Source organism: Anser cygnoides, chromosome 16 (assembly GCF_040182565.1).
Source record: "Anser cygnoides isolate HZ-2024a breed goose chromosome 16, Taihu_goose_T2T_genome, whole genome shotgun sequence".
In the NCBI taxonomy this organism is placed as follows: Eukaryota; Metazoa; Chordata; class Aves; order Anseriformes; family Anatidae; genus Anser; species Anser cygnoides.
Window position 1 is genome coordinate 8,964,830 of NC_089888.1, and position 1,122,520 is coordinate 10,087,349.

General features: G+C 40.5%; 11 protein-coding genes, 8 long non-coding RNA genes and 4 other non-coding genes across 98 annotated transcripts; 9 read left to right on the plus strand and 14 right to left on the minus strand.

Moving 5' to 3' along the window:
* Positions 1-2,267: 2,267 nt before the first annotated feature.
* LOC125183808 (uncharacterized) lies at positions 2,268-6,546 on the plus strand. 2 transcript variants are annotated; one of them, XR_010825208.1, is made up of 3 exons: positions 2,268-3,725; positions 5,208-5,472; positions 5,724-6,546. It is a non-coding gene; the product is annotated as an uncharacterized lncRNA (long non-coding RNA). The 2 variants fall into 2 exon arrangements; XR_010825207.1 differs by lacking the exon at positions 2,268-3,725 and adding an exon at positions 3,734-5,120.
* A 5,947-nt stretch (positions 6,547-12,493) lies between these two features.
* On the plus strand, positions 12,494-125,992 carry KCNB1 (potassium voltage-gated channel subfamily B member 1). The gene is made up of 3 exons (XM_013189816.3): positions 12,494-12,885; positions 13,946-14,632; positions 122,301-125,992. Exons 2-3 carry the CDS (start codon positions 14,066-14,068, stop codon positions 124,320-124,322), a joined length of 2,589 nt encoding a protein of 862 aa, XP_013045270.1. The 5' UTR covers positions 12,494-12,885; positions 13,946-14,065; the 3' UTR covers positions 124,323-125,992.
* LOC106041409 (uncharacterized) lies at positions 112,862-126,126 on the minus strand. 3 transcript variants are annotated; one of them, XR_010825201.1, is made up of 4 exons: positions 126,000-126,126; positions 116,649-116,841; positions 115,664-115,795; positions 112,862-115,220 (listed from the first exon to the last, which is right to left on the minus strand). It is a non-coding gene; the product is annotated as an uncharacterized lncRNA (long non-coding RNA). The 3 variants fall into 3 exon arrangements; XR_001210458.3 differs by having other exon boundaries at positions 125,986-126,112; XR_001210459.3 differs by having other exon boundaries at positions 115,664-116,205; positions 125,986-126,112.
* A 28,533-nt stretch (positions 126,127-154,659) lies between these two features.
* LOC106040595 (somatomedin-B and thrombospondin type-1 domain-containing protein-like) lies at positions 154,660-168,390 on the minus strand. 2 transcript variants are annotated; one of them, XM_013188600.3, is made up of 5 exons: positions 167,769-168,369; positions 163,993-164,187; positions 162,978-163,056; positions 160,545-160,721; positions 154,660-155,613 (listed from the first exon to the last, which is right to left on the minus strand). In XM_013188600.3, exons 1-5 carry the CDS (start codon positions 167,983-167,985, stop codon positions 155,496-155,498), a joined length of 786 nt encoding a protein of 261 aa, XP_013044054.2. In that variant the 5' UTR covers positions 167,986-168,369; the 3' UTR covers positions 154,660-155,495. The 2 variants fall into 2 exon arrangements, with proteins under 2 accessions (XP_013044054.2, XP_047928462.1); XM_048072505.2 differs by lacking the exon at positions 154,660-155,613 and adding an exon at positions 155,620-159,203 and having other exon boundaries at positions 167,769-168,390.
* A 17,794-nt stretch (positions 168,391-186,184) lies between these two features.
* On the minus strand, positions 186,185-186,278 carry LOC125183817 (small nucleolar SNORD12/SNORD106). The gene has a single exon (XR_007166462.1). It is a non-coding gene; the product is annotated as a small nucleolar SNORD12/SNORD106 (small nucleolar RNA).
* A 575-nt stretch (positions 186,279-186,853) lies between these two features.
* On the minus strand, positions 186,854-186,945 carry LOC125183814 (small nucleolar SNORD12/SNORD106). The gene has a single exon (XR_007166459.1). It is a non-coding gene; the product is annotated as a small nucleolar SNORD12/SNORD106 (small nucleolar RNA).
* Positions 186,946-187,492: 547 nt separating this feature from the next.
* LOC125183816 (small nucleolar SNORD12/SNORD106) lies at positions 187,493-187,584 on the minus strand. Its single transcript, XR_007166461.1, has one exon. It is a non-coding gene; the product is annotated as a small nucleolar SNORD12/SNORD106 (small nucleolar RNA).
* An 862-nt stretch (positions 187,585-188,446) lies between these two features.
* On the minus strand, positions 188,447-188,538 carry LOC125183815 (small nucleolar SNORD12/SNORD106). The gene has a single exon (XR_007166460.1). It is a non-coding gene; the product is annotated as a small nucleolar SNORD12/SNORD106 (small nucleolar RNA).
* A 9,434-nt stretch (positions 188,539-197,972) lies between these two features.
* STAU1 (staufen double-stranded RNA binding protein 1) lies at positions 197,973-228,559 on the minus strand. Of its 12 annotated transcripts, none has more exons than XM_048072496.2 (17): positions 228,393-228,559; positions 223,574-223,640; positions 218,176-218,452; positions 217,839-217,963; positions 215,929-216,085; positions 214,371-214,509; positions 213,480-213,645; positions 208,074-208,172; positions 206,523-206,735; positions 205,813-205,956; positions 204,990-205,136; positions 204,153-204,225; positions 202,080-202,399; positions 201,199-201,321; positions 199,595-199,680; positions 199,448-199,495; positions 197,973-198,961 (listed from the first exon to the last, which is right to left on the minus strand). In XM_048072496.2, exons 3-17 carry the CDS (start codon positions 218,366-218,368, stop codon positions 198,874-198,876), a joined length of 2,121 nt encoding a protein of 706 aa, XP_047928453.1. In that variant the 5' UTR covers positions 218,369-218,452; positions 223,574-223,640; positions 228,393-228,559; the 3' UTR covers positions 197,973-198,873. The 12 variants fall into 12 exon arrangements, with proteins under 12 accessions (XP_047928453.1, XP_047928449.1, XP_013045214.1 ...); XM_048072492.2 differs by having other exon boundaries at positions 206,523-206,753; XM_013189760.3 differs by lacking the exon at positions 228,393-228,559 and adding an exon at positions 228,057-228,316 and having other exon boundaries at positions 206,523-206,753.
* A 130-nt stretch (positions 228,560-228,689) lies between these two features.
* On the plus strand, positions 228,690-237,173 carry LOC106041384 (uncharacterized). 5 transcript variants are annotated; one of them, XR_007166409.2, is made up of 3 exons: positions 228,690-229,375; positions 229,455-229,572; positions 230,981-237,173. It is a non-coding gene; the product is annotated as an uncharacterized lncRNA (long non-coding RNA). The 5 variants fall into 5 exon arrangements; XR_001210455.3 differs by having other exon boundaries at positions 228,697-229,375; positions 229,451-229,572; XR_007166407.2 differs by having other exon boundaries at positions 228,697-229,217; positions 229,451-229,572.
* Positions 235,165-257,494, minus strand: CSE1L (chromosome segregation 1 like). Of its 2 annotated transcripts, none has more exons than XM_066978048.1 (25): positions 257,363-257,494; positions 254,823-254,918; positions 254,133-254,275; positions 251,829-251,930; positions 251,264-251,409; positions 250,853-250,943; positions 250,467-250,574; positions 249,601-249,693; positions 248,183-248,350; positions 247,954-248,083; positions 247,203-247,268; positions 245,171-245,373; positions 244,189-244,273; positions 243,414-243,475; positions 242,726-242,862; positions 242,461-242,564; positions 241,899-241,996; positions 240,905-241,055; positions 240,176-240,384; positions 239,360-239,457; positions 239,066-239,151; positions 237,943-238,024; positions 237,364-237,510; positions 236,319-236,550; positions 235,165-235,623 (listed from the first exon to the last, which is right to left on the minus strand). In XM_066978048.1, exons 2-25 carry the CDS (start codon positions 254,905-254,907, stop codon positions 235,534-235,536), a joined length of 2,916 nt encoding a protein of 971 aa, XP_066834149.1. In that variant the 5' UTR covers positions 254,908-254,918; positions 257,363-257,494; the 3' UTR covers positions 235,165-235,533. The 2 variants fall into 2 exon arrangements, with proteins under 2 accessions (XP_066834149.1, XP_013045201.3); XM_013189747.3 differs by lacking the exon at positions 257,363-257,494 and adding an exon at positions 256,614-257,008.
* A 359-nt stretch (positions 257,495-257,853) lies between these two features.
* ARFGEF2 (ADP ribosylation factor guanine nucleotide exchange factor 2) lies at positions 257,854-319,131 on the minus strand. Of its 2 annotated transcripts, none has more exons than XM_013188587.3 (39): positions 319,112-319,131; positions 286,929-286,959; positions 285,949-286,072; positions 285,051-285,197; positions 283,985-284,164; positions 283,302-283,521; positions 282,568-282,639; positions 282,128-282,276; positions 281,578-281,708; positions 280,808-281,042; positions 280,453-280,552; positions 280,086-280,225; positions 279,123-279,231; positions 278,426-278,627; positions 277,582-277,693; positions 276,787-276,992; positions 275,782-275,866; positions 275,514-275,685; positions 274,306-274,457; positions 273,991-274,119; positions 273,445-273,603; positions 272,147-272,294; positions 271,336-271,435; positions 270,258-270,298; positions 270,006-270,175; positions 269,191-269,342; positions 268,908-269,080; positions 267,447-267,607; positions 266,500-266,630; positions 266,281-266,410; positions 265,681-265,816; positions 264,735-264,873; positions 264,596-264,650; positions 264,242-264,356; positions 263,828-263,958; positions 263,227-263,395; positions 262,681-262,819; positions 262,142-262,259; positions 257,854-261,350 (listed from the first exon to the last, which is right to left on the minus strand). In XM_013188587.3, exons 5-39 carry the CDS (start codon positions 284,021-284,023, stop codon positions 261,174-261,176), a joined length of 4,797 nt encoding a protein of 1,598 aa, XP_013044041.3. In that variant the 5' UTR covers positions 284,024-284,164; positions 285,051-285,197; positions 285,949-286,072; positions 286,929-286,959; positions 319,112-319,131; the 3' UTR covers positions 257,854-261,173. The 2 variants fall into 2 exon arrangements, with proteins under 2 accessions (XP_013044041.3, XP_047928524.2); XM_048072567.2 differs by lacking the exon at positions 319,112-319,131 and adding an exon at positions 293,564-293,805.
* Positions 319,132-321,258: 2,127 nt separating this feature from the next.
* Positions 321,259-493,632, plus strand: PREX1 (phosphatidylinositol-3,4,5-trisphosphate dependent Rac exchange factor 1). 2 transcript variants are annotated; one of them, XM_048072456.2, is made up of 40 exons: positions 321,259-321,704; positions 389,801-389,872; positions 394,230-394,352; positions 401,079-401,183; positions 404,519-404,620; positions 418,139-418,300; positions 423,619-423,752; positions 427,044-427,159; positions 428,378-428,527; positions 432,314-432,461; positions 435,930-436,030; positions 439,689-439,792; positions 440,510-440,559; positions 444,832-444,907; positions 449,693-449,765; positions 451,106-451,248; positions 458,190-458,282; positions 461,614-461,762; positions 462,376-462,461; positions 463,696-463,832; positions 464,253-464,424; positions 466,591-466,778; positions 467,575-467,736; positions 468,298-468,508; positions 469,694-469,952; positions 470,980-471,186; positions 474,314-474,402; positions 474,760-474,842; positions 475,330-475,420; positions 477,198-477,326; positions 477,779-477,820; positions 479,608-479,825; positions 480,853-480,952; positions 481,599-481,742; positions 482,404-482,518; positions 482,969-483,035; positions 483,774-483,961; positions 484,638-484,740; positions 485,295-485,362; positions 487,400-493,632. In XM_048072456.2, the coding sequence occupies exons 1-40, from the start codon at positions 321,534-321,536 to the stop codon at positions 487,440-487,442; spliced, it is 4,974 nt and encodes a 1,657-aa protein (XP_047928413.2). In that variant the 5' UTR covers positions 321,259-321,533; the 3' UTR covers positions 487,443-493,632. The 2 variants fall into 2 exon arrangements, with proteins under 2 accessions (XP_047928413.2, XP_047928412.2); XM_048072455.2 differs by having other exon boundaries at positions 321,260-321,704; positions 469,691-469,952.
* On the minus strand, positions 477,325-656,349 carry LOC106041348 (uncharacterized). 5 transcript variants are annotated; one of them, XR_010825203.1, is made up of 12 exons: positions 656,041-656,349; positions 655,348-655,500; positions 654,153-654,333; positions 544,976-545,074; positions 543,887-543,964; positions 541,933-543,378; positions 537,695-537,848; positions 533,854-533,919; positions 531,982-532,053; positions 530,461-530,549; positions 496,620-496,728; positions 477,325-479,300 (listed from the first exon to the last, which is right to left on the minus strand). It is a non-coding gene; the product is annotated as an uncharacterized lncRNA (long non-coding RNA). The 5 variants fall into 5 exon arrangements; XR_010825204.1 differs by having other exon boundaries at positions 541,933-542,113; positions 543,131-543,964; XR_010825206.1 differs by having other exon boundaries at positions 543,131-543,964.
* Positions 554,270-556,119, minus strand: LOC125183796 (uncharacterized). Its single transcript, XR_007166401.2, has 2 exons — positions 555,636-556,119; positions 554,270-555,106 (listed from the first exon to the last, which is right to left on the minus strand). It is a non-coding gene; the product is annotated as an uncharacterized lncRNA (long non-coding RNA).
* Positions 595,494-612,894, plus strand: LOC106041344 (uncharacterized). The gene is made up of 4 exons (XR_001210440.3): positions 595,494-595,712; positions 597,658-597,857; positions 605,415-605,511; positions 610,057-612,894. It is a non-coding gene; the product is annotated as an uncharacterized lncRNA (long non-coding RNA).
* On the plus strand, positions 656,341-815,593 carry SULF2 (sulfatase 2). Of its 8 annotated transcripts, XM_048072465.2 has the most exons (24): positions 656,341-656,600; positions 657,111-657,195; positions 707,614-707,680; positions 750,470-750,651; positions 752,335-752,582; positions 758,784-759,023; positions 771,822-771,973; positions 775,445-775,614; positions 780,010-780,160; positions 782,010-782,185; positions 785,913-786,041; positions 786,978-787,034; positions 787,736-787,865; positions 797,722-797,929; positions 804,051-804,294; positions 806,136-806,232; positions 807,353-807,447; positions 810,035-810,094; positions 810,516-810,685; positions 811,208-811,350; positions 811,568-811,691; positions 813,138-813,168; positions 813,474-813,530; positions 814,631-815,593. In XM_048072465.2, exons 5-24 carry the CDS (start codon positions 752,408-752,410, stop codon positions 814,659-814,661), a joined length of 2,640 nt encoding a protein of 879 aa, XP_047928422.2. In that variant the 5' UTR covers positions 656,341-656,600; positions 657,111-657,195; positions 707,614-707,680; positions 750,470-750,651; positions 752,335-752,407; the 3' UTR covers positions 814,662-815,593. The 8 variants fall into 8 exon arrangements, with proteins under 8 accessions (XP_047928422.2, XP_047928426.2, XP_047928424.2 ...); XM_048072469.2 differs by lacking the exon at positions 813,474-813,530; XM_048072467.2 differs by lacking the exon at positions 657,111-657,195.
* A 1,094-nt stretch (positions 815,594-816,687) lies between these two features.
* NCOA3 (nuclear receptor coactivator 3) lies at positions 816,688-902,304 on the minus strand. Of its 9 annotated transcripts, none has more exons than XM_048072464.2 (24): positions 902,162-902,304; positions 883,046-883,087; positions 846,632-846,707; positions 841,063-841,170; positions 838,325-838,497; positions 837,117-837,217; positions 836,024-836,198; positions 835,255-835,443; positions 834,898-834,999; positions 833,958-834,098; positions 832,599-832,746; positions 831,335-831,723; positions 830,171-831,051; positions 828,362-828,497; positions 827,059-827,247; positions 826,266-826,505; positions 825,394-825,520; positions 824,719-824,890; positions 823,877-824,173; positions 822,691-822,795; positions 821,994-822,219; positions 821,598-821,772; positions 820,897-821,038; positions 816,688-819,961 (listed from the first exon to the last, which is right to left on the minus strand). In XM_048072464.2, exons 4-24 carry the CDS (start codon positions 841,158-841,160, stop codon positions 819,950-819,952), a joined length of 4,218 nt encoding a protein of 1,405 aa, XP_047928421.2. In that variant the 5' UTR covers positions 841,161-841,170; positions 846,632-846,707; positions 883,046-883,087; positions 902,162-902,304; the 3' UTR covers positions 816,688-819,949. The 9 variants fall into 9 exon arrangements, with proteins under 9 accessions (XP_047928421.2, XP_047928416.2, XP_047928414.2 ...); XM_048072459.2 differs by adding an exon at positions 870,091-870,217 and having other exon boundaries at positions 816,688-821,038; XM_048072457.2 differs by having other exon boundaries at positions 816,688-821,038.
* A 2,202-nt stretch (positions 902,305-904,506) lies between these two features.
* LOC106041315 (translocating chain-associated membrane protein 1-like) lies at positions 904,507-922,985 on the minus strand. Of its 6 annotated transcripts, none has more exons than XM_013189707.3 (12): positions 922,741-922,869; positions 920,244-920,384; positions 917,208-917,268; positions 915,577-915,695; positions 915,027-915,143; positions 914,867-914,925; positions 914,011-914,095; positions 913,639-913,709; positions 913,448-913,552; positions 911,829-911,972; positions 910,918-911,078; positions 904,507-909,224 (listed from the first exon to the last, which is right to left on the minus strand). In XM_013189707.3, the coding sequence occupies exons 2-12, from the start codon at positions 920,244-920,246 to the stop codon at positions 909,151-909,153; spliced, it is 999 nt and encodes a 332-aa protein (XP_013045161.1). In that variant the 5' UTR covers positions 920,247-920,384; positions 922,741-922,869; the 3' UTR covers positions 904,507-909,150. The 6 variants fall into 6 exon arrangements, with proteins under 6 accessions (XP_013045161.1, XP_013045151.1, XP_013045132.1 ...); XM_013189697.3 differs by lacking the exon at positions 922,741-922,869 and adding an exon at positions 922,507-922,640; XM_013189678.3 differs by lacking the exons at positions 920,244-920,384; positions 922,741-922,869 and adding an exon at positions 922,887-922,985.
* A 20,194-nt stretch (positions 922,986-943,179) lies between these two features.
* On the plus strand, positions 943,180-1,002,413 carry ZMYND8 (zinc finger MYND-type containing 8). Of its 5 annotated transcripts, none has more exons than XR_010825196.1 (22): positions 943,180-943,338; positions 953,956-954,026; positions 966,441-966,589; positions 970,145-970,363; positions 971,258-971,371; positions 972,637-972,729; positions 973,891-973,978; positions 974,547-974,602; positions 975,722-975,799; positions 976,199-976,314; positions 977,390-977,871; positions 981,360-981,500; positions 986,698-986,850; positions 987,656-988,159; positions 990,413-990,787; positions 992,886-993,076; positions 993,971-994,051; positions 995,092-995,170; positions 995,605-995,844; positions 996,010-996,167; positions 996,492-996,656; positions 997,599-997,688. XR_010825196.1 is itself a non-coding variant. In XM_048072620.2 (22 exons), the coding sequence occupies exons 1-22, from the start codon at positions 943,325-943,327 to the stop codon at positions 1,000,949-1,000,951; spliced, it is 3,594 nt and encodes a 1,197-aa protein (XP_047928577.1). In that variant the 5' UTR covers positions 943,180-943,324; the 3' UTR covers positions 1,000,952-1,002,413. The 5 variants fall into 5 exon arrangements, 4 of the variants coding, with proteins under 4 accessions (XP_047928577.1, XP_047928582.1, XP_047928583.1 ...); XM_048072620.2 differs by lacking the exon at positions 996,492-996,656 and adding an exon at positions 1,000,850-1,002,413; XM_048072625.2 differs by lacking the exon at positions 996,492-996,656 and adding an exon at positions 1,000,850-1,002,413 and having other exon boundaries at positions 970,220-970,363.
* EYA2 (EYA transcriptional coactivator and phosphatase 2) lies at positions 996,929-1,108,297 on the minus strand. 26 transcript variants are annotated; one of them, XM_066978053.1, is made up of 17 exons: positions 1,108,137-1,108,297; positions 1,068,621-1,068,739; positions 1,066,725-1,066,769; positions 1,063,938-1,063,986; positions 1,063,168-1,063,310; positions 1,060,176-1,060,292; positions 1,043,262-1,043,329; positions 1,041,264-1,041,441; positions 1,039,513-1,039,640; positions 1,038,911-1,038,994; positions 1,025,343-1,025,432; positions 1,019,451-1,019,509; positions 1,016,889-1,017,049; positions 1,015,745-1,015,859; positions 1,015,018-1,015,139; positions 1,014,099-1,014,199; positions 1,010,829-1,010,993 (listed from the first exon to the last, which is right to left on the minus strand). In XM_066978053.1, exons 2-17 carry the CDS (start codon positions 1,068,727-1,068,729, stop codon positions 1,010,829-1,010,831), a joined length of 1,734 nt encoding a protein of 577 aa, XP_066834154.1. In that variant the 5' UTR covers positions 1,068,730-1,068,739; positions 1,108,137-1,108,297. The 26 variants fall into 26 exon arrangements, with proteins under 26 accessions (XP_066834169.1, XP_066834159.1, XP_047928593.1 ...); XM_066978050.1 differs by lacking the exon at positions 1,108,137-1,108,297 and adding an exon at positions 1,107,695-1,107,714 and having other exon boundaries at positions 1,039,573-1,039,640; XM_066978056.1 differs by lacking the exon at positions 1,108,137-1,108,297 and adding an exon at positions 1,107,484-1,107,510.
* LOC125183810 (uncharacterized) lies at positions 1,017,045-1,041,388 on the plus strand. Its single transcript, XR_010825209.1, has 4 exons — positions 1,017,045-1,019,538; positions 1,020,337-1,020,461; positions 1,035,592-1,035,687; positions 1,037,219-1,041,388. It is a non-coding gene; the product is annotated as an uncharacterized lncRNA (long non-coding RNA).
* LOC106041261 (uncharacterized) lies at positions 1,095,756-1,106,466 on the plus strand. The gene is made up of 3 exons (XR_001210408.3): positions 1,095,756-1,095,879; positions 1,097,076-1,097,233; positions 1,105,200-1,106,466. It is a non-coding gene; the product is annotated as an uncharacterized lncRNA (long non-coding RNA).
* Positions 1,108,298-1,122,520: the final 14,223 nt, after the last annotated feature.

Below are 1,122,520 nucleotides of genomic sequence, written 5' to 3' on the forward strand. Positions count from 1 at the left end.
CACGTGTGGCTGGTCTTGCTGGTGGCTGCCAACCCCTTGGGGCCTCCGAGCAGCCCACGAGCTGAGAGGGTCTGAGACTTCCTGCTGCTTGGCTCGGCTTTCAGTGCCTGCACCTGTGGGCATGCTGATTCAGGCTGTTCTTCTCAGTTGGTTCCCACCTCTGGAGGGAAAAGCTTTCTGTGAAAAGATGACTTGTGTTTTTTGTCTCCCCTTCAGCCCAAGTGTCAGGCAAGAGGCCGGTAACTTATGCAGAGTTGGGCTCTGCAGAGGAGACGGCAGGAGGCGAGCGGAGCATCCTGGTGGTGGCTGGAATCCCTGTCACCATAGCGACTGCAGGCAGTCCTTAAATATAGATGGGGTTCTTCCCCGAACCCTCGCTGTCCTTTCATCTGTAACAGAGCAACAAATGGGCTCAGCTTCCTTCTGCATCCAACTCGATGGAGTCCCGAAGGTCAGAAGTGTGCCAGCTTTATGGTTTTACAAGCCCTGCTACGTGCAACGTTTGAGGCAGAGACCCACTGATAGTGGGTTTGGTCCTGCTCCATTCACAGCTCCGTGTGTGGGCTCCAAGTACTGGTTGAATTTGGTGAAAATCCTCAGACGGGTTTGACTGAAATAAAGAATCCACTAGCAAGGCTGGAAATCACTTAATTCCTGCAGCTCCTGAAGGACCTGCCCCATTTCATGGCAAAGGCTAGGGATGGAGCGAGCATTCTGGCTGCTGCGTGGCCCCGGCCAGCCTCCCTGTCCTGGCACGGGTAACACAGCCGCGCAGGAAGGTCGTGCTCGTGCTTTCCAGGCTGTTCCTGTGGGGCAGAGATGTCTCTTACCAGGGCTGCCAGCTGCTGCTGCCCTCAGTGTTGAGGTCTGTGACTTCCTTCTGTGGCTGTGAACCAGAGCTCCTGACTCTCCCAGCACGAAATGGGTTCTCTCCTGATGATGCTGTGCTGATGAGAAATGTTTTAGGGGCTTTGTGGTCTTTCACAGGCTCTAAGTACACACCCGAAGAGGTTTCTGGGAGGAGATGGCACTGTATTTAGCGGTAAGGAGGGACTGAGATCCAGCTCCTGGAAGCTGAAGCTAGACAAAATGAGACCAGCACCAAATGTCCATTGTTAACAGCCTCGTTAACCACTTGATTGGTGAACTGAGAACACTGGTGTTACTGTGAAGTCCAAGTTATTACAGGGGATAGAAAGGACAGCAGCTGCTCCCTGCTACCAGGCTGCTCCCTGCAGCAGCTCTGCTTGTGCCCCGGGTCCCACTCTGCTGCTGGGAGAGCTCCACCTGCTCTTTGCTGGGGCACATCCCCATTGTTTTTACTGGTTTCCAGCTTTTTTTTTCCCTTTGTAAATGCTCCGTGGAGGACTGTCCCCTCTGGGCTTTTCCTCCCTGTGACACCCTGCTGCTGTCCCATCTCCCTGAGCACCAGCAGAGTGCAAAGGGTCAACGAACGCACGCTGTGTGCTGGAGCTGGCTGCACCAGCACCGGACCGAACAGCTGGGCCAGGACATCGCTGGCAGTCAGGAATTTAAACCCGACAGATTCCTCGGTGCGAACAGTGCAGGGAAAGCAGACTTCTGGGTGAGAGGAGCGGCTCAGTACCGCAGCGTGCCGTGGGAAGCAGGAGCGAGCGTGCGTGCTGCAGAGGCGCAGGCAGGCAGGAGCACCCCGCAGTGTGCGGCGAGCCTGCGGAGCGCTGCCCTCACCCTGCTGCAATTTGTGCGCTCCCAGCCCAGGGACGACTCCTGTGCGCCCACCCGAAGCCCCTTAGCCCTCCCCGCAGTGCTGAAACCCCTTAGCCTGGGAAAAATCACTGCGTATAAAACTCACCGAATGCCTTTGGTATCTCCAGTGTGTGACTACGCACCAAACCCGCCTGTTCAGGTTGTTCATTCCTCGGTGATCTGCACAGGTTCTTTTAGAAATTCCCACTTAACTTCTTAATTAATATTGGGGTTTTACACCATAGATTAGGAAGAGTCCCCAAACTACAGGAATTATTTACTGGTGCAATATAGTGGGAAAGCTCCCAGGTTCCTGACTTCACTGTAGCATAGTTTCATTCTGTTAGCTAAATTGTTGTGATTTCATTGTTAGCTTATTATATTAGAAGGTTATTCGGACTGCAAAACCAAACAACTGATTGATCTGATTTGCCGAATTTAAGGTTTTCCCATAAAATCCTAGTTCTTCTCCCTTGTTCCTCTGTGGAAAAGTGCAATCTGGATCAAGTTTCTTTTTTTTTTTTCCCCTCCCTCTTAGTAACAGTCCTGTCTCTGTTAATATTGGGTACTTTGCTCTTGATCTAGTCACTGAAAATGGCTAATTTTCCTGAGATTGTCTTTGATTCCTACTAGAGCCCAATAATCAGCACGGAAAATTCCAACCTGAGCAGTGTTAATTTTGGCAAAACCTGAATACAAAAGAACTCTGGTGCATCAAGCACCAGATGCACCTGTTAAATGCAGCCATAGGATGCTGCTCTTACGAACCAGATGTTGTCTGGTTTCAGATTTATTTTCCTCCTGTTGACCTCTTTTGATTTGGAGCTGAAAGATTTGAGGTTACAAATCCTAGGTTTTAACAAGGAAAGATTTGGCTTTGGGATGTTACAGCCAGAAAAGTGTGTCGTGGCTCAACATGAATTGAAAGCTCAGTTGAACAGCAAGGACTTGTCTTCCATTAGCTGGTCGTCTTCTGCTTCTCTGTAAGGGTGCTCAGGATTGCTACAGGGCTGGCTTTAAACCCAGCAAGTGATCAACCCATTGGGGTGGAGAACAGTCCAAGATCTGTCCATTGGGGTGGAGAACTGGCAGCAGAAAATGGCACTCAAAATACCGTAGCTGTGAGGCTGCAGCTTTAGTGCTGCGTGGCAGCGGGTGCCTGGGGGCTCCAGGATCCTTTTCAGTAACTGAACACCGGGTGTGCCAAAGTGAGCTGCATCACGGAGACACATTTCGGGGGAAAATGGAGCTGTCAGGTAGGTTTGCACGCTCACCCAGGCAGGGGGGTGGTGTTCCTCGATGGCAACGTCACAAGGGGGACTGGGGGCAAGATGCTCTGGGGTGACTCAGCATCACCACTGTGCGTATGAATATTGTTGCAGTATTTACCTGCTGGAAAAATTGTCCTGTTGGACTTTGAGCTCCCAGCCCATGCAGTGCTGGACCTGCACATCTCTGGGCTGCAGCATTCCTGCTGGCACCTTGCTCTTTTGGGGCGCTCCTTCAGGGTCTGGAAAGGCTGCGTTTAACCATGGAAACTGTGAGCACCATAGCATAAAGCAGGCCGACGGATTTGCTTGTGTCTACAAAGTCAGTCCCTGTGGCTGGATGAAAAATGTGCTTATGTCCATTATTAATGCTGGAGCACCACATTTCCCAGATCAAGGAGATGGCTGGGAGACCGCACTGCACAGACTTGTAAAGCTCTGTACTGAAGTTCCTGGGATGGTTCCCTAGATGTTGCTGCTTGTTTGTGCTTGTTCCTACCCTAATTATTTTTTTCCCACCAGGAACACTTTTTTTAGCTGTTTTCTTACAAAATTTAACCGGTCTGTCTTGGTTTACTAAATTAAAATCCAGGAAGATTGATGCTTGAAGAACAGACAGCAAGAGCTGCTATTCACAGTGCTGATTCTGATTCTGCAGCCAGAAGTCTGGTGCACACCGAAAAACGCAGCACCCCCTCTGGGCACGCACAGGTGCAAGTGGCAGGCTTGGTAAGTGACCCCATGGGCAGTGTCCCCAGTGTCACCTGCTCAGTCTGGAACTGTCAGGACGTATCGTCCCCATGCAACCTTACTTGGGTTCTTGGCACGGCTGCAGAGGGACCCACATCCCAGGGGTACCTTCACATGGCTTTTTGGGGACGTTGTGGTGGCCAAGGGGAGCCAGAGACAGGGGAGAGCTGCCAGCAGCCAGCGCTGGGGCAGCAGGAGAGCCGAGCTATCTGCAAGCCATCGTTACGCAAGTTTTAAGCTAATTTAGTTTTTATTACCGAGTACAACAGTTGCATACTTCCTTCTGGGTAACAAATGCAGTTTTGAAAATCGTGCTTTTTATGAGGCATCTTTATTTGAATCCCTTGTCTGCAGCGCTCCTGGGGGCTATTAGGTTCTCTAAGTGGGACAGCAGCTGCTGGCAGCCTGGGCATTTCCTCTCAGAGGCAGCACAAGCCCTGGGGACTCACTCAGCTCCCGGAGCTGCTGCCATCCGTGGCTGTCAGGACATGGCAGTGAAGCACGGGGCAGGGGAGGACTGTGCAACCACACGTGGCACCCCAAAAACCAGTGCACTTTTAACCAGAGACAGGTCTGGGCAAGGCAAGCAAAGATCGCACGCGCACACAGGGACGGGGGAGGAGGTTGCGGTGTGCTGCTGAGCAGAGGAATTTAATTAACTTCCTCTATCGATTTGGATGGAGAACCACCTTCTTTTTTCATAAGTGAGTGGAAAAAAGACTATCTGAAGAGCAGCCATCTGCAAGATGGCCAAGCGAGCACCAGGGCGGGCTCGGTGCGCTCCCCCCTGGTTTCCCAGGGCAGGATGGGGGCTGACCTCTGTGAGCACGCCAGGGAACTGAGGCAGGGCGAAGGAGCCCAAGGAAACTGGTGAGAGTATCTCCACCTTCCTGGCATCCCCCAGCACGCAGGGTGATACAGAAGGTGAGCGAGGGCTGCAGAAACTTCCAGCAAGCACCCACGGGCAATGGCTGCTCGCTCTTCAAACCTGACAGTGGGTGAGAAGCTTGGGAGTTTGCTGGGAATTTCTGATTTATTGGGGCATAACGGCTTGAACTCAGGGCCTTTTCAGTTTTGCATTACACAGGCTGGATGTTTAATATTTAATGTACAGAAAAAGACAAAGGCGGGTAGCTGACACCTCTCTTGAAACAGAAATCTCTGTTATGGTAATCTCGAAGCAGGTCTGTTATTGTTACCACTTCACTTGCTGCAGTGGCCTACCATAAATGCAAGGAGCAGGGAGGGCAGCCTCATTTGCCAGCTGCCAGAGGAAGGGGAGGGTCAGAAGCTTGCAGTCTAAAAGGAGGAGAAGGAGGAGGATGAAGGACGTGGGGGCAGGAGTGGCCCTGGTGCAGAAGTGCTCCGAGCATGGTGACTGTCCCCAGCTGGTGACGGCTGTGACCTAGGTCAAACAGGGCATCATCTTACAGACAGGTGACGTTAGTTTGTCCTCCACAGGTGCAGCTGAGTCCTGCTGAATGTCCCTCCAGGCCTGGTGAGAATACAGGTGGTGACTTCCAGCCGGATCCTCTCCCTCCTCGCAGAAGGAAGTTAATGGGTTTTGTGGGAAGGCTGCACTGCGATTGCTTTTTGCAGAAAATAAAGCATTCACCAGAACTCTTAATTCTGCGTTATGGACAGCAAAATGCTTTTCACAGCACTCCATTGCTAGGAGTTCAGAGATGACAGTAAATCTCCATTTCTAAGTCATTGCACCTTTTAGGTATTTAATCACCCTGGAAAATGACTGTCTCAAAAGAGCAGGGATGTTGTATTACAGGTTTTGTTGCAAGGCTTTGGGGAGTGCTGGTGCCTAAATTTGAAGCAGCTGTGGGTAGAAGGGGAGGGTGGATCAGAGCCTCTTCATGCTGAAGGTGTTGAGCAGGGGTCTCTCTCTCTGGACAAATTGTCATTGCTGGGGTATTTAAAAAATAAAATCAATACGAATCTGCTTTTCTCTCTCTTTTTTTCCAGCTGAAAAACAACTTGAACAGTGAACAAAGCACCAAGAGAAACAGCACAAGAATTGCCTTTAAGAAAGGGCCTGAGGCTGCAAACCCCAAGGAGGAGGAGAAAGGTCCCTGCACCCTCAGTGAGGGCCATGCGAGCATCAGGAAAGGTGATCTTAAGAGCTCCATCCTCAGCATTTTCTCCTTGTCAGCTCTGGATAATGCCTTGCTCCACTGCTGGCACTTCCCCGGCCTGTGGCCAGCACCAAAACGTGGACCTGCAGTACCCTCCATCGAGCACCACGGCGATACCAGCTCTGCTCAGCACCCTCCTCTCCAGCTGAGTCCCAGGGAGCAGAGCTGCGCTTTCGGCATGTTATCGCAGTGTTTTCGTTTTGTAAGCTTACATCCGATTTGTTCTGTTTGGTAGGGAGCGTTGGGTGTTATTCCCCTGCAGCACTCGTGCCTACAGCAGAAGGGAAGGTTTAGAAGAGCTCATTGAAATTCACGGGGAGTGGTGCAGTCCCATGTGAAGAAGTTTAATCCAAGCCAGCCTTCGAGAATGGCTTATTGCAGCCTTCTGCATCACCCACAAACACTGTAGGGAAAAACAGGGAAGGAGAACAGTGTTAGATAAGCTGCTTTTAAATGATCTTCGTAATCCTGAGAATTAAAATGTATTTTATTAAATATGTGTTACAGACGCCAAATAACCCAAGAAAGGCTGGAAGTGACCCTCCCCACAGGCAATTCATGGTACTCCTGCAGCTGCAACTGGCTGTCACTGAAACGACAGCTCTCGGCCCTCCAGGGAGCCAGCCCTCGGTGGCAGGAGATGCCCAGCCTTGCCTGGGGGACGTGCCCAGGGCAGCCTGTCCCCCCCGGCACAAGCCATAACATTAAATACTTGCTTGAAATCAGATGTGAGGGCTGCCCCTTGTGTTACTTTGCAGCCACTGACATGGGGCTTTCCGACCCCCTTGCAGCTCCAGCATTTATTGCTGTCGGGTGGCACAACAGGAAGGAAGAGGACAAATGAGAGCAGGGAATGTCCAGGAAGGGCTGGCATCATGCAGGGTTTTCAAAAGTTGCCCATTTGCTGCAAGTTCCTCGTAAAAGATGAGCAAGAAAAAGCTTAAAATGTTGGGTAATACCATCAGCTTTATTCTCACTGAGGTGCCCGAGTCTCACAAAAGCTCTGCCAAGAAGTGTGCCCCCCCCCCGTCAGCTGCAAGTGGCAGCGAGGAGGCAAAGCATCTTTTCCACGATCACTGAGGGATCTCTCCTAGGATTTAGAGTACATTTAGCTGCTCATTCATCCCCCACCCCACGCAGCTTTTGGCAGGTTGCTTTAATTCTCCTCTGTCTCAATTTCCCTCGGTACAAAAGGGGGTATTGTGGTATTTGCCTCCCAGGAACCATCCGAAACTGCTGGCTGGCTGCAGAGTCCTTTCAGGCTCACCGATTGAAGAGCAGAGCTGTTCTTACTCTCATTATCCTGAGAAAACCAGCCACACTTCAGGATGGCTTTATTCCAGCATTAGACCCCAAAGGAGATTGTAGCTGTGGGCTGAGCTGTGTGTATGGATGGAAACTGGGCAGCGATGAGGGCACGGGGAAGGGGCAGGTGAATCCCGGCAGGAGCATGTTTTGGGTCTGCAATATCTGTGCCCACCCTGATCTGCTGCTGGAAGGGCAATGGTTGGAAAGCACAGACCCAGAGGCCCCCCCTTGCTGACCCACAAAGCCCCCCCGAGCATGCAGGGAGCCCCCAAGGGACCCGTCTGGAGCTCCCTTGCAGCGCTGTCTGTGTTTGCTTTGACCACGCGGGGAAGATGCTGCCAGGGACTGGAACAGGGAGCTCGTGAGCAGCCCCGGCTGCTAGCTGTGCTGCCGAGCCTCTTGTTGCCAAAAGCCTTTCCTGAAGCAGCCGTGCCAGCACAGTCTCTTGTAGCGGAGCTGGGCTCCCCGTTCCCCCTACTGCTCTTTCCCAGCACCGCTGCCCCCGGAGCAGGCGAGGGCTCCCCGCTGCCTGCTGGCAGGCTGCTTCTCCAAACTGCCTGGAGCACTCAGGCTGCCTCCAAGCCGGAGTGAGGAGCATCACCCGTGACCTCTGGTGACAAACACTGCTGTGTTTGCAATGTTTATCTAGTCCCAGTCCCCCCCAGCTGTGTCTTCTGCTCAGCGCTGGAGCTCCGCAGAGCTGCCTGGCCTCAGCAGCAGCCTCGCTGCCTCGGAGCCCTGGCTCTGCCTGCAGACAGCGTGGGCTGGCACAGCTCAGCCCCAGGTCTGTAAGCGTGCACTGCTCAGGGGTGTAAATAGCCACAGGGCCACGTGTACTCCCCAGCAGCTGGGTGCTGAGTGCCTGGGAGGGACTGGTGCTTGATCACCCCTCCAAGGGGTCACTGCTCCACCACGGCAAGGACCGGCCAAAGGCCCTGGCTCCGCTGCCCTCCCTCCTGACGGGTGCTGGGTTGACAAATAGGAGCCTCCAGCCCCCCAGGGCCTAATAAATCCCCAGCTGCTGAATAATACAGCAGGTCAAATTGCCTTACAGAATTCGGTGCTTAAAGCTGAGTGTTAGGTAACTTATTACAGGCGGCTGCTTTCCTTCTGCACCAGCCCTGCCTGCACAGCACAAGCAGGGAGGATAAAGGGTCCCCCCCGGCCCCAACATGGGGTGCAGGGGACAGCAGCACCCCTGTGCCACCTGCCCCAGGACTGAGCACTGCTGCAGGGCCCCAGGATTCAGTCCGTGGTGCTGACAGCTATGAGAAAATTGCTTTCTCAGATCATTTTGCAAAGTCCCTAGCAGAGAGGTGACAGGGACAAATTGCCCCGCTGGGGGCGTTTATTCCTCAACCAGCAGAAAAGCCTGGGCATTTTTCCTCCCTGAAATAATTGTCTTTGGCACAGAGGGGGTCTGCTGGAGCCATCCTTGGGGAGAGGAGCAGTGCTGTGTGCTCGTGGTCAGAGAGCACAGAGAGCCTGGGGTCTGTGCGGTGACTTTGGGCACCCCTGGGACTTCACACTGTGTCTGAGTTTAGCTGACCACATCACATCCTTGCAGGACAGGGTCCCCATGTGGCTACTGCTTTCCCAGATATGAGCGGTCTGCTCTCACCTCTCTTTTCCATATCTGAGTCTGCAGAGACTTTGCCTTCTGCCAAGAAGTGTTTTCCCTCTGCTCCTGGTCCCTGCTGAGACCTGTCTGCCCTTCTTCCCTCCACCTCCAGCTTTTACAGACACCCAGCCCAGCAGCTCAGCCCTCCCAGACCCTTCAGTGCTTCTCTGAGGACCCCAGGGAGCTGGCAGAGCTGAGACCCTGCTTTTTGGACCTACTGCTGTGGACTTACAAATATAAACAATTCGGGAAAGCCTTCCTTGTACCATGGTGCGAGGAGAAGCTGGGGTGGTAGAAGGCAAGGTGAAGCGTGCTGGGGGGACAGGAGAACCTTGCTACCAAACCTTCCTGGAGCAGGCAGAGCCTGCTCCCCCCGCAGCACCGCGGGCTTGCAGCTACAGCCAAAACCCTCCTAAAAGGGCTTTCAGCAGCGGAGAATGTAATGGTGATAGAGCCCAGCTGTTCCTGACGCTGCCGTCCAAGCTCTGCTTGGGTTTTCCAGGGAGGGCATGGCTCTTTAAGGTTCTTTTTTGGACCGCGTTTTGCTGTCTGCTTCCAGCATTTTTCCCTGGTATTCCAATATTTTCATGCTCCTGGGCTCTCGGTAGCACAAGCACTCTGCACCACGCATCTCAGTTCTTTCTGCGCTTTTCAGCACTTGTTACAGACCTCTGCCAAGAAACCTGATAATTTTTTTTCCCCTTTTAAGGGAAAGGATCTGAGACTATAAAAGAAAATGTCCATTATATCCAACGTGGCTGGAAAGAAAATCCCTGAAAACTAAGGGAATCCTTAAAGGGACATAATAGGAAACACGCCGTAACGGAGACAGCTCACTGTGCGGCTGTCGTTCCCGCTCACGAGTACAAGTACAGGGCCCCGGGGCTGCGAGAACAATATGGGTTATTGTGACAGCTTCTAGCTCCTTTTAGAACATGAAAACCAGCATCCCCTCAGCATCGGGAACCAGCCAAAACTCGTGGGCCACCAGAGCTGCCGTGCCGCTCTCTGCTGGAAACCCATTGTTCTGAATGCCATTGCTGTGACGGGGCCGCAGGCCTGTTTGTGTGCGAGGATCCTCTCTTCCTCCCAGCCGTTTGTTTGCTGTGACCAGTAAAGCGATGTAAATCAGCCTCCCCTCTTGCTTCGCAGGACGGACGGAAGATGCCAGACTGTTGTACGGGCGTGGGCGTTTGTGAAGCCGTGATACTTTTCCTTATGCAGGCAGAGGAGTCACTGCGGACCAGCAGAGGGATAGTTCCACATCCAGGCTCAGCCCGTTACGCTCTCATGCTGCAGCCCGACAAATGCTGCCTTCCACACCTTTTCTGGCTGGCAGGTGAAATCCAGATCGGTGTATACCACTGACTGCAGGCCCGGGAGAACACATTTATGCCATACTCTGTGCATTTCCTCTTAAGTGCTTGAGGTTGAAGGTATTTCCTTGTCAATAAGTGCTGTAATAGCTGGGAAGGAAGAGGGTTTGCAACAGACTGCATTCAGGCATTTGGCTGGCTCCATAGGCTGTGGAAATAACAAACCACAAATTAAGTATGCAGAAGCTCAGGGTACAAAAAATATCAATCAAAAGGAATATCCAAAGCAAGAGCGGGTTAGATAACCTTGGGGAAGAGAGAGCAAGCTGCACATTCCTGCATCCTCAGGCCTGCACTGCCCCTTGCTGACAAACTCGTCAGCTGTGGAACAAGAAGTGCTGCACAGAACAGACACCCAGGGGGGAAACATCCTCCCCTCCCGCACAGGCTGCTGGATCACCCCAGGCACAGCCAGCTGGAGGGGCTGTAGAGCTCCCTCCTGCTGCTTCCACCTGAGGCTTGAGTATGATTTTTCATCCCCAGCTTTTGTGGAAGGGTGAACATGCAGCAGTGCAGGAGCCTGCGCCTCCATGCTGCCCCTTGGTGTCCCCTCACCCACGGCTGGATCTCTGGTCTCTTGCCAGACCATGTGCATGACATGGGCAGTGTATCAAGAGCGATGTAGAAAGATACAAACGCCCTGCTAATAAAACTGAGTTGCTTCTCTCCCAGTGATTTAACTGTACTGAATCTGATGCATGTCCCTGTATTACGCTACTTGTCATTTTCCCTCCCACCATTCTCTTTCCGCAGAAGAGCGTCCTGCATTTGTCACAACAGGAGATAATGTGCCCTGGATGCCAGTGCTAACAAACAAATAACCTGCTCTCATGCAGCGCCTGCCAGCTGGAAGTTTCAAGGCTCTTTGTAATCATTAACAGATTTAGCTTCGCAGCCCTGATCAGGAATTTTCATCTCTATTGTCAGAGGGGTAGAGGAGGGTCTGGAGGTGAAATGATGGGAAGGCAAGAGGAGAATTGAATTGCTCTGAGTACTGACTGTAGGTTCTCGTGATGTGGGGGAGCTACTTCAGTGGAAGAGCACGGGGCTGGGATTAAGCTGGTCAACAATCTTTGCTCCCAACTCTTCCTCCCACCTCCCTACTGAGGAGTGCTGCTCCATGCCTTTACTTCCCCATCTGCAGAAGGAAGGTAGTGACCCACTTCTTGTAAGAACTTCTGAAATATACAGATGATATGTGCTGTTATGGGAGGTACTGGAGCATAGGGCCCTACCAGAAAAATACTGTTTGGGATTTCAGAAGGTCATCTCTTAAGAAGACATGGACATTCAAATGCCAAAGATAGCAGCGTAACATCGATACTGTGTACACTAGGAAATGGGAGCTGCGTAAAGGGAGAAGCACGGAAAGCAAGGAGGAGCAGCACTGGGAGTCTTTCCCAAGTTAATCACACAAAGCCAGACACCAGGCTCCTGTTTTAGAAACCCTGAAGTGGGAATTGTCACTAAGGAGCCCAGGAGCCATGGTCAATCAATGTAAAGAGGAGAAAGGGCTAACGAGCACAGCTGTGCACCTCTGCTACCCCAGCCTAAGCAGGTGAGCTGCGTTAAGTGGTGCTAATGTAGCCATTAAACAACGTTAATGGAGCTACGGGCTCCTGGTGAGGTCCATTTTCTCCTGTCAGGAGGGAAGGAGGAAAGTGGTAGAGGGATACGTTGAAGGTTGCAGTGTTGCCTTTTCTTTGTTTTTGCTATGTTATCCGGTTAGAAGATGCTCTTTTTTATTACATATAGATCCCTAATCAACAACAGAGATCCATTATTATTCCTCCCATCTGTATCTGCAAATGCATGCAACAATTCTGAGAACAGGCTCTTGCCTTCGACGAGAGACTGCTGGGGCGAGGACGAGGACCCAGCTCACCCCCGACACCCGGATTGATGCGTGACCTCGTTGAGCTCAGCTGCTCCTAGCTCAGCAAGCAGGGCCTAGAAAGCACTGAGGGCCCTGCAGGGCTCATCAGCACTCTGCTCATCCTTCTTCTCCTGGCTCCCATCCCTGCTCCCGCTTTCACGGATGGTACCATCGGGAGCCTGAGCACGGCGGGGATAACCCCGACTGCTGCGGAGGGATGCTGTGGCTCTCCCCTCGGTGCTAGCTCTGCTCCGGGAGCCTTCCCCCGCTGCAAATCGGCCCCGGGGCGGCGGGGCCAGGCCAGGAAAGCGTTAACCTTCCCTGCAATGCTGCATCCCAGCTCACGGTGGAGCTGCCTTCCTCTCTTCCACCCCCAACTTCCAATTCACTCCAAACAACTCCGGGACAGAATTGCAGGGAAAAGCTGGAGGTTCAGCCTCGACTTGTTGATCTCCGTTTACGAGGCAGCAGAAGGAAGCACCGGAGCTTTCCTTTGTGTCCTCGCCGGGAGAGGGGCGGGGGAAAGGGGGCAGATGCGGCTTCGGCGTTGACGGCGGGCAGGAGCGAGGAGCCGCAGCCGAGGGAAGGCCTCGGAAAAGCTTCCTGCCGAGGGATCCGATTTACCTCCTTTCGCTTCCCCTCCCCCTGGGCTCCGCGGACAGACGGGAGCGCGGCCGCCATCCCTGCGCCTCGAGGCTGCCCGCGGGGGGATGCGAGCGGGGCCGCCCCGGCTGCCCGCCCCGCCGCACCATGTAGCCGCCCTCGGCCCCGCACAGCCCCGCACCGCCTCGCTGGGAGCCCGCAGGAGGAGGTAGGTGCGGGCCGGGCTCGGCCCGGAGGAGGGGAGCCTTCCCCCGGCCGGGGAGCAGCGGCCGCATTTCGCTGCCGGGGTGGGGGGCACTTAGCTCGGCGGGGAGAGGGGCCGAGCCCCCCCGGAGCTGCGCGGCTGGGCAGGGAGAAGCCGTTCCTTCCTGCGCCGGGGTTTCTCTTCGTGCCATCTTGTGTAAGCAACAGTGCTCGGGGCTGTTCTAAGCCGCCCGGCTTTGCGAGGAAGGCTCGGGGGTGGTTCTTATTCCCGTTTTCGTTGGTTTCCCTCTTATGCAGAGGGCTGCGTGGGGTGGGGGGTGGGCGTCCCTGGGTAGCCCGGAGAGGTAGAGTGGCTGGAAATACTCCCCCGTTCCCTTCCCCGGCGCTTTCCTCGGGGAAATCTGCGGGGCTGGAGTTATAAAAAGCCTCTGCTTCTCCCTGGCTCCTACGCGGAGGGGAGTTGCCTCGGGAGGGTCGCAGGGGCGGCCGGGGGCCAGCGGTGGCGGGGCCGCTTCTCTCCGGGATGGGGGCCAAGGCGGCAGTACCTCCGGTGGCTGTCGGCCCGGCTCCTTTCGGGCCGCTTCCCCTCGCAGCACCGCGCAGAGCCCTTTAATCCACCAATTCCCAGCCATTCTTCCAGAAGCAAAAAAAAAAAAAAACAAAAAAAAACCCGCACCGGGGCTGTGCCCAACCTCCTCTCCCCCAGCACCGCGCGTGCAGCCGACCCTAGAGGGGACCCTAGGCACAGCTCCTAGATCCCAAGGCGGTGGGTGGTGTGTGGGGGGGTCAGAGCCACCGATTTCGGGGGGGGGGGGCATCACCCATCCGCCACCCGGGGGAGCTCAGCGGCGGCTCCTCCGGCGGCCACGTGGGCGCGGGCGCCGCGTTCAGCACCAGGGGCGCGGACAGCGCCTGCCCGCGGCCGCCCGCCGGGGCGCCGAGCGCGGTTCAGCACCACGGGGGCGGACAGCGCCCGCCGCGCCCCCTGAGCTGATTAACGGGGCCGGGCGCTGCCCCGCGGGGATAAGGCCGGCCTCGGGCCCCATGGTTGGCTTCTCTTACAGCTCCGGGGCATGGAGGGGAAGGAGAGGTGAGGAGAAGCCGGCCCCCCCCTCCCCTTCCCTCCCCCGCCAGCCCTCGCCCCGCGCCGCGCCTTGGAGCAGCCAGCCTGAGGGGGACCAGAGATGCCTCTGGGGATGAATAAGCATGGATCTCGCTCTACTACCTCTTTGCCTCCGGACCCCACGGAGATCGTCAGGAGCAAGGCCTGCTCCCGCAGGGTCAAGCTCAACGTGGGGGGGTTGGCCCACGAGGTTCTCTGGCGGACCTTGGACAGGTTGCCGCGGACCAGGCTGGGTAAGCTCAGAGACTGCAACACGCACGACTCCCTCATGGAGATCTGCGATGACTACAACCTGGAGGAGAACGAGTACTTCTTCGACAGGCATCCCGGGGCATTCACCTCAATCTTGAACTTCTACCGTACTGGCAAGCTGCACATGATGGAGGAGATGTGCGCCTTGTCCTTCAGCCAAGAGCTGGACTACTGGGGGGTGGACGAGATCTACCTGGAGTCCTGCTGCCAGGCCCGCTACCACCAGAAGAAGGAACAGATGAATGAGGAGCTGAAGAGAGAAGCCGAGACACTGAGGGAAAGGGAAGGGGAGGAATTTGATAACACTTGCTGCGCTGACAAAAGGAAAAAGCTCTGGGACCTCCTGGAGAAGCCCAACTCCTCCGTAGCGGCCAAGGTAAGATCTCCACGTCTTCTCAAGTCTTGTGTATGTTGGCTTATGACTGCAGAGATGGTTACATGAGGTGTTGCCCTCCTGCTCTTGCTTTAGTGTCTGGGCAATTGTGGCTCAGTAGATGCTGTGAGAGAAGGGGAGAAAGACCTCCCAGATGTGAACGAGGCTTAACGTATGTTTTTTGGGTAGTTTGGAAGGTATCTGGTTTGTGCTTCTCTGAGGGCCACCTAGGCTGGTCAGTGTGGGAGCAGCTCCACGGAGCCCTGGGTCAGCATATGCTGATTGCTGGGGCTGGAGATTAGTAGGTTTGTTATTCTGTGGTCTGTCTTGATGCATTGTGTAACAGAGATTGCTTTGGGCCCAAAACATGTGTGTATCCTACTGCTTAGCTGAACTGTTTTCTTTAAAAGAGGAAATCTACTTGAATTCCCAGACCCAGGTCCAGTTCAGAAATAATGCATTCCCTTTTCGGATGACTTCAAAATTTTGTGAAATGCATCTCCTAGATATGTGTATCACGTACTCCTAGGCTGCAGGTCTGCTAAAGCTAGCATCTGAATTTCTTCCTTTACCTGATTCTAGACTATTTTAAGTCTCCCTGTACAAAGCTGCTGCAGCTCTGTCCCTGTCAATAGCTGAAGTGCTGCAACTCTGAAGTTGGTGCCAGTGCAACAGATCTATTTGAAAGCGTTTGGAAGATAAGATCCTCGTTAGGAGAAACCAATGTCAGAGTTGGCTCTGATAATTTAGCTGTCTCATGTTAGTCACATATTCTTCACTGAGGAAAATCTCTGTGAACACAGTGATTCTGTAACCATGGGGACAAAAGTAAGGGGGGAGAGGTTGAAAACTGTAGGATGGATAACTGGAAAGCATGAGAGACTGAGCAGCAGGGACCAAAACTTGCATTTTCTATGTACCGGCATCCTCACAGTATGGCAAAGAAGTAGAAAGCAACATTACAGAGGTGGCTGAGGCCTATCTCTTTTGTACATGCATTTGCAACTACAAACCCTAGCTCCATCCCTCAGGAAGCCTGGCTTTGGAGGGCTACTTAAGAAAAAAAGCTTTTCCATTCCCTGTCTCATCTCCCAGAAATTTTGCACACCACGAATGGAGAGCATGTGTGAAGTTTTGGGAAGGGATTTTATTAGGTGTGGAGCTAAATGGCTCATTCTGGCAGGGGAAGGGAAAGGCATGGTCTGCTACTGAACCGATTATCACTTTTTTTTAATGACAAACGGAGCCCCAGAACGTCTTTTTCTCTCCAATGGCACAGATGACACTGAATGCATTAATCATTTATAAGGCTCCTTTGGCACAGTCCTGGAATCCTGAAACACAGGCCCCGGGCTTCGCTGTCTGTGGCACTGACTCAAAATCCATTAGAGACTGTTGATGTTCATGATTTATTGTATATGAGCAGGGGGTCATCCTTGCCAAATAAATGTCTTTTGTGATTTATAAATGAAATACACTCTAGCTTCATTTTCTGAGAAAATTCACGGAGTAAGTGCATTCGGCATTGCAGGCTCTGGATTAATTGAGAGTGAACTGTAATGCATTATTATCCTTCCCATTTAAAGCTCCCATTCCATGGCTTCGTTACTGCAATGAAAATGGTTGCTGTATGTTCTCAGACCTCAAATATTTCAGCAGTTCTCAAGCACTGATTTCGACTCGCTTCGAATGTAGCAAGAAAAATGGGCATGATGAACAATTAGCTTACCAGGCAGGGACAGGAGAGCTGGTAAGCCTATTCTTTATCCGTTCTTCTCCCTGCTGGTGGATAGCTTTTCTCTCCTGCCAGAGTGTGCCCTTTGCTTTGATCGCCTTCATGAGAATTCATTCTACATATTGAATAGGCTGGGCCCAATCTTCATCTTCTGATAGACGGGTGTGGGGATAGGGACTTGGCAGCCTGACCCGTTATCTGACCTAACCAGCTGTGCCCAGGCTCCACTTCAGGCTGCGTTCTCTAAATCTGAGCCTGATAGCTGAGAAAAGCTGGCCAGAAGCTGTCTGTTCAGTGGAGCACTTTTGCTGAGACTACAGGTCTCCAGGAACTTCTGTCATCTTTCCTAAAGCCAGATTCGACCTGCTTTGCCAGGTCTGGGCGCTCCAACTGTTCCTATAGAATAGCGTGCTTTGTCCCCTTTCTGAGGTCTAATGACTGTCACTGAATGACCTAGTATCAATTTTCCCCCAAATTATTTTCCTTTCATTTATTCTTTTTCTTCAGACTTGTACAACTCAATGCAAAAGTTTTTTTTTGTTGTTGTTGTTTTTTTTTCCTTCTCTGTTTAAATATAACATGTACAGGCCCCCTTCATGTTCTCTGTAAGGAATTTAGAAAATGGCCACAAATGCATATTCTCCCTAAACCCAACACAGTGTCCTAGTAAGCCATGCGCCATCATCTAACTCCTGCTCTGATGAGGTGGGTTTTCTTGCTGGCTGTTGACGTTGTTTGTATTTTAACACTTTCTGCACAACACCTAACCAGATTCCTCCATAATAGCTTGCTGCAGAGCTCCTTGTGATACTGGGATGAAATAAATCCTGAGAGGGTGAGTCGTCTTCTTGTTTGTTTTAAAAAGGAATTATAGGTGATGTACCTCAGGGTGGAAAACAGCCTTAAAATAAGAGAAGAAGAAGAATCTTTGTTTTTATTGCTCTGTTATCCAGTGGGGATTTGCGCGTATCTTTTGACTAATCTGTCTGGCTTTTAAACTAACCACCTCATGGCAAGCACTGGCTTATTATGTCCGATGCTACACCCTGTACGTGACCAGAAAGAACACTGTTAGATCCTGTATTACCCACTCCTTAAGAGCCTCCAGATCTCCCAGATGAGGAATCAGATGGCTGTTGAAGCCCCAGGGTTACTGCCTTGTCACCACCCAGTGCTAGCACAGGGGTGTTTGCTCCTTCCCTATAACACTTCGGTCCCTCGTGGCCGTAACCAAAGCTGCACTGTTCTCGTGAGAGGGGCTGAAGGTCTGCGTGGCAGTACTCTGGCTGATCATCCCTGCACGTGGAGCGCCCTTCCCTGGCATCAGGCAGTGCAACAGGCACACGAGCCCTCTAACCCGCCGGGCTGCTTGACTCAGGCTCTGCTGCACTGCTGGGTTCACTTCTCCCAGTGGCAAAACTCATATGCACAAAACTCAGCACTAGGAGGGACACTCAGTACCAAATGAAAAAGTATTGAGTAGACAATTATTTAATAGTAGTATTTAATGGTAGACATTTATTTAATTAAACTTCTCATCTCTCCCTTTCTAACCTCACAAGACAAAGGATCAGTTTCTCTTGCTTCCTGTGACTTTACTTGCTGTATATCCCTGCGAAATACCCACTGCAATCTTTGTGGATGCTTCCTTCCCTACTCTTCCTGTGATCACTGTGTGTTCCTGCTTATTTCTATCATTCTCCCAGTCTGCCTTAGTATGTTTGTTTTTAATAGCACTTCTCCTGTACTTTGTACTCACAAAATCCATTTTTGACCATGAGGGACTCTGATGCTCACTTCTGTCTGGATTTACTCCAGAAGAAGACGAGTATGGATATTTTCTGGGATAGTTATTGCACTTTGTTGTGTGGTGGTTTTCCCTTGTAGTTCCCTTAGGGAAGAAACCCAGCTCTCCAGAAGCCAAACTGCTGCTGCTTTTCCTCGGGACTTGGTGTAAGCACGAGGGCAGCAGTGGCTAGCAGTTCTCCAGCACTCTGGTTTGGGGGATTTATCTGAATTGGCCTTTCCCTCACCAAGGCTAAGCCTGAGCAGCTTGTTTCTGCCAGCTGCAACCCAGTTAGCAGCCCTGGATTTCCAGAGCACACGTCCCTCCCATAGCTGTTGTTTTTACTAATGAAACTAGTTAGGATTTGTGGGTCTGTCCGCCTGGAGAGGCATTCATGTCCCTTGGGGCAGCCAGCCTAGCTGTAAATCCAAGTAGACTTCAGAGCATCCTGAAAAATCACAGGCTGCAGTTTTTTCCTGCTTTCCAGTATAAACACACAACAAATCAGAGCCACTCAACACCTTAATTAGCTTATATGGTATTGGAAATCCTCTGATCACTTGCAGAACTGCTGGAAAGATCCAGCATCACCCTTTTTGCATCTTAGGGAGAAAAGAAATCCTCCCTACTTTGAGTTCTTACAAATTATTTTCCTGATCAATATCTGAGCAATTAGTGTTGCACAGTGGGGGACAGGAGGGGAAAAGCCTGCTTGTCTTACAGACTCCTGTGCGTGTGCTGGGTTCATCTATTTTTCTCTTGCTGTCCTGAAGGCTGAGAAAAACAGGATGACATCACCCACTTTGCAAAAAGCTGCTCTGCATATCTGCATGTCAAGTAGGCTATGCACTTCCTCTCTGCTCACGGAGGGCTGATTCCACTTCTCGCTTGTTCCTGTCTCATTGGGAGCTCAGCTGCAGCAGTCCCTCTGTTCTGGCAGGCTACTTCTCATCTTTTTGCCTCGTTCCTACGATGCCTTTGCCAGTGCAATAATATCACATTTATCCTTGAAAACATGCAACTCCAATTCAGTAATCTTATTATGCATGCCTCTACATTTGTTGAACAGCTTTTCTCGAGCTGCCCGCTGCTCTCTGCTGCTAATCTCTGGGTGCATTGCTTAGGGATTGAAGAGGTTGCTCTGTAAGCTCTCTCCTTATTATTATTGATAGTAGGGACAAAATAAGAATGGTAAAGCCTCTTGGAGATGCATTTGCTACATCTAGAGCATTCTTCCCCCACATGGGCTTTCTATTCCTGTCCCTCCCTTATGGTGTGCCGTTTTCATTCATCTCCAAGGCAGTGCCTGCATTCAGCAGAGGAAACCCCTCTCCCTAATTGTCGGGGTCTCATCTCAGCTGTGTCTTCTGTCTCTCAGGCTTCCACCTCCGGGCAGGTGTTGACTTTGACAGTTACAGCTAGATTGCCCACATTTTGCTGGCAGCTGTGTCTTTTTTTTTTTTTTTTTTCTGATGCAACTACTGCCTTGGCTTTCCTGCTATATATAGGAGAATATTCCCCTTCACCCAAAGTAAACTTCTGCCTTTGGAGAACATCAAAAGCAGAGCCTCATTCCAAAGCCTTTCCCATGGGCTCAGGGATTTGCCACTTTGGTTTATAGCTTATCGCTGGGTTTCTAGCACAGCACTGTCCTGTGGATACACAAACAATTGCTGTTCTGTATCAGTCTCATTTCATCCTACAGCTCCTTTCTGGGTGCCTATCCTTCCAGTGAGTTTACAATTCCTTTTGCCTGGGGAGCCCTAATTCCTCCAGCCATTCCCTGCAGCGTGTCCTTTGCTTCTGTCTCGCTGATGACCTTTCTGCAATGTATTGCTGTGCCACCAGTTCCCAAAACTCCCCCGCACGACAGCCTCCCTAAGCCCCCAGTTTAGGGCAAAAAAACAATAGTGCTGCCAGGTCAGTAGCTGTGTCCTGTGATTCTTTGTTGGCTTTAAAGGATCTTGCCAGTGATCCCTCTAGCACAGGAGGCGCCACGGCATCGGCTTCTCAGCCTCCCGCATCCCTAATGCAACATCTCCTGTTATTTTCTGGTGCACATCTGCCAACAGCAAGCTTATTGCGAGCTCTCCAGGTGGGATCCTCGCCCGTCAAAGGTGATCCTTTCTCTAGACCTGTTACTGCATCACTGAGCACCCCCGGGATCCAGGCAGACAGCTGCCTGGCATTTGCTGCCATAATGTTTTGGGTTCAGCAGCTTACAACACAAACCTGCGGGCATGCAGTCTCTTAAAGCATTTTTAAAAAAGGAAAGTTAAAATTGTTAAGCTTAGTAGTCCTCTTGATGTACATACTATGCTTCATGGACCGTATGGTGTGCATAAACATGTATGCAGGCATACCCCTGCATTTTTAACTTATCTGTAACTTTGCTAGGAGGGCCTGGACCACGTTTGTGGTCTTCCTTGAGGGCAGGTATCCACATCTGTATGAGAGCGCCTGCCTCAGGAGGGAAGCAACAAGCTACCGTGCTCGGGATGAGTTCCATGGAGGACGTGTGCTATAGAAGTACAGTCAATGCTATTTTTAAAGCACCAGCTCTCATTTGTACCTTTGAAAAATCTGTCTGAGATTCATTCCCCTTGCTGCTCAGTGTTCTCCCCTCCTCTCTGTTAGCTCAGCCTGTGAACAGATATGATTTAAGGTGCCAACATCACCAGTCAAAAATATAGGAAATGGTGCAAGAACGGAAAATCCCTGTGTTTTTTTTTTTGTCAGCTGTAACTGCAGAAGCTTAGGAATAATGATTCAGAAGACAAGTGCTGGGCCTGATCCATGCAGGAAATGCAGGCATGGTGCGATGCTCGCAAAGCGTGAGTGCAGCTTCAGCTGGTACAAAGCCAGCATCAGGCACGTTGTCCCCAACTGGGGTGCGCCAACTGCAGCAGCAGCCAGAGCTAGCTACGCAGAGGTGCTCCAGAGCCTTGTGAAAAATCAATTCTTTCATTTTTTTAATACTTTCTTCATTTAACTGTTTTTATACAGTGGGATAAGTGTCCTGGCCATCAACCTGTGGGAGGGAACCGGGTGTTTAGCTCTTGGTTCCTCCTTCTGTCTGTTCCCCTTGATCCTGCAGTTCACAATTTCCTTCTGATTTCTTTCAACGTGAAGCCCCCATGGAGAGAAATAATCCAATGCTACTTTTACAACACTAGCGTTGCTATTTTTCACTACTAATGGCAAAATATTTATGTCAAAGAAAGTTCACAGCCGATCACTTAGTTCTTATAATAAACACAGTCAATATGATTTACTCCATGGAGATATCTGGCAGCAAGAGAAAAGACGGTGGGGCCAGTGAATGTGAGCAAGGCACTAATATTAGCTTTCCCTGAAGAAGCTATACGTTGTCCCTGCTTCTACTACACGGAGGCAGACAGGGATCAGAGAGATCGTGTTCCCACGAGAGTTGCCCACGTTGCTCCCTGCACGGGTTGGGTTGGCTTCCCGGGAGCAGCAGCACGGAGCTCGCTGGCCTGATGGTGCTGAGCTGCTTCAAGGGCAGAGCGGCTTCACCTTGCTCTGGGTCGTGCACCTACAAGCTGGCAACAGCCCCGGGATCCCTGCCCCATCGCTTAGGGCTGGGGACCTGAGCTGCTTTAGCTCTGGCACCCGTTATCCTTAGGATGACCTTGCCCTAAGGTTAGTCCCTGGGGAGATATCTGTACGCACCTCCTGACTCGCCCACTTGGTATAGCAGGGGCAAACCTTGGAGGTAAGCTTCCCCTCTGGGTTTGACTGGTTTCTGATTTCTCTCTGCTGTCCTAGCCTGTCCTAGCTCTTCTTGGCCTCTCCTGTCTCCTTTATCTGACACGAGCTGAGCGTGTTTACCAGCAGGAGTCAGTGAGGTCTCCTGATTTTTAATGGAAAAAATCTACTCACTCTACAGCAAATCCTGAATATTTTCAAACATCCCTACACAGGCGCTGTGACTTTATACCTGCTTTAGCCCCCTACCAAAACGCTAGCACTCAAATATCCCAAGCACATTTGTTTTCTACGTCCCACAATAACGCTGGCAGCCCCAGCCCTGCCTCTGTGGAGGGCAAAACTCCCGTGGAATGTAATGGGAACAGACGAGTATTATAATGTCTGTACTCATCAAGCAAAGCTCTCAAAGTGCTTTGAAAAGATGGATTACTTAAGGCCGGGACAAACCTGCGGTATATGTATTATCCCCATCTTAAAGTGAAGAGGTGATAATTGCCCAAGGTCGGTGAGGGAGGCCAGGGCAGAGCTGGGGGGGACGACCCTGGCTTGTCCAAGTCACCGCTGTGTTCCCGTGCTGGAGGTGAGCTTCCAGCTGCCCTCACTGCTCCCCTGTAACATCCCATCGCAGAGGGAAGGGGGCTGGCAGCTCTTTGGCAGTTTGTTGAGGTGGTTGGGGTGAGAGACCAAACCTCTTTGTTTCAGCAGGGGTACTCCTGTCTGATGACCCCTGTCTGCGTGGGAAGGTCCTAGAGAGCTCTGTTGTGTTAGAGGAATGCGTGGTTACAGAAAAGTGGAAAGGTTTTCTCTGTAAGGTCTAAAAGCACAAAGTCTGTCCTGGGGCAATTTCTGATGCAGTTCTGACTGTGGGAAGGGGATTCTGGTAAACTGTACTGAAAAGCAAGAGTGAACATACTAGGCAATACATATAATTATACTGTGAAATGATATCCTCATACCAAATATCCAATGCATTATGTATCTATATGTATGTACATATAAGTATGGAAATTCCTTTGTAGCAAAATTACCCCATAGAAGGAAGGTATGTGTTTGCAGCTAAGAACTCCTAGTCCTAACAACCAGCTCCTCTCTTCAACAAACACAGCAAACGTAGTGAGCTACTCAAACATTACTCAACAGGAATAATATCTCCTCAGACAAAGCAAGTGCTGCCTTTTACGTTAACAATATTCACATAAACACAAGGGGCAGACATGCTGGTCAGAGCATGGGCTTTTTGTTGCTTTGGGAGCTTCCTTCAACATATTTTAGGCAGCAGCAGGAAAGCTCTTGTGTGGTTTGCAAGGACTGGGGTCTTCAGGGGAACAGCAGCCACTTTCCCCGCTGAAACTCAAAGTCTGCCCTGATTGTGTCTTCCAAACCCAGGGCTCCAGCCCCTGCAGCTTCATGTGGATTTTCGGAGAGGGGAGGCCCCGTGGTTTGCTCCTCGCTGGGAGCACAAAGTTGCATCACTGCCCCCTCCCTGCCCTGCCACTCATCCCGTGCATCCAGCCCTCCCCTGGCATTCAGCCTCTGCCCAGCCTCAAGGACTCACCAGCACCGTTACGAATGTTGCCCCTTTTCCCATTCACAAGTCTCCCCCAGACATTTCGTAACCTCTGTGAGTGTTTCTGCTGCCTGCTGAAGTTTGCAGCCAGTCTGGTCTAATAACTTTCCATCTGTGACCGTTTTGTGACTTTTCCCCCGAGGGTCGGCATGGGGAAGGTTCCTTAGGTCATCACCCTGCTTCTCGACTGCATCTCAGACCTGGGTTTGGACAAGAGAGATCAGTAGCAAAGAATACAAACCAAAGTGCTTGTCTGTGCCTGGATATCCTGCTGATGAAACACAACATCCATTGGGCATCCACCTAATGCAACCAGAAATTTGTGTCAATAAAGTAGGGTGAACAGTCACGAAAAAAACACAGAAAAAAAATATTTTAAAATTCATTTTTCCTGTGGTACACCATCATTTCCAGTTATGAGTTCAACTTATTCAGACCTGTTTGGACTAGGATTCATGCAGAGTCTCTAGCCAAAAGCTCAGATTAGTTTTAAGTCCATTTGCTCTTGCTCATTTTTGAACAAAATGAAGCTTTAAATCTCATTTGCATTACATAAATAGCATTAAAGCCAGAAATACTCTCTGATTGGTACTGATGGATGAAACGTTTCTACGATATGATTATCCTTACCAAACTCTATTACAGACCTAAGATTCCTTGTGGGTATTTGTTAAAAAAAATACTCGTGTTGTTAAAAGAACAAATTGAAGATGTGAGCAGCGAGGTACGTCTCGCAGTCTCAGACTTAAAATCTTGTGTAGTATTATCTATAGTAAGCATATTTTCCGTGACACGTGAATTCTTCTCCACATGCTGTATATGCTTTCTTTGGCTGGCTTCAGTGATACCTGATGCTCTTCCCTTCCCTTCCCTTCCCTTCCCTTCCCTTCTCTTCTCTTCCTTGATCTTTTTCTTTTTCTTGATTTTTTTCCTGCTCTGGCCGTATCCAGCACACTCAGTTCTAGTCAGGCTCTCACGTTTCCTCTGCTAGCAATGCTCTGTTCCCCAAATTGCTGAGGAATGGCCATAAGCACGACCAAGCCCCTCGTACCCACCTGCAGCCAGCATGCTGCTGTTGCACTGGGTGCTCGCGGGAAGCGCCGTCCTTGGCTGCTTTACAGAGGAGGTGCTGGACACGTGCTCCACGTCCTGCTGGGTTTACTCTCTGGCTGTCGCTAGTGTAAAGCGGGACTGGGAATGTGTTGTTGCACAAAGCACCGGGAGCAGCTCCTTGGCTCTCTGAGGAGCCTCTTTAATGGGACTGCGTCCTTATCTACAGCAATTCGTCAGCTGTCGGTCCCCAGCTTTCTCTGCCATGGCATCCGAGTGCCTCGCAATGTGTTTGTCCTCCCGGTTGTGCTGTGAAGGAGAGCAGTGCGATTCTCCCGAGTTACACGGGGAGGTACAGAGGGGCTGCCTGGCTCCTCAGGGTCTGCGATGCATCAAAGACCGGACCCCTAAGCCAGCCCTAATCCCGGCACCGCTTTTTTCTCTGGTGCGGCTGGATCCCAGCCAAGAGTGTCCAGGAGGCAGCTGTGGTGCATACGAGGGTTTAACAATTCTGTGAAAATGCCTGGGAGCCCATCTCAGATCAGGGCTTTATTCAGGTTTCTGGGAATCTCATTTGTATCTGGCCCATTCTCAGATCTGAAAAAGTTTATTCGTACAGCTGTAATGTTCGTTTCCAAATGTCCTTCGATTGCTCTGCATGCATAATTTCTTTTGTATCCTGTTCCTTTACTAATTGTAGTGATCATGCTCTAAACTCTCTCCTGTTCCTCATTCCTGGTGCATCTGAGCACTTCCACTATCTGAAATTGCTGTAATGTCTGTACTTCTCCATATCTGGCCATTCGCAAAGCTCCACGTGGCTGGATGGAGGAGCGTAGCTCACTTTCAGAGGCTCTTTGCCCTCTGCCATCAGAAGAACCCAGCCTTGGTGGTGGAATAGGGAGCTGTCGCTCCTTGTTTACATATTTGTGATTTTTTTGGTAAACCTGTCTTTTGTAGCATAAAAGTTAAGTCTTTTTAGAAAAGAAAAAAAAAAGTGTTGTCTCCTTTCCTGTCAATGTGCCAGAAGTTTATTAATAATACATAATAATTATACTTTGCATTTCTTACCTTCTTTCATCTGAGGATCTTAAAGTGCTTCACAAACATTAATTAAGTAATCCTCAAGACTGCCTGGTGCAGTAACTATTATTATCAATCTACACTTAAATATAACAATGCAGAAGAAATTGTAAACAAGAAAATCCCCAAGATACAGCCAAGAGCAAGCCTGGCCTAGCAAGGTAAGGCAAGCTGGAGCAGAGATCATAATTCTGCAGCGCTATTTTGTGCAAGGGAAGCCAGCTGCCTGCCTGTCAACATGTAGGTGCTGTTATATTTGGGGTTGACTGGTGCTGGGCACAGAGCAAGGACAGTGGGTAGGCGATTTTCTAGACCAGAGTGGTATTATCTGTGCTGGCAGGAGCAAGGCTGAGGTTGGCAGCAGAGCTCACATCCCTGGTTGAAAGCAGAGGAGCTGACAGCAGGGAGCTTGCTCTGAAATATTCTCAGGGACGGAATTTAGTGATCCTTGCTTCGAGAGAGCCTTCGTCTGTTTTTGGTTAGGAGGCAATCCCCAAGGTGCAGGCCATGAAGCTTACTTAGTGTCCCAGGAAGTCTTTCCAGCCCTCAGCACACCCCGCTGGCTGTCCCAGCTCTCACAGTGATGGGGTCTCCTCCGATGCCTGCCCCAGGCAGGTGCAGGGGGCCCAGCGTTGCCAGCACGGCACAGCCAGTCCCACCGGGGTGCCACCGTGCGGGGACCTTTCTTCTCTGCTGGCTCCCCTGCTCTCCTCTTCCACAGCAAGCCTCTGCAGAGCTGCCCTCAGGCTGGGGAAGGGGATTTTGTGGTGTCCCCACCTAGAGCAGCCCTTGCCCATCCAAACATCGCTCCATGCACAAGGCTTTAGGAAGTCCTGGGCAGGGTGGACGGCAAAGCTCACCTTAGTTCTTCCCTCTCAGCCCTTGGACCAAGTGTTGCACGAGCATCTGTGTCTTATCATCTTGACTGGCTTCACTCAGGAATGAGTTTGTTCTCAGAAAGAATAGCTTTTGTTAGGGTAGGATGGAGATTAGAAATAAATAAATGCCAAAGTTGTGGCAGCAAACATCCCCTGCCTTTACAGCTGTACCTCGCACTTGTTGCCAGCGAGCAGAATTAAACTCAGTCAACGTGCAGTTATTCTTAGCCTCTAATCCTCCTCAGGTAAAAGTCTGATTGATCTCAGCAGGTTTTGCAGCATTCAGCCGAGAAAAGCCAAGTCTTTTGAACGTGTTACCCGTTACTACGAGGACGGAAGGCTCACACAGCTGCAGTCTGGGGGTTTGCTGTTGAGCACCTGCCGGTGTTGGCAGTGCATTAGGACAGGTTATGCCGGTGTCGGGAGGTGCCCTATGAAGGCGGTGCGGTCCCGCTTTCCCAGCAGTGCTGACACCCCTCCGGCACCATGAGAGCTCCCAGATGGGTCAGCCCCCAGTCGTGCCTTCAGCAGGAGACACCCAAGGGCATGACTGGCACTTTTGGTTCATTTTGTTGTGGGCTTGGAAGCTGTCTCCAGGTATATTGGGTCCTATTTATTGCTATTTTATTTCTTCAAGCTAAATTTAAAGTAGATGAGGCGTAGCATGTGTGGTTAATTCCCAGTGCCCTGGGCCTGCTAGACCTGCCTCGACTGAAGCAGATCTCAATGGGAGCACTTCAGGATCAAGACCTTCACGCTTCCCAAGGCACGAGCAGACCCAACCCTCTCTGTGTGTACTTTGACCCCTTCCTGACTCCAGGGTCCTGTGTGTAGTTCAGCAGGACACCACAGGGAGCTTTTCTGCTGTCCTGGTACGGAGATGTTTCCACCAAACACGAGCTGTTCTGCGTTCTAGATCACATCGGGTATCAGAGTTCATTTTGCTAATTGAGACGTTAGTGCTTTCTGCCTGTGTTTGCACACAATGTTATTCTATAGGAGTAACTGTAGAGCTCCTGCAACCCCAGGGAATGATCTCATTCGACACCTGCAGCCCTGGCCAAAGCCAGCTTCGGCATATGAAATCTGCCTGCTGAAATATGAGACTTTCATCGTGCCAGACAAATGCATAAGGGCTCACTCGAGTGATGCCTGGCCTCTCTTTTGTCTCTGCTCAACACAGGGGCAGGTGTAATTCCATTATTTTTGCATGCCTGTTAAGCTACAGAACAAACTTGTTAAAATTTCTGGCTATGAATGGCTGTGAATGAAACCCTCTTGACTTAGTGGTTATTTTTAAAGATGCTCTTAAGAGCTTCTTGTAAAGTGGCTGTGAAATACTTCTTCGTTTGCACTAACTTCTGGGAAACTTGCTCCATGGTCCAGAAAACTTGGGCATGGAGAATGCCACTTCCAGGAGTTATAGGTGTAATTTATTGAATTCATAAACTCTTTGTAGGAAGTTCCATCTTTTTGTTGTGTGTTTATATACCACTAAGTGCAATACTGCCCTGACTCACGGCTCATGTATGCTGCCCCAAAACAAGCCATAAATACGTTTCACAGAGAACACAAAAACTGCTCTTGAAAGGTGTGGGGTTTAGTTTCCATAACTGTTAATCACTTTCCCAGAGTGGCCTTTTTCTTGATGGGTCAGTGCAAATCAGTATGACCAAGCATCCCTCTGAGCAGAGTATCCTGTCTGTCTCTGACGGTAAGCGGCAATGGATGCTTAGGGAAAGAGTGAGAAACCGGACACGTTTCTCTCCCTTTGGCAAGGAAACGTCGTTATTGGTTTGGGTCAACCTGGATTCACGATACTTGGTCTAGGTGCAAGCTAGGTTGCTCAGTAAAGCAGAGTGAAGCAAGCACAAGTGCTTTTGCCTGCTCTGCTGCTGCTCTGCTCACCTCCCCAGCGCTCCCTGGGATCCCAGTCTGCGGCAGGGCTGCAGGCAGTGAGGAGCAGCGGGGATCTGACGCCCAGCCTGCTCGTCCCTCCCCGCAGAGGCAGCACTCTCCAAAGCAGTAAGCGGAGCAGGCATGGAGAGAAAGTTATTGCTTTGGCTGCCCCTGTTTGATTTACCTAAGCTGGTTGCATCATGGGTTTTGTTGCTATAAACTAATCCTAAAGCAACTCGGACCCAAGCCCCCGGGTGCCCTGTGCCAGTTTCAGTACGTGAGTTTGTTGCTGATACTTTCCACATGGACGTAATCCGTGGGTTTGGTTTGAGCAGACTCAGGCAGACGTGTGTGCACAGAGCAGGGCGAGCAGTTCAATTTTGTGCACGCATTTGCTGCAATTTAGCATGCAAAGCAGGCAGATGGAATATGCAAATGGATCTTGCAGTTGATACAAGCAATTACTCAATCTGCGTGTGGAAAAACAGGATAATCGTGTGCAAATTAGATGTGTCATCACAAGTGGCGTGGCTGTGTGTCTACATGGTCAGCAGGTCAGATTCTTTCTATTGGTAATTAATGAATTTATATCCTAAAGGAAATGAAATACTGAGTCTCCTCCTAATTTTATTTTTTCATTTTCCACCAAGTCCTTAGACAGTTGAGCTCAATTTAAATCTCTGCTGTCATTTCATCCCTTGTTCCCCACATTATCACCTACCTGCTGGGATTTTTCTTTTCCTTATCATTTTTTGGGGGAATGAGCCATAACCATGGTAATGGGCTCCGCCTTCCTGCCCACAGAATGATCTTTTACACCAAAAGGACACTACAAACCCCTCTTTAAAAGACCAGTTCTTTCAGTAAACATCCTTCACTACTGACCTCCTCAATGCAGTCTTTCCAAAAGTGTTTCTGGTGCGTCTGATGAGCCTGAATTTAGCTTGATTTTCCTGAATTCAGCCCGGTGGCATTGTCCCGCTCTGGTGTGTGTGCTCCCACCCCCAAAACTGGGCAGGAAAACACCAAGCTGAGAGCTGGCAGTCTGTTGGCGGTGACGTGGGTGGTATCGGCACGTCGGGGGCATGGCTTTGCCCCCAGATTTCTGCGCAGACTCATGAAGGTCATTTTCTCTCCTGTGCCTCTGGCCCACATCTGCAAAAGGCAGAAAATCTTTATTTGCTTTGCCCATGCTGGTCTTGGCAGGACATAAATCCTTCAGGCACCACTTTTTTGCTCTGTACTTGTACATTGAAGCCCTAATTCAAGGGGCAAAACAAACACAATCTGCCTTTTTACCGCTCTGCTGCTGCACCGTCACTGGAGCTTGTGTTCTTCAGAAGGAACACAGATAAAGCTCAGTTTGGCCAGCTGTCTTCTTTTTGATTTAGTGTCTTAGGTGGTCAACAGCTAATGATTAATGTTAAATGTCACCTCTTTCCCTTTCATACTGATGCCTTAAACTGTTGGGATGTTTCAATACATTTTAAGTAAAATAATGATGCGCCATGCCAAAGAACAGAGAGCGAATATGGCAAAGCTCCAGCCTTTGCACCTGTTCTGATTTGCCTTTTTTTTTTTTTTCTGAAGTGCTGTATAATTGTCTTCTTCATTAGCAGCCCGCTGAATTCTGGCATGTGAGGGACTAAAAACTCTAATGAATATGGATTATTTCAAACATTTTCCTCTGGGACCAAGTAGAGGATGGAGATTAGGGGAGCTATATGTCGGTGCATGAACGAGGAACGGGAGGTGCCTTCCCCTGCCTTTTTAAAAATTTCTCTCTTAAGGGTGAGTATCAAAACAGGCAGCTGATCCTCCCTCGCTGCCTTGGGGCTTACACGGTGCTCACATCCAGCCAGAGCCTCCCGCTGGGTCTGGCTAGAGGCAAGGGGAAAACCTGCTGCGGGTGGAAGGCTTCAGCACGTGCTCGCTTCCAGCACGCGAGCAGTCTCACTCAAGTCAACAAGCCATAAGCATCTGCTTAACACGAAGCTCATAGCAAAGAGGGAGTGAGTTGTTGTGCAATTAAAAGCCCCATTTCACCAAGAAGGCCGGGAGCACCTGCTAGCTACGTTTCCATGAAAATAAGGACATTTTCCTCCTTTGGTTGGAATTCCTCGGTGCTTAAGGTTAATGTGTCATCTGCAGCATCCGAGAGGCCTGGAGAGATTGTTTCTGTGGAACAGATGTTCAACAATCTGCATTTTATTTCGCTGTCAGTTTGGACTCTTTCTCCCTTCTACTCTCAGAAATCAGCTCCTTCAGACCTACAGGAAGCCAGCCCACTGCTCTGATCGGGCTCCTCCTGAGGGCATCACAGAGCACTCCGCGAGGTTCCCCTCCAGCCCTCCTCACCCACAGGGAAACTGAGGCATGCCGAGACAATAACAGCTTTCCAGGCCAGGTCTGAAGCACAGGCAGATGTTTCCCAAACCACACTGGCCATGCAGGCAGTGCCCAGCCCCCCCCACGGAGCTGGTGCTGGGGGCACACACCTCCAGGCCACGCAGAGCGGGGCGCGCAGACAGCAGCCAGGTCTTCGTCACCAGCTAATAAATCTCCCTCGTTAACTGGCTGCACAGCGACACTATTCCTCTCCAGGTGAAGAATCACATGGCCATAAAACTCTGTAACATAAACACGGCAGATGTAGTCAGAATCCTATTTGGACAGATTTATGGCTTGACTATGGAGCAGCAACCTTGCCTGGGCTTTATGCCACCAGTAATTAATATGCATCCTGGGCTCTGTTTTCTTTCTGGACAGTGTACTCTTGCACACTTATGTTTTAAGCTGCAAGCATGAAAGTCTGCCATCCTCTGAGGGAAGAGACTGTCCTGGGGAGGCTGTGCTGGAAAGCTAATGCCCTGCAGATTGCATGGAAGTGGTGGTGAATGGCCAAATTTGGGAGAGCAGCACTTCCCCAGCACGCTTAAAGCCTCCAGGTAGCTGGCAATGAGTCTTTGGGCAGTGGTTATCACAAGGACAGTCAGTGTTTGCCGTATTTTCTGCCTACACTGAGATTAAGAGGTCGCTGGAGAGACCTCGTGCTGCCTGCTGACACTGGAAGGTGCTCTCCAGTTCCCTGCCCCATTCTGGGAGTTTTAGACACGACAGCTGTTTCCCATAGGTACAAATACCTACACCAAACCTCTCAGTGCAATTTCTCTACTGCTAATTTATTCTAGTCTCATTCAGCAAAGCATCTAAATGTAGGCTCTGCTTTCAGCATGTGCTTTCATAACTTGCTTGCGTCCCACCAAAGCTGGCTGCGGGTGTGCTCGGGCTCTCTTGAAGCAGATCGGTGCCATGGGACAGCCAGGTGTCTATTTAGGCAATCCGGAGTGCTGTGGTGACACAGAGGGGCGAGGACATGAGATTTATTACCAGAAAAGCCTCCTAGGAACAGGGCAGGCAGCAGGATCCTGTTGTGCCCTGGAGAAGCAAGGGACCAGATGGGGATAAATCGTGCTGCCTCCACTCGCCTTCTGTCCTCAAGCGCTGGCTAAAGCCCCCGTTTTATTTCCTCCTCTTGAGGACTTTTCTTGGAAGGACACTGGTGTCCTTCGTTGTCCTCCTCCAGGTGTTTGCACCCAGAGGTGAGCACAGGAGTTGCCGCCCCCTGGAGCTGCTGCCCACACACTCAGACTTGTCTTTGTTGTTCACACTCAGGTCTTCTTTTTGCAACAGCTCTGCACGTTTCTTTACAACTCTGCACTTGAAAAGTTTGAGAAATAATTAATAAATTAAAGAGAAAAAACAGAAATGGGAGAGAAACTTACTTTTCATTGTACTGGGGGCTGTGATCCTGGCGTTGGGCACAGGCTTTCAAACTGGGCATCCCCCCACCTAGGAAATCCCCGCTCAGCATCATCCAGCTCTAGCAGCTGTTCCCTCTTCACTGTCCTCCCCCTTTCTGTGCATTCGGTCACAGCGTTCATTTACAGAGGAGTTTTGGTGTTGTGAGCCCCCTCCCTCTGCTGTAGGGGAAGGTTACATTATGAAGGATTTATCTGATTAATGCCCAGTGACCTACTGCCATATGAAACTACCCGTCATCAAGCAGAAGGCAAGATACTGAGCACATTAAAACCTCTCACTTTTAGGATTTGAATGTGAAATGAGGACTGTTGCTTGGCTGGGTTATTTGTTATGTCATTAATGGGATTTCTCTGCACTTTTCTGTCTCTGTACCACTCGGAAAACACATCTTGGTAGCCCAGCAATCCTAGAAACATAGGCTTTAACAACAAAATCAATACGGTTTCATTAGGCTTAGTGCTTGGCATGCAATTATGTTATTTTCTCAACAGCAAGCGGCTGTATTAGCTCGGGCACAGGGAAGGCTTAGCCGGGAGCTTGCTGCTGCTTGCCTGGGTGCGGACGTTGGGTTGCTGCAAGCCAGGGCTCGAGTTTAACAAACACCAGCTTTGCACTAACTCCCCACCGTGGTGCTTTCGTGGGCACTACGCGTAAGCGAGTTTACTCCTTGATTTGTGTGTTTGAAGCCATGGAGACTGCAGATGGCAAAGGCTGCCTCGTGTTTGTCATTGGGGTTAGTCACCGGGGGCTGGAGGAAAGGATTTTGTAGCTAATGAGTGCATCACCGGTGCTTTCTGACCCTCCTGCACAATATCCCCAAATAACTTGGCCGTGTGGCAGTTCCGCAGCATATATAGGGCCCAAATTATTTCTTTTTAAAGAAATAGATTAGGCTACAGGACCTGGTTTTCTGATTGGTGCCTTCATCTGTATCAGCCAAATGACAGCCAGGAAGGCTGGTTGCTGTGGGATTGGTACCTCCAAAAGGGATTTATGGGGAGAGGAGAAAGGGTGTTCAGAAGTCAAGGATACACCAGCATAAGGCTAAGGTGTGTGATTTGGCCTTGTTTGTATTCTTACTGCCATTTACAGAGCTCTCTGGCGGTTTGTGTGGTTTCATGTGAGGTGGTAAGAGGGGTAAGAGCAAATTCTGTCCATGCAGGACCCACAGCTAGCTCCCCACCCCAGGACTGTCAGAGCAGCAGGGGTTCGTTTTATGGCAGCACGCAGGCAGCTGGACCATCTGTGTATTTCTAGTCCTTCGTGAAGGTGCACAAGGTGTGGGTGGGGAGGCAGGTTATTTGTCACTGGAGGCGAGTAGCGCACACTACGCTCAGAATGACCTAACTGCTCTAATTATAGAGCTGACAGCTGCGTTATAATTGCGATTTCCAGGTGAATGCTTCCCCCCACTGCTGAGGAAGGGTTTAAAAGTGCAGACAGATCAAATTTGCTCCTTTTTAATTTGTTCAGTGATAAAAGATTTGCATGGAGTAAGGCGTTTGTATTAGCAGCACTACGAATGGTGAAGCTGACAGGTAACCTGGAGTTGTAACTCATGAGACTCATCTTAAATGTAGACCAACCACCTTCTAAATCTCTTCTCACAGCCCGGGCCTCCCCTTCCCACTGTTGACATTTCAGGGCAGCTCCAGGGAAAGGAGCATTCTTAAAATTTCATGCTCATAGAGGTGCAGATCATGCCTGTTGCTCACACCATTAAAGAGATATTTGCAGTCATCAAGATGATGGATGGTAAAGGCTCCTGAGCTTTCCTGAGCAGAGCTAGTCATTGACTGCAGAATAAGGGGGGATGCAGAAGGATTGCCAGCAGATAAATCCATCACAGGAGCACCGAGATATTATCACTGGGGTTTGGAATATCCTGAGATAGCTCAACGTCCTGGCAATTTTGCATCCTTTATACTCTCAGCTAGCTAATATGACTTTCTAGAAATGCATCAGATAAACTGAGCTGTTTTAAGAGGGTCTGTCTCTATTATTCACATATTTCTAAGCTTTGCATGCCAGCAGAAATAATAATTTTCCCCAGGGGCACCATTCATTCATACACCCAAAATGCAGCCACAAACGCAAACACCAACAAAACTCAGTGTTGTTAATTAGCAGCCTCAGAAGCACCAGGTCAGGCAGGTAGATGCTATCACCACTTTAGAACAAAGTCAACTTAGAAACAGATGCAGCTATTTACCAAAAGCTTCCCGAAAGCCAGCAGTAAAAGTGTTTGTTTTTCCAGCATACGCCATGCACTCGTCGCCATCCCTCTGTTTGGAGGAAGCAATCTAGGAGAAGCTAAAAAAAATACACGACTTAGATCATCAGAGCTGTAAAACAACACTGAAAAAAAAAAGTAATCCAAGGAAATCTTCCTAGTTTACAGCTGTGTCCTAGGTGTGAGGGAGAAAAGGTTGTAGGGAAGGACTTTATTTGAGGGTGTGTGCTGGGCAGCGTTGCACAAGCTTCGAATCTCTCTTTGCAGCCAGGACACCAAACGCAGGCCAGGTGGGAACACACCCAGGCAGCTCCTGGTGAAAGCCTGACTTTTTTTTTCCTCTGATTTTGCTTTTCTCACCGACCTTTGAGCAGGAAGCTATGCACGACACAGTGATGGGTCTGGAGGTCCTACAGAAAGAGCCAGGCATCACCTCTTGGCTCTGCAGGTTCGAGGCTGCTCTGTTTGCCTCCATGGCTCTGTGTTGTGGGATGGGAGCACAGAAATCTGTCCTCTGTAGGAGCTCAGCTCTTGTGGAAACCAGCAAGGAGGTTCAGTTTGTATCTTCCCTTCTGCAGCAACGTGCAGGGCAGAAAGGAGAGCAGGAAGGAGACATCTGAGCCCAGGAAGAGGTTTTTAACTTCTGAAAGCGCCAGTGCCGGATGCCAGCTGAGGCAGGCAGGCAAAGAGGGTGGCTGGTGGGGACATCGACAGGGGCTGCCAGTGTGCGGGACAGGCACGGGGAGCCAGGGGCAGAACCCACAGGGCACAGGGCTGGGGATGGACAGGGCAGGGCTTGCAGCCGGGGCACTGCAGGGCTTCAGGTGCCCCGAGACACAGTCTGTGGTCGTGTGTGAAACTGCAGCTCCAAAGCAGCAGACCCAGGGACAAAACCACATTTTCTAAAATAATAGGCATGTCAGAACGTATATTTTATTTATTGACCTTTCCAAGACTCCATAAAAAATCCTTTGCAGGAGAGCCAAGCTTCGCACCTGACTCTGGGGGCTCAGGCAGCGCGGGGACACAGCGCGGCCACCGCTCTGTCCCCGGGAGCCGGGCACGAGATCCCAGCCCTCGGGTGTGCATTCGTACATAATTCATTAGCGTGTTGTTGTTTTTTAAGATGACATTTGCTCTGTCTTATGTCAGCCACGCACTTCTGACTGCTGAACTGCTTATTCTTTCACTTAAGCCCTGCCCTTGTTCTGACAAAGGGTTTCTAGTAGTTTATTTTTGATTGCTCACAGCCTGGTAGAAAGTTATACATGCAGATGTTATTTTCCTGGTAACACAATTCAGCTGTGGTGGTGTTGTTTCTTTTTTTCTCCTTGCAGCCTGTCTATCAGATAGATAAAACGGGCTCTTTTTTCCTCCACTGTCAGAGTTTTCAAAGGCTTCTTCAAAGCAGGTGCATAAATTATAGCAAAAGTGAAGTCAGAGAGAGGAAAACTCTTAAGTCTGAAACCTACTGAGAGGGATTATGGGGACTGGAAAGTATGAGTCACGCCACGGCTCCTTCTTTTAGACATGGCTAATGCTGCTCCGGAGCAGGGCAGAGTCCTCTGGAGGGGCAGCCTGTTCTCTGCTTGGAAACACATTTCCACCCTGGCAAATCTGATCAGAATTTCAAAAAAATGAAAAGGAAACAGGTTGCTGAGATGTACTTATCCTTTGATCTTTCCCTAAAGTCCACTTTCTTGGCTTGTTCTCCAGTATTTTGGTATTAACAGTGTGGCAGTGTTTAGCTGTTTTGGCCGCTCAGCCGCTGTGCCCAGAGGTTTATCCCGCCTGCCATCTCGTTATGCCAATGTACTTGTACACAGAGCCCAAATTAAATGCCCGGGGCTGAAATTTTGCCTCCTGTGCTCTCAGCATGTGTGTTTATGGGGGCAGCCCCATGGGTGCCCTGCTGCACCTGGGGAAAGAGCTGCCCCCTGCCCGCCGCTCCCTCTGGACCTGGTGCTTATTTGTCCTCCCCTTGTGCAGAACTGAGTACAGATATTGAGCCACACAAATGTTAAAGGAGCTTTAAGGAGCCGTGAGGCTTGAAGTCAGCTCCCATATAGCTCCTAGAGTATGGAAACATTGGGTCTGTGGTTGTGCCTGCCTCCATCACGTCGTAGGGCTGCCTGGCACACCGCGCACATGCATGTGGTGAGCTACACGGCCGGGAAATCAGAAACACTCACCACGGAACTGGGCTCTTCCTGCTCTGCCCCCTGCAATCCTATTCTTCAGTCCCTGCGAGTAAGCCAACTGTTTTCCCACAGGCGATTTGTGGCATCCCGGCACACAAAGCCCTGGGATTTGGAGCTCCTTTTCAATGGGGAAGGGAGGACGTGACAGTGCTCACCCGGATCCGAGGGCTCTGGGGGTTCTTCTCCTGCCCCTTCAGACTGAGCTGAAACCTGGCTCCCCAGTGCCGAGCAGATTTGGTTTCCTGCATGCGATGGCCAGAAGAGACCAACAGCCCCAGGATGAATGTTAGAAAGGTGCTGAAGTGAACAGGGCCTGCAGCGATGCAAGGAGTGTGTTGGTCACGAGCCTCAGGTGAGTGGGGATTTATGGCACCAGCTTTGTGGCATCAGTCTGGACCTTGCACCCCTTCCAAGAGAGCTCTTTGAGGAGGCAGAGAAAAAAGATCCACAGCCAGACTGTGCTTCTGAAAGTTTCTAAGGGAGCAAGGTTAACAAGGGCTGTCTTATTTTCAGCTTCCAGAAAGGCAAGTTACCTGGAAATGAGAAGAAGAGGCTTGTAGGGTTTGTTTTTTTCCCCAGGCAAACACAGGAGATGGCTTAAACTGCAGAATGCCTTGTTCTTCAGTTTATTCTCCAAATATAACACATATCCAGAGGGATATAATTTTTCTGTTAAGTTTGCGACACTATCTTTGTTAGCTTCGTTCCCGATGATTCACTTGTCACAATAGGAACCTCGGCGGAGACACGAAGCGCAGCGGCTTCCCCCCGGCACTGCACCCTGCCTCGCGCGGGCACGGCCCCGCGGGGTTTCCCAGCAGAGGTGTCTGTACTGACAGCTGTGATTCCAGCACATCCACCCTGAAGGGGGATCCCCTTGAGATCCCTGTTTGAAACCCTTAGGGTTGGAAATCGGCCGCAGTTAGCCCGAGCCTCGAGCCTGGTGCTGTGTCGCATCCCCTCTGCCAACTCCTCTATCTGTGCTCTCCTTTATTTCCCCTTGGCTCTCCTCACCACCCTCCCACACTGGTATCTCCTTCATCTTGGCGTGCCCAAGCCCAGGCCACGGTCACCTCCCCCTGGTGAGGGGTTTCTCCTGGCTCACACGTCGGCTGCTCTCCCGTAACCCCATCTGGTGCCACCTCCTTTCAGTGACACCCGCACGGGGCTGTTCAAAATAGCGTTGCTAAAACTGTGCCGTGCTTTCCCCAGTTACCGGCTCCTAAACCCCCTCCCTCCCTCCTTTCCCATTGATATATATAGTAGGGAGAAATGCATATATTTCTTTCCTTCTTGCTGTATAAAATGTAGGCAACGCAAATTTACAGAGAGCTTCCCTCCCCTCATCTTGTGGGGCCTGGGTAAGGGAGAAGGCTCCCTCTACTACCTTGTGCTGAGCTGGTTGGGTTTTGGTATCTTTTAGGAATGTAAGTACAGGCGGATTGTGTTCAAGGTTGAGGTGGATTGCTGTAAGGTGAGAGAAGCCTGACCAAAGCACTTTGCACAGTTCTGGTTGCAAGATGAGAGTTGTTTCCTTTTCATGCTGCGAGTTGAGCTTTCTGCCCTGGGTGTAATTTCTCCCCTTTTTTTGCTCCTCTGCCCTCAAGACGCCCGTTGCCAGCAGCACAGGTCCCTGCCATTGCCCGTCCCGGCTCCTCTGGGAGCAGCAAATCCCCCTGAGCCTCCCGCATGAGGCTGCTTTGCTCTGCGAAGGGCACTCCACAGTGGTACGTCTGCTTTGGTTTTGCAAAAGCGAGGAACAAGGGAGATTTGGGTACTTTTGCCTGAAGGAAATGAGGACGTGGATCTCAAGGAATGTAAGGAGCATGGTACCAGAGGAGACCCGGGGGTGTTTCTGATGTTGGCTAGGAGCGAGTGTCCCTGCAGATATCTGTGGCATCCCAAGCCCTACGTGAGCCCTGGGACAGGAGGGAGGGCTGGCAGGGTCTGGGATGAGGCCAAGCCCCACACTTCCCAAATTTGTGCTCCTGGGGAGATGGCCTGCAGACCATGCCAAAGAGGGGGGTTGATGAGCTTTTTTTTTCAGCTTTTCAGCGATGGCAGGGCTGGGCTGCAGGGGGAGGAAGGCTGAGAGCAGAGCACCAGGCAGCCTCACGGGCAGAGCCAGCCCAGCCATGGCTGTGCTCGTACCTGACCAGCCACGCTCCCCTTGGGTCCATGGGCAGCGCTGCCCACCGGGTGCCAAATATCCAGGGATGGCTGCGTTCGTATGCTTACGTTACAGCTATTAACAGCAATACGTAACATGCTAACCATGATTTTAACCCAAACGGGTAGGCTACCGCAAAAGCCACGCTTACTTTATCACTTTTTCTAATTCTGGCCTGCGAGGTGTTGGAGATGCTGACGTTTGGCCCTGCTGGGCTCGTCCTCGTGCGCCTGTGGCACAGCCTCCCAGCGGGCAGGGGTTTCTGCAGCCCTCTTGCGCTGGGTGGATCTGTGCTGATCGGTGCCAGCTCAGGATCTGGCACCGGGGTAGCTGAAAACAAACGTTCTTCGGTATCATTTTCAATGAGAAGGTCGAACGGTTCAAGCCTATGATGAAAATAATTTTCTGCCAACGCTGAGATCAGCAGCGCTGAATTCACACGTCGGAGCGAGCGACACGATTCCCTCCGTACTGACTAATGCAGCCATGCAGGCTGCGGCTGCTCACACCTCTTCAGGGCTTTACTCACCAGCTTGGCTCGGAGGATCAGTTGCCAAACTTAAAGTTAGAGCTTATGAATCACGTTTATTTACACTGCAGCAGTGCTTGGGAGGTCTTGTCCTGTGCCAGGAGCTGCTGTGCTGGGTGCTGCGCAGACACCCTGACCACGGACTTTCCTATCTCTTTCGGGACAAAGAGAAGGGAAGGGGTGAGGGCAGGGGCCATAGCCAACAATTGGAGAGCACGAGTGGTCTTGCTCTTACGAGGTCTTTGTAGATGATGCTGGAAAGGAGAGAAGCATTTTTGCTTTCCTGGGCAGGGGGGTGGGATACAGAAAATGTTGCCTCTCAAGGTGCCCTAACCTGCTGTTAGCATGGGATGGGCACCAGGGCCTGTTTTCCTCAGCATAGAGTAAAACTTTAACAGCAAAAATTCTTTGGGAGGAAAAGATAAATGCTTTCAGCATTGGAAAATTAGTGCATTATCTCCTAGATTAATTACTGTAAAGTGAAATAAGGTGCTCGTTATTTATTCAAACTTTCACTAGAAATCCTCGGTGGATACTGAGCTCATAGGCCTGACGGGATGGAGGAAGTGACAAAGCCGTCAGAGAGGCACATAGATAGAGCCACGCTGCTTTAGTGCCGAGCTTGAGGGAAAGGGACCACAGCAGCTTCCCTGCACGGAGGGAGGGTCGGACGTGGGACAGATGGACGCGGGACAGATGGACGCTCCCCGCGTGGGAAGTGCCAGGTCTTGCTCTCACGCAGGGAATCACTGCAGGTTCCCGTGCTCCAACTGCTGACACCGCTTTTACACTTGTCATGCTGGTGGCGTCTACGTAAGCTGCAGGCAGCTCCTGCTTTTTCACCTTCATGGCAGCGAATGCGGATCGCTCCTTAACCAGTTAACGGGACGGGGCCCTGTTGAGTTGTGGCTGTGTTCCTCCCATGCACTGCGAGGCTGCCCAGCCAGGCAGTGCCAGATAACCGACCTCTTCCCGCGACAAAGCAAATACAGAGCTCAAACCACAGGACATGTGCGAAGGCACTGACTGCAGCGGTGGCCGAGCAGCGGAGGACGGCCGAGGCGCTTGCTTCCGCGGCTCGCGCAGCCCTTGGCACAGATCAGCTGGGTGACGGACAGGGGCACCTTCCTCCCAGCACCTTTTTGAAATGCCGATTGCAAACTTTGCGTGGTCTTGGCAATTTGAGTGATTTTGATGTGTTTTTGACGCGCTCTTTGCCTTCACAATACAACAGGCTTGTGCAGGGAGGCAAGCGATGCTGCGGCAGAGGCGATGGCTGGCGGCAGGGCAGGAAGCAGGCTCCAGGGTTCACAGCAGAGGCCAACAGCCGAGGAGCCCTCACATGGAGCAGCCGCCTCCAGGACTGGCAGGAGCTTTGGGATCAGTGCAGAGCTGGAGAGGGGGGTCTCCATCCCCGGCAGGCGGTGTGTTGCACGGTAGTGCCCTTCTCTGCTGGTCTTTGTGTGCGAGGGAGCTGAAATCCTGGTCCTGCGGTCACACGGGGGAACTGGCTGTTGTCCCCTTCTGTCCCCCCCATGGGACCCCCCTCTTGTGCCCGCTGCCTGGCGGGCAGAGCTCAGCCGTGCGAGGCGGTGAGCGCGCAGGGAGCCCTCGGGCTCTTTGGAGTATTTTAGGCGCTGGTGTAAGACAAATGAGAAGTGCCGTTCCTTCAGTGGGCTAGGGAAACTGGGTTGTATTGAAAAGAAATGTTATATAAGGGGCTAAAATTAGCAGGGTGGAAAAAAAAGAAGTCTGCTAAATAATCCCGTCTCTCTGTTGACACAAGCAGACTTCCACCAGAAGGGAAGGGCTCCTTAATTATACTTCTGCAACGGGCTCCAGCGACGAGCCACCGAGGAGGGCTGGGAACTTGGGGTGCTCGTGGGAGGATGGCCTGGGCAGCACCGGCTGAATCCCCCTCCCCATGTAGGGTCTGACCCCCCCGGAGCAACAACTCGGTGCGATGGGAGCCCTGCCACCACGGCAGTAGGTGTCCAACAGGAAAAAGGAGCTGGTGTCGGTGGAGGCAGATTTTTGGAGACAGCAGGGTGGGAGCTGAACCCCCCCCCCCCCCCCGAGACCTGTTGAGCATCCCCATGGGAGGAAAGTGCAGCCTGTGGCTGGTGGGCAGTGGTCCCAGCACCTGAACAAACTGATCTTTCCTCCCAGCACCTTTTTGATCCCAGCACCTCCCTTCTGAGCCCGTTTTATGGCACAGCCAAGGTTCGTTCTTCCTGCGTCGGCACTGCCCACTCTGCTGACAGGCTCTGGTTTATTTGCTTTTCATCCTTTATCCCCTAAGCTGTAACCTTAGAGACCTCGCTTGCCCTGTCAGTACCAGCTGTCCTTTTGCTCTTTACCCAGAAAAATGGCCTGGTGAGCCCGGCTGGGTGCTGGGGAGCTGCGTGTGCACCTAGGGGTGCTGCTTCGTGCTGCCCAGGGAGCCCCGGGCTGTGCACACCCACGCTCCCTTGCCCCCTGGCAGGGCACGGCGCAAGTTTGGTCATTTCACAGCTCTTGCCTCTCTGCACGAAGGAGGGGATTAGAGCAGTGAAAGGACAGCGGAAAGTAAATCCTCTCCCCAGAAGGGCGGCATGGGCAGACGCACCTCGCGTGGCCGGGGCCTGGCTGCGGTGCTCCCCTGGTGCTGCCACCCCCGCAGCACACTGCCCGTTCACTGCCACCCCTGCAGCACACTGCCAGGTCTCCAACACCGGTGTGCTCAGCATGACGGGACACAGGAGCCGTGGTACGTAGGTGGGAAGCACTCCAAGCCGCCCCGGAGCAGAGGGATGCTTCACATGGGAGGAACCGAGGGTTCCTCGCTCCAGCTCCCTAAATCGGGGCAGCGTGAAGCATTTGGGTGTTACCGGTGGGTGAGAGAAGTCAGCCTGTCCAAACAACCCATGTTCCTACCTCCGGCCCCACAGAGAGCAGGACTCCATGTGCGAGAGTTCCCCAGTTTGTGCCCCAGGAGGGCACGGGGGCTGATGCCTGCAGTGCCCGCGCTTCGTGTCATGCTGGCATCAGATCAGTGCACAGGCTGCTCCTGTGCTCTCCTCCCCCAGGGCCCATGGACACATCGCCCTTCAGCTACGGCGAGAGAGCTGGAAACATTTCCAGCAAAGCCATTTTCTGACTGAAAACTGTGTTTCAGCAAAATGATTTTCTTTTCTGCCAGCATTTGGTTTTGATTTTCCCACAGGCCATTTGGAATTTGTATTTGCCTTTTTTTTTTTTTTTTTTTCACTGAAATGTTTTGGAAATGTTTTGCAACGATTCCTGGGAGTTGTAGTCTAGTTATTCCCATCCCTGCCCTTCCCTCTGCTCTGAGCTCCCAGGACAGAAAACCCCTCTGTGACTCCCCGTGTGGGCTTATCAGGAGAGGAAACCATGCATTGGTTTGGAAGCTGTGATCCAGAAATGAAGATTAAAGCAGGAGGCATTTGTGACAAACCCAGTGGTAGCTGGTGTTACCAGTACGCACTGGTTTATACCGTGCTAGACATAGTCTTTAATTCTGGCGCTCTCTCATCCATTGCTTTGCTGGGATACTGGTGCCCAGCAAAAGGGGAGATTCGCTGACAAGAGCAGGCTGAGCTATTTTGAGCAGAGCCGATCCTGAGGCACATAAATCACCCAATAACTGCAAATTTTGTTTTGAACTTTAAATTCAGACAATGGAAAATAGGATTCCCAGATCACGTAAACATTCTCTTTCCATTGATGGAAAAATAAACACAAGCTGCTTAAATATCTGTAGCACATAATTTATTAATCGCATGAGGATGAAAAACACAAGCCCACTGTGATCTCGATAGAAGAATCTGGGGAGTGCACAAAAGGCTGGGAGAGGTCAAGACTGGAAAATGAAGCAGTTGTGGTTCCCAGTTAGGACATGGCACACACAAGTTTCAGTGTCTCCGACAGCACTGGATAGGACGGAGCGGGGATGCAAACCTCACCCGTGTCCTCAGCAAGATTTCCAAACTCCTGTTTTTGCACCAAAATGGCCAGCTGTAGCTGTTCTTTTTTGTTTGTTTGTTTGTTTGTTTTTGTATCATTTTGCTGAGCTAGCAGCTCTGTTCCAAAGCTGCCTGGAGGTAGCAGGGCAGGATCCCGAGGCAGCCACGGGTGCCCTTAATGGTTTACCCCCTCTTGGTCACTTGTATGACAGCAAACCCCTCTCCTCTAGGTCCTGCTGCCCTGGGGCTGCAGGCTATGAAGCATCATGACCGAAGAAGAAATTGCTTACACATTCCCTTTCATGCAACCCAACCATCCTTGAAATTCTGTCCATGTGAATTTGGGTGTCTTGGTCATCTCCTAAGCTTCTTACAACGGGGCTTGCTTTGAGGTGGTTCTTCACGTAGGAACAAAATAGCACATGTAGTGCATGTATAATGCCCCTATCCGTAGGCACCAAATGCCTGCCGACCAGCCATGGCACACGGGCTCTCTTCACCCCCTAGACCTACCTGCTAGGTGCAAGCTCTTCCTACAGTGCCTGCACAGAGCTGCTTGGAGCTGCAAGCACAGATCGTTGCGTAGAGGGATATTTGACCAGGCATAGGTGAAAGCTGGGTCCAAAACTGCAAATGGTATTTGGCAAGAGAACGCAGCACTATTTCCAGTTTGGAATCATTTTGATTTCTCCTGAAAACATATGCAACACCTCTGAAAGACTTGATGGCTCCAAAACTTTTAATTATCCCTCTCCTTCACCCTCCCATGGCTAGGAACCTCTCACGTGTCTTCTCTGCCTTTGACTGGTGTGCGCGGTGTAGCACTTGTGCGCTGTGAGGACTGCTCATGTCTTTCCCAATGAAAATCAGCACAGGCAGAACGATGCTTATAAAAGCAGAGCAAAAAGGTCTCAGAACAAAGGCGGTGTTTTTGGAGGTGCCCCAGGGCTCGGCCATGGGGCCGGGAGCACCACAGGAGCACGCTGCCCGTGGGTGGGGTGTCCCCAGGGGTGGGAATCTCATCTGGGCACTGAGCCGCCTGTTTGCTTCATGCCAGCTGTCAGGAGATTTTGTTTCTGCATCATGGAAAAGCAGGATGGAAAAGGTATTTTATCCCCAGAGCAGACTCCAAGAAGTGACTAAACCCTGGTCAGCTGAGCATGTGGTCACAAGTCGATGAATACACGTTGGAAGGAGCTTGAGAAAAAATGTTGTGTTCTTACAAACCAGACTTTTCTGTTTCCCATGGTATTGACTTCAATCAATTTCTGTTGTATTGGACCATGTGAAAAATATCACACAATCCCAGAGAAAACAAAAGCAGAATTAAACCCCAAGCACTGTGCTTTTGCTCTTCAGCAAAGTCTCTGCAGACCGAGCTTTCTTTTGGCTTCAGAGAGAAGCAATTTAGAAAATAGTTGGGAGGTGGTTTCAAGTGGCCATGAATCTCAAGAGTTTTGACAGTTTTGTTTTTTCTGTTATATTATAAGCCTTCTCTGTGGTTGTGCTTACGATCAAGATTTGAATTTCAAAGCTGTCCCCAGGCACCTCCTCGTTCTGACACTTCAGGTGAAGTGCCTTCAAATAAAACAGCTTCAACTTCTCTGCCAGGTGACTGCTCCAACTTTGCTCCCTCCTGCCACGGAGATGCCAGCTTTGTAGATGTGGCACTTCTACGGACCTTCAAAAGCCTCTTGCATCAAACGGGATCTGAGATGCAGTTTGGAGCTGCTAGCAAAGGAGCTGACAGTGCTCGGTGCCATGAGCAAACCAGGACAGGCTCTATCCATCCGCTATCCATCCATCTATCCATCGTTTGGATGCCAGCCCCCCCGTGCCCCAGGCAGCCAGCTCTGCCCATGGCACCACTGTCAGAGACCCCACATCCCTGCACAGGTACAGGAGGAGGGCACAGCATGCAGGGATGCCGTGGTTTCCCCAGGCTCAGGTGAACCATGGGCTCACAAGAACAGTGTGTCCCTGGCTGCCCGCTGATCCTTGGCTGCTCGGGAACACCTCTGAGGGACGTAGCACATCCTGGCCACACCGCAGCCACAGCCGTAACAGCAATGGCAGTGCCCAGCCCCCCTGTCACTGAATGGAACCGGGACAATATGCTCTGGTACTTAGGAAATGCAGTTTCAATCCTCCTTTATCAGAAGATAGAGGATGATATTTTTTTCTGGAACTAGAAGAGACCGTGGAGTCCTCTGGCTGTCTCAGATTTGCTCCTGCTGGGAGGGAGCGCTGACCTTTCCAGGCTGCCCAGCTCTGTGCTCTCTCACAGAGAGTTTCTGCTTTTCTTCAGACTCCAGCATCTTCCCCAGTCCTCCTTTGCCCTCCCACTATCAGGAGGAGTCACTTGCGCATGCTGTCCTCCTTCATCTTGTGAGCGATTTCAGATGCAGGATTTGGGAGAAAAAAAAATAGTTCTCTCTAGCTGGACATCTCTGTGACCTCAGCTTAGTTTAAATAAACAGTTGGTTTTTAAGGTCTTACCAACAGTGAAAACTTCTCTTTCTGTCTGCCAACGCAATTCTTATTCCCACTGGTTTTGCTTCCAAAAGATGACAGGCAGAAAAACCAAGCTCCTGCCTCCCCTCTTCCTAAGCTCCCGCAGCAGCGGAGTGGCTGGGCTCACCCTGCAACCCCTTCCAGCTCAAAAAGGGCAGCGGGCAAAGGCAGCCGGGAATGTTTTCAGGAGATTCTGGGTTTGGAAGCAATGTGGAGCTCCTCAGAGCAGTGGGAGCGATGTGTGCTCACGCGGGGCTCTGCCGGGGCTGCCGTGCCAGGCATGGTGTGTCCGTACCGAGGCTGTGATTTCCATCCGAGCCGGGGCAAAATTTTTCTTGATGGCTTTGTCATGCCCTCATTTTAGAAATGGGACAACGTGATTCAAAGAGAACAAACGACAGCCCCGGCTGTGCCAGCAGCAGCCGCGGGGTCAACAGGAGCCGAGCCCTCTGTTTCTGCCTCTGGAACACGCTCTTCTCCTCCCATTGCTCTTCTCTGCTGCAGTCTGGGGAAGGGACCTCCCGGCAGCCCTGTGATGAATTTCCATCTCTCTGTGTGCAAGAGGGGAGCAAAGGCTGGAGAAACAGGGCCAGGGAGGGGAGGAGAGCAGGAGGGGTGTCCTGGCCCAGGACAGGGGATCCCAGAGAAGTGCAAAAGGGCAGCAGGGGGCTAAATCCTGGCTGGTGCGTGCTGGGAGCTGTGTGAAAGGAAACTTCCCTCCTGTTTCAGGGAGCCAGGGCTGCTCAGTATGCATAAATAAGTAGTAGGATTTCATCAGAGAAATGCCTAAGTCCTTCTGTCAGTTTTTCCTATTAACTGGGCTGTGTAGCTGTGCCCCAGACTTTGATCCAGATCACTCAGGGACAAGTCGGGATGTCGGGAGCAGGACCCAGCCTCAGAGGAACAAGCTCTGCACTGGTATCGCTGCCGAGTCCGACAGCAAATAACCCAGCTGTGCACCCAGCCCAGGACCTTAGGCCGAAAGACTTTAAATGAAGGCTTAGAACAAAAGGTGGAGAACTTGCAAAAGGAATTAAAGCAGATCTAAAGCAGCTAGAGTCTTTGCAAAAGGAATTAAAATGTGATTAGAGCAAATTCTAATAAAGACCATAGGCTCAAAAAAAATAAAAAAAAAAAAAAAGAGTTAAAGGAACATCTGGAAGTTTCCATAGAGGCTGAAAGATGTCCCCTGGGCAGAGGTGAAACTTGTGCTGGGCAGAGAAGCACGGAGCACCCCAGCTGGTGGCACCATGAGGTGCCTGGGCAGGAGGGGAGTCGGCAGGCCAAGGGGAGCCGCAGCGAGAATGAAGGGGCTGAAAATCCACCTCCAAAAGAGAAACAAAGCAGGCAGAGATCAGTCCCTGGCTGAAACGGAGCCTGGAGGAGCTCCAGGCTGGGAATTTGTTGCACTTTTCTTTCTGCCAAGCCACAGAGGCCTCGAGGGCAAGGTCAGGCCATCTCCGCTCGAGCAGGCCCGGGCTGGAGAGCTGCACTGACTGGGACGCAGACGTGGGACTTGAAGGTTAGAAAGGGGGTGAACTCCTGAATTCCTGACTTTTCCAGGGGGTCTTTCCCAAGTGACGTGGACCAGGGGATGCTTGCTGGGTTGGGGTTTGTGATGGGGAGGCCAGCGAGGTTTGCAGCAGAGCCCGACCCTCCCTCTGCAGGCAGTGCCTGGAGCTGGCTGGGGCACTGCTGCCCGCACGTCCTGCTTCAGCTCCGTGTGGGACAGGCTGCAGAGAAAAGGGGTAGAGCTGGGGAAATGCAGGCATGTGCTCTGGTCTGAGAAAGCACTGAGAGCTTTGGGGTGAGGGCTGGCTGCGGGAGGCGGCAGGGACAGTGATGGTTTTTCTCAGGTACTGGGTGGGAAATGTCTCCTTGCAGCTGAGCTGGTGTCCAGGACGTGCAGACTTGGGCTGTAATGTAGTAATGTGGTGAAATGCCAGGGGGCACTAAGCCGTGGTTATTCTGGATGTCAAACGGTACTTTGATAGAGATATTAGCATATTTTTTTTCTGGTAATTAAATGCGAGTCTTGTATGAGGTCTGTCTTTCTGTACAGTGAAATTAAGAGATGCTATCTTACAACAAGGCACCGTCTCTGACTGGCAGCACCAGAGCTTTGCAGCAAGAAAAACTAGTAGGAGCCTGGCAATTAGAGCCTATAAATGGCATCTCACTCAAATGCCAGATAACAGGAAGAGAGTAAAGATGGATTAGCCAAGCACAGCAAGTGAACAAAGCCCTCTCCTCTCCCTTCCAGCCCCCTTGGCTCTCCCCATGATGCTCTCAGGCAGCACTGAAGTGTTTTTGGTCAAAATCTTGTCTAGCGCCTCGTGACACCCTCCCTCCTCTCATCGGGAAGCAGGCAAGTCAAATGGCCTGGATATCAAGCAGAGGAAGCCTAAAGCTGAGCTGGGCAGGGAATGACCTGTACAGGGCTTGTAGCCACTGCACCTTCTCCACCTCCGTCCCTGCTTTTGCTGTCTGGCATTCCCTGGATGTGGCACGCTGTCATCTGGGAGCATCCTGCAGCTCTGGAGACTTCTCTCCCAGGGGCTGGTGCTGTTGCTTAATCTTTAATGTCTGATAGTTCTCATTGCAAGAATTGCATTTAGTTGCTTATCGGTTTGTCAAAATTCCCCTTAATGGCTGTTTAAGTTAACTTGCAGAGATCTTATCTGCCATTCTTCCTTCATTCCCCTGTGAAACTTATTAAAACAACAAATAGCGGGATGGAAAATTCAACTTTGGAGTCAGCATGGCTGGTGTAAGAACTCAGCTCTGGCAGCAGGGATGCCATCAGGAGGCTTCCAGGATGAGGTAAACGTTTCGGCGTTTGCATTTCTGGGTTCCCTTCCACCCCTCGAGGGAGCACTTTTGTGCCCAGAGCAGGAGATGGGCATCTAGGCTGGCCGCTGTGCCACCGGTAGCCTCCTGTCACGCCAAGCCCCTAACTCTAGGCCAGAGTCCAAACAGCTTCTGGGCACCAAAGCCTCAGGCATCAGGTTAAAATAAATGATTTTTCTTAAATAACATTCCCAGGCCGGTGGCTTTCAAGCTGCATCATTACCACTTAAATTTTGAGCGAGTCAGGGCAGTGTGTGGGGTTTCTGTTGTGCTCATGTTCCGGGGTGCTCACAAACTCTTTCAAGCCCACGCTGGCACCAGCACCACAGGAGCTGTAGGCTCTGCGGCTCCTGCCTCCCACCGCCTCGCTGCCGCTCAGCCCTGCCGAGCACAGCTTCGTGCCTCCGTCCGCTCACCCAGCTGGGCTTCTGGTGGGTTATTGGAGGTGCGATGCCCTAATGAAAGAGACGTGGGTGGGAGACGGTCTGAGCTGTGGTCTACCTGCCGGAGACGGAACTGTTTCTTTCCTTGCAAGCCTCACAGCGCCAGGAAATACCCTTTGTGGCGGCGGATGCCATCGACAGAATCTCATTAGCACAGGATGAGGCTGAATTGTAGCAGCGCATTTCTGAATCCCTTTGAGTTTCTGGCTTTTGTGCCCAGCCACATTTGCAGTGCATTTGCTCCACGACAGCTTTCCAAACCATTTATCTTAACGTTGCAGGTGCCCAGAGGATCCCATAAGGGCTAGCAGGGGCATTTTCAGCGTTGCGATCCTGGGGAGGGGGAACGCTCTTCAGCCGTGCTTTAGGCAGTCGCTGTTCGAAAAGGGCATCTGCAAGGTTTCCATGGCAGCTGATTCCCACTGCTGGAGCCGCAAGCTGCGGCTGGGGATGCTCTAAAAGCACAAGAAGGAAAACCCGGGCACCCCCCTCATTTGCAGCCTCCGGAGCTGCCTGCAGCAGGGGAGCAGGAAGGACCAGCAACGCGGGCACTGTGGGGCCAGCATTTCCTTAGAAGAGGCTGGGGAAAGCCCTGTCTGCGTGGGGTGGAAAGGGGCCCCGAGCATCCCTCCCCTCCTGCGTCTCTGAGTTATTCCCCATCCATTGCACGGGCAGCATACGATCACGTGCGATTCGCACGGGAAGCAAAGCAGTCTGTCAGTGCCAGCAGCATCCAGCGAGAGCAGAGATTGCGATGAAAAAAAGGAAGCACTGAGCATGAAGCAGATTTACTGGGTTTGCTGGAGCCTTTTTATCCACTTGTTATTTATTAAACTGGGCCCTCCAGCAAATATTTTTCCACCTGCAGTGACTAGACTTCAGATTTCTTCCTCTGTGCAGCTCCGTAAGCCCTTGGTGGGTAGGGAGAGGCTCAGCGCAGGCAGGGGGAATTGGCACTTCACCGCATGCTGCCAGGCAGGAGGTGGGAAAAGCTCTCTCAGGGCCTTTTACAGGGAATGGGCCACGTTTTTAGGATCGAAGCAACCTTTTGGGCACCTGTCAGCGCACACGGTGCTGTCTGACCAAACAAGCAAGCCCAGTGGCTGGGGCGGGTTGTGTTTACAGGCCGGTGTGAGTAGCAGCGTGGGGATGAATTTAGCAGCATTGCATAAGCGTGGCATTTGCAGACACAGGCGAGTTCTCGCGCTGATGTCAAAGAGCAGAGCTCAGCTGGAGTCCGTGCAAATCCCCTCCTACCAAGGGTCGGCCTCCGGTGCCAAAACTCCGGAGTGTTTTGTTTTCAGGGCACCGGGAGAATTTTTCAGCCTTTTAAATTTTTATTTATTTATTTATTCTAATTTCAGCTGGAGAGCTGAAGTAACTACTGGCGTAAAGCAGCTCTCTTGGTGCTGAGGACTCTGCGGGGCAGGCTGTTTGTCAGCTGATGAAATAAATCCCAAAGTGTTTCAAGGGGGCAGGGTGTTTCTCGGTAGGAGACGGGCTCGCAGGCTGGGTTTATTGACCCTGCTCAGATATTTAGCTCGAGACCTTTCTGACACAGGATGAGCTCTAACACCAGCGCCGGTTTCCACAGGGGGAGCACAGCCCCACCGGGCAGATGACCCCCGCGGTGGGGAGAGGGCCTCCTGCCCAACCTGGCCTCTGCCAGGGCCTCCGCTCCTCCTCCTCAGGGCTGACACCTCGTCCTGAGCCCTGCAGCGGTGGTTCTGTCCGGCCTGCAGGGCTCCTCTTTGGGTGGTGGTGTCAGCAGCCTCGGAAAGCGGGAATGCAGCTCCCAAACTCTGAGGAGCCCGGCAGCACTTTTGAATATCGCTGTGAGACTCAGCCCCGTTGTAATGTGCCTGAGAAACGGTTGTTTCCCTGCTAAGTGGGTCTTAACAATAAGGCTGCCTGTGATCTGTGGGCTCTTGGCTGGCAGCAGCAGGGAGGGGGAAGCTGAGGACCAAAAGGATGGCAGCATCCAGGTACAGAACGCTTGCTGTAGGGGGGAATTTCCCAGTGAGCAGCCAAGGGGCGATGCAGCACCTCTGCAGCCTGGGCAGAGCGCAGGAGACAAGCAGGCAGCTCGGGAGCTCCTGTCCTGCCCCGCAGGATGCTGCTCTGCTCAGGACCACCCCAACCACACCTTCGCCTGGGTTTTCTGTAAGGAATGAACAGGTCTGATTGTGTATTTTATTGCTGCTGGGCTGAGTCCCCAGCTCACTGCTGCTTGCAGAGCGCCGTGGGCTGCCCCAGGCTCCATCCGCCTCCATATAAAACAGGCTGGCAGCAGGGAGGAGGGCACAGTTACCCCAAAACCCGAGCTGGAAGCTCCTCGGGGCAAGGAACATTTGCAATCCGGTGCCTGCTGAGCCCTTGGATCAGCACTCTGCTCCCCCTGCACTCCTTGCAATAAGTAGCACTAAAAACCCGTCCTGCCTCGCACCCTGAGGGCTGCCACCAGATCTCTGTTTTCCTCTCCTTCCCATCACCCACGAAAAGGGGGCCTAATCCCCGTTTTGGGGGGAGCAGGGTGCTGTGGCTGTCCTGCAGCAGGGGGACGTGCACCAGCCCCTCTCCAGCCGGCGCAGGCGCACCCCAGCCCGCGGCGTGCTGCTGGCAGGGCTCGGCGCTGCATCCCCTCGGCCAGCTTCTAAAAAGGAATTATTTATGTCTCGTGCATATTTCTGGGCTCGACTGCCAAAAATGGCAAGCAGCACTGGGGCGTGCTGATAGCACGGTCTGCAGAGGAGCAGCAGTGCCCGGTGCTGGGCACACGAGCACTGGGGCAGCCCGCGGGCAGCCCCGCTGAGCACGGAAAGGGGCTGGGGGCAGCCAGGGGGCCAAGCTGCTGGGGGATACTGCAGGATTCAGGGCAGATCCTCTGTTTCCCTGAAGTACTTTTTGAGGGAAAATATATATATATATATATATCTTTTTTTAGATCTCTGTAATGGGTAAAAATAGCTGATATGTTACAAGAGAGACGGAGCCGTGCCTGCCCAAAGAATTGGTGTCCTGGTTTGTGTCCTGCTCCTTCCGAGAGCAGTGCCTCTGACAGACGGCTGCTGAGGGGAGGAAGATTCGGCTCTTTAAAGGAGGGCTTCAAAACGTGGAAGTGATTAGTGGTGCCAGTCCCTTGAGAGGAGAGCAGAAGAGATTCTGGAGAGGAACTGGAGAATGTTTGCTTGAAGATGGTGGTTTGCTGAGTGTCTGCAAGCTCAGCGAGCACCCAGGAGGCTGCAGGGCAGCAAAACGGCAGCAGGGGCCATGCCCTCACCAGCCGGGAACAGCCCCAGGCTTTGGAGATGTTCACATCTCATCAGGGTTTTTGCTAGGGCAGGGCTGTGCCCCGGGAAAAGGGGTTTTACCATCAAAGCCACTTCACAAAGCTAAAAACTTGGGTTTTGTTCAGAAACCTCCCAGCAGAACCACAACATTTCAGTTATGCTCGAATTAAAATGCTTTGTGGGCCGTGTTAATTTTGTCTGAATCCCCCACAGGAACAGCCCAAATGAATGCATGGTCTTGTTTTGTTTAACTTTGTTAAATACAGATATTATATTTAGCTATAATTTCTCTATTATAGTTAATATTCCTATCAAGCGTACTGATCTTGTTAAAGCACAGCATTTCAGTGAGTCGCTTTTCCTTGAATTCCATTCCATAGCACATTTCAAGATTTGAGGCTTTTTTCTTGCAAGGCAGAAGGATTGTGTTGCAAAAACCTATAATAACTGGGATTTCCTGCAGATGGAAATTCTGGTTCCTGCCCACATGGCTCAGTAGAAAACTGGTGCAGCCATGCCCCGGGTGCTATTTCTGCAGCAACAGCACTGCTGGAGCCACCCAGGGCAGCAGAGTGGGGCAAATAGGACCTGGTCCTGAATGTGTAGGGTTCATGCCCTACCACACCATTTCCTACAGTAAGAGCATTATCACCTGTGGCTCAGTGGGTTCACACAGAGCTGTGCATCCCATGTGGACACAGTAGTAGTTTATTTCCTGGAAATGCAGGCACGTGATTCAGTCCCACCCCCATACTAGGGACGTGCCTCTTGATAAAGCCATGCCATTGGATGCCCATGAAACCTAGATTAAAGGACTGTGGAAAAATGTATGGAAGAATCCTTCTCTGCCAAAAACCACAGGTTGCATTTGTGATCATGAGCTTTTCCTTTTTCCCATAAATTCAAGCAGTAAATACCCTCCCCTGAAATACCGCTGAGTGTCAGGGTGTCGTGCATGGTACAGCCCTGTAAGTGGGACAACTAATAAGCTCCTAATGTGGGAAAATTAAATTAGACAGCATTTGGATGGTGCTTCCTTTGGATAATATAATCCAACTGTGCAGCCTGTCAGCCCGCAGTCTATCCCCACTGTCACGAATGGAGAGATTCATCTGATATATTGGCATTTATCTCATAATAAAATGGATCAACATCCAGGGTTTCTGAGGGCTCATATGGCAGAGCTGAAAGCTGCTGTGGTGCGAGGGACGTTGACCCTGTGTCAGGAGCAACAGGCATGGCACTGATCCTGCACCTGGGCAGGGAGCGCCCTGCTGGGGATGCTTCTGCTTCTAAAATAAAAAAATACCATTAATTTCCTCAGCCCCAGAGTGTGGACAAAAGTGAAAGCTTCTAAAGTGCGTTGATAATAGTAATAAAGGAGAAGATCCCCGAAGCAAGGTGAGCGGGACGGCAGGCGGCCCAGCCACCACTAACAGCAGCTCAGGGGAGGGAGGAGAGGCCCGAGGTTCCTCAGCCCTTGGCCAGCAGCGTGCTTACTGCGTGCTGTCCGTGACTGAACTGATTTCCCTGCGGGAACACCACGATCCCACCTCGGGGGGGACCACGGTCCCCACGCCTGCTTTGCGAGGCTGCCGGAGGCAACCGGCAAGGGGCCGGAGGTTTCCCCTCTGCCTCCTGCCTGGTGGCAAGGGAGGCGTTTTAAACACACAGCGAAAGTGTTCTCAGAATAGTCCTCCATCTGAAGGCACAGCTTTGTTGAATTAATGCCGTGAGACATCAATTCAATTAATTTTTCGCGCTCCTCCTGTTCGCGTGCTGACGAAACGCGTCCGGGAGGCGGGAGGCTCGGTGTGCAGGTGCTGGCAGCATGGTGCTGCGGCGCGCTGGTTCCTCGGCTGCTTCAGCACAGCGAAACAAACCCACGTGGCATTGCTCTAGCAAAACTTATCTTGATTTCTGGTCTGTGGCGAACTTCAAAAATGTCTTTTTCTCATTTTTCTCAGGTTGCTGGCCAGCCTTGCTCCCCTGATGGCTGTCCGCAGGCCTAGTTCCAGGGGCCCATCACCGGAGACAGGCCTGTCTTAGACAATGGTGCTCAGTTTTAGTTATTCTCCTTGTCTGCCACGAATGACCAAATGTACTTGCAGTGCTCCGGGACTGTTAGAAGATCAAAATCTGAATATCGGTAGAACCGCTCCTGTCTGATGGCAGCCTGGGGAGATCAGAGGGGCACACCGCTTTGTCAGGGCCGAGCCTTCCACGCCCGAGATCTGAACGGGCGTTTTGGCCTCAGACAAGCCGCCTGTGTTCCCTGTGCTCATTACGTGCAACAGAGACAGGTTTTCATCTTGAGAAGCATAGGGAACATCCTATGAGCAGCCTCGTGTCATGGCAAAACTCTGGTCTGGTCTGCTCAGGGGAAGGCAAAGCAATCCTCCTTCGATTGCTGCCTGCACTCTGGGGAAAGCAGGGCTTCTCCTGGCAGAGGGCAACCTTGTCCCTCATGCTGGGGACATGGTGTGACACCGTCAGTTCAGTGCAGGGCTGGGCCTGGTGGCTCTGTGCTGCGGGAGGTGTGTAGAATCATAGAATCATAGATTCTGAGCATCCCCAGAGCAGCCCTGGGATGTTGGTGCCCTGAGGAAAGCACCAGATCTATAATCCGTAAATACGTACAGGCACACCTGTGCTCTTGCACACGTGGACATGTAGGCACCCAGGCTTTTGTGCACATCACCTTATATATATGGGCCTACATATGTGCCCCCATCCTTCACCTGGCAGCTCTTTGGTTAGCTGTGCAAGGGGATTTCTGTGTTTATTTAAGCCCTGTTTTGATGGTAGTGATTTATCTGGTGATCAATTTTAGCTTGCAGTCTGTTACTTTGTATTGTGAATTTCTGCCACTTTCATTTATTGGGATGATGCCTCCTGTTAGCGTGTTACTGCAGCACATCTTTCATTGTCAGAACCCAGTCCTGTAGCTGTTACCTTTAGCACAAAATTCTGCAGATTTATCTCTCCTTGCTAGAGTGACTGAAAACAGCCCCCTCTTGTTAAGTGACAGGGGAGTGGTAGAATTTATTTGGACCTGGGATGTGTTTGTTTGGTTCTGTGGAACACAAATTTAACCATTACTTGAACCGTTCAATCTGGAGCCTCTCCATCTGCGACTCCTGCTCTGTTCCTGGAGCTGTGCGCAGTTACGTGGCCCAGGCTTCAGTGGAGCGTGCTGGAATTCTTTCTTTCTCCCATAAGCTGTCCAGATCTGCTTTGCTTGAAAAAATTAGATGAGATTATACAGATATTTGCTGCTCCCTGATGAGGAGGGAGATGCAGAATGGGTTTGATGCGATCCCAGTCCTGCCACCATGTCAGGAGCAAGTACCATGTGCTCAGGATGCAGTCCTTCATTCTTCGATGGGGACTTCTGCTCCGAATCAAGGCTGAGCAGCCCCAGAGAAAAGCAGTGGGATCCTGCGTGGCAGTGTAAGGGAAGGCATGGCCAGAAGCCATCGCGTGTCCCCAGTGTGAGCTGGGCATGACCTGCTGGAGCACAGCGCTCACCAGCCTTTTGCTGGGACACCAGGAGAACAGGAGTGGCTGAGCTGGGGTCCAGCTGTTTTCCAGGCTGTTCCCACACCAGCTGCTGCACACGGATAGTACCAAACCAGCTTCATGGCTAGTAGGCAAGAAACAATACTGGTTTTTGTGGTTTTGTGGGCTGAAAGCTGAGGTCTATCTTTGTGTAAGACATTTCCTCAGTCACTCCTTGCTTCCTGAGACCAGCGTGGTTAGATATATCTGTACGTGCCTCCTGCCTCTGTGGTGCCTAGGTGTCCATAGGCACCTGGGTAAAACACCCCAAGGGCTTTAGCATCCTTCTAGGTGATTCCCAGACTTGGCCATGTCCTGGAGTTCTCCATTTCATATGCACTTGTCTTGGCTTGGCCGATCCCTGCTCATTCCCCACCAAACCGGTAAAGGCTGATGTGGGGAAGTCTGAGCACCACCGTGCCTTTGGTGCTGCTCATGGCCCAGTGGGAATGGGCTGTGGATCTTCCTCCGACGGCATCGCAAACCCCCGGAGCTCCCGGGGGCCTGAGCCCTCCAAACACGTGGGCTCCGAAACACAGCAAGAAAGCAGCAGATGTAAATAGGAAAGACAGAAATCCCATCAAAACATAACCATGACAGACAAGCCAGGAGCAGCAACGAGGCTTTATTTACATGCTAATCAAATCAATCCTGCTTCGTCAGCCACGTTATCTGCATTGAAAGGGGCTATAAATACAGAGGAGAAGAAAGAAGCCACGGAGAGGAACACATCTAATTCTGGTAGGTTATTGCCATTAATAGAAGGATATGCACTCTGTACAAGACCTGATTAAGAGTTTTTGCCCCTGCGATACCTAAACAGCTATGCCTCCAAACGTCAGTCCAGACATCTGCAAAGCGTCTCTTGGTATTTCCTTTCCCCAGCTTTTTGATGTAGCACTCTTGTGACAACCTGTGTCATCCTGTGTCAGATACAACAGCTTGCTTTGTGTTACTGCTTCTTGTTGTGGGAGTTTATCGCTTGGTATACCATGGCGTGACTCTGTGCAGCAGTCCGAGTGAATGGGAGCACTGGGCTTTGTTGGAAAAAAAATGGACAGGAGCTTTTTTCAGTGGACGATGTTTGGGTAAAATTTTACCTTCTTTAACATTTTTTGTATTTGAAAAGGCTTATTTCCCATCAGGATAGTTCCTGGCATAACATATCCTCCCTTCTCTTGTATTGTATCTGCTCCTATCACATTGGCAGACGAAGTAAAAAGGATGTAATGCCAGCCTTTGAAATGGGAATTTTGTCTTGACTTCAATGGGATTAAGATCGTCTTTGATCTTGAGGAAAGCCAAGCTAAAAGGCAGCAGTGGATGCTGGTGAATAACAGGGCAATTTTAAGGTATTTTACAAACCTTCATTTAGATTCCATATTAGTCTGAGTAACAGGAGAAAGGGAGAAAATTGCTGCTTTCTTTGAGAACATATATTGTGATTCATTGTGTAGATGTCCTTTAGGGACAGAACAGTATGTGGTTGCTTAAGATAAAAACTTAAAACATGCACGGATATCCCTGGCAGATAACTCCAGAATGTATTTCAGCTCTCTTCTCTCTGCATATTGGCAGCAAGAAGGTGGGCACTTTGCAGCTAAGGAACAACCTGTCAAACTGCAGCAAGCCAAACACATCATAGTGACTGTATAAACAGACTGAGGACTTCAGTGCATGTTGTCCGGTGGCTTGGTTGTGCTCTTGTTAAAGCTTCCCCTGCCAAAACTGGGAGTATATGGAGGTCTCAGCTTTGTTTAAAAGAAGAAAAGAAGGTCTCAGGTCTTCATGAATGATGAAAAAGGCCTAAAGATATAAAATCTAAAGGTTAAAAAAACAGGCAGCGAATAAAAAGCGTGAAACAGCCGTATTCATGCCAATCTCGTGAGCTGAATGTTTAACATGAGCAGCATCTCCCTCCACCCCTGGTTCACCTGGGTTTGGCGTGCTGCAGGCACTCACAAGTGCCCATCCTCATCCTCCTGAGAACGAAGGCCACCTCTGTCCCTGAGGCACAGACCGGCCGTTGTTTTCCTTGCAGCTCTTCTTCAAAAGCCCCTCCTCCCCCAGCTGATCTGCAGACACTTTTTGTCTGCTTGCTCTAAATAAAAATAGGTCAGTTGTAAGTAATTTATTATGCAATGATTTTACTCTATTTTGCCAGACAAAAAATCATATGGTTGTAGCAAACTGTAGTTTTGGACAAGTAATGGTTCCCCTCCAGCTGTTACAGCTCTTCAGATAAGTTGCTCTTGAACACTTCTCAGAGATCTCAAATATTGTTCTTTCTGCAATGAATGAGCAAGTCAGTGAAGTGGCTCTTTTTCCGTAGAAGAACTGAAAAGACAGAGAATGACAAAAATATTAAGTGGTAATGGAGATTTACATCCTCAAACTGTCTTTCAATTAAAAACCAACCAAACCTGCACCTTCCATTTGGGTTGGGTGAACATTAGAATTACCTTGAAAATTAAGTTTTAAGAACTGTAGGTTTGAGATACGTACACCTTAAATACCAGATTTCTGAGCACTTAGGGCTGCAGCTGGACAGTAAATTCGGTGGTGCTGGTGGCCTGCATTTCAGCCCACCGTCCTCACCTTTCCCAGCCCCTCTGGCCGAGGACATAGGTCCTGTGGTGCCAGTCTGTGCCGTGGTGTTGCTGGTTCAGGGATCGGAGAGGACGGGAGGCAAAGCCTCCTCCTCCTCCACATGTGTACAAACGCCACATCGCCCCTGGCTCCGTGCTCACTTTCTCCAGGACCCAGTGCCCAGAGCGAGAGGAAAGGGCGAAGGATTGCGGCCACCCAGACGGCGAGAAGTCCGACTGAGTCACATTTGTGAGCGCGTGGGAAACCTCAGCAGAGCTCTTCTCCATTTTTTTCATATGTGCAGAATGTAAGTGCAAACAAAAGGGATTGTTTTCAAATTTTCTTCTAGCTATTTTCCCGTTAGCCTCTAGGTTTCAATCACTGGTCAATGCAATTTGGAAAATCCCATGGGCTTCATCTGCAATGTGCCTGGAAGAATCTGTGTGCAAGTGCCTGCTCTTTTCTCTCTCTGTCAGTGTGACATGGTAGGACAGGTTAGGAGACATTTCTGCTTTCTTGTATGAATGTGAATCCCTGTCACTGCCAGGCTCCATTCTCCGCTCTGAGTACAAGTCGTGCACTCTGTGAATACGATCGGTTTCCTTACTGGACTGATTAATGAACACGGGCAGATGAGACAGCCTCAAATCCAGCCCCGGGAACCAAAATGTGTCTGTCTTTTCTCTCCTCATCTTTTGCTTCACTTGTATGAACCACCTCCGCACCCAGAAACATATTTGCAAAATCTATTTTCAGCCTCACAAGGCAACATGATACATATCAGTTAACATTTGTCAACCGAAAAGGCGCTGATTGGATAAAAATTACAGACCAATCCCTGCTGGAAGTAAACTGTGACAGCTTTGTAGCCATTCATTTATGCCATCTCCAGATCTGACACTATTTTTAACCACTAAATATTAAGATGCTCCTTAAAGCATAGATTATGCTAATGTTCAAATGCAATTACCCTGCCTGCACAGGCAAGGGCTATTTTGTTCTGCAATTGCAGTAATTAAATGCACATAAATTAGGTACATTTTTGTGAAACAGGTGTATTTGAAATGAAAGTTTTTCACCTCCTTATTAGTAAAAGCTCAGATGGCTTATTAGGGCTGGACAATTAACGTGAGAGAAATTCATTTTTACCATGGGCTTTAGGGGGAAAAAGTGGTTGGTTTGGGTTCTGCAAATTTCTTTTGTCTTGCAGTGCTGCAGATGAACATTTTTAATTGAGACACTCGGCGGGGATCCCCTAACGCTGCTCACCTGTCACCCCGTGGCCATTAGGTATGTGGGAAGATCTCTTTCCACCTTGCCCCACAAAGCTCATGGGAATGTCAGGGGACGGACCTCCTGGTGGGGCTGAAGGACACCCTGGGTGATGAAGGGGAGCAGGAGAGCAGCAGCACTCCTGGTGTGCCAGGGGCTCTCTCAGCTGGTTAAGAGCAGCGGGTGCAATTGTGCAGGTCTGCCATCACACATGGCAGCTGGGGAGAGCTGGTGTTTGCAGAGGATGCATCCTATTTTCCATGGAAAGCGAGTTTTCTGTTCCCTCAGACAATATACATTCAAGCAGCAGATTGTCAGGCGCTCATTAAGCATTTATGTCTTGTTGACATTGTTTAGCAAAGATCCCTGGCAAAAGAGGTCGTAGTCTTTGTTGGTCCAGCGGTGAATTCTTTACTCTGCCTTAAGCATTTTGCTGCGTGTACCTCTCTCTGGAGGACTTGGGTGCCTTCTGGTTAGCTGGTGGCTTGCTGGAAAACAGAATTGCTTTTTTCATACATAGGCAATAATGCTTCAGGGTATAAATTATAGTCAATAAAAACATGGCTGTAAAATATGCATCATGCTCCTCCAGAGTCAGAGGAGTGCTGTTGTATGCTTTAATGTTATGGACAAGATTGCTAAAATTACAGCTGGCTTTTTATCTCCTGCTCTTATCCTGTAACATACCCTCTTGTAATATCATCTGGTTTTAATGCAACGTTTTATGGCCAGTTGTTGTAGACAGTCCTACAAAGCTGAAATCCCTGGAGCACTAAAAATCAGCTTTGTTTTTTTTATTGTTTTGCATGTTATTTCCTCCTTATTCTTAATGTAACAAATGGAGTCCTGGGGACAATATGGCAAATAAGTTGAATGTCATTGAACGGGTCATGCAGTGCAAGCTGATGGTCCATCTGCCTGCAACAGAGGCTGGCCAGCTGTTTGGGGACACAGGCTGCCCATCTCTAGCAGACAGATGTATCAGGCACGATTTGGGTTTAATGGGAGGGTAATGGAGCAGGAGAAATTAAGGCCGTGGTGTCACAGAGCCTTTGCTTTGATGTGCTTGGTGTCTTCTGGTTTGCTCTGGGGGTCGGGTCTGTCCCGTCCAACGCTGTGGCTGCGAAGTTGGAGGGCGTCCATGTCCCCCTCGGCAGCACTGCTGCTTTGTGTGTCTGCAGCTCGCGGATCCCTTTGTGGCTGCTGGCAGCAATGGAAATATCCCGTGTGCCCTGGTGGTTGGCTCACCTCCATGAACACATAGAGGTTTCCTGGTGCTCCTTGGTTGTATTATGAACTTTTGCCTTGCTCAAAGTCAAGTAAGTAAATCTAGGAGGAGATACTGTGCAAGGAATGGGGAAAGTCAGGGAAGATGTCATCTGAGATGTTGGACTAAGGAATTAGATCACAATTTAGGTAATTTTACACAAAAGCTTCTTTGCCCTGTGCATCAATTCCTTCATCTGTAAAACTCAGACACTGGCTCTGTATTACTGCCTAACCCCAAAGTTCCAGTCTGTGTTTCCTTAAGGCAAGGCAGGCTAATGATACACGTAGTTTTTTTGGAGGGGCTCTTGACACAGGCAGGAATAACAATTAGAGTGCTCTAAAGAAGAGAAAGTTCTCCAGGAACAGAAAAGTGAGATTCACCTCCAAGAGATTCTGGGCCGTTAATCAGGTTCTTTCTGGCACTCTCTGGATCATTATGATAATAATATAGTAATAATAGTAATAAACTGTGACCATCCGCAGGGGAACATTAACCATTTGTCCAGTGCCTGTATTAGTTCATCTATGAATTCATCATTGTAGCAAGAAAAGTTTAAAACATTCTCAGGTCACGTTGAGATCATCATTTACTGCTGTCTGTTCTTTAAGACAGGAGATTTTTGCCCAAAGTGATTTTCTGTGTGTGTTTTCCCATGAATTTTCAAAGTTGTTAGTGCCCAAGGGACAGGGCAGCGATGTGGAAAATGGCCAGCTCCCGTGTGATTTGTTCTCATGATGAGGCTACGTGCCTCCTGGTCCATTAAGGGTAAAACGAAATTCAATTAAGCCCAGTTTCAAAAAACTCCAAGGCTCCTAACGCATATGCAAATGCCTAACAGCCCATATCTATTAGCCCAACTGGAATTACTAATCTGAGTATTTTAATGTTTCTTGGCCTACCTGTTCGATTTTGGCTGCCTGCAGAGGGTGGTGAGGCAGGACCAGAGCACCTTAATTCTGGCCGAGACAGGCACTCATGTAGCATTTTCTTTCTATGGAAAACTTCATAAGCCTCAGAAAGGCTAAAGCGTACCAGGAAAGATCTGGCTATCTGACCTCCAGTTATTTCAGCTGCTGTCTCTGAGGACTAACCCCTGTATTTTGCTGTGACTGTGCTGAAGCTGCAGTGAAAAGCTGGAGCCTGGCTGAAGTCAGGAGTCATTTGCAAAGAGGCCGTGCCGCTGAGACAGGGCATCCCGAAAGCCCCTTGGGCGCTGTGATTTCCATCTCCTCTCCCTCTCCCCAGCCTTTTTTCTTCTGCGAGGAAGGAACGAGGTCAGAAGGACCCTGGATGTTTTCATTTTTCAGCATGTCAGGAGGTCATTGCCCTTTCCATGCAAAGAAGGTTATGGGAGTTGCTGGCACAAAGTTACTCTGTGAAGCTTTTGACTAGAAATAGAAAATTCACACAGACCTGTTCTGACCCTGGTCTTTGCACACTCACAAAACTGCCCAGGTTTCCATTTCTAGCCCACGAGATGATGGTAGGACTTTTCCTTTCTTTGTAAAAAGGCCTCTAACTCAGAGTTTTTCTAGAAACGGTGCTAAATAAAGTCACTCGTTGGAGGTCAGAAAGTTTGTTTGCGTTTGGTTGGAGGATAGATCCAGGAATTGCGTGTGTCTTCTGAGCAGGCATTTCTGAACCCAAGTGAGGGAACATCCTTGGCATTAATTGATATTTTCCCTTTGAGTCTCCCGTCACAGTCTTATTTTCAGTGTCACTGATTAAAAAATAGCTAATGGCTCAGAGAAGGCATTCTGGCAGCTGGGAAGACTTTGGAGAGAAGTCTTAGGGATTAAAGTCCCCGTCCTGTTCTTTGTGTGACCTCGCAGTCGCTGATGGTCCTGGGCCGCCGTGGCTGCACCCCTTGGTGGCCGTGGGCAGGTGGGTGCAGCTCTCTCCAGTGCCGCCCCAAGATCCTGAATCTTCCAAAGCAGAAGGAAAGAAAAAAGGAGAAAAAAGGCTTTCTTTAATGCAAATCGAAAAAGGAAACTTCTAGTACATAATTGCAGCTCTATTTGTATTGTTTGCTTTAAGCGTTTAAAGCTTGCTAAACTCCCAGGAGAGGGATGTGATCAGTGACTTTGCCATCTTGTAATATTTTGGCTGTCCCCAGAGCCACAAAAGAAATGGACTGTGAGCTAACAATGAGATCCCACCAAGTTTCCGATGGATTCAATGCCCCCTCCTGCTGCCACAGCAGAGAGCACGCAGCGCAGCTTTGGGGACAACAAACAGCATTTTGACCGCAGCCCCGGCCACTGGTTTCTTCTGCTGATGTCCTGGGTCTGAGTGCAAAAGCTTTCCTGCCCTGCAACTCCCAGGACTCTTAACCATGTTTGGTGTAGATGTGCTCTAATTGCATATTTCTGTGGCAGCCTGTATATATGGTTTGTGGCATCTCATGAACAAAACCGATTGTAGATAGTCACGAAAGAGACAGGGAAGAAATTTATCTTATCACCCCTCAGGGCATGCTTTGTGTGAGAAAATACATGGGGCAAGGGAGAAGGAAAATGTACTGCTTTCATTTTTAGAAAGGGCAGGTTGGAGAGGCCATATAGTTCCCTGGCTCACAAGCATTGAACGGATGACAAGTGCCCGCCTCGGGGAACCAGGGGTTTCAGTGCTAGGAGGCCCAAAAAAGAAGCTGTGCTCTACCAAGATGTAATTGGGCAGAAATGGCAAAGAGCTTCCAGCTGCGCTGGTGGTGGTTCCTACCATCCTCAGTTCCCAGCGTGGAGAACCTCCCGTAGCGCAGAGGCGAGGTGGCGAGCGGGGCCAGCTGGGAAGCGGCAGGGCTCCCAGCGCCCCTGGTTGGCCATGCCCGTTGGGGAAGGTGGAGCTCGAGGTTTCCCAGGGTGCCTGTGTTTGCTCAAGGAGTCTTAGAAGCAGCTGAGAAGCGGGAGCAGCAGTGACAGCTAAAGACGCAGACACAACCAGCCTCACGTGTGTGTGTCTGCAGGTCTGATGGGTAGAATTCAAAGACACTAAAAGACTGTCGATGCCAAAGGCAGACCATTTTCTCCTCCTGAATGTGCTGCAGCGAGTCTGAGGGTGTCTTCAGGGAAATGATTCACCCCTGCTTGCAAACACTTTATCATCTCAAATGCCAGCCCTGGAAATGCCACTGCTGGCCTCCAAGCACCAAGGAGACAAAGCGTGACTTCATGTCTCTAAGCGGTCTCTTTGCGGCACATCATGGGGTAGCAGGGTAGGGACTCGCTGCAGACTCAGGCAGGTTTCCTCCTCTCCATCCTCTGTAGGAAAAGGAAGCAAAATCCCCCACCAGCCCCAGGCTGAACCCTCCTGGGCACGTCCAGCTGCAAGTCCCTCTGCTCCAGGGACCCCCAGTGGCAGCCCTTTCCTCGGGACCTTTGCCGGAGGAAGGGTGTTTGGATACCTTGATTAATAATCAACCGAAGCTCTTTGCACCTGTTTCCATGGGGACCGCAGCGTGGCTTAGGCTTATCTCCGAAGTAGTTAGTGCAGATAATAAAAGCAAGGAAGATACCGCAGAGCAGACTTCCAGTGAATCCAAACCTTGCCTCCGTGGGTGGGAGCACCGTGCCAGGGCTGTTTCCCTCCCTGCTGCTGGCACCTATGCGAAGGGTGAGGCTGGGGCTGGAGGCTATAGCTCTGAGCCTGTACGTCCAAAGCCACAGCGGGGCCAGCACAGGAACAAACAAGGGAAGAGTGATCAATGAAAGGATGCAATGAACAGACAGAAGTGGCGAAAGGTCACAGGGGAGAGAAGTTTTTCAGCTGCTGCTGCTGGGCTGTGGTTGCTCTCACCCCAAATCTGGACCAAGAGACTCCAGGCTCTGTCGTAACTCTCTGGATGCTTCTGCGATGCATTAGCCGAGGTGTTTAGGGTTGCAGTGTTAGCCAGCTCATGATGAAAAAATAGGAGAACAGACAGATAGTCAGGAAATCTCACCTAAAACCTCTGTTAAGCCCCTATATCCTACTTAATGCCTTAAATTGTGTTCCGAGATGAAGATGTCTGGCACGGCTGAAAACCCATTAAATGAGCAGAAGTATCCTTCCACAGAGGTGAGAAGGGATGAGCACAATTACCAGTGGTCACTGCAGATGCTCTTGGTTTTAATGCTAGATCTGTGTGTCCCAGCTGTGCTTTTGTATACAGAATGGGAAACCCAGGCCTCACCTCTGTCTGTCTATCATCTATACATCAGCTTCCATTCATTTCGAGGAACAGTTCAGGGTTTAGCATCTGGCTTGTGACTGATTTATGATCTTATAGTACCTCTTTTAGTCTGAACAGCAGGGAGCTGAAATAGTCAAGATTTAGTCCCCTTGTTTCATTGCCTGCTTGAAGAGGTGAGCTAGTGCTACAGAACAAATTTCATTTCCTTGCCCTGCCCCAGGATCTTTTGAATATCCAGTAGATGTCACATCTGAACAGTGTTGTGCATGCACCCAGGGAACTACCTCCAGGCATTCTGAAGTGAGACAAATAAATCAAAAATCAAAAATTCTTGCTTTTCAAGCTTCTAACTGGCAATCTGCATGATGAACACGTGGAGAGTGCATTAAGCAGCAGGTGTGAGAGACATCCTATGCTTTGCAAAAGAGCATCGCTGCAGCAGAGAGAGGCAGGCAGACTGAAAGGATGCCAGAATGTTCCTCTCCCTCTTTTGATGAATTTAATTTCTCAGCACCCGGTGCAAATGCTGTTGGAGCTCCGCAAGCCTCCCAAACCACGTGTGCTCTGGGTGTAGCAGGGGGAGCGTTTCATGCTGACTGGTCAGACAGGGAGGACTTTTTGGCGGACTTTGCTCAGGCACCATGTTCATTTTCCATTCCTGCCCAGCAGAGCCACTTCGTTAGGCCCACTCTTCACAAGTCACAACCACTTGCCCTCGCTGGTCGTGTTGCCTTTGTGGTGTGAGCAGATACCCCCGCAGATTCTTCTCAGGGAGGCAGGCAGCACAGCACTGCCATGGGTGCCAACCAGCCTGACTGCGGCCTGTCACCCGGAGCGTGTTCCGTGAGGCCCTTCACTAAAAAACAAAATGCCCACAAATAGCTTGAGGGCCGCTTGACAGCTCTGCAAAGCCCCATCTGGCATTTCCTCAGGGTGGAGGCACTGCAGGACTTCCCTGCACTTCTCCAGAAGTTCTCCTCCTCCTCCTCCAGCCTCTCCTTCCAAGCCTGCAGGCTGTTTTCCTGCAGCAGCGCTGGAGCTTAGCTCAGCTCACAGCTCCCAGTTTCTAATCCTGTTATCCAGGACCCTGTTGTTTTGTGAACAGTGGTCATGTGTGAAAAGCAGGCAAAGCTTAGCAGGTGAAAAAATGTCATGGAAAGGAGTTTGCTTTGTAGAGTCATGTATTTTCCACTCTCTGCACCATGTTATTTCCACATCTCTTTTGCAAGGTGCATGAAATATTTAGATGCTATATGCAACATATATTGTACCGGAGATCTTTGGATAAGACCCAAACCTTCTAAGGAGGTAAATCTCATCGTCTCACCTTCTGTCTCGAGGGTGAATTGATCATGCAGCAGCTAACAAGATAATAAGAAGCATCCTATTTCAGGCAGTGGGGCTCTTATCGTCCTTTTCAAGATCAAGTAATTCCTCAAGGTCTGAGTAGCATCACACGTTGTATTCATGCCCCCGGCTTCATAGGAGCGCCCACATAAATGGAATAAACAAGAGAGAAAACAAAACAGGCTTGTTTTGAGGATGCTGCAAGGATTACACGTTGTACAGCCCCGAGCACAACTGGAGCACATATTGGATTGAGGGGCTGGGAGAGTTATGGAAACAGACAACACGACAGCAATAAATTCCTTCATACAAGCCCCAAGCTTACACCTCTACAAGCTACTCCTGCTTTCTCCAGTGTGTGAGGGGAGACCCAAAGCTGGAAGAAACAATGTGTTTCCTTTGAAAAGGGATGCTAAGCATGAAGAGCAGCTGGCTTTGGCAGTCAAGATAATAATAAGTTTGAGTGCTAGATTATTTACAGCATTTGGCTCTGAAACAGGGATGAATACAATGAGAGTACTTAGGGTAGGCTCTGCTGAAGCACTGAAACTGGCTGCTGCTTGTTAGGAGAGGAGCATACAATGTGCAACAAGTAAACAAGGAAAATCACTACACTGCATGGGATAAAATGTTCTCATCCTACTCTAGGGATGAAAGCAGAATAAGTGTATTTTTCTGTTTAGGATTAATGGCATTATTTAGGCTAATTATTCTGGATATTTCCCTCTTCTTTTTTTAGCTTTCTCAAAGAAAGGAAAGGAATCTTTATCTGTGTGAAATGTTTTCATTTGAATCTTGGCTTTTTCAGATATTCATTTTCTACTCCCACACCTCCATAGTTCATGTTTCATTAAATGAACTAACAAAGCCAGCATGGCTCGTTATCTAACAACGGTTTAAGGTCTGACTCTGACCTCACTGTTGCACCCATTCTGCTCTACCCTTTTCCTGTTAACTGCAGCACAGTCAGTCCTGCTTGGTTTCATGGAAATGATAAGAGAATCGCTTCAGACCTTATCCCAAGCTGATATCAAGTTGCCTTCAGCGACCCTGAATGGCCAAGCCCTTAGCCAGTTCCAGCATCCAAATGTTGCTTTTAGAAAGCTGTCCAATGGATCACTATCTTGCTCTTGCAAACTTGCCCAAAGCAATCTTCAAATTTGGAATAGCATTTTTCCCATAAGACTCCCAGCATGCCTCTTTTTCAAACATGGCTCTGAAAAGCTTTGAGAACATCTACTAACTGTGGTGATTCAACTCAGATCAGCCAGATCTACAGGAAAAAGACATCTAAAATATGTCATCCCCCACCCCTCCTTAGTGAACTTTTGCCAAACGTCAGCAAGTTTTTGATTTAGTTAGGAGGGACCAAGCTATTGTTTGGTTTATTGCTTGATCCACAGACAAGGGATATGGGACAGTGCCAAAGGCCCTAGGATTCAAGATGTGAAAGCTGTTTTTTTCCTGTGTCCAAATTACCATGTAACTCTATCCTACAGGAGGATAAAGTTCTCTTTTCTGTCAAACTGGGATTTTGCTAGTCCTTTTTTTCTGCAGTGTTTTGGGGTCAGAAATGAAAAGTGCTGAATAAGTCATTGGTTGTTGTCTAACTAGGAGCACGGTGCCAGCCTGTGCTTCCAACTTTGATAAGTAAGTTTGGGGGCAAGGACTGAGGATCCCAAAGTGCTAAATCTGTCGGTGTTGCTAGTCCAGCACATGCAGCCTCTAGGGGATCCCATCAGGCTCTCAGGCAGGATGACCATTGAAATGTATAGATATGAAAAAATAAAGGCTTGAAAAATATGTGTATAATAAGTTACTCTGGACCTGTGAATATATTCACAATGCAAGTCATGCTCTCCGAGAAAGGAGGAGGCAGAAACATCGCCGTTCAGTCAGCTTCCTTGGCAGGAGTCTCATGGGAGAAATCACCATACCACGAAGGTCCCATAGCACGCCAAACCCCGACAAGCCCGAGCAGCATTTTATCTGCAGTCTCACGGATGTCTGCTCCTAAGACAAGTCACAAATGTGAAGATTTTCCTCGAGCTGTTTAGCTGAGGGGAGAGAATTGCCTGGGCAGCTCTCACTCGCAGGGCTAACTGGAGTGGAAAAGGGCCTGGGGAAGGATGGGACCCTCTTCAGTTCCTTCCAAGGCTGTCTCAGACCCCAGAATGATGCCCTAAGGAAGCAATTAGCTCCGGATGTGTTTTATGTTTGTAGGACCTTTTTCTGTTAGTGTGTTTCCAGCTGTATAACTCAACCCTTTGCTCTGAGTTTATCCTGCAAAATGTCTGAAGTAAAAATTCCAATGGATCTGCCAGACACAAAATGCCCTGCTCTCTTCAAAGCAGTAAATGTAGGTAAAACTGAGTTGCAACCCATTGAGGTGCTTCCAAAAGAAGTCAGACCTCAGGATCCCACAAGGCGAGATGCATCTCATCATAAAAGTTGGGAGGGACAGTTAATATAAAGGGTCAGGCTTTGGTGGGAGCAAAAGGGGTAAATAACTATTGCTAAACAGTGAGATTTGGGACCCCCTGGCAAGGAGCTGGCAGTGAGGCAGCAATCTGACCAAGCACAACAGAAATGAGCACACTAAGCTGGAGGTTGTTCCTTCGAGTCTGAGTTCCAAATAGATCTGCTGTAAATATTTGGTATTTTGGGGTCAGGTCTCCTCACCATGGTCTATCAGATGGGGTTATATGGAGACTGCTGATAAGTTTTTGTCTCTCCCTCAATATTTTTAGTGAACTCAAGTTGAATGATACTCTTCTGCAGAGAAGAGCCTGTTTCCTACTCCTTGAACTCAACACCTGGTGCGTCCAGTTTAACATGGGGGTGATGGACAGGTTCTTTTCAGAAGGCTGATGGCATGTGGGAGAGGCCAAGGAGGTACAAAAATTTCACTTGTACTTAAGGAACTCAGTGTGGGTGGTTTGTCCTGTAGTTCTCCAGCAGCTGAGACTTTCCGTGCAGAAACTGCATGTCTGGGGGAAACCATAATCCTACCATTCAAAACTTTGCTTGTTTTCATAAAGTTCTTCTATTTTATTTTAAGGCATTCTTTGTCATGTGTTCCATAGCTTCAGGTTAGCACCTCTTACCAGTTACAGTAATTATATTGTCTAATTTATCATCAAATAAACAGCGTTGTAATACTGATGTATCATTACCACGTCCATGCAGTACTCTGAACACCAATTTTTTTAGCATACAACAGGATAGGTGCTTTTTTAACATGTCATGGCTGCTTCAGTGTTGTCCAAGGTTTCATTAGACCTCTTTGAAACTGCTGGAACAAAAAGAAAAATTCCTCCCTGCCTCTTCTCTACATCTGTCCCCCATGAAGCCAGGGATACGCGAGCACAGGTCAGGACCTGGCAGTGGAGATTTTGCCTGCTCCCATCAGGAATTCATTTTGTTCTGGGTCTTTTCAAAGTTTGTCCCTGCCTGGGTGTAAAACCCCACCATAGCACAAACACGCAGCTCTGGTTCAGGCAGGGGGAGGCTCCTCCGACTGCCTGCAGCGAGGCAGCTGACTTCCCTGCCCTTCCTGCATCAGGCCTTCCCAGCCTCGTTTAAAAAGCACCCAAATTTTCCCTTCTCATGCCATCCCTGCTTCACTTCCCATGCTGCTAGAGTTGCCATCCCTTGTTTCTGACCCTTGCTATGTAAACAAGCTCTCTGCAAGTGGTGCGCCCAGCAGTTAAGGCCCTGTGGTTTTAGCTGATTTAAATGCTTTGAGGTCAGTGAGATGAGAGCGCTGAGAAACCTGGAAGCTGCCGGCCACGTTCATCCAGGCTGCACACTCGGCTGGGTGACATTTCTGGGTCTGTCTGCTTCTATGTATGGAACGAGATTAATTTTTGATGCTGTTTCCTGTCCAAGAAGAGGACGAAGATAGGCGATCTTGTCATCTGTGAGGAGGAGAGCGGTGCCCTCCGTCGCTCAGCCTCTGGGCACTGCAGGGAGGGAAACTGGGAGGTGGTGGGTTGGGGTCAAAGGGAGGAGAGACAGAGGTTCCTCCAGGAGCATCTCCCCACCCCAGCGGGGAAGGATGGGAAGGAAAAAGGAAAAATGAGGAACGTGTGGAGGAAGTTGTTGGGGAAGCCTGGGCATGGGAGAAGGGAGGGGAAAGGCACAGAGACAGACACGAGGACATTTCCTCCTGTAGCGAGATGCTGTGGGTGAGCGATGCGCTGTCGGTAGGCTCAGGGCCAGCTTTGGGGATTCTTGGTCCAAGCGGACCCCGAGCACTCAGCCCCTGTTGTCTCCCACCAGGATGCACAGGTTGCCGCGGGCTATCACTGTGGTGGTTTTGGCCACTGGTGTTGTTCTCCAGCACCAGGCACAGCCACGGCTGGACCGTGTGCTGGTCCCAGCCAGGTGCCTTCAGCTGCTTGAAAGGATCACCCGTAAATGAGTTTTCCTCTCCTCTCCTGTGGGCGAGTTGGCTGGAAGGGACACAGAGAATTACTTTGGGCTAGGCTCTTTCTCTAGCGACTGGATAGAGAGAGAAAGACCCCCAGAGCTAGAGGGAGACGTCTCGGGTTGCAAAGGTACAGAAACAGCTTAATTGAGTCACAGATGATGTCTCTGTTTTGATATTTAAATAATTGGCTGGCTCAGATACCGCTCCATAAACAGGTGGTAAACACACATTCCCTGAAGTCAAAACACAAAAATCAGGGTTTAAGGTTTCTTCTCCCTGGAATATTAAAGGGCAGACCTAGAAATATCAAAGGTTTTGGAGTAAAATCACTTTCTAAGTGACCTTTATAATTAATTTCTCTTTTTATTCCACCTGTACTGGGAAAGCCATGCACTGAGTGGTGTTTAGGATATTCCACAATGGACTATATTGTTTTCTAGTTTTCTTTATTGAAATATTTCCTAGGTACTGAATGAATCAGAATATGGAGATCCTGTTTCTTTTCTTAACAGTCTCTCATAAAAACTGTTGTAGGATTTTACAAAGGATAATGTCCTGTCTTAAACCAGAATATAAAATGATACAGATGAAGTATAATTCTCAATTTAATCCTATAAGTTCCTGCATAAAATTATGCATAAACTTTTTATTGAGGCCTGCAGGTTCTTAAGATAACACGCACAGAAACTGAACTGACTTTGGACTGCTTTGTCCCTGTGTACTTCTAAGAGACTTTTGTAGAGGGAGGGACGGGACAGAGTGCCACAGGAAGGGATTCACGTGAAATTGGGAAGCGCTGAGGCTCGTGCTTCTCTTCAATGACTGTTCACACCGGCAGAAAGAGCAGAGAAGCGCACAGAGATGTTCTGCTCCTCTAGGAGCCTACGTGGCCTCTGGGATTGGTCCTGGCTGGGAAACCTGCATCATTTTTCACTGGCATAACATGTTTCCAACAAGTTGGTACAGACCCTGCACGCTGGGGAGGGAGCAAGAAGCAGGAGTGCTGGTGCTGGAGGGATGCGATGTTGGGGGCCTCCCCAAACCCTCCTCATATTAGAAATCTTTCACAGAGCTGCATCAGTTCCAGTGAAGTGTTTCATGGGGAACGTCAAATCATTTTGACTTCCTTGTTTAGTTTCAATAACATCAAAGGTGCTTCATTTTGCTCAGGTAAAAATGTTTCCCTTTGATTTGATCATTTCAATTTGTGTCATTTAGGCTTTTGAGTCAGATAGAAATACATCCTTTAAAATGTGAATTTGTAAGAGTACAAGGTACAAGTGCTGTTCAGTATTTTATAGTGGCTTATGACTTTGCAGTTTTAGCAAAGTTTGATTGTAACTCATCAAAGTGAAACAATTCCACATTATCAAAGCACGTTACTTCACGTTCGCTTTTCTGTTACTCCAGAGAAAACACGAAAATGACAGCTCTAGATTACCAAAGTTTCCACAAAACATTTCTTTCTGATTAGCTTTGCTAAAGTAGAGATAAATCTAACATCATACCCAGTGAGTCTGGAGAACTGCAAGCTCTGTTGCGCGTGAAATGACAGCTTCAGAAGTATCAGTGGAGTATTTGCAGCCTGTTGCTCTTCCTCTTTCCCCATCAGAGCAGGTGGGCCCTTTGGGGGAAGTGCTGGTGAGGTTTACCGGCATGTTCTGGGGTTTTTCCTTTACTGTGCATAGAAAAACCGAATGATCTTGGACAAGTATTTAAATCCTGCCATTGGCTGGCTCTTGGTTCCAGCTGAACTTGTATGTGCTGTTATTTCCAGCCTTCGTGCTCCGTGGTTCTCTGCTAGCAGCTTCCCCAACTACTGTCTTCTCCTTACAGCTCTGTTGCTATTGAGTAGTTTTACAAAGGAAAGCAGCCTGATTCGTGGGACCAAAGGCCATCCCACCGTGACTGCTCCATCCAGCTGCAGTTTGGGAAGAAATGGGGACATTCAATTGCACATGCTGTGTTTTATTGGAGCCCGGGACGGCACAGCCCCTGCCACGCCAGGCAGGCGTTGTTCTCGCAGCCTCCTCCACCACCTGGCCATCCTTGCAGTCGATCCTGTGTGTGTCTCAGGCAGGGAATAGTTTCATGGCATCAAGCAAATGCCACGTAGGAAAATGGCAGCAGTTCCCGTGGAGTTCTGCAGCTGTGAGGTAAATGCAGGTCCCTGTAGGAGCTTTTGAACAAAAATCACTAAAATTAGCACGAACAGTGGCCTGTCTCTCTTGCGCTACCAGGGTGGGACTCTGCCTGCAGTGAGTTTTCCCCAGGTTTTGCCTCTCTGCAAGACCCAGAAGTTCTCTCGGGCTCCACCAGTGAAAACTGGGACTTCTGGAGGTTCCTGGGATGTACAAACTGGTAGCTGGAACCAGGAGGGTCTGAGCGCACGCGGCGCTGAGGGCCTGTACATCTTCTCGCAGACATACAGAGCATTGTTAATGAAGGCAGAGTAAATTTACTTGTTCATGTGATTAGCAATTAATAATTAGATATCCCTCCCAGTTGCAGCTGTAATGTAATCATTGCGCGTGTTTACCACTTGGTTTCAGCTCATTGCTAACTGATGATTCTCAGGTTAATTCTCCAGAGTGCCAACCTTATCTCCTGTCTGAAGGAAATTATTAATAAATTCTTATATAGCTCAGGGAAGCCGTTCCAGATTTGCATTTTTTTAGAGTGTACGTATTCTTTCATTCTCCCCTCAAGGCCTTTCAGCCTTATCTAAACAAAACATCCCTGTTGTCATACCAACCCTGTAAATTTGTTTTCGGATATCTTTCCGGTTTTCTCCGTACTTTGTAACTCAACTCGTATCACTTCAGAACATAAATTCCTGCAAAGCAGGACAATGTTATCCTGCCACCTATCAAAATGATTCCTTTCATAAGTTGTTTTTTGAGGAAAAGGATAATTCTTGAGCTGCCAGGGCTCAGGCTATTGAAGGCCTTGGAAAAGTCATGAGAGTTTTGACTTTTGGTGACAGTGAGGACCATGTGGGAGGCCCCTGGATCATTTTCCTCCAGAGCACCCCTGGCCTCTGGTCTGCCATTCCCAAGGGGTCAGTGGGAGAAATCAGTTACACAGCCTGTGCATACACAGCCCAGAAATAAATAAAATCAGAGGGATTTAAACAACAACAACAAACACACACACCAAAGAAAAACCAGACACACTGAGCATTTGGGATTTAGCCATGACTGTCTTTTGTAGTCATCAATGCAGGCCACTAAAGCAACACAGTAAAAGGATATTGTTGATATCATTAATCTCTTCTGTTAAATTACCTGATGCCTGCTCTAATGGGAAGCCAGGGGGTCCTCGGTGCTTGCCCAGGCAGCTGAGCATTGAGGACATGGGGGCTCTGCTCTCAGCCAAGGCAGAAATAAAGGTTTCAGGATACCCGAAAGGAAGCAGGCAATCAGGAGTAATGGCTCCTTTATTAATAGGACATTGATAAAGCCATTTAACCCCTGGAAGACATGGTGCCATCAGCAGAACTGGGGCAGTGGCCAATTTATCTCTGCCACAGCTGCCGCTTGGTGATGCAAAATGCGAGGGATGAGAGGTAGGGCATGGACGTGGGGCATGAACAGGGTGGCAGCTCTCAGAGGGAAACTCGCCTCTTCAGAACGGTGTTACCAGAATGGCATATTCAGTTTGCTTATCTGAACAGGATGAAATTCAGTACTCGGTATTAGGGCTGTGTTTTCAGAAAACATATTTTTAACCTCCGCTGTGTGGCTTGCCTGCCTGTACACTGCAGATTCACCAACGGCACAAATACAAAAAGAACACAGCACTGAAAATAGCATCGCAGGTCCCCATCCTGCATCACGATGTGCTTTGCAGTCTCCTTAAAGTCAGTAAGATCTCTTTTTATTGGTGATACCAGCTGTACTAGCCAACCTTATGGCAGACTGAGGCTTCAGAAAGTCTGTATCTCTCTTTCCCTCCCCAAGAAGTCTCTGTTCATTCTACCATATGTGGTAGAGATTCATTCATCACGTTCCTATTATGTATATGTGGGTCTGACCCTACCTCCGCAGAAAAGGACTGACATTGTAGGGGGGGACAGTGACGTTTTTTTGCTCCATATGAATTTATGTCTCCTGGCCTGCTTTATTCAGCAAGATTTAATTTTGCTTCCAAAAAGTCTGTAAAATGGTTCTTGGCAGATGTGGGTAAGGAAAATGTGTCCTTTTGGACATGACTGCCATTGCACGTTAGCAGGGTGCTAATTACAGGCAGTGCTTTGCAGATCCTGTTGCTAATTAGAGTGATTTCAGTGTATCTGTTGGTCATTAGCATAACCAAGCCCAGCTGACAAGCATAGTCCAGCTGAGGCTGCAGGAAATGTGCAGAGAGAAAATGGACAAAAAACAGGCTACAGTGAAATCAAGAAGGGTGAAGCTTCTTTGTCAGCCAGACTTCTTGAGCTGTCTGTGGAAGGGAGTGACCGAGCTTTTATTGATAGCACTTGGGTACAAGCAGAGAGATGGAGACAGCCAAGTGTTACTGGAAGGAGGAGGAGGAGCCCACAGCTGCCCAGTTCTTGGGAGGGAGCCTCTGAGCCTCTCTGCAGTGGGTCTGGAGGCTGCAGGTTCCTCGGCCAACACACAGTACCGGGGGGTCCAGCTACGTCGGCTTGGTCCCATATTGCTGCTCTTGGACACTGAGATACGGACGGGCCCGACGTGAGGGCTGTGTTAAGGTATGGGGTGAGCTGGACAGTCACAGCGTGGTTTTCTAGGTGATGTCCTCTTCATTCAGTGTGAAAGCACGAAGCTCTTACCTGGACTTACCTGGGCATATGGGCTGCGGGTCGTTGTCACTCTGCTCTGTCACCCACTGGTCCCAGTTGGACCAGAGTGGTCTTGCCTGAAAGCAGAATGCTGAGGGTCAGCATGTCTGGGCTCTAACCCTGGCATTGCCACGTCACTTTAATTACGTCCAGAATATGTCATTTGTAAGAGGGCCTGGGAAAGCTAGAAATCTTGGTTCTGCCATTGTCCAGGCCTAGAGTGTGGACAGAGCACGCTGTAGCCCCTTTATGGCCTGCATGATCAACCTTCTGTTCTTCTGAAACCAGAATATACATATTTACATGTATATAAATGTCTTCCAGCCTTCCTCAAACACAAGCTTGTGCAGCTACTCATGTCCTACAGTAATGTTAAATATTGCAGACTCACATGGCAGGGTCTGGCCCCAGGTTTTCCGTGTTAGCAACTGAGGAAGCATCACCCAGGGTAGCCTAAAAAATTAACATTCTCTCCCCTCTCTAGATGGACACTGCAAGTCTAGGCATTGCAGAAAACCAACCAGGAGCCATTCCCTGGCTTAGCTGCCATGGGTAGTCATGGGATGGATGCATCTGTGTCTCCCAGTACATCTCCGAACACCAGTTTCTGCCATTTTACACTCTTCAGATTACAGTCAGCCTCTCTGTGGTACCTCTGGGTAACTGTCTCCATAATCATGGTGCAGTAGGATTGGTAGTGGCTGCCGACAGAAAGAGTTTCTCAGCTTCGAGTACTTGCAGTCCATTCAGCCCTCCAGGCCCAGCAGGCTCTGCCACCTGTGCCAGGCTCAGCACCAGAATTTGTACGTAACTTGAATCCTAGCCAGGGCAGAAGCACCTTGGAAAACAATGAAAAAGTCAACCATTGATTTACAATTAAGGTTGATCCAGCAGAAAATTAGAATTTGTTCACATTTGTTCCTCATCGCCGTACTGTCTGCTCCTGGCCGAGGCAGGGGCACTGCTGCTGACAACGTGCGCTGGCTCATGAGCTCCGAGCCTGTTCCAAGACACAACGCTTTTGGCTAGAAATTAGTAGGAGGATTAATATGATAATGGATGCATCCTTAAATTTACTTCCCCGAACTGGGTTTGGGTGTGTTTTCGGATACATCCCAGCATCCTGGAAGTTCTCCAAGTGGCAGAAGGACCGGTCCTCCTGAGCACCGCTTGCAGCCAACTGGCCTGGGGCCACTGGGTGGGAGAGGAGCTGGGCTCCATGACAGGGGCTGGGCACAGCAGCACGCAGGATGCTGAAGTTTTGGAGAGGAAAAACACTGCAAAAATGATAAATATTTGGTTTTAATTTTTTTAAAAGACTAAAAAATCTCAGGTTGGCAGAAGCTGAACTGTTTCTCTTCCTACCTTTCCCCTATCCAATTTTCTCCCTCTCTTCTCTTCTCTTTACCATTTTTCATCCTTTCAACCCTTTTGCCTTTGCTTTCTCCTTATTTTTTTATGGGGAAATATAAAAGATATGTTCAGTGAAATTAGAAAACATATTAAGAACTGCATGTGCTTTATAGATGTTATCATAAAGACACCATCGTTGTGACAGTGTGCCGGAGAGATGAAAACATGAGTGCCATTTCAGCATCTTCCTTAGCATGAGTCAGAGAGATTGATAGTTATCCTCTTGCAATTAGAATTTTTATTAGCACTGCCGGTGGCCCTTGGCATGCTGTGAATGGATGCCATTTTCTTGGAGTGTTTAGTCTTTCATAATGCTTTAGAGAAAATAAAGATGGGCTGGATTCACTCACCACATAATGCTGAGGGGAAAATCACATTTTATGCTGCCTGAGGCTGGGTTTTCGAGCTCCAGACAGCAGGCACAAAGCACGTTAGCTGTCTGCCCGGAGCAGAGCTCAGCAGAGCTCACGTCCCAGCACCCCCTCGCCCTGGAAGCAGGCTGTGGCTCAGCACCTGGGCCAGGCACTCCAGCCTCGCTGCTCTCCCCACTGCTGATCATCCCTGCTCTCATCTCACGGGAGGCATCTCCAGCTCAGCCCACTGCTGCCCAGCCATCTGTGTCAAAACAGCCATTTCATTCCTTAAGGGAATTTGCCCTTCTCTACCTTTTCTTTTGTTGACACAGAACCCAGAGTGACCTGATGAGGGTTAAACAAGCCGCGGCACTCTTTTGTAGGATGCTTTTCTTAGTCAACTTCATGAAAATCCTGCTATCATAAAAAACGATTCTACTTTTTTACCTTTCAATAATATTCATATTACTGAACCTGTGAGAGTAAAACCTGTGCTAGAGCCAAAGGGCAAACTGGAAAGTATGTTCTCCTTTGAGACTTTCAACACAGCTTTATGGTCTTCAGAATTCAGCTCCCAAGTAAGGCAGGCGCGAGGCTGCTCAGTACAACCCCACATCCATTTCTGGGAGACAGGGGCAGTGGTTTTGCAAAAATCATCCTCCCAGAGCTGGCGTTGCCCTGGGGAGCACCACAGGCTGTTCTCCAAGCCTGTCAAAAAGTGTGTTCTGGGGATCAAGCTCTCTTGGTGAGGCAGGTGCTTCCTGCTCTCTCCCCAAGTACTGGAGGCTCTGGAGCACCCACTGGAAGCAGCTTTGATCACATCACGAGCATTTCAGCCACTCCCAAATCACCGGCGGGCAGACACACTGCACCCATGGTGAGATCTGTGCTGCAGCTTCATCAGCACCCTCAGGGTGGGCTTCAGATCCGTTCTCCAGCTCGGCTGCCTGTAGCCATACAAAGATCTGCCCTGCAGTGCCTACGCCTGTCTTGAGAGTGGGCTGCAGGTTTCTAAATCAGGCTTGTGAGCATCGCGGCCGACTGCGCGCCCGTGCGGGCACCCGTGGGCCTCCACACCCAGCGGCTGCTGCAGGATGGACCCTGCCTGGGGGGGACGGATCGCCTCCCCGGGCACTGGCACCACTGAAGGTCTCATGATATGCCTACCAAGCCACTTGTCATTTGAAACAGGCCCAGTTTTTCCTCTGAAAAACCCCATAATATGCGGGTTTATTTTCTGCAACTCTTCCAGGCCGGTTACCCCAACTGTTGGCAAATGGCTGGGTTGGGGTTGCCATGGATACGCGCTGCACTGATTCACATGAAATACATCATTGCATTATCCCCGGAGTGGTGAAAGCCTTTCACAGCTGATAATTTTTTAAGAGAATGATTCATCGTTAAATATATCATGGCAGCTCGGCATTGTTTGCTCTTCCTTGGAAGCATGATCTGGAAATAGGCAGCTCTTGGGATGCTCCTGAAGTTGAAAGCAAGGCTGTGAGCAAGACGCCCACAGCAGTGCGCTGTGGTGCTTAGATTTCCTTCTTCCTCCCTCCTGGGGAAGCAAACCCTGTGGTTGAGAGCCCTGTCCCCCCTCTGGCTTTGTGCCCCCCGTCCTCACCACGTGTGCTCCTATGCGTGGTGCTGGTGGCCCTCTCAGTCCTGGTGAACTGTGGTGGCAGGTCAGACCCCAGCCCTGCCACCACCTGGCCCACATCCCACTGCCCTCCAGACCAGCACAGGGACTGGTGAGGAGAAAGGGGGTGGCCAGCAGTGGGTAGGAGAGGCAAGAGCACTTGAAGAAGGAGGAGAAAAGGAGGAGGAGGGGAGCACGGACACGTCCAGCGGAGCTGGGCTCTCCATATCCAAGGAAGGGTTGCAAGCCGCTCTACGCCGTGCTGGGTGGCCGTTTAAAAACCACTTAGATGCCCAACGGAGAGGATTCATGGCTGGATTTTCAGATGTGGAGGGACGGGCTGCAGCTCAGGACCAGTTGTGTGTCCTCTGGAGTCCCCTGAGAGCCAAGGGACAGCAGTGCTGGGGCTGGGGGGGGGCACGGCACTGACTGCTCTGGTTGTGAAATGGTGCATTGAGAGAATTTGCCGAGAACACAAAAACTTTTCTTTTCTGTATGAAAGGGGCCCTCGTCAAACAGCTGCCTGCACTTAGAAAGTAACCCAAAACCAAGTGAAAAGAACAAAAAATGGGCTGTGTGTTCTTGACTCCAGGCCAAAATAATCCTCAGTTATTCCCAAGACAAAACTGTTTCCTCTGTCCCTAAAAGCCAAAGACGTGCATTTCATGTATAATTAAAGTGGGATTTTAGCATACATCAGAGCCTGGGGTTGCATGAGGCACAAATGGGGCTTTCCAAACAGGGCTTTTGATTACCAGTCGTTTTAAGCGAAGGAAATAATGGCACTGCAGAGCTCTCCAAGCCCTCAGAGAGGAATTTCTGCCATGACTGATGGTTCCCAGTGCATTAGGGCTTCGTCCCCTTTAGCAGCCTGGAAGGGGACACTGGGGGAGACCAAAATCCCCCAGACCCTGACCCAGGAATGGAGACCCCTGCCAGGCTCTGCGCTGCCCTACGCCGACCGCTCTCACCTAGCCTCCCCAAACCAACATGCACTGTAAGTATTTTTGTAGCTCTAATACCCAGTGAGTTTTCAATCCTTTAATCCCCCTTTCCATGCTTCTCTGAGAGCAGCCGCTAAGGGGTGAGGGACGAGGAGAGCAATTCCCATTTGTGCCCTACTAACACTGCTGCTAAAGCCCTCTTCCGTGGGTCAGGCACAGCACGGCTCCTCCTGGGAGACTTTGAAAGGGCAAGCTGGGCTCTCAGGGAGGTTATTAACAACTGCTGGTGTTGCGGGGGTGGTAGGCAAAAACCTGAGTGCATGGTACTGGGCACAAACCTCAACCCAGCGTCTTCTCCTGGGGTGGTTTTGGTCCAGGGTCTGGTATCCTGCAGGGTGGCCTGCAAACGTCCCATGGCCCTGCTCCCACCCAGGCAGTGTTTGTAAGAGAAACCCTTGGCTAATGGAGGTGTCTTCTGAGAGGACCGGCAGGGTGAGAACGGGGGGTCCTGGCAAGGAGAGAAGGGAGGTGTCAGAGGAGTGCTGCTGCTTCTCGCCCTTGTCTTTGGGTTTGGGGTTCATTGCAACCCTTTCCCACCCTCTCCCAGCCCCGCTTGCCCACAGAAGGGACGACTCCTGGCAATACTGGTCACCGTCAGCCGGGCGAACTACCCACCCTTTCCTACAAGGCCAAGAGGCAGCGGGCAGCACTGCCTGCCCCACAGCACGCACCTGTGAGCGGAGGCAGGGGGCTGCGTGCCAGCACTGCCCCGCGAGGTGAGCCCCGCGCCCCCTGCCTGCCCCCGGCCTCTCACCATGTCGCAGCAGCCCTCCTTCTATCCGGGCTCATCCCAATCCTTATTAAGGGTTTGCTTCAGATAAGAGCATTGAGAAAACATGATCTCCTTTCCCCTTTCTTGCTCCCTCTCAATGACACGGTCCCCTTCCCGGCGAGAACAGGCTGCCTGCAAATCCAAATCCTGCGCTCGGCCTCCCCCAGCCCCAGCATTGTGCTGGCCACATGCTGCCTCTGTCCTCCCTCCTCAGTTGTGGCACAGACCCCCGGACCCCTCACAGACCCCCGAACCCCTCCGGACCCCTCTGGATGTGGCCAGGCTTGGAGGGCACCTCGTGGAGCTAAGCATATGGCGGGCACCTCGTGGGGCAGCGTGGGGGAGTTCCCATCTCAGCTCTGTAACAGGGTGCCTGAGGCCTCATCAGCCCTGTGCTGGCAATTGGTTTATGCAAGGGGATGTTGACACACACAATGCTGAGAATAAAAGTCATCTGTAGGGCACGGGCAGCGCAGAACAAAATGGAAAAGATGGGTTCCCTTCTCCTGCGCGGAGCCATTTAGCATAGTGGATTTCAAAGGCCTTTCAAAAAACTTCCACAGGCCAGGGCCTAAAATGTAGGTCACAATTAAGCTCTCGGTTACAAAAGGAACCCGCGTGGAATGATGCACGGTGTGTGTAATTATACCCAGGATCGCAGGAACTGCAGGGCCACTGGCTTGGCCAGGCCGGGCCTGCAGCCGGCTGGGAGCAGGGCAGGCCCCAGCCCTCCTCAGCGGCACCTCCAGCCCCTGCCGGGCAGTGGTGCTGAGCAGGGGGCTCCAACCACCCCGTCCCAGCCTCCCTGCCCACTACAGGCTCATGCGAACTGGTCAGAGCCATGGCATCTGGAAGTGCTGGCTGAGTATTTCCGAACCAGCAGCCCGTGCAGCCCACGTGCACTCTGGTTCTGCTGTGGAGCTGTTGTTTGGCTGGGGTCTCTTATGCGCTTGATTTCTCTCGTTATCTGCAGTTGTTATTGAAGTGGTGCACCCAATGATCCCAACACATCTGCAAAAACACGTCCCAGTATCTTGCCGGCTTGCCCAAGGAGGCCTGGGTGACTTTTCCCTGCCTGGCACATTCTCTACATTGTAACTCTCTCCTCTGTGGGACGAAGCACTGTGTGTCTGGTTGTTTGTTTGCTGTCTGCTCAGAGCAGGGCAGGCGAGAAACACAAGCACAGGACCCTGAGATGCTCCATCACGCTCTGTCCTGTAAAGGAGGGATTCCCAGGCAGGGCAGGTTTTGGGTCCTGTGCAGAACGGTGTAAACTGCAGGTTGGCAAGGCATGGCTCCAGGCTCAGCAGCCCAGGGAAGCTCTCCTTGGAGGCATCTCCTTGGGATTCCACCAGCCACAAACCTCTGAACCAAGACCTGCTGGGTCTCTCAGAGCTCCTGGTGCAGCCTTCGTGCCTGCAGCAAGGGGGAAGTGGAGAGGAATTTGCTCCTTCTTCACTTCTGAAGTTGCAGCTTTGCACATAGGTGTCCTACACGAGCTAGGGTGCATGTTGAAGTGGCTGCATGTTAAATAGGTATCATCCTGCTTGTGAATTAGGCTGTTCATTGAGTGCCTGCATTGCACTTTATGCCTGCACTTGCCTGGATGTGGGTGAGCAGTGGGTTTTCAGGGGTCAGGGTGGGTGTGCAGTGAGGAGCACAGTACTTACCTTCATTATAACCAAAACCAATTCTGTGGTTCTTCTACCTCATTTAAGGGACCTGAGGGAATCCCTCAATTAGGACAATTGCTGGTACACTTATAATACCCCAGGTTCTCCTTTTGCAACCCCTAACTTGACATTTGCAAGCATTCACAAAATCAGACCATGGGTCAGTTAACTTTCCGTTGAGTCCTGAGATGCATTATCTATTGAATTCTTTAATGTCATACTGTCTTTCCGTTGGCAGATTCAGTAAATGGCATTTTGACCTGTTTGCTAATGCATCTCACTGCAGACTAGAAATGTTCCTGGACAATACAAGCACAGCTCTGAAGTACTCCTAAGCCGGCAGTATGATAACACACTTCAGAGACGGAGCTGAAGTGCAGGGGCTGTTGGCTGATCCTTGGGTTTGGGTGAAGGAGTTACAGAGCTCTGGAGGAGTTACAGAGCTCTGGAAACCTCTGCTCAGTCCTGTTGAGTTCATGTTAAAGACAAGGTTTGCACTGTTTTTCTGAAGTCCCCATGTGGGGGTCAGTTTGGGCTGCTCTCTCTCATGAAGAAGCAGGTATTGGGTTGACCGAAACTGAGCCCATGCGGCCGTGGCTTTGCTCTCACTGCCTCTCTGTGCTCGGGCTGCTGCACATCACACCCCATACAGCAGCTCCCCAGGGGTCCCTGCAGTGGGATCACACAGGGAAAGGTGGGTTTAGCCACGCTGACTGCTACCCGCCAGGAAATTAGCAGTTCCACGGCAGTATTTAATGTCTCAGAGTTGCCCAGGTAGTTTCCAGTAAAGCGCTTTGCCTCTAGAAGCTCACGTTTTGTTAAAATACTTGGATTTCTGTGTGCTGGCTGTGTGCTATCCTGATTAAGTTTGGTTAGCTCTGCTGGGGGACAGGACCCATGCTGGGGTCTGCTTCCTGTGCAAGCACTGGGACTACGGGGAGGTGTTTCACCCACCTGTTCTGGAGGGGGAATGTCTGTGGGGACGTGTTTTCAGAATAAAGCAGGAAGGGAGATGCTGTTCTTGATGAAGTTGAGGTAATACAACTTTGATTCAGCTTTCAAATGGCTTTTCTTTCCAAGATGCATCACATTTTCTGTCACCCATGGTAACATGGCATTTCTTAAGGTTATGGCTGGAACAAATTTTTTTCAGTATTCTCAAAATGCTTTTATTTATCTGAAACATATTATATTTTCAGCAATGTTGTTAGGTAGTAAATGTCAAAATGTCCTTATTTCCTGTGGGAAATGAAAAAACCTGCCTCTCGACAAGCTCTAGTTTTAGCGTGGAGCTGCTTGGTTAATGGCAAAGACCTGAAGTGGCATACTGGAAACCTTCAGCTCACTTCACTGCACACCAGAAAATTATATATACTTATACAGCGCTATTGTATGGAGTGACCCTTAGTCATATTGTCTAAGCCGCTTATCGCAACAGAAATAAGATGTATATGGTAATCTTCTTATACTTACTGACAAACCTGAACAAGGCCAGCACTGTGGTGGGGTCACTTATCTCTGCCTATAATAAGGTTACTATACAAGGAGATATTAATGTTGTAAAAGGCGTCCTGGAGATTTCGTGTTTAAGTCAGTGTAATTATTTCTGTCTTAAATAAGCAAACATACGTTTCTTCGGTGATTCAGGAGTGGTTCATGCTCCAGAAAGGCAAAGGAATGTGTAGGACATCCCCATGGACATACCAGTCTGTGCTTTGTGCAGTCAGGTGATACTGTTCTCTCTGTCTTCCCCAAGCAAGTCTTGTAAAACCAATTGCTCGCAGTAGCATTAAGGATCATGCCGCTCAGCACAGGGGTGTGTGTGGCAAATGTCTCAGAGTTGGAGTAATGGCAAACACTGATTTTCAGTAAAATTAAGTGCAAAGGTACAAGCTAGGAATCATAGGCTGACATTGCACCCACATCCCCCTTCCTTTCCAGAAGTGGCCAAAAAGGCCAGCAAAGGCCTCAGCATGCTCCTGCTGTCTCTAAGAGCTCCTTGCCAAGGCTCCCTCTTGCGCATCTCCCTGGTCCCCCGGGGGCTGTGCTGGGCTCCTAGGCTGAGCAGGGGGAGCCACATCCAGCTACAGCTCTCGAGGCACGCCGTGAGAGCATCTCCGAATCCAGATGGTGTGAGCCAAGGGTTCCCTTTCTTACAGTGGCTGGGTTGTTAAGAAACAGTTGGAAAAGTAAGAAGAGCCACGGAGCAGTTGACGGCACGAAGGAAAGATTTACACCTTGTCTTTGAAACTCAAGTTGCGGAGCATTTTTCTGTAAGGAGAAAAAATGGTTTAGCAAAAAAGCCTCTGTTTTTTCCCTGGGGAGAATATCTCCTAGTTACTCCAGTAATTCCCAGAGAGGGATCTGCTGAGGGTCTCTGCTCAGTGGAACATTTTTGGAGTTGCTCCTTGGAGGGCAGAAGTGGTCAGCGAGGGAAATTTTTTTACAGTTCTCTGCAGGGAAAAATGGGAGTCATGAGTTCACATGAGAGGGGTCGCTTTCAGGGTTCAGCATACATGTACGCTCCCCGCCAGCAAAGCCTTTCACAGGCACAGCAGTGCCAGTGAAGCGAGTGAAGGAAAGGGTTGGGGCTTTTCTTCATCCCATACCGAGGACAGGAACGACCTCTTGGCCTCTGTCCCCCAGCTGGCACCAACAGAGATTTACATTGGCAGCACTGACCGTGCAGTGCAAAATGGTTTTTAAAAATAAATTTGGAACCAGTCACTGGCCAAGTTCACCAGTGCTCGACACGATGGTCATGGAAACAGCCACAAGAATGGAGAGCGGCGATGCAGGGAGGGAACATCGCAGAGATCCCATTAATGCAGAAATCCTTTTCCAGAAGCACAAAACTGAGACTGAGCAATGCATATTTGGGATAAAACCAAGGCCATTAATCTTGCAGCTCCTATTCAAAAAATGTTTTGAAGAAAAAATCCCCAAAACAATGCTTCAAAGATGAGGGAGAGCCTCTGGTGTGTTTTCTTGCTTGCTTGCTTACATGTGGTATAAGGGGAAGATTTCTCCCTGGTGCTGGTTGATAACAGGGCTATTGCTGCCAGCACTGAATAGCAGATCAGCCCTGATGTAATCAGGGTCATTAAGCTCATTAGGTGTGTGTCTGGAGACAGGGGCTGTGTAAGGAAGGCAAGGGAAACCCAGTCCCAGCGGTACCTGCGTTCGGCTGCTACCTGAGCTGGCAGAAGACCTCCACTTGCTGGGAAGGGCTTGTCGAACTAAATCCCAAATGGTTGCTCCTTAGACTTCAAAAACAGGATTACCAAGGCAAAGACAGCATCCAGGCCTCAGGATACAGCTGTGCTGTGCACCAGGCAGAGCAATAATTCTGAGTGTTCATGTTCTGTTTTGCTTTTGGAAGGTGTAGGATTTGATAAAGCACACACGTATACACACACACACACACAAAAAAACCAACAAACACACTTAGCCCCAACATTCATTTTGCAGTTCCTTTACCTCTTAAGGATGAGCAACCAAGGATGCAAGAGGCCAGTTCTCCCAGCACAAAGTCTCAGCAGCCCCCTGACTTCTTGCAGCACTCCCTTTCTGTCTTTCCATGGGATGCTGAAAAGCAAAAGGCAGCTAACTGCAAACGAAAGGCAGAAGTGTAGAGGCCTCAGCTGATCTTGTCTTTTCCTGATTGTTCCAGGAGATGACGATGAACGCAGCCTCTCAGACGATCCATTGTGTAACCGATCCATGCTGGCATGGACCACGGCTGACCCCTGGGAAGGGGAATGTCTGTGCCCGTGTCCGTGCTTACGCGCTGGCTCTCGCTGCAGTAGATGAGTCATTGTTCACCGTTCATTCATGAAAGTCAAAAATGGCACTTGGGAACTTTCCAAATCTTTTAGGAAAATGAGGCCCTGGACTACTGACTGGTTTTGCAGCAGACGTGGGGACAGGACAGACGTACGGCATGCACTGCAGTGAGCTGCAGATAGTCGAAGAGCTGTGATGGATGACACGGTGCTGCCTCTGCTCTGTCACTGGCACACGTGTCTTGCATGCTCTCCCGTGGAGCTGACACCTCAGAGGCTGGTTTCTTTCCAAAGGCACGGTGATGAAATATCTATTGTGATTAGGATTTTTTTTTTTTTCAAGAAAGAAAACACATCTATCCAGCCCTTTGCCCTTTGGCAGCTGACTTGAGCTCTTCTTCACCTGCTTAACCCAGGAGATCCGTTTTGTGAGCAGGGTGTCACTTCTCATTTACCTAAAAGCTCACAATACTCCTAGTGCTTGCAGATACTGCTGTTGTCATGGCAACAAGGTTATTGATGCATAATAGATATGTACTTTTTTTTTTCCAATGTTGTTAAGTGGAGAAAGGGCCAGAGGGGCCATAAAATTGAGTGGGAAACCCCCAGACCCACACACATGTTAATAAGCCTTTGAGACCTCTTTCCTCTTCTCTGCTACCAGGCTGAGCTGGTTCAAGTCCCCACAACTGCCCTCAGAGCAGCCCTACATATGTCAGGGACAAGTGACAGCAGAAGGGCGTGTGGAAATACACCCAGAAGATGCCAGCATCCCTTTCAATGCAGGCTGAGTTACGCTGATCTCCATGCAGACCAGAGCCTGTAGCTAACCAAAGTGACATTTGCCAAGCTGCCTTCATTCATCTGACCCTTTACTTAAGTCAATTAGTAATGTATGCTTTATCAATACCACTGTTCAATTATTAATAGTGAGGCCAGCAAAGAAAAGTCAGCATCCCTAGTGTCAAACCCAGGCTGACGAACAGGTTCTATAGCTAAAATTTCAATTTAGCTAAGTAAGTTCTCCTTTAAATTTTCTGGGTTTCATCTGCCCATTTTCTATGGCAACCAGCAAGGTCAGAGAGAGAAGGTGATGAAGTCATTTCAGTTACATTAGATGGGGCTCCATTAGCCACCAGAAAGCCTTGCATGTGAAGGATTTTTCCATGAAAAGGGCCCCTTGCTCAAGGACAGATGTGGCATGAGTCCTGGCAAATCTCCCTCTGCAGAGCTCTGTTGTTCTCCTTCGCTGGAGGAACGTCTTCTCAGGAGCTAAATCAATTCTATTTACATACGGTATTGAGTCCAAAGAGCAGAAAAGCCCTCCACAGAAAGATGAGAGTAAGTGGCTGCTCGGAATTCATTGTCAGATAATGATCCAATCTCCCAACAAATAAAAAGCTTCTCTTTACAGCTCATGCACTCCACTTAACTTGGCCCTGCAGATGCTTGCAGCAGCCTGCCTTTAATAAAATCTTCACTTTGCCAGGGCTCAAGTACCCAAGATGCGAAGAGTGACGCCGGGAGTCTCCGTGTGGCCAGCACTACAGGCGTGCAGTGTCCTGGGCATCACGGCAAGAAGTGGGGAAGAGGCTGGGGGGAGAACAGCTCTCTGAAATCAGGTTAATCTTTCCCATGTCAGTGCCTGAGGCTGTTCCTGCAGTGCATACCCATCCCCTCCCTGAGCCCTGGTGAGCAGAAGTCAAGATATTTTTGCCAGGGGAGGCTCAGGTTGGAAATGAGGAGACATTTCTTCTCAGAAAGAGCGGTCAGGCACTGGGACGGGTTGCCCAGGGAGGTGGTGGAGTCACTGTCCTTGGGGGTGTTCAAGGAGAGGCTGGACGTGGTGCTTAGGGACATGTTTTAGTGGGTAATATAGGTTGTAGGGGCACGGTTGGACGAGATGATCTTGGAGGTCTTTTCCAATCCTAATGATTCTGTGATTCTATGATCTGCCTACGACTGCAGCGCTGCGCACCCGGGAGCGAGGAGCACCGTCCCGGGGAAAAGCAGGGCACGTGAAGGAATAACAATACTTTGCTCTTATGTAACTCTTGCCTAAAATACTTCAAAGTGGGCTTGCAGATAAATAATTAAAGATAATATGGAATTAGCTGTCATTTTGGATGTCAGAAAGTAAAATTCTCCGTCGCTTTTGTGGCAGTTAGGTATCGAAATCCCCGTCTGTGGGCTGAAATGAGGCCGTGTGGCTCCTGAAGCTGACCAACTGAACACAAAATGTTTTCATTCAGGTTACAGACAGTCAATTTTGGGGCCAAAAATTATTTACTGACAAAAATTCATGAATAGCTCTGAATAATGAACAACTGAGAAATTTCGGATTCGCCCACAGGCTGTTTGCAGGGGTGGGGAGGGGGGACAGGGGAAGCAACATTTGTCATATAAATTATTTGTGAATTAATCACTCTGATGCTCTCTGAAGCCGATGGGGTACTTGCATAAATAAGAGTATTCATGGAGAAGACCAAGTCTTTAATGGCTCTTTGAGAATGGGAAATTCATTAGCTGAAAGCACTGATTATGAATCAAAAGGATAGGGAGGGGAGAAAATCAAGTCATAATTAGTCACTTAAATTGCATCAAGTAGAAAGCAACTGATTTTAAACAAGTCCAAACAAAGGGGAAATGATTCGTTCTGATTAAGTCAGTCTCTCTTGCCCTTTTAAAGATTTATGAATTAATGTCAATAAATTATGGCTCTTGGGACTCAACCTATAAAAACTGCATAGAAATGCAGGATAATACAACATCAGAGAAGTGAATTAGACACAGTGGAACAGAAATTAAATGCATGTTTATTAAGGAGGTATATAATGAGCCTCACGTCACCCAAATATTGACCAACTGTCTCTAGTCTAAACTCTCCCTCCTCTTTGCTCCTGTTGTTACTGATTCTCTCTCTGGCTGCTCTTCTAATGCTGAAGTCAGAGCCAATTTGATCACTGATAAGCTTAATTACACTGCTGAAGGACTTCTTGTAAAACTAAGTGATCTGAATTAATTATGGTGCTGGTGAATTATGTAGCTTGCACATAGAGACCCATTCGGAGTTTCTTGTCTTTTCCACTGCAGCGTGTAATCTGGATTTCCTGGAATCTGCTTTTCAGCTGCCCCCAAAGGGATGCTGCGGGGAACGGCTGTGGCTGAGGGGTCTTTTTTCAAAGAAATGTGTTGAAAGGAAGGCATAGGAAAAGCAAACAGTGTTTTCTACAAAATGGGAAATGCAGGCATGCCACTTGTGGTGCCAGTGTGGTGGTGGTGGTATTACCATCGTTGTTGTCATTACTTCTCCTAAGCGAACACCAATAACATGCTCAGTGCTCTCCCTAGCAGACATGTTCATCAGAACTGTATCACGGTGGGGGACAGAAATGATGCGAAAGGTCCTGCTTTACCAAACTGATCCATTCACCCCGTCCTGCTCTGGTCTATTTTGGGTCCCTATAAATCTCCTGCAGACATCACCTCTGTCACAGCCTGTTCTCCAGCCCCTAACTCTGTAGACACTTCTCTGTTCCAAATGTAATTGCTCTTCATCCCTTTTCTTCCTTTTTTTCCTGCTGTCCAGAACCATAGCTCATCATCCTACACTTCTCATTATCTTAATTAAACTAGGGCAAATCAGTGGCCTGTTTCATAACCTGACATTACCCTGTACAATTTCTGAGCTCCAAAGATGTGAATTAGTGTTGAGATACCTCCTCGGAGAAAGCTGGCACCTCGGTTCCCTCAGCTCTCGGTAACATGTCTGAGGAGGGCTGAGCTCCAAACCGAGCAGAGCTCTCAGGCATGCCCATCACACCAGACAAAACCAGTCTTCTCCACAGCAGCCCAGTTCCTTCCCAGTGTCTCTGACTGCTTTGGGTAACTGTCCTCCATACTAACAGATCTATCTCCTAACCTGCTCACAGCCCACTGGCCCGGTTAATGGTTGTTTTGTTAAATTTAACCACATTTCTGCATCCTAAGATGCCGCCTGGTAGTGAAACTCAGCACCCAGGCGTGGGGTGAGGGAGCGGGGAACGTCCCTGGGGAGAAGCAGGGGGTGCAGCGGGCTGCCCGCACCGCGTCCTCCGGCCTTTGGAGTGGTTTTGGACAGCGCCTGGGCACAGCTCATGCCCTGCTCAAGTGCTTTCTAGAATCTGGCTTCTGGGACGATCAGAAGGGGAAAAAAGGGAGAAAAGATTTAAAAAAAACAAGTGTTTGGATCACTTGTTTAGGTGTCTCAGCTTGTCACGGAGAAAGTCCTTGGGTAATACTACAGATTTCAGAATGGGGAATTAAGAAGAAGAGCACACGGGGCTGGGTGCGACCCGGAGGGGGTGCTGGAGTCAGGAGCTGTCCCCACCATCCCCACAGACACGCACCCGTGTTTACAGACAGCACCGAGCAGATACGGGGCAGCCGTTACCTCCCGACTCTGTGTCTGCACCTGTTGATGGTAATAGCACTATTCGGTTCTTCCAGGAGAATTACCTGCTGTTTAATTAAGCAATGTTTGTGCAGTATCTAGGAAGGCCCTGCTGCAAACATATGGCGAGCAGCCCCAAGCTGCATCAGTGGGGCAGCTGCTGTTTGCTTTGCACAGCAGCAACCGACCGCACGGCGCGCTCCGCCTGTTTCAGGATGAGTTATGGGAGAAGGGACGGAGTAGCATTAGCACATCCATTTTTCACAGAAATCATCGAATTTACCCAGCCACAGAGAGCCCCTGTGGCCACCCCAAGAAGGAGGCTTGTGTCGCCTGCATCCCAGCCCCTCCTTCATTCCGTAACGAGTGGTGAGATTTTGTGGTGGCAGGATGGCTGCTCCGGTGTGATAATGGAGTCTCAAGGACACGTTACTGGGAGAGTTTACAGCCTGGTTGTTTTTATTCGCCAGGCCCAGGGCTTATTTTGCAGCCTTGTTCTTTCTTTACCTGAGGTACTCTCGGGGCAACAACAATCGGGGTCTGAAGGGAACTCCAGACGGCGAGAGGGGCCGGGAGCCAAACCTGCAGGAACATTAGCGTGGAATTAGACATGAGTCACCAAACACCTTCCCCTAATGAGCTTCGAAAGTGGAGCACCATCTGGCCTCACCTTCAGCCTGGGTTATGTCAGCACCCTGCGGTGCTCGGGCACACCGGGGGGGCTTCCTCGTGTAAGCGGCCCGGCCCTCCACACGGCTCGGCCCTCTGCGATGGGGAGGAAAGCCTTCTACCGGGTGGCTTCTGCTTTGGGGAGAGCAGCTGGGGGAGCGGGACCACCAGTCCCCAGAGAAACCTGGTAATTCACTGCCAAACGTGGGCTGGAGAGAGGAGGGCAGTGCAGCCAGGCCGTGGTGACAGTGCCGGGGCCTGCGGCGTAGCAAAGCCGCTGGGGACTGAGAGGGGCACAAACCCACCGCAGGGAGATCTTCCTGCAATGCAATTACACCTTTCGTACCTCGTGTAAAGGAGATGTTAGTTCCCAGAGCGAGCAAACAGCTGCCTGCTCTGGTTGTACAGGGAAACGCGGTTCAGATGGTGGCCGACATTATTTCTTTTCAAAACACTGCCAGAAATTTTTCCATTTTTACTCCGAAGTGAAAATACATTTTTAAAACATGCCATCCCCCCTGCTGTCTGGCCACTGCAAGACACTCAGCAATATTAGCAAAGCTGATGGCTGCTAAATGGCCTTCTTTCCAACAGTAATGAGCTGCATTTAATAATGAATTAAACATCATTAACCGGGGAAGTTTTTGGTGAATGCTTCTTTAATATCATTGTGCAGCAATTATCACTGGAGTGAATAGCTCAGCTCTGTCCAGCTGCACCATTTGTCATTATTTGGAGGAGCAGTAAAATCACTCTGGTCCAGGAGGGCTAATAACGTTAAGTGACACTGAGTAAAGTTTAACAAGTGTTTCTGTTCATCATGCAGCCCAGAATAACAAAGATGCTTTCTTCTGCTCCACCTTGCTTCTGTATCCAGATGACCCAGCTAGCCCGGAGATGTTTCTGCAATCAATAAAGGCCCCTCTCAGTATGGTCTAATTCATAGGCACATGAAGTTTCTTTATTAAAAATTGATACACACAATTAAACAATGATAAAAGATGATAATGGGCGTAATGAGGCTGTTTGGTATTTGCAGTCTGTATTATACAGTGCCATTCCACAGTAATGAGACCTTCCATACTTATTTGTCATGTGTAGTTAGAAGGTCAGATTCATGAAAACATGCTTGGTGCTCTTCCAGAAATCCTTCCCTCTAATACAATAGTCTCTAGAAAAATAAAATAAAAATAAAAAATCAAAGTAAAAAATCACTGGTATTTGTTTGGTGTTCCCTTACTGCTATAGCCAAGTGACATTTTTTAGCAAATTGTGTATTTGCCAAAACACTCCAGTTCAGGAGGAGCTGGGGGCATCGCCCAGTTTGCAGCCACGGGGAGTTGTTCAGGTTGCAGCAATGAGATGTGTGATTCAAGGGTGTCTACACATTTTGTCTGGACAGTTGTAAAAGGAAGTGGTTTGTTCTGATATTTTCTGAGTGAAATGATTCCTCCCTCTTTTTGAAACAGTGCTAAAATAACTTTTCTTAAAAATGAATAATAATAATAACAATAACAATAATAATAATAATGTTCATTTCAGTAACCCAGAACAAAACAATTTTTTTTCTTTAGGCAAAGCAAAATATTTTGAGTTAAGCCAAAATGCTGTTTTTCAGTACATTCATTGAGCTGAACAATCCGTTATTCAGCAGCACTGCTCCTGTCATCCCCACCTCTCAGCTGGAGCGAAGGCTCAGCCTCCCCTGCTGCCTTTTCTGTTGGGAAGGGTGAAATGCAAGGAAGAAACTCTAACGTGGGGGGCACTCCTAAGGGTTTTTCTTCTCATAAGCTCTGCGGTGTCATAGCTGTGTGCCATGTATAATGACAGAGTGATAAGGCATTTCAAACAAGAGCAGTTTCTTGGGTCTGTACCTGTGCGCAACATTCAGCAGTGATCGCTCTGCAACAAACAAATCCAACCGTAAAGTACCTATGGCAACAGCAATGCATAGTAAACATGTAGGCACCGAAATGTTTAGGGACAGAAATGGATACTTGTGATTTAATTAATTTTTAGGCATCCTGGGCAACTGGAGCTCCAGGCTGGACACAGCCATGAGCAAACTATAGCTGCTAAAGATTACAAGAGGGCAAAAATATTGCATGAATTATTTGCCAGACGTCCTACTTGCTGGTTTCCAGGAGGGGAGGTGATGTGCTGCTTATCCCATTCGTGGGACCTGTTGGAAAGTGGGGGCTGTGGGGCTGGGAGGTCTGCCCCAGGGCAGCGGGGTTCCTCAGTTCCCACCCTGCGCAGTGTTCAGTTTACGTGAATATTTGTGTTCCTGGCTGCAGTGCAGTTAAAACCCAGGAGGGGTTTCTTCCTATCTCCCCGTGCACCCATTTGCAGCCTCAGCAGAAACCCAGTCTCTGTAGCACAGCTACCAGCCCAGGCAGAGGGGCACAGGAGCTCCACTCACTGCTGGGATGCTCCTGCCAAGGCTGCAGGTGCTGAGCCACTCGGGGCTCTGTGCAAACACCCGTTTACTTCCTGCTGGTATCGGGCGTGAGCGCAGGCTGATCAGCTCCGCTTTCTTCCTGTTCAATGATCAAAATATTTACAGCTCAGTGAGTGGGGCTGGCAGCAGCCCCAAAACTTTGTTCTTGATAGTAAATGTCACATTTAATATTGATGATGTGGGCTACTCAAGTCATACTCGTATGAGTTATTAACCATTGGGAATGACATCTATAATAGGAAACTCCTAAAATGTGAGCTGCCTTATATGTGCACATCGCTTCTCTTTTGTAAAAGATAGAGAAATCCAAGCAATTCACTAAAATTATATGGATGCTGTTCATTGTTATATGGCCAGGAGAACCGATCTGCTGTCCAGGCTGGTTTATTGTTCACCTTAGCAGTGCATAAAACTGTGCCCTGCGGGGGAACAGAGCAGTTATTTTATCGTCTGAGCAAACGGAGCAGGGAGCAACGCTGCGCCGTGCCACGGGAGCCAGGTCCCTGCTGCCACCGGCCCCCAGCCAGCCCAGCTGCCTCCCGTGCGATTTTGCTTCTGCTGGTGGAAGGGAGCATGCCAGAGGCTGGCACCTTGCTGAATTTTCCTGAATTGTGCAATTCTTGAATTTTCTTTCGATTGTGCACTGAAATTAAAATAAGCTGTTTCACAGGGATTCAGGCCAGCACTAATATAGTATGAATGAGTTGGGTGCTGTATTTTAACACCACTAAGAAATAGTTGGGTACATAGTAAAACTAATTTGTAGTTGATGTTCTACTGGGACTTACCATGAGAGAGGCTCTGTACTTTACCGATATTATAGAAACCAAGAAGCGAATATAAAGTTACACAGAATGTGAACATTTATAGCTTGTCATAAAAGGGTTTCTTATAATTTTTAGATTAAATTCTCTTCTCGGGTATGTTGGTGCAAATGATGAGTATTCACAGAAATACAGTGATTTGATCAAACCATACTACCAGCTTCATCAACCACGGTGTTAATCAACTCAATTTGATATGAATATTCCACGTCTTACTGCATGATTCACACGCTACTGAGATGAGTAGATGCTCTGGAGTGGATGGTTATTCATTGATCCTACAAATCCATTTAAGCCACCAGTTTTGCAAGGCTCTAAAACACGAACAAAGTTCTGTAAGGACATGTGTTGCCCAGACTGGGGAGGAGTGTTGTATGGCAGCTTCAGCAGAAAAGGGATTGAGAGTACGGACAGGCCAAAGCTGCTGCATTTGACGTGTTTTTGCTTCGCCCTCAGCCAGCTAGCAAGTTTCCAAGGTGAACACATCTACTGTGCCCTATAGCTGGCTGAAAAAAAAACCTCAACGTACAACATTGCATTATGCTTCACCTTCCAAAATAGCAGTATGGGTTTCAAGGTAAAGGGTGGAAGTGAAAGTGGTCATAGAGGAGGCTGCAGCACAATGCGAGAAACAGTTATTCCTCTCATGGTGCTTCTAAAGCTGTCAGAGTCCACTTTGCTTCACTTTATGTTGCTTCTCTGGTAAAGAATAATGGAAAAGCCACAGCAGAGGCTGGTCCAAGCACACCCCGGTGCGACCTGGAGCCCCCTGGCAGCTCCTTGCTGCAGCCCTTCTGGTCAGCCTCGCGCCGCTGGTCCAGCAGGGTCTTGCAGCTACCTCGGGTAAAAGAGGCAGTAATTACCTGCTCTTCTCACTTCTGTGGTCTCTCTTAGCACGTCACAGGCTTGCTGTGTGCCAAAGTCTGCCCTGACTCATTCCTTAGCCCAAGCCAAGAAAAGCCAACCTATTTGAGCAGCAGCTATTAACCTTATTTTACAGATGGGGAAACTGTGCACAAAGAGAATAAATTATTTACCCAAGGTCACAGAACAAATCCAAAATGCCATAATTAGGAAAAGGACCCAGATTGCCTAATTCTCCTTCCTGTGCTTTAGCAGCAAGTGCTATTTTTCCTCCTGGCTGTGACTTTCTCTCCCTCGGGCACACTGTCATCCACGTGCGCCCCTCCCTGGTCCCCTTCTCATTTCGTACCCATCCCACTTCTGCCTTCCTGACTCAGCAGTGCTCCGGTACACGCCAAACCAGTCAGCTGGATGTAGCATTGTGTCTGGCAAAGTAAGATTTGCATTTGACTCTTAGTAGTCTAAATGCAAATTACACGGTTGTGTTGAGGCGCCAATTTATACTAATTTGTGCTCTGTTTGGCTTTGGTAAGAGCTACCTGAGAGACTACAGCTTTTTTTAACCTTTAATAACGACAGGGCTTTAAAAGCTTGTTCTGTAAAGTGGTGGAACTGATTGTTTCATCAGCCTAAATTGCCAGAGAGATAAGCGCAGTCTACGGACACACTCAGGTCTTTCAATCCTGTGCACTTCCAGCCGCCTGGGCGAAGTGGGAGATAACTCAGGTTGTCCTGGCAGCCCTGCCAAGGGCCCTTTTGCCTGTAATCAAGTGTGAAAGCGTCAAGAGCAGATAATACATCCAAATGATCATCAGCAGTATGTTAGTCAATTTTAACTCCTTGGTGCTCTATCTGGGTGAGGCTTTTCACAGGACCCGACACACGGTATACTGCCAGAGTCTGCAGGTGAATGTGCCACATTCCTGTGAGGCACTGTCCATCAGGAAGGAAAATACATTATCAAACCATAAAAACACTTTGGCATGACTTTTGCAGAATCAAATCAGAAGTGAATTTAATGTGCAAGACAGGGAGCAGCCAAATGACATCCTGGATGTCGTGAAGGTCTTAGGGAAAGCAGAAAGGTCCGTCAGATGAAGGAGCAATCACCAGGGTTAGAAGTTAACTTCCTGCAAAAGAAAATAAATGTAAATAAAAAGATCACAGGCACAGGGTATAATTTTGCAAGATGCAGTTACTAAAGGGCAATCGGCATGAACCAGGTGTGCTGTGAGACCTTCCAGAGCCCACATGCACGTTCAACCTGGAAGCAAAGAGCTGTATTTCCAGCATCTCAGTTAACACAATTTCCCAGAAATTCAAAGGCTTCCAATGAGAAACTTTAGGATGATTAAATGTTAAAGAAGAAAAAGAAAAAAATAAAAAAGAAAAAAAAAAAGAAAAAAAGAAAGTACTATTTCTCCCTGGCTTTGCAGCTCGCATTCAGGGAGAGGAGCTTCGTGACCTGGAGACCTTTCATGCCCCAAGACACAGCAAAGCAGGGTTTCCCTTTAGCAGACACAAAGGGGTGTGCAAGACCCTCTGAACCTCACAGGAGCGTGCAGACGTGCTTGGCTGCCTTTCCTTGGTCTTCTGAGAGCCATCTTGAGATATGTTGGGAATGACAATGACGTCCTGAGAGCTGCCAAAATATCACAAGGAGCAGCTGGCAAAAAATGTTCCAACCTCCCAGTGCCCTTAATATGCCGTAAACAAATCTGCTTCGTTTAAGCTACACACAAGGTGGGTAGGAGACTCGCTCCCAGATTTATGGGGTTTAATGGTTATAATTGCCCTTACCAAGCATAAGAAATGTAAAGTACTTTAGGAACAAATATCACGGGGACCAAAATACTTGAAGCCTTCTCAGGTTGTTGCTAATGTTTCAAAAAGACCTAGAGCTTTTCTGGAAGCCTGTAAAGGAAAATGGGTCACAAAACGGCTTTCTTTTCTCTTTCTGGCCAGTCAGAGCAGCAAGAGACTGTGCCATCGGTGCATTTGCCACAGACCACAGGTAGAAGAATGAAATATTCACACCTTTTGGCTTAAGGTTTCAGGTACCTACCTTCTGCCAGCCACTCCATTTAAGTAACAATGACCGAAGCCCAGCTCATTTCTTAAAAATTAACAACTCCTGGGAATATTTGAGCATCTGGAAACTAAACCAAAGGACGTTGCAGCAAGTCCCTCGCTCCCAGGGAAGCCTCGAGGTCAGGGTTGGTGCCCTCATTTACAGGATTAAAATCCCAGAGTGTCCCAGTGCGGAGGTGGCTGAATTCCAGTGGGGAGGAGAGCAGTCCAAAGGCAAGGACACATGGCCTTGCCAGCACTGGGGAAGCTGTCTGGCTTGGAGCTGCTCTGAAATCTCCATGAGTTATTACTACAGGACCCTGACACCTCACAGCGAAGCAGCACTGAATTATTTTGCAGTGCTCTTATTTGCAAGTTCCTGTTGCACAAGCGCAGGTTACAGAAAAGGTCTAGCCCCGGTTTGTGGCTTTGCTTGGGCGTTACAGCTTGGTAGGGGAGTGCTTTATCACACCAGGGGTAATCAGTGCTTATGTAAATGTAAAAGACCCTTACACCATTTTCCTGCTCTTTATCTTCATGGAAATTTAATCTTGCATTCAGGGCATTACGGCTAGCAGTAGAAACCTCTCTCATCTGCGTCCTTGCTCCTTTCATCCTCACATTTCTGTTTGCTAATGCACCAAGTGGACATTTCCAAATTGCATCTGCAGCTGCCTTTTCTGAAGAGCCGCCCTGCTCCTCGCAGCCTCCTGTACCCCAGGACTGCAGCCTGACAGTGGCCATCACCTCTCTTGCTGCAAGGCTCGCTCCAGCCTGGCAGGGCAGGGATTAGAGCTTGGGCTGGCTCTTCTGGTCCTAAACATGTGCTGCAGCCCTCAGGGCAAGGCAGCACCTCCTCTTTCTCCCTTCTTTTTTCTGTAGGAAAGGACTGCCCTGGTGTAGGTGTCCATCTCCTGAAAGTTCCAGCTGCCTTTCACAGTGACGTTTAGCCCTGACCCAGACCAGGGTCATTTGCTCATTTTGCTGATGCCTGGTCAAACCCGTGACCCCATTTCTTACGTGTTTAACCCTGTGCCTGTATAACACAGGAAATTGGAAGGCACAGCCTGGCATGACCGGGCAGCCAGGTGTGACACCCAGATATGAGCACAGGGTCCCAGGGGGTTAGGATCTAGGAGCTGTTGACTTCACCAAGAGGTAGGAGCAAGGGCAGGCGTAGAGCCTGACTACCTGTGTGGAGCTGGCCCTTGGCCTTGCTGCACCTCTTTAATTCAAGTGGTGACTCATGGCCTGGAACTATTAGGTAGATGGCATATGCAGTTACCGAGTAGTGTTTTTCAGCGCTCATTTTACTTATTGCATTATATTTTGATTTATAATTATATACTCAGAGCATTCCTCTCCTGGGCTCCGTGCGTCCTTGCCAAAATTAAAAACTACAGTTAGCAAAACTAAAGCCAGCAGATGCTCAGAGCTCTCGGTCAAAAATAACCAGCCAGAGCTGACTCTTTTTTCCACCAGTTCTTCATACATTTCCTGTTCTCCCTACGTTTTCTTTCCCATGGATCTCAGGACAAGGAGAGCAGCCCCCATACCAATCGCCTGGTCCCCCAACAGCAATGCAGAGAGCAAGAAAACAGCTCCAAATCCTTCCCCAGATAAGGAGCAGCATTTGCTGGTAGTCCCAAGCCTTCCAAATTCATCTACTTTGCACTCCTGGGAGTTGTTAGTGCTGGGAGAGAGGTTTGTGTAATTGCTGGGTGGGATTTGCAGGTGCCTTTGGGAGGTGATGCAGTGCGGCGATTCGGTACCTGCCTTTCTTGTTCACGTACATTCAGCGTCCTGCGAGGACGATCTGGGGACTTAGGGTGGGGTTTCTGGAAAGACGACGAGGAACAAACTGTATAGCTGGTGTCTTACACCGGGGTATGTGTACAAACACGACAAGTCAGACTAGCTCCGGAACCAGTGCCCTCTCCTTTCCCGGGGCAGTGGCTGGTAGGTGCTACCAGAAGAGATGAAGCCAGGAACTCAGAAGCTGCCTTTACAGTCCTCTGTTAAGGAGTCAGCTCAAAGGGCTCTGCTGGAAAGGGCTGTGCAACCAGCATCAACAAATTATCCGCTAAAAAATCCTCCGTGGGGTCTTTAGACAAGGTGAGGCAATATTCACAGGTTTGCCTCTACCAAGTATGAGTGACAGCTGGCAGGACGGCATCCAAAGAGGCAGTTGGAGGGTTATTAAACCTGCCAGCAAAGAAAGCACAATTTCATAATTATTTCAGGCTTCCCTTGGAGATCAAAGAGCAAAGCTGACACGGGGCTGGTAGGGAATTGTCTAGATTTAGTGCGAGGCAAGAAGAGGCTAACGCTGCGATTACTGCTGGAAATGACTGATGGGGGAACACCTATGGAGCCAGGAGCTGATTAAGGATAAAAAAGCCTTGCCTTTTGCTATTAGTGAAGTAAAAAGGAGGCACAGTCTGGCTGTGGCAGCAGGCTTTCATGGGAATGCTGCAGCAGGGAGCAGTGCAGTGCTCCAGCGTGGTCCCAGCAGGTCTGCCCCAGCGCGACATCGCACGTTGGCTGAAGAGGCTGCTGGGAGAGATGCTAATTGGGGTGAAACCTGCCAATTTCTGTGAAAATTCTGCATCTTCTTGAAAGCTGCCCGTAGAAATTTAACTTCCCCAAAATGTAAAATGTAATTTCACATTACATTAAAATTTTCATCACTTAAAATGTAGCTTTTCAAACACAGTAAGAAAAGCCAATACACACCGTGTGTCACCCAGGAGCTACATTTCTAGGTACGTGCGTGACTGGGTCTTGTCCTGTTGGGAAGGGCACCAAGCCACCCAAAGGCAGAGCAGTCCATGCGAGGAATGGAGCAATATCCTTACGGCACGGGTGTTAAGAGTGGGGAGGTGCAGGAAATCCTTTTCTAGTCTGAAATAATTTATAGAAGGATTTGAAAATTTTCCTTTCCCAAATTGGGCAATGATTTTTTCCCACAGACCCTATGTTTTGAGTCTGAGTACTCAAGACATTTTATTTCAGTATTTTCAGACCATTATATCTCAAAAAAATCCTGATTTATTTAAAATTAATAAATAAAACTAGGAAAAGAAGGTATTTTGAGCTCAAAGGGGAACTTTTCATTAAACATTGTTGAACAGGAGAATTCTGGGCATTCAAAAATATGCATGTATGTTTTAACCAGACCTTGAGAAGCCAGCTCTTGTTCCCAGAATGTTCCTGCTTTGATAAATGAGCGCATTGTGACAGACATTGCTGTAATATTTCCGGCCTGGTCACGTTCAGAGCAATCCCACTGATGGGTCAGGGAGAAAGAGATGAGTTTGGTGAGGTGGGGAGGCACAGCAAGAACTGGAGTCTTTAAAAGTCAGCCTAGAGCTAAAGGCTGAACTGAGCACGTGCTTTTTTATAACTGTGTGAAAAATCCCACAGGTTAAGGGGGCATGGTGTGCTCCCGAGGGCCCTTAGCAGGCTGTGGCACCGTCCCCCCGCTGCTCCTGGAGCACAGAGGCACGCGGTGGGGCAGCAGGGGAGCGCTGCCTGATTCCGCCTCTTCTCTGCACGGCCCCAGGTGGGCCAAGGCCTGGCAGCACCTCACCACCAACAAATGCCCCCAGAGACAGCCACGGCCTCTCGCTGTGTGATTTTGTAGCTGGGGAATCTTTATACAGAAACCAGCCCAGGCTGCCTGAGGAATAAGGTCAGTACACAGGCCAGACAGCATGCAGCAACGCTGAGTAGAGCGGGGCTTTCCCCTCTGCTTCTAAAGGTTTTGCAGCCACCATTCCTCTTCCTGCCAGTATCGTGGGCTGCTGGCAGGTCCAGGGAGCATCCACATACTCAGTCCTAGGGAGAGCTTTCCGTTTTCTGGGACGGATTTTGACTTTTGTTGAACGAGCACAACTATAGCTGCAGTTTTTGTGTGTTGCTGAAGCTTCCAGACGGCTACTTGTGCTTCCTGAAGGCAGAGGGAAACCCAGCAGCAGTTGGTATCCAAATCCAGCAGAGAACTGTACCGCTGGCTCCAGGACAGCCTGATTCCTGGAGATCTGCTTTTGTTAGGTCGCTTTAAAAAATAGCTGTTGCCTTTGTTGTGATAGACTTGCTTAAGAATTTATCCATGTAACAACCGAGACAGGAATGTAAGAGGATTATAATAATGTTTTCTCTGGCCCGTGTGGGAGGATGTCATTTCTGCTTTGGTCAGTTCGCTGATAATTGGGCTCTGCAGCCAGCAAGCAACTGCATCTCTCTGGTGCAGATCTTTGGAACAGGGGGTGATCTCGCTGATAGAGACAGTGAAAGGATAAACTGTCTGGTTCTGATGACTGAGGGGGTCCAGGCGATGTTCACTGCAGGGTGGCACTGCAGTGGGAACTCCTGAGCTCTTACCACCCTACAGACCCTTTCCCACAAAGGCAGCTCCATTTGGCAACACCAGAATCTGACCTGACTTCCTTACCTGTCTGGAGAAGCTTTTGCGGTGCCCTCAAAGTTCACTCTGCTGTTTATGCTGTTCTAAAATGAGTTTCAGCACCCTGGGCATTAACAGGGTTGTTGCCCAGTAAAGTCAGTCTGTGAAAAACTTGTAGTTTTTTGAGCAGACTGGAAAAAAATAAAATCATACAATTTCTACGGATAAGAAACAGCATTTCTAAGAATTCTGTTGATAAAAAGCATCCTGCCAGAAGTTACTTAAATAACACCTCGCTGAGATTTCTGTTACTCCGAAATTTGTATTGCCTCAGTTCCTATAAAATGAAAACCCAGGGCTGGCTTTTTTTCCAGGACGGTTGGCTCCTGACCACAGGGGCTTTTGGAAAAGGGGCAGAACGTGGCAGGGATGTGGCACCCGCTCGTGGTGTTAGTGGCCTCAGGCACAAAGCCACCAGGAGATGCAGCAGCTGACAGCCCCAGCTCCTCCTTACAGCAGCAGGCTCCAAGCTGGAGGCAGGGGCCTGGCACATCTGCAGGAGGAGACCCAGAGGGTGAGGCTGCAGCTCCTACAGAGATGTAGGAAGCTCTGCTTGCGCCTGCCCCGGCCCCTTTACCAGGACTGCCCCACTGTACGCTGCTTACGTGCTGCTGCATGAGCCCTGGCAGTGATCGCTCAGCTAGATGGACACCAAGACGCTTCCCAGCCAGTTCCTTCAGCACTCCTCTTGGATGCAAAGATGTTATTCTTCCCAAATGCTGTGTGCCCAGGCTCATGCCCGTCTGGCTGCGCTCACACCGATCCCTCTGAGCACCAACACCGCAGCCCGTCGCTGTCTGATATAACGGGACCTGCAGGGTATTCCCAGACACTGACCTCTGTGAGAGCCACAGGGACCTGTGGAAAGAGGCACGGCTTCACATGGCTGAAGCTTCCGTAATTGCTGAGCTGGAATGTTAATTAATTCCTTAATTATATTGAAACAGTGATCAGAGGTTTAAAAACTAACCTCTTCTACCTGATGCCTCCAGTGCAGCCCCTGCCCTGGCACAGCTCTGGTGAAGTGCAGGGAGGTGCTGGGGGGAGGACCTGGGCTCCAAGGGCAGGGCACCAGTGCTGGCAGGTGCCCTGGGGGCTACAGGGCAGCCTTAGCCCTGGTGTGACAGCAGCACCCAGAGCCACGGAGCAGCCATCAAGAACAGTTTCAGCTTGAACCTTGAGGCAGACCTGCCAGGTCCACATCTTGGAGAAGCACAAATCTCCACCCAGAACACATGAAGGTAGCTTAGGAAACATGAGAGTTCCCTTTTAGAAATCAGTATCCACCTCTGTCCTCCCTGCTCAGCCCGAAGGACACAGGCAGTTCGTGTCTTGCACACAGCAGCACGCGGGATGGTGCTCACGGGGCTCACCTGGCGCTCGGGTCTCTGGAACATCAGGCTCCTTCCATCCTGTTATTTCTAAAACACTTTGGGTTAGGACAATACAGAATACCAGCAGACGTCATTAGGCCGTGCTACTGGCCCATGTGAGCTGGGATGAGCTGCTGCCCTCACCCTGCACTTCCCAGACCATTCCCTGGGCTTTTGTCCCCCTTGGCCTTGTGCTCCTGCGGGCTCTGCCTGGCCTCGTGGTCCTGAGGAGCCAGCCTCGTTGATCTAGCTATTTTCCTACTCGTGTCAACATGAATAAACCATATCCCCTTTAAGCTACCTACAACTTTTGACAGCTATAGTGATGTAAATAAAGCAGCTAACGCAGATGCTAATATTAATTCGCATGACCCAGTTGTGCTTCACTAATAGTATCTGGGTTACCAGGCAGGCGAGGCAAGAACACAAAATATTTAGCCTGTCTCTGTCTGTTACACCAAAAAGCAAGCGTCTGAAGATATTCATTTCTACAGCTAAACCTCAGAGGCGCCCTCCATTAGGAAAAGGCAGGGGAAAGGCCTGAGAAGGTCACAGGCACCCACACTCGGTGAGGGTCAGTAGCTAAGCCCTGCTGGCCGCACACCGGCTGGTACAGCACCCTTGGTGCGCTCTGAACGTGCTGCAACGTAACGGGTCGGGGCTTATCCTGTCCGGGGCTGGGCGTGCATTGCACGGACTGCTGTGGCACTCGGAGGTGAGCTGCTTGCAGGACCGAGCCCTGTGAGTTGTGTTGTAGTTTGTTATAGTGGTATTTATGCTGTTAGTTAGCAACAGCGAGTCTCTTCTGTGACTGCAGGACGATCAGCCCCGCAGCCTGTGCGCTCCTGCACATCCCTTGGCTCCTGCCCAGGAGCTCCGCTGGCGCTTGGCTTTTGGGAGAGCAATTCAAAGGCTGTCAAGGCTTCTGTGTGCAGAAAGGGAGAGGTGAGAAACATGGATTTTGTCACCTAGCTGTACGCAGCTGAAACGAAGTGGCTGGGACATTCAAATCCGCCCTGACGTCCCTCGTACAGCCGGACACGGCTGCTCAGCTCTCCGGCGTGCGTGGGCGCTCACAAGCCTCGCGCTGATGTTCAGCACAAGCGGTCCACGGGAGCACCGGGGCTGCTGCAACCCAGCTAGTTTTTACTAGCATTGTGCTTCTCACAGCAGGCTTGGAGGCTTAATTAAGCTTCTAGTGTTCTGTAAAGTTCATTTCACTGTTCGGTGGAGGACAGTTTAGGATAAGCATAATAGGATTGCCGCTGCTATATACAGCCACATAAGCCAGGAAGTCCTCATAATGGGCCTTTACCCTGTAGGAAAATCTTTTCAGAGGATGCTTTTTATAAACTGTGCAGTTACGCACGCTATGAGTGTTTGGGGGAAAGGCATCCTTCCGTACGCAGGTCTGCCAGTACCAGCCCAGGTGAACGCTCTGCAGTAACACGGGCCTCACAAAGCCCACTAAGGGTGCTAGTCGTGTTTGCTGCCCTGTGGTGTGGGCTTTCCTTTTAGTCACCTCCCCTGCTGCTGATCCTGGGGCTGGAGCTCCAGTGAACGTTGACGGGGGAGGCGATGGCTGCATTCCTGCGGGGAGTTGCAGGATTGACCATGTCACAAGGCAGGAGCAGGGCTGCGTTCATTTGGGAATGGCTAACGCATCAGCACGTCCCACTAGGAGCAGAGACGGCTTCTGGGCTACTGCCTGCAAGAGCCAGAGCCCTGCTGGGCCCTCAGGCACGGAGCCCTGCTGGCTGTGCTCTTTGAGAGCAGCACAAACCTGGGAGTTGTCCCCGGGGCACGAAGGAGCACGCTGCACTTAAAACAAGGCGTGTTTTTAAAAGCAGCCGGTGCTGACCTCTCACTTGGGCTGTCCCTATGGTTCTTAAAAGAGCTGCCAGCTCAGAAAAGCCTGCACCAAAACACCCTGGCAGATCAGGATGCAGCACCGAACTGATGAGGAGGTGCCAGAAGGCATCCGTAGCACCCACGGAAAGCAGGAGACCTCTTCCCACTGGCTCTGGTCACCTCAACATTCAGCCCGCTCCTTAGCATCCTTTTTTACTGTTGGGTTGATTGGCGCTTCAGTGAGCTCTTAGAGGAGGAGGCTGAAAGCAGGTGGCAGAAATGTGGGGGTGCCTTGATCCCCTGGGGCATCAGCTGGGCTCAACGCAGTGCCTCGGGGCAGGGGCACGGAGAGATGCCAGCAGGTGGAGGGGCAGGGGGGGCTTCTGGGGAGCAGCGCCATGCTGCAAGGCATTCACATCGCCCCGAAGCACAGGGACAGAGCTCAGCAACGGGCAAATCATCCCGCTAATGCTGCTCCCAGCCGGGCCGATGCGGGGCGGTTTCCTTATCTGTGCCGTTTCTGCAGAGCGGCAGGTAATTCACAGATAAAACAATCAGTGCTTATACACACATGCAGACACTTAGGAGCTATTCCTAAGCTTTCCAAATCCCTTAATATACCTTATGTATACAGTTTGGAGTTTGTAGATTCAGCATGATAGATTGATTTCACACGCTATCTCGATGTGAAATGACATTAATAACTAAATTCTTATGTTTTTAGCCCTGGCTAAGCTACTGCAGAGCACTGAGCTGTGTAAACGCACCCAGGGTGCAGCGGCAGTGCAGGCAGACCACGCTGCCTGCTTGTAGCTGGTGTTACTGCCTGGATGATACAAAGCCCAAGTTGCGCTGCAGCCATCGGAGAATTTGACCAAATAATTGCAGTTTGAGTATATGCCATAAACTATCATCTGGAATTATTGTTTTTATTTTCTGTGGCTACTCCAAAATGGAGAAAAGGCATGAGAACCGAGTGGCTCGTGCAGGCTGGCAGGGGGAGTTGCTACGGCCGTTTGAACCAGGTGACTCCAGCTTTTGCTTGGTGGGTTTTTTTGCAGACACCCCCAGGAATTTCCAAGGGGTTTCTCCAGTAAAAGCAAGCAGGCAAAACTCCTGGCTTTTCTCTTCACCCAGCTCACAGTGAAAGGGGAAACACATGGTCCCCTTGCCCGGCGGGCACAGATGCTGACCTACCTGCCGAGCCCTGGCACACTTGTTACACTGGGGGTTGTGTGACAGGCACACAGCACAGCCTCTGGAGCTGCTCTGCTTGTGCCCCGGCGTTTTGCATCTCCCATGGCGATGCCGTGGCTGTACTACCAAGAATGGAGCTTTCGAGGAGCCTTCGGTGCTTCTCCCTTTTGCCTTCAGAGGAAAAAATATTTCCACTGCGTAAACCAGGCTGTGGCCAACCACGGCTATTGTTTTGTCTACGTTTTTATGTCCCTTTCAATATACTTGTCAGCTCTACCACGTTCTGTCTGTTAGAAAGCGCTAGGGTTTACACATTACCTCATTAGTCTTACTGTCTACCCAGCATTTTTTCCGTCCTACATGTTCCTCACTCCTTTTACATCACTGTGATTAAATCGTTTGCCCGGGCCATTAGCAACGAGCCTCGGTGTTTTTACACTCCTGGCTCCGTAGGAGATGGTGTGGGAGAGGGCCGGGGAGGGGGAATACGTCGACTTTTAAGTCACAAGCTGGGGATGTCAGCACAGAGCAGCGCACGGAGCGCGCATTTTGCAGTGCTGCTGTCGCAAAGCAACACAGCAGAGCGGTGGCTCTGTGTCAAGAAACATTGAGCAGAGCAGTTTCTGTGTTTATTTTTTGGAGCAGCCTGAACTAGGAGAAGGAAAAAAAACACACAGTAGCCTACCCAAGTGAGCAGACGGACACCTTAGGTTCCTCTGAAGCCGTTTCTCTCGAAAATGAGGTTGGAGCCCGGCGACCAGCCCCAGCAGCACGGCTGCGAGGCAGAGGTGTGCGAGGCACGCAGGGTTAACCGGTGGCCTCCCAGCAGAGGTTTTCCACTTGATTGTTCTGCTGCTGGATCGCCCACCGGGGCTGCCGTAATTAAGGCCCTGTCAACTTCCAGCAGCCGCCTTTACACGCTGGGATTTTCGTGGGGGTATAATTTAACCCAAAGCTCTTGCCTGGCAGCACATTATTTCGCAGGGTTGCTTAAAAACATGTTTAAACCTTTCCAAATTACAGATTGGCCCCCAAAAATGCTTTCTCAAACTAGGGTCACCTTTTTAAATATAGGCATGGAAACCTGGCTTGTAAATTATCCGGGTACCTGTGGGGCGTGGGGCTTTCAGGGGGCAATTAAGGCGCGCTCAGAGGCAGGCGCCTGGAACACCGCCGGTCTGTGCTGCAACAGCGGGCAGCTAACGAGGGCTTAAAGGAGAGACACTGCAAGGGAGGAGATGTGCGTGGCTCCCCATCAGGCTCTTACGGAGCCTGTTCTCTGGATAGTCCCATCTGCTGCGGGGACGTGCTCGCACCGTGCAGAGCCGCGCGGTTTCTGCTCCTGCGAGCAGCTGCAGTGCCCTGTGCAGGTGGGAGGCAAGGGAGAGGCTCAGCAGCACTGTGCACGTACATGGAGGGACCCTGAGATGCGACACAGGGTCTGTTTTGGGGGGAAATCTAGGTCTTGTGAAGGATGGCCAGCCATGAGGGGTGGGGGGATGGCTGGGACGTGCACCCAGGCACCTGCTCCTGTGCACCTTCCCTCTCCCTGGGGCCACATCCAGGCTGCACAACCTGCCGGCAGGATTTGGCCACAGGACTGGAGCTCAGCGCAGGTGCTTAACGCGGGGATATACCCGGAGAGCCCATAAAGCCCTGTGCTGCGGGAGGGAAATCCCCGTGACATTGCACCTGACTGGAGCAGCGGGAAGCAACTGATGCGTTGAGCCACTGTGCCACCTGGAGTCTGTCCACTCGGTGCTCACACAGCCGTTCGTCTGCCAAAAAAAGAACGCCCTAATAGACTTATTTTCTTCAGAATAATAAAACAGAGAAACAGCAACAAAGCCAAGAACGTTGAGATGGTGACAGCAAGAGTCTGGCTTAAATCCCCAAAAATAACATCAGCTAGAGCCTGATTTTGAACCAGCAGATAATGTGCTGCAAACACAGGGAGCTGGGGATTGTTATTTTTTTCTTCAAAAGATTCGTTTTTAGCAATCATACTTGTCATTTCTCTTTGAGTATAGTTCCTTCTGAATTCCCCATTTCTTCTACATTTTTGCACCATCTTCACATAAAAGTAAATTGGCTGCCAAATTGGCTTTCTGTGAACAGCAATTTTGGAAGGATACAGGGTCCGACCTGGCTTCCTCTGGGCATCCAAACCTGCAGGGAGAACTGCTGGAAGAGATGGGTGAACCCTACAACAGGCCCTCCAGAGCCCTTTTTCCAGGCTGCCTTTCACTGGGGGCATGCTCCCACACCAGTTTTAAGCTCATTAAGCTTTCAGAGTTATTTTTTGGTGCCGAGAGAGGAGGTTTTGCAAAAGACCGAACTGAGAGGTGGAGGTCTGGTGCACCACATACGACAATCTTTGAAAAATCCTGTGTTTAACCCGGTTTTGCTCAGGCTGTGGCATGCTCAGTGTGGGAGCCAGGCTGACCATCTCCCACCCACAGGGGTGCAGTGGCACGGGGGGGGGACTCTGCCCTCTGCCCCCAGCAAAACCCTCCTGGCGCGGCCGTCAGACACCGCTGCTGGCAGCGAGCAGGGACACGGCCCCTGCCGTCAGTTTGACAAAGCGACCCTGCTGGCATGCTGCTGGTGCTGTTGATAGTATTTTAGGAATTTTCAAGAGTTGTTTTATTCGAGGGATTTGAAAGGTAAACTGTCAGCCTTTCAGTGCTCCTCCGCAGAGCAGTGAAATAATCCAGAGGCATGGGTTTGCTGGCTCGTTTTCTTCTCTCTTTGCTAACTGGGGTCTTTGTTAGCCGAGTGGTTTAAGTGGGTTTTGAAGCAAAATCTAGAGGTGTAGACAGGATGGGATTTGATTAAGGCATCTTTAAATAGAAGCCATTCCTTCCCCTCCCAAACTGCCCAGGGTAAAAGCAAGCAGCTGCTGCTTACCAAGTACTTGTGATTTTTTATTTGGTTTTCAATAGCATCGTATCTTACATGCAGGTTTAACACAGCCTGAGCTGCTCTTCGTGTTTTCAGGAGCACGTTTTCAGCCAGAATGCCCTAATTCTGTCTGGTTTGGCATCCAACATGCCCAAAGGCAGAATTTAAACAGAAAGTTTCCCCTGGTCTTGTGGGCCAGGGTGGTGGGGCAGGGCAGTGGCAAACGCAGAACCCAGTGTTTAAATCTTTTTTGGTAAAAAATAAAAGGCTTCCCAGGTGAACAGTCTCTCTCATGACTTTAGTTCTTCAGCCTTGTTCTTGAGCTGACATCTGCAGTCTGTGGGGAGGGGGATGTTGAAGTCCCACTGTTCACAGAGCGCATATCACACCTCCATCTTCCATGGGAGCACACGCCCGACCCGTCTGGGTCTCCTTTTAACAGCCTCCAACTGGGATCCTGCCTGGCACATCTGCGGTGGCACAGGATGAGACCATCCAGAGCAGAGCATTATTTATTCTTTCTACAAAGGTACAAAGCATTAGAGGAAATGAGCTAACAGTGACAAACCCAAACCACGCATCCTTGGCCAAGCATAGCTGCAGTGGTAGCAATTCTGCAGCCATTTTATTCCCCCTGAAGTGAGGGGCAGGGCCCTCCTCCTCCCCATCCGCCTTGCGATGGACCTGTCCTTGCCGAGGTAACCTGTCATCCCGTGGCGATTCCCTTCTCTTTTCTCTTACTTTTCTTTGAGGCTCTGTCAATATTTCGTACCTGCTTGTCATCTCCCTCATTCTGATGTAGCTCTGCGTAGCCAGCAAGGCTGCTAACCAATGGAGAAACGGAGAAATTTTTTCCCCTGTGCTTTCAATAGAAGCTCACTGAAAGCTACAGTTTGGGAATTTGGGAATTTCCAACCCAGGTGGAAATCCTTCCCCAGAGGCCTGTATCAGGACAGGCTGTGGTTTCCATGCAAACTGCCGAGCTGCATCTTGCAACCAGTGAATTAACCCACAGCAAAAGCTGGGACCAGATCATAAGTGCTGCTGATTTACAGAATTGAATCACATTTTCCACATGTGCTGGGACATCGGGGTGCTCTCAGAGCCTCCCAACTCTGCAGCAAGCTGAGCTGCGTGCTGTGCACAAGTGCTCCCCAGACATTGGCATTTCTGAAACCTGCCTTGCAGGGGTGTGCTTCCAGCTTATTTCTACCTACCACTGAAATAATCAAATAATCTCTGGTCATTGGATTATTTTTTTGCTTTAAGGTGTGTGTTTGAAGTGATCAAAGTGGCTTTTCAAAGGTTTTCTTCATGTGATGGGGTGAACTTAGGAAGCTCTCAAGGTAAAACCCAAACAGCCTAATGACTCCGGGACTCGGATCTCACCTCCAACAGCAGCAATGAGCCAGGAGAAGATGAGCAGTTCAGGAAACAGAAAATGAACCTTTTGAAGCCAATAATACCCTCTGGCAGCGAGCAATCAACTGACAGAGAAATGAGAGAGAAGGGTAAAAAAAAAAAAAAAAGAAAAGAAAGGCCGTTCAGCCAGGCGGCAGGAAGGGCAGCGCCATAAAGCAGAACTATCTCGTAAATAGAGCAGCACCTTCCTTCCTTCCTCTCCTTCCCAGGGGACAGTGGCCATGGGAACAGACACGCTTCATGCCCTCTGAAGGGGATGCAGGAGAGAGCAGATTGACCCTACCTGCAGCAGGTTAATGGGGACACACGGCTCCAGTACAGCTACTGTTGGGATGGTTTTTCCTCTCTAAGAAGTAAAGGAAAACAATAAGGCAACGTTAGCTTCCCTGATGAGGCAGGCTGGCCGGGACTGCCTTGGGAATTGCCAGCTCACTCCACGGAGAGCCTCAGCTGCTGGGGACTTTCATTCACAGCTGTTCTGTGCCTGATTTCAACCATTTAAAGGTTATTCCTAGATCCCCTTGGTTGTTCTTGTAAACATATGTACCTGGCATACTGAGGAGGTTTTTTTCCTCGGTATTTTGTCCTCTGTAAATGTTTCTCAGTGTAGGTTGGGTTTGTTTTTCCCACTCTGCACTGTGTGTCTCCCTGGGCTGGGTTTCTTCCACGTATCATTTCCAAACACGCTGAATTCTCTTAGGAGCAAGCTGGGATGTCTGTCAAACCTTGCCCCGTAGGGGATTCTTGGCATTTTGTGCTGCAGCCATCAAGAGGCCAAACAGAAGAGTAGGAGGTGCCCATTTCTGCAGATGTGCTGAGCTCTGGCTGACCCCAGGAACGCTTCCTGCAGCAACCAGACCGTGGCTCACACTTGTCCGTGGGGTAAATCCCCCAGCTCAGCAGTCAGCTTTGTTGCTCTGGCATTTTGGCATAAGCCACCTGGGTGCTTTGTTCAGGACCCACCTAACATCTGGGCTTCCCCATGGACCAGCAAGCGTACGTGGAAAGAGTTAAGCGCTGCCCTGGGGAAGGTAGGTCTTACCGCTCTGTCTCCCTGCAAGAGCAGAGTGCTGAAGTGTCTGCCAGAGCTCGTTAGGGATAATGCAACCTGATCGGAAACAGAGCTTTATCCAGTGGCTAAATGAGCCCACGGGGTGGCTTTCATCTGACCTTGCACTGGATCGCAGGGTCTCCCTCGGAGGCACGGCTCCGCACAGCAGCTCTCAGCCGCTCGCGCTCTCTTGCCGAGGAGCGTTATCAGGGAGAGGCAGGACAGATGTCCCTGCTGCAGGAACCAGCACGGTTAGACAAGTCACAGGCCGTGTGTGCACACGGACAGCTTGTTTTCAGCTGGCCAAGTGCAGTCCTAATGGAAACATCCAAACAATGCCAGGGCTGCAGCCCGGCAGCGAGCGGGGAGCTGGCGCAGCTGAGGCGAGCGGAGAGATGAAAACAGCGGGCTGAGGCGGGGACGGCTCAGCTCAACTGCAACCAAACTTCAGAACTGGGCAAAAAAAAAACACAAAGTGACCTGGCCCTCGTCCACACGTGGTATGTGTTTTGCAAACCCCAGCTGTCACGCTCACAGTCCAGTCGAAGTGTGAGATAAAGGCACCGCGTCCCTGACAGAAAAGCCCAAGTTTCCCAGGACATCGAAAGCGAGCGTTTCCCTGGAATGCCAAGTTCTATCTTTGGCGAACAGAAATCAGGCTCCTTCGTACGCCGCTCCCCCAGCGCACCATGTTAGCTTGCGTTTGTTTAGCAAACAGTTACTAGGAGGCCTCAGTAGCATTACAAAAAAAAAAAAAGTGATACTGGTATTATTATTCATGGCCGGAGGTGGGGAGGAGAAGGGAAAACAGTGCTCTTGTAGCCAACAAGTTCAAGTAAGGTTCAACTTTGCTATTCCAAAATCTGCTGCTATGATAATGAGACAGTCAAATCAGCTCTAATTAAGAGCTCAGGAAGGCTCAGCCTTTCAAAGAAGTACACTCATGACAAGATTAATTCCTGCCAGCCAGTATGTAGTGTGGTATCATCCTATATTAACATAGAAACCCTGAACAGAAACAGGCAACTGAAAACGTGCTAAAAACCAGTGAAGTGCATCATTCCCCTTAATCTTCAGTGCTGGGCTTTGCTATTCTGCAAGTGGATTAAAATAGGATGGACCACCTGGCACCGTTCAGCTGCCATTTACAGCAAACCTTGCCTCTTCCTCCCACCCACCCCTCTCCAATAAACGCTCACGAAGAGGCAGCACACCTGCATTTGTCAAACAGTTTCAGGTGACTTTTATTAGTGTGAAGGGCAAAATATCAATAAAACAGACATTAAAAAAAAATTCCTAAGGAACAGTATGAAAAACAGCTGTGCTCCTTATCCAAAAAGGATACAGTGCTCTGTGCTGCTGGACTGCCTCTGCAGCCTCTGCTGGGGGTATGTCGGGATGCAGCAGCACAGGAAAGGCTATGAATAGAGATTTTGAAACTATCAGAAAGCCTAGGGCTATCCAAACTGGAAGATGTTTATTTCGTCTGGTTCGGAAAGGCTTACTGTTGTGTAAGTGTCATGTCCGGTGCTCCCAGAAGTCAGTGAGCATAGAAGTAATGAGAGCCTCCAGATTGCCAGCTGACACTTCAAAGAGCTCGAGCTTTTTCTTGAGCTCAAAAGAGAATTTTAAATATATATATACATCTCCGCACCTCGGTTCCATTTCCTATATTTGTAACTTGAATGCATGAAAACTGTCTCACTGAGCTGAGATCAAACTCTCTTGTTGAAATGCTGATGTGCAGCTGCCTTGTCTTTTCTCTTGCATTCAAACAGATTCTGTATCTACTCTCTCTATTTACTACTTAATCTTAGATTGATGTGAATGAATAATTGCCAAGGATTAGTTTTTAGCTGCTTTGATTTGTATACAGTTGTTGCTATTTATTAAATATGTGATATCTAATCCAGTGTTTAGCGCTTACAAAGGGAAGAACCATCTGTGCTGGAGACTGCAAACACAACGTGAATGAAGTGTTTGAAAGGGCTGTGTGCTCTGCTGCAGCCCGAGGGAAGCCTCGGGAGCCCTGGCTTGGGAGGGATGAACCCACATGCGGATGTGTCCGCAGCAAAGCCCTGCTCTCTGCAAACACAAAGTGGGGGTGGGCGTGAGGCAGAGCAGAGAAGCTGATCAGGAAAACAAGAGAATAAAGGACTGAGAACGGGGAAGGTGCTGCGAGCTTGGAGGAACCCCTGCAGTGATATTTCCCATCACCTGGGGCCTTCATATGCCCCTCTTGCAAAAATAAGGGCACTAATATTCAACTTATTTGCAGGCTACTTGCAGGGAATAGACGCTTATCATCTGTAATCCCTTGTGTGAGCACAAAGCTTACTCATCGAGGCAGGAGATGCAACTAAAGCTCCTCTTACATCAGGCTGTAAGCGTGTGGGCAGCTCTGGGCAGCCTGGGCAGGGGCTGCAGCCCTCGTACAGGAGGCTTTGTCTCGCTGAAGAAGTCTATCTTCCCCAGCTTGTAAGGCAGCAGAAGTGCCTCAGCCTGAATGTCATGTCCTTGTTCCAAGTCTGAATGGGAAAAGGCTGATACCTGATGGAGAAGTCTCCCATGTGCTGCAGGAGGAGCCCAGTGCTGTGGTTTAATCTAGCAGAAGGCGAAACACTGCACAGCCATTTGCTCACTTTGTCCCCTCCCCAAAGTGGGATAGGGGAGAAAATTGAAAAGTACAAGAGCTCATGGGTTGAGATAAGGGCAGTTTAATAACAAAGGGGAGGAAAGAAAATGGAAAGAAAATGAGTAAAAAATAAATAAAAAGAATAAACAAAGCAAGTGATGCAGATTACAGCTGCTCACCACCTGCTGACCAATGCAGAGGATATTTCCACTGGCTTTCTATGCACAGGGATTTGCTGTTCATTGAAGGGTACTCTGTTTATTCATGTTATTAGCATGGCTGATGCTGGAAAACAGATTTGCTGCTTCTCCTAATGCATTTCTGGAAAAATTGTTAAACAGGTCGCCGTTTTTGCAGACAAAACAGCACTTGAGCACTGCTCCAATTTCCTCGCTAGGTGATAACCCAGTGTGGTATCAGTGACGAGGTGTATCGCCCTGCAGCACAACTAATTATACCTTTCGGTGAGGAAGTGGCAGTGGAACAGGTTTAGTCTTCCAAAAAACTCCACACTCTGGTATGTGTCAGAGATCTGAAAAGAATTAATATCAATTATTCTCATGCATATTCACGAGAGGAAGACTAGTTTAGCAATCAAGCTAATAGTTTTTGCTTAATTACATTCAGTTGATTCCGTGCTATCTTGGCACATTCCTGATTGAATTCAGCCATTAAAATAAAATAAAAACCACCTCCCACAAGTACACCAGTGAACGCAAACAATTTAAGTTCAGCACAGCCTGTAAATAGTTCCTGAGGCTGAGCGGACTGCTTGGGACACTGGGAGTCGTTCATGAGCATTCACTTTCCCTAGTGCAGGGTTAAATCACAAAAGGACCTTGAGGAGCGGTTCCCAGGTGTTCACTGCTGCTCAGGGTTAAGGCATTGGGTTTTTTTTATTATTATTATTATTTTTTCTGAATTCAAACCCTTGGCAACTGAATACAAGATAGAAAGCAGGAATGGGAGAGGTACCTGAAAGGGGAGCACGAAGCTGCAGGGATGGCTGTGTCTGGGGAGGAGGTCTGGATGTGCAAACAGTTTGGGTCTGCGCGGTGCTGTCTGGGGCTGGGCATCTTGCACAAGCGCTGCTTGCTGGGTTGCAGTCTTCCCGGACAAAAGGCAAGGCCAGGAAAAAAAGGGGAACATTGAGCTTATGTGTGTTTTTTTCCTATTTAACTTTCCCCAGCAGCAGAAATAGGACAGATGCTCCCCTCTCATCCTTTCTTGAGCACTATCACTGTGCTGATGTCTCAAGGCAGTGTATGTCTTTGAAGTTTGCCTTTTCAGTGTTTTCATTCATTTATCATTTTCTTCTCCTGTGCACCATTTGCATCTGGGCTTTGCTCAGGAGGAAGACTGACACCATTTATCATTTAACGGGGCTTGATAGCTCTCTGACAACTGAACATGTTCTTTACAGCATCAAGGAATTTACAGGCAGCCATGCCTGAAGGCTACTTTTCTGCCCACTTTAGCTTAGTCAGCAGCAGTTGCAGCAGCAGCTTTCTGGGTGCCTGTAGGTAAACAAGGTATCAGCATATAATCAGCAGAAGTATTATATTCCCTTTTAGACCGAATAGACTTATCCTCCCAACAGATAAAATTATTACAGCTATAACTAAAATCAAATAATTAACCAATATTCAATCTGGGCTCTGCCAGGCAATGACAAAATTGAGATCTCAGGCATTACAAGGCAAAATAGACATGGTTTTGGTTTTATGGATTTCCTGCTATGCAGTGATGCTTACAGAGGAGCACAGGAGTCTGAACTCTCCCAGCCTGTGGATGCAGTCACTGGGGGCACTGCAGGGATGTGGGGGAGCTGGTGTGTGCAGGGTCCTGCCCCTCCACAGGGCAGACCTGGTACAAATGGGTCTCAGGGGGCTCCTCGAGACAGGGTGCAGAAGTGGTACGGAAAGTGCCGGATCAGGGGAACTCTTGCACATGGCCTTACCTTCCACAGAAATTAGAGGAACTTGGCATTTGGTTTGGGGTTGTGGAGATTCAAGGTCTTTGACTGCGTCTTAGCATCCTTCCCCATAAAAAAGCAGACTAAAGGTTCTGTGTGCATCCCGTGCCTCTTTATCCCCAAGTTAGGTCTCATCTGCTTGCCATGATCCAAGAAGTGCTACCTGTCATTATGGCCTCTAGAAAAACAAAACAAAACAAAACAAACAAACAACAAAAAAAAAAAACAAGCCAAATGGTCAGAATCATGGCATCAGAAGTGACCACTTTCTGCAAACTGCTTCGGTTTATGAATAGATAGGCATTCTCTAGTGAAGAGGTGTTTCCTAAAGCCAGTCCCTGTCAATAAATACCTGCCGTGAGTGGGAGCCGTTACCCCACGCGCAGAGATTAAGGAACCCTCCATCTGTTTCTGCACCGCACAGCACGTGGGATAGTGCTCAAAATACACTGTGCTCTGTTCCTCGGGGCCTGGGGAGACATGGGCTGGCACAGGCATGGCGGGAGGGAGCTGGACAGTCTGACTCAAAGTGTATTGCTCGCTCGGGGAAATAGGAAGGCTGCAGGAAAAATCCCTCAGTAAATGGAGCATATGAATGAAGCCTGGTCCTGATGCCAAGTTTAATCTGCAGGCCCTGATGGAGCTAAAAAAGTGCATTAGACAAAACCATTATTGAACTTCTTGATTACATAACAATTTCCTCATCGTATTTCCAAGAATATTGAATCTATATTCAAACACCCTCCCACTCTCTCCCACACACCACCCCTTCTCCTTGCTATATCAGCTTCATTACTGAGCATGAAGACAGAAAAAGTATAGGGCATGTTGCCATCAGCAGAGAGATCTCAGATGCTTACACTGGGATTTTAGAGCCATCTATGGGATTTGGTCAGCCTATTCTTATTAGTTTTAATGGCTTTGAAAATCTCCAGTCTTATGCCTTGACCTCAGTTAGGGTCTTTAGCGGTGCAAAGAACAGAAAATGAAGTAATGTTTATTACCAGCCCTAAACGCTGCCTTAAACTTACCCCACCCTGAGCTCTCTGGGAGGTAGCATGCGCAGTTTTGCTGCCCACAAAATTCTGCTATCACATGCTGAAGAGAGGCAGGAGATTCCTGAGCATCCTGGCTCCTTTGTGGAGCCCTCTCCTTTCTACAGGCGAGCAAAGACCTTGCTGACACCAAGGATGAATCCCAGGGCCTCTGTCATCTACCAAGCAGGATCAGGCCAGCGCAGGAGCATAGCTCCTGCAAGGTGGTTGTTACCTGCCAAATCTGGGGGGGGATTTTGGAGAAGGTGGGGGTTAGTGGCTTGCAAGCCTGGCACATCCATCCTGCCTCAGGAAGCAGCAGTTGCACACAAACTGGCTACACTTACTCACATAATCAGCTTGCTTGTCTCATTTGCATGTGTAATAACCAGCCTGTATGTACAATCATGCTAATCACTTTGAGGCAATGCTTTAAATTCATTCAAAACCTTGCCCTGCCTGCCCTTGGGTTATTCAGCTTCCACAAAGGAACCATACCAGCAACCCAGATTCGCTCAATACAAATCTTTGCGAATCAGTCGATTTGGTGGAAGAGAAGTTTTTTCTGGAATCCTGCCTATCCATACTGAGGTGTGCACTCCAAGCCAGGGCTGTCATTAGGAGCCAGTCCAATATCCTCTGCAAGGCACCTAGAAAAGCACCTGAGGGGGAATTTCACAATTCATGGTGTGTTGATGCAGGTGAAACGTGATAGCAAATGCAGAAACAGAGAAAGGGAACTTACCCAGCTTCTTTCATGCAATCTGTTAGAAGAAATGGTCTGAAAGTTGGGCAGGAGATAACTAGTCTTAAACCTTATGAGCTTTATGGTGGTTTAGAGAGCGTGTGTGACGCTCAGCTGTGGATACCTGCCCAGTAAGGCCTGGCCTGCCAGGGCTCCTGTCCGTAGCTCTGATGGATCCCTGCGTGAGGACAGCAGGGATCGGCTCTCAGGACCGTGGCACCAGAAGCACACAGGTCACAAGTGAGCCTGGAAGAGCAAAGGAAGGAGGAAGGGCTGGGAATCGAATGGAAAGGTTGCCCACTGCACCCAGCATCTCTGGAGGTGCTCTTGGTAGTCTGAGTCGTTCCTGCAGCTTCCTGTCCCTCATTACCGCCAGTGGAAAACACAAAAGCTGCCAAGGCAGAGAATCAGTATGGCTCTGATAGGAAACCGTATTAGAAGGACAGACGGTGATTTCTGTAATCTGAAATCCAAGACTGTAAATACATCGGGGTAGAGCCCTGTGCCACTGAATGCACTGCTAGTGCCCAGCAACAACAGCAGCTGGTTGCAGTTTGCTGCAAAGAACTGCTGCTCAGGTGGCTTTTTTGGGTGGTAGATGCTACCAGGATAAGACATACCTTAGAGAAGGACCCTCTAAACACCCTATGGGGATGTTTTTACCTCCATCATCTGGGTACTTTCCAACTGAAAAGTGCTTTGAGTACTTGAGGGCAGTCAGCCCACCTTTAGAAGTTTTTCTTAACCTGACAAGCTTCTAAAGATGTATGATTGCAGTAGATCAATAAGGGGGAAAATCTGTACCTCAGGTGCACTGGGGACATCTTGCTGCAACTTGCAGGAGAAGTGATAAATGTCTCTCTCTGTTTATTGCTTAGCTTCATGGCTAGATCTGGTAAACCAAAAAACAAATCTTACACTCAGATCTACTAGTTTTCAAATTTATGTTCACCTGGCATTGCCTTCATCTTCAAAGCAGGAAAGTATATCAAAGGAAACAGAAGGTTTGACACCAATTACTGCTGCTGGATGACATCCACTGAATAAAGATGGAGTGTTAATATTTACACTGAAATTGAAGGAGATAAAACACACTAGGTACATCTAAGTCTACAAATAAGCCCTTCTGTGTATAGCGGGCAGAGATAAAAACCAGCAAGAAATTGAAAATCACTATTGAAAACATCCCAAACACCTTCGGAAATCTTGGGTTGTAAACAAAGCCACAGCAAAAAACACTGAAAGAGCCTTCTAGGAAATCAAATAGGACTCCCTGCTTCTGGGGATATTTTATTGTTTTCAGGAGATGATCTTCTAAAACAACCAACTGTGCTGAAATAGTTAACAGCTAAATTTCTCCCCCCACTTCAGCATGAGACACTTGACTTTCATTTTATTCTCTTGAGTTTGAAACCATTAGTTCGTGCAGGGGGTGACAGGGAAAAGAAACAGCTTCTCTATCAGTAGGGGTCCATTTCCTGATCGCTGCGCAAGCCAAGGGGGTTTGGTCCCATATCAAAATATCTCGGTGAGTTTTGCCTCATTTTTCACCTTTCCCTTCAGCCAAATAAATACAGAATCCATGAATAAGCTTAAATGGTTGTTTCTTCTGATTGCTCATGAGTCAGATTGTATTTCTGATGACCTCTTTCTAACACTCAATTCACTTAAATGTAGGGATTCATTTTGAGGTTGTTTGTTTCCTATCAGTGGATTGTCTTCTGTGAATGCATCTTTATACTGTTAACAATAAACTTTCTTTTAAGTAATCTGTTTAAAAATGAAAGGGAATCTTCTCAGCATTTCTCCTAGTAAAAATTAAATAACTGAAAGTGAGGATATTCTAAAAATCCCAGTATTAGAGAATTGCACAGGAGGCCATTTACACCATTCACTTTTTCTATTTAATCCAATTTAAGCAATGAAACCAGACTGTTTAATGGAGCTAATGTTTGTTTCTAGTCAGATTTCATTCTTCAGATTAAATTGCTACATCTGCAGTGTCATGTACAAATCAAAGTTATGTAGTACACTTTTAGTGAGTTAAAAGGTAAATGTTTTTATTACATTGATTTGCAAGGTTGTTTTAAACTGCAAGTAGATTTTAAAACACTTTTGGAAATCAAAATGTCAATGTTGAAACTCTTACATTACATTTGGATTTTTTGAAGGCGTATGAGCCAGCTTCTCTCCTAAAACCACAGCTTAGGCTTACTATATGAATTCAAGTGCAGCTTCCAACCTTTGCAGAACACTTCTGCCTTTCAGCTTTTTCGGAGCTGAGACTCTTCCAGAGAAGACCGGGCTGTTTCCAAACCATATTGGATATTTACGTTTCTCACAAGCAAGGCTTGTGCCACTGTAGGGACTATCCCTTCAGACGTCTGTTATTTCCTGACAGTTAGGATATGTGTGCTGGGCTTGGCTGAAGAGAAGTCCTGCAAGAATTTCTTTCTGCAGTGCCCCAGGTGGTAACTGTGAATATTCTGGTATTGCGAGGCTGGCTGAGAAACATGACGGTGAGGAAAGCTAAAATCTAGTTACATGGGCAAGGAAGGACATGGACTCAGAGCATGTCAGATTTGCAATTCATGATGCAGAACTCTTGTCATACATTTTATAATCCGTTGCTGCATATTGTGTATTTAGTCATCACACACACATGTTGCAATTGATTTTATGCTTCTTTTCAATCAAGCAGAAGAAAAGCAAGCATAAGGGACCAGCTTACACTGCAATGAATACATAAAACATTAGTCACATATACGTGTGTTTTGAAATCATTCCTGTATTTTGGCAGTAACCTAAGAAACTAGATATATTCCTACCCAATTAACAAGCTAGAGAAAGAATCCATGCGTAGAAAAAAAAATCCTCAAATTGTCTGTCAGCTCCAAAACCTCCCTCAAATTACTTTAAAAGAAAATGTAATTAGGGAAGCTGGAAAGTATAGAATTAATGTCTATATAAAACAGATATGGAAGGACAGTCTGCCTACAGCATCTGAACACTGCAAATACACTAATCTAGCACTTTATTCTTTCCGGCTCTGCATAAAGTCAGTGGCCCAGGATCAGATTTTATGTGTTTAAATTTTTAGAGACTGCTCACTGCAGATCCTTCTTGTCTCATTGCACTCTTGATCGCAAGAGTCTTGTCTGTCTCACTACTGTGCAATTTGGTTTGTTTTTTTCTCCTGGCTGTGTTGAGTAGCTGGGGTGGCCAGCTGGTCACATGCAGAATAGCTCAGAGCTCAAAATGTTTTAGAAAGTCTAGGAAGGTTTTCATGTCTTTCACAGCTGTCAAGTTTCAAATTAGAGGTGAGTCATTCAAAAAGAGTGTGTTACTTGTATGCTTATATGTAGTAGAGTTGTACACATCTATCTGTAATTAGCCATAGGCACCCCATTTTATAGATATAGCCATACATTAAATGGTCTACATTGCTGTGACTGAATCTTGCATTCACAATTGCTCTCCTTCTTGCTTAGATTTTAGAGCTTGTTGTCCAGATGGGCTTTGTTGGGCACCTAATTAGCAGCTAATCAAAAGCTCCTGCTGTGAACTGCTTCACAGTCCTCCTGGCGTCCTAGCTGCTTGGTACATGTTCCTTGAATACACTGAGAGGAATGGACAGGAGCTGAAGTAAATGTTTTATCTGCTCTATACATCTGATAAAACTAAGAGTAGCTTCCAAAATAAAATCACTTCAGGATGCATTGGTCATCTGATTTCCAGGTACTAAGAGCAGAGTTACTCTTGAAAAGTATAAGTGGAAATAAAGCCATGTGTTAATGACGATGGTAGATAGTGTAATATATTCTGAGCCAAACTCACTGTCTTCTCTTTCCTTTCCAGATTTTGGCAATCATTTCCATCATGTTTATTGTACTATCTACAATTGCCTTGTCCCTTAACACACTTCCTGAACTACAAGGCGTGGATGAATTTGGGCAGACAACAGATAATCCCCAACTTGCCCATGTGGAAGCAGTGTGCATTGCATGGTTTACAATGGAATACCTCTTGCGGTTCCTATCCTCGCCTAAGAAATGGAAGTTTTTCAAAGGCCCACTGAATGCTATTGATTTGCTAGCTATTTTACCATACTATGTCACTATCTTCCTCACAGAATCCAATAAAAGTGTACTTCAGTTCCAAAATGTACGACGAGTGGTCCAAATATTTCGGATTATGAGGATACTCCGGATTCTAAAGCTTGCCCGGCACTCAACAGGTTTACAGTCCTTGGGGTTTACACTGAGGAGGAGTTACAATGAGCTTGGCTTGCTCATCTTGTTTTTGGCCATGGGCATTATGATCTTTTCCAGTTTAGTATTTTTTGCAGAAAAGGATGAGGACGATACGAAATTCAAGAGCATCCCAGCTTCTTTCTGGTGGGCAACAATCACCATGACAACAGTAGGCTATGGAGACATCTACCCCAAAACACTTTTAGGTAAAATAGTAGGAGGACTGTGCTGCATTGCTGGAGTGCTGGTGATTGCTCTTCCTATCCCAATTATTGTCAATAACTTCTCTGAGTTCTACAAAGAGCAGAAGAGGCAGGAGAAAGCCATTAAGCGCAGAGAAGCTCTTGAAAGAGCAAAAAGGAATGGTAGTATTGTCTCCATGAACATGAAGGACGCATTTGCCCGTAGTATAGAACTCATGGACATTGTGGTTGAAAAGAATGGAGAAAGCATAGCCAAAAAGGATAAAGTTCAGGACAATCATTTATCTCCCAGCAAATGGAAATGGACCAAGAGAACACTCTCTGAAACTAGCTCTAGTAAATCTTTTGAAACCAAGGAACAAGGATCTCCAGAAAAAGCCAGGTCGTCCTCAAGTCCCCAGCACCTGAATGTCCAACAGCTAGAGGACATGTATAACAAAATGGCAAAGACTCAGTCACAGCCAAACCTTAACACTAAAGAGTCGAGTCAGCCTGGAAAGCAAAAGGAAGAGCTAGAAATGGAGACCCTTCCCGGCCCTATGGTGCCCTTGCTGACGACTCGTGCCGATGGGATCATTGACATGAGGAGCATGTCCAGCATCGACAGCTTCATAAGTTGTGCTGCTGAGTTCCCTGACTCTGGGAGATTTTCCCACAGCCCACTCGCTACCCTTCCCTGCAAAGGTGGCATTAATGTGATTCAGGAGCAGAGCAGAGGGGAGGGGAGTAGTGCCCGATTTGTGGAAATAAACCCAAGCTCTGAAGGCAGCCACCGTTCTGCTTTTTTCATAGAAAGTCCCAAAAGCTCCATAAAGGCCAGTAACCCTTTAAAACTAAGATCTCTGAAAGTCAACTTCATGGAAGAGGACACCAGCACATTAGTACCAGCATCAAATGTCCTGAGAATATATCCAGACCCTCTCAAGGGCAGGGGAGCTGCTGCTGCTGCCACAGATACTTCCTTACTCTCTGACAGATCTCTCATGAGCCCAGAAACCTCGATCTACACAACTGCGAGTGCGAGAACACCCCCAAAGTCACCAGAGACACAGACAGCCATAGCTTTCAACTTCCACGATGCTGGTATTCACAAATACATAGATGCTGACACTGACGATGAAGGTCAGCTGCTTTACGATTCGAGTCCTCCCGGAAATGTGAGTCCTAAGTACAATGTTACAAACAGTGGTTATCTAAAGCAAAAGGACAATGTTTATAGAACAGAGAAGAACCATTTAGAAGCTGCTGCTTTACCCACCTCCCCTAAGCTGATAGGGCAAAACTGCATTTACTCTATGGAAGGTATCACTGGAAGAACCCAGGGCCATCAGGAGACTGTCAGACTAGAAAATCACATTTCTCCAGAAGTCCATGTATTACCAGGCAGTGGAGGACATGCTAACACACATGATCAAAGCATCTGAGACAGGCTCCAAAAGAACTTACTGAAAGTTTAAAGGAATGTCTTTACAGTCAACACAAAAAAAAGAGCTTCTGCATGGCATGAACTTGGCTGAAATAAGCCACATGTTTCTAAAAGTCTGAGGGGAGGTCCAGTGTGGGTTTGTGAAAATGTCCTTCTCTGAAACAACTTTAAAGACATTGCCCACATCAGTCAAAAATAAGGATTGCAAATCATGATCACACATTGATCTCCTTTCATGTTGTCCAGTGAAGCCAATGTGACCAAATATCCATCCATTCCCCTTGAACGCTAGAGCTCCTTTTGGAAATACTAACACCTGATTTGCATTAGTTCCATAAAGGATGCCGAGGCAGCCAGATTTGAACTCTGGAATAAATTGCTGGGGTTGGTATAAAGCTATCAAAAACACAATGCTCTCTGCTTCAGGGCAGCTGTTCCCCATCTACAGCTTTCTCTGATGGATATTATGTCTAAAGGTAACAGGGAACACTTGCATTATTGGAAAATCCAAGTGAAAACCATTTAAAACAAATAGCGGTCTAGAGAAACCAATTATTAAAATGCTCTGTGTGTGTTTAACAATACAATATCCTGTAGGACCTGACATTTTCTTTTGAAACATCAGCAGGGTGAGTTGCACCACTTGTATCTAATTCCAAACACCCCCTAGGATGTAGTGAAACTCGCACTTACCCTCTGCTAAAATCAAAACCTGCCCCTGGGCCAGCGTGTGGCCCTCGGGGCACCCACAGCCCACGCTGGGAAGGTGTGAAGGAGCCATGCAGAAGCAGGGATCTCCGGCGGCATCGCAGGCCCCTTCCCGCAGCCGGGGAGCGCGGGGCTGGAAGGGGAGCTCGGCTCCTCTCCGTGCCCCCATCCGCGCCGTGGCGGCTCCCTGCCCCATGGGGATGGCCCAGCGCGGCGGCCGGCCCTGAGGCCTGCTCCTCGGGCCTCCCCTTCCCGCCCGCGCCCCGACTTCAGGCCTCGGCCGAAGTCTCGCCCTTGGCGTAGGAGAGGAACCAGTCGGTCTGAAGCTTTTCGCGCCCACGCGGTGCGGTGAAAGATATGCAAGCGTTACATAAATATGCAAAAAGAGGGATTCTTTAGCTACCCGCCCCGGGCCTGGTCGTGCTCTCTCTTGCGAGGAGGTCGGGCGGGAGCAGCTCCTGCCATGCTGGCGCGTCGTGGCAGCACAGGGCGGCTGCCAGAGACAGCAGGATCAGGCCTGATGTTTTAATAGCATCCACTCATTTTTAAGCGAAACGAGAAAAAAAAAAAAAAAAAAAGATTTGACCATTTTAAATGAACAGAACTAGCAGCCACCAGCCTAGGTTTTTAAAATATTATTGTTTCAATAAAGTTATGTCAAATTGTGTAGGAAATAATTTGTCTTTGGTTTTTAATATTGGGGGGGAAAAGCACTTTACGTTGACTTTTTGTTGTTGTTGCGATGCTGGAGTAGGATAGCAGAGTGTAACAATCAAGCACTTTAACAAAGCACTATTTTAATTTGTGCCTCCTGTCGTGACTGTGATTTGTTACACGCCGGTAGCAAGTCACAACCTGTCCTGTGATAACTGTGATGGTAATCTTTTATGTTGTTATCCGTTTCTACTGTAAAACTCAGTTGTAAATAACTCTGTCAATAAGCGTTTCCTGACCTATTTCGGAGTACCTGCCGGGGCGTGTAGCTATCTGCATGCAACAGGTCTTGGGGCGTGCAGAGGCACGGGACTCGGGAGCGGAGGCGCACGCTGGAGGAAGACCGTAACCACACGAGTCCGCTGCGTTTTGTTCCTTCCCCCTGTGAAAAAGCCGTTGGTTAGTCCTGAATGTAACTGTCTCTCCGTCCACGCTGTACAGTACTTCTGTCTGTAATCCGTAATAGTGAATGCAGCATGTACGGACAAAAGCAATAAGCACATATCTGTTTTAGGAACTGTTAAGGGTTACGATGATAGCTTTGTTAGGTCTCTCCTTGGCACAAGCCTGCACACATGCTGAAGCAGTGGCCCCCGCTGGCCCCTGGCGGTGGGACACAGCCCAAGGCACCTGCTCAGAAGTCCTCCTTGCCTCCTGCAAGGCCAGGCCCTGGGGAAGGCGCGAGTGAGACCTGAGCCACCACCTCACGAATTCGCCCGCTGGCAGCAGAAGAGACCTCGTGTCATGCAGAGAGCTATGCGGGAGATACTCAAAATCAGTAAGAGGTATCCGTGCGAGCAAACTGTATTCTCCAGAGTATTTACGCAGGGCCAATTCCTGAGGTTCCTCAGCTTTTACTCTGTCTTCACTCAGCCAAAACCACCGTTCGTCCAAATGGGCCCTTTGCCTGGCGAAGGACTTTAGGATTTGGCCATAGTAAATACAAGTGTACTTAGAGGAACTGATGTATTGCTGAGATGCTAGTTAAGATTGAGTCATTAAGAAGAAGTAAAGTGACTTTCCAGCAGATAAGCTTTAAATACTGATTTATTCTATGGCTTCCCAAGGCCATAGAGCGGCAATGAGAAATTTTAAAGAGAACAGTCTTAACATAATCTCTATGTTTCGGTGATCATTCATGTCTGCCATCAGCACAAATGTAAAAAGAAAAAAAAATCAGGGAAATTTTTTTTGATAAAGTAAGTAATAGTGATTTCCAAGTTAAATATTTTTAAAGCTGATGCTTTCATGTGGAAAAAAAGTCATATTTTACATATCGCAAAAGTGAGCATATTTAAATATAGCCATATAGTGTAGTACTTACCACACTTTTTCATCCAAATTGATGTATTTGGTTTATAGATGGCACTGACAAAAATGTATAGATCAACAATTCTATCATTTTTTTAACTGATAATCAACTGGTGCAACTCTCCTTGTAACCAAAGGCCCTCTGTCTGCCTTGTGTGATCATTTACAACACACATCTTATATCATCTATTTAGTCCTACCTTTAAAGTAGCATTTTATTGAGTCACTTTTGAAAGCCAAATTCAAAAGTATCATTAAGAATCTACCTTTTAAGTATGAATAGCCAAAGTCCTATAGATTTCTTATAGAAAGCAAATAATTTAAAATTAAGCATATAATATGCTTGAAGAGCATTTCTTTCTTATTTGTGTATGAAGATGTAGCTCTCATTTTGTGCCCAGTTAAAAAGGAAGTATGTTTAATTTATTTTAATGAAATAAAGTCTGAATATGAAGTATGTATCTATATATGTGTGTGTGTGCACAATACACATATATATAATGTAAGCACTGGGAAATCTACTCTAAAAATAAAGCTATGGTAGACTAAATCTGTACTCATTACAAAAGGAAAGGCAGTGCTTTGAAAACATAATGCTCACCAAATCCTATAGATACTAGAAGACAATTTCATTTTATAGTTCGTTTGGTACATGTTTCCCAAAGCTCATAAAAGTAGGGGAAAATATGCAATATCTCTTGCATCAAGCTAAAGTGTGCAGTTTAATCACTGATATTTGGCATTCAGGTCTGTGAACTTACTGTGTATCGTGTATCGAGCAAGCTGACAGTTCCACCTGCTGCTGCAGAAGACATCGTATCTGAAAGGACTATGTACGTGTGATGTCTGCTCTTGCTTGTATCTTACGCCATCAACACCATTTTTAATATATATATAAATATATATATATAGAATATATATATTTGCGGAAGGAATGGGTGCAGTTTTCTTAACCAGGAGGCAAAGATACTTTGAATTTTAGCCTTGAACAAAGGAAAACAGCAGTCACTTAATGCAGTAGATTTCTCAGTGCCTTTTCTTAGAAACTTCACCTAAGCACACTTACGGAAAAATGAAACAAAACAAAACAGTCTCCTGTGAAATCCACATTTTCTGAAAGGTTCAAGAGTCTATAAAGGTAGAAGAAGAAAAAACAAGGAAAAGAAAACCCGTGGAACGCACATTCCCTTTCTGAACATGCCGTGTGTCAAATGCCGGGGAATATATGTCTGTGCAAGGCATGCAGGAACGAATCCAAGGCGGTTGGTTTCTTTGGCAACTATGGCTGTGATAAACTGTAGCCTTTTCTTCCCTTGCAGCTAATAAGATACACATTTCTAAGGAAAACAATTCTGTAAAATTGTAATGTATTGTTAATATTTGTACCTATTGTATATTTATGTCTTGACAGAATTATGACTGGTACAGTTTATAGTAAATAACAAGGGTATTTAAAACTCATTACAAAGACAAGGTTTCTAAAGCCAAGTTCTCTCTCTGTTGGTAAGCTCCACATAACATGATCTCCAATAGTTTTTAACACCTCATTTTAAAGCAAATAGTAGAATTACTGAGTAAAGCAGCAGAGCGATGGAGACCGTGTGGCCCTGGCGCCCTTCCGTGCAGCTCAGTGGGGAGGGAGATGGGGAGGTGGGCTTCCCGGGCAACTCCAAATTAGCTCCAACTTCTTCGGCAAAGCGCTCATGTTTGGTCAGTCACTTCTGCTTATGGCAATCGAACTGAACAACTGTTACCTTAGATTGTTTTAGGATCACCCACTTGGGGAGAATATGGCTTTAAATAGTTCTTGAATAAAGTACAGATGTTTTAGTTACCTCTGTACCTTCTGTTTGCCATTGTGTTGGCTTTATAAGTATCTGATGTATGGAAAAGTCATGTGACTTTCATGCATTCCAGAGTAGTCTATTTTTCTGTTCAGATAAAAAAAAAAATTATATATATATACAAATATAAATATATATCTGTATTTTTAGCAAATTTATAATAGGGCAATCAAGTCAGATTTCTTCTTTTTGTATTACAGAATAATATATTAGATGCTTTCTTGTTATTCATTTACATAGATGATCCCCTAACTTTTTTGTTGTCATTATTTTCCTTCATTCTGAAAACACCCGCAACATCCCTCCTGGAAGTGTGTCTGCGAAAGGTCACTGAGTTTGTCTGATGTTGTCACGTTTTTGTATTTTCCTGTTTGTGGTACTTAAAAATAACCAGGGATTGGTTATGGAAACTAAGATGTTCTTTCTGAGAAACAAAGAAGTGGGCCACACTCTGACCTTGGTTATGGCAGTGTAAATGCCAGCCAGTGCCACTGGCTTCAGCATTAACCATAGCCTGGACTTCAGCGGAGTTTTTCCAGATTTACATCAATTAAGCTGAGAGCATAAAGAGACGGGATTTGAATCTGACTGTCCTAATAATTATTTGGAGTTGGGATAAACATCAAAACTGAAAAGACAGACTCTTATTTTAAGGGCAGTGACCTAGCAATGCTCAGGCAAAGCTCCCTCCAAAGCTCCCACATCCAGGGGAGGTTTCCCTGGGTTAAAACAGAAAGGTCGAGACTTCTATTTCTACTTTCAGTCCCAGATAAAATCAGGAAATGAGAAAAAAAGTATAGGGGAATAAAATAATAATAATTTTAAAAAGTACCCATTCAGAAAGGGACTGGATTTGGATTTGGCTAAGGTAAATACTACCCATGTACCTTCTTATTAGTGATCTCTCTTGCTCCTTCGTAACTGTGCCGTCACATAAATTGAATAAAACATCCATGAGACAAACGTGCATCCTGAAGCTATCTCATGGACTGTTGAAGTCTAGCATGACCAAGAGATTCAGACTGTCCTGTGACTCTATATCAGATTTGCAGCTTGATTCAGCCCAGCAGTCCGGTCAGTGACAAGGTGTTTTTTTTTCCAAAGATGGAATTTTGGACCCACTTCCTTTTCTTAGCGCAAAACAATCTCCTTGTGTGATTTTCTTACATGCTCACAACACTAGCCAGTAAATCTGAAATGGAATTAATTTGGGAACACATGTATTTCAGAAAGTCTGGATAACACCCAAATGAGCAGTGTAAGCAGCAGACATTGGTATGCATGTGATTATGTGTCAGCAATAGCCATTTACACACAAGGTTATTAACTGGGTGGGATTTTTTGTTCTTTATTTTCTTATTTTTAACACAATTACTGCAATAGCCCATGATATATATCATCAAAGATCCCATAAATCTCTTCAAAAGGCACCTTCCACATCAGTAAGTTTGTCTGAGCATATTCAACAATACCACAGAAACCTTCTGATCACGTTAGTCTTAAATTTGGCCCTGTAGGTAGCCCTCCTACCACAACAGAAATGCCCCAAATACAAACCAGCTGAAATGATTATTTTTCAGAATGTGTTTTGCACCCCATGCTGATCAGAGGTAGGCTCTTGCACTGAAACTTTGTCTTGGCCAGACAAAGGAAACCTTAGGGAAACTGAACGTTTGCATTCAGGATGTGTATTCCCTTCGTTGCTGGTGTTACCCAAGCCACAAATAAGTGTCCTTTGACACCAATGGTAGGGTGCCACAGGTGTTCGTATCTGTAAATACTACTCAGAATTTTGCTTTGCTTGATTCTGGTTTCATCGCACAAGAAGTCTTCAGTCTAGAGGCTTAGGAAATAAAGCTTCATTTTTCTTTTTAAACAGAAATAATACTATTGCTATTCAGTAGGACTGAGCAAGTATTAACCTTTAACATTTTTAAAGGGGTCTTTTCAAGACTGTAGTGATGCTACCTTCAAAAAATAATAATCAGCCTGGGCTCAATACAAAGATCTGCCCAAACTAGAGCATTGAGAGAAGCCACGGAGCTAAATTTGCAAAAAAAAATGCCAAATTCTTTGCTGCTATAAAAAATGCCCATTGAGGTCAATGGAGCTGTGCCCAATTTAGCCCAGTAAAGAATTTGGACCCCTATCTTTAAAAGCTAATGGAAAACCACAGGCTCTGCATGACCTCAGGGACGGAGGTGTCTGTCCACAGCACCTAAGAGGAAACCAGTGGGGTGAGGGAATGGGAAACAGAGACAGGTCAATGAAAGTCTGTGAAAGGAGAAAATCCTTCATGCAAGAGGACAATAACCATCCCCACCATCCCGGCCTTGACTGAGCAGCCTTCTGTGTCAGCTTGCTCTTTGTGGGCTTGATACCGCAAGCAGTGCCCCAGGTTCACAAATGACTGTCCCTACAGCAAGACCACAAGCTCAGCCACGGTTCAACCCTGGCAGCCCTCAGTCCAGGGACCTGCTGATGCTGGGAGGACAATACTGGCCGACGGACCATCCTTCAACTGTGTCACAACCTCTGGTCTTACTGGCAATCTGCAGTTAAGGCCATTTTAGGATCCATCGGTTCTGCTCTACTCACCGCGTTTCGTTTAGGATCTCTGCCCATTTTGCCTCCTCATCCTTTTATTTTTCACTACTCCCAAGTACCATTAGCCACACTTTGGTTCATGCTGTCACCGGGATTTGTTTATACCAATTTTGTTGGCTTGTGAGCAAGACAGAGGACTTTTTTTTTTCCCCATTCTTTCTGGGGCTTTGGTGATGGGTGCACAAAACTATTTTTGCATTGAAACATTCCCCACTGGTGAGTTTGGGGGGGGGGGGGGGGGGGGGGGGGGGGGGGGCAGCATCTCCATCTTCCTTTGAACTCTGAAGCCATGATACTGCACTCAGAAAGGCCAGCCACAGCTACCAACCAAACTCGCTTTCCAACTAGATTAGCATTAAAAAAAAGCCCCGACTAATGCAGAAAAAGTCTGCTTTTTCATCAGGCCAGTGAAACAGTTCTTAATTGGGGAGAAAACACTGCCTGAGGCAGTGCTGCGTGTGCTGCTCCAGGACACCTCCGTACCCGCCGACGGGTGACAGGCGGGCTGTCTGTGTGCTGCACATCGCGGCTGCTCGGCGTTTCACGGCGCTGGGGAGCAGCCTCAGCTCTTCCTTCTCCAAAAGCACAGGACGGCCGCTTGACTTGCGTTGCCCCGCCAGCCGCCAGCCCTCAAACCCCGGCCAGTGCTTCCCGGTGAAAGCTCCGAAGGGCAGTGCTGAGCGCCCGTAGTCGCTAAAGGGTAAGAAAGCTGTGGGGTTCCTCTCAAAGAGAAATGTGATATTCAGCAACAAATAGAAAACTGGAAAATGCAGGTTTCCTGTGACTCTCCTAGTACGTGTGGATCAAATTGCTTTTGTATCTGGAAGCTGAAACCAACTGTGACCCAGCTTGAAAAAGGGCAGAATACATGACAGCTTTCTCCATTGCCTCACACTTCACTTATGTTTTACCCTGCGCACTGGGGAAGCAATGGGGAACCCAGTTCAGCTTGTATATAATGATGGGCAGAGCCTCCTGCCTCTGCCTACAGCCCAGCAGATCCTGCACATCTTGCACAATCTCGTCTTTGGGTTATATTGGATCGACCCAAGGGGCAATGCATCGGCAGATGTTTTCTCCCCATTTAAGCACTTTTCCAATCCCCTGGCATTTTGGGGTGATTACAGCAACATTAGCCATATACTAGTGTACCTAGAGTCTTACATTTTTTGTAACTTTGATTTAGTCATTCTTTGTTAAAGTTTATTGACCTCTCCAGTTGTTTCCGTAAACAAATTATTAAAAAAAAAAAAAAAATCAATGTCTTTATATGCATGTAGTAGTATGAAACTGTGATCAATGTGTGACATTCAGAAACTGTACTGTCTTGTAAAATATGTCCAAATGTCTGAGGATTTTAAAGCAATGGTCCCTTACTACAGACTACAGAAATAAATAAAAAGGTATGGATAAAACCAAAGCCTTTATTTGCTCTGTTTCATGGTCATATTTGCTGGCCAAAAATATAACTACCATCAGCTGGCACCGAGCTTCTGCTTTAGCTCATTGCAGCTGACAGCAGGTTTAGACATATGTTATTTGCTCACGGATAAAGCCGTGATTCAGGAAAGCAGTGCCGAGCTAGACACCTCCTGTTTTAAGTCTGACGGATTCAGTGCCCAAACCTGTGTGCTTCAGCCCTCACCCTGCACGGACGAGATCCACCCTCACCTCCTGTGGCTGCGGCTGGGCTAGGGGACAGGGGAATTTGCCAGCCCCCCGTGCGCTGCCCTGTGCCGTGCAGCCTGCGGCGAGGTGCCCGGCACCTCCAGGTGCCTTTGCCTCGGCATCTCAGTCACGAGAACGTGCAGATGCAGAACCAGACACAGATGGGAGAACAGCCGAGGTTTGGAGGCAAAGAGCTTTGGGTGTGAAAAGTAGATAAACAGGCTGCTTTTGCTGCTGCTTGAGGCAAAAACTTGGAGTTTCCGCTAGAGCCACTGCGGTTTTCTTCTCTATTAGATTAAGTAGCGGGCTGGTTAAATTATGAAAATCATCAGAGCAAAAGTAATTTGAACTGCTCAGGAATATTTTCTTTGAGTTGATTACATCATTTTTTTTTATTATTTTTTTTTATACTAGAATTCAGTTTATGTAAGAGTCCTCAAAGCTTTAATCTGAACCCCCTGATTTATGGAGACATTCTGAGTTAACTCAAACACTTTAATTTATGGCCACTTAAAAATGTAGAAAGAACAAGCAAGCACATGTTTCTACATGGACTGGCCATTTGTTTGCATGGTTCTGCAAGCTGCACAACCTCGCAGAGTAACTGCATGTACAAGGCAAATGGAAAAGACTAAGAAATGCAGTTATACATCTTATTTTATATAGCCACCACGGTTGCAAATGGAGACCGGAAAGTTAAGTACACAAGTGGACAAACCTCACAGAAATACGTGCATAGCCTCTTAACAGCATGTTTCTGCATTTACTTGTGTTCATTTTCAGTTTAGTAAGATCTTTTTCAGAAAATCTAAATGATCAGCTGAGTGTTTCATAACAAGCAGTGACAATGACATCTAATAAGATTAAGGCACTGAACTTGAAGGGAAGTTTACAAATGAAGAACTAGAAAGTGGAGAAATTCCTACAACATATGTCTTCCTCTTCCACTTTCTACTAATGAGATTTTTTTTTGTTATTTGCCTGCCAGACTGAGCATGCAAGCTCCTGAATTATAACCCAGTATCTGTAATTATACTGTCCAAGGAGGTTTTCTCTATGAAGTGATTTACTTTATCAAGTAAATTAAAATAATGCCTATCTCCTCAGGCGTGCTGCTTCATTATTGTATGCCATTCAGATATTAAATATTTTTGTCCTAGTTAAAGTATACTACAGAAATTATTCTTTGCTTTCCTAGACCCCCAGCCCACACCACTCCCAGCCATTACTTGCATGTACTTTATGCCCCAGCAATGTGCTGGCAGCTCGAACCAAACCCCAAGGCAGAAGCACCGCATGGAAAGCAGGGTCCCTCCCTGCGAGGTGACTGGTGGTGGCACTTTGGTGGCCGCAGAGCGGTCGCTGCCTGCTCAGCGTTACTTCAGGCACCAGCAACCCAAAGTTACCATGGCTAGCAGCAGCAGATTTACCGGTCTAACAACAACAGAAAGTGCCAGACTTTACACAGATTAATTAAATGCTGCAGCTTTGTCACGTTTCAGATCTCCTCCATCGCCTCCAGCCCGCTTCCTCCATGGCTGCAGCGGCACTAACCTCACTCTCTCTTTCTCCCCACCTGGGGTTTTTCCTGTGATTTTTCTTATATATGCTAAACTAAGCAGGTTTTTTTGTTTGTTTCTTTCTTTCTTTCCATGTTACACACCAACCTCTGATCCTATTAAAGAAACAACAACACCATATCTGTTTAATGAAGGCTGTTCCTCTAAACACCCAGAGCAAGCCTGCACCCTCCCGCACCGAGTCAGCCAATAAACCTGAAGGTTAATCAAACAAAACCATCTGGTGAAGGAGCACGCACCCCGAGTCAGGGCCCCAGGGCGCCAGCAACCCCCCAAGCACCCGTGGGGCTTGTCCAGCTCTTCCCACCGAGGACAGAGGGGTGCAGGACAGCCCAGCTGCTGGGGACCCTGTGCCGCTGGCACCCTCCTTGTGGCACCTTGCTGTATACACCATCTGTCCCCAAGGCCTGTATCATGGGCTGTGGGGTGCTCTATATCAACCATTGGCACAAATATTAAATGTATACTATGGAAAGTTCTGGTAAGTACATGTGGAGCTTTGGCCACAGGCTCTTTTGTGTGTTATTTTTAATTCTCTCCTTAATAAAGCCAGTGGAGTTTTTCCAGAGTTTAACTTGGCCAGCAGTGCTGGAAGCTGGGCTGCTGAAAATATAGCTGAAGCAGCATGGACCTCTCTCCTAGGGATCATAGAATAACAGACTCATTAAGGCTGGAAAAGAGCTCCAAGATCATCTGGTCCAACCATCACCCTACCACCATCATCCACTAAACCATGTCCCTAAGCAGATGTCACTGCCTTCTCCGGGGACACTTCTGTTCCCGTGTAACACCACCTTGTGTCACCGAAACCAAGGAGGACACTTAGGCATTTCAGCATGGATGAACACAAGGAAAGGTTCAGGTTTTCAATATTTTCATCATTTCAGAAAAGTCAGTAACAATTTAAATAATTTACAAGGTTTTTTGTAGGAAAATCTCTGCTTATAAAATATGGAGTAGATTCTTCCATACTATCTCGTTCTGCTTACTTACCTTCCTTCCTACCTTCCATACAGAAATTGAGCTACTGAGAAATGCAACATCATTATTATTCAGCAAGCAAGAGCATTTAGAGGTAACTTTGCCCTAGAGTATCATCTGCAACCATCCAAGCAGAAGCTGAGACTAATGTGTCACAGCAATGAAAGTTTGTGGTTTCTGGTTAGAAACACAAGCACCGAGCATTAACCTTAGCTTTGGAAAAGAAGAGCACATTTGCATCACGCAATTTAATCCCTATATAACTGAACAAAGAACCCGCATCTCTAATCTAAATGTAGGCTTACACTTTGCTATACCCAGTGGCATTTTGTAGTGTTGGCAGATATGTGGTTAACAATAATAGAAGCTAAAATGAATTGGTCTATGTGCTGAACAGAAAAAATATGTGATGTAAAATGCTGTTTTCATGCCTTGATGATAATTAGTCTAAAAATGAACTGCTCAGTGATGAGGTAGCTTCTAGCATTCTCTGGAATGGCGGAGAGGCAAACACTAGGGGACGTTCAGATGAGATTGATCCAGGCATGAGAAAGTGTAAGTTTAAATTATTTAACAAAAATGAATTCCCATAGATGTTCATGGTCTAGTTTTATTCCTCTTTACAGGGAGATTTAATAGCCAGATGATACAATAAATTGGAGACATTATTTTCTGATTCATAAGAGACTGACAAGGCCAAAAAAAATAATTTAAGTCCCCAAAGTGCACGATTGTAAGGCAGAGCTTGTCAAAACACTTACAATGCTACAGAAAAGCGCACTTACCTTCCAAACCTTTGGAAACACTCAGAGCTCGTGTGGCTACATGGAAACAGCTGCCTTGCATTGCTCCGACCCCTGTGCAGCCAACATGATGTGGGTGACGCCGGGTGTTCAGCTGAGCCATCGAGGAAGGTGATCGCAGCTGAGGCAAGGAGAAGAGTGGGTCACTGGGTTTGCCACCCCAGCTGGCAGCCCAGGGACCCCCCCCCCTGCCAGCACCGTGCCTTGGGCATGCAGGAAGCAAGGCCCAAGAGAGCGCCTCCTGCTCAAGGCTTGGGAAGACGAGTTAGATGATCTTTAAGGTCCCTTCCAACCCAAGCCTCTTCCCCAACCTTCATGGCTGATTTCCAGTGTTGTACGATGGCAACAAGGGTCTGGGACAGACATGCCACTGCTGCTGTGGTCAGATAGCTCATTTACATTGTTATGGGCCCAAATCCATCGTTATGAACTCGAGGGACCTGATCCACGCTGATGGGAGCTCTGGGGTCCATGTGCTGCTCACCCCACTATTGGCAGGTCTGGGTGTCCCCCAGCTCTGAAGGGCTTAAAGAGACAACTAAATGGAGAAGCAAATCACAGTACAGGACAATAAATTAGAATGTATATAACCCTTTGCTATAAAGCAAAAATGATTCATTCCCCACGAATAAATTAGCCTGTAAGCTCTCCAGTGTAGCCTTCCTTATACATCATCCCCAAAGAGCTAGTGCTGACCAGCTGGGCAAGATAAGGAGAAGAAAACTTGGCCTGATATGCTACAGCAGCTACACCCAAGCTCCTAAACACAAGCTCATGCCAAATAATGTGACCATAGCTCTAACTCTCTTTTTTTTTTTAAAATGATTAGTCATCAAAAGCCATGAGGCTTTTTGTTGGAAGATAGCTATTAAGAGCTGTCTAATTGCATACAAAAGATTAGACCATTTTCCAAAGGTCTAATTGACCAGAAGAATCTGTGGTTTTCTCCATGTGCTTGTTTTTCACATCAGCAATATTGGTTTCCACTAAAATTTTCTAGCAAACAAATATTTTTGAGGCATTTCAGCACGCAGTAGGAAGACCGGCACGAAAAAAAGCAGACCACCAGCTGTTCCCCTGGGAATCCAGCAGAAAGGAACAGTTGATTTCCTATTATCATAAATGAGCTCGTTAGCTGGGTTGACTTCAGACTGAGTTCAGCAGTTCAGAGCCTCTGTTCCAGGATATATAGAACTTATATAACAAAAATTAAGAAAGTGAAGGAAGGATATTGCAAGTGCCTGTTTCCTCACTAAATGATTTCAGTATTCTGGTGCCAGGGTAGATGAATGGAAGCTGAGCTAGGATGCTGTGCTGACTGGATCATACCCAGAGCTGTAAGAAGACTTTATAGATGTACTGGGCACTTAAAGAGGATTTCCAGGACAGCAAGGATCCTGTCCTGTATTGCAGTTTTCTTAATATATGTCTATATCACGAGTAATCTGTGCAATTGGTGCTCTCATAGAGTTCCAGAATAAACTTGCAGAATAGCATTTCTTGGACTTTATGTAAAGCAAAAAAGCTTTAAGCGTGGACATTCATTTCCACTATTGCTGCTGTTATGAGCATCTAGGATGACTTGATGGCCTTAGCATAATGGTGAAGCCTGAGCTCCAGTCCTATATTTAACTCTGACCCTTTGTTCCTGAGCACTCTTCAGTAGGAAGGAAACCCATATCTATTTCATTAGAGTATTACAAGGAGTTATTTGCTAACATTAGTTATTGATCTGATAAGAAAAAATGCATAATGTATTCAGCAAGATAATTAAGAGTGCAATACCAAGTAGGAATATAGTTTCATGGGAGAAAAAGCAATTATCACAGTGATAAAGAATAAACAAAAGTATGAGACTTTTGCTGTATCTTGTGCTTTTTGGGAATTATTTCTCTGACTTTATTCCCTAGCCCTTTTGGCAGAGTTTCTCTCTCTTTCTCACCCAATCTCTCCTTCGCAGCCTGCTCGCAGAACATTTACCCCTTTCCTCAGACAGACACCCTTCCCTCCAGCAGCCGTGCCTCCCCCTGCCCGGCCGCTCGGCACAGCTGGAGGCAGGGAGCAGCGGCAGTGCTCCGTCCTAACGCGTGAGCAAGGCGATGACAAGGCAAGAATTGCACACAAGGCACAGGCTGGATGTTTTCTCAAATGCCAGGTTTGGATTTTGCAGTTTAAATCACACAGAGATGCACAAATGGGTAGGGCTGGGGTTTTGTTTCCCCTCCAGGTACACATACCTCCTCATGAGCCCGTCTTCAAAACAGTTTCCCTTACACAGCCACCGTCCCAGCTGGTTTTGAGTCCAGCTTCCCCCAGTGCGTGCTGAGAGCACAAATTGTGCTTTCTTTAGCCTCTTCACAGCCCGTGCACTCTGAGCGGCTGAGCGTTTGCTGTGCCACCTCTCCCGGGAGGAGCGTTACCTGCATACCAGCAGCACCCTGTGGGCTCCCCACCACGGGCAGTCCGCGGGGCTCGCCTGGTCACAACCCATGTTGGAGGCTGTGAACCGCACCACAGCAACCTCCTGGCTCGTGCCTGGCACCTGGGCACTGCAAAAACTGTCACAGATGGGTTATTTTACAGAAACTGAGGCCTAGAGGTGCTGGCTGCCTGCCTCCAGCTCAGGCTAAAGCTCACTGCTTCTTAAAATGAACTGCCTGGTGGCCAAACCAGAGCAAGGGACCCCAGAGACACAGGGTGTTCATGTCAGAAGGGGCTGGGAATACAGACTTCCAGCTCCCAAGCTGCTGTCTCAAATATTAAGCATCCTTCCAGGGGGGAAAGAAAAGGGGGGGGGGTAAAACCAACCTGTGTTGGAATACTGAGCCTGCATTCCGGACCTAAGTCTGTCATCTTCTGTATTGTATTGCCCATATTCTCTCTCTCTGTGGAGAAGAATATCTCAAAAAGCTTTGCAAATGTTTCTTTTCTTCAGTATCAACCTCTGCCTGGAACAAGAATTTTCTCCGCCATGGGTGAAAAAGCTGGGTGCCACTCTTTTCCTGGCTGTTACTCAAGGTATAAGATCCATATCCCTACCACAAACCATGCTGGGACTTCTAATTGGGTTTTCCTCCCACTGTAACTCCCTCTACCATCTGTTTCCCTTTTTCTCTCGGATGACACATCCCTCAGTCACTGAGCAGTGCCACTGAGATGCCAACCGAACCCTGGAGAACCAGCCGGAGCAGCTCCTTCTCTCTTCCCCGTGCCCCCGATCACCTCCAGCTCAGCTCCAGGTGTGAGGTGGGATTTCAAATGACCACAGCCCCATCTGGGGACAGCGAGGGGATCAGACACCGATGGCCTGGTGTACTCCAGTCCATGGTCCTGGCTGGGTTTTAACTCCAGCTCAGCAGTGGGGCTTTTTTGAAGACAAGGCAGGAACCCCATGTCTGTGAAGTCATGAGCAAAACTTCCGCTGCTCTCAGCAGGGCTGGGGTCCCACACTGGGTTTTAAATAGCACCAGAGCTGTTTAACCTATGACACAACTGATTTTTTTTTAAATTTTATTTTGCATAGCTCAAAAACATCGCTGTGCTTGCAGCAACTTCCCATGTCCCCAGTGCTAACGAAGGGCTCAGGAACCTCTCTGCTGAGATAATTGGTTGCCCCAGGCTTCAACAGGATCTGGACACTGCTGCATCTAAGGAGATTACCAAATTGTCAGCAGTGTGGCTACTTCTTCTGGCCTCTGTCCAGAGCCCCAGCCGTGTTGGAGTTGAGCTACTGCAAATGAAAATACATTAGAATTTTAAATCTGTTCATAAATGATGCTTGCTCATTGGGAATCGTGAAGTTAATGTTGCCTGCAGCTATTACTAGTGTTTTCAGAAATAATTCATTAGCTGCAAAAATCTTCCTTCACGTCTTGGGAGACGAAACAACAAAAAAAAAATTAGCTATTTTAATTTTCTTGTTGTTTTCCTCCTTTCAGTCACTGCCTTCTCCAGCACCACCCCCACCCCTTTTTCAGGTTGCAAAGTCATGACATGACATCTGAGAGTCCTCGGAGACACATTTCAGAGGAGTTCTGGCCACGTACCATCAGCTGGTACCTTCCACCAGTTCCCATAGCAATACTTTACTCAAGTATGGGCATTTTTTCTGACACTTCTTGAAACGCCAGTCCCTGCCTAACAGAGGAGCAGAAGGTAAACTGTAGCGGTGGCCTCTGGCTGCCAGAGGCGTGCTCCCCACATCTCAGCGGCTGCCCACGAAAAGGGTTTTGGCAGAAATACCTTCTGTAAAAGCCGACATAGAGCCCCCTGATACTCAGCCCAGTGCTAAGCCACAGGGCACTGGCTTAGACTCCTTTTACCTGCAGTAACTCTAATAACTTAATTTTTCATGGAGTGAGGAAGACCAGGGAAAATTATTTTCTCTCTGCACTTCAGCTGCTCTGCTTTTGGTCCCGAAAGAAAAGAATCACATGTAAGTAAATGGTAGGAGAGAGGAGCCTGTAGATTGTCTTTCATAGAAAATACACCCAGGGTTGAAGTCAAGTTCTATTGGTTATTCTACCAAAAATGTTTTGTTCGACCTCATGAGCCTGAGGAATACGGAACTAAATTTCTTGCAATTTCAGGGCTCTTGCAGCTCTTTCTGCAAGCCTTGAGAAGCACCAAAGAGCAGCAACTGTACTGGGCTGACTGCAGCTACCCTGCCTGCTTGCTGCGAGCCTGGATGACCCCCTGTTTCTGCACAGAAGGGACACAGCCGAAGCCAGCCCTCTCCTAGCAGGAGAGGGAAACCACCGGGTTAAAACAGCACAGAGCGTGTGCTCCCACCCAGCTGCCTCTCTCACGAGTGTCTCAGCTTTGCTGGTAAATTCAAGGAACGGCCTTTCTCCCAGGACACGGAGTTGCTTTAACATCTACGAAAAGCAAGACAAAGACCCGAGTGATTTTAGTTCATTGTGCTGGAGAGCACGTGGCGAAGCCGCTCGTCCCCAGCGAAAACAGCACAATGGATGCCATCTGCAGACAGCAGCGTGTGCTGCTCTGCCTGCCCGCTGTGCCAGCTCCATCTCGGGGCCAGGCGGCACCAGGGCAGGGGAACCGACCCGGCAGAGACGAGGGGCTCTGCTCGTCGGTGGGTGCCCACCACGTGCTGGGGGCTTGTCTTGTCTTGGGGTCTTGCCCACCCCGTTCCCAGCCCGGCTCTGCGCCCTGCCTCTTCTCCCGTTCCTCCCTCCGGACCCGGCGGCGGTGCCGGGTGGCATCAGGAAGGGAACTCGTTTTTTCCCCTTAGCGATTTGACACTGAAATTAGATTGGGTTCAATTGCTGGGCCATTACCACCTGTGCTAATGGCTGAAATTGCTTTCAAAGATAGACTGCGGTGTTTTGAATTTGGAGAAAGATTGCTGTCCCTTTTAATTACATTTTCTGTCCATAATGAGACAATTATAAGCATTTAATAGCTCCCAGTCATCAGCTTCCACTGTATGAGAGTGCAGTAGAAAGAGGCCGCTCCACCTCCCCGCTTCTCTTTCCCCTCCCACCCGCTAATTTCCTCGAACAATTCACAAGTGTGGCACGTACATTCGCCTCTCTTCTGGCAGCGATCCGAGCAGCGCTCAAACTGCCCAAAGCTTTCCCGTGCACCCATTGCACTGCTCCAGCTGCGGCACTTGAGGACCAAACTCAGCTCCGGTCACCTTCAGAGGGCAGCACATGCGTAAGGAAGAGCAGCAGCCCACCCACTCACCCCCCTTTTCACTTAAACCATATGGATTTACCAATCAGGAGTATTTGGGGGCTTTTGAAATCAAAGGTTTCATTCATGTGTATAGAGTGAGAGAGGAAAAACATGGTCTGGGAAGTAACACAGAAGGTGCTGTGCCAGCCCAACGCCAGGCAAAACACCCCGATGCTCTTCTCACAAAGGTCAGCAGCTCCAGCGTTAGCATCATATACGCACCCTCAGCTCAGCACCCTTGGTGCTCTGGTATCTGAGCACTGGCGGGTTGATTCCTGCCAGCTAGGAATCCTTTCGGCTCTTGAAACCTGAGCTTCTCAATCTTAAGCAGCATCGGATCTTATTATTGTAAGACTGAATAGTGCAGCCAATAAATACTGCATTTAACATACCAATGGAATGAAGTACAGGGCTCTGGTCAAGAATAAAAATTTATTTACAGCAATATAAAAATATTACCATTAATCTAGGGTCTGGTACCCTAAAAAACAGAAATCTGGAGAGCAGCCATTACTGGCAGGATAAACTTAAAAGCCTCCCCAAATATTGGCTGCCTGTATGCGCTAGCTCCGTGCAGTCAGAAGGCATCTTAAATGTCCAGTGAAAATACTCCCAACTCCCACGGGCCTACCTTAAAGATCACAGTTACTCAGGCCCAGCTGAACACACGGGGATGTGTGTGTTTTCCATATGTTCATTCACAAAGCCTTTGCAGAAAGATAGAGAAATTCAAAGGAGGGAGAGAGTTTCAGGTGCAAGTCCGTAGTAAGAAGCACTATTAACCTGGGGAGATGTAAAAACCTCAAAGAGCAAGAGCTGACCATGGTCTTCCCTGTGTCAGCCCGAAGGCTAAACACCTTTCCTCAGCCCTAGGGTCTCCAAAGGGTCAGCAAGCCCTTGTGGTGTCTTAGCAGCACCGCGACTTGTCCCCAGCTGCCCCAGGATCTTACAGCAGCTCCCTAATGGTGGGGACAGGACTTTACCCCTCCTAGAGTACAAAAGGGAAAATAAATACTTCTCAGTATTTATTTATCTCAGTAGGATACTACCAGCTGCTTTGGAGCTAGAATGCATTGAAGTATTAAGGACTGCAGCTGTCTGGTTACAGCCCTACATTTAGGCATGGAGGAAAGAGAAACCCCTCTAGGAAAGCAGCCACACTGAGCAGCAGGACCTGCAAAGGAGGACAAGACTGGAGCAGGAAACAGAGGTAAACATGGTACACATAAATATGTATATTACAGTATCTCCAGCCATGTGGGCTGGTGCTAGGGGAGCACACAGCAGGGAAAGTGAGAAGAGAAAGAGACCAGGCACCAAGCACGGGAACGACAGCACAGCCCTCACGGGAGAGGCAGGGTTGCTGTGGCCATAAACATCGCCAGTGCTTGGGACTTCACTGGGACGCTCTGGATGAGCATGCCTGGCTGTGTGACACAGAGACTCCGGGGAGCAAAGGGCTGGGACTCCCAAAAACAATGGATTTCCAACCGACTGACATGGTTTGGCACTGGGAGTTGCAAACCAAAATCACCTCTTTACATTTCTTTTTTCCGTACAGCTTCTAGAAAATAAGTCTGAAAAGATTTGCTAGGGTTCACAACTCCCCAGCTACAGCGCTGACATGCTGACAGAAACTGCGTATTAAAGAGTTTCCATCAAAAAGCCCAAGTGGTGGGGCCTCAGCAGTTGTGCAAAACTTCTAACACCCCCCTGTCCTCGGGGAAACTTCACTCTGAGCCAGCCAGCCACAGGACTTACCATCCACCCCGCTCAACGTGAATCACTGTTGTCTGATTAAAGACGATCCTCCCGGCACTTCTCTGCCTCAACCATGCTGTTTTGACGTCCTAGTTCAAGAGCTGTCACTTTAATTATAAGAATGAGCACTGATGCAGAGCACCGGCAGTAGCAGCAACAACAACAAAAAAAAATTGCAAATCTCCAACTCATAGAAACAGAGTTTTAATGAGATTAGTGGAGATGGCTGGAAGGGACTGCATGTTGTATACATGGGATGAAATGAGCATGCTGCCTGCATCCAGGGCGCCTTGCTGAGGGACTCTGACCCCTTCACAAAAATGGCAAAGTTCGTAACCCCTCTTATAACCCCTGGATGAAAAGCTGAAGCAGGGAGAAGAGCTGCAGCAGGAGCCAGGAGCTGAACTAGGACTCGGGGTCCAGCTCCCAGCCCTGCCATAGCTGGGAACATTCAAGAGACATCAAAGTGCTGAGGCAGCTGTCAAATTATTGCTATTTCCAGCAAAGGTAACAGATAATCAAGATTTGCTACTCAAAATCTGGGGGGGCAGGAGTTGTTCTTTTCAATGAAAATGTGTTTTTTTTTGCTAGGAATAAGCTTTAAATCTCTATTTAGCCTTCAAATTGTTCACACTTTTAATAAAGACTTTGCAGACACCAAAGCTACCCAGTTTGTGTAATACCTTTCAAGTTGACCCAAATTTGTGCATTCAGGTTGAAGAAAAAACAAAAAGAAACAAACAAACAAGAAAGCCATGGTTTTGAGAACTGCATTTAGCAGGAAATGAAAAACATTAATTCTCACCAACCATTCTCACTTAGAAATGTGTCCTCAACTGCTTCTATCCAGTCCCACTTCCTAAAAAAGAGGTGAGAAACAGAAATGCTCCGTTTCCCCCCACAAAGCCCTGGGTTTTCGTAGCCCACCTCTCATTAGGACCATGACTTGTTTTTTTGTGATTCCTGCGACTTCAGGCAGTGAGCACCCAACCAAAACTGCTGCCCAGGGAATCCACAGCGAAACCACTGCCCAAGTGAGTGAACTGGAGAAAAAACAGCGGGGGGGCTGGCAGCAGTAGGGCAGCAATGGGTTTGTGATGATGGGGACAGGAGCAGAAGCTCAATAATGGGGCTTTCAAACCCTCTGCACTTTTAGGATAAATCCCAAGGCACTTTACAATCCAGACATCCTATTCTCCCAATCTTATTTACTAAAGCAATAAGAAATTGCACTTCCCATGGCACCCGGGGCACGTTATTATACTGTGTAATTTCCTTCTGCAAAAACCCAATTAACTGTACATGTCTGCACCCATTCTGCCAACTATCTCGTTTCATAATTTTAGAACAACAGTGCAAACTGCCGGGGAGTTATCAGTAAGAACTGCTCCGCAATAATTAATAGACTCAAAGATTAAAAAAAGGAGCAAAATAGGCACACAGATTAACAGAGTCAATTATAACGTAGCTATCTACAGGCCCAGGATCTTGTCTAAAAGTAATTTGCCCCAGAGGGCAAGATGGAGACTGAACGTGCATTGCTTCGAGAACTGTTTTGGATTCCCATCCCTTTGTTCTTAAGGGACTGGGATCGGAGTGCAAGCAGACGTCACTGCAGTTAGGGAATCCTAAATCACCTCTGAGCCCTTTCTCATTCACTTCTGATCAACAGGCGATGGAGTCACATCGACAAAACCATTCCCTAAGTGACATTTCTCTCTTATCCTAGCACGTACAGCTTTGTTGTGGATCTAGCCATGTTATATCCCTCCAGACCCCTTGTGAATCCAGGGTGGACAGCGCTGACCCTGCTGTGCAGCTGTCTCCACGTCCAGGAGGTGACAACCTTTGCAATTCAGCCCATGGCCAGGCGCAGCCCCCGGGGAGAGCAGTGCCTCCCTCTGGGGTCCTGTCTGCACAACCCTGGGCTGCTCAAAGCACGAACACAACGAAATGCTCGGCTTTGACTGATCTGCCTCAAAGCCTTTGGGCAGCTGTGGAAAATCCACTCCCAAGCAATTGCTCCAAGCAATTTGGGTTCTTCTGAGAACGGTGGGATGTGGTCTAAAATGGAAAAACACAGCAGAACACAGAGCACAAAAGAAGAAACTGCTCCATTCTAGAAACCTCTGCAGCTAATGAGGAGTTTGAACATCTACTTGTCAATTGCACACAAGACATTTTTCCTCCCTGATTTCAGGTAAAAACTGCTTTTCCTAATTGTCTCCCTTCAAGCTTCCCTCAGAGCCCCTAAACACACTGAAGCTTTTTCATCAAATCCTGAAGACAGCAAATGAGAAGAGCCCAAGAGACAGACAAACAAGGGGCCTCTTCTGCAGCAGTCTCTGTCTCGCCCGTGTTTCCCCTTCCAGCACCACAGAAGCTGCTGAGCCTGTGCACTGCCCTGCAGTCTGGCCCCAGCATGTGCATTTGTGAAGAGGGTCAAAAGATTTGGGTGGTTTTAAAGAAACCTAAACCTATCACACATCTTTGCATATAAGTGAGGTTATTTTCTGGGCTGAAGACAGGGAAAACTGCTTTTGCATATCCATGAGCTAGAAGAAGAATGCTGTATTTACGCTGCATCTATTCACTTCTTAGCAAAGGTACACAGGAGTGAATGAATCCATTGCAGGCATACTGAGCATATAGAAGAAAAAAAGAAAAAAAAAGAAAAAAAAAAGATCATAATCCTGGAAAATGCATTTGCTTAATTGCATGGCTTCCACATTTCCCAGTGAAGGACTTTAATCCACTCATTAAGCCATTTTTACTGCAATGTGCTACCATAAAGCAAACATATTTGCCATTGCATTTGCACAATTACAGCCGTTTAATAAACCATTCCAAACACATACATGTAGCAACCAACCTGCATTGTTGTTTTGGAAGCCATTTCTGGCGGTTAGAAATGCCGGATGGAAATGCATTTGGAAATACACCATATTCTAGTGCAGTTCTCATTGTCCCTATTAGCAGAGCACTTCCTGCCCTCACCCTTCCCTGCCTGCCTGTTCCAGCAGGCATCCTCCCTGGCTGGCCACCCAGCAGGCACAGGATAGTGCCCAAATCTCACGGGGGCACTACAGCACCCTGCTGAGTTCAGGGCTCCCGTGGCTGTTCCGTGGTGAGGAACCCTGAACCCTGCTTCTCCCCTCATTGTGCTCCCTTCTCTTCTGAGGAGGCAGGTGACATGCAGGTGACATGCAGGTCTGCTGGCACTGTGTTGCTTTCTGCAAACTCCAGCTGAGGGCAGCTGCAGTGCGCCACGACATGTCAGTTGCCATCGTTTTTACACGAGGACCATCAATTACTGACTCCAGTTATGGTAAATGCTCCCCGTCCTCTGACACCCACAACCATATCCATTTTATTGTACTGTGGTGTTTAACTGTCATCTCCGTTCCCAGGAAACCTCCGTGATCCACCATTGATATTGCAGGTCTGAATGTAAAAAAAAATAATCTTAATGGAGCTGACTGAATTCTCAGCTCCAAAGCTCCCATCTGCCACCAGGCAATTGCTGTGTCATAACACAAACAGAGCCACACAGCTGGCACGCTGGAGAAATATCCAAACCTGCCCTGTGAGCCTGCACCCAAGATCTGGTTACAATTTTATACAGGTAGGTCCATCGTTCATGAGGAATAGTATCAAACCATTTGAAGAAAATGCATTTTAAGGAGAAAAAAAAAAAAAAAGCCCACCTATGTGAGCCCACCCAGGGCTCACACGCAGCCTTTCCTCTGCCACTTGCAGCATCTCAACCAGGGGGACACTTTTCCTGGATCCATCTTTCAGTAAGTCTGCTACTGACTTGCAGGCTACCTGTGAGATGAGAAGCACTCAGTAAGTTCTGCCCATACACTGTGGATTTAGGGTAATATGAATATTGAACAACCGCTGGTGATTGCAGATCACCCAACCTGACCTTTGAGCACATCCACCTCCTGTCCCTGCTGCTACCCTGACACACAGTCAGCTTTACCAACATGGGCTGTCCTGTTAAAGGCATGGGGACTGCTTTTAAGAATAACTAGAAATTCCTTACAGTTATGAGGCCCTGCTCATTTGCACTGAGACCTTCAAAAATGAAGAATGAGGAAAGAGCTATTGCATTGTTAAAGCGAGGAGTGGAGCAGCAATGCAAGGGCGAGCATTGTTTTATAGGACACAGAACTGATCTCCTGCTTGTTCTCCAAGTACATTGTATTTTCAAAGAAAATGATCATATAAGGAAAGAGTGTAAGTGGGTAACAAAGACACAGTGACGCACACAGGGGCACTGCGAGGGCTGCCTGCGCTACCATATACACTTACTTCTCTGCTTTGACGTTTTCTGTTTGATGGCAGAAGATCAACCAGTTTTTGGAAGCAGAGATGTTTACGTTCACCGAGTCCTGCAGCTCCCACTACACTCTGTGGCTGAAGGTGGAAATTTTGCAGATTCTTTTCCATGCCATTTTTCTGCCTTTTTTTTCTTCAAACCATGCCTCACAGCAGGGGCCTGCTGGGGAGGTTTGCTCTGTCTGGCCAGGAGCTCCGCACCCCTGGCAGGGCACAGGGGCGGTTTCACATGTCCTCCCAGCAACCCGGCACCTCCGAACACAACAAGAAACAGTGACTGACACCAGCAGTGTGATTACTTCACAGCCCCTTGCTGGCAGCAGCCGTGCGGCTATAAGGGGTCATTCTGTGCCAGCAGTCTGACAGACACTCAAGCAGCATGGAAATCTGCAACTCGGTTTGGCAACCCCCCAGACAGTTACAACTTCATTTCCAGGGGAACCTATTCCTGCATCAAACCCTGATATTCCCCCCCGGTGCCCAGAGAGCTTTCCCTTTCTCACAACAAGGTTTGTTTCCTTGATAAAGGTAAGAAGAGGCAGCTTTACGCTGCACTTGTCCCCCGCCATACAAGTATGTCACCCTGGGCAGTGGCAGTGCTCCACGGGCTCATGTCCACGTGCTTACGTCCTTTTGGGTTGTCTGTTGGTCCTCAGGACGCTGTGTAGCTAAAACTTTCCCTTCTACCCAGCATAATAAACAGTGGTGCTTTTCTTGGAAATACTTAAGCTTTTTTTCTGGTTTTGGAAAATGAATGCCTTATGACTTTGTTCCTAAATTGAGCAGATAACATTAGTATTGGGAGGGCAGCATGCAGAGAGCACACATACCCACATACCTGTCGGGATTCACCCTTAGACAGATAGAGGAGGAAAAGGCAGGCAGGACACAAGCTCCATGGCTTTTACAACTCCACGTGACCAGCTCTTCCACCTGTGCTTACAGGCTGAGTTTTCACACTGCTGTGCCCAAATGAGCCCAGTCAATGCCCGCAGCAGGGAGCTGCGTGGGAGAAGTAACTCACGGGCCTCAGAACTGTGCCTGAGCACCATTTGTGAAACTACTCACTCATTTATCCCCTTGAATTGCAACTGAGCCTTAAGCCACGCTTCTTGTTAAAGCACTTCAGAGATCTGTTTCCATATTGCATCCAGCTGCTAGACAGTGTTAAAACAGAGAGGCAAAAAAAATCACAAACAATAACAGCATCCTGTTGACACCCCAGAGAAACCCAGTTTCTCCAGCTAGCATCCTCCTAACACAATCAGTGATTGTTCCTGGAAATGCTCTCCCCCACCAGACCGCTCATCCCAGCACCCACAATGCAGAAATGGGTCACAGGCTGTTTCAGGGCGGCCCACAACAGCTGCAGACACACCTGCACCCCGAGGGGAGGATGTCCAGCTGTGCTCTGTGCTCTCCAACATGAGCTTTGATGCTCACAGATCAGCCTGAGCTCACGGACGAGCAGAAAATCAGGGGATTAGAGGAGCCGGAGCAGCATCGGCTTTCCCCGCCAGCAGGAGGGGCTGAGCAATTCCTGGTTTTCAGACAGGTTCTGCTCCGTCTGTAAAGGGTTAGTGGGTGAAGCACGGCACAAGGAATAACCCACGAGTTGGTTCATTAGTCTGGGGAGTGGTATGAAGCAGAGGAAGGTTAAAGCCCATAGCACTGGCACCTCCCTACATCCTTCCAGCAATTCAGGAGCACAGGGCCGTTGGCACAGAGGGGCCGGGACAGGCTTCACGTAAAGTGAGCCCAGAGCATGCCCAGGAACAACAAGAAAACAACGCACGGAAACAGGGCCGTGCCTGGGGGCTTGCTTCAGCCTGAGGATGAGGGAAGGGGGATAAAAAGAAACCTCGTGCCCCATTTCCAGCCCAGGCCAAGGTGTGGAAGTCAGGGCTTAGGGAGAGCGCGGGGTCAGATGCTGTGTGTGAGCTTACAAAAAAAGGGCAATACTGTGACATTTACCAGCAGATGTGCACAAATTGCACCATGGTTCCGGCTTTCTCCCCTTTCAATATCCATCTAACACATTTACAAGATGAGGCCATGCACATCCCGCCCTAAACACGTGTCTGGGTCCCACTAACAGCACGGTGACCGAGTGCGGCCCTCACAGGAGGGCACAACGGGGGTACCACAGACTGGCGGCCGGAGGCCCCTGGGGACCAGAAAGGTGGGGAACAACCTGTATAAGTGAATGCTTTTCACCCAGCCTGAAATGGGAGAACCAGTGTTTAAAATGACTAACACAACCCAGAAAGCACCCTCTTGCTAATACTTTGTTTTTGTGGTTTGAAGCTGCAGCAGGCGTATTTACGGAACAGAATCACCTCTGCTGGTTCAGAACCTGCTCTCCTTTCTCACCTCTCCTCCTCCGCTTGCAGTATCACACTGTCACCAAGTAAATAATGTATCTGGAAAGGACTCTGGGGAAGCTTCCTCCAAAATAATTAAAAATAAGAACAAAAATAAATAAGTAAAACGGAGAAGTCAGTGATCTTAATATTTAACTACTCAAAATATTCAAAATGAAGGACAAAAAAAAAAGCTCTGAAAAGCTAAAGCTAACAAACTCATTTATGGAAAAGCATTGCTAACTCCTACCATTCAAGCAGAACATACTCCACTACTCTGGCCACTGAGAAAAATTAAAAAACCAACTTTATCTTTAGAGCAAAAAGGATATTTTAGAAAATTAATATTTTTATTGGTGGTGGCGCTCTTTATCTTGGACTCCTAAGCTTTCTGGGCACATTTTATATCTTTTTTTCCAATTGCACAAGGACATTTTCCTTAAAAAAGGAAGCAGATCCTCATACATTCGGATAACTGCAGAAGCTGGGCCCCACATATCACTACATTCAGGGAGCTGACAAGCCCACTGAACATGCCATGGTGAAAAATGGTCTTTTACCATCTTCTGCATCTTCTGTTTCAAATGCAGAAAACGGGCTGAGTCACAGGCTAGACACTATAGGATTAGGGTGAAGAAAAGCAGAATTCTCCCAGGGCGTTCCTCCCTCTCCAACCCAAGACAATGAGAGATTTCCCTGCAAGTGAGAAAAATCACGTGGCTTCTTCAAAGGTCTTCTTAAATGATTTGTAAAATGTCCTGGATTTTTTGCTTGGTTTTTCATCATTAAAATTGAAATCCCTCAGCTGGAGAGCAGAGGGACCTCTAGTAACATCAGTAAAACTTAATTTTCCTTTTACAGAAATGCAGCTCACTGGTGCTTTGAATGTGTTTGCTCTTCCTTTCATCCGACGCCAGGCTGGAGCCTGGAAGGTGAGCTGCACGTGCACAACCGGCAGATCCTAACCCGTGGTGTCCAGCAGGATGATTTGAGAGACGAGGACTGAGCTCCTGGCTTCATGTACTTGCCGTGGGAGATGTTCTCCTGCTGATGCCCGATGGTGAGAGGTTTTTGGCGTTGTCATGGGAACAGCTGTCATCCGCAGGGAACAGCCTCAGTGCGAGGCTGCCTTTCTGGTTTGCTGTACAAAGCCATTTTCAGGAGTATTTTGCCTTGGGTTTCCATTAGTCTTATCTTTCCCAAAACCCAGGCTGTAGAAATTACAGAGATTATAATGATGGATGGTGATAAAGTCCCTACAGGGAACCAGGCAGTGCTCAGTATTTGTCTACGCCATGAGCTAATTTTCACTTGCCTGGAAAGTGACCTGATAGCTTCATTACCTTCTTCTACTTAAAAGGCTCACTCTTGCTCTCTCTCTCACACTCTTGCATCTTTCCTTCCTTCCCCCAATAATTCAGTAATAGGATTTGTTTGCAGTTACCCGAGGTGCGGAGGGGAAGCCAGCACACTGCACTGCCCTTTTTAGGATGTGCTGATGCACCGAGACATCTGCAATGTCTTGTTTCATCAAGCGAGGTAGAAATAGAGCTGCTACAAGGGTCTCTCACAGGCTAAGTCTTTCGTGATCCTGCATGCCTAGGCTACAGTGACATTTGCAGAAGACTGGAAGCTCCACCATGCCACCATCAACGGCTCTTGTTAGGTCCTCCTGTTCCCAGCTCTCGGGGATGAGGCAAGGAAAACCCTGACCAACAAGTCACTGATCATAGCAACAGACAATTTTATGCTTACCGATTTAGTATCGTGGGTGTATCACAAGCAGTACACACACAAAAAACTACTATTGATTCTCTTCATAATGGTAGGAATAGCTTTCAGATATTTCAGACTTAGCCACATACGAGCCCAGTTATCCAAATAACTCACCTTTGATTTAAGAATAAAATGGGTGGTCAATTCAAAATGATTTTTTTCCTCCAGTATTTTCCCTGAAACAATAACTTGAAAATAATGAAGGGGGAGATTGAATGAATTATTTTGACTCAGATTGTTTCAACACAGAAACAGAAATCCAAAATCAGAAATCAATACATTTCACTTAGGAAGTACAAAACATTTTACCACTCTAAATCCCCCTCTTTTCTCTGTGTCCACCTATGAAGACAAATCAGCAAAATGCATGTATTCAAAGCAACTTCAGTCAAGTTAAAATGCATTTTAGCAAACCAACTCTGAACGTCAAAAAAAATAACCAAGCTCAGATCCTGTAGCAATCTGACCCAGAACATTATTTCTGAGCAGCCTATCCTCAAACTTCTCAACTCTCCATACCTTGCTCCACTCTCTTAAGAGACTGATTCTGCAAACTTTTTACACATCAAATTTATACTGAAACCAGCTAGTTTCCTACAGCTTCTACTGCAATAGAAAAAAGCATTACAAAAAACAAACAAACAAACAAACAAACACCTCTTTTAAAGCTCACATTCTCAAGACACTGAAGCAGGAGCATAATCTTCTATTTCAGCAAGGGTTGGGGTCAGGGAGGCTGTTTCATACCATTTACACATGGCAGGTGCCAACCACCATTTCCTAAAAGATCCACAACAGAATGGTTTAATGTCAGTACTAAACATTTGACATCAAATGCTATGACAAAAGTCTTATGCACAAATATAGTGCTGTATCTCTTAAGTACTCAATAGATGAAAGGGATTGCAATTAAAGTGCTTTAAGGTACCACATCATTTCATTGACTGGAATAAAAGCTTCTCCGACTTGACAATATCATGTGTAACTTTCCAATACAGACTCTTCCTACCTGGTTGGTTCTGATATTACAGGAGAGTGGCACCAGGGTGAACACTACATTTGGAAGACTGATTTTTTTAAGCCTTACTAAGCAGAAATTACATCCTTTAGAGATTCATTACTCAGTTCTGAAAGCATCTGATATGAGAAGGGATTCACGTTGTCAAAAGTTGAGTTGATTTTGAAAGTGAAAAATGTTTCCAATAGCAGACTCCATTCTGTTGCTGAAATGAGTGGCTGCCTCTTTCGGTTCTTGTGGCCCAATACGGAGCTTCTGCAGAAGAAAGCCTTCCAGTGACTAAATACTACTATGATTGTGTATCTCCAGCAAGAAAAAGAACTTGACTTCCAGCTTGATCGACATTCCTCACTGCAAAAACCAAAATGCTGCACTCTATTTATTTATTCATAAGCCATTCCTCAGCAGATCACATCCCTCTGTTCACAAGCCAGCGAGTTTTCCTGAGCAGGCCACAAAGGCAGATTATGTCAGACAGCGAAGCACAAGCCTTTTTTTTTTTGTTAATCCTGTTACTCTGGGATGAGATCACCCCACCGTGAGTCATTAATTCACAGAGACAGCTTGTAACACACAATAAAAAGCGGAGCCTTGTTCTAGAATCCCTACTGCACTGCCCAGGAGGCATCGAGAGCTTTTAGGCCTCTCAGTACCATACTACACATCTATCTATCTGTCTGAAGCACTTATCCTCAGTGCCCTGTAAGATTTTCACAAAAGCCAACGTAGACTCTAGACGGGTTTCAAGACCCAAACCACAGGCCTAGGCTACAGATGGACTTGAGCATTAAAACTTTCTTCTGAACCCGTCCCCAGCCACTCAGCTGGGTTTTGACAAATATAATTACCTAGATGCTTGCCACTGCAGTGCTCTGCCACAAGTCTTTTCTGTGCCTGGCCTTCAAGTTATAATTCTTTTAAGGAGATTCAGTTATGTGCACATTAAAAGAAATATATCCACTTCTGCATACTGGTAGGTCATGGTGCTCAACTTCCTTCTGTAAATCCTGAGTAGTTCTGGAATTGGACAGCAGCGACTTCTCTCACCTGCTGGAGCGCAGGAGTGGACAGCAAGATTGGCTGGAACAAATTAAGCAGGCTCAGAAACTAAAGAGATAGCACTACACAGGTTAATCAATCTCACACTGGGAGAACGTCTCCAGTCTCTTTTATTTCCATTTATAGAGATGCGTGAACATAAATCATCAGAATATAAAGAAAATATTTTCCAGTTAAAAATACAAGGCTACAGCTGGCCCCTCCAGGTACAGCTGAGATGATTTGCTATTTAGAGTTCCAGGACAGCACTGCATTTTGGGGCAACTCCAAGATGCTCCTTGAAACCTGAAGTCAAGGACCCATTTATCCCTGGTACCTTCTATTCTCACAGATTTGAACAGGCTCATTTCTAAGTTTTTTCATTATCTCAGCAGCACAAGATCAACCCTCTGTAAGAGTGAGGATCAATATGGAATGAGGATCGATATGAAATGATGAGACCGGGGGCAGGAGGAGGGAGGCGAACAAAAGGGAAAGATATATAAGCACAAGCATCCATGAAGAAATACTACTGCCATGAAAAGAAGGCACTTGAGTTAAATCATTCTGCCGTTGATTTTTTCAGTAGGACTTTAGAAAATAATCATTAAACTTGGGTTTATGTGGGCTTTTTTGTCTGCTTTCTTATGTGAGGATGGGAGGGTTAATTTGAAAGAAGACAGCAGGGTCAGAAAGGCCTCTCTCAGTCAGAAGAGCCTACAGGAATGGATATACAGAAAGAGGCTGGCACTTCACTGCCAGCCTGATTTCTCTGGAAATTGAGGAGTACACATGGACAGAGATGACCCAGTGCAGACAGCAACCTCTTGAACATAAGCAGCATAGCCTCTGACATGGAGAAGTCATTGTTTTGGCTGTGATTGCTCTTGCTGCTCCGTGCTTGTGCCAGACAACTGTCACACCACTTGCTTGCTGAGACCGTCACAGGTTAGATGAACAAGAAGCTGTGAACAGAAGGACAGGAGCAAGTGTCCAGCTGGCGAATTCTCTTCCAGGTTCCCCTGCATCGAGGGTTCCCTACTGCTTGCCAGTGCAACAGCTGATTCCTGAAACACAAGCATAAGAGGGAGAAAGTCACCACACTGCACTCCTGCTGCAGGAAGCCACTTATACAAGCAGGACTTAAATCACTGAGTCAGTGCCATTCAGTTTGCTAACATCAGTTTTCACTCCATAGACCCAATTCTCCCTTTCTGCTGCTGTAAAGCGGCAGCAGGCAGTGATCCCCACAGGATTACAATAGTGTGAAGCAGTCCTCACAGGAACACTGGACTGAAAGAAGCCAGAGCAGCACATATTGCAGATGCTAAGTCCAAAATGATTCACAGAAACATTCCTTTCAAGGTGTCCATCTTTGCATGCAACAACTCATGAAATGCTCCCACAGTCCTGTAACTCCTGTACTGAAACACTTGACAGGCTGCACAGTGAGCAAAATCTCTTTGTGTTTTCCTTTCTGTGCTCCCCTCAGCAGGCAGAGCTCTGTTGCCATCGAAGGCCACTGAGATGCTGAGTGAGTACCCAGCACACATAATCCACAGCACATATCCATGTGAGTAGGTGCAGGGACGTGAGCATCTCTGTATAACCACGTCAGTGGACCATCTGCTAAAGTCCTTCTACCTTGCTAAGAGCTGCACGCCAACACGCCTTCTTGATTGCAGCTGGCTGGAGGTACCAGACCTTCCTTCGTTGGAACAAGGCTACTGACAGGTCTCTTAAGAAGATGAAAAACAAACGAACAAAAAAACCCACAACGCTGTTCCCTCAGGCAGTCCATCAATACATTGACCAGAACTGAATAGACAAATATCCTATTAAAACAACCAAGCAGATCTATGGGCTGTTTTTCACAATCAGTGGCTGCAGAAGAAATGCTGGCCAAAGAGCCACAGAAACTAAAAATCTGCTATAGCAAAGGATCACTGCAGGCAGTAGCAGCACAGGCTTTGATACAGATACTCCCTCATGAGCACATAGACCGGGGCTTGAACAGGAGACTTGTAAAACCCATCTCCACAAGCAGCTGGAGTACAAGGAACAAGACACGCAGTGTGTTCCTTCCCATAAATCATCACTTACTAATTTAAGGGAATTCCTCACATCAGTGTGTCTCAGACCTGTCCTTCGGAGAAGCACAGATACCACGATCTCCAGATATCCTCTTGCCCTATGCAGAGGGCTGTCAGCAGAACAGTCCAACAGATCCCTAACTTCTGCTTGTTTTATAGTTCCGTGGAAACTGGAATTAGTGCTGTAGCTCCATGAAGATAACTCTGCCCTTGGCTTAATGAGATGTCATGCTCCAGAGCAGGGTTTTATGCATCACACATGGTTGGAAGAAGACTCACTGTATTTTTCTTCTGGCTTCAGGTCATTTCAAAATACCAGAATCTACACAGGGAGGATTAAGATCCCAGATAAAGCAGGCTGCACAGAGCAATCCCATCCCCTTCAAAACTTGGGCTGCAGCTTTACCTTTAAAAGGCTTTACTCCTTAAACACATAAGCTAAACTTGCCAACTCCAGCCTTGCTGGTGGGGAAGGCAAATACTGCCTTTGCTATAAATCAAGTCCATCCATTCTCTTTCTTTCCCCCCCTCGCCACGAGCATGGGCATAAACTACTGCAGTCTGGACATTTATGTGCTACAACCGCTACAGCTTGCTCCAGATGATGAAGAGCAGCTGATCCTCCTAGACGCAGGCTGAGTAACAGTTTCACAGATGTCAAGTTTGCTGCATTGTGCTTTATTTGTAGATCTTTCAGAAGATGATCCAAAATTAACAGATCAATTTCCTGGCTCAATGCTCTGCATTGTTTATCTCTTAACCTTCTAGAAGGAGGAAGCCGATCCAAGCAATTGAATTACCCCTGATGGCCACAGAGATCTGGAAATAAATCAAATATTTTGGGAAACCTCCTGAGCTTGCACACATTTCACAACGGGGGTTAAAATGAACTAGCATCTTCTACAGAGTGGGAGACAGGTGGAAGGCATAGATAACAAGCATCTCTCTTCAACTTGACGCATTTATAAGCCAGACTCCACTTAGACATTAGACGATAATTAGGAAATACTCATCAAAATATACCAGCATTGCTGAGTTTATTTTAAACTCTGTCAGATGTTTTCCTTCCTGAGAGTCACTCTTGGAACAATATCTCAGGGAGCTAAATGCTGGCACAAGCTGCCGAACTGACAGCGCGAGAGAAGCAAAGCGCAGGCACGGCGTGGGTGTGACGGAGCAGCAGCTGTGCATGCTTCCCCGCACAGCCTCAGCCAGGAGCCCAGCAGACCCAGGGCAGTGTGATGGCACAGGGCAGCTGGTGTAACCACTGCTCTGAGGTCACCAGCAAACCACCAACAGCTCCCCAGCAGGGTGGCTGGCAGAGTTACATAGGTGAAAATTCGAAATGAGAGGGAACTGAGTATACAGCCAGACTCATGAGCGGATCTAGGTGTACTCACACATGCTGCATCCTAGGCTCTGGCATCAGCTTTGGCCTCCCACCATCCCTTTTCTCAGGGCAGCAGTTGCCTTCCCATCTTCTTCCACTGTTCTTTCTAAGCATCACATTTATGCTCTCCACATCTGGCCAGCAAATCCCAGCCTGAACAGCTTGCCACACGTTCCTCTCACAGCACTGCTCCATTCCAACACTGCACGCTCAGATACGTCCACTGACTCTGACAGAAGGCAGAAGCCTTTTCACAGACATTTTCCTCACCCTACTCAACGGTTGTCCCCACCAAGAGTCCTTTCCTCCACATAACCTGGTTTAAAAAAAGTATATTATTTCTGGAAACTCTAATTAGTTATAGTTAGGTAATAGCTCTGTTCATATAAAGAATACCTGTATTAAATATTTAGGATGTTGATATCATGTAAATCAAGCAAGGTGTCCAGCCCTAGACAAGAATCAACTTGATCCACCACTGCAAGGTCACAGTGTTGAGCACCAGACCATGCCATGAAGGTTCTCTAGTGGATGTGTGGGGGTCATCTACAAATCCATGTGAAACGTAAGGGAGGCTTCACACACACACACAAGAGGAGGAAGCTGCAGACCAGACATCATTCATGTTCCGCCAGCCATTTGCCTGCTCATCTCTGCCAAAGCTGCCCAGCACTGCCAGTCCAAGGAGGCGTGAAGTGCGTCTCCATCGTCCTGCAGACATGAGCTTTGCCCACTGCTCAGGCCAGCCCGCGCCAGCACTGCAAGCCTACATTGCTACCCTGGTAATGAACTCAAGTGAACACACACAGTACTTCAGCTTGGCACACATAGAACTCATACCTGCCCAGAAAAATGCCACAGGCATGACTTCATTTGATATTATAGGCAGTAACACTGGAGGGGTGAAAGTTTACTGTGTTAAAAGTTGCTTTCCCTGCTGGTTCTCACATGCCTGTAATGAAACGGACCCACCAATTTATCTTCCAGACCTACAGCAAGTCTCTGGGAACAATTCCTAGGCTCTGCTCAGTTCCAGTGGATCCAAACCAGCTGCTAAGACATGGGCCGAGTCCTAGTTCACTGAAGTCTGTGAACCAGTCACCATCCACTCCAATTCCATTATCACTTCCCATGTTGGCAGGCTGAAGGCTGGAGATGGATCAGGTCATCATTCCTGAGGGACACAATCATATTGAATTTGCACAACTATTCCACATACAGTGTTGTTCACCCAATAGCTAGGCAAATGAAAATGCCCTCCTCCTCTTTTTGCAGGCCTGTGAGGAAACAAGTTTCTGAATATACTTTTTATTTTGCTTAATCTGACGTTCCTGTCAGGCTCCAATGTTTTTGTAAAATAACATTAATGTAAGCTTTTAAAATTATTTACATATTGAATGCAAGAAAGAGTTTTTCCTGGCCACACCAGTTAGACTTTTTCCTCTTTATATAAAAGCCTTTTGGAACCTTTGTACATAACAAGCTGAGGCAAGGAAGGAAAAGAACCTTACATGATTTCCTCTTACTAAAAGCCTGAGACAAACCCTGATAAAAGGACCGCTATTGGCAGTCCTGCTAGTGCAATACTTTGTGTGCTTAAAGCCTAATAAACCTAGTTTAGAGTTCCTAAGTCAAATGAGCACGCTTATTTCAACCTTTATACATGTTTTTAAAATATCACTCCCCACCACTGACAGACAATGACTTTCTCAGTCAAGGCTGTTCTGCAGTTTCATAGGATGCCTTTAATAAACCAACCAGAGGGTTAAATTCCAAGAGTATCAGGATAAAAGCAAGGCAGAAGCTGTGCCTCCAATGACTACAGCAGAGGCTTGGGAGCCAGGACTCCTCTGTTGCTGGCTCTGCCACAGATGCGTTTCACAGCTTCAAGCCATTCCCTTCATCTTCCATCTTCGCTAGAGTCTACCCAACCTGTACAACTTGGGTGGTCTCCATCAATCACCCCAAAGCATTTTCAGCTTTCCAGGGAAAGGATGGTGAAAGTGCAAGGAGTTAACAGTATTTCCATCCAACCTCAGGTGCCAGCCCTTACCCCAAGTCCCTAAGCCAGCTACCACTTGCCAGGAATATTCATAAAAGGTCACTTGTAGGGAAAAAAAATTCTCAGTGCTTAACAATTTGTTTTATTTGACATCTGACAGAATCGTTAACTTTGGAGGTATGGTTGAAGTGTCTTTAAAACACCAGCAAAAAAACCCACACAACTGTTCCACTTAAAAGTCAGAGAGATTTAGCAGACTAAGAGCAGGGACTCCCACAGTCTAGACCTCTCTCTGCCACTGGTTTAATACACTACCTTCACCAGGATATTTCATCTCTGCAAGAAAGTGATTAGAGCATTTCCAGCATAACTCACAGTATGCAACGAGGATCACCACTTAATACATGTACAGCGCTTCAGCGAGCTGAGTGCAGCACATTATGAAACTGGAACAAGCAGATCAAGGGAGAAAAACACAAATTCCAACATGAAAAAAGAACCCAAAACTCTTACTTTTTGCTTCCGCTGCCATCCCCGTAGCAATGTAGACTCTTGGAATCTAAAGCTGGGTGCTGACACTCCACGCAGACGGTGTGGCCCTCCCTGAGATACTGCATCCAGTGAGTGTACGAGTGGTGACTGTGCAAGCAGGCCGGTGTGATGGCCACAAGCTGGAATTCGACACAGTATCTGCAAGCAAAATAACCAACTAGGTTAGTGCCTTCCACGGGACAGTAAGAGCAAGATGAAATTCAGTGACTACAGATTACTAATTAGAAACAAACAAACAAAATCCAGCACCCAAGGCTATGAAAAACAGAACATGTGAAGTAGCTGTATTCTGACAAGCTTAAACGGGGAGTAAAGCCACTCTGTGATGCTTTCAACTCACATATCAAATAATAGCAGGTATTACCAACACCTCTTTTTTAAATGGAGATGCAAACAGGTCAAGCATTTGACTAAAGCCAAAAACCAACAGGGCCAGATCTTCTGATTCCATGCCTGGTATCTATTTGCTCAGCCACACTTCTCCATCATCTGCTCTCAATTACTTACAATGAATTTTGTAGAGTGATTTGTGATGGGAGCTAAGATTTGGTCCGTAAAGGATTTCCTTGCAATGATCTCCCTCCTAAGAGACAGTGAGGTTGTCATGTCTCATTACAAAGACTACCAGACTGACATGGCACTTCTGCTCTGCTCAGACTGCTCTGTGCTTCTGCTTCTAACCAAACCTGGCAGGAAAGCTGAAAAGACCTGGCCTTGTTTGAAGGGGAAAACCAAGGAAGTTTGGTAACTGTCTACAAACACAGCAAAGAATTGGGTTCCAGTCTAGACTGGTTGTATATCAGTTATCACGGGGATTTCCAAACACCTTCAAGTGAACTGTGCGAGCAGCTTGCTTCCCTGCCTTATCTGAAAGGGAGCAGGAACAAACGCGTGCAGTAGACCTGTGCTGACATTTCAGAATTTTACAGGGAGAAGACTCAACTAACTATGAGTGCAAGGGAGGCACACTATGGAAATGCTTACATGTGCAACAGCATGTGGGGAAATAAATCAACAAGTGTTTGGTTACTTCGCACTGCAAGAGCAGTTCTGGGAAACTACACACCATTCACAGGAATGGCAGCTCTCCACAAGAACCAAGTGAATCATCAGGGACTACAATAAAATTCCGTGGAGAATAACCACCCTACAAAGCTGTGTGCAAGGGCTAATAGGATGAAAGACAACCTTTCATACCAGCACTGTGTTGCTGCAACTAATGACCCCAACTGGGAAAGATGAGGACTGGGAAGGTCGATGCCAGCCCTCTGTATTTGGGGCACCAGCCTGGAGGCAGTTCAGCATGCACAGAGCAGCTGTGTCTCAGTGGGTAAAACGCAACAGATGGTTTTCTGCACAACCCCGTCTGTACCTGTGCTGTGCAACAGTACCACAGAAGAGAACGGGCAGCATTACAGCCAAAAGGAGCTGAAATGGGAGGAGGAAGGGTTTCCCATGCAACAAGATAGCAGATTCTGTCCCCTTAGAATTTATTCTATTTACATAGAACAGTGCAAACAGCACCTGTTTCCACTTCTGACACCAAGGCATCATCCCTCAGGTTAGCAGCTCTCACCAATGCTACTGGGGGCTCAGCATTAACCCTCAGCAGCCAACAATAGCTATAACATATTTCTATTCCATGACGCTTGTCTCCATTATACAATTAAAGACTGAACCTCAATGACATATAGATAGAAAAGAAACCCTGGATTAGGAACACTCTTCTCTCTCATGGCAACTAGTAAGGACCAAGGCTCCTGTAAGGCTGGTGTTAACAAGTTTTCCAGTCAGTGAGTATCTTAAGGAGAGACATGCTCGACTTACGCTGGTTAAAGAAGTAGCACAAGTGTCATCTGTCAGGATTGCTGAGCAGGTGCATCACACTCCAGTGCCCACAGTCTGACAGCATTAGCTCTTGTAGAGTATATATACAATGTATGCTTATAGTAAAGATGCGTGTATAAATATTAAATATGGTCTCTGGTTAGGAATCTTTTCAAGAAGCAGTCTAATTAAGAACAGCCACAAAACTTTCAATGGTTCCTTGCCAGACATCCTGCCATGAAGACAAGCACTGAGCACTCCAACTGGACATTGAGAAGAGCCAAAGTGACTGGTCTTTGGCTTACTGACCACCCGATCTCAGCTCATGACATCACTGCTGTTTAAGATCTGAATTTCAGCCTTGCACTGGCCTTACATCAAGGCAGTCCAACAACTTTCAGGTTCACTGCAGATATTGCTGTTGCTTAGGGGAGAGCAGCACCCTGCTCTAATGAAGTGCTCTTGTCCTGATGGTCCTTATCAGCAGGATGCTGGGCCCTGAACTGCTACCAGAAAGATGTTCAAGGTGGAGTGTGACTGTGTCCCTGTGCAGAGCCTCCAACTTACCCCACTCTTTCATTGCCGTCATCTGCAGCTCTTTTTTTCCTTGCTTTTCCAAAACCTCCTGTTGTTATTAACGCGGGGACTGCATATATCAAAGAGAAAAAGTACACTGAGTAAGTGATAACACCGCACTGAGGCTGTCAATGTCTGCAAAACAGTGAAGCTGGACCTTTAATTTCATATGGTTTTATCTTTGGCAGGACAGAAAAACAAATATAACCTTGTATTTTCGTATTATCAGTGACCACCAAACATTTCACTGAGAAGAGAATCTGTATACCTACTATATTTTTGCCTGAGTAGAGCAAGCCTTTGCATCTCTGAAGTAGAGTAAGGCACTCCCAAAAGACCGAGCGGGAGGCAATATTCACTTAATGCCGACCCTGAAGAGGTTTGGAAAAGCCAGTTGTAGCTAGAATTCAGACTGGACAGATTTTGACCCAAAAATAACAGTAAAAAAATCATGAGCAGTTCTTCTAAAAATCAGCAAAGGTATGTCATAAAAACTTAACCAGAACAAACTCAGATCAGGCATTTCTCCACAAACCAGCAGGAGGTTTCCTCTGCATGCACACTGCTTCAGTGCAGAGAAGTCATACCTTGCCTTTGATGGGTATTGCTCCTTCATGACTTCTTACAGATGACTCATTAAAAGAAAAAAAAAGTGCTCAACACTCACTTCCAGAAGTTTTAAACTAGCATTAATCTACCAACACTATCAAAAGTGCCAGAGATTTACAGTTGTATAAGTGAGAACACAACAGGTCTGTAATATTTCACTTTTGAAACACACCAGACCACAGCAAACGGCAGGCGCTATTTTTAAATATTGTCCCAGGAAGGATATCTCTAAACCCCTGCGTGAAGAGCTCAGTTCTCAGTTACACCAGACAGGCCCAGAGCTAATCTGCTGGTGTCTGAAAACAACACTTTTCAAATACAATAAAGACCAAGCCTGCTGGCCTAAACAAGAGTCGTCCCCCTATTACCAAGACACTTACATTTTCAGTGGACTTACTCAGGGACTGCTTGCACTCTGTTCCTTGCTGAGTCCAGTACTCCACGCAGCCAGCCCTCTCCTCCAGAGGAGGGCATACCTCTCCTCCGTTCCTGGGCTCCTGGATGACATGCCTCCTCCGAACACGGTATGTTGTCTTGCAAGGCTCTGCACAGCCGCTCCAGACGCTCCACTGAGATACAACACAGGGGATAACTGGAAGAAGAGTAAGAAACAGGAGTGTGAAACATTACAGAAATGAGGCAAGCAACGCGCCTTCTCCAGAAAACGCTTTTTGACACAGTTCTGTACCACCTTCCTTTTTTCACACCTGTCCCAAAGTTGTGCCGGGCAGTTTCCAGTAGCTCTGTTCCCAAGAGTCATCTGGCCAGAAGTTCCAGCCAGCCAAGCCAAATCAAACTACATGGGGCCACTCACCTCCCTCTAGCTACGCTGCTGCAAGCCTCCAATGCAAACTGGCACCTGCACTGAATGAACTGGAAACTTCTAAATTAGACTAGGTCAAACTGAGTTGTAAGAAAAGAGGAGGATAAAGAGGACAAGGAAAGGAAACCCTTCACCCATGTAAGGCCTAAAAATCTTACTGATTTCTCTTGTCAGGTGTCACACATCAAATGACAACCAGCCATGGAGTCTGAACCACTGCATGGCTGGCTGGAGTTGGTGGCAGTGTTCAACAAGTGAAATACAATACAATAGCTTCTACCTTGTACATGTTGCAACCAATTTCAAGACATTTATCCAGGACTTCAAATTTTGGGAATCTTTAGTAAGTAATGCATCAAAAATCTTCATGTCCTTGAGCATCCCTACCTGCTCTCACACGGTATCCTTGGTACCAAACTCCAAAGCTTCAGCTTGCAAGCAGCTACAAAAACGTCTTCCCTTAGCATTTACTATCCCATCCACTCACTCTAAAACACACCGGTATCATTCCCTATGTCGCATATCCCCTTTTGTGATCTCTTCCCCATGAGCGTGCCCATAGTTGAGCTTCGTCTGGAGAGAACTATCCAAATCAACAGAGGACATACTCAAGAGCACAACAGCATTCACCTGCTGGCCTCTCTCAAAGGCAACCTGGTACAATAGCCCAGTAATATACTTAATCAATTGTACTTAACCAACACAACCTAAACATCAAAAACAACACATCCAGAAAAAAAACACTTGCAGGTAAGCCCAGTCTTCTACATTGTTTGGATCTATATAAGAAATACAACTTGAGAAAATCATGCCTTGCTCAGATATGCCACCAGCAGGATTATTCACTCAGCTCACTTCCCATCACATTCTGCCTATTTCTTTATAGCCAAAAAGACTGGACAGAGAACTGTACTTTTTCTTGGTATTGTCCACAGAAGCATTTTAGATTTTAAATCTGGCAGTAAAAAGAAAAAAAAGGAAATTTGTATCATTATGCCCAGGTCAGTGTTGCTGATGCGGTAGGTCTGACACAGCCACACAGAGTATCAGAGGTGGGTTTAGCATGTGTGTATTCACATTTTCCACTGACTCCAGTAACTACTGCTTTTGCAAATATTTAGGCAGAAGAAGTGCGATTCCTGTCCTCCCTGAGCCTTTCATCTTCTTGGGTGGCGCTTCCAACCAGCAAACAAAATTTGGACTGAGCACAAAACTCTTAGGAGGACCAAGTGAATGCAGCGAGCCTTCCACTGGCCAAGGGAGAGCAGGGGCACATCAGGGAGCACCGCCTAGCTTCACTGTCCCTGCAACGCTCCTGAGAAACAATTCTGTGGACGCTAAACCGTACATTTATTATCACGGCATAGGAAGACTACCTGCCAGAGAACTGCCAAAACATTTCACTGCTTCTGTGTCCACACTTCATCTGTGAACCACACCATCTGACCTGACTTAGCAGAAGGCAAAAGGACACCAGAATTCCAGCCTTGGCTGCTCTGGCATCTCTCTTTCTCCCGGCAGGACACTGGCTGGCCTCCACTGTAATTGTGTCTGGCCAGCCCTTCTGCTCAGGAACTCCTGGCGGGTATCAGTGGGAACAGAGCCTCACATGCCTTTTGTAATTAACTGTGCCTCACAATTCAATCTTCCCTGCCTGGCTGAAACAGTAACAGGAGCACACGGGTGCAGAGAAGCTGGGATGTCACTGTTTTGATTACATCCCTTCTTCCCTAATGTTTTCAGAAACTTTAGGAAGATTTTTCATATGCTTTTCTTTTTTGTCCAAAGGCACCACAAACAGTTTTTAAACCTATTCAGAGATTTATCAATTATCTAACAGATTGAGACATTTCATAGATGCAGCGATGTACCACAAGAAAAGCCTGTGCATCAGCTTGTATGCTGCACAATGTTACGATCCTTTTGTGCATCATATTTTGAATCTTCTGCCCTTTTCGGTTTCATTTGGCCTCAGATAGTAACGTCTTTGCCTTCGTATTTTGCTTTAAAGTTACTTTGATAAAGGAGCTCTGTAGCGATTGGACAAAAAGAAAACTGCAGAAGAAAGGCCAGGCTACAAAGACAACACAAATCAAAGCAGAGCTGGGTCCCTTCCATGCAGCACAGAGGGACCACAAGAAGAGGGCAGCGGTATCGTGCCACGCACAGAGCCAGTCCCCAGGACCCATGCAAGCCAGCAGGATGCTGCCGTACCGCCGGAGAGCCACGGGACGGCACCGCCGAGCACGGTGCGACACCAGGGACACCACGGGACTGGAGCCGTGATCGCCCTTTGCCATTTCCTCATGAGGTGTAAGCACCTGCAAACACATTTCTCTTACCGCCCTGCTGTAACACGAACGGGGTGCATGAGGGGTTCCTACCGACGCCGGCTATCCCGGAGGACTGCCGAAAGCAGCGGGAGCAGAGGAGGACAGCCAGCAGGGCTGGGGCACTGCTGTGACAGCCTGGGGCCAGGCCAGCATGCTGCAGGGGGGGGTCCCATCGCTGTCCTGCTCACCGCTGCCTGCTGTGCCCAGGGGCTGGTGGGGGTCTCCTTGTTCACAATTTGTCTAAAGTGCATCGGGATGATCTTATTTCCTTCCAACTTCAGGATGAACTTATTTCCTACCTGCCTTCCTGCTCTCTCTTGAAAGGAAAAAGGCAATTGAATCACAGGAACGTCAGCCTGAAGCAAAACTGCGCAAAGGCACAGCTATGCAGGTTGGAAAATAAAAAAAAAGCCATTACGTGAGGGGATAAGTCTCCTCGAGGATGCTATTTGTGGGAAAGGGATATGGGATTGCACCACTCACTAAAATAACTGATCTCCTTAATACACACCTGTACTTTACCAGCAGACGTTTACGGAGGGCATGCTGCCCGCCGCCCCCGAGGCTCAGCAGCACGGGCACTGCGGGGCTGCAAAGATCAGCATGAGCAGTGGGTTTGATCCCACCCATCGTTACCAGCCCCCACAGGCACAGGGACGGGGGCTTCTGAGTCAGGAAACGTCCCATTTCACATGTGTAAACCCGTCAAGTCGCTCAACCTCCCATTCACCACTCAGAACAGCGGAGCGAACTCCCCCCTTCAGGGTTATTTTGGGGCTCGGCTCCCACTCCAGCTCGCCGAGGCAGGCACGGCCGTACCTTCCACCATCCCCACACACACCCTGACGCCCCCTGCCCATGGCACCTGGGCACCTCCAAGCCTTGGTGTGGAGCAAAGCTCCCCAGTTCGGCCACCCCACGCCCCCTCTCGCCATCCCCACACCCGTACCTCAGCCCTGCCCGGTGCGGGACACCTCCGAGGAGGACGGGCAGCGGGGCACCGGGAGCCACACTCACCTGGGCAGGCCTGGGCATAGTCGTGGCAGCAGTCGAGGGTGTGCTCGCACGCCTGGTCGCAGTAGCAGGGCCCGTAGGAGCCGTCGGGCCGCCAGCCGGTGCCCAGGCACGACGGGTCGCGGCCGGGGCAGCACAGCCCGAGGGCGGCACAGCCGGCGGCGGCGCGGCGGGGCAGGGCCAGCAGCGCCAGCACCAGCGCGGCGGCACGGCCCGGCATGGCGGCCCGGCACGGCCTGAGGGGCCCGAGGGGAGGCTCTGCCCGGCCCCGGCTCCTTTCGTTACTCCTGGGCTGCTGCGGGGGGAAGGAGCCGGCCCGCCTCCCCCGCGCCCCGGCCCCGCCGCTGTGAGGGGAAGGCACCGGGCAGGGCCCGCCCGGCCTCCCGCGGGGTGCCCCGGGGCCGGGGCGCGGCGGAGCCCGGGGGCGGCTCCCGGCCCGGGGCCGTGGGTTCAGAGCCGGCTTCGAGAGCCCTCGGGCGGCTCTTGGTGCTCCTGCCGGGGCCCGGGTGCCTCCCGGCCGTCGTGGCAGCTCCCCGAAGGTGCTGCAGGGTTTTGAAGGGGGTCGTTTCTGCACTGACTGCTAGCGCTCGCCAGCCGAATTATCGTGAGGAGTGTCAGCAAAACCAACCAAAAGAGACCTTTTTGTTTTTTTTTTTTTCCCCAGATTTGACTCCAGCATACCTCAGGAGGCATTAAAAACCTGAAACTACTCCTCTCCCGGTACAGTACAGCAGCTTACAAGAAAGACGACCCAGCCGGCTATAGTGCCTCTCTACAGAGCTACTCTGAATTTTCTGCTTACTTTCAAATGCAAGAAGCTTAAAGTGATTAGAGCCACTCCTGTGAATTATTTAGCTATTCAGTGGGATGCTAAAGGCTTTACTGTAACTTCTTATCAAACAGACGTGCTTTAAAATATTGATCACAACAGATGTTCTACCTTGCCGAATACTGTACTGGGATTTATAAAACCCACCCACTGATTTTTTGCGACTGATTATGCTGTTGTACTAATGGTGGGTACGGGCAGAGTGTTCCCACTTCAGGGAGATTGCAGCAAAGATGCTTCTAGAAAAAAAAATAATAGAAAAATAAAAACACGAATATTGCTGGACAGGCTAACACTTTCATCATGCACAGTGCTGGAGGCATGGGAGCAGAGAAGACCTGGCATCGCACCAAACCAGGCATAACATGGTAAAATCTTCCAAAAAGATAAGGATTGAAAGGAACTTTAGCTTCTTTGTGCTTCCCTAGATACCTGTATCAAGGAAATGATGTCTCATTTTCTTGGCAGTGGTCAGATATTGCCTCCTTGGAAATCATACACGTAACAAATCCTACAGTGGGTAAGAGACAAAAAGCCCATGAGAGGAAAGAGAAGAGCACTAAAAATTAGAGGCCATAGGGTCTAGGAAGAAATTTAAAGATACCAGGTGTTAATTCCTGCCTCTGCCAATGAGTCACTCGCTATGTGACCACAAGTCATTTAATCAATGTATGTCTCATTCTTGATCTAGAACAGGAAGAACATTCAAAAGGAGTCTGCATTACTCAACTAATTAGTCAACACAAACAGAGGACTGTACGGCTTTTGCACAATTAACCGAGGGCCAGTAATAAAGAACACTTCCCAGGTGTTTCTGTTTCCAGCACTGACGCTGCCGTGCTCCAAGTTGGGGTAGGAGGAATACAACCATATTATTCTGAGACACACAAAACTGACTGAAAAAAAATTACTTTCAGAAAACAGTGTTCTCATATTAAGACTGCAATTTTGACTGTTCCTGTACTATTAGGAAAATCAGATCTGGGTCCGGATGAACCTGGGGGTTTACATTCAATACACCCCCCTTGGGGGCTCTTGGGAGAAAACTTTGTTGCTTATCTCATGTTCCTAGTCTGAAAGCAAAAGTTCCTCCTTGTGGTTTGACGTAATCCTAGGGGATTTTTTTTTTAAAGGCTTGGATCTTTTTTCCCCTGACATGCTCCAAAGATAATAATGTTAAAGAAGCCAGGGAAAACATGGCCCAAGCCCTGGACCATAGCAGCCCTGCTATGGGCTGTTGCAAAAGAATTGCCGAGTCTAAAAGTGGGACTGTTGGCCCTATGAGGTATATTGGAGCCAAGCAAGCGTGCTTTATAGAAACTAACTGTGGCTAGCCCATGTTACAAGGAGAGTTCAGCAGCAGAACAGCTTGCAGGGCTGTCCTTGGCAGTGGAAATTGTCTTCCAGCTTACAGGGAACATCAAGCAGCAGCTCACCAGGGCAGGTGGAAAAGCAGCTTTATCTGCTTGTTCAAACACAGCTGCTTTCCCTGCTGGCCATGAGGGGCTCCTTCCCTCTTGCTCATTTTCCCTTGCTTAATTAAGTTGCACCGTGATGGAGCTGCTGCTGACCCAGTTCCCAGAGGCCCTCCTGCTCCCTTCGTTAACGCTGATGGACAGAGGATGTCAGCAGATGCAACGTCCGCCCCAAGTGACAAAGGGAAGGAAGCTTATTCTCATTTCTGTTCTGGATGGTGTCTGGGATAGTTCATCACTGTCCATTACCATCTCTGACACAGGCTGAGCCACCCATCTGTGGCATGGGGAATTCTGTCCAATACCAGCTCCTTCTTAAACTTCATTTTGCTATAAGCCCCCTCCTCCTGACAAAATAAAATAAAATAAAATAAAATAAAATAAAATAAAATAAAATAAAATAAAATAAATCATTATGTAGCCTGGATAGTATTTTCCACATTTTCAAACAGGATTTACCCTATTCCCTATATGTATCCATCTCTGTATCTGTCTGTCACCTGATGATTTACATGTACACTGTAAATGCATTAGGAGAGAGGTATTTTCTTTGTTCTGTGTTTGTACAGCCCCTTGCACATTACATCCCTTGTGCAGGACCTGAATTCTTGTGCATTGCAGCAATAAGGACATCAGCAGAGCTATCAGTACACAGGCCAAAAAAAAAAAAAGGTTCTGGTTTAGAGCATCTGATTTTAGCCTCCATTGTGACAGCCAAGTCTGTAAAAGCATAAAAGGAAAGTAGCCAACCAAGTGATCTGATTTCTTGGAGCTGATTTCTACAGATATGTGAAGGCCACGAGAGAGCTGGCTGCCAACTCATTCAAACCCTTCTTAGAAGCTATCTCATGAGATGCTCTGCTTGTTTTGTTCTGTCTCAGCAAGTATCACCAGTTCACTTGAGCCTTCCGGAGTATGACACAAATCAACAGACATGACAACAATGCTTGTCCAAAACAAAGCAAAGGTCAGTATTTCCACCTATGCTTTTGCTGCGACGAGCAGGTACCAACTTGAGTAATTCCAGGTGTACATATCAGCTTTGTTCTCAGCTTTTAAATACCAGCAGAGAAACCCTCAGAAACTTTAATGTTTTCAAAAAAAAAAAAAAAAAGCTGGGACAAATAATCAAGCTTCCTACTACTATTAAATCCAATAGATGCAGCAAAACACCAAGACCAAGAAACCCAACGAGAGGTTGAGGCCTTTTGGGATAGGTGATAATCAGATTCTCCTCTGCTGCTCTAAGCACAGATGGTATTTAAACAAACCAAATCTTTGTGCCAACTCCTGTCACCCCTTCACCCTTTGGAAGCTGAGCTCTCAACTAGTAGCTACATTAAAATCTTTCAACCCTTTCTTCCTATCTGATCACCCTGTTTCTGGGGATACCCCCCTTCATGAAATGGTGCTGTAGCATCCTTTGAAACAGGGTGTTTAATTTTCAGTAGTAGTTATATTCAGGTGCAAGCCCTACATTTCCTCGCTCTCAGGTTGCTGCTCTGGCAGGGCAGTAGCACTTGCTCCTAAGCCCTGCGGGCCTGACCCAGACACAGTGCAGCAGAGGAGAGGAGGGCCAACATGAAACCAAAGAGACCAAACTGCCCCATGCTATTCTTAACTAACTCTCCCTTTCAAACTGTCCATTATGCTTGTGCCTCACTGATCAGGCAGAATAGGGGCAAGCTGGCCACATGCCAAGGCCAAAGCAACTGCTGCGGTTTTGTGTTCAGGGCACTTAGCTGATCCTGTAGTTTGCTGAGTGTTTTCCCATCCCAGATCCTTCCCTCTGTGTGGCAGATAGGAAAAAAAAAAGCCTCCAACACAAGAAAAGCAGGGAACACATGCAAGAAAAACCTGGCAATCTCTGATGATTTACCCTACCTGGATATTCCACTGAAGCCATTCAGTGGAGCCTGAGAAGAATTTATTTCTTGTTTCATTCAGTTGTTTAACTCCCTTCCCCTTGTGCTGGCAGTAGGAGATCTCTGAAGCATCTCAGCCCTTCATCACACCCGAGGCCCCGAGGATGCAGCTTTCCCAGCCCTGACGTTAAAATTGCTCAGTACACACAGGTCTTCCCTTACATGGGTCAAAGACATCCTTTGCACAAGCTGGTTAGTGTCCTCCTTCTCAGAGCTGCTCTAACCAGAGCAGAGACTAGGATCTGATCTCAGACTGCTGCTGATAAAAAGCTGAGCACTCATTTATCCACTAGAAAAGCTGCATTAGGTCAAAACAAAGACCTATCTCCCCTCGTATCTGTGTTCAATAGTGGCCAATACCCGATGCCCAGGAGGGAGTAAAAGTTGTAGGATGGTATTTCCCCAGAATGCTTTCAGACCTTCCGGTAAATCACTTCCAGGATTTCCTAATAGCTGGTGCCCATGCCTCAGCCAATATGTTTTATACAAATCCTCTGCCATCCCACTTCAGACCAATGTAAGCTTTTAGCCCCCGCAGCCTCTCACAGAAGAATGCCGTGCTGCATGGGGCACAAAGTTATTCTCAACCTGACATCAGTTGATTTAATTGGAATTCCTGGTTCTTGTATTGGCAGAGACAGGGAACAATCAATTCTCATTTACTTTCTCAAGGCCACTTAGGATTCTATAGATCGCCATTGAGTTCTCCCTTAATCACCTCTCTTGCAGGCTGAAGAAGGAGCTGAAGGGGCTGCCTTGGCAGTGGTTTGATTTAGGAGAGAGGTGCCACGAGCCCAGGCTCTGCCTCAGCAGCTCCACCACCATGGTTTCCCTGCCACTAGTTGTGTTTCCAGCATCCAGTTCCTTCCCTGCTCACCTCACAGGTCCTGGCCCTCTCGAGTCTTTCTTTAGGTTAGCTGGACCTTAATGACAAAAGAAATCACTGCTGCAGATGTGGTCTTGCTTTCCCATGCACCCACTCACAATACGAATTCACACAGTTAAGGTCAAGATGAAAACAAACTGACACAGACATGCTAAGGGCTTAGGAAAAAAAAAGAAAAGAAAAAGAAAAGAAAATCTGATGTGTGAAAATATCCTAATGCAAGAATTAAGGTGTTTTTTTTTCTTCTTTCTTTCAGAAACTCAAAACAACAATTGTAAAATCTAGAGGAGCTAGGTGATTTACTTTCACACCTGCTCCTGCTTTCTTAAAATGCCTGTCTGCCTGCTTATCCCAGGCACCCCATACAGAAAGCTGCAATTAAAAAAGTGTTGGGGGGTCAGGAAAGGGAGGAAGACTAGGCACTGAGTCTTAAAAAAGACTTATTTGGGAAAAGATTCAGGTGGAATTTTCTTTTATCAAGACCAGTAAGCAAAGAATACATCTGCAGGGATCCTAACGCCACTTTACTTGGAGGAGATTCAAGCTCTGCGCTGCAATTCTCTCCTTTGCAGCGTCCTTTGAGATCTCAGAATAGAAGTGAAAAGACCTTTGAATGGCATTCTCCTTCTCCCTTTCTGTATGCATCTGCTATTTTTTAGCACGCAGACATGGGTTAAGAGTTGCTACCAAGCACAATTCAGAGATATTGCTGATTGCCATCTGAAGAAAGCAGACTATAGACCCGTGAGACCTGAGATACTAGCTCTTGCTGTAGTAGAGAAGAACATCAGACCAAACAGTCCTAAACTCCACCTGCAAACAAAGCCCAGCCAGCAGCAGTCCTATATCCTGACAAAGGGGTAGGATCTCATTAGGACTGAAGGGCATTTTGGTCAGCACACCTGAACTGGGCTGCTGACCCAGAACCATCTCAACCAGAAAAAAATCCTTTCTTGTTAGGCCTGGACTTTCCTGTGTGCTTAGGAGGCAAGGAACAGCTGCACACCCCTTCAGACATGCCTTTGCCACCCTCGTAAAGCTCACGGTCACCTGCAGAGAGGAAAACCACATCCAGACGGAGTGTGCAGAGGGCACTAGCAGAGGGCAGCAGTCTTCCCCAGTCTTCCCCATATGACCACGTAGGTCCACAGTCTCCATTTTTCAGGTCACGGATTTTGTCCCCAAGACCCAGACTCCCAAGGTACTGCCGAGAGAGTCCCCATCACGGCAGAGCAGTTATGGCTGGGCCTCTGTCACAGCAGCAAACACCTTCTTGGGTTTAAACCTCAAGGGCATTTGCCCTTGATAAAGGCAGCATCTCAGCACAGTCCCACAGCTCAGACTGCAGCCCAGGGGAGGTGTGATCTGCTCATTCCGCCTTCTCCTCTCTCGTACGCAATGCTGCGTTATAAGACCATGGGGGGAAATCAGGATGGAAGAGAAGTAGAGTTGTCACTCCTCACTCAGGTGTGGCTGTGGGCACAGAGACCAGGGGTGGAAGCCATGCCCTCTCCTCTGCCCAGACCCATTCCACAACCCCATCACATACAGAGCGGGGCTATGACTCACCCAGGGCATAAAGGAAACAAACTCGTTGTCATTAAAAAGCTATTATCTTTAATGAAAGCTGGAGGAGGTTCAAAGTGGCCAGGACTCTTATTTAGAAAACAGAAAAGATAAATACTTTAATAAAAAGCTTTTAGTGGTTTTCTCTCTAGTTCTTCTGCTTCCCCGAAGAAAAAGAAAGGAAACCAGCCAACTTTTCTGAATCCAGTACTTTGTATTTGGATGGTCTTTCTTTTCCTAAGAGAAAGTGAAGGAACAACTTGAGAGTCTGAGCCATGACGGACAACCCTATGAACAAGGCAAGCCATACTTCTAAGCAGAAGAAAAGCCCTGAATAGGTTTGCATTCAAGTCAAAGCTGGAATTTTTCCCTAGTCTGTAGAACCTGACTCCACAAAGCATCACTGGGAATCTTTTAAATCCAGAATAACCCTATAGCAAGACACACTCTCTAGAAGGAACACAATGCCTAAAATCCTCCATCAATTCCCCAAGCTACGTGACCCTTCTCCCACATCAAGTCGAAAGCAGTGCCTGGCTTTTCAGATTCCTCCGAAACTAGTTCCACTCTCCTACTTTCACCAGCTGCCTCCACACACACAGCCACCTCCTCCTTCGGCCCCTGCACCTCTGCATCCTCCTCCAGCACTGCTTCTCTGGCAGCCCCACCACGCTGGGGGATCCCTCCAGGCAGGAGCAGCCTTACCCTCCTCCCCTGACTCGCGCTATGGCTTGGTGCTACAGAAATAGCCTGTGGGATTTTGTTGCTGGTGTTTAAGGAGGAACCAGATCAACACCAGATCACCCCCATCACACGCAAGTTAACTTTAGCTGATGTTCTGAACATAAGAGCCTAGGACTCCAGGCCCCCATTTCTCCTTCTCTGTGCACACAGTTGCCAAGCTGCAACTTGGCATAGCCCAGAACACAGGTCCCTTTGCTTCTCACAAGTGGATGTCTGTTAGATTAAGACAAAGCAAGCTAACATCTTCCTTTTCTGAAACTGATAAATCTAAGACAAATATCAGTGCTTTTGTATGTGTGGTTTTATTTCAATGATTTTCTCAAAAGTGACAATAAAAAATGGATATGGGATTTACAGTGGTACCCTTCTGTATCTAAGGTTAAATGAATCCACCCACAGCTAAAAAAAACACAAAACAAAAAACATTTAGGTATAACTTGAAATGTCAAGTCAGTTGAGCTGGCTTGGGCGGCAGCAAGTACAAAAGTACAAATGGGCGATGTGCAAGTTGCAGGATCAGGCTCCAGTGCGCCACAGCACTGCTTGTCCCCTGGGACCCTGTACGATACAGGATCACTTAGGGATAGTCTACAGTACAGTTTCTTCACAGCAGTTGTCACACAGGCCCTGGATTTCACTCTTCTAAATCTCTCCCCAGATGTTCAGAAGAAAAGCAAAGCAAACAAAACAAATCCTGAAGTGATACAGATGCTGCTTTAATAGAACATGGAGGTTTCTTTTATACTGAAAAGCGTACTTAAATACTATATTTGAAATATTACACTGCACACAGACATAGCTGTTCCAACTAACCAGGCTCTGTAATGAGGTATAAAAGCTACAGAAGAAAACAAATATACTTAAATACAACTAGTCCTGCTTTTAAGTTGCCATTTGATTGCACATCCAGAAAAACCTTGGTTTTAAATAAATCTCTCTAGTAAGCAGCAGATATGTTAGCATTTAACTGAGATAAGTGAAGTTTCAAAGACAGATGGTCTCATATCTCTGTAAGGTTCAGAAATTTAAAATGCCCAGTTCAAAAGTGGGTTGAGCATTGCCAATATTAGTCAAGCTTTTAGCTGACATTTGTGACTACCTTAACAAAAATGAATTGATTTCTGATCGTAGTGTCAGGATTAAACTTATCTGAACACACCCTGGATCTCTGCAGTCCAGGTGTTGCCCATGTCACAGTCACACTGCCTTTGTTTCATACGTCATGCTGTCAGGAAGCCAAAGAGGTCAGAGAACAGGACCCAGCTTAATCTCTGCCATGCGGAGTTCCTGGAGGAGTCCACAGATGAAAGAGTCCTGGTCTGATCCTGCTTGCCTGCCAAAGATAATCTGAGTGCCTCTCATGCATGCGGTGAGTCAGACACATCTGGTGCAATCTGCCAACCAAGTGGAAATTACTGCTCCAATGTTGTAAACAAAGCCTGATGCTGCTGGGTCCTGTCGACCAAACGGGCCTCATTCATGCTGGCAGTTCCTTGTCTGCGCTGCATCTTTTTCACTTCACCAAGCATTTGTAGAACAAGACCTAGAACAGATGAGTCCACATTTCTAGACCTGTCATTGGCCTTGGAGCCATACTGCCTCGTGAAATGTATCCATTTCCCTTTGAGTGAAAAACAAACAAAAACCACAGCAAGTCGGCCCTTGTAAATTAATAAAGTTACAGCTAACCTACAAAGCAGCAGATACTCATTTGCAGTAAGGTGTCACTTAGGTGATGAAACCAGAGGCCTTATCTTCAAGAAATATATTTCCACAGGAGGTTCAAGGACACTTCTCTGCACAAATTCAGTCTCTGCAGATGATAGCTAAACACTTCACAAAACATTATGAAGCCAGAAAGAAATATGATGTGAATTAGAGCTAAAAACCAAAGCACTGACCCCAACTCACAGAAGTCTGTTACTGGCATTTCTGAGTACAACTGTGGAAGATCATACTGTAGTACCTGTATTAAAATAAACGAAACTTCCAATACTAGCTCACCTATTCAATAGTTTTATTCAATTGATACAATTTACATGGCAGAAATGGTCACTTATTTTCTAAAATGAGAGCAAAAGCTGTCATGGGCATGGGAAGGCACTGATCAGTCAAGTCTGCATGTTCCTCAGGCAAAATCAAGTCCCCAAGGCACAGGGCTTTCTGCACTTTGCAATTTAGTAAATAGAAAGCGAAAGAGGTTTTGTGTTGTTTTACCTGGAACAGGGTGCACTGTGTTTTTTTTTTCCTCTCCTGTGTTTTTTTTTTTTGTTTTGTTTTTTGTTTTAATTTCACACTATTTCAGCTATACCCAGATTTGAATTCTAGAACTCTGGGAGGAACTTATTAATTCACCTCCTCCAAGAACATTCTTCTTTTCAATGCCCAGGCTCCTCCTCTGATCCATGAAAAGCAATGCCATAAATTACCACATGAAAGAAATATCCTTAATCATTAAATTAATGACATTTTAAAAAGGACTTTTAAATAATACTCCTAATGAGTCAAAAAAAATGGCATTATAAACCCAAATCACCTTTACTCCCAGTAAAAGGAAACCAAAGATGAAGACGCCCTGCGAGATCCTCCTAACACTTCCATCACTACAATTCTCTCCACAGAGCTAACCCCACCATCTCTCAAGGACCCTGTACAGGTTTATGGTTCAGGTATGGTACAGGAAACGACAGCTCACTGACAAGCCTGTCGCCCGCAGCTGAAGCCGGTGTCGCATTCATGAAGACCTGAGAGCTCCTGTCTTCTCCTACCCTCAGAGATCCCCCCCATACAGCTTTACATCTCCCCCCTCCCGAGCAAGAATAGAGGGAACAATGCTGTCATGGATATAACTCCATCAGGCAGTGGGAATATCTGACAACAGCCAGATATTGGTGAGCTTTCCTCTTCAGTGTGAGGGAAAATCGTTCGTCTCTTCCCTGGATAGGTGCCTCTGTCAGATTCTCTGTCACAATTCAGACAGGCAGGAGGCAGCTCTTGGGAAGCTGCAACCTTTCCATCTGTGGGGTTTGGTTTTTTGTTTTTAAAAGGGGCATTGGGGGCAGCAGGGAGAACCCACTGATGTGACTTCCAGCAACAGAGCAAGGGAGGCACCCAACTGGAAGGAAAAGGCAGCGTCACATCTCTCAGGCAAGAGGCGATGACATCCTTTGTGCCCGTCATGTCCAGTTCATGTAGCACGGTGAACCCTGCACCCAGCATTTGTCGTGCAGGCCTGGCAGTCAGAGCCCTGATTCTGCCTGCTTTCCTTCACTGAGGAAATCCATCTGTGCTTTCCCTCTGCTCTGCTTTATTCTTGCAAGTACTTTTCTCCAGAGGAATAAAAAAAAATAGAGCCAGGAAAAGAACAGTAAGGGGCAGATTTCTATCTGTTTAAACTAACAAGATGACTCAGAAGCTGACCCCTCCTCACCAAGCCTTCTACTTGTCAAAAGGCTACATAACAAGAGGTCTGCCTGGTCAGCTCTGCTAGAGGAAAAAACAAACAGGTATGTGTGCACAGAGACATTCACCAGGTCACTGTAACTTATTCTGAGACATGAGACCTCATCAGCCTCCCCCTCATCCCCACCGGTGTTGCTACTTGCCTTTACAGCTAGCTGTCTGATGTTCAAGGACTTGGACACTGCTTTGGTCCCCAGCGTACCATCCCCGATCAGAGGAGAGTCTGGCAGGGGGAATGTCAGAGTTCAGAGGAGTGACAGAGAGGGTTTGCAGCAGGAAACCATGACCAGCAGCACAAAACGTGGGTCACCCTCAGGATACAACAGCAGCCGTGAAGCATGAGCCCACTGTACAGGTAGGTAAGCTAGGAACCCAACAAGAGATGCAAACTGCTGTTAGCACTTTTGGCAGCCACCATTTTCTCCAGGCAGTTTTCCCAAGCTCTAAGGCGTTTCCACAGCAACATAAATTGCTGACTAACAAAACTTCTCAGACACTTCCAGTCCTCCTCTGCAGATTTCCAAGAAAATTGCACCTACAGCTATCCTGCTGTAAAACACTGACAGTGAATACTCAAAGGGAAAGTCTGCTCTGAACTGCTGGTGTCAAGGGCCTGATCCACAACTGTTAGAAAATGGATTTCCTCAAGACAGATCTTCCCTCATGAATACTTTATCTCAGGGGAATAAAATATTTTTCTCTCTTGGTAGACAAAATTCTTGCAAACATGAATGGAGACTAAGCCTGTGTAACAATTACAGCAACACTCCTGTGAGCCTGCAGATGGTTTGCAACGAGCAACAGGAGATAGCAATCTACTTTCCTTATCTGTGGGCCATTAAGTTCCCCAGCTAGATTTGGGAAAATTGCTGGGGCTAATGTAATGTCTACAATTAATCCAGTAGCACAGCACAGAGAGTGCACATCCTTGCAGCTACTAAACAAGGGCAGAGGTATATATATTTCTTCCGACAAATGGTATCCAGAAGTCAGCTGCTGCCTAAGGGCCTGGCTCTATCATGGACCGATGCACAAGCATTCCACTATCTGTGGGAGGATCAAAAGCAAAAGCCTCACCCTTTCTATTAAAGAGCAGTTCTGAACCAGAAGCAGTAGGCTCTTGAAGACGTTGCGGCCACCCACAGCAGGAAATGTGAGCATGTGTGGAGAGGAAAGTGTGTGTCCTACTACAGGCCAGCCCCTGGGTGCTGACATACCGCCCCACCTTCAGAGAGCAACCATCAGGAATGGGCTTCAGGGAATCCATCTGGGCAAGCAGCACCATGTGGGGCTGCATCTGCTTACCTACCCCCCGCTGGAGGGATACCTTCCACCTGATGAACAACGTGCCTTGCTTCTTTGTGTAGTCATGCTGAGATCACATCTGCCAAAGTCTCGCTGGCCCTGGACATCCTCGCTGAGGAAGGTTACAAGAACCCAAGGGAGTCTGTGTGAAGTGGAGAAATGAGGACAACCCCTAGCTTTAATATCTGGTTTGAGAAAAGGTTACAGAAGCCAAATGCATTCTCAGCAATAGATGGAAGACTTCAAGGTGACCCAGCCAGAGCATTCAAAAACAAACAGAGCAAGTGACAGGCACCAGTGAAATGCACTCTCCAGTGGATGGATGCTTTCTAAAAGCAACAGGCAAAAAGGGTAGAAGAAGAATAGGAAAGTCTATAGCTGCAGAACATTTAAAAAGATGCTGTAAGAGAAAGAAACACTCTGCTTAAAAAATAATTAAAAAGTCTTCCCCTTACTGCCTGTGGGACAGTTTGAATGTCCTGAAAACTGAATCTTATCAGAGCAATCACAAAACCAAGTTGTGCTTCATTGCTCTCCATGATAGCATCTAGCCTACCAACACAGATGATAATTTAATAATTTTATCTATCACTGAGCAGAGGTGAAGGCAGAGGCATCAATACAAGCAGCAAATAGTACAAGCAGCAATGAGGAAATTGACTGTGCTATCCCATAAGCTGATGCAGCCACTTAACAGATGGGTCTAAAAAGAGTATAATAATCAACAAGGAGTCAAGTCACAAAGATGCCTGGGTCTTAGGGAATATAAATGTTAAACCTCTCACTGTGTATGAAAACACATCTATTAAAAGCAGCAGCCAGAGAAATAATCTGTGCTATTTTCCTCTCAAATGCTCATGGCACCAAGAAACAGAGCTGTTTGAGAAAAGTAAACATTTGCTTAAACATACCAGCCTAGTGAGTGACTCCAGAATTCAGTTTTAGAAAGTTACCCGAGTATATACAACATTGTCTGTTTCTGCTGTAACTGATGGAGCTGACAAATCTGTCTTTGTCCTTATTGCCCTGTTCAGCCGCTTCACAGCAGCAGAGTAAGAGCTCTGGACGTGCTGTGATTTTCCTTTGCCCGTCTGAGAGCTAGTCGGGAGCACTGTGCAGAGATACAATCGGAACAAGCTGTAAGTCAGCCTTGGTCCAAAACATGCCTCTTTGCCTTCATCACTTCATTCAAAAAACCCGGCAGCCACAGTCAGGGGCTGACCAGTGCCTGCAGAAGTGAGGCAAGAAACACTAGGTGCAAACTGCTTTAAATCCAGTGGTAACACCACCCCCATCTTTCATCAAAGGCCTATATTAAGTGATTTTCAAACAGGGTGATCTTACCTGCATTGGTACAGCCAATAAAGTCCATTTGATGGTTTCTCTGTTATCTGGGAAACCTACTGCACTACACAGCTGTACGCTGAAGTACTACAAAGTCCACTGCAGCTCGAATTTATGAATAGCTTATGGTTACACATAGCACAATTACCTGAGCTCAGAACATACCAAGCTGCTGAGAGCCCATAGCAGGCCACAGCCAAGCTCAGCCAGTTCTCCACTACCAGAGGGGTTGAGAACACCTACAGGAGAAGGTAGGGTATCATGTGTAACAGGGAAAAGACGTTATCGTACTCATGAATGTGACCCCTGGACTGTAGTATTTACCAGCTAGGCCTTCCACATATTCTCATTTTCCTGAAGCCATGTCCAGGCAGACTTTTGGTAAAGGCAGCCACGCTCCCATTTTTGAGCAGCCTTGGGTAGGTTTAAATTAGAATAGCTCAGTTGGAAGGGACCTACAAATATCAATCACAACTGCCTGACCATATAAGAGCTAACCAAAAGTTAGAACATATTATTAAGGACATTATCTAAATGTCTCTTGAACACTGACAGGCATGGGGCACCCACTGCCTCTAGGAAGCCTGTTCCCGTGTTTGACCACCCTCATGGTAAAGACATTTTTCCTGATGTCCAGTTCAAGCCTCCTAGTGCCGCTTTGTGCCATCGCCTCATTTTATCAATTACCAGAGTGCAGAGACCAGCACCTCCCTCCCCGCTTCCCCTCCTCAGGAAGCTGTTGAGCTCACCTCTTAGGCTTCTTTTCTCCAGCCTAGACAACCCAAGTGCCCTCAGGCTCTCCTCACAGGTGCACGGAAATTTGGAGCACAGGTCTGGAAGGAGCACGAGGGGATGCCCTCTAGTTCCAGAAGGATCATGGCAGATGTAAAATGAAGGCATTCCTAAGGCACCCTGCTGTTTACAGATGTATCAGAAACCCCAGAAGAAAGCTTTGAAACAGAAGCCTGTCAGTGCAGAAGACCTCTTCCACCTCTGCTCCTCTAAACACAACCTGGGACAAGTTCAGGCTTACTCACACCTTACTTTCAGGGTTTCTCTCTGCTGTCATTCTTTGTGTTTTTACAGAATAATCTCAAACACTGGCCCACTGTTATTACAGCAAACTGCTACAGTGACAAAGGGAAAGCATCCTGACTATAAACACACACAAATGGACAGTTGATGCAGAAAACGCATCTGGCTCTTAGCTAAGCTTTGAGAAACACATGCACACAGCACCCTCTACAGCTGCCGGTCAGAGACCTCCAGGCTCAGCTCAGCGCATGCATTCAGCTCCTCCATCTCGCTACCCTGCATCCAGAGTGCTCCAGAGCCGCTTACAGCACATCAGTTATCTTCAGACAGTTTTGTCATCCACCCCTACACATACGAACAGTAGCACCAGTGCTTGAATCCTGACCTGGTCTCCTGGTGAGAGATAAAACTTGCAACGTAACTCAGGTACTCACAGCTCCCACTGGACAACCAGCAGTCTCTCCTCCCTAATTTAAAGTATGCTTGCTGTCAGATATGCTCACTAAATTATTAAAGTAATTATATAGGCAGTTCTAATTCCTCATCAATATGTTGTTTCAAGAGATTATGCTGCTTACAGTAATTGAGGAAAAATCTCTGCCCAGTTTAATGGAAGACTGATTTACATGCTGATTAATAGCTAATTTTCCATCATTGCAGCTTCCTATTAAACATACATGCCAAAGCCCACTTATCAGCTCAGATACCAAATCCCCTCCCATAAACACTGAAACTTATTTATGGTTTTTAGTAGCAGAAATGTCCTCTAAAAATCATAGGTGCTGTAAATAACTACCAAGCCATTATGGTATCAATTAAGCTGTTGCTATCAGGTAGTAAAAAACACACTGCAATACTGAAAATGCTGCAGGAAATCTTTCCTTAAAGCCTTCCTTAGCCTGTTATCCAGTCCTTACTCTTGCCCTTCATCTACTTCAAGCAGAATTGTGGCTGCTAGCTCACTGCAGCCCTGCACATAAGTACCCAGCTGCTTTTCTCACTTGGCATTTAGCATGTATGACCCATCAAAATTAGGCCAGGACTAGCAATACATGCTGCCAGGTGGCCTTGCTCCTCAGGAATCTAATGAGGCTGTAGGATTGGTTTTAAACCCCATTCCTAATGCACATACCGGCTGTGCTCACAGGGAACAGCTACTTCCATCATTAGGCCTGGGGTTTGAATCTGAACCTGCTGTTTGAGATGCTGCAAGGTAATATAGATCCCAGGTCTTCACATCAGCTTGAATTGAAGAGACTATTTACCTCGTTTGTATTGCCAGCAGGGTGTACAAATGCTACCAGACCAGGACCTGCATGAGACATCTGCCAAAGCCTTTTTGAACATGCACCATGCAGATACCACTTGATTGCCAGGCTAATGGGCACAACAGATGGAGAATGCCTTCTCCTTCCATGCAGACGACTCACCACTAATTCAACCCCTCTGAGAGGACACTGCACAGTACAGGTGCATTTATACAGGTTCTAGCTCCCACTGAGCCCAATGGTACATATTCTGCAAAGCTGTTATATGGAAGTCTGGAGGTGCAGGAAGCAATACATACTAGCACTCCAACTACTTTTCTCTGGATTAGGGAAGCCTTTAGCTTCAACTTGTGGAGTGTTTCCCTACCTCAGCACATATGTAGATGCAGAATTCATATTTAATTCTCTTGCTCTGCAGACTGGGAAGATTGCCAAACAGCTTCCAGGGGAAGGCTACAGGATCTGTATCAACATCTGCCACTAGTATCTCTAGCCAGAAGCAGTCCATTCCTGCTAGCTGAACACATTGCCCATGAGGGAAACATCCAAATCCTTACAGAAGCTGACATCAGCTATCTTCCGTCCTGGACTGCTGTCACCTCTCTAAAGGACTCATGTATGAAAGAATTTGCAAAGCCACTGCAACTTACCTGGAACATGATTGCCTACATCTTTCACCAGGCCAGCTAAAACCCCCCAGTGCCCTTCTGTTGTTTCTGGGGAGTATCAGCAGCTACAAGTCTCAGCTAAACACCTTTTGCTTCAGGATATGTGAAGAGTAGCTATACTGCCATGAGATTGAGACCCCTTCTCCTCACCTGAGGCAGCAGGCAGCTCCACACAATGACCACACAGAAGCACTGCTGCAATCCAACTCCAAAACCAACAATTAGGAGGACCCAGGAATTGGCTGTTAAAAGGTATGGAAGACAACTCACTCAGCTGAGTTCACAGAGTACTCAAGGTTTTTATTAAAAATAGGCTCTAAAGATTACAGAAACAGACTGCACTGCAACATCCAAATGTACCTTCCCCGCTTTACATGCGGATGATACTTTACTAAAGCTTTCAGAGTGACAGGGGAGAACCAAGACTTGAATCCCCTCTCCTTACACGCAAGGCCATCATCCCATACATGAGAATAGCTCTTTAAGGCTTCTATACTTTGCATGATACTGACAAGGTAACATTAGTTGACAAGGTAACATGAGTTGCCAGGTAAACACAGACAGCCCTTGCAGACAAAAGCACCAAATTATGTTAAACATACAAGTTCCAGAATCCATTCTGATTAAATGTCTCATACGAAGGAAAAAAATGTAACACCCTCCATCTGTGAGTTGGCAAGACACCAATTTATCATTCCCTGCTAGCTCTGACAAAAGACCAAAGAGCTGTTGCAGGATGATGTGGATGCTGTAGCTTGGACAAGGGATCACAGGCAGCAGCATGGAGAGGGACATCATTAGCAGGAGACAGCTTTCACCTAGAACACTGAAATCACAGCAGGTCCTGGGACAACTTCTGACAGATCTCAACCTGCCAAGAAAACACCCGACATGTTGTCAGTTGACTCTACATCAAGCAGCAAAACACAGCTTTCAAATTCCAACCACCCCCCTCCCCCCCAAAAATTATTAGACAAGGGCTATTCTGCAAACAACCAAAAGAACCCCTGCACTGTAAGGCACTCCAAATAGGATGCACTGGTAGAACTGCATTTTGGGGGCTTTCAGAGTTGTTCTTGATAAAAGTCTGGGGGAACTCACTGAGAAGAGGGTGCCAGTGTAACATATTTGGTCAGCTCTACCAGCTTCACCATCTGACACAGACCAATCATACTGCTTTTCAATTTGAGTGTGCCATATAGAATGGTCACATCTGTGCTCTCCACAAATACATACTGACGAGACTTCAGCATCCTTAAAACTATGAACAGCTGAACACCAAGTACCTAAAGAGCAAGACCAAGCTGTAACTGAATGAAGCCAGTAACAATAGCTGCTTATTCAATGAAGCAAGATTGTTAAGCACATTTTCTAGAGCATTAGTGAAATCCTAATCAAATAGCAAAGTTTTCAGAAGAGACACTTGATCCTTTGTAGAAAGTGAAGAAAAATACCAAAAGCAATCCCCCTCCCCCATCCACTTTTGCTGAAAACTCACTTATCAACACCTCCAAGGCATGGAGAACCTCTCACTGACAGAGAAAAGTCTAGGAGAACAAAGGTTCCCTGACTTTATATGAAGCACTTAATTTTATCCCTGCTAAAGTAGGGCAAAACAACAACAAAAAAAGCAATGTTTATGTCATTTATGTTAAATTGAAACCTGTAGAGATCTCAGCCATTTTTGTTACTGAAGATCTTCTGAAAGCAAGAATTCTTTCACTTTTGATCTTCAAGTCTTTTATGCATGTCGGGTAGTGTTATACAATCAGTGTTACTAAGGTACGTGCAGACAGCACCCTCCAGTGCTGCCTGCCCTAAAAGCATGCAGCATACACGAGGATTCCCCGCCCACAGGGGTGCAAGGGCAGGTAGCCTCAATACAGGGCCAGGTGACAAACTGAATTTTGCATCTGTGGCATCAGACAAACTGGCTAAAATAGAAGTTTGAATCAGCATTGCCGATCTGATGGGGAAAAAAGTTTGAAGTCATCATATACCACAGATTGACAGAGATACTCTTCAATTTATTATCGAGGCACTTCATTACATTCAGAAAAAAATTCAGGCCCATAAAAACTGACAAGGCATATTACTCTCTGCAGGCAAGATGGTAAAAGAAACAATATTTTAACAGATGTAATTCTCAGGTCAATAACTAAGAAGTATTTTCTATTCTCCTGAGCAATTGTCTTTAAGAGATCACATCACCACAGGTTCCAGGCTGCTGTTGACTCACAGTGCTAGATCAGCTCATTATCCTCACTTGCCACCTCACACATGCTGTAAAGCGACAAACATGAGGCACAAAGGGCTCCTGCTACAATGCTCAGATCTATGTATCAGTCAAAGTTCCAGGGAAACAACTTACCATTCTCTTCTGCCAGAGGAGAAAGTAAACAGTGAAGCAAACCAGGCCAACTCGCCGCACTGCACAGCTGATCCACTACCAGCTCCAGCCATCACTTCAGGTCTGCAGCAGGCCCAGCAGCCCCCTGCCCTTGCACAGGCCTAGGAGTGAAACCAAAGATCCAGTCAGCACCCAGCCCCACGAGGCCAGCACACACAACACCTCTTCTCTGCTGGTGCATCAGACAAGGTCTGGCTAGAACAGTGAGAAATCAACACTGTCGCTCTGACGGGGAAAAAAGTTCCGTCATCACCTACACCAGCAAGTCCCTGGGGTGTGACACGGCCGCACTTCCACCCCCCCCACACACAGCCATGGGGAACAGTAAGCTAATGGCAGCAGAAGTGGCAAAGCCACACACATACACAGCCCCCAGAGAACACTCCAGCAGTGACACAGGGCACAAAGGGCCCTGGTACAATGCTTCTGCAAGAGGAAACCCTCTGTGCTCTCAGCTCTGCAATGCCCAGGCTAACGCTTCAATTAGACGTGGCAAAGTCTCCAACCACACAAACTATGCCGAAGCACTTCAGAAGCAGCTCCCTGGCAGAAAGGAGTTTGGTTTTTCTAAATTTAAACCAATGATCAACAAGAAGGACTTAAACACTCTCACCTGCTTAAAGCTCAGGCTCTGTGAAGCAAGCCAGGCAACTGCCCTCATCACATGGCTGATCCCAGCCAGCTCCAGCCATCGCTTCAGGTCTGCAGCAGGCCCAGCAGCCCCCTGCCCTTGCACAGGCCTAGGAGTGAAACCAAAGATCCAGTCAGCACCCAGCCCCACGAGGCCAGCACACACAACACCTCTTCCCTGCTGGTGCATCAGACAAGGCCTGGCTAGAGCAGTGACAAATCAACACTGTCGCTCTGACGGGGAAAAAAGTTCCATCATCACCTACACCAGCAAGTCCCTGGGGTGTGACACAGCCACACTCCCACCTCCCCACACACGTGGGGTAACTCATGCAAATGCCTCCCCACAAAGAACTGCCTGGCTGGCCTGCTCAACAGGCACAGCGATTAACACTGAGAGCCCAGGGAAAAACACAGATGAACGGGGCTTCTGCAGCACAGCAGGAGACTGCTAAATGCAGACCGAACAGAAAAGGGAGGAGGCAGGGATAACAGCTCATACGCTTTTGCACATCCAACCTTTAAGGCCAAATCAAGTTTCCTGCCTTCATACTGCAGAGGCAGGAGGTTGTGTGTGCAAGACTAAGTGCCACGCAGTCGCCAAACCCCAGGCAGAAGAACTAGCCCAGGCACGACCACAGCATGCCCCATCCTGTGAGCACTGCTGCATACCTACCAGCAAGGGGCAGAGCAGAATGGCAGCAGCAGCCTGCTCCTTTCACCAGGCAACATTCACTACTTTAAGTCACACGCAGTCATATCATTTTCCATAAAGCTCATCCCCTTTCCCTGAAATCACTAATATATACATGAGCAAGCCAAACATTTGCAGGACATTTGAGGAAGAGTCTATCTGAGTAATTCAGGAACTCCCTTAAATACATATTTTTTTAAACCAGTAACGAATATGGTTAACTTCAGGACTTACCATTCACACCCATCAGGGGTTCAGGCACAGTGGAGCAAACCAGGCAACTGCCCTCATCACATGGCTGATCCCAGCCAGCTCCAGCCATCGCTTCAGGTCTGCAGCAGGCCCAGCAGCCCCCTGCCCTTGCACAGGCCTAGGAGTGAAACCAAAGAAGCAGTCAGCACCCAGCCCCACGAGGCCAGCACACACAACACCTCTTCCCTGCTGGTGCATCAGACAAGGCCTGGCTAGAGCAGTGAGAAATCAACACTGTCGCTCTGACGGGGAAAAAAGTTCCATCATCACCTACACCAGCAAGTCCCTGGGGTGTGACACGGCCGCACTCCCACCTCCCCAGGGAGCTCGACGGGGACCAGCGAGCGCAGGCCGGGACCCCCAGCACAGAGACGGGGACACCAGACGGGGAAGCGATCCGAGAGTAAAACCCTCGGGGACAGAGCCGGGAAGGGGCGGCCATGCCGCCACCTCGGCCGCTCCCTCATCGAGGGACAGCGAGGCGGCACGGGCTGGAGCCCGACCGAGCGGGGAGAACACGGCCGAGCGCGAAATCCCCCCTCACCGCTCCCCCTCACCCCTCAGGATCCAAACACCCCTCTCACCTCAACCACGCCGGAGCAAGAGGGCGGCTGGTCCCGCGCACCCGGCTTTATGGGGCCGCCGGGGCCCGCCCCGGGCCCGCCCGCACGGAGGCGGGAAGGCGGGAAGGGGGGAAGGGGGAGCCGCCGCCATGTCGGGAGGTGTTGCCCGGCCCTGCTGCTTTCCCGGCCGTGCCTCTCCTTCCGCAAGTCGTCTCGGCTTTGCCGTGGGTCCTGCTTGCTGCCCGGCGAGGCGCTGGGGAAGCGATCGGTTGCTCCCCGCTCCCGGGTGCTCAGAGGCCGAGGATGGAGGTGGCGTGAGGTGTGAGGGGGCCTGGCCGCCATTTCGCGGTGCAGCCAGCGCCGAGTTTTCAAAGACTTGCCCTTAGGTATGTGCAAGTGGAGAGGCAACGTCCAGCCTGTGGGCAAATCTGAATTCGGAACAGGAGCTCCCAAACTGTTAAATCCAAGTACTGTGCTTACACCACCTCAGGCTGCTTGCCTGCTCTGCCAGGTTCCTGCTCAGCAGTGGCACTGAGAGGATGCGTACCACAGCTTGGGGAACGGGTGGCATAGCAGTGAGTTTGCTTTTAGGTGGCTGTAGGTAGACAAGTTACTTTCCATGAAATATTTTGCTACTGAATAATGTATGGAAAGGGAAAAAAAAAAAAAAAAAAAGATGTTTCCTGAATAAGAGCAGCCTGGCTTTGTAACCCAGGCACTGCTGTGTATATTGATCTTAAAGCTATAAATTTACCTTGGTAATGAGCGGTGAATCCAGTCATCTATATCTAGTGGGGATGTGCCACATGGCATCCCTGAATACACATTAAAGGTATTTTTTAGCGACCTACACTCTTGCAGAGTGTATGCGTCTATTTGTGGTCAGAAGGTTCATCCAAGCACTGCGTTTTGTCCCCGGCCAATGGTCACTGTATAGCAGGGGGTGCCACCAGATCACTCCAAAATGTTCCACAACCACCACCTGCCTCGCAGCACCTCCTGGGGAAGATGGGAACTTTTGTTGCGAAAATGAGAGCAACTAAAGAGAGGAGGTTGAAATGGAGTCAAAAGTTTGAGGCAGAGGGGACAGGCAGGGGGAGGCACAAAGCCATATGCTTTTTATATCTGCAGGGTGGCCTTTTGAGCTAAATATGAGAGTTGAACAATCAGTTCTGCAATACTGAGCTCTTGGCAAGACTAGCTCTAAATCATGCTTCAAAACCTTTTTTTTCTGTTTGTAAAATACACATTGGTTATGACAAGATACCAGGTAGCACTGCTCAGTCACGCACTCTTAAGTTGTATTTAGGGTTAATCCTGTGTGACTTCTCATATCATTGCTTAAGCAAACTAGCTGTTAATTTGATATCAAACTTCTGCTAACTAAAAAGGGATTCTGTGGCAAGGGAACCAGATCAAACTTATTGCATGATAAATACATCCTCTGGGATCAGTGGAAGGGGTAGTTTAAGGATGTTGCTTGAAACGTGATGAAAACAAGAAAAGACACGTGGTAAATTGGTCAGCTACTTTGCAAGCACGTCCAGGACTCTGCAATTCTGCTTCAAAAAGCCATGTGAGATATTTTAAACACTCTGAAACAAGTAAGCCTGTCTTGTTTTATTAATCTTGTCTAGTAGTATCTACAGGCATCTGTACTGTGTGTGTACATATGTAGGTATTGTAGAGCACATTTGGCGTAACAATGCATAATTCAGCCGCCACAAAAATGCTCTTTCCAAATGAAACGTGTTCATAGACAACTAATTCCAGAAAGCAGCTTATCAAACAGGACTTGTGGAATAAATTTCAATCCCATTAATCCAAGTTCCAGAACACCAGGAGATGAAAAGACAATCATGGGGTGGATATTTTAAGAAGATTACCGGGAAAACTAATCTTGTTATAGTGCAAGTCCACGTCACATGTAAAATTCAAAAGGAACTGTAAATGTGATTTGTGTTCCCTAGCTTGGCAGGAAAGGAAAAGTGGGAAGGTCTGGGCTGTTAAGCAGCTGAAGTCAAGCTTAGTGTCAAATTTATTTGATGTCACTGTTTTTTATTCTTTTTGGCAGAAAAATGTTGAAAAACTCATTAGCTAGATGAATTCTTTAACTCAGGGCTCGTTGTATCCAAGACTCATGAAACACAGTAAAGTTCCTCAACTGGTGGCAAAAAAAAATAATAATCATAATATAAATCACAATTCTCCTTGTGTTTTACCTGCGGAGGAATCGCTTCCATAGCTCATTGCTGGCCAGAGCAGCCAGCCTGTGGAAGCTTTGCTTCACAGACTTTGGCCAACGAGACACATCTCCCGAAGGACAGCACGCACTGCTGTCACGCAGGGTGCTTGTTCATTGCATCCAAAGGCAACAGTTATGCTGGGGTAGGCCTCCATAGTCTTGTGTCCTGTTTGCCTTTCGATTATTTCATCTCCACCAGTAAGACTCATGCAGGAACAATTGCATTGTCAAACCTTACTAGGAGTGGTCAAAACTAAAGTGATGGTTAAAAGGCAGTTAGTTGCATGCTTTTTTTCCTTTTATTTTTAAACAGTACTCAACTTCTGAAGAATGCTTTTATATTATATGACAGCCTTCACAGGCATATTTTTGACTTCTACATGGGAACACTGAGTAATGGCACGCACACAGTCGTCATTTTCTTTAGTGTCCAGAGGAGGGGAAAATTGATGAAAGAAAAAATGCTTCTTAATTGCTAAAAAAGACTTCATTAATCTCATGGAATTATTTAATATTTCACATGCCAGTATCTGCTACGTTATGTTCTGCTTTTTAAATCTGAACTGGATATGAAAAAATATAAATTTTAATTGGGATGCAACCTCTGACTTCGCAACCTAATAACCTACACTAAAACCCTAGCACCAGATGCCTTTGATAGTCACAAAATTTCTAATAGATTATAATTTTCCAGCATGAAATTTTGTGGTAGAAAAAAATAGAAAAAATGCATCAAGAATTTTATGAAAACTCCATTGGGTCAGCAACTTCCCTGTTCAGCACTGTGATAATCAAAATATAACAGTCAGCACACTGACAGGGTATTGAAAAAAAATCTGAGCATCTGCCAAATCATACACATTGGCCTTTTGGAAATATGAAAAAATCCAAACACACGAAATTCACAGAACGTATAAAGGGGCCGTATGAAAGAAACCACCATAGTTTTGATTGTGGAGCCAGATATTTTCTAGCCTGTAGCTAAAACTAGAAATAAATGAAGACCATGAGTAGCCCAACTGAATTTCAGCAAGAGACCCAACAAGGAGACATACTGAGATTTGCCAGTTTAATAGAAATCTTTTGCACATAAATTAAGATTATTTATTCTTCTTTCTATAGACTGTCAACAGTTTCCTTCCCAAAATGACAGAAATAGATCACAACCCCATTGTGACTGTAGCAGGAACCTCAGACCTGTTTGTGGTAGCAGATTAAAAGGTCAGTAGCTATTGATCACCAGGGACACAAAACACTTACATGGAGAAATGCCAACCTTGATTTTCTGATGACCACAAATCTTCCCAAAGATGCTGTGGTATTTTAGGGTATAACTGTTGCAGCAAGTCTTAGAGTAAGCCTGAGCACTCCACCTTGCAGGACTGGGTTTAACGCTGATTTAATTCATTTCTTCAGGTTCAGCCTTAAAATTGATCAAAACATTTTAATTTTTCCAAGCTCAGAGAAACCATTTAAAGAGTGGAAACAGTACATGCCTGTTAGATGAGCAGCTGCCTTGTTAACAGCTTTGCACTGAGGACATAGCAATTTCTAATGATACTAGTAATATTTTTGGCTAAAGGAAATTTTTTTTTTTTTAGGAAGAATGTAGCTTTGATGGCTTACAGATTACTCTCTTTTATTATTAGCAAATGAATTTTACATAGGCATTGATGAAAGAGACTGCTCTGTCAAAGAGATGGAGCAAAAAGACAAAGGCAATTATGGACCAATATGGTGTTAACTTGGAAGTGACTTTAGAGAAGGGTGTGAACACTTTTATCTTGCAAAAATTGAACTGAGTGTCCATTTACATGGGACAAGTTTTTCAGCTGCAACGTTGAAAGAGTGTACAGGAACACATTACAAGACTTTTCAACTTACACAGTACAAGAGAAAGCACAACACAGTTATTGCTAATAATGCTTAGAAGAGGCAATTATTTAAATGTATTTAGCCTTTGTGAAATTGTAGTCGTACATTTTTAAATTTTTATCCACTTAGTAATTAAAATAACTTTGTGACTCAACATTTTAATACATAAGCTCTTCAGTATCTACTTAGAAAGCTTTAAAAGGACTAGACAAACATTTTATGCAAATACAGTGTGTAGGACTGTTTCACTGAATCCCCTTTACCAAAAACTACTGATTTTTTTTTTTTCAATGATGCCTTTGTTTCCCAACTGTTTTTTCTTGGCAAGAGCTAAATAGTCTTCTCTCCATTAAAACCAAGCTGCTGTGTGAAAGCAACAATGAGCACTAATTAGCAGTATATCCTTACTGTGATGTACTTTGTTGCAATTTTAAGTACAGCAACTTGGGAGATTGCACCCATGATAAAATGTGGAGTAGGAGCTGGTGTCTGCAGAGATGCCCAGTTGTACCCAAATGGCTTTTGCATTTGGACTTGGACATGAAAAATACCAGAGGTTTTGTCCCTTTAACATAGGGCTAGGATTGCCTCTTTAAGGAGCATTTGACCTACCTTCTCTTAAAAAAAATAAAAGAGAAGGAGGAAAAAAGGCATTTAAACATTGAAGACTATTTTATGGTTAGAAATAGCGAAGAATTAAAGAATGGTAGTTTAGAATGGTACTGTTGAAAGCATACTCTGTTGAGGGTATTCTTTGTATCGTTAACATTGGATATTGAAAAATGTAAACACCTTATAGCAGGTTGCTAAAACATTGAAATTCAAAATGGGAGAAGGAATACAGTTTAAAAGCACTATATTTTTTTCATTTCTAGTTGAATACAATTTATTACATTAGAATACTGCTAGTGGTACACAAAATCATTTGTCTGAGAATAAAATAAACTCTTGGATAAGTATTCACCATCTGTATGATTTTATTCAGTTCTAATCCAGAGATTAAATTAATATCCTAGAGATTTTAATTTGCTTTAACAACTTATTTTCCCCAGCCTCCTTCCATGGGATGTTCAGGTTCTTGCTCAGAAGTTCCTGGGTATTAAAAAAGTATATGAATCTGATCAGCAGATAAAGGGTAGCAATACAGCATGTCACAACCACAGAGATGAAGTTGAGTATTTCCAGATTGGTAACTACCTCTGGAGCAGTATTTCTTCATCTGAACTTAAACAGAGGAATCATCTACATAAAACTACTTAAACAGAGAAGCCCTTAAGGAAGCTATTACATTGATTCACGCTTGTTCTGTTGGTTTTTATCTGCAGACAAACCAAACAATTATGTGGTTGCTTCACAAAACAAGAAGATTATGTGAAGTGATATATACGCGTCGTATCCCTTCCTGCAGTTAGGCACTTCTGGAACCTCGACAATTTGTCTTTATACATGAAATCAGAATAAAAATCCTATTTTAAACTTTGGCCAGTAGGTTAGAACACTATTTTGATTTGATCCTCAGGTAATGAATAATTGCAGTAGAATTCTACATACGGCTACATTTAACCCTGATGTATGTTAGTAAAATTAACGTTCTCAATTCTCTGGCCAAACAGCTACCTTGCTAACTGCAGATTCCCCAACTGAGTCCTTTCAGATAGGATTTATCTCAAGGAAATACCAGCTGTCTAATCAAAAAAAAAAAAAAAGTCTATTTGACACAAGGTGAGCCAGTATAAGAGCTTCAGCAATATCGTTATCGTTACATTTAGAACTGACTGCAAAACAAAATTCCATTTTAAATGCAATTCAAGGTATGGGAATGTATTGTAATATCATGGAACAAACATGTATCACAGTGAATCCGGGCTGCTGCTCATTCTGTAGGCACATTTTAGTTATCCTACAGGTCAGCATTCCCAAAAATAAATTTTGCACAGATCCTTGTTCAAGATCCATCACTCTAGTTCCAGGATGGAGATCATGAAAAATCATGTTTCTTCCTTTGGGAAGTCAGGATTTCCTACTAACAAAATATTTTGCTTAAAATATTCCCTGACCAATTTTCATTATTCCCCTTTAAGTGTTGCAGTTTTTCATCTCAAGCATAACAAACTGACCCATTCAATAAAGCAGATAAAACTCCAAAATCCTTGGATAAACCCAACTACCCTTCTTCTTATACATCATCTTTAGCGTGCAATCTGTTACTTAAAATAGAAAACTTATGCAGCAGTTGTTAAACTTGATAACACAGCACTGGAAAAGGTTTCATTTGTTAAGTTTCATATGCAGTACATCTACAAAGCCACTTCTTGGGTTCTTATACAGGGCATTGAAACGGGACATTTGACTGCACCCCTTCAAAAAAATAGTGGCACAGTATCACTCTTTTGACAAGAGCCATTAATAAGTGCAGCTGTATGTATACTTGTAATAATAAGAAAAGACTTTAAGGAAAGCAATGCAAAAGCTGCTAGAATTTAGACATTGGCTTAAGGCTTTGAAATTTTAGAAAAAAGTAATGAATGCTTTCCTTTCTATACCAGAGAATACCAACCTAATGACCGGAGTCTATCAGAGTGAGGGAGTACAGGCAGAAAGGACATTTTCTTTGGTGAAGGAAAATATACTGCCTACACTCTCTTTGCTGATTTTATTTACAAGCTGAACTACTGGAAAATTAACAAAAATATTTCCAGGATCTGTTTTCCAACATTCTGAGCTGCTACTTTGGAGCTTGGTATGCTCTGCATGTTTTTGGAAGTAGGATGGATAGGCATTGAAAAAGGTCCAAATGAACTAGACTGAAATGGACTGAAATTCAGTGGCTTATTCTGCTATGTGACATCTCCTATCATCCAGTAGTCTGTCTCCTCAGGAATCACCCTCAATTATAAAAGTTATTAAAGCAGTAGTGGAAACCCCTCAGGATCAAACCTCCTTCCTCTGCACTTGAAGGCAGTGGCTTAGGGGCCGCTCTATTTGCAGAACACTGGCTATATGATTTAAAAGACTGAAATGATGTGGTAAATTCTGAAAAGAAACAAGGTCACTATCTCAATCATTAGTGTAACAGTTACAAGACTGATGTATGCTACTAAATACTTGGTTGTCCTTATTCCCATTTAAACGTAGTAATTTTAAAGGGATGTTCTCTGTAGCTGAACTGAACAGTATTATGAATGCAAAATTTCACAATTTACTAAATATACAGTAGATTCAGGAACAGCCAGATTAGTAGTGTCATATTGCCAAATGTTTTCAGAGAAACATAAGGGGAAATGAATTCATTTACTAAAGTTTGTGGCAACTTAAGCAGAATCAAATAGGATAACGGGAAATCCACTGAAGGGACCAAAGGAAAACAACCCTAACCAGTGAAAATCTGAATATTACAAAGTCATTTTAGAACAAGCCTTATACTTTTTGTTTTTATAACGGGATCATTTCTGAACAGTAAGACTGCAAGCGCATTCATAGAAGCCAAGCTAATGTACACATTCAGAAGCTCCAGCTCATTCTGTTGCAGTCAAAAGGTTTCTTAAAGATCCCAAAGTGAAAGTAAAATGTTCAAAGAAATAATCCAAAAAAGGTGAGGTGTCTTGCAGACAGCACTTTGCTAGTACTCAGAAATGTAAGCTTTATACCAGTACTAGCCTGCTAGATTACTGCAGTGAGGGTTTTTCACATTTGCCTCAGTTTTCTCATACTCCTCTTCTTTGTGGAACACTCTAGTATCAGTTGAACTAAAGCATAATACAAAGCCTTTAGGTGATTACGTACATTAGTATGTAATCATTCTTCCAAGCACAGAAGAGCCAATAGAAAAAAAAAAAAAGGAGATTGTAGTGCTCTAGAGAAAACACACTTATCTAGAACTCACTTTGGGTTACCTAGAATCCACAGAGACCTGAAGTCTTCCATGATGTGGCTCTTATTTCAAGGTCTTTGACAAAAGAGCCTTCTCTTACATAGCACCTCGAAGATGAAGGATGCATTTAAGAGCATTGAAACAGAAACATCTATTGCAAAGTACCTTAATGTTCACATGAAACATAGCATTATCAGCAAATTAATGCGGTAAAAAAGCTAGAAGTTCCATCCAAAGAGAAAACTCTTAAGTTGCAGCAGCTAAACATAGGCAGACCACTACTACCAATGTGATAGCTGTTTTCCAATATTAATTGTTTGGTGAGTAGTTTCTAAGTTGTAAGAATTTGCAATACAAAGCCTCAGCCTAGCAAGTTTGTTTTAATTTTTAAATGTACAGCATTTTAGTTCTACAAATGTAAAAAAAAGAACTTTACAATGTTTTTTGCACTTAAAATGAGCAAAACCAACTTGATTCAATAAAATTTGGTATGCAGTTAGTGTGGCCCAATTGCTTTTGATAATGCAAATAAAATGGCCAAGACATTTAGCTTTGAGACATAGCATGTGCAGTAACAGCTTTTTATGACAAGAGTTACTACACGCACTGCAAATAAGTGTTTAGGAAGTGTTGCTACAGATTACCAGTTAAGTACACACTGAATGTAGTTCACATCCAAATGACACACTGCCATGGGTCAGTCTACGGTGCCAGTTTTTGTTGCTAGAAGGAAAGTTCCTCCCAAAATTTACTAAGTTACCTCCCAAAAATTACTAGGTGCAAGGCAAGGTTATGACTCAAGTTACAAGCAAACAAGGAAACTTAAAAGTAGAGACTTAAACTTTGAAATCACTCCAGCCTGTTGTGCCAGGTTTCTTTTCATAATCATAACGTTAGTTTAAGCTCCCATTAATACAGTTGCACTAACACACTGTGGCACAAATAACAAAATGTACCCACATTACTTTTGAATTTCCTTGACCTTGCCAATTTTTCACATTCTCCACATTACTAAATAGCAGTTATTTATATGTAGTTGATAACCATTGTACAGTTACTCCATAGCTTTACAATACTGCCCGTACTATATCACAAGCATTACAAATCCTATAAAAAAGCAGCCCCTGTAGTGGCATACAAGAATAAATTAACCAAAAAAATTTAGTATTACCATTTATTGGTGACAAACACTACGTTTTACTTACATTCCATGGGGAGAAAAAATTCCAGCGTAAACAATGAACTGAAGCAGTACTTAACTTGCAAGGCTATCGTGCTTTACCTGGACCATATGCAAAAACTTTATTGCGCACAGTTCAGTGCGCAATAACACAACATCAAAAGCAACACAGTTTATATATAAACATAGGTAATTTTTTTCAGCCCTACATGGAGATGTAATTAAACAGTATAAAGCACTCAAGGAAAATCAATCTGCAGTTTTATATGCACTACATTGAGATCATATCCTGTAATGTCGTGAGCTGTGTGCGGTCTATACACACAATCTTTAAAACATAGATCAGAGATCATTTAAAGTCATGTTGCATTCAAGTTCCCATACCCCCACTCAAGAAAACTAGAAAGTAACCAAAAATGATCAAAGTTTAAAATTCCTAAAGTGTTTTAATTCACTCAACCGTTGGATAATTAAGCTAGGTTTGCGAAAACATTGGACTTTTAAAAAATGGTGGGCACGCAATTTGTTTCCAGTGAAACTTGCTATTTCAATAAAAACAAAATAACCACATACATGGATATGATCTTCCCAAGTTAGTTCACAGATAACATGTCAGTCTCAGAAGACAAAGTTTCTAAACTGTGCTATTGTTCTAGATACAATTAAGAAACTTTTAAATGAAAAATTTATAGTGTCATTTCAATCAAAACAACATAATGAAACTAAAAATTTATCACTGTTTGAAGAAAAAGCAACGGTTATGATTTAGACACTACAGTAGGTTTTAAAGACTGTAGCACTCTAAAACAGTTAGGTTACATTAATAGGAAGCATTTGATTTTCTCTGGTGCTTTCAGGTTTGGGTCCAGTCAAAAGCCTTTTTAGGCAGTGCTGTCCAGTGTTTGTCCCAAAGTGTTTGAGTTAGCTGGTTTGAGAAGAGGGTCACTTTCCATTTCTTGTTTCACACATCTACAAATGAGGAAACACCTGTTACATGTGGGATAAAACACCACTTCCACAAACAAGACACTTCTAAATCTATTACAAAGTATTTTGCTGTTCAGATGTCAGTCTGTTTACATGTAACTGACCTCTATTTTTAATCAATTAGCAGTTCGCTAATTCCACCATTTTGGTTATCTAAATGATGAAACAATTTATTTTTTTTTCTGGTCAAAAATAATAATTTGCAACCCCCCACATTTCCTCTGACAGCAAGCTGTGAAACCTATACATTGTTTACAGTTTACATGCAGGAGACTTCTAGAGGCTACTGTAACACTCAAACACACTGAAAAATGTTATTTATAAATACATGTAACTCTTATAAGCAGAGGAATCAAAGTCAGAATTCCTCTGTGTCACAGCCATTACATTTTATCTACTTGCTCTTGCATTAAGTTTAGTAACTTGCATTTGACACATGAAAATTATAAGCTTGATCATAAAACCTACCCTCTCATCCTTCTGAGGAAGGTAACAGCCCTTGGCATTTTAACTTCTCTGGCAAAGAAAAAAACCCTCATATTTTATTTGTTTATAATACATCTTAGGGTTACATGTTTCCATTAATGCAAGGGTAAGTCAATGGGTCACACTCACACAGACATTGGTCCATTTCCTGTTCTTGGCATCTCTGTGGTTTGTTGGTCCAACTCAGACAGCAACTTCAAAATGTTCAATGCAGCCTAAACGAAAGAAACAGCATTCGAACATTCAACTTGAGTCCATTTCATTTACTGAGTGAAACCAAGAGTGGGACTCACTTGAAACAAAATAAGCATTCTAACTTTGGTAATATATACTTTTTAAGATGTGTAATTATGGTGGAAAAAATTCAGTGGTGATCTTGCCAATAAAAAGCAAAATGGTACTGTGACCAGGGGATTCCCATAGCATTTGTTTTAGCAATGGGGAAAAACTAATTAAGTGATACTATCATGGAGAAAGAAACTAAATTAGTAATGGCTCCAACTGTACAGAGCTTAGGTAAAGAACATTAAAATACACAGAACCAAAAAGTCCTTTGCAGAAAAAGAAAAAAAGAAAAAAAAATCAAAAATGCAGCACAGATAGGGCACATGTAAATGCTTAAAGAAAATATATTTTCTCAATGCGGCATTGCTAATGTAAAAGTCACCTCCTTTGAGAACTGAAGAGACTTTTCAGTTTTATTCAGATCAATTTCAGGTGTACGTCTTCAAAATATCCCTGATTAGTTATTCAGCTTTCACTAATGCATGCACCATATCTGAACACAGGAAGGTTTCTCACATCAGCTGAATAACAATGTTTAAACTCCGCAGAGGCTGTCCTTTTCCCTTCATCTACCACACTGACTTGTGTGTGTATTCTTCCAGGAGCTCTTTACAGCAGGGTGTAGAGATAGGTATGAAAACGTCAGAATTAAGTGATGAAGATCAAAGAATCGAAGAAATCTCAATCAAAACATAGCCATTATAAAATTACTGCAAAATTTGTAAAAATCAGTAAAAACCAGTTTTTAAGCGTATGTATTACAAACTCTTTAGTGTGTTGTCAGTACACTGGTCACCAGTGTTATAACTCTTTCCAAGTTATAGTAGTCTGTGTACTAGGAATGTGCTAGGAATACCTAATGCCTTTTATAGACAGAGCAGAAGACAAGGTCCCTTACAGTTTACAGACTAGAAGACTCATTCTTTCACAAAGAAATATTTCAGCTACCGTGAATAAAAAGATCTTATTTATAAGGGAGCTTAACAGATTTAGACTTCTATTTAATGGTTTATTGCATTTCTTCCCCTTTGGATTCCACTCCAGCAGAAAATCTGGTAATGTGAACCCAAGTATTGCAGTTCCCAATGAGATATCAACCCATTCCATTAAAGAGAAAAAAAAGTGATGTGCTCTTGTGTTTTAGAAGTTCCTTTTTACACGTTTTCTTTAATATGTGTTCAGACACATAATATCAAGATAAAACAAATACACTTTTTGTAGATGCAAAATCGTGAGCATATATTAAGCATGTTAAAGGTTATTTAGATTATATTCTGATACTATTCCTCAGTTATTTCAGTAACCCGTGATACCTTTGACAAAACAGTCAGGGAATTATACAGCACTTAATTGTTATCCAGCAGTAATATGAAATCTTGGTCTATTTGCTGCACCTCTTAGAGCTCACTGAAGACAAAAAGAAAGCATTTCAGCAATATTCATCATACCATATCATGGCAAGATTCTACGTCCTTTCCAATTCCATGGCTGATCAGTGGTGGCTGAGAGGAACAGTTTATAAGAGATACAAACTCATTCTTGTTATTTTTTGGAAAGTCTTTATATTCAACCTAAAGGAAACAGAATGATTTAGTTCTTTTCAGTTAACCAGGTACAGGAAATACATCACGATTGCTAAAGATTAGTTCCCCATACACATAGCCAAACCCTACTTTTATTGATTCTCTGACAGCCAGTAAGAACCATTTACTTCGAAGTTTGAATTCAGTTGCAATTGTTTTGAGTAATCACAAGAACTCTGCAAGCTTTCTGAATAACAGTTGCTACATAGTAATGACTGTTGCTGAGATCTTCATTCTGATCACAGCTACCTGCATTTATTTTTTTCCTATTTTACTTCTTAATCCATAGAGTTCTTATTGAGTAATATTCATAATGTATCAATATAGAAAATTAAATGCAATTCTAACTAAAGGGACCAAACACAAGAAAATGTAGAGCTTACAGCAAATGTTAAGGTATCAAGGATTTTTCAAAAAAAACAATTTCAGATCAACCAAATACAAGTTCACATTATGTTCCCACATCATGACAATTTGCAGAAAATACTACTTTCAATTTCATTCTTCAATAAGACCTAGAGATTAGCGCTGAATTAAGTCTGAACACGTAGTGCATAAATGCATATTTGAAAACCAAATAAAAGAGCTGTAAAATTCAGTACATTTCGTAGGTAAAATAATATGTTTACATGAACTTCAGCTTAACAAACAGCTTCAGAGTACATCAGTGCTAAAAGAAATTTAAACGAACAAGACATACTAGTTTGGATAGCTTTGGAAGAACTATTGCAATATTGAACATTTACCTGGATTCCTTGAACGTTGGAAAGATAGTCCAGCTGCTCAGAGGGCCTAGCAAGTGGTCCGTGGGGTACGTGGCCTGATGAGTTGTTATTTTTTAATATGGTCTCAGCAGTAGGAGAAGTACCACCATACAATAGCTCTCTAGCAATCATTGCTGTTACGGTAGCCTTGGCGGGATTTGGGGCTGCCCTATTGAATTCTTTGGTGTGGTGTCCTTGATTGGCTCCTACAGCTTGTGCAACCTCAGGGACCATGGGAAGAATTCCAGCGGGAAGCTGCTGATGACTGAGATAAGGCATCCTAAACTCATCTTCTTTATTACCTGCGGAACGGAGAGGTACCATCAATATAGAGCTTGCTTACTGAGTAAATGATTCAGTGCAAGACCTGCTTCTGCCAAAAGGAGCACATTTACCTCCAGGAGCAATTTCTCCACATTAGTCAAGCTTACAGACATCTCAGACACTTGCAACCACATTCTAGATGTATCTTTTGGTTTCAGAATCATTTATTTCATGATTTAAACTGCAGGAGTGAATAATGACACCATAGAATGGCTAGAACCATTAAATATTAAATCACCATTAAATATTGTAAAGACAGTAACAATGTAGCCTGCAAAGTTTATACCATGTATAATGAAAACGTAAACAGGTAGGTAAGATTAAATGTAAAATTAGCACAGCATGAAGCAGCAAGAATCACTGTTTGCAACAACTATCCAACCACCATCAACTGATAGCAATTTATTGACCTTACAGCCTAAGTTAGTTTTAAGAGGTATAACAGCAACTTTGTATGGGGAACTCATACACAGAACTGTGGCAAAAAGTTCGAGGTGTGCTCAAGAAAGATGGGGAAGACAATGCCACCAAAATAAACAGAGGAGTCAGTATTAGGGCTGAATAGATAAGTGAAGTTCAACAGGACTGAGCTGCTGCAAGACTAAGAATGAAAGCCAAAACTGGTAGATGGAAGAAAGCAGGAATAACAGAGCAGTGATAGCAAAGTTTGAGTAAGGACTCAGGAATTTTACCTAAGATTTTATGAATGCATGAAAACATTACTAACATCCAAGTCAGTCAATCCCATTTGTTTATAACTTAAACAACAAAATTATACTTAAAGAAACAAATCATCTGAAATGTACTATCCAGAACAGAATTATTTAGTCATTAACAAATATTCTATAATGACTGCTCCCAAGTTTACATTAGAGAAATCAAACTCCTCTATGCTTGGTGGCCAGGATTTTTTATTTGTTTTGACACCCTTTCCCATTTTCATCCCAGGAACAGTCTTCGACATAGTGCAGTTATTCCCTCAACACCTTTAAGGTGATGCAGCCAAATTTAACACAGTTAACTACCAAATTCAGCAACATCCTCCCTCCATTGCTACTCTTCTTCAGACAGGGAGTAGCATTTCTGGGGCATTCTTCCAACCCGCAACCGTTCTTCCAAACCTGGAAGGCTGTTCCGAGATGGCAGAAACACCAACCCTTTTCCATGGAATCTGCTTCCATCCTCATTTAGGCCCTACACCAGAGAAACTTTCTCTTGAGTCAAAGAGGCTGATCTCTCCTCCTCCCCTTACCTTTGCCTCAAACAGGAATTGCCTCAACTTCATTTCTGCTTTTAATAGTAGGAGCACCTTCCCTGGACCAGTGCAGTGCTTGATTCTGAACATTTATTCTTGCACTAGAAAGCCCTAGACATCAATTAAAGCTTGCCCCAAGACTCCCCCGCTAGCGGTGAGAGAAGCCTTGACACCATAGGTTGGAGCAGCTGCACTGCCACCAACTGCTTGACTGACACATTAGCGCACACATGCTTTTGGATCAGCCAAAAGCTGAGCAGGAGGCCAAGCAAGCCAAATACTGTACAACTCGGGAGAAATAAGCACTTTGGTATTTCAGCTAAACCCTGGCATGGTATAGATTTAGTTTGCAGGCCAGCAGTTGCACACCTCTGCTCATTATAGCATGTTAAATGACACTACTGAAGGGACTGGGAAATGTGTCTTACATACGTACATGCCAACAGGGCCATGCTTCTTTCAGGAAGGTTACTTACTAGTTGAAGTCTCTTCAGAGCCTGGCTCAAAGAAGGTTACTTTTCTTCCATCACCTGGTTTCTTCACTGGTGTCTTTAAAAAAAAAAAAAAAGACCAAACAACATCCCTTAAAAACTTTTTTCCCCAAGATTTCAAGATATAGATGATCTATCAAAATTTTACTTAAGAATTTACTATTCAAAAACCTCAACTATTACATATCCATCAAAAAGACAAGTTCAGTGATTCTTATTTGTTGAATGAGTAAAACTAGCTACAGACTATTGTAGTGTTATTAGGAACGCAGATGTTGAGAACTTGAAAAAGTTAGTTAAGCTAACTTTAATATTGCTGATAACAACATGCATTGGACACAAGTGAACACATACATGAAAAGGAGAAAATTAAACCAGACTTGCTATTTTAACTCCACAGTAATATCTGCTGAACCAACAGATGAAGAATGCAAGGCTTTTTCATGCTACGGACCCACCAAAGACAGAGACCTCTAACAAGCTTTTGTCTGCAAATATTCATAAGGCCATCTGAAACTACTGCTACCACAAAATCCTATACAGCTTACATGTTTGCAAGTTTCTAAGACCAAATACATCAGTTATTCACAGGTTGAGCCATTCTGTGAAGAATACATTCATTTAGCCTTCTGATGTGACTGATTTTTTCTTGCAAAGTTGAAATTCTTGATGTATCCAAAATGTACTGTTATTTAGAGAACAGCCACCTCAATACAACAGTCTTCTGACTAGTGCAGACAGCATGAATTTAGGATACTGTTACTGTCTTCAAAGCTGCTATTTAAACTCATCAAACAGTGACTGATACTTGAAGAACATTACCTTCTCTTCTGTCTTTAATGCTGGCTTTGGAGGCTGAGGTTGAGGGATTTTGAAACCTAAAATTTCCAACATATTTTCAGCTGCATTGCGTTTAGCAACTTTTTTGTTCGTGCCCATTCCTTCAGCTGTGTGTACACCAACTTTCACCTGGACAAAAGAGGAAGAAAAAGCAAATAAAATCTTAAGCAGTAGTATTAGGATTCACTCATCAATCACCTGCATCTCAAGTACAGCATGAGTCACAAAATAGCTCAAGTAATTATTCTAAACAAGAATTATCCTGACATTTATTATCCATGATCATTGGCCTCTAAGCACAAAACCAAACAGACATAGCATAATCAGCTGTATTTCATCATCACATCTTGGCACCAGCCTAAATGCTCAAAAGTGGTATCACAGTCGATATCCTTTTCCAGACTGAAGTTACATGTTTAGCAGATTTCCTAATGCACTGGAAGGGAACTAATTTTTCTGCTTTGTCCAGGATACAAAAGAGAGCTGGAGAACATTAATTATTAGAGGCTAATAGATACTCAATGTCAAAAATACGACTATGCTCCTAGCAGAATGTTATTATTCCTGTAAATTAAATACAGTAGGAAGTTACAAGTAGACTTCTGGTGTCCTACGCTATTTTGTTTTTCTAATCATGACTCAGATCACTTTTCTTGAACCTTTATCTTCCTTGGATGGAATCTACTACATAATTTCTTAATAAATTTCTTAATAAATTTAATGGAAATGTGGCCACAATCCTGTTATTTTGTGTATCATCATGACACTGATTACAATAAGCCAAAAAAAAAAAAACCATACAAACCTGCATAACAAATTCCCTGCGTCTTGGAAGACCACGTTCTGTGATAAGCATGTACTCTGGTTCCTTTTCTTTCTTGGCCTGCTGTATCTGGGCAAGTCTGCTAATGGGATTCATGCCTTGACCATATTCTGGACTTGTTTGCAGCTACACAGAATAACGTTTAGGAAATAAGCCAAAATTTGTGAATATTTGGTTCAACAGACAAAATGCAGCGTGCCACTGAGCTCATTCATCTCTAGAATTTAAAAACACTAAAGCAAGAGTTACTTAATGAAACACCTTTACGGCCAAGGAGAAACACTCTATTTATTTGTCTCTGCTGTCATGGTTGACCACATACGACCTACCACTGGAAACACCTTCAGAGGGATCGTCGTATGTTAGAAGGGACGTCGTTATGTTAGAAGGGACGTCATTATGTTAGAAGGGACAGGTTTGCAGGAGAATTTGCAGAGGTGAAAATCAGGCAAAACCCTAAACCGTAAAATCTAAGGCTTGAAAGTCAGAGCTTGATTTTTAGGTACCACCCATTCTTTTATCTCATTTCTCTTTCATTCTGAATTTACTGTTAACCATTGTAATAATGGTGAACCCCACTTAGAGCGGGAGCAAAATATTTGTAGCACCAAACTACATTTGAGTTCAAAATTGACTCAAACATCTCCCATCTGATGATTATTTACAACAGTTGGATTTTCAGTTTGTCTTACCTTCACTATTGATTTTGTTTTCTTTTTGATTCGCGGCTTCATTTTCTCAACTGTAGGAAGGGGCGGCAGTTTTTTCAGTTCTTCTAGGACTGCTATTGCAGCATTTTTCTTTGAGATCTTCTTGCTCTTTCCTTCACCTTCACCCATGAATTCTCCAACTGACACCTTGGTTACAAAGCTCTTCATATGGGGAGGACCACTTTCCTTAGTCACCTGTTTCAGAGGGAAAAACTGAGTGAAAGCGTGATAAACACTTAGTAAAAATGGTAGGGCACATTGTTTATAGCAAAATTCTCTCAAACACTATGGGTAAAAAGATTTCAGATTTTCATACAATTCAGAAAATGACTATGTAAATCATACCCTAATAACATATTCCCACCCAAATAAAAATGTATTTTTAAAAGATCAGATGCAGCAAGCAGTAAACAGCATTAACATATTATAGTCATTAACCCATCTTATTTATTGATTTACTCCTTCAATATAAAAATGATTGGTCTATTTCATCAACATGTACTTCCACACAAATAAATTCACCTCACAAAATACATCATGTTACAGCAATAGAACGTTACTGAGAAAGCAATTATTTGGGATCCAGCAATTTAGTTTAGAAATCAAGAATTCTGGACACATCTAAGGGTTAGCTACTTGCTACAAATTTAGTCTTAACTCCATTCATAACAAATCGTACTTCAAAATATTCAGAGTCAAAAACTGAAAATGAGTTAAGAACTTCCACCCACAACTGGCTTTGTGTGACTATATTTTTACCAGTGATGCTCATGCCAATCTGTTACAATTGTAATATTCATATAAAAATTCATAAAACAGTTTTAAAAGCAATTTAGTTACACAAAATTGCATTTTCTTACTGTAATCATTCATGTAGTTGACTGAAATGTTACTCTGCCAGCTCAAGAAGGCAACATGATACATTAAGATTTTAATGCAACAAAGATGGTCCTATGGAAGCTATTGATTTAAGGTAACTAAAATGATCAAAGAGGGGCAAAGAGGCAGCAAGCAGCCAGGCCAAAGGGAAAGGAAAGTAAGACGCACATGAGGTCAACTCATGGCAAGAAAAGAAACCTGTCTATGAGATTCTGCAACTTGCGGGTAGTCCACATCAGTGCTTAAGTAAGCAAATACTTCCATAAATAAATTCTTTTAGAGTGAGTTATACTTTTCTGCCTGGACTTCACACCTCAATGTTCTAATCTTTAATGTGGGTTTGTGTTTTGTTTCTTTACTATAATACTGTTGTTTCAAAAAACTTGGAAAAGATTGCACAGATAACCACAGCATAGCTGTTCACTCATGCTATGATTTTAGTGCATGAATCTGTGAACAGGTGGATTTCTTTCTTTCTTTACTTAACCATGTAAATTCTGAGACAATCAGAGCGACTGTCAAAGGTAAATGTGTATTCACAACTAACAAGGCATGTTAAAAGTCAGTTGTTTGGCTTATCTAGAAAGACTCTACTTAATGTGTACCCTTGATATTCTAATAAAAACAAATCTAGAGCTTGGAAAATAAACATACCTCAAAATTCACAGGCAAGTTCCTTTTAAGTGCAATCTCAAAAACTTGGCTTATTTCAGATTTATTGAGATTTTCATCATCTGGTTCTTTTCCGTTAACCTAAAAGAAGCATACTCTATTTAAAATAATGATCCTATTAAATTGAATTTTATTAATCCAACCAGTTTATTGAATTCTCAAATTTGTAAGTAGTTTAACTTTTACTGCCATTTTACGTGAATGTGTATAAGTGCAGCACACATACTACAGAACTAAAATTTAGGAAGCTCATTTAAGGTGTATGTGTAAAAGCTAGCAAACCTCCATATTTTCATGTGCTCATCACAGGAAAAAACAAATAGAATAAGGGCCAATGGGTTTAAAATCTATTTATAGAAAACCAAACTGAAGTGTTGAATGAACTGCTTTCCAAATGGAAGTACCTTTATGAAATACAGTTTTCATATGCTGATTGGACATTTGTACCAAAAGCACTAAGACAGTAACAGATAAGAGAAAGGGCAGGAAAAATAAAGATTCTGAGAATGGGACCAATGTCAATAAAGGATGGATCATTACACCCTGGCATAGTCCTGTCTTTCAACACGCTCCCTTGTAAGTTCTTCATCTACGGATTTTTCTCATCATTTGAAAAACATACTATCAGGAACTTGCCTTAAATCAAATAGTGTATATTTCTGACATCTTACACCTGCTAGAAGGACAGCAGTGCCAGGTGGAGCTTACCTACAGGCACTTCTACGTATCTCCAGGTAAAATTTTGATTGTGATTCCAAAAATGTCTTCACTGATGTTGGTATCAACATGAACTAAGAGGCACGGTAACAGCAACAGAGAAATTTTAACACTAAGTGTCCAGCAGTGATATAGGAAAGATTATGATAAAGATGAATAGCAACAATTACACCAATTATATTACACCATAAAACTGGTTAAACAACCAGGTAACAAAAATGATTTAAATATTTTATTGGAGCAGCAGAAATATGCTAGAGAGCTCTTATCAATTAAAGCTAGTTTTGGTAGCAAACATCCCCAATCTCTGTTACTAGCAAGTTAGATCAGAACATGAAGGACATTTGGTTTCCACTACTCAAAGCAGCCTCTTCCAAGCTCAGAACAAAATATGGGTAAAATTAATCTGTGATTTTCACGCCTTCCTACTGTCCCATCAGATTTTACACTGTTCTTATGGACTGACCATGTATTTCAGGTTTGAGTCACAACGTTTCAGAACACATACACCCCAACATCCTGTCCTACAAAAATAACGTCTGATACTTCTGCTAACACTACTACATCTAGTCTTCAACCTCTGAGCCAGATGTGTACATTGAGCAACCTTCAGGTCTGCAAAAACCAAGACCACATGATGGCACCACTCCCAAAGGAGTGAAGTGCACCACAGTGCACAAGAAATGTCAAGGCGATACCTACTCTACAGGAACCCCACACTACATCTCAGCAGGAGGCACAATGCAGGTAAAATTTGGCAAAACTAAGACTGAAGCTAGGAATCAAAAATCTTGATCACCATATTCTAAAACCTATTTCAAATGCAGGTGGTAGGTTGAAAATGAACAGCATCATATTCCAGGAAAAGTATTTGAACTTCGGGGCTTATTTTATTATGGTCTAAGTGTTACAGCAAGTTTACTGCCAGCAACTATAGGAATGATCTTTACTGTCTTTAACTCTACTGTCAACATATTAGCACAATCACTTTAATTACAAATATTTTTCCAGTCCTTGTAATTTTAGATATATTCCAGCTTCTCAAATTCCCACATTTTTTCTTTTTAAGATGACAGGGCAGGGCTTCTCTTTATAGGATTAGACTTTTTGCATTTAAAATCCTTTCAAAATAACAAATAGTTTGCAATTACCCACTACATTATGGTGTATATTCTTGACATATTATTTCAGGTCCGTTCATATGGTTTAAAACACAGGTACTTTTTCTTTCCCCAATGTTTTTATTAAAAATGAGTAAATTAGGTACTGTTTTCTTTTCAGAGTTTATATTAGAAACAAGTAAATTAATAACAAAATATTACACTATAGTTATTCTACTATTTTGTCTCTATTTGAGTCCTAGACCAGTTTATTTTATAAATCAAAGATAACCACCCCCTCCCCCTTGCTGCATACCTCAAGGCAGATAATCTATAAAGTCTGCTTTTAAAGTAGTTTGCACGTGTGCATTCCTCTCCAAGGAATCTATGCCTCTAAATCAGAATGAGACCACAAACAAGCATTTACTACACTTAGCTTACATCAAATTGTTCAATCCATCTCTATCAAATGAAAAGTCACACAAAGAAACAAAAGCGATACATTAAAAAGCTCCTGGATAAATTGCAAAAGCAATGTACACATTTACGAGGGGTCTCCTCTATTCTAGGAAGTCTTTCAACAAGTACTTCCTCAAAGACTGCTTATAAGCAAATTATGAAAACCGGCAGAATTGCTGATGAGAACCACATTGATTTCAACATAGCTGTCTAGTTTCTTCCATGTTACGGGGTATAAAGTGCAGCTGATATTGAACAGATAAATTAGGAAAAAGAGCATAGAAGCAGTTCTGGTTTTGCTGTTTTCATGCAAAAAGTTAGAAGTTCTGTCTAAGCATTGTGCTAGAAACCATTGCTTTCTAAGCTTTAAATCTGTGCTTTATCATCTCTGTCTCTGAATACACAAATAACCTTGTACTGCCTCCTTGCAGGGTGTCTTAACTCCAATCATAGACCTAATTTAGGGTGGAACAGTCCTTTGGAGATTTCCTACTACAGCCTCCAGCTCAAAGTAGAGATGACTTAAAATTAGATCAGTTGCTCAGACAGGAATTTGTATAGTTGAGGGCAAATGTTATTAATTTTTTTTCCCTGCCACTTGCTTCCAGATTTGTGCTAAGAAGGTATGGGAAATGGTTATTCTTACCCTTAAAGGCTAGTCATTTTATTCAATGATTTCTTCTTAAGCATTGATTATTTTCTGGCTAAAAGTACAAGAGTTCAAGATTGTACAATTTATTTATACATGCGCACACTAATGGGATACACAAAAATGCGTTTAAAAGGAAAATTACTGGCAACATCAAATGACAGGAAGTATCAGGATTACGTCTGCTTGTGAAATCTCCATTTGTCTCCATTGTATACACGCTATGACAGAATCTCTTACATCTTACACTGTCGTATCCCTCAAGGACCTTGCCTCACTGAATGCAAAAACTAAGAGTGCTCACTTAGTGGTAAAATCTTCCTTATTTCATCTTCATCTTGTCTAGTGCAAAAAACTGTTACAAAGACAGTAATTCCCGCAGACACTCCTAAAACCATAATAGTTCAGAACCACAAATATTAATGAACCTAGTATTTGATTACCACATTTGAAATTAAGACCTAATTGGAGTGTTTGCTATAATCCAGCACTCTGTGTTCAAAGGATTGCTCTCCTTAAGCATAGCTGTATTTCTCACTGTTCACTTTGTAGACAAGTCAAGCATAAATTAAGAAAATGACAAATGCATGTTTCTTGTGAAAGTTCACCTAAACTGACTTGTCCAGCATATGTACAGAAGGGCCAAAACAGAAGGGAGGTTACAACTGGTTTATTCACAAAACAGTTCTCCCTTCTTGCAATCTTTTGCATCGCTGACAACAGCATTTCCCTTGTCATGTCCTTAAAACCAATAAAAAGAAGAGATACCCTCTAGGTTTACTTTCCTAACCTCTTGATTCACACCATTTACAATGAATGAGACATCCTATAGAAAAGGATACACAGTCATATAAAGACAATTACAGCGTTTGCTCTGATGACCTCACATTACTCAACTTTAAACACAACTCTACAAATATTCAAAAGCCACTTGCACATAGGCATTTCTGAAGTGAACAGAAAAGAACTCAAGTTATGTGTGATCCTATGATTTTCTCTAGAGTTGGACTCCTCTGGTCCAGTACACAGACTTCGACTAGCTAAGGTGGAAAAGCAGCTGATGACAGTAGGACAATCTTTCAGGACAATGAACACAAAAAGAGGCTATTATGCATCAGTGACATAGGATGACAATAGCCAGAAATTTAGGGCTTCCCTGCATTGAAAGGAAATATCCCCCTGCCCTGTATGATCTCTTCTGCTTGAAGACCTCCTGCTTGTCCCTGACCACACTCTACCTATTACCATTTTTGATTTCAGTGCAAAAACGATCTCAACTCTGTCAGCTTCTGTTCCCAGAGTCGCTGTCTTCCCTGATTACAAGCTTTTGTAATCCCTTGACTCCCTTGTTAGTAGCCTCCATTATTCACTAATTTACATTCTTCTAGAACTCTCTTACCTGAAACACTACCATCAGTGCCTCCTAGGCCTCTTCCCTGAACTATCAAACGCGGTATTTTTCCCTAATTATCTGGGCAATGCTCTCTCTAACACTAATTTTTAACTCAATGTCCGTTTGCTTCCCCACACGTTTCCTTAGCTCTCTTGCTCTGTCATTCCTGGTAGTTCCCATTTTTATTTTTTTTCCTTTTGCCAAATTCTTTGTTTTACTTCTTTTTCAGCACATAGCCAGACTATGTAACTAAAAGTTCTTACACTCCCCAGACTCTAAGTTATTAGTCCTAGCCTCTACTCCCTGGTTTTAAAACCAAGGCCTTGTAACTCAGGCAAGACTAAATACACACTTTGTAGGAGTCTGTAGTAGGAGTAGTCAGTCAGCACATATAAAGGGGGTGCATGCAGTCAACTCAACCCCAGGAGCTCATGTGCACACAATGAGACTTCCTGCCTAAGCAACTTAAAAAAAATAAATAAATAAATAAATAAATAAAATAAAAAAAAACAAGGGTCTTTGGAATGGGAAGTGCTGGGCAACCATAAACATATGGAGGGATACAAGTTTGTTTCTTATTATTCACGTTTACATATTATTCATATAAAAAAGTGTGCATGAGTTTACTACTTCCATGAACTTTCTGCCCTGCTGTTCTTTCCAAGATCACAGGGGAATTTTGCCCAGGAAGCAAACCCTGATCTTTGCCTGTGCTGGAATGTAAGTACCCTGTTTAGACACTTCTTCAGAAGTTTGCATATTATCTGTACCTGATAAGACATTAGTTCCTATCTATGTTTCCAGTGCTCATATCTGACAGAAGTCTATAGCATTGCTGTGGAAATATACGACAGCAAAAGAATTAATATAACTTCATTTGGGAAAATTCTAGTTCCACAGAAAATTATTATTTAAATTGTTTCTAGTGACACAAGTAGATCAACACTACCACATAGAATTAAATTTCACAACTATCATCTTCCTCTCAATTTGGAAAAAAAATAAAATCTACAACAATATCTCAGTTTATCTTAGCAATTTATGCTTAGAACACTCAGATTAATTCCCACCTCTGGTTTCTCAGGTAAGGGCTCATTCTGCAGAACTTTCAGTGCTTTAGCAGCTGCATCATGCTTAGCAGCTTGTCTTGTTCTTCCTTTCCCATGAAACTGCTGCCCTCCGATTGAAAGCTCAACTTGATAAAGCAAAGGCCCAACAGGAAATGGGTAAAAGTACCTACGAAGAGAGAGATTTAAATAAGTAAATAATTTTGCTTGCAAAAGTAAACAATCAGAAACGTAAGTTATGCATGGATGAAGCTCTTGGGTATCAGGAAATACCACTCAGCATGAAGCAATAGTATTAAAAAGACAGATTTTCATTCAAGGTCTAAAAGATCTTAGGGAAATCTCTCTGAAACAGAGTATCAGCATTTCTTGTTTTTAAAATATGAAAACATTTCTAACCAACTGGAACAGTGAAAGACAATATATGCTTTGACAAACTTGGCAGTCCAGCAAGTTTGGAATTCTTGATTCCAATGCTGATAACTTTGTTTAAACTGAAGCTGAAATTTAAATAGTCAGTTTTAGAAAAAGCATCAAGCTGTTTTCCTCACTATTTGTTTTTACACAGAAAGGAAACACAAGAAATATTTAGCTGTTCACTTTGTGAAGCTGGATATATCCAGCCTTTTTCCAGGTTTTGAAGTGCCCTTCAAAACACTTCATCATTGGGTTCAATTCCTTCTTCTCCTTCCTCTTCCCCCAGAAGAACCACCATAAAAAAAAAATGCAGCTATGCATGGGGTGTACTGATCAAAACCTTTTTGCCCCAAACTAGCTGAACTTCAAGCTTAAGGGACGTTGCATTTTTGGTAGTTTTCAGAAGATAGCATCAAAAAAGAAAGTGGAATTTCAAAGATTTGGGGCTGTAAAACCAAACCATTAAACAATACGTACCGTGGAGGATAAGTACCACCTCTCATAGTATAGTTGTAAGTGGATCTCATCCCTGTATAAGGATCAATAGGTTTGTACATAGGTTTCTTTCCCAGCTTCATGCAAAGTGCATTCAACTCCACTGTGGGGGTTACACTGTCTAAATGAAAAGGAACAAAGAGTTGTCCGGCTGTCACACGAGACTGAAGCAATATAAACTCTCATCCTGTCTCCAAGCACTGAAAAAGGAGGCTACATTTTGCCATGTGCAATACTCTTAAACAAATGTGTTCTGAATATGAATACCAATGAAAACGAAGAAATTAAGTGTGTGAGATGCATATTAAGTTGGCAGCCTACAACAATTTTGTAACAGGATTTGTCACAAAAGTGTAACTTTTTTTAATAGTATGTTTGTAACTATTTTTCTGGTAAACCTTTGTGAAGGTACTGTTTTATTTATTTTTACAGCGTATTTCACAATGTGGTGTGCAGAACGAATGTATTTTTCTTAAAAAAATCCTTTTAAATTAACAGACATGCTACATATCTTCTGCTTCTGTTGTTTACTGATAATGATCAAATGTTTCTCTCTGTACTCAATGACTAAAAGGGATCTTTATGACTTCACTTTCAAATTGCAGTTTGCCTTATGACAAGGAAGGTATATTGCTGCTGAGGGCTCTAAACATTTTTCTCAATGTAGACTTCACGTAGATGAGAAATTGACTCACTGACTATTCTCATTTGATAAAGAACAGTCACATAAATGGTCATTTTTTTCCTATCACAAGCCTCACTAGCTCAAAAATCAGCGTGTACTCTAGTACAATAGTGTTTTGATATAAGGCAATTGCCAAAATAAAGTGAAATTACGGAGCATATTCACAGGAAAAAAATAGGTAATTGCTAGTTTCTAATATTTCCCCCGTTCACTGTACAGAACGTTTCTAAAGAATGAATTCAAGTGATATCAGAATACAACTGGTATTAAAGATAGGTTTTACCCTTTGCTGAATGAAATAATGGTATCCTAATAGCTCTCAATTCAGGTGACACAGGGAACATGCAAAACTATCGCATGTGCAGCTGAGATGTGAAGCTACTTCATACTTAATTTTACATTTTAAATACATTCTAAAAGCAATCTTACTAAACTAAGAAGTTGCCTAAAAATAACCACAACTTAAATGCTTTTATACAACTCAACTTCTACTTCTCTTTAAAGAAGTGCAATGATGCACCTTCCAAAGTTCAGATCCAATTGCTCAACACAAATTTAGTTTTTGGTTTTTTAACCTAAATTTCCAAAGAAATCTTTATCGTAAAAATTCTGAATTACTCTGTAAGAATCACTGAACATATTCATCTGCCTATGCAAAAAATTATGATCAAAGATTAACACCAGATGACTTTCTACAAAACCCAGATATTGTTATTTTTAAATAAGCAAAAGATAATTTCAGTATCACGATTTTTATTCATCCTTATGAAACTTTAACATACATGCCGAAAGAAAGGTGTATTGCATACGTGCTTTTTGTGTTGTTTTTTAAAATCAGCTTGTTGAGGTATATACCTGGATTCTTGCCTTCGCTACGAGATGGACGAGCTGTAGGTTTAGGGAATTTTGTCCCTTCCAATGCTTTGGCAGCTGCCGCATGTTGCGCTTTTTTAATACTAGTTCCTTCAGCTTCCCAGTGCTGGTCCCCGAGAGTCAGCTGCACTGTAAACACCTCAAAATAGAGAAATACAAAACAAATTTTTTATTACAAGTGGGTTCAGAATTCACATTATTTATTAGAGCATGTCATTGAACAGTGAGTCTTTAGTGATGCAAAACTCAAAAAGATAGTAACCAACACTTTTCTTAACTACTATGTCAACTCCAGATTTTAAACACTTGGGACATCTACAGGATACTCCTGATTAGTCAACTACGAATTTCTCAAAAATTGTAGCCAGCACTATCCTGCATGTTGCAGGAGATCATATAGGCTATAAAACAGAAGAGGCAACGTGCACAGAGGTGACCACTGCATGGATAGCTGGTATGCCAACATTACTCTGAACAGCTGCCTTGAAAATCGGACTGTTATTCCATAACAGCTTGTTGCTTTAGCACTTTTTTAAACTATATTTTCCAGTAGTTTAAAGAAAGGTAAGCTCACACTGCACCATAAAACCGCCTACATGCCCCCAGGTGAGTGCAAGCCTGTCCGATTATAGAGCAAAGCTCCATGGCGCTTCTTTTTAAGTATGTGGGATAAGGAAGGATATATATTGCCCTAAATTTTCACAAATTAATCAGACAACAGAAAGCTAAAGTCTCCCTGGTAATTAAATGAAGTTTAATTTCAATCAGAATGAAAATGCAAGTGAACAGATGCTCTGAATATTATTCCAATACCTTTTGTAAATGCAGACCTTGCCAGCTTTGCACATTGAAGCTGCCATTACACACATTACGGATAAAACATTTTAGTTCTTAGTATTATTCATTTCGAAGGCAATTCCTCTAACATACAACACTCGCACTGTTCCAGGAAACACTTTAAGGAGAGGATGTCAAATTAGGATATCCCAGGCTGTTTTTCCTTATATGCCTTGACCTCAGTACTCATACAACAGAGACCTCCAATGAGTATTAAAAAGGTAAATAATGCTAAAGCTCACATTTTCAGTATTTTTTGAAATAACACAAATTGCTTATATATTTGCCGTATTCCTGAGAAGTTATCTCTCTGCACACAAACAGAACACTACACAAATTATATATTACTGAGATTTTAGCAAACTATAAGAGATACACAACGCTATGTGATGAACAACACATGGTGGTTTATCTTAGGCATTTTGATGATTCCCACCGTGAAGGACTAAAGATCTGTTCGCTAAATTACATAACTACATAGACACAAAAGCACTACAACTCATTATATAGTATTTTTCCTGCAGAAAACTAGTTGCCATAAAACTTCCTGCAACTCAAAGGATAATTTGGACTAAGAAACTATTTTGATCTTTTAAAATTTGTGGGATTTACTTCCAAATATTAAAATGCACTACAGGAAGAACACAGAAAATTTGAAGGCAAGATGCAGAACACAGGTTTAACTTCATACCAGAAACAGATCATGAAAGCTCATACTTACTACAAAATTTCTGAGCAAAGGCTGCAAGGGGCAAACCTTGCTTGACTCAACGGAAATCAAACCCAAGCACCTCATAATGGAGCCATCAAATAACTCTTCAAAAAAACTAAGTAGTTTTAGGTAAGAGATAAGTTCAGCCATAATATACTTTGGGAAACCAACCTTTTAGCACATATTACAGCTTCACACTCCCTTATCACTGGCATTTTGATGAGCTTCCCATTCCTCTCTATTATTCTGTATTATCTTGCACCAAAAGCACATACTTTGCCTTTCCACTAAAAAAGTGAAAGAGCGTGAACAATAGAAACAACAAACTTATATGAATGTTTACCTTAGAATGAGCTGGACCTTGCTCACTCAGAAGCTTATATTCAGGCTGAATCTTGTTGAAACGGGCTAACTCATTCACAAGACACATTGGGGTTTTCTCTTTGGGGTTTGCCATGTTAGAAGGAGCTGAAAGATTACAGAAAACAGACAAATGAAGAGGTAACAATGAACACTACTACCATTTTAAATAAAAATCCCACATTGTCCTAACATCTAGGTGTCTGCAATACAGAGTTCACATTACAAGCTACTATAGCTGGATATATACTACTTTTAAAATATTTATAGGCCCAAGACATCTAGAATACATACATTTATTAACAGACGCTCAATCTTACCTGCAGCTGCATTGGTGGATGTAACAGATGCAGAGGGTAAAGCAGAATTTTGGATAGGTCTACCTGCATTTTCAGAGGGCAAAGAACTAGTAGTAGAAGGAATACTCAATGGCTGTGAAAGAGACGGGTTCTTATTCAATATTTGGCTCCCTGCAAGGGCAGTAGAAGGATTCTGAATTTGAACTTGAGACATGTTCACTTCCAACCAGAGAAAATTACTGTAGGTAAACAGCTTTGAATGCAGGCGAACTCAGTATGATGGAACCGAATTGCTGACCTAAAATGTAAAGATGAAAAAAAGATTACATTGAATGTTTAGCATTCTTTAAGTAACAATCTATTAAAAATTATTTCTCAATTAGCAAAAAAGGGGAAAAGGGGAAAAAGCATTCAATTACGCAGGCCTTGTTTCCATTTTCTATGCAGTGAGTCACTTAGACATACAGTTTTAATAGCACATTTCAATCTCTAAGCTCTGTCATTTCAGTTCCATGTTGTTTTAGTTTGTGAAAGAGTAGCATAAAAGCCTTAATTATGCTTGCTCACTTAAGATGAGCTACCTGTCTGCTCTATCACTGAGTCAACTTACAAAGCAATCCTGTTACTGAAACTGATAGTCACTGCTTATACACTAACTGTAGAGCAACTTTCCTGACCAGCTTACACTTCACGCATTTTACCATTTCAGGTTCTTAACTTGGAAAGGCAAGCAACAAATGTATTATTTACAGAGCAATTCTTCAGAGCATGCACCCTATTATAATCACTTTTTTTTCCCCCTCCAGGCTCACTAAAGAGAACATCTAACCATTTAAGAGGAGAACACAACTGGTGTCTAGCAGAGAGTGCCAAAGTCGCTACTGAAGGAAAAAAGAAGGTATAAGAGTTTATAAACTTGTTAAGTGACATGCATTTTGAAGGGTACTTCTACTTGAGTCATAAGGTGTCTCAGTGATACTTCAGGCCATCAGTTGAGAGCTATTTGGCCTTACAGTCCCGTAAACAAGGGTTGAAAGTGTTCGTAGGCAACGATGTTAATTTAAGAAAAAACACCTCCAAGCAATGAACTGGCAGCAGGCGTGGTGAAGTATTGTGATAGGTCCTTCCTCCACTGACAAATTAGTGTTAGATTTTTTCTTACACATGGATGCAACATTATCTTCATGCTCAGACAGTTAAACCTAAATATACACTAACAGGTTGCCAGTTTGAAGGATATCATTGCTGCCAGAGCTCAGCTGTCCGTATCTGCTTACGACCCACATATCAAGTCTGTTTGTTCAAAGTAAATTTTACAGCCAAGTACATAGGTTTTACACACAAACACACACACATGTATGCACCCATTGGTCCCACCATTGAATTATTAGGGCACCAAAGTTTTATTCTGTCCTAATTTACAGATGAAGGTTACAAGTGAAATCATCACTCCAGATACCACCAGGGAGCTATTAGTAGCAACACAACTCCGCAAGTGCTCCGTAAGCTTCAAATTCTGAACCTGTGAATGGACTTCCAAATGTAAGAGGAGTGCCAATGAGTCAGAGCGAAGCTTTTAGCTAGCTACTGACAGAACAGTTCCAAGAGGAGAACTTAGGGTAACACACTCACGGATACAAAGATTTCATGTGATAAGAGGAAAAAAGCTACTGGAAAACAACACGCACACCCATCTACTATCTGGAATATTTTGACTTTGAAGAACTATCATAAACACATCAGGCTTACCATACTACTGGTTGGATAGCTTTGTTTTTCACTGGAGAGGGAAATTAGTTCAGAAGAGCTCATTAGTTCACCAGATCTATATGTTGATTACACGCAAAGCGAATTTTATATTTGACTATTAAATTTGCAGAAGTCATGCATTAGGTACATTGTAACTGTAGAATGCCTATTAGGGACTCCTGTCTGAAGGAGCTCCAGAAAGCTCAAAGAGAAAGATGAAAAGTATGTAGACTAAGGCTCCAGGATAATAATTTTGCAATAGCAAAGTTTCATTCCCAGGAGCATAACTAGAAACACTGAAATTTTTCAGATATATAACAATAATTAACAAGAAAAGAATATGCAGTCTTGTAGTGCAATAAAAAAAAAAAAAGCCAGTTCTCCCTTCCTATGGAAGTTCAAAGCCCTTCAAAGGCAATCAAGTCCAACAATTTGTAATCCACACATTTTGAGAAGAGGACACCAAAACTTTTGGTTTTGAAGTCAGTAATGTTAGGATCTTTCAGATCACGCTGGAATGGAAGTCTAAAATTATTCAAAGAGAACTCTGCCTAGAAGTGCTTCATTTTTAAAGCAATGCACTATTCTGCCCTTATTTGCAATCAACTGGTTATAGGGAACATGGAATTTCAACACCAAGATACATACATTAAAGTGGTTTGCTAGTTAACCGTCATACAATGCAGAGAAGGACAGTATACCTTCAATAGCAAAGCTCCACTGAAGAAGCATCTCATCAAATCCATTCCTGTCTAGAAATATGCAAAGGTCTCCTGAATTCAAGCAGAGCATCACTGGATATTTAAAATCTACAGCCATTTTACTCTTATTGAGTACTTTCTATTTACAATTTGCATTTCAATTTTCATTGTCACCATTACAAATTAGTTTCTTTCTATATTGTATTCAATTTTCCAATATTTTTGAGGTGTACTAAAAAGCCCACCCCTTATTTTTCCTTTTCTCAAAACTCACTCTGTAGTTTCATACAGCAATTGTATAAGCCCTAGATAGTGGTTAAAAATTGCATAAAACCATAACTCCTCATTCCAAAACCAGCTCAGTACAGGATACTTTACATCACCATTCTGCTACAAGCCAGCCTCCTGGACACAATGGAAACTACTACTACTGCAGAGCACAAACTGAATTTTATCTGTATATCCCCAGAACAACCAAGACATTTTATAGCCACCAATGTCTACTCACAGCAACTGTTTCAAGGATGTCAATAAGGGCTTCAGAGCAAAATCCAAATTACTCAATATAATGAGTGGTTCAGCTTTTAAAACATTAGTAACGAAGTATTTTAAGTTGACTTATATGTATTATTCTTGCCTTCATCCTCTTTTACTCCCATGATACTAGTCAAACCGTTACACTGATCCCTATTTTTTGTATTCCAAGAAAGTCCCTGTCAAGGATATTATTAGTTCACTTTCTATATTTACTGCAGAATACTACAGAACCTCAGCTGAGGACACCTCAGACTGTTTTCTACTCCGATCTCACTCCATCAAGAGTTATAATCATCAGAGTTCAGTCTGAAAAAGCTTTTCTTCAAACAGCTCTGGTCAGAATAACATTAAGGACAGAAAATTCAGCTGTTACTCGCAAAATCTACGGAGACTTGAACTCACGTCCTAGCGCTTGAAACAGTAAGGTTTTGGAAACCCATCCAATTGCGAATAGACTTCAGCTGTTCACATTCCATAACCAGGCAAAAAAAATCACTGCAGACATGTCCGTAGTGCCCAACATGCTTATTATTCTCCGCGTGGAAACCAATTGCCCAGCTTCTTTGACAGTCTGGCTGCTCAGTCACATTTAAATGGACTGTTGAAGGCCTAGGAAAGCCTTTGAAGCACACCTCGGTGGAATTCACCACACACCCTCTTCCAGCCTTTTAAGTCAAGAAACTGGAAGAGTTCAGCCTTCACATACCTTCTGGGAATCCAAAAGGATTCCAACCTCACAAGAAGTCAAGTGCCATGAGTTTAAGCACAGCTTACCTTATGCACCCATAAGATGGCAGCAGTCCCACCCGCCCTTCTTTGCCAAATGCTTTGCAATCACAAGCGTAACCATGATTTGATGACCAAAATTACTGTACAAATACTTGGCCTCTGGAACTATTCATTTAACAATGAAGAAAAAATTATACCCAGCAGTATCACGTGAGCGCTCCTTGCCATGACTGTTTCTAAAGGTGAAGGAACAAAGCAATGCCTAACAGAAAAGCAATTTTAAGGAATCAAAAAATCTAAATCTTTACTTGGAATAGAAATCTGAAACCTGCAGAGCACACCAGGATTCAGGGTTTATCCCCATGACATTCAATTAGTTGGATAGCTCAGCGTGCCACTCGTTTTCCACAGCTGAACAGAAATTTACTATCAGGGAGACAGCTAAATTGCAAATAACAATAAAACTGTTTCCAATTAACGTATCATTCTTAACTTATCCGTATTAAGTGAATGTTTCTACAACAATTGGTACATCATCATCACATCATGATTCTACGGACACGTTTCTTCCTCAGTCACCCCTATACCAACCTCATGTTTTTATATCCTGATCAGAAGTTGAATTTACATCCAGCAAGTTATCACCAATTCAGAACTATTTCAGAGCTCATTAGACTGAATTTTGGCAGAACCAAACTATTGCTTCATAAATTCACCTTCATCACGAGGCAGTTAAAACATCTTGTGGATTGTTAAAATTCCACTTCGTAAACTTCTGACAATTTTAGACACTAGGTGGTAATTTACACAATCACATTACAAGTTTGCATATACAAACAGCAATTCTGATTTCTTTTTAAAAACATTTATTTGCTACTTTGACAAGTAACTGTTTGCTACTGTTTGACAAGAATATTCTCACAAAGCAAACTAGGATTTTGTTTATAGTTTCTCAGCTACTTGTGTAGCGTACCATGCTGTTGTTGATTTGTATGAAATATTTCACTAGTGTATAAGAACCTACTGCCCCTCATTGTACGTTCAATTATATGTTGTTTGTGGATAATGAGAGGGTTTACAACACTTTTTCAATGTAATACGCTCTCTACCCTATAATGGATTTACAAACTCATAACTCTTGAAGAAAAACACACCATAATCTAGAAAGTTGAGCCTAACAATTTATAAAGGCTGTCTCAGTGGATGGAGAAACAAAAAGCTGCTAGTATTTCAGCTGATTTTTCCATGTAACCTGGGGTTAACTACTTCAAACTTCTCAAGACCAATGCTGCTACAAATTAACAGACCCCTATACCGTACTGGAGGCGCTGCTGCAACTTACAGACTAACAGAGATTGAAAGACAGATAGGTGAAGGAACAAGTGTTTTACTCACACCCTCTTAGCATAACTTGATAATCACGTACCTTGCTCAACCCTTCCATGTTTACTTTTTGCTAATTCGGTTATTAACATTTTAAATTTTATTGAGACAGTGCTGTGCTACAATATTGTCAAGTTGTCTTGGGGCTTTTTTCGTTTTGTACCATAATTGCCAAAGGTGTTGCAGATAGAAGCTGGAGGGTCAAACAGCAAACAGACACTTCCCGGGGATAATCAAGTTTTTACCACAACTTGTGGTTTCTTCAATATAATGCAAATAAAAGGTAAGAAACTTCAATGTTTTAAGTAAGTTTCCTGTACCTTTAGGAGATCCAGACAGTGAAGATTTGGGTTTAGTTCTGAATAGGATATTTATGATGGAGAATGCCTAGAAGGAAAAACAGAGAGTTAGCATTTTGCTTCCTAAAGCTACAAAAAGATCTGTAGTAAATGTCTTACCACAGTATTAGTTTTACCTCATCCTTTTGGATGACAGGAATTTGTATGACCATTAAATTCTTACTGACGGACTGCTCAACACAGCTATGACCTCCCAAGCAGGAATTCCAACCTGATCCCACAATTGTCTTTCACCACTCTTGCCTCAAACTTATGTGAGCTTTCTTACACAGAGTAGAATCTCACAGCACGCTTTGCAGGACTAAGAATTACTTGCAGTTCGTTTTTCTGCAGTAAGGCTTCCAGTGTTGCAGAAGTTCACTGTCTAAAAGCCCTCAAGATCAGCTACCGATATTAGACCTTGAGCTTAATTCACTAAAACACACCAAAACCAAGGCACCAACCTGAGAAACTTCAGCAGCTATTACCAGCAGAAAGTGGCTATCAATGTTACCTTCTGCCTACACGTCTGGTCTAACGGTTATTTCCCTCAGACATCTAAAAATCAATCTAGCTAAAAACATTTTAGAATAAAAACATTTCAGTACTAAATATGAAACCTGTCACTTGCACGGACTGTTCTAAATAGAAATCAATGTATTTTATTTTGCTTACAAATATAGCACAAAGCATTTAATCTTCCTTTTCCATGACTGAAGCCAACTGCATGCAGATGGCTAACAACATTGCTACCAGCAACAAAACGGGTAAGATCTCAACCTTGGTTAAGGTTAGAAGAGGAGTTAAATAAACATGGTCTTGAATTTACTTCAGTCATTTCAAAGTCTTACAGTGAATCTTAGAACTGTAACCAGTTATCAGCAGTCCCTGAGAACACGGGAGGACACAGAAGCCTGAAAAAGGCAAACCCCATGCCTATTTTTTAACTGGAAACTGAAGGTGGGAGACAAAAGGATTACAGTCCTATTAGTTTGACTTCTCTTCTAGAAGTGTTTCTGGAGGTTTCATTTATTAAAGCATCTGGAAAACAACGAAATGAATAACATTCCAGGCAGGATCAAAACCAAGTTGTATATAGACAACTAAACTTTCTCCTGCCATCCCTGGTGGTCAAACCAGGCTTAAAATGAATCACACAACCTCAGCAGGAACGAACACAAAGTTCTAGGCAGGCACTGCCTGCTGATCAGACACAGGACAGAAAAACCACCAAGTGACACCAGCAAACTGAGAAAGGAGTCACAACCAACATAACAGTGCATTACCTAAAACAAGCCAAAGCTGACAGGCTGTTTTAGAAAAAAGTCATCATCCTGAGATCCAGAAACTGAAAAACAGTAGGAGGAGTTCTCTGTGCTCAGTGTTAGGGAGACCTCAGCCAGAGCACTGCAGCTGTACTGTACTGGTGACAGGCTTCGAGCCCGTTGTGGACCCAGTTAGCGAAATAAAAAAAAAAAAAGGCAAGAAAAGTGGGAATATTTTTTTTTTTCAGAAAACATACACCCTGTAAAAGAAACCTTAAAGGTTTGGGCTTCTATATGCTGAAGAGGAGATGGCTGAATGGGGCCCGACAACCAGCAGTCCTCAAGTACATAAAAGGGTTTTGGGTGGAAAAGATAACCTGTTCTCCATGCTTACAGGGACTGAACGAGACGTGCATCGAGAAAGTGCATTGAGAAAAAGCTTTCTGATGGTAATGATTGCAATGCACTGCACCACGTTGGGTGACAGAGGTGGCTTAGCTGTTGGTACGCTGTGATTGATAAACGTTCAGTTAGAATGAGGTTGGCATAACTGCCACCGCAGAGGGATGGACTACCACGCTTCTGGAAGTCCCTTCCAGCCCTGGATTCCCAGGACTACGCATATGCCTCTGTCTACCTGACTGCAACAGAACGCTTCCTTCTCCCATCACTGAAGGGCATCTGCCCCACAGTTAAACAGCAGGTTTGGCAGAATGGGGGAGATCTCACGCCGGTTCTGCCACGGACTCTGATTGCTGACAGGCCAGCTGAAAGCACAACAGAGACCAGATTCTCAAAGAAATTTGTTTTATTGATGGTCAGAACCAGATGGTCAGGACCAGAATATGGAAACATGTCCCAATCTCTCAGATGTGCACATTTGGAGGACCAAAAGTGACTATGTTCTCATTATGCTACCTATTACAAACTTGCACGTGCCTCCCATTAAAACATTCTTTGCATTTGTTCATGAACTACTGGCACCAGAGAGGGAGGGCTTTTTGTGGAATGGGAACAGAGTAGGATGAGAAACAGAACAGATACCTCATAAAATCGTCAAGACTCAGATTTGCAATTTCTTCTTCTCAAGCACTTCTTGAGATCACCGACTACAAATCACGTCATAGACAACATTCAAGGAAGTTTTACCTACCAAAAACGAGGTTTTAAACTAAACATTTTTTTTTCTGAAACTAGATGTTTAATAATGTATTGCATCTTTACAGTTGCTGCCCCTGCAGTTGCATAGCAAGGATGTTTAGGTTTTCCTCATCAATACCAAACCGTTCACAAAGCAGGAACGTTCGTTTACCCATTTCACAGATGGGGAACCAAAAAGTCAAGTCCTATCCCTGCAACAGGATGCAAGGGTCTGAGGTGGGGCCTAGGCACAACTGAACCAAGTAAGCGAACTGCGGAACAGCACAAGACTTACTACCTAGCCCCTTGCCACCTGCATTTTACACGCCCGGATCTCTATTGCCACCCAACGTCAGCCAACCCTCATTGGGTAAAAGCGAGGCAGCGCAGCAGCGCTCAGCTGCTGCTCAGGAGCTGTCCCTGTAGAGCAGGCGTGACAGGTGAGCCAGATCCGCCCATGAGAAATCAGAAGTTACGGCCACATCACCAAGATAGACCGACTACTGGCCAGCACACCTAAACCTTCACCTGCTCTTCGCAGGCTGAGGGGGATAGCTGTGCATTTATTACCTAGACAAAACAGGGGTTAGAAAGGCTCCCTCCCTTTTCTTAAAAGAACTTAAAGTAGCTCCAATACGGTGGCTGAGCCTCTTTCTTTTGTTGCACACTCATTCTGGAGCATGAAGAATAAATTGCTACAAGTTCTAGCAGGTTTGTTGAGATGGCTCATTTCCTAACATAGATTTGAAAACCCCACATCACCAGTATCTTTGTAATATGTAGCAAAAATGTTAAAGCATTTGACTTCTGCAACAGTATTAAGAACAATACCTAACTATTTACAACTGAGAAATTCAAATAAATATGCGCTGCCAATCAAGATAAAAGAAACCTACATATTTTACAGACTTGAGGCTATTTACACAAAATATAAATCACTAGCTGAACAATGCTGCTTCTTAGACAAATCTTTTTCTATAGCGTTTGGGCAGGATATGGTACACCTCAAAGACAGCACTCACTGAAGAAAAGGATGATGTTCTTTCTGAGCACAGACAAGAAAAATCTTCAAGGACAGAAAACACTAAATATTAAGCAAAACAGCTCAGGAGCTAAGACACGGATTATTAATTAGAGAAGAGGTGACAAAAAGCTACAATTTGAAAGTAAAATTCAAAGGAAAAGAGGGAACTAGCAGATGTACACATAACCCAGTCAGTCCAAACATAACTCGAAAGAATAAAGCAGAAAGTAGAACGGCAATCACGAATAAATGCTTAGACACTCACTTCTAGCCAAAAGATATTTCACTTCTACTGTCAAAAGATATCTCACAGAATTTAATTATATATATATATTTTCTCCTGAAGTCGAACAGGTCAAAAAACCACAGCCACTAATTACAGTTAACACGGTAATCAATGCACAGATCTCCTCCATTGTTCCTGCTTCATCTTCAGGAACTTTAATAAAACAATCAACCCCCTGGCAAGGATTCCAGACAACGCAATTAAAAAACATTTTTCTGAAAGTTCATATGCCCTCAGAATAAAGTTGCTGTTTTTCAGTGAGCTCTGGAACACAAAGAGCAGCTTTCAGTTCTGCTCTGACTCCACACAATTACAGTTACATTACCCAGATTAGCTTCAACCTATGAATACTTCAGTTTTGCCCCAATATGCCCAATGCTTTGACTTGTACCGATGGTGGAAATGTGATTAACGATAAATATTGTGAAATTGTCAAGGAAAGAAAGAATGGCTGCTGAAAGCAATAATGAAGAATTGTAGCTCGCATGTGTCCTTTACGAAGCTTTGGAATGAAATTCTGATCTAACACCAGAGAACGGAACACGGAGTAAAAGAGCTCGGCCACCTACTCTGAAAACTTCCATCAGGATGTGACAGACCTCCAGTTACCTAACGACACGTAACGCCTCGGTGGTGAGCTAAACGCACACACTGCCGCGTGCCTCAGAGGATGCACGGGCACGTCCGAGCCCCCTTTCCCAGGCGACAGCCGCGGCCCCGGGAGGTGTCCGGAAGACCCCGGGCGCTTACCGAGCAAGGAGCCAAACCACAACGCTCCGGCGGTGCGGGCAGGGGCGCTCGGCGGTACGGCTGAGCGCGGGAGGTGAGGCTTTTACAGCGTCCCAGGGCAGGCAGGGGGCTTGCGCTCGGCTTCTGTTAGCGCCACACGCGCACACACTCGCACGCACACCCCCGGCCCTTCCCGCTCCGCACGCCGCCCGCAGGCCCCTCGGCACCCCCCGGCCCCGGCAGCAGGCGGCTCCCAGCCCCCGGCCCCGGCCCCCCGGCGCCGGCACCGAGCCGAGCCCCGCGCCGAGGCCGGGCCGAGCCCCCCGCGGGGCTGCCGGGGGCGGTGGCGGCGCTCACCTGGCGGCCTGGGCTGCGGCTCCCGGCCGAGGGGCGCGGGCTGCGGGCGGCTCAGTCCATGGGCCGGCGGCGGGGGGCGCGGCGGGAGGCGGCGGGCACAGGGCAAACACTAAAGAGAATGAGCGGGGCCAGCTCCGGCCGGGGAGGAAGTGACGGCACGGCCGCCCGCGGGACGGAGGGGGGCGCAGCCAATCGGGGGAAGGCGAGCCCCCGTCCGGAGACGCCTCCCCGCGAGGGTCCCGCCAATAGGCTGCGGGCAACGCCGTTCGGCTCGGGGACTACGAGGCCCGGCGTGCCTCGCGGCGGAGCCGCGGGCGGCTTTGGGGAGGGAGGGGGCGGGGCGGGACTACAACTCCCGGCGTGCTCCGCGCCCCTCACGGGCCTCGGCGGCCGGGCAACATGGCGGCGGCGGGGAGGGAGCGGGGCAGGGCCCGTTACCCGTTACCTGCTGGGCTACCCGCCGGTGCGGGGCGCGGGGAGAGCCCCAGCGTGCTTAAAGAGCTCCCGTTTCAAAGCACAGGCGGGTGTGAGGGGGTGAAACCGTGCTGAGCCCGGGAAGAGGCGCGAGTAAACCCGTGACAGGAGGGGGAAAACCTGAGGGGTACGGAGCCGGCGCCGCCCGGCAAAAGGCACCGGCTGCACCAAACCGCCCCTGCTGGGCGCTGCAGCCCGGGACACGCTCACGTTCCGCCTCTCCGTCCGAATCCGACTGTGTTCGTCCTGAGGTGCGCGGGTAACGCCACCCGTGGTGGTTGCGCCCAGCCCAACCGGCCCCGCTGCTCGCTGACTGCGCACGGCTCAGCCGCAAGCCCCAGCCCGGTGTCGGTGAGTAACGGCCGCCACCTGCACCTCGGCCCCGGGTAGCTGGGGAGTGCTGCTGCCGGACTCCTGACATCACCTGGAGCAGAACCACGTACATCAAGTGAAGTCAAAAACCAGATACGAATGCACTTGTTTTGCATTAGGAAAGCAAAAGTTCCAAGGTGCTACTGCTGAAGTCTGTAATTTCAGATTTGTCATACAAATCGAGCCTTCAGCTATTGTTTTTTTTAATCCAGATAGCCTCGCCCTTCAGAGTGAAAACCACACAAGCAGCAGCACGCAGCTGACCGCTTCGCTTCTAAGGTGGCAGATGTTTCCCTTCCTGAGTCACTGGAGCAAAGTGCTCTGCAGGATTTAAGTAAGTGCTATCATTATGTTTAACTATTTTAACAATGCTTTCCTTGTCTTTATGAGTTCTTAAAGCAGCACAACTGCTTTTTGTAACAAATCAGCACTAGCCAAACAGCAAGAAAAACCACAGTACAATATTAAATAGTCCCCACTTGTGCTAGAACAGGTCAATCCCTTCTGTTATTAAAAGATACTACGAGAACTTTTTGATTTAGAAATATTTTATCTTTCTTAATAGGTAAAAATACATTTTAAATTACAAGGTTGCACTTAAACCCCATGGCATCATTAAATTGCAAGTCAGTAATTTCTGCCATTGTTCAGCCAAAAAAAAAAAAGAAAAAAGAAGTGGCATCCGGCCCACATTTACTAACCAAATACATGTAACTTAAATTCTACAGTAAATGCAAAGTCTTCATATTTAGAGGGTAGAATCACAACTACAACACTGCAGCAAAACCAAACAAGAAATAAAAACCAATATATCTAAAGCTCCATATCCATTTCTGTATTTAACACTGGTATGGATACCAAAGATACCATGAAGAAAATACATCATACACATAAAATCAATTGACAATATAGCATTTAAAAGACATTCTCCAGTATGTAAGTATATAGATATATATCCCATATCACATTTAAACACCTATTCATATGCTCTTGTGGTCTGTTGCATAATGATACGTGCTGTTAGATCCTTTAATTATCCCAAGCCAGCAACAGTTACATTTCAGGAGGAAATGAAATTTCAACTGTTGTGCAATTGTTACTGCAAAGGCTCAATGTTGTCTGTAACAGAAACATTTGTACAGTTATTTTTGTAGAAAGTTAGGTGGAGATAGGGAAATACAAAGCTAACTTTTTTTCCATACTGAATTTCATTAAAAATTCTGGTTTATGTTCTCTCAACCCCCCCTCCATTGCCCCTTCCCCAGTCCCTCAGAAAATTGTGAATGTCTGGATAAGTGTAAAATCGCTATGATTGGGACAAAAAGCATCTGCAGCCAAATTACAAACTTGAATATAATTTTAATCAAATACGTATGTAATTCAAAAGTCTGAGAAACCCTTGGTGCAATACCTCAAATATCCACTGTTCTTGTCCTCTCATTTGAAGGATATGTACTCCTCTATTATGTGCATGATTATTACTTGTTGAAAAATGTTACAAAAGACTTTTCTGTTCTTTTTTATGCAACAGTTTAAACAGAACAAGGACAGAGACCTATTTCTAGCCAACAATCTGTAAAATATTTGAGCCTTTCATTTTCTTGTATGAAAGCAGTACTGTAATTAGTTATTTTCAGATGTTCACCTAGAAATCTGATATTTATTATTAATATATTTTGTTACTTACTTTGAAATATCTCTTACATCAGACACAAAACCAGAGTGTGAATTTCTCTTCACAGCTTTTGGAAAAGAAAACTTTTTACAAGGAAGCTAAATATATGAACTAGCTGTGCTAAAACCCCTTTCATTCTGCTTTTCTGACTCATTTGTAACAAAATATTTTTTTCACTTTCTATTCCTTTAAGATTCATTTCTTCACAACAATAAAGCATTTACTTCTATTTTCATCTTGAATACAATATATTAAGTCCAGCATAAGCTTTGACCTTGCATGAATTAGATTATTCTGAGAGAAAATGTTTAGGCCTGTAGTCACGTTGCAACTAGCTGTCAACAGAAGTCACGAAGCTTTTTACGTACTAGCTGGTACCTACTATTATAGCCAGTATTCCCTAGGAATACCTCAGATCGCTCCTAAATTATGTGAAAGGAAATAATTGCTTCATTTAAATAAGTAAGGGTAGAAAGCCAAGGGAAAATAAAGTATCTATTCTGCTTTTCAAGTTTTTTTTTCCCTCTCACCTACTTTTTGGCTGATAGAATCAACAAAGCACTTAACAGTTATTAAAAAAAAACACAGTTATTTCTATGAAGGAAAGATTAAGGTGTTTTAAGACAACAATCAAGGTTTGACATCGGGAGCTTTGGGACAAGAAAACTGACATGCTGTTTTGGAGCATGGTGTATAGCTGCACCCACACCAGCACTCCACTAGTAGTGTGTGCTGCCTGGCAGAGGCAGCATGGTTTGTCAGGTGAAACACTTTACTCCAACAGATACAGCTGGATGCCTGGACCTCCATACTGCTACAGACTGTTTTTATTATCCAAGCTAGTGCAGGTATATACATATATATATATATATGCCGCACTGCAGGAAACGCACCTTTATTCTTCTAAAGTTTTTTCAAAATGTTTTCAAATTGATTCACCAGCATTTTAGCAGCACTTTTGACAGCATGAAGCATGCAGTCTCAGGACAGATACAGACCACTCTTCTTTTACAAGAATGAGCGAACTTCAGGGAAGGGGGAAGAACTGTAAACAAATAGATTGCTGTGAACAGCTGAGCTGGAATCTCACACAATGCCTTGTGGTTATTTTGTCCTCGTGAAAGACAGTATAAAGACATGCTCTGACAGCTTTAGTCTGGCCCGTCCTTCTTGACAATATTACAGGAAAGCTGTTCTTGATGAAAGCTCATGGAATGAGTACAGAAGTACATTTAACAGTCAAAGAAGTACAGCTTGATGGAAGGCACCTTCAAACAAGCTACTGAGAGCCTAAAGAAAACCAAGTTTTCTGAAAGCATAAGTCAAAATAACTGAAAGAATATGCTCTGGCCTCGTCACTTAATTTTTAGAATAAAATGTCTGGCTTGCTGAAAGGATGACTCCTATATTAGCACACGTTTATATGAAGAGACAAAGAAATAGGACTTTGCTTTAGTACATGCTGCCACCATTGCAGGAATGCTGGTAACATCATGGTCCATTCATGACCCATGAAAACAACATGTGTTGGTCTTGAAGGTTGTTTGTTGTTTAAACCAAGAATAACTTTTTTTTTCCCATTACAGAAGACTCAGAATATTATTTAGAGATAGATCACCACAGGTCAGTAGGATCAAAATAAGGACAGTAGGTGAGAATCCTGTGGTTCCAAAAGGTCCTGAAACAGATGTCCCTTTACACATTTCATGTTCAAAAAGGAGCAAGTAATCCCTTTTCCTTTGAATATGAATAAACTTCTACCGTTATCAATTGCAAGGGAGAAGTGTCTGTTTACTTTCAGAAGAGGATCTCAGGTGATGTGCAGGAGTTAATTGTCTGAAACTGAATTAGATGCTCACAGGTCCTTGCAAGATCGAGGTGACAGCAGGTGTTTCCAGTCTGAGCTTTCTAAAGGAAGAACTGGTCCAACTGTGTAACAAAGAATACACTGAAGGGTGGCTTAAAGAAGTTCAGCCATCTCGTGGAAACTGTTACCACATTGCTTGCATCGGTTTTCATTAAAATTAGCAGATAAATCTGGTTAGATAAATTCAGGAACATAACCGTCTCCTGAAGATTGAGGATTGGAGGTGTCAGAAGCAGCAATAAGGTCTCCACCTGAATAAAGATGAGGGCACTGCCAATAACATTCGCCTGTACTCTGAAGCACAAATGCATTTTCTTGCCGGCACTACACTTGAAATTTTCATTTCCCTGAAAGGGTAAGTGCTCTATACAAACACTCACATGCCTTATGGAATCTGCCAAATACATCAGGACTAAATAACATCACTAACAGTGCCATGGCCACAGCCGTGTCTACAAAGTCTAAGATAATAAACTGTGAGTGAACTGAAGGACAGTTATGCCACTAATAGTTGTTGATCTGAAGTAACTTAGGCACTTATTCACACGCAATATCTGTCCAACAACAAAGAGTCACGCCTTGCAAGAAGTGCAAGATAGTGAATGTAAGATTCACTGATAAACTTCTACTCAAAAGAGCCCATTTCCTTGGCTGCCTCTCAAAAAGGTTTTGGCTTGGTGCAGTAAATCTTGTCCAGGTCCATCTACAGTCTGTACTGGTAAGAAACATCTGTTCACTCACTTCACATACCTCAGCAATCTGTCCCCTAAAGAAATCTTGCTTAGGACTACAGAACTACGACGATCTAATACAATGAGCCCCTTAGTACTGCATTGCATTGAGCCCCATTCTAACACAAGGTTATCTAGCACACATACGTCGGCTGTCTACTTGACTAGATGCAAAGGTAGCATGTCAAATTACTGTTACATGAACACCACTACCGATTTAATTTTGATCCTCTGATGTTGACATCAAAAAAATAACTGTCCTCCCTCTTATCCAAGAAAAAGACAAAGTTGTAGAGCAGGCAGTTATCTGAGTAGCGTTTTGGCTTGCAGGTTATGAATGACCACAGCTCAGTTAACATTGACATTCGAGGTAGGCATTCAGTTCCTTGCAGACATCACACACATCTCCCCTGTGGTTTCAGCCTGTCTAGTGAAATCTACTCTACAAGGTGCTTCTGCAAACTTGCAACACTCACAGTCTTACCAGCATTAAGGCAAACGCTTTTCACGATCACCACCGTATTATTTCACTCTTGAGAACTGCTTTCACTTTACACCTATGAACAAAGAGGGTCTGACACTGCACCAGAGTCAAGAAAACATGTTGATGCTGACTTATTTAATACATTTTTAGGCACTTAAGCAGTTTCCATTGTCTGACAAGTAACTCATTTCTTCACACATTAAAAGATACAGCCAGCATGCATTTATGCATGGCAGCCACAGATAAAGTTCTTAAAGAAGAACTGAAAAAAAAGACAGCTGATTCTGCCTTGTGTTTTACCTTCAGTAAAATCAGTAACTTTCTTGATGCAATGCTCAGCTTCAACAAGCATTGTAACTGTAAAACCCCAAAACTGATTCAAGTAATCTGCAGAATCTCTGTGGTCAAGTAACTTAAAACAAAACAAAACCAACATCTGCCATGTATAACATTGCTTAGTATCATGTAAGTCTGACACATTGCTCTTACTCGGAGTTTTTCAGTCTCTACAACTAAATTTATCTATATCCCTGCAGTACTCGTGCTCTAACAGCCTACAGTTTAGCAGTTCGGTGTCCAGGCCATCTGAGAACTCAGTAAGGCTCAGGCACTTATCCAGTCTCTTTTACGCAACCATAACTGTAACGTAAACTGATGCACTTAGAATTCAAGGCTACCACACCTAATCAGCATATTCATTAAGACAGGGAGAACATCCTAGTTAAACAGAAGAAAAAAAGTCACTGCTTCACTTGTAATAATACATCACTAAAAATCCACTTGGGAAACTGATGTCTACTCTAAGAGGGTACCATTACATGCTTTTACTGCATGACTCGGACATGTCTTGTCCGAAGAGAATGGCTGCACCTGTTGATGAATATCAGAAGAGTAATAGCAGCTTTGGATCTTCTGCCAAAGTTTTAGATTTGCTCTGCATGATCCTACAACGTATTTAAGCTATTACTTAAGGTAAAGAAAAATCCGTACAGTCCTGCTATCTTATATTCTATCCTAAGTTTAAAACACTACCTTTATTTTTTTTTAAACCAGCTACATTCTTCTAAAACAGTAAGCGCACAGTGACAGGCATTTTAAACAAGTACTTCTTATTTATTCACAATTTAGATAAAGTTTAAGGAAAGACAAAAGAAATACAAAGGACAACATCAAAATGAAAAGGAATTTTAGTGACTGAAGGGAGTTTCTACAGCCAGTGCTCTCCATACATTTCCAAATGTTATCCAAATACTGCCGATGCAGATTTCAAATAAACCCCCATAACAAACCGCTACAACTATTCCCTTTGCAATTAAACTGGGAATGGAAGTTAGCCACCGTTTATCTATGATTACACACACCACCAAATTCTTTCAATTTCTGCTTAAAGCCACATTTATCTGTTACAAGATGGATTCTGCAATACATTTTCAAGTAGCATTTTTCATTTTCTCTGAGCTCCGCTATAAAAAAAAAGTCAATGTCAACCTTCTGTATAACAAAACAGCTTTTGATCTTGCTTGTGAAATTTATGCAATTCAGAGCAGTGTCACACTTGCAGCTTGGAGGTATCCTTGGAGATACTGCAACGCTTCTGCATTCAGACTAGTACTCAGCATTGATGGAACCTTAAAATACGATAGAGCAGAAGTGTCAGTGTGCGTATACATTAAGCTACTGCTACATCCTGTTAATTGCCGTGTCAACACACTGTACAAAGTCAAATGACATCCTGACAGCAGCAGTTTTTCACTGTAAATGCAGTTGCTGGAATTACAATTCCTGATACTGACAATATTAAGTTTTATGTAGTACTTATCCGAATTAAACATGAAAGAGGAGGTTAGCAAACCATCAGTTATTAAAGCAGATATCTGGATACAGCAAACAGCGGATCTCCCAAGCAATCTTACTTACCAAAATCCTGAAAACAAATACACTATGGGTTAAAAGTCGACTTAAATTTAACTTGTTTAATTTAATGTGAGTTGCCTGAGGTTTCCTGAATACATACAATTGAACTGGAGACAAGTGTTAAGCTGTATACCTTCATGTGGATAGATTTTCATGTAAGAAATGGCATATTAATCTTATCACTATAATAAGAAGGGCTAATATTTTTCACATTATTTAGGTTAGTAGGAAAAAAAACTTACAGAAGCTATATTTAACGATAGCAAAATAGAAAGCAACACCTAGCATTCTGCTTATGATATATTTCATCTTGCTGAATATCAAACACTATCAGAAGAGACCCACTGTCATATAAGCGTTTTTTCTCTGTAGAATTACGTTTAATGTGCCATGTATGAAAGTCACCTACCCTGCCAGGGCACGCAGTAGACAGTTTGTGAAGAGACTGTGCCAGATGGATTCTAGGATTGTTCACCATTTGACCTACAGGATCGTGCTCTTTTTTCCCAGCAAAGGCTAGCTGAGAGAACGCAGTCTGATATCCTGGAGTATCTTCTATGTCAATGAAGTGTTCTTCGTCAGGGATAGTGTCATCCTCAGGCAGCTCAAAGAGCCCAATGAGGGCCTGCAGCAAAGGAGTCCTATATAGAAAGATGGGGGAGGAGTGTAGAAAAATACGTTAGGGCAGGGTGTTTTTTTTTTTTTACAGGAATGTTCAAATTATTCAGAACCCTTTCAACTATTTAGTCCTTGCAGGTACTAGCTCAGCTATTGAAAGTTGATAGTGCCCAACCTGAGCTGAACTCAAAGAGCTGTGGATGTGTGTATTTTACAAGGGTAATGTGGGTGTTCACAGTACAAACAGGAACAATGTATCTATTTTTGATCAGGTTAAATTCTCATGAAACTTACCTATGAAAAGTAATTCTTTTATAGATTACACCTTTCCTCTAATATTTTTCTTCTAAATTCTCTGTAACAGTTACTGTTACTGAGTTCAGGCTACCTGACAACCTGGACTGCTAGACTGGCTCACAATCTTACCAGATAGCTTTCCCCAAAAAGCTACTGTCACACTAAGATCTTACAGTGTCTTGCTCAGGTAGTAAGTATCTGTTTGCTATAAGGTTTCCTGACTAGCAGAACAGCTACAAACAAAAATGGGTCCTAGCTTTTCAAAAACAATACAAGCTAAAAGAAAGGTAGTCTATTTTCTTAAATGCAACTCTAGCTAGCCCAGTCAGTGTTATCTTCATCACAAAAATCTCAAACCAGTTCTGGCACCTGCTTTGAAAATGTTTTACTTCTTGAGAAGAAAAAGTGGTGTGAAAAGCCTTAAACTCAGCCTCATAACAGTAGCAGGCCTGAAGAAATCACAATAGAGTATTTTGATGAGTAGTTCACATTTTCATAATCAAGTAGCTTCACCAACAGAACTTGAACTTTCTACATACCACAGTTTGGTGTACTCAGTGTCCATCATAGGAGGACATTCTGTTAGTATTTTTGTAATGCCAACAGCACAGATTTTCTTTTCAACTTGTCCAGACACTTTCTGTATTTCAGGAATTATAATTTTCTCCAAAACCATTCCAAACATCCTATTACGACATTAAAAGAAGAAGTATTAGAAAGCCTTTTCAGCCTTTTAGTGACAACAATCAGAAACAGTATGAATCACGAGAAGAGAGAGAAAAACAGAGAATTTGTTACAGTGCTGCCCTGTCATAGTGGATGCCTGGTAGAAATTAGATAGTAGAAATTTTTCATGAAGGGAGAAAAATAAAAACATCACTCTTCCATTTTTATGAGCTGCTCATGAGATTAATGGTCTTGAACAATCAGGGAGGAACTATGGGCAGCATACCAGAGAAAGAAAAATTGCTAGTCTAAGAAGTTAACCACAGTAGAAGAAACGTCTGGCTAGTCAAATTAGTGACAAATGCAGTTTGCAATTTTAGCTAAAGGAGACAACCATTTCTACTTTAAAAGATAAAAATTACACAACAGTCTTAAATAAAAATCATACTAACTTTGGCTGTATGCTGTCAAATATTTCTTGAAGAGCTAATGCCCCATATTTTATGCAGTACAAGTTAATGAAGACTAGGAAACCTATAATGAGAAAAAGGATAGTCAGCAACAAAATACATTATAACAAATTTGTCAAGGGGATAAAAATGGTAATCTTTGCAAGTGTTCAGTTTTAGTGAAGTACATTAACTTGTTATCTTGAACCCTGTCTAAAAAGCTACAGACCTTTTCACACACCCTAACATGGCAATAACACAACTAGGACAAGATTCAGTCCTTTCCCCCTTATATCATTTTCAAAGCATTAGAAAAGCTATTCCCAAACTTTTCAGATTAAGGATCACAAGAACACTTCAATGCTTTCACCTGAAAACTTCACGCAATGCAGTTTTTCAGATCAGGTGTGAACACCTTTGCATGATCTTTGTACCAGAGCACAGATATAATGCATTAAAAGCATCACTTAATTGGTTGTGAAAGGCCACTAAGTCATTCCTACTCCTATCAGTAGGAGGCATTAACCAGATTTCACAGGGTTAAATAATAGATACTGCTTAATTTGTGCAACGGTAAAATCATTAAAACAATTTAAGCAGTATGACAATAATCTTCCAGTTACAACAGCAATAACCAGAATACCTACCTCAGTAATTTGTCACAGTTTTCCTCGTTTAACACAAAACCTTATCAATAATTTATAATATTAAGGCAGAATGACATGGATCCATAGACTATTTAACAGTAATAAAAAGTATAAATAAGAAAAAGGAAATGTGGCCCGTATTATTGTGTTGTGCAAGATTAAATTGTGTGTTGGAGATTAAATAGAAACACTTTCAGATAACAATACACAGAATAAGAAAGCGGAAGGGAATACAGACTTCTTTCCCTTCATTTCCCACTCCTTCAGTTTCAATAAGGTTAAGTGTGATCTGTTGTGTAAACTTCCCCACATACCACCCTTGATTACACAAACAATTTGAAGCAAGTCCCTGATGTTAGCAGCTCAGCACCCTCCCTTTGTCTGCATAATCACAGGACATGACTGCATACTTATTCAGTACAGCCGCACATTCTAAACTGTAGACATCACTGAAGCTTTTCATATAGCAAGAAACTTACTTTTAATAAATTTTGTTGTTTTGGAATTTTGAAGTCTTTGGAACAGTAGAATGAAGATCTGTTTCCTGTACTGGTCAACTGATTCACTAGAAATTTAAAAGATTAGTTATTCAAGCCATACTAGCATTTTACTCATGTCATTTTACAGAAAACATGTATAGAACTGTTCAAATCTAATTTACTGACAAATGTGGCGTTTTTCAGTTGTTAAACATTAACTACAAAGTGTACAAACATACCAAGTATTAAAGTCTACGGAAATTATTTTTGAATGTAATATCAACTCATACTCACGGAGGCATGTGCTCTATAATACTGTTTAGAAGGTAGAATCCTTGATGGTCATTAGCTTTAGAGGCAATCAACTTCTGAAACACACCTAACAATCCAGGCTGTAAGTAAAACAAATATATAACACTATACAACGGTTCTTCATCCATGACCTACCAGCAAGCTGGCCCTTACCATTTAAAAACATACAACATGGCAAAAGCTTTCACAACCTAAAAACAGGATTCTTTCTGTAGGAAGACAGATTTCTCTTGGGACCAAATGATCCTTCTTTGAGCCTCAAAATTAGCCTTGATCAAATGAACAGCAAAGCTAATTTGAAAATGCATGTCTGCTTCATTATTGGCATTGTCTAATCAAGTCTGACTACAGCAGATCATGCAGCAGAAGTAACAGAAGCTAAGTATGCAGAGTAAATATCCCCATGAATTCACTAATCCTCAGATTTTCCAGCATTTTGACTCATCCTCACTCACAATTCTGGAGACGGTTCCAAGCAGAACCTCCAAATTTTCCCGATCCAGTGTGTTCCACATAAGGCAGGTAAGAAAGTTAAACCACAGAGGCTTAACTGCTTCACTGTATTAAGTGCAGGAATTTTGCATCTTTATCAATAAAAGCAAAAGGATTCCTCTTTTCCCCCATAATGGAAAACCATTCCAAAAGCCTGCATTCACGTTATTTTTTTTTAAATTTAAAGTACAAACATATATTCTGCACAAACCCAGGTATCCACTAAAGAAAAAAAAAACTTATAATTTTTAATCTTAAATCAGTATGCCTAGAGGCAAACACTGCTACTAAACCAGTCCAACTTACGATTTTGTCAGCAGCAGCACTTGCTATTGTATTGGCACCCCGCTCTAAATAAGCCTGCAGGAGTCGGACCAAAGGCGGAATATTTCCTGTCCTTTCCCATAACACTGGCTGAAGTAGATGAGGAAATAACGCCATATAGGATGATGGGATTTCATTTTTATGCATTTCCAGAAGTAGTGACATCACTTGAAACACATATGGAATGAACTCTGGAAAAGAAATAATGACACTTAAATTCAGCAAAAATGGTCACTTGTCAAGATTGTCATAAGAACCACGTATCTATCGATTGAACCTACAGTTGTAAGATATTAACAGAAATATTCCAACAAATAAAACTTTGGAGAAAGTATACTGCTTCTCAAATTTAATTATTCCAAACATTTGCAAGCACTGTATCTATGTATACATACACACTTTCTATTTTCTCTTTTGGTGTTTCAGAAGATGGAATACAAACTACTAGAAACAGGGCAATGTAGCTAAGAAGAGGATTTGGGGGTAGTGATTGTCAGATACTTCTAAAGATGGAGTTTGTTTAAAAAAATAATACAGTTGATGTATCCGATGGAACAGCTCAGATTCTTCCTAGAAGCGTTTATTAGGACTGTGAACATCCTGTGTTCTCACTTGAGTTTCCTGTGCTACAGAAAAAAAACCTGCCACAACATAAACCATGACAATCAATTACAGCAGAGAGAGCACAAGCACTTACTGATTTGAATTTACCTTGCACATCATTCTGTAGTATCTCAGTGAACACCATAAACAAAGCCTCTTCAAAGCTGCCAACTGCATCAGGGTTTGCTTTGCACGTTATCCTTATTGACAAGCATATTGATTCAAACATGTAATGGTTAAAGTGAGGTTTGCTTGGATTCTAAAAACAAGTTATGAACAAATAAATCAACTTAAACTTGCTGCCAAGTCACTTACTTAGCAAAATGTATTTTTAGATTCAACTGAATTCTAAAAGAGCAATTGGAAGTAAGAATACTATGCCTTATTAATATGCTGATGAAATTAAATCTATAGATTAAAGCAAATATTGAAAACCTTTAAAACAAAAATGAGTTTGTTTTTCCAAGTATTTCGAATACAGGTGTTTTTCAGAATCCCTACATGAACTAACAAGCAGTTATAATATGATGTAACAAAAACTCTGCAGCTGAGTTTAAACTACACATAGTAGTAGTTCTTTGGATAGTTGATGAAGGTATTCTAAAGCATTCCCTAAATTAACATTCAAGAATATTGAACATGGAAGAATATTAGTCCAACTTGAACGAGGGAGACTAAGAGAATTTTACCCACCAAAAGCAGGTGGGTAATTTAATTTAATCCCGCATTTCAGTGTCTAAATTTAATATTAGTCTCAGAAGTTTCCTGGACAAAGAATAAACGAGTTGCAACAGAAACAGATTATTGTAATGGTGGCGTCTGAACAAGCAAACATTTATAGTAGAACCAATTAATATTATAAAAAGATTTTACATGCTGTTCTCAAATTTCAGATGAAAGTAGGGGAAAATGATTTGGAAGGACGCCCTAACAGGAATAAAGTACTTACTGGGAGGCTATTTTTACTTATTTTAGTCAAAGTATTGAAGAATTTGCGATATATTAACAGAACACAAACAACAAAGTATACATAAATCTTTAAAAAAGATTGCTCTAAGAAAAAAGAAGTGTGAACACTTGGCCCAGATAGCCTGTTCTTTACCTTACTGACAGCCAGCAGTTTCTGTGTAAGCTGTGTGATGACAGAAGGGATGTAGGGAATTATGGATTCCTGCAGCAGAGAAAAACTCCTCATGATTGCTGCAAATAAATTGAAAGTTATTAACTTCTTGAGAGAGATAGATGGCAGAAGTATGTGTCTAAATCCTTTTACCATTAAATCAGATCCCAAGGAATTAGGTACAATAAGGGCGAGCACCTGTTGGAAGTGCAATCAATCTATAATCATGACACAGGATAAAGCAAAGCTTCGTTATTCCCACTCCGTAGACTGAGCACAGACGATTAAGCAACTCACCCAAAGTAAAAAGATGTTCTTCACAAGTCACAATACCGTTATGTGTAGTATTTCTCTTTGGTTCCATAAATTTACTGAAAAATGACTTAATACTGGCTGGTAAATAACTGTAGACTGTACAGACCGCTTTAGCATTTTTGCACAAAATTAGGCTTTTCAAATAAAAAATTCAGTAGCCTATAACTATAAGCCTTTACCCCAAATTAACCAAGTTACTCTTACAGTGCAGGACTCACACAGCACTTACCTTTCATTATGTATTCATTTTCAGATGAGCCAGGAAGCGTTAGTGCTTTAAACAGGTTTGTTAGCAGCACTTCTACAAATGGTGCCATTTCCGCAGCTGTAATGCTGTAAGGAAATCACAGGGCTTTAATGATGAAATACATTCACAAACTTCAAGCATCTTACAGTACCGTAACAGCAATAAATGAAAGATCCCCTACCAGTATTTCATCCGTAATGTACTAAAACTAGATAGCAATGAATTTAATTTCTGCTTGGAAACTTACAGAATAGTATTATTTGTCCCTCTCACGGTAAACAGTCTTTCAAGAGCATGGGCTGCATAAGTATGGACCACAATACTTTCTGCTTGAAGATGATTGATTAAGAGAGGAATAGACAACAACAGTTGTTCCTTAGGTACCTAAAAAAAAAAATATAGCAACAAATTATATAAATTACAGAAAAATAGAGATGGTTCAACACTAGAACATAATCACTGAACTCATCAACTGTAAATTGAAAGCGTGGCAGAAAGAAGAAGTCTCAGAAGGCTCCTCCAGTTGCTAAAACACACCTTGACAACTGAGAGGTACCTATTTCTGTCATCTCTTGAGTATTTCCCCTACAATATCAATGTGTGATTTTAAATGCATATATTCCTAATGTTTATTTCTTTTTCCACTTTACTTTGTCTTAATGGGTAATTAAATCTGAGTGGGTCACAGGACTAAGCATGCTAAGATACGCAGTGTCCAATAGCGTATGGACAGAATATAGGCTACATGTCCATTTGATATTTATAGCAGCAGTATCATTTACTTTCAAAACTCAAAATTCAGCAGGAAATGTTATGTATGGCTGTCTAAACACCTGCTGAGTTAACATATGGCCAAGTAAGATAAATTAGGCTTGGCAAGTGTAAAGTAACAGACCACAGTATGTTTTTACTGTAAGAGTAGAAGAAAAACTTACTTGGCTCCTAAAAATCATGATATATTTGATACCATCAGCTTTTAGCACAGGGAATTCATTCACTGCAATAAAAAAAATACACATTACTGAACATATTCTACATATTAGAAGTGATATTAACTCCTGAATCCCCATCCCAGGTAATACACAAAACATTTTTCTGTTTTGCTTAGTTTATGCATCTCTGTCTGGGCACTCTGCAATAACATTAAACATATTGTGCAACTGTTCAACGTAAAAGTTCCCCTTCTGGCTCTGATTCTAGCAGACTGCAATGGCATGTTCCAAGACTACCCACTACCCTCTGAATGTCATAAGATAATTGCTAAAGTATAAATACATCATGTTGCTTAAACCTAGACACCTGTAGTCTCATTAATACACACTAGTACAGGCTGCAACCTGGACTTCAGTACTTTAACTTCTCCGAGTTTTGTTTAACGTAGATGTTTGTTGTAAGGTCTCAATTACAGATGTCAAATTACATTGATTCAACAAGTTAAAGCATGTCAGCGGATAGCAACCATGTGTGTACGTGCCCTGATCTTGCAGACAGCATGCGGTAATCCACCTTTGTTTAAAAACTCATTCATCGCTGGTCAAACTAACTTGAATTACTTCCTATGTGCCAGGTGTAAACAGGCTTCTGGCTCAGAGATAATGCTGATACATGAGCACTTTTTAACTTCTACTTGAGCCTTAAGAAACAATGGTCACAATCAAGGTTCTAGACATATCACAAAAGATAATGCATGAAAACTAACATTAAACTTACCACTAGGAGACTTTAAGTCAGGTAGAATGTGATTCACAAAGAATTCCGTCAGATTAACAAGTTCATTGGCTTTGGTTATTCCATGCTAAAAAAAATAAAATAAAAAAAAACCCTGTTTTTATATATGCTCTCACTGAGCTATTTTTCCCACTGATTTTTGTATCTTTTTAATAAAAGCATTCTAAAGTGTGTATGCCCATAAAAAGATGCAATTTCAATAATCCCAAGCAGAGGACCACCCCATTTCTTAACTTTTTCAGTGTCTAGGTTTCAGCTGTAACACTACTGGGGTTCAAAATTCATTAGTCCTGAGTTGAGGAATAATAGCATATAACAGTAATAACAAACCAGAGTTTTAGACAGAAAAACATTAGCAGCTTATTAACTTGATACTTTTTTTTTTTTTAATGACAAGCCTTTTGAAAATGAAGAGTTTAAGAGTCACACTCCAATTCCGAATGAGAACAGAAAAATTATATAAATACTTCAGTTTTACCTGATTGCCATTTCTAAGACAATAAACACTAACACAACAAGAGACATTATGGAATATAATGACAAAAACCGTGTCGCTCGGATTCCTTCTAGCCTGCTCAACACCACTGATCATCTTCTGTGAAGCTGGATTTGGCCTTCCATGGCTTATAAACTCTGGCTCAGTAACACGTGAAAGCTCACAGATGCTGGACTCAAGCCAATTTTGTTTCTTTATGTCACTGTTTCACACATACTAATAAGACCTGCCAAATGGTCACAAGTGCTTGTTGACTTTGCCCAATCTATCTGAAGATGACATACCATCACATTTCCATCAGCTGTGAAAGTATTATATTACAGATGACTTTTAGTCTCATCAACATTAAACTACTACAAATCTAGTTATTCCCATTTAGAAGCAGAATAAAAGGAATTGCATCAATCCTCTAGTCCTCATAGACATTGTAATTTTTGAATACTTATAGATTAAAACAAATAGCAGTACCTTCTGTGTCTGAGCTTTGGATGCCAAAGACGTGACAAGGTAAATAGCTGCATCTTTGTGCTTCCAGTTAACAGATGGATTCTTTGCATATTCCTGCAGCATGGAATTAACGTATCCAGAAAAAATCCCTGTCACAGGCCCCTCAAAAAACTTGCACAGGCCTCTGACCAGATCACAAGCTGCTCTGCGTCTGGTGTCAATATCTGCACAAGAACAAAAGGTTCTTTGGATATGAGAAAATACATAGCTTTTCATGTTACTAAGCACAATAATTAAAATGTATCAGAAATGCACAGCTTTTCAAGCTACAGCCACACTCCACATTGATGCCTAAGAACACATTTAACTCTTCTTACTTAATTTAATACCAAGGGCTATTTGCACAGCAAAATGAGGAATGGACACCTAACAGTAATGCACGTGTTTTCACTGTTTTCAATGTACCCTACAGAAAGTTTCAGCAAGGATTCAGGGGGAGGCTTTTTACTATCTTGATAATTACACACAGAAACGTACTGAGTCTGGCAGTTATGAGTTAAATTTTTCTCTACAACAGCCTGTATGATGATGTGTTTTTAGACTGGTGACTAAAACTGCCTTAATAACACACCAGTGTTTTGGCTCTTGCTGAGCAGTACTTACATGGTGTCAATGCTTTCTTTTTCCTTCTCTGCCTTCCTAGCAAGGAAGCTTGAGGTGGGCAAGAAACTAGGAAGGGACACAACCTGGACAGCTGATCCAAAGGGACCACAGTGCTATTATCCCATGCCATGTAACATCATGCTTGGCAATAAAAACTGAGGGTAGAGTGTTTTTGAAAAGGCAACCATTGCTTGGGGACAGGTTGGGCATCAGTGTACTTGTGGGAAATGGTAAGCAATTGGCTTTTCCTTCTGTTTTCTTCCTCTTTCTTTCACTTATTAAACTATCTCAACCCATGAGTCTTCTCAGTTTTGCACTGCCTAGTCTCTTCCCCCATCCCATCACAGCAGGGTGGGGAGTACGCAAACTGCTGTGTGGTGCTTAGCCACTGGTTAAAAACAAACAGTATTTTTTTCTAGTAAAAAATCTGTAAAAATTGTCTCAAGAAAAAAAGAAAAAAAAGGTCAGCTGGTCTTTAACACTATATACTAATAGAAGGGACAAAAGGAAAATAAAGCAAGTGAATTTAAATGCAACAGAGTGCATTTCTAAAGACATCTCAGAAGAACACAAATACTTCTTGTCTAAATTCTCTTAAAAGCAGAAATAGCTAACAAGCTTTTATAAGCTTCACTAATACCTATAATCCTGGATAAGAATGATAAAATATTTGCTTGAAAAAAAATCAAAACTTTTTCCTCTACTTCCAATGTACAGGAATTTCTCAAACCTATTATGAAGTTCCATTCATCTAAAAGTGTCAGTCAGCGCTATGTCGGCGGCACAGAACAGCCCATACAGAGTTATCACACAGATCTAGATTTGGTTCATTTGTGCGCTGACCTGGCTGGAGACAGACAATCAGAAAATCAAGCAGCTCTGTTAGCACAGCGCTGTGTTTTCAGGACAGTTATTACAGTGGTTGGAACACAGTGCCAGCATACGAAGGCAGGCTGCCGTCCAGCTGGCTTCATCACAGATTTGTATGCAGAACTGGTCAGAGTTTCAGTTTAAACACAACAGACTACCAAATAGAGGCAGAGAGTCTATCCACGTTATTTAAAACTCCACGCACAGGAACTAAATACACAACTATGGCCACTACTCAGCATTGACTTACAGGCTATATTTGCTGATACGAGAACACGTGTAGCGCAGGAGACATACCGATCCAATTAAGAAAAGAAACTATAAAAACATTGTTCAAAACAAAAAGACACTGGGACAGGCACATCCTGACAGTAAACTTGACCAAAAAACTGGATAAAATATCTTAAGGAAAAAAGCTTCCCAAGTTCAAAAATAAGTTTTAAAAGCCTCAGTATATTGCTTCAGCTCTTCAGAGCTATATTTAAAGACCAAGTATTCTTAGTATAAATCTGTGGATTACCAGATCCTTCCAAATCCCTTCTTATATATTCTTCAGAATTATCTTCAAATGCTTCTTCATCAGCAGCTGAAAATATAAAATACATAAGAGTTTTAATACTGAGATGTTTTTTATGCTAAAAAGGGGTATCATTATCAACTTATTTTTTCAAGTACTTCTCTGTAACACTCATAGACATTAATCAGAAATATCCAGTCAGACTAGCCTGTTTAGCTTGCTGCCCCACAAATTGCAATCTTTCATACTCATGAGCTAATGCATTCCTGATTTAAAAGACATATTCAATACTAAGTGTATTTAAAAGAGTTTTCCGGAGTCATAAACTTAGAGATACTTCTTATTGCTGTAACACATTTGGAACACAATGCATTTTAGATACTAGGATTAACATAAATCCATCTTGGAGAAACAGACATTACAATTCAGTAGGCCGTATATCCATGCCTATTTAGGCTCCTTCGATTATTCTGGTGTTCACTTCAAGCATGAAAACATATTGATGGCACATGACTTAGACATTCTATATTTTTCAATTTGAGATCACAGTAGGACAGAAGAATTATTAGATACATTCATACAACAATTTTACAAAGCCCATAGCACAGCAATTTGCTGTAGAAACTTGGTTTTGAATCTAGTACTAAAGTACACGGGATGTGATCCTCAATTCTTAGTCCTGTAAAGCAAAACATTATTATAATTACAGTTATATTTTACTGTGTCTTTGAAAATTCATATCTTGAAAAGGTACCTCTAAATTCCATATTGGGAACAATAACTTTTTCACAGATGCTTGTCAATGTATTCTGGTCTTCAAAGAGATGCTTGTAATGTGGTCTTTCACAAACTGAGGCCAGAAACTGGATTGCATTGCTAACCAACTAGAATAGAAGCACACACAAAACACATACAACTTTAGCATGAATGAATAATTTATAATTCATTATTGAACTTGACAAGATCACTTTTTAACAGCTTACCAAGTCATATTTCACTTCTTGGCCTGTTGTGACTAACAGATTCCAGATTGCCGTTACAAAACGTGGCAGGTAGGGCTGGAATTCTTCATCATATTTTTGAGCATATAAAGCAGCATTATCACAAATTTGTGATTTCAAGAGCTCCAGTAACCCAGCTTCTTCTTCATCCTCACATAAAACAAAAGTAGGAACTTAAGCATCCACATTTCAACACTACTTAAGTATTAAAAGTATCAACATATTTCAAGGAAATACAGTATTATTTTACCATGTTCTAAGTAGGTCAGAGAAACCCATCCCACTTTCCTGGAACTACTGTATTTTGCTGATTTGTACTGGAAGTGCACTACAGTTCATACATTTGTGCTATTATATTCACAATTCAAATAACGGTACTACACACTTTAAGTGATTTAGACCCGGAAAGATTCAGTGCAGAATTAATTTTCCTATTAAATTTGTAAAAGGTAACACAAAGCACTGAAAGTACACATTCAGGAGGCATTCTATCTTGCTACTTTAAATTGATACAGTTGCTAGAAGTGTGTTTTTTTTTCCCGCCTTCTCCATATCAGCACAGATGTTTGTGGAACTGCAAAGCGAATTGGAAAAATGTGTTGGAATAATATTAATAATTAAAAAACACCACACAAAGAACACCCTCCCTCTTTTTTTTTTTAATCCCAACTTTCAATTTTAATGCATGTCAGCATGCAACTGCATGGATGTCTGTGCTTGGATGTCAGTTCAGCCCACAAACAAAAGAGAAGAGCAAGAAAAAAGATAAGCAAGGCTTCTTTTGCACCATCGCTAGCCTAAAATGACCATGAAACTATAGCACAAGATGCACTTAATGTGCCCCCGATATATTTTAAAGGCATTTATAGTTTCATTGGCTCCACCACGTGGCAAGCTACTGTACTGCATCTGGAAGACAACAGCGTTTAAAATAAGGAAAGCATTGCACAAAATGAATTTGAGCTTTGATGACTTGGTATCGCTTTTCACATGTGAAACTACTAATTATTATAATTAAGCAAAGACAGCAAATGGCAAACTAAACTACTTAAAGATGTCATGCCTTATATGTTCACATGTTTCAAGTTCTTTAAGATACCCTGTGTTCTAAAGGTTACTTTCGCAGATCCCCTCAAAAGAAGATATTCACTGACAAGTATTGGTAATTTGACTTCTGCACACAGCTACCTATACCTGTAACTAATATGTAACTTCAAGAACTGGAAACCAAATTTTTAGACAATGGAGCTACTTCTCTTAAATTGCATTTCCTTATAGTCATTCTATTTCTTTGTTTACCCAACAAAGGAAACATTACATCACTCAGAATTAGACCTCGGTTCTCTTATCAGCCCTCTCCACCATACAGAGGCAAAACAGGAGGTTTATGCAGTACTTACATCAGTCTGCAAAAGTTTATTATCTAAAGTTAAAAGAGTATGAAAATTTGTCATCCATGTTTCCATGTTATCTTCAAAAAACTCAGGAAGATCCTGTGAAGGAAAAGCATAAATCGACATTTTAATTTGTGACTGCACTGCTCAGATAATATATCTTTGTTTTAAGTAATATGTATCCACCTTATAATCTACTAAGGGACAATGAATTGTGGAAAATACATCTACGAAACAAAACACTACCACCTTGCCCTGCCCTACTACAAAAGCAACCCCATAAATGAAAACCCGACAGACAGAGGCTTTGAAGCACATTTCCAAAAATACTAGTTGCTTATACCCTATATAGCCTACAGCTTTATATGGAAAGAACTTTATTTCCCCTGTCTCTTAGAATAAGAAAGCACAGACCTTCCTTTTAGCTCCAACTTGTTCTTTTGCCCAATATAGAAAGAGCAGCCCAGCAATCAAGTCATGATCATCACACTTCACAGGGTTATGCTCACGGTGAAACACTATACATCACCTCAGCAGAGTCTATTTTTACCATTTTTCATACAGTGCATTTGTTTAATGCTAGAAATTTAGATCTCATTAAAAAAATAAAACTCCACTAGAATTGCTTGCTACTATAGTGCTATAGTTACTAGTTTAAACTAATTGACTTTCATCTACTTGACTGAATTCGTATCGGTACAGATGCATTAATAAAAGAGCACAGCGGGTATAAACTCAAGCATTTGACTTTTGTCTTTCATGGCTCATACTCAGAGATGGCCTTAAAGGCTGCCTCAAATGGATCCTATAAATAAGAGCGTAACAGCTTTGTGAAATCAAAGCAAAACTATTAGAAAAACAAGGAGACTCACCTGAAAATTTAAACTGTAGAACAGCTTCGCAATTAGAACGAGAGAAGAAAATAGAACCTTCAAAGCACTAGCATCATTTGCATGTGTGCTGCAAAGTTCAATAGTTGCCTAGAAAAAGACATAAGATTCAGTGAAGTAACACACACACAAACCAGATCAACAAGAGATATTGACAAGTATCACGTGACATGGTATTTTTCACTTTTTTTTTTAAAACCAGAAAATACAGTTCCTTTTCTTCCTCTTACTGATCCCATCTCATTCCTCACTCTAGCTGGAACATCATTAACAGTTCCAACTGTTTCTAAGTTTTCCTTTTGTAGACATTCACGACAAGCAATTCAGAACGCTAGACTTGTTTTTAGAAATTATTCAACAATAAATACCTTAAAGAGGTTTGTCAAGGGCAATGCAAAGGCATCAAGTACAAGTTTGATCTCTGTCCATAATTCATTTGACTTAAATTCATGGCGGTACCTGATAAGTGAGAAAAAAAAATACACAAAAAATAGAATAGTCTTCAGTTGACACAAGTTAATTTAGGAAGAAATGTGATTTTTCACACTGGACCTTGAAACAAATCTGGTCAAGTAAACACAAGAACTAAACAGCATAGTTAAAGACTATGAAAGGTGTAAAATTTGATAACCACTTCAAGTCTTACTAAAAAGTCAATCAGCATAATTAGAGCCACAGAGGTAAACTTTGTAAATACAAAAAAATTAAGTCCAACAGTAAAAAGTCTGAGTCAAACAAAAATGTTTTGACCCATATATTAATTCCCTTATTTCCAATACCTTTTAAATAAAGAGTGAGCAGTACGAAGGACCCCGTTAATGACATGGAAATCTCCACTTTGAAAACGATTCACCATTTCTGTCAGCAAGTCTGGCCATTTCTGAGGGAAGTCTTCCCGACCAATAATACTAATAGCATCACTTAACTGGAAAGGAAATATAACCATTACATGATATAATAGCAGACTACTTACAAAAAGAATGCAGCTGTCATGCCAGATGTTACAAATATTTAAGAATGCTTATTGTTCTTGTCAGATTCAAAAATCATCGGGTTAAGCATCTACTATTTTTCATCACAAGAAATCTCACTTTAAATCCAATGTATCTGCACGTGCAGTTTCACTTTCTACAATTATTATACTTAACCACCTAGTGCTGGAACTTAGATATAAGATATTTTTTTAAAGTGGGCAGAAGTACCTTCAACAATATACTCCAAGTTATTTGGATAGAGGTGATGTCACTGGAAGGCCAAGGGAGCGCTGCCAGTAACCAGAGCCTCTTAGACACACTTGCAATATTCTAAAAGTCTCATGGACACAACCAGAAATTGCCTTATTACCTGCTTTTGTATTTGTTCTGGGCTGCTAAGCATCAAGGGCACGATGTTGGCTTTAATGGCTATCCTGTCTGATTCACAGATTTTGTTCGGTTCATCCTCCACCTACAATTAGAACAATAATTAAGTCATAGGCATATTAGTACACTTCAGGCACTGTGCAAATACCAGTACTTCGAAGCCAAGACATTTATGCAACTATTACGTTGTTGAAGAAGCTAAGAGATCTGTCAAAGCCTACAATGAATCTCACAGTGGTATCTGAAAAAAGCTGAAAGAAATTACACCTTTCTACAAAACCTTGAACTAATTTTCTCCTCTAACACCAACTTTACAAAACAATTCAGCAGCAACAAGGGTGGGTGCACGTGCCAGTAACATACATAAATTTAACCAACAGTCTCCTTTTTCAGCACACCAAACCATGTCTGTCCTCATTTCTGCTAACCTCAAAACTTACTGTGTGCGAGCTGCCTCGAGCCTTGTTTTCTAGAAACTGTACAGGAAGATGGGTGCAGGTGACACACACACACAAATGTTAACATGGGCTTTAAGAATTAGCCAACCAGTTCAAAACCTTGTCAGTCAGTAGTACTAAGTGGTAGTAAATTATGGCATCTCTATTAAAGAAATAAAATTCTAAGGCTTGTCACCAACCAGTGACAGTCACATTATCTGTGATGACAGCACTGAAGTTTAGAAACCTAGAAGTCATCCAGCACTGCAGAGAGTAATTCAACAATCTTAAGATGCCTTTAAGCAGATGGCACTACTAAACTTGTACTTAGATAGATGAAGAGGAGAGAGGTGGTAGTGAAATGAGAAACAGCAAATCCTACTTGTTTGAGGTTATTTATGAGATTTTTTCCAAGGAAATTAGGCTTTTTTTTTTTTTTTTTAAACAAGACATGGAAAGCAGCATGGGTGACCATCTTACAAATACTTGAAATAAAACCAAATCCAAGAAAAAAAATAAAAAGCACACTCTTCCCTCTCTCCAGAAATGCCCTACACAGCTGGCTTTCCAGGGTCTACCAAATCAAAGTGCTTAAGTAAGCAAAACCCTTTTCCTTCCTCTGAGCTTTGTATCAGTCCAAGTTCAATGCTATTAAATTATACCATTTGATCTAAGTAAGGCAGCCTTGAGGCTGTTCATGTTCACACAGCTTCTGAAATGAAAGCTTCAATTTTGAAAAAAGCAATGTGCTTGAAGTCACACAGCAATCCTACCAGTCCCCTGGATGCACTTACTGCAGGGCATCTCCTCCTACTCCAACACAAAACCTCATGCTGAAGAACTTCAGTAACCCATACCAACGAAGACACAAATTTTTCTGTAACTGAGTGCTATTTCTACTGTAAATACTCTACAGATAAAGATGGAAATTTGGAGAAATGACTGAAAATGCAGTGTTACCAACACAAAGTTCTAGAAATTTCATGCCAGAGTGAGTGTGCTGATTTTAACAAACGTAACCAGATCTAGGACTGCAATAGCTTCTTAATATTTGCATGACAGGCAGGGGAAGAAAAGGCACATGCAAATTTTTAAATAGGCACTGAGACATAAAACAAGAGTACACATTTGGTACTCTTTCAGATATACAAACAGTTCTTTCTGGGAGACAAAATACAAATACTAGCAATTAATATCTTTCATCACTGAAGGATTTGAGCTCTTGAACGTAATACTTTACATCATTAATTAAATTCCACTAATGAGGAAAGTTCTAAATGATTTTTTTTTCTGACATCTTCAAAATAAAGGATAAAATGAAGTTAAATGGCAATATTTCTATCTTACGTCTACAAATACTTCTACACGTTAGACCGTCAAGGCTTCTATGCCCCAGAAGCACTAACATGAAATAGAAACCAGCATCATCACTTCCAGCTGCAGTGCTGGCTAGAAATGGCGCTAACACTACGCCAATAGATACAGGCCAACCTGGGCAGCTCACAAATATAGAAACTTCGCAATCATTTTGGTGTAAAAACATTACAGTTAGTTAAATGGGCTGTAAATATTGTACGCATATTTCTAAAGAAGTACGATCACAGGAAGAATTCTTCCTTCACCATTTTATCCCCCAGCTCTATTTCTTTTTTAATAGAATGGATTCCAACAGAGGAGGTTTTAGTCCCTTATCCCTAAGTTACGCTTGGTGTTTGTTTCCTATATGATCTATCTTCTCTCGCAAAGTGAAAACATACAAGCATTCTTCAGTTCAAGGTTACTACAGACTACAGTATTGGATCTTAAAAGGATTACTAGATCTTAGCAGAACTACTCACTAGAATACCTACAATTCTCCAGTTCCTTTTAATGTAGTTCTTGAATGTTACAGATGCACAAACTTTGATGACATTTTCCTGTGATTTCTCCAGCAGCGTTAAGAGTAACAATGGATAATTCTGGCTTCCTTCAACTGACTCAAGAAACTTTTCCGCTGTGAGAGAATACAGTAAGGTTAGCAAAGGTTGAACTGATTTTCTAACTGGAGTCCTACGATTTCTCAAAGGTCCATTTAAAATAATCAACACATGAACACATCTCCAGAGCCTCACAACAACAGATACACTGGGCAAGTACCAAAAGGTACTGTAGCTTCTTCATTACTAAGCTCTTTAATGCTTCTGCTATTAACAAAAGCTCTCAATTCAAAGCAGGCTGTGGAAATATAGCCTCTTCAGCATTTTTAAAAGCCATGTCCTGACAGAAGCCAGCCCCTGTTCATCATAAACAGCATCCCTGTTTTAAATAACAACAGTACAAAAAAAGTCAGGAAAAAAATATGAAAAGCAAACAGAAAATAAGTTTATATTTACATCCACCCTTCACTAGGTGTCAAGTTTTTGTTTTCTTGTTGTTTTTTAAAGGAGACAGAGAATTTCTGTAAAATAAGTTTTGCATAAACTTCAGCTGAAGTTTGTTATATACAGACTGAAGAGCTAAAATGAAACCAAACTTCTTGGTCTCACACGACAATCACTTACCAGGACGCCTTATAGCAGGATCTGGATCCAGTGTTTTCTTTAGATACTCAGTTAAGGTCTGTAAATTGGCATCGCTCAGCTCCATTTTGGCAGAACCTATGACCCACAAGTAGTTTTGTTAAAAACACAAATTAGAAAATCCAACCTATAAGCTACGCATACGTAAAACTTGATTCCGCAGAAGACACCCATCTGCTCTTTTTGACTACGTTTCATAAAGCATGGTCTCATCTTATATGGCTGGTGCAATAAAACAACAGCTAGCATGCACTAAACACAAAAGAAAAAACATTCAATTTTTTCAACTCCACATAGCTGTTACTGAACGGTTTATTGAAACCAAGCTCCTAAAACAGGACCACACATCCAGTGAACCATTACTCAGGTACAGCGCAAAGATGATCACTTACTCTTTCATGACAGCATGAGTTGGGTTTTGCTTTTGAGAACTACTGTCAGCCACAGAAACCTACTCCTGGTTGAAAAGCTGAATAGCCCTGCCTTAGATAATTGGAAATGGAGCAATTCAAAGTGCATTGGAGAGTAAAGGTTTGCTTAAAATAAATACTCATTATCTACAGAAAACTCTGAACAGAAAATGAATTTCTATAAAGATGAAAGACTGCACACTGCCAAAGGGGTTGTCCACTCTGCAAAATTAACTCAGACTAGGGTAGGCATTCATTTAAACAGCAATACTTATTTCAGAATAACTTTGTGCAAATAAATCAAATTAGTCCTCCCTAGTCATCCTCCCACAGATACCCTCATACTCACCACAGTGATAGATTAACTTCACAGCTTTAAATGGAATACTTAAAATCACAGTAACACTAAAACAGTATCAAGAAATGCTGTAATAGATGTGTTGTGTAGGGTATCACCACCTATTATAGAATCATTTAGGTTAGAAAGGACCCTTAATATCACTGAGCCCATCACCTAACACTACCAAGTCCACCGCAGAACCCCATCCCTAACTGCTGCACGCAGCCATCTTCCTCACCAACAGCACGGCTCATTTGCTAGAGAAATAATGAGGAACCAAAGGCTATTTTTCCCCTGGAGTTTCTAAGTGTTAAGATAGGCTGAAATTTACCCACCCCACTTTGCATTTGTTCTATGTTGACAGTGAGTGCAATAAATACAGTTTCTATTTAAGCACGTTTGCCAAGGAAGTGAGTTTTAATTACTCCGTTTTTATTTTACGCTACCTATATCACTGGAAGAGGGGGAGCAGTGTCCCTCCCTTCTGGGGGTTTACTTGCCTGTAGCCTTATTCACCTGTACACATCAACCAACAAAACCCTAACAGAGTACAGGGTAAGCAAACAGCTCCAGCAACAGTCACCTCATCTGTTCTCCTACAAAACGACCTCATGTATCAGTGGTGTGATGCTGAAACAAATACTGAAACCTTTCAGAAAGAGAGGAAAAAAAAATATCTGCTTTGGAAAAGTCGGCAAGACTGAGGTACAAACCCATGTGGAAATCATTTCATAAAAGCCTGAACCTGACCCAACATGGAAGCCAAACTCAGAGCGCGCTGCTCGGTTTGGTGGGGATCCTGCCTGGCCTTCTCCAAATGCCTCATACCCACACAGCACACAGGGGTCCCACGCCTCGAGCCGGCTTCGGGCTTATTTTGAAGGCCAAAGGTGATGACCTGAGGCCGCTGTTCCATGCCGCCCACAGAGCAGTGATGTTCACCTGCCGGCTCTCGGCTCCTCACCCCCTCCTCCAGCTGTTCCTTCCCTGCTGCCTCCCACGAGGGACACGAGCGGCTCTCACCACAGCAGCCCAAGGCTTTTCGCTGCGCGCCGCTCTGCGTCCCCTCAGCAGGCCAGGCAAGACGAGAAAGTTTCGAACTCCCTCTGCAGAACCCCCCAAAGGCGCCGAACGCTTCCCTGCGGTACTCCGGCCAGCAGCAGACAGCTCAAAGGGGAAATTAAAAATAAACCCCAAAAGCGCGGCCGGCCTCGCGCTGCGAGGCGCCTCAGCGAGCTGCTCCGGCACCGCTGCCGGGCACGGCCCGCCTGAGGGGGCGCGGGGGCGGGCTGGGGGCAGACCGCCGGGTCACGGCCGCACCGCATCGCCATGGGACCACCGCAGGGATCACCTCCGCGGCTCCCTCCCGCCGCAGCAGGAGGCCGAGGGGAGGCCGGCGGCGGGGACGGAGCGCGGAGGGGAGCCCTGGGCAGCCCGGTCCCGATCGCGGCGCGGTCCCGGCCCCGGCCCCGGCGCCTCAGCCCGGGATGGCGCCCAGGGGTGGGGGCGCAGGGCCCCGCCGCCCTCACACTAACTTGCTCCCCGCCGCCTCCCCGACTGACAACCACGAACGCCAATGAGCGGAGCCGCCTGCCAGCCGCCGGCCAATCGTGGCGCGCGGGAGGCGGGCCGAGGCGCCCCAGCATGGTGAGCTGCGCCTCTCGCTGCGCCGCGGGCCCAGCGGGCCGAGCGCGGAGCGGAGCGCTGCGGCGCGGTGCCGAGAGCCGGGCGGCGGGGCTGCGTTAGGGCCGGGCGGCGCGGGCGAAGCTCACCTGGCGGCTGCCCCGGGGCGGCGGCGGCGGCGGCGGGGCGGGCTGGGCCGTGCGGGCCGGGGCTGCGCCTCACATTCAAACCGCGCCGAGAGGGCGCGGCGGCGGCACCGTGACGGCAGCGCGCGGGGCGGGGGCGGGGCCTGGCCGCAGGGCCAATGGGCGGCCTCTCCTTCCGCGCGGCGAGCCAATCGCGGACCCGCTCCCCACACGGGGCTGGCGGCCAATGGGCGGCCGCGGCCCGCGGGGCGCTGCGGCGGGGCCGGGCCGGGCCTGCGGCTGAGGGGGGAGGTGGCTGCTGTGAGGGAGAGGAGGAGGAGGAGGAGGAAGGCGGGACGGGGCTGAGGGCTGCCACCAGCCGAGCCCCAGGGGGCCTCTGTGCCTCACACCACGTAATAAGGCCCCGAGGGACCGGGTTAGTCAGTATCCTGCTGACCAGAGGCACCCCCATCCCCGTAAAGTCCAAAAAAAAAAAAAAGCACAAAAGACACACACCGCTTCTTAAAACTTTATTGATTTACCACTTAATTAAAGCATGGAATATTATAACAGTACTATACAGAGTATTTTCATGTAGAAAACTTTACATAGTTTTTTCATATTTTATAATTTCGCTATTCTCTCAAAAATGTATACATCCGTTGGGCAAAGTACTGCTCTTTAAATTATTGGTAGTAAATGCACTTAATACGGAGGTCCTCAAAAACATAGGCATTTTAAATAGGTGAAAACATACATTTTACACAGAAATAACAGTAAAGGTGCTGAACAAACAATTTACATACTAAAGGGAGCCGCACTTTTGACAGGAAAAGCTCAGTTTTAAAAGGTTCTGTATTTAATCCTTCAATAGACAGCAAAAAGTTGGGGGCTGGTTGCTTGCATTAGTGAAAGCTGTTCTGGATTGTTCTGGTTACAGCTCAGAAAGTGACATGAAACACAGGTAATAAACCTCTGAAAATAACTTCCTTGTAAGATGGTAGAATCAACGTGGAAGGGAGGTTTTAGGATTCTCGTTACTGTCCCTCCACTGCTTACCTGTTTCCTACAAGGTTCGAAAATAAGTAGCAATAAATACCATGCAGTCTCCATATTAATACCGTTATAGTTAAAATCACTTTATACTTTAATTTGTTGCATAACACTACTTCAAAAGTCTAACCTTGTTTTTATTACTCCATGTATTGCACAGATGTTGATCTCTACCAGGCCATGCTGACACAGAACCCTGCTCTCGTTCATAGTTCCACTGCAGCCTAGGAAACTACTACAGGCAAAGTCTTATCGTCAGCAGAGTCAGGACAAGATCAGAACCAGCAGTGATTACTGCAGGAGTTTTGGCTCAGCATTTTTAGCTTCCCGGAGATGTCTGTGGGTTATGATCTTTCTGACTGTATAGGGGAAAACAAAAAGCTGATGCAAATACAATTGTTTCAGGTATTACACTTAGCAAACCACTCTTATTGCTTTAACATCTACAATCAATTCAGAGAACTGAGACAGGATTAAGGCTGTGTCAATCCCACTGCATTCCAGTCCCCTCTTCTCCTTCATGAACTGCAGTAAGTCTAAAACGTTTCTAATGTCACGTGCCTAATTTCAGCAGTTTATAAATGGCATAAATACAATACAAGCTCTAATAAAAGGAGTCTCTCAGGACTAAGGCTGAAGGAAAGGAATGATTAAAGGCCCTAACTGTATATGTAGAGATAGTACAAATGTTGCACGTTAAAGAAAGCCCATGATGCAGTTGTAACTTCAGATTTGAAAATTATGAGACAGGAGTTGTAAGGCTTTCAGAACAATAAAATAAAGAATAATTATGCAACTCTTTACAGTTTTTGTTTTGATAGGTGATAAGGGTATACATTCAATGAGGCAGTGACATTCAAAAATCTGAAATATATATATTTTAAGGACTATCTAGGGCAGGAAGAAAAAAGAAGGACCTATTCTTACATATTTAAATATAATTAAAATAAATACATTTTTTTACTGTAGTTAAGAGACATTACCAGGGAACAAGCAACTATACTAAATGCAACACAAAAGGACATCTGAAATGCAGCAAGTTAAATATTAGCATTGCTTATTTTTCAGTCTTTTCCTATGGCAAAATGCAGCCCTATATTTCCTCCTACAAAATATTAGTGTATAGATTTATCTACAGGATGTTTAAAAGTTAGAGAGCTGCAATCATGGTTTACTTTTCTTTGGTTGAAAATAAAATCATGAAAGCCTTACTGGTATTATTGCCTGCAAAACAATTGCCAAACAATGCTTACATTGAACAAGCCAATTTACTGAAGAACGCTGTAAGAATCCTTTCGAAATAGCTCAAAAGAAAAAAATATTATATCCCAATGCTATGACAACTATGGCTGCCCTACCAGGAAATTCAACTTATAATGCAAAAGAATAGTTTGAACACAATACCATTTTTTCATTGTTGTTGTTAAATACTCTTATATTTGAGGTTTGCTGATATGAGTAGCACAATGATTAACATAACACTTTTGTTTACATATATTTTAGGAAGTGGAACTTCTCCATACTTTTCCATTTCAGAAAGTCCAAAACTTGAAATTAAAATTAGTTCAAAGGACAAAATTCAGTCCTGCAGTACTGCACTTGCAAATTGGTGTTACATCACAGAAACCTGATGCATTTGGAGGAAAGGAACATCTCCAGGGTAAGCAAACCTGTAGTGTTAAGTCACATTTGGTTCATATATACTTGGAAAGCAAAGAAATATATTGGTTACTGTTATAGTACATGAATGATCTTAAGTTTAATTTTGCTAGAGCTGTCATGAGAATTCAATTTTTACATCACAATAGGAACTAACAGCTGAAAACAGAAGTGATTTGCACAAAGACAAATCACAAGCTGCAAATCTGCAGTAAAAAGACAGAACTGGCTAGGTATTAAGGATAAGACTTATTGCTAAACAGACAATTGTTACTGAATACATTATGGTCATGGGTAAACAAGTTTTTTTTTTTTTTTAATTGCTTTGAACCCTGTTTTAAATATTACTGTAGATGCTTTCTGTCCATGATTTGGCAATGTACAAAAGTCAATGGAAAGTTTAAAAGTCTTTTCTTTTTTTAATACCTTTAACTCAAAACTGACAAGCTAAATGGGGTAGATACTACTGTGTACTCCTGATGTAAAACCTTCCATAACAATAAAAATGAATCTTGGTAGGTGAAACACTGATAATAAAAGAAAATAGTTTTAAAGTGACTTGCTAAACAACAGGAAAACCGCTTCCTCAAATATCCTATGGGCTGTCCACTATGACACTCTGCTGGGTCTAGCCATGTGCACACAAAGAAAAACCCAGAATGATCTTGGGTGGTCATTAGCCACTGCAGTATAGTTTATTATGAACACACGCTAACATCACAAGGCTATACAACTATATTCATTATTTCCAAGGGGCATAATTTCCATCAAGGAATTCAGCTGATTTATAAGATTTAGTTGGGCTGCAAGACTGAACAATTGATAAAAGACTAGAAGAGACAGACTCAATCGTAAGGATGACGAGCATTGAAACAAATAGACTTTACATCCACTGTATTAACTTTGTAAGCAACAATTTAAATAAAAACTGCTGATAGTCTCATAGGATGGACAGGAGTTTTTTTTCCCCACCCACCCCCCAATCCCTCCCCAAATGCCACTGTGGTAAGAGTAACTCGCTGCTCTGTTGCTAGACCAGGGTTCCATTTTTTCCCCATCCACTTCAATCCATCTCTGGAACACAGCTTTATGTACAAGCAGAAGTAATCAACTCTACTTAGGGCTACCACGAAGGTAAGTGTGTCCCAGTTGTCCGTATTTGCTCCTCTGTTATGCAGATTTTGAACACAACACCTATACGCAGGAAGAACTTCCGTAGCACAGCTCGAAGCTCAGGAATCAGGTCAAATTGCATGATTTCACACAAGTACGGATAATAGGTTGAAGCATGTGCCCTAAACTATCAGAGGAGATAAGAAAAGAGAAAGTTATTCTCTATTCCAGTAGGAAAGCGCAGAGTTTCTCTCATAACACCGTAGCAACATGGACATCACTGAATTGCTGCTAAATGGTGAAAAAACAAATCACTACTACCTCCAGTTTCTTCAAATATTGATAAACTGCAACAAAACATTCAAGACTATGCAGGAGTGAACTGGAATTACAAAATTAACAATACAAGGAAGAAAAAAAACACCAAAAACAAACACCACACTTTTAAATTTTCCAATACAGTTGGAAAAAATACTTCTGGAATACTCCTGGAGAAAAAAAGCCACCCACAGCCTTAAGCAGAAGTTTTTCTTCATGTGATACTCCAGGGAATATTTGCATTCACCTTTTCCTCAAAAGGGCTGAGATCCCAAAGGTTGTTTTTCACCATTACTGTAAAGGAACTAGAATTCCAATTTTATAACGATGAAGTTTACCTCTGTAATTCTATGCACCTATAATACAGCCTAAGCACATCCTTTACTGCACACTCATGGTGCTTTTGTGTGAAAGCTCTGCAGTAACTGTATCAAGGTTTCTATACAACCCAATTTCATGGATGAAGTCCAATTCTCACTATGTGGAATGCTTGCTAAAAGATGGAAGTGTAATGATTACTGTATTTCAAAGACAGTACACACTACATGCATCAGCAAAACAGCCATCTTGTGATATGTACAACAATAGAGACTGAATTCAATGAAAGCCAAGATGAAAACACCTGAATGCAAACAGAGATGGCATCCAGCCTGTTCTTACCTTTTCGTCATTGATTTTTAGTGTTTTTGTTAAAAGCAACAGCAGGAGATTGGTCCAAGCTTCTCTGTGGCTTTCCGAGTTCACGGTAATAAAATATGCCAGGGCTTCAGTGCATACACTAAAGAGATGTCACAGTTCAAACAGGCCATAAAGAAAACCCACAAGATGCATTTCTAACATGCACTGTTTGTCCTCTCATAGTGTATTTTGTTTTCATGTAAGATGAAACATACGTTCTGTTTAGATTATTTTATCACATTATACCTCTGAATCTTGTTCTGTACTCTGATGTGAAAAGTATTCCTTCACTACCACTTTTTTAAAAAGAAGTCAGTCAAGCAGGAAGGTGTTTCATTTATTTCAAATTAATTGTTTCCTTTTTGCTAGATTTGCTTTTAATAAAGAGCAGTCCTTTATATATCTTCGTATGCTTTGCATGCTCTGCTCAGCAACTTAAAAATGGAACATTTGTATCCAACGATACACCATGCATATTTCACTGAAAACAGAACACACCTGAACCAACTTAATATTCTTACCTAAGCAGTCGTCGTTGTATAGCATCCCAGGAATCTCGGTGGTTTTCATCCACATACATTCGAAAGAGTATTCTCAAGCAACAAGCCAAGCTGCTCGTCTCTTGTTTTAAGAGATTGGGTTTTGATTTACCCTTGAACCCTAGAAATCACACATAGGGAAAAGAGAACATTCACAGTTGTAGTTATCAGCCAAAATGTGAAGTTTATCAAGTACATCTCCATTAATGAACAGCAGCAGGTTATCTTTGTTTTTTTTTTTTGCAGAAAGTATTTCTTCCTCCTTTATGTTGACTGACACCTAATCTATTTTTATAAATATATTTAAATGCAGCAGTAACAACTATACAGTGCTGCTGCAATCAAAAAATAAGTAATTTAGAAGACAGAATTAACCTCAAGTCATCAGAAAAGAGACAAGGAATAAAACCATACGCTATCACATAAAATGTAGAGATTATTGCAGTAGCATACTTTTTGCACCTTGATAGGTACAAGCCCTAACAGAGCTCAGTATATTTTTTTAACCAAACTAAACAAAAGCCTCACCTGCTCGCCACAACACAGTTCGTTGTTCGTAATTTGAATTAAAGGATTTTGAAAATGAATGAGACTCTTGCAAACAATCTAGTAACTTGAAGAGGTGATGCGAAGACATGTATTTATACATTCCTTGGTCCTCTGTGTCGATGTGGATATCTGCATCCAACGCATCTCGCTAAACCAAAGAGATCAAGACAGAAAGAACAGTGTCAGTAATATGTGAAGCATCAAAGTCTCTTAAGATTATATAAGAAGAGCATACCATACACCACTAACTCGAAATTCCATTTTTAGGTACAAGTGAAGTATTAGTTCAATACACCACAGCAAAACGTTCTGTCAAAGCTGTGGGTTCTTTTGTTGGAATATTTCAAAGAGAAGTTACGGTATATCCTGGTTATTGATAAGAAAAACTAATAATCTGATTGTCAGACTGCCAGGGAACACTGGAGATGGTCAAAAATCACTGCATAAGAGTAATAACACATATTCAGGGCAGTACAGAGAGCTAGAAAAACAAAGACTACATACTGTATTTTGTAAACACTGTGAAACATTCAGTAATGTACTTTACTGCTCAACAGGTTATTTACGTGTCTGATGGTACCTGAGCTGCAGCCATGTGCTCAGCATCTTCCTTCTTGCTTGTTGCTGGATAGAACACTATATTATCAATTGTCTGTATCAATTCCAGCTGTACCACACACTTTATGAGGAGGCCAGCAAACAGTTTCTGGTCTAATGAAACAAAACAACAAAAGTTTCAGAAGCAACTTATGACAATCCACATATGATAAATTAGCAAAACATTATATTACCATTAGCGTTTTTATATTTAATGATGCTGTGAATTACCTTATAAAAATAAAATTTGCCTAAAAGGAATAAATGCAAGTTTTAAAGACAAATTAATTTTTTCAAGTTCACTATCAAGTACCCTAAAGCTTTCTCTAAAAGACTACAGAAGGAGACTTAGAGTGGCTATAAAAGTTGATGTAATCAACTTGCATGTTTTCCTTACTTGTATAAGGACCACCTTTCCAGCTTTCATCCGTTGGATTTGAAAATTGACTGTGTCCTCTTTCTGAAGCATTTTTATCCACACTGCTTAAAGATTGGCGATCTAGGTCCAAATCCTAGAATAAAATTTAGAGCAATTTTTACAACCCAAAGTGCTAACTACCAACCAGCTATTAGAATCTTAGATTCAAAAAATTCCCGTATTGACTCTTTTATCTTAATTGGCATCACTGTCGAATACAAGTTAATGTCAATTTCAGTATTTGTTGTCAACAAATACTACAATGCAATATTTCAAAAGCTAACTTAACACACAACCTTTCAGCTTCCTTTGTTGCACTGGATTAACTCTTACCAGATGTTTTTCGGCTGAATCTTCCTCCATTCCTACAGGCTTCCAAGTAAGCAAGCTTCATAACAGAGGGAGGGGAAAAAAATAAAGTAAATATTGTTGCTCTGAAATCAGGTATAACAACTATGCTCTATGAACTTACACATGAGGAATAGTAGTTTTGAAGATTTCTAGCATACAATTGCATGTCTGGCCCCAGACTTCCGGGCTGAATTTCTGTCCATTTAGTATCACCAGGTTTTCTAGGCAGTTTGTACCTGATCGAGCCAACTGCTCATTATCTGTGGAAGACATGTTCCATATTTATCAACTTTTACAATATCAGTGTAAAATTAAGCACTCTACTATTGCTCCATTAACTTTTTTTTTTCCAATGTTGTGAAAGGCGTGCTACTTCAGCTCAAAGCCTACTACATAAAACTACATTACAGTAAAATCAAGCTCAGGACTCTACAGAATAGAAAAACAGTGTTTGAAAATAGACTTCATGAGACTGAAATCCAAACAGGAAAGACAAAGGTCAAGAAAGAAGCAGAAAGGGAGCATACACTGGGATGAAGGAAGGAAAGCATGAATTTGAAAGTTATGATTTCCTCCAAGCTAGTCCCCCCCATTCCATACTAGTAATATGCAAGATTTCAGGCATAAGAGTCTGGGGGCCCAAATGAAAAAATATTTAGAAAGACATATCTACAAGCACTAGATGGTTGATAGAGAGAGAAAGAGGGGAAAAACAGTTAAAAAAATCAGAATGCATACATGCATATATATATATATATATATATATATATATATATATAAATGAGATATTTAATCCACACAGCCAAATGAAGAAAGGCTGTTGCCAAAAGATTAAAGAGCTGTACGAAAATCTTTTGCTTGGTCCCAGTAGCACCATAAACACATTAATAGAAAAGCTGCCTACCTGATTAAATAGAACAACCCTGGAATATTTAAGATACTGTACACATCTATTAAATCACACATTGCCCTAAAGGTAGTTTTTATTCTTCCAAAATTCAGCTTACTTCCCCCTTCTTAAGTAATAAGTATTTCAAAAATGTATTAATCAAAATTAAATAAGCTACCTTGTTTTACACACCAGTGTAACTGTGCAAGTATGTCAGGAAGAAGGATCTCATTTAAAGCTTCATAGAATTGCGTAAAGACATCACAGATTGCATAAAGTGCGTGGTTGCATGTAGTGGTCATCCATTCAGATTTCTGTGACAAAAAATTAGAAGCTTTTACTTGTGTGTGGTTTCTACTGTCATGATAGCACTTGGCTTATGACTGGCTATTCAAAAAAGGAGGTAGTCTATGACAAGAAGTGAATTTAGATAAAACTGGAAGAGCCCCCAATACCTACTACTGATGATATCTTTTCAGAAGCATTTACTTGGCCATACGATAACTATTCAGATGACTATGCAGTTTCACAGAGCGTGAATATTCTCCTTGAACATATTCAGTCAGGCAGAACAGACAGGTCACTGGATACTATGAGAAGTTTTCCACATGGAAGCTATCTGCATTTGTCATGTTATAGATACCATTACAAATGGAGTTTGGGGCAGCATGAGCTGGAAATATACTGACATGACCAATGATACAAGCTGCAGCCTGGATTGTTTGAGTTCTTAAGAAAAAAATACTCTAGAGTTTGCTTGCTTATTTGTTTGTTTTACCTCTGTTTGTTGTTCAGGGAGTTTCATATTATCAAAAATCCGAAACACAATTCTGAACAGATCTTGCCACCAGTGCTTTTCAAATGTATGGCCATAACTCTTCATTATTTCAAACATCACCGTTAAGCCTCTGTAAACAAACAAAGATGATGTTAAAATGTGTACCTGTGATCCCTTCACTAAATGAAGGCAAACCAAAAACCAGAAAAGCCTTATTACCTTGTTCGAACATCTAATTTGCAACGATTGATGATACAAGAAAGTTCAAATAAAATGGGGAACCATCCTCTGACCCATACTCTGTCCCCAGGAGCAACGTTCATGTCATCACTTGTGTATTCTCTTAATACCTTGGAGATGAGCAGGAAAAAAAGATTAAAGAAAATCTCGAAAGTCTTTAATTATAACAGATTTAGATACCATTCATGCCACACAGACAGAATTGAAAATTTAGCTTAGTTTCTACTCTAACACTCAACTCCTGTCAAATATAAATCTGAGGCATACCTATTTGTGAAGATAGCTGGAAAAAATATATAGAAAACAAATATTTCAAGCCAATCAGTTTTACTTAAATTCTGCTAGAGACTTTAAAAATTGCAGAGGTTTGTACTTCAGGAAGCAAGTTTAACAATGATAGGTAACAATTATACAAATTAGGCAATAAGAGAATCTTAATTCAGCTGTTGCACATAAACCCATTCTGCACTTTCCTGTCATATCAACTAGAGTACGCACATCTTGCAATGCTAACATAAAACTGTTATCTAACTCCAGGCTCTTTTCAACAATGTGATTATTATATTAATTATATTAAATAGTCACACAACAGACTGATGTACAAAACCATGTATGTTTATAACCAGTTTAACCAGCTATAATTAGGATTATGGAACCAAGATGTTTTGTTTTCCAGGTCCTAGCATAGAAGTAAAAGGACTACTACTATCAGTTATTTCCATTTTCACTTTTAGCATTTTAACGATTCCTAGTTTATTGGTTACAGAACACCAAAATTACTCCTATTTCTGAATACACTTTTAATACAAACTCTTCCTGCTAGAAGACTGAAGTTCAAGTCTGAAAGCTCTTTCTTAGTTGTAAGAATAATCTCAATTAAACAGTAGAGGACAGTGAAAGAAAACACAAGGATTAAAAAAAGATACCTGTGGTCTTTCTGAAACATATTTTGCACAATATCGGATAAGTCTAATTGCTTCCATGCTGGTGTCTGGGAATGCAACATTACAGGCAAACTCAGAAAGACATTTTACTGCATCTTGGAATGAATCAATTGCTGCTGGAAAGTGCTGTTGAAAAATATTTGCTGTCAAGAACAAACAAAAATCTTATTAAAACTTACTGGTATTAACATACAGATATGAACTGGCATTGATTTACTGAAGCCAGACATGGCATACCAGTACTGAACAGACAAACATAGAAGGAACAGATCTTCTGGATTAGGTAGTTCCATTTCTTTCCTTGTGCTCTTCCCCATCCTGTCCTCCTAGCCCCAGTACCACATGTTCTCAGGCTGGGCAATTTCTAATTTATATTCTAAGATTCTTTCATATTTTCTCATCTGGTTCAATTTCCTTTCACAGCGTACACCACCCAAAAATATTTTAAAATCTCTCTTAAAATATCTTAGAGAATAATAAGAGTAAAAATAAATAAATAAATAAATAATAGGAGTAAAGCTTAATGGTAGCTTCCCTGCTGTACATGAAGTTACATAAATTTACCTAAGCCACCCAAGCCTGAAGTTATTCAGATTCTGTATAAATAAAGGAAAAAGCATTTGATTTCATGCTTAATGGACAGACTGCATAGAAAACAAATTCACTGTATACAAGCTTTTGAACAAACTACAATTCCCAAGATCGACGTACTTCAAATTGGACTCAATCTTTGTAGGTACATTCCAACTGAACTATTCTAATTTTAGTTCAAGTTGGCTAAAGAAGTTTTGCTACTTTTTGCATTTATTAATGCTGTCCATCACTCTTCTCCTCCCATGCTTATTAAATATTCCAATATTTAATGGGAATAGGGCAGTTTCAGGACACTTAAGAAAGCTCCCATCAATACTGAAAGTCTACTTCAAGAATATTCAAGTCAGTTGTCTTCCTTTGAAAGTGGCAGCAGTGTGTTGTTCAAACACAGTTTTAGAGCAGGTAGCCTGTATGAAATAAACTCTACAAGTTATCACCTATCAGTGTCACAAGAATCGTGATCCCCACCATATGAAATTGAAACAGCATGGAAGTTTGTGAAATCTATTAATACAGTTTTCCTAATCCAAATTAATTTATTGCAACAGAGATGGGCAACATAGGAACTTACTGAATTTATTCATGATTTGAAGAGTTCTGTAGCAAGGAATTATTTTTTTCCTACCCACAGGAAAAAATTCCTATCCCATTCCTATCTATTTTTTTCCTGTCCATAAAAATCAGTAGACTTAACAGATAAGACCTAGCTGCAGAGTTTAAAGAGTTTACTTGCAAGACATTGTATTTATTTACTAGGGAATACAAAGCTGATATGCAGATGGGCCTTTTAAACCAGAGTCACAGCAGCTAAGCTAATTTGGGTACTTGCATCGGTTCGGAACTACTTACTAACTATATGTGCTGTAGTTTGAAAGGCCAGCTCCACAATATTCCCATCATGGTCTGATGCTGCTTGGTGAAAGACTGCAAAGATATTTTTCCAGCCTGAGCGAATATTGCCAGCTTGGGAGTTCACCATCTGAGCAATACAGCGTATTACCATGTCCCGAATAGTTGGAGATCTTAAAAAGATGGAAACCAACACTATGTCAACTACCATGTCCACTTACAAGACAATTCAACCCACACAAAGTAGAAATAAAGCAAGCTAACAAATACCAGTCCATCACACCTGTTTTTCTTCATAATATGCTCAAAAGGCCTTAAGAAGTCTTTCTGGAAACGGAAGTTGGCTAACTCTCCCTTCTCAAGAAACTTCATGGACAACTGCCTTAATGAGTCTACTGCAAAGATGGCAACATCTTCATTAGGGTTACATCCAACCTAGAAGAAATACAAGTTTTCAAGCACTTATATAAGTAATACATTAGCCAGTAATGTACCTATCATTCAAGTTTCATGGTCAGTCCACTGAGAATTTCAAGCACATTCTAGTTTTCAGATATTTAGAAAATAGGGAGCTGTCTCAGTCATTTGAGACATCTAAGCAGCTCCATGCATTTTGTATGCAACAATAGCATAAGAAAAAACAACTAGACACTCAAAAAACAAACCACAGAAAATCAGTTAGAAAAACACATGGTACAACTTCCTAAGAAAAATAACTTCGTTGTTTCAGGATTATCCGTACGTATCTTAGAGGAAAACTAACTTGGAATTTGATCAGGAGGATAAGACAGTGGCGTATATGAAGAAGTATAAACATCAAATCATATAATAAAGTGATTAAAGATCATTCTCAAACATTTTCATGCCTGTTTATACCCTTTAAATGTTGATGTCTTTTTCACTTTTTTTGCTAGAATCTGGTTGTCTAATTAAACATTGTTAGGACTACTCCAAATCAACTGCTGAGAAGTTTGCGCCTTTTATGTATTTTTTTTTTTACACCACAACCTACACCACTCAAGAACATTAGAAGAAAAAGATGATTAAACAAGTCCTGCCACATTCATACATGTTCTTTAACTTGATTTTTAAAAATACCTTGTTGAAGTGATCTCCAATCACTTGCCAAATCCTCGACCACTGCAACCTAATGCGATTCATGTTGTAATAGGATATCTCCACTATCTTCTGCAGACTGAACATGCGTGGATGGTGTGGGGAAGCCAGCTCATCCATAGAAACAGCACACAGCCATCTGACAAAGTCAACTGAACATTAAAACACTACTGTAAATTCAGGATGTTACACTGAAAAAATTCCTGTAACCCACCACACAGTCAGCATACATACCTATCGCGTTTCCATCCAGTCTAGTCGATCCTGTAAATATCCTGTGGAGGAAATAAATGTGTTGCAGATTTAGCTGCTCAAGAGTCAATCACACATCAGTGCTGTAGGCAATTGTCAGCATCTGTCCTGGAGGTACTTCACAACCCTCAACACCATAACCTCTGCAACTGTTTTAATCTTTGGTAGCAGCTCATGTTCCTTTCCTAAGTCTAAGCAGACTCTTCCCTGCTGCAAGTCACAGTCTGCTATGCTTCTTCCAGGAAGAAGCATTCCACAGCAGGAAACAGGTACAGGCTCATATTTTTGTTCAGTACAAGTAGCTCTGGAACTCTCATTTGGTTGATAACATGTTAAATAGCATTGAGGGAGTGAAGAGACATTAAGAGAACTTTGCTGCAAGACTCTGCTGGGCCAGCCACTCGCTTGTTCTTTACATGGTTCGAGAGTACTCTAAGTTGTGGCTGTCAAAACAGCCACAGAACTAGGGATCCTTATGACTATTGTCCCTTCCTCCCCTTCAGCTGTTCACAGTCTTGACAGAAGTTAAAATCACTGACTGTGATCCACATAAAACCACTGGTAAGTGTAGAATACTCCCAAATCTATGACGTAGTACATACACATCATGTTACAATAAATACTACAAGCTTGAATATGTGATTAATTCTGCTTCCAACATACAGCTTATGATAGAAGCATCTCTTTATCCAACATTTTAGAGACGGATGAACAAGATAATGTTTTGGACAAGAATACAGTTATTAATGAATGAAAAGCTGCAGAAGAGCAACTAAAGAAATGCTGAAACACTGAGGTTCACAAGACCAAAGAAAACTGCATGATTTAATAGAATTAGGACATATCTTCATTTCAGATACCAGTCCACTTTAGGCTAAATCTGGCAGGGGAAATCCACATACACAGGATGCACGCAACACAAATTACACAGTATCAGCCTCTTTCTCAGACCAGAAATAGGCTTCAAGAACAAAGGTCCCTGATAGTCTGCAAATAACATGAGGATGGTCAGTAACTTCAAGCCACGTTTTCCCCAGAACAAGTATTGTATTCTAAGTACCTGTCTACTGCTACCACTACACTCTGTGAACTGGTCTCTCCCACTGACTCTTGAATGCTTGCCATATGCCGTTTATCAGCTCCACTTCCAACAAGGTTACCTGCAATAACAGCCAATAGATATCAGTACTTAGCATTATGAAATCATGACCTTATAGTAACCTTAACTTTATACAAGTAAACAAAGATAAGCAACTACTGCATCCAATTACCTTGTGAATTTACATGGAGTACACAGTGCCTTTGCCTGATCTGCGTCAGATTATGACAAAATTCAAAAGCAGTAAGAGGCACTTTTTTTTTTTTATGAGGGCATTGTGTCTTGGCCATCATGTTAATTAAGATGAAATGCTGTTAATAAGATTGGAACTGATAAAACAGCAAGCCCAAAATGCAGAGATAAGGAATTTCTTTGGAGAAAACAATTATCAGTCATTGTAATGTTCCTAAAGATAAACAATTTATGTTTTTACTTCTAAACAGAGCATGAAAAGGAAGAACAGATAACACTGGTATGAAAACAATGACTTCGTTTGTATATCAAAACAGCTTTGACAACATCACATTCCAACAACTAAATCTTGAGTTTTGTTAAATAGCTTAACACAACTGAAGTAATTAAAATAGGAATGTATTTGGTAATTATTAAAACATCTTTAAGTATAAATTGTTTTTTGTTTAAGTTCCATTAATCCTAATACAGTTTCCACTGGAAGCAAGTAAAAACATTTTTGTATCTTATAACATTGAACTTTCTCAGCCATCATACTTCACTTATGCATCTTCATGAAGTCCATGATTAATCATCTTACCTAATCCCAGGCCCATAAACTCTTCCCCTCCAGACGCATAGCCTTTAATGCTTCCTTCCCTTTCACGCCCAGCACCAGATAAATACCGAGTTTTCACTCCAGTTCCTATAAGTTGTGCTAGTTCCAGCTGGCTAATACATTTCAAGATCTGAAAACAAAGATATTTAAACACTGTTTCTGAATATCATACATTTATTCCTAACACTCTCCAGATTATCTAACCTCTAAAACAACTTGGACAACTATAACAGTTCTGATGTAACTGAAACAACATTACTAATACAACTGGAAATAAAGTTGCATTGAATGATTCATTCCCTACCACCAGCTGCCATGAATCATTCCCATACTAGAGGAACAAATAAACAGTACTAAGAAATCTAACTTGGATCTCTAACTATCAGAAGAGACCATTTTATTACTTCTACAGCACCAACTTTCAAAACTATGAACAGCTTCACCATTCCAGAGATGAAAAGATTGCATCATTCCAGCTGCCACTGTGCCATGATGTTCAGTGCACATAGTGAAAAATGCCACTGCTGTGCCTTGCTATAGGCACAGAAGGGACCTTCTCTTCTTTCCTTACACCCCCACTGAAACATCCCTTTTACTGGCACAAGCATTTGTAGGGGTGTACTTTAAACCACGTCCAAGTGACTTGTCAGCTAGAGTCCCTTTTGGCTCCTATCACCATGCAGCCAAAGACTAGTGCCAGAGAAATTAACGCAGCAGGAATGACCCTTTCAGCAGCATCACAGATTTGTATCTGATTGAAGAGTTTCTGGAAAACATGCTTTATGAAAATATACATGATCCTGATAGATTATCCTTGTCTGTCCCGCACTAAATTATTCTGGCCACGATTCTTCACTCTGTTGTGGTGTAGAAGTACCCAACCACTGCACAGAGAAGTCTGGAGCTGTGAGCTGGAGTGTTTTTGTTTATATGAATAAGAAGGTAATAGTTTCTGTGCAAGATTCCCTGAAGTCAAATGCAGTTTCAGTATGGTTTTAATTCCATATCAAATGTACCTATCAACATTATAATACTGGTTACACAGTGTGTAGAGAGCCTACCAAAAAAAATTAGCGTCCTCCCCTCTCCCGCCTTTTTTTTTTTTTTTAAATAAACAAAATAACGCACTTGCATTGATATTTCAAGCAGAGTTCTGATACATCCTGGGAGGTAGATGCAGTTACTAAAGACTGAAAGTAGTGAGCAAATCAAAACAGCAAAATCCTGCAAGTTTTCAAAGGACAATGCAGTTGCACTACTTAAGCTATTCAAATTTTTACCTCATGCCAAGAGTTCCCGAGATAGTTGCCATCTGTGTGAGCGACTGTAATAAGTGTCTTAATTGTATCTATGTTCTTCTGTTTCATTTCTGTAATACTGGAACTGGCGGTCAACAAGGAAAACCGAGCAAGGGCCTGTACATAAGCATCTCGTTCAAGCTATGAGACAGAGAAACAAGTCATTGTAATCAAGTCTCTGAAGAGCTACAGAAGGATACTTCTCCAGCATGCCTATGCAATTTTCTTCTACGTAGTCAGTGACTATATTAGAACACTTTTCAGCACAATGAAAACAGTAAGCAAGCTGGCAAATGCTCTTAACAGGACTTGGCAATAAAAGGCAAGCAGAATTTGAGAAAAGCTTTAACATTTAAAGATCTTCAACTAAAAAGAGATGGCACTGTTTTATTTGACCATTTCAACAACGTATGTAAGCTTTGTTTTCTCTTTGCAAGTTATTTGCAATTCCCCATTCCATTCCTCCATCTCCCTCCCAGAATCTACACTGCCTACATTAGCAATCCCCATGCTCAGTATCACACAAACCTGCATTCCGAAGATACAGGCTATTCGAATTGCACATCGTATTCCTTCCAAACAAAGGGATGCAACTTCTGTGTCATCACAGTTCTGCAAACCAACACTGTAAGCTGCCAACAATGGTGTCCATACAAGCTAAAGAAAGGAAGAAACAAAGTTCAGGAATTTGCTAAGATTTTAGCCCAAAACACTGCACAACATGGACCAAATATATCCAAAATAAAACCCTTGTGTTACATTCTCTCAAAGTCATTTCCCCACTTTTTTTCAATGCTTGAAACTCTTAGCAATGAAAACACTTGGTTAATTTCACACACTCACTTTGAACATGGGCCTGACATGGTCCAGATGAGTGGCACTAGTAAAAGGAGCCTTTGCATGGCTTACTGCCTCCATGAGAGCTTTAGCAGTTTTAGCCATTTGTTCCATCTCCAAGTTGTACAACAGCCTCCGCTGCTTCTCATTAGCTACACCTAAGGGAAACACCACACAGATGCATTGGTTTGTTTTCGTAACAGCACAATCCACATCTTCTTATTGGGTATCACAAAAGTTATATGAAGGTGTTCCAAACAGAATCCAAATGTGTCTTCCACAAGTGTTAGAATTCAGGAAGCTGTCACAGGTCACAAGCAAGGTGCTCTACTACTAAAAACCACACGCCAACTTAAGACTTTATTCTACACAATGCAATTAATTCAGCAATTTATTATATGCCATGTGTTGTGACCTAATCATTGGAAATCAGAGAGGCATACTCTATCAAGTCAAGTCACTCCGCTTATAAAAATGGATGGAAAATGCTTCATTGCTTAGGCTGACATGCTCAGTACAAAACCGGCTATCACCAATTTGAAGAACAAATTACTAACTGTGTTTCTTTACCCTTACACTAAAGATTGCGACTTCACTTTTTAAGAAGATAAATTCTATTCCTGTTCTGATCTAGGAAACTTGCAAGTGGCACAAAAACACCAGAAAAGCGCTATGCTGAAGATTCAGAATTCGCTAAATAGAATTAAATGAATAGCCACTATCCTGAGGAAGCAGAGTACAACCAGAGATAATGGTTTCTACAAATACACTACATGCATAAGTCTCTTTCAAACATTATCATAATGTGACATAACGAGACTGTAACATTTATCAGCCTTTGAACTATGCCATGCTACTGATAAGGAAACAAAAGCATACCTGCTGTCTAACATTTTGCTAATTAGCAAAGCAAGCGCTACCACCTTATTTTACCACTTCCCTCACACTTCCATTAAAAAAAACATTACAGTTTCTAGTGCCTCTCTGCAATGGTGCTGGATGCACTCACACAGTTATGTTTCCATCATGGAAGAAGCTGCATTAATCAATAACTGAGACAGTTTCATTCCAGATATGGATATTAGCATTCTAAATTTAATTTATTTATTGCACAAAGTTTTTTCAAAAGGGATCTGAACTGCACTATGCCATCCTGAAAGTTAATGCAATAGTTCAGAATACTGTGGTCATTCCAGTTTCTAGTTCCTTCTTACTTGGTTTACTACTCTTGGTTGTAATTGCGTATTCTTTTGTCTCTTTCATAGCAATTTTCTTTCCTTCTATTTCTTCATAGATCGTGGATAAATACTCTACTGGAAGGTCTTTACTGTCATTGATTCCTCGATTCATTTTAATATATTGTTCCTTTGTCATTTTATTCTTTACCTGTAAAAAAAGAATCAAGGTATCAGACTTTGCATGCCAAGTTCCAAGGAAGTCTGAACTTTTACAAGTCTGTTTTTGTTTGTTTTTGATTTCTACCTGTGGACTGTGCAAGTCTGTAGTCAGCATTATAATAGAGTATGCCAAAACATAAGCAGTGTCAGCACTAGCAAAAAGTGTTTGCCTATGAGAGGAAAGAGGGAAAAACAAATCAGGTTATTAATAGGCTTAATTCCTCTATCCATTAGCTCTATTTCAACATGCAAGAAAAATACCCAGAAGCAATATGTATTTAAATAGATCATAGACTCAAGTTAGTCTTCAGAAACGCATGAAGCCCCAAATTTTTTTTTGTTTTTATTTGTACCTTAAAACCTAAAAGCAACATCTTTGCAAAGCTGGATACAAATGATGACTAGGGGATTTTCAAAGGCACTCCCAAAAGATTATATTTTATCCTTCTTTGGTTCACCATATAAAAGCTGAGCAACAGCCTATTTTTCACTCCCAGGGATTCATCAAGAATTATACAAAACCAGACCCTGTGATACACCAACAGGACTACAGAATGGGAATCAATTAACCATGAACACCTAGCAAAACATCAGTGCTAGTTTGTTTATTGCATTAGAAACAAAAACACTGTCTCCTTGATGTCAACTAACATACATGCATCTTTGTTCAGCATGTAATTGCAAGCAAAAAACATATGTAATATCTTATCAGTTATTTAAGCCATGTATTTTTAGTTTAGCAGTTACTATTGCTCATTGCTGTTGTTTACTCTTGACTAACCCACATTTATCAAAAACCAGAATAGCTAACACACAGACAATTTAACATACTTAGGGCTTCCCTCTTCCAGTAATTCCTTCTAGGAAGTGTTTGGAAAATAATGAAATGCTGCCATCCATACGCTTTCTATATGTTTTACCTAGCTGATGAAGATGTCCTGCAGCAATATAAGTAACAAGAACTGCTCTCCCACACAGACCTGTAGAAATACCCGACCCGGTAAGAGTGGGAGTTATACCTTATGGCTAAGGGCCATGAACAAAACAGCCATTTTTCAGGTACTTATCCAATACAAAGGTTTTGATTTACCGTTGGTTGCACTCAATATATCTAGCAGCAAACTTCTCCATTAATCTATCAATCTTCTGGGCTTCACCTGGCAGCCGGAAGCCTTCCAGAAATATACGTAGAGCAGAGACAAAGTCTTTCCCACAGAAATCAAGCTGGTCTACATAGGCATACATCACTTCCTTGTTAAACTTGTTGCTTTCCCCAAGAAATTCCCCTACTTGAGTCTAAAAAACACAAGAGACAGTTATTACTGTGTAATCCAACTGCCAGCTTCGCAATAAAGTTCAGAGTACAAGAGTTGCACACCAGTGAGTTTTGTAAGACTTCACTAAGCAGGCAGAGCAACCGTTACAAGGATGCCAAGAAACCAGTCTCAGTAGAAAATGGATTTAGCTTGCATATTCTTGCTTCCCTCATTCCCCATGGTGAATTCTGCATTACTGGAGGGCCAAGGAAAGGTGAATTGCACCCAATTTCACATGCAGTGGAGAATGCTTTGCCACTGCGGCACATGATATTCCTTTGCTAGCAAGATATTGCTAATGTAGATATATATATAAAGCCATGTGTTCCTGTTTATGGGGACCCCTTCAGCACTTTATAGTAAACACAATTACTTTACTAAAAAGCCTGGGACAGCAAGTAAAGAGAAAGCAGCATTGGAATTAAGTATATTCATTAGAGCCCTTAGTTTCTAGTTATCTTTTAATTAAATATGAACTCTGAGTGCATACACAAATATCAGACGATGACAGGGGCAAGAGTATTCTTGTTAAAACATTATGAATTATCTTATGTTGCCCATAGTCTTACAGAACAGAGACGTTCTTCTTGGTGCAGAAACTGTGCAATGTCCTCTGCTGTAGTACCAAGCATTCCCTGCTCCTGCAGATATTGTATTCCTCTCTTTGGTTTTTTGTTAAACCTATTCACAAAAACAGGGAGAAAGGTGATAGATATAATTGAAAACATCCCCGCCAATAATGTTTTAGTTTTAAAGAGCTGTTATAAACCAAACACTGACTTGCAGTTTTGTCTTTTTCAAAGTTAGGAAAAGGACAAAGAACATGCAATAAATACAAGAGCTGTATCACGCAACAGGCTATATCTCATAAGGTACATTCAGTTGCTAATAAGGTTATAAGTTACTGCTACCATTAAAAACTGACTATTTGAAATACCTGAAATTGGAGAATTTCCATGAAACATTAAAAATGTCGCTGTTCGTAACATTTATAGGCAAAGATCTCCAAATAAATGAAACAGAAATAAACTATTGCTGAAAAAATCATTTAATTACAACTGTTTCAATAATAGACAACAAATGGTTTAAGAGCTAGAAGACAACTTTAAGCCTGTCCGCTCAGATCAGTTTCTATCTAGGTGTATACATACACACTTTCCTCTCTTGTGTGGCTGAACCAGCACAAAGGAAAGCTATGAAACCACACCCCACTCCACCCAAGATTTCACTGGATTCCTTTTTAACCATGACAGCCTCCAGTGTTAGTTTTGACAGCAGTAGGCAAGAGCCTTCCAGATTAAAATCAACTTGTGTCCCTGCACGTGTGACTGTCTAAGACCAGAAGAAACAATATGGTTGTATGTATCATTTCTTTACTAGCAAGTTTTTATTTTCTTCTCATACTGAACTTACAGCTCTATCCCATGTTCAATTATTTCCTTTTGTTGTTTGATGACTTCAAATTGCTCAGGGTCATCTGGGACAGAGGTCTGGGTACCAACACTTCCAACTCCTGATGACACCGTGGAGTCCAAGGAACTGACACTACTCCGTCTCCCTCCACTCTCAAGGCATTTCCCTTCAGCCATTTCCTGTTCAGATGGTTTGTACGAACCTATTTATAAACACGGAGAGACTTAAGTCATCCTGTTCAGCAAAAAAAACATTTAGTCAGAAAAACTTCTACTAGATGTTTATGAGCCAAAATTCTTATTTGAGTAGGTTTACTTTTTGACAGTCTACACTACATGAATAAGCTATATGGATGCAATTCTAAAACAGTTCAGCAAAAGGAAAAAGAGCATTAGCTCTGGATGGAGAAAACTTGCACTTCAACCTCGCAACTGTAAGATTTGTCACATTTCTTGCTCTACATAAATCAGCTTTTCTAGTGTTGACAATGGCCTGGCTAATAGTCTTAAAACAGAATCTGGTTATTTGAGCCAGACGTTCAAAGAATCAGTTACTGCAACATCACTAATAACCATCTGTAAAAATATTTTACTTTTATAAACAATTTGTCACGCAAAAACATAGCATCTACACTGCTGAATGACTTTCAAACCATAAGGAAACACAGGGACAAACTTACTTAAACAAACCATCTTACCCAAGCTAGCCTGATGATTGGGGTTCACATAAAGGTCTTTGCTCCATTCTACCATACACTTTAAAATAGAAACCAAACATTCAAGTCCTTTTTTCCTCAGGCTTAGTTCCTAAAAATATCCAACAACAACAAAAAACAAAAAGCAATACACATTATATATACACAATATATTATAGTTTTAGGATGCATTACATCACACCATTCACATCTTAATAAGTTTATCAGTTAGCGGAAGACCTATTGATTACAGAAAGTAAATTTCTGTCCCTTGACTATTTAGGCTGGATACATCCAGGTCAAAAACAACCATAACCAGACTGACGCCACATTCCTGCTGCTTCTGCAGATGGTCTACTGCCAACTAGTAAGTACAACCAGAGGATGATATACACCAATTCTATATGCAGCTCTGTTGTTGTATGAATCATTAAGAACATACAGCAAGTATATAGCATCAGATCTCTCCACAAACAAGACAAGTGTCTCACTACCTTAGCTGTTCAGTGAACAGTCTTATTCAAACACTGAAGCAAAAGTCTCTTGGTATTGCTTCCACTTTCTGGTTAAATGAACGCAGAAAAAAAAATAATCCAGCAAGTACTGATGCAATTCTAATCAAAGGAATGAGGTGCACTCAAGATGAAGGTACTGCTGAGGCATAAATCTCAGGAGAAAAGTCATTGGGTAAAACAGAAGGTGGCTCATTTGATTCTCTCTCCCTTGGCAGGCCAACAAAAGAGCCCAGAACAAGTTCAGTATCACAATGAAAACACACACAGTCAATCCAAGTAAATCCATCATATTGCTTCATCATCCAGTTGTAACTTATCTAACGCAGCTAACTAATAAGTAACATCAGTAGATTATGAACCATGCAAACCACTGGAAGTATCAATAATGTAGAGATATCATCATTTACAGAAAACAAAATCTGTACCTTGTCTTCAGAAGTGTTATTCTTACCTGCAAAGGTGTCATTCCCAATTCATGCCCACTTCGTCCCTGTGCGATTTTGGACAAATCATTTACAAGGCGTTCAAATATATTAGCAGCGTTTAAATCACAGTCATAGTTAACATAAATATCCACTACACACTGGGCATCTAGAAAATAGATGAAAGTGCAAGAATTAGAGTTCAGCATAACAGCGTTTTTAAAAGGAAACACAGTTTGAGCAGGCAGCGAGGGTTAACACAGACATTTAACCCAAGCACTATGGGATCAAATTAATTTTTTCACAAAATTTCTTAAACATTATATGTAGCATTTGTCTTCAAAATAATTTTCCTCTGCTGCCAGAGGAAGTATCTGCTTTTCACAATAGAAATACCTGCACAAATTCTAGTTAAAGTCTGAATCACCATCCATTTGTGTTCAAATGAGCTTGAGGAAGTCTCTAGAATATTCAAGAAGATCTCTTTGAAGAACACCTGCAAAATAAATGCAGTAAAGGACTTGATCTGAAACTTTTTGGAACTATATCAAGTGTGCAAATTCATTTCTACTCAGTAATTTCTCTTGAAAAGCGTTCTCTTGCATACTAGAATTCAAATTTAGCAGTAATTTATCAGTTTACTAAGCCAACAAAACTAAAACATTTACTCCTAAGATCCAACTGGATTTTTATCATGGCAGTATCCTTATTTAAGAACTAGAGCATCATTAAAATGATAAAAGTTTCTCACCTCGATCTGCATTTTTAAATGGGTCTTAAAATTTGAGAGAAGCGTGAGAAAGATGGCAAGAGAGAGCTCAAATACATCAGGAACAGATGAGACTCCATTCTTAGATAACGCTACACAAAGGTATTGCTTTATTGCATTGATGAACATTTCATGTGTCCTGAAAACTGGACCAGCATTCTGCAGTACTGAGAGAAGAAGCTGAAGAGACACTATCTTAGAACGCAATTCATGGGATCTAGAAAAAATTCAACATTAAAGAGTTATTGTATCTCTGAATAAATACTTGTGTACTTCTTCCACATCAAGAAAAAAACACTGCTATTTCAAGCCATTTCAAGAGGGGGAAAAAAAACCATCCTGCAAGTGATGCTGGACAACAGCTACGATCTTCATTTAGAAATTTGCCAGGAATATTAACAACTTGGACTTGGATAGTAGATACTTGCAATTCAATCCTACTAAAAAGGATTCCTGCCCTAACACCACTGCCCTCAAAAAAATGAAACCCTTCACAAACACTATAGTTAAGGCCACTTCAACTGATATGGTTAATAAACCTATAACACACACACAAAAAATAATCCCTCAAGTATTACATTTCTAGTAGCATGAAGGAAGTTTCAATCTTAGATTCATCAAGCTAACTGAAACAAGGGCCTGACAGGTGAATTCTGAATACCTGCTTTAGTATACAGCAACTACTTCACTGCACTCCCTCTGTCTCCAAAAGCTATCTAGAGAGGAGAATGTAATGAATACAATCTCATTACTTGGGATCTGGTGGTCCATCACCAAGTGGTTTCATGGAGAGCTTGCACAGCGACCTGAAGACAAGGAAGGCATCCTTTTGTAGAACATGGGAAAATTTGGCAGCAGCTTGATGTCCAGATACATCTGTTTCCTAAAGAGCAAGAAATAAAACATTAGATCCTCAATGAAACAAATGAACAAAGCAATTGGGAAGATTCTACAGCTCTTCTGAGAAATAGCTACTGATTAAAAAAAAGATACATTTGTGAAGGCATAAATGAAACCCTAAATGGGAATACAAGTGATCTGATCTTTTTTTTTTTTTAAACACATGTTGACTGCCTTTCCCTCTTTCCTCCACTATTAAAATACAATTAACAATAAATTTTAGAACAGTTATTTTCAACATCTACCTAAGCTGGAGTTGCTGCTTCCCCTTTTAAACCAAAGAAGGACACACACATTAAAGCTTCTGTTCCTTCCCTCCCCCAAATTCCACTGTATTAGTTGGTGTGAAAAAAAATATTTCTCATTTCTATCCATACACAGGCATCCGGTGAAGTTATTTACCAGGTTATCAGTGGAGGAAACAGATTGTCCATCATCTGGAATCCCGTTTGTTTGTACATTTTCGTTACTAGAGACAGAAAGAGCAGTATCTGCAGTTTCTACCGCAGGTAGAGCCTTAACCATTTCTGTTACCTGTTTCTCTTCAGCCGCTAAAGGAGAAAAAGAAAAATACAATTGAAATCACCCACTGAGCTTGTCCCACGACATTTGTGAAGCTCTACAATTGACTGAGACAGAAGGAGCACTAATAAACTAGAAGAATTTTTCAGTTATGAGCAAAAAAGGAATCCTGTAAGACAACGAAAGACTGTTCTTACTGCTTTAGTAGGTGTTCTTTACAAGATACTTACTAGTAATAATAAAAAAGTATGCTTTTATAATGAGGAATAAAATATTTTGCAATATGCATGCATCTATTTTACTTCAGAAGATTTCACTACCTTTCACAGCTGACTCGACTACATCTTCCAAGATGCCTTTAACCATTTCCTTTCCTCCATCAGTTGTTTCATCTGATAAAACAGAGATAATTTTTGAATTTTGTACTTTTGTTTAGGAAGAAGATAAAGAAGAAAGGGGACAGAGGCAGAAGGGTTAAAAGTTGTAGATTTTCTTCACTACCTCTCATTTAAAACCATTTCCAAGAGGCCACATAAAAATACTCACTTATTTTATTTCCTTAATTTAAATCAAAGCACTGATATTTTTAATGCAGCAGTTTTGTCATTTGTATTTATCAATTCTCAGGAATTTTTTATTCTTTCATATACTTTCCTAAACTGGATACAGTATAAGGATATGATAACGTCTTCATAATATACATTATTTTTTACCATGACACTTCAATTATCTCAAAGTAATTCTGTCACCTTAGGTGTACCACGATTATCCTCTCTCCTTTCCTTCGCTTTTATCTAACTAATCAAGTCAAATTCCAGTATAATTCTATATACATAAACTATATATAGTTTTACTAGAATTCTAGGGCAAACATAGACCTTTTCTTCAATGATTATAATGTTGTAGATAATATGTAATGATGGCCTGTATACTCTCAATAGCTACCAAGAAGATGCAAATATGATTTCAGCCAATAACCCCAATCATTTCTCCCAAAAATAACGTAAGAGAACAATTTCCAACAGAAACGTAACCAAAAGCAGTACTTGTTCACCTGATGCTGAAGGAATCAGATCCTGCCCTGACTTCAAGTTTCCATATTCTGTTCTCTCAGGCTCACCGTTAGTTAATTCTACACTTAGAGGAGCAGCACATTTGCCTTCCTGATGGTTGCGCTTTAACTGACCAATCTTTGGAGACCTGGTCACCACTTGAGTTGCAGGAGACTGGGATTTTTGCTGATTTGTTTTTTCTATTTCTCTGGATTCTTGTACCTTAAGAAAGCATTACGATAAAGTTAACGTAAGGCAGAAAACATGATAAGGAAAAATAAATGCCTATGTTAGCCAATATTCCTGTGAGAATTCATGTGCTAATGAGGAAAAAAAACAACAATGAAGATACCATCACTCGGCCGCTCCAGTCAGAAACACTTGCTTTAGCTTAGCCACTCTGGTATCTAGTTCATTTTAAAAGCAATTCATCATTTGTTTGTAGAAAGCTGTTCAGCAAAAACTACAATGTGAAACGTTGTTATCAGCAGTAAGTTTCATGTGTTATTTTTAACCAATTGGTTGAATTCCTTAACTTCGATATGCTTCACTGCAGGATTTAACAGTTGTTTTAAATTTCAAATCAATAGATATCTAACTACAATGACAGACCTATACAAAAAAAAAATTCTATTCATTTGTCAAGCCTAGATGTTTGATAGAAGCAAAAGTAATAGGTACATACAGATTGATTTTCCATCCGTGTAAAAATGACATTTAGCATCTGTGTAAGTGTAGCTTTGGCAGTCGTCTGATTAATAAGATTTTTACTGGCCAGATAGATGTTGTAACAGGTTCTAACTGTTTGAAGAACTGTTCCTTCGTGAATTTCTATATACGGAGATGTTACTGCAGTGAGGAGAGCCTGAAAAATTCCATAAAACAACAGAACTGAGGCAATATACTTCATGCAGGTCTTCCATAAAAATCTGTGGTTTTGTTACGAAACATAGATCTTTTTATAAGACTTCCTTATAAAGAAATACAAGTTTTCTGAAACCACATTTCAAGTAAAAGAAAATTTAACAGAACTTAGATATATCTTTGTTCTCTCCTAACCTGTTAAAGTGTTTTTATCAGAATTAGTTTTCCAGTGAGAAATTCCTCCTCTAACCTAAACAGTTACTATTATGGTTTATAGCTTCATTTCTGTAAAAGGGACAGTTGGCCTAAAATGTTATCAAATTAGGTTATTAAAAAGTTCACCAATTTCTAATCTCAGCTACATCAGCTCACATAGATACCAGAATCAGATCACACTACTGGTGCTCCTATGACTTGTTGAGAAGATGAGCTGCAGCTCTCTGGAAAAATGGACAAGAGAACAGACTAGAACAGCAGTCCATGATACTGCATTACATTTGCAGTGCCTTCAATTGGAAGTTCCGCAGCGTGATAGTATAAGGGTGATAGGAATTCAGTGACCTAATGAACGTGGGCATTACTAACCTAGAAGATGAACACCAAGCTGTCCTATTTCTACAAGATAAAGTTTCCAGTCCAGGGGTCATTCCAGAAAGTAGGACCAAAGTTTATACACTACTCCATTATATTCTGCTTCACCAAAAGAAAATTTCACATATCAATTCTGATGCTATGATAGCCTCCCTAAATTCAGTAACATAGGACCCAGTTTCTCCATTTCTTATGACATTAGCTAAGCAGCATTTCACTTTTATTTTTTTTCAGTTACAAAATCCGAGATAAAAATAGCAAATCAAAATCATGCCAAAATGTGCCAAATAAAATACCTTAATTATCTGCAGTTGTACCCCTTCATCTGTTTGAGGACCCTGAAAGCAATTGCAAATTGTATCAACTATTCGGTCAATCAGTCGTTTTCCAGGAGCTCCGCTATCTGGGGCATTGCCAGTGATATGTCCATATGCAATGAGTTTCTAGGTAAAAAGAACACAAGCTAGTTCTATGACTCAGACAATCACATACTGTTTAGTAAAATAAAGTTAAGTACAGCATAAGAAGGGCGACAGGGGGGTAAACAGCATACCTCACTTAACCAACTTTATCATAAAAATTATCACCTTCAGTAGTCTGGGTCCTAAATACTTGTCTTGTTCACACACGTGGACAAAACAGGACTTAATAAGCAATACACACTCCTCTGCCACTCAGAATATTTCTTTCTACTACAACCAGACAAAACTTTTTTTTGTCAGTCTTTGTACCTATTCACGATAGAAAAGTTATGCCCAAGAAGTTAGCTAAGGTCAAGTTGCCCTTTTTTTTTTTTTTTTTTTTAAGTATCTAAGGAGGAACAAGGTAGAACAATCCCAAAGTCCGACCTCCCATCACATCAGCATTACAAGGGACACCATGGGAAACAGACCTTTCAAAGCAAGGCAGATGAAGTGTCTTTACAGAATAACGTGAGCATCCATGAGCTTCAATGAACGTTTGTTTCACTACAGAACAACACGTGCATTTCCTGCTTTCACAAGATTCACTTTGAGCCAAGTGTGATGATAACCTGTTTTGCATGGTTTATGCATCCAAACACCCATAGCAGATATCTGCATAGCTGCATGTTCTCAGGATAATATTCCTTCTGCGCTCAAAGAATGCCAACAGCATGCAAGGTTTTTGTAACTGCATGTTACTCCATTTCACTCTGTCCGAATTGAAGCTTACCTGTAAACAATCCAGGGAAGTACTGACAATGCGCGGTGACTTTGACTGGCAGGCCAGCTCAAACGGAAGGAAGTACTTATCTGCTTCAATGAAGTTTGCTTTTGGTGGAGCAACAGTGCCTTCTCTAGGTCAGAGGAGAAGAACTGTTAATTTTTCTAAATACATATATCACAGCAAGCTATCCATCCTCTCTTTTCTGATTAAAGCTGAATAGTATACAGAAGCATAAAAGCGTAACGTATTCTCTTATGCATGCTTTCTTTAGAAAGTTCAATTTTCTTTAAAATAACATTAAAACAGCTTTACATTTTCATATATTGCATCTGACCTCTTCCATTTATCCTTCAGCTTACCTCTTACCCCACTACACTCCAGTACTGTCCCTCTACCCGTAATACTGGAGAATAATTTAATGATAAAATTTCCAAAGTTACTCTGAATTACTTAAACAGAACCTGTATGAAAAACAGTAAGGAAAAAAATAAACATTTTGGGGGCTCATTTCCTAGCACTGTGCCATGATTTTTAAAAGTGTTGTTCTAAAACATTTTTTAAAAAGTTTAAGGAATTTGATTACATAAATCTAAATTAAAAATTTATTTAAATATAAGTAATACTGAAATTGGTACTCTTGATGTATGTAATTAGGATCATATACCACCAAACACAGCAAATCATTAGGAACAGTAGGTATTCTATCAGACTCTATTAAGCACAGTAACAGGAAGTGAAAAATTAGCACCTTTTAGAAGTTTTGCAATTATTTCATAGTGAAATTCAGAAGGCAGTTATGGCTTGAGCACGCAGAGCCACAGACATTGTGTAATTGGGACACATGGGCCAGATCATGTTTATGGCAGAAAGGTAAGTAGCTGGATATTCACAAGTACATCGCACTAACTTGTATGTACTCTTACATTTCCACTCCCAAATTATTCAACTTGATGCTTTCCTGCAAATTACAGCAATTAATAATTTACCTTTGCTTTTCCAGCTCTGTTTTTATTTCATCTGGAAGAAAGAAAAATTCAGACGTTAACACCTAAGATGTTTTTGATAACATCACCACAAATATGGAAAGCGTAATAAAGCAAAGCTGTTTCAAACCATTATACTTCATTATTAGCTACTCCTTTCCTGTAACTTCTTCAGCATCCCAAGCCAGAGACCATAGACAATTGCAAAATTTACGGGAAGGCATAGCTCTCAACTTCTACAGGAAAAAGCTATCTTTTTTTCCTAAATATTCTTAATAAAAAGGTATATTTAGAAAAAAACTAACAACCCAAGTATAATTTTTCTTTTAGGGTAAGCCTACATCACAGAGAGCTCAGGTTTAAGGAAGTCTTTAAGCCGCTGCAGGAACCATTAGTTCAATGCATCAGAGCTTCCTGTTAACTACAATGCTGGTTAGTTCGCTTCTGACAAACCTTACAATATGACATCAGCTGAATAAACAAACTCTTACTCAGAGATAAGGAATATTAAATGGATGCTGGCACCTTGCCAGCAGCTTTTTTTTTTCCTCTCCTCCTTCTTCTTTTTGAAATTATACTTTTGGGGAGCTTTCTATAAGAGTAAATACGGGAAAAATGCATCCCTCATTTCTATTACAAACACCAGCAAATCCTTAAGATCCTAGCACGTTTTTTTTTGAGGATTTCTAATGCATCACCATGATGCACAATACAGACTGCACTACACCAGACACAAACTGAACATGGACACAGAGCAAATACAGCACATGCCGTAAGGGTGCACAGCTACGCACATTTTTAATACCACCTGGAATCCTGTCCCTCCCATCCAACTTCATGCCCCTGCAAGTTACCATACCTACGAAACTTGTTTAAACTGCAAGGTTATTGGAAACTGATCAATCACTCAGTGCTGGCTCTTCATAGTCCTGGCAAGAAACCAATGTTTTGGACTGTACTGAGTTAGGTGACTTCAGTGCTGCCTGTGACTTCTTTCATCTCAAAAGCATCAATACGCAAAACATATTAACGAACAAGAACTGCAACAGATACATATTATAGGGTTTTGCACAGTCCTTTTGTTCAAGGAGCATTACAAGAATCAATCCTTGCAGAGTATGCCAGTTTTGTAGCACTACTATTCCTGTTTTACAGAGAAAATGGAAGCAAAATGCCAAGGAAACCCATACAACTACAAACCGTAGTACAAGCCACTACATCTAGGACTTGGACTTTCTACTCTGTCTGCCATATTCTCTCATTAACGAAGGCCAACAGGGTCAGGAAAGAAGCAGAATGACACCCATTAGTAATAAAAGATGCAAGTAGAGCCAAATGAACAATATCACCCCAAATTTGATGGAAGAATAGACAACAGCAAAACTGAAGAGTCAGAGACCCACCATGGGTCATGGCTCTGTTTAGAAGTCCACTGTTTTCTAATTAAGTTAATCATGCAAACAAGCATGCCTAAAATAAGCTATTCACTTTTACAAAAAAAAAAAAAGTCACCACTTCTGCCTATCCCTCCCCATTTCTCAGCTCCTGAGCAATAACCATTGCAGCTGCTTAAGCCAGATTTGCTCCTGCTCACCTCTGCCACTAAATTGGGCTCTAAAAAGTGCAAGCTATCTCCCAAACTTTGGGTCAGTTGGGGTTTAGCATCCTTCCTTCTATAAGCACTCAGCTGCTGGAAGGAGAGCTGAAGGCGACAGGCACTACCTTCACTCTGCCGTGCTGTCCTGGGGGAGGCACAGGGCAAGCTTGTTGGGAGGGCAGCTTGGGGTGGGGTTGAGATGACTGCATTTTCTCCAAAGTAAAAATTCCTCAACTAGAGATTAAGTTGTTTGTATAAAAAAAAAATCAAACTACACTAAAAACATGGAGCAATGAGCCCACCCAAGAAAATAAAAGGTTGTTTTGTAAAATTTAATACTGCACAAGCAAACAGGTTTCATTATTGGCATCTATAGCTGAGAATAATCTAAGTGCCCAATTCTATGTTTATAGAGTAACCAAGTGATGTGTTTTCCCCCACCAGCACCGCCAAAAAATTCTCTATACACAACTGAAAGACTTTTTTTTCTTTCACACAAATCACCCTCCCCCTCATATTGTTAACTAGCAAATCAACATAGCAAAAACTGTTTTAAACTCAAGTTTAATGAAGCTTTTAGCCTTAAGGACACATGATCCAGGCCCATCTTAGGTTTAACATTTCAATAATACCTTCACTGAGATAGGTATATTAGATCTTGCACTAGAAAAAATACAAGAATAGTATCCCATATTAAAGCAATGATGATTTTACTTTCCAAAACCTTCCATAAATTAAATAACAAAACAAAAAAAAAATCTAACCAAATTCTGGTGAAGTTCCCCACAATTTTGTTATATAAAGGGTTTTCCAAAGCAGCATAAAAGTGTCTGCATAACAACAGCATTTTACCAAATAACGCTGGCAGAAAAGAGTAAGTGAAAAGACAAAAACAAGTTACAGGCATGCCCCTGCTACTGATTGCATCAAAATCGTTTGGAAATCTCTACATTCAAAGAGCTCATTTGGTGGTCTGACCACCAAAAGCGAGTGAAACAAACTGTTGCCTAACTGAAGTCTGTTACCGTGAGGCAGTCGCCAAGCCCAGCCCAGGCAGAGCCAGCCTGCAGCAGCCCTCTGCCACCGCCACGCTTCTTGTCTGTGGCTGCGCCCCTTCCTCCTGCAAGCGGAGCGATCCCAACACAGGTCAGCTTCTGGCCCTCACAGGGCACTGCTGACCCTGCACTTGGTGCTTGTGGTACTAGAGCTACCTGGTACTTTCAAGGGCAGACCGCAGAAGCATGCCTCCATCTGCTTCAACCAGCAGCATCTTCAGCTCCACGCACCACGCGTGCTGCCCACTCAGTGCAAGCCTTTCGGCGCTCCCACCAGCCAGCACAGCTGGAGCAGCCAGCGAGGCCTTGCAGCCATTTCTTCCAGAGCTTCTTTGCCACAATGAAAGCATTTGGCATGAAGCACATGCCAAAAGTAACTCCTGTTCTGTGTTAGACAGTTTAAGTTTGCATATATTGAAACCTACGTATTAAAAGGAAGGACAATTGCTGGCTTGCAGCTGGATGCACCCCGTGCTAATGAATGGTCAGGTTCATCCCAGTGGAAGCAAACCAGTTCCTGTGCAGAGAGCGGCAGTTTGTTAGCACAAGGACATGAGCAATGTCGTTCCAGAGCTTGTCAGAACACTGGAAAGCAATGCCAATGCAAACACACAGCAGAAACAGCCTTTTTTTTTTTTTTTTTGGTACAGTCCACTGCATTGCCTAATTCCAGGCTGCCTTAAATTTAAAACAAAAAGCAAACATGCAGAAAGACATCCTATGTTTATTGATTCTATCCCTCTGTAGAGAGAGCCCTTTACAGGAGGCTGCCACAGTGAAGCAAGACCTTGCCTTGTGCCAGCACTCCCCAAGCACGCCAGCCAAGAGGCTTTACTAAACCAAGAAACAAACTCACTTTAGCCATTTGTCATTTCTATCACGAGACAAACACATATATAGATTCCTAAGCGAAGGCATGGCTGAAGAGATTTTTTTAAAAATTAATTAACAAACTAAACAAATTCTGTTGCTTACAAAGCTCAAAGATATGTACGTGGAAGTGCCTAGGCAATCAAATGTCACAGAACCAGGCTGGCTGCATAGTATGTCATTAAAACCAGTCCTAGTAGGGGAAGATTAATAGTTCTGAGAGTCTTTCTTTGAGAGACCCGGGTACACAATTAGCATTTCACCCATACGAACTGCTGTGATACACGCTGCCTGTACTCCACTGGAAATTCTTCAGGATACAGACTGTTTCAGTAGGCTTGCTAAGAACTGTGTATGCCCAGAGCTCCACAGAGGGGCTTATTAGGCAACTATTTATATACAATACACTGGCTGTCTGTTTAAAACCAGTTTTCTTAAAAATCGCAGTTTTCTAAGGCAGAACAGAACAGCTTCTCTGTTTAAAAACTTTATTTCTCCTCGCCTCTCCTGGGGTTTACTGGCACTAAGAGCACTGGATACAACTATTACACCTACTGATGAAGCAAGAGGCTGAATGAAGGAATCCATTCAACTCTGCTTACTCAACATTTACCCTGTATATTTCAAGAGGGGATGGACAGAGCAAAAAAAAATTTTTTTTTTAAATAACTGAGAAATGGTTTTGTTACCAAACCCATTTCCAAGGACACATCTATCATTGCTTTGGGCCAACAGTACAAGCTAACAAGCCCTGTACAGTTCAGGAGTGAATAAGCACTCCTTTCACCCTTCCCATGTTTATACCCTATTTGAGCCTACAACACTTCTCATTTCTACGAAGTCATGAAGATATTTTGCAGTCCAAAACTGCAGACTTACTGCTCCAGTAAAACACACATTGGGAATGGAAGAAGAGGGCAACAGCAGTTTAGAATTAAATACCACCTGTATTTCCTAGATAAGAATGACAGCAATTTTCACTGGTAACTTACTTAAGATCTCAGCAGTGAAACACATTATAAACTAATAAAAGGGAAAACAGGAGCATGATTCCCATAGTTAGAAATACATTCCTCTGTCTCACCAAACAAAAATTTAAAGCATGTGTAATTAACAGAAACACTACTCCAGTAACACCACAGCAGAAGCTATAGAAATAGCAGCAGGCTAGGTAGATTAGGTAGTTCCAGAATACACCAGTTCCTCTCTATTTAGAACAAGAATTTACTTGTGACACGTGCCATGCTGACTGCTTTATAAAAGATATGATAGCTCAAGGCTCCATTAAAGAGACCATTGTATAAAGAAGACAGCATAGCAAATGGAATTTAGTCATAGGTAGAGGGGCATTACTTGAAATACGGCATGGAAAAATAAAAGACAACATCTGTCACAGTTACTAGGTCCATAAAGCTGACTTTACATTTCTCTCACATTGAATTAATTGTACTCAGACTTAATTATCAAAGGATAACTGGACTTTACTATTATTGAAAACACTGCAGCTTCTTTCTTGCAAAACTATTTGTGTAGATTAAGAAGTCTGGCCTGAATTCTTTAGACTGCAAGTAATGTTCTTCCCACATTCCCTACCATATTTACTACAGCACAGGACTTGATAATTAACCTAACACTTTTGAAATTAAACTCAGTTTTATTTAACAAAGTATAAGCTTAATTAAGCTTACATAAAGTAAAACTGGTTTTCTATTTGAGTAGAAAAGAGCTTATTCTACACAGAATAAAGTTTAAAAATAAAAAGCACACATGAATGTAAGGAACTATCTTCATGTTGTCAACCTGAAATGATGTAACATTTACCAAATGTAACTGTAATCAAGGCCCTACTAGTGTAGGAGGGTTGGGTAACAGAAGGTTATCTATTCATGCTGACCTCTGCTTTAGTCCAGTCAAGTCGTACATAGACTTTTTTTTCAGCATGATTAACAACGTTTATATCTATCGTCACAAGCATTAACCGACATCAAACGTAGTGTACCTTAAAAAACTGAGAGGTAAAACAGCTATAATCCAAAAGACAAATGCCAATAAGTGGCTATTGCATAGTACTTCTCCCCTCGAATCACAGTCTCTGATGTGCTAATAAACGAAGACCTTCCTACTAAACTTTCAAGAAAGTTCCCTTTCTCAAAAAGTATTTATGTAGCAGACAAGCAGGTTTCCAGTCCTGTAAATGGGTTGGGTGGATGTTGGTGGGGAAGTCCGGAAAGGGAAGTAGGAAAAGTAATCTCTATTGCTCACAATGTCAACTTTAAATAGTAATAAAAAATACACTTCTATGTAGTTACCACTAGGTAGTTAGCACCTTCAGATTTCTTCAAGGTAAGGACTGTGGGCAGGAAGGTAAAAACAATGGCTATTTTTCAAGTTTGCTTTCATAATACATTCGACAAGACTTGCCTCTGCTCAGCGTCCTTACTCACTCAGCCAGTCTCTCCTGTTTCAATTTTCTACATACAGTAAATACACCCAAGTTAAAGGAAAAATGTTGGTGCGAACCAGGTGAAACTGTAAGAGATATCTGTGCCGTAGAATAAGAAAGGCCACAGAGAACTCTACCTGTAAGAGCCGTACTGCTTTACCTAGTTTTTCCCCTGCATGTCATGCCACCTGCTTTCACAACTTTAACGCCTAGTCCTGTACTATGAAAGGACCGATTTGCAGTTGCAGGTTTGAAGACCAGCCTACGAATTTTACAGAAAGCGCCTCAGTTGTGCAAGACACCACACCGTATGCGGCCGCCCCAAGTTTTTAGCCAGTCCATGAGTCAGACAGAAGGTGTCGGAGAACTACCAGGCCCGGGACAGCAGAAGAGCCCCCTCCGACACCCCGTGTCCCAGCCAAAACGCTCGGAACTGATTTCCCCCAGCTGAGTCCCGGCGGGGCAGCGCCGCGCCCCTCCTGCTTCACAGACCCCGAATGCAGGCGGCGCCTGGGCTGCCCGCCTCGCACCGGCGCTGCCCGCCCCTCCCGAGCCCCGGGCCGGGGCCGCGGGGCTGTTCCCCGCCGGGACGTGCCGTGACAGCCCGAGCAGGGCCGGGTAGGACCGGGCCGGGCAGCGGCGGCGGCTCCCGGCCCGGCGGGGGCGGACTCACCCAGCGCCACCTGGCAGGCTCTCCGCAGCTGCCCGTGCGGGGGCCGCTTGGCCTCCTTCTCCGCCAGGATCTTCTCGAGGGCCCGCGACACGAACATGCTCTTGGTGCGGGCGTCCTGCTCGCGGCCCGGGGGCTGCATGGCGACGGGGCCGGCGGGGCCGGGGCCGCCCGGGAGCTGCGCCGTGCCTCCGCCCTCAGCGGCCGCCGCCGCGCCGCAGCCACGGCGCCGCCATCTTGGCGCCGTCACGTGACCCCGCCGCTCTGCCCGCCGCCCCGTCGCGACCTGCGACCCCGCGGCGGCAGGCGGGGCCCGGCCCGGGGAGGCCGCTGCCCGGGGGTCAGAGAGTCGTTAGGGTGGGAAAGGGGATCCGAGATCGTCTGGTCCAGCTGTGCCCCTACCACCACTATCACCCACTAACCCATGTGCCTAAGCACCACGTCCAACCTTTCCTTGAACACCCCCAGGGACGGTGACTCCCAACACCTCCGTGGGCAACCCGTCCCAGTGCTTGACTGCTCTTTCTGAGAAGAAATGTTTCCTCATTTCCAACCTGAACCTCCCCTGGCGCAACTTGAGGCCATTCCCTCTAGTCCTATCACTAGTTACCTGTGAGAAGAGGCCGACCCCCAGCTCCCCACACCTTTTCAGGCAGTTGCAGAGAGCAGTAAGTTCTCCCCTGAGCCTCCTTCTGACCAAACACCCCCAGCTCCCTCAGCCGCTCCTCACAGGACTTTTGTTCAAGGCCCTTCACCACAATAAGCGGAGCTGGCAGCCACTCCCGCCCCTTCAGTTCCAGCAGGCTGGGTTGGCCCTGCCTAAACCAGGCTTGGTGCCCATCCACGCTTTTTTAAAACCCAGCCCCTTTGCATGTCCCCGGGGTGTTGTGTCCCCCAAATGGTGGCTGCATGCGTGCTGAAACCGCAGTGGCAAGGGGAAAACAATGTGTTGGGCGTCGGGTGATTTCACTAGCAGGACATGCCAACTGCAAGCACTGTTATTGCTGCAATTAGTTGCATTGATTGGGTTGGAATTACTGAAAAGGAGGTCACGTTAATATAATACTCCTCATTTTTATAAGGCTTTTAACCTGAGCATTCCAGCGTTTCCACTATCACTGCTAACTTCCACAGAACAAGGCCTGTGAAGAGACACTAAGAAAACAGACATTTCAAAGACCCAAAGTCATGTTAAAGAAGAATTGTTAAAAAATAAATTTCACGTCCCAGAAACTTGGTATCCATTTATAACCTGATGCCCAATTGTTTCTTCTCCTTTTATCCATCGCCCTATGTGGTAGGGTGTCTTATTCCCCAAATCAAATTCTGGACTCTTTGAGAGACAGTATAATCTATGGAAATCATCTGCAGAGATAAATTACTCATTTGATGCCCTCCTTTAGAAACTTGTAACCATCACTAACATGCAGTCACCTCTTCCACATCTCTCCACAACGGGCTTAATCAAATTAAGACAGCAATATCTAACTAAGAATACAGGGACCTATTAGATTGTCTATACTGTAATTTTATTTCTCAAACACTGGCATTCTTATCTTTTAAAATGTCATTAATAGACACTTAGTATTGTCAAGTTCTGCAATTTTTGTCTAAAAAGCACTAACAAAGGGTTCAACCACAAACGCCTGTGTGCAGCATTAGTTTAGTATTACTTCATGTGGAAAACGGGCAGGCGCTATGTGACCACCTCTACTGTCCAGAGGTTTGTGTGAACTGGTTACATGGAGCTGAGGATTCTACTTACATGGAAAACTATGAGTTAGAGTACAGTAAATCAGATACGATGAGGGTGGACAAGAACAGGGGGAAGTGCCTCTATCTGGAAACAGTTTTTAAAGTTACTGTCTAAAGACTTGGGTTTTCCCAGGAAATCAGCAGTTCCAGTGTGGCTGTGATAAGAGTGCAATTTTGTGGTTCGTCATTAAGTCACAAATTGTCAGGGTGTAACTGCCTCAAAAACCTGCTAGTTATATCTGTTCTCTTGGCAATAATAGTGTGTTCAGCCTCTTCTAGTATGAGCAAATGCACCATGTAATAAATGTGGGACAATGTTGGAAGGTTAAAGTCCTTCTGAGCGTTTATCAGCTGAAGCTGTCATTAGGCAACCGACTTGAACTTTCCTCCACATTAAGTGATTAATACAAGTTTAGAATGGATCGCTATTCCAAGTCAGAATCACAGAAATGCAGGGCTGGGAAGGTCTTCAACAGATCATTTAGTACATCTCCAAGCACTAAGGCAGAACGCTGCCTCTTACTGAAAAGCGAGATTCAACAAGCACTGTAAAGGAGATTCAACAGCATTTCAGTTTGTTGCCTCCAGTGTTTCACTAATTATGCAGTTAGGAAATTCCTAACATCTGGTCTGGATGTTAACTGCTATCCATTAGCAGATGGAAGGACTCTATATCATAGAGATATGAATGACAGAAAAATAGAGACAAATAACATAGAAATCAGAGTATCAAATGATTATTATTATTTTTTTAAATTAACATTATTTCCAGATTGTGACTAGAGTTTGGATTTTGTTTTCTACTGAAAGTCTGGTTGTTCCTGCATTTTGTTTTAATTTCTGGTCTCTTATACAGAAGATGTTCATCCCTGTAATCATATAGGTATGCTGACTTCACTCTTGTAGCCTCAGTAACATAATTGTTTTTACACTGAGGACATTTCATCCATTTCATCCTTACACTGCATGCTGATACTCTGTGTATTAATTTCATTGCACAATATAGTGAAACTACCTAGCCTATGCTTCTTTAGTAACAACTAACTCCAATAAAAAATTTGAAAAATGCAACTAATTTCAGAATGCTGAGATAGACCATATTTTTCCTGGCATTTTCCTATCAGGATTCAGTATGGTATTATTTTAAAATAGAATAAACTGTGTAATCATTGTCTATATTTGCTATTTATTTTTCAAAGTATGTTGCAGATGTAAAGGTGCAGGGTTTTAAGTCATTACATGGTCTAGTATTTGGTATGGAGTATCTAGTTCCATAAAATATGTCATAATATCCTTTGGGCTTGTAAACATCTTAAAGTTTTAAACCGTATTTGTATATCTTTGTATGTCTGTGTTCACTTAAGTGTTACATTTCCGAGCTTATCACCTTGGGCATCAAGTGGTTGAGACAGTTTACATGCCAGGTCGATGAATTCATTTGCATTAAAGACCTAAATACAGATAGCATTATGGGTTTTAATTGTAATTTTCAGACCTTGTTCCCAAAATGCAAAGTCTGAGAAATATGCTTTTTAGGTTTATACTCATTCAGTGTGTCACTGGGATGGAATTAGGGAGATGTCTTGCTGTGCACCTCATGACTCAGCTGCCTTCTTTAATCCTACTCTTGGCTCCATCGTAGCTCTGCTATACCTCAGGCTTTCAGATCCTCTCCACAGGATATCTCACTGACTATCTTAACAACCAGGCAACATCTAATTTAATTTGCTCTGTTCTGAAAGATAAAAAATTCAATACGAACCTTGAGAGCCTCATTACTGACAAAAAAAAAAAAAAAAAAGAGGTACAATTTCAAATTTCTTCTGGCTACTTTAATTTAGCACATCCAAAATAAGAAAAGGTTTAATAAGTCTCCCTAATAATGTCTTTCTAATAGAAAGGGAGAGATGAAGAAATAGTACACACAAAAAAGTGAGAACAGGATCACCTGTCACAGAGTCAAGTACTGACAGTGAGAGAAGTCAAAAGACAAACTGATTGTTCTTGGACTCAAGAGTCACTTCATTTCAGTGCTGAAATCTGCAGTCTCAGTGTAGAATATGCCTCGGAGAACATGATGGCCTTGTGTTAGGGACAAGTCAGAAAGGAAGATTTGGGTGATGAAAGCTGACCAGTAGTCAGACTTGGATGAAAAATTGTCATATTGGGGACAGTGACAGAGAACATTGTAGCCTCCATTAATTTGTAATCCTAAGGAGCAATGGTAATGCAAATAAGCCCTGTCTCTTGAAAAGCTATCAGCTTAGCAATAACAAGATAAAATGTGTAGTTTTCTTGTACTGATATATTACACCTCCACATGCTAGCATTTTTAAATGCGTAATTTTGAAATATGCTCACAATCCAAGAAAAGAGGATCCAAAACCAGTCCCCCAAGAATTGCCCACATTTGTTATTGCTGTCTATGCATCTGATTCTTCTTTCACTTATATTAGTTTAAATCAAGGGTAATTCTACTGTTATCAGTGAAATTACAGTGATGCAGAAGTGACATAACTAAAAGGCAAATAAGGCCCTCAATCTTTTTTGAGGGATGCTGACTTAGTTATTGACACAAAGAAGACTGTAATTACTGTCAGCAGCATTTGCAGAACTAATTAAGCAGCAGAAGCTCTTCATGTATTGTCAGCCAAATTATCAGTTCTGATTTTAGGACCTTTATTGTGGGACAAGATTAGTTTTCACTGGAGAAGCAAAATGGATATGGTCTTGATTTTAGGGGATAGATTGAGGAGGCAGTTTTACAGAAATCTTTTTTTAGTTATATGTCAAGCAAAAAACTTGCCTTTCAAATCTTACAGCAGTATTTGAATTCCTAGGTGTACGATTACAACTGAGGTTATGGTTTGGACTTAAAAGATACAGAAGTGAATACCAGGTTTCAGCTACAATTAGCTTTTTGAGTGTCAGTGGCACATGAAGAATACGAAGCTGGTGAATGCGAGGCTCTACTATTTAAGGTTTGAGTTATAGGTAGGCTCAAGTCTGAGACTCACTGAGGTTAAGGAAGTTGGTTGTGGGACTGCACTAAGTAACACGTGCTCATACTGAGAGAGAGTTGGAGCCTATTTAGTTTTCAGACAACTTTCGTTTCCCCTTATGATTTACAACAGAATTCCTGCTATGAGTAGGATTAGAATTTTCAATAGTTAGGATTGAAACTCACTGGAGCTGTTGTTAGGCCTAATTTACATGGACTAATTTGCATGAATTAGGGGAGGCATCATCAGAGACTATGGATATGTAAGGCTGAAAGTGACTGCTTACTTCAAGTTGACAGGAGAATCAAGAATAGGTGGAGAGTTAGGAAGCAGGCTGAGCTTTGGGTTGTGAATCCTGTAGGTTGTGGCTTTGGGTTGTGACTCTGTAGGTTAGGCTAGAGTTTATATTAGGTTTCTGGGTTCACAGTACCGCTCATAACATCAAGTTTGCCAATTGTGTTCATCTTTTGAGATAATAAAGATCTATTTTCAGTCTTAAAATTATGGCTATGGTAGAATTAGGGTTAGAGTTTGGATTCTACCAGGGGAGGTGAATTAAGTTCAGGCCTGAGTCTGATAGGGTGGTCACATTAAGTTTACAACAGAATCTATTGGGGTAATGGAGACTGTGCTCTGTTTTAGAGAGGAGTGGAGATGGATTTCCTCCTTAGGATCAACATAACAGTCAAAGTGAGGACTGAGGTTAATTTTTAGGGTAGGGTTCTTGAGTATACAAGCCATTGTTCAGAAAGGTGTTCAAAAAGCAGACAAGATAAATTTACTGTTGATGCCATCAGGCACTGATGAACAATTGTGCTTTGGACTGCTGTAAACCACAAGCTCAGAGCTAACAGGTTAAACTTATGGCTAGAATTAGGCTTTGATAATAAATTTGCTAGGGAAGATGAGCCAAGATCAGTCCTTCATTTACTGGAGTAAAATAAGAGATGTTTGGAAAAATAGTGTTAGTTTTTGGGAGATGAAGAACTGCTTGCTTAGAGCTATCAGCAAGGAGGATGGAGCTTATTTTGAATATCAGTAAGATGTCCTAGTGTCTAGGAAACTGCATTTAGTTCAGGAGCTAGATGATGAAGACAGACTTTTTGCTTAAAGTTTTCCATACAGTTTATGTTAGGGCTAAAGTTAGATGTGAACTTATACGGGACAGCTGAGTTTAGTCCTAAGTTTAGGTTGCTACTGTTACAAGTCAGCAAACCATGATTAGTTTGGTGACTCACATCCTTTTAGCAATTGCTATTATGCATGGCATCAACACCATCATTATTTTAAACCAAAAGAGACAGTCAGTTATCCATGCCAAATGGAGCATCTTTCAGGAAACAGTTTCACACATGCAGGATAATCTGGAAAAAAAATGATGTATGTCACTCCCCAGTAGATACCACGTGCCGTAAATATCACCATATAGAAAATTTAGGTATCTCAAACAGGTTTGCAAATTTCTTTTCTAGAAACAGGCTTAAAAATTATAAATGTCCTTTTGTCCCTAGAAAATTCTTTGAATTTGCCTCAGGAGAAGAGTACAAAAGATCCTGCATGTTGCATACAGTGTGTTTATGGGATGCATTCTTTCTGCTTGACTTCTCTTCAGTCTGTTCCATTTCTCACCAGTTTGCCTTTGTGTGACCTTTGATGCCCTAAGAAAACTTGTTATTGCTGTTTACTCCCCAAAACAGCATATGTGGTAAAAATCTATAGCTTATTCTTACAAATATAATAAAACAGGAAATGTGAAGAATGGAAATGTGTTCTGTAGCAGTGTTCAAAAACTGATTAAATCCTTTCAGCCATTCCGTAGTTTACAAAATTGAGAAGACAACATAACTCTCCAGCAGAGGCCTTTCCTCAGCCACAATAAAAACAACTCAGAAATACTAGTATTTATGCCATATAGCAAGGCATTCACCCTCATGATGATATTCTGCCTAGGCTGGGGTTCATGACAGAGAATATCAGGGCTGTTAATTATGCTTTCCTGTTTTATTACTGACCTGTCTCTCACTTGTTTGGGCTATTATATTTCTGCCACTGTGCACACATGACAAGGATCATGTGCTAGGATTTCCCACCCACAACCCAGAACCACTCTCATTTCTGTTTTCTTGAAATAGAACTCTCTTCCTCTTTGTTCTTTTCTTTCTCTTTCATAGAAATTTGAGTATATTTAACATACAGGCATGTTTCTTGCTTGTTGGTAATGAGGAGAGAGCATGCAACTGGATATAGAGGCCAAGGATCCGTGAATCATTTGTACCAGACCAATGAGTTGATTTGATCGAAGACTGCTTGATTATACAAGAAAAAATGTGGAAGAGGTGGAGAATAGTTCCTTTAAAAATCAGAATTCAAGCTGGTGGATGCAGCTTTTACATGATATTGTTACCTTTCCCCATTACTTCCATGCCAAAAAGATTACACTGGATAACTGGATATTATTCTGAGGTGTTCCCTGTGGTGATCTCTGCTCTGACTGGGTAATACTTGGGGCACTTTTAACTGGAGACAAGTTATTCCCACAGAGCATTTTCCATGCTAATTTATATAAGGACAACAGCTGCAGAAAGATGGGTCAGTTTTGGGTTGGACCTGGTTGGAATGCCAGAAATGTAAGGCTATGAACCCACAGCCAGGCTGTTACTGAATAAAAAATGCTGTCTGCATTTAACATTGGCCTTCAAAAGGCTTAGATCTTTCAGCTTACCCCTGCCTGTTTGGAGCACCACCTACTGCTAAACAAACTAGTCCTTGCTCACATATCTAGATAGTTTTACTTTGCCTAAGTGGAAACCATGGGTATCTCTAATTTGTGTTTTATGGGCCACTACATGTCTTCTTTCAAAACAGTTCAAGCAAGTCAGCAGGACTGATCCCAAATTCAACCGGAGGATATGGTGCAGATTACGCAGTCACCCCATATGCTCGGGCAGACTAAGTGTAATGTGTCTGTAAATAATCTATGATCAGGCTTTGTAAGGCAGCCATATAAATGGGAGGCCACAGCCAGTCTTGTGGCTGCTCATCAGAGGACACATAGATTCTTTATCAATATTCATACTGGTAATAGTATATATTTTACTGGAGAAAAAGTGGCTTTACACAGCTCACAGAAAGTATCGCTACAGCTTCATGACTAGAAGGTTTCAAGAGAGGCAAGTCAGTGGGACAGAGAGGGATCTGGCTGCACCTTTGCAAACAACGCTGCAAAACTGCAATGAACCACGGAGTATGAAATGAGAGTACGTTCCATCCAACACTGTGACAAGCCAACAATCCACAGCATGGCCTAATTCTCTAGGGTCTGCAATGATTGCACAGTGAAAAAAGGGAACACTTTCACATTTTCTGAAACACTTTTTTATTTGTTATTTTTGCCTGAACTGCCCTTATGGGTTTTCAAACCACTTCTGCTGTGTGCAATCTATCCATCCAGCTAGGGAACAGAAACGTTTCTGGGTAATTTACATAACCAACTAACATGAACAGCTTGAATTTCAAACACCAGTTGTCAGATGGAGACAATCATGGTAAGTTTGAGATAGAAAATGATCCATAGACAGAATATTTATGTTCTTTCCCCTCACCAGTGTATCATCATGAAAATCATGCTTCGCTTATAAATCCCAATTCTCCATACACCATAGGGAAAAAAATATGTTATGGAATCAATATGTGGAGTGAAAATCAAGATCCCAAACCTGCAAAAGACAAATAGAAAAAATTGAGAGGCCGCCTAAAACCATATCTACTTGGGAGCAGCCTGTCAATATTATTTGAATTTATCCTGATGTTAGACATAGCACTTGAGATATTGTTCATAGCTGAGAGCATGTCTGCACTAGGCTTATAATCTGAAAAAAAAAGTAAGAGAGCTAGATGCCCACGCTGAGTAAGATGCACAGTTTCCAATCGTACCGTCATGTTCTTGTTAGGCTGGTTTTAGCTTTTTCCGATCTTACCACTTGTTCAAACTAGTTTTCTTCACTTGAGGGCGCCAAAGGTCTAGTTCCATAAAGGGAATGCACTTGAGTTTGCCAGCACTACTGCTGAGAAGTGTCACACAGCAAAAACAAAACAAAACCAAACCCGCCATTCTTTGACCTCTAAAGTGCAAATAAGGACTTTAGTTACACATGTTAACATGATGAGATCTTCGGTTCTAGAGGTGGAAAGAGGTTATCATCCTAGAGATCATAACAGAAGACCACGTGCCACTGTCTGACTTGGATCAGATGTCCAGAAGCTTGTAGAAGAGAGGAAGGTCATGAGTACTCCTCTGTGACCAATACCACTTCCACACAAGTGAGTAGACAGACACATGACAGAGTTAACCCATTAGGCTAAACAGAGACCTGAAGATTTTGCTTTTATTTGCCTCCCTTGCATTTGTTCCTAGTCCCTCCCAATCCATATATGTCTGAATTCATAGCTACCATTTAGCTCGTTTTAGTTCTACAACTTAATATTTAATTCAGAAGTAGATCTGGTTCTCTCACAGTCTTAAAGAGTTTACTTCATATTATCTTTCTCTTCCCTCTAGCTTCTCCTTTTCAAAGAGCTTTTTATGGCATTAATCTACACAGTAGTCATTAATATTTTTTAAGATCTATAAGCAGAATATCTACTTTCTGTCACTTCCTCACAATTGAATTGTCATTCAAGCTGTAAAATACTTGCTAAACCCAAGATGTAACAAAAGCAATATTCCACTGATGTCACACGCAAAGCCACCTTTCATAGCTAAATCACATATGACTAATATATTGGTCATGCTAATGTGCTGGGTTGTATTTTAAATGTTTCTAATGACGTTCTGTAACTATTTATATGACTACTGTTTCAGAATAATCTGGCAATTCAGTTGAAACATTTACGGTCTGTTTGAGCTACAAGCCCACTTCCCACCATGGTTTCAGATATTTTAAACACCCCTGTCCTCTTGGAATTTTTCAACTTTTCAATTATTTTGTTGACAGTGCTATATAAATGAGAAGGCAACAAGACAAGATGCGTTAATTTTTATACATGCAAAATCAGAGGCTGAATCAAGGGTCACTGAGGGTCCTCTAGATGCTGATTGCTACCATTTTTCTGCTACTATGCATAGTTTCGTATACTACCCACACCTCCTTCCTGAGCTAAAGGCAGGTGTACGTCCCAGAAAACCCTCCCTCAACTACTTTATGCTATTAAAAACCAGATGGCTCAATTTGCCATCTAGTCAAGGACAAGCACAGAGGTCAGCATGTGGAAGAGCAGTCTCCCCCCCTCCTTGTGGGGCTTGCTCAGTAGCCCGTCCTGCTATAGAAACGCAATCTGGCTAAGACAGCCTACTTTCCTACCCACTAGCTGAGACACTGAGCACAGTCACCTGAATTCCCAGGTCTCACTGAGGTGGACACAGAAAGCTTGCAGGGGATTATGAGCATAAAACCTGTCAAAATTGAGAGGCATGAAGGCCCCTTGTAAATGTGCTTATATGCCCTTTGACAGGTGGGAGGGTTGTCTGCATTCTTGACTAAGCAAGGCATCCTGTGCATGTCTGTGCTCATGGACAATGAAGAAAAATATGTGAAGAAAACTGACAAGAGAGGGAATGAGCTAAATCATTGGAAAATCCTGAACTGTCTTGGGCCTCCTGGAAGGAGAAAAGCGAAATACTGAATGAACATGTCCTCCCATATTGCACGCAGGGCAATTAGGACGGCACTGTCAACAGATACTGATCACAGGGGACAACATGAGCAGCAGCACAACCTTGTCCCTATTACATGACATGGAAACCACAATGCAGTAAATGAGGCCAGAGGGAAAGCTATGAGGCCTTAAATCTGCATATACTTTGTCTGCAGCCTGTTGTTCCAATCGACATTTCCTTTAACTCCAGTATTGATCAGTGACTTGTACCCACCCAGTAATTTAAAACCAAGTTGTTTTCAGTGACACTCATGTCAGGATGTATGAAGAAAGACAAGATTATCCAAAGGGTGTATTTCTGATTTTCATGCACAGCTATGGAGGTGGCACATGTAAATCATCAAAATTTGCTGTCCCTGGGTACTTGTGACACATTTGCTAACCAAAGGGCATGGGACAGTCAAACCTGAACCAAATGCCTATCTCTTGCTTGGAGAACAGTATAAAGACTGTAACTTGGAAAAAATAAAAAGTTGTAACTATTTACCCAAAATACTCTGTAATCCACACCAGGCACTAGAGAAACACACAACAACAACAACAACAACAACAACAACAACAACAACAACAACAACAACAGATTCTGCTTCTAATTACAGACGTAATAAAAATTGTGATCCTTTAACCTGTGTAACACATCTGCTTTCTTACAGTAAATTGCATAAACACCTGCATGGTAAGTACTGCTTTATTCTTAGCATACAGTACGATAGATCTTCTTGTTTCTTAAAGTTTTAACAATTCCTAGATAAAGTGATATTTGATCTGATAGTAAAAGACAGACACTTAACTTCTGTTCTTTTTCAGATCAATAAGTATTGACGGTGTTTTACGTGTTATCTTTAAAGGAAATTTCAAATGCTTGCACTGGCTTCATGTGTTTGTTATATTAAAATGCAGCCCTATGAATTTAGAAATATATTTCATATAGGCATATGGTTAAGTAACATTTTACTAAAAATAATAAAAAGCAGAAGGAGAAAGAGATTTAAAAAAAAAATCAGAATAGAGGTATTAATTCCTTTCTGCACCAGCAAATTCAAACAAAGCCAAAACACAACCAAATAATATGGAGGCAAAAAACTTTATTGCATTCTGCACTTCAGTATGGTCAGTCTGATGGGAAAGACTTTGAATAACCTGACTTTCAGAAGCGATGGGTGCATTAACTCTGTGTAGAGGCCATAAGTCAGGTCATGGTGTTACTTACTCACAGAACTGTAAGGTCAGAGGAGAAAGAGATCCGTATTTACAAGAAAATATTGTGCACACTGGTTTCATAAGCAGTGAAATCCCCTGTAATTTTACGGCTTGCATTCAGAAGCTGAGAAAGCAGAAGTTTTCTGGGGATCTCACAAGCGTTCCCACAAATTTATTTTGTCTCTGATATTTTGCTAGCAATCCAGCTAGCCAAAGAGAACTACAGCTAGCAGTACAGCTGCTCTTGAGGCAATAAGAAGCCGCTGATATGTAATGTGAGTTTGCCTCAGCCCAATATGACCATTTCTAGGCTCGACTGGAACAGAACGCACTCTGTAGTGCTATTCAACCACGGAGAGAGTTCAGAATGAGGCAGAATGTGAGAGTGGTTTGTGCCAAACAATTTTATTGGCTCGGCTGGTTTACATCTGGCTTATATTTTAGCTGAAACCTCAAAAATTGTTGATAACATGGCTTGGATGACTGGTTATGGCTCATCCCTATAGGTAAATGCCCAACCTATAAGATTATCCATTTCAGCCCTTAGTGGCTTGGGTGTGTTTTCCATTTACCACAACCCCACACTGATGTGTTGAGTCCACAGAGTTCTTTACTCTAGATTAAGGAAGGCAACAAAGAACAGATAAGGTCTCTTGTGTGACCCCTCCTCTGACACATACCTGTAATTTATGTGCAGAACAACCCACAGCTCCAGTCGGATGATGGCAAGTTGGTTCATTTGAAGATACAGAAAGCAGAAAATGGGATCAGAATTTCTTTCCTATTCTCATATTGTAATATATACCAAATTTTAGCATGATATACAAAGACAAATATTAAATATGTCCCAGGCTTTTGCTTTCTGTGCTAAAGTGAGGTTGAGTCAACAAGTCCAGTAAGATTACTATAGTAGCTGAAGAAGGTACTCTTCTAGGATGAGATCAAACCTGGCAGCCTTGTGAACTTTGTACAGTGTGAAATCCAAGCATTTGTGAGGCAAGAATACATATCCCCAAAACATCAGATTGCCTTAAAAGGCACAAGATTTTACAGAATTTAAAATAGGTATGTTCTCTACTAGCCTTCTGATCATAATGATTCACGTTTTGAAGATTTTCTCTGCAATTCCCAAATCTATGCTTCCACTTAAAAATGAAAGAAATGCTCTCACTGATCATGGTTATTTTCCTGAAGCAGCAGTGGCATGTCATCCATGACAGGATATGTGAAACTGAGCATAGAAATTGCTTTTTTTTTTTTCTAACCAGAATGTCACTCAAAATAGCCCTGACTAGTAAGATTGAATTAGAATGATCTCATCCAGAGATCTCATAAAAAAGTGATCACACACTCTTTTTCCACCATTCTACAAACATCTCCGTACTTTGATGAGAAAACAGGAAACACATGTCTTCTATAAATGACCAGGACAGATAGGACAATGCCATGATTCCCACAGTTAACATGTACCAAACTTCAGAACAAGTAGGGAAAGCAGCACATCAGTCTTCTTCACAAATAAATATTTAGGAACCCCCAAAAGGGAAGAAATAACATGCATTCTCAAACTTAACAGCTACCAAGCAGATAATTAAGCTGCTAGTAAGAGCACTGCGAATATGATAGATATACAAAAATGTGCACATGAATGCAGTATCTCTGTTTTACAGTCTCAAAAATTAAAAGCTAAAATGTCAAAATGGAGCCGTGGAGTTGGCCTGTCAAAGAAAGAATTGCCACCAATTTGATAACAGTGGTAGAGACTAAGAGCTCTGCCCTTTACATGTTTAGGGATGCTTTTGTTGATGATTTTGCATTGTATTAATGAATCCCTTTTACCCTCCTGATAAGTCTCTAACTGCTCAATGTATCACACACATACAAAATAGTCTACATGAAATACAAACACTGCCTCACTGCGGGCTCCTTTCCCCTGAGCACCTAATGCACCTGGGCTTTCTGACACATGCCCGTGATTTAAATATAATGTCTTAATCTCCCAAGACACATAGTCCTGATGTCAAGTTAGATACACTTGGCAAACAGTGCTCTCATCGTACTGCTGTGAAGAATAATGCGTTTGGCATCATTCTCAGAACTGCTTTAAAAATATTTTAAGACCACATTAGCTGATTTTCTGAGGGGAAAATTAGAGTTCCTTGGCTAGTTTAAAAGAAACACAGACTAGTTCAACGTTACTACTGAATATGGCACTGTGCTGCGTACATAACTGGATGATGTGTTCTTATGGTTAGAGGCATACAAGAAAAGGAAGCCTTTCAAACAGAGCAGAAGGCAGATAAATAGGCAAGGAATACATGTATCTGCATGTATGTGTGAATCAGTGCCAATTACTAGAATTACCACTGAACTGATGTAAAGAGCTAGTTGTAGCAAATATGTCTGTAGTACAAGACATAAATCAAGTGCATACAATGCCTAACAGGTGGACACAGTTCACAGTTTGTATAAGCTACTTCCTTGGCAAGAAGCGTCTCTGGATGTCTGCCCAGGGGCCAGGTGCTACTCACTGATTGACAGGGCTAACCTCACAGCACTTCCCCCACTGGCATATTGCTATATATTTTACATTAGGACGGAAACCTCACCCTAAGAAAGATGCAGAATGGACAGAAAATTTCTTGTGAAAACAGCACTGCCTGTACAGTAGCTCAGTTCCCAGTCCAGCATTAGCAGAAACTCCCTATAGATCTTTCCCCTTCTGCTGCCCATTTTTAATCATTTCCAGAGGGAATGATTCTATTTATTCTGCTTGGCTTCTAGCTGTTCTCTCTGCTGTCCAGTAATGTACTAGTGGATCTCCCAAGGGACTCCACATTTGATTCACTGTCTCAGCCCTCTACATTTTTTTCCAACACTGCATGCCCTAAAATCAATAAATCCAGTCTGGTAAAGAGTTCTCCTATTGCTAACAGTACAATTGAGGTAACTGGAGGATTAATAAAACAAATTATTGAGTGGTTATTTATATGAGAATTCAGGTGGTATTAGCAAGGTACTTCATCATGAGGTTTAAATACAATTCTCTCTCTCTTATGCCCACAGTTTCCTTCAAATCCAGATCTCAGACCTTCTGCATCTTTCAGGCCAACCTCCTGCCACGCGCCTTACACTGAACTCCCATTCCTACCCAGGGCAGATCTGTAATTTGAGGAAAGGACTCTGACAAAATATCTGAACAGCACCGGGTAATGTCATGATAAGAAAATACAATCATTTGACAGAAGGAGCGATATAGCTGTATGTACACAGTGCTGTGCCAGACAAATTAGATCAGCTTTTTCTGTAATTAGTCCACATATAGTGCTTCACTAATGCAATGATGCTCTTCCAGCAATAAAGACCTATGAAACTAACATCGGTATTACTGCGTGGTGCTGATAGTTTACCTTTTACCTTGGTATTTAACCCTGAATTAATTTACAAAGGATAATAGTCATATATAGAATATGCGAGATTTATACAATTCTAAGTCAATGGAAATTAAATTCTGCTTTCCTTGTAAAGCCAACAGGACACATCAGATTTTCAGCTGCCGCTTTCACAGGAGAACTTGGACTTTCTTGTAAAAAAAAACTGTAAAACTAACACATTGGCTAAACTCCCAAATTTGCATTTTTCATGTTTTCAGCATTTCAAAGGAACAGCAACACGTCCAAAGAAAGCAGACACTTCTCACACAGAATAATTTTGTTAAAATCCCACATTTCTATAACAAAACATATTAAAGAGAGGTTTTTTTGGTGTGTGTGTGTGTTTTTTAATTTTTTTTTTCAGTTGTCCTGGCAAAAGGGGCTGCTTTGTGAAATCAGTAGTCATCTGCTACCTGCAAGGTACAATATGAGACTCACATGACTCCGTACTGTAAACTCTATCTTCAGATGTGCAATACAGAAACAGCTAGAGACACCAGACAACTTTAGACACTTTAGACAACCAGAGGTGTAACAGAATCTGAAGATCAGATTTTAAGTGTTTGTCTATCCAGATATGATTATCTTCATGAACATGGCTTATTTTACCTGTACTGTACACTCAGTGCTCCCTGTGACTGACATTAGTGTGCTTCTGGTGTGTAGCAGCCCTAAAAACGATCATTTTAAGAAGCTTAACATACTCAGGCTTGAAAATCTGAGACTATTGTCCTTTTCAAGTATTTAAAACCATGCCTAGGTCAGAAAAGCTTACAATTACTAAAATAAAGAGAAACATTAGAAACAACTTGTCTTTAAAAAAAAAAAAGTGTATTTACTAAATATATATATATATAGCAGACAGTGAGAGAGCAGATGGGGAAAATATTTTTGCCAATCACTGTTTTTGACTGCAGAGTGAGAAGTCTAATTGAGTGGAAAGATGCAAATGAAACTGAATAGCTCCCAAGCCCTGAAGTGTCAGAGAGGTGGAAGACCCAGGGCTGGATAATCACTCACTTGCAATTTTTTCCTGTCTGAGAGGTGATAATGAGACTTTATTTGCCATGCAAGCACTAGTTAGATTTGCATGTATCTAAATTCTATAGGACTGACTTGTTATACGATCTATCTTGCACACAAAAAAAACTATTTTGCGTTTTATTTTGATTTTCATTTAGATAATAGCGTAACTGTTCAGATATTGTTGACAGAAACGTATTCAGTAAATAGGAAAGAAACAACACTATGCAGGAATTGGGAAGAACCTGGTTATAATGCAACAAAAGTTTGTCAGAATGTCTTACACTGAAAGGAGTTAACAATGTTTGCAGACTCACAGGATTTTAGCAATTGCTCCTCTAATACACATCTGTATAACAGCCATGATTTTCCTTACTAGTGAGATGAATTCAGCCACAAGGAGAGCTATTAGTAGCATCTGGAACTAAGCTGCTAAATGACATTCTCTCTGACCTTTCTGCTGATCTTTATATCGCATAATTTCTTGCAAGAAACTTAACAGAATCATCAAGAAATGTCCCTGGTTTTTACCATACAGTACAGATTTTACTCATGTGCATTCAGAACTGTTCATGTTTTTCATAAGCCCAGTTCAAGACAGTTCCTTCGCTCCTTGATTCAGATTTAAGAAAACTTGTTTCCTTTCCTCCCAGCAGGAAAGGCTTCCTCTCTCTGCTCATTACTATAGTAATTAATTCTTTATTTGCTGTTAGGTATTCATTAGAAGAATCTTCATTTTTAACAAAAGGAGCTTTATTCTGGTTTCACCTCTTGTATCTTCTGCTTTCTGGGCCAGAATTAACATGAGCAACACAACAGAAGTTCTAGTGAACTCTCCAGTCACACTTACTTTACTTAACCTTCATTTTCTTTATTCTTTCAGTGTTTCCCAAATACTTTATGAGGCTAAATACTATGGAACAGAAGAAACACTATTGTTTCTGAGAAAACTGAAGGAAATGTGTGGGGAGAAATTGGGAGAATGGGACCATTTCTTTCTGTCTCCCCTGGACTGGTTCAGTTTATAAAGTGCAAAATGATTTTTCCATGTTGTTGCCACTGCAAACCTTTCCACTGCTCATCCTTCTTGAACACCTCTGTATCATCATCATGTTGGCTCTTATGACTTTCTTTTAAAAAAAAAAAAAGTATTTTAGTGCTGTAGTTTTATCCTATACTTTGTTACTTAGATCCCTGCTACCATTTTAAGGAAACTTCCTATGCAAAATTGTAGCTGCAGTATGTTGTACTGACACAGAAGAGGGAAGCTGTAAATTTCTGATCTGGTGTTATTAGGAAGCATGCTCAATTTGAAACCGAAATCATTCTGTAATTTGTTCAGCTAGTGGAATGGAAAAATAATTAACATATCACAGGTCATTCAAATGAAATATGGAGACTCGGATTTACTGAAGCCAGCCCTCGCCACCCTTATGCACATGGGTAATGTCAATGAATTCAGTGTGACTATCTATGTAATTACCTTGCCCAAGCTTAGTTTGTTGCTGTGACCTGATGCATACCAAACAGGAATCTGGCCTAAGCCTAAACTTCATGTACAGAAAACTGACTTCTGCCCCAGGATTTTGGTCCTTGAGGAATGGAAATACAGCTCCAGTGCAAGTCATCACCAAAGTACCAGCCATTCAGAAGAGAGAGCTTTGTCTACAAACTACTTAAGAGGCACTGTCTCCTCGTGCCTGGGAGAAAGCAAGGAAAAGAGGCATTTTTCTCCTTCTCCAGGGACTATCAGGGCTCAGGGCTGCTGTCTGAACTTTGCAAAGACTTTCAGAAAAGTCTGAATTGTGGAGGTCTTTCTCATGGCTTGGAACTATTTGCATAGTAAGACATTATGAAGATCAACAGTGGGTGTAAATGTGTAAAAAGGGCTGCATAATCTAGTTCAAGTCAACATCCTCAGAACAGGAAAGAAAATCCTGTTTAGAATTTATATTTTACAGTCACCCAACACCAGGGTGCCTCTAAGATCTATAAAATCTCAATCTCGTACATGCCAAAGACAAATACCTTACACTTTGGTAAGTATTTTTTTTCTTAAAAAAAAAAAAAAAAGTATTCTGCAGCATGTTATGTACATCTAATTCAAAGAAACTAATTTTTTTCCTTTTTTCCTTTCCATAGAGCTGTGTCTATGTGTCTACATGGCAACATTTTTCTTCAGTTCTGAAAAAGAAAGAGCATTTTTTTCACTTCTACTCCAGCTGGACATTCTGAAAAAAAAAAGCTTCAGATTTTTTTACTTTTTGACTTAATTGGCCAAATTTTTATCCAAGATGAAGATTTCTCGAAAGTGCTGAACTTCTGAAAGCAAAGGGGCCCAAACTGACTGACATCTTTGCTATTGTTAATGCAATTTGGTTGTTAAGAGAGGCTTCAAGAAAAACACATCTGCCCTGTTCCCTTCCATCTTCAGTCTAAGACATTCTGCGTGCTGTGTTCTGGGCCATTAGTGTTTACATCGTTTCATCTTCTGTGGCAAAGCATATTGGCCTCCTCCTAACTTTAATCTGCTGTCACTGGCTTCCTGTTATGTATGATGTTACAGCATCCACACTGTAATTCAAATTAAAGTGTTTTGTGATTTCACGAGTGATACTGTCGGTTTAATGGCATTTTTATTGCTACTCTTATTTTTAATGTTTCTGTACAAAATCAGCAAGTGGAAAAAAAAGCCCTTTTTGATAATATCAATAAGGCAAAAAAAAAAAAAAAAAAAAAAGTCTGATTCCCATTCTCCGAAGGGTCTGCTGTAGTCAATTAGTATTCTGTTAGAGCTTGGTGATGTTTTCCCAGAATGTCTTTCTACGCCTACGCTGTGAGCTCACAGCCCATGCACTGACCTTATAGAAGTGGTTATAATTTCATGGACCGCATCCAGCATTGATGCATGTAGCAGTGTAAGGCTATAGTTTCACAAATGGCTTTCAACTGATCTGCATATTAGTTGCTGCCAAAGGAGGCAGTCCCATCCTTCTCTCAGCCTTGCCCTTACCACAAGACCTTAGGTCTCCTCTCATGCCAGCGGCGGCTCTTAGGGGTTGCACACTGAGCCAGTCAGGGAAAAAATCTGTCTGAAAAAAGGAGCTTTTGTTTGTTTGCCTTCCGGTTAATTTTCAGCTGGATCAGCTGATCCTGATCCTGTTCACCACAGTGTCACAAAAGAGGTGGTGAAAACACGCAGCAACGGAGGAAGGGGAAAAAGGGTAGCCCACACTTAGATGGGCTTACATCCAATAATGAAACCACAGCCTGAGCTGCATATAGGAGTAAATTTCTCCTGATTACATGAATTCAGCCCTGTAGGTATAAAATACATGCACTACGATAACTATAGAGAGAGTTTTACCATTAATACAAGAAGTCCAGGGAGACCACAAATGCAAACTTAGGTATTATGAAAAAGCTATCTATTTTGTGCTAATCTGATATCTAACTGGTTGAGTCCACCCTTAGACAAAGATCTTTGGTTTATCAAGTGCGGACTTCCTTTGCTCTCAATATTTAGTGGTGAAGGGTTCACATATTATTTCACAAATGCTTATTACTGAAATCACTCCATATTTAAAAAAAAAATATTATTACTGCACTAAATTGCAGGTGTAGACAAAAAATAGAAATTACAGCTCTGCTTAAATACACTTGAAGCACTGAATATCAAAGCAGCAGCTGATGCAGCACCACATTACATGAGGTTTTGCTCCTTTCCCTTACACCAACACTGGAAATAGGCCCCAGTTTAGTCAATCACTTATGTGTGATCTGAACATAAACATGTGAATGATCCATTCATTCTCAACAAGCATCTTAAGCACTTGTCGCAGCTGAAAGCCAGTGGACCACAGATTGCTGAGCTATTGCCAATCCCTAGCCCCCAAAAGTCGGGATCTGCATCTTCAAAAGCACTGAGGCACATGGGAAAAAGCAGAGACTGGAATGGGAGAAAAGAATAAATGGATGGATAACTTGTATTTTGTTTATCTAATAAAACATTTTTTCTTTTGTCTTGAAATCTCTGTTGCATGAGAGACTTTTTTCCTGCCTTTAATTATGAAAACCATACAAGTTCAGAAGTGGCTGCATAATTCTAGTCTCCACCTCTTAATTTTTTTAAATTCACATTGGTTGTGCTGTCCAAAAGGTAGGTGGCTTTTCCTGTAGGATATACTGGTGGCTGATAACAACAAGACACAAATGTGTTTAGGAAGAAGCAATTCATAAACAAAAACAAGCACCACCATTCATGTTATTATTATTATTTTTTTTGCTTCATGTACTTACAGTGAATAAAATACAAAAAGTGCCTTTTAGTTGGTTATGTTAGCTCAGGGCAAATACTTATTTGCAATACTATCTGCAAAACGTCCAGCAGCCTCTCTTAGTACTGCTCAAAACAACAAATTTAATAAGAATATTAATTTGACAAGAAAGAAAAAAAAAAAAGCAAATTTATTTTCATGGTTTCTTATAGGAAAAAAGTTCACGTGGAACAACCCCAATTTAATTGACCATTTAATCATCTGGCAAACTTCCAGTTAGTAAAACACAAAAATTATCCTAGCTCAATCACAGCGAAGTTTGATGCACCTCTGTTCCTGGTTCCTAATTCTAGTGCTTTACCTAAGAAGAACTAAGCTTGATGTCAAGACAATGTTTCTATATTGTTGACTTTAGAGGGTAAAGAGCATATCACATAACATCCTATAAGTGAGGAAAAATAAAAATGCTTTTTGTACATTAGTTAAAAACTAAACTGCTTAAAAATACCCTGATTTGAGCAAGACCTTTTGATTAATTAAACCAAAATCTTCTCTCGGTTCAAGAGCCCAATAAGAACCCTTAATTACATAATCAAAAATTATGTCAGGAAGGAGCATCATGAAAATCTCATTATGCACTTTTTAGTACGTGATTATTTTTAACTAGGTGGGTATGATTGAGGAAGAGCCAAAGAGGGGAAATATGATAAAAGAAGTGAATCAGACAGTGGAAAGAAAAGAGCATCAGAGAAGTGAATAATGACAAATAAAACTCCCTTCCAGAATGTCTTCAAAAATTGGATTTCTTGACTTGATTATAGAATTACAGAATTCTACACTGATTACAGCATGTTTGAAATAAGACATGCTTCTCAATGCTATGCATTTAGGATTTGACACAAAGCTCACTGATGCCAATGAAAAGGCAATAGGCTGTATTTCCAATTAACTAGTGAGTTCAATACCAGGAATATGTTCCAAAAATTTTGTCCATGTCACCTGACCTTATGATGGAAACAACTGTCCGTTCTCATTGTACCGTCTCTCTGCTAAATGTAATGGTAATACAACATTTTACAAAATAGGACATAATACAAAAATTCTGTATAGATTCTATGAGATAGCTTAAGTATATCCTTCCTTCTTCCCAAATCCCGAATCCTTTTTGTCATTAAGTTGTTGACCTTTGGTTTTCTCTGGGATATTAGTTATGAAATAATAAGGTACATGAGGACTCTAAGGAGAAGCACAGGCTTCAGGCACTGCTGTCTCGTCACACACTGATGCGACCTGAACAACAGCATGGTTAAAATGTAAATAGCTGACTGGAAACTCGTGTGACATTGTGGGGGCCCCCTTGAGTGTGTTCTGTAAGTCAAAGACAGGAACTGCAAACTCCTGCATTCTGGGTTTGCACATATTGACACTGTGTTCTTGGGCAAGCCACTTCAGCTGTCTATATCTCAGTTACTCCATTTTCAAATGGACATAATAATACTTAACTTCTTCTGCCACACACTGTGAGTCTAATTAAGTGCTTTCAGAGTTTGACTGAATGTGTACAATATTATCCTCTAATCAAAGAGAATTCCACCCGGCCCTGCCTAGCAATTCAGTTCCTTTGTTCTCCAAGCTCACTCTAAGCCTCTCTATATTTGTCCTACGCCATTCTGCAGACAAGTTACCTGAGCGTTTTTCTTCCAAAAATTATTTTTATGCTGATTGTAAAAAAGGAAATACAAATGCTCCACTGGCAGTTTAGGCTCCTGGAGAGTGAGAACCTGAGAAATTATTTCTGCAAAGCTCACTGCAAACTACGTCTATATATCTTGCTTGAAGATAAATCATTTGTAGAAATCAAAGGGATTAATTCTTAGCTAGAATAAATCAGCAGTGGCTTTAGTGAAACCAGTAAGCTGCAATGAAATATATAGGGGTAGGTGAAAGGTGATTCACATCCACTATACACAGGCCAGGATCTGATTTCAATTACACTGGTGGAAATCTCCATTCACTACATTATTTTGACTGAAGTTTCTAGAATTACTCTGCATATCTACAGATACAATGACAGGTTTTAAATTAGCTACTTCCATTCAGTAAACAGTGCCTGGAGTTAGGGCTTGTTCCCTGCTCAGCAGCAGCCATAAAAGCAAGCAGCATTTTAGAACCTATATAGAAACAATACGCTGAACATCATGGTACCACCGAACGAATCCCTGGTGCACACACGTCTTTAAAGCATTGCAGAAATCCATTACTACCACCTCTAAAAGGGTATAGTAGGACTACTATAAGTACAGAGGAGGGCAGTAAAGGTGATCAAACACATGAAGTGGCTTCCATATGATGAGAGACTAACAGAACAGGGTATTTTAACTTGATGTAGAAACCACTGAAGGCAAATATCCTAAAGGTCTACAAAATCTTAAATGGACAGTAGAAGGAGCAAGGACAGTGATTAAGCTCTATTTCTCACAATATTAAAGTTAAGGCGTACACGTAAATTGCCAGGTCTGAAGCAAAAGGGATTTTTTAATTATTTTTTATAGAACACATCATGAAATGTGGAACCGATTGAATCCTGGAAATCGCCAACTAAAGAATCCTGGAAAAGCCAAGAGTTCAAATGTGTGTGAAAGGCTTTAGGAGAACTCATTGTGAAATAGGTCCACGAGCGACTATTAAAAGCAATGGTCCAGGTACAACCTCTAGGCTCAGGAAATCCTCATGCTACCTTAAGCCAGGTAGGTCATATACAGCACCTGAGTGCCAAAATTGTTTGGGGGAACAAAACTTCTACTGACCTGTGGACTTCACATGTACACCTTTGATATTTCTATACTGCTCATTGAAAGGGGCTGTGGCTGAGTTAATGCTGAACTGGGCTGGTAAATTTAGGGTGCCCTGCAGACTGACATCATGTAACAGATCTGGAAACAGTATAACTGCGATCATGTGAGCTAAGGCTCTGTGACGCCTGCCTTTATGCAGTCCATACCCGCTCATACACAGTTCCACACAAAGCTCACTTCTAGCTTTAAGCTTCTCTTAAAGTTAGCTTGCCATACGTGGACTGTTTGAGACCCATTTTCACCAAGAGGTCCATACAACCAACTTGTACAGCAGCATACAGGAGCCTATAATCCAGTAGCTCTTTTAACACGACAATAAGAACACACACAAAAAGACCCAGTGGAGATCCATACAAGAAAGTAATGTTCATATGTATTGTCCCCTAGATGTACACTGTACCCTAGACTCTGTCATCCAGATACTGTTCACCACAGAAAGGCTCAATAACGTGTGAAAGTGTGGTGTACCAAATTCTACTGAAAAGCAGTATAAACATTTTCAAAACTCAAAGCATGTGAGGCTGGAGTTTATTTAGCACCATGATTAATTAATTAATTAATTAATTAATGGGATCAATTCATACAAATCACATATACAATGTGTACACATATACAATGCAGAACGTGTAATGCACTGAACATCTGCCTTTGTCATCAAGCCACTTTGAAACTAAGCATGAGTGGCTATTCTTTGTTAAGCCAAAAATGGGGATTGGATGCAAAATTTCCTAATGTTAGCAGAAAGAACACTTGTTAACTCCAGCAAACTTCAAATACGCTTTTGGGAAGACTAATAGAGAGATATGCCTTTCAGAATGGAATAACAATGGTTAAAGGAGAAGAAGAAGGAAAAAAAAAACCAAAACAGTGGGGAAGAGGCAGGTAGGTACATTACTGGATCTTCCTTGCTAAAGAGTATAATCTCAGTTTAAATTAACAAATTCTACAATCACTCTGGATTTCTAAATCTTATTCTACAGCAGCCTTCCCAGAACCTTCAGCATGGCCTTCACAAGGCTGATAGTGAATAATATTTTCTCCTACAACAGGGAACACAATCAGTACAGAGACAAACACATAGTTGATAATTTTTTTTTTGGTATTGTAATACCATGTAGAGACCTTAACACCTTGATGTTACTGTGGTAGACAATGTACAAACATAACAGCTCCAAACAACTTACAAGCACATGTAAATTAATTACATCTTCATGAAAGATGGTGAATTTCATGGTAATTGATATGTCAGTCTCCTGATAATTGACTCCCTGACTGTTTTACAAAGTAGCAGCATTTTTTTTGTTTGCTTTTGAAGTGCTCACTTGAAAAAATATTGGTAGTAAAATTTATCTTCAAAACTGAACAGTAGTTGTAAGCTACCTCCTTTTTAAAAATAATTTAAAAAAAAGAAGGAGAAAAAAAAACAAACTAGGAGGCACAAATTCAGCTTAAGCTTTGTTCAGTTAATACACAACATCCCTTTAAAAATAAAAGAGCTGGCTGGCTAGTTACAGATTTTTGTCTTTAAAATTAAAAGCCATGCTAGCAACTAATAAATCATCCAGTCTGAAGTAAGGATTCTCTGTGTATATCTGAGATAATTTGGAAAGAAATAAAGTAAACAGTAACTAACAAAACTCTTTACAGTACCAAAAATATTTTTTTCTACAGCTAAAATAAAACTATTTCAAAAAAGAGTGAAAATTCTCTCTTTAATTTTAATGTAAACTTCTTTCATAACATTTTAATCTTTCCAGTCAGAAGTAGCACCCTTTTAAAATACCTTATATAATAATGCTTTTAAAGTTAACAATAAAGTTAGAAATTGTGTATGTATCTCACACACAACGTAAACAAAAGGGCATGCACACTACACAGTAGTTCAAGCATTGCTCAGAGAGCATCCCACAGATTATCTACGATGGTCTCCTGTCTCAGCATTTGCTGAGGAAATGAAACTATTATGAGACTTCTGAGGCAAAAACAGGATCTAGAGTTAACAAATCAAAACTTTCAAACTGTCAGCTTTCTCATTCAGCCACAGGGTGGGGGCGTAGCTTTGGGGATGCTGATTTTTCCAAACAGAGAATACTGTTATTTAAACCATTAGGATGTTTTAAATGAGAGTCTTGTCACTTGTCCCACACAGAAATATCATTTGATTTTTAAAAAGACAGCAACTAGAAACACAGTAACTAAATAAATGAAAATGTTCTAGTAACTCTCAGAAGAAAACAAATGGTAATAATTAACTTGAAGGAAAAACAGTGAATTTAGAGTCTAATCTGACCTGTCCTGAAGTCTTGCTTCTTTGTCCTTGTCTCAGGCCTATGCTGTGGCGCTATTCCATCTCCTGTAGTGCCCCTCCACGCAGCTCAGATCTGTGCAAAACCCAGAATTATCTCCTGCTATCCCCTTTCCCTCAGTGCTTTTCCCTCTGATTTCCTACAATTATGGATGTATGAGCTTTCCCACATTTTTCTTTCCATTTTGAGCAATCATGTTTCTGACTGACTTGGAGTGAAGGCAACATTTCTCATTGATAAGGTTGCAGAAATGGAGTGAGATTACAATGTATCATGAGAATCATGTTTGCAAAGGTGTGAATTCTGTACCTTGACCCAAAGCTACATCATAAGGAGATCTGGCAAGCTAACATATCAATATTACTTGATTCAGACAATTTCAACATCTAGGTCTAAAAACATCTTCGATATTTCTTTATGAAGCAGACATACAGCCTGCTGCCACTATACCTTGACTGAAGAGTTGTTTTTTCATGTCATGTAATATGATATCCATGAAGCTTAAATCAGAATTAAAGATGACAATTGTGTGTTGGACTGCTGTCATTTTCTCCTAAATAGAAAACTTAATACTTAGGATAAAAGAGACCTACCAAGACAGAAAAATGTCACTTTTAAGTTGAAACACCAAAAGAGGTATTTTGTTTTAGCCTGAGGAAAATGTTTTATTACATTACTTGTTTTCATGTCTAAGGTAATAGATGAGATCTGTCCCTGCAGTTATGCTACTTAAAAGTTCACATTATTAACTTTTTTTAATTTTCTCTTGAAATATTTTTCTCCTTAATTCAAAGGAAATAAATATTTATTTTTACCATGAAGAAAGCCTGGCAGCTTTCCTATGGTGCATTGAAGATATTTGAGTGAATCTCCACTGGTATGAATCACATTAGCTTTCTGGAAGTCAGTGGGACCAGCGGTGACTTACAGGGCTCCGTTTACTGCTGTGTGCAATTTACTCATTTCACCTTGTACCCACTTTGCATAAGCAGTTAGAGCCAACTAAAACCACAACATTTCTGATTCACACCAGAGAAACACTTACATTTCTTGTATATGTTCTCCATTGGCGTAGAAGTGTGTGATCTCTTATTTCTGCATAGCTGTGTACTTTCTGTGTATGCATTCCTGAATGCATTTCTACGCACCAGAGCTTTGTGTTTGTGTGCTTGCCTCTCAGTACATCTCAGAGGAGGGAGATATGGAGATTTGGGTGCATTTCTCTGTGCATGCAAGTGCCTGTTGTGCATTTCTGTCCCAGTGAAGCTGTGTGTACGTCTCCACTTTCAGAGGCGCATGCATTTGTGCCTATTTCTGTGCGTATATGAGTTTGTGTGTGAGTGTGCCTGTCCTGGTGTGCATCTGCTCGCAGCAGGCCATGGGCTGTGAGGGGTCTGTGTGTGAGTGTCCGCGGCATGTGGTGGTGTGTTGCGTTACTGCGGTGTGGAGTGCCTAAGTTCAGTTTCTGCATGTGTTATGTGAATGTAGTGTTTGTGGGGTCCGTGTGTTGGGTGTGAGGGCTGCGTGTGTGAGGGGCAAACGGACTGAGGGAGAGCAGGTCGTGTGGCGTGTGAGGGAGTGTGGGTGTGAGGGGTGAGTGGATTGAGGGAGCGTGGGGCATTTGGCATGTGAGGAAGCTCGGGTGTGAGCGAACTGAGGGGTGAGTGGATGGAGGAAGCATAGGGCATGTGGTGTGTGAGGGGTGAGTGGATTGAAGGAGTGTGGGGCATTAGGTGTGTGAGGGAGCTCGGGTGTGATGGGTGTCTGTGTGAGGAGTGAGTGAACTGAGGGTTAAGTGGACTGAGGGAGTATGGGTGTGCGGGGTGAGTTGTGTCTGAGGGGTAAGTGGTCTGAGGGAGCACAAGGCATGTGGTATGTGAGGGAGTTCGGGTGTGAGTGAACTGAAGGCTGAGTGGACTGAGGGAGCGCGGTGAGGCCGCGTTCCCGCCGCGCGCTACCCGTGACGGCCGTCCCGTCCCTCCCACCCTCGCCCCCCGCCGCTCTCCCCTCAGCCACCCCCGGCCGGCCGCTGCCCGCCGTTACCCGGGCCGGGCCTCCAGGGGCCGGGCTCCGCCGCCTCCTCCCGCCCCGTCCCGCCTTCCTCGCCCGCCTCCCGCTCCCCCACACCCCCCCGCCGCCGGGGCTTCCCTTCCTCTCCTCATTCAGCGCCGCCTCGGCCGCCGAGCGCCCGCCGCGCCGCCGTTCCCCCGGCATGTCCCGCAGCCGGGCTCCCCTCAGCGCCCGGCTCCTGTAGCGCCTCCGCCCGCGGGCGAGGCAGGGCCGAGGGGGGCGGCCAGAGGGGTGCCGTTCCCGGGGCTCTCCGGACACCGCGGGGCTATGGGGGGCTCCTGAGGCGAGCAGCGGGGAAGCGGAACGCCTCGCCCCGCCGCCAGCACTACCACCACCATGGAGCCGCCTTCTCCTCCTCCTCCTCCTCCTCCTCCTCACCCCGGCGCGGCGGAGCCCGCCGGCTGCCCCAAGGACACCGACCGCCAGCTGCGCCTTCGTCTCTGCGTCCTCAACGAGATCCTCAGCACCGAGCGGGACTACGTGGGGACCCTCCGGTTCCTGCAGTCGGTGAGCAGCGGGGGGACAAAGCCCCCCTCAGGGGCTCGGCTCCTCCCCGGGCGGGCCGGGGGCTGCGAGCCGCGTCCCGGCGGCGGGGCAAAGTGTGAGGGGGGCAGGCTCGCTCCGGCCGGGGAAATTTCTGCTCTTCGAGCCGCAGAGGGCGGGGGATGCCCCCGCTGCGTGAGGGGGCCGCCAACGGCGGCGTTTGGGCCTCCGGCGAGGAAAAAAAAAGCATAGCCGGGGCGGTGGAGGGCCGGCTGTGCCGCCCCTGCAGCCCCGGGGAAGCACGCGGGTGCCCTGTCGTGTTGTGAGGTGACAGGGACCGCTCCAGGAATGAATGTGCCTCGCCGAGTGCCTCCCCCTTTTGTTGTTGTTCAGAAGTTGCTGTTCCGCCCAGCCGCGAGCTCTATCCTTGCCTGTTGGCTGTTATTTGTAAATAAATACTATATATATATATATATTGCTTTACGGGTAAACACAAACATGGGATTGGGCAGGGTGTGTCTGTGCATGTGGAGACAATTATACCCGCCCTCCAAACAGAGTGGTTCAGAAGTAAAACTCCATCTGGATGTTTCCTTTTTCCTACGTAGGCTCTAGATGTGGAATTCATCAGCATACCACCACAGTCCTGCAAATAACTCGAAGAGCCTGCAGTAAAAGTTACTAGATAACAGATATGCCATAAAAAAGAAGAAGAATAAACTATTTGATCACACAGAGATCAGGAATCAAAGCAAGGGAAGTCTCTGCAGAGATTTCCAAAAGATTGGTCAGGGCAAAAATTCTTTCTGGTGTTTTGCTAGATAAGTACTAAACCCTGATTTCATCTAAATGGCTTAGACCCTGGACCCTTTTTGACTCATCTTCCCAGCAAAGTTTTTGTTTGTTTGTTGTTTAAATTCGGTTTGTCTTCAGCGTTGTTCAGAGTCACCCAAGTGGCAAACTGTCTAGCGTAAAGATAAATGAAAAGGAAGTGGTTGCTTTAAGAACTAGTCTCTACTTAAATCCTCCTTTTCTCTCTCAAATAGTTGAACACAAAGTCTGTAATTTCAGAAAGCTTCCAATTAAAGTGTCAGTTAGCTTCATTTGAAATGAGGATTCTGTCTCACTGTAAGGAGATTCCTAAAATAGCTGCAAGTTGCAAAATGCCCCACCCTATAGGCAAAACAAAATAATAATCATAATAAAACTCAGAAAATTCCTCTGTCCTAAGTACTGAATTTGCGATTTTGTGAGCTGCAGGCTGGAATGCAGATTCAGGCTGCATGTGTTTTTTAGCTTCAGTTCCTACAGCTAAATGCATTCGCATTATTAACTAATGGGATTCTCATATATTAAACAGAACAAAACAGTCTTTTATTTATTTATATTTGTTAACTTGGCAGTTTTTGTGGGAACAGCGGTGAGTAATGTGCCTTAGGTAATGGCAGGAGAAGATACCGATGGAGTATGCTTGGCTGCCTTCTCAGGATGGCTCGCTGCAGCCGGAGCCTTTCACAGTCACTTTGTTAGTAGCTACTCGCCGGAGATTGGCGGTAGAATTATCTTGGGGGCCGGTTCTGATAGTGTAGCTTTACTCCCCTGTGGAGTTTCTGTTTCGGTAATTATGTTTGAATAAAGCACTGAGGGATGGGATCTTTCCTATCTCTAGGCCTTGGTTTAGAGCAGTGTTCGCACATAGGCTTAACTTGAAGCACGTATTGAATGTTCCTCTGCTGTCCTAAATAACAACAAGTTCCTTCAATCATTGACCTAGTTCTTACGGGCTGAGTCTCTATACAACTGCATTCAGGCAGCTGAATGGTTTTAGCACCAAGGAAAGGAGAATGAGGGCCTACTGCAGTGCGTGAGGGTGAATGGAGCAGTAGTGGGAAGATATTTTTAAAAACAAAATTTGGAGTGAAATATTTTCTGCATGAATTTGGTGGAAGGCCCTCACTTAGTACCTTCTAACAAGTAGCTCTGGGATTCGGTATTCTCAAATCTACGTGGGCCTCACGAATTAAGTCCACTTTACTCCCATTAGCTTTTTTCTGAGTGCTCAGATGTGACTGTGTAGGAACTGTTGCTTTTGCCCCATGGGTCTCGTTCTTACTGTCTCGTGTTCCATGTGAGCAGCACTTACCCAGTGCAAAATAAACATAAACTCTTCTACTTTCTGGGGTATGGTACCCAGTTAACACTCAAACGTGGTTGTGTGATACTAATGTGTTTTTTTTTTTCAGTGTGAATTGTACTGAAATTGATTATTTTTCCATAAGTTATAGAAAGAATTTCTTGGCAGCAGTAGAAAAAAGGCTGCAGTTCCCAGATCCTATGGAAACTAGTTCCTGTTGAACATGAGCTGAGACAGGAGGGGTGCAGGTTCCTTTGCTTCAGTAACTTTAATCACTTTGATAAATAAAGGAAGGCTAAATCTTGCATCTTTCAGTTATCAAAATGAGTTTTCCATAAGTAAGATGGGACAGTTGTGCTTTAGAAAAAGGTTAGGTGAGGGAGTTTGTGCTCCTCGTTAAATATTTGCTGTTGAAGCTGCAGTTCTCATTAAGTATTCTCAATAAACAATGTTTTAAAAAGCAAACAACTGAATTCTATGGGTTTATTCACAGCCCTGAGGTTGCTTGCTAACAGAAGCTTCCATGTGTTCCCTAGTAATGTAAAAGAATCTCTTAAGTATTTGATACTATGGATTTGCAAAACAACTAAGAGTATTTTTGTCCTTTTTAGAAGACTAGCATGTGACCATGTTAAAGGAAAGGTTTCCTTTTATCTTTTTCTTATTCTTAGAAATCTTCCCCTCCCCCAACCCCCCTCCAAGCTATAGGGAAAGTAGTTTCCCCGGAAACAAAGGGACTCAATCTTTATTTTATTTGCCTTGTGTAGAAGATTGTCTTTATTTTTGCTTCTATGGATTCGTGAAGCAGGTATCATGAAAGTTATGGCACGTCAAGTTCTCTTTTTCATGGTAACTAACAGTTTTTGTTGTTAGAAAACATCTTGCTATTGGTTTTGTGCTCAGAAGTAAAAACATTAATAAAAATGCTCTACGTATTTACCTATTTAAATAATGTAGTGTCTAGAAGCTGTTATTTCATACCTCTAGTAATTCTCACAAAAGTTGTATCTGCAATGTTAACTTAGCTGTCTCGCTACAGCTTAACTGTTTTATTCAATCCAATAGGTTTGATTTGGGGGCACAAGAAGGCAGTTCTGGTCAGTTTGTTCCTGGGCAGTTTCTGTTACACCTGTGAGAAGTCCCATTGCAGTATTATGAACCAGAAGTTTGGAGAGAATGAAACCTCATCGCTTTTTACTGTGGTTTGCTCCAGATCTTGCAAGATGAGGTGATCAGTTCCAAGGGTTATAGCTATTTTATTAGAGTGCCTAGATTCCATATTAAATATTAGTATGGTACAGATATGATACTCATGCATATCATAGGATTTTGATAGACTTACTTTTCCTAGATTGAACCTCAAAATAAGGAGTTACCATACTGAGAAAGGGCAAACTGTTTTCTACCAGCTCTCAGCTAATGATCTGAAGTTACTCAATTATGAATATGCACAGGCTGTATTGTGCCCTATCTTACCTGCCATTGTACTAGGCAGGTGTGATGTTGAAAAATACAGAATCCTGCTTGAAGAAATACTGTGGAAATCATGAATATTAATAGATAATGTAGTTATGTGGATATGTGCTAAATTTCTTTGTAAAGCCCCATTATACAGACCAATTTTTAAAGCAGCAGGGAGAACTACAGGGAATGGATGAAAACATACTGCTGCCAACGTCATTAAAGAACTACTGATCAAATGAGAAACAAAGTGGAAAATTGTCTGAAGCTAATGGAACTTGACTAAAAGTTACTGATGGAGTAAGATAAACTTCAAAGAGAACAGGGCAAATAGTTCTGTTGTAAGTCTCTGCTGAGATCATAAGCCATAAGCATTTTCAGTCTCCAGACTTCAAGATTCAATTAATCCTTTGCCGCCCCACAGCCTCTTTTAACAGTGCGATTTATGCAGAAATGTTTATGCGTTATATGCGATCTTGTAAATATTTCACTTTTATGTGACAGAACTAAAACAGGCGATGATTCACTTTGATGACCAGTCTGATAAATGTTAAAGCATCTGTCTGGTGACATACAATTTTGCTAGCATACCAAGGTTGACATGAATTTGTGGCTGACAGTAGAGCCTTTGGGTACTGAGGCATAACATTGGCACGCTGCAGCCCCTAAGCTTACCTGTTCTCTAGGTATCTGTTCTTGCCTGTGCTGTAGAAAAAAGTCCCTGCAAAATTCCTTGAGAAAAGAAAGGTTGTGGTTTGTTTGAATGCTATATAGTCGTTCCACAGAATTACGGTCAAATCTGTGATATTGGTATTGTGGTGATCAAAGACCGTTTTTCAAGTGAGGAGGTGCAGAAGCCCTGAGTAATTTCATGCACATTCACTGACCATTGTTCTAAAGATAGATTGAATAGTGGTATGCAACAATTAGATGTCAGCATTTAGAGGTTTGGCTTAGCAGTTTATAGATGTAATCATATTAATTGCATGTGAAAGTGTAGTAACAGTAATTATTCAATATACTAGATTGCAATGGTAGGTATTTTGTTATATACACACATCTTTTTTCCGCAGTCCTTTAATTTCACTGAACACTTGGCTGTAACCTGCACATGCAGCTCCCACAACTTGGTCAGGTAATTGCAAGTATATACAACCAAATTATGCTCTGCATCATATACAGATATGGCTCTTTCATCTCTCCAAAGACAAACCACCAACGTGTAAATTTTAATATCAGGATGCCAGGATGTAGTTTTAGCTTAAGCAGTTGCTGCGTGCTCAGTGCAGGCATGAGAACATGAAAGTTGAGCTGTCCTTATCAGACAGGTATCAGGCTGGATAACTAATTGTACCAGGACTATTTTTAGGTTTGAATATTATGGCATCCTTTATTTTTATATGAAGATTAGAAGTCTTCTTCCATCTTATCTATTGTATAAATATTACGTTAGGACACGTGCCATCAGATAAATTAACCCACATCCTACAGTCTCAAAATATTTGTTATGCTCCCTTTTCTTGTTTGCTTTGTGGCTGTAATTGATCTAGTATCTCTGGATTTTGCACTCCACCCATCTCGAAATATGATAAGCATCACAGGCCTCTTATTTTTTTCTTCATATTTCACAATCGTGTTTGCATCCAAGATTAGGGCGCTGGTACTCAGAGCAGCAAACAAGCCATTTGCCTCATCTGTGAGGTGTGGTTTCCTGTCCTGCTCTGTTCTCTGCGAGTTTCATCCTCAGTAGACCCAGATAAACTCTGATTCTGGAAGGTGAACCATATGGTTTGGGTGATGCCGTTCCTCTGCTATGAGACAGCTAAAAGAGCAGTTGGGGAGAGGAAGGAGATGGAAATTTGTTTGGAAGAGATCTAAATCAGCTTTGCTGTTTGGTAGTTCCAGTTACTCAGATGTGCTCACCTAAATCCAATTGTTATGATTGCCTATGATCAAGACTTTCTGCTGTTGAGTCTTAACAACATGGGATGTTTTTCTTAAAAGCCTGGTTCCTGACACTTGTAAATTGAGGAAGATTGTGGCTTTCATTTTAAAGGGCAAGTTTTGTAGCCCTTGTGGTTGTAGAGTATGAAGAACACCAGCAAAGCATAAATGTTCATTAGTTTTTAGGAGTTTGCATTATGACTCTTGAATTGAGCTGGCAGTTCTGTTGGTAGTAGTTCGCTTTTCAGATAGTGCTCTGCAAAAACAGCTACTAAAGGCTGAAATGCAAGCAGGTGAGGAAGTTCTTTTGTGCTGAATACTAAGAGAATGTGAAGAAAATGGTCTGGAGGTAGAAAGTGAAACAAAATGGAAAACGGAAAAGCAAAAGAAAGCACTGAAAATATTTATTCATCTTTAGGCTTAGAAGGAAGAAAGCCTCATCTGGTGTACAGCAGCGAAACTTCAGGGATATCAATGGCATTGTCAGTTTTCTGCAGCAAAGGATTTTTTTTCCATACATTTTGTTTCTCTTGCATCCTGTAGCTGTCACATTTCACAGGTCAGGGTATACTAAATGATGTTAATTCCTACTTGCATGTGTCAGAGGGATATGACATAAAGACAGAGGGATCTTAGTAGTTTTTACTTGTTTCTGAAATGCCAGCAAGTGATAACCTTTTCTTCTTCCAGTGTACGGATGGGAATGCAATAGGGAGTACGGTCCAAGGCTACTTGGAGCAGAGAACTAAAAACAGTCTCAGATTTTCTTGCAGACCTGCATGTTTACTTTCCGTCAGACTTTTCACTGAGACACCGTGTTGTGTATTTCTGTGGACCTCAGGTGGACTGCTTGCTGGGTCCATGTGGACCACTTGTGGTCTGGAGAGCCAGCCGTGGGTCTAAGAGCAGGGACTGAGGATACAGAATTCAGGGGTTCTCTTCTACTTGGAGACATATGTCTGAGCTCAATTTTCTTCACTTGGATAGTTGCGTGACCAACCCATGTCTTTTGCGGTGAGGCTTTACAAACCAAAGGCCTGTAGGAGCACAGCAGATTTTTCACATGAATTAAGTTGTTTAGTTATTTTTGGTCTCTCACAGAAGAGCCGCAAGGAGAAAATACCTGTAAATCCCCCATGTGTTTTGACCACTTTGCTGCCACACAAGTGAGAAATAAACCTCCTTTTTCTTTGCTTCCTGTAGCTTGCTCTGGCTTGGTGTGCAGCTGACCCTTGTTAACTGTTCTCTCTCTTCTTTGGTCTTGTTCCATCCTTCAGAATGCAGTGTTTGCCCCAACTCTCCCTCCTCTATTGCAGTGATACCATCAATCAGCCCTTTTGCCATTTGTCCCTCCCTCTCACGTCGGGGATGCCAGTTGTCTGAACATGTGTCGTGCTCTCTGGGGGGCAGGGAGAGCCTGGCTGCCCTGTGCTTTCCCAGCGCCGTGCTGATGCCTCTGCAACAAAACTCTTTTGCAATAGCAGTCTGGGGCTGAGTAAGTGCACAGAAGGGACGAAGACCCTGGGCTTTGGTAGGAATGGGCCTGTGGATTGAAAATGAAACAAACTTTGCAGATAGCAGGACTGATAGGAATAAAGTGCTCCATACGTAGCTGAATGCATGGCCAGCTTTATAGTTTTTTGTCTGACTTTAGCAGGAGGCAGACTGACACACATTAAAGGAGCTTGTTTGTACCTAAATATAGGGAGAAAAAGTTGGACAGTTCTGTTATTTTTCCAGTTCCCAGGTCATGTAGCATTTGCGCCATGGGAAGGCGTGCTGCCTGGCGGTGTTGGGAAGCGTGGTTCCACAGTTTACAGCATATCAAAAAATCATCAGGAGTGCTGTAGATGATCTTGACAGATCATGTTCTGATCTGAAAGGAGGGTCGTTTCTGATGGTTTATCCTGGTGTTTAGGTGTCCTTACTGTTGGAAACATTTTCCTAATGCCTACTGTAATGTCTAATCTCTTTTTTTGCAGTGAGCACAGAGGTGATCTTTTTCTCTTGCATCAATTTCTCAAGTATATTGTGGCTGTTACCACATTTTGTTTCAGTCTAGACTAAATTGTCAAATTATTCAACTCTTTTCTCACAAGCTATTTAATTTTACCTCTGATAATTTGTGCTATTATTTGGATTCTCCACTTACTGTGTTTCTTGAACTCTAGTGCTTAAACTGTGGGCACAAAGCACTTAAAAGTCTTTAGCAGTGCAGGGTTCTTATGCGTTATACAGGAGGAGTATTGTAGCACAGCATCCATAAACAGTTTGCCTGAATTTGTACCTGTCTTGAGGACAACTCATTGATCATACCAGTGACAGCGACTGTTTGCATACAGGCTTTATGGGAGCAGTGTAATGTTTACAATTCTGGGAAGTGTCCTGGAAGGACAGCGCTGAGCTCAAGGGGCAGAGAGTGACGTGTCTTCAAGTAAGCTTTTCTGGTCAGACCTGGTGGCCCAAGAGGCATCCTGCTCTGCGGGGTATCTGAGGCTTGAAAAGCCTTCTCCCAAGTGCCCTGTCTGCCTGCAGGTATGCAGATGAGTCCCTGGCAGATGAAGCTTTCAACAAATTACCTATTTCTGTTGCCTGCCTATTGTTTCCTTCAGGCGCTTGCAAGAAAATACAAGGGACTGTGTGAGAATTTCCTTTTTATTTCCAGCTGTAAAATCCATTTTCTTTTTTTCTTTTTTCTTTCTAGTCTCAGCTGGATTCTCAATCTGCAACGCATGCCTTCTTGGTAAAGGTCTTGCAGAGTTGTAGTGGGTTTTTAAGGTGTAAATTGTAAGGTATGCTTTCACATTGGTAATGCTCGGAGTCACTGTGCAGTGGCAGTCTGTAGTGGTGGCCAACAGAAAGAGTACTGCTGACCCGCATGCACGTGTATCTGCTTATCTGCTAGGCCTTTCATTATCTGCAAAGGTTACCGTTAGTTTTCTTGCACTAAATTAGGATTTAGTGACACAGCTTTGCAGAACCCTAATTTGGCCCCTCAGATCTTGTTGGACCAGGCCTTACCTGTGGCAAAGGCTTTCACATCTCCTTGTTTGACACTCTCGAAATTAGGAAATTGAAAGATATCTTCTGGACTCCTGTATTTTGTGAAGATTTTTCATTTGCAAATAGCAATTGTCACAATTGCAGATATGTTTTGTGGATCAAACCTTTGAAATGGTACTGAATGGCTGTCTCTGCCAGTTCCTTGTCTTCACGGCAAGGTTCCTTTGCAGCCATCTTTCAGACAGGCCCTTTTGTTTCGTGCTTTAGATGACATGCAAGAATGCATAGTTCGTTTGTAGTTAATGCTGCTGCGTGTTCCCGTCCTTGTAGTGTGATGGGATGCTTAATCCACGTTTACACAGCAGTATTTCCATTAATGCCCTGCACTGACAGATGATTTCTTGATTAATGCAATCAGTAAAGCAGTGCTGTTTCAGAGTGTACGAAGGCTGTTTGCATAAAGGACCTAAACAGTAGGGGTTGTACTTGTGGCATAGGAAGGCTGCTATTTCTTCTTCTGGGGTGACTTCAATCCATTTTCCACGCCTCCTTTCTGTCTCTTAATTTCTATCTCAGTGTTTTACGTTCTGTTTTCTACTTGCATTGAAGCAACTGCTCCTACCTTTTTGAAGGACGGAATGGAAGTGTCACTCTCTAATCTATTTGGAAGAGTTCCTGTTTAGCAGAGGGAATGACTGCAGCGTTCTCAGCCTTTAACAGCCAGAGGCAAGAAAAAGATTTGAAATATGCAACAATGTCATTTTTTAGTCAGCTACAGAGACTTCATTGTGGAGTAATGCAATTCCTACAGAGCTATCTCATGCAGAGACTGAATGGCACCTTTTACTTTTCATTCCGTTCTGAGTCACAAACTGAGGCTTGGGCTGGGGATGCACCACCAGGATGCCAAAGATCTGAGCAAAACCTTGGACTTGAATGTTGTTGCAGGTGAAGACTGCTGGTTGATTGCCCAGCCTAGGCAAGACTGGTCGAAGCTTTAACTCTGCCTTCTGCCCAGCTGATTGAGGCAAGCTGCAATGGGCACTCAGAGCTGCAGCAGGACCTGTACTGGGGGAGAACCTCAGGGTGGTTACTCTGGCTAAAATGGCTGACTCCCTTCTTCCCCCTTGTGTAGGAGCCACTCGTATGAAGCAACCTCAGCGCCCTTTGAACTGCAGATCTCAAGACCAGAGTGGGAGAAAACAGTTCTGTGGGGAGAAAACAGTTCCTTCGCTCTTCCTAACGAGCCCTGCTCCTTGGAAGAATAACCCACTGCTTACACAGCTGAGAGCCATATGTCAGGCCACAAGATAGTAATTGCGCAAAACTGAATGGGAGCTGTGACAGGCCCTTGAAAACCTAAGGAAAGGGGGACACACTGACCATTCCAAGCATCATGATGCCCATGTATGAAAACCTACCTGCTTTCTCATCCAGTGCTGCTAGCACAAGGACTTGTCGCTAACTGGATGGCAATGCGACTTGAGCAGTTCAGAGAACAACAGGCAATTTTGTGTCGTATATTGCTGAGCTGCAGAGAAGGCAATAGATTTCTACACCTTGATTATTTAAAAATTGGGTTGTTTACTTGCATTATGGGACTGTGGAACTCAGATAAAGAAGCTTGTATGTTCATGTAAGAATGTTGAGTCAATCTCATTGCTATCACTAATTTTATGGAGGAATATCAGCCATACAAATAACACCTGGCTGCAACCCAGCTGACATCTCGTGATTCATGGAGTAAATTTTTGAATGCTTTCAATGCAACCTTCAGTTTTTACTTCTGTCTTTGCTTGCGGTCAGCTCTTGTGTGCCAACAGGTTAATTTGTTGGTTCCCAAACTACTTAGCCTATGTAAAATGAGGCTGTTTCAATGTTTTTTTATGAGCACTGTCTTTTAGTCATTAAAAGCATTCATGGACTAGTCATCATTCAGTTGGCACAGAAATACACTTTCAGTTAAATAAAAGGAGCAAACAATCTAACATGCAGGGTGCTGATAGCATGTTGCCTGTGGATTTGTTAGTTATTTAGTTGCTGGTGTTTAAGAGTTAGGGCTAACATTTCCAGGGCTCCTTGGAGCATGTGTTGGGAAGTACTTGGCTGTATGTTTTGGATGTGAAGCTTGATGTGGTTGGGCTGGGAGTTTGACTGGTACAAACCAGGTTGCTGGTTTAGATGTGAACTAGTGTCACTGCCAGTGCTGCCAACCACGGGTTCTTTCTGCTAACGTCTCTGTCTGTTCTGACACATGAGGGGAAAATATTGATTGCTGGGGGGTCGTGCTGCTCATCCCTCCCCTGAGCGGGCTGCTTAGAGAGAGACTGGCAGAGTCCTTTACAGTGGTGACCCTGACTGCAGAGGCTGCCATCAAGGAGCGATGCTTGACTTTGTGATCCAAATGATTTATTAAATGATTTATTAAGAAACAGCTTTGAACTTGAGACTCACTTTACACTGGAAGTGCTGGATGGCTGTCAGATGTTAAGTACTTTTGTACATGTTTAATGAGCTTAGATTGGAAAAAAAAAGGCATAATGACACTATCCACATTTCCTTATACATTTGCTTATCCATAGTAAATCACTTGGTGATAACACTTCTGTCTTGCAAGTTTTGCTTGCTCCTGTGCCTATCATCCTAGCGTGGTTTGAGTAACTTGGAACAACCCGTCATAGGATACATACGGGAAATGTGTGTCAAGAAAGAGGAAAAAACCATAAAAGGTTGCATTTGGGGTTATTTTGGAGGCTGAGGAAACTGACAATGAGAGGAGCTCCCTGACATTCAAAGTGTGGTGTGTAAGTGGCGGATGGCCCTGGTCTGGGGACAGATTCCTGATAAGAACTCACTAAAATGCAAATTCTTATCTCAGAGAGGTGGGTGGGTTTTAGCTACATGGCAAAGTCTCTGGTCTCATGGGACTTTGTCTAATCTGACAACTGCTTTGAATTCACAGGGAGCCATTTGCTGCTAACATTGTCACTAGGAGGCTCGAGAACCCCCTTTCATTTTGTTTGAAGGGGCAGGAACAGAAGGCTGTAAACCTTTCGAGCTGGTAAAATGCTTCAGACTCTGAAACCCAATTCTTATGCACAATCCAGGTGGTTGTGGGAACAATGGACAAGCCTGCTGCAGATAAATATCAGTGGGCTGTGGATTATTTAATATGTGGGTCACAGGGGGTGGGGAGATACTGCGGCAGAAGTTTATCTGATGTTGTCAGAACTGATCAGTGGTTAATGCCCTATATTGTTAAGCAAGAGACTCAGGCTACGGACGTAGTAAACAAAACAGTGTCGGGCTTTATCCTCTGGCCCTGAGGCCAAGTGTCACGATCTGGTCTTGCCTTGTCCCCCCCCTTCTGTCCTAGTCTCAAAGTCGGGTGGCCGCATCCAGCCTGCCTCCTGGCAATGGTCCCTGCCCTGTCCTAACGCTGCCACCCTGCCTGGGATGTGGTTAGGGCAGCGTGAGGACGCCTGGGTCACAAGGGTGCCAGGTGCTTTTCCAGCACTTCTCCAGCAGTATTCCCAGGCTCAGGCCAGTGTCCTGCCGCTGTTAGCCTTCTAGGATGGGCATCCCCCCCCCCCCCCCCCCCCCCACCCTCTGGGGCACATGTCCCTGAAATAGGGCTGGGGTAGAGCAGAAATGCCTGTGGCAGAGGTAATGCCCAGCCCCAGTGCGGGGCTATCTGGGGGTGGCTGGGGATGGGTTTCCTTCTGATGCTCTGTGCTTAGGTGAAAGTTGTAGGTGCCAGGCCACAAGTGGTGGCAATTCATTTGGCCAGCCTTCCTTAACTGATTTCTGTCACTGCTGACTCTGTCATTGTCCCAATGTCTTCCGTTCTCTTGGTCTGTGCAGGAGGGAAGGGAGAGGAAATGCCGTCTGAGCGGGTGGGGGCTACTTTAGGACATCGTGAAAGGGAAGCAGACTGCAGTTACCTAATTCTGACTGTCACTGCTAACAGTTGGGAGCTGAGATACAGTCGACTGAAAGCATGTTGGTCCTTCACGTGAAGTGCTGCTTGCTCATTTCTGTTTTATTTACTGCCCTTTTTACTGTGGAAAATCCAAGGCTTCAGATGATACTTGCTGGACACTTGGATATTATTGTGATTTTTTTTTTTTTAACCTTATATCCCTCTGGATGCTGGCACTTCTGTCTCTGTTATGTTACCGGTGCTGTGCTCAGAAATCATCTCAGATGGGAAACAGCTGTTTGTGAGGAGAGGGTTTTGACAAGATGCAGAAAAGGGAAGAACAGCGGGGGGAGGTTTCCAAAGAGAGCTGCAGAAGTACGTTTTTTAGGAGCATTCAGTTGTCAGAGGCACGATCCCTCAACAGGAAAAGATGGATGTTGGAGAGGGGCTTTTCCCAGAACGTGGTTCCTTTGTCAGCTCTTATACCAGAGCATGTGCAAATAGCCCTGTTACAAAGAAACGCCTCCTTCTTTGCATCGGCACAAGTGTTTTGTTCACATGCATGGAGAGCAAGTTCTGGAAGCTTGTCAGTAAGCAAATGATGATTTGGGGGCTCTTTGGGCTAAAGATAATTTCTTTGGGAAATAATTGAAAGGTGAGATTTGCTGATTACGTTATTTATAGAAGACAAAAGTGCCACTGGAGTTCTTAACTTAGTCGTTTAATGGTATGAGGCACACAAAATCCAGTGTATTTAGTGGTGCAGTATCTATATTTTTGCTGGGCTTTCTATTGAGCCAGGCCTCCAGCTTTGCCACGGCTGACTTACTAGCTTACTAGTATTCTGCTGGATCCTGTCCTCTGGCCTTCACGTTCCACCCAGATTCTCGGTTTATGTTGCCTTGTTTTACCAGGGTTTGCAAAGCGTTTGCACAAGGACCGATAGTCTGCCTCCTCTGCTCAGAGTAACTCCACTTAGGAGTTAGGGAACAAGAGAAGAAAGCATTTAGAAACAAAAATGAACCAATAAAGTTAAAATGTATTGACAACTTTTGAGCTAAACACAACTGGAAAGAGTATTGGTTTTGAGTGAATGGAAGAAGTCAAACAGGACAGAGTGGTACTTCTGGAGTTAGAACGGGTCAATGCAGACATAGTACCTCATTTCATAGCCTTTCACTGTTCGCCAGCCATGATGGCTCTGTGAAAAACTCAGTTCTGGGCAGTTCCTGCTATAAAATTAAAAATTTGTATACAGGTTTCTTTATTACTTCAGTTTCTGTTGTTGGTTGGGCTTGTATTTTTTGTATGTTTGCCAAATGAGGCACGACTTTCTTACTCTTTCTTTATTTAGTGAACAAAACATTCCCTGAAGTAATGCATGTTTTCATCTCTTATTTGACTATTAAGTTTCTCTTGCCTTAAATATTTAATGTACTCGATTGCATTCTGACATGGTGAACAGGTCAAGCTGATGAAACTTTGCCTAGTAGATGGATATTTTTTTCTGGTGAAGGGTGCTGGAAATTTTCTTCAGTTACACTGAGTAGCAGAGGAAAAAGAAAAAAGGTAGGATACTTAGGATGATATTCTGCTTTGCATTATGTTTGGCAGAGCATCTTTTTGGGGCTTCTGCTATCTCCATGGACTTTATCTTGCAGGATGCTGAAGCCAGGAGGAGCTGGTGAAGCTCAGCCTGCTCTAGCAGGTGCTATCACCTTGCAGTATCAGCCTTTTGTATATAAATATGAACATCGTCAACAGCAAGCACATCTGGGAATTTCACTCTGGCCTGTTTCCTTCCACATCTAAAACCAGCTTAGTATGCATCTTGACATCAGATAAGTTAGAAAGTATGGCTAGTCTTTTGGTTTTGTCTGTTACACTGTGTATGCAGCATATATGTCACAGGAGATCCTTTTGCACAATAGACGCCAATGAGCAGTTGCACAAGAAAAAGCCACAATATTTGGAAAGTAAAGTATGAATCAAATTTTTACAGCACACAACCAGAGGAACTGAAATTTGCAATCGGCAAGCAAGAATTAAATTGCAGTGGCAGCAGTTGCTGTGTCCAGGTGGTGTGTGTTTGGAAGCAAGGCTGCATGACATAAGTTCTCTTTTAATGTGGTTCTGGGTGAGCTGCTGGGGCAGCATGGTATCAAAAAAACAGCTTAACCCAGTGGAAAGAAAAGTCTCAGGCTGTTTTTTTTCTCAGGCTTTGGAGAAGAAAATTTTTGCTTTGAAGTGCATTAAGAATAAAGATACTGGTCTGTGTTTATGCGGCACTTTTTCAGCTTTATTCTCTCAAAGTAGAAAACCAGCATTTAGCAGATGGAGAAACTGAGGTCCAGAAAAGCATGATGACTTGCCTGAAGGTTGCAGAGGAAGTAACTAAGAGAGCTGGCAGCTGAAGCTAAATATCCTATCTTGATCCTTCATTTCCCTTAGGAGAAAAACCAGAGTAAAAGATGTCACACAGGCTATACATCCTGGTGGAAAAAAAGCAGCAAGAATAATACTCCTTTAATTCAGTCTTCTGGCAACCAGCTGACAAATCCTTGGCAGTTAATGCTCAATGAACTGGTGGTCGTAGCTCTGTTCCAAGGGGACTGTTAGGCATAACCAGAAGCAGTGTTGGCAATCTCTGTGCACAGACCAAGAGTCAATGACGATGTGGGATGCCGGTACTCTCAGAACTGGAAAATTATTAATGCTGGATGCAAGAGACTGTCCTCGGAGAGTTTTCCTGCTGTAGTCTGCTGATGTGAACATGAAGTGTTGAACATAAGTCTCAGCTCTTCAGGAATTGCCAGTCATCAGCTTCCCATTGCTCTCAGTGAGTAATAAAAATGTAAATAAAGAAGTTACTTTATGTCTTAGAATTACTTAGTGGCAGTTGTCTGAACAGTTGTGCTTATGCTAGAATCTCAACAAGTGCAAGTGCAAACACTCAGACATCTGGTTGTTTCACGCTTGCCTAGTCTGCTTGTGTGTATGTTAGCTGCTCTTCTCAGCACTATGCAAAAATACTTTATTAAGCAGTTAGTGCAAGCCTGAGTTCTGCAATCAAGCCTCTGCTGAGCACAAAGGGTCTAAAAGACAGAAGTGAAGTGAAATTGTCAGTGGTTTGAATGTACTGCTTGTGCTGCCCTTATGTTCATTAGGAAATGCCAGCCTGTTCCAGGAAAGTGAAACTGTCAGAGACCAAACAAAATCCGAGCGGACATTTGGAAAAAGCTTAGTTAGAGCTGTCAGTATATACAACACTTCACTTGTGTGGCTCCCCTCTACTTCTTGATTTTGGTGAGGAGCCGGAACTTTGGAGATGCCACAGACGGGAAGCTTCTTCTCAGGCAATTTTTAGTTCCAGTGTTCAGATTTTGAAATCGAAAGAGAATTGAATAAGCCATTGAATCCTGAAGTTCACTGCGCAAACCCATTTTTCACAGCAGGAGGGTGTATGTTTTGGGCCTCTATGCACACTTCTGATCTTCCAAGGCTTCAGCTGCCTCCCCTTCATTTGCTTTGAAGATTTATCTTCAGTCAATGCTCTTGTTGGGTGTTGTCCTAGTTCATATTTTTGCATAAGAGGACTTTTGTTCATCAGATGCATCCAAGGGGAAGGAGAGAACACTGTATTTTCAGCCTCCTCATCCCTACTGTTGGAGCATGCAGGTGATGCTGTTGTATGGCCCAAGGGAGATGGACACACAAAGGCCCACTAGGGTTGGGTTGATGCACACAATGTTGTGGATACTTGAGGGTTATAATCTTGGTACTTCCTAGTCATTGCAAACAATTGGAAATGCTAGGGAACGCAATATACCAGTACTCTGGAATCCCTATTTCATTCACACTGTTAGTTTAGACTACAGTAGACTGAACCAGAAAGTATTCCCATTCATTTTACTCTGTTTCACTGCTTCTAACTTATATTCGCAAGCACATTTAGATGGGTCTACATGATGGTTAACATGGCAGTTATTGCCTTGTGCCATTCCTAGAACCTGAAGTCCTAGGAAAGCATGACTGGGGGTTCTGTTTTAGCTCCCGTAGTTCCCAGGTCAGTGTATAAAGGCAGGCTTTTATGTTGAATTGTAGCAGGCAGTGCTTTAGCAACAGATGTGTGTTCTGTACACCTTTCTCTGAGGCAGGTGTGACCTTCAGGAGAGGAAGGACCAGAGCAGAGGACAAAAATTGCTTCAGCCATCTCATTTAAATTGGTTTGTAAATGTGAGTCACAGTCCTTAGCCCAAATACATGCTAATTAATAGTTTATGGCTATCAGCAGAACCAGTGGCTGAGGGTTAGGTATTTGTCTGTTTTGCCACATAAACATGGAAAACACTGGAAAAGTAGTGGGGAATATACCTAGGGGCTTTGAAACTCGCCATGTGCCAGAGCTCCTCTGCTGGAGCCCTGAGCCAGAGCTGTAAGCCCAGCTGGCGCATGGTGCCCTGGGGGTGGTGTTTATTTGGGCTGTGAGGGCGGAAGAGCTCAGATGTGGTCTTGCTTTACAGCTGCTTGTGTCTAGACCGAGCTCGGATGGCTGTCCAGCCTTGTGCTCATCACCTGAGTCATATACAGTGAGCCCCCAGCCATCAGAATAGAACCTGATTTTTGGAAGAAGTGTTAAATACAGATGATGTCTGAGTGACAGTCTCAAAGGAGGAAGAGAAACGTGCTGTCTTATTCTGCTTCTGTTTTCTAGGCTTATGTTTTTTTGTATTTGCTGTGTAAGCAAGTTTCAGTGGAGCTGGTGTAATTGTTCAGAAGGATTGAGACTTTGGGTGAAGTGGAAACAAATTCCCTAGGTTCTTTTTGTTAGCTTGTTCTGTATGGGGGAATAATTTGCACTTTGGTGTCTTTTTTTCTGACTAACTATACACCAGGTGTGGCACTAGTGACATTTCATAATCTTCATGGCGAAGCTTCTTATTTACATATTACCTGTCCGTTCTAATGTGTGTTTAAGTCAAATTTGGCTAAATGGATCATTTCTGTTTTCATTCATCATTATATAAATCTTTTTTACACTTTTAAGGCATCTTACAGAATCAAAAAGTTTTTCCCAGCAGTGTAAACACGAGGCAGTGACCCACCCAGGTACAAATCTCCCTTGGTAACGTGGTACTTCGTTCTCAAACTTCCTTGTCTTTCTGGGGCAGCTCTGATGCTGCCTTTAGAAACTTTTGGGCAGGGTGCACAATGCCATCCACTGGGAATTTTCCTCAATTCAGAGAGACACAGCATCTTTGCCAGCATGTATTTCATATGAGACTCTGTGATATTGGGGTTCTGGGATGCCTCTCCAAAAGGGTAATCTGCTTTGGCGTACCTGGAAGAAAAAGGCTTGATGTGCCACAATATGTACATCTCCTTAACAGCATTCTTCGGAAAATTGAGGGCTTCTGTTTATTTTTCCCTGGTGAGGTGGGCCTTATCCTTTGTACTTGTTAGTGGGGTTTTCCTGTTTGTAGAAAGGGGTATTTATCAATTTCAGATGTGAAGTTCTGACATGCACTGAAACCCTGCAGCATTTTCTCTCCCCACATCTTTGTTTAATCTTCATTGAAGGGAGATCTACCTGAGGTGTGCAGTGTTGGGCATACCAGAATTTCATACCCAGTGAAGAAGTTCTCATTGGTTTTAGGTTTTAGGCAGAATATATCTTGGGAGAGAGATGGAGAATAACTGAAATGCCACTTCTCTACGTGTTCTGTCTTTTCTTGTAGAGATATAGGGGCAGGATTTTTGTGAGGTAGAAACATATAAAAGTTTTTCAGCTCAGAGACCTAGAGAAGTTTTCATGGATCCAGAACTTGAGCAAAGTAATTATGTGAAGGTCTCCTGTTCCAGGAAAACGCTGAAAAACTGTTAATTTATAGCAATATCTTTAGAGCTATTAGATGCGAATTTTCTGCCTCAGTGTTTTTCCTTGAGTTTAGTGTTAGTTGCATAAAACCCTGCATTTTTCCTGCATATATCTACCCTTACTGTTTATTCACCAGCTCTGATTGGAGCTACCCTATAGCTATTCTAGTATAAAATCACTTTTTTCAAAGTGACTCTCGGACTGATTTTAACCATCAAGGTGTGATAAACAGAAGGATGTGAAATAAAGTAACTTATTTCGTTTGTGTGAAGGTTTCAGTATTTATAAAGGAATTATGTACCAAGGATGTAAGGAAAATGGTAACAGAACAGATTAGAAAAATCAGGTTTTTATATATTTCAGAGTCAAGTGAACTGTGGCTGTGTGTATGTGTACAAACTGAATTTTGCAGGCAATTTTACAAAGCAGGAGTGGTAAGATTTTAAAAACATTTCTGAAATTAGTTTTCTGTGCAGTAAGTGGTGAACACACAACAGCCAAGGGAAGGGATTCTCTTATGCTCATGCCAGTATAAAAAGGGGTGGCATGTGCAGGTCCCTGCCTGGCTGGCTCCTGGGGCCCGCGTGCTCTGCAGCAGGAAGGTTCTGCACCCCAAAGGAGTCACAGATGCAGCCTAGCAAGAACATCACCCCCTTCCTACGAAAACATCTTGTTTGAAAGTAAATTGCTGCTAGTTTGGAGCAATTTCCATTTACTGCCACAAAACAACCTTAATGTTTGTTTTCAGTTTCTTAAACTTGTGTTGGAATAGTTCCTCCCCCCCACGTACCTGCTTTCCCCATTTATTACTGTGGAGTACCTTCCTGACTGGGGGGGAATTAAGGGGTTCGTGCTTCTTGGGAGTGAATTCTTGGCTGTTACTCATTCAAGTGGAATCTTGATGAGTTTACATAGCAGTCATATCTCCAAATTCATAACTTATTGATGCATGGTACCAACCATTAAAGCATGCATGAGCTGGAAATGTTTGCGGAGTGAAGTGCGTTATGGAGGACATTCATGCATAAAGAGTGTGGTGCTAAATATTAGATGATGCTCCTCCTCTGGAGCTCATCGCTGCTTTCCAGGTCTCCAGTTCTCCAGCTGCAGTGGCTGTTCCTTCAACAAAATAATCATCATAAAACAAAAGCGGCAGAAGACTTACTGTTTTTCTTTTTCCCCTCATATACAGCTAGGTAAACGTTTCCTTAGATGAAACGTCGGGGAGGTATAGGTTCTCTTCAGTGCTGGGAACGCAGACATTTCAATCTCTGCTGATGTTAGTCTTATGAAGAAAAAATTAAGTCTGCAATTGAGTAGAATAAATTGAGCAGCAGTTTTTTCAGAGGCAGACATAAATTGAGCAGAACAGTATGACCAGTCCATAAGCTTGGTATGATAGTGACAAGAAAGCATCTCATTTCAGTTCTGGGTGGTAGCGCTTTGTTGGAGAGCGCATTCGCTCACAGCAGAGCTGAGAGAAGGCACAGCACGCCCTGGAAAAGAATGAGAAGGAATTGTTGAGGAGAGAAGACAGGCCAATTTTCAATCCCATCAGAAGACTTGGGAACTGAGATTTACTTTTTCTTTTAAAAAGCAATTGGAGAGCTGTTAGCATGGGAAGAAACTGAAATGCCGTTTGTCTGTCTGACTTCTTTCTGCCCTTTCCTACATGCACACCCTAAGTGTTTGTATACAAGAGCATGGTCAATACAAGTTTCTTCGTCTGGATCTGCCACCTGGAATGTACTGGGTGGATGCCATGCTCCTCGGCGTAGCTCCGGTTAGCCCTAAGTGCCCTTTTGGTGCCTTGAACCAAGCTGGCTGACGCTGCTGAAGCCAAGGAGTAGCCCTCACAAACTTGCTTCCAGCACAGAAATGGTTCCAATTAGTAGGATCTGTTCTCTCCTGCCTCTTCCATTTTTCTTCCTCCCTCATTTGTTCCAAAGCTACCATTCCCCAGGTTGCTACCAGCACAGTTCTGTTAAAGCAGAGGTGGCTCGTGATGCCAGTGATTTGCAACTAGTGTTTAGCCGAGCGGTGTTCCTTCTGCTCAACAGCAAAATTATTTGATCATATTTTGTTCCCACAGTGTTGAGGAGGCTAGCGCTATGGCTATTTACATGTAGCTACCAGTGCGCCTAAAAAAGAAAATTACTTTCGCACCTAGCAGTTTTCATAGCACTTAGTCATTCCAAGGCAGGCTATGCAAGCACCTTGCAAGTGTTCTCATTTAAAACATGGAAAGAGCCCTGAGAAAAAGTACAAAGAGGTTTTAAGTCAAGTGCTGTGACAGCAAGATGTCCATCTCTGGTTGTTTGATTCCTGATGTATTCATGGAAATGGGATTTTGCATGTTTTTGTAGAAAAGCAAAATCACCTAACTCCATTAAGAATTGTCTCCTCCTAATTGGGACAACGTGCGAATTTCTGGCTAGTCACTTGGGTAAAAATAATAACAGCATGTTTTGTCTGCCTGGGTTCTCAAAGGTATAAATCACTGGACCGCTTTCAGTTGTACAAATTCTCATTCCAAATCCTCCTGGGGGAACTAGATGCTGCTGTCGGCTTTCCCTGTGCGCCTGGTTCTGCTGTCCGCGCACAGGAGCACCCTACTAGGATGGAGGTTTGCTGTGTGAACAGGAGAATTTTGCCCATTGTTCCTAAGTCACAGTTCGGCTCCAGAACCTGGCTGGTCTCACCTTTTTTGAATGTTTTTGGCATCTATCTGTCTCATTTCCAGTCATCTTTGTCCTGGCTGGTTTCATTTTGCTGTGAAGTGGCTTCCTCACACCACTTCCTTAGTTGTGCAGCTGCGTTTTTTGCTCTTGTAGACAGCATTTTCCCCTTAGCACTCTTGCCTCTCAGCCTGATATTCCCACACTTTATAAATATGCTTGCAGTGGTGCCATAAGCTGTCCCTTCTTATTTATGGATAGAGTTGCAAATTTGATCCAGATGGTGCTGTTTTCCAAAGTCTGCTTCTGAAATCTGCTTGCAAGATATGATCTGCCTGAGCATATGCCCTATCGGCTGTTTTCAGGAGATCTCCTTTCAGGAACCCTGGCTATTTTTGCTGTATCGAAGTTGTGCTTTCCTAAGTGCTGTGAGTCCGTGGGCTTGCACCCTTTTTGTTTGCCACAGCAGCACAGGCAGTCTCTAAAAGCTGCTTAGACTTAATTGTTATTTTGACATAATCATTTCCAAGAGACTTTGTGCTCTTTTAGCTTAATGAGGACAAAATATTATTTTATGATACATAGTAAAATGACAATTAATGATACCATTAGTAATAATTACTAGCTTTGTACCAAGAGACATTTGACAGTAGCTCTGTCTGTAATAAGGATGTGGTTTCTCAGAGCACATAACCGAGTGCCAACCACATTTAATGGCAATGTGCTGGCTGGGTGTGTCCGTGCTACCCAAGACCACTCGGTTTGCACACTCTCCTTCTCTTGAGTTTCATCTCATATCATTCACACTGCTTTTCTTTTGTTTCTCCCCCTTTTTCTCTCTTTATGTGCTTATATTCCTTTCTGCTAAAATCTGAAAGAATATCACCTTTGGGGTGTGCCGTAGCAAATTTTCTCAAACAAGCAAATTGTCACAGAATGCCTTGAGGAGGTCTCTGACAGCTTCAGTTTTACGAGGTTGTATCTGAGCAGAGCAGAGTACGAAAACACAGCTGGATGTCAGAGGTATGTAGTGAAGTCTGTGCTTCAGTCATGCTCAGCCCAGCTTGTGGAATGAGTGTACAAGCACTGAAAAAGCCCAGAAACCTACAAGGTAATTAAAATTAAAACAAACAAAAAAACCCAACCCTCTCTTGACTTTAAAGTGTTGGTAGGCCTCTGCTCTGTATCGCTTGCCATGTAGCTCCTGGGTTGGTCCTTAATCATTGATTTACACGTTCAGCTGCATGTTGTTCCAGGTAGAGATCATAGTGGCAGTTTGGCAGGAGGAGCACAGGTGACATTGTCGTCTTCCATGGGAAGCCTGACATGTGCCTCTTCATGGGACAGAGCTTTGGTTTGTCCATACATTGAAGTCCAGTAGCAGCTGGCTTTGAGGAGACTGTGAATAATTAGTGACTGGGGCAGGGCCTTGTCCTGAGCTTTCGGAATCGCACTGATTGCATTGCAAAGACTTGCAGAACTGAGATCTCTTACCGTTGCTTTCCGCACATTCAGGGTTGGGGGATCTTCGCAAAGCATTCTTCTGAATGTTGTGCTACCCTGCACCAAACATGTAGGACAGAGACGTAAATCCTCCTGCAGGTGATCTCCAGCTGCTGTTGACAACTACTGAACAGATAGGTGCTTTGATGTGTACAACTGAGGCAATTTAACTTCTCTGTTCCAATGGAGGTACAAAATCTCAACAGTGTGTTAAGTGCTCTGTAAAAGAGAGGCCAGAGCACTCTCCTGCTACAGAAGAGCAGACGTTCTGTTCCCTCGCGTTGGCATTGCGTCTTTTATAGTCGTTTCTGTAACTTTCTAACTCCTTGAAGGAGTTTGGCTGTCCTGTAGTCGCAGCCCCTCTGTGTGCACCTCTGGGAGTGCTGGCCCAGCTGTGCTCTGCTGGAGGCAGCCACTCTGCGGGTTCACTCAAACGGGAGAAGGATGCAGAGGTTAAGCTGAGAAATTGCTCAGACGTTGTGAATGATCCCAGTCAAAAGATACATAGCGTGAACGTATAGCACAGAACACACAAACGGATTAAGCTGCCTTCGTGTTACCCTGTTGTTCTTACAGCTCTGCAAAGAGAGGGACTCTATTCTAAATCATTTTCATGTTAGCGGAGTGCTGAGGCAGATGACTTAAAATATAGACTTGTCCTTTTTTGTATCTTGTGCAGTGTACTGCTGAGCAAACTTTGTAAATGTTTGTCTTAAATCTCATAGATGCCCCAAATCGGGGAGGGTTTTCCACTTTCATGTCACTGTTGGCTCGAGCAGCCCCATGAAAAAAAGGGACAGCTCTGTTTTCTCACAGCAGAACATTCGGTGTTGTGCTGACCCTTGCTGAGAAGGCCTCCTCCCTTCTGTACTGCTTTATAATAAATCAGAAAAAAAAAACGTAAAAATAAAAGCTTTTTTTGGTTCCGTCCTCAAATCAGATAGCTCTAAGCAAGTCTGGTTAGCATTTATTATTTTTGTTGCTGTTACCAGGGAAGTCAGAAGTAATTTCCACATGTGGTACCTTCTCTTACCGAGCTGCTGGGGGAAGGGCTGACTTGCTCAGGTCTTAGGGATGTGAAAGGCGGACAGAAGGGATTCAGCAAGAGGTGCCAGGTTTGCCAGGGATTCAACTGATTTGAAAGAATAAGTTGCCTTGATTCCATTATTTTTGCAAAAGTTTGTCTGAAGACCTTCAGAAACTAGGGATTAATTCCCCTCCCCACCCATACAAACGTCCTTTTGGGTGAATAGATTCCTCAGTTTCTTCTAAGTGAAGTATTTGAAAAGAAATATTGTCATCAGATGTATGGCTTAGTTGAAAACTGTTTCCTGAATTATCTGTTTTTCTGCCAGTCAAAACGTCTGTTTCCATAAATGAACTTTTTCAACCAAAACCCAGAAATTATCTATAACACAGTTAGTTCAGTTTCAAGCTTCTGGTTTAAAGCTTTTTTTTATGTAAGTGTATATATATATATATATTTTATGGTTATGAAGTGTTCTTAGTTATTATCTGTAACACATTTTAATACATTCGGATGTTCTGCAGGAAGGTAAGTTTCAACATCAGTGTTGTGAATTTTTGTGAGCCAGAGATGTAGTGAATGAGCATCATCCTGTGCAGGATGAGAGTGGGAAAGAGCAGTGTAATGCTAAGATGTATGTACACTGTCAAATTGCCTTTTTTCATGTTTTAGATGGATCCTTTGATAAGGGTTTCCATTCCCGCATAAAATCATGGTATTGTAATTGTTTGGAGAGCTTGGAAAAGAAGGGACATGGAAGAAAAGTGAAATTATGGTAAACATATGGCGCAATTAACTAATTAAGTCTGTGGATTTGTGTCCCAGGTTGCGCTAGACATTGGTGGTTGTTTTACTATAGCTTTTGCTTCTGACACCCCACTTTCTCTGTTTGACATAGCAAGTGAAACGTGTGGAGTCCATCGTGGACTCCAGGTCCTTTCAAGCCGCCACCTGTTGCAGCGTTCAGTTCCTCTTTTGTTTTAACACTGCAGAGTGTTATTAAATCAGCTTTATGCAGCGAGCAAGAATTACATCACTAAAAATTCAGACTGCAATGAGGAAATAGGAGTGCTCTGTTAATCTCTTAATTTTTTTTACCCTCTTCAGTGACTCAGTGCACATAAAATATATGCATATAGGGAACATGTTTGTAGCCTTTCCTCCTGCTTCTCCGTAGCTTGGTATTACAGAAGTTGCAGCTTAGGCTTGCACGTTTTCCTCTGAACCTTTTCGTGCAATACCAAGGGTATCTCACCTTTGCAGAGCTGTAGTTCTCCCTGAGCTGCCGCTGAGGTGCATTACCATAGAGCAGTCTGCCCACACGCTTAGCGTGCGGAATAGCAGTGGGCGGTTTTGTTGTGTTCTGCCACAGCCTTTGATGCAGACAAGAAATTCCCCTGGAAGCCTGGGAGCCATTTTGAGAACAGGTGCCAGTGCTTGAGAGCTTTGCCTTCCCTTCTTCGCACGCACCGACCTCTGAGGAGTGTGAATTTGATTTATGGGGAAAGACAGAGAAAGGTGGGTTGGGGAATAAGGAATAGGAAGGAGAAAAATTGGGGAGGAGGCAGGGAGAGGGGAGAAGTGGCCAAGTGAAAGGGAAATGGAGAGAGACAGACAAGACAGAGAAAGAACTGTTTCCCCTTTTATGCGGAAAGGGAGCCTTCAAATCAAGATGACTTCGTTCAGCTGTGCAGGCCTCTTAATACCCATGAACTTGCAATTAAATGCGGAAGTGGCAGACAAGAGACGAGCTAAAAGGAGATATTGTTAAATACTCAGCATTGGAGGATGCAGGGGGAAACTCAGTAAAAGGACAGAGCCCGAGCCATGAATAAGCACTCAGTTTGTTGGGATTTTGCTGCTGGTGGGAGGGGTGCTGGAGGTGCTGGAGGCCTCAGTCATTCAGAAACGCTGCAGTGGCAGAGGCCCTTTGTCCTTCTCCCCTGGATGCTGCCACAAAGAAGTTTTATTCAATTTCATGGTGCTGAGTCGACAGGCCTCTTTCTGCTAAACGAAGGGTGTCTTCCCCGGGCCAGGCTCTCGGAGAGCTTTGCAGAGAGTCTGTGAACCTCGGTTGTTGTTTGGCTTGGAAGTACATTGTTTGCTGCTTGAATTTCTCTTGATCTCTTGCCTAGATAACCCCAACTGGTTCCCATTCTGCTTTGGAAAATAATATGCGCCCAGTCAGTTTTTCCTGGATTATTTTACAGTACCAAGACACCCAAGAGGAATCGGGACTGTTGCTTTGTTGGGTGGCCAGAAAGTTTGGAAGTGTTTCTTGTTTTCTTTTGGGTCACAGGGTAAAAGCTCACCTACCCTCCTAGTGACAGATAGTTTGCACGTGATTGTGCGTGTTTTGAGTAACATCTGCTGCCTGGTGAGAGGTAATCCCCACTTATTCCTGTAAATTCATTTTACCCTTTGCTTCTGGCCAGAAGATAAACTCTGGTAGTGGAGAGATCAGCTAAAGCTTGCGAAGCATTCTGGAATTCTTTAGGTTGGAAGATGGGAAGATGCTGTGTCTGTGTGAGGTTCCTGGGAACCAGGGGCCGGGAGGGATTTCACGGGGATCCCGGAGTGCTCTGTTACTGTGAAGCAAATACAAAATGCCTAAAAATTCATTTATGGCTTAAGTACTGTCACTTTGAAGCAAGAATGTTTGGTAACCACTTCTTCCGCATTGTTTCCTGCCATATTAGTACACCCTGTTCAAATTAACTGGAGAGGACCATGCCAAAACCCAAGCCTTAAGTAAGACTACTTAGTCTCACAGTTACTGGATTTATGTGTAACATTATGTCAGCAACATGAATTTGCTCATTTGCCCAGGTAACTCTAGAATCAGTTTTAATACAGCCTTATGCTAAAGGATGTGGTATGATCCATTAGTCGGAGTACAGGCAACAGAGACCCATTTGTAGCTTTGCCATTAAGTAGATGTGCAGTTTCCAGCATTTCATTTATCTGCAACTGTACTTTGCAGTGTGATTGTAACTGTACTGGTAGGAACCTAATCCCGACGTGTTTTTATCCAGAACTTGTCCACATAAGTTAAATTTAAGAAGTGATTCTGATGGAAAGAACATGCGTTGTGTTACTCAGGCTTAGTCAGGAGCGCAGTGATCACAGGCATCTCTGTTCCCCCCTGTTGCTTGTGGGATATATTTGGTGCACGGTACGAATCCTGGTGGGTCTGTAGGTCAAACACTTGAAGCTCTCTCTGAGGTAGACCCAAATGCACAGCTTGTGTTCATAATATTTCAGGATGTATTTACTAGTCACGATGACTAGGAGGACCTGGTTGTTTTTTTAAAGACTGTTATGATGAGCCATGACCTCCACCTTCAGGACATGAGGCCGTGTTCTAGGAATCCGATGCTGAGTTACCTGGTAAGCAGCAGCGCAAGGCTGGAATCTGCCCTTGAGCTAAAGAAGCAAGTGATTTGCAATTTGTAAGACTTTAACCCCAGCTTAGTGCCTGCCATGGAGGCACATGTAAGTATAGAGGAGGTCCCACTGAGGGAGGTTGTTAGTGAGGTCTGAAGGAAAACCCGGTGTTGTTCTGAATGGGATGTCTGCTTCATGTCTTCAGGAAACTGATGGATTCTCGAAAGTTTGATTTCCTGTACTATGACAGAGAAGTAGATAGGATAAAGCTGCCACACTTATTTCAGTGTCGCGTACTTCTGAGCGTTGGAGTGGGAAGAGGTTTTCTGAATGTTAGTGAAGGCTTTAGTGGAACATGAGGGATGCTTTGACCTTAACAACATCTGGTCTACACGATCCATAACCTGTGAGAGCAGGGTGGGATTTCTCACTCCATAATCTGCCAAACTCACTGAAGTAAAGGAGACATAACTGGAATTAAGATTGAACAGAAAGGGAACGTTTTGGGGGGATCAAACCTTATTTCATGAGTCTGTGGCAAGCGTCTGAAATGCTCATGTATTAAAGATGTTTCTGTAAACTAGGTTTTTGGGTTTTTTATTACTCTAAGGACCGAAGCAGTATTCAGATTATAGCACGTGACTGGAACTGAAGTGTGTCTATTATTAATAGCGACTAGGATGTGCCCCAGCTCGTAGAGGCTGAAAGTAGGTCACCGTTCTGGCTCCTCGGTAACGCTCCAACTCAACCCCAGTTTGTCTGAGCACATGGACTTGTGCTGAGGGAAGCCCCTGAATGGGGTGATTATTTTGGTAGCCTCTTTGACTGGTACCGTGCTAACATTCTGCCAGTTTCTTTTTGCTTAGTTTGCCAAAAGTCGTCTTATTTTGTTTGAAATTATGTAGGTGGTTATTTTATTTCCATCACTCTGTACAGGACTGGATTCAAGAGGCTGACCTGTGGCGGTGCTGCTGTGGAAGGGACAACAAGCAGTTTGCACTGCTGTCGTTTTGCAGGGAAGAGATCCTGAGAACCAGTGCCCAGGGAAGTGGTTGAGTCACCATCCCTTGGAGGTCTTTAAAAGATGTTTAGATGTTGAGCTTAGTGATATGGTTTAGTGGAGGACTTGTTAGTGTTAGGGCAGAGGCTGGACTCAGTGACCTTGGAGGTCTCTTCCAACCTAGATGATTCTGTGATTCTGTGAAAACTAGTAGTTCTCTTTGTTACTGCAGCGCTCTGTGGATTAGGCTTTGTTGTAAAAGAGACATTTGGCTGCCTGATACCAATTGTCTGCAAATTATCTCTGCAACGTAAATGTGTCTGTTAAATAACTCTGTTGCATTTCTAACTTCTCAGTCAAGTATACTGGCTCTGGGTAGCGCGTATTGCACTACCCAGCATCAAATATAGACTCCTGGTAATTACAGACATCTGGTGGGACCAGCTTTGGATTTGATTCTGTGCCCAGCACACTTGGCCATCCACATAATGTGCTCTCTCTCACCAATGGCGTTCACCCAGAGATTTTTGCAGGCACGGAAAAAAAAAATACTGAAAATTTGGCCTCTTTCATCAATATAAGCAACTGCTTTGATCACAAACTAGAAAATAGTTGGAAGTCTGAGAATGCCGTTCAGTCTTAAGCACAAGTACCCTAAACTGTTAGGTATTTACTCGTGTCAGACCACTACAGTCTGCTCTCTCTCCGTAGTTGCCACCGTCAGGATTTATCATGAGTTTTGTAAGATCTGGTTGTACATATAACATTGGCAGCTGTACTTATGTGATCAGAAGAGAATCCTAGCTTACAGTTTTGACATAGTACCTTTCCAATTCTCTTGGCCATAACCGAAAGCTTGAAAACTTAAATTCTAAAGACTTTTTTTTTGTGAGCAGAGCGCAATCTGCGGTAACATTGAAAACTTCAGATTTTTCTAACCAGATTATGTTTTATCAGTTAGGGTGTATCCCACAACCACACTTTGTGTAGATCAGTAGAACTAAGAGTGAATTCCTGCTAGAGTCTTTGCAAGGCATTGCTTTCTGCTTCATAATCTCATTTTTATGGGAGGCTTAAAGTTTTGTTAAAGGTGGGAATGATTTAGAGGTAAATGGATAGTGCAGGTTAAAACAGTTCTGCTGATCTGAGACTGCTTAAAACCTTTGACGTGCAAGACTTGGGGACTTTGGACCCTTCTCATCTCTGCAGCATTTTCAATTGCTCTTTCACAATGAAGCTGCTGTCCCTGGGTACTTGAGAGGGAGTAATCCGAAGGCACACAACAGAAGGGCAAGTTCCCCTCCCCTCCACTGCTGTTCCAACAGGACAGGGGGATAATCTGGGAGTTGATGAGAATCGCCTTTCTTCAGGGACACGTGGCCTGTTGGGTTGGTGTGTGCAGTTTGTGCCCCTCAAGTGTGGGGTGCAGTGGTCAGGAATGGGCTGCTTTTCTCTAAATCAGCGTCGAGCATCCTGCCCTTTGTTCTCCTTCTCATCTGGAGGTGTTTGGCCCTGCACTAACAGGCCAGCTTCAGCGCCCTCCCAGTACAGCTTCAGCAGCTGAGGGCAGGGTTCAACCACAAACAGGTCAGGATTTGCACTGGGCGAGCAATGGAAGGCCTGGTGGAGCCCCTTAAATACTTTTTGGTGTATCTCAGGTCTGTGAAAGAACTGGGTCAGTAATCAGAGAACAGGATGTGTCCCAAATACACGCTATCAGTGTATGCCTACTGCTTGTAATCAACACTGTCAAACTTGGAGGGGATGTAAAATAAAGCAACCCCCCAAACTGAGCCTGCTTGTGTCTCCCAAGCTTTTGTTTGTGGTTAGGGAAAGCATTGCTGGGAATTTGACTCAGAGCAGTTCATCTCTCCCATCTCTTCCAGCTCTCAGTACTTCTGGCTAATATGGTGACTTGGCTCTTGTGCAAAGATTCCTGTCGAAGGAAAGAAGTGTCTGTTTATAATTTTTATTTCTTTCCTCTCTGTTTTCAAGCATATGGAAAATATGTGGAATAAACAATGTTGAATGCATTTGTTCTCCTCTGTCATCTCCATGATTTAATCACTACTGGGGCTGCGTTGTGCTTTGCCGGCATGAACGCTTTGTCTCATGAGGCCTTTCGAGCTGCTGCATGAGTTGTTTGCTGCCTAAACCAAATCCCTGGAAAGGATTATTGCCCTGTGGCCAGCAGCCATCTGACTATTTCTTGAAATGCCCAATTCCAGTGGCTAGTTCTTGTTCTGTTGCTGTGACTTTGCAGTGTGCATGGGAAGGGCTGCCTATTATTTGCTGAAGAGATTTCAAGTGCAGTTGCTGCGATGAATAGCACAGCTCTTATTAAAGCCAGACTGTAGCTGGCTTACGCATGACAAACCAAGAGGCAGTGAAAAGGCACCAAGAGCTTCCCAGTCCTTGTGCAGGGCCTGGGCACAGTCCGTTCCCCTAAACCCTAGGGACTGGCAGTACGAGTTCAAAGTACTTGATGGAGATGGCATGAACGAAGCTGCTGGCTCGCAGATAGAAAGGAGATATTCTGCCTGTAGGTAAAGGGCAGTTCCCTTCTCTTACTGCAGTGGTTGCCAGTACCTTTTATAGGTTCACATCTTCCAGTGCTGCTTCTGTGATGGCAGGGCTCATCTTCCCTCCCTCAGCATGCAAGCTGTGACATTGCTGGATATGTGGCACCTTCAGCTCTGCAGCAGGTTCTTCTTCAGATCTGTTCAGCTCATTCCCTTTGTTTTGATTGCTTGCTCTATGCAGCTCTTTGGTCCACTGTTTTTTATCTTCTATGGCCATCCTGAATAGAAACCTTGGTTTGGTTTCAGGAACCGAAGAAGTGTGAGAATCAGGGTTTGTTCCTTTCTTGTCCAGTCATCTCAAAAGCCAACTGTCCACGTGCTTTTTTAGTCCATGCGCCATGCTTTCAGTATGCCGATTCAAACCCTGGTATAGCAGTGATCTGCGCCTCCCGGGGGTCCACTCCTGGCTGTACTGGAAAAACACCCTATCTCCAAATAATGTGAGAGTGTTCTCATGCAGAATATTAACATTTTACTTCAGAAAAATGCTTTTACCACTTAGCCAGGCTAAGTTCAGCCGTTGTACCCCTCTATGTGAAGATAACCCAGTTATGCTAGGGATGAATTAGCTCCTTTTGGTTTGGCAGTGACAGGTGCTGTGAGACCTGAGAATACATTTTTAATGAATATTTCTTAATTCCTGGCTTCTTGTCTAGGACTTGCTACTCAAGTGTCACATCAAGCGCTTGGTGAAGTGGTGGTTTGAATGCTTTGGGACAGGCTCCTGTGTGCAGTCAGCATGCTCACTCAGATGAAAAGGCAGTGATCATAACTCGTTGAGAGCTGTTCTCCATGGGCTGGTCTCTCGTCACCAAGGGCAGTGATGTTTCTCTTAGTTCCTCTGACAAAGGCAACTGAGTCAAACAGAGAATTGTTCTGTGTAGCTTTTAGATGCATTTGTTGTTTGGTAAGATACCTTCTCCACTCCTGACTCCCTGGAAGATTCAAGTTGTCTGGGGAGTGAAAAATCTATTTCCTTGCCAAATTCTGAGACTGTTTTCTTTAATAACAAAAAAAAGTTGATTCCCCCACCCCACCCCAGTAATTATGCTAGGAGAATTCTTGGTGCCCAGCATGCAGTCTGTGACTCTGCTGGAGCAGAAACAGGCTGGTGGAAATGGGCGGTGGATTCATGGGAGGAGAGCAGATGAACAACTGAAAAAAGGACAAGGGCTTAGATGCAGGTGGGAAGCAAGGGCAAGTAGAGGAAATAATCATTTTTCTTCCTAGCAGGATTGATTACAAGTCAGCAGCTGGAATTGACATGTTGAAGATCTCTTTTGTTGCAGTCATGCGCCGATAGCCATATGGCAGCACTGTAAAGGGGCAGCACATCAGGCAAACTCCAGTTGGCCCTGCCTTCAGTTAAACTGGCATACTCTTTTGCCCTGATGTAAACAGATGCCCTCTTCACTCTTACTCATTTTTCATTGGGATTTCAAAATTAAGGGACGGTAATTATTTTCTTGGTTTGGGTACTATTATTATGTTTGTTTTTTTTTTTTTCCTATAGACCATAATGCTGGTAAGACCTCAGTGTAAAGAAATAGTGTCACGGTAATGGCTTGCATTATGTTAGCAGGACTCTGCAAAGGTTTTTGTTTTTTTTGAGTAACACAGGAAACAGATACAGCAGCTAACAAAATGCCCCTGGTAAAAATCCCAGCACTCTAAAACAAATGCATGTGTGCAACCGATGTTTATAATGGGAAGGAAGAAGAGATGGCTGGGAAAGCTGATGAATATCAGCCAGCATCTTGGAAGAGATGAAGGAAGGGCGAGCTTCCAGAGCTGAGCTGGGTGAAGTGACACAGTGGAGACAGACTGTCCTCTGCTGTACGCTGGCTGGGGGCTCTGGTGGATTTGGCAGAGACAGCTGACCCTGGCCCATGGTTTTCAGGAAGCAACGAGGTCTGTCAGAGGCCAGAGCGCTGCCATACAGTGTGCAAAGAGAGAACCAGCACTGCAAATCAGCATGACTGAGGGTCCTGTAGCTGGGATGGGCAATGATGGAGGAAATGCTGGGTGTTCCTAGAACGCTGAGTAAGGGACACATCTGCATCTAGCTGAGTGTATGTGAGGTGGAATGAGTTACACCATGGGCTCTGTGTAGCTCAAGTGCGGAGTCAGTGGAGCTTGGTAGTATCGTACCACGGCACATGTTATCTTTCCAGTCTGCGCTATTTGTGTTTCATGAGTGCTGTGACTCCCGCATTTTGTACTGGGTGTTTGCATTGTCCGTGTATGTACACCTGACCTATGCAGGATTTGTTAATAGTCTTCCAGATGAAATATCTTAGTCCAATTCTCTCTAGAAAGGTGTTCCCCTCCAGTGATTACTCATAATGATCCCGACTGGTGGTCCTGGTGGCACTTGTACTCTGCCATGGGATAAACCCATTTATCTCTCTCCCTGAAGAATGCAGGGCTGCTGCACATTGACTGAGTAGTCTTGACATCTAAGTGCAAGTGGAATGAATCTTGCGTTTACCATTTGATGAGTTTAACTTTCTTAGGGTGTGAATCCAGCTTTTTATATAAATACTTGAATCCTTTCCAATGATGACTTTTTTAATTTAAAGAAAACTCTGGTAACAGATTTCATAAATACGAAGTAACTGAGGGAGATAGTGGGATATAAGGGCTCAAAAAAATTATTTCACTTTGTAATGTCTGATGCAGGTTCTGGAGTTAATGGGATATTAGCTGGGAAAAGTGTTAGCAGAATGTGATCTGGTGATTTTCTTTTAGTCCTGAGTGAGCTGTCTGCTGCTCTTTGGTTTTGTGGCACATGTATTTTTTAAGTGATCTGGATCTTTCTTAACTAAATCTGTTGTTCTGATACCCCCAGACTGCTTTTGAAAGCTGAAGCACAGCAATGGGCTCACTTAGCTGCTGTCGGATGGAGCTCCCCTGGCACCCACTGTCGTTCATCTGTTGTTGTACATTATTCAGAGGCAGTCGAGTGGAGATGGTTTTATACAAGTTCAGAGGAAGAAAATGGGGGCACATCTCCAGGAGATGGTTCTGGCTGATAGTAAGTTCTCCCAGATGAGACCACTGCAGAGAGGAGCTGCTCAAAATGATTGCATTTCCTTCACTTACGTTAGTTGTTATGGACATCAAATCAAAGTGAGCTCAGGAATAAACCAGGAGTTCTTAAATCCTCATATATTCCATGCATCCTGAAGATCTTCTGTAGTTGCTGAATGCAGAATTTATAAGGTTTAAAGCTGTGTTTGCAAAGATTATGCAAAACCAAAAAACAACAAACAAACAAACAAACTCAGCAAGACCCTGGAGTTTGGAACTGAATCACTGCTGCTCACAGCAATTATCTCTGGTAATTCTAGAAAGGGTAAACTAAAGAATTAACCCGGATTACAGCCTGAGAAAACCAGGAAACTTTGCCACTGATCTTAAGGGGCAGCCATATGAGGTCTGAAAGGGGTGTGTACACTACAGTGCAGGTCTGAAAACATGGCAGGTGATTTGTGACTGCTTATGAATTGTTGTTTCAGGTTTTTTTATATATAGTTTTTGGTAATACATGTGTTTGGGGGGTGAGGTACCCCACTAGCCTTGCCCTACAGAAACTGTTTTGGTGAAAAACATGTCATTTGGGCTTAGTAATCTTCCTAAAGAAGCTTTGCCAAATATTGAATTAAATATAATTTCATAATTAGCCCTTAATGTGAAAGGAGCATGGCCTCTGAGTGCAGTCAGTAAGCTAAAGATCTCGTCTAAGAGCCATCAATACAGAGGAGGGTTTTTTGTATAATAGAGTGGCTCCGACCTTCAACTGACATTCTCAGGTATGCTTTTTCTTGTACAGTCACTCGGGCCAGAGGATGTGCTCATATCTGCAGCCTTGTTCTGCATCCAGCACAGTGTAGGTTCTAAATATTTACTGTAGTGGTAACATCGGCAGATGCAAGCAGAGCTAACGTATCGTTGTATAGAGGCCGCATAATGAAGTGACAATTTTATTGCTTGCAATCGCATTGATTCCAGCGAGCATCCTTTCATCAAGTCAAATGAAATCAGACAAACAGGATGCTACCCACAGGAACTTTGGAGCCTTCTTCATCTTCCCTCATCCATATTCCTGCAATCACGTATCTTACTCTAATTATCTGTGGATAAGCGTGCATTTCTACAGGCAGAATTAAAAAAAGGTGTTTTGAATTCTAAATCATATCGTGGCCTGCAGGCTGCTTTTGTAGTTAGCTTGGATTTCACGTGTGGTGATGTTCAGCACTAAGTTTGAGTACTGTATGTTGCTGTTAGAAATGGGTAAGATGTATTTTTGTACCCTAGTAGCCAGGAGAGAGGGAGGAAGAAAAAGACAGATCCTCTCATCTGTGATCTTTAGTACAGAGCTACTGATAAGGGGAGGTGGTCTCGTGGTTGCTTGAATTGGGTTCAGGTGGCAAGCTCTTGGTAGTGGGGGGCTGCAGGGGTGGCTGCTGTGAGCAGAGACCAGAAACTACCCCGTGTCCGATCAGAGCCGGCTCCAGGTGGCTCCAAAGGGACCTGCTGCTGGCCAGAGCTGAGCCAGGGAGCGATGCTGGTTGGGCCTCTGGGAGAGCACATTTAAGAAAAGGGAAAATAAACTGCCGCATAACAGCAGCTGGGAGACAGGAGTGACAAAATATAGAGAGAAGCAGCCCTGCAGCCTCCAAGGTCAATGCAGGAGGTGCTCCAGGCACGCAGCAGCAGTTCTCCTGCGGCCTGTGGAGAGGCCCCTGGTGGAGCAGGCTGTCCCCCTGCACCCATGGGTCCCACACGGAGCAGATCTCCACACTGCAGCCCGTGGAGGAGCCCCCAGTGGAGCAGGTGGATGTGGCCTGGAGGAGGCTGCGGCCCATGGAGAGCCCCCGCAGGAGCAGGCCCGGGCCGGAGCTGCAGCCCGTGGAGAGGAGCCCATGCAAGAGCAGGGGGTCTGGGGGGAGCTGCTGCCCGTGGGGGACCCGTGCTGGAGCAGTTTGCTCCTGGGGATGGACCCTGTGGTACGGAGCCATGTGGGAGCAGTTCTTGAAGAGCTGCTGCCTGTGGGCAGCCCACATGGGATCAGTTGGGAAGGACGGCATCCCGTGGGAGGGACCCCGCGTGGAGCAGGGGCATGGAAGGACCGAGAAGGAGCGGTGCAGGCAAAGCGTTAGGGACTGGTCCCCCATTTCCCTGTGTTGCTTGGGGGGAGGAGGTAGAGGAGGGTGGATGGAGAGAAGGTGGTTTTAGTTTGTTTTTAGTTTCTCACTGCTCTAGTCCGTTAGTAATAGGCAATAAATTACAGCAATCTCCCTACGTTGAGTCTGTTTTTCCCATGCTGGTAATTGGTGAGCAATCTCCTTGTCCTTAGCTCGAACTTTGAGCTCTTTTTCGTCGTATTTTTCCCGCTCTTTGAGGAGAGGGAGCGAGAGTGGTGTGGAGTTCAGCTGCCCATCAGTGTGAAACCAGTGTATTACTACAACAAAAGAAGAAATGGGACTTCTTGGTCTCCATATTTCGGCAAGAGAATCACGCTGTAGTCTGGGTCACTGAGCAGAAAAGATTATTTTGCACTTCTTGGGATTTCATCATTTCTGGTTAAAAGCTTGTTTTCTTCTTTTTTTTTCTTTATTTTTTCCTCTGTATTCCTCTTTCATTGGACCAGACTAGGTTCCCAGGAAGACTTCAAATAATTCCTTCATGTGACAGTCTTAAAGCAAAATTCAGCACACCGTATGTAACCAAACGACCTACTTCTTAGTACTGACTGGCCTGCAGTGCTCCCCTCTGCAGGGCAGATGCATGCTTGCAAGTGTTGGAATGGCAGAGAAACTGCACAGGGGCATTAGAAGGAAGGAGCAAGTTGGGAGTGAAGCAATGGAGGAGGTGAACCAGCGGTGAAATGGACAGGGAGTGCTCTTCTGTTTTCATACCTGCCATTAGGAATAGTGGAAGTGAGAGAAAAGAAATGGATCTGAGGGGAATAGTACCTGTACTCAGTCTCCCATGGGTTTTGCTTATGGCTTATCTGTTTTTGCCTTGTTTTCCTGAACCAGCTGTCCATAACACGCGAGTGAAGGAATGTGACTACCCAGAAGCATCAGGTTTGCTGTTCACAAGCAGCTTAGCCAGTATTTCCCAGGAAGCGCTGGGTCCTTCATAGGCAAAACTGGAGTCCCTTGAAAAGGGAAATGCTATGCCTCCTAGACCAGAAAGAAGAACGATAGCCTTCCTGGCCACCAATTTGGAAACCTCTGGCTTAGAGCATCAAACAGGACAAGGCCCTTGCAGGCAGTCTCCTCAGGAGCTGCTCACCCTGGTGCTGGCCAGCCGGAGGTTTTTGTTGCCACAAGCTTTGGAAATGGTTTTCCTGCACCCTTCCTTCCTATTTTGGGTGACTAATTACTGCGGCAAACCGAAGTCCTTGAACCTTGAAGGGTTAAAAATGATTTCTCAGGAACTGCTTTTCACAGCATCCGAGCATTGGGGAGGCTTTCTTTGTGATTTCTTGCAGCGAGTAATTCAATTCAGACGAAAACAGGCCTGAAACCCGGAGCCCTGTGCCTATCTGGTAGGTGCTGTGATCTCCCCTGTGGAGCTCTGTGCTTGAGATTATTCACAGCTTGGCCAGACTCAGCATGCAGGGAACAATGCCATCTCTGAATTGGTGTCGAGGCAGTGTCTGGCAGTCTCGCTCTCCCTGTGTCACCTCTGCTGATAAATCCAGATGTCCTTGTAGATACTCAGCACTTCATTGGCATTGCAGATTTGCTGCTGAGGGCTCTGCTTCAGCGGTGGGTGCAGTACGTCGGGGTGGGGGTTAGGACACGGGCTGCCTGTGAGGCAGCTCAGTACCTTTGCCTTGCTTTCTTTCTGTCATCCTCTAAGAGAGATCACAGCGCCTAATCGCTGAAGCAGGCGGCTGGGTGGAACCGGCCTCAGAGTGCAAGCACTTTAGACCTACATGCATATATTTAGTGCCACATCAGAGACTGTGGTATAAATAGAAGAGTTGGGATGCTGGAGTGGCCTGGGAAGCTAACCCGAAATTAGAGGTGTGGTTCCAAAGTACTCCAAAACTGTTCCCATGGGTGGAAAGAATGGGGAAAGGAGAGACCTCCACAACACATACTGCACTGTTTAACCCCAGCAGTACTGCTTAATGCATTACACGGGTGGAAATGAAATGCAGAGTGAAGTAATTGAGCAGTTTAAAGGAGGAGGGAGAGAGAACGAGTCAGATGGCATTGATCAGTGGGCTATAGATCTCAGGTAACTGAGCTCTGGTTTTAGAAAGCAATAATTGAGAGTGAAAGGAAGAGCCCTGCGCTGAGTGCTGGGGCAGACAGCTGACTGCAGAGCTTGGGCATCTCTGAAAGTCGTCGTACTCAAGCAAGCTGTAGCCTTTTGCAAAAGAAGCTGAACTCTAATGGCTCAGATCAATTCCTCTAGTGTGTCACGGAAGAATCCAAAGTATTTCTGCTGGCCGGATAGAAACTATCCTCTGGGAAGTCAAGCTGAAGTTAGCTCAGAGTGTTTTGTGCAGAGAGTTTTGATCTTTTTGGGCAGAAGCAAAGCTGCCATGGCTGCTATTTGTATGTGAGTGTGCCAGCTGATGGCCACGCAGTGGGGAACACAGACCACGACTTCCTCCTGCGTAACTCTCCTGGGGTCCTTGAAGACCCCATGAGCAGATGGGACTGATGTAGAGAGGAATCAGGCCTAGTGATTTTCTGAATATAATGTGAGAGCTGAAATACTCCCTCCTTTGCTTGGTTCAGAGGAATGGTTGTGGCTGCAGTGAGGCAAGCTGAGGCGTGATGCGGTAACTGTGTGGATGTTACTCATCCTGGAAGGCCTTTGGACTCACTGTTCCCCGCTAATGCATTTAGGGCGGTGATGCATTAAAAGCTGAACATCTGGCTTGGTTTTAATAGGCATCAGTAGCGTGTCATCTTCTCCTGAAGTGTTAAATTCCACAAAATACTGTAATTCTAGCCAAGCCTAGAAATTGACCTCTGCAGCATTGTTGAAGCTTGAGCTTCACATGGCTGCTTGCGTAAGACTGGAAAGAAACACAGCATTAACTGTGATGCCATTAGAAATTGGACAGAACTTAACAAGCCAGGCAGCTGGTAACTCTCCTTCTCTTCCCACCGTAATAATGTTCTAGGTGTGTCTGAAAAATATATCCCGTCAGACGTTGTTGGTATCTTCCCTGTGTTCAGTTCCTTGCAGTTCTGGTGAAGGTGATGGACTGACAGCTCTGGAGATGGGGCCTTCTGTTGCAGCAGAGCAAATGCAGGCAGTAGCAGCACACTTCAACCTTTGCTACCTACAGCAGTATTGTTTTGGAAGAACTCATTTGTGATCCACACTGACCTTTAAAGAGTTGCCAAATGATGAAGAAAATAGGGTATTACTAGAGTGAGCTAAACTCAACTTGATGAAGAATTTAAAAATTATTTTGTATCATTATATAGATGAATATTATATTTATTCTTTACCACCTCCAAGCCCCTGATGTACTTCTTCCTCTCTTTCCTGTGTTGAAATTGATTAGCAGCTATACAGCAGCAGGCTGTATTAGCTTGTGTCTTCTGTTTATACACGGGTGTATTGCCTTAGGTGAGAATTGCAACTGCCTTGCTGCTGAGACAGTCAATAACCAAACTGCAGAAGAGTCCATATTCCTAAAGGAGCGGAGAGATCAAAGTAAAATGTTGGGTAAATGATGCTACAAACATCACTGAGTATTCGCTGTGTTTGGATAATGCCAAGGTAGTCAGCTGAAGGTTCTGGTACAAAACAAATTCTCCTGGCTGCCAGGATATTGCCGACTCAGTAACAAAAGACTGCACCACTCAAGTGTGAGTACCACAAGCTTTATAGGAAAATAATCAGTTTTATATGGAAACTTACTGTGATCGTGGTGTCCAAGGAATTTTAATCCTCATTGAGGCAACTCAGTTAACTTACATTTCTGTAGGTAACCTTGATTCTTCTATTTTTTTTCTCCTGGGTAAAGAAAAAGAAAGTCTAACGTTCTTAGGAGTATGAAGTTGAGCTGAGCAGTTCTGTATGTGCAGCCCTTGCAAATACATGCCTATGCAAACAATAGGATGAGGGCGAATTCATTTTGCGGATCTTTGGGCCTCTCTGATTTCCTCTGGAAGTGATTTCCCATGAGCTGAGATGGGCTTTAGCAAAGCAGAGAGAATGCGAACAACAGGGAGCCACTTGAATGGGAGCTTTTGTACAGGCACAATGTGAACAAAGCAACACGATAAACTGACACAAGCATCTCTGGCATCCTCAAAGGATGATTTGCTGTCATATTTATGAACGGATTCTGAGGCCAGTTCTCAGCTAGAAACAGTGGGTCTCTTGCTCAAAAGATACTTTTATAAAAACAATTTAACACCTAGAAAAAACAGCAATATATATATATGTGTGTGTGTGTATATATATATGTATACAAGTTCAATATATTTGTCAGCAACTTAAGAAACCTAAAATAGCTCAGCAAAAACACATGGGACCTTGCCTTGTATGTCAGAGAGGCCTTCTGAACAGAAAGGACAAGCAAAGCAAGAAGTCTTGTCCAGTTAGGCAGACCCCAGGGACCTTTAGAGAGCTAAAGTAGCGCTGGGTGACGTATTAATGTATCAGCACTGGATGTGAGAGCTTGGATCTCGCCACGGCCCTCTCTTCCTGTCCCATCCTGCACAGCATCAGCTTCTATTCTGTTTAAAAAATAAGCCACATTTTATCCTCTGCATGAGTAAAAAGGAAAACAAGCAAAACTAATAAACAGAAAAATGGCAGCAAGTAATTTAGAGCTGCCTATGTGAGAGTCTGCCTGCGGCAGGCTCACCTTCACCAAACAGCAGGAGAGGTAGTTACAAGCTGTGGTGGCTGGAGCACCGTTAGCTGCACTAACCCTGGTGACGCTGTTAGTAATGGCAACAACATGAATGTTTTTTCAGGTATGTGACAGAAGGGGGGTACCTGACCTGCATGGTTTGCTGGGAGCAGTATCTCCTCAGCTGTTCAGGAGGCAGTGGCTAACAAGGATAACTCACGTAACCCAGCTCCCTGGAAGTGGAATCATACAAAGTGTTCCATATTAGAAAGGAAAAACAACCCAAGATGTAAGTAGCTACCTGATTTTCAGAGCAACTCAGTGTCCAGCATCTATCTGTGGTGTCACTGAACAAGTGCATGCTCAGGATGCTGGAAAATTAGGTAGAAACAAGAGCTTAGACCAGCAGTTTCTAAACCAGAAAGCTAACTTTCATTTGCTTCAGACATCTATGTTGTTATTTAGTTCTCTACTAGTACTACTTCAAGAGTATTAAAGAAAATTTATGGATCATCGTTAATACTGACTGACTTTCAATGTTTTTCTTACCATGGAAACAAGCTTTGCATCTCAAAAATAGTCCTGGCAGTTTTACTTTCACTTGGTGGTACATAGTGAATATATAAACAAATAGAAGAGCGAGGTCTCAGCACTGCTCAGTGAAGACAGTTTTCTGGTGAAAAAATACGTAATGGAAAAGTTCATACTGGTTTCATACTTTCTTGTGAAATATGTACTTCAAGGCCTGACAATGTCTGTTAACTCTGAAAGCTTTCTGTAGCATTTGCAGAGATGAGAAAGAGACTGAATGTGCTTTCATGCAGATCCTCTGCGAAACATTGTGTCCTCCACCGCTTGTTTTACAGAATTCAGGCTTCGTTCTACACTAACCTCATTAATGTCATTACGCAATCCTCACCCCTTCCCAAGAGACTTGTCCATTGTCAAGGGCAGCTGCATTTGCTTATTACAAGAACCTCAGTCACTAGTAGCATCAATACAGAGCAAAGCTCTTGATAGAGCCTCCGATTATAATTATAAATCAATCCAAATTTCTTTTTAAGTGCATTAGCAATATACAGCTTTGGATGCACTCACCCTGGGGATACTACTTCTATATATTTGTGTTTTTCCCAAAAGCTCGTCTTTTCTGCTAGGTAGAAGAATGAGTAGAGTTTCATACCTTGATAAGTCAGATCTTAATTATTTTCAGGTTGAATGAATGAAATGAGAATCCCACATCTGTGGAAATACTGGCTAGTTCTAGCTGTGAGGAATGGGCTCTGACATGAGGGATGAATGAACGTGCCTTCTTCTCGCTCTGGAGATGAGGTACAAGTCGGGCCTGTCAGGGAGTTACAGCTCTTAAGGTCACATTTGCTTTTGCAACTTGCTTCAATGTCTGGTTAGGCCATAGTTTCTTTTTTAATCCTTGTATTTTGCAAAATCAGTGTTATTGCTACAGACAAGTGATGCACAGAACAAATACATTGTAGTGCTCGTGTGGTAACTAGGACAGCAGAGTGTGAGAAGCAAGCCGTGCAGCGCAGGCAGTTGGTCGCAGTCCAGGACAGTGAATTGTTGTGTTAAGGGGAAAACCTAAAGTGTCTCGCTATTACACCATCCTTCTGGGTCAAAGGAACTTTGCTTCTTGCCTGCTGTGGAAGAGGTGATAAAATTTCTCTGATTCTCTCCTTCTGGTATCTTACACTAACAGGGTAAGGGAATTTATTCTATAAAAGCAAATGTAAAATCTCTGGGGGAAGGAGACCCCTCACATCAGGACTGGATTCAACTTTCTAGGCATGTTTCCAAGGTTCAAGTGTTGCTGAATGCTTTGGGAAGAACTTGGAGCTGACATTTCTCTGGGAGATGTTAATGAAAGGAAGGGGGTGAGAGGCGGCCGGTTTCCTTAGGAACACAAAGACCTTAATCATTCCAGTTCTGCCTTCTTGTAGGGGTTGCATGTAACGTTTAATACTGATTTCAGGATTCTTTTACATTCACTGTACTCGATCATGAAAATACTGGTGAGCATTTGACTGCATTTAACATTCTGTCAGCTGTTGTGCATTATGACTAAAATCCCTGCATTATTTTGTACGTCCCAGTTTTATTATCAGAAGAACTTAATCCTGTTTCTTGAAAGCAGAATCCATTTTTCTAGGGACATCTGTACCAATCGCTTGCTCATCTTATTTATAACAATTGAAACAGCAGGTACGCTTCTCCTTTTAAGTGCTGTGAGCACTGTTAATTTTGCTTGCATTTAGTAGTCAGATTTCCTGTGGCTTTGTTTTGTGGGTACTGAAGATGCAAGCATATTTTTGTTGATAAGACTTAAGTGAAGAGAAACACAAGCCATCAGTGCAAACGTTTGTGTGCAGCAGCACTGCTAGGAATATCGCTTGCAGTGGGAGACTTAACTCCATCTCTTGTAGTTACAGCAATGTAAAATTGATGCTTCTGGGTCAGTGACAGCTTATGTTGCTATGTGACACTTGGGTAACAGAGCTTAGTTTGCTTTGTGCGGGAGACTTGCAGCTCCTCGTGTTTCCTCTTAGTGGGTGCCTACAGAAGAGAGTGCTGGGGAAGTTGGTTCTCACAGCGCTGTTAAATGTGGCAACAAGTCTGCAGGCTCTCAGGAATCCTGGCCTTACAGCCCGATCATGCCATCATTCCTCTAGGTCAGGGAAGGCAGAGTTGCTGAATTACCAGGCACACTGACAAGACCTAAGCCTTGGCACAGACGGAGATCCTGCTTTCAGATAAGTGTCCAAAGCCCAACCAGGCGCTTGTGATGCTTTCGTTTTGTTAGTTAAATACCCTAAATCCTGGGAATGCTGGAGATTCAGCAGTGAGAGCTTCATGAATCCTCAGATGTTAGAGCTACACCCTTTTTCACCAACTGATGAATGTGTAGTCCTTAATGAATAACAAAAGACCTTTGAAACAATGAGGAAACATGTATTCTTGTCAGAGGGTTTGTAGGTAGTGTCAAATATAATGGTTGCTATGAGTGAGGGCGGGATCCATCCCTGTGTTGCTATGTGACAGCAGTGTCACACTTGATACCTGAGCAGCAAAACTGCATCTCCTGTTTAAATGTCTTCCCAGGCTTTACCCTGTGAGTTGAACCTTTCACACTCAGAGCTCCTGAGGAGTCAGCATCGTTGCAATCAGCACACATGGACAGGTTCATTCAAGCTCTGAAGCTGGGTCTGGAGCAGGATCTCGGATCCAAGGAACCTGGCAATGTTGTATAAATGTCAGTCTGACAAAGCCTCACACCTTTTGGTGCTTTCATTGTGGCTTGAAGCAGAATTCGAAAGGGTGCGTAGAGCTCAACTGTGACTCTCCTTTATTTCACGTAGCCCTGTATGAAACAGTACTAATGTCTTCCTTGACTTGCTTCCTCCCAGCCTCTGGCTGCCACTCGCTCTGCGCAGAGCCTCACTTTAGTCCTTGTTTACGCCAACAGATGTGCTTGTGTAACCTGAGAAGTGATTTTAAAACGAATTGCTGCTCTTATGCAAACATCTTTGTAGCAGTGGCTGTTTGCAGTTTAGTTTAGATCAACTGGGAACAGTTTAGAACCTGACATAGGATACTTCCAGAAAAATCAAAGCATCTCCGCAGAGGTCTGCACCTGCTTAACTAAATGTCTGTAAATCAGCAATGTGGAAATACCGTCCTCTTCCCCTACATTTGAAAAATCTGATACTTCTTCATTGTGCCTTTAAGTCTAGATAGGAGTGATTGCTTCCCCTGGGTTATTGTAACAGAGTCACGGCCTCAGCACTGACGATGTTCTTGCCCGCCTGTTGCTCAGTGTTTGCCAAAGTCCGAGCAGCGCATCAGTCAACTTAAACATTTGCAAAGCATTAGCCGTAGTTTCCTCCGTAACCCAGGCAGTGAAACTCTAGTTTGGCTTGGTGAAAGACTTAATCATCTTATTAAACTAGTGTAGACCTGAGTACAGATAATTCTTTAAATTTACAGGATGAGCTGAAGAAACTTAAGATCCTAATAATCACTCAAAGATCCAATGGCTTCTAGCTAAAGCCTTTGAACTTTCTCAGTTGCCAAATTTGACTAGCACTTGCTTGAACTCTTAAGTGGCTTTGTTGTGGTGTTGCTATATTTCTGGAGTTACGTCTGCAGCACTGAAGCTTAGAGATAAGTGAACTTGCAGCAAGTTAAAAACCACGACCCTTGTGGAGAGCCATGAAGGTGTAAAACCAGAAGTTGTAGACCAGCAGATCTGATTGTCCTGTGTCAATGAATAAAATGTTTTGCAGCTAATCAGAATAGAGGGTCTCAGTTATTAAAAAGGAAAATTTCCCTGATTTTCTGCACAGGGACAGATATGTTATATATCATGTGCTAGGAAGAGATTGCTTTTACTCCTCTTTCTTGTTTTGTAGTTGTCAGGCTGATAGGGTCCATGCGAGCGACTTAACTGTTCATTTTGGCAAACGGGTTTAACTTTCTATACCATATTTCAAGAACAGCACGTACTTATTATTGTTATTTTTGTTATCATGTTTCTATTTTAAAACCCTTTTGCAGAGGGCTGGGAGCTGTAAGAGCATGATCACTGCTTTTATAAAATGACTTGAGTACTGATGATGAAATACCCAAAGCATACAGAATTTTTTTCCATTATAATGGAGTTCAAGTAATTCCCTAAGTGTCAGTATAAAGTAGGGAGTCATTCCAGTAGCTGATGTTACCTCTGAGTAAGGATACGTGTTTTTATCTCTTCTCTGCCTAGATCATAAATAAGGTATTTCTTCATTATAGTGGAGCAAGATGCTCATGGAGTTCTGTACTGCTTTATCCTGCTACCCTTCCCTTTATCCTGGTACCCTTCCTGGAGAAAATAATGCAGTTGGTTCATGCTTTTAGCAGCTAGCTAGCGTGGTGATGGTATCAAGAAGAGCACAGGGTGATGCAGAACCAGTGATTTTAAGAGCATCTGCTTTACACAGGGAAGCTGTAAATCTCAGCAAGGCCTGTCATTTCTTGTGTGCTTTGTATACTGGGGTTTAGGTTTTTCACAGAAAATATTGCCACTTCCCTGTCTATGCAGCCAATTCAGAAGCGATCTCTAAGATGATTTACAAGAGCCAATGGTAAGTGCGTGTTGTACAAACCCCATCAAAACCAGAACGTGATAGAACACGGGAAATGGAAAGACTAACTTGTGAGATATTCATCCAGTCACAGAACTGTCTCTGGAGCATATTTAGATAGGGCAAAAGATTGTACAACAATTGAAATCTTATCTGGTGAGCCTGGGCATTTCAAACATCCTTGCATGGCTCACTGGTGTTACCTGGCATAAGCATTCCCAGAGTTACTGGTCACCATGGTGAGTCTTTGGAGAGGAGTGTGTCTTTGAACCATTTATTCCATGCCTTGTGCAGTGGAGGCTAGCTGACATCAGTATGTGTGAATGATTTTTTTTTTTTTTAATCTGTTAACATGAAGTTTGTTTAAAGGAAAACAATTAAAGTGTTGATCCTCTCTCACTGCTTTATTGCTGAATTTGAAGACTGCCAGCAAATGGTGCGTTGACTCAAAGTGGTACATAGTGGAGGTTCTTTTTCCTAAAGTGTGCTCCTAGTTCTTCAATGGCAGGTGAGAGTCAGCACTGAAAGCTCCCCTGGAGGAAAGCCGTGTTTCCCCGTGCATCTCAGGCAGGTAGCTTCTGTTGCCTTGCAGTTCAGCCATCTTTTCTCTCTGAGAGCTTTGCTTTCCAGCCTGAAGCTACTAAAATGGAAAAATAAAAATGCCAGTTAGACTTAGAATTATTCTTGGTGATTGGGATAGCAAGGAGGAGGCATTTAAGGAAGACTTTGTGTATTTGTTAGTAGCTGTAGATGCTTCTCTGGTATATCGTAGGATGTATGCTGATTGATTTAATCTTTTGCTGATTACAGAACGGTTTTGAGGAGCTTGACTTCCACATTGTCATCAAGCAGCTTTCTGAGAGGCATCTCTTTCCTAAGGACTGTTTGCTTAAATAGCCATGAAAAATCCATGGTGACTGTCAGGAATAGAAGGCTCTTCGTGTGCAAGTCGGGTTCATTACTAGGAGACGGACTTGTGTGTTCATTGGTGAAGCTAAAAGGAGCTCTGTGTTTTCCTTGGTTTGGTTCCCTTCTGTTGTCCTGGAGGCACATTTATTGACACCCCCTTCCCCAGCTAGACACTGAGGTTTTATCCATTGCTGTGATGTGTTTTCTGTTCTCAGATCCTTGTTTTCATGTTCCCTTACTGGGTTTCTTTTTCTCTTGCCAGAAGAAATGAAAACCGGAGGGCCTTTTATTTGTACCTTCTCCAAAATCTGTATCTTAAACCAGTCCCTTAAGAATATAAGTGAAAACAGAAACTACTCCCTGGAGTCTGGAAAAGCTCGATGATTACAATGGTTGGGGCCGAATTCTAGCTCTGCTGCTGCTTTGCAGTTAGGGGGGCTACAGTTAGTGACAAATTTGTTCCTGTTTTTGCTTGTCCAGCTTATACAGCCACAACCCAGTTCTCCAGGTGGTCGCTGTCCTGCCTTGTGCTCCAGTCAGCATGAATTCTGCCAGAACAAGGGTAACAAGGCTGGTGTCTCTTCTGCACTGTTCGCGTTTCTGTTGGTCGGACGTTAGAGGCAGCTCTGCAGCAGGACAGTTCTTGTTGGGTGATGGTTTCTCTCAAAGGTTTAGATTGTAAAAGATTTAGCTTATTCCTATCCTGTTTCTCTAATGAGCCTCTGCTCACCAGCTAGGATGGTTCATACTGCTTTAATGTAATTTAAAAGCATTTTCTAAATGTATCTGAGGATGTGTTCTTTTACTATTATGTATACCAAATGGGTCAAATGTGGAAAAACAAGATGGTTATGCAGTAAGTGGAAAACTGTTCATGGAAAACTGGTATTTTCACTAGAAGAGAAAGCACATAAAAACCCCAGTGGGGAATAGCTCATAGATGCACTGAGTAAAGGAAACAGAATAATAGAGTCTGAATTTAGATTTTCTCAGAGGTGAGATTTTCACCCCCATGGCATACTTAGTGTCCCTTTGGCTTGACAGAATTTCACCCATGCTTCAAAGGTGGAAGCAACTGACCTGCTCACCAAACCTGGCTGCCAAGTAAATGGAGAAGAGGTGCCCTGGTGGTTATTAAATGTTATGATGTGAGTGTCATCTCTGTAAATGATCGGAGACTTGGAGAGTGTGCTGGTCCAATAAGCAGTCTGTGCTTGCTCTTTCTTCTACCTGTTCCTTAAGCAACTGCTCCTTGTTGGTGTAGGAGACAGGGCAGATAGGGTCTGTCTAAATCCACCTAGTGTTTACGTTCTCACAGGGAGGATGCACAGAAAAATTATGATGCTTCCATTTTTACAAACGAGGAAATGTAAATGGAAAAGTTAAGTGATTTACTGCAGGTTGTAGTTTATTCCCGGTGATAGGTAGCAACAGTTCATTGGTGGGTTTTAAATTAACATATTGCTAGTTTGTAGTTCTGTGTTTAAATTTAACAACATTATAAACAGATTGTGACTGGAGAACAATAAAAATTAACCCTTGACACTGAAAGACAATGACTTTCTAATCAATGCCAAAGTACTTTTCTCTAAACAATCCTGTGTATTCTGGCAGGGAGTGAGTAATTCCTTTCTGGTGGGCTAGTCATGTTGATTTAAGAAGCGCAAGTCTCTAGAAACAATACACAAGAAACACAAAGGGTAAGAATAAGCAGGACTCTCAGGAGAGAAACAAATGAGAAAAATCTCTCAATGCTTCCTGTGAAATTCTTTACCCAAACAAAAGTCTTGGACAACTGAAGAGAGGCTCAGAGGAAGTGAAGATGTATACATGTTTGTATATATGCATACATAGTTGTTCATACAGAAATACAAGCCATGGTATAATTTGTAGATATTTTGTTTTCTCTAAAATCAAAATCCTTTTGAACCAGTTGTAAGTTGCATTGGTGGTCTAACGTGCAAGCCGTGCTCCAGTGTCTTCCTGACAGTGAGGTCCCATTGTAAATGGCTTTCAGAAAAGAAGCAAGAGGTGAGTGTTTGACATGAAATTTAGAGATCTAAAAGCAAAGAGACACCAAAGTCAAGAGAAGAGAGCATACGGACCCTGCCAGACCTTAAAACTGAGAGCATATCTTGAAGTAAAGCGAGTTACAAGAGTCAGAGCAGTAAAGTGTTTCTGCTGTCTTTAGAGACCTCCTTGGACTGACCCCATGGAGCCAGCCTGTGTTGTGATTCTTGTCCTCGTGGGGCCTGGCAAGAGGCTGTCACAGCAGGAGGGTAACTTCCTTCTGATACGGCAGTGATGCATACGCTTTCCTCTTCATTAAGCTAGAGTCATCATATCCCATATTGTAACCCCAACGCAAGGACATTATAACGGGGTTTATGAAAGAGCGAGAAAAAGAAACAATGGACTGTAGAAATCTTGGCTTGGTGTGTGATTACATTCCTGGGCAGTGCTCTTATTGCCTTCATTACTTTTCTTTATCATGTCAAACACAGCATTTAGTTCTGGCCTAAGCCAGAATTACTTTCTGGGAAAGTATTTAGCCATGGACTAAATGTTAAGCAAGGGTTGACTTAAATCATCCCACTGAGATGTGGGCTAGTTTGTACACCAGGCAGTGCGTGAACCTTTGTAAGGCCAAGCTGACCTTCTCGTCACCTCCCTTGTTTCTTTCCAGCTCTGCATTTCTCCACCAATATTCTCTATTGTTCCCTCTGCTGGGTCTGGAAAAGGCTGAAGGAAAGAAGTTTGAATTCTGGGAAGGAAATTGTCACCCGTGCTGTGCCTCCTTTAATAGACCATTTTTGAGGATTGTGATTTCAAAGTGAAAGACACATTATAGATATCAGGAAGCTATTTTGATGAGAACAGTGGACTTTAGTATCTATAGCATGTCTTTGTCTGTGCCTGACTATTTGTTTTGCCAGAGGGTTTGAAATATTCTAATGTTTTGCATAGGGTTTTCTTGAACCATACTGCTCCTTCCTTGCAAATGAATGGTGATTTATTAAGCTTTTGCAGGAAAGATAAAACCAAGAAGCACTTAAACCAGATTTTTCTTTAATAACCTGTGGGTATTTTGTGGCTTCAGCACTCAGATCTCAAAAGTGAATTATTTGAATTAAATTGGAATTATTATTAAATAAAACACTTAAAAAAATCAGCATCACCCACGATGAAGAAATGCATCTCAGAAATTGCTGTGTTTAATTTAGGGAATAAAGCTTAATGTTATTGGTTATAGTAGTAAAATTTTGAATGTTATTTAATTAAAAGCAATGAATTTTGAAGGGAATGCCTGAATAATGGGAAGGCTTTATAAGTATGGGACTAATTAATCATCTAGCTTCTGAACAGCCATTGCCATTATCTCCCTGCCTGCTGCATAAAGTGCCAGGAGCGCTATAATGTGCAGGAGGACCTTGGACCAAGGACCGTGGGTTACATCTCAGAAGATTTCTGGCATCCCTGCGTGCACGGGTCATTCTTTTAAGAGTTGTGCCCTGCAGATGAAGTTCGCTTTGTGACTGTTCCTCTGTAATTAGAAGCGCTGCTGGCAGCTCCGGGGCAAGGGATAAGATAAAGATGAGGTATCAGCCTGCCTCTACAGCCAGTAATTGACAAGGCATCAGGAAGGATGTGATGAAAGCTATGTAAATTAGCACTATGATAATGAGCCAGAAATCCCATCAATAGGAAAGGAGCTGTCACCTTTAAGGCTGGAGTCAATACTTGTTAATTCTTTAGAATGAGTCCGATTTAATCAACATGTGCATTTAAAACAGAGATTGATCCTTTATTACGTGGAGCCGAGGAGGGAAGAGCAACAGATTGACTCAGTCAATGCAGACAGCGAGAGCAGCGTAATTCCTGTTGGCTGAAGTGTCTGTGCAGCTGCACTGATGGTGGCCCTTAGTATCCTCCCATCTGACCAAGGTGGCTTTTCAAACTAACACCTTCCGTGTATTTTGGTGACACCTCCGCATGCCAAAACGGCCTGCCAGACTTGTGTTTGTATGCTGCTGGCATGCAGACACCAGAGTCGGAAAAACACCTTTATCAGGGCAGGGAGAGAAAGTAATCCACAGGGGGGAGGAGAGGAGGGAACAAGCAGGAAGACTTTTAAGAGACACTTGTCAGGATCTCTCTAATCTGTACCTCACAGACTGAGCCTTATTTTTATGCTGTTGGGGAGAAATCCCCATGCAGGAGGTTATACATTGCCCTCTCTGTACTGCTGGAGGAAACAAGCACCATGCCTGAGCTGCAGTGCTGGCACGCTGAGGGCTTTGCAGACTGGCTCTTTGAAAGAGAGTGCCTGCTTTTGATCCATACGTGGGTGGCATCTACTTGTTCTTCTTCCAAGAAGTTGTCTCATTCTGAGGGAGTTCAGCAGAAGTAAGTGGTGTCTTGTCACCCAGCTTTCTTACCTGTAGCTCACCCAGGCTTGTGGAATGGATACTTGAAGATCTCCCCATGCAACCAGCCCAACCTGACAGCAGCACAAAGATTTCCTGCGCCATAGCATGTGTGCTGCTTCCTGCTGTGGTTTCTCAGTGTTTGCACAGGTATTTTGTATCGCCCACTTTCTGGCTTTGGTGGGTGGCTGACAAGAAGAGCAAGCCTCTGTTCTTTGGCACGACTGTTCCTGTGTCATCGGGAATGTTGGTGTCGAGGCTCTGACCAGCAGAGCCACGTATCGCTTGTCCCAGGTTCGGTTAAGTGTCTTGAAGGTAAAGGGTTCCCCCCTTTATGAATGAATGCAGGTGGCACTGTATCAAATGAGATGGGGATGTCTTAGTAAGTAGAGGGAAGGTCCTTAGATTGCTGAGAGTCAGATACCATGGTTATTTTGTAGCTTCATCACTAGTAAACTGCCTGTTACTTGGTTCAGGACAAGAAGGCCATCATTTTAACATGGGGAAAAAAACAGAGTATTGAATTGAAAGCAGCTCTCTGTACACTTGAGTGGATGGAGAAGGCTGGAATTTAAGGCCACAAGTCTTTGCTTTTGAACGTTTTTGGGACAAAGCCCGTTCCCTCCCCCTCCCTGACTGTCAACCATGTACTTGTACCAGGTACTTGCTGCTCGGTTAACACTTCCCATGTGCAGCCAGCGGGGTGTTAGCCACAGGATGTAACAGCAAACCCCTTCAGTCGCTGTTATGTACTTCACAGTCTAAAAGTGTACACAATACGAGACTGGGGTATAGGGCCCAGTGTATGCAGAGCAGCCAGCTCTTCCCTACTGAACCATGCAAGGCTTTAAAGTCAGGACACAAATCTAATAGACCAAGCGTTGCAGCCCTGTCCTTGCTGTCTCCCTGGTTTAACCTGACCAGTGTGGTTCTAGCGCAGGAGTGGGGCTATCCAGGGCAAGTTTTAGAAAGACCAAAGAGAAATGTGAGTTTCGTAGCTGAAACTAATTTGTTTCTACCTTGCTTATGAGTACCACCAATAGCGCTCAGGTGAGTGGGTTATGAGGCAGTTCAGGAAGCTAAGGTGGCTGTAAGGGAATGACTTAATTTTTGTGTGGTTAGTGTTTGGCTGTTGGAGTTACCCCCGCTGCCTGCAATCAGGCTGCAATTGCGTAAGCAGTAATGCAGAGGGGGAGTTTGGTTGGTGTGATTGCCTGTGGAATTACACCTCACTGCCAGCTTGTATTCCTTCTGAAATACCTGGGTTGGAGAAAACTACAGACAGCTTCCAGGAATTGAAATAGATAGAAACAGGAAAACGGGAAGAGTGATTCCCTGGAGTACAGAGAGCAGGCACATCTACTTGGGCAGCAGCAGAGGAGGAATGCTCTTACTTCCCTCTCTGCTTTACCAGTCATCTGTAGTGCCCTTAAAGACAGTTTAGATGATCAAATAAAGGTTTTAATAAAGGATATTTTGTTGGGATGATAGTTGGTGGAGCGTTCAGAATTCTGTCCTTGGGCTTCTCACTGCACAAGAGGTACGAAACAAACTTTAAAGAAGTTATTGCCTTTTTTTTTCTAATTCTATAAGCTTTCAGTGTAACTTTTAGGAACACTTATTCCCCCAAAATATATTTTTTTTGTTTTTATCTCTGTTGTGTTTTCTATGAGGATGGCCAACACTTTGAATGCCACACGTCGAAGTGTAATTTTGTAAGCATATTTTGCCTTTAAGTTGCTTTATGGAGTTGTTGTGCTTAGGTATGCAAATTGGGTGTCGCTTCCCCCCCTTCCGCTTGTGAACAGTCAGCTATTTAGGGAAAGTAACTGAAAATACATCCACAAATGGGGCCTATTTACAATCCAGGACCTCACATTTATTTTGTGCAAGTAAAATTGATCACTGTTTTAATACAAAACTCAGTTAAAACAGGCATTTATTTAATTGGCAGAACTTGAAAGCCTCACTTTATTTATGTAGGGAATTCCGAGCATCTGAATAGATACACCACAAGTCACTGGCAATCTGAGACTGTTGCTTTTATTAAATTCTGGGGTGTTTTTCCACTCTAAATATTTTATTACAAATAAAAGCCCTGCTATGTGCGAGCACTCAGTAACTGGCAATCAGCTGAGTTCACAGATGCGGTTGGGACTCTTGCAAAGGCTAAATTCAATCCAGTGTGTAAACGGGGGGGGGGATGAAGTGTTAAATAAGCTATTTGCTTTGGCCCGGCGCGTGGTGGCAGGGGGAGCTGGGCTTTGGCCGAATATTTGGAGGTTTGTTCTTTGGGCTGGTAGGGATGGGTCATTGGGGAAGGCAGTGCCAGCAGCATCTGAGGTGACTGATGATGGACTTGGATGCAGAGCCCCGGCACTGACAGAGCCTGAATGGCAGGAGCATCGTTCCAAAGGGAACTCCTTGTGTGAATTTCTTGGCTAGACAGTAGGTGCTACTATTCAGCCTCTAATGAAAAGGCAGCTGAGGGGAAAATATTTGCGAGGAGAAGATGGCAGCCTGAATGAATGGCCTGCTAAATGCCCCAGGCAGTGCGCTGGCACGTTGGCTGTGCGTCAATGTCCTCTTCTTGCAGGGGCAATACTCGGGGCTGGATGTGGCAGAGGGTATGAAACCGTGCACAATTCTAGCTCCAGGTCTACAGGCACTGACTACCTGCACTGAACACAGCTTTCAGAGGGCTGTCCTGGTGGTAAGCCCTGAGCTGCTAGGAGTTGTAGTGCAAGGGACAAACCTGTGGCATTACTGAGAAAAGGGAAGGCTGCAGAAAGCTAAGCTGGGTTGCATTTGGAAAGGTGTGCAAGGGGAGATCTTTTGTTGAACAAGCAGGGCCTGCCTCACAACTCCTGCAAGGTAACTTGGTTAACTTCAGACGAAGGGAACTCAACATTTCAGCTGTTTTTCATTTAAAAACATCAGGGTACTTTGAACAAACTGTTTTGATCACACAGCTGCTTTTGGTAAAATTAAAATATTGGATGGAAAAACTCAGGAGGAGTTCCTATTTGCACCTCTCTAAAGAAAGAGCAAGTAGGTACCAAAGCTATGTCTTTAGCTTTGCACTGGGGTGCACACAGTCTAAAAGCATAACTATCATCCCATTTTCAACCTGGCCTTCCTAGCACAGCACAAAACGAAGTAGCTCTGAGTGAAGATGACATCTGAAGCGGCCTGTATGCCACGCAGAGCACTGTCCATCCTTGGAGGCGCCGAGGTAGTGCTGGTACGTCCTCCCCAGACCTTCCCAGCGCTCAGACCAAGTCGGAGGCTACGGGGTTCAGGGAGGGCAGCTTGCTTGCTGCAACCATTCAGCTGAGGGCATGCCAGCAAGCTTCTCTCAGTCTCTCAACTTCCCCTTTATGTTTCAAATATAATGGTCTAATTCTTTGCTCTGATTCAGAGGAAGCTGGGGTTTTAGACCGTGTGTGATATGATTGTGTTCTGCAAGAACATGTGTGCAGAGAAGAAATGCTACAGTGAGAGGGAGCTTTTCTAGAGGCTGTCACAACAAAATAAATGTAGTTAAGGGGAACTACGAAACCCAGCCCTTTGGCTGGGGTGGGGCAGTAGGACAGGAGGTATTTTTAGACTGTTCTGTCTAGCTCTTTGACCTGGCAAAATGGCATAGTTTTCCACTTGTCTGCGAAGGAATGGGACAGGTTGCTGCTCAGTACTGGATGTGGTGCAGAATTTAGGTCTGGCTAGGCACCACAGACTGGTGCTTTTTAGAGCAGCCCAAGTATTTCCAGTCTGTAAAACTGGGCAGGAGCCCTAACATACGAATAAGCTTCCTTTGGGTGTTTCTGAGGTGGTGTGTGGATGGAGGGCAGCACCAGACCACCCTGCGGTGGGCTTGGGCTTCTTGGCAGAGCATAGGGATGTAGTGGTGTTTGTTTAAAAAACTAACAATAATCCAAGCCCCATAAATTATGCTGTCGATCCCTAGGAAGATTTTTGGTTTGGTTAAAATTTTGGTGTCATGTTTCATAATTACTTGAGGATTCTGTCCTGCATGCTTGTCCAGTTCAATCTTTGACTCTCTTATTCCAGTAGGGGAAAGATGGCTGGAAAATATCGCATACATCCCCACAAACAGCAGGACCCCAATGGTGAGCACTTTAAAAACAGTGCAGAGGCTGTTGGATTGGGCTCGGTTAGGAAAACTAGCTCAGATCAGCTGCTATACTTTCAGCAAGCAGCTCTTCATCAGCTAAACTGTTTGTTCCTGGTCAGGGCTGGTGACGAAAAATGTGCTTGTGAGGTTAATTTTTCTAATTCCTCTTTTAAACCAACATGTGAAAGACGCTTGCTCTTTTTTCCTCTTTTTTATTTTTTTTGTGTGTAAATAATTGCAAATGCAGCCGGGCAGCCTTTGCAAGGTGCAGCTGTGTGCAGCCTGGCTTTCTCAACATGTAAGCATAACCGGCGGCTGTGTATATGTGAGCGCTGTCTGGGGTAATGCATGCAAAGCAGAGCTCCAAAGCTGTGTTCTTCTCTTTGCTGGGGTAGGAAGGTTTTTGAAGCATTGTGCAGCTTGGGAAAAAAAAAGAAAAAAAAAAAAAGCTTTAAGCTAGGTTTAATCAAATTTTGAAATATTTACTGACATGTTGCCCTGAAACAGAAATGCTCCCTGTTTTTTTTGGAAGTCAAAGCTGAGTGAAAAATCCTGTGTGCTTGGAGAAAAAAGGCACATCAAGTGCTAGGTAGTTTTTGCAAGTTTATTCCCTGTACTCCTTACAGAGATGGGAGGGATCTGATCAGAGGCCATGGAATCAGAAGCTTCCTTCCCAGACTCCGTGGGCTACCTTGGATAAGCTGTAACCTCCTCTGCTCCTCAGTGCCCCACCACAAAGCGAGGCTGGGAATAGTTTCCTTATGAAGTAGTCTTACTAAAGTCAGTATTTGTGAAACTTTCCAGTTAGTGTACTTGTCCTCAGACCATACAGGTTTTGAGTATTTGAGTGGCTTGTTTATCACATACACTGACTGATTTATGGTTTGGGTTCCTTAATTGTAAAATACCTTGTAATGGCCCTATGTTGGGACAAGAGAGGTCTTGAATATTAAAACATAAAGATTAAAAAAAATAAATTGTAACTGCAGATATGACAAGATGAACAGAGAAAAGGGGCAGGAGGCATTAGGTAATGATTTAGTGTACTTCATTGCTACACTCTTCAGTGAAATGAGACAGTACTAGAGCTGGCCTTAAACAAGATTGCTTGAATATCAAAAACAGTCCTTCAATACGGAGAGGTCAGTTTGGGCTAACTTGTGCTGTGGAGATGCTTGAGGGACTGCTTGCAGGACCAAAGTAAGCTTAAACTAAACTGATTTCAGGATCAGTATTGCAGCTCAAATATACTCTAAGGCTAGCAGTAGTCCGTGCTGTGGAAATAAGAGCAACTGCGCATCAGGGTGGGGAGCCAGGGAGCATGCCAGAGGGACTAGCAGTTTGCAAAATAAATACTAAAAAGCAAATAAACAAGAAATATTTTTACTGAACATTAAAAAAAAAAAAAGTCTGCTGTTTGACTTGGCCTGAATTACTCCCCAGAACTCTATTTGTAACCCTTTCACTCTTACCAGCATTATTCTTTAGTGAACTGTGAAATAATTGTAATACAGATATTTACTATGTAGTCAAAATATAGAAGTGTACATCTCTGATGTACAAATGATATTTTTTTCCCCAGAAGACATAGAGCACAGCATAACCAGCAGTTTCAGTGAAGACAATAAATTGGAGACTTAACTTTTAACTCATTCATTTCAGAGGGATGATGTGTCGCAATCTTGTGGCTTTTGCTTGGGGAAGACAAAAATCAGTGTCCTTGAGAATCATTTTCCTTCCAGTTATCTGTAGGTTAATCCTCTAGCTCACAAATAAGCACAGCCTTACTGACAACTTTGAGGTGGGGAATTCATAACCTTTATGTTCTGTTAGCTTCTCGAAAGCTGCCCAAGGTGCATGAGGCATGTGTTATCTGCGACCCTTTAGCAGAAAAGGCTCTAGGCAGTGGGAGTTCCCTCCTCTTACCCCTCCTCCCCCCCTTTCTCCTTCTGGGATTCCTCTACTTCTCACCAAACCCTGTTTTTCTGTACATTTGGAGTTCTTGCAAACCTTTCACAGGCTACAGAGAGACAGCTATTCCTTTTCTGCTCCAGTGGTGCGAGTCCCAGAACGCCAGGGGCTTGTGTGCAGTTTGCTCCTCTGCTGAAAGCTGCGTCCTCACCCTCACACCACACGCACTTGAGCCCGTTTCTCCCAGCAGGAAATTTCAATCACTAAGGACCAGGAATCCTGACACTGTGTGCTGTACCAGAGCCCCAGTTGCTAGTCATGAAGGAGCACAAGTTCCCAAAGTATTTACAGCCCTGGCCAAGCCAGCACAGGCACCGCTGCAGCTGGGAGCTGACTGCCGGCACTGTCTGCAGCTGCTGCATGGGCAGATACCGGGATATCTCCTCAACAAGAAATGACAACTTGGAAACCCTCACCCACGGCTGCACCTGTGTCTAGTGTGCTTGCATGGAGACTGTCAAACACAGTCATTACTGCTCGCCTGAAGTCTGTTGGCCAGTACACCTGAAATCAGGATGGTTTCACTGGGATTTCTGGCCAAGGCGCCTACAGGACTCAGTGCTTCCCGTTCTACTTCAGCTGTAAAGACAGAGTAATAGGAAACCTTTAAGTGCATAAACAGATCCCAGGCAAATACTTCTGAGGACCTCAATAAGATGAAATGTCTGTAGTTATGAAATTCTACTTGATAGTTTTTCAGCTCTGAACTTTAGCAGTTAGCAAGGTACTGGTCAGTCAGTTTGTAGTCTTGGGTTTTCTTAAAGTTAGGAATCAAGTTAGAGAAATGGTGCCCTAATGCTTCTGTGCTGTGGTGGAAATGCACCACTTAGAACACTGGAATGTTTGCATACGTAAAGGAGATGCTCAAATATGAATACATTATACATGCATTTTGGAGTTTGATACACAACCTGATTCAAACTGAGGATGTGCAAGTCGCAGTGCACCAAGGATCACCAGTCCTGCTTGTCAGCCACATGCATATACATAAGTTAAGATCAGAAAGACATCTCCTTGAGAATATACCCATAGAAGCCATCTCAAGATTTAGGTCCAAAGCCTGATGCTGAACTGACGTATGAGGCTATTTAAGTACGTCAGCCAGATGTGGACACAATGTTCCTAATGAAACGGGATTCTGGGATCTTGTTACGTTTGCAATGTAGACAGAGTTTGTGGGTCACCCGAGATCATGATACTTGGGCCCTGTGTAGATGCACAGTGTGATTTGGAACAATGGTCAGTGAACCTGGTGGCAGTAAGCTGAACTGGTGTGGTGGTTAGCTTAGAGGTTCAATCTAAGCTTGAAAATTGATATTATTCAGTATCACCCCATGGGACCTGGTTGCAAGATTGAGGGCTGGGCTGTCAGCTGGGTCCAACAACGTGCCGGTCAGCGAGGTTGCCTGGATTCACACACCTGCAGGTTTTGGCAGTTCTGTTTGCTTGACCATCCACTTGAAGTAAAATCTCAGAGCCACAAGATTAACAATGATCAACTCATTACACTTACGCAGAAAACAAGTGTGCAAGAAAAGACTCACCGTTTTTTGTAAGCTTTTATCTGCTCTCTATGACCCTTACCTTCTTGAGGGGATAGCACAGGGGAAGTTGTAGCCTATATTGCAATTAATGTAATAAATTCCATGGACTTTAATGATACCAGGTCTCATTTTAAAAATTTCAACTTTGTCTATTAAGTGTTTAATGTGTTATGACACTGTGACTGAAAAGAGAGAGCAGAAAAGGGAGAGGATGCTCTTTCTGATATCTAAGTTCTTTATCTTAGATCAGAAGCTTGAACCACTCGCTGAAGATGCTCCAGTCTTTGCTACAATTACATTCAATGCCTGAACTTAGCTATCTCTGTTGGGGACCACTTGATATTTCCAGTCACTCTGATGCTTTTACCTTCTTCTTGAAAAAGGAATAGCTGTGCAGAGCCCGAGACGATGAAATGTTCCCTGTGCTGCTCACATCTTTGCAGTTGGAGTTATCAGTAGTCAGAAACTGGCTGCAGTCTGCAGGCTTTTTTCAGCCATGGGCATTATGAATACAAGTTCTATGGGTCAGACACCGAAGCCTTTTTACAGTGTTTACGTCCTCCTGAAGCAAACTTCTGTTAGGTAAAGGCTAAGCAGACACAGACTTGTCAGGATTTGTTCCTCTACGTAAAAGAGAAATGAAATAAAACACTCCATTCAAACAAACTACACGCTAAAAGCTTTTTGAAGAGTTCCATGGTGCAGTCAGATGATGAAAATCGTGATTGTAGAAAAAAAGAAAGTCATGAAGAGGCTGAGAAAAGGGAAGGTATTTCAAAGGCTTACAGGACTTAGGCACATATCTTTCTTAAGCTCCTTTGAAAATCTAAACAAATAATTTTTGATGACATTGAAAATGGATTGGAGTCATCCAAGGTTAGATCCTCACAGAAGGGCTTCCTTAGGCTCTGGGTTTGCAAAGAAGACAATTTTTATTTTAATCTACAGTAATTGAAGGGATTTGTGGTCACGCTGGGGAGGAGGGAGAGCATGAAGAGGAGGTGAGAGAGCCAGAGTGCAGGCGATGCAAAGAAATGAGTCCTGAAGGATTTCAAAGGTGAAAAAGGTAGCTTTTGTTGGACTCTGAAGACTCTGAAGTGAACTGGGATCTTCAGACCTGCCTGCGGATGCAAATATTAGTGACGGCAGGGGAGGAGGGCATAGGAGAGGTCAGCGCAATGGTAGAAGGCAGACAATGGGCTCCTTTGCAGCACCAGTCTGGCTTTCACATCGCAAAAAAGGTTTTTGTAATTCAAATGAGAGCGAGCCCTCCTTGAGAAAGGGATCTGTCTTTGGAGAGAGAAACACTGAGACATATTTCACTCTCACTTCCCTTTGGTTTCACCTTCCTTCATCAGTCAATGCATGAATGAATTCGGGCTGACCTTTTTTTGTTGCTGCAGTATTCTGGTGTAAACATCAGTACACCAGCAGTACTGATACAGCCTGGCGTATTTTTGGAGCTTTCTTTGTACTTTATTTTTCCTGGGAAGTGCAGTTAGATCAGTTCTGTTGTGCTGAGTCCCAGAACACTGCCATGCTGAGAGTATCTGTGCACATGAATTTTGCAGGTATTCACTTGCAATGCACCCACAGTGTTCCTGTGCACCCGTGCTGAGACATGCAGTCACTGGTTCGCTTTTAGACGTGATTCATTTGCACTTTTTGCCCTGGAACTTTGCATTTGCAGATGCTGTGAGACTGGTACAGGCGAGGAAGGTGGTCTGATCTCAACTTGTCACACGGGTTCTCTTGTTGGAAAGAGAAGGCATTTGTGGAGGGTAATTCAGCCTTTCTTCCTAGACATCACTCCTAGAGTGCAGTGACTCATTCTCTGAAGTTGCCTGCCTGTTGTTTTCTGTTGTGGAGAGAAGCCGTATCACCAGCTTAGGGTAGGATTCAGCTTCTAGGGGGTGCAAGCGGATGAGATGAATCCTAGCCACGGCAACTTGTTGACAGAAACCTTCTTGTAGTGGACCCTTGTCAAGAGAGTCCAATTAAATAACAAGTGATAGGAATGTCTGACTGCCTCGAGAACCACTGAAACTCCCAGTGCTATGCAATGCCAGCATTTTGCAACTGTTTTTCATTAACTTCGATGTTATAGACAGTAAATCACTCGATGGCAAGACAGATGCAAGATAAATCAGCCAGGCATGGACATAACTGCATGGGCTTTCAAATGTAAGATTGGTTAAGGACAAATCAGTTTGGGTTTTGGAAATCTGAAGCAATATAGTTTACATAAGCAGGGGGAACTTCTCTTATGTAGTCTATAAAGAAATAATCCAGATTGTTTATTCGAGCATTTTATTTATACATATACTTCTATGATTTTAAACAGCTGAGTTTCTGAATGCTTCCCTGTATTTCATTTGGTATTTATCAGGATTCACTGAATGTCAGGCTAAGAAGTGGGAAAGACGAGGTTTCAGATTGCCAGGATCAGTGCTTAATTCATGATTATTAAGTTGTCATTGTTAGTGGAGGTTTTGTAATATATATAGACGTATTTATTGCTTATGTATCTATACCATTAAAAATAAAATCTGTTGAAAACATGCCTCAGACAAAACATCTCTCCCCATGTTACATCTGGATTTTGCAACTTAAGCTGCTTTTTTTGTGATGGTCTTTGCAGTTTCTTCTGGGATAGAGTCTACTTCTTCTGCAAGTGGTCATGCAGTCTTTTGTAGGAGGAGATGATTCACACTGTAACATCCATGTGTTTGTGTGTGAACTAATTGTTATTGTCAATGACAATGCTTGAATGAAGTCTCCTTAAAGGAAGGAAGCGTGGATGTGGGCCACGGAGCTGGGGCAGGGGAGCTCATGTCCTCCCCAAGGAAGGTGTCCTCAGGAATATGAGAGTAAGAGTTATGAAGACAGAGATATTCATATTTCCTTTCAAAAGGCAGTGACGTGAGTGTCACAGAACATAAGCGATGAGTACAAGTAGTCCACCTCATTTCTTGTGTAACATAGCCCAAGATTGTGCAAGGGCAGTAACCTTTGGAAAAGAAGTGCCATTTGAAAAACTGTACTCTAGAGTCTGATCTTCTGCTTAGCAATAGGCAATGCTGCAAGCTCACGGCTCAGGCTGCCTGAACCGTTTGCAGAGAATATGTTCAATATTCCATAATGCGCATAACTTTCTTTTCTCTTGAAATCTTTTTGATTAGTTAATAGTTTAGTTCCTCGTCAGGGGATAGATCAAAAAATAAATATGTACCAATGAGCTTTGAGGTTTTAAAGCCAATTTGATACACAGGAAGCCTGAAATTAGGGCAATAAAGGATATTTCTGATGCTATTTCCTCTTGCTAAACACCTCTGCCTTGTAGGCAAGTCCCTGTTCAGCTGTTTGCTGATGAATTCATTTTGCAGTAGATCTGAGCTCCTTTTCGCAGAGTGCTTTTTCACAGCTGTGGCTTCTCATTGTTTCTGAAGAAAAATGTTCTCCATAAGTGAAATATCCTTTGCAAGAATTTCATTATAATGCGCTCATCTGATGCTTAAGTTCTTTCTTCCTTTACCAGATACCGATAACTTAAAATGTGTTCTTAGAGAAATCTCAATAGAGCAATGAGTGAATCCCAGACTACCAATTTACAGTGTAAGGTACAGTAATTCATTCTCTAAAAGTAGGAGAATCGCTTCAGTCTCGCTCCGCTTTACATGTGTAACACTGGTGATGTCAAAGGAGTTCCTTCTGACTGAAGTTATTCTAACAGAAACTGAGGCTACTGAAAAACCCGAATCAGATCCAGAGTTCTCCATACGTGTGCTGGCTTTTGTCCAGGAATGCAAGAGATCTTTGAAAACTAATTGTCTGAATTTATACAAAAATTACTTCATCGGTCATTAAAATTGAACTGTCTCTAGGATGGAAGTCAGATTTTGGTTAATAGTGTGCAGGACTGCGGGATGCTCCAGGAACAGCAGAGCTGAAGAAGGTCCACCCCTAGCTGAAATGACTTGATTCCCAGTTGGTTAATAACCCGGAGCTGTGCTAGCATGCAGTGAAAGATCTGCGTTCAGGTAGTTGCAACATACTTAAGAGGAAGTGCTGAAAGACTGAATTTTCTATAGAAATGCAGGCTTACTTGTTCTGAATAATAACAATGATTAAGATGCGATGGGGTTTATTTTGTATAAGTAGTCCTGTGCAGTCATTGTTACGTTATTTTGAGGTTATCTATTGCATTGTCTCTCAGACTTGAGTGCAGGTGAGAACTCCAGTTCACATGTAGGATGCAGGATATTTGTGTTTCCTGTCGTTTGGGTAGAGCTTTAGCTTAGAAGCTGCACATCTGATAGAAAGCAAAAGAACACGACCAGGATGGCAAGGTTCAAAGCTAACAATTGAGTAGCATGAACAAGGATGCACCTGCTCTTAAAACACAAGCTTCGGCAAACACTCATTTTAAATCATTGGACTATTTTAGTAGAGCCACGTTTCCACAGGACTGCCAAGCTGCTTTGCTAAAGACAAAGGAGTTTTTTGGGGCATGATCAGTACTGCAGTGGAGTCAAAAGCGTATCTGACAGCCACATTCAGTCGCAATATTTACTCAAGTGATTAAAAAAAGAAGGTGAAATTACACTTGCAAGTTCTTGTTCAAATCTCTGACAGATTTTACTATGTGTTGTCAGAGACGGATTAGTGTATATCCCCTTTGTTGGGGCTGCATGGTTAGCAATGTCCGATGGTGAAATTCATTGTTCACGTCACTTCTGTGGTTTTTCACTGGGGGCACATTTTCTTGGAATCAAAATGTCTGCACTTGCAAGGAGCATTCAACAATTGTTTGCACAAGTGTAAAGGTGTAAAGAAATGTATTTGTTTTAACACCGAACGTACTAGGTACGTATGGATCCCTGTGTTGTTTTCAGTGCTGATCACTAATGGGTCTAACGAAGTTGTCTGTCACTTTTCTATCAAGGACAAGATGCAATTGCAGCCCCCTGTTCAGAACACAAGTTTCACAGGATTGTGCTTTCGGCTCTGGCTGAAATCCTTTTGGATATGCTCGCCATTGCCTCATCGCTGTTTCTGTTCTCCTTTCGTTTCCCTCTGGGTTATGCACAGTATGCCTGCCTTGCTGTTCGATGAGAAATCTCCCAGCCTGTCCGAATGTTTGAGGAAGTGCCCCTTTGAGAAGAGGCCCGAGCAAATTCTCGCTGCCTTGTCCCCGGGATTTGCCATGCGTTACTTATGCTAGATGGAAGGTGCTAAACACTCATTTTCTGTAATGAAGTTAAGACTGCAAGTCAAAGTTTAACAAGGGCCACTTGAAAAGCATTTGAGACAAATCCCAGCTGATTCAGGCTTCCATGTGAGAACAACTCCCAGTTAGCAGACTTTTTCCTGGAATTGTGCTTCATGGTTTTTTGGTTCAGAGATGGAGCAAAGAGACCCCAAGCAACAAGGTTTCATTGCAACCATGGGTTTTAAGGATAAAGAACTGGAGAATGAAACCTCTTTAAGAAGAAGGGGCCGTTAGAAATGCTTGTTTGGTGAAATGAAGTTTTGTGCCTAAATCGCATTCTAGACTTGTAATGTGTCTCCTACTCTTTGTTGGAAGAAGAATGCTATTTTTCAGTCATTATGAACTCACCCGATACACCATAGCACAGAAAGGAAGCTCTTCGTCCTGCTCCTTCTAATTTGTTATAGATTTCCTTGAATTCCGCAAGGCATTGTGCTGTAAGACAAACTCTGAGCTGTGTTTATGCATGACATGAGGGGCCATCAGACATGGCCTGCTGAGTTTGGAAGCGGCAGATCTCTAGGGCAACAAGTCACAGTGCACAAATAAATGTTATGTTGATGCAGCAGCAGAATTTTAAACAAAAACAAATCCTCTGTGGGCTGTTTTCCTAATGATTAGCATGCACACATGGAAGATGAGACCTTCGCAGGGCTTTGTCAGGAGAATGAAAATCTACCGGCCTGCTTTCCCATTTTTTCCCTGCGTGTTTTTGTTCTGGAGCCATGGGCCGTACTGGTCCCTTCTGTGCGGAAGCAGTAGCCCTCCATACAGCTTGGGTAGCTCAGAGACCTGGGTCTGCCCAGCGTGAGCACAGCAAAACACTACAAATGGCAAGACAGCAAAATCAACAACTGCAGGGATTAAAAAAAAAAAGTCTATTTTTTTCTGCCATCCTATCTGTTGGGTTTTTTGGTGAAGTTTTTAACCTTATATCAGTCATGACCAGCGTACGGGCAGGTAGAAGGCTGACTTCTGTTACTTATTCATCTCTAGCTCTTCAACAGCGTATTACCCATCCGATACATCATAGCTGTTTCAGTGAAGTTTGTATTATAAGCTGCTATCCTTCCCTGAATTCATGCTAATTTGTAAATGTAGGAAATGTAGGAAAATAGCATGTTGTGGTAGAGGGTTTTGATTTTGGTTGTGGAGGAAAGATGCTCATGGTCATTCTGCTGTATCCTAGGAGGGAGCAGGCAGCATTTGACTCTGCAACATTATAAATAGCCAGAAAAGCTCCTATCCCTTCAAGTATTTACTCTTTAATTAGACAGTATGTTTTGGAATATAAACGAGATAATGGGCATGGCAAGTTGCTAAAGTTCCTCCTCCTCCCCTTTGTCACGTCCTGCCCTAAATACCTGTCTGATTTTCCAGATAAATCACTTGGTCTAATAAAAGTTTATACCACTCCCTGTAGCTGTGTTCCCCAAAGAGAGCTGCGCTCTGCTTGTGTAGCGGTCCTTAGAGGCTCTCACCAGGTGGAGGGAGGGATGGTTTTGATACAGAAGAGTCTGGGGCCCGGTATAAAACCAGTAGCACCAAAATAGCTTGACGTTTGGAAAACACTGACCTAAATGTCTGAACAACATCTCTGGGAAAAGGGCTGCTTTTTCCAAGCTCGAAGCAGTTTGGAAGGGAAGTGGTGTTGTCATGTGAACAGGGCACACAACATTAGCTCCACGAGCTGCTGTTTAGTAGGCTGCATTTATCATGCTTTTAATTTGAGTGACCGTGCTGCAAAAGACTCTGTTTGCAGATGAAAAGGTATTGAAAGCTGGGGAACAAATAGTGCTGCGTCCAGTAAGCTTAGATTTTTTGGGGCTGCATTTTGGAAAGTATACTGCTAAATTTCTGGGGCAAAAATCTCGTGTAGTTCTTTTGTTTTTAATGTTACTGGAGAGATTGCTGCTTGTGCACGTCAAGACAAATCAGAGGCTTGTAGAAGATCTGACAAACTAACTAGTAAGTTGACTGCCTCTTTCCCTGTTAAGTATTTCATACTTTGTATTCTCTCTTCTGTGCCTTTCTCGTTTTTTTTCTTGCTCTCCCTTTCTCCATTTCTCACGCTCCTGTTAAATGATCTTTTCAGACAAGCATCACAGCAAAGCTGTTTTTTAGATTAACACAGACTCTGCTTTTTTATTGACTGGCCTGTAACAGTTAATGTGATTTGCACTTCTGTTTACCATCTTTCTATTATTAGACCCAACATACTGAGACTCATATGCAGGTAAATATTAGTCACCAGTGGAACTGCTAATTGTCTAGATTAATTAATCGTTCCAGTTGGATTTGTTGTCTCCAAACAGATGTGATTAAAGCAAGGAAGAGTCACTGATTGGCTTATCTTTTGCGAATAAGGGACTTCAGTATGACGTGCTACCTCACATCAATCAGATGCCTGACTCTTAATGCTCAGGTATTGCACCCAGCAGTGAAGTGGGAGGGCAACAGCTATTCCTGTCAACCCTCCTGTCATTAGTCATCCCGCTGAACACTTTATTTCAGACACTTCCTGAGTTTTCCAAGATGCTGGGCAGCGCATTCGCATAGCAGCAGTTCCTGGCCAGGTTAGTGACAAGGTGTCTGGGCTGGCTGTTATCAAATGGCCGTTCTGCCACTGGCACAAGTCCTGTTCCTTTACTGCAGGAATCTGGTTTTCAGACTTTAGTCCACCCAATCTGCTCCAAATTCTCCATATCTAGCTGGAATCCAGCCAGGATCCCCTTCCTGTTTAGTAATACAAGGGGAGGAATGTGCTTGTGGGCCTGGAAATTTGGTCACAAAAAAGCAGGTTGAGAACCCAGGGCCCCAAACAATTGTAGGGGCTGTGTGTCTCGTTAACTCATCTTTTATTATTATTATTGGTGCCTGTTCTGTAGGGTGACATGATATAGAGCCATGGCTTATCAGAAACAGGGATGTGCCCTTTTGGGGGCTGAAAGTGAGACGGAGGCACATGCTTGCTGTCTTCCAACCAGACTAACAGAGGCAGAGGCCTTCTGTAAGCTCTGAGTTTGTTTCGATGACATTGGTTCTTATCAGGTTGTAAGCTGCTGGCAATCCCAACAGGCAAAAGAGGAGAAGGAAAAAAGAAAAAGCTGAGTGTGCATCAGCTGACGTGACCATTGCTCAGGAGTGGTCAACTTTTAAAAGCCTTTTATTATTATCAAGCTGTAACAAAGCTGCTTTGTACCATAAATACAAAGAATTGACCCGTTTCTCCTCTGTCTCAGGTGGGTAAGACAAGTTCCTTCCTTCTTTGCTCACAGTACTCCCCAGGGCTCACCCTTTGTGTGGGAGGCAAGTTAGAAGCCATGGACAGAGGCAGGGAGGAAAGCCCTCTCCCCTCCCGTGCATGGCTGTTGTAGTTTATCAGAGCAGGTTCTGCCTGCACTGCTTTCCCTTCAGTCTCACCTGCAGGTAGTTGCATCTCTTTGCTGATCCTGCTCTCACTTAAGAAGAGCCTTTTAGCCAGTGGTTGCTGAAAAAGAGGAGATTTGAAGTAGAAATCCCCCAAAGCAGGCTTTGATAAATCCTTCCCGCTGGATCAAATGTGCTGTGGGCATATTCGGTGCAAATGCAAGTAGCTCCTCACTTCTAGTGGCCAGAATTAAGCTTTTAAAGGCTGGTATTGGAATCATTGTCCATTTATGTCTGGCCTGGGGCTTATTGTTGATCGCCACTTGAAATCAAGCTTTTGCAGAGCTGAGGAAAGGAGTAGCCTGGCCTAGGTGTAAAGTTCTAGCATTGTTCTGCCTGTTTATAAACAAATGAAACAGCAAACAGGGTAATGTGTCCCAGGTATTGTCTGGAGATTTTCATTTCCCTTCCCCAAGTATCGAGTCTGTTGAAAGTGTCCATAACCCTAGTCCATAGCTCTGACATACCTCAGCTCTAGCAGCATGAATGTACTTCTGTTAGTTCTTTTTTTTTTTTTCCCCCCGGTCCTTTTCACTGACACGCATCTTGATGTACATCAGGCACTCTGCCTCCCAGAGTCAAAACAGCTGCATCTTAGAGAGAGGGGAAACCCTCAAAGGAAAAATAAACAGAGCCTTGCTGTGGTCTGTTGGTAGTAACAGATAACTAAGTCTAAAAATCTCATCAGAGGTAAGACATTCATCACCAGGCAAAACCCAGTGTTGTAGGAAATGTCTTTTGTGTTATCCTGAATGCAAGTCTGAGTCTAAGAACTGTGGTGGTGATTTGGTAGATGGTTACATTCATTCAATCTTAAAGGTAATCAGCCACACTGTGTTGATGGGAAACTAGAGGATAATATAAAGGAGTGGAAAAAAACTATATCAAGACGTTTGAACATCATTTTTTTTTCTCTGCAGGCATTTCTTCACCGGATCCGCCAGAATGCTGTGGACAAAGCCGAGAAATACATAACAGAGGAGAATGTTAAGGTATTTATTCCATATTCCTCTTTGATAGGGATTTCATACATAGTGAAAGGCTAGATTCTGGGATATAGATATCAAACATCCTCATGTCTTATTGATGCTTATTATTAAACTGGTTTCCAAAGGAAAAGAGGCTCACGCTGACAGTTTCTCAGTCTGCCCATTTGTTTAGCTGTCATCTTCCAACATTTTTTCATCCCACCAGCTAATTTCAGTAGAATTTGATGACAGTGTACTGTTGTCAGAAACACTAACTTCTGGCAAGATTTGTGAAATGGTGTACAGAGGACAGAGAGACCTTTTTAGCCCCCTTAAGGGGAAAGGCATGGAATGAAGTGGCTGTGTCTATCTATTTTGCTTGACAGTAATCAGTGAGCCAGTTTACATCTGTTGTCTCTTCCAAATCTATAAATGAAATGTGTTATAAGAAGGAGGCAGGAATATTCCTTTGGATTGTAGTAGGAAGGAATTTGGGCTCCTGTGGGAGGACTGAGGAATGGGAGACCCTAGCATGAGGACATTGCTGAATGAATTTTGCACTGGAAAGGCATATGGGACACAGAGCTGTGAGGTACTAGCTTCTCTACTGCGTACTGTCACAGGAGGCCTTGTTGTGGTTTATATTCATAAAAATAAGTAACACTTTCTTTTAGCAATTTGGCTTAAAAACCCTCTTTGTTACACACATACTTGTGAAACCAAAAACTTCTTTGTACATATACACAAATGAAACCTCAGCATCAGTGGGAAAGGATTCAGCGTCTGCCATCAGAGTCTTGCTTACTGGACGTGCATTTCATCCTGTAGCTTCTACATCAGCAGTCTTTGCTTTATACATTAATGGAAGCAGAGTGCAGCAACAATAGGTACATCATACTGGCCAGCACTACTACAGCTGATGTGTTTCCATTTTACATAGCAGTATCACCTGGAAGTATAGAGGTCCTAGCAGGGATCCAGCCTCCATTATGCAATTCTTTCTGTGGGCTAGCAATACGCTATTATTGATTGACTGGCATCAGCATGGGGTGGTAGCAAGAAGGTTTGGCAGATTTGTAGAGCTAAGCCTCTTGCTGTCTTCAAATTTGGAAGTCCCTGCTCCCTGGAAGCTCACCATCTACAGTCTGAAGTAAGTTTGGGGACGGCTGAGAGAAAAGTAGACAAGTGATTAGTGATAACAGATCCTGTGAGTAGAGAAGTGTGCAAGAAACCTCTGCAGGAGAAGTAAATGTACGCAACCATTTGCCAATTTGACAAACAACTGCAGAGGTTGGTGAAAGTTGCTGTTAATTTTCTCTTTCTTCAGATACCATTATGACTGCTATACACTCAGATGCAGTGCCCACATAGCCCATGCAAAAAAGCCCTTATTTTCTCTGCTGATTAAATGTATTTGTATTCTAAGGTCCATCACATTCCTCTGGGGAAGTACTACTTCATTTTTGTGTCATTCCTCAACTGCCTGCGGGTGCCTTTGTGAGGCCACTGTGAGGCCTCATTAATTCTTATTATTACAATACCCAGCTTTCAATAACAGAGCTACTCTTTGGTAATAAAGGACCTATGCCTGCTGCTGGTGAAATAGAATCACAAAGGCACAGTTTTTCTGACCAGAGTCAATGTTATCTCTCTCCCTTCCTCCTCCCGTCCTAAACAATGCAGTTGTCTTTCCTGCAGTTGAAAGATGGTTGTTCTTTCCTTCTGCCGATCCTTGCTGGTAGAGGCAGGACAAGCGAGGCTGTGTTGGGACTTCTGATAGCTCTGCCTGCTCAGACTATATATCTTGGGTCATCAGGGAGCTGTGAGGTGGGTGGCAGCAGAAAAGGTGGTAGCAGAGAGTACATAAATGTTTTGGTAGCTTATGTAAAGAGATCCCTGTCTTTTCCTCTCTTTCTTCATGCAGCAGAAATGTCTAGAGGAAAATCCAGGGTATTCTGGCAGTCACCTACCTCTAAACAAAAGGAAAAAGTACTTTTTAGGCTAAAGTGGGTTATGGCTCCCAATACTGTTTTTACGGGTTTCTCCTACAGCTGGCACTGAGCAGTGAAGTTTTCAGTAATCTTTGGCCACTGTATCCTCTTCCAGAGAGGCCATGCTGAATCCTGCGCAAGGCCCAGTACTCCAGTGACTAACAGCTGCAGCAACATCATCAATGTTGTTTCAGTTTATTTGCTGCCTTATGTGGGAATAACTATTGATATTTTAGCATCATGCTGCATTTGCAGTAGGACAATGATATCATTTTACTGATACAGCACAGTGAAGGCAGCACAACTTGATGGTGTACGCAAGCTGTCAGGCATAGATCCTTCACATGAAATTTATCAAGGGTAATTGTGTATCAGATATAAAAGCAAATGCAGCCAAAGTCTCTCTGCTGCCTTGATTTTTCAAGTGAATCCTATTACCTGTGAAATCTGCTGCAAGCAGAGCTCTCCTGACCATCACATAATTTATTAGATTACACAGATATTCCTTGGATCACAAAATACCCTCCTGAAGACTGCTCCTGAAGGAGAAAATCATCCTTGACAGGTGTTTTCCTCTTCCTTGTTCATCCTCTTTTGGCACAGCTTCTGGCACAGCCATGCAGACAGGCTAATGTGTCATCACATCACTTTCACTCATGCGATAGAACCATCATATGCTCTGCTTGAATGTGCACTGGAAGTTTTCTGGAAGCAATGAAACATTCCAAGCTCCCTGTCGTTTCTTTTCTGATGGGTTCAGAGCCCCTCAGTGCAAGTAGTGTACTGGAATCTTCAGTTTATTCAGGGCCAGAAAGGAGCAATGTGACACAAGTATACATACATGGTAGTGTAGACTACCATACTTTGATATTCCTGAAGTCAGAGGTGAGCAAAGAAAAGGAAAACGCAACACGATGTGCTCTGTGCATGCAGCCAGCTTGCAGGAGTTTGAGAAAAATGCTCTCCCTATCCTTGAATAACACAAGATACAGAGGTGTATCTGAGTACATGCACAGAAGGCTCCTTGAATTCCTTGTCATGTCTATCCCCGCAAAACCAGAGGGAGACTGGTTTTAAACCAAGAATCTGTTTTCATTCCTGTCCTTAATGATTATACTTAATTTAGAGATTATTTTTTTTTAATTACTACTGTATCACCATCCACCAGGCTGAATTAGTGTCACATCTGCTGAATAAGTTCCACTGCATAATAAAGCTCATAAAGCTGAAAAGGTTAATGTTACTGTAAGGTGCTTCGGGAACTGTTAGAAGATCTTAGGCTCCTCAGTTCCCCCACTAACTGCCAGGAAGCTGAAGGCTGGTTCTGCCAGGCTGTTGTCTTTGGGGTTCGTAGGAGTGACACCCACTCACTGTGCAAGACCTGGGAGGCAGCTTCCAATATGAAAGCTGGTTTGACTGCACAGCAAATCTTCTTTTTGCAACCGGCATGGTTAAAGCAGAGTGATGGAGAATGCTGTCGGCAATGTGTATGTTACTGCAGGCTCCAGGTTTTGGTCTGCCCAGTCAGGCTTTCCTCCAGTGGCTGTCAGTACTGATAGCAGTGTCACCATGCACCAGGGTTTCTCCTCCTGTGCAGGTAATCTCCCATCTTCTATAAATGTATTCACACTTTCTTTTCATATTTCCTGTGAAGATGATAGCCTAATAAAATTCTATATGTTTATAGCAGCTTTTTTCCTGGCAGTTTATTTCCCTTAGCATACACGTATTCAAATTCCTAGGGATCATTTAGCTGTGAGATTGCACAATCTCTTTTTAGTGCACATCTAAACTAAGGGCCCCTCTGCCACTACAAATGTCTTTTACAGTCACTGATAGTGGTGAAAGGGAACTCTAAAACTCTGCTCTTGTGGTTTGGAAATATTTTACACTATTCTGTGCTCCTATCAGTGAAATGCTAGCTCACATGTTGCAGAGATTTGGTCTCTGATGTACAGGTACATCTTTGTGAGTGCTAGCTTCATGACCCTTTCTTCTAGGAAATGCTTTATGATGTGTGGGAAGGAAAGGCAAATGACTTCCTGCTTCTATCTCTTGCAAAGTCACTTTGGTTCTTGCGATTCCATTCACCTGTTTGGTCTCATAGGAGACTTTCTGTAGACTTGAAAGGGATTGTTCACATTTATCATGCTCAGGTGCCTGGAAAGATAACCTTCATTTACAGCAGGTACATCAGTAGCAATAAAGATTTCCATAGGAGGCCAGGAATGGGGCAAATACAATGTAATTCCTTCGTTACCAGTTACTATCTGTGCTTTAGATCTTTTCACCAGTAGGTCTAGAACCACAGTATTTTGGTGCTATTAGTCTAATATACCTGAGAGTGTTTTATTAACAGCTAGCATCGGATTTCTCTTTATGTATTTCAGATCTTATTTTCTAACATCGAAGACATTCTTGGCGTTCACAAGGAGTTCCTGGCTGCTCTGGAATTTTGTTTACAACCAGAACCTCAGTCTCAGCATGAACTGGGAAATGTTTTCTTAAAATTTGTAAGTACAATGACTTAACACTATCTGAAAATGCAGTTTCCTGTCATAAGCTCCCATGCCCCTTAACTAGCCCTAATCTCTTATGGCTTGTAGCAATACTGTGACAATGTGTGTCTTGTATGAAAGTTGAAGTTAGGGTGGGAAAAAACTTGTGAATGAGGTTAGAACAATGGAAGCCACATCAAACTCAGCTAAACAACAAGGTATTTTTAGAAACTCTTTCTTTTCCCATTGAATATTTTTTTTCCTTTTTTCTCCCCCTCACACAGCTGATCACACTTATTGTTGAGAATTTATCTACTTTGGTTCCAAATATTTCAGAAAAGCAGCATGATGTCAAGTAAAAGAATATTTTTGTACTTAAATAACACTGGAAACCCATGAAGACATAAACTGAAAACAAAAGACTGTACCTCATCTACAGTAGTTAGTGTCTGCATACATGTATCATTCAGTAAATGAAATGTAACATGAGATAGCTTATCTTGCACTTGCTGAAATACAGTACGAGTTACCATATGCTACCTTTTACTATGGAATAAATGAATTCCTGATTTCTGTAGCTCAAAAATATAGAAAATTTGGCTTTTAGACTCAACAATAGCTTAAGAATGCCACAGCCACAAAATGCAAAGTAGTTGTGGTACACTCTGACAGTTCCAGGTTGTTCAAAACATTTTGACAGGTTACTTTTGTGTCATCTGACTTTATGCCTGATTGTTTTATTATTTGTTCTCTTAATACATTCATAATACAATTATGCGCGCCAGTCACATTGGTACTGCTAGGTGACCTGGAAAGCACAAACCTATAAATAGGGACCATGGAACTATGGAATTGGAAGTGAGAGAATCATGGAAGTCAGAGAACGCTGCTTCTCTCATTATAATTTGCTTCTTATTATTGCAAACTAATATGAACTTAGAGTATGCACTGATTGTGTATGCAAGATCAATTATTGCATATACCCAGTCACAAGCTGGACTCATTTAAATGCTGATTTACTGATTTACAAGTATAATAATTCAAAGCTATGGATTTTTTTGCATGCAGCTGCCCTCCTGAGATGTCTGAAAAATTAGAAAGTATATACGTAATAGCCATTTCTTCAAATTCTTATTAACTGCATTAAGCCACAGGCCAACTTCCCATCAAAATATGTTGTATTACACTTCCATAATTATAATTCATGCTTTCACAGTTCATTGGGCTTGAGTGGACAGAGGTTATACAGCCATTCTTGACTTATAGAGCTTTACCAATTATAAATTTTATTTACGTTGTGACAATTAAAATAATAGTAGAATATGTATTGAAACAGTGCTCCAAAATTGTGTCATCTGTAAGGACTGACTGTATGACTTAACTGATGTACTCAGTTAAAGACTTGAATACCTGCTAGAATCATTGCCCACCAACAAGATGTCCTGTACTAACATATTAGTACTCATTAGCAAGGGTGTCTTGAGTGATGCTGTCAGATTGTCCACTGTGTTTTGGGGTGGCACTGACTAGCCAGAAATGTTAATATCTTGTAGTTTGACTGAATTCAAGCCTGGTACGTATAGTCATTGGCAATATCTTCTTGTACATGAACATAGCATTTTGTAACTTTATTCCTGCAGAATTTAATAATTATGTAATTGAATATTCCTTATTTCTCAAACATGCAACAAAGCAGGAATTATGAAACGATAATGCATAGAGATGAGTGCTGGTAAGAATTTGTCTTGTAACAGAGGCCATTTCACTGAGATCAGTTTACGCTGTAGTCTGTGGACTGCATTGCAAATAACGTGTACATCAACCATTTCACAGTCCCTTAGGGAAGAAAACCTGTAGCTCATGCAGGTGGAAGTCAAACATCTTTCAATTCAGAATATATGGAAGAAGCTGGTCTCATCAATAATGACCCTAAGGAAGTGTAGGAATAACGTTAGAAGCTTTGTGGCACCTCAGGACTGAGCAGGGAAGAGTCAACAGCAGGTTATCGAGAAAGGAGGAAATGATCTGTCCTTGTGTTCAGACTGTGCCTAGGTTTTAGAATAGCCTCGCTGCAGGTATGTGGGAGTGAGGGATGTGGAATTTGTCCCCTCTCACAGTGCAGGCTTCCATAGTGAGTCTCCAGCAGGAGATGCTAGCAGCAATTTTGGTTCAGAGTTAGTCTTGAGTTCCTCTCTGATCAGGTTTCCAAAGCTCCATTTCCCTTATTGGGGTTGTTCTGGTGAAGCAGAAGCATTCACAGAAAAAAACAACCAAACAAACAAAACCCTCAAAACTGCACCTCAGAAACAGTTATTCCTGAAGGCATTTCCATGATGCTGAAACCATTTTTTTGAAATTGTGTACGGTATTTTGCTACCACAAGAAGCCCTTGCAGTACACTTGAGGTTTCCTGGAGAAAAAGCCAGCTGTTCTCTTCTAGTGATGCACTCCTGCAACATGGCTGAAGAATGTGTTGTGTTGTTTTGTTTTTGAGAGAGACAGAACATGTCATTATCCTGTTTACCCAAGGAAAATGTGGGTGATACTTCTTTACTTTCTTTTTTTTTCATTTTGCCTAAGGTTCTTGTATTGTAATGTGCTTTAAAAAAAAGAAGTGCTGAAAAAAATGCCCTCAGTGCTTTTTTTCCCCATTATCATCAAATCACAGTGTATCCTCAGGGAGTTTGCAGCGAGGAAATGACATAAGGCCTGTGAATCTTGAACATATCAGTGTATCTTCTATCATGATCACCTGGCAAGGTCATTCCCAGTTCAGCTTATAAAACCCATCCTTGTCAGCAGCCAGATGTTAGCATAGGTACTCTTCTCCAGAAGCTCAATGTTAAAAGTGCTCATAAATTTAGAGAAGAGTTTGAGAATGTTTGAAGCACAATTTTTTTTTTCAGACACAGAGTTTCTCAGAGGGCATTTCTTCTCTAGTTTCCTTGTATTACACACCTCTGACAGACGTTTCCAGATTCCCCATGGTGAGATCCACCAGAATAGTGTTTGGGTCCTGTTGATGAGATCTGTGTATCCTAAATTTCTTCTAATATCTATAGACTTGACTATTTTCATGGTTTACCTTGGCCTAGAATAGCCTAGCTCAACAGCAGTCCACCCATGCTCAAAAAAGGATGCCACTTTTAGTCGTAATTAAGCCTCTAGGATCATGATTGATCCATTTAGATTAATGCTAGGACATCCTCCCTGATCTCCGGCTTGGAAGGATTCAGATCTTGGGTAACACCTGAAACAAGCCAATATTGCAGTGGCTCCAAAAGAGCTATACTTTTTCACTGCAACTAATGCACATTGACTTTTGGAAGTATTTTAACAAATGATGAAATATGCTTGCTCTGTTATTCAGCTGTGAAAAGCACTTTTGTTCTGGAAGACAGACCTTGTTTGCCCTGGTGTATTCTATTTGATCAGAAGATCATGAAAAGTCCATTGTCTGATGCTAGGTACTGGAATTTTTTAAAGAGTTGTTGTTCTTTACTTTCTGTTATGGTCATATCAAACTCACTTAAATGTTAATTCAAAATTAAATCTGCTGACTGAAAAAAAAAATGTAGAACAGATCTTTAACATCAAAGAGAACGTATACACTGAACTTTGAATAATCACACCTCGTCAATATAGGCTTTCTTCTACTGGTGATGAAAACATAAGACTGCATAGCAGAAGGGCAGAGGATTGACCGGTGCTTGATTTCTTTCACTGTCATACTGGTAGAGCTTTGGTAACCTCGTAGCTATAAAATAAGCTTGTTCAAGTGAAATGTTGTCATCTCATTTTTAGGAGCAATGCTGCATGAGTGATCAGTTTTACTGTTTAAGTCATCAGGGATTTTGTTTTGTTCAGAATGAAATCTCTTTTGTTTAGGCTTTTCATGTTGACAAAACTGATTTTAGCTTGCTTTGAAAGAAGAAAATGTCATGCCTCATTAAAAATACATCCAAATAACATGATTGCAGTTTACCAAATGTCTTCCATAAATTTTCTAGCCAAAAGTATTTTCAAATTTGCACTAATTTGTGGGCTGTTCTACCAGACCCAAAATAACATATATGAAAAATAAACTATTTGTTTAAATATTTAACCAAACTAAGAATGTTATAGACTTATTTTTGTCACCAAAACCAGAAGGTCTATCTGTGTATCCAGCAGATTTGCTGAATAAGAAGGTGCCATTTTTGTGTGGTCACTTCTCTGACCATAATTGCACTTTAATATAGAGTAACTGTAGGTTCCCAATTCCTGGGCTAACATCTGTAATTATGTAACTGATAATTTCCTCACCAGGGGATGGGAGAGTCCAGGACTGAATGTCACCCAGAGAGGAAATTAAACACTTCAGACACTGAGTAATTTAAAACATAGTTGTCATATTTGTGGGTCTCATGCATGAGGGACAGATGGGAAAGACTTGATGAAAGCACTCTGGTGTGTGTATAATTATTGTACTGTTTTGAGTTCAGCAAAGGGATTTTGTCATGATCTAAATATAACCTCCCAAAACTCCAGACATTTGGAGCTGTAGTCAGAAACCTAAGCAATGACATTTTGTGTGCATTGATGCACTGGATGCTGTTGTGTTAATGGTTGCTATTTTTAGTTTCACGCATGCTGCTTGTGTGCATCCAGGGAGCTGAGGGGAGGGGAGGAAATGTAGGGGAAACTCATAAATCTGTCCTCTCTCTCTGCAACTCTCCACGTTAAGGATAAAAACAATTCTGGGTCTGTCTGCCTCTTTTCTATTGTGCTATGGATTCAATCCTGCCTTTTCCTGCGTCTGGTGGTCAGAAGCCTTTGTTTCTTTCTAGCTTCCCAGTATTAGAGCAATATGAACAGCTGTAGATGAAGGATGTCTTGAACAACTGTGTTCCAGCTCTTTGCACCGCACTTCGTGGCTGTTGTTTTATTTGCTTTGTACCATTGTTGCTGTGTTTGGAAATGCATCTTTTTATTGTCAGTTCTTCCTTTGGAGGCATGAGGAAGGGAAAATAAAAGTCACCACATTGTTAGTTAAAACAAATAAATCTAAAAGTGCTTTTCAGTGTCTGAGCATGTACATCTAACCATTGAGCATCTGACCAGAATGTCAAATGCTTCTCCTAAACTAATGTAAACACAATTTCTTTTCCATGTGACAATAGTGAAGGGAATGCCCGATGAGTGCAGCTGTGTTCCCAGGGCTTTGTGTTACTTAACTCCTTCAGCTGGCAGTAGTTTTTGGTTCGATCACTGTAAGCTCTCTTAGAGGTAGCCAGACTGCAGGTATCTCATCAGGAGCTAGCACAGGGCGCTCCACGTCTTCTGAAGAGTGCCAGGAGGCCGATCAAAACTCAGAAAATTAACTTCCAAGTTCTGGAGAGATGAGTTAGTTCAGGGAGAATATTTTCATGCTAGGATCCTAAATAGAAAGTTGATGTGAACACCACAACAAACTCCACAGGGCATTGTCTACATGGCATGATGCCCCGAGATGCTAGCTCTGCAAGGTCTTGTGCATTATCCCTAACCCAGCTAAATTGCTTTTAATATGCAAAGTAGCTTTTCTGTGTACCTCTGCATGGTACTTCACTGTGGCTTAGCTGAACCAGGAGAGAAGCTACTATTATGAGAGGCACGCGATAAATGTTGGGTGCTTTTAGCTTCTGAACCATTTAACCTGACTGAAGCCTAATGCAGCCTCTTGACCTCCTTTTATTCCAGTGAACACAATGCTGAGATCTCGTAGCATAGCTGCTAAAAGTTCAGCCCTTCCCAGCAGCCTTGAAAGGATCGACTCACCTCCTTGCCTGGTCCACTAAGGCATGGAAATAGTTGTTTCTGCTTCTTTTGTGAATCACTTCATAGTGTTTGCAGATGTTTGCTGTGGACTCTGGTAATGTTCATTATAAGAAGATGCACTGTTTTTGGCTCCGAAGATCAGTAAAGCAGAACTGGGTGCTGCCAGTTTTCCCTTGGTTCTTGACCAGGGATTTCATTCCACTACAGGTGGTGGTGGGTATGACATGATCCACTCCAATTAACTCAATCTAGTCGTAAAGCTACCTTTCTCCTCCTTTCATTTCCATGGTCGGTTGGATATTTTGTATATGTTCAATGAAATGCTTCCATTCAGAAGAGCTGTTGTGGGCAGCTGATGCATCACTTCGTGTTTCAGAACACGAAGTGAATTTGTCAATTCACTGGTGTTTTCCCCCTTGGCCCGGCAAGGCAGGGGATTTCCAGCTGGTTGCTCTACGTGCCATAGTTCCCCTCTGACATGTTCCAGTCCTTGGTTCTTCCCAGCCATCTCTGTTTCCTCTTCCTGTAGCAGTAATCAGCACAGCTCCGAAATGTCAGTCCCGCTTATGTCCCCCTTGCTCCCGCCTTTACTTTGCTCCTGTCTACTCTGCTGTAATATCTTAACACATACGTGAGTGTCCCTGAGATAGCAAAATCCATTCTTTCAGCAAAGGATAGATTATTTCAGCCATGCATTAAAAGGAAAAGTGCTGGAGAGATCTGTGCTCAAAAGCTGATGCTAATTTACAAGAGTAAGTTTGGAATTAGTGGAACACCTTTATACATTATTCACATTTGGGGAATATCATTCACTCCGTGTAAAATGCAACCCTAACGCCACTTGTGTGCACACTCCTTTGTAAAGAATTTGGTATCAGACTGAGACAATATTGTCACTTCAGTTTTATCCAAGTTAATAACTTAATATGCTTTTCCTTGCAGAAAGACAAATTCTTTGTGTACGAGGAGTACTGTAGCAACCACGAGAAAGCACTCAGACTGCTAATGGAATTGAACAAGATCCCAACAGTGAGAGCATTCCTCCTGGTAAGCACCTTCTCTAGCACTCTTGACTTACTGATCTGACTTTGTACTGTACTCATAATACCCCCTTAGTATCCCAGGAATGCGAAGCATTTTGCAGACATTATTCATTCCAGCTATGAAGCACTCAAGAAGGATGGGTATTGAAATCACTGGTGAGTTCAAGTACAGAACTAAGCACAGCTATGGTATGAGTAATTCCATTAGAAACAGGGAATATTTTTTTTAAAGAATCAACAGAAAAGTTGAGTAAAGATTGTGAAAGGACTAACGTAATAAGTCATCAGTGGGGCTGTGACTAGCTCCCAGTGGATCTGGTTCCATGCTCAGTTCTCTGACCAATTTGCCATCTGCAGACCCACCAGAAACACGTGGCCTGCTTCTGACACTATTTTCCCTGGGAGCCCAGTTGTGGGCAAGAAACGTAGGCTGGATGAATTCTTTTGGTGGTGTCATTGCTGCTTGTTTAAAAAATGGCCCAATTCCTCATCCAACCCATGATGTGTTAGTATCTATGTTGGGAAGGGAGTGTGGCCTACAGCCTTCTTTGGAGGCTGGGCTGGGAGGAGAAACAACCTGCAGACAGAGCCTTCTGCCTGAGGTTTCTTATTTCTTTTCTTTTTTTTTTTTTTAATTCCTTCCGTATTTCTCCTCCCAGCATCCACCCCAATTCTCCTTGATTTTATGTGTCTTGTTTTCCTACTCATGGATGGGAAGGCATTTGGAATGGGGATGATGCGTAGGTGAGGGACCAATTCAGCACGCTAGTTTACTGCCTTAGTGAATGCTGTGAAGAAAAAGAAAGGCTTTGCAATGGACCCTGTCTGCTCTTCTTTCTGCTCTTGTTTTTTCCTTTCTGCCAAAGGCTTGCCCTTTCCTAATAGAGTAGAGCAGAAGGAAACTCCTGCATAAATGCCTGTCACAAGCAGAGCATTCTTTTAGCCACAAAATATAGGCCTTGGAGGGAGGGGCAGGAACATGCATGCTATTGGGTACTCGGAATCTCTTTATCACGTCTGAGTTTAATGAACACCATTAAACCATTAGTTTGAGTCTCCAAATGAGCCATTCCTGTTCATGGACTCCCCTGGATGCTTCTGTTGAGGGAAAATAACGAGAAATAGGAGCAATGAAAATGAATATAAACACCATCCTTCCCAACATCCAGAGTGTTCTCTGCATTTCCACTGGATTGGCGAAAACCTCCCGTCTCTGTTGCCGGCAGCAGCTGGCAAACTAATTATGAAGCACATTAAAGATATCACACTGTCTGCTGTGGCTTGCAGCAGCACCTGAATCCAAGAGAATTTTAAAATAACAGTAACTATGGGAGGAGAGGCTGTGCTGAAGTCTTTTCTTTGTTGTGGCTGTTGTAATTTCTTCCAGGCCTTCAGTCTCCTATCCACTCCCTCCTAAAGCCGATGCTATAATGCCACCATGCAGAGAAAGCTGCATTAAAATACAAAGCTTTGCTTGTGAGTATGGATTTGGCCCGATTGCCCCCTCGCAGCTGCTGAAATGCAGAATGTGGGAATGTGTTTGAAAAATCAGTAAGTGTTAAAGGGCAGTTTTGAGCCCAGAGCTAGAGGGAGGGCTGAAAGGAGAGACGGGAAGGACTGAATCACCCGAGACTTGGAAAATTGGACAGGGAGCATTGTGAGCTGGTAGCCAACGCCACAGATCTAGAATAGCCCTGGGGAAGGGTTATTTTACAGACAAGTGTCTGTAAAAATACCACTTAGGAATAATGAGATTTATGTAGGATGTCTATGAACACTTCTTGAAGAAGAGAATTATTGAACTACAGCCAAAAACCCACTATGTTTGAGTGTGTCTGAGCCACAGCACACATTTCACAGGGGAAAATGTCATCAGTGATGCCCCAAAGCAAGCGCATCTTGGCTGAAATTGATTTAAACTTCAGCTTCTGTTGACAAGGCAGGTTTGCAACTGGGATGATTTTTGGAGCAAAGTTGTCCAGATTCATGGCCAAACATAGAAATGTAGGGCTAGGTTATCTCAGATGGATTTGAAGTCCATCTGAGTCAACTGCCTACCTCTGGCATCATGCAAAACCAGCATCTTCAGGGAAGTACGTAAAAAGCTTACAATAAGTCAATGATTGTTTATCACACAGAGATTACAAATTACTGTGAAGAAATAAAGACAGGTCAGGGACTGTAGGTTTTTCTATGCCATACTCAGTTCTTAAATTCCCCTTCCATGTCAGCCCTGAGAATTTCCATAATGTACTAAGAAATTAAACATTTCTTGTAGTGTACACAAATTTATCTGTGAAATGATTCTCCCAGAATGCCCCTCCAAAGGTGTGAGAACTTTTATGTGAGTATTGCAAGGGTTGATCAGTCACTGCATCTGTTTCTTAACCTAAAATCTGTTTGGACTTCTGTTTCTTTGGTGTATTGGTCCAATATTTCTCAAGGGTTTATATTGTCACCTTTCTTACTATGTTCAAGCAACACTGGAAGAGTAGTCACTGTCCTGGGTACAGAAATGCCCTTCACCTTTGTCTGGAAACCACAGGGCTCCAAGAATAGTTAATGTTGAAACAGTGGATTTTTTTTTTTTTGAGCATTAGAATTACTGAAATCTGGTTTCCTTAAATGTCATCGCCTCTTGCATCAGCGTTCTCCTTTTCCTTTGCCTGCACGTCCTGTAACTGCTTTGCTGGGCAAGCAGCATCATGCGCTGTGACTGGTTCAGAGCTACATTTGCAGTGTTTAGCCAGCCAGAGCGCCCATGCTGTTTGTCCAGCTGGGCTTAGACATAATGTTTTGCCAGAGAATTGGTGGATGTGATGCAGATGACTCACTTATTTCAGAGCTATATTTGATTTCCTTCAGACGCAGAGACTGGCCTAGAGTTAGTTACATGACTGCTAGTTAGTATGTTTTATTTTAGCCTTTGAGTTTTCTGGAGCAATAGTGCAAACTTTGCATAGTGGATGAAGACAAATGGCCATGTTGATTGTGGGGGTAGGTTGGATTCCTTTAGGTAACGGTGCATCTAGGTTTTGCTGATTGTCATGGTATTATGACATTTTCTTTGAGTCACCAGCTATATAATATTCCTTTGAGAAGAGACCTTTCTATACAGCCACTGTAATCCCCAGTGATTTTTCTTCTGCTGATTCGCAGAGAGTCAGGCTTAACTTGATGGCCATATTTCAGTGGTGAATGAAGTCTCATTTCCTTTATCTTAGGAGTGGCAAAGTTCTTTGTGACCATAATATGTATTATAGAAACAGAAAATCGTGTCAAAGAGCATGTGAAAGTGTTGTGTCTGGGTTAACATTTGTTTCCTTTTTTTGATTATAGAGTTGCATGCTTTTGGGAGGCAGAAAGACAACAGACATTCCACTGGAGGGTTATCTGCTGACGCCAATTCAGCGAATTTGCAAATATCCACTTCTGCTTAAGGTAAACCAACAAAAGAATTTCTCTAGCTAGTTGTTTTACTGTTGGAGTGATTTTTGCAACTTTTTAGCCATGGCTTTTGCTGTCACTACTACCTGCCTGGCATGTACTTCCAAAAGCTGAATCCTCTCTGCAAAACATGGCTTTTTGTGGGTACAGTCAAAAAGCTGGCTGATACTGCCAGGCTGTTAAAGTTGTAATGGTGTGAGTAGAGCAGAGAGGGTGACTTACTGTCTAGCTAATGTCTTTTGACTTCAGATCTCTTCTGATGTTTGTTAAGACTTGAGTGCTGTTTTAGCCACTTCCTGGAAAGCTGTGTTCAAACAGAATTGTATCAGTATTCTGAGGAACTCTACGGCTCTGGGGACTGGAAACAGGAGACATCTTTCATTGCTAGGTCTCTAGTTTGAGTGTGTTCAGGTCAGTAATGATCAAAATTCTTTATCATCTGACAGCTGTTTGGCGGCTTGTTTGAGACCTGTTTGGTTGTCTCAGACAAGTTCCCAATGGACAGGTGTCGTTGCAGAAATGACTACTGCAATTGGCACTAATTGGCCCCCTTGCTAGCAGTCTTAGTGTAGGAGCTGAAGAGTGGGAGACCTACAGAGAACTAATTTGCCTCTCACCCTCCAGGTCAGGGCTGGGTCACGCGCCTGGTGGGGAAAAGGAAAAGGAGAAAGCAGTTTCTGGGAGAGCTTGCAACACCAGTGGCCTTGCAGTTACTCTGTGGCTAAAAGCCATGAATTTTCAGGGGTGTCATTCTTAGAGTGACATTATATTTACTAAGATAAACTTAATTAATAAAAAAATATAAGAAGCAACTACCTTTTATCTCAGAAGAAAGGTCCCTTAATTGTGGAAGAAAATAATTCTGTGATGAGCTAGTGTTCTTTGTCACAGGCTGACCATGTGAATCAAGTGTATGTTGTGTAAAATTATTGCAGTGCTGTGTCTGTAAATTCAGATTGAATAAGGGCTTTCATAGGTACAAGTTGGTTAGCTCAATACTGATGTATTTCCTTTTATTAGAGTTCTGTTTCACCTTCTGAATATTTAAATTATTTCTCTCCATCCAACTGGAGCTTTCAAGAGGTAGATTTTCAAAATATGTCCTTCCTACAGGTGGAATCAATTTTTTGGTCTATACAGCACAAACCCATCTTACAGCAGGTGTTCATGCACCATGTCTTGTGGACCTGTTACTGGGATTTACTTGTATATGGCCAGTTTATCAGTCCAGTCAATCCATTGGAGTGCAGATTCCTCTTATGGTTTTAAATAACCGGATGTGCTTTCTTTGTTTCCTTTCCCCTACTGTTAGGCACATAGAAGAAGCTGATGTGTGGGACTGCTACAGGCATTTCTGCCAGAGTATTAATAATAATCAAGACGGGGCAAAGGTGTCTAGATCAAGGAAGCACATGAGTGGCTCCAGCTCTGATTTATCTTCAGAGAAGTCTGGTTATATAGGGATAATTGACAACGTAATGATGCCTCAGCTTAAGACCAGTGTATTTGTTTATTTGGGGTTAGTATGGAGAGAATTTGGTAGCTGTTCAGTCTGTGGATCTGTTCGATGACTGTGAGCAACATTGTGCACAAAAAGAGAGCTCCTGCAGCATCTGATACGGTGACTGGAAGGGGGGATGTGCAGACCTTGAGATGTGCATTCCTGACCTAGTATTTTGGTAGTGTGTTTTCTCATTTTCAATATGAGGTGTGTTCAGTGATTGTTATCTACCGGTGTGTTCAAGATGTGAAAATATGAGATTGTCTTGGTTCCTTACAGAGATCCCTTTCTTATTTTCTAAGAATCTTCAGTCAGAGGAAACAGCGTCTGTATTCTTACTTTTGAACCGATCTCTGCATTTGTGCTGCTACTGAAAGACGAAGTGTTAACTTCCTGCAGATTTCCTGTCACAGTTACCCTTTGTATGAATGGAGTTGTTAGGTACAGAGCCGGTGGGCCAGGTTCCTTCATCTCGTTACTGATTCCATGCTGGAGATATCTTCATCAAGCCAGAATGGTCAAAATCTGCTGTACCTTTGCTACATTCATCTTTAGTGATCTTTAAGCAGTTTTATCTCAGTACTTCTCAATCTTTTTGAACCAGAATATCACTGTTAACATGCTGCGTTTCTCATGTTCTGCTCTGTGACCTTTTTGATAAGCTGAAGCCAATGCGGTTTGCTGCACTGGCTCTGACCACCAGTCATCTCCGAAGCACAGCTTGGGGATCTCAGCTCTGAGCCATGCACATAGCTGGTTTAGGGAACTCCCTACATCCCCAACTGAGTGCCTCTTTTTCTCTTTTTAATATGAAATTGTTGCTGAATCACCTGTTGCTAACGAGACTTGCTTAATTTCTAAGCTTTTTTGGAAAATGTGTTTGAGTCGTAGATCTCTATCAGTTTGGATAATCTGACTTTTTATCTACAGACAGAAGCTTGACTTGCAAATCAAAATCTCTATTCTGTTTTAAAAGCCCATCAAAATATTAGAATGTCAGAAACTGCCAATATTACAGAAATTCCTGAAATTTCAGGGATTTTACTCAGAAATGAATGAGAGATGCTCTGTCACTCAAATGCCAGAGGAGATGCACACTTTTGATTACAAGGTAGTATTATTGTTGCAGTGACTTTTTGGTATTCTTCAACTTAAACTTTCCTATTCCTCTGTACCATTATAGGACAAATCTTTCAGAAAGTGTGAGGTTCTGTGTCAGTGATTGGAAGAGCTATCAATGAAACGGTTTCTCTTGCTCTTTAAGAATTTGCTTTGCAAAGAGGGAGTGATCAAAAGCCTAAAATAAGTTTCTCTGAACTGTGGTGTTTCCAAGTACAATGGCAACTGAAGGCATTGTGCTCTGGGGAACAAATGTTGGCCTGTGGAAATAAGGTGTGTTGTTTTTACTTTCTCACATGTACACAGTTGCGTATGTCAAAAAGCCAGCGAGTACAAACCTCATTTCTTTGAAAGCCAAAAATACCACCAGGAAGGCTAAGACTCAGCAGCGTTTCTTCACTTCCAGCCACAGTAGGGTAGAATGAAGGTAAATTTGTCTTTGATGCCAACACTGTGCCTGCCTTGTGGGATGGGGGCACGAGTGTTTGGATCTGTTGCTGTTCTCTCAGAACCACACACATGTGTAGAGCAAAGAGCCACGAAGGGAGTGAACAGGGAGAGCTGCAATGATGGGTCTTGTAATCTGCATTCCATTTTTCTAGGGATTTCTTTGTGTATACAGGCTGATATAAATCACACAGTTTGCTACTTGAAATTTCCTGGACAGGACATAAAAATTTCAAGTAAAAGCTGAAGGGAATTTAGTTTCTGTTAAGCAACAAATCTGCCTCAGTCAGTGAGGCTATGCCATTACTAGGGGGTGTTCAGCTCTGGCAATGTGTGTGATCATTAGAAATCTAACTGATGCTGATTCTCAAACTAGTGAGTTCATGGTCAATGAACTGTGTCCCATTCCACACTTGTCTGATGCTTGCTGGCACAAAATTACCACCGTGGACACAAATGTTTCAGACATCAAGAAAGCTAAGAGAAGGGGAGGGCTGATTTCTGTTAGTGCTGACCAAGAAAATGCAACTTGCCAATCAAAAAAAAAAATTAGATTTAAAAATAACACAACCCTCAAATTAAGCATTTGTTCTCCCCTTGCCACTGAACTGCAGTTATTGCTCCTGAAATAGCAGTTTTGTATTCATGGGAATTGGATCTTATTTTATCTAATTCCCAGGGCAAACAGATACTCTGTATTCCAGCTGATTAGAAAAATCATAGTGTTATCCTACTTTTCTATTTTTGTTTTTAATAAGAATTTGTGAACATGCAGATTTTCTGATAACTTTGAAATGACCTTCTTATAGTATAATCATTTAGGATAGCTAAGTAGTTAGGTTTGATAAAGATAATATGAACATAGTAACTCAGACTTATATGTTTGAAAGCCAGCCATAAATAGTAGGGAAAGGCACTTTTAAAACGTGATAACTATTTTTGCTTAATTCCATATGTGAGTGTTGTTATTCCAGAATAATAGCATCTCACATTAAGTTGATTTGGGTTACTTAATTAGGAATAGCATACTGGAATATCTCTAAGTGCAGATACACCTTAAAAAAATCTTATCAGTAATTTCCAGTGTAAAGTATGACATCCTGTAATTGATCTTACATTTTCTCATCCTGTGACCAAACTTTTTTTTTAACAAAAAAATTAAGGAGACAGAATGATCATTCAGGTGATGGTGATTGATAAAGCTCATTTTTTTTGCAGTTTCTTTTTCTGTGCACCAAACATAGCAACTTTGGAGTGTCTGACTAAACAGTTTTTAAATTTTGGTTGCTTTCCTTGGAAGTCTAGTTTGCAAGCCTTATGTTTGGTTTGAAGCGTGGGACTCAGACCTCACCATGGTGTTTCACAATCTCTGTGCAAACAGCAGAAATGATAATATTTTTTCCCTAGTACACTTTTTGTCTGCTTCAGGCAGCATGAGAAGAGAATTAGCACAAACTTTTTGGTCAGTAAGTTAGTTTTATCCCCAGTCCAAACCCTCCCTGATGTATCTATCTCCCACTTCTTTCCCTTGCTGTCACACTTCAGCAGAGGATTTGAAGTCCATTTGGGTGTGTTGGAGCTCTGAATGTTTGTTAGTGATGAGATGCATTATAAATTTTCCTTAAAAGCGAGAAAAGAGTCTTTGAGTAGGTTTGAACAAAATGGAGCTGTGCTTGCTGTGATGGGCCTTATGAGTTGGTAAGCAGCAAAGACAAACAGATGGACAGAACTTGAGAGCATATACAGTGCGAGTGACTTAAAACTTCATTTTGGATGTGTACACTGGAGAGCTTGCTGAGTAAATATTTCTAGCAGAACGTCTTGGATTAAGGCAGCTCTGTCTCACTGATAATAATTGTATGACTCTGTATTAATTAGCGGTAACTATACGTCTTAGGAGTAGAAGCAGCTGTTGTGTAAACCAATCTCTGAACAAAAATAGCCTTTTCCCCCTAATAAAGAGCATTTATGTCAGCAAGAAGAAAACCCTAGGGGAAGAGTGATCATGAGTTAATCACACCACTGGGGGTAGGGATTAGGAACAGTCATTTCTGTCTCCTTCCTCCCAACACGCGAGGAATGTGAAGCACATGATGGCCGCACCCCTACAGGCTCCTGATAGCCCAGTGCATGTCACAGAGGTTGTTTCTTACTTGATGTCTGTTCTCTTAAGGAATTGCTAAGTCTCCAGCCAGAAATGCACATTACACCTCTGATACTTTAAAAATATCTCATAATACATGCAACTCTATGGAGGATTTAGGGCAGTAATTATGTATTGCTTCATGTGACGGAAGACTCATTGGCCCTAAGAGGAAAAGAAAATCCTGGAGGAGAAAGCCGAGCATCCGGGCTCAGAGCCCTCTTGTAGGGGAGAGCCCAGCAGTGAGGTGTACACAGGTCTGAACAAATGCAGTGAAAGGCAGGGATGGGAAGCCAGTGCTGGGGACACAGAACAGAATGAAGAAAACTCCCTCATTCCCCTCTTCTCCTTCTGCATTCCTCTCAGTGATGTTTAAGGAACAAAACCTTCTAATTAGCCCTAATTGAGTACATTTAATCTTCGGGGCTTTGCTCCCCCCTCAATCCTCAGAAGAGTGATGTTGCTCTTAGATTCATAATATTGCCTGGTTAAAATCCAACTCTTCGTAGCATAATGTTACAGCATTAAAAATTATATATACACCCTACAGAGTTGTAAGGAATTCTACCAATTTATAAATCATACTCTGTCTTCAATGCTTTCTATATATAATCACAAATAACTGCTAATATATATAAAACACGTTTTTGTTTCACTTTAATTTTTAAGCGTATGTTGAAGATTTGATGGCACATCTAATGTAATCAGTTTTAGTGATTTATTGCTGTCTAGTCTTTACCTTGCAGAGGCAGTGACATAAATTATAAATTTAAAAAACATACAGGATAAAAACTGCTGTGATTGATGGGTACACAGAGCCTGGTGTAGCATCTATTTTCTGGTTAGTTATAGTAGAAAATTTATTTTAATGCATGTAAACTGAAAAACACAAATATAAAACTTCTAGCTACATTTATCTTTGCAGAAAGGTGTTGTGTTTTTATGCATGTTGTGTTTTTGTTGTTGTTATTGGTGGTGTTTTTTTACCCTTTAAAACACAATTTGGAACTGAACTGTTTATTACCGTGACTTTTTGAAATGATAAGAAATATGGTGTCTTTATCTCTGTAATCCTGAGATGTTCACTAAATTACCAACGGATGTATCTCTGAAACCATGTTTTATGCATGCACTGGTTTGTAGTGCAGAGTGACACAGCCTGGCGAGCAATGATTTGCAGTGTTAACAGTCATTGCACAAAATTCGTGTTAAAGCCATGCGTGAGTGTCCTCAAAAGTATGAAGACAGAAAGAGTTTTTTAAAATATAGAGACTTACAGAGATTAAATTTCAACTGCTAAACATGTTCAGGTGCCATTTTTAAGCACACCATCATCTTTGTGTGGCAGGGAGGACATGTGAAAGGATGACACAGGCTTCTTTTTAAAAAAAAGATCAGTTAAGCAGAATAACATCCTTTCTGCTAGGAAGTATTAAAAGTGTGTTTACATTTGAAAAACCTCTAGTTTCCTCTGCCTGCCTGCATCGTTCGCTCAGCATCCCTCCTGCTACCTTTTTGCATTTGCCTGTGCAATGTTCATGTTGCTGAGGTCTCTCCTCAGAGTTTTTTTGTTTCTTTTTTTGGGCGTCAAGCACAATTAGTAAATAGACAAATGCATGAACAGCTGATGTGTCTTATTTCTTATGTGATTTAGTTTTTATATTTAGATTCTATCATGTTTGGAACTCTTTTAGCCTTCAGCTATTTAAAGCTGTATCTGATACTGAAATGCTTCAGTTGGAAATCCTTTCACTACATTGCATAATTGAAGATTGACATTTCTTTGTAGAGTGCTCTCTCTCTTTTTGGTACAGTTAATAAGTGAAGTAAGGCAACATTTAAGTCTCTAGCAGGGCCTTTTCCTTCATAGTTATTTCGTGATTGTTAGACTATTTGGATGGAACTAAAAAGCCAAATAATCTCTTAGAATCCAAATGCAAGAGCTTTACCTATGTATCTGTTACTTTTACACTGTTTCTTCTAAGGATAAGTTGACGAATTGTAGCTTCCAATTTCACCTTTGTGAATTTCCCAAATACACCTTTGTGAATCAGTTTCAAAGTGCAATTTGTTATCCAGGGATCCGATCCTGCTCATGTGGAAGCATGTGAAATTGTTGCATAGGTTCATCTACGCATAGGGGCTGAAGTAAGCTGGTTAATACTCAAGGATCACCTCGTCCAAGCTGAAGAGCGATGCATCCCTACAAAGAGGAAATCATGCAAAAGTGCAAGGATGCCTGCATGGATGAACAAGGAGCTCCTGGCCAAACTCAGGCACAAAAAAGAAACACAGGATGGAAGCAGGGACAGGTAACCTGAGAGGAATATGAAGACACTGTCTGAGCAGCCAGGGATCAAGTTAGGAAAGCTAAAGCCCAGATACATCAAGGGCAACAAGAAGGGTTTCTACAACGATGTCAGTGATAAAAGGAAGACTAGGAAAAATGTGAGCCCTCTCCTAAAGGAAACAGGAGACCTGGTTACCCAGGATATGGAGAAGGCTGAGGTACTCAGTGACTTTTTTGCTTCAGCCCTTACCAGCAAGTGCTCTAACCGTATCACCCAGGAGGCAGAAGGCAAAGACAGGGACTGGGAGAATGAAGAAGGAGATCAGGTGCAAGAGCATCTAAGGAACCTGAAGGAACACAAGTTCATGGATCCTGATGAGATGCATCCAAAGGTCCTGAGGGAACTGGTAGATGAACTTTCTAAGACACTATCCATCACATTTGGGAAGTCATGGCAGTCTGAAGTTCACACTTGCTGGAAAAGAGGAAACACCACCCCAATTTTTAAAAAGGGAAGAAAAGAAGACTCAGGGAACTACAGGCCAGTCATTCTCACCTCTGTGCCTGGCAAGATCCTCGAGCAGATCCTCCTGGAAACTATCAGGTCAGGGGAGATGATTTTCCCCCTCTGCTCTCGTGAAATCCCACCTGCAGTGCTGCATTCAGCTCTGGAGCCACCAGCATAAGAGCATGTAGATCTGTTGGAGTGGGTCCAGAGGAGGGCCACAAGGGTGATCAGGGGGCTGGAGCACCTCTGCTGTGAAGAGAGGCTGAGAGACCTGGGGAAGTTCAGCCTGGAGAACAGAAGGCTTCAGGGAGACCTTATAGGAGCTTTCCAGAACTTAAAGGGGGCCTACAGGAAAGATGAGGAGGGACTCTATGAGGGGCTGTGGTGACAGGACTGAAGTTTTAAATGAAAATAGGGTAGGTTTGGGTAGATAGGTAGATTACCTATCCTTCCTTTCTGCATGCTGTTTAGAGGGACACTACAGCTGGCTGTGGATGTCTGAGTGCTGTTACTCCCCTCGTAAAATCAGTTGGGCTCTGTGTATAGGTGCTGTGAGTGGCACAACCTCAAACCTGGCAGCTATGAAAAAGCTGTGCAATAAAAGGAGAATGCTGTGCTGAGAGGAGACAGTTCCCATTTTGATCTGTGTTCATTAAAGAACAGTTCTTTTTTTCAAGCTTATAATACAGAATATGTTTGCAACTTTTTTTTTTTCGAGAGGAAGAGAGAAGTCAGAGGATAACGCTGAAGATTAGAAAGGCTGTGAAAAATACCAGCTTTTCTGTTCTCAACTGCTGGTTAGTCTGAAGGATTAACAACTTTGTAGCTAGAAAGTAGATATTTTATGAATTAGTTTAAGACAGTCTTCGCAAGGAATAGATTTCTGCAAGTGGTGGCAACCTCATGTCCTAGGCCTAGTGGTGCATAAGTTGCAATACATGAAGTCCTTCCAGACAGCAGTATAGACGAGCTGTATGGAAGACAGGGCCGTCATACCCAAGGTTTGCCATCTGGTCTCTCTCTCAGCTGCCTTTCAACATGTTGGCAAATGCTCTCATAGTTTACACATCATAAATCTGTCACTAAAGTAAATAAGCACCCAGAGCTCCCTGGCCGTGTTTCAGAAGTGCCAGGCTCTGCTCTTTCAGGGGCTGTCAGTGGCAGAGCAGCAGGGCTCTTCCTTGCCTGGCTTACGACTGAGTCGTGGTGGGACAAGCGAGGCACCTGCCCCAACGGAGTGCCACTGCTCTGACTGTTTCAGCTGCTGCTGCTGTTGAGGCAGATGAGTGCCCAGCCAGCACTCCTCTCCCTGCCTTTTCCAGCCTCCTCTCCTGCTCCTTGGTCAGCACTGCAGGCAGCTAGCTGGGGGCGGGGGGGAAGGTGCTGTGGTGCCATTTTCTGCCCTTCCTTCTTTGGCAAGACAGAGCATCACCCAAAGTCAGGAGACTGGGGGGTAGGTATAGGGGAAAGGGAGAATGAGAAAAGACTCAGGAGTGTCAAAGAGCTTCATTTTCCTCACAATAGCAGCCACTGCAGAAAATGCTGGGGGCCAGAAAGTAGGCACCTGCTCCCATATCTTCCCTGCTTTCAGGCAGGAGGAGGCACAGAGCAGCTGGGGGGTATTCTGCAGAGTATGAGGACACAATAGGGGAGGGGGGTGTCTGGGGCATCAAAGCAGGCTACTGTGCTGCTGGAGCCAGGGAGATGGATGTGTGCCACAGGCTGTCTCCCTTTGCTTACAAGCAAAGATTTTAACGACAGTCATGTAGCAAAAATTGTTCTCTGTTTTGGAAACAGAGGCTGGTGTCACCAAGGTGCAACCCCTCTCTTCTCCTTACTTGCCCTGGCTGTGCTTTGAACAAAAGTGGGGTGAGAAATTCCCCAGGGAATTAAATTTGTGATAGTGACTGACAGTTGTAGCAGGCAGCTTCCCTTTCTTCTTCATGTGTTGCTCTGTAAATCATCCAGGAGTTACAATCATTAACTCCTCTCTTAGTGGGATTCCCAGTTGTCAGCACATGACCATCTCCTCCATCGTCATTCAGCAATTGTCAATCACTGTCGGTAATTTTGAGGAAGGAGAAACTGCAGCTGTGAATAAATTCTCAAAATACCAAGTCTATCCAAAGAATTGAATAGTCGCATTTTACTGGACAAACACAGACATTCCCCCCCATTCATTTGGACCTTTCTGTGTCCAGGATCTGTCTGGGTAGGAATGAGGGTACCTCCCATTGTGTTGTCTGGATTCTCACGAGACCTGTCTTTTTTGTTATTTAAAGGTGTCTGAGTAGCCGAGTAGTTTCATCTCAAGGTGCAGACTTGAGTTTAGAACATTCTGCAAACTGAGAAGTTAATATAGACAATATTCTGCACCTCACAGTCCCAATTATTTATTCTGCAGACATTCATGCTAGTAGAAAAGTACAGCGAGGTATGCACAAACCTGTCACCCACTAAATGAGACTTCTGTCTGGAGAACTTTGTAGAGCTGATGTATGAATCAACACTAGGACAGAGAAAGCTCCTTGATTTAGCAGCCCAGTGTCTGGATTGGCTAAGTGGTTGGATTAGCAGCTATTGGAGTTACCATAAAGTAATGCAAGCTTCAGCAGGACTTAAGCTTCAGCTCACATCCCTCCCCTGTCTCACAGGCTATGTACCTTCACCCTAGAAGAGCCAGTTAAGTTGATCTAGAGGGCGTGTGAGGACACAAGCCAGTTTAGGAGCAGAGTTTGTATTGCAGTTGCGCTACCAATTTAGGGGAGGTGAGCCCCAGCCATACTCAGGATCATACCTGCAATCAGAGTATGTCAGTGTCAAGCAAGACAGCATGGCACAAAGATCTTTAGTGCCAATATGGCAAAAAACAGTGGGGTGAGGAGACGCTTGCTTAGGTTAACATGACAACATGGAGAAGCCAAAGACAAATCAGACCATAGAATAAACTTTGTCGGAGCCCATGACAAGCATTTGGGAATTGTAATCTCTAATCTTGGCTGAATACCACCTGGAACAGTTCGGCTGTCTTTGCCCTTAGCTGTGGGAGCTCTGGGCTGAGGCAGTTCAGCTCTGTTCAGACCACACTGCTGTGCAGGCACCATTTCAAACTCTTTTTTCTCTCTCATGCAAAATGATGCAATTCAGCAGCAGTTTGCCATTTAGTCATGGGACTTTAAAACAACCAAATAACATGTTGAGGCAAAACATAACATAGGGAGAAAGAGAAATATTCCCGGCAACCTAAAAATGTGGGTGTTAAACACGGTATTATGTATCAAGAGGGAACTACTAGCCTTAGTTAAGGTTTCGTTAATGCATTTTTATCCAATTGTGGCTGACTATAAAATAGCATTGGTCTAAAAAAATGATTAATACTGAGTTGACAGTGGTTGCCCCTTTTGCCAAACTCTGGTAAATGTTGTCAGGTCCCAAGTTTTCCTCCTGTTGTTCTTCAGTGGGCAGTGTTTATGGGATATTGTGTATTGAATCAAGTGAAGCAGTCTCTTATGAACTCCTTCAGAGCAGGCAAGCTGTTCATCTCTGTTACTCTCTCCAGTCAAAATACATGCCCCAGCCTCCTAGAGGTGAGGAGGAGTCCTTGCTAAACTCCTGCTGCTCTCTTGGCACCTCTCTTTCTCATGCCATCATGTTTGCCTTTGGGGGAGCCCTCTCTACTTGCGACGTGCCTGTCTTGGAGGTAAAAGCACTGAGAACTAGAAAGTCTTGGTTCTGCAAGTGGCTTGCTCTTGGACAATTTACTCTTGTGTTTGTTTTCTCCTTGATAAAATGAGCATTGTACATCCCTGACGCACATACACACAAAAACAAACATGGGACTCCTGTGGTTAGTGAATTTCCCTGTGATTTCTGGACATGCAGACTGACTGCCCAGAGCTGTAGGCACTTAACTGAGTGTGGTGATTGATCTTGGCTGGCTTCTGTCTGTCCATCCAGCAGCTCCCTAACTCCCCTCCTCAACATGACTGGGGGAAGGGGGTTTGCCCTTTCTTAAGCATGTTTAGAATAAAATAGAATAGTTCAGTTGGAAAGGGTATTCAAAAAACTTCTAGTCCAACTGCCTGACCTCTTCAGGGCTAGCTAAAAACTGAAGCATGTTATTAAAGGCATTATCCAAACACCTCTTGAACACTGACAGGCATGGGGCAACAACCACCTCGCTAGGAAGCCTGTTCCAGTGTTTGACCACCCTCATGGTAAAGAAATGCTTTCTAATACCTAGTCTGAGCCACCCCAGGTGCAGCTTTGTGCCGTTTCCACATGTCCTATCATTGGTGACCAGGGAGCAGAGACCAGCACCCCTTGGCTTCCCCTCCTCAAGAAGTTGCAGAGAGCAGTGAGCTCACCTCTCAGTTTCTTTTCTCCAGGTTAGACAACTCAAGTGCCCTCAGGCTCTCTCACAGGACATGCCTTCCAGCTCTGTTACCCAGCTCTGGGTGCTTTCAAGGATCTTAACATCCTTTTTATACTGTGGAGCCCAGAACTGCGCACAATATCGAAGCGAGGCCGTGCTGACAAGAAATAGGGCGGGAAAACCTCCCTGGCTGGCCGTGCTGTGTTTAACACACCCCAAAATGTGGTTTGCCCTCTTGGCTGCCAGGGTAGGCCTCTGGCTTGATCGCTGCTGACCCTCATGGGACAGAGCTGTGAGTGGGACCGGCGGTGCCGGGCCGGAGGCAGCCCCTCGCCTCCGCTCATGGAAGACACCTGTACTCTGAGGAATCTAGGTTAGGGGTGGCATCACATTGGGATCCTGCCATAGTCAGGGGAAAGAGGCTTGTCATGAGGGCCGTTCCGGCTTTAGGTGAATCTGCCTTGCACACTGGTAGCATTTCTCTGCTGTTTGTAGATCTAAACAACCTAGGTCCTGAAGCTTGACGTGCGTTGGGATTAGCCTACGCCTGACCATCTGTGTAAGTACTGTGTATGGCATATACAGCCTTAGCATTGTTCCCGTAAGGCCATTCCTTACACAAAACCCAGCTTCCATAGCTCTGGTTGTTCTTAAAGAGACCTGCCATGGGCAGAGTCTTCATCAGATCGTGATGGAGCCCAGCGCAGCTTCAGTGAAACGTTGGATGTGTATCACTGGGAATGGTATAGGATGAAGACCACGGCTAAGTCAACAGGCCAGTGGATGTCTTTGACGTGGACGGTGTTTTTTTATGTAATAATTTATTTTAATTTATTTGGCCTTGGGTCATGCTAGAAGCAAATGTACTTGATACAGCAAAACGTGTGGCTTGAACTCTTTTAATTTGATACATTTAACATAAGTAATTCCTTAACTTATTTAACAGCATTCATATGAAGCAGCAACCCTGTACACATGAAGAGCAGGGAACAGTATCTACAGTAACATACCCGCAAATTTCCTTTAGTTCTGCTGCATTATTGTCATTTTCCTACAGGACTGCACTTTCACTGCTGTTTGCTTTCCACATGCAACTTCTAGATTTTTTATTTTTTATTTTTTTCTGAAGGAATTGGCTAAGAGGACTCCCTCCAAGCATCCTGATCACCCAGCTGTCCAGAATGCATTGCAGGCAATGAAGACGGTCTGCACAAATATCAACGAGACCAAGAGACAGATGGAGAAACTGGAAGCCCTTGAACAGTTGCAGTCCCACATTGAAGGATGGGAGGTATGGTGCAGGATTAGCAAGCCCTCTGGAGACAATTCTCTGCATGGTTTTGTGGGCTGAAGTTTGGTGGTTCATAATGTGTACAGGGATTTCTGATGTATAAATGTACTAAAAGGTGTGGGTGGCATCACTTTGACAGGTTTAGAATTCAGTGTTTATTTTGGGGAGTGCAGGCTACTGCTAAATTGTAGCAGAAGAAACAGATCATGAAATAAAGAAAGGTACTAGAGCTGGAAAGGACTAAAATTTCAAATGGTCAGGTTTCATTTGAAGGACAAAACTAGAAGATGAAATCAGGAGTGGTTTAAATAACACAAGCTTCTGTTTTCGTTCCTACGAGCCTTTCGTTTTTGTGGGAGCTTTGAAAGTTGGCTTCCTACAGATTTCCTGTATAAAAGATAAAGGTTCAGTTAGAAAGCAACTAGTATATTTGTATTTACTCCAGTTAAGTTTTTCATAGATGTGTTCATAGGGATGTGTTTATCAGTAGGTGTATCTGTATAGGTGGAAGCACGTACTCTGGAAGAGAGAAAAATAAGAGAGGAAGGTAGCTGAGATGTGAAGCTTGGGGACAGAGGAAATCTGAAAGAAGAGCCACCCGGGAGAAATACTGGGAAGTTGGGATGGTGCACAAAAGGGTTGGCAGCTTATCTTGTGATGACTTTAGTTGAGGCCCTTGAGTCAGTGCAGTTGGAAGCCTCTGGGAGGTGCACCACAGGGAGTCAGCGGTGTTAAATGGTCTCATAAAGACATTGGTGTCGGCATGTAGCAAGACTGACTTTTAAAATATTGATGCTGATCATTGCCAGCTGAGGACATCTTTTTAGAGGTCATATAAACTTCCTCATGTTTGGAGTCTTGGGTGCTCTCCACAAATCTTTTTTGGGTTGTTTTTTCTGTCTTTCGTGTATATTTTAAACCTTGCTCATTTTTTCCCCTCAAGGATGTTCTTGGCATCCAGCTAAAGACACGAGAGTAACCCAGATATCCAGCTGTGTATTTATTTTTTGGATAGCAAGCTCAACAAACAAAAAAGGTCATGTAATATTCTATATAGCAGGATTTCCAGAAGCAGTTAAAACCATTTCAGGTTCAGTGCAACTCATGGGTCCTCCAGGCAAGAGGTATGGTTTGAACTCTAGAGCTTGAAACATGACTCTGAAAGTGTCCACGATGTCATTAATGAAGTGGTATCAAACTTATTGCAGTGTTGGGGGTGGGAGATGGGGTACTAATCCACAGCAACATTCTGGGCCTAAAAATCTGTTTAGATTTGTTTATATGTAACAAAGTCACTTATGTCACTCACCCCAAAAGTTCAAAAAGGGAGAAGTGTTTTTGACTATCAGTAAGCTGTGGAAAGTTACTGAATCTCCTTGTGGCATATTGAGAGGAGGAAAGCTAGCTTTATAAATCACAGATGCAGACTAATACTAAACATGATCACATTTTTTCTTCTGTGCCCATAAAGAAATCTGAAACTGAATGACAGTTTCTTATCTTTTGGTTGCCACAGTGCCATAGTCTTGCAACTTAGGACTTTTTTGCAAAGTGCTATGTTAGTGAATAACTGTTTTCAGTTCTTTCAGATGGATTTCACAGTTTGTTCCTAATGAGAAGGGTTCCTAACTCCTATCCTGTGGAATGTTGCAACTGATGAATTAAAAACATTTTTAACTTAACCATACAGGGATGCAAACCGCAGAGCTGTCTGTAAGAGAAAGTGTGTAAGGCAAATGTCACATTCAGATTTTCTGTTCATCTGATGGTAATCTCTCCTAGAAAATAGAAAATCTCTTTCTCTATTATCATGGTTTTAGATTCTGAAACGTTTATGTCCTGTATGTGTGGTTATTTACCATATGTACTAATCTGATAAGGCCCATAGCTTCCAGCAGTTTTAGTACAAGCCATTGAAATTGTCAAAAAGAAGTAAACATCAGCTTACTTATGACCAAGTTCTTTATGACTACCTGAGAGGTATCCTGACTCTGTGGAATATGCAAGCGGCCCAACATGAAGCTTGGGAGTAATTTTTTCACTTAATTTGGAACAGGCTCCACCTTACCTAGAGTTTCTGTTTAACCAAACCAGCACAGTTTCACTGGTTTCTATGATCACGTGCTTCCTTACAACTGTCCCAGTGGGACCATCCCTGACCTATCTCTATCTCATTGCCATCAGCGCCACCCTCAACATTTCCAACATGAGGAACAACATAACATCGTTCGACTTCTGCCATGTCTCTTCTTGCTCCCAAGGGTCATCTCTAGCTTCACTAAGAGCAGTAGTTATTTTCTTGAGCATTTGCCTCAGTTCCACATTTTTTCTTCAAAATCTCTGCCTACCAGTCTGTCTCTCCGTCTAATACAACCATTCTCACTATCATGCGCTGGCATCATCCTATCAGTCTCTTTCTGAAACATGTTATAATGATGGGTCATGTTGAAGTAAGCCAAGCCTGGGGAGCCTTTGAAGATCCGCAGCTTGATCAGAGTTTTATTCATCTAAGTGAACTCTGCTCAGATTCATCCTTCTGGAATGCACAGATTCCTTGTAGTTGTGTTTTATGGAGTAGTCTCAGGCAGGCCAATTTGATTCTGGTTAATCCTTTGGGGAAACAAATTAGTTTTAAAAAGGGCGGGGAAAGTAGAGGATGCATGAGAAGTCCAGCTTTTGTGTAAAATGTTTTTGTTTGGTTAGTGAAGAACCAGTTAATTACATATTGATTATTCTATGGGGTCAGCTCCTCCTCATGAGTCCTTGTGAATTATTTTCACTAAAGAATTGCTACGTGAAGAATCCACACATTCTCCCAGTCTGAAATGTTTAGGGAAGCAAAACCCCCATCACAGAACAGCATGAGTTGTAAGATGTGTTAGCGCTCAGGCAGATCAAGTGTTTTGTAATTGGCTGTAATTTGCAATTCCACCAGCTATGATGTTTTCTTTTTTTGCCTGCAGCTTGGTCCCACTTAGAAAGGTGAGAAATCCTGTCTTGTCTCTGAAAACATCAAATAAATCTTACTGCTCTGTTTCTTACTATTGAAAAAACTCTCAGATTGGTATAAATGGGAAGTAGCTAGGCCAACAGCAAACAGAAATGCATCAACGATGTTCAGATACCATAATGATGGGTCTGATGGAAAAATAAAGATTCTTAGATTTTAAGGTGAGGACCAACTTGTATGCTTTGACTTCCTATACAAAATAGGCCAGAGAATTTTACCTGGTAATTCTTGTGTCAGTAAAAGATTAAGTCCAATTACTGATGTCACTGTGCTCCTTGCTTTTGCTTCCTCTGTGTGTCTTTTAGGGAATTAAGTACTTGATGCTGAGGTGCTCTAACGCCTTGATTTCTACGTGGGCAAACCGTGTGGGGAACATGCTTCTATGTTATACAGTTGGTTGGTTTCTGTTCCTATTTGTGTGTGTGTTACTAGGCTTTGGGGTCATATTTCTGATATATAGTGAATTCCCATGTAGATAGTCATGGTCAGCAGGTCATTTTCAAATTAACGAGTGTTCACTTCTGGACATGTATTTCTATAGGTGGATTTAAAAAAGTAAAAACATATCAGGGCAGCAGATGGAAATATTGCATCGAGCTAGCTCCTGCATGACTAAATCCACAAAGTACAGAAACACATATGTGGAATACACAAAACTGATGTCCATACTTGGCAGCCTTTAAAGAATAGCAGACTCCTTGTTAACTAAAAGCAAGACACAGCACAGCTTGCAAGGTTTGATTTAGAAAACAATGTCATTAAAACTTTATTCACACCTTTAGGGTGACTGCATTGCATTTAGAAAGGCTGATTTCAATTCAGTGATTTTCCCTGAATAGCTTAATGGTAGCAGACTGCACCTTCCTGAAAAATATTCACTCATACAATCTCTAAAATCATTCAAACAAATCCTTTTGAGGTGACTTTCTAGATAGAACTGGATTTCATGCCTGTTCAGAGAGATGTCTTCAGTTTCTGTAAGTGGGGTGAATTACGTTTTACGAGTCTTTTGTGGTATTTGTGAATATTAGAGTTATTGGACCTTTGCAAATCAAGCGGTTTTGTTGATAATGAATGTCATGCACTACAAAGTCAGTTCTCTTTTCCAGTAAGACTCAAGACAGTGGGTCACATTATCTGGTTGACTCCCTTATCTGCATGCCAACCATGGGAGGAACCCACACTGTTACCCTAAGTTATTCTTCCTTCCAACTCAAAAAGAAATGCAAAAAATATTAAGTGTTCCAGGACTGGGTGGTAAATGTTTCTTATGTCTCCATGTGTTTTCCTGAAAAGAAACCTTTTTGTTGATGATCTTGTACCTTTGAAGTAATAGTAGACCAAGGAACCAGTGCCTAGGGTTTAGCCAAACCTATCTTGTTTGGTCAGTGGTGCAACTGAAGAGCAGATTCTCAACTGTGCTCATTCAGAATGAGCAGACACTTGGAATTTGCCTGTTCTGAGAGTGATCCAGCACAGTCCCATGGTTGATTTTCATTTGTGCCCAACTGCATTGGCCCTAAAACTCCCATTTCAAAGACTATGTGATTACTTTTCCTAGGAATAATCTGAGTAACAATTTGGGGATTGAATGGTTTAGAGTAATCTACTTTGGTTTTCAGCTTCCAGGGATCCTCATGTGATTGAATGGCTTGAGCATCAAGCTCAGTTATCTGCATATCTGCAGTTCAGTGCATATGATGGCTTGCACCTAGCACAGTGTCCAGGACCCGACCTGTGGTTTTCATGGCTACGTTTCTGACTTGCATGTGTTCATTAGAGGTCCAGAAAGGAGAGCAGCTGCATATACTTCTAACAGAAGAGCTGGAGAGAGAGATCACCACTGAGATGATTTTCCATTGGGATGGTTAATAGTGACTCGTGCCACAATCAGATCTACAATGTTAGAGAAATATCACTTTTTTTTTTTTTTTTTTTATTATAAAGCTTTCCTAAAGCCATCGCTTGTCATATTTTGAGTGAATACTTAGGATACGATGGGAAGACTAATGGTCTTGAGAGACTCACAAAACAACTGCTTTGAGAATGAAAGATTTTTCTAAGGAAAAATCTCTTGGATCTAAGGAATATTTATCACAGAGTATGAGGATTTGTATAAAAGTATTTGTAACACAGAAAAGGCATGATGTGTTTAGCTGCAATAAGAAATTGAGGACTTCCTCCTCCTAAGTGCATCAATCATTTGGCAGTTTAATGAAGTGCAGATAAAATAACAGAGCTTTAGTAAAAGTGCTTCGTTGTGTGCACACAAAAAAGTGAAAAATAAAAGATCTCTTTTCTGTTTCAGGGGTCGAATCTTACAGATATCTGCACGCAGCTCTTGCTCCAAGGGACTTTGTTAAAAATCTCAGCAGGGAACATCCAAGAGAGAATGTTCTTTCTGTTTGATAATCTACTAGTCTATTGCAAGAGGAAATCCAGGTGAGTCCCTCTGCTTTTATAATGGGACTGTTCGGAGGTTTTGCAAATGGGAAGTATGGTCAATTACTAATCACTCACTGTATTCCCTGTTGCTATGTAAGGCTGAGTCACAGGTGTGACTTTCCTCTGTTTTTGACTGCTGCTATTGCTTAGACTACGTGAGAAGGAAATTACTACATGGTAAGATAAATATGCCAGAGATTAATGGGGTCCCCACTCTGAGAAGCACACAATCCAAAGAAAGAAGTTGATACAGTGCAAAAAAAAATCACTAAGTGAGTTCTTACAGCTGGAAAGCTTCCCAGAGCAGATGGATCTCCAGGAGTGATGTGCAGAAGCAGGCCTTGCCAACTTTCTTTGTGAGGTTGTTCTAAGCAGACAAGGGTGACATGAAAAATGATATAAAGCCAAGAAAGGGGAAAATAGAAGACTAGGAGAACATTAGGTGGATGCAGGGCACAGAGGAAAGAGGAAGAGATGATCAGTAAGTTGCTGTTCAGCATTTGCAGCCCACGTGCTTTGTGCATTGTCTTCCTTTCTTATACTAGTGGCAATTTTTGTATCATTTTACCTTATAAAACATAAGCATTGTTAACACCTACTACTTATTATTAAAATAGCGTTGGCAGTGAAGAAGGCAATTTTCTTCTGCAGCAATTATAACGTATTTCATTTCTAAAGCTTTTCACCTCCACACTTCTAGTCTCATTCCCATGTCTTGGTCTTTTCTGGATTTATCATACATCCTCTACTATTCAGATTCTCCTCTTCCTTTCCTTCCTGTAATATCCTCCCTCTTCTTCAGTTTATACCTCTTTACTGGCGATGACCGAGCGGAATGGCCAAACCAATTAGAACTTCTCAAAAACTAGAGTGTTTTATCCAAAGAAAATTCTTCTGTTTCAAAAAGTGGGTTAAATTTCCATTTTTTTGTTCATGGAAATTTTGGAACCATTAAGCTGGGAAAAAAATCATGACACTAGTGTTCATACTTCCTGTGTGAATAACGGTGAAACTCTAACGTAAAATACAATTTTTAGGTGAAATCTACATTAGAAATTATTACAATGTAATATAAATATTTAAATTAAAAGAAAAAATGGCAATTTGATCTTAAATGGCTTCTAATCTTATCTAATTGAAGCATTCTGACGTTGCTGAAATGAAGCAAGAAAGAGAAAACATTTTATTTTGACACTTTACCAATTTGTCAAAATTCATTCTTTCATATGAAACAGAGTTCAGAAACTGGAGTTGTCTAACAGAAAACTATTCCTTTAAAAAATCAACTTGCTATCTAATCTTTTAATTCTTCAGAGCTCTTAAAAACTGTCTTTCTAGTCCTGTTTGTAGTTCAGGTTAGCCTAGCCCCTCCCGCTGTCCAGGCATTTTTCCCAGAATACTAAGATTTAGAAAACAAAATGTTCTGCTGCCTTTTAAGCAACCCTCTGTTTTTGTACAGTGATGTTACTGAGCTACGCTGTAGTTTGGCTTGATTTTGGAGGAGGCTGCTGTAGCACTTTGATTTTCCCAAAGGATCGATATTGTTTATCTTTGTCTAATAATGTAGCTTAGACTGATGAAATGCCCAGAATCTGATTTCCATTAAAAAATGGAATATTTTTTTAAGTCTGCTTGTAATTGCCAAATGAAAAATATATATTTAGGGATTGCTGAGTGACTTTAGTTTTGGATATTTCCCCTGTCTAGCTGCTATTTATAATTAGTCCAGGATGGAAATGAATGTCTATCCAGTTGTGTTGCTGTGATCATTTGACCAGCTGCTTGACAAACAACCAACATGTTAGTGGAACACAGATTTTGGAAGAAAAACAAACAAACAAACCAAAAAAAAAAACCACCCTTCCTTTGTCAGTTTGCAATTTGAAATTGAGTGACTTGGTTCTTATCCCATTTATACCATGCTTGTAGAAATCACTGGAGTTTTCCTTGATCAAAAAGTGCAGTCAAAATTCTGCCCTTGATCTTCAGTAAATAGTCAACCATGCAGCCATTTGAATTTGGGCATCATCTCTTCACAACAGCTTAAATTAGAGGTAGCTTTGTTGAGACCGTTTCAAAACGAGTTTAACATCAGAATTAGAACTGTGATTTTAGATCTAAGACTGCAGTCTCATCCTTTGCAGAAGCGTTGGGAAGCCTGACAAACTGATGACATAGATTTTTTCAGAGCTGAGTATTGTTTTGTGTTTTTAGTGGTATCATAGACTGCTGTTTAAATTGAATCCTGATGTTAGGAACAATATGTTTCATGTGGGGAAGTGGGCTGAGTATTTAAAGAGTTTTATAAGGCTGCCAGTACAGCTCTTTTTTTTTTTTCCTGACTCTAACAGACGTCTTTAGGAAATGATCTAATAGCTCCAAGCTCTCAGTCCCTGTCAGTCTGATTGTATGTAAATATATGGTCATCACCAAAGGTATATTTGTCACTTAAACTAGTTGTAAAAGGAAAAATTGTTCAGAAAAAAGCATGGTGATTCTCATCGCACCTCAGTTTATCACAAATATTTCACTTTGACAGAAATTTTCTTCCCAGCTGTTTTTTATTGCAGTGCTCTTTGGATCTTATGAGCACCTGGCAAGTTGCCACAGCAATTCCCTCACTGTACAGAGTTTGGACACCTGCCATCTCAAATGGTGATCATTTGACCAGTCATGTTTTGGTTCACATAGCAGGGTTGTTCTTAGATATTAAAGCTCAGCAGGTGTCAGTCGGATAGTTTTAAACCTATTGTAGACATAAAAATCAGATGCCACATGCAGAGATGTTGAACACATGTGACAGACCATGTGATACTAGCCTCTTTGCATGTTTCATTTCATATTCGGAACTTTATATACCTACCACAAATTTCCCAAAGCTGTAGGCAAAAAGGAGGCAAATGTAACCTTTTTTCAGGTGATATTGCAGTTCTTATCCCAAACCCACATAAAGTTCAGTCGTACTGTCATTTCAGTCAGTTAAGTCCTCAAGAATGTAAAGCTTAAATACATCCCAGTCTTCACATAGTCTAGCAAAATAAGCCCTTTCCTGCTGTACTGATACTGTTGCACACGTATATTTGTGAACTGACTTGAGTATTCAAGTTACTTCCAATCTGAGAGTAGCCATATATCATAGCACTCTATATTCAAATCCTTTTTAATAGTCATATCTTGGATTGATTTGTGCTGTTGTTTCCTGTGTCCATTGAATCCAAAACAAGCTGTGTTGTATATACGTTATGCTATTTGCTCATGTGTATCTAACAGTCTAAATCCTAATTGCAGAGTTGCTGGGAAAAAAGCATCTAAACGGACAAAGTCAATCAATGGGTCCCTTTATATCTTCAGAGGCCGAATAAACACAGAAGTCATGGAGGTGGAGAATGTGGAGGATGGAACAGGTAAGACAATAAATACTGTCTTTTAACCACACAAAGTCCAAATCTTGTGTGGGAAGTTGGCACAAAAGTATTCATCCTTCTCCTTTAATGAAGTCTTAGCTAGTTGTGTAACATCCGATGTCTTCATTCTTAGACCAACTCACACAGTTGAAAGACTGGTCATACTTTCAGGCATTAGTCCTTCATTCTGAAATGACCTTACGAAGAGTTTATGTATCCAGAAGCTTGTCTATTTTTTCTCCTAATCCAAGTTAATTTAGTAAAAGATTTTTTAACTTCTTTCCATCCTTTCTTTTCTTACATCTTAAGCTATTACAGCTAAAATAACAGAACTTCTAGATCTTCTTCTAATTTAGAATACTACCAAATATTAGTCTTAGCATCAAATCAGTAGCATGGAATGTGGCCGAGAATGAAATATGGGAATAGCTGTTGCACTATTGTTCTCGTGTCCTGACACAAGCTGGAAGAATTGATGGGTTTATTATTTCATCTACAAAAGTTGCACCAGGCCCTGCTCCTACTGTATTAAGTCAGCAATTAGTATTATTTCCTTTCACAGATAACATTTAAAGAGTTCCTATGTCCAGTGGACAAAAACCGTGACATACAACAAGCTAGTGTATCTCTAGAAAGTTCAGCACAAGTAATCCAAACAAGCATCATGGCCTTTTTCAACGATGCCATTGTATTTAAAATATTTTCGTTCTTCTGAGGTGAAATTACAAAACATCACTCTTAGGACTGAAGCTGTAGAGAAGACAGCTTTGTGGGCAAAGTATTGTGCTAGGAATAGGAATATGCTGATCTATTTGAATGGAACTTCAGTCATTAGTGTGCCCACTGTAGATTTTCATCTCTGGCCTGTCTCTAGTCATGAGAAAAGTTGTCAGGGCTCTTCCAAATATGAGGTTTCACTGCCCTGGAGTCACAGGGCACAGGGCACACTTGATCACAGACCTTTTTTACATAATTTGTGCAGGGGACAGATTTTTCAGGTTGAACAGCGTAGCCATGGATACTCCTATTAATGTTTGTACTTCCAGGGTGGTAAGTAACAGTCGGCCACATGGACAGTCAGTAAGACTGATGCATAAGGAACACCTCAAAAATCAAGCTCTCCAAATAAGAATATTTTAATAAAGGTTTCGCACACTGATCTGATTCAAGAAGCAGGCCTTCTGTTCACAGTGTGTGTTGTGCTTTGGGATTTTACAGCAGATTACCACAGCAACGGCTACACAGTGACAAATGGCTGGAAGATACACAACACAGCCAAAAACAAATGGTTTGTCTGTATGGCCAAGACTGCAGAGGACAAGCAGAAATGGCTGGATGCTATAATCAAGGAAAGAGAGCAGAGAGAGAGTAAGTGGATAATTTATTTCTTAATGCATTGAATGAATTGGTGTAAAAAGGAGAAATGAATTGACATGTAGAAATATGTCTGAGGGAAAAAGAAAAGATAGCAGTTTTTCCTCCATGTTTTGAGAAAGACTTAAAATCTATCCTTAATGACAAGGAAACTCAAGTGATTGAAAACAAACATTTCTGAATATGTGCAATTTTTATGTTTTTAAATTTTTTTTACGGGCTTGTGTTAATAATATTTATGAAATTGTTTTCACTTACCAAAGGGTCAGTTTCTTTGATGCATTAAGTTACTGAAAAAAATTAAACAATTTTTTGTCTTTAATTCATAAATAAGACAAAAATGTTTTGTGTGAAAAAGTAAAATAAATACATCAGTAAAATAAACGCATGATTTTGAAATAAGCAGAACAGCTCATGGAGAAAAAAAGAGAAATACTTAAATTTAGACTGAGCAGTGACAAATGTGTGCAGGTGCTTGTCACTTTTATCTTTTCTTGTGGAATGAAACAAAAACTAAGCTTATCTTAAAATGATGTTGTACAATAAATAGGAGCAGGGTTGGAAAGCTGTGAATCAGTGGGTGGTAAAAGTTCTGAGTTCCTTTCTAAATCAGAAGTAGCTTTCACAAGTGAACCTATTTCCCTGTTTGCTCAATGGGAACAATAGTAGCTCACTGTCAGAGGAAATGACATTTCTTTTAAAATGTTCTGTGCCTGACTTTTAGAAGGGGTTCCCCTCTCTGCAGATACCACTCTATTAAAGATCTAATTGCTCATCCATGCTAGTATTGAAAGAGGTCAGTCTGAAACCCGTTATTAGTAGTATGTTTTCAGGACTTGTACTTGCTATGCTATAATGCTTTAAATTTTTAAAGAACTTTTAAAAGTTTATTTAAGACACTTACAGATCTGTTACTGAAGTTCAATGAAAGCGGAGAATATAAAGCCTTTAATGTCCTTTGCAATCCAAACCTTATTTTTTATGTTACAATATTTTGCAGCAGGAAAACATCTAATCTGCTAAACACAAATCACATTGCAGTGTTACGTTATCACAGAATGTAAAATATTTCTAACATAGCTTATCATGTATGAACCCCAATGCACCTTTTGATAATAGCAAGGATACTACCCTACAAATGTAGATCAAGCATAGTGTGATTTCAAAAGAACTACCTCGATGCAACAGAGAGAATCAGTTTTGATTTTTTTAAAGGAAATGTTTTAACATTCTGAGCTGCTGATCCGTACTCATTGACCAATGCTGCAGTTTTGCATGTTTTCAGTAAAATACATTTCTTGGCTCTTAGTTTTACCCTCAGAGTGCTAAATCATATCTCCAAAAGATCCAGTGAGTCTTCATTTCAGAGTGAGTTTTTTCTTTATGAGGTCACTAGCACTCTGTGGAATTTCCTACGTCTCAAGTAAAATGTGTGAGGAGAGAGAATTTCGATAAGAAGTAAAAAGACTGAACTAGGAAAACAAACCAAATACTAGCAGGGAGCTTGAGAATATAGTTAGGTGACTGAAATATCAGGAAGGGAAAGGAATTGTTCCTTAATAGAAAGTTTGTCAAAGTTTTCCATGCAGTGTTGGCTACTCCAAGTGTTTTTTTCTGACTTTTTTGTCATGTGGCTTTATGATGTGGCAGCTGATGACAGGAGCATGGATAAGCATGGATATTCTGGCAGACATTCCAGACTTTATTGGAAAATCTCCTTTGGATCCGAGTAATTGAGAAGTCATAAGCTATCTGTGTTTGGATTAGAAGGTGTGGTGGGATTCCCAATTCTGTAGGATGAGTTGGGTAGAATGTGCTTTTCAGCCTGCCATTTACATCAGAGCCTGGGGAATTTGGTGATGTAAGACCAGCATGAGAAGTGTACTGTTACACAGGCTGGTTTCTATCACAAGTTCATGTTGCAAATTAGCCTCGGCTACATGTGTCAGCATTTGCACTGAATTGGATCAAATCATTAGGGGAAGATGATGGAAGAATAACAGCAATAAACCAGGTGATTTGCAGAGCCAAAACCTGTAGCCACATATCAGACACATGCAAGAAATGCTGTATTTGAAAGACAGAGTGCTGCACAAGGCTAATTCCTGGAACATGCATGTGAAGCCTCTAAGACAAATGCATTAAGCATTTTGAGAAAGCTAGAAAGCAGCTCTGATGTGACACAGAAGACTGTTCATTTGTTAATTTGACAAGTTCAGTATCTTACCATAAAGTAACAGAATGTAAATGCAGTTAGGGTGACCTGCTATTCCCAACGAATATAGTTTTCATTTTCTAGCCTTACACCGATCACTTAAACTCTACCTAATGTCAATCTCTGTAAAAGTTAGGCAAGTAAATCCAAGGCCAATTCAGACTTCAAATTGATCTTAGAGATGGCCAAACTCTGGGGCTCTGCTTCGGACTCCAGAGTTCCCTAGGTCTGCAAGTGAATTTGTGCTGCCTGTATTCAGAAGAGTCCTGGTCATGATTCAGAAACATGATTAGGAGAACAAATGTCTGCCGAGTCTTGCTTCCTGCTCTGTTGGTTAGTTATCCTAATGCACTTAGAGATTTGTATTTTCAACACTCTGTCAGGCAATTTTTTGGTGAGATACAGGAAAGAGGAGTGAGAAAAAAAAAAAAAAGCATGAGCATAACAGCATTCAGAGCACTTGTTTGAAACTCAAGAGGTTTAGATCTAGGCTTTTCTCTCTGAAAAGTTCAAATGTGCAGTTTCAGGTCCCCAGCTGAGTCTGATTCAATTTTGGACTTGCACTAGACTATCTAATCCATAATTTACATACATGCACATATATGCCTAGGAAAGGTTGTAGAAAAGCAGAGCCAGAAAGCAAAATGGTTAGTTCAGGCTAGAAGAGACAAAGTGTTCTCTGCAGCAAAGCAACTTTTTTGATGTGCTGTCCTCTTACAGCAATTAGCACTTTATTTCTAGGCAAAACTCAATTTCCAGGCTTTTTTGACAAATTTAAAGAATGTCAGAAAATGTGAGTTATGAGGACAGTTATTGCAACATAGAAAGCTATTCTTTTCAGAGATCTTCCTCCTGACTATACCACTTTGAAAGTTAACATGTGCTATGTGGTAACTCATACAAAGTGGAGGTGAAATTTTCTCTGTATCCAATTATCTATCATTCCTTAAATCATTCAGTATTTCTTTCAATGACTGGATAATAGGATTTTCAAACTGAATTTTAGCCTAGGGGTATTAGTAAATAGGCTAATTAAGAAAGGATGAGAAAATAATGTTCCCATCTACCTTTGATTTATTTGAGGATGTGAATTTGATGTCAGCAGTTTTGTATTTTTGGCTTCAAGTAATAGAACGCTCAAAAAGTCATCTGCTCTGTCAAGCATAGAGGTGCCTTGAACAAGCCTTATGAAGGCAGTTATTTCAGGGTCAAAAGTGAAATTGCAACAGGAATTCAGTTTCAAAAGGTATATATTTCCTCTCTCTTTATTTGGAACTTCTCCATGTTCTGTAAACCGTTCTACTTTTGTGCTGTGATGGGCCCATAAGTTTAAAGCTACTTTTAAAAATTGGGAAGAAAAGCTGTGAACCTCTCTGAGGTGCTACACGCACCAATGACAGCTTTGCACTCAGATCAATAAGTGATCCAATTTCCCTTTTATTTGGAAAATAAACCTCTTCATTTTTGTGTTTCTATCACTGTCTGCTTGGCCTCAGCTTTTGACTTTGAGGAGCCACTTTTTTCTAATGCTAAGGGTCTGAAGGAATTCCTGCTTTGTATTCCAGGTTTGAAACTGGGAATGGAGAGGGATGCATACGTCATGATTGCAGAGAAAGGAGAGAAGCTGTACCAAATGATGATGAGCAAGAAAGTGAACCTTATCAAAGACAGGAGAAGAAAATTAAGTACTGTTCCCAAGTGCTTTCTTGGCAAGTAAGTGGCATTTGAATTGAAAAGCCCTTTTTGATGGCAATTGAAAGAGCGGACTCTGAATTTTCTGCGAATGGCATTGTGAGGTCAGATTAGATGTGCTTTGATGGAGCTTAATTGGAAAGGCCTACCCCCCATTACAATTTTTATTAAAATTAATCACCAATTTCTATTTTATGCTGTACAGTGACAGCTTCTTCTATTGTACAGTAACACATAACAGCTGTTTCAAATCTGCCAAAGGAGTAGTAAGAAAAAATACCTTAACTCCCACAAGCTCTGGGCTGTTAGTGGCCTAACCTGTATCCTCTCTTGTATGCAAGTAGATGCTGACCAAATGATGTTTAAATCCAACAGAACTGTCCTGCTCTCAGGACTGAATATCCTGTTTGCCAGTGCAGCAGACAAAAACAAAAGGTTATCCATTAATTGCCCTTCCTTCCCTGTGGTCTCTGTAATGGCATTTTGCAGGCAGCACTCCTTGTTTACAGGGTGCCGAAATGATGTGTTGGCTTTCAGCATGACGGAAGACAGTCTAGTAGCATAGGTTGGTAATATTGCTATATCAAAACCTCTTGTGGAGATTTGGCCAGGCTGAGGTGCCTACAGGTATCCCTATCTCTGACAAAAGCATTATTTTGTCTAATTTTCCAGCATCCGCCATTAAAAACAAAACAAAAACAAACAAAAAAAACCACCTCTGCTAATGTCTTTTAAGTTGCTTGTTAATGCAGTCCTGGGCAACTCAGTTGAGTGCAACTCAGTGCAATGCAGTCATGACTCACAGACTCTTCATATCATTCCTGGGGCTTCCCTGAACAATGTTTTTTGGCTGTGACCTATTCATTTTTTTCAGATATTCCTGCCTAAGGGAGAAACTAAGGAGTGTGCTGGGATGTACTTAGTGGTTTTCTGGTAAATGCAGCTGAGAGTAACACTAAGGCCGCAAAAGTAATTTTTCTCTTGGCCTTTGGATATTAGATAGCATCTAATAATTCAAGAAATAAAATGTGGTTGTAGTGGAAAAAAAAGCATGAACTACTTCTAACAACCTTAGAAATATCACGTGTTTATTTATAAGGCTGTTTATGGCACTAGTCTGCAAATCCTTTTTCCTAACCACTCTTCGGGTGTACTGGCGTTGAGGCATGTGAACGGTGATACAATCTGCAGTCTGGGAGTTGAAGCCAATATATGTAAATGATCTGCTTGCCATGCTTCTTTTCAGCACTGCACCAAATGGATTGCAAAGCCTTGACCTGTACTGAGCTTGTGATAGAGAGGATCTGTTAACCTCAGGAGATTCCAGACATATCTGATCATATTGCACAACCCTGGATCGGCTGGATTTTCCTTTGTATTTTCTGAGTAGAAACCTAGCTGTTCTCAGTCCCTTACTTTCAGGGGAAGAGCTGGGAATAGTGTCTTGACTGGCACGCTAGCTGAGAACTCAGCATGGCAGTATGAGAAATGGGGATGCTCTCAGTTATACTGAGAACTGCTTAGAACAAGATGAGGAAACAAATCAAGTTTTGCCATTCACTTTGTGAGTTGATGCTTTTTTAGCAAGTCTAGCATATGCCAAAAAAACCCACCTCTGAATATTTCTGGATCACACACTTTACAGTGTTTATAAAACTTCTGGAGCAAATGATGATTGATTTTACTTATGAATCAAATACCACGGAAGTCTTAAAGTAGCTTTTAAGAAAACCATCCCATAGTGCTGAAACTTCAGAGCTGTGAGAGTACATCCGGTTCTTTTGTTTTTCCAGTGCTCAGTTTCAAACTTTAAGATGACTGCCTTACATTTAGAATCCTAATAAGCTTCAGGGACACAGGTCCAAATGAAAGACGCAGGAAAGCTAAGAGGTCAGCAATGTTCTGCTGCAGTTTAGGGCAGTTGTTTAAGTGCTATAAACTGTCATAGACCTATTGCACTTGATGGAAGATGTACAGCGACTGGGCATCAGCCTGGGCACCTAACGCGATTATGGTCAGTGGCCAGCAGGTCTGGGATGGGGCACTCCACAGGGTGTATGTCTTGTATTCCCAGTAATTGATGTGGAGGACTATTCTCCTCCTTCTGCAGTTTGTACTCTGTGTTTCAGCTTCTAAAAGCTTTTAGAAACAGTTCAGAATCACTGAGAAATTAAGAATGAGCTTTCCTTCTGAGATACAGGGCCTGACTCATCACTACAGTAGTCTGGCTTTAGGAGTTTTACTAAAATCTGCTGGTTTCCATGGGATTCCCCTGGCACAGCTGAATAGATTCTGTTGCTTTTTCTACATTATGACAGTTACAGAGTAGCCCCTCAGCAAACCGAAGTTTTTGTTATTGAAGTTGTTGTTGTTATTCTAAAGGCATGATGTAAATACTACCTACAGCTTAGATGAGTCACTTCTGATAAACATGAAGAGACTAAAAATACTTCATTTAGAGCCCACAGTTGGAGGCATGGATGCTGGTTTTGATAAGCAGCAATCCTCCGCAGATTGGCAAGCACCCAAGTGGTTTATTAAACTCAGATTTCCCATATGTTGTGCTACTTTTTATATTCCTTTTGTTCTTTTTTTATGAATTTAACACATTTCTAGTGTAATTAATAATTAACCTGGCAAACAACTCTGATCCCCCTAGGGCTTTGGCAGTAATTGCAATGTCCATTTTTCTGTACTTACTGTTTCTAATTGAGTAACATCCTACATATTTATCCATTTCTGGCTTCTATTCTGCCCATGTGTGCAACTCTGCCCCTCACCAGAGGGAGGTTTTATTTCATGCTGCTTATGCAGACAGACCTAGCACCTTTTGTCTGTAAATTAGAAGCATCATTTATGTATCTCACCAGCAGCAGCTCCAGGAAATGGCCTTAAATTAACCTGTTAGGGGGACTTGTGCTGTTCTGTGCTTGAATTCAGTGAGTTTGAATCTTCTGTCCTAAGTCTTACTGTGATTCCATTTAAAGCCAACACACTTAAAACACTGAGGGGGAAAAGAATCAGGGCCAGTGAAGAAAGGTGAGCGTATGTAATGAAGTCAGACCATGAACTCTGCTTGGATGGATAGCCTGGACTGAAGTAGCTGTTTTCTCTTCTGTGCATAAGGTTTTTAAGGTCATTAGTTAATCTTGCTTTCCTGCTCCCCTTCAGATGTCTGCATAAAGTAAGGATCTGCAGCAGCTTTATAGATTCAGCAAGGTCTTCTTTCCTTTTGTGTATCTGTTAATTATGATGACCTAAGGGGAGTGTTGGGAAAAGTCATGAACAGGAGATCTGGATATTCTGCAGAACATTTCTGCCAGAAATGTACGAAATTGAGCTGCACAGAAGAGGAATCACTCCTCACAACAGTTTTCACACATGCTTCAAGGACGGTGTCACCTGTGGTTGGCTGGGGGCTTGCAGATATATGTCTGCTTATATTCAGAGAGAAGAAGACAATTGTTTCTGTTCTGCCTTCCTTCGCAGTGAGTTTGTATCGTGGCTCACAGAGATTGGGGAGATAAGCAAACCTGAGGAAGGGGTCAACCTGGGACAGGCACTGTTGGAAAATGGAATTATTCATCATGGTGAGTGCTCCATGCCATAAAGAGATGCCAGATTTCAATAATGCCTTGGAAATGAGGGTGGAAAACTGACTGCAGCTGTTCATATGATGTTCGAGTGCTTTTCTGTACTATACCCATCAAATGCTCAGTTGTTAGTGACTTTTGGGATTAATGGCAGTGGGCAAATTTATGTCATGAAAACAAGACTCACTGGGTATCCTAAAAGCATTTATGTCTGCAGTTGCTTGATTTCTCTGCAGTATCTTTGTTGTCGTGTACACAGACTATATCAGGTATACATTCATTTATGTTTTGTGTGGTTGAAAATCTTTAGTGACCATTAATACAGCTTTCCATGTGGGACATCAACAATACAAATAAAAGTTCAGCAGTACTCTTTTAGAATGGAGCACAGGTAAAAAAGAGTGAGGGGCTCCAGATGCTGGGTCATTCTTTCTAGTGAGACTGCTTGTCTGAGAGAGAAGAGATGATGGAAGGTTTCTGTGGGATTTGTTATTTTCAGCTCATTTTGCAAAAGTCTCTCTCTTTAACATAGCAATGCATTATATTTCTTCATTGTACCTAGCAGATGACCTTGAAGTCATGTAGCGGTGGGTAGCACAGGACACTTGTTTGAAACTTTTCTGTGCTATCTGCCTTTCTACTAAACAAGGACTTTCTCCAGATTATGTCCTTTAACTTCAGGTATCTCCTGCTCTTTCCTGCTATTTTCACGTTTCAGTATGCAGACAGAGCAACACGTTTATATTTTATTTAAGCAGCAAATGTCCCAATTTCAATTTTCAGGTGAGTTTAGCTGCAAAATGTACTTCAAAGGGATAAGGCATATAGGTCTCAAATCACCAATGGTCTGTATTTCCATACAATCTCTTGGAAACCAATTTAAATAGGGGAACCATTTAATTAGGCTAGTATTGCTTTAATCTCTTGGTATCACATCTCCATAAACTCGTCTTTCAGGTGAGAACAACACTATTAAGAAATAATGTCTATTATCTTCTTTTAATTAACACAGAGAAATCTAATATTAGCAGCATGATAATCCTTCATACACATACACTTTTACTCCCAGTTACCTAGACATACTTTCTGGCACATTCAGACTGCGAAATGCCAAAGACTGGAAGGAACTTGATGCTTACTTAGGTAACAAAATAATTTTTTTTCAAAAATATGTAGGGAGAAGCCTATCATGTCACATTCAACTGAGATTTTATACGCACGAGGTCACAAGCATTGAATGCTTTTAAATACTTGGCCCTAACTCTGGCTCTGGAGAACTGGAACGCTCTGGCTTCAATGCGTAGGAATCCCCCTTTGAATGAAGGCTACTCTTTTGCACTCACACCCTTACTTGCCTAAATTCTGAATATGTACAGTTGCACCGTCAGTGCAAAAAGCTCTCCTGAGACTTGCTATTTCATGAGTGTTTACCCTGCTGTAACTTCATACTCTGACCCTTTCGGCAGTGTCCTCTTTATCTAAACACAAATTTACAGCTCAGAGGAAGTTGTGCTGTTATATTCGCTGCTTCCCTCATTCAAACACACTGAGCAAGGCACATCTGATTGGTTTTAATGTTACCTTTACTTGGAGGTCCTGATGTTACTGTCCATAATGAGAGTTATTGCTAGACATTAGAAAGTATTTGCAATGCTGCATTTAGTTAAGGAAATACCCCTTGAAATCTCGATAAATCATTATAAAAGAAAGTTTCCCATTCTGTGTCTCCTCATGTATCAAGAACTTAAAACTTAAGCACCATCATGAAGCCCTTACCCCTCCTCTATATTAAGCAATATCTTTTATCTTTTGATTTCACTTGGCATAACATTACTGTCAGGTGAAAACTGCTGATCTTTCAGCCTGCCTGAGAAGCAGGGCCATAGAAGATTGCTGAGTGGCAGAGTGCTGAGCTCTGTGCATTTTATCACTCCATTTCCTCTATCTCCTTTTATTCTGTCTTTTTTATCTGGGACTGCTGATGTGCAAGTTCTGGTACCTGCCACAGACAGTACAAGTGATCAGAGCCTCATCTACTGTGTGCTGGCCACAAAAGACCAAAAGACACTTTCTGCAGACCTGGTTCTCAATGGGTTTCAGAACACAAAATCCAGAGCAGACAGACTCTCTAAGAAGTCAGTAGCTAACACAGGCTAGAGATTGAACATATAGAAAAGTATATACACCTGATCCAGCAAATCTTGTTTTACTCTGAAAAATATCACCACAAGTAGGAATCTTCATGACATATTCACAGACCGGCGTGTTGAACATAATGAGGAAAAGTCTTCGGAATTTCTGGTTTTTGCCTTCTAAGCAGTCGCTCTACCCACTCTGCAAGGGGCAGACTAAGTCTCAAACTGAATCCTGGTACTTCTGAGTTGGTCTAACCCAGTGCAATCCCTTGTCTCAGGTTAATCGAACTCAGTCTAAGGTGCACCTTAAATAGTATAAATCCATATTGTCTCTCAGTTCATCAAACACTATGCCTATGCTGTGAAATACTCCATCCAAAATGTTAAAGGGTGCTCCAGCACAAAGGTGTAGCCATGGTTTTGTTCCATTGGCAAAGGCAGAAAAGATAATTGTGACTAAGGTATCCTACCTTCATCTGCTCTCTGCTTGGGTTACTGTTCTCTAGATCTCCCCCTTCTTTACGTAGTTGTAACTGGTCTCCATTAAGTTAAGTTGTGAACAATGGCATTTCTACACAGGGTATTGTAAAATCTGGAAGATACTTTATTGCTTATTTTGAATTCGAATATTCTTTGGAACCTTACAGTTTTCACTTATTTATTAATCCGTGAAACAAATAGTTTCTACCACAAATTACTATCTCCACTATGAGGTTTTCACTTTAGAAATAGCTTATCTTAGAATGGAGCCAGGATAAACCTATGTCCAATTGGATATGGACTTCAACCTTCTTCTGATTTGGTCCATTGGATAAAAGTGTTTGAAACTGGGTATGTTTTTTTAACACTTCTGATTTCGGCCAATGCTCCTTTTGAAATGGTTGCTTATCACACTGCAATGTCTTCTGTGTGCTTGTCTTTATAGCCTGTTAGTATATAGCATGACCCAATGAATTTTAAGCTAGTCTACTGTAGAATAGCTATTCTGGATGAAAAAGCAGTCTTTCAAAGTGCTATTTAATTTTTAGAAGGAACTCGGTACTAAATACAAGGACCTTGGTAGAAGAATACTTCTAACAGCTGTAGTTCCTCCCACCAGAATACTCTCTGCTTTTGGAAGTGCAGAACTTCAGGCAGCTGCAGAAATGGCTTTACTGCTGTGATAACTGTTGTGGGAATTTGCAGGCACTTTATTCAAAACTCAACAAAAAAAATCAGACAACCTCAATTGCCTTCACTAGGGTCATTTCCAAAGCTTTACATAAATTGAATCTGATGCAAAGGGAAGAAATTTCAACTTTACTGGAGCCATGGTATTATAGGAAACTGCTTTTGTTAGTGAAACTATTCAGAAGTGCACAGAAGCATATAAATCCACAAGGAGAGATATGAAAAGTTGAGTCTTCTCTTCAAAAAGCGACTGATACCAGTTAATCTCTAGGTACAAAAGTACCAGCTGGCCTATGAACAACATAGCAGGGGAGAAAAGACTGATTTTAATTATCATGCTGATGTTTTAGTTTCAGATAAGCACCAGTTTAAGAATGAGCAGGTGATGTACAGATTTCGCTATGATGATGGAACGTATAAGCCAAGAAGTGAATTGGAAGACATCATGTCCAAGGTTTGTTACCATTCTTGTGATTTGTGTAAGAACCCTCAAATGAGTTTCATCTGCCTCTAAATGCTGGTGAACTGTTGGATAGGAGATCCCTAATGCTGTTTACCTTTGTTGTATTCAGCTCTCCATACTAATGCCATAAGAGGCATTCAGTCTAGAGAGAGGAAGCAGAGCTTAGCCGTAAATAACAGTACACTTGTGACTGCACCCAAGACTACTTTTTAAAATCCTAATATAGTAAAAAAAAAAAAAAAAGGGGGGGGGGGGTCTGAAAAAAAGGATAGGCCATAATGCAGAATGTCTGTTGAAAATGTAGGCATTATGGTTCAGGGAGATAGAAGACATCAATATTTAACTGCCGCTCCCGATAAGCGTATGTCAAATGAGTTCTGCTGACCCATATATGCCCATATATTATTTAATAAATTGGATTTCTTCTTATGGACATCAGTTCATGGGTTAATTGCTAGGAAGGATTAATGGAGAAAATGTTGGAATGGATTTGATTAGAGATAAAAGTGTATTTTTCAGTTTCTGGAGGCAGGGAAATAAGAAAGAATTGTTTGACAGAGGATAAAGGATTTGTTTTGGAAAACAGTTAATCAATAGATAATTCTGGCTGAGTAGAGACATCAGTGTACAGGTTTTGCTAGCTGTAGCTAAACAGCATTTTTTGGACAAAGAAAAAACTGATAATATCATCTATTTTTCCTTCTTCAGGGCGTGAGGCTCTACTGCAGACTACACTGCCTGTATACTCCAGTGGTAAAGTAAGTTCACCTTCGTGATCCCCTCACATACAGTATCTGGCTTTGTTAAAGGGACAACATGCTGCTATTTAAATCTTGCTTCTTTCTCATTATAAACTGTAATAAACATTTTTGTGGCTCTTTTACTTTCCTCCTATCTCCACAATTCAGCTCTGTAGTTGGACTTCTGTTGGAGGATGTTTGAACTGGATTTTGGGAGAGTGAAAGGCTGGCGTTGCATTCTTCCTGGGATGTGCTTCCTCTTTCAGTTCACGAGAGCTATTAGCATGCCACAAGTTTATTTGTTTACTCTGGCATTTTCTGTGAGATATAAAGCAGGTGTGATTAATGAGTGACTACTGATTCAGGGCAGATTGTGTAGTGTAGATGATGTATTATTTGGTTATAGAAAATGTAAACAGATGCTGAAGTGATGTGAGCAGATGCCAACGTGATGCTAGGATGCTTTCATTCAAAGAGCCCTAAACAAACAACAACCAATCAAAAGTGAAATAAAACATGAAATTGTAATATGAAAAAAAAAATGAAAATCTTGAATGGAGTCTTCAGAACTTGGCTTTATATAAATGAATTCTAAAGAATAGAGGGAACTTACCTCTATTCTTTTATTACATTATTTTATTTTATTACTTATTACAGTTACTTGCAGGTAGTTAACCCTCCCAGCCCACAGGAGATGATTTGCAATCATCGTTGCCTTACTGTGGACATCAGATGAGCATTTCTGGCCTGTAATGGAACCCACCTTGAACCATTCAGGTGTTCTGTTTAGGCACCTATGACTGAGAATTGGGCATTTTTACTGAAGAGAATTTCATTTTTGCATAGAAAAAATGGATGAGGAAGAAGTCCCAAATTCAGCACAGCTTCCCTCTTGTCCCTGAGTTGAGCAGCTGCAAAGATAGTTACAGTTCATAAGCCATATCAATCATAAATTGTTTTTGTTGTTGTTGTTGTTTGGTTTTGTTTTTGCCAGAATAGCCATTCTAAAATAGTATAGATTTCAGTCAGCCTGAAGGGTAACGAGAGCAGGAAAGTGTGATGCAGCCCTGGTAGACAAAGTAGTGATGTATATGGATGTATGTGTATTTGCACACACACACATTTCACTCCTTAAGATGGTAATTCACATGCAAATTAGGAATAATGGTAAGCAAACCTGAAGAAATGTCTCTGGCCTCAAGTTACCCACAAAGTGAGAGGGATGTAGTCTTAAGCTTTAGGGAATCAGCAAAGGGAAAATTACTACCACAGGCCTGTCTTGTGGTGTTTTATCAATGTGCTGCTTTTGTGATAAATCTCAGCTGGAGAATCTTCTTATATCAGGAGTAATCTGTATTGTACATGTAGCAGTATGTAACTAAACTGTGTGTGACCAGTGAAAAATTGCACACTCTCAGAATTTTTAGGATCCTTCTGGACAGACTGAACATTTTCAGTATGTTTGGGCTCTTCTTCCAGCCATTTGCTTTCCTACTCACCCTTCCTTTATTTCCTTGTTAGACATCTTTTCATGTCTTCTGTTCGTATCTTTTTGCCTCTGACAAGCCTAACGTTTCAGGAGGTAGCTTTTTGCCAAAAGTTATTTGTGCAAACCCTTTGACTTTCTGCTCTGCCTTTGGACCACTGCTATATTTGGAATCTTCAGACTGCTGATGCCTGCAATCACGCTAACAGGGTGGGAAAGATCTTTTCACAGTGCAACGTTCCTTCTAGAAAATCAGGAAAACTGCTTGTAGTGGCTGGTGCAAGTGCCAAGATAATCTGGAGGAATCAAAGTTCACCATTCAATCATTTTGTGGACAGCCATGGAATATGTTTTTGCTTAGTTGTCCTCCCTTGTGGCTTGAGAGAGTGTATGCAACTTTTATCTTTATGTTTTTCTAAGTAGAGTCTGACATTAATGTACTTTGAGGACAAGGTATTGTATCCCACTTGCAAAAAAGCATGCTACTTTGAGGGATGATACGTGAAGAATGTTAGATATAGAAGAGGTTCTGAATATGTCTCTGATCTAATTCAGGGCAATTTGTGAGGGCAGGAGAACTTGCTCACTGTTTACATGTTTGATGGACAATATTTCAGTGTATAGATGAAATACAGCCTGTGGGGAACATTATATTTCTCTAGTTTCTGTGAGGCAGCAATGTTCTGCCAAAATTTCTATGGTTCCCACTTCTATATTTGACTGTTCACCTGCAGATCCTGGTTCTGGATAACATTCTGTGATGCGTACTCCTCTCTTGTTCGGGCTAAATTGAAATGAGGGAAAAGTCAGTGAACTAATGTTGAAATATTCATCCTGGATAAGCATTTAAGAACAAGCAGTGAAAAACTGGCCTCGGACCAAGATCCTAATGCCAGTTTATTCAAAGCTCTATGCCAGCATCTCTATTAAAACATAGGGAGTTGCTTCTCACAATCTGGAAACCCCTACTCATTAGTACTCAATATTTTAATGCTTTCCTTTATTGTTCTGACATTTCAAAAGCACATTTTCTCAAGATAAGAGTGTAAGAGGGGAAAACTGCCCAGAAAACTCCCACAGTTTTGTGCTGGGCTTAGCACATTACTGGAAGACAAGGTAAAAAATATGTCTAAGCACTATGAGGAAAGCTTTTGTTCCGAGGATATATTTCTGAAAATGCTGTCATTTTTTTTTCCAAGTTTTGAAAGTTCTGTTTCCCTTTCTAATTTCTCACACCCTGCATTCTGCTTTTCTGCTGCATTTAATTACAAAAGAAAGTCACAGCATATTTTTATCTGTAGATGATTAGTGAAAGGGAAGCATAGGTAGTACGAAGTTTAGATGGTGCTTTGATTTTAGATTTTTAGAAAAGAAGGAAGTATCAGATGGTGTGGTGCTGATGAAGGAGGTCGATCTGACAGAACAAAAGACTAAGGTCTTCTCTCAAGATGCCGCTACAGATATATCCAGACTGTAAAACAGTCACAGTGGCTGTGAAAGTTTCCTTGCACAGTCATGCCAGGGGACCTCAGGCTTGAAATGGAAGGACCACCTCTGAGGGTGAGAGAGGAATTAATTCTCCATGGCCCATTCAGGATTTGGCCTCTCTACTGAGGATCTTAAAAAGAGAGAGCCAATTAATGCAAATTAATTGTGGTAGAGGCTTTTGTGATGTGGAACTAGGAACTGGATCAAGACCACCAACCCTTTTTCAGGTCAGCCAATAAATAGCCTTAAAATGGAAAGATCTTTTCACTCCCTCACGAGCTAGATTCAATTCAGTGACCTGGAGGAGGAAGGTGTTAGAGCCCAATGTTCTGAGCCACACACTACTCTTATATTTGTATCAAAATTCTTCAGAAGTATTTTATGAAAGACTAAAAACATCAGCTATCTCCATGGCTCTGAGGAGATGAATGGAAGGAAACTGCAAAATGCAGCAACTTACAATAGGGTTTCATTGCCTGATTTCAGGACCAGTGCTGCTCTCTACAAGGGCTGAGTGTGAGATGGTAAAACTTGTGTTACAAGATCTAAACGCAACACTTCTGTTTTATTTGCAGTGGTTGAAATTAGGTAATGCCACAGAGGAACACTCTACTCTATTTGTATCTGGCTGCTCAGGCATTTTGCTCAAGGAAGTAAAATCCTAACAGGTGCAGAGAATCATGAGAATCTCTCTTGACAGAGTCGGCTAAAAGGTCCTTAATTCAGGGAGCCTAGCAAAAGGGGTCACAGAGGGAATATGCAGGGTGACTGCCTATGAATATGTCGGTGGGTAAACACTGAAAAAGCAGAACTGTTAAACCTAACAGATGGGCCTGGCACAGACCCAGTAAATGTAAACTGGGTACGAATGCAGTTAGGATGGGAACAATATGACTTCCTGCTAGAAGAATGCGATTTTCAACAGGCGCGATGGTGGCAATATACTAACCTGAGTTAAAGAAGAAGCTCAGTGCGTTTGTGGAAAGAATGTCCTGGCAGGAATATGAACTCATTGAAGATGGCTTGAAAAACCATCAAGAGAAATTTAAAATATTACTGCTCTGTATTGATTTCAAATATCTTCTTAATTCAAGTTTTTAGAAAAGTTTAAAAACTCCATGCTTCTAAAGAAAGGAAGGTATCTGCTTCCTATTGCATGTCTTATTTATTTGTGGCTGGGAGTCTCATAGTTTTTTCCATCTATAATTCTTTCCTCAACTTCTTAACAGTGGATTGTAATAGTATATTTAGGTTTAGAGTGTGAAGAAATATTTACCTTTTGTCCTGATTTTCCCCAAATTCTCTTTCTTAATTAGAGATCGTGACTATCACCTGAAGACCTACAAATCAGTAATCCCTGCAAGTAAACTAGTGGATTGGCTTATTGCACAGGTAAGAAATTTTTAAGATATTGCTGTCTTTGACAAGTAGCTTATTTTTTCAGTTTCATTTAAAAGTAAATAAAATGCATTTATCTAAAGAACATTACAACATAATTTAACATATTCAATGTCTTTGAACTTTCAGTCATTTGCTTTGTGTTATTTTTTATTTGGAGAAACTTGTTATTTGGCAGCATAAAGAGAAGGGAAGTATTATGTTAGCCCAAGGAGTGGTGAACTGGATGTTCTTGGAGATCTTTTCTATTTCTTGCGATTTTTTCTGAAGATGTTCAAAGCAATGTTCATCTGGTACAATCTAGTGTTGGTGTGATACAACTGAAGAATGAATAAAATCTGAATCACTGTCTTTAGAAGTTGGAGTTGCCCAATATTTACTGTGTAATTACAGAGAAGAGCCTGTAGATTGGGGAATTAAAAATTTAGCTTTGTCAGTCTAAAGCAGTCTAAAAGGAGAGGGTATCCTATTGCTCACCACCATAGAGTCTACTGCACATTCTGGCTTTGTCTTAAATGATGGTCAGATTCACAGTCACATCAAGTCCAGTACTGACAAAATGACATAAAAGAAGGATAGTTTGAGTTAGAATCAGACCTCTTAACTATCAGGTATGTTGTCCTTCAGAGATGTTTCCTGCAATTGCACTTGACATCCTTCTACATTAATAAGATTGCTATGATTTAAGGTTATTCTGTGCCAAATAACTGAGTGAGAAAGGAGTAGTTGATTGCTTTCCTATTAAGAGCCTGGAAGAGAGTAAGCATATTATTACTGAAATTGTTGTATCAGTTACTTGTAATTTAACAGGGTCTTTTCATGGAAAGCTGAGGAAAAAAAGTCTGCTTTGGCCAAAGAAGAGAGATGTAATCAGGCTAATCTCACCATTATAATAGCTAATCGTAGTGCCATAGGCAGTAGAAAGACTCAAAGAGTGATGTATAAGAGCAGCTCTTGGTCTGGAAAAATGTAGCTCATTACCTTCCCCATTATTCTTCCTTCTGGTAGGTTAATCTGGCTGTTCTCCTGTTTGCTGAACTTTACATTAAGATTGAACCAGATTGTACTAAAACCAGAAATGGAGATACAGAAGATGATGTAATTTATATAGTGTACGTGTGCATGCATACATGTACACAGATGCATTGATGAAGGAAAATTCTTCTGTGCTCAGTTAAAGGGGAGCACTGTTAAATATTTAAATCACTGCCTGGAACTTAGATGAATTTCAGTCTTTGTAGCTAAATCAATCTTTGCTGGTAGATCCTTACAAACAGTAATTTTCAAGGCAATTTGCTTGGAGTTTTCATACCAGATTGAATCGTTTTCTAGCAACCATTCATACTTTGGCCATACCAGCTAACAATAGGTTTTAGTAGGAGCTATTGAATGTTCAGCATTTTGCAAAGCAGTGCATTTACTTAACTGCTCAAATATCTGCTTGTCAGTTTAATGTTAGGAATCTGTTCTTGAAAATATTGTTGATATTGTCTGATTTGATAACTACCTGTTAAACAAAAATGCTGGGACATTTATTTCTTCTTCTGACAATCAATTTGCATCATGATTTAAGTGTAGAAATGGTGCACAAAAACAGCGTGGCTTGTTGTTCTGTTAGATTAGGTGGGATAGAGATGCTTGTCTTCAAAGATAGTCCTCTCTTGTTTCTGTTTGCAATTTAGACTGTAAATGCCAGGAGGAGCCTTTCCTAATAAGAAAGCTGTTTTTCATTTCCTTGACCTTTGCAAATATTCATAAGACTGAACGCCGTAAAATAGTAGGAACTTTTTTTCTAATCAAAGAAATTGAGTCAACTGTATTTCAGGTGCTTAGAAGCAATTCTTGAAGGGAAGGATCTCATTGTTTCATTGATTCTGCACCCTCTTGGCTTTATTTTGCAACCTAATCTTTCTCCCACTGCCAGTAGACTGAGAACAAAGATGAACACAGACCTCACATAAACATGAGAGCACTTGTAGATCACAGAATCTCATGTGCAACTGAGGGTTCATTAAAGGGCACTATCACAAAAACTGTGCTTTTCTCATCTGCCCAAAGATTTACATCAAGACCTCCAGAAATAGTCTGTGATAAAACATTGCTAGTTGATCCCCAGTCCTGAGTCTCAGAAACTTCAAATGGCAATTTATGAAAGCTAGAATGAATGTAAAAGGAAAAATGTGAAGTAGAAACCTACTGGTAAGATAGATCCTTTAGGCCTCTTGCTCCTGTCATTCTCTTGTCTTCCCATCCTTCCACTCCTTCTTACCATTGCAGCACATACTGCACCTCTGCATTTTGCCACTTGAAAGGAGCAAGCACCTCTTCTGATTGGGAAGAAACATTTGATAATTGTCTGCAAACCTGATACACTCATAATCTTAAAACTCTCCTTTTCCGTGATATTAACAAAATATTTAAAAGTGGTTTGTTTTTTCTTTTTGACACATCTGTGTTTATCTGCTTTCCTTTCTCCTACATGTAGCTGTAAACAATTTGGGACACAGACCATCTTCATCGCTGATCTTATACATCTCAAAACAACCAGCCATCATCCATGATTAGGACTTTAGACATCATATTGCCACCAGAACTAGACAACATGAATAAACTAATGGTGGCAGTAGCAATAGTAGTATATAGTAGTAGTAATAGTAGTAATAGTAGCAATAGTAGTAATAATAATGTCTACTGCGCATGATTCTTCTCTGTCTGTAAACTGTTTCTGTAATTCTGCTGACTTGAATTCCGTGATTGCATTTGAATAAACCTTAATTACTATGTCAAAACTAGTGCATTTAGTTTCACGTGCAATTTCCGTATGAAAAAAATTTCTGAGACTCATTCTGTCAAGATTGCTACTTTTAGGTGGTTCTTTTTCCTTAAGGTTTTTGTTACTGCTTTCATTGTATTTGGACAAATCACTACATAACATTTAGAAGGACTTACAGATGAGCTGACATAATCTATTTTTAGTTACCTTTTCTAATTAGAGAAGGCTGTTTTGCTGGGGGAGTGATTTGAGGCCAAGTGGTCATCATCAGGAGTAGCCTGATGTAGTAAAAGTAGTAGAAGTTCTAGAGCCTTCCTATACAGATCTTGTTGCCTCAAACAAAAGCAGATTCCTAAAGGTTAAAAAAATAATAGTAGAAGGCATTTTTCTTCAGTTTATTTACGGTTGAAGGACTAAATTAGATTTTTAAGTCCCAGCCTCTGTAAAATAAACTACCCATTTATCCCATAAATTAACACAAAATGAGTACTGAGGATTGTCGCATGGCAGGATGTTGAAAATGAGAAAAGACCTACAGAGATTGAAATTAGTTTATAGTGAAAGTTAAACTTCAGGTTTATCAAAGCCCTTTGCTTGGCTCTCCTTGTGTGATTACATAATCACGCAGCTCCTCCAGAATGGCCTCAGCCTTCTTCCTACCAAGACAACATTATTTACTTCTTGATTTGTAAATGTCATGGCTTTTTCGTGCTCTCAGAAGGTCTGTTCATCAAAAGCTAGTAGTGCATCCGAGTCACAAGAACTGATCCTGTGTTTAAGTACTATCTTTACACCATAGTGGTGTTCTTTGCCAGCATTTGCCTGGCACATAGCCACCGCTCTATTTAGTTGGATGTGAAGCATACATTGATGTTCCACTGGCTCTCAATCTGCAAGTTGGTTTGTTTCAAACAAAGTCAGTGTACTGCTCTGCCATTGCTGCTAGAGCTTCAGGGTAGCTTGTTCTCCAGATGGGAGGGGAAAAAAGAAACCGTAATATTTCTGTTGGATACAGCTTCCAGTTTACTATAACTGGAAGTATGATGCTAAAATAGTCCCTTTGCAAAGCTGCAGATCCCCCACTACCTGCTGGAATGAGCTGAACAGCTGCTTTTAGCAAGACGGGAGATCCTGGGTTCTTTTGTGTCCCTTAGGGAATTGGGAAGCAGACAGTCTTGCATTACAGCCCATGACCAATGTTAAAAATGTTTTTTATCTGGGTAAGACCAATAGTTCCTCTTGATTTTTATCTGCACTATTCAGAAATTGTTTCTCTAAAAATACAATCAGCATGCTTGCAGAAGTATTCACTTGTGGCTGCAAGTTAGCAGATGCATAGAGAAAACTGAGTATATTTTGTATTTAGCTGAACTGTAGACACAAAATTTAATGTTGTTTTTTCAGATATATTTGTAAATTTGTAAGTCACCTTTGGTACCTATTTTGAAATACTATGCTGAAGGCTGCCAGTTAGTGAGCAACTGAATCCTTTGTCAGTCTGCTGGGTGAGGAAGGAGAGTGCTACTGCAGGTTTAACCAGTACGACCTTTGGAGTTCACATACAATGCACTGGGTTTACGCAGTTTTGTTTTGTTGTTTTGTTTTGTTTTGTTCGCTTGTTTGTTTTCCTTGGGTTTTAAGTATAGATAAGATCTCTTAACCTCTCTGTCTGAGTTTTGTCGTCTGTGGCTAATGGGCCCCGAAGTCTGACACTGTGATTGCAAGTAAAAAGTCTTTACATTAACATAGTATTATACTCCTTTGTAGGTTAAACAACTGCTTTCCAGAGTTTTGGTCTTTGTCCTCCTAGTTCCTGTCAGAGGGAAAAGATGCTATATATAGGAATGAATGGGATTTGGGCAAGGTGGGGGTAGTTATATTAATTGCTTTCTATTGTTCCCTCCCTACAAAGAGCACCCTGCTAATTGCAAAGCTACGAGCCATGTGGTGGGGAGGGGAATTAGTTTAGGAAGTTGTCTGAGGTGTAACATTTATTCTGTTTCTAGGGAGACTGTCAGACTCGTGAGGAAGCTGTCGCGCTGGGTGTCGGACTCTGCAATAATGGCTTCATGCATCATGGTAATGCATCAGTACCTCTTCCCACAGCCAATTAAAGCAGCTCTGCAGTCATATTAGCTGACAGTGTCTGAAAATCCCTTTTCTATATACTGTGCCATATATGCTGACATGCGAACAGCTGCAGGCATCCCAGCAGATCCATCCAAAAAGCAGCCTTTGAGCTTACAAAAAATGTCTGAACCCAGTACCTTCATAAGTGAATCCCCTTGCTAGTGGTTATGATGGGCCCTGCAGTGATTAGACAAGCTAGAAGGGGAATATTTTTTCACTGCATCTCTTTCAAAGCCATCAGACCAATGCACAAAGTACTGTACTGAAATGTCACCCAAGAAAGGTCAGGTGCAAAGTAAAATTGCCTAGTTCCTGCTGCTTGGACAGCAAGTACAGTCCTTGAAGCTGAACCTCTGAAGCTTCTAAATCTGAAGTGCCAAATTGCCAAGTGAGACATCATCCATCGTCAGTGACGCTGCTTCTGAACTGGGGAAGTAAACAAACTACATCTGTATCAGTATCAAGTAGCACATACAAAGTACCCAGAGTGTAACAGCATTTGTGCAATGAATCATCCAGTTCACATCATAAATAACACTTGCAAAAACAGTGTTTTTGAGAGCAGATTATTTTAAGTAACTAGTAGAAAATTTGCTTAGTGTTTGATAAGAATGTAAAAAAAATTGATTTGCTTTAAAGAATTTGATCTCTTCTGAGTCCATGTAAACATTGGTATTCACAGCACCCTTTGGCAAGGAGTTCCTCAGTGTAAGTACATGGTAAACAAAGAAGTAGTTCTTCAAGTTTCAAAATTGTCACTTGCTGCTTTTATTTTGCAGCCCCAGGTCTGGTATTTGAAAATGCATTAAAGAACTTTATCACGCCTTTCAGAATTTTGTAGATCTTATTTCCCTCTCCAATCCTTTTTAGGTTGAAAAGTCTTAGCCTGTTCAGCCATATGCCTTACCTTTAAACCGCCATTTTACCTCTCTTTCTTCCTTTTGTATTTTTACCATATTCTTTTTGATATGGGAGAGGAGCACAAGATATTGTGTAGCATCTTTCTTCCAAGGGGATCTTGTGCGTTTTATATGCAATCTACTTGACAAGGAGGTCAAACATCATATCATGAGCTACTATGTACTGTAAAGAAAAGCATGGCCCTAAAATACATGGCCCATAGTAGCTTAAAAAATACAGAGCTGAATAGCTGACTGACGGGGATGCATCTGGTCTTTGCTCTGTAAAGACAAGTGAAATATTTAAGATTTCCTTTAACTTTATTTTTTGTTTTTCTGTTTCTTTCTCTGTGCAAATGCATGTATGTGTTTCATGCATATTGTTTCCAGTCCTGGAGAAAAGTGAATTTAAGGATGAATCCTTATATTTCCGCTTTTATGCTGATGAAGAGATGGAAGGAACCAGTTCCAAGAGCAAACAGTTACGTAATGACTTCAAGCTTGTGGAAAACATCCTGGGAAAGCGTCTTCTGGTAAGAAATGTGTTAATGCAAACCTTTACCTTTCTATGAAACCGGTATTGTTTCAGGCTAGAGAATGTGAAGGAAAATTATGATAGAGTAGAATAAAAATTAGAATTACAGGTGTAGCTAGACTTGCCTTAACGGTAAAAATACTAATTCTTGAGCTATTTTGCTGTAGAGCCCCAGTTTTTGCAGCTCCAACTTTTCTAGCTGGGCAGACTACACAGCTTATTTTAGAAGCAAGGGATGTGTAAGGTGCAGGCCCCCTTCTCAAGCATGCGACCAGGCCTACTGTACTACCTGGAAGATTTGGTGTACAGCTTACAAACACGTATGCAAATGCAAGTAAGTTTCTGCCTACTTCTGACAGGTCTTATGAAAAGAGAAGGCTCAGAGATAAGACTATTTCATCCAGTTCACAGCCCAATCCCTTTCTTTTCCCATGAAGCCCTTGAGAGAGGCAGTCTGGAATTGAGCTGGCAGCTGGATGTTGTCTTAACAGGCAGCAAATGTCTCTGAGTTCACTGAGTGTGTACCACAGGGTTGGTGTGGTGGAGGAGGAAGTAGTGGGCACTACAATCTTGGGAGATGTCTGCCATCAAGGTCAAACACAGTATAAATACCTTTATATAGAGAGTAGATTCAGATGAGAGTGAAGTGACTGATCAAAATACGAGATTTGAAGACATCATTGAGTGATGTGAATATGCCCTGCATTACTGGATCAAGTAGCAGCCTTATTTTGTTTATAGAAACCAGTATTTAAAAAAATCTGTTCATTTTTTTGCAACACTACTGTTATCTCCAGATTCCCACCTCACCAAACGCCACCACAGTCCTTAATGCACTGGGATTATTCTAATGCTGCTTTGGACTTGGTAGCTGGATTGCGTGTGCTCTTTGTTTTGAGATCCTTGTTTCCTGCCAGTAACTCCAGGCCCATCTTTTTCTCCCAATGAGCACCAACAGAATGCAGGAGCAGGATAAAAGCTTGGGTCAGAAACTACAAAAGCGGAATTGCTGGAAAAGATCCAGAGGTCCATAACATGGGAAAATTTTCCCTGTGGTTCACACAAACTTCACTGTCTCACTATTGCCTTGTCTCCCAGGAGACCAATCTGTGTTTGTCTCAATGGCCAGAAGTAATATTTAAAGCACCATGGGACCTCAGAATTGTTCCTCTATGCATCCAGTGCCAGAGACAGGAGTGTCGTGGTAATATGATTACCCTCCTGGAGAACCGTTGGATAAAGGGAAGCGGTTAAAAGGTGCTACACTTGTGCTTTTTTTTTTTTTTTTTTTTTCCCTTCTGTGATTTGCAAAGCACTCAGAGATCAGTTTTGTTCAAATTGATGGGAACTGTCATTGTTCAGGTATTTTTAATTTTCTTCTTCATCAGGATAAGATAGCATGAAGCATTCTATAAGAATAGAATGCTTATTCCACTTTTTTCTAGCAGTTCAAGGTTTTCTGTTACAAAGAAAATGCCAAAGCCCAGCAATAGTATGTTAGCCCTGAAAAGAGGGATTTAAAGTTGATTCTGTTTTAATGTAACGTAATTGTTTATTAGTATTCACTAAAGGGGCAGAACAAACTGAAGCCTCTTCAGCAAACTGCAAATCTTCCACACACAAACTATTTACTAGTGATTAACTGTAATCCCTAATTGGTCCTTTAAGTCACTCCTTTTTTTAAAAAACTTAAATATTTACAACAGGAATATTTTTAACATTACTGTTATTGTAGTTCTGAAGTGCATCAGTCAACCTGTCAAAATACAATCCTGTCTCAAAAAGTAACCAATCTGAAATGGACTGCACGCGCTGAGTAAGAAATCTACCACTCAGAGGGAGCAGCTTTTTTTTGAAATAAGTAGTAGCCATGCTAAAGGTCTGAACTGCATTCATTTGCACAAATAAATTAGCAGCCCCCTGAATGCTTAAGAAGCACATCCCACAAATAGTGCCACAGGAAACGCATTACATTTATACACAGAAACATTTGTGCCTGACTTGTATTTCATTGCGTGTTTAGCAATTACGAGCAGCTGGAATCTTGAGGTTTTGGTGCCTGTGGAACATCACTGCTGCCTCTTCACATGACAGAGTATTGATTTTTCCTTTCCCCCAAGCCCACCATAGAAAGTTTAATGGAATTTCCTCAGCACTGGCTTTTGAAACATGCTTCTCTTCCATGAAATCCTTGTTGGTTAGTGCGACAAATCCCACCCATTCATCTAAGTTTGCTCTATCACAGTAGAGCTTGCCCTTGAAAACCGAAGACAACAAACAAAAGCTTTGACCAATATATTGTTGGAAATACCAAAGAAAAAAAGTGCTTTCAGTTTGAAAAAATGCACTTCAAGCAACATTTAATATTCGTTTGTGCAATTTTTTTTCCTATTGAAGGCCATAAATCTTGATACACTGAAAAAATATACAACATTCTTTGCATATTTGAAGAGAATTTGGATTTTGGATTGATTCCAAACATTGTAACTTGGTAACTGCAGTATGCTAGTAACTTGTTAGCCCAAGCACAAATTAAAGCTGCTAACTTGGAGCTTAATATCAGGCAAGGATAGTTGCCTGTAGAGGTGGGCTGTCCTTGAAGTTGCCTAAGAAGATAATTACACAGACATTGCTAGAATCTCCAGAAGACCCTAGTGTATCATTTATCTGATCTCACAAGAAAAGCATGTCGACCGATCCCTGATGATGATGCCTGTGTACATTTTTTATAGCATTCTGAAACCTGTCACGCTGGATTGGAGATCTGGACTTTAAGTCTAAACCTCAACTTTCCAGACCCGTAATATCTCATACATTCTTCCAGGGCACCCAGTATGTTTTACTACTTGCCAGCAGTGTGTCACAGTAGCTGTAGGAGTAGTTGCAGTCTCCCTGCAGTTCTCAGCCCAGGCTGGGGCATGTCCTGCAATTCAGCTCACACAGGTGCCTGAGTACTGTGGTGTATTCAGTCAAAGCTAATGGGTTGAGCACAGAAGTCAGAGCTACCTGGGTTTTAGTTTAACTTCACGCTTGAACTCACTGTGTGGCCTGAGCAAGACCTCAAGTCTCTCCTTGCCTCATTTTACCATCTGAAAATGAGGATGCTAAATCTCATCTATTTGTAGGGCTTTCCTGCTACCCTTACGTCTAGAACCAGCTTTGAAGATGAAAACATCTTTCTAATTCAGTACTTCAGACCTCAAGTTTTAGATACTAAGTAGAATTATCATATGAATTCATGTCTTTTCAGTTTTAAATCAGCTAATTCAAGAAACATAGCATTCACCTTAAAATTCATATACAACTATAGAACACAGTTCTCATTCCAATCACAAATAAATAATAGTAATTGCTATTACTCAAAGCCGTACTTACTCCATAATAAAAATCTCTCCCATATTTAATGATTTTGGGAGAACTATCTTTGTGCTTGTGCTAATATAAAGTGACCTAATTCTGCAATATTTCAGCAAGGACAGCAAGAATTGCACTCCTCCTTTGCTCTTCATTACACTAGTGTACAAAGGTGTATTCAAATTATTGATTTAAAACACCCCTGGGAACAGGGCCACTAATGACAGCCCATCCTCTGGGGATTTCTGATCTCCCAAGGAGGCAGGCTGGCAAGTCAGTAACAAGAGGCATCCATCAACTAGATGAATGTGGCCAGATAAGGGCTTTTAGTGGATTTGGATACTAAATATTCCAGTGAACTCTGAAAAGCATCCTTTAGGCTGTAAATCTTTCACTGTTCAGAATGAACAGTCCAATTTCAGTTCAGTTTCACCGTTCAATTTCAAAGATCATAAACCAGAAGGAACTTGGAGATGTTTTGTACATATAACATCTGTTTTGCTAATGTGACAAAAGATACTTTTAAAGATACTAGCAGTAGGGCTGGCCTAGGTTCTGGAGCTTCTCATTGAAAAGAAATTTTGTTCTAGTGCCCCAGAGCTGTGGACTTTTGAAAGTCTGGGGAGACTGGAGCAACCTGGGAGGTGAGGTGGTAGGAAAGTAAGTCTGTTCAAACCAAGGCTGCTGAGGGCCACAGGGACTTCAGCAGTTTTGTGAAGCATTCAGACTTGACATCATCTCATAAATCACTGCTCCTTATGAAATTCTTAATCAAATCAAACTGTTGAAGAGTGTCCAACAGAGGGGTTTATGCTGGAGAGCTGTGAAAGCCAAGAGAGAAGGATGTACGTCCTGGACCCTGGTTTGGGAAATGATGGGCCATCTGCTATGCTGCCTCTTCTGCTGCTGATGTCCTCAAGAGGTTCTTTAGGCTGAGAGTTCCCGCTTCTCTCTATTTAGCCTCTTCCTGAACAGTAAGAGCAGCCTGGGGAGGCTGCCAAGAGAGAATTTGATCCTTCACCTCCTTCACTGAAGGAAGAATCTTGGTGCCCGGCCCAAGGCCCTTTGTGTGTATGCAGTGGGAGGGTTCAGCAAGTATAGTGGATAAACAAGTATAGTGGATAAACCAGACACTATACCTTGTACATTGAAGTGTCACGCCCCAGGCATTTTCTGACTCCATGATCCTCCTTGTACAGGAAAGGGGAGCAGTGAAGAGGTACCACATTGGCATCATGACCCACATACCCAAAATGCTTTGTGTATGTAACAGATACAGGTGTAATAGACCATTCTTTTCACACCTTTTCTTCTCCCCACTTTTCCTCCCTACCTCTGCCAAAATTCTCTTTGAATAAGTTCTGACTACATTTGTCCTCTGGTTTTGATTAAACATGCTTATATCTCATATGGTTTCATTTTTTAATATGGTTGTTCTTCAAGATTAAACAGCTGCTTCCTTATGTTCAAAAGAACTGATTGGATTTCGGGGGCATGGAAATAATTCTTGTAGATGGCAAGTTAGTTAATTGGTTTGGGTTCCTCAGGGATAAATGGTGTTCAGATGGGGAATTGCGAGGTATTACTATTTTATAATAGAGAATGAATCATAGCCCTCTCCAAGTATTGCATATTGAATATTTTCCATAGTTTACCTTTTCATAAGAGAGTGTTCCCACTACAGAAACATCGCTATACAGAATGTGAGATTTCTTCCTTTACAACATGGTGATGAAGTTCCTAGTGATGATGCACTTGGGAATTCTTAAATGTATTTTGGTTCTTTGATTTCAAACACTACATTTTGCAGATGCAAAGAGCAAGAGAGGTTATTAAAAATGACAGCCTATAACAGATTTTCATGCCTGGTAATGGTAGCTGCACCCAAACAGTCATGTAAATTTGTGTAGCTGATGGCTTCTTAAGTTTTGCAAATCAAAGCCTTCACATTTTTAACTATCTTTTTTTGCATGTGCTTTCAAAGTCCAAGAAATGAAACTGAACATTTCTTCAAATGTAAAACGAGAATTGCATGGGAGAGCTATCCTAGAAATTTTCTATTTAACCCAAATTGTGAAGTGGTAGAAGTACATGTTTGGTTGGGTTGAAACCCATTACACTTGCAATACTAAAAATCTAACTGGTGGTATACCCAATTTCATAAGCTGGCCTTGTATTAAACATGCTTAAATAGCATTGTTTCTGCAAACATTTTGTTAGGAATATCCAAGAATGGCAAATGTATTTTTTACTCTCCTATCTGTCATTTAATCAGAACATCATCTGAGGAGGACTTTTTCTCTGCAGGTGTATTTTGTCATACGTTACTTTAACATAGCTGTATGGCTCTTGCAGGATTCGATTTCTTTAATTTTTTTCTAAGATGAATTCCTGTAAAAGGACAAAGTTTTTAAGCTGGTGGCATTGGCTACAATAGAAAAAGGGCAGTATTTTAAAATAGCAGGAATAATTAGAATCAAGGACATAATTCTCAGTAATGTTTTTCCTAGTAGCATGCTAGATTATAGATAGCTTTATTTTTCCTTTCAACTTGATTCTGATTTATCAGATGGTTCTTAAATGTGTAGTGTTAGCTCAAAAACAAGATGTTTATCTACTACAATTTCTATTTGTCCACTTATCAGAAGCCAGGCTTACTTTTATTTTTTAAAATGGTTAGTGAGTTGTTAAGCTTTTTTTTGTTGTTGTTAATAAACCACTAGAAAAGGAGGAGTGAAATATATATTTACTGTGATTGATATGATTTTAAAAAATATTTATAAGGCTGGTCTGTGTGACCTCATTGCAAATAGAAGTAAGCAGATTCCCAGAAGCAAGAACAGCCATCTTCTACCAACCATTAAAACTACAAACTGAGCATATTACATGGTCTTGTTATCTTCCCTCTTTGTTCTCTCTCACCAACCCCATCTAGGGTTTTATCCAGCAGACCAACTGTTGTAATGTAGATTTATGTAGTATGTGTTGTTGTCTATACAAAATAAGTGTGAGATCCCCAATTTTTCTGAAATTGATAGCTAAAAAGGAGTCCTATTACGTTCATTATTGGGTATATAGGAAGCATTCAAAAATAAATAAATAAATAACTTCATTTTGATCTGTAAGTTCACCTACCAATGGGAAATACTGAATATTAATCACTTCTTTAATCTACAAGTGAAAGATATTACAAAGAATGAAGGGCTAGAAGTTAAGACCAAACGGAAATGAGAAATGAAACACCCATTTTTAATAGAGGAGTTGGTTAACCATTCAAACAAACTCTCAAGGGAGGGAATAAATTCTTCACTTCTTAAAGACCGCAGATCATAATTGGATAACTGTCTGGAAACTCTGCTTTAGTATAGTAAGGGCTCAATGCAGAAATAACTAGATTAAATTTTATGGCTCACGTTCTGTAGGAGATCAGACCAAATGATCTAATAATCCCTTTGGCCTAAAGATCTACAAGTCTATGTCAATCATGACTTGCAATGAAAAGTCCAGTTTCTCAACTCCATCCTTCAGCCTTTCAGCTAACTCTGTATTCGTGAATAATTGCCTAGTGCTCTTTTCGTTTTTAAGATTTTACCAGAAGAGGATGACTATGGATTTGACATAGAAGAAAAGAACAAAGCAATTGTGGTGAAGTCAGTTCGAAAAGGGTCTTCTGCAGAGGTAAGGACTTATATTTGTAAATATTTTGTGTTTGATAGCTAAGAATGTTTCAATGTTTTGAAAATGTATAAAACTATCTTCTTAAAGTCTGTTTCTTTCCAAAGGCAGCTAATAGAAAACTGGGAGTCTTCTACAATTCCCATACTGATTTTAGTAAGTTGAGAATGTCAAACAGAAAGGACTTTTGAACTGGGGTTTAATACTTACTTTTTTTTTTTTTTTAGTTTAATAATTAAGTGATCTGAGTATTCTTGATTCTCATTTGTTTTACAGTCAGCAGAGAAAGCATTCCCATGCTCAAAATCAACACAGGTTGGCCAAAAATTGTATTAATCTAAACCTCTGCTGTAAACCATTGCCTGATAGATAATCCTGCTGTCCTTGCTTTGGCTAGCTGCCTGTGGAATATCCTGCAAATCTGTTTGCATTTTAAAACAACAGAAGCACACAATTTTCTGAGGAATCTTTTTCTTGATCTTCCAAGACAAACTGTTTGTGACCATAAGCCCATCTTTTCAACTCCATCATAAAATATTGCTCAAGGAAAGAACTAAATCTGCATGTCGGAGGGCTCTCAGCTCATTCTGGAAAGACCTGAAGTCCAACAGAAATGTATTTCATTACATTCCTGGGCTTTTTAATTGCTTTGTGATACTAAGGATATCCAGCATGTAATTCTGTGTGGCTCAGCAGCTGTAGGCCATTTAGAGACCCTACGCCTGCTGTCTCACTCCTCAGGGACAAAAATGAAGACATACAGCTTTGCTTCACAGTGCCCATCACAGCACATTGCATTCATTAGGACTGTCAGACTTCAGGGCACAGGAAGATTCCAGATTCACCGACTGAAGTGGGAACAATTCCATTGCTTGCATGGATTTATTCAAGATTAACACGTTGGTTTTGACTTTAGGATTGTGATTTCTTGTTCCTACTATACCAGGATCAAAATTGTCACGCACAGGTTGTGGTGGCACACAGCACTGAACGTCTTTCATGTGCAACACATGGCTTTTAGGGTTTTATTTAAAATCAGAACTGCCAAACATTATTCTTTTTAGTATTAGTGTCTTTTTTTCTTCTCAAGAGTTTTTAGAAACTTTTATGAGCCTATGGCAGAAGCAGTTACCAAACTGTGTTTAAAAGTTGTTAACCGAACAATTGCGGGAACATCAAATTCCTGTCCGGACAGGACACTTGAACTGCAGTTTGGGAACTCTTCACCTGAGGTTCAGCTTCTCAGTTTTGGCCCTAACATTGAAGGTTCATTAGAGCTGGGTTTACCCCACCAGTTTTAAGCCTGAAGATGGTTTATGAATGATGGTCTTACTCTATCAGGAGGAAACAACAGTAAAAAAGATTATCCTTCTGGGAGGTGTGGTTGCCGTCCTGCTCTGAACAGCCAACTGAAGAGCAGATGTCTGGTGCTTGAGCAGAGTGTGTTCAACAAGCAGCCAGTTGGCCAATGGCCACGCAGATGAACAGCAAATAGCATGCTGCTGGTGTTGGGGAAAAACAGTGGCCTGGATCCAGACAACTGCATTGAGTTGTCATAAGGAGCATCCATTAGTCAGAGAATTCAAATGCCGTGACGCTGCAGGTCTTTACCCGTTCAGAGATATGTTGTCAGTTGTTTATTAGCCTGGTTAGTTATATCCCAGGAGAGTAACAGGTTTTGTTTCTGACAGTTACTAGTTTGTAGGGTTTAATGTGGGACTGTGTACCTCATATATTCATGGATTTACTATGATTATGCATGCAGGTATGTTTCCCATATGCACAATCCACAGGTAGAATGATTGCAGATATGCAAAGATTTTAGCTAACTGCACATACATTAAGTGCATGAGCTACTTTGAGAAAGTCACGCCTAAAACATAATGACTTTAGAAATATATATAATAATTATTACTTTATAATAAACCCACCGGTGTAAGTAAATGGTTGGATTTGATGATCCTCAAGGTTGTTTCCAACCTAAATGATTCCATGATTCTAATTGCAAATAGCATGAACATTTCCAGTAAATTATAAATCAAAGTTTGTAAAATTCTACTCTTAAGTTAAAATGCATCTCTACTGTTATTTATACATATTATCAATTTTATAGATTATTATTTACAAAAGAAGAAAGGGGAAAAATGTTATATACAGGTACACAAGAGGATGTTGTGAACTGTATAAGCTTGAGAATTAAACCCAGGAGAGAACTTCGTAGTTTCTCCTTTTAATAGCTTAGATTTTGAGCAAAAAAGTATAGGTTTTTGTAGGTAAGCTTATTTCTGACATTAAGACTGCAAAATATTTATAAGAAAAGCCAAGCCATGAATAGGCATAGTCAAGGGTTTTTTCCAGTTGTATGCTTCCAGATTTGTTTTTGCTACAGGATAAAGTTTCATATCTGGGAGATTTATGTAGTACTCTTTAAACTTCCTTTTTCCCAGTCAAGAAATTTGTCAATGGATTCCAGGCAGAACAGGAAAAGGGCTTGTCACATTTAGAAGAAAGCCCAACTAATGGACCTTGATGTAACGGGAAATAATACTAACCCAGAAAGGATTAATAATTGGGTCCACAGATTCATCTTTATTTATTAATTTTTACTCCATTAAACTGAGTTTGATATTTTCGCAATAACCTAGTACCCAGTCTAAGTGCTGCTATGTCACATTTTAACTGATATAGATCATTGAGAAGTAAGTTTAAGGTTATTGTCCAGTGTGCAGAACAGGGGATTTGTCTCTGTCTAAAGTTAGATGGACAAGTTAGGAATTAAAATAAAAATGTTGTGGCTTTTTAGGTTGATAAACAGCCAGTGCTTCACTTAAAGCACAGGCAGGGTTTTACCAGCACTTAAAATGAGGTTACGTTTACTTATGTGACTAGTAGTAGACAGTTTTTGCATGGCTAGAGGTCAAAAACTATGCTCTTGGTTCCTTGTCCCTGACCTGTAGGTTGTAGGGAGTCACTTCTGTATCTCATTGAGTAACACAGCCTAGTCTCAAGTCCCCTGTTTAAAAAAAAAAAAAAAAAAAAAAAAAAAAAAAAAAAAAGGCAGAAAGGTACAAAGGAAGATATATTGGTGGCATGGAATGTTTATGCAAGTGAAATCTCTATTTTTTTTTTTTTTTTTTTTGGTAAATGCAGCCAACCATTAAGCGTGATTGACAAAGGATTTGATGAGCCTACACTGTATGTATACAGTATTTGTAATCCTAGGAACCGGCATAGGAGAGAGTAGTTGAGCCTCTCAAAGCACACCTTGGAGCCTTAACTTTCAGAAATGATGTGAATGATTCAAAGTTTTCTGTGGCGTTGGTTTCATTTGCAGATGGCTGGCCTGCAGACAGGAAGGAAAATCTATTCCATCAATGAGGACTTAGTCTTCCTACGCCCGTTTTTGGAAGTTGAAACCATCTTAAACCAGTCCTTCTGCTCACGAAGGCCACTTCGGCTTCTGGTAGCCACCAAATCAAAAGAGTAAGTGCAGGTTAACTTTTGGCCTCCATGTACACAAACAAAACTGAGCCATAAGGATTGTCATTTTGACTCAGGTGTGGAGCTTCTCGGACTCTAGTGTATGTCCAAGCGAGAGCTATTTCCACCCTGTTAAAGCTTGGTTTATTTTTGGATGTCTGTAACTATATAAGCCCATACATTTTTTTCAATCCATTATGATATCTTATAATGAGGCTTGACCCTGCTAATGCCTTGTGCATTATTAGATTATGTAATCCCAAAATTTCCCATAGAATTGAACCTTTCAATTATCACCTGATGCTGAATTCTAGTCCAAGATGTTTTTCTAGTAGTTTCAGTAGAAAAGATCCTCAGCTGGTGTTAAGTCAGTTAAATAAAAATAAATAAAATTTAACAAAGAAAATCTCTCATCTGCCTTGAAGAATGGAGAGGGAGTGGATGATATTTTCATGCCCCTTTATTTCTTACTTATTTCTAAACTATTTGGGTGCTTTTCTGTATATGTTTTGCTCAAAACATGGTTGTGAATGCCAGAGAAAGATGATAGAATTGCCTAGAGCTCTACCAGCCTAACTTAAAATGCTTCTTTCTCCTCCTCTTGATTTACCTGCAGGATTATTAAAATCCCAGATAGTCCTGAAGCTCTTTGCTTTCAGATACGGGGAGCAGCACCACCATATGTTCATGCAGTAGGAAGAGGTAAGTAGGAAGACTGGTACAATTAAGCTGGAGTGCATACACACATCTATATAAGGGTATGTGTAGATACACTAAACAAAATACAGGTTTCTCTGTGAAACTAATTCTGAACAGGTCCTGACAATTTATTGGGTCACTAATCCCATAAACACAAAACAAGGAATAATTTAATTCCACGATGCATTTGCATAGTGACCCTAACCTGCTTTCTTGTAAGACCACTAAGAAATGTCTTTACAGTCACAGGGAGTAAACATTTAGAACTGAGGTGGCTGAGAAAAAGTCAAGGTGTGATACTGCCTGTTGCTTTCTCAATATTTTTGTCTGGTCAGCTATTGCTTTCTCTACTGGTTTGGATCACTGTAGTTGTGAATGTGCTATGGGATCAGCTCTTTGACAGACAGACAAAGACAAATTTTCTGATGTCGATTAAGTTATAAGGCTTGAAGGCTAAATCTCTCCTTACATTGGTTTATACTGCTATAAATTATCAATATATGACAGAGGCAAACTGTCTTCCACGGTCCTTTTAAAAGGAGAAAACACAGTTTGACAGAGGTATTTACTACTTCCATAACTGAGCTAGCTAGAAAGATTCTTCTTTTTTAGGATTTTGCTAACAAAAGACAAATCACATTTGGAATAAAACTGTAGGAATTTTAACCTATGGTGCCTTAAAAAAAGTTAGTCACCTTAACTGTAGATTTCTAGAAGCTGGCTTTGTTATCTGAGTCTTGTTCACATGAACCTGTAATAAATCCACTGAAATTGTTACTGCACTCTAGACTTAATCTAGCTTTAAATACATCGCAGTCTTTTTCTTAGACCCTGACAAACTCCATAACATGTAAATATTCTGTATCTTTCAAGTGCAACAAGCTGAAACATATATAACTGTTCGCATTTAAGAACTCGCCTACTGTAAGCATAAAGCTAGCAGGGCCATCTAAGAACCCCAAATGATTTCCCACAGGGTTTTCAATTTCTAGCATGAATGCATTTAGGTTGGGGGAGTCTATGTTTCCCAGCACTACAGAAAATGTGAAGGATAGACACACAATGTTTTTCTCACACGACAAAGCTTTCCTGCAATAAGTACCTAGCAAAAGCATGATAGCACTCACCTGGCTTTTATTCCTACTCTTCTTAACCAGAAACCCTTTTCAACCTTCTCAGCTTTCTGTTCCATAGACAGATGGCTTTACTGTCTAACTTCCTGCTGTCACTTTTTCAGGGTCTGAGGCTGCAGCTGTAGGCCTTCATCCAGGGCAGTGTATTTTAAAAGTCAATGGAAATAATGCATCCCATGGAAATTATATGGAAGTTCTGGAGCACTTCACAGCATACAGGACGAGACAACAGGAAGTACTGGTATGAATACAAAACCTCAAAGGAAGTACATTAATTCCTCCCCTTCTGTGTTTTTATTCTCTCTAAATATTCATAAAAGCAACTTCCACAAGTCTCTTTCAACTTGCTCCCATGCCAAGGTCCTAGTGTAACCGAGGGAGCTGATTACAGTCAACCCCAGTTGCAAAAACATCTGCAAATAGTATGTGTGTCAGTTCATACTCTATTAAATATTATTAACTATTTGCTAAGACTAGAAATGCATCCAAATAATGATCCAGACTTTATACTCTCTGAAATTCAGAGGAACACTGGGACAATGTTGATATTTCAGCCAACATAGAAGATAAAAACTGTAAGCTAGATTCACTTTTGTAGTCCAAGCTTATACAGATCAAGCATTTTTTTGAGGTCAGAGCTGAAGCCTGTATCTCTTGAAAGGGATTGTACCAGTGGGTGTACAGAACACATGAAGATGCTGAGGAGGACAGAGTTCAGCAAGCAGCATCCAGTGCGTATCTGAATGGCAGCCATCCTGGGTCTAGCAAAGAAGACTCTTCACTGGAAGGAGGTGAAGAAGTTGATCCCCTTCAAAATAGCCAGCAGGAATCAGGTAAAGATTCCTATGGGGGAAAGAAACCTAGGGAAGATTTGGGGGCTTCAGGAAGAAAAACGTCAGTAGAAATATAAAGTGTAACGATTATTATAGAATATTTCTTGTGTTGGTAAAGCTTTGTAATAAAATGAGGTCTGCCAAAAGAAGTATTCTATGCTGCAGTTTATTTGGGAGAAGAAAAAAATTGAGATACGCGTAGAAATTATACCCCTGCTACTCTCTAAAGGCATGTACTCTGTCCTGAACAGAGAACAGGATTTTAGAATTACTAAGTGGATTCTTAGATTTCTGTTTCCTGCCCATGTCCTAGAGAACCCTTAAAAGTATCAATCCAATTCATTATTTAGATAGAGGAAAAAATCTACTGCTCTACCTGCTTTTTATTTGCTGTTACAGCCCTGGTCCCACTGTAAATGACTAAGGTCTTGCATGCTTAGGTAGGAACGAACTGGAGTTACTTAGCTGATAACTTTGATATCAAGCCATGGACCAGTATAATTACAGAGTGTAGCAGAGCTGGGTCAGCATATACTCCACTGGAAAAACAATTTCATGGAACAAGGCCCTCTCTTTGCCACATGTAGTAATTGATATGCCACTACATGTTAAGCTACTCAATAAGGCCTGCAGGAGACTCTTACCTAGAGCTGCGTATCGTTAACTGGCCTTCACAGAGCTAGGTAGGGTACAAAACCAGGTTAACGTGATGGTAAAGCAGGTTCCTCAATTTGACGTGGTAGCTGCGTGGTTTCTGCTATAGGCTATCCCAAACAAGCGTAATGCTTATTCTTACCAGAACCTATAAACAAAGCAGGCAAAGCTGTGAGCACATCTCGGGGCTTGCACAATTTAGCTTGTGAGATGCAGATGTAGATAACCTATGTAACATATACTAATGCTCTAATCTTCATTTGCTGTAGTGACTTTATTTGCCTGAAGCAGAAGTGTTTATACACTGGCAAAACGAGGATCCTAGCAAGGTTCAGGCTCGATCCCAGAAGCACTGTTGATGTTTTTTAGTTTGTTGTGCCCCATACAAAAGGAAACAGCTCCTGTCCCTTCTGGTCTTTACAAGAGAGACAGTTTCTGGGATGGAAAGGCAGAGCAGTTTTAGAACCATTTGCTCAGGCACAGCAGTTTCAGAACCATTTGCTAGCCCTGGCAAACCAGGAATTTATGGACATTGGGAGCTAAAGGGAGAAAGTCTGGAATTAACTCCATTTAACTCCATTTAAATGATTCTGATCTGGAGGAAGTTTTCAGAGCACATTAACCGCTGCGTCAGCAAAAGGTGGGAGTGTATGTCTTCCAACTTGGAAAAGTGTAATTCATACAAAATACTATTCTACCTTCACGCTGTGAGCTTATTTGGAAATGTAGCTGTTAGGGGAGAACACTGAAGCCAGATTCACTCTGAAGGACTGAGCCTGGACTCTCTGTATGCCATTGGCAACTTCCCTAAGAACAGCTGCACACCTGTGCAAATACCAGGTACGGCCTGGTGAGCCTGCGAGTCTGATGGCCATCAGTGCAGCTCTTCAGTGGAAAAGCTGGAGCAGTGCCCTGGTAAAAGCATGTCAGCAGTCGTCTGGCAAATCTCAGTCTGACTAGAATTTAAGCCTGTTCTCTGGTGACAACAGCATTGCCTGTGTTTAAAAATGCTATCTCCTCACCCCCGCCCTGCCCTGCCATCTGAGTCTTACAATTGCACAGAAAATGCATCTGGAGCACTTCCCAACACTTGGACAGAAAAGTGGCCTTCTTCCAGAGGGTTGTTACAGACAACAAGACTCCAAGATTAACGTACTTCACTTCCCTTTGAAAGCTTCGGCTGGGGACTGTGTGTCCGAATGCTGAGCAGAACTAAAAGGGGAGTGTCCTGTGCATGGATGTGCGCATGCACACGTAGAAGAACATCCGAACACGGACTGGACATGTTATTGTCTAAACCTCTACTACAGTCCCCAATAGTGGCCAACAGCAAATGTCTTCCACAGAATACCCTCCCAGCCTCTAGCAGTCTGTGGTTCAGAGACTCCTTGAGCCAACAGTTGTGTCTTTGAGCCTTTGCATTTAATAGCTCTCACCAGACTTCTCTTCCCCACGCATGTCTGTATTCATGTGTGCTGCCAAACACCTCTTATGACTTAATTTTGTTTCCAGCCCAGATACAACAGACCATCAGCTCTCCACTGATCACTGGTGAAGAAACACCTCTCATTAGCCTTACTGTGGATAACACCCACCTGGAGCACGGGGTGGTATATGAGTACGTCAGCAGCGCAGGAATCAAATCCTTTGTCCTAGAGAAAATTGTGGAACCAAAAGGTTGCTTCAGTCTCACCGCAAAGGTACCTGACCATGTACATAGTCATCTCTGCTCCTAAACAGAACAGGGAAGCTAATAATACAGGCATTTCTCTGGTACTTGGGTTGGCACTTTGGATGAGGCAGCACGTAGTCTCCTCAAACCTGCCTGGAGCTTTCCTCATTAGAGTGCTCCAGCTCCTACTAGCTCGTTTGGTATGGACAAGTTAGCAAATGTTTCCTGGGTTTCAGCTGTTGAGGTAGAGAGAGGGAAGGAAGCCTCTCTGTGGAACTAAAGGCTTTGGAACTCTTGCTGTTTTCTGTCTGGTAATGTACTCTTTGTTGATACTGAAGTTTAATCCTTTCAGGCAAGAATTTCCTTTGCTTCAGAAAAAAAAAATCAAGCAGCTTTTTCCTATCTGATGGACCGGATGGATTGCTAAAGGAAGGAGACAGAAGTGCTGCTGTTGGAAATCAGCAGTGTATAGTATCTTGATCCATTTATATACAATAATAAGATAATAGTAAATGTTTCTGCCACATGCCAGTAACATTATAGTTATGCTCCATGAAAATGAAAGTATGCCTGAGTCAGGTTACTCTGACAGTGCCCAGTGGATATTTTGAGCAATTAGTTGTTCTGAAATTTTCAGAGGTGTTTTATGTGTCTGAGGATTAGACACGAAAATGGTTCTTGGGTGATGATAAAGGCAACTTGTTCTGAAGGCATCTTTACTCAGCCATGAGTAGGCTGCCTACTCCATACAGGATCTACCATTTATTTAGTGGAATTTCCCCTCGCTGTCAAATCTCGTATAATTGACATTCTATCTTTTTTAGATTTTAGAGGCCTTTGCTGCAGAAGACAATCACTTCGTAAGGAATTGCAAAAGGCTTATATCCCTAAGCAGTGCGGTGGCCACCATGCCCCAGTATGAATTCCGGCAGATCTGTGACACTAAGCTGGAAAGCATTAGCAGAAGGCTTGCAAACTACCAAGAGGTACAACCGTACTAGTTATTGGTGAAGTCTCAAGACAATACTCTGATAACTGGATGTGGTATTCTTTATTAGTGAATCCAAATTGCTTTACAGATAGGTGTCCTTGTGGCATGAAAACAGCTCTGTACGTTAATCAAATTGCAAGTTCCTAGGAAAATGGACTTAATCTGTAAACCACTCCTTTCAACTTGTCAGAGCTGTGAGCTGGAAAATATTCTTGCAGGTTTATCTCCACCACATCAGTGTATAAATGTGGCCACAACAGAACGATCAGTGTCTGATTTGTAGAATTAATATGAACATAAGTACAGTGGGTCAAAGTGTGAACAAAGTGTGGTCATTTGTGCACTAGCTACCTGTGCTGTTTGAAAAGAGGGCCCTAGAAAGTGCTGCTAATTATTTTCATTTGCTGTTTAATAGGCATTTTATGGGGAATGTGATATTCCAGCTGCAGCACAAATCATATGATCTGAATAGGAGGCAGGAAGAGAAAGAGATTGTCTGTGTTGCAACCTAATTTTTTGCAAGTGAGTAAGCACATGCTTGCTTTATCTCTCCCAGTTTGCAGATGGATTGAAAACAAAGGTGAGCCCAGCCTTCAAACAAGCCATCATGGAACCACATTCCCTCAACAGCATGGATTTCTGCCCCACCAACTGCCATATTAACCTCATGGAGGTATCATACCCCAAAAACACTACCTCAGCAGGGAGGTCGTTCAGTATTCGCATTGGACGGAAACCCTCTATTATTGGTCTTGATCCAGAACAAGGTGATATTAATTTTCAAATCACACTGATTTTATTTGCATAGAAAGTTGTGTCTTTCCACTGCTCAGCAAAGTCAAAATTAGTTCCAAAGGAACAGTCTCACCAGTATGTTTTTTTTCTTCCCTAAAATATTATAGTAAAATGACAACCTGCTTGTGTAGTAAAATAGTAATGCCTTTATGCATACAAAGGCTTCAGGTCAAATGTTCTACTAGCTAAGCAGTGTGATCACATCATGATAATTAAGTGTCTGGGGATTTAGCAGAACTGACTGAAAAAGTAAATGAGGGCTAATAGTGCTAGAAAAGGTAGTTCCATACTGTGAAGAGAGGCTACATTCAGGTGGAAAATATCAGGTCAATCAGATTGTAATACCATTTCCTTTTGTCATTACTAAATAAATTCCATATATTAGAGCTGGAAGTCTACTCTGTCAAGGGGATCTACTTCTGATAAACAGCTGCTTCATAGCACTTATCCTGCAACCTGAATATTAGCGTTCCAACATTTCCTCATCATGGTCTCTCATAATGTGCTTCTGATTCATTGTCTGACAAGGTCAGAGAGCAGGAATGTTTGGAAGAGACACAGGGAAGTGCAAACTAACCAATCTACTGAAGAAATGGCATTGACTCTATTCAAAATGAGTCAATAAAGAAGCCCTGCTTGCTTGAGGATATTAAAATTCTATAGTATTTTAAATATGACCATACCACAACTGTCAGCATTTTAAAATGAAAAAGTATTTTATTTATATTCTGTAATGACATCATCCTATTTCTTTATATGTGTGTGCGTGTGTATGTAAACGTCTGTAATGCTGGAATATAATACAGACCAACTCCTGAGAGCTTGAATTCATGAACATTTCAACAAATGCTTTTGGATATTCAAATAGACAATGGGGATAGGATAGGGGTGCACACTTGCTGTCATTACTCCCAGAATTTAACTTGTTTCTGGACTCCAGTGAATTCAAAATATCTAGTTGGCATGCCAGGAAAAACAAAAAAGTAAAAAATAATAAAAAATAAAAATAAATGTTTTTGTCATGAAATATAATTATATTAAATAATTATGTGATTTTTTTTCCTATTAAAATTCCATGTACCCTAAACTAGCATTACTATGATGGATTGCAGAAATTCATGAGAGCCATACTAACTAGACCCTTTAATGTTTAGTAGGTACCATAAATCCAGTCTCATATACTCAACATTGCATCACCACTATGGCTGCACCATCCTGGAGATGTCTGACCCCAGAAGATGGAGATCTTGATGGTAGCTTTGGCCAGCAGAATGGAGGAACAAGTCAGGAAGAAAGGGGACTCAGTTTTCTACTCAGACAGGAAGATCGGGAGATACAGGACTCATACTTGCACCTTTTTAACAAACTTGACATTGCAGTGAAGGAAATGAAGCAATATGTCATTCAGATAAATAAGTGAGTAAAGAATCCAGTATGCTCTGCACTACTATCAAGCACTACTATCAAAACGGAGGCATTAACCCCAGAAACCTCATTATGCCTATTGGCCCTGACTGTTCTACTGTTATTATACTTGCTTATTCACATGCCACTTGCATTACAGCTCGCTGCTAGTTATGAAGTGTCAAACCTACCCAACGGAGATCCACCAATGTGTATATATATATGTATATATATAGTATACATATTATTGCTCCTATAACAGCCACTGTTTTGCTTGATATATGTTATATTCTCAGATAAGAGTGTCTTAGTTTCCAACAGTGGTTTTGGAACTCTGAATGGACAGAGTGTCTAGCCTGGAGGTTTTGTCTGTCCTAAGGTAGACTAAACAAAACTCGTGATCTCTAGCAGCTTTCTCTTTGGCACCTATGTTTTCCTTTCCCCTTTTCATCTTTTTCTTTTCCTCATCATGGGTCTTCTGGAAGTAGTAATGAAGGATTTGAGTCTGTGTATTGGGCATAACTGGAAGGGTTTTGCTAGCAGGTGTTGCAGGGGTAATCAATGTGGGATGAGGCCACAGCTCTTTCCAGCCTTCTCACTGACAAAAGAGAAAAAGCCCATTGTGCACCAAAACTTCAACTGACTGGAAAGCATGTGGTGGTGCTTTGGCTCAAACATACTTCAAAAGAACAATAGCTGCTGGGGAGAGTCTGTGAGCTGAGGCAGCGCCCCAGAGGAGAAACCCAGTGCCTGGGATGGGAAAATGTAGACTGTTGAATATGAAATAGAGCCCTTGCCATTGTTAGAATAATTAAATTGTACCTTATGGAGGTACAGTTATCTGCAGAAACTGGAGCTTTTGTGAACTGAGATTAACAGATTTCAACAAACCCCTCTCAGATCTCACACTTTTACATAGCTGTAGTCCAGGTACAAATACTGGCAAGGTTGCCTCTGATTTCACATAGCTGAATTCCAGGATTAGTCATTTGTGAGGCTGTTTACCAGTCCCTGAGAACCAAATGTTTTCCTTCTGCAGACTTTTGTCCACCATAACGGAACCTACAGAAGGTGGTGCCTGTGAGCCACCATCCACTGAGGAGACATCTCCACCTTCCCTGGGAACAGAAGAGAGTGATCCTGATAAAGCTGAACATGGTGGCATCAAGAAGGTCTGTTTCAAAGTTTCAGAGGAGGACCAGGAAGACTCAGGACATGACACAATGAGTTTCAGAGACTCCTACAGGTTAGTCTGAAGAAAGATGTGTCACTTTTACCATGCTAAAATAATGTTTTGAAGTTCTAATCCACGTCTGGATTCAACAAGCAGGAGGGCTGTCTGTGGTTTTCTACCCAAACCAACACACTTGTAACATGAACTCTTGCTAAAGTTATGCTGTACTACTTGCGGTTCTTTTCCTCGTCTCTGTTTGTCTTGTTTTCTCTCAATGTTGGAGTAGTAAATGACAAATTGATAGATCAGGATTATTTTCCTAGAGCGTATTATCCACTGTTTACACCAGCAGGTACATCTTGCATGAATAAAACAGGCAGGTATCAATCTGAAGTTTCCAAAGTGTGGTACACGTGCACGAATGTGGTGCCTTTCTCAATGGTTCTCTAGCAAGACATCGTGTGATCTTAATCTGAACAGTGTGTGCAGGTTACATCTGTGGAAGGGAAGCAACTGAAGAGTACAGGAATCTAAGTCTTGTCTCAAGTGTGCATCCCTTGTTGTGCCATGAGGTTAAACCTCTCTTCAGGGGACTCCGTGATGAGGATTGATGAATTGCCATGTGATTCCTCCTAGCAGAGAGGAGGTCCAGACTTCAGCAAGCTGTATCTTCCTTCCTGTTACAAATATTTTCTCAGAGCTTTCTAGGAATTTTATATTCTTGGAGTTACGTAAACAGAGATGCACATCAAGTAAGAGGCTGCTGCACTTGATTTCTTTAACTACAACATCTAACATTCTCTCTCTGAGCTGAGTTTTGCCTGGTGCTGAAATGCGCTGCTCACGTAAGGCTTGAAATCACAGTGAGCAGCAGAGAGAAAGCACCAAAACCCAGAAGACCTGACATCTTCAGCAGATGCTAGATTTTCGCTGATCTGATGACCCTCAGAACAAGCTTTAATATATCCTGATTGGCTTTTCACAGATCTTGGAACTCTTGGTTGAGGTTTTCCAGACAGACATCCATTGTCATCCCTGGTGCCATCCACACTTCTCCTGAGTGACCACCATATCTTCACCAGATAATCAGACATCCAGCTATGTTAGTCCCTTGAAAATACCACCCTAACCCACTTAAAGATTAGAACTAGTCTTCTGGAGTTTGAATATATGAAATAATGTTAGTTTCCAGTCAGTCAGTAATCCTGTAGTAAAATTTATTTACTTAGCAAAGTATTCACACTTGCTATAGTTATTTCACTACATTTACTACCAAGAGGACATAATACAACAAAAAAACTTTTCTCATGCCAAAATGCCAAATACCATGCCAAACTGCCAAAATACCAACAGTTTTAGAATATTAAATAAAATAAATAGGTCTAATATGACTTTCACTTCTATACCATATAGCTGTGAACTACAGAAACTCAGCAGGGTTTGCAGACTGTTCAGTCTTATAATAGCTGCTATTGTAAGGTGTTTTTTTTTTTCCATTCAATTCTGCAAACAGTTTTCCCAGAAGATTATGCCACTGAGAAACAGAAATGGGCATTCATTTTTTATTTTTATTTTTAATGTGCCTTTGAAACCACAAAGGCAAATGTTTATTCAGGTGTCTCTAAATCTTGTTTTTGAGACATTATTGACTGCTGCTTCTCCTGGAATATTTGCTGCTGAAGAAAATCTCACACGCTCCAAGTCTGTCTTTCGTGGGAGGAAACATTTCAAAACTTAACTTCTCAAGAAATGGAACAAGTTGCAATCATGTCTGACCATTGCGATTTTATATCCCTAATAGGCCATTTTGACATTTATAGTAAGGCCAAAGGCTTTTCCTATACAAAGGAGTAAAGAGACTTTATAGTGAGTTAGGAGGATTAGAATAACCTGAATGAACGATGCACCTTTGAAACTTTCATGCTGCTACAGGCATGACTCTTCACCTGGTGGTGTTTTTTTATACTGCTGCAAATGTTAATATGTTACAGTCATCAGGACTGCAGAAAGGACAGAATCAGAATAGTTTACACTGGAAGGGACATCTGGAGCCCACATGGTCCAGTCTCTCTCTCAGAAAAGGACAAAGATCGGTTGCACAGAGCCTTGTGTAGTTGGATATTGAACATCTCCAAGGACAGCAAACATCCAGTCAGTACAGGACCAGAACCAGCAGTTAAAATGTTGAGATCTGCGCTATCTATTCGTTGTGCTAGATTTAAATCCACACATGTGCTCTGAAGCTGCTTTATTGAAACGTGAAGTATTTCTTTCATTGTTAATAGGAATCCCATTTGTGAACACTGTTTAGTTTAAATGGTTTCTATAATTGCAGCTGATCTATTCTGAGTAACAAAATGGTATCAAAAACAGTGTCTGTGGATCTGTCACTTGCTCCAGAATTTTACACACAAATGTAAGATGAGAAAGATTATTCTGTCTTATCTTTATTAGACAGGCAATTAATCATATATTGCAAGTAATTGTTATTCAAGGGGGAATAAAATGTATTTTAATAGTGTGTAATTTAAGTGGAGGTGGCACAGACTGATATCCATTGCCTTTTTGATCACTTTTAGGAAGTTGTGGTTAGTGTAAACTGAACGTTAAACAGAGAGATTCATGCTACAATTTTCTATGCATGCATCAGCCAACATTGGCAGGAAGACAGCTGAAGTGACTCTTCGGCTTCCTAAAGCAGTTTTAGGATCTGCCATGCCTGATTTTCCAACGGTATAGATCCCTTAAATTTCTGTCCCAACTTCAGTATCTGTGCTACTACAGCTTCAGTTTATGCTGGATCTGGATTCTGTGGTATCCTAAGAACTGGTAACGACTGTTGAGTTCAGTGAACTCATAGTTTAATTACTTCTCCCCTACTCCGTGCTCCTAGAAAAAGTTTAATGATGCAGCCCAAATGAGGTCATGGTGGGAAATGTATTTTCATTATTTATAGGATCCAGACAATATTAAGCATTGAGTGGTCACCGCAAATGGAGAAAGATATCCTTTTACAATGCCAGCCTGTGAGGCCTTGCTTAATGGTTGTTCTCCAAGTACTTAGGCTTTCTTTTGTGTGCACATAAGAAGAGAATTTGTCATGGGGATTATTACAGTGTTAATAGAAACAGAATGATGGTATATCATAGACTGGGTGTAAGGGCAGTTTTTTTTCAATCACCTTTGCTTTTCTTTCCAGTGAATGTAACAGTAACCGTGATTCAGTGTTGTCATACACCAGTGTACGGAGTAATAGCTCTTACCTGGGCAGTGATGAGATGGGATCAGGTGAGTACATGCACAGGTAACATGCCAGACTCCTTAGCAGAGGTGACAAGTTTTTGCTGATTATAAGCACTTGCATGTTTAAATAGCAAATGTGGTTTCTTCAAAACAAATCACAAAAATACGAAAAGAGAGAGATTTGTTCTTTCTCTAAAGAACCAAAGTAAATTTGGAATATGGAAGAGCTATTAAACATTTTTGTTATGTGAAAAATCCTGAGTATTTTGATCTAAGAATAAGAAATAAAGCAGCAATCATTTTTTACCCACTCTAGTATGAAGTTTTGCTTGTGTCACCTGTGGTCTCATCACAGATTATGTTCATAAGACAGTTAAAAGTTTTTCATCTTTCTTTTCTTAGGAGATGAGCTTCCCAGTGATATGAGGATTCCTTTAGACAAACAAGATAAACTTCACGGCTGCCTGGAACACCTTTTTAACCAGGTACATAAAGTATTACACAGCATTGTTTTCTCTTTATCAATGTCAACACAAGAAATTGGAAGTATCTGATTGAGTAACTGACAAGTAACTGACTTGTATGAAGCATTAGATTAAAGAGAAGAAATCTTTGATGGAAAAGGGAAAAGATGAGCAAAATTCTAATACTTTGCATGAATCATGTTTACAGATCTCAGGAGAGCCCTCAAAGCTTAGCCAACAGATATCTTTATAGATGTATAGCACCAGAGGAACTTTTTGTATTGTTTTTATCTCATCAGCATGTAGATCATTGTCTGTGCAGAATGTTACGTTCAGTGTGGGGCTCTTGAGGTTCATGGTTATAGAGCCTTAATGCTATTTGTTAATGAAGGGGAAATTACTCCAAAATACAAATAGTGTAATGACTTTAGCATTTTTCCAGAAGAGTTCTGTTCAGATTTTCTTCCACAAGCCATTCTAACACTGACTGAAAATATTCCTACTGTAGGTCGATGCAATCAATGCACTTCTAAAAGGACCAGCAATAACTAAGGCCTTTGAAGAAACCAAGCACTTTCCAATGGACCACAGTTTGCAAGGTAAAGAAAAAGGTTGAATATATTTAGTAATACACTTTTCTAAGATTTAAGAGATTAGCATGAATGTACATGCCATATGGCCACACAGAGTTATTAACTGTGAATCTATCCAGTTTTATATTATGAGAAGGACTCAGTGATCCTTGTGGGTCCCTTCCAACTTGGGATATTCTATGACTCTAATGGCAAGTGCCATGTCTGGCCACAGAAATTTTGCATCTTTAAAAGGTCATTTTTACATGAATTCCAGCTAAAACAAACAAAACGCTTTTCTGTTATGTGCTATTGAATCCTTACAGCTCTTTCACAAGTCTCCAGATTGATCCTTTGATGTGAACACAGAGATGTATCTCAAAAGGTACAAGGTAGAGATAGTCAGATACAAGGTAAACTAACACTGAGGAGCTGATGAGGGGCTGTCCTCTATACATCTGAGGCACCAAAAGTTTCTGCCTGAGTTTGCTTAATTCTGCTTTTCTTCAGAGATGGTAGTAAATTCATCCTCGCATGACACTTATTTTGAAAACTGATTCCCATAGAGAGCAAACAAACGATACCCTGTTTTCTTTTCCTCAGGGAGTATGATGAGACTTTTGTCTTAATAGTTTTGAGGCCCACGATGTGGTTTCTTCTCTCACTGAAATACACAAGGCTTTATATTCTGAACATTTGCTGCATTTCCTTTCCCACTTGAAACGTGAACTGCTTCCTACTATTCTAATATACTTCAGGTGCTGTAGTCATGGGCTTCCCAACCTTTCACAAACTCTGTTTTTAAGTTACAGTGGCAAACTCGAGCAGAGTTTCTTTATTCTTCTTTTTCTTCTTAGTTTCTATGAAGTTGTTTTACATGAACTCATCTTTACAAACACATTCACACTTACATTGATTATCTGTTAGACTTTCCATGTGCTGTTGGAATAAAGTGAGGAAATAACAGACACTCTGTGTTCACTTCCTTCATTTTATTTTGCTTAAATGGAGTTTCATTTATGACAACTAGATTAATTGCACTGGGAGAGTCTTTAAGTTAACTCAAGTTAACTGATGATTGCGCGTTCATCACACTAAGGAACAGACAAACCCTGCTTACGTCTGGAATCCCCAGACCAAAGTGTCTCTTCAATAGCTACCGTAGATGCCTTTCAGTGACAAATGTAGATTTGAATGCTGTTCCAGTTCTGTTCATGAGCAGTTATTTGGCACTGTTTTTCTGTCTGCTTATACATTTTATTGCCAACAATGGGCTTCTTGGCTTAGCTACGTAGCGAAGTCATGACAAATAGATCCTCTGTTCTGTAATTAAATAATTAGCTGACATCAGGTGAAAGGAAGCAGAATATTTCATAACTTCTCATTAGTATTATGGGATGTGAATGTTGCAGCCAAAAAGCTGATCTGATTCTGCACAGCCCCAAACTTTAGATATGATACGCAGGCCAGTATATCAAATATGAGTCACAGAAAACAGAAGGTAATTCTGTGCTGTGCGAGTAGTACAGAGCTCCCTTCAGCATGCACATCGCTCAGGTACATACGTTTTAGTTCACAGTCCTGAAAACAATGCTGGGAGACTGCTGATGATTAGATTATAGGAATAGTCTTTATTTTTCCCCTTTCTGCATTAAATCTATTTAAGAACCTCTTTCATTCACGGTTATTGCTATTGATACTGTCTGCATCTCTGCTTGCATCTGTATGCACATTATAAATCAAAAGCCACTCTCAGCTATATAGCATTTCCTCAATGCCCAACAAACTGCATTTTTTTTTCTAGAATTTAAACAGAAGGAAGAAACCACAGTGAGGTGCAGGAATAACATTCAAGCCAGCATTCAAGAAGATCCGTGGAACCTTCCATTGCGCATCAAGAACCTTGTTGAAATCATACAAAAACATGTGGAAGGTCAGTAAATGGGGAAAAGTTTGTTATCAAATAGCCCTGATCTAATCGAGTCTAGCAGTTCAATTTATCATTTTATATCAATTTGTAACAACGCTGTACTGGGCTCTAAAGAAGAACAGGGAAAAGAGTCCTAAACCTGGTTGAACTGGAAGAGGGTAGCTGAATCCAATGTTTACACTCAGTGCAAAGCACTGGGCAGCAGTCACCTCCTTTGGGATTCATCCACACATGCAATTTGTTTCCAATAATTCCTGGTAGTTAATGGAGCATTTAGCTTGTAAAATTCTTTGATTTACACCTTACTTGTTTTTCTGTCATTAAAATGTCTGTGTAAGGACTACTATAGTATGTAGATATAGCCATGCAGGGGATGAGGACACTGTTAATCGAATAAAATCAAATCTACTTTGGCATCGTGTTAACTTGCGCCTTCCTTTCCTTCACTGTTTTAGATGGGAAGAATCAGCTGCTTTTGGCCTTGTTAAAATGCACAGGTAAGGGGTATCACTTTGTTGCAATACACTGTATATACATCGTCCCACCAGAACTTTTTGTGAATGCCTGTGCATACATCTAAGCGGTATTTCCTTTGCATTTAGCTTTAGTCCTGGCATTTTATGCTAACATTTCTTGTGTTCTGCATCTATGGCGGCCTTTTCATGCATCTGACATCTGTTCTTCAATTTACATTGCTTCAATTACAGTGTAGGTTGCTGTGTCACCTGGCTGGCCATTGATTTCGCACAAGCACTGTTTTTCTGTCTTCCTTTTTTCTTTTGTACAACCCGCATTCCCAGATGGCTTTTACTGTTTCCTTCTGTGGTGAGAACATGCAGCAAAAATGAGACCTATTGCACAACTGTCTGTGAGACCATGGACACTGACATCTTTCTAAACAGAGCAGGCACGTTAGGGATTTGGGACTGTGTATACTGAAATTACAGCCAGGAGGATACTAAGAACCTAAATGTGCAGGCAGCTCCTAAAACCACTGTGGCTAGACACCATTAATCTGTTACCATGCACAAAATGTTGTACTCACAGATCAAGTGACAGGCTGTTCCCAGGAGTGAATGTGCTGTCTTTTTATAATTGAAATATCTGTGTGGTGTATTTTTGTTTGAAAATGAGGTAATAAATAACTGCAATAGGCTGTCATTATTTCACTGTGCCGGCTTGATTCTCATGTTTTCATAGAATGAAGATGTTGGATTAGCATGGCTCTAAATCACCTCCGTGCTCCTGCCAGGCCTGGTCCGTGGGTCTGTCAAAACCAGCCTGCAGTGTCAGTCTAGTGTCCATAAAGGCTGCTTTTAATGACAACAGCTATACGGAGTCCATAAGTGTTTACCTATGCCCCATCCCCTCAGCAATTTCACCAGTATCCTCTGGAAAGAATGGAGGAGCAGGTGGCACTGAACTGGCTATGCCAGCTTTATGGCAGCAGGGATTCGCTAGCTTTGAGGGCAGTTCTAAGCTCTCTTTACCTTACTTTAGCAGTTCAGTTCGTACTGCTGGAAGGCGTGGTTGCCCTTCAGTTGAAGATAGGGCCCAGGGCCTAGACTTTATTGGTCAGTCTATTGTGGTCAGTGCTCCATAAAAATAATCCAGATCTTCAAAGCCTCTGAATGATGTCTTCAGCTTCTTTCTCTTGGGAACACTGCAGTGCCTATTGGAGGAGCCTGGGAAGTAGCTCTTCACTTATTCATGTTCCTCTTTGGCCTACAATCCCCTTAAGTATGACAAGGTTGCTTAGACCAGCATGTGGCTGCCTGGCAGCCTGACTGGAAGCAAAGTTAACATGGGAAATTCTCCCAGGAAACATAAACCAGTTGGTACCCTACTGGCAGGCCCAGTTAATGCATTAAGCATATGGGAAGCCCATGAAATACAGATGGATGAGGGGCAAATGAATCTCTAATAGCCCAGGAGAGAAGTAATGGCAGAGATCCTCTTTCATGAATTCTCTTGCTTCTGTAAACATAAAAAGAAGGGAATCAGTCCAGATTATGGCAATAAGGAGTTACAGCTCTTCCCAGTCAGAAGAATGAGCATGCAGATGGCAGAGGTAAAATAAAGAGTCAAGTGGCCTGGAAAATTTTCAGCAAAATTTTCCCATTGATGCTATCTTTATCTCTACAGCCAGGGCACGCAGCAAGAAGAGGTTATCTGTTATGTCTGTGCAAAGCTACAGCAGAAGTCAAATGTCATGCACACAGATACTACAATAGCAGTGAGTATTCTCATGACTACTTTATGCCTCTCTCCTCTTCTCTTGCAGATACTGAGCTACAGCTGAGGCGTGATTCCATCTTCTGCCAATCTCTTGTGGCTGCTATTTGCACCTTCTCGGAGCAGTTACTGGCTGCTCTCAACTATCGATACAACAACAATGGGGAATATGAAGAGAGCAGCAGAGATGCCAGCAGAAAATGGCTGGAACAGATAGCAGCCACTGGTGTTTTACTAAATTACCAGTCTCTGCTCTCCCCCACTGTGGTAAGATGAAGAGTTGCTGACACTCTTGGGTCTGTTCACATTTGTATGTGTGCTGCTCTGCCACTCACAATCCAGCCAGAGCCCTTTGTTCTAGCAGCATGTTGAGGCTCTCACTGCAGCAACCTCAGGAGACTCCCAATGCTGACAGCCATGCCCCAGTATTCCATATCCCATTACTTCCATCTCCTCACAAATACTGGATGGCTGTCACACTAGAGCACTGTCAGAATCAAACTGCTTTTATATTTGGAGTGATGTTGCTGCGTTTAGTTGCTCGGCTGTTGGTGAAGCATGTGTGGCCTGCCCTCTTCTGGTGAAATCACACATTTCAACGAGTGGATAAAAGTTCTGAGTATTCAGAGTTCCAAACATGAAAATCTAGACTTTTGTTCATACAGCGACTGTTTTTATAGAATAGATGGACTGAAGTGTATTTCTCACACAATGCCGTGGTGCAGTGATTTGAGCCTAAGCTAAAGGCACCATGTCAAAGGAGGAGAAGGTCTTGCATAGTTCACCTGCACCTAATGAGTAGATAATCCTCAGTAGATAAGCTACAGTAAAAATGTTAAGAGAAAAGCGTAAAAAAGGCAAATAGCTCTGACAGTATAGAGAAGTGACTTTTTTGGACTTTTTAAACATCATATATTGAATGTGTGCAATGATTATTCCTTCACATTGCACGGAATGTAAGGACATTTATTTCACAGTAACTGATAGGCTTTTCACATTTGTAGATATGGGGTAAAGTTTGGAAAAAGAGACACCTTCAAAATTATTCAGTGCTTCAACCTCTCTACTCTCTGTGAATCGCATCAAGCGACAGCCAAGCGAAGGGTAGCTAAGCTTGTATCACAAAGTTAACGAGCCATTAGTAGTTACCTTGGGGGTGTGGAGTTAGTGGAAAGCTTTGTATTCTGCTTTAGGTCTCCTGAAGCAAAGCACACCAGTAACAACTATCCTGTCCTGCTATTGATTTCCTTCTGGCAGATGATGACCTATTTGTATCTGGTTCTTTGCCCCACAGAAGGAGGAGCGTACCATGCTGGAAGACATCCAGGTCACACTGACTGAACTGGACAAAGTTGCCTTCTATTTCAAGCAGATGGATGAAAGTCTTGTAGCAAGTGAGTATTCTCAGTTTCTTTGGAGGTCTTTTTTCGTGTTTGTTTTATAGGTTACATTTTCCATGATTATAAATCTAACAGACCACATCAAACCTGGAGAGTACCCAGCAACCTCTCTGAAGGACTGTTGCATTCCCTCAGCTTCCTCTGCAAGCACACAACATAAAAGCAAGGATTTTGATATCCTGGGATGTCAGTGGCATGTTCTGTGATTTAGGTCTGTGCCAGTGTACCTGACTTGTGTGATTTCACATGTAGGAAGATAAGACAGATGATGAACAGTTCCTGACAGATATTTGTAATTAACCACTCTACCAAAGGAAGAAGGACTGTCCCTCTACAGCTCTTCTGTGTCCTCTGTCCCACCTTGCCACATCTCTCCCCATGTTTTCTATGAGATGCCATGAAATAAGATGGGATTTTAATTGTTAATCACATTTACTGTATTAGCATCAAACATCATGCTAGCTGCATCTTTTAAGGATAAACTTTCAGAACCTGTTTTCTCTCAGTAAAGGTTCTCCCATATTCATCTAATGGCAGAGATGTGAAATGTCATTAGATTATCTAACAAACTCAGGCAGCAATGGTTTCAGATTTGGCCTTCTGTGGTAATACAGCAACTGTTTTATCTTTATTTCTGCAGATACTCATGTCTTCTACCACATCGAAGGAAGTCGTCAGTCCTTGAAGGTTATCTTTTATCTTGACAGCTACTACTTCTCCAAACTGCCTTCTCGGTTTCAGAATGGGGGAAGCTTGAAACTACACACGGTGCTATTTACAAAAGGTATCTATAAAAAGCTTTCTTGAGAAAAATAAGCTAATAGATGAGATTAAAAGATTCAAAATAAAGAATGACCATGAAACTCTTAACATAATGCAGCTGAAAAATAGACATATTTAAGAAGCAGATAGTTGTATTCTGGGAAGATCTGGGGATTGGTGGAGATTAGAATAAAACACAGTCATGAGAACAAGATATGCCTGCCTGGGGCTTTTTTATGCCTTCCTGCAAAGCTTCAAGTCACAAAGACATATTGGGCTATATGGACAGTCTTATCTAGTATGGTATCAAGAGATGTTCCCTGGGTACAAACAAGTATTTTTAAAAGCACACACCATGACAGAATTATCTGAGCTGGAAACAAAGGAATATTGACTAGATAGGAAACATTCATACCAAAATATCCATCAAGGGTCTATGAATGGGCAGTAATTATTGTTAGACAGAACTGCTTTCTGTGAAGCTCACCTTTATACCACTGCATTCTCACACTGGGAAATTCATTAAATTTATGCTGTAACAAATTAACCTTGACATGATCTAACAGTCATGTGCAGAGCAGTGAGATGATGTAGAGATAAATAAATTAATTAAAAGAAAACTAATAACATTCTACATTTGCATTTACCATAATAATGTCTTAGCTAAATGTTTTCTTTTTCAGCTCTGGAGAGTATGGAGGGGCAATTACAACCAGCTGGTTCACCACTGGAAGAACTTCCCCAGCAAATTAATGGTCTCTCTCTTGAAAAAGTGCAGCAATACTACCGTAAACTCAGGTATTTCATACTTCTCTTTTCCTTTAAAAGACATTGAAAAGAGTGCTCCTTGCTAACTACATTAAAACTCATGAAAAAGAGATTCCACTCTTGATGATTTCCTGTACAAATAGGATTCTTGTACAAATGAGGAGATCCTCATTTTGTGAGAAACCTGTTAATTTTCTTCCCACAGTTAAGCTTGTTCTGAAGTAGTGCACTGTACAGAATGAAATTCCCATCTAATTTGACTTCAGAATTTTGCACAGGGCTAACATTATGTAAGAAAGGATTTTTGGAGTATTTCAGTACAGACTATATAAATTTCTGCAATCAAAATGCTTCAATAAGAAGGCAGATCTTGAAGTACAAGACTTCTATCATAGTCTTCTCAGACGTTTTGTACAAGACAGTACACATATGTGCTTGAAATGAGAATCACTAACGTAGTCCTTGCTGGCATTTTTGCAGGACATTTTATCTAGAGAGATCAAACTTGCCCACCGATTCCAATACTACCGCAGTGAAGATTGATCAGGTATTGTTATTTGTTTTATTTCTTCATGAGCCAGTCTCTAAAACCCCAGTCATGGGACACCCATATGGTACACCTGTACAAACCCAAACATAATTTTAAAAAAGTTCTCTGCTCTAAAGAAGTGATGTGAATTTCTCTGGAGCTTAGCTACAGCTTTTTTTTGTTTGAAGAAAATGCGGGTACCTAGAGTAAACATAATCCTTAGCTTACGCACTCGTAAGACTCCATATCATGCTGATTGCCTCTGCTAAATAACGTTAGATGTTAGACAGAATGAATTAATTCTTCTCTCCCACAGATGTATAAAAATGAACAAACATTCAGATTACAAGTTAGGTTTTGTTCACAATTATAGAATAAAACAACAGGACAATAGTGCTTCCCAGCATCTCATCCAAAGGCAGGCTAACTGGGGCAGGTGACATGAATATTTGCCTGTAAGGCAGTAAGTAATACTGCAGTGAAGACAAATCAGAAAATTTGTAATTGTAATATGCATTGTAAACAAGCTATGTGATTCATGGTAATGGCAAAAAATTGCCCCAAACATAAGCCACCATTTGTATTTTTCTACTTCTAAAGTTCATGTATGTTCTAAATAGTTACTACTGCACAGCAGTTACCCTTGTGTAGATTTAAGGTCCTGTGCTGAGACACAGGATAAAGAATTGTAAATGTCTTTATAACTGAAGGAGTAAACGTGCCACTGATGTGTTGTTGTTTTCTTGCTTTGTTTAGCTTATTCGTCCCATTAATGCAATGGATGAGCTTTGCAGGTTGATGAAATCTTTCATTAATACAAAACCCACCCAGTCAGGATATTCAAACAGTAACATATCAGGAGCTGGCCTGCTACCTATATCCTCCGAGCTCTGCTACCGACTTGGAGCCTGTCAGATTACTATGTGTGGCACTGGAATGCAGAGGTGAGATTAAAAAAGCCGAAATGTTACTGCTGTGATTAAAGTTTTTGTCTTTTATAGAGATTTGAGCAATATATATGATTCTGTTCAAATCAGTACAAAGGTAGATGCTAAGTGAATATAATAAGGATCTAAACCTACTGCCATCTTTATTTTAGGGTAGGTTATGAGTTTTAATACTTCCGTTAATAGCTAGTTTTGACACACAAACTTTGTTTCAGTGCATCAACCGATGCAATTCACTAAGTGAGCTCATTGCATATAACTTTCAGTCAATATCACCTTCAATACACACTGAAAATGTGGGAAGTTGCTCAGAAATAGCTGTATAATTTTGGTGTGTGCAAACATTGGTTCTAAACACACCACTGTTCTTCAAGTGAGTAAAGAAAAGATTTGTTTGTGAATATGCTTACATGACGTCATGCAGAAGAGCAATGTAACATTGGCTTGTGGTAATGATGCTGCAGACTAAAACAATTGCAGAATCTAAGTGTAAAGAGACTGCAAATGCAGGACTAAGCTTACATTATAGTTTAGTAACTAAAGAAGCTTAGTTTTAAATATAAAAAAGATAGCTAATAGAATACATACGTTAACAGGTAAGTGTCCTATACATACCTATATGTACATTTTAAAATATAATCTTTGATTTTCTCTCTCCTGTTCCCATGTTCAGAAGTACACTGAGTGTGTCCCTGGAGCAAGCAGCCATACTGGCTCGAAGTCATGGACTTCTGCCCAAGTGTATCATGCAAGCTACAGACATCATGCGAAAGCAAGTAAGTATTTGGATGTGTGTATCTGTGGCAAGCCACCAGTTTAATTCCTGTAATATCACAGTACAAACACCAATTTATTTCCCTACGGCACTGTATTTTGTGCAGTACAAACTCATATAGCCAAACTTCTATTAATGTCTGAACAGCTTTATATCTCTGACACAACAAAGTAACTTTTGCATGTACAGCCATTACAGCAATTAAAATATATGCCTTAGTGCACATTAGTTAAAGTGTGTGCCTTGTTGATTAAATATACTTGATAGTCTCTACTTTTTAAGACAATTTCTGTAAATACAAAAAGCAAAAGTCTCAATCAGTGTTAAACTGTAGAAACTCCCTAGTGATAGACAGCAGTGCTTGTAAAGTGCTTTGGGATTAATTTCATCTTTTAAGTAAACGCAGATGACTAATGTATGTACCCAGTGGATTCCAGATCTTCTAGAGGTAGTTAATGGATTCTCAAATAGAAAACATAGTCCCATTATAATATTTTCCCCTAAGGACAAGATGCTTTATCAATATTGTCAGTACCATAAATTCTGTTTCTTTAGGGACCAAGGGTTGAAATCTCTGCCAAGAATCTGAAAGTGATGGACCAAATGCCACCATGTGCGCCCCGGTAAGTTATTATATATTATGCATGTTATCTGAGTGCTTGTTTTATGTTCCTGTATCAGTTGTGGAGTTCCTATTCTAACCAAAGATCTCCTTAGTAGCAATAGCAGAAAAAAGAAAAAAAAAGTTCTCCTTTCTCACTGTACTAAACTGTGCTCTGTAGCTTAATAAGCTTTGCCTGTTATAACTGGCAGATCATTAACTTCACAGGTTTCTGCATTTTCTAAATAAAGTATCACTGAACAGAGAAAAGGGTCTTTATTGGACCATTGCTATGAGTTGGAAAAGCTAGCGATTGACAGCCATCTGTGGAATGCTCAGAAAAAAATCCTGAATGGCAAATCTGACTGTAGATATGCAAAGATAATTCATAAGCTAGTACTTTGGCTGCAGTCCTATTGTGTGCTTAGAATATCTTGACTGTATTTACGGCAGAGAATCATCTAGGTTGGAAAAGACCTTCAGGATCATCACAAGTCCAACCTGACCTACTGAGTCCCATCACTAAAACCACATCCCTTAATGCCATGTCCAGATGTCTCTTAAAGACTTCCAGGGATGGGGACTCCAGCACTTCCCTGGGTAGCCAACCATACAGTAATGCAGCTCTAAGAAAGACCCTGGTTGCCCAGGGTTATGTATGCTGTTTTTGTCTAGAACACGATTTTGGAAAGCACTGTACGTTTGTAATCCTACTGCACCTAACAGGAGCTAGAGATGTTCAGCACCTCTCTTTACAGGATACTTTCTAAGAGCATCTTTATTTTTAAGAGAAGTATCTTTTTGGCCTATTTACTCCAAATGCATTATGTCGGAGAGAAGAGAATAATCTTTAATAAAGTACACCACAGCATTTTCACACAATGGTCATAACAAATCCCCATGATTTAGATGAATATTTGCACAGAATCAGTTTGTACAAATAATTTCTGCCTCTACTCTTGTTAATGGCATTGTTTACACGAAGCAAGCAAAACAGTTCCAGCATGCAGGAATTGGCATCAGAAAAGATCTAGTAAAGTCTTTGCCATCCCTTCAGACAGAGCTATCTGCCCCTCGAAATGTTTATAGGAAATTACTTTAAATTTTAGAGACTGTCACAGTGCTTACCGTAGCAGTCTGCCTTTGGTTTATTTTTTTCAGAGACCTTAAAGGGAAAAATATTGGGCATTTATAACCACAACCTTATCCTTCTGTTAGGTTGTAATTGTTATTTCAAAAAGGAATAAAACAATAGTCTGGGTTGGCTCCTCTACCATGTTCCCAGTGTCACACATCAGCATTCTATCAGCATGCTTATTTTGCCTTGTTAATGACCTACATTATTTAGGTTCCATTATTATGACTGTAACAACATGCTATGTTTAAAAATGAACAGCTTTACAAACAAAAATGAGACATTTCTCTGTTTTGGCATACATGCTAGATTACCATGACAAATTCCAGGACTATTTGCTTGGATTATTTCAGGGTAATAAAGCTCAAATACGTATGTTCCTACTGGGTTCTATCATCATAATTTGAAATAAAACTGAGCAAAATTAAAGGAAGATCCGGTGAATTAACTTCAGTTCTCAGTATCATCTTTCAAGATTTGTCAAACTCTAGAGTAGCAGTCTTGAAAGGTTACCTTGATTTTATTCAAATATAATGTAGAAAAGACTACCACAAACAATCACATGAGTCAAGATGCACTTAGGTTTAACCATCGTCCCCCATTAAACCCCAACTGGTTTAAAAGAAAAGAAATAGAAAAAGAAAGGGATTGCTGAAGACCTGAATTGGGCCAAAGTTAAAAAGGAGTGACGGAATGTCTCAAATAGTATTTAAACAATGATGGTAAATAATGTAGTTAATAAATCACTAGTAACACTTTTATATTTGCAATTATGAAAAATAAGGCTAGTGGCATTCTTGATATTGGATTACTTATAAAGCTTGTGGAATGGTAAGGAAGAAGCTAACTCTTGTATACTATGCCAGTAACTTCGTGTTATCATTCCTGTGACATTTAATAACGTACTCTTAATCTGCCTTAAAGACTCTACAGGTTGTGCCAGCCACCTACAGATGGGGATTTATAAAAGTGAGAGCGGCACCTGCGTTGTGGCATCATTCAAATATTCAACAACATGCAGCCCTGTCTGAGGACCCACGCTAACTAACGCTGACAGCGCTGAAACAAGAGGAAGAGATGGTGCTCTGAAGTAGTCAGAGGTGAACGTGCTAGATCCAGGCACCAAGAATCTGCCTTTGAACTCCTGCAGTACACACAGGGATTCTTGTATCGCTTTGACTTCTCGAAGAAATTCTTGAAACAAAGATCACAGAACTAAAAGGGATGTTATTGCCATTTGCTAGATGCCTGGAAAAATGACAATTATGCATCAAGAAAGCGCAGTTTTACTGATGACTTGTTTGTGCTGCCACCTAAAAGTTGTGGACTTAAAGGTATGGATTGGTTAAGAAAATCCAGAAAGACGCCTCTCTCTCTCCCTGTACTGTATCTGGCATCCATTTAATTGCCAGCATCATTTTGGTCAGTGGCCTTGAGCAGTAGCTTCACAAACACCACTTTTTAATGTACTGACCTGCACTTTGGAACAACAAATAGCACAATCTATGGTTTATTGAGATACGAACAGAAAGAATTTCTTCTGGAGTCATTTTCCACTTCAGCCCAGTGAGAACCAATCTATGCTGCAGAGTATACATTCCATAATACTTCTCACATTTACTTCATGTTACTTACTGTAGCTTTCAGGTTTTGGATTAACTCTTTTTACTAATGCCCTATTATGTGCTCTGGAAATACAGTGGTATATAAGGGGAGAGATTGGAGTGAAAGATTTTAAAGGAAACTTTACAAAGGAAAAATACAGTCTTATAATCTGATTATTTGAACAGATGTAGTTTTTAAAACCAGTCAGAAGAACTATACTTATTTATGTGGAGTGGAATACGTGTTTTGGATCATGTTATTATATATACAAGATTTAAATAAAAATTATATTGTTTAAAATGGGACCAATATGCTGGCAATTACACAGCTACTCCCAGTTTACTGAAAAGAAATCTACATTATTTAAAATCTTTCAATATTTAAGTAGTCTTTAATACAGTTATTAAGATGTATTAGGGATGCTTTAAGTTAAAAGAAAAAAAAGGAATCATGTATATAATGTACTTTATTTTTTCTTGTTTAAAAAATTGTTCTCCATTCTGTCAGTATTATCCTAAGCACAGTAATTTTTTTCCAAATTACTGGCTGAAACTAATTGAAACATGTCAGCAGTCTCAGGACAGAAATAGCGTTCTCTTGGAGTGAGTGCCTTAACATGACCACCCATCCCTAACAAATTTCAATTGTAGGCAGGTGTTAGTGGGCAGGTGTATAGGATATTTACCATTCCTCTGTTCCTCCACAGTCTCATTTAAAACAGTTCATTATTAGGAGATCCAGAAGCGCTTTGCAGTGATGTGTATTCTAGAAGATGAAAGGTGGTTTTTGTTTTTTTTTTTAATATTATTATTTCTGAGGTTGTTTGTGTTTTAGCTGGGTTAGTTTTATTTTATTAACATCCCAGCCAATTCAAATCTTAAATTAAAATCAGACCCTTTCAATTTGGCTATGAAGGTCTTTTAATTTTTTAATTTACACATCAGCACAAAACAGCTTATGACAAGTTTGGGGATGCAGCTTGTTCTGAACCTTGTTTCTGATTCTTTAAAGTATTTTCTTCGTGACTCACAGACTGAAATCATTTTGGGGAAGGAACGTCTTTTGTTTGATCTCTTAATTATTTCCTCTGACTTAGAGTAACCTGTTGCAAGGAACTAGGGCAACCCATCATTAGCCAGCTGTCAGATACAGGGGTTTGTTACTAGAGTAACCATTTTTTACTGCAGTAAGATGAGCAAAGCATCATTTCAATGCACTTTCTCATTTTTTGGTCAATTTTGCAAGAGTTATTCTTGGCCTTTGCTGTTTGAAGAAAAAATGGATGTTTCTCTACTGAATTCTCAACTTAAAATCTACTTAATATTATCAAAATAAGGACTGTAGGAAAACCTAAAAGCAAAAAGAACACACATGCCAAGATCCTCGCTTTGTCTACATCAGCTCTGTTCAGTGTAACTGCAGCAATCTGTACAGCCTGGTGAGGATCCTTGCCCACATTTATGCAGTCATTGTAGACGTTAAAGATGCATAGAAGAGCATCTAAGGGCATTTACACTGTGCACTGTTTTACATTGAAATGTACATGTTATTCTCATTGAAAACATGATAGAAGTATTTTTATTATTAAAAGTTGATTTATATTATAAGGAAAGAAGATATGATTTTATTTTTCTGTTACACCCTTGATTTCCTTAGTGTTTAAGTTCTATTTAACATTTTAAGTTCTATCTGATATTTGTATGGAGCGGTGAGAAGTTCAAGCTGTAAGGGAAAAGTAGTTTTCGATACCAGCTCAAGCTGGCAGCACAGTGCTAAACACTTCCTGTTTGTGCAGTGCAGCTACAGATGTGGTTTTACTGCAGACTTCATATTAAAGTAGAAAAACTGTTTTGATGCGGTAAAATTGCAATGTTGGAATCCAGGGCTGGAAAAGACAGATTGAAATAGGAAAAAGACAAAAAACAGGCAATGCACAAATGAACCTGCAAGTTAAAAGAGCGGATTAAGTCTGCAGAATTTCCACAGGTAAAAGCAAAATAAGAATCAGGCCTGCCACAACTGAGCAAGTGGGGATTTCATAGAGCTGAAGCATCTGATACATTGCCATGTGGAAAACTTAGTTGAGATGGAGAAAATGGAAACTAGCAGCATGATTATGAGGTGTGTGAGCAGCTGGCTAAAGGAGAGAAGGAAACACTGAAAAGAAAGTGGGGGTTGGATGGGGGTTGCAAGTGGAATTTCTTACATTTCAGTTTTGTAACTGAATAGATTTAACATTTTCATTAATCACTGAAGCACACATGCTACCAGACTGGGGTTGATTTGGCACTAATCTAGAGAAGGTTTAGGACACACACAAAGATAGCCCTGGAAGACAAGTAATTGACTGGGATGAAATTATATAGTACAGATGCTAGCACATGCAGTCGAAGATTAAACAAAGTATTTTGCTATATTTCATGTTAACTGAAAATAAAAGGACCTTGGTTATAGAGATTGCCAGATGACTTAGATTCAATACAATTATCATAAAAGCTCAGCCTGCACCAGGAGACAGATTTCCAGTTGAGAAGTATTCAAGCCACTGTGCAAAGGCCTGGTGGGCTCCTAGCTGGACAGCCACGTACAGTTATAGTCACCAAATAATTAAGTGAGACTATAGTGGCTAGATGTTGAGAAAAGACACTAAAATGGTATCAGTAAAGTGGGTACAAGTCTGCAATGAAGAGTAGAAGAACTTGAGTTCTTCAGCCTGAGGTACAGTATATCTGATGTCTTTATAAGAAGGTAATTGTAAGAAAAGCAAAGGCAAGTCAGTCTAAACCTAAATACAGCCACACAGAGAAAAAGGAATACAAACAATTGGGGATAAATACTAGCTGAGAACTGTTTTGAACCTTAGAAAACTTTTCCAATCAGAATCTGAAAAAAAAAAAGGCAAACAAAAAGCTAACAACAACAAAACAAAACCCCAGCACTTTTACAAAGATGCTTACAATGCTTATAAAAAAAAAAAAAAAAACCTGTAAGCAGTGGTGCTTAGAGTAACAGGAGAGCCTCTCTGGGTGGGTCAGGAAAGGCTGTGTGCTCTGTATGTGTCTGTGACAGAAGCCGGAAACAGGCCCAGCTCTGCCCTGTTTTGTCCATGGCATTTGCAAAGCAGAAAGCTTCAAGTCCAGGCCTAGCAGTCTTTTAGCATTAGACATTTTCAAATGCCAGTACTTATTTGCAGACTGAACTAGTAGGATTTTTAGATGAGAAGCCACAGATTCAGACAGATGTCTCAACAGGTCCTTTCAGAATAAAAAATATTGAAAAGACAAATTCACCTGGGCTCTGGCAGATCTTTTTGCTTCCATCATATTTTCTTATCAGTAAGTGGTGCTAAAAGCTCACTGCTCTGCTATTTGGGAATATTTTCAGTGCTAATTATTTCATGGGTCTGAAGTGATTTAGGATATAAAACACTAAGTGAAAACAACAAGAATTTCAATGTAAAAATAATTTGAAACACTCCTGGCTCCCTAACAGTGCACATAGTACAATCTGTCATACTGCTTGGCATTACAGGTGTCTAGCACAGCTGCTAAGCACCTGGTCATTGGTCAATGGCAAAAGGGGAAAAAAAGAACAGCACAAACTTAAACAGCTCATGAAGCTATCATTCACAAACGCATAGTGCATAGACTTGCTGATAAGGTATCAGCGATTAATCAAATTATCCAGTACAATTTGTATATAAAACTAGTAAGTATAGTGTAGACCTACAGAGTTAGAATACAAGGGTCCAAGTAAGACAAACCTGCAGTAGTTATTTATCTTAACAAGGAAGTAACAGCACTCTTTTTCTGCTCTGTATGTAGCGTGAGAGCCCTGGCTTTGATTAGCACTGAGAAACCATTGTCGTGCCACTGGGCTCTGAGCCATCCCTGTACGCAGAAATCCTTTCTGTTTTCTATTTAATACTATGGTGTAACAGCAGGTTTGATGGTACTGTCGCAGCATCACTACTCTTCATCACTAAAGGGGTCTTTCTACTTAAAATAAACAGAATACCTTCTAGTGCCCTTAAACCATGGCTTTCTGAGGTCTCTGTCTCACTGTTCCCAACAAACCTCCTTTGCTGTAATGAGCAATTCACTTTTCCTTCCTGCTTCAGTTTGGGGAGGGAACTGGGGAACTATTTTCTTACCACTGTACTGTGAAGAGTCAAAGGAGAAAAACTGTAACCCGTTTTCAAAACTGGGAATTGTAAGCTGTTTTGAAAACAGGGAGTGCTTTACATACATAATATAATATAGTTCTAGTGACTTTAAAAACAGGAAGATGGATAGAAAAATGGGATAAACATCACAAAGACACAAAGAAACCTCTGCATTTAATTCCCATAGGTATATTATTTGACAGCACTTGGTTGGTTAGAGGAAAGACAACTGAGTATATTTTTCATGCAGTCATTCTGCTCCATTTCAGGAATCAGAAGTACCATATATTTATACACACCATCAGGGAACCTACTTTAACATACCTGTTTTCCTTTAGGACAAAAAAAACATTTATGTATGAAGTTTCTTCAGGCTCCTTATCAGCAGCTGTCACTATCTTTGATTTGATCAATATCAGAATTCAGAACATAAGTGAATGTATGTTAAATCAATAATCTTTTTAAAAAAATGGTCTTGGCAATAGGCTATTCATTTTGGATTTCCAAATAGTCCCTGTTAAGCCTGTTTCTTCTATTGCACAGTTTGGCATGCATATAATATGGTTTATTTCAGGTCCTACTAACTGTCAGTGTTTCTATATACTGTGAGAATCAGGCTCTGATTCACTGTTGCAATCAATCAAGCGTACCAGAAGAAAAATTTGTTACTACCTGTACCCCCATCAGTTGACTGGGTTACTCGTTTTTACTCTCAAGGCTACCCTGGCTTTAGAGCTGATTTAAAGACAAAGGACCCAATTATCTTAGAATAACTGGTTTGGTTTTCATAGTTAACCTTTCACAGCTGTGTCTAGATGAGATAAGCCCGCAAGATGAAAATCACTGCACTAGTACAGCAAGTATAGAATACGTAACTCATTGCAGAGGACAGAGGACTTTTGAAAGGCTTTATTTTTAGTCTTGTTACTAAGGGTAGCAATGGCCACACTAATCTGACAATAGGTTAGACCAAATTTAAAAGGCTTTTGAAAGATAACTGATGATCAACTACAGGAACAAGACTGATACAAAGTTATTGCATTTACAGCTCATTTTGCACCTAAGATCAATTACCTCATCTGGGCAGGGGGGAAATGCTGAAGTGACACAAGTTGTACAGTATGTTTTTGCATAAAACAGACCTTTACGTGGTTTTAGGAAAATGTTCTGAGATGATATTTTTATATCGGTTCATTGGACTGGCATTTTCAAATGTTTTGTAAAAAGAAAAAAATGTACAGAATATTTGAGAGGTTTTTTCCAGTTATGTTCGAGGGATTCTAGTATACTAATAGAGTGTTATATTTTTCTTCATGTTCTGTATTTTTAACTAAGCATGTGTATCCTGCATTAAGATAAAAGTCTTAATATAATTTGTTCAACTTTTTGTGTTGTATTGTCTAATCCATGTTGTCATTTTGGTATTACTCCTGTGTGTGTGTTTGGTATACTGTATGCTCTGTGTCTGTCAGAGTTGAAATCAAGTCACTCAGAAAACACTGCCCAGATGGTCATAATGATGGGTCTTCTATCAGACAGGATTCAGAGCACTCCTCTTGGGTTTGGATGGTTGAAAGATACCTGAATGAGGAACATTTCTGTTGGGTTTTTAAAATTACTTGGGCTATTGCTTGTTTAAGCAGAGACATTTGGACTTCATGAAGAGTAAGAAAGTAAATGGAAAACTGTATTAGAGGTCAAGTCCATTTTGTTTTGTGGGACAATTAAAAGAGCTCTTTCCTGCTGTCTGCAAACTGTATTCTGTCTTCATAGGTCATAGACTAAGGAACTAGATCTCTTTCCCTTCCTCTGCAAAAAGAAGGACAAAAACTGGAACCAGGACAATGCATTGCTGCCTTTTATTCCCACAACTGAGCATCTAAAACTTTCTTTGACCCTGAAACCAAGAACGATCCTGAGTCTTCCCTCAGAGCACTAAACTCAGAATTACATGTTCTGACACTTACTCAGAATATCAAAATGGGTGACAACATTTATTATTTTCCATTGTGTATGTACTGCATCAAATGCCTGGCAATCCAGCAGTTTGCACGAGGAAGTTCTGGACAGCCAGCCAGCCTGCCTCACCACACCAGCTTATTCTACTCCTAAATGCCTCTGATACACTCAGCTTGCAGTGCTCTCAGCTATCTCTGACATGGGAACTCTTGCCATTTTCCTGTCTATCTAGGGGCTTGCATTTAGGCAGAGATTCTGTTCTCTGAAAGAACTTACTGCAGACAAAAACTCTGCACACCTGAAAGCATTCAATAGGTTTCCAAGAAAGAAGAGAGTAACATAAGAGTTAATCCTTTCAGTGGTGCCTCTGATCAAGATACAGTGACTTGGGCTTCCTTCTCTTTGTAGTAATAAAAAGAAACATTGTCAAAGCCAGATTCAAGAACAGTTTTGTTTGGGGCTTCCTTTGCCCTAAAAAAGAACATCTGTTTCGTCCCATTATTGCATGGTGAGCTAGGTTAGGTTTTTGGTTCTTATACAAAATTACACTGGTGAATTCTCTACATCCTCCAAGTCTAGAAGCCTGAATATTACAAAGCAAGCACAAGCTTCTAGTTTTCACAATGGTTTGACTTCCATTGCACTTGCAAGAAAATTAAAGGTGTGCTGCTGGTTCAGCAACTCCTGACCTAGAGACACATTTCAGCCTTAAAACGGTTGAATATATGACACTGGGACAGAAACCAAAGAAAAACGAACTAAGTCAACGTGCCATAGATAGAAGCAATAAATAATAAGCTACTGTCCAAGCAGTATTTTATACTACAGAAAATGACAGCTGTCAAAGAATGAGGAAGTTGGTGCACGTCTGTCCTCTGTCACTAACAAGTTATGCAGTGTGGTCACTCAAGTTTTGAGAGATATTATTCTGTTTCAGAGGCTATTTTTATAGAAAGAGCCTACATAGTAAGAAAAGGAAAACTAAGGTAAATGGGCATTAGGAATTGAAATTAAGGAACAGAGAACTCAACTAGTAAACTTTCCTTCTGAGAGTAATACAGATCATGAAAGGTACACTGAAGTAATCTTAGAGATCTGCATTAAGATTCCTAGTCCAATGTTCATCAATCTAAGAGCCCTCTCCCTCTTCAACTACATTTCCTACTTAATCAGCATCAGTTTTTATAAAGTTCCTTTTCTTTTCCCTGGTGAATGTGACCAGCTTGCTTTCCAGCTTGCTTTCTCATTTGATCCCAGTCACCTGGGCAATCAGCTGGTCACTGGCAAAGGAATTAGCTGCTTGCTTGCAGGAGATGAACTAAAATGTCTGAGTTTTTTCATGTTACAGTTCAGAAGTGAGGGGCAGAGACTGTGACTGTGCCAGTTCTTTGCCTTGGAATCCTAATAGCATTTCACTATCCTGAATTCATAAGATGTCTTGAACAAAGAACAAATACCACCAGGGAAGCTTAAAAATGAGAGCTTGTACTAGTAGTACCTTTTATTAGTAGTACCAGTACTAGCCACACCTATGACTTGCACAGAAGTGATGTAAAGAAGTCTGCCTTATTAGATCAACAGGACAAAAGAGTAAATAATCCCAGTTCAGAGCAATCAGAACAATTTCTAGAAGGTTTCTGACAACCCTTTTTCCTTGTACAGCTACCGGTAACAGCAGTTCATGCAGGGGCATGCTGCTGCTGCTGTTGAGTGTGCCAAAGGAACAGTGCTGAAGGCCTGCTGAGAAGCTATGCTGTACTTGCTTGTCTGCCCCAGCTCCGCAGCTGCTGTGACAGCAGCAGGGAGGCATCTGCAGCCCACCCAGATCAGGAGCAGGGCACCCCCGAGACCATTTGCTTCCAAACTTCCACAGTAGGCAGAACCAGGTTTTACACCTGCCAGGGGCTGCCCACCTCCTGGGGGCACAAGTATACAGGAGGAAATTTTGGAAGGAAGACACAATACTTGTCTGTGCCCAGTCTCCACCTATGCACTATATTATGCTAGGCAATTTTTTGCTACAGATGACATATGGCCTTAATCTTCAGTGTTTTTCTTTTTTTTTTTTTTTTTAATTGTTGTCCTGTGCTCATTAATAGGCTGGGAGTTTTCTTCAGTGACTTAATCGTTTTCATCTTACAAATAGTTTTCTGTTAAAATAAATGCCTGTCTGTCTTGTATAGGCTCATCCACCGATCACTACACATTCAATAAAATTGTTTTTTTTTTCTATTCAGGTCATTACACATATGCAGAGAAAGATGATGTGTGGACAATGGGTTTGCTGCATTGAGTATCTCAGGTTCTATTTGCAGTTATGTTCTCCTTATCCTGTGGTCTGGTGAATGGCTGACAGCATTTTAAGTCAGTACAAAATAATACCCTTTATATAGAACAAAAAGAGCAAAAAATTACCTTTTTGCTGGTTTTCATTCAGAGTTGAAATGATTACTTGTCAAAACTGTAGTCCTGTTGATTTTCAATAGCAGAAGCTGTGTCCAGTTCTTTGATTAAGATGAGTTCTCTGAGAAGAAAAAGCATGAGAAGGATGAAATTGCTAAGTGTAAAAAATGTAAGCTGAACATCAGGAAACATTCTCAAAAGTAAGGTCGATGAAATGTTGGTCAAATCCCTTATGAGGAGTTCTGATCATTTGGGACTTACTCAGCATATAATTTGAGTGAGCAAAAATGAGCTACTGAATTAGCTGTAGAAATGAGCAGTGAAACCTATAGGTTGTACTGTTCAGTGCATTACACAACAATTACACTAATCCCAATGGCGCTTAAAATCTACTATAAGATAAATTACTGCCATATTAATGTAATTTTTCTTAATTTATCACATAGGATCACATAGCCATTAGGCTAAACTATTTACATTTACATATCAAAAAGGTAATCCTTTCCCAAAGGAATTTGTAATCCAAAAGTTTATCCAGCAATTCTTTTGAAGGGTGTTGTAGGCACTTCCTAACAGAGGAGGTTAGGTAGACAAACAGAAAACCCCACCACGACTAACAAAAAAGGCAGTCCTACAGAAGCAAGGCTACACCTTCTAGGACCAAGTCCTGAATGAACTGCTCAGATTATATATCCATTTCCAACTTGAATGGAAGTGAAGTTTTATTAAACTCCTGATTTTTACGCTTCTAAACTGACTTAAACTGTCTCCTACCTTATACCAGTTGATCTTGATAAAGCTGTTAAAGCTTTAGGCCAGTTTATCTCCTGCTTGCTCCCCTGCTGCCCGTAATGAAAGGTAGTTAGGAGCTCCCTGACTAACGTGACCAGCTGAGTTACAACTCCTTCTCCAGTCACAACCTGGAGGAAGAGCACTGCTGCTAAATAGGGCTGCTTTTTCTAAGAAGTCAAAGCTCCCTTGGAGCTCTTTCACAATCCCTTCTGGTAGTCATGATTCACCATTTGAAAAATAATTCGCCGTGCCAAAATAATGACTCATTTTGCAAAATGTCAATTAATGCCCTGCAGAGTCTGCAAAAAATAGGTCTGTTTTTAATGAATTAGAATTAAAATTAGTAATTAATGCTTGAATCAAGTGATTATTTTCTTGATCCTGCTTAAAATTAAATTTGGTTATAAGCACTTTGAAGGCAATGAGCAAGGAATCATTATTATTTAATCAGGTTTAAATTACTTACATAATTACTTACATGAGTGACGTATTTTTATCTCGAGATAATTAAAAATAATTAGTATGGCTGTATCACATTTTTAATGTGCAAAAATCTAATTCACATTATTAGCAGTGCTTGAATACTTGCTTCTTTTTTGGATGGAATTTATCTGCAAATTATTGTGCCAAAGTTAATGAAGCTATCATATGAATACATTGCTTGGAAAGAGTGATTTGGAAAGGATGCATCATTTATCTGTGATCCCATATGAACTCAGCTCTACTTTATTTTTCAGGGGTTTTTTTATTAAAGTTGTGTGAAATAATAAGCAGTTTTATAGCCAGTACAACAGCTAAGGTGTCTTGCTGAAAGGAATAACAAACCTTGGGCCTTATTTCTATTGCCTATTTGGTGCAAATCAAGTGTAGTTTCCATAAATTCCACAGAATCACAATGCTAAACAGCACATATAACCCAAGCACAGCAGCACTGATTTGCATTTACTAAAGTAATAGTTTTCAATTTTTTTAACAGTGTGGACCAAACAATCCCCAACAGACAGTCTACTTTTTGCCTATCTATACGGAACAGAACCTCACAAATGATCACGCACTCTCTTACTAATAGCACAACATCGATTCAGCTATCTAAAAGACTTGTTTACATGGGAAGGAGAGATATGAAAGTATCTGAAGTATTTTTTACCTTTTAAAGCATTCTAACTTTAAAGGACGATTTAATTGCCTTTTAAAGCAGTTTAACAGATGGAGATAAATAGGAGGAGCCAGGATAATGTCATTAGCCAGAAGTGCTTTATGGATCGCATTTATTAAAATTTCTCATTAGAGAATTACACTTGGGTTCTGAGATGCAGCCTAGACCACGGCTGTGGTTAGCCTGCTTTTATAAAGCGGAGCTAATTACAAAGTTCAGAACAGAAGTTTCCCAACTGTTCATTCAGTATCTTTGGGGTTTTCACACCTGCTTCTTGTACTAACCAATCCTTATTCACCAACAGATCTCTAGCTTTAGCAGTCAGTGTGTGCCTTGGCTCAAACTCACAGTGGAATAAACATTTTCCTTCCTTGCCCACTATGGCTGCACCTCTAGCCCTGGGCCTAGAGGGGTCCAGCTCCTCGTCTGATGGGCTGTTGGCTCTGGGTTGCCAGTGAGCACTCATCACATCTGGCCCCCCTCTGACAGTAGTTTCTGACTAGTTTGCAATAATCTTCAAATATATTTATCTCCACAGCATCCCTATGAAGTATTGGTACTGTTTACCCACTGTATGGACAGAAAATGAGAACAAAATCTCTGAGATATAACTCCAACCGCATGAAAATCTGTTGAAAGACAAGAACCAAACGGCAGTTTTCACACAGGATGAGGATTACCAGCAATATGCTCGGATTTGTGTTGGTATCTGCCAGGACTTGTTCACCAATGATTTTAAAAATAAAGGGGTAAAGAGTCTTGTGAGAAAAATGCAAACGACAAAATGTTATTTAGGGTAACAAAATCCAAAGGTAGTTGAAAAGAGCTGCAGAAAATGTTTATAGGAGTGAGTGGCTGAAGTGATTAAATGGGAACTAAAATTCAACGTCAGTAAGTGTCATGTATTGGTCACTGAAAAAAAGAATTAGGTATTGGATGTACTGTCAGGCTTTAAATTTGATATCCAAGCTCTGGAAAATCTCTTTGAGTTTTTGTGCCCCACTCCCTGGAATCATTAGTTCTGTGCTCTGAGGCAATCATAAGGAAACCAGAACAACAGAATTGTTAGGAAAAGATGAGAAAACATAGCAGAAAACCTTATTAATTCCATGACACACCTGAGAATACTACAGGAATTATTCTTCTGGTTTAGGCTGCCAAATGCTTCTGAAGAACCTTGAGGCTGCTCGCAAGCGACAGGCCCAGTGCCGTGTGCAAAGTTTCTGCGCAGCACCGAAGGAAATCCCCGGCACAGGAGCCAGCCTCCCCCTGACCACCAAACCAGCCTCCCTTTCAAATTCTACTGACTGTCCCTCCTGCCCTTCCTCTCTCCACAGAAAGCTTCTTGTTAAGAAGCTCTGGGCTTCTTCTTCTGTCAAGTGAGTTTCCTTTAATTATTTTTTCCCCCACTAAAAAAAGTCAGAATCACTGTTCAGAAACTGCCTCGGCTATCAAAATCTGGTCTCAGAGCGATGAAGAAAAAGCCATAGGAGACTACATATCTTTAGCTTCATTCCTCATTACTAGGTAGCTTTTATTCATAGCTACTCATAAAATTGTAAAACACATTAAATCTCATGGAAATACCAGTATTTAGCAGCAGTAAGTAAAAATCCTGCTGGTTTCAAGTGAAATAACAGGCTTTTTCAGACATAGAAGTATGCAGGTGGAAAGAATTTATGACAAGTAGCCACAATACCACTTAGTATGTCTCTTTGACAAAGGTTCCAAGAAACCTCCCAAATTTCCAAGTAGTAGTGGAATTAAAGCTACAATTTCAGCATAGCTCTGTGTCAGCAACTACAGAGGCTTTACATGTACTGCCTGGTAAATAGTTTTATCTATCTCTGCATGTGGAGAAATGAAATACAGAGAAAGTAAATGACATGTCCATGTCAATATAGGAAAGGGGGGAGCAAGATTCATCTCCCCAGACTGAAACCTTTTCTGCTGGGCCAAGCCACCTTGCTCAAGGCATGCAGGAAGTCCCTGGTGGTCAGCATGCAGGCCATGAAGGCTTTTTCTCCTCCCAGAACAGCCAAATACTAGCTGGCAGTTAAAACTGTGCAAGTTTTTATTGCAGTTGAGAATGTACTTCTGGATTCATGTTCAAGGAAAGTCGTAAAAGGGCACATGCATTCTTCCAAATTAATTCTGTATTAGATATGAATCTGAAATTTGCATCATCAGAGTTTGCAAGAAGGCAGGGGGTGAGGAATTAAAACTAAAAAAAGCTATTAAGCAAAGATATATCAAATATCTCTTTACAATTATGCTGTCTATATATAAAGCTGAAAGGAACACACATTAAGAATTCTAGGCTATGTTTTCAGAGCTGCCTGGGGTAGTTGGATCCCCTAAATAGAGAAAAGAGTAAATATTCAGTTTCCTCCTCTGGGGAAAATTGGCTGATTTTGTCAGTAGGACATTGAATCTAGTCCATCGTATTCACAGGAATAATCTATATAGCCATTGACACAAACACACAAAATAATGAACTTTCCAAAACAAATATACAAAAGGAACATGGCTTTTCTGTGTAGCGAGGGTGGAAGGAGGTTCGCCAGACCCTGTAATGACAAAACAGGTAAGGTAGTTGTAACTGCCTTAAACTGGTCCTCCCAGCGACGTTATTTACTGCACTTGAGAGACACTCAAACAGATGTGAAATTGTTTCTTACCTCTGAAAGCCAGAGGAAATGAAGGGACTCTCTCCCAGTCTCCTCCCCCAAATGAATTTTTCCACTTATTAATATGAGAAAGAAGCAAACATGCCAGCAGTCACAGGAAATTGTTTTTAGAAAGCTATTTCTGATCGATACAACTGAACGATCACTATTAAGGGCGATTATTAAAAATGAATTTCAACGTTCATATCTTTTTGCACATGATGCCATTCACATGATTTGTTGCATAATATCCCTTCAGTAATATTACTTTTTTTTCCCCACTTGCTCATCTGGAGAAACCACAGATGATGGACTGCTAGAGAGAGCCCCCATAACTAGCTTCAAACATGTTCAGGCTCATTAGTTTTAGACATACCAGCCCATAAAAATCTTAAAACATACTGAGAGGTTCCACGTGTGTCCCAAAACCAATATACACAGCAAACTGCAATCTGTGTAGAACTACAAAATCCCTCAAAATAGATTTAAAAGACAGCACAAGCCTCTACTCCCACTCCTTTCACATTATTACAGCAGGACGACTTGAACGCATTCAGAGTGGTATCACCAATAACGGAGGCTGATGCTAGTAGGTGCTGAAATGTAATGTCTTCTCCATACACTCCAATTACATTAAAGTGACAAAGGTTTGAGATAGTCAAACTATTCAGTTATTGATTGGCCTTTAGATAGAGAGCATTTGTTTCCAGTTTCTCCCTTTAACCCTGTGTTCCATTAAACTCGCTACAGTTACCAGTCAGAATAAATTGCATTTTGGAAGATTAACTAAGTCAGACGGTAGGGCTAAGTGCACAATCTATTCTCTCTCGTACCAATCACTTACAGTTCATCAGCTCTTGTAATAAAAAATGAGAATGTTAAAAGTCTCAGAAAAAGCAGGGCTAAACGGGTATGTTATGTTTTAATCACCTGTTTTTTTTCCCCCTTTCTACAAAACAGTGAAGAGCATGGGACTGTCAAAGAGCAGACAGAAACATTCTTTCATTTCCTGATTGAAAAATACCGTGAGAGATGATTGCTTCAAAAACCCTCCCAGGATGCATTTTTTCCTGTTTAACTCAGCCTTCTTGCAGGGAGAATGATCATTTGATATAAAAATTAAAATCGCTGGTGAAGAATCAATACAGATGAGTCCAATCAACAGTATTTTAGACTAAAAATCTTTTGACTAACTCTTTTTAAAATGCCCTTCCACTGAAAGCAGGGAAAGTATAGTCAGTACAAGGGAAAATATCATCACTTTCTACATATGACAGAAGACAGAGGTTGGCATCCACCCACATGATTGGCATATCCTGCAACAGGCTGTACCACTGAAAGCCTTAGCTCTTGTTTAGTATTTCCCTAAACAAAACTTCTACAGAAACCAACAGATGCTGTTCATTTCACTTAGTTCCCTGAAAACCCTTTAATTTGATTCTAGATGCTGCTTGGCAAAGCATTTAATGTATGCTGAAATGTAAGGTCAAATGGGCTGGTTGCCTGACTAAGAGCACGGGTACATGGTGTATGTACAGAGCGAGAGGCTGCTGCAGCCAACAAGGAGAGGTCCAGCTGCACAGCTCTTGCCCTGTCCTGTGCCAGTTTGGGCACTCATCAGACTTTTCTGTGAGCTTATTCAACTTGCTAACTCAGTAGAAAGCCGTTTATTCTTTCAGTGTTGTGTTTCCTGCTCAGCGCGCTGAATCAGCTCACAGCAAGGTTCACTGCATCAGTACAAGGAGAAAGAGGAAAGCAGGGAGCGAGGAGCGGGGGAAGCAGGCTGTCCTTTCAGCAGCAATGAGCTGCTGTACTGGCTTCTCCATCTTGTGCAACTTCATTCAGAGGCACTTCAGTAAAATCTGGTAGTCAGCTTTCTGGCATTCTGGACCCAGATGCTGTACCAAAGAGAAGAGTTTGCTGGTGGCCAGCTGATGGATGCAGTCAGAGGCACTTTAGTTACTGTGAAGAAGGCTGCTGGCAGTGAAAGACTTCGCCATTGCCAGGGGCTTACTACTGCCCCTCTGCTGCAGCTCAGGGCCCACATCTAACAAACAGTTCCAGAATGCATTTCTCATCTGCACCAGAGTGAAGCTGGAGAGCCCACTTCATCCCACCGCTGAAGGGTGGAATATGTGCTGTTGGGTAACTGTGGGCTGACTTTGTGACAAGAAGCACAAGCACACAGCTAACCTACCCCGCCAGCTCAGCTCATGGAGAGAGGAGCCGTCACCAAAGGCAGGGTGAAAACTCTCTGGTAATACCCACCGTCTTTTGGACAGAGATATGGCCTTCAATTTTATAGCTCAGGAATGGGAGGGGAAAGTTGAAGGGAGAGAAGGGGTGAGGAGGGAGAAGGAGATGAGAGGGGATGAGGGGAAAGAAGTTCAGCTAGGTGAAGAACCCTGTGAAAAGATTATAATAATGACTCTCCAGTAGAAAGGAACACTGTGGAGTATACTGTATGTGATGGACCCATAATGTTTGGAGTCTTAGAAAAGTAAAGTCTTAACAGTAAACTTAAAGGATGAAAACGATTAGGATGAAAACCTTTGCTGTCTTCACTGGTTTCAACCTTTGGCCAACAGAAAAGCAGGGCGCTGTGGAACAGAACACGAAAACAAGTATAATCTTCCACTGACTCCCAGCTCAGCAAGGTTGGCTAGGGTTTTTTTTTGAAGTGAGTTTAAAGATCAATTACTAGGTTAGAAGTGAAATCTTTTGCAAAGTCTATAATTGATGAGTTCCAGAGAGAGTTCCTTTGTTAGCTGCACCACATCAGATCAGAACATATCTTTAGATGCTGTCAGTGAACCAGAAAGCAGCAAGAGGATTTCACAGGGGGAAAAGAATAATCTTACGAGTCTCTGAAATGAGTGCCCTGCTGGTCTGATGAATGTGGGTGAAATCCATGATTAAATCTGCTACCATTCCTGCTTTGCTGTCTGCTGTTGTCAGGCTTTATATTAAAGACAGGTCAAAACCTTAATCTGCATTCATCTTGCATGTCTATTGAAGATAATAATGAAAAAAACATCAAACTTACCAGGGTCAGGTTTGATTTCTTCTAAATGAATTTCCTGGTGATAGGCTCTTTAAAATCATCTGTTCTGCTGCATTTGTTTTCACATATTCTTATTTTTTTCCTGCATTATGGAACATTTGGCTAATACGTATGATATAAACATGTGCTTCTTCAGGGCATAACAAAATGCTCGGAGATCATTTATTTACTAGAAATAGTTAATGGGATGAGCAGAGGCCTGCTGAGTATGTAAAAGAATGCCCATAAATTACTCTGTGCTTTTTAAGAAGTAAGAACATGAAAACCATTAAACACAAAGCCCTTTATCCTGGAAGTCCCACAGATTACATGATGAAGAGGAAAAGACTATTGCACTTCATTGTAAATATAAATGGAAATTATGAATAAATATAAATAAGATTAAATGTTGCTCCTAATCTTTTTCTTGAGAAGGTGTCAACTTATGGAAAAACATATTCTTGCATGCAGATGTGGAATTAGAGTGCAGAAAGAATGTGAACAAGCACAATGGATTTACATGTTACATAAAATGCTGTGCACGGCTGCAGGCCTCTGGTCTAATTCTTTAAGGATTCTCTTAGAAAATGTAGCCAAACTCTCAAAATGCTTAAGTCATACTTTCTACATTTGCCTCCTTACCTGTTAGTCTGTTCCAGACACTACAATATATAATGCAAGCAAGCATTTAGGAGATCAATCTCTATATTTTATGAGCTGGCAAATTCACTCCAAAGGTGGCTGTACTAGCATGCTTCTTTCAATTACTTCTGTCTGTGAACTCTGAGGTCACAATGAAAGCAATGTATTGGAGGACAAAAAATAAGAGATGATAATTCCAAACAAATATTTAAGCTGGTTTACATAGACACCAGAATTTTTCTGGTGAAGACTGTAGATGCTATCACACCAAAGATTAGATTTTGAGGAAAACCAGAATGCCTTATAGAAATGATCCTGATAAATCCCGATAAATCAAAGGCAATCACTTTATCCCCTCTCACATGAAGTAGCAGGAGTATTATTTAAGCAGTACAAAAGCATAAGGCATTTACTGGCAATATATGACTAGTTGAGAGGAGCCGACGACCTTCAGCTTTGTCTTTAGCTCTTCACCCGAACTGATTTTTAAGCTCATGAATAACATATTCTGAAAAGGTGACTGAAGGAAGCAAAAATAAATGTACAGATTTTACAGAAAGGGATAACACAGTTTATGTTTATCTGTAACACAAAGATAGTATTGTTGACCTGTAACACAAGGCGTATTGTTGAAGAAGTCTCAGATACTGTCTAATGAAAGAATGCATAAATTGTCCTCCTTTACAGAACAGATAATTGACTTGTCTCCTCTCACATATGAAGCCAATGATGGAACCATGTACAAATCTCAGACTAGCCTGGACCCCTAGGACCAGGCTTCCAACGTACGATGAGTTAAGCATCCCCTTTTTCTCTGAATAGTCAGATAAATGGCCTGCAGGGAACACACGGGGACCCCATGGGAACTCCCTGCTGGCAGGGGCCAGGTGAACGCCCAGCCCTGGGGAGGTGTTTTGGGACTTCGGTCTCACTGGACCAGAAGATGGCAGTAACTGACTTTGAGACTCAGAAATGCACACAAGGCAGTTAGGGGCGGGGGAAGAAATACAGAAAATAGACTGTGAGAGCTAAGTAAATAAAATTACACCGCAGATCATGGAAGAAATATAGATAAGCTCTTTTTCTTGTTTCTGTGGCTATTTTCACTATTTCTTTGGTGTCTAAAAGAAAGACAAATTATTGAAAAAATATACAGCTCACAGAGCTTTCAGCTAGGTATTATTTTTAGCACTAATCACATCTGCATATTACAAAAAGAACACTGCACATTTCTAGCTGGCATTCAGCAGCTGTATGCTAATGTTATTTGTGGAAACAGGCTCAAAGCTTGTACACAAGAAAGAAATGAAGCACACAGAAGCAACCACCTTTCCCCAGGCACCTCCACAACAAAATGTGCAATATTCTTGAACCAGAGCTTTGACTCTAGACATGTAGCTTAGTGACACTCCTCTCTGCCCCTTTGTGTCGTATTCTTCCTCTCCCACTGTAATTTTACAGATAGATCCCATCAATTATTGTGTTGTCCTTACAGTATGTCCTGGGTGTCTTCTGTAAGTCCTCTTCTGCCTCAGTTTTGGCCAATGCTTCACCCTCCTCACATCTTTCCTGGAGCTGCCATTTGCTGCAAACTCCTATTCTCTGGCCTGAAAACTGCATATGCACACAAAAGAGATCTTTGGAAAATGTGTTAATTTCCCTCATTTTACTCAGGATCTATAAATATTCTACAGAGGGAACATCCACACAGGACTGCTGAAAGATATAGTGAATCTAGTGTAGTTATTAAAAGGTATTAATGATAACGACATTCCAAAACCGTATTTATTCTGGAAACGTAAGAGTTATAAATTAGTTAAATTACCATGACAGATCCCTGTGTGGTATAATTAATGCTGCCCCATTAATCTCAATCCAAAAGATATATGCTGATTTTTTCCAACAGAGAATCTGGCAGAATGAGTGGACGAACATCACATTCCCCCCTTGTCCCGTCGAAAGAGTTAACGTTTCAGAAGTACTGATGAACATTCCTGGCAAACAGCTCACATAAGCTCTCATGAGAAATATTTTTTACATCAAATATTCATTACATCATTACAAATAATACACCACAAGTTAGTCAACAATGGTGTGTCAATGAAAGAAAAGGCAAAGGTCTTTCTGTAAATTACGTCTTGCGGATTTTAAAAGACTTCTGCAGGATAGATTACGTAAGTCGGGACTGTCAGAATAGGACCTTCTTTGCATCTTTGCCACTTTAATTTCTACTGGTATGTGCAATTATTTCAGTGGTCTGGCTGAGCTCTCAGCATGATTCTGCTGTCATCTGATTCTCGTAGAAAGAGTATCTATCCCTGCCTTGTCAGTCTGAACTCCTACTGACACCACCCCAGACAAACCAGCTCCTCGTGTTGTCTTTTTTCAGACTGGCTTTACATCTAAATTTCAGTCCCTTCAAGGTTATAGCATCTACGGTTGAAGCCCCATAGACAGTACACACCTGGATATGTCATCCAGTTCCTCACAGATTAACAGCTCCAATAGCACAGTAGAACACAGAGTTTCCCACATCTCAAAATCAGAATCATGCTCAATCTCAACATCAATTTCCTTCCCTTCTATCTTTCAGCTAATATTATTCCAACCTGAGCACTGGCATCAGCAAACGTGTCCCTTCACTTAACTACTGCAACTTTTTCCAGATGGCTTCTAACCTTGTTGGTTATCAAGATGCAGGATTAAAATAAAATAAATAAATAAATAAATCTGTCAATAAACATAGATTCAGCTTCCTAAGTCGCTCCATAATTCTCATTCCAGTTAATGTCAGAGTAATTGCAGTTTTATATGATCAGTGTCCTAGCCCAAGTACAGCCCTCCCATCTGCATAAATATTTCCCGATCTGTCTTCTCACCTAGCCCTAGGAGATCAGTAATTGTTTTCTATTATAATTGTTTTACCATTTGGGTCTTTAGCCTCAAGTTCAAGGTGTTTCTAAGTTGTCATCCATGTGAATGTTATTCTGTTTTCAGCATAACGTCCCTCCTCATTTATTCTGTCATATCTCCTTCTCCTTTCTCATTGAGGATTGCCTGTCCTTATACTCTGTATCTGGGTAATGTGATATTACAGCCCATTTCCTGAACTGGCCACATTTCAGTTACTCCAATTACACCAGATTTGTCTTTAAGCAGCAGATGTCCTTGCTCCTCCAGTCTTGTTTGCTGTTTCCTTCCCTGCCTCTTCATGCCCTCCAGCACACAAAGTATTCACCTGCTAAACAGTAAACAGAAGCTGCTCTGCCTTATTTAAGTGTTTTTCAGACCTGTCTAAATGGGGGTTGTTGTGCAGTTATTATCTCTGTGTCTTATATCAAATGGGAGATTTCTGCACTAGGAGGTGCTCAGTACAACCTTCTTAGGGAGACAAGGCAAAACGGCATTACGTAAGAGCTTTCTCATTTTTGTTGCTCACGTAAACTCCTGGACAGTCAACTGTAACTTTTCCTGACTACAGGGAGGGCAACACAACAGTTGTACAAGAGCATCTGTAGCAGTCTCTGGACATCAGCTGCTAGAAGCTGAAATGAGCCTCAGCGTACCTGTGAAAAGAGAGCTCCAAAACTTGTAGCTTATCTGGGGAGATTTTTGCTTCACCTGAGTGGTTTCTGGGTCTCAAAGCCAGGCTGTCTGACATACAGCTAACATGGTAGGCTTTGTCATTTATTTCCACAGATACGTCTGCATTAGCAAAAAGACCATATTACGTTCTTCCTTCATCCTTAGACTGGAACAATTGCAGTCCATCTGTCACTCTGCCTTTTATAACCAAGGGGATAGAGATGTAGACTTCTCATTTCTGGTTTATGTCTCCAGGTACCCTGGCTGTGCTAGTGCCACAGCTCTGAACACCAGAGGCCTCTCCTCCTGCTCTAGGGAAATACAGCTTTACACCCAAGCTCATCAACTTTGGTCATAAAAATGGCATAAGGTTTTCCAGCTCACACAGTCATTGCACATTTTATTTCATTTTTATTTTGCTTGAATACACTTACTGCATATGCATTACGCAGGCTATGCCAGAAGCATCACTCCAGAAACATATTTAACTCGACAGCCTGCTCAAGTGGAACAGCAGTGTTACTCACTACACATCGGGCTAAAAGTCCTACCCAGCACAGCCTTCCAGCGGAAGCTTTCCTTCCTCATTCTGACCTACCCAGAGCAGAGGAATTGCTGTTCTCTCTGCCTCAGTTCTGAGCAACACATCCCTAGGTTGGATTCAAAGGGGATGTAGTCAGGATATGCCAACCCAGACAAAGGACAAATTTGTTTCTCAGAATATGCATAGAGGAATAAAATTATAACTCGTTGCCTGCAGCTTTAATAAAATCAAAGCAAACCATCTGATTTATATCATCCCCGTGTTAGGAAAATCTCTCGGAAACAGTACTCTATGTAGAACAGTAAAAGGCCCATCTGAAACAAGTGAAGGTCACTGCTTATTTTTATTTACTCCACAGGTGCTAAGAGCCACTTGAGGAAGACCACTGGACTGCATCCAGCACCACCCTGAGTCCACAAGAAACTTGCCCTGTCCTCCTAGCTCACCAACCTGTGCAGGGCAGTGGAGGTCCCAGCAGCTTCCCTGAAGGTCATGCACAATACGAGGTCATTTTGCATCACTTACATCCGCTGTGCACTCTCAGATAGCAACCACAGCAAAAAGTCTTGAAAGAAAAAGTTAGCCTGCCGTTATGAATTGTAATGAATATTCTCAGTCCTAACTGACCAGTAAAGGAATGGCAAGTGTCGCTTTTACCTCAAGCTCACAAATATTTTCTGTTGCTAGAAAGATATGATTTCCCCCCTGAGAATAGGTTTCCTTGGTTTCCTGGCAAGAAATGCATAAATTTATAATACTAAGACTCTTAGTCAAGTATATGTTGCCAAACATTCACGTCCTAGAAATACTGCTGTTTCCGATTAGTTATTACACCAACTATGTATAATGCCATATGGCCTTAATAACATGCCTGTCACTTTCAGAGAGTAATTACTTCAATTTTGGCAGCATTAATCTGCAATATTTGCTGTCTCTTTGGATGACATTGTAATGGTGCAATGCAAAAGTGATCAACATCTCCCAGGCTGTGAGAAAGGCAGTGTCTGAACAGATTATGATTTAAACAAGGCAAAGATATTTTTCCAGAGATACAATAAATTATTTTCACTAATGCTATTTTTTGGAACATTTGGAAGCAGAGGAAGGGACCATACTACTTGGTACAGAATCTCTAAAATCTGCCAAGATTCAAAATTTGAATAAAAAAAAACAGAAAAAAAAATTACTGCCTGTTTCCGTATCACTCCACAAAGTGAAAACTGCAACAGCTAAATTAGAAAAAAATAATTCACAATTATATCCTGTCATCAGCAAACCAGCTAAGAACACCACTTATAACTGTAGATAGAATGCAGATTTTAAATCATTGTACCAATCTAATTCTGGAGGATTCTAATTTTAAATTCTGGATAGGAGAGATGCTGTGGTTTTGTAACTGCTTAGAGACCCGGTACAAGAGTCACTGAGCCGGATATGTCTGCCCTGCAGGTATTGCAAAACTGCTTCATAAATTTGTAAAGCAGTAGTTCACACGTGACTAATCATATATATCAGTGTAGTCTCAAATGACTTATGACCTGAATTGGTCTCATTACCCATGTAGTGAAGTGATGTCTGCCACTATTTTAATTGCTTGCAAGCCTGGGAAGTGGAAACAGGAGTCAGAATTTGTTAGCATTCACAAACACCAAGTAAAATTAACATGTCGAAGGCCTGGACTTATGTTCACATCATCCTGTGTATACATGGACTAATATCCTGTCAAGACATACACATCTTTTTAGCTTTGTTACCATTAGCATTCCTCCTGATTTTAATGGAAGCAAAGTTAGCATGCGAGTCTGTGACCAGAACTAGAAGCAGATTGAGATTACCACAAGGGAAGACAAAAAGCTCAGAGACAGTACCAGGGCTGTACCTTATCTTCCTTGTCAAATCAGTCATAAGAAACCTGTGGAAAACCTATTACATCAATCATAGCTTTGATATATGATCATACTTAAAATGATCATCATATGATTATACTTAAAATATCTGTGTGTAGATCATTTCTGGGCAAAAAGAAAGCCACCTGCTGTAAAAGATCAGTAAAGTCTTCGTGTGTCAAACTGCTGTCTTCACATGCTCAATCCTGACCATAAGCACAACACCTCAACGCACCTGAGCACTGGTAGAAACAACATGCACTGAATAGCCTGAACACGTACATACTCACAAAGTCAATATCCATGCATGTATGTCCATCCAACATATTCTGTATCCTTGTCAGTGTATGGACCTATTCCAGATTTTATTTTTTTTTTGTTGGATAAATACTTTTACAGTTACAGTTCTACATTAAATTTGCATAGATCCATGACAGATACACCACATTGATGTTAAAATCAGCTATAAAGATAGCAATACAAATCATTCCCATTCCACTGGAAAGGAAACTTATTAACATTACACCCTATGCTAATCTGTCAGCTGTACATATACGGAGAGGAAATTTCAAACATGGACACGATTATTGCATTTGCACGGGATACAAGTCACTGCTTGTCTTTACCAGAATACTGGTCATCACTCAACACAGAACATCATCCTGCACTGAAATGCAGGGAACTCAGCATGATTCTGGTGTTCCCAGTGACAGAAGTCACTTCTGATTTTCAAAGATTCCATACAAACGGCGTGGTCTCTCTCCCTACAGAATGAGAAATAGACTGTCAACAGAGTTTGAAAAGAATGATATCACAGCCTTTGTCTGATTATGGAGAAGACTTGGGCTTATTTCTAGGCCTGGCAGTTGATCGTTATATATGTCAATTATCATTTACTATGCACAAGAACAGGGTGATACAGTTTCACCTCCCACCATATATTTCATTGTAATCAAGGAATAAAGAAATTCCTTCAGTGTGGTCTACTTTTCACAGGCTGCCACTCTTATTTCTGACACTATCATTACAGGTGACTTTTTTGTGTAGGACAGAATGGTTAATCATTTTTGTGAAACTGCGCAAGTTGATAAATGAAAGGCAGAAGGCACTTTGGCTTAAAAATCCCAAGCCCAGGTGGGAGCAAGCCTGCAAAATAAAACAGCACAGAAGACTCTGAAAGCAGTTTATCTGTTACCATGGCCAGCTCCAATAATAAAAATAAGTATAGTTTTTATAGGTTGTGCTGTAAAGTATAGAGAGAGTCTTTGTTTCGTAGTGTTTGGTATCAAATTCAATGTCAAAATTCCTATTTATTTCATGGGATGAGTCCAAACCAAAGCAGAATGCTTACGCTGCATACACTGCTCTGCTGCTTCTTTGCTCTCCTCTGAGCTCTCCTAAGCACTCAAGGACACTGACCTGCTTTTCATGTCCTCAGATACAGTCAGGCAATTCCTTAACAGCATTTCTATGCTGTGTGATTTAATCCTGTGTAAAGATGTTAGGTACCTTTGAGCACTAAACCCTGCACAGCAGAAGTCACACAATCGTATTAGTGTAGCTCTCCACACAGGCTAAATAGCCTTGTTGAGAAGGGCTGTGCTGAGCAGGACTTCCCAAGGCAAGTTTAGCAGCTCCCTGGTGGTAATGCAGCTATCTGCACCATGCTGTGCAGGCACCACTTTGGTTTCCTTTGCATAAGATCCGGATCACCCTCAGCTTGACTTGCGCCGTTTCTTTCCCCAGCCTGGCTGGTTCCACATCCTCTTACCACATATTAAGAAATGGACTCCTGGTTATACATGTGGTTGCTGTCAAGACTACAAAATAATACTAAAAACTCCTTCATTTCACTATGAAGAACTGCTGCATGGCTAAAAAACTGAACAGGTGTTATCTAACACCTATGCAAGAAGGGATTGTGCTGTTTTAGTAGAAGATGGCAGAATTTGTGGCCATCCTCATGAGAACTTTAACATAAAGAAATGAAGTAATATATGTGTCCATCACTGTTCAAGGGGATGCCTGAAATCCTCCACTAACAGAGCTTCTTCTGTCCCTTTGATCACTGAAGTTTGGTCTGCTTCAGAGGCAGCAACATTTCTGGTAATTACAGATTCACTACAAAAGAATTGGTAAAATATCTCAGTCTGGTTCCCTGCTCTTACATGCGCTGGAGTATACCATACCCTAGAAAGATGCTGCTGGGATCAAGCCCGAACTACCTGTGGGAAACAAGAAAGGGCAATCCAAAAGAACAGTGGATCAGTCTTCTATATGCAACACACTGCATAAAAAGGTCTTCACTTTGAAAGGTCACAAGAGTACATAGGCACAAAATGAAATGGCAGAAAGGATCTGGGGTAGCTGCAGCTGCGTCCCTGGGTGACCAGGCATCAGCAGCCTCAGCAGCCTCTGCTGGCTCTCCTTCACTAGCAGTAAGGATTCAGGACACCTCTCAAACCTTATTCCAAGAGCACAGCTCATCAGGTAACCCAGCCCAAAAGGGAAAATGTATATGAAATGCTCAGTAGCTGCTTATGATTGCCTTGACCATTCTTATGGCAGTATTTTATACTTCTAAGCCTTACAGGCAATCTGTGACTTATATAAATTACATAGGACAAGCATCCTTCTGCATTTACAGAACATCCTGAATGAGTCGGCTGCACTGCTGGGGATCTGACACTGTCCAAAGTTTAGTTCTAAAGAGAGTGTTTTGAGTCAAATGAATCTAATTTGTTTGAGTTGTTGGGAATGAACAGTTTCTTCCCGCGACAGGTTTTGCTAAAAATTTATTGTATGAAAAACATTAGAGGTGTCACCAACAAAACAGCTCCTCCGGCTGAACTGCTTGCCTAGAGCTTATTGCAGAGGGGTGGAAAGTCATCATGTGCCGAGAAAGTAAGCACCACGACATTTCATTTCCTCATTTCCTCCCTGCTCCTTGCAAATGAAAATGGCAGCGAGAGTTTGCTGACGTAGAGATCCCAACAAACGAAGCTCTTCGTAAGAACTTAGTGAAATGGGGAGTGATGGATGCATATCACGTTCTCAGCCCTGTTCCTATAGTTACTGGTCTTCTGAATCTGAAAACTCTCCCTCAATCTCCAGTGTAGGAATCAATGTAACCCTGGTGGATGGAGGGGGGCGCAGGGATTGGAAAACTATTTCCTACAGAACTAAACTAAATACAGAAAAACAAAGCTAAATATTCAGAATATTTCAAGGACATAGTTTTTGTTACTGAGGAAATTCAATGGCATCCCCATAGATTTTGCAAGCCTTGTCATAAAGACAAAGTCATTCTGATTGAATCAAGCCTCTCCAGGATTGTAGGAGATAAAACACCTCTCAGGACTCTGTTATAGGATCAATTTTCTGTGATTTAAGTGTTCACTATGCATCAAATAGTTGTACACGAAGTTATCAAATGCATACTCTTAGCCAATAGCAAAGGTGATGTAAACCTTAGTTAGAGTAAACCTTGGCAATATTTAAGTTAATTCTTTTGAGTCCGTATTCGGAGCAGGCTGAAAGAACGCATAGAGTTTTACTGTTATTCAGTTGTGGTCATTCACTAAGCCACAGTAACTCAATTGTGTATCAGATCTTTAGCGGCTCATCTAATTATGTAAACATGGCTAAATGCATAATTATCACTTCTTGCATAGTGCAACTGCACGCTTACCTTTTAAATTAACAGTCCCCATAACTTTCTAAACATCCAAATGATACAATAGTTATAGCACATTTATGTGAGAGGCTGGATTATACCAGAATTTTTCTCATACTTCTCCTGTCAAAATAAAATTATTTAAATGAGAATTATACAACTAAGTAAAAACAAAACAAAACAAAAAACCAAGCCTGTCCCTAAATACCCTTGTATCCGCAAGGTACAACTTGGGTACAAACTGTACCCAGGTTACTTGCTGCTTTGAGCACTACTGCACAGCTTTCCTGAAGATGGATGCAAGCACAGTGACTGTTTGTTTCAAGGCTGCCATTAAGAAGGAACAAGATCAATGGTGTAGGTCGACCCAGGAACTAGTAGAGAAATGCAGCACCTGGATGCAGGGTGCAGCTAGTAATATTTACGCCTACCAGGCTATCTATTTTGTACAGCCTGCAGTGTATATAATTTCTCAGGACAGATCTGCCATTACACACATCACGCAGCAGGTGTAAACAGAAAGATTTATCAGCACATTAACAAATGACTTGATGAAGAACAAACAAATATTTCCCCTAGTAAAATTAAAATTAAATGTCAGTGGCATGGCTGCCAAATGTTCAGCTGCACTCACATTAGTTTGTACCGAGAGCAAGGAGCAGATACTTTTTCAACAATTCTAAGTCTCCCGAGGGTCAAGCTGTGGAAAGGGGACCCACAGATGGATGGGAGAGTAAGCAGACAAGACAACAAAGAGGCAAATGGAGAAAATAAATAAGAGGTTACTGGCATTAGCAGAAATCCATTTGTTCCGCAAAAGATTGTAAGGTATCAACTCGGCTTGTGTAATTATCGATCTAAATAAGCGCCAGTGATGTTCAGCACTGCCACTGTTGTGAATACCAAAGAAATATGCTTAGTCATGTGGGATCGTCAAAACTTCTTTCAAATACTATAGGAAACTATGGCTAAAATCATAGACTCAGAGACAGACTGACACAGTGGCATGGAGTCTGGTGTAAGCCCAGCCTAACCACTTCAGACACATGAACACCTTTTTTACAAGATCTTTCTGCAAGCTTGTTCTTATGTACATGAAAAACAAGTTAAAACTTTCATCCTTCCCAAGCTTGCATTATAACTAGAAAAAAAGAAGTAGTAGTTGTTCTTATCACTCTGTACACAATACATTCACAATAAATAACCCTATAGATCCAACATAAAGGGACTGTGTCCCTCCAGTTTCCCCGTGTGAAATCTAGCTAGTAGCTTCTTCTGCTGGAAAAATGATTTTCTTCTAAAACAGCTGCAAAGTGAAATGGTTGTTCCAAATGCAGAAATGCACCATGGGTGCAATTTAACTTCCAAAATCCCAACTCTCTTCATGGGCATCTATAAATCTCTGCCCTTTAGACCAGAACTATCATGCATCCCAGCTTGCTAAGCCCTTTTAATTTAATGCCACACATTTATTTGGAAATACTGTAGCAGAAAAGCTTCAAAAGCATTACTTTGGCGTTATTACACTGTGAGAAATGAAGGTGGTTTGGGGTCTTCTGGCCTAATTAGAATCCATTTTGTTCAGTCATCCTCAAATGAAACTCCTGTTTTCAAAGGATTTTGTGAACAAGGTGCTAATGAAATAGAATTTATAGTATTTATGGGGCAACAGTATAAATGGAATTTAATAGCCAAGTGCCAGCAGGGAACCGTCTAATCTTTATCGAATGCTGATTAGCAACCAAGGATTTCTGGTGAGATAATGAGCCCTGGACTGGCTTCTATCCAGTTTTTGACACTGGCACCAATGTACATCTGCTAATTGATAGAGGAATATATATAATAACTGAACTTCAACTAATTAGTAGAGATTTAACCAAGTCATTGAAGTTTATACCTTTGAAATTTACAAAAACATTAAAAGTCAGATAATCACCACAGGCACTTAACATACACCTTAGTTTATCCTATGCAAATAAATTAAGAGAGAAATTTTCTGAACTGGGGCATCCTCATGAAACTTAGCACTGCAATAAGAATGCATTACAATAACTTCCATCAGTCCAAACCTAGAAACAAAAAATGAATCCATGCCAACCTGAGTGAACCCTGCACATTTAGAGTGATTTCAGATCCTCATAACTGGATCTGCCTGTGAACTTTATCGTCAGGTCCTGAAAGTTCAAGTGATCAGAGCAAAATAAATGAATTCTGAGAACTTTAACAGCTGGATCCACCTCTGTCTTCACTGAGAAGGTCACTACACTGAAACATGAGAGCTGATGTCAGCCACTCACTAGTACAGCCAAGCACAAAAATATATGCATTTTCAGAAACAAGACCTCAAGCTTTTGTGTTTTGTGTTGTAATGGAATTTTGTCTCCATTAAGAAATCCCCAAAACATTTCATTTTTCCAAGTGCTAATACACATTTAAAAATCTCTGACTCTGCTTACATAATTGCAAAAGTTTTCACTACAAATCTCAAGGTCTGTAAAAATGAAATTCAGATCTCTTGACCTGATTCAAGATGGCCAATAAAACAGCCTGTACAAAATGTCAGTCCTGAGCAGAGAGGAGACACAGAAGGTACAAGAGAACAGTGACCTTAGCACGACATTACTGTGAACTGACTGGGCAGGAACTGACAGTGTTTGAATTACTCTGTAGTATTTGTCCATATGGAAGTTTTCACACCATGTTCATTGCAAAGTACTTTGAAGATTAAACTACAGTGAATTCACTACGGAATGGTGATAAATAAGCACATGCATAGGGAAAACTACTGGAGGTTGGCTAATGCCCTGCAGCTTTTTCTTACTTGTCTTTCCTTTTGCTTACCTATTGCTAAACCATAAACAGGTGAGAAATGGACTGCTTAACCTTATGAAGAAGATGGGCAAATACAGATAGCATATTAGAGTTTTCTGGAAAAATTTCTCTAAAATCCTTTTGGAGCCTCAAGAGCTTCTCCAAAATCTGTAGTAATGGCACGATCTTCTACCGGAATCTCCTGTAAAGAATCTTTCAAGATCTGTCTCCTTGAAGTACTTCCAAAAAAAAAAAAAAACGGTGTTAACCTGTCTCCAAAACCTAAATGAAATGTTAGTGCCATGATGACCTTCTGCATAACTCAGAAAAATTTTGCTTCTGTATCTATAGAGTGTAGCCTGCAGCTAACCTGATTTTGCTAATTAACTTGGTTCTCATAAGGCCTACAGTGACTACTACAGTGACTAGCAGGTGGTTCTCCACCTTCTTCCAGCAGCAAGATAATGAATATGAGATGTCTGTGAGCTGTGCTACTCTTCCGGACACCATAGAACGACTGAATATCAGGGAGATCTGTGCTCTCTTAATGCTGTGATCAATAGGGTTTTTCTTGTGTTCTCAGGAGAAAAGTGCGCTTGTCAGTGACTGTATCCTGCTTTCCCTCAGGTTTCTCCTAAGCGGAGATTTTAAAAGTACAGTAGTCACGTTCATTGCATGTCAGGAATGTGGGGCTTGAAAGCCTTCAGGAAAGAAAACTTTTTATCCTTTGTACTTTCAGTAGCTCAGTTTTTCACTAAGAAAAACAAAACAAGACAAAACAACAAACATAAGCTTGTACAAAGCCAAGTACTCAGTTGTTTTACACCAAGCAGATATACCAGTGTCGTGTATCACTTGCCAGTTGCTCTGCAGAGTGCTGCCCTGGGACTCCTGCAATTGGCTGGACTGTCAGCTGCTATGTCTTGAAATAAGTGTTTCCTTGGACCACATTGACATTGCTCTCTTACGTGCAGATCCCCTGAAATTTTTCTCGTGGTTAGAGGGTTTGGATGAATTTCACATTATTTCCTTCCTCTTTATAATTGAGAACAAGATTTTGACTGTGCATGAATATTCACTGGTAACACAGAACAACTTCTGAAAAGCAATTTTAATTTATCAAGCAGCGTATGGATCTAACTGGAGACAGTAAATGGCAAAAGGTTCGCAGCAATGAGTAGCTTCATGGGGTTTCTAGCTCTTTTGAACTTTTGACCAGTGAGAAATATCTCTGGTGTAAAAGTGAAGGATATGCATATAAGACACTGTTTCATAGTCTTTTATCTTTGTACAAAAGCAGAAAGCCAGAACGTGTCTTGAGTGTGTGAAGAACAGGTATGGTCCCATTACTGATCACCATTCCTATTTATACCCTGCTGGATACGTGCTTAACAAGTCGGAGCTAGCAGGTTTAAAAACTACTGTAATGGAGGGAGGGAGTGTGCAAGTAATGCCAGGGATGTAACATATGACTATCAAAGTATTCATTTACTGAATTTCAGAATAAAATGCATTTCACTCAGTAACAATACATAAAGACTATATTATGAACTTGTAGTGAATCAAAGGGCACAGGAAAGATATAAGCCCTTTACACTTGTAAGAGGGCTTTTCTAATTTAGGTTCAGAACTTCAGGGAGAAATAAGAATTCTCACCCCCCAGTCTGTCTCATTCTATCCATATCTGGGGTTTCATTTAAGTCCTTTACAAAATTGAACCTTTCTCTACAGTTTTTAGATTAATTTTCCTGTAGAACCTTTCCAAATCACTTCCTCTTACACCTACTAGTGAGATCCAAGAGGTCTTCGTTCCTATAAAAAGTTAAATGACAGGAAGCTACAGAAGAGCATTCTTTTTTGCATACAACTGTTTCAGTTTATTTTCCATGCATGTGCCTTTGAATAAAGAGGTTGTCTCTGACTTCAGATTTTGTAAATAATAACAGTGAGAAAAGAGCACGTGACCATATAATAAAATGGGTAAGAGCTACCAAAGGCAACTGTTTAGTAAAATAATCCTAGTATAGAAAACTCAAGACAGATGAAAAGCATATATAGCATTAGAGATCTTTGCATGCAAAGTGATTTAAAGAAAGTAGATCCCAGTCATTCAGTCACTACAGTCTTATTTCATTTGGCCTTGCTTAGTAAGAAAGTACATTATATTTTTAAATTGCATGATGAACAGCCTCATTACAAATGTGGCTATTTGACCTACAATGAAATATACTTTTTGTCACCCAACTTGGGCATCAGAAGTTGTTGGCCATAGCCTGAATATGTTTTACTCTGAAAGCAGGTGACAGCTGTTGCTCATTTGAATTACATATTTGGAAATTCCTTTACAGGTAATCAAGACAATTTGGAACGTACATGATATGAATGTTTTTTATCAACAGCATGTGCTATATGTGTGCTACTAAGTTAGGAAAATGTTGGCGATATACCGGACAAATGTTGCAGAATCTAAGCAGTGAACCTTTCCAACACAGCTGTGATCTATATGTAAAACTACACTGTATTTTCAAGAGCAGCACTTCTAGACATTTGCTATTGGTTTTGTATTCTTCTAAGTTAAGAATGCAAAACTCAAAGAGAAAGAGAGAGAGAGGTTGTACATGCTGAACATCAGTTCTGCTGCAATCATATAAGGTCATAAAACCTTCTTGAGAAATTCGGAATGTTTGTATCTTACATCATTTCTTGCTAATTGAATCTGGGTACTGTTGGAGATTATATTCTGGATTAGATTAGTTTCCAATTTCATTCAGCCTGAAAACTCCTGTAATTCCTATGCCTGATATTGCAGTAAGAGCTACTTCAGCAGGTCAAAGAGAAAACAACAAAGGAAAAAGTGGGACGCACAGAGTGTTAAGAAACTTGCTGGAAGAGGTGGAGTTTTACAGCTGCAGCTTTTGTTAAATTCATTATTTCACATTCATATTTTATGACTTTTTAAACATTCTCTCTCTGCTGTACACTGCAGAAGAAAGGCACAATCTTAAATCACTAGTAACGGCCTGTTTTGGCTTTGAAGGACTGGATTGTTTCTGTTTTGTTTTTGGGATCTTTTTTTTTTTTTTGGGGGGGGGGGGTGGTGGTGGTGGTGGAATATCAACATGTCCAATGACTTTTCTTTCATTCTATCAACAACCTTTAGTGAAAGAAATGACATTAAAATCTGACATCAACGTTCTTGTAATATATTTTGCTATATTTACTGAATCTTTTTTCATCAAAATAGAGTGACTGTCAGAACAATGGATGTCTGCTGTACTTTCTGTTCCTGCTAGAATCAGTTGTATAACAATATGCTATCTTGTGACTATATAATCACTGATATTTCCTTGCTCCCGTGGCATATTATTTTGACAAGTGCAGAAAAAATAGCATCAACAACATTCTATCTCCTTGGCACACTGAAAAATACAGAACAGAAATTGAACGAAATGAACACAGACTACTGAGAATTGGCTATCATACTACTGGGTTTTCATCATCCTCTAGTGACTACACAGACTTCTCTCCTGCCATATGTTCCACCTGTTATGGCTAGCTGGATAAACATTTTTTTTTCAAAGCAGAACAAAAAATTTACTATCTATGTGTTGCACAACCTTTAGGCTGCAATTATTAATTTTCAGGTCTCCCCATCATATTCCTTCATAGGAACAATATATTTCAAGAAAGGCAAGCTAAGGTAAGAAAGAATTACCAAAATACTCCAAAAGGACAGGTCTCAACATCTCATGACAGCTGCCTGAATGCTCGCTGTCACTACTAGGTCTCCTCCACATTCATTGAAAAAGTAGTTTTTAAAAAATCAAACTGCTTTGAAGCTTATTTATATTATGGAAGGAGCACTGGCGGAAGCGGGAGACTTGCCCTTATTCTCTAAACAGAACAGAAGAATGTTTGCTAGACTGCTTCCTTCCTGGCTTCCCATTCTTGCAAGCCTTCTCTGCCCTTAAAAAGGATTTTGGATTTTTTGAAAACATAGAGCTATATTCATTTACTGTAATTGAATAGAGAAATAGAATATTGATTTGCACAGACTAATTAGACACAGCCCATCCATTTACATGAATATATGTCTTAACAGGCACAGAAAATTACAGCGACTACGCTTGAATATTGGGCACTCAATTTCATTCAGCCAGGCTTCTGAAGTGATGAAAACCAAGGCCTTGGATTTAAAATTTAAGTTTCTCTGAAATCTTTTCTGCCTTGGTTTATTACCATTGACAAACCATCTTTGCTTTGTTTATAATGTTCACTGAGTAATACAAAGGCCTGATACATATTATACTTGAGGTAGGCAAGTTACATGATAAATGGAGTTCATTTTTCTCATGTTGTTAATTTAAAGACTAGTAATGTATTGCTATACCAAATAAGCTGCTGTGTTCTCTGAGTCTTCGACCATATATCCTTAGTACAGAGGTTATTTTTTATTTCTATTGCACCACTGTGTACATAGCTTCTTACAATTACTGGTTATATGACAGGAGAAAGATTTCAGTCAATCACGGCCAAGAAGAAAAATGTTATTGTCCCACCTTTGCTGATAGTTTTATTAGCATTGGGCTAAATTCATTCCTAGGTAATGTCATTGATTCCAATGGCACTACAGCAGCAATGAATTATGTGCTCACATCCCATTTATTTATCTGTCCTTTCAGAGTTAGCCACTGCAGCTTATCTCTTCTATGTCCTGAAGATGGACAGTCCAATTTTTAGGGTGCCTTATTTAAGGAGTGGAAGAATTCAGCTCTTTTCACTTTGTACTAAATTAACTCAGCTAAGTTTCTTAGACATCAGCCTCATTACCAGTAAGCTAAAAAGCACTTCAACTCTGCATTCACTGCATATTTTGGTTATTTCCATCAGATGGAATAGTCTTAAAAGGATGCCCTTACTCCCTGAGTACCCAAAAACCTGCTAACTGGGCCTTCTGCCCTACAGATGTGGATTCAAGGCCCTGCAAATTAGGAAGGGTCTCTCACATTATAGAAGAGTGAATGCTCTACAGCAGGGGCTTGGGATGATGAGGGACAAATGCACATCAGTCAGCTCTGCCAAGTGTTACACCCAGCTGCTTTCTCTGCTAAGCTCCAAGACACAGCCCTGCAAACAGCTATCAGATTGACCAACAGACAGAAGAGACAGACTGCTTTGAAAATCCCGTGGGGACTTCGATGGAAATTATTTCTTTAGGAAGGTTGGCAGTTTCAGCAGTTACAAGATACATGTTTCCTTTCAAGCATCTAAGCTCCAAGAGGTTTTTACTGCCAAGAAGTATGCGTTTAGGGATCCCAGCAGTGCTTCGGTGTTCTTCCCAGACCTGAAAGGGATAGTTAGATGCTTTCACAGAAATCCAGAGACTTCACTGAAGTATAAAAGGATAGTGTTTGGAGATTGGAGTCGTGGCTTTATTTTGACAACTTACTACAAAAGCTCTTAGTTTCCCATCCTCAAGTGACAAGCAAATCTTAAATAACAAAGATATCTAGGAGGCAATGTTGCTGCTTCTTTGATCTGGTCAGAAGAGTGAAGGTCCCTTCCTCTTCTTTAAGTCTAACACCTGTCATTTTGTAGTGATTTCAGGTTAACTGCTACTTATATTTGGAATTCATTACCTACTAAATTTGACTGGTTGATGAACTGCTTATGGCAAGCTAAGAAATGTGGAACTGGGTCAGTGAGAGCAAAAGTTGGTGCTCTTTATAGACGCTTTTAGAAGATGGAGCATTAAATCTAGTTCAGTGAGTGTTGTGTTTCTAAAGGTTTGTTGTCCATTTAGCTTTTTTAGCAAGAGACATCCAGCATCTTTTCTTGAACAGGGAAGCACATCACTATCTTTCTTACTTTATTTGATTAATGTAAATGATTTGCCTGCAGCAATCAGACTGTTTGCCAGGATAGTCATTATACAGTGACAGAGATTAGTGAGGTACTTAATCAAAGACAGCAGTGATTGATACTCCGTCAGTTTTGGTCTTTAATCAGTGAAGCTTTCATCCAATCATCAGCCATTAAAGAGTCTCATTTGTCTGATTACTTTTGGAGTATTGGACTTAAAAAAGAAATACATAAAAGTAGGCTATAGCCTTCCTGTCACAGTACCCAGATATATGACTGTGGTTACTTTTTCATCTTAGTGCAGGGAGGGAAAATAACACATATCAACAATTATTTATACAGGGTGGTTGGGTGAGATGGTTGGGAACAGGACAGGGAATTTTTCAGTTCAGCTATAGAGCACTAGTAGAACTTAGCCTCAGGTCAACAATGACCAAAACTCATTTTCGTTTGATAGCTCTTTGGAGGCCTCCTGGAAATGAGTTGGTGGTCTCAGTCCAGTTCCTAGAAAGCTGTAAAGTTGCCAATAAATTTGTCACTTTTCATTTTATCTCATAATGGCCAACCTAGATTATAGGATGAACAAACTGACCAAAATAACTCAACTTTCTTTCAGAAGGTTTATATAATTTGTGACATCGTGTTGAGTGAGCGGTGCCTGGACATAATTTACTCTCAGCTTTCTATGCACACTAGCAACATGTCCAATCACTACAAAATGGAAGATGTGTCTCACAGTGTGTACCATGAAACTACATAAATCCCAAGCAATTCTTCAAGAGCTTTAAGAATCTCCCAGGTTTGATGAATTATGGTATAAACAAAGCCCAAATTGGACTGTCAGGTAGTGTAGAGTTATTACAGAGAAAGAACGCTCAATTTTGATGCATAGAGAACTGCAGAAACAGCTGGTGATAATTGCACGGTGGAGGTAGATCCACTAAGAGGTGGAAATGTAAATAAAATGAAACTACAAGAGCTCTGAGATTCCACTTCCTCCCAACAGTCACATTTGAATGGAATGGGAAGACAAAAAACATCAATTAAATAGCTGTAAGTATAAAAGGTTCTAAAAAGATAAGATATAGACTGACTGAACCCAACCAAAGAGTTAGGAAAAACATTCTTGTTCCACTTTCTCAGAATTGTTCATTTTTAAAAGGGGTGTCAGTGTCTGAAATTAGCACAATGGTAGGTGTACTCATAGTATCTCCAAGCTATATTGATACTCATTAGCATGCACATTTTTCATAAGCAGAAGGACATGGATGGTTCTGAAAATCTGGGCCTTTAGCCAGAATAATTCGTACCTAAAAATATGCCCTTATGCATATGATTGGTTATAACTGTACAAGAGTAAGTGAATTTACACAGGTAGAAAATCAGAGTATTCTGGAAATCCTGGACATTTGTGTTAAATAGCACTCAATTCTTACTAAATTAGGAAGACTGGAGGCAGATGGGGTTCCCCGAAATTGAATCAGAGGATGGTGCCAGTTACAATTTAACTATGTGAAGAGGTAAGACTGGAATGAGGCTTCGAGCTAAGGTCAGAGATGCCCATTATTTCAGCAGTGAAAGAAATATGGGTCTTGCCAGTGTAGATGAAGGTAGACACACTTTCCTTACTAATGTTGTCAGCAAAACCAAATCTTCACAGAATTCTGCAAAGCAGCTGGTTCAGCTATATCCCCAGGTCCCACAGTCATTTGGCTCAGAGAACTGTCCATTAAAGAGATATCATACTCTTACTCTTGAGTCTGTGTTAATGTAGAGGAGATGCATGGGTATGAAAGTTTGGTGCTTGAAAAAGGAAAAAATGATTTATGTGTGGCACATAAACCTGGTGCTTTGGAGTTGATCACACTGACTATTGATATCCTGCAAATCATTAAGTTTATTCACGCTATCTATATTTTCACTGCTGGAATGAAAAATGATTATGTTTAGGAATGAAAGCATGATTTCTCTATCACTACAATCCTTCAAAACAATATAAATTACTATCAAAACCCCGAAGTTTTTATTTCAGTTTTAAGTTAAACTTTAAAAAGGGTATATTGACTGTGTATATTCCTGACATCTGCAATTAAAAACAGGCATTGTGACAAGTGAAAGACTGTAGCAAACTGCAGTGGAACAGTAAATCCACACAGTACTACTATGTCGGGTTGAATTTTAACCAAGATGACAAAACAAGTAGTGACTGAACATTATTTTGTCCATAGACTTAGGAAGCAAAATTGACAGAACTTGTCTCCTTCCCAAACTTGAGAGCTCTGATTCACACCACGGCAAGCCAAGAGAAACTCCGCGAAAGTTGGCAACAGTTTTGCTATAAGAAAACTAGAAATCAGATTATCTGGGGACTTGATTATCAGAAGTAAAATGCTGAAGTCAATGAAGTTAGACTGATTCACACAAGCTATGGACCTGTTCTAAAACTTACTCATCCAACTGAAGACAAACTCACTGCTTTGTACTGGTAGGTGGCAGAAGGCTATAAAGCCTTTCTGGTTTTCTGCCTTCCCCAGCTATGCTGCAACCACCTGAGACAGTTTTGTAGGCAGTACATAAGGAGTTTCCAGCTGCCAGCCTTATTCTTCCCAAGTAAACCTCTAATTTCCTGTATTGTCAGATGCAGTATTCTGTAAACAACCATACCTCCCTCAGCAGACTCATTTAGTAACTCGCTAATGGTCTGTGCTATTACTCATCAATGCTGCATTTTCTTGCCAAGGCTCAAATGAGACACACAAAGTGACAGAGACTCATAATGAAACACAACATTTTCATGCATATAGCAAACTGAAAAGTGGGGGGATACACCTTTCTTTCATGTAAGAAATCTTTTGTATAATCTAAGTCTTATGGTCCTTTCTTTCTCAGACTTCTTAACAATACATAGCAGTTGTACACAACTTTTCATCAGTAGATCTCAAATTGCTTTACAGCGGAGGTCAGCATCATTACAGCACTGGTCAAAGCTGAGTCTCAGGGGAATACACCAATTTCACCAGGCTGCTGGTTCAGAATCATTTGATGTCGGAACAATGCATTTGATGTTTTCAGTTCAAAGGAACTTTCCTTGCTGTCCCACCCCCCTACCCCCACCCCACCCCCGCCTACCCATTATAAACTTTCTGTATTTTCCCCTTTCTCCTTCAGATAAGAGGAGTAGTACCCTCTTGGTCAACACCCTGGGTAGCTGAACTCCACGAGGCGATTCACCTTGATTCACCTTAGGCTGTCCTTAAACGTTAATTGTTCTCCCTAGCCTGTCAAGTTAGCCACCTTCCTCTGGCTATTTTGAGTACAGCTAGAGGTACGCAAAACCCAGCACTAGATTCCTAGAATATAGAAATATATCCTCGTTTTTCCTCACATGTTATTTACATTGCAAAAGCATGCGAAGATCACAATGTAACAGCCCTTAACATTTGATTTCATTGCACAGACGACTTAGCCAAAGAATTTTCTACTTTGTTTAAACTATAGCACGGTTTATGACCATTATTTCTTATACTGTTGCTTAAAGGATTGCTTACCATATCGTCGCTACATATGCATATAAGGAACACATACAGGGAAAAATTCTCCAGCATTCCAATATATGACACTCAACTCCTGAAGGAAATAAAACTTTGAACAGGTTTCCTGACCCAGCAAAAGAACACTTAAGTGTCATCAGATGTTATAACACACATGGTCAAATATAGGGTTGGCCTATTGACCCTCAGCTTTCGAAATACACTGGCAACTATTGTTATTGGCACGGCACTTTGGGATATTTTCTTTATGACTGTCATTAGCATTTATGTATTTTCATCAGAATGATTCTGTAAGAGTAAAAGATTCGTAAGATTCAAATAACTGGTCACGGACATATAGGCTGCATGAATCATCTGCACCTGGGCCTCCTCTCAGTTAATCTGCTACAGCATTATAAATAGTAGCAATAATCATAACAAAATATATCCACTGCAACAAATAATTTAACTGTACACTCAAATCCCTTTTACTGAGAAACTGTACAAATAGTACTGAGGCCTTAAAGTTTGTATTAAAATTGGTGGCCAAATTTCCATAGGTTTCCAAAATTAGATTAGTTTGGGCTGTTTTTGAAAATCACATTCTTATACATACCCTTAAATACAGTTTTATTAGAGACTTGAAGTTAAGTGTGTGCTAAAGCATCCTGCTGAATGAACAAGATGGTGTGACAGCACTGCATACAGCTGTGGGTCCCTGACAGTCTTGGGTTTGTATCTGTTGAGGACAAGGTAGCACCACAGCTAAATAAATCCTATCTGCTTGCTTGTGAGACACTAACTTCAGCTTGCCTTGCTGCATTCAGAACATGCTGAATTTTGGGAAGAAGGAACCAAAGAGAGTCAGACTTTTTGATGTCACAAAATGTCAGGGGAGATCAACATTTCTCTTCACATTTGTTTTTGTTCAAATGTACCACATGCCCGTAACATCCTTGCAAATGGTCACATACAATGTGCAGTGCTTCAACAACATTACTTCCACAGCCAAGGGTGATAACAAATAACTACATTGCTGCCCCAAAAGAAAGACGCGTACAACTTTCAGGTAAGAGTATCAGTGGAAAAAGAAACTCAGTGATTCTAGCACTTGATGTACAAATGTGATAGTACAGGGTCTCAGGAACTCTCCCTGCTAAAACGGTGGGAGAAATTTAACCAGCTATGAAGAGTTTAGATCTTCACTGAGTTTCACAATGAAACTTTACTGAATGAAATTGGGTTCGAACTAACTTCAGAATTTGCAGCTATGTGCTCAAAAATCAGAGAAAGGTTTTAAAAAATATTTTTATAAACAAATTAGTTTCATGCCTTCAAAAAACATTTAAAAGGAAATAAGAGTATATTAATCCATGCGTTCTAAGGTTTATTCTCCGTTACATTCTGTATAATTAACTGTCAAATTGTTACCCACCAGCTAAACAAAATCCATAGATTTTATACAATACGTAATTAGGCAAAAGAAGCCAACTTACATCATGAATTCCTCCGCATCTCCTCCTGATTCAGAAGGTATCTTTCAGTCTTTACACCTTATTTAAAAAAGGATCAGTCCCAGCCTAATTTGCCAGATATTAAATACACACCCAGTGGCAGAGCAAATTTTCTGGAATTTCTGAGATTTCTGAGGAGAGTATAGATTTTAATCAATTGGCATATCCCTCAGGATATGATCACAAGTGTTCTTTTAAGTGGAAGAGAGAAAATATAACACCCACAAAGCTTCTTTAGACTGGGTTTCTAACTTCCATGGGTCTGGTAGAAAAGAAATGAAAAAAATCTGAAATGAATGCATACAACACGTGTTCAAATGCCAGCAACTCATGGGCATCATGGACAATGCAGTATTAAATTCTGATCTCCTAAGGGGGGTGGGGGTATTGTGCCCCATACCCTAACGGATTCCCAATAAAAGAAAGGGGAAAGACTTTTTAATCGTTCCACATGAATTTACAGTATGTTAGTAATCCTCAAAATTATTGTTTTCCCATTCATAAATATGTGACATTTTTTTTTTTTGAATTTGCTCAATCCATAAAAATAGCAGGCGTATAGCTACCCTGAATCTGAGTTAAGATTTTCAGTGTTAACAAAGGATTTTGTTAAAAATGAAAAATAAAAAGGTGGCACAAACTGCAGTCTCTGATCACCACAAAATATAGTTGTATGTTACTGCCACTATAAAGCATTAGTTTCACTGAGGAAATAATGTAAGTCGCTGCACAGCTGGAATTTTACTCCTATTGATTGTTCCTCTAGATGTATTTTAAATGCAAATGAGATTTTATTTCAGTGTAAAACTTACTGTGGAAAACATCTCAAGATAATATATGTGGAACTTCTAAAATATGTACATAAAAGAATGATTCTTTATGGTTTCGTAGTTATTGTCATACCTATATGTTTTTTTAATTTAGTCATTATAAATAGATACCTGCCAGAATACAAAATGTGGTCATTATGCAAAGAAGTTTCAGCTTGATTTCAAAAGCAAATTTTGGAGGAAAAAAATGGCTAGACTGAGAAGAAGTAGTATTAAACTATGATCAAAAAATTAAAACACTACAGAAGTTTCAGGATACTGCTGACATTAAAAGTCCTTAATGAATAACACAACTCGTACAAACAGTTTAAAATCTCAGGGATGCAGAGACCAAATGAGCCATATCATTTATTTCATACACACTGCAGAAGAAGAAGAATTTCTACACTGAGATGATTAACTAAAAATCTCATGAAGCTGAACAACAAAACCCTAGAAACAGGAAGATTTTGACATGATGCAATCCAAGATTTCCAGGGTCAAATATTAATATTTATCAGCAGCCGATTAAGACACCAGATGAAATATTAACGCAAATTTCCTTTATATTGCCAGACCCCTGTAAAGATGAGTTAGTGTAAACGAGAATCATTAAATCAAATGAACAACTCACCAAGCAAAATAACTTTGACCACCTCTCAGTGAAATGTATCTGAGCACATTAACTGCAGACTTCTTTTTGAATATTAATACTCAGTTAGAGAAAAGTCAGGACTATAGGAAAAGTGCCGCAAGTGTCAGAAAGCAATTTTCCTCCCAAAAGTCATTTTTACTATGACATGGGAAATAATTAAATGAAACAAAGCAGGAAAAGTGGGGGGAAAAATGAAGGGAAATTAATGACTTCTCTAGGCTTGCATTTCGCAACCAAAAATAAATACAGAAAAGGGTCAACATTTATGAATAACAATTTGCAAAGACTAGCCAAGCTTATGAAATAAGATTTGGGAAGGAATAAAATATCCAACAGTGAGAAGTCTGAAGTGACAATAAAATGAAGAGGAGACATACCCATGGTAGGAAAGGCTAAGGTAGAAAATAAAGGAATAACTAGACACTGTTGAGAAAACTAGTACAAAATTCTTCTGGCGTATAAAGAATGACATATCAGTAGAAGAGAAGACCGACTCTTTAGAGACAGTCTGAGTAATTTACTGAGTCTACATGATGATTCTGCTAAAAAAATTACTTTATCATTTTTATCTACATTTGCAAAAATGATTTGTTGAAAACTGCCACATAGACATCTCTCCCAAAGAAACAAAATTGAATTATAAAGGAGATTGTCAAGAAAGACATATCCCAATACTCACATTTGACTGTAATACACTGCTGTGGGAATTGATGGTAGTCCCCTCCATGTAAAATAGCATGGCATCCGGGCAACAGTGTTTACAACACCCTACAGGAGAAGTTGAGAAGTCATTGTGACAACATTGTCAGAGTATAGTATGCTCTATCTGCATCTCTTCCCTCTTTCTACTTTCTTGACAGATAAAATTGGTGCAGTTGATTCCTATCATTCCTTCTTATCTCATTTGCTATTTCTCCATGCCAATGGAATTACCAGAGGCCAGAAGAAGAAACTTCAGGCAGCTTCATCAGATTCAAGTTGCCAGTTTGTGAAATTATGAAAATTGTGGGTCCAAGTTCTAATTCTGAAGGAAGTTACATGGGGAGGTAGTATTGATTTTCACAGTTTCATATATTGATCTTTCTTCTTTGAAGGAGAGAAAGTAACAGTGTGGGGAATGAAAAGCACTTCTTTAGTGATATACTGGTGCATACTGGTTGCATAACCATTTTGAGAGCCATCCAACCAAGATAATGCAAATTTCCCGGTATCTGTAATGACATAATCACATGCATATCACAAAGTATCTTCCCATTTTGGTCTAAATTTGTCATATAGCCAAGTAAATTGTTATAGGCAGAAATGATGACATCATTTTCTACATTTTTTTTCCATTCACAAAGTGTATTTGGTTATCCATTTTAACTGTGTATTTAATTGGAAATTATTTCATGGATTTCTCTGCAGTTTTCCTGTCTTCCTTCCCTACCTTTCCAAACAACTAACCTCGGTGCTTGCTTCTCTGTGTGAAATATCCAAATTTTAAGCATTGACATTTGCTTGTTAATTTTTATTTGTGTTATATACATACAATTTCCGTCACCTATCTGGTTTTTACAAACACAATTACATACCAACAATACGCAGTTATACTTAGAGACAGCACCAGCCACCTTTGTATTAAAAGACTGAATAACAATAATTTGGAGCAGAGTCAAAGGAAAATACAGGCGCTTTTTGATTTCCACAACATGCAGAACAATATCCAGTTACTACACTGTATACCCGCATTTCTAATGGTAGTGACTTTTTTTTATTTACTGTGGGCCAGAATTACCTATATTTGCAAGGCATTTTTGTAAAGAGAATGTAATACCCATCATGAATGCTGAGTTCTGCTGTTATTGCTGTATTTGAATCTTATGACACAAACAAGATTCATGATTGGGGAATTTTTTTATCTTTTAAGTGTGAGCAGTGATAAATCACAAATTACCTTCTTTTAATTGCCTAAAATATGTATATGCAAGGAAAGTATCAAGATCTGTGCATCAGTTCTGCTACAGTTCTTACACCTGACCTACCATTTTATTTATGCCACTAGTATACAAGCCATGCCCCCTAAATATTTAATTAAAAGTACAGTCGTTCAATCGTTCAATAATGATCTCCTTCCTTCCAGTTTAAATGACTCTAGTCTTGGATAAGACATAACCCTGGAAAAATACATGATTATAGCTTTAGATCAGGTGCAATGTACCTTAACCCCTTCCAGAAATGAAGAACTGAACCAGTCTGTAAATCTGCCATGTCTTCAGGCTATAAGGAGGAACTGAAAAAGATAGGGTAGCAATATAAACAAATCTCAATTATTTAACACTTACTGAAATGCTTTTTAGTTATAAAGAAGAATAATACATAACAACTTTGGCAAGAAGGAGATTATTGGTCATCTCAAAAACCCCCAGGAGGCAACATGGACCATCATTTATTTAAGCTGAATGTGGGTAGAGGAAGATGTCACCCACAGCAAGGTTAGAACACTTTCTCCTCCTTCAGCAAAAGGAAGTTTCCTATGGGTTTTTCCAGACCCAACTACATACAGATCACACAAGTCTAGCCTCATCACAGCATTAAGGACTGGGATAGAAGTGGACCAGAGTGTACACCAGTGTATTCCCACACCAAGATCGCTAACCACAAGGAGCATACTGAAGACACTGATTTCAGCAGAATTACCATCACTGTAAATTAGAAGTGCATCAACTCAAACAAGTCAGGCCACCAGGTGGCAGATCATTAATAGTTTAAAACCTGTCTTGGGGTCTGGTCATTATTTGACGTTACGATATTTTGTGAATATTAAGAGGTAGGGCTTCATTTAATAAAACAGCATTGGCTTTATAGAAGAATCAACTGTTTTGGACAGAAAACATTGAATTTCTGAAATAATTCTAAATGAAAAAAGCCTTCTGGCTGTAATGTTTCCTATGCAAAATCTTTCAAGTATATACAGTTTTATATCTACCTGTAACTGCTGTTCATTAGCTGGTATTTAGGCATGCTAACTATAATCAATTTGAGAAGAGACTGAGAAACAGAACATAATCAAAAAGCCTTGTTAAGACTTCCTAGTGAAGAATTAGACCGAGAAATACACAATGAAGAAATGCACATTATTTTGAACACAGTATTTGGTACAGAGTAGATACAATGAAGGTGTATCCTCTCTGCTGTTTGTCATTAACAGATGCACAACTAGTTATATTTAATGTGCTATGACTCCTACATTTCTTTACCACCTAGCCACTTTATTATTGCTGCTCAAGATATTTGGCATGTGTATGTTGGAGTGACTTGATTTAGTTTTATGGAGCTATACCAACAGATTCAGGCCAGGGTTCCAGCTGTTATTTGTCAAATAGATTAGGAGCTTTCTTTTCTATAGTGTAGTGTGGGAGACCTCAAGTAAAATTCTTCCCCATGGCAGCTAAACAAACTAGTGTACTGGGCAGTGTATCATCATTACTACTATGTGAACAAATGGACTTTGGATCTTCTAATCAAACCTCATCTCTCAAAAGCAAGAAAGCCCCTAGGACCCTTGAAGCTCCTCAAGCTTAATTTGTGTCAGCAGGAAATCTTCCCTAGTCTATAGGTAAATAGTATGTTTTATTATTCTAGTTTCACAAATTCCAATAATCATATTTAGATTTTGGACTTTTTAACATCTCAAAGAGGGCTTAAGCATGGCAGAAAAACGGAAAATGATGTGGTTGCACCCATATCTTACCTTTACTTCCTTTCACAGAGGCATGTCATGCCAAAACTTGAGATCTAAGGTTTTCTTCTCAGCACTTTTTCCAAGCAAAACAGAGCTGCTCTTCCATAAACTCTAAACTACCGCCATCAGTCTCAGTGAGCCACTACTCTGCTGAAACTGAGGCAGCAGCAAGACTTACCCGCAGACCCATAAGCAGTATGGTTACGGGGGCTTATTCTCAGAGCAGCCTTTCCTCTGTTGTTAGAAGCATAGGCATAAGTACTAAAATACTGTAAATACCTGTCACTTTCACCAACACACTCTTTTACTTTGAATTCTGTAGTTACTATTTCTGAGTTGTAGACCTACCTCTGTCATCAGCATGCCATATAACCATGGACAGCATTTCTTCCCTTTCTGTTTCAGTTTCTCTACCTGTAACACAACGATAATGCTTATTTACTCACTCAGTACTTGTGAAGTGCCAGCAGCCAGTATTTTAAAGCATGCCAAAATTCCTAAGTGAAAGGTATTAATATAATTCAAAGATTGCAATGCAACATAGTAGTATATTAATTTGAGTTGCCTTGCATCGATAGCTGCAGGCATAAATCTGTTTCTCTCTAAAGTGAAGCACAGCTTTTTTCAAGCTCTACAAAACCTAGATGGTCATTTTAGTTAAAACGATGCAGGAAGATCAGGGGCAAAACCAATACTATTTCACAAGCTTGTCTGAGTTTTAGTTCAAAATATTCATTGCTTATGGAAGCAAAAGAGGACTTGCACTATAGAAAATAAACATGAAAGTAGTTGCTAGGATTAGTACTGAACAGTTAGACCACTCTCGTAGGTGTAACTATGCATTGAAGCTGACACTGTTCTACCATGAAGTGGTTAATTAGTTTCTTCTTGAGCGAAAACTATGCTTACAATGGTGCGTAAGAACAGTAGTGAGGGTTTTGTTCAAAAGCTCAAACTAAAAAGACCACGAAGCAACCTTTCACTGACACAGAATTTATTTTTTCCAGAAAGCCTTTAAAACTTCTCCTACATAACTGAATCATACCAAATATTAGTTAATAAATACACTGTAAAGTTTTGTTTTGTTAGCTGTTGAGTTCATATAAATACACATGGTATGTTATAAGTACCTTCTACAGATTTGCCCTTGTGGTGACATATTTTAAGCCTAGAGATCAGAGTTCAGGAAAAGCATGCAATAAATTAATGAAGCAAAATGAAAAAAAAATCTCTTTTTGGCTAGATCCTTCTTTGCACTGTAATAAGAGTAATTTACTAGACCCAGCTGAATCTTAGAATATGGTTTTTATGCACTGACATATACACCCTACACAGCACTGCAGACGAGGTTTTAAAGTCTTGCTCTTCCACTGAATTTTAACACCAGGACAGAAATAGCAGCAGTAGAGGATTACAAAATCCTCACATGCCAGGCAATGAAGTAACTCTTCTCCTTGCTCCTTGGGGAAATCCAGTGTGATTAAAAGAAAAATAATTGTCCATGTTCTTATTAGGCTGGCAAGCATGAATCTCTGGAATGGGATCAGACATTGGCTGTCAAGGCTTTTGTGAAATTGTATAGTGCTCCAAAACTATACAGCCGTCTCCAGGAAGGAGAATGCAATAGGAAACTGTTTTTCAAAGAAAAAAAAACCCTCAATTTAAAATTAGGGTTTGACATAAATCCAACAGGCTGCTGTTGGGTGTTACATGAGGGATAAAACTGGTCCTGTTGCATTAGCAGTAAATGGATTGCTTACTCTGAAACAACTGTCATAATTTGGAGTGAAGAACACGTTTCATAGTTGATAAATTCTAACATAGTTAATGTTGTGCCATTCATGTTAAAATTAAAAGCTTGATTTGACTAATGTTTTCAGTTATGTCATTAAGTATCACCCATTTAAAAATGGAAAAAGTTTTCAAAAAAAGCCATCTATCTTCATACAAATCTAAGCTGAACTTACTATTGCACAGGTTTTTAATTGTAACCAGTTTTATCCGCATTCCTAGTTACAAAGGAACAAGCAGCTCCCATGCCCTCAGTAGTGTCTTGCAATTCACCAAAACACAGAGGAAGCTTGTTAGCATTGCGATATAACATATTCATTGTATGCCAGCTGACGTATTGCAAAGTTTGCATCTGTTGGCATGAAGATAGATTGATATTAGATAGATAGGATTCGTTCCGATTTGACACCATTCTAGCCTTCATTGTCCCTGCTTTCAAGCTAAGTAAAGAGCTATTTCCACAACAACTATGGAACAATTCATTTGTATCCTTTCAGAATACACAAGATCATTACTTCTGTGGCAAAACAGCCTTGTGATGGAAGGCCCTTCTAAATGATAAATTGCGCTTTTAAGAAATGTTGTTTAGAAGGCTACAATCCCAGAACTACTCTCTCTTGTATTCCTAACCTGTGTGCGTTGATAAGCTGGTGAGAGTTTTGATTTTAGTAACTATATTTCACTACTGTAAGTACATGTTTGTTATGCAAATATTTTCAGACACTGCGTACATTCAGTTGCAATCCACTAACCAGGTACGTTTGCATTCCCATATTTAGCTGCACCGCAGTCATGGGAAATGTACATACACCTTAAAAGCATACTTCTCTGCATGTATTTGCCAATTTTTAAAAAAATGTAGCCCAAATCTTGGCACATTCAAGATTATTTGTAGGATATTTAAAATAATAATAATAATAATAATAATAACAACAATAACAATAGTAATAATAAAGATTTGCAAATGCTTTAAGCAATCCATGAGTGAAGTTGTACTAAGAAAAAATTTAAGGCAAATGTATTGCAAAGTCTAAGTATGCATAGTCAGTTTCCCCGGGCAGCCAGTTCAACTGTACTTCAACAATGACCTTAAGCCACTGTCCCCTTTTGATTTTCCCTAAATTTCTGTAATCCAATAGGAGTTCTGCTCTAAATAGACAGTTTCCTTATGAAGAAGATAAAAACAAAAAAGTAGTGATTTTAGAAGAATTCTGAAGCACTACAACCACCCAGTCATAGAGAATACCATTTGTACTCAAATTGCTATTGCAAATGAGTTACACCCTCATTCATACTTTGGCAAGAAGTCACGTAACTCCACATTTACAGAATCTATAGTAAGATTTAATGTGTTGCCTGGTAACAGTGGTATTAACAGTTTTAATGCACATCTAATTTTTGATGTTTATGGAGATGTTCTTCCATACTACGACACCTGAGCACACACTCCATTAAAGCTTAAATAACTTAATACTATTAATAGCACTGTCATCCAACATACTACATTCTTCTGTACCAGCAAATGACAAATAGATCAGACGAGCTTTTATACAATGCAGTTTCCTTCTCTGTGCAGATGCAGGAGATAAGGACACATACCACACAGTACAGATATCCTAAGAATTTAAAAACAAAGGCATATGCCATCTAAGCTAAGTAATCTGGTGTACAGATGTCTTCCTTCAGCATAAATGCCACCTAGCCTTGATCTGACTGTACCCAGTAAACCTACCTTCTCCAGTGAAATATGCTGGCTTGACCTTAAATGCAAACATGACTTCTGCAGATTTATTGCAAATTTAATCCCATTTCTTAGGTCTGAATGCAAGGATTTATGCTCAAATTCACCCCTGATGTAAGCTATGCAAACATATCAATAACAATCTTTAATACCTAAGTATTTCAAACAGAACATAAACACTACAAATACCCTTTATGTAATATCTAGTTAAAAACATATCTTAAAAATATATGCCTCTTGGTATTTCTTGTGAACACATCTCTGTTTTGTGCATACATTTTTAGATGTTAATGCTAAGGTATTTCTGAACTCTACACTAAAGCAAGTACCCGAGGAAGTTTGACTTTTAATCTTAAATTTCTAAATAGACATCAAAAAAAAAACAAAACTGTTTGCTCTTCCATGTTACTCATGTCACAGGTTAAATATTTTCTAATACATAATATGCTCTATTGGGTGTCCAGCTCGATGGCATTCAGTAAGGCTGATTCTTTTACATGTTTAATTTAAATCCAAATTCTTGCTAATTTGTGTCTGGATTGCTGATGAATATCAGCCAGAATTCACTCTGCTCTCTTTATGAAGTCCACACAGAGGAAAGTACAAAGTTTCTTGGCTTCTGGAAAGAACCAAATCTCTGACATTGTATCCACTTACATTGTACATTAAAGGGGGATTTGAGCCCTGGGCTGTAGGCTGGGGATCCCCCCTCATGTCCGGAGTGAGACCTGGGGCTCAGCTGGGAGCTGGCAGCTAGCAGCACTGCTGTCCACCTGAGACTGCTGCCACACTCCAGTTCTTTTTCTTCTCCCTGTGTTTAGGAGCCAGAGTAGTGCTTGTTACAAAACGGTGCAATTAGCTTATAACAAATTATAATTACAGTACATCATAATTTAATACATAGAAATTCCTTTAGGCAACAGAAAAAAAACCACACCAGAATTTCCCAAGAGCAGCACTGTCCTGCTGATGCAGAAGCCCCACCAGCAATGCCACATGGTCAGAGAAGAGCAGCTCCAGTGTCAGAGAAGTCCAACTGCACATAAGCCCCTTGCTCCTCAGCAGCTCCTCCTGGAAGGGTCTCTGAATGTTTGCAGGGCAGAGCTCCGAGCTCCTACGCAGCTCCTGCGGACGGGAGCCCTTCTCGTAGACAGTCTCTCTTTGTTGCTGCCAGACCACACAGATCTCCTTACTTCTCTAGGCAAGTTTACATCCATATGATGATCTAAGCCACTACACTGAAGTCATCCTTTGGAGAAGAAAAGGAATTCCCGGGGAATTCCAGTTTCCTAATGCTCCTTTGACCATGGTAAGGGGCTGCAGGACACAGACAAAAAGGCAACACTGCCACTGCAGCTGCTCGCTGAGAGCACCCCTATGCCACTGGTTTGGCAGGTGGCAGGATTCAGATTAGTGTGGTTTCAATGCTTCAGCTTAAATCGATGCCATTTTTAAGACACGGCACTTACACTTACTTCAGTGCCTCAAATCATTCAACCCAGCATAACCTAGAAACTTGGGTAACCATACACACAGCCATCAAGAGACTTTAAAACTACACAGTCACTTCTGAACAGCAATTACTGCAGTTACAGGTTTGTGGACTGCATGCTGCACATGTAACTGAAGCTGGAGCATTTGATTAGCTATGCTCTTTCAGGTTTCAGATTTCCTCCAAGATGAATTATCTAAATCTAATAAAAAAAAAATCAAAAAACCAACCCCAATTATTTAAGCCTCTCTATAGAGTAACTAATGGTGATAAAACAGAGGTTCATCAACATTTCCATCAGGAATTAAATTGTTCAAATATCTAAAAGTAATTAAATCCATAAAAACTCCTTTAGTTATTTATTTGCATTTTTACTAGTCTCTAATAGAAGGAACACCATTTAATACCCCAGATGCCCTTGGCAGTCTTTTGAAGAAAGTAATAAAAGATAATAAAAATACCTAGCTCTTACACGGTACTTTCACTAGTAGACCTTAAAGTGCTTTACAAAGTAATTAAGTCTCTTTATAGGCTTTAGTTGCAGCAAGTGAAAATCATGTCTATACATGTGTATCCATGTTTTGCACATAATAGTGGTGTACAAGCAATATATTTTAAAATTATCTTAGAGACAGCTCAGTGTAAAAAAACACACATGTACTCTAATTTATCACACTCTTTAGAATTTGTTTTCCTGAAGGCTGGAAGAAATGGTGAAAACCATTTGAATATTTCAAGGCTGTCAAGAGTAACATATGATGCATTCAATTCCTGTAGGCTTATGAAAGTTAGTTAACATTCGGATGTCCATCCCCAGATCGTCATTCCTTGGTGCCAGAGAAGAAAACAATATGAGCCTCTCTTGCCTAAAGTATACAAATAATAAACCTCTTCAATGGATGCACTGTTGCAAAATTGCAACACTTTTATAGTTCATCATTCTGATTTCTCTACTCAGAGACCCTGTGGGTGAGATTTATGCATTAAACAAGAACTGTGATCACGACAAAGTAGCATCTTTTGAAACATAACCAAGCTAGCTTCCTGGAAGTGAAAAAAAATGCTTCAAAGAGGACAAGACGCTCAGTAGTTGTCAAGTTGCATTTCAGTTTTAAAGAGAAAAAGCAAATGCACTTTCAGTTCTAGTTTCTTTTTATTAATCTGTGTTTTTGCTTTGTATCATTCAGATGTACAAAGCTAAATCTCCATCTGTTGAGAAGTGTGGGATGTTGAAAACTCTGCTTTCATGATGACTTTCATGATCTAATTTAGATCTCAGCTAAAGATCATTATTCAGGAAACTCGAAGTTTCTAAAGCCACATGTTAGGCTTTGACTGACCTACTCTCTTTTCGGAGAGGATAGTCAGTCATGAAATCTCCCTAGTCTCAGATCAGGCTGATTACGGTGTATCAACTATATCACTTCATCTCATAAACATCTGGAATTTCCTCCACAACAACTTTTATAGTAAAAGATCCCTTCTTTCACACACCAAACTATTACTTAGTAGAAAGCAAACATATCTCATAGTGAAACATTGGACAGCCTGAGCTTTCCCCTTATTCTCTCCTGTACCGACATACTGGGATAACCACCTCCCTCTGCAACTTCCACAGGCTTTCTTCCAGAAGTGCCCCCTGCAGGTGATGCTCACGACACCTCATGTTTGACAACTGTATTTCTTCTTAAGAAGACTTCAATTATTTAGCGCATCCTTAGAACTTCTTGTCTCCTGGAAAAAAAAAGTCCTCAAAAAGCACACACGTACGTGACTGCCACGTCTGGCAAGGCATTTTTATCTCCCAGGTTTTCTTCTGCATGAATGCCATGTAAGTTTTAAAGCAGGGATATTCCACTCATGAATTTCCAGCACAGGCCTGGCTCCATACTTCTCCTGTGGCTGCTGTCAAGCACCTCATGCTCCCTACTTCCCCTGCATTTTCAGGAAACTTTCCACCTCTGCCATTTCTCAATTCTCTCCCACGTTCCCTTCCCTCCTCTCACACAAGGCCTCCCTCTTCTCTTGTCTCCAGACAGTCCCAATGGATCCCGAAATGTCCTACCACCCACTCCTACTCCTCCTGTCACCCTTGAAAATAGCAAAGACTGAGCTTTTATGTTCTCTCTCTCTTTTGCAAGACCTCCCTGTCAAACCCTTACCACCTGCCTCCTCTCTTCAGTTGCCTTTTGCTGCTCAGTGTTCCGAAACACAGCAAAAGACCAAACACACACACAGGATGACTGATCGCACTTTGACAAGCACAGCTCACCTTAAGAGGCAGTGCGTGCTGTTTGGCTCGTTCGGAGCCTGTCATTTACATCAGGCAGCCGGGCTGTTAGGGCAGCTGTAAGTCAGGCCACCCGGCCAAGCAGCATGAATTTACATCCTGCTTCATCAGCCGTTGGCTTGTGGGACTGGGCGTCAGTCCTCGGGTGCAGGAGGAATGCAGGCTGCCTCTTAACTGTCGCTGTGCCACACAAATCATCCTGCAAAGTACATGCCACGCAAGTCTGTCACTGAATCTCCCTCAATAGCTAGGTGACATATCAATATTTCTAGATTTTTACACAGCACATTTACACAGCATGTGTCGTTTGTACCATTATTACATTTAGCTCCCCTTCTGTCTCAATCTTATGTGACATACTATGTTTTACTTCAAAATATGCACATGCCCTAACTTTACTTGGGAATGATAAATAGGATCTTCAGAAAACTATGGAGCATATGTTTGCTTCTACTAATTGATATAAACTGTTGTCCTTTTTAGGGAACTCTGTTCAAAATAATTCTACACTTATTGGATTTAAACCAGAATACAGACTGTTTCAAGGTGGATGGCTGATGACAGTGTGCTGCCTGATAAGCTGACTGCAAAGAAGGGATCCAAAGCAACTCGTGTCTAGTGAGGGCAGCTGTTACTCCATCAAGATATGACTATTACAGCATGATGCTTGGTTTCCCTGCCTGCACAAATGGTAATAGTATATGTTTACCTGCTCTGAAGTCCTGTCATCTGATTCTAGCACTTTTGTATAGGTGACAAAGATTATGATAAGCCCACATTCAGATGGTTAAAAAAATTGTGTGTACCAACATGAGTAAGTTTATGCTATGAAGAAATGTTACTGCTTACAAAAAGATGGATGAAAAATGACTTGTACAAACTGATCTGCTAATATAAATAAAACATGCTTTACAGAAAGTTAAATAAAACTGCCTGGCATAATTAGATAGTACAATTCCTTGTAAAAAAAGGCCACCAACACAGCAATACTGAAAGAATAACTATCTAGAAGAACTGAACAAAGGACTGGTAAATTATTTAAAAATATATACTAAAATATCCATTTGAAACAGACTACCATTTCTTGTACACGATGAGTCATTGTAAACTTACTGAATGAATTGTTCAGCTCATGCCTTCAGCTCCATCCCATCTTCCAAGGTGAGAGTCACACTGGGAGGTGCAGTGGAACTGGATGGAATGGGAAGGACCGCGCACCCCTGTGCCTCGGTTCCCAGCGTTGGCAGCCATCCGAACGGACTTGTGTCTGTCCTTTCCCTGTTCCCTTGCCCTACTGCTGCCATACAGAACAAAACCTCAGAGGAATGCAAGGATATGTAAGACATATCAGGCTTGTATCATCAGCAGGTATCATTAGGCTTGTAATGGTGGAAGACTTTTCAACCTGTTTTAAATGTGTGAGCTTGCTGATTTCAGTCTGTACTTCTTGAGCAGCTTTGATCTCAGAATTGGCCTCATGTTTAATTTGGTTTCCTTCTTGCTGTGGAATAGTAAATTTGAACTTGCCTTTCTATCTAAATGTTATGACTGAGCAATCAATTAAACATTCAGTGGTGCAGCGCAACAAGATCTTTGCACAGACCATGTTATTTTCGGAGTCATTCTTTTGCAGTTCTGGTCCTACTTGTAAACATTTAACCCACACTGAGAGTCTCAGATGAATGCATAAAGGAACTAAGATGAAAAGTGAAAGAGCATTCCCATGAGTCAGCTGTACTTTGAAACTAGTTTTGATTTCACCCTGTTTACAGCCCTCCCCTTTAGGGCAGAGTCACACGGAGCCCCACCCTGGGTCGGAGGAAATGGCAAACTCTAACTTTCCTTCTTCACCCAACATAAGGAGCAAAAATTACCCTCAGAATCTATTTTGACACCAGATTGGGAGCAACAGTTGAAAGGCAGACATAAATTGCACCTTCAACATGCCTTTAATATAAGAACGCAAGTGTACGCTCAGTGAAAAACTGTTTAAATACACTGCGAAGCGGGTTTTTTAACCTGGAAATGAGATACAGGAGACCATGTTTTTAAGCAGCTCTAACAGATTTGAGATCTCATGGTATTTAAACCTGGTTCAATCCAATTTTCACTATTTTTTTTTCATAAATTTTCAGCAATTTCACTGAGTCATATTTGACATTCAGACAGATATATCCCAAAACTAAGTAAATTCCTACAAATTTCATGAAATTCAAGAGCTCAGTAAAGGAGATAAAATAAGCCCTAAGGGGTGAGAACATCTCTGCTTGTTTCTCTCCTCCTTAATCCCTGTATTTTGGCTTGTACTTACCCAGTTACCTCGTGTATACCAGCACACATCATTCAGTATTGCTCAGCACATGCTGCCTCTCGCGCTGCGGGACCACTGGCTACGTGCTGAGGAGCAGGGAAATGTGGGATGGACGTGGGGGCACTGTGGGGAGATGGGGGCTGCCACAGCACAGTCACAGTCATTAGGAACTAGGCTTCAATTAACTCCAGTGCTGATGTAAAAAAAACATTTTGCTGTTGTTTTGAAACAACGCAACATAGACATTGCTGCAGAAAACATGAATATGGAACAGCATATTAATAGAGTATTCAAAGTGGATCGCTATCAATGCAAACGCGTCATGTCATTCATCTTATTCATAGCAACCTGCTATCCTTTCTGAAGAGCGGATGGAAAGTGTTTTTAAAGAAGGCTTTTGTCCTATAACTCTACCTTAGAGTAAATACAGAAGGTTGAAAGAATTTGGTTAACCTAGGAGAAGCAGCCTCATCCTAGTATTTTCTCCTTTGAGATGCACATGCACCAACACATGCAGATTCTGTGCGCGTATTCTTCTAGCAGTAACTACACAGGAGATTCAAGTCTACATTGACACAATGGTAGCCCATTTACGGGTTATTTGCTCTTTTGTAAAATCAATTCAAGCAACAAATTGCCAGACAAGTGTGCTAAAAGATAAATATTTAAATATTCAGACATAAGCTTTTCCCCAGATTCATACCACATCCATTGCTATTAAAGCAGCCTAAGAAGCATACTGGCAGATTGTTTTACCTAGAGACGAAAACTAATTTTTGTCCTTCCTCTGCTATGCTTTGCACTGTGGTGGCAGAATGTTATAATGAAACAGCTCTGTAAAATAGAAGAAAAATAAGCGAGAGGAAAACAGCAGTTCACAAGGTGATATTCCTCCATCAGTGTTTTTGCACAGGTCAGAACACACCAAAGCAACTTCGTTTGATACAACTTTTCATAGTACACTATCAAAACTTTATATAATATATCTGGTGGAATTCCTCCCCCTACATGCTCAACTGGCCACCTTAAATTACATGTTGGACTTGGTAGTTAATCATTCTCTGTAACATTTCTACTACTGATTAAAAAAAAAAAATAATGTGTCACATATTCCAGAGACCAGAGGACTTCAACAATCATTATAAAGAAAAAAATAATTAAGGGAGAACAGATAGGTGATGGACATCTTGTCCTTATTTTCAGTATTACAGATACCTGTGATGTTTTTCCAATATTGCTTTATCACAAAACATACTGTGATGCCGATTTCTGATGTTCTGCTACTCAGCACTTACAGACGATACACACCTGTTCTGGATTTGACTTCAGAACAGAACCTCCAGAGCTTTTATTTCACTGGATTTTGTTTCCTGAGTTGAAATTCTGTTTATACATTAGGTGTTTTAGTGGACTTTTCTCAATATATGCATATGTTTGAGGGGGCTTTGTTTTACCACAGCGAGAACACCATTTGCTCTAAAGAAAATACAATACAGATTTCTATGCATGAGATGAAGTACTTTGAAATGCTGAAATTTTGCTTTATCAGACTCAGTCTTATGTAGCATATCAACTAGAGCTCTCCAAAATCAGTGGAAGCTGTGTGATGAGAGTCAAGCACATGTTGAATCTCTGCTGAATCTCTGCATATGTAAATGTCTTACACGACACACATGGATAGCACCTGTGCAACTTCACAAAGTATTTCACTGTGATGAAGTTTCTGCCGTGTTTTTATACAGACACATGAGCTATAAGTTTTAAATGTGATACACAGAAAGAACGTGTGATGCTATAAAAGGTCAAGTCAATGTAAAAATATTCAACAAATATGGAATTTCTTACCTATACCTTGTCCATTATCTTCACCCAGATGAATGCTTACTGAGATGAGAAAAGAAGGGACCTGTGAGGCATGAGCATCATAACACACTTCTTTTATCACTTAAAGTAGAAAGAAAAGAAAGAAATCAGGCATGCTCTGGATAAAATTCAATGAAAATAGCTTGCATTTTAAAGGAAAACTATACTGGAAAAATAAATCTGCTTTCTATTTATCACATAGAAGAGGGAAGACTGTAAAATCTCATCTTTATCATGAAAAAAAAAACATGAACACTTTTGCTTTTTGAAAAGAAAGATTTTCAATGTTTTATTGCCACAGTCTTCACCTCCACCACCACAACCTTGCATTGCAAATACCTCCCAGGGTTTGTACATTCAAAGCCTGTTTTGTTTTGTTTTGTTATTGCTACTATAATATGCCTTACTGGAGTAGCAATATGACAAAACTTCTGGAAAGTGAACTCTCAAATTAACACTGAACTGAGGGAACATGAAAGTAATGTATAAGAAGGGAAAGAGTTACTGGAAAAACTGACTTGGAGCTTACGTATTTCTTTAACTTAAAAAATACATCAGGAGGAATGGAGGAGTTACACGATGAGTCTGGCATGCTGCCACATAATTCTCAATAAATAATTCAAAATACTGCTTTATACTGATGCTGCCACCAGGATAATTTCTGCATAACAAATTACTTTCATATTCAATTGATGGTGAAAAGAGGGAAGTATCATCTGATAAATAAGATTCTTACTTACCTGTTGTGATTTCATTGCAATTCCTGTAAATGAGAGGATGAAGTCATGGTTTTTAAAAACCTGACATATGATTGACAAGATCAGAACTAGCTGTCCTGTAGACAGCAATCCTGACCAACGGGGAAGAAAATTAAGAAAATTCTTTTTTTTTTTTTTTGAGAAAAAATGTGAAAGTCTATTTTGCAAATGGTTTTGCTTCTGGGAATTATTTACTATATTTATTTATAGGACATGAAACAGGATCCTAAATCCAAAGTTAAATTAAAACTGTGTATGCCTATGCATCTATTGACCACATAACTTTTAAGCTAAGTATTTTCATGACATAAATTCTTTTTTTTTAATCTTCTTTATTTATATTAAATCACTGTAAGTTCATATCCAGATTCACCACTACAGCACTAAAAGGTGGCATTCTTAAAGGAGGCAAGGAAAAGCACCCTAAGTGCAGTGTGATTTGGAAATTCCTTGCCAATGACTAAAATCTCACAAATGCACACTGAAACTCACAGTTTTTTAGTATTTCATGTCATTGTCAAAATATAAATATCCTGATTTCATGATGACTGTCAACAAAGAGTTTTAGTAAAACTATATGATGAATAACATAAAACAATACAATAGAATCAAAAATCACATCAGAAAAAAAAAGAACATTGACCAGATTTTCAAAAGCAAGCATACAAAACATTTATGCACACTCATATATGCAAACATCTGAAATGCTGACTCTGAAAAATAAAAATTATATTTTAAAATGGTCTGCAGTTCCATAGATCACAGCATAAATCCAGGGGATATCTTAGATAATGGATCCACAGTCAAGATCCATCCTCCAAGTCAGCCTCTGAAAATTCAGGGATGAGCTTTGGAAACCAACTTTTTAAAACACAGTAGCCTATAGCTATGCACAGAACAAGTGCACAACCTTTTACCCTGGTAAGCAAGCAAAAGTTACAAATACTGTCACTAGAAACTACTTGAGATGTTGCCCTTTTTACGTTAAGGCCAGGTTATTTCATTTATCCTGAAAATGGGCATGATTCACATTAGTAGGCATCCCTTACTGGGACTTCAAAACCTCAAAGCCTGTCAGTCATTTTCATCAGCTGGAGTGGAGAAGATACACCACTGAAAAATAGGTAGCAGAGGCAGTGATAGAAAAAGTAAACATAATGAAAAGTGACAACTGTCAAAGTTAAAAATATATCATTACACACAGTATGCCATCGTACTCCTTGGTACTTCTGAAGGTATTTATCATAAAATGTAACTTCTCTGTAAAACCATTGAGCTAATCAACTGTCAATATCAAGTCTTGCATTTTCTGGGTTTTGTAGATTTATATTTGTGACTAGTATTTTTTTTTCTATTCCTGAAATGGTTGCTTCTGCTCCAAAAATAATCATCTGGAACACTGAAAACACATTTCTGTAGTTCAAGGAGTTTCTTGACTGCTGAGAAACAGCAAACATCTGCTTGCATGCATTGCAAAGTGAGAGCTTCTCAAAAAGCTCTGCCTGTTTGGAAAGTGTTGGGTAACTAAATGCAGCTAGCAGCTTCCTCACTAATACTAGCATAGGGAAATAATCTGTTAGAGTTTAGCTCAGGTTTGCAGCTATGCATGTTTTTATCTTTCTTTGTTCACGTGTTGGGATACACTTACCTGCTGAGTTACACACTTGTACAAAGTGTTTCCAAAAATGTATGCCTTACTCCTCCATGGAGCTCATGCATAAAGAAAATGGGAGGTGTCACCAAGTCTCTACCAACACAATTGTTTTCGAGATGGAACAGAATGAGCTGGATAAGGATAGTCGCACAGGAGATACAGGAATAAGGATTAGTCTCCTACTTTTTGAAGTGTTTTACACGGGTGGAAACGAAGGAAGCGTCTTGTAAGCATAAACCAGTAATTCAAAGACACACAGACTGATACTCAGATCAATAATCCTGTCTACAACTGGAGCATGCTAAATATTTCCCAGAATAAGAACGTTTAAAACATACTATCATCAGTAAGATGCAGTGGCATACTTTTAATATTGGCTTGTAGCTATTTTTGTTGATGGTATTTAAACACCTTAATTGAAAATATGAAAATATTCTGACAAATATCCAAAGGAACAAAAAAACAACATAAATTATTCAAAACTTTCACACCTAAACTGTAAAGCAAACTGCTTGATGATGCTTTCTTAGATAGTCCTTTCAGTGTCATTTACTGGCTTAACCAAATAAATCTAAAAGCAGAAAACCAGACAACATATTTCCACATCTGGAGCCCCAGGGAATTCATGGTAGTTATGACGTGATGTCAGATCATATTATACCTTCAAGGTGATTGATTAGTATAGCAGTAGCTTAATTGTATTGCAAAACTGCACTGGCTATTTACTAGGAGATAAACTGAGGTGCTTTCTGTGATTATGCCAAGTGATAAATTCCTCATCCACCACATTCCATATATAATGTGCACCACTAATACAAACTCCAGCAGGTCCATCTTCAGTTTTTCTCATTTACTACAAGTTGTACTGACATGGTATTCAATTACCTTCCTGGCACAGAAAATCCTTGTACATCATAAAAACAACAGCAGTAAAATCCTGCTCTGGTATATAATTTGGTACTTTTGAAAATAAGGAGAATATGAAAAGACTGAAATAGGCTAGCACCAATGCAGGATAACAGAGTTTTAGACTGACCAAGTGTGCAAACAAGGGGTTGTCTATATAACTGCAGTAGAATACGTTCTCATGTGTCAGTCGCTCAGAGACATTTTACTCCACACATTACGCATCTACCACACTAACACGCCAGGCCAAGAAGCACAAATCTGTGGAAGGAGACACTTCCTGCTGCGTCCTACAGTGCAGGTAAAAGCAACTTAACTACCTGCACAGAGAACAAAAAAGGCTTCTGATTCCTCTTTTGCACTGTTTTATCTTTAGATATTTTACTAGAGGATTGAGCACACTGCAAAGATTCTAGCACTGCCTATATGATTGCTTAATACAGTATCTGAATAAAAACAGTTATCTTAAAACCTAGAGCTCTCTGCATAAGCCTGTGCACATCGTGCAGGTGAGTTTCATGTTGTGTCTGCAAGAGAATCAGACGCATGACACAGCTCAATTCCAGCATAAACATGGTAGGAGAAAACACTGCATTACACGTGCTATGCCTGTGCACATCTATGTTTTTATGAGTGGCTGTAGCAAATCATTAACTACTTGGAAATTAGTTCTACATGCACACACGTACACAAACATCAGCTAATGCTGACTACCCACAAAATGCCAGGTTCTCTGTCGGTTAATCCTAAATAGTGTTTTAATTAATGGACAATATTTACTAATGTTTCTTCATTGCAAACAGGTAGAACTATTATATATATACAGTGATAACAATTTTAATTTGGTAATTTTTGTGTTTGTCATTTTGAGTTTATCTTTGTTGAGTTGGTTTTCTTGTAACAAATTCCACTTTTCCAGAGAGGTTCAATATCTGTAGATGATGGATTTTAGACGTGGCTGGTTCCTTGGTTGGCTCCAAGAGCCTTGGTTGTCTCTTTTTATTTTTTCCTTTCTCAAGGGACACTTTTCTATATAACCACTTGGGTCTCCTCTTGAGTAATGTTTGAGAATCCTTACTGGGATAGAGAATGTGTCTAGCAGTCACATTATTTGCACTGTAATCAGATGGTTGTAGTAGTACCCATCTCTGGCAGTTTACTTGCCTTCTCCTTTCTCAGTGTTTGTCTATGCTCCCAATTTGCATGGCATTTGTCATTCTGGATCCAGCGCTGCTTTATGTTTTGCTAGCTTTCCTTCCTCCCATCCACATTCATTTTAGCACTATACATTTCATACTTTTATGGTGTTTATAACTGAGCTCCCTTCAAAGATATTTTTTCTTGGCATATTTTCCTCTGTCTTTGAGTTATCCAGATGGAATTTGCTGAGAGTTTCTCTCTTTTGGAAGTATTTTTAATTAGGAGAAAAACAACTTATTTTTTTCCTCATCTTATTATTTTGAATTCTTCTTTAATTAGCAGCTAATGTACAAGAAGATGAAATATACTAAAATGAAGACTTACTAACCAGCAGCGTTAACATTGTCATGGTCTGTGGGGTAGGAGGGTGGGAAGAACCTTCTGAGAGAGAAATTTTAAAGCTGCCTTCAGGGGACACATGCATACATACTCGTTGGAATTTAATTAAAAATGTCATTGGAAAGCTGCTGAATAACCTCCATCTTAAACAATTAAGCCTAAACTCCTAGTGACTCAGGCTTCCCTAGATCATTCATTAGAAGAAGCTCTGTGTCTAGGTGCAATAGACTACTGGTGTTAATGTCAGCCTGAAAATGATGTTCAAGGGACTCAGAGATACACAGGTTACGCCATGTATCAGAAGACTACCAAAAAGTTAATTTTGTGGAAGGCACTTTATCTAAAACTGAAATGTAGTTATGTGGCTAGGCTGCCAAGCAGAAATGAAAAAGTAAAGACAAAAAAAAATGAGGTTGAGGATATGTTAACAAAATAGCAATACAGGTGCCTAAACAGATGTGTGCTTCAGTTCCCAGACTATAAACTTGATCTTTTTTGGCTTCAATTTCAGAACTCAGTGCTTCTGACATACATAATTTTCAGAAGACACTAAGTCCATTTAGAAGAGGAATACATTTGGTATTTAATAAAGAAGCCTTTAAAGAAGCACCAGAATCATTCACTGGTGGAGACAGGCTATAAGGGATAGTATCGCCGTAACTGGTTAGCTCTGCCCCAGCGGTGCTGCCCGACGGTCACTTTTCATAAGCACAGACAGTGAGCATCAGCAACGGTGAACTGACTGGCTGCTTTCAAACCATCTAACACTCTACAGTAATTAGAAACTGGGCTTGAGCTCAGTCTTCTACTGGAAACATTTTTATATGCATATTTACATTTCTGTATAGACAACAAAAACTTTTCTCTGAGGTGAAATCTCATCCTAAGGTTTTGAATTTTAACATCACATAAAGGCCATGAGGCCCTGGGCAACCCGAGCAGGGCGGCACCCCAGCCCATGGCAGGGGGTTGGCACTGGGTGATCCTTGAGGTCCCTTCCAACCCAAGCCATTCTGTCATTCTGTGATAAAGTAACATCAACAAGCCTCCTTTTTTCCATGTTTTTCCTGAGATGGATGTAATCACTGACTGGAAGACTGTGTTATAAAGTATTTTCAGGTTAATTTTTTGGGACACTGCCTATTGTTGGAAAGGGTAATATATTGTATTATAAGACTTGTATATAGCACTGAATGATTTAAATTATTCAAATACATTTGTAGGGTAGTTCATAGAGTAACAAGCTCAACAAACCATTTCTTCCTGCATTCCAAACCAATTTCTTCTCAGAAAGCAATTACATTTAAAAACAACTGATGCACACCGAGGAACAGTAAATTAACTTTTACTACTCAGGAGAAAGTCCCATATGTCACTGTGGACAATCCAATGAAAAACTTCTGTTTAGCACAGATAATCCATCAGAAAGATCAGAAGTGTTTAGAAAAGCATTAGGAATGGACTGAGCAATAATCCCAAACCTTATAATGCCTCTGTATCAGTGAGTGGTGTATTCTCATCCGGAGTGCTGTGTTCAGGTATGGTCTCACGACTGAACAGATACAATAAGCAAAACTGGTTTTGAGAAGGGTGAAGTGCTGCCTAAAGGCATAATGAGATTCATGTGTGAGAACAGATGAGATTAGGACCGCTTTGCTAAGAGGATTTTACAAAGAGGGGGAAGGGAGGAATTGCAAAAGCAGTGTGAGAGCGCAGTGCCAACCACCTCCAGAAACCCCAAGGGTCATTGACTTTCCAGCATGTCGGAAGGAGTTGAGAGCACGCAGCTGCTCCAGGAGCGTGGTGTCACTTACCCGTTATTTCTCTGGGCTCCCGAGGTGAGCACAGAAGGTGTTCCCCCGTTGGTTACGTCAGATGCCCTTTCTAGCTCACGTTCCTCTCTCAGCTTGTATATCACTGCTTTTATTTCATTGACTTCAGTGGTTTTTTTTTGTTTGTTTGTTTTTTTGACTTGACTCCACAGTGCTATCCATCTGCTCGGCTTCAACTTTACTGCCTATAACAGGCCAAAAAAAACCACAGCTCTAATAAAATACTCACAGTCTTGGAGCATGTGAATACAATAAATGCATTAAACTGTTCAAATGCAATTTATTTGTGAAAAAAAAATCAAAAAACATATTCCTGAATAGAAAATCCCCTAAAGGTGGTTTTATTTTCAGTCCCTTCATTGGGCCACATTCTAAGATGTCCAAAGTATGTAAATCCAAATCCATTTACTTGGATTTGTATTAATACCCAGCACCAAAATATAGAATCCTGTGCACTGAGAAATGCAATCAGATACAGACAAACTTATGTGTGTATGTCCCACAATCAGATCTACACTCCTAAATGCAACCCCACACCTGTACACATTAAATTCTGTTACACTGGAAGCTAACACATAATTTAGAAACCACAAGTTTTAAAGAAATTCCAAAGGAATTTGCTTTCACAGTGTAGAGTAAGAAACAGTTCTACACGCATCACTTTGTGTCCCGTAATAATTCTGTACATGCACATACTATCACACCTAATTCCAGGGAGGCTCAGAGCACACAGCAATGGCAAACAGCTGTAAGAAAATATTGTTTTCACGAAATGGTCCTCATGTGATTTCCTCCTTATGTTGCCATGAAGAAAGACCGATTTTTGCAATTGTCTCTACAACATTTCTAGAACAGACTAGAATCTAACATCCATTTTATTATTTGTTTTAGGAAATAATTTTTCCTATTTTTAATTTGTTTCTCAAATTATATAGCTATGTAGTAACTCCTCTATTTCTTGCTCTGATATTTTCCTGTGAGGAGAGGCGAGGAGAGATTCAGGGGAATCTTATCAAACGTATCAAATCAATACCTGAAGGGAGGGTGCAAGGAAGCCAGAGCCAGGCTCTTTTTGGTGCCCAGTGCCAGGACAAGAGGCAGTGGGCACAAAGTGGAACATAGGAGGCTCCCTCCAAATAATAGGAAGCACTTCTGTGCTGTGCGGATGACAGCACTGGCACAGGCTGCTCAGAGAAGTTGTGGAGTCTCCTTGGAGATCTTCTCAAGGTGCCTGGACGTGGTGCTGGGCACCCTGCTCTGGGCGTCCCTGCTTCAGCAGGGCTTGGACCAGGTGGACCCAGAGGTCCCTTCCAACCTCAACCTTTCTGTGGTTCTGGAATAATATCAGACAAACAGACCACTCTAAAAAACAGAATGAGAAGACAGTCAGTGGCCAATAGGCATAGTATATGCAATTTGCACAATGTAGTCCTTCAAATATGGTGATCTCTGTAAAAGAAAAAGATATTCCAATAGCTCCACTAGAACATGGTTTCCAGGTCAATTCTTGCCTTCTGACAAATCAATACAGAACACGAAATCCATTGTAAAGAGACTCGGGCTTTCAATCCCTCATTAACCACATTGCAACGCTGATTTTGAGTAAAAAAAAAAAAAAAAAAAGTAATGAAAAAAGATAAATTTTCTGTGCCTATCAGTGTAAGAGAGAGATGGTAAGGATCCATGCAGTTCTGGCTCCAGCTGGGATTCTGCTGCTTCATACTCCGACATAAATTACAATTGACCTAACTCATCTTTATTATTGAAAAGCTATTATGACTGTAGGAGAACTTTCTCCTACAGATGAAGATTGAGGCTCTAGTATGACTTTGGTCATAAGTCCTATCTTCACTTTCTGTATCCAGTTATTCCATTCTCAATGTCACATAATTTTAAGAATGAACTCTTCAGACTTTCTTCCCCCAGAAAACCTGTAAAAATTGGAATTTTGGATGCTATGTTTTTTTTTTTTTGTTTGTTTGTTTTCTATTTTAATTTAAAAACAACAGCCAACCAACCAGTATAAAACTAATGAGAATGGGGTAACAAGTTTTAAGTTGCACTGAAAGAGATTAGTGCTAGTTTTATACATTCCCAGCTCCCACATTAGGAATGTCTGGGTTACCAAGAGAATCAGCTAAGTCCCAGCTTCTTCAGTACAGGAAAACATTGTTGAGTGAAGCGAAGAAATAATACAGAAGATGAGTGAGATGTAAACAAGTGAGCTCAGAAAATGTTGAAAGTGAACTAAAAGCCAAAAGCATCCTTGGTGTTATTTCAGGGAAGTTAATGGATTGACAGCAAGGATAAATTTGAGACTTGGAATCAATGTATAGATGGTTTAAAGGTTCTACCTTAACCAGTAATTGGCTTGTCTGACCTACACCCTAAGAAGTTATGCAACAGGTTTCTGTACTAATGAAAGCTGCCTTCTGCTGGCTTCTGTTTTCATTTGACCCTTTACAGGAGCCATTCAGGGCCTGCCATTGTCAAAGTAAAATGTAATTCTAAGCACAAAGCTTTTGGTATATGAGCAGATGGTCACCTCATCCCTGAATGTCAGTTCACCAGGTCGTATGCAGCAAGCTTTCACAATAAAATTTAATGGAGATGACCATACAGATGTAGAACAAAATGGTTTCAAACAGGCACAAAGCAAACAAGGAATGTGTCTAAACTGTGCAGTTTTGAACAACTGAAAACAAAATAGCTTTTGACTTGTTCTTAATAGTCTTGTTCAATTGTCGGAACTAAAGAAAAATTCCCTCTGGCAGTTTAATATATGTAGCACTAGCAATATCACATTCTCAGTTTATAGAAACATCAATTTTTTCTTATTCACTCTGGCATTCTTCAGATGATAGCATTAAGCTGTGTATTGATACACTCTACAAATTCCAAAGACTAAGAAATTTTCACTCTTTAGCTTCTCAGAATTAAGCTTTGGACAAAACAGTCAATACAAACTTAAAGGAGAAAAATGGCTATCGGATCACAAGGTCTACCAGCTAAAGCAGATAGGAAGTCAGCTAACAAGTGTACCACGGACATTGTGAGATCAGATCAGCACAGGTACAGTCACTCTGTAGAAGAGTTCACCAATACACATAGTTCTTAGGTGGTACATGACTACATAAAATTGATAGCACCCTCTGTGAAATCCTCAGTTTCCAGGAGACAAACTGATATCCTCTATCATATACATCAGAACATGCACACATTTCCTGTAGATGAGTCTTGACAAAAGAGTACACAGAAAATCGATGTGCCTACCTCCTTGCCAATCACCAGTTATAGCAAGGTGGGTATTTCAGGCAAAAGCACTGAACTGTACATGATTAACCACCACCAAGTATGTTCCTGTATTGATCACAGGCAGCACAGACCAGAGAAGAGGATCGTAATTCCAACTCATCTTGGAGAACTGGAGAAATAAACAAGAGACACAATGAAAATGAAAATAGACCATAATCATACAGGACGTGTAGGCCAAATCAACTGCACAGAGATAAGAAAGGGGAAGACAGGTCTGTTTACAAAGGATGTGGGCTTTAAAGTGAATTACCAGCCAACATACATGAACAATGTCACACGTCGGAAGAAAAATGTAATCACAGTATTGGGTTGCTTGAAGGCTAATACTAGTAGCAAGACAGACAAAATAATATAACATTTGGCTTAAAGAGTTGGGCTTCTTACTTTTGTTTCTTGAGTTGGGCTTCTTATTTTTGTTTCTTTAATTAAAATATGATACTCACACAATCTCTACCATGGGCACCAGTAAACATACACAAAGATCCTTTATACCAGTATTTGTCAAAACCTCTACCCAACAGGAGAATAGCTATAGCAGTGCCAAATAACATGATAGCAATAGTGCTGCAGCAAGAAGGTTGTGCTGTATTAATGCAGACTCAAATAAAATGCATAATGTGTGTGTGTAAACAACTCACAGTCTTTGGCAAGCACAAGTCTTTCAGCAAGGTACATCTGACGACTGATAGTGAGATGCATCTATGGGTCCATCCAGAACCACATGGCATTGTCCAGTTTCCCAAACCATCGTTTCTTGACTCAACCAATCCATCAGCAGTCTCTATTTCACAGCTACCTCATATATAAATGCTTCTTTTAGCATTTTGAGATTGTACCTGCACAGAGATTAATAAGGTGCATGGAAAACATGAGAATTGCATACAGTGAGAAAAATATTCAACAGCCACTAACTCATCTCTAGACCTATGGATATAAACTGAAAACTGCCATGGACAAATAATCATGCATTTGGTGGCCACGGCTGGAAGTTTGATCACAACAATTTGAGATAAAATGTAACAGTAGAGTCCTACTTAGGCTTCATGATTCAGTGAGATTTTAATATGTAAAACTCTTTCAAATCTTCTTTGTTTGCTGAAGTTTTTCATAAGCCCATAAATGAGATTTATTTGTTACAACTGAAATAGGTCAGAAAAAGAGAATCAATAGCCTTAGCTTGGGAAAAACCTCTTGATGCTGAAATTCTAAAATAAGAAAGTTCTTTGAAATGCCCTTCTATTAACTACTTTCCTCAGAGAAGTCTAAGGCATATTCATTAGCCTGAAATTAAATTGAGCATGGTATGATTTGCATCATATAACATAATGTGACAGTAGTGAAACCCCAATATGACATAAAAGACACACAAAAAATTCAATTTTAAGAATTTTCAATTAAAAAAGTAGCCTGCAAACCTGCAAAGTCCCATAAGCAAAAAGGATTACAGCTGGCAGTGCTCTCAATGACTTAATTTACATGTGAAAGAGCTCAACTTCTAGTTAATTATACTGCAGACGCAACCCTGAAAATCCAGGGTATGGATATTCATTTCTCATTAGAAAGCTCCTGCTTTTCTCACTCTCTTTCTCTATTATTTTTTTTTTAATTATTCACCTCACCATTGTGCACAGATCTACAGAAAAACAGCCCATTAAAATATACCAATAAAAGTATGACAAATATTGATATCAAAATTGCTTTGGTATAGGTGTTTTATTCATTCCAAGTCTACATAGATGAATACTCTGCTTATCTCTTCTTCTGCTAGATGCTCCCATGATTCCCCTAAGCTTACTAGCTGTTAATAAAAGAACCTTTTAATTCATAATTTACATAGAAATGAATATGAATTTAAGAAATCTACACTTATTTTGGAAAAAAAATCCTTGGTTGTGCACTCCTTTCTTTAAAATTCTTCCGATCTCCTTCTCCCATCTCCGTTATCATTCAGGTTATGAACAAAGGAATTAAGCTGTAACTGAGCTCATATTCTCATACTCCATATCAGCAAGATTCCCTCTGTCACAGCCTCCAGAACAGTTGTGTTTCTCAGTGGTATTATTCTGGAACTGTTCACTAAAGCAAGCAGTTTAAAACAATCTTTCTGCTTGTCTTTCTCCTCCTCTATATCATGTTACACTAGACACATACACACAGTGGCTTTATGGGCTTTTAAAGACCATATTGGGAAATCAAACTTTACAAACCTAGATTTGTGGGAGTGCGTGAGTGTGTCTAATGTGCACAAATCTGGAGAAAAGGGAAGATGTTGCTGCTCTTGGTTGACTAGTAATTCCCCTCATAGCAAAGGTCCCATCAACACATGATGGGTCTGCTGCTGTGCTGGTCCAGCTGCCATCCTTCACAAACCCAACAAATGTGTGAGGCTGGCACTGGATCTCCTTTGGGCTTGTTATAGGAGCTACCTGGCTGCAGTCAATGAAGTCTGTGAGAACCCACAAAATTTTCTGTTCTCTTTCCTTCCCCTAACGAACCTGAAAGATACATCACCAGTCAACAGAAATGTAACATCAGAAAAATCAAGGGGATTGGCATTTTGTTAGATTGTTTAATAGATCTTCCTCAGCATGGTTGCATTTGTCAAGAAATAACCACTAATGCAGAGCTACCAGCGGACAACAGTGTGCAGCTTCAGGGTCCTTCCCACCTTTCTGAAGCACTGCCTAGGTTTCCAACACAACTTGGGCAATGTTAGGAATGCGCACTGCTGGTTGTCTCACGGGCTGCCACAATGATAAAAACCTGCACAGAAAATCTGTACACTCCTACAGAAGCCCAGTTTATTTACAAGGTGCCTCCTGTGAGGGCTTTTGGATGGCAACATCATAACCACCAAATGCTAGTCTCTGCACATACAAATCGCTTTTAGACCAAAACTTGCCTGTTAGAGCTTCATGCAACTTTTTTTTTTTTCCTCTTGTAAAAAGTACAACTGGTCCAGAAAACAGGCTAAGTATTCTCATATGTCTCTACTGACCAGTTTCCCGGTTGATGGCTTTTTGTTTAAACTTGATGTCTATTGTTTAAAAGCAGTTGAACACGGGGTTTTGTTGTTGTTTGTTTTTCAACTTTGTTCTATACATCTTTTCTTTCCTGGATTTCACTTTTACAGGGTTTAAAAACTGAGCTATTAAACAGTCTATATTCAACTAGATGCATCAATTCTAGGCAGATCCACAGCAAACCTCAGCTAAATTTAATAGCTCCATTAAAAATGATAGAACGGAAATAATATTCACTGTTATATTTTTTCCTAAAATTATATATGCATTTTCTGTTTGTTCTCCTAGGCACCCAAATCCATCTGTTCTCCCTGCCAACTTAACAGCTTTTCCTGCTTCAAAATCAACTGAGACACTGATCCAAATTTATTGATCCAGAGCATGAAGTCTGACACTTCATGGCTCCGTTCTAATCGTAGCTGCCGCAGGATGATAGGACACACATATACATGTTTACCCTCAACCTTCCATCTAAAGGGGAAAGAACTCTGGCAGCTGCAAATTACTTGAAGTGCTATTTAACCTTTTCTGGTATTGACATCATTTCCTTTGGGAGTGAAACAGAGCCTGTCATAGGTTATAGCTTTTATTCAGCACAGTAGATCTCATCTAGTTTGGCAAAGGTTCTTCTTTGGCAATTAATTCCATGTTTTATTCATCCCAGAATTCTTTAAAGCTGCAAATCAAAATGCCAGTCTATGCACTGCTAACCACATTATGAAGCACCAGTATTGCTAATAAAGGTGCTTTTTGCATAGCAATCAGATTGCCTCTTTTCAGAGAAAATGAATTTAGCTCTGTATTTATCTCACTAATTGCATTCATAGCATTACAGACAAAATATCACCCACCTCAGATTTACATTATGCAAAACCTAATCTCTTAAGTTACTAAACCAAAAGTAAGCCATACGTTCCCTCCCGAGACGCAGAAAACACATTGTTTGAACTGTCAAACCATATGAATTAGATTTATCAGGAAAAAAAGCTTAGATACCACAAATGATAAGAAAATAATCACTTCAGAGCATGTGCATGCTGTAAATTCACTGCTTAGGAGAAAAGCACAACAGCTGACCAAGCACATGTTGCAGAATTTATGTCTCTCTGGTAATTATGAAAGCAAAGAAGCAATTTCTTACTTGAGTCCAGTTAAATTCGAGAAATAACTTAACATTCAAATGGAAAGCAGCGAGAGCTCTTACAGCTATCCCTCCTCCATGCCCCCAGGGCTCCATTAAGTTTATGGGTAAAGTCAGTCAGTTTTCATTGTCCCACTGCAAGCTTGAAAAATGAAAATCTTCCTTAAAGAGGTATATAAATGTCTGTCCCAACTAGCAGGAAAACTGTGATACACCGAGACTTACAATTCAGGGGCCAGAATCTGCTGCTCTTATTTATGCCCAACTCTCTCTTCATGCTGAAGCTTAGAAAAGGTCTACAGCGTACTTTATTGTAGTTACCTATTGCCACGGGTTTTTAAGTACTGCTTTGTACCGTAATTAGTGTTCCACCTCCTACTCTATTAGCTCCATTATTGTGTACAGCACTCTTCACAAATTTCTACAACAGAACAGATTGAGAGAGTGCATTAGAGACAATGTTTTCATACTACGAATTCTTTCCCATTTTTAATTCTTTGTAAGGGTCCCTGCTCACTGGAATGACTCACAGGGTTGGTGCATTATTATTCCACAGACTTTACTTCAAGACTAGTGCCAGTGATTGAGACTTTTGAGATGAAACTCTGTCACACCAGAAGCAAGGCACATCATTTGTAAAGTCTGATTGCAGCTCCTTATGAAGACCTTTGGATTGACACATGTCTGTCTGGTCATACTCTGCTTCAAATGTGAGAGACTAGAATATTAAGGAGAATCTATTGCTTTGGGTATCTGCCTACGCTGAAGACAAAGCAGTAAAACTAGTCTGTGCTCAGGCACAAAAAGAAGACTATTGATGCTAAGCTTACAAAGCCAAAAGAACCTAAGAACGGCAGCAAAGGTCAGACAAAGGCTCAGCTATCCCAGCACCATGCCTCTGGCTGTGCTCAGCAGCACAGGCTGACTGAAGGTTACTGGGAAACCTTCTCAAAACACCAGTTTACTGTTTTTAGACTTCCTGAGAGCTGCTGTCTTGGTATTTAACAGCTTTCAGTGGATTTTCCTTTCAACATTTTCTCCATTCCTTTTTCAACCTATAGTAATTTTGCCTCCAAGCATCTTGTGGCAAGGAGGACAGATTACTTAAATTTGCATATACAAATGAGATTTTCTTCTATGTAAATACATAAACTTCTTTCACAAAGGTTTAAAAATGTAGCATCCATTATTTATTGCCATTGCAAACGTCATTAGTTTCTGTGGCACTCACCAAAATGGAGAACACTACAAGCACTAATGAATTTACTTTGAAATATCTTGGGTACGTAGAAAATGATATCTTACTTCTATATTACAGCACAAGGAGACTATTTACCTCGATAAGTCAAATGACATAGGTAGTCTGTGGCAAACCCAAGAGCAGAATCTAGGTCATCAGCTTCTCAGCCTGTTCTCTAAAGTACAAGATATGGAAGAAAGAGCACAAGAAACTACACAATAAGAAAAGATCAATACTGAAGAGCTTTTAAAAGCTTAGGAATAAATTCAGATCTGAACTGAGCTAATGAAGCTGAAAAGAGGTGTACTCATTCTCCTATTTTTTTCAGTATTTATACTTGTTGTCGTTCCCCACAGCGTCTAGCTTTGCAGGTGAAATATCTAATAGGGGCAGTGTTCTCTGCTCTTATAAATATCTCTATTTTACTCTGTCCTGATTTCCTTCATAATATGTCTTCCTTTTCAAGTAAACCACATTGCTTTTGCTTCAGTATTAGCTAAATGTATTTTCGGAAGGCTTCTGCATGTGGAATATTCCATCCACGGAGGCCTACTGGTTGGAATGCTTTGCAGATGGTCCTCTGTGGAACAGGAACAAGTCCATGCCTTCTGAAATGCAATAAACAGCTGTAATAACCCCTTACAAACCAATGAGGAAACACCATATAAAATTCAGTTACCTCATCTGCCTTAAAAGCCAAAGGAAAAAAAAAGTTGCAAATATTGGACACTGAATCTGATAAGCTAATTCTTGGAAGTATTTTATATGCATTCCATTCTGCCTCCAGAACTTTGGCTGGGGAGGAGGCCCTTTTTTCCGTGTACCTCCTTTCACAGTAAACCAGGAGTGTGAAAAAAAGGGGATGCTATCCCTCCTAAACCAAATTTGTGATGTCTGTTCTTGCCTCTAGTTTATGACTATTTTCAACAACTCTTCAGTAAGGCTGCACTGTGCCTCACTATAATGGAAGTGCTTTGTGGTCTTATGGATCAGTATGACAGAGCACATATTCCCCATCCCACAGCGTTATGGCACAGAAAGGCAGAAATTGGCATATTCAGAAGAGGGAGGAACTGCCTGAGTATCAGTACTGACGAGAAATGACAGAAGAGCTTTTAGACCAAGGCCAATATTGTCTCAAATGGGCCAAGAATATATAAGATTCACAGTTAAAGCAGAAAAAACTTTTGAGTGGTGGTAAATTCCCTTTCTCTTAAATGTAACATCTCTTTTCTGTGATACGCTGTGATAAAAATTATGCCAGAGGATCTAAACGTAGAAGGGGGAGCTAGCACTCTGTACCATTTCAAGGCAAGCAGCAGTCGGCAGCGTTTTGGAATTTTCTCAAGAATGGCATGTTCATCTGACATTACTAAAAACTGGCCCTGATAAAACTAAATGGCTTATAAAAGGATTAATAACAAGTTGTCCTAATGATTAAGAGTCCACCATCCACCATTTTCTTCAGAGATGAAATGTATGAGTTTAATATGAAGTTAAGAGCTTTAATGACTTCTTCATGAATACTTTATTCGCATTAGTTTACTAACTTTGTAATAGAAATAAAAATGTTTTAAAAACTCCTTAAACTACTCATTTAGCTGTTGTAATGCAGACCACAGAGGCAACTGACTTTATAAAGCTCAATAGGCAAACTATAGTAGAAAAAAAGTAATTTTCTACATGACAGAAGCTGCTGTATGAAACCACTAATTCCAAGGTGATGTTATCACTACAGTTTAATCCTTCTCGTATGAACTACCTAAATATTTTTAATAGCTTATCTACCAAATCCTATGTTTTCCTTTTCAAATTTTTTTCAAAAATCCTTGTAAATAATAAATGAACCTTTCATGTAAATGCAGTTCAGTCTAGCTTTGGGAAAATGAAACGAAAATGCATTTGTCAACATTGTTGCTTTAAAGAATAAAAGCTGCATACGGAAAAGATTTTATTATTCATGTATAAGATCACGCAACAGTTATGAATGTTTACAAATACTCTGAAAACAGCAAAAGCTGTTTAATAAACTTCAAAGCTCAAACAGACTAATTTGCATCTTAGATGACCGATTACAAATTGTGTAGACAAACTCTGTAACCGAAAGATAAAATCCTTTGAAGTAAACTACACAGGAATGAGTCACAAATTCATGATCTGCTTTCAAAAGCAGAAAAAGGGGTAATTTTGTCAGGAAGATGGTTCACTGGAAGAGTTCATACAGCTCCAATTTGCTAACAACTTGCTTGAATCGTTCTGAGCTCTACAGCACTCGCTGCTCTCACGGGCTGACCGGCCTCTGTGGTTATCTACTGGAGTTCCAGTGGTGTGACTAGACAAGTGCAGCTACAACACATGTCAGAAAGCCAGAGCCCACCGACATAACTGTAGATAGTATGTGGGCATTGGTGCCATGACTTGTACTCTTAACTTTTCTGGTACAGCTTCATATAGCCCACTACATGAAACACCACCACGTTCACCAACAGTTTGAAAATAAGAATTGTGTCTTCAGAAACACACAGACAAGTTTTCTTATATACATTCTGAAGTGTGTATTCTGTATTCTCAAGATTGTGTAAATCTTTCTGTGAATGTAAGTGAAAAAGGTCAAACAGGTAGGTGTTCTAGCAATCTGAATCAATATTTTTTCTGGAGAACAAGCTGACAGCACTTGAGAATGCAGTTCCGGTTTCTCATTAATTCCCTTTTCTTTAAATATCGTGTTTGCTAGTGCTATCAACAACTGTGATATGGAATTCTGGTCAATACTGCTGGGCATCCAGCTGCCTTTCAAGAATGTATCAAGTGTAGAAGTCACAACAAACTTTAATAAGGCTTCAAAAGACTATAAAACATAACGTTCAGGCATGAACCTCATTAACATTACCTGCTGTTAGGTTTCAGTGTGTTTGATTCAAATTTTAATGAGTAAGCAAAGCCTCTGGATAATCTTAACTCAAAAGGATACAAATTACAAAGGCTGGCTGTAACAAAATAATCACCAGCTGAAACAAAACTCCCCTCCTTAACATTGTTCACGTGTATTTCATGGGTATAACGCACACACACCAGGTTAAGACTGTACTCAAAAAGTAGGAAATGCCAGCAAAAGTTTCTTTTTAGTTCAATACTATTCCCTTCTGTTCTTCTCCTTTTTTATTTATTTATTTGACAGCCTGATAGCCCCAACTCTTTATTTCTTAATTACACTCCTCATTTATCCTGAGCAATATGAATCAAATTTTCTAGTGATGCCGAGAGGAGATGCACAGACCACGGGTCTGTAAAAGCACTGCAGTTTGCTGCCCGCCTTCATACGAGTCTGTAACTTAGCAAGATCCCTGCTTCACCTGTTCAAATGATGCTGTCCCCCCAAAAGCCCATGTTCTGTGTATAGCTGATACTCTAATCTGATGCTGGGCTAAGAAGGGAGGCTGGAGAATGTTAAGATCTCTCTCTCTTTCCAAGGATACTTCCCACCACCTCCTCTTTCTCTGAACCTAACTTCAGATGATGTCACTTTGGGCAGGCTTCCTCTCCAGCAAAAAAAGAGACGCTACCCTTAGCAAAAAAAAAAAAAAAAAAAAAAAGACAGATTAACTTCAAAACATTGACTGTAACTCTACCTGTTGTCTCATCTGAATAGATTTTGAAACTGAGAAAATATAATCTTTAACAGATATTGCTGGCAACATCAGTGAAAGTTAAACAGTCTTAAACATGTCTGCTCGAGGGTAGATAAAAGGCATATAGCCTCCCACCTCTTCATATTAGTCAACTAAATGTACATTTTGACAGATACCAAAAGGCCTGCTCAGTGACTATCACTTACTTGCAAAAGGAGAAATTTAATATTGCAGCAAAAGCCTGGATCAGAAGCTTATTTTCACATATTACAGATACTACACTACTGAATTAGAAGAGTTAAGTTTCTAGTATTCCTCAACTACTTTCATCTAGAAATACACAGGATAAAGATACTTGCTCCCTTTTCAGTTTAGGATCTTTTGCTTCTTCATATCCCCCCCCCCACACAGGCACGTGACTCACTTTCAACAGCCAGATGCAGAACAAAGCTCCCTCAAATGCATCAGTGCAATGCCAAATGCCTCATCAGTGTTCAGCAAGTAATAAATAAGATACTAATAATTAAAAATGTAATCCGCCTGTAACTTCCTAGTGAATCTTGCTTATAATTTTCTCCCATGAGAGAGAATAATACCGGATACAAAATCAGACGTGTAGATGAAGAGGTGAATTTTGGTGAGAGAGTCTGTACCCAGAGAATTAAACTTGGTATAATAAAATCATTTTGTAGGTTTACTAGGGTTTTAATAGATTTTTACTATGGTTTTACTAGGACAAGTAACATTTACAACATAATCGGTCCAATAGGTGTAAACAATTGGTATTATGCTGTTATTAAAATAAAAAAAATTCAACTATTTTTTCAGTATTCACAAGCTACTTTTAAATTACTTTCATTTTGGATATGGACCCTGCTGGGATAACCACAGTGATTAAAGAATCACTGTAGCACAAGCCTGCCTGAGGGAATTAAGGCCTGTGCGGACACACTAGGTTCAGAGCTCACTCTGTAATGGCATGCATCGGCGTAACAAATACCATGACAAAGAAGAGAGGAAAACCAGATGTGGGCAGAAAACCACAGCCTGCAACTATCCCACCCCCCACACCTGCTGCTGCTCTGTTTTGTCTTTCCTGTCCCCCTTACCAGCAAAATTTGATTTTCTCCTTGCCTCTCCTACCAAGTTCCAGCTCCATTCCCTTGTACAACGCATGGTACCAGAAGCTTGTGTCTGTCCATTGGGCTGAGATTCTTCTGTCCTCAGAAACTGGATAGAGAGACTGAGAACAGGAGGCTGAGCTGCTCATGCTACAACTTGAGAGCCATGACTAAGCCCTCTGCTCTGCAAAACCAGTGCTCTTCTGCACCCAGCTAATGTTAGCTCTGTCACTCAGATGGCAGCCCTGATCAGGGGTTTTCCAGACATAACCCTGCTGGTGATATAGGATGGGATGAGTACCACACACATCTCCCTTTGAACCTTAGGAACATACACACACACACACACAAAGGTACATGGAGACTATTTCCAAAGACATTGATTCTATTGAGACCTGAATTCTGCACCTTCAAGTTTCTGTGTTATGAAAGAGTCTTTAGGCATGACACAACCGATATTCATTCCTCGTGACGTCTGCAATTTAGGGAACAAGCAGCAGAGCCCAGGGACTGTACTGAGACTACACAGATCAAGAATAAACTCGCGTATCTCCATCCACATTGGATTTTCCTTACATGTATGGAGAACTTTGAATTGCAGCCTTAAGACAACTTCCGGAGGTCTTCTTCAGGAACAGAGAAACAAATATTTCCAGGTAACTTAATTGAGACCATGTTACTAGATAATATTAGCTGTATGATATGCAACAGATAAAAAAAATCCCTAAAAAAGTTTGCAACATGCATTATATTTCTGTGCTAGAGCCCTACAAATAATCGCTGAGGAATCCACTGTTTTCACTGCAAAGTATTTCTGCCCAGCTTCTGCTGTGCTTTTGATTCCTGAAAACACTGATACAATGAAAGGAGTGCTGCACCACTTGAGGAGGGGCCATGAGGCTTCAAAGCCTCACACTCTTCATCAGCCACTGCACCTTGCACAGCCTGGGAAAGCTGCATGATGCTAAGGCATTACACGCTGCTCAAAAAGGAAGAAGTCTTACTGGGAAATTTTTGCAGAATGAGGCACAAAGAGCCAGAACTGGCTATTTCATAGTTCCTCCAACTTTTGAAGTCTGAAAAGATATTAATGTTAATTTTATCTAACAAAACATGAGGCGTTACGCATGTTGCTGGGCAAAGAACAGAGATGGTACAGAGCCCCCTGTTTGGAGACAAACACTGCTGGTGTCACAGCAATCTTTGAACTTGCCTGGATGCCAACATGCCTCAACAAGCACAGAGAAAAACAAACTGAACGAATCCAGACTTTTTTTTTGACCTCCTTATTAGGTAAGCTACGCAACTGTAAAACTACTTACATCTCTTCTCTAATATCCTGTCACATAAGGGAAAGGATGATATGCACCAGCAATTCCAGATCAATACAGGGTTTGTTTATCACTGATGGGGTAGAGCTTTTCTCTCCCTAACGTCTAACGACTGTGGTTTATTTTCTAATCAGACATGCATTTTCTTTCTGACTACGTTTCACTAAAGACAATCGTTTGGATGCAGTGAGGCATAACAAATCAGTCATTTTTGCCACGCCATTGTCAATGTTAATGCAGTGACTTTGAATCCAGTGAGTGCCTTGCACAGATGATGCCTATCCCGTTTCATGCAAGTTTTGCATTCTTGCAGTTATAATGCAGAACCAGATGGTTCAATCAATAAGCACCTGCCAGGTGGATCCTGTGCACAGAGCTGGGGAGAATGCCAGCATTCTTGACAGCATGGCTGTTGTACCATCTCCATCTCTAGGCCTGAAATTTATCAGAGGTGAGAATGATCAGAACTACACGTGAAGTCTGCACGCAAGCATTTTTGGCATTGCACAACCACTACAGGAAAAACAGCCAGGCTGAAAGCTTGAATTATGATCTTGCTCTTTCTCCTCCTGCCTCCCATTGCCAACTTTTTCTTCATATCCTTTCAAAAACCTGGCATCATAACAGAATGTAAAAAAGTGGAAAGAATGATGTTCAGATTCCCTTGGATGTAATTCTTTGATTGACCCAGTCCACTGTGAGGCAGCAGCCAACAAGTTTGCCCTTGGGGTTAACAAACAGAGAAATAGCCTCACATTGCCTTATTATCTTTTCTTTCTTCCTCTGTTCTTTTTAATAAATTAAAGTTTGATTTATCTTTCCTTTAGGTGTTTGTAGGGATTTGGATTATGAGAAACCCAAATTAGTGGAGCTTTATTTGCTGATCCAATTCAACTTGTGCCCTTCCATTTCAACACAGGGGAGCATCATGAATGCAAAGTTAAAAATATCCAATTTGAAAGTTCTGGCCCACATATGGAAAAAAAAGTAGTCACTGGCAGATTGTCCTCTAGAATACAGAGCTAGAAGGTATGTCAAGAGATTACTAGTTCACTACCCTGTAATTATTGCTATTGAACAGGATCTAGATTGTTTTCTTCCATTGCTGAAATAAGCTAGACCTAAGACAGACCATAGCAACACAAAAGTCAGACGCTAACTTGGGCTGACCTCTACACCACTCTCCTGCTCCCCTGGGTCGGCAGGCAATGTGCTGGCCCTCAAAATAACCTAATAAATTTTACCAGCTGTTCTAATTTCTGGCAGCTGGAGGTTCAGTCTACCCTTCAGGCCCGTGAAGTATCTCCTGCAGTGGGAAGAGAAAAAGGACTAGTGAGAGGTCAGCTTAGCTCACTTTGTAACAGCTGAGAAACACGTCACTTCTCAGAAGTCTTGGTAGGTTGTTTTGGTTTGCTGTAGTTTTGCCGTTTTAATGCATGGTTGCATGGCTCCAGCTGTACAAACAGATCTGGGAAACACAAGGTAAGGCTGAAAACTATACTATTTCAACAGACTGTTCTCAACAAGGTTTTTGATAAGGAACTCAACTTCTCCACGGCCTAGTCTATGCACAGATGCTCTTATTTGGTCACAATGTGAGCTATCAATAACGGTAACACTGGTGACAAGCTCAGCAGAACCTCCCCTATAGCATCCTTCTACTGCTTAGGTGAAGTACTTAGGACCCAGATGAAAAAGAGTTTGAAAATGTTTGTATATAAGCTACACTGTAATGAATATTACTGAGGCATTATGATGTATTTATCACTTGGTCAGAAATCAATTTTTTTTTTCTTCTTCCTTCAGCCTACCTCAAGAAGCAGCTACAGTACCTAAAAGCTGCTTCTGTTAAAGCTGAAGTTAGGCATGATTCATTAGTCATCCTGACATGGCAGGAACAACACAATTCATCTCAAGCACCTCAAATCCTCTAGAAGACAAAAGGCAAGTAATGGATACTGCACTGATAATAAATTTGAGATTTTCAAGCGGAGCCAGTAAAAGTGATGAGACCAGAGTTCTGCATTTCTTAGGTTTCCCCACCATTTAACAGCATCCACAACTGGTTCAAATTAGGTACCCAGTTTAGATACTCAAGTATGAGTAGAAGCTGGTCTTTCTGGGATCACTCTTCACAATCAGTGAAGAAAAAAACGGCTTATTAAAATTCAGAGGACAAATTTCTGCATACTTTGGGGACCTGCCAAAATAAGCTGAGCACAATCCAAAATTTCAGTGTAGTTTGCTTCTCATAGATATTTCTCTATAAAGAAGAACCTACCTCCTCAGAGAGGGGTTCTTGGAAAAACCTCTGCTAAATAGCTCCACAGAAACAGTTCTACAGCTGGGAAAGGCTTCCCTACAATCAGCCTGCTCTCCTTCAGAGGGTTTATTTTTTGCTGGAAAATATGGTCCGCTACAGTAAACCTCCTCACTCTCTTACACACACAAGCAAAGAACATAGAGTAAATCTCACAATTAGATAAGCTTTTCATTATCTGTAATAAGCTATGGATGGCATGACTAAAACATTTGTTTGTAATTTCATGCAGGCAGACTTTGGTATTTATGAAGTTGTTGGTAATACATAGCTTTATTCATAAATATATTACAGCCTGGCAGGGTTTGAAAAACTATTGCTTTTTAATTGATTTTGTCTATTTGGCTCTTTGTGAAACTGCCAGTGAGTTATATGGTCAGTTATTGCAAGCTGTAAAAAAGTCTCCAGCCTCTTTTTCTTAACTCTCTCTCTATATGCAGCTTGCCAAGGAACTGGGATAAACAACCACACGTATGCTTGAAGGCACAATCAAAAATAAAAAGTAAAATCTGAGCACAGTTGAACTGAGTGCATTTAAATAAATATCCATGAATACAGCTTTATAGTATCTACCCAGCTTCACATTTTTGCTAGTTTTTTTTTTTTTCCCCACAGACTAATGAGAGGCCCATGTTCCTGCAGTGTAACACAAGAGACACCAGTTCTGCTCTCAGTTAGAAACTGTATCTTCCTCCTATGAACCTAACAAATAACAATCTCAGATACTATGACCCCAGACTTCTCCCTATAGCTCTAAAAGCAGAACGAAAGTAAGAAGCACAAAGCCTTCTACCTGCAATAAATTTAAGTGCAAGCTGTGCACGAATGCTGCTTGTGCCAGGCCTCCCAAACCAAACTAGCCAGCCAACACCGGTCATTTTGTTTCCACCAATAGGCCATATGCACGAACACATCAGGATGTTCCACCCAAAAATATGCTTTTGGCTGGAGCTGTCCCTTCAGTACAAACATATTAGCTTCCTAATGTTTATGTATGTGCTTGACAACTCTCGAGGTATGAGGTTGGCATTCTGCCAACCAAAATTTTCTGTTTCGCCCATAACACAAACAGTTGCTTTGAAGTACTCCAGGTTTATTGAATGGACAAATAACTTGTTTATGTAAAATATTCTGGGAAAATTTCCACGACCTTTTACTATATAATTGCAGCTTGCCTTCAGATTCATACAGTACATCATCAGGTCTGGTTTTATATGCACAGAAGCTCTCCTGTATGGCGCAACCTTAGAACAATGTTCATTCTCAAATATAAAACTGAGTGAGTAGGAGAAGTTAAGGAAAATAAAGCAAGCTGTCTTAAACCAAAATGTTAAAATCTAAATACCTGACTTTAAACACTTAAATTTTTGCATACTAGATACATAAATATTATTTTTAGAAGTAACTAGGCTTTTAGAGGCATCAAGGACCCTCTGTTAATACTGAATAATCTCAGTTTTCCAATCAGCGGGGCTTGGAAGTAAAAAACAACTTGGATTTTATCTGAATGCCTCCCTGTGAGGTTAACCTCCTAACTCTGAGGGTGTCAGTACTTCAAAAAAGAGATCAAACTTCTTGGAAATTTCGGGGAAGCTAGTCTTTTGTTCAGTCACGGTTCACCACCTTTTCAGGCCAGGTATTCTGCTGAAACAATACTAAATGTCCTTCCCCAACTTCTGTGAAAGCAAAACTCCCACCTAAGCGTAGTAATGGTCCTGGGTCCTCAGACAAGGAGTAGATGAAACACAGGCTTCCTGTTTGTCTTCTTCAATGACATGGCTTTCCTGGCAAATGTCATACTGGTAAATCAGTTTATCTTGCAGTATGTAACATTGATTCTTAATAAGTAAGCAATAAGAATGGAGTAAATACCATGCTGGAATATCCATAGATCTATTTCCTGTTTTGAATCAGACATGGTTAATGTACAGTCAGGGTATCAAATACAGTCCATTGAGACAACCAATTTCACCTGACTCTCCCTTGGGGCTGCTTTTTTCAGGATTACTCCTCAGCTGCAGGCTGAAGAAATCTTTCGGCTGCAGACACCTGCATCTGGCAGCTCTCTACTGTGGATATTATTTGCACCTTGTGCAACTGTGCTGCACAGTGCCTATCAGGTTGTCCCAGAAAACAAGAAACCAATTGTATGCTGTATTCAGTAGGTGCATTCATATGAGTGGGGTAGGGAGGGTATGAAGCATGGTGAAAATCCTACTCACAGCTGGAGAAAATGTGCCTCTGAATGTGCCTCTGGTCTAGACTTAAATATCCACCAGCAATGGCTTTAATCTAAGGAGTACATTGTTCCCATTGATATTCATACCCTCCTTTTTGATTTAGTAACTTTACTTCTTAATGTACCGTGTTTTTTTTCACAAATTGCAAGTCAGGTTCCATTTATCCTCTGCTGATTAAGATAATCTCCTTTGATGGGCAAGCAGCAGAAGTATATAAATGCACTATAAATGCTTCTGAAAGTTATTTTGGTTTCTTTAGCTTCTACAAAATTCCTTCATCTGGTGGAACACATGCTGAAATCGAAGAAGTCAAACTTATTCTGTTTTAAAAGACTCTTTCAGTATTTTTAGATTAATCATGTGAAACTGCATTCTTAACCTGTGCATGCTTCAAAACCATTTTAAAATTCAAATACTAAAAGACTGAATAAAGTTTTTGGTGAGCTAAGTCAGCTGCCATTGAAGTCTTAAATCCAGAGGCATTCCCATATCAGCCTCACCTTCAAAGGCCACCACCAGTTCACCACCTTCTGTTGCCACGCATCTCACGGAAGGATGACTGGAAAATGTATTTCACTTCTGCCAGAAAAGCCAGGTTCCTGCCAAACCTGGAGTCTCTCCAAAACCTGGGAAAGAAGCCAAGAGGGAGTGCCAAAATAGGTTCCTTCAAAAGATCAGCACTTGTAAAACTCCACTACATAGGAATTTTATCTTTGAGGACATTTCTTTGGTGCTATACACATGTAGTGGTTTACACTTCTCTACTAGAAAGTAGTTTCTAGCACTTGGAATACCAACCACAGGACAAGACTGTCCTACTGTCCTATAAAGCTTCTATTTTAGAACCCTTTCTAACAAATTTCCATCCACATTCTCATACAGCTTTGTTGTGAGTACATTTACAGACGACCACTATGCTCTATGCTACAGTAAATACACGTATCTCATTTACCACCAATAGGCTCATGCTCATCCACATTACACAAAGAATAACCTCAACCATGTTAGAATCATGAATCTGAGTTAGGTTAGGCTCTTGTTCTGTGTCCTTGCTGGACAAAATAGTGGAGGAACTCTCAGTTTCTGCTGACTATATAGGAATCAATGGGAGACTAGGTTTGTAACTCAGATGCCTACAGCTAAGCAGTGTGAGAACAACCATCTTACATGTCCATTTTCACCCTTACTAAATTAACTGGCTAAGAATTCTGCTTGGGATGTCCTGTCACTTTCACAAATCAATAGCAAGGCTCAGACCTGCTGTCATATATTACCCACTAGTCTGTTTGCTGAGCATCTGGGCACTTCATTATTTAGCCAGATGATGGATACAATGACACTCGCTGCCATCACGATGCCATTCATTCAAACACTTCAGGTGAGTTTGAAACAAGTGTTGAACAATGTCACGACCAACAGATCCCTGCACAGTCATGGGAGATGACGATCAGGAAACCAGCATTCTGGTTCAGGGCGTACTGACAGACTCCCTTACCCAACTCAGTACCTCAACCTAGGAGAGGAGAACAGTAACTGATTATTATTTTTTTTTCCCCCGCTTTGTTTGTCTTCTATTAAAATATCAGGAACTGGGCAAAACTAGAGAGAGAATGTCGCTCTAGATGGATCAGTGATCCAATGTGCTACAGCAAGTTCAGAAATCCCAGGATCGTGTTTGTTACAACATTACTAAATAATGGAAAGTGGTTGGAATACATATATGTGAGCAGCTGACTTTTTATTTCATCACTGATCTGGAAAACAATTATTAAAGAAATTAGATGTACACTAAGTCCTTAAAGTCTTTCCTTTTTTTTTTTTTTTTTTAAATCCAGTAAGATAATGTTTTTTGGTGACTTCAGACATTAAAATTTTCAATTTGATGAAAGAAAACATGACTGATGATTGGGGCACTTACATTTTTTTTATTACTATTACTTTAAAAAATTGAAATGCTTTGTTTTCAGAAGGACCACACAAACAATTCAGCAAGAAGTCACAGAATTATTTGGTCTATCTTAATCTACGTTTTACTGGGGGAGATTTTGACCCACTAACTTGCACAGCTCCAGTTTGGATAGATTTTCTCTCTTAGGAATAGGTCGTTCTCCTTTCCTGTACCATCAAGGAGAAACACTGATTCTCAAGTTTTCCTGTTCACTCTCTGTTAATCACATAGATATCACAGCATCCTCCATCTTTTTCTTTCCTTCCCTTCTAGATGTTTTCTCTTTTTCATGCATTCTTAATTTTTATTGTTATTCCTCCTCTTTTCTCTTTTCTTTCAACCAGTGATCCTACTGTTTATTTGCCAGCCTTGATACCATCCTAAAAGCCTTCACAAGTAAGCTGCTCCGGTGGTCAGCTGTAAAAGAAGCATCAGCAGGAGGAGGAAGTTATGCAGGTCTGGGATCTGTTCATTTCTATATTGACCAACACAAGGCAGGAGATTCCATTAGGACCCCTGCCCTCATTTACTCCCTCTCTCAGTCCTTCAATCACTGCTACCTTTCAGCTTTGGAAAAATTGGATTCACCTGCACAGTGGAAATGCTCTCCCACACCCCCGGCATCTCACTAGCTCAGATGCTCCCATCGTCTCCCTAACCTCAGAACAGGAATCGTAGCTCTGCGAACGCGTTGCTGTAACTCTCTGCTCAGTTCATTTCTCTTCTTGTTCTTCGTGACAGAATCACAGCCTATCTGAAGTGTAGACTCTGAGCTCCCAAGGACCTTCCTTGCTTTCTGAAAAATGCCCAGACAGATATCTGAGTCCCCAGCATACATCAATGACAAGAAATCTGGGTAAATGCTGGCATCTTTTAATAACCAGAGGATGTGTCAGAGTGAAGATTAAGTACGTACTCAACACTGAGTGGCTGCTCAGCCAATGTCAAAGCAAGTGAGTTCCACTTCGGCTGGCAAAGATGTACAAAGATACCGCACATACAAAGTCCAGCAGAAAGGTCTTTCTGCTCTTTGTCAAGCCCATAAAATAAAAGCGCTGCATAACATAAATCAAAAGGAATTCAAAACGTCTCTGTCTCAAGCTGCTAATAAAAGCTCCAATTCAGTTCAGCATTCTGTGCCAGCGCCAAACATGGCAAACCACCAATAAGAAAGGAGATGAAATCTGCCCTCCTTCAAAACCTTTTACACTTGGGTCATTTTATTTGATTCTTATTCTATAGCCTCATCACCGTATTCCCTCAACTGGCCTTATTTTGTCTGCATAACTGAAAGGTAGGCAGTAAGTTCCCATTCCTCAGAAAGACTTAACTTCATTTCTGCTAAGCTCTGTGCTGAGTTCATCTCCCCCCTCCTAACTGCAGTGCTGACTTCAGTTGAACATGGTGAACTCAGCTTAGTTTTTTTGATACAACCCCCCCCCCCCCCCCCCATCAACCATGAAATTTTCTCACTGACTTTAACTTGCTTTGGCTGGGCTATAAACAAATTATTCAAATCATTTGAAAAGCCACTATCATAAAAGCTTTTCCATTCATCATTCTAAACTGATCTGTTTGGACATAATTGAACCATTATGTCTTTATGCAAGGGAAGCGTTGCTTGGGTCTTCCTATGTGCAATTTCTTCCTCAGAATATTTGCCCTTAAATGGGTTAATTGTTTTCCTCTGCCCACATTGAGCCTGTCAGGAAGGTAAATGCACGGCTAACCTTAACACACATTTCCCAGGAAAGAGAGTAATTTATCATTGCACGAACTATAGCAGATCTAGGAGACATTAATAGTTTGCCAGCCAAGTGACCTACATATGGCAGGGTAAAGCTACAATCAGCACAAGAAATCTTATATACACAAAAGAAGCATGACTCCATCTGGTTCGAGTTGCCATCTTGCTTTTATCTCCTTTTGCTGATAGTTTTGACTGTTGCTTTGACTGAGCATCTCTTTATGTCAGCTCCTAACAAGTGAGCGATTGTGTGCAGCACCACAGCGTTCTCACACTGTTATGATTATGTGCTGCTGGGAAGGTTGGAAAACCACTAAGGGTGTGTAAACAGCAATAAATTAGTTCCACCTTCCTTAAGTGGTAAGTGTAAAAGGTATAGTGCAAGTGTGCACCATTGTGCCACCCTACTCTTAAAAAAATAGTACAGACTTAAAGGTCTTTTTGCACAACCAGCATGCCAATAACCAACGTTCTTGTCATGTATTGACTCAACTATCACACAAAACTACAGGCTTCTTTATTTGCACAAGGCACAGTAACACTTCAAACTGCATTTACCTCTAATGTGCTGGTTTGGACCTCTCTTGTCCCTGAGAAGCACTCTCGGTGTCAGCCCTCACCAGGTGGCACCATTGCCCCTTCTTCAAAGCATTTTTCCCAGTGTGTGAGCAAATGTTCCCTCTCTGGAAGACATGTTGACAGTACAAGTGCTGATTATATTTTTGTTAGATAAAGTTCTGTCGTGTTAAAGGCAGGAAAGTTTGCTCTCTGCTTTGCTCTTTGATGGATATCAGTCCTTTCACAAGAACTTACTCCCTGGCAGTGGTGTTCTGTAGAAGGGGTCACCAATCTGCTATCTGTGACTGCTTCTGTTCCAGCACCGATGCACATAACAAGTCGCATTTAGAATACGTTCACTCTGTGGCTCTGACTTCTCCTCCACTGGGAATTCAACCCACAAAGTTGCATAGATGTCTACTACCATTCAACAAAAGAAAAACACTATTCTGAGTTAAGAGTAAGATTTAACTAGTCTGAAATTTCAGCTAGACAAATATGACTTGGATGTAACCTGCACAACTGTGTCCACATCAAAAACCATACAAAACTTAACAAATTAGACACACAAAACTCACTTGGAGGTTCCAAGTTCATTTTTCTTAGTTCAACATGGGGACAGCGAGAATTGACGCTAGGTTTGTGTACACGCCATTCACTGTACTTCAGTGATCACTGCAGGTTGCTCAAAACCATGTTGTTAGAGACCCCTCCACTGGCAAGGCAAGGAAACACTACTGCTTTTGAAGAAGACAAATTAACTTTATAGGGTGTGTTTGTTTTAAAGATATCCTGTTCTATGATTCTGTCTCAAATAACACTAATGTGGCGATGCCCCTGTAAGCTGTGCAACAGCTATCAACAACTACTACACGATTGCCTTGTCCATGCAAGGAAGAAAAGAATTTATATAACACAAGTCCAGATAATTCCCTGGAATTGCAGAGCTGAACTAATAAACCTTACTAGCTCCTCCTATTTAAGAAGCATAGGATGCACAACAGTCACCACTGGAGAGCAAGAATCTCCCGTCAGGTCTGTCAGAGAAGCGAGCTGCCAGATTATTTCTGTTTTTTAAGAAATGTTTACTACGCTGTGTCTGCTGGCAACCATTGACTTTAACTTTTGAAACAGCAAGTGGGATCGACTTCCACTTTCCAACACCCATGGAAAAGGATCAAGGCACTTTTTAAAAATTGGGTGCATGGATAGCTGCAGTAGTCATGTTCTCACGCATTTGGTCAGATAGAAGCCTGAATTTCTATGCAAAAACATACACACAACAGTCTTGCGTACCGTGACCCTTGGATTTCCCTGAAGGTAAACACTGTGTAAAAGAGAACTACCTTCAGTAGTTTATACATCAGGCAATCACTATTCAACGCCTATCAAACGCTTCAAGCTGAATGCTGGAAAGAGACCCAAGACTGTTGTCCTAACAGCAAAGCATATAGCTACCTCCTATGATTTTTTTTCTGCTGCCTTCCCTACTTCTCCATCCACCACCTTTGCACCTCCTGCCTATTCATCAGTGAACAGTGCATAAAAATGCAGACATCTAACACTGTTAAGCACTGAGCATTGCACAGTTTCCTGGCATTTTCTGATTACCATAAGAGTATCAATAAGCAGGCCAACTGTTAATGAAGCCGCTTGTCTTTGTGAATCAGAAATTTTAAAAAATCACAGTAGTGACTTAGAAAATAAATAATCCTACTCATTTATTGCAACATAGACTAGCTTGTACTTGTATACAAAACTTCCAAAGCAACCTTAAGTTCTGCAGGACATATGCTCACACTCACACATTTCCTTCTCTGAAAAGCTACTCTGAAGTGGGGATCCTAGTGGCCAATGGCATGAACTGGAAGATGGTCTGCTAGCTAACTTTTGAACCAAGTGCATTAAATATGCAGACTATATTCATCCTCACCAGCAGCAGTTACCCATCAGGGACTCATTTGGTTCATTATGTGTTGTGACCTTCCACTAATCTGATTTTGTCAATTGTTTCTGAATACAAACTATGTAACTATCATAGAGCAGCTGATGGTCAGAGTACATAGAAAGGCTGATTACGCCACTGCTTCTTTCCTTTTCTTGTTTTGATAATAATATTGATGCACTACTTTAGCTTTACACTTCATTTTCAAGCAAAATTTAGAGTTTGTACTACTTGCTGAGATGCAATAAAATTAGCTATTATATAGCATACCCTGCAATAGTATTCTATTACACAGAACTGAACGTTATTGGAACAATGACTGTTTCTAGCCTGTTATCCCAAATGTGAGCGAGCATGCGAAAGCAAATATTTGGCACTCACAAAACATGCAAAGCCAACACTCTCCCTTTAGTGTAAGAGGCATAATACAGGCAGCCTGAGGCTTAAACATTCCCTGACCTTTACCAGCTTGCCCCATGCCTGACCTAGAGGTGGGTAGTTCAACCTGCAGGTTCCCTTCAGTCCTTGACCTCTACGCTGAGACTACCGGTGCAGGTGCCAATTAGCAGCGAAGCAGTCATGCTGGGGATCTCACCTGGGCTGGAAGGGCTCCACTTCCCATTACTGCTTCCTGCACAAGCCTCCTCCTTTTTTTCCCTCACTCCCAACTACTGCTGCTCAGACGTGCTGGGGAGATTTAATTACCTTAACTGGCCCGTGTTTGTGCAGCAAAGCGATGGTTCTTCACCACGCCACTGACCTGTTCATTTCTCTACAGATCTAAAAACCCTTAACTTCAGCCCTATCGAAAAAGATATCACCCGACTTTTGGAGAGGCTTTTAAAGAGTTATTCTCAGAAATATTCAACCTGGGCCTCACACCAATTCGACCCTGAGCTCTGGACTCATATGATGACTTGAAGCCATTAATGATTTTAAGATTACAATTGCAGCAACTGTTGCTGCATTTAGGGGAGGTTCAGACTTAGAGGTGTTCGGTCATAAAAGCCCAGATGGCAGCCTTGCCTCAGTGGTAATCAATTATTTTCCATGAGGTCCACTACCTCTATTCTGTGAGGCCATACTTTTCCTCTAAGAGAATATATGGGAAACAGGCAGTGCTGAAAATACCTACACATACTTTTGTCTAATAAATCATCTTTTGCATTTTGCAGTGATCATATCCACATTACTGATACACGCAGAAGCGCCTTATAAAGGCCTGGAATGCTCCGAGGACTCTGAGGAAGTCAGGAAACTCCCTCTTCTGGTAAGGGTTCAACCCCAGCCTAGGTTATTCTTGCACAAAGGCTGTTAACAGTGAATAGCTTTAGACTAGCCTCTTGCCTTGGCAATCGCCACCACTGCTGACTGGCCCACAGCCCATCTGTATTCATATTGTATCATCTCAGCAAAGCAAAGGCATTCTGAAAGGTCCTGAGGGCTGCAGCCTTCCAGATCAGTAACCAGGCTATCGGGTCTTAACTGAATACAGATTATAGCTCTGTAGGAGCAATAAGCACTCCCTAGTTTCCTGCAATTGTTAAAAATACGAGATTTATGACTAAAAATACACAGTAAAGTTGGTAATAGTATTATAGCACAAAACACCATACATATAAATGTTAAGGTTGACTTCACCCCCAAATGCTACAAGTTGCACGAGGATTCCCTTGATTGCTTGCAGTCACAGTACATGAAAGGGTTTCAATGACAGGGGAACTGCAGGCCTGCTTTTATCACATGCAGAAGTCAAAGGGGTTTGTTTGTCCTGCAGGGATAGTAATTCCCATGCAAGATGCTGAACTGACAGCTAAAGCCAAGAAATTCTTCATCCAGGAGAATCACTTCCATTAATAAGTGCTTTCTTTTACGCGTCCAGCTGCCCAGAGCACTGCAGAACACGCCTCGTATCTATCCATAACCTGAGTGCTTTCACAGACAAGAGATAGGTTAGCAGCAGAGCTCAGCACTCACACAGCCACCAGGAACCCTGGCCAATTCCCATCTATAAAACCCTTCTGCCTTCGTTACTGGGTTTGAGCTATTCAGCTCATCTTCCTAGTTTAACGAGAAGACCAGCTGAACGGGGGGATGAGAGGGTCACGGCACTGTGAAACACTACTTGAGTCCAGCAGAAAGATCTGAAAACCGGCACAGAGTGATTGAATAAGGAACTGATACGTTACAGTGTGCTGGGAATCAGCTTGCAGCTGTTATCCAACTGTACAGCTAGCCGCACTGCTGGAAACAATCCAGCTCCAGGTCATGCTCCGTAACAGCACAGTTTGAGTCTAAAGCAGTATGCAACACAAGTAAGAAAGTTTTTATGCTAGTGGGAGTCAGAAAGGGGTAACACCTGAGTTCAGCATTGCTGCACTAAGGCCTCAGCACAGTCTGAAGACTTGCTATCCTATCCTATCTGCCAACTCCAAAACCCACCACCAGCAAAAACTTATTTGGTGACTGTTTCTTATTTCTGTAACCATACTATAGTTAGAAATTTTGAAAGTGACATTTATAGGGCAGTATAAGTACTTACAGTTTATTTCAAAAGGCCCGCCTTCAGTATTGAATTCATAATAATTTTATTTTTCTGTATTCTACTGTTAAATTATTTTCTATAAAAAACCAACATCTTGTAGCCATATATCATTTTACAAGTTTGTAAAAATATTCACAAGTACCCTAAAAGCCTACGGAGAGTTTGCAGTAGACTGTATAAAGGGCAGGAATAATCATATTTAGAGCTTGTACATCCTCCTAAATAATTCCTTGGAAGTTGAAAGGAACAGAATTATTTCTATGAATGGTGCACAGTCCAAAACATCTCTCTCACCCCACGAATCTGCCATGTGCAGCTGAATGCCAATGCACGGCTGCATCGCTCTAAATTCTGCCTTATGGACAGTGTCCAGGTTTGTGACATCTTGAATATGAGACTATCAGGCCAAGCTTTCCATTTCTTATAATGATGCCAAGTGGAAATTATCCCATCAGAGAGAGCCCAAAGAATGCCTTAGGCATCATTAAGCCCTGAAACAGGGATTTAAAGTAGATCGAGATCAACGTGTGGGTCCTCTGTTTTGGAGAATTACATTTCCATGCACAGGCTCTCTTCTGTTTGTTTCATTATCAGCAAAGCAATGTGTTAGTGAATGGAATAATGTATGACGGTTAAAAATAAAACCTGAAGTCTATTTTAATAATGACTTTTACTGCAAATCCAAGGATTTCAATATTGCCAGATTCAGTTTTGAATTGGGGTATGGAAGAGATTTCCTTGATGTATTTTGAAAAAGAATTGCAGAATATGTCTTTGTGCGTGGATTTGGCTTTTGGATTTCAAATAGTTCTGATTTTGCAGTGCAGACTCATATTTTGTGCATATATGTGTCTGTGTGTATATACATACATATATATATATGTATGTGCATGTCTGTGTGCGCTGATCAAGAGTGGTCAGATGTCTCTGGTAAACAAGCAGTGAAAACATTCTGGATATTCCTGATTTATGCAACCTGCTTACAAGAAAATCCTTGTGACAGTCTGTCTGTCTTGGGCTATGCTTACCACTGAACACTGAATTTAATTTCATTGCTTCTACAGGGGGAAAAGAAAAACAGCAGAAAGAAAAAAAAAAGTTATATTGCAGCCTAAGCTTGAATTACACCATAAAAGTAGAGCAAAACTACTTGTTTGGTGTTTCAATTCAAACTGCAACAATTTTGACAACTGAAAAAAACAAAAGACATTCTAAATGATAAGAACTAAGCATCACAAAAGGACTGAAGTATTTGTGCGGTTTGACAGAATATTAACAATTAATAGATTTTTTTTTTTTTTTTTTTACTCAAAGTCTCCAGCACATTCATCAAAAGACAACAGGTTACCGGAAAATAACAAAGGTCAGGAGACAAAGGGAATTAATTGTAGCTTGGATCTTAAATTAGTTTTATTTTAATTTCAATGTGATGAGAGCGTTTCTTGACATTAGTAGATATTAATCAGAATCACATGCTTCCTCTAATCTCATTGATTAGGGTCTCTGTTTTCGTACTTAACAGAGTGTTTTTTACAGACATTAAAAAGTTCACACTAGCTGACACAGCTCACTAGCTGAACTAGTGAGAGAAAAATCTGAGATCAATCTTATTCAGTATAGCTCTGGCTCCTTTTTCACACAGTGGGGAAAATTCTTTGGAGAATTATCACTAGAGAAAGCAGAATAATTATTGCCTAGAAAATATTCCCACTTAGGTATCCTTATATTTGTCTCTGTGATAAACACACTGACACGTACTCAGAAATTTGGTTAATTAACTAAATAAAGAGAACCATTGTATTGAAGATCAATATGGAGTACTGCACTTCTTTTTTAACTCAGGCAAATGTTATCTCAGCACAGATTTGTCTCTACAGACTTAAAACCAGATTTTGGTGCAGACAGGGCACATCTACACCCTGCAGGTTTCATTACACATGCTGCACCTACATTTAGGTAATGCAAGCAGCTCAGCTGCTACAAATGTTGTAGCAATTGCTGCACAGCCAGCAAAAGTCTTATGAGATGATGAGTAAATTCTTAACAATCATTGTACATAATCAATACTCTTACCTACTCTCTTGAAAATTGGATTAATGAGGCCCCTGAAAGCTGTGTTTAAGTTTTGGTTGCTGCATAGGCATAGCTTTACCCATACTATCAGTATCTTACCCTGGAAGTAGTCCTAAGTAAAAGAAAGAGACCATTTGTGGAGTAAAATGTGGCATGCATAGTGGCACTTAATTACAGGAGAATAACAAGAACTAGTGTAATAGCAGTACAAAATACATGCTTTAAAATTAAATTTTGGGAGATCTGGAAAATCAACGAACCATGAAAGCTTACAGGAATCCCAAAGAAGCTCCTTACACAAAATGTATGAAAGTATAGAATAAAAAAGTACAGCCGATAGGAAGTGTAAAAGGGAATTACAGATGTGTCTATGGAATGACATGAAGAAAACCTATTGAGAAAGGAAAAGCAAAGCAGCAAATTTGGAATTAGACCTAAAAGCAATCCTCCTTTTCCCTCCCTCCCATAAATAATATTTTTAAAGTAGTAAATTTTAAACATTGTAGGTTGAAAGGCAAGCTTCAACTAACGGCAGATTAAGCGATCTCTAGAATAAAACAGAACATGGATAACTTCTTAGGTTTCAATGTTCTGGATAAAAATCTGTAGCTGCTCATCTTCATAAATAGCATGGAACCTTACTGCCTACGCACGGTTTGATCCAAACACAGTGAATTATGTTCTTGGTTAAAAGCTTCCTCATTACTGTTAAATTAGATTACACTGAGATTCTGAAGAGTTTTTGTTATTTCTCTTTTAGAAGTACATTTTCTGATTTTACTGTGCAAACATCAGAACAAAAGATATCAACATGGTATATTTAATAAACTGTATCTCTGAGAACATACTGTTAATTAGAGTACCAGCTGCATCCAGCTTCATCCTTTGAGTGTAATGAGCAAATCAGTTAGGCATTTAAAAATCTATTTAAACTTGATTTAAATGTTTTGATGGAGACAAGTGAAGTGTGAATTCCAGAATGTTAATTTTGTTAAACAATTGGATAAAGCTTGAAGAGAATCATAGACCATTGTGTAACGACAAACAAATATCATACTGTGTTAGCAGGAGAAATAGCCAAATTCAAGGGAACAGTAGGTGGCAAGAGAAGTTAATGGCGACAAGGCGAGTTTCACCATACGTCAGTTTGGATTTATGTATTCATTTCTAAAAGAACTACTCTCCTGAAATCAGCAGAAATAATATATATGGCTTCTGTTTACTCTTGTTTAACCTTGAGACCTGGTCCCACGGTTGTCTTGGAACTGAGATGCCATAGATTGCTAGAACCAATAAAGTGTGATCTGTGTTTTCTTTGGGTCTTTGTAGCCATGAAAATAAGACAAGCTGAGAGTGTCTGCAGAAGTAATGGCCTCTCTGTAGGTCAGTTGTTCAAAATACATGTTTATCATTTGCTTCCTGGGAAGAGCGAAAATAAACCAAACAGTGGCTGGTGAATTTCAAAGGCCATTGTTTAGTTGACTGAACTGGCTAGAAGAATTACTTTCTCTTTGTGTTTAAATTGCAGCTGATTCTGTCCTTCTCTATTTCCAGATAACCTGTTCCATATTAAATAACAAAACCCTTGGAAGCTTGCTAAGTACTCTATTTCAGATATGCCCTAGTCCCCTGCAAAAGTCAACTTCTGACAGCAGACAGTGGTAACCTCATTAGTAAATGGTCAGAAGGAAAACCAAAAGGAGCAGCTAATGTACTAAGAAGCCTGCCATTAACTGCAGTTATGCCCATTTCTGTCATTGTGGAAGTAATAAGCCACAGGTCTTGGATTTATAATCTCAGAGTTCTACTAGAAAACTAAGTGCTGTAAGGCGGGTGGTGAATGGAGCTGCACAAAGTTTCATTTGACGTCATACAGGTAATGGCCTATTTTCCTCTCCCAAGGTAAGGTAAGATCTCCATCTCCTTCAATAATTAAAGTACAGCTAGTTTAAAATGCCTTTTTTTTTTTTTAGTAGAACACCGTACTTTCACACAACCTATTAGCTGAGATTCCCCGCTTGAAAAAACAACAAACAAACCAGACCAAAACCAAACTCCAGTCTGAAAGAGGGGAGTTCCTAACCACTGCAAGAATTGCACCTGACTTCAAGTCTATCGTCAATAATTCTTTCAGTTTGTCCTCATTGATTGAACAGTTTCTAGTGGATTGAATAGTCACCTGGTATCTTGCCACAATGGAATTAAAAATAATCTGGGGAAAGGAGGACTGCATAAACCGTAACAACACAGGTTATATTGTTAAAGAGTCCCAGAAGTTTTGCAGCATTTTAATAACCACTTAGACTTAAAATTCTTGTTGGCAAGTTGCAAAACCTGAGTCCATTAGAGAGGAGTTATAAATTCCAAATAGTGATTCATTTGGGATGGTAAAGGAGAAGGAAGTTAGATGGCTGGAATCACACTTGTGATAACTTGTTAACAGGTTATAGAGAAAGAGATGGTTCCTACTTAAGTAAAAATATCATACAGGATGAAACACTTTTTAGGGATTAACATGTAAGAAAACCATTTAAGTCCCTTCTGCCAAGTTTTCCACTTACTGGGTGTCCCTATGAGATATGTATTAACATAAACCCGTCTATTCTTACCTTCCAGTCTTAGCCATAAAACTATACCCATCAGCAGCCTCCTTCACTCTATCAATTCAGCATGATTTCACCCATCTGTCTGCAAACGGCAGTGTAGTAAACAGAGACACAGCAGCCTAACTTAGCTATGAATATAGAACAAAGGAAATCACCCATATCAGTTTAAGTTGAATTGTTATGGCTGGCAACAAAAAATGACATTTATTAAGCAACTGCTGGTTTGACTTGAACAACTGATCTTCCGTAGCAGCATGAAAGCAATGTATGTCAGTCCCTGGAGTTCCAGCCCTAACAGCACGACATCCAGAGTGATCTTCTTGGGAACAGGTACAGATTACACGAACTGTGTCCTCAGCTATGCAACAGGTGCTGGCACTTTGGAAAACACTATTCTCAGTAACATCTGATTTCAGCTCTAAGTAACTTATATTAAAAGGAAGCTAAAAAGGAACCCAATACAGCCTTCTGGCCTGAGTGTGGGCTGGGTATGGCATGCAATAGGGTTGACTAAGGCTTCCGTATCTTACACTGTCTAGTGCCTAGGTAACCCCAATAACTCACAAAGCCATCTTGGTGATAAGATGGAATTGCCAACCACACCGTCTCCTTTGGATAGACTCAGGATGGTTTTCAGAACCTCATTCACAATGAGAGATTTCCCTCATGTTCAGAAAGAGCATCAAAGTCCTGAATCAGGAGCACGTAGAACCTTCTCTCAGGCATCTCTTATTAACTAGAATTGTTTTTTATTAATTGTGATGCTAGGCAGATGCTTAAGGTAGCTTAGCTAAATGTATGTCTGTAAAGCCTTCTGCAGACACAAGTGAGCAAATCCTACTCGCACTAGAGACCAACTAAACATGAACTGGCTCTGAAAAAGAAGCTATGCAGACATAACTGAAAGGGGTCGAGCTTATTAATTAAAGCACCATGTTGCAAGACTGTGCAGCTCACAGTTAGAGCTAATTCCAGCCTGGACAGCTTACATCACAGACAGAGCCAGGCAAATGGACATCCAAATGTTGCTGCAAAGCTTGGAGTTTTAGCACCCAATGTCCTTTTGTGATTTATCCTTGGTTTCCTCCTCTCCTGTGTGTCCCTCTGTTCAAATATGAAGATAATATTTACCTCCTATAGACACGGCTTTTAGGCTCACCGCATTCAAATTTGCAAAGCATTTCAGAAGTTTTGTTTGCATTTCTCTCCATTTCCCCTCTCTCTATTCAATTAACACTGTGCCTTTCTTTGTAAAACTTCCCACTATGTTTGCTCTGCTTTTCTCTCTACTCATTTTTTTCCAAAAACACTGAAGTCAGAAGCAGAACTTTCCAATCCACAGTTTTTGGAATGGTTGATAATTAGGCAAAATGTGCTCACTGACGCCTCTAGCAATTGCTCATTATGAAGAAACTGAGAAAATAAATGAAGGAAAAAGAATTAGGGAGGTCACTGACTACTTAGCCATTTGAGACTTACAGGCATAATGAATAGCCTTCTGGAACGAGAAAACTCCGGCCACACAGACTGCCTTCTTTGGTGAACAGTTTAGACAGTTTATTTCTGTCATTTCTCTTGACCAAACCCAGGTAAACTAATGGCATTCAAAAGCTGGAAATATTTTACATGTTTCAGTTAAAATGACTATTTATACATGAAATGGGTGGCCTGGGCAGGCTGTCGAGATGGGCACAGTAAGGATTTACCTCTTGTAAACTTTCCTCTGACATGTTTCTACTTAAGGACGTAGCCTTTCATGTGGATTGTGTGGTTTGTTTTTTTAAAGGCAGAGCCAAACTTTGGAGAGCAGAAAAATTTCAAATCCTGTTGTTAGGGAATCCTTTTGAGAGAGCAACACATGGCTTTCATTGGCTTCACATTTTCATAAAGAAAGCACAGTGAGTCTAAGCAGAGGAGAATGGAGTGGAAAAACAGAATGCAGCACCAGATTATAGCTACAGCAAACCCCATAAAAGTTTACATACTGACAATAAGCAAAATCTTGCATCAGAGCCAACTTACAATAAAGCAATGCAAAATGAAATGACTGAAAGAAACACTTTCCAGCATGTAGCAATTAATATCAGTATTTTACAAGGTGGGGTGTGGGTGAGGTGGGAGGAGAGTAGAAGTATCTTCATATTCTATCTTATTCTTTCCAAGAATAAAAAAAATATAGAAAAGCTTTGTTTATTTCCTGTATTCTGTCAGGGGTCAGTGCTCCAGAACGCTGAGCAACCTCAGCTCTCAGAAAGTGCAGGACTTTTGAGGGCTTTCAGCACCTTGCAGAACAAGCATGCGCTATATTGCATTGCATTTATAAACACAAACACTTGCTTTTCAAATCAATGAATGAACACAGGGAATGTCTGGGCGAGGTGTGAAATGTGCAGCCTGTGGAAGCTGAATCTGATCCAAAGTCAAAGGAACAATTCCTATCAGTTTCCCTGGGATTTAGATCAGGCCCTTACATGTTTTGAAAGATGCCGGATTGACAGCCCTGGAGACCTAAGTTCTGTTTATCCACATAACAAGCCCAGCACAGGCAGGAGCATGTGATCTTAACCCACACTGAGTCCCTTGACAGTGGGCCTCAGTTGCTCACTGGAAGAATGGCTTTTTCAGGTGAAAAGGGAATGTGCTCTGGCTAGCCCATTTAGCCCTTTGCCTTTCTGCTGAAGCTGCCAATTACAGTCAAATGTTGGCAGCTTATTTCTCCTTCCCAAACCTATTGTCACCTCTGGTGGTGCAGATTTAATTGAAACCCTTCTGCAGCAGGTTGAAAAGAGGATTTGTAACTTACTCCAGCCACAGCTGCAGCTAACTAGACCACTCTGGCTTTGCAGAATTATTTACGATGTTACCTTATGAAATCAACCAGAAGTGTCAACAAACTTGAGAAAGCCCTGACCTGTAAGAGAACATAGTGCCCACTCCTTAAGTTTGCATTCAGTTGTATGAACAGCACGATAGTGAGAGCAGTCATCACTGGCATCTCTGACAAGGTGACCAGCTCTCGTGCAAAGGGCCAGCACAGGCACCAACAAATTCCTCAGAAAAGGGGTACCTCACAGCCCTGCTCAGTCTGCTACTCATGGGTAAATTTCACCCATGTTAAATTTATCTTCTTAAAGGAAATGCAAAAAATAAGGCATTTCAAACATCAACATAAAAATAATCCTTGCTAATCTGGTGTGTTTTTCCATTTAGAAATCATTTCACTTCTGATGCATGTATATTTTCCATCCTGTGAATTTCAGGCAAGACTTCCATTATAAAAGCAGGCTTTACTGAAAGTTTACAGCTATATAGATGTAACTCCAACAATCTGCAGAAATTTAATTTGGAATGAAAGCATTCTGCATCAACATGTTTTTTTTTTAAAGAAGAAAACTTTACTATATTGAACTCTCCACAATAGTAGTATGGTTTAATTCAATTCTACACCATTTCCTAAAAGGGCACCAAAACTCGTGTAACTTTCTTTCAGTTCTTTCATCATCTAAGGAAGTGTTTCAAATAAAACCATTCCTGCTGAAGAACAAGTCCCTTTCATTTCCTCATTTATCCACCCCCACCTTCAGCCAGCTCCCACCTGCCCTGTCCCACAGGCTGCAAAGCACCATCTCAGAGGCGAGGAATGTGGGCCCTGGCTATGTAACCCACAATGGAGCTGACAGAGCTCACGTGAGCTGTATGAGAGTCGTGTTCCCCAGCTCTGAAAGGGGTTTTTGGGTAACTGACATGAAAATCAGCCCTGCATAAGGGTGTAAGTGGTTTCAAGAGAGGGTCTCTGGTACTTTTCAGAATGTCAGCTAGCTCTCTAAACACTTACCTCATGCTATCCAGCCTTTTACCACCTAGTCTTGACACAATGCACACACACACAGAGCAAACTTTGCAGCTCAAGAAACTCTTCAGCACATACAGATGATGTCAGTCTAAACAGTTTTCCCCCTTCCTGACTCTATACTGGGACCAAATTGTTCCCTCCTTTAAGAAAGCTACAGAAGGAAGAAGTGCCCATTTGAAAAGTAAGGAAAATACAAAAAAGTTTCAGTCTACCTTCCCCTCAGATTACAGTCATGTCAAGCTCTTGAGAATAAGAGCCAGGAGAATTTCACAGCATGCGAGGGTCTGGTTCAGATCAGGAGCCCTGCAGAAGTTTCCCCTGATGACGGTGCTCCACCTTCAGCAGCACTGCCACTTAGCGCTTCGATTCCTTCTTTCCACACTGGCTCACAGCAAAGGAGGCAGAAGAGAACTTAATTTTGTCTAAAGCAGACTTGACACCTGAGCATAGTACTGTTGGCAAAATTGTCAGATTACAGTGCTAAAATTTTTGATATTGAAAAGGTCATAGTCATCACTGTGGGCTTTAGATGAGCATGATCCCTTTTACGGCAGCACACGAAATCCTAACAGCCTTCAGTATGTTTCTCCCCAACGCCTCTGCATGGCAGGACAGTGCTTCCACCCCGCTGTTACAGAAAGGAAGCAGAACACAGAGCTTTGTGCTCGGCCCAGACAAAACTGCTCATGTGCCTCATGCTGCCTGACTCCAGCTGAAATCAGAGGCATGTGAATCAGGGGCACCGAACATCTAGGTCTAAAGTTACTTGCATTAACTCTCACGGGAGGTCTGCAGCAGACTCGTAACAGCTTTCATTCTCTTCCATTCCTTGCTTCAGCCACCACTTGCCTGTCCCTTGCTTTAGCAACTCTTTTACAACCTGGGCCAGAATCATCTGTGTGGTTCTGAAAGCAATGACACCATTAAAAAAAAAAAAACATTTCCTACCTCTTTCACTTCTTTCCACTCCCCACATCTGCTTTTGTTGCCTTCCTCTGAGAGACAAAGCTTTGCCTCAGTCATCTCTATGGAAAATGCATCATATTAATATAGCCTTTTTATTATCATTAACTTTTAAAATGTGGAATGAATTTCCAAGCTAGCAAAAACTAGGTCTGCAAATACTTGCTGCAATCCAAACCTAGTTTTCTTTGCTTGTCTGCACTGCTGTGAAATTGGAATTACCATGCCACGGGAGCGCCCAACTGAAATCCAAATAGATTCCCACTCTCCTTTCAGGATACTCAAATTTTCCAGTATCCTGACTAATTTAAGGATTAACAGATCTTTGGGATTGTGGCCTAGTATATGGAGGGGGCCCAACAGCTAAGCCAGGCACAGCAGGCAGCTGTGAGTCAGAATCCAGAGCACAGCCAAGGTGCTGGCTGGCATACCTCAGAGCCAATAGCTGCTGGCTGGCTACAGGTCTGATGTTAAGGAACTGTAATTAGGACTCGAGGGAGGAGATTTATACCGCCATCCCACAGTCTGCTTCACTTTGACCCGAGGGAAAGGCAGAGGCTGAAAATCATCCCACTTGAGGGATGCTAGCTGGCTGGCTATACAGGAGAAGAGCCAAAGAAACAGAGCCAAACCCAGCACCTTTGTGCTCCCAGTGCCGAGTCACGCACAGCCTGTAAGAGACTGAAAGCATTAAGCTGGGACATCCAGGTGAGCAGCACATGCCTGTCACCAGGCTGCAAACCCGTACCTCTGCAGTCTCGTGTACAAGCATGCAGACCAGCCGTAAATTCTTCAATGCCACTATATTCTCATAAAAACCAGGGGTACTGCAAGAAGGCTCAAGCCCTTCTGAGGAAGAGTGGGTTCATTCTAATAAGGCCGGCCTTCAATGCAAGCACATTATCAGCAGCAGACAGTGAAAGAAGAAATATTCCTACTTGCATTTCACCCCGCTTGGTAACTGCTAGTGGAGGAAAGAAAGGTGTCCCTCTGGCTGGAATGAATAGACTGGCCAGGCCCATCTCGATGTGGTGAACACACACAGGTTGCCACTGAATGAATGGCATTTGGCATGATTACAGAACTCAGTGATTTTTATGGGTTTCTATAATCTTTGTTCTATGTTCCTGGAGTCCCATAATAAAATGTCCTGTTCTCACATCAACTCCTTTCTATATATAATGGCCTTCTAACCCCAACACTACTCCAAATTTGGTCTATTTTGTCTGATGTAATTTAGCTTAAAGTCTTGAGGTGACTTGTCTTGGTTTCCAATGCAAAAGCAAACATTTGCAAACTCCCTCCAAAACAAGTGCACCTGTACAAACTGGAACAGCCACAGTCAGTCCTCAGTCTCTTGCTTTTCTAACGAGTCCGAACACAACCACAGCAAACCTTCAGACAGACCGTGATTTTCATCCTTCAGCTGGATGTCGCTCAATCACTTTGTCTCCAATGGGAAACACCCTGCCACAGCATAGATGCACACAACATGTCCTGCAGTAAACTACAGCACAGGACAGAAGATATGACACATAAATAACCTTTTGGTTCAGTGAAATCCCATTAAGCTCGGTCAGCAGCGAGGATTCAGACAAACATGCAGAAGCCTTCCATCCAATAGAGACCTACAAATGCAAGCACAAGTCAAAACATAGCAATAACATGGCTGCCTTGGCACAACAGTGAATTCCAAGTATTTCTGCATTGCTTCAGAACACAGCTCCATTAATACTCTGTCACCATCTCTCTGTTTGTTTGGCAACTGATTTTTTTACTGCTTCACATGTTCTTAAAGCTGCAGTGAGTCCCAGTGCATACACCTAGTCGTTCCCTCAAAACAGGGGAAATCACAAAAGTTGAGGTATGCCTTTCGTAACAGAAAGAGTATTTGGATTGCACTTTAACCTCGGACCACTGGACTAAACAACAGTCTTTACGTATGTTAGTTATCATGAGCAAAGACAAAATAAATTTAAAAAAACAAACTCTTTTCATCAGGGAATAAATTATACAGGGTTCTAGATTTGGTCTGACCCTTGGTTTTGAACCCTGGTTTTCATCTCTCTCCCCAGAATCACTGTCACTGAAATCAGTGTCAAATATAGCAGAATAGCTCTCCAGATGCCAATGGTATCTTAATTATCTGAAATCTCCATCATTCACTCAATGCAAAGACAGAATGTGTGAGCTTAGCACAGCAAATCCTCATGATTCAGGATACCTGTTCTGAAGTGACCCACTAGCATGGGCTGTATTGTTCTCTTTCCTGGCACAGTCTCTGCCCTTCAGGACAACACAGGACACCGCGTTCTAAACACTTGGTCTGTGGATCCTCAGAATGGCCCTGGCTCAGGATTCTCTCTCGCTGTCATTGTCTCCTTGCTTTATGCAAGCCTGAGAAACTTCTGCAACAGCACTTCCCAAGTGGTACTCTACAGGAAACTGCATTGCTCTCTTCCTCGTTTCCTCAGAAGACGCAGGAAAGAAAGAAGATACACCAGCTTCTCTCTTACAACATAACAAGATGAAATGAAGCAGCTGGAAGCTTCCCCTAGAGGTTAAGCAACAAATGAAAGTAAATCCAATAAGGATCTACTTGAGGCCTGAAGCTGCCAGCCATAAATATGAAGCAACAACCATCAAGTGAAGAAAGAAACATGACAGCCAACTGGCCAATCACCAGGGCAGAGAGAATAAAGTGAAATAAATGGAGGACAAACAAACTCACACAATTTATTTCCTCACTTCAGAGGTTTGACTGTAGAGAAACAAAATTATGACCCTCCACAATAGCTGGAGGCACATTCCCAATGAAAGGTAAGGTGGTGTCCACATGGCATATAAGAACGGCTCCTCCAGAAATCACTGGGCTGAGCTTTAGAACAAAGGTTGAAGAAAAGAGATAAGTAAAATTACAGGGATTACAGGAATGAGAAAATACAACATGGATTTACCAACAGCAGATCATGCCAGACTGATGCAGTACCTTTTTCCTAATGTAGCAGATGTTCTAAGGCAATACAGCAGAAAAATACAACAGCCTTCATTTAGCAAAACTTTAAGAGACCACTTTGTAAAATGCCATATCAGAAATTACTATTACTAAGGACAGTGAAGGTAGGGATTAATTAAACTGGTGAGGAGCTTCCTAAAAAGCTTGATTTGTGTTCACAGAAGCTCCAGTTTTGGACTGGCCATTTAATATTTTCACTAACATTCACAGCACAAGGGTGAGGAATGAAACTATGGAACCTGCTGATGAGAAAAATTTGAGATGCCTCATTAATAAGATAACTGGGCTATCGTACAGGAAGAAGCGGGTAAATTGTGACTGGAATGACAGAAATAGGATGTAAGGTATCATGAATTTGTTATTTATTAAATCTGCCATGAGTTTTCATATAAACAAGTTTCAAGTGGTAGATCTAAAAGAATGAAAAATGACAAGGATAGTTTTTTTCTTTTGCAGTTTTCCTGTCAGCTCAGTGCAGACCCGGTGAATAAAAACACCTAAAGCCTTAGTTTAGATATTGTGATGCAACACACAAAATGTTTGCAGAGATTCAGCATATATGATAGCACGAGATCACAAACTTCATTTTACACCAGAGTATAAAGAACAAGGCTTTGCACTTTCCTCTGCACAACATAAATGTAGCCATCCTGAAGCTCTGCACAGCAAAACTAAACTCCAATAGGCATGTGTTGCCCCTGCACATGCTAGACTCACGTTAGACCTGAAGTCTGCAGAATTGCCTTGAAAACGAAGCTAGTATGAGCAGAAACCAGCTTGTGAAACATCTACGTTTAGGCAACAGATCCACTCTGGCTTCTACCCTCGAGGCACAACTGTAAAACCCAAAATGCAGCAAAATAAGCTTGCGATAGCTTTAGAAGACTTTCAAAGCATGGGGTAGGATGGGGGAGAAGTGACAGTGAAGACAGACAGAGACACAAATCCAAGCATTGTCAGTAATGAAGCCATGGGTAGGTCTTACTTCTTTAAGAGGTGGCTTTGAGTTTCACCTTTTTTGTGTCTGTGGAAACATCACAGGAATTGGCAGAAGAAATCATACCACCCACACAGCATTTCCATTTTTACCAGGTGCAGAAGTGCCAAGATGCCTTTCAGGATTTTAATATCAACTCCAGTAAGATATTCTTTAGTCTAGCAATGAGATTAAAAATAACTCTTCCACTACGAAACTTCAGTTTGATTTTCAATATAAAAAAAATCTTGCTATTTTAAATGCAAGATACTGTACTATAGAACCGATAAGGAACATTTCCTGTCACCACCAACAAGGTGAAAATGAAAAAATGTTCTATAAAACTGTTCTTCAAAATGCTATACTTCAAGACTTACACAATAAAAACAATCTCCATATGGCCTCACTATACTCGATGGGCCTGACCTTGTTCCAGACTCTGTGTACTATATTGCATCTGTCATCTCTCTGATTGAGCTTGCGTGTGTATCACGGGAAGCCCAGGAAATCACATCCCATAGGAAACTAAGTCCAGTTGTAGTTCTCTCGTTCACCGAGGTGACCCAAACATTTAAAATCAAAATTAGAATTTGTGGAAGAAACCCAGTGAAAATTGAAAACAGCTGGTGATCTTTGGCAAAAAAGCCACAAGTATAAGGAAAAGGTCGATGCTCTGATCAGTCAGAAAAACAATTTCCTAGCAAACAGCTGATGGCAAATTTTTCAGTAAAGAAGCCTTCTTAATTCTGGGTTTAGAGACTGCTTATGAATATTTTTTCTGAGTATTCCTCAAAGAGAAGACTTAATGTATATGCTGTTTAAGGCCTTGATTCTGTAAACAATTATGCACAAGATAAATGTTATGCATACAAACAGCAGCCTCTTGTTAAATGGGATATTCACTTGCATGAAGCTACTTATTTAGCGCTCACATATCGCAACTGAAGCTAACCTAAACCTACAATGAGATCTGGAGGAACTATGTGTATTTAACACCTTGAGCATGTTATCCTTTTTTCTTTAAAAAATTATTCATTCACATCATGTTCTATGCAGAATTCTCTGAAATACACTTTTTGTTGAACTCACACCTGCTTCTGGATTCTTCCCCCACCATCTGCTCCATTTGCTGCCATTCCCTTTCACTATAAGATTGCTCATCCAAGTCAGTGTTTTTGCTGTTTAATTGAATGATTGGTGCTTAAAAACAAGAAAAAATATTTTTTAAAAAAGCTTTATTAAATGATTTTTTTCCCCAGAAAAATGAATTTGAAGATATCACAGAACTGTTTCTCTCTTAAGGTTTAATTTTAATTTACTTTTAAATGCAACTACATGTAAATGTGGTTTAAATGTAAACAAAGCTCTTTGTCTATTAGGTGACAGTTTTTGAAACTAGCTTTAGTTTAGGGAATATTTCCTAACTGATAGCTTGGATGGACACATAGGAGCTGTAAATACTTCTCTGGCAACTGAATAAGCTGATCCTGAATATCTGTGCAAGCTCACACTTTGCTCTTTGTTTCTCATTATTTATTTTTAAAACTGCATCATTTTATAAGGACATATATATTTAGTTCTGAGTCACTTGCAAACAAATCACGGTCTCCAGAGAAAGAGCAGAAAAGGGAAGTTTCTCCCTTTCCTAGTTGCTATCAGCCTCAAAACATTCATGCTGAACTCTGTCGTATGCATGGGATGGCCAAACTGCAGTTGCTCTGAGAAACAGTGGTAGATTGTGGATTCATAAAAACAGGCAAGTGCAAACAGATAAAAAATATGTCAGAAAAATATTTTCCAATTAATATCTAAGGAAAGCTAGTCAGTGATCCTCCAGTGAAGGACAGAAGGAATGTCATATGGATCCATTCCACCTCCTGAATGTTCCCAACCACACGTGCTCACTGAAAAAACTGAAATGACTGCTATATTGGAGACAACAAATGAAGTATTTGTAGAGAATTACCTGTTTGTCATTGCTTAAAACGTTAGTAAAAATCAGAATGTTTTAAACTCTTACTGAGTTTGTATTAAAACAACCAACATCTGTCACAGCTTTCAGGAATCTTCGCTGAATGATCCCACAAAGAATCCTTTGCTGAAAAGACAAGGGGGAAAAAGTCTCTAGAGAATTGTGTCTTGTTTGCTGCAAATATTCTCCCCCTAATTCTCCATCTCTGGAGGACAAAGGAGGGGGAATCTTCTCCCTGATGCTAGTGTGAATTTAGCCTGTGTCTTTGTGTCTCCATGGAGACAATGTCAACACATCTGTTTTCTTTTTGCACTTGTGATGGAAGCACTCTACGCAGAACTCATAGTTGTGGGGAACAAAAACAGTATCTCAGGGCAGAACCGGGGAGAATTCTTTACCACAATGACCAAAGCTGTCCTGGTTCAGTTCATTTCCACCAGTGATATGTGCCACCAGAAGAAAAGACCGGTGAGTGTAAAGTCATAGCCTAAAGCTCAGAACTTGTATCTCTTGATACTTTACTCTTTAATTAAAGAAAGAATAATAAATATTAAGTGTTTGCAAGAGAAGAAAAAGAAATATAGATCCAAGATATTCGAGGCCATCAGGTGAATTACAACTTTCTAGACTTCTGCAATGTTAACATGATATTATAATGTGCCCACAGCTGTTAGATATTTTTGCCCCTTTGTATAGGCACTACAAATGAATACCTCCCAAGACCTCACTGCAGAGCTCCATTGTATATACATTATTTGTAACTTTATCTCCCATTTCCCCCAACATTTATTCATTGTCAGCTAATGGAAGAGGAAAATGCATTGCAATGCAACTGTGTCCAAGTTATTTGTTTATCTCACTAAATATATTTCAGCTCCAGAACTGGCAAAGGAAAGCAAAAGTTGAAACCAGCATTGTTTCAGTAGCTGCACATTCATTCAGTGCCTGGAGCGTGTTAAACTGGGTTTTACCAGTCATAAGAAAGTCCCACGTTCCTATTCATTAACTTATGAATAGGAGTAGGTCACTCTCAAGCTTCACTGTCTGCAAAAGGAAATACAAAATTGAGATATCCTACCAGAATTTAGTATTTTTAACAAAACTAAACCACTGATTTTAGAACATTTACCACAACCACAGTACATTTAATATGCATTCCTGGTATTCCATCATTTTTATTTATCATTCCTGCTTGTGAAACCTTTGGCCTTCAATATGACAATGATCCACTAGTGAGTTTTTGGCTGGGACTACAAACCTAGAAATAAAGAGAAGGTCTTTACTCTGTAAAGTGCCTTCTCTCAAGCAGAATTGATTACTCTTTGCCACACAAAGTCCTCACAATAGCAAAGAAACAGAAATGCTGTTTTAAAGATATACTAGAAACCACAAATAACAAACCTGTCTGGTATGGACTAGTTAAGTACTAGCTGTTTGCTTTAAAAAACATCCACTGTATATGCTTTGTAAGGGGAAAGTATTGAGAACATTTACAATATGGAAAGCAACTACTTTGTATATTTAAAAGCTTATCATTTTAACAGCCCTTTAAAGGTCTGTGCAATAACCAGTCTAATGTTATTCTTCTAACACTCATGATCCAGTACTCAGAGCTTCAGGTTCTGACAGCTACAGAGCACCTGGAGCTTCTACAAAACACGTAGTGAAGATAGGACTTTTCATATCTTTTTCTATTTACTACTAAGCTTGTTACATGCTTCATTCAATGAACTGGATAGCCAGTTCCCTAAAAAAAACCAAACACATATCTTTTCTTCTTTATCAGATCAATTTAAATCCATAAAGGTGACATCTCAAAAGTAAAGAGAGAATTATAGATACGAGACCAAACTTAGGTTTTGTCCCTTTCAATCTCCATGCTTCAAATTGACCAGAAACTCACTCAAATTGTCTGGAGTTTGGACACAACAGACATTTCCCTGACCTTCATGCACAGCTAGTACTGAGGAGGTGTGCATTTTGGGGAAGGATTATGCCTTCCTTGCACAACTGCCGACTTTGTTTGGGAGAGTTAAAGTAATCATATGCAAGAAAAGAAGCCTAAGCATAAACTTACTTTACAGTAATAATAAAAATAGTAATACTTACAGCTGTCTGCAAAACACCAAGTCAGTTTATAACACATGGTTTGAAACCACTTTGGTGACAGGCACAAATGATGAGAAGGCATGAGGCAGGAAACTGAAGTGCGGTGTCCTTACATGCAGACAGAAACATCCTTTTATAGTTTTCTGGTTGTAGCAAAAATCCCTCATTACTTCTGCCCTAGCCACAAACCAGATGCACCTAAGTCTCATTTTCTTTCATGAGTCACAGGTAGAACACACTCAAGGTGAAACTACTCATATCATGCGAATTTAGGTTTCTAATGAACGGAACTTTGTTTTTTCAGTTTTACGCAAAATTCATTGCAACTAACAAGAAAAGTTCTTTGGCATCACTGGACTTTGAATCAGCCTTCAGACTCTAAGCCCAGCATGGAAGTGATGCGGCAGCAGAATAAAGACCTTAAAATCAGAGGCAAGCAACCAGAAAATCAAATGTCTAGAATTAGACAACACTGAGGCTAATGAGGATTACCCGTCTGTTCAGGTAAGAAAGCAGCACCAGATTCAATGTTTGCTATTTTGCTGATATTCAGACAGGTTCCTAAAAACAAGCTGTTGCTTCGATTTGCTTTCAATTTCCTTAAGAGAAAAACTTCAAAGCATATTCCCAAGGTTTGGAAATGAGCTTATGTGAGCAGCTGTTCAGAGCATCCAGCTTCTTTCTAATTAGCTTGGGGAAAAAACTGGAAAGTGAGATTTTGCTAGTCCAACCTTACAATATAAAAGGCAGGACAACAAAAGGCATGTGGTGAAGAGCTCATATTTCTGTTTCAGCGTGGGGCTTATCCATTCAAATATTTCACTTTTAATAACTTTGCTGCTGCCATTTTTATGCTAGTTGAACATCTCAACTCAGTATTTTAGAAAGGAATAGGAACCTCCAGGTTCTACAATAAGAACCTCTGAGGCAGGAAGGGACATTAGTATTCAAATGCTGTAATTGGAACTGTTAAACTGCTAACTGGATATGCATGATGTCCCCTAAACTGCCAGAGACATGTCACAGAAAGACACACAGCGAGCCATGTTCTCTTAAAGGACAGGGCAGATGATGAAAGCTGAAGCCATTAGTCATTTCACAGCTTGTTTGGGTTGGCCTTGGGTTTTTATGCCTTTCAGAATACTTAGCTAAGGAATTTCATGACATGGCAATACTTAAAGTGAAAAGGGCACAGTAATTAGTTCAAGGCATGAAAGGAATTTGATTTTATAATGTAGACTTTTTGAATGCATAGCGCATATTAAAAAGAGCCTGTAACTTTTAGATTGGCAAAAACTCAAAATTATCCTTGGAGATAGTATGAAGTTTCTCCCAACTTTTTGCAGAGTAAGACAGAAGTCAAAATGAGCTACTTTTAATAAAACAAACGTTTTTCATTCTCAAAGATAAGGCCTTGGGTTCTTATCCCAGGGCAGGAGTCATCAGTCAGTATTTACTGATTGAGATTTTTTTCCTCAGCTCTGGCTGACCAGCCAGGGTGTGACAAAGCCCGGCTCTGGGCACACACCCAGCTGGCATTCTTGGATCGCAGGAGCTCTTGTCCCTTTTTCAACTTTGCTGGCAAAGCGTCAGCACAGATCCTAGGGATGAATTAATCTACTGTATAAATATATACTGTGGAATCTTCCCTTGGGAAAAGGATCCAAGTTCACAGAGAACTGCCAGTCTAATTGAATGTTTCATTGACACTGGAAGTGGTATTTTGTTACATTTTAAGACATTTATCTGGATTTATTCCATATCTTTTGCAGAAGGAAGTTTCATAGAAATGACTTCCTAATATTAATAAAAGCACTGAATATGTTTTGAATATTTCAAGAAAAAATACATTTCAGTATTTCTATATTTCATTCTTTCAAAAGATCAAAATAATATTAATTTGCAGGAAATCCTAGAATTTTTTTTTTTTAAAAAAAGGAAAAATGATCAGGAAAACTTTGGGGCAGTTTAATTTCTTCCCTTTTACCTTCACTCCCTGGTTTTCAAATGGAAACAAAACTAATAAGATATTTTCTATTCACAGATTTTTAAAATGCTGAACAAGCAAGCCAAAACACAGAAAGACTTTCCTCTCCTTCTCCCTATCCAGACAACTTTAATATTCCAAGTAGAAGTACCTTTTCATTTATAAATAGGGAAATAGAGACAGAAAATGGAAATAGAGTAAGTCTAGAAAAGAAACTGAGAATTCTTAACCATTGTAGCTCAAAACTGGTAGACTAAGTGGGACCACTGCTCATTGTTTTCAGGCACAAAGAATGGAAAATTTTAGATTGGGCAATGAAAGTTCATCTTACTTATAAGATGGCTGCTCATTATTTTCAGGCACAAAGACTGGAAAAATTCACATTGGGCAATGGAAGTTCATCTTCTTTGTAAGATGAGTTCTTTTTGTTGGGCAGCACCATGCAATTACTTATGACATTGTTACCAAGCTGAAGAGTCTGTTTGTGTACTATGTAATAATTCTGACTGGTGTTGTGAACTGTTTCTTTTTTTTTAATCAGTGAAAAATGATCAAACACATGTGACATGTGAAATCCATGATTTCCTAACAGATTAGTCACAACTGCTGTTCTTCCAGTCAGAAATACCGAATAGCCACATATTTTTCATCTCCCTCCTGCAAATGGGAGCTCTCTAAAACAACAGGATGGACTTTCTTGGGAAGCTTGATTTCTCTTGACTCACCACAGACAACAGGAGCAGAACACAAAAAACATTTTGTCGGAGATAAAACTAGCCAAGTATTAATGCTAGGTATCCAAAGCCACAGAACAGAAGTGCTCTGAGACACAATCAGGGAAAGGAAGCTCAGTGACAGAGCCCCGAGCACATCCTCCCCACGCCTGCAGGTTTGGCTGCCTGGGCTGAGGGCCAAAGCAGAGATAGTGCAGCCAAGGGCTGCTTGTGGCTCTGAAAATGCATGCCATAAATTCAACACTCGGCGCTGGAGATTCAGTTGTACATAGGACTTTTCAACCCATGAAACTGGTTTCCTTGAAGCAAGATCAGATGTTCTCAATTGAAGTGGTATGCTGGAGAGGGTGGGATCAGAGTAATTCACAAAACTCTGCTGAGATTCAAGAGTGAAAAAACTGTAAGTTTTAGACAGAACTGGTGGGATCCTGCCATGGATGATTTTTATCAGATCCATGTCACAGCATTTTTGTCTATTTCAAAATATCTTGTCACTGCAGTAAAAGGTTGTGCATCAAATCCTAAGGCCAGTAAGTCAAGTGAAATACCAAAGTTTTTCCTATATGGTATGTGTTATGGATTTTCAGAAAACAAAGAGCTACCTTATTTAAGATGGTTTCTGTCACCTTGTAATGCTGACAGAAATATATCATATCTTTTGTTACTTAGACTATAGTGATACTTAAAATGCCCCGTCCTCTCCAAAGAGGCCTTGCCTCTGCCCCCCAAGTCCACATGCTCTAATTAAACATCATACAGGAATCTGTTGCAGAGCAAGACTGTTGTGTTTTAAAAGAAAGACTTGCTCTTTCTTCCAAATAACTTCTGCATAAAATCAGGATGAACATAACCTAAGACATTTGAGTTTAAGCACTCAAATGCAATACACAATTCCTGTGAACAAATAACCAATGTTAATTCAGATATTTAGTTGCATATGCAAACATATTTTATATCCATTTAGCTTACTATGCAATAAAAGCCTATCCATCATACAATTAACTAAGCACTTCAGAAGTGTAAGAATGATATACAGCTCTTACACAGCACTTGTCTGAACCTCCAGCTTTCAGAAATCATGAACAGCTGCCTTTTAGGAAAAAAAACCAACAAACTTTAGAATGGCTTTTTTAAATCTGTTGATCAATTTTAGATTCTTTATTTCTTGAAATTTAGAGCCTTTAGGATTCACATTCATTGTTTTTTACCCCCCCACGCCCTAACCAACAGTCATAATATTTAAAACATTTTTCTAGGGAGGCTCACGATTCTGTGTAAACAACTGTTTCCAACAGCTAAGAGCAAAAGTGAAACTCCATGTGTCCCAAGAGCAAGCCAGGAAAGGATATATGTAATCACATAAAAAGGAGAGCTTACCACTAGGAAATGTCAGCTACAACAGGCAAAGGGGATATCAATATATAGTTACTGTTATCAACACTGCAGGCCACTGTTTACACTCTACATTATTCGCATCTAAGTGAACTAATAACACAGAATGTAACAGAACTAGTAGTTACTATAAAGCCCTGCTGAACTTATTTCCAAAAGAAACTTTATAAGAAGCAGGATATCATTACTGACGTGAGAGCATACGCATAAAATCAACTACTGCTGCATTTTTTTTAGATCATTTTCTTGGTCGTTAAGTCTCATCATAATATCTGGAGTTCTGTATACTCTATAAGGAGCCCTACCTCCTCAATATGCATCATGATCACAATGTAAAATTTTAGGCTATCCAATTTTTCAGATTTTCACAAATCATGGTGGTTTGGTTTTGGGTGGTTTACCCTTTTTTTTTTTTTTTTTTGAAGGGGAAGAGAAGTGGATAGCATGCTGCATTTCATCTCCTCTGCCATATCCCTGTGCAACATCGTTTTTGCAGCTGTTAACCTCGTCCACCCCTCTTTTTAAATGACTATTGAATTTCTTAAAGGAAATTGGGAAGCCCTAATGATTTTGAGGTACACCAAAACTGTCCCACAGACTCAGTTAGATCCTGTTCATCTAATTTATGATCTTTTGTCTCAAGCATATATACCAATCAGGTATGTGCAAATGCAACTAGTTAAATGCTGAAATACAAACCTGATTAATATCTACAGCCAGAATTAACTGCTGATGTAACCTGAACAACAAGCAATTTATAGAGAAAAGAGCCCCCCTTCTCAGAGTCTGTATTCAACATGCCCAGATTGTCTTGCTCTTTAAGGAAGTTTTTAATGTAGTCACAGAAGCAGTAGAGAGTGAGGGGAGAAATGACAATCAAGCTATACAAATATCTCAGAATTCAGGCTTCAACCTTAAGCGAATGATATCAGAACTGCTAAACTCTGGCAGAAGTGCCAGTATGGAAAATAAACTAAAGAAACAGATGGGTCTACTCACTAATAGAGTAAGCTTTCCAAAGGGAAACCAGTTGCAACACACGTAATGTGAGCCATGATCCCGCGTCTGTGCTTCATCCTACTGGGAGAACCAAAGTGGAGGTGGGAAACAAAGGATACTGATTCTGACATACCACACAGATTTCTCTCTATCCATATTAACACTGACCAAAACATGCTCCTGCTCAGTAGAGACTGCACCGTGCTAAGGACAAATTTCTTCTACCCCAGTAACCTGATGCACTGTGAACTAGACTGAGAAGCGATGACCTTGCTGTAAATGACAGAAGTAGCTCAGGGGATTGGACAAATACAGCGCTAGTGAAAAAGCCACACACTCATATACAAGAATTTGGTCCTCCAAATGGTTCTGCAACAGAGTGATTAATCATTGACAAGGAATTAATCCCTTGCCTTCAGTACAGAATAGTGTAGGACTAGTGTAGGACAAAGCCATCCTGTAGAAATCTGGGATTTAATTTTCTTTTTAACTTCAAAAGGGAAAAAAGAAAAGCAGACAAACACCAAAGAGCCCAAAGTTTAAGACTGGCCCCCTACCAACTCTTGAGACACAGACAGTTTGGAGACATTCATGCAGAGCTAAGTCAAGCGATCAGCAGTGAAGCCATTCTGACACATGAACTGTTGAGAAATTCACATTGCTGGGTAAGTAAGACAAGTAGGTTACTGAAACCAACATCAGCAGGCTCACCAGGAAACAAGCTGCAATGCTAAAACAAAAAATGAGAAACCTCTGTGATCTTCTTCCTATAAACTCCGCTTCTGTTAAAGCTTATAAGTGATGAGATCCAAAGTTCTGTGGCTCTGCGCTACACATAAACTTGGTAGCTGGTCCTCAGTCAGAAACTGTAGTCCACCCTCAGGAAGATCATCAATTTAATTCAGTTTATGGATAAGCAAGATGCCAACCCAGCAGAGCCAGAAACTGAACCTAGGCCTCTCACACCCTGAAGAATGAGTAGGAAGAACCCTACCCACCGGGCTTTACGCCTCCTGCACTTTAATCAACGACAAATTGGATTCAAAGTCTTTCTTCAAGTTGAGAGAAAAAATAAGCAGCTGGGAACTGTAACAAGAAAAACTCTTCATCTGTAAAGGCCAAAGGCTAGAAATCAAGCAAGAATTCCCTAATTTTTAGTTTTGTTTCATCCTGTGAAATTGGAGTCCATAACTTTCCTTGGGGCTGTTTTCTAAGCCTTACATGTTGCTTGTGTTTAGTAAATCTGGGTATTGAACACTGTTGTGCACCTACAATTCCTCCACAATGCACGTTTATATATTATTACCCTCTACACGTTTGCTATGAAGAGCAAAGGATAAGAGCCAGGAACCTGGTTGCTTTCCTAATGCAGGAACAGACTGCTGAAACTGCAACCACAGGAACTGACTGGGTGATGTGTTCTCACCTCTACTACCAATACCTTGGATTATCTTCATCACTTGAAAGAACATACAGTTATAGCGCACACCTTAAGAAAATTAGCATAAATAGCATAAGCAGTGAGGAAAAGACGTTCTACCAATTCACGTGAAGAGTATGTCTGCTGTGTAACCCGAGAGTTTCTAGTTAATCAGTATTTTTGCTGAAATGGATAATTTTCCACAGTCTCAGAATGACAGCTTATGGTACAACATTCTGCTTTACAAGCACAGTGAAAAGCAAAACCAGGAATTAAATGGATGAGATTAATAAAGCCTTTATTGTCTGGGGGAGTTTGAGGGATGTGCCTGGTACTGCATGGCACATCTGTGGCACAGAGTGAGGCGATCCAAAACCACCTATGGACTAAACCTTGCTTGACTCTGAAGTGCTGTTTTATTAGGAGACAAGCGTTAAAAGTCTTCGATGAAAATCAAAAAAGCAGGATATATATAACCTGTTGAGAAATGTTCCTCTGTCAAACAGTAGAAATATTTGAAATGAGATCCTCTGGGTAGCATTGTTGTAAACTTCTTTTTTTTTTTTTTTTTAATATTTTCTATATCAATTTGAATAGTAAGAATAGAGGACAGTTAAAAAATCTGTCTATGACACCTACTTTGGGGTCACTGCAAGGATTTCAGATGACAAGCTGAGAATTAAGAATGATCTTGACAGGCTGGAGAGAATCTAAATTCAACAAGGTTGAATTGAGTACAGGTAAGGGCAAAATGGTCTGTACTTCAGAAGGGCAAATGAACTGCACAAAAGTAAAATGGAGACCATCTGGTGAGGCAGCAGTTCAGCAGAAAAAACATCTAAAGCTTATGGTGAATCAACATGATGCTGATATTAAAAAGGCTAATCTCATTCTGGGAAGCATTGTTACAAGAGTCATATGTAAGACACACAGGCAATCTATTCCACTCCATTTGAGAAATGAAGACAGCATTTCCACTTTTTGGGAATCAGATAAGAAAAAAGTAGAAGAATTGGAGAAACTCTGGAAGAGCAGGGACAGAAAGAGGCATGGACACAACTGGCAGAGAAAATAAATATGGGACTGTCTGAATATCCTGTAACACAGAGAGTCAAGAGGTACATCAAAAGATGTCCCTGCAAAAGAAAAGATTTCACAACAGAAATTAATTTTATTTAAGGATAGTCAGGAGATCTTTATCCAAACTGGCAGAGGAAAAGATAGCTATAGATATAAAAGGTTAGCAAATTCAACTCAACACAAAACTTAAGTGAACTTCAAGACAGCACAGCCAGTGTTTCACCTGGTAAAAAGTATAAAATTAAAACTGTCCTTAAAGAAGGAACAATCCCTACACTTTGCAAAGCCTTTGGTATGCACTGCAGTATTTTTAGAGGGCAGGCTATTTAATAGAAGAGAATGAGGCACCCCTAAACTCCCAGCGCTCAAAAAGAACAGGACTGTTGTTTGTGGTGAATCCAAGGTTACCACTACCCAACACTATCAGACTTGTTCTTTCCTTTTTTCAGACTTCAAGAATGGCTTTGCCCTTGCTGTGGTTAATTTTCCTTCAGTCTCAGTCAAATCAGCCTGTAACTTAGACTCTTTGGCTTTCAAACAGGAAAGGTAAGCAAACAAATGGAGGCACTGTGAATATTGGACAGAGTGCTGCAATTCACATCACAGACGAAGTGCCTGCTCCATTAGAGAATGCTAATGAAAGAGCTATAAGGTCCCTATACCTCCTGGTTAAGTTTGTGCCTAATTATGAAGAAATAGCAAAGACACAGCAGGATCCATCTAAACCTTTTTGCTAAATAAACACAAAATGAGAGGCTTAGATCCATACACTTACTGTTATGCTGGAAAGCTACTTAAACACAAAGATAACATTTAAAACCTTGCAAGCCATATGCAAGTATTCTGGCCAGTTATACTACCATCAATTGGTCAGTCTAATCATTAATTTTTGGAAATGTAGATAAACCAGTCTCTTTCCACAAAAAGAAAAAAAACAAAAAACAAAAAAAAACAACAACCAACCAACCAAACAAAAAAACAGTTATATTAACCGGTATTAAGCATTAATCTGTCTTTTCATTTTATTCCTGCTTTGATCATCTTAGGCAAATAGCATCCATTGACCCACTGAAGAGAAACAGAGCATAATATTCCACTGAAACTTTTCCTCAATTTATAATGATGTCCAGCACTGAAATCAAAGCTCTTTCTGATTAGCAGGGGAGACCTGGGGATAAAAGAGAATTGTATATGCTGATAAGCATTTTTTGATAGCAGAAGAATAAATTATTGTGGTTGTACTGCAAGTGGATTATTAATCTTCCTGTGAATTTACAATACTCAAACAATGACCACCGAAATACTGTAGATATTTATGAGCAAATAACTCCAGGGAAAAATGTGCCCTATTTCATTGCTTGGACCCAGAATTCGCAATGATTTAGTATTAGAAAGCAGTTCCTATATCTTCCTTTTACGCATGCACACTTTCCCAAATTTGGATTTTAATTTTCCAATGTCTTCTAGTGCATTTGTGATACTGATGATACAGCAGAAATATAGTACTCATAGTATCATGTGTATGAGGCAAAAATCTCTCTCCTCTCACACCACCAGTGATTGACTGTGCTGCTACTACATATACTATAATGGGAAAACACAATGATTAAGGATCAGTCAAAACCTCACTGGACCCTTTTCACCTTCCAGCCACTTGCTTCTCATTCTGCCCACTGGAAATAACAATAATAAATTAAAAAACAAAAACAAACAAAGAAAAACTACTAAAAGCTGAAGGGATTCTCTCAGGCAATAGGGATGGATTTCATATTAGCTCCTCTAGACTGCTTCAACAATGACAGAGAAGTTTGAAATTAACTTTAGTATTTACAAATATTATTGGTGTGATTCTCCCAGGAGGAGCACGTACAACATCCCTGAAAACCGCACTCCCAAATTTCAAAATTTAATTCGAAGCACACTGCCTACCTCAGGACAAAATGCCTGACTGCTAAAAGCTTTAGCATCCTCTCTGCTCTGCTGCTGAAGGATTGCTATTTCTAGAAGAACTCAGCTCTGTAAGACAAAGTGTTAATACATTTTTCTGTAGGTCTCTATGGCCTGAAGTTTGAATTTAATGTGAACTGAATAAAATCATTTGCTTTTTATCAGCATGGTCCATGAACCATGGTTTGAGGCCAAGACGTGACTCTAAGGAAAATGAGTTTAGCTGCAACTCCCTAATCCCTGGATAACATCATAAAATCACCACACTTCACTCAGTACTGTTTAGCAAGGAATGACTGCCTCCATAGTAATAATAATAATAATAATAAATGAATTAGAGTCACTAGCTCCTTTAAGATGATGGCCTTTGCAGGTTCAGGTGAGGTACCTGGCTGTGCATGGAGAGGATGCAGCGTAGCCAAGACAGAACAATAATGTCCATTTCACTTTTATGTTTTATTTCTGGAAATCAGCTCAGAAATCTACTTTCAAAAGAGAGGAAACATCCTCTTGCACATTCTTTCTCTCTTAACACATGCATAAGATGTCCTTTTATGTCTAACAATTCTGGGTTAAACCCATGCTTTGCTGCAGTTATAATTCCAGAATAAACATAGGAGTAACTCCTGATACAGACTGTTGTAATAACCCATGAAAATATGGAAACTCAAATGTAGAGACAGTTGCAGAAGCAATTATTGTTTTCCATAAAATCCATAGAATTACATACGCTAAGAAGGAAAAGAGCTAAATTCATATGAACTGACCGTTGTTTTAAATATTGGTTCCACCTCTCTTGATTAGATGCAAAGGAATTTCACTAACGTAAAGACGTATGCCTACACTTAGCTCTGTAGCACACACAGATACTGACCATTCCCTGGCAGAAACTTGATGATACATGTGTGCTGGATGGGAGCAGAAACAAACCAACACAACCAATCGCAACTAAGCCTCCCATTGAATAGGTGAAGCGTAACTAAATGAAACACTTCTGACAATTTGATGGAATAATCTTGCATGACGAATACTCCTGAGAGAAAATGCAGAGGGAAAACACTCTGAGAACATTATTTCTTACAATTTCTTCTCAGAAGCCTGTGAGCTCCCTTAAGGTTCTCCACACAGTAAGTATGAACTTAATAGAACATGCTCGATTTCTTTCTCTGAAAGAATCTTAAATATTTTTTATTCCATCACATAATCATTTAAAGACCTTTTTCTTTGATCTTAATAGACTGTGCACCAAACCATAGTTAATAGGGTGATAAGAGTTTAAAAAACAGCAAATAAAAAGACATAAGCCAAAAAATTGATCGACCCCACCATGGCTCAGATTTTATTTTGTAGAATTCAAGCAACTACAATCACGCTAATTCTACCCTGTTCTAAAGTGCAACTCCTAAATTCTGCAGAACCATTCCAGTATTTAGACACCAGCAGAATAACTCCAGATGTGGCACAAGCAGAGAAGAATTTATTTTGTTTGTTTACATACAGTTATACAAGCTTAATTGAAGATTCAGTTTAGCACTGGTGTTTTTCAAACAAGGGGGCAGGACTCGTTAGTTTGACCACAGTCCAATGTTATTCTGCACAAACAACAAACGAGGTTGGAGCGTGAACAGAGCTATCACACAGCTATCCACATCAGCCGTGTATATCTAATGCAGTTATTTAGAAAAATAGTTAACGTAAGCATATTAATCAATGAAACCTGAAATAAGAGTAGCTATAAGAACAGCCGTACTGTTTAAACTAAACTAGTACAAGTATGCATAGATTGGCTCTAGCAGTTTCTGCAGTTCCCATTTCCACTCTAATGCAATGAATTATCTGACTCTACCTCTCATTTAAAAAAAAAGTTCTCATTTGGCACAGAATTTTTAGCTAAGGGTGCCAGGTCCTGATAAGGATATGCTGGGGCCATCTGTACATGCGTATGTTTCTTAAACAGTACTAAATAAAATATCCATCTTTCTTTTTAAAAAAAAAAAAAAAGGTGTTCAATAAGGAACTTCAGAGTTAGCCAGTGGTATTTTGTAGAATATATTATTTTACACCCTGGATTAAACTGAATAACTCATCTGAAAGATATCCATGCCTAATAATTCATTAATAAGCACATGATATTATCATATAATTAAAATTTATTATTTGGTGTAGATATGCTGCAGGATTTTCTTCCTGAAGGGTTCACATAGGGTCCAATCCAGTTTTTCAATGTTCTTTTTTCCAGTTCCCTTCTGACAAACAAGAACATGATTGTCACTGCCTTACACTTTGTTTCAAGCCAAATCTCTTGACTCAGTTTCCATTCTCCTACTTGATCACCCCAAATTCCTTTTTCAACCTCTTTCTCGATAACTGTTGGGAAGTTGGATAACTTCTTTCTGGATAACTTTTTTGGGAAGGGAAAGGGATTTTTTTTTACATAGCAAAGCTAACTTAATCTTGGCTAAAACGTCTGCCCTACTGAAATTGTGCCCGAGAGATATTTGGATCCCAAAGATATCAAGTCTTAAGCAACAAGAAATAACTCCACAGCATTCATTGCAAACATAGCAACAACTCAGAGGAATAAGGAATATTTTCTTTCAAATGCAAATCTACCTGCAGTAGGTAGAGTTCTGTCATCTGATGATAGACCTGTCCTTTCAGTCAGTGCACATTTCCAGTAGTAAATAGGTAATTTTCCTGCATTGCCTTTTGGGACGTTTTGAGTTTATTTTCATAAGGATAAGCAGAGAATATACCTTTACTGACTAGCAAGAGTGGAAATAGCATCAAAGCAACCATTAACTCGCAGCTGTTTTAAATGGCACCCAAACAATAACAGACAAAGTGTTCCATTTGACAGCCTTTCTATCTATGGAAAGTAGTGATCCGTGGAGCACAGTGATATTCCTGCCCTGATAAATCTGCGCTGGTACACAGGCAAAGCACAGTCTGGGAGAAAGGACTCAAAGCAACAGGAATGAGAATCATTGACAAAAACTACCAAGTGGGAGTCTTGGACTGTTATTACAATACCTTAAAAAAAAATGTCTTGATGGTGAAGTTAGAACAACAAAATATTTTAACTGCATGCAAGAAATATGGCTCTCTGCTCTGATTTTCACGGACTGAAATGATTCTTTACAGGTACATGTCGAGAGGTGGACTTTTCAGCTTCTACACAACAGACATGCAAGGAGGTGATTATATACTGAAGAAATGTAAAATCCTATAGGTTTTTACTGTAACTGATAAAATGGGTTTCAAGGATAACAGCCGGGTTTGAGGTACATACAGCCAAATCCTTTGAAAATCCATGCATAATATGCTTGACATTAAGACGTATTTCAGTGACAGCCTGGAGCATATATAAAGAGAGTCCTTCAGCACAGAAGACAAGGACAAAATGTAGGGAACACTGAAGAAGAACTAAAAAATACTCTCCCCAGCAAAAGGTTTTAGCACATTATGACTGCAGATTTACAAGAAGAGTTTAAATTATTAGTAGGAATGAGAGTAGAGAGAAGTCATTGGAGAGTTATGAAGAGAGCAGAATGATCCATCTGATATTCTCTGCTTCTGCCAGTAACGATTTGAAGCAACAAGGAAAAACTGCAAGTTCTCTCTCTTGATTAGGGTTAGGAGCTTACCTAATTATGAACAGTTGTGCCTCAGATCAGACATCACAAACAATGATCAAAGTTAAGATATTCAATACAAATGGCCTCTGTGGATGTCCTATTTGATTTGCATATTTTCAAATTTAAAAAAGCTCAACTCTGCTGGCATTTGTTCCTAAGCCCTTGAGTTTAACAAGGTTGCCCTCTAAAGCCTTTGAAGTATTCCTGCCTATAAGAAACAAACACGTGACTGCATCACAGAAAGGAAAGAAAACACATAAATGTTTCCTGAGCCAGTTAGAAATCAGGAACTATGGACTCAATCCCATCAATAAGGGGATACATCTCAAGCTCATCTCTAACTGAATTGAAATGAAGCCCTCATAAACCTTGGCAGTCTCTTATTAAATGCCTCTTACAAAACATACATCAACCTATGAGCTGGAAGACATGACTGAACTGAAGGTAAATTTTTCAGTGCCCAGAGGCAGCTCTTTCCTTTTTTTCCCCATATTACCGATCCTGTTACTGCCTGATAAGCAAATTAATTTTCTCACAATTGCTACGTAAAACATGTAATTAGCATTCCAGTACACAAAATTGCTACCAGCCCACTACACTGGTTTGAGAGCTAGGAATACTCAACAAAAAAATCATGCTTTTGATACAGTCTTTACACCATCCATACAGTGAAGTTGCTACTTAGCTATTTCACAGCGATGGTACAAAAGCTGGGTCATCATTTGCAACCCTACTAAACTACAGCTGTGATGGGAAATACGTGTGAAAGATGACTTACCCCTAACTTGGCCAGTGACTCTGTCATAAATGAGGAACAGCAAAAGAAAACCTGTGAAGTCAGAGAGCTGAAATGTCGCTGATTCTTTTTTCTTAATGGTGGGTCAGTTTGATAAAATTGCACTGTGTTTTGACTAGCCAAAACAGTTTCATTTTCCTATAGGGAATATCAGTGTGAGGTTAAATAAATAAATTGGTAATAGTTTGATATTGCAGTGCTGCATGTTAATGAAGCTCTGGTAATCAAAAGAATTACTCTGAGTTTATGTATATCACATGTAAAACAAGTAGTACCCATGGATTACATTAATACATACAATTAATGAATGGGTGCTAAACTTTCAGAGACATTTTCTAACGTCACCTTACAATGCCTGCTGCTCATTGTTTCAAAGAGGATGAGGTGAGAGTAGAAGAACTCAAGTTTTGCTATAACTAACCGAATCTTCCAGTAACGACTCTGTGAATGTTCAGATTTACATCCAACAAGATAAGGCGACCATGCCAAGAAACGTAAGCGTTACAGACAAAAAGAAAGGGTTAGATCAATCTGGCCAATCAGATGTTACTCTCTTTACTAACATGCACTAAAGAAAATGAGTCTGTCCTAAAGTTTGACAAGAGATTTAGCGGTCAATGCATTAGCAGTTACATTTTTGGCATTCCATTCAATCCCTACTACATCAGTTTAATAATTATTAACAATTCCCATTCTCACATAAGGGAAAACGATTTACTTATTCTTGTTAAGATCAAGGTGTAATCAAAAACAATTTGTTACCCTTTATTGTGAGGAACAAAAAGATTCAAATAACAAACACACAGATTGCCATTAAAAAGAAAGAAAGATTACCTTCTTTTAATTGCATATACTTTCTTTAAATTGGTAAAAACATTTTCTTTGAAAATGGATGAAATACTGGATACAGCCATGCTAATGGTGGAACAAGTTGGTCTTAGTTAAATTGGCTAAGATCCCATCAGACATTTTGAAAAGTATTGCAAGAATACTTTAAAACACTGAAGAGTTCAGAAAAATACCATATACCCTATCAGTTCTAGTCTTTGGACACACCAGCGCTTGTTAATTGGACAATTAAAACTAGCACTTTAATGCTACGGGAGCTAGTGAATGCTAATGGATTTATTAGCTCCCTCTATTTTAGCAGCTCTTTGGGCCTCTAGCTGCTTCCATGAAGGAAACCATCCTTTATTATATGTTTACAAATAGGACTGAAAGACATCAATCATATTATAAAGGGAATGAAGGAGGAGTCTGATGAAATGATTTTTCCAATTATTCAGAAAATTTAAGGGCTAGCTAGAAGGAAAAAATGTTATTTAGGACATGCATGAAAAAGCCCACTTGTTTAATGAAATTCAGACTAAGATAAATGGATTAAGTACACCAGTTACTCAATAATGAGCAGGCAACACATAAATGTGTAGAAAGAGAAGTAATTTGTTTAGCCTATGGTGAATACATGATGAATACTGTGTAAAGGCATTAAGATTCCAAGCCTGAATAAAGATGCCAAGTGTACTTATTTGTATTGCTCTGGCTGTTTCTCTAATGGATGGAAACTAAAAGGTAAATATTTTCTATCATGTCTTAAAATTCCTTAAGAAACAGTTAGACGAGTAGGAACTATAAAACCTCATCCAAGCCACAATTTTGTTTTCTTAATATAATTTGTTCTAGGTTAGCATCCTGAATGTCTTTTGCTCACTGTATTCCTAGCACTGTTTGATCCATATACAGATGTTTTTACACAGACATCTGCCACAGATTTTGCCAGTTTTCTGGAGGGTGACATCTAGAACTAACATGGAAGATGCTTCCCCAAAGAGAAGTTAAAAGTTAGGAAGCACTTTGCAGAAACAATTGGTTTTACGAACACAACAATGAGTGGGGGTGCAACGTATTTGGCACATCAAAGTTACCTGTTGTTTCAAGGAAGGTAGTAACCAGAGAAACCGATCAGAAAACCTCTGGGCATAGATTTCTGATGCGTGTCCAGTGAAGTTTACTAAATGCAACAAGGCTAACAGAGAAGAATATACAGTGCAAACAAGCAGTATTGCATGGTTACTAAAGATTTACAGCTTCAGCACGGTTGACCTAACTGCCCACGCACCATTCCAAATCCCTATTTTATTTCCACTAAGTCTTTGTCACACAAAATTTTTCCTTTTTTTTTTTTTTAGTTAGATAGCTTTTATGAATTAATGAAGTTCAGAGAATTGAGCTGAAAAGGTTACATTTAAGACACACAGTCCATTACTGAACTTATGAAACAACAGAATCCAAACAGATAGAGATTGATTGACTCCAAAAAAACATGCATTAACCCCATTTTTATGAAAGACGAGAACTAGCAATATTTACATGCCTGGAAGCACATATAAAAATGGGTAACAGATAAAGCGATTGCTGTAGTTAATGTTGTATATAACAAAAGAAAATGTGATTTTTTTTTTTTAATATTTTAAAATAGATTTACAGTGGCAAGATTATTCCAGTTCTCTGAGATTAGAGGCAAGGATAGTTATTTATAGTTTTTCTCTCAAGGAAGGGACTCTTGACTCTAAAGGATTTTTGTGAAATAAGGATGGGCTTTCGGTTTATTAGGCAGAAGCATGTTTAACTATAACTTTGATGAGAAAGGTGATTTACATGTGAAATGGATATTGTCTTGTTTCACTAATTAATGTATGGGGTTCGAAGGTAGGTAATGTCCCACATTAGAGTTCTGAAAGTTTGTTAACTCGGCAACAGCATGGTGTGAATGTACAGACAGCTCAGTCTGATGCTGTGCCTGAGCTGGAATATCTTCACAGAAACCAGACCCTGTGGAAACACAATGGTGAGATGCCCACATACCTTTACATGTCAACACAGAGCTAAGATGAAGGACTCAAAGTGGTTCTGTGCTGTGCAGTACATTTACCTTGCATTCCCCCAGATGTCCTGTAGCAACTGCACTACCCAGACTTGTCCATAACTGGAGGAATCATGTTCTCCTAATACTCAGCAGTTAAGAAGTTAATTGTGTACAGAATAGAGAGGATCTAAGTGTCAAACCTAAATGCATTCAGTTACAGACTGATCCAAAGGCTTCTGAGCCTCTCTTCTTACTTTACATTAGTAGCATCCAATGTTTCTTGGACAAAATGTAGGTGACACTTTCAAAATTACCTCCAACATAGATAGGGCAAAAACAGCTTGGTAACTGCAACATATGCTATGAGTTTGATGGCCTAGGCCCCTGCTGCTCCATAACAATATGTTAAAAGCAAATTACCAGACGTACCACAGTGACAAACGTCTGCTCATTAGCAAAGGTTACTGTTTTGCCAGGGAAGACAACTACTCACTTAGAAAGAAGCATACTTCATGCTGGAAGACTGAGAACCACAGCAGCATTGCGCTTTTTCAGATCTTCAAATTAGTACACATTTTTGTTATGTCAGGGCTCTACATCTGTTTAAATATTGTGAACATTTATGAATATTAATTATCATTTGTTCCAGAAAGCTGTAAATCAGTTAATTAGGAACCTGTCATCGTGTTTATATTGTCTAAAGGAAAATCCAAACCGGAACAGAATAAGAAATTAAGCTAAGATTTAGTCTACAATTACCATTTTATAAACACACAACTTGATGCACTCACATTAGAGCCTTCACAAAACATGATGTGAGCTACAATTTTTTTTCTGCTGGTCATATTTTGGTCTAACAAATAAATACAAGAGTTGAAAATTAAATTGTGATGACATTCCATTAACAAATTCCATTAGGTAAAGCACAGATCAAATGGGCCAGTTTTAGATGCTCAGCTCAAAGAGGCCAGCAACTTTGGGAGGTGCTGAATACAAAAACCTGAGAAATGAGCAATGAAAGTTACTTACCCATAAATAAATGATGTAATGACAAATAATGAAGGCTTAACTGGCAAATATTTAACATTGGATCTTTCCTTCCTATATGTCCTCTTCCAATACTTATTAAGCTAATCACTTAGTGTTTTATGAATGTGAATTGCTTTTCCTCCATACTCAGTTATTCTTCTCTCTTAAACAACAAAGCCTCTTCACTGATTCACATCACTTATGCTCTGGATCATTTATATACTCTTATATCGAGAGTAAATAAATACTCCAGCAATAGAGCCAGCAATACTTACGATTTACATTCTTTCTCACAATTTTGGAAAACTATAACATATGTCATATATATATTGGTAGCATGAGTGTAACAAAGAGCCCTTTGAGCTATCTGCCTGGCTTTGACCCTTCTGTATGCAGCACATATTATAAAGAAATTCTGCAGAAAGGTTTAGCTATAACCAAACGTTGTTTTCATTAATGTTCTAAGATCCAGAATGTCTAACTATGCACCGGATTCTTCCTAGGTTTTAAGATTTCTCACTGAAGAAAGCACACAATTTTAATCTGTTAATCAATGTGTATGAGAAATTAACAGTGCCTTTAGTGAATAACAGACTCAGACTGTTAACACAGACAGAGTAAAGTTATTTCAGTGCACCAAAGAAAATGACTTGTATGAGGGATGTACTTGTATCTGTCTAACATTTCAAAGTAAACCTCTCTAATATGGAGCAGTTAAGGAGGCAAAGTAAGCAACCAAGAAGAATATTTCCCTACACAATCTTCCTGGTGTGCATGGCCCTTTGACTTCAAACGACTTTTGACGGATTATCATTCATTCCATTTCTATAAATTCGCAATTAAAACTTACATGCTTTCAATTTCAACATTATCAAAAATGCCTGAAAACACTTCCAAAGCTTCCATACAGCTGACAGCTAATGCTGAAACGCCTAAAATTTTAGGCATTTCTGAGAAGTATCTGCATATAAATTTTACATCATTTTTCCACTTCTGTGTAAACGAAATAAAGTAGGGCATACAAGTAAAAATATGCTGTTATGCTCGTATGTTACGACTTTTATGACTATCGTGACTCATGTACAACAGAAGGCAACGTACAGGGTGTTTCCCCGTGAGTTAAAGACCCATTGAAGTTAATGACTGCTATCTCTTTTTTTGGGCCATTAAGTCTGCTCACTGGTCATCAATCCCCAGGAAATGCCTGGTTCCTGAAATGTTTATTGCCTAATTGAAAGGATAGCAACCAACACAGTAGAAAACATACAGCCTTCTACTGGGAATGTACAAACTACAGGCTCACATTGAGAAACTCCTTTCTTCCATACCCTCAGAGCAGGGGCTGAGAACAACCTGGGAGGGGAAATAAATCTGAGGATACAAAGAGCTTCAGCAACAAACCAGCAGGTTATAAATAAAATCCCCCCACAAACGCCAAACGTTTTTGTTTTTCTTTTTCTTTCTCTCTCTTTTTTTTTTTTAATCATTACTCACCCTGACATGAATCCTAATTAAAATTTTACACAGTGTGTCTTTTAATTAGCCATGGCTGGAGTGGTGAAAGCTATCAATATTTAGCAGGATAATTGTATGAAATGACTTTTCAAAAATGAACAGCAGGCATGAATCCACTCAACAGCAGGGGGTTATTCAGACACACACTGTGCAAGATGGGGTGCCTCAGATAATGTGTGAGAGATAATAATGCACATAGGGAGTGACACATGCTGCCATATTTTGTGCTTCATTGGTTTTCTGCAAACAGCATTTGGCTCTTGTTGCACTCAGGACATCAGGGTTCACACAAGCTACAAGCTGGTGATTTTTATCTTTATGTTGTTGATTTATTTTGTCTTAAATAGAAGGATGTGTTTAATAACAACTCACACAAACAAAAGACTGAGACACAGCTCCATGTATGACCTAGTTTGATTGTACCTAGCAGAGGCTAGCAACAAACAGATCAAAAACAGAGTCTTTCTTTCTTCCTCTTTCTTATCAAAAAGAAAACAAAAAAGCTTTGCCCGTCCAGGCAGAATGTGAAGCAGTCAATTGATTTCTGTTTTGTGAATGCATGTAGTAAATATATTCAGCTTTATTTTTAATAGCATTGTAGCAGTTCACTTCCCACATGATTTTTCTCTCCTTTCTTTCATAAAAGAACTAGGCCAGACAAGTTGCTATGGCACAGTAAAAAAAAAAAAAAAAAAAAAACGTAAACACCTGCAAATGTTTCCCACTTGCACTAAGGAAATGTCAAGTGCCACCAAGTAAAACGGGGTTCCAAGGCTGTTGCTCACAGTGTGAGCAGTTTGTGTGACCAAGTCCTCGAGGAACGAGGTATTCCAGAGTAAGAACACAAATCCCAACACAAATTCCCACCACAGAGAGCCAGATGTAGAGCCCAAATGAGAACAGCAGCGTGGACATTCTGGTTAAATGTATGCAAAAACAAGTATCTGACTCAGCTGTTTCGATGTAGAAGATGTGAATGAGCGTATTTCTACCTGCTGTCTGCAGAAAGTCTCTTGCTTTCCCATCATGGTAAAGAAGACTCCTGCAGCTCCAGGACATTCTCTGCAAGTAGGTAGGTGGAGGAGAACACCAGTGCATGTCCAAGGCTCTTAATGACACTAGAATTAAACGCAATGGGCCAAACGGGTACAGATATATCTGCTCATCAGTAAGGCAGCAGACTGATGACTGAAACCTGCATGGAATCTGTACAAAATGGTAGTACACACCTGTAGGATTTTCAGCACAACTCAACAGTGGGACTGCCCCCTGAAATGCACAAAAATTCAGAATACCTTGGCCTCTTTTTTTTTTTTCCTTTCTTTCATAGTATGAGATGACTGGAAATAGCCTGAGCCCACAATGCAATATTTCAGCAGAAATATTAACTCTCTCTTTGCTATGGCATATAATGCAGCATCAACTGCACCCAAATCTTTCCCATAATCCTTTATAGCCAAATTAGCTATAAAACTGAGAGACCAAGACATACAGCTACATTGTATATCATCTCAGTGCACTGCATACCACCAACATAACAATTATAAAGCAGCTAATGCAATTAGATTGGCAGAAACATGAGAGATTTATAACACAAGACCAGTAGGAAAGACTTTTTTTCACGACTTAATGGAGGTGTAAAGCGCTAGGGTTTACAACATAACAGGCAGTTGCAGTACTATACCACTGATGAATTACCCCTTCACAGGCTCTGATCTAAAACCCTGTGAAGCCAGAGGAGCCCCTCCACTGAGTTCAATGACTACTGCAATGGGCTCCCAAATTAAGTTTGTATGTAAGCCTGGGAACCCAAGATCTTGTTCTTAATGCTGCAAGAGATTTGTTGAGTGACTTTAGCCAGTTCATTTCACCCTTTCGTGCCTCAGTTTCAATTTAAACTGAGAATCACAGCAGTTTTTACAACCTCCATTGAGTAACAGTTATAAATCTCTCTAAAATTCCTAGGAGGTGATATGCTGGTGCTAAGTATTTTTAACACTAAACACATTACCATGTACAAAGTTGGCACTTAACAGTTAAGAAAACAGCTAAGGAAAGAAAAGAGGCACAGAAACCCCAGAGACGTAAAAGCAACACATCAAAGTATCCTGAAGTTAAAAATAGTAATGATAAATAAAATAAATAAAAAAATAAAGCTAAAAACCAAGACAACTGATTAACTAACTACTTTAAAACAGTTTTATATAAAATACCACAATTTACCTTTTTCCAAACACTTTCTCCAACATATGATTATGTTGGATCATAATCAGAATTTGTTTTGTCAAAAAAGAGGAAGACTAAATGTGAACTTTGGAATTTCAGTTAATTTTCCAAGGTATGTTATATAGCAAAGTATTTCAATGAAAGAATCATAGAATGGTTTGGGTTGGAAGGGACAGTAAAAACCAATTAATTGCAACCCCCTGCCATGGGCAGGGACACCTCCCACTAGTCCAGGTTGCTCAAAGCCCCATCCAGCCTGGCCTTGAACACTTCCAGGGGTGGGGCAGCCACAGCCTCTCTGGACTACCTGTTCCACTGCCTCACCGCCCTCTGAGTGAAGAATTTCTGTCTTATATCCAACCTAAATTTACACCCTTTTAGTTTAAAACTGTTTTGCATTGTCCTATCACCACAGCCCTTGATAGAATCCCTCCTCATCCTTCCTGTAGCCCCCTTTACCCCTTTAGGCACTGAAAGGCCACCGTAAGGTCTCCCTGGAGCCTTCTCTTCTCCAGGCTGAACACCCCCAGCTCTCTCAGCCTGTCTTCACAGCAGAGCTGCTCCAGCCCCCTGACCATCCTTGCGGCCTTGTTGTTCCAGTGGAACATCAGTTTATATGCACTCAATCTTACTGTAAGACATAATGAAATGTAACTGACAGAAGTATAGTAACAAGACGGTCAAAAAGTCCAGGAAGATTGACTGAGTGGTACATCAGCTATAACAGCACCAGCTGAATGGTTATATACAGCATCAGACCAAGGTTACTATCATCGGTAGGCTGATGTTTCTCACGTGTTTTAAAACTGTGAGGTGCTGGCTGAGAACTGGAGCTGGGGCACAGGTATGAGAAACTTGTTCCTTCTGTAAATGTATATCAGCAAAGGAATGAAGTTCTCTGCCAGTGTCCGTTACATCCCTTGAGAGGCACAGCCTAGGCTCCAGCACTGGTTGCAAACTCTTGTCCCCCTGGAGCTCGCACAAGCCATCACCCTGACTCTCCCATCTCCCACAAAAATAAATTAGAAAAATAATTACATGCAATAATCTATCTAGAGCCAGCAGCAGCTGGATTGGGTGAGTAACCCCAGAGATACTGTTACACATTCACATAATTCACAATACATTAATCTTGCTGCCAGTAAAAGTAATTGCTTAAGAATTAACTTGGGTATTTATGAAGGCACCTTACCCTTCATATAAATGAAAGCTCTGTCATTTAGCCAGTCTTACAAAAGATACAGTAACTGAAGGGACATTCGAATTAAACATGAAAATACTGTTGCACCCTAAGGGAATGGAACCTGCCATAAGTAAAAAAAGATCTAAACACAAAGTAGTATGGCAATTTACAAACTGAGTGGCTGTCTCTCTACAATGTTAATAGGCACTGAACACCCAAACCTCTCAGATGTTTGAAAAAAACACCCTAGATTTCAGACAGATTTGTAATCCATGCCTGGAACAGAGGGTTCATTAGTTAGATATACCTCAATAGTAAAATAGTGGACCCTGTTTTTCTGCGGACTACACATTGGTAAAATGCTGCAATAAAAAAGTCATTTAGTTGGTTGGAACATCTGTCTGAAACACTGGCAAATTTGCTGTTCCTTGTATAATGGAGGACTTTATATTTAGCTTTGCTTCCATCCAAAGCTGGTGAATGGTGTTGATGTTATAAATGAACTGAACACAGATTTCTTTTTTTTTTTTACTACCAGCATGTGTCATCATCCCTGTCAGTCACCAATGTTTTGTGTTATATGTACCCTTGATTTTTTAATAAGAAGCAAATGTGTCACAAATATTCCAAGCACAATTTACAGACCTTTAGCCTAGGAAGCAAGAAAGAGAAGGAAAGGGAAGGGAATGAACATCTGTGTCAGTTCTGCTTCCTACCTGTTTGTATAATTGCTCAGAAGCAACTGCAGGCCAGATTTCAAGGGAAAAGACAGCTGGACAGGCAGGCAGTTGCCTGTTAAAAGCAAACATTAGAGAGTGAGGGGAAAACCATCCACAGGGAATAGAAAGGAGATGGAATCACTGGTGTGTAAGTAATCTAGGGCACCTGTTGGGGAACCTGGAACCACCATGGGCTGAAAACTATTAAGCACTGAAGAAAACAAATGTCCACCAACAAAATGGATGAGAAGCTTAGAAAGCTTGGAAAACTTGGAAAAGAAAACCAGCTTGCCCTGGAGTTTTTGTTGTATCTAGAACAAGTTCATAAGCCGCTTTCATTGCATTGATGCAGCCATTTCAGATTCTTATGAAGAAAGCAGCTAGAGGAAGTGGTAGCACCTGGCCCTTACCAGTCTAGAGAACAAAAGGCATTATTAAAGCCCATTAGCAACAGTGCAGCTGCCAGTTAAGGACAACACACAGGACTTATGGATTTGAAAACCACAACTGTGGAGAAAGAACAGCTGGATGTACAGAAACACAGACAACCTCTTTGCCGCCAGCAGGAAAAAAAACGTCTATATTAAAATACATCAGACCTTTTATATCTTTGAAATCTAGAATCTGACTTTATTGCAAGCTCTGGGCCTTGACCCCAGACTGAATCACTGCTCACCAAGAAGGAATTTAAGGACAGACTGAGGATTATTACCAGCTGGATGTGACAAACTCAAAAAGTTCTGATAACATTAACTTTTTAATTTGTGCAATATTCAGTTTTGGACCATATCAGTTTTCGTCATAATCAGTTATTATAGCAGACTTCAAAACACAGTAATCCCCTTGGGAATCCTTCCATCAAACGGATCAGGCGAAGGTGCAGGAACAATTCGTGGAACTATTAGATAAACTAAGCAATTATCAAGAAACAGCCTGGCTTTAGTTTTAGAATATTCCAAAATCTCTACAACATTACAAGTGAAGCCAACACAGCTGCATTGAAACACAGAGAGATAAGTGATGAATAATCCAGAAAATGTAACTAATGAACTTCATTGGAGATATTCCTAAACAAACGTTGATTTTCCAGACCTAAATAGAGAAATCAAAGCTGGATTTTAGTTTTCAAAAACTACCTGTGAGACGTTCATCCATTATTTGGAATTCTAACACTCCGCAGCAATAAGCTATCTTTAAAGTCAAGGCACGTAGTATGAAATTAAAACACTACCAACAGTGATTGCAAAATCCTTTTTACCAGTATGTGTGCTAACTATTCCAGTCAAATCATGTGTGTAGATGTATGGGAAGTATACAACTGTGTGCATGTACTCAGAAAACAAAACAAAACAAGAACTGGTGAAGACAAAAAGGAAAAGGGAGATATTCAGCTGAATTTGTTTCAGTGAAAGATTTTATCATAGGTTTTGTCTTTGTGATTGTATGGTTGTTTGTTTGTTTGTTTATCATAAAAAATCCTTACTTTCAGGGTCAAAGACAGTACAAAGTAAAAAATCAGAGGATACTATTAAGCAGGCTCTGGATATTTGATGCAGATAGCTTTCAATTTCAAAACAAACCAACAATTCAAGCCAAATTTGACAGAAATCAGTTTCTGGTTTGTAAATCTATCTAATAAGCCTGCTTCTACGTGAAATAAATCCGGTTTTATTTACATCTATCAAAATGATCTAAACTACAAATTTCATTTTACTGCAGAGTAAGTTAAAGCTCAGTGGCTTACCTAGAATTTCATTCTGCAAAATGGATATTCAAAGCAGAAAGTAAAACTTAAAATTGTAAGAATCAAAGGCAAAAAAAGTGGAAGTGCTCCAAATTTCAGAGTTCTGAAAACCACCCCAGGAGCTGGACTTTGCTGTGGCAATATTCCATTTGGAAGCAAGGAGAAGAGGTAGATCATTTTGTGTAAATTTATTGTAAAAAGACAAATCTGTAATATACAGCAAAGAAAAATTAGGAGCTAAGAAAGCATTAGCAAGTACTCTCCATAGGAAGTGGGAAGCATTCACAGCAAATGAACTGGATTATAAATATTTGACTGATGTTTCTATCAATAGGAATAAGCAATACTATCACTGGACAGATACAAATTTAAATTTTGTGGGAAAAGAGCACCATTCTTTTCCTCTGACATACCCATCTGGAGAGCAAAAATATGATCTCTGCTAATTGGGCACGAATACTGCAGATGCTTGAGTAAGAGCAAACGATATTTCTTTATGATTTACCTACAGAAATCCAAAATGGCAATAAAAGTTACAATGCAGCGTGTGACCCGCTGATTCCTATCCCGTTAATACTCCACAGTCATTATCAGGCATCTTTATTCACTTGCCAAATGATGCTATCTATTCTGTCTCACATAGCTCATTTTTGTTTGGGTGCACCCATTAACACACTCACTGTGATATGGACAGAGCCCCTCCCATATTTCACACACATTTCACTTTGCTTCATTTCAATCGTTACCAGGCCAAGCTTTTTGTGTTTGTAATTTCAACACTACACAGCAATCGTCTATGTCAATAACCTCACCTATAGTGACTCAGACACAAAATAATACTATGGTGGTACACGTTGCCATGCATTTGCAGAGCTGCAGTAATGACCCTATACACGCTTTTAACCCAGAACAAATGCAGGGCAATTTAGACTTGGTTTAGCATGAAATGAAAGAGAATTAAGGTAACCTGTGTGACCTTGAGGATGCTGTCGACAGGCTGAGAGAATGCAAGTGGACAGTCACAGCAACTCAGCTGATGCTATAGAGCTGCATCTTGCTCCTGTGTTTTAAGCCTCAGCCAAACCACTTCTATCTTCAATATCGCACAATCATAGCACTATATGCTATTTCTAGCCCAGCCAAATCATCTTTCTGAAGCTCTCAAATTGCTGTCAAATTATCAAAGACACAAATTATAATGTAAACTTGACAGAGAAGGGGTGTCTGTGTGTGCACGTGTTTAAAGAGAGGGGGAAAAAAACACAGAAGAAAAAAGGCAGTGAAAAAAGCTCCTGCTGATAGCTGTGCAGTGTGCCAGTGTGACCCACCAGCTTTTGCTGAGTCTCAGCCAGGTTTCAATTATCATCACGTACCTGTTTCTGTGAAACAGTTTGTTAAGACAAACCAGCTCATTCTAATAGCTACTGGATTTTCTAGCAAAGTATGAGCAGTGTGTTAGGAGACACTGAGAACAAAATCCTGAAAATGGACATCACACATGTACAGATCAATAAAATCTTTCAACTCAAACTCCATCAACAGTTTCTATGTCAAACATAGACAAAGAGAGCATGTGCAGAAGAGCACAGAAGGTGCTTCTTGCAACAAACTCCACAAATTCAAGACGCTCTCAGGACAAGCCTCCTGACAGCTGTGAACAGTCCAACCTGCAGGCAGGAGACATGCTCCGTCTTTGCCAGATTCCTGTAGGAGGCATGCTGTCCGCTCCAGTTAGGTCTTAGAGGATAGACAGTCTTTGACCTTTCGCTGAATGAGGCTGGTAGTGTTAATTCCACAAGCCATGCAGTGACTGCACAGCCCACTCACTGCCAGATGCTGTTTAAATTGCATATTATCAAATGGTACGTTACCCAAATTAATTCTGTAAATCAAAGAAGCTTGTGATTTTTTTTCTAGAAAATCCTTAAATGTAGAAGACGGGTTTGTTTGCTTTTGCTGTGGTTTGTTCTTCTGAATATGTCAAGGGCATAAAAACTTCCCCTGAAACACAAATATGCCCCAGGTCTCTTCTCCTGAATTAACCTGTACCTTTAAAATGTTTTTTTTTCTGAAGGTGTTTCAGTTTGCATTACAGCTGTGTATTAACAGCTGGACTACATTTTCTTTTTCTTTTTACAACACGCTCAAACCACATGCTCTTTCAAGCTCTCTACTCATTTCTTCTCTCCAACTTTAAAAAAATAAGTGGAAACAGAGCAGTCCCAGTCACCTGAAGCACTAAACAAACGCATCAATCTTACTGTGCTCAGCAGAGAATTTAGCATGTGGACCAAGAGCCAACTAGCTCAGGCAGCATTAAGCTCAGATGCCACTATACAGGTGTAACATGCAAACACAAGTTGCAACAAAGGAAATTTCAGTTAGATACTGAAAAAAAAATAAACAAAAACAAAAATTCACAATGAGGGTAGCTGAACGCTGGAAAAGGGACCAAGAGAGTGCACAGAATGTCTGTTCCTGGAGATACTGAAGAGTCAGATAATAATGGCGTGCAGTATCTGAACGTATCACAGCACGTTCTGAATAAAATTTACAATAGAGACAAGCATAGATGAGAATGAGCAGTAGCACGGCAAGTCATGGCTCATGGTCAGCACATTCTGCAAGCACACTCACAGATGCTCCTGTCCAGCCACTTCAGGTGCAACTGCCTTATTTGTTGACGTACCTAATGCTTGGCATGCAAACTGTTGAAAATGCTGCTTGCTAACTACAACCAAACATAGAACTCCACTTTTTTTCTAAAAATTAAAACTTATGGAAAAATGTTTTACAACATAATCCCCCTCAAAATCTTCAAAAGAATCAATGAGGATCATTATTACTGTCATTTGTAGCTTGACACTTGAGAAATTTCAAGAACAGCTATTTTACTCTTAGATTAACTAAAGCACCGAGAAGCAGTTAATATGAAATCAAAGTAAGTTGATGGAGGACTCCTAAGTGACTTCTCAATGACCTAAGGGCTGTGACAAGCCATTAGTCCTCATTCCCTTCCCAGCAGTAAATGATTCCTCAAAGGGTAAAAAGTTAACTTTAAGCTATGGTGTCCCTGAGAAGGGTACAATCCTTTATGTAACCTCTTCAATTTGCCTCTCTGTAACAAAAGTGCTGCATGCATTGCTGAAGCCTTTAAAGAGCAGGAATCCACAAAAGGTCAAGACCTAAATGACATATATTTCCCTTTAGCCTGCAGATAAGTGAGAGCAAGTTTTCTCAACACAGGCTTAACAGTAAGCCCTTTAACATTTATCCTTCATACCAAAACCAATAACAATTTATAGCTGGGACACAAAGATTAAAGCAAATCAAAAAATGTTTCAAGCATCTCCAGAAAATAAGTTCTTCTTTGAAAGTGATTGCTTTATCAAACAACTGCTATCAAAACATAAAGTCATGGAGGAAAAACATGAAATTATTGTAAGGATAAGTTTTTTTTTTTTTTTTTTTTTAAAAAAAAGATTACAAAAGAAGTGCAATATTTGACCAGGTGTTTAACACCTTAATCTGAGCTTCAACCACTTTCTAAGGATAGCACAGAATAAACCTTATGAAAAATGTACCTTAAACTGAGCAAGTAGTGACAACTTGAATTTACAATGTATTTTAATACCTCCAGAATTATTTTTATTTGTACACCGATTCTGGATTTCCATGCCAGAAGTCCTGAGAAAACAGAAGTTTTGTGCTTTCATAGATGTTTTCACTTTTAAAAAACATCTCTGCACTTATAAACAATGTGAAGAATGTTTTCTTTATAATAATTTTCATTATAATGTTACTAGATACTCTGATTTAGAGGAGCTCCAAATCTTAACAAACATGAGCATTTCATGATTTAAAGTTAAAAATAGCTTTTTTGTTTGTTTGTTTGCTTCCAAATTAATATTTGAGCTTTAAGCAGAACTGCAATAACTTCTTTTTATTTGAAAGCTTTGCCATGGTTTAACCAAGAACAGGATCAAAACTACAGTCCGTGCTCAAATAATTTTATATGTATTAACACTAGGCTGTCTGTTTAGCACAGTTAGTTAGAAGGACTACATAAAAATTATACTATTTCAGTCATATCAGATGAAACTCACTCAAGAAGACTTGAACGATACCAGCCCTCTAGGCAAAGGTGACTTTTACCAGCTTACAAAGTCCCAGATAATTATCAGCACTGTAGGTTTCATTTTTTATGTAGTGCTAGACACCTTCTAGGTGATTTCTTAAAGCTACCTGCTTTATGAGCCAAGAGTTCATGAAAGGTAGCTGAGGAACATCTTGCAAGCCCACTCAGCAAAATGTGTGTATTGATTCCAATGATTTCACTGGAGTTAAGCATGTGTTCCTGTACTTATGTTAAACAGGTACGGAAAGTAGACATTGGGTAGAGTTGGCATCAAGAGAAGAACACAAAGGGTGTATTCTCCTCTTTCTTCTTTGCAGAGAGCCTAAAATTTGACCACGTTAATATTACAGGTAAGTCGATATATTTTTTCTCTCCTTATGTTTACCAGCAAACATATAGAACATGGAACAATAGAACAATACAGAACTGGCATTGTACCAAACAGCAGAGAGCAAACCTGTCACATATAATGTGTGCTGTTACCATGTGTTGCTGTCAAATGGTGTCACTTTTAACATTGCAGTATCATTACATTTAAAATAAATGTAATATCAAGATACAAGTGTTGGTCCCAGATGGAAAAATCACTGAAACTGAGAAGTCAGAGATCAATTTCCAGAACACACTTTTTATACAGTCTAATTTTCTTTTCTACTATGTATCAGAAAAATAGCAAACTGAGGTGATAACAACTTTGGACCAACTACCAGTGCAAAACTGCTGCATCCGCTGAAGCTAGTGGTAATTTTGCTTTGGATTTAAGAGAAACAGAACTTATACCAGGCATACTTGTCAGAAGGAAATGAAGAAAATGTTCAAAACAAATTGATAGAACAATAAACAATCTCTGAAAGCCCCAAATGAATCTTTTTTCCAACGTGTTAAGATTCTTCCACATCCCTCTCATCACTTTTATCCTAAAATTTCTTATATTTCCTTCAGTTATACTTTTCAATAACAAATAGTGATATAAATCACTTAGGGGGTTGACATAAGAGAATTCTTTTTTCTTTTGAAACCGGAGATAAAACAGAGAAAATGAGAGACTGTTCCTAATGATAGGAATTGCAGGAGAGAAGCTCTCTGGGAAGAGAACCATACTGAATTTAAGTGCAAGGTGTACTTCCTTTCAGTTGATGTTAGCATCTCTCCCTCTTTGACAGTCAGCTCTACTAGCTTCGTTGCCACCTACTATGGCTACTAAACAAAGGAGTTTATTTCTTTACCCAGCAGAAAAAAGGCTCAATGCTTTTGGTGCATTGCTATCACATTTTCTGGCAAGAGGCAGAGGAGAAAGCTAATAATCAAGACAAAGTTGAAAAACAATGTAACGTGACCCTCTGGCAAAGAGAAATCCTATCACCCCCAATCTATGAAATAGGTATTGTTGATTCCAACACTGAATATAATCTCCCTTTGACTCATACACTTTTTTTTTTTTTACTGCAGATACCTTTATAATCTTGCCGAATTACATTAGAAGGCACACATACATTTATGCAGTAGCACACTTTGTTGTACCACAGCAGTACTTAATCAAACAATCAGGAAATAAAACCCCACAGGTCAAAAAGCAAATGATAATATTCCAACTGACAGAATTCTTGTAAAGATTTAACTCATCCATGTTTCACTTCTATTGTTTTACGCACCACATGTTTGCTGTTAAATGAGATATCTGAATTAATTTCAATTCTTTCCCAAAATGAATGAAAAAAGAGACAATAGTTATCCATCTATGAAGAACAAAATCAAAAAAGGAAAAATGCCTGTCAGGCTTTAAAGAGGGTATAGAAAAAAATACCAACCATATAAAGAGTGGAAAAAACACTATAAAATGCCTTTGGAAAAAAAAAAAAAAGTCTTCAAACTCATTTTTTCTTAAGTAAAAGCTTATTCAGCACATTACCCCTGTAAACAATACAACTGTCATGGCATTGTACTTATTTCCCTCTGTGATGTTCCTTTCAATGTGATTTGCCAGAACTCTTAAAATGTGTTTGACTGTTTTACTGTCAAATTGTCCTTTGTTGTCAATTGTTCTCTTTGCAATGGCTCACATATTCAGCAGTCTTAAGATTTATTTTGCCAGTGAGAGAAAACAGCAGCAGAACTCTGCCCGTTGAGCAAAAAGAACTACTTGATCCCCTAATACTTGGGCTTATGTACAGGAAGAGTAAGCCTAGATATTCTGGATCTATAGTTGAAATGAAGTAAACCCATTGGTATTGAAAGGCCATTACAGGGGATCTGATTTGGGGTAAGGCCCTGCAGCTAATGAGATGTGGCAGATGAATTCTGAAACAGAACCAAAGGTCCAAATCTCCAAATCAATGTGAAATGAATGCTCTCAACATCTGTCAGGAGTACTCAGTGCACCACAGAGCAGGCTGGTGCAATCTGAAAAGCTAAAAATAAAGTAACTTGAAAACTTCAAGTCACCTTCTAAAGAGATACCACAGCCGATGATTTGTGAGCTATCTGGTAAATAAATGAATCTACTTACAACCTCTGCATTCTGGAAAATGAGAGAAATGGCATTCCCATCGTGTTTTTTTCACTTCAGTTGTGAGGTAGTTTTGGAGGTCATCTCCAGAACCATTATACTTGACACTATGCAAAGGCTGTGCGAAGTGCATGCTCATGAAAGCAGTATCTACCAGGATAAGAAAGCCTCAAACAAAACAGCACAAGAAATTTTCAAATCAGTACATTTGCCTTATACAGTGCTCCTTGCAATTATTTTAAGTACAAACAATACATCTTACCCTTCACCTGGTGCCAGTTTTGGGGGTTATACACCACTCAGGGTTTGACTGAGTAAATCAATTTCCCAGTTTTATATTACGAGAATTTTTCCAATGACTTTTGTACATTTTAAATTAGCCCTTTTAAAATGGAATATACAGTTGGAATAAAAGAAGCAGTGGATTAGACTAGCTGCTATGCCTTGAAATTATTATTCTTTTGATGATAGGCAAAGGTTCTCATAATGAAACTTTTTTTTTTTTTTTTTAAGACATTGACAATTTGCAGTTGGAAAGCTTTGATGATAACACCTAATTGGGAGTAGAGAACACACCTGTAACCTAGTCAAGAATTTGGGACTTCATTGGCAAGCTTTTCCTGCAAACACAGTAAACACTATGGATGCATATGTCACTAACAAACAGCATCGATTAGTGCTTTTGAAGTTAACAGATCAGCATTGTTGAGATCTGTACTACTAATATATACAATTTGCATAAAGGAAAAAGAAGCAGCAGAGGCAGGAGCTCCTTTGTAACATAGAAAGTATCAAGGAGTCTTTCAAAGTCCCTTCCAACATTAAATATTTTCTGCTACTGTTTTTCATGGGGACCACTTATTGTGCGAGTTATATCCAGCCATTTACACAAGCTGCCATAATAAAAAATGAAAACAAAGATAAACAAACAAACAGGCATTTCTAAATCTATGTTGGCAGCAGAAACTTAAAAGACAGGAAACATTTGTTCTCTCTAAGGCTGATGAGTTTTAGTGCTGCTAACTTACATTCCCAGCCTCCGGCTTGAGGTGGTCAGCCCACAACCTGCTATTCCAGAATACGGTGTTTAGCCTTGGGCAAAATAAAAAGCAAATGTGGAATTCATCATGGACATAATAAAACAGCAGGGAATCTCAATCCTCTGCTTCTGAAGGCTCTTGGCATACTTGAGAACTACCCAAAGAGAGTGTAGATCCCTCTCCAAGAATATCTTCTGAGAATCTGGAACCTGGATGAATTCCTAAGCCAAATGTCATTAATGAAAATAGCACGAATCCTCACTAACTTAAGCTAACCCTTTCTTGCTCTCCTCTGCATGGGCAATAGTTGTGGCAGACAAAGCTTCAATGTAACTGCTAAAGCAGTGAGCCCAAGCTGAAGTTCTCCTCTAGTGCCCTCACACCTCCAGCGGTTTCACTACCGAACACCGACTAACTGACCATGACAACAGTGTAAATGCACTGTCAGTGGCAAACTTTGCCACTAACTTTCTCAAAACGCCATAGGATTTTACTAAGGAGTCATATCTTCTGCCATTTGCTTGAGTTATTCATTATAAGTTAATGTGTGCTCTGATTTTTCAAACAGTTGAAACGTGCTGAAGGCAATTTTGCTTTAAAGTGCTAGTTACAACCTACCCAAAAAGCATTAAGGGCTGGTCATTGCTTTTTATTTCAGTGTAAATGTTCACTTAAGCAAGAAACAAGGCAGGAGCAAAAGGGGGAAGCGAAGACAGTAGCTAGGGACTGTCCATTTCAGAATTACGAAAAGAGGCTGATCACAGACTAACAAGGGATCTGAACTAAATCAGACTGGTTTTACCATCTGTGCATAAGTACGGATGAACTGTCATTCTAACTGATGGAGATTTTATTTCCTAAATTAGCTTCTCAAATGGAAACACTTAAAACCCACTTTGAATGCACAGCTGAGTCATGAATGTGTTTATTCTTATTATTTCTGTCATAATGAATCTTAAATTTGAAAAATGCTTGTTGAACTATTTTTACTTGGATAGAAATAAAGAAACTGCATTAAATTTGTTGTTCTTCCTATACCCTCTGGCGATCACCGCATCCCACTTTTGCCTAGAAACCCCTTCTGCTATTTTATCAGCATTGTTTCTTCCTAAATGAAACTTGCTACTCATCTTCCTGGGAGCAATTAATTTTTTTTTCCTTGTTTCATTTGTGTTTAAATAAGCTATTGATTTTATTTTCAAGGTAATTTAAGGTGGGAATACAGTCCTTATTTGATAACTACCAGCCTAAAGTGCTTTGAGTAAACAAATTTTATGGTTTCAATTTGTTGTTTTTGTCATCAAAATCAACCAAGCAGCAACTACAACTCATGTGGTTGGATTTGTGGACTAAATGTCGTGTGAAGCAAGAAGTAACATTAATAATTCAGTAAAGTGCTACCCGCGGCTAAATGATTACAAGAGATGGGGCACAACACTCTATACTGGTACAAAAAGCTTGTCATTAAAATATACCCTAAAGGGGGTGACAATAGGGTAGCTGCATAAACAAAATTAAAGACCTTTCATTTTTAGAGGCCATAATTTTATTACATGAGACTCATTTCTGCCTCAGGTGCTGTCTGCGGTAGTCCACCTGAATGACGTTGTAACATTGCCATCAGCTGCTGGGCTGTTCAGAAACCAAAAATAGTTTGTCCAGGCTGTCCTATCAGCTACTGAGGTTAGTCATACCCAAAGAAATGGTAGATGCAGACAGAGGTTAACTATCACTGTGCACATTTTTTACTTCTATCTTTTCTACAAGATTGGACATCTAAAATGTTGATATTTTCCTAATATCCATGCCTGTCTGTAAAGCACATTTTAAAAATATATTACCAGTTCTCGGATAGGTCTCTTAAACTGTCTGAAGCTTTTACATGTCATTGAATGAAAATTAATCTCCCACCTCCAACCCAGACTTTCATTTTGAAAAAAAGTAATAGCTCTTCATCTTTAACAACACGTTACTCAGCTTACAAAGTCTATTCCTGTATTTCTTGCCACTAAAGCCTGGACTAAAACAAATCTAGTAAGTATTTTCAAATGCTATACTCATATTTTAAATATCATCTAATAAAAATATTCTGAATATTAATAGCTTAAAATTTAAGCATCCATGGTAATGATATATATTTCATAATATTGTTTATATTTTTTTCATTATAAAATGTTGAAAGGCCTATGAAGAGCTAGTAAATAATAAATAACTGACTACAAAGGGTTGGGCATATGGTTAAGACAGAGAACCAGTTTCATGGTTAAGAAGCAGACAGAGGCTTAACTTTCAGAAAGTCTTGACAGGTTTCAATAGGAAATATCAATAGGAAAAATGTATCTTTGACAAAAAGAAATACAAAAAAATTGTGGCCAGAACCATCTATTAACAGCAATAATGAATTAGGATTTGACAGGCATACTACCACGTTTCCCTTTAAGATCAACATGTCACTGCATATCCCTTTAAGCCAATTGTTTTAATAATCTATTTTACAAAACAGAAAAGGTCCCTGAGAACAGGAATATTTAAGACCTATGCAAAATCAACTGGATCTTGAAAATAATATTGCAATGCACGAATACTACGTGATTCCCTTCCTGTTATGAAGTACACAATCAACCACCTGCATTTGTCTAAATGTAAAAACAAAAACTACCCAGGGACTGACAGCAAAGGAGAGGAAGAGCTAAGGCTTGTTTTCCATGCTGAATGCAGTTGAGTTTCTATTGCTAAAAAGAAGGAAATTTGGCAGATACGACTGTGGGGAGGAAAGGTAAACAGATCAATCTGCCCACAGGGTTTGTTTTTTTTAAGACTGCAGTGAAAATATTGGTCAGTTGGCTAAATTATAAACATTTTAACTGTACAGGACCTAGCAAGACATAACTGTCCTCGAGTCTGATTTTTGTAGCTCATACTAACAAAACATCAATTAATTTGACCAGATTTAAACACAATAATAGTTCGAGAGCCACCATAGACTCTGGAAAAATGGAGCCTACCAGTTATTGCTCTCATATTTTCAAGCCGGTCCTCAAGCTCTGTAAGCAACTAAAAGCCTGCACGGTATTGCTTAGCTAACAGCTATTGCATTGAAAGCCTGGAAGGAAAGGTTGTACGAACAGCTCCCGTTTCCTTCTCCTCATGCCTTTAAATGACGTTACCAACACAGGTTAGATTCCTGAGCCCAGCTCCTGTATCTTCTTCCACAGTGCTGTCTGCTCATTACAACATAGCAGCATGCTTCTGAGTTTCTCCATTCTTAGATTCATGTAATTACTGAAAGACTCATGCTTTTAAAATTTTTGCTTCCTATAGAGTTTAAATATATATACACATACAAAAAGCATAAGGAGGGAGATCCAGATAAGTCACAGAAGCTGGCAGCAGGGACAAGCTGAGAGACATCAACTACTGCATTTATGGAAATGTTGTGCTTCAATATAGGAAGAACAAGCTGCACTTCAGACAGAGTATGCGGCATTTATTAAATATGCAAAAAAAGAAAAAAAGAAAAGTCTAAACTAGTTGTTCATTGTGTTGTCCTTTGGTTAAAAAAAATAAAAAGAGATGGCAAAATCTTTGCTATTGTGGTGATTGATCTTGTCATCTTCATATTGCTACCTGATAGTTGTCTGGAAGAGTAAAATGCCTGAAACATAAATAAGTCTGTATTCAAGGTGCCTTCTTCCAGGAAAAAATTCTCCCTCCCAATATTTCTCCTTGTATTTGGTAACAAAAAAGCAGTAGAATTTTATAATCATACATTAAAATTTTAGAACCATTTCAATAGCTATCTCTGCATTAAAAAAAAATAAAAGAAACCTTCAGTAGGGTCACTGACATTTAATGAATTATGAAGTGGTTCTTTCAGAGCATCCCAATCCGGTTATCTTGCTAGCCTCATTAAGATTTTTCTATCTAGAATACCAACCCTTTGATAATATCTACTTAGTCTTGTTTTCCGTCTGACAGCTGTCGCAGAGGAATGAATGGAATATTTTAAGATTTTTACTGAAGAGATTTTCTTCGCATCATTTTGGTGACATTACACAACATGTTGGCTAAATCCTATGCTCACAAGGTTCTTTAAGAAATACCCTCACCGATGTAGTCATGGTGAGTATGCCATGACTAAGCTAATGTAAACACTCTGCAGTGTTTTTGAAGACCAGACCTTTTGTCTAACACCGTATACTGCGTGCTGTTCATCACAAAGCAGGAAACTGGAATAGCTCTTCTGTGTACTAAGTTGCCAGAAGACTGTAGGTAGTCACCCAGAGCATCTAATTTATTGAGTTTGACTTATTCATTGTCTTAATATGTAAGTAGAATATAAAGGTTAGATTATGAATGGTAGCTGACCTTGCAGTACATGCAAAGGATATTGGAAGATCCTCCTTACAAAGACCTCTACAGCCATCAAATCAGAGTTTGCTATGATCTACCACTCCATCCCCATCAGTTCTAGCCATAGAGATCTATGCAACAGTGTTTCAAGAAAATTTACTGCAACTTTACTAAAAGCATGACCATCAGAAATCACACTAACATCTTCTGTAAAAGTCTTGACTCCAAATGTTTGCAATAACCTTGTAAATTCCATCAATATTAAAGGATTTGTCTTAGTACACATACATACCTACAGGCATTACATACTTTCACACATCCCAAACTCACACTTTCTAGCTAAAGTGCAGCTATCCTATTTGAAAACTCTAAGTCCAAATCAGTTTGCAAAATCAAGACAGTTGTAGATAGTGGTTTGCTTCCAGCACACAGGTTTCAACGGCAGAAAAGGGCTTGTTAGAGAATTCAGTTTGCTGGGAATTTTGCTTAAATAAGAAGCAACATAGGGTGAAGTCTGTCTATCATGGAACTGGTAAACACTGCATGGAATCAGAAATCCAGTTCCTTCAAATAATTTCAAAGAATTAATTACTAACGAGAGAATGTTGCAAGGCACTTCTTTTAAAAAGTTATACTTTGAAAGGAAGACTCTCAAAATTGTTCAGCACTGGCCTACCACTGATTTTATAAAGTATCAGTTCAGTTCAGATGAAATAAAGCTAACTGACCACTTCTGAACATTTCAGACTGCATTTCTTAGAACAGAGGTTTCTTCTGTTAATTGTCAAAGAGAGTTCATATACTTCTAACATTAATAGTATATTCTTCAATGATTTTCTGGAATTTTATGTGCATGCTTTTGAGGGTTCTCTGATATGCAAGTGCATATTCTTTCATTTATTATTTGTAGAGATTCTGAACAATCACAGAACAAGAGGTTTGGAAGGACCACAACCTATAGCTGAATATTTTAGCAAGGAATGTGCTGGTTGTGGAATACCCCATATAAAATTACAATTATACCGTGAATGAGGCAGTCTTGAAAAGGTTGTTCAGACAGTAGCCATTCTTAGCCAGGAGACTTGCAAGCATATTTATTAAAGTCACTGCAAAGACAACTAACAGCATCAGCAAGTTCTGCCTCTGTCTGTATTAATCACCTACAATGCTTTAGTAGAGAGGAGGTGTAAGCAAAGGACAAAGAGCAAACTAACTGTAGAAAGTCTAGCTAGGCATATTTCTTCAGTTATCCAAAACCGTAAGCTCCCTCTACTGGTACAGCTGAATTACTAGATACTGATGATGGTCCCTGATCATGTAGTTTTAGCCCTAACACATGACACTATTGCTTCTGTATTGTCACAGACACCATTGACTTCCCATTTCTACAGTATTTGTTTAATCCTACCAATAAAAAAGTAGATGCAAGGTCATACAAATTTTAAGTTTATTTCGTAAAAAGACCCATAAATCTTCAACATTTGGGCTAGCTACCAGGTTTGGTTTTTTTCCACATTTTCAAAAGCATTTCTGACTTATCTTTTACTCCATAAAATGGAGGTTCAATGGCTATAGGACAGCTGATCCTTAACATTAGGTCAGAAGTGTTTTGGGAATTAGCATGAAGGATCCTAGAAACAAGAAATATCCGTGCTCATTTGATCTGTCCAGAAGACAGAAATAAATGTCTTGGATCAGCAAGAAATCACGTGAAAAAGCAAGAACAGCCATCCTAAAAGTAGCTATTGAAATTCAATTTCAAAATACTAACAATGTCAACAAGACAAATTCCAGATGGCAGCCCAGACCACAGCCTCTGGAAGTGCGTACAACACGCATTTTCTGTTGCAGCAGTCTGAAGGAAATACGCAGAGTGACACAATCCATGTCTGTAGAGCCAACAGACTCATCTTAATAAAACAGTGTTTAAGATGTAGAACCTCAACCGAAATAGGTCCATGGGGTAATAATGACACAGTAGGAAAGTGACTGATAGCACCCGCAGGAGTTCACAATTTAGTGTAGACACTAACAGGACACAGAACATACAAATGTTAGCCCTCCAATTTTAAAATACAACATTTGTGGGTTTTTTTCCTGCAAAAAAGAGAATTTACAAATAGAATGAAATCAGTTCCATCCGTTAGATCAGTCCCACACCTAAGACTTTCCTAAGAATGTTTCCACACTTCTGTGCCTGTCATAGCTCTTGGCCTGTCACAGTTCCTGATTATGAGTAGTTTTACCTTCAAGGCTGTCTACAACTATAACAAAAATCTCAACCAAAAAAAACATCCTTTGTTTACTAAAAGGGCTGTTTCACTCAAAACCCAGGAGCAACTAACACTGCAGTTTTAACAGTAATATCTTCAGACAGAAACATGCTGGAGAAGTTGCTCATTTTTCCCTTCTTTTTGTAGACATGGATCAGTGTCTTGGGTTTGTGGTTGTTGTTTTTTTTTTTTATTATTATTTTTTCCTATTTTTTGACATGCCAAAGCTGTGTCCATTCTGAGTAGATTTCATTTCTACAAACCCTCAGGCAATGTCATTTTGACTTCACTGTGATCTCTGCACAGCTCCTGTCCGGGAGCCCATTAAATGGAGAGGAGTTCAATAATCCATTCTCAAACTAGCAAAAGCACAATTAAGTGTTTAACCTCAGGATGTGAAAGGCAAGGCTCCTACCTAGTAGTGTGTGCTCAGTGATGAAATGCAAGTCTGGAAACACCAGAAGATATTTACTGAGATCCAAATAGGATCGTTTTAACAGGCTTCATTCAAGTGAAATTTGCTGGCGGGAGTTTTTCCAAGCAATGCAATTTTATCTGTTCATCTTGCCCTTTGGGTATCCCTTGTACAGCACAGACCCACCACATGAGTGTCAGGAGTACTGCAGCACAGGAACTGGGAAGAACATTGCCATTATATATCAATGCAAAGATCTGACCATACTACCTGAAAAGCACTACTCAGAGACGAAACATGAACAAGAAAGGAATTAAGCTTCTGTGTAATCGGAGGCAAGTGAAAAAACAGAAGAAATGACAAAGTTTTTGGCACCAAATGAAGTATTTACAGCTCTTTCAAACCTCTCCTAAGCAGCACACCTGACATCTAAAGACCCTTCTTAACAACACAACAGAAAAAACAAAAACCAAAAACAAGCAACAACAACAAAACCCCACAAACCAACAACAGGAAAAGTAGGAGACAACAACAACTTTAGGTGGAGGGTTTTGTAGTCACTCCAAATACAGCAGGACAGGACTTGCTATCTGTGCTCAGAAAACGTTCCACAGACCACGAACAAGGAAAAACTAAAATAAAGCAAAGCATTCTCTAGGAAAGCATAAAGGAAGCATCCAGGTCCTGCAGCACGCACACACATACTGCTTCCCGTGGCTTTATCACGCAACCTGGTTAGAGAACCTTGGCAAAGCACAGTTCCTTGCACCAGTGTTGTTCTCTGCAGAGGTGGGTTTCATCCAAAGTGAGTAATTTCCAGTGATGACATAAACCTTCAGTATGAAACAGCTGCTGGTACCCATCAGAATCTCTTGGCATCCTCCTTATCTCACTGCATTGGTGTTGTTGCCTTGGAACAAATCACTTCTCACTGGCAACAGAAGACTTTCAACAAATTAGGGGGGAAAAGGTCTGCCTGTGTGCAACTCCTTTACATCATTTAAGATGGACCTCAGGAAAACAAAAGAGTGCAGCATTGAACATCATTTTCCTATCTTTCAACCTTGCTCACTTGAGTTCCCCCAGCTCAGCAGTCTCTAGAGATGCCTGTAAATACCTGTAACACACACCTCTCTAAGTAAATGTTGATCAAGAACCTGAGACCAGACACGCCATGCAGCTACAACAAACTGCACCATTTACCTTTAAAGTCCCATGCCACGGCCATTTCATAATGCCTTATACTCAAGCATATACCCACTTATACCCAAACAAATCAAAACGTCTCCTTAATAAGAGGCAGGCTTTGTTTCTCCTGTCAACATGTGACATGTTGAAACTTTAGAAAATTGAAACGTGGAACAACAAAGCCAGTATTCAGTTCTAGTCTCTAACAAAGATGTGATCTGTTGCTGGCCAACTCACTTGAATTACATGATATATTATTTCATGTATCCTCATTTTCATTGGCTTCATTTACTGAGATAACACAATAATTTGGGTAGGACCTTCCCCAACCATCTGTCTGCACACAGTCAAGCACAACAAAGCCACAGCATTCTGAGGTTCCACCTACTATTATACTGTTTGGATTTTGTATTAAAAGTTACCTCATAATGCTTTTCCTCTGTGGAAGACCATAAATGCTACTACACAGACTGACTAGTTTAAAGCTAATATGTGCAACTCAACAAGCCATTCAGGCTTTTATGCACCGTGACTACTATATTTTCTAGTCACTTCGATACCCTGCAGGTACCTTTTTAATTTCCTTTCTCTTTTTTTCTTGTTATGATTAGGCAGAACTTATAGGCTCAGCTGGATATAGCAAGTATATCTGATCACTTCCCCTGTAGAAAAGTGTGTTTTGGTGAAAAATGCAAATCTTCCTAAACTACAGTAGCAGTCACCTTTTCTTACTCTCTAAAGCATAGATCAAAGCACCACCCCAAGTAAATGGGGTGGCTTTCTAGACACCACAGCTAGAGCAAGCCCTTAGAGCCAACAGATAGGTTTGCTCAGCCGTTAATTAAGGATATGTGGCTCAATGACATAATTAATTTTAAAATTCAGACTGCGTATCTGAAACTGGCTTTGACACACAATAATTGCAAGACTTTCTATAGTTTCTCTGTTCCTCACAAACACTAAAAATGTCAGACAAATGAGAGTGAATGCTAGTTATGAATAGAAATCTGAAAGAAAAAGGCATATAATAAGTAACCCTGATGATGACAACCACACCCGTTGGGAATCAAAACCAGAGCTCCTACACATATCCTTGTCAATTTTCCAACCAAGACTCTGAGGCTGTGGTTTAAACAGCATCATTCCCTAAAGGGTACTTGTGTGAAACACAGATCACACCCTATAGGGAAAAGAATAATGCATTAACTCTCCTTGATAATCACACAGAGTGATGCAGCAAATAGATGCTGCTCACTCATATTTCACAGAGAAAAGGGTACTTGGGAGCAATAGGATAATGCAAGAATCTTGGCATTATTTGCAAAACAGATCAAATTGCTATAAATCTACTAGCTGCTGGCTGTTCTAGCTTCGACTTGGAGATATTTTGAGACTCCAGGCTGACCCAAATCTGGACCTAATTACCTTTGAGTTACCAGTCTCCAGTTATATCTTCTTTTCAACATCCAAAGAGATATAACAAAGAAAGTAATCCTCAGAGAAACATTATTGAATGAGTTCTCAAGAATAAGGATGTAATTATATACTGCCCAGTGAGTATCCTACAAAATGTGTTCACTGCCTATATGATACTTCGGACTAACACTTCAGCTTTTCCCAATGAAGAAGGGAACAAGTATTCTCCAATGCATAATGTTCAGTTCAAAATGTCACACTGTAATTCCCTTAGATACTCTTCTCACTTGCCTTTCCCTAGGAATTGTCATCCCAGTTCCCTGCTCTTATTCATTACATATCTGGCAAGACACGGTGCTGGAAGCAGCCTCTACCCCTCTGAACAGGGCAAGAGCAGCCAGCCCCACTAAGATCTGTCCCAACACGAGGGCAAGCTCAGCTGCTGCTGATACTGAAGCATCTGGAGGAAGGAGATGGCTGCTTTCTGTAGGCAAGTGTGGGTGTGGAAAAGGGACAAAAAGCTTCTCAAGTATGGGTGTGGAAAAGGGACTAAAAGCTTCTTAAGTGCAGCCCCAGCTCAAACAACTGCTCAAGCTGGATCAACACGATCCTTTGGGATATTGAAGCAGAGATGGGGACCTTTAATCCAGCCAGACAGCCAAGACATCACTCAGAATCTATTTAATAACCTGACGTTTTTTAAAATATATATATACACACGTATACACATACACATATATAGAAAAAAGTATATATATAATAGAATGGTTTGGGTTGGAAGGGGCTTTCAAAAATCATCTAGTCCAAACCCCTGCCATGGGCAGGAACACTTCCCACTAACTGAATGTGTTATAATATACAAATCTGTAATATATATGTGTATGTATGTGTATATATACAAATGAACCAAGTGATCATTCCTAGATATTTCTCAATTTCTTTGTGATGGCCAGAAGGCTTCTTTAAGGTGCACTCAATTTTAGAATCAAATGTTCCTTTTCTCTGACAGACATGGTGAAGCAACATACCCAGGCACATACATTTTGTTATCTGGAAAAGATGACAGCATCCTGCCTTCATTTGTACTAAAGGTTATGAGGTTCATGCCTGCAGTTTTCTTCCAATGAAGTAACTCAATGGACCTTGAAACAGAGACATCAATTAAGGAAATTTTTAGCAACTCTTTCAAACAAAACTAAACATGTTTGGTCACAGTGTGGGGCTGTAATTTTACCTTGTTTATAATTTTTTTTTAATTTGCCCTCTGGATTTCATACAAATCCACCATAAGCAGTATAAGCTTCACAGTTACTGACGTGTATGACAACATTGCACCAGTCGCCCACTTTTCTAACTTGGAAATCAACTTGAAAAATTATGGCCAGAAATGCATATTTTGTTATACTTGCATATGTTATACTTATTTCTGTAAGATCTCAGATTTGTTAATATTATGATGAAAGTTGTGACCTCATTATATTACACAATATAAAGGGCAAAAAATAGCACGTGTCAGAATTTTCACAACACTGTACATCAATTCCCTCACTTTCCTTAAATCACGACTGAGAACTTGACCAGGATTCTGCCAGGGAAATTGTTTTCAGTTACAATAAAGTGCCTTTCTGAATGTATGTCATTGTAGTACAAAGCACTTCTCTCCAAAAATGCTTGATTGAGCTCAGGTGCTTAAGCTAGCAACATTTCACTACATTCTGATTAATTACCTCTATTGAAAATCTGGAAAAATCTCTGATCTGTCCAATATCAGCCAAATATAACAGCAGTCTCTATTATTTTAACTATTTCCAGACATAACAAGTGAAAAATCTAGGCACTGAGTAAGAATACCATAAGTTATAGAGATTACATCACTTTATTACAACGAAGAGGCCAATGATGTATGCAAAATGTGAACTAAATTATATTTTAGTAGTACCATAAATTTCTCCAGAGTTTGAGCTGTGCTGTATAAGCCTATAGAGCAAACCTAGTATACGGCAGCTTAAGGAGGAGATCATAAAAGAGCCTGCTATTTCAGAATACATTTTGAAACCCCTTAAGACTATAAACCAGAAGAAAAATCTTTAAGGGAAAAAAAAAAAAAACGCAACATAACCCTTTTGACAGCACTGCTGACTGTACCAGCAGAAGCTCTACCCAAATAAAATTTGTGCGAGACTTTCAGATGTCACACATTTTCATATCACTATACAATGTCACTGATAGAGTGAAAATACATTAACCTAATAAGGAAAGAGTTACTGCTATTTTTAAAACTTAAATGTATAAGAGCAAATAATATATGAAGGATAGAACTTCTGTTCTTTCCCAATTTTTTTAGCAGAAAGCAAAGGCAAGGAATTCAGGTGAGACAGCTACATCTCGACCACAGAAACAAACGGGCAGAAATACCAGCATTTGATTCTCCACACAGGACAGAATATTTAACTGCATTGGCTTGTATTTATCAGTTAACAACTGCAAAAAACAAGCAGTTCTTCAAAGTTTACTCTTCTGATCATATGCCAGAACAAATAAAGCTTCAGTATGAGGTATACCTTGTTAGCATTACCCTAAATTTTTCAGCTTACCTATGGATTTAGGGAATTAATCTGTCCAACATACTATATATACATATATATATATACACACACACACACACAGAGCACTGTCTGTGAACTTTACGATAAATGTAAATGCTAAACACACAACCCCAGCTGTAGATGGAATTGACATACATTTTCATTACTTCTTTTTCTTTACTACAGGTTTCAATGTGATTCAACAGCATACAATACGGTAAGACATATCTCAGCACTAACAAGGATCATTCCAGTGAAGTAAGAGACATCGATCAACAAAAACTTCCCCGGATAGCACTTAGTTTTCGGGGGGCACCTGCCTGTAGGCAACAGAGAAACTGAAACAGGTCAACAGGTGAAAGTTTCACTTCCTTTGAAATAAAAAAAAAAAATAAAGTAATTAGGGAGGAGCTGAACTGTAACGTCCCTACTGGGCACGTATCCTACAAACAAAGACAGCACCTTGCAGTCACTCAGATTTTTTGAAAGGCAGCAGAAACATCAGCAAACTTACATTGGGTGGGAGGATGAGGTAAAGAGAGGCTACCCATTGATTAAAGTGCAAGAAACAATATTACTCAGATTCTTAGCAAAGCTACAACTTGGCATGTCAGGTCTTTTGTTTTACAGTCTTCAGCCAAGATCCTGTTTCTTCTTGCCTTAAACTAGACTATTGCAATCTTGACTTCTATGCTCTGGGCCATTTGAAGTTGTAAACAATATACTTCTGTTGAGGGTTTTGTTTCTTTTGCTGGGAGATACAAGTTATGATCCATGTTTCCACTTTTCACACAGAAAAAGATGAACAGATAAAATAAATGAAATTAATCAGATTAATTAAAACATTATCTGAGCAGAATGGTATGTAGCTGGTATTATACAGGCATATAGCAAGACAGGATTCTTCACCCAAGATGATAACAATCAAGTCGAAAGATTAACAGGATGGTTTGAATAGGTAGTAACATACTCAGGAAGATCCAATCATGCAGTTCTCCTGTTTGCTTCATTTTCAAAATTATGAAAAATCAACTTCCTGAGGTCTGCCCTTATTCTGTGGCAACAATCCAAAATCTTATAGCTTACGTTTTGAATACTGCACACATTTGGGATGACTACTCAAACACATTATTGTGACTTTGGGGAAAATAGGAGATCAGGAGGTCAGTTCTGAGAGATTTGGTTTAAAGGTTACTGAAAGGAATACGGAGTAAACAACCGAGAAGTTCAAAAAACGTGATCAGGATAATAATTCATGCTTTTTTGCAACACTGCTTTATAAACTAAAATTTTACTCATAGTATTTCTGTTCATGCCAGTAAAGTGTTAAATTGTAATTTAATGTTATCAGCTGAAGTAGATCAGCTGGCACCAAAAATCCCTCCAAAAATAATCTTTCAGAAAATGGATCCTTTGAAATAAATTCCAGAAGAGTTTCAAGCTGCATAACATTATATCTGGCAATTTCTTTCTAGAAATTTAACCATCTTCCCAATGTGATTCAGATCCTAACATTCCTTTTATGTTAGAAAATATGCTTACAGGCTCTTTTTCCCTTGGTTAAACTGTCTTTTTTGGATTTCAAAGTTAATTTCAAACCTTAGATTGATAAATGCTTTTGCACTAAGTCAGTAGAATGGCAACAACAAAGCCTACAATTAAACCACGGTCTTGAACTGCTAGCAAAAACAGCAAAACTCAGCATATTTTTAAAAGGAATTTGAAAAAGTCACAAATATAATCAAATAAACCTGAAGCCTGTTCAGCATTTATCATCTCTATCCTTTGATGTTTTCACACAGAGGTATAGAAGTCTCATTTCTCAAAGTCTTTTCCAGCACAATGGTGTCATCTACTCCTCTTGTAGCTCTTACTTGCACTGTATTAGCTGTTTTTTTAAACTTATAAAGAATTGTTGACAAAAGTATATACACATATGCAGTACATACAAGATACAATGTTTTTTATCATTACTATTAAGAATTTGGTGGATAATTTATAAAAAAAATATTTAAAGGAACTGCAAATCTACCTTGGATCTGTCTGGGACACTTATATCAAACTAATTACACATGTAAATACATATTTTCCCAAGTAAAATTGATATTTGATCTGCAAATAAATATTTCTGCACTCTTCCTTACCAAGCATACCAAATACATACTTTCATTATGGATTTTTTAAATGAACATTTCTACACAGGAGCACTCCCTCCTCCCGGCCTACAGTTCTGCTAAGGAATTATTCTAGACTGGTATCTCTAAATGATTTTTATCCTCCACAACATCCAGATTTGGTCTTTGGCACTTTGGGTCTTACTTAATATGTCACCTGTTACCAGAGTACATCAAAGCCCAAAACATAAGAAATAATGTCACCAGCGTCTGAAGGTTGGGGAGTTTAATAAGTTATAATAGGAATGAAGCAACGTCAACAAAAATAGCTACTTGGAGATAAGCAAAAATCACCGCGGGACAAGAAACTCCTTCTCCACTTTGAAATGTTGCACTGTGGTAAATCAGAATTATGACAGTATTGAAAAATTTCACAAATATATAGACTGTGCAAACTGTGATGGATTAAAGTTACTTTTTAACTTTTGCTGGAAAGTTTACTTAACTTTTATTAAATTAAAAACAAAAAAGGGTTAAAAAAACTTTTATACAAAAACGCTCACAAATTTTTAAACTTAAAAAAAATAAGTTAAGGTACCTGTTGACAAATACCCTTTCTTCAATGAAAACTTCAGCTTCAGCGAAGATTTCTGAAATGCTGTGTCTATACTTACTCTGGTTAAATCAACAAACTTGCTAAGACTGCATCTTTTAAAGAGAACGTTAAAAGTTTTGTAATAGAGCCACCTAACAAAACATTATTGCAACAAGACTCATGATGGAATTATTAATCCCTCAAGATTTAAAATGGAATAGAAAAAAATACAATGCAGATCAGGAAAAGGTATGTTGTGTAAATTGAATTGCATCGCCATTCAAGAGCAAAGAATCTGGCCCAAACATCTCATAATATGCCGCAACCTTTTTCACTTTCACAGTAAATACACCTACAGAACAATTAATATATCCATGTTACAATGTAGTCACACTCATAAGGTATTTATAGAGCATAACACTAAAGTATGTGAGTCCATTCTCAACAGCCTGACCAGATTAGCCATCAGGGAGCACAAAGAGGTGTAATTAAATGGCTCAGCTGGGGATAGTGAAAGATTAGTGGTAAACCACTAACCTACAAGCTAGGATGGAGCACAGTAATGCCACAGGCTCAACCCTGAAGGAAAACGCTGATAATCCCCAGTTAAATTATTTGAGCTGATATCTATCTCTAACATTACTGTGGAGATCAAATTTAGCTCTAGTGCTACTACAAGTGCCAATGCTGCACTGTCAGGAAACATCTTAGTGTGGTTTGAAGACACTGATGCAGAACAGCCTCATGGAGGTAAGGGAACCAGCATGGTGAGTGAAACCTGGAGACTATTTAAAATGTTTTTGCTTGTTTCTTTGTTTTAAGGAATGTATTAGTCTGGTAAATAAGTGGGCTTTAGGAAAGCACCTTGGTGAACTCTCATTGGGGGTCGTCTAAAGTTGTGAATTCTCTTTGGTGCTATCTCCTTGCTGGAAGAACACTGGGTTACATTTACAAAGGAGACACCTTTCCAAGATCTGGTACTTGAAAATGCCGATATCTTCTGAATCGCAATGCCTTGCATGCAAACACTTGAAATTCTCAAACTTGTTACCAGTAGTCACATAACAGTTTGCCTGTACCTACTCAGGTCCACTACCTTTGGAAAAATAAAAGTGCTTAATGTTTGTCAAATTCAAAATATCAAAGAAGCTTCAAAACAAAACCGTATGTATTGCAAGACAACAAATGATTAAGTTCTTTATGTCAAAACAGGAAACAATTATAAAAGAGAAATTACACTAATTATGTAAATGGTTCTTGCAATGTTTTACACATTTTCTGTTGTATGGATGACTCCCTTTTTACATACAGTAATAATTTTGTGAGTTTATTAACTCACAAACTCTATTGTGCTTTTAGCTTCTTATATTCATAATACAGGTAAAAGCTTTGATGTTTATATTTTTCAAACAAAGCCCTTTGTTTTCTGTCTGTTTTATGTGCTTCTAGAACATGCACCTACCTAAGGATGTTAAGATTGGTATTTTGCATCTTTGGCTGAAATGTAGTATCATAGATTGAAAATAAAAAAAAAATAAATTATTATTAAATCCCTACTTCAAACAAAAAAACCCTACTTACTCTTCATTGTGGCTGAATCAACACTTTGTATCTACAGTTATCATGGTAAAATACTAAGACAGACGGTGCTTAGAAAAGGAACTGTAAACAAAATTCTATCTGGAATCAGCATGAGTTTTCCCAAAGGAAATGCACCCAGTTTCTTCACAGTAATAGTCAAATATTTGTGTTAAGGGAGAAACAACTATTCCCAGGAAGAGAAAATAAAAAGCTAAAGAAATTTTACCTCTTAAATGCTGTAAATTGACTACTCAGCTGAAGGACTCATATGTGTAGCATCTAGATATACGCACAGGACACACACACAGGGAGAAGATGAGTCACACAGATTCAGACCTATATTTAAAAAAATAATACTGAAAGTCTCTGTATGTCTATAGGAGGTTCAATTTTAAAAGCCAGTATTTCAGATCTTCTCTTTCTTTATACCAGTTGGAACAGACAGAAGCCAAGGTGGCTGTAAGCCAGCTTTACCTCAGCCAGGGATTCCCTCTTGCAGGGGAAATCTCAGCTGCCAACTCTGGAAAGCTTTACAGATCGTTTTACTGCAAAGGAGACTGCACACAGTCCAGGATATGGCTTAATATTTCTTTCCCTACTAAAGTGAATTTTATGGCAGTTAGTACATCTAGAAGACCCTTGCCAAAAAAGAGGAAGATGGAGGTCCATATACAGCAATGTATCTGGAGCTTAATTTTCCACTACCAGTTCAAAGTAAGTATAAATGTTGCCATTTCCATTAGCTCTTTCCTTACAATTTGCAGTGGCTTTGCATAAATGTAGATGAAGACATTACATGGTGGGCAAGGAGTAAGAAAGTTTATTTTCCTTAGTACAATTGTGATTTCTCCTTCAAATTTATCTGTGGCATAAAGAACATGACTTTCTTTTACGGAATAAACAAAATGGAAATAACTAATAAAAAAAAAAAAACTTGCATTGGATGGACCAAGTTGTAAATGTCACGTCAAAATTGAAGAAAAGTGCCTAAGAGATATTTCACAGTTACTTATAGTCAGACTTTTGTTACTATCAAAAGACTATATTCAGAAAAATAAATCATAAAGCAGCACATAACAGAGTAACTGGGAGATAAGACATATGAACTTTAGATTGAAATGGACTTAAAACCAACAGTCAGTACATCTATCTTTGCTGCTCTTTTCTAGAAAATCTGAAATGTCATCTATCAAAACTTTTAGATTACGCTTCAGATGTATTACTCTGTATTATTCAGCATTAAAAGGGCACAAAATGGGTTGCACAGAAAACAGAGGAACTAACTTTTACATTCAATCTTCAAACAATAAAAGCCATTCATCTAAAAATGCATATGCAACCAGACACAATCCATGTTTTCAGGTTTTACAGCTCGGTCAGCTGACCATAGTTCTTAGAAACCCTCACTGTGACCTCACTTCAATAGTGGCTGATACAAATGGAGGGCTGACTTTTGAGTTTTACAGTCAAACAGAAAGAAACATGGGTGATTTCTTTATATATGCCTATTCTTTTTTGACCACAGTAACTTTCTCCTGTTGCGATCACAAAGTGAGAAACACAACAGACGCAACTAAATGTAATTTAAGAATGCAATACAGTTTATATGCACTTCTCCTTCGTACTCAGTTCTCTGATGCCTTGTGCTAAGAAATAGGTTAAACAAACATATAACCAGTTTGCTCAAGCATTGGAGATGAAAGTTCAAATGATAACTACATCTCAGCAGGAATAAAATACAAAATTGATAGGGAATTTCATTTTTAATGATATTACCTACATGCAATTTTCCTACAAAAGTACCTGTCACAAATGAAAATGTTTCATTTAGGGAGTATAATGATTTATTATTGATGCTAAAAATATCAAGAAATCATCATAAATACATCACAACTCTGAAATCTCAAAGTCACAAATAAATCCGCCCAGCCAATGGCAGTAGATTTGAATTCCCTTTCTAAATCCTTACTGATTTAGATAGAGTTACTAACTCCTATCCCTTTGCACACCATGTGCTTATTGTTTTCTATGTTTCAGTAGCCAGAACATGATGATTTATCTATTTTAGGGCCAAACTCAAATGTGTAGACTTCAGTAAAAGCTCTTGTCTTACAAGGGTACAGTTCCTATGCACATCTAGGCTACTCACTTGCAAATACCAGGTGACAATTTTTTATTTTTCTGCAGTTTGTTCTACTCTTACAGCATAGCAACAAACATTAGAAACGATTATACGTGCTTAAGTTTACATTCTGCCTGACAAAGAAAAAAAGACAGGTTTTAGGCAAATCATGATCCTTGCAGGCGCTGTGTATCAAACTGCCTTTTACTGTGTAACACTTTGGGATATAAGAACAGCATTTGCTGTACTGTATGACATCATATATTGAAAAAGGACCCTATCTGGGATAAATTGATTAATAAAAAAGCCTTCTGTTCTAATGAATTTTCCAAACAAAACTTTGATCCTTTACAAAAACCAAAGAAAATGCAAATCATGTTTTTTTCAGTCTGGAAAACTTCAACTTACTTTGGTAGGTTTTCATTTCAGTGACGAATGGGTTAAAAACCAAACAATGGCCTGGGCATTTATCCCACAATGTAGTTTCTTTCATAACAACCATATAATAGAAACTTCTGGGTGGGTTTCTCATTTGCTGCTCCTGCTTCCTAGAAGCTGCACAGCTCAGTCCCTTCCCCCTCCATAAATACATTCAGATTTCTCTACTCTGCCAACACAAAATTAAAAGGCAAAAAAAATCATAAAAGTAAGGTCTGTAGCATGCGATGGCACTGTACTCGGAGCAGAAATTTCTTTCTTTGTAATTTCTCTATATAAGAAGAAATCTAATTTTTTTTTGTGATGCTTTATAGCAATATAACAAGAAGCAAGAAGAGTACAGTGTTCACAAAGTACACTTGTTTTCTACATAAAGAAAGGTATGTAGAAAAAAGGATGTGTTATTGGGACATCTCCTTTATGCCAGATACCTAATTTACACTTGGAAATCCAACTTACATGTAAGGCTGTTTGACTTTAGCCCAACGCTTGTCCATCCTTCAAAGACAGACATGATTAAACAGATGCATGTAGTCCCAGGAAAACTGTTACCTATATACAGATTTACAACTTAAAGACAGCATAAATAGATACATATTCAGTACATATATTTGAGAAGATTAAAATGCAAAAGAAGTTCTGCTTTTGCACATAACCTCTGGTCCCTAGCACATGCAAATCCCTTCAAGTCAAGCACTCTTGAGAGCCCGGAGATTCCAAATATTGTTTCATACATATTGAGATATACCTCACTCTTGCAGGTCTGGTTTGAGCCCAGTTATTAAGTCAAAAAAAGGAAAATGGCACTTCTGTTAGCGATTTTTAAGTGGTAAAAGACTAGCAGCTAAATTCAGGTGTGACTGTTATTCAGATAGCATGCCCCAAAGGTCAGGGAGTGTTTGCTTTATTTTAAGGCTCAATATATAAAAACACATATAGCATATATAAGTTGGATACTGCCTACCTATATGTGAGATATTGAACAGTTATCATGGTAGAGCCTGTGGTAACCAGGGAAGCTTGAAAGATTTGCTGTATAACCAGAAATCCTAGATGCCAGAAGATCTAGTTAAGCTGTCACAACTGTTCCTGCTTTTGTTAATAACTATGAACCTATGCTTGTGTGGCCTAGCCTATAGCTGCACTGTTTACATTATTATGTCTTAGATCTCTAGCAGGAAGCATGAGGAAAAGATTTAAATCCAGCTCGTGAATTAACCTGTGTGATTGAAGGCAGTAGCAGACCAATGCTTGCTTGAGGAGTTAAACTCAGAGCTGATTTAAAGTCCTGAAGAGTACATACTTTTCTGTTCTCCATCTACAAAGTACAGATGTACTGATTAACATACAAGGGTACCTGTAGTAGCACTGTACGTGTGAAACACAACTTTCCAGATACTGTAAGAAAAAAATCTGTCGTAACTGTTCAATCCCTCAAGAATTTTTTAAGCACAGAATTCCAATAGAATTCTGCAGAGATTGCATTTTTGTTGATTTGTGATACTTTTGAAACATACAAATAGTTGAAAGATCCACGCGCTTGTAACCAGGAAAGATGCCACATGCACATTCAACCCACACCAAACGAAAGTATTAGATCTATGCATAAATCTGTATATGCAAGAGTGAGTAATTTCACAGTTATTGCAAGAAACTGTACTGTTAGTTTCATTTTTAATTTGCCTGGTTCAAAATGAAATCATCAATCATGAGTCTTGGAGCATATTTCATGGAATTACTTGATCTTTCTCATTAAAAATACAATTAAAGCATGTCACTCCTCTATGCACATTGCATATGTATGTACAGGCATGATCTATTGATACAATCACAACTTTTTGACTTCAGTGAAATTGCAAAGGTTCATTAGAAAGGAAGAGACAGAGAGCCCTGGCAGTTCGGAGATCTTAGGGGGTCATTTATTGTTGTAATAAATTTCATTTTTCTATCTGAAGGGTAGAGTCTAAACATTGTAATAGAGCAATATTGAGGTATTTATTTTACCTCATTTTTTCTTCATCTGAAATACTAGCAAGGGAGTGTTTTTCAGGTTGGCAGGCAGCCAGTCATTTCTCAGTAAATAATGTGAATCCTATCCTACAGCATAAAGCTGTACATCTTTTCAAAAAATGTTCAGTCCCCTGCTAAAGTCCAAAGAACCTTTGCTTACAAAGTGTCTGCAGAAACTTCTATAGCAAGCAACTCGGCCTAGGCTTCTCCACTAGATAGAGTTCTTTCTTACTCTGTCTCTTTTTGTCCCACTGAAATGACTTCTTTTACTCCTCCTCCTTAAGGTACTTCTCCTCAATATATGAGAGATAGAAAAAAAAATCTTCTATAGCCTACATAAGGTGTCTCAGACTGTCTTTCACCCAAAACCTGAAAAATTCTGCTCTGTAACTTCTGGTGCTAGATGCACAGCTGTATCAAAGCAGACATGCAGTATATGCAATTGTTCAGACAGCATCATTGGCAGGGCTCCATTATGACTTATGCATAATTGTAGTACATAATGAGTGTTCTGTGAATTTCAAATTTAGAAATTTGGTTTAGTTGCCAGTAGTTGATGTTGTAAATAGGCTCTGAAAGGGTAACTTTTGGATACATATCATTCAGATCATTCAGGCTACTAGCTGGCAAAGGCAGGTTTAGTGTCCTTAGACAGAAGCTGTAGAAAATACAAAGCCAAAGAGTAAGGGTGAAGACATCTAGACAGGTGTATCTTGATAAATTGGACTGAAAAGGGAAATTCCACATTACAAAGGGAGTGCGATGAAAATTCAATCAATTTTATGCAATGTAGAAACCAATACACTAAGTTTTGGAAAGTTATAAAGTCAGAAGAGAAAGTAATGTCTGAGTATGTTTAGGTAGCAGAAGAAATTTGATGACTGTGATCCTTGTGTCAGCACAGCAACCTGCCTTTATGTGTAATACATCAAAGAGAAAGCTAAACTTGTGGAAAGAGATATCGAGGCTTTTTTAAAAACAAAACAAACACACACACACATACACAGAGGTTCGGTGTTGTCTTTTTGTGTATCATTTGGCACCTCAAAAAAGGAAAAGATTTACAGCCACTGTTAAACATGTTCCTTGTAGCTACCCAAACGGTGTGCCTTAAGCAGATATTGCTCCAGTATTGACCCTCTGCACGTGTGCATTCACCCAACCAAACAGCACAGCTCAGGCTTTAAAATCCACAACAAAGCCCAACTGTTCAGTAGAAGGACTGCATGCTTCGCCAGAATTGAACACAGAACAGATTAATTAATCAATGTTTGCAAACCCCTTTGAAATGGAAAAGTGCTCTGAAAGCTACAGATTTCTATTACTCAAAACTTCCCTCTTAGCACTGAAGTTATAATCCATTTCCCTTAATGTGTTATGAGTAAGAGGATAGGAAACATGACGTTGCAGATACCGATTACCAGAATTATCAAAGGCCATGCAAAAACTCGAAGTTTTGATAGCTGTCTTTACACAGGAAGACTCATCTTTAAGTCAAATAGAAAACTGTCTTATCTTCTTAAGTTCAGACAGTACTTTATGTACTTGTAGTACTGTCTATTGATATTGTTGTTTTTCTTTTTTCCTTTCCTATAACAGACAGAGTTGTTGATTGCCAGCAGAAGAGATGGCCCTGTGGGGTAGGAATGTAACATTTCACTTACCATCCGCTGGCATTTTCAGTGGTTAGCACCGTCCATCAATGTTTTTGTTTTCTCAGTGGTGTCAGCACAGAAATGACGTTCCAAATGTTTTCATTTCTGCAGCTTCTGAGATGAATTTGCTTGCTTAGGTAAATTTGCCAAGCTATCTAAGTCTAGGTTATGTCTTGCAACATTTAAAACAGTACATTCATTTTCCTAACAGTTCCTGAGTCATGACTGGCATATAACCAAAATTAAAAAAAAAAAAAAAACAGCTTTCGACAGTTTATAAAAAGTGGCAACATTCCCACAAATCTGCTTTGTCTTTATAACAAAGCAGCTTCTTTCTGACTAAGGCTGTAAGGTATGTTTCTGATTAGTTTACTCAATCCTGAGATATTTTTTTTTTCCCACTGGGAACTTAACATATATCACATGAAAAAAAAATAGGGCTTTAAAATTCAAACTTAATCTTTACATTCACATGCTGAGTTTCACTCTCATGTTTTTGGCTGGTTCACGTCAGAGATTAGCCTGCTGCAAGATCCAAACCTGAACCAGTGGATTATTTGAGTCTTAGGGTTTGTTTTCAAGTTCCTGCTAGTATTTAATTACCGATGTTATTAATGGAATTTGATATACCTTTATTTGGAAAAAGGCAGATGGCAAGCACAATCGGAAGTGTTGGAATGATTGTGCTAATGGATCTTCTAAGACATTAGGGATTTAAAAAAATTGATTATTGCAAATAATGGATACCAATATTTTTTTAACTCTACAGAAGCATCAGCCTAATGGGTCACATTTCTCTCACCTTCGCATAAAGAAACCATGTGGGAAAAAAGCTACAGGTTAACTATATGTAACATGCATGTACAATTGGAAATATTTTCAATGTATACAACTGAGTAATAAAAACTGTGATGAGCCAAGCGAGAGGATGTTTAAAAAAAAAAAACAAAAAACAAGCAACTGACTTTGGAATCAACTACTGTCAATGCATTTTGCTTGTAAAATAAAAGACGGAATCATTATTTTTGGACTTAAGGCATAATTTCTAAACTTAACAAGTGATTTATTACATCTGTGGACTGAGACACCACTTACCTGTACATGCTTTTGGATTCTGTCAAGACTTCTTGTAGAGCTGAACAAATTATTTGTATTTTCAGTTTCTGGGGCCAGCTGTTTGTCTACGGACTGTTCCATTCCTAGCCATTATTTCTCTGAGGTCTACATATGACAGCATGCAAAATGAAGAGCATCTCTTTATGATTATCTTTGGTACCTACGACAGGACAATTGGTTTAAGATGTTAAATGGAATTGCTATGTACTAGTAAAATCAATAACAACAACATTCTTAGAATAGCAGGAGAAAAGCTTGTATTAATGGTAAAAACACTATCTCAAAATTATGACAATGAGGCTTGATTAGAATATATATGGGAATAACTTAGGTTTGAGAACAGTCTTATAAAATTAATGGAAGATTCACTAGCTAATTTTTCATTCTAATAATTAAAACTATATATAAACCGTTCCTTAAAAATATCTTGTAATGACAAATTCTCCCTTCAGACTTATAGACATTCCGCTTGCTTACATGAGGGTAAAATTTCATCCATCTGGAGGCTCATGAGGAAAAATGTAAACCATTTAAAGTATTTTTGAGTATTAAAAGTAATTGTATTTTTGAGTATTGTTGCAATAATAAGATAAACCTCAACTGTACTGAGATCCTCTAATGCAAAGAAAAAGCCTTCCTCGTGGGTTAGAAATGTATCCCATCTTTGAAAAGTGTCTATTAGGAATAGCATGTACCATATGAGAGAGCATTGGAACAGGTTGCCCAGAGACGTTGTGGAGTCTCCAAGATCCTCAAAACCCAGCTGAATGTGTTCCTGTGCAATGTGCTCTCGGTGACCCTGCTTGAGGAGCTGGGTTGGCCTAGATCTCCAGAGGTCCCTTCCAGTATCAACCATTTTGTGATTCTATGTCATTTACATTTAATGACAGTGTTGGGGTAGAATACAAATGGTTGACTATTTCCAGGAATCATAATCGGTCCACACTAGTTTTAAACCCAAAACTCTGCTCTGAAACTGCTCTAGTGAGAAATAAGAACGTGACACTTTCGAAAAATGACAAAATTTCATTCAGAACACGGTTTACCATATGTAATAAATATGTATTTTTTTCTTCTCCAGCACGCATCTCAAGACTGTTTTGTCAACTTTAAATTGTTGGATGCTGAAAAGAATTTGCATCATTTTCTTGCCATGTCATAATAAAAACATTACCTTGGAACCTGTCTGGAATAAAATAAGCTTCTCAGTCCCTGGATTTTCTGTGGAGAATCAACTGAAGATGTAGGGACTGGATTAAAGAGCATCATCTGGGAGGTCCGTAGCAAGGAAGGTATTTTAAAAATCTCTCTCTCTTCCTTTGTATCTCTGTAAAGTGTGAGTGCATTTCAAATTGGTAGGGAGGTATGGAAAAGTGAGAAGTAAACCTGGAACGATGGGGCTGTTTTGGGTGGTTTACAAGTACATGGCAAACATCTGTGCTACTTCCACTTGGAGTGGAGATAGGGACCCAGAATATGGGATCCTGTCCACAGATTGTCCACGTATCTGTGGAAAATTCTTCAAATTAGGCACGTGGAAGGCTAAAACTCAAAGCCATTTAAATGGTCAGAGTCTTGACTCTCCTAGAACAGCTTCTCCACAGGAGATGTAGAAGTCTCACACACACACACACACAGGAGTCTGCTCCGTGCCCCTTACAGCAGGCTGAGGCACACTGCTCCGTGCAGTACCACGGCCGGCCTCCCCACACCGCATGTGGAGAGCCCTGCTTTAGCGTTAAGTGGGACGTGAAGAAGTTTTAATAGGCCAGGATTTTATTCCTCCCAACCCCTAGAGGATCAGGCTTCCCCTTCCCCCCGCCCCCAAATTTTTCCCTGATCTCCCCCCAAAACCTCCTTATCGCACCTGGCGCCCGCAGCGGGGGCCATCCCCAGAGATCTTCGAGACCTTCTTCTCCCCTCACCCTACGGCCATGGCGGGGCACTGCTGGGAGGCGCCCACCCGGCAGGGAGGGAGATGAGGGGAAGGGACGGCGGCTGTAGGGAGGGAAGGGCAACGAGGGGACGGGGAAAAGCAGCGGCGAGCCTGAGGTGAGGGGGTCAGGAGGGGCGGGCACCGCCGCGGTCCCTCAGCGCGCTGGGCGACGGAGAGCGGCCGGCGGGGCCCTAAAGCTCCCCTCACGCTCACCACCTCCTCGGCAGGGAGCCCCCCGGGCGGGGAGGCGGCAGCGCTTGGAGGAGGCGCCTCGCAACAGATGGTTAAAGCCGGCTCCTCGCCGCGGCCCGTATTGGAGGGAGGGAGGCAGCGGCCGGAGCTGCGCGGAGCGGCGCGCAGCGCCCCCAAGCCCGCTTTGCTCGCTCCCGGGGCGGGCGCTGAGGAGAGACCGCCGCCATCCCGCCACCCCTGCGCCTCCAGTCCTCGGCAGCTCCGGGCCACCTGCGAGTTTTAACCGCTCGCCGGGCGCTGTGAGTAACGCTGGGCCGGGCTGGGGCCGCTGGGAGGGCTCTGGCTGCGGGAGGCCCTGAGGGCTCGGCTCCTCGGGCTGCCGCCGCCTGCGCTTGAGGCGGGCGGGCGAGCCGGAGCCGCCGGCTTTGCCGGCCGGAGCCGCCTTTTTCTCCGGTTTAACCCGTACGCAGGGAAGGTGCGGGAGCCGATCCTCCCCGGGACGGGCGGCTGTGCGGACGTCGGGCAGATTTTTATCACCTGTGAGGAAAACCCCTTGCCATTCGGTCCCCCTTCCCTTTTCATCCCGGCTTCGACGCTGGTGGCGGCTAATTACCGGGCTTTTCTGAGGTGCGGGGAGCGGCCGGCCCAAGGTCACGCAGCGAGGCGGTGGCAGAACTGGAGAATAGCTTAAAAAACTTCTGGTGCCCGGTCCTGGGCTCGGCTCAACGAGGCTGCAGGGCTCCGGGCAGGGACGGGGTCCAGCTGTAGGTAGGTCTCAGATCAGCTCGTCTTTTTGTTCTCCTTCAAAGGGTTGCCTACTGATGTGAAGCCACACAGAGGTGCAGTGTCCGTGCTGTCTCCCTCATCTTCTCTAGCCTGAGAGCATGTAAATGAGTATGTATATAGTCTTACTTTACTAATATTAAGTTCAGTAGATAAAAACAGAAGTTGTTAGACTACATTTTGTTAGTTAGACTATATTTTGTTTTCAGGTTTATGGTGTTAATAAGTAATGTCTGATATTAATAGTGAATGTCTTCACATGCCATCAGACAGGAATTATCCAAAAAAACCTTAATTGCTTGGGTGTTAACTGTATGCCAAAGCTAACCTGCAGTGCAATGCGTTTTATGCATAATGCACGTGAGAGGTTTGGTGGGCCATGTCCTAAAACTAATGTATAATGGGCTTAAGAGTTCTCCAAACTATGCAATTTCAGTAATTGTCTTAATATTAGCTATTTGCAAAATGATCTTTTCTTCCTTCTCTCCTTATCTCTAAACGTAATTTTTATGAGTTCAGATAAAGGTATTCTACTGTCTTTTGCCCCCACTAACATTCAGTGTTTCTCTGAAGTTTCTTATTGCATGGAAATATATGTTATGGTTCTAAGGATGATGCTTTGACTAAACATATTAGAGTCCTCGAAGTAAATCCTCTTCATGTAATTTTGCAGGGCTTTGCATTTCACACCATGTCATGCAGCAATGAAACTTAAAAAGTTAAATGTGCTTTTTCAAAAACTGACCCCCCATCTTTCTCAATTTTACCTTACCCGTTCTGCTTAGTTATGGGGGGTAAGGAAATGGAATATGAGAGGTTTAGGAAAGCACTCAGAATATTAGTGTAAATAGGACAGATTTATTTTTAATTTGCATTAGACAGTTCAGGTGAACTCTGGATTCTGTTCAAAACAAACCTTGGAATTCAAGGCAAGGTTCCTGCATGATGGGGTATTTTTACTATAGATTTTGTATTTTGCATGTGGAGGGTTTTTGTGTGTGTATGTCTTTGTTTTAACCTCATTTAGAAAACAATGCATTATTCTCAAAGTAATTAATGGACTTTTTTTTTCTGTGGACTTTGATATTTGCAAAAAAGAAGAAACCTCTTTGTGCTTGTATTTGGGCTATGTAACACTTCTTTTGCTGCAAGGATACCTTGCAAGGAGTCTTATTTCAGGTAACTTCTAGCTAGAAGAGTTGGCCCTTGCTGTATAAAACCCTCTTGATTAGTTATATGTTCCAGTACCGATACTTTATCATTTCTTTTAAATGGATAGGAAGAAGTCTGAAGTCAGTTCATCGAAGTAACTCGCATTATTTCATTAAACAAATTAGTAAGTTAAAATAGGTGATGCTTTGCTATGGCCCTGTATGTTTTGTTTTTAAAAATAGTCTCTGTTGCATTGTTGGCACTTTCTTTCAAGCATCTGTTACAAGGACTTCAGGCAAGAAGAATCATGGGTGCTCATCTACATAAACAAAACTCAAAATGGCTCGGTGATGTCAAACTTGGAAATAAAATTGATTTGCTTACAATAAGTTGGTAACGTAACTGAATGAATAGGACTGTTTTCTGTTGCAAATGAAGAAAAATGTGGTGGAGTGAAGCAAAAACTTGTGCAGTATAGCAGCAGAAATATTTTTGAGATGCTAGAATTAATACTAGGAATAAAGATAACTGTAAATAGCTTCCTTTTTACTATGGAGCTATTGCAAAAAAAGATTCACAAGCCAGTAATCAGTACGTAATGTCGTCTTCTGTTATTACAGTGGAAATAGAAAAATAAATACCTAATATCTCAAAGATCTCTACAACTTGGAAAAGGTGTGGATTTATTTAATCTTCCCTTCAAAATTGCTTTTAGAAATAATTAATTTGAATTTCAGGCTTCTTGCTTTGTAGATAGAAAAGACTTCAATCATTCTATGCTAAATGACTGTGCTCCCTAAAAACACATTTTTCTCTTTTTTCCTCTCAACATCCTTTCCTCATCCACCTATGGATTTCAGAATAGAGCAAAAGTGAGCTCAAGAGCTGCTACCAACCCATCAGAGCATTTTGATTAAAGTTGTTTGTGAGATCCTAATTCTGTGAAGAATGCTCCATGCTTTTGCCAATTTCCATGAAGTGTAGATAAGACCTGCCTTTCTAATTTTCCCTTGCAATACCATTGATAGAACAGATTCTCATTTTTGTCAATACACTGGGCTAATTTCTCAGGCTGGAGTGGGCATTCTGGAGAATGAGATACGGGCCTACATTTTCAATATGAAATCGGATGTTCCAGAATGCTTATGGGTTTTGAGAGTACCTGGATTTATTCCAGTGTAAGCTATGATTCGATCTGAAACCTGAAGAGGTGTCATGAGTGTCTTTTGTCATTTGTTTTTTTTTTTGTTTTTTTTTCCCTTCCCATTAGTAGTATCTAATACACTTGGATTTCTTGTTAATCTTTCAGAAACTGTCTGCATTTCTCACAATTGCTTGTTGCTAGTTACCTGCCTCTACCCTATCCCTCTCACACATACACACCCCAAATGGTACATATGGAGTGATAATGCAAGTTTGTTAAAGGAGGATATTAACTAATTAGTGGTTGACCTCTGTAGGAGGAGAAAAGATTTGTAATACTTGTGAATATTGCACATATTCAGAAAACATTCGGACAAGTCTGAAATATTACCTCAGCTTTGTCTAATTGCTAGATATAACCATGCCTTTCTACAAATACAAATGCTGAAAGTCCAAAGGTCTTCAGCAAGAAGCAGCATCCAAAGAAGCGTTGCTTCTGAGGCAGTAAGAACGTCTTAGTAAACAGATAATTTAATCTTCCCTCTTGTAAGGAGTTGTACTTGGGTTCCAGTGTTCCCATAACACAGGAAATGTATGCCGATCTCCTGTGGCTGCCACAGGATCTGTCGTGTGCAGATCTGTGCATGCTAATATCTACTGTGGTCTTATCTTCCCACAGTGCAAAATTTCATTTTCTGTATCAACGCAGTTTATATATACAATTGGGTAACACTTCTTTTTTCTTTTTTTTGTGAGTACAATAGTTCAACAGTTTAACCTAGACCCACCTCTGTGTCTGTGGATGTGTGTGTGTATACATATTTTATTTATATATATATATATATATTTACATGTACACAAGAAAGAGGGGGTTATGTACTTGTGTTCTTATGTTTCCAAATCCTGGTGAGCGAGATTTCCCATGAAAGTGTTTGAGATGATGTCTTATTTCTGCAGTTTGGCTGTGGTAGGAAATCTGTTTCGGTGCTCAGAATGACACTAAAGTGAAGTAATTAATGTGAAAGATCGAAAAACATAACAATAGGAGATCTTATTCAAATGCAACTTTCTGTAAAGCTGAATAAGAGTCATTGTTAAGCAGCTATTACTTTATTTAGTTTTACAACACCCTATTTTATGCTTACAGCCTTTGTAACACAGATACAGTTCCTACTCTAAATCTGTACAGAATAAACTGAAGTAACTAAGCAGATGAAATATATACAGTGACATGTTGACATTTCTAATCTGGTCTTGTAGCAGTGATGTTTTTTTTTTCCCATGTGAACAATGTAGAGGCTTTTTATGCAGTTAGTATCTGTAAGGAGCTTATTCCAAATCTTAGTTTCGTTATTTTGTATTTGTCACTATATTTCTAGTGTTCTAACTGTCTTACTTTTTTTCCACAGTAAAATCATGAGAGTAATTCATAGTTCAGTGAGTTTGAGCAGCTTGTGGTAAAATACAAGTTTTGCTGTGTGATCACTAGTACTAATTAGCATGGTTAATGGATTGTTGGAAGAGAATGTCAAAATAAAGAGGTGTCTGTTAGGCTCCAGAGTCATCTGTAATCTGCATATGGTATTCAAAAATAAAGATAGTATCTTTGAGGAAACCACTATAAATATCGATACCTCACAAGGAGTAACAAAAATACTGGCTAAAGTCTCATTGCTCTAGAAAGACATGTCCCATTTAAAAATAGGCAGCTTCTTATTTGAAGCTTCTAAAAAGAAAGCAATTGAGTTGCCTTTCTTATCTGAAGGTCTTGGAGAGGCAGCAACCATTGCAGAGGCCTGAAACTATTGATCCAGGAGGTAGGAAGCACTATAACCAGTGGTTCTGGGGTGATCTGATAGTTCTGGCCAGGTCTGGCTGAGTCAGTGAATATGACTACCAGGTTTAATAGATGGGGTCAGTGTATTTAGGAATTTGGCGTTTTCTAGAAATACTTGAGAAAAGAAGATCAGGGATCATCAAGATGCTGAAGTATGTCAGAAGGTGATGTCATTTGCATCTGGAAACCACATAAGGAATACTTCATGAAGCTCCGTGCACATTTAAGAACAACATTTCTGATCCTTCTCTCATGCAAAATATCTGGTAGAACTCTTCAGAAATGAAAGGATCTTAATATTGGCAGGTCTTCACAAGGCTTTCTAGTTCAGTTTCCCTTCCTCGTTTTCTGCTGTTCCCTTTTTGTCTTTGTTAACAGTAGCAACATGTTTATGCTGCATTGTTAAAATTTTGTAAATTTTCTATTGGAGTGTGTGTATAGGATAAAAGTAACAATAAAATGCATAGATCTTTTTTTTTTTTTGGGGGGGGGGTATAATTACAAGGTTGTTTCATGTGAATTTAAGTATGTGCAGTGAACAAGGTTTGCAGCAAACTCCAGGTATTAATTTGTACTGTTTGGCTCACTAGTTCTTAACTGTCTCTGTACTGCTGTATTCTCTCCAGTGCAATTAAATAATTATTGTCTATTGTCCTTTGAACAAATGTTTGTGTATAGTTCCATTGTTGGATGGATTTCCCTCCCTCCCCACCGCAATGAATAATTTGAATTGCTTCAAAAAAAAAAGGGGGGAAAAAAAAGAAGTCTACATTACTTACTGCTATAACTTTTGAAGTTTGGATATAACCTCAGATATCTAATAATAGTGTGTAAATTATTGATATACTAAGATAAATATGTCTAGTATTATTCCAGTTCATATCCTAAGGTATCCTTAATCCAAGTCACTTCTGTGATTTTAATGTCTTCGGGGTTCCTTTTCCCTAATTTTACTAGACTACGAGTCATATTCATCACCAGTTTTTACCACCTTTGTGGTTTTGTAGCCAACATACAGCTTGTGCCTTTGGAAAGAGCAAAAAAACAGCTGTGCCACTGACTATAATATTTAGAATTATTGACTTGTTTTTTAGTAAAAAAAAAAAAAATAACTTTGTTACTAATCAGGGTAAGGCAAATATCTGTTATTAATAACTTCAAGATGAACATTAGGTGTTTTAGCTACTGTACTTCCTTTTTCCACCCTTATTTTGAGGTATATTTCACACATACAGAGTAAATAACTGTTCAAAATAATTTAACTTTTAGTTTACATCCATCTTCACTTTCCCCTATGTTTCAGTACCAGCAAGATTTGAAGGGCTTTCAAAAGAATCTGGCTCCTTTAAATCATTCTTACTTTGTTGGGGGAAATGTGTAGAAGACATCAGTGACTTACAGAAAAATTACATGCACTTAGAAAACTTTTTTGTCATAGTTTTTGTGTGAGGAAGCAAATTACTGTACAGAATGTAACTGATCTGTACATAGAGAAGGGTGAAAAGGCGGTGTGACTTCTGCCATCTATTTCATTTGACTCGTCTTTGGATCTTCCTGTATATCTAGAAATACTGTGATGCAATGGTTTCTGTGACCCACTTGGATTCTTTTCTGATTACTCTGAATCCTCGTACGCTGATGAAAGTGGAGGCAGCTGTAAGACTGCAGATAAGTGAGTTCCAATTAGTGCCTTTAAGTCACTGTCAAATGATCTGTCTTTAGTCACACTTGTCTGGTAGTCTAACTACAGAATCAAGGCAATTTTAAACATTTTTTTGAAATTTCCTTGAATGCAATATTTGCATGGTTTCTCTTCTGCTCAGTGCCGTCTGCTGGAGAACAGACTTGAAGCCAGTAGTTAACTATGATACAAGACCCTGTAGGTTCTGTAGCTGTTCACAGTGTGACATTAATGGTGTTAAATTAGCAACATCAGCAATATTAACTAATTTCCTCATTCAGACTGCGACATTTGTTTGGTAAAAGGATCATTAAACATATGCAAACATCCTATGTGCAGTAAAAGGTCTTTGGGCCCTGACAAATGATAAATGAGAAAATTACCAGTTGTAGGAAAATGTAAATATCATTCTTTGGAAATCTGTCCTCTGGCAAGAGAAGAATGTTCCCCTCTAAGCCATGAAGGATTCATTATATTCTTTTCACATCTGTAAAGAAAGCTAGAGAATATTTTACATACTTAAAGCATATCTTGATGTCTCTTCTTTTCTTTCAGGCACTGCTGTTGAATTGGGATTTGTCCTGGTTTTGTTAAGCAAGTACTCCAGCAGTGTGCTGCAGAAAGAAGTGCTGTAGCCTCAATTAACTCCTCCTATAATCTTCTGAGTAATTTTGAGTCCATCTTATGTTTTTGTTATTAACAGCTTTAGGTTATTATTTTAATCAGCTGTAATGCAAGGGATTAAAGCAGGGGCTCACATATTGATTGCCTTCCCATCAGATGACTCCATAATTACTACAGATGTAATACAAACTTGCATGTTAACTGATGAATGTATTTATCATGGCTTCAGGGAAAGGCTTAGTCTAGTTTCTGACAACCTTGAGTGACTTTTTTACACTCGCTGTCTCCAGCTGTATAGGATTTGTAGTGTCAGGTTGGAGAACTAACATCACCAGCTTCAGAAAAGAAAAGCTTCAAGTATGATGTGTTTGCAGTAGCTTATTACCTAGTTCGATTCATGGGTAAAGTTTCTAGCTGCAGCGATGTTCTAAGGCATGACTGAGTACTGTATTTCAGCCACTGCTGTTTGCCTCATTAAAGCAGTGGCTCAAGTTCCTGTGCTGTCCCACAATAAAACTCAACTGTGAATTCATCCTGCTTTTATCTTGTGATATCAGCGCAGTTCAAAAAGAGCCCCACAGACTTGATAGTTTTTGTCATCTTTGAAATGACAAAAATAATTTTCTGAGACTTGAGAACTTTTTGTCAATCTTTCCAAGAATGGAGTTGTTACAAGCTATTAAAATAGTTGTTACGTTAAATATTAAAAACTTTAAAATGGCTGAAAGAGATGACTTTAAATTAGCTAACAACAGTATCTTTTTTCCCTTCCACTGGAAGCTAGGTTTGCCAATAGCAACCGTATAAAATTGTGAGAGGCTTATTTAATTTTTTTTCCAAAATTCGCCCAATCAACTCCATTGCCTGGAATGTCTGATACTTCTGGTCTTGGTTGTGGATTCTTGATAGTTTTTCTAGGATATCATTCCCAAGCTAGTAAGGCATGTACTTCGATGTATGGTAAGATCAACTAATAGCCAAGCACAATCTGATGCATTCATGCTTTTCTAGATGCATGTGGGCTGTACCACCCTATACCAGACTCCGTAACTCTGATTCAGAAAAGCATTTTAAGAAAAAAAAAAAAAAAAAAAAAAACAAACTTCAGTATAGTAGAATCTCCTACAAAGTAAAGACTTCAATTTTTAAATGAGCACTGAACTGTGGGAAAGGAGAGAGAGAGTGGGAATAGAGCCTGAATCTGCCAAGTTTTGTGCAGGATGGTATCCTGTATGTCCCATGATGTTTTGGTACTAGAAGATGAACAGAGCACATTAGCACCAGTAATGCTTAAAAGCTGAACCTGGAATGAAATCCTTTCCTCACTTAAGACTTTGGCTGTATTTCTAGATACTGAGGATATGATTTGCATCCCAGCTTGTTGGGTGCTGTCAAATATCAGTGTTTTTTATCTCTTCAGGAATTATCATGAAAGCTCAAGGCAGGAACTGTCTAGGAGGAATCTGGAGGAAAAGGAATAAAATGAGCTATGATCTAAAATATGTATTAACCCAATTAGGGAATACTGAGTTTGTTGGATTTAAAATTCCCCAGGTTGTATAAGATTTTGACACAAACAGGTCAGCTTTGTGTCTACTGTGGGTAAGACAAGGTAGAGCAAAATTGCAGCAGGTGAGATTTGGGGTAGGCATTACATTTAAATTAAGGGGAAACTCAGGTCTCATTTTGAAGTTACAAACTTGAGCCCTTGTGAGATGAAACTTTGGACATTCAGTTGGTTGACAGAAGTTAAAACTTGATCTCAGCTGGCAGACAGTGTTTTGTACGGACTTTTTATTTTACGAATTTATGTCTCAGGGCTTTTACTAGTTGTTTGCTGAGACTAGTTGTTCCTTTGTCTGTTGGACTCTCTACCAGTTTCTAGAGCACTGGAAGGCAGACAGAGCACTTAGATATTTGTTTTAAAGGTAGGTCATGCTCATGCTCCTTTATCAGTTGACTGCCAGATCTGAAACTGAGAAAATACTGCTTCCATGTCAGAGTGGGCCAGAAGGACTGTTAAGCAATAGAAGTATTCATATTCCTAGAATTAGATGATGACCCGAACTGAATTTATCCTTTCTTCAGATCCTAAGAGTTTGAGAAAGTCTGTGATTTCTCTTCTGTCCTCTGGAGATAGTGTGTTGTGTGACTTGCTTTTAGTGATCTTCAGCAGGGGCTCCTTATGATAAGCTTACAGTATTTTATAGCTTGCAGCATGGACATACACTGTGTGTTTGCCTGTATCTGCAGGGTGAAGTTGTTTTCCTACCACACTGCATTTCAAAGACCTGGAGTTAAATATCCAGGTAAGTTGCAAAACCTCATCTTGAGAAGATTAACAGGTTGGACAGTCATCACAGATACACAGAATCGTTAAGGGTGTAAAAGATCTCTAAGATCATCTAGTCCAGCCGTCCACCAACAGACAAAGAGGAGCTCTGCATCTCCTTTCTCCCATGGAGTAAAGGTCTGGGCTTGATGAACTACAGTGATCCTTTACTTTTTTTTTTTTTTAATTAGCTCTCTATTGTCCATTTGTACTTGATTGGATTGCTGAGATGTAAGTATATAATGCTTCCCACGTTGTTACTTAGAAAGTATAGCTAGTTATTAGAACAGTGTATGTTAGAACAACAGTAGCATTAAGCACAGTTGTAGTAGTGAGTATTAAGTTTGAAAAGAAATTCCTTTTTTGATGTATTTTAAGTTTTTCTACTCTACACGTTAACAAAACTCCTTCAGTTATGGAAGACTTAAGTTAGCTTTGTGTTTATTAGCAAATTCACTTAGTCCTGATTTCTCAATCTTAAGAGTGTCGTTATCAGGGTGAATATGTTTGTCTGTATCTCTTACTGCGTGTTTCGAAGACAGACTGGAGACAATGCAACTGTGGTAGCAAAGAGGTTGGTGCTGAAGAACCACTTGAGAATAGGTTCTGCTTCTCAGTTTTATAGCACTAGCTCATTTTCAGTCTGCTAATAACATCAAGGCAAGCTAGTTTAAAACTAGCTGAGGCCAAAATTGGAGCAGTAATAGTAGTAGTAAAAGCCTGCAAGTGATATTTCTGGGTAATTTGGTGAGCAGAAGCATTGTGGTGTCTTAAATCTTAATTGTAAAGATGTCTTACAAATGAGACACAAGTACCATTTCTACTTCTGAGCTTATATAAATATTCATTTTTATGCAGAATTTTAAAGTTTTTTTCCCTCTAAAATTATCCTTGTATGGTATTAGGGAAAGAGAAACTGCATGTGTATAGATGAAATTCACTAAAACCTGCAGAAAGAATAATTGAAAGACAGCTTTCCTATCCTAGATTAAAATACTTTTTTTTTTTGCAGTACATACTTTCCTTCTACTTGTGTGTGTGTGTGTTTTTTTGTTTGTTTTCCCCTGCATATGTATGTAAAATAAGAATGGAAGTGCTAAGGAAGAACAGTTTTCTGCCCACGGCTTCCAAAGTGTTCTTCAAACATTTATCTCATAGATGAATTACTCACTTCAAAGTCATTCTTAAATCTGTAAGGGGAAAACTTCCTACTATCAATTGCACTAAAAGGCAGAAATGTCTCTTTATTCTTGTCTTATTTAACATTGTCAGCCTTTGAGGCAGTAAAGTTTTAATGCCTGATAACTTTTCATTATGGCAGAATTGTTTCTTTCATTATCCATGTGCTGAATTTTGCTGTTCTCCTTGTTCTCGGGGCACAGGCCTAGGTACCAACATCATACTGTTGGTATCTTTGCTTTCATTAGCCTTCCACATGTACACCCCTATCACCTCCAGCGATAAGAAAGCATTTGAAAGGTTCGAGATGCTTACTGGGAGTTGCTGATGCTTAGAAACCTGCTGCCTGTCTCATAGGGCCCAGTCTTAAAACCCAGCAGTTTTGTCTGCAGGTGGAGTCTTAGGCAATCTTCCTGTGACAGCACTGCTGAGGGAGTTGTGGAAAGGCCAAAGGGAGTCTCTAACTTTTTTAGAACAAAAATCTTCAGTAGCTAGCTGGGATTTTCCACCACTTTGCAACTATCATGCTGGGGTTACTTGTTTCTTTTAGCTGTATACCCTGGCTTCTTTAGCAATGGCAGTGTCCTCTTTTGGCTTTGACATCTGTTTTCTGGTTTTCGTTTGTGTTTGTGGGTAGAATTACTGTGTCTTTTGTGACAGGCTCTAAATTTAGGACACTGAGTCCTTCTGTTTTCAGAGTAGGCATGAATGTGTATGAGACGCTTCAGGAATGGAACCTCAGCCACCTACACGTTGGTTTGGATTATATGATTGTTGGGGTTAGGTAGGGTGCTTTTACTTCTTGGCTAAAGGGAAAACAAATGCTTTGGTTGTCCTTGGCTGTTAGTGTCAATCTTTGTCTACTTTCTATGAAAAGCAGATGAAATTTAGGGATCTAGAAGCTGTGGATCACTGTGTTTCGCAAAGCAAAATGGAGCAACCTGTAGTTGAGCTAGCAGTGTGCCCTTGCAGCAGAAGTGGCAGTTCAACCATCCTGTGCTTCCCTGACAAACTTAAGGGTATTTTCAGTTCTGTTGATAGTCATTGAACTGAGTTTGACTACCTCCAGCGTGTGTGTGTTTATAGATGCAAATTTTGCCTAGAAGCTAATGCAACAGCAGGTCTCTTAACCTGCAGTATCAGACTCCTTTGGAAACACTGAATTAATAAAGATAATGAGATTCCCCCCCCCCCCCCCCCCCCCCAGTTTTTTTGTGAAACTTCTCTTCTGTTTGATCTGTGATGTTTTCTGTTTGTTCTGTGACTTTTTGCTTTTCTTCCTCTACTCTTCCATACTGTCCCTATATCCTCAGGGATGAATTTGGTTTCCTCCTATGGCTGAACCATGTATCTTCCCATTTCTCAACTGCTCTGAAATAAAATGTACAGAGATGGTAGCTGTGGTTTTGTATAAACTATGATCTGGCTTTTCCAAGCACAGTTCTTCAGTAAAGTCACTTTGGAGATGAAGTACCTGAGTTTAGTTTGTAGAATAGAAAATATTAGCGGGGTGTCATAATTCTCATTTATATAGCGACTGAATCACTTTTCTGTAGAATACTTCTAGGAGCAATAGATGGCATAGGATTAAACAGACAGGACAAAAAAAAAAAAGTTGCCCTACAGAAAAGAAGGACTTTGCAGCATGGGGAATCAGCTGCTTCCAGAAGAGTTCTGAGAGCATGCTTTCAGATGGTATATAAAAGGAAACTGGAAGGTCTGTACTCAGACCTTAAGTCTCGGGTGACTTGCTAAAGGACCATGAAAATTATTCTCTTCTGGATATTCTTTGTCTTTTTCTATCAGGTTATTGCTTACTTGGCAGATGTACCCAGGCTGAGAATTGCATGATTTACTGCAGTAAAACTGTTAAATACTGCTTTCTTTGGTATGTTTTCACTCTTCAGATGCGTGGTGTGTATAAACTGAGAATTATTGTAGACACATCTACTAAGTAACAATGCTGAAAACCTTTTGCCTCGTGAGTTTACTTGTCGGAAGACTTTCTGGTTCCTTTAAAGGCGTTAAAACTTGCATTTCTGATATGGTTTGAATGTATTTTCTCTTGCAGTTCTGGTGTATGATTTTAAAAAGGTTTCTGTGACACAGAGCTCTTTTTCATCACCTTTTAGCTTCATATATTGTGGTGGGAGATTGTGTATGTAATGAAAGGTGGTAGTCATGAATTTAAGATGGTCCAGACTAAATACACAGATCACTGGTGAGATGTTTGGGTTTGAGAGACTATGGCTTTCTCTTTCCTCTGTGATGGCAATACTTCCTTTATCTCTGAAATGAGGATTTTGTGCCATCCTGCAGGTTATGAATACTGAGTATCAAGCCATTGTGGGACATCTGTGTGCCTTCTGCAAATACTTTGACCTCCTTTTATTTGAAATAGTTTTGAAGAATAAAGACATAAGTTATTTTATAGGCATACTTTTTTGATGCTTAATTAGCATTGCTGCTAACACAAGAAGGAATTCTAAAAGTGTATTGTAGAGACTTGACTTATGATAGGAGCCCATCTGAGCATTTTTGTTTCCATTTTCTGCCCTTTAGTCAAAAGCATCTAAACTGGTATTTGGTCCTCCCGGTAATATTACATCTTAGAATCTTGAGAGAGTTATTCAGCGCTGTAGCCTGTAGATATTATTTTATAGCTCATCTTTTCTGTCTTTCTTAAGAGATGGCAAAAATTATAATGCCTGCTATTCTGAGTTCTATTGAACAGTCACTGTTGCTGGATAGGCTTGCATTCATCCTGTCAGATGGTACCAAATAGGAATGCCCTATGCAGATTGCTCTGAGAGACTGAGTGAAAAGTCTGGGTTGATTTCCACTCTGAGAAGCATGTTTACGTAGGTTTTGAAAGCACCTTCGCAAACTGGTTCAGGACTGAACAGAAGGTGTTCATTGCTAGCTAATAAAATAATGTTGAAATACAAGGCATTTCTGCTAATTTAACAAAATACTTCTGGAAGTACTTCTTGCTTCTCATCCTGCTTAGAACTAGGTTTTGAATGTGTGTGGCTTGCTATATGTAGTGTCTATTCACACCAAACTGAGTTGTGGCTTTGAGGGGAGAAAAAAAAAAAAAAACTTACAGGATATCGTGGAAATGAAATAATATTAAATATCTTTCTAGGTAGAGGAATTGTAAGTCTTCTCTCTTCCCCTGTCCCTGGTTGAATTCTGATAGGGGACGCTAGAGATCTTGAGTTACAGAAAAAATGTAAGGGTTTAAAAAGCAAGAAACATAAGAGAGCACACCAGTTTTGCATATGAAATTATACCTCCTTTCCTATCTATACACAGGGCATTCTCAGAAGTTCTGTTTTAGTGCTGTTTTAGTTCTAATGTTGTGTTCTAATTCCGTGGCGGGAGGGGGATGGATTGTGTGCCTGTGACTGATGTGCGTGAGAGCAGCACCTGCCCCTACACTGACATTGTTTCTCAGGTTTTCAAACTGGACTTCATCAGTATCAAGTTGTTAAGGTCATGCCAAAAATGGTTTCTGCAAGAGCAGAAGCATAGAATATCCTGAGTTGGAAGGGACTCACAAGAGTCACTGAGTCCAACACATGGCTCCACACAGGACCACCCAAAACCTATGTGTATGTACATCATATATCCCGGAAAGACTGTCTCTGTGGAGACTGCCATAAAATCAGTCATCTTTCAGTGTGGTCTAATCTTTTAGGGACTAAAATATCTGGTTCTTAACACTAATAAAATAAATGCTTCAATGCAGAAAATCCTAAAGCCCTTAGTTAAAAAGAAAACTAAATATGTGCCTAAAGGCTCTGGTGACTTTCAGTCTTTTGCTTTTATGAGTACAGAATTGTTGCTAGGAAGATTCCAGTTCAGCCAGGTACAAATCTTACAGCAGAGAAGACTGTATGATGTACGTATGATGAAATGGAGATAAGCACCTGAAGGACAAGCATGAGCACCCTCTTTGCAAGATGTTCTTGGTTCTCGTTACAGTCAAATATCAGGTGGTTTAGAATTGTTCACTTTGTAAACCCCGTGTTTTTGCAGCTGAAACAAACCCTAACAAAGGCAAAGAAAGTGAATACCTCTGGATCATATTTGGTGAAGTGTATTCCTTCGCAAGAATCTGGCCTGCTGCCAGTTTTCTCAGTTTCATGCATGAGCAGATGGTAATACTTACACCTGGACAGCCAGCTATCTGATTCACTGACGAGCTGATTTCTCCCATTAGGTATCAATATAAATACAGTTAGGACCTAGGATGTGAAATTTCTAGAGTTGTGGAGTAGGTTTTCATTGTCTAAAGCCTTCATTTCGACTGTGCTGTAAGGCACACTCATTTCTGAGCACTGACTGTTTCAAGCCTCGAGATGAACAGTGGGGCTTTTTCTTCCCCTTCCTGTCACTGATACTTTTACTTGGATTTGTTTGGGTGGGTTCAGGGCCGGCAGCAGAAGTTGACTGAATTAAGAATGACAGTTGTTGGATTTTTGGATTTTCTATTATTCACATATTTCTAAAATAATTACCTCTAGGCCGGATACTTGGCTATTTCTAGTCCCCTGCCATTCCTATTTTGCTCTAAGGCAAGAAATGAGAGTTCCCTTGCATACGAAAGTCTCCAGTGTAGATCTCATGCAGCGGTTGAAATATCAGTGAAGTTGTATTGATTTCACAGGCAGTGGAGCGCTCTACAAATTGAACAAATTAGGTGTCCAAATAGAATTTCAGAATTAAGTTACTATTAGATTAGTATCTCTCTTATTTTTTTCCTCTCCAACCTATTGGTTTACCAAAGTAATATTTTTTTAATTTTATTTTCTAAGTTGGTTATCTTCAAAACTTCAGACACTTTTATTTTTTAATAACGCTGTATGTTCTACTGCTGTAACAAAACAGAAAACGATTTTTTTGTGTGTGTATAATTGCCTTTACACTATAGTAATTTTTGGAACTATGAATGAGCAGTCAAGCAGAAGCAAAGCTGAAGCAAAAACTCTTGAATGACTTCTCAAAGCAGAAAGTAAGCTTTATTTAAACTATTGCTTGCAGAAAGTGAAAACCAAGGTATTGCAGTCCATTCATAACGTTAATTTCTGAAAGAGATATGTGTGACAGCATGTGCACATTAAAGATTTAAAGCTATTTAGAGAATCCAGAGAGAAAAGATAGCAAAGCTGAAACTTGCAAAGCTTCCAGTATTTTCTGTGACTGTTATGGTAGGGTAGATAAGTTAGGTCACTCCCTTGCTTTAATTCCATGTGTGAAGAAATTTAATGGAGACCGTGCCTAAGTGTCAAGGGAACTTTGTATCAAATTACTAACACTAATTTTGAGCTCTTGATGTACATATTAGCATATACTAAGCCTTTTTTTATCCTTCATCAGCTAGCATGTAGTTAGAGGCTAATAAATAGGACTGTGTAAGCAGCCCTGTAGAGCAAACTTGTTGGTGCAGAGCTCCTGACACCCATGCTATGTGTTTGCCTTCAGCTGAATTCGAATTAGCATTTGTAGAGGTTTTTAATGGGTCTGTAAGCTGCATGTTCAGTTAATTTTTCCAAAAAGTGTTCAGTTTGTGTGCTTTCAGACTGTTCTGCAGTATGAGCAAAAGCACAGTAAGGGGGTGCAGTTGGATGTTTATTGTGCATGACGTATATTTAACTGTTACTTAAGATTTTTCTACTGAAATAAATGACTTTAAATACATTATTTCATACCAAAAGTATTTCAGATTAGGCTTTGTTTTGTAAAGGAGCAATGAAATCAAACCAGAAATACTGATTGCCAGAAGAATGTGACTTTTAAGTGAATTAAGTCGAGGTGATGTCATCAATGATGTGAGTAAAACAGTTTCAGAAGTGTTGCATTAAAATTAGTTATGCTGCCAATATGAAGATCATCTGTTCTAATTTCTTTAGGAGCTTTGAGATAACAATAGCTGCTGAAATGCTGAAAGCAGGGATAGCAGAATATCTTTCCTCCCTTTTCTTGTCGAGGGGCCCTTTCTGCATACATGGTTTAAGTAACAAGAATGGTCAAACGCTTTGGAAAATGTGGCCCATGAGGAAAGGCTAAAATCTGGTTTTTAGTCTAGGAAAGACAAGACTGAGGGTAGACGTGAGTTTTCAAATAAATCAAATCTTACTGTAAAGAGGAAGGGGATAATCGGTTTTCCTCAATCGTTGGAAACAGGACAAGAAATAATGGCTTTAAATTTCAATAGGGATTAAGGGGAGATAGAAGAGATTCTTATTTGTAAATCTGGAAGAGATTTTTTGGGGGAAGTTTGAAGTCTGTGTTGGAGACTTTAAGGCCTAGGTAACCCAGATGGGTTGGAATGGCTCAGCATAGCTGGGAGTGCCTGGCAGAGCTGGGTGGACGGGACAGTTTCTTGAGGAAAGCCCTGCAGGTCTGGTCAGTGATGGGCAGTAACACATTGGTCTTTGTCTTCTGTAAATAGAGATGCGTGCTTCTTATTCTTGATATGTGGTGTGCAATAGAAACAGTGTGACTGAAACCTCCAAGAACAGCAAGCTACGGCCGAGGTTCAGTCTAGCAAACTGCGAAGGTGATTTGTTTTCTGTATCTGACAGATTTGAAACTATTGGAAAGTGAGGTTGAGTTAAAACAAATCTAAATCAAGGTCTGAATTTCCTGCCTTGCTGATTGTCTTTAGAGATGTGTTTTTGTCAGCCACATAAATTAAAGTTTCCTGTTGACACTGGTCTCTAGCAGACACATCACAAATCTTAAGGAATGAAGAAGTTCTGTGGTGTGCTCTTAAGTGACTTTCCTATTAATGCTTTTGAAGGGCGGGGGGGAAGAAATCGTCTGGGTTCTCTTCAAATATACTCCAGAAGTTGATTACAAGCCTATTGTAATATGGGCTCTGTGTTTGGTTTGGTGACTCTTAGTTCATTTGCTTATTGATCAATTTATTTCTATTTGTTTATTTTGCTGATGACATAGAATTATCTACACCAGTTTGTGGAACTTAAAGAGGATTTAAAAACACTTAATGAGCCACAATATGCCAATATTAAAACACTTAATTACTCTTACTCCCTATCCCTTGTACATGAGGAGAAAAAGGTCTGGCTAGTTTGGGTTTATTTTGCACAACACAAGCTAAGCTTGTTAAGTCCTAGTCAATCATAATGAAATGTTTGAGCATATGTCAGCTTCCCAGAAAATTGTATTGTGTAACCCAGCACTTCACTATTCTGACAAGCTGAAGAAATGTTTCCAGTAGAGGAATCAATCAGAGGAAATGAATCATCATCTGTGTGTAGAGGGAAAAGAAAAAAAGGCAAAAATATTGTCCTCTACAAATTAGACTTAATTTACTTCATTGTGGAGTGAACTGTGGCTACCTCTAGAAAGGTTATAACCTAGAATAGCCTGTGACATTGCAAATCAGTGTTCAAGTTGGTGGTTGTTGTCACCTTCTGTGTTTGGCTGACACAGAGGGAAAGAGCAGCGGCTGAGGAAGTAACTTCCTTTGAACCTTTGATAACCAATTCTGTTGCTAGTGCTGCATCTTGGCAGGAGTTATTTCATGTTCTCTTACAGTAGCCTTGGGAAAACTGACTTTCAGGTTTCTCTCGGTTAAATGTATCTTTAGTGTTGTATCATCTTGCAAAGGAAATAGCCTAAGTGTACTTGTTCCATTATATTATCTCTTGCTGAAATTAAAAAAAATAATAATAATAATAAAAAGTTCTATATTGTCTCTTCTTTGTAAGCATTTGTTTGGACTGTGATTTTCACAGGGACTCCCAAAGCTTTTTTCTGGGTAGTAGTTCCTAGTTCTGAGCCCTTCGTTGGGTCTGGGGCGCTGAGAGATGAAGAGCAGGGAACTAGTTTCAAGATAGTTGCGTCACTATGACTAGAATAAGATTTTTAAAACAAAGTACCTGAGAAGGAGAGGAAATTCTTCAAAGATAATATTTCCAATGAGGGAAGAATCTTATTTCTCTAGTAGTTAAAATAAAAGTAATAAATTTGTTAATTTAAAACTATATTTTGAGTCCCATGTAAATTTCATACTTCAGAAGAAGCAGCAATTAAAATCGCTTGTCTTCTAATGACCTACAAATGTGTTTGATATGTTATGAAGATAATCTTGTTCAAGTTGACATATGGTAAGGATTCTTTGACTGTTAGTAGGCAGGACTGGTTTTTTTCCTCTAGCAAGTTGCACTTTCCTTTTTGCCTTCCATTGTATACATCGTGGTGTTCTATTCATGGCCGTACAAGGCTTTAAATAGAACCTGCCATTTGTGTGTCTCATGAATCATGCATGTGTGATACATTATTAATCTTTAATATGAGGATTTAAGTGTTGTCACTGAAAATATGCATCTAAGCCTATTTTAATATTACCGTGGCAGAAAGAAATAACAAAATCATTAATTACACTTGTGTTTCTTAGGCATGGTTTAGATAAAGATCAAATCATTCTGTTTATATTTATGAAAGCTTAAATACTGGGACACAGATGGACAAATAACATTTAAAGAGAGAGGTGAGTTACAGAGTAGTTGATTTTAGCATTATCCTACCTGTAAGAGCCACTTTACATCAGCTAATGCTCATGCACTCAGACCATGAAGTATTTATCTAGGTTTATCATAAGTAATACCAACCTTAGAAGGAGGAAAAAAATTGCTCAGATTTTAGGAAGCTTCAGTAGAACGTCTTACAGTTCAGTGCATTATAGCAATAATGTTCCCTGAATTTAGCAAGGTGATTGTAAAGAACAAATGTATAGGAAAAGAAATGCCAAAGTCTGCAAAATGCCTACAAAGCTCCCAAGAAATGGTTCAGATGCTTTCCTCTAATTCTGATCCTCTGGTTTGATAATGAGTTCAAGAGAAATACGAACTATTTTGTTTCATTAAGTTATGCATGGCCAGTTGGACTTCATTTAGTAAGCTGGCTCTAAGTTCAGTTAGATTCTGATTCAACTTTTTTCCTGTTTCAGCCTTTGTGTCAATATTTACAAGTTTGTTGCTGTGTTTTTCTGTTTGTCTATTTAAAAAAAAAAAAAAAGCTGTCATGTGGTCTAAGGAGCTCTACTTATGGCCTGTTGGAACTAATTAGAAAGAAAACATGTTCAAATTCAAAAACAGTAATATGGCCAAATTTTGCATGGTGCTAAGCTGCTTTAGTGAGTTGTTGCAACTAACTGTACTAAGAATTTGTTGAGATGCTTTGTTAGTTTTCAGGCAGAGGCTCGCATTTTGTGGACTAATAGAAGGAATTAACTGAGAAATACAAGTTGAGACTTGCTCACTGCAGAACGTGAATGTTAGAGAACGGTAATACCACTGGTGTTATGGTGAACGTGGAGTAGAGAGGACGTCATAAACCCCGGTGGTGTAGTCGGGGCCACAGAGCTATTGCAAAACAGAATTACATTTGGAGGTAAAACTAGAGGTGTTTTAAAATCCCTTTATAAGGGTGTTAAAGGGAGAACTTTTTTTTTTGAACAAAGAGCGAAGTTTGGAGCTTTTGGTCTTTGCTGCCTGCACTGTTCTCAGTGTTCCCATTCCAGATTCTGACTTGCAGTGCTTGCTTACCTCTGAGACTCTGCTCTGACCTCAAGGATTTCTAACGCTAGAGATTAATATGTTTTAAGTAAGTTAAGTGTTTGATATGTGGGATTCTTACATAGGGGGAACCAGTAGTGAATTTCCAGGAAAGAAAATCTTGTTGGTGTAGAAAAGGTGCTGCCTGGGATATTCAGCTGAAAGGGAGCTGGAAGAATATCTTCAGCTAAAGCAGAAAACGTAGCTGGAGTAAGTGGAAGTGGCTGCTCAGAGAGCTACAAGGAGATGGAAGGACCAGACCACCTAATAAATTTGTTCCAGTGCTTGCTTGGGGTGTGCAGAAATCATTCGTATGGCTGCTGAACAGAAGGTGATTGAAACCTCAATGCTAAAGGTAACAGAGGATTCTCCCTTCCCCATTTCAATGTTTTTTCCTCAGAATTGCATCCTGAGCAAGAGATGATCTTGTGTTTATGTACAAAAAACAAACAAACCAAAAAAAACAGAACTGTGCTTTCTTGTTCTGTAATTGAAGTCTTGATTAATCATATGCAGATATAAAAATCCAATTTAGATGAAGCTACAGTATTTAAGCAGAGTTGTTTAATTCTCAGAATCATTCTTGGGAAAGAAATGCTTGCCTTGTGATTTCCTGATTGTACTTTAAATTATTTGCTGGCTGCTGCAGTCACTGGCCTGCATCAAAATACTGCACTTGTTCTCAAATCTGGAACTTAGCAGACTTTGTCTTATTTTTTCACTCTGTATTTTAGACCCAGTATGTGTTTGTATGTGTTGGATCCTTATACTGCTTGTTACCTTCATTGAAAAGGTTGTACTTCAGATTAACAAGGCCTTTTTGAAGGACAGTAATTATTTCATTTCTACCTCCGAGTTCACTAGTGCCACATGTTAGACTTAAAATTTTGATCCACACATCCCATCATTGAGCTAGGTCTGTTTGTGTACTGAATAGCACGTCTTATTCGCAGCTACTTTTTTGTTGGTGGTGTTTTTCTTACATAGCAACAGAAGAGGCACAAGTGTTATTAACAACAGGAGGCTAGCTGCAAACATGACAGCGGTCATGGAAATTGCGCCAGTTCTAGTGCTTGGAGCAGTTGAAGTTAGAAATCTCTTAATTAGACCCGATGTAGCTACAGTTTGCTTGAAAATTCCTGCAGACAAGCTTTCTGAACCCTCTCCTTTAGTTCATACTTGCCTAAAATGATGCAAACCAAGGCTATGGGATAAAAACCAGTCATAAATGTTTTATCTATTTAACATGGTTCACTGTTGCAAAGTTTGGGCCATGTATTGGGTTCCCCGTTACAGCTATTGAGGTAGTTTGTCCCTAGAAGACTGTATTGAGACAAAATACTTGCATGCGTGTTATTTAGGTCCTGATCAAACTCTTAGTAAAACCTAATGTTTTGTTCTTTGTTTTTTTCCTTAACCCATATTATATATTTTTTATTAGACTTGTGTATTAATTACTTCCTTGCCAGCCCTCTTCTGGGAGGGAAAGCTTGCTTAAATATTTTCCAATGCTTAAAAAAAAAAAAAAGACTGCATACAATGATAAATATTCTGTATTTGTGTGTGTTTCACACTTGCATCTAGAACTATTTAAATTGTGTGTATACACTGTACTTTGTTTCATCAAAATAATGTGAAATTCGTTAAAAGTGGTATGAATCATAAGGGCAGACTTTGTGCTGTGGTATCCAAGATACGTTAACGTGCTGATAAGTTACTTGTTTTCCCGCTGTGAGAACTGGTTGCTGTATTTGATCCTTTAGCTGAATACAAACTAAATTAAATCTGCAGTGACCTATATTGTGCTCCAGCTAATGACCCAGTTAACCTCTGGTTAATTTTGTGTCTCTTGGTGTCCTGGGAACAGGGACATGTTTACTTCAGTTGCCACAAACCTTTAGAAATGTGCCACTGGCATTTATTATTCTAGAGCTGTGTGTTTTAATAGAAATTAGCTAATGGGCCATGGGGGTCTGCAGAAGTTGTAGAATGCCAATGAGGAGTTTCCTTTCGTTTTTCCTCCACCCTGATTTACATGACTAAGCTTTTAGCTTTTCTTGGTTTTGTTTTTGTTTCTTGAGTATTGATCTGTCTCCTGTGGAGGAAACAAACTGTTTGCTTAATGTGCAGGCCGACATTATGGCTGGCAGCTTCCCAGAGGCTCCCCTCTTCTGCCTGCTGAAAACGGCACTAGGACCAGCACAGATATTGGCAGGGAGGCTTGTAACTAATGCCACTTTATTATTGCATGGCTGTGTTGTGCAAATAAATATGAACATGATCAACCATAAAATAATTACAATGGTCTTGTTTAAGGGTGAATCTGAATAACCCCTTACTCTAGCAGAAGTAGGATTCTGTTGGAACTGGGTGGGCTCCTCTATGAAATCTGCCACCTTTTTCAGGAAATTAACGTGCACGGATACAAAAACTGGCAGCAAGGAAGAGTGATTATCCACACCCATTCATAGCAACAGTCCTTACGCTTGCCTCCAGAGCTCTGGTCAGAAACACCTGAATTAGGCATAGTTTTTTTGTTGTTGTTGCTTTACTTTGCCTGCCTCTTGCAAGGGAGGACAGCTGTGTTGGCTTCAAAGACCCTACGATGGGTGAGAAACAAGCCAGAACCTAGCAGGTGAAATCTGAAGCAGCGTTAGTTATGTAGCGAGGTAATACGTCTCTTGGAACTGCCAGCAGCCAGGAGTAGGTGAAGAGCCAGGTGGCTGGTGATGTTTACTCCCTCCCAGCAGCATGGCCCTTCTCTGATCCAGAAATGATTCTATGAGATATGTGTCAGCAAAATAAAATTATTTATGGTTTTGTACCATGGATGGGGAAAAAAAACTCAAACGTATGGGGTGACTGCCTCATTATATTATTTATACATGAGTATGATATCACAGCAGTACCACAGCTGCACGTGAATACAGAAGATCTAAAAGGATAATTGTCCCAAGTTTTGTCCCAAGACCAGTTCATCTGCTCCTGTTGACAATTCTTGCCTTTTCCTGCGTAAACTCCTGCTGTTTTGCTTTTCTCTGCTTGCAAGCCATTTCTCCACTGTAACCTGGGTATCACAGGTTGGTCAGAGTGTGTTTCTGGGTGGTCCCTGAAGCACTAGTTAGTTGGAGCGGTGCTTGGTGTCTCCTCAATCACTGAGCTGCATTCAACATGACCTAAATGCTCGTTAAATGTTTCACTGCTATGTAAGCAACTGATGAAGTTTGCTTAGGGAAGTTTGCATAATGGTGAACACAGATGGAAAAGCGTTTCACTGATACCTCTCCCTCGACTAATGGTTGCTCAGCCTGCCTACAAACATTTTTCTCCAGATGTGGAAAGATTTGTAGGCTTGATCTTAAACTCAATTTCTAGAGACTGGGTAGATTCAATTGTTAGCAGAAGAATGGTCTCAATCTAAATTCAAGCTTGCAAGTCTTTTTATTGGTTTGTTTTTGTTATATTTGTTTGTGGGCTTGTTGTTGTTTTGTTTTTGTTTTATTTCGATAGCAAACCAAAAATTAATTTAGCCCAGCCCTGAATACTACTGATTCACAAAGCACCAGATGAAAGTGCTATCCCTTTTAGATAGAGACCTGTAAATACGAAATTTACATAGAAATTGTATGTAAAATAGAAATTTTAAGTATCACAGAGTGGCCAAGGTTGGAAGGGACCTCTGAAGATCATCTAGTCCAACCCCCCAAAAATATATTTTTCAATACAGAATTGTTCTACTGGTTCTAACTGGAAGATTATTTTCCAGGTCTGAACTCTTTCCATTAAGAATTAGACTGTCAAACAGTCCATTCATGCAGGTTTAGTTACCTTTTTTAAGCAATAGCTGAAAAGTAACATTGGTGTAGTGCCTTTTAGGAGGCAAAAGTACAGGCAAGTTGAAACAGAGTTTAGATCATTTCGTGGACAGAAAATCTGTTGGATAGCTGTTAATCGTGATATGATGTAACTGTAGATGAGGAGATTTCCAGTTATAGGCTGCCAGAAGATAGGAAGATATGCCAAGGGAAGATTCACATACTCCATTCCTCTAATATTTTTTTTTTTTTTTTTTTTTGCTGTGTCTCAGCAGTACTCCAAGAATACTGGGCTAGGTGAACCTTTGATCCTTGCCCAGAATGACTTCTGTAGGAAACTCCCCATGTTGCCATTGTCTCAGCACACTACTTTTTCCCTCCAGGTAACTTTCCATCCCTTCCGTGTCAGGGATCTGTTAAGTGAGGCATAGTCCAGGACAACCTGAACCTGTCGTGCCGTGTAGAACATGTAGTGGTTACAGACTGGGGCCTTGAAAAACAGCTGCTCTAGAGCCAATCCTTTCTGCTCTGCTTGTTCCCTGAAGTTTGTACAAATTTCCTTTGGGAATGGAATCCTTTTTTATTTCACTTTTGCCTGTGGCAGCAACAAGAAGGAGGAGCTCACGGAGTGCCCGTGTTAGGCAGTACAGCTGCTGTGCAGAGGACAGGTGGGAACAGTTCTGCAGCGGTCCTCAGTCTGCTGCTGGCCACTTAAACAGACGGCTTTAGGGGGACAGGGGGGTTTGGGCTGGTTTGCTGAGATACAGGACACTTGTTCAGAGACTTGTTTTATTTGAAGAGTTTTTTGTGAGCTAAGAATTGCTGCTTAAAATGCACAATGCAGAGAGGGGGAGGAGTTATTCCCCCAAACAGATTGTTGGGAATGGGCTCTGCTCAGCCAGGTGTCTAAGGCACCACACAAAATAAACTGCATCTGTGTTGTTTGTGTAATTTGGGTATCTTTTGCCAATTTTGGTAGAGACAAGCTACCTCCACCAGCTGGGCAAAGCTGGCACTCACTTTCATCTGTCCTCCTTTCCTTGTTACCTGTAGAAAAAAAACCACAATAAAATCTACATTCCTGAGAGAGGACTTTATCAATTTTTTTCTCCCTCCCTTCTAAGAGCCTGTCTATAAAGGATCCACCACATCATATCTGACTGGGCGCTACAATTCTGCACCCTTAATGTAAGGGGGAGAAACTTACTATAAAGAAACAACACTGAAGCTGTGTGTTATAATGGTACAGTGTGAGTGAACTTAAATGATGGGGAAAAAAAGCCCGTTATTTTCCTCTGGGTGGGTGTTTTTTGGTTTTGGTGGTGTGTTTTCTTTATTGTGTTGTTGCCTTTTTTCTTTCTTCTTTTTTATGGCAGAGGAAAAAGCAAAGTATCAACCTCTGTCTTGTTTTGCATTTCTTGAGAATTAGGTCTAAACGTAAGGAATTTTAAGTTGCAAGGTATTAAATCCTTCCTGCTTTACCAGCTGAAGCATCTTGAAAATGCATACTTCTTCTGTCAGTCATCAGAGAGCACAGGGCATCCTGTGTGCAAAGGGAGCTGCAGTGCCCCACCGCTTAGTCCCTCGTCTTTTCTGTTTATGAGCTTATTCTGTCAGGGTCTGTTAGTTTTGGTATTGTTAGAGTTTTAACAGGATTTCAGACTTGTTGGTGGTCTCCATGGGTCCTTTCCCTATTTCACCTCTGAGTATTCCTACTGCTAGAGGAAAAAAGCAACTGTGACTGAGAAGATTGGAATTACACACAGTGTAATTCCCTTATTCATAAATTTATAAGGGAGTTGCTTCTCTTGGTTAGTGGCTGAGGAGACAAATTGCAAACTTTTGTTAAGAACGGGAATATACTCTTTGGACATTCAAAATCCTAAGCTCAGTGATATTTTTATTTTTTTTTGTGTGTTTAAAAATAAATCAATGAGAGAAGTTATTCTTATGTAGGTATTTATGTTTCAGTTAATTTGTACAAATCTGCAATCAGTGCTATTGAGCCAGTATAAGGAGGAGAATTTATTTAGATTAAAGGCCTAACCTGAGTTCCTTCAAAAGCTGCTAAGAAAATAAACTGAGTATATTGTATTGCGCTCTAGATAATGCTGTCATGCGGTATGTCTTCACGTTTGGTTTTGCAATAAAACGTACAGTTTTGCCTCCCTGTAGAAGGGGAAATCTGGCATCATGCATTCATCTCTTATGAGTAGGTTGTGAATACCTTACAATGCAGTGCAACTTACAGTAGTATCGACTTTCTAAGATTAAAGCATGGGAAAATAAGAAAGATGAAGGAAAAAGCTGAAACGTTTCTGAAATAGTTATATTCAGTGAACAGCATTTCTGAAATACTATTTTTGTTGAGTACTATTAGCAAAAAGCTAAACAATTTTAAAAAACAAATGATCTCAAGATAGTTCATATAATAATTATTACTGTAATTAATGATTCCCTTGAATTGCTGTTATCTTCCTTACAGTTCGTTACTTCAACACTTAACTAAACTTCTCAGGGCTTATACTTTTTGTGTTTGATTACCTTCTTCACTGTGCTTCTCCGCTGACACAGAGGATAATCTTGAGGCTGTGTACAGTGTGGCCACTTAAGGAGAATTTAGATACTACCTCTTTGTCTCAAAAGATTCAAAATACTTTGCGTAAGTGTTCTGTAGCATAAGTTGTTATGAAGAAGCTTATCTTAAATATTTGTGCCATGAAAATCATTCTTTCGAAGTATAAAGCATTGCAGTAGAAAAAACAAACAGTGTATTATTTTGAGACTAAATTTTTATTTAGAGACCAATGTGTTAAAACCAAATTGGGTTTTGATCTTGCAAGCATGACTGGAAATGGTCTGTTAAGGACATTCATGAATCTGCCTGTTCAGCCTGATGGATATAATTTCAAAACCATTGTTTCTAAAGGTTAAAATGTGAAACTGCCATATAATTCTAGGGGAAAGGAGTTGCAGGATGTGACTGTTTATGGGTACTGACTCCAGTACTTTCTGCACGGTTTAAATATATATTTTGGATATTGGGATCTATCATATTAGAGTTTGCTTTTATTTTTTAATACCCTAACTAAAAACTCTGAAACAAAATACTGAGCTTTTAACCTCTGCATTTTTTTCTTTCTTCTCGTGGTGCTCTGCAAGTATTCTGAGCCTGACAACAGCTGATTTGCCAACTAGTTTTCAACGCAGAGTGCAGAATGCCATTTCCACTGAGCCACCTTTCTTCAAGGTAGAATGTAACAAGACATCATGCCCTCTCCAGGTAGCCCAGATGCCCAAGATAGCACTGATTAAGATAACTTCTCTTAAATTTTAGTGTTTCTTCTAAACCACAGTGGTGCAAAAAATAATAGCTTACTCAGAATATTTTCAGAAGGAACAAAGCATGACTATATCAAATTTTGTTGAGTTAGTTTCGTTGGTTTCAGTCCTTTAATGTGAATAGAATCATTTGATTTTTTTTTATTCCCATCCAGCTAACTCAAAGCCTGCAAACGTCACTTTTCTATAACACCTGACTGTCAGAGTAAAACTCAGCAAGTAGAAGATATATGGAAAAATATTTTTGGTGTGGAAAGTGGAGGGAGAGAACTGCTAAGTCCATGAATTTAATACCAAGTTTAATCTCTCCTTTATGCAATGTTTGGTTTTTGCCTTATTTGCCTGGGTATTAATTCAGAGTCAGTTGGCTTCAGTACGGTTGCATTAGTATCCTTCAATGTAAAGAGAAAGTGCACTTTTACCTCTTTAGACTATTTCTCTTTAAAGACATCTTATTTACTAATCAGAAAAAGTTGGCCTTTAGGCAGATACACTGTCCTGTATTTGTTGTTGATGCTTGTATCACAAGTAAACCTCTTCTGTATGTACATGGTGAGATCTTTCGGGATTTTCTTTTTTGTTCACTTTCACATTTATGAGGACTGGAGCTATAATGTAGAGAACAAAAACTGATTTCTTTTTACTTGCATCATGAGTCTCGAATGCCCTGCTGAGGGCGGCTGTGCCATGCATCCAGCCATTCAGGACTGCATAGGAGCTGCCATGAAAAGCCTCTACTGCTCAGCCGCTCGGCCCTTGCAGGGACACCTTGCAATCCAGGAGGTGTGCTGCTCCCTTGCTGCTGAACAGGGAGTGCTGTGGCTTTCCTTGTTCTCAGGTGCTGTGTTTCAGATGCAACTGATGAATTCTCTGAACAGCAGAGGAAGGGAGAGGCAGTGACAAACTACAAATGGGAAGCTCTGTAGCCACTGGGTCAGGATGCTTGACTGAGCCCCGAGCGAATGCATGCATGTGTTGTTGGCATTTTGCAGCGGAGGAAATACCTTCATCAGCCTTTCTGTAGCTATGGTCATTTGTCCAAGAGATCTGTATGTTTAACTGTGATGAGAGGTGTGTTACAGAAATTTGGAATCTTTTATTTTGAAATTCCTGTGTATTGTTATTAAAGGAATGTACGTGGCCTATAAACAAGTAAAAAGCAAACGCTGATCATTCACTTGGCACATTTTTTAAACTTCAAGTTTTAACTCTACCTTCCTTACTCTGTGTCTTTTTCTGATGTTGGCTGAAAATAGAGCTCAAAGAGGCTTTCAAAAAAGTATTAAAACATGAAATCAAAAACATTTTTAGACTTGTGGCACTAGGAACTTTCCTAAGGCTTGCTTCAGGTATGACGTGGCCATGCCTAAGGTATTAGATACACACCGATAGAGAGAAAAGAGCACCGTGTTCAATATAAATGTAAAAAAGCCTTAGACGCTGCTGATTATCTGTCTCTTTGCATGAATAACTACAGCAGCTTGCAGATACAAAGGATTTGGCAGAGACCAAAATTGCAAATCCTTTGCAACAGCACTGCTCTCAGATTAAGTTCCTGTGAAATCTTTCCTCAGCCACTAATTTCACACTCTGGGGATGGAATTGTGAACACTTTATAGCATATAAATCTTGTTTTAATAACAGCTTCCTTGAGCTTTAGTATTTTTTTACGGAATTGTTGTTGGTGGTTTGATAAGAAAATAGTTTATATTTGTAGTATATAGTATAGGTTGTTAGATGTTGTATTTTATAATTGTAGCATCCATGATAATTCAGAGAATGTTGGGAGAGTGAGTCCCAAAACACATTATTTTAATAGTACAAACTCTTTTTCTCTGGCTGTTACAAGCAGGAATAATAAAGTAGCTTATTAACATCTGCTTTATATTGGAAAATAAAATTTGATTTTTTGCAGTGGCATTTTATATGCAACAGGAAGAGAACTTAAAGTGAGTAAAACAGTTTGTGAAAACTTCTGTATTAAAACATTGCCCATCAAAAATTGGTATTTGTCACACAACTTTTCTGTATCATTTTTCTTGAAAAGGGGATTCTCTGTGGTAGGATAAAGCCCAGAAAATTGGTAAGTGCTGCTCTAGCCCAGCCAGCAGCCACGCTGGGGGAGGAAAGGGATGGAAGCAGACTCGTTACCTCTGAGAGAGTGGTGCAATAGACTCGAAACTCTTCCCCAAGAGTTGTCACATATATTGGGCATTTGGGCATATATTTGGTACCTCACAGCCCTTTTCACCCAACAGCTCTTGTCCTCCTCCTGTTTCCTTACCTAGAAGGTCTCAGTCTTATTTTGATGTGATTGATTTGAGGAGGGCAGTGAGGTTGGGAAGTCAGTGTGGTACAGTGTCAAGGGATAGGAAAAGGGCTTCCTGGGAAGCCCTGAAAATGTTACTGTGTAAAGCCTGAGGAGCTCTGTTTGGGTTACTTTGCAAAGAATATTGTCTAACACACATTTGCATTTGTATTTGAAAGTGCCCCAGTATTTGTCAGATGTGGTTCAAATCAGATTTGTTGCACAATCTATAGGTTTTTATAAGTTCAGATCTTTGGGGGCAGTGGAGGGAGAACCACAGTATTCTTCTGATTTAAAAAGTGTAAATCTGCAAGCGTATTTGGGAAAAGTGGAAAAAATTGTTCACGGAAAACTGGTTTGTGTTTGTTTTTAGTGAATGGAAGTAATAAATTTCATTCATCCATTGTAGAAACATAACATTATGTTCTTTGTAACAGCAGTAATTTTTTTTTCTGTCAAACGTCCAGTATTGACCTTGAGTTCTGTCAACAAAAAATCCTGTTCTAAGAACCCGGCTTCTTGCTGCACTCGTACCAAAGTGAGCAAATAGGAGGATGCAGAAGTTGGGATTTATTGTGGCTGGTGTGCGTTGCCTTCTGGACTGGTGGCGTGGCTTTTTACTGGGTTGGGATCTCTGTCGCTTACCTCCTGCTGCTTGGGCTGGAGGCGTAGTTGTGAGAAGTAGTTCTTCAGCTTCTGGCGCTGGGTAGCCTCTAGGAGAGCCTGAGGTTGTAGTGCTGCAGGTCTCTGGCTGAGGAGTTGAAAATTTGGCATAGTGGAACTGAATAATCTGGTCTGTCTCTATTTACCATTTCTGAACAAAATGAAGTTTAACCCTTAATTTGTGGTGTTTTTTTGTTCTGATTTGGTTTGATTTTGTTGTTCTTACCCACTGCTTTTGTGCTTTACATGTATTTTAGGAAAATGCACGTCGCTAAATCAAGTGAAAAGTCAATACACTTCAAGTTTTACTTTGTAGGTTGCAGGACCATGATCTCTTTTCTGATGTGGTGCATAAGTGATAAATTTTAATGTTGCTTCTGTTAGCAGGAGTTAGATGAGGAAGGATCTTGCAGGGAACTAAATGTAGGAACGCCTGGCAGTTAACATCAGTAACATGTATAAGAAACAAATCCTTCTCAATCTACCTTCATTTATTAACTTGGATTTTAAATAGAGATACTTTGGTAAATTTAGAAATGTGTTTCAGCTGTTTAATCTACATGTGTGCCAGTTTAACCTATATAATGTGTGGTGATGTTGCTTTCTTTTTGCTCGATGGGAAGTTGTCTTGCAAAGTTACTGTAATGGTGACCACGCTGGTGGCAGTGGCAGTCACTGTGGCAGTCATGTGCGAGTTTGTGCTGAGCACGAAGCATGGGTGTTGTGCTTGGTTGAGGAACAGCTCAAATATTGTCTTCAGCTGTAGCCATGGTTCAGTTTTGTGCTGCCAATACAGCACCCAGCTGGCAAGCAAGAATGTTTCAGTTTTAACACCTCTCTTTTAACCAGAGATTCTTTTTTCAGTTGTTTCCTGGAATCAGATTGTGTGTCACTTTCCATTCGTCTGTTTGCTCGTGTTGAGCTCTGGCTACAAAGCAATACAGAGAGTTTCAGCTCTCATAGGAAACAATGACATACTGGTTTCCATCCTCAACCAAATACTTAAGAAATAAACAGTGTTCATGGTAGGGAAAAACCTGAAGCAAATTCCAGCTGTAAATTTGTGATGCCACCTGTTTGTAAAAGAAGCTGCAGTGAAAAGTCTGTGCTGCACGCAGCCTCTGTTCTTTTCGTGCTAATACTTCCTGTTTCTGCACACCGTGCCTAAGGTATGGTGTAGATGGCAAGTTACGAGAGTCACAATCAACTATAATTTGAATGTGAGATGTTTAACTAGCTGCATAAAAAAGTAAGAGAAGGGAGAAGAACTCTTGGAGACCAGATCTCTTCAGACTTCCTTCTGAGCATTCTTGTAATGTTATAGAAGTTGCTTTAAAATCAGTGACAATGAATAGTTCTGTTTCAAAGGAAGGTGCATAAAACTCAGATCTGTAGAGCTATAAATGCACAAAATATTTGGTGCTTATTGTATTGGGCTGTACATACTAATAAAATGTACATACTACTAATCACTTTGATTTTTATGCTAGGCTGATGCTAAACTAAAATCTTATATGGTACATTTTGGCTCTGCTTCTCTATTACAGAATAATTTAGACTAGAACGGGCCTGTGGAGGTCATTTAGTTGAATTCCTTCCAAGCAGGGATGACTCCAAAATTAAATTGTAATTTATTGCTCCCAGTCTTTTTCTTAAGTATCGACTGTCTCCTTCCAAATGAGGTGCACTGAAGTAATATTATGTCTGACCTATTAATTCCATCCAGTCAGCCTCTGTTATGAAGATGGACATCCCTGATGTGCTGGTATCTCAGCTCGTGCAGAGTGCCATGAAGATACCTGACTGCGACAGAGTTTAAACAAGTTGAAGAATTTACCAGAGAAAATCTGGAGCTTGTTCTGACATCTTGTGCAAAAAAGTTCTCTACATGGCAATCCTAGAACATGCTGCAAATGAAATCTACTCGTCAGTGCATGTGCCAGAGACAGTCAGGATTCAGTGTGGCTTATGTGGAGATCTGTGCTGCCATGGCTGTTATTTTTACTGGACTATTGTGCTGCCCTTTGAGCAGGGGTGGCCTGTGTAAGCCCATGTAGTGCAGGCAGTTTCAGTAAGTTATTAGCAAGCCTGAAGGGATAGAGGAAGTTGAACAAAATACAGGGCAGGGTGCAGAACAAGGGTACGTACTGTGAGCTCTTTGATTTGTCTTGGCTGGAGGGTGGTTCTTCACTAGCTGAGGGATCAAACTGAGTCATCTTGTCTGTCATCTGGAGCTGGAAGGAAGATGCTTAAGGTGATGCTGGCTGTCTAAGTTTCATTGGTAATGATTAGACTAGGGTTACCCAAAGGCTGCTGATTATTTTATCCACTTTGTCCTGGCTTGAACTTATGTGCTGTTTCTTTGATAGCTCCCATTCTCCTCCATTAGTGTATCCTCAGCTTTTGTGGTGTTCAGTGAGCAAAGCCTGTTCTTATAGGAACTTTATTTTGTACTTAGCTCAATAATCCATTGAACATATTTAATCCTGGTGGCTAGAAGAAGAGTGATATGAGAATATTGGTGGTAAGGATAAGAGATTGAAGACAAGTAATGTCTTTTTCAGTATTCATATAGAAGGGATGTGATGATTAGCCTGAAGCTTTGTGCAGGAAGCGAAGTTTGTACTCTGCTTTATAGATTGTTCTTACTGGTTCTGATCTATTGGCCTGGGTCATAGCTCAGTTATTTCTTAAATAAAATGGGGAAAAATAGTGGAAACAGTGGAAGAGCTGTAAATGATCTGTTCTGCCTTTTATTAGGTTCTCTGAAGCTTAAGTAATTAATTTCTGCCATTCTACTTGTTTTTCCCCGTGTTCTCTGTTTTTGTTCTTAGTTTTGAAAGTAGCTGACTTTCACTGACAGCTTATTACAGAGAATACTGTATTTTTCTCTATGGTATTAGACATTCCAAGTGGTCCCCAGAATATTTACAAAAATGCAGTTGATAACACAATCCTGTCATATTTTCCTTCAGGAAACTTTCTCAAAAGGTTATTTTCTTCAATGTTATCTAGGCTGTATAAAATAGCTACATAAAGAAGTTAGCAGCAAGCTTTTGGGAGCTCTGTGCTCTCTTGTATGTACATTCCTTTCTAAACTGAAACTTTGCAATAGAAACCTATACAGCACTCTGCTGTTTGTTACAAAATACCTCTAAACGTTCGTCTATTTTGGAAAACAAATGTCTGCTTGCCTTGAAATCACAAGTACTAAGTTGAGAAGATTGGTAGAAAAACAGTTTGTAAATGTTTGTTAACATCCACAGAATAATGATGAAATTCTACCCCCTAAAGAATTTTTTCCTTTAAAAGGATTTTCATAATACCACGCTCCATAATATATGTTTATATCAAAATCAATACACAAAGCATGTAATTAAAAGACAAGCAGAGCTGGCGTTTACACTTGAAGGAAATTAATGGCACTGTTGCAGTCCTTCAAGAAAACTGAATTCTCCCTACTAATTCCCACTTCCCATGCTTCCTTCTTAACCCTGTTTTCTGATAGCCCAGCAGGTTTGGAGAGGCACTGCTCACCTCTACAGAATATTTCATTGTTTTGAGGGGAGGGTATGGGTATTTAAAAATTTACCAGCTGTTTCAGGTCACTTACAGCTTACGCAGCTCTTTCTTTTTAAATGATTTATTTAGTTGGCCTCTCATTGAGTTGTCAGCAGTTTGCAGACTGTAACCATGGGAAGAAAAGATCCTAATTTGTCAGCTCAAGAGAATGGGAGTTGTTTGTAATCAGAGAGAAAGGGGAATTAGTTCATTTTGTGGGCCTGACACGTTGGCTCTCCCCAGATGCAGTACTGAAAGAAGGGTGGCTGGCAGCCATGCATTTGTGATCAGAGATTGAGAAGACAAAAAGAAGGGGTGAGTGCGTGAAGCTAAAGGAAGATAGCAGAGATGGGAATAGGATATTTCTTTTGAAAGACATGAGAGGATGTACACGTGCGCACATTTCGTGCCTCAGAGGGAAAACTAGAGGGAGTTGTCAGAACTAAGAGCAGGCATGAGCAAGGAGCTGAGCTTTCCTCCAGCTTGAGAATAAGATAGCGTATGACATGAAAAAGAAACAACAGCAGAATGTTAAGTAGGATACAACTTTGAAGTACGCACCTCTTGTCTGACTCATCTGCTGTGGCACTTCATGTCAGCAGGAAGTTTGTCAGATGTAGGGCACAGTTGCCATATTTTATTACTAAATAAATATAATTCTAGAAATTTAGATGAGTTTAACAGTAACACGGAAGTAATTAGAGACAGACATCATGCTACAGATGTAAACTCGTAATTTCCAGAAGTCAAAAGAAATGATTGTGGTTTTCTTCTGTGTAAATTGACGTGTTCTGGCTGAATGTGTATTACATCAGGGTAAAAAAGGGGTTTTACCCTTCTATGAAGGATCATATCTTGGCACTTGGAAGGAATAGGAAAAAGGCGGGTCGGGTTGGGTTTAGATGTTGATGATGGCACTGATATTTTTTTATATGCTTATCCAGAAACTGGTTACATTTCACCTTGGGGATACTGGTCCCAAGGGATTACAGTGGATATTGTTGGTGTACTTGTAGAACCTGATTTAGGCAGTACTATTCATAGATGTCTGTAGTTACTATTTGTATAAAATGGTATTTAACAGTGCTACTGCTCCTTGGTCATATTATTGAACCAATCAAAAGTCTCTTCATAAATGTCTGCTTCTCTTGCACCTGCAAGTGCTTTATATACAATGAGTCTAGCACAGATAATGCAGACCATAGTCTGGAAAAACACGTTTTGAAATCAGGCACTTTACCGTTTGTTTGTGCCTGCACTATGGGAGGATGGTGAGATTTCTGAACAGCTATCTTTTAAGTGTTCTGCAACAGCAACCTGAAGGTTAAGGCTCTTCTAGCTACAGCTTTTCTCTATGATCAATGAATAAATAAAATTTGTGGTGTGTCATGGATGTTATGTACATGTAGACATTGGTACAGGTAAATGGTTTCAAGGCTATAGAAAAGGTACACATCAGTCAGATGCAAGCTGTGTGTATGTATGTATATACATATTTTTAAATAGCTTGACTTACCATAGTAACAGCTTAAAAACAGGAGATTTTTTATTATATTTTTTTTCCTCCTGTAGATGTATTTAACTTTGTCATTCTGTGCTTGCAGTACATTAACCTCTCCTAGTAGGTGTTTGCTGTGGATATTTGTAACTTCATACACGGTATTCAAAATGATTGGGATTGAGTGATACATACATACATAGGTCTCTGTTCGTAGCCTGCTTAAATTAGTGAATTTATATTTATGAGATACAGAGGTTGGGCTTGGTTTATAATTTTTGGCAATTTAAAAGAGTTGATCACTAAAATTAGTCTAGCAAGATTGTTCTGTGTTATTAGATGTGCAAGAGCTGTTCTTGATGCTTTGCTTGAGCAGACATTCTGTTGTTCCCTGCTCTGTACTGTAGCTTGGTCTCTTTGAATGCTGTGTTTTGTTCTTCTCTTTCAGGCTGTTTAATGGTGTGGTGTTGGTTTTTTTTTTTTTTTTGCTTTGTTTTGTTTTTTCCTGGCTCAACTCTACCCAGCATGTACATTGTATGCTTGCAAAATATAAAAGAGTTTAAAATCTGAGAGGGACACTAGGCCAAAAGTAATTGGTATTTTTGGCTTGTGACAAAGATTTATAGCAAATACTCTATTCCTTGCAGTGATATAGTGAGTATAATGGCAATATATACAATTGTGCTCTGTCAAAATGACTCTAAGCTTGCAAAGATGTTTTGCTTTGCCTGTAGGTAGCGTGTAAGAGATGAGAACTGGATGGTGTCTCATTCATGAGTGGTCTTTATTTTGTCATACAAGGTTGCATAATTTCAGGTGATAATACAAGAGACAAAGACAAGAGGAAAAACAACTTTTGTGAATGATGGTGTATGTTGTAACATACAGAAAGGATAGGGAACAGGAAATAAAACAGTGAGAAGAAAGGTAACCTGAAAACATTACCAATTAAAAATTGCTTCACCTGTGAAAGTACTCTCATATCAGGGCTGGTTTGTTTGTTTTAAATGAACTGTTGTCAAATATGAGTCTTATTTTATGAACCAGACACAATTTTTAATTAACATGGCTAAACCAAATTTCTTGAAATAGCCGAAATGCAGTAGGTGTGAATAGTGTTGTAGAGACACAGCAAAGCCCAGTCTTGCATGGAAGTTTCAGTTGGTTTCAGTGCAGGTTCCAGCTCAAAACACTTTCAATAAAATGATAAAATAGAAAAAAATATATACTCTAGCAAGTGAAAAATAAATGGTAGCTTTATTGGTTTCTCAATGAAAGTGTGTCTTGTATGTGTTTTTTTTAATCAAAATACACAAGTGGCGATATTGTCTGAACTTAGGCCTGATCTGTCCCTTTCTCAACAGAATGCAGTGAAGAATTTTGTTTCCAGCAGAACTTGTTTTTATAAATGAAAAGAGATAAGTGTTTCATTTTAGTAAACATATGTATAAAAACAATCAGGTTGTACGGAGCAACGAAGAGTGTAGGTTCTGCATATACAAACGGTCGTGCTTACTTTATGTCTTCAGCGAAGTTGCACAGCGCCCATTCTGGACTGTGCACAGAGAGCTCTCGCTCTTGGGACGAAATTCTGCAGTGCTGTGGTGGGGCAATATACCTGACCTGTGGAAATAAGGATCTTGTCAAGGAAGTGCTGACTTAAGTGCTCGTTAGTATAACTGTTTAGATCTCAAGAATACCTCGGACTATGCATCAGGATAAATGAAAGGGAATTCGATTATTTTATCCAGAAACTAAGTAATCTTAAGTTTTTGTTGTCTTTTCTGTTGTTGGTATGCGTGAAACCCACTGTGAAGTGTCTTTCCTTAATTAGAAGATTGTACAGTGACACATTTCCATATTGTACCAGTATCAAACATTGGAAAGGTTATGGAGACACAATTCTAGTTTAACAATAATTTCTGTAATCTAATTCCAAAAGAATTTTACAAGAGGGACAGAGGCAGCAGCCGTAACTGTATGTTATATATTTTTGCAAATTGGTCAGGTAACCGGTTCAAGGAAAGGCACAAGGGAAAAGCTTCAGCTGATCAATTTGCTGTTGGCAATTTTTTGTCAGTCTTCATATTTATTAATTACTGCAAACACAGCTTGTAATCGGGTGTGATACAGCTTGATTTGGTTGTAATTACCTCTGGTTGAGGTAATTTAGGTGGAGCTGTAGCCGGGGTTGAAGAAGAGTCACATTTTGGAGTGGGCCATTCATGAATGGAGGGAGAGAGAGATTGTGTTTGGATGTAACAGCCAAATCCATATGTAACTGTAGTTTGTTACTTTAACAGCGTACAAAAGAAGTTGTAGTAGAACTTTGAGGCTGCAAGGTTAAAGATGTTAGTTCTCCAGGTGGACCACGTGTCTGACTGAAGAATGGAGCATGAATGCAAGACCTGCAATTTACCAGTTTTGTCTAGTTGTGTGTTCATTATGTTGCTGTGAACACAGCCTGGCTTGAAAGGAAGAGAAGTGTTCACGTGCTCATTCTCTCGTCCTTGATCTTTTTGTTATATATGTGTACTGCTGCTGTGACTTGTTACCGTGTGAACATAAACATCCTGTGATGAAATTCTAAGGTAAAGGCAGTTACTGAGATGCATAAATAACAAATGAAAGTTGCTGAGATTTAATCTGGAGATTGATGTACAGACAGTAATTCAGAACTGGTTTTCAACTCTGAAAGTATTTTTCATTTGCAGTGACACAAATAAGTATTTGCCATATCTCTATCTTATCTCCATGCAAACTAATCACAGAAGATATGAGAAGAAGTGTGAATTTAATTGCGTCTTTCAGCCAAGCCTTCTGTGAAAGACAGTAACCCTGGAATTCTCAACCAGTTGCTGGAGGTGTTTGCTTACTTGCCAGAGAATCCCCAATGATACAAACAAATAACAATGATTGAGAGTTCTACTAAGGAAACCAAATTTGAGTTCCCTAGTCCTGCACCCATTACTGTGGTGAAAAGATTTAATCAAACAGTATCCAAGTTATAAAAGTTCATAGCGTCTTTTTTCTTGATCATAAATGTGATCCGCATAAACAATTTCTAGTGTACTGCATAGATATGTCTTTGAAATTAGTATGCTGTACCAAGGAGTTCTGGGGCAGTCAACGACAGCAGTTCAGTTGCTGGCTGATGAAATTGTCATATTTTCTCAAATCTTAGCTGTATATATAAACATTATTTCTCAAATTCCATAGATAGGACTTTTGCCTGTGGATATGTAGAATTTTATATATACATAAAACTATATATTATATCAGTGTTTTGTTTTTGTTTTTAATGTGAACTCAAAGATACCTTTTAAAAGAAGAAAAAGGAAAATTAAACCTGTTAACAAATACAATAGGACTCTGTTTCCTTTGGGAAGAACGTGGATACTGATATTTCACCTGGACTGCTTCCATCGTCATCCTTGGTTTCAGAATTATGCATTATTTGACTGTGGAAATGTTGACCATTCTGCGAATTTCATGATATTTCAGTGAAGCTTGGGTTTTATCTGTTTGGTTCAGGTGTAGCCTTCTGTTTCATGAAGTTTTAACTTTCAGAACTGTAAAAATGTGAAGGGCAGTGTGTTTCTCAGTGCTAGATGAATCCTGGCTTTCTACTGTTAGATGGATTTCCAGTAAAAAGATTATTAAAATAAGGTTATTTTTTTCTTTTAGATAATCTGGGCTACAGTATTTTGACTAGACAGAGCTTTTAACTGCGGTGTTGTATACAAGGAGGGGTAGGATACCTGAGATACCTGGCTAGCTGACAGCTGCAGGTGATGCTGCAAAAATTAGAAGTAACTTTTTTAACTTTTCTTCCATAAAGTAGGAAGAGCTGTTCTTGAAACTGACTAGAAGACAGTATAGTCCTGTGACTCGGAATGATTTTGAAGTTGGACTATTCTAGCACCAAGCTGCAGTAGCACTAAAGGGTTGTATACATGATGTAATTTTAACAGGAGTGATCTAAATTAACAACCCTTAGCAAACAGCATATTTGACATCACGAAGGGCCATGTAAGGAACAGTTCTGTGGACCTCGCAACCTGTAATACCCTCCCCTTCTCCTCACTGGCACTGTGAAGGTCATGGAACAAGCAGATAAAGAAATGCTAGCAAAGACTGTAGGAGAGCCTTGCATTTGTTCTTATTTAGTCTCTTGTGTGTGCATTTTTATTTAACAAAATATCATTTTAGTATATTTAATATGACTACTTAAGGTGAAAGTTGGAGTGAGCAAAAGTCATACATTCTAATTAAGTTTGTCTGATCTCAGACTAATCTGCAGGTTGATTGGAAGGACAGCCATTCGGTGCTGTTAGAGCTACAGAAATGGCATTTATAATTCAAAGCAACATTTCTTGAGGTTCATGTTAGTGTGGGCTGTCAAAATGGAGAAACAAAAAATATTGCTGAGCAAATAGAGAATTCTAGCAGCGTGCTTGAATTTCAATTTCCTGTGATTACCCAAGGGCAAGGTAAATCTCTTTCACAAAGATTACAATGATCTGTGGTCAGTAAAATGTACAAGAATCTTAGTCCACAATAGCAACCGTTTTTCTGAGCTTCAGGAAAAGAGAGAGGATGCAAAGAACAAATGCCTGGCTTTATTTTTAGCATGTGTGTATGTGGTGGTTTCACCCTGATGGACAGCTGAACTCCTCCCCAACCCTGTTCTCACTCCCCCTTCCCAAAGGGAGTGCGGGGGAAGAAAGTATGCTGGGAAAGAGAAAGGCTCCTGGGTTGAGATAAGGATAATTTAATTAAAATGAAAAGAAGGAAAAGAAAACAAGGAAGGGCATACAAGGAAGCAAAATGAAAATGTTTATTCTCTATTTCTCATCAACGAGCAATGTTCGACTGTGTCTTGGGACGCAGGACCTCAACAGGCTCAGTGGTTCTGCAGGAGGTCAGAGGCTTTCATAACAGGAGCCCCCCTTCTCCTTTCCCCTTTTCCCAGCTTTTATTGCTGGGTGACACCATATGGTGGGGGCTGGCCCTGTGCTCAGTTTAGGTCGGCTGTCATGGGGGTATCCCCTCCCCACCTCTTGCCCACCGCAGCCTGCTGGCTCTGCAGGGCTGGAGGGAGCCTTGAAGCAGTGCCAGCACTGCTCTGTCATAGACCAAACACTGGTGTGCTCCAGTGCAGAGCACAGCGTGGGGACAGTTAGCTCTGACCCAGCCAGACCTGGTGTGGTGTGTATGTGTACGTGTGTGTCTGTAAGCAAAGATAACTTCAGGGGGGGTATACATCTATACACATTTATACTTGCATACATTTAAATACATATAAAAAAAATTCTCCTTCCCATTTTCTTCCCATGTTTAGTGGAAGTTTCATTTATTACCATTTTTCTGGGGCTGTTGTGTGCTCCTTTGTCCATCTGGGAATAGAAGTTCAGATCCATTTTCCGCTTGCCGACGCGTCTGTTAAGCCATGTTGGCGTACTCCCTTCCTGGGTGATGAATCGGCAGTATGTTCCTTAATATTTCTGAGATAGCACAAGAGGACTTAACGTTAGTCGATGGGAAGAAGCCTTCTAAATGAAGGGTACTCCTTGTGCTACTCTTTTGGTCTCTGTGTCCTGGGTGTCTGAGGACCACTGAGTGAAATGTTCCTCTTTAATAGCTGGATAGCCAAAGGGTAAGAACTGTGAGTTCTCTTGGCTTTTTTTTTTTTTAATTATTTAGATTTATTTATTTGCTTTCAACTGCCAACACAAAATAGACAATAAGAATCCAAAAATTTGCAGTCTGTCTGAAGAGTTACGTTCCTAACTCTTTGTACTTGGTGATATAAAGCTCTCCAGTATGCTCAGTTACAGTATTGCTTCTTGACCAAACTGGCAGTATAAGCCTTAGCTGAACAATTATAACTAACTTATAACTACTGCAGGGCATTGGTGGCCAGTTGGGCTCCAACCATAGGAAATTTGCTTTGTGATGTTTCCTGCGTGTGTTCAGAGTGCTGACAAATCAGGCTGTTTTCCAAACTGTTCTGTTAATCTGCCACTCCTGTTTCTTGGCATGCTTGTCACGGACCTCAGAGGTCAAGGCTGGATCTGCCTCTCCTGAAAATGATCCATGGCTTTGCTCTTCATTGCTGATAAGAATATATGTATGTGGCACACGGGGAGTGTGGAGTACAGGAAAGCAGAGCAGTCACTGGCCCCTGATCAGGAAGACTTTGTCCTAGAGAGGCTGACAGTGTTTTGTACCCTTTAAGACACCCTTATTAGTTTGTTTAGCCATCCTAGTTAATAGGGTATCTGTAAGTGCACTGCAAGGCAGCTTCCTCTTTTTGGATAACACAGAGCCCAGCTGAATCATATAAGGAGTTATGATCACCTTAGGCAAAAGACTTGTTGCGGTTTACACTTGATGAAACCATCCATGTGTCTAAACTGCTTAGCAGTGTACGTGAAAGGTTCATAGCTTCGCTCACCAGTAAATGTTTCAGGTAACTTCTTGCTTGCTTTAATCATCTCTGCCACAAATGGTACATGCTTGCTGCCCGTGAGACATAACCGAGAGAATAAAGCATATGATAGACTTAAACCTTAGCAAAAGGCTTCCACGTTCATTCCAAAAGGACATTAGGCGCTCTGCTGCTCCTGCAAGTGCTGCAAAGTCAATAAAATGTAGATCTATCAGTAGCTGACAGGAACTAGTGAGGGAGAATTTTCAAGCAATATTCTCCTTCAGCATTTTAACAAGCTGTCAGAGATAAACAACTGCAAATATCCAGATGCTCGCACCATCGAAGAACCGTGCTTTTCAAGGTGACAACAACCTGCACTGCTAAGTAACTTTATGCTCTATCAATGACTATGGGGATAAACAGTTATGGTGAAATATAAGGATGGGGGAGTCTAACATTGAGGGAAAAGAAGTGAAACAATAAGAGTTAACAACAGTCTCTGCAATTTATTAGGTGTTGAAAACAGACTGCACAATGTTACAAAGAATGTTCTTTTATTAAAAGTTGAGTCAGCTAAATTAGGTATCTAGAGTGTAGTGATAGTTTTTCCTCTATTGACATGTGGCTCCTAAATTAGATGTCCTGAATTACCTTCTGCATAAGCTCACTTTTATTCCATTTCCTATACACTGAATTCAGTACCCTAGCTTAGACATCTAAAGAAAAGAGCTAATAATAATAAAAAATACTTCCTCACTCTTCTTAATATTGGATTCCTAATGTTATTTAGTCCCAATCTGATTTTGGACTAAATATCAGTATCAATCTGAAGTTGGTTTTATTACACGGTTTGTAGAACACTTAAATATTTTGGGTGTTGGTGATGCCACATTGTGGAACTGAAACTTACTAGCTAGAGAAGAAGAAGCAAAACCTGTGATTTTTGTCTGCTTGTAGACAAAATATTCATGAAGCATAGTGTAAACTATCTTAACACTCTAATCTACATTCTCAATTTTGTCATCATTTTGTTTTTGCCTCATTAAGTGGAACTGGGAATAACATTTGAAATGAAATGAAATCATGAAGAACTGAACGTTAAATAAAAATTAGCCAGAAAAACACCAAACATAAAAAGTGCCTGAGAAGATTTCTCAGAGATGGTATTCTTGAATATCATAGAAATGTGCCCCTGTTCTATAAAGCTCTTCTGCTAAATACTTACCTGCTAGTGTATATTGAGATCCATGTTTTTAATGGACTGACTTGGTAAAATTTTCTTCGTAACTGCTTTCCCAGTCACGCTGTAGATAGATGGGCACCTTGTTAAGAGAGTTACAGTAGAGGTAGGTAGGTAGTTGCAGCAGAGGTAAATTAGGTATCTTAATTTTAAATGCACTCTATTGTTGAACTGTCATTGATTATTTAAAATGTCTTTGCATCATTTATGTAAACATGAATGGTAACTGTGGCACTGGAGGAAAAAAAAGTGATAGTTATTCTCATGACAAAAACTTAATGAAAGTAGACCTTCTGCTTTTAATGATGTGATGTTCTTAAAGGCTATTTATAAGTACAAATTTCATCTGTGATGGAAAAAACTTCACAGATGGGTACTCATGAGAGAATATTTAAACTAATAATAAAAGATATTTTAGTGAAATATATTTGGGAATCCTATGGTGGCTGTCCTTGAAGTTAGGAAAACGTGAAAGCTTGTTCTACTGCCTAGCTTTTCCTCATAGGAGGGATTAAAAGTAAAATGTTCAAAGCTTTGTCTCAAAGTCAAGAAAGACAGATGTACGGAAGAGCATCTTTTTCTGGTTACGGATGATCATTGGGAGAGGTGCACAATAGGTTAAAATGGGGAAGTTTGCTTAATTTCAGTTAACCACATAGATAATTTTTTCTTGCAATGGCTTTTTGAAGGCTTAATATTTAGAGTCTCCTATTACAACAGTCTGGCTGTGATGTCTTAAAAAGAAGATAATGGCAGAGGTTCTACCCTACCACGTGCCTGAAGATAGCTACTTAAAGAGTGGTAGGATAGGAATGGCAAGAAATAGTCTGCATTTTGGTATGCAAAGTGGTGGAGTAGCTACTCAGTACACTTCACATATATTTATTGACCTCTTGCAATCAAGTATTTTGAGTAATAGAATTTCTGTGCAGCAGTTTCTTTAGTCTCCATTATTAAATGTGTTGTTATTCAGCTTTCTTATCAGAATTCTTTTTTCAGTGGATGAATTGATATTAGCTATGATGAGTTTAAAGGATGACAGACATGAGCTCTGATCATGGTCTGTGATATCTTCTATAATTTTTGGAAGTAGAGCCTAAAAGCTTAGCTGGAGAATTTCACTTTAATACAAAAGCACCTTTTTGTATGTCTTCAAAGATGCAGAAGAAAGTATCTCTCTGAAGACTCATGAAGCAAGAGGAGGTTTAGAACTGAACTTAATTACATTAACGCTCTTTGAATGTTAATAGTTACAGTCTTCAGAACATACCTGATCCTGTGAAAAAAGAACATTGTTGGAGAATAAGATCACAGGAAGCCTCAGTTTTAAAAAATTAAGCAGTTTGTAATAAGATGTTAACTGTTTAACTTCTGGATCTTAAATACAAACTGAAATGTAGTTAAGAAAATGCACTCATAAAATATTTTTTTCTATCAAATTCTGTATTATCATTACAAAACATTCTTGTTTGCTGCTAGAATGATTTAGTCTCCTTGGCTTCTATAAAATAGATTTTGTGCAATTTTTGTAGCTACATTTCTTTTTCCTTTCTTTGGAACAGCTGTTAATCTGAGAAGACTGTCCTTTTCCACTGTGTCCCAGACTAGCTGCAGTTTCTGTAGGTAAGAGCAGTGATGTGTGATACAAACAACCTTAGCCTCTGTGTATCATGTACAATATTTCATTTCATCAAAGATGTCTCAGATACAGGAATGACCAGACAGGCTTACTTGGAAATAAAACATCAGAAAGATAAAAATGGTTACTCTTCTTGTTTTGTCATTTCTGAAATTTTTCTTCAATATATGTGGCAGAATTGAAGGATATGTACGTGTTGCGCATTTTATTCATCAGAGTGTTTGGCCATGGATTTGATAATTCATATTAATTTTGAATTTCTACACAAAATACTTGTTCTTCATCCCTTAGGTGAATATTTTTCCTGGTGTGGAGTCTGTATACCTCTTCATTTTTGTTAATACCTCTCATTAGACCTACAGTTAAGGAAATCTAGACTTCCAAGCCTTAAGGCTTAATATACTTCTTACGAGGAGTTCTAAATACAGTAATTCACATATCATGTCCTTATCTTTAGGTTTCTATACTGCAAAGTTTGGAAATAATATATATTATAGGAGAAGATCCTTGTCTCTAGGAAGAACTTCGAAAGGCATGCTTATCCTTCATTTGAGACATGAGTCACATACATAACTTAAGAATAGACATGATGGGGAAAGAAAGAAAATACACATAGCCACCTGGCTTAGTGTGTCATTACCCTTTCAGACATTTCATGATGATTCTGTGCTGATTGTGTTGCTCCAGATCTCCATAGCAAAAACAATAAGCTTTTGACCTCTCAGCTGAACGATCCACGTGTAATAAAACCTGTGAAAACTGTGGCAAAGCTCACATATTCTCTTCGTGAGTATAATATAGCACCCAGATGAGCTATTTTGTGTTCCGTTAGAAGTAATTCAAGGAAAATTTTCAGGGATTATTGGACTTTGCAATTAGTGCCATCAGATCTTCAAGAAGCAGGACATTAGCTTAACCTTGACAGTTCACAACAACCTCTGCTCACACCCATGCTTTCAATTCTGAAACGATACCACAGCTGTGTGCTGAGAAAACCACAAACACTGTCATTCTGAGTGAGATTCTTGATTCTCTAAAGTATCTTAGTCCCTCAGCATCAGAAGAAAAGCTAATGATATAGCCTTGAGAATGTCCCAGGAAAAAGGAAGATGAAAGGTTTATAACTGTCCCTTGAAAATACAGCGCAACAAGTTTGTGAGAATCTATGAGAAACTGTAAATAATGTTCTTGGTTTTATCGTATTTTTGAAAGGAGGGTTTTTTCCTTACCATCTTCCATTCTCTCTTTCCAAAATGTCATCGTGTAAGGGATGAAGGCTGACCTCTGCTACTTGATTTTCTGCTGGACAATTTTGCGTTTACCTTTTAAATCTCTTCTGGATCTGAAATTTGGAATCCAGAGTTACAGCAATATGATTTGCTTTGTGCTTGACCCTATTTGCAAAGTGTACAGAAACTTGGAATGCTACATGGATCTAGGCAAAAACTATCAGGCTTTCTGAAGCACAGTAAACTTTAAAATCAGTAAGTGATAGCCAGGGCTTCCTTGCTTATGACTAGAAAAGAGATTGCTTCATGTAACAAGCCTAGTTCTATCTCAGGGTGTGAGAGAGGTGGTAATTCACTTCAGGTGTTACCCCATCATCCCCCAGTAGGTGTTTACATTTGAGCTTAAATTATAATACTACAATTATAATACGACTTGAATGCAATTGTGCTTTGAGCAAATTACTGAACTGGTATTTTCACTGTCAAGGTGTAAAACTTCCACTCTACTGCAATTTATTTGCTTTTCCTGACTTAATAATCCTGAAATAATGCACAAAAAACAGTTAACTTCCATTTCACAATTAAGTACCTTACCTACTGCAAAAGTAAATCTTGCTTATTTTAAGACGTAGGAAGACTATTTTAAGTTAATGTTTAAAAACACACAACAGTCTTACCAAAAGATTTTCCCTGTCACTCAATTTGTTATTTATGTGACAAGTGCTCTGTCTTTTGTCGTTGTTGTTCCTTTGTTTTTTGTTTAGATAAGTAGTTTAATTGCATGGAAGCGAGTTGATCACTTTATGCATGTAAATTTTTTCTCATCTCTGGATTGCAACTGGAACCTATAGTCAGGCTCTGCTATCTAGGTAGCTGGAAAGTGGCTCTCAACAGCACCGTGCGATGCCAGAAAGCGCAGGTGAATGTGAAGTGAACTTCCTTGGTTGAGGAAGCACCAAGTCATGTTAGCAGTGGAACTCCCTGCCTCCCCCCCCGCCCCTTTTTCTTGGGCACCATGTTCCTCCATGGAAACAAATGCTGATCATGAGCTGCTTCTTGCTCTGAGAAGTTTAAAGGTTTGGGCGGCATAGGGCAAGACAATGGAAATGCAGTTTATCCTACTGTTTATGCTTAAAATACTGTTACCTACATCATGTGTGTTTTTATTTTGTCTTTTGAATGCATTTCTAAAACTGGTCATTTTTCAGTGTTTTAAAAAGCAAACATCGATGCGAGTCAATGCAGAATATGTTTTCAAGGAGTACTGTTTGCCAGAATCACTGCTAAAAATGAAACATTCTCTTAGGACTCTTAGTATACTGTACCCTGAAGGACTTAAAGCTTTGTTTTAGAGAGCTTTGCCATTAACGGTTGCTACACTACAAGGGGATTGTTCTGATTACAACCCTGTGCAGTTGAGAAGTACCAGAATTGATGGTACGGCATGCTGTCTGGGCAGTGTACTTAATACAGACTTCTTAGTAGAAGATTTCACCGTTCCTGTCAAATTGCACTGTATTACTTCACAAGAAGTCATGGTTTTCCTAGTGTATGCTTAGAACTGAAAAGGTTAAGGTTGCATTTTACAGGTGGTGATTTGAAACAAAGATATAAGTCAAGATTATCCTTTGTGCATTTTTGTTGCTGCTGGTTTAGCAGGTCAAAGGCTGCTCAGCTGGAGGTAGTTTACTCTCCTACAGGGCTTTCAGTACAACAGAACAACTGACTGTTGGATATTTTGTAGGTCAGTGTTGAAAAGACACTGGCTTCAGCCACAGTTCTCAGCAACTCTTCAGAAATCCCAGTTCATTCCTGTCCCCAACACCACTGCCTCCGACGAGAAAATTGGGAGCACACAGTCATCAGCTGTGAAAAGTTTGCTTGTTGGATTAATTAGCCCTGCTCAGATTGAGGGCTTGTTAATTGTGTTTAGCAAAATGTTAGCATGCTTGTTTCTGGAGCTAGTGTGTCATTGCACTGCATTGCCATCTAGACATACCAACGGAATCAGACGTAGCATGTTGTACCGATGAAGTAGGCATGTCACTTGGCTCTTCCTAAGGCATTTTTGCTGTTGTGAAGTGCACATGGTGCTGCAAAGTCTGTCACACGTTTGCTGACCATGGAATGGTGAGTTACAGCATGCACAGCTTTGCTCTTTGCTTTTTCTCTTGGGACAATTCAGGGGCAGCCTATTGCTTCCTTATTCAGATCACAGGGTAGAAGTTGAAGTAATGTAATGACTTGGGTTTGCCCCCTGCAATGATTTACTACAGTGACAGCTGGATAGTGAAAAACGTTATTATTGGTCAAAAATTGGAAATAGAATTTATTGGCTAATGAATGTATTGTGTGTTTTTCTATTCCTGCAAGGAATGCAGCTAGGTAAAGTTTACTGTATTGCTTATAAAAAGCTGGAAGTACACATAATAAAACCAAGAGTAAAGTGAAAACTGGAATTTCCCTGTAAACTGTTTCACCTTCCTCTGATTGTTGAGGAAAGTTACCTATCCTGTTATTTAATGATGGTGGCTTTCGGTTATGCTGGTTCAGTTTGTGATCTTGTCAAAACACAAGAACTAACAGATAGGTCTGTATAATGCTAAGGTCATAAGCTCTAGAAAGTACTGTGTTTGGGAGGTGAAATGGGTGTCAGAGGTCTCACTTACTTAGGGTCTGCAGGTATTTGTCATGAGGATAGTATGTATTGCAGCAAAGTTCAACAAAATTCAATATAAATATGATTTTTTTCCCCCCTGAAGCTTTTGTTATTATGTACTAGAATCCTTGGTGTTGCTTTCCTGCAGCATTCATGGCAGACAATAGTTTCTGTCCTTACTGAAAGAAAACAACTGTAAATTCTTTGGGTTAAGATCCAGTTTCTTTGGAAGTTAGTATTTTGTTTGGTTGTTTGTCTCTCAGTGGATGTATTATCATAGATAACATAATGAATTAATTGTGTATTTATTATTTTATTAGAAAACAGGACTTGAACTTAAAGAGCCAGGCTGAGTAGTTCCCTGCTTGTAGGGTTTATGCTCTGAAACACGGAGGAGCAATGTCAGTGGGTGACTGTGCAGGTGCAACGTGGCTTAATTAGGATGACAAAATACAATTTATACAGGAAGCATACTATTTTTGGATCCTTATGTTGACACAAATCCCTTGTGAATTAAACCATTTAATATATGAAATTGAAAAAGTCCCTCTAATCTTCCTTTTGAATGAGCCGTGAAATAGGATCCGTGAACTGCCTGAAGTGTGAAGAGGTTACTATGGCTTGTTTCCAATATATTTTTATAAGATATTAACAGATCTGCAGTAGCCAGGAGCTTAAAAGGGAACTTTTATAATCTTCCATAAAGTAACGCAATATGTATCTGAAAATCAGACAATTACGTAGGTTGGAAAAGATCGTCAAGACCATCAAGTCCAAAAATATGTCCATTGTTCATGGTAAAAGCTTTCAGTGCTCTTTCTGAAAGTCATCTCGACACTCCCTACCAAATGCATAATGTATTCAACTACAAGGTATCGCTTCCTATGAGAAAGTAGTTAAATAATTCTGTTGACTGTCTGGAGTCACACCTATTCTTCAGGAAGAAAAACCTGCTTGAATTTCATGTCTGCTGTAATAGACACCAGAGTGAAAATGTGATTCGTGTGTAATTACCTCTGTTTTTTGGAAGAATGCTCATATTAAATAAATGCCTCTACTTTAGGACTTTTAACCAAAAGAATTCTAAGTTTGATGCAAGCTTCAAGATAACTGAATAGCTAGGATTTGTATCATGGTAAACTAATTTTGTATTACATTTGGTTTCTTAACACAATGGCAATTTTTAAGCCTTCTGTCCCTTCAGGCAGCATATATTTTGCCAGACATTAAGCTGTTGCTTCTAGCATGCAATCTAATAATGCTAGCAGAATAATAAAATATATAACTTCTCTTAACACTTGTTCAAAATGTTTAAATATTCCTCTTAAAATGAGTAACCTGTTCTTATTGTGACTTGATTTAGACCAAAAAGCTAAACCCAAACAGATGAACAGTAGGAATCACAGTTGCTTCTCTGAACAGTTTTTTAATGATCCAGGGTTTTTCTTTTGTGCTGACTGCTTATAGGTCTGCTTTCCTGTCTGCAGATTTGAGTCTTCAGCACTTATCAAATTCTCAGCCTAATTCTTCTACAACTGCAGTGTGCGTGCTTGCAGATCTGTTTGCTGCACTGCCAGTGTTAATGCTGCAGTGCCCTAGTGGGGCTTAGCTCTGCTTTCCTCAGGTTTATGCATGCAGCAGTTCAACTAGTATCAGCAGAAACTCCGTGGTTTTGTCTGTTTCTGTAGATACTGAAAACTCTACCTCAATACCAGCTCTGCAGATGATTCTAATACAAGAGTCATAGGGAATAAACAATGTGCTTGGAGCAGACTTCTTGATTTAAAGACGGTGTGCTGTTGGCACGTGCCCGAGTCAGAGCCTGCAAGCCTGCGCATGCCCAAAAGAGAGATTGAAAACTGTCCTGGTGAAGGGTATTTGTCTCTCAGCTTGTACTAGTGACAAGAAATCCAGCAAGATTTGGATTCTTTCTGGAATTCCTGACATCGGTTGTAGAAGACCTTGAAAGTGAGCAGTGGCCAAACAGTCCTGGTTTAATAGGAGTGGGGTGATTTTATGCAGAAAGTGTGTCAGGACTAGCTTGTACTATATACTTGGGGGAAAGGGGGACAAAAAAATAAAATGCTCTGGTGTTTTCAAGCAGTAAAGAATTCCTGAGATGTTGAAGTTTTAGGAAAGTAGTCTTTCCTAAAAACTAATCCTCAACAGGGAAATATAAGATTGCATTTTGGAATATTTTGCAAAATGGTGTGGTTTCTTTAGCGATAGTGCTCTGATCTTTGCCTGATGCTTTGTCCAAACACGTCTGTCACATCGGGATTTAACCACTGCTAGTTAATGGTTGCATGGAAACCCTTCCTGCAGGTGTACAAAGTGCTCTTAGTGGCTTAATGGCTACAATTTTTCATGGCCTGAATAAATCAGTACTGTAGAAGGGAGGATATACCAATACTGTTGTGCTGCCTCTTTGGAGGAAACCTTGAATTAAGGTATTTGCCTTTTGTTGCTGAAGTCTGATTTTTGTTGGTTTTTTTTTCTTTTTAATGAGCAGACACTCCTAGTTGTATGTGTAAATACAAGCAAAATTGTACACCCTACTGAATCAGTTACCAATTAGTTCATGGTAATATTTTACAGCTGCTGATACTGCAGAGCTTGATTACTCACCTCTGTGTTCCCCTGTAGAAGACCAGTTGCTGACCTGGTGAGTATAAAACCCTCTTTTACTATGTTAATTCCCTAGTCTCTGTGGCACTTAAAATTCACTCAATTCACTTACTCTGTGAAGAGATTTGTAAATATGTTCAAAGTTTATTTACTGATGACAAGTTTTGCCTGAGGAATAGAGCTCAAAGTTTCCTTTTGGTACACAAATTTTTTTTTTCCTGTTTCTTTTTTAAAGTAATGGAAAGCAAGTAATTTCCCAATAGTTGAAAAAATGTCAAGGTAGTTTAATTTGTTGCTTAGTTGTAGTTTTTCTTTATTTATTTTGATAGTTGATTTTTTGGAAAAGCAGCACTTTCTGTGAAGGACTTGAAAAAAAAAGCATGGTTGTAAATTGGTGTGGTTTCATTAAACTTAACAGATATATTGGTTTCTGCCTATTGATGATAGGGTACAGGAAGGAGAGGTTTAAAATTCTGAATATAGTTCATTGATATTGTGGCTTCTCAAGCAGGTAGTACTAAAATACACTCTGAACTGTATGAAACCCTCATGTTGTAGTTCCAGTGTTCTAAGATCTTAAGATCTGGTGAGATACAACTTCTTAACCCTATCATTTGCCTTATATTGAAGAAAATCTGTCCTGTGTACGTGGCATACTGAATGTTTTACATGTTTTTTCAAGACTTGTGGACCAAGTCTGAAACCAGGGCCCCGAGGCTCTGGTAATACCTACCACCAGTGCAGTGGAACTGAAATACAGTCCGGCTTTCCTTCTCTGATTTTCACTTTTTGTTCTGGAGCGATGCATCCTGCGTACCTCATTCTGGAAGTTAGCCTTGCTGTTAGATGTCTGACTCATGGAAAGATGTTGCAAGAATGACTATTGTGAGTAGCATTTTTTTTTTCAGTATAATGGCCCTAAATGCTGTTCTTCACAATAAAAACAGAGGATAGATTGGTGTAATTTATACTGTAGCTGAGCTCTTGGCCGGGTTGGAATCTTTAAAGCGTGCCCTATTTAACGATCAGTTCATTTACCTTTTATTGGAGCAGGGAAGCAAACATCTGTGCTGCTTTTTTTGCTAATTACCTCTGAAGTTTCTGTTTAGACAAACTGTTCATATCCCCTCTATTCTGTCCTGCTCAAATTCTGTCTTGCATTTTCCCTTCCCAGTTCTTTCTCAATACCCTAAAATTGCTTGGCATGTTTTCTGTTTCTGCCTTTGCCCTCTCTTTCCACCAACTTGTTACTTTGTAATGACAGGTCTAACAAGAGCCTGCTACTTTCCTATGTAATGCAATATAAAAGAACACGGGGCAGAGTGTGTGCAGGTAAGGAGGTGGAAACAAATGCCCAGCAGTGGGTGGAATTAACTCTCTTGGTGGTTGTACCCCTGCTAGCCTGAAGATAGGACCAGCCATTTTTTCCTTTCTAGAGTGTGCAGGGATTGGAAGTTCTTGTAGAAGGGGGAAAGGAAGCTTTCTTAATAAGAAACAACTAGATGAACTAATCGGTATTTTTTTCTCCCTTCTTTCCAATGAACCCAGAGTTTTGTATATACTCACAACATTATTCCAGTGATTATTTTGTTTGTTTGTTTCCTTTCATGTTAGCATGTGTCAATAAATGACAAAATACACTCAGATTGAAATGTAGCCACTTATTAATTACAGGGAATCTGTACTTTGGGGAATATAAGAGTGTATTCCTCCATTGTTGCCATTATATGTGGTTTTATCCCTTGTACAGAGAGTTTTTGCACAATAAGTTTCATACAGTGTTCAGTTCAGGGTGTAACTGAGAAGTGACTTAAATTAGAAGGTAATGGTTTGCTTGTGTTCGGTGTCAGTTTCAGGATTCTACAGCTTTATCTCAACTGAATGTGGACTGCTAGCAATGCATCCTCATTATACTATTGCCAAGTGGCTTCTCTGTCAGTTTATAAAGAATTTGATTCAAAACCAATTTCTTCTCATGACATGGCAAAATTATTTAGCAAAAATGGCTACATGCCACATCCGTAGAATAAAAAATTACGTATATTTATATTTGTGCATTTAAATCGCAACAGAATGACGTTAAAAATATTTGACAAGATACTAACCACACTTTTTTCTGTGTTAGTCTTACGAATTCACGTTACAAAAGTAACTCAAAAGTTACATGCTTGGCCAGTATGGTCAAGATGTTCCAAAAAGATTTAAAAATACCCACTGAAATTAGAGTGAAATTAGAGTGAAATTAAGTAACAGACATGTGCATGCAATATTTAAATATTTTGATATATATTACAAAATGTGTGATATATCAATGGGTTAATTAATGCGACGCTCTTTCCCTGAAAGTCAACAGCAAGGAAAAATGAACATTTGATAAATGTTCTATATGAACATCTGAAAAATCTTTTTCAAATTGGAGTTCATTTGTATGCAGGGGTAGGAGTCTGGGAATGACAGTGACACAGACTTTCTTCTTTAAGCCACTGACTGTTAATGTAACGAAATATTTGCTAGATTCTGACTTGAGTTATTCAGAATAAATTTGTTTTGCACTTATGGAGAGTGCCTGAGTATTATTTGGGACCGTTTATTTATGTTAAAAATTCACTCAACTTTTCCTTAATGTCATCCTGAATTCAGAGCACACCACTTACCTTGGCAAGAGGTGAAAACGTGAATATCTAAATGAGGATAGAGATGTCTTCCAATGTTCTTTCTCCTTCCTTTGTAGCCTTCCTTTAATCTCCTTATGTAGCCTGAGACCATCCCTCAATCCCATGAAATCAATTCTGAACACTAGGCCTCACTGTCTTTTGTGGGGTTTTGGCCTCTGCCTGCTTTCCCAAATTCTTGAAGTGATATGGATGATTCAGAACAAATTGCTCAAACAACTAAGCGCTTGCATTTGATAAATTGATCAAACATGAAAACAGGTAGCCCAGACTGGTTGTGGAAGTTCCATCTTTGAGGAGATTCAAAGTCCTGAGCAGCCCAGTGTGACTTTGAACCTGGCAGAGCTTTGAGCAAGGGCTTGGACCAGGTGACCTCCAGGGAGCACAGCAGTTCTTTCAAAGACATGCAGTTTGGGGCACTGCTGGGAATAACTCAAGTACCTGCAGAAGGATGTGGTGCAGACAGCTGTTTGTTCTCAGGGTGCTTGGCGTGGGTATCATCACACACTGCAGCTCAGGTGGTACAAGGTACAGATTTTTAAAGGTTGGCCCTTGAGGGTCCTGTAGGAGTCACTTTGTGGAAGTGGTTCGTTCCAGCTTGAGGTTCACTTGTTTCTTTGCCTTTAAATTGTTGCCATTTCCTCACTTAGCAAGTTTCACCTTGCAGGCAGTTCTGTGATGGACCATTATCACACTTTGTATGTTTGTATATGAACCTGAATGCATCTTGGTACCATATAGACACTTTGCATCGTCAACTGCCATCGACAGTTTAATCCTTGGAAACTTAAAGATGTGGTTAATAAGATTACCTGTCATGAGAGTGTGATAGCTTCAATGTTTTGAGTGACACTGAGAATTTCTGGAATGCCTAATGAAGCAGTTTTGAAAATCATTGCTCTGACAAAATTAAAACCATATACATATTTTCATGTTCTGGTGCTTCAATACAAAATGCAATCTCTTATCTAGTAGTCAGTATAAACAGTTGCAGGGTGTTTTGGTGATTGGATTTGGGTATATGTTTTTTGTACATTTCATTTTCTAACAAGCCCTGTCATATTGTCATAAAAATTGAGCAACTCTCTTGCTCTTCTATTTAATATTAATAATAAAAATATTCCACTGCAAGAAGTTGAATAAAGATGAGCTAACTTAGTCTCAAAACTTTCAGGTTTTACTGTGAATATTTTAGGCAGCTTGAATTGTTATCTTGTAGGCCAAGGAAGTAATTGCACAGCCTTTGAGCCTGCTTGTACTTAGGAATATGGATAATGAGAAACACTGCAGAAGTTCTCTAATTAAAATAAAATTATTTACAACACCAGCAGCTGCTAGTCATAGAGACTGCAAATTCCTTTATAGCTGCTCCAGTCTGAGGAATTTGGAGCACGTAGGATTTTGCTTTGCTAAAACTGAGGCTTGTGGCAGTAACGTAGAAGCTCTGCTCAGTCTTTTGGAAGTTAAAGAAATACAGCAAAGACTTAAGCGGCTTTGTAGTTTGTTTTTGCTTTTTGCTTGTATGAAATGTTGTTAAGCATTTTCTTTGGTTGATGTACATACTACTTTTCCTAGTATGATGCAGAAAGAAAGGAAGAAAAAACTGCTTAGCAGCTCACATGTGAGCTACTACTGGAGAGAAAGCTATTATAAGCTTAATTCTAAATCACACAGAGACACCACTTTGCTGACCTTGCTATTATGTGTGGCCTTCAGAGGAACAACATCTTTATTGTGATTATTTTCTCCACTGCCCTAGGAGTCTGGCTTCGTGTCCCTTTTTACAGGGAGTTTTAATGGGAAGCAGTAGTATATTTGGCTTCAATCCTTGACTTCTCTACAGCCAATAATCTTGCTATGAGGAGTTACTCACTGAGAAATACGCTGCTCTTGCATGCTCAGATTCAATTTCGTAATACTTGGGTATGCTCGTTGAGACTGTTACAGCAGAGCATATGGTCCTCAAAAGCCACAGCGTTGTCTGCATTCACTGGAAAGATCTGTTTCCCTGGAAAAAATTAAGCAGAAAAGGGTGGGAAGTGAAATCTGATTGATAGTGAAGAGATGCAAATGTCTCTGAGTCACAATTTTGAATTTGAACTGACTGTGAATGAACTGTTCTAACAGCTGAGGTTCTACTGTATTAAGTCCTTAAGCACACACCTTTTGTAGTTAGTTTTATGCTTCTGAAGTTGAGCACACAAGTGTTCTTTTACCTTGCTCCCTTGTGCAGGTATATTATCACTGTGTGTGACCAAGTCGTAAAGGTTTATTTTGTTTTCCCTCATTTGATGTGCAGGACAGATGGAGCTTACTGCAGCAGGTAACTGCAGTACCTTTTTTTTTTAATTGCCCTGATGTCTGGCTTCTCAGGAACTGTACAATAGTGAACCTGAATGAAGAATTATTAACTGCTTTGGTTCTTTTGCGATGGCTATCAATGTATTATCTAAATACTTTGTGACTATTAGAGTAACTTGAAATTGGGTGTCAGTATGACCACCATTTCAAAGAAGGGGAATGTAGGCACAACACAATAAAAATAGACCTGTTCTGAGAAGCTTAGGAGTTTGGGGGATTGATTTATCTAGATGACTTTGCATAGTTATAGCATTTTACAAGATATTTTTCACAAGCACATCTCTTGCCCTGTTTGCAGTTTAGAATGTGCAGTGCTTTGGGGATGCTCAGTTAAACATTCAGCAAACGGTGGCCATTGCAATCTCATCCAAGCTACCAACGGTGCAATAGCTTCCTTTCAGCAATTTCTCAGACATTCAACAGGAGCCGTTAATAATTAAACGCTGATGTAATCATTTACAGTTAAATATATTTTTTGTGGTGGAGGGCTGTTCTCTTACTGCTTGGGGTTTGGGGATTTTGTGTGTTTTGTTTTGTTTGCTTTTGCTGCCCTGTGGAAGACTATGGCAGGCCAGACTGTGAGAAGAGTGTTGGGGACCTGAGGTTCCTACCATAGCATATGGTTTGGTGAGTGAAGTGCTGCACGAGCAGCTTGTTGTCCTCTGCATGTGACAGCTGCCTGAAAGCACAGAGACACATCTTGCCAGCAGCCTCACTAGCTTTTTGCTTGCAGAAAGGACACATCAGCAACCGCAAGTTTACTTTCAAGTTCCAGAGGGAGGTATGCAGGTGTAGTTAAAGGACCCCAAATTCTGTTTCACCACCCCCTGTTTCTCTCACCCTTTCACCTTTGTGGCTTTTAGAAACAATTAACAGCAAATCAGAGCCTCTGTTCTGATCAGAGAGAGAGGAAGCAGGTTAAAGAAATGTGATGTTGGCTCCGTGCCGATAAATTTATGGAGCATTTTAGATGAGTTCTGAGGATAGCACATAAGGATATCGTTCACTGGAGACTAGTTAAAGATGTGTACTATTTCAAAGATTCATTAGGAGGCACTTGGAAGTTGAATGATGATAGATGCTTTGCAAGCCTCTAAGTGTTGCTTTTCATTCTCTTTTTGTTGGTTTACCAGTCCCATATATTATCAAACAATACTGTGATTAAAGTAAAAGCATCATGAAGATGACTGGCAAATTACACTCTGTGACACTTGTACAAGTAAATTTATTTGATTGTTCAATAGGGTGTATATTTGTTAGATAATAGTTGTGATTATTGCTGTCTTTGAGAGCAATCATTACAAGGTATAGTCATTATATCAGTAATGCAAATTCCAAATTTGGTCCTGGTTCTTAGTTCCATGCAGTTACAGCACTGATCCCAGGGAGGATTGAACAGTCTTCACGTAATCCACAGTAGCATTATGTTTTGTTGAACTCCAAATAAATTATACCCGATGCAAACAGCTTTCTATTGAGATAGCAAGCAAGTTTTAGCCATTTGGTATTCCTTGCATGGTCTTTTAACCTTGTTGGTGTTGAATCTTTAATGTTCAGAAAAGGGTAAATGTGATTATGGCCAAAACTGACATTTGTATTATATTTTTAATAGGTTTTGAGTCACTAAGAAAATATTCTAGTACAGTGAGGGATCACAGTAAGCTGTAGGAAGTGAAACAAACACTAGAATATGATTTTGAAGTAACCCTAATACTGGCAAGGGGATGAACTAAGTGATCTAGTGCAGGCAAACACTTCATAGTCATACCATAGTTATGGTCTGTTGGTACAGTTGAGTAGAAATTAGTTATGCATATTTTTTCTTCATAATTTAATTTGTAGCAATGCATGCTGCAAAGAGGTTTTAATACAAACTGAAGTTCGTCATGCATTGTCTCAGGCTGTAGGCAAGGAATTATGAGCATTTATGCCACAACCAAGTACCACTTAAAAGGTAAATTAAATTATTCTTAGATTTCTGAGAATATCTCTGTAGCTGTATAGACTTCTATCTGTTCAAGAACTGCAAAACCTCTGTCTTTGCTAATTTCAGGTTGGTTTTTCCCCTGTCAAGTGTCTGAGTATCTCAGTAATGCTCTGTCTGTTAAGCTGTAATTAATTGCCAGAGACCTGACGGCGAAGTCCACTCTGCTCCAGAACATAAAAACGAGCTGTTTGTTACCTGTAATGTCATGACTTGTTTCCTTGAACAGTAATTGATGTCACTTGTAGATGATGTCTATGAACTTGGAATTGTGTTGTTTATCTGCGATGGACCTTGAGAGGGTGATCTTCGAACCCAGTCACAGTGGTATAGATTACATCTGTAGTGCAAGAATTGTCTAGGGACATAAATTACAGCAATTAAAATTAGCTAGAGGAGAGAGAATGATGCATTATTAATTGGCATAGTCATTAAAGGGCTGCAAAGAACCTAAAAGAGATGCAATGTCAATACTCAAGCACTGAAAGTGACAGACAGCGTACAAAGACCAACAATTGTATTCAAAGCCTGAGGTCATTAAGACGTGGGCAATTACATGGAATTTTATAACTCTGGGCGAAGATTGCTCCAGCATACTAAAAATATGTTAAAACTGAAATTTTTTGACTGTTCATATTCATGTAACTACTCTGAAAGCTGGAGTAGTGCAATTCATTTCTACCTAAATAACAGTTAGTGTTTTATTTTCAAGAAGTTGGAAACAACAAAGAATCGTAATGAAACCGCATCAGCAATATGCTGAATTTAAGCAAGAAAAAAAAATAATTTTTCAGCATTAAATGTAATAATCTGAGCTCATATAGAGAAGGATAAATCTTGTCACGCTGAAGAATGAAGATTTAATTAAGAGTCTCTTTATACTACAGAAACAAAGTCCTGCCTGTGTCGTGCTGAGAAATCCGGCAATCTGACTAAGAGGCTCGTGGTAGCGCGGCTGTATATCAGCTACTTCATTATTCGTAAGCCTGCTTGTCAGGGAGTTTCGGTGATTTACCTATCTCAGCTAATCTGCCATATTGGAAGTATTGCTTGTTTTATAAAATAGTTCATTCATACTGCTAGAAATGTTAAAAGGAAGTGTCTTCACTGAGAGAGAAGTTTTAATAATTGATTCACAAAACAAAGTAAACTTTAAATATTGGAGGTGTTAGGACAGCAGTGTGTTTGTCTCGACATCTCATGAAAGAATGCATTTGTGCCGGATGGAGATTTAAAAAGTCCCAAGTAAATGTCTGAATATTTTCTTACCCAAATCCTTGGAAAGTTTTTGGTTTTGTTTTTCAAAACTTACCAATGCTTTCTTATTCTGCTTGCTAAGAACTCAGATTTCTAATTCATCTCACCCTTTACCCCAAAGTTTAAACACTGAATGTAATTAGCTTTGCTGTGCAGATGCTGAATTGAATGGCCTCTGTTGATTCAGAGAAGCTGAGCAGTGTCAGAGTTCAGTTACTGTGCTTTCAGGAAGGCCTCCTGTTGCCAAAATGAGCCTTCTTTTTTCTTTTTCCAAGCTGCATGCCAGAGTCTGGATCAGCATGCAACTGGTCTCAAGAAAAGCATGTATGTATAGCCCCTGAAAAAGCAATACAAATGTGCAGCTACATCTTCTCCAGCAGCAGCCACCCTCACATGAGTCGCTCCATTAGTAAATTACGGGGCTATCTGTTTGCATCTATTAGGTTTGTACCTGTTCGCTTAAATCGTTGTTTTCAGCATTTATCCTTCTGGGCACTGAGAAGCAAATATACCATGGCTTTGACTATTTAGTCTTCAGCCTGTGGTTAAAAACTATGATATAAGACAGCCTTTCTCCTGCCATCTCTGAGTGGTGTAGTAACAGAGTTTACTTGCTCCAAGTACAATGGTTTAGCGCTATCACTGAATTGTCTGCTTTATTATATCTCACACTCTATTATTTTGGCCTTAGATACTTTGCTTATCTGCTACATCCTCAAAACTCTGCCCTGATTTAACTGCTTAGTAGTCAGAGCAAGTCGAGTGCGATGCAGTCAGTGTACTTCACCAGTTTTGTGCTCTCTGGATGTTTCTATGATTCAATGCACGATGCCAACCAGGAACTGTGGAATTCAAGGTCTCTGGGGGTCTAAGTAGCTAACAAGCTTCCATTATTCCATTCCTGGCTTCCATCAATTTTGCTGTTGCTCTTTTCAGACTATTAGGCTGTGTAGGGAACTCATTGGTGGGAGCTATAATCATGTCAATCATTAGAATTTAGCCAGAATAGTGAATATTCATTTCTAAGTCATACAGGCAAAGAAGTTTGGCTCTTGCTTTTCAAGCGATGTTTGATGTCGAGTGAAAGATGTTAAAGAGGTAAGCAAGAAGGAAACAAAGAATTAAGGCAGACAATTCTGAGGAGGGTTTGTCTGAGTATAACAGGTCCAGAGGCTCAGTGAAGCACTTCTTGTGTGTTCAGCTGCTGTGTAGACATGGGCAATGCAGGATAATGATGCTTTAAAAAACAGAACAAAACCACCAACAACAAAAAAGAAAAAGCCAAGGTGACAGGTTATTTACCCACAGACAACAAGCAACAGACCATAAACCCAAGGGTTTGCTTTACATGAAGAAGCATGTTGCTCTTGCTGTGCGTGTTTGCCACCTTTCCATCTAGCAGGCTGTGGTGAGCCAATGCGGGGGAAGCCGAGGTGTTGTCCTGGGACTTTTCACGTCCTAAAGAGTGGTGCTGGGCAGAACTGGTGCTTGCCAATGTTTTCAGCAGTTTGAATGCTGGGCAGGCGCGTGTTTTGTGAGCCAAGTCGCAAAACAATGGTCACACAGCAATTGGTGGAAACCTTGGCTGTGCTCAGGAGGCCAGCCATGGAGAGCTTTGTGTAGGTGAGGTTCCTGGTTAGCATGTGATGAGCTGTGTATGTCCATCCTGTATGTCACCGGGATGCTAGTGGTGTCCTCTTGGCAAAAAAAATAAACACAGTGACCAATTCAAAATGGAAATACGTGCCTGCCATCTCAGCTGTTTCACCTTGCTCCTTTGGCCCAGGTTTTCTGTAATGCTATGTTAAATCAATTGCATAGAGGAGTAAATGACTTTATTGATTTTATACTAAAAAATAATTTGATTATACGAAAGAACTATTCCAGACTGAATTTGTTATACTGAGATTTACTACCGCTGATTTGGTGTACGGACTGAGCATTTTGCTGCAACTTGCTCGAATTACGAGATATAATAGGGAAGTAACTGTTGTTACTGCAGCACAGCGTACTCTGCAACATCTGACTGCGATAAAAAGGACGTGCCTGGCCACATGGCATCAGGAAAGTCGTATCAGAAACAGTCTTTGTTCCCAGGGGTCTTTGTGTAGAACAGAAAACCACACAGAACATGAACTGATAGGATTATTAAGATGAAGAAAGGTATTTTTGTTTTAAAAATGACATTTCTAAATGTTAGAAATGTCAGTCAGTATTGGGTGAACAGCATAGTTATGTTCAGGCTGCAGACAGCTGCGGAGCCAATTGTTACTTCCTTGGCACTTCTCAAGGCTCCTGCATCGATGTTGCTCACAGCATTGCTACAAGCTGGTTGGACTATCCAGACAAACTAAGAGAACTCATTAAATGACTTGATTGAGGTAGGGTCAAAGGGTGCTATTGACCTTTCATAATGCCTGTCAGATGGGTTGCTTTTTACAGGTATTTAGCACCACCTGCTTCCATTTGAGCAAACGGGCCCTACTGCACACAATTGCTGTAAGTAATACTACCTAGGAAGCAAGAGATATCAAGTAAGGGCTTTGTGCTACAGATAAAACATATCTTTCTAAAGTTCTCTGAAATCACGATTTTGATACGGATTCTGGGACCTTGTCTGATAGTTCTGTTTGTGATGGAGAAGAACACGCTTTACAAAAACTTCTTTACAGAATTTTTGAATCAGACAATTAAAATGAGTCTACCATACATGAATTAGTATACTAGCAATAGTATTTCCTAGGTACTTTCAGCATTTAGCGCAGCTAAGAGCTTTCGCTTTAAACTTTTAATTTCCATTTTGAAAGGGTTTTTATATAACAACTTGCAGGTCCTGTTGATGTTCATGGAGAAGTGACACTAATTTTATTTTCTGATGTTATGATGTTACTTGCTAACACATTGTGGGAAGCTGGCAATGCAGAAAACATGTAGGTATGACTGGGCAAGGTGGGTACAGGGTGGGTACGGGTATGTGACATGACCTGAACTTCTTCCTGCAGGCTGAGCATAGCTTAAGGAGTCATTGACAGTTAAGTGATGTGTGTATAGGGTACACGACTGACACTATGGCTGCAACGCAATGACTTGCACTTCTTGCCTGTAGTAGGAGGTAGTAAAGTATTTTGCTTTAGAAATATATGTATGTTTTAAATATCCTTTGTAATTTACTGTGGTTAGTGTCTTGCTACCACCCCAATCTCAGGCTTTTAGGCAATTGGGTATAAAAGAGCTGAGATCTGAAATGGTGAGGTGCTTAATAAAAAGAGGGGAGATTTATCAGACCATGCATTTTAGTCTCAAGAATATATTTTTCCAGTTTTGCACATTTTAATGATGCAGTACGTAGGGGAAAATACTTCGTTTTAAACACATTGCTTGATAATTTCATCCAATTTCCTCTGGTTCTTACAAGTGGTGAAAAGTCATTCCCTGTTTACTCTCACCACATCTTTATAGATTTCTATCATATACTCCATTACATTTGTAATCTTCTGTTCCATCTTTGCAAAATCCTGATCTATTAACTATCTCCTTCAACAGAAAATACTGCTTAGCTTCCATTATCTTTTTTTGTTGTTCTCTATATTCTTCCGAATGGTATGGTGTTTCAAGATGGGAGGAGGACAGAACTGGATACAGTATTCTGCACGTGGACAAATTATGCATCAATATGGTGACTTAGTTAAGCTTTCTGTTCTGTTCTGCAGTCCTTTCCTGTTAGTATTTTCTGTTGTCTTGTTCAGCATTGCTGAGCATTGAGGTAACTTTTTGACAATACTGTCTGACCAAATTGAAAGTCCTTCCTGAAAATTGGTATCTACTTTACGTCCCCCTGAAATATATGCATAGTTATTCTTGTTTCCTCTTCAGGTACATTACTTTGCATTATTGACTTTGAATTTCAACTACATTTTTTTTATGGCCGGTTATTCAACATTATGAAATTCCTTTGCAATTTTGTCTTAGGTTTAACCTACCATGAATAATTGTTGTGTGAACAAACTGTCATCTAGTTTCAGACTTTTTTCATCCATTCCTAGGACAGCTGTTAATATATTCTGTGACGTCTGTCCCAACACAGATTTCCCCAGGTTCTTTCTAAAGATCTCCACCATATAAACTAAAAATCTATTTTGACCTTTCACTTCCTCTTTCAACCACTAGAGTCACATGCTAGAACTCCTGCCCATGGCAGCTCGCTTATTTAAACAAACAACAAACTTATTGAAGGAATTTTGTTAATCAGATAATTTTTGTCAGTATGTTCACTGACTGCTTCACAGTTTTAATAAGCTTAAGGAGCGGTGACTTACAATTTTTACAATGCCTATACAGACTGTCTTCCAATATATCATATTTATCTGTGTATTACTAGCTGTGCTATTTTATGACATCTTTATTCATGAATTTTGGTCACTATCACTTAAAACAGGCGTAACCCAGCGAAGAATGAGTCTCATTGTGTTTTGTTGTACTGAGCGGAAGCAAAACTGAGAAGAGTAAGTAAAATAGATATGAAGGAGGAAAAAAAATGAAAATAGTATATTTTAAAAGAACAATGAGATGGGGCGTTGCTTTGCTTTAAAAGAGCCGGTGAACATCAAAAGTCCTTTTTCTGACTGTCAATGCTTTGCTGAATTCACATCACTGAAACAGTGACAGTTCATTCCAGCCAAGGATCTTTCTGGAGGGGATGTTTCTGTTTGAGATGTTTTCATTTGTCTCTCATCTTCCTCCCATCCACACGCCTCTGTTCTTTAACTTTTGGTAATGATGCTTTGTGTGGCAGAGACACAGGAAATATGATTTTCTCTGTTATTATAATGCTTAGTTTTAAGGTAGCATCTTATATATGCCATGCAGTACCAATAAATCATCAGTTAGATAGTAGTCTTCTTTCTCATGTGATAATGGAGAATATCTGATTGAAAGAAGACATTAGCCTACCTTTCAGAACTGCTCAGCATGTAAGGCTTCAATTATATTCATTGGACTGCTCAGCATTTCTGAAATTTGGTCCCTTAATACTCAAAATCAATAGGAAGAAATTAATATTAGTGGAAAAATAAATCTGAACTGTGCTGCCAAACAAAGATCTTTTGATTAAAAAGTCTCAAAAAAAAAAAAAAAAACAACTTCCAGAATACTTGAATTTTCTTATTCCTGTCATGGGGGTCATCTTGATGTTAGATTTTATGCGGGCAGTGATACCTCTTAGAGCCAGTTCTTGTCTGAAAAGGTTCAAAAACTTACCACAGGATGAAAAATATTTAAATATAAATCCATTCTTTCGAGTTGAAGTCATTTGGAAACTTGCTCAGGATAAGAGCGTGGGTACTACTGTGTGCAGTAACTTTTGTCCCAGGCAACGTGTGTATGACAGATCAGAGGCGAGCTATGAGCATGAGTGCCCTTGCTCAGGTTTGTTGAGGAGCTTGCTCTAGTTCCATTTAATGTCTCATTTGAGCTCAGGCCTGTAAAACAGGAAGTTGACTTAAAGGCTCTGTTGTTGTGATGGCTTTTTTCACAGCAGTTCTGAATTAGCTGTGGTGGTGAAGGTTACAGATGTGAGGGTGATTGCATTTACATGGCTGTGGTAATCAGCTGGGGATCTCACTGTAAAAGCAAAGTCAGTAAAGGTGGCATATATTTGCATGGGAATTGGTAGCTGATAGATAATGTCTTTCAAGAGGAATAATGTGGACAGATTGCCTTAATGTGAACAGGAGAGGCCAGCCAGCATGCCTTGTACTATGGGATTGTTATTGTGAACAGACCTGTGCTCATTTATCTAACCATGACCACAATGTAACAGACAGAGGTTTCTTTTCACATCTTTTCTGGGATGATTTCTAAAATCTAGAGCAGAAAAGGGTAAAATGTGTGAAATAACTAGTTAGAGATACCCACTACTTCATTTTTTTATTTGCTTTACTGTTTTTCTTCCAAGTATGTAACAGGTGGGCAAAATGGGAATTTATATATATATTTTAAAAAGCAAAAAAAAATGGTTTGAATTGGGGTAACATAATTTAGGACAAAAAAAATGATAATATCAAGGGCAGTAAAAAAAGATGCTGTTCTCTCACTTTTCCTCCTCTCTAAAGAGACAGCATATACATATATATAGCTGTTAGACAAGAAGTTGGAAAATTTTAACCACCATGTTATGCATGTGTATTTTTTCACCACTTTGTCTAAAATGTGAAGTTGGTGTTACCGTGCTGTTGATTTGGAGTTGATAACAATACTTACATTTATTGTTTATTGCATAATTTGCTAGATACTATAGCAGAAATTAAGGCTTTATCTGCAGGCTTTATTCAAGCTATGAATGGAGTTCTCTGACTTCTTTAACTCTTCATTTTTTTTGGTAAGCAGAAAATAAGCCAGCTATCAAAATATTTTACCATGTGTTACTTGCATTGCGTGTTTGCTAGTGGGGTACTGACCAGACAGACACTCTATTTGAGGAAAAAGGGTTATAAGCAACTGAGAACATACTTCAGTGAAATTTCATTATCTGACACTGCTTTAGCAGTGCATGGCTTTGCATTTCTCTTTTTGTGGGAACTTGAAGTTGTAAATCTTCATGCTTAATCTTAGTCTCCTCTTTCCCAGAAATGTGTTTTACTAGGCAGTGCAGTGCTTTGTACTCTGTGGGCTCCTGGGGGTATCCACTTTAATTTTCAGTTTATTATAATTTGCTTTCTTTGTTGACTCTTAATTTCATTTAATCATAACTTGGCACGTTGTTTAGCTGCTATTTCCCAAGGTCTGCAGCTCCCCTGCTCTGGTCATGTCACTTTTGATTAAGCAGTCACAAAGCCCTTTACCCAGCTTATAAAGGGTAAAAGTCAAAAATCAATAATGTGCCAGTCCTCCCCAAGTGCAGTAGCAGTCAGAGGTAAATGAATGATTAAACATGATGAATAACAGTGTAATGGAAGACGTAAAGTAGGGAAAAGTGCTCACTTTAGCCTAAACTCAGAGATTTATTGCTGAGTACTACAAATAATGGAATCATCAATCTTCCAAGGACTAAAAAAGGCATCTGCTGCAGCCAGTTTAAAATGCAGTGAAAGAAATCTTACCTCCTCATCCCCGCCTGTTGCAGTCTTACTCTGTTGTACCAGAACAGATGCTACATAAGGAAATCGGCATGTAAACCTTATAGATAGTTGGGTGGTTTTTTTTAATCCATCTATTCCATATAATAATATCTTGCTGGACAACATGTTTTGTAGATACAGATGAGATATTTTTCAGTATTTCTGTAGTAAGTCATTTGTGCACATGAACATAGCTTTTGCATTTTTCCACTCCAAACTCATTCGCTTGACAGCGATAACTCTATGATTTGTTTTTTCCACTTGTAATACGCTCTAAGTATCCAGCTGTTAAAATACAATGCCCAATTTATAAAATAAATACCCTGTATGGAAAGAAATATCAGTAACTCTATAGAGTTCTGTCCTTTGCTTGAAGTTTCTGAGTGATCTGGGTAGCATAGTGTGGTGTGTGGGTGATGTGGGCTACCAGGAGAATAGCGTAATTCATGGGTGTAAGATGTAATAAGAAAAAAAAAAAAGGCAAAAATTGAAAATTCTTGCTGTGGTGCTTCAGGCACATTTTAGTCTAACTCTGATATATATTATTTTGATTTATTTCTTCTTGCTAGCAAGTACTGGCAGACAGTGAAACTGGAACTGTTTCCTGACTTGGTTGCACTACCACAAATTCTGAATTTCACAAAATAATTTAAAGGCTTTATGGATTTAGCCTGTGTCTGAACTTGGAACAATTTGACTGAGACCCACACTTGTTCTCCTATTTAAGCATCCATCTTCTCAAAAGTTTCAATGCATGTTAAGATGCTAAAGAACTTTCTGAATCTTGGCTTTTGCCAGTATAAGTAGCTATGTTATATATACAAAATAGGAGGTTTCCATTTCTGTGGATCAAAATACTAATTTACCAGTATTGCTTGTTCCAACCTAATAAATATGTGGGCAAAATAATGCAATATCAGTAACTTTGTGTTTTTATCTTTGTTAGGGGTACTGAGGCTTTTGCCAGCACAGTTAGCTCAGATGTTGTGGTTCTGCAGACCTCCCACCTGCTCAGTTAGGTTGGTGAAAGCTGATTGTAGAAATAGCACTGTATCCTATACAGGTAACAAAATTCTGTCTTCCGCTTAACTTCTTGAAACTAAATTATTTGGAGCTTTTCACCATATCTGTCTAATACGAATAGTTATTAAAGGACTGTTAATAAAAACTTCTGATTAAGGTTGCTTAGACTTCGGCAGAGAAGAAAAAACAGCCAGTATCAATTACTGTGAATGTGCCTAAAAGGATTCCACTATTCAAATGTTTATAAGGTACCAAAATGACTGTCATAGTGTCATTTTGTAAGATGGGACTGAGATGCTAATTACACTTCTTAAAACAGGAAAAAAACGAAGATTGCTTAAGGATTTGAAGGCAGAGACTTTTCAATGGTATGGGGCAAAGCTGATGGTTAAGTTAGAGCTTCTAAGAGATAATGGGAATAATTTAGCGATTAAAAGCACTAGACATTGTTGAGCATCTAACTTAATTCTTTGCTTGGCTGTTCACAAAAAAAGACTAACAAGGGGCAGAACAGTTTTCCTTGTCTTGCTCACCGGGGAGCAGGAAAATATAACAAAGTGGAGTGTATGTCAGTGATGAGACAGGGCTCAATGACTACTTGGAGTTGTAGCCTCTCGGAGTTAGAAAGTAGTACATACTGGAGAAGAAAACCTTCCCAGACAGTCCTAGTCCTGCAGGAAATAGCGCTGTGGATTTTGGTTGAAGTTCTTTATTTCAAGTGTTTATTCTTTGCCAGGCCACAAATTTAAATGTCTAAGGTATCTTAAAGCCATCCCTGCCTATTGAAGTGAGTCTGCATTGCAAAAAATGTGTGGGTGTGAACAAGCTCAGGAAGCACAGAATTCTTCTCCTGGGGCAGACATAATAGCAAGAAGTCCCTGAGGACTCTGAACAGCTTCTACACACATCTGGTGCTGCAACCAGCTCTTTCTGTGAAGAAATCTCTGCTGGCAAAACTGGAGACTTTCAAAGGTTCTTCATTCGGTGGGAAAAATAGTGCAGTGATGATGCTTTTGTGTTGTTTTTGTTGGTTTTTTTTTGAATAAATTAAACTCGGTGTAAGGACTTGCTCTGCCATTTAGCATGAGAAACCTTGAGTAACTTTAAACTGTTTTGAATTCAGGAGCTCATAGTTTTCCTATTTCTTATTACTGACCTCGCACACCTTTACATTCTAGATGCTCACATTCTTCCAGTGTTCTTTAATTGGCTGCATCACTGCTCTGGGTTTCAGGGGCACCATCTTGTCTCTTGTGTGCACCCTTTGCAGCTTCTCTATAAAAAATCCTCTGAGATCTCTTCACTCCTTGTGTTTCCCACGTTCTGTTAGCTCTTTGGGGAAGTTTCTACTCTGATCTATTATCCTTTTGTACTCTTCCCAGCCCCAAGGACCTGTATGGAATCCACTTACCGTGTACAGGTCTCTTCTGGAGGATTCATGTCTTCTCTGTGGAACTTGAGAGGTGCTGTACATTTGATTTTGTCTAGTGGTTCTGATATTTAATTCTCTTTTGCGGTGAGGTGAGGAAGCTGATACAATATGGCCTGCAGTCATTTTGGATCCCCAGATCCCTCTCCCAGTGACACTTCCCAGCAGTCTGGCAGCAACCTCTTTTCATTTATTACACATACTATTAATTTGCCGTGGGGTCTGGTATTGATCTTTCAGTCCCATTAAAGGCAGCTATTTTAATTTTAACCCTTTTTCTTGGAAGAACAGAACTTGTATCCCGAGGTGTTTCCCAATTACTGTCAAGTAGTTAATCCACCCCTTTTCCTTTAATAATCTCGTCTGAGCTACAGTGCAAGAAATGAAAAGAAGCTTTCTTGAAGAGCTTGCAAAAGCGCTGAAATGGTATCCTACCAGTGAAGAGAAGGAAGACAGCGCAAACAAAGGCTGTGACTGCTCTGCCTCCTAATCCTGCAGAGTGGGGTGTTACCTGTGTTCCTGGGCAGTTCATTTACATTTTATATGATCAGTCAAGCTGTGTCATTAAACTCTTAGGGCTGTTGGAATGGAAACTGCACTGCATTAGGTTTTACATGCAGTCTGGTGGTTCTTGTTGGCTTGCATTCTGTGCCTGATTCTTTCTTCTCTTTCTCATCTTCTTTTATCTGATGTGGATGGCGAGTGACTTAAGGCATGGACTTTCAGTTGGACAGATGTGCAATTCTTCAAGTTCCTGAGAGCTGCATATCTGCTGTGTGAGGCTTAGCCTGGCTGTGGGGATTCTCATAGAAGAAAGGTTTCCCTAAAGCACAGATGAGTCTTGTGACTGTGGGCCTTGCAAAGACAGACCAGCGCTGCTAAGCAGATTATATCAAAATTGGACAACAGACTCTTTATCCTCCTATCTTGAGAAGAATTTTCATGGCTTTTCTTCCCACACCATTTCCTTCAGTGGTCTGGGTTAGGCTCTGCCACTGATCTTGCTGTTCACAAATGCTTGGGCTACTTGTAAAACTCAGTGTTGGGATGTATGACAGCAGGCTGACTTGCACTCCTCAGCCCCTCACTTTCTAAGTCTGGCTTCAAGTCTGACCAGGCAAAAGGAACACGTCTGTCTTCCCTCTCAATGGGCTCGCTGTGTATTTAAAGCGTAGAGAGCTCCAGGCAGTCTGTGACCAAATGAAAGGCTTCTGAGCTCTTCTTTCCCTATGTAGCTGAATCATCAGGGGATTAGACGTATCAATAGGAAAACATTTCTCATGGTTTAAAGTGACTGTCACTTATTGAGGCTCTGGTGAATAGCATACTGCTTCCTGCCTGAAAATAGCCAGGGAGGATCCTGCCTGCTGCCACGAGGAGGGAACGCCCCTGCCCAATTCTCCTTAGAAAGGCTCTCAGTTCAGGCAAGGAAGTCCTTAACGTGTAGAAGCTTATCCCTCAAGCATTATAAAAGAGAAGATTCCTATTCAAGCGTCCATTGAGGATCTCGCAGTAACTAAATGAAAATTTACAGTTTAAAAAAAACCTGCTACAAAATACAATTCATGATATTTTCCTTTCCAAGTTTGAGAAGCTGGAAAATTATGTAGTATTTTTTCTTTCTGAAGTCACACACTGACTCTATACAAATTGCCCTTTCCTCGACAGACTCAGAATAACAACCGCTGACTTACAGAGTTAAAACAGAAAGAGAAGAGGATAGAGGACTTCAGTCTTTCAAACTCTCATTCCTATTCTGTGGTGTTTACACTTGTGTTTTTAGCACCACGTTGTGTTTAAGCCTCTGATCCTGACTGTGAGGTGCAGGGAGCTGAACAGAGCCTGTGACTCCGCAGAGGGCAGTGTGCTCTCCTCTGCCAGCAGCTATGTGTCGTGGGAGTGTGCATCTGTTACCCAACATGATGCACTGTAAGGGAGACAGACTCTTTTCACCTTTATCCTGAGGCTCCTTCCTCTACTACTTATGTATCTGACTTCAGAAGGACACCAGGAATTTCAGGGAAATACTAGCTAAAAATGCAGGCAGAGCTCAGCCCTTGCTATTGAAGGTAGCTTCGTGTGATGCTTATTTCTACTGAGGCTGTGGAGCAATGTAATGAAACTAACATTTTACAAGAGGTCAGTCAATATCAACAGCTATGGTAAACAATTGCAACAACCGTTGAGTCCTGTTAACTTTATCATGAATAATTGCAGATTTACAATTAAGCATCTTTGAAACCTGGGCAGAGGTTTTCCTTGTGTTTCTTGGGCAAACACACGATTACATCTCAGGTGTTAATAAGTCAACTTTCTTAACCATAGATAAACTATATCAAGTATTGTAATTATCATTACCTATTAAAGTAGAACTTGATTTTCTTTCCTCTGTGTACATAAAGCGTATTATATCATTTGTCTGAAACCAAAAGCTGCTTCACAGCGACTTGTTCTCTCCTCAAGGCAAGTTCTTTCTGTGCGTACCGGGAAATGGTTTCTGTATCTCTTTGGAGCACTTCCTGCTTATTTGGAAGGGCAGTCTTCACGAAATCTCAAACAATGTGGTAACCACGCCAATCATACCCTGTTCATCTTGCTCGCTTCCAAATAACTCATAGTCTCAAAACTGCTGCAAGGAAGATACTCGAATCACTCAGCAGTTGGCATACAGGACATCCTAGAAATTGCTTATGAAATACAAAACAAGTTTTCTTCAAGGTCTCTCACTGGCATTACTGGAAAAAAATGTGTGATGATCTGGAAAGTAAGTTAAAATTTCTGTGCTGGGAAGTTGCTACTGTATCAGTTCTGGATCAGCATCATTGTAAACAGTTCAAACATCTTCAATCATTTGTTTTGTGTGAAATGTATTGCTATACACATGAAAGGCTGCTAGCAGAGAGAACATTGTTGATCTGCACAAGTGGAATACAACTTCTGTAACTTCTGATTGATGAAGGAAGCTAATACATATTAATGTATTTCTTTGTAGAGCAGAATGAGCATTTGATCAATTTGCGCTGTTCTGGTCTCCTAAAAGGTAATGTATTTAACGATAGTTTCATTTTACCAGAAGAGTTTCTATGTGTATTCCTCACAAGTCAGCTTCATTTCAGTTGATTTTATTTTTTACTGATCTGTGCACACCATCAAAACCAAGAGAAAAGTTCTAGATCCAAGCTAGCTGCCTTTTGCTATTGAATGTCAAGTGCATCTTCACCAGTTTTCTCTAGCACAAGTTGTTTCAGGAGTTTCTAGTGTTTAGTTGACATCTTTCTGTGCTGACCTCAGCTGTGTTAACATGTTGGAACAGACGTTGCTTCAGAAATCCTTAATGATGACAGCACCTTTTCACAAATGCAGCATCCATTAATCACACGCTGGACGTTATTTCAACACCAAAGGCTAAAAGATAGTCACTATACATCTTCATTGGTGCTTATCTGTCAATGTCAGTTCACCACTATCAATGGATTTTACTCGATATGCAACCATAGGAACCTGTATCAGGAGGGGCAGCGTGTTCATAGGAGTGTTAGTTATTCTGATGGTTATTCTTGAAGTTAGCTTGTCAAGTCCTTTATTCATTTTTTAAAAGGCTATAGGGGTTCTTATTCTTTGAGCATTATTTAGTGAATACTCAATTCACATTAAGAGTTTTTAATCTTTTGAGGCTTTAAATAATTAAGAAAAATCATTTTAACATGCACCTATTGACTTTCCAGCTCCTACCAAATGACTTGAAATAAATAAATCATGAAAACAGTCTGATGCTTCACAGACAAAAGTGTGCATTGATGAGGGAGGAAAGAAGGAGTGGATTCAGTTTGGGCAGCAGCAGCGAATGGTGTTGGATGTGACAGGTATGTGCAAAAATGCAAGCCTGGCATATCAGAGACTCCACTCTAACAAATTAATTTCAAAGGGCATTTGAAATGGGTTTCTTGGTTTGCAGGTGAATTGCACCTTACAGCTGTTAGAATTTTTGTAGTAGTTTTTATTTTCTAGATGGTGAATTTATGCATCTGAATAGCCAAAAGAGGATATATTTTAATCAAAGCTTCAAAATGCCAAGTACCACAGAAATGCAGGGGGAAAAAATTGCAGGATGTGCTCTCATTTCATTTGATAATAAACAATAAATGTGAGGCTGGAGGACAAACAATATAGGTTGAATTATGTGCTGTCTATGCGGCTTTCTACATAAAAAAAGCCCCCTAACAAGGCTTCTGATATTTTTTTCTTTCTTTTAAGATAACAAGTCTCCTTATTACAGTTGTACTGAGAAAATAAGCAAATGCAGACAATGTATAAAGTGAATTTGCTCTGTAAGTCAGAGCAGTCTATCACGCAGGGCTTCGTAGTTGCCTCATAAGGCCGGTATATATACTGTGTTATACCTGCTCACAGTAAGATGATTTATAGGAGTATAAACAAATTAGTATATTCTCTGTAAAATAACTGGCATGCTTTACCATACAGATCCCCCAAGTGCCTGATAAATATGCAATATCAGGCTTATTTCTTTAAAGAAACATTGGCACTTACTCTGAGCTTCTGTGAAATAAAAATCTTGCCTTTATAAACTGCTTAAGAAAATGAGACAGTGTAATTTTTTCAATACCTGTTTCTTAAGTGCATAAGCCTGGTTGTTTTGTGATTTGTCCCCCTTGTTCTTTTTTTGTTTTATAAATGAATAATTTTGCTAAAGGGTCCATTTTGACAGTGCTGGAACTTTCCACACAACTTCTACAGAATATCTTGCATATAAACTTTGGCTCATTTATTGAGCTTGCCAGGGCATATTTTCCTTTGAAAGCTCAAAACAGTCTTGCAGATGCTGTATTTTTCCCTCTGACATTGCAGCGTGGGATGACATTGCTTCCTGGAAAGGTTCATGGGACAAGCTATGATTCACTTTTTTATTTTTATTTTTTTGCAAGAGGATTTTTAATGGCCTGTTTTTGCATCAGTTAGGATGCATGCACTCATACATACTTGCATTAAGCTGCTTCTGAAGTAGACTGTGTTTGCAACCTGCAGGTATGTTAGCTCCCACCTACCTAAGGAAACAACCTTGGGATCCAAAAATCCAATGTTTTATGTTGTGATCTAAACGAACAGCAGTAATAGCTAAAGCAGGGAAAACTACTTCAGATCTATAGCAAATATGCTTCCTAGTGTTACTGCAGCAAGCTTGGTATGCATGGTGTCTCACCCGGATGAGAATAATCAATGAAGGGATGCAGCAGCACACTGCTTACCAAATCTAACCCGGCTGGTTTTCCTACCATTTAAAATAATAGTGCAATCGTGTCTGGTTGGTCACACTCTTCAGTTAGCTTAGTCTTAGGGGTTTGCATGGCTAAACCTTGCTGCACTTAGTGCAGAAATGGGAAATGCATAAACAGATAGAGAGCTTCAAAGTTGTCATTGTTAAAAATGTCAGTAACCAGTGCTTGGTCTTTCTAAAGTCATGCTAAGGAGAATGATGCACATATGCTACTGCCCTGAATGTTAGGGTGGCTTTCTTTTTTACAGCTGACAGACGTTTAGGCAAGCAGATTCCTGTCTGCAATCAAACTTAGTGTGCTAAATTCTGCAGAGCTCAAATGAAAATGGTAATTATTGCATTACTGCTTGAAATATATTGTATATTAAAAATATACTGCTTTCTACTAGTAGTCCTTGGTGTTTGGAAATTAAGTGGTTGGGCTTTTTTTTTTTTCAAGCCATAGTGCAGTCAGTATTAAAGGCTTGAAATTTGTTTAGTTTTTAAGTATTATGCAAATAAGGAGGAAATCCTATATTCTAGGAATTAGGTGATTTTAAAAATGGGTTATATTCATGCACAATTGTAAAGAAAGTTACTTCTGTTGAGGGTAAAGGTACTTGGGATGGCATCAAATTTTTCATATTAGATGATAAAAGACAAACTACTGAGAAACTAAGCTAACATTTCCTAGATTACTGCAACTTGAATTAGGGTCTGACTGGAAGAATGTGATTACACAATGTGAGCTCTGTAGAAAAGCAAAAGGAGTCAGGAATTCTTGAACCTTATTCTCTGGTGCTGTGCATGTGTGTGATCAGTTATATTGCTACAGGTGTGGAATGAGAATATGCATTACATGTGATGTTTTGTACCCTGTTGAGTACTTAACTACTCAAAGTAGCTGTCTAGTACTGCCGCCTTCTCAGGAGTCAGGCTCTGATTTTGAACCTTTTTACACTGATTTGCACTGACAAAAAGAGTAAGAGTGCTCAGTCACAAGAACACCAGGGTTGATAAGTAGTTGACCTGGCTAACTAGCAGATGGACAGAACTCTGTAATTTCTGAGAACAAATTTGAAGTTGTCAAACTTGAAAGCCTCAGGTTAGCCTCTGCTGCATGTCAGCTTATATATTTAAACTGCTTTGTTGGGGACCAGAGCTTTCGAACCTTGAGACTCGAAAGTTTTGCCTTACTATTTTTTCCTGCTTGCCACTGAGGCTGTTGATAAAGACACTGATTCTTATTTATGAACTTCTAGATTATAAACAGTGCTTCTTTAAAAACTTTGTAGACAGAAGAGCTTGGTAAGTCTTTCCTTAGATGTTGGTATGTAATACTGTTACATCAGCAGCATCATGTTAGGTAGGCGGAGAAGATTTTGTTTTCTGTCATGTATGAATTGCCTGAAAAAATACTGGCAGAAACACAGGGAGATGTAAACCAAGATGATATTTAGTATTCCATTCATTTTCTCTTACATGCATTTTATGCAGCCTAAAGATATCGAGTGTATTTTGTCTGTTCTGCCAACCTTTCACAGAAAACTTTTAGTCATACATAATGATTTTTCCTTCAGTTAACTAAATTCAGGAAGATGGCTAACTGTAAAGAGGAAACTCAGGATACCATTTCCTCTGCCTACTTACCTGGAGTTAGTTATCTCTTCTTTCTAGGAATATTCACTTATCTAGGTGTAGTTAACTCCTCTTTTGAGGAATATTTCTTTTTTTTTGGGCTCTGTTTTTTGTGTTGCAGTTGCCTGCCTTCAGTGTCGGAACTTGCTGTTTTCCCACTGCTTGTAGACCAAATGAAGGAATGGCTCCAGTGCCAGATAGTCAGATTGCATCCCAAAGAGTTCCCGAATTACGGGGAAAGTAGGTGTGCCGAGGAGGAAGTGTGGCTATCAACCCTGAAAGTGACTCGGTTATTGTTATGTTTTGCAGATTTGCTGCTTGCTTTCTGTTTCTTTTGACCATAGTCTAAATTAATTCAAGGGATACTGGGAGAACCAGGTGCCTTTTGTGGTCATATGCATATACAATAATTTAAAATGATAATGAATAAGTACTTCCTGCTTGAAGATGCTCACAAAGGCACCCACTGTAACTTCATCAGTTCCCTGGAATTAGTTACTTAATAATCTACTTGACCTTTGTTATTAGTCATGTTAAGGCTGTTCCCATGTGCATTACTAAGTCACAAGAGGTAAAAAAAAGCATTAATAAAGCTGTAGATATGAAAGATGCTGCAGAGTGCTTACAAGCTTTTGAGGATGCATCACTGTTGATTTACAGAGTTATTAAAATTTAATAGCTGCTAAATGCATGGGAGTGTTGCCCAAACTTTAGAAAAACATTCAGTCGTTGAGATCAAGATAGCAGGAGGCTGACTGCTGCCTGTCAGGTAGCTTCTGATGCACTTTTAATGTTAAATCGCAGTGTTGTCTGAGTAATAGTATGTGTAAAAGTATGTGAAAACTTCAAACTACACACATTTTAATTGTACTTGTTTACAGTGCTGTAGTTAATTTGTAGTTCATTTGTAGCTCATTATAGTTCAGTCTTTTTAACTTACTAGTAGCTGCTGCAAAGCTATTCAAGTCAGTATTTGTTTTTGTAGCTGTAGGTCAGCAAGAGAACTTGTAGTGCTCTGTTATAGCAAAGAGTGTGCTATAGCTTCATTGTAGCTACCAACATCAATCTCGTGTAGCTGGTATGCCCCTAGAAGTAGCCATTATTAGCGTAATACTTAACCTTTATGCTAATGTGTTAGGATGGGGACAAAGTATTTCAATGCTTAAAGTCCAGAAGGATTCATCATCATATAAACACTTACGTGTAACAAACTATAGGACCACTTTTAAATGCAATACACTGAGTTGTAAAAATTCTGGAGGCTGGTTATTCTAATCTGGTGTAATAGTGCTGCTAAACATAAACTGCAATTTCACGTACACTGCCTCAGACCACTGTAGTTGGACAGTTTATTTGATATAGTCTATTTCAGTAGAAGTGGTGTGTGGATCAGATAAACAGATCATTTATGCTCACTGAGCTGGTGTGGAAAGGGGACAATCAGGGATTGATGTGTATCAAGTAAAATCAAAAGCAGCTGGATATTATAAGATTTACAGATGCAAATACAGTTAACAGTATCCATATCCGTGCTATACTGTTTGCCACAGTATTTAATTGTTTCTTTTCATTAAACTGGTCAAGCTGCTGAGGAATTTAGGCTTCTAACTTACCTGGGTTCATCTCTGTAGCCACTGGGGCAAGCGTAATGCTTTTTTTCCCTGAATTCATTTTTTTAGATTTAGCGGTGAGAGGCTAAGGAAGTCAGCACGTGGCAAACTGAAGGAAGAGAAGTATCTGCCATAGCCTTGAGAAGGCTTGCTGTGGGATTGCCGTTGTGAAAAGATGTGGGGAGCCCACGCTTTGTAACACAGCCTGCTAAATCAAGTGTGTTTCAGTCTCATCTTCTGCCATGCGCTTGGGTCTGATAGGCAAATGCTAACACTCCCACTCTAACTGTATTAAAGCAAGGAGAATAACATTTTCATGCATAAGATTGCATTTGCGATCATTAAGATTAGACCTGTGCAGTACCGGATCATCTGGAAGTAAAAACTAGATTTATTTTTTTAGTTTATTTGGTTGTGGGTGTTTTTGTTTTTTGCCAAATTGAGCCAACCATGTGATTTATTTTGTTAAACTATGGGAGGAGAAGTGATACCTGATCTGGCACAAAGTCTCTGTGGATAAAATTACCTCTACAACATTTTTGAACATGTCTGAACTGGCAGAATGGCTTAAAGTCAGCCCTTTTTTTATTGTGTGTGTGTGTGTGTTTGATCCACTCAGGCTATCCTAAAATAGAATGAATATATATGTATGTATGTATGTATATGCATGTATTTAGTGATAATGCTGCCAGCAGCAAAGAGTTTCCTATCACTTAGCTTGAGAGTTGTACTTCCTGACTTGCCAGGCACATGCTCACAACTGGAAGTATATGTGGAAAATCAGAATTCGCAGACACTTTTAAGGAGGAAAAGGGCAAAAAAAAGCACTGCTTGAAGAAAAAGGTTCTATTCTGAGGGAGAAGTGTTTTCAAAAGTCAAAACAAGCCCTTGAGGTTTCTCTGATATTCAAATTTGATCACAAGGCAAAAACTGATGAGCAGTGATTTCTAACTTCAGCTCCTGTTAGCAGTGGAGCTTCTCAAGGATGTGAGGAGCGTGCATACGACACATTAGTGTCAGAACATCCTCGAGGCAGTTTGTTGGTAGGTGCAAACTTGATATAGCTATGCAAATTTTGTGAGTTATCACCATTGCATGTTATCAACTCTGCAACAGACAAATCTGCATTATTTTTGTTTTAATAAACATTTTAGTCTCAAGATCTCTTTGAGTAGAGACGTCAATTAAGGACTGCCGAAAGGGACTCGGTTGGAACATGATATTTTCTTCTGGATATTGAACACTCAACTGCAAGTTTTTTTCATCTTTTTGTTCTTGGGCTTGGTGCTTCTGATCAGAGGGGGATCAAAGTAAACAGACTGCCTATTGATTGTTGTAGTAAGGTCCTCAATCATGACTTCCCATCATAAATACATTGGTATTTTCCTACTTGACTTTTTTCTTTTCCTCACAAACTGGACAGGGCTTGAATAAATTCTAACAACCTGAAGTTACATGATTGTATCAGATACCAGTTATTTGCTTATTTTTTTTAAACTTCTTATTCTAATGATTTACTTTGTTTTTTTGAGGAACTGAGCGCTTGTCATCAATGTAAATGGATCCGCCTGAGTCTTGAGAGAACCCAGAATGCCAGATCGGGAAAACATAAACTGCCTCACTAAGGCTGTGTTAAGAAAATTTGCCATTTTCATTTTAATATCAGTTGGTATGCGAGTCCGTATGTTGCAAGGGAAGTTTATTATTGCCTTCAACCCTGGACCCCACCATTTCCCCCATCACTCCCTCTCCCTCCACCTCTTCCCAGCCCCCTGGAAACACACATGCCTTGTGCCTACTGCAGGGAGTGCAGGAGCGTTCCTCTGGTCCCACTTGGGTGCATGTGCACACACGTGCATATACACCTGGTTTGCCCCGCAAGCTTCTCTAGAACATAGGGCATTTCTCATATGCTGTTCCTCAGTAACCTTATTTGAGTGTGCATTGCCTATGGCCCTGTGTTACTGCTCTGGTAATCTAAACGGGTAATAATTCGCACAGCACAGTTGGGACCTCGGCTGGCAACACTAGTGGGGAAGTTCTGCCGTGTGTGGGAGTATCAAGGGGAACGGTTAACACAGGGTGGGCTGATAGCTTGTGATGCATGTATAGAAGCTATCGTAAGCAAAGCAGGTCATTATATATTGTGTAGCTTAGAGATTTAATCTTAGTAGAGGGGAGATTAAATCTTTTTTCTACTTGAAGATCTATTAGCACTTTGCAGGTGTGGGTGTTGTATAGTGAATTTGTCTACTGACAATAGGTTGGCTCTTGTTTGTGGAGGCCCAGAGGTCCATGGGCTTCAAGTTGGAAACTTGTAGCCTAGCAAACAGAACAGTGGTTTGCAGCCCAGGATATCTACACTTAGGTGGATCACTGACCTCTTGGGGGTGGATCACTGGCCTCTTGAGTTGACCATGAGTAAGTCATTTTATCTTTCTATGGCTCAATTTCTCAGTCAATTTAATATTACCTACTTAATTTGTAAATCCGTTTGAGATTTATTTATGAATGCCAATAGGTAAAAAGGAAAAAATGTACTAGAAAATATAAGATATGCTAGACCAGTTAAACTAAAAATCTAACAGAATTATCACTTCAATATTTTCATATATAAACAGCCAAATCTTGTCAAGTTCAGTTAAATGCAGTGACCTCAGATGTGAACTGTGCTGCCGTATGATAATGTAGTGTTCTGATGCAGACGTCATCTTCCTGTTGTACAGTGTCAGCCAAACAGGAGGCTGGATTTGGATTGCAAAAGATCAGACACAGTGGGAAATGGCTGGTCATTATGCATTATTTGAGCACCTTCTGCTCAAATCTGACAGGCTGCAACAGTAACTCTGGAATAGCTTTCCTGTTGTTTCTGTCTGCAGAAGTTCAGTTGGAAGTGTCTGGATTCATCCAGGCCATTCTGCATGGACTTGATCCAAACAATCCATATGCACAGTATATGTATGGAAACATGCTGAATTTACACTAAGCTGCAAAGGATGAGGTTCCTCCCAAAAATCTGATTCCAAGCTAAAATTTTTGATCAAAAACTTGCCCCTCGTAGTGAGGGGAGGGGGAAACCTGCTCTAAAACAACATTAGCAGTTCGAATCCCAAATGGGAACTTTTGAGGTGTATGGAATTGGCTGATCTTTAGGAAAAGTTGCAAGCTGCACATTCTGGCCCTTGTCTGTCTGGAGTTCAGATCCAAGGGTTTATTTTAGGCATATGTATTGCACATAGCAGTGGGATAAGAAAAGGGAATTATCAGGTGGGGGAGCAGCAGAAGGAGGAGTTAATTAAGCAGAGGTGGTTCCAACATTAATATTTTTGTCCTTAAAAATCACAGCTGAATATGTGAAATGAACGCATTATCATTCATCTCCATGCTTTTCAGCCTGTTTTTGACAAATCACCAACCGAAGCCTAGGAACACTTTCAAAATGCTACTTTGTCCTTCATGAATATTAATCTTAAATAAAAATATTTCGGTATTTTGAGAGATGATTGATGCACTTCTGGTTTTGATTGTTTTGAATTTTAATAGATTAGATGTCTATATTAAAAAAATACTTCAAGTAAAATTAAAGGTGTTATTTTTTTTTCCAGAAAAAAACTTTATCACAATTGTCAGTGCCTTTTACAATCTTTGTAAAACGCAAACATGTTGAAAGATGCCTACACCAACTGGACAAGATGATGAAATATTACTCCTAACTTCTTATCGTTTCATTTGTCATTAAGAGATATTTAACTTTGCTATAAAAAAAATTGCCATCCATAAAAAAAAAATTTACATGTTTTCCACTGTTAGCATTTGAAGTTTTATCAGCTTCCTTCTGGCAGATGACACACTAGTTTAAATTAAACCTCTACTAATTCATGCAACATTTAAAAACAAATATTCTGAACAGGTGCTACCTGATACAACTCATTTTGCTTTTGACTTGATGAGCCTGAGACTGGGGCATTATTTGCATATATTTCTCCTTTTTCCTGTCTTGGATATTGGAACCATCATGTTTTGCAAGAGTTTTATGCACAAGATAGTTTCTTTAAAAAAAAAAAAAAATTGCTCTAGGCATTTTAGAGGTTTTTAATCATAAACTGGGAGGCTTGAATAGATTCTGATTTAGCAAGCGTGTCACAGTGCTTTTGGTGAAATACTTTTCTGTTCACTTGAAAATGCTTTCTTCTTAGTAAAAGAACCAGACTATTTTATTTACTTTGTATTAAACTGATGAGGTCAGAAAAAATTTGGTCTGCAATCTTGTGTGTGTTTAGGAATATGCAAGCCAAAAGTCTGCTGGAGAGTGCGAAGTCTACCTTTGGGTTATGTAATACTGCAGGCACAGCCCTTTGGATAAAACGTTCTACTTTACTTCATGTAAGAGTTTGGTCTTAAAATCTATTCAGCTGGAAATTTTTAAGCCTGAAGTTTGTCTTGACCTTTGCCAGTAAACAAGAGTCAAAAACATTTTAATACTGAGCAATAAGTATTGATTGGCACTTCACTGTCATTCATTTAGCAGATTGCAGTTAGATAGCAGTTAAGTTTTTGGTTTTACTACTGTTATCACTAAAAATCTGTGTGATGATTCAACAGGTACCTCCAGCAGCTTTTTTTGCTGGTACTACAGGGCTTTTCAGAAAACCTTAAGCATCAAATCTTCAAAAATAGATTTTGAGTTTAAAATCTCATTTTAACAAATTGGTTTTTTATGTGCAATACACATACCAGATGTTCAGTGTATGGTGGTAACAACTTTTTCCAACTAACAGCATCCAGTCTTCTCTTTGGGGGAGAGGGGGAGAAGTAGTCTTAGTTCCTGAAGAAATGCATTTAGATATTCTCATGCCAGATGCTACCGTTCGTAGGTAAGGTAGCTAAGGTTTCTCTTATACTTTGGGATGAACAAGATTCTCAGGAATTATTACTGTGATGAAGCATGAGAGTAATGAGGTATAGGAAAAATGTAAAGCTAACTAAACTGTAAATAAGAAGATTGCATTGCCAAACACCAAAAGAGTTCAAGTGGAATTTCAGGACCTAAGGAAAGCCAGATAAACGTTGAGAACTGTTTCTTGTGGGTGCTAAGCACTTTTGAAAAATCAATTCACTCCATTTTAGGTGTGTAAATGACATAAGAATTCTGAACTTTAATTTGTTGTTCACTGGTAATCCAGGGACTTTTTAGTGATAAACATACAGACTTCTACTAAAGTGAGTGATAAAACTATCTCTGAATTCAGGAATACAGGATCAGACATCACAGGGCAGATCTGTTTAATGAAAAAAGAAAAATGTCTAAAGAGACTAATCAGGCTTAATTTGTTCTTTGCCAAATACAATTGTAGGCAGCAATGCTCCTACAGTGACCGTTACATTTTTTTAATGGCAAATAGGATGCAGCTTGTGAGTCTAGAGAAAATGGCATAAGTTATTTTTCTTAATTGAAAGGAGAAATTGTGGTCACAAATAATAATTCAAATATGCTCTACACATGAAGAAAACATAGATATAAATCACCTGAGATGGGTACTTATGTGATAGAAAGAAAATAAAAGGTTTAAGCTAAGATAATTAAGTAGAAGACCAGGATGCTAGTCAAGTTACAGAACTGGAATCTTTTTTCTACTTATATAAGAAGGTAAGAAAAAATAAATGTAATTGCTTAGATTCTGAACATAGAGAGAAGACTTATTTTTAGTACTTAAGACAACTCCTATAATCAGCCTGAAATTTTTGAAAGATGAACAAGAATCAGATCTTTTAATATGAATGTATTAACATTTCTAAACACAAAAGATGGGAAGAGGAGGAAACAGGTTTGCAACGTGTGTTTTGGACATTACTGAGTCAGTGGCTGTTAACAGTATTGTCAGATCTGTGTTGCACGCAAAATCTTAATAATTGCTTGCTGAAAGGAGATTGTAGGGGAGTGATGCTAAAGCTCATGTGTGGATTCAGCTCTATTTTTAACTTTCTAGAAATGGAAGTAGAGCATTCTCCAGCAGTGATGGGACGTGTTTCTGCTTCAGTATTTTCCTTGTTGTCTTGGATGAAGTAGAAAGCATTTGGTTGACTTTAAAGTCCTTTAGACATTTTGTAGGTAATCTCTGCCCTCGGCACCTAGGCAAAAAGAAATAAATAGTTGATTTGTGATTAAAAAGCCACCTTTTCAAAATATAATAATTAATGTTTTGAGAATGCCTCAAATGTATGCGTTAAATCTTTCAAATGGCTGCACATCACCTATACTAAGAGTCCTGAAGCTACCGTAACATCAAAACTGTGTGTCTTCTTGCTGGTGTATCTTCACAGTCCCCAAAGCAAGTAACCTGTGTAACCACTTGGCCTCGCAGAAAGCGAGTCAGGAAACCCTCGGGGGCCTTGCAGATGATCAATAAAGGAGAGTCATGCCAGTGGCTCCTAGGTAAATATTTCTTATTTCTTATGAAGTAACCCCTCTATTTCTGATGGGTCAGTTCTGACCTTCAAGGGATATCTACAAAACACCTTCAAAAGATAAACCTCAATATTAAAGTTCATGACAATTAAAAAAGAAAAATGACAATTTTCAGAGATGCTGGTCTTAGGCATATTATAATTTTTTAAACCTCTCTTGCAATTTCTCCTGTATCTCCTCCTCACTACTACCTCCAGGTTTGTCAGATGGTGAGTTTCTTCTTTGTTTTAACAGATCGAGCTCTCTCCTCTTGCTTTGCTAGCATGCCTTGCTATGTCAGAGATGCAACTTACTTTCCCTTCTGATGGATTGATTAACTATTAGTTAAACTCAAAGAAATTTAGCTTTGAAGATTGCTCCTTCTATTTCAGTCTCGAAGGAGTGCTTTGTATGCTCTAGGGCATGTCTGTTCCTTCCTATGTGTAACAGCTGATCTCATAACAGGTATCATGCCTCCTCCTCCCCACCAGAAAGTTAGCCTCACCTCTGCTACTGAGGCAACTGAAGAAAATGAAGGAAACAGCCTTCTCTGTGTGTGCAGAGTGCTGGGAGTTGTGTATATTGTGCTCTCTGAATGTCTCTTGAAGTTGTGCATTTGAAGTCCCACTTAAAGCATGTAAATATCCAGTCAGTTTGAGATGTCTCTATTATTATGGAAAGTATTTGAGGTAGGGATGGAGGACTACTTTACAGTAATAATTAAGTCATAATGATAAGCAGAGTAAGTAAACAGTAAGATGTAGAAGATGTAGCCTTCCTAATGGAAGTGAAGCCCAGTCGTATCCATTTTTTGTGTGTGGGTTTTGTGCCTATGGAATAGGTCTTCATAACTGAAGGTACTCCCTACTGTAGGTGCAGCAAATACAGCTGAACGTAAAAGCTGCAAACCAACCCTGCCTTTCGCAAAGAGCTAGAACACAGGCACTGGATTCCTGCTCCCAGCTGGGAGCTGTTGGGGGGCAGAAAATGTAGATGGCTGCTCCAGGGGTGTCTGTAGGGTGCAGAGAGCATGGTCACCTCATAGGTCCTGGACTAACATTAAATGTACAGAGAAGAACGAACACTGTGCTTAGGTTGAGTTAAGGCCCATTTCAGCTGATTATGCATTTCTCTATTCTAGCACTTTCAGATCATAGAGTAGTTGTTATTAGGTAGGCACAGATTATTTTCATATTTTAACATCTTCTCACAAAATTTTATTAGGGCAATGGCTATTGACTTTATTATATTCACTTTTACTAAAGTTTCTCTTAATCTTTTACATCTTGTATTACATACTGCCTTATCTGGGTATCAGAATAAGAGGCAGTGTGCACGCTACACTAAAAAAGGGGGTTGAAAGCCTACTAGGGAAAATCAGATGAAGATGTTCAAAACAAACAAGCAAAACACACCTGAATTCTTTATGAAATGAAAAATTCTTTATTAAAAAAATATTAAATCATTGGTTGCTTACAAGCAACTCTTCTAAGAGTAATTCTCTAATAGAGAAAAAGAGGGCTGTTTTTCTCTATTTCTTCATTATATGGGCTGTGTGACCAATGACACTTCATCCTCTGTATAGAGCTTGAGATGCGTCTTTGAGCCTTATTAACAATATTAATGCTTAGCAACCGTATTAATTTTGTATGCGCGCTTCAGAGTCATTCAGATAAATAGTGTTTGCTCTGGATTTCTGTTTGGCTTTCCAGGAAAGATTTGTTTTGAGTGTGTTATCCATCTAGATAACCTATCACTTTTTATCAGTGCACTGGTGTGTTACTTTAGTTATTCTTACAACTTACCAGTCACCTTTGTTGCTTCAATATTTTGCTGAATTACTTAATCCACTGTTGTGAATTATGATTAAAATTTGTGATTAATCTTAGACTAGAAATTGTCTTGATGCATTGTAACTAAATTCGTACAGTGTACTAAATCTTTATTTTCATGCTGAAGAGTAAGCAGGAGAGCAGATCCATTGCTTAGCAAGGTGAATTTTTTCCTCCTCCTTTGCTTTTGTTGGCTGTGTTCCTTTCCATTTCCGTAGTACCTCAAAACATATAAACCATTTTCCTCCATAATGTGCATGCATATTTATAGAAAGTGCAACTTGACTTTAAAAGTTAGAAGTGCAGCTATTGCCCACAAAGTTATTTTGAGCTGGATCTGCAGTAAAAAACATATTACAATGTGTGGGATCAGGGCACTGAGCATTGGATCTCATACTGTGCTGCTTAGTCCTTCTTAATAGGACTCCCAATTGTTGAAGCAACACTTGCACATTTTATGCAACTGAAATGCATTTGTTTACGAATATTTTTTTAAAAAAAATCATACCTGTATTTGGAAAAGGTCTGAGCAGATAGTACAACTCAAGTGACTATGGTCAAGTAAGTTACCCTGAGAAAATGCAAGCGAGATCAGCTCATGTTCTGTTGCTGGCTTTTTTTTTTTCTCGAGGTCTTTAAAGAGGGCTCAGAGCATATGCATATACATTTCAAAATATGAAAGCAAAGGAGAGATCAAAATGACTAATGATTTGAGAGGTTTACATATGGTAAGTAACTACAAAGATAGAGGCTAGTAAGTCTGAAGAAGAGTTGGAAGGCTTTGACTGAAGTATTAAAGTGTGAAAGCCAGCCCATCTTATCTATGTGTGAAGAGAACAATATTTGAGCTCTGAAACACAATATATTTGGCAAGAGTGGAAGAAAGCATGTCTCACGCAGCAAGTTCCTTTTTTTTTTTTTTTTAAATGACTTTGGACTCTCTCTGACTGCCTTGCCATTTCCCAGAAGTTGCTTTTCTGTACCACAGACATGCCACTCTTCCTACTGTGCTCTGTTAGGGGGGCGACTGTTCCTGGTGCTTTCTCCACCCATGAGCTTCAGTTGGTGCCTCTAAACTGATGGAAGGAGAGTGGTGGGGATCCCCACTCTGCCAGCTGGATCCAAGTGGTTCCCCTTTATGCCCAAATCCATAGCTCAGTAAGCACTCCAACCTGCATTGTTCAATCTATTCTGTGCCACGCTCCTTCCAAACAAGGTGTGCAGAGACACTAGAGTGTCAATTTTTTCAATTAGTGCCTAACAATGCAGACAGATGTGTGGTGGTGTTTAAAGAAATGCTGGCATATCTCTTTTCTCCTAATTTCAGTAGGGATTTTTCAGACTAATTTTTTAGCTAATCAGCAATATTAGTTACTTGGAGGTACAGTTAAATAATTCTGAGCTGTTAAATGACATGCTATGAGAGAGATCTGAAATTTATTTAGTGATGCACAGTGACAAAACTATTGTATGGGAATGAAAGGGAATGGTCTTGTTTCTTCATTTTATCCTTTAAACTCCTGATTGTTAGTGATGGTCTATCTACGCCAATGGAATCCTTTTACAATTAGTGAATGAAGAGTTGTTTTTCTTTTAAAGTCTATACCTGCATAGTTCCTTCCCCTCTACACCCGTAGTCTTTCAAACCTCCTTGTTTTACCAGTAATTTCAGATGATTTTGTTGCTCTAGGCTTCAAATAAACCACAGCATTTTAAATGCCTCTATACCCTTTGATTTTTTGGCATTACAAAAACAAGCTAAAATCACTGAACTGCTTTTACTTTGGAAACTGCTCTCCAAGTATACACAATTGTTATCCCTCCTGTTTTGGGACAGTGCCAGAACAAGTTACTTTGAAATGCGTGAGCTGGAGACCCCATTCTCTTCGAGAGGAAGCCCCTTTCACTTGGCAGGGTTATCACAAACCGGGGGGCATATTATCCTCCTAATGCACTTGTATAACTGCCATTAACATTAATGGAAATTACGTGCACTGGCTGTGAGGTGAATATACCCTTTTGTTGAAAGGAACGATCTATTGCGACAGATTTTCCAGTAATGATAAATCACCTTTAGATTGCTACGCTACTGTCACTAATACTAGTTTTAGTATCTTTGATTACAGCTTGTGGATGAAAATTCACAATGTAACTTTATTGGGTCATGGGCTTCTTATAATGGAATACCCCATTTACAGTGCTCTAGAAAAAATGCATTAAAAAGGGAGCTTGTCCATTTTCTTCTCCAATGTAATATATGGACTATTGTGCAGCAAAATTAGTATTTCCTTTTGGGTCGGTAGTTACTGTCTGCAGCCCTTTCAGAGATGGTTTGTAGGGTGTGTGTATTGCAGATGGCAAACGTTGGCCTGCGGTGGGGACTGAGAAATGCTGAGTTTCCTGGTTTCTGTTCCTGGCCGAGCTGCTGAAAGTCTTTGTGGCTCTGGGTGACTCATCTGCCTTATCTGACACTAATTCGTGTCTAAAATATGTGGAAACAGAAAAATCATAGCTCACAGGTCTGTTGTAAAACTTAATTATCTGTAAATTGTTTTATCATAAGATCAAAGTCACTACCAAAAGGTCAAATGTTATCTTAGAAACCAATAGAACAATTTTATCAAAATCTCAGCAATATATAGTCCCTGTTCTGCATAAAGCTTCTGTATTAGTGTAACTCACTGTTACGGAGTGGTTACTTGTACAGTTATACTGTTGCAGCCCCTAGTGTGGACGCGGTTGTACTGACACATAGTGCTTCACTTGGATTGTTTATTCCTGAGCACATTGGTACCTTAGTAGTGATATAACTGCATTGGGGGAATTGGGCTGTTTGGGTTTTGCTGATTTAGGATCAAATCTGTGTGTAGTCAAGAATGTAGCCAAGAATGAAAAAGGTTCAGGATGATCAGCCTTCTCCAGCAAAGTCAGAATTAGGTCATTGGGAGTAATGTTTGTTTTAAAGCAAAAATCCAAATAAATCATAGATGAAACAATTTTTTTTTCCTCTCTGCATTGCTTTTCAAAATATTCACTTATAGCATGATTATAGTTCTTTCTGCAACTCTCTTCTGTGCTAGCATTTTTCTTTAAAACTACATCTAGTCTTTTTCCTTACGAGTTTTCAGGAACTGTCTTATTTCCTCACTGGTTTTGCCTTCGGTAGAGAAATGGTAGAATCTTCTTTATTTTCTTTATCAGTTACTCTTCTTCCACTGATTATTGGTCCTGCACAGAAAACATGTATACTGTCCGTTTTGAACCACATGACACTACAGTGAAAATGGTTTATGATAAAAACAGTGCTGTAAAATCCTCTTTTATTTTTAGATGTATATTTTCAAAGATACAAATCCAAAATCAAGGAACCTACAGCTACAGTGGGGTTTGGGATGTGGGGTGTCTTCCATGGAACTCAGTACTAGCTGTAGTGCTAAGTGTCAGTACAGTCAGAGGAAAACTACTGTGTGTGACTATCAATGGAGGGAATGCTTGAAGAAAATATTATGCTTTTTAACATCTTAATGTATTGGTATCTTTGAAAGATGACTGTTCAGTGGTTCTTAAAGAAAGATACTACCTGCATCCTTACATACGTTTAAGGCACAGAATGTAGTATATTCTAAGCAGTGCATGGGTACCTGCAGCAGACCCAGTCCCTACCTCCAAGAGCTTGATTAAGCATGTCTTAATTACCAACGACTGTGGTGTCCCTAACTTCAGCCCCCTACGGCGACGGTGCCTCAGCACCCCCCAGGCCTGGGGCTCTCCTCAGGTGGCCCAGCCCCTGCGTGCCCTCCTCAGGCCCCGGAGGGGGGGACGGGGGGCCATTAATTAACCCTCACACGCACTCATACACATAGTCACACACACACGCACAGTCACTCAAACTCACACACTCCCAGCTACGGCACCTTCTTTCCGCTCTGAGGGCTTCGTGCTCCCGGGGGCAGAGCCGCCCCGGGGGGCTGGCCGCCCGCCTGCCCTCTGCGCGCCGCCGGGGCCTTGCGTCAGTGCGGGGAGGAGGCTCCGTGAGGTGCAGGAACTTTTGAACGGAGAAGGGAGAGGAGGGGAGGACGCGGGGCGGCGGCGGGGAAAGGCGCAGCACCCGCACCAGCTCCTCTTTCTCGGAGCCAGCCGTCGGCCGCGGGCGGCGGATGCGCGGCCGGGCTCGGGGGTGAGTGAGGGAGCGAGCGGCCGGAGGCCTCCCGCCGGGCCGAGCAGCGGCTGGGCCGGGGGCACCCCGCTGCTGGGGCTCCCCGAGGCTGAGGCAGGCGGCCGGGAGCCGGAGGGGGGCTGAGGGGGTGACGGCCGGGGGCAGAGGTGGGGCTCGGGGCGGTGTGAGGCGGCAGCGCCGTCTGAGAGCTCAGCCCCGCTGGCCCGGGGCAGCCCGCCCGCTGCGCCTTGGTGCCTGCCGGGGCTGCTGAGCACGGCTGCCCGGCTCCTGCCCCGGCTTCCCGGGTGCCCGGCCCCGGTGGGTGTCGTGCTGTCGCTGCCCGTGTCCCCCATTCCCTAAGGGGCGAGGAGAAGCGGTCCCGAACCAACTGATGCTCCAGCGCTCCGCGGCTCCGTCGGTGGGCTGTGCATCCGGGTAAAGCGCGGCTGGGTGTCTGTTTGTTCGTGGAGGTACGGACAGGTTTGGGCTGTGTGAAGCCACAAAAAAATCTGTTCGCTTGGTAGAGCGTGTTTGTGTAACGGTAACTGTGCTTGCCTGCTTTTTCTATTTTAAAGCACGTGCATTTGTTCCCTGCTGGTGTTGTCAGAAGTCAGTCTGTGAACGTTACCATACTCAGTACAAGATGGCTTAATTATCTTTAAAGTCATCATGTCTTTGTAGTTTATAAATACCTGAAGATGATAAGTACGATAGGGAAGTAATGCTTAATCTCCTAAAAGTTGTTACTGGGTTAACAGTGCTCACAGTGCACAAGAGGATGTGTGTTCCTGTGGGTTTGGGGGATCCAAGTGACAATTTAATCTACCTGAAGACTCGCTAATGCTGTGCATATTACTGGGGACCTTCTGTAGAAACAGCCAAGTAGTGAACAGAAAAAATAGTATGGATGTATGGAGAGTATATCGTGCTATTTGGAACACTTTTTTTTTTAATAAAGTTCCCTCCTAGGAAAAATTATAACTGAATTATAATTCAGTTTTACTTAAAAGGAAGTTACATAATAGGGAAAAGATTCCCCTATGAAAATAAGCTTCCCTTTGATAAATATTTAGTTTTGGCACAGAGTTCACCAGCGTAAGGAAAGCAACAGGGGAGAACCCATCTGAATGGTAATTCAGTGCACTGAGAAGTCTGGGAACAGAAAAGTTGGTTACCTGCAAATAAAAATACTTTAGCCCTAGTTTGTGCAGGTAAACCAGCACAACCATAAGCTTCAAGAGCCAAATTTAGCATTGGGGATTTGATTATGTACTTTCTCTTAAACTTTTGACTTTCTGGGAAAAAATGGGGAAGTATAAAACTACAAGGAAACACAGCATGATGTTAGATTACAGCGTAAATGACGATTCCAGCCTTCCCCTGAGAGCTTTGTTTGATTGCCAACAAGAATTCTCCTAATCCACGTATAAAATTGTTTTATTCTCTTACAAACAAAATTTAATAGTTTCAAATGATGGCTGACAGCTTCAGTGAAAAAGGAATGCTACAACTGAACCCGGGATGTATGGGAGTAACTCAAGAGTTAAGAGAACAGCAGCAGGGCTGAATCCATTTAACTGGCAAAGTGGTTTTAATTGGGTCGGTTGCTAGGGAATGGATCCACCACCATGTATTTCAATGGCTTTAAACACTGGACAAATGGCACACCTAAGTCTGCTTCAATAATACACCTGGTATTGGCTCCAGCTGTATTTAGAGCAGGTGTGCGTTGCTTTTTGCTAACCTGTTTACCCTTACTGTGCAGTTCCACTTTGTGGCTTGCATGCTGTTACCCTATTCTGTTGTGGCTGCTGGACAAGTTGGATTTGCCATACCAATTTTGTATTTAGTGCTTTGCGGTATGTTTATTTAAAAAAAAAAAAAACAGTTCATGTAAACATAACTAAAAACAGCTTTCCAGAAATAGTCTCACAGCAGGATTAACTTGCATGTTTGATACAAGAATTAATTTGGTATGTTTGGACTTCTGTCACAGCAAGAGTCGGGTACTACTCTTTAGTGTACTGGCATAACTTAATTATTTGACTTCAGTGAAGTTACGCTAGCTTTATGCAGGGGACAGTTGTGCTGGTGACCAGCATTAGCAAGGTTTGGAGCACCAGTGTGTGCAGGCTACAGTCAGTTACGAGTTTGACACACAGTGCGTGCTACATCTCTGCCAAGCAATAGTAATCAATAGCATGATTAAAAAAGACCATCTGGGGGTAGAAGTGACACAAGTCATCCCTGTGCATCCTGCCTGTGCTGCAGTGGACCTGATGATAATTAGTGAGGGCAGTGTTAAAAAGAAGTCATCTTTCCTTGGTGGAAATGCTACTTGGGAACAGAACTTGTCTCCGTTCTTTTATAAATAGATTAAGTGCGCCGAAATCTGGCTTTCTCTCTTGAACATGTATATGACTTAGTGCAATGTTATGGGTCGCTACACAGGAGGACTAAGTGTGGCTCTCTTCTTATTCCCCATACTGGCAGGAGTTAAGAGCAAAAAGACACAGCTGTATCTAAATCAGGCTACGAAGGGAGTCGAGGACTTGTTAAACTCGACTGTAAACCATAGAAAATAAGAGGACCAGCCTTTCTCTACAGCAGCCTGCTAGGAGGTTTAATAGGCTTCATAAAGTTCAGCTAGATGCCCCAGCTGAAGAATGTTTCATGAATTTCTGATAGCACTTGCCTAAATATAAAACAGGGGTGGCCAGACTTGTCAAGTTCATATGTGTAATCTGGGAGAAAACAAGAGGCATACCTAATTCTCACGAGAACCACTACAGATTAAGCGTCTTTAATATTGGAGGATGGCCTGCAGAGGCACATAAAGCAGCGGGCCATCTGTGCCGCTCAGAACAAAATGCATCACTGGAGAGGGTGCTATATTAAAAGCGAAGGCAGACTGGGGCATTGCTGCGGAACTTTTCTGGCTACCGTTGAGTCACAGTTTAGCTTGTTGACAGAAACGGGGAAAGAATTGTTAATGCGCTTTGTGTCATATTTCCTTCCCTGAAGTTCACCGAAGACAAGGGGTTAAAACCCATCAATCTATATTTGACCACTAGCAGTCCATGCAAGAGGCTCTTCTGCTGCTATTCTGAGAACTATTTAAAGCTGGCTTTTAGGTTTTGCAGCAAATACGCTGTTAGTAGTGGCATGTCTGTCTTTTATGAATACATATTTTGAGAAATATGTTATTTTCTAAAATTGCTTTAATTTTCTTACCTAGCTATTGGTGTGAGTTTTGCACATAATTACATGCTTCGAGTTGATTTCTGGCAGGACTTATCCTGTTAATAATAGGGACATAAATCATTTTCAACATAATGTTGAAAATTTTTCATTGAGGTGGGGGCTGAGAGAGAATATTGGGAGAAGATGCCTGTTGTACTTAATTCTCTCTTCCATTCACAGTATCCTCTCAGATATAACGAGTTCCTTTAACCATAAATGTACATGTGTGGATAAAAGCTGTGGAATAGCAGTTTATGTACATCCCTGAACATGTTAAGTATTTCCCAGATAGATAAGCAGCTCTCTGAGCTGGGGACAACTTCTATTTTTAAATAACAATGGAGTGAGTGAGGGTCAATAAACTATGAGGAAAAGACAGGCTGAGGGGAGAGAGGCCATAGGGTTCCTTCCATGCATTCGTTTAAAAGAAGTGAGAAGAATGTGAGGAAGACTTACATGCACAACACTCTTCATGAATGCAGTTAAGAACAGATATAGCACAAATAGACAGCCTTCTAATGCTGCAAGAAAAGGCAGTGAACGCTATTATTCAGAGACACAATTGGCTAGTGTAGAACAGGAAAAAAAAAATAAACTTTAGACCTTCAGAAAAATGTGTGTAATAAAAGTGTCTATATTATCTGTTCCTTTTTTTTTTTTTTAACAGAAACACATATGGAATGATTTCTGAAGAGTAGAAACTATTTCTCTATCCCTTCCCCCAAAAAGCTGATGTCCAGGAATATACGCCTGCTAAACTAACTTTTTTTTCCTTGTCTTTTGAAACAGATCCAGGTTTGCCTCTCAGACTGCTTTTGACTGCACTGAACAGTAGCAGCACATTGAATCTGACATGATTCTTCCCAGTTGTACTGCTGCAGATGGAATTCTGAGTATGGAGAACGAAAATTGATTGGACTTGTTGGTGTTCCTTCTGATATTGCCTGGCAAATCTCTGATCAGCAGCAAAGGTACTAAAACTGTATTTGTAAATTTAGGAAGTTGGACTTTTCTCTTTCCCTGCTCGTTGGATTAAGTGATAGGACATGTAAAATCAGTTTTTAGTTTCTACGAAGGAAATTAATTTCACCTGCCTATGAAACTCAGTGGAGAGACTAGTAAGGAAGAAGGATTTTTCTTTTTTGTTCAAAAACCTATTAGTGTACGTTTCTGGAAAGCAGCCTTAGTAAGTATTGCATCATACTATCGCTAGATATCTGTTGACTTATATGAAAATTATATACATATTTCTTAAATAAGCATAGAAGCTGAGTATAATTTTTCACACCAGTGGTTTTGCTATTGCATGAGAACTTTCTTAATCAAAGTTTATCTCAAAGAACAGACACTGACAGAGATGAAGTAATAATGTGGCTATGAAATAATCTGCTGGAGGAAAAACTGTTTTCCCAAGTGGCTATAGGAACAGAATAGCCAATGTATTTCTTTGGGTAAAGCACACTTTGCTAGATTCTTTCTACTCAGGCATTTCTAGTCTTTACAAAGAGCAGATAGTCTCCCTTGTGTCATTTTTAATTGATTTTTTTTCACTGCATTAGAAGAGATCATTGGCACTGGTCCAGGAAATGGCAAGCAGCAAGTAGGGAAGCCATCAAAAACTGACTCATTGATCACTGGGTCTGATGAAATAATTAGTATTTGGTATTTTTTGTACAGCCTCATATTGGTGTTTTGACTTCAGAAAGTGAGAGAAAATCCCTCTACGCCAAAAGACCACTGAGCAGAATTATAATTTCAAAAATGTTTCAGCATACTTAATCATTTTCAGGAGTCTGCTTGTAGGAATGGCTAGCAGTTGCTTTGTTTCTGGCTCACCAAAAGGAGCAGTACCCTTTAGTCACGCTCTGTTCTGCAAACAAGTCAATTTTGGGGCATTGTATTTATGATGGAGGGAAGTCAGGCAGTGCAAAACATTTCAGTGCATCTGTTCCCAAGCATTTGCAGCAGTAGATCTTCAAATATACTCAATACTTAAAATAAGAATCTTGGAAACCAACAGAAATGTTGAAAGGATATCATATTATCATCAAAGCTGTAGTAGACTTCAAACGGTGTCACACAATAGTTTCAAGATCTGGGCAGTTCTGCGCACTAATGAAATCTATAAGATAAAACAGTGTATATCAGTATATACAGTATAAACAGTATATAGTATTATATCTGAGGATCCTTTGTGAGTTTGCAAATGCATTGTTAACTCAGTAAATTTTACCACAGTCCTGTTTAAAAATGTGGATAGATGTGTTTACCTCTTCAACATCTGCATTTTTGATATAGTAAACAAAAATGTCATCTCAAAGCATCCCAGAACCTTAAAGAAGATTGCTTTTTATGTGTCAAAGCAAGAGTTAAGAGTTGGTGCCCTGCTAAATCCTTGAACTTGCTGCCAAATTTGAGCGTAGAGTGAAAACTTCCTTGTGTATGTAGGTAATAGCTTATGAACTGTGAATTTTTCAAGTTTCTGTTTCTAGTTGGCACTAGAAAAATATTTAGTTCCTTTGTTTTATTTATTTATTTTCTTAGGAGTTAGATTATTTTAGGCAAATAACCTTTTACTTCTTTGGAGAGAACCTTGCTGTTCCTTTGGGGAGGCGGTATAGAGAGAAAAGTATAAGTTTCCTTCTCCCTTACAGGAGACCTGCAAACAAAAAAGAAGTAGAAGCCATTAACCTACCTTGTTCAGAGAGAACACTAAATCAGAACAATATGGCACAGCATAGTCTTGTCCTTGGATTATTCATGATGACTGTTTTATCACTGTTGGATGGAAGTTCAGCTTTCCTGTTAAATCAGCGTCTGAAGGGAAGATTTCAAAGAGACCGTAGAAACATCCGCCCAAACATCATCCTCGTTCTTACTGATGATCAGGATGTAGAACTTGGTAAGAGCCCAACATAAAGAGAATTTTAGTTAATGAGTATGGCAATTCTTTTCATTGAAGCTAGATGATTATTTTAAAAATAATTATCTTTTTTTTCATTGCAAAAAATATAATAGAACAAGTAGCAAAAACCTACCTTTATGCAGGTTTCCAGCTGCATGCAATTGAAAGACAGCAAAAAGTAGTCTACATTTAAAATGTCAAACTTCCTGTTTCTGTGGAAATATGAGATTCCTGCCTATCTGTCTTCATCTGTATGTCTAAACTGTGCTTCTGGCAATGGCAAGTATAACCTGGGAAGCAACGTGCTTAAGCAGTAGGTTTAAATTCATAACTGATTATTGCACTATGTAATTACCCAAATTTCTTGTGTAATTGCAGACATTCATTACATAGACAATTTTAATTTTAATTACTTAAATCTTACCTAACATATTCATACTACTCTCAGTATTGTCCATTTAGATGTGTAGTTAATTACTGACCAAAATCACTTAGTATGAGAAGGTTCTATGGTGTTATTCAATGCTATGTTAATTGTTGAAGAAAGGAGATGAAGATTAAACACACTTTGCCTAATGATTTGGAATAATGAATTAACTGACAGAGATTGGGTTTTGTTCTATTTCCTGAACAAGCTTATATTTACAAATGTTGTCTGTAGTTAGAACTGATTAACACAAACCAGTTTATATTAGGAATTTTGCATTAAAAATATGCTTTTAAGTCAGTATAAAGCCTGGATCGTCTGAAAGATGAGAGCTGCTATATGTGTGGTCTGGCAGGTTTGTTTGACGAGCTACTATGCCAAATTTCTAGTATGGATGGGAAAAATTGGAAAACAGACCTGAAAGAAGAAATGGAACACAATAGTAAAGTTAATTGACTTATATTACTTCTACACTTCTCTAGCTGAGAAGTTAATTACAGCAACATGGCAATATTCTTATAGATGCTTCCTTTTTATTAGTATTTCTGCATGTCTGTGATATTGTAGATGTCATATATTTCTCAAAGGTGGCTGAAAAGCCTGCTATAGCAGTAACCTCACCAAATAAAAATTTAATTGAAATGAGTGGGATCAAAAGATTTTTCTTTTTGGTTGTCACCTCTTTTTTCTTTCGGAGAATGGTTATTCTAATCACAAATAAAGGAGTTTTAATAATGTATATCCAAAAGAACCTAAGTACATTATCTTGCAGGCTCAGAAGGTGGTCCTAAAAAATTTATCATCTTCTATTTTATGCTAGTCTACTTGTTTCTGATGCAATTGTCTAAGTCCTTTGGGCAGTATATTTCTCTTCTCTGATAATCTGATGCTTTCCAATTTCAAGCATAATGGGCATGTGTCTACACAAATTAGGATCTAACTAAGGAAAATCCATCTGATGAAGCTGAGATTTGATATTTGTCATTTGCCACTAATGGCTTGGCGAGACCCAATATTTGTTTGAATTAATTTTTATTCTTGTCTATTGTCTGGTGAGCTGTCCAAGTTAATCAAAATTGCCATTTGTGGGGATTGTGGTTAATGCATTTAAGAAAGATGAAAACAAGATGTGAATCACCAATAAAAGCTAAGGAAAACTTGGAAGCTATGAAAGTGTAGCATAGAAAGCTGTGCATAACAAAGATTGCAACTGCTTCTAGGAATGTTCTGTAACTGATGGGTGTTGGAGCTTTTGTTTTTCTATTGTGGCAACTTTTGAGGCAAAAGGGAAGACAACTAAATCTCAACAGCCTTTCTTCATTTAAGATAGATTTAACAATGTAACAGGAGTAGGTGGAGTTTGCCAGAAGGAGATGTTGTCCTCTCAGCAAACGAGTTCAACTTGTTTTATTCTTTTTATTTTCACTGCTTCTAATCACGAGTTTTACTTAGGAAACCAAACACTAGTTTTGTATTGAATAAAAGGAAAAGACTGGTAAGGGACTGATGAAAAGGATACAGAATCTCCAGGTCAAAGAAGAACAAGCATAAATTGTAATGGATACGGATGGAAGACGACAAATGAGAACACCAAGAACTACGGAAACATGCACACTCAGTTGACTGTCTTTTTAATCAAAAGAGTTGTGCTGACAACCTGAATATAAAGAAGAGGAATATACTGATGAGGAGAAAGAATTAATTGGAACCAAAGACTTTCTCCCCCATTAGAGCCATGTAATTCCATGTTAGTCTAATGCTGATGTCTGCTGTGTGATGGCCTCGGCGTCTTCAGTTCCATTAGGTGTGCCTCCCATATCGCTGTGCTTTAAGAAATCAGCTTAGTTCATTATCTTGTAGTTGGAGAAAAATCTGATTATTTAGAAAACATTTCAGCCTCGTTAAATCTGAGTGAGAGGTGATTCATATGTTACTACACGTTCCAATGTGTGAAAACACTGAAGTGTCACAACAGCAATGTTTCTTAGTTATCATACACGGGGATTAGTGTCGTAGAGCTTTGTCAGAATTGAAGATGAGCAAAGAAAGGAAATGAAGATGTGAAAAGGGTGTCTAATGGGGTTCAAATAGAACGCAAATAGAGGGCTTTAGGGGACAGTACGTTCTGGGTTCCAGTGAACTTACCTGCTTATAGATGATACTTCTCAAATTGGGCTTCAGAGTTGACTAAGTCATTTGGGACTTAACACCAGCTCTTAAACAAGTGGACCTCCCTAAAACTCATGTAAATTATGACTTCTGACAACAAAATACTAATGGGAAAGTCAATAATATTTCATGAACAACTGTTAAATTAATTAAGGACTTTTTTTAGCTAGCTTTTATTGCAGTCTTATTGAGCAGGTAATAAAGCATCCTCATAGTTGTACAGGTTGTTATATGCTAGTAAAGGTTTTACATAATTCTTTTTCCAATATAACATACATTTGGAGAACTGAATATGGTTAAACGTTTCGCTGTATTAGATAATCTTTTCTTTATAGCATTAGTAAATGAACTCAGTTCTCCAGTACTATAGCATAGAATGTCTTCTAATGTATTAAAAAGTGAAGTTATGTTCAGTATCATACCTATTGCAAAATGTGAGCAAGATAAGCTGCTTCACATTGATAATACAGATGATCTAATTGAATGTGTCTCTAGCTAATAGAGAATATATGAAAAACAGTATGCAGTATTGTACATTTTAAAAATCATGATGAATGTGTGTATAACAACCCATGCATTTTGTCTTTAAAACATTTTTGTACGTTCAAATAGGAATATTTCTGTGTGAATTAGAATCCATCCTGGAATCCAGAAATCATACTGAAGAAAATAACCTGTAGGTTCAGAAACATGGACCTTTGTATACGTTTTAACTGCCTCATGTGTGTGAGCTTCTCCTCAGTGTCAAGACCTCATTAAAAATGCATGGAGTTTTACTTAGTTTTCTCCATTAATACTAGTCAAAATTAGTCAAAGCCTTATCTTTAAAGCGAACTGTGAAAAGGCACTAAGCAAAGTTTTGGACACCACATGAATTTCAAGTGGAATTTCCACCTCTATTTTGCTTTGCTTTGTTAAGTGAGCAGCTTGAGTGCATCAAATTGATTAAATGCATATTTGCACAGTACTTCCATAGATCTTTTGGTTTTTGAAAATAGCATAGACACTTCACATTTAGCTCTGAATCATTTTTGTTTATCATCAGTGATTTTAGACAGGTAACAGACCATTTTCTGAATAAAATATTGACACTTCAAAGCATGACTTCTCATGGTACATCAGCTAATGAAACCCCAAAAGATTTTCCAATGCAAAATATGATTTGGTGAGGTTCCAGCTGCTGATTAATACACATCTACTCTTCTGCTACAGAAAGATCAATTTGTACTTCTTTTTTTTTTTTTCACGATTCTGTGTTTGTATTGGAGGCAGGCTGAAGAAAATAAGTTTTTTGGTTGGCTGGTTTAATGCTGTCTGAAATATTTAAAGCTGGCCTATTTAAGATTGCACGGAAGAGTATGTTAGATTTTTACCTTCCGCTGATCTGTCACTCTGTATTAGTTCTCAAGCTGCGGAAGCAGATTAGATCATATGTTTTTGTATTAAAGACTGTTGATATATAGGTCCTTGTCATTACAACAGTTTTATTAAAGAAGGTTACTGTCCCCAAGGGGAGTCTTAACATGTACTGTTATTTATGCCCAGATGCCTCTGTCGTTTAAAGGGGTTGTTAAATTGTATTTTAATATTGGAATGACAAAACATTATTTTGGTCTGACTAGTTATTTTGGGGCTAGCTCATAAGATGACAGAGGAAACATCCGCAGTTCTCAGGCTCACATAACGAATTGACTGTTAAAATCATCAACGGTGTTAGCACTTTTGAAGAAAGGGAGGTTGCTCCCAAAACACGTGTTTTCTTATCCCACAGTGTTGGAAACAAACAAAAAAAATCATTTTGTTTAGAAACTTCCTTTTGATATATGAAGTTCAACAAGTTCGAAAGGGAGAACGAAATAACCTGCCTTGGTTCTTGTACCAAAGTGATTTGACAGGGATGTACTCTGATACAGGTTTCATTTATTTCTTTATAATATTCATTTCAGCAAAATGATCTTAAGAAAACTAATGCCATGGCAATTGCAAGATGAAATGACCTGCTGTAGCAATTAACTTTCCTTCATGGTGCCAGAGAGTCAGATTCCATATGTGGCTTATGACCCTTTTCCCTCTAGGTTTTGACTCCTGGTTATATCAATGTGCCCTGTATCAAATCAACTTATTGTTGCAATTTCATAATGAAAGCCCTGCCTAAAGAGCTTAGAAGAAACCTAAACACATTATTGACAGAAACAACATACAATTTGTGCCAGATGGTTGCAGGATGCATTGATTAAAGCTGAACTATTAATCCAACTCAACCTTGGGTAAGTTAGCCCCAACGCTACTCCAGCATAAGCCCATACCTTCATCTCCATGTTGTCTGTTGGCTTTCTCTGCTCATAAAAAGAACGGAGGGTTGGTGTTGGAAAGGTTTGCTCTCTTTTGCAAGGTCACACTGTGACAGGTGTCATTATAAGTTCTTTGGAAAATGGAAATTCTTCCTAGATCAAGTATGCTGATGCAGTTTTAACTGCCAGACACTGATAGATAAGGAACACTGAAAGCCTTTTTTCTTCTGATCCTTCATAAATCTGTGCATAAGAAGAATTCTGATACAGATCAAGATTTAACTATGTGTATGTCTGTGGTAAAGATGCATTCTTTGCCCAAAGCCTTGCCTTAAAAAGGAAACAGAACAGCCATTTGGCAGCAGTGTGGCTTTTACTAACAGCTGACAAAAGGACTTTGACTCCCATTACCCCAATTCATCCAAGTCTCTGCCAGTTAAACTTGCTCTTTGTTTTTAGATGATGATTGTTACTTGTCCCAAGTGGTCATCTAGAATCTGATTCTGCAGAATCAAACCTAAGAAAACTTAGAGTTTTAGGTGACACTATTATCAAAATAGGTCAGGTGGCTAGAAGGAACTCAGTGGGCTAGTGATGGAAATTCTGATGAGGGTTTTGCTCTGTCATTGCTTCTTCCAGAGACCAGTACCAGCTAATATCACATATCAGGGGAAATAACTTTATATCAAGAGAACAAGTCTAGTAGACCCTGCTTGAACAGCAGGTTTAAACTAAATAATCTGCAGCTGTCTTCCAGCCTCAACAGTTCTGTGATTACACCCTCAGCCAAAAGGGTTCTTCTGCAAAAGCAGAAGGTTGGCACAAAAAGCAGTGCATCAGGTGTCTTCAGAAACCAAGGATTAAATAATGCTTAAGGAATATGCAAACTTTGGTCAGGGTTGCTGCACAAAGTTAATTTCACCCTCAGGCTGTGTTGTCTCAGCCTAATTCATGCTGCTTCTCGCCTTCAGCTACTGGAACAGTACTAGTGGCTCCAGAAAGGCTGCACAGATGCTCTTGGATACAGTGGGAAATCTTGAGCTTGGAAAGAAATTCAAAAAGCATTATGATTTATGTCAACAAGTTTGAGTTCAATCTTAAGTTACGACTTCAGTATTTGGTCCTTTTTGAAACAATGGGAGAACTTCGCAGGTGGGGAGAAAATAATCTCTTTGGATTTGGATTCCCTGTGCGATTACGGTGCCGTTACTACAAGTGGTTCTTTCTGGTCTCTGATGTAACACACGAGCTCTTAGTTAGCTCTTGTGGCTGAGACAAGAGAATGTTTCTGAAATGCTTTTCTTTTTCTAGGGTCTATGCAAGTGATGAATAAAACAAGGCGGATCATGGAACATGGAGGTGCTCATTTCATCAATGCCTTCGTGACAACACCCATGTGCTGCCCGTCTCGCTCCTCTATTCTGACGGGGAAGTACGTCCACAACCACAACACTTACACTAACAATGAGAACTGCTCTTCTCCATCCTGGCAGGCTCAGCATGAAATACGTACGTTTGCTGTGTACCTCAACAACACAGGATACAGGACAGGTAAGATCAAGACTGGCTCTGTCTGAAAGCTCCCTTAGCCTTCTTAGTACAGAGGTTAATGTATAATATTTTAGTTTGTACTTGTAATGGACTGCAGTAGTGCAGGATGCTATAGCTTCAATTGTGCGTGTGGGTTGGAGGTTTAGCTTCCTTGTGCTTTTACTTGAGTAAATTTTAAAACAAAACCGAAAAGGCTTTTTTAGAGGCTGTGAAGGAGAAAATGTGTGTGCTGTAGGAACAGAATTTCTTGTTACAGGACTAAACCCAAGGCATAGCACATGTAAAATGTGCTCTGCAATGTGTAGAAAAGCCAAGAAAGATATTATGGAAAGGAGTTAGTAATTTGAATTTTCATAAAACAGATATATCAATCAAACTAAGAATACAAGACAAGGGACTGCCTCTTCTGTGCTTTGGGGCAGAGCAGTCAGATGGATTGGTTTCTCTGGACAGTCCATTCCCAGAAAGGTGTTTATTCCTCAGTTTTTCATCTTAATCAGCAAAATCAAATGTACTCTTGAGAAACAAATGATCCTCTTTGCATGCAGTGCTTCTTAGGAATAAAGAACGTGTAGAAAGGATTTCAGAAAATATGCAGCACTTTTTTCACGCCTATTTCTTTCTTGCACTCTCTGGACGTGAGATTTAGGTTCTTGCTGATTGCGGTGTTTCTGTCACGTTTCTTGCTAATGCCTTTTGTCATATTTAAAAACTGGCATAAACCTGGACCTATTCGTGTTGTTTATAGTGTGTATATATACTATAGTAGTATAGTTGTTACTGATAGTATACATTTGTGCATTGAATTTATAGTATGTGAGGCTTGATCGTGATGATGCTTCCAGGAAAGAGTATAAATCTTGAATAGTAATTATAACAAGATCTTTTTTTTTCTTTTTCTTTCTAAACATTCATATGAGTTGTGCATGTCATCACTGTAAAAGCTTAGTCTTAAAACAAATAGGTAATTTCCTTGTTTTGTTTTTTCTAAAACAAAGATCTGAATTAATCTGGAAAGGAATAAATTAGGGGAAGTGCACATACCTAATTAATTGGTTGCTGTTTCCCTCCGTTTATCATTCCTGGCACTAATACCAGTGATCATATGAATACCACACCAAGGTTAATGTTTTATTCTTCACAGATCATTTGTTTTGTGTTTGCTGATATTTGTCTGTTGTAATAATTTTTATATTTAGTGACTATATTTTGAGCACTTGCAAGTTCAACCAACTTCCACAGCTTTTGCAGGTGTCCTGGTATTCATGTGTTATATTTTTTACATAAAGTTACTGTTTACATGTAGGCCCAAGATCTTCCTGAATCTCTATTCTATTTTCAGTCTGGTTCTGTTAATTTGCAAGCTAAATGTGTTGGAACATGCAGAAATAGTACTTTTGTAATTACAAAGCAATCTTCAGGTGTAAAGGAGATTTTCATGTAGCTATCACGTAGTTAAACGTGATATATTATAAAAATTTAAATGGATATTGCCATTACTAAACGTTTGTGTTAATTTTTGGTCTCTGATTAAAATCTTGTGTTAACCACTGTGAGGGATCTGTAAGAAGGTATTTCTTTTACAAGTTTTTTTCAAATATCAGATTTACCTGTTTCAGAAACACAGTTTCAAAAGTAACTCGCAAGTAGAATATTTTGGACGTTATGAATACATTCTCTGACGTGGCGAATCCTTGAATGTGACTGCAGTAAACAAAAGAAGGTGGGGAGAGCACTGGAGTTAATTTGTAGATTTTATCTATTTATTTTGAGTTCCATGGTATTACTGGTTTACCCTGGAAACACAGTTTAGCTTCTTACTTCTTTTTTTTGAAGAAGAAGAAAAGGAGGCCATGATTAATAAAGTCTTCTCAGGTTTGCTTTTATATGTAAGTTCACAACTCTGGAATGAGAAGGCTGTCATTTTGGGAGAAAGGTTGGTTTTGTTTTTTTTCTTAATTCATAAGCCAGGCCTTCTTCCTGTATTTCCCTTTTCTTGTTTAAACCTAAAAGAAGAAACTGTACTCTCCTACTCCATTTAAGCTTCCATCATTTTTTCCCCCTTTTCTGCCACTCATTTCACATCTCCTTGCCCGTTTCTCTATTCATGGTGATCTCCGTGTTTTGTTCTATCTCAAAAGATGATTCTGCTGTGAGTGTTCATCCTGCAATGTAATATTTCTTCTGTGGCAGTGGCATTTGTGGTTTGGATCTATATAGACTTGTGCTACTGCTGGCACCTTTGGGTGCAGGTGGTATGCAGGCAGGAAGAGATCAGTGTGGTGTGGGATTCTCCTCCACATGTTGCAAGTAAAAAAAATATGATAATAATGGAAAAGGTGTGGCTTTCCTGTAAATTGTTCTTAGTTTCAGCCTTGGTTGCCAGTTTTATATCATTCAACCTTGGTACTTTACAAAGTTTTACCTACCTTGTTAGGCACTGGACTTGGCAGAACAGAGGTGAAAGTAAGAGGCTGAGCTCAAGGGAATTTCTGTCTTCAGCTTTAACAGTCAGGATTTCAGCAATCGTGCAAGACTCACTGTCACTTCATGTGAATCAATTAAAATAAATATTACAACAAGGCAAAGGGCTGGCTTTTCCTCCTACAAAGGAAGCCATTAAGGCAGTCGGCGTTACAGGTATGTCTTCCTCTGCTTTAACCTTTCTCACAATCTTAAAAAATGCCAGTGTCGTGAATAACAACTAAAGGACTGTATTCTCATTACATAGCCAGTACGTGTAGACACTAAATCCCTAATCTCAGTACATTAAACAGTCAATCCTGTTTTTAAGAGCTTCTCACATCATTGTCCTACTACATATCATGGAGAATCAGGAAAGAAGAACAATTTACTTAAATAAATCAAGTCATTTGATTAATTCATCTTTAGAAAAGTCCATGTAAGCAACATCTGAATCATCAGTAACTTAAAAGAGTGGTCACTGGTACTTCAGCTTGGAGCAACAGATGATTAAGATGGAAAAGAAAGAGATCCTGTGACAAACGTTTCTGAATGTGAGAGGATTTCTTTGCCAAAGGTTCCTGTGTAAACATTTACAGCAAAAATGTTCAGTTTTCCAAGAATATACGTAGCTCTTTCTATGAGTCATCTTTTAAAATGCACAAGGTATTGTTGCATGCTTGTTTCCTGCAACAACAAATACCGTTATATTTTATTGGAATACAGATTTAAATTTTCCCTTGGACATTACTTAATGAGAAAAGCTTCTCTTTTCCATTTGCCTGGCTGGCTGAACGATTAGGTCTTAAAGTTAGTGACTGATTCCAGAATACTTTGTCAGCCTTATCTGCAGTCAGGAAATGAAAATACATACTTACTTTATTAAATTCAACAGAATTAGGGATGGTGGGCCAAATTCAAACTGGCAAAAGGACACTTGTGCTTCAGTGACTCTTTGTGAGAGTTTTATTAGTTTATGTTAGGGCTTAATGTGGCACAGTATGCAGCAAATGTAATACATGTTTTGGCTAACTTACCATCTTCATTCCTGTTGAGCAGTACCCTACAGTACAGCTAACCCCATTCAGTAAATTAACCTGTTAAAGAAGGAAAAAGCTACTTGTTGTGTGGTAATATGTAAATATCTCACTCTGATGGAAGGCTACACTTGAATTATGCGAAGAAGGCACAAAATATGTGCCATTTTGCACTATTTGTGTATTTTGAACCTAGAGAAAAGTCATGGCTGAAGGTCCGTCTCTGCCATAATAATAAATTTCTTGGGAATAAGAGTAATAATCATTCTTACCACTTTCACAGGGCTTTACAGTAATTAACTAATGAATTCATTAAAATTCAGTGACAGTCTTTCATTTCCTCCCTTTAATATTTAGACTAAGATGATACCGTGGTCAACTGCATTCAAATAATTATTTTTCCACTTCACCGTCTGAGCCTGTGACATTTTAAAGTGATTTTAACATTAAATGGTAAGATAGAGGAGAAAGGCTATTGGTAAATGTTCATTAAAGGACGAATGAACATGAAAAATATGTGACCAGATGTTAATATCTTTATACGTGCCAGGAGAAAAGTACTGATTATCAGCTGGCTGCTGCAGAATTTTCTCTGCACAATAGCTGAACTACAGAAATACTTAGAAGCTTAACTGAAGTTGCTCTCTGTGTATAATTGCTTGGTAGGGAACAACTGGTAAAGTGAAGAGTCAAATTGTAAATAGAGAGTAGTGAAATACTTTCTGCAAGGTCACGTGCAGGTAAAGAGCAACATTAAGAAGAGATGCAAGTTTTCATTCGCACCCTAGTGCCCTAGCCACTGTGCCATGCTGCACTTCTCTGTCATCTTACATGCATATAAAGAAAACAGGTTGTCCAAGTCAAAATGACATCCATATGCAGGATGGCTGATGAAGAACTGAAGGCCATCTTTTAAAATAATGACTAAGTGAATTAGGAGTCAGGCTTGATTTTTAGATATGATTTGCATAATTAGGAACTGAAGTGTTACAATATTCACCTCTAAGACATCTCAGTGACTTTTGAAAAATGGATATCAGGTTTCTGAATTATTTAACTTGAAGATAAATTGGTTCCCTTAGATCTTCTCTTTGTATATAAACAAAAAGGGCTGTCAAATAATATCTGTTATGGGGTTTAAGGCCATTAGACTTGAAAACTGTGTGAAAGAAAGCTTCAGCCTACTGGATATATCATGATAGCTGTTAGTACAAAGGGAAACCAAGAACCTCTGCTGGAAAGGATGTAAGAAGAGTCCTGACGCATAGACCCAAACCAATGACTCTACCCATGTTACTTCTTCTGTCTGACTTGGTCATTCGTAGTGAATTGTTGAGTTGGAATATCCTGCAAATGTTTTGGAGAATGACACTTCAAAACAAAAGTTATTTCTAAGTTTCCTACCTCATGTATGTTAAAGACTTTTGTCTCCCAGCTCTAACTTCACGTCTGTGCTATCAGTTGGTTTTGAATCAAGCACGCATATATCTTCTCCCTCTGTTTCTATGAATTGAGTTCAATGCCTCAGTAATTTAACTTTAAACATATTATAATGTATGATACCTTCAAGTGGGAACACACGAGGTAGAGTTGTGGTCTCCTGAGGTTTATGCAGAGGTTGTACAAACGGCACTCATCTATACAGCTGCTATTACACCATCTGTCTTTTGCATGTAGCTTTATATTATATTTTAACCATCCTGAAGCGAGGAATAGTTGTGCTTCAGTGAATAAAGTCACTGAGTAAAATCCACAAGATAGCCTGCAATCAAATATAACCTTCCAGGAGTCCAAGATGAATGCATCCACAACTACAGAAATAAGCCAGTGTCTGTGGCTCCCTTCTTTCCAGGCATATTTTATTCCCCACTGCCCTCTCTCTTATTTTATCCCCTTGTCTCTTTTCAACACAAAATGTTGTAGATTTTGAAAAACAGCTCATCTTCCCCCCCCCCCCCCACTATAATGTACTCTTCTGATAGGATGCCAATTGGAATTGTAATACTGTAAGTGTATTACACCGAAGTGTAATACTTTGTTATACTGATACATCATTTCAAGCAAGAAGCAATTCATAGCTTGATACTACTTCAGAAGTAGGATTACCATTTCATAGCATTCAGAATAGCTAAAAGCTAAATAGAATATTTGCACATTTGAAAATATTTTTAAAATCTTTGTTAGTTTACTTACTAAGCCAATAGGTTCCCTTACTTTTTAAGTTCTTCATCTTCCTAGGCAGAATGACTTCTTTCAGTGCTGTGTTCAACATCAGGTAGCATAGTAGCCAAAAATGAGAAGAGGTTCCCTCGTTTTCTCACTCCAGTTTAATATCTTGTTGTTCGTCCAGCTAGCCATTTAGGCCTTGTGGCATCTTCTCGCATTGTTTTTCTCTGTTTTTCTAGAATGCTGTTTTTTGATTTAATTAAATTTAACTTAATAACATTTATTGAATACAGTTGTCCTAAGCTGGTCTTCACTTTATGCCCAGAGATGTGAGTGTCCCATTGGCCCACATTATACACTTGCCCAGTAGGGCAACAATCCGCAAGTCAGTGGGCAGCAGAAAAGCTCAGTGGTACAAGAGTTCATAGAACAGTAAGCTGCATGTCATCTTTTAATAAGTGCATAGCAGAACATTGATAACTTCAAAGGCTGGTCAAGTTAGAGATAATATTACTTGCCATCCTCATATGTATGTTATGCACAGGAGGCCTATGTACATTTATGAGACAGATGCGTTTAAGGATAGTAAGATGTGACTGGTTATTTAAAAAGAAAAAAAAATCAGATTTATTTTTTGTGAAAGATAAAAGGTGAAGGTAAAGAAAGTAAACTACTATAGAAGCTAAATTTCTTCTCTTTTGGAGAGTATCTTGATGAAAGGAATTTTGTGGTTATATTGAAACGGGGATGGACTTTTCCCCTAATTGAATTTGGTAAGACTATTATTTATGAACTAATGTTTTTAGTAATGTTCTTCCAAGTCTATTGCTAGGTGGAAGAAAACAGGCTGTGTTGAAATACAGCAATTATTTCTTCTTGCACAGTATATCGCAGTAGCTCCCTGGAACCAGGCAAGCAGGCGGCAGTATGATGAGAGGAGGATAAACTAAAGGTTAGGATTATCTGTGGGTATGGAACATGAAAGAAGGGTGTGATACCAATGGTAAATCTTCAACAAAATGTCTCATCGTTGTGGTGGGTTTGACATTGGGAAAGATTTTTGAAATCTGAATGATTAGGCTTGGCCATCAAGGAGGGAGCAAACTGTCGAGCGATAGTGAGCTGTGTGGCAGAGCAGCGCTCTGAACCATGTAGCCATCAAACTCCCTTCTCTTGCACTGCCTATTATAGGAAATGGCGCTGTTGCGATACACTAAGTCATCTTGTGCTGAATTACAGTAAAGATTGATGATTTGAACGTTGCCATTTCTAGATTTTTTTTCCTTTAACTTTCAGAGAGCGTGAGATAACTGTTCAGAAAGATATTTATGCCTTACAATTCTGGTTCTGCTTAAACTTTTGTAAGCTGTGCCATAGGAATTAATGAAAGGGAGCTTTGGCCAAGTGACTCCATGGGGAATTTGTTCACCTGAGAAAGACTTGCAAGACTTGGATTGTTATCAGCATTCTTCTATTTGGTTCCTGATTGACCGTTTCAAAATATTTGGTTTGAGACCTTTTGTTTTACTTGGCTTCATCTGCTCCCCTTCTGCCAATTCCCGATTCATTAAATAGATCTTGGCACTGATCCTTGGGCACAACTGAAAATGTACGATGCAAATTCAGGAAGAGGAACAAAGGTGTCACAAAGATTACTCTGAATTCACTTTGTCCTGCTAGATATCGTGCTAGTCCCCTAGAAAAATAAGAAAGTCTGCAGGCTATTCTAATTGCACTGGTTACCAATCACTGTACAACATGGTTCTTATAGCTATTATGATGATCATAATCAAGAGCTACTCATTTTTGGAAGATACAGTCAGCTATTTTAATACCTAATGAGAACTGATGTCTCCTAAAAATCTCTCCTATGGGATGAGATTTCATAGTAAATTACAGAATTTTATCTCAGTACCCCTATCTTTCTTCTGCTGTAAATCCATTAATTTCACTGGGTTGATTGCATTACACGTTGTCAGTTTAAGAGTGTATTTGGCCATGATGTGAAGGCAGAGTTGAATTGACCTTTGGGCTTATTGCTCATTATATGTGTACTTAGCCATGCTGAGAGTGCTTTCTCATCCGCTTTCCTCTGATTGTCTTTTAGAGGACAAAAAGTACTGAAAATAATTTTTGCTAGATATACAGCGAAAATAAGATCAGAAATACCCCTTCCCATCCAAAACTAAAGAATTGTTCAACTGTAGCTAATTGTTCAACTTTGAGCTGGGAAAAACTAGTAGCAGATACAGAGGTAAAAGGTTTTTGAGGCGTAGACAAATCCTTATACGTAACTGTAAGATTCACAACTCAAAACCTTAGTTAATATGTGGAAGGCTGGCTGCTAAACTATGTGCTGTCAGAAAAACAGTGCTTAAAGTATTTCTTTGAAGTACTTAATGTACTGTATTCATGTTTAAAAGTAAAGGGTCAATGGCTTAAAATGTGAGTTTAACTTCCCAGTCACAGTGATAAGTGCAGCTTAATGGGGTACTAATAACTGGATCAAGCTAAGTAGCATGGATGATATGAAGAGAAGACCCCAGAAGGACAGATGGGTAATATAAATTCGGAGCTTACAGTCTAGGAGTAACAAAAGATTAATTTTACTTTTTCTCAGCTTCAGGATTTATTATGAGAGCACAAGCATTTACAAATATCCTCCTAAATGCTAAAGTCCTGGAACGAAGTAAATTTGACTGAAGATCGGCCTAGTAAGTCACCTAGCTGATGACAGGATAGTTCAGGTTGGAAGGGAGCACTGTTGTCCAACCACATACCCAAAGCCTGTGCCAGGCCATGTTGCTGAGTGCTTTAGCCAGCCTAGTCTTGAAAAACACAGAGGATGGGAACTGCACGGTCATTTTGAGTAACCTGTTTCAATGTTTGACTGTTCTCTCATTTTTTTTTTATATTCAGGCTGAACCTCACTTGTTTCAATTTATCACAGTTACTTCTCCTACCATGCACCACTGTGAAGAGCCTGGCTCTCTCTTCTCCATAACCTCCTCACAGGTGAGGAGCTTATTAGGACCTCCTGAGGCCAGGCTAGCATTGCTCCTTGGAGGGTATCTTTCCAGTGTGTAGCTTGTCTCGTCCTTAAGGACTGCAAGAGTTTTGGTTTTCACTGCTTCCTAACAGAATGTAACATATCACTGTCGGGAAGCTATTACCAGTATGCCTTTTGTACATTCCTTTTTTGATTTCATCTTCTTACCTTATTTTAAAAGCACATGAACACCATGATCATATTGTTAAACAGGTCCCTAGCGGAACAGGGAAGTGATCTTGGCCAGTGGGTAACGGAACGGTGCGTAACAGAAGGCTGACTAGGGTCAGAATCAGACCTGAACTGCCAAACTGAGGAAACTGAGTGAAAGCCTGAAATTCTGTGTCTAATTCTGATCTTCTGGCAGTTCTGCACTGGAGAATCTCTGTTGACTTGTGCTGCATTCCCCTTTCTAGTGTGGGAGCCAAAAAAGTTCTGTTCTGATTGCCAACATTGGGCATTCTGTATGGAATGAAAAGAGACAAATGATGCCCTGCACTGTTTTATTGATGCATCAGTAGGATGAAATGTCTTAATTTTCAGTGTAATGCAAAGTTTTATGAATATCCTTTGTAGAGGTATTTAAGTCTTGTTAAGTGTTTTTAGGTAGGTATTAAAAAAAGTAGCAGAATGTTTTTGTTGGTTTTTTTTTTGGTTGTTGTTTGGTTTTTGTGGGGGTTTTTTTTTTGTTTGTTTTTTAAATAAACTTGCAGAGTTTGGTAGCTTAGGGTGGATGGTAAAACTAGCCTGAGCATTTCCAGTGGTGGTAACTGGTGCCTTTGGGAGCATTTTTGAGACCAAGATGTCTGGTCTTTCAATTATGCTTTTATACTACATTTGGCAATACGTTAGCTGTGCTTTCTAAGCAGTGAGCTGTGGCCCTGGTATACCTGCAGTGGCATTTCATTCAGAGCAGACCTTTGTGTTAATTGATAGCATGGGGCAAATTCTTGCATGTGTGATTCTCTTCCTTACAGGAAGAGTTTATAAAACAAAACAAAACCTCTTGTGAAAAAAGATCTACTGTATACTAAAGAATTTTCCAGGTGCTTATCATCGAAGGGTGAGACTCTGAGAAATGAACTTTGAAAGGTTATGAACCCTTGAGGAAATGGTAATAGTGTACAAAGGACTCACTTCTGTTGTATCCTGTTCCATGGGGTCTGAGGAGAAACTGTGTTGTATGGTAGTGAATGCGAAGGGAGATCACATTCTTGATGCATTTATTAAAAACGGTTGCTTGGGTGTTTTTTAATGATCCTTTCCTAGACTGGATAGAGGAACATGGCTGAGCATATCAAACAGCAGTCTCTGAGGATGTTTGTTAATGAAATCTTGGAGCGGTTTGCAATTGGATGTACCAAAGGCATGTGTACGCTATTGAGCAGATGTCTCTGGCGGTGAACTAATCTGATGAGGGGAAAAAATGTTAGAGAGAATCTTTACAATCCAAAATCAAAATCCTTCACCAGCATCAGGAGAGCTTTTTTGTAACCCAGTATTTTGTAGTACAGAGAAGTGATTAACAGTTTTTGAGTAACAAGTGTTTGAAAGGCTCAGATGGAGGGAGGAGGGGAAAAAGATGTGCAGTGGAAGATTGGAAACAACAGAGAAAATTATTTAAAGCACTTGACTTCCATGAAGGAGTATAAAGACATCCTGAATGTACAATGGAGGTTATGCGAAAGGTGCTGGAGGAAGCTTCCGCCAGACTTGCCTTTAATGCCTCTGCAGAATAACAATGAAGTAATTCTCTACAGAATGCCTCTTTCCTGAATTCTTCAGCCATACATTTTAGGAACTGATTGCTTTCTGTGAGCAAAAATGCCAAATGTATCTGTTTGGATGATAATAGGTTGCTTGGGGGACAAGAGACTTTGGACTGCCTTGTGCATACCTGCTGATGCAGACAGTGGCCAGTGTTTCAATCCTTTACTCCTTGTTACCAAGGCAAGAAAAAATGTTCATCTGCATTGTTTAATTCCCCACAATCGCTATGAGTTGCCTTTTATTCTTTAAAAATAAGAAATAATTCATAAAGCCAAAAGTATATACTGTACAAATACAGTCCCTGAGTAATGCAATAGCTTTTATCTACAGTGGGGTAGCTACTGCTTTGTTTGTTGCTTCAGGTTTACTTAGCTTGGTTAAAGAAGACATTAGGAGGTAGTTCAGGACAGTGAAACAGGAATTCTTCTCTGCAGCATGCTTCTCAGTTAACCCCTTTGTAAGTGGCTCATCTGTAAAATAACGCAACACCTTACCTGCTTTTGCAAAATACGTAGGATTAGAATACTTAGAAATTCAAGGATCTTATTAATTGTGTCTCAATACATGTGCCCTTCACATCTTCTGTGATACAGATCCTAATTTTGTCAACACCTCTATCTCTTTCAAACACTTTGAAAGTTCTCAAACATTCCCTTTCTTGTGGCTCACCTAAAACATTAATTGAATGCATTTAAATTTGTTTGGGGAGATGATTCAAAACATGATTTTGAATTCTACCTAGGCACTTCGAGCTGGGTCTCATGGCCATTCAGTGCACAGCATACTTACTCCCTGTATTCCATTGTATTGTATTATTATGTATTATAATATTGCTTAGGTCATGTTTCCCATCTTTATAGAAAAGAAAATCACTATCTGGTAGTGATACAGAGCTCTCTCATGTACCATATATCATGGTTTCCACTGTTCTCATTGTGTGTATCTTTCAGACAGATTCAGCCTACTACAAATAGACACAGGTCCTTGACTTCACTCAAGGCCCTTTTTACAGTGACTGAACACCAATTCTGTGCTTTCCACAGCCTTGCTCCCTGCATGTATATAAGTACAAGAAGGCACAGTATCAGATGCTGTGGGCTGCAAACTTAAAAAAAAAAATCTATAAGAATCTGGGAGCTGAGAATTGTGTGCTCCTATCCCCTCGACTTTGCGAGGAGCTTTAATCTGAGGTTAAGATCAGAGTCTCAGGTACTCTGTTGTCCTTACAGAAGCACAGATGTTTGCTGGTAGATTGTCAGCATGAGGTGCTGCAGCACTACGTGCTTCTGGATTAAAAATATTTGTAATGTCAAGTGGAACAAATGTAAAGATCTTTGTGCTGGTCGCTGCGATAGTGCTAACTTGGATTGCCAGACCCTTCAGAAATTGAGATGTGAGTTCTGACATGAAAAACTCAGGTCCTGAATTGCTTTGCAATCCACAGGTGTGAGAGCAGAATTTTCCCTCTAAGCTTTAAAAAAATTAGGTGGAGGAATGGGGTGTAATTTATCCTGCAGTTGCATAGTGATGATATAACATGAAGTAATACTGAAAAAAATGTACTGCTAATTTTGATTTTTTTCTGGAATAGCATGGAAGTGTCACTGGATACATCATATCCTTTAGAAAATGTGTTCTTATATAATTCTAACAATTTCTGTTTTTCTTAACCATTTTATGGAAAATAATTAGCATCTGTACACTTGCAGTTTACAGTTTAGCAAGGCTAGCATATACATAGCTCTTGTGGGAGGATCATTCAAACGTCTACACTGTGTTGGAATCCTTGCACTTATTCTGCTGTTTCATTTCCTCTATACAGCAAGTTTAAAATCTCATTATCTTTACAGTCCCCATTTGTCTTCATTTCTCCTGAGCCAGCCTCCTGTTGGTGACCTCAGCGCTTCTGATTGTTCCAGAAGTGGAGATGGCATAAGTGGGTGTAACTAAAATGAAAAATGTAGCTAAATTGGGTGATTCAGAGTAGGATGAGATAATGTGGCAACTGATACTATTTTAAGCATTTTCTGTTTTGTTCATCTAAGTCTGAATGTATCAGCCCCTAAATAAAATGTGGTAATTGTAGTGCAGTGTGTCTCATGTACTCAGGTTGTAAATCAAAAGATATGTGTTATGGAGCTCTGAAATAAAGAAACAAAGGCAAAATCGTAACTTATCTATTACCTTATGTGTGTCTGGATGAAGAAAATGTTTCAGTCAGATGAGACGGATATGAAAGAATATAGTTAAAAACAGTATCTTTGAGGTGTTTGTTGTACCTTCTTACTGCACTTCTGCTTTCTCTACCCCTAGCTTTCTTTGGAAAGTACCTTAATGAATACAATGGTTCCTATGTGCCTCCTGGCTGGAAAGAATGGGTTGGATTACTTAAAAATTCTCGATTTTACAACTACACACTCTGTAGAAATGGAGTGAAGGAGAAACATGGATTTGACTACTCCAGGGTAGGTCTTACCGATTTATTTCTATTTCTTTAATATTTGAGTGTGACTGCAAGAAAGCTATGATTTATGGTTTCAGTCTAATTAAAGAATTCTCTTCATACTTTAAAGCTGCTCTGTGTTACATTAGCTACAATGCAGTAGGCTCCGTGTTTGGACTTTCTGTTATCTTCCATTCCATGTGGGTCATGTTACTGAAAACATTGTTAGCAGAAATAGAAACAAACAAAACATCCTGAGACTGTTAATGTGTGTTATGAGCTGCAGATGTGAAAACGGATTTAAATGCTGCATGACAACTATTTTTCGTCTTTGTACTATAATTATGGTGTGCTAAATCCGATTGTCATCTACTCCCCTGGTATAGAACTGATTTCAGTGGAGTTGCACAAGCGTAAATGAGATAAGAATCCAGTTCCCTCCAGCTAGAGCCATCTTTTTGTGTTAAAGGAACTTGTTTCACAGCCAGATGAGGAGAATTCATAGTGTCTTGGTATATCTTATGTTAATTCTGACTTCACTGTCTGAATGAAGGCAGAATTTAATTATTAAATGTATATCTTGATGTATTGTTAGAGGTGTGTATGTTCCTAATATACTTCCAAGGATATTGTACTGTGGCCAAACTTACTAAAATACTTGATAATTATTGTGAAATATAATGTCATCCTGTGTCACCCCTCCATCTAGCACTCATTGCAGATCAAACAGTTACCTGTTTGCATACAAGAGTATGTTTATTTCAGATGAAAATGTTAATTTTCCAAAGAAATCGGCTTTTCTGGAATATAAATGCAAATGAGTTAATCAGTAAATGGATATAGTTTAAATAGTGTATAACTTCAAAAGTTGACTTGCTGAGGAGTGATACAGATTTATAAGGTGTATTTGCTTAACAGAAATTGAATTCACTTTCTCCTGTTGAGCACAAATCCTGCCTTCCTCTTTTTTGTTTCATTAGTGATGTGTTCACAGTTTTTTTTCTTGAAAAGGTTGATGTCTATGTGATTTCCTTCTTCCCCTTATTCATTTGCCATTTTTAATAGAATGCAGTTTGTGCTGAAAGATAAAACTTGACAGGTTTCTATGGTTTCCTTTTCTATTACCAGTTGCTAGGAGTAAGGGACAACTGATGTACAGAATTATTTGTCTTTTATTTCCCTTCTGATCTATGAAGAATCAGAGAGCTAATCTTTACAGCCGTGCTACCAAGAACATTATAATGGAAATTTACCTTAAATGGAGCAATGTCAGGCAAGTGATTTCATAGGGCAGTGTTCCCCATTGTTATAAAAAGTCAACAAGGAGCTTTACGTTCCGAGAGTCTCAGTTCTATTTTGTATATGCAATACTTGAAAATGTTTAGGTTTTCAGTTGGTTCCGTTTTTCTTACTGAGTTTGTTAATAAAAGAAAAAAAAAGAAGTCTGATGAAAATGTAAATGTTTTTATAATCTTCATATTCTTGCCTAATACACAGCTATGATAATAAACAGATAGTGTGCAGAGCAACAGTATGTGTTGATGTTAACGCTGGAGTTCAAATGAACAAACACAAGCTGGAATACAAGACTGCTTCTCTATTCTTCCTACCATTTTTGTTGCTGGAAACCTACTTTTCCAGTAACATACAGTATAATCAGATTGTATTTTAGCCCTATGTACTTGACATAATTAATGCTAATTATGTGCCAGTGGAAAACTGAAAAAAAACACACAAAATAAATGACTGATTCTGTCCTCCAAAGCAATTGCTAAGCATTTATCCTCTGAAAATCAAATCTTTGCAAATTCTTTCAGATTCTTTAACAGGAAGTATTCTACTCCATTTTTTTCTTTTTCAATTTCTTTCAACTTTTTAAGTTGAATTTTTAGTTTTGTTTGCATTCTCGGAATCTTCTACAGTCTCCACAATCTGGAGCTTTAAAAAAAATAAACCAGTTGAAGGAAACGTTTCTGTTTGGTCTTTGGCCTGGTAAGCACTTGTGTTTGCAAAATTAAGTTTGAATCGTGTTTTGACCAGGTGAAGATCTTCATCTTCAAAATAGAATTTGAAGACTATTCTCTCTTAATGTCTAAGTCAAAGATGAGTTACATACTTGAGAAAGTGACCAGCCAGCTTAAAGAACAGGCACATTTTAGATATGTGTCAGTGCTTTTTTGAGAGTATGGTCAGTTACTGAGACTTATGTTCAGAAGTCAGATTTTCTTTGGTCTTGTTTACTGTATATCTTCCCTTCCACTGCAAATGCTAATGCATGGAGTTTCTTCAGTTAACTTTGGATTTATACCTAATTATACCTGCTTTCATGATGAAAATATATCAATAGTAGGCAAAATCATGGCAGTTTCATGACAGATGCGCCTCGTGTTGGGACCAGTTATAAATCTATAATGGAGACTTTGCTAGCCTGGTTCTGGGATGCACAGGAAATAAGTGGGGGAAAGTAAATACAGTCAATGAAAAAAATTATTTGATTACTCAGAAGCTGTCTTCTCATGTCATGGACACTGGCAGTGGTAAAGAGCAGCAAGTGTCCAAACCATGGACAAAAATCTGTATGTAAAAGGAGGTGCAGTGCAGTACGTACCGCACCTTGTTCACTTGGCAAGAAGCAGTCATTATGTCCAATTTTATGTTCAGCTGTGACAAGATAACTTTTTTCTTTTTTTAAGAAGTGTCTTTCTTATCCTAATCATGTTTGACGGGTATTTATATTTGCAACATTTCCCATGACACAGCCAGCCCAGGGGGGAACATGGCTTGTCATTATGCGAATACTGTCTTCAATCCATATAGCTTGAGCATATATCAGAAGATGTATATGATACTTCTTGGAAAATAGAAAGAAGTCCTTATCTTCCAAAGGGACTCTTCTAAGTTATCAGTGATTAATTTGATAGAGGTATATCTTTATCAGAGTGTCATTATGCCTGTAATATAGAATGAAATTTTGGGTCCATTCAGTCCAGCATCTTCTAGCTTTAGTGACTTCTGGTTCAGAGGGAGGAGAAGAAAAATGAGTATCAATCCATTTGAATTTTCAAAGCACTTTTATGGTGTAGGGTTGGACTACACACCTTGAAGATTTCAACACCAAAAAGCAAATAAATTAACCTCTAATTTTCTTTTTTTTTTTTTTTCCTTGTTAATACCTGGTCATTGTAGTTGGTATTGTGATCTGCATAATTCAGTTATACACTATGAGAAGAAAGAGTCCTAATTGATCTTTAATGTCATTCATTTCTGAGACGAAACTGTTGCTTTTCATATTTCTAGACAGTGAAGAGGTAAATATTTGATTTTAGGTTTTGAAGTTTTAACATCTATAATTTACTCCCTCCTTTTCCCTTTCTGAGCTAAGTAGCTTTCTTTTTCCTGTTTCTTATGATATCTAAGACCTCCTGTTCCCATCACACCCCCAACTTGAAATTATTTTTTAAGTATCTCATTATACTTTTCCTTCTACTTGCAGGATTATCTAACTGATCTGATAACCAATGACAGTATTACATTCTTCAGAATCTCAAAGAAGATGTATCCTCACAGGCCTGTATTGATGGTTATAAGCCATGCTGCTCCTCATGGCCCCGAAGATTCAGCTCCTCAGTATTCACATCTTTTTCCTAATGCTTCGCAACACATGTAAGGAAAGTGAAAATCCTGTTATTTCAGGTGTTCAGGTTCAGGTGTATAAAATCCTGGGTACCTCTGGGGGAACAGTATTTGTTTTACAATACTCTGGGCATGACTTTGTCACAAATATATAGGAAGAGTTTGAAGGTTTTTTTGTACCTCTTTGCACTAGTACAGGTGGCTACTGCATCTAGAACTCAGGAATGTAGCTCACAGATAAACAGAAAGTTTCATGTTGAAACCATTGGACATTGTTATAGCCTATTTGGGAAGTGAAGCACTGTTTTATTTTTAGAAGAAGAATCAAAGTCTGGTTCTTGAGTTTAGTCTCTTCGGTGGAAGAGACCCTGTCTCCCTGTCGATAGACACAGACATATTATTTCATAGGTATTACCAAAAATCACGTAGTATGTGTTACTTATTAATTCTATTTTCCATATGGAAAGAGAGGAAAAAGAGGCCTGCAGCATCAGATTAGACTGGCCGTTTCTGAATGAGCTGGTATATCTGTAAATGATGCAGTACAAAGTTTTGAAAACAGCTAAGGTCCCTAAGTCAGTATCATCTAGTTACCAAGTTAATATTTTAATAAGCTCCAGTGCAACACCATGATAAGATGGTTCTTGTTTATAGCTACAGAGACGGTTTGCAGGTACAGGCCTGTAATTCTCTACTACAGGCGTCTCATCTTATGCTGATAAATCAAATGATTCACCCATATTACCCTTTGTCACAATGGAAAATATTCAGTATTTTTCTAATTACTATCTTTATGTCTTCATTGATGCTCAACACTTGTAACTTTCTTCCTTTGTATCCTTTTTTAAGGGGAATTCTGTATTATTTTGGATTTGTGAAGGGACTGCTAACAGATTGAAGTAATAATTGGTACCCAAAGCTCTTCAGACAAATCCAAAGTCCAGTGAAATCCATTTGAGCTTTTTCACTTCATTTAAAATAGGGTCTGAGAGGAAAAAAAGCTTCCCTTGTTCTGTTGTCTAGGTGTCGTGTAACTTAGAATTGTATTTCTTTGTTCTGTGCTGTGCTGACAAAGACAATCTGTGTCCTAGATCTCAGCAATGTAGTATTTCATGTTTGTTTGCCTTCTTATGCTCATTTATTTTCTCTGAAATTAAAGTTACAGAGATGCCAAATGAGTAACTTCTGCTATTGCTTATACTCAGTATTGACATGGGTCTTACCAGAAGTTCTGGTAGGCATTTGTATCTCAGGGATTATAATCTTCTGTCAAACAACGTTCTGGAGCAGTTTACTTATGGTGGTTGAATGAAAAAGAGTAGAAGGATTTGAGGAAGGCTAACAATGAAAAATATAAACTACATCTATTTTTCTTTTGCTTATGATGTAACTTCTATTTTCACACAAATGAGGTTTATCTTCCTCATTATAAAATAGTTATGCAAAACTATTTTTAATTGCAGGTGCTTTTTCTTGCGATGATAATTATGCAGGAAATAACACTTTGCAGAAATATGTTTTGTTTTGTAAAGAAATAATTTAGTAGATTAAGGAACTGTGGGTTTTGGGTTTATTCTAGATATGAACATAAAATAGGATTTTATATACTTCCTGTGCAAAGAAACTGCCAGTCTTATTCCAAACACTTTTCATATCATTACATAAAAATAATCTGTAAAGATGTTCACTGGCCTGGTTTTAAGATTAAATTAAAAAATGCAGAACATGCATCATTCCCTTACTGTATATACACATTAGTCCTCTGGTTTCTATTCTTTCTCCTGTCCCCGCATCCCAGGGAATTGCTCAGTGACAGATAGGTCTGTCAATGACAGTGTGTGTAGTTCTCACTGTTCTGTTATCTTGTGGATATGATAGGGAAGGATCAGGACACAAGTAGAACACTTGTTATGAATTGCCCTGAAGCAATATCCTGAACGAAGTCTTTGCCCAGCCCTGGAATCAGAAGGCAATACACCATGTAGCAAGTCTTTGTACCTCGACTTGCAGCAGCATTGACAAAGTCTGCATGCGGATTCTTAAGCTGTATCCACAAAGCAAAGTGCAGATGCAACTGTAATGCTTATGCTGGTTGTCATACATACTGTATTGTGTAGCATTGCTAATAGGAAGTTAACGCTAAGGATTTTAGCATAGACTGACAATCAGAGTGTGTAGTGCTTCTATTATTACATGTACTAGCTGGTATGAATATTCTACCCTATACTGCAGTGTCTGTCCTTCTTGTTTTGCAGAGTTCCTTTTTGTGTGTACCTACAGTCTTACTTGAAAATTATCCTTATCCACCAGCATTCAGCATAGCAAATCTGTGGGCTACTTGGCCGGTTTTCCTTTTATTATCATCTATACAAATAGCTGCAGATAATGCAACAGCTGGGCAGTTTAACAGTCGTCGGAAATATTATTTCTGTAGAGGGTACACTTTACCACCCATTTTTTCCAAGGTCAAATGCAATCAGACTTGGACTTATCTTCTGAGTGCATTTGAAGGAGTTATCTTAACCAACTTCTAGGAATGTTACGTTTGTGTATTTTTCCCATAAGACAGACAAATCTGTTAAGTGTTAAGAGGGTTACATTTGTAGTAATCAAAGAAAATCATGGGCTTTGGTTGGATTAAACAGCGGGAGGTTTCAAATCAGCCAGGAAATCACAAAGTAAGCTGAAAAGGAGTTTGCCAAGCATTTTTGATTCATTCTGGGCATCACATAGCAACAGTTTCCATAACTGTCAGCATTTTCAAAGGAGCAATGTCATTATTTCAGCCACAATAACGTTCTGAAATTCAAGAGGCTATTAACAATACACAGAGAATAAACACCAGCCCTTTCCTCCCTATATGAAGAAGCCTCCATTTGCTGCCTACGCACATTTTGCAGATAGCATCTAACAAAGGCTTTCTGCATAAAACATTTCACTGTCAGATTATTAATTTCATATTTATATAAAAACTTAAGATTACCTGTCATATTCAAAGATACATTAGATACACTTACTTCAAGGAAAAGTTTCAGTTTATATTACTATTGTTTATCTTAATAACCTACCCTGCTGCTCTGTTGCATGCACAAAAATAACAGTAGATGTTTGCCAAGTAGGAGATGAATTTATCAGGAAATTGTGTTTGGGAAGAAGAAAATAGCCGACTATCTGCTATTTTTTCCTGTTTTACTGTGTCACCGTCTTGGCTTGCACTTTTGCATAGACTGAGTTTATTACTTTGAATGAAAAGGGAAGCCTTAACAAATCATGTAGGAAAAGTAATTTTTAATATTTTAGACTCTGTGTGTGGTGTGTTTTAAGTAGGATAGGAAGAAACTCTTGAAAGTGGTTCTCAGTCTTAAGGAATTAAAAAAAATAGGAATATTTATGGTAGGTAAAAATAATATTTCTTGTAAATATAAGCTATAAATACAGCTTCCTAGGGAGATGGTGACACAAGGAGTCAACATCATGATAAAAATATTCCAAAATAAATCTTTTGTTTAGATCCAGCTAACTTAGAGTGACGTAATTAAGCACAGAAGAGCAATCTCTGAAACTGACAACCACATGAAATAATGGACAATGAGTGATATTTCTCCTCATAACTTTAATGGTTACAACATTATGAGTACTTAGAGGGTCTGTGAGGTTCCAGGAAGACACTGAATCCAGCTTTTGGGATTTTTGCAGGAACTTTAATTATTTGTTTTTAGTTTGAACTCATCAATTTAGAATTTGAAAGTTTCTTATGATCACAAAGGAGTTGGTGGCTTGAAAGTATCTACAAAATACAGTCCTGTTTCCCCTCACCCCTGCTTTTCTTGGCAGGTCTTTAAAATCTGGCCATGCATCTATCTACTTCTGCTTGCCATGAGCTCACAGTCAGTTTGATATCACCAGGTAGGGTTTCTGTGCGTCCCCCTAGTACTGAAGTATTAAAGTAGCCAGTCATGTTGAATTCAAAAAAAGCCGTTAAACAACATAGCAGAACCTTCTCAGCAAGTTTTATAGTTGTTGTCAAACAGCTTTTACTGTGCTAATGTGGGCAGAATGAAAGCAAAGCAATAATGTGTAGAAGGAAACTCTACCTGTAGTATGTGCTCTTTATCCAAATGATACATCCCATTTGTGGAGTTAGACACTGAGGCTAGTCTCTTGGCCTTGAAATGTATCTGTTAGTCTGAAGACATTGCAAAAATGTTTACTCTCTTAATAGGTTTTAGTTCCCTCAGAGCTGTTTTTTCCCATCTTCCCCATAAAACATGAAAGAATAGACTTCTCCAAACTAAATCTAGTATTTTATTGTGTACTTCCGAGAGCATGTCCTATGGTGTTGATCAAACAGAAATTGTTGTTATACATTGTTAAGGCTTTTTTTCTGCACTGCTAAAGTATTCTGCTTTTCTCTTTGCTTCTTAGCACTCCTAGTTATAACTATGCTCCAAACCCAGACAAGCACTGGATAATGAGGTATACAGGTCCCATGAAGCCTATACACATGGAGTTCACTAACATGTTGCAGAGAAAGCGCCTTCAAACACTCATGTCTGTGGATGACTCTATGGAGATGGTAAGATTAGTAGTCACTTTTTAAGTCAGTAAGTGCTTGCTTCTTGAGTTAAGCTCTAAACAGTGGTGTATATGAAGATAAGAGGGCTGTGTATGGGGGTAAGAGGGGGAGGAGGACTGCTGCAGTTTTTAAATAGTGTGTTATCCTTTCAGTGCTGAGGATGTTGTCTCTCTGTCAACATTTAAGGATCCTCATCTCCTAAATACAGGCACTGTGAGTTGGGTGCTTTGAGTGAGCTAATTTGTTGCTATATAGTCATTACTGATTAAGGAGAAGAGGAGAGGGATCACCTGAAAAAAATGTCCTAATTTTTAAATATTCTGATAGTGAAAAGTCATCCTACAACCTGTTGAAAAATACATACTTAACTGTGTGGGTCTATTTTGGTCCTGTAACACTGGATTTCTGAGAGGGGGAAAAAAAAAAAAAGGTGCTACAGCAGGACTAACCAGAACAATTCCATGATAAATCGGGCCCAGGATGTTAAATGTTAGAAGTAAATACATATATAGGTAGATTCTGTTTTATCTTTTTTTAAATTAAGTCTGCATTATGTAACAATGAAATTTCTTAGTGCAAGTTGGGAGTCTTGAAGAGAAATATCTGAATTAGCTAAAAGCTACTGTGAAAAAGGTTGGATTTGTTTCCAGTTGTAAGAAAGCAGATTTAAAGGTGTTGCAATTTTCTGCTTCTCTTGGCATTCTTAATCAAAATGGTGGAAGATTCAAATAAGAGGAGTCCTGTAAGGCAAAGATGAAGTATCTGAATGGCATTGCATGAACTTGTTAGTAATGTCTTATAATTACTGATTCAGGCAAGTCATTTTCTTAATGAACCGTCTTAGACAGATCAGATATCAGCATTTGGGGAGATTAGCTATTTTACTACAATATTTTGATTTTCTGTTTAGTGAAATGTTTTCACTTTGGATTAATGTATTACACATATGTTTCACTGCATACAAAATCAGTTGGGTTGTTTTTCAGTTGTAATCCCCAAGTTGGTGTGAGATTTTCAACTGAATTATATGCATCTAATAGCCTTTCAAAATTAAAGCAAAAACAAGTGCAACAATAAAAATTAATGCAAAAAAGAGTTTATTTTCTTCCATGCTGATTTGTCTTGAATGTGTAAGGCATCACTTTGGTGGTGCCCCCCCACCTTTGGATCTTTGCAAGTGAAAATACCACATAAAAAATTGATCTGTGGTGCTCAGGTTGGTACATTTCACTTAAAGATTCTAGTATAAATCCAAAGAAGCAACTACAAATAGAGTTAAAGCTTCTCTTAATTCTTTATGTTAGTTCTCTGTCTAGTGAGACCAAATGGTGTTCATCCGGAAGAGATTTTACAGATATTCTGCATAATGGCAACTGATTTGTCTGAAGGCAAGATCGTTAAATGTTGCTTAAATAAGTGTGAGATACAAAATGCTGTCATTTTATTAAAATTATTTACTGGTGGGAAAAGATAAAGGTGAAGAGAGAACTTTAAAAATACTCATCACCTTGAAGCTCTCATTTCTGTTACCAGACAGTATCAAATACATATTTTGACAGGTCTCATGCAAAATGCTGAACACAAACACTTTTGAAACTATGGAATGTGAATGCGTTTACCTAAAAACAGAAAACAGAGATTTGCCCTGTAATACATAGCCACAATATTCAGTTAGTAAAATTTTTGTGATTATAAATTATTTGGAATAGATCATTGCGATAAATCAGTGGCATGCTGAACTGTTGGTATTTATTTGTAGATTACACATAGGCAGAAAATTGTATCCAATATTCTGTGTACAATAGTATTCAATGAAACAAACATCATGTTTTATTTTGCTTTTTTTCAGATTTACAATACATTGGTTGAAACAGGGGAACTGGACAATACGTATATAATATACACAGCAGACCATGGCTATCATATTGGTCAGTTTGGGCTCGTAAAAGGAAAGTCCATGCCATATGAGTTTGATATCAGAGTTCCTTTCTATGTCCGAGGGCCAAATGTGGAGGCTGGGTCCTTGTAAGTTCTTTGCTTGTGTGTGTGTATGTGCATGTCATAACCAGAAAAATCCTTGATGTTCACATCTCTGGTCATATTGACCTGGCATCCTACTGGAGGCACCCGTCCTTTAAATGCCTCCAAGGATGGTGACTCAGCCGCTTCCCTCAGTAGCCTGTTCCAGTGCTTCACAACCCCTTCAGTGAAGAAATGTCTCCTAATATCAAACCTAAACCTCCCCTGGTACAACTTGAGGCCATTTCCTCTTGGCCTCTCCCACCTGGCTACAACATCCTTTGTGGATGTAGCTGAAAAAGCCACTGGGAAATAGGTCCGTTCTAAGAAACACTTATTTGTTTCCTTTTGAGGGATGCAAATAATGCATGTATCTATGATATTTTCAAGGTGAAAAATGTATGATACAATGTTCGCTTGCTACAGTGGTAATTATTGCTGGGCATTAATTAAAACACTTAGTGAAGCCACTTGTTTCAACTTATGAAGAAGAATGTACATAATAGCTTATCTACAATTATCATCCACAGATCTTCTGTGGTTCATCCTTTGAGATTACATGGTTAGGGTTGTTTGTCAGATGCACGCAAGCATGCAGAATATGGCTGTTAATTAAAATGGTAGCTTTGATCAGCTAAGAAATTATGTAAATACACTTTCGAAGCAATTATTTCAATAGCAAATATTTGCACTTAAGTAATGATTTTGGACAGAGTGCCATAATTTACTGCCTTTTATTTATATCAATGTGCATGTTTTAGCATAATTAACACACACACAATCTTCTACACGCAATTTTTTTCATTACTGCAGAGGAACAGATCTAGCAGGTAATACGGTGGCAAAAAAAATTAAAAAATCCATTTGTTGGTTAAATTAACTGATGCATATTATCAGTAGACACAAAATGTTACATCCTGTAGATATTGCAGTTTGTGCAATTTATTTACAGCAGTTATGCATGTGAAATAAACAATGGAGAATAACAGTTCTGATAGCAGTTAAACTGAATTTTAGGCATGATTTAATTTCCAGCACCATTTATTCAACTAATGATTTCAGTTGAAGTTGTGAGGTACTGAAATCCACCCCACCCCCCCCTCGCCCTTAGAAGTTAGCACTAAACTCTGAAGCACATGACTTTATGAGAAGGATCGGAGTGAATAACATCACTGGGGTAAGAAGAGGGAGTGTATTTTGTAGGGGAATAGCAGGCTGATCTAATGGGAGGTGATATAAGGGAGAAAGTGAAGCCAAGAGTTTGAGAGGAGGTGTGCAAACAGAATTTAGAATAAAGTAGATCAGGAAAAAGAAAAGACGTGGCAGGGGAGCAGGAATATTCTGAGAGAGGCACATCTGGGGAGCCAGTGAGTGCACCAGAGACTGTGACTGACACCTGTGCTAAGCAGAAGATCCAATACTCTGCTGAAAAATGTTGCTAGAATTCTGTAATTTAGAGATGAAGTGTAGGTGCGGTGAGTCTATTGAAATCCTAGGTATACTTGGATCACTTCCTATAATGTAAAAGTGATAAAGGATAAGAAGTATTTCACTGTCAAAGCTTGCCTCATGGTTTACATGGTGTCAAGGCTGCCTATACAATGGACTGGAGTGCAGGGAAGGAATTCCTTAGGTGGAATTAAAAACATTAATCCAGCACTGAAAGAAGTTTGTCTACAGCAGCAGAGACTTTCCAGTGAGCTGGATTAGCCTCCTACAAACTTGCTCTACTTCCCATGAGCTGCTGCCATGAGCTCCATAGAGAGGCAAAGCTAATATGGCCAAAGTGGGGTAAGCTAGCTTTTCTGCAACGTGCCATGCTAGAGGCCAGCCAGCTCCAGTCTTCACTAGTTCAAGGATCTTCACACCTAGACATTCATAAAACCTGTGTAATCGTCCTACTGAACTTTCATTTTATTTTTTTTTGAGTGGCCTCTAAGGATAAAATATAGATATATATTTCTGTTAGAATCTGAGGAGTCAGCCTGACAGGCTGGCAGAACAGAGCCCATCGCAGTTCAATGAATAGGAAGAACAGGATAAAATAGCTTGGAGGGGGATATATCAGCTAATAAATTGATCCTTCCTTTCAGACTGATTTTCTTTAAATGGTAAAACCTCAATCATCCATGTTTTCTGTGGACCTTATGTTTCCCCTGCAGAGTAATTGCCATGACTCCCTTTTGATACCAACGAAGATTTAATAGCAGTCACTGTAGCAAGTCATTACTTAGCTCTCATTTCTGTTACCAAATATGCTACACCACAATTATTAGTAATTAAAATCAAATTAGGTACATCAATTTAATTCATCATCCATGCTCTTGTCAGTGCCTGTTTGCTTGCTTGCTCAAAAATGTAGTAATTTTTAAATGGTGTCTCATTAATTAGTGTGAATTTAGCAGCTTTCTTCTGTCCTGGATTTTGAGTTAAAATTCTGCATTGACATACATTTATAGCAGCCCATCTGGTCCCAATCCTTCTTTTGTGCCTGCAAATCATGGCATGGTTGTTCTTTATGTTCAGTGCTGTAGAAGATCGTCTCTATAGCAGTATGCTCGCTTTCTTTTTTCCCAGTTTTTTAAAATTGACTGCCTGCCTTTATATTTGTTTAAAAAATAATAATACACAGCTAATAAACTATATATATATGTAATGTTGTGAATAATAGGACATCACCTTAATAGATGTATTTGAAATAAGCTTTTCAGAAGTAACATAAACTTAGAGCACTTCTCAGTTAGACCCAGAGTAAAAGCAAGTCACCTGGCAGAAATTGGGGCATTCTTTCAGCCACTGAATGCTGGATTGTGCAACAAGATGCTCTGACCCATGATCCTATGCATATTCAGCCATGGCAGTTCAAGGCATTTGGGGGTGGGAGCTGTCTGTACTTCTCCAGAGCTGATGCCAATGAATTTTAAGCCAGTTTATGTTCAAATGTTGCCCTGTTAACCGTGGTGGCTGAGAAGCACCTGCCGCTGCTTAAAGAAACAGGGCATGGCAAACACTCTGAACTCTGACAATTGGAGCTGTTTCGAAGTGTTTGCAGAATGGATGGTTGTGAATTTGGGAAGGCTGATATTATTTAAGTTAAAGATGTTTTGGTTTTTTTAATTTTTCTCCATAAGTGCTTCCTCTGCTTTTTCTTTCCCATTTTCTGTCTCTCATTCTACATTAACAGCAGCTTTCAGTTCTTTCAGTTCTTTGCTGTAGTATCTGGCAATATATTTCTCCTCATGTTCTGATCAGAACATGCTTTATTTGATATGAGCTACAGTACTTATTTCCATGCCATTTTGAGATACAGATAATGCATGTGCTGCATGCCAAATTTACCGTTTAATCAAGTCATCAACATATTTGGCAGACACTTTGCTGTAAGACACTGAAGTTTTACCAGTGCTTTCTCATGTTTCAACAGAGTTTTGAACCTCTTTTGCAATAATTAACTAATTTTTGCCTTATGAACTACTTCGCATTCTCAAAAATGCTTTGTACTAAAGTTTTATATCTTCATATTAGTTCCTCTTCAGGTTATGCAACTTACCTGTATTTAACATTTTAATCCTTTCACAGAACTTCATAGTACTGGATTTGTGTCCTCTTTTCTTTGTTTGTGTCACAAAATAAGATTTTTCAGATCCGTGATCTCTGTGGAAGAGCTGTAGTTGCTTTAGTTGCTTGGTGTCATTGCAGAGCCCTTAAACTGGGTTCTCATATGTTTTTCCAGGAATCCTCACATTGTGTTGAACATTGATCTCGCACCTACAATTCTAGATATTGCTGGATTGGATATTCCATCTGATATGGATGGTAAATCCATTCTGAAACTTCTGGATTCTGAGAGACCAGTGAATAGGTAAGAAAAGGAAATATGTATGTAAAAATGCATGTTTGCACAGGAAATTGGATTAAGTATTCATCAATGTGCAGCAAACTTAAAGGAAAATTAATAAAATTATCATCTGAAAATCTAAAGACATATTTGATGATATGTGGATTACTATTTTCATTTTGTAAGGTTCATATAGTAGGTATTTGGCATGTATGGTATCTGGATATACTATAAGTAGCATGTGTAGTGGTGGGTGGGCCACGCATGATGAAGGTCTTTAGCTATATGAGTTACAGATTTTAAATGTCTCTGTGGCATCATTTGTAACAAAGCATTTCATAATGAATAAACTGTAGAATAATTGAGTTGAAAGGGTTGGTTGTGTATCAGGCTATAATATAAAGACACTAGCATACAGAATTGCAAAGTTATTATTTATCATCAATACTTTCATTGGAAAAAGACAGGGAAGAGAATTAGACTGGATGCTTGCTAGAGAAAATCAGCAGCTAGTGTAAAAGAAAAAGGGAAAAAGGAGCTTTGCTTTATAAGTAGTCGTGTAGAGCGAGGGGGGAAGGAGCAGCTGCTTTAGAATAGGATACTTTGGGGGTGGTGTACAGGTTAAGAGTACAAACTGGATTCAGGAAATCCTGATTTAATTTGCGATCCTTTGTGATCAAGGACAATTCAGTTAATCCTCTGTGCCTTAAAAGTGCTTATGTTGAAATAGTTGTACTGTGTGAATCTGTTGTGGATTTTGTCCCTGTGAGAACAAATCTGTCCTATGTTTGTTCATGATTTGCACTGGAGAAGCTTATGTGCCTGCTTCATAAAGCTGTATGTCCCCTTGAGAGGTTATTGTTGTGGTTCTCATCTGAATTAGGAGCGGGAGAGGAAACCGGGGCATTATTTGATACCTGTTTTTGGAAATTGTTCCTTTTTCTCCTCATCTCCTCCCAGGTTCCATTTAAAGAAAAAGATGAAAGTGTGGAGAGACTCATTCCTAGTGGAGAGAGGGTAAGGAAAGCGTTAATCACAAAGCTCAGTCTTTTTAAATAGAAGGATACTGAATAGCTAGAGCCAAAGCAGCACTCTACCACAGACCTAAAGCCATTTAGCTGTGCCAGCAGGGACACGGCTGCAGTATGCCTAATGGCAGTGATTGCGTGATAGGAGGGAACGTATGGCCTCTGCCTACAGCCTACCTAAATGTGCTGTTGGGGTGGGGGAAGGGGAGTTTTACTTGGATTGGGAGATGGAAAGGCATCCCATTTCCTTTTAAGCGATTCCCCCACCCTCCTACTTATATCATGGGAGTAAGAATAACCTTTCCTCTCTGCGTGATCATCTGCTGGCCATTCCCTCTGTGCCTCTCTGCCTTCATACCTAATGCTGGGCATGAAGGTTTGGCAAAGTGCAGCCCTGTGTGGTGAGGATATGGTCTCTTAATGCACACTGTTGTTATTGCCTGCCAATCAGACATGCAATACATTGCCCTGGTTTTGTATGCTCCCTGAGCATGATATAAATAACTTCTGTGTTATCGGAGATGATGAGAAGGGCTAGTTTCTACTGGGCTATTAAGATTTGGCCACCAGTAATGCTGGCATCCTGGCAGATAGCGTACTTCTCTGTCTTATCAGCAAACGGTATGTTTATCTTAGAATCAATGCAAAAATAAATGTGTGGTTTTTCGTTTTTGTTTTTTTCCACTCCAGTAAACTACTGCATAAGAGAGAGAATGAGAAGGTAGATGCCCAGGAAGAAAACTTTCTGCCCAAATACCAGCGTGTGAAAGACCTCTGTCAGAGAGCTGAGTATCAAACAGCTTGTGAACAGCTTGGCCAGGTAGGGCAGACTGAAAGTAAGGAGTTGTATATGGGCTAAGCTTAACACCTTAACTATGACATTGTCATTCTCCTTGTTGTCAATGCCAGTCAATGTCAATTATAAATCAAATGGTTCATTTTGTAGCCTCTGCTCAAAACCATATTACAGCATTTATGAGATTGACTGTCAGTCGGGAAATTGCTGATTCAAGTGCCTCTGCCTACTCTTAAGAGAACCGCCTAGGTTGTTTTAATATTATATTCCCAAAATTGAATGCCTTTGGGATTCTTTAGTGATGAGAAGCAACAATGAACCTAACAAATTGGCCTCTTCCACATGCATACAGCTCCCTTTTCTTTGAATTTTTAATTTAGTTCATTTTATTATTTGGAATTATGTGTAATAACAGAAAACTAATGTCTTGTGAATTCAATATATCCCTCCTGTTAACAAAAATGTACTGTGAAAACAAACAAGCATTAAAAGAAACTCAGGAAAAAAGAATTACAGTAGTATCAATGCATGATCTTGGCCTAGGAGAAGGTTTTGCAACATTACCAGAGCAGTGCAAAGGCATAGCAAAGCTGTGTCCAGTGACTCCACTTCTGTGGAGATTTCTACCCTCTTGGGGTAATTACCATCCTCTGGAAACAGGAAAATTGGCTCTGTGCCCTTGCTTTCTCATCCAGGTACCAGTTAGAATAACCCCTCCCAAGGACCGTAACACATTCTGCCTGTGGACAAAGGGACGAAGGTAGATGGGTCCGTGTGCTAATATATCTGTTATTAGGCTGGCATTACCTCATATCCTGGCAGCTCAGAGGGCTGTCAGAGTAAGTCAGTCTGGGAAATACAACTGTTCCTGCAGACATGAGCTGAATGTCTCACTGAGACTATTGTCAGTATTGAGCCATTTAGGCTCCAGTAGTTCAGTTTCTACTGTTGGAGGGCCAGCTTCCTTCTTCTGGTTCCACAGATCATGTAGTTCAGTGCACCTGTGAAGTGAGTCCACTGTTCCTTAGGTGCTTGGATTCAATTTATATGCACAAGCATTTTCCAGATGCTCTTTTCCTCCTGTGGCTTCTTTGTCAGATTCAGGAGACAAGGAGATTGTAGTTTCCCTCTTCTTGTTAGAAGTCCTGAACTTAAAAAAGTACTTCTGTGCTGTAGTTTGTCATCAGATGTCTTGGGCTGAAATTTTAGATAGGTGAGAGCAAGCCATTGTTTTTTGAAAGTTCAATATTCTTTGAGAAACTGAGGGAAAAGTCTTCATTTCTGCTAGAAGATCATACAGTACGTTGGGGGAAATACAGCTTTTCTTTTTCCATCAGTATTCTCTCTTTGAGGGATGTTTCAACTTCCTTTTGTCTTCATCTCCCCAATTATTTTGAACATTATTATAAGAACAGAGGTGAAGAGAGACTTTCCAAGTCCGTGTTGTTACTGAAGCTGTCTCTTTGCATAAAATAGCTTAGCTACATTCAGGCTTTCTTACACTAATTACCACGTCTCAGTTATGGAAGAAAGAGGGAAGGCCCTGTATTGTCTACATACATTCACAGCCTTATGTTTGCTTTTGTGGATAATAAAATATCTTTGGCATCTGTAAGAAGTGGGGATAAAATGTCAACTCTGTAGTCAGGATTGCCAACAAATTCCAGAGTGAAGGTGTGCTAATAAGAGATGTGTGTGCTGCATCCTCGTAGTCAGGAGACAGAGAGAATTACTGTTTTGAGCACTTCAGTCAGATGTAATTGGAAGTGATAGGATGAAATTGAGCAAAAAAGAAATTCAAGTTGGACATCAGGAAAAATTGCCTAACAATCAAGTCAATTAGAGTCTGGGAAGGGCTCTCAAGGGAGTCGCAATCCATCTAACCCCTGCTCTAGAGAATATGTCCTAGTACTCTGTCTAGACAGCAGGAATAGTGGGAGATGAATGTGCTTATTTGAGGGTAAATTGTCCCTAAATGTGGGTGCCCCCGAAAGTCTTTCAGAGTGAAGCAAGTCTAACTTCCCAAATGACAAATGGTTGTTGTCTGTTTGCTGTTGCTATTCACAGCTCTGCATAATAAGTAGAATGAGCCCAAATGAATAACATACTGCTGTCAGGTGAATTTATGATATCCAGATACAGTGGTTATATTACAGACATCTCCTCATCCTGCAGGATACTTATTATTATGCGTTTAACAGTATCCAGAGTGTTTAGTGCAAAAAGTGAATTTTTACATCCTGATCTAAAGAGAAGCCTGGGTGAGAATTCAGGTGAAAGCTTGCAGAAGTCATTGGGATTTTTCATCTTGACTCAAAGAAGTTCTGGGGACCTGCTAGTCCATGCACAGAGAATTCTGAGCAGTGCCAGGGAATCTGAAGTGTGAATAGGAGATGAAACACAAACGGAGGACAAAGACTCAGGAGAGGAATGAGTGGTAAGGGACAAGGGCAGCGTTACGAGTGAAGGAAAAGTAAGGAAAGCTTTGAATGTGATACGGAGAATTTGAAATTCCCCTTTGTGAGCATGCAAGTTTGTGAATACAGTTCTATCACTGCAAAACACTCTTCCTTTGCAAATCTCAGTCACTCTCCTTGACCTATAATCGTTTTGAGAAGAGAGCACCAGGATCATGGAGATGAGGCTATTCATGCTGTTTAAAACCTCATTTCAGAGTCCATTATATGGGATTTTTTTTTGGCAAGACTAATATATGTAAATTCTCCTGAGTGCAATGGGAATCTGCATGTTGCCATGTTCTCTTTCTCAGTTTGTAGTTTGGGCTGTGTTAGTTATTTGCATCCAACAAAGGGTGACTGTAGGCTCAGGTGAAAGAGCAGCTCAGGATTTATATTCAAGGATTTAAGAGAGATGAGTTCTTTCTTCCCATGTGAAATAAAAAACATTTCGCCTAGTACCTAATAGCTTCCTCACAAATTCTTTCTCTTCGTCGGAGTTTGGCTTTTCATTCTAAACTGGCTGGTAAGTGGAAGCTGACCCACTTTTATCTGTAGGCCTGCATTAATGTGCTTTTGTGGAAGCCAATTATGATAGTAGCATTGCTCTATAGAGTATTCCCAGCAACTCCCCAGTATCATAACAACAGCTGCACAAAATCTCCCTCTAAATCACTTGCCAACTTTATGCATATTTGCTAAACATGAAATACCTGCAATACTGCTGATTGCTACTGGGAATCTATGTTGAGCATGTAAAAGAATATGAAGTTTTTCTTCAGCAGGACATGGTATAGTACAATAATAACTGATAATTTAGTAAGAAAAATAGCTGTCTGAATTTACATTATTTCCTTTTCAAATCCTTTTCTTTTCCCCAAAAACTCTATTTGTATCTAATACAAACAGAATTTTCTTATGTGACAATTTTATTCAGGACAAAATTCAAATTATGCAGATTTGCACTTGGTTTCCTGCAGGTATTCTGCAAATGAAAGGTCTAATATACAGCCTTCCTTCTGACTGCTTCATACTCTACCAGGATCAAGAAGGGATATTCTCTTTTGTAAGTGACATGAAGATACCATAAAAAAAAAAGGTTCCACTTACTCCATTGTTCCCCCCAGTTCTCCAACGTAGCATGGCATAGCAGCAATGAAAACTGTTAGGATCAATATGCGCTTTCCTACAGCAGTTCATAAAGTGGTATCACCATTATCATCATTAGCCATTGTCTAATGCCAAGGGTGGAGCAGTAGGAAAAAATAGCTTACATTTTCTCCATTTCCTGAAGACTTTGTAGCTTGAACTTACATTAATCAAATCTTGGAAACTAAGGCACGTTTTATAAAGAATTTCTTCTAAAACTGGAAAGAAAATTTTTGGTCTGTCTCTTGTGGTTCTCTAGTTCTTTTGTAGCTAGCAGGAATATCTGAGGTTACTAAAGAACCTGGGTTCTCTCGGTAACAGTGAAACATATCAAGCCAGCTAGATTCCAGATAATTTTTATAGCTCATTAGGGGGATCTTTAGAGTTCCTGAATTCCAGTGTGAGTTGCACGTGCTCAGCAACTTTCAGGATCTGGTTCTTAATCTGTGATTACAACAAGAAATGGCTTGTTGATAACTTCATACATTAAAAATTTTATCAGCCCACTGACTGATAACATTTAGCAGGCAACAAACCATGAAAATTAAAATCACGATGATTTATTAAGGGCTGTTATTCAAGGATTGTATTCCTTATCAAGAATTAGAATTAACAAAACTGTTTTCCTCCTTTAGCCAGAAATAGCCTGTAATGATTTCCAGAGGCTATTTTACTTAAAGGTTCCTTTGCTTGTTGTTGTTGAACAGATCCAAGTGATGTGCATCTCTTGTTAACAGAGACGTTTAAACTCCCTGTCATTACAGTAGTGGATGATGCAAAGAAGCTTGCCAAAATAAATGCTGACGTTTAATAAAATAAAAAATAAAAATAATGTTCTAATATGTAATATGTGTGTAGCAAGGTAGTTTGATTCAAGATACAGTAAGCTGGAGGCTGGGAGACTGGCTTCAGTTAGTTAGGGACTCAGCGTGGGACCTTAGACAAATCCAGTTCCCTTTTGGTGGTTCTGTTCTGTTTTTTTTCCTCCACCACTAATCTAATTGCTGCTTTGCACACCCTCCTTAGCTTCCTCAATACCTAACACAGCAGCTGGGACCATTTGATACCACAGTCCAATTATTAGAGCAACAATAAGTGAATTCTGTAACTGTAACATTAAGTTCAGCTGAATACCTCATTTTTCATTTGCATGCTAGTTGATTGCCCCACCTGCCTCACTGCAGCTACAGCTTGTAGCATTAAAAAGTCCTCCTACTTTTCTGTTGGTAATCTTGTGAGTTTTGACAACTGAAATTGAGCTGAGAGCCCAGAGGTCCAAATCTCCAAAAATCATGAGCCAGTGTAATGAAATAATGTCCAGTTGGAACAAAGACCAGGCAGTACTGTTTATATACTGATAAAATGGAGTAGAGAAAACTAGACTCATCCTTTGCCAATGGATATATTGGAAGAAGATAAAATGGGAAAAATAAATTGATAAAAGATCAAGAAAATAATACCTGTGGAGAAGAGCTAAGGAATTGGGCATATTCAGAAAAATAGCTGGGGAGGGAGGCATCTGTCGGCATGGATCTACGAGATACTATACAAGAGGCATGAGCTAATTATCTCAGTCAACAAGAACAGAGGAATAGTAATGTGTATGAGAAAAGCAATAGGAAATTCAGGTCAGACTATTTCCTGAAATTTGTAACACCTGAGCTGTAGGACAAGCTGCACAAAAGCAGCAGAATTGCCTCTGGTAGAGAAGGGGCTTGCGTCTCTACAGAATTTGCTGTATTGTCTGGATTAGCTCAGTAAAAAATAACACAAGGAGCAAAACACAGCAAAGAAAAAGAGCCAACTAAACTAAACTGTACTGTTTCATACAAGAAAAATTGTATCCTAACTACTCATAGATCAATTTAGACTGGAAGTTTGTCTATTTCCAGCCATTATAGCAGTTTATTTCTAGCTCCCCATTCAATGTGGCAGCAAAGATGGGGTTCAGAAAAATGTATGTAAACTGAAAATGGATGTTGCTGAAGTGTTTTTGTGGGATTGCTGGCAGTGAGAGAGGATTTTATTATCCTGCAAAAATCTTGAATTCTGGAGTCTATATTCCTAAAACTGTTAGGGAGGGAGCCTTGCTGGCAGCTAACTGATCAGACAGTTTCACTTTTCACTTCTCTGTAAAAGGGAATGGAATCCCTTCCTCTTAACAAAAAGAGGAGCTGATGAGACACAGCGTGATGATTTAGGGCTCAGCTGTGAAAGCTGTATGTTTCTACTGGAAACTTCTTAGCGAGATTTGTGTGATCAGCCCTTTTCTCCCAAAGAAAACAATGTCAATTTATAGAGATTCACTGTGGGAAATGAGTGAATTGTATGAAAAATCTAACAAGGAAGGTCATGGCTATTTATTTCTGATTGGAACCTCAAGTAATGACTTTGAATTAACATCCGTGATTGCTCTAGTGGTAAGGAGACAGTGATGCACAGTAACGCAAAAACCACTTGATGGTGATGGGGGCTGTGAAGGAAATAATGGATTTCTGACACTCAGAAAAAATATGTCTTTTTCCACTAAGGGATCATTTGCATGTTCAAGGTGAATAGTGTGAGCAGAGGGAAACAGTATCTGCTCAGTCTGCAACTGCTGCTGTTAGAGTCATGTTTCATAGATGCTGAAGTCCTAATTTGCTCTTGTTGATACATAGAGCAGACAGTTTGGGCTGAAGGAGGGCAAATACGTGTTACAGGCTGTCTTCTCTTTGCCTTTGCAGTGTACCTTTGGGCAAGTTTTCTATTCAATAATACTAATTTCTCCATTAAACTATAGCTCAGGCTCTTCTGATTTGCACACAAGTAACAGTGAGTAGCACATGTTGTGCAGTGGGAAGTAGGGTAGGGGATGGGGTAGAACTGTTAGAACAAGCCCAACACAGTAGGTGGCAGAAAGCACAAGCACAGCAGCTCACTTGGCCTGCCTGAAGGTGGTGGGAAATCGCCAGCTGGAACAGGTTTAATAATTAAACGAGGTGTCTGGAAAGTTTTGCACAATGTGAGCCTGATGAACTTCAGGACATACTGCAAAAGTCATTTATCTGATGGCTGGAGTAGCTGTTCTGCAAGGCACTACAGGAGGAAAGACAGGTTATCCCTTTGGGGTTTTGATATGAGCTGGAATAAAGACTGTGGGGGGAGCTTGGGTTTTCCAGTGAGTTTTAGTTTACATTAAACCACACGTTCCCTTTGAGGATATAGCTCTTGTGAGATAATATGAGCTATAGAACTTGAAAAGTTGGAGGCAAGTGGTGAACTAAGGGCACTTAGTTTTCTTGGCTGGTTGCGTTAATCCACTATTTATATGTAATTACATTTTGCTGCTGGATGGTTATCATTTGTACCTGTGAGCCAAAGTATCTCTGGGGCACCCTAGAGTTCTTCATATAGGAATTTAATTATTTAAGCGATTACCTCTTGTAAAATACTTTATTTGCTTCCAGGGGTTGACACAGGTTTCTGCAAGAGGGTGTGCTATGCACTAGAAACCAATTTGAAATGCCAGAATTCACAATGTTTAAAGCTTCTTGACCGTTGAGCAGAGGTTTTCACAGTTCTTGCAACTACAGCTCTTCTCCCTAAGATTGAAAGCATCCTGTGGAAATGAATGCGGTTGATATAGCTGTGATATTGCCTAGAGAATTTGTGTTTGTACTTAAAAGAAGAGCAGGCTAAATTGTAGGCTCCCAGACACATTCACACACATGCCTGTATCTGTTCTGTGAAAAAAAAATAGAGCTTGAGACGTTGGGGTTTTTTGCCAGCTGGGTTCAGTGTTTGTTTCTAACATCATTTATATAGTTCTGCTCTGCATTTGGTTCAGCAGTGGGCCTGCTAATGCATACAACATGCCCTTCCAGCAAAGCCCTTAAGATATATCCACTGGATATATCCATCCAGCATACAGCTGCCATGGAAAAATTTAAACGGCACCAAGAATTAAAGGAATTCTTCCAGTTCACCTGGAGGGGGGAAATAAGCATCACTTTCTTGACAGGAGATGAAAGAAATAGAGTTTAAATATTTTTGGACCACACATCACAGCACTTATAGTAGTTCTCATCCTGACATTTAACTTTCCCTCTGTTGAATTTTCATTTTTCATGTATCAGATACCTACAGCATAGAGTTCTTCTGAGTAGAAAATGCAGTTTGTTCATATACGTTCAAAACTAAGATTGAGGTATCTGTAATGGGAAGCAGCAACAAACATTTTTAAATCTCATTCTACATTTTTTTGTGAAAGAAACTGTTGCTCGTTCTAGTAAAATAACTTCCAACCCCAGTCTGTGTATCAATGAATGCTGGGCATTTATAAAAAAAAAATAATATTAGAAAAATCAGCAATTTATTCTTGAAAGATTTTTTTGTTCTGCACTGCACCTAGGTAGATGCATCCTGCAGCCATGCAAAGATGCCTGATTCAAATGTCTGCTTGTCAGTGTCACTGATTTCCTATGATTCCTTGTGCTGAAACTTAAGACAGGTTTATCTGCATGAGTGCAAGGCTTGGATCATATAGGATTTTTGGACAGGATACATACAGCTAAGAAGCAATTACAGCTCAGGAGACCCGGCATACAACTGTCAAAGGAAGTAAGTGGCCACACCATAAACTTCTGAATGTTTTAAATAAGCAGACCTCCTGTGGATATAGATAAATCTACTGTAACTGAGTATCTCGCTTCTGACTCCTATAATGAAAGCACTATGCGTTCTCTATATTCTCTATAATGAAAGCACTGAAGATGGTGTTTTCTTTCTTAGCTGTCATGCAAATGATAGGGCAAATTTCAATGGAAAATGAGTGCTTTGTTGCCCAAGCCTGGGCACACCTCTGTATGGAAATTGAAGTGACTGAATCTCCCTCGTAGAGCAGCAGGGTGCTGTAAAATGTCATCTCACTTGGGAACTGTTGCTCTTTTTCTTTCTGTTCTTTTATTTGGAAAATTACCAATATTCCAGTGAGTCCTGGAGGCACAGACTTAGGATTTTGTAACAGGGAAAAGGAGAAATGCTTCTCAAGGCTCAGCAAAAAGCTGTAGGTTTTTCCAGACTGTTTAACATGGTAACAACTGATACATGTTTTTTGTGTTTTTTTTTTTGTTGTTGTTGTATTTTTTTTTCTTTTTATTACTGTGTCCCAAAGCCTAGTTCTGTAGCTAGTAATGTGTTGGTGAATAAAGGAGTAGGTAAAATTAGTTTGTACTCTATCTGAGAAGCAGGTAAAACTTCTTTGCCAGATTGAAGGTGGCTAAACTCCCTTGCCCTTGGCACGGCTCTGACAGCAGCGCAAAGGGATCTGTAACCAACTTGCTTCAGGTTTTGAGTACCAGAAGTAATCATATCAGAATAAAGATGAGATTTTCTCCAGTTTGAGTGGAAGATGGAGGCAGTTATCACTGTGCAGGCATCCAGTGAAGCTCACCATTGCCAACCAAGCCCAAGGGTGCTGAATGGGAAAAGCTATTATTAAGAGAAACACTGAAGATGGAAATAAACTTGTCTAACCACAGACATCCATAACTGATCTAGTTATACAAACCCTGTTAAGGTCAGTAAAGAGAAACGGGCTCTTCTGCAGGGCAATCCTCTATTCTTCTCCTCTCTTTTATATGGCCACCTTAAGATAAAGTGAGTTTTACCCTGGAAGTGCCCGTTCCTCCTCTTTGACTACAGACAGAGTCCAGGTAAACAGTTCACACCGGATCTTTACAGTAAAGGAGTCCACTACTTGGATAAATTTATCCCACCATCAGGCATTTGAACTAGGAAAGAGAAGAAGACTTCTCAGAAAAGTTATTTCCTTTCTTGTAGAGTATGGGATGAGGCTGAATTGAACACAGGCCTGGAGCTTAGTGCTGTTTTAATGGCTTGTTATTGGCACAGATTCCTACCACCCTGCCAAACTCACTTGCAGGTGGGCAAGGATTCTTCCAACCTGTGGTAGGGCTTGAACTTCCTTGTTAGGGAAGCATAATTGGGGAATAAACCTTTTTGCTTGATGCCTCTGTATTTTTAGCTGTAATACTGATTTTGTTAACAAATTCCCATTGCTCTGCCTCCAGGAAATGAAATCAGAAACAAATACAAGAGTGTTCCAAAATGTTCCTGGTTTGTCTAAAAATGGAAGATTACAGGAAATCTGTTCTGCTGGTAGACAATGAACCCCAGCTTACTGTAATGAGGAGTCTCTGATAAATCACTGGAGCTGGCCATTAGACATTGCAGAGTTGAGACAAGTTTTAATGACCAAATCTTTCTTCCAGAAATGGCAGTGCGTAGAAGATGCCAGTGGGAAGCTCAAGCTACACAAGTGCAAGGGAATGGCGAACTTGGCAGGTGCAGGCAACAGCAAAGGCGCTTCCAATCTTTTGCCCAAGTATTACAACAGGAATAGTGAAGACTGCAATTGTGAAGAGAATGAATACAAGCTGAGCCATGTCGGACGGAGAAAGAAGCTCTTCTCCAAGAAGAGTAAGTGAACCCACTACATCTTGTGTCTCTGCCTTACAAAATGGTAACTGTTCAAACACCCATAACCGTCCTGATTTTCATGGACATTGAGTTCTACAGATGTCATTGAAGGCAAGCATATTTACTGTGTATCTGCACATGAAGCGGTGTATTTCATATTGGACAATCAGATTTGAAAATACCTCAGTCTGTAGGAAGAGGAGTGTTTTGATCCAAAATAGAGTCCTATGTTTATTTCTTTCAAAAACAGGAAATGCAGTACACACACTGAAGCGGCAAGTAGCTTAAACTTGCAAAGGCCTTGAAACATGAACAGTGTGTTATAGTGAGTACTCTAATTTTCAGTAGATACTGCAGTGCTTGGGGCTGTTACTGCAGTAATTTATTTTTAATAAAGATGTGTGTGCTGCTACAGAAGCTGCTCGCTTCTAACATCCTTTTCGTGTGCTCAGTCAGCAGAGCCAGGGCTGACTTTTAACCAGAGATCACATCCAAAGGGGATGACTCTGATTCTGGTTTCCTTGGCACAGATCAGGTGCTTTTTCAGAAGGCCCATTCCGCTGGCTCTGTTTTAAACCTGAGTCAGACTAACATCTATATTTGAAGTACATAGTCTAATTATAGATTAAAGAGGCAAATGGCAGCACAGAATTACTGTTCACTTGTAATGTTTCTTTCGTCTCATTCCACAAATACAGGGCCTTAATTATTTAGCAGATTAGTCTTTCTGTATAATGACCTGGCACAAGCTTCAAACAGAGAGTTTAAATTGATTTTCTTCCATTATATTTGCCTTGCAAGCTGATTAGTACCTTCTAAGCTAATTTTTAGTTGAAAAAAATTATTGGTTCCAGGATGAAATTACTCAACTATACTAGCTGTTTAAACATGTGGCACAGCAGATAATCTTTAAATAACACTAGAACATGCAGTTCAATTAACTTTTTTTTCATTTTCCGAAGTCACAGAGAAGAAAGTTCAGACACAGGGAGTCAAATAACAGGAGTAGATTGAAGGCACTTAGATGGGAAGAGGAAAACAATTTACGTGAGGACAACATAATGCTATCTGATAATACTTAACACTTACTTAAGTACTTTTCATTTGTGTTGTGCTTTCTAAACATTAACTAATTTTCGCAACATCTAGAGGAGGTGGTTAAGTGTATAATTACTGTTAGTTTACGTATTAAAGAGGTTGAGGCAAAGAAGCGAAGGTTGTGAAGATACTTTCAGCCAAAGGATTGGGACATCTTTTTCCCTACATTTGTCTCAGAAGAGGCAGAGTTTATGCTGTACTGTCCAGCACGCTTCTCATTGAGCCATAAGGCATAAACTTCAGCAGCGTAAGATAGGATGTTGGTAGTCATGTTCACATTGCTTGTATCTGAAGTAAAACAATTGGCTCCAGATGCTTTATTATTCCCTCTGCCCACATCCAGGGTGTGCGATACAATGGGAGAGTTTAGCTTGGACCTGTTGACACAGACTCTGGGGTTTGATGTTGGCTATTCTTTCACATGCACTTATCTAATAAATCACACACCAAAAATAAACGAGCACAAAGAAATACAAATCAAGATAACATGCCAAGGATTTTCTGAACAGCCTACTTAGAAAGCTGGCTCACTGGATTTGTAAATGGTGACCTGGGTACTGCTGATGTGCATGTGGATTTCTATGACCTGTTTCATGAGATGGGGTAAAGTGCAGTCTGTGCTGGGTTGTACAGTTCTGAGGGCATTTTTGGGGTCTACTACTTAGAGTTTGAAGGGTGCATGGGATCAGTGCTACTTGAATGCCAGCAAATGCTATCCATAAGATTGAACGATAGCTGTACAGAAAATGGAAGTTTCAAACCGGACTATGTCAGTGTCAGGTCCACACTAATGATTTAGTTCATAGCAATGCTGAAGCCTTTGAAAGGAACGCCGTGATCACTCCCTCCTGTCATGAGCAGTAGAGATGGATTTGCAAAGCAGTTTTGACATACTCTAATCTACGGTTGTTTGCAGAAAACTAAATTGGATGCCCTGCTTCAGGGGCGCATCAAGAGTGTTGCAAACCCTGATGGTGATAGGAGGACTGGTCTTTCGCAAAGATTAAACCCAGCGATGCGTGGTGAATGCGTGGTCTAGAAGACCAGACTAAATTGCTGATAGAGGGGCCAAAGCACCAAATGTTTTGATAAAATAATTGCTTTCTAATGTAGGCATGGTCTAGATCCGTTGTCACGTACACCATTACATTTAAGAGGCAAGGATAGTTCCTAAAATGAGGAAATCAGTTGCAAAACATCATGTCATGTGCATGCCTTTTGGGCCCTGGACAAGTAAGTACACAGCTCACCTGCAAAGCTGTTACCTGTTCTGCATTGCAGTGTCCTCTTTATTTCCTTTGGTGCATTCTTATTTTTATAAAAATGATGAAATAAAGCTCTGCAATGGGAGGGAAATTTAAAGTAATAATGAGTGCTTAAAATCTTCGGCTGTTTGTTGTCTGTTATGTTTTTCTTGCTGTGGATTTCATCTCTTCTTCCTGTGACAAACAAGTGCATATGATTAAAGGAGTTATTAAGCTGCATGTAGAGAAATGATGATAGGCCACATAGATTTGTGTACAGAGCGTGTACAAAGAAGCTAGTACATTTTTATTCCCATTTTCATGTAATTTGTTTTTCTTTTGAAGTAGTTTCAATACTGTAACAAAATGGCCTTCTTTGTTATATAAAAAAAAAGTACCCAAACATCAAGTACTTTAAAGATAATGCATTTGAAGTATGATTTTCAATGGCTGTTGTGAGAAACTGGATGTATGGAAGTTTTTGGAGGTTGTTTTTTTTTTCCTCTTTGAAATATCCAAGAACACAGAATCAAAATAAGATTTCTAAAAATCTCTAGTTACCTAATGATCAAGAAAAACCTCCTCTAATCCTTTATCTGTATTTCTAGACGCTTGAGATATTTTCAAAAATTTGACTTCAAAGTGCCTAATTTTACTTTGGTCTTGTAGAAAAAGTGCTGCTTCTCTGCAGAACTCTGAGAAAATACAGAGACCTTACTGGGAAATATAACAGAATTGAGGTGGCTGGTGGTGGACTTTTTCCTCATTGCCCACTGTACAAAAGCAGAGTTCTTGCATGCTGGTTTATTCCATCATTGTCGTGATGCTGGACAATGCATCAGATGCAAAACACCTACCTGGAATAAATGATGACAGGAAAGCCCAGGAGTTCTCTGTCTTCCGCTAATGTCCCTGCTGAGCAGTCACGTTCCTGCTTAGGAGAAATGGCCACGCAGTAGATACAGTTGGTCACAGTCTTCTCAGCTATCCCTGAGATCATTTCCAAATGATCTCAGTGTTAAATCATGATTCTGGCAGCAGCAAAATAAGTAATAAAGCTTGAGAGATGAGGAAGTGAGGAGAGTTAAATACAAACCTGAAGGCTGGGCATGTTTATGTCAGATATGAAGCTTATGGTTTTATAATACAGCATTACCTCACTTATAATCTCAGATACTGCAGTTCGTGCTTGCTCTAGACAGTGTTGAAACCTGAGATGTTACCAAGTAGTTGTAAAAATTCAAGTGTTTGAGTCCCCAGACCATCTGGGGGAACTCTGGACTGGAACAGGCCTGTCCTGTCAGGCTAGAGCGAAGCCACGCGTGCCTGTCAAGTGATCCAGGGAGCTGAGACAGGATGAGTGTGGCATTGAAAACTCATTAGCTTTCTTATGCTGAAATTCCTCTGGACTCTTATTTCCAGATTTAATTTTGAGGATGTAATTTCTTAGCAGTGGCGGAGGACAACAGGCACAGGGACTCAACTTACCAGAGCCAATCTTTAATAATTTGAAAAAGGAGAATAGGTATTTTGGGCAAAATATTTAACAGATCTAGATCTACTTTCTTTGTGGGTTAAAGAATTGGGAAGTAAAACTGAAGCCTGGGGGAGGATCAAGTAATTAGACACTGGTATTTTTGCCTGCAGTGACACAGTACAGATGAATATTGAGATTACTAAATATTTTAACCACTTCCTCTGAAAATGATGGAGTTTGATACTAATCACGGCATTGAGTCAGCACTGTGGATAGCACGTTGTAATAATGCAAGGCCTTCATGAGCTGTTTCTCTCCAGACCAATTTGTTCTTTATAAGGCTGGATTAGGACTGGCTGCAAGGGAGGAGCAGCTCCTGGCTTCGAATTCTTCAGGGGCGTGTGGAGACGGCGGTTCCCTGCAGTTGTCTGTTGAGGTCCAACATGCTGGCTTGGCATATTAGACTTGGAAGGAAGGTAAATTGTTAGTTGGCTGAGCTTAACAAGATGAAATGAGGGAACAATTAAAGAAATGGGAGTTTACACTTTGAATGTAATTGTTAGGGTGTAGCTTTTTGGAACTTCCTCCTACTTTTGAAAAGATGGGAGTTTCCTTCTCATTTATTCAAACATTTCCTGAATGGGTGCCTGAAATGCAGTTGGTCTTTTTGTTGCTTTTTTTTAAATTTATTTTTTTCTCAGATGTGACTCACCTGGCTTAATATCGGCTATAAACTTTGAGCCACAGGTGGAAAATGGGCTAAACCAGACAATCCAGCTGGTATTCTGCTTTCTGTGTGGCACTGATGAGAATTTAGGGCTTGGACCAGTTTCAGGTGGGAGGGGATGTTTGTTTCTCTTCCCACAGTCTACAAAATGGCCTTTGAGACTTTGTGATCCAGTTGGAATTCATGTAAGGCTTCTTGAAAGAAGTTAGTCTGTGTTAATGCCAACGCATGCCAATAGCCATGAATATTTCTTTTGTCAAATTTGGTTGTTCTACCTCCCATTTCTTTTCTTCACTGCTTGTTTTTGCAGTGGAGTTTATCCCTGAGATGAAGTTGGCTCTTCTGTGGATCTTGAGATTACAAGAAGTGTTGGTCTTTTCATGTGGCACATCAGCTGAGTTTTCCCTTACCAGGTTGCAGCAGGAGGTCCTGTTCTAGTGAGAAGTGCTGTGAATCAGCTCTGTGTGAAGGAGAGGTGACCAGAGGAACCAAGACGCTTGCTTGGTTCCAGCAACATCTTGGATGACTCCAAAGCACATATACACAGCAAGGAGTCTGGGCAGGGGAAGAAGAGAAGCTATGGTACTTTGGTCATGCTTTTTTCTCCAGGAGTGAGATAATTCTGCTCAACATGAGTGACTGAGCAGTCACTGCAGTGAGCAGGAAATAGAGGTGTGAGCCCTCCTGTACAGTAGAGAAGTTTAGTTATGGATTCAGACTCCATAGCTAGGATATATGCATGCCACTTTAGACAAAACTGAAGAGGAATTGGGATTTGGGCCAGGAGAGGGAGCTTTGGAAAGCAGCGATGGCAATAAGATCACTGGGAATCTCATACTGTGAGGTGCAGATTCTGTCTTTGGGCTGCAAACACAGAGGCAAACTCTGAGGGAGTGCATAGCACTGGAGGGTGGTGCTTTTTGTAGAAACTTGCTGTCTGGCCTGCACGTGAGGAAAATAATTGCAAAGAAAATAATTAAATGTGGATAAAAGTAAAGATTCAAATATTAATCCCTCCCATTAAAATCAAGCATCTTGTCTTGAAAAAAAAGAGTATGGAATTGAGAAGAAGTTCAGGCTGAACACTCGAGTACTCCCTGTTGAAATTCGGGGTGACTTCTGTGAAGTGTTGAAGGAATACTGGCACTGGAATGTTTTACAGTAGATGACAGAATGCAGTTGAGAACTAATCCGCAAGGATGACCTAAGACCCTGCTGTCTTTCACTTTCAGAATTATTTTTTAAGGTGTTACTGCCATCTAGTGGCTCTTGGGGGAAGAGTAGAGTTTCTTTGAAAGTTGTTCACTCTCGGGGTGATGACTGTACAAATACATTCTCTTTCCCCTCTGCCATCCTTGTGCATTTGCACTCTATCTACTCCTCTCTCTCAGGCTTTAAGGTACCCATCAGGTAATGACATGGCAGTGCTGAGGAAAGCTGCAACAAACAGCATTTGTCATTGAGTGAATTCCAAATGTCATATTAGGGGCTGTTGTTTGCCAAGAACCACAGAGAACCAAAGTGTAACCTGCTGTTTCTCCCCGTCTTAATCCTTTTACTCCCTTTTCTGTGCAGAATACAAACCAAGCTATGTCCGGAATCGTTCTATACGCTCTGTATCCGTCGAGCTGAATGGAGCCATTTATAACTTGGGTTTAGAGGACGGATACCAACCTGTCTTACCAAGAAACATCACCAAGCGACACAAGATGCAGAGGGCTGTTCCTCGTGAGGAGGAAGATAAAGACATGGCAGAATACAGTGGCACTGGTGGCATTGCAGAATATACAGCCCCTAATCTAATAAAAGTTACTCACAGGTGAGTAAATATTGTAAGTTTCTATAAACTTTTGCTGCTTGAGTGGCTGCTGTACATAAATGCGTGCATTACCTTTTGATAAACATATTATGTCCCTTTTGGATACCGTCTAACTTCACTAAAATTGTTATTCTCATCTGTACACACCTTTCAGTTTTGTTTTAATTTTGTCATCATGCACAAAGGGGCATGAAGCTACTGAAGAACCACAGCGGTGCTTTTATGTCTTCTACACTTTGGAGACAGTAATCACTGATCAGTGCACATTTCCAGTAAGGACAAGTGAAACTCTTTGCAGTGTTGGTGTGTACACCTATCTGAAACAAGGAAAGGCTCTACCCATATAAATCTCAGTGTGCAGCATGTAACCCCGCCTGTCTGAAGATCAGAATACTCCATACTCCAACTGGAGTATTACCCAGTTTCAACATGCCATTGGTTGCATTGTATTTCAAATACAAAATCAGTCCCAAAGGAAGCAGCAGCATCACAGAGCTTCCTGTACCCAGTGCTAGGAAAGGAAAATCTATGTTATCGATGAGGTTAGATAGACCAGGAGTACTGGGGAATGGAACATTGGAGAGAGAGGTGAGGGAATTGTCCGCGTTCTAAAGAGACTCTAATAGTTAAAGGTTTCTCAGTGTGCAGATCCAGGGTCTGGTGATGTATCTTCAACTCTAGTTAATTCAGTGTTTAGTCACCCTTTCTACTTGTGAATTATGAGAAAATCCATCAATCACTATGGATTATGTGAATTAAATTGTTTAATGACTAGCTTGTGCAAATATGCATGAGCCAGATAGCTGCTGTTAAAATCTGTGGTTTCCATTTGACTTCAGTTTACAGGGTTAGAGATTTGCTAATATGAGGAAACATAGGTAGGTTGACATCAGCAGAGTTCTGCCCTCATTCCTCAGCTTTTTTGAATGTTCAGGACCCGTAAATCACTATTAGTGCTTTTTTTCTGGGACATGTTAAATTGATTTGTGCTGCTTTACTGGGTGTATCCCAGCTCCATACCAGGAACTGTCAGGAAGGTCGTGCGTAATTCATGAGAAGTCCCCAGGAACACTTGCAGAAAAGAAGGCAGTGGGATAACATGCATGAGGTGGTTTAAAGAAAACAGGAATATTGAAAAAAACCTCAGCTTTAATTTAATAAATAATCATTCAAAAATAACTCCATGATATTTATTGACCCCTAATAAACTTGTTGAGGATTTATGTCTTTTTTTTTTTTTAATCTTAAATCCTGGACTTCATGAGAAGTTACTGGAACATGAGCACTTAAAGTTGTCGGAGGGTATTTTGCCTTTGAAGTCAGGGAGCTGTATTTGAAAAAGTTTATCCCTTTTGTAGAAAATCACATTTTTTTTCTTTGTAGTATTATAATACATGTTATAAAGAAGTGCTTTCTCCTTGCCCCTACCACTGTATGTCACTTAATTATGCATAGGGAAATTGCTTCTGAGTAGTGCTTTCGGTACTTGCTAGTTAGTAGAGATTATTTATGTAGACAGCCTAATGCGTAAACAAGAACTCTGTGCGGCACAATTTGCATATAGAAATGAAACAGTCAACAGGTTCTCTTGATAGGAATATTGTCCTTGAATTTTTTGCCTTCTGAAAAATGCCCATGGTGACTCAAACCCAAACTTCTTTCCTGGCTAGTAACATACTCTCCTGTTCTCTTGAATGAACATTGTTTATTTTGAATTCTGAGTGTCATTTCCAATCTGGCTTCTCATGTGTTCTGGAGTTGTGCTGTTAAAATAGCACAGCAAAAGCTGTTTGCATTGTGTGTGTATCTACTATAATAAACATTGCTTTTTCCATGGCCAGGTGCTATATCCTGGAGAATGACACTGTTCAGTGTGACACAGATCTGTACAGGTCACTGCAAGCTTGGAAGGACCATAAACTTCATATTGACCATGAGGTGAGTGATGTTACCAGTCACACATTTTCAGCGTGTCTTTGGCCTGGTTTCCTGTGGGCTGATAGGATCATGCTGACTACATTTGTGTCTGTCTGCCTCTGTGTGTCTTTGTTCTTCCCTGGAATCTTTGTAACTTAATGGTTGATTTCAGAATAGAGATTTCATAGATAATTAAGTTGCTACAAGTTTCTGAAGACAAGATAGTAAGTGGAGGAGAGAACTACAACTTAAAGAACTGAGAAATGGCATAAGCCTTATGAGATAAATGAGAGAGACTTGTAAGTCTCGCTTCTGTCCTGTTGTGTTCCTGCTTTAGGATCACTGGGCTGGATTCTTTGTGTATTTTTCGTGAAATCTTTGTCCACTGTCTATGCAGCCATGGACTTCTATTAGATTTGTGGTCACTGTTGTCTGATGGTAGTTGCATGGCAAATTCTTTGTTCACGCTGGATGACTTCATTTTTTCTGTTGTGTAAAGAATTGAAGTGGAAGCCTGTAATACCCATCTGAGTGGGCTACGCTGTGCATGAGCTACACTGAACAAAAGCAGGAGTTTCATTTACTGAAGGTGGTTAAAAATAAACCATGTGGGTGGCACAATTAAATTAACTGCTCATGTACATCCCATGTGGCCAGATGTTGCTAGACTGCCATGTAAAAGGATGGAGATTTACTGCTTTTCTCTTCCAGAATCTCTGAAGAGGGGACTTCAGAGCACTCGCTCCCCATTTTCTTCTCAGGTTCCTAACAGGCCAAACCTTTAAGGGCTTCATTTTCCTTTGGTACCCTTTCACCTTTGCAAATATGCTGAAGAGGAAAAATCACAGTGGAAGTGGAGTGTTCATCTGTCTAAGGCTGTATGGCACCCTCCCACCTTGCTCCCCCCAGTGCCACATTCTGCTTTCACCTTCAGTAATCAGAGCAGGCAAATTGTGCCCCAGAATTGTCCTCCTGCCTGCAGTTTCCTTTTGGGAAGGTAGCTAATCTGAAAATGCTTGTTAGTGGAGGAAGTTATGGAAGGTAGCAAGAAAGAAGCATTTGATGGCAATATGTTTGAGAGGGTTAGAATAAAATTAAACCATGCTGTAATTTTTTTAACCTGTATGTTTACTTTTTTCAGATTGAAACGTTGCAAAATAAAATAAAAAATCTGAGGGAGGTGAGAGGTCATCTGAAGAAGAAGAGACCTGAGGAGTGTGATTGTAACAAGATAAGGTATTTTTGGTGTACTTGTGAGTAGTTAACTGTAGCTGATTTATGTCTTCACAGGAGAGATCAGAATCTGTTTTAAGTGGTTTTGTACCTGCTATGCTCTTGTCTAATGCTTTCTGCAGCTGTCCAACCCTCCTAAAGTACAAGGCCCACCTTCTGCCAGGCAGCAGTTTAATTGCCTCTGTGTCAACTGATGTATGTAAAATGCTTTTAAACCAGTAAGTTATGCTCTTGTACTGAAGATGTTGCTATTAGATACTAGAAATTAATATTTTTAGCTGCAGGCTTTCTTCTGAAAACTTGCTTGTCAGTATGGTGCAGTGTTACACAAATCTTTCAGTAAGAATAGTGCATAATGTATATGGAATAAAGGGGTGGTCAGATGAGAGACTTTCTTTCCATTTGATTTCTTCAAGTCCAGATGAGTTATCACATAGCATATAGTTCCTGCAATACTAAGCAGCTATGCCAGGTAGAAGAAGCAGGAATTTAACAGTTGGTGCAGAGTAACTGTAATTCTGTAGCCACCACCGACTTTGTGCAACAATTTTTTTTTCCCTGATGCATATGATCTCTGGATTTTAAATGCAACAGGCAATACTAAAATAGCGATTGTGCATTAAGATCTCTGCATAGTTGGTTTCTCATAGCCACATATTTGCAAAATGGCTGTGAGATCAGCTCACTGATTGCATGGAAAGAAGGTTCAAGCATATCTGAAACCTTCTAGGGAGCAAGTTCTTGCTCTGCAAATAAGCACAGCAGAAAAATCTTACAAAATCAAATGTTAACACAAACAGAATTTGCCCCTGAGAAAGTTGATGGAATGCAATAGTTCAGTTGGAAGGATCTACAAAGATCATCAAGTCTAACTGCCTGACCACTTCAGGGCTAACCAAAAGATAAGCTTATTATTAAGGGCATTATCCTTAACGAAACCAGGAGCAACTGCTCTTTGATCAGAGTGATCACAGAGCAATCACTGAGGCTGCAGTGAGGCAGATGTTACCAGGAGTACAGCAGCCACAGTGGCAGTACGACAAGAAAAGCTGTACTCAAAAACATAAGGCAGCTCTGCTATCATTGTCAGCTAAAGTAGTTTTTATTAAGGAGCCTCTATAAGAGGATGTGGATGATACTTCTCTGTCTCATTGCTATAATGGAGGTACAACATAATCTAGTTTAGTTTACAGACACAAGGTACATAGTCTTTTTGGCCCATGTTGATTCTGCAATGCAGCTTCAGCAACAGATCATTAAAATAAGCAGAACATCCCTTTCTTAGGTTATGCCAACCCAATGTACATACAAGCTATGGCATAAAGTACTTAAAATTAAACCCGTATAATTCTAAATGACAAATCCCCTAAACTTTGCCTTAACAGTTTTGAAAGCAGTGTATTATGTAACCAACCAAGTTTATTTGATACATACAAAGATGAAGTTATTTTTACAGTTAACATAACATTACGTTTCTCACATCTGATACAAGAAGCACTTACATTTGTGCATAGCATCATTCAGATGAATAATCCCACTGAAATCAATGAAGGTAATAACGTGAGTTATATGTTTGCAGAATTGCATTGAGCGTAGCATTTCAGACTAGTTAATGATATGCACATTATCTATGCTAGAGAAAAAAGTTGACTGAATTGAAGATAGATAGTTCTTTAATAATTTTGTTAATTTGCTATAAGGATTAAATTTACATAAGCTCCCAGTAGCATTTGTAATTTAAAAGATTTGTTTTGTTTCAAAGGGAATTTTAGTCTGACAATTAGAAAAATAGCACTTACTGAACTTAGTTTGTCTTTGCTTATTTGTGTGGTTAGTAAGTATAGTGAACTGTATTAGTCAGGAAAAAATTGCCATTGCCTAAGCCTATTTTGTCCTTTTTTTTTTTTTTTTTAAACTTTGCAAACTACAAAGAAAGGAAACTTGTGCGAAACCTAGTAAGAGCTCTTGAAGACAGTCAAAATAGTAGAGCTACCCAAATAGAATGTGTATGATGTCAACTGCCACCCTACATATCTCAGAATACATTAGACACTGCTACTGCTTGGACAGTCCCATCCGGTTTCAGTTTTCCTGGAACTACTAGCTAGTAGCAGTGGGGGGGGTGGGAACTCTATGAGGTACAAGTGATGCTTAAATTATTTTGTTTGGAAAACAGCAGGAAGGTGGTATGAGCTTGTCATCATATCCTCTGAAAAATTAATGAATATTCTGTTGAAGAAATCTCATAATTGAATTATAAATCTACTGATTTTACCTGCCCCATGTAGGGAAACAGGAAGTAATGACAACTAAAATTGAAAATTGCAACTGGAATCATCTGTAGATACATAGTGCAATACAGTAGCAGAGCACCAGGTGTCACTATGTACAAATGATCGAAGGAAAAGAGAGGCACAAGTGCCTGACCCAGTCTAGCAAGGCTGTTTTGTGTTCACCACCTACCCTGAGTGAACAAATTGAAGGGAGAAGTGATACTGGATTAAATGCACTTTGAATCCAGGGTGAAAATATGGTATGAACAGGTACAATTGTCTCTGTTGTTCATCAACAATTCTTTTTTATTTTCCAGTTACCACTCAAAACACAAAAGCAAACTGAGGCATAAGGGATCTAATCTTCATCCTTTCAAGTAAGTGAAGAAGGCCTGTTCCTTTGAAAGAGAAAATGCAAAGATCCTAGTATTTGGTCCAAGCACATGTGTAAAAACTAAGCAAAAGAAGTAATTTCACTTATCCTGTGCTAAAAAGAATAAACATACAGACATCTGGGAAAAGAACCAAACCAATAGTAAAAAAAAATGCTTGTAAATGCACATCAAAGACTTCAGGCAAGCCCATTAAACCCCTTTGGCTCCATTTTTTTTTCCCCTGTACCATGGAATTGCAAAGAGCTCTGGAGATCCAGAGCTATTTGGAAGAAAAGCCATTTATTTTTAAAATACCAACTATTTCTTTCCCTCAAAGCAGCTTATTTTATTAGCTGCTTCATTTTTTTTTAGGTGTATTCAAGTATAACAGAGTCTGCATGACCCTAATGTTTCATGTGTGCAGGAAAGCCCTACAGGAGAAAGACAGGCTGTGGCTGCTTAGAGAGCAAAGGAGAAAGAAGAAACTGCGCAAACTGCTTAAGAGAATAAAAAATAACGACACTTGCAGCATGCCTGGTCTGACCTGCTTCACCCATGACAACCAGCACTGGCAAACTGCTCCCCTGTGGACACGTAAGGATACTCTAAATTAACTAACAGATAGCTGGGTGCAGCGTACTGACTAGGATGATTCTAGGTTACCAGAAACTACCAGTATGATAAGGCAAGTAGCCAAAGCCACACGATTTTCCTCATACTAAATAATCCATGTTTCAATGTTGGCATGCATGATCCTTACAAAAGGCAAAGGAGTTAAATTAATAAAAACAACAAAACTGCAGATGAAAACCTAGAGATACTGCAGGCAGTACACAATACATACACAGTACATCGTATTATTATCTCAGCAGCTGGAATGTTTCCCAACCAGGAAGTGAAAAACAACTAGCTGAGACACTGCTCAAGTTAGACGTTTTGTGGGGGCTACGTAAGCATAGAACGTTATGCTGGAAATGTATTCTCTGCTTTAGAGCTCAGGAGTGAGGGAGTGACTGCCTATGAATAAAGCAGTACCATAACCAAAAAGTAATAAAATAAGCAGTGCCTAAAACCAGCAACATATATCTTAAGTCTTTATGATGCTTTCCTTTGCAGTGGGTCCTTTCTGTGCTTGTACCAGTGCCAACAACAACACCTACTGGTGTTTGAGGACAATCAACGAGACCCACAACTTTCTGTTTTGTGAATTTGCTACTGGATTTTTGGAGTATTTTGATCTCAACACTGATCCATATCAGGTACCTGATCATAGTACAGCTCTGGAAATGTATGAGTGTTCTTTACCAATGATGCATTGAAATACCGCAGTATTGGTACAAGAAGTAGATGCAACTATTAACATAAAATGATTTCGCTTCTCTCCTGTTGGAAGTAAACCACAGATATTCCATATGTGCAAGTTACCAAACTACAGAGGAATACCTGTTCTCTAACAAGAACCTCTCTGTATTGCAGCTAATTAACGTGGTGAACACACTAGATAGAGAAGTTCTTAATCAACTGCACATCCAGCTGATGGAACTAAGAAGCTGCAAAGGGTATAAACAATGCAATCCAAGAACTAGGAATATGGATCTGGGTAAGTGCTTCTGCTATTACACTCAGAAACTACCCAAAAGAAATGGATCTCTTGTTTACTGACATGAAACTTTCATCAGCCAAAAAATGATTTTAGAATTGATTTATACTAGTAATGCCCTGCTGCGGCTGATGATTGCATGCTCAAATGCTTGTATTGTTTGTTCAATTTGTCTTATGTAATGTTTCCAGAAATTCACACTTACATAGTAAGACTTGGATACTTAAATATGCAGCTGCTGAAATGCAGGAAGAAGAGCATCCCTGCCCCTGGCAGGGGGGTTGGAACTACATCATCTTTAAGGTCCCTCCAGCCCAAGCCATTCTGTGATTCTGTGACTGAAAGAGATGAGGAAGGAAGAAAACTAATGAAAGAACAAACAAATACCTAATAGCTGCTTCCGAGTTCATAGGCTCTTGGGATAGGTCAAGCTGGAAGGGACTTGCGGTGTTCATCTGGTCTAACTTCGTGCTCACTGTAGGGTCAGTTTTGAGGTCAGACCATGTTATTCAGGGCTTTATGCATTTGGATTTTGAAAACCTCCAAGAATGGAGACTGCACAACTCCTCTGGACAACTGGTCTAGCAGTTGTGTTACAGCATTCCATCTGAAGGCATGATTTTTAGGAATATTTCTTTTAGAGACAATACAGTCCACGCAGACTTACTAAACTAGCTTAGAAATAACTTTAACCTCAAAAACGGAGGCTAGTGCTTAAGCTGATTGGTTTTCCCTGGTGTTGGTGCAAGGTAGTTGTAAAATAACAGCAGGTCAAGGTAAGAGGTGCACTGAGGAATGCATTACACTACCAAAAGATGTGCTCTTCTAACTATGCCTTTAAGGTCCAAAAAGAATGAAACCCATAGTTCTTTATTCTTTTTCTAGGTTGGACTCATCGTTTTGAGTCCTTTCAGTTTTCCTGGTCTACTCAACACTATTCTGTGTTTGTTTTCTTAATGTTTAGTCATGATGGCAAACTGAAACATATAGTTATTTGTATTTCTCCTTTTTAAATTGCATTTCTTATTTACTCCTTAGTACAAAGGCATAAGAAATGCAATGTAAAAAAAATATGTATAGCCTTCAGAGCTTGAAGACCCCCACCCCCAATATACTGTTACATACCTAAGTCCACCTGAGTCAAAAATATTATTTCAGGTCTTATTTAGCGTATGTACCATCTAAAGCTGTATGCTTTGAAATCAAGTTTTTGGCATTTAAGTATACCACTGCAGGACGTTTACAGAAAAGTTTCACAATTACCTATCTCAATTTACAACCCATTTTACCTAGAATAAGGGATTAAATCTGAAAATAACAGTTCTAGTGAACATCTTAATATTCTGTTAATATTCTCAGATCTTACTTTAAATTGTGTGTTACCAAATACCTTATTCTGTTGGTTAATACAATGGTTAATAACATGTTAATTTTTTCCTCACTTAGGACTTAAAGATGGAAGCTACGAGCAGTACAGGTACATTTTTAAAAATACATAGTTAAATTATTATTCTTAAATACCACCTTTATGCTAAAGAGTTAGGAGTGTGGGATTGGGAACGACATGGACAGACACTGCCTACAGCGACGTTTGCAAGGTCTTTCCATCCCAGTTACTGTGAAACACTGGAGCTATTTCTGTTTCAATGTTATAGCATGTTCTAATCTTTGTAGTCAAAATTCAGGCTAAACTCTTCTCCTTCCTCATCTTTTAGACTGTAGTGCTGGTGGTTTTCTTGGTGATGGTTAACTTTTTTTCTCCTTTTGCTGCTTGAAAATTAGGCAGTTTCAGCGTCGAAAGTGGCCAGATGTGAAGAGACCATCATCTTCTAAGTCACTGTGAGTTGGGAGCAGTTCATGAAAAGCATTAGCTTTTACTTACCTTTCTTTTCTTTACTTTTCTGTTTGCATGCAGCACCTTTTTAACATCATCATCTGTTCTCATGAAATGCTAAGTGGCAAGTGCTCTAAATTAAGCAAGAAATATTACACTGCCATCGTTACAGACTAGTCCTGTACAAAACCTCTTGGTATATGTTTTCTGGGAATGTAGGAACATTAAGATTAAAGCAATTTAAAACTTGAGCAAAGGTGGACTCTCAATTAAGAAACCGATTACCATTACCTACCTGTAAGAATTTGAGATCATTGTGTTGGTTTTGTCTAAACTTAAATGTGTGGCAGCCTCCTAGCAGCCTCTCATAACATCCAGAAATAACAAGACTGATTGTCATTACTCATAGAGGGTCATGTACTTTCTTGCTATTTATCCAACCACCACCTCCCTCATGTTGTGAACAAAGAAAGCAAGTTAGAACAGAAAGTAGCGTACTTTGGATGAAGAAAGATCTGTACATTTTGGGTTATTCTGACATTATACTAAAATCAATATTGTTTGTTGCTTATTTTACTGCCTTCTGAAACTTGAAGATTATTATTCAGTGTAGTACTGGTAGTTCTCAACTTCCCAGACCCCAAAGGTGAGATACAAATTTAAAGATAAGAGAAATAGTTACTTTTGACATGCCAGTTACTCTCTGTCTCTGAACCTCCCTTAAAAAGAAGGTTGAGACTTTAACTCGTAAGGTGCTCTCCAGCTGTGCAGCAAGAACTACGTACCAGTACCTTCATCAATAGGCACAGTCTGACCTTCGCAACTCCTCCAAGAGCATTTTTGTCACCAAATGGTAACACTTTGTATATCTAGTTAAAGAGAGCCAAGATTGGATTCAGAACCAAACGAAGCTAGAATTTATGAGATATATTGATTGAAGTTTCAAACATGGTTGGTTGATTGTTTGTGATATACCTGCTGTATTTTTATAGGTGGTCTACAATGTTTCAATTGTTTTATTCCTGCATGGAACTATTGAAAATATATTCCAACTACTTCCTAACTAGAATGTTATACACTAAATCATGTTTGTTTTATTTTAAAGAGGCCAACTGTGGGAAGGATGGGAGGGCTAACCTCCCCACCTGCTGGACCTCAGTGAGGATATAAACTGGCCAGAACTTGAATTCATGTACAGACTATGTGAAAATGTGTATGATTTCAGAAAGAATTATAATGTTAGCCTGGAGGACTGGATGAACTTTGAGGCCGAACTAGATAAGAGTGTTTGCACTGGTGAGTGAATTAAGTAGATGAAATGAAATTATGGAACTCCTGTCAGGAACACAGGTCTCTTTGAAATCCACTATTGTACCTGCTTTTTGCTTTGGATTATACCTCACCTGCTTCACAAAGCATTTTATGTCAAGAAGACACCACTAACACTGTTCCAGGAATTGACAGAAGAGGAAATACAGCTGCATCCCAAAGAGGATTGCCATCCCCATGGGCAAAGTGTACACAAAGACAGTGGAAGTAAACCTACAACATTTTTCAGTTCAGCTATACCTTTGGATGGCGCGAGGGAAAATTTCAAAGCCAAGTATTTCTAAAGCAAGATACAGAAAACATGGATGTTTTTGCTTCCAACTGGGGTAAAGGTAATGGTGGAAAAGAACTTTTAAGAGATTCAGGAATTCAAGTGAGCAGCACTGAATATTCTCAACACCATGCTATTTCTCACATTTCCTCTGAGGGTATGTTTTAGGTCCATGTCTACTTGTCTGTCCTATTGACAACTCTAGGAAAATTAGAGAAATCTTAACTAACAGATGTCAGACTTTTGGAGGGGTTGTGTAAATATTGATCAATATACTGTTTAAAAATAAATTCTTTCAGGTTGTGAAGATTTTCGTTATTAAAAGTGTGGAATGCCCACATACCATTTCTCAAAATGTTACTTAATGTTGCATAGCACATTTCAGAATTCATCCATTTTTAAAAGTACTGAAAAAAATCAGTAAATGTACATCTTACATTTTAATGAAATCAGATTTGTATTAATTTTTTTTGTGGGTAATATTATATTGTATGTTCAAAACCAAAACAATTTGAGAAAGCAACATTGGCTTAGTAGTGCAACTTTTACACTTATTTTTAAAAGGCTGCTCCAAGAAGTTCAATAATCATGACCAATTAAAAAATAATCTAGTTATAGCTCAGTCTACAGAAAAGTAGATGATCTGAATGAGGGTTACTGTTTAAAAGCTTTCAAAGGAAAGAAAACATGACTTTACTAAGGAAGCACAGTGTACAGAGTCTATTTGAGTATCTTCATAAAGATGTTATTAAATACATCGTAATACAGGCAGTAGCAGTGATAATCTATCATTTTTTCCATGTTAATCTGCTACCTGTTTTAAAGCTGCATATGAGAGGAAGCTCGTGATAGACTCAACCAACTGTGGCCTTGACTCTTAACAACAAGAGGAACATTTTTTGCAAAATACAACCTTAACTTGCACTTCACAATAGAAAAACATTTTTGCTGCTTTCCTGGGGAAAGTATTAGCTGTCTACCTTTACCTGAGTCAGTATGCAGAAAGAATACTCACTAGGTTAGAGGAAAAAAGTTTCCACTTACCTTTTTTTGCATTCAGCCTATAACCTTTGAACAGAGGATGAGACTATCAGTCTCCTGCATGGCTAGTATTACTGCTCTAGTTGCATATCAGATAGAAGCTTGAAAAGTTACCATTTCCCTTCATGCACATGCAAAATACTGAGCTGAAAGATTTGCACACTATATAAGAAGTAGCTGTTACTTTCTGAAGGTAGGTTGTTGCCAAGTTAGGGGGAAAGCTACCACCTCTCCTCCTTTCAGCCCTGCTAAAGAGTGCTATTTAAGTTGAAAAAGACATAAATTCCAGTCAGTATTGATGCAACTTCGCTAAACTGGTCTCACAGGCCAAATGTCTAAGGCATTACTCCCTTAGGTTTTACAGCCAGCTGGAAAAAAAAAAAAAAAAACCATTTGCTATACATAGCTTTCCACAGTAACAGCTGTAGCAATTTTGTAATAGTAGCGGATTTCCTCTGACCATACCAGGATGTTGCTAGCAGCCTCAAAGTATTAGAAAGCTAATACACTATGTCACCAAGTTCTGATTTTAAATAGAAACCTTTATTTACATTATTATTAACATCCAAACACAAAAATCAGAAGAGCAGTAATACCTTACAACCAACTCTTTTATAAATCAGTCCCCAAGGTTTTTCTGTTTTTCAACATTAAGATACAGATATTTCAAGCAATACTTAATGTAAACTAAACTTAAATGCAATTCTCAATACTGTATGCCTTCTCCTGAGAATTTTTTAAAATATTGCTCTCAGAGTTACATGGTTTCATACTTGCTGTATCATTCAATCACCTGGTAGTCTGCACATAAATTCGAAAATAAAATGTGTGCTAATTGGTACAACATTCAAATAGTTTTTGTCTTATAACTGAAAAATGGTCCTGATTTCCTAAATTTAAAAGCAGAATTTTAGATCAAGATTGGATAAAGGTACTACACGCGAATTTTATAAAAACATGGTTTCTGTGATCAAAGAATAACAAAGTAGCAGAACTATGCTCATTATGCAGCAGTGACCAGAGGTGGTTGTACTAGCTAACTGTTCTCTTACAGTTGAAAAATTTTATACACGTTTTGTTGGTTTTGTTGTTGTGTTTTTTTTTTTTATCTGCTGCTACAGAACCAAATCAGAATTGGTGGAGATATTAAATGCTAACAGTTTTCAAGGTAAGTTTTATTTACTGCAGTCCATAAGCCTTTCAAACTAGACATAATATTTAGGATCAGTGTTGCCAAGAAAGATGTCATCAATGCAATTTTAAAATGCGCCCTCCCCCCCTTTAATCAAGTTTAAACTAAAAATCTTTGGATTCAGCAAAAAAGTAGGTACTAGAAAGCTCCAACATTCTAAATACAGATGAGAAAACAATGATCCTTTACAACACCAGTCAGGTAGGTACCAGCTATACATACATGTATAAACAGAATCACTCATTTTAAAAAAAGTTAAGAGGGTACAATGTATAAAGTTGTATACAGTCTAAGAGCTCACCTAATGAAAGCAATCAGGGTTTGTAGTTTCCATCAATATAATGAATAACTACAAACTATAAAGATTGTTCTACTCTCATTTATATAAAAAGCAAGGGATTGTTGCCTTTCAACTTCAGTAGGCAGCACTTAACAAACAGATATGTTCTAAGAAATAAGAAAGAAGATAAAAGTTCCTTAGCCTTTTAAAAGTTTCTCATTAAAAAAAACAACACGTATTGGATCGAAAGTTTCAAATAAATACTAACACCTAACCTATACACTCAGTACTAATTGCAAAGATAGGGTTGCGTAAGGTAGACTGAATCTACATTCCCACTGGAACACAACTGGCTGTATGCTAAGGATTAACTTGTTGAGAAATTTTCTAGTGAAAGTTACTCCTATTCAAATGGAAGATCACTGCATATTCTGAAAAATAAAACCACCTCATGCTTACAGTACCAAGAAGAAGCAATCAAGAACACTTTTTTTCTTTTTTTCTTTTTTTTTTTTTTTTTTTACTCACTTGGGAGAAGTCAGTTTTCCATTACACAGTGAATAACAGAACAAAAGCACCACACATCTTAAACATTTCTGGGTCGTCCCTTATGGAAGATTAGGGGTTTGACTCGCTGTAACTGCCTGAAACTGGAAAAACTGCAAGAGGAACTTCATTTCAAGGAACCAAAATAGAGAAAAAAATAAACCTTATCAGCAAATAATATGAATAAATTTGTAACCAAACAAACTTAAATACTGATATGAGAGAAACCTGCTTAGAAAATACATTCATTACTATTAGAACAATCCAATGAAGTGCAGACATTTGGTTAAGTGTGGCTTAATATCCTTAAAGATTTTTGGATGTTATGTAACAACAAATATTTGCAACAGACAAACTTCTTTTGAAGAACATTTAGAGTTTGTTAAAATCGACCAAAAAAGACACAATCCAGATTCATCAGCTGAAAAGGAGAGAGATCATAGAAAGACATGATCGTCATGACAAGTCATAACATCTTACAATACAGAGCCTTTTTGTCAAATTGCCTTATGCAAAAATAAATGTAACAAAGTGCTCACAGGTGGAGAAAGCATTTAACAACTCGTCTTTTATAAAAAGCTATATGTTAAAGATGTAAAAATAAATGAAGTGTCAAAGACCAAAGAAGAGAAAGGTGTGGGCTGAGGTCACCCAGCTTCAAAGTCATTAAGTTTAATTAAAAAAAAAAAGTATTCTATTTGGACCTCAACTACGCTGAGTTTACAGAAATCAATTTTGTTAAATATTTAGCTTCACAAACTCTGCAAAAATGAGTTAGTGACCTACAAAAGTCATATATATAATACATTATCTTAAAGAACATATTTACAAAATTTATTCACAAAAAGACTGCAAAATTCTGATTCAGACTGCAGTGCCTTGCCTTGAGTTTTCTGAAGTATTTTCAAAATGATGAAAGATTATTGCTCTTATTTCCATACACAGAAAACATTACATTATGCAGTCTTTTCAAATAATTCTTAAGAGATTGTGTTTGAGAAGGAACATGAGCACACCCTACCTTCATATTAAGTCCTTATCAAAGATATTGCATTAATCCATTATATAGTCTTATATAAAGTGCACTCAGCTGCACATCAATATGTAAATATTAGTCACAATTGTGTTTAAATAATTTAAATTTATTATCCTCTCTTTTTACCCCTTGGCATCAATGGACAGGATAGTATTGGAATAGTATGTGCCAATTCATTTTGCACTGCTCCTTTGCTTGGGAAATCCTGACTCCTGGGGGTAAGAGATTAAAAGCAGCATTTATATTCAGGAATTAATATAAAAGAGTCAAGGCTAGGAACTACATTCTCTGTCAGATACTCTTACTAGAGAAATCAGGAAATTCTTATCACTGTGACTTCTCCAGGCACTTTCATCTGCCTGTAGTTAAAGGGCTTTGGATAGCTACAGTAAACAGACAAGGTATTCCAGGGGTCTACCCATCCTATTTACTAAAATGCCTTTGCCGAATTCACATTTCTAGAGGCAGAGCGCCAAAAATATTTATGACCTTTTTTGTACACCACAATATACAGTAATACAGACTGCTTCTACTAAAAAAAAGTGGGTTTTTTGTTTTGTTTTGTTTTTCTCTGAATGAAGTAACTTAGGACATCATGGTGATTAGCGGGAAAAGTCCCTTATTTCCATAAGGCCAGTACTAGTTGCCATGAAGAATGCGTAACTTTCCTTTATAATACTAGTGCATCGTTAATACAGCGCATTCTTGTTTGGAGATCGGGTTTAGGTGTCAGCAGTATTTCTGTTAAAGAAAAGAAGAAAGCATCATCAGCGAAAATAAAAAATACCTTTGCTGGAAAAACTGGTCAACATTTTGCATTTTGAGGAGGAAAGTACTGACAGTCAATTTCTAAGCTGAACAGATTTTAGAGCTCCATTTTGAAGATAAATTTGCAGAAAAGAAATGCTGTCCCAGAATTCCCTAAACACATTATTTGGTTATCTTCACTGTGTGATGTGGTTTTGGAAAATGTGACTTCCAAAACTTCCTTTTTCCCTCTTTATAAAAGGTACTGGTTTTTATCAAAGTACTCATACCTTACTTGTCTTGCAGAAGTCCTCGGATTATTTTGGCTACTACTTACGTACCTTAGACAAAATTTCATGAAGTACTGGCAAACTGAATAAATGTAGCTCATCTCAATATTATATTGCCTATCCCTTGGCATTTTCTGGAAAGCGTACAGCACAAGTATAGTTAGTATTTTGGCCTCCTTTGTCATACCCATTATTAGCTCACTTTCCTCTTAAATAAGAGGCCTAAGTTTTCCTTAGTGTCTTGCTATGCATACACAAATATTCTAAGGTGTTACAAGGGTAAGTATTACCATTAGCTTCTGCCAGAAAATACTGCGATACCAGGATTCTTGGTTCATCTGCTGAAGATGTTTTTCGCAGTCCCTGTGTTTTCCTTTCTGGGCTTTCTCCAAGCTCCCTTTGTGCAGTCCTTTGTGCGGTTTAAACCTCGATCCAATACGTGATACTTCTAAGTCAACAGCTAATCACAGCTGCTTGGATTCATCAAAAATAGTATGTATCTTGTGTCATACAAGTTGTATGTCCACAGATGTAAAAACAAAGAGGATAACAGAGGATTGTGCCAGAGGAATGTCTTGAAGCAAATCATACTCAGTTGGAAAAGAGCCAATACATCATCACTCATTATGGGCAACTTACCTGGTCTGGACCCATAGGCATCCCTGACATAGGCATAGTATTAATGTTCATCTGTCCAATATGGCCACTGCTGCCATTCATGTGCATCATACTGTACGTTGCAGGATTACTTTGATGGCTAAACTGTTGCTGTGGAAAAGAACTGAAGCACAAAAGCAAGAATAAAATGACGTTCCAAGAAGTTTACTCACTGTTATATTGCCTTCCCTGTACCAGCTGTCAACATGTGAAAGAATTACGTTATCAACAGAAGCCTAAAACTATTTCTACATTTATTTATATCTGTATATTGTCTGTTTAACATAGAAATAAAAATTTCCCTCCCCAAAGGAATTTTGAATTTTTAAATATATGCAGAAGTATGTATACACATTTCCTATTGTAACCTTTTTGGACACACTGTGATACTATTCTGAACCTTTGTATTTCCCCCAAGTTGTGTTTTCAATATTTAAAGAGTGAATGTTGTCTCCAGTTGCAAAGACTGCAGGGGTCCAATATGAATAAATGGAACTAGGCATAATATAGGTTCAGTCTATTTCCTAAACCAGAGCAGGATCAAGGACAATACAGACCTTAGAAATATAATTATTTTTCCCTTTTCTATATCGTTTTCCTACTACAAGCTCTTTAACATAGTTTCTACTTTTGGGCAAACTGAAAGACAATTTTTGAGCTATAGGTTATAGCTGTAAATTTACCTGCTCCTGGTCATGCTTCCTGAGGGCCAGCCCTTCATCTCAGGAGACTGGTACATTGCTGCTGCCTGAGGATGCTGCATCATAGGATTCTGAGAGGGTCCCATTCTTGACGACATCATTGGATTGGGAGGGCTTGATACTCTGCTAAAGGCAGGATCAGGTTGTTGGGTTATTCCTGACAAGACAAAGAACAATATACTCATTTATCATCACCTAGGACTTGGTTTATCTTCTTGCAAGGATAGGAGGGGAAAAATAATCTTTGTTATAGGAGCATTTCCATTTTTCAGAATGATCAGTATTTAGTCATTTTGGATTAACAATAAATAAAAAAGGAAAAGAACACCAGACAGACATTCAAAACAAAACAAAAAACCACCATGTTAGTACTAGTACCATAATTAGGTGGATAGGAGAATTGCTGTGGAGGAACTTGAGCCATTGGAGGGCCTGTCAGACCACTGTCCATGCTTCCTGAGGCAGTCACATTTGGTGGTGGACTGAAGGCCTGAGGTTGCTGTTGCTGCTGCATCATCATTGCCATCCTCTGTTGTCTAAAATGATGACTTATTATCTCCCTGTTACGCTGAGCCACCATTTGAGCATTAAGAAAACCTTGTTGCTATCCCCCAAAGAAAAAAAAAATCATATTAGAAAATTTTTTACAAATAAAGTTGTCAGACTCAAACTGTCTACACTCTTAAGACCCAGTATATCACTCACCAGAATAGAAAGAAATTTTATTTTTAAGAAAACCCACAGCTATTACAAAAAATATCCAAATATCAAACAAAGGTTTTCATTGATTTCATTGTTACTGTTACAAAACAGGTGATAGAGTAGACTGTCTATTACTTCCTACATGGAAAAGACAGTTTGCACACTGTACTGATAGCATGAACCCAATGAACAAACCTCTCTGAAGTCTCAAGAATAAAAGAGGTAAAAAAAACACCTTTTTTTTTAATTGTACAGTGGAAGAAAAAAATGCTGTGGCACCAAGAAAAAAGGTTCAAATTCTAAACAAACCTGTAAAAGATGTGTCTGTCCAAAAATGACTCTTTCAGAAATCGTTAGTGTAATAATTACTTACCTGTGATGCCACCTGTGGCTGCATAACTGGTCTCATCACTGAGGTATTACCACTGCCTGGATTTTCCATTTTCATTTCAAGGGCTTGACGGGTTTGATTCATGAACTTAGAAAAAGATATTTCAGCACTGTTAGCTTGAAAATACCAGTATCTGAACAAAATTATGGCAACTCCTTAAAAAAAAAATTCTTTACACACCACTTGAATTTCTAAAGCACAGTGGTTAATTTTTCCTTGTTTGACATACCTGAAGTACCAAACTATTTGCTATCGAGCTCAGACAGACACACAAAAAGAAAAAAACCTTCAAATAGTGCAGTACCAATTGGCTTTATTTTTCCCTTTGAAATAGCGCTTTTTAAGAATAAATATATAACAGACTGTCTCTCTGTTCCAAATCATGCTTGGGGCCAAAGAGTATGATCTCCAGCTTTGTTTAAAATAGTGAAATTTTTTCTCCTTCCTTTCTATCACAACATCCCAAAACCATACAGCTTGAACTAGTGTTGTAGAACAGCCAAGACAGAACACAGCATTTCCTAAGGATTTAACGTTGCCATTCCAGGTCACACAGCACTATCTCAGTTTTCTGCGTTTTATTTGTACATTTTCTATTACCCAAAACTTCACCATGTCCAAGTGTATTTCTGAAAGGCCACAGCACAGGAAGCATTTTCCATACTAAAATCATATTCAATGCTGTTCTCTTATATTTGGTATCAGGACTTCATTCTCACATGGGAATTCAATACTGAAATCATGCAGCAATTTTTTAAAGCAGTGCTTTCAAGCCAGTGTTAAGATCTATGTGGCTTTCATCTACTCTCTCAACTTCTATCCTAAGAAAAAACCTACGGCAACAGCAAATCATAAGGGAAAGCAAAACAGTATTTCAATAAGCCCAAATGCAGGAGAAAAAAAAAAAAAAGAATATTTGGTTTTCAGGAAAAATGTAACTGCTTATGTAGTGGTTAAAAATGATAATATTAACATGGATAATGAGATCATCCAGAGCTATGTTGTACAGGATTACCGTTTTAATTAAAAAGCACTGTCAAAATTAAAGTTCCGTCCTTTCGATCATCTGCTATAATGTCAATTTCCATATTCCTGAAGTAATACACAGTTCAGAGCACACCACATTCTGAAACAAAACAAAAGTGTAAAAGCAGGAGCAAAAGATTACCTGCTGCCCCTGAAGCCTCTGCTGGAGCTGCATGCGGAGCTGCTTTGGTGTATTGGTCCGAGGTCTCATCACATTTGCTCTAGGATGCATACTTTGAAGTGGAAAATTGCTTTGTTGGCTCATCTGATTCATCACTGAATTAAAGGATGGCTGTTGTCCCTGAATGCTGCTAAAACCTCCTGGCAGGGCTGCCCCTTGCCCTTGATAGGGCTGACCATATAATGAAGGCTTCTGATCAATCATCACTGCAGATTCCTGACCTTGAAATGAATCTTGCTTGGCTTCCAAAGCTTGCCCCTTCAAGAGATGTAAAACACATACTGCTAGTGAGACCAACAGTTTCTTGAGTAGAAGATAGCATAAGCAAGATTACTACTAGTTTTGTCTCTAGACAAGTGAAATAGCAAAAGTGATTGTTAATAATTTATTTTAAAATCAGTTCTGCTGCACACTGCTCACATAAGCAGATCAATATCATTATTCAAACCCTTCTGCACTTTTAAACTGCAGTTTGTACAAATGATGGTGTGATTTTGTGTTTTCCAGTAAATTCCAAAGATTTTAACAGAATTTCTTTTTCCTATTTGTTAGCCATGCAAATTCAGGCAGGCTGGAATTAGAAGAGATGAAAGTGTCCTACTCACTCATCGGTTTAATCAATAAAAGTTCTTCAATGATAACCTTTACTCTAAACAAATACTTCCAAAGAGATTTAGAAAAATGGCATCAAGGAAGTGAGAAGAGACACATGTGAGTGAGGAGGCTCTCCTCACTTTCTTTTCACGTACCAAAATAATAAAGGCTATTGGAAAAAAAAATGGCCAGAATTTCTTCCTTCTTACTTGGTTTACAAGATCAGGAATTCCTAGCGCTCTGTCAATTTCTTCCAGGCTCGTGACATCTGTGTTACTTAGCAATGTGTGCAGCTGATCCAAAAGCGCTCTTTCCTCATTCTGTCCTTCCACGTTTGGTGCTGCACATAAGAGGTCATCCAAAGAGTTTCTCACTAATTGTCTATAAATATATATAAAAAAATGCAACCATTATGGACTATAGAGACATGTACTTAGTTTTTATATTATATATTGACCTGGTGATGATGAAGTACACCCAGAAGACTGAAGAAAGACTTAAAAACTTAATGTCCACATTTAGGTCTAGAAACACCCAGTCAATTGTCATCTATCCTTCAACATTTGTAAATTCTGTTTTCTCCTGGCACCTAAATATTAGCTTCTGAATGTTCCAGAGAGACATAATTTAAGATTTTCCCACTCTTTTCTCTGTGCCTCCCAACTCAGGGACTGATTGATTTTGTTAGCAATACCTTTTGTGGGGCTGGGTTAAAGAGGTCCAGTGTCATATGATGACAAAATATCAGCAGAATAGGAAATTAATTCTGATCTGTTGTCCCCACCGCATAAGCTACTTTGATTTTTTTTTCCAGGTCTTAAATTCATCTGACAAAGAGTGAACAGTCGTATTCAAACACTTTTTAAAACTTTCCTTAATTCTACCTGTTTTGTGAACCCCGCGATGCTTGCTCCATGGACAGCATGTTGTCAGGCCATGATCCTGGCTGGTTAGATGGTGCCGGCTGTCCGTAGGGATTCCCCCCCAAACCCATGTTAATCTCATTCGACCCTGTGAAGTAAAACACTTGTTTTTAAAACAAAAGGTGTCATCTTGCTCTTCAGTGTTCACACAGTGTTGTGGAAGATCATATAAATTATGAAGTAGCTTCAAGAGCTACTGATTAGCATGTTTCAAGGTGCATGCATACATAAATTCATCCTCAGGCTTATTTCAAAAATATGATATGACCACAGATTTAAATATGAATATGAGTACTTAAATGAGTACCTGAATTTGCAGTGTGGTTTCATATGAAATTTGGACAAGCCATGTGAGAAGAGTTTTGAAAAATTTTGCAAAAAGCTTTTAAAAACCCTGATCACTGTTCACAGTAATAATAATAATATTTATGTCAAAGATTATTAAACAAATTAGGTACCAAGTAACGTGAATTAAATTGATCAGAATACTAGCATCTTCACATATAATCATAAATGGCATCCGGTTCCTGGAATTTAGCAGTGAAGTACTGCACTAAAGTAACAGAAATAATCTATAAATTATCCAGAAAAGATCTGGAGATTCAGCATGAACGACCTATATACAAAACACAGATCACCAGAAAAAAAAAAAACAGTAAGAACATCAACAAGTCATCAAATGCCCCAGTCAGGGGAGATAAGTCTTAACCTCAAAGAGTCAAGTCTTCAGATGAAAAGCTAGCATTGTATGAAAACTGAAAACGTTTTGATGATGCTTGCAAAGAAACTAATGAGATAGTGCTAAGTATGACAATAAAAAATAAAGAACTTACTCATGTGAATCATTTGCTGTTGTAGCACTGGTCTTGTACCAGGTATGCTATTAGAACGAACGGGCAGTCCGGGCATAGAGCTGCCTGCTGTGGGTCTGGGCAGTGATGCACTAAACTCAGGTCCTGGTCTCATCACTGAAGTAGAACTTGTAGGTTCCAACCTGTTAACCTTTGAGTTTGGCAAACCCCAGTCTCCGGACTGGTGTTGATTCATAGCTACATTTCTGTTGGGAGCACTCACTATAAAAAAAAAGCACAAAATACAGTATTTTTTTTTTCTAGAATGCAATACGTGTTTTCGTTTTAAAACTAACTTTATGTAGATTTCTTTGTTGGTGGTTTTCATTTATTTTTACACCAATAAGGACACTCGCCAATGACAGAGCAATTCACTGAACACTTAACAAAAGCAACTAAAGGTTACCATGCTAAGTTTTAAATCATCAGTTATATTCATTAAATATATATTTAAGTTGCCAATGTTTGACTGCCATTGTGACTTGTTCTTGCTTCTATATATCAAAAACAAATTAAATTCAAAAACTTTTAATAGTCAAAAATAATTTCACTACTAATACAGAAACAAAGTCCTGATAATAATACACAGATAATAAACAGCTATGTTCTTAAAACTTCAACTAGAGATAATAATTAAGAAGTATTTCTATGCTGATTATAAAACTAACATTCTTTAATGTTTCTTCTACCAAAGCTCATACTATAATCTTGCAATATTTTTTGCATTAAAGCTTTTTCTTTTACAATGAGAACTATTTGTACACAATCAACAAACCTAGATTTGCTCCAAAGTTTTCCTGGTTTTCAATCATTCTTGGACTTCCACCCATCAAGTTTTGCTTTTGTAACATGGAGAATGCATTGACGTTCCTCACTGGAGCACTCGAACCCACAGGGCTGTCTAAAGACATGGCTCTGCTGAAAGGTGGACGGGTGGGCTGCACAGACTGGGGACTCCTCATACCTGTTGAAGAATTAAAAGAAGCTTGCAATTGTATATTTTAAATAGAAAGTACCATTAATGACTTATAAAAATTTAATCTATTTACAGGCATGTATATTTGACCTTAAACAAGCCAATAGCTAGCTACTCTGCTTATGTTCTCAATGCCCAAGCCACATTTTGAATGCATAGTTCAGACCTTTCACAGGCAAAGCCAAATGCAACTCCATCTGACACTAGACATAAAAAGGTATGTTTTAATTTAGGTTCTATAATGAACCCTGCTTTTAGCATTTTGAAATACTCTAGTATTTTGGACACTTTAATATATAGGAGTGGACTACCCATCCTTTGGATAACTCTGACATGGAGACAGGAACAAGTCAAATGGATCTCTGAATCAAGTGGAGCCCAGAAGCAGTATGTTTTGGAGTCCAGAAACAGTATGTTTTTGAGCACTTTGCATTACGTGGATTTATTAGTGAGATCACTGTGTTCTACAGCCAATGCTGTCAGTGACCTTACATGTTCTTGTACTTGATTTCACATTTCTCATTATCCATGATTCACCTCCTTAGGTTACCTCAGCAAACTATGACCCCATATAATCAAGAGATGACCAACATTATAAAAGGACATGACAATTGTAATGATAATGATGCTGGTCTATTAGCAAGGTTATCTTTTTCTCCTACTCAGCTTCCTGTTAAGAAAGGTCATTCCTTTCAATGTCAAGGAGGAATATTGATTAGAATTTGCAAACCACGAGATGTTTTACATAGAGTAAGTAGGAAATCAAAGGCTTGCCACCAATCCCATGTTATTTCCCTAGTCATCTGCAAGGAACAAAAATCCTCAATTTCAATTTACAGCTGACAAAACATTTTTCCTGATGTTTTGCCTCTGAGAAATCTGGTAGACAATCCCAGAAGAAACCATTAAATGAGGAACTGACGTTAACTTTATTCACTGTGTATATAGTAGATAAGTGCAGCCATTTTGCATTGCATTTATCCATGAAGATACAGCAGATCAAAATGTATTCTCTAAGGATTTTAGGATGCATTATGTTTACATCAAGTAAGAAGAAAAGCCTAATTGTAAAACCAAAGTGATATTAAATGAAATTCCTTACTCAATGGGGCATTTCCTTGAAATAATGCTTGCTTTGTTCCAAAGCTATTTCCATTTGTAGACATAGCATTATTATAAAACTCTGAACTAGTCAGATCACCTAAAATTGCATCCAAATTATCCAAGTCTCCACTCATCTGAAAAAGAAGCAGTAAAATAACCAAGGTCATTTACTATCATACAACTATCATTCAGCTTTTATTTAGCTTCTCACTAATCTTAAACAATATTATTGAGATAAATATTTTAGTTCACGGGCAGTACCTTAGGCTTTCTCCCAATTTCCAAAGAATTTCCAATATCAATTAGCTATGTTTTTTAGAGTATTTTGCTCTGTTAATTTTGAGAATAAGGTGAAACTGGAGGTACATGTAAATAACAAGAAACTCATTTTCGAATATAAAATTGCAGTCATCTCAAATTACAAACATAAAAATACTAATAGCAGCAAACAATATCAAGAATGTTTACCATTCAGTGATAAATACTGCATTTGCCATACATAAATATCCAAATTTGATCATTGCTAAACACAACACCAGACAAAAAGTACCCACATATTTTTCTAGTCAATTGGAGCCCTAATCTTTTTTGTATATTTGTTGTTGAATCAGATGTGCTTTTACCAGAAAAAAAAAAAAATCATATATAATGGTTTTGAATCTTCACACAATAAGCTTGTCTGAACATGTTTGTAAGATCTCAGGAGCAAGTACTGAAACTATACTAGGGTACTATTACACAGTTGTTAGGAGCTGTAAGTACACTGTTACTAACTGTTTATTGTTGTTCTATAAGAGGTACTCAGAAGTGTTACAGGGTGTTTTACTTAGAGTCAGCCATTCGCAAATGTAAGAATTGTATAGGCATTTTTATTTAGAGTTGTTACTGATTTGGAAAATCCAAATTCTAAGATACCAACGTGTTTTCAGTAAACTGTGCCATAATGACTGGTATTATTTGCTTTAAAACAGTTCCAAAGGTGACTTAGGATCTAAATGCAAAATAAGTACTATCTGTACTTCATAATTTTATGAACAGCTGTCTCCAACAAGTGTACCACTGCTTTCAGTAGAATTATTTCACAGAGACGTAGTTTGCTTTATTGTGACATTTCTTGGAATTTCATCTCTTGAAATATTGAAGCAAATAGACATATATAAATATATATTTGAAAACTGTATCAATATATAAGTATATATATTTATATATATAATATATGAATATATATGTATTTGAGACAACTTTTCCCTCATTTAAGGGAAAAAAAGAGTACAAGAACCAATTAACTAAACCCAGTCAATATCTATTTTAAGCATTACACATTTTTATGTATTGCATATATTTTCAAAATGACATTACATAATGTCTGCTAGTTTTACCTTTTGTTTGTTGCATTGCCAGCTAATTATAAAGGCGTTTAACAGCTCTGTTTCATAATAAGCCACAAAAATAAACACGTTCAATGTGAAATTGCAGATGCTGAAGATTTAATTTTAGGTAACAATTTGTAAATAGATGCTACCTTAATCAAACAATAACTTAAAGTCTGCACTACACCAGGACTTCAGTACAGCTACAGCATTTGGTTAAATACATATCTCATACTTCTATTTGTTTGAGCGTTGGCAGTTACAATAAAACCTGACCATGTAGTTCCCTACCATCCGCACATAACATGTTAGAAATGTTTATACGTGCATACAACAACAAAAAAAAAAAGTGTTGTCCTTTTAGCAACTCACTGTAATTTAAAAAAAAAAACAAAACACTGACTAGTTCATTACCATCACTTTACATTATACTCTACCTCCTCTGTTGGTTCCGTTTTTATTTTCATGTCCTTTTCTTGACTGGAAGTAGGAATAGTAGAACTACTGCACTGACCCATTTTATTATCCACATTTTCTACTTTAGGCTTCAACTCTTTGGAAAGTGGATCCTTAACATCATCTTTATCTAACAGGTATCTTAGTAAAGCATTGTTTTCCTTCTTCTTTGGGCTCAGTTGTTCCTGTTTGACAGTGCCTTCTCCACATGGGGCTGTATTAGCAGTGTCATGATATGTGTCTTTACCAGTAGCTTCAGCTGTGATCTTGGCTACTTCTGCAGGAGAATTACCGTTCTGCAACAATTTATGTAAAATTCTATGCTTCTCTTGCAGGAGTGACCCATGCATGTTTGAGGAGGAAGACACCCCTCCAGATGTCGATGAGGAAACTCCTGAAGGACTGGTAACATTGGTAGAAGATTCTTTACAATTAGATTCTAACGGCGAGTTGGATGCTGTGGAATGTCCTCTTTCATCTGAGGAGCACGTGAGTAGCTGAAGCAGCTTTTTATGCCCTTTGCTTTCAGATTGTCCTCTCTGACTTTCAGGTGCCTCCAGGCTTCCCTCTTTACTATCTTTTTCACTAAGGAGATCCCTGCTGTTTGACTGGCAGAGGGAACTTTCCACTTGATTTTGTTCACAATACAAGCCGGAAGGACTTTTGGAGTCTTGGGTGCTTCCTTTATTTTGCTGAGCTACACTCATGTTTGGGGAATTATCCAATTTTGGACCTGGAGAAGAAAGTGTTGATAACAGGGAAGTTCCAACACCCTCGCTAATGGCTTGAAGAGCACTAAGAGAACTGCTAGAGAAAGTGCTGTTGCTGGTGTTGCTGGCAGACCCCATTGGAGAGTGCATACCTGTATCACAGGAGAGAGAGCAAACTTATTAGATTACAGTACTGACTATACCTACTTTTCCTTCAGGATTATGTCTGACTGCTACATTAATTACTTTTAAAAAAGTTAAGAAGTTTAAAAGTTAATTACTTTAAAATAAATTTTAACATGAAATTACGTATAATATATTTAAGTCACGTGTACACAGTCATATAGAACTGTTAAAAAGGATGAAAAATGGAATTCAGATAAAAGTGGGAGAAGAGAGCTTTAAAAAAAATAGCTTGCAGCAAAAATGAAGTACCTGTAACTGGAGAAAACTGGTGCGAACTCATTTTTGGACTCCCTCGATTCCTAGGAGATATCATTATATTCTGTTGGTTGGATGTTAAACCAGGACTACCGTGTGGTGGGCTACTTATATTTAACCCATAACTGTTGTTCTGATAAGCAGAGGACTGCATTCCTGGTCCAGAGTTCACTGGCCCCATACTACCAGGGCCTCCATATCGAGAGTTGTTCAGCTGACCCACTGCATTGGGATCTCCCATGCCATAGTTCCTGTTCTGCAATGGCATGCTTTGACTGGGTGACATGTTCATAAGACCACCAACAGAATTTGTATTTCCAGCCACAGGTGTTCTCATGTTTTGCCCAACTGCATTAGGATTTGGTCGATATCCATTTTGCTCTCTGTAAATTCAACAAGACACCCAGACACCCCAAGAGAACAAATTAAAACTGTATTCAGAATCAAATGCTATAAAGACAGAACAACAGTATTAAATAATTTTTCAATAAGAACAGTGAAAACTCAAGCATCTCCACAAACACAGAACTGAACTATGCCACTCATTTATTCATTCTAGAAGTGCTCAGTCCTTTAGGTGAGTTGAGTTACAAGTGCATACAGTATCACCTCTTCCTTCTTCTACTTCGTTCCTGAGTCAACGCATGACACTATCCTAACATGCACACTAATCACACCCTGAACAATCTCAACTACTCATTTTTCAGCATCTGGAGGTACTTTAATGCCAGAAGCTGAGAGACTCCCTCCAGAGTGGCATATCAATTATTCCTGCAATCAACAAGAACAGGTCACAGGAAGTGCTATTTAAGGTACGTTTGAGTCATCAGTGATGCATCTGAGGGGGTTTTGTTGTTGTCTTTTTAACTGGTCTGCAATTAAAAAGAACAAGATGCAAGAGAAAGCACATAACTAAGCATTTCTATTTCCAGTGTTTCATCATTGTAAATGTTAACCCAAAAGAATACTAAACACATAATGACAGGCCCCCTGCAGGAACAGAGGGAAAAACTTCCCTTTTGACTGGGGCTGTCATTCTGCCACACAGCTGCGAGGCTGCATGTCGACTAAAATCTTAAGATTGAATAAATGTGTCATTTATTTGCATGCTATGCAACACTGCTTCCCAAATTATTATTCTTCTGTTTGAGCTTTAACCAAATAAAATATTTTGGCATACTAGTTTTTCAGGTATCTTCAAGGTTAGATATATTTTTAAAAGCTATGACACTTAAATGACAGACACCATTGATTTCACCTTTGAAGAAAGTGGGTAGAGACAAACCCATGACGGTCATTAGTTACAGGATTTCGAAATAGTTTACTCTTTGTTTGCGCAGTTACGATAGTACCATCCGCTAAAGAAAACCGATACAATGGTGTTTCAGCATGACCTTGTGTATAAGCTGTAAAGGAAATACACTGATATCAGTCATATGTAAAAGACCAAAAATTGTTAATATGCACTCTATAGATTTTTCAGCAAAATATCCCTCTTCTGATGAAGACAAAAATAATCCAAGACATACACAAGAGTGATATTCAACTAAAGGAAGCATTACACATTTTCTCCTCTAACAGCAGAGGGAGCAGAAAAGCAAACAAAAGATTATTTTGATGCTGCAGTATTTTGTGCTAACCATGCACAGCTGGCAAAGTTCTATATTTAACAGATTTCCAAGACTAGATTAGCAGGTTTCCGTGACTCGTCCTTGGGGAGAAAGACTAATCAACGCTTAAATAGCAACTTCAGTTAAATAAATAGGTAACAAATATGAAATAGAAATGAAATTTGGAAGCCTTCTGATTAAGTACTTTCAATTTCAAATTATTATTTTTTTTTAAATCAAAAAATTGTGGAAACCACTGCTTTTAATCTGAGACCCAAATTTCTTCTTAACGTGGGATTTATTTAATCAGTTAAATTGAAGAACTTCCAATGGAATCTCCATTTTCTGCCACTACACTTTCCTTATTTAATATCCCCCTACTTGAATTTGTTAATCATTGAGAAACACTACAATTTAGAAAATGTACGAAATTTCATTTTCTTACTGTAGATGGTGGCTGTACTTCACTTTATCAAGATTATCAAAGTAGCATTACAAAATAACACTGGAACACTGAAAATATTTTGAAACCCTGTATCTTGAATAAGATGAAAAAAGGCATCAACACAAACATTACCACTTTTCAGACTAGCTAACAAATAAACTATCCTTTCTTTAGCAAAATAAAATAAAAAGAAAGTCATGTTAAAAGAGAATAACAAGCTAATGACAAACAAGGATTACATGTTATTACAGAAATTTAGCTGTCACTGTCATTGCTATATCCATCCATAGAAAAAAAGATTACTTCAAGCTTCCAGATTATTTATCTGGCATTTTCCATGAAAAGTATCTACACAGACACATTAGAAAAACAAAATAACTTCTATCAGAATTTCTATTTCTCAAGAGTTCATCCTTCTTCAGACTGTACATATGAGTCACAGCAATTAACTAAAAATATGGAAAAAATGAACACAGGCAGGATTTTAGCATTTTTGTTTTTCAGAAAAATATGCAGTCACTGGGAAAAGCAGTACAAGCAAACACTGTAAACAGATTTTTACCTTCATGATAATGGCGTTTGTTTGACCATGTCTGTCCATCATTATGGCATAAGAACCTCTGAATACATCGACGAATTGTGTCTTCAAAGCCGGGTCTCATGGAAGATCGCAACGAGTTTGTATCAATGTTGACAAGTTTGCCTGTTACATGGAAGAAAACATGCAAGATAAACTCTTTAGGACTATACCAATCCTTTCATATAAACATGATACATTTCTGAAGGCTCCAACATCACTCTTTGAATTGTTCATCACCCTAACACCCAATTTTAAGTATGCAGAAGCTACGTTTATGAATAATCTGCCATATGGGAGTATGATGCTGCTTGTTAAAACATCAATTCCCAAACGGATTTAGATAATCATAAAAGAGGAAGTTCAAATATCCGTAGGTTAATACTAGAGCTTTTAGAAAACATACAGCAACTTTATCTCTGGTTACAGGCACCTAAAGGATGCACAGACAGTAAAACTTTCTACTAACCAGCTACATCCACAAATTAACATCTTAAACATAAACACTGAAAAGCCCAATATAGTTATTTCAATTTAAGCAGCGTAAAATGCTTTAAATATTAGCTCACGTACTGCAGAAAAATACAAACATTCTAGAACTTTCATTACCTTCAATTATGATTTATATTTCTTACATGTGAAGGAAAGCATAATGAAAACAATTTGAAATGCTGCCAAGTAAAGACACAAGCAATGTTTTAAACCAACCTGCCAGACAACGCCATACCAGCATACAGACAGAAAATGTGTCCCACACTTGCTATTACACCCCAGTGCCAACGATGGTATATTTAAAAAAAACAGTTAGGAATTCTTGTTATGAATTCTGCTAGTCACTATGGATCCGCAACTTATTTATGTATCTAAAACAAGCACATGGACAAAAAAGATACCTTCATACCTTCATCTTGGGTACATTTCTCACCTGAAAGATCATGTCTCGTAATAAAACTCTCTGGGTTTGTTGGAAATACTCTTTCAGCAGTTGTGATACGACGTGCCACACAAATCATACAAGACTGCAAATCTGTATTTAAAAAAGAATAGTTTTTCTTTCATTTCTTTCTTATTTCATTCTGTTAAAGAATCTAATAAAATAGATGGAGCATCTTGCATTGTTAAAATAGAAGTATAAACAATAAGAGTTTAAGTTTTTGCATTCTGTTCCTACTTCATTCAGAAACGGATTGCATAAGCTACAGATTTCATAACACATACCAAATAACAAAAAGCTTTACTCAGAGATTTCTTTTCTGCACAGTAATTGAATAAAATTTCCTACCTTCCCCCTCTTCCATCATAGCTCTTGGCTGAGATAAAGCAAAACACTGCATTGTTTCATATCTCTGACGTGTATCCTGATGGCTGCCTACATCTTCCAAAAGATCATGAGAGGTTTTCACCATCATCCGGCAATTAAATGTATGGCTCTTCTGTCTAGGTGTTTCATTGGTCCAAGCAACTCCGTTAACTTAAAAGAACACAGTATGGGTTTATAATGATTTTCTATTTTTTTTCTTAACTTAGATACCTTGTTACTAGATTAGAGAGATTAAAGAGTTTTAAAATGTACTCAATATACCATCATTTCTATACCTTGGGAATAGTAATATTGTGAGCCAAGTAAAAAAAAAAATATATTTCCTTAATATGACAATTTCACTCTTACTTGAAAGACTGCTGAAAAGTCATTCCCAGATTTAAAAAACAAGCAGTTCCTTCAGCTAGTCCTGTAGCTATACAAAATGTGTTCCTTTAGTATGCTTGTTTTATGTTACAGGTAAACAAATTGAAAAGGCTAAAGTACAGTGTGAATTTCCAGCGCATTTATTTCTAGTGGTGTGTTTATTAAGAATATTTTAATTTTGTGCACTATTAAGAACATACTACCATGTTTTCAAAATTAATATACTTTTGAAGTCAAATTTCCTTTGCAAAAGTAACTTGTTTTGTAAGGTTATCCATTACAAGTTACTTAGGTGTTTGTTTTTTTCCTTCTCTGATTATTTTCAAATAGTCTAATGACAGTATAGTAAGTCAACTTTCATTACCTGAAGATTTTGGTAAGTTTTTAAGGAAGTCCTTCCGGTCCTCTTCATGCAGGATACCATAGACGCTTGTATTTACCAAATCTTCTTGTTTATATTGCAAATACTGTGTGACATTTTCTGACACAAATACTATGTTCCCGTCTCGATTTACAACGAACAGGAAACCATCCAATGCCTAAATATTAAAGTGACAACATACCATATAAGACTGCAAAATTCTGAACATAATTTAGTTTAAAAATCATGCAGGTGCTAAACGTCAAATTACAATATATGCATTTCTTTTCATGGGTAGCGCTAAATTTTCAATTTTTTCTGCACAGAAAATTGTGCCTGTTAAGAAATGATTTCAATATCCAAAATCAATCTATTCATTTATTATTCAATTGAGATTTTTCACAGTGATAACCAGCTTTCATGTTTTATTCTTTCTTTATCTGAACAGAAGATAATGAATTCATAAAATTATTTCAATAGCTGGCAAACTCAAATACGAAGAAATTCAGTAGAAACAAGTAGTAAGACATAACCATGAAGACATTTCCACCACCAAGTGACAAAGTAACAGAGAGTCTATCCTTTTGTTAAAATACTGTATGTTCTTAACTGAAAGAAAAATTAAATTTTTATTTAAAACGATAAAGTTTCAAACATGCTTTTTCTTAGATTAATATGCTTGATAGCAGCATTTGTTGAAGATGCTCCACATTTTAGAAACACAAACATCGATATACATCACATACCTCTAGTCTTTGTAAAACCTCATCCATTTATTTTAATGGACACTCCCTAAAGCTAAGGGAAAATATTTCTTGTATGGCTAAGCCCTGCTTTAGTTGTAATTTCCTAATGACTGCCAGAAAAAGTAAAGCACAAGAATACAAGAAAAGGCCAAAAGCTATTCTTTTCTTTCATTCTACAGACTATTTCAACAAAAATAAGAAAACACAATGGATTTTATTTCTGATCCTTTCATGGTTCCATATAGTTCTTGCATACTATTTCACTATAGCATTGCAGGCTCTATTGTAATAGTTTCAGCTGCTCTAATTTTTTTTTCTAGGGATTTACCAGGTGCCTAGTTTGTACTTGCCTGTAATAAAAGAGGTCCCAAGGAATCCTTATCAATAACTCCTTGACCCGTAGAAGACACATCAGCTTTCTGAACATCATCGTCATTAGAAACAGCTTTTCCTGAAAATCAGAAGATGTTTCCATAAAGCAACATTTCATATGAAACTATATTTTTAATATTACTAGCCAAATTCTGGAAAGTAAATAAATAAAGGAAAAAACAAACAAACAAACAAACAAACAAAAAACACTAATGAGAGAGGAGATCTCAAATAGTTCTTGTTGCTTATGACCAGAGTAAATGTCATGGCTACGTAATATCAAACCCTTTGCTCACAAAAATTGACTTGACAGTTAAAGCTGGATCAAAGCAACCACCACTCTGTTTTGCGAACAGTATTTCTTCTGCTGCTTCCAGGATCATATGTCTGATGAATGCTTGATGAATCTTTCAATGTCCATTAAACAGACTTTTTGGCACATCTTTCTGGTTTTATTTTGATTATCTCATCATCATTGGTCACAGTCCTCAGATGCTATCACAACTGTTCTATGAGCAGTCTTTGGGTAGTGTTAATAAATATGTGTGTGTGAGCACACGAATATGTCTGTATGTATATGTATATATATAAATAAAATTATATTTTAAGGATCAAAATATCCTAAATGAGTAATTTGGTTGCAGGCAAAGGTGCAATGGGCATCCACATCAGGCAGGAGAATTACAGAAAACAAACAGTAAACTTTGTTCTGTGGTATCGCATACTAAGCTGTATAATGAAACAATTATTATATTAGGGTACATGCAATTGCATTAGAAATATCTTAAATATCTTAAGAAATTCAGAAATATCTTAAGACGTCTTTTTAGAACTGTTTTAACATGTATTCAAAACTGTGGTAAATTAGCAAGACTGGCAAAATACACAACATAGTTCACTTGATTTGAAAAAAGAATCTACTGCCCAAAGGAAATATGTATAGTTGACACTTGGTAGGCTAGTCATTTAAAATATATATATTAATATGTATATATATATAGTCATGTGATATATATATATATGGAATATATATATATTCCATCACTATGAATTTCTTTTTTTTTTTTTTTTTTTGGCATATACCCGTGTATTTAAAAATATATGTATTGTACCACTTAGTCTTACCCTTTGAAAAAGGAATCACAAGAAAATGAAATTGTTTGTTTGGCTTAGCAGGGAACTGTACCTTGCTCTTTTATCTGTCGAATCTGTCTCACGGTTTCTTTTAAAATAGCACATTTGTCTGGTTTGACGTTGAAATTATCAATGTCACTCAGATTAGCAGATATCAGTTCAGCCAGTTCTTCAATGTATTTGCTTTCCTGCTCACGCCGACGCTTCTCACCGCTGCAGGTCAGACTAGGAATCAAAAACATTATTACATATACTTATATTCCATCATGCACAAGAGCTGTGTGCTCACACTGAACTTCAATGTACTTCTTGTAACACCTATCTATTAAACTTAAGTAGTAGTCATTCTTCTAGCAAACACAAATCTAACGGGGTGTGCGTATGTTTTGTTCTGTTGCTGTTTGTTTTGTTGCTTTTTTGTTTTCTTAATAATCTTAAGTAGCAATTTATCTTAAGAGGACATGAGGTTATTCATCCAAAAAAATCCTTCTGTGATATGCTATTGTCAAACAATGAAAATAGTAACCGCCTATTATAAAACTGTAACATTCCTATTTTAATCTTAAGTTACTTTAGATTTGTTTATAAGTTATAAAAAGGAATTTAGCATTTTATAAAATCTTCTCAAATTGCTTGTAATGAGATGACTATGAAAGGTGATACCTAAAATAAATTTCTAGGCATTGGGGAAAAAAAGAAAAAGTCATCTCAGTTTCCAAGAAAATCAGAATCCCAGACAACCTAATGTTGAGAGATAAAGTCTCTCTCTGAAATTTCTTTTCCTGCATAGTTTAACAGGAAAAAGTAAAGCTTTGCTGAGTAAAGATATGGTCTATAAGCTAAATCAACAAGAAGGACTGTGGCATACCCAGAGCATCCTGAGAGTAGGAAGAGGTATTCAGGAGAAAGGAAAGGGGGCAAGAATGGACACACTGAGGGAATCAAAAGACAATGAAAAATCTTTGAGAATGATAGAATCACCTAGGTTGGAAAAGACCTGCAAGACCACCAAGTCCAGCTGTCAATCTGACCTACTGAATCCCATCACTTAAACACATCCACATGTCTCTTAAATACCTCCAGGGATAGGGACTCCACCACTTCTCTGGGCAGCCCATTCCAATGCCTCACCACCCCTCTCCATGAAGAAATTCTTCATAATATCTGAACTAAACCTCCCATGTGCATCTTGAGGCCATTTCCTCATGTCCTATCACTTGTCACCCGAGAAAAGAGACGGACACCATCCTCTCTGCAACCTCTGCGCAGGTAATTGTAGAGAACAGTGAGGTCTCCCCTAAGCCTCCTCTTCTCCACACTGAATAACCCCAGTTCCCTCAGCCACTCCTCCTCAATCTTGTCTTCCAGTGCCTTCACCAGCTTCATTGCTCTTCTCTCTACACACTCAAGCAACTCAATGTCCTTCTTGTAGTGAGGGGCCCAAAACTGAACACAATGTTTGAGGTGCGGTCTCACAAGCACCACGTACAAGAGGACGGTCACTTCCCTGGTCCTGCTGGCTACACAAGTTCTGATGCAGGCCAGGATGCCATTGGCCTTGGCCACCTTGGCACACTGCTCAGCACCCCTGGGTCCTTCTCTTCTGGGTAACTTTCGAGCCACTCCTCCCAAAGCCTGTACCACTGCATGGGGTTGGTATGACCTGCATAATCCTCCTTCTGTTGTTGATAATAATTATAACAGCATTTTTATTGTCCATTACTAAATTAGTCAAACTGAGTTCCAGTTAGGCTTTGGCCCTTCTGGTTTTCTCCCTGCACAACTTCACAATAGCTCTACAGTCCTCCTGAGTTGCCCGTCCCTTCTTCCAGAGTTCATAAACTCTCTTTTTCTTCCTGAGTTCCTGTAAATCTCTGTTCAGCTAGGCTGGTCTTCTCCCCTCAACTTTCACTGCATTGGGACAGCCTGCTCCTGTGCCTTTCAGATTTCATTCTTAAAGAAGGTCCAGCCTTCCAGGACTCTACCTGTCAGAACCACCTCCCAAGGGACTATGTGGAGGACACTCCCAAAGAAACTCTGGGATATGGTGCAAGGATCTGAGGATCTCATAGGCAATTTCTTACATGATGGAGGAAATTAGCAAGGGACAGTGGGGAAGTGTGTAAAAGGGAGAAATAAGAGTACACATGACGCCTGGTATTTTGGTGAAACTGGAGACATTTTGAAAAGGTTTTACTGTGTGGGAACAAGAACATGAAAGTATAGCACAGAACCATTAGTGTGTGGCAGAAAGTAAGGAGGTCTGAGACAGAAAACTAAATCCCTCAGACAACTGAATCTCTGACAGGTTTGAATGAGAGGCAGGAAGACAGCATGGAATAACAAAATTCAAGACAAGGTTGCAAAGAACTAGTCTGGAGAAATGCACGTCAAAAAAGTGCTCACTCTATTGCAGTATTCTGTAGTAACCATAACCATCTGAAATGAGGCCTGCAAATCAATTACCAGATATAAGATGCTGCCTCTGTAATTTCTTTGAAGCAACCAGTTTTTCTTCTTTTGTCTTGCAATCACAGCTTCAAACAGTGACTCCTTAAACATCCACTCCAATAAGATTTAGCAAGAGACTACCGAGTGTAGTTCGTAAGCTTTGGCAGATCTACACATAATAGTAAAGCTGTGCATCTTCAAAACAAAAAATGCCCTAAGAATTTTTCAACTGAACACAATGCTTAGTTTAAACATACTCAAAAGTGCAATGAAAACTTGAAAAATAGTAAAAAAACCAAACACGTAGCAAAAGAAGCGGAGAAGTCTCTATACACCTACCTTGCACCTGGGGTATCACAAGGCAATGGCTTGCGCTTCCTTGACTCATTGGTCAAGCTATCCAAGGAGTTTTCTCCTAATCCACTCATCCTGACCATACATCAGCAACTAAAAGCAATAAAATAAGAATTGTGAATGAACCTCTCAAAATAAAAGTCTAAAATGTAGAGAATTTACCCAGATAACTCATTTATTTTTATTTATAGAACTGAGTCTTCATTTATTTATTTATAACTGAAAATCCATCTACCGTTTTAATATTAAAAATACATCTGGTTACATTTTTTTAAACCTATTTTTGTAAACATATATTTTGGTGAACTTTGCATCAATGTCAGCAAAAATAAATGTAAAAAAATGCATTTAATTTCATAGTATAAATTACAGTGTGAGTAATCTGTATTCTATATATGCTGAAATAATTTTTCCCCATTTTCAGAGACGTTTAAAGCTTTGCACCATAGAACAGGAATGACCGTATAGCTCCAATTTGGCTGAAAATAGTAAGATTCTCAGTGTTTTAATATACACTAGGAAACTTGAAAAGAAATAGGTTTCTTTGCAAATAAAACAATAAAGGAATTTAAATGCCATATAGCCTTAAAAAGACATCTAGTAAACAAAGTGCTTTCAGGACAAGTCATCTAAAGAAAAAAGAGAGGTGTCTGCATTGCTTCTGATGTACTAATTTGGTTTTCGCTTACCAGCTTTTTGTGGCAAAAAGTACTACTACCTAAGAGGAGCAAACAAAGGGAAAGACCCACAAGCACATATTTGTGTGAAGCAGCAGAGGGGTTGCTTGCAGCATTTGATACTGTTATCACTGTATGTCAGCTATGGACAGAGAATTGGGGACATTCTTCCTACAGCAGTACCAACCTTTGGAGACTAAAAAGGACAGAGGATTGCTGACTGCACTGAGGAGGAAACACTGGATTACTCTTGCAGATGTGCATAGTTCAGAAATAAACTGGCATACATTTAAAGCACAAGTTCTCTTTACAGCTAAGCAAATGTCATGATGCTTAACATAAAGTCATATTGATAACCAAGTCTCATTCCAAGTGATATGCAATAGGACAGGAAAGGATAACATACTTTGTAAATCACAGGAAAATTCAAAATAACAGTAAAGTATAATCTTGCATTTGAAACAAACTATTACACAAGATGCCTAACTCCACAACTATAGCCAGGACTGCACAGGTACGAAGCTGGTGTAACAGCTAACTCTCTGACGCAAAACCAGGATGGATAAGACAGGGTAGATGGAACGGCAAGCCTGAAGACTGTTATTCAGTCAGGTATTTCTCCAGGGTAAAAATTCCTGAACACAGGGAAAATAGCAGCCCACCTTGCTTGAGGCTGCAGGTACACAGTTACACCACTAGATGACAGTATATTGCCAAATGGCAGCAAGAACGGTATTTTCTTCAATTAAGCAGCTTGAACGAAAAGCTGCTCAGCTGAACAAGTAGTTTCAAAACCAAATTATATAAACAAGCTACGATCACGCAAAAAGCGGCCGATTCTCTGAAGCTCAGGGGAACAGACTCACAGGGTCTTACGCCTGCGGAGCGCACGCTCAGGCCGCAGGTGACACACACACACCCCAGGATCAGGATCGGTGCTTCTCCCCTCTCGCAGCTGCATTCCTGGGCAAAGTGTGATGCTGCAACACGAAGAGCTATTGTGGCGAGAGAGAGGATGAGCTTAAGCTATAATAAGATTTGAGGATGGCTCAGGAAGGGTGTGGGCACAGCAAGTATGTCCGAAGCCAAGAGCAAATGCTTCTATTTAAGAGGAAGAAAGATTGAAACTGTATTAAATATTGAAAAAATCGAGCTCAGATAGCTTGATTTTTGGCATTTCAATGGAACGTAATTTGGGTTGCATTAAGTGACTTAGAACGGAAATGCCATTTCTGGTTTGGCATCTACCTGTATTGACAGGTATTGAACTCAGCATAGGATTAAATAGAAAACAAAGTTACTATGTTTTGTCTCAGAAACATGATACACATCACAGCACTTGTATTTAAGAAAAACATTAAGTGCCTACAAATAAAAGCTTGAAGAAGGAAGGAAAAACTTGGTAAGTGGTGTAGCTCATTTCCTTACTGTTATACCCAAGTAGCTTGCAGTAGTTCTTCCAGCCTGGAGCTGCAGAGTGCCCTGCCCATGCCTTTTCCTTTCCCTAAGAATACCTTTCCAAAGGTATTCCTGAGAAGGTACATAACATCTACAACAACTGCTTAGCTAAGGAAACTCTAGCAGCTGCTTTCCAATACGCGTGGATTTACAGTACAAACTGTTAATAGTCTAACTAATCTTTCTGCTACAGGACATCTTAGCAAAAGAAGCTATTATTGAGTGAGTTAATAATGAAATAAATCACCAGTTAAAAGATACCAGATGTTACGTTTATCTATTGAATAGGAACCTGTAATTTCTGACGGGCTAAAGAGTTTTTTGAAAAACAAATCTATTTGGGGGACAGGGGGATTTTTTATTTTTTTTTTATGCTACTCATTATGTTTAGAAGACAGCTCTGAAACAGTTTTCTAAAGTCAGTGCATTTTTACCACTGAAGTAAAAGAAGTTTAATACAACCACCTTCGTAAACCTATTTTCTGAGCTAAATTCAAAGCACAATTTCTGGCTCTTGCATCTGTAATGCAAGCTAGAAAGATGGTGCTAGAAAGACTCTACTGCTTATATTGCACAATCTGACTTAAGGAAAGCATTTTTTGTTAGAAAAGAATTGCACAATGAAATTCTTATTTGCTTAATGAAAAGATATTTATAAGCTAGCTTAATTTGACACAATAAATAGCTCAGTTACTACGTAAACCATGGAAAGTGTAAGAAACTTTAGATAAGTATAAGTTACCCAAAGCACAGGAATTATAATCTTTCATCATATATTATTGTTATTACTCAGAACAACTGAAAGATAGACGTGACAATAATGACTCATAAAAAATCTGACAACTGTTTTGCTGTCTTTCTTCGAAGTTACAGGTACAAACTCAAAAAGTGGATGGCAAACCTCATGCATAAAAGGTTAACTAACAGTATATGCACGTTTGTGCTTAAAATGCAAAAAGGTACAGCAAATTGATTACATGTAAGGATGAAGGGATGCTGAATATAAATTCTATTCTATCACAAACAACTAGATTTTTCTAAAATTTATCTGTCCCTAATTTATATAATTTGTATATAGAATTACTTGGGACTGCCTAATTTTAAAGTCAGGTATACTTAATAATTCCATGTATACCAATATTGGTATACCAATAATTCGTATGTATACAATAACTTTCAAATGTTTGCTAGTCTGATGTTATTAGAACCAGAAAATTACTACACTGCATTGGAATCCTTTGTCATTCCCATGAAACACTTAGTAAAATAAAAGCTATACTCTATTTTGCTATTCAGTACAGTTCATAATAAGCCACACCTTGTTCTGTCCAATATTATCTTCCAATTATTTGGGAAAACACAGCACTTGCTCTCACCAAACAATTTAGAAAGATCTATATTTGTATGAAATAGACAACGTTAAAATTGGATGGAAGGAAATATGACCAGAGCAGTCGAAAGTTTATACTTAAATTTGAGAAAAGACAAGATGTTATAAGAGATGGTTTAATGTCTTCAAAGAGAAAGACATTAATTCCTTCAGCTGCAGCAGTAATGAACCACTATATACTAATGTTCCTATATCCACCAGTGGATTGGAACCAGAGGCAGCAACATTTGGAGAAAATGTTCCAAACTTTCATGACTATTTAAAAATATTAAATCCTAGAATTGTTTTTGCAATACCACTAGATTTACCTTTTCCAACATAATCTTAAATTTTCCATGTTTTTTCTCACTCATCAAAATGGGGAATGAAGAAAACAAAAAATAACAAAGAACTTTTTGCTTATCAATAAGTGTCTTGAAAAAAGCATTTGTCCCTTTTAATGAGGTGCATATGTCTCTGCCCTTGCATTATACTTTTCACATGGTAGGTCTATTAATTTTTCAGTGAAAATCATAAATGGACTGATAAAAAAAAGCACTATTGTTTTGCACATGACATAAAACAAGTTCTAGTAATTAACAGTCCATCCATTTCAACAATATATGTACAAATTTCAAAAAACAAACTGACAATTTAAAGAAATCATCAGCGTTTAGAAGACTAGCTCTTTTCAACCTGCCAGTTTCAATATTTAGACAGGCTAAAAAATTCTTCTAAAATTGTGTCCTGGTCCACCAAAAAACAGTAATCATGTCAACAATAAGATGTTTGAAATTGAGAAAGTTCCTAAAGCCATTTATTAGAGAGCATTCAACTCAAAAGCACATTAAGAAGTACTGAGTACACTAAGCAGAAAGTTTTCAGCCTGATATGATCATTTCTTCCCTGGTCTTACTCCCCTCACTCTCACATAAACTGGAATGCTCCTAACTGAGAACCTTAATTTCTGCTATGTTGTCTTTCAGTGTGCTCGTTTCCTTCAAGTGCTACTTCCCTTACGTTCTTTCTTATGCCGGTGTTCTCAGTCGGTTAAAGACTTATTTACCAAAAAGGTTATGGCAATTGGGAAACTTCTGTCCTACCAGAAGCCAAAAAATATAGACAAGTATGTACTTCAGATTTAGGTTTTGTATTTGTTTAGTTGAAATAGTTGACCATACACACATACACACAAGATAAAATTGTATTAAGTGCATAAACTCTTTTAGCACTCTTTTAGTCCCATTAAACCATCAACGTTTTGCTATAGTAAATATATGTATTTGTGGCATATAGCACATTTGGAAGCTCTTATGTCTGAGCTGACTTCTCGTTTGAAGAATTCACTAGGGAAAAAGCATAAACTGGCTCTTTGCATTCCCCAGTATTTGCCAATTATGAAAAATTAAATCAAACCAGTCCTTTTCAATGAATCATGAAGATGGCCTGGAGTTTCTTTAATTGTACATAATTTTAAAGTATTAAATACAATCTTCCTTTCTAAAAACCAAGACATAATTCAGAAAACTTATCTTAAGATGCAAACTGTAATAAACTGGTTTATGCTAAGGAAAGTCCTATATCATTAAATTTAACTTTATGTAAATAAAACGAAAGACATTCTCTTCAGCAGCTCCTCATTCTTAAGAAAAAAATATATTTTTTTCCTTAAAAGCATATATATAAAAAGCATGATAGCTTTCCAGTGATAAATTCTGATTCAAAATATTATTCAAAAAATAATTTTCTGATTCAAAATATTATTCAAACCAGCCAAAGTTTCTTTTGTTGTAAGACTGACCACAGAAACAACTGACGTTCCCATTTACAAGGATAGGAGTCCACAAAAAAGCAAACTTGAAAAACTCTCTTTATGTCAATATTGCTGTAAGGCTTTGGTTCTCTCGCTCTCTTTCCCTCTCCTCCTCTCTCTTCCCTCCTTCTCTCCCCATGCTTCTTATATACTTACATGTATAATACGCAGCTTTAAAAATGATACGGAAATAACTATTCAGGTACATATAGTCCAAGTATAAAATGGGTCACTTACATGTCCTTAGCAAACATTCAAGCACAGCATATTTTTCATAGGACCTTCAGAATCAGAAGTCATTTTAAGTCACATCCTGAAAAACAAAAAAGGCTGTACATGGAAAAAAGTGTTTACTTTTCAATATTTCATCTAACATTAATAATCTTAAAAAAAGTAAACCTTATTCAGATATTTTAATGTGAAAGTTTATAACTCAATTGTACTAACTGTAACTGTCATTTTTGCTGTATTCTAAAAAAAACAAAAAATCTGAATCTCAGCATCACAAATGCCGCTAGTATGATAGATTTTCTTTCATAAAAGAACTGAAAATATTTATTTTAAATGCATTTTTTTTCCTTTAGGAGGAAAAAAAAAGTAGATGTTTGATCTTAGTAACTTTAAAATCTAAATTAATTATTTTGTAAAGTTATGATTGGCAAGTACAAAACTAAGCGCTTAGCCACTCTACGTCAGCTTGTACACACTGCTTTGCACTAACTGTTACATGAGAATAGCAAACTGTTTTCGGAGCTACAAACATTTGGTTTTCTGTTACCCTGTTTTTCTATGAAATTCTAGGAATGAGTAATCCATATTATCATGCATTTTATACAAGGTACGATTAAGTGTACTAATTAGTGAGATTCTGGGTCTCTACAGAGAATTACGGTAACTTAGGAAAAGTTTCAAACAACAGCTGCGTGATTGAATTGATTTACTGAAAACTGCTTAAAGCACTATGTAAAGCAGAGGCTGTTCAAGCTAATTAGAAAAATAAATTGCTCTTGGGAAATATTTATGAGACATTCACATGTAAGCACACACCACAGTCCTATCCAAAATCAAGAGTTTCAAAATCGATACTTCTACCCAGACTACTTAATAGGTAATCACCAGTAGGCAGGTAAAGGAGTTCTATTCAAGTAGCTCATTTCTTAAGAGATTAAACTGAAGCTTTTCATATCAACTGGTTGCATTCGCATTCATCTGCTGTTTTAACCATCCCTTTGACAATACTGATTGTAGCTTTATTTGTATGAACTGGAATTGCCAATTAGAAGGTTGATTGACAATGTGGTCACATAAGAGTAAGCATCAAGAGTAAATTGTCTGCTAATTAAAGACTTCTATAACACCATTTTATGCTAAATCAACCTCTGCTAATCATGCAAACCAGAACAAAAGCACACACAGAAAGAAGAAAAATCAAAAGAAATCCTAAGATGCAGTATCAGAAACATTTGTTTGGACATGATGGAAAATTAACTCCTTCAGCTGTTCATTTCCATAAAAATGCTAAACCAGTCCTATACTGCACTCAGTTACAGCTTGCCACCTAGCTTCCTGGGATGTCTTATACCCAGCAAAGGCTATTTGCTGATATCTCTACTGCACAGGATTTACAAAGGAAAAAGGTAGCATAAATTATATTCACTGTTCAGTGTGATGTGAAGCTTTTTCTTCTCAGATTTTTAGAGCAGCTTGATAAACTGATGCATACGCCTGTGCAAGAATGGAGGTAGTTCAACATCACAAACAGGAGTCTCACTGGGAAGCTGAACTATGCAGGAGAATCTGATAGTGCTAAATCACTCGAAGAAGTGTGAAGGAGAATCAAGACCCACCAGTATATACCTAAAGGATTCTGTATGACTGGAACTGCAAGTGGAAAGAGAGGAACCCTGAGAAAGCATGAAGTTGAAAACCCCACAAAAATCTTAATACTATTTAAATGAGTTTTAGAATATTCCTTCTCTATTCCTCTCACATAAATATTCCTTCTATAGATATAAGTAATCTGAGCTGTTTAAAGAGAAGATGGAATCGAAATTCTAAAAGTAGTACTGCAATAAAGTAACTGTAAAGAAACCTCCTGAATAATCCCACAGGAAGGCCCTTAAAGGATTTACAAGAGCATCTAGAGTAGTATTCCCTGTCCCTTCTCTAAAACCACTGCTTCCTCATCTGAGTAATGAGATCACAGCCAACTTCATGACAATTTAAATATAAAGAATATTTTATGTCAACGCTGCTTTCTGTTCTCCTTCACCCGAATTAGTTTGGGATCCCAGAGTGTCTATACCAAAGCACAGTAGTGCACCAAGCAATTGCCAGTCTCAAAGCCAGTGCTACTCTACAGTGCCTGGCATTTGGGCTGTGCAGTTGCTTCTCCATCAGCTCTCCCTGCGCTGGTACCACTTTCCACACGTGAGCATACTGTTTCCTGCCTAGAAACGGTTCAACCAAAATCAAGACTGTTCAAACAAAGCCATTGTTTGGTGTATTTTGATGTCAATGAGCTTGATGTACTGACCTTCAGCTGCCTTCCCCACTTTCAGGATGAGCTACAGAGATACTCAGTTTACACCATATAGAAATTAGGCATTCAACATAGCACAGATATAAAATCTAAGTCTAAAATTGGTTGAGTTTTCAATCCGATTTTTAAAAAACATCACAGAAGTATTACATTAGACTTTGGATGGAATGGACAGGTGATAAACCATATCATTGTATGTGGCACAGCTAGCAACAGTAGGACACATTCATAGCCAAATGTGCCAGATGAGGTAAACACAATGGCTACTTTTAGAAAGATCTAAAGAGGATTACATCTTCGGTCCTCCTTAAATGTTTCACAGATAATTCATATGCCTGTTTAAAAAGGAAATCAAATATAACACACTATCCTGTAGACTACAGTACGTTAAAGCAACGTCTTTTTTAACCTCTTGGGGGGGAAAAGAAGCAGACGGAAAAAATACCACTGAACCTTAACCACAGCTTTGTGAACCGACAGCACAGTGTAACTAACTACAGAAACAGATAACGAGACTGAAGTACAGAGTTAATGTGGAGCTTTTAGTGTGCTGTAATTATTTTGTGCTTCACCTATCTTTTAAGTCTTCACCTATACTTTAAGACTAAAGCAGCTATGCACACATTATGAAGGAAAAAGCAAATTACTTTGTTAATTGTATTGATACATCATTATCCAAATCTAGCACTTTCCTCAGTACAATAACCGATGATAAAATACTATTCCAAAACATATGGATTTCATCATTCTCCACTCCCCTTTTCTCCCACCCTCTCAGCCTCTATTTTCTAGATAACAAATAACTGACTCAGACACAGACTTCACTGAATCAGGGCTGTCATTTAAAAAAAATAAAAGGTGCTATCTGTAATCTGGCAGTCAATGAAGCACACCTTGTTGCAACATGTTAAACAATCTTAACTCAGCACACATCCTTTTTATATTATACGTTCCATCTTAGGGAGACTATAATTTTTCAGGCCTTGTCAGGTTTCATTTACCAATTTCCCTGCTGTGTTTAGTAAGCGCTGTGCACTTTGCCTCTTTTTTTCAGACATGACAATTAACTCGAGCCTTGTTCTCTTTGCATATATTAAAATGACAGGGCACTTTCAGTTAAAGGATTGGCAGAGGTGGAGCACACTCCTGGTACTTCTCCTGTTCCTCTGATAAATAATGTGTGTGCTCTATTTTTGGAATGTCATTACTTGTTAATTTGTTTCCTATATGTCCCTGTTTGCTAGCCACTGCAATAGATTTCAGATTCCGTCATAACAAAATGGAAGAAAAACAGGGGTCCCAGTGAACTCACTGTCACGAAAAAAGGCTAGTCTTTATCCCTCTGCCTTGACCACACACTGCAGAATACTTGGCAAAATGTCTCACCTGTCAGCTTCGGCACTGTGCTACAGTGGTTAAAGCAGCTCACCTGTGACCCAAAGACATGTGAGCCACATTCTGCAGTCGTAACAAACGTTGTCCTCATAACCCAGCTGCAAACAGGTATTGAACTTACACTTAGCTAGCTGTTCTCATCGGGATAGAGCTCTTTTAAGTAAAAGGCAGTTGGACATGACGCAGCCACATCATGTACTTGTATGACACTGGCAACAGGAGGCCGAAAGATGCTGAAGGGAGCCTTTCATTTCAACTAATGTCCAAGCCCCTGTACCGTATGTGGTCGTTTGGGCTGTCGGTGTAGCTGCTGGCATCTCAGGTTTAGAATGTTTTTAACATAGGTACGTCCTTACCAACTTGTATCTGGAAGACTTAGTTAACATTTAAAAAAAAAAATTAAAATGCTATAAATATATCTAAAGAAAGAATCCTGAGCTCAAATACCACCAAAGAGACAGGATGTGATATATGGGCTACTATAATGAGATGTGATAACTACATAACTGGTAAGAAACCACACCGCCACCATTCTTTTCTGTACATCCAGACACTTCAATAGAAGAAACTCAGGCAAGTCATTGGCTGACTGAAATATATATGGTCTGCTTGAGTTTTACATTAATATTTACTGACGTTCTAAAAGTGGAAACCACTTCTCCCCATCATTCTTGCCAAAACAGTGGGTGCTATGGAAAGAGCTTGTGCTGTGACCAGTGCACTATTCTCTTTACTGCTGATAACAGCAGTAAAATTCTTTAAAAAAAGAGAGAGAAGAATTTTAATGAAGTTCTCCATTTACAAGACAAAATGCCCTTGCCGGGGCTCACAAGAGAATACCAAGGGAGAGTCACTTTCCAGCTTTACACACACTTAATTCATAAGTGACTCCATGCCATAAGACATGATATAATCCACAGGTTACTAAGAAGAATGTAAGCTGTATAACGCATGTCTACATATTATGATGTCAGCTTAACTTGGAATTAAATTTGAATTAATTCACATAATTTGTTAAAAGGGAAGTATACATTCCTAAATTATTTAAATTAGGATTACTAATCCAAGCTACAAAATCTCTGTAAATTAGAAATAGACATTAAGAGCCTTAGAACATGAAGATATGAGTTGGAACATATACATCTGAAAACATAATTTATTTTTAACCAACTCTAACTTTTATGTTTTCAAGTGAATGTATTAACTCACCTGATGAAAGCTTGTTTCATGCCTCACCAATACGTGACTTCAACTGGAGTAGTAGTGGTAAAGACTGACACAGTCTACAAGGGTGAGATATTTGCTTTGATACAACTATCTAAAACTGTATCTAAACAGGATAGAAAGTTCATTATTTTTCTTCCCCTCACAAGCTTAATATGTCAAAAAAAATGTAAAGCACTCCATATTAGATAAAGAATTTTAATGAATATTTTGTCTTTCTCTGCCTAACTGAAATTAAATTCTGAAGAGCTCAGAAGTATCTTCCTATGCTCCGGAAATATTTGGCCACCCATATAGTATTTAAGCTTTATATACACACTTATTTTGCACTGCTGTATCATAAAATGGAAACTAGAACATAAGCAGAAAAAAACCTCAAAGTTACCAGGAGACAAAGCTGTTCAGAGCATAGGCCTCGTGGGTACTTGGGAGGGAGGGGAAAATTGATGTTGATTCTAGGCTTTTGTTCTCTTTGTGTGTGTGTGCATGTATTTTTTCTTAATATATGAACCATCTCTCTTCTCTTGAAACATCTAACCAACCTTGTTACTTACAAATGCAAAACATGCTTTTATACCAATATTTTTTCATTATTTTAATATGGACCGATACATCTTTCTGATTTCTAGACAGAACTGCAAAATGATGAGGCACTTAAATATTGAATAAAACCATTAAAATACAATTTGAGTTTACTAGGAAAAAAAAATAATGCATTTGATCTCAATTTCTTTTTATACACTGAAGCAGAAAGTTTGCAAATCTTTCAGAACTCAAGGCTAGGGACAATCTACTGACAAAACCTAGTTTTCAAAGCTTAGCCAATGCTTTTGTTCTTATTCTTGAAACACTGAAAGTCATATACAACAGTCCAATTTTATTTATCCATGCACTCTTGGCAAAACATGTTTATTAATATACTTAGAGAAAAACCCCAAATCCTTACTATCACTACTACACCAATTAAAGCTCAGGTAAATTAGCCAATTACTACATTTTTTTCTTCTTACAAAATACAGTAGCTCCTGTAAGATAATAGGGTGACAAAGATATTTTCCTGCATGAGCTGAAAAAGATACACAACCTCTTACCTTAATTTAATAATGACTAAGAAATTAGTTTTCCTTTAAAAGAAACAAAGCAACTTCCCAAACAGTTTCACTAGAACTAGAACTCAACCTGCAAGTTTTCAGTAGCAATGGTTAGCATTTTCTGGGAGGTATACACTGTGACACTTCAAAAACAGAGTGTACTTCTGAAGTTCTTGGTGAAAACAGGAAATGTAATCAACTCAACCAAGTTTGTTTCACTAAATACACATGGTCTTTCCTCAAGACATCAGCAAGTCCAATTCCCTTTCCTGAAGCTCTGAACATGTCGTCAGCAAGTTCATTCTCCTTCCTGAGACTCTGACTGGGTTCGAATACATTTTTATGCATTATATGCATGCAATTTTTCTGTTCTGCATTTTATCTTACCAGCATCTCAAGAAGCAGACTGCTTTCTGGATTCTGGAGACAATTTAAACACAAATACAGTCTTACAAATGGCATTAATTCACTTAGTGCTATGGCATTGATATAATTGAATCAGACTCTATCATGGCAGAATCTTACTCATTTTCCAGAGACCACAGTTTATGTAAAATATGTTTAGAATGAGAACAATTCAAAATCAGAATTTTCCAAAGCAGCACTTAAAAGCTAGGCAAAATATCAGCAATTTCCTTGTAAAATCTTGTCCACTGGAAGTTGAAATTTAGAGACAGAAGTCACTTTGCAGCTGCAAAATAAAATTTGGATAAAAATCTCTACTAACACCAAAATACCTTCAGACAAAGGGAAAAACTGACTGGTTTTGAAAGAATCAAAAATTAACTGTGCACACTATCAGTTTCTGACTTGTGATCTCTGTCAAGTAGATGCCAAGCTTAATGCCAGCTTTTGAACCTCCCTGCAAGTAATGTTCATAAAAGCATTCAGAACAGATGAATATGTTGCATATTCTACAGCTATTATTAGTAATGTTTCTTCATCCCTGGTATTTACAATTTAGTCTTTGGCTCTTGCATGGGAATTAAGAGTATTCATCAAATCAGTTGGCATGGAGATTGGCTTTTAAGATACCTGCTTATCTGAAGAAGTAAACACGTTCAAGTGTGAAGCTGCAGAGGAAAAATATTTTTAATTACAATTGCAAAGGTGGAAAACAAAATCTAACTATTCCTTTTGTATCTCCTTATTTAAAAAGCAAGCCTCTCAATTAGAAACTATAAGCAAGCTAGAATTTTTGCAATGATCTAAAAGCTTTAATCATAGCTTTGTTTCCCCAGTTCTACTCTGGGATACTTTATTTGGGGAGATCCAATGTGATCTCGTTGGTGCTCAAATGCCTTAAACAGCACTGTCATTAATCACCTCACCATACATTTAGCGTATCAGCCTGCTAACTTCATCTGTCATTTCGCAGTGCTTGAATAATCCCCCACTATTAAGAGGCACAGAACTTCAGCAGCAGCTGGAAACTGCAAATCCCTGAAAAGGATAGTCCTGGTGCCTGTGAGGATTTCTATACAGCTCTGTCATACTCTGCTTTTGTGGAAGTACTGGGGAACAGTAAACTATAATTGTTTCTATATTTGTATACAGTCTCCTGGGAGATACTGTAAACTTCTGATAGACCTCCCCTTTTGTTGGGTGGATTCTATGAAAGAAACCATTTTCAGCCAGACTGACCAAGTGAGGCAAGTTCTTATCCTCAGCATAAAGACCTCTGACGTGAAAATTCCTGAGCATTAAACGCATCAGGTCCACTTCAAAATGTAATGGAACATCCTAGCCATCAACTGAAAGACCCTCTTTGATTTTGACTACTAAAAAGAAAACCCTAAGATGTCTGCCTTGCATGTTTATGAACAACACAACAGTAGGTCTACGAAGTATGCACCCAGTGCTGCAGCTTCAAGAATCTTTTATTTTAGTGTCAAGACAACATCCTCGTATTTTGTTTTTAATATAGAAGAACGCAATTTGTTACACAATTTATGAATTAGTCTCTGATATTAACCTTGGAAAAACTCCTGTCTCTCAAGACGTTCATTGCACTAACAGCTAGAAAACAATACAATGCTTAATGAACTCTTTCGGTTCTAGTCTTTACGGTGCTTCAAAGACAGACCTTGATGTTAGCAGCAGAGTAATGCACAATTTAACGGAGAGAAACAAGCCTTGCCAGTGGTGCTCTGGGTCTGCAGCAGATGAGCTGACATAACATGCCACCCAAAACATGCTCACAGGAATTTCTTTCCCTCTTGCTAAACACTCAAAGGCTGTTGTACAAAGCACAGCACCCCACACTACCAAGCCTCTAGCACTGGACAGAAGCACTGATTATCCCCTTAAGAAAAGCATGTCATAAATTGCACAGCCTGCTGTCACGAATTTGCAGACAGCTGAAATACACAGCACTTTCAAGGGCACAAACATTTGAGGGAATAGCATTCTGCTGTTACAACACAACAACAGAAAAAACAAACAGCAACAAGAAACGGCTTAAAGAATTTTGCTAACATGCTTAGACTAATCACGGCATCCTGTAAAACAACTAGAGATCACGATGTATCTGTGAAATCTTTACCTTTTGAGTGCTCTTAACTTAAAAAGGAGGACTAGACCGCACACACAACTCAGCCTACAGAAGCAATGAAGTGCGTGACTGAAGTATGCTTTAAATGCACCGCTAATTTTAACTGGAAAAATCAAGTAGCCAGCCATAAAAGGACATTGCTACAAGACAGTTCGGAGATGTAACGCAAAACACAAAATAGTTTCCTGTTTTTGTAAGTGCTTGCTTTTTCTACACATGAATGGTATGTATAAGGAGCATGCAAAAAGGGAATTTGTTTGCTTAGAGAAAAGTAATTCTGAATGAATAAAAGAGCATTGCTACTGCCTGCTCAACTCAGCCATCTGAACACGTGTGACTGATATGGTCCATGAGCAAGTATAAATTACCTACCACTACACCTCAGTGTAACAAGCCAAGAAGAGGCACTCTTAGGGTTCCAGGTACTTGGAAGAAAGCTACATCCATGCTTAGAGCTATAACCCTAAATTCACTATTCCAACAGACAGGGAATCAGGTATTGAGGATAGTCAATGGGCTTCTGTCAAAATAGAACAAACCATTTTGAAATGAAACTACATAAAATAAATTTATTATTTAAAATTAGTCATTCCTAATAATCCTAGTTGTATTAACAGTACGGATGAACACAACACCTGATTTCAATCTCCAGAAAAGAATCATAAATGCAGCTTTAAAACTCTTTCAGTTGCACACGCATTTCATACTAAAACTGCACATTCCTTTGGTGATAGTGTTGAGCCGATGATCTGAGACGATCAAATATTTGTGGGATGACACAGATTTTGCCATATTTTGCCAGAAATTGACAGTATATACAGGCACACTTTCAGCTGAATCTTCCCCTCACTCAAGCAGAATGAAGCTATTTGTGACCTAAATTTCTTTTTGTACAGCCTATGTCAATTTGCCTGAGAAAAGGAATCAAAAGAGTAGCGGTCATTAGGGCTGCAAGGGAGAAAAGAATTGAGAAGAGCATCCACATGTGTGCTACCACAGTGGGACGGAGACAATGGCCTGCTTATAAGGTCTACATGGAGGATGTGGGGGAGGCAGGGGAGCAGGCTGGGTTTGTTTGTAATGTGAAGATGTGAATAATTCTCGAAAATGCGGTTAGGAAGCATTGCGTGCCAAAAATAAATTAGTCTTATTTCTCGTTTTTTTTTTTGTTGTTGTTGTTTGAACTGAATTTAGTTTTTAAAAAAAATGTTAAGTTATGAAGCAGACTCAGAGAGAAACAGGAAAAGAACACGTCTTTACTAAAGAAAAGTAACCAGCTAGGTATGGTGGACACATTTTATAAAAGCTACTAAACAAAGGGCTGAATCTATAGAACAAATAAAGCCTAGCACTTCTAAGGACCTCAGGAAAAAAATATTGCTTGGCCATCAAAAACACTGGATCGGAGTCACAGAGAAATAACAAGTTAAAGGCAAAAGAAAACAAAAAATATCAAATTCTTACTAGAACTCACCAGATGTTCACAGATTAAAAAGTAGAAGGCTTTGTAAATTTAATACCAAATTTGAAATAGTTTTCTGGGGGATCTTTGTAATCCAACAGGAGTACTACTTAGAATTGAATTATCAGCTCTGAATACAGCTGCTGGAAGTACAAAAAGGCCTTTCAAATCGTAAGCTTCATTTTTAAGATGACTTTTTCACTGGGAACACTAATTGGCACAGTAAAAATACTCAATATTACGATCACTGCAAGTCCCCAGTTATTTAAAACTTACCAGTTTAAGTCATGAGTTACACTACATGAACTGAATCAAGATTTAATTTTCAACACTACAAAGAATTCTGCCAAAACATTTTTCCACACTATACAAAGGCATATAGGCTGCAGGAAACACATACTCTAAATTTTCTAGCACATTATAATATTCTATTTATTTCTTCATTTCATAACACCATTTGTAGCTCCAGTTCAAAATATTAAACCCAAATATTTTAAATAGCTGTAAGTAGTAAAAAGAAAAGGAAAAGGAAGGCAGCACATTAATCAGTTAATGCTTGCGCACACATCTCAAAGATGGTATTATTCTCCTCTAAGATCAGTTGTGTTTAAAAACCACCCTGCAGCTCAGCAGCAGCGTGGAATATTAATTTACACATCTCCAGCGATACGTGAGGACATCTCCACACCCCCCCAGCCCTCGAGATGGAAAGTGATTATACTGTCACTGTATGACTGTAGTGTGATGACAACAGCCAGACAGGGAGAGACAAAAATGATGCTGCCTCTCAAACGATTTCTGGAGAATAGCTGCTGCACCTACAGCTTTTGCAGCAGAGAACAAAAACATCAACCTCCCCTCCCTGTACGGCTCCATAAGAAAGCTAAGGGGGCTTCCACAGGGAAAAGGTCAACATTTCAAAGCGGGAAGCTTGTCCACCTAGGAAGAACTGAAACGCCTAGAAAACCCGGTAAATCAAATGTAAACAGGAAATACAGGGCTAAAAAAAGAACGTGAAGCGTGCCTTGCACCGAACTCTGATAGTAAAAAGATGTTTAAACACATGAGAAGCAGGAAGCCAGCCAGGCAGCCAGCAGACCTCCTCACGGCACAGGCAGAAAGCGGGCACTCGGGGGGGATAAAGCCACAGCCCCAAGAATTAATTTGTGCTGCTGGTCTGTCCCACTGAAGATGCTCGGGCGATTCCCACAGCCAGCATGTTCTTTGCAGCAATCTGGCTGGAGGAGCAAGATGTAGAAAATGTTAAGGACTCGTGGAGGAAGTATTAAAGCAAACAGACACACCGGGTGTTGCAAAGTCACCAGGATACCCGTCATCTGCAAGGGGCTCAAACGTGAATGCTTGGAACTGCCGGCCAAGCTGCACGGTCTGTCGTTACAAACTGCTGCTGAATCGGAGGACTGGCAGGTGACCAGTGTAACTGCTGCTGGCAAAAGGGAGGCTGCAGGGACTGAGGAGCCCTGGACCAGTGACATTCCTCCCTTGACTGACTTCCATCCCTAGGAAGATGGTAGAGGCCAACCTAAAGAATAAAATCACTGAGTGCGTGCGTAAACAAGGTCTGCCACCCTGGCGTGACCTCTGAAAAGGAAACCTGGTCTTGAGAGGGAAAAAATTGCCCCGAAAAAAAAAGAATGAAAGTCACACAGAATCACTGTGTGAGTCATATGATCCTCAAACTGATCTAATATTTCTTGTCATTGTGCATTTGGTACAACTTGTAAAAAGATTTTTTAAAAAATATTTGAATTGCTTTAGTGCAGTGGCAGAGATATATTTACCCATATAGCCTATTTTACCCTGGGAACTTGGAGAGGGTCTCCTTTGCCAGTGAGAAATGTAATTTTACGAAAAGGTTTGTTGATAGAGGTTTACCAGGAAGCCTCCTTTGTAAAAGATTAAGCCAAAGGCAAACTGCTAGGATAAACATAGTGCTATCATACTGAACATCTAACATTTACTACAAGTCAAAGCTTCAAGCATTTATCAGCCAGAGGTCAATGAGGGAGGAGGAAAACAGGTCAGTGACACCTTGAATTCTCCAAGTCAGGTTTTTGACGTGTTTGTTGGTTCTGGGGTTTTGTTGTTTGTTTCGTTCTTTTTTTGGCCCACCTTTACAATTACATGTAATAAAAACTCACATTTCTCTACCCATTTCTCAAAAAAATAGGTGGTTTCTAGATTTAAGCTCTTCACTTTTCCATTTCCTTCTATCAAATTTCTGTGTAAACTGTTGATATTTTCAAATTTGCTTTTACAATGTTGTGGGAATGGAAACTATTTTTCTTTTAAAACGAAAAGTGAGGAGGTGCTTTGCCTGTTGAGTCACTGGCACAGATGGGCTTTGAAGAGAAATGCCAAACTGAGTGAGATTTGAAAACAAATGTCATTGTGGCAGCCTGCAACAGACGTAAAAATGTGAAGAAAAAATAATTGTTTTCTTTCCTATGTTAACGAAGTATTTTAATATGAACAATATTAAGAACTACAACATTAGCTGTTACTATTTGTCTAAATTGCTGTTACCGAAAAAACAAAAAAGCGATTATTTAGATCATAGACAAACAAAAACAAGCAAGTGAACATAGAATAAATGTATTTTAGAGAAATGAATTAAGAGAAGGATTTGAACATCAGTGCATCCTGAGAAACTACGCATAGAAGGGATCTGTAAAACCAAAACTACAGGCTGGTTTACATGGTAAACTAACTAGCATTATTACATGAATAAAACACCATACCCACATTAGACCTACCTCCAAAGTAATTGGACTTAAACACCCTAACATTACATAAATTGCTTGGAGCACATGTTGAGCCAGAAAGCCATAGCCACTATAATGACAAAAGCATAAAACTAGAGGTATGGTAACACTGAAACCTTTTACCACGTAGGTAAACTCAAACATTGGAACAATAGGTATACAAATTCCTTAACCAGGTAAGGATGCTCAATCTTGTCAAAGTATTCACAGATCAGCTGTGTGCTAGTAACCTCTTTCCAATCCTGAGCAGACTGCAAGTGAATGAATGTCTGTGTAATATTTGAAACTGGAAAGGTTATATAAGATTAATCAAGTAAACCACGAGAGAATATACTGCAAATACAGTACCTATACTGCAGGATACTTTTAAGACTTTCACTCTGTTGTAAAATGAGTTTTACACACAATCACTACAGCAATATTCCAGCACAAAACTGCATTACAGCATGCTAATTTCACCATGCTCCCTATTATAATTTGCTGTTGGATATCAGTGACCAGCACTGATAAAAATAAAGCTTGTTATAAAGCTCGTCCCTTCTTGTTATTACAAAATGCTTTTTGAAGCAAAAGATTTATATATGTGCTATGTCATTCCTAGCATCTATAATTTTGCATAATGATGCCTACAGCTATTTCATAAGGAAGATTAAAAACAAAGCAACATAAATTTATAGGCAGAAACATGCTGCCCTCCAACTTGTACCTTACCATCCATTTCAGTTTGTACAAAACTAAGAAAGTAATCCAAAATCTAACTCAGAAAGAAAGATTCTCACTTTTAAGACCTTTATGAGCTTGCAAAGCACTGAACTCTGTTGTTGACCACAGCACATACACACACATGTGGCATGTGTGTAAACAGACTCTGCTACTTTAGCAGCAACATTTCACAAAAATACCAGTCCTAGATATAGAGCTAAATCTGAACTATTCAGTTCCTCTACACTGGACAGAAGCACCACCAATTATTCTACCCGTTAATGCTTTCTTCTCATGGCTTTTTTTAAAGGCCAATACCACACAAATGTCATAGTATCAAGGCAGTTACAGCATCTTCCTCATTCCCTCCACATCCCACCCCAGTCCCACTTTGCCAACTGGTATGTTACGATGGGGAAATAAGACTGTAACTACCAGAGCTGAGGGTAGCCAGGAAAGGACAGCCAAGCTTCAAGTCACTGCACAAAATATCTTACCTGTTACCCTCAAAAAACAAACAAAACCCATCACCACCAAGATCACAGTTTGTCATTGATCACATGGGTTTCTAGCACAGTAACCCAAAATATCTCAAGAAAAATCATGTAGAGAAGAGTTTGCTGCAGTATCTTCCTCTACAAAATAGGTATCTATCTACAAAACATTGGCTTCTTGGACATGTGCACATAGGGGAATGAACAGAAGAAAGTCTTTACAGGATAAAAGTATATAAACATTGTCTGATATAGGAAAGTTAACATTTCTAAGAGATCCATTTGCCCATCACCCTACCAGTACTCCATAAACAGCAGACAAATTATGAGGGATGATTGCTAAAGACAAAAATGGATTTTCTGACTTTCTTGTAATATACAGACATTCGCAGGTAGTTAAAAACAATCACACTGGGAAAACTACTCTAACCTTTTATTTATGTTTTTAAGAAGATATTTTCTGCTATTCATACAGCTTATTTTGTCTGCAAGACCAAATTTGCGAGACATCAGCTTAAGGTCCCCATGGGTCTTTAAGCCCCTAAAACAAAGTCAGCTTTTCTGCACTACGTTTGTTTCAAAATTTTAAAATGTCATAAATCAATGCACTCATTTCTTTAAATGAATTTGCAAAGCTTTTAAGAACAGTAGTCAAAATCTATGGATTATTTAAAGACCAGCAAGCTCAATAAAGAGGCGTATTTTTTAATGTCATCTTACTTTGCCTTGTTTGTTGTCTGTATGATTTTTATCATGCCTGGTTATGAATTAGTAATATCTTGAAATGATTAGAACAAAGTACTCCCTATTTTAAGCTCAGCAAATCTACGGGGAGGAGTTATTCTACAATTATGACCGCAGATTTGACTGAGGTTGATCCAAAACAACAGAGAAAATGCAGTAAATCTGCTCAGCCTCTTAGGACTGTTTGAGACCAATTACTGCTTAGAATCCTGCCACTGCCAAACCGGAGCAAAGAAATCCCATCTTGAATCTCCAATTTTTATCAAAGTGGTCCAGCAAAGTCTGAAGTTCCAAACTGGCTTCAGACCTGCAACCATGACGAAACATATGAAATATTCCTTCATATGTCAACTTGTACAGCTCTCTCCTGTTCTGTTAACAGACAAGATAGCAGAGAACTGTGGGCAGAAATACCAAGCTCAGATTGGGATTTCCATTTGGACTCAAAAAAGTGCATGTTTTGGGGCAAACAAAATCCTAGACTCCCAAAGGCTGAAAGAAGCCTGAAGTCTGTGTTAAAACTTGCACTGATTATGAACATATGTAAGGGTAACAGATCTGAGTAATACTGGATTTGTAATATGAAATCCTCAGCCTGCTTAATAAATAGATTTGAAGACTTCTCAGAGAAATACTTCATTGACAGCTACCTTGATATTGCACACCAAAGAGATCCTAGCAGATGAGACATTTTGCTGCCCATTGCTAGCAGGTAGTTTGGTGCATCAGCCAAGAGGTTTCCTGCTCTCATATGGAAGAACTAAGAAGCCAAAAAACCCAAGGTTGTCTCTATGGATGGACAGACACAGCAAAATGCACACCTCATCTATTTTGAAGAGAAGATTTCATATGGTTGAAAGCTAGGACAGATTTTAATAAGTCATTAACAATACTGGAAAAAAAAATCAAGATTAGTGGTATGACTGTACTCAGATTTCACCTCTTTATTACGAATTTTTAGTAGCTTATGAACACAAACAAATGAAAAGGCTATTGTGTTCAATTCTACCTTTACAGTAACAGAAGAGTAACATTAAAATTCAGAGACTATTATATGACCATAAAGAAAATTTATAAAAAGAGAAGTAGCAATATAAAATTAGGAGTAGTTTTCTTCTTTACCATACTCAGCCATTTCATTTTGAGGAGTCACCCACAGTTTGGAGTTACCTGGCACCAGACCAATGAGATCTTTTTAGCAATACACTGAGTTACTGAAGTAACAGGAGTATAAAAATAGCCCAGCAAACTGTTTAGACTAGCAGAAAACTTATTAAATAAGAAAATAATTATTTTTTCCAGACAATTCTCTCTTTAAGAGGATTATTAAGCAAGAATAATTACATACACAGTTTTGAACATTTCAAGACAATCACGTCATTCTTTACAACATCTCAAGCAAGTAGAACGAGTTTTTCATTTGGCTAAGGTACACAAACTGTTTAAAAAGATATCCAAATGGCTACCAAGCACTTTGTTCATCACTGAAAAGATAACGCTTTTTTCTTTCTTAAGTTCTCAAAGAGAAGCTTTTTATTCTAATAAGAAATGGCTTTTTTTTATTGTATTTGATTGCATGATTTCTACGAAATGTGTTCATTCAAAATAATCCAGTGTACTGAAAATACAAATTCTTTACTGAAATTTACTAATACAGCTAATAAGGAAAGAGCATTTTGACACTACACATTTAATGTTACTCTTACTGTTTACAGTGCCAGTTTACAAGATGTTAACACTGTGCCTAAATTTGATATACAAAAAATCATTATGGGTTTATTATAGTCTGGATTCTCATTTTAATGAGATTTAACATCTTTAGAACAAAATGTTCAAAGCTGTAAGACATATGCTGAACATGTGTATACATGTAAAGCTTTGAAAACTGCTTTAAAACGTGAGAATGAGAAAAGCTCATGTTACCCTTGATAAATGTCAGCTGTCAGGCAATACAGGCCAATATACACTATACTTTCCACAAACTAGAGCCCAGAAAAATGCAATTTTTACTTCACTAGCTGGATATAATGCATTATACATGGCAACATTTACCCAAGGTCAAAAGTTCAGTGTTTTCAAATTTTAACCTCCAAAGCAGGGTATTGTTACACAGATAACATCATTATGCTGAAATTAATGGAAGTATTTCCAAAATCTCTGCTACACTCTAATATACACATTCTACCAAAGTGGACGCATTCAGCATCAAACCTAGTCCAAAAGAACTTGAAAAGGAAAACAGCAGTTGTTCATATTTCCACTTCCAATTCTGTATTTTTTACTGTCCAATTTTACAATTTACATAAAAATGCAACCACCTTCTCTCCTGTATTGATGAGAATGATGTACAGAAAAAAGAGAAAATCATTGCTAGCTGAAGGGATGATGTTAAATATTGTGTTGAGAAAAGCCTAAAGCAAAATAAGCTGAAAAAGAAACAAAAACCCCTTTTGTTGTTGTTGTTGACATGAATAAAACGTCTTGCAATCAGAGACTCATTCAGCAGCATGAACCGGAACATTTCCTGCTGTAGTAAATCACTCATTATAAAATTCTGAAAGTATCTTATAGAATTAGCCCAGGTACAACAAACTGAGCAGAGTGGGAACACTGTAAAGGGTGGGTTGGGGATCAGATTGTCACAACTGTCCATAATGTAATATTACTTTCTGATGTGATAAAACTAGGCCAAGCATCCCTATCTACAGTGCAGTCCTCTTAAAAGCTGTTCCTTTTCCAGCTCCCCTATTTGAAACCAGATATAATTGATAATTTTGTGCATATGAAAAATGACTTCTATGCTACCATTATCAAGCCAAATGGGGAAATGAACTTTAAAGATTTCACTGTGATTACCACGTTAACAAGCAGGTTTCTTCTGCTGCAGCCAAGTCTGAAGCACTCTGATAGTCTTCTGTGAATTTTTGTGAAAAGTGTTAGCTAGTTTTCCTGAGCAGGTTAAAAGCTCAGTGTGTTTAAAGATGAAATACTCATGTCATATCAATGCCCTTCCCTCTCTGTTGTAATAAGTATTTTGATCTATTCTAATTTAATATGCTTCCACTGAGATTTTCAGAAGCTTTTAGCATTGGTCTAGGGCTCTTTCTGTTAATTCAGTGACAATTCGATCACCAGCTTCAGTAGGATTACAAAGGCCAAATGCAGTATTTTTTCAGAATTTTATCTTCAACAGGAAGAAAAAAAAAAAACACTTTTAAAGGTATGCTTTTATTAAGCTCAACTAGAAAGATACAGTAAATATGTCAAAATGAGTAGAAAGGCTCAGAAGACCTAAATTTTACTTACAATTGATTATTTGCCAGGCTATTTAGAAACATAGGTGTGCACTATACACACAGCCAAGAAAAACACATATCTGTTAGCTCCAAAGGCAACCTTTAAGCATCTTCTGGTACTAGGATCTACATTAAGCCTAGTGCCTGAAATGGAATGACTTCTGCTTAAAATGATTATTCCAGTATACTTGGTGTTTTAAAAGAATGTCAATAATAACCTAATATAATTATGTCCTTCAATGTTCACATTTTTTATTTTAAAAAGACACAGAAAACTGTCCAGCACTTACTATAGTTACAGTAAATAATCTAGATGACCTTTCAACCACCACATTGAACACCAGTGTTGAAAAACAGAACAATAACTGCTGAAAACAGTGGTAACCTAACCACTGTACTTACTACAAATATTGCAGTATCTGTAGCAATGTAAACATCAAAACATCCCTTAGCTGAGAAGGTGATTACACTTATCAGAGCAAACTATCACATTTCAGCAAAATTAAAAATAACCCTTCAGATCTTTTATAGCATAATAAACAGTGAAGTATGAAAAAGTCCCCTTGCACATTTAATTTACAGTATTCATTGCACCTGCTCTGAAACCAACATAGGTAATGTGAAATTTGAACTGAACAAACAAGGTAGAAAATCTAATGAAAAGGCTGTAATCTGGAATAAGTGAGCTATTAATACCAAGGCGTACAGCTCTGAAGAGCAACTTTTTTATGTTCTGTTTCAAAATCAGAATCTAACATTACATACTGGTTAACTATAATTCTCATAACAACAGCTCCAATAGCTTCCTTCAGAGACACATTAGTAAATACATCCTATATTAGTGCAATAAGCATACACAACAGGACAGAAGAGGTAGTAAGGATGACAACAGCTGTCAAATTAAGTAAGTACTACAGTGCACGTACTACTGACCAGGAAAAATATCCTGTGAAGCAGAGAACAGCTCATTCAGGTTACTCATAACTGGGTAAGTCAGAAGTTTGAAAGCATTACAGAAGGGACACAATACTTCATTGAGAAATTCTAAAAACTATACTTGGTCTTTAAATTATATTTTCTAATTTTCCTTTTGTCTTCACAACTTTTAGGAAAATCGCTAGATTATTTCATTCTACAGCGAAATATGCAGGCCCAGTTTAAGTGCTCTTAAAACCAACTGGAAGTTTTGTTTGGATGAGAGGTAAACTTCACCCATACACCATGAAAGAGTTAAATTCCACTCAGTGAATGGTAACAGCCTTGGATTATGAAAGAGCCAGAAGCCCTGCAATTTTGGAGTAAACAACAAGTAGTTATTTTTACTGCTTTAGAAATTCCACGTCTTTCCTATCTCTACATGTTCTTTACAGTTCTAGGATCTTTGCAGACCTCTGAATGATGAGCAGGGATTTGTTCTTGTCTTTGTCCAAGTGAGGACGTTACCACTTACTGTCCTGCCATTACTGCATGGCCAGCTACTTGCTGACAAATTGCTCATTATTAGCCACTAAAACGTCACACATCACGGCAGAGCATTTTAAGCAAAATGAAGCTGGTATCTTCAAACACCATTCTGCAAACTGAAGTGGTTCAGGACTGACAAATAACTGTCAGAAAGTACAAGCAGGGCAGAACTTCTTCCGCTTCTCCTCAGAGAGCCCAAGACACTACTAACAAAAACTGTCTTAGTTCTGCTAGTTTATAAGACAGAAAAAAAGTCTTTAAAAACACCTGTAAAAAGGGTGATTTTTTTATGACTGCACTTCAAAGACACAGAATTAAGTGTCTAAAAGCAAAGACTAATTTTGATTTCACTGCCAAGCAAGGTAAAATTTTCCTAAATTCTGAGCCAATAAATGACTAGCAGCCTTCCAAGTTTCTCAGAGGTTAACCTGAAACTTTATGAAAACTTGAACTGAAGAACACTATGAGGCTAGCACGAATGGCAAGTTACTTAAAGCAGTGCCATTAAACAGTATTAATGTTGCTCTGACAGACTGTAAAAGCAAGGAATGAAGAGAATTACAACTTTGAATGCTCTACTTTCAGAAAGATCAGAAATGTATTCTGAACATCTAAAGGGACATTATTAACATTTATATTATATAATCATAAAATAACAGGAAAAGAAAAGAGAAGTGTGATTTCCTTCATAACAAGATAGCGTTTTTGGCTCTGGAGTGTTCATTACCAATACCCATTTTAACAAAGGAACGTAGAATTCATCACGCCACTTCATATCCCAGGCTTGCTCTATGCAGGAGTAGAAAAGGGTGGGAAGACAAATCTACCAAAGGGTGGGTTTGTTTTCAGGAACTAGTAGGAAACTAATAAATATCACAGAATATTCTTTAAGTATAAATTCTACTAACTATAGGTACTCTCCTACTTTAAAACAAAAAAAAAAAGGAAAATGCTTTTTAGTATACAAATAACTTGTCTGATATCACATGCCTGCTAACTGTGTAAGTAAAATTCTTTTTTCTTTATCAATTTTAAATGCATTGGCTTTTCATTTTAGGCTGTCCCCATTGTCCTCCCCACAAAACACACAAGGCTCCAGTTAGTTCTTATTCCACACTCCGTTATTCAGCTTCTGCAAAACTCAAATATTTATTCTCTCTCCAAATGTTCTCTTCTGCCTCTTACAAAAGCCTTAAGAAAGCTTCACACTGATCTTAATTTTCTTCATTTTCAAATTTAGAATATCTCAAAACAGATTCCTTTCTGACTGAAGTCCCCAATTCTAATACTGTCACAACAGCAGGCAAGTGATGTTGACATGGGACCCAGGAGGATGACATTACACAGGTGGCAAGGAAGTAATGTGAAAAATAAAAGAAGTTCAAAGCAAATGGACAGAACTGTCTACCCTGCTTTAACAGTGCTGTGGGGAGGAGAAGGGGAATGACAGCTTTTGAAATAAAAAATCACCTAATGAAAATTCTACATAAGAATCTGGAAAATAAAAAAGAAGAGTTATCAATACATTCACTACATGTAATTTTAAAATATTAATTAAAAAATCCTGAAATTAACATTATGAGAAATGCCTCTATCTAAAGGGGTATTTTTAATATGAACTACAGGTAGAGATCAATTCAAGTGGATACAGTGACCATTACCAAGTTCACAATTGCCCTTCCTCCTTCATTTGCATAGCCAGGATAATTCAGTTCTGCCCCTGTTTCTAATTACATTAAAAAGGCATTGAATAAAAAGCACAATTATTTCTCCTACTGTAAGACATAACAAATTCTTCCTGTAAATAAAACAAACTTGTTTTTGTAATTTTCCATGTTCAGAACACATGGCCCTTTTTCTTCCCTAGGACAGATAAAGTTAAACCTAGGGGAAAAAAAAAATAGGTAGGAATTACTCATTTTCCTATTCTCTATCGCATCACAGCCTTGAGCTTTACTATGAAGGAACGTTTACAGTAGTCTGTTCCTCCAGTGGTCATGGGCATATGTTTAAGTAGTAACACCCAAAAAGAAAAATACTTGTCCTCTGTTTTCAAAGCATCGATACCAAATGACTACAATAGCATGTGGAGCCAGCAAGACAAAAGACACCACTTTTGCTGGCAAACCCTTTTTGCTCTGAATCTATTTACACTTGTCCAATCCTTGACTTAGCAGGACACTCCCTATTTATACCTTGAGATTGAAAACTGATGGCTATAAGGACTATGGCCTTATTATTCAAAGTATTATTGTGTTGTGTTTTTAATTTACTGATCTTGAAAAAAAAAATGTGCACTTCTACTTCTGATTGGAGAGAGTGAACAACAGACATGGTGCAGTGATGCATCATGAAGAAATTTCAATACCACAAACTGTAAAGTTGATCTCTTTTGTTGTCTTAGCCTTCCAGATACAGACTTCAGCAGACTACGTACCACAAATGACTGAATTCAACAGTTATGGAGCACTTCAGCCAGTGTTCTGTCTTCCTTCCTGCATCTGTTCATGGATGTTGTCTATTACTGAAATTCCGTGTACACTGAGAAATAACCAGTTAGGTTATACTGATTATCATCCTAAAGGACAAGCACTGTTTGCTCATTAAACATCAGAATGAAAGTTTAGAGAAATCAGAGCTAGCAATGACTCAGGATAGATAAGAAGAGCTTTCCAGAACACACAAAGAAAACTGGAATGTGAACGGCAGAGAGGGTTCTGCATTAGCATGTGGAATTTCTTTGAACAATCCTGTCTTGTCCAACCCCCATCCCCAAGACCCCATCCAAACAACCAACCTAAAAACAGTTTTAAACTGTGCTGGAAATAAAGCAGACTCTTCTAAAAAGACTGCAGAGTAAGTATTCTGGTCTGCTCCTTCAGTAGAAATCAGTAAGCGACGCTACTATTTACCATCCTTGTAGTCTGAGAAACTGAGACTACTTCAAACTACAACAGAACCTAGGAATAACCTGACTGTAAGGGCATATCAACCCACAGACATGCAGGAAGGACAGCGGTATAGATAAGGCAACCTATGAAAATTATAAAAGCAAAAAGTCCTTTCAGCTACAGCAACCAATTCCTATATTTATTGCATTTTTCAAGAAAGTGTGGAAGGCCACACACAACTCACAGTGGGAAGTCTGCTTCACCACGATCACACCACTTTATTCTATCTGAAAAACACTATGATTTCTGCATTGTTTTGTATATTAAAAGAAAAAATATATATATATATCAGAGACACTGAGGTAGACACTGACTCCTAACTCTGTGCCAAAGAAATGAGGCAGTGGGTATGTACACTTAAGCTTAAAGGAATCAATGTGTCCACAGCTTATTTTTTTTTTGCATCTCTTCATCTTGCAATATCCTAACTGCATGCAAGAGAACTTATTAAAAAAAAAAAAAAAAAGTTGATGCTGGCAGAGAAGATGAGAGAATGAATACACTGATTTTATTTATTGTCTTTCAAGAAGTTGCTACTATAAATCTGCTCCAAGGCCAGAGCAAAACAGGACTTAAAAGTCTATTGAAAATGTTCTGAGGACCTCTATACCTGATCACTGTACATCTCAGAACAGGTTATGTCACCACACCCAACACAGCTCTTCCAAGAGGGAGTTTCATTCCAGAAACTCAACCCATTGTTGTTGCAGAGGACCAAGAGTTCTCTCATCACTGGAGATCTGCGGCAAGGATGCCAACAAGACTGCTTTCAGAGATGGACCTATTGAGGACAAAGGAGGGAAAAAGGCTGCTTACTGCATCCCACCATGCAATGCTTGGACTGCAGATATTAAGTTTCACCACTAACTGAAATGTAAATAAAAGCAGAGAAGACAGAGATACAATGATAATGTTTTAAAAACAAACAAAAATTTACATTCCAAATACTACCGTTCTGCTGTTTTTCAGTGTCACTTGTGCCTGCACTTACAGTTAGGAGCAGATTTGGGTGGAAATGACAAGCTTTCATACGAGATCTCCAAGTGCAGTTCACCATGCAACTCCATGACGAAAGCCAGGAAACTCAGGAGGATGAGCCAGCAGAAACTTGAAATAGACTACAGAAGTATTGACAATGAGTTTTGGAATATAAAATCATTTTCCCATTTGGGAGGCTGTGCTCTAAAGCCTTCTCTCTAAATCATCCACCCTTCCTTCACTAAAACAGGACAATAGGAACTGTTTACGCTAGATAACAAATAATAGAGGAAAACACCTTGGCATGAACTTCTCCTTTTCAAATTTCCAATTCACAGTCTGGAAATGGTGAAGAAAAAAAATCTAAAAGTGCAACTCCCAAACAATTGGCAATTCACCCTGAGGAAACTTGATAGATGTAACCAACCTCAAAATCTACCCTGAATAAACATGCAGAATAAAACAGTATAGAACTCAGCAGTTTATTTTCAGTCCGAGAGTACTTATTTAATGATTTTACGTTACAAAAACGCACTGGCAGTATTTCTGATACCCCTCTTTCTGGCCATTTTTATTAGAAATAAAGGTTATACTGTCCTCACGTTCAGCACTTCACTTTCAGCCTGTTGCCACTTTACCAAAAATAGGATACTTTGAAGTTACAGGACGTACGAATCTGGTGAAGTTAAAGTTTCTTTAGCTGGAAAGACGTTTTTTGTTTGGTTGGTCGGTTTTTGCCGGTTTCTTACCGTGCTTCTGGCATAGGTATTAATGTTTGTAGAGATTACTTGTTTCTAACACTAAAAGGCATGTGCATCCAACACTGCCCTGATGCAATCGTGCCACTGTTCAACAGAAACCTTTCAGATAGGGACACTTAAATGGCACTTCAGAAACAGAGTTCACTAGCATTTCTGAGTTCCTGACAATTGTTACTCACTCCTCTTTCTTTTAGAAGAGTATTAATTCTATTTCACTGTGATATGCAATATGATTTGTGACTTCAGTGCAGCTCCATTGTGAAGGCAGATGAACTGCCATGAAACGGACAACGAGAAGCAGACAAGATGCACACAGGCACAGTGAGGACAGAACAAAGAATCACAGGGAGTGGGAGAAAATAAACTATATAATAGCTGCTGCTCGGGAACACTAGCTGGAACAAACAGGGAGGCCACCAACAATCATTACAAGCGCATGTTTCTTTTGCTGTTGCAAGGAGAATTGCACACAAGAGGGGGCAGGGGATCTGCTATTAATCATATTATATTCATTGTTCCCTTGATGCCGCTGGCAATGCTTCAGGAGACTCCCTCAATTCCCAGATAAAACTGTAGCGAGAACAGCGCTCAAGAATCCCGGACCAAACCTTCGCTCCCTGGTCCTACTGTCCTAACGCTGCCATAAACTAAACACTTCACACCCGAAAAGCTCAGTATACTGAATTTAAAAAGAAAAAAAATCCAGATCACAGCAGTTGAGGGCTCGTCCCCACCCTAGTCTCTCATTAGGAAAATGAACACACTACATAAATCTGACGAAACTATTTGCAAGAACAAGCCACCAGAGAGGTGAAAACATCAGCCTGAAGTAGTCGGGAATCAAGTTTCTTTGTTGAGGAAGAGTTTTGAATGTTATCTCTGAGTAAGGTGCTGAGTGACTCCCTGATTAAGTGGCACTTAAAATTCAGTGAGTTGAATGCTCCAGCCAGAAGAGCAGGCCGCTACCTGTGCCTGGGAGCGGGGGAGGGAGAAAATGGCAGCTGATGCAGCAAAGTAACCAAGTCAGCTATTCTTTTGTCAGGGAAAAGACAGACATGTTTGAGGGGAAAAAAACGTGGATTAACTAAATCTCCTATTCATATTTCATCGAAAACGTAATGCTGCTTTAATTTGTCTGGTTTGGCAAAGCTACAAAGGGAAGGTGAATTTACTTGACCGCAGATATTTTTGATTTTTTTTGTGTGACAAAATCTGCATAGTATGAAAGTGACACGCACACTAATTGGGTCCAGAATTTGTTAGTCACCCTACCCAAATAAAAATCTGTAAGATGGCTACCATGGGACGCCGGCATTCCGCAAGTTGGCAGTGACGTTGCGCAGGCACTTCTTCTTTCCCAGGTCGAGAAAATACAAATTATTTTGTTTAAAAAAGATATAAGAGAACAGAAAAACAGCTACAGCTAGGTAAACGTGCACTTAAAACGCCAACTTGTGAACTAACGAGGCATTTCTACCTCAGATTTCAGTAAACAGCAACCACTTCATTTTTAATTAAAAAAAAAAAAAGCCCAACCCCCGTTTATTAAGCAGCAGAGCTCCCTGCAGCCAGCACGCCGCTGCGTCCGATGACTCATCCTCCCTTCCCTAGTTTCTAATTAGCTGTGATAGCATCAATTTGGAGTTTTGGGTTGTTTTTTTTTAAAACACAAAACCATGGTGGAAACTGCCAAACGGACGACTCGTCGTTCACCGACCGGCTTGCGAGGAGCCGGAGCGGCAGCACCCCGTGGTCCCCTCAGGACTCCGAGCCCCCCTCAGCACTCACCCAGGTCCCCTCAGCGCCCCGGGGCCCCCTCAGCGCCCCCCGGACCGCCCCCCCCCCCCTTTCCCGCTCCGTGGGCCCACAGGCGCCGGGCCCGCTCCCGCTGCCCCCTCCCCGGGCGGCTGCCCGCGGCCCGGCCCGGCGGCGAAGGGGAAGGACGGGACGGGCAAAGGAGGGGGGGGAAGCCCTCGCTGGGCTCCGGGCCCGGGGAAGGCGTTCCGCCACCGCCGCTGCGGGGTCAAAAGTTTAGCCTGGTTTCCATTTCACCTCTCCGCGCCCAATGGCAGCGCGGCGGCGGCGGCCAGGACCGCGGCCCTGGCTTAACTCCTTGCCGCCCGGCCGTGAGGAGGGTGGAAAAGAGCCCAAAAAACAGGGAGCAGGGCGACCCAAGGGCTTCTCGGCCCCGCAGGATTGCTGCTAGGCGGGGTCCCAAGGGCTCTGAACCGGCCCTAGTACGAGTGACAGCAAAGAGCAAGGGGTGACTTTGGTAGAGGGGAGCAGAATGGGCAGAAAGGACTGGGGTGTGCAGCGGAGCCCCGCAAGGTTTGCTTTGCATCTTGGGCAGCCGGGGATGGGTACCGTGACAGAGCAGCGTGGGGCAGCCCAAAGAGCCTCTGCACCACAGACAGGTCTCTGCTTCAGGACTTCCCCCCCAAAAAGTCACCCTCCATCTACCCTGAGAAGGACAGACAGTGGATGGGTGGCTCGTCCTCTGAACAAAAATCTTCAGCTCTGCAGTCTTGGACATGAAAGCACTTACAAACCCCCATCAGGCACTATTCAAAGGTGGTCATCTACCGTGGATTGCCATACATGTGACAATACAAACCCCATTATAGGATTCGTTAATGACTGGCAGACTAACAGGAATGAGGAGCCTCAGGTCCGTTTGATTGAGGGACCGATCCCACTGCTCCCTGGCACTGCTGCTTACAGTATCTGCCTGGGGTGCCTGTCCCAAATTTCACTATGTTGTGTAAATATCATGTATGTTGCAGTGTGCAATCCACAGAAGAGGGCTCCTGTTGAGATAGTTTGGTGAGGGATGCAGAACAACTATTGGCAGCACTGTGAAAATATGGTAACTATTCAGACATCCTTTGAGGGGGTAGCTTGACAAGCAAAACACAAAGTTATTGGAATACAGCAATATTAATCGTGGCCAGAACCATGAGGGGAATTTAAATGGGTATATGAATGTCTTCCACAGCTGAGAAACTACAATATGAAGTTTTATATGGCTTGGATAGAAATGCGGAGATAAATTATAGGTAGAGGTCCCCCAAAATACAGTAAAGCTTAAAAAATCCAGAATGAAAATGATTAGGTAACCTAATTTCTGGATTAAGATCAGTTTCTTAGATTTATGAAGCCCACCAGGATATACAGAAACATCCTGAGAAGCCCAGACCTTCAGACCTAGGCCCTAAGTAGCACCAAGTCCTTTAACTGTCTGCTCAGTGGAGGAATTAAGGTATTTCCTTCTATGAAACTCTTGGCAACGAAGAAAGGAACTTTCTGCAGTTAATACAGCACCCCCTGAACGTGAACCAATACAGTAATGCTCACATATCGATACTGTATTCTGCTGCCCAGAATAAGTTTTACTAACTAATAAAATCAGAAGCTCAGATATGACTGAGCATGAAGACAGGCTCCTGTCCTACAATAAGTATATCAATGAGCACTTCTGAGCAAACATCTAGTGTTCTGGCTTTGGCTGGGATGGAGTTAATTGTCGGAGTAGTTGTGGGTTAACCCGCATCCAGCCACAGAAGTAGAAAAGAATCTGAATGGTCTGGACACCAGACATTTTAAACAGCTTTTCTTGTTTTGGCACATAAAAAGACAAGAAACATCCTAGTCTCCACTCATTTCAGGATTAGGGAGCTAGAGGAAGAATGTGGAACAGGTTTCTCGTTCCACGGTATGCCTCCATTCTGCATTAACAATCTTAGGTTCTGTCATCCCCTAATCAGCAGTTCTGGTGTAAAATTGTAATGGACAAAATTATGACAAAAGCTTTCCAGAGTCAGAATTATCATCACAAGCAACACAGTTTCATCACAGGCACTAATGACTCAATGCATCAGCCTGTGGTGGAGTATCCCAAAATTTGTGCCCAATTTTATCCTCTAGGTGATTGACAAAAATGTTGAATGAAGATAGGTAATATTGAATAACATGGGAATGGCAACCTATGACTGCATTCTGCTTGGTCTTGGAAAGCCAGTGTCAGCTACAATTAAGCAGATAGCAAGGGATGCATCACCCCTTCATTTCAACAAAAAAGTTCTTAGTCTGGTGCATTAATAAACACAATATAATACAGGCAGCACAAAGAGGAGTAAAACGTGTAGTTAAGACATCTGTTAGGCTAAGTATCCTAAGGCAGCAGAAAAGGGTAGGGTTAAGTAGAGACCTGAAGTAAATGATTGGCAACTGACTGGATACCAAGTGGAATGGCAAGTCATGGCATACACTTACAGGGTAGACAACATGGAATTTAGCTTTCCAAAACAGGCAGCTTCTAACAGTAAAGCCAGAAAACACTTGAGAACATGTATCTTAGCATACTCTTGTTAATTTTTCCGCAGAGATCTCAATCGGAATACAATTGTGAAGAGGTAAAATGGGTAAACATGCCATCAACATGCATAAGAGGTTTATGCTGAAGATGCCAATAAAGTAGTACTTAGTTTTTCAAACTCTGAAAACAACCAGATATCAGATTGTTTGAGATTATGCCCATGACAACCTAAGGGAAAAAAACATTAGTCAGGTGGCAGCTATTACTAACTCTCCACAAACATGCAGTTTGGAAATTATCTTACTCAAGAATCTCAAGGCTTTCACAGCACTTCAGAACGATGAAAGATATTCAGGTCTCAGCCCTCTGCATAGGTCCCAAGGAAGAATAAAGACATAAACAGACATTCTTCCAAACAGCTATGCCAGCTGAAAATACTGCAAGCAATCTTCCATTTTTATAAACCCAACTCACAAAATACTTTTGGGCACAACAAAGGAAATAATGCAAATGCTCTTCAAAGCTGCTCCAGGAATCAGACAACAGTGATTTCTTAAACAGGCACAGGTAGATTCTTTTCTCAATCTACGCAAACAGGCATAGTAGCTCAATACAGCAACTCTGTGGTTAAGCTTAAGGCCTTGAGAGCTGTTAAAAGATGTAGTAAGTGATTAGAATGCATCAAAAAGTTAAAGGCATCATGAAAATCTTGAGATCAGACCTTACTACCAGGCTTTTTTTTTTTTTTTTTTTTTACTCTAGCTCAAAATGGATAAGACACCAGTGGAAAAAAATATCAAATAACACTATTTTCACAATTTAGGTAGGTTAAAAAACCAGTTTTGCTAAGAGCAATTTAAGACTTAATTACATATATAAAAAGCTATTTTCCTCTCAGTAAAAACAGCAGTTAGTTTTTGTTTCTTTACCTTCTCTAAATACCATGTCTTTTCAGAGAAATTCTTTTAAACTGAAGTACCACAAATAAATTCCCTTTTTATAAGATGGCCTCATTTTAAAAGAAAATGGATGCTATAAAATTTTACATCAAGTCAGCATGTTACCAAGAAGCTTTTCTGTGTGTTCTGAATTTGATTAATACAAGCCAAGGTCACTTCCTGAAAGATGCCTACCACTGCAGCTGCAAGCAAACTAGACTCCTCTGAGCTCAAAAGCTGGGGGATGGGAAGACACTAGAAATTTCTAACATTGTCTCCTAAAATACACTACTTACAAAACTTGAGTAACATTTAGAGTGTTTACTAGATCACCACATAAGTAACCTATTAACCAAAGTCAGTCTGTATAATCGTGTTTTCAAGCAAAAAGATTGAAAATGATGCAGCAGCGTGTCTGTAATAATGAACAATTCTGAGGATCCTTTACTAAATTTTATGCAATTCCCTGGAAAATGTACAGTTTTTACATTATGTAGCTCATAAAGCTAATGAGCGACTGCCCTTGAATTAACAGCACATCTCAATCCTCTGAGACTCCGAGGCTCCACCCAATCTACACAGTGCCCTATTCTGACTCCATTTAGGAAAAACACGTTTGAGTTAAGCATGCAAGCTTTTTCCAGAAGTCTACAGCATGTATTTTTCTAGTTTCTGAAGACTATACCTGCTGTTTACAAGACGAGCTAGAAATTAGCTGTTTTCACCTGTAATATTCAAGATATTAAAAAAATATTTTACGAACATGCCACATTCACATTACACATGAAGCCAAACAGCTGCAGTTTCTTCCACTTCCAGACACAAAGCTAATAGGTCATGAAAATAAGACCTGTACCAAACAAAGCCGAGCATTATTTTTGCTTTTTGTGTGCACAAATAAGAACTGTACAATCTGAAGTACCAAACAGGAGGTGGGGGGAAGGAAAGGATTGCTGGAAAATGTTTAAAACCACACACCAACAGACATTCCCCGCAAGGGCATCTGTTTGTCTAGGAAATGGGCCCCACTGGCTTTATTTATGAACACACACACACAACTTAATATACTTCATCTTTAAAATAGCCTTGATATAGCCAACATTGCATCCAAAGTTTCATACTAAAATTAGGAGGATCTGCTCAATGAAAGTTCATTTTGACAAATTGATGTAGTAGAAGGAACAGAACATTGTTGGTTTTGGGTGGGCATCTTTGCCTGAAATAGAAAAATATACTAAAGCATATCATTACCTATGCAGGCACTGTGGTTAAGGATGCCTAACATTTTCCATCACAGAAGCCCGTTCTAATTCTTTGATGACTCTCTCGCACACCCCTCAGAATTACGTTTGGTGGAAGACTTGCATAAAATTGGTTCAGACATTTAAAAACAGAGTGGATAATTATGTTGAACAAAATGCAACTTTTTATTCCATCTGAGAAGTTAAAAGTTTTAGGAAAGAAACTGCTCAAATCTCTAAACAAGCTAAACTTCATCTTGCTGCTCTGCACAGATGGTAACTGCCTTTAAAGTCTTTGCACATGCTCAGTTGTGTTTTAAACCACTTGCCAAAATCCTCAAGTATTTTATCTAACCAAGCAAGCTTTGTCGCTGCACTGCTCCTCCACGCTGACAGGACAGAACATGCTTTATCATTGTATTATAAAGACCAGGAGCAGCTTGCCTATGAACCTGCCAGCTATGAAGCAGTTAAAGCGCCTGGCAGCCCAGTAGCTGGTGAACAGGGACATTTTTCTAGGTTATGCTGCCCCACCCATTCTGAAAACAGGAGGCAGCAGAAGGATCAAGGGCTTAGCGAAGGCTGCCCCCCCCATTCAGGATCCCAGTTGAAACAGCAGATGGGGGTCTCACCCAGTAGTGCTAAAAGGGGCTAGCCGATACAGAAAGCACACAGACCAGTGGCCAAAGCGATGTTCCCATCTGCTCTGTCCAGTTCCACATGCCAACCTTGCTGGCAAACAGAGCCAAATTTTTTTTTTTAACGCTTTTTTCTATTTTTTTCTTTTTTTGTTCTATTTTTTTCCATTCTCTTTTTAAAGGTGTACAAAAAAGTTACACTGAAAATATTAATGTTCTGAAATCATTCAGAAAAACTTAAAAATCACTGTCCAACTCAACACCTCTCTCTTTAACCCCAGTTGCACGTAGATAATTAAGTACATTGCTGTGTCTACATGGGACTGGCACCCATCAATTCACAAAAAAAACCTACTATAGATTTACTTATGTCTCTTGTATCACCTCCAAGGTACATTACTATTTCAGCAAATACATTTGCTTTACTATACACCTATATAAAATGGTCTTAAAATGGAGAATTCAATTCTGTCAAAGACTCGTATCGTAACTTTGCCTTGCCCAGTAAAGGTACATAGGGAATTTCAATTACATACAAATTAGGATGCTTTTTTTTTTTTTCCTATGAGGAGTAAACAAGACAAATGCAGTCTTGATTATCACAGACCACAACTTCCGATTAAGACTATTCATTCACAGCAGATTTTCAACTGGCATTTAAATCACTGATTTAACTGTTGGAAATATTTACACCAGCCAATAGGGGGGTGGCGACACATGAGCTGGAAAGAAATGTAGTCCATAAATCACATCAACTTGCCATAGGCACATTTTGCTACTCAGCAGATGCAGTACTTATGGACATTTATTCACGTGTTTCCACAGGAACTAAGCTATAGAATTAATGTCAGTAAATGTATTATTTAACACTGTAAACCCACTGATTTTAATCAAAGCTTTGGATATGTTAGCATTTTAAATGTGAACTACTAAGTTTACTTAAAAAACAACAAAACAAAACCTGTGGTTAGTAAATCCACAACTAAAGAGGAAAAAAGCACAGAATCATTTTCTGAAAAAGTATTTGAGTGCAGGTGGGAGAGAAGAGGAGGGAAGACAGCTATCCATTAAGGGTTTTCAGATTACATACACACAGACTCACAAACTGGCTTCAATGGGAGTTAAATGCCTGATGTGTTAGAGTGCTTTTGAAAAGTCTACTCAGTATCTCTTTTCATCAGGCTATTAAATTAGTTTGTTTGTGTTTTTTTTTTTGTTAAGAAAAACAAAGAGCCACGCACACACATTCCCCTTGCTTTTAAAATTTGATCTTGTTACCCTCTAACCTAATAATAATAAAAGTACGTTAATCAAGTTTCTTGACTTTTTGGCATAACTGGACACTCAAATTTGAAGAGGAGCTACAAGATCGGAGAATGAAAACAAAGGAAGTTACTGAAGAAATGAAGTCAAAATAGTTTAGTTTTCCATGCACGGTATCAGTGCTTACGTACTATTTTTGCTTCATTGTAAGGAGTGAAAAGAGCTACTTAATGCAAAAGGGACCTTTCTAAAACACAATTTGACCTTGAAATATGGAGGTATTCCTAGCTCAATGCTGTAATTAACATCTCTGAATAAATTTGAATGTACACAGACAGTATATTTGGCACTGCAGCAAGAGGCCTTCATTTAGTTCAATGCTAATGCTTAGCATGCAGAGTTTGAAGTGACAGTTATGTATCTACAGTATAGCTTATCTGAGGATTTCATTAGCTAAAAATCCACTTTTCTCCACTTGTTTTCATGTATCTTCCTGTATTTCACTTTCATACTGACCAAAACTTAATAGACTACCTTCAACTGAACTGCAAAATAAGGACAGAACAGAATAATTCTCAAATTAGAATAATTTGTTTTGCCACTGTACAGTCAGATTATCTTACTGTATTTCAAATATTACCCATCCTCTGTGTTCCAATGGTTGTAACACGAGCACCTGCTAAAACCTACTGCAAAAAAAATGAAAGCTGTAATGTGGTTTTGCATGTCAGTGTTAGGCTCAAATGTTAGATTTCAGGGATCAATTGTTTACAAGTTAAACTGAAATGGGTTAGTGTCTTTCTTCAGTGCTATGCAAAATGGAAAATAGCACCTATAGAGATGTTACAGACTAGAGTGCCACAGACTCACTTCTGAGTCCTACAACAAAAGGGCAAGAGGCAGGGTTTACTACCTCCAAAAAGATGAATATTAATTTCCAAAGAGTTTGAATGCTGGAATGGGTTCCAGACAACTTGTGGAATCTCTTTGCTAAGAAACCTTCCAAACCTTCACTGAACAGAATTCTCAAACAGTGCTTTGTCAGCACGGTTTAGATTGATGCTAGCATAACATCTCTATGATTTTCAGTGACACATTATCATGAGAGAATTATATACTGCAGCCTTGTGATAAACTGGTACCATTATAATGAGTTACTAAGACAAAGGGACTTTACGATTAATCCCACTTTGTCTTAATTTCAAGATGTGTCACTACATTCTTTTCACTACTGTTTTAATCACAGTATATTTTGTTAGTCTCACAAATCCTTTATATTTTGCATACATCCGTTAATATTCCCATCTTTACTGGAAACAAACTATATATTCCTGATGACAACATTAATTCCTACCATCAAGGATTTTTTCCATTTAATAGCAAAACCAGAATGTTTTTGAATAAAGCTCTCAAATGCCCTCTGAATTTTTCGTACTGAATTTTATATTCTTTACCAACCATTTCCATTGCATGAAAACCTTGCGCTTCTATTTTTTCTAACGTTCTCCTGAAGAAGTAAAAACCTTCACTTTCATTAAAAAGAAATTGTACAATAAATCTCACTAACCTCTCAAGGATTCACACAGAAGGTATGTTTGTAATAGCTGCTTACCAATTAGAAAACCAGCTATGCTCCTTAAATTGTTTATACAAATAGCATGTCTCATACATTGATGTTTATCTGCAGAATTCTCCAAAATAACACTGTCATCGTTAGCACAGAAATTCCAAGTAATTTTAGAAGATTTGCAACCATTGTGGAAGTTAATACAAGAGGTCAGTGACTGCCAAAAACAGAAGAATGGATTACATCCATCTTCTTCAAGTCCCCAAAACATTTGTAATGTTTTGTTTCAGATCCAGTTGCTTCCTTGTTTACAGATAAATGACTAAATGGTTGCATAGTTTCACAACATTAGGAAGCAGTTTTATGTATTTTTATACAGAGCACTGGAGGGACCATCAGGATAGAGGTTTTTTTTTTTTTTTTTTTAGATTATTAATACTACTACTTTTTCTTAAATGCACTGTATCTTCAGTTCCCACCCAAGAAGATCAACTGAACTGTAGCTTACATGCAATAAAACCATGAGCTGGGGAACCACGGCTTGAGCATATGTCTGCCAACAGGACATCCAAGATGCATCCACCATAATTTAAACAAGTCATGCTCTCTTTTAGCAGACTTGCTGGTAATTTTGCAGATAACCTGATGCTAAGCTTTAAAGCTAATATCCAGTCACACTCACATACTAGGAGGTTTCTATTAGCATCTGGTGAGTGTGTCAAACATGGTACCTAACCAGTTAGCACCAGTCATGTATTTATGCCACAAAACTAGAAGGTATCACCTATCAAGTGTAGTTTATACTATGTGTTTTTTTTGTTGGTAAACAAAACACCACATTGCATTTCTATGACAGTACATCATATCGACATTGCATTTAAAAGAAAGGGATGTTATGTTTATGTACATCAGTCAGAACTTTATATTCCTGGGCCTCATCAAATTTAATTCGTAGCAGTAAAGTCACTATTATTGTCTCTAGGCATGGCATAGCTTCAGTGTTTTCTATTTAAAACCCACTAAGCATTTTTAGTGTACCTAAAAATCCATTAAGATTCAGAAAGCTACAAAACCTTACCAACTCTTGGGCTTCCATCAGATTCTCACATATGGAAATGACATCATACATGTAATAACAGGATAAACATGGCATAGCATGGAGGGAACACAAGAGCGTATGAAGCAAACCTAATGTCATTAATTCTGTCTTTCAAGATATAAATGCTGTGATATAGTAGTTTTTTTCCCCATCGTAGGTAGATTTATGACAGACAATATGCTTAGACATATGTCTCCATCCAGTCAAGAGCAAAAGTTATTTATCCCTTCTCTCCACTGCATACTATTTACCTCATTGTGGCATCTGTCTGTAAATCATTGCTTAGGAACATTTTAATGAGCACAGCTATCTGAAACGAAACAATCTTTTTTTCTGTGCTTAGACAAGAACTTTCTCCAAAGGTTTTCCTTTCACTGTCTCCTTTCATTTTCTTCATTTTGCTCTAACCTTTCCTTATTCTAGCCAAGCCAAGTCACTTGAATTTTATCACAGACCATCCTGCTAAATTGCAGAGTAAAGAGGCTAAGCTTACCAAAAGAGATGACTATGAAAGAGGTGATGTCCAGACATGCTATCAGTTTCAATACTCTTCAGCAATAGGTATAAAACTTGACAGTTATCTATTTGAGTACTGAAGGCTAAATGGGTTACTCTGAGTTATGAGAAAAAAAAACAAAACCACGCCCTGATGATCAGCATCATACCCACTCTGGGCCCAAACAGCTTTAGCTGAGAAACTCCATTTCAACACCACTGTTTCAGAAGAACTGTTCTGAGCAAAGTATTTACATCATCAGTTACTTCAGAAATAAGAAAATCTTGGCACCAGTGATAGAAAATTAAGAACTGAAGGCAAATATATACACAAAAGGATGTTATTACTTCATCCCACTCCTTTTAAGAGCAATATTCTTTAAATGCCCAGGTATCCCCAGGAGCCTACTAGCCTTAGATACTACAGAGTGCACTGAAGACGGGTAATACCATATACTTCCTCAGTTTAAGGGAGGTGGAAAAGAGCATATATAAAGTATTGTAGATTATTAATACAGAACAGAAGAAAATACATTTCTCTAAGGGAATTGCAATTATTTTATCCCTTCTCCAAATCCCCTTACTATCAATGTATTCTTTGGATCAGTTCTCAAAGTAGCCCTGGACAACCAAGTCAAACAGAAGACTTACCTAGCACAGTGTTCTCTCTCCAACAGAAGCCAGTAGGAAAGCCTAGAAAGAACAAGGTAAGCATATCACTGTTTCAGCATTCTCTCAAACTTCTTAATCTCCAGCTCAGGAATTTCCTGGTTCACAAGGACCGAGTTTCCCAGCAGCTGGATTTCTCCTCTACGAGTATATGAATTGCTTTTGAACCCATGAAAATCAACACAGCTGTAATATTCTGTGGCAGCAAGTTCTGCACTTAAGCTCCACACTATGTAAAAGTACCTTTATTGATTTTTATTTTTTAAATTGCCATGTGATAAAAAAATAGGAGGGAAATAAATGAAATGGCTGAAAAGCAAAACACTTTCTTCGTCTTGATTTTCCATTACACCCATGGTTATTTCATACGGATCAGTATGTACTGTTAATGGTGGAAGTTCTGGTAAATTTTATTTCTCATACAAAAGCTGTTCCATGGATTTGATCTTTGTCTTTCTCTATACTTTAAGACCACTGTACTCTTTTTGGCATAGCAAATCTTCATGCAATAAGCTTTACAAAATTGTGTTACACAATATCAAAGTCTCACGTCTATAAAGGAATTCATAAATTGGCAGTTAAGTCAATAAATGCATTTATATTAAGCAGAATTAAGAAAGATCTATGTAGAACTAAGCTCAAACACTGGAAATGTCTTTAATATTGTATAACAAACTCCACATAGTGAAATATCTGATCTACCACTGTTTTTATCCAGCATCTAAGTAAACAAAACAAGTTTGTTTTAGGCTTTGACAATAAAGATTTTTCAGTTGTTTTGCATCTTCAACAATATATTTAGCCTTTAGAAAATATAAGTCTTAGAAATCCCACGTTCAAGCTTGAACTTTGCATCGAATTTGCAAAGTAACATTTAGATAAGATATCCAAAATGTAAACAAAGCAACGACAGAGGCTTTATTTCATAATGTACTGTTTATTTCAATACTTTTAATCAGCGATAAACCAGCTAAACAATACACAATTCACAGTACAATCCTTGTAAAAGCTGGAAAAGATATTAAGGTTCATGTCAAGTTCAATGTGCTCTATTTTTAACTTTAGTCAAGTCCCTTCTCATTAGCAGTAACTTAATAAATAAGCTCTTATATCAAATCAACTTCCTAGCTGCAGCTAGGAATTTATGTACTTACAAAATAAAATGTTTAGCCCAACAAATAATTCAGTTACTTGGATCTAGCAAACTAGCAATCTTCCACTGCCACAATATGCCAAATAAAGGATTATTAATTGCTTAACAAAGCAGTACTTAATTGTTTGCTATTATTTTTCGTAATCATCGTTTGCTTCCCAAGCTTCATTCCGAAACTTTAAGAAACAACAGAAAACTGGCCTCCCCCTTTGATTCAGCTCACAAAAAGAAGCAGTCTTCACATTCATATAGTTTGACAGCAATGGAACAATTCATTTAGCATAACTTTTTAATAGTGAAATTTAGGACACTGCTGTAGGACCTGCTGAAGATGCTTTTTAAAAGCATTTCACAAGGTCAAACCAACCCAGACTATTCTCATGACTGACTTATTAGGAGAGAGCCAAGTTTACATAATAGTGATCTGAAAGACAGATGATGCCTTTGAAAACAAGCCCATCCTTGAAGACACTTCTGCATTTCAAGGATGCTAACAAATAGCATCTAGCTTGTCTTTAAGAGACAACAAACTGGTTTTGAACACTCCTGCTTGCAGCAGTACCCGTATCACACGAGAGTAACCCCGTTTGGAGGCCAGACTCATTCAAGAATTGATACACACTGCAAGCAAACATCAGATCTCAAAAGCACACTGACAAAACCCAACGCCTGCTCAGTCACTGATGGAAAACTGAAGTGCTCAGAGTAAGGTGTTGAAGTCAGATAGGACCTGTAACAATCACAATAAAAATAACCCAGATTTGGGATGTGATTAGAGCAGCAAGAAGCCATTTCTCAGCTACTGATTTATGAGTCAGATCTAGAACCACTTTTAGAATAACTTCCAAGCATCACCTCTACAAACTAAGATGATTTCAGGAACCATCTCTTGAGACATCTCTAGCTTCACATCTGGAACCATCACCCAGAAGCAGCACGCCTCTAAGACTTGGTGGGAAGACATCCAGGAGCCTTTCTAAAACACACCAACTTGTATCTAGAAGCTTTTCTAGAACAGCCTCTGAACTCCCTCCCAGGACTGATTCTGCAAGTCACGCCCTCAAACCACCACTCGCATTGTTTCTAGGACCAGTGCCAGGTACGTCCCCAGGAACCCCTTCTGCAGCCACTGTTGTACAATTTCCCCCTCCCCAACCCACCCCCCCCCCAAAAAAAAAAAAACAGCTGATTTGGCTACATAAAATTGGGGAAGACTCTTGTAAGAGTTAAAAAAGTGTCATTGATATTCAAACTGCTTCACCTGTTCTGCAGAATGTGTTTACAACACAATTTTATGTAACAAGCCTTAATGCAAGTTCTGCCAGCTATAAAACAGCAGCTAAAAACTAACTGCTGGTGGCTAGCTTTGTGTTAAGTTCTTAAGCAATTACTGAATTCTACTCCATGTCCCCTCAGGTTCTTGAGCATAATATTGAAACGCCTGAAGACTTTCTATGCAAAGATAGAGAGAAAAGTCAGAGAAGTTTACGAAATGCCTGGTTTGGAGGCGGGGCCTTTAAGCTAGAATGAATATGCTAAAAATGCGCTAATACACCAAGCAGGTTAGAACAAGCCGCTTCTCAGTTGTGTTCTTTTATTTTGTTTTTGTTGTTGGGTTGGCATTTGTGACTAATCAATCGCCCTATCCTTGTTTCAACTGACTTAGCTAAGATCTCTATGGGGCAATTATTACATATTTTGTTCCACTGTTGATGCTAAGGAGCCAGCATAACTATAGAAGAGAAATATTCCATTTCATGCTCACTAACAAACTGGCAGTGACATTTTTGTTCATAGTGCTTTTGGTGTTGTTTTTTTTGTTCGTTTGTTTGTTTTGTATTGTAGGGTGGGTTTCATTTCTAACAGTACATTAGAATCTTTTTTATAAATGAATCAGTGTTTGCAATGCTAGTGAAATGTCTTCCTCACCAAATAAAATTAGTAAGAAAAGCCTGGAAGTTTTGCAAGTTTTTTATTATTTCAGAAAAAAACAAGTCTAGACTGGATTGGAATTACTAAATACCAGAGCTACCATAATAGAAGAAACTTTCAGGGGAGCAAATACAACTGTAGAAAAGTATCCAACCTTTTGTTTAAAGTGTTATATTAGAAAATTGAAACAGCCTTGCTACTGAAAAAAAAAATAAAGATTTTTTAGTGGCTGAGGCAATTAGCATAGCTAAACCTGAGTCTATTTTGCTTAATGCCAGCATGTATACTCAGAACAAAACATTGCCACTGTCTGCCACGTTAGCACACCTGATTTTGTTAAAAGATATGAACTAGTTGCACCCTCAAGAAATCTATAACAGCTGTGGAGTATCAGACTGTTTTTCTCATACACATTTCTTGTAATTAAATTTGCCTGAATGTGCCTAAGGGAGCTTTGAAGTTACCTTCTATCAGCAATGTAGCCAAGATGTTGTGTGCAGCAAGAACTTTGGCTAGAATCTGGATACACTTACCATGGAACTCAGCACCTGCTACCAGACCAGAGCAACAAGATAGACATCCTGTGACACAGCTTCAGGGTTACACTGAAGCTTTGGGGTGCTAAGCCTGTACCTCAGACTGGAAGCATATCCCTGGTAATTAGTAATGCAGATACCAGCCCCATGGCTCAAACAAATAGGGAACTGTGTGCAATTTCTTAGTAGCCAGTTTTGCTTATTTTGTAGTCAAGGAATTAAGTGCTTAGATATGAAGTGCTTCTTCATATCATGAGGAAATAACTTGTGTATCATGCCCTGGAAACCTCAATCATGTGGCACAGGTGAAAATTGTTCTTTTCTTGCTAGAGCCTCACACTGTAACAAAAGACACACCTGTATTTTCATGCTATAATGTGTTAAAATTTGAGCAGACTGCTCACTTTGGGGGAAAAAGATGCAGACAGGTAGATAGATGTCTTACAGATTGACTTTAATAAGAGATTTTTCTTAAGCCCTTTTTACTAATACTTTGAATCTACAACTACCCCCCATCCCTTACTGGGCTCTAGGCTTGTTTTATTGAAGGTAAACAGAGACCACCAGGACTGTTAATCTGATACCCTTAGCTCTTACGTTCTCATTCCCTCCTTAAGAGATATGCACACCCCACTAACCTGGCAACAGAAGTACCAGCTCACCTGACATTGCTGTGTAGCACTAGTAGTACTCCAAGCCTGGAGGTTCCCCTGAACCACTGCTACTGAACCTGCTTATATAAAAATTCCAAACTAACCCAAACTCTTAAAGGTCATAAATACAAGACTTAAATCTTGGTTATGTTTATTAACAACAGACATCTCCAAACCCAGTTCAATCCAGTTCAAGGGAATGGCACCAAATCTAGATCCAGATCAGGCTCTAGGAAATGACTCCTTGCATACAACTGGGGAGATGTTAACAAATTATTCTGGACACAGCTCTGTAAAGTACCTTACTATAATATATAAAAATCACTTTGGAAATAAAATCCCCCAAAGCTACAAACTAATCAGAAGGTTACAAAAAAAAGGGGGGGGATTAATACAGGTTCTTGAGAGGAAGCTATAAGAACTCTAGGTCTGTTCAGCCTAAAAAGCAGGAGGAAGATTAATTTACTGTCTGAATACATTAGTAGAATGGATGCTGGGAAGAGAGAAGAGTTAAAAAAAAAAAAGCTTACCACTTTATGAAAGAGGTTTGAGATGAGATGTTAGCCATAATATCATCTGCTGAATGATAGCTTTGTTGCTGTCATGCTACTACTTTAGACCAAGAAATGATGTAAGAGGAAAGAAGAAAACCAAGTTCAAATCCAAAAAGGAGGAAAAAAGCACAAACAAAAAGCCACATAAAACATGGTGGCTTTTTACTCATCAGATAACTATCCAAACCAAGGACACAGCACTTTCATTCAAATGAAATTTTAGTTTAATGGATTCAATTTTATGTGTGCAGTATGAAGTCTTGTAGCCTCAGACAGAGGATCAACTTCACGAAAAATTCCTTCTCTAGCCTGATCTCTGAATTTGTCTGTATTTGACTGAAAATGCTGTTAGAGTATTTGACATTCTCAAACCATACCCAGAAGGATTTAGATGCAAGAATGAATCTGGACATCTCATAACAGAAACCCTTACACGTAAGAAGTTCTGAATTCTCAGCTCAGCACAACAATTTTCACCATCTTGATTAAATTTCCACCAGTACAGGCAGTTGCTTTGGCACTACAAGCTTCAGGGCTGGTCACCAATTTCTAGTCAAGATCTTCAGGTTTCTACAGATTCCACGTAGAATTCCATTTTCTATTTTATGAGCGTTTTGCTTTTAAATAAAATAATTTTCACATGTCATTGATACCAAACCCCACCCTACTGCAATGACTCGAAGAATCCTGAAATATCTGATGGATTGGAACACAGAATAAAGAGAACCTCCTTTCCCTCAACCCCAAAATAAACCGCTGCTTTGCCTCCCTGTTGTTGCTTTCTCAAGGCAGCGATCACATCCGGACTGATGTTTGGTGAGGATATTTTGCTTAAGCAGCAAGCACTCCGGGCTGCAACTGCTGGGTGACCTTGAGCAGCTCCTGGAAGGCAGTCGCCATGGTAACCCCACCACAACCGTACATCCTCAGCTGACAACGCCAGCCTGGTGCAACCCATCTATAATAAGGACATCTACCCTGCATTAGGGCTCACTGTTTAAGGAGGAAGTCAGATTTGTTTCCCCCCCCCCCTTTTTTTACAATTCAAAAACCTGTGCTGTGGTAGACGCTGTCTGCTCTCTGTATAAATACAAGTGACACGGGCTGTACGAGTTCACACAGCGCAGGAGTTAAATAAAGTACCCTAAAATAATGCACTATGGAAAGTTGAAACTACTCACTGTCTTAATCCAGAGGGTGGTCCTCAACCAAATGAGTCTAGCACAGACACCTTGCAATACCATATAGCTTGGAGAAAGAAGTTTGTCATCTTTTCTCAAATTCTCTAATAGAAATAAACTTTATAGAGCTTAACGGGGTCAAATTTGATGCAAAGTGAGAGCAAAATGGGTTATTTTTGCATGCCAGAATATTCTCAGTTCCACCTGTGCAACCCTCATCACCTCGAATAAATTTTCAAACTAACCTGGAATTAATTGTGTGGCCCAAGAAGCTTTTTCTCTACATAGTATGCTACTAGTTCTTGTGAGGTCTGGCAGAGCAGGAAGAAATGGATGATTCCCTAAATGTGAATAAAAACGAAATAGCCAGAATTGAAAAGTGCCAGTTAACAGAAATGTTCAGTAGAACCATTTCTGTTTAAAGACAAAGGATTAATGAACATATTTAGGCGGTTAGTTATAAAACTCTAGCAGTCAGATATTAAAGTTTCCTTTAAAACTAAACTGCACTTGCAAGATCCATCTTTTCCTTACACTGCAACTAGGAGAAAGGGCCAAATCAGATAAGTGTCACAATTTGTTGATGTCCAAGAGATTCTAGTATAGGTAAAACATTTGTTTTACCTAAAATTAGAAACAAGAGTTAGGACTGTTCTGCCTCAGAGAAAGTCAGCCAGCATCATGGATTTGCACTTATCGCAAAGGAAAACATTTGTTCCTCCACACCAGTGGAATCACTCTGTCAGCTAAAAGTTAATTTCAGTTAGAAGTAAAGACGTATATTTTAAAATAGCCTTTTCAATACTCCTCTGAAGAGTATAGTTTTTAGTTAATTCAGTCAAGTACCTGCCCTGAAACCTGGATGAGGAGCTCCTCCATCCACGAACTGTAGCCTAAAGGAGTTAACCTACATTTAACTTTCATGACTCTCTTGATCTTTGCTTAGGAAAAGGAGAGAGACAAGGGCGTACAGAGGCATCTCAAGGACTGCAATACTATCTGTACCCTAGCAGAGACAAAACCCTAGTAGACAATGTGACCTGCAAAGTATTTTTAAAAAGTATTAGCAGGGTAAAGGGAATTCATAGGTTGTTTTTTTTTTTTTTTAGATTGTAAAAGATACATAAAAAGTAGCAAGAATTAATAAAAAGAGCTCATGTCTATTCTAACATCAAGGGAGGAAGAACCTGTGAAACTTGATCCACATGCCAGACCTCCACTCCAATTGCACACTTTGCTAATTGAGAAGTTAATGATACAGCTTGTGTTTAGGCAAACTTGCAGGGGAAATTCAGAAGGAACACTTGTCTTCTACACAGCACGCACTACTGTAGTGTCCTTGAGTTTAAGAAAGCCTGAATACAGGATTCTGTGGAAGCAGAGAAAGTGACAACAGTACAAGTTGTCTCTAACCTTGCTCTTTTCAAAAAGACATTAAGAAGCTCCTTTAAGCATACCTAAATTTAATTTACAGCCACACAGAAAGATTTCTCATACTTCATTGTCTATTTAATACTCCATTCAAACTCTTTCAGTGATCTCATTTTATCAACTAAAAAATGATAATAGGTTATCACACATTTAACAACACATCTTTTCTTAAAGTGTCCCTTTCAAAACATAACACCTATTTTTAAAAAATGCTGAGGAAAGAGTAAACCACATCCTTCCTCCCCACCCCCCAAAGTTTCACACCACTTAATTTTAACTACTTAGACACACGTTCACTTCCATTTCTTTTTTATATTCTCCTGCTTTAGGTGATCAGCACCTGTAAGATTTGTATCTTTGGATATCTCTTTTTTTGTTGTTTGTGATTTTTTTTTTTAACATAGGCATTGAAATAGAGAAGTCACGCACCTGTCTGAAGCTTTTCCCCCAGTATGGGATTCACAGAGTCTTTCGATGATACATCCTACAAGGTACAAGCTCACGCTACAGCAACTGTCAGTGAGGGTATTAACAGAATCTCCCTTCTGTCTGGCCATACATTTCTCCAAAATTGTGTCATGGTGTTCTGATTTGCTGACCTTACTACCTGGGGTTTCCAATCACTGAAATTTGAGCAATGTTTCCCACTGCAGTAAGAAGGGCAGACAATATAATCACTCAGGAGAGAACAGAGCTAACAGTGGAAGTAAGAGACCAGAGATTTGGTTTTACCCTAAAGCTACATGAGGAGTAGAGTTGCTTAGTTCCCTGAAAGGAAGCTTTGTCTGCTACATATATGTAAATATAACTCAAAAAAAAAAAGCATTAAGTAGAGGTTATCAATATTACTGTCCCTACACAAGTTAATTAATTCATCAAGAAAACTGCACATTGTATTACCACTTTACTTCATATGATACTGAAGCATTAAAGAAAACAGCGAAAAGCAGAGAACTATATATTTCACCTCAAAAGAGCTGATAAAAGTTAATACGCAACTGGAAAAAAAAGACGACAAAATGGGAAGGAAGTTCCCAGACAATATTAAGCAGATATTCCATAAGGCCCTAAATCCCCCCCCAAAAAATCAATTATTTTGGTGACAGTTTGTTATAGTACAATTGCCAATCAAAAGGGTTCAGCTATGTTGCTTTTGGAGGTCTGGAAACACTGCCACCCTGGCTCAAAAAAGTATTATTTGAGATTGATGATCTTATCAATTACTGTCACGTTCCACTTCTTACTTTCATCACATCTGTGCGGTTGCAAGCAAGATGGCTATATTCTAAATTGACCTGTCCTATCAATCTGTGTACAGGCATTGACATATTCCTTTAGAACAAGTGTTCATATAAACACTGAATAAGTTTCTATTTAGCAATAGCTTCCTAGGGTAAACATACTTTATCAGAGTACAATACTTTGTCTTCAGCTTTGCACGTAGTTATTTATTTTGGCCTAACTGCCCAGGTTTACTTTGAAAATAATCTAGAACTAAGCATGAAAAGCACTTGTGGCATATAGTAGGACAAAACTTGTTCTGTACTATCTTGTTGTCCTCCCTTCCCATTTTGTTTTCATTCCCACAAAACAAATCCTCAGACAAAAACAATTTCATTAGATGCAAGTAAAAGCTACAGCTTAAGTGACAGTTCCACAGCAGGTTAAGTACTGATCCTACAAATGCTGCTGTATATGTTAACCTACTCTGCAAATTGACTTAGAAACAAGTATCACCAACTATGCACAATCTTTACAGTTTTCAGTCTTTAACCTCAACCTAGAAACCAGGACATTCCTTACCACCTATGAAGAACCACTAACTACAAAAGCATAGGAGAAACAAACAAGAGAAAGCTTTTCACAACAAGCAGCAATATATTCTAATCCTACAGTCCTGTTAAGTCTTTCAACACTAGGCCCAATAGCACAGGGTTGCTCATTTTCTGGGTCTCTGCAGAAGTGATCCGATAGATTAATTCTACCTCAAAAGAGCATTATTGCAGTACTTACCCTTTCAGCAGGTCATTCTGTTTAGCAATACCTATTTACATTACACTAGTAACAAATCCATATCAAATATTTGCAGGTTTCTCAACATCAGCTTTCAGAACAGCACTCAATACATCTACTTAATCCCTATTGACTTGACTGAAGTTAATTTTCCAATGCTGATGCAACAGATAGGGAACTATCAGTAATAAGACATAACTCCACCAACTCTTACTAGTTACAGCCTCAGGGTAGACAAACGGTGTTGAACTTCTACACCTAGGTACCACCTGAGTCTCCTCTAAAACACATTTGTTTCAGGAACAGTCTTACAGGAACTCCATCCAATTTTAGCTTTGCTAGGCTGCAGCTGCTACTACCCCACCCCAGCCATTCCCTTGCACCAGAACTTCTGTTTCTGCAACTAGGGGGTAAACTGAAAGCCCAAAGTTGTCTGGGTAGTTTTGCTCACTTTGGGGGTTTGTCGTTTTTTTTTGTTGGGAATGGAATGACAATTTTCTATTGAATCAGTTTGCTGAGTGCAAGAGCCCCAGTCCTAGTGTAAGGGGAGGATAGGTAAGAGAAAGGAAGCATAACAGTCCTGACTTGGCCGGAGCTGTGGTGGAAGTGCAGTGCATGGCGTCAGGAAGACAGCATTCCATAGGAATGCATTTAAAGGGTTACGGTTTTCTATTTCCAGCTAATAGAGGAAAGAAGTCAGTTTACTGTGACATCTCTTGCTTTTTGCACAATATACCACCTTAGCTCCCACACCAGCATTTAAGCAAAGCAAAAACAAAAACAAAAAACATAACATAAAGGATTCTTTGCGCCCTAACCCAAAAGAGCATAATTCAACAATGAATATCTGTAATGACAGAAAGACAAGGCACATTCAAAAGTACAGAGTCATCTAGTTCTTGGAGAAAGGTCAGGGAGCCTTTTTGTAAACAAGAATTCAACAGAAAAGAGCTTTAAGGTAGATAAATGATGTTGAACTTGTAGAGCCCTTCAGTTTTATTTTCAGCAATGTATCTAAAGCTACAATAATTTTATAAGTAACCAGTAAATAGGCTTAAAAGTTAACTGTTTTATAGAAGAATACGATTAGAGCAGGATGTGTTTCCTAATGTCTTTCTTTCTTCATTATACCAAAGACATGGCAATTAGGATCCCTATTACCATGCAGTCCTTATTGGAAATATAAGTCTAGAATTACTATTGGCAGCAAGAAACAAGATGATCACTGCCAGGTGACAATTCATCTAGTAACAGCAACAGTTAACACAAACTGTAAAACAAGAAATTGAAGGCAAGTTTAATATATTAATATCCATGGTTGATATCCAGCATGTGTTTGGTTTATGTACATTCTTACACGTGAGGTTTTTTTTTTCCATAATTAGTTTACAGGGATCATTTGCTCAACAAGAGGCTTGAAGTTTCAGTCAGAATGAAACTCCTAACTGAAATTCCAGCAACATAAGCATGCCTGCATGTTATTAAAGGAAATAGTGGAAAATTTCACAGGCTGACATCCAGAATGTCTGCGGTTCCTTTTCATATTTTTCTCTTCTTGCAAAGCAGTTATTTGACTAGAACTTTAAATCTTATGCGCGCGCGTGTGTGAAGCCTGGAAATTTCCACTGCTTTAAGACTTTTAAAAAGCTTTCTCAACTGTACAGCTCAAACAACCTGAGAATTGTGACTAGACAGAATCCTCAGTTTAAGCAGAAGTTTCATCGACAAAAAGCAGTGCTAAGACAGGAAAAAAATGAAAAACTTTACTCATATACTAATAGCATTGCTTGGCTAATCTGAAATGTTACCGTACTACACATTAATCTCTTGATAGAGGTCATTTGAGGTCCAGCTACAGACAGATGGGCAAGGGAAGATGAAGCAGTTCAGGATAAAGCTAGAGTGGATGACATTGCAAGCTACCCTGACCCTCTCAAATGATGGCTCTCCTCGAATTTCCTTAAATCTCTACTCATTTCACACCTCACAGGGTCCTACTCTTCACCCCTACCACCTTCTTATGATCTGGTAATGATAAGCATTACCAGCCTGACAAGTTTGCTAGCCCTTGCTCTACACCAGACATCTACAAGTCTTATTTATGAGCTATAAACATGCATCACCAGAAGAGAGCTTCAGCAGAAAACCCATGGGTGTAACACAAAAGTATTCAAAAGCTACTCCACACAATGTGGATGCCTTCTGTCAGTCTTCTGTATACAGATCAAAAGGAATCCCTTCCTCTTATGGGGGAGGGGGTCAAATGGACATTCAAGGGTAACAGAGGTGCTGCTTTTGTTCTATGTAATTAAGAGGACAATTTGCAGAGAGACTACTCTTGTTTTTGTTGCCTTTAGAGCTATTATTAAATATTTACTTTAAATACTGTTTAATAAGGAATTTTTATCAATTTACTGCATAAAATTATTTCCTATTTTGACAATTTTGCTTTCAAATATGCAAAAATAAGTTATTTACAAAATGAGAACAAAACATACACCAGTACACGCCATCGAACTACTAAGCAAACAAATAAGATAACTAAAGTGTCTTGAATCTATTTCCTTTTATATATTTTAAAAGGCTACCACACAACTATACTTACATGAAAACTACAGCAACATGACTGAGCAAATATTTTGAAACTTCCTTCTTATGTAGTTATAACGAGTCTGTCTTGTAACACTTAACAATTATAACTAAGCCAAACAAATGGTATAATTACTGGCTCAAAGAATCAAAAATCTACCAATACCTAACATTACATAAAATGTGGTCATTTAGTAGGCCACATGCTGAGATCTGTCCACTGAGCCAGACATCCCCATTGGGAACATCAGAAAGGCTTTCACAGAAGATTGAGAAAGCGGAGGAGGAAGTACTACAGCAAAAGATGCTTCTACGTCTACTTTAGTACACAGCAACAAAGATGCAGAGAGCTCAAAAGGAACTAGAACAGGAGCCATAATTCCCTGGTTTTGTCCAGCATCTTTAGCCCAGACTTTATGTGGAAAGAAGTCACCAAAGGAGGTCTTTGGCACTGACAAAATAAGTTACTGTTTTTTGTTTTAAATGATACCTTTAGAATGTAAGCTGCTCAGAGCGGGTAACCATTTTTAACCCACCATCATGAGGTTGAAGAAGTAGTTTCACTTCCTTTTCCATAAGCTTCCAAGAGACAAGAAACAGCACTTCCACACGTTAATTATGTGCAGACATACACTCCGAATGGTTGTCTAAAATTTCAGAAAAGTTCATCCAAGTAGACTGTATCAGCTGCTACACATGGTTGAAAGCAGCTTGCAGCACAGACATGTCCCTGATCTGAGGCTCACTAGCCTGCAGCAAGTCTGGTGAAAACAACTTAGACATTTGACAAAACCAGCAAGGTTAATTTGTTAATACATCCCATAGGATGATCAGTGATGTGTTAGAATTACACATTAGTGCACACAGCAAAAACAGGGGAATGCTATCTTTGCTTTAGATTTTAGTTCTTCCAGTTGATGCAGAAAAGAAAAAAAAAAGCTTATGTTGACTGACTACTCAGAACCATTAAATTTACTTAAAATACTGGAGTAGAGAGTATGCATGTCACTTTTTTAGGGTTTTTGGCAAGTAAATAAATCATTCATATAGAAGTTGAACAGAAATTGGTTGATGTACTTCGACCAAGTTGGTTCACAAGTGAGTTGGTCACCAGAACTTTTCATGCTGAATCACCACTGGAAGTTGCATTCAATTTCACACCACTATCTAGATGTAAATGACTCAGCTCATCAGTATCTGGCAAATGGCATTTAATAACAAAGCATTAAATCCATGCAGTGTTAGGGTTCTCTCTAGAACTACAGCAATATTTGAAAGACTTATTTTTAAGAACAGTAAGAGGTCTAAAAGACAAAAAGTGAACTATTGCTTATGCAACTCATGAAAGAAGCCCATCTATATACCAGATCTTGTCCTCATGATTTCTGAAGTCATATTTCACTAATTATATGAAGTAAATAGTAAATTAGCACCCTTACAGCTTACTACTCATTTGCCAATATAAAGTAGAAATAGCTGTATTGTTGCACTATGCTCCAACACTTCGTATCTTGTGCACTTGCTAGAGCTCAGAGCAGTGACAGCCCTGCCTAGTACTTAGAAAAGCAAAAATTTAGAGGTTTTCAGATGAACAGAAAAAAAATCACTACAATAAGCGTTCATCACTTCTTACAGTCTCCACATTGGTACAAGCTTCAGAACAATGGACTTAACAAGCTAAGTGTTAAGAATACTACCTATCAGCACAGAATACTCCATACTTTTTACTCACTGCCTTTGCCCTTTATACATATGTACCACTCCAAGTGATCCTGAGAGGTACTCAAAACCATAAGCCCTGCTAGGGAAGAAAAACCTTAGAGCTTTGGACGAGCAGCTGACATTCAAAAAGAACGAAAAGGAAAGTTGAGTTGCATAAGATATCCTCACTGAGATGAACTCTTTCACCTTTGGAAGGTTTCAGGAGGGCTAGAAGTCAACTTTTATGTTCCCATTTTCACATCTGCATGAGTTTCTTCCAACCTACAGAGAGGGGTAGAACTTACACAGTGCTTTTCTGCCTAATCAAGAGAATAAGCTAAAACAGAAGAGCTAGTATAACAAACAAATAGTAGGTAATTTAGGATTTACAGTATAAAAAAATACAAAATAGGGAAGTGTGGAAATATTATTTGGGTTATTGAATGCTATGTAAAATGGGTAAAGGAAGCCTGCAGGACTAAATCCTTAGCTTATTCCCAGGAAAAGACAAGCTTCAGCAAAGTAACTCATAACTACATCTTGCAAAAACTTGAAAACCATACACTTTCAAAACACAATACTTGCAAAGAGATTATCCCATTGTCTGTTCTATGTGGTTTTTCAAATGGAATGTACAAAGAATCCTTCAAAGCAGTATCAAAGTCAACAGTTCCATGATGCATTGTAGAACAGGAAGTCCTTATTCCACAGAAGATTTGTTTGAGGTTACCGTACCTCCTGAGCGTTTGCTGTAGTAGGAAGTCTGATGAGACGTCCCCATAACAGGCAGTTCCCAGAATACCAAACCCATTTAAAGATATAATTTATGCAAAGCTTGCATGATGCAACATCTCTAAATCCATATCAGATTTAATATGATGATCTACAGGGACCTAGAGGTATCCATTAGCATTCCAGAGCTTTACCTCCAAATTCCTAATCCCAAACACTAGCACAGCAGAACATGGTAGCACTTAGTTGCACTAAACTAACCATTCCCCCGCTAACCTCTCAGTTCAAGCAGCACAGCGTCCAACAGGTTTTTACCATACCTCACACATGGAAGTTTCAACACCATGGATTACTAATGCCACCACTCCAAACAAATTCTTGGGTCATGCTACTCATAAACCAAGTTTTAGCCCAATGGAGATACTAGGCAAACAAAGTAAATCCTGAAGAGCCAGTCTCGTCCATACATTAAACAGCCCTACAGTCTGAAACCAGGGAAATAACTGGTACTTGTCTTTTCTTTTTACCCTATCCCACTCAGTCCCCCCTTCTATCACTACCAAAGAAATAGCATTAGTCTACAACTACCCAAGAGATAGGTGAAGTGCACTATACTGATAATGGTTTTAGACACGCAACCTGTTTCAGTGCTGCTTTTGAAAAAGCAGACAACACATTTTCTCACTTCCATGAAAGAGAGAACAGAAGGAGGAAGAAAATCTTAACTCAGAAGTCTCACACACACAATATTCCGTGCATCTATATACATAAACCTACCTTGAAAATGTGTCTCTAAAAGGCCTGCTGGGTATACCTGTAGTACTCAACTATTTCATTCCACAGCTCTGACACATCCCAACATGCACGGAAGCGTGGAAACAGTAAAGAGTATAGGCTTTGTGACAAAAAGCTCATGCTCAGCTGAGGCTAATGCAGGTGCTAATCATTATGGCTAGCAGCATAAGAGTTATATTGTTCTGCAGCTTTCCTCTTGTCCCTCCTCCCCCGCCTTCAGGTGCACCTGATAAATCAGGGCACAACTGCTAGGTAGTTTAACCATATGTGTAACAATTTTTTGACAAAAGATTGCTTGCCCTGACCTAACAATTATTACATTTTCTGGAGAACTTTCCTAGTGTTTCAGGTTTCTAGCATATACTTCATAAAATGCAATTATAATGGTGTTGGGCTTGAAGTCATGACACTATCCATGCTTGTAGCCTTCAAAAATGAATATAACTCGATGGTCAGAAAGTCTTTAAAATAAAGTTTCTAAGAAGGCAATGATCCACAACCTACCAAAGAATGTTCACAGCAAACAGTTTAGGTGTACCTGACCAGAAGTCACATTTAACAAAGAAGGTGACAAAAGGTGGAAAAAATAAAAATAAGAAAAAACAACAGCATGTGTGCACACAGTCAGTGAACAAAAAGACAAAAGGTAGATAGATACCTGTAGAACTGAACTTACCACCTCCATTCTTCTAGCATATTGCAAAAGCAGTGACTACTGCTGCAGGAAAACCTTTTTCCCAGCCTCAGAAGTAGGTGCCTTACGCTGTATCCTAAGCTGTCAGCAGTAACAAGTATGAGTTTCCAGGGTATAAGTAAAACGGGCAGCAAAATCTCTGGTGCCCCTCTCCTCCTTCTCATTTAAATAGCACCCTGTCTTAAGCAACTGCCTTTTTCTTACCTCTACAGAATGTCAGAAATAGAGCTGGCTCTAGACAACATAAAAGAAAGACCTGTACCTACATCTAAAAGCATAAAACCTCACCAACAGTAATTCCATATGCTTCACACAAAAGACAAATTCCCTCATGTGACTGAGTTTGGAAGCAAGTTAATTTTGTTCTGCTTCAAGGACAATCAGCTTGCTGATAACTGTCAGCAGAAAATAAAAGTCACCAATTAAATTTAAAATATTATTAAAGTAATAGGGTCTGTCTGAAGTATACCTCCTATTTACACAGGATGAAAAAGAATTTGATGTACCTTACCTTAAATAAATGCAACATATCAAATCTACTATGGAATATTTGTCCTCTGATTTTAATCAGTAGCAGCTAAATTCTTTCACAGTTGCCTCTTCCCTAATACATTACGTTTAGAAACATCAATAGATCTAGCCACAGAAAAAAAAGCACACAGGCATGTTGCCCTAGCATCCAGGTTTAGGTATTCTTCACCATCCTCTCATATCCTTGGCATAAAGAATACTATTCCTCATCTTCTCCCCTGTCGTTTAGTATTTTAAAAAAATACTAAGAATATTTAAGATATTTCTAACTACTTATCATCAAAAAGCTTCCATGAACACAATGCAGAATATCCTGTGTCATACAGTCACTCAAGATCACATCTTCAAGGGAGGCTCATTTAAATGCAGGAGTTGAAGCAACCTCCAGTGTCAGACTGTAGTGTCCAATATCATTTCACATGCTATCAGTGGCTTGATTTTGCAGACAAATATAACCAAGATGCCCTTTCTTTCTCTTTTAAAGAAAAAAAAACAAAACACTCTTCTATGCAACTGTAACAGAAATTAATCAAAAAGGTCTTGACTGTGATTTCGTCTGGTATAAATGAAAAAAGCACACGATCAAAAGATAGCACTCTATCGTAGAACAGATTTCCTTCTCCTTCCCACCCTGCATTTTATCTCAGCTATACATTAATTTGAGTGATATTATGCAAAAAAAAAAAAGTATATATGGCAAGCTTCTAAGTTAATAAATCCAAAGACAGAATGAACTAGGGTTTTAAAAGAAGAATTTAAGAAATCCCACGACTCACATGCCAACATAAAAGCAGACTGGAAACAGTACATCGTCGTCAGGAACAATATTTAAAGCAAGGCTGAATATTGGGTTTATTCTGCCTGCCACCACTTCCTTCACTTATCCCCCAACCTCTAGTTTCATATCAGAACAGCAAATCCACTAGTAAAAAGACATATCAGTAAAAGATCTGAATGAAATTCAGAACCACAGCCAGAAAAACAGCCCTTTACAACAAATGCTAACAGCAAATAAAATTACAGTAGATTATCACGCAGTCTAGTTTAAAAAAAAAAATCAAAAAAACATGCAATTTGGTCAGTTTCCTCTAAACTCAAGCTCTTATACTGGGGCTTTCACACAGATGTTACTATGAAGTTACCTTGTATTTGGAACGCACACATTTTTGCATCCTTCTGTTATCAGTAGAAGATATTTTACTATAAAATATTTATTTCACAACAGTGATGACTGATATTTAAGCATATGTTAAGTTTCCTTTTCAAGGAATATATATTAAGATATTTTAAGGAATATATATATGATAGATATTGTATAGCTAGACATTACTGACGCTTATGCTTCCAAATTTGCTTCAGTTTTGTCTTGTTGCTCCTAATAAAATATAACATAAATCTTTTACCTAAAAGTTAACAGACAATACTAAAGGCTGAATCAGTTATTTATTTATTCTTTTAACAGGCTAAGCAGGAAGGAGATACATCATGAATAAGAGAGACTGATTTAAAACTGATCACTAGATGAGCTGACGAAAGTGAGAAGCTTCTCTTTTAAAATAAAACCTCAGCCTATGCCAAAGACCAGGAGCAGAAACCACAAACAGAACCAACTTTAGAACCAAAGAGGACTCTGGGAACTACGTCAACCTCAGACAATATCCCTACCCATGTTTACCCCAGTATCACTAACACCTTTCCCAGGCAGCAGTCTGTGACACCCCCCCACGCTCCTAAAAAAAAAAAAAAAAAAAGTGTATATATACACGCACACGTTGTCTTATCTCCATCCCTCAAAAACAGCTTCACTGCAGCTGTGAGGCAGAAACAAATAAAGAGGCAATGGAAATCACCTTTCATTTCCACTATTCTCATCCCTTTCCTCACTAGCAGAGACATGAGAAGTCACCTCTGAAACTTACCAACGCTACAGGATGATCAGAAGGAGAATGCAGATAACAAGGTCTTTGGAACCGCCTGTGTACCAGAGAAACCCAGAAGAATGGCAGATGGGGCCATTCTAGCCCAGGTATCTCCCCCCCCAACACACACCTTTTACCCAGGCTGAGAAACAGAAAGAATTAGACGCCTCTAAACGCGAGACTGGGAAATTCCGAGCGACCCCAAGGCTCCCAGCGTTACACGAAGAACCTCCACCCAAACTCCCCCTACTTCGATACGCATCACACGGCGACACGAGAAGCCTCCAGCCCCGCGCAGCAGCCTCCTGCCGCCGCCTCAGCCATGCCTGCAGCTAACTGCGCGCAGCCCCAAAGTTACAGCGGTTGGGAAGAGGTAAAGGCGTGGAGGCGCTGCCTTGGGCACCCCCTCGCCCCCAGCCCAGGGGTTACTCCTCACACCCGGTCCGACCGCGCTCCCCTCCCTCAGGGAGCCGCCTCCGTGCGAGGAGAGGGCGGCAGGCCGAGGAGAGGGACGCCCCTCACAGGGCCAGCCCCGGGCTGCTCCGTGCCCAGCCAGGGGCAGCTGCCCGCCCTCCCCCTGCCCGTTCCCAGCCCGGCGCCGGGAGCCGGGCAGCGAGAAGCAGCAGCAGCAGCAGCAGCTCTCCTCCCTCCGCTCCTCGCTCCCTCCCTCCCAACCCCGCTCACCTGGGAAAGGCGCCAAGGCGCAGCTCCTGCTCCCCGTCTCCCCCGCGCTCAGCCGCTCGCCGCCATTTTCCTCGCTGCCCACATTTAAATAGGAACCGGCCTCCGCCAGCCGCCCGGCGCGGGGCGCGCTGGGAGCTGTAGTACGGCGGCGCGCGGGGCAGCGCGGTACTTGTAGTGTCACGGGGAGCCGCGCCCCGCCCGCCCTGCCAGGGCCGGAGCCGCCGCCCACCCCCCGGGGGCTCCCCTGGGCCGGGCTGGGGCCCAGCTCGCTGAGGGCCCGCCGGCAGGGGCCTGGCTCGACCTCCCCTTGCAGCGGGGGGCGGCCAGGGGGAAGCTGTGTGGATACAGGATTTAATAATGAGCTTTTGCTTTGCGTGAAGGGTTACAGCGCTGCGAGGCGCCAGCCCCGCACTGCTAGATAGTGGCTGGGGGGATTTGCTGTACCGAGTACGAGCTGTGCCATTTCAACAGGGGAAAGCCAGGCTGCTGAAGTCAATGCTTAAAATAATTAAAACAGGTTAGAGTGAAAGTTAAAAAGTACACAAATAATATCCATTATTCCCTACTGCAGCTATACATTAGAGACAGTTTTCAAGCTAAGTCAGACTAGCTGTTCAGTGTCCATCTGTTTAAAAAAAAAAAAGGCGAGGCAAGGACATGTAAGACTGGGACCTCACATAATACAGCTTAACTGTGCCCCAGGTTTGCTAGCAGAAATCCTCTTTTTCAATAATTTTTAAAACCAGACATTAAAACATTCCACATTAAAATAGGATGTGTGCAGAATATGGTAAAATAGGATGTGTGCAGAATATGGTATAGCAAAGTTTCAGGTACTCATAAAGGTGGTATATGTTTTTTCAAAATTGAAAGACCGTTTTCACAGAGCATGAAATAATGAAAATGCACAAACTGAAGACCTGCCAAGCTACTTGTACAGAATCCATTACAGGGCCATAGCCACAATTTGTATTCAAAAGGGACAAACAAATGGAGCAATTAAGTACACCTTCCAGTAATTCCCAAATAAAAAAAAAAATAATATTGGGCACCTATGAGGAAGTTACTAGTACAATACAAGCCTCTGGCTATCTCTGAAACAAACATTACAAACCAAGTGAATATAGAGATGAAAGAAATCCAAATACGTCAAGTTCTGGAAAAACAAGTTTCACCTTAGATTTTACCTTGTAGTTATACTACAAAAGAACTTGCCAATTACAAATGTGTTTGGACTTGTGAGCTCAGTTTTAACCAACTGGTAGAGATAGAATCCTTATCACGTTATCACAGCAGGAAAGAGTTGATGGTGTTAGGGTACCTTAAGAGAAATGAGGTCCTGTTGCATCTCCTGAAAGCATGAGTTCTGCCATTTAATGATTCCACTTCTTCCATTATGAGTTATCTTTTTCTGCAGGATGTTCTCTTCTTCCACTATGGATTACAGTGGAGCATTCATCAGGACAAGAACAAAAGGGGTGTGCAGGGAGGAACAGGTTGATGACAGACAACAGTAACACTGGAATTTAGCTGTTGTGTTTTGGTTTTGAACAACTACATGTTATGTTTTTTCCATGTAGGTCATAAGGTCTTTGAATTATACTTAGACTGAATCTATGACATTTTAGACTCAACACTAATTCAGAACTTCATGTCTCAGAATTGTGTATTTTTGTTTTCATTTTTAATCTTGTTCTGTTTTAGCAATTAGAAAGATAATTTCAAAGTTAGCTCACTTTATATAAGGGAGGGTACAAAGATAAAACGCTTTCACTTTTCATTGATGCGATGCTCTACAGCAATTAGTAATAAACTCCCTCAAATTTTTGTACTTAGTACTTTTTGTACTTAGTTATAAGCTGATAGTAATAATTGTAGCTGTAAAATTGCAACATTTAACATTTTTATCTATTTGCTCCACCTGCTGGTGCATTTTCATTTGAAGAAATCTTTAGAAGCCTAAATGTATTAAAAAATTGGCCAAAAGTATACCCTAAGACGCATACTTGACTTTAAGGTTAATTTATGTGATGTACTTATTAAATTCAACTCTGTCAAAAAAAAGCCAATGGATACATAGACTTAGGGAAACATGACTCATAGCTTACTTTTTGGACACTGCCATTCATTTTTAATGTGACAGTAACACAGCTGGTCATCATTTTCCATCATCTATTATTCTTCTCAAAAAAAATGTTCTTTCATATGGGAGTCTCTCTACGTAACTGATTTGTGTCCTGAATTTTCCAAGATAATTTTCTGTTTGGACAACTAGCGTGAAAGTTCTGTTTCTTCAGCACATTTAATTGTTCTCTGCTCAGAGACAGAAAAAAAAAAACAAACACTGATCAACAAGCACTCTTTATTAGAAGTTCCACCTAAGAATAGATTACTTTCCATTCCATATACTATTTTTTTTTTAATTTTACGTTTAAGTGCAAGGAAAAGGTAAGAATAGCCCCATTAAAAGCAACCTTCCAAGGCTACAATATTTTCCAATAATACTGCAGGACAGAAGTAGCTTTCCATCCCTTCCTCCCTTACCAAATAATTAGAAACAGTAAATGTGAAAAGAACAGAAGCAACCCTCCCAAACAAATTTTTGGTATTGGATTTTTTTTCATCATCATCGTCATTCACACAGCATTAGTTTAGGTTTCTCTGATCTAACCAGGTTAATCAGAACTAAGGCGGATAGCATTATCCCCAGGTTTTCTGGAACTGAACTGGCACTTTTTGACAAATGGAAAGTTTTAACTAATTTCTGTATTATTTTAATAAGTTTTCCATACACTGTTTGCAGCAATTTGATTGCAGAATGCTTGACTACAGTTAGAGAGAATATGCAGTGTCCAAGAAATTTTAATTAGCATAGCTGGAAGAGAAAAGCTCTTCTGGCACTGAATAAGAATCACAGAAAACCAACACTGTTAGGAAGTGGTTAAAGATGTTGAAAAACTGCAGTATACTTGGGGGGGGACTGTTTTTCATTTATTTTTAATAAATCCAGACAACATATATACCCCTCTTTCTAGACCACTAATTCATTTTGCATGGCTAATCTGCTTAACTGACCAGACTACCAAAATTAACTGATTAACAATTTTAAAAGATGTTTTAGCAAAAAATTAACAAAACTCCAGTGTAAAATTAGATGCACCAGTAACACAGCCTTAGAGAATTTTTCTTTTCAAATGGAGAAAATTTTCCTCATCAGTATCTTATCAAGTGATGAATCAGAAGCAAACGTATGTTGAAAACAGTTTTTGTTCTATGCATTATGGATTTCGCATTAAATAAAAACCAAAACCCTATGTGCAACATACACTGCAGTGTATTCAATTTTTTTTTTTTTTTAAAGCAAGCTCTCACTAAAGTATTATTTTAGCTCATACAATGACTGATGAAATTATAAAAGGAAGCTGTGGGGAGCTGGGGGTCAACCTCTTTTCACAGGTAACTAGTGATAGGACTAGAGGGAATGGCCTCAAGTTGCACCAGAGGAGGTTTTGGTTGGAAATGAAGAGAAATTTTTTCTCAGAAAGAGCAGTCAGGCATTGGAATGGGTTGCCCAGGGAAAGTGGTGGAGTCACCATCCCTGGGGGTGTTCAAGGAAAGGTTGGACGTGGTGCTTAGGGACATGGGTTTAGTGAGAGACATTGGTGGTAGGGGGTGGTTGGACCAGATGATCTTGGAGGTCTTTTCCAACCTTAATGATTCTATGTTTACCTGAATTCAGGTGTTCATATTGCATTAAAAACCACACATTTCAACACTCAATTTGGTTACCCAGAAAAAACACACAAATTAACTGAAATGAAAATACAGCTTAAGTAGAATTAAAAACAAGCCAGTGTATTTGTTGCAATCAGACAGACACACATTCAGTATAACCCACAGTACACTGTTGGTTTCAAGGTAGAGTAACTCTACATTTTAGGAGATAATTGTAACAGCATCAAACAGAAGTGTTAGAATGATATTGTTTGTAAACTTTATTCTGTTGTTTCTGGTCAGTAAGTTCATAAAGTGAGTGCCAGCTACTGACACTTAAAGCTAAACACCTAAAATTCTATACTTTACAATATATCAGTGCTCTTCCGCCCATTTCTCTAACTACTAGAACCTTCTGTGGTGAAAGTCAACATTCAGATGGTTTAAGAAAGGCAGTACAAGTGTGCTTTCAATTTAAGTAGATGTAGCAACCCATTCTAATACTAAGAAACAAATACAGACAAAACATTGCTTTCGTCATCCCAATTCACTTATCTACAACATAATGAAACAATTTACATAGTCACACAGCATTCCAAAACACTGAGCATTTAGAAATTCTCATGTTTTCAGAATTTGCTAACTCTAGCTCCAAGACAACATCCTGCATGTTTAGAACTTACTCAGAATAATTAGTTTTTAGTAGATTTTTAAACAGGAGCAGGCAAGAGTAACACCATCATCCAAATCCCTATGCCACTATACAGTCTTCAAACTATTCTGCTTCAGGTGGTCAACTCAAAACCTTTGTAAGAATAGGATGTAAAATGTATCAGCTTAAGAATTTTTCTTTTCACTTTTTTCCCCAAAATCAAGACAATCTGTTCATTCCTATCATACTGTTCAAAACCAGAAATGCAAATTTGTAATGTAAGAGTTTCTGCACTAAAAGATGCTGTTTTATCTTTAAAACAAAACAAAAAAATTCTTAGATACTCACTGAGAGGAAAGGAAGGTTAGAAGTAAGAGAATATAATTTTGGTTTTCCAAAGCAGATGAATGGTAGTATTTTACATTTTGGTGTGCACACGCATGACTATGCAGAGGACCTCTACCCTATAAAGTTTACAATTAGATTGTTACAAAATACTACATACAATTGCTCTGAAAGTCTTAAGATTTACATAAATTAATGCCTTATATTTTAAAAATACTTAACAGGATCATTCATCATAACATCACACCACTAGGGAACATGCCTCAACATCTGTGCTAACAGATTTTATGCAACTTCAGCAAAGGCTACACGGTTGAAACACCAACAAGTTAACATCTAATTTGATCGTTACTCTGTGACATTCATAGTTCTCTGAAGGAAGAAAAAGCACACTGATAAAGCTGTGAAAAAAAAACAAAACAACCCCCCAACACACACCCCCAACATATTGCATAGTCTTTAGCCTAGACCTTAAGCATAGGCTGACTTGTCTGTTAGGCACTTAGGACCTGTGTTTCTAAGACTTTTGAAAATCCCCTCTGAGACTTTGCACTAGTATTTCTACAACAATACTTTAAATAAAAAATTACAGTCTTTAATATACAATATATGGCCATCATGAGTGTTGTGAGTGGATTAAGAACATTCACGAGTGTTATCAGTTTATTCAAGTTGTAAAATACTTTCTGGTAACACTTGCCAAAAAAGCCTTTAATGTTCCGAGTTGTTTAGTTTCACGTGCCTAGGAATGGATACTGGAGCCTAAACCCCCCTCTGGATTCACTTGGAAAGTTTGCTAACTTAGGTATAAACACACTGAAATCAAGAAGAACTGCAGGCGTGCAGTTGCAGGATACTTTAAAGAAAACAGTCTTTTGAGCAGCATGCTGAGAAATACTTGAAGGCTAGGCAAACCTCATTCAAACTGCTCAGGGGGTAATACTTTCACTGAAAAAGGCATTCACTAGTACCTAAGTCCATTAAAAATATCAGCAAATGTAGTCTGGTTCCATGGTACACATTTTTAGTAGAAATGTATGGGCTTATGTGAATCAGATATCTAATATTCCTACAATTTATTCACACAGGGAGGTTATGGCAAATAAGAAAGTGTGTTCCTGAAACTTATCCAACATTAAGGTATCAACATCAGACCTAAGAGAGTTACTTACAAAAATACCATGAATCTCTCTATAGTTAAATAATTCCTTTTAATATAAGCATATTAATATTAAAACCACATCTAAATAAAGTGTTCACATAAGTAGCAAACTACTACCTTCACAAACAAAAAACCTTGAGTCAGAGACTAAAATAAATGATTATCTAGAGACTAAGAAAGAAAAAAAGGCCTTTAGGTTATGCTTGATGTAGCATTCATTGCAATACTGTTTGAACGCCTCCCTGAACAGTAGTAGACTCAAGTTTAAGAAGTGGCTGTTACAAATTAAAGGAAAATAAAACAGTTGAGGAAAAAAATTGGCATGTGATTGCAAGCGTAAAATATTAACTTTTTAGAAATATTTTTAAATGAAAGACAAAACTTCCAAAGGACTAAAATACAATAGATATTAACTGGCTACTTTTTATTTCCCCCTCCTTTTCCCCTCCTCCTACAAAAGGGTATAATCCACAGCAAAAATTCAACAGGCAATCTACCATTTCTGCCAATGGAGACAATTTGCATCTTTACTAAAGATAGTCCACATCTTTATACTGGAAGATTAGCGATGTCCTGCCAGAATCTGCACTCTAAATCTGTAATCTTTGAAGGGAAATTAGTTATAAAACATTTTTGCATTTTTCTGTATATTTTTGCTATATAGCTTCTAGACATTCCTCTTACTCCATGTAAGAGGAGTGCAATAAAGAAAATAACTCTCAGGGAGACACAGGGTAAACAAATATGGTAAGAACTTTCTGGTACAGACTTCAGATTTTATAAATACATAAAACCAAACAACTAAGATTTAGACAGCCTCCTGAAATATCTGTAATAAAAATATTACAAAAATGTACTAATTTCTGATCACAGAGTCAGAAGTTCAAACTGATCTGTCCATTTTTATTGTTAAAGGTAAGTGAGTTTAAATATGACTACTGGGATAAACTAGATCCAAGAGAATCCTATCATAAAGTTAGGGTTATTAACAAAAATATTGTAAAAATATAACCTGATAGTGTCCATTTAAATAATGAGACATCCAAATTATAGCTTTGCAAGGTCAATTCTTTAACTCAGTCTTCCGTGAAACGTCTTCTGATACTAGCTTGTATCTCATACTGGTTTTGATTTTCTTATTCTTGGTGATGCTCCATCTTCTAGCTTTGCTGCTCCATTGACAACGTTAACTGTAATTTTAGATAAAGAAAATTAAAATACAGTAAGCAGAAATACAACTTGGCTTCACATGAAAAACACAGCAATTAGACCAGGGGAAAAAAAATCAAGTATTTGTTTCAGTTGAAATTAACTTCAAGTTAGGTATCTAAAATGTTTAAGAACTTTGACTGTATGAAGTTAGTAAGAACAGGAAATCAGACAGAAGTTGCTTCTAAGTCTAATCTCCTATCTCCAGCAGTGAGAAGTAGCAGATGCTTCAAGAGGAATATTAAAAATATGGCAAATAAAGAGTAGCCCTACCAACATAACATCTCAGATTCCAGGGGATCTTTGGCAACTTCCTGAAGTCTAAGCTGCATTTAGACCATTGTAAAGTGTTGACTGCAACAAATCATTGACATGATATTTACAGAAAAAGTATTACGAAGATCTTTCTTGAGACATTAATGCTACTCTGAAGTCTATTGTTGTGTATACATAAATTACATTTCATTTTCCCTCCCTCCATAATATGCATTACTTTGAGTAGCTTAGAAGTTTAGGAAATGCATTGTAGATTATGAATTTAGTTTTTCATTGTTGTTTTGCTCGTTTGTTTGTTTTTAACATATTCCTTGTTTGCAAGATCATTCCACAACACTCTGCTGTCAGGAATCTGAACAGTTTTGTTTCATTGATAGGTTTTGTTACCTTGTCAATTTGTTTATGAATACATCAGCATAGAAACTTGTTAGGGCCCACTGGTAAGCTCTCTATATAGAGTGACAGTTGATTATTGTCACTATTTAGACAATTGACTATTTTTATATTTTGAGTAATTACTAATAAGCATTAATCAACATCTCTTCTATGATGTCTTAGTTTAACAGTTTTGGTTTTTTTTCATTATTTCTTGTACCAATCTTACTGATTCCTTCAGATTTTTGCTTTATACAGCATTCTTCTGCCAGTAAGGAAAGTGCTATCCTAGACAGCTTGCCACTTCACACTTAACAGCTTTCTCTGTCACTAGCTTAAGAAGACCAGGCCATGACATGAAGAAAAGGTGTAACAGTACAGATGGAACAAAGTAGCATATAAACGGTATGAAATTTCACAATCTTCATAACGCTTAATTGATATGATACAATACAGGGATTTGAAAGTCATATAATGTCATTTATTAAAAGACTTTTTCATTTGTCCTTTGCCAGTTACTGGGATGTTCCTTTGGAGTTCTTTTTCAGTGGGTTTGATGTTCTTTACATAATACATCTCTACATAGAAGAACAAGCAAACAAATTTAATTTTAATGATCTGAAACTAATAGAATATGTAAGATATAGTAGGGATTTCAGATGAGACTCTTCTCATTAAATTAAACAATTTTTGAAGCATTGTAAAGTTTTTAAAGAGAAAAAACATACACATTAAGCCCAGTTTCATGAACTATTCCTTGCATTTAGATTAAAATAGTCTTCAATGAATAACACTAATCATGAAGATCACCCAAGGTTAACACTAAATATAGTTAGCACTCTGAGTGCTGTCCTATTGCCAATTAGAGAACATGTCCTAACTCCTGAAGAAGCTATCATGTTGTGTATATTCTCTACACATCAAGAGATAGATGCTTTTGCTCTTTATGAAAAGAAAAGAAGATGATGAATCTTGTATCAAACCATTTGGTCTAGAAAGAACTTAAAATGTTATGCCACTGACCTCTGTTTAGTTCCTTTTTTGTCAGTTTGTTCTTCGTGTTTGATATTTTCTTCCTTGGAATTTGCTTCTTAATATGCTCTCTCCATTTCTTCAGCTGAAAATTTATAAATTTCCACATCATCCAGGCCTGCGTTAAACAAATAGCACCCAGGCAGCTAATCCTAATGAAATTAAAGATTTTAGAGACAGTTAGATAAAAGCTTTGGTTATTCATTAATAGACCGTAAATCTGTCATTATTTTTTTCCCCAAAAGTCTACTATGCAAACAATTTAAATCTTCATACCACAGAAAACAGATATATCAGAAGGCTTTACTCAAGATAAAGTGCATCACACAAGAAATGAATGAGCACTGTATGAAAGCATACTGATAAAAGCAATCATGCTTATCAAGGAGCTATGACCATAGCTTTCAACAGCCAATAGGAAAACGTGTGACTGCTTGCAAGAAAGGGCTTCAATCTATGAATGAAAAATCAGAGATTCAAAATCCCTCCCACATACTAGATTGCAAGCATTGATATAAGGTGAGCTTTAAAATGATGAGCTCATGATGAAAAAGTAGTAAAATTTCAAAATGACCAAGTACAAAAATATTTTTAAAATACAGCTATTATTATTTCCAAATGATACTATGTCCACAATAGACATAGAAGTAAATAAACAATTCGGTTAAAAAAGAAGACACCTCTTCCTTCTTTCACACATATCCTGTTCTACTACTACTGTAAAAAAAAAAAAAAAAAGAAAGAAGAGCACAAAATTCCCTTTTTCTTAAATAATATAAAGGAAAGGTGTCAAACAGGGAATTTCTTCAAAACACACTGTCCTCTTGGACTGTTTTATTAAAAGATATTTTGAAGTGTCACATTACACAAGCATTAATTGATGTCTACTAGCCTTGTTATACCTCACACTGAGTACGTTGAAGTTTCCGTCTGCTATGGAAAAACCTGGATTCTCTACTCTGGCCAGACCAAATCCAAACGTGAGGACGGATAAAGTTAGGGTCAAAAGACGCACCATTACAAAAAGTAAAGCCCAGATGGTAAATCTGAAAACAAAATAATGAAATTAATCTGCTTTCCCAGTTTAGCCCATTTCTTTTCAGTAAACTCAAACATACAAAGAGCTTTTCATTAAACTCCTCACAGTAACAACAGAAAAAGCCTACAGAAAGGCCCAATAATTACAGAAAAAATGACTTGCAAAACATTCAGTCCTGCTTCAAGGTGTTAAATACAGAAAATGAGCTTTCACTGGGGAATAGGGGCAACTTACTGCTCTAGGATGTGACAAAAGAACCCCAAGTAACAGAGTGCTATTAAAATGATAAAAATAAATGTATAAAAATCAGTATTATTACTGCCATTACATAAAGATTTATTTGGAAAAATACTTAATATCAAATGACTGATGAATTAAATGGATTAAAAAGGCACTATCGGGGGGAGAGACACAGTTGCTTATTTAATCATTAGAGTTATAAGACAGGAAAAGATTTTTGTCCTAATCAGTATATTTAGCCTTCATGCTTTTGGATGTTATATAATGAAAAGCAGGTAACCTCCTACCTCTAAAAACCTCACAATTAAATAGGATATACAAATGAAAAATTAGCTCTCCCACTTCCTCTATATGCATTCATAAACACGGATTTTCTGAAAACATTCAGCACGCCTATTTAAAATTGGTTTTAAGGAATGACACGAATAGGTCTGGTGAGAAGATCAGAAAGGGAAGCAGCACTACACTACCTCAAAGGAGGCTGCTTATACATAATGGATTGCATGAAAGAAAGCAAGGTGTTTATGGTAACACCTTCCAGCTGGGCAGAAAATGGAAGAATATGAAGCAAGAACACATAAATGGAACGATGTTGTTTGTTTGTTTGTTTTCAAATTGGAACCTCCAAAATTTCTTGCATTCAAATGGCAAAACATACCCTATCCCTCTTAGCATGCTTCCGTTACGTATCTCTCTTCTACATCTCATTTCTTTCTCAAATGCATTACTTTCATACCCATTATTCTCAGAATAGTTAGGAACCCTACTCAAGAGATATATAATTGAGAACACCTTATCAGCTACAGATTTTCAGACACCACCTCCTATGTTGTACAGTTACTTCCCTTTCGCACCTAACTATAAAGAAGAAAGACCTACAAAAATTTACAGGGAATGTTGCTTTTATTATCAATTTTTTTTTTTTTTTTTTAAGTCATCCCTACATACAAGTATTTATGGACACGTAAGTAAACTGGCATCATATAGAAGCAGAAGCCAACATATATCTCATATGGGACTTTAACAAAAAGCTTAAGCAAACTCTTACAACGATGATTATGAGCTGGTATATTTGCTTCTATGACTATGTAATTATGATGACTTCTTTTGGAATTCAAAGCAGGTAACGTTAGACATAGAACAAGAGACTTGCTACCTAAGTACTTTTATATACATTGAAATCCATTTATATGCAATTAGTACCCACAGATCTAAATTTTAATTAATACATGAAAGATTTACCCTTTTTGCTTGTTTTCATCACTGAAGTAGAAAAGACGTGAAGCATGGAAAATGAGTTCCACTAAATAGTGAGGTACCATCAGAATTAGCCCCAAATGCTGCAAACTATAAAACAGAAACATTATATATTTTTTAATTTAAGTATGAAGAAAATAGATACATTGATTGAAAATGAACATGTAAATACTTACTTTAATATATAGGCACCAGAGATATGAGCAATGTAAAGGCAAATATAACACAGCTGCCTTGGAATATCTTCCTAAAATTGGGGAAATTATAATAAGCGCTGTTATGGTTTCACTATCTTATCCAAAGAAAAAGCACATCATTCACTAAGTTTGATTATTTTTCATACTACTGTGCAAGTCTCTGGAAAGAACACCTGAATCTGAAACCACAGAATGCCTATACAAGTTACCTAGGAATGCGAGCAAATAAAATACATAAATGGTATCTAAATAACTGAATATACAAATACATGCAATATAAACAAATATTAATATGAATAATTTGAAAGGAATATATATTTAATTAACTGTACCGATGACTTCTCTCCATACCTTTCGGATCTTCTGGAAGTACAGTTCTGGCAGTGCATGAAGCCAATAGGCTATCTGGCAAATATAGAAGAATTTTACCTGAAAACTAAACAATAATTCAGATGAAGAAAACGAAAGCTTGAAAACTCACCATCTTTTAATGAGATAAATTTTAATTCGTTATCTTAAAATACATCATTCTGACTCATTATACTTTATGATTCCCAAATCATGGGAACTGCAAATACAAAACAAACCTGTGATGACAGTTTTTTTGAATTAGCGTTCATAAACTTCTTGATAGCAAGTTCTCAATCACCTTTTGAGACAGTACGAAAGAAAAAAAGACCCTAAAAACCAGAAACAGTATATCATGTGAGCAGTAGAACTCACTTCCTAAAAATTAGTACGATCCCCCTTCCTTCTACCACCCTTGCCAGCAAACAGATAAGATGAAGAAGAAAAAAGGTGACAAACATGAGTTCTGTAAGTCATCTTAATAATAATTAAAAATCAATTAAGTTATAAGTCCTGTCTATTAACCCACTCGCAAATATCCATTTCTTCAGTGTAAAACAGTTCAGCAGTCCTATTATAGGTCCCATTTTGCAAAGAGTTTCACTTTGTCAGCTACCACAGTTAATTTAAAGGTAAAGGTAAGAATACATGCAAATATCTTTTAGATTTTTAAATTATCAAAAATTACCTTTGGATAAAACAGCCGTCAATTTTCAAACAAAAGAAAAGATTTTCACTTAATTGTCATTCTTACCAAGTACCAATGTCACTACCTTATCAGCAGTCCCTAAAATTTTGGGCAGGGAAACATCCAGTGAGTAGAAGCACCAGGTTTTCAAACTGAAAATAGAATACTTACAGCATACGAGAATGGGGATAATCTTTCCACAGTAATGTTGGGTTCACCATGAATTCTTCCTAAAGAAAAAGGCCATTGATTTAAGGACCTTCTTAATACTTCAAGTCTGTTTTTTTTTTTTTTTTTTAAATAAAAATATCAAATAGAGTGACTTACTTACTGCATTCAAAATACTGGCTCCCCATACAAATGAAAATAAGTAGAAAAATGCTAGCTGTCCTGATTCATTGAATTTGCTGTGCTTTGTTTTTGACAAATGCAGACGTCTATTAATTTTCTAGAAACAAAAAGATGAACAATACATTTAATTCCTAAAACAAGCATCTATTATGGAGTTAGCGTTCCCTCTTAATTTCTTAATTCCCAGATCTCCCATTCCTTAACCAAAATGCATAGCTCCCACTATTTGAAACTTTGATCTGCGCTTTATACACCAATTTGCTTTACTAAGATTTGCCACTAAAGTAAAGTTCACACAGAAAATGTTCAGATATGTTCAAACATTTTTTTCCTATAATTAATCATATTGATAAATGCTTCAAATCTATTTGCACACAGAAAAACATTTGAGCTTCTGTGGTTCAAATGATCTACACATGAAGATATTCCACAACCATTTAACAACAGTTGGAAAAATAGAAAAACTGTTAGCAACTGATGGCTAAAAATAACATTTAAAACAGGGAACTACACCCCAATAATAAACTTACATCTAATATGTAGTCCTGGATTACAGCATGCAGAATAATAGCTACGAGCATGTAGAAGAAGATTGTAGCAATGTCTTTAGGACCATATTCATAAAAATTAACACGTTCACTCTTGTCATCTGAAAAAGAAAAAGTGTATTTTTTACATTCTTATGAAGAAATACTCTGCAACCAAGAAAAGGCAGCAGTGACCACTGTTCTTGGAAGTTACAGTAAATTGATACAAGAGACCAGTTATTTTCTGGTTTTGAAAATTACTTTTTAAGCCTGATTCAAATGACCTACATCCTCTTTTCCTTCAATACAGTGATATAATTATAAACCAGGAATGAACTATTGAGAGCAGCAGACACTGAGCTATATCCTCAATACATTTTTTCATCCAGACCATCAAAACAAACAAAAACATCCTACAGTCTACATTTTGGTAGAGAACCAATGAGATTCGCTTTTAAGACTCATGACTACACATAGAAAAAAAACTACATAGTGAGGATAGTATCCATAGTCATTTGACACACTGGTAAATAACAAGTAACTTCTATCTCTTTTTAAAGAGATGCTGCATGTTTGCAAAGTAATTTTACTTTTACAGAACTAATATGTTCCTATAAATCAAAAACAAAATTGCTATAAAAAAAGAATATTACTGTTGTCACAAATACTTCACGTGTTTGCATTTACAATGCTTAAGTGTAGGAGAAAATATACATGAAATTCAATTTAAAAAGCACGTAGAAGGAGCAGTAGGCCTGAAGAAAGCTTATTTTCTAGGGATGTCTCTCCTTTGGCCTACAAACACCCCTTACAACAGCTCCACCTTTCTTCACGCATCTATCAGACAACAGAAAAGAAATAACTTGCACTTCAACTGCTGAGGAACCACACTCATCCTGATTTGCAGGCTAACGTATCTACCATTTACAATCCTCTGCTTTTGCCTAAGAGAGGGCAATGAGCTGGATGTTTCAGCTGCCACTTTTCATAAACATCAAGGAATTTTAAAACTTTTTTTTTTGGTCTAACTATCTTTAAGACTACCCTTTGACAAATAAAAAACAGCAGAAATATGGCCAAACATTTTTTCTAAAGGATACTAGGCCAGAAGGTGTCAAGAAAAGCAATTAACTGCTTCCCATACCAGGAATGGCACAGGTCCTAACACACAGTACATTTGCAGAATTCTAAGTGTGAAATGTCCCATTTCCATGTTTGAAAACAGCCTGTGATATAATCAATGAACAAGTAATTGCATATCAAATGCCACTTCTGCCTGCACTATTTTTCCAGAGACATTCACTAGTAATATATTCCTGAGTCAAAACCTCAAAAATTCCTGGTGCAAAACTCATCTAGATCTTCTTTTAAAACCTGATCACACAATTGTACACATCTATACACACGCACACACACCAAACACTATGAAGAGGTCACATCACAAGCACCTTTATATCCACAAATGGATTTTACCTTAGTCTCTGCTACAGGAGATTTCTACCTGATGCTGCTCAAATATCAGTAAATTATTTGTATTATGAAAGTGCAGTTTTGAGAGCAGGGGAAAAAAAGTAACTTTTAACAGTTGAGCTCTTCCATTACATAGAAACAAAATAGATTTGATTTAATCTCACCAATGGTATAGGTGACATTGTACTGCACAGTAATAAAGATGATGACGTACTTGGCTGTGACCTGGAATTTCAAAAGAAACAAGAAAAAGCTATCAGATTTTTCAAATAAACTGGACTATACAACAGCCAAAAGTAGAAGATTATGCCATCAACAAATGTTCTTCCACTTTTGATTTAAATCAGCAAGGTCCCCGAAGTGTTATTCATCTCTTACAAATGAAGAGGTTCACCTTGTTGCAAATCCTTCAACATTTGCTGAGTAGGGTCAGGACTTGAATTATGTCCTTTTAGCTAAGGATCAAATTACTCACTGTTCTACTAAATAACATTTTAAAGTGTTTAAAAGCATAAATGACTTTTATTTATTTCAAAAGTTAAGACTCTAAATTAATCTAGACGGAAAGTTTCACACAACCTTGCAAGATATTCAAAAAAGTGATATACTGGCTAAGCCTCTATATAAGCAAATTGAGTATTCAAAACATCACAGTAGAACTGTAAGACTCACCTATGAATTTTTGTCTGATAAATCAAGCAAGAAAAGAAAACAAGTAAGATTGATCTTAGAAATAATATATACCAATGGTATATTTTTACATTACTTTTTCCTCTGGTGGCAAGACTATTCAAAAAAAACAACAACAACCAAAAACCTACACCCAATGCTTTCAGCCATCCCCAGTTCCTGATAACGTCGTCCCATTTCCATCCTGTAGTATATGTAGCCCTTAGCTATGGCAATGGAACTGTTTATAATCTGGATTACTGTATGACCCTACAACTGAGTGGTAAAAGGTAAATGTTTGCTTAGTTAACTGAAAACATTTCATTATCGGGCTTGCACAACTTCAAAAACAAACAGCCGTGTTGATCTAACTGATAAAGTGATGAACTATAACAGAGATGTAAGTGGAAGGGGAAACAAACAACTGGTTCTTTTGATGCAAAGAACGCAATACAGAATTATATCCTACACCGCCACAGTGAATACATTTTTTCCACCTACAAGCAGTCAGTTATCTAGGTTATAAATCAGAGAACGGCAACAGGCTTCATCTGAAAAATGATGAGGTAAAATACCTTCTTGTATCTGTTACATTTTCTCTTAAACTAATCTTCACAAATGTGAATTAAACGAAAAAAAAAAGAAAGCTATTTTCACCAGGTGTTACACAGTCTACTATCTCAAAGTATAACTAAGAACATCCAGGAGTACATAAAACAAGCATCCATTTAACCAGCTACAAAGCAAACAAGTGGCACAAAAACGCAACAGATCCTCTGTAACAAAGGGGGAAATGGCGTATCACTTCAGTACACTGCACCCATGAAATTAAACAGTAGAGGAGTCATAATCCTCAAGAGTGCTTTTGAAATGAATTCTCATTAAGGAAAGAAAAAATAACATTTTTTCTGGCATACAAAATTGACCATCAGACACTATAGTCCCAAGAACGATTTAACCTCATGTAAGCCAGCACTACCATCAAAAGGAACGATCTTGCCTTTTTCTTGTCTGCCAGTTGCTTCTTGTTTCTGTCTGTTTGTGCTATCAAAAGTAGTGATGTGGTGAACTGGACAGGAAAGTTATACAAAGTAAAACAGACCCAGCCAAACAAGAGGGAGGAGAAAACCCTACTAATTATAACACAGATGTATTTCCTAACATGCTGCGCTGCTCAGCTGTGAAAGTTCTTTCATGTGCTCAGTGGTGAGAATAAACAGCGAGAGCATCACCAGCTCAAAGACCAGACAAATCCATTGACAATTCTCCTGGAAAGACAGGGAAAACATAGGTGGTTACATAGGGATTGATGTCACCAGCACCAAGCTAAAACTGAACCGTTTGCTTTCAGTAAGTCATCACCCAGGACCCGCAGCAACACACTCCCTTGCAGAGAGGTGTTCTGACAGCACTGTGCAACTTCTGCCAGATTCCTTAATTCGGGACCATGCCTCTTCCCTCTCATTGTACATGCCAAAATGACAACAGCAAAGTGGTCAATGGTTGTGGCTCTGCTGTGCTGCCTTCTGAGACTGTGGATGACTGCAGGCTGTGAGAAAAGCCTTATTACAGAATCCAGAGCAGCTCAAATGGCAAAGGAGCAATGGAAAAAAAATGGAAAAGGAGCAATCTATAAAGTAAATGGGTGCATAGCTTACAAATCTGTTAAGCTTGTACTTCACATTTTACAAAATACCCTCTTCATATTTACTTCATTAACATAGTTCCTGTTACCCTGCATGTTCACTGCAATCTTATTTCACTCTAAAATGAACTGAAATCATATGCTTCCTTCAGTAGAATTCACTCAAGTATTATGATCATATCCCAAAGGCATACCAGGAAGTTAGCTCTCCTATGAATAAGCTTTCTCTTTTTCTAAATGCTCTTTGGGAGAAGAGGGTAGTAAGCATCTTTGCTCGAGCCCAGCAGGTTAGCTTGTCCATTTGTCCACGAAGCATACAACATGACACTACAAACTCTCTACTCTACTGGAAGTATGGGAGCCCAATTAAGTGGTATTCTGTGGTAAGACAGCCGTGGATATAAGGATAATGTAAATTTTTCTAAAAGGAGGAAAAAAATCACATGAAGCTTCCTCTGAAAAGATATTAGAGGCTTAAGAAGAACTAAAAGAAAGGTTTCTTTAGAAGACAAGCGCCACCCTGTTCTCAGGAAAAGGAGCAGTATTGGGCACATAGAAGACTATAAAGGTTCTCAGAGGAGAAAATAAAAACTTTACTATTTTACCTGTTGTTTTTTAACTGCCACTTTTCAGCATGTTATAATCAGAGCGGATCTCCTTACACACATCTTTAGACCTCATTATAATCAGCAAAGTTAAGGTATGGGGAAGCACAATTAAGGTGGATAAACAGTCTTAAGTATAAGAGTTTTTCTTTAAAGAAATTCTTATAATTCAATTTATAGCATTCCAATGCTCATTTCTAACTCTAACATACTTATTGTTTTCTTATATGGTCTTAAAAATATGAGCAATAGCCATCTTGAAAAGAAAATCCTGTATTTACCATAGTACTATGCAAGCCTCAGCAGATCTTTCAATAGTTAGTCAACTGTGAAAAGTCTCATTTACACTTTCTTTGACTTATTAGTGTATAACCCCGAGGTACCACAGGTTAGGTTTGGACGTCTGTTATTGACAGCTGCAGCTGAAATCACAGAAAGCATAAAATGCAGTAGAAAGCATTGATTAAAAAGACAAAAAAAAAAGTAGCCCTTCAGTGCTTCAAACTTAAAAGTTAAAAATAATTTCTCTTTAATACAGAGAGGAAATCAAGACCAAAAGAAAATAGAAATAACAGCTGTGAAGGCAAGTCCAGTAACACTTATGAAGCACTCAATATAGAAACATGATAAATGTCACCAAAAAATACTGGAAGAACATCAGTAGTTTTGTTTGCTTGGCAGAGACTGAATTACAGATTATAAAAATGGTCTAAAACCTCCACAGTGAACAAATGAAATATAGATTTAATTCACATAACTCTCGTATTTATTTATAGTTTTGTTCTGTATAAGGAAGAGATCTAATACAGAAAAATCTGGTCATAGAATGAAAGGAAAAAAAAAAAAAAAGTTTTTTTTTTATATAGATTACAGCAATATGAGTATTTATCACCTGTTACATAGCACCACTGTTCCTTGCATAGCACCTGAAAGCTGTCTCAATCCAGAGTATTTCGGCATCAAAAAGTAGATGCATGTTTAAATTATACAGTAAGTATATTCAAACACGCACTATAAAAACACATCACAAGCCACCCTTGAATATAGTCTGCAGAACATTGAACTTTAATTCCTACTCAGTATAACTCTCAAACAGTTTACTAATTATACTTGGGTGTAACTAATATTAACTCTCTCTTCTTCCTTTAAAAGAAGCCACCTTCATCAGAATAACGATGCTGACCCTGTGGGAGCTGCAGAGTCCCTCCAAACACCTGTAGAGTTACAGGAATACGACTTCTGCATCATATACAAAGCCTGAGCTAACACAAATGGAATTCTGAGACTGAACTCAAAAAAAAAAAAAAAAACATTTTTGTTTTAACAGTAGAAAGACACAGGGCAATACCATTTTAGAAGTAACATATATCAAGATACATAGAAGGTTCCTTTTGGGATCCCAAACAGGGTTTACATTATCCCATGTGCTGGCATTTACTTCTGTTCTCAAAGCCTTTATCACCCAAGTTGTTAAACTCCCAGCATTTTTTTCTTGTATCCCAAGACTGAGTTCTGCATTTCATATATAAACTTCTATAGCATATTCCTCCATAGATAACAAAACTTATTATACCTCAACATCAGTTTGTCCCCATTTAGAAGGGAATTATCTGTACATCACAATTGCTTTCTCAATAAAGTGAACAACTGCATATAACTCTTTTCTGTCCGAATTTAACAGTAATTATAAATCAGATTGTTCTAAACTAAGATCTTATCCAACTGGCAGAGCATGTTGAAATAACTCAGTGTAGTATTTGTTTATTCACTTCAACCTCTATTTACCAAGCCTTATCCCTTACTCAACACTAGCATAACACGTTTACTCAGGAGCACACACTGAAGAGTTCTGTCACAGAAGTGAGAAAAAGATGCCAAATACACCAGCATACGGAGCAGCGGTGCAAAAGCGTGACTAGTAGTTTTTAATCACCACCTGATTAAGCATACTTAAAAAAACTGGTGGTCTGAAACCCCCTTTACAATAGTGTTCCTACCTGTTTTACCATGTGGACGTTTGAAGAGGGGAAAAAAGTTTGAAACAGTCACAACAGAGACATACAGTGACTTTGCTTTCTGTGTGAGGGGCATTTTTCCTCATAACGGAACTGAATAGAAAGGAGCTTATGGGAAGCTGTTAGGAATGAAGGTGCAGATGTGAAAGAAAACTAGACGAGAAAGAAAATAAGAGAGCAGCCAGCAGAAGGGCTGAGAAGTGCGAATAGGAGCTGGCTGAGAAGTGCGAATAGGAGCTGGCAGAGAAGGCACCGGAGAACTGAGGGGGAGCTGAGGGCGCCCGGTCCGGGTGCACGGAGCTGGGCGTCAGGACGAGAAAGAACCGTGACCAAAACCCTGCAGGGATGAGGGGAAAGGCAGACGGGGCCGGAGGAGCGGGGCAGAGGCCCCCAGCCGCAGGGCTGAGGCACAGAGGAGGCTCTGAGGCGGGCACACCAAAGCGGCTGCCCCACAGCAGGACCGGGACCGGGACCGGGACCAGGCACCGCTCCCCTCAGCGGCCAGCGGCCACCTCGCCCCGCCCGGTACCTCGAACATCAGCCCCAGCAGGATGCCCACGGCCAGGTAGGACGCGGCGTCCGCGTGGTTCTGGAGGACGAACTCGGGACTGAGCACCGGCGGGCTCCTGCCCTTCCGCCGGAGCCCCATCGCTCCCGCAGCCCCCACTGAAGGGTGCGCCGACTCCCGCCCAACCGCCTTCACCTCACACACGGTAAATACAGCCAGCCTCAAGGGCCCACCCCCTCCTCAGTTTTAACCAACCAAGACGAAGGAAGCCACGAGTGGCGGCGGTGGAAGCTAATGGTTAGGCGACTTGGAAGAGCGGTTTTTAAGGGGGTGAAGCTTCGTGAGGCGGTTGGGCGCTCGCGGCTGGAGACGGGTGAGGAATGAGTGACAAGGGCTCTCACCAGTCCGATACGCGCATGGGTGGGGCTTGAGCGAGAGGCGGGAGCGGCTGGGGCTGAGGGGGCTCCCGCCCTCGTGAGGCGCATCGAGCAGGCCGCTCTCCTCACGAGGCTGAGGAACAGAAACCTGCTCTGCTGGTGGGGAGCGGCTTCTCAGCCTCTCCTCTGGAGAACAGTCAGGATTCTTCACCCCCTTAGGCAAAAGATGTTGAGAAGTCCCCTTTGTTTCCTTCGTTTATTCCATTCTCATGTTGAAATGGAGAGAGAACGGATTGATGGCGTTCTGAGGTGTTAAAAATACAGAAATTTGTGTATCTGCTGGTTCTATCCGGAATTTAGTGGGAAAAATGGAGCAATTTATCAGAAGAAAAAAAATTCAGATGGGGACAAGTACAAGTTGGGGACAAATCAGTTGGGGTCAAGGGACAAGTAGGGCCTCACACAGAAGAGGAAAAGGGGAAAATCAGATAGTGCCTAGTCTCAACTGGCTCCGGGGAGGGCAAGACTCTTCTGGATCCAGCTGCCAAAATTGCACCTAAAATTTGGTTCACCAGTAAAGCTATTTTGGCTAGCTGTTGGTTATCAAATGTTTAATGCTTCCCCAAGCAGTTCTGAAGTATGTATGTTAGAGTCTGCTTTCTGTTAAACATTCTGCTGCTGAGCTTGGCTATGCTTCTATTCCTTTTCCCAACTCTGTTTTAGAGTTTCAGACTAATGTTTTCAGAAACTAGATTTTATATCTTAAGAATTGCTAAAGAGCAATTGTACAGAGAAAATACGCTGCCATGTGTGTTGTTCTCCTCAGCTGAAGAGACACATTTGAAATAAAATACTTGTAATTTTTTTACAGACAGTGGTTGATTTTTGATGAAAAATATAAAATAAAATTGAAAGAACGTCATAATTACTTAGCATAATTGCAGTTTGTTTGGTTTTTAGCTACAAAAATTAGCCATGTTTCAAAACAATTTATTTTCCCTGGACAGTCCAAAAGAAAAGGGCAAATAATGATAAATAGAAATGAAAACCAGAAAACCACAAACTTGGCTTATGATTTTATAAACCAAAATATACTAATCTGATTAAAAATGTTAGCATTCTTCTTGTACTGTAGCAGAGTGCACAAGCTAATTTGATTTTTTATTTTTTCCCCCCCTAGGAATACGATTTTCTAAAAGATCCATATCTTTAAGGCCTTAAGAATTGTTCTACATCTGTACAGCTTCTAGATTTGTAGCTTTGTAGACAATTTTACTTTTAGCATAAATTTCAGCTCTCATGCTGAAGTTCTAAACAAGCAATAGAGTTTGAATTTTTATTTTGAAACAAAGCTAAAGCAATTTAGGAGCAGGTAACTTCTATCACTTATTAGTCTCTTACATAAATGCATGCTTTCTGTAGGAGAAAGTAAGTTTCAATATGTTAACCAAGTTTAAAATTTATAATTAGTAATTGCACTATTTTGTAACAACGAATGGCAAGGAAGGTTTAGATCATGAGCTATAATGAGATAATAAGGTATGATAATTATAGTAATATTAAGCTAGTGGTCAAGTTCATACCACAAGAGCTATCCAGTAAGATCTATATATATTAGCATAAGTTTTTAAAATAGACATATGCTGTATGCTTAAGAGGATATCACTGTTGTCTACAATGTTCATTTTGATTAACAAAAGCCTTGAAACTATTCTTTTGCAGTAAAACATTGTGTGTGGGATGCAAGAAAAATCAAGACTTAATGTTGCAGGCCGCCATTTTACTGCTTAGAACCTGTGGTCAAGTTTTCTTCTTTTCTGAAATTTGATGACAGGGTCATCAGCAGTGAAGTGACCCCTTCTACCTATTACAAGTATGCTGTTTTCAGTAGATCTCTAAAGTGCTGAAGTCTTGTCTTTGGCATGTAAGTAAATCCTATTTCTTAAAGCACTGTACATACGTATTTAAAAACAAACAAAAAAAACTATATTTCTGTTGCTTACAATTAGTTTTCTGAGATACTTTTTCAGAATTTATGTTATTTAGTATTTGGAAACTGAGATAACTGTTTGGGCCTGCATACAGACAACCCACTTATTTTTCTGGCTACCAGCTTTCCTGCATGGTTTATAATTCCGTGTTTTTGTTGTTTGAACGTTTGAGTCCCAGGTTTAAGGACCCAAGATTTCTCTACATCTTTGATTCCACAATTCTGTGTTATACATGGGCACATATCAAATACAGCCCACCTTGTCATTTTGAATGTCCTACCCTTTAAACAAATGAGCTTTGCAAACATAGCTATTCTTAGATGCTTTTTTCCATTAAATGAGTAAACAAAACAAAAACTTAGCCTCTTGTTAAGAAAAGATTATGGTCTAGCCTTTCTGCTTTTCTGTTGATTTATCATGTTATTTATTTAGTAAAGGAATTAAACAGAAAATTATCATCAGCCAGCTAGCTTGAGAACAGCTGCATAGGATTTAATACTTAGTCTCTTCTTAAGTTTTGTTGATTTGTTTTTCTAGTATCTAGAAAGCAAAATGAAATTAATGTATTTTGCAGAGCTGTAGAAATCAACCAGAGATCTGCTTGCCCACGCAGAAGGAACTGAGAATGACTTCTTTATTTTATGCTTCAGTTAAATAAGATGATTTAATTCGGAATTTGAGAAAATTCAGAGAGAAAAAAAGTCATCATCATGGGGTAAGTAAGACAGTTAAAAAATCACAAAGTAAATACATTCAAATTGGCTAAAGGATTTCCTTTTGTGTTTGTGTGTTAAAAGACAATCCAAGACTGGGATTTTTGGTGGGGTCGGGAGGTGTTAGGAATTGTATAAACACAGAATAGCTAGAGACCTTTTCTAGCAGCATTTAGGATCTAAATAGACAAGATAGATTCCCTATGGGGAAGAACCATACCCCATAAGCATTGAGCAGTTCAGTGGCATAAAAATGTATTAATTCTGTTCTTTGGGGTGTAGGGAAGGAGAGAGTACCTAGGAAAGGACTAGCTGGGAAAAATGAGAGATGTGCATTCTGTAAATCATGGAAGGAGTATAGTCAGATTTTGGACTGCCAGAGGTTCTTTACCTTTTGCAAAAAAAAAAATCAAAAATTATAACCTTTATAGGTTAGAATCTATAGGTGATTTCTCTGCACAGTCTTCAGTTATAGTCATGTGGCAAAAGGAAAGGAAGAATCATCTGGGTATGACTGAAGTGAGGATGATCTTCTTTGATCTGTCCGGGGCCCAGAAATACCTGAGGGCAAGGGACTAGTCTACCTGAGCCAGTTTGCCGTCTGCCTGTTCTTAAGATACTGGTTTTACAAGACAAAGTAGAAAAAGATCAGGATTTCCAGTCATGGAATGATTTGCATTTGAAAAATATTCTCTTTATGCCAAGCATTTGCCTGCGCAGAATCTAGTTGTTGGAATTCCAGCTTATGGGACAGAGTTCTATCGTAGTTTGAGAAGGAGAATGACAGATATGAAGTAAAATAAAGTGCAAGATACATATGTCAGGTGTTTTGATTTATTCTGTACCTAAAAGCAAAACTTAAACAGGATGTTCTTGTTTTACACAATTGGCATTTAATGCCAAACAAAATAAGACCCAGTAGCAACAAAATAATGATAATAATAATAAAAAGGTTAAATAATAGTAGCTGAGATTAAAATTACAAGAGCCTATTAATCATTGTTCTTTTGGGAATTAAGGAATTATCAGCTGAGCTAAGAAAGGAGTTTTTCTGTCAGAGTATAATTTTTTCATAAAAAAATAGTTTAGTGCTTTCCTCTGACATATAAGATCCAACCACTTTTGCAGACAGGGCTTTTAACTGTATGATTGATATGCTTCTGTATGATATTTCTTGCTTCTCTTTGTACTTCATAAGTGACTGTAAAGCAGACTTCTACTTTGTAAGAATTGAAACTCAGCATTTAGTCTGCGTAAAAGTTTTACAAAAATGTAGCTTTGCAAAAAGGGGATACCATTGTGTACCATTAAGTGTACCCTAGTGAATTTTGAGAACTCAGTGCTACAGTTAGAGAGCAGTCTGCCTATTTTTTGATGCTGTACTGTCTCTGAAATAAAGGAAACTGTGTTAATAATGTGCAGGCTAGGTCATGTAATTGGGACAGGGAAGTGAAGAAAGAATGGATTTGTGTCTGAGCCCTATAATTAAAATACTCAATGGGAGTCATACATCAAAAAACCCTTTACAATTAAACAGCAGTTGAAGTCATTTTACTATAATATATAATTGAATAGTTATTGTAGAGCCTTAAGAAAGGCAGGAAACAAGCACTAGATTTTAGGTAGCAAGTAAGAGTGAAAAGCTATCTTGCTGTTTTGTAAAAACCAAAATTAGAAATTCAGTTCAATGTCTGCATCTGGTAATCAATTACTGGCTGTTATGCAATGATGTGCAATTTCTGAGGTGACTGATTGCAGTTTTATTTAGAGTCTATTACGCAAATAAATACTCTACTTGCAGAGCAGGTGGAACAGTTCTTGCATACATTAAAGCAGTAGTGCCTTCTTAAAAGACCAGACTTCTAATACAAGCTCCTATATCTCTCTGGCTTTACACCACCATTTGTTTCATTCCGAGGCTGGTTCTTTCTTTCAACCTGCAAATCTCATTACAGTCCAACACGACATTTTTGAAGGCTATCTACTAGGTGCTGAAGTGACTGCAAACTAGTTTATAACACTGTATTTAGCAAGTCAAATGTAGTTAATTTTTTTTAGTCATAAGATTTTCTAGAAAGACAGGGAGGAATTGAACTAAAAATAGAATGATTGGTTTAAGGGAAGGTTATTTAGGAGACCAACATTATAGTTTTAATTTAAATTTATTTCCTGTTACTATATTGACTGTACACCAAAAAAGATCTTTCAGATCACAAAGAAAATGCCATTATCGATGGGGTTTCAGTAAAACCTTTAAGTTAAAAACACTTATTTATAAAATGCTATCGTACTGTTGTAGCTTGGTATGAAGATGATTTTGATATCTAGATGCTTAAGTGTTATGTATTTATGCTGAAAGTATCTGTTGGTATTTGTTGGATTGTTGTTCTTTATAAGGTATTTTAGAGTTATTTATAGTTGTACAGAAATAGAGCAATTGAAAGGATTTCACTATTTAATGTAGTAAGTAGATTCTCCAGATATTGCCAAATTCTTGTCTGAATAGTCTGCTTTCATATATACATCTAAAAAGCCAGCTCTGTACATTAGTTTATGTTGGTTTTACAACCCCATCAGGGTTTTTAGCGTATATCATATATATCTACAGGGCACTAAACCTGCATTGTTTTACTTTTATTTATTTACCTTGTAAAACAGCAATCATTGAATCATCCAGTATATACAATATAATTATTTATTTCTACATATACCTTTTTGCACTTATGTGCTATTTCCCATATAATGTGCTTCCCCCTACACATGGAGTTTGTAGATCTCAATATGCTGTTCTTCAAAGAACAGCTTTCAAGGTCACCAACTGATTAAAATTCTTATATTAAAAGTGTTTTGTCAGAAATGACATTCCAGAAAACAGAAAATGTAAACATTCTAATTAATGTTATATTGTCAAAGTAATATGTGCTTTTTCTGCAGCTTGGATAATGATAATAAACTAATAACTTAGGTTTTCAGGCTTTTATGTTTTTGGCCATGTCTGGGGCAGATTTAATTCCAAACAAAACTATTTCAGGGAAAATTTAAGATAAAAGCTTTTAAAAGATTTCCAGCAAACACTTCTCATTTGCATTTGATTTTGTAAAATATTTTTTTTATTATTATTATGACTCTGTCTTTGTAATAACTATTTCCTTTTCCTCACTGATAGATTAATAATATGGCAGTAACACTCCCCCCCCAAAAAAAAGAAAAAAAAATTGCACTTCATGCTTATTTTCCTAATTTTATTTTATTTTTTAAATAAAAGAAGAATAAAAATAGTATATTCAAACGCAGTATATCCACTTGTACTAGAGGCAGGTTGTCATCTGAAATAATTACCACTATGATATACAGAGACTGCACAAGGATCCTATAATTGGTATTAGTTCAAGAGTAACTTTTTTCTCTATGTGTTTTCACCTCAGATAAACTGAATTATTTATTGTATCACATTTTTTCCTGAAAAAAAAAAATTGCCACTAAAGCATAAATAGGAACGAAAGTACAGGTCAGACCTATTCTTTGACTTTATTGGTAAATAAGAACACTTATGTTACAGGCTCACTTTACCTGAATGTTAACTTTGAGAAGGATTTAGACTGTATCAGTACAGAAACAAAAATATACTTTTTTTTGCAAAATAATAATAATAAAAAAGATCTGGCTGAAAGGGATCTCAGGAAGTCTGTAGATGAACTTCTATTCAAAGTGTGATCAAGTTGTGAGGTCAGACCAGGTTGCTTATGATTTTATCCAGTCTAATCCTGAAAACCTCCAGTGCAATCCAATCCACATGCACACACCCCAAAACAAAACAAAAAAACCCACAAAGGTAAGCCAGCAGTGATGTTCAGCCAGGCCTTCATAAATCAACTAACAAGAACAATGTGAATGAGCCATGACCATTTGTTAGCAGTCATCTCTGTTTACCTTTGGGAGGCTGAAGGCCGTGAAAGCCTGCAGGGCTTTTAACAGAACCAAAAAACATGTGTTACTTTGTATTTAGACATTGTATTAATTGAAATTTTGGCAACAAAATCTGTGTGTATTTCAAATAAGCACCATCCAACCTGGCTTATAAGGCTGTATTATAAATCACAGCCAAGCTGATGGACATGCTTCTAGAATGCTTTAGTTAGCTAAACTCCCTATTATTAGCCTTATTTCCAAAGAAGCCTTTGTTTAATCTTGATGCAAGGTTATTTTCATGCTTACAGAATGCCTGTATGCTCTTGTGCTAACATCACTGTACAAAACCAGCATATTTTACTGGTTACAGAACAGTCCTTGAGACTGAAGCCTTAATTCTGTTCCAGATCTCTTTCAAGCCCATTAACTTTCGATACCTGATGTTGTCTAATTTTGTTATTTTGGCTTGAAGGTAGCATACAGCTTAACCAAGGAATGAAAAGGCTCATGTTTTTTCAGGCTTTTTCCCGCAACTTGTGATTCATCAAGAAGTCATGAAAACAGAAATCAGCTGAAGAAATATTGCACAATTTCAAGATTCTTTTGGGTGTTGATGCTCAAAAGGAAGAGAGAATACACATGCCTTTTTTCGACCAAAATATAAAATTCTTTTATATTCCAAGCAGATCACTTGGGTCTGAGTAACACAGAATTTACCTTGTCATTTACAAGGGGAAAGTATTTTATTCTCCTTTCCATGTTTTTACCATTTGTTAAATGGGCAGAGTAATGCTTTATAAAGTGTTTTGCATAAAAAGGTATTGAGGGTTGCAAAGTGGTAACAGTAATACAAGAAAACAGACTAATGAAAAATAAAAAAATAAAAAAGAGACTCCTGGTTAGAAAAGCTCTTCCAGATCCATTTAATATTTCTGTCAATTTAACAATTTTATTAACTGCTATTTTCACTACTTACTCGATAGACACAAGAAGGGCTTAGATACATTAATAATTTTTAATTTGCCTAGAACAGATTTTATTGTCCTTGAAAGACTATAATTTCCATGCATTGTAAAAACAGATGAATGTCCTGGGTGAAACTCCAGCCTCACTGGAGTTAATAGGACCTGGATTTCACCCTAGGGTTTTATGTAATAAGCTATTAAACTGACATTTCAATAGATGACCCCACAATGCAAAGACTAATATTTCATTCATGCATTAATACGTTAAGTAGTCTGTCAAGGAAAAACTAATGACTAGAAATAATTGAAACTGAAAATACACCCCCCCGCCCCCTTTTTTTCCCCAATCTGGTTTCCTTATCTTTTATGTGTATGGATAAGCTACCTTAATTTTTCTAGCATTTTAAAGATTGTCCTACCCAAATCAATATTTATAAATACATATTATGCTTTCTTTGAAATCTCCTGAGCTAGTGTCTATGTAGCAGTGTGCTACATATTACATTGGAGTTGCTTAGATGGGGAATCACCTAGCAGCAAGTCTCCTAAAATGGGTTAAAAAATAAAGATTTAATTGTTGACCCTTACAACTACTGAAAGTGCAATAAAACACAAAGTTTTGAAGGGAGTTTAGAGGAGATTTTTTTTCTCCTGGATTTATTGTCATAATTTACTACTATTTGTATTACACGTTTATTTATTTGACATTATTGCAAACTATGAGGCTGAGATCACACAAATGAAATTTCACAATTGAGCCTGGGCAGGGCAGATAATAATAGCTAAGTGCTAGATGCAGAGAAACCCTGAAACCTTTCTCTTTCACAAACTTCTTTTTTTTTTTGCTTGTTAGATTTTATCCTATAGTAAGGAATATTCTGTCACAGCTGTTCACCAATTATATATTCTCTGTAAGCATCTGTTCTTACTCCCCATTAATAATAGCATCATCTCTCTTCTGTGTAGTGGTCACACCAATTAAGCGTTAAAGAAAAAATGAGAATTACTAAGTAGACACCATATAGTGTTCTTGTAAATATAACTAGTATAATTTGTATAACCTAAACTACAAAAGAAAATATGGACAAGAATAATACAGACTTTTCTGTCCAAGACCAGCTCTCTTGCCACTGTAACAGTATCAGAAAGCAAGAACTTAACTGTTCCTTTCTTTTTTCACCACAAAACCTGCTATCAAATTAGCTTTTCCCAGTTTAATTGCTTACTCAGACAGGGAGGTATTAAGAAAAAATATTTCCTGATCATCTGGGTGTACAAAGCAGTGGAAGGTGCAGTCTACACTATTTCAGTGACTGGAGCAATGTTAGGTGTGTGCTAGGTGCATGTAGAAGTTATTGTGACTATGCTTCTGTGGTTTAATGATGTATAATTTCAAGTGTATTAGTGGAGCATGGTACAAGAGGTGCTTGTTATGGCTTCCTTTGTATACATTTTAGAATTTCATAAGGAATTTTATAATATTCTTAATTATCAAGAAATCTTCTGCATCTGCTTTATGTTTCTTTCTTCCTCTACTCATGTTGAGAAGATTACTCTGTTCTGAAAAATATTTTTTTCTTGTTTATATGGTAACCATATAAAACTATTTCATTGATGAGATTAATGAAGCATCAGTGAAGACATCTCTTTGTAAGAAGCAGCATTGTATAAAATTTGACAAATTGGCTATAGTAGTTTGAACCAGGTGAGGTAATGGGAACTTCTATAAATTTTTGTCCATCTGTCTGAATATCTTAATTCTGGCTGTTCTGTACAGCCTGTACAAGCATCTCTTCAGAGAGAGCGAAAACTTCGATTCCTTGATGTTCCAGGTGGCTGTTAACAAGCACCTCAACTAGACTTTCAAGTCAAGAACTTTTTCAAAGGGTGGGATTTGGCTTCCTAAGTAGAAGTAGCTCGTGTAATTCTAAGTGCTTTCTGGGAGCTGAGGTATCCTCCTGGGGCTCACATACATGACATGGGGCTTAGCAGTGACTTTTGGCCTTGGGGAGTGGAAGCTAGAGGCTACATGGAATATCCTAGGACATCAGCATTGCTAGATGTCTCTGTAGTTGTCTGAATTATTCTGTTGACATAGGAAGATTTGGGCAGAGAGGAGTGACGGACTAAGTAAAGTACTTCTTAATTTTAATGACAAAACTGAGAAGCTCTCTTATGATGCTTGAGCTGACAAATGGTTCATTTCTAAAGCACTTCATCGTTCTACTTGGAAAGGTTAACTAAAACAGTTTGCAGTGTAGCTCTTTTCTATCATTTTAGCTGGCAAAACAGTGCCATCATGCCATCCAGAAGAGGAGGATTTTTACTAATGTATATGTGTTGCATGGGTATTTTCTCAATAAGAATTTCTGAGAGTTAGTTTCATTTACATTTTGTTTATATGATCAATGTTATCAAAGTAAGGTGGTTTCTTTCTGTTATCGGGAAAAAAATCTTTAAAAAATGTCAGGGAAACCAGAGGTTGAGAAAATGTGATTGGAAATTCTCCTCTCTCAAAGCACAATGTGTGTGGCATTTTTAGGTGAATTAGATCTGTATGTCTGTTGGGTTACTGCAGAGAACACAGATATTCTGAGCTGGGCCATTATGTCCTTTCTGGGTTAACTTGTAAGACAGAATACAACGATACATAGAATAAAACAAAATGTGATTGACATGCTACTTGAAAGAAATACACTTTTTCCCCTATTTTGAAAGACATATGGGTATATATGCCGTTGAGAATGAATGATGTTCTGATTGCAACTGATCACTTTTAATGTAAATATGAAAGCTCAGATAATCTGCTTGGTTTTTAGTTAGTGTTATAGAATTGAATTTAAATCAAACCTATCAAAACAAAAAATCAAATGTGCTTAGTGCAAGACTACTAAATTCAAAACATCCTCCAGTGTTGACAGATTTCTGAAGAAATCTGGTCAAAATTTGTGATGAAATCGTACATTTTTATTGAGGGCCCATATGCCTTCCTATTCTTCAGACAGTGTTGTCACGAGCAGGTTGAGAATATATGTTTACTGCGGTTATGTGAGTGTCCCCTGATGGTGGTAGTTTCTTCCATTTCCTGATGTGCTTTGGTAGAGAAGTCCCAGTTGCTTCAGTATTTTCTGTCTACTGCTGCACCATACAAGAAACAGTTTGTTTCCAGGTTTATTTCTAGCCTTTGTCTTTTTATCTGTGTTTACTAAGATTTGTTTACATATAACTGGATGCCTAACTGCAATTTATATGCCAAAAACATATATGGACTGAGACTTAATAATGATTTCCAATGCTCTGCATCAAGCTTGTTTGTCTTCGCAGAATTAAACTTACACATGAGGTATTTGATGTGGCTAGAGGAAGATTATGCCCTAGCATGAGGAAAGGTATGCAGGCTCTTCAGTCTTCTCTTCCATCAAAGTGCAGGGCAAATGGTTCCACGCTGACCTCACTAAGGAACGACTGAACACTGCTGGCTGGGGTTGGTCTGGGGGCTCAGAATGGCAACTGCAGGTGTAAAAGTCATGCCGGACAGGATAGGATGGCTCAGCCTCAGTCTTGGCGTTGACACCAGCTTGGAGAAGGGTTTACATGTGCTCTTTAATTGCTTTTCTTCCTGCTGCTACAGCAGAGCAGCATGTACAGCAGAACAGTAGATATGTGTCCCATGAGGAAACCCTAACTCTCAGATGGTCTGTGGTTATCAGGCAGACCAGAGAGGTCTGACAAAATCTGGAAGTGAAAATGAATACAGAATCCTATCACAAAAAAAAAAAAAAAAAAAAAAAAAAATAGTTCTGAATAGCGTTTTCTAGGTAGGTGATTATTTGACCATATTTATTTTTTCAGTGAAATAAATGAACACTAGGGGATGCTATATTTCTACCAAAGTTGGGAACAATGTAGGAAAAAGTGCCAAATCTCTGAAATTATTACCCTTTTCTTTGACACACGAGGTGAGGGAAAGCAGCTTTTGGCCATTTGATATAGAAGGGTATTGTGTTGTAACACATCTGACTGAGTAGACATAGATTGTTTTTTGATTCTTTTCTAAAAGTCTGGGGAAGATGTCCTTTTTATTTATATATAAAGTTGTTTATTTTTGAATATTTTTCCCCATATAAATACCCAGATCAGGATCCCATTTCAATAGGTTACATGCAGAAGTAGGCAAAGAACATTTCAGATACACTACCTACAAAGCTGTTTAGTCCAAGGCTCCAGTTTTAGAAGCTGTCATTTGACAACAAATGTGGAACAGCATGCAGGTTTTAATTGTTACAGGACAAGCCTGGCTGTTTTGCATTAAAACTTGTTTTTCCTTTAAATAATTTACATTGTTTTTAAGTGCTTATGAAAATTTCACAAAATAGAAATATTTAAATGCTGTTGAACAATTATATAAACTTTTGTTGTGTTTTGACATGAGGAACAAATACATATAAAAACGTAAGTAGGTGATTATTTTTAATTTAAAAAAAAATCCTATCCATAAGCAGGAACAACCTTAACTTTCAAAGAAATTGCTATTTAAAATTGCCTATTTTAGCATTTGTTTTACAAACCTTTGCAAATAGAAGCAATACTGAAGAAGTTTTTTTAATTATTACATGAGTTAAGTAAGACCAGTTTTTTTATATATTATGCAGACAGCTGCCTTTTTCTTCTTTTTTTTTTTTTTTTGATAGCCCTGCCTTATGTGGCTATGTTCCTCTATTCTTAAAAAAAAAAAAAAAAAAAAGCTTGCTCTTAGTTCATACAGTCCCTTTCTTCTTTTCTGGGCTGTCAGAAAAAAATGTTAGTGTCAATTTTTGGGTGCAGTGTGAAAGGCTGGTAGTATTCTATGCTATCCTTCCATCAAGATCTACGTTTTCATAAGCAAAAGCAGACACAGGTAAATAAACTCAAATGTTCACTGCAAATATACTGTGAGTTTTTGTTTGTTTGTTTTATATTATTTTTATTTTTAATATAGATTCTTGTGGAGAAAAAATGGGGGAAAAAAAAGGCCAAACACTGCAAGGTTCCTTTTACTCACATGAATGCAAGGAACTAAGCTCACACAAAACTGCAGATAGTGGCAAGGGCTATAGGAGAGATTTTTATCACTGAGATGTCAAAGCACAGAAAGTTCAGAGAACTGTCAAATATTTGTATGTAATTTTCTTTTCATAGCAGTGTCTTTGGGGAACAGAGGGGGCAGTACAGACAATGTGATCTAACTGCCCCCAGTTGAAAGCGTCAGCCTCCCTCCCTCCCTCCAGTCACTACTGGTGGCTGCAGAATCTAACCTTGCTGTTGGATTCAGTTTTCTGCAAATTGAGCAAACAGAACTGTCTCACTCCTCGCTTATACAAATAGAAAATCCAGTGTGATGGAAGGAGTTGGAATAAGTGGTTGGGAATGGGGTTGGGAGTCATAGAACCTTTTCAGTGTCCGTAAGCTCTTATGTAATAATGATCCTGTTTCATTAAATTCTAAGGCATTATTTGGGAGCCAAGCCCTGAACATATTTGCAAATAATGTCTCTGGTTTGATAAATTTGCAGTTTAAAAAGTGTATTCTTTAAAAAGTGTAATCCTTGTGGATTAGCTCTTGTAGGTAAGGTTTACAAGCATGTAACTACCAGAGCAGAACTACAGATAATCTGTATCTGCTTTAGACCCTTTTGGTGGTCTAAGTCGCAAACATTTCTTTTGTCAGTCTTTATGTAGCTCATATAATTTATCTTAATTTGTAGATATTTCTATCTAAATAGAATTGTTGGTACAGTTTTACCTTTTATATTTTTATTGCTGCTTTTTTTTCTGCTATCATACGAAGATGAACAAAAATGCACAGTAAATTAGAACTTAATTATAACAGCTAGCAAATCATTTTTAATTTTCCTGAATAATGTTTTTTTTTTTTCTTTCTTAAAATGTTTGCTATTGTCCAGGACTGGCTGTTTCAAGATATTCTCACATCCCTTGAAAGGAGTAGTAGTTATAGATATCTGAATGCAGATATTTAAGAGATTAAAAATGCAGGACTGGAATCTGAGGTGATTTTAAGAGAAATACAGCTGAGGGATGGTGAGAAGGACAATAAAACAAGGGTCACAGTAATAATTCTATCCTCCAACAGCCTATGAATGGATGTTGTATAGAGTTGCTTAAGAAACAATTTTAGAATTTTCTTTTGCCACTTCTGCAGTATCTTGGTATTTCCTGGATATCTAATGACACACTGAAATGCAGAATAATATCACAACTTATTTTCAAGCATGCATTGTGCTGTTATATTCCAGCAAATGTATAAAGCTAGGATTAAGCAAGACCGTTATACAAGAAGTCAGAATAATGCTTTATAAAGGGGTAAACCGACATTTTGCTTGAGTTGTTCTTGGGCCTATTGTAACTTAAACACAGAAGTAAATACATTTCCCCTATACTTTCATTCTGTAGTTCCTTATGTGGTTGAAATGTTGCATACAGTCTCATTTTTGAATCGCTTACATCTGACATCTCTTCACTCTAATGTCATGTGAGGATTTGTGGCTTTAGAAAAAAAAAAGTGTAGTGAAGTTCATTTAATGAAAAAGCTTGCAGACTAGTCTTATATCAGTAAAGACTTATTTGTGTACCTAATTAACACACACACTTGGATTTTATTATGTTATTGGCAAGCAGAATAAATACAGCTTGATTTCTTCTGCTCTTTCAGAATTATGTTCTTTGATGTGGGTATACATTTCCTTACGGTAATTCCCTTTTTGAAACAACTTTACAGTGGCACTAATTCAGTCAAGTCCTCATACCTGTCACCTGATAAGGACGGCTTAGTCAACATTGTCTGCAAGTCCAACAGTGCATGAAAAATAACAATCTGTAAAAGTTCTAAAATTAATTCAACTCTTTATGGAGATGTTAGTTACTGTGAGTGAAGTATGTGCTGATTATGGGCAAGTCTTTCACCTGGCTTCACAAGACAATGCCACAACTGGAAAAAAGTCTTGCTTCTTTTCAGAGATGTGGTTATATTTCAAAGGCTTTCTTTCTTCCTGCCCTTTCACAAGGTTGAGGAGATGAGGACAGATCTACAGTGTCATTTAGGCATGAACAGAACATAGTTAATAATGTAAAAATGTAGATCCAGTGCTTCAGCATGTAGTTTCACAAAAATTTCTTTTAGTCATAACGACTTTTTAAGTTATCTCAGGCTGCTCACTCCTGTCCTCTTAGTCACGCCACTACAAGTGATATTGCAGCAATGGGTTAAAGTTAGCAGAGTAAATATTTGATTCACTGATCCTGTTCTCCATGTAACCATACTGACAGTTCTGCAAGAAGTGCAGAACTGGATACAGAACAGTGTGGATATTCTATAATTCTGTGATTCTAAGTGTGATTGAGCTGCCTGCTATGGTTGTAGGGAATGAGGAGATGCTCAAGTTAGTACTTCTAATTAAAAAAAAAAAAAAAGTTGGTGAAACTATGCGTTAAGCTGTTGTGAAAGTGATAGGACTGAGCATTTGTGGTGGAAAAAGAAACTGCTCTTGAAAGGCAAACTAGAAAAGTGAGATAAATATAGGAATTGGAAGAAAGGGTATGCAGAGCCTTAAAACTGAAGCCAGCCTGCAAATTTACTGGATGGAATAGCACGGAAGAGGTTCTAAGTAAGAGTGATGCAGTTTAGACCTGCATTGGGTTGTGATGAAGTATATGTCTAGGTGAGAGGAAAATGGCTGTGGTGACAATTTGCAATTCCATCCCTTTAAATATTTGGTATGAGCTTTAGCTGATGGACTCCTATGTGAGATAATCATCTTGTATATAAAAAACAAACCATCACAACCAACAATAAAAACAAAACGACAACAAAAAATACTCTTCTATCTAATGATAGAAGGAAAAAAAAAGTCAATTTTATGATTTAAAATGTAAACCAAGCAATTGCTGACTGAAAAAAATAATCAGAAGAAAAATTTAAACCACAGTAATGGGACTATGGTTTAGCATTATCTAGAGTCTGTCCTAAATTATTCTTCCCTAGCAGTAGTGACTCCTCTGTCTTCCTGGGAAGGCCATGATATCAGAATAAATGCTATATGCAGGATGTCTCACGCTTGGGCATTAGAATCCCTTGGTGAAACACAGACTTCTTTCAGGATTTTGTATGCAGTTCTCATGCAGGGTTTCTACATCCTGATACCCACAAGCCTTGCATGTGCAGTGGGTTGGGCTCATCACTGTGTTGGCACAGTCTGGCCGTGATAAGTTCACATGCACTCTGGTGTGGTTCAACTTCAAGGTGGATATGCTTTAGGTCTGACGTGCAGTATATCTGCGTATGTCCCACAGCTGCTTTCCAGGTAACTGAAGAAAGAATTTGGTTGCAGATCAAATACAAAATAAATTATATCTGTTCTATTTCCTATAGAACATCCAATTTAAATGTATACTAACAAAAATCCTGTTTTATATAGGATATCCAACAGCCCTACTCCCAGCTGTTAAGTCTAATCTAGGGGTGAAAGAGATTAAATATATGGCCTTATGCCTTAAGATAACATAGGCCATAGCACCTCTTTTGAAAAAGGTACAGCTGCTAAAACAAGGCTCAAGGGTGTGTGTTGTTTTTTTTTTTTTTTTGGGGGGGGGGTAAAGATAATTTTGGCAGATGATTGAACGTGAATGGAGATTTTCTTTGGAAGCAAACATACATGAGGCAGTAGTTAAAAAGGCTGTCAGAAGAAAATTTCATAATGCACCAGACATTCAGTGTGTATTACAAAGAAAATCAGAATTTTAATCTGTAGATAGTGACTGATCAGTGTCATCCACAAGTAACCTAAATCAAACGTATGCAAAGATGTTGTTCACCAGGAAAAATGCAGTTCTCCAGCAGTAGTTTCTGGTGTAATTTACAGAATTACCAGCCTTCTTAGGCAGGTTAATAAATTTAGCATCCAGCATGATTCTAAAATTTCAGGAGCTGTCTTTCCAGATCTTGCTGGATTCTCTGTCAGCTGGCAGTCTTGTCCTCTGGTCTTTAAGCAGTTACTGATACTTGGGTAGATTCAGATTAAAGCGTAGAAGGGGGTGGGGAGAGGGGACTCTTAAAGGAAGGATACCGAATTACAATATTTCATGTTCCTAATCTAGAAATTAGCATTCTCAGTCCATAACTTGGAAATGCAGGATGAAGCTAAAAGCCCTTAAATGCAATGTCTTTCTCTTGCGTTTTGCTAATCCTTTGAGAATATGACATTCTTCCTTTTGTGTATCTGTTCAAAACGTTATTTTTAAAGTTTCATCTTTTGTCAAAGGAAAACATCACCTGTGTTTCCCTTTCTGCCACTGATATTTTCACCCTACAGTACTTACTCTTGGGGAGACTGTGAATAACTGGCTGCTTCCTATAGGGGAATATATCAAAACCCCTGCTTCTGTCACATAAAAAATTCTCTTCCTTGGTGTGATTTATATACTGGAAAGCCTCAAGAACAATTATTTAGCAGTATAGTTGCTTAAAATGCTGTTTTTTGTTGGTTTTTTTTTTTTCATTCTTTTTGACAGTGGTGTTTGATGTGTGCACTTTCTGGAGATTCTGCACAGTGGGCACAGTTCTTTGCAAAGAGCTCTAAATATAGTAGGTTGCACTTCTAACATTATCTTTAATTTCCTTTTGACTGTATTTGTGCTTTCCATCTTTCCCTTGGTTTCTCTCTTTAGCCTTTTTTTTTCCCTGCATCACACCCATGTTTTCCTTTAACATCTCCAAAGCACTGAAAAGGACAAATACTAGCTAATCTAATCTCTCCGCCCTCTCTTCTGCTTTAACAAAGCTTTTAGCTTCCCCTGTCTCTCTCTTTTGTTTTCTTTTCCTTTCCTTTCCTTCCCTTCCCTTCCCCCTCCAAAAAAATTCACCACTCCTATGTAAAATAATCGGTCGCACAGGACATGAGTTCATTGTAACTTAACAGACAGAATCTTCTGAGTTTTCCAGATGTACCTGTGTGTTGTTATACTGGGCTTGTATCTCCAGTTGTAAAGTGTATGTAGGGACAAGAAAACAAAGACAAGGATATTTAATGCTTTTCCCTCCTGATTCCTGATGGAATTATTTTGGCTATTTTAATAGCGTGTCTAATGGCTGAATGCAATTGTCAGATTTACTTTCTACGTTTTCGTCCTTGTTCTTGCTAATCACTGAAGGATTATAAATTTTCCTTTTGCATTTGGGCCACCATTTTCTTGAATCAAGAGGATAGGACCCTAGGCCTTTTCTAAGGCTGCTTCTGCTTCTGTCTGCTGCATGCTGATTCTCTCCTATCAGTCCAAGCGTGTCAGTTTGGCAGTGTTCCCAGTCACCATCAGCGCTGCTGCATTCTCGGAGTCAGGTCTGGCTTAGCACAAGGCATGCACAAATTCAGTGTGTTAAGTTTTACTCCCTTGCTGTACTTCATTGGCATTAGGATATATATTTAATAAATAGAATAATATTGAAGTAGAGCAGTCAATTAATGAGCCGATAATCCTCTTACTTAGATATGCTTCATGGATCAAAATTTGGATATTTGTGTGTTGGGGGCTGGTATCTCTGAGTGGCATAGGGCTTTAGGTATGCAATAAGAAAAGAAACTGATCTTGAATGATTTAAACTGTTAAAACTGATGCAAGTGTTCATTTGAATGTCATGCATTTCCAGTGCTGTCTTGCTGCTGCAGTGGGCTGTATGACTCCCTTTATAGCAGCACTCTAGTTTCTGCTACATTCTTAAAACAGAACAAACTGCCAGTGTAATCCATGAGCCTTCCTGCTCCCTGCCCTGAAAAACATTGCCAAAGCTAAAAAGGGAAAATGCTTCCAGCAGGGACTCCAGAATTACTTACGAGATGAGAATTTATACTCTGGGCTGTTAATCCACTGTTGCGGCCTAAAACACAGGAACACAAAAAAATGTAAGCATGGTGATAGGATGGTTTGGCAGTTTTCCTTTGACAATGATATCTCAAGAAACAATCTGAATTCAGTATGGGACAATGCAGAGTAGCAGTATTAATTTTACTGAGTAGCATAGGTATGAGTCATGTCGGCTCACAAGCAAAGAGGTTTGTATGGTGAAGTAGTTATATTGTGAAAGATACTGGTTGGAGCTAAGGGGGGGCATAAGCCTTATTTGTGGTGATTGTTTTCGGCATAATTTGCACTTGGGTAAAGCTAGTGAAGTGCATATATTCTGTTTGTCACTGGTCTTGATTTATGGGAGAGGGTTTTCTATAATCATTTTTGCACAATTCTAAATCTGTTGGCATGACGTTTATTTTGCTTTTGTTATTTCAGCTTGTTTGATAATTATTGTTTTAATATTGAATTTCTCTCTCTACTACTCCATTAGTTTTTCTTTTTGTATAAATAATCCTTTGATAATATGCAGTGTGTGTCAGAATCACCTTTTCGTCTACAATTTCCATTATAATTTGTTCATGGCTATAGAATGCCAATACCTAACTACCTAATACAGACGCAAAATTCTGAACAGAATGTAATGCCTTGGTGGGGCATTTCTAAAGATTTGACCTTTGGAATACTCATATGGAGTCGACACTTTCTTCCTTCCTGGCACAGCGATAAATCCTCCCACTTTCACTGCATTAGGAAAGAGAACTGAATCACAGAATTTTAGGGAAAGGAATTAATGCATTTTTGAATAAAATGTTTGGGAATTGGCTCGAGATCAAATGGATCACTTCCACGCTGTTTTCTCATTTTGTTTCATTTGCAGAATTTCAGTAGAAGATAAAAGGTAAAGCAAAAAAAAAAAAAAAAAAAAAAGCTGGACAGCTATATTAACATTTTTGTGAAAGCAGACCGACAGTGTGCCACATAAAGAATTCTACTTCTTTTTAGGGCCTGCCTTATATCTTAAAAAGTACCAAGTCCTACAGGGTTAATAGACAGGAAACTGCAGCTGCAGCGGACTCATACGGAAGTCAGATTTTTGTTGAACAGCCAGCCCTAGCAGGCCGAAAGGTGGGGGCCGCGGGGGGGGGGGGGGCGGGAATTTGAGAGTACAGTATCTGGTGTGATACTGATATTTTGGGCTGTTCTCTGCAGCATTTTTTATAAATGGGGAAGGCACGCAACGAATGCCAACAACCCTCTTTGAGAATGCAATTTCTTTTGTATCTTAGTTTCTGTAGAAATCAGCCGTCAGGTTTTTCCCATGCAGGGCTTGGCGTGCAGTATGTAAAACACTCGCACTGTCAGCGTGTGCTTGCTCCTGTGGGTGTTGGTGTGCAGGAGGATTCTCCCCGAATTTCCACATTTTGATTTCCGTCCCTCCTGTGCACGTTCACTTCCAGTACGTTTTGTCCTCTTGTGGCCTCGCTTTCCCTGTGCAACACGTTGCGGGCCACCAGATAAGTGAATTTAGCGTTTTGTTTGGAATGAGTAGCTTTTGTGACCTGGGTGAACTCTTCCTTCCTCAGGTTTAAAATATCCAGCTGCCTTCAGCAGCGGCGTGCTGGGGCACGCTTGCTCAGGCAGGCAGTTGGTGATCACTTCCCTCGGCCTGAAAATCTGTGTGTTTTATAGGGGAGGTGGATATTTGGGGGCCCTTCCCAAGTTTCTTTTGCTGCCACGGGCCTAGCTTAGCCTGTCTCCTCTCTGCACAGGATGGCTCCTGCTTGCCAGAGCTGCACAAAGATAATCGCTCAGGAAGTGTTTCAGCCAATCCCCTGAAGCTTTACATTCAGATTTAGCAAAGTAGCCAATCCAGGATTAGCTTTTATTGGGAAGACAGATCATCAAGCTGAAGTGCCAAGCCCTTTCTGTCTGAGTACTGAGAGCCTGTCCTCCATGTTTTATAAGTATTGACATAACACTGTGTTAACAATGCATCCACAGAGGTAAGCCTTACTTTTTACATTTTTTTTTCTCTAAGACCTATGAGTTGTGGGTTGAGAGTGTGATTCTCTGTGATTTGTTGTGCAAAACTCACACCACAGCACTTTATTAAGTTGAAACTGTTTAAATTTGCTTTCTTGGGTCACATGGTTAGTAGCCATTAGCCACAGCTTTATTTTGCAGACTGGCAAAACCTTGGCATACCTACTTCTGCACAGGAGGATGGTGTTTTTAGAATTTAACAAGATCCTGGTATTCCAAAGAAGCTTTCTCTCTCTGAGCAGTTTGCCAGCACTATTGTCTGTTGTGTCACATGCCTGCTGAAGAGAAAATGGAAGCTAGGGAGCAGATGCATTTAACTGCCCTACAGGGAGTCAAGCAGGGATAATGGCAGACAGAAGAACAGGCAAGTTTACCTTTCTAAACAGTGAATGGAATAGCTAAGATAAGTTATCTATGAAAAAATACGGGATTTTTAAAAACCTAGACATCAGCAAAAAGTGCTAATGGCAGATTGTAGATATTGGGCCTAGGTGGTGGTGTGCTGTTGCATCATGTTTTTTATGCAGCTTATCTTAACTTAAAACGATTATTGAACTCTTTTTCTTGCAGGAATAATTAATACAATGTGTTTCTCTTTCTGAGAGACACTGTATGGTTAATATTTTGTTCCTTTAAAAGGGAGTTTTTATGCTGCAGATTTTGGAAATGGGTTGCTGCTCAATAAAATGCAGCAGTACATCAGTTTACAAATCTGATTCTTTATGGAAAATGCTTTTGAACTGTTAGCTTTCTTCTTTTACATAGTTTGAATAAACTAATGTACCTTTTATCTGTGCCTTTTTGTTTTACACTGTATCAGCCACAGTTCTGTTGTGGAGTCCAGAGGATATAAAATCATCTGTGGTTCATGACAGTAGTACATGTTGTTCGTTCTTGTTTTTTTGTCTTTTTTTTAACTTTTGGTTTAATGCTACGTAATTATTTCAAGAAATTCCTTTTTGATCAATTCCCAAATCTGCCAGCCTGTTGTATCTTCTTAACTGGAAAAATGAGATGGGTGCTTGAACAGTTGGTAAGTAAGCAGCATGCTACTCTGAACATTTTTAATAGTTTTCCAAACATTTTGCTTTTACTGGGTCAGTTAGTCCAGCAGATGAAGTGATTTTAGTGGTTAGCCATATAAAAAATCCGATTTGTTTAGCGTCCATTTTAAGGGACTTGTACGTGTAAACTGTTCCAATTTGAATGCACGTTTTTTTTGATAATTTGCTTCTAAAGTTTGAAGCTTATACTTCCTGTTTACCTCAGGCCAGTGAAAAATATTCTACTTGCTATTTGTTCGTAGATCCTTAATTACCATGTTTGTAGGGTAAAGCGCAGTTTGGTTGTTCGTTAGGTTTGTAAGGTGTGATGAAAGCGCTAGTACTCAGCAATGAAATGACCTTACAAAGTAAAGTAAATAGTACTTAATGGACGTATGTTTTTGATAGTATACAAAGCATAATCTCAGATAAGCTTGCTTGATTCATAACTGATTTAGAACATTTTGTGCCCTTTATTAAGCTTTTAATCGTAACCTTTTCATGCATGTTTTAACAAGTAGGTTTTCAGTGATCACAAAAAACATTACAAAAGCAGAGGAAAGATGCTGTTTTGTGCTTTAATGTAATTTTTGCTCTGTTTTTTGGCAGTTCACACACTTTCATGATTTTAGGAAAGAACTTAGAGCTCAGGTAGCTTTGAAAATGACTGCACCTAGGTACACTTGCATGTTAACTTCAATAGAAGGTTACCAAGATAACATGGTGTAACATGGGCATTTACCTCTGCTTAGTTGTTTGCCTGTATGTTACTCTGAGTACCTCACTTTGCATACCCCCCCCAACAAAAAAAAAAATTACATTGTAAGAATCTCTAGTTCAATTTGCAACCTAAAACACTGCTGTGTTGTACCTCTGAGTTTCATGTGATAGCAGTTTTGTATGCAATTTTAATGCAGTTTTCAGCATACATAAAGGTGCTAACACAGCTAAGAAGTTATTCTGTTCTTCGTTCTTCAATTGCTAAAAACAGAAATTACATTTGGACATAATTTTCCTAGCACTAGTTTATACACATTAGCAGTTTACTTTCAGTCTTAAAAATTGCACAACATAATATTTGTTTAATGTGAGGAAGCAGGAGTAAGTGATCTGCAATCAAAAAGCTTGTATTAAAATGGCTCCCACAGGTTTTGTTAAACTAGGATCTGTTTCAAATCTGCACCTCCAGACACATTGCTGACAGTGAAGCATATTTGTGTAAGCTGCCCTTGTACATGAAATGAAACATAGCATCGTGAGTCTGTTAAGGTTCACTATTTTTAATCACTCAAATATAATTCTTTTATAGTTCACAAAAAATAAATGTCTGCATTGCAGCAAGATGTCTGAGGCAAGGTAGAGACAGCAGTGTTGTTTTACAGATCAGCCCAATCGCGCTGCTCCATGGAGTACTCGAGCCAATAGAAGCAGAGGGTAGGTTAAAGATTGACAATTGCAGTGGCAAGACTGAGAAAGGCCTTCTGGAAATTTCTACCATCTTTGTTCCACCTAAGTAAAGCAAATTCAGCCAAGCTGAAGAATTTCATGTATTTTTGGTGCTTTGTCAAGGTACGATGTTATCACTCACTTTCATAGATTGCATAATAAGAAGCACTCTGCAGATTTTCTGCTGTTCAGGACAGATGGAATATAGGGTTTTGTTAAAGTGATAGTCACGGGGGAAAAGCACATATTCTTTCTGCCCAAGGTTTTATAGGACTGGATCTTGTGAATTTCACAGTTAGATAGAACATATATGAAACAATGTAGCTGAGTTTTTTTCAGCTTGTAGTAAATGGCCATTATTCTAATGTAACTAGCAGTTAATCGTATAATTGCACTTTAAGTTTTCTGGCTACTAACGAGTAATTTGTATTGTCCAGGATGAGTATGATTAGGCATTATTATTTAGTGCCAGCATCCAGTTACTTTTATAATTAGTTGGACAAAGAATGCAGTGGGGGAAAAACAAAGGAGTGATCTGGATTATAAGCTATGATGAAAACAGTAGCTTTTTAAAAGCTACATGCCTCCCTTATTCTTCCCAGGCAAGCTGTTTTAGTTGGAAGCTAAATAGTACTAGGGAAAAATGAATGATTTCTTTAAACAAATGACACTACTTAACATACTGAGAATGAAAAAAGTGTAGAGTATAAACCACTCCAAATGTGATGTTTTTCCCTCTCTCTTCAGGCAGGAATATTGAAATGTAGGGGAAAACCTACAGTGATACTAGAGAGGCACGTACTAAAAGGGACTTCATGCTCAAAAATCAAAAATAGATTGAGCTATAAATTTACCTCTTCATATCAGTGTTCACAAACTTCAGTTGGCTCTTCTTTCTGAGCTGTCTCCCATTTTGTGATATCACTTTTGCTTTTTTGTTGTTTTTGTTGGTTTTGGCTTTTCTTGATTTTGTTTTTGCTTTGTTTTCAAGTGTATTGGTCATGTAGATCCAGTAGCTGAAAAGTGATCGGTGATGGTCAGTTTTGCATAGTAATGGTACCACTTCAGCACGGTTGGATATGGGGTGGTAAATCTCTGTGAAAGTGCTCTTCTTTGTCTGGAATTCAGGATATTGATTTGAATCCTGTAAATATCATAAAAGTTGAACATAACCTTTGCCCGTGTAGAATGTCGTATTATTCACTAAGACATCAATTTTGAAATTTTGTTATTTGTGGATCCCTAACATTTTCCCATGAGCATATGAATCCCAATATAATTAATTTAAGCCTAATAGAATAGGTTTGATTTACCTATTTTCTGCAATAGTTTTGGAAAGTACTACACAGGCTTTGAGGGGTCTGCAAACCACAGGCTGAAAACCATTGTAGTAGGCCACATAGCTTGGCCCTTTAATTGTCTTTAGGAAGTATTTTTTTAATACTTTTTTTTTTTAAACAAGTGTATCCCATATCCATGGGTTAAAGTCTAATTTAGAAATTGCTACATAGAAATGGAAATTTATTTATTTCATAGCTGTTTGTCATCCTTCTATTAACCCTTTACTGGTAGTTGTTGTGCCATCTGTTTAATACTGAGAGATTAAAATTATGTTGTAGCGGGATGTTAACATCCTTAATGTAGCCAGTATAGACCTTTGTTTTCAAACATGATTGTTCTCAAATTATGGTTTTGGCTTCTGAAGTCTATAGCTATTCTTGTTGCCTTGCTTGGGCCTCAGTTCTAGAGTTTATAGTCTTACAGAGGACCGTATAACACCAAGGGTCTTCCTCCTGCTCCTAATTTTCTCTTTTGTGGCGCTATTTTGAATGTACTGGATAAAGAGTAAGGTTTTAGAAAGAACTTGCATGTCCTTTAAATTAAAAATATCTATTTTGGCTCTGCATGTCAGCAGAGGTAACTAGCTTAAACATTGCTGTATGCAGACAGCTGAATAAACATTTTGTATATCTTAATTGCTTAGTAGAAATGGAGCATTTTGCAGGGGATTCTACAAAAGGAAACATAAAATATGAGAGGCTCAAACTGGAGAGTGAATCTAAAATTGAGTGATTTCCCTAGTAACCTGTGACTTCACAAAACTCCGTCTTGTGCCTTTATAGATAAACATTCAGATGTCAGGTATCCTTTTGTCATACTTCAAATCATTTCTGATATTTAGATGGTTTCTTCGAATACAGCACTGCTGTTTAAACAAGAGATACTGTTATTGAATAAACTGCTACCATTTTAACTACAGTACAGGAATGAGGCAGTGCAGTGCTGTCAGACGCCATTTTAAGAATCCTGCATAAATAGCATAGCTACCGATGAGTAAGAGACTGTTATAGGTGAGTGCTTATACAAAGCTGCTATTTATTCAGCAATGGCATGCAAATATTTTTTTCAAATTTTTATTGAATGCAGTTTTTTGAAATCATTATTTAGATTTGCTACTCACAAATGTGATATGGGAGAGGCAGGAATTATCTTAAGGATGAAATTCAGTTTTAGTGCTTATAGTCTTAAATCAGTGTTTTTTTTTGTTTGTTTGTTTTCTATTAATTAAAAGGGAAAATGAATTCCATAAATATATAATTCTAGAATTAATGTGCTTATTCCCTAATGTAGATCTAGACTGTGTATATGGTCATTGGCTGTTTTGAGTGGTTTTCCATATCTGTCAGTTTTTCTTGGTTAAATGTCAAGGTGCAGTAGTTCATCTGCAACTTTTAATTGCTCTTGGTAGTTTATATAGATTAGAGCAGCTTTAAAGATTTTTGTGTATGTACATTTTTTTTAGATAAGTACTAATACTACAGGAATTATTTTCCTAAACAGAAGAGACAGTATTTCTTTTACTTGTCTGAAATTTGAAAAACTGAATTTTATTCGAATAAAACAAGACTCTTCAGGTTAATAGGTTAATAGAGAACGTATTTAAAAATTGTGCAGCTAAGTTTTTTCCTTTTTTTTTTTTTTTTAATGAAGTATCAGTAAATCCTGTATGTTTGCAATCCTCATTTTTTTTTTCTTTCTGTCCACAACTATCCCCAACGGAATAACCTCCACCCCTTCCCCTCTCATTCAGATGTGTTAAGATAATTTGTATGAAACAAATTAGTTTAACATTTTAGGAAACAATTTATTTTTTAAAGTAAGTTTTGTCCATACTAGTAGGGAAGCTTTAAATGATTAATTGGTGCTCTAGTCAATTGACAGTGAAACTGGCAAAGCTTAAATTTCAATTGTGTTCTTAAAATACGTTCCTCTATGTTCATTCATCTTCATAAGGAAATAAGAGAATAAGAGTATCATTCAGAATGATACAAAGTATTTTCTGTATTCAGTTGGTTACCTAGTTGCATACATACCAGCATCATTTCTGAGCCGCAACCTGAGGGCATCACATTCATAATACACATGCATGATAGTAATGCATGCTATCTGAAATAACAGCTCTAAGCCCTGCAAAAATGAAATCTCCTCAAAATACAACTCTCTAGACTGGCCTACTTGATCACACAGTTATTGTTTACATAAAAATAGATGCTTGTTTGTATTTACTTTGCTGCTGTTCTTGATTTTCATTTTATTTTCTTTATGTGTAATAAGAAGATACCTCTTGCTAAGGACCTGTTTTTCTTGAATTATTTAATTTGAAATCTTTGGGTAATGAAATTTCTGGGTTTGGAAGTTTGAGCTGCATAAAGCATTTTCAGAATATTGCTTGTAATGATGGAAGGTACAAAGGTGGAAAGATCTGTCAGCTTTAGAAAAGTTACTGTAAACTTGCTGTGAATTCCTAGCATGTATTTGCAAGCTTGAGTTTTAAAGATTACCACTACAATCATCACTACTACCATTCAAACAATGTCATGTTGTGCAAGTCATAATACACTACAGCAAATAAAACATTGGGAGATGCTTCTGAAGAGTTGTGAACTTTAAGTATCTTTTATAGCTAAGTCTAACACACTTATTTAACTTTCCCCCCAACATTTTGATGTTTTTTTTAGAATAATCTCAGTAGTTTTCTTACCTACTTAAATATTTGTGCCACTATTTCCAGTTGAGAGAGATTAAATGTAATAGAAAATATGGAGATACAATCTGCTCCTATAAAGGTCAGTTTTCATAGTATACTATATAATTGCAGAATTTTGTGTTAGTTGTGGGTGAAGGGCAGTGTGCAGATGTGTGTATATGCACCTCCATTGCTAAGAGAGATGTATAACCTTTGTATCTAGTGGTGAATCCATTTTGACTGTTCTTTTACATTTCAAGTCTTTGGGAGAAGCAGTCTTCAGACATTATCTTTTATATGATAAACCAGAGATGTGTCAAGTCAAGATACTTTGTTCATCTTGGAACTGCTTTTGAAGGATGTTTTTCCTGTCTCTTTAGATCTCTTGAAAGAACATTTTTAAAAGGGGAGCTGGCTGAATTTCCAAAATTGATCTCAGTAGATGGGAAGAGTCAGATTTTGAGTGAAGAAATGTTAGGAGTCCTGACCTGTAACACCCCCATGGTGCTAGGTTTGTGCCTGCAGGAGTAAAGCACCTTCAGTCAACTCTAACTTCCCATGCTACTTTGGTCAAGGATGTAGGAACAGTTCCCACTCCTGAGCTGCTGTATTGATCTGCCACACCCATTTCTCCCTGTATTCATGCACAACGCTCTGCCTTTTAATGCTGACTTGGGGCAGCTGTTGTGTTATTGTTTTATCATGTTCCCCTGAGGTTGTACCCCCAGCGCTCAGCACTAGCACAAGTTCTCTGCAGTGTCTTTATCAATGATCTGGACGGGGGGATCGAGTGCACCCTCAGTAAGTTTGCAGATGACAGAAGGTTAGGCATGAAGGTAGGAGGGCTCTGCAGAGGGAGATGGATGGGCTGGACCAATGGGCCAAGGCAAACTGTATGAAGTTCAACAGGGCTGAGTGCCGGGTCCTGCACTTGGGGCACAACAACCCCATGCAACGCTACAGGCTAGGGAAGCAGTGGCTGGAAAGCTGCCCAGCAGAAGGGGACCTGGGGGTATTGGTCGATAGCCAGCAGGACCAGGGGAGTGACTGTCCCTCTGTACTCGGCTCTGGTGAGGCCGCACCTCTAGTGCTGTGTTCAGTTTTGGGCCCCTTGCTACAAGAAGGACATCGAGGCCCTGGAACGTGCCCAGAGAAGGGCTACGAAGCTGGTGAAGGGCCTAGAACATGAGTCCTATGAGGACCGTTTGAGGGAACTGGGGGTTGTTTAGCTTGGAGAAGAGGAGGCTCAGGGGAGACCTTATTGTACTTTACAATTACCTTAGAAGAAGTTGTAGTGAGGTGGGGATCGGGCTCTTCTCCCAAGCACCAAGTGATAAGATGAGGGGAAAAGGCCTCAGGTTGCACCAGGGGAGGTTTAGGTTGGATATTAGGAGAAATTTCTTTACTGAAAGGGCTGTGCAGCATTGGAACAGGCTGCCCAGGGAAGTGGTTGAGTCACCAACCCTGGAGGTGTTCAAGAACCATGTAGGAGTAGAACTTAGTAGCATGGTTTAGCGGTGGACTTTAGGACTAGGTTAAGGGTTGGACTAGATGATCTTAGAGGTCTTTTCCAACCTGAATGATTCTGTGAACAAAATGCGTCTGATGCATTTGGATGAATCTGGAACATCATTGTTTTAATGTAAATTAAACCTGAGCTCCTGCTAAAGGGGTATTTCAGTCCCGACAGCCCCCTTCTCCCCCCAGCCCGCATTACATCCTCATTTCCTCTTTTCTGCACATCTAGCTGCACAGTGAGCTATATCACAGAATTGATTCAGTTAAAATTGACATGATTTTTGGATCATTAAGTCAGCTATTGGAGAGACCTTTCCTTTAGTAGCAGACAGTGTAAAATGATCTTAAGACTTCAAACGGAGTCTTTACAAGACTTGTATGTTCTAATCTGTGGCAGAAACTGGATCTGTATTTTAAAACAGGTAATGTGTGCTGCCAACTTATTTCACTCTTGACAGAATTAATATTTACAAGTCGATTTTTTAAAAAGTGTTCTTTTATTACAGTTTGGTGATTTGAAAATAGGATTTTATATGGGGAAAGAGAAGAAAAAAAGTAGTGCAACATGGGAAGAGAGTAATGAACCAATCCTGTAAGCCCATCCATTCCTATTTCTTAGGAAAGAGAAGGGGCAAGGGCAAGTTTTGGTGTCTGCCACACACTGCCAGCTCCTCTTTGCTCGAGGCCTTCTGGGAAAGGATGTAACAAATGCACAGTATAATTGATCTTCCCATGCATAGTAAATTGGTGAGCATCATATTATGGTCAAGTCTACTATGCATTTAATTTATCTGTGCAAAATAAATCTGAGAAACGTGCTATGGTCAACAGTGCTACACATTTACCATAATTCTGGTCACATGGCTCCCTTTCTGTGCTCCTGGAATTAGCAGCATAGTTAATAGAATTTGTTTTTTATGATGTGTTTTATGATTTTAAAGTGCTTAATTTGTGAATTATTACTATATTATTACTATATATGAATGACAAATATAAAATAACATTTTCTGGAGCTGATGGATCTTCTGAGCTTTGAGTCTTCCATACATTGAGCTCTGTTCATTTGTATTTAAACTTTTGGCTGACGTAACTGTCCTGTTTAAAATATGAAAGGGATTCCAACCCGACCCCCTGACAGTTGATAGGTGCTCAAAAGTAGTTTTGATAAATACCAGACTAAAAAGTCCTTCTGCTGGTAAGTTTTACTTTGTTTAGAAAACTGTTTTAACTTATACCAGTAACAAAACTCCTGCTAATACAAACTGTTTGTCAGTCTCAAGAGTTTTTCTGTTATAAATGTAACTAAGTCCTCCCTGTTACTTCAACGCTCTGATTAGCTGCCTTAGGCAGATTTAATGGTATTGGCTAAAGCAAAGGTCTCTAGCTGTCCTCTTGGCCTTCATGGTAGAAATAGCTGTCCCTATTGCTGGGATGGCTGAAGGGAAAATCTCAGTCCACTCTTAGCAGCAGTAGCTCACAGTCTGCCATATCAACATAAACTGGTATTAGCAACAACTTACGTTAACAAACTAGACAGTAAATCCTCACTGCAGAGGAAAAGATCTACATCCTGCTTGGCTGTCATGCTTTGGTAGTATTAGTAGACAACTGTGATACCTGCTTCAAGCACCGTAATTGCATTTGTCCATTATTTTGAATTTGGGCTTGCTTCAATGTCATGTTTTCTTTTATCATTCATCTGTACCAGTCATAGCTGCAAAACTGGTGTGTAACTCAATACTTCTAGTTTTTGTTTCATTTCTCTTCCACAGTCCTTCTCCAAACTGACTTAACTAGTAAAATGTATCGAGTTATTTTGCTGAATGGCATAACTATAAGAAAGTAGAATGCTAGCAAGTCAGATCTAGTTTGTCATCTAATGAACCATTTAATCCTACCTGGAATAAATTAAAAGCATCTGTGTAAGATCCCATGGTTGAATGATAGTAACAACTCAGTTCTGTTTATTCTTTATTAAAGATAATAATTAATTAATGGAATTGTATTGCCAGTGGATTATAAATACGTAGTTTTCTGTTACAGAGTCTCATTTAAAAATCCTTGAAATTATTTATTTTAATAGTTTTTTAAACTGCATGTTACATTCTAATTTTGCAAGCTGTTCTGTTGCTAAATCTGTTACTTCAGCTAATCTGTTCAGTGGTGCAGGCGAGTGTTTAAACATTAGCATGAGTCTGTTCACACAGTTTATACAGGCCTTAGATGAGGAGGCACAAGGAAGAGAATTCCTGTTTTTCTGTCCTGTATGATTTATACAGACAATGGCATACATGTTACAAGGCTGTTGTTAGTATGGAAATGTTGCCTTTTTGATGGGTAACATGCAGCATGCATGTGTACGGGGACTGCCTCTCTCCATGTTCTGGTCAGTGTATACTCTGGCAAATAGCAGACCTTTAATTTAATCAGAAATCTTCATATAGTTGTATTTGACAGTGTCATGTTGAATTTCTATGTATGAAATTAGACATGGGAATAATATAATCTAAAACTCTCCTAATTCACTTTTTTGACTCCTGCAGTTTGGCTGAAGAGGAAATAAAGGCAGAGCAGGAGGTGGTGGAGGGGATGGATATCTCCACTCGATCCAAAGGTGAGTGAGAAGGACTATTTCAGGTGTGTTCTACAACAAAGAAGAATATTTGTAAATGGGATAGCAGGAGCTGTGCAATCATGTAATCTACAAAGAAACTGCACTTCAGCGAAGACGCAAGACTCACTGTATATTTGATGGTGTCCGTTGTATTTTGTAAAGTGTTTTAGTTTTTGCTGAGTTTTTGTTATATGTCAACCCCACCCACCCACCTGCATGCTCCATTGTTACTTCTGGTTTACGAATAACTAAGGTTAGGTCCCTGGAGAAAACATCACTCTTTTGTATCATCTTACTTACAATGGCTTCCTTTGAAGTACTTCTAGATTTGCAATGTACGGGAAGGAAATACTACCTTAATATTGCTACTTAGGGTAACTGATCCTAATTGTCCTAAGAATAAAGAAGAACATTAACATTTAAATTTCCATAAAAACTGGTCCACTGAACAGTGTGGTTTCAAGGATATTAATATATGTATCCCATTATCCTCACCTAAAGAAAACTTGGTGGAATTGTAGGTGACTGAGAATTTCTATCCCTCAGGTTTCTGGAGTTTTTCCTATGAACAAGTTACTAGAGGCAAATGCTGTTCTCTCTCGGTATAAAGAAAACCAAAGATGTAACCATCTGTTATCGGTGTAAATAATGCCACTGTCATTTGGAGTGGAGGAAAAAAGCCCTTCAATCAAATACTTGTGCATAATCACTTGCTCCAGTTCATTGTAATTGACTGCCAGCTGCCTGTCCACACTCCTTTTGCACTTGCAGATGATTTTGTAGCTCAGTTTACCTGAAAACTATTTCTGTAAAACAGCAGCAATGGATACTACCATCCTGTTTAAATTCTGGCGCATACACACATTTCTACTACAGGGGTCCTAAGTCCTGTCAGTTCTTGACTGCGCAGATGTAATTGTCTTAAAAGCTTGGCACAGGTCATCTGCATTCTCTTGTTGTTAATTACAGATCCTGTGGAGATAACATGGTTATTAAATTGAATTTAGGTCATATTTTACTAATGGACAGTAATTTTCTTGTTTCAGTTCTCATGGTATGGTTAGATGGTATAATACCTACCATCTGACAGCTCAGAAGAGATTCAGTTAGTCATTTTGCCCCCCTTCTCCCTGTACTTTTCCCCCTTCTCTGCTTCTTGTCTTGCACACCAGTCTCCATCCCTGAACTATTTGTAATGTTTACTTTTCTCTATATTTCAGTTTACTAAGCTAGCAGAAAATTAACCTTTTTTTTTTTTTTTAATGATTGTAACTGAAAGGGGAAATTCTTGGTCCTCCCTGCTCCCAACTTTGTGGTCCCACCACTTAACTCCTTTGTTAAGACAAAGGGGGTGATATGACATATTTCAGCTTCAGTTCACCTTAGAAAGACTTTGACACAGATATCGACGCTAATAAGAGCTTCACATGCATCAAGCAAGCTAAACTATTAGTTATGTCACTCTGACATCCAATATCTAAAAGCCTTTTATGAGTCTAATACCTGTTTATGTAGTTGTCTGCATTTTAGCACTGCTGTTTACTCAGCACAGAAACAAACGCATGATCCATATAACAGGTTGCAATTCCCTTGCATTAATTGTAGTGCTGGTCTGACCTCAAGGTGTAGTGATTCAGTGAACTAAGCCCACAGGAAAACTTGTGCTTTTCTTGTAGGGTTAAGATGAAATTTCCCAGGACAGTAAGCTGATTTAATCCCTCATGGTTATTGAAAGGGGCAGTCTTTCAACTCACAATCTCGGCTCTCACACACGTGATCTTGCAGCTCCCCTTGCTTGGGCTCAGTTCAGTTCTAAGCGAGCTAACCTGTAAGACAATGACTTATGTTTTTATACTTCACTGACTACTCATTTTCTTTAATTGGTTTGTTAAATTTGGAGTGTGTGTTGGACAAAACCCATGCCTGCGCTATTCTAAGGGAAAAATAACCATCACCCGTTTTTAGCCCTTTCAGCTACATTTTTGTTGGTGAAGAAGCGTTGTGGGATGTAAAATAAATAAATAAATAAAGACTTGCCTATAAGCTTTGTTATATTCCCAACTTAATTTATGAATTGGTGGTAGAACTTTATACTAGTTGAATGCATAGGAAGTTTGCATAGAAAATAAAAAGGAAGTAACTGTGGATCATAAATGTCACCTGGTTAGTACCAGAGTTGGCCATGTTTTAGGCCTGCTAAAATGAGTCTTTCTTGGCTTGTTATATGTATTGAGACAAGTTTCTCTGTTAGTTCCATGTAGTGTTTCTGCAATAGAAAATTCACAAACCAGAATTTAAAAACTGTTGTTATACCCTGTATAAGGTAGAAAAAATGTGGCAAGGTTCTATACAGGTGTGATAGTGGTAGCAATGTTTCCTCTTGTAACATTAATCTTATTCAGAATTTTGCTTTGTGTGCTTTAGAAAGGATGTAGATGAGGAAATTGACCCTATATAGACAAACTGTTAAGCATGGAGCTCTGCTTGTGTGTTTTGGTTTTGTTCTTGATGGTCTGAGGAGCTTGTGCAGAAATTAAATTGACAGTATTGTTTAACTTCACACTTGTCCTGGAGAAGCTGATGTGCTCCAAGTTTGTAGCCTAAGTTGCTCTGCTACAGTGTGCTTTGTAGAGATAATTTGGGCCCTGGGTAGTGATAGTTGTAATGAAATAGAATGTTTTAAAGACAGCTAGGTCTATGCAGACCTCTTCATAAACATTATTGTTTTAGAATAAACAGTTTAATTCTAATTGTTATAAATCAATTCCAGTTCAGTTTAGGCTAAGCTGAAACATGCATTGTTTAATCTGTAACAAAGGTGTCAACATAGCCTTTTGAATTGGTTTAAGTAATGTGGTGGTTTCAAAGCAGCCTAAGCTGGTCAAACTGCTCAGTGCTGCAGTTTTATCCACTTCCTTCAATAGCTAAGCTGACAGGAAACTAACTGAACCATAAAACATGCATAGTCTTCTACTAGCTTAGTGTGCTGAAATAGCTTGGTAGATTGCCAGAACTGGTGTAAGAGAGAGGGCAGGAATATACCAGTTGAGTGCAGGAAGTGTAGAGGTTTGGCAGCCAGTATTTAGATGGGTTTAGGCTCTAATGAAACTAAAACATAAAACCATAGCTGAGACTTCTTATGCTTTAGAATGTGGTGTCTAAGAGTGAGTCTATAGCAATAGTCAGGAGGAGAAGACTTACTGTAGCAGTTCTAATTTAGGTCTTCCTATAAGCTGTGAATGTGCAGCTTAAAGATGGGGTTTTAAAACCCCATTAAAGATGGGGTTTTAAAGTATACTGCTGCCTTGATCAGAACAAGCAGGTGTAAGGCATCTGAAAACTGGAAATGGGAAATGATGGCTTAAAGAGAATAAAGAAAGTCTGAGAAAACAGAACGGATTCAGTAGAGGATTGCTATTTAGCAAAGGAGAAAGGCCAGGGATTAGATTACTGTAATATTTTGTCTTCTGCATATGATACATTAACATGTCTGACAGAAACATCTTGTTGTATTTCTTTTCCAGCCCTATGGACTACTTTTTAAACTTGTTTATTAAATATTTCAAGATGGAGCTTTCAAGGCTTTCTGGAGAATTTCCTGAATGTTTCCAGGTTGTGCTCCCAGAACAGTATAACCAGCTAAATCATTGTCTGATGCAGTTCTGTCTTCACTTGTACTTGTTTTCTTTGGACAGCAGTAGACTCATCAATGGGCCTTTTCATACTATTGAATTGGAAGATTTTGTTTGTTTGTTTTATAATTCTCAGGTCAGTTTTTCGTCTACTTACCTGTTGATAGAAGTTAGCCTTGGTGGCAGATGGACTTCCATAACACCTGTATTTCAGCTAGTACCCTATTTGCCTGCCTAGTTAACTAGTCAAAAGTAGTTCTTTAACTCTCTCCATCCCTTCATCAGTCATACATTCCTTATGTTTCCTTTGCATCTATACTGGCGCTTAGCGAATCATATTCTCAGTGAGTTAAGGACTTGGGTACAGAAGCAGTTTTCTATGTGCTTATCTCCCTGAACCAGATTACTAGGGAGTTGGATAGATGTCATTGCTAGGATCAGACTTGTCCTGTCAGTGACAACTAGTCATTAGATGGTCTTAGCTGTGTCATCAAATGATATTCTGAAACACTACTACACTTAATGGTGAGAATTCTGACTAGTACAAATTTTGCCCTGCTAAAGGTTTGTATTGAAGGCATCTTAAGGACGTCTCTCAGCAGTAAAGACATTGTTCGGTTATTTTGAATATAAATACAAAATGATTACTAAAATCAAATTCCCCAAATAAATTATATATATTGTAACAATTTCATAATAAAACATTTTTTATCAACTTTCTGATACCAAGTATGAAATTCTTGCTTCAATTTGAAAAATAATTTGAGAATGCTTCATTGCAAAGTAGTACGGCCTGAGACTTTTTTCAGTAGTGCAGAGGGTCTTCAGGAGTGCCTTGGCAGCAAGCCCCCCTACAGCCAGGCTGTAGTTAATAAGCTGCTTACCTCTGCTATATTGCCAGAGGTTTGCATGTGTTTCTTGTTTTTATCTTTCAAAGTCCTGCACTGAAGACGTGTAACAATGTCTTTCTGTACTTGCCCAAAACTGTAATGTAAGAACTAATCAGGATTTACACAACCATGGCTAACCTCAGTTATTTATTACATCAAGCAACTGGATTGGGTTAATTGCATCAGTTGAAGTTTCTGGAATGTAAACAGGGCTTTAGTGGTTGAACGCAACTGGGTCATATTTCAAAATCCTGGCATAAGATTAAAATGCCTCAGAGTTTGCATATATGTTCTAAAAGAGTTATCCATCATATTGTTAAGCATTTTGTAGATAATTCAGCTTGCTATAGTATGATAGGTAGTGGGTTTGAAAAATTATAAATCTGTTAGCAACCATTCAGGATAATAAAATTTAAAAAGTATAAATGGGAGACTTCATAGTTCTAGAAACCGTAAGTAATTGAAGCTTGATCTACCAAATCAGACGACTGTGATGCTCACATTGGAGTTAGTATTGCTCCTTTTTGTCTCAGAATTCTTCCTCAAACCATTTAACTCATATGCACTCAGAGCTTTTGAGGAGGAGGAAGGAAGGGAGAAGTGATAGTCTAGGTGAAGTTAGGCCAGTTTTCTGTGAGCAGTAGTTACTGATCCTGTAGTTACATGATGGCATGTTTAAACAATGATTTCTAAACTTCAGGTGAACCTCAAGCTAACTTGTCATTTCCCAATGGATGCTTTGGGAGAGCACTCATAAGTGCTCATGTCAATGTTGGTAACATTGTAGAACAATTAATAATAAACTAGTGATGAAAAACAAGTAGCTTTTACTGAGAACTTAAAAGGTTATTTCAAGTATATTTTTTCACTTGCACTAGAAACAATTTTTAAATAATGTGGAGGTAAAAATTAAAAATCTCAAAAATCGAGAAATAAGTGGAGTAAGATTGGCAAGATTATTCAGTAGAACAATTGATTTATCATATAATCTTTAATGAAATGTTCATTTATTATTTTTCTGTAATGCCCTTCATTTAGAGTACTGAACATTTCATATTAACTTCTTTCTGAGTGCTGGGTAACTGTAAGTCTGATCCCTGCCTTTTCAGGTAGAAAAGGTGGGTGTACAGTCAATGCCCATCTGACCCAACTTGGTTCAAGTTGTCTTGCTCAACCTATGACAGGAGTTTTGTAGAAGAAGCAGGGAGATGGCAGAGATATATACTGATTGACAATTAACTGGCATTGTGAAATAGACTCTTAAGTGAGACATTTCTTGCTCATTAAACACCTTTTTTAAAAATACTTGCTTGATATGTAAGAGATCATAAATTCTTGGTGTTATTTTTTTGAGCAGAAACTTAAATTGACCTCCTATAGAATTGTCCTAGTCACCAAGCTGTTGTACAGTTTAAATTCGGTGGTCTTTGTTCTTTCCTCTTGGATTTGTTTCGCTTTGTTCAAGTAATAAATATTAAATTGAACTACATTGGGAAACTAATCCAGGTTAAAAATTGCCCTTCCTCCTGACAGATTATTTTAACAAGGATGAATGTCTTGATCTGATTCTCAGAACAGCTACATGTATTCTGCTAACAGAGCTGGAAGAGTCGAGGAGTGAGAGGCAGTGTGTGCTAAACAGAGCACTGCTGTCAAGAAAAATTATCATAAAATACAACTTAGGCATTCTCTATCTTAATTAGAGTTTGAAACTAGGTACTGTCATTCTTACTTTACCTGAGCTGAATTAACGATTGTTTATATTATTAGTTCCCTGACAGGCTGGTAGATTGGTGATTGGTAAACATAGTGATAGAGAAAGGCATTAGACTATTCTACCAGCACAACTAAATCTGAAAGAAAATGCCTTTGCATTGTTGTTTTCCTGTCTGTTCCTTATTTTTCTTAAAGTTATATCTTACATTGTCTCCAGAAAATCTCTTGACATTTCAATAACTTCTCAGTTGAAAACAAAAAACACGAAAATCATAATTCAGGTCAGTTTTTGTGTGTTTTATGAGTCACCACTTGTTTATTTGAAAATCCCTAATATTCTCAGGCTTGAGCCACAGAAGCAAATTACGCTAGTTTAATGTAAAGTAGTTTTCAAAATTGGTTAACCAAACATATATTTCTATGGGATCATTAGTGCATTGGTTTAATCAGTATTGAATCAGTACCTTTTTCCAGCTAAAGTGTAGTTTGGATTTGGCAGTAACTGAATTGCAATTCACTTCTTGTTTAGCTAATAGCAGTTTAACCCTTTTCTGACCTGAATCAGGCAGCTTTGGAAAAAAACATAATTTGAAAGTGAGAAAGTATGACATTATGGCGGCAAGCCAATAAAGAAGAACTTAAATCTAACACCCGATTTTCTTCTTTGCATACTAGAGCTAAGGCACCACAAGCAGTGTCACAGTGTGCTCCGCTGGTGGTAGTTATGTGCCTGGGAGTAAGAAATGGAAGCCAAAGGGCAGAATGCTACATGCTTCTGTTACCCTCCTGGTTCAAGCTGTGCCTGCATACATACACTCTGGAAATAAATGCCTAAGTCTCTTCAGTGAGTTGTGCTGAGGGAGTTACTTGCTGGAGAGAAACTCAAGCTCATAGGTCATTGCAAGTACTTTAAGGATGTTGTTTCCAGGAGGGAGAGACAATTCTTCAGATCTCTGCATTGGGAAAACAAGGATTAAGGTATGGTCAGCACTTCACAGTAAGAGTAGTTTAGGTAAGGCTTCCTTCAGGAGTGTGTGCAAAAGCCTCGTTGAGAACTGCAGTTTATAGAAAAGAAACAAAGCATGACATTGTTGTACATACTGTTTGAGCCACGTGGTGATGGCAGGATAAGAAAAAACTGGTGCGATGCAGTTTTTGCTGATCACTCTGAATGCAAACAGTTCCCATGCTGAGTAAGCTCCATTCCACTTTAATGAAAAATTTGAATTCAGAACTTGTTTTGGTTTTAGGTTTGATCGCTTTGGTTAAGTTGTGGGTTTTGGTTTAGCTGACACTGCTGCAGTGTTTCTTTCATGATAGCTGTATAAGCTCAGCTCTCTTGGGATATATGAAGCATATGCCAGCCAAAGGAGTTCTTCTGCCAGCTTCTGTGTGTGATTAGCTGAATTGGAAAACAAAACAAAACAAAAAAGTAAAACTAAAAACAAAGCCTCAACAAAACAAAAAAACAACCTTAGTCTGTCACTATAGTTGTACCTGTGTTAGGATTTTTATAGTCATAGTTGCTTAAGGAGGTGTGGAGAAGCAGATGTATTTTTCTCATATTTAGAGGACATATCTTATTTGACTATTTGTTGTATTGTCAAATTAATCTGAATTTTGGCCTAAAAGGAGTAGGAGGCAGATGCACTTGAATTGAAACAAGTCAAGTAACAGTAATGGTCTCAGACATGCTGTATTGGTTTAATTCAGCGTAGGCATGTGAGAAAATAGCTGGTCCTACACACAGGCTACTGATGTAAAAAGGGGAGGGGTAGGAAGGAAAAAATCCTATTTCTTAGTGCCAAAGATAACTTTGAACATAGAATGTGTTTTTTTTTTTTTAATTATTATTACTTTACACAAGCTTAACTACATTCTGCTGAAATTTTATATCTTATGTCAACAGAAAAATTTCTTTGACAGCCAACGCAACATTTCTGCTAGGCAACACTGCTGAAATGGCTGTGCCTGTGTAACTCCAGTAGTAGACGCTTTTCCTGGTATTGTCAAAATTATATGTGTGGTTAAGTTGGTGCAGCTATTCTGTATGAACAAAACTCAGGATGGACAAATGCTCCTAAATTTCTCATCCTTCCCTCAGTTGTATTGTCCATTTAGCTTTTTGTGTTTTTCAGATGTTTCTCATATTTATTTACAATTTTCCTGATTCTTAATCATTATCTTGACATGTTACCAAGCTTTTGGTCAATCATAAGTCACTGTATAGCACCAAATTCTCCATACAATCATGTGGAAAGAAGTCAAAACAGCTGCTATTTTCTGTGCAGTTACATATTTTGGGAGAAAAAAAAGTTAAAAAGCTCCAGGAAATGGAGAAAAAAATGCTTGTCATTACAGCTGATAGGTAATGTGTCTGGGCCCACGTGTAGAGTATAAAGCTAATTATAATAGGTAAGACTGATTGACACGAGTTAATGTAGACCACTACAACTTCTCATTTACAGAAGTTCTTCTACTACACCTTTTCCATCTTTTTTTATATTTTCTTCCATACATGTGGACAGTGTATGTCTTGAAATGCTTAGACACATCTTCAGATCACTTCTTGAGCTTGCATCATGAGTAAGATATAGTGGCATCATGGGGTTTTTTGAGCATATTTTCTCAAAGTTTTTCTACGTTAGTAACTGTGTAGTTTCTTGACACTGTTTCACTCTGTCCACTCAATAGTATGCTATTTTCCATAAACATAAGCTTTATAAGCAAGCATTCCAAGGTTATTAAGACTACATTGTATGTATCGCTCCTATTTTTACATCAATGTCATTTGGCCATTTTCATAACAGAGACAAGTCATTAATTCATTATTAGTATATGCTCAACTGTTGTTCAAAATTTTTCAATTTCTGCCTAGCTTGTTAACCTTAGCTCCATTTGTGCAAATCATTATTGCAGCCAGGTTTTTATTTCTTCTTATTGACAGTTTGACCTTCACATTTGTAGAAAACACAGAGATCATCTGGAAATCTAGTTTTTCATTGTGTCATTGACCCTCTAAGATTTGTGCTATGTGACAAATTACCTCATCTTCGAATGAGATTCAGTCCAACTTCAATTTCACAGGGCATTATTTTGTGTACGGTTTTAAAATAAACTTCATTTCCTTGGCTTTTTTAGGAATGTCTAAAGAGAACGTGTCAGTGGCCATGTTACTTGTGGTATCTGTGGTTTTGTTGTAGAAACTAATTATATTTAATTTGTTCTGACAAGCTCTCTTTCTTACGCTGATGTTGGTTCATATATATAAAGTCCCGGAGCTCTGTCCAGTCCACGTAACCTCAGCTGCCTGACGGAAACTGACACCTTAGTTAGCAGCATGCCCAATCTTCCCTGCCTCTGTGGTAGGAGGAGGTAAGTCAACTGCATTGTCCTCTGGAGATGTGAATCAGGCTCCCTACACATCTCTTGCCTGCTACTGGCTCTGCAGGCAGAGTAGAGTGACAGCTGTTCAAATTCAGGTAGCTCTGTAACTATGCCTGAAGGCACTGGGGATTAATACAGGCTATGGGAAGGTGACATGCTACCCAAGAGGACTGGAAACTAGAAGGAGCTGGGACACTTGACTAGCCTGCCCTGCTAATTGAGAGCCCTGACAAAAACAGTGGCAGTGGCTTCAAATCAGATACCTGAAATGTTACCTCCTCAGGCCATCTGCCAGCTCCTCTGGTGAACCTTGTTGCGTCTCAGGCATGATTCACTTCTGAATGGCACCTAAATTGCCCATTTTAGCCCAACTTTGATTTAAGACGATTGGCTAAAAACTGGAGTAGGCCCAGGATATCTGCTCCAGGCAGGTTAGATGGCTGGGAGTGCTAACTGCTTGCTATGGTTATGCTGGCAAAAGTGTTCTTCAGTCTTCAGTCTTGTCAATGTTTTTGTATATCTTCCTCACACAAGGTTAAATAGATTTTGATAGTAATGCTGATGAGGTTAATACTGCCTTTCATTTTGGGATCTGGGAGATGTGAAGAATTATGGAAGTAAAGTGCTATCCAAATACGTTCAGCTCTTTATTACAGCATTCTGGTACCTATTTTGGGGAGGACTGAGGAGACCGTGGGCCTACCTTGTAGCTCAGTGACATTTTCTCATTCAATAAATTCTTCAAATTCAGACTGGGAGGCATTTGTGGGGAAAAAGGTGCTCATCCACTTCCCACATGGCGTGGTCTAATGCTGTGTTTTTCAGTATTTTTCTGTTTGGGGGAACCTTCAGTATTCTTTGGTGGACCTTTTTGTGTTTAATTTCAAACTATTGACAACATACATGCTCTGATAAGCTGATAAGTTACTGGCTGTTGTTCTGGTACCTCTGAAGTTCATTGGAGACTTCAGGTGAAGTGTTTCAGCGAGTTCTGCGGGCTTAGCAACCTGGTGCGACTGAGCCCATCACTCAGTGAGGCCTGGAAGGAAAGATCACATATCCAGGAGGGAAGGGATAATAGCGTCATCCCAACCAGTGGTTTGATTGACTTTGGCTTCTGTCAAATAGCTGCCAAAAACTACTCTGCCAAAAAAGCTGTCAAGGTGGCTTCAGTCCCCAAAGCAGCATTTCCTATTTTCTTCCTTTGTTCTCACCTGTGTAGCTGCTTTGCTGAATGTGTTACACGCATGTGTGGTTGTGCAGTGAGTGAGACTACAGAAAAAAAAGCTGCAGCCAAAAGTTAGTTTTTAGACAGATTTTATTTCTCAATGGCTTTGCATGCAGCCACAGAAACACTTCTACTAGCACAGGTGAGTAGGGAATTGAAAATACGGGAGTGACTTTGGGGAGGTTTCAGTTGTTTCTCTTTATTGGAGTGGTGACTTCTGACCCCTTGGGTTTTATCTATCATTTAGTTTTGTTACACACATAAACAACTTAAGAAAAAATGAAACAAATGTTAAAAAAAAGTCTGTTAAACTTTCACTTGTTTTGTCAAACTTGTTTCACTGAACTATGATTGTCTATTGCAGTTTTTGTTTTTGAAAAATGTTAGTACTTTGTAATTAAGCTGAGCTTTCCGTATTCATTAGGAGTCATTTAAATTTTGTTCTGAGAAAATGAAGTTGCAAATACTCATATTTCCACCTAGGATATTTCTGATGAGCTTGTAAGTGATGTTTTTATTATTACTATTTTTTTTTAAAGTGTATTAATAACAATTTAGCATAATTGGAGGACTGAAACAGACTAGAAGATACACAATATATGGGTAGACCTGTGTTTCAATTTCCTCTCTCTCTGTGTCTCAAGAATTTTTTCAGTTCATAGCCACCTGGGCACACACCAGGGCTGCTTAAGTTGCTGCTATTTAATTTAAGCTGCTTGATGAGCTTACACTAAGATAGCAAACCACGACTTAGAGCAGCTGAGACACAGGCACATGTTCCCTTCTGGCCAGCTTTGTTACCTGGAGTAATAACTTTGGGCATAGATTGCAACTGTGACTTATTAAACTGCTCTAGTAATTTGCTTGGTGAATGCGAGAGCGGACTGTGAAGGACACTAAAAAATTGTGTCACTTTCTTTTTGTTACTCTATCTAGCTGTCAAAAGTTACTACTTGAGTGGTAGTCTTGTCTTAATTTTATCTTTTTTACAATTCAGTTTAGCATGTACTACAAATGACTAAGTATTTGAAGCAATATTATTTTCAGACTATCGGACAATTTGATTTTTTCTATTAACACATTTCAGTAGGTATATTTAAATATTGGAAATAGGAAGAGTGTCTGACCTTGTCATTTATCATGTTATAAATTCCGTTGTTTATCTTCCTAAATTACAGTGTGAACTTGTCAGAAATTGTTATTTTTATTCTTCTTTTAAGGGGTATTGCATAGATTTGCATGGAACAGTGCTCTGTTACACTACAGAATGTAATTGTTGTTACACTTTAAAAGATACTAAAATTTTAAATTAGATGAATGGTCAGAATTCCATGGGGGGAAAAAAAAATGTAATGTTAATCTAAATTAATATATTGAGAATTCACTTAACAGTGGCACAGCTTAGCAAGTCTATGATTCCAGTTTTGTAAGTGACTGGATGAAAGGCAGTTGAGAATTTTTATTCTGTTCAGTGGTGGAGTGTGAATGACAAACCGTATCCTTGTCTGAATGTTGTTCATTAATATGCACTCTTTAACAGTATTGCTTGTATCTGTTATAGATCCTGGCTCTGCCGAACGCACAGCACAAAAACGGAAGTTTCCCAGCCCTCCACATTCCTCTAATGGCCACTCACCACAAGATGCATCAACAAGTCCTATAAAAAAGAAAAAGAAACCTGGTCTATTGAACAGTAATAATAAAGAGCAGGTAAGAGAAGTCATGGTCTTGTTATGCTAGGATATGAAACAATGAAGGATTTAGAGACAGCTGAACAGATGCCATTTCCTCATTAGGAAACACAATTTTCGTACTATAAGAAGTATATACTTATTGATGAATGCAGTGGGTGTAGGAGTTTTTAAGTTGGATTTGGGTGGCCTTTATTTTTTATTTTGGGGACTTTTTTTTTTTTTTTTTTTTAGAGAGAGAGTACCTGTGTCCTGCTTTTTTATTTCATAAAACTAACAAGACATATAACCAGTAAGTGTTATTTTGAACAAAAGGATTATAAAGGAATATATAAATAATAACAACAACACTAATAACTCTCATTAATTTAAACCATTAGAAGGAAGTGTTTGGGGACACGATCTACTAGATTAGGAAAGATACCACAATATCAGTGGGAATCTCTCATCTATTCTCATTTCTACTACCAATTATTAACAAAAATCCAGCTGCTCCTTCGCTTGGTACTATGCAGATTCCCTCCCCTTCCTTTAAATTGGCAGACAGTATACTCTGCTATCAAACTAGATGAATCAAAGGGTCATGCTGGCAGCATTTTTCAGTTTTCACGTTTGAAACATTATTTTCAGTGTCTTCTGAATACTGAGTTCATAGCGTTTATTGTAGCTCTTAGAAGAACTCCAGAAGACATTGAGAAATTCTGATTCGATGTATGATGCAAGTGAAAGAATTATGTGAATTATGTTGAATACCAAATGCTATAAAGCAGCTATATCATCCTGGAAGAGATTGCACGAAGGCAATCTTTAGCCCTACTGAAATTATTTCTCATCTAATTTACAGATAACATACCTCTGTGTTGTTCAAAGTCCTTTTGCATGTTAGTACATTTTTGCCAATATTGTGTAAACACAGGATTAAGTTCTGTGGTTTAAAGCATTTTTTCCTCAATAATAGCATCCATATTAAACATTAGTGTGGTACAATTGCACTGGTTAAGAAAGAAAATTAAATTCCTGATCACTGCAGTTATTCTGGAACAAAAACTGTGAATAACTCGGGCCAAAGAAGTCTTTCAGTGTTAAGTATATTTTATTTAAGGGTAATTGGCAGGTCCCATAATAGCATGTGTAGGCATTGATGAACTAGTTTACTGTGGCCAATTTGGCTTTTACTGAGCTTCACTGCAGGCTCTTTAAACTCCTCCACATCCTGGACACTTGCTAGGGAAATGTTGAAGAAATGTGAAACTGATGAGAAAACAAAGCTTTTATTTTAAGACTGTTAAAATTTAAACTCCTAAAACATTTTGCTCTGATTAGAACAACTGAAAAGGTCTTTTGATGTAGTTGAGATTTTCTATCGTTTTGTTGTTTGGATCTTTTTTGAGTCTTATTCCTTTTTTCTTTTTTTTTTCTTTTTTTTTTTTTGTCCTTAAACTTAGCTCAGGCAAAATAAGCTGATAGATGTCTAAATGATAGGAACATCCTTGATCAGACAACTAATTCCTCCCATTTTCTAGCAGAAATGGACTCTTTTATTTAGATATTAGGAGATCATTTCTCTGTAGTGTCTTACAGATTTTAAATTTTAAAACAGGATCTTTAATTCTTACAAATTTAGTGTGGATATCCACTTGAAAATCAAAGTATGTAATAAATTTTACTGGTAATTTGCTTTGTCTGCAGTTGAAGACAATGCCCCATAGTTGCATCTATGTATAAGTATAGACTATTGAGATTTTGGTCTTATAGCCGTGGTGCATGCAACTGCAAACAAAACATGCTTCTGAATTGTAAACTGCAGCTTTCTCTTTTTCACTCTGTGTTTACACGTGCCTTTCTATCTTGGTTTGAATGGCATAATAATACATTAGAAATGTAGGAAGAGCCTTTTCTCGTCCCTTTTATTCCACAGGATCTCGTAGAACCTTCCATATAAAAAAACTTGTATTATATGATTAAACATACACAGAGAACGTACAGAAAATAATACCTGGTCCATTTCTGTGGTGGGAGCAAGTACCTTTTCACTAGCTATATTGTCTGTAGAATAGGAAATGAAGACTGCCAAAACATAAAAATTTGAGTGAACCTGTAGGTAGCAGAACACTTTTGGAATTACAGTAACGTTCTTTCTTTGCTTAAAATACTATACCGTATTTGATAATTAAAGGCAATATCTCTTCTGATGTATCTTTTGAGATATAACACCTTTAGCTGGATTGTCATAGAATATCACTTCTGCACCTTGAACATCCTCTATTCGTGAAAATAATTAGACCTTGTCCTTCGTAACTTAATAAATCTAGAAAGATCACAGTCCAAACTGGCATGATAATGGTTTGTGGTTTTTAATATTTGTCCTGTGTGAGTAGTTTTGTATAGGATGCTACAAAGGTTTGGAACATGCATATCGTTCTACTGTTTTATGAATCATGTAGGCATGTGACGGTTTAAGGGCCTAAGAACTTGCGGAGCTGTTAATTGGTGTAGGAAGCACACAAAATTACCTGAGAATCAAACAAAATGCTTCTGCAAACTACAAACAGCCAGTTGGATAGTTAAAATAATGTCATGAACAAATGGTTTTATGTCAAACAAAAAAAATTACAGTAAATAGCTTAAAGATAAGATTGTTTCCCTCCATCCCCTGCATCCTCTGCAGCAAACCATGCCTATAATTAATACCAACCAGTAAACTTTAGTTCCTTTGTCATTGATAAACAGTACTTAATTTTCCAATAAATGTTATAATCTCTTCAAATCCAATCTAATAGACTTTGGGTCTCTGTTGACCCGTTTTGGCTATCCCAGGATCTTCAACAGTTGTGTTTTGGTATCAGCTGTGTCATCTTTGAGCTATTTGAGGCTCAAGTGAAAGTCAAGTTCATGCAGTTTATGAAATTAACGCTGTTTTCTAGTGCAGACAAACCAGTGGAGATTGTGAGTCTTAAATTCTGATACACATTTAAATGATAGATTAAATCTTTTCCAGGGTTCATGCTGCTGTGGCACACCCTATTAAGGATGTGAATATGCTCCTGTATCACCCTACTGGTGGTTTGCCTTATCAATTAAAATCAGCAGTGTTTTGCTTGATTTTAAAAAGTTGTGAATTGCTGCAAGTTAGGACAGATTTGCATCATGTTCAGCTCCTTGTTTCACGACTTCTTCAGTTGTCCTAGGTTTAGCCACTACTAAATCTCTCTCAATATTTAGCTTCCACAGTCCCACAGAATTCTGAGTTCAGAGGACATATAACCTCTATAGCTACACTCTTTTCTTGAAGATAAAAGTATTTACTGATATTTGTTGGATTGCATGACCTGCACATTATGACCTCACTTGCCACAAAAGTTTATTTTTAGTGTTGAGTGTAATTCAGCATTTGTCATCTGAATGAGAAGTAAACCTCTTTACGAATGATTTTGTGCAATGAAAAGGATATTATGCTTACATAAATGTTAATCAAACTCTGTAGATTTCTGCTTGTTTTATATAATGAATATTATTATTTGAAAAATGCAAATTTGTTTTGAAACCAAACCTGTTTTTCTTGCCTACATTTCAGTCAGAACTAAGACATGGTCCGTTTTACTATATGAAGCAGCCACTCACCACAGACCCTGTTGATGTTGTACCACAGGATGGACGGAATGATTTCTATTGCTGGGTTTGTCATCGGGAAGGCCAAGTCCTCTGCTGTGAACTCTGTCCTCGGGTTTATCATGCTAAGTGTCTGAAACTGACAGCGGAACCAGAGGGGGATTGGTTTTGCCCAGAATGTGAGGTTAGTTTGTTATAAGGAGTGGATTTCTTTCATGTGTGTGAGATAGAAGCAGCTTTTTTACATTCCTGAACGTTTGATTTATTCCTCTATGACCTCTTGGTAACAGTACCAGAAGAATTTGTACAAAAAAAGGAGGCATCTGTTGCTGCTTCCCTGCTTCTCTGTATGTGTTCCTGTATTGTGTTTGCCTTCTTACCATGACTCTTCAACTTCCTTTGTGTTCCCATCTCTAGAGAAGGCCCCATTTCAAAGAGTGATCCCTTTATCACACCTCTAATGCTGAAAACATTCTGCATTTTCAACTAGTATAGCTTACGCTTCTTCCTGTGGGCTGATAGCTCTGCAGCAGTGCTCAAAGTATTTGCCACTGTAGGGTTTACGTAAACAAGTGAATATTATTATTACTACTATTTTTTTTTCTGCAGGGCTAAGGAAGAATTTAGCCATTCCTCTCCAGTGATTCCTGGGGAGAGAATAATTAGCATCATAGTATCTTCAATGAAAGTAAATTGGTTTATCACATGTTTTTCTTTGGCCACTTATTGTATTAGAGCCCAGGTTAATTTCTCACTTATTCACATTGCTGTGAACTTGCATTGTATTGAAATTATGTATTCCCACATTCACTTTGTGTGATGTAGGAGATGGATGCAGTTTTCAGTCCTTTCCCTTTTTTTAAAATTTTGTTTCAGTTTTTTTTTTAACTTTTGTTAACGTATTCAGAATTAAAATTGAGTAAAACAATTATCTGAAATACTTACGCTGCATCATCAGAAATGTTTTGTTTCATAGGAGGTGGTTATTTTCTTCCATTCAAATGCTGGGATGTTTTAATGGAGAAGAATTCACCTCGAAATGTTTGCTGACAAAATATTTTGTAATCTTAATTTTTAGAAAATCACAGTTGCAGAATGCATAGAAACACAGAGTAAAGCTATGACAATGCTCACCATTGAACAGCTATCATATTTACTGAAGTTTGCACTACAGAAAATGAAACAGCCAGGGGTAAGGAAGATTTTTTTATATGCTTGGATCGTATCTTTGTCATAATACTGGGTTTTGCTTCCTTTTGTTGATCTTGAGCCTAGCATATTTTATTGGACTGTATATGACAGCTTCTGTACTGTCTACCACCTGGTGCAAACAATAGTTAAGACTATATATATGGTTTTGGAGTGCATTTAAAATTTAACTTTTAATGCAACTTCCAGAGATATTTTCAGTACACCTGCTGAAACTACAGTGTGGCTTCCCAGGGGGACTTTGTGTTTTCTCACTCACTGAAAGTGGACGATGCTATTTCTAAGATACAAAGGGAATGACAGGATATGATCTCTTACCAGTCCAGGTACATGGGCAAGATTGTAAGCACAGACACTGTTTGGTAATTCATTATAACCATTGAAAAACTAGCATCTGTCTGTTAGGAGAAATTGTTTTTACCACAAATATTAGTTGTATCATATACTTGTAAAACACCGAATATTTTTCACTCAATGTGGTGAAAACCTATGCCATCAACTTGCATGCCAGTTGAGATTGCTGCTCTATGAATTTTTGTCTTGGAGGCAAAATTGTTTCCTCTTGACTTCCTCTCTCCACAAGTCTGTCTTAGTCCTCAAAATCAACATGCTTCTAAGTTTCAGATGTTCCAGTCACTGATTCTATGATTCGGTTTCTGGTCACTCTTTCTTCACTGTGCAAGCTTTGTCTAGTTTTCACACGTGAAGAAAAAAGTAAATCAAAGTAAGATGCTGTGATGAATTGCCATGGCTTGCTTTAACTCCTGTTCCTTTCTTGTACCTGTAAATAAGTTAGAGGAGTCTGTCTGCAATGTTACAGTAAAATATGTTGGGAAAACCAGATGTGTGGAATCATGGGCTCTTTGCAACTCTGGTGTCTCTACGATAAGTATTTTAGCAGAACAATAGTGGCACTTTCTGGAAAGGTTACTCTTTAGTTTTGATACACTTTAGCTCTTGAAGTATTTTTACTCTGGAGTGGTCAATACTCTTCTTTTAGGAGGAGTCATTAGAAGCTTTAAGTGCTGCTTTTCAGAAGCAAAGTGTCAGTTTTTGTTGATATTGAGTCGACAATCAAAGCATTTTGAAAATGCAGCTAGAAAAATAATGTTTAATGAAGGCTATAGAAATATTTTGCCCTTTAGACATTTTACTAATAACCTGTTGTTTTTGTGCCTGATTAGAAAAATATATATTAATGAAACTGTTCAATATTAAGATGCAGTGTGATTTTTTTTTTCCTAACAGACAGAGCCATTTCAAAAGCCAGTTTCACTGGATCAACACCCAGATTATGCAGAATATATCTTTCATCCAATGGACCTTTGTACATTAGAGAAGGTTTGTATGAAGCAAGGAGAGGAAGATCCCTTCAGTTTGATTGCTATGGTTAAGATACCTGGAGTGTTTGTTGGGAAGCAGGAAAGAAGTTGTTAGAAATTATTTTATTTTTTTTTTATTGTAGTTTATTTTGCTTATAAATGCCAGTTCAGTTATAGCTTGAAAATAATCATATGCCCACTGAATGAATTTGCTATTTTGTCTGAACCAGTAGCAAATGCTAAGGAAAAACAGTATGAAAAAGACAAACTTACACTGATGACCTCCTCCTGTATAAATGCATCTAATTCCAGGAATCATCCTGTGGGGAGACTTCGTTAATCAGAGTTTGCATTTGATCATCATGTTTGTTAGCTATTAATGGATCACCGGTACATTGATTTGTCTTGGGACCATGTGAGTGTGTGACCAGGGGTCATTCCAGACTTACGTACTGATCATTCAACAAATACTATAATCTCCACTGCACTTGAGATGTGGAAGAAAAAGGAAACAGTAAAGAGTTGGATTATTGTAGTTCGATTGTCAATTCAATAACAAGCTAGGTGCTTCACATTATGAAGTTCTTTATTCTCTACTGTGTTAATAAATAGTGGAGCACTGCAGAGCTTTGCTCTGCTACTACTTGGTGAAGAGTCAGCAAGCATTTTCATTCTCTGTGCCCTTACAGTGGACATTGATGTCTGTGTTATAAAGCTGTGACAAATCCATGTGACTGATTTTATCTAAATGAATTACTTCACCCAGTTGGTAGGTCGGAGTATCAAACATCCTCTCTTATGTGATATGGTGAATAATTTTTTTCTGGGCCTTGTAAAAATTAAAAAAAAAGAGTTCTGTGGAACAGTAACATGCCAGTAGAATAATATTGTTTCAGGAAATTAACAGATGATGTATTTTTTTTCTCTTGGTATTGTTTTTTTTAACATTGAAGAATTGAATTTAGTTTTATTAGAATTGATTTAGTTCATATGTTTTCAGGGCAATCAAAAACCATTATGAATTTGATAGATTCTTAAGTATTTAGAATTACAGGTTTTACTGTAAATAAGTAGTTTGTTTTATTAATTGTATGACTTATGATAGGAAACTGTTCAGGAAAAAGCTGTCACTTCTTATTCATTTCTGTTTCCTGATACATTTTTAATTTTTTCTTTCCAGAATGTTAAAAAGAAAATGTACGGTTGCACTGAAGCATTTTTGGCTGATGCCAAATGGATTTTGCACAACTGCATTATTTACAATGGGGGTAAGTAGTTATGTACATGTGTACTTACGTCCTTGAATATGAAACTTTGGATTAGATAAAGTAATAGATCAAGTTGCAGATATGCTTGCAAATGCTGAAAGTATCTTTTCGCTAATTACTGTAGTTCCTAAACACGACAAAATTTTTTAAACAGCTGACGTACATATAATTTAGTACCAAATACTGCCTGTGCTGTCACTTGCTCATTCCACCTTAAACTTTTTTCAAATTGACGATACATTGCTTTAGTGTTTTGCATGATGCTGTGCTTTATAGGAGACCTAATTGAGGAAATGATACAACATGTTGGTCGCTTTACAGTGTATCAGCAGTGGGCAGGCTGCACTTGGCTTAAGGGAACATTTTAAGAGTTTTACTGTATTTGTTGGGAAGATAATTGTTTGCCTAATTCTTTTACAAGTATGTATTTTGTGTATACTAGTTTTGCATTATCTTCTTAGATATTCCCTTTTGTCTTTAATACAGACTTTTAAAACTAAAACCGGTTGATTTTATCACAATTTTAGCATAAGTTTTCTTGGTTAAAGCATTTTTCTTGTTTCCCTAGGAAATCACAAATTGACACAAACAGCAAAAGTCATCATCAAAATCTGTGAGCATGAGGTATGTGTTCCCCAGTTAATTTGATTGTTCTATCTGTATTTTTAAAGCAGAAACACATTCCATTGCTTGTACTTGTGACTGAAATAATGTTTTCTATTGTGTATATTACATAACTCTAGTTTGTGTAGGCTTTCTTTTGTTTAGAGATGCATATCCATGGCCTATGGAATGATTTTGAAAAGGGCATTGCTAAAGAGTCTTCCATTAGGATATTCTCTATACATAATAAAGACTTTCAATGGTGGGTGGTGGGAGAAAGGAGACATATGGAATCTGCACAGACACTTATCTTTCCAAATGAATGCTTGAGTTGGAAAAAGAGACAGATTTTCTGATCTATAAATACGTTTTTGTGTGTTTCATTTGCTGTTACTATATGAAAGTCCTGTGAATAAATACAGAAACGGCTGCCTGTGTTTTTAACTGATCATTTGCACTGATTTTATTTCAGTGGCAATTTGTAATGTTTCGCATTACAAAAAATTGTTATTCTAAATGTAGTATTTTTGAATAGTGTTTCACTGATATAAATTGTCTGATGATCTGACACTTTGTGCCAAGCGTTTTCCTCACCCCCGGGTTGACACAGCAATATGCATGATATGCATTAAATTCTGAGATTGTATCAATTCTTGACAGAAAAAAATTGCATGTGTAATCTGAGCCTGATTTCTTAAATGTTTTTTGTAATCTGAGTATAAGGAACAAAATATTTTATTTTTTGTTCTGCCTAAATTATTATAAAATTAAATGCCCAATTGAGGTTATATTTTTGTGTCTGGAACAAATGATGATAAATAATTCTTTATCACTGGAACAAATACATCAACAAAGCAAGAATGTATTTTTTTTGACTGGAGTAAATGACAGCATAGCACATAATCTGAAGAGACGTGTAAAAATGAAATTAGTTCATTAGCTGGAAATGATACATTACAGGGGTAGAAAAAGATGGGTTTCTGTCAAAACGGTGTTGAGTTCATGACAAGTAAAGGTTGATTTATGACCACAGAATTATGGAAAAATTATGTTAGTAAATTAGGTTAACATTATAATATTTGTTGATCACACTTTAGATGTGTTTAAGCTACTAAATAACCATTTGGTCTTCCTTTTCAGATGAATGAAATTGAAGTGTGTCCGGAATGTTACTTAGCTGCTTGCCAAAAACGAGAGAATTGGTTTTGTGAGCCTTGTGTAAGTTAAGGGTTACGGTAGCCTAGATAATAGATTAAACAAAGTTCTCATTTGACTCTGACTTGTTATCCTCTCACTGTTTTCAACCTGTGGTGGTTACTGAGGAGTTAGTGAGTCAAGGAAAACTGCTGAAGTTTACTGAACCACTGGCTTGTGGTTGTGCATCATGCAAATCATGGTCCTCGTGGAAACACAAGCCCATTTCAAGATGTGTAGCTGTCAGATTGCATACTTTCAGTGAGAAATATCAGCATGTTAGAATGTCAGCAAGCAGTTTGCAGCCTCTCAGTCCACAAATACAGGATATTTGCTCATGGGTCATCTGTGGTACTTGCACTTAGAATTTTGAAGGTAATACTGCTTGTATCTTCTTAATGTATGTTTTACCTCTTCCTCTAGAGCAATCCTCATCCTTTGGTCTGGGCTAAACTCAAAGGCTTTCCATTCTGGCCTGCTAAAGCACTGAGGGATAAAGATGGGCAAGTTGATGCCCGTTTCTTTGGCCAACATGACAGGTGAGAATTTAACCAAAGGATGTTTTTGGCTGTAGTTAAAAAATGCGTATTGTAATTTTGTGCTCTCAGAGTTTTTGGATTCTGTTTTTTTGAAACTTGACCCTGACAAGCTATATAATACTGTAGCCTATAAGTTTTTGTGGAATGCAAGTCGTGTTCGTAAGACTAACACCTATATAATCTCACTGAGTATGCACGTTAATTCCTGTGACTGTGATTTTGTTCTGCAAAGAACTACAGTTCTTAAGGGTCGAACCAAGTATTGTATAAACACTATGGGAATGAACATGCAACTGTAGATTTAAAAAATGGACAAAAATTATCTGTGTTGAAAATGCCAGTTTTGCTCTGAAAGGTATTAATTATTCTGTACCTGTGAACCTGCAGCTTAGATGGAGAAAGCCGTGGTAAAAACTAGTTGATTTATAATGAATTAAAAATACAAATCCATATAGTTATAAAAACATGTGCTTTAAAACTGTACAGGGCCATGAAACTATTAAGTCAAAGTTTCCTGAGCTTCTTTGGAAAGCAAAGTTTTAGAGTCTGGCTCATTTCATGATGAATAAAATCTTTCCAGTATTTGTTGGAGAGAAGCAATTTTTCCTCGCACTGGGGAGTTTGATTGCCCTTACCTTACGTGTAAAAATAGATTGTTGTATATTTAAGAATGTTATTTTGAAATCTTTTTTTTTTTTCTTGAACTGTGTTTTTCTGTTTCTCTGCTATGAGCAATGGAAAGATTGTTTAGTAACGGTCATCTTACAGTTCCATAGACTATTTTGGTTAAGTATGTTTCGTCATACTTGACCAATGTTTATTCCTGTTTTATGTGTTACTGGGGAAGTGTAAAATAAGCTAGGAATAATCTAAGACAAGCAATTACTTATATACCGCAGCTTAAGCACTGAACTGTTAAAAGAAGGTGGAGGTAGTCCTTTGAAATTATCTGAGATGTGCATATCTTTACAATTAGGATAAAATAAATCAAAATTTGAAAAAAAAAAAAAAAAAAGTTGCCAAAGTCAATTCACAGTGTGAAATGTAGTCATATCATCTTTTTTTTTATTTATAGGGCCTGGGTTCCAATAAATAATTGCTACCTCATGTCAAAAGAAATTCCTTTTTCTGTGAAAAAGACTAAAAGCATCTTCAATAGTGCAATGCAAGAAATGGAGGTTTATGTTGATAACATTCGTAGAAAGTTTGGAGTATTTAATTATGCACCTTTCCGGACACCATATACTCCCAACAATCAATACCAAATGTTGTTAGATCCTGCAAACCCAACTGCTGGAACTGCAAAGACAGACAAACAGGAGAAAATCAAACTGAACTTTGATATGACAGCATCGCCCAAGATTCTAATGAGCAAGCCTATGTTGAGCAGTAGTACTGGTCGTAGGATTTCGTTGACAGATATGCCACGGTCACCAATGAGTACAAACTCATCAGTGCACACTGGATCTGATGTTGAACAGGATGCAGAGAAAAAAGCAACTTCCAGTCATTTTAGTGCAAGCGAAGAATCCATGGACTTTACAGAGAAAAATACAGGTAAAAAAAAAGGAGGTACAAGACTTCTGCATTTGTTTAATTTACTAGTTAGAATTGTTATGATCAGGAGATATTCTATTTAAAAATTGATAGCTCTTTTTCATGGTGTTCATTAGTGTTCCTCAATTGAGTAGCTAAAACATGATAAAATTACAGTTGTACAGGCAGAGTAGTTGCAACAGCAACAGAAATAGGAGCAGTGAATACAGAATTTGGACTTCGCAGACTTACAATGTAGTGAAAGACAAAATGGTAGCTAATTCTGTGTTGCTCAGGCAAACCATCCATCAAATTAAGATCATCACTGTCTGACACCCCCCCCAATATGATGTTATTTAATATTAGTGTCCATTAAACTGCTTTTGTTGAAATAATTTCTTTGCAAAAAAATCAGTATGTTCCATTTCTGTTTTTTTTTTTTTTTTTTTTTTTTAAACTTTTGATAATGCTTTTAAAATTGATTGGAGATAAACTTTTAGCAGTCCTGTATGGAGAGCTTAGCTGCAAATAATTCCTTCAGACTTATCGCACAATTCTGCATTGTTTGTCACATATTTTGGAGCAATAGAAAATTTCCAAATTGCTAATGGATTTGGTACAGTTTTTGGCAGGGTCTAATTTTTCAGATTCCTTTTAAAGAGTTGGGTTTTTTTTTTTTTGATAGTGTCATATAATCAAGTAAAAACTTGTAAAAACTTTGAAGCTTTTCAAGTTTCTTGATCTTGAAAACTGAAAAATAAGGGAAGTTCTAAAAGCTACATATAAAGGATGGATGAAGATATATAAGAAATTGGAGACTGGAAAAAATGGTTGAAGTGGCATGATAACAGTGAAGTTTCCTAAATTTTATTTAGTTTTGATATGATCAATATCATAGATTTTTTTAATGTTAGACTTGAAATTGTAACCCAAATGAAGCATTAAGTTTAGGAAAAGCTTTCATATAAATTTTTCTTCTTCCTTTCTCTCAAGATTCACATACATTTTTTACACAAATTTTACATAAATCTTGAGAGAAAGCTTGTTTCCTTGTAAATTTTTATTTTAGATGATCTGATACTAAAAATAACATTAGAGGAAGCTGTAGAAGGCTTCTTCAAAGAAGTGGATGTAGCTTATTATGGAGGTGCTGTTGTGCAATAGAAATGCTTATTCCTTTGTTCTGCAGTGTGTGTACTGTCAAATAATTTCTTAAACAGACAAACATGAAGGCCAAATGGACAGTAGATCTGACAGGTAGTGGTTTGGGAATCTTATTCGTCTTAGCCCATAAAATCTAGGCTGTGAAATGACATTTGGGTACACGTTATCTTGTGATGGGATCCTGTACATCTTATGAAAGTGAAGATAAAGTAACTCTGATGAGTTTAAGTGTATGAAAAGATATGGACATTTCAATAGACAATAACATATCAAAAGAAATAATTCATTTTATAGATCAGTTATCATGTATATGTGTTTGTACATCTTTCACACACGAGGTGTAGCTTACAGGTACTGCTTTCTGTCTTAAGATGTAGAGTTTTAATTATACCACACTATTATTTCTTCATAATAGTGGCAATAATTACGGGAAATCACATTAAAGCTGTTTTATCAGATAAAGATAATAGATGACGACAGATGTTCTCCTATTACTCAGGATTCCTGGTTATCATAGTATTTCTTGGGATTTTTTTAAAGTTTTCCTCGCAACTTACAGATCCTGTCTTACAGTGCGCAGAAATACCAGATTTGACTTAACAGCTGGCAACTGGCCTTGGATGATCTTTGAAGGTTTCTTCCAGCTGAACTGTTCTGTTATGTCTTAGTCTATTCTAAAGTAGTATAGTCACTTTCCCACCTGGCATTTCTACCAGTATATTATTACAAATGCCAATTTTTGTAATATTTACTTCATGTATAAACTTAGATGACCTATTACTGGAACCTGTGTGTTTTGATTAAAATGTAAATGAAATTACTTGTTTGCTGTAAAGGAAAAAAAATCCTAGTAGTAGGACTGCACTATCCTTAAACAGGAATGTTTTTATTTGTATGCCACTCATAGGGATGTTTCCTTTGCATCTTTTGAGTGATGGAGTGATGTGAAGGAAATAACTTGGAATGATATCCTGGGCTGTATCAAAAGAAGTGCAGGTAGCAGGTCGAGGGAGGGGGTCCTTCCCCTCCACTCCACATCGGCAGCGCTGCGTTCAGCTCTGGGGCCCCCAGCACAAGAAGGACATGGAGCTGTTGGAGCATGTCCGGAGGAGGCCAAGAGGATGGTCAGGGGGCTGGAGCAGCTCTGCTGTGAAGATGGGCTGAGAGAGCTGGGGGTGTTCAGCCTGGAGGAGAGAAGGCTCCAGGGAGACCTTAGGCCTTCCAATGCCTAAGGGGGGCTATGGGAAAGATGAGGAGAGACTTTATAAGGCACTACAGTGATAGGACAAGGAATAACTGTTTTAAACTGAAAGAGGGTAGATTTAGATTAGATATAAGAAACAAATCTTTTACTATGAGTATGGTGAGGCCCTGGCAAAGGCTGCCCAGAGAAGCTGTGGATGCTCCATCCCTGGAAGTGTTCGAGGCCAGGCTGGATGGGGCTTTGGGCAACCTGGGCTGGTGGGAGGTGTCCCTGCCCATGGCAGGGGGTTGGAACTAGGTGATCTTTAATGTCCCTTCCAACCCAAACCATTCTATGATTCTATGAAAGAGTTCCTGAAACAGCAGATATCACTACCTTTTAGGAATGTGAAAAAATATATAGACAGTCTTTTAGGCACTGGGGAACACAGATTGTTCAGCAGTGAGTTTAGAATGACAGCTTCAGAGCATTAAGCAGAGATTTAATGGACAACTCTTGCTGACAGGAGTTAGACTTTCTTTTCAGGTAATGGCCTACAGATGTTTCCCTTTCTAGACAGATTGGGTGTTTCCAGAAGTTTGTTTTTGAAACATGACTTTGCATACATTTTGAAGGATCAGAGCACAGAATTTTGCTAAACTGTGTTAGAATATCCTAGTACCTTATCTATGAGATTTCATCAGTAATCTCCAACTGCACTAAATTTAGTATGATTTGTGTTTTTAATTCTCTACTAATATATCTAGACAATGGGCTAGTTTTATTTTTTTGAAGTGTTTACCTGCGTACATGCAATTAAATAGATAGCAGTTCAGTGTCAGAGTTTGTTTACATTTAAAATAACCAAATCTCGAAAGCTAGAAACTTCACTGAAAACTGAGTTGTTTTGAGGGTAAACATTCATTTGGCCTGAATAGAATTAATAGCTATAGTAACATGATTTTCCTTACAGCTTCTTTTTTATTAAACTAAAGCATAAGAGACAGTTGTAAGTTACAGTGGAGTTATAACATGATGTTGAAATTATTAAACAAAAATCCTTTCCCTTCTTTTGAAGGTTTAAAAGCTGTTTTGTCCCAGTGAATATGGCTTTATTGTGATTATTTTTAAATCTTTCTTTATTAATTTTGTACTTTTTCAGCTTCTCCAGCACCAACAAGAGCAGGTCAAGCAGGGAGCTTGTCAGGCAGTCCCAAACCCTTCTCTCCTCAAGCGTCAACGCCAATTTCTGCTAAGCAAGAAAGAACTTCTACTCCGGGAAGCATTCTGAATCTTAATCTTGGTTAGTCTTGACCTTCGAAAGTCTAATTCTGTTACAGCTGAGTAAATTACAGTGGTGTTAATGTGAGAAAATACGAACAAACTTGATTCTATGTAGCTTTAAATGAACAAAGGGCTTTACATGTGGCACTTGTATAATTGTTTCATCAAATAAGCTGTTCTTTTTTGTTTTATAAATGGAATTAAAGTTCCTGTTATCATTTCTTCGTTTTGATGGAAGGAAGTAGTTGAGATCATTTTTGGCTAACCTGTACAAATGAATGTTACTAAACAGTAGGTAAGTTTCTAAAGCTTGTAATTACATGAATATTGCCATTCTTCACCCCTCAGTCTCTTGTGTGAGCTGCTGGTAAAGTTTTCCTGTGTTTTTTAGGGTTCAGGATTTATTAGGGTTTCTCTTTTGCTACCTTCATGTCACCTCTTCGCTAGCCATCCACATCTAGGAAGATAGATGGAGGAAAGGAATTAGCAGACATCTTGAAAATCCCTAAATTTTAGATTCTGGAATTTTGAAAGATGAAGTAGGAAAGTACTACTTCGGTAAAATAGTTCCGAAAGCCAGAGAGACATAAATCAGTTTCTTCAGTCATGCTTTGACCAAGAGTATTCTGCTTCAGTTCCGGCCACTTTTTTCATCCCCATGATATTACATGGAGAGACAGGATTCTTCCTCTTGGTCTTTGCCAAATACTTCAGGAAGGCTTGATCACAGCAAGCAGAATTTGAAATGCTTCAAATTCCAGTGAGCTAAATGTAATTGTAGATACAAGCTTATAGTGTACTTTTTAGTGTGAATCTATCTGTGTGGACATAACCATTACTTTTGCTGCACTGCAGCTGTTTGTTGTCGTATCTGAAAAAAAAAATATGCATTTGGGAAAAAAATGTTAAGAAACATTTTTGTACTGAAATTGTTTGAGCCACAGGTAGGAGACGTTAGTTGGAGCTTAGAGTATTTTGAATACATAGGGTGGAACTGAAAATCTGTTGTTGTTGTCCACAAGCAATACCATAAAAGAACAGCTAGTATACTTTTAGGTAGAATATCAAATATTTCTTCAGCTTTAGGGGAATTTCCTTTGCTATATATGCTGTTTGGTGCTAGGCATGGAAAGGGCACTTCTTCATTTGTTCGTGTCAGCTATACCTGATATGGCTTCATCTGGGAATCCCGTGGCTTTCAGATAAGATTAATTGTGTGAAAAGGGATTCTTTGAAAAAACAAAAGTGAAAGTACGGAAAACAGAAACTTGTACCTTAAGCAGCCAGCTTAAGGGCTGTGTGATCATCCTACAGCAATATTTCAGCAATAAGGAAAGGCAAATATTGGAAATGAGCCATCAGTTCTTCCTGGTAGACTGGCTAAAGGGAAAAGTGCAGGTGTGAATGATCAAGCTGTACACAGATTGCTTGGAAAAATGTGCTAATTCCAGGTTTATATATATACACGCCTGTCCTTGTGTAATAGAGTCAGAAAAGATGGAATAAAACTTGGACCCAATAAGGAGTTAAATTTTTCAGATGGGTGATGAGAAAAACTTACTTGTTTTCTTTTTACTAATACCTCAGAATTAATGAGACTAATTGAAAAAACAGATCTTCTCAGTGAGACCTCCTTCTGGGCTAGATAAGTTTGGATTGTGACACTTCTTCCATATTAAGATACAGAGTTCGCTGGGTAGATATTATAGTGTTTCTTGTCCTGCCATGTAGTGATGGTAACTTTGTATTTATCAAATCCTAGAGCAAAGCTTTCTATAATTTTTTTCTTTTATTTATATACATACTATATACATATATATCGCAAAATTAAAAAAAATCAACACTCAAATTCTTTCAGTGAAAATGAAAAAGCTTTGTGAGTGCTGATTTCTTTTGAAATTCTATCCTTATCATGCCTGAAAGGAAACTGCAGGTCTTGAAAGCTAACTGTAAACAAAACACCTTATTGTAAAACCATAAGATGTAAGCTGGCAATGCTCCAGTAAAATCATGATTCCAAACTACACTAAGGAAAAGGAGTAAGTCCCATACTTCATTTCTGACACAAAGTTATTTAATCTGTCCTTGGAAATTGATGAGGGAAATTCCACATTATTCCTGGTTAAACTTTTTGATAGTTTCATCACTCTTTCAACCTCACATGAATATCCAATCTAAATAATGTTTGCTGGAAATACAGCACACTCTTCTTATCTGTTCCTGACCATGGAGAACAATGATCGCTTTCAACTTTTAGGGCTTTAAGGAGAAAGGCTGTTAATATTTTTTTCATGTTTCATCTCTCCAGAGTGAGTTTTCCCCCTTACATAATATTTTCTAAATTGATTTTCTCTCTCTCCTGTGAACCATCTCTTGTTTGCATGCATTTTTTTCCCTGTGTGTTTGTATTTATTTTTAAGTGCTCCAAATGGAATGTTGTGTTACAATTCATGTTTTGCGTAACTCAGTGAACCAGTCTTTAATTCAGAAAGTGTTAGGAAGAGTTTCTTATGACATTTCTGATGTATCACTTCTCCAGTAGCATCACATTGAGTCATATTTACTATACAGCAGTCAGCTTTTTTTTTCCTCTATTCTTCTTTAGCCAGATACTCCTCATTTTATAAATGGGTCTTTGACACCTCCCCCTCTTCTTAAGTGCAGAGTGCAGAATAACATTTAAGTTCTCAGCACTTACAGAGCTGTAGCTTAATAGCAATTAGAACTATTAATTCAGCTTCTTTGTTTCAGAAACACTCTGCAGTTTAAAAACATTTTGAACTGTGACCCCTTTCCTAAAAAAGGCAGCCTTCATTTCTGTCATCTATGGATAAATTACTGTCATCACAGTAATTAAGGAAAATGTTGACTAGAAATGAGTTTTAGAATAGAGTGTTTTGATGTTTGAGGTGAAGTACCCTCCTATAACAACGCGCCTACCTGGTGATAATGAGATCTCCTTCCCTTCATTTGCTTCTGGGAATGTCAAAATAAGAGTGAAGCTCCGAAGTTGTTATTTTTCACAAGTGCTGTCTACCATATGTCCAGTTAATTCCTTTTTTTAGGAGGATGTATGGATTAGTTCAAAATCTGCTAGGGACTTAAACACTAATTAAACAGTGCATTTTTTGTAGCTTGATAGGGAAAACAGTTTTTTTGTGTTCCTTTGCTATAGTATCATATCGTTCCACTCCATGAAAGCAACTCAGTGATAGGACATCCTTTTAGTATTGAGATAATGTCTCCCCTGCATATTCATACAGCATGTAAGAACAAAACATGAGACTGAAGGGTGTTACTCTGCTGTTATCTACAATAGCAATAGGGGAAAAAAAACCCACCTGTTTCTTTCATAAGCACTGGAGCTAGATGCCTTATTTGTTTTGTCATTGTAGATGACATCCATTCAAAGCTCTTCTGTGTGATGAAGTATCTTGAATTGCAGTTTCGGAAAATTAACAGTATTTCTTTCATCACAGAAAAATTAACTTTTACAAATAGCTTGTCTTTCCAACCTAAAAATCATTGCAACTGTAATTTGTATGTTTGCAAAGAGCTACCTGTCATCAGTTAAGATGGAAGTTAGGCTGAAATCTCATTTTTATTTCAGCCCCTCTGGGGTAGATTATGGAAAGCCAGAGGAGTTTAATTAAGCTGTGACTTGTGATTGTGATTTTATTTAACTTCTTTGGTAGTCTGCTTTTTGTCATTCACTTTCTGTCCCAGTTTTTTGTAGTGGTGACAAAAAAAAAAGACTGTTTAATGAGATCTTTTTGGCTGTGAAGACCTTCAATGAAATTCTCTACTAAGCACGAAATAGCTGTTACTGCTGTGGAATTAGAGTGGATTGGATTTAACTAACTTTCAGTTAGCTAAAGAGCATTGTGGGGGGAAAAATAGTCTGTTATTTCCTTCATCGTGCTACGTATGGAACCTAAATTTCCATAGTTCTTTGCTGTCACTGGGTAACTGTGAGAAAAAATATCTGTGTTTTACTGAATTTAGATGGAAAACATTTTGTGAAGGAAAAGAGATTCAAGGTAATCATTTCCATGTTGATACTTGAAGGATAAAAAATGTGTGATTATACCTCAAAAGACTTCACAGAAGTTGACAGTAATTTTATTAATTTACTAATCTGTTTTATTCAGGCTTTTTTATTCATGTGCTCTTTTTGAATTGTGTTTTTTTAGCTTAAATCTCACAGATCATGTTTGGGATAAGGGGATTTTCATCTGCCTTTCTTTCTGCAGTGAAGCCCCAAACAAAAGTCTGTGTTCTCTTACTGGCAGAAAAAAATATTAAGACAGTACTAGATTACCAGATACCTTTGGTTCACACTGCAATAATTTACTGTAATTCCTATGTGAAATATTTTCCAAAGTTACAAACTGGTATACTGTATATCATGCAGAAAGTTATCTTCCTGAATTGAAATTAATTTCAAGGCCATCTCTTACAAAAAGTTAAGGTCAGTTTTTATCAGTCTATAAACGTACAGGAAGAAGAAACCTAGTTCTAATACAAGGAGCAAATTTTTCAAAAGCACTTAAACAACTTACTTAGGGCCTTTGTTATTTTCAAAATTTACACTGAAAGTGATGGAGTTTGTGGTGTGTTTGGTCTTCCGCAGTATGAAAATGCAACATGAGGACTGTGAAATTCAATATTACTTTTAGGATCATTTCACTGGGGCTAGAAAAGATGACTGTGCATTAGATTATTTAGTCTGAATTTGTGTATGCTATAATGCGTGTATATATATATATATATATATATATATATAATAATCCAAGGTGATCCAATATATAGCCTGTATATTTGGCTTGTGGGATTGCAGCACATAAATCATGTCTACAAGGATAATTATTATTTAATTTTCTCTGTGAAAATATACTAATAGTAAAAAACAATAGCTTACTAGAACTGCTGTCGGACAATTTACTGAATGATAATTTGTTGATAATTTAACATTGATGGAAAAGAACATCCGTATAATTTATGCATGCAGTTTGCACGTGAAATATGTAGCATCAGAGAGGAAGAATCCGTTATTTTTAGTGGAGTCATTTTAGAATTACTGTTTAGCCTGTAGTTATAAAAGAAATGAAATATGTTTCAGGGTGTGTTGTTACTCCGTAAAATTTGTCTTACATGGATAATGAACTTTTTTCTTTTTGCAAAATATTTTTCTTAGATCCTTTTTCTTTTTCTAGATCGTAGCAAAGCTGAGATGGATCTGAAAGAGTTGAGTGAGTCAGTCCAACAGCAGTCCACCCCTGTGCCACTCATTTCACCAAAACGACAGATACGTAGTAGGTTCCAGCTTAATCTTGACAAGACAATAGAGAGTTGTAAAGCACAACTTGGTGAGTATACCGCTTGAGGAAATTCAGGAGTTTAAAAAAAGTTTTCAAATAGTAAAACTTTAAATATTTTATGCATTAACACAAGAGTAAGAGGGTATTCGAGCTCTTAAACACCAATAGAATACACTGAACTAGTTTAACTTAAAATACAGTGAGACCTTACATTTCAGATTTTTGCCAAAAATCTTTCATCTTTTAATCTGTTTTTGAACTATTCTGTTGAAGATAGTATAGCAGAATTAAAGTCTTTCTATTTGCTTCGTAAATTGAAAAATTGAAGAACTGTACCTAACTCAGGTTAGCTGCACAAATTGTTATATCCAGTCATACAGGAGCTGTTAAAAATATAAGCACAGTCTAACAGTTAATTGAAGATTTTCTAGGCACTAGAGAATTGCAGATTCTTCTCACAAAAATTACGCAGTCTAAAACTGATTCTGGTAACATGTGCGGAAGTAACTAATCAGGTGAACAGTGCTACTAATTTTAAGGTGGTTTATTGTGGATACTAATTATTCCTTTTCATATTTGTCAGCATTGGTCCAACATTGAGCAAAGCTACAACTTGCAGGTAGTGGGGGAAAAATAGTGAAAGGAGGGCTGTTGAGTCAAATAAAAATAATTGGAATATGTGGAAGGTAATTCTTATACATTTTGATATTGAGATAGGGAGGTGCTTATAGCTTAAGGACTGACAGTTAGGGTAATGGTATTTATATACCTCGTTCTACTGAGGGAATTTTTTTTTCGGTAATGCCAGTCAGTCTGATATCAGCATGGAATGTACTTTCCTCCCCACAATTAGGAATAAATGAAATATCTGAAGCTGTTTATACTGCAGTAGAACACAGTGACTCTGAAGATTCTGAAAAATCTGACACCAGTGACAGTGAATATAGTGATGAGGATCAGAAATCAAAGAATGATCAAGAAGATGGAGAGGATAAGGAAGGTACAAGGAGCGACAAAGAATCATTGAGCTTGAAAAAAAAACCTAAGCCCCCAGCACAGAATGAAGACAAGGAGGAACTTAAAAGCACAAGTCCAGAAGTGGAGAAAACAGATGACCCAGTCAAAGAAAAGGCAATTACCGACACTGAGAAAGAATTTTCTGAAAAGGGAAAAAGTTTGCAACATCCTGCAAAAGAAAAACTGAAAGGTAAAGATGAGACAGACTCTCCAACCGTGCATCTAGGACTGGACTCTGATTCTGAGAGTGAACTTGTCATCGATCTTGGAGATGATCATTGTGGGCGTGAAGGACGGAAAAACAAGAAAGAATCTAAAGAACCTCCTCCTAAACAAGATGGTAGGATGAAATTCTCTTTTTCTTTTTTCTTTACTGTAAGGCTGTTGTTGAAGTCGGAACTGTTAGCTCTATTTTTGCATTAAGATGCTAAAAATATCCGTACTAAAACAATTTTTATGAATGATTTTTCATTCTATATGTCTATGAAAGAAGGTTTTCAGTCCCCATTATAATTTCTGGTTTAAATAAGAAGACTTCCATTGAGTTTCCTTTCAGCAACATAGAACTATGAATATACATAACATTTGGTCCGTCACAAATTTAGAATTTTTTTTTTGGTATGTTAATGAGTTCCAGCTGAAACTACATTTCTATAGACATCCCAAAATCACAGCAGTAGAATTAGCTGGAATTTTTCAGACATACAAATTTCATAAGGTCCCATTAAAATCAATTCTTTAAAGGCAGTAGAAACTTCTTTTTGCATTTGGAGGGTGTAAAAGAGATCTCTAGACCTTTAGGGAAGGGAGTTTGTCAGTTTTCTTAGTGTTTTGGTCATGTGAGAGAGAATGGTACTTCTCTAGCCACTGGATTTTGAAAATAAAGTAATATGTTTCAGGTGAGCTGAGGGACAGTAAATGAGTTATTCAACAAGTGGTAAGTTGTCAGTAAGAGAGGACAGTGGTAAATCATGAGAACTAATACAACACTGCTGATTCAAGCCGAACTCTACACCTGGTAACTCATGTCTAGCAAGTGATGCCATTTTTCTTATATAAATGCAAGTTAAATTTAAAAGAAGTTAACTCTGATATTTTTGCTGATTTCAGAATTGTGTTGGACACAACACAAAGTGATATTCAGATTTATTTACTTGATCTGGAAGGATTTTCTCAGCTTCAGTGGTTCAGTGATGAGGGAGTGCTGAGTAGACAGAGCAAAGCCTGACTATATATTGCCCTGCTCATTGACTGTGTATAGGTCCTGAATGAATATCGTAATTCAAATGTGGATAATTTCTCCTCACATTCCTTCTGACTGAATGAGGATTTCATATGTTTAGTGTTATCGTACATATTATTTGTTGGAGCTAAGGAATTCCTGTTTTTTTTTTTTCCTTTGACATGACAAGCTCAGGTAAAAATGCACTATTATGTTTCAGCTTTTGACCATTTTTTACAGTATCTATTTAAGAACTTCTGTTTAAGGTCCATATGTAAACAGTTGTACATTGCCAATGCAACTTATGAAAAGATACCAGATGCTTTTAGATACCAATTGTTTGCTGATTTGGTTGTCTGAAAGTTATTTGTCTTCTACCATTTGTCAGAAGAGGACTTATTAAAGTAACATCAGTTATAGCAAAAAAGTGTGTGTAAGAACATCCACGCATTTAGCTCACCAGCCACCTCAGTGAAGAGATTTTTTTGATAAATCCTAACGTTTCCCTGTCAAGGTGCATAGCAAGAGAATGGGATCTGCTATGTGGAACAATCAGCTGTAAACTCTGGGATGACAGGTTTAAGTGGTAATCCAGAAAATGTCTAACAAATGCAAACCTCTCTTTCTTCTAGAGAGATCGAGCTGCTTTTCTGGGTTTTGTACTTCTTGTTTTGTTTTTGTCAACAGCTGGTGCTTCTCAATTGCCACCAACTTCAACTAGACTGAAATGAGTTTACTTGTAGAATATCAGTATGGGACAACTGAGTCATCAGAAGCAGACGGAATGGGTTATGAAAGGCCTGACTAACCTGATCTCCTCCTATGAGAAGATGATTTCCCTCAGTAGATGAGGGAAAGGCTGTGGATGTTGTTTATCTGGATTTTAGTAAAGCATTTGACACTGCTTCCCCCAGTATTCTCCAGGAAAAACTGGCTGCTCGGGGCTTGGAGAGGTGCACAGTTTGCTGGATGAAGAACTGCCTGGGTGGATGGGCTCAAAGAGGCCTAGGGAATGGAGTTCAGTCCAGTTGGTGGCTGGTCAGCAGTGGTGTCCCCCAGGGCTCAGTCTTGGGGCCGGGTGGTCAGGCATTGGAATAGGCTGCCCAGGGAAGTGGTGGAGTCCCCATCCCTGGAGGTATTTAAGAGACATGGATGTGGCACTAAGGGACATGGGATTTGGTAGGTCAGGCTGACAGTTGGACTTGGTGGTCTTGAAGTTCTTTTCCAACCTAGGTGATTCTATAACTACCTTTCGAGGAAAATAATTCAAAGTAGTCTGGAAGGTGCATATGACTCTTTCAAAAATTAGCTGTAAAATTATGGGTCAGATTTGCTGGCGAAAAGCTGACATTAAATTTAATGTTTGTTTAGTTGTAGGTAAAACTCCACCTTCTTCCAGTGCAAGCACCCAGCCTCTACCAGAAACTCCTGTTCTTACCCGCTCTGCATCCCAGACTCCACCAGCTGGTGTGACAGCAACTACCAGTGCTACTTCTACAGTTAGTGCTCCATCTGCAGCCACTGGAAGCCCTGTGAAAAAGCAGAGACCTCTACTGCCTAAGGAAACAGCCCCTGCTGTGCAGCGAGTAGTGTGGAATTCTTCAAATAAATTTCAGACATCTTCTCAAAAATGGCACATGCAGAAGGTGCAGAGACAGCAGCAACAGCAGCAGAACCAGCAGTCTCAGTCACAGCAACCTCAGTCCTCTCAAGGCACAAGATACCAGACAAGACAAGCAGTTAAAGGTATACACTTTCTAACTCAATGTGCCCATGATGCCATAATTCCCCAGTAGTGATCTCAGTGCTCCAACGCTGCCTAACCAGGAATTCTTCTGTATAAACAAAATCTCAAAGTCTGATTCTACTCTAAGTGACTTTAAAATACAACAACTTACTCACCATACCTGCTCTTTCTGGTGTGTATTTAGAGACGTCTCCGTATTTGAATGACAAAACATTTGTGTATGTATCTGTAAAATATTTTTGCCATTCTTAGCTGTCACAGATTTGAGAGAGTAAACAGAATTAATTTCTGGATTAAGTGATAAAATCATCAACTCTATTCCAGTTGCACAATTACCACCACTATCTCAGTATCTACAAACTGATCTTATTTTATCTGTCAAGAAGCTGATTTGTACAGGTTTTTTTCATACAGTAATTTGTTAACAATGAAATTACCCAGGCTGCATTTGTCTTTGAAATCCCTGTTGACGGGAAGAATCAACTCTTAACAGGACTCTGATTCCAGTTCACTGAGCAAACAGTCTGGCATGTTACAGTGTTTTCACAACTGTTTTCTTACCATCCCTTTGCCAGAGGTTTCTGTAATAGTAAGCACATGGTCATGTAAGTTAGCACCTCAACTACTTCAGTTCAAAGAACAGCAGCTTTATGCAAATCTAGCTTTATTTGTAGTTTCAAATTAATCAACTGAACTATTTTCAGGTGTGCTAGATACATGCAGATATATTCTCCATTCTGCTAATGCTACCAACAAGCCAGTAATTTCTTACAGAAGAGAGGCTTACGTATCAGGGGACACATACAAACATTTACCAGAGTGACATTTCTCTGCTCCCAAACTGTTTTTGTGACTCATTCAAGAAGTGATGAAGAAGTGTTATTTTTCTGCTTATAGACTGCACAAATTTGGTACAGAAATATTCAGTGAGAGAAATAAATGGGAAATTTGGTGTTTTATTTTTAATAGTCATGCCTTAGTATGAGCTTAATAATATGGACTAAACTTTCAGTGTTCAGCCCATGAGTGTGTTTTATCAACATACTATTGAGTGCGTCATAGCTATGTTCAGTCTTAAGTATTATACGCTAGAAATATCACATGAAAACATTCTAAAATATACAGCTTTTTGTACATACTGAAATGACATAAAAATAGTGCATAGGGATAATTTGAAGAACTATCATATTTCAGTAATTTGTGTTTTGAAGATATCAGCAACTGAGACATCTTTATAATGTGAATCGTTAAAAACGATCTTAAAGGAGTTGTCTAAAAAAATTAAGGCAGGTAAGTCACTAGGGATGTAAAGGTGAAAGGTATTTGCTCTTATTTTTGAATTACCAACTGCTTTAAAATTATTTGAAATATTGAGCAAGGATGAGAAAGCTTTTCCTGTTTGAGTTAACTCAAGACTCTCTTCCTGTTTAATTCTCTGAAGAAATTCTTTGCTTTAATGAGTTAATCTCATGTTGCATTCCTTGCTCTGCACCCAGCCAAAGGCTGAGCTTGAGCTGGATGTATGTATATTAAAGACATCACAGCTCAAAACTAATAATAATTAGTAGAATTAGTAAAAAAATAAAAAAATAAAAAAATGCAAATAACACCAGGAAGTGAGACTAAAACAGACCGTCTTCAACAGTAGCTCACTAAACCTTGTTAGAAAACAAAAAATGAAAAAACTTCATTAGTATGTTTCCAAATGGTGACAAATGAAAACATCAAAGACTAAGTTATGGTTATACATATGGTATTAGTTGGGAGTTCTCCAAATTGAGAGGTTAGGAAATGGGATGGGGAAGTACCCAAATGGGAGGAATATGGATCTAAGGGAGACTTTTGCATTGGCCAGTCTAAACTTGTAAGATTTGAAGTTGTTTGCTACATTACCTTTAAGCCTTGTTAATAATGTATCAGTTCAGTGACTGGGCACTGTATAATCTGTTGATTAAATAGCACCATTGTATAAATAAGACAAATCTTGGAAATGGTTAGGTGCATGTATTTAATGGACATTAAAATTAGAAAAAGTTTGCCTATTCATTTTCATAATTGTTTGTGACTGATGATCTGCTGTACGTTTTCTTTCCATAGCTGTGCAGCAGAAAGAGATCACCCAGAGCACTTCCACATCAACTATAACCTTGGTTACAAGTACTCAACCGATTTCTATGGTTACAAGTTCTGGATCTGCAAATACACTTTCTTCCTCAGTTAATACAGACTTGCCAATTGCAACAGCTTCAGCTGATGTGGCTGCAGATATTGCTAAATATACTAGCAAAGTAAGTTCTTGAATAAGATTTTCTTTAAGTTTTGTCGTGAAATGAACTTTCAAATTTCTAAAATTTTAAACTGTGAAATAAAAACTTTATTGTGAAATTAATAATTGTTAAGTTATCATATGTTGTATACTCATTCTGCTGGGTAGAAACAGCTAGACTTTGATGAGAGTGCTGAACCATCATTGTGGAACTGGCTGAATGCTGCCATTCTAAGCCAGAGTGTATGTACGATATGCTCTGGCTGTCCAGGTACTTTAGACTCTTTGGCTCTCATATTCCCCATTGCTTCTTTTGGTTACACTCTGTTGAGTTTTGGCCTATTCTTGGTATTTCCTTATAAAGGCGTAGATAGCTCCACAGCATCATATTTACAGTAAACATTAATGTTTCATTATCTGTATTTAGTAACACATACACAAAAATGTAGCTTTGTTTTAAAACACAAGCATTAAAAGCATAAGAATTAATCTTGACTATCAACTTTCAGTGTTCTCACTTGACCGTATGGTCTTGGTAGGATTGTCAGTAGTAAGCAATGTCAGTAGGTGCCTTTTTTTCCTCTTTTTTCTTTTTTTTTGATTTTTTTTTAATTTGTCTTTTCCCCCAAACTCAGTTAAATTTTTTGTTTGTAACTGACTTCAGTGGCAATGTCTTGGTAATTAGAAGGTCAAGCTCTTCACCAATTCAGGACAATTAAAAAAATCAGACTCCTGATGAAAAATGTCGTCTTCTACCTTCTAAAATAGTCCTTTAAAAGTAGATCCGGGTAAACATATATGCAGATATGTGACATTGATAGTAATAGAACTTCATATTAGAGTGGTTGAAATGAAAGGTAAGCTGGTATCTATTAAAAATGTATATCAAAGATTTTTTTTGATTTTTGTCTTTCAGATGATGGATGCCATCAAAGGAACAATGACTGAAATTTATAATGATCTTTCAAAAAATACCACTGGAAGTACAATAGCTGAGGTTAGTGTAAGATTAAAAAAAACAAAAACACTGCTTCTATTTAACTTTGAAAGTTGTGAAAATAAATAACTTTATTTCACATGGTATAAAAATACCATGTAACCATATAGTACTGTGTAGCTATTCCTATAATACATTATATGTGAGTGCTATCTAGAGATCATAATTTTTGTGCTGTTATAGAAGTAATGATTAGTGTGGTAGAGAAAAACACAGAAAAAATATCAGGTGGGCTCTATAAGATAAGCAGAAAGATCCTTAAAGGTATTTTGTCTAGCTTCTGTTGAGGATTTCTTTGTATCACCTTGTTTAAAACAGAACTGAAGTTCTTTTTTTTAAATTTCAACATTTTTTTGTCAACTTCTTAAAGCAAAAAGATGCCTATCAGAAGATTTTAATTTACTTGTAGTGCGGTAGTTTATTCCAGTTATTTCATTATGACCATCAATTTAATACTTTAAAAAAAATGCTGTCCATATTATCATACAGTGTTTACTACTCTTTAAAGAGTTTTCTTTAAACTTGGCAAAAGCAGATTGAACAGTGTAAACTATGAATGAATGCGAACAAGAGAAAGTTCAGAGTTAAGTGTGTAATGTTTTGTTTGCTTGTTTTAAGCAAAATAAGGAAGTTGAAGTTTTGAGCAACAATATTTGTATTCCCAATCCATAGTGAATGAAAAACTTGCTTTCCTAAGTCTGGTCTCATTAAAATAAATAAGTAAATCAAATGGCACACCAATAAATACAAGCAAAACTGAGGAACAGATTTTTGATTCTGATTAGAGAAATTAGAGACTCAACTAATTTTAGATGGAAGTCCAAATTTAATAAAAGTGCTTTTTGTTTTCAAACAATCCTGCACTTTTTATGGTAGGAAAATCTAGCAAGCAAATAGAATACTTTCCTCTTGTTAATAAAAAGGAGCCTTAATGTAAGTGATGATCAAGCTCTTTGTTACGGGCATGTTTTTCTGTATAATAGTTATGTATTCACTGCACCCTGTTTATTACTACTACATATTAACTTTTTAATATTTAGATTCGGCGTTTGAGGATTGAGATAGAAAAACTTCAATGGTTACATCAACAGGAACTCTCAGAAATGAAGCATAATCTAGGTATGAAAGTGACAGTTCAAAATGTTGTGTCTATCTTTTGTCCCAAATAGAAAAATTTAAATGCTAGAAGTATACATTGTCTTCATCATATGATACTACAAATTAGCCATGTCAAGGACAGAATACCTTATAGAATGTGCTGTGTTGGTCAGTGGATACCGTTTCAATCCATACACAAAGTACTTTTGTCTATGCATAGTAAATAACAGGTGTTCAGTCCTCTGAGACAAATTTAGGCCACAGAGAGCTTTTGATAGGACAGAAAAATTGTTTTTTTAATGCATCATTGGATAATCCCTCTTCAAGAGATATTTTATGCTGATTACTTCATAGTAATGAAGTAGGAAGCTGGCAAATGTTGCTCCAATTTTTCAAGAAGGGTCTTGCTGTTGGAGGGGGAACAGAAAATTCATCTTTATTTGTATTTTGATTAGAACTGACAATGGCTGAAATGCGTCAGAGTCTGGAACAAGAAAGAGATCGTTTGATTGCTGAGGTGAAGAAGCAGCTGGAAATGGAAAAGCAGCAAGCAGTGGATGAAACTAAGAAGAAGCAGTGGTGTGCCAACTGCAAGAAAGAGGCCATCTTTTATTGCTGTTGGAATACTAGCTACTGCGACTATCCCTGCCAACAAGCTCACTGGCCTGAGCATATGAAATCTTGCACACAGTCAGGTAATCTTACTCTGGGTTGCATGCTTCGTAGCTGAGGGAGTTAGGGTGGGTGTAATACACAATGACTCAGTATTCCTCATTTACATGGGTGCAGATGTGCCTGTGAAGAGTGATTGTGGACCGTCACACATGAGTAGTGGCTATTCTTTTCTTCTTTTCCTTTAGCTACTGCAACACAGCAAGAAACTGATACTGAAATTAGCACAGAAACATTAAATAAATCATCACAGCCCAGTTCAAGTGTGCAGCCTACACCCACAGAAACAGCCAGCACCCCCAAGGAGAAGGAAGTTTCAGCTGATAAAAGCAAAGAGAGTGTTACAGTGAGTATCATTATGGTCACTTCAAACTAAAATAGCATGTAAGATTCCTCTGAAACCTACCCCTAAAGGCTTCCCTGGATCATCCAGGAATTTGTAACCATTTGCGTATTTCAAACAGTGTGATCTGGGGAGTAAGACAGGGAGTTTTGGTTTGTTTGTTTGTTGTTATTGTGTTGGTTTTTTTCCCTTCATCTTGGCAAAAAATCTCCTTCTGTCCTCTGGGAACACCCTTTCCCCTTCACTCATTCCCAATAAAACCTTGTGTTGGCTTGACTCATCCTTCCAGCCAAGGGGGACTGGACCTCTTTCTCTCTCTCTCTCCAGGACCCATCAGTGTAGCTTCTGGTCTGGATCTTTCGATACAAGTTGCCTTCTGATAAGCAATACTGACTGCAGCACTTCCAAGCCCTTCTTGCCTGGGGGTTCAGAGGCCAAGCTCAAGACCTGCATTCAAATCAACTTACTTTATCACAACAGACTGCCACTAGGGTACCACAATGTTCCATAACACTGATACAACAGTTCACCTGGATCTACAGTTAACGGAGCAGTGTGCAGTTACGAAATCCTCCATAGCATCTACTCTGATAGTATTCAGTAGGCAAGGATGAGCAAATGCTCTAATAAAAGGGACTTAACATTGCATATATAGAAAATGTTTATAGAGAAGATTTTGCTTTATAGGTAGGACTTGACTATTAGCAATTTCAGCACCGTTTTTCTTCTGCCCTTGCAAGATTTATTAAATGAAAAATTTTATGGGGGGGGCTGATCCTTCAAACCCTTACACATGATCCCCTACATCCGTAGGAGCCTTGTTGTATTTTAAAATATTAAAAGCAAACTAATTTTGTAGTATTGTGATTCCAGCATGATGTCTCATTGAGATAGTCCTCTAGAATTGGGAAGCATAGTAAACTAGAGAGCTGTGTTCATTTCTTGACACTTTTGCTACTACTGTCTGATGTTAGATCTTTGGGCTTGACATGTCATCTAAGGGATTAACTTGGGAAACATTTAAAGAGGGGAAAAAGGATGTGCTGTTCCACCTGAATTCTTTGGGGAAGTTAGTTGAACTTTGACTCAGTTGAAGTTCGTATGTATTGTCTGTGGCAGCACAACCTTTGAATTACTGGAGAAATACGGGATGGGATTACCTAAAACTTTTGCCAGGGAATATTCCAGTTATACTAATCTGGAATTGCTTTCACATAGGTGTTCTACCTGAAACATCATGCTGTATACATTGATCATGTTCATAAGTTGAATTTTGTTTTATTAACAAAGAAGTAACCTGTGAATTCATTAAGATACAAATTTTTAACACGAACAAAACATCCAACATAAATTTCATATTATAATAATAATGACTAGGTGGAATTTATGTAAAAGCTGAGACTTTTACTGAGGTTACCTGTGCTGTCTCTGCAGATAGCAACAGGTGTGACAAGCAACCAGCCTATAAAACTGGTCCAGGTACCGCAGACCACCACCTATATTCCAACTACTCAACCCACAATTGTAAGTACAATATAATCATTTAAAGTCTGCAGTAGTACTGTTCCTGGCATTAAAATTGCTCAGTATTTCTGGGGGGTTGTCTCCGTATGCTGTTCTATCAAGATATGAATTCACTGGTGTAGTCTCAACTTGCAGTGCAAAATGTCCTATTTTGCTGTGCAACATTCCACCCTATCATTTCATCCATTGATTATTACAAAGATTGAGAAGCTCTCAGTAAGAACAGCTAAGGCACTGAGGACAGTCAGACTTCCATTTTTCCTTATTGTGTTAGTTATTTGTCCGTTTCATGTATATACTTGAAAACAACATCAATGTAAATATATAGAATTCATTTAAAATATCTTTTTGTCTATGGTATCCTAAAGAGATTTAATGAATTCTGAGCTATGCTTGATATTCCTGTGACATCTCAGTAACTCTGGAAAAAAAATATGCATTCAGCAGTAGTGTATCTCCCATGCAGTATTGCACATTAGCGTTATGAAATTACGAGAAATAGCATTGCGTTCAGACCTGTTTTTTTCCACTGAAAACTTTACCAAGGACACTTGAATACCCTAGTATCAGTCACCGGAGATGGGACAGAAGTGAGTTTGCTTTTTTTGGATTTTGCACACCATACTATCACATTCTTTCAACTCGTGGTGTTCTGCGGTGTTCACTTCAGAGTCAGCACGGCAGCTGAGCTGACGTTCTTACCAAAAGAGAAATGCTGATACTGCACTGGTAACTGAACTGCATGCCTTGTCTCAGTGGGGGGTTCAGCTGAGAAGCCCATGTTTGGGTAACTTCAGTTCATTTTCTGCCTGAAGTTAGATAATTTAAATTCATTTTCATCCTGTGACTGTGAGGCCTGATTTGCTAAGTTTTCTCTCTGTCTTTCTCTCTCTCTGTGTTCACACAGACATGCATGCACCTTCCCCCGCCAGCTGCAGCATACCACACCTGTGTGCATTGGAATACATGCACCTCCACACATACACGCGGTGTTTCATAGCCGTCATACTCCACACACAAAATGTATCGCATATAGTGGCTGTCATGACTTGTCACATTCCTAAGCATTTTTACTCAACTCATTTCGTCTCAACTGAGAGCACTGTGCACCTTTGCAGGATTGGCATGAAGTTACTTGGACTGAATTCCCATAACAAGGTTTTGTGTGTTTTAAAGTCAAATAGGAAACATCAGTGAAGTTAGGTTCTTTTGTGAATAGCTGAGAGGTTCTAAAATCATAGAGTGGTTTCGTGTAATATTCAGAAAAATGGCAGTTACCTTCATCAGTTTTCTGTAAAACAAAGTGTATTGAGTTATGTAAAGCATAAGTGGAACATCTGAAAGGTTTCAACCTTTATTTCTGCATGTTTAAAACTTTGTACACGTATATGCATTAGTCTTGCACAGCTACAGACACCTCTGTATTCTAACAATTGCACGTGCAATTTAAATAATTTTAAACCTTAGTGCATGTTTAATATGTATACAAAATGTACATATGTGAAAAGCTGGCAGAGGTGGAGAATTTACCTCTCAGGGAATGATCCTAACACATTTAAGGAGTCTTGCACATTCCATATCCCGTTCACTCTAATAACTGAAACTTTTTTTTTTCATTTGTGTAAGTGTGTATATTTAAAAGACAACTGTGGCAACCTTAACGTCCCCGCCTATAGCACTATCAGTGACTTACACAATGGCTTCCTTAGGGTTCAATTTGCACTTTGTTTCCAAGTAGGAACTTCTCCCCTCTGAACAACTTCCAGTATATCTTCTGGGTACCATTTCCACTGAACTCTCTTTACACATCTGAAATCATTGTAAAATGACAACAATCTTGAATTTATTTAGAAAATTGGTTTCATTTTGGTTTTTATTCTTTCTGCAGTTAAATATTGTAAAAATTTGAATTCATCATCTTTGCATTCCAGGGAATGGAATGAGTAGGCTTCTGGAAGGCATAGACTTTGTCACAAAGGAGCTGATAAACACTCTAGGTTGTAATCCATCTCAGTAGGGATATTCACAACCTTTGGTGAATACCATCAAGACACTAATGTGATTTCTTAAAACAATGTGGGGAGACATTGGGCTTCAGTGAACTTGTATTTCTTCTTCCATGTTCTCTCTGGAACTTTACACTAACAGTAAGGGGAAGACCTGGGCATCCCTTTCAGATATCTCAAATTCTCACTTCTTGTTTCTTCCGCTAAATATTGTGAACTGAAATGGATGCATTTGTTTGATCACCAGTTATCCATCACTGGAATTGTATCAAAACATACTTGCAATTTGTATGTTACAGACATTTCTAAACTTTCTCACGTTTTTGTAGGAAAGTTAAGATACAGGCTTAAGATTCAATAAATCGTTTTCCAGATCTTCCAGAGTGATGTGACCGTTTCCAGATTGTTTAACATTCTTGTGCCTTTGTCTCTGCATCTGTAGAATCAATTACCACCCATGGAGATGTCCTGAAACTTCGTTTATTAAGATTTATAAATCATGATCTGTATGATGGAAGTGAAAAATTTATTCTATATTAGTATTTTTACGGGGAGTATAAGACAGTTCCCAGTAATTCTGATGTTTTTGTTATCTATTTGTGTAAAAGTTAAGTACTTTTTTGTTTAAACGGATGTTCTTTGCTCTCTTCTGTGTAGACTGAATGCATGGAGGAGTTCCTTTTGGGAAAAAGAAAAAAAAAAGATTTAACTAACGTGTAACAGGAATATACTTATAAACAAGGGTATTTTTGTACTCCAGTTTGATTCATCAAAACTTTTTTTCAAATGACAAAGGATTTTCTTAGCCCTTTTTTGTCTCCCCATGTATTAATTTGGGGAAAATATGTAACTGGACGTAGTAACTTTGAAAACCTAATTCTCCTAGCATAGGCAGAGTGTGTACATTACCTATAGGAACAACTGTCCCTGTAATTTTGAAGTAGTAATAATACAGTAAAAAACTCTTGGCTCTAGGAAAGTAATATACTACTTTCTGCCTTGGAATAAGGTAATATTGTGGTAATAAAGGTATTAATTCTTGCACAAAATTGGAACTTGTTCTGGATTTTCCCTGGAAAATAAATCTCTATTTCTGTGGTCATGTTAATATGACCTTTAACATAACAATATGTTTCTCTTGGTTTTAATTCACAGACCATTCCTGTAGTGGTAAGTCCTTCTGCTGGGACAGTAGCAATGAGAACTGGAGTTCAGTATGTTCAGACCACAATGCCAGTCCAAGTACGAAGAGTCTAACTGCTAACAAGAAGTCCATACAATTGTTGGAAAAAATAAATCTAATAGAGATGTGAAAAATAAACACAGTTCTTTGGATTAACCTCAAAGGTTCAGACTTTAGCTTTGTATATGTGTACAAAGCATTAACTACACTACATTAATGTAAAGCATTAGCGCTGGCTTAGAAAAGCTGAGGACAGGTAAGATCCATGTTAAATCTATGCTTCTTTTGTAAATAATGTACAATTTGTGGATGTCATTAAAGTTAGAGTACCATCTCCTTTTTATATTTGTATTGACTTTAACTTATAAAGAGTGTTTGAAGTTGGAAAAGAAAGGTTTAAAATAGCCTTATCACAAGCTAACACTGAAAACTGGTCTCAGAAAATTGCAGTTATGCATCAAATAATATAATCAGGAGAATCTGAACAACTTGATTTGCATTGGGATTGAAAATAATTTCTGCACTTTGAAACTCTTGTAGAATTTCTTGTTGAGCAACCAAATGACGAAGGGTATCTTTTTTTCTGTTAATTGTATTAGGCGAATTACAACATTTCCAATCTGTGGACCTGAAATACATATTTACATTGCTTTTTACAGTGACCAGACTGTTAAAATTGTTTACAAGAGACAAATTAAAATTTCAGCCTAATATCAGGAAAGTTCGAAAGTGTAATACCAGCTGGTTGGTGGCATTATTTCTTATCGCTAATATCAAAGATGAGAGGGGGTTTTGGTTTTCCTGTGCTTCACAGTTCAGTTTTATTTTCTTCTTCCTCTTCTTCTTCTTTCTTTTTAATCCTCTAAAAAGGATTTTGAAAAGCTTTTCAAATGGAACAAGAGCTAGGTGTGGAGAAAAACATGGATCAGGAAACATGGGCAAAGGACTTTTGATGCTGGGCCAGAGCATGTATTATTTATATGATGGAATTTATGTTTTTATGTAAGCATGAAACAGTACAGTATGAGAGAAAGTAACCCATGAAAATGCTGTCTGTTACACTTATACTGTAGTACCATTTTGTATGTTGTGTAAAACGAAAGCATTGAACAAAGCAAAGGTGATGTATGTATATGAGAAAATTAATTGTATGATATCATTCCAGTACATTCTGTTGTACATTTTAGTCATGTTGATTTCTCCCATTGTTTATAAAAGAATGCGGTTTGTACAGTCTCCAGCTAGTACCCATATTAGAGGGAAAAAAGTATTAGAAGAAAAAAGCGAGAACAGAATTATTCGTGAATTGCAGTTGTGTCAAAAATAGCCTAGCTGGCCTTATTTGTGAAGCATAATTGCTTTTAGCATATGGAAGTATTTTTTCACATTTTCTTTGTATAAAATTTGTATTAAACTTAAATATCTTTTTTGAAAATTGTGTTTCTTTGTGACTAAGACAGGTGACACGCGATATGCTTTGGGTTTCTCCAATTTTTCAAGAAACTTCACACTTTTTTATTAAACAGTTTTAGAAAAATGTTTTGTGTTCCTGAATTTCCAGTTCCATTCAGTCTGGATGAATGCTCGTTTCTGCACAGTCTCCAGATCATAGCTAATTTTGCTTATGTTGGGATTTTCTGCCTCAGAAATGTGGGACCTTTGAATCCAAGCCTGTCAGATTTGAGAAAAAACAAAGCAGTGTTGGCAGTCTGTAAGTAACAAGCCACGTATGTATAAAACTCACTAGCATCTCATTTTAATAGCAGCTAAGGTCCAGTGCTTGTTGTGTAACATTTATTCGTCTGTTGCATTGGGGTTGGACACAAAGGATTGATACGCATAGCTCGTTAGGTATGTTTGTGAGTTGAGGTGGGGACTTCCATGACAAGTCCTGCTGTAGTCCTCTGCCAGGGCATGAACTAGAGCAAGACTGCTACGTGCCTCTGTTAAAAGAACCAGAGGGAGCTGAAATAGCTCATTATAAAATCTTACTACGACTATTCTTTTAAAGTTCCTACTCCTGTAGGTATTTTGTTACCTGCATTTATAAAATCAAACAATGTTCCCAGTGCTCCCGTTTAAAGAAAAGCACAAATCTTGCAAGCTTGAAATGATGTTTTGGCCTGCCCCGTGTAGTTTGAATGTTGGATTAATAATGTTGGAATCTCTGAAGCCTCTACTTCAGTGATCATTGTTATGATTTATTTTTATTTTAATGGGCATTTCTTTTTTCCCTAAGAGATGCTTTCTTTCCTCATATGGGATAATAGGTGACAAAATCCCAGTGAGGACTTGTTATCAGGCCAGGGTGTCAAGGTGTTATCTCAGATGTTCTGGTGACTAGTGTCCTCCCCCCATTTTAGCTGGTTATGGGATGAAGTTCAGTTTTCTGAAGATTTTATCTAAAGTGAGGGAAGAACACATCTCTGGCTTGGACATACCAGAGGAGGTGACATTGATGTGATACGAATTTAAAAGATTGGCTGTAACTTTATTTAATATAAATTCAAATGCCATGACTGGGCTTAAGCTGCATTTATCCCTTGTGTATAGAGTACCTCCTACCCTATGGAGCGTCTCTCTTACTTAGGAGCCAAGCTTGGGAAAGATTAGTGGGCTGGGTCTGCAACTTTAACTTTTCTGACTGTTTATCTGTTGCAGAACCTGACTCAGTCCTGGCCTGAAGACAGCCAGACTCCTTAGTTTGGAGTCTGGAGGGGCTGCCCTTGGGTTGTCTGGCTGCAGAGGGCAATGCCAGTGATTAGGTGTTGAGTTGCTGGGGGCAAGGAGTAGTGTAAATAATGGGAAGCCTTTCTGGCCATATACCATTTTGGGACAACTTGTCTTCACTGTTCAGCTACAGGCAATGGATATGCCTCAGGTTTTCCATTTTGTATTATAACCTACTAGGAGGCGTGGGCATATTACTACTGATTCCTCTACTTTTGTGGAGAAAATTAACTTTTCTTAGTTTGAACTTAGAAGTCTCTATACTCTGTTCTTGCATTATCTCTTGGGCCTTCAGCTGGAGGAAGAGATGGACACTGGTGTTCCTTATCTGGGCCAGTCATCTCCAAAGCTTTACCAAGAGATGGCGATGTGTTCCTACCTTTACTGCACCTTCAGGAACCCTGCACTGGTCAGAACATGCTAATACAGCATTCAGGCTGCTCTGAGGTTTTGCTTTAGTCCCCCAGATGGTATGATGTGGATGGAGTTTACCATAGCAAAGTTTCCTAATACAAGCCTGATGTTAGTATATGGGTGTGACGAGCAGACAGATGAAGCTGAATCAATGCCATGCAGCTGTAACTGCTGCGGTGGCAACAGCCCGGCTCTGGCAGCTCTGGCTGGAGAAGGGGGAGCTTTGTGGGCTGGCTAAGAATGTAGAGTTTAAGAATTTGCCATCAGTTGTGCTGTCACCTTCTTGTGCTGATGCTTGGTGAATTAGGTTTTCAGGGCTTAAATCATGGAAAAGTGGTTATAGAGCAGAGAAACATGGAGCAAACAACAGCAACACAGCCCTTCTAGAGCCAAAGGCTCCAAGTTTCTCATCCTCTTCAGTACTGATGTCTCAGTTCAGAAGGGGTGCTATAGGCTCTGCTAGTCATGCTCAGTCTAAGCTAATCTATAACCAACTGAAGTTCGTTACGGAGAGGTGGAGCCATGCCACCAAAGTCTGTCTGAATAACCCTTTCTTTGTGTGAATGACAGAGGATAGTTTTTAAAAACAATTGTGCAGTTGCACCTTAATTGAAGGTATTAAAAAACCTCACTAAACCAAGATTTTGTTAAGCAGCTTTTTAAGATTTTGTCTAGAGGAGGCTTATAGCGGAGCCCAGCTGCCATCATGTGGAAAAACGCGAGAACTGCAAGGAAAAAAAAGTACAGGAAATTGGCAAAGTAATTACGTGTTCTTCCATCCCCAATAACGAGGTACATTTTTGCAACAACTTTCGTTACAGTTTTTTGGTTATTTGACAAAATGCTATTTTGTTATTGCATCTGAATTATTCAAAGCTTGGCAAGGCCCAAGTGTGATTTTTGGCAGAGCTGTTTTTAGAAATGGTTCAAATCCAAGTTCTGTTTCAACTAAATAACCGAAAGTTTTAAGACAAAGAGACCTAAGAAGATAGCATCCTTTCCTGCCTGCCATCTCAGTGTTATTTTTGGTTGGTAAGAGCTATTTGCTTTGTGTTACACTCCACAAAACGAATGACTTGCTAGAAGTGGCAGTTGAGAGCAGATGGGTGGGGAGACCCTAAGGATAAAGTTGGGGGGGGGGAGAGGGGGGGGGGAGGGGAAGGGAAGGAAATATTTTGTTTCGGTCCTTCACCTGAAGAGGATGGAGGGGAGAAAGGTATGTGGTGTGCATCAGTCCCTGCAAAACACATTAGGCTTTTGCAAAAGGAGTACATTATGTGAGTGCAGTTTGGCAAGTCATTCTGTATATGCTCCAAGAATGAATGAGTACTGCTCATCAGAGAGCTAGCAAATGTACCTGAGCTTTAAGCCAGGCAAAAGCCCAGGCAGAACTGAAATTTGACATGATGAGCAAAAGGTGCTCTTAGAAAATGGAGCAACAATAGCAAATCTATTAAATTCCTCTCTGAGGCAGCACTTGCAGGGACTAGAGGTGAAGGGAAAAGCAACCGTGCCCAGAAAGCCTGTTTACTTTCACTGTCTGCTGGGAGAATTCCTTGATACTCGATTCCCAATGACAGCATAGGTCATGAATCTGTCTTCAAGTCTGATCTTTGTCGTGATTGCAACTTTTCCATTGCGTGTGTCGCTTTTTGTGTTACTTCTCATTTTAAGTGTTCCGTATGTTTGGTGTTTTCAGGACAAAAGGACTTCACAACTCAATTTGCTGTGGCCTTTTGCTCATTTTTCAACAATATAAGTATCTGAAACTTGGGAAAATAATCTCCAGGTTTCATTCTACTTATAGTTTTATATATTGAAATAAGCCTGTTAAAATTAAACGGATATCTTCTTTAGAGTCCTGGCATGCAAGAAAACCTTACGGTGAAAAGTGGAAGAGAAAGGATACTATGAATTATTGTGGTCTGTTTCTGCACAGTACCTTGTAAGTCTGCTGAATAAATAGCATTAGATACGAAGTTCTGGTCATGCAGAAGTTAACTGAAGTTTCAGGGATAAAACCTTGGCCCTGATGAAGCCCACACACAGTATGTTACCTAAGAATAACTACAGTAAGTGAGGAAGGTCCTTACCTGACAGAGAAGAGATGATCAAGAAACACCAGAAGAGAAGGAAAAGGTAACACAGCAACATGAAACACTTCTAGGAAAAGCAAGAATTGCTCTGGCTTTTAGAAGCTGCTTTTAAGAGCCAAGTGATAATGTATCTGTATGAATTTATCTCCCAGTCACTGCAGTCTAAAGTGCCTGCAGCAGACCATCAGCACTTGTGTTGCTCTTACAGCAATAGATTAGATACATACTTACTGTAAGTCAGCATTTGAAACTCCATCCTTTGTAAGAAGTATGTAACAGGTGAATTACTGCCCTTAATTTCATAATAGAATAATTCAATGATAAACTTGGTCAGAGTTTTCTCCCGTATTTGAGAAGTTTCTGGCCAAAATAGGCAACCCAAATTATGCAAGTTTTTCGTTCATTGCTTTGGGAAATTATTGAAAATGCAAACAGTAAACATGCTGTGAGGCTGTAATAGTGTAGAAAATACGTTTAAAATGCTGTAAAATATTTTAAAAATGGTTTCCAGTGCATGTCTTTGCAATTAAATTATTTTGTCTTTTATAATAGATTGGTCTGGCCACGTTGGGGGTTGGGGAGGCGGTGTTGGAACCACAAAACCTGCAGCTGCTCCTGAGGAAAAATGAGAGTTTCTTTTCTCTCCTTGATCATAACTCTACCAAATCAACAGGAAGGTGGGAAGGTGCTTTACCATTACTGGTGTGGGGTTTTTTGTTTTGTTTTTATTTTTAGCACTTGTTCATTGTGCTGATAGGAACAGATTGAAATGGAGGCAGTGTAGGTGGCTTTGGTAATTCATCACAAGGCTGCTGCTCTGATCAGCAGGAGTTACCAGCTATTTTGGTGATACTGCCCCATGTGGGTGCTTAGAGTGGAAGGCTTATATATTCCCACGTAACCCTTAGCTTTGCTCTATTTTGCAATGCCTGCTGTCTCTGAGAAAATGGCTTGATTTTTCTTTCATCCTTCTGGCAAAGGGTCTGATGTAGCTCTTTTGCTTTGCTACAGCAGAACAGGAATTCAGGGGTTTTTAGGGGTTCACGACATGGTTTGAGGTGTAGGTTGTTAGTCCTTCTAGTATTGGCATTTTAAGTCCCAGGTTTTTCAGACATCAAATACACGTGTCTGGGAGCCAAGTGGTACCAGAGGATCACACCAGAAAGGAAATCTTCACTCCGGCTCCCAAGTGAGACTCTGCTTCCTTTATAAAAGGTTAGGAAACCAGTTGAGATTATGGCATACAAAGGGTCTGATTATGACATTATGGGAATATTAGCAATCAGTAATTGGTAGCTTAAAAAAGCTGTTTTCTTCTGCAGCATTGTATTCATATGTCATCTATTTAACTATGAGGGAATGATAGTGCAGAGGATGTGATGAATATGACATGCCAGTTTAGAGTTTTTTTTTTTTTTTTCCTTGTTTGGAAAAGTATTTTGGTCAGTGTTGGAGAGGAGCTGTGACAGCAGCTACTGCACCCTCATACCTACAGTCCTATTCAAGACTCCAACCAGTGTTATCTCACCAGATATGTGTTTCACACCCCCTTTTCTACTTAGGTTCCAACAAGTTTGAATTAGAGGTTCAGAAGTGTACTAACATACTGCCACTTTGTGTATTGTTCTGCCATTTTTTGGCAGAATTTGGTATCGGCCATCTTTTTAATAATGGTACTAACATGATTGGTTTGGTTTGTTCACCTTGGATTCAGCTATACTGCTACTTATTTGAGAATGTTGTCACATCATAGCTGTACTCTGACCTGGTTAATGATGTGACTGAGAAAAGATTTTATGCTGTAACTCTGTGCAAATGCACTGAAACAGTTGAAAATAGTAAGCCCTGTGTTTGTGTTCACGAGTAACAAGATGTTACAGATACATTGAAACACAGGTGAAAAGGCTGAGCAAAGCCCCTGTATGTATGGGGCATGCACGTGTTCCCAGGCCTGATGTATGTTCACAAATAAAAAGCTGTTACAGATACCTTCTTCCAGCCATCCGATTCCCTGGAACAGTAAATCTTCATGGTCTGGCTCTAGTGAGAGATGAATACCTGCTACTGTGACTAGAAGGAAACACTGTGCCAAGTCTGACAAACAAGTGTTCCTAAAGCTGGTGTACATCACCCTCATCAGCTCTGTTATCTGTGGGTAAGTAAAAATCATTAGCTGGGAGGATATACAGAGAAACAGTAATATAGTAAGTGGAGCACCAGCAGGCACTAACAGAGAACAAAATGCTGCCAAGAACTTTGGAGGCAGAAACAACAGAGTTTGAGAATCTTTGAATACACTCAGAAAGCAAAATCTTCTAAGAAGCCTTGCGGGCTGGGTGGGAATCACTCTTGACTCAAATAAGGCAGGTGTTAGATTTGGAGTATCAAGCAAGAGCAATTAGCTGATTGACAGGGTGTTAAAAGCTGAAGTTTTGCTTTCTTAGGAGTCTGCTATCCCTGGCATTTGTTCCTCTTTCAGAAGTTTTATTCATAGATGTGCTTATCTTGCAAGTATCTGTCAGTTCTCCAGTTTGATTTCTTTGACTTGTGATAAAACTTCCTACCTGTGACACTCATACACAGCTGGAAAACCTTGAGGGAAAAATTCTACCAGTTGCCTCTCAAGAGACCCTGGGACAAGCAATGCCTCTGCTAGAAAAATCACATTTTGTTTTCTGTTGTACTCAGCCCAGAGACCAGCTCTTTGCAAATGCCTCCAAAGCATGTACTCACAGGATGGTTTCATTCATGCCTGCTGTTGATAAGTATGGCTAACATATTTTAAAACTGCTGCATGGCTGCAACATTTAGAGCCCAAGACTTAGATAGGGTTCTCTGTTTGAGTCCTGTAGAAAATCCCCTCTCAAATCTAGCGATGAGTCCGTTTCTTGTGGTAAAACTATTTTAACATCAGGAGTGTCACTCAGGCTTGTGTAGCACTTATGTAGCACTTGTGTAATGCTTGTAATTTGTGCAATGCTTGCATGTTTGATCTTGTTTCACACATGATAGATAAGGGGATTATATTACTTAATGCATTGCTCTAACACCTTGTTCCAGTGAGGCTGTGATCCTTGTGAGGTTATTTGGTGCAAGCAAGAAAGAGCAGTTTTGAAAGTGAATCAGAGATTCATCCAAACCCAGAGAACTGCAATATTTGACAGCAAGAATTAACTGCCAGTTCAGCAGAAATCCTAAAGCTGAAGCTTACTTGTAGATGCATTTATTTACATAAAAATAAATATGCACAGCTGCAATATTTGCTTGCCCTGTATCTTCCTCTGCAAGAAAAGTTGGATTTGCTGACCATCTGTGTTCTCTTCCAGTGGACACAGCCACTGACTGTCTTCACTCTTTGCACCAACAGACAGAATAGTTGGCTACAGACTGCGTTTTGCCTCTGAGGGGCTGTGTTCAGAGTCCTCCTAATCCAACCCCACCTTGAAAGGAGGAGTATGTATTCTACATATACTCCTAGGTCCAAGAGCGGCTGGAGAGAAAAGGCAGGTAATCTAGTCCCCCAAAATGTAAACATTTTTTTATTTAATGCCTTTCACTCATCACAAGGTACTTTTTCCCCACCCCCAACCCCCCAAACCAAGATGGCAGCATAAGGCACCGTGTAGACACATGCACAGTCCACATACCATCCATGTAAGATTTAAAAACACAGCTATAGTTCTTACCAACAGTCCCATGTGTCCTTATTGTTACTGTACACAACATGATTTTCCCCAGCGACTGTCCTGGAGAAATGAACTCTTAATTTAGAATAGCAGGACTCTCCCCACCCACACCCACCCCACCCCAAAAAGCCAGATTAAAAACACAGGTACAGAGCTTAATACCAGAGTAATGAGATTAGTTCATAAATTAAAAAATACAAACAAAAAATCAACAGTTTCACTCTTATTTTCAGAAGGTCCCATGTGATATGATGTACTACGCACAGAGCATGCTCACAGACTCTTTACTATGTCCTCTTCCCCTTTTAAAAGAAAACTGACAAGTAGACCCAAGACTTCTAGTGTTTGTTGTTGATGGCAAACAGGCAGTTACAGCTCTGTGCATCCGGCTTAAGCGTGTAACTGCAGGATTCCTCAGAGTTATCTGAAGGCTTTTCCTCTGTTCAAAGGAAGAGGGACTTGATACAATGTTCTTTGGCTGCAAGTTCTTAGAGGCTTCCACTGAAAGGGTTCTCCTTCAAAAAAAGAAAAACTGCAGTTGCTGTGGGATTTTTTTGTTTAATAAGAAAATGCTGAGGAATAGGCGGAACCGATGTAATAGTTTGAGTGAAGCCCTCACAGTGCTAAGATGTTGGGGTCTGCTACAAATATTCAAGTTCCAAGGCGTGCCGAAGAGCTTCCAGGTCAGCATGACAAGAGATTCTCCAGAATGGCATGTTGTGCTAGAGTGAAACCAAAAGAGGGTTTTTTTGTTTTGTTTTGTTTTGGTTGTTGTTGTTGGTTAATACTGAGATGAAAATAAATTTCTTAATTTGCACCCTCAGGAACAGAGCTTTATACTCGGGCCACTGGGTTGTCATGGTGTCACAGGCAAGGAGGCTCATCTTAGAGAGAAAGGAAGGGAGAAGGGAGTTTCTATTTGCTGATGCATTTCTCCTGTGCAGAGAGGAAGGAAAGATCTGCCATAATTTGTGAGTGTCCTGCTTCAGGGATGATGGAGGATGTGGGCAGACTTTCTGTATGTACTAGCCACTAAACTTTACCCTCCTATTTTTTGGGGGGGGATTAATTAAGGAAGTTTCTAGAATTTCAGTACTCTTAGAAACAATTTTCTTGCCACTTAGTGATGTTTGCCTATAGTAACAAGCTGTAGAGGAATCAAACTCTCCAGAAAGCATTGTAATCCTATCCTGTAACACAAGGTTCAAAGTTATTCTGTTTGCTGCAAGTGAAAGCCAGTGCATCACTGGCTTACTTACTTAGTCAAATAAACAATATATTTATCACAAAATGAAGTTATTTAAACTTACAAAAGTGTAATACCATACAGAGACAAAATGCTTTCTAACAATTAACTCCCTTTCCAAATTAACTGGAACAATAGGTCATGCTGCATTTCCTGGAAAGGTAGGAACTGGTATCATTGGTCAGATCAATTGTTCATTTAGTGTAACACTGCTGCCCCAGAGAAAGGTGCTATAGGTTTATATGACAATCTGTCCTCAACAAAGTCTCCCAATTCTCATTTTTGAGACACTATCATATGTACTTCTCCTGCCTCCCTGTTCTTCAATTCATATTGTGATAAATCTGAGGTCATGTATACAAATGTCCAAGTTCTAACCAGTCATGCCACTTCATATCCTAGCATCTGGACAAGTCAGCTATCTGTGACCTACTATTAGCTTCTTTATGATATCGAGATCATCTGCTGAGAATTGTGAATGTACTGTAGGAAAACAAAACATCTCTGAAAGAGGACAAGGTTCCAGCTTTTTGTAAGTGCTGTGAAACAAGGGAGATTCAATTAAACAAGGGACCTGAGATGGAAACTGTAATCTGGTAAGGTATAAATGGTACTATCAAAGTCCAGTGCTAACAACATAGCTCCGTAAAGATTAGCAGTAGCTGCAATTGCTGTGGCCACTTTTTATGTGAAAATATCAAAATAATTAGAACTTGCTTTTAAATGTTAAAATCAACTCTTCTAGGTATGTTCTGGTCAGCCTGTGGTTTGAGCTGCATTTGTTTCTTATCCAAAACAATTCAAACAATTTTACTTTAGATCAAAGATACACAGCTTGTACTTGCACTTAGATTTTATGGTAAGATTGTGGTTTTCTTAGCTTCCTCCCAAAATACAGGTTTCTGTACAGTCAGTAGGAATTATGCACTAACAAAGCATTAATTGACAAAGTTTATTCCCTTTCTAGTGTGAGAATAATTTCTGAATTTATCACTGTAAACATACTGTTTCTGAATAAGTAGCGTAAACAAAGCCTTAAAAAAGAGATGATGCTGATGAAGGGAGAAGATCCTTTTCCAAGTCTACCTACCTGTATAAAAAAAAAAAACTCCAGTGTTTCCAGGTGTTTATTTTACAGAGTGTCTATTGACACTCATCTAATGTTTAAATACAACTCAAGTTTCCCTCTGGTATGTTGCCTATCAGTAAACAAATGCTTCCTTCAAGCTATTCATCAGTGTGTGTAGAGACAGCAAGCAAACACAGACCTCTGAAGTGACTGGAATCCATTGCTCTGCAATTTCACTTTAAGGGGAAGAGTTACTTCCTTCTCCCTTCCCTTCCCCTGGTTATTATTAAACCCCTCCCATTAAATTATCTACTTTTCCTTCTTTAAAGGGAAGAAAACTTGGCCTCCCAGCCTCTCCTGCTGCTCAGCATTTACAGATTTATCACTCATCAGACAGGTGAAGAAAAATGACCCACTAAAAAAAGGAGATATTATCAGTGCTGTCGGCAAAACAGTGAAAGGCTCTTTGCCTGCCCTCTCTCCCCAGTTTTTTTTTTTTTGTATAGAGCTCAGGTGTGTAGAAGCCTTGACTAATGATTGTCATCAATCAAAGGAGGTGACAGCCCAGCAAAGAATGTGCTCTGCTAATGGGAGAGCTGCTTAGGCCAGGAAACACAAGCAAGAGGACTCTTGAAATCCTGCCTATATGAGCCCGCTGAACCTTCCCACATCTTCATACTGCCAGGGAGCCTGGTGGCCTTTGATGCAGTCATGTTCACTGACCCACTACCTTTGAAGTATGGCACTGGGCTGTCAAAAGCAGCAGGCTATTATCACTTCATTCCCAGTCATGCATTCTGGACTCATCTCTGAGGATGCCTTAACCCTTCATGAACTAGAGGACCCTCTGCAAATTTGAGCAGTTTTCAAAGGGGTAGGATTTGTTGTTTTATTAGCAAGGCAAAATAAAATAGGAAATGAAAACTGTGGCACTTCAATTCTCATGTCGTACAATTTAGTTGATATATGTGACTACTTTCTGTCTTCAGTTGTTCCTCTCCATATCTTGCTACCACTCTTGTGTTTCTCTGATACACTGACATTATTTATGCGTGGCAGAAAGTACTCCCTGCTGTAACTTTAAATCACATTTTTTCCTCGTAAATCATTGTAACCAGAACATGGGCTTTGGTCTTCTTAAATTTTGCTTGTACTTCCTCCGACCTCCCCCCAGCTTCTCTCCTCTTACAGCCTACTGAAAACAAAGAAGCTTCAACTGGTCCCTGAAACTTCAATTCCTGTTTCAAATGGCTGTAGAACTCAATTGGATGCAAGGGTTAGTCCATTTAATTATTTCTATGTCTACCTATGCCAGTGGGCCAAATACATTCATCAAACATGAAATGTTACAAACTGTGGGCTTATCATTCCTGACCATACTGCTGTCAGAGTTTTTGTTCTACTCCAAATTCAGTATACCTTCCCAATTTCATTTGGCTTGTGAAATTAATCACATTGATCAATAAATCATTAATATAGGCAGCAGCTCAGTACTAGTCCTTTTGGTAGTTACTGTAATGATGTTATGCCCTATGACCTCACTGAGTCATAAATAGAGGTGTGCATACATACATGTTCTAATAGACCATTCAAAACTAATTCCAAGAATTTGGACTTCACAAAACAAAAATAACAACAACAACAAAACAGCTATAGATCAGAAATTCACCCTGCTTGCTCATCTGAGATCACACACTGGAGTTTTCCTTTTCTTGTGTTTAAAGCCATCTTTATTAAGCAAGAATGATTCCTGGAACACATGACAGAGCAACTACCTGAAAAATTTCACTAACTGCCAAGGTGGAGGGAGAATTTACAGTATGAAATTGCTCACATGGTTGCTAAGCACTTTGCATATTAAGAAATTAGACCAATTCTGAACTGTTTCAAATGGAGGGAGCTTCATTAAATGCTTACGTAAAGAAAGAGCCATTGAAATGAAAATGTGGAAGAATCCAGGATGGCATCCACAAACTGTACCTTTTTTGCTCCCTGTTCCTCTTCAACACCATCTCCTATTACAATGTACACGGCTTTCCTTCCAAACCTTTGCATTATTCTTTCAAAACAGCTTTCTTTCCCTGAGAAACAGAAGAGAAGATGCATATTTTATCTGTACACATACAGCAAGTAGGGCTGACATTCACGTACTGGAACTGAAGTTGGAACCTAATTGAACTTGCTGCATTCCTCATTTTCTTTAGAAATTAGAACCCAACTTAATCTTCATCTGAGATGGATTCTTTCCGTGTCACGAAAGCTACTAGCACTTTCTTTATCAGCTGAAGACTTCTAAGTGCTGCAAGTTTTCTGTAAGCTTTGTGACTCTGATGAACTGCTTAGACTGGCCATTGGTAGAATGATACAATGCTCATCATTTTCAGTTTTGAGAGCCCTCTTCTGTTTGTTCATAAAAAAGCAAACCTCAAAAGTTCAAACACTTATACCAAAAGGGACAGAAAACAAAGCAAAAAAACCTCCAAGCCAACCCTATCAATATTTATTACTCTCACAGCTTCATAAAACTCATTCAGCACACTTGACTCCAGCAAGAGCAACAGGATCCAAACAGTGATCCAAAAGTGTTTCTGTAACAGGTCCAGCCAGACTGCCTTCCTTCTAGCTGGGTGCAGTTGAAGACCCGACATGCTGTAGATGCTCCACAGGGTGGATATTTTTCAGACTTATTCCCCCACAGAGATGCTTGGGAAGACTTAATTTTTTGTAGTCTGTACTAGCTTAAGTGTGGGCAGTCAGGATGCAAATCACAGATGTGTAAACATGGAGCTAGAATGAAAGTTCACACGTTGCTTGTTGCAATCAGGTTGGGTGGATGTGCCTGACTTAGGGACAAAAATCCAATCTATCTTTGGTGAGGCCTAAGTTACTTTGCTCTTACCTGTTTTTGTTGCACTGTAAATGTTTTCAATGGGGAAGACAGTGCCCAGGCCATAGAGAAGAACTTTTGCAAGAGCTGGTATAAGCTGAGTTGTGGTGACCAACACATTCACACAGTTAGGCCTAGAAAACAAAAGTTAGTAGAAATGGCAATACATGTTTCTCTCTTTTACTCTAAACTGAAAGATGGCAGGAAGCAAACCTTTCTTGCGATTTGAAGTTCCCCAGCCAAGGGGAATTATGGAGCTAGAGGGATTATGTAGCTAGAGGCAGGTAATCTTAGTACTGGTATTGTCTCTTTAGCAATTTAATAGAATGAAAAAAAATATAAATCAGCAGCAGTGATGCAGCCTTACTGCACGCATGCCAGGATCTATTTTGGAGGAATTTAAACACTATCTAGGTAATGGCCGTGCTTTCGTTCTTTGAGTGAACGTGTTCAGGGATAGAAGGGCCCTTTCCTTCTCTCATAAATCTGTGCACAGGAAAAGTGTACTGCAGATGAGGCAGTCATGGAAAGGCAAGAAATAAGGGCTGGTTTTTCTTTTGCTCAGTTCATCATCTCAAGCTAACCCCAACAAGTCTGACAAACATGTGCAGACAGGCCTCCCACAAGTTTGGCCAGCAAAGTCCTATAAATGTGTCTCAATTTGTTTAGAGGGGGAAAAAAAGGGAAGCAAAGGAGATCCTGGATCAAGCCTGTAGGCAATTCTTTAAGCTGTTCTTACCGGGAATGTATCAAATTCAGCGCCTTCAGAGCATGTGTGAGCCAGAGATCAGTCAGCGCTTCAAGTTCTGCTCTTAACTGCAGCCAGGTTTCCCTCTTAGGAGCTCCTATTAAACCTGTAGGCAGGGAAAGCATCTTTGCAGAAGCACAAAAAGAGAGCTGCGTGGCTTTGCATGTAGTATGCCAAAGGCCTCCTGGCTGTGTTCTGAATCCTGTCTCTCCTAGTGCCCTTCTCTTGGCCCCGGTGCAGGCTGCTCCCCTTTGCCCAAGGCCACGTCACTGCAAGGTTCTGCCCTGAGGTCCATAAGCCCAGACTGCAACACACGCCTGTGCTACTAGAGCTCAGCTTCCTTCCTCTCTGAGGGAGCGGTATCAGTCACCCGCAGTCTGCAGGACCGCATTATCTTGGAGTTAACACAGAGCTCATACGGGAAATGAGCAAGAGGACAAAGTACAGGGGCTGATGTCCTGAGCTGAGAGGCAGCTGGAGCCAGGAAGGTTTTGTTTTTTTTTCCTCCTGAAAAAGCCATGCACCATTTCTAGTAAATGTGGGAGGGTATTCCTCCAACAAAACAACAACAATAAAAAGTCTGTGTTTTACCAATTCTTAGTTTTACTTCTTTCTTGTCACAGACCTGTCATTGAAGTTCTAAAAGAGAATCAGAGCAACCTACTGGAAGAACTGCCTGAAACCAGCTGAGATGAAAGATCCCAGGGCATCCTGATATCTGGTGGTATTGCTTTAGGGGAGTTAAAAGCAAGTAGTTATGTTTTCAGATAGAAATCAGCCCTGTGTTCTTCTGTGGGGAAAAAAAAAAAAAGCCTATTTAGTTTTGAACTGTTTGCTTGCTTAGTAGACATTTTGGAAAATTTGAGGTTGTTCTCTGGCCAGAGTAATGATAAAATAAAGCCCATGCTCGGACTTCAGTCCTTCTCCAACTGTTAAACCAAGTATTGTAGCATATCTCCTAAAAATCTCACACTGAATCCTCATTTAAGAATGACTGCTGAAACACTTGCTCAGCTCAGTGTAAAATATTCTTATCACAGTGCTCTCTACACCTCCTCTACAGCATGCTTCTAGCAGGGTCAGAAGTATTTGAGATGATGAAAGGCATGCTTGCTGCCTGGCAGTAAATACTCACCCCCGACATTGTTTTTGTAGGTGTTGTACATCTCTTTCACCCGGCGGTAGCGGAATGCTAATTTCCTCATCCAGTCAACTCCCCCGTGAACGCCTGAGCCCAGACATAGATTTGCACTGGCAGTTGAACTGTGAAAGCCATCTGCAGAGAAGTTATACGTGCTGGGAGAAGGAGGAGGGAAGGGGAGAGGTCATTATAATCACAGTCTATACAGTGCCAGCAGGGAGCGGAAACAATTGAAAAGTGATGTGGAGTCAAGTGGCAGCAGAGATGTACACAGCACACGCTGTACAGCTGTGGAGTTCATCCTTGCTGCCTGCTCTCACTCACCCACGTGCCCCAGAAGGGCATGTGCCGCCCTGCCTAATGCTCATTTCCACTGTGTAACTTTTCTGTGTGCAACTAGAACCAAAAGATTTGAAAGGGCATTTGTGGCCTGTTATTTTTCTTTTACTTGAATGATTTATTTCCAGGCTAGGGAATCAGCCTGGTTGCCAGATCCATGATCCCACACAGTCATTAGCCTCATCTCTGAAAACAGTGACAACTAGCACAAATATAAGCAAATGTTCTTACTGTAAACAGTACAGGTTATTTAGCACTTCCTGTAAGTTCTGAGGTTCTCTGGACTACAAAACATCTGACTGTCCTCAGGTCACTGAAAATCCTTACCTGCCTCTCATCCAGGCTGCTAAACTACAGAAATAGTCAAATCTTAAAGAATTTCTCTGGCTGCTTGGCTATATTGTTAAACATGCACTGAACACATTAATCAAGAAAAAAAATAAGAAATTAACTAAATGAGCCTTAAATGCCTGCACTGTGTAAAGCTTTTTAAACAAAAACTGAATGGAAACTTCAAAGCAACTCCAGGGTAATTACCACCATGGGTGGGTGGCAGTTCCACCAGCATTCTAAACTGACAATGTCTTGGAAGGCAGCAAGCCTCTCTTCTTCCAGGTGTTTTTCCCTGTCTTGAGCCTGCATTGATGCACTTCTCTTTGTACTAGTGCAAGCATTTCTTCAGCACTGAGGTGCATCAGATCAGAGAACTGTTCCAGTTAAAAGACAATAGAGCTTAAAAACAAGCAAAGAAGTTGCTTTTCAGCTGGATCAATTCCCTGAGAATATGGCTGGGGGCGGGCTATGGAGCAGCTCACGTTATCCTAAAATGTTTGCTGGATGGCAGTGTCAGGGTGGGTTTCAGAGCTTCAGCAGAAGGCAGACTGGGCTGCAGTTGAAGAGGGCAGCTGCACTCATGGGACACAGTCTGCTGGGTCAGGTCACAGACCCAGCGGAGTCAGACAAACTGAACCAGAGCAAGGGAAGAGACAGAAATGCTCAGTGACACAGACCTAGCGTTCCTTGGCTGCAGCGTGAAGCCAGCTCAGCTTAATGTGCTTCTGGTACCTCACTGGGGCAGTAGCCAGTGCCTCTGCATTCACATCCTGATTTACTACGAAGTAATTTCCCCTTCTTGAGAGCCCTGAGGCCAATTTATTTCAGTATTAGAGCATCCAGATAAGTTTAACATGCTTAACGTATTTCTGTCAGCTTAACTTCATATCCCGCGCAGACAAACCATAAGCATGAGAAGTATTTTTGAAACAACTGAAACCACTTAGGCAGGGGCTTTTCACAGGATTCATGATACACTATTAGCTTACAGCTTTTGTTGTTGTTGTTCACTCAAAGTAAGTGCACTGATTGAGATAAAACCCAAATTATTATTTTAATCAATGCCTGAATATGTATCCAGACTCATCTGCTTACAAGCCACTGGAGCCAAAGGACCAAAATATGCATGTGCCATTTCTGTGCATTACAAAGCACAAACCTTCAGTAAAAAACCTTTTGAGTGTTCTCTACAGAAGGAGAAGGCTCTTCCAGAAGGCTGTTCCACTGTTTTCTATGCTGTTTCTGCACCAATTTCTCATAACAACCATCCACAAAAACACAAACTAAAGTTTTGTAAGAGCTCTGCATATCTTGTTCTTGCACCGATTACAGTGACTGCAAGCAACACTTTGGGAAAGGGAAATGTAATTGTACAAAAATAGTTTTTATGTATATGATTAATGAACTTAAACAGGCAATATTAATAGTTGGTGCAGTTTGGGTGTATGTTTACACCAGTGACAAGGCTGTGGCTTTGGCAAGGTCCACAATCCTTACGAGTAAGCCCATTTATTACAGATTGGGCAGTGGGAAACATTTCAGTCTGGTTTTGAAATGGTTTGGCTACACTTGTGCCAACTGGCTGGCCAAATCATATTGGAAACCAGTGTAGTCCGAGCAAAGTTCAACCTAATTTTAAACATAATTCCTAGAATGGTTCAAAGCTGAGCAAGGTCAGGGCTTGACAGTAGGCACAGGCAGATTAATGTGTGAACAGCAGCTCTGTACTTCTCCTGTGTGTTTAATAACTGCAGACAGAATGGAGCCAGGAAGGGGAGAAGGCACATGGCCGAGGAAGTTTTTTTACAACACTGACCAACCCCCTGCTATTTTCAAACAGCTGGGGACTACCTGGCCTGCAGCTTCCACCCAGAGGTCTCATACCTTAGATCTTGACCATTATCATCTGACGATACATCATCTATGTGGATCTGGTCACAGTCCTGAGAAGCGTATGAAAAAAAATACATCAGTAAGTAAATACTTTGAAAAAACATTTTAAAGAACACTTCATGTAATGAAAAATGACTTTAATGCTAAAGCTAAGAGAAAATCTTACACGTTGCCAATACTGTCTAGTACAGTATAGCCAGCTAATTGTTACAAACAGTATTACACAGCACTTGCACAAATAACTAATTGTATGTGAGACCAGCTGTTATCTAAAGGCACAACAGTTCCTTAATAATACAGTAAGTGAAACTCCTTCCTATGCAGATAGGAGGGAGAGAGAGGGGCTTGTCTTTTAGCCAGGAAGACTGTGTTTTGTAAACGTTGTTATACATGGTAAGGCACAGATTTGGCAGCCTCTCCCACTGTGACAGTACTGCTTTGGACAGAAGGTGTATCCCCACATAACTACAAGGGGAGATCTGGCTCACAGAAATTTCCAGAGACACCTGTCCTGCTGGTGTCTTCCCAGGGCATACTGAGGGGGTTCAGCTTCCTTTGATGTGCAGGGAAGCACTGAAAAAGGCACCCTTTCACAGCCCTGTACCACAGAGTTAAGAAATAATGTGTCAGTGACGAGGAAATCTATGGACAGGAAAATTAACCAGAAGGTATACTTAGAGCTCAGCCTGCATGAAGTACGTACTCGAGATCTTATCTTGCAAAATTCTTCATTGTTTGAAAGATGGAGGCCCTGCCTCAAAAACTTGAGAAATGTTGTTTCTATTGTTCCCTTCCTAGTCTTAACACCATCATTAGAGAGAAAAATCTGTAAGCTTCTCCCTACCGCCTTAATCTCTTTTCTCTATGATCCTTGTAGGTAACGAGAAAACAGAAAGCCTTGAAGCTGGCAAACACTACCCTTTGTTCTGGCTGATTTTCAATAGAAGTAAAAGCACAGTTGATGTAAGGAGACTGAAGTCAGAACAACTACAGCTAACTAAGGTACAGTTATCCTTTACCATGACAGTATTTTATAGACCACACAATCACCTACCTTACATAATTATAGGCTTTATGAATTACTTTAAATTAGCCCATTCAAAAAAGAAAAAATCCCCAAACAAGTAACTAAGCTTGATATCAATGGCAAAATGTCACACATTGTTCCTGCCTATAATCATGACATTTTCTGCAGAACTTGTTTTAGATAATTCTCAAGAAGTCATCCAATTTTATCTTGTTCTTATCTCCTCAATCCTCTTCATCAACATATCACCGAGGTGTATACTCTGTATAACCGGAGCCAAGTAACTGAACTGCAGATTTCTGCTGGCACCTCTCTCTCTTCCACCCACTGTCATTTTTTTAAGCCCCCCTTCCCATAGCTGTTGTGAGCCATGCTGGGATAATATCGATGCAGCCCCACTCCATTTCAGTTGTGTGATGCAGGGCATTAAGTCAAGGGAAAGGTATTTGTGGAGGGATCTGTTTTTCTCATTTGTGAATGAATTGTTCTGTACACTGAAGTGTGACAACAGTAGCTATCACATTTCTGACTTAATAAAATACCATGACACTTGGTGAGACGCTACCTCATAGTCCGCCGGCTGAGCCTATCATGTTACTGGGTAAAACACAGGGAAGCTGGTTAAAGCAAGAATGTGGACCGTGTTTTACTACTTGGTTACGAGACTAATTTTTCATTCTCACAAAATTTCCTTGAGATCTTAGTGAGTGGGGAATCAGGGCAGGATATCTGGGCTGCTGAAAAGAAGGTCCAGATTGTCTGAATGGAAGTCTGCAATGGAAAACCCAGTTTCCACATCTGCTGACTTTTTAAAATGATACTCTAGGATCTCAGAGGTACGTGATCTGTTGCATGTGCAACCTGTAACTGAGTCAAACGTGTAAGACCTAGTCAATCCTCCAAGCTCCTGGAACGGAACTGTTCTTACTGTTGTGACATCTCCAGGCCAGTCAGTGATACACAATCTGCCTCCCGATGGGACCAAACCCTTGAACCCACACAGAAAGGTGCCTGAGCTAGCGCAGCTTTGAAATGGTACCACAGGCTTGGAGAAAGCTTCTGCTGTCTCCTTGTGAAATACAAGCTGGTTCTGAGGATGCATGGAGAAACTCCTTCAGTTACTACCTATGCTCTCTCTGCATATTCTCTAGGTATGGCTCTTGCACATGCAGAAACAGCTTGCAGACACACAGGTTGTCAATTTTTGTATCAGTACTGTGTTAGATAATTTTAAAAAACATCACATGAATTCATTGATCACTTGAGCTTGCATCCCTTGTTAAGGTGGGGATAGGGGGTTAACAGTTCCCAGACCAGGAAACCTCCAGGGACAGCTCTGAAAGGCAATAACCTGTAAACACACTAATCCCCTTGTTTGCTAATTCCTCATCCCCTTGTCGGTCCTGCTGTCCTTCACACCTTTTTCTAAAGTGCTAGGCAACAATATCTCCAGAGGGAGGATGAAATGTACTATTTTCTAGCTTGTGTTGCACTGTGAACAAAAGGAGTCTGGGAGAAAAAGCACAACCTTGAAAAGCCCAGAGTCCATATTTGAGATTCACCATGATCTGTAACCTCGGCCAGTTCCTATTCTCCCTGATTTCCCAAAAAGGGAATAAAGAGTGAGAATATTTCCTTTCAAGTGTATTTACCCATATAGTCTACAGTGTGATCAGAGCCCTTTATAGGCCACACCTTGTACGGCCTGTGTTTGCAGACAGTAGGGATCTAACCTGCCTGCACTGCAACTGCAGTCAGAGGTGATGTGTCCAACAAGCACCTAAGTGCTACATGAGTAGGTGAATTAGTGTGGTAAACCCCCAGATTTATAATTTGAAAATGCAGCTCAGCAAACACATACCTCTCGCTTGCCTGGGTTGTGCTTCTAACAGCCTCCAGAATGGGGCAATACTTGTGTGGCTGCATGCCCTCAAAGCTGCCCTTGTCAAGGTTTGGTGCCTTCATTCCTTGTTACACGGCAGCCACACCATTAAGCTGTGTTTTAGTAAGTATTGACTCTCCTCCTGCCCGAATCTGCTGAAAATACATCCATCTTCTAAGTTCTACTACTCAAGAGTTAACTTGCTGGCAGAGAATCCCTTTCTGTAAGAAGACCAGAAGTATTTGCTAAGAGTCTAGGCCTAGGGCATCTCCATTCGCCCACCTGCCCTGGGAACTGGTCATCAGCCTCCTGCTGTCCTGTGGGCTGGGGGTCAATCTCGTGGGAAATGGGCCTCTGCTAGGCTGCAGCACCAAGAGAGGATGGGCTGTAGCAGCTTATTTGAATGGATCTGCTGGGTCTACTTTTCACACATGTCCAAGATTCCCCTTCTCTGGCATAGCAGGAAAAACGCTTCCAGGCAATGTATCCAGGAAGCAGTTGCCTGAATCCCACCCAGGAAGACCCTGAAAACATGTAAAACCCTGGCCAACAACAGGGAGCCAGGCAGCAGGATGGCACTGCGTGTGGTTCAAGGCCATGGCACAGGTGAGGAGAGGGCAGAGTAACAGTGGCCTGGCTCCTGTGCTCATTTGGCAGTTTTACAGAAGCTCTGAAAATGCCTGCTATTTATTCATCTGTCATCCACTGAGCTGACAGCCTGCATCAACTGCAGTAATTCATTCTCTTGATTTTGTTAGTTTTCAATGTAAGAACAGCAAAACAAAGGGCTGCCTAGTTTTCTTGGACAAGTTGACAGTGTGTTGCCATAGAGGAAAGCCCTACTGCTCTCTCCCGTCTTGCTGAAACATTTAAAGAGGTATGATGTGCCACAGCCTGATAGCATTATTTCTGCATAAGGCAAGAATCACGTGGCTTTGATAGAAAAAAAAGACTATTTCCAGTTCAGGCCCCTCACTCAGAATTTGAAGCCAATTTTTTGCTAGGCTGTTCAGTCACAGCCTTACCAGGCTAATGAGGATTACACAAATGCTAGCAAGGACTGTGCGGACCTTGCTGTATCTATGAGCAAATGATTTATCCTCATTAGGCACTTTCTAGGAATGTTTCAACAAAGCTTTATACCCTGGCAGCACCTTCTGCTCTGCACAGCACTGAAAACTGCAAACAGCATAATAAACTAGTCCCCTGTTGCTAAAACAAGGTAATAATTGATTTTTTTGTCCAACCTGCCTCTCTGGTGAGGAGAGATGACATTCCCTCTCCCTCACAATTATCCCCCAAGTTGAGGCAGCCATACTTTAGCTGCTTCCGTATGCTGGGCATCCCCAAAATGCCTCAACTTGGCTATGGATTTATGCCAGAGAAATGTTTTGCTATGTTTAATATTTCCTAACAAGAGTATTCTTGCTTTAGTACTGTTTAGTTTCTGTTACAGCTTCTTTCACCTGGCCCCAGCACAGAATATGGCCAGAAATGGTTTCAGCCCTGTACAGTTTTAGCTTATTTTGTGTTACACAGGTCAGTGTTATGCCACATGATGGTGCTAATGTATATGGTAATCTTTGTGGGTCTAGAACTGAATCAGCTTCTGTGCTTTTTTTTTAATCTATTTTTTTCTCAAGAATATCATCCACTGTGTCTTTTTCAAGCCTAGCACTTGGTGATGTACAACCCTTAAATACCACTTCGTGAACACTCAAGCCTGACTTTCATTTACCATCCAAAATCAAGGACTAGGACGGCTAATGAACAGAGATGGATGACTGTTTTTGCAAATTCGGCTTCTGTTCTCGGAAAGCAAAATTTTGTAAAGGACATTCACTTCTTTTGAATCTTCCCTCATCCATCACTTTAATTACTGAAACGCTCAGCTAAAATCAAAACACCTTGGTTTTACTTTGAAAAAAAAAGTTTAGTTTGTTTCACTTGTCAAGCATGAGTCAAAAGGGAAGACTGAAAAAACAGATAATTCTCAGTAAGCAAACCCCCAGATTTTAAGGAGACAGGCGGCAGGAAAGCAGGCACCTCCTGTAACGTGCAGAGGAACACAGCGCAATTAAGCAGTGAAGGAATCAGAAGTTCTCACTGAACTCATCAGGCACAAAAGAAGTTCTCTCATTTTATGCAGCACAGAAACAAATCCTTCATTTCTCCAGTGAAGAGAAAGTCCACAGAAGCCTGCCGAGGGATGCCAGAACTTTTTCCTCCAAACTCCTCCAAGCTGTACTCTGACTCCAAGGTGCCCACAGCACAAACCCATCCTACTCACTGTAGGTGACTCATTCAGATCATTTCTACTGATTGCAAATTAAAACAACTTCTCCTCAGCACTATACAGCTGTTTCTCAGCTGGTGACAGAATTTTGCTTGCATGACTTTGTTTGGATTTCACCATATATTCAAAAGGAATTTCACTTTGTGTAAGGAAGGTATAGCCAGATCATAATAATCTGCCATAATGCAGACAATGAGGAATTTTTCCTCTTGGTCTTTCATGTAGAAACTCACATAGTTTCATCCTGCAATGTGTCTGTGCTTGAGCAGACCTCCTGCTCTGCCTCTGTGTGCAGAACAGAGCTTCCTCAAGAACAGAGACCGTTTTAAAATCTCTGCATTGCATCATAGCTAATTGCTACCTGCCCCATAGGATCTATGCTAATTTAGCTTAATAAAATTATTAAATAGCAAATTTCTGGAGAAGCAGCAGTAATGTCCTCATTATTAGATTTAGTAAAACTGCCAAAAGCCATCATTGTTACTGTGTATTTAGAAAAAAATTCCTTAACAGAATGAAGATGTCAAAGGGACATAGTAAAGTATGCTTCCAATAAACCATCTAAGGCCCATTTCTTTGGGGTCAATAATGAAAGTTTCTTGGCCAGAAAAACAAGTTTGTAGAGCAGATGCAAATGATTAGAAAGAAAGATGCTAAATAAAATAAGCAGCAACATACCTCCAGGTCATTAAAGAACAGATGTGTATCTGCAAGGTTGAAGATCATTTCTTCCATCATAAGACCTATCCGCACAGACGTTGTAGTGTCCTGTTGGGAGAGAATCATTTCTTTTTTCATTCAATTTTTTTTTTTTGGGGGGGTGGGAGATCTTAGACACAGGATCTACACATTCCTTTTTCTGAAGATACGGTCATTAAAGTCATTTAATTTCCCAAGTGTATCTTAGCATGATTTTCCCATCCGTTTTTTTTTTCTTTTTTCTCTACTAGATAATCAGTTTCTGTTCTCTGAAGGATGGATATGGCTCACCTTATGCATTTCAGCCTGTACTTTCAGATGAGTTTAACAAGCACATTTAAACACCTGAGGCTGTATAAGAATTGCTTCAGTAGGTTGGACCAAGAAGTGATTTCCAATAGCATCAGTACAGAGCAGCTAAGGGACAGTTATGAACAACAGAGCCCACAGAGGGTGATTCTTTCCAGACTCTGTCCTTTGAATCAGCCGTAAGAGGCCAGCATTATTCTTTACACATGAAAGTAGACTTTTAATGTCAAGCAGCAACACGATGAGCAGAATCTGAAAACAGAGCCCACGAGTTCAAACATAAACTATCTTTCTCTAAAGCGTGCAATCCGCATCTCGGCATGCTTGGGTTAGGTCTTTACTACCATGCTAACTTGGGTGATGAGCACAGAGCAGGACAGAAAGACAGACGTGTCGTTCCCACATCACAGCCCCCTGTGTGGCACAGTATCTACTGGCCTTGGTAGCACAAGTGCATGTGGAGACGCAAGAGCAGCCACACTGGTGCAAAGCTCTTCCATCTCTGCTGAAGGTGTCCGCTTATTTAACAGTACCAGCAGAGTTAAAACAATCCCATCCTCCCATGCAAACCCAATTATAGCAGGATAAAATGCTTGTCCAAGTCTGACTATTCTTGCTCAGGACAGGACATACTTCTGCAGTGGCATAAAGCTTACTTGCAGAGCCAGAGATGTCATACCGGAGTTACACCCAAATAGCTACATCAATTTATAAAATAAAGACAAAACAAGATAGCTCATTAAAATGTTGGATCAGTCCATATGCCATTTGAGCTGCTGTTAGAAATGGTGACATGCACTTGATGCTCCTGCCTGCATGGACTGACTGCTTCACCCTTTGCTTGTTCTGCAATTTTCTTGTATCAGCAGTTCATCCAGGTCTGGGTCCAACTTGGCCCTAACTTGGCCCCAGACAGGGTCCCAAACTGCTTCCTTAAGCGGAACAGCAAGAAAACGATGCAGAAACTCTGTCTGCGTACAGAATTATGAAAACATACTTTTTCATGAACAAAAGAACATGAAAACACACATGCCAGCAGCTCTAAAACAGCTCCTATACATTTTAAGCACCTGTGAAGTTTCTAACATTCTGCTCCTGCTCCTACTAAAATCAGTAACAAAACAAGTACACTCCTGTGCAGGATTGCACTGCCTGCAGCTGTAACGCAGGATGTCCCAAGCAATATGGACCTCCTGTGTGTTTAGTTGATTTACTTTAGAAAATGATTTTTTTCCCTGTTCCTTGCTACCCAGCTAAGACACCACAACTGCCCGTGAGAGGGCCACCAATTCACTTCCCCGCTAAGTCACAAGCGCAAGCTTCAATCAGACCAAAGCAGCCGGGCTGACTGTTTGGCCAGGAAAGCCACTTGCGGACAATCCCGTGTAGAAGTGACTGTTAATGGCTGACTGCATGTGTGCAGCAAATCCACTTGGTCCCTCGTGCTGCCCCTGTGGATGGGTACAGGGGCCACTGGGCTCCTACAGCTCTTGGCGTACTGCTTCAAAGCTGCTTCCTGGGCACTGGGTACAGCCCCAGGGATCTGATGCTCTGAAATACAACCAAGTGACATATTGTACCCAGCCTGGTACACTACAGTATTAAATAAGCCCCGGCCACTTTTCCACGTCTCCTTCCTCAAACAACTGACCTTGTTCCTAAACTCATAACAAAAGCACAGACATGTTCTGAGGCAAACTAGGTCTCTAGCGGAAAAATTTATTATTCATTCAGATATATTCTTCTTCAAAAATGCAAGTAAAAATAATTTACAGTTAATTCGATAAACAAGCTCAAAAGCATTCTGCCTGTTCAAACTAAACAACAACAGAACTTGAAAAAAGAGCATTCCCACAACAGGCTTTTATTTGTAATTCATCTTCATTAGGAGAGGGATCTCTCATCTTTACATTTATGTGGGTGGTTTTCCTCTGCTAACGTTACAAGCCATGCTAAAATGTCAGATTTATATGTAGTCTTTGCTCTAATTTTCTGCAGATTTCTGTGGAGTCATGTTATTGTATGACAGGACAGTAATGAATTAGCTGAGGAACTCTAACAGGGAGCACAATGTTTGGAGGATGAGTACATTTCAATCAACCTTTGCGGCAGATGCTGTTGACATGGATGGTGTATTACACGCTAACCTAATTATTACGCATTCTTGGTGTAGTTCTCTTTAATTAGAGCAGAATGGCTGTGGTTTCAGCCATGTGTGTGACTCACAAGCACTGTGCCCATCTAAAGAAAAGCTCAGTCACTCATGTTTAAACATGCTTATTGCTGTCCCTGGAAGAAGGGCACTTTCTCCTCTGGGCAAAAAGTAAACTCCATCAGGCTTGCCTTGAACATGTCTACCTTTAAGCCCCAAACCTGCTCCCCTGATGAGGGGCAGGGACACAGGCGCAATTAGGGCATCTGACCGTGGCCCCATGTGAACAGCACTGAATCAAATTTTACTACCCAGGTGTAGTTACACGAGGGAACTGTTTTGAAGAAAATATGCTGCTAGGAAGAAATGATTTTGTAAAATAGTTTTTAATGAAGCAATTTATTTTTATACATTTCAAGGATCATTAGCCTTTAAACCTCTTTTAGGAAGTCTCATTCATTGGTATCTGTCATTTATTCTCTAAGTTTTGTCTTTAGATTTATTGGTATTAATCACTAACAGGGAGTAAGAAACATTTCCACAGTGTATGAAGTTACCTTCTCTTAAACTAAACAATATGGAAATTAAACTGTAGATGAGAGGAAAAAAAATATCTTTCTCTTGAGATAGAGAATATGATGGAATGAAAATAAAACAGAAAAATGCACTTTACCACCCAGAGGGGAAGTCGTTTGGGGAAATGATTTGGCATCAGTGCTTTCACAGTATGGATATTTCCTCTGCAACAAGGCATGCTTCCAAGTCTTAAGCTGATAAAGTTAAAAGGCAAATCAGTGCTCCCAGTATGATGTAGGTGTCTAGAGGCACTAGGCCAGGGTTCTACTAGCAATTATTTATTTGCATTACTGTTGCACTGATCTAGAAGCACTAGTCCCAGACTTGAACCCCACTGTGCTAGTTGTACCCACACAGAGGAAAAACACAGTCCCTACCTACAGCTTGCAATTCAAGTATGAATAAACAGGAAAATAAGGCAAGCACAAAAATGACACAGGTATATCAATGTGTTGTCAGAATTCTCTGTATACTGTATAAAGAACTGGAAAGAGAATTATGATTTTTTTTTTCCTAAAGATGTTAATGGAGAGGTCTTCCTAAGTGTTGAAGTCCAGAAGGACTAAAGGATAAGGCTGTGCTGCAGGCGATGCCCTAGTGGACTGCTAATGCCTATGTTAGAGCAGTGTGAGTTTAGCAGAGCAATGTAAAGTTGCTGCATCCATAACGATGACCCCTGCCAACATGTCTTACCATAGGAAAAGTGCGCCCTGGAGCCCTAGGAACCAGCTTCCTCAGTAACAGATCTACCCAATGTTTTCTGATGCATGTGAAGGCTAAAAACAAAAGGGCTGTGGTCAGCTTGAAATCATATCTCCTCCAGGAACCACTTTTTCTACAGTGAAAACAGATTCACCTAAAACTTCGACCCTGAGCGCTTGTTCAGTAACATTAGAAGCGTGAGGTCCTACCCCTCTGCTAATCTACAAGTCATGCTTTCGCAAACAAGGACAATGAGAGGCAGGGATAGAAAACAGGCAACGAACTCCTATAAATAAAACCTCCAGCACCACAGTGCATTTCTGTGCGCCTCACCTCTGCATGACACATTGTTGGAGCTTTCTCCAGGGTTGACATTAAACAGCCCCAAAAATTACATGACAAACTAGGCACCCCAATAGAGCTCAGCTCATGACCGATCAACACAGCCTTAATGGGCTCCTTCCCGTCAGCTGGATGGGATAAGCATCACAGCAGTGGTGCTCATTTTGAAGTACTCATTCCCAAAGAGCTTGATATTCCCCCTAACTGCCACACCTTCACTTCCACATTTACCCAGTAGTAGTGTTTCACAGCTGCCCATTTCTGCTCAGCGTACATCCTGAGAGAACTGAGAGGTAAAAATGCCCCGTTCCCCTCCACTTTTTCACAAAGTATTAAAACATAAAAAAGGGAAAATAAGCTCTTCTTAAAAAAACAACACCAACAAAAAAAAACATGTTTGGACCAAGTATATTGATCCTGAAGAGTATTCCTGGACATGTCTCCCTACTGCGTCTGTCACAGGATGTGACTTCTAGCTAAGAGGGACTGATGTGCTGTTGCCTACTGCTGACAACGCTGTGAACGAGATAATTTTCACTAGAAGCGAGGCACTGCCAACTCCCAGATCTGTAACTGCTTGTTTGGGGGCAGCTTTGCTGCCCTTTCAACAGATAGCCCTACTACAGGAAAACACAGAAAAGAGAAGCCTGTGAAACACTCTGCGGGGGAAGGCAGAAGTGTCCATTCACCGAGGGAAATGTTTTCTTTCTGATCCCAAAAGCATGAGCTGACACGTGCTCTGAATACTGCTTTTGTGCTGGCTAGTTGTATGCACTACTCCTCTTTGAATTAGTTCTGCAGATGTGAATTGCGTTACATTTTAAAATCACAATTTTAATTCACTTATGTCCTACAAGCTAAAAATATCCTTCCTAAAAGTAATTCTGTTTCTGTTTCATTTTTCTCACTATGAATAATAGGATGACAGAAGGTGGCTAGAAGGAGCTTGATGAGCAGCCTTCAGTCTGGCCTTGCTCAAAAGGCAGGCTCACCTATGCAGATGCCTGTGTTGCTGTATTTTCACTACTAAAGGTAGCATTACCTACAAAAAAAGTCCATGGTGGATGCAGCCACACTTCAAACTGCACCGTCAGTATCCTCCCAAATGGCCTTCTTACCACTGCTCCTGAAATACTGAGCTGGATTTTTCATAAACTGCTTATACTTGCCCTAAAGAATGCATTAAAAAGACATGTGTTTGTTAACACCTGCAGTTACTACTAATCCACTTGGCTGGATGTCCACAGCCAGCTTGCCCCTCTTGTATAGCATAATTTTGAAAGGAAGCAAGAAGCAGACTTATCTCTGGCAATCTCTCAAGTGCAAGTCACTCTCAACCCCAATCCTGGCTCCAAATCAGCCAGTTCCAATCCTCTGCCTTACAGGTACCCTGTTCAGACACGCAGGCCATTAGCAAAGGGGCAAAGCTGGCTCCTTTGAGACAGATAACAAATCAGCTTGTTGTCTGACTCTGCTTCTATTTAGCAATGTGCCAATTAACCCGACATTCAAAATGTTAGGACAAAGTCACTCGGAGCATGAATCTTGGACTCAGACCTCCCTACCCCCCCCTTAAAAAAATAAATAAATAAAAATAAAGCCCTTCTACTTAAAACCAATCACTGTCTTTAAATCCCTGTCAAATACCTGTTTATGCCATGAGCAAATAATTACTTTTCTACAAGGAAGAAAGCATTAATTAAGGTTATTCATCAGACTCCTATTCTGTAGGGTTTATCTGCCACAGGTGTCAGCCAGAGGTGAGAGACGGATTAGTATACAATCAAGGGCTTTCTAAGTTAAATCTCTTCCTTGTGGTTAGCTGTTAATAATGAAGTTGTCACCAAGAGAAAGAATTTAATAGTTTTAATTGGGTTTAATTACTTGGAAACTCCTGAAAAATGGACCGGTTTGGTTGTAGTATAAAAATAATAAAAAAAAGCAAAGACACAAATGCCTGGGCCACATGTTTGAACAAAGAGAGCCTGTGAGAATAATCATTCTTTGGTTGTAACATTTTATACCTTGATCTGAATTTGAGACATTAACCAGGCTTTCCCATAAAAACGGAAAATTAACCTTGTGCATCAGTTCTAGTTCAAATAAGTCGAGGGGGGCAGCTGCTGCGCCTGGCCCCATGGCCGTGCTGCCTGCCTAGTATGGGGCTGCCCACATCCCTTTGTGTCCTGTGTCCCCATCTGTCCCCGTGTGTCCTTGTGGTGTCCCTGTGTGTCCCTGTGTTCCCTCATCATCCTCTTTGAGGGTGAAAACACATTTAGCTGTTTTACTAGATTTAACTACCTTAGTTTTGTTTATCTTTTTTTCATAGAACCAGGTAACTGCTAGACCCAGCTTCTCAGAGCTTTTCAATCGAGAGAGTGGCTATTTGTGAGACCATTTGTTTTAAGTACCCAAGTAGCTCAGGAGCTCAAACCCATTTTTTGAAGTGACTACATTTCTTTTGACAAAGAATTGTCATTTTTCAAATAGCATGACCCAGTTTTCTCATTTCCAGGCTCTAAACTTTTTGGCCGCCAAAATGAAGACATATGGTTTTACCTAAACATTGACCTATCCAGGCTTGTTAGGTGATCTACTGAATTTAAATGATGTCTCTACAGTCACTGGCAGTGTGACCTCGTGGCATGTCCAAGCTAGACAGAGAGCAAGTATCATTTAATCGCATTTATTCAGATACCTTTTCTTATTCATCATTGCTGTGATTTGGGAGGTACTTCCACAGTACTGCTTACTATTTACTGAAGGACTGTAACTCACTGGCATGGATCTGTTCAGAAGTGGTTGGGGACTACACCTTGGAAATCACTGCAATAAGCAAATGGATGTGTCAGTAACTAAATCCTCACATTCGAGAAGCAGACAGAGGTTGAAAAGGCTCTCCTCCCTCTCCAAATGAGCTATGCTTAGGGACAAGCAGGAATAACTAATTTATACAGTGCCTGAACCCATGGGTGGATTCCAGGCCTGTGGGAATACAGTACCTAAATACATTTTAAAAGCTGGGCCATAATGCTCGAGAACAAATGGAAGTTACTTTTAGGAATTCTACTGGGTCTGGCTGGGATGGAGTTAACCTTCCCCACAGCAGCTGCTAAGGAGGGGGTGAGAGTGGCTGTGTGGTACTTAGCTGCCTATCACTGTTAAACCACAACAGTAACACGAAAGGTTCACGACCAAAAAGTCTACAAATAATTTCTTTTTACTATACAGGGCATAAATGTCAAAAAAGGAGTGGATTTAAAACAAATACATGTTTTAACCCCCTTGCCCTACTCACAGGAAAATCACCATATTTCTACGTAAGCCCTTGATAGCTCTGTGAAAAATACAAAACTCCTGGAAAGCTTGGTGGAAACACATCATGGCGTGTAAACCTCAGCACAACTACACATGTTGTACATGCAACTTCCTAATGCGAGTTACGTTCCTTTATTTTTTTATAGTACCTTTCCCTTAAAAATCAAGTCATAATTCAGCAACACGGGAAAGCAGGTTCCCTTTACTCATGCTTGTTAGACAATCCAGCATTGTTCCTGACATGTATTCTATGTCAGAAATAATCCTTTAATACTTCCAAATGCCACACATGCACTTTGCTTATAAAGCCCTCAGTTCACCTAAGCTCTAGTACAAGAGGTTACATCTACATGAGCTCAGAGCATCTCCTGTGCCCAGCATCGAAGCTGTTGTGGGTCTGGTTTTGCTGTTTCTGCTGCCGCTCGAGCCAGTACAAATGATAAACACAGATGTTTGCTCCCGAAATACACATTTGAAATAATCAAATAGCTGGAATTATTTACTCCCTTCTCTCCAATAATGAACTAATAATTGATGTAGCAGCATGTCTAAAGTAACAGACTTTTTTATTACCTGCAGTGATTGAACGCTTTTTTAATTTAACTTAAAAAGGCATTAAATACAAGGTTTAGCCTCCAGTGGGTAAAAAAATCTCCAACTTCCTCAGAAAATCCTTTCCAAATTGTATTCATCTTGACTTAATCCATGATCTACTGAGTGAATTAGGCTCTGTTTGTTTTGAAAATCTATTTTATGGAGTTCCAAGGACTGTGTTTTCCTTAGGAATGGCTCATTCTGCCTTTCTGACCAGGATGCCTGCTAGCAGCCCTCCACATAGGCCTCTGCAGGTTTTTAACATCCCAAGGTGCCCCACACATATGACTAACAAAATGTAAATAAACACAGCTGAGCCTGTACGAAATTGGAAGGTTTTCTCATTAAAGAAATAAAATAAACAGATGTCCTTAAGCACTTTGGCTCATGTTTGTCAAAGGAATGGAAAACTCTCAGATGTTTGAACAGCAATAGTGATATAAGGCCACATCTCAAGCGAGGGGAGAAGAAAAAAAGCAACACCATGGCACTTTGAATTAACTAATGGTTCTCAAGGGAGGGTGCTTTTGATTTGAACCTTAGCAACTTCTACAAATAGATTTTAACAGCCGAGCAATAAAACGGGGTTTTATTCCTCCTCAGTTTGTAAAGTAGTTAAGGACAGTTTTGGCCATTAGAAGCATGAATCACCATCAGATTTGATTAAATCCCTACGGTGTTTCAATCAGGTCCTGGCTTTAGGTCCTGTGAGGGAACAATGCAAGGAAAAGCAAAAGTTACACAAAGCATTCAATGAAAGCAGGGAAAAAAGAAAAAAATAATCAACTCTGTGTTTTCAAAAGGACCTTAAGTAGGGCCACGCAAGAACTTTTCAATGACTTTTTTTTTTTTTTAAATTGGTAATGATAATTCACTTAAAGGAAAGTTTTTTGTAAGAACATGTAACTGCAAGTGGAACTTTTGAGGGATAAGGCTTCTTAGATCTACATCAACATTTCTGGTGAGAACAAGACAGCCCAGTTCAGACAGCCAACAGCAGCTCTGACATTCATCTGAAATGGCAGAAAATCATTTTTAGGTCCTCTCCTCAGCTGGGCCAAGCAGTGATTTTAGTTACTTTGTCCAGAAGGTCTTAAGGCCCCACTACTGCTGGAGGATGCTCTCCTATTCCTAAGCATACCTGTGGCACTGCAAGTCCCTCATAACATCAGTGCATGCCCCGTGTCCACCACACTGATACCTGGCTGCTTACAACTTGGATAAATCTACTGTTGCCACTTCTGAAATGCAAAATAAAATGCATCTTACAGGGAATTTTATACATCTTAACTCCCGAGTATCAGCAGACATCAAAGTGCTGATAAAGATCCAACACAATTCAGATATTTAGACTGTCCTCTGGATTCATTCCATTTAGTTCCAGGATTTCAGAGTAACTCGTGCATGGAAAAATGAATTTTAACTCTAGATTTTAGTTTAATTGCATTTCTTTTTGACACTAAAATCCCGTGGACGTGTTTTACTAACAAGTATCTCAACACAGAACAAAAAACTCACTTTCTGGAAACAGTACAAAATCATGAGAAAAGGAATTAGCCTCACACATACCCTTCACCTAGAGAAAACAATGCACTTAGTGCACCCTTTCTTCTTGATACTAGTCCTCTGAAAAGTAAGAGAATGAATCTGCAACATAATACTTACATTTCTTTGAAAGAGATGCAGAAATACTTTTAATTCTTTAATAGATTATGGAACAAGCTTGCAGATATCTCAAGTCAAGGAAAAACGAATAGACTGTTTTGTTTTTTTGGCACAGAAATGCTCATAATCTCTTTTTGTTGTGTCTGAACTAATACTACTCAAAGAGTCTTTCTGTGTTGTGCCTCGCTGCCTCAAATGGCCGAGGCCCCTTGACATATACTCAATTCATGTGAAATCCCAGCAGCACTGTAATAGATTTTGATCCATTTTTCGCATTGTATTTCATTAGTGATTTGTCAGGCAGATCTCTGGAGACAGTAAAGGCTGCAGCCACCTTCTTGCTGAATGGGAACTCTATTATACATGTCTGAAGGGATTGAAAGGGCAGAGTGGACAGCACATTAAGCTATAATGATGGTTTATGTCTGGTGTGGTCTCTAAGCACTCGGTAAATATTCTGCACCCATGCAGTGATCAGAAGCCTGCAGAACAGGTTTCTAAAAACTCCTGAACATAATATCCAGACTTAATTGGGTATAGAACTTTTTTTTTTCCCCTTTTCTTTCTCAGATAGCCTCCTCCTAAGAAACGAAGGGGTGGAGAGATTTTCTCAGGTTTGACAGCTGTGCTGCCCTAGCCTAACCGTGACTCCGTGTGTTTGTACAGGTATGCATCCATTCAACCATGGGCAAGAAAGCAAAAGGAGATGTGAATTCGTAGGCCACTCTGGCTGCCACTGTAAAGGCTATACTGCAGGGACCATATGGGAAAGACATTAAGACCCCATGTCTGATGACTAATCCACGGGATAGTGCACAGAGTTTGACAGAGGGGATTAAAGGAGCAACACAGACTGGGCCATTCATTCGTATTTCAACCTTGAGTAATTTTTGTGCTTTAACTTCTATTAATGCTGTGAGCAAAGTATTTTCTAAACACCTGAGACCAACTCCTTGCCATATCTATGGCAAGGACCACAGAGGTTTCTCTCAGATGAGTTTTATACCAGACATAAAGAGAATTTTCACACGAAATCAGGTCAGAATGCATGCATTGGAGCACTAATCATTAATATCCAAGAGTCATGTAATGACTCTAACTGATAATACTTCTGTGAATTCTTCCCCACACCTTTTTCTTCTTTTTTTTTTTTCTACACCTTTTTACACCTTTTTATTCTTTTTTTTTCTTCTATCCAAAACCAGATTGTTTTGGACAGCTCCCTACTACCACCACCACCAAGAAAGGAACAATATGCATAAGCATGGTGATTTTGTAGCTAAACAACACAGGAGTTTAGTCCCCAGTTTCTGAAGCTAGGTTGATGTTTCTCCTTCCCTTTCTCTCCTCTCCCAGGAAAAGTCACCCCAGAAAAAGGTGTTATTTTTCAGCTTAAGCAACTTCATAGTCCAATTTTCTGAGTGGCTGCACAGCAGCTCTACCAGCACAACCAACAGGATGATACTGGGACAGTACTGTTGCTCAGGGAATGGTGAATATTGTACGAACTGGCACACTTTCTGGAGGAAGACAGAACCAAGACCTTCATGTCTGAGATCTAATTCAGGGCATGGGCATGTCTAATCACAGGCATGTGAATCTTTTATGATCAATTATACATAAACGTAAGAATTTTAGGCCCTGATACTTAATTTACTTTGAGATTAACGCTTCCTATGTTTTTCACAAAGTAAGAGATTCTGAAGCACTATTAACCTTTGGCTCACTGCTTCATTTATATTTGATAGTTCAACTCACTTGAACATTTCTGAATTGTGTTACTATTTAATGGTTCCCAGGACAGCCTGTCTGAGTGTGCTCTATTTCCCTCTTGGTTTAAGGTCTGTTCCAAAGCCCACTGAAGCCTGTGGTTGTCTTTGGATCAAGCTGTTAGCTTACAATACTTTTATAACACGACCATTACCTTATAGAAAAGCTCTGAGGAATTTAAAACTGATGAAACAAATGAAGAACTAAAAAAAAAAATTCTTCTAATGAAGGTTCTCAAAGAGCCTGTTGTAGCTTAACAGAAAAGGCGATTCACTCACTAAAAACAAAACAAAAAATCCCTGCTCATACCACTCTTTACATTTGTATAAAGGAAACAGCCAACAGAACTTAGTCATTTTCTAGCTTTAGAGGCCTTTCAGAGCAGACAATCCCGAGTTTCCATTTTCCTGTGCTCTTCTCTTTGTAGGCTGCTGCTCACAAGTGCCCTGCCTTGGCCTAACTCTGCTCTCAGAGCTGATGGGAACAGCTCGGCTGCTGGTGAAGGCTTTGGATAAATCCTCTCTGGCTGACTCCCTGCCATCTCTTCATCCCCACGCTGGCTGCTACAGAAATGGCAGCATTTGCCTCCACAGCAGCCCATCAGCAAGAGCTCGCAGGCACTGCGATGGCAGGGCTCCTCACCTCTGCAAGTCTGTCACAGCTCTTGTCCCATCGCCATCTGTCCCCCACACAGCAGATCCCAACCCCACATCCTCTAAGCTTGGACAGGAGGCAGCAGATGAAGGGAACTGCTTTGGAGGTTTTATGCTAGGCCAAAATATCCCCCCACACAGTTAAGGGAATTCTCCATATGCCATTTGCAGCCCCTACTCAATCCTAAGTATGACCACATCGCAGGTCTACACCAGCTCAGTTTATATTTCCTGATCCTGCCTAATTCTTTCTATTTTTTGCAGGCAGTAGGTTTGAGCTTACACATGTATACCTCAGACTGCCTCATTCATTATGTTCCCTGGGAAAAGTAACCGCTTCAATTACCTTGTACAACATGGGTCTGAATAAATCCCTGCTTGGAAACACATGCTTGGTTTTCAGAGGGTGCTGCTAGAAGTGTTAGCAGCATTCCAAATGCTGCAGTAGACTTCCACACCACAAACACCATTTTATATCCTTTACAACTGTGCACATCTAACAGCGAACAATAAATCTATCTTACTAATTACACATTCAGCTTGTTATAACTGTCGTAAAACAAGTACAGCTGCTAAAGCCATGAAATGATGTCAAATCATATTTCTGCTTTCTAGAGAGAAGCAGGGTTATTTTCCAGTCTCCTGATGAAGCTGACTGTTCAAAGCCATGTGTGGAAACAGCTGCCAACTAGGTCATCCACTTTAATTAGGTAATGATATTGTCTTTTTTCCTACCCGTTTAAAAGTGTTTGACATTGTGTAATTCAAAGTGACTTAAGTGTTTATCATAAAAAGCTGCCTTAGGAAGAAATTGAAGCACGTGGTACTAAATCCAAGACCCAGCATTTTCTCCTTAGCAGCCAAGTTGTGTCTGTTCAACCACAGAGAGCTGCCTAAAAAATACAACTGCCAGTGTTTCAAAGGGGGTATCTGACGCACGGATAGCTGAAGATCTGATTCCTAAAACTCTCAAAAGTGTACTCCACAGCAGCTATGTGGGAAGAAGAGCCAGTAGTCTTTGTGGCAACCCAGACTGACTAACACAAAATCTCTCCTAAAAAAAACCACAAACCACCACCAACAACAAAAAGTTGTCTGAGATTCAAAAGAAAACACCATTCTAACAACAACAACAACAAAATTACCTCATTCAGGTCAGAGTAACTGCTCTCTGGCTGCTGGCTAGGCTCTTTCTCGCAGAAGACAGACATTCAAAGAACATCCTGATGTCCTATCTAGCAGCAGCCAACAATACAAGCTTTAGAAAAACATGGGGCTACTTGCAACATGAAAGAGAGGTAAACTAAATTTTCACATTAGAAGGAAATACCCCAGGACATATTTATACAAATGTGCCTGAATAAAATCAGCAGCATCTGTTTGAAAAGCTGTCTTATTAGCTGCCCCCACAGTTCCCAATGCAATTTGGCTGGACAAGCAGTAATGTTAAAAAAATTAAGTTTTACCTTCCCATATCTGGATGCAAAGGTTCCCGTGAGTAAGGAGTGAAAAATAATTATCGTCTCATCCAAATCCCACACAAATACACGCTGTGATGACAGACGGGGTGGAAAAGAGAAATACAGTTACACATTACGCAATTGCAAGAATTTGTTCATTCAGGAGATATGTCCTGTTGGACTAGAGCTTTTTAAGATCTCAAGCCCATTTAGAGCACTGACTGCAGATGCTTTGTGAAAGCACGCAAAATGAAAGATGAAGAATTCTGGAACTAAGTACATTCTGATTGCCCTGAGAGTCTGCTCTCCTAACAATCACAGAAATCACCTGTTGTGTGTCAAGTTGGGGGAACAAAACAGCAGACTTACAAGAAGCACAAAGTAAAAAAACGTACATATGAAAAACAGTCTGAGATGCTAATAGTCTGAGATACTAATAATACAGAAACTGTGTGATTATTCTGACTACCCAATTTAAAAAGCTTCAGTTATATTACTGATTTTACTCTGGCTCTTACAACTCACTAATTTGATAGTTGGTTTTGCTAATAGATGCAATCACTTCTCTTTGCTGGTTTTACTAGGGGAATGTAAGTTAATGTTATTACCTCAATCTCACTGTCAGCAGTAGGGGAAGGATCGTTGCTTCTTTTTGACCGGGCTCGTACCTTGCCATCCGAACCTCTGTGATGTCTGTCTGTTTCTATATCTTTTGCTGGTGTTGTTGTATATTCCCCTATTTTGAAAAAAAGAATTCCATTGTAAACTTAAATTTTGCGCAGATCATTATAATAAAAGCAGGAAAGCTTTTAGTGGAGAGCACCAGAAACGTTATGAAAACACTATCAGAAAATCTCTTTTCATGTCAATAGCTGACATTGTTAGAGAAATGATTTATAACTTCTAAGAATAGTTGCAACAATTTCAGAAAGCACCAAGACTTTATATAAAACATTTTAAAGTGGATGTGTCACTTCAAGAACCTTAACACATTTTTAAATTAAAAACAAACAAACAAACAAACAAAAACAACACAACTTTTTGAGTTTTACCCCTCTCTCCTCCTTTTCCAAGAGAGAAATTAGAAAGTGGAAAAGGAAACGAGGATCAATTCAACATCTGCAAAAATGGTATGTTTTCTTAACTCGATGAATACTCATGATTAAAAAGATACTTTCAACATCAACTTTTATTTTTAAAATACATAACTAGCCTGTTTAGCTGTATTGCATTTCACAAGGGACAGTAGTTTAGAAATAACTGAGAAGAGACAGGTAAACTTCCCTGTATAAAGTATCTGTTTTGCTTGGCTGGAGTTTCATAAACCTGTCCAGATTTCACTTACCTTACATTACAAATCCTTTTCAAACATATTTTTCTTTTCACCTTGCTAAGCTGTGGCCTCTCCAGCTTCCTATAATAACCATATTCTTCTTCAGAGCAGCTTGGATTGTGCCTAACAAGCCTTTTTTGAAACCATGCTTTCTCAAAAAGGCTGAGATAAGATCTAAGAACAGAAAATCCTCCAACTGCTCTCAGAGCAATCTGTGACCGCTTCTTTTTAACAACCAATATTAGTTTATTTTTCTTTCAGAGAAACCACAGATGTTCAGATTTGCTCCATAAGTCAGCAGACCTACAATGGGCGTATACTGTGATCATCCTCAAATTATGTGGCATTTTATATAAATGTCATTGCATGCCAATGAAAACTTTAGTAGGGAAGTGATATCTGAAGACTGTACTTGAACAGTACATTGCAGGATCATAATCTGTCAATAATTCCATAAACCATTTAAGCCTCAAGACTTTAAGAATTAAGCGCTCAAAGAGAGGCCACAAATTCTGAAGTCTTTTTGCATGGAATCCATCCTGAACTTTTAACTTAGACAAACAGCTTGTGTTGATTATTATTTTTTAAGAGAGCCTTTCTCTTAGTGAACTTATTTATGAATGCATATATTATATGTTGTTATTAGGAGTGAACATGAACCTTGATGGAGACGTGGGCTAATAAGTGAGGAAACTCTGGGGCTTTTTCAGAGCATGCCACTCATTGCTAAACACATTAGCACTTTGTACTAATCTGGATTTTGCATGTAATTATTTTCTACCTTTAGAGGAGATCAAACCAGGTGTACTCATGGAAACACCACAGGATGGTCTTACAGAACTTGTATTTTTGAGTCTCTTCCCAAAATTCTGTGTTGTACTGTGTGAGCAGAACTGTTATGTGCTAGGAAATCTCATTTATCCATGTAAATGCATGTATTTAAAGAAATTCCAACAACAAGGTTACAGTGCTTATGTCTACAGATGGCTGGAACTGCAAAATTAAGAACAGAATAAATGTACCTACCAGACAGCGATTCTGTGCTCTGACTGGTGATATTGTGAGAAGACTCCTGCAGCGAATAAGTGGAGGTTGGGATGGCTGAAGGGCTGATGCTGTTTGTGGACATGTAGGGAGAGTTGTAGGAGGAGCTGTAATACTGTGAGTACTGGCTTTGAGGAAAGCTTGGGTATGATGAATATTCCTTTGAGGAAAAAAGAAACACGTAACTTCTGTGTATAACTGGTGTTATCTTATAAATAAATAAGGCACCACATATGGCAAGGCAGTCTTATCTACACATGCAGTAAGTCATGGCTCAGGAATACTTTTGCTAAAGAACCATCGTTTCATTCACTTATGAAATTACATTTCTCCTCCTCCCAAATACATTCCTACTTTATTAGAACTAGCTGGCCTCAACAAGAGGTCAGAAATCAGGCAAGTTCTGCTTTTTCTGTGGAATTTTATTCATCAGCACTGACACATTTTGCATTACAGGGTTCAACAATTCTATACAGGAGTGAAGTAGGCTGCATTTTCCCATGATCAGCAACATTTTCTGATAAGCTGTTGAAATAGGATACAAAAATCAAAAAACCAATCTAACAATTGTTTTGCAGAAATGCTCACACTTGAGATTGTTCCCCTGCCTCAGTAAGAACTAAATGCCGGAATGATCTTCCCTGTCTGTAGACAAATGAACTAAAAATATTAGTTGTGAGAGATCTCAGAGCTGAGGTATCATGATATTCTTTGTCTTGTTTTAAAAGGTCCCAAATAAGCTTCGTAACACTCTGCCCATCTGTTCTTCTTTGTAAGAAGCAGGATGACACTGAAATAGATTAGAAAACTTCTCTCTGGATAATTAAAACATAAAAAAATTGTTTCTTTTGTTTTTAATTGCAACCCTTGCTCTTGTCCACCTGGTTTGCTTTTTCAGGTATAGAACTATACTTTCTTTCAACAAAAGGTTTTTGTTTCCTCAGAAACATTAATCAGCATCTGGTATTAAATAAAATTAAATAATAAATAGCCTTTAGAGTTTTTTAAAGACTAAAAAAAAAAGACTAAAAGCCCTTTCCTTCTTAACTGCTTACATCTTTGTCTATGACACAGCTATTCTCAGTCACCATGGAGCTCTCAAGAACAAAGATGAGTCAAGTTGTCAAAATAAAAATTAAGCTGAAAATGAAATGAGAGAAATTCATTGTTTTCTCTTAAAGGACATCATAAAATGATGAAAACATCCCACCTATTTTTCCTTTTTGCAGGTAACCTCTATACTTCAATCAAATGCAATTCTCTCAGTGTTTATCGACCATGTTTGTAGCCAAAACTGAAGTAATAACAGAATTGCTCACTGTTGTCATTACTAATACGAGTCATAACAACCACCTTGCTGACACTACTGATTGAAATTATTGCTCCATGGCTAACCAAAAAACATTTTCTGGACAGTGTACACATTTGTTTGGTCCAATCAAGAAAAGCCATCTACTACTGCAAAAACATCTGTCTTGTGCATATATGCTTGCTGTTTATTTATACACACACATTTCTCAAGGTATCTGAAGCATGAAGTCCACAGACAGGTGTACTCTCAAAGAAGGAAGCACAGAGACGGCTCAGATGGCTCAGTATTCAGCACCTGCCGACACCTCTTTCAGTTTGTTCCTATTTATTACACAGTGCCAAGACAGCAGAGGACAGGATCCTAAAAGGGGAGCTCTCTGTGTAAGATGGAAAACATATCTCAAAGTTGTAAGATGGCAGCAAAATGATGAAACTCTTGGAACTGCTGCGCAACACCACAGCAGAGACTGCCAGGAGCATGTGTGTTGACACACACATCTTAAAACTAACCGCCAGGCCACCCGAGCAGGCCAAAATGGCACACAGCAAAACACACGCTAGAACCTTCCTTAAATATATGTAAACACCAGGATAATCTCTCTGATCTGCCAGTCTCCCAGGTGCTTAAAATAAGCGACAAGGTTGCCAATAATAAATGCTGAGCCATACCTGATGCACAGCACTGAATCCAGCAGAATTTGTCAGGCCATTGGCTCCCTGGTAAATCCCTGTTGTGCCTAAGGGAGAGAATATCACGCTTATAAAACACAGCAGCAATCAAAACAGTGGGATATATTTAAATAAATTATTTCCAACAGGAAATAAAGTACCTGCTCCCCAGAAATAAGCATACAGTAAATCTTGACAAACATAGGCTGTAAAGACTGCAAGCTAATACTGAGGTCTGCTTACTGAAAGACATTCAAAGACAATGACCCAATTTAAAATTCTGTCACTTCTTTTTCCAATAAATAATGGAAGAGTTGTGTTTTTTTTTTTTTTTTTAATGATCTTTTTATATAAGAAAACATCTTGGATTACATTTGCAGTCTCACACACACACACACTTTCATGCATAGGTATGTCTTGGAATCTTGTCTTTATGGACCAGGTACCTAAAAATTTTTAGAAGGTTGTTTGAAAATTCGTACTCTGATGTTGGTACCCCAAACATAAAAATAATATTGCTGAAGCTTCTGGGCCAGCAGGGAGCAAAAACATTGCTTCATCCTGTGATATTAAGAAGAGAAAGGATGGACAGGTGAGTTTTACATGGTTCCTTCCCAACAAAGTAGGTGATATCTAGCCAAGGCTTCCTAGCTGTGGGAAGCATTAGTGCAAGAATTTCATGGTTAGAGAAGTAAAGGTTCAGAAAACAGGAGGTTCGGACAGTCCTCCTTTGACAGACAACTGAAAGCTTCTTGTCCCCTGGATCCTAGACCCCTGGGCAAGTTCTAGCCTCGATTTAACTCTGGTCTATGCTGTTTCCCATTTCAAAATTTTCCTCTTTGTATGGATTGAGAATTTCTCTTGGGACCACGTGGCATGATGCTAATCTATACCAAAAGTCTTCTTCCCATGTTGGCAGGAGTGTTTGCATCAAGGGATAGCTTCATGTACAAGTTGCAAAGGCTGGATTATGCTGACTCCATCCTAACAGAAGGTTAGCGAAGCCTAGGTTAGGTTAGGTTAGCCTACGAAGGGCTCCAAAGGGTACTCAGCCCCACTGCTTCCACAGTGACCTAAATACAGTGAAAGAGGTATAATTTTGTTGCTGTGTAGCCACAGTGGGCTCTTGTCTATGCTTCATTTTGTCACCTCAGAGCACCATCAATTGAGAAATTGGCCCTAATAAAGAGCCTTTTCTTCTTAACGTGTTTCTTACCCTAGGAATGATTTTGAGCAGTGCTGTTTTAGCCACATGAAGACGTGGAGACAGTCATGTGGCATCCTTTCTCCAAAGATCCACTTGCTTGTTTTTATTTTAAGACACAAGATTAGCTAGGGAATGGACAGCTGAACAAACTCCACTCTGCCAAGTGCAGCTACAAAGCACAAGCAGTGAGAAATAAATCTCACGCCAAAAAGAAACAAGAGGGAAGATCTGCCTTCCAGAACTAATTTGCTGCCACATGTAGCCTTTAAAAATAAAAGAGAGCAGAGAGGGGGAAAAGAGGGTGCAGGTGAGTGCTGGATCTCTGGAGCCTTCTTTGGATGCTGGCTGGGGAGAGCTGAGCCAGTGCAGGTGGGTTCAGGTGATGCCTCCCCCTAGCACTCACCCCTCAGAGGCAACCCCGGGAGGAAAGCCAGCACAGCACCCAAACCCTCCTCCTCCACACAGCCCGTATGGGGAGACTGCCCAGAGCAGCATCCTGACAGCGGCAACACGTTCAGCTATTGGCATTTCCCCACCTCCTACCCATGCCAGGCGTTGCTTTTCCACATCAGGAGGAATCTATTCCTGTGGTAAGCAAGCATTTCTCACCACGGCAAAGGGGAGTAATAGAGCCCCAGCGCTTACAGGCAAAAACAACTTTCACAGAACACAAAACAGCTCTTGTACACCAGAGCTCAAAACAATACAGGGGGGAATTTTTGATCCTCCTAAACTGTCATTTAGAAACAATCCATCATCCTTTATTAAAGCTGTCAAGAGGGGGATGAGTTACCTCGAGGGACTCACGCTTTATGTGTAAATTGTGATGAGAACACGTTTATTGCTGTGCTACCTGCACATGATACCATAGCTTCCCGGTTTCCAAATGATCTGAGAGAATTACAAAAAGAAGGAGAGACCTGCACTATTGGAACGAGCTTACTTTGAGCTTTGCACCAGCTGTGCAACATCAGTGGGTCCGTGCATACACGATCGGGTGTGAGCAGGGAGAAGAGGGTAAAAAATTCAGGGGTGAGAGGATGGGGAAATGATTCCACAGCTTCCTGCAGTGCTTTGTGACTAGATGCTACCTGTTGGATTTTGCACTGTGGTTTTGTGGAACACTTTTGCCATTTTAGCTGAGCTACCCCAGGTACAAGTTCAGGTAACCCCACAAGCTTTCACAACGTGGCTCCCTCTGCCCAGCAGGTTTTCAAAAGGAAGGACTGTAGTGCTGAGACAGAAACTAAACGTCTTATTTTTTTTTACCTGTGTATAAGCCTGGTATTTCCCAAAACCTTAAGTTCAGCAGGCCTGGGAACAGATTTTGGCAAATCTGTTCACTGATTCTATCTCCTGACAGTATCCCGACCAAGCACGAGTATCAACTCAAGTACTGTTTGTCTAAACTGAGATCAAACACAGTCCTCTTTTTCTTTCTTCTCCTACAGCACCACACTAGGAGGAGGGAAGCTCCTTCACCCTAGGAATACTCAGCGCTGCTAAGTTCGGTATCTCTTGGCAGCTCAGCCTTGTTAGAGCAGAACAGGTACAGATAAGGGCACTTGAGAAAACCAAGCAACCAAAGCTAGTAAAAATTCAGATTTTCTTCCCAGCTTAATAAGGATGAAAGGCTGAGGAAAAAAACAACCAACCAACCAAAAAAAAAAAACCACACAAAAAAGCCCAGAATTAATGGAATGAAACCAAAAGATCTTGAAAATCCAGGTTCAGAAATATTTCCTTTTAATTGCACTCAACATCAACATTTGTCTTGGGGACTAGAGCTGTCTCTCACAGGGATGACAGCTCAGTCCCTGTTCCACTTTACAGGCTAGACCTCCTGGAGAGACCACATTTTCAATGATGAACAATCAGTTCAAATGGAAGGCAAACAAACAAGCACCACAGTCAATGAAAATAAGGATAAAACCTCCCTTTTCACCCAAAGAAGAGCAGAGAATGAGCCCTGCTAGTTACAGTTTCTGTGAGCAACCTCGCAGAACTGAGCCACTCAGAACCCACATCAAAACTGGCCCCCAAAGTTTGTTTTTTCCTTCCTAAGTTGTTGATAAGAAATAAAAATTTTAGTAATAAAATTAATTTTGCTGCATGAAATTTCGGTTTTGCATCAGTAAATTTTACACTCAAAAACCACTGGAAAACAAACCTTACAAGCTGGCATTAGCAATTTATCCCTGTTCCTATTTTTTTTTTCAAATGTCTTCCTAGATAACAGCACTTGAAATGTTCAGAGGTAGGTTGCAATGACACTAGAAAAGCAGTGGTTATGTTCAGTGGGGCACTTCTAGGAAGCTGCTGGGGAAGCAATGTACATAAACGTTTGTCCCCCTCCCGTTTCTGAATGGATACCGCCCATTTTTACATGAGTTTTACTTGCATATACATTGGCATATTTTCCTGGCTTCTGAAGACAGCACACTACCTCAAACTGCAGCTGATTTTACATTTGCAACACCGTAGATGAGCAAGTGAGTAATTTGTTTCTAACTATCTTGGTAGCTCAATGTTGAGTAATTGCATTCAAATTCCTGCTTGCAAATCAGAAACAAGCCTACGATCTCTGCTTTTGCATCTTCTCCATATGGAATATGGTTCACATCTGTGTTCAATCAAACCAGTTGCTAAATGTCACAATGCCCTCATTCACAGGTAGCTTAAAGAACATTTAGCTGGTAATAAAACAATCTGGATTCTGGAGAAGAACAGCTCTTCAGATGTATGGTACCAAAAACTTTCCCTTTTAAAGTAAGTATATCACAAACACACTTGCATGAAAAGACACCGCATAAAAGCCATGCATATGCTGTACGTATTCAGTGCCATGGCTTCTTGATAAGTAGATGTGGCCCTTCCTTCTATGAGTGTCCAAGGGCAATATTTATAGAGAAACTCTTTGTGAGCTGATTGATGTTATACGTTCATACAGATGGATTTCATTTGCTATGTTTCCCTCATTCCAATTTTAATGCAAATATTTTCAAATCTATACCATGGTCAAAGATAATTTTCAACGGTGTGTGCATTGCTACTGCAAAAAATTTCACACCGGCTTCTCCTACTCAGACTCTTCCTTTTGCTCTTTCCATTGCTGCAGCTACAGGCTGTATTTCTTCCTTTCCCTTTCAGGCAAGGGCAAGTAAGGAAAATAAGGGAATATTCACAATTATTTTCAGTATTTTCAGAACTAAGCTCTGGCACGGCTAAAACAAAAAAAAAGTTTTATTTCAGCTTAAGAATACACAGTACAACATAGGAATATTGGTGTCTTAGAGAGTTGTGATTACAAGAAAGAATGGACCTGTGGTGCAGTTCGGATCAATACCACAGCAAGCCTGAAAATTAGTTTATGTTCTTGCATTACACAGGTCAGAGGGACCCTGTCATCAGAAAGGTGTTGTCTCAGTCTCCTGTGCTGCTCAGAAAAGAATAATCCACTATATTTAAAAGAACAGATGGTTTGTACTTCCAGTATTTAATAAGATACTCAAAAACCAGAGGAGACAGCCAGGTTCAACTAAGGTGGACAACAGGGCACTTATCACAGCTCCCTGGGTAGACAGCACTATTTGCAACTCAGAACATGGCAAGCTGGACTGAGACAAGGGGGTTTGGAGGACAGCTGCCATGGGCCCTTCTGAATATGCCTGAAATAGAACGACGACGTTTAGATTGAAGTGCTTCCTCTAACTCGTAGATGAATCACACAGCGGTTTTAGGGGGAGTTCTCTCAAAGGATTATTTGACCACTTAGCACTAATAAAATAAATGCCTACAGGGTTCAGTTGAATTGCATGGTATTTCACAACCTTGCCTATAACGGCTTGTATAATCTTACATTAGCAAGCTGTTTTCCTAAAGGAAACAATGTTGACTATGAGCGAGGCAAGGAAAGGCCTTCGCCTAAGTCCCAGCAGAGTGTGCATTACTCTACGCCACGAAGAACATCTGGATGAAGATTTGCATGGTCATTCAAAAAGGTTCCTTGCAGTGCTTTAGCTCTCTGACAAGCTAATGTTTCCTGTAGTAAATATTGCCTTCTCCAAGCTGCTACTTTTTTAGCAAGAGGTTAAGCACTCCTCAAAATTACCTCCTACCAACTATACTCCAGTGCCTTGTAATGTTCCAAATCCTACAACATCTGCCTGCATTTATTGGGCAAGAAAACTCATAAAATGTTGCATGGCTGTCAGCTGTGGAGGTATTTCAAGACTATCTGACCTGTTAAAGGAGAAGAAAAACTCAACCCATATGTACTTTGCAGCATATTGCTCAACTGTTTGCCATTAGGCATCATGAACCCTTCCCCAAAAACAGTCTTGTATTTCTGTCTGAACAGGCTCAGACAGTATGGGGAAGAGCACACTATATTAACCTAGATGAAAGCTTGGCTCTACCATGTTATAGCACTTGACATCAGCAGTGTCTATTAAAGAATATTGCTCCCGGGAGCATACAAACACCTCCTGCAGATAATACTCCCTGACATGCAGCCCATTTAAAACATGCCCCTTCTTCTCCCACTACAATCCCATTCACTCCAGCTAACCTGACCAGGTGTTTGTGGGCACTTCAAATGGTGATATAAAACACATTTCGCAGCACAGTTTTTCTGTGTCCAAGCTCTTCCCTTGCTGCCTGCTTCTGGGAGCACCCGAGGCACGGAGCCTCAAAGAGCTTTAACGAGTGATAACCAGGCCGCTTGTACAGGCCTGGCTTTTACCGTGCTTTGGAGCCTGGTCACCTGTAGAGCTTAATCGAGCCCAACAATGGTGTTGAAAGTGCTGGGATGGTTTACGTTCACTCTCAGGATTTGAACCCTGGGAAAGCAATTCAATTTTATCTTTTTTTTTTTTTTGAGAAAGTGTTCCTTTTAACCACTCCAATCCAATGATGCTGCGGCTACAGAAGGAAATCACATTGGATTGTCTTCAAGAACAAATTGCAAGGCAATGTTTTAGGCTAAAAAGTGAACATCCTTAGGACAATGAGGTAGATTCTTTCAGTGCAATCCCTTGTTGAAATAAGCATCAGCAAAACTGACTTTATCTGGGGGACTCCATGGGCACCAAAGATTAAAAATTCCTCCTGCTGCAGGTTTGATGCGGGGCACAACCCTGCTGCAGCCCCACTGACAGATAACTGTACACGATAAAGGAAAGCTGGATTTGATACCCGCTGTTCTGTTTAGTGGTTATGAGTTCCCAAGTCACCATTTAAATCAAACAAGCCCTAGAACTTCTGCTGTCATGTAATTGAGGTAAAAACCTGCCCTGTGAGCATAGCCATGTATCTAGCAATTCCCTTCCCCTTGAGCAAGACAAATCTCTATAAATACCAAGAGAAAAGAAAAGAGCAAGCTGGACAGCATGTTTCCACTCTTTGACCCATCGTTTACGATCAAGATAACTTTACTGACCGCTTCCTAGAGCCAGACAATTGCCACAAGGCTTTTCCAGTCCCTCTATGCACTGCTTTGCTACTGCAATACCTCCGGGAAAGTAAAAAAAAAAAAAAAGGAAAAAACAGTGACCAACAGAGGATGCTCAGAGAAAGGTATGAAAAACAAGACAAAAGCAGAATGATCTGCCTGGTACTGCCTCATCAGCTTCAATTAATCTGCCAGATACAGACTTTCTAAGCCAAATGTATATCCTCTTCTTTTTATCCTTAATAACTCTCAACGGGCTCTTGGACTCTTCTTCAGACAGTGCAGGTATTGTAGTTCTACAGGTCACAATACTGTAGAGCACAAATTTCAGTATTTGAACCCTGCCAATACAAATAGAAAGTGTATCCAAATTACATGTAAAAAAACCAACCAACATGCAAGAAGGTTATCTGATGCCAACACAGCAGTTAAGAAAGTCCTGATTTGCAAAGCCTGTGCTAAGTGAAGCAGAGTCAGACCCTATTTGTCCGCAAACATCAACACAGTCTTTGATCATATGATTGCACTCTATTTTTTAAGGCTCTATTTTGAGCATTACCTCACACAGTGCTTAAAATGGAGATAAAACAAAAAGCAGTACAAATACTGCACTGGTATCATGAATCATGGATCCTAACTTTCAAGTGCTTGCCTATGCAGGTACGCTAATTTTTAATGTAAATTTCATATGTAATTTTATACTAGCTCTTCTATTGCCTTGTAGATATTTTCAAGAAAACATTATTAGGTGTTCCAAATCAATTATTCAGTGAAGCTTCTGTAACATTTTAGCATATTCCATGAGAACTGCATTATAACTGAATAATCAAGGCCAAGTTCATAATTTCCCAAGCTGTTACCATCTGATGATTTTTTGACCTGCAAAAATTAAGAAAATACAATCCATAAACAGAAGTCTCCACAACACCCAAACACCTCTGTAACTCAACTGTTTTCTGTGCTGATGTTGCATCTATATGAAAGAGAACAGTAATTTCAAAATTACTTATTTTTAAAGCAGAAATGTTAACTGCAGATATAAGCTGATCCAAACATATATGCCACCTCTTAGCTACCAAACCTCCATTAAGATATGAAAAATGTTCCCTTTTTCTCATCCACTTCTTATTAGCTCTATAGCTCTCTCACTTGTACGAGATGTCAAAACTGTGATTTAAGATCTCATTATAGCAAAGATGTATTGTTTCCTTTGAAATACATGCACCCGTCTGGTCTCTGAGGTCTCAATAGAAATCTCAGCAGAGCCTCATGTAAAAAGGATTTTAGTGTAATGTTTGACCGTTTCATTATTCATATTTTTTCCAGTTTGTTCAGTTGTAAAGGCATCTACAAAACATTAATATGTAAAAAGGAGAACACAGATCCAGGAACGAGGAGACCTTTCTAAGATAAATTAAAATCTTGGCTATTGTTTTGCATGTCTCCTTGCAGATGTCAAATCATCACCTGAAGTTCGAAACAGCTAAAATAGACATCTTAATTGCCACTTCTTAAGCCCGCCTTTCTTAATGACTATGCATACCTTTCTGGCTATTGCTCAGGACTGTAATCTTGGAAATCTCTCATAGTCATATTATCTAGGTTATACCTAAACTCTAAGATTTCTTTTTGCCTAATATATGGCCTCTCCAATCCATGCAGACACCTTTTTGCCTAATATATGGCCTGTCCAGTCTATGCAGTGATGACGTACAAACAGCATTTACCACGATCACTGGGCAGCACTCACACTTTTTATTTCAACATCAACACCCAGACAGGCAGCTAGATGCTATGGATATCAGGCCCGGAACAGTCATTCTGATGTTTTGTAGAAGACACCCCCAGAATTTTATCCAACACTTTCTGCAGTGAACCTGTGAATTGCCTTACATTCAAGCACATTTGTCTGAAACTACCTGTAGTTCTTAACACAGAGATTTGGACAGATACTCTGAAACAGGAACCATGCTAGGAGAATGAAGCCTCATGAAGCGTCAAGCAGCTCTTCACAGCAGGCAGCTGGGTGTGGGAAAAGCCCTTCTCCACACAGCCCTTTCCACACCTTCCTCAAGCACCTCAGCAGATATCAGATACCTCCCAAGCACACGCTCTGTCTCAGAGCAGGCTCCTGGTTTCAGCTGTGCCACTATCACAACTTAGGTTTTCTGCCACTACTTCGGAGTTTCCATGAGTGCTACTCAGCCATGACAACCTGTGTCCCCATTCATACTTTAAGCCTTACCACAAGCCCTGGTGTTTCTTAAGGATGAAGGCACCGACAAAGACGCGTTACACCTCTGATAAGCCTCGACAGAGAAAATGTTTAAGACTAGTTGTCAGCCCCTTTCTCTCCTGCAAATATACATTTGCTTCAGAAACATGCACCCTGGTGCCTACTCCCTCCCGTGGCACATCCCTTCCCAAGTCCCTCCTTGTTTAATAAGGACCTAGGAATCTGTTTTAATATCAACTACAGTAAGGTTTCTGAATAGTAGCACCAAAAAAGCAGTAAATAGGAAAAGTTAAGGCAGGGCTTTCTCCTTGGGTCTCAGTAGCACAGATCCTTGAAGCTTACAGTGCATCACTGTCAACACCTTCGCCTCTCCCCACGAGTTCCCTCTCCTGTAAGATAGTTGTTTCTTAAACAAAGTAAATGTAGCATGGTCAGCCCCTGGTGTTTAGAAATCTCTGAAAGGGAGATTGTGCTGTTATTCTGGGGAAACTTGTATTTACACTGTAAAAAGTGAGGTCTGACCCCTCCTGAAGAGAGGCCTCTCCCCGCTGAACTCACCATTGAGCAGAGGACAGCTTTGCTGCCACAGTTTTAGACTGCAACTAATGCAAACCAGCTGCGAAGCAGAAGCATTTGAAAGAGGCTACTCATTTGCTACTGAGGTTTTAATTTTATGAATCTAAGGCTGTTAAGATTGACAGTTTGCTGAGAATATTTTCTCCGTCTCCTTTATTTTCTGGGACTTATGGGTTCACTATCTGTATGCCAAAGTGTGATCCACATTTCTCAAGTGTAAATTGAGATTTACCCTTCTTGCACATTTCATCACTAAATATTTAAAGAATCAAGCTTAAAATTAAACATGTCGCTTTCTTTGCAAAATTAATGCATGCAGAACTATCTGTTCACGCCAAATAGATATTTATGGGCTCACTTTAAATATGTAACACACAAACTTGCACACAAGTGCAAGAAATTCAGGCGTCTCTTTGAAAACAGTATCAAGATACTGACAAGGGCCAAAATGTTTCAAGCATAATAAAACATTTCAATCAGTTAAATGTTCAGATTTTACTTTGTCTCAAGCATAAGCAATTCGTTCCACAAACATAAGCAACATCCATGATTAGTCCATTTCAAATCAGCATTGCACAAAATATATGCCACTTTCTATTCATTCATTACTTGACAGCTGATCAGAACAGACTCTACAAAGAAAACAAATGCTCAGCAGTAGCAAAGAATTTCACTGCGTAGGTCTTTGGCCCCAAATTTATGTCTGTACTGAACTCAATACTACTTTGCAATTCCTTGGCAAAGGAAATTTATCCCAGTTACGTAACCGAATTTTCCTTTGTAATGTAAAAAGTATTTTGCGGGTAGATGAATTTGGCTATTAAAAAAAAAAAGGTCAAATCTTTTCCTGCCCAACAACAGTATCTGCAGTATCTGCACAGTTTTAACTGTTGTGCAATTTCATAGTTTCATACCAGCTGTCATTTTAGCAATAATAACTGAAGAGCAAGGCATTGTCTAGGAATTAATGACAAGCTGGGAAGAGATGGCCTGATGTGCAATGAGGGGGTAACACATGCTCATGTGACCACAGGAAATGCTCTATAAGCTGGCTGCTATTGCTCTCTCTACATAGCTTATGGTTTTTTATATTAGCTAACACACTGGCACAATTTTCTCATAGTATTTCACATAGCTGATTAAATGACAAGTTTATTACATTCCAAAGACTTCCTTAAGCATTTGATAATTCATTTGCTCCTATGGAGGTTCAGATTCCGTTCTGTTACGCTAACGTGAAGTCCAAAAATATTCTTTCCAAGTGAGCAAAAGGTTGTCAGGCTAATATTCATGGGACTAAAACCCAAGTCTGCTCTTCACTCACAATCCAAGGGACAGGAAGATCAACACATCAGGAAGCGAACAGCACGCAGAGGGATGAGAGATGATGCTGGATGAAGCATCTACTGCCCACGCAAATCCGAAGCAACAGTTTGCAGCATCAAGAATCTCCTCCAGTAACCAAGGAGAAATACATACAAGGTGTTATAAAACTAGGTGAGGTTGTCTGTAATATGCAAAATGGCTAGAGGGTAGATGCATAAAAAGTATCTCTGAGGGTTGCTGTAAAAAAAGGGGGGGGGGGGGGGGGAGAGGGGCTGAGAGGTGTTCCAAAAACAAAACAAAAAAAACCAACCCAACCCAACCAAACAAGACACATTTTAATTGGAACATTTGTTTCATGTTCTGACCAGCTATTTACAGCCTTATGAAAACAAAAGGAAAGTAATAATTATCATAAGCTGTGGAAGTGTATGGTTTTACTAATCTTAATCAGCTCTACCAGACATGGTATCACAGACAGATACACACCAGCAATTCAACCAGAGAGTGCTGGGTTTGAGAGCCCTGCTCTTCCATTTCTTTGAGGTATGGAACCATTTGGGTAAGATTATGCTTGGCTGGAGTACAAAAGTTTGCCCTCCTGCAACTCTAGTCTGTTTGTGCTGTTACCATTAATGCAGTGAAGCCAGAAAAGAGAGTGGGTGCATGTCATTAGCTTATTTGGGCCCCTGCCCAACAAGAACCATTTTCGTCAATTACCAGTTTAGACAGTAAACTCTTTGGGACAGAGGCTGAATATAATCTTTATGTCTTGTATTCCATTTCTACTACTGAATAATAATTTGACCAAAGGTCTGAGCAAATCACTGAACTGCTAAATTTTCATAAAATGCAAACTTAGAAAAATGTGTGTTAAAAAGTAAATATATTTCTAATATCTAGCCTATGGTGTTGTTCAGTGCTGCAGCTGTGTACTTACATAACGATCTGTTAGGAAATGGCATATAGAAGCAACACTTCTTTCCCCCAGCATTACAAATGTATTATTTTAAAGACAGAAAAATCTAATTCAAACTGACACTTTTTCTTCTGATTCATGGCTCTGGAAATAAGTGGCATCCCTCAACTGGTCATATGCACATTGCAAATATCTTAGCTTCATTATCACATATTATTTTTGTAAATACACTAATGGCCTGAATCAATGCTGTAAACATCACTGATTAAAAAGAAGAGAATACTGTCCCTCCTTCAGAGTAAATAACACTAGATTTCAGTCTATTTGAATGTTACTCAGTCTGCCAAAATACTATCATACCCACTCTGTTACATGGCAATTAAAATCATTATTTCAATCTATAGTAAGTTTGCGACACGGTTTCATGTCATTTTTGTCAGCTATGGAACTTGCCAACCTCATCTTTTATATTTATATGTCTGTGTGACATATTGCATTAGCTATTTGGCTTAAAAGCCCTTCCACGTTTAATTTATTTTCATGCTATGGAAGCATGAAAATAGATTTCCCCTTCTGGCTGTCCACAAAATATTTTTTTAATTTTTTTTTTCTTTACCACTTAGTGACTGAAAGAGTGTTTTATCCTCATTATTACTTTTCAGTGTATTCTGTTCTTGCTAAAGAACCAGGATACAGGTGGAAACAGCAGTTAAAAATGTAAAGCTGAACACTACATTGCATCTGCATCATCTGTGTTTGTAATGAAAATGAACGGATTTAAGGGAGAGCAGAATCTGGCTTCAAAAGTGGCACATTATTGACAACAGCCATCAGGGAGGTGAGGCCCTGACACACAAATCCCAGCCAGAGCTTGTGCTGGTTCCAAAGAAACATGAGAGCAAACCAATCAGTTCCAACTACCTTGGCACTTACTGAAGGAGAACATTTGTCCTAGAGCCCTATGAGACAAAGTATTTGTCACCCAAAAGGTCATTAGTCCGTGATTGCATAACACACCTATTTCCTGGCCGTGTAATTCATAAACGAGGGGACCGCGAGGATTTCATAGCCTGCACAAGCTGCTCAAGATTCATGGCCTGACCACCCATGCCTGCAGACAGCTTCACTGTGTTGCTCTGGGAGCTGATGCTCAAGAGAGGCCAACATCAGTCAAAGTTATTTCACTTATAGGTACTTGAGCTACTACTGTCTTAAAATACTTGTAGACCTAAGCTTGAAAAAAAAGCCTTTTTCCTCACACTTTAACATACAATACTAAGCAGCAGGCACTCGTGGAGATTACTTTCCTTACTGATCCACTGCACATGTCAGCCTCTTCAAGATCCCTTCTCTCTTTTGACATGACATAATAAATATTTTGTCCTTGAAGTGAGGGTTAAGAGCTTGACTCTTCAAGTCCCCCTGAAATTCGATTTTATGAAAGCATTTAAATAAAAATTTGCACTTTCAGCTGTTTTATCACATCAGTAAGAGTTCCTGCCTGGGGCCAGTAATGGGGTGGCCAATAGGACTGATGTGAACTTGGCAGAAGTCCCAACAGTCCTGGAGTTTGGGTGGCATGGAGAGTTGCTGGATTGGGTTAAGGAGATGGAACAATTGCCTCCCTGCCCCCAGGTGCTGCAGCGTGGGAAAGCACGGAGTGCACATTCCTCAGTAGCACTCAGCACAGGAAGGCTCCTAGCTTCTCACTCAAACCTTTCACCAGCACTCAACAAGGTAAATAAACTGTATGATCAGGGAAATTCAGACTGTTCCCCTGCATAAGCAAGGAGAAGAAGGGTTGAAATATTTGTTTACAACAGGAAGACACATTTACTTCTGCTCCCTTTGCCTTGGAGTAAGCACCTGCCACTTGCAGAAACAGTTTTCCTTTGTTTTCCCCTTGAATTTCAGCCAGTGAGCTGGCTGAAATGGCATAAAAATCTGAATGAAAATAAGTGATTTTATCTAACACCACAGCGTTGCCCTAAGAAACATTATATGAAGGTACCTTGGGCACATTCATGGTCATACAAACATGCATGAAGTTCCTCCCAGTCTGCTTTGGCACAACACACGCAGTTAGGTCAGTATTCTTTGCAAGTGTAAGATTTTCAAGTGCTGATGCACAAAAGTTGTTTGTCTAAACCTCTTGATTGAGTAAAGGGGCCATCTTAAAAATTTCAGTCCCAAATGAGTCAAGAGTTTGCCTTCCCAAACAGCTCAGATTCTTCTAAGCTAACACAAAGCACATGTGGGAGCTGCATTCTGGGGAAACAAAAGAAAAACACAAAACCAACACCGGAAACCTAGACATGAATACACTGGTCTTCCAAGGCATGAAAAGAAAATGCCCATACTTCTGTCAAAAGTGGTGCAACAACCATTAGTATCTCATCATAAAGCAGCTAGTCAGGCTAGAGCACAACTGCTGTTGCTCCAGGAGGGCATATACATGACACTTCAGCTCACTGACAAAGCAGCAAACAAGCTGCAACACTCCAACAGCTCCAACTGCTGATAACTGCAAGCCAGTTTTACCAAAGAGAGAGGACTTCCACTGCTAACAGCGTAACACAATCTCAAAATGAGACTGGGACATTCAAGGAGCAAAATAGAAGCCAAAAACTGAACTCCTAGTTGGAGTAGGATGGATAGAGCTTGTAGGAATCAACATTAAGAAAACCACAGCCTTGTGCCTTTTTGGTTTGTTTTTTGGTGACACATTCAACTCAGGTGTCTCCAACACGTCCCACATGGAATCTAAGCCACAAAAAACACCTTAGTGTTAGAGATGTGTGCTTTGACAAAACTGGCACGTGAAGTCTCAGCCAAAGGTAACCTCTCAATATTCAGCTTTCCTAAATAATTTCTGGAATGAAATGGATTTTACCTTGTTTCCTGGTTTATATAACTGTTTAGGATTTTATTTGCTCTTGGATTTAAAGTCAAAGCAGATGTGTCTGTCCACGTTTCACATTCAGGGCTGAGAAGAAATACAATTTTCTCCTTCCTTTCTTCATTACGTGGGGGATAGCTAAGTGTAGTGACACAGACGGACACTTTGCCTAGAGTTTTTAAAAAAGACCCCCAGCAATATCAAAGAGCAAAATAAGAGACTTTCTCCTTCCCCTGGCTTCCACATGAACTTGGACAAATCATATAATTCTTCTGTGGTTTCCAACCCTTGGAAAGTCTTTGAGGCAAGGACAAAGACAAGGCAGAATGCATTTGCCTTCCCTCCAGCAGCTGGATCTTGGAGTGGATCAGCCTCTCATGCGCATTTTGTACATACAAGCTTGCACTGCTGCCGGCAGAGCTGCTGCAGTTGTACATGAGCTGCTTTTAAACTAGGCAGTCTGAATAGGTGTAGTCGCAGCAGGGAAGTCTTCCAATTCACCAGAACCTAAGTTGGGCAATTTTTAACTACCTGAGGCATGTTCATTTGTGTTACTGTTACGTCATCAGCTGTAATGAAGGTATTTGCTAAGAAACAGCAAGAGTATTTGCATTTTAATCTCTTGGAATTGTTTATTTAATGCTTGGCTCAGTTCATGCACTCAAGGCAATTCATGTTCCATGCAAGGCACTTTCAAATACACACACGCTGAGGATTAGCAGAAGACGAAAGTCTAATCCTTGCATTTTACTAGTCAAGTTCAATATAAATATCAAAGTGGACTCAGAGTAAGAGACCTACAAGCGAGGAACGAAACTGCACTCTCACAGGACTCAAGGTGGAAGGACAGAGATGGAGCGACATTTTAAGGACATGATCTGTTTCTCAGAACATACTCATTATTCTTTTTTGGGTGTAAAATGATTGATAAAGCTGAAATGGTTATGCCATGGTTCCTCTAATGCAACTGTTGACTCCTTGAAGAATTCTCTGGACAGTATTTTTAAGTCCAGATTTCACAGAGTTTATCCAAATCTTAATACTCCCCCTCTGATTCATGCATAATGACTTGGCAAGTTTCAGGAAAATAAATAAATAAACAAACATAATTCACAAAGATCAGGAACAAAACACGCTGGAGGAAAAAAACACGTTAGTATAGCTATGATAACAGAAACCTCCCATATGCACTTAAGGTTTCTGACCAGCAGCACCAAAATACTCAAAGAAATCAAATTTCATGCTAAAAATGAGTTAAAGTGAATCACAAAATGAAATTTCACCATTTTCATTTATTTCACTCTTTCTGGCAATTCAGATTTAAACCCTTTCAAGACTTTCTTGGAGTTGGCAAATCAACACTGACTCTCATGAAATCTGGTGTTTCGTACAGCTTCTGAAATTGAATGATGAAAAAATAACTAAGTTTTATTTTTAGGAATAAAGTGTATTTTGGCCTTCCTGGTTGTACAACAAAACAGAGTGTTAGAAAGCTCCAAGCACAAGGCACTGTCATCGATGCCATAAGGAAATCCAATTCTCTATTTTATAACCAGTTATTATTCTGACAGTAATAAAACAGCTATTCTAAACTTATTAAGTCTCAGCTCAGGAACCTTGGGAAAAAACAGCTGCTTTCAGCTTTGCTTTTCTGAATTTCACCTCAACAGCCTGTAGTTATTCAATGATGTTGGTACTTCAGGAGATAAAACAGGTAGATGTATCTTAGCAGGCATTTGCTATGTGTTAGCAGTAAAAAGAAAAATAATATGAAGGTATCTTTTTTTTTTTTTTTTTAACTTCAACGGTGACAATATACAGCAGTTTTACCATGGAGCAGATTGTTCAGAACAGCACTGGGGAGAAGCATAATACCACCATTACTACTGGCATGAAGTGTAAAACCACTTTTGTTTTGTTTCCACTCAGAATACAGGAATTCACACTAACCCTAGAATCCCAAGGAGGCAATCACAAAATTAATTTTAAAAAGAACAAAACAACAACGAAACAAACAACAACAAAACAAACAAACAAGAACAGTCTTTGTAGAAAAGCAAAGCTTATATTGGTCATATGTTAAGTTTTGCTAGGGTATACAAGTTCTAAATCCAGTACTTCTGCCAGAAATTAATTCCTTGATGAGCACAACAGACCTCCACAGACTTACCGTCTCTCCTTCCCTGACTGCCTACACCTAATCTTTTCATTCTAATTGCAAAAGGAAAAGAATTGATCTAATAAGGGGTATATTATTGTGACTTCTCATAGCACATGCCACAAGGCAACAAGCTGTACTTACCATGCATCTGGTAGGTGTATGGTGCTTGTCCAGCAGTTGGGGTAGTGAAGCTGGATCCATAGCTAAGAAACCCACTCTGTCCCGGGGAATGGCTCAGGCTGTCCTCTGTTTTGATGCCTTTGGAACATATAGTAGAAACCAACAGCAGAACATGAGTGCTTGTCACATAAAGGTATAAAAATGCGAGTTTAGGAATTCAGAATATTTCAGATAGATTTTAAACTAATGAACTCTTTTGTTTTTTTCCTATAATTTCTATTTTTTTTAGAAAAAAATCTACATTACTCAAAGAGCTCTCAAGTAATACAGTCAAGTACATTCACCACAAATGGTTGAGTCAGCTACATCCTGTATGCACACCTGAATGAACTTTTGCTAAGACAGAAAAGCAACCATGAATAACATTGTTTTCAAAAACAATTTATGGACAGTTTTGTTTTAGAATTACTTAAACTCATTGACTCAAGAACTTTCTGAACAGTTATCAGATGCAAGCAACGATTAACAAAACAACAGAGCCTGCAGCAAACTAAGCTCAAGACTTCTGTTCTCAATAGAGTTATTATCTTCTACTTACATTATATTTTCAGCTTTGGTAGTATAATATTTATTAACAGGTCATACAGGAGGGGTTATCACCTATTCAGATAGATATACAGTTCAGGAACAGAAGCCCTGAAGCCACAAAATCTTTTCATTACTAAAATTGGGCAATTAAACTGACAATTTACAGGGGGAGCGGCCCCAGCTGAATTAAACACTGCAAGAGGAAACCTTTGCTTGTAGTGAAAGGGGCTGATATTTTCTTCCGAAATGCTGCCATGAGTCTACAGCTGTATTATTAAAATAAACAGCTGAAAGGTATGTCTTATTATGAACCCTTTGGGTGTGATCCTCCCTCTCCTTTGCATGTCTATTTGCACAAAACCAAAAATGACCATTGGACGCATCCTGAGTATGGGGGCTAAACAAAGACCCTGTTGATGTTCTGGCTTTGGATTTATACGCTTCCCAGGCTGCTGTCGTCTTTTAGCACTTGCAGGCAAACTTGCCAAAAGACAAGTCAAATCCATGTGCCTTTCATGAAGCATACTGTTTTCTAGCTTAATGACTCTTAGAAGTAACAAGTCTGCATTTGCTCAGGTTGGAAATAATTTCTCCCAGATTATGTCTTCTCTAGTAAAATCATTTCTTTTAGCTTTAGGTGAGAATAACTGCAATATAATTTGAGTACTAGTTAGCAACAATATGACAATGCTGCATTGTGAAACACAGGAAGTTTATTTGGACAGTGAGTGAACATATTTTGGTGCAAGCGTCTGGGTCCATTACTGCCGGGAGAGCAAAAGGATTTGCGAGTGTATGTAGAGAAGCCTCTTTTCATAACATCCCATGATTTTCAATTACATCAGCACTCCGCATGCAAACACTCAACCTACCCTGGCTACAATTAATCTTCAGCAAATGGGCCTTTTTGGAAGTCTAAAAATTGTTGTCAGACAGTGAAATAACTTAGCACCAAATTAATTTCCACACAATGTTCTGTTTTGTCTAGAAACTGGCCGAGTTTTATTTTTGTGCCTAAAAACAATACTGCTTCATTGTTCTTGGTTGTCAGCCAGGTGGAGTTTTTCATATGCTGTGTCAAGTATCTTAGAGAGGGTATATGGATTGGGGGAGGGAAATCACTGCTCAAGGATGCTAAGAGGTCATCTGCAGGATTTATAAGCAGCATATGGGCCTGACACATGTATGCCCTAAAGACTCAAGGCAGTAGCAAATGGCTCTACTTTCACCTGCTCTAACAGGACAACTGTTCAGAGTTTTTCTTGGAAATCAGCCAGATGATGCAAACACACAAGTAGCTCCAGGAAAAGGGTCTCAAAACATTCCTCTTATCATCCTGGTAGAGCTTTGTCTCTGCCAAGCCCATTTCCCTGGCCTTCCAGACTGTTGCACTGAATTTCCCTTCGGTAAAAGCCTTATCAATAGCTCTATAAAAGCTTCTTGTTGGGAAAGAATACTGTATTTGCCAAGCAAACAAAGGTGTTTAAGAGCACGAGAGAAACCAGGAGTGGAAAAGGAACCTATGAAGCCATTTTAATGCTGCAAGTCTCAGCACTCATGGGATCAGCAAGGAATAAGGAGCCCAAAGCTTTCTGTTAAAGAACTGTGCCTAAGCAGGAGTAATATCTCTTTGGTCTTCAGGAGTGGAAAGAACTTCCCAATTGCCTCAAGTGCTTGGTATTTCCATGCACAGCTTGAAGACACTCTTAACACTTGGTTTGCCAGGCTTTCCACCATCAGGAGTGCTGGTTTAGTTAGTTCTCTGCCTGAACCCCCCCAGCTGCTCCTGGCCCAGCATCATCTCCCCACAGCTGCTTGCAAGGCTGTGCAGGAACGCAGGGAACAAAGCTGACGAGGGTTAGAAATGCTCACGGCACTTATAGCTAATAACCATCCATTGAAACATAGACTGTCTTCCAAAACTGTAGTACTCCCTATCTTTTCACCCATGTCTTACTTTGCTCTATGCCTTGGTTCTTCTGTAATAGTATACAGATTTTTTTTCCTAACATAGCTTTTATCATTGAAACCACAGGAAGAATCAAAGGCAAAATGTATTTTACCTAAGTATCTTATTTACTACAAGAGACTGTCTTAGCAGTGAGTCATGGGAACAGTCACAAGCTACTACTACAAGTAGCACATACCACTGAACCTGTGTTTTTCATGCTGTCTCATATCCTATTACTGACCAGCTCCAACCTTACCTAGTTTGTAAGACCATATCCCAGGATATCAAAGGGATGATAGATAATTCAAAGTAATCCTATCATTTCTAACAAAGTCAGATTTTCCTCCAAGCCTAAGAAGAGAACACTGCCAAGACAGAAATGACCTTTCATTCTAAACCTTTAATCTTCAAATATATTTTTCTAACAGTAATAGGAAGATGTCCTCAAATATAACATGGTATCCAAGTACTCACTGTAGGAGGGTATGCCATAGGGCTGCCCGGGAGCAGGGTAGGCAGTGTATGCAGCAGCCTGTTGGATTCCCGCGCTGTACTGAGTCTGTCCATATGTTGCCATTGTTGGGAATGATGAGACTGTCACTATATGGGGATAATGTCTATTGAGAACAAGAAAACAGAGGGCATAAGGCAATAGTTATTATACATGATCTTCTAGAGTACATGTAAAACATTTCTAGACATTTTGATAAAATACCATCAATATGCTACAATGATGGTGAATATTTTGGAGCTCAGAGTTTACTACACTGGGGCAAAAGTTTGTTTCAGTATATGGCTCCTCATATAAACTATTAAGATAAAGCTACCTGTATGCATTGGGACTTTTTCAACTCTGCAAAATACACACAAGTTAAAAAAAAAAAACAACTCAGTACTCTGATTGCCACGTTTCATGTTGAGTCTGCCAAACAACCAGGTGTCATGGGAAACCTCTGACATTTTAACATATTCCTCTATGGTCACCAACAAACAAAGCAACATTCAAAGTGATAAGGTTTAGATTCCCAGGGGTACGAATTTTCAGTACACAATACCTCAAACCTTCTTTCACTCCATATCTAACAAGATTAGGGAAACTGGTTAGTTCACTGGGCCTGAGACATGCAGAGGAACAGGTGGATGGGCTTAAGACAAATGTATTTTAAGGTGACAAAAGTCTACAAAAAATGGCTGTTCAGCAAAACATTATTTTTAATATCACAGCACTTGACAGAAACACTCACTTTGTGGAGTACAGATGGAGAGGACAATGTGGAGCTGCTTTGCTGTTGCCTAGGAAAAAAAATAAAATTAAAGGGTATTAGATTTTCATCATGTTCTGTTCTACAGCCAAGATGATACCATTGCTTTTACAACTGGTAGTTTGAGAAAAATATACAGTAATTAGGAGACATTGTTTTGGAGTAAATCTCAAAAGAGCTGAAGCAGATAAACTTATTCTCCACTTAACAACAAATAAATATATCTTCAGTTTCTCACTGAGGGTGCTACTGATTGACTGAGTTACCATTTTCTTCTTCGCATGGGACTGGTACCAACCATGAAGTTGGGCTTTGGTAGGATGAATCATGCTAAAGGCTATAAAAGCATCTGCTATGATCACTGAAGTGATTTAAGATCACTGCACTTTTTGCCCCTTTGCTTTTTTTTTTTTTTTTTTGATATTCTCCTAGACCGTGACTGACTTTCTTTAAAATGCTAGTTAAAACATATAAAGCCAAAATAAATATAAAAAATACAACACGGTAAATCTCCTCATTCTTGATTTTTTTGAGTTAACCATCTACCTAATTGACCTGCCAATAATCAAAATACTAAACCATTAGAAAATGTATCATACAAGTTAAATGTGCAGGATGCTTTCCAATGTATCAGACAGTTGTGTTCTGTAACACTAGCAAAGCAAAACATGCCATCTTTATCTAGAGATATATTTAGGCTTAATTTTAATTTTTATTTTTAAACCTAAGTCAAAACTCGCATGTTGTAAGGAAAATACCATACTTAAATGCCACCATGAGTATTATTATGCAGGTTGGCTCCATAATGCCATCCAAATTCTGATTCTCCAGTCCTGGTTGATGTTAGATGTTATTAAAGCAGTATAAACGCCAACACACCTTCACAATCATCAATAATGACATTAGGCACAACACATCCAACCTTTTTATCTGCTGGCAGTTATCAATCAACACACCAAACTAATTGCAAAGAGTTTCTCCAGGGAGAAGAACATCAACCATTATGTTCTCTGCTGACTACAGCACCACCACCCCCCACGTTAGGTGCTCGCATCTATCATCTGATCTCTTACATGGGACAGGAAATTCCGCCCAAACTCAGGCAGAAAAGAAGATCTCTCTGACGCAGGAGCACACGCTGGGTGGAAAGGGAGACTCCTGGAGTGTCCCCCCTGCCTGCACATTGCCACTGCCAGGCACAAAACATCCGCAGTGCTGTCCCATGCATCGAGGTGGATGTACCCACAGTGCTACAGAAGTGCTATCCTCAGCACGAAGTCATCCAAGTCAGAATCACTTCATTTGTTCAGCAGTTTGTAAGTTGGTGAATTAAACATTTAAAGTATGTTTTATTTAATGAAATATGCAAATACACATAAGATCTAAGTACATGCAAGCAGTCCTATGGGTTTGAGTAACTTGTTATGCTATAAACCTGCAGAGAATTTCCAAAAAGCTTTGACATGCTTGCATACGAAATATTCAATCTTCCTGGTTTAACTCTTTTAAAATTGTTGTTTCCTCCACAAGCTTCTTTCACAATATTTTACATGGCTTTGTCATTCTACATTGTAACATGAAAATTACATCAAAATAGTTTTAAAAAGAGAAACATTTAATCTGACAAAAAAAAAAAGTAAATTGAAGTAAAATGCATTTTAATCTTTGTTCACTTATGGAAGCGAACAAATAGAAAAACCCCAGTGGAGGTACATGAGTTTTAACAAAATAATATTTATTATAAGATATTATTCTCCTTTTAGAATGTTAATTTGTATAATGTTTCTTTATGTAACAATAAAACTGAAAAAGAGCTGCATTTTCTCAGAAAGAATTATATTTCAGTAAGAGATGAAAATACCTAGAACACACACTTTCTCAAAAGAGGCCCTTTTTCCCACAAACTTAGAAATCATCAAAGACCACTTAATAAAAAATAAACAAAATTAGAAAAAAATATATCTGTGTACTCCTGTCTCTTTTCTCTGGGATAACTGCAGTATTTAATAACCACTCTTAGAATAGATCAGAAATGTTACTGCAGTGCTGAGTTACTCTAGGAAAAATGGCTCTGGTAACAAAGGCACTGATGACCACGGGGAACAGGTTTCAGAGTGAGCTGGGCATGACTGCGTTGACACTGCTGCTTACTATTATTTCTAAGAGAAAAAGCCAACTTGAAGACGTCTATCTGTGCTGCACACTGACCCCATCTGCCCACAGACCCATGCACTGTACTCTAGTGTCTTTCCTAGTGCTATGCTGGACGCCTGCTTCACCCTCTTCTCTCTGGATATTAAGAAGAAAAAGAACTAACTCATCCCAATGTAGCTGCTGTGATAAAATCAACTTCTATGACCCACTCTTTGGTATCCCTTCTCTGAATGCTTTTCTGTGCCTTGCCCCTCTTATTGTACCCTTCTGCACAACAAACTCACACCTGACTGTGCATCCTACACACCTCTAACATGCTATGGGCAGTAACAAACCAAACCATAAAGACTCTATGCTCCTGTATTCCAGAAGCACCTGAGAAAAGTAAAACCCACCGTATCTCTGCCCTAGTTCTCTACGTCTACAATATGGCTAACAGTAATGTATCTCCCCAACAAGAGGCACAGATGTTTTGTATTTAAAAAAAAATAAAGCAGAATAAAACATAGTAAGGCAAAAGATAGTGTTATATAAATGTACATAAACATTTATACTATAGATATAGGAATACCAGGTATAGAAAAAGACTGCTTTCAAATCCAAAGCTGGGCTTACCTGACTCACCTTCATACTCACTGTGAAAAATTTGCTTTGACTTACCTGAAAGATAACAGTTTAGAAAATTAGGGTTTTAGATTGTGAAAACAAAATCTGTATAATTTCTACCAATCTGTTGCTCATTACCAGAAATATGTTATATATAATGCTTTTTACATTTGAAAACCAGCAGAACAGGCAGTTTGAGTATAAGCTTAATTTCTTTTCTATTTCAGAAATACAATATCTTCAGATTTTTTAATTTTGAAAGAGCTAAATACAGAGTAAATATATGTGCTAAGAATGCCAAACAGGGATTTACTGTGCGTGAATATTCAATATGCCACTGTCACTGTCAAAAAAGGCAGGTTAAAGCTATTTGTTTCTATCCAAACGTGTACATCTACAGGCAAAATGTGTATTTGAAAATTATACTGATACGATTGCACATCATGATAAGCACCCATGAAAATAGCAGGCTAGACATCTAAGTAGACATCTACATAAGTAAGTATTGCAACTAGACTTGCTAAAATTAAAACTATTTATGTAATACAGAGCATATACTTGTGTGCATACAAAAGCTCTGGCAGTCTGAGATTTGACAAAAACACGGGTATTTTCCTGTTTTCCAAATTAACGATAACTATTTTCAGTGAAAAGAACATAATCATGGTAGCACAGGGAATCATTCTGTAGAAAAAATAGTGTATTATTTCTGTAAGAAACTTATCAACATGAGCTGTCACTCACAGATTGCTGATCTGTGGTACAAGCATTCCGTTGGCTCTTAATTATATTGCATAATAACAAATAGTTCCTGCACCAAGGAGTTTACAAAATGATGTACTTAAAAATCATTTCTAGCTCTAATCTTTTCTGCAAACACATACGTTTAAAAGGATGTTTCCTTTAGATTCTTATCCTTTCGACTGCTCTTGTAAATAGGCAGTCATGATGTTCGTGCTTTAATCACACAATTTCTAATGCCTTAGCAAACATGCAAGCAAAACATCTCCTTGGCTTCTTAGAGCCTATAAATGAAGGGTTAAACCTACTACTAAAACATAATAGTCAGGGCCTTTTGCTAACTCTGCTCCAACAGGAAGGCTGACAGATCCTGACCGCAGCAAACAATAGCTGGGATTGTACTAGCAAGAACTAGTTCAGCTGCATCACTTGCCAATAATTTTTTTAGCAGATTTAACATTCTTCTGTTTCCTTCACTTGAACAGTATGATGGGGGGAGGAGAAGGAGGAAGAGGAGGAGGAAGAGAAGAGCAGATAGATTTTCATCAGAGCCTCAACCACTGAAAGAATTTGTCCTTGGTACCTGCCAAATGTGAAACTTCAGACCAGAGATCAGCAGGACAAACCGTTTGGGGATGATAGCAATGATCTCAGAGTGATGCAAACTGGGGCACAGGGCTGCTTTGGCAAAATGTTTTTTTGGCTGCGCAGTGTGTTGTTGGGCCTGGGAGCCCCTGCGCTCCACACCCCACCAGCAGCAGCACAGCCACCAAAGCACAGGGCTCATGTTCAAGCCACCTCTGGGGCTGGGGCTCCAGTAGGGTCTAGACCAAAAGTACGAAGTCTACACAAAACACATTTTATACCTGCTATTATGCCAGTGAACAGATACATACATGCGTGCATGTGTTTACACCTCCAATAAAAAGACCTCTATACATGTAACACATTTCAATTCTGTCTGCATTCAAACCTTTTCTGAACTAAAGAATTCAGCCACAACTGGAGTAGCTACAAATATTCTCAAATAAAAATCTCAATCACTCGCTACACAGCAGAACTAATTATCAGAAGCAGAGGCCATGCATGTGGCCAGCTCTCCTTTTACATATACATACACATTATGCTAAAGCTAACAAACAGTAAGCAAAAGAGGAAGCCTACCTTCTATGTCATCTGGAGCCGTGGCATAAATGTTAGAAAGGTTAAGCTTCAATCTGTCAGGGCACTCTCTATTTACAGTCAGGCTGGGTGGTATCACTAGATCTAGCATTTCCTTATACCTGAAGGAAAACAAAGAAAAAATATAATTTATTCATTAATTATGCATGCTTACTAATGATTCAATTTTTTTCCCTAAGAGTATAAATATTAAAGCTGATTACCTAAACCCAGGCTTCATATAAATTCCACATAATAACATTCACTAAAGTTTTCATCAAAGGAAAATGCTGAATTGCAATGAACTACTTTTTCCCTTGGAGATTACACCCATCTGATTAACGCTTTCCCTTTCTTCCTGGATTTTGCCATCCAAAAATTAAATTTCCATCTTTCTTACATGCTAGCAGCACAAAGATGCACACACCAGTGTCCAGTGAGGTTCTAGACCAGACTACTAAGGGCTGAAAATGAATCTGAGGGCAGTTAACAGCAATGTGTATTTTTACCAGATAAGGTTGGTACCTGTGATAGGAGAGATTTAGGTGTCTGGGCTAATCCTGCTATCTGCTGGATATACCCTGAAAAACTGATCCCAACTACAAAGTCTTGACCATTAGGTGGCAGTGATACCAGGACAGTCCCTTTCACATAAAAAAACTCATCTGATTTAACTGAAACTTTCAAGTGAACAATCTATGTCATATAGCATTTGAGTTTCCAAAGAAAAATGTAGTTATTTATGTGCACACACGGCTTACAAAATAATGAAAACCTACAAACTATGCATCACAAAGAGTTCAAGAAAAGACTGAATAAATCATTCTTTCAGACCCTATACACGTGAACACACCTATTCATCTAAATAGCACAGCTTTCGATATATGTGCCTAACTCCACCTGTGCAGCTTTCTGGAAGCGGGCTCCAAAGAAACCTGCTTAAAACAGAGCTGCTTGCTTCCTTTGAAGTGTTGGATGTTTTTGATAGGTACCAGAATATGGCAGTAAGATCTACGTACCTATGTTTGCAGGACTGGGTAAAGACATCTAAGTGAGTACAGCAAGGAAACTGTGTGTTATTTATCTGCATGATACATGACGGTGTTTACGCAAGGCCAGCCTCCCAGGCACCTTTACTCCCGCAAGGTTCTGCCCTTGTTTACTGTACAGCCAGTGGCTGCAGCTAGAACTACGAAGAACCCACCAGCCAAAGAAAATCTAAAGCTAAAGTTGCCAGTTTTCCTTCCTTCCTTCCTTTTCCTTCCTTCCTTCCTTCCTTCCTTCCTTCCTTCCTTCCTTCCCTTCTTCTCTAAAACACACACGATGCCATGGAAACCTATGTGAAAAGGGCCCAAAGGTGCTATGTTCTTCACTTCCCACAGTCACATCGAGCAGGTCCTCAAAAAGCCTAACTGTGCTCTTAGAACAGGCGAGAGCAAATGGGAGAGAAGGGGTATGGTGGCGAGCAGATCCTGGCAACCTGCATGGGCTCCCCTTTCTGGTAGCACTAAACACACTGCCTGTACGGGCAGCTGGCACATCCCTGCTCTCAGTCAGGACCCAACTGAGCTATGAAGACAGGAGATGGCACAGCAGCAGCAGGCCAGTAGCAAGGCGCAGCACTTACTGTACAGCACGCCTAAGCCATCGTGAAATTGAAGACAACAGCATAGAAACCTGAACTCTTGACACTGGGCCTCTGCAGCACTAATCTAGGCAGTTCTGTAAGAAGCGAGGACATTTTGTTTTGATTTTTTTGTTTGTTTAAAAACCAGTGTATGACTTTACCAGTTTTGAGAATCAGAGAACAAACTACATACTTTTTATCTGAACTTCTCCAATCACTTTTATAAAGACTGCAAGTTTCCGTGAGGGAGGGTAAGTATTGTTATTAACAGGTGCAGATCAGATGAAATATTTTACCTGTAACTGAACAGCAAAGACCAAAGCTGAGTTCATTTTCACTTCCCCTACCTAACAGCTGTGAAGACACTCTGCACCCATCCTCTGGGAATTTGCTGAATTGCCAAAAAGGGGAACAAAGTGACATAACTATGTACAATGTGCACAGCCCCAGTCCTCTTCCTTTCTCCAAACAGAATCTGGACTCCTCTTCTCTGCCTCCCTTAGAAATCCGTGTGGGCATGTGCATTTTTGCCATCAGTGTAGCATCAAGTCCAGAGGTTGGCAAAGGCTGCCTGATTACCTGCCACGAAGGAGATCTCAAGTCAGCAGTGAATGACCAACAGGGTAGAAATACAGTGCTCTGGATCCGCCACTTGTGTGATCCACACTCCCCAACTGCTGTGCCCTGTAGATTTGCTAAGAAAGCAAGACTAGTGTAGAACTAAGTATTATTGCTTCACAGCTGGCTCTTTGGTGCTAGAGCCCCTCAAAGCGCTCCACCTTCAGGCGTGTCCCTGTAAGAGCAGCACAACTCCTGCCTTGGACACAGACGCTAAGGTAGAGCAGGACAGAAATACAAACACAGGTGCACAGGGGATACCAACCGTGCCTGCATCACTGCCCATGAAACCAAATGCATGAAAATGCGATGAGGCTTCAGATTTGTACAAGGATACCAAAACTGCCCCTCGCTTTAAAAATCTCTCCCTAAGCAATACAATTTAACAGCAGCACTAAAATGGGAATCCAGTACTCTGGACGTAATCCTACACAAAACACAGCCCATCAGCAACGTCACTCAGCCCTAGCAGCACCGTGGCAAGGTAAGCTCTGAAGCCGCACCTGCAGGCAGCGGCTGCACTGAAGCACACACAGCAGCTCCACAGGCAGCCTCAGAAGAGGGGCGGCAGGGGATGGCCCCGAGCCGCAGGCTGGCAGGCAGCATTTCTTCAGGCAGCATTCTTTGCCTGCGCCTGAGGAAAAGGAGATTTTCCTAAAATGGCTAATTTCACTTTTTTTGCCTGCACAGCCAGGCTGCAACAGAGGAAGGAGTCAGGAAGGATGTGGTGGGCCTTATTTCTCCTGGGGCAGGAACGAGGTCTCTCCTATGAGCCCCTGTGGTTCCTAAGGCTCCCCCCGAAAGCAGCAGGTGCACAGGGCCTCTTTTCCCCAGGGAATTACTTTATTCAAATCCATTGGCACCAAAATGAAATTTTGCTTGCACTGCTTGAAAAGCAGGGTTCAGATTTATACCAGGTTTTCCTTTCCCCTGTAAACAATGTCTGATTTTTTCCTTATTTCCTTAACACTATCACTTGAATCTAGGAAAAGCACTGCCATCCCAGCTCCTGTCAGGCTGGGGATGTTGCACATTGTTTCTCAGGTAACATATGCCCTTCAGCACAATCCCAAACCCCATCACTCATGACACTGCCCAGACTGTTGCCAAGCAAATGGGAGCAGATGTTTAAAGGGAAATGATCTTTTATAATGATTAATGCACTTTAATTACATCATTGTTCAGAGATTTCATTAGCTAATCTCTGATGCTTTTTTTCTTTGTTTTGTTCCCATCACTTTTATATTCAGAGTCACCCTTCCCTGTATTTGTTTTAAAACTTTTTTTTTTCTTCCCCAGCTTCCATTTTTCTTTAGGGTGTGTATTAGTTGCGTGTACAAACAGGTAGCTTTCCAGAGAAAAGCCTGTCTGGCCGCGCACGTCATGTACGCGTTTGCATTGTTAGCGGCTTTGCTTGCTTTGCATGCACCATTTACCAATTTGTTCGTATGAATTTGTTGCTCATGTACTTCTTCACAGGAGTTTCTGAAATTCCAGTTTTAATTATGGCCATCTACAGAAAATCTTCTGTAAAATATTGTGACGTGGATGGGATGTTAGCACAATGAATGACATGCTGGAGTGCAACTGATGGAAATATCAGGACTTCATTTGCTTGCTTTTTAGAGCAAAAAAGTTTTCTGGCTTAAGTAATATACAGTAAATCAGTAGTAAATTTGCTGAATATGAGCTTTTATTAAAACCAGTGATGGCAGCATCTAGCATGCTGGGCTGACAGACATCTGGAAGAGCTTTTGGCGTCTATAATTAAGAAGAACCTTGTGTGAATTTGGTGCTCAGCTTTTCCATTAGAATCCCCTACTCAAAAAAACGTATTTTGCCCTTAAAGTTGGCCCACAAAATCTCTGCCAAGAACAGAGCCTTTTCTTTTCAGGAATGATTAGGAAGAAAAAAGAATAAAAGCCTACTGCAGTCACTCTGAAGCTTGGAATGCCAAATGAAACATTTTAAAGTTTCAAATTTTTGGTCAAGGTGTTGGGGTAATTTACAAATCACATTTTCTTTTACAATGAAGTTTTGAAGGCAGTGATGCCAGACCCCAGCTCAAAATACTCCAACATGAGCTGAGGATTAATATAGGGGGCAGTCCCTTGTCTCTCCAGCAAAGTACTCAAAGAAGGTGCAAGTGCAATGCCGAAGCAGAGCCCAGCACAGACTGAGTCAGCAAGGCGCTCTGGATGCTGGCTGTGATGAGAACCAGATAGCAGCTTGATGGATGGTATTTTGAAAGGCTGAAACAGGAAACCACCATGGTGTTGTGGGCACATGCAACCACTCCACAGCTCTGCTCAGCACAGCTGAAAGGCCAGAAGGCACCAGCAAGAGATGAAGGAGATTCTTTCCAAAGCTTGGGCCTCTGCTGCTCGGGCATAATTTAAAGCATCTCTCAGGCTGCTCTAAATGGTTTTGCAACTCCCTCCTCACAACACACTAAAGACATCTCAGGACCATCGGCACTTCCATCTCTACTCTGGAGGCACTGGACTTTGTCATGGGAGTCTGCCTGGAGAGTTTTCAGTTGGAATGTGAGCAAGGAAGAGCAGAGCATTTGCCCCATAACAGCAGCAGCCTGTAAGAGGTTATTTGAGCCTGGGAGGCCGATGGGACACTTCAGAGAGGACATACCAGCAGTAGAAGACAGCTTGGGGAAAAAAGATGACCTGGTTGTGAGAACAAGCTCTGCGTCTGCCATCAGTGGAGGAACTGATGAGCTAGGAGCCCTGCAGAATGAAGCAGGTAAGAAACAAAAGATGGGACTCCTGCCCATAGGAAATAACTCTCAGATCCTACAATGAGAGAAATAAGATACTTTGAGGGAGTAAGAAATTGCAAAGAAAGTTTGTTCGTGAGGACACAGGCAGATCTAGAAATGATTCTCCCTGAAACAACCCCACGTAATGATCTTCTCAATTTTTACTGATACCTGGCTAGAGGCCAAATACAAGCTGAAACCACTCGATCTTCCTAAACATATGCATATGCCAACACAGAGCCCTAGGCAGGGCTGGTACAAGCCAAGTCCTCTGCTTTAGCTTTGCTGGGAAGAGAAGGAGTAGAGACAGAGACTGCAGTCTAATTACAAGGGCTGCATTTTTGTCTTGCTTCCATGACTTAATCTGGTTTTCATTATTTGATTAACTGTTTTCACCTTTCTTCTCCTTCAAAAATGGTGCAGATTACTAAGTAGAAAGCTGGAACTTTACGACTCCATGCTTCTCGTCATACAAAATAAGGCAGTCTGATTTCCTACTTGTTTTAGAAGTGAATTACTAAAAGGTAACTGAAAAAAAAAGAGTGAGAAGACTGATTTCTCACTCCCTCTGATCGAAAGAAACAAAACAAAAAAGCCCCAATCCTAAATGTTTGTCTTTCCTTAATTCCTAGGAAATACCAGATTTTTTGTTGTTTTTTATTCCTTAGGTCAGTTTTTCAAAAGCACCTGCTACGTCTCATTAATCTTCACCAGGAATTAAGATTTACAGTTCGCACAATTATGCTCCTAATAATATCTGGGAGCCATGCTTTCCCAGTGCAGGGAAAACGCTATTATCTTGCTGTCACCTTCCAGGTGGTAGAACAGCAGGGAACCTCCCATCCTGAAGATTTTGGCTACATCTTTCCATGCATTTCAAGCAGAGGAAAGTAATTTCACTTCCTCTGTCAGTACATTCTTCCTCGCACGGTTTTGATGCTCTCTCTCCATCGATAACATAATAGATCCTTTGTTCCTCCCACTTTAAGAACTGAAAAACGCTTCAGCAAGTGAAACCCATGACGCATAATGCCTCTCAGCTCACGCACAAGTTCAGCTGATAGATGTATGCAGGAAAGGCTGAAGGGGCATAAAGTTAAACCTGAGTTGGCAAAAACGCTCACGTACGAGACCGACAGTACAGCCACGATGACAAGATATCCTTTCAAGGTGACCTGCAGGGCAGCGTGCCTCAGGCTGTTTATGTTCCTGAGAGCTGCTTTTCGCTGACGTAATCACACAATAAAAGCAGCAGTGCCTGTCTGGATTTATCATCGCCCAGCCCAACACAGACACACAAAGTACGAGGATTCATAGTAGTACAGCTTGTAGGGCAGCATCTGGGGCTGGGGGCACTTAGGAGCATTATTCTCCAGCACAGAATATCTCAGGCTGAGGATTAAACAAAAGGAAGGGGAGAAAAGTTTTGTGATAGATAAACCAGGAAAAAAAAAAGCCATATCAGACCAAAGTGAGAAATGAAATGGGGTGGTATCGAGGCTGCTCCAGAAATCAGGGCACAGTTAACCCTTCCTGCCACCACTGGTCAGAGAGTCGATGAAAATAACTAGGTACGACAAAGAAGGAGCTGGGGGTGGTGTCAGGTCCACAGTAAGGCAAAGGTTCATTTTGAATGAAGCAGGATGTCATTTGCTTTCTGAAAGAGCCTGGCAGAAAGCAACACCCAGCAGAGCAGTGACTTCACGTCCCCTGCTCACTGCCCTTGGGCACATATTGCCACCCCCTTTTCAAGTCTTAGTGGGTCTTTGGAAACATAACCCTTTTTGGTTAGTCCACTACTGGCCACATGGTTACTTCAACAAAAGGTACAGCTCTAATAAACTGAAAGAGATACACGTGTACTGCTTCAGTTTAAACAAATAAACAAACATAAAAACCAACCCAAAACTTGAAACAGGAGCCCAAGCACCCAAGACCTTGATCACTAATTAGTTTGTTAATTCAGGAACAAATTGGGAAAAAAAAATCACAATGAGAAACAGCTCTCCCTTTTCCATAATAATTGTGTACATCTAAAATTACTTCACTGACAAAAGAAAAAAACTGATTTGGATTTAAATTAAATTTTCCAAATTACTTTTAAAAATGTGTTACCTCTAAACAATTTAAAGAAAGATAACTGAGAAAAGAGACCACAAACCAGACCATTTCTGGCAAATTCTGAGAACACTGTTTAAAAATACCCAAGTTACTCCAACAGCACTAAAATATATCCCCCTTTTTAAAGAATGAGACAAGTCTTTTTGATCAAAATTTTACTTCACTGGAAGTTTTCTGTCTTGCTCTAACTCACAGACTAGACAGTAAAAAAAAAAAAAAGATGAAAAATCCTGTCTGAAGAATGTTTTGAGCCAACTTCATTTTTTTTTCTTTTTTTTGAAGGGAAGCCTGCCTTAGGATTTTTGAGTGCTTGGGACTGGCAAAAATAATTGCATGCCTTGTTTCCCTGGAAGTCCTGCATTTCCAGAAGCGTTGGCTTGCTTCACCAGGCTCCATCACCTGCTATTCTAGACTGATTTTCAATTACTTTTTTTTTTGTTATTATTTACTTAGAAATGCTGTTTCTCGTGTAAGACCTGTTGATTTAAAGAAAGCAGGTTGTTTTCAAATAAATAAATGTTCTTCCTACTCCTGCTCCTTCCCCAACCCTCACGCTGCAGCCACAGAGCGGTGCTGAGAGGGGAGCAGGCAGGCTGTGGTCCCCCGCACTTCATGCAATTAACCCGGGAACAGATTGAAGGGAGACAGAGCGGGGAAGCATCAGCGTCTTTGGATTGAGCAGTCCGAGGTAAACGTGGGAATAAGCACTGGAAGGGCTTTGAGTGCAAATACAACCAAACATGGCTAGCTTTCTTCCCAGCTGGTTGTTATGAAGGCGCAGTCTGGCAGGTAGCTCAAAGTTTCTAAGTGATGGGGTTTGTGCCACAAGCTCTCAATTTGGCAGCCTAACCAGGAAATACATTATATAATTGCTTTGAATCACTGTGTTTTGTTTTTTAATTTCAACACCAATTTCACTCAAAATAAATCAAAATGAGAAACTCTAATTTTTCAGAACGCGCTTCTTGCCTGTTGAACCTGTTTGCTAAATGGGAGCAACGTTTGCAAAAGATCTTCCTATTTGCCAAAAAATAGATATAATTACTCGGCTCTCTTCCTGTGAACAATCAAGTACCAAACAGAACAGATTAAGCTGGTAAAGAAACACTACAAGCCTATAATCAGCACTCATTTGAAAACCAAAATTGCTTGTATGTGCATGTATGTACATATAATCTCTCTCAGTTTCAACACTTCTCTGTGACATTCACAAGCTTTTTAACTCCGTTAAAGAACATGTCTTCCTACTCAGACTATGGCTGCAGAAATCCACTTAGCAGCTCCAGCTGCGGAATCAACATCCGTAACACAAAATGACTGCCTCCAGAGACCGACCGGGCTTCTCAGGAGCTGGACCCAGCAGTAGGCAGTTTGTGATTTATTTGTTACTGCTTCGGCATCTCTTTTCACTGAAGTACTATGCTTTTTATCCCTTCTCTTCGGAATCAGAAATGCTAAAAATGTGCTTAAAATTAAATCACAAAAATATGATTTAGAGGAAAACAATGAGATTTGGAATGAGGAAGTAACAGCTGATAACTTAGATATTCAGGCTGAAATCCTCTGGGTTCTATTACAGAAGTGTGCAAGAAGGTTTGCTGTCTTGAAGCCCTCTTGTTACTTTTATCCCTAATACTAGTTGCTTATCCCTTTCCCCCATGGGACACACCGGGTGCACCCACCTAGATTCTGGTGGCCAAGCCACAGCACAGCCTGAAAGAACCTGTGCTCGGATAAAATTTGTGTAAATGTACATGCTATGCACAGCAGAACGAGACAAAAAAGCTACCACGAGTCCTGGAGGGCTCAGGAGGGAAAGCACTGTGCCAACAGCACACCAAAGCCATCGCCAGACAGGTGTGAAGTGGCACAACTGAGTTCTGCAGCAGAAGATCAGCAGATCAGCTCCTGGGCTGAGCATCAGGAAAACTGGGTCCTTCTCCCCCCTCTGCCCCTGGTAACTCAGCTGAACCTGAGGCGAGTCCCTTGTGTCTACTGTGCTCCTGACCTCTGTGTGCCTTCCTCCTCTGCAGGGACTACAGACTTCAGGACAAGTGCCCCTCTTCTGTGTATGTCAAGCATCAACCAGTGCAAGAGGCTCCTACTTTCATCTCCAGGTACTGCTGTACTAAATAAACAGCAATAACAAAAATATATACATAAAGTTCTCCCTAGGGCTGCAGCCTATCCCAAAGTAAAAGAAAGCAGCTTCTACTGAGTTCTTCCAGCTAACAATGCACAATATTTTGTTCCCTCTAACAGGACCACAATCAGACTCAGCACTGCTGCCACCACTACATCAACAGTAGGAGATTTTAGAAAAATATGCGCAGGTCTTGAGCATGTTAGCATCCATGCTGTCCACAGACAAGATACAGCTAAAAATTGCCCCATAAAACATCTTTTTATGCATGGATGGAAGGAGAGGCCTGTGCTAGCCCTCACATTAGCCAAACATACATTAACCCAAAGTCTGCGCTGGCCTTGATATCTTCACCTATCACATTTAGCTTTGTGCTGCATCATGTGAATAATCCAGGGAAAACAAGACAGACTGAATAATCCAGACTCTCTTAAACAGCCCTGACCAAACCTGGCCTGCTGAAGGACACCCAGGGCAGCCTCAGCTGCCTGCACACCCCAGAGCCCAGCGTGCCGCAGGGCTGCTCACCACCCCTGCGAACGGCAGCGAGGTGAGGCACAAAGCTGCTCACCGCTATGCAGCTGGCTCTGACGCCAGCTACGAAGAGACGTGTCAAGGAGGCAACCGAGAATTGAGCTTTCAGTTTTGCTCCTAGGCTCTGTCACTAAGAGATTGGACAAGTTTCTCAGGGCTATATTAGGGCCTCTGTGAAACTGGGAAACACAGTATAAACTGCCAATTAAGCTCTTTTTAGGGGCTGGAAAGTGCTCGGATATCTACAAGTGAAATTTGTTACACTGCTGCAGTACCAATATCCATGCTGATGAATAATGACTGTCCTGAACGCGAGACAGCCAAGACGGAGGTGAGGCACGAGAGCTGTCCTTCAGGGCATGTTCTCTCACTCATTTTTGGTCTAAAAGCTCTCCATTCCCAGACTATGAGAATTTCTTCACCCTTTTGATTTACTCTTTAAACCTGTCAGAGTCCTGCAGCGACTCCAAAACCCCAGTGAGAAAGGTAAGGCTGCCCCTTTATAACAGGCTTGTGTCAGCACCTCCGTTCTCAGCCTGTAAAGGACTGACATTCAGGGAATAATAATTCAAAAAGAGCTATGGGAAAAGAACTATGAAATGCAAGTTGGTAAAAGGACCTTGGATATGAGGGAAAAGTCTAGCATAACAGCACAGGTGAGGCCGGAGTGAGAATGACGTACCTTCTCCTTGATTAAATCCCCTAGGTCAAACTTGCTCCAGAAGTGGAGACCAGAGAAGACAACGAAGAGGAAGGTCTGTTTTTGTGTGTGAAATGCTGAAAGCATCTTTTTTTTTTTTGTTTGGGATTCTCTTCTTCCCCCCCAGTAAGGGAAGGGAAGACTATCTTGTCAGTCCGCGGCTCATTCTCAAGGATGCAGAACCAAAATACGCTTCAGTATACTAAAGATTCATGATACTTCTCACCTATTTATAAAGTACCTTGATGAGGGAAAACACAAACGCTGGCCTCATTATCCAAAATGTAATTGATGTCCTACATATCAAAAGGAAATGCAACAGAGTTTGTGGACTCCCTAAAATTGAAGACACTTTCTTAATAAACTGGAGATATAATATAATTGAGCAATATGTTTGAAAACCCTGTACCGTTTTGTCTTGGTCTCAAAGTCTGGAATCTAAGCAGCCTCCCTCGGCTCCTCATACTTAAAAATAAAATTTAAATATCTTTGTGGTAACCCATTACTACACACAAGGAAGAACAAAAACTAACCCCCTCACATACCCCCAGTTGGCTTCTCTAGTTGTATCTTTGATAGATCTGGTGTAGGGTTTTCATGGCAGGGGAAGGGCATTTATTTATTTTTCTTCCATTTTAGGGTTTCCTTGCTGTGGTCTTCACTGAAGAATCACTAAATCAGAGCCCGTGATTCCTGAGTAATTGCTGATTGAACACATTTGTCGTGCCAGCGGGATGCAAGCCCTGTTAGCTGGTCCAAGGGCAGTTTGCCTGCCAGGGCAATGGATTCCCATGCCATGTCTATGGAGCAGACTTTTTTCATTTTAGGAGCTACAGTACAACAGTAGTGAGCAAAGTAACGCAGTCCAATTGTTGCATATCTTGGAGATGTTAGGAGAAATAACTAATGAAAAGCAATACTGGACCAAAAACTGCACTTTGATTTGTCACTCATGCTCACTAATAGCGTGAAAACAGCTAAGCAGAGAAGAAATTTTCTTGGAGCAAATGTTCATATGGTATTTCCCTTAATATTCATTCCATTAACATTCTGGTTCTGTGGGCATTTGAGAGTCAGACTAAAATAACATGGAAAAAAGAAATGGGACTGTTTGATTCACTTCATGGGTTCAGGTGGGCTGAGGTCTGATTTCACAAGAGTTTTGGTGTGACAGTATGTTGAATCTTTTTCTTGAAGCCCAGGCAAAAGCTAACACAGGCCCAAGATCAGAAAGTTGATAGCATCAGATTTATTTTCAAGATGGAGGGATTTTTACAGGGATGACCAGACTATATTATCCAACAAGGAAGAGTTTTGGAGAACCTTTGCAGCGATCCTGCCATCCAGTCACTGATACACCACAGAGCAGCATGGACATGAAAACATCAAATGACAAATGCATCAACCCAATGCCATTCACACAGACATCCTAGTTTTACTTTGCAAAGTCTGACCTGAGAAAGAAAAGCACTTCCTGAAGGTGCCCTTCTGCGATAGTAGGCAGGCTTCAAATGACTTACCATAGTACAGAGGGACATTGACATTTGAACTGCAGGAGTTTGGGTTTCCGCCTTCTTTTTCCCCCCTGTGACAACTGTATTTGAATAACTGGAATTTTTAAAATCCCTATTCCTCCTTTCAGGGTGATGTAATGCAACGGTTGCAAAAGCCTAACAATGTAGAACTGCTGCTGTGAGAGCCAAGTCTGGCACCAGGAGAGATTAGAGTTGGCACCAAACACCATGATCTTTAAAATAAATCTGGCAGACACACTGAAAAGGTTTGCCACTGCTGCCATAAACAGCATACAGAGCAGTAAATGGAAAAATGCTGAGAAAGGCCACGGTTTTGTTGTTGGAACAAAGATGCCAATTAGCTAACCACTTAATCTAGCACTTAGTAAATGGTTTTACAATGGCATGTCAAAATTAAGGGCAGTAGCTGGGACCAAAGGTAACATAGCAGTGCCTTTCATACGTCCATCACACCAAAGCGAGCCCACAAAACCCACCAGCTACCTATCAGCCAGGAGAACCTCTGTGCACAACCGCAAGTTACGCCAGATCACTCACACAAAAATACTTTTTCCACACAGGAACGGATCTGTCTCAACACATTTCTCTTCCCAGTACTTTTCAATTATGCTTTCCAGAGAGGGAATTTGCTTCCAGTCAGTGATGCTGGAGCAGTGCTCTGGAAATAGGTGTGTATGAGGATTTTCCTTTTTTTAAATGCAGACATAATGGAGAAGAGAAATGCAAGTTTTCTTCTCCACTCTCTCTCTCTACTGACTTGAAGTGAAGGAGCATGGGCTGATTTTGTCTGCTCTACACGAGGCTCTGATGATTTGTGATGTGGACGTGTGTCTGCCTGCAACTGGCCAGATGACACCTTCTTTCATGCAGACAACTAGGCAGCCACGTAACAACAGCATTTTTCAATTGCTATTATTTTTTAATCTTAAAAAAAAAAACAACACACAAACAAGCAACTAATTTCCTTCAGCAGGAAATCCCCATATTACACCCCAAATTCTAAAACTCTACAAGCACCCAACTCTCAAACAAGGGATCACTTTCACCAGGCAGACAAACTGCACAGAAGTCAGAAATGTGTGTGGTGTCTTAAGAGTTTTTTGCCAATCTGGTTAGTACTAAAACTTAAAGAAACGCTAAAAGCAGACAGCAGATTTCAAGCTATTTATCTGAACCTCCGTAGTAACCATGCAATTTTCATAAATAATACTTACAAGCACTCCTAGTGGGATACCCAACATGCTGTTTGCATGGGGAGGCATATAAAAGTTACAGCCTCCTGTCCCAACTTACTTGCACACACATGAAAGGAAAGACTTAGTTTAAAGGCGAAAACTTCACTCCCCCCCCCCCCCCAACCAAACAAACTGAGAAAAAGAAGATCTGATTGCACCTCCCCCAAAACCAAACAAACTGAGAAAAAGAAGATCTGATTGCCATGACCCAACTTTTTCCCGGTGGCTTCAAATTCTCCAAACAAAACTGACAAATCTGAAAACCGAGACAACTTTCAATGACCACAAACCATGTTGTCTTTTACCAGATGTTCACAGCTGCAGTGACAAACCTAGCACCGTGAAGCCTTTTTGTTTCACCAAAGAGCAGTTTCCTCCTATCACGTTATACACCACTCACCCTTGGGATCACCAGTCCAGCAGCTCATCACCTCCGAGCCTGGCTGTCAACAGCAACTGCTCGAGCACAATGCCAAACCTGGGGACTGCCATAAACACAAAAGAGCCAGGATTTGGGGTGGCAACAGAGATGATGGCTTCATTTACAGGACTGCAAGGCAGCTCTGGAAAACCTCCTGCAAGCAGAGAAATTGGCAGCTACCTCGAGTTCCTTCAAATAATCTAAGAAAACTTTATCATCTCCAAAGATTAGGAAATCCAGCTGCAAGCAAAAGCAAACTTCAGCCTCTTGGATATTTGAGAAGAAGCTTACATATGATGTTAAGAAGGTGACTGCCGTAGGCCTAAAACTCAGATTTGATCTGCAATATCCTTAGCTTAAAGGCAAAACTCTCCCACGCGCATGGGACTTCAAAGGCCCTCCCCTTCGACAGCCCAGGAGAGGAACCCGACAGCCCGGTTCAACAGCTGATGCCTTTCCTGACACCGCATTAACTTCAGCTCATCGCCTTTGGCACAGCTTCTTTCCAACACTTTGATGGAATAACTTCTACAACAGACAAAAGAATCAAAGTCATTTCTTCCCTTTGGCTACTACAGGATGGCACAGACACGACCAATTCACTCATAAGCAACATGCAAAGATACTCTTGCTGACCCCCACTGTTTGCCATGGCTACTGCAATATGAGCTACCAAAAATCAACAACTGAGCAAAATATCTGAACACGATGCTTAGCTTCCAAAGGAAATACAGTTGCTCATCTCCCTTCCTTCCAGAATAGTAGTCCGGGTAACTAGTGAAACACAAGAAAAAAGGAAAGTGTGCCTCCTTTAAAAAAATAATAGCAGAAACAAACAAAAAAACAACTAACTACTGCATGGAACAAAACAAAAATTGGAGTAAAGGGGTTTCAGCTCAGATAAATTACAGACTTACAGTACTACATGAATTCCCCTGAACAATTAAACAGCCATCTTAAAATGCTAACACCAAAAACCCCGTAATTATGTAAAAAGTTACTTTTTTCTCAAGTGGTATTCTCAGAAATTGCAATTCTGAAGCCACACTCCCATGGTAAGGACTCTCATTAGGCAGACGTGTATTCAGTTCCACGTCAGCCACAGGTTTCCTGTTACCAGAGCATCTTACAGAGACAATTCATATTTAATCTGCCTGCCTCTGTTTACCTCTGTAAAGCAAGGTTTCCTGTATTTTTTCACTTCTGAGTAAGCTGAGCTCAAAACCATGCAGATAATAGGCTGCAGTCGGGTAAATCAGCACAAGGGACTACGGGAGAAAGCTATATAAATGCCAAACCCTAAACCTACTAAAAATACCATGAAACTAGTGTATTTTTGACTTTCCTTACTACTTTCTCCACTCTTTTACCAATGGTGAGAGCAGATACTGCCTGCAGTTTTCAGTGCAGACCAGAAGTGTAAATCTCGCACTCCTATTTTCTCTTAGACCACATAACCCCTTTTCCCTACGCCCAACTTCTGCACGGCTAAATTCTCCTTTTAATTCACGATGGCTGCATAACTCTTCTCTCCCAGTCATTCTACTCCAGTTGGTCTGTTTTTACCCTGGAGCAATAGGTGCTAGGTATGTTGTGCATCTTCCGTTAGCACATGTCCTGCCATGGTTCACATTAAGCAGAACCAATCTGCTAACCCCTAGACAGCTGCTGGTTTTACAGGCTGTCATCACAAAGACTGCCTGTGTGCCTGCTTGGGGGACTTTGATTCTTCAGGAGCCCAGAAACTGAATTCATTCAGCTCAGCTGCAAATTTAAGCATAGAATTGAAATGCCACAATTAGAGAACCAGCTTCCCTTCGTTTAGCTTCTCTTCACAAACTAGTGCTGGGGGTGTAACAGCTGAAAGTCCTGCACCTCTCACTTCTAGCATGGTTCCTGAAGGTACATTTTCAGCAATAGGCATTGCAGAATAAATGGGTTCGACAAAGATCCAAACTGCAAGCACTTGCAAGAGAGGACAGCCTGTACCAGAACTTCTCCTTCTAAGCCTGGCCTAGGAACTAGAGGAAGCTGAGAGACACAAAATCAGTGAGCAAAAAAGTCAAAAAAAAAAAAAAAAAAAGCTCCTGAGACACAGGCATGAGAAAGGCCTATGGAAACCTCATGGAATACTACTGAAAACCACAATCTCTATTCCTTTTTGTGCACTGGAAAAACAAAAACAAACCAACAAAACACACACAACCCCCCTTTCAGTACTATTTGTAAACAAACAAAACATGCTTCCGCAAGAATTACACTCCTATTTCCCTCTGTCATGGGACTGCCCAGAAGACCTCAAATTTCTGGCCTGTTGGGAAAAAGGTTAATAAAACCTAGCTGAAAGAGGGAACTTTTTTCTTGTCCTGTCACACACCGCTCTGCCAGTAAATGCACGGGACAAATACTTTGAAAAGCATGTACACACTCTAAGCAAAAGTCTAAGTTTTAAAAGCAATAATCTGCCCCTGAGAGCTGTAAGAGTTAAGATTTTTCTCAAAAGCTAAGCATACATTTTTCCATACAAGCAGCTGAATCATGGCTATTTTAAAAAGTAGTTTATTAAGCACAATATAGCATATGTCCAATTGAGCTCTATAAATGTGGCCAGTGCTGTACAAAGCATCAAAAAGCATTTAAATTTGAGACTTGCTGGCATCCACTGGCATAGCAGAAGAACTGAGAAGACTAATCTAGCAGCTAGTGTGAAACAGAAAATTTACACTGTAAGTTTAGTCATTAATGGCAGTTACCTGACTTATGCCACAACACAAAAGAGATAGCGGCAGGCTGTGGACTAACATAGTATAACCTTCTGGCTGCTGAAGTTGGCTGTATTGCTCCTCAGTAAAAGGATTCAACTTTGGATGGATGGTATGAAAGTGTAATCAAAGGAAAAAGCCAGCTAAAATCTATGTACAACACAGTTTATCAAATATCTAGATATGTAGTGGTTCTGCTGGTCTTTTGTACTGCGATAGCTCGAAACTTGCAGGTAACACCCAGCGATTAAAAACTGGCAAGATTCAATAGTCCAGCATCTTGTTTGTTTGCTTTAATATGTGGTCTATGCTTGTTTATTTTTTAAAGGGGAAAGGAGATTACATCAGAGAAGCAGTGGTATAAACATTATCCTTTGCTGTATGGAAACTTTTATCCAAGTATGTATTTTAGAGTGCAATGCATGGGAAATATTACCATTGGATTTAAAATTCAAAACTGAAGCTCAGCGAATTCAAGGGAAAAACAGAATGAACATTGCATCAATCTAAGAAAAACTGAGTGTATAAATGAAATTCTAGACAGGCTGGCAAGATCACCCTCAGTTACACCAAAACTTTGGGTTTATGCCAAGAAAAGCTCTATGGTTTTAGACAGGAGCACTCAAGTGGGCAGAACTTCACGTTTATTTCTCACTCCAAAATGGGGTTTTCCTGTGGTCCGTATAAACACTGCACTTCCTAGCTTCTCTACTCTTCCTTACATGAAGCAGCCTGGTGAGCGTTGGCACTCCAGGGCTGGGCCATGGCAGAGATGTTACACACTTGGAAGACCAGTGAGCAAACTTTTGTGGCTGCTCCCTGCGAGGATAGAAACAAAAGATGACAGAACCTGGAAGTATTTCTCCATCATACTCTGCCAGCAGCACAAGTCAGAATGCTGAAGAAGCTTTTCACTGTCATTTTGTTTAAATATTTTTAAAGTCTGCTATCAAAGACAACATTGAGGTAATATGAAAGCTGAGCTCTGATTTCCCCTCTCCACCTCCCATCCCCCAGGCCCCTCTTTCTGCAGTTTATTTGGCAGAAAGGCGTTGCACAGTGTCTCATCCAACACTGCTACGGGAGTGTTCCTGAACGTGATTAATTTGCTAATGATACAAATCTCCAAACAGCATGTTAGTACTGTTGATGATTTATGAAATGCCAGAGACAGTTCTCTCACCAGCGATAAGCTCGTGCAAACTGGTGATTTTGCCTGAATCTCTTGCTAAGAGCGTTCTCATCTCTGCATTGCTCCCAGATGGTGCTGAGGCAGGGAGCTGCAGCAAGGATTTCTTTACTAAATTGCAGCCTATGTATACACACAAGTAATACAGAGGGTCAGGTTATGAATTCTTGCATACTTTCATATGCAAAAATCTGAGAGTTTGCTTTGGAATGGGGACAAGCCTTGCTGGTCAAACGCTCTGCTGGTCTTGCTCTCCTCCTCCCAGGATGCAAGTGCGCACTAATGACTGCAAAACTAGGCAACATATTTCCTTTTCTCAGCTGCTCACAATATTGCCCTTGGCACCCCAATGGCCCAAGATACATTAATAGAGATTCCAAAAATAGTATCAGAAACATCAGTGGTTTTTCCACGTTTCTTAAGCAGATATTCCCCACGTCACACAACGTACCTGAGCCTGACCTATGACCACCACGTGTTGCCACAGTCTCAGCATCCTGTTGACCAGAAAATGCTGGCGATACCAAACTGCCCTCAGTTGTGACTTGATGACTTTGATCGATGGCACACAGGGTATGGTTTATTTCTTTAAGCAACTTTTGCAGTCAGCTTGCGGTTTCCCTCTGTTTATTCAAATTTATGCAGACTATGAGTTATTTTTACCTATGTGGAATAATCACAGATAGCTGAAAATATTTAAGACGTGAGATCTTCACTGTGACCAGCCAAAAGTCTTGTGGTTGCTTTTTCTCTTCTGACAAGTTAGCCCTTGCTTAATGAAAATATTTCAAAATTGGAATAGCAGAGAATAGGACAGCTTTGGAACTTTTCCTGAAACACAGAGACTGACATTATCTACCAATTCCTGTAAAACCAGGCTACTACAAGATACCTTTGCAGAATGCCATTTGAGCTTGTTTCTCAGTTACTACCTTCCCACAAGTGTGCTGGTTTTTGAAGGGTTTGGTTATCTCCCTCCCTAGTGCATTTACTTGTCTCCAGTATGGGTGTGCTGAGACATAGCTGGAGCTCTACCCAGCGTCATTGTCTATAAAATAAGCCACTCATTTGTAAACACTAATAAACATGCCATCTATCAGGGAGTGCAAGCTCATGATTACCCCGGGGGTTTTCCACTAGCAGTGCCTCCGAAGCCAGACATTTGCACTACCTTGCACACCACAGCCACAGAGTCGTTCTGGGCCAGCACTCCAGGCTTTCCTGGCACAGATACTAGTCAATCTGCTCAGGCTTCTATGTGTGAGTGATTTTCATGTCGTTAAAAAGAACTTCTCAATCCTATCACTGTTCTGCTACCCACTCCTTGTGCACTTTATGCTACTGTAATTTGTGAAAGAATTCCATTCAGCGATGCCGTGTATTTCTCTGCACTGCTACAAGAGCAGCATCTTCTCCAAGGCTCCTCAGATTATAACACCACGCCCAGACCTTCTCAAACCACCTTCAAGTTACAATTCCACACCAGCGAGAAGCACAAAAACTGACCTTAGGAGCTGAATACAAATAGAAGGAACGGGCAGGAGGACACAAGATTTGGCAACTCAGTAAAAACTCTAGCTCTCTCGTTCATCTCATAACTAAAACTGACAATCCAGAACAGAACTGCATATATTCTGTCTAAGAGCTGTTTCTACTTTCTTTTTACTTTAGCGTACCTGATTAATGTGTACATATTTAACACTAGTGTACTATCAGTTATAAAACAATAGTTGAACATTTGACCAAACAGGTGCTGTAATCCTGCGGTTTGTTTTGTAAATCAGTATAACCCTAGCTGCATTTAATAAGCAAAGCAAGAGAGAACTTCCCATATGCTTGTTTAAATGTACTGCTGTGCTCAAACAGGCCCCTGAGTTTTGGTTGTTGCAACTCCACAGCTTTTTCCACAAGCTGGTAAAGCCATTATTGCCACAAAAACCTCAGAGGAGTAATAAAAAAACACCCAAACCCATCTTCATTTGCATGCACACAGTCTTACTGAATGATATTCATGCAATTAAGTTACAATCAGCTCTTGACACAAACAGCAATCTGTGATGCCACAAGTCGCCTGCAAGTTAGATGCTGCATTAGGCTTTTAAAACTACTCAACATTTAACTCCAAATGGGCTCCACCTTGGTGCTCTGCTTCCAGCCTGAAACGATTTGTAACTTTATTCAGAGAAGCAAGGCTCAAGGACCAACACTGCTGCACTCCTGGAAGCAGAAATGTTTGAGCAAAGGTGAGGAGGTCAGACAAGGGCAAAGTCCAAAGTAATTTTAAGTGGTTCCCCTAAGTAGGAAAGGCTAATGGGAAACCATTTTAATTTATTACAGTCATCCCTAGTGAATAAAAGGACAACGTTTTTCTTCAGCAGCTTGATTACAAAGCAGTAAATCCCTCTGTGTATATAAAAGACCTATGGACAGTGCAGATCAAATGACAGATAAAGGTTTGCACTGTTAGACGTGGGAGAAAATATCAGACTTGGTAATAGCTACAGATATTAACTCTTATTCTTTTTGTTCAGTTTTCCCAGTACACATTATCTGCACAGGAAAAGACGTGTATGTTATTCTGCCATTCCCATCCACAAAGACAAAGTAATACTGTTTTTGCAGCATTTTTTGGACTTTCCAAAAACCTAAGCAAAAAAACATATTCTTAAACATACAAACATGTCAGCTTTTTCTCCTCTCCCCAACACTTTCTGTCTCTTTTGCTGGCAACAAATGCTGCTTCAAGTACTGGCCCCAACCTGTGCTTTATAGACCCTAGACAGCAGTAAGCAAGCAAACAAAGCACGGCTTGAAGTGACAATATACTTCAGCAGTATAAACATCTTAGACTAATACCAGAAAAGAATTTTCGCCAATTGCTTAAAGTGTTTTTGTTTTTTTTTTCTTTTCTCTCCAGTGTTTCAATTTGGTTTTCCCCAAATAATTGCTAGTTCTGGCAGACACATACGCCTGAGTATAACTAATAACTATCTCATTGCACTGGTCTAAGATGGGATTGAAAAATATTTAAAACAGTGAAAGTTGCAGCTACTCAGCCTGGGATTCTTCTCTTAAAAATAAGATCCGTTTAATCAGAAGCAGGATTTCTACATTTAGGAATAGGATGTTTCAGCAATGAGGAATTATTGAGCTGTCCCAAAGCTGTATAAGTCACAGGCAAAAAAAAACAAATATTTGGTTTACTTAGTAACAACATAATTACCTGGCCATAGCAATTTTATATCTTGTGTCCACCCTGTTCTTCCACACATTTTTCTCCCCTCATGAGAAATAAATATTCTGAGTCAGGAAGCACTTCAGTTACATGCAGTATGGGGCTGGAACCTCTACCTGCTACTGTAACACAACAGCCACCAAATACTTCCTGAATTACAGAACACCTTTTTAGAGTAGTTTTAGTAATACTTGCCAAATAGTTTTGTCCATTCACATTTTCAAAAACCCTGTATGGGGTTGGCCTTTTGATGAGAACATCAGCCAGTCCTACAACATTGGAAACCCTTGGGGTATAAATCCTAACAGCCCTCAGGGAGCACTTACAGATGTGCCACGACGTCTCAGCACATGCTTACAATTGTACAAGGGGCCTTTACAGAGGTCTGGGGACACAATCACGTTACCAAAAGCTCACCTATAGGGCAGTAATGCTCCTTGTGAGCGTTATTCACCTTTTTCTAAGGCCAAAATGCACCCGCTGTTGGTACCTTGACTGCATTAGGCATACTGCTCCATCAGACACTCCACCACCACTTCTTGACTTCACTGCCTTGAGCTAATACTGTTAGCTGCAACCTCAACCATCTCTGGGGAAGATCAGTGGTGTCTTCAATGAACTCCTCTACACAGGAGCAAAGTGATACTGCTGCAGGCATAGTGCAACTTTTTAACATGTTAGATTTTGAACTTTCAAAGCAGTTATCATCACTTAAGAACCTCAGGACAGTTTAAATAGGTTGATGTCGCCTCTTGGCCAAAGCAGGATCTGGTGTTTGTGTTCTGTCTGCCCACAACACTTCCTGCCGTTTCTACTGGCTAAAATCTTCTTTTCTGTGGTTTTGCAGTGTCCTTCCCTGCTGTGGACTATACAACAACAGTCGGACTTCTTCTCAAATATGGCTTTTTCGAGCTCATGGGGAGCAAGGAGAACAAAAAAGAGAGAACAACAGGGGATGGGACCCAAAGCTAAATAAATCAATGTTTCTTTGATCCTTTGGGATCAAGATGCTGTAAAAACACATGGTTATTAGAACTGTGAATTTATTGGTGAAGGAGTTGGTTACTGGCCCTGTATTTCAGCATGAACTTACATTATGATAGTAAGTACAAAGCGTTCGTTCTGTTTGTGGCTATGAGAATTAATCTCTTCCATGTGCAGAGAGCCTGTGTGATAATTGAACTGAGATTCCTGTTGGTAGTTCAGGCAAGCACTCATCAGCTGCAGGGCTTTCAACAACACACGAGCAACAGCTCCAAGAGAAAATGATGTAACCAATGTCTCTGAGAGCTACCAAGCAGGACTAGAGCCTGCTCATTTCAGGGTTTTCATCCAAGGAGATTGTCAAAATCCTGAAACAAAAAGGTGAGTTTCTCCCAAAACACTTCAAATACTTAACTTTGGACAGGATTCAATAACTAATGGAGTCTGAATGAAACTGTATGCTCCTAATATCTTGCTGTTGCCTCAATACTCAGAAAAGGTCTGATCCTGATTATTAAAAATGAAAAAGTAATTTGAAATGTTTATGTGGATGGCAGCTTTATATGCAGGATAAAAATGCTCCAACTGCCTTTTCAGTCCAGCTGGAACAAAGTTTTCATTTTTCTTTTTTTTTTTTTTACATGAAATTTCATTTATTATGAGTGCTATGTCTTAGTAAGGCAGCTGTTGGCAGCAAGCTGTGAAATTAAAGTTGAGCTGGTTATTAGTAAGAGCCAAGATATAATATGCTTTTGTCAGAGAGAAGTTATTCTTGTAGATATGTAACCTACTTTCAGTAATTAAAATAGCTAGTCAGTCAACCCCATCAACCCCACTTCACGGGAGAGTTAATATTAATTTAAAATACAATTTCCAAATTGTATAAATTGCAACCAAAAAATTGAGATTGCTATAGCTCATTTCAGTGAGGTCTTTAAGCAGTGAACACACCAACGATTTCAGAAACCCAGGAATTAAGAACTCCTCTTTCTCACTGCTATCCTAACACAGTGTTAGATTTTGAGCAAGGCACTTCTGACAAGATCCCAAACGGGAATGAAATCAGGATCAGTGCATTACTATTATCCACTGAATATGTCACACACAGCCTGTGCCTAGAGGGAATCATCCCTGGCTTCCTGTCACTGGGGCAAGTCCTTTTATCAGTTCAATACACAAACATGACTTTCCTCCAGCTTCTATAGCTGTCGTCAAAGAAAGCAGCAGTAAACTTCATGTCTTGCTCAGAATCTCCTCTAGGACGTGCTTAAGACATTTCAAAAATACCTATCCAAAAATGCCTTTGGGAACCAGGTGAAGGAACAGGACAGGACTTGGCACGTGCTGTCGGAAATCCAAGCCAGGTAAGGGATGTAATTTTATATATTGACTTTTATATATATATATATATATATATTTACATATAAACTAAAGTGTCAAGCCGATTAATCCTCAACAACCAAGCTAACTACATCTTGTAAATTGACTTCTTTTCCAAATTGCTGCCTTGAAGTTCAGTTATCAAGGGTAACAGCAAAACTGCATCATCATCCAGCATTTGATCAGCTTCTAGTGACTATAAAAATCAAAACCTCACTTCTGACCAAAGATGCAACCCTTCTGTGTCCTTGCCTGAGCCACAAGCTCCTGCAGACTTCTGCGACCACACAAGTCTGTTTTCAGCTAGACCAGAAAACCTTTTTTTTTCCTGGTTTTCTTTTCAGCTAGATCAGTGAGTTGATCTGATTTGTCGCATGTCTGGTAAGCACCAACAAAAAGGAGAAGACAGGAACATGCAGCCAGGCTGAGAAGGCCACTTCTTCTCATGTCAACACAGCTCTCACTCAGCTTCATCCAGTCCTGAAACCACACCTGCAATCTATCAACGTGACTGCTATAAGGAGGGCCTCGTTGCTTGCAAGGTGACTGTAGTTATAACGCCAATAAGACAGTCTGACCAAATTACTCCACTGCTTAGGTGACAGCAATCTTTACTTCCCTGTAAACACAGGATTTCTATAAAATACTCCAATATAGTTGAAGCCAGCACCACTTTTACTGCTTTAACTGACAAACATTCGTGTAACGTGGATTTGAGGACTATGCCCAACGTAATCCATAACACTAATCCTACACTTGTGCAGACTGAGTCAGCAATTCCCACCTGACATCTACTTTAGGTACTTGCAGCAGTGTCCTATTTTCAGGGCTATCAAACTACTTTTGGGGTTTACTTCGTCATGCATTTACCCTGACAGCCATCTAACTGCAGTCAGAGAGAGCCAAAAAGCTCTACTAGATATCTAGAAAATGAAACAGCATTTAGGAATTAGTGGGAAATTGCTCAGTAGTGTTTAGTATCAGTGAACATTGTAGCTGGCTACAGGGCACCCTTGGTAAGCACAACATTTAGATGCTGCGAACAGCTGGACTTTCAACAGCTTGGCAGCTACCTAGAAGGGTGGAGTAAATAAAGATTTTTTTGTCAGGCAAGTGGCCATTGCCATCTTTCTTTTTAAGTAGAGGAAATCTTGGCAGGTTTTCCACCATGCAATTCTTTTTCTGAAGAGCTTTTAAATGGATAAGAATAGGGTTCTCCTCTTCCGAGATTACATGCATTGTTAAAGACAACTGGATTGTATGTCTTTTGTGTCCAAAAAAATCTTACTTGTCAGTAACTATAGAGTAAAAATCCCCAGATCAAAAATACACTTAGTATGCCTGTGAAAGCTGAGAGCCAGCAGCCCTCACTCTGCAAGTATTACCTTGAAATACAAACTCATAGCAGTATAAAAAATACAAGGCTGGCAAGAAATTGGAATGAGAATAAAAAAATACATGAATCATGCACACAACTAATTAAACATGAAAACTGACTTTACAGTCACTTACCTTCACCATTATAAGTTAACATTGAACAGAACAAATTTAAGCAGTGTATTTTGGACATTTACAATCTGGGATAAATATTTCTTTTAAACTTGTGTCAGGATAACACAGCTTCTTTTCCAAGGAGTCATGATTTCAGGCCTTCCTAACTGAAGTGCAAAACACTTAAGACTGAACACAAGACTTGGTTGACAGCACTTAAATGAGCCTGGAAATCTTCAAATTTACAGTGTCAGGAATTGCTGCGTAACTTCTAGGCTAAGACCTCAGGGCAAAGCCTACCTCTGTTGAGTCAACTTACAAGCTAAAGTAGTCAGATTTTGGCAACTAAACCCTGGTTTTCCTTTTGCATATGTAATAATCCAACTTCTAAGCATTTTACCCTTCATTGTCAGGGGACCATCTGAAAAATGCTTCCACAAGTCACATCCCAGCTATTTCTTCTTTACTAATATTTGATTTGTGGATTACAATACAAGCTGCACTTCCAGAGGTCAGTAGGGTGTATAAACCATTTGAGGCACTAAAAAAAATTATACAACTTAAAGCCTGATTTTCAGTGACTCTGAAAAAAGCCCAGTATGCATTAACCTTTAAGAGTATATGCACAGAATAATCACAGAATTGTAAGTGCCAGTGACCACAAGATTGCAGGTTCCATAATATTTCTTCTGGTAATAGTATTTGCATCAACACAGAAAGCATCCATTTGAGGAAGGACAGAACATCACGTTGGCACAACAAATCCTATTCATTAAGGACACATCTGTGGCCATTAATAGTATGTCTCATGGGGGAGGCAGCACCTCGCTAGATTGGGTTTCAAACCAAGTTCTGCTTGAGGTGTTGAGCAAAAGAGAACTGGCTGCAAGCAGGATAACACAGGCCTGGAGGGTTTTGTTTCCCATATAGTTAAAAGACCACTTCATGATTAATAAAAGACAACCAGTCTCTCTCTGGAATGGCAGACAGCATTCTGGGGCAAGAGTCTGGCCTGTCAGAGTAAACATAACAATGCTTATGTAGAGCTCTCTCCTGAGCCTGTTGCCATTCAAATGACTTTAACTTACTTCCAGGATGAAGGCATAAACCTAAGGCTCTTTCTTGAGAAAAAGAAACCCTCAAAAATGTTAGCTTGCCTACACAGTAACTGGCCCATTAATAGGTGCCGAAACACTAGCACCATTTGGTCATCTTCACTTACAATCTTGTTAGCAACTATAGGTTAAATCCTTGATTTGAGCCCTCTGAAAGTAAATATGCTTCCCCTGCAAAGAGCAGGATCCTTTGCCCTTCTCATCCGCAACCATCCCCGCCTGCTCCAGGCTCCTCCTAGGTGCAGCGCTGCCATCACCACCAGGAAGGCCAAGGCTCAGGGGGAACTGAACGCAAATCTTACCTTGTTTGTAACGTAAACCAGGTAGAAAATGGTGCCGTACAAGCATCAAGTTAATGGCTTGAAAAGCCATGAAGCTTAACATCTGGAGAAAATATTAAATGCTATTTAAGGCCTTGGGCAAGTGATCAAAACCAGAGGACTGCCACCATTTGACAGCAAGACCATCTCACCTGTTTCTTCCCTCACAATATGAATATTAACAGAACATAAATAAAATAATACAAAAACAAACAAGAACAAACAAAACAAAAAAAACCATGACAACAAATGGATAAAAAGACCCGGCTTCTGGAAAGATTGAGAGGAGATGGTAGATGCTGCCTCGCTACAGGAGTGCATCCCATCTTCAAAGCAGTTACAAGCAACTTAAAATCAAAAAATAAAATCAAAAAATACACATACCCACACACACACACAAAAAAAAAACACCACAGAAGTAGCATGTATCTTGCACCTGGAAAAGACACATCCCTAGTTAAGATAGTCATGTGAAAGACAGCAACACATTCAACACATTTCAACAGCTAGCACACTACTGTACAAATAAAATTAAATTATTTTGGAAAACATCCAGTCCTTAAATATCAGCAAAGCACAAGCTCAATTTTCTGTGCCCGCAAGATGTCTAAAGAGTCAGTTGGCCTCAACTCAAGAGACTTTTGAAAAAGCGGTTGCAGTTTTAGGTGACCAAGGACCGGGCTAATTGTCTGACTTACCTCAGGTGGGAGGCGGGAGTGCGAGCAACCTCCCTCGTCACCCTTCTCTTTCTTTCCCTGTCGCGATGTGCCCTGAAAACTGCAGCAATTCCCTCAGGATGAGAAGTGCTGCTGCTCCAGATCAGTCTGATATCAATTAATAAAGCCCTGATTTCGGTATAGTGTATTGGCTGCCCGTGTGGGCAGCCTCTGTGAGGAGAGGTCGGGGCTGCCCCGCGTCTGCTCCAGCCGCCTCCTCACAGACCCGCGGCACAACCCGGTCGAGCCCGTCAGGCAAGCTGGTGGCACCTCCGTGAAAACGCATCGAAGAAAAGAGCAAAACGCGTCAGGGCAGAGAGAAGTAAGGAGAAAAGTGCGAGAAACAGCCCTGCAAGCACCCAGGTAGGTGAGGAAGCAGGGGGCGGCGCTGCAGGCGTCGGAGCAGGTTCCCCCGCAGCCTGCGGGGGCACCATGGTGGAGCAGGCTCCCCTGACAGGAATTGCAGCCCAGAGGGGAGCCGTGCTCTCCAGGCGAGCTCGAGCCACGAGGCACACAAAAGCGTTAAACTGAAGTTAAAACTGAAAGAAACGTAGCAAAACCAATTGTTTCCTTTCCAATAATCTGCTTCTGACAAAATACAAAATCTTCCTTTTCTTCAACTAACCGTAGAACAGCTAACGTTAAAACTTACTCTCTAGCAAGAAACAGAGGCCTGTATTAATATGGCCTGGGGGCTGCAGAACATGCCAGGGCTTCCGCCGCTACATAAACACTTCTACCACAAAGCTGTCAAGCATGTTGTTTCCAACATGTATGGTTTTTGCTGTAGTATTCACTACTACTTCCTAAATCTCTAACATCTCTGCAGTCCTGACACTGAATCACTACTATCACAGACAACTGGTAATGTGCAGAGCCAGCTCAAGGGTTCCAAAGCGAGTTTTTAAGTTGGATAAAAAGTAGGGGAAGAATAAAACAAAGCTCTTGTGAGGGAGGACTGCTGCTGCTGCAGAAGCATGGAATAGTGGTACCTGCCCTGTTGGAGAGCATCCACTGCTGGGGGAGAAACCAGACCAATTACCACACTTCTTGCATAGGTAAAGCACCCACAACAGAGCTGGCTGCCACAGCAAATTGCCTAGTTCACACTTCTAAATCTGGTTTTAAGCAGAAGTCTTCTATCCAATATTAACATACATGTTTTATTGTGCCTACTGACATATTACACTGGTGCAGAAGTTTTTTTTTGAGGGTATGACGACTACTCAAGCTCCCCCTCTTATGCTAAGCTGTCATGAAACCACAATACTGGAAGGACAGGAACTGAGTCAAAGTTTTGTTAATGCAACAAAGGGATGACACTAAATATGCAAGTGTCTGAACACCAGAATAGTTCTCTGCTGGTAAAAAGGACTTGTTGAATCTTTGATGTAACAGAGATGCTGTGATCTTTGTTGTCAGGTGTGAGCTGTCAGTAGAGCCAGCAGCATTTTCTTTTGAACTGTGGTAAATATTGGAGGCAGTTCATTGCGATGAAATATAAAATACATCAAGTAAGCACTGTGTGACTTTTTTTTTTTTTTTTAAACACAATACAGTTCCTCCTCAAACAGTTACCAGGATGCAGTACGTGCAGTTTGGAAGAGAACTGAGCGTCAGTCTGGGTATTACTGCTTGCCAGAGCTCCTCCTCTGGAGTCATATCAAGTGACTTTCCTCCTCACACATGTCCCAGTGATTACAACTGAAGCCTGCAGGTAAAATCCTTCTCCATTTGTTTTACCCTGATTGATAGCTTTAGAGCCTTCCTTCACATGGCTTCGGCTGCTTTCCAGACCTTTATTTTTCTCTTTTTTGTGTCTGCAACAGGAAGTTGCACTCAACTTTTTTACTTTACCTTTCTCTTAAAACTGACATCTTTGTGTTGTAATGAAGGAACCCCTGGGTATTAGTGACAAATTAGTCACCGGTTAAAAACTACTTTCTTTTCATTTCTATACCAGGTGGAAGATATTAAAATCTCTAGAGGAATTTCTCCCACTGTGCCACGATAAATCATCACACTTTTTTAAGTGACTTAATTTTGCTACCTTTAAAACTCACAAATAAAGAATCCCACAACTTTGTTAATGTAGGATTAAAATAATCTTGTTAATTTGATCAAGGAGATATTATCATGAAGTATAAGGAACACATTTTGAATATTTACATTAAAAATAAACATCTTTCAAAGAAGGAGTTGCTTCCTCCCATTAACAAAAAAACCCCTGCACCTACAATGGTTAGAAGTATCATCTTCAAAAAGACCAGAAAAATCTTTTCCCTTCTTTGTTTAATTTTCTAACGCAATAAGGAATAGTACTTGAAAAATCTACAAAAGATAACTGTAGTCTGTAAGGAAAGGTGAAATCTTGCGCTGACTATTCTACGTTGAAGAACTTGTAAAGTAGCAGCCAAAATAGAGAAAAAAAAATCTTAAGTGGTAGGTTGCTGAAATCACAGGCCACTGAAATACAATACACAAATAAATAAAAATCACTGAAGGCAGAACTTTGCCTTTTATTTTTTTTCCCTAGAAAGTGGTCACTATTTTAATAGTGATGTGTTTATTAAAAATGTGTTATTTAAAATGTTAACCTCACAATTATGCAGACTGTGTCATTTCAGTTTTCTAATTTATAACAGAAAAAAAAATTTCTATAGTTTATAATTAATGCTGAATACTACACAAGTGCCTTATTTAGGATTTCTGATTAAATGGCTTCACAATTATGTGCTCTTATTCATCAATTAAGCCACTTTTCCACATTATAGTAGGCCTATTAAATAACCCAGGCAGTGAAAGAGTTCCTTTTACAACTGAAAGGAACACTAGGACCAAGATGGAAATTCAGTCCTCCCCTACAGGGAAAGGCAGGCGGGAGATGTCTATCAATAAATACAGAACATTACGTCTACACGCAATTGTCTCTTCCTCCATTAGCCATGAAAAAAATGAGGAGCAGAAGATCAATTAAAAAGCAGAAATGTAAAACCAAAGCATTAAACACAACTAGATATTTAAAATCCCACAGTGCATCTTACAAGTGTGGTGCATCACTCCCCTGCTTCTCCCGGAGGAGTTCCAGCTCTAATAATTACTTTCTGCCTGCTCACGAAGTTCAAGTTCAAAACAACATTCATTTTCCACTTCCTGTCCTAAACCAGGGCACAATGCTTCTGTGCATTGTTAAGCAACCATCACACTCCACCACAGACGCAGTTAAACCACTGCTGTGATTGAATAATCCTGATTTGTGGCAGCTTGGACTGGGGAAAGAAACAGCACTGAGCTTTAAGAAGGAAAACACCAGACTAACATCAATGCATCTTATAGCAGTAGCACCCTTTATTACTTTAAATTCTAAACAAGCATTGTCTCCACCCCCTACCTTGCAGGGGGGCATAAGTGGAGTTTCAAAACTAATCTAGTCCAGAGGTTTTACTGGATCTCAAATATTTTACACAAATTTGCTTCCCTAGTCTCCCTCCCCAACCATTTCTCTTCCCCAGATCATATTCATCTGTTGCAGCAAACATGAAGGATGGCTGCCAAACAAACAAAATCAAATCATATGTTAAGGGTGAAATATGCCTTCTTTCAAATTACAACTTACAAATGTTCAGGTGCAGAGAGATTGAAGAAGGCAAAGTCATTTTAAGGAGAGAAAGCAAAGGTCTGTTTAAGATTGTAGATAGAAGAGCCTTACATTCCCTTGTACACACATTTACAGCATTGCTGAAAGATCCCGTAGTTTAGGTCAGAGACCTAAGTTTGTCCTTTATTCAAAGAGAACTGAATTTTATTAAAAACAAGGTTCCTCTGAAGTAGATGTTTACACAACAGTCTACCAAGGCTAAACAGAATGAGGATCTTATTTTATATCAATAAATAAAACGAAAATTGGTGCCTGTCTTATTTTCCTGCTAGACTCCTAACTCCACCAACACGTCCCAGAATATTTGGTCATAGAAGATGCTATAACTGAGTACTAAGTCAGACCACCGCAAAGGTCTTTTGGTGCAGGAGGTTACATCCACTGTTACTGCAGGGGCTGCAGTACCTCCTGCTGGAGCTTTACTGGCTTCCACTGGATTTGGATTTCTCAGCTTTTGCTAACTGCTGCTGAAGACCTTTGCCAAGTTGCAAATAAAGTCTATGAGTGTGGATAGCACAGAGACATGGCAATTCCTGCTCTCGTTTTGCAAGACTCGGGCCCTGAAGAAGTCAGTCGGACTTGCACTGACAGTGGTTACGATACAAAGCCATTTCTTCAAATGCATTTAGGCAACAAGTACAGAAAATTTAAAACTGCTCCCTCTCAATGGGGGTGCAGTCCTTATTTAAATGAAATTACAGGAAACTGTAGTGAGGGCAGGACTGGATCTGACATATATTTGCCCGCAGTTAAGCACAAGAAAGGAGATAATTTTGCAACATGCATTAAAGTTGACTGACTCCCAGTTCTGTATTTCAGTGGAGAACAGGAGTGTCAATGTAACATTCACCAAATGGAAGCTAACAAAAAGCATACTTCAGGCAAACTAAGGTGCTTTATAAATTCAGAAAATGTTTCATAAAATCAAATAAATCCTATTTAAAAAGTAAAATTTGGACACAGCCAATATGATATTCAAATGTTTTACTTACAAAAGTGTTACATTTCATTAAAAAATGGTGCTTTTTAGTTTGTTAAAGGGTGGATAAACAATATCTTTTCAAATAAAAAGTATTGCTCAATTCTAAACAAAATTTTGAGCTGTTTCAGTCACAGAAACTGGAAAAAAACAACACGCATTTGCATAGCAGTACTTTAGCTTTGTAAACTGAAGTGAATATTTTCAACACTTACTGAAAGTGAAGTATTTTGTAAATACGTTTTGACTTGAGTTACAATCTTAAAGAATCATTAGGCAGTTACAAATAAATTCTAAAGATGGTAATCTAGCACAGAAGCACAGTTGCAAGGGGAATCAAAACTGGTGATACAGATCTATATTCAAAACCGATCGGTTATTTCAAAGCAGTTGTAGGACAATTACATGGCAAAAAGCTGAATCAAGCATGTCATCAAAAGACAATTCGCAATAGATGCAAAACTTGCCTCTAAGACAGCTGATGAGCGTCTCTGCATGGTGCACAGTCTAAGTTGTAAATAACTGGGGCCCTCAGAATGCTTTGCTTACTCAACCTATTTAAAAAACAAAAAATTTCAGATGCCTGCTCCACTTTTTCCTCACTGTTTCTTGTGGGTGCTTGAGTAATCCTAGAGGCATTTCCAGTTTTTAAGGCATTTGCTGAGTTTAAGAAATTTTCCCCACGTCCTCTTGCCTTTTGTTCAGAAATACATTGCTTTCTTACTCCAGTTGAGTTTCTCTGGTAAGTCTGCTCTTTCAGCATAGAGTGAAGCATCGGTTCTGTGTGGGTTAACTGATTACTATCTGGACTGACTAGTCCCAAATTGTTCTTTTGCATTTAGGATTTTTATTTACTTATTTAGCTGGGCTGTTTTCCTCCTCAAAAGCAAGGACAGCAAATGAGGATTTCTGCACCATGAAACCAAACGTCTAGAGTTAGGCACCAAAGAGCATAAAAATATGTTTTCTTAAACCTGTCTGCGCAGCTGAGAAGGGGCAATTAAATCTGGACCTACTTTAATTACCAGAGCCCAGAAAAGTAGGAGCCCACTGCCAGGAATGGCCAGCAGAGAGGAACCAGGTCTGCACAGTGACTTGGTCTGACCAGGCTTGTCGTCTGTAGCACTGGTTTATTTTAAAACATCCCCAAAAAGTTTTTTATTGTTGAAACATTTCAAGACTTCAGTTTTGCTGAATTATTAGCTGGTGTTGCAGCAATGGCAAGTTGAGGTTCTACCATGCATCAATTTCCTCTCAAAAAAGCAGAGGGGAGATGAATGACACTGGTATTTCATACAGCACTCATGAAAAGACACGGACGTGAAAAATTCTTACATTTGTAACCAAATACCTTAAACCTTCATTTCCTTAAGAGGAAACCGGTTGGGAATAAGTTAGTAATGGACTATCATCGAGGAAGTTTCTAACATCTGAAAAACAAACTTCCATCAATTCTTACCAGTCTCTGTCCATCAATAACAACCCCTTCACCTGCTTTTCAAATTGCTGAGGCCCAAATCATATCCAGGCTCTCCCTGCCTCAATCCCATTTTCACTCTTTGTATTCAAACCTGGCAGCAACAACAGAAGAAAAAACAGCAGTCTTTCAAACAACAAAATCCCACACCCCAGTGAAACATGCACTCTGGTTCTACAAAAAATGTCAGTCAACAAATAGGCACAAATTTCACAATGGCTGAGGTCATTCCCTTTAAGTCATTAGGGTTTGTGGGTGAGTTTTCCTGGTGGTTTTAACATTGGTTTCTGTGATTGCAGTTATGCTTATTTATGCATTTAGAGCGTATGATCTAATACACTTAGGTTTAACTACTTCATTCTTTTGACATTCTTTCCAAATTATAAAAAGGATTCTTGGTGTTTTCACTGCCTTGGTAAAGAAACAAAATTGCTGTCCACATAATTTCTTAAAAATACAGAACAGAGTAAGTACTTGTTGAAAATAATTCAAAGAAAAAAAATCCTGCACCAGACATCTTCCCCCAACACAGCACTTATTTTTGTTTTCTCTCTAGCCATATGAAGGAACCTACTATTCTTTAGAAACAGAAGTTTTGCTGGCTTAAAAAAAAAAACAAAACAATACACACAAAGCCCCAACAACATTCTGCCCCTCAATGTATTTCAGTTACAACTTACAATCAGTGCAGAAGTTCAGTTTATTTTTTTAAATCTATTTCTACTGTTTTGCTTTTAAAAAAACTGCACACTTGCAGTAAGCTTCATTCAAACTGCATCTTCTACAGCCACTTTGATCTCTGCTATAATGCTCATTTTATTCAATGCCTTTTTGTTATAATCTATTAAGGGTCCTTCCTTGATAAAGATCATAGAGGTCAATTTTTCTAACCAAAATTTATCATTTTTTCCCTCCAAGGCAAAAAAATCCAAACAACCCCAATCTAATTCAGGTTGGAGAAATTCACTAGCACATCAAAAACAATCAGAAGCATTTTCAAAGTGAAAAAAAAAAAAAAAGAAAAAAAAGGATGTGCTTCTCTCTCCCTCAGAATACTGTGTGCAGTACATGGGTATTAGGTTGTATACATAAATAGCATTAAAACACTTTTTAAATAACCTTTTCAAACTCGAAGCCATGGTTATTTCTATACAAGATATTTCCAGCATCCCCAGTTATTGTTTAACATTTCCAAGCACACTGCTAGTTAACAGAAGGAAGAACGGACAGCACCCAGCAAATTTTGTAGGAGACTGAAAGGGCCCATTCCTGTCCCGTGCAGACGGAGGTACCAGCTCGCCTCTTGGTTCTCAGCTCAGCGTCACCACCAGCTACAGCCATTTCGAGTCCGGCTGTGACCCAACCACACTGACAGTGACAAAACGTTCTTCAACAGCACACAAAACATTCTGAATTTCATTAACACATCGGATCCCCTGTCTCCCCTGTTTCTGTAAAATAACACAATTTGCAGCCACACATTTTGAGGGCACCACAACAACATCCCAGGCTCCCCTTTCCTGTACTGCTCTTCCCTTTCTAAGCACCTTTCCTAATCAAACCCCAGCTAAACCAATCCTCCACAAATTACAACAAAGCTTCCTTAAAATTCCCCATAAACCTTACCACAGCCTTGCAGCATACTTCTGGCTTTCTACAGAGCCTCTGCACATAAACACAAGGGAAAATACCTTAACACTCCACTAATGAAGTATTTTCCGGAGACAGCAGAGGTGACAAACAGAATGAGAGCAAAGCCAAGATGCCATCTCGACTTCAGGCAAACAACCTCTTCTGACCTCTGGCAGCTCCCACACACTATTAAACAAAACGTATTCTCTCCATGTTAATGAACCATGTACAATCTAACAGATAACACTGATGTTAAATAAACATGTTTGTATGTGACTCCTAATGCTAGGACTTAAGCAGCTGCAGACAAACAATTTTAAATGGGAAGGATTATGCACATGTAACCTTTTTCCTCTCATTTTACGTACTTTTTAAAATAATTCAAATAGATATTTAAAATCTAGCTAGGAAGAGCGGGTGAAAAGAAGCTTGACTATTTTAAATTAAATATTCACTCTGTGATATTTACTGGAACTGTCTATGTGACGACAGTCGCTATTTTGGATCCAGTTTTCCTTTCACACCATTTTCAACTGTTAATCAGCAGCTTGCTCAAGAAGGAAAACTTGGTCTAGTTTTGTATGCTGTGATCACAAATATTTCGCAAGAGAACTGAGCAGTCCTGTATCTTTATTCCTGTTTTCTCTTTCCTCCTGCTTCAACACTTCGGTAGCACCAAATCTACCTGCAAATGGCAACACCTCCAGGCCCCAAATGACACAACCATGATATGCAATTATTTGCATCCTAATTGAGGGGCTTATCCTCACCTGATTAAAACAGGGTGTTTGTTAAACATCCTTACTTGAGTTAAGATCTGCAAATAAAGATGAAGTATTGTTTTAAGAATTAGGCTGCCACGAACAATTGTTTTCTGATGAGACCTCTTAAAAAACAGACCTAACCAGGATGGTCTCTCCGACTTTGCAGTAGAAAAGGGAGGGAAAGATTTGCTCAGTTCTCCTTGTTCATATCAAAGTGATTATTATGCCAAGAGGTTTGAGTGGTTATACTTTTAAAAACATATATATATCGTATCTTATACTAAATTAATCCACTGAAAGGGAGAACGCACCTAAACCTGAATGGCTGTACTTTTGTATGCGTCATTGCTTATAGCTCTGAACCTAGTTTTTATTTTTCCTTGGTATAACTATTTTTTGTCCTGTGTAGTACAACATCATGAAATCTAATGAGAAGAACCGGATTGTTAGTCCAGCATTACTGCTGTGAATAATGCATATGCATACAGTAACCATCCATCAGAAATGGTAGTAGAAGTTTTCCCTGCTCAATCTAAAAAATGAGCCCTCAACTTCTGGGATATATTTAAAATCATCATATTAAAACTGCAGAGTTCCATGGTTTATGAAAAGGATTGGAGTTTGCAACTTCACTTAACAGTTCATCCCTAATAAAAGTTATTCCAGCTAGGCAAAATTAATTCAAAAATATTTTCCTGGCATTCTAAGAACTTCTGCTAGTTTTCACAAAATTTTAAAAGCATTTTTCACTGCACAAGTAATCTTAACAATCATTTCCACAGATTAAGTCTAACAACCTGTGAATTTATTGCAGAAGAAATTTACTGCAAGGAATAATTAGTCTTCAGCACTGTTCTTGCTTGCTCTCCAGCTGAAGACACCTTAAAACCATCTGGTTACTGCAAAATTTGGCACAGAAGAAACCAATCTTACTGACGAGAATTATAGCTGAATTCAGAATAGCTGTTTTACTACTACACATCATAAATAACAGTTAGGAAGACAGCAGAAAATTACTAACTTCTTTAATTATTTTCTTTGTCAGCAGCGTGCACATATACACACTGACATACACCTATAGCCACAGTGGCTTTGGCAGGACACCTTCCAGTCTTTAAGTTAAAGATGCAGTTTATTCTTGCAGGCTTAACAATTAAATTATTTAATTTTCAGGAAAAAATCTGCAGATGGCTGACATGATAGAAGGACAACAACACAGCAACTCATGAGATTTTTAAATGATATTCTGAGATCAAGTTCTTCGTATGAATACGTGAGTTTAATCTTTTTGTATAACTAAGGTGCAACTGCACACATCGTGTTGAATCTGGGACTTCTTGTTGCAGGGAGAATTATCAGCAACATTTTTATTTCTCCCTAATGAAGCTTTTCTAATGAAATTTAAGACCGCCAAGGTTGCAAGATATTTGAAATAGGAGCCCATTTCAAACATTTCAGCCAAATAATGGTGATAATATTAGCGAGTTGTGGGAATCAAGTCTCTGCACAGTATTTTACAAGAAAATATGCTAAGGGGAGCGGGCTAAACAAAGCAAAGCAAAACAAAACGATGTGTCCCAAACCAAAAGAGTACACTACTTGTTATTTAGCCAAATGTTTTGACCTGTTGGTGGGGACGTAGAAGAGGCATGAGAATTGTCTGGATAGTTTGACTCAATAACTTTACAATTCAGTTCTGCATCGCAGTGGAAGATTTTTTTTTTTTTGGAAGAGATGCAAATTAGACTAATTAAATCAAATTATTTGCTGCAGACTCATTTTAAGTGAATTTTCAAAATATATTTTTTAAAGGTTTTGGGATGTTTCCAAAGCTACAAGCACTAATTATTTTCAGGGTAGCTGTACTCTAAGTCTTTCTTATTTACATGCGTAAGATTTGAGGCCACACAATGCCCTAAATTCCAAAGCAGAAATAAAAATTTAGCTTTGTTCAAGAACAGAAACAGTTTATTCAAACCAAAATAGACAAGGAGATGACTTATCCTGTATGCAGCTACATGTAACAAACAACAATGCAACGTGGACTGCAGGAAAGGTGCTAAGAAACATTACTTTAAATAACGTAGAGAAGAATTAGCTTAAATCCATGCTATCATTTAGGGACCAGATCACCCTAAAACACACAGACATAAGCAGGCAGAATTTTCACGTGCTTTCTCAATATATGGGGGAAAAAACCCTCTGTGGAGAGAACTACAGAGGGAGGAAGCTCTCAGTAAATTACCAAAGTCCGCGAGAAAGATGGAACGATGAAATATCCCTGCCCTTACCAGCGTTAAGGGATGTGCAAATCTGATGCTACGCTGCAAAAAAAAAATCCTGTTAATAAATTTGATGGAGACCAATAAACTGTTTATTGGTTAACCGTATGTATTTTAACAATTAATAGCTGATCCAACAGCACAGAGTATTATTTGAAACGCCGAAAAGCGGTAGCAGACCATAAATAACTTCCTCCAGCGGCTCTTCACGGCGCTCCAGCACAACTCCACGCTCCCAAAACTTCACCCGAAAGTGCGCAAACCGCGCTAGAAAATTCCCCCATTTGCGCGGCGGCCAAAAGAGCATTCAATAACTTTATTTCAGCGCGCACCTCAGCTCGCAAAACAACCGCCCGAGGCAGGCGGCAGCGCTGCGCCCCAATTAACCCCGGCAATTAGCGCTGCTCGCAGCTGCGCACGCAGGACCCCGGCGCGCCGCGGGGGCTCCGCGGGCGCGCAAAGCAGCGCCCTGCCCTGCGAGCACCACCGAGGCGGGCTTAGCGGAGCCCCCCCCTTGCCTCCCAGCCCCTCCGCGGGTGCGGAAGGAGGGCTGAAGCCGGTAAGGAGCCGCGCGGAGCCGCCGCCCCCCGCCGCCCCGACTCACCGGAGGAGCAGCGCGGAGGCGCAGCGCAGGATGCGCGCCCGCGGCGGGCGCAGCGAGCATGTGCGGGGCGGGCGCGCATGCCCGCGGAACGGGGCGGCGGCTCCGCACCCCGCGGTGCCCCCACCCCCCTTACCTCCCCTTACCCCCCTTACCTCCCCTTACACCCCCTTACCTCCCCTTACGTCCCCTTCCTCCCCTAAACCCCCGTCTCTCCGCGCACAGCCCCGCGCACCGACCTGATGCTGGCCCCGCACCTACCGCACGCCTGGGGCCGCCCTCGGAGGTGTCCCGCTGCCCGGCACGGCTCGGCACGGCACAGCACGGCTCGGCACGGCCCGGCCCGGCGGAGGAGGAGCCTCCCGCGGCTCCCGCACGCCGCGGGGCCCGGCCGGAGCGCGGGGACGCGCTGGCAGCCCCGCAGCTCCTGGCACGACCCTGCCCCGAGTGCCCAGCCCCGCTGCTTGGGCTGGGGGAGACGTGTCCTCCTCGCCCCCCCTTGCTCTCTAAAGAGAGCCGCGCTGTGTTCTCCCTGGGCGGCAGGTACTGCCGACGTGCGGGTTTGCGGTCATACCTACAGTTCTATCTCTGTTGCTGCTATCAATCCGCACGTAGATGGAAGTTTTCAAGAGGGGGTCGTGGTTTGAAACTTGGATGCTTGAATGCTACCTTGGCTCTCCGCTTCCAGGAAAATAATCACCACAGTCCTCGTGTTGCTGACCTCCAGTGACAATTTTTAAATAGCAATTTTTAAAAAAGCTTGGGGGGATGCTTATTTTTCTTACGTGCGCTTTGCCACAGGGACGCAGGTCCGCCAGACCCGCAGGAATAGTCTCATTCAAGCACACCATCCCTCTGCGCTCATGAACACACCGTGTCACAGCTCCTGGCTCCCCAGGGGGTCAACCCCCCTCGGGCAATCTGCTTCTACCTCTGACATTCTCAAAGGAACCAGACCGGATCTGTGGCCATAGGGAAGTGCTCTGCCATCTCCCGTGGCAGCAAAAAACCAGAGGCACCCTCCCACACGCGCACCTAGAGAGGGGCTTTCTGCTCCTGCCTGGTGGTGGGAGCCTCACCCGGATGCATTCCAGAGAGTGGCCACGGGCACATCCAGAGGGTTCCCACTGCGTGCACCTCCGTGTGCTTCACTTTGCCCACACAGGCCTCGTCCCCACACACAGCACAGTACAGGTACCACACGGCCGCCCCTTCCCACCAGCATACCTGCTCGCTGGGGAAGCAGCCCGGCCACTGCGGCATTGGGGTGTTTCTTTTCTGCGCCCTGCTCTTCCTCTTTATTCCCCCCTTTTCAGCAGTTTGAGGCAGACTGCAGCTCTCCTCTTCCGTCTCTGCAGCACTGGCGAGGCATCGGAGGAGACCTGCAAGTCCTCGCCCCGACGGCTTTTATTACACCTAGCCCTTTCCTCAGGAAGGGGATATCCCATGAACCGCAGTGGAAAAGCCAAAGGAGCACAAAGGGTGTTGAGTTCAGGGTTTGAACAAGCTGCAGCCCACTCATGGATTTAACTCAAAATTTTGACAATGGAACAAAAACATCATTGCAACGAGACAGCTGTTTTTACTATCAAAATCTCTCAGATCAGTTTGACTGCAAAGTGTGTTCCTACAATCCAAAGGAGACAAAGCTCCCAGCATCAGTTCGGAGCTGGCAAGCGTCCTAGCATGAGCTACCTCCTGCCGGCCTAGAAAAACCAAAGCTCTTTCAGTTGTTATTCCCCATCAGTTCTCAGCACTAACCCCATGATTTCCCTATGGATTATCTGCAGTTCTGAGTTTACACCGCTCTCACATGAAACTCGGAGAGATTGCTGCTTTGGGGGACTTCCTTGCTGCCTTTTTTGTTTGTAATCTTGGTTCTGGTGAGGAGTCTGTGAAGGACAAGTAAGTGTTTAGGTCCCTCAGGATCTGTCTCGAAAAAAAATCTTTTCCTTTTCCCCCCAACTCTGCCCACCCTGCCCAGGAAACGGATTGCCACATTAGCTGCTTTCGAAGCTGGTCTTAACAAGTAAGTTCGTATATACTAATCATCTAGAAATGCCTTGCATGCAAAATTCACTCAGCCCCTGATTTCGCAACATATTTAAATATATGCTTAAGTTTTATGCATGTGAATAGTCCTACAACAATCAATACAATTATTTACTTAAGTGCTTAAAGCCAGGCAGGTATTTAAGAATTAGTATTGTTTGTGGTAATGCCACAGAAAGCCAGTCAGAGACCAGGACCTCATTGTTTGTACAGCACCCTGCACACAAAAAGACACTCCTTGTCCCTTTCAGCATAAGTAATTTCTGCAACTTCTGAATTGGTGCCAGAAACACCTTCCTGAGCTGGTGGGCAAACATTATTTGTCTACTCCAATATCCTTTCTATTTACTGAAAACATTGTATGCAATATTTAGAAAAGCAGATAAGGGCTCAGTGGAAAAAGGGTGCAAAGAGGAAGATAAAGGATATTTTTTCAATTAGGAATTTTAAGTATTTTCGTCATTGTTAGTAACCAGCAAAATACCTGTAGATCTTAAAAAGCAATTTAGAAAGGCGGGGAAACGAGGTGTTTCTGTGCCATGGATGGGATTATGGATTGGGGTACTCCCTGTGCTTATTCCCACGTACCATAAAATGAAAGAATAAAGGGAAACTGGAGAAAGCTCGGATATTCACCAAATGGAAATGCTCCCAATCACCTGACTGGGTATCAGTGTCCTGGACAGACTGAGGAGCTAATGGTCCTCCTTGGGCACTCCAGGAACCCCAGCAGCGAGCCCTTGCCCTTCCTTTAGGGGAAGGCAACAGGTCAGGAAGCTGCTTTCTGCCAGGGAAAGCTGCTTTCTCTGTCTACGGGATGCAGACTGCTTCGCCTGTAGTGCAAGAGAGCCCACAGCCCACCTCTGCCTTTCCTCTGAGGAGGCAAGGAGCTACATCCCAAAGCATAGGTACTACAGAAAACACATTTTCCTTGAAATATTTCCAGTTTCTGCTGTCCACCTCATAGTTGAAATGAACATAATTACAGCAGTACAAACAAGAAATGGGCCGATATTTTATTTTAGCAGCTTCTCTGACAAGTAAGATCTCGTGCCACTCTCTGGTGCAAACCTAGGTGAGAAGCCCTCAAACAGAGGTACCGAGGCTTGTCGGGGTACTGGACATTGTTAACCCCAAGCACAGAAGCACCCAGATCAGACCCTGAGCATCACAAAGTTGTTTTACCAAGTGTAAGATTTTAAAAGCAATGCATTTCGAGCTCTTACTAATTGTTCTCTGGTCCGAGGGTTCATGTTTTCAATTTCTCTTTGCAACCACAATGCTGAGTAACTTACTTGTCTTCTACAATTAAAACTGAGAATCTCACATGAAAACATGATGCCAGAGCTCAGGCTTTGTGAAGAGAAACCCTCAAATTTTAGAGGACTTTCAGTAAAATTGCAAAAGTTGGCAACCATAAGCATTTCCTAACACATTATTTTGTGGATTGCAGTGAAATTTCGTTCTCAGGGCTAATGGTTGCTTCCTTTCTGGTAGATGCCCAGAATTGCTGCTGCTGTTATTGTTAGAACATCATTACTTTTTGCAGTGCTTTAAAAACAGAGGAGAGGTACCCTGTCCTCAAGTAATTAGAGGATAAATAATGCAAGCTAGAGACTATTTTGAATCTTCTGTGTCATACAGCTTAAAAAGAGCTATTTCATATATTAGTGCTCAATCCTGTAAGGTACTAAGGGTCTGATCCTGGAAAGACTTTAAACATATTTAATTTTAATACTGCTGGACTGCCCTCCGTGTGATAAAGCACTTAATATGGGGCTGGCTATTTAACAGGAGTGTTATGCGAGGAGACTTAACGGCGCTCCACTTGGCTGCACTTCTGATGCCACAAGCTCTGCACCTTGTAGGAAGGATTCTTCTAGGGATGCACGAGAGCTGCATAAGGATCCCAGTGCTAACATCTCGCATTCAGCATCGTGAACCAGAGCTATTGATTGTGAGATTGGTTTTCTTATTCCTAAGAAACCCTTATTTGCAAAGTCGCAGGCCACGATGTTAAACAAGTGGTTAGTTGGGTCTTTAGTACTGAAGATGAACCAATATGTGCTGTTTGACCTACTTCATCAAAATTCAGAACATTTGTAACTGATAAACAAAGTGCATGTTAGCTATTAAAGCTCAAAATTAGGCAGGCAGTAAAAAGTAATCCGAGAGGAGGACTGTAGCTACTGATACTATTGAAGCTGGTCTTAAAACATATGGTTTCCAATCGTTGACACAATGCACAAAAATAAAACCCTGCAACTGAGGAGTGCCTGATCTTTTCACCACTAAATGATCAAATGCGCCTGTTTGTTTTTTAGTTTTATGTCCCCTTCCTCTTTCTGGGTTTTAAAAGTGGAAGCTTGCTATTTTATATTAGCTGAAGATTTGGCCCTTTGTACCAGCTACAGATGGGCTTCATTAATCAATTTCCATTACTGGCTTGAAATGAAAAAAAAAAGAAAAAGAATTTTTTACTTTTTTCTAAACCCTCCCACTATTTTGCTTGGAATTTCTCCTGTAGAAACAAAAGATCTCTACTCCATCCTTCCTGCTTCCTCCTGCTTTAGCAGAAAAATGATTTGTACTATGAAGACAATGAAATTTCACAGATAGCACACCCACTGAGAAAAAAAAAAAAAAGATTTGTTGCAGGGTGGGATGCTGCCATTCTTTACCGTGGACAGCCATTTCTGAGAATAGGAATAAGAACAACACCTCTGGCCACAAGTGCCTAACAATTAGTTTGCTTGGAAAGGTATTAAAATGGAAAAGTTCTGGGAACATTTTGATTGTTTTCTCCATGAGTTTAAGAGCTCTTTAAATAGCAATTCTTGTGTTGTGCTGCCTTTCTAGCTTGTGATGGAGCATTATATGCAAATCCTGCTGGCTTCCTGCTGACTCACTGCTGCACATGAGGTTACCAACCCTGTTCTGAATGTGGGAAAAGGCCGTGGCTCTGCTGGTGGAAGGAATTATGGTCTGCAATAGGAACTTGCAAACCTGACCTGGGACAGAGCTAGAGCAATTTTTTAAAGATTTGATATTATTTGAATTACCAGTAATAAAAAATCACTATGAGTTTGGACACTGATCCATTGGGAGAGGAGGTAGACAAGTGTGGGTTTTGGTGCTAGAGCAGAGCTGGAAAATGGCCAGTTTGCAACTATAATCAATATGTGCATTACAAGTTGGATTAAGAAAACCTGTATTAATTTTTAATAAAAGAAGGTTCCCTTTGAAAATAGGATGTGTTTGTGGTCCGAAAGGAAGACTCATGGTCCATTTATATGGCTATGATTGCGCTGAGAATAAAAATGGAAGGCATTTGTGCAGTTTTCTCATGGGTTGGTTGTTTGGTTGTTGTTGGTTTGTTTGTTTTTTTAGCACTTCAAGTGAAATATTTTGTAGATATCAGCTTCCTCCTTAGGGAGGACTTGTGAATTCCACAGACTAGCAAACCTACTCAAATTTTTGGCTGTTTCTTTATGACTAGCAGCATGCACAAAGCAAAATGTAATTCAGGGGCATCACTGGAGTTGCTTCTGATCCATGTAATGTTGCATCTGCCTGCAGGTAGTTGATGTTACAGTAAGCCGAAAACAGCTAAATGTTGGGAGGGCTCCAAATTAGGTACTGGTTACCAAAAGGCATCAAAGTCCCTCGGCTGTTGCTGTGACAGCAGCACCACTGCTACAGAGCAGCTGAGTAGTTTTCTACAAGTCTTCCATTTAACCTGTCTTCTAGTATTGCCAAGTGTTTGGGACCTTCATTCACACACGAATCAAAAGCCATCCTGCTTCCAACTTTACATCTGATTTTGACTGCAAGGAGGAGTTTGATTTTAGAACTCTGAATACAAGCACTCTGGAACTTTTTTAAAGTGCCTGTCTGGTGGGAATAAAGCCTTATTATTATGTACATTCAAACTGATAATCAAAGACAAATGCTTCAATGTGTTATTTTAAACTTGGAGAATGTTTACCTAAATTCTACCTACTTTTGTTCAAGAAATCTCATCTGGCTTTCTAAACTGTACTCATGCTCTAGCTAACTTTTAAGTCACATTGTACTTGATGGAAAAATGAGGGACAAATTCAGTTGTACTTTCAATGTAATTTAACTACAGCATAGAAACAGGCTTTCAAACCTTTCATCGAACTGATTTACGAGCGGAACTAAGGCTTGCTTAGTACAACATTTTCACAGTAACGGTTACATTCCCACAAAAGGGAATGCTGTCAGGTAGAATGACCATGAGTCAATTCTGCCAAACTCATTGCTCTGTTCAGATGAGACAATTTAGTTGTCTGAAAACTTCCTAGTTATAAAAATCAGTATTGAAAAAATGCTCCAAAATATGATGATTAAATCTTTTTTAAACAAACTAAGAATACAGTAGGTACATTTTCTGTTTTCCCCACCTTTAGTATTGGTTGGACTTTCAAATTTGTTTTACGAACTAATGAAAGGGCAGAATGTTATATTCTGAAGATCTGGAAAGCACCAAAGGAATCATGCTTTTGGTGCGCAACTTATACTACATTTAATGAATGCAGGTGACTGCAAGCTGTGATAATCCACCCCAAGTTAAAAGAAGAAATGCTCTTTCCTAACTACCACATAAATATAGTGAAATTTAAGAAACTCAGATCTAATCAGATAGTTCTAGGAAATCACCAATAGTCTATTCTCTCTCTCTCTTCTTCTTTTTTTTTTTTTTTAATCAAAAAGAAACAATAGTTCACTTACTGTGACTGAGATCATTTGCATCTTGCTAATCCGTATTAAAGGCAGGAATAAGCCACATCCTCAATCTGTGAGACCGAGCGCTCAGTGCACCCTTCCGATAACTCATTGGTCACCCTTTGGAAGTGTAAAGCAAGTAAATCAATATGATTTATAGTTTTGGGAACAATTCTCTGCAGATCAATTTACCTAGGATAATTCTTTTAAAAACTAACTCTGGTAAAATGTTTCCTTTTCATTCTGTGCTCAAGAAGATAATTTGACTAAAGTGTTCCCTTATGCTCCAAAAACGTGACTTCTCGTGATCTAATTTTTACTTTAAACTTGCATGCACCTTTCTCTCACTACTGTACAATTGAACAGCGGGTGCTCAGACAGGAGGCTGCACTTTTTCTCTTTCTTTAGCAGAGAGAGGGGACAGAAGTGTCTGTTGCACATGACACAGCCCAGCATTCACCCAGGAGATTTGCTCATCTGCTGCGTTAGAAGCAGAATAACTCGGGGCTTTCAAGAAGTTGCTCTAAGTTGTGGGAGGTAGTATGATAAGATCTCCATCTGGCTTGTGGCAATTTGAGTACTTCTACTGCCTTGTTTATACCATTTGAAATATATAATGAATACAATCTGCTGTCCCCAAAATTATATCACATATAAGGCCTGTAAGTTTAGACTAAAAGGTTTCACAAGAGAACTTAGCACATTACTTCTCTGTAAATGTTAATTAAGTGTTCCTTGTAATGCTTTTTTGAGCTTCTATTACACCCAACAATCAGATGGAGAAATAGAGGCAGCAGGGGTGCCAAGGCAGCAGTGGAGATTCAGTCCAGTGGTCTTATTCCTTTGTATTTTGTTGCTGGCTTTCCAATTCCTCCCCAGAATTGTCACAAAGTTCTATATTTTTCAGGGAGCAGCAAGTGCCAACAGCTTCCTAAGGGAAGGTGACCCCGGATCCAAGTGTGACCCCAGCACAGGCAGTGATGGATACTGGTAATGGAGTCCATTGAGACCCCAGATACAAAGAGCGATGAACTGGGGCCTGGGTCCATCCAGGGAGCCCTACTAGGAGCAAAACCAGAAGGGGCCAGAGAGAAGCCTAAAGATGAGCTGCCTACAGCATAGGGTGAAGGTCTATCCAGGAGTCAGAGCTGCTCACAGAAACACCTACAGCTCAGACAGGGGGTAAGCGTCCTGGGGCTGAGCTTAAAGAGAGCTCCTGGGCCATGGGCTGGAGGTGGGGGTCCCACATGAGACTGGTCAAGGGAATTAAGGCCTCTTGGTAAATTCAGGGCCCTGACAATATTTAGAAATAGGTGAGTTCCAACTTTGTCAGTTTGTTTGCTTGAGTTTGGTACAGGGCATGAGCAAACAAGTCAAGGTAAATGGGGAGCTAACTGACAACTTAGGCTTGAGTCCAAATTCTCAGAAGAAGGTGGTTGTGCAACTGCAGCCTCAGCGTGAGCAGAGCCAGGGACTGGGCATGCGGCAGCTGGAGACCAGCTTTGCACAAACCAAAGAAACGTCCCGCAGTAGCCTATGCAATTGTACGCTGCAGGTACCTGCTATCTGGTCACCAACATTCTCCTGTGGCTTTTATGATTTGGGTGAATCTACTAAATCTTGACATCAATCAAACTGGCTTTAAGCGTTGTGCTTATAGTTGGGATTCTACATTAAAGGTACAACAATGTAGGGTAATTCTTTTGGAAGGGACCTACAAAGATCATCAAGTCCATATGAGAAGGCCCAGGTGGAAGAATGTGTTCCCTTAAGCTTCCAAATCTCTGTTTGCTGTGTAAAATCTCTGAGAAGACCCAACGCTTTTATGTTTCTCTAAAACATGTTGAGGTCCCTTTATGGTAAATGCTTGCACTGAGTGAGATGGATCATTTTGCTGAAAAAATGTTGTGTGGTATCAGCATTGCTCTCTTAGAATGTGTTTATAGAAAATGTTATCTATTTATATGTATTTACACTTACTTTTTGTCTTTATGAGCTGATGGAAAATAATGTCTTGGTTTGGGCAAAACGGATTTTACAGTCAGACTTCATGAATCCCTCCTCATTCATTTCAAATGTTGCCCATTTTAGCATCAACTTCCAGAGGCCCTGTATTCAAGTGCAATGCAGACCAGAAATACTGAGTACATTACAAGTAGCAGGTTACACTTCAAAACACTTGGTTCACAGTGTTCAAGGCCATTAATCATTTTTATTATTCTAAAGGACTGAAAGGGCTTAGAAACTTTGCCTAGGAAACAGTATAGATTCTGAACAGCTGCACTATGACTCCTGCTCACATTAGATTTTGGACAGACCATTGATTTTCAGTAAATGTTCTTGGCGGCCAGGAAGTGCTGAAACTGGCAAACTTTCTCTTGCAAACTTTTTTTTTTTGCTTCTGAAATGAAAAACATGCTGGTTTTTCTGATTTAGATCATCAGTATGGTCCCACTTTACCACTACATCACACCATCATAAAACTGGAATATCACGGGAATTTAGTTACAGACCAGACAAAGTCAAATTCATAGCAGGGAGCATATATATTGTATTTAATGTAATTTTATTTTATTTTATTTTATTTGATTTTATTTGAGTCTGTGGACATAGGCACTGTATAGGTAAAGTTTTGCATGTGTTTTTTCTTTGTTGTTCTGACAATTGTTAGTAAGGAAGTCAGTTGGTAGGATTTGTCTGTAAGTGAATTTAGGTTTTCAGAACTGCAAAACAGTGCACTTCTCTAAGTGTGTCCACAAGCTAACGAACAAAAGTATCGTTGTTACCTCTGCAATTGTATGAATGCTAAAATTACATTTAATGTCTGTATACATTTTTGTATACTTAGCTTGGCAAACAATTACACCAACTGCTGTATGGAAAGAGGACAGGATACTTTAACTGGGGTTTCTATCCTGGAAGTTGCATGTTTCTGTTACTTGTAAACTGAAAAAAATGCTGTCTCTATTTACATTTTTTCTTTTTCTTTTCATCCTTTTTACAAGTCTCATTTTTTTTTTTGTTGAGGAAGAAAGTTAAGAAATTGGAAACCCTCCTGCCCTGCCATCAGAGCTGGAAAACAAAAATGTTCAGTTGCTAAAACTTGAAACAATGCTCTGAACGGATGCGGCGTGAAGTAGCTGTATTTTGATATTTTCATTCAAACTAAAATGGAATTAGAGTTACACCATATATGAAAACATTTCTGGAAAAAAAAAAAGGGTTGTCTTGTAATTTCATGTTTCCTGAAAAAAAAAATCTTACAAAGAAAACTGAATATTACAGATTCCTCTAATAAAGAAGAGTGCTTTATGCAAGAAAGAAAAAACAGAAGTACTATAGGCTGGTTAGTGAAGTACTGCAGTCAGAGAAATAGAAACATTTTCTGTGTTTGGCATTTGCAGTCCTATGGAGATCTTTATGTAGCAAAAGTATGGGTAAAAGTGAAGTCAAATGGAGCATTTGATTTGTTTTTTCAAATATCCAATACAAAAAGAGCCACGTTTTCTAGCTTTGTAAAAGCAAACTTACTGATTGTCTCTTTTTGTTTGTTTGTTTGTTTCTGAAAATAGGCAATTACACAAAGATCTGTTATCTTTCTTTTTTTTTTCCTTTTTTTTTTTTTTTAATGGTAGAATAAGTTTCTGGTTTTCACTGCTTTCATAGGCTCAAAACCCCTGCGTGCTGAATTAAACAAAATCTCTCAAATCTCTCAAACTTTGTAACTTTAAAAATTTCATGATTTTTAAATTAATGTCACTATTTTGCGGGTGGGGTGAAGGCCTACCCTATTATGATTTAGTAGACATGCAGTTGACACAGCTGCAGAAGAGTATCAGACAGCAAGCCCCTCTGTCTTATTTATAGAGCCCCACAAGTTTTTCATCTCTGATTGTTATTTTTATTTCAGTAGCATTTGAGATCCCATTTTCCTGTACATTCACATGAGAAAGCAGTGCCTGTCCTGAAGAACTGAGATTCTAACAGCAGACTGACAGAAGTGGGGAGAGGGAAGAGAAAGGCTCCGCTGTCCTTTCTGCTCAGCTCCAGGTTCCCAACAGCAAATTTCATGTGCAGGATACAGGGTCCTGCTGATTTCCATTTTTTTAAATACAGTAATGCTTTGGGATGCTACCAAAAAATAATTTGATGTACAGTGCCACTTTGAACGTAAACTTGAGTCTGGACAATTTTCCCCCAAAGCATGTCCAACTTCCCGAACTGCTTTCTTTTGTTGCTTTTGGGATGAACTCGACTTTCATAGCAGAGAGCCCTCTCCTTTGTTTTCAAAGTCTTTTTCTGCCAAGCAAAGTAAGTGTGTTTCTCAAGTGCAGTCCTCTGAAGGCACTGAAGCATGTTGAATACAGAAGAGTAATTTGTTCCCTCAGGCTGTATATGTCTTGTATTAAAAATTACAAGATGAGAATCTACGGCTGTGCTGAGAGCACACACTGGATTTGTTGTATGGTGAGAAGAAAACAGGTTGTGGCTAATCTTGTTCATTTGTTGCAGATAAGAGAGGTGCTACCCTTTCTGCTTTTTTGTTTTCTTGGGTCGGGATCAAATCCCCATCTGCCCATCAATGGGAACAATTGTGTCTGAGTCAAGAGTGCTTTGATTAAAAATGATATGGTTGGAAACACCCTCTTTGCTGAGAAGAAATGAATAAGGAAATGGCCCTCAAGTGTAAGCTTCTGGGGAGAGACTGTCTGCTCAGCTCACAGGCCAGTCAAAATATGCTTTCTGGCAGTGAAATTAATAAATAGACCAGCTTCAATAGATGGAGATTCAAGGGCAAGAAATTAGTGTTGTTCTAAAATTCTTTCGGGTTGGAACTTAAATCCAATTTTAATGAGGTCATAGTAGAAAATTAATTTATTTTCTATCTTCCAAACAATATCTTCTTTGTTAAACAAAAAGATTGCAGAGGTGATTTTTTAAAAAATTACTGGTATGCGCTTCAAATGTGGAAAAACTGGCCCCTTTCATTTCCTGAAGACAATCATGTGATAACCTTAAGTGGACCACATAAATGTATTAATCTCATAACCTTAAGTGTCATGGAGAACTGAGAAACCTCCACACTTTGGCTTTCCTCTGTATGGGTTGTCAAAAATGATATGACGGGAGTTGTTTTGTAGTAAAAATACAAAACTGCTGAGTAACAACGACATGAGTGTACAGGAGCCTGTTGTGGAGCAGTCTCCAGTGAAAGTGGTAGAAACTCCATTGCTCAGCTCCATCATTCAAAACATCAAAGGTTATGGCTATCGAGAGTCTCCCAGTGCCAGTGTTTTTCATAACCTCCAGCTTCTGGAACTGAATGAATTTGTCAGCGTTTCCGTGTACCTTACATAAGCAAGCCCACAGCTGAGTTACAAGCTTTCCTACTCATGGAGAAAAACTTAGCCATGAGACTAAAGGATTCAAATGTTAAGAAATAGGAAGAACTATCCATTTGGGATTTAGCAGATCTGGCAGTTCTTTGTGCTTTGAACCTGCAAGTTTGCCCATACCTCAGCAAATAAAAGCAGTGGCTGGTATGTGTCTGTGATAAAGTGTCAGTTGTGAGAGGTGGCACGGGCAACCTGGGGTAGAGACATCCCTTAAATGTTCCCTGCTTCTCTTCTGCCTGTCATTCGTTGATAATCCATGGGCATTTGGTGTGTGTGTTCACAGAGCTGGTTGTGAGGCAGTGAGAGGTGCTGTCCGAGTGCTCAGTGAGTACCAAACTGCCTGGGCTTCTGGTCTGGGATCCGTGTCTGGGGCTTTGCTTTGGATCTGTCACAACTGGGATGTGAATGTCACCAGTAATTGGGTTTATGAGTGCTTTCTGTGTTCTTGTTCCCCACATGAAGCGTGAGAGTCCTTCTCATCAAAATGAGGGTTTATTTGACAACACTGGACCTGGCAACATAGCCTCAAAGAAGCGGACAGCTCTCCGATGGCAAAGTCACAGCTGGCATGGGGAAGAGCAGACGTAACGGACGGGCCCAGGAGCTTCTTGATGCAGCTGATGTCTGATGCCTCCTCACTAATGCAGGCAAGTACACATCACATATATGAGTCTCAGATGGATTTTGAGTGGAAATTCATAAAAGGCAAGACAGATATTTGGAGTAAGAGTGACATGATGGAAGTGATAGTATAACAATGATGTGTTAAATTACTATGGTCAGGAAACGGCCTCTGTATTCAACAGGTCCGGAAAAATCCCATTCTGTGTCTCATTGCTGCAGACCTTATTGTGACTGATAATTTCCAAGAAAGGCAGAAACACGTGCAGATCTGTTACTACAAGTACTTTTCAAGTGGCTTCAGAGATGCCTGGAGTTCGTTTACACACACCCTTCTACAGAATCCTCCCAGGATCTTGTGCCAGTGACCACATGTCCGGGGCACCATTAACTCTCTGGTGACTGTACAAAGCACCTCTTTTGCTCTGAAAACAAAGCGTACATCCTGTTAGAGCATTGCATGCAAATTGAAATGCATTGACAAGTAGATTGCTAAAATTTGACTTCTGAAAGGGCTGAGCCAGTCCTGCTGGGATACGAAGCCATGACTTCTGACCAGATTTCAAACCTGCTGCTTAGCTCCTTAAGGCATCACATAGCAACTGATGCCTGCACTAAATGGAAAAGCGTATTCTGTATGTGCACATGCAGTTTAATGTCTTTGCCAAACTTTTTTCACCTCCTCTGCTACTCTAAGCCATCACCTGCTAGTGCTTGTGGTGTGCAAATTGGAGAGTTTTCTTTATGAGCTGCACATAAAATCCACACCTCTGGTCATGCATGAGAAACTGCTAAAAGAGGCTGATACAGCTCTGAAACATGTTCCATGTTTTATGGACAAGACCTTAAGGTTGTTTGCTTTTCAAAAATGCACCATGTGTCATGCACTGACCCTGCTGGGACTCACAGATACTAAATGACACACTCTTGGCAGGGAACCCAGCTGGCTAATTATGCATGCAGTTTACCTACATACTGGCTTTAAAAGGAGCCCAATTAAATGATCCAAGGGGTCAGCAGAAAAATGAAGGCGTTACTAGTGGAGTGAAACCTTTTCTGCCTCCCCAGGCAAAACTAACCATATTCATAATGTCCAGGAAAAAAAAAAAAAGAGAGTGCAGATGTTTTTTCCTTCAAAAAGAAGCATGCTTTGCTCATTATTTGTATTGATCATTATCACTCTTGACATTTATTTTTGTTATTACAAAAAGAGGGAGTCTCATATTATTTGGGTATTATTTTAATGCTGATCTTTTTCTCATTCAATAGCTGTCAGATTCCATGGGGCTATTTTTACAGAAGAGCTAGTTTATCTGAGCAAAGATAACAGAATCTGTCTCTTCTCTGCCTTGGCTGTTGGTATCTTATCTGGCTATGTTGATTTAACATTAGCATCATTTATAGAATAAGAAGGGCTTTCCAAATAAGTCTGTCTCCTAATCAAACTTCCAAATCAAAGTTGTCTGTCTAATAAAAGAACAAAAAACCCAAGAATACTTATTACAACTTTTGACAGTTATAGAGGATCTTCTGGAATTTCTAGAAGACTCACCAAGGGGTTTTGCCTGTGCTGCTGCCAAGCACATGATGCTGAAAGCAGTGCTGGTGCTCCATTGCAGTGCCCCACATTCTGTAAATGCCTGAGCACAGGCTGTGGTCCTGTCCCCACAGGCCAGCGGTCACCAGGCAGCACAGAAGCAGTGTGGGGATATTTCCAGCATTAAAGCATTTGGCCTCTCCCTTTTGCTCCACAGCAGTGATGAGTTTTCTCTGGAAGCGTGCCCAGGCCTGCTGGGGAATATACCTCTTGCAAAACAGGACACAAAGTTGAGTTTCCCTGATTAAATCTGGTGGCATGCACGCTTCAAGAGCTGCCCAACAAATGTCTTCTGCATTTGATGGTGTGAACCCAAAGACAGCTCACTCTGCTGCTGTCCAGGTAAAGTGTTTTTCCTTCTGGTGCCTGTAAAATAGCTGGAAAAACTTCTTGGGGGAGAAAAAATTCTAAAGTGAGCTGAATTCCCCAAGTCATTACACTTGGTTAGTGTCTTTCACAACACGGCTAAGCTCTAGGTAATGGTATGCATAACCCCGAAAAGCAGAAACAGAAAGACAGGAAATTATGGCTGAACTTGTGTTTTTCTTAGGGCGTTTGTGCTCACTGTTGGAGCAGTCAGTGCCAGGTATTGTGAAACACAGTGAGAAGCCTCTTTTCAGCTAAGTTTCTGTTTAAAACTCAGCCAGATTATTGTGAGATATGGAAATCTCCAGAAGAGGTATCCTGTAAATGCAAGCAGCTGCTTCGAGAAGTGCCACTTGCACCTCTGGGAGTCTCGTGTACACCCAGGCAGCAGCTCCGGCATCTCAAAGAGGATCCCTCACTGGAGAGATGCGTAAGCTATGGTCATCTGGTGCTTAAAGCAGTGATGATGTGCTCTTTCAGCCTTTAAGGGTTTATCCTCATAACTGTGATTTTCAGTACATTTGTATTTCAAATGAACTCGTATTTCGTTATCTATTAACATGACATTAGGGGCATTTCCTTAAAGAGAACAAAACCTCTGCATATTCCAGTGGATACTTCTCTGGTCAGTTCTGTCTGTCTTAGGAACCCCTCAGAGTTGTGCTCAGAGTGCGTAAGGATTCACAAAAGTGGGAGTCTAACTGACAAACCTTGCTACCATGAGCATGCAGCCGTCCTGTTTCAGGACACCCAGAAGATCTGGTGAGCCCCTGGCTCATGCTGATATCTGATGTGCCCAGCACTCTGGTGAGCAAGCGCACAGTTGTGCT

Bases quoted from the DNA above. Each gene is read 5' to 3' on its own strand.
- CSE1L (XM_066978048.1), bottom strand. From the start codon at position 254,907: ATGGAGCTGAGCGATGCCAATTTACAGACCTTAACTGAGTATCTAAAG. The intron at 250,575-250,852 runs GTATTTATTGTT...GTCTTTTTCTAG, and splicing joins CCTTGACAAACCTCTTTAAG to GCAACTATTGAACTTTGCAG. The intron at 242,565-242,725 runs GTAAGTTTCCAA...ATTTCCTTACAG, and splicing joins GGGACAAATAATACTATTCT to CATTACAGCTGCGGAAATGG.
- PREX1 (XM_048072455.2), top strand. From the start codon at position 321,534: ATGGAGCCGCCTTCTCCTCCTCCTCCTCCTCCTCCTCCTCACCCCGGC. The intron at 469,953-470,979 runs GTGAGTAAAGAA...TTCCTTCTGCAG, and splicing joins TATGTCATTCAGATAAATAA to ACTTTTGTCCACCATAACGG. The intron at 485,363-487,399 runs GTAAGTTATTAT...TCTGCCTTAAAG, and splicing joins ATGCCACCATGTGCGCCCCG to ACTCTACAGGTTGTGCCAGC.
- STAU1 (XM_048072492.2), bottom strand. From the start codon at position 218,368: ATGTCTCAAGTTCAAATTCAGAATCCTTCTACTGCCCTTGCAGGGAGC. The intron at 202,400-204,152 runs GTAAGTAACCTT...TCCGTTCCGCAG, and splicing joins CTCTGAAGAGACTTCAACTA to GTAATAAAGAAGATGAGTTT. The intron at 198,962-199,447 runs GTAGGTTTTATG...CCTCATTTGTAG, and splicing joins TTCCTCAGAAGGATGAGAGG to ATGTGTGAAACAAGAAATGG.
- ZMYND8 (XM_048072620.2), top strand. The intron at 975,800-976,198 runs GTAAGTTAAGGG...CTCTTCCTCTAG, and splicing joins ATTGGTTTTGTGAGCCTTGT to AGCAATCCTCATCCTTTGGT. The intron at 996,168-997,598 runs GTGAGTATCATT...CTGTCTCTGCAG, and splicing joins AAAGCAAAGAGAGTGTTACA to ATAGCAACAGGTGTGACAAG.
- KCNB1 (XM_013189816.3), top strand. From the start codon at position 14,066: ATGCCTCTGGGGATGAATAAGCATGGATCTCGCTCTACTACCTCTTTG. The intron at 14,633-122,300 runs GTAAGATCTCCA...TTTCCTTTCCAG, and splicing joins ACTCCTCCGTAGCGGCCAAG to ATTTTGGCAATCATTTCCAT.
- LOC106040595 (XM_013188600.3), bottom strand. From the start codon at position 167,985: ATGCCGGGCCGTGCCGCCGCGCTGGTGCTGGCGCTGCTGGCCCTGCCC. The intron at 164,188-167,768 runs GTGAGTGTGGCT...CTCTTCTTCCAG, and splicing joins CTATGCCCAGGCCTGCCCAG to TTATCCCCTGTGTTGTATCT. The intron at 163,057-163,992 runs GTAAGTCCACTG...TGATATATGCAG, and splicing joins AGAGTGCAAGCAGTCCCTGA to TCCCCGCGTTAATAACAACA.
- EYA2 (XM_066978053.1), bottom strand. From the start codon at position 1,068,729: ATGCTAGATCTAGTGATACCACCCAGCCTGACTGTAAATAGAGAGTGC. The intron at 1,025,433-1,038,910 runs GTAAAACTTAAT...CTCTCCCAACAG, and splicing joins TTGCATCCAGATATGGGAAG to GACACTACAACGTCTGTGCG. The intron at 1,017,050-1,019,450 runs GTATGAGACCTC...TCCTTCTCCCAG, and splicing joins GATAATGGTCAAGATCTAAG to CACGTATAACTTCTCTGCAG.
- ARFGEF2 (XM_048072567.2), bottom strand. From the start codon at position 293,702: ATGCAGCCCCCGGGCCGCGAGCAGGACGCCCGCACCAAGAGCATGTTC. The intron at 272,295-273,444 runs GTAAAAATTTGA...CTTTGTTTTCAG, and splicing joins TCGGGAACTCTTGGCATGAG to ATCTTGAAATGTATTAGCCA. The intron at 267,608-268,907 runs GTAAGTAGTTCC...TGTTCTTGACAG, and splicing joins AACTACAGCACATATAGTTA to CAAATATTTTTCAACAGCAC.
- LOC106041315 (XM_013189669.3), bottom strand. From the start codon at position 922,626: ATGGGGCTCCGGCGGAAGGGCAGGAGCCCGCCGGTGCTCAGTCCCGAG. The intron at 913,710-914,010 runs GTATGGAGAGAA...CCCCAATTTTAG, and splicing joins ACTTCCAGAAGATCCGAAAG to GAAGATATTCCAAGGCAGCT. The intron at 911,079-911,828 runs GTATAACAAGGC...TAATTTCATTAG, and splicing joins TTCAACGTACTCAGTGTGAG to GATTAGCTGCCTGGGTGCTA.
- NCOA3 (XM_048072462.2), bottom strand. From the start codon at position 841,160: ATGGTCAGGATGAGTGGATTAGGAGAAAACTCCTTGGATAGCTTGACC. The intron at 825,521-826,265 runs GTAAGTTCTTTA...TTTACTTCACAG, and splicing joins ACAGCAAATGATTCACATGA to GGTCGAATGAGATTAACATG. The intron at 824,174-824,718 runs GTAAGAAGGAAG...CATCTCTTGAAG, and splicing joins TTCCTGATCTTGTAAACCAA to GGGCAAGCTTTGGAAGCCAA.
- SULF2 (XM_048072465.2), top strand. From the start codon at position 752,408: ATGGCACAGCATAGTCTTGTCCTTGGATTATTCATGATGACTGTTTTA. The intron at 787,866-797,721 runs GTAGGGCAGACT...TCTTTCTTCCAG, and splicing joins CTTGTGAACAGCTTGGCCAG to AAATGGCAGTGCGTAGAAGA. The intron at 811,692-813,137 runs GTAAGTGCTTCT...TTCCTCACTTAG, and splicing joins AACTAGGAATATGGATCTGG to GACTTAAAGATGGAAGCTAC.